The 1,153,433-nt window shown below is 43.8% G+C and overlaps 3 protein-coding genes across 3 annotated transcripts; 2 read left to right on the forward strand and 1 right to left on the reverse strand.

The window, feature by feature from the left end:
• Window positions 1-12,422: 12,422 nt before the first annotated feature.
• On the forward strand, window positions 12,423-119,890 carry LOC143799966 (uncharacterized). The gene is made up of 7 exons (XM_077281168.1): window positions 12,423-12,528; window positions 21,694-21,801; window positions 32,053-32,402; window positions 41,479-41,665; window positions 113,933-114,012; window positions 118,893-118,946; window positions 119,759-119,890. Exons 1-7 carry the CDS (start codon window positions 12,423-12,425, stop codon window positions 119,888-119,890), a joined length of 1,017 nt encoding a protein of 338 aa, XP_077137283.1.
• A 28,769-nt stretch (window positions 119,891-148,659) lies between these two features.
• LOC143793080 (macrophage scavenger receptor types I and II-like) lies at window positions 148,660-209,622 on the forward strand. The gene is made up of 10 exons (XM_077279706.1): window positions 148,660-148,797; window positions 148,936-149,050; window positions 151,828-151,935; window positions 164,076-164,425; window positions 166,641-166,827; window positions 177,268-177,339; window positions 197,421-197,474; window positions 199,038-199,148; window positions 203,358-203,537; window positions 208,806-209,622. The coding sequence occupies exons 1-10, from the start codon at window positions 148,795-148,797 to the stop codon at window positions 208,937-208,939; spliced, it is 1,314 nt and encodes a 437-aa protein (XP_077135821.1). The 5' UTR covers window positions 148,660-148,794; the 3' UTR covers window positions 208,940-209,622.
• A 153,387-nt stretch (window positions 209,623-363,009) lies between these two features.
• On the reverse strand, window positions 363,010-864,801 carry TUSC3 (tumor suppressor candidate 3). The gene is made up of 10 exons (XM_077279707.1): window positions 864,645-864,801; window positions 662,663-662,832; window positions 574,276-574,393; window positions 531,427-531,567; window positions 515,433-515,573; window positions 448,578-448,667; window positions 390,665-390,730; window positions 379,581-379,653; window positions 374,208-374,298; window positions 363,010-364,408 (listed from the first exon to the last, which is right to left on the reverse strand). The coding sequence occupies exons 1-10, from the start codon at window positions 864,774-864,776 to the stop codon at window positions 364,393-364,395; spliced, it is 1,038 nt and encodes a 345-aa protein (XP_077135822.1). The 5' UTR covers window positions 864,777-864,801; the 3' UTR covers window positions 363,010-364,392.
• Window positions 864,802-1,153,433: the final 288,632 nt, after the last annotated feature.

Genomic DNA, 1,153,433 nt, shown 5'->3' on the forward strand with positions numbered 1-1,153,433 from the left:
TGTGGTAATGTGGTGGGGGAACGGGATTGTGTGTGGTAATGTGGTGGGGAGCGGGATTATGTGTGGTGATGGGGTGCGGGCAGCGCTACTGTGCAGGGGGCGGGATTATCTGTGGTAATGTGGGGCGGCGGGATTAAGTGTGGTAATGTGGTGGGGGGTGGGATTATGTGTGGTGATGAGGTGGGGGGCAGAGCTACAGTGCAGGGGGTGGGATTATATGTGGTAATGTTGTGGGGGGGCGGGATTATGTGAGTGATGTGGTGGGGGGCGGGATTATGTGTGGTAATGTGGTTGGGGGCGGGATTGTGTGTGGTAATGTGGTGGGGGCGGGATTATGTGTGGTAATGTGGTGGGGGCGGTATTGTGTGGTAATGTGGTGGGGGGCGGGATTATGTGTGGTAATGTGGTGGGTGGGGGGGATTGTGTGTGATAATGTGGTGGGGGGCGGAATATGTGTGGTAATGTGGGGCGGGATTGTGTGTGGTAATGTGGTGGGGGGAATTGTGTGTGGTATTGTGGTGGGGGCAGGATTACGTGTGGTAATGTGGGGCTGGATTGTGTGTGGTAATGTGGTGGGGGGTCGGGATTGTGTGTGGTAATGTTGTGGTGGGTGGGATTATGTGTGGTGATGGGGGGCGGGATTGTGTGTGGTAATGTGGTGGGGGGCGGGATTGTGTGTGGTAATGTGGTGGGGGGCAGGATTGTGTGTAGTAACGTAGTGGGGGGGTGGGATTGTGTGTGGTAATGTGGTGGGGGGGCCGGATTGTGTGAGGTAATGTGGTGGGGGGCAGGATTATGTGTGGTAATGTGGGGCGGGATTGTGTGTGATAATGTGGTGGGGGCGGGATTGTGTGTGGTAATGTGGTGGGGGGGCGGTATTGTGTGTGGTAATGTTGTGGTGGGTGGGATTGTGTGTGGTAATGTGGTGGGGGGGAATTGTGTGTGGTAATGTGGTGGGGGCAGGATTACGTGTGGTAATGTGGGGCGGGATTGTGTGTGGTAATGTGGTGGGGGAACGGGATTGTGTGTGGTAATGTGGTGGGGAGCGGGATTATGTGTGGTGATGGGGTGCGGGCGGCGCTACTGTGCAGGGGGCGGGATTATCTGTGGTAATGTGGGGCGGCGGGATTAAGTGTGGTAATGTGGTGGGGGGTGGGATTATGTGTGGTGATGAGGTGGGGGGCAGAGCTACAGTGCAGGGGGTGGGATTATCTGTGGTAATGTTGTGGGGGGGCGGGATTATGTGAGTGATGTGGTGGGGGGCGGGATTATGTGTGGTAATGTGGTTGGGGGCGGGATTGTGTGTGGTAATGTGGTGGGGGCGGGATTATGTGTGGTAATGTGGTGGGGGCGGTATTGTGTGGTAATGTGGTGGGGGGCGGGATTATGTGTGGTAATGTGGTGGGTGGTGGGGATTGTGTGTGATAATGTGGTGGGGGGCGGAATATGTGTGGTAATGTGGGGCGGGATTGTGTGTGGTAATGTGGTGGGGGGAATTGTGTGTGGTATTGTGGTGGGGGCAGGATTACGTGTGGTAATGTGGGGCTGGATTGTGTGTGGTAATGTGGTGGGGGGTCGGGATTGTGTGTGGTAATGTTGTGGTGGGTGGGATTATGTGTGGTGATGGGGGGCGGGATTGTGTGTGGTAATGTGGTGGGGGGCGGGATTGTGTGTGGTAATGTGGTGGGGGGCAGGATTGTGTGTAGTAACGTAGTGGGGGGGTGGGATTGTGTGTGGTAATGTGGTGGGGGGGCCGGATTGTGTGGGGTAATGTGGTGGGGGGCAGGATTATGTGTGGTAATGTGGGGCGGGATTGTGTGTGGTAATGTGGTGGGGGGCGGGATTGTGTGTGGTAATGTGGTGGGGGGCGGGATTGTGTTTGGTAATGTGGTGGGGGGCGGGATTGTGTGTGGTAATGTTGTGGGGGGCAGGATTATGTGTGGTAATGTGGGGGGAAGGATTATGTGTGGTAATGTGGTGGGGGCGGGATTATAAGTGGTAATGTAGTGGGGGTAGGATTATGTGTGGTAATGTGGTGGGAGGGCAGGATTATGTGTGCTAATGTGGTGGGGGGCGGGATTATGTGTGCTAATGTGGTGGGGGGCGGGATTATGTGTGCTAATGTGATGGGGGCGGGATTATGTGTGGTAATGTGGGGGACAGGATTATGTGTGGTAATGTGGTGGGGGGGCGGGATTATGTGTGGTAATGTGGTGGGGGGCAGGATTACGTGTGGTAATGTGGTGGGGGGCGGGATTATGTGTGGTAATGTGGTGGGGAGCGGGATTATGTGTGGTAATATGGTGGGGGGCGGGATTATGTGTGGTAATATGGTGGGGGGCGGGATTATGTGTGGTAATGTGGTGGGTGGAGGGATTATGTGTGATAATGTGGAGGGGGAGTGGGATTATGTGTGGTAATGTGATGGGGGGGCAAGATTATGTGTGGTAATGTGGTGGGAGGGCGGGATTATGGTGTGCTAATGTGGTGGGGGGGTGGGATTATGTGTGCTAATGTGATGGGGGGTGGGATTATGTGTGGTAATGTGGGGGGCGGGATTATGTGTGGTAATGTGGTGGGGGGGCGGGATTATAAGTGGTAATGTAGTGGGGGCGGGATTATGTGTGGCAATGTGGTGGGAGGGCGGGATTATGTGTGGTAATGTGGTGGGGGTGGGGATATGTGTGTTAATGTGGTGGGGGGCGGGATCATGTGTGGTAATGTGGTGGGGGCACGATTAAGTGTGGTAATGTATTGGGGGGCGGGATTATGTGTGGTAATGTGGTTGGGGGCGGGATTGTGTGTGGTAATGTGGTGGGGGCGGGATTATGTGTGGTAATGTGGTGGGGGCGGTATTGTGTGGTAATGTGGTGGGGGACGGGATTATGTGTGGTAATGTGGTGAGTGGGGGGTATTGTGTGTGATAATGTGGTGGGGGGCGGGATTATGTGTGGTAATGTGGGGCGGGATTGTGTGTGGTAATGTGGTGGGGGGGCGGGATTGTGTGTGGTAATGTGGTGGGGGGAATTGTGTGTGGTATTGTAGTGGGGGCAGGATTACGTGTGGTAATGTGGGGCGGGATTGTGTGTGGTAATGTGGTGGGGGGCGGGATTGTGTGTGGTAATGTGGTGGGGGGGCGGGATTGTTTGTGGTAATGTGGTGGGGAGCGGGATTATGTGTGGTAATATGGTGGGGGGCGGGATTATGTGTGGTAATATGGTGGGGGGCGGGATTATGTGTGGTAATGTGGTGGGTGGAGGGATTATGTGTGATAATGTGGAGGGGGAGTGGGATTATGTGTGGTAATGTGATGGGGGGGCAAGATTATGTGTGGTAATGTGGTGGGAGGGCGGGATTATGGTGTGCTAATGTGGTGGGGGGGTGGGATTATGTGTGCTAATGTGATGGGGGGTGGGATTATGTGTGGTAATGTGGGGGGCGGGATTATGTGTGGTAATGTGGTGGGGGGGCGGGATTATAAGTGGTAATGTAGTGGGGGCGGGATTATGTGTGGCAATGTGGTGGGAGGGCGGGATTATGTGTGGTAATGTGGTGGGGGTGGGGATATGTGTGTTAATGTGGTGGGGGGCGGGATCATGTGTGGTAATGTGGTGGGGGCACGATTAAGTGTGGTAATGTATTGGGGGGCGGGATTATGTGTGGTAATGTGGTTGGGGGCGGGATTGTGTGTGGTAATGTGGTGGGGGCGGGATTATGTGTGGTAATGTGGTGGGGGCGGTATTGTGTGGTAATGTGGTGGGGGACGGGATTATGTGTGGTAATGTGGTGAGTGGGGGGTATTGTGTGTGATAATGTGGTGGGGGGCGGGATTATGTGTGGTAATGTGGGGCGGGATTGTGTGTGGTAATGTGGTGGGGGGGCGGGATTGTGTGTGGTAATGTGGTGGGGGGAATTGTGTGTGGTATTGTAGTGGGGGCAGGATTACGTGTGGTAATGTGGGGCGGGATTGTGTGTGGTAATGTGGTGGGGGGCGGGATTGTGTGTGGTAATGTGGTGGGGGGGCGGGATTGTTTGTGGTAATGTGGTGGGGGGGCGGGATTGTGTGTGGTAATGTTGTGGTGGGTGGGATTATGTGTGGTGATGGGGGGCGGGATTGTGTGTGGTAATGTGGTGGGGGGTGGGATTGTGTGTAGTAATGTGGTGGGGGGCAGGATTGTGTGTGGTAATGTAGTGGGGGGGTGGGATTGTGTGTGGTAATGTGGTGGGGGGGCCGGATTGTGTGGGGTAATGTGGTGGGGGGCAGGATTACGTGTGGTAATGTGGGGCGGGATTGTGTGTGGTAATGTGGTGAGGGGCGGGATTGTGTGTGGTAATGTGGTGGGGGGCGGGATTGTGTTTGGTAATGTGGTGGGGGGCGGGATTGTGTGTGGTAATGTGGTGGGGGGCAGGATTATGTGTGGTAATGTGGGGGGCAGGATTATGTGTGGTAATGTGGTGGGGGCAGGATTATAAGTGGTAATGTAGTGGGGGCGGGATTATGTGTGGTAATGTGGTGGGAGGGCGGGATTATGTGTGCTAATGTGGTGGGGGGCGGGATTATGTGTGCTAATGTGGTGGGGGGCGGGATTATGTGTGCTAATGTGATGGGGCGGGATTATGTGTGGTAATGTGGGGGGCAGGATTATGTGTGGTAATGTGGTGGGGGGGCGGGATTATGTATGGTAATGTGGTGGGGGGCGGGATTATGTGTGGTAATGTGGTGGGGAGCGGGATTATGTGTGGTAATATGGTGGGGGGCGGGATTATGTGTGGTAATATGGTGGGGGGCGGGATTATGTGTGGTAAAGTGGTGGGTGGAGGGATTATGTGTGATAATGTGGAGGGGGAGTGGGACTATGTGTGGTAATGTGATGGGGGGGCGGGATTATGTGTGGTAATGTGGTGGGAGGGCGGGATTATGGTGTGCTAATGTGGTGGGGGGGTGGGATTATGTGTGCTAATGTGATGGGGGGTGGGATTATGTGTGGTAATGTGGGGGGCGGGATTATGTGTGGTAATGTGGTGGGGGGCGGGATTATAAGTGGTAATGTAGTGGGGGCGGGATTATGTGTGGTAATGTGGTGGGAAGGCGGGATTATGTGTGGTAATGTGGTGGGGGGATGGGATTATGTGTGGTAATGTGGTGGGAGGAGGGATTATGTGTGGTAATGAGGTGAGGGGGTGGGATTATGTGTGGTAATGTGGTGGGGGCAGCATTATGTGTTTTAATGTGGTGGGGGGCGGGATTATGTGTGGTAATGTGGTGGGGGGATTATGTGTGGTAATGTGGTGGGGGGCGGGATTATAAGTGGTAATGTGGTGGGGGCGGGATTATGTGTGGTGATGATGTGGGGGCGGAGCTACTGTGCAGGGGGAGGGATTATCTGTGGTAATGTGTGGGGGCGGGATTAAGTGTAGTGATGTGGTGGGGTGCGGGATTATGTGTGGTAATGTGGTGGGGGTGGGATTATGTGTGTTAATGTGGTGGGGGCGGGATTACGTGTGGTAATGTTGGGCGGGATTGTGTGTGGTAATGTGGTGGGGGGGCGGGATTGTGTGTGGTAATGTGGTGGTGGGTGGGATTGTGTTTGGTAATGTGGTGGGGGGCGGGATTATGTGTGGTGATGGGGGCGGGATTGTGTGTGGTAATGTGGTGAGGGCGGGATTGTGTGTGGCAATGTTGTGGGGGGGGTGGGATTGTGTGTGGTTATGTGGTGGGGGGCGGGATTGTGTGTGGTAATGTGGTGGGGGGCGGGATTGTGTGTGGTAATGTGGTGGGGGGCGGGATTACGTTTGGTAATGTGGGGCGGGATTGTGTGTGGTAAAGTGATGGGGGGCGGGATTGTGTGTGGTAATGTGGTGGGGGGGCGGGATTGTGTTTGGTTATGTGGTGGGGGGCGGGATTGTGTGTGGTCATGTGATGGGGGGCAGGATTGTGTGTGGTAATGTGGTGGGGGCGGGATTGTGTGTGGTAATGTGGTGCGGATAGTGTGTGGTAATGTGGTGGGGGTGGGATTGTGTGTGGTAATGAGGTGGGGGTGGGATTATGTGTGGTAATGTGGTGGGGGCGGGATTGTGTGTGGTAATGTGGTGCGGATAGTGTGTGGTAATGTGGTGGGGGCGGGATTGTGTGTGGTAATGAGGTGGTGGTGGGATTATGTGTGGTAAATTGGTGGGGGCGGGATTGTGTGTGGTAATGTGGTGGGGGCGTGATTGTGTGTGGTAATGTGGTGGTGGGTGGGATTGTGTGTGGTAATGTGGTGGGGGGCGGGATTGTGTGTGGTAATGTGGTGGGGGGCGGGATTGTGTTTGGTAATGTGGTGGGGGGCGGGATTGTGTGTTGTAATGTGGTGGGGGGCGGGATTGTGTGTGGTAATGTGGTGGGGCGGGATTGTGTGTGGTAATGTGGTGCGGATAGTGTGTGGTAATGTGGTGGGGGGCCGGATTATGTGTGGTGATGGAGGGCGGGATTGTGTGTGGTAATGTGGTGGGGGGCGGGATTTTGTGTGGTAATGTGGTGGGGGGCGGGATTGTGTGTGGTAATGTGGTGGGGGGACGGGATTGTGTGTAGTAATGTGGTGGGGGGCGGGATTATGTGTGCTAATGTGGTGGGGGGGCGGTATTGTGTGTGGTAGTGTGGTGGGGGCGAGATTGTTTGTAATAATGGGGTGGGGGGCGGGATTATGTGTGGTGATTTATGTGGGGCGGAGCTACTGTGCAGGGGGCGGGATTAGCGAGTAATCACAATGCCTCTGATATATATAGATATCAAATTGGTACAGTGCCCGTTGCATGTTAACGTACACATGAAGTAAAATAGAAATAAATATTAATTATAACGGTTAAAGAATAAAACTGTAAATTAGAATGTATGTGCTTTGCATTCCAAGGGGACAGGTTTATATCAGGAATAAATATTTTATAATAAATACAGATCATAAATGGCTTACAGGTAATGTCCAACAAGCATTTCGCCAAGCCCTGGAAAAAACGGAAAAGAAATGCACATTGGGTGTTTTCTGTGCGGCATTTATGGTCTGTATTTATTGTTATACATTTAGTCATGATATGAACCAGCCCCCTTGAAGTTATAACTGCTAAGCATATGCATTCTAATGTTAATTTTTAGGGCCCAATTCACCAAGCTTTTTACATGTTTAAAACACCCTGAAATGTAGCAGCATTTTTTACACAATATGCAATATGCAGAATTTTGCAACTTTGGTGCTTTCATGCTAGTCCAAGCCTGATCTGCCAAAGCAGAGGGAACTTGTGTCGGATGGAGTGTGAAATGGCAAGGCAAAGTGATTCTCATAAAATTCTGAAGGGATGTGGACTCCAGTTCCAATAAGAGATGAAGGCAAATTATGATCTGCGTTCCTGTAGAGAGATGCGTATCTTGCATACATGAATCCCGTTTACTTTCCAGCCCAAGCTCTTGTTAATCACCTTTATTTTCTGTAGCTGTAAATGCTGGATTGTTTAGAGAACACTGTAAAATAATAAATAAAAAGCCTGGCAAAAAACATTTGTCCAATTAACCACTTAACGACAACTGCTGAACATGAATGGCGCAAGACGGAAGTGGGTACATGGAGCGGGCTCACGCAGCAAACCGGCGCCACAACTGGCAGGCGTTGGCTATGTATTACAGCCAGGACCTAACACTAATAATCGTGGGTAGAGCAGTGCTTCTTATGCAATTGTTTGCCTCATAAATGTCTATCTCTGACAGCGGCATGTAACACAAGCCGGCATGGGTGCATGTCATTCTCTCTGCCCATCAGGGCGTCTGTTATTATGGAAATGCTTTGAAACCCTACCTGTGACTGGGATTCGAAGGAGACCATAATTTTACCAATATTCAGCGATGCTGTCACATCGCTGTCTATGGCACAGGCGATTGGACAATTGCATCTTTACGTGCGGTAAGGGAGCTAACAATAACAGTGAAAAGTTTAAAAAAAGTAAAAAAATGAACAAAATTCAAACCACCTTCCTTTTCTTCCATTGAAAATAAAGATTTTTTTTTTAAATACACACATATATGGTATCGCCACATTCAGAAAATGGTATAAAATTGGTATAAAAATTTTGTAAAAATCTGTGGTGTCAATATTCTCACTACACCACTTAGATGAATTCAGTGAAGGAAGTATTTTGTAAAATGGGGTCATTTATGGGATGGGTCTGCTGTTCTGGCACCTCTGGGGTTCTGTCAGTGTGGCATGGAACCCATAAACTATTCCAGCAAAATGTGAACTCCAATATGACGCTCCTTCCATTCTGAGCTTTGCACTGTGCCTGAAAAGTAGTTTCTGACTACATATGGCGTATCAGCGTACTCAGCAGAAATTGCATAACAAATGACAAGGTCTATTTTCTTCTATTAGCCCTTTTGAGAATTAAAAATGTGGGGTTGAAATAATATTTTAGTGGAAAAAAACTATTTTTTTATTTTCATAACACAATGAAATACAATTCCATGAATCACATGTGGGTTTAAAATTCTCATTACACTCCTAGATGAATTCCTCAAGAGGTATAGTTACCAAAATATGGTCACATGCAAGGTTTTATGCTGTTTTGGAAATTTAAATGTTATCTTAATGTGACATGGAACACACAATCTATTTGCACTCTGAAAATCACATGGCATTTCTTCCCTTCCGAGTCTAGTTGTGAACCCAAACAATTGTTTCTGACCAAATTTGAGAGATTGCGGTAAAAAGGAAAACTTGCATAACAATTCTCTCCTGCTACCATTGCAAATAGGAAAAAATGTATCTTCATGGTCCAATAATGTAAAATTCTGTGAAGCACCAGTGGGCTCAAGATGCTCATCTCACCCTTAGATAAATTCGACGAGGGGTGCAGTTTCTAAAATGTGGTCACTTTAGGGGTAGAAGGGTTCTGCTGTTTTGGCACTTCAGCATCTCTGGAAATGCAAAATGGTGCCCAGAAGCTATTCCACCCAAATTTGTACTTCAAAAATCAAATAGCGCTCCTTTCCTTACGAGCTCTTACATTTGCGCACATAAATAGATTCTGACCACATGTAGGGTATCAGCATACTAAAGAGAAATTGCACAACAAAATTCATTATCTATTTCACCTGTTACCCTTGTGCAATTATGTGAGAAATCTGAGGATAAAGCAACATTTTAGCAGAAGACGTAATCTTTCAATTTCACGGCCCAATGTTATAAAATTCTGCAAATCACCTGTTGATTTAAAATGCTCACTAAACTCTTAACCCATTACTTGCCAAATTAGCAATTTTGATTTAGTTTTTTTAAATGACATATTTTTAATGATTTGGGTCCTAATGAATCAGAGACATAATTTGCAAAAATGTTTCAAGTACAGATTTTTCAGAAAAGGGAGTCCCAATATTCAATTAAAAATGACAATGACATGATTTCCTATTTTGTAAACATTCATTTTACAAACCCAACACAAAAAATTGGACCTAATTCTAAAAATCACAAAATCTTAGTTGCTAGAAGCTAAAGATTAGGCATCCCAAAAAGGACATTGGTAGATAACGAGTGTTCAGTTTCCAAAATTAGTAAATTTGTGTGCAGTTTCTGCTATTTTGGCAACTTGGGGGCCTTCAAATGCAACGTGGTATCCGTAGGCCATTTAAAAAAAAAATGCCCCAAAAGTCAATGTTCTTTCCCTTCTAAGCTCTGCCATGTGCCCAAAGTGTGGTTTACCATTACATGTGTATCAGTGTATTTAGAAGAAAATTCACCTCTCTTTCATTTGTGTAATTTCTCTTGTTACCCTTATGAAAATGTAAAATTTGAGGCTGAAGCAACAGTTTTTTGTAAAAAAGTAATGTTTAACTTTCATGATACAATATTATAAAATTCTATGAATCACCTGTAAATCAAACATAGTCATCACACCCGTCTATGAATACCTTGAGGACTGTAGCTTCCAAAATGTGGTAACTTGCGTGTGTGGGGGAAGGAAGGGGGGTTCTACTGTTTTGGCAGCTAAGGCTCTGCAAATGCAACATGGCGTTCACAAAATCTTCCAGGTAAAATTACGCTGTAAAAAGGTGAAATAGCGTTCCTTCCCTTCCAAATCCTGACATGTGTTCAAACAGCAGTTTATAACCACATATTGGGTATCAGTGTACTCAGGAGAAATTGCACAACAAATTAAATTTTCTCCTTTTGCCCTTGTAAAAATAAAACATTTGGGCTAAAGCAAATTTTTGTAAAAAAAGAAAAAATGTAATTTTTTTTCTTTAATTTTGTATTAATTCATACAAGCTTTAAGGGTTAAGAAAGTTTCTGAAAATGATTTTCAATATGTTGAGGGATGCAGATCTAAAAATGGGGTCTTGTTTGAGAGTTTTCTGATGTATAGGCCTCTCAAAGTCACTTTAAAAGTTAAGTGGTCCCTAAAAACAGGTTTCGGAAATTTCATTGAAAAAAATGAAAAATTGCTGCTAAACTTGTATGCCTTCTAACATCCAAGCAAAAGAAATAGTTGTTCAAAAGTGATGCTGATATAAAGTGTACATAAGGTAAATGTTCGCTATTAACTATTTTGTGCAATATGACTATTAGTTTTAAGGGCAGAAAAATTCATAGTTAAAAAATTGTGAATTTTCTCAAAAAAATGGAAATCATATTAACTTAATTTTACTATCATGAGAAACAATCTCTATAGACAGCAGTTGGGACATAGAACAGTATAATATACATTGCAGCTGTAGAAGAGAGAGAAGCAACTAAAGTACTAGCATACATAAGTGAGCAGAGATGGACAGCCTTTCTAGTAATTGTTCAATTTGGGTTTATTTGATAGAAGGCTGCATTGGAGCGTAGATTGTTAAAAAAATAGAGTGAAGCGCCATTCCCTTCCTCATCTATCACACATGAGATTTTAGGTGTTGTAACTTGTAAGGACATGACTTCATCCTGCTGCCGGCATCTGGCTGGAGTCTACTGTAAAGAGGAGGAGGAGGTGAGCATCACTGCTTGACGTGGGAGTGGGGAGAGGTAAGTTTTAGCTTATTTTTATTGCCAGTTACAAGAGGACAATGATTGGAAAGAGACATTATTACTATGTGGAGGCAAAGAGAGGCGTAATATTACCATGTGGAAGCTCACTGGAGGCATTATTGCTATGAGGAAGAACAAGGCAGGGCAGAATGTGGACACTATTACTTTTTTCAGGCACAGTGGGTGCGTTATTGCTATGGGGAGAGGTACATAGGGGGCATTATTACTATTCTGAGGCACAGATGGAAGAACTATTACTAATTGGAGGTAGAGATAGAGCATTATTTCTGAGTGGAGGAACGGGGGGGGCACTACTGTCATTGTGCCACTTGAATCATAGAAAGGGCACTGGGCAGGGAGCCAGATATAGTTTCATGCTATACTAATCATCCTTAATATGTTGATATAATTGTGTATGGTAGACACAGGAGCTGCGGGAAGCCAAACCTGGCTCCCTATCTCATCACCTTTTTTAAAAACCTACTTGGGCAACTACCTTATTTAAGACTGAGGTGGATTATAGTATGGCTGTGTTTTCCCTGGAGCTCTGGGCCATGAGCAGTAGCCAAGAGTGAACAAGGTATAAACAGCCTGCGGAACTGAAATTGGGAATAACCTAATCAGGGGTTTTTTTTTGCATCAGTTTTCAAAAGCAGACACCAGTGACAGAATGGGCCACTAATTGTCTCTTGTTTGCAACTCAGCTCACACTGGTTCAATTGAAGAGTTTTGAGCAGTAATGTTATAATATAAGACACAGCCCAGGAAAAAGACTTAAAAAAGGCAAAAAAAAAAAACCAAAAAAAAAACTAAATAGTAAATAGAATACAGAACACATATGATATGTGTGAACAAAGTTGGTAATTTTGAAATACTAGGGGATGTTTCCATACTAAATAAATTAAAACTTATTAAGGAAACGTGATTAATTTCCTTATATTGCATCATAACCGTGACAAGGAACGTTTAGCTTTCTATGGAAATTCTAACAGCTGCATAGTATACTTCAGTCTCTTCACAACATTTCTTGTAACTTCACATAATGGTGAGAGGAGTTATCAATCCAGCTATCTCACTAGCTCATATCTATCTATCTATCTATCTATCTATCTATCTATCTATCTATCTATCTATCTATCTATCTATCTATCTATCTATACCATGTCTATTTATCTATCTAACTATCTGTCATCTATCTATTTTCTATCTATCCATTTTCTATCTATCGTTTTTCTATTATCTATCTATCTATCTATCTATCTATCTATCTATCTATCTATCTATCTATAATCTACCTGTTTATCTTTCTTAAGTTAGTTACTTAAATTTGAAAAACTCAAGCTTTAATTTGTATTTTTTTATATATATGTTTATTTTTCTTTAATTTTGCAGATTCAAATGGCAAAGTGGAGAAAATCATCTAGAAATGATGAGAATGCTACATGTGTTAATGAGCTAGAATATAGTCAATTGAATGATCAGTCAGTCAAATCTTTAATACCAAGTTGTAAGTTTTTCTTATGATTTAATGCTGTTATTAATCATAGCTAATAATAGTAATAATAATAATAATAAAAATATTAATATAATTGTGATTATTATTATTATTATTTTAGCTTCTTGGTTCCTAAATATATCACTCCCAGGGAAAATATTTTAAATGGATGTATAACATGCCCATGGGACTTCTTGTTCCCTCTGTAGTCTAGGCTATGTGTATGGTAGACATGCGTTTTTGGTAGACTTTTATTAAATCGAACTTGTACTAATAGAAACAATTTGGAATTCAGTTCTCTCCTTAGATAATTCTACTCTTCTTACTATTTGATTTAAAAGTGAACAATAGTTATATATAAAATATAAGGTTGGTAACTTTTTTAATACTGATACATGTTAAATGGGTTGTCACATGAATAGAACCCCTGTACATATGCCCTACTAGGAATTTTGTCCCCTTAAACTCAGTTATGAGCCAAAACAGATAGATACTAAGTGGACTTGAATGGTCCATGCATTAATTTATTTTGATGGTGGCCATATAATGCTACACGTCCCCTGCAGTGTTTTGAGCTCTATGGCCCTGGTGTTTTTTCTCCCACCAATATCAACTGATTGTCGGGTGGTAGAAAAGTGGCTCATTTTATAAGACAACCTCTTTATTTGGAACTTTTCACAATGATATAAAGTTAACCTAAACCTTAATAACACATTTAAAATGTAAGAACTTCGTCTAAGATGAACATATACAGTATAAATGTTTAATATTTTTCGTGGTAAATTCAAAATTTTGGTATTATACTATCATGCTTGTATTGTTGCCCAATCACATTATTGCTTCACTATGTTTTTTTCTTGAAAAAGGAAACCTAAGCATGGAAATAACTGAGTTCTATTAGTCCCCATTTATGTGGGTTTGCAGATATTTCCTCATTAGTACAACCTTACAAAATAATGTCAGACAATGCCCCATACTGGCTGATATGAGCTTCAAAAACAGAGCTATGGAATATGTATTCTATATATTTTATATATATGCACACACATTAGTATCTTGGAAGTTATATCAATTGTTTGTATTGTTTAATACTCGTGCATATATACATATATTCAATGGTCATATTATCCATGATTGATAGGTCATCTTCAGAATTTTACAACTTATTACTTTATGTAGAAATGTTTTCATTTTTTGCAATCAGAAGGGATCAGAAATATGATGCTTAGTATGTATCCATTCATACAACAATTTCAAGTTCATAAAAGAGCATATATCCTCAATTTGGATATTGTGGCACGCTGAACATTTTTCACAAAACTCACTCTATCAAAAAAAAATGATTTTGTTATGTACGTAGGGTGCAGATGAAACAACTGATGCGAAAATTATACAATCCTATCTGCTCACTATAATATACATGGCCATACAGCCAAATGCGTGTCTGTGTAGATTCATCCCTCTCTTTTAACATATAAATAGAGTCGCAAGAAGGGGGCATTAAGTCACATGGGAGGGAGGAGTTCCCACAAACCGCTGTACATATACTTCTTCACGATCACGCAGGCTCATACTGAACGCTGTATAGATCAAATGAGGGTGTCAGCTCTATATGAGAGCTGACATTGTGCAGCAATGCCACAGATTGGTGCTAACACTGATCGCTGGCGTTTAGCCACTCTGATGCCACTGGCAATAGTAACAGTGAAATCAATGAGCATCACAGAGGGAGAGAGCTCCCTTTCTGCTCCCATTGGCACAATTCAATTGCGATCACGTTGTGACGACTGTCTTCATGGTGACTCCAGGCCAAAAGATTGCCGCGGGGTCACCCAGTGACAGTGCCCTGCAAGCATCTGCTCAGAGCAGGAGCTAACATGCCTCCATCCTGCCTGTGAGACACTGAGCTAATGCCCTGCAATTTAAAAGCATTGCAGAGTATTACATCAGTGATCATGGTGGGGAAAGTTGATGTCCCATCCTGACAAATATATATATACTGTACCTTCATGAAAATGTAAAATTTGGGGCTAAAAGAATATTTTTGGGAGAAAAATTAGATTTTTTATTTTCAGGGCTCAACGTTATCAACTTCTGTGAAGCATCTGGTGGTTCAAAGTGCTCAATTCATATTTAAATAAGTTTCTTGAGGAGTCTAGTTTCCAAAATGGTGTAACTTGCATGGGGCTTCTACTGTTTAGAAACAACAGGGGTGTCCAAATGCGACATGGCTTCAGTTATTGATTCCAGCAAATTTTGCATTCAAAAAGTCAAATGGCGCTACTTCTCTTTAAAGCCCTGCTGCCCAAACAGTAGTTTTTCCCCATATATTGGGTGTTGCTGTACACTTTCTCCTGTTACCTGGGAGAAAATAAAAAGCTGAAATTGTCACTTTATGAGGTAATAACTCTAGAATGCTTCAGCGTATCCCAGTGATTTTTAGGTTAATATTTCATGACGTGTTGTACATCATGGTAGCATAATATTTTGGTTGATATTTTTTGTGTTTATTTATAAAAACCATTGAAAATATGTCAAAAAAATTGAAACTTTTGTATACCTCACAAAATAGATAAACAACATTTACCACGTCTACTTCACATCAGTATCAATTTTGAAACAATTTTTTTTTACAAGAAGTTAAAAGGATAAAAAATTTATCAGCAATTTCTAACTTTTTTCCAACAAAATTTACAAAACAAAAATGTCCTATAATAAACCAAGAGCATAATGCCCCATAAATATTCATAACACCAACAATTTCATATGAAACATATAAATTTTATTTACATAAATGCGTAAACAGAAGGTAAAACAATCGATAATACCAATGATGAGGAAAAGGTGAATGACTGAAAGACACCAGTTGCATGAAGACACACACATTACATGTGTGAAGGTGCCAACAAAAACAGCATGTAAGATAAATAGTTAATTAAATAGGGCAAAAAAGCAACAGTGCAAACGTTACTAGGGTAGGAGGAAATGCGGTAGTCCTAGGCTCAATAGTATTCCTTTTAACTCCACCCACATTGCTGTCTTTGACAGCCCCCCGAGGAAGCTCAGAACGCGAAACGTGCATCGGGGCTCATCTGTCTGACACCACGAGCAGGAGACTACACACATGGGTGAGCATAACTTGTGGCATGTTATTTAGTTAGCCTTGCACTTTATGGGCATCTTGCAATGTGGGTGGAGTTAAAAGGAATACTATTGAGCCTAGGACTACTGCATTTCCTCCTACCCTAGTAACGTTTGATTTAGCCCCAAATTTGCAAAAGCATAATAGAAGAAAACCCTACAATTTGTTTGACAATTTCTCCTGAGTACATGGCTGCCCTATATGTGGTGGAAAACTACTTTTTGGGCACACGGCAGGGCTTAGAAGGGAACATGCACCATTTGACTTTTGTAGCACAAAATTAGCTGGAATCGATAGCGAAAGCCGAGTCGCATTTGTAGAGCCCCTAATGTGCCTGAACAGTGTTAAAACCCCACAAGTGACCATATTTTGGAAACTACATGCCTCAAGAAACTTATTCAGAGGTGTGGTGAGCTCTTTGAACCCACAGGTGTCTCACTAAATTTTATTTTGTTGAGCCACGAAAATGAGAAGATACATTTTTCACACAAAAATGTTGCGTTAGGCCCAGATTTTTCTTTTTCACTATGGTAACAGAAGAAAATGGACCCTAAAATATGTTGTCCAAATTCTCCTTAGTACAACAATACCCTACATGTGGTGGAAAATTACTGTTTGGCACATGACAGGGCTCAGAAGGAAAGACTGCCATGTCACACTTGCAAAGCCCCTGTTGTACCAAAACAGCAGAAACCCTCACAAATGACCCTATTTTAGAAACTATGTCACTTTAGGAATTCATCTAGTTGTGTAGTGATCATTTGTAACCCCCAGGGTATTCACAGAATTTTATAACATTGGGCTGATTCAATGGAAAATTCTCCTGACAGCACTGTGGAGGTCATCCTGTGGGGCAGGAAATAACGAGAGGTTAAAAGGACCATCCTACATCCACCCCTTAGTGTTTTTTTCTGTCCCTGTGAGGATAGAAATGATGAGAGAAGAGCTCCAGCATATGCCTCCTGACAGAGTCAGTGGGATCGGGGGTCCCAGCCTCTGCCTTCCCACTGTCAAGCGGTCTGTGGCCGACACCCACCGAAGGGGGGTTCCTCAACCTCCCGGGTTGTGAGCTGCTTCCTCCTACGGGGGTGCTCTTGGCTCCGGCATGCTGGAAATACTGAGGGCGCACTTCTGGTGACGTTATCACTGCAACAGGGCAGCATACTTCCGGGTTTGTGGTCAGCATGCATTCCACGGTGGAACGCAGGAAGAGTTACAGGATACAAGCACAGGGAATCCTGGACTACGCCTCATCAGACACTGTATCGCAAAAATGTGGTACTGTTTGTCTGTATAGTTGCCCTACTGTATGCTCAGCATGGAGGATTTAGGCAAGACAGACTACAGCCAAATAGGCCCAGGGGCATGCGAGTAGGTGTCTGGTAGGGAATATGCCCACTGACAGCCCCTTACCCCATATAAAAACACATAGCATGTACTCTGTATTTTAGGGGGGTCATCTACCTCTACGGAACCTAAAATGGACAGCGAGAAAGCAGGGAAATGTAGGAGATGCGCTATCTGCAATGTCAAGTTTCCAAATGCATGGATCAGCTGTGTGAGAGTTGCACTTCCAAAGTCATCAGGGGGAGAAGTCATCCCTGCTAACGGATATGAGATCTATCATCAGGGAAGAGGTTCAGGCCTCTATTTCTGGCTTACTCTATGCACACTCTTCATAGTCAGAGTCCCAGGGTGGTCCCCATACCAAGAAGCCAAGGTAGGAGATAGAGCTAAGCTCCCAGGAAGACGTTCTCTTCTGCAGGTCTGATTAGGAGGAAGATGGAGAAGCAGTTACAGACCCTCCAGGAGAGGAGAAAAATACCTCTTCTCATCTGAGGATGCGGATGAGCACCTCCGAGCAGTTAGGAGTACCATGCAGGTGGAGGAAACCCAGAAATCTCATTCTATACAGAAAGAGATGATCAGCAGTCTGAGATCCCAGAGACACAGAGTCTTCCTTGTTAACAATCACATCCTCATCATGATCATAGAGGAGTGGGAGGATGCCGAAAAAAAGACTTATTATTCCCGGAGACTTTAGACTTCCCTTGCCCTTCGAACTGGAAGACACTAAGCCCTGGGAGGAAGTTCCAAAAATTGACATCACCTTAGCCAAGGTGGCAAAAAAGACTTCGATCCCATTCGAAGATTCATCAAGCCTCTAGGAACCGATGGATAGAAGGGATACACAATCTAAAGACATTTCATTCATCTTCACTGGATGTCTTTTTACAAGTTTGATAGGCACTATTTTTTTTGGGGGGTGTCTCCTCTATACGAATTTGATTTTGGGACACACCTTTATTACTTGATTGGCCACTAGTTATACAATGTTCAACCCACTTCTATAGTGCAGTATTTGCTCTTATGTAAATTAGACGGGCGGGCACTAAGCGTGATATGGCATGTGTTGTAGTCTTGATTAGTGTTGAGCGATACCGTCCGATACTTGAAAGTATCGGTATCGGAAAGTATCGGCCGATACCGGCAAAGTATCGGATCTAATCCGATACCGATACCCGATACCAATACAAGTCAATGGGACTCATGTATCGGACGGTATTCCTGATGGTTCCCAGGGTCTGAAGGAGAGGAAACTCTCCTTCAGGCCCTGGGAACCATATTAATGTGTAAAATAAAGAATTAAAATAAAAAATATTGCTATACTCACCTCTCCGACGCAGCCTGGACCTCACCGAGGGAACCGGCAGCGTTCTTTGCTTAAAATGCGCGCTTTTCCTTCCTTCCGTCACGGCTTCTGATTGGTCGCGTGCCGCCCATGTGGCCGCGACGCGACCAATCACAGCAAGCCGTGATGTAATTTTCAGGTCCTTCTAGGCATTCAGTATTTTAAAATTACGTTCCGGCTTTGTGATTGGTCGCGTCGCGGTCACATGGGCGACGCGACCAATCACAAGCCGTGACGTCATGGGAGGCAGGAGACGCGCGCATTTTTAAAATTACGTCACGGCTTGTGATTGGTTGCGTGCCGCCCATGTGACCGCGACGCGACCAATCACAGCAAGCCGTGACGTAATTTCAGGTCCTGATGCCTATTTCTGCATTCAGGACCTGAAATTATGTCACGGCTTGCTGTGATTGGTCGCGTCGCGGTCACATGGGCGGCACGCAACCAATCACAAGCCGCGATGTAATTTTAAAAATGCGCGTGTCTCCTGCCTCCCGTGACGTCACGGCTTGTGATTGGTCGCGTCGCCCATGTGACCGCGACGCGACCAATCACAAAGCCGGAACGTAATTTTAAAATACTGAATGCCTAGAAGGACCTGAAAATAACGTCACGGCTTGCTGTGATTGGTCGCGTCGCGGCCACATGGGCGGCACACGACCAATCAGAAGCCGTGACGTCACGGAAGGAAGGAAAAGCGCGCATTTTAAGCAAAGAACGCTGCCGGTTCCCTCGGTGAGGTCCAGGCTGCGTCGGAGAGGTGAGTATAGCAATATTTTTTATTTTAATTCTTTATTTTACACATTAATGTTGTATTTTACACATTAATGTTGTTTCGATACCGATACCCGATACCACAAAAGTATCGGATCTCGGTATCGGAATTCCGATACAGCAAATATCGGCCGATACCCGATACTTGCGGTATCGGAATGCTCAACACTAGTCTTGATCAATGATTGGGTGTATACATGTGTTATTCTACACCTCCCTTGCTGGTTTTAGATAGATGCAGTATCAAGTTCCAGTAGCTCCTCAGCCATAGAGAGGGATTGTTAGTTTGTCCCTGATTTGTTATGTCTTATGTGATTGGTCTTTTTAAACTATATAACCTTGCTCTTGTTGGTGTGATGCCACCCCCAGAAGAAGGCAGTTTGCCGAAACGTGCACAGGGGCAGGTGTCACGGGTTCCTTCTCCAGTATCACACAATCAACAGAGCAAGAGAATAGTGAACAATTCCAAGACCTTTATTTAGGCAAAACACGAAAGGTCCATATATACGATCCATCACACAAAGGATAAAATATTCCAGAACACGAATGCATTTCAGTAACAGGATAAAAATCCAACAATCCAGCACAGAGGATAACAGTCCATATACTCTTCTTTCTCTCTGATATGCTCTTCACATCTTGGTTCCACATCAGACTGATCTCTGTGTCTCACCTCCCTGATATTTACAAATCTCCCCCCTCATTCACAGGCCAGGAGGGGGAAGGTCTCAGGGGCTCATTGTTTCAACAAGCTAGGTCAATATGTCATTAGCATATTAGCAAACAACATTATTCACTGACCCTGTGGAGAGATAACAATACAGAACTGTGGGGAGAATATCAGATGGCAAATAACAACTCATCCTACAAGATACAGTAAAGGCCCCGTCTCACATAGCGAGATCGCTAGCGAGATCGCTGCTGAGTCACTAGTTTTGTGACGCAACAGCGACCTCAGTAGCGATCTCGCTATGTGTGACATGTACCAGCGATCAGGCCCCTGCTGCGAGATCGCTGGTCGTGTCGGAATGGCCTGGACCTTTTTTTGGTCGTTGAGGTCCTGCTGACATTGCTGAATCGGTGTGTGTGACACCGATCCAGCGATGTCTTCACTGGTAACCAGGGTAAACATCGGGTTACTAAGCGCAGGGCCGCGCTTAGTAACCCGATGTTTACCCTGGTTACCAAAAAAAAACAAACAGTACATACTCACCATCTGATGTCCGTCAGGTCCCTTGCCGTCTGCTTCCTGCTCTGACTGACTGCCGGCCGGAAAGTGAGAGCAGATCACAGCAGTGACGTCACCGCTGCGCTCTGCTCTCACTGTACGGCGGCTCAGTCAGAGCAGGAAGCAGATGGCAAGGGACACCGAAAGGCGAGTATGTACTGTTTGTTTTTTTTAGTAACCAGGGTAAACATCGGGTTACTAAGCGCGGCCCTGCGCTTAGTAACCCGATGTTTACCCTGGTTACCCGGGTGCTGCAGGGGGACTTCGGCATCGTTGAAGACAGTTTCAACGATGCCGAAGTCGTTCCCCTGATCGTTGGTCGCTGGAGAGAGCTGTCTGTGTGACAGCTCCCCAGCGACCACACAGCGACTTACCAACGATCACGGCCAGGTCGTATCGCTGGTCGTGATCGTTGGTAAATCTCTATGTGAGACGGGGCCTTAACACCATGATAATCAGTAAAATAGAAATATACACAAAAATGATACCCACATAGCATATCACACCATCACAGCAGGCATTAGCACCCACCAGAGGTAATAGTTTTTACACTACTATTGGACACTTTTTGGCAATTACCTTATGTCTGTAGTTATACTAATCTTGTATTATGTACTCATATATTTTGGTGTTTGACGTATAACTATGTTTATTACATCGGTGTGTTTAGTTTTTTGTAGTGCCTTTGTAGAAAGCATGGTGGGTTCCTCTGCCAAATTTTGGTTTCCCACTTTTTAATACCTATGATGTTTGTATGTTTTTCACTTTTATGTTTTTTTTGTCAATAAAATTGCAATTTTTTTATATAATTGGTTCATGTGTACATTTTTTCTTATTGGATTTTTTTTTTACCAACACTGCAATGCGTTATACCTGTCAGTGATGCACTGTCAGAATCCTCTTAGACAATGCTCCTGGCATTGTCTAACAGGCTTGCCATAGCTGGCTGACCCAGAGGTTGTCATAACAACCTTGGGTTCCCATGGCAATGATTGAGTACTCGCAATGACATCATGGTGGCGTGATTCAGAAGGGAATGATATCGATTGCGGCATTTTGTGGGGTTAAAATGCCTGGAGTGGTGCATGCACTGCTTATAGCAGTGACAGCCAGGTCTCGGCTTTAACTTAAGCCAAGATCCCTAAGTCTATCGCGTGGCACAGCTCCCGTGACTTGCACGATCGTCATGACGTACCCATATGTCAAACTTCGGGAACCTCTATTCAACCATGATATATACTGTAGATACGTCAAAGGTCGTGAAGGGTTATTATGTAGATTTGTTTTACAATGTTTTATATTAATGCTTAGAAAATAAAATACCATCCTTATTTTTAGGTAACAAAATGAAAAATATAGAAAAGAAACTGAAGATTGCTGTTGTGACCATCGTAATACTGTATATCATTGTCCTAGGCCTCATTGTCTTCACTATTAAACTACAAGGTATAGTAAAGAATGTAATTGAAGTGTTGCTTATGGAGATCTACCAGTAGATGTTATAAAAGCCACTTAGTTTACTTGAAAATTACTTATACAGACATGGTCAAAAGTGTTTGCACCCTTGAAATTTTTCCAGAATAGAAAGTATTTCTCACATAAAATTATTGAAATTACTGTATTTTTTGGACTATAAGACACAACCCAAATTTTCAGAAGGAAAATATGGGGAAAAAAATGTCAAATGGGGGTCACACTTACAGTTTGAATTCAGCTTACCGGGGGAGATCGGCACAGGTGGATGAGTGGTCACAGGGGAGAGTGGTTACGGGGGTTGTCCGGTGGTCCAGGCAGGCTGGTGTGGTGGCCTCCGGTAAATCCCATCCCAGGCTGGTGCGGTGGTGGTGCTGTGGAGTTCCCGGTGGTTCCGCGGGTGTTTTGTGACAAGTTCGGCGGTGGTGCGGCAGGGCTTCACCGGCATTTTGCAACAAGTGCGGTGGTGATGCTCTGTGGTGTGGCAGAGCTCTACTGGCATTTTGAGAAAGTCCGGAGGCCTCCGCAGATCCATTGCTGTGATGTGCTGGCCTCTGCGAAAATGGCTGCAGGGGACGGCGCATGCTCAGATTGAGATATCAGCAACGAGATCTAGTCTCCGGAGATCTCGCTGCCAAAATCTCAAGCTGCTGTGATGCAGTGGACTCCGCAAAAATGCCTGCTGGGGGTGGCGCATGCTCAGATTCACATCTCGGCAACGTGATCTTGTCCCAAGATCTGATCTCTCGAGATCTCTGTGCCAAGATCTCAATCTGAGCATGCGCCACCAGCAGCGGCCATTTTCCCAGAGGCCACCACATCGCAGCAATGGATCTGCGGGGTCCTCTCTGTTTTCACAAAATGCCGGCAGAGACCCCTCACATCACAGAGCATTACAGCTGCACCACAGAGTACCACCGCTGCACCACAGAGCACCACTGCTGCACCACAGACCATCACCGCCGCACCAGCCGGGGAAGGGAGGCTGCATCGCCCTGCAGCATTGGACCGGGACTGCCACCACAGTATTTTGTAAGTATATTCGAACTATAAGATGCACCCCCATTTTCCCAAAAAATGTATATACACATGTTTATTGCCTTTGTTTGTACTGGAATAACACAAAAAGAGCTGAGAAAAAAAGGCAAAATGGATATAATTTCACATAAAACCCCCAAAATGGGCAAAATTGTTGGTACCCTCAACTAAACATCAAAACCACAAAAAAGAGGACTTGAAAATCCTCCAAAAAATCTATAAAGAAACACCAGGACAAAGGCAGAGATGCATACCTGCCCAGGCCTCAAAACAAATCTACTATCAGGGTGCAGTGGACCCACTTAAAGATGGCTGCTACCCAGGTATTACTGCACCTGTGTAGCCACCATCTTTAATTGGGTCCACTGCACCCTGATCGTGCATTTGATTTAAGGCCGGGCAGTTAGGCATCTCTGCCTTTTTCCTGGTGTTTTTTTCATAGATTTTTGGAGGATTTTCAAATCCTCTTTTTGTGTTTTTGATGTTAGAGTAGGACTCGCAAAACGTGGGGACCCTTGACATAGGTTGCGAGCTTCTGTATTTTGGCCATAATATCAACTAATACCTCACTTATATTGCTATGTGTTTTTTGCACTTTTTCAGGGTGCAGTGGGGCCCAGATGGCTCTGTAAACTGTGGCCTCTGTTCACACAGGATGCATTTTAGTTAGCACTAGGCAGCACACCTGATCTAAGAGTATGGGCATCATTAATAGGCTGTAAGCCAGATGCTCTGCATCTTTTGTGTGTGCGAACATTGCCAAATACAGACTGTATCTTTTTGTGCACTGGTGTACCAAATGGCGACCCCTGATTGTAGGCTGGCTGTCTCATAGGTATTACTGCACCTGTGTAGCCGCCATCTTTAATTGGTTCCACTGCACCCTGATAGTGCATTTGTTTTGAGGCCTGGGCAGGTAATCATCTCTGCCTTTTTCCTGGTGGTTTTTTTTATACATCCTCAACTTAATATTCCAGCTGGAAGACCCACAACATAGGAACCAAATCTAGCTTTCTGACACTGTGCATTACATTGTGTCCAAAATCCTTTGGTACTCTTCAGATTTCCTAACGCCTTGCACACAGTCAAGGCATCCAATGCCAGAGGCAGCAAATCAACCCCAAAACAGCTTTGAATCTCCACCATATTTGTCTGTAGGTCCTGTGTTCTTTTTTTTATAGGCTTCATTCCATTTTTGGTAAACAATAGAATAATGTGCTTTTCCGAAAAGATCTATCTTGGTCTCATCTGTCCACAAGATGCTTTCCCAGAAGGATTTTGGCATACTCACATACATTTTAGAAAACTGCAATCTAGATTGTTTTATATCTCTGCGTCAGTAGAGTGGTCCTCCTGGGTCTCCTGCCATACCATTTCATATTATTCAAATGTCGACAGATAGTTCGCGCTGACACTGATGTACCCAGAGCCTGCAGGACAGCCTGAATTTCTTTGGAACTTGATTGGAGCTGATGTTCTGCCATCCAGACTATCCTGTGTTGCAACTTTTCATCAGTTTTGCTCTGTTGTCCACGTCCAGGGACATTAGCTACAGTACCATGGGTTGTAAACTTCCTGATTATTTTGCACAATGTGGACAAAGGAACATCAAGATCTTTGGGGATGGACTTGTAATTTGGAGATTGTTGATATTTTTCAATAATTTTGGTTCTCAAGTGCTGAACAAGTTATTTTCTCTTCTTTCTGTTCTCCATGCTTAGTGTGGCACACACAGACATACAATGCAACAATTGAGTCAACATCTCCCCTTTTTATCTGATTTCAGGTGTGATTTTTATATTGCCTTTACCTGTTACTTGCCACAGGTAATATTGAACGAGCATCACATGCTTGAGACAAAGTTTGCCAACAATTTTGGAAAAGAGCCAAAAATTTTGTCCAGACCATTTTTGGGGTTTTGTGCGAAATTATATCCATTTTGCCTTTTTTCATTTTTTTTGTGTTGTTCCAATACACAAAAAGGAAATAAATATGTCTATAACAAAACATGTGTAATTTCAATTATTTTCTGGTAGAAATACTTCATTTTCAGGAACTGTTTAAGGGTACATCGCTTTTGGCCACGACTATCTAAAGGTATGATCACTTAGGGCTCATTAAAAAAAAAAAATCGCTCCAATGTTGATCCAGAAAACTAAGATGAGTGTCATGCGAGTGTCACTCTGTCTTGCAAGTGCAATGTGATTGTGCAATTTTTTTCTCACCTAGATTACATCTGTCATCCGTATGACATGCATATTCAATGCGTTTTTAACATCATATTTTAAATACTATAATGCTCTATGTAACTTAAAGCTAGCGTACAGAAGTAATAAAGCAATCATATATAGATATAGATAGATGATGGAAAGATACTGTATATACAGTACAGACCAAAAGTTTGTGTTAATTCATAGTTTTGATGCCTTCAGTGTGAATTTACAATTTTCATAGTCATGAAAATACAGAAAAATCTTTAAATTAGAAGGTATGTCCAAACTTTTGGTCTGTACTGTATAATAGATAGATAAATATTAGCTACTGTATATAATAGATAGGTAATAAATAGATAGATAGATAGATATCCTGTGGCTATATAATTTCACAAGGCCACTACATATAATAAACTTGCACCCTTTTGTACCTTTCATGTGGCACTAAAGGGTGTTCAGCCTGCTTTAACTTAATAAATAAATAAATAAAAACACACTATTTTTGATAAGCAGCAAAGGTTACACAAAAGCTGACAGCAGTGAGCTGATGTTATCTGGTTGGGAAGGTTCATGGTTATGTGGCCCTTACCGGCCAAAAAATACCAGACCGCAACTGCCCCAGAATTGGAGCATCACATTAGATGCGTCAATTCTGGCACTTTACCTGGCTCTTCCTTGATTTCCCTGGTGCAGTGGAATGTCAGCTGTGATTTGTCAAAAATCACAGCTTGCATCAAGCCCCTGGGTTAGTACCGGAGAGGTGTCTATCAGATACCCCCACTACTGACCTAGTAATCAAAAAATAAAAACACACAAACAAAAAAATACTTCATTTGAAAAAACACTCACCCACACGTTCCTTAGTTCACAAATTTATGAACAGAAACAAGTCATACAGGTACACGGTAGTCAAGGGAATCCAACATAGTCCACCAAATCCACAAATGGATACCTGAAGAGCATAAAAAGAGAGAAATAAAGACAAGACACTTTTCCCTGTTCACTCATTTATTAGAGAAAAAAAAGTTCCCACGCTGCTTCGACATAGTCCTTGGCGTTCCCACAAAATTCCCCGAATCCGACGTTCAAATGCTATGGAGCCTTGTTTAGAGAATGAAGCTTCATAGGTTGTAGCAGCATTTAATCTGTGTCCCACTGTGTTCCATGAGACCCAGAGTCTGTAATGACTGGTGACCTCAGTAACTAACAGTACCACTCATCAGTCGGCGAGTCACGCTGCCTTCTGTGAGACCCGGCAACTCTGTTGAGGATTGACTGGATATCAGCTGTATTTCATGCTGGATATCAGCTTTTGGGACAAATCCTGACTGATGGCAATGCATTCTTGCCCAATCAGTGCTTGGAGATTATCAAAATTTCTGTGTTTTTGTTTGTGTACCCGCTTCCTGAGGATTGACCACAAGTTATCAATAGGTTTGAGATCTTTGGAGTTTACTGACCATAGACTCAAAATTTCAAAGTTGTTTTCTTTGAACCAGTTACTTATCATTTTTGTCTTTTGACATAGTGCCCTGTTTGTTTATTTTTAAATTGCTCTTCGATGGTTGGGAGAATATTCTCTTCGAGAACGTTTAGATACCATTCTTTATTCACGGCAATGTTCTTAGACAAATGTATGAGTCATCCCACTCCCTTGGATGAAAAGTAACCCCATCCATAAATGGTTTCACGATGCTTTACTTCAAACATAAAACAAGACCAATGGTAGCTCTCATCTTTTCTTCAGTTGACTATTATACTTCTAGATGTCCCAAAAGGAAACAGAGAATATTAATTTGCAGAAAGTTAAGGGAGTGGACTGTAGAGGACTACACTGATGATCATGGTTAACAAACTTACTAATTTTGAATCCATGGTCAGGAATTCCCTAGATCTCAAACCCATTGAGAACCTGTAGTCAATATTCAAAAATAAGGAGGACAAACAAACACAGAAATGGCACTGATTAGGCAAGAAGATATGTAAGATAAGTAAGCTGATATGAAGCTGTAAGGGCAAAGTGCAGATGTCTTCAAAAATAAGGGTCAACACTCTAAATATTGCAAAAATCATGAAAAAAGTTGAAAAGGAGCGCTTGTGAGGAGGGAGAAAGGGAAGAAATGCCAACAAAACATATACTAGATAGATATCCTGAATGTGGACAACTCTGCTACTGCTACTAGGTCCAGACATCCTGATCAAGTGTTGTATTGTAAGACAGCTGAAAAAACAAGCAAACAAAAAAGGAGGGCCAGCTGAAGTGCACAGTAGGTCCGCATGAGAAGTTGGGGAGTTGAAGGATTGAAGTTCCACTTACTTCCTTGGAGGGAGACGAATTCCAATCCCCACTTCCATCCAGATCAGCCTCTCTTCCTTGAACACTGAACAATGCAGTGGAAGTTTAAACCACATACAAACCACATACAGGAGTGATTGCTAATCCACTAAGATACTCACAGAATTAATTTAATAGATAGAAAGACTTTTACAACCCAATAACAAATAAACAAACAGCCAAATCTACTAGCTTCAGGTTTTCACTTTATCAGGATGGATACCTTTCTGGAAAAGTATAATATTACAGGGTATATATATTAGATTCCTTGATAAGGCGTTGATCCAGGGAACTAGTCTGATTGCCGTATGTGGGGTCGGGAAGGAATTTTTTTCCCCATGGTGGAGCTTACTCTTACCACATGGGTTTTTTTTGCCTTCCCCTGGATCAACATGTTAGGGCATGTTAGGCTATGGGTTGAACTAGATGGACTTAAAGTCTTCCTTCAACCTTAATAACTATGTAACTATGTAACTATGTAAATAACTTTCTAATTGTTTTAGCTACTTGAGCACATTGCTTCCTGAGATGTCCCTCACAGGAAATTACTTATCTTCATTCTGTTTAGACTATACTGTCATCTTTTAAAACATCTATTTGTGTTATTCAAAATAAAAAACAACAATAACATTAATAAAAAATAATAATCAAGAAAAAAACCTAAAACAGTAACAAAATAAAAAAAATTAAACAAATCTAAAAATTTCTAAAAACCTACAAAATTAAAATTAATAAAAAATAAAAATAAAAAGCTAAACAAATAAAAAGGATATATGTAATTTGACCTGTGAATGAATAACATAAACCATCAAACAAATTTTTCTAATAAAATATTTAACGCTTTAGGTGTCAAACAATCCAGGCGGGAAATCCAGAACATCTCCCTCATGCATAAATCCTTGAATCTGCAGTGGGAATGCGAGACCTGTGCTATACATATCACTTTCAGACAACTGAAGTCACTACCATGCATTACCAATAAATGTAAACCGATTAGTTACACTATGATTGATGACACTTATGGCCATAGTAGTTAACTGTTAAGAGCAACAATACTGGGGGATTTTTTCAAATCCAACAGTTTTTTGGTGTGATTTTGTTATTTATGTGGTGGAGTGCCCTTGTGGATTTCAGTATGTGGGAAGAACTACTATGATCCTAAGAGAAAGGATAACATAGACATAACACCAAACAAAAAGTGACAAATCATAGTGTATTTAATAATTTATTGGTAATGCATGGTGGTGATTTCAGGACCCATAGAAGCGCAGTTGCGCAAAACGGCCACCGTCCATTGCACTCCACATGTGACTCCCCTGTCGAAGATGTTTTAGACTGTTTCAATAAATTGGATTTTATGGGATGGTGAGTCCCACCCTTATTCTTTCTTCACACAGACTCAGTTATTGTACAGTAATACATATAGAACAGGTCCCGCATTCTCTCTGCAGATTCAAGGATTTATGCAACAGGAAGATGTTCTGGATTTGCTGCCTGGATTGTTTGACACCAAAAGGGTTCAATATCTTAGTAGAAAAAAAAAGTTAGATGGTTTATGTTATTAAATCATAGATCAAATTACATATATTCTTTTAATTTATTTTATTTATTTATATTTTTTATTTATGTTTTTTGTATTTTAGATTTTTTTATAATTTTTTTTTGTTTTTTAGATTTTTTTCTTTATTATTTATTATTGTTATTACTATTTTTTAGTTTGAATAACCTAGATGTTTTAAAAAACGACACTATAGTCTAAACAGAATGAAGATTTTTCATTTCCTGCGAGGGGCGTCTCAGGAAGCAATGTGTCATGATCTCCATGGCCAGAGAACTAGCATAAGCCTCTATAGGAACAAGCTCTTGGAAGATGTAACTATACTGACCATGAACTAAACCTACCGCATCATCTAGAAGTAGCCAGGTAGCATGTCCTACTTTTTATCCCTATATGCCCAGCGCCGGCCGGAGAACTAAATAATGCTAGCAGAGGGAAATATAAGACCTGACTCACCTCTAGAGAAATGCCCAAAAAAAGGAGACAGAGGCCCCCCACATATATTGGCGGTGATTTTAGAAGAAATAACAAACGCAGCAGGAAAATAGTTTTAGCAAATTTGAGGTCCGCTTTCTAGATAGCAGAAGACAGAAAGCATACTTTCATGGTCAGTAGAAAACCCTAACAAAACACATCCAGAAATTACTTTAGGACTCTGGCATTAACTCATAATACCAGAGTGGCAATTCCTGATCAACAAGAGCTTTCCAGACACAGTAACGAAACTGCAGCTGTGAACTGGAACCAAAATACAAAAACAAAACATGGACGAATGTCCAACTTATCTAGTAGATGTCTGGGAGCAGGAACAAGCACAGAGAGGCTTCTGATAACATTGTTGACCGGCAAGCATCTAACAGAGAAGCCAGGTTAAATAGCGACACCCAGATCTAATCAGAACAGGTGAACAGGGAAGATGATGTCACAAGTTCAATTCCACCAGTAGCCACCGGGGGAGCCCAGAATCCAAATTCACAACAGTACCCCCCCCTCAAGGAGGGGGCACCGAACCCTCACCAGAACCACCAGGGCGATCAGGATGGGCCCTATGAAAGGCACGAACCAGATCAGAGGCATGAACATCAGATGCAGTGACCCAAGAATTATCCTCCTGGCCATATCCCTTCCACTTGACCAGATACTGGAGTCTCCGTCTGGAAACACGGGAGTCTAGGATTTTTTCCACAACGTACTCCAACTCACCCTCAACCAACACCGGAGCAGGAGGCTCAACGGAAGGCACAACCGGTGCCTCATACCTGCGCAATAACGACCGATGAAAAACGTTATGAATAGAAAAGGATGCAGGGAGGTCCAAACGGAAGGAAACAGGGTTAAGAATCTCCAATATTTTATACGGACCGATGAACCGAGGCTTAAACTTAGGAGATGAGACCCTCATAGGGACAAAACGAGAAGACAACCACACCAAATCTCCAACACAAAGCCGAGGACCAACACGACGGTGACGGTTGGCAAAAAGCTGAGTCTTCTCCTTTCTCAGCCAAGGATTTTAACCCTTTAGTGGGCCGGTCAAACTGTCATGATCTCCATGGCCAGAGAACTAGCATAAGCCTCTATAGGAACAAGCTCTTGGAAGATGTAACTATACTGACCATGAACTAAACCTACCGCATCATCTAGAAGTAGCCAGGTAGCATGTCCTACTTTTTATCCCTATATGCCCAGCGCCGGCCGGAGAACTAAATAATGCTAGCAGAGGGAAATATAAGACCTGACTCACCTCTAGAGAAATGCCCAAAAAAAGGAGACAGAGGCCCCCCACATATATTGGCGGTGATTTTAGAAGAAATAACAAACGCAGCAGGAAAATAGTTTTAGCAAATTTGAGGTCCGCTTTCTAGATAGCAGAAGACAGAAAGCATACTTTCATGGTCAGTAGAAAACCCTAACAAAACACATCCAGAAATTACTTTAGGACTCTGGCATTAACTCATAATACCAGAGTGGCAATTCCTGATCAACAAGAGCTTTCCAGACACAGTAACGAAACTGCAGCTGTGAACTGGAACCAAAATACAAAAACAAAACATGGACGAATGTCCAACTTATCTAGTAGATGTCTGGGAGCAGGAACAAGCACAGAGAGGCTTCTGATAACATTGTTGACCGGCAAGCATCTAACAGAGAAGCCAGGTTAAATAGCGACACCCAGATCTAATCAGAACAGGTGAACAGGGAAGATGATGTCACAAGTTCAATTCCACCAGTAGCCACCGGGGGAGCCCAGAATCCAAATTCACAACAGCAATGTGTTCATGCATATGAAAGCAATTAGTTATTTATCTATCCTCATGAAGGGGAAACCTGAAACTGGTAGATTTAGCTTTGCTTGTTTATTTGTTTTTGGGTTGTAAAAGTATTTTTATCTATTAAATTAATTCTGCTAGTCTCTTGCTGGATTGATAATCACTGCGGTACATGGTTAAAACTTCCACTGCATTGTTCAGTGTGCAAAGGGGAAAAGGCTAACCTGGATGGATGGGGGACAGGAATCTTCCTTCCCCTACAAAGTAAGTGAAACTTCAATCCTTCAACTCAGGACCCATCGTGCTCTTCGGCTGGGGCTCTTTTTTTGTTCATTTTTTCATCTGTCTTAGGCCGGGGTCACACTTGCGAGTGCAATGCGAGAAACTCGCAAGAGTCTCTCTCTTCAATACCCGGCACTGCCGCTGGCACATGGGACCAGAGTGTGTGGCTGCATGTATTTCTATGCAGCTGAACGTTCTGCTCCCGAGCGCCACCGGCAGGTATTGATACGAGAGACTCGTGCGAGTTTCTCGCATTGCACTCGCAAGTGTGACCCCGGCCTTACTCTAAATATTGAGTCTTTCTGTAATCTTGATGTCTTTGTCTGTAGATGTTTAAAAAAAATTATGAAATTATTTTAATTGGGCTTCACTAATCATAGAAATATCTTACTAAAAGATCCAAAAACACTGCTGTAGGAAATTTTGTGGAAACCCAAATTTGTGTCAGTCTCAAAACATTTGTCCACGACTGTACAATGTAAAGTATAAAGAGTGCATTATTTGCTTGTTTTGTCTTCTGCTTTGTAGGACATTCTGCTGTTTTTGAAAAAAGTAAACAAAATGTAGAAGAAAAATGTCATTGTGAAAAAAATATGACCGAACAGGGGACAGACAACAGATATGATTACACTCAGACCATAAATGAGTTACAACAAAATATCTCAAACTACAAAACACAAACCTTAATAAACTCAGAAGAACTGAAAAAACTAAATGAAATGATGAATAATGCCGCTCTGCAGGCTAAGAAAAACGAAGATCAAGTCCAAAATGTCCAAAATATGATCAAGCTCCTAACAGCATCATTGGACGACAGCAAAGTAAAAATGCATGACATAAATATAACCATTTCTGAAAAGTTCTATTTCATTGAAGAGGTAAGTTAATTACACACAAAGCACAACAAGTACCATAAAATATAGCAGCCATATGTCATTCTCATGGTAATAGTCACATCAGAAACTACAAATTGACAAACAAATGTGATGCAGATATCTCATATTTCAAGAGTGTGTCCAATGATGTTAGCATTTATTTAATAGAAGAAATGCAGTACATTGAAAAAGTATTCATGCCCGTGAACTTTTCCACTTTTTTGTACGTTACACCCACAAACTTAAATGTATTTTATCTTGATTTCATATGCTATACCAACACAAAGTAGCAAGTATTTGTGAAGAGTTAAGTAAAGGATACATTGTTTTCTAAATATTTTACATCCTTCCATCGCTTCCAAGTTCCTGTTTTGTGTTTCAGCCCCCTCTTCCCAGAGCCATAATTCTTTTTTCGGTCCACATAGTCAAATAGTGTACTGAAAAATAGGAAAAAAATCCAAGTGCAGTGAAATTGTGAAAGAAATGAAAACGCAATTCTGACATTGTTTTTTGCATTGTTTTTGGGGAATTGTTTTTACAGTGTACAGTGCAATCTGTTCAGCACTTTTATGGACATCAGATACTGACTTTTTCTTAATAATGTGATTAACTTTGAAGGAAGTTTTCCATGGTCCTTCACTTCTAGATTTGTCAGCTGTTCCATAACCTTCTTTTTTGATAATATGTGACACTTGACTCTGAGAGCAGTTGAATTCCATAGCTACTAGTGATGAGCGAGTGTGCTCATTACTCGGGTTTTCTGAGCATGCTCGAGTGTTCTCCAAGTATCTTGGGCAAGCTCGTAGATTCTGTCGTGTGTCGCCGCCACTGCATTTGTGGCTGTTAGACAACATGAACACATGCAGGGATTGCCTGTTTGTTAGGGAATCCCCACACGTATTCAGGCTGTCTAGCAGCCACAAATCATGCAGCTGTGGGGACACAAACATAATCTACGAGCATGCCCAAGATACTCAGAGAACACCTGAGCATGCTTAGAAAACCCGAGTAATGAGCACACTCACTCATCACTGATAGCTACCTCTTTTTCACTTTTGCCTGACTTCACTCTCAGAATAATAAGCTTCTTGACATCTATTGATAAATTTGGCTTTGTCTTTGCCATGTTTTAACCCCTTCCCGACCTGTGACACAGCGTATGCGTCATGAAAGTCGGTGCCTTCCCGACCTGTGACGCATATGCTGTGTCACAGAATGATCGCGTCCCTGCAGATCGGGTGAAGGGGTTAACTCCTATTTTACCCGATCTGCAGGGAGAGGGGGAGTGGTACTTCAGCCCAGGGGGGGTGGCTTCACCCCCCCGTGGCTACGATCGCTCTGATTGGCTGTTGAAAGTGAAACTGCCAATCAGAGCGATTTGTAATATTTCACCTATGAAAATGGTGAAATATTACAATCCAGCCATGGCCGATGCTGCAATAGCATCTGCCATGGCTGGAGACCCCGATCTGCCCCCACCCCAGCCCACCGATCGCCCCCCCAGTCGTCCTTTTTGCCCCGATCTCCGTTCCGCTCCCCTCCTCCCTCCTGTCGGCTCCCCCGGTCCTCCTGTCCGCTCCCCAGGTCCTCCGATCCCCCCCCCGTGTTCCGGTCCCACCCCCCCATACTTACCTAGCTCCGATGTCCCTCCCGGTGTCCGGCCGTCTGCTTCATGGGCGCCGCCATCTTGGAAAATGGCGGGCGCATGCGCAGTACGCCCGCCGAATCTGCAAGCCGGCAGATTCGTTCCTGCACATTTTGGTCGCTGTGATAAGTTCTATCACAGCGATCAAAATAAAAAAAATAGTGAATAAATCACCCCCTTTATCACCCCCATAGGTAGGGATAATAATAAAATACAGAAAATATAATTATTTTTGTTTTTCCATTAGGGTTAGGGTTAGGGGTAGGGTTGCACTTAGGGTTGCACTTAGGGTTGCACTTAGGGTTGCACTTAGGGCTAGGGTTGCACTTAGGGTTGCACTTAGGGTTGCACTTAGGGTTGCACTTAGGGCTAGGGTTGCACTTAGGGTTGCACTTAGGGCTAGGGTTGCACTTAGGGTTGCACTTAGGGTTGCACTTAGGGTTGCACTTAGGGTTGCACTTAGGGCTAGGGTTGCACTTAGGGTTACACTTAGGGTTGCACTTAGGGTTGCACTTAGGGCTAGGGTTGCACTTAGGGTTGCACTTAGGGCTAGGGTTGCACTTAGGGTTGCACTTAGGGTTGCACTTAGGGTTGCACTTAGGGCTAGGGTTGCACTTAGGGTTGCACTTAGGGTTGCACTTAGGGTTGCACTTAGGGTTGCACTTAGGGTTGCACTTAGGGCTAGGGTTGCACTTAGGGTTACACTTAGGGTTGCACTTAGGGTTGCACTTAGGGTTGCACTTAGGGCTAGGGTTGCACTTAGGGTTGCACTAAGGGCTAGGGTTGCACTTAGGGTTGCACTTAGGGTTGCACTTAGGGCTAGGGTTGCACTTAGGGCTAGGGTTGCACTTAGGGCTAGAATTAGGGTTAGAATTAGGGTTAGAATTAGGCTATGTGCACACGGTGCGGATTTGGCTGCGGATCCGCAGCGGATTGGTCGCTGCGGATTCGTATCAGTTTTCCATCACGTTTACAGTACCACGTAAACCTATGGAAAACCAAATCCGCTGTGCCCATGGTGCAGAAAATACAGCGCGGAAACGCTGCGTTGTATTTTCCGCAGCATGTCAATTCTTTGTGCAATTCCGCAGCGTTTTACACCTGCTCCATAATAGGAATCCGCAAGTGAAATCCACACAAAAAACACTGGAAATCCGCGGTAAATCCGCAGGTAAAGCGCAGTGCGTTTTACCTGCAGATTTTTCAAAAACTGCGGAAAAATCCACACAAATCCGCAACGTGAGCACATAGCCTTAGGGTTGGAATTAGGGGTAAGACTAGGGTTAGGGGTGTGTTGGGGTTAGGGTTGTGGTTAGGGTTGGGATTAGAGTTAGGGGTGTGTTGGGGTTAGTGTTGGAGTTAGAATTGAGGGGTTTCCACTTTTTAGGCACATCAGGGGGTCTCCAAACGCGACACGGCGCCACCATTGATTCCAGCCAATCTTGCGTTGAAAAAGTAAAATGGTGCTCTCTCCCTTCCGAGCCCCGACGTGTGCCCAAACAGTGCTTTACCCCCACATATGGGGTACCAGCGTACTCAGGAGAAACTGATCAACAACTTTTGGGGTCCAATTTCTCCTGTAACCCTTGGGAAAATAAAAAATTGCGGGCTAAAAAATTATTTTTGAGGAAAGAAAAATGATTTTTTATTTTCACGGCTCTGCGTTATAAACTTCTGTGAAGCACTTGGGGGTTCAAAGTGCTCACCACACATCTAGATAAGTTCCCTTGGGGGTTTAGTTTCCAAAATGGGGTCACTTGTGGGGAGTTTCTACTGTTTAGGCACATCAGGGGCTCTGCAAACGCAACGTGATGCCCGCAGAGCATTCCATCAAAGTCTGCATTTCAAAACGTCACTACTTCACTTCCGGGCTCCGGCAAGTGCCCAAACAGTGGTTTACCCCCACATATGGGGTATCACCGTACTCAGGAGAAACTGGACAACAACTCTTGGGGTCAAATTTCTCCTGTTACCCTTGGGAAAATAAAAAAATCAGGGCTAAAAAAATTTTTTTGAGGAAAGAAAACGTATTTATTATTTTCACGGCTCTGTGTTATAAACTTCTGTGAAGCACTTAGAGGTTCAAAGTGCTCACCACACATCTAGATAAGTTCCCTTGGGGGTTTAGTTTCCAAAATGGGGTCACTTGTGGGGGGTTTCTACTGTTTAGGCACATCAGGGGCTCTGCAAAAGCAACGTGATGCCCGCAGAGCATTCCATCAAAGTCTGCATTTCAAAACATCACTACTTCACTTCCAAGTCCCGGCATGTGCCCAAACAGTGGTTTACCCCCACATATGGGGTATCAGCATACTCAGGAGAAACTGGACAACAAATCTTGGGGTCAAATTTCTCCTGTTACCCTTGGGAAAATAAAAAAATCAGGGCTAAAAAATTTTTTTTTGAGGAAAGAAAACGTATTTATTATTTTCACGGCTCTGCGTTATAAACTTCTGTGAAGCACTTAGGGGTTCAAAGTGCTCACCACACATCTAGATAAGTTCATTTGGGGGTCTAGTTTCCAAAATGGGGTCACTTGTGGGGGGTTTCTACTGTTTAGGCACATCAGGGGCTCTGCAAACGCAACGTGACGCCCGCAGAGCATTCCATCAAAGTCTGCATTTCAAAACGTCACTACTTCCCTTCCGAACCCCGACGTGTGCCCAAGCAGTGGTTTACCCCCACATATGGGGTATCAGCGTACTCAGGAGAAACTGGACAACAACTATTGGGGTCAAATTTCCCCTGTTACCCTTGGGAAAATAAAAAATTCAGGGCTAAAAAAAATTTTTTGAGAAAAGAAAAAATATTTTTTATTTTCATGGCTCTGCGTTATAAACTTCTGTGAAGCACTTGGGGGTTCAAAGTGCTCACCACACATCTAGATTAGTTCCTTGGGAGGTCTAGTTTCCAAAATGGGGTCACTTATGGGGAAGCTCTAATGTTTAGGCACACAGGGGCTCTCCAAACGCGACATGGTGTCCGCTAATGATTGGAGCTAATTTTCCATTCAAAAAGCCAAATGGCGTGCCTTCCCTTCCAAGCCCTGCCATGCACCCAAACAGTGGTTTACCCCCACATATGGGGTATCATCGTACTCAGGACAAACTGGACAACAACATTTTCAGTCCAATTTCTCCTGTTACCCTTGGGAAAATAAAAAATTCTGGGCTAAAAATCATTTTTGAGGAAAGAAAAATTATTTTTTATTTTCACGGCTCTGCGTTATAAACTTCTGTGAAGCACTTGTTGGTTTAAAGTGCTCACTATGCATCTAGATAAGTTCCTTGGGGGGTCTAGTTTCCAAAATGGGGTCACTTGTGGGGGAGCTCCAATGTTTAGGCACACAGGGGCTCTCCAAACGCGACATGGTGTCCGCTAACGATTGGAGCTACTTTTCCATTCAAAAAGTCAAATGGCGCGCCTTCCCTTCCGAGCCTTGCCATGCGCCCAAACAGTGGTTTACCCCCACATATGAGGTATCGGTGTACTCAGGAGAAATTGTCCAACAAATTTTAGGATCCATTTTATCCTGTTGCCCATGTGAAAATTAAAAAATTGAGGCTAAAAGAATTTTTTTGTGAAAAAAAAGTACTTTTTCATTTTTACGGATCAATTTGTGAAGCACCTGAGGGTTTAAAGTGCTCACTATGCATCTAGATAAGTTCCTTGGGGGGTCTCCTTTCCAAAATGGGGTCACTTGTGGGGAAGCTCCAATGTTTAGTCACACAGGGGCTCTCCAAACGCGACATGGTGTCCGCTAACGATGGAGATAATTTTTCATTCAAAAAGTCAAATGGCGCTCCTTCCCTTCCGAGACTTACCATGTGCCCAAACAGTGGTTTACCCCCACATGTGAGGTATCAGTGTACTCAGGAGAAATTGACCAACAAATTTTAGGATCCATTTTATCCTGTTGCCCATGTGAAAATTAAAAAATTGAGGCTAAAATATTTTTTTTGTGAAAAAAAAGTACTTTTTCATTTTTACGGATCAATTTGTGAAGCAACTGGGGGTTTAAAGTGCTCACTATGCATCTAGATAAGTTCCTTGGGGGGTCTAGTTTCCAAAATGGGGTCACTTGTGGTGGAGCTCCAATGTTTAGGCACACGGGGGCTCTCCAAACGCGACATGGTGTCCGCTAAAGATTGGAGCCAATTTTTCATTCAAAAAGTCAAATGGCGCTCCTTCCCTTCCGAGCCCTGCCGTGCGCCCAAACAGTGGTTTACCCCCACATATGAGGTATCAGCGTACTCAGGACAAATTGGACAACAACGTTCGTGGTCCAGTTTCTCCTTTTACCCTTGGGAAAATAAAAAAATTGTTGCTAAAAGATCATTTTTGTGACTAAAAAGTTAAATGTTCATTTTTTCCTTCCATGTTGCTTCTGCTGCTGTGAAACACCTGAAGGGTTAATAAACTTCTTGAATGTGGTTTTGAGCACCTTGAGGGGTGCAGTTTTTAGAATGGTGTCACTTTTGGGTATTTTCAGCCATATAGAACCCTCAAATTGACTTCAAATGTGAGGTGGTCCCTAAAAAAAATGGTTTTGTAAATTTTGTTGTAAAAATGAGAAATCACTGGTCAAATTTTAACCCTTATAACTTCCTAGCAAAAAAAAATGTTGTTTCCAAAATTGTGCTGATGTAAAGTAAACATGTGGTAAATGTTATTTATTAACTATTTTGTGTCACATAACTCTCTGGTTTAACAGAATAAAAATTCAAAATGTGAAAATTGCAAAATTTTCAAAATTTTCGCCAGATTTCCATTTTTTTCACAAATAAACGCAGAAATTATCGACCTAAATTTACCACTAACATGAAGCCCAATATGTCACGAAAAAACAATCTCAGAATCGCTAGGATCCGTTGAAGCGTTCCCGAGTTATTACCTCATAAAGGGACACTGGTCAGAATTGCAAAAAACGGCAAGGTCATTAAGGCCAAAATAGGCTGGGTCATGAAGGGGTTAACCAAAAAACATAGAAACAAAAAAAAAAATTCAACTACCCAAATTCGGTTACCCATGACAAAATATGCAAAACATTTTGCCCAGCAAATGTTGAAAACCAACACAATAAAGGGATAATCCTAAGGCTTTCATTCATCCTAAGTCATATTGCACGACTCGTTAGAGGGTTGATTGTGACTTGTAGGATCGCTACTTCCAACAGGTGGCGCTATAGAGTTAAGTCCTCTTTTTCTCAGAAGAGTCAATTTGCATATTTAATTTCCCAGAGGAGCATTGTACGGCAAATAAGCCTCCTTACCTTGACAAGCCAGAGATGGTATGTCACTCTCCATAAGGAGAAACGATACCCCTTAGACCCCAGTCCAGAGCCTCTCACCTAGCCAAATCAGTTCTCATGCTTCGCACTGACGAGGGCCAACAGCCCGAAACATCGTGTCTGCGAATTGAGATACTGATTTGGCTGTTATCCTAAGTCATATTGCACGACTCGTTAGAGGGTTGATTGTGACTTGTAGGATCGCTACTTCCAACAGGTGGCGCTATAGAGTTAAGTCCTCTTTTTATCAGAAGAGGCAATTTGCATATTTAATTTCCCAGAGGAGCATTGTACGGCAAATAAGCCTCCTTACCTTGACAAGCCAGAGATGGTATGTCACTCTCCATAAGGAGAAACGATACCCCTTAGACCCCAGTCCAGTGCCTCTCACCTAGCCAAATCAGTTCTCATGCTTCGCACTGATGAGGGCCAACAGCCCAAAACACCGTGTCTGCGAATTGAGATACTGATTTGGCTTTTATCCTAAGTCATATTGCACGACTCGTTAGAGGGTTGATTGTGACTTGTAGGATTGCTACTTCCAACAGGTGGCGCTATAGAGTTAAGTCCTCTTTTTCTCAGAAGAGGCAATTTGCATATTTAATTTCCCAGAGGAGCATTGTACGGCAAATAAGCCTCCTTACCTTGACAAGCCAGAGATGGTATGTCACTCTCCATAAGGAGAAACGATACCCCTTAGACCCCAGTCCAGAGCCTCTCACCTAGCCAAATCAGTTCTCATGCTTCGCACTGACGAGGGCCAACAGCCCAAAACACTGTGTCTGCGAATTGAGATACTGATTTGGCTTTTATCCTAAGTCATATTGCACGACTCGTTAGAGGGTTGATTGTGACATGTAGGATCGCTACTTCCAACAGATGGCGCTATAGAGTTAAGTCCTCTTTTTCTCAGAAGATGCAATTTGCATATTTAATTTCCCAGAGGAGCATTGTACAGCAAATAAGCCTCCTTACCTTGACAAGCCAGAGATGGTATGTCACTCTCCATAAGGAGAAACGATACCCCTTAGACCCCAGTCCAGAGCCTCTCACCTAGCCAAATCAGTTCTCATGCTTCGCACTGACGAGGGCCAACAGCCCGAAACATCGTGTCTGCGAATTGAGATACTGATTTGGCTTTTATCCTAAGTCATATTGCACGACTCGTTAGAGGGTTGATTGTGACTTGTAGGATCGCTACTTCCAACAGGTGGCGCTATAGAGTTAAGTCCTCTTTTTATCAGAAGAGGCAATTTGCATATTTAATTTCCCAGAGGAGCATTGTACGGCAAATAAGCCTCCTTACCTTAACAAGCCAGAGATGGTATGTCACTCTCCATAAGGAGAAACGATACCCCTTAGACCCCAGTCCAGAGCCTCTCACCTAGCCAAATCAGTTCTCATGCTTCGCACTGATGAGGGCCAACAGCCCGAAACACCGTGTCTGCGAATTGAGATACTGATTTGGCTTTTATCCTAAGTCATATTGCACGACTCGTTAGAGGATTGATTGTGACTTGTAGGATCGCTACTTCCAACAGGTGGCGCTATAGAGTTAAGTCCTCTTTTTCTTCGAAGAGGCAATTTGCATATTTAATTTCCCAGAGGAGCATTGTACGGCAAATAAGCCTCCTTACTTTGACAAGCCAGAGATGGTATGTCACTCTCCATAAGGAGAAACGATACCCCTTAGACCCCAGTCCAGAGCCTCTCACCTAGCCAAATCAGTTCTCATGCTTCGCACTGATGAGGGCCAACAGCCCGAAACACCGTGTCTGCGAATTGAGATACTGATTTGGCTTTTATCCTAAGTCATATTGCACGACTCGTTAGAGGGTTGATTGTGACTTGTAGGATCGCTACTTCCAACAGGTGGCGCTATAGAGTTAAGTCCTCTTTTTCTCAGAAGAGGCAATTTGCATATCACAACAACCAGACAGAAATAATGGCACTTTTAAAAAGCAAAACTGCAGCTTACAAACAAGTGATTACTAAAGCCAGAAAATCCCTTTAAAGGTAGAGTAACACATGCCATTTTTTGTATAAAAATATCATTAACAAACACAGCAAAAAGTCACGTTATTCAAATGTTTGAAAAAAACTTTACTTTATGAAAATTTTCAGCTGTTTTTTTTTATTTAAAGGAAATTGGGCAACAGTACACATATTTTCTGAATGCTTCCATAAATTTTACTAACGTAAATGAGAAATATATAATCCTGGAACAAGAAATGAAAGAAGAAGTGAAAATACTGAATCAAGTCACTAATGACATCAAATTAAAAGACTGGGAACAGTCAATTACATTAAAAAACTTAACACTAATTCAAGGTAAGATTTTTAACAAGCAAAAAAGAAGAAATAATAACGGTCAAAGCTTTTTAAATTCTTTTTCATTCTTATTATAAAATACAGTTTTTAGTAATAATAAACTATCATACAGTATTGTACATAAGAAGACTTACTAGTCACAGAGCAGCTTCCATTATTAGTACAGTGTACAGGTAAAATAACCTACCATAGATTTACAGCAGATCTGTCATCAGATTTCACAATGCAAACTGCATATATAACTACTTAGATATTTTAGGTCTGATGAGGCTGGTATGCTTAATTTTAACATCCATGTCAGAATTGGCTATATAATTGTGAAATTTCAATATCACGTATTTTTCGGCGTATAAGACGACTGGGCATATAAGACGACCCCCAACTTTTCGGGGGTCATCTTATACACCGGGTTTCATCTTATACGGCGTGTGCAGGGAACGGTCCCGGATGGTTCCCAGGGTCTAGAGGAAAGGAGACTCCTTCAGGCCCCGGGATCCATATTCGTGTAAAAAAAAGAATAAAAATAAAAAATATGGATATACTTACCTTCCGATGACCCCCAGAGTTCTTCCGGCTCTCCACGATGCATGCAGCAGCTTCCGTTCCCAAGGTTGCATTGCGCGCCACTAAGGACATTTGTGATGTCCATATTTTTTATTTTTCTTCTTTTTTTTTACACGAATATGGATCCCAGGGCCTGAAGGAGAGTCTCCTCTCCTCCAGACCCTGGGAACCATCCGGGGCCACTCCCTGCACCATATGCGGCGACATCAGAGCTCTGCACATGCCGTACCCGGCGTATAAGACGACCCCCGACTTTTGAGAAGATTTTCAGGGGTTAAAAAGTAATCTTATACACCGGAAAATACGGTACTAAAAGTTCAGAAATGTAATACGTAGAATAATTAGACTAAAAAAACATAAAAATTTGAGAGTCCTCAGTGGTTGATATCTTTTATTGAAAATATGGTAAATATTCCCAACTCATCAGAATTACAAGATTCCAGGCACTTTCAGAGGCACCACGTCCAATGTAATGTACTTAAGTATGTGAACCAAATGTAATGGAGACAGGACAAAAGCTTTGAAAAATGATGAATTCTCATTGCCACAAATAAATGAAAAACGAATAGATCTACCTGTGGCCAGGGCCATATTAGTTACTAGGTACTGAAGGGCGCGTGCCTAGGGAGGCAGGTTGCGAGGGGCAGCGCCATCGTGAAGGAGAAAAATCTTTTTTCTTTCTTAAGCCCCCTTCCCCTTTGCTGGACCAAGTACAAAAAATTTATTTTTTTTTGAAGGGGGATGAGGAATTCGATATGCAAGCTCACTGCAGCGGCGAGGAGCACTAAGCTCCATGTCTAAATGGAAGAAAATATGGTACAGGACCTGTGATAATGTCATTATCATGTAATGCGGAGGGAGGAGCCTGTTGGAAGCAGAAGTATGTTAAAGCAGAAGATGGAAGCACTTGTGAGAGGTAATGAAGGAAGAGGGGTTCATGGGGAGTGCAGGGTGGGTGTGATAGAGAGATGCAGGCAATGGGGACACAGAGTGACAGAGGTGTGTTGGGGTACAGGCTGTAGGAAATAAGGCAGCCCATACTGTGACAGTGGGGTGCAGAGAGTGTGATAGAGGGGTACAAGGGGGTACAGGGTGTGTAAGAGAAAGGGGAACAGAGTCCGTAAGATAGAGGTGTGCAAGGGGATACAGGGTATGTGAGATAGAGGGGTGGAAGGGGGTACTGGGTGTGTGATATAAAGTGGTACAGGGCGCAGGAGAGAGTGGTGTGAGGGGGTGCATTGTGCTTGAGAGAGGGCTGTGTGGAGTTTGGGGGTGCAGGGTGTATGAGAGTGCTGCATGAGATAGAGGGGTGCAGGGAGTGTGATACATAGGGGTGCAGGGTGCTTGAATTAGTGATAGGGGGGTACAGACTTGTGCCTGGGGGTACAGGCTGTGAGATAGAGGGTTGCAGGCTATGTGGAATATGAGGGTACAGGGTATGAAATAAAGAGGTGGATGAGGTACATGCTATCTGCAATAGAGGGGTGCAAGGCATTGCGGAGTGTATGAATTAGAAGGGTGCATGGAGTGTGAGATAGATAGGTTCAGGGTTAGCAGGATATGGGCGTGCAGGGTACGTGAGATAGAGGGGTGCACAGTACGTGAGATAGAGGGGTACCCGGAGCGTGAGGTAGAGGTCTGCGTGAGCTAGCTAGGTGCAGGGTGTGTGGAATATGGGGGTACTGGGTATGTGAGATAGAGGTGTGCGAAGAGGTGCATGGTCACTTCAGTTAGTGAAATAGAGAGCTGCAGACTGTGAAAGCGGTGTGTGGAGGTACAGACTGTGAGATATGGGGTTGCATGCTATGTGGAATATGGAGGTGCAGGGTGTGTGAGATAGAGGAGTGGATAGGATGGCAGGCAGTTTGTGATAGAGCACCACAAAGGAGGTGAAGATGAGGGAAAAGTTAAGTGCTCCATAGTGGAGCTGAAGACGCAAGGAACTTTTACTGTGGACAGTGGGAGGGGGAATAGGGGTGTTCACTCAGTATACAAATTGAGGGCAAAGTCTGCAAAGCAGAATACAAAAGTAAAAGCAATGTGAGGACACAGTATGAGGGAGAGCAGTACATGAGGGACAGCGTGAGGGCTCATTATGGAGGCTGCACAATGTGATAAGGGGGCACTGTATGGAGAGAGGGCAGCATGGAGAGGGGCACTGAAGATGTGAATATTGTGGAGGCCATAGTTCATATTGTGAGAACATTGTGTAGTTTTGACAGCGCAAAGGCCATTCTTGTTAAGGGGAGATAGTTTGACAGATATTGTTTGTAAGGAAAGCCAGTGTGGTGGCCATAGTTCATCAGCGAGGGATGGTGTTGTGGTTATAGTATATAAGGGGGACGGTGTGGAGGCCACTTATCATACAAAGGTCAGTGTGGGGGGGGGGGCACTTTTTGGGCAGGGAGCACAGTGGGACAAATATTCATTTAGGTGCACAGCATAAGACTTACTTAGTGCACAGGATGTGCAGAAATTCTTATTGTTTAGGCGTAATTATGACACTGTTATTTTTAAGGGCAATGTGTGGGTGAGCTGTAGATGTCCAAAGTCACTATGGTGTCTGGACCAGATGAAGAAGAATAGGATGAGAACATTTCCAATCAAAGGAGATGTCAACCAATTAGGTACTAAGGATCTAAGGGTGCATTTATACTAGACAATGGCTGCTTTTAAACAACAGCTGACAGGTTATATGAAGCAGATCAGCAGTCATTTATTAGCCTATGACTGCAGACTTCTGAATCCCCACAGCATGTGAACTGCACGCTGTTAGAATTCTCCAACACCAGTGGTGAGAGTGGTCGGTCATGTGTCCACAAGTACGCGATATGCTACTTCTGCCCACATTGCAATTAGATTTGCACAGCCTCACTCAGTTAACTTGTATGGCATAGCAATCCTAGACAACTCCTTTAATAGGCTCCTTCTGTGCACATATTATATAATAGGATTGTTTTTGGCAGCACGTGCTTATACAGGACTATCTGCTGCCGAGAACAATGATATTCAAAGAGGTTGTCCGCTACTTTAATATAGATGACCTCTCCTTTGATAGGTCATCAGTGTCTGATCAGTGGGGATGCAATCAGTTGTTCTCGGTGTCGGTGGCCAGAACTGCTTAGCTACGGAGCTGCACAGCGCAGGGAACAGACATGCAGTACAAAGTTGTGGCCACTTTACAGTAGCTGTGCATCTCTATAACTGAGCAGTTACAGCCGCCACTAACATCAAGAACAGTTGATTGATGGGGTGCTGGGTGTTACAACCCCACCAATCAGACATTGATGTCCATCCTAAGGATAAGTCATCAATTTTAAAGTTGTGGACAACCTCTTTAAGCAAGCTTTTAACTTATTTCACTTAATGGATGAACATTGTGCTTGAACATCTGGTGATTGACAGCCTGTTCTGTGTTAATGCATTCAGTAGCTCTGTCGGGGCTTAGATCTGAACTCCCACAAAACAACATTTAGTGATATGTGCTGATGGGGCCATTGACTATAATGATGAAGGCGGAGTGAGCATGTGCTCTGTCATGCATCATTCCCGGCTGTATATAAGTAACATATTTTTCGGCCTATAAGGCGCACCAAACCATAAAACGCACCCCAAATTTTCAGAAGGAAAATAGGGAAAAAAATTAATGTGTCAAATGGGTCCATCTTACAGTCCAAATTCAGCTTAACGGTCTGATAGGCAGCGCTGGTGGAGCGTGGTCATAGGGGGTGTTCGGTGGTCCTGCGATATGACTCCCATCCCAGACTGGTGCGCAGGTTCGGCTGTGCTAAAGGTGCGGGGGCTCTGCTGACATTTTCTTAAAGCCTCAGGCCCCTGCACATCCATTGCTGTGATGCGGTGGCCTCCGGAAAATTCCATCCCGGGCTGGTGCGGCAGGTTCAGCAGTGCACTGTGGTGCGGGTGCTGCGCCAGCATTTTGTGAAAGCCTGGAGGCCCCGCACATCCATTGCTGCTATTCGGTGGATTCCGGGAAAATGGCTCCCGGGGGCTGCACATGCTCAGATTGAAATCTCATTACAACCTTGAAGTTCACCGGTGTCTCCGGTTCGGTCCCATACAGCATAAAGCTACAGATACTGATACGTGTCAGGATTTACCCCTTGATCCACTACCACATACTTCTCTTTCTATGCAGTCTGTAACTGAGGAAGGCCGGTTGTGGCTAAAATGTTTTTTGTCGACTACTTTGACTACATTAAACTGCAAAAAATTTTCATCGCAAGTTTAGTCCCAAGTTTATTTTCTATCCATTGATTAAAGGCAGATAGAAAAGGGAGGGATGAGTCTTTCCCAGAAGGACATGATTGGTATCATACCTAGCTCATTTCCTTATTGAAGTAAGGGTTTTGATAATTTTATCATTGACTAATGTAAATTGGTTATTCTTGGTATATAAGATCTCTCTTTATAGCTTTACATCTATTGATTTACCTATGTGGAACTCCCACTAGAGGGAGCTTTGGAGCTTATTGTATATTATATACAGTATATGTTGCTCTCTGTACTAAACCAGTATGCAATAGACTCCAAGGCTCCCTCTAGTGGCAGAGGAATTATTCAGCACACAATGTTGAACCTTGAAACAACATGATGGTGAACAATGAAGATTTTCTATAAGCTTACCATCAAATCAACATATGTCCATATGGCACTTCATCATAATGAAACAACATATCCCATATTAGGTAGTGTATAGGACAAAGAAGAGATATCAACCATTATAACAAAAAGTCAATCTTTATTAATTACGTCATAAAAGCAGTATAATAAAAACCAATAATAAAAAGCAAAATGCTGTCTAGGGGACGCCAGAGCACATCACAATGAAATCATCAAAATGAAAATAAAGAGGGTCAAACAGAATACAGCAAATTCCTATATATAACGACAGCTAACATAATAGTATTAAATAGTAATATTTGCATATTTTGTGCAGTCAGAATATTAACAAATACTAGACCTTATAGTGTCCATAATTATAAATAATAATATCACCTAATCTGTTCACTAGTGTTGAGTGATACCTTCCGATATCGGAAAGTATCGGTATCGGAAAGTATCGGCCGATACCGGCAAAATATCGGATCTCGCCGATACCGATACCCGATACCAATGGGACGAAAATATCGGAATTAAAATAAACCCTTTCTTTCCTTGTAGGTTCATTCTACATGAAGGAAAACAACTAAGAATAATGTAGGATGTATTGGGGGAGGTGGCGGAGACATTAAAGGCATAGAGGTTTAGCCCAATCAAATAGAATAGCAGGAATTTTTTTTTTTTTTTAAGATGTTCGGAGTTACAAAGATATTGACTATGTTAAGAATTTTTTTATTTTGTCAGATATTGATGTTTCACTACTTCCAAGCCCTTCACCTTTTTTTTAACTTCTCCCACACTTTCTTCTTCATCATCATCAGCATCTTTGACATCAACTTCTTCTTCACCTTATTCATCTTCTTCTTCATCTTCTACCTATTATTGTTTTTTGTTACATTTTTCATATTCTTTTTATTCAACTATTATTCTTCTTCATATTCTACTACTTCATCATATTCTTATTTGTGACAGGCATTCCTGTAGTTGTTATCTATAAAAGTTTGAAGATTACACCTTCCGTTCTGCCTGTCACAAAAGAGTTTCATGTGTCCGTGTTCAGTTTGGCCTGCAGCATCAGGCTTTATCCAGGGGCACCACGAGGAGGAACGGACTCACCCCCATACACTGCTTAGTCTTCTTCTGCTTATAATTTAGATAATATCTTTTGCTCTGATATTTAGTGTTATGCTTAATGTTCTTCTGCTCTTTGCTCTGCAGCCTCATGTTCTTCTGCTTCTCGGTCTTCCATGTCGTCGTCTCCAGGGTCGTTGTCTCCGGGGTCGTCGTCGTCATCGGGGTGGTCTTCAGGGTCATCGTCTCCAGGGTCGTCGTCATCTCAGTGGTTGTCGTCTCTGGTGTCGTCGTCATCTTAGGGGTGGTCATCCTGGTCGTCGTCTTTAGGGTCTTGAACTTGGAAATGTAGCAGAAGGTACAAGAAGGCTGAGAAAATGGCGAGAACCAGCTGATGGAACTGGAAATCGGATGGCTACCCGAAGGTCCAAGAGCCAATGGAACTACTGAGGACCAGCAGACGTTACTGGAACCCAGTTACTAAGCAGGAGGTACCCGTGCCAGAAAGCACTACCAAGGACCACCTGACGTTGGTGGAACTCGGATACCCAGAAGGAGGCACCTAAGCCATAGGCTCTGCCCGGAACCAGCTGACGGTACTGGAACCAGGATGGGGAGCAGAAGGTACAAGAGCAAAAGACACTGCCGAGAACCAGCTGACGGTACTGGAACCCGGATGGGTAGCCGAAGATCCAAGAGCCAATGGAACTACCGAGGACCAGCTGACATTACTGGAACCCGGTTACTAAGCAGGAGGTACCAGTGCCTGAAAGCACTACCAAGGACCACCTGACGTTGGTGGAACTCAGATACCCAGAAGGAGGCACCTAAGCCAAAGGCTCTACCCGGAACCAGCTGACAGTACTGGAACCAGGATGGAAACCTATTCAATTCAAGATTGTCTTCCTAGAGCCCCAACTAGCGGTGTTGGAGCAAAGGGTCAGCAGGGGGAGCAGAGTGTAGGCCGAAGCCTGCACTGGCGGCAGCTTTGTGTCTGCGTGGCGTTTGCAGAACATGATGCTGGCTACACAGCAGGGGAACAGCTGGCGTTGCTGAACCCCTCTGACACATTGGCGGGTGTTTTTCTCTGTGCAGCCAGCAGTTCCGGGCACCAACTGGCGGTGTTAGAGCCCAGGGTCAGCAGGAGGAGCAGAGGAGCAGAGTGTAGGCCGAAGCCTGCACTGGCGGCAGCTTTGTGTCTGTGTGGCGTTTGCAGGACACGTTGCTGGCTACACAGCGGGGGAACAGCTGGCGTTGCTGAACCCCACTGACACATTGGTGGGTGTTTTTCTCTGTGCCGCCAGCACTTCTGGGCACCAACTGGCAGTGTTAGAGCCCAGGGTCTGCAGGAGGAGCAGAGTGTAGGCCGAAGCCTAATTGAACCAATTTTAAAGGTAACCTTTAACCCCCCCTCAGGTGTTACAAACTAGAAGAGCCACCTTGTGCAGCAGTAATGCTGCACAAGTCAAAGGTTGCTCTTTTAATTTTGTTCCTTGCACACGCTGAATGAAACACGTATAAAATTTAGCCCCTTATACAGTCAAAACTGTCTTGGAGGTGTGAGTTCCCTTCTTAATGAGATGCAGCACAGCTGTCAAAAAAACCACCTTGGTGCTTGGCACGGCCTCCTGAGCGTCGCATTTTGCTGTACAGGAGTCTGCGCTGTTGTGTTATCCCTTGGCCCTGCGCTGCCCGTCTTCTGACATCATTTCATGTCGGCCGGTGCGTTTCGCGATGCCCATGAATCCCAGCCCCGCAGTGTCTTTTCATTAATTCACACTGCGGGGCTGGGATTCATGGCCTTGCGCAGTAAATATGTTCGCCTCTCACTCATGTCCTTACACCTGCTTCAGACTGTGCGGCGTCAGCTGATCCCTTATCGCATGCCACGGCCATGAAGCCGCACAGTCTGAAGAAGGCAGAAGGAGATGAGTGACAGGCGAACATATGCACTGCTCATGCCCATCAATCACACCCTCGCAGTCAAAATAAATAAGACACCGAGGGGCGTTGAGTCGGGCAGGGAGGCCGCAGAGGCGCAGCCAGCCAACCAATGATGTCAGAAGATGGGCAGCGCTACCAAAGGGGTTGCTGCGTGTCATTACAAAGGAAAGTCACACCTCAGGGACAGTTTAATGGTCTCAGGGGACACAGGAGGAGAGGGAGCAGAGTGTAGGCCAAAGCCTGCACTGGAGGCAGTTTTAGGTCTGTTGTGTCTGTGTGGCGTTTGCAGGACACGTTGCCGGCTACACAGCGGGGGAACAGCTGGCGTTGCTGAACCCCACTGACACATTGGCGGGTGTTTTTCTCTGTGCAGCCAGCACTTCTGGGCACCAACTGGCGGTGTTAGAGCCCAGGGTCAGCAGGAGGAGCAGAGGAGCAGAGTGTAGGCCGAAGCCTGCACTGGCGGCAGCTTTGTGTCTGCGTGGCGTTTGCAGGACACGTTGCCGGCTACACAGCGGGGGAACAGCTGGCGTTCCTGAACCCCACTGACACAGTGGCGAGTGTTTATCTATGTGCAGGTAGCAGTTCCGGGCACCAACTGGCGATGTTAGAGCCCAGGGACAGCAGGAGGTGCAGAGTGTAGGCCGAAGCCTGCACTGGAGCAAGTTGAAAGGGAACCTTTAACCCCCCCAGGCGTTTGTTGCTGAAAGAGCCATCTTGTACAGCACTAATGCTGCACAAGGAAAAGGTGGCTCTTTTAATTATGCTCCTTGCAAACGCTGAACTAGACACTTATGAAATGTGTCCCCTCACACCGTAAAACTTTCCCGGAGGTGGGACTTTCCTTCGTAATGTGACGCAGCACAGCTGTCATTCCTACACCCTTGGTGCCGTGTGCCGCCTCCTCAGCGTTGTTTGATTCTGTCCCGGAGCCTGCGCTGTTATGTTATCCCTTGGCCAGGCGCACTTAGCGCTGCCCGTCTTCTGACATCATTTGGTGTCAGGCTGGCTGCGCCTGTGCGGCCGCGCTGCCCGAGATCCCGCCTCACTGTGTCATCTAATGTAATCCCACTGCGGGCCTGGGATCCATGGGCATGCGCAGTGCATATCCTCGCCTCTCACTCCCCTCCCTCTGGCTTCTTCAGACTGTGCGGCGCCCCGGCCGTGGCATGCAGTTAGGGATCAGCTGACGGCGCACAGTCTGAAGAAGGCAGAGAGAGATGAGTGAGAGCCTGAGGTGAAGATATGCACTGCGCATGGCCATGGATACCAGGCCCGCAGTGTGATTAAATCAGAAGACACTGCGAGGCGGGATCTCGGCCAGCGCAGCCGCACAGGCGCAGCCCGCCTGACACCAAATGTCATCAGAAGACAGGCAGCGCTAAGTGTGCCTGGCCAAGGGATAACATAACAGCACAGGCTCTGGGGCAGAATCAAACAACGCTGAGGAGGCGGCACACGGCGCCAAGGGGGTAGGAATGACGGCTGTGCTGCGTCACATTACAAAGGAAAGTCCCACCTCCGGGATGGTTTAACGGTGTGAGGAGACACATTTCATAAGTGTTAGTTTCAGCATGTGCTAGGAGCACAACGAAAATAGGCACCTTTTCCTTGTGCAGCATTTCTGCTGCACAATGTGGCTCTTTCAGTAACAAACGCCTGGGGGGGAGCAGGTTCCCTTAAATTTTAGTTGTGCCAGCGTGGCGGGCGCATGACAGGTTGCCGGATACACAGCAGGGGAGCAGCTGACGTTACTGAACCCCAATAACAGAGGAGCGACTGTTGACTGTGCGGACAGCACTTCCAGGCACCAACTGGTGGTGTTAGAGCCCAGGAACAGCAGGAGGAGCAGATTGGAGGTATTGCCGCACACACAGCAGGGGAGCAGCTGATGTTACTGAACCCCAATAACAGAGGAGCGACTGTTGACTGTGCGGACAGCACTTCCAGGCACCAACTGGCGGTGTTAGAGCTTAGGGACAGCAGGAGGAGCAGATTGGAGGTATTGCCGCACACACAGCAGGAGAGCAGCTGACGTTACTGAACCCCTATAACACAGCAGCAAGTGTTAACTGTGCGGACGGCACTTCCAGGCACCAACTGGTGGTGTTAGAGCCCAGGGACAGCAGGAGGAGCAGAGGAACACAGTGTAGGCCGAAGCCTGATTGGAGCAAGTTGAAAGGGAACCTTTAACCCCCCCCAAGGCGTTTGTAGCTGAAAGAGCCATCTTGTGCAGCACTAAGGATGCAAAAGGAAAAGGTGGCTCTTTTAATTATGCTCCTTGCAAACACGGAACTAAACACTTATAAAATGTGTCCCCTGATACCGTAAGACCGTCCCGGAGGTGGGACTTTCCTTTGTAATGGGACGCAGCACAGCCGTCATTCCTACCCCCTTGGTGCCTGTGCGCCGCCTCCTCAGCGTTGTTTGATTCTGTCCCGGAGTCTGCGCAGGTATGTTATCCCTTGGCCAGGCGCAGTTAGCACTGCCCGTCTTCTGTCATCATTTGGTGTCAGGCTGGCTGCGCCTGTGCGGCCGCGCTGCCCGAGATCCCGCCTAGCAGTGTCGTCTAATGTAATCCCACTGCAGGCCTGGGATCCATGGGCATGCGCAGTGCATATCCTCGCTTCTCACTCCCCTCCCTCCGGCTTCTTCAGACTGTGCGGCGTCCCGGCCGTGGCATGCTATTAGGGATCAGCTGACGGCGCACAGTCTGAAAAAGGTAAAGGGAGATGAGGTGAAGATATGCACTGCGCATGGCCATGGATCCCAGGCCCGCAGTGTGATTAAATCAGAAGACACTGCGAGGCGGGATCCCGGCCAGCGCGGCCGCACAGGCGCAGTCAGCCTGACAACAAATGATGTCAGAAGACGGGCAGCGCTAAGTGTGCCTGGCCAAGGGATAACATAACAGTGCAGGCTCCGGGACAGAATCAAACAACGCTGAGGAGGCGGCGCACAGCACCAAGGGGGTAGGAATGACGGCTGTGCTGCGTCACATTACGAAGGAAAGTCCCACCTCCGGGACGGTTTTACGGTATCAGTGGACACATTTTATAAGTGTTAAGTTCTGCGTGTGCAAGGAGCTAAACTAAAATAGCTACCTTTTCCTTGTGCAGCATTACTGCTGCACAAGGTGGCTCTTTCAGTAACAAATGCCTGGGGGGGGGACAGGTTCCCTTCAATTTCAGTTGTTGTGTCAGCGTGGAGGTCGCAGGACACATTGCCGGCTACATAGCTGGGGATCAGCTGACGTTACTGAAACCCAATAACTGTGGGTCGTATGTTTTAACTGTGCAGCCTGCACTTCTGAGCCTCAACTGGTGGTGTTGGAGCCCAGGAATTACAGTTCAGGTGGTAGAAAGATGAACACAACAGGAGACCTGGATACTGTAGACAGTCACCTAATTATTTAATCAGGAAGAGGAGTGGCAAATTCCTGCGAGATCCAGGCCTTGTTCATTTTCAGGAAAGTAAGCCGGTCAACGTTATCGGAGGATAGTCGCATGCGACGGTCTGTTAGTACACCACCTGCTGCACTAAAGACGCGTTCCGATAATACACTAGCCGCAGGGCAAGCCAGCACCTCCAATGCATACTGGCTTAGCTCTGGCCATGTATCCAGCTTAGAGACCCAAAACTTGAAAGGGGAAGAGCCGTCTGGGAGTACAGTAAGAGGGCAAGACATGTAGTCTGTCACCATCTGACGGAACCTTTGCCTCCTGCTGACTGGAGCCGCCTGTGATGGTGTAGACATTTGTGACGGGCACAAAAAACTGTGCCACAGTTGGGCCATACTGGTCTTGCCTTGGGCAGAGGCACTGCTTCTGCTCCCTCTTTGTGCAGAGCCTCCTCCACTGCCTGGACACACTGAGCTGCTTTGTAAAGCACTAGCAGCACTTCTATCAGTTGGACTGGAGAAGATGATGGAATTCACCAGTGTGTCTTGGTACTCCCGCATTTTACGCTCCCGGTTCAACGGTGTGATGAGGCTTTGTACGTTGTCCCGGTAGCGAGGATCGAGGAGGTTGTACACCCAATAATCAGCCATGTTGAGAATGTGGGCAATGCAGCGGTCGTTTCTCAGGCACTGCAGCATGTAATCAACAATGTGCTGCAGACTGCCAACTGTCCAAGAAACACTGTCCCCTGCTTGAGGCGTGATCTCTGCCCGCTCTTCATCACCCCACCCTCGCTGTACACACTGACTACTGGACAATTGTGTAACTCCCTCCTCTGGACGGATGTCTTCCTCCTCCATTGACTCCTCCTCATCCTCCTCACAAACTGTCCCCTGCCTATGCGTTTGTGAGGAACCACGTGGTGCTGACTGTCCAGAAGCTGATGGAAATGGTGACTCCTCATCGTCCACCTCTTCCACAACATCATCCCTTAGCGCTTGCAGTGTTTGTTGAAGCAGGCAGATAAGGGGGACAGTCATGCTGACTAGTGCATCATCTGCACTCACCATCCACGTGGAATAATCGAAGGGATACAAAACCTGGCAGACGTTCTTCATAGTGGCCCACTCTGTGGTTCTGAAGTCTGAACGGCGCGGAGTGCGACTTCTTTGCGCATGATGCAGCTGGTACTCCATTACTGCTTGCTGCTGCTCACACAACCGCTCCAACATATGTAACGTGGAATTCCACCTGGTAGGTAGGTCACATATGATGCGATGTTCCGGAAGGCGGAATCGGCGCTGCAGAGCTGCAATGCGCGATTTTTAATTCCTGGGCTCCAACACCGCCAGTTGAGGCTCAGAAGTGCCGTCTGCACAGTCAAAACATACGACCCAGTGTTATTGGGTTTCAGTAACGTCAGCTGATCCCCAGCTGTGTAGCCGGCAATGTGTCCTGCGACCGCCACGCTGACACAACAGCTGAAATGTAAGGGAATCTGTCCCCCCCCCCAAGGCGTTTGTTACTGAAAGAGCCACCTTGTGCAGCTATTTTTGTTTAGCTCCTTGCACACGCAGAACTTAACACTTATAAAATGTGTCCACTGATACCGTAAAACTGTCCCGGAGGTGGGACTTTCCTTCGTAATATGACGCAGCACAGCCGTCATTCCTACCCCCTTGGCGCCGTGCCCCGGCTCCTCAGCGTTGTTTGATTCCGTCCCGGAGCCTGCGCTGTTATGTTATCCCGTGGCCAGGCACACTTAGCGCTGCCCGTCTTCTGACATCATTTGGTGTCAGGATGGCTGCGCCTGTGCGGCCGCGCTGGCCGAGAGCCCGCCTCGCAGTGTCTTCTGATTTAATCCCACTGGGGGCCTGAGATCCATGGACATGCGCAGTGCATATCTGAACCTCCACCTCTCACTCATCTCCCTACGGCTTCTTCAGACTGTGCGGTGTCAGCTGGTCCCTAATAGCATGCCACGGCCGTGACACCGCACAGTCTTAAGAAGCCGTAGGGAGGGGAGTGAGAGGCGAGGATATGCACTGCGCATGGCCATGGATCCCAGGCCCGCGGCGGGATTACATTAGACGACACTGCGAGGCGGGCTCTCGGCCAGCGCGTCCGCACAGGCGCAGCCAGCCTGACACCAAATGATGTCAGAAGACGGGCAGCGCTAAGTGTGCCTGGCCAAGGGATAACATAACAGCGCAGGCTCCGGGACAGAATCAAACAACGCTGAGGAGCCGTGGCACGGCGCCGGGGGGGGGTTAAAAATGACGGCTGTGCTGCGTCATATTACGAAGGAAAGTCCCACCTCCGGGACGGTCTCACGGTTTCAGGGGACACATTTTATAAGTGTTTAGTTCTGTGTTTGCAAGGAGCATCATGAAAAGAGCCACCTTTTCCTTTTGCATCTTTTGTGCTGCACAAGCTGGCTCTTTCAGCTACAAACGCCTTGGGGGGGGTTAAAGGTTCCCTTTCGACTTTCTCCAATCAGGCTTCGGCCTACGTTGTGTTCCTCTACTTTTCCACCTGTCCCTGGGCTCCAACACCGCTAGTTGCCGTCCAGAAGTGCTGTCCGCACAGTCCCAACAGTCGCTCCTCTGTTATTGGGGTTCAGTAACGTCAGCTGTTCCCCTGCTGTGTGTGTGGCAATCCCTCCTACCTCTTCCACCTCCTCCTCCTCCACCTGTCCCTGGGCTCCAACACCGCTAGTTGCCGTCCAGAAGTGCTGTCCGCACAGTCCCAACAGTCCCTCCACTGTTATTGGGGTTCAGTAACGTCAGCTGTTCCCCTGCTGTGTGTGTGGCAATCCCTCCTACCTCCTCCTACCTCCTCCTACCTCCTCCTCCTCCACCTGTCCCTGGGCTCCAACACCGCTAGTTGCCGTCCAGAAGTGCTGTCCGCACAGTCCCAACAGTCCCTCCTCTGTTATTGGGGTTCAGTAACGTCAGCTGTTCCCCTGCTGTGTGTGTGGCAATCCCTCCTACCTCCTCCACCTCCTCCTCCTCCACCTGTCCCTGGGCTCCAACACCGCTAGTTGCCGTCCAGAAGTGCTGTCCGCACACTCCCAACAGTCCCTCCTCTGTTATTGGGGTTCAGTAACGTCAGCTGTTCCCCTGCTGTGTGTGTGGCAATTCCTCCTATCTCCTCCTACCTCCTCCACCTCCTCCTCCTCCACCTGTCCCTGGGCTCCAGCACCGCTAGTTGCCATCCAGAAGTGCTGTCCGCACAGTCCCAACAGTCCCTCCTCTGTTATTGGGGTTCAGTAACGTCAGCTGTTCCCCTGCTGTGTGTGTGGCAATCCCTCCTACCTCCTCCACCTCCTCCTCCTCCACCTGTCCCTGGGCTCCAACACCGCTAGTTGCCGTCCAGAAGTGCTGTCCGCACAGTCCCAACAGTCCCTCCTCTGTTATTGGGGTTCAGTAACGTCAGCTGTTCCCCTGCTGTGTGTGTGGCAATCCCTCCTACCTCCTCCTACCTCCTCCACCTCCTCCTCCTCCACCTGTCCCTGGGCTCCAACACCGCTAGTTGCCATCCAGAAGTGCTGTCCGCACAGTCCCAACAGTCCCTCCTCTGTTATTGGGGTTCAGTAACGTCAGCTGTTCCCCTGCTGTGTGTGTGGCAATCCCTCCTACCTCCTCCTACCTCCTCTTCCTCCACCTGTCCCTGGGCTCCAACACCGCTAGTTGCTGTCCAGAAGTGCTGTCCGCACAGTCCCAACAGTCCCTCCTCTGTTATTGGGGATCAGTAACGTCAGCTGTTCCCCTGCTGTGTGTGTGGCAATCCCTCCTACCTCCTCCACCTCCTCCTCCTCCACCTGTCCCTGGGCTCCAACACCGCTAGTTGCCGTCCAGAAGTGCTGTCCGCACAGTCCCAACAGTCCCTCCTCTGTTATTGGGGTTCAGTAACGTCAGCTGTTCCCCTGCTGTGTGTGTGGCAATCCCACCTACCTCCTCCTACCTCCTCCTACCTCCTCCTCCTCCACCTGTCCCTGGGCTCCAACACCGCTAGTTGCCGTCCAGAAGTGCTGTCTGCACAGTCCCAACAGTCCCTCCTCTGTTATTGGGGTTCAGTAACGTCAGCTGTTCCCCTGCTGTGTGTGTGGCAATCCCTCCTACCTCCTCCACCTCCTCCTCCTCCACCTGTCCCTGGGCTCCAACACCGCTAGTTGCCGTCCAGAAGTGCTGTCCGCACAGTCCCAACAGTCCCTCCTCTGTTATTGGGGTTCAGTAACGTCAGCTGTTCCCCTGCTGTGTGTGTGGCAATCCCTCCTACCTCCTCCTACCTCCTCCTCCTCCACCTGTCCCTGGGCTCCAACACCGCTAGTTGCCGTCCAGAAGTGCTGTCCGCACAGTCCCAACAGTCCCTCCTCTGTTATTGGGGTTCAGTAACGTCAGCTGTTCCCCTGCTGTGTGTGTGGCAATCCCTCCTACCTCCTCCTACCTCCTCCACCTCCTCCTCCTCCACCTGTCCCTGGGCTCCAACACCGCTAGTTGCCATCCAGAAGTGCTGTCCGCACAGTCCCAACAGTCCCTCCTCTGTTATTGGGGTTCAGTAACGTCAGCTGTTCCCCTGCTGTGTGTGTGGCAATCCCTCCTACCTCCTCCTACCTCCTCCTACCTCCTCCTCCTCCACCTGTCCCTGGGCTCCAACACCGCTAGTTGCCGTCCAGAAGTGCTGTCCGCACAGTCCCAACAGTCCCTCCTCTGTTATTGGGGTTCAGTAACGTCAGCTGTTCCCCTGCTGTGTGTGTGGCAATCCCTCCTACCTCCTCCACCTCCTCCTCCTCCACCTGTCCCTGGGCTCCAACACCGCTAGTTGCCGTCCAGAAGTGCTGTCCGCACAGAGCCAAACACCTCGCCAATGTGTTAGTGGTGTTCAGCACCGCCAGCTGTTCCCCTGCTGTGTATACGGCAACGTGTACTGCGACCGCCACGCAGGCACAACAAGTTAAATTTAAGGGAAACTGTTCCCCCCCCCAGGCGTTTGTTACTGAAGGAGCCACCTTGTGCAGCAGTAATGATGCAAAGGGAAAAAGTGCCTCTTTTCGTGGTGCTCCTTGCACATGCTGAACCTAACACTTATGAAAAGTGTCCCCTCCTACCGTGATACCGTCCGGTTGGTGGAACTGTCCTTTGTGATGTGACGCAGCACAGCCGTCATTCTTACCCCCTTGGCGCCGTGCGCCGCCTCCTCAGCGTTGTTTGAATCAGTCCCGGAGCCTGCGCTGTTAGGTTAGCCCTTGGCCATGCACACATTTTGCGCAGTGCACACATCATTTGGTGTCAGGCTGGCTGCGCCTGTGCGGCCGCGCTTGCCGAGAGCCCGCCTCGTACTGTCTTCTGATTTAATCCCACTGGGGGCCTGAGATCCATGGACATGCGCAGTGCATATCTGAACCTCCACCTCTCACTCATCTCCCTACGGCTTCTTCAGACTGTGCGGTGTCAGCTGGTCCCTAATAGCATGCCACGGCCGTGACACCGCACAGTCTGAAGAAGCCGTAGGGAGGGGAGTGAGAGGCGAGGATATGCACTGCACATGGCCACGGATCCCAGGCCCCCGGTGGGATTAAATCAGAAGACAGTACGAGGCGGGCTCTCGGCCAGCGCGGCCGCACAGGCGCAGCCAGCCTGACACCAAATGATGTCAGAAGACGGGCAGCGCAAAATGTGTGCATGGCCAAGGGCTAACCTAACAGCGCAGGCTCCGGTACTGATTTAAACAACGCTGAGGAGGCGGCGCACGGCGCCAAGGGGGTAAGAATGACGGCTGTGCTGCGTCACATCACAAAGGACAGTTCCACCAACCGGACGGTATCACGGTAGGAGGGGACACTTTTCATAAGTGTTAGGTTCAGCATGTGCAAGGACCATAATTAAAAGAGCTAAGTTTACCTTTTCCAGCATTAGTGCTGTACACGATGGCTCTTTCAGCTACAAACGCTTGGGGGGGGGGTTAAAGTTTCCCTTTCAACTTGCTCCAGTGCAGGCTTCGGCCTACACTGTAATCACTCTCCTCCTCCTGCTGACCCTGGGCTCTAACATCGCCAGTTGGGGCCCAGATGTGCTGGCTAGGGTTGAGCGACTTTCATTTTTTTAAGATCGAGTAGGGTTTTGGGAAACCCGATTTTGTCCAGAGTCGAGTCGAGTGCAGTCGGCCGATTATCGCTAAAAGTCGGGGATCGACCGAAACACGAAACCCAATGCAAGTCAATGGGGAAGCATAGTCGGCAGTGAGTGGAGGCCAGGAAAACACCTACAGTGCCCATTTTAATGCCAAAAACATCCATTCTTGTTTCTGAAGCTTGTCAATCTTAATTAACTTTATAATAATAGTTGGGCATAGGGAATTGGGGGTCATTTGGCAAAAGTTGTGGGGGGAGTAGGGCCGGCTCAAGTTTTTCGTGGGCCCAGGAAATGCGGACTACGTCACGGCGGTGTTGCAGGGAAAGGTAATTATTTAAAAGTTGCAAGTGCTGTGATCCTGAGCAAGCAGGGGGGGGGCCCACTCGTTCGCATTGCCACTGGCACAGGGCCCCTCAAAGTACGGCGGTGTGTTTGCATGGCGGGGGCGCCTCCCACCAGCAGCGACACTTTTGCGTACTCTGAGGGGCCCTGTGCCAGTGACGTCGCCAACGAGTATGCCCCCCCACCTGATGAAGGAACCTGCACTTTCATCTGCACCTTCCTCTTTGTCCCTGTGTAAGGTGGTATAACATGCGGGAAGGGGAACCTTACTTTCAGCAGGGACAGATTCTGGCTGTGTAGAGTACAAGGGGAATGTAGTGGTCTCGGTCAATGTACCAGCAGACTCATTTAGCAGTGGCTGGGCAATGGGCAGGATGAGGAGGAAACAGATATAGGGCCAAAGAATAAAGTAGGCTACATGCAGTTCAAAATTGGTAACAGGACTAAACAGGCGGCATTGCTTTGTTCAGTGGAGTAGCAAACCCAAGAGCAGCAGACACTGTTTCAAGGGCCTAACCACACTAGTAGGCCAAATGCAGTTTAATATCTGATAGTATAGGGCGAAAGCCAGAATGTGGAAGCTCAGCTTTGTTCAGTTGAGGACAACACCAGGGAGGGGCAGACACCTTTAGTAGGCCGGAAAAGCCTATTGCATTTTTTAAAATGGTAATTTGGAGCAGAAGGTTGAAGCTCAGCTTTATTTAGTTGAGGGCAACACCAGGGAGGGGCAGAAGCCGTTAGTAGGCCCTAACCACCTTTTTTTTTTTTAAAACCACATAATGAGAGCCGGAAGGTTGAAGCTCAGCTTTATTTAGTTGAGGACAACACCAGGGAGGGGCAGAAGCCGTTAGTAGGCCCTAACCACCTTTTTTTTTTTTAAAACCACATAATGAGAGCCGGAAGGTTGAAGCTCAGCTTTATTTAGTTGAGGACAACACCAGGGAGGGGCAGAAGCCGTTAGTAGGCCCTAACCACCTTTTTTTTTTTTAAAACCACATAATGAGAGCCGGAAGGTTGAAGCTCAGCTTTATTTAGTTGAGGACAACACCAGGGAGGGGCACACAGACAGACTCCTTTAGTAGGCCTGAAAAGCCTATTGCATTTTTCAAAATGGTAATTTGGAGCAGAAGGTTGAAGCTCAGCTTTATTTAGTTGAGGGCAACACCAGGGAGGGGCAGAAGCCGTTAGTAGGCCCTAACCAAAGTTGAAGGCCAAATGCAGTTTAATTTCTGATACTATAGGCCGAAAGCCAGAAGGTGGAAGTTCCGATTTAGACAGTGGAGCACAATTTGAATTAGGGACTGCAGACAGACTTAGTAGGCTGTCCCCTGTGGACCATGCATCCACCACATTAACCCATTGCGCCGTAATGGACACGTAATCTTCCGTGGCCATGCCTACAGGTCCATGCGTCTGTTGTCAGGTGCACCTTTGTACTCACAGATTGCCAGAGTGCATGGACAATGCGGTCTTCTACATGCTGGTGGAGGGTTGGGATGGCTTTTCTCGCAAAAGAAGTGTCGACTGGTTAGCTTGTAGCGTGGTACAGCGTAGTCCATCATGGCCTTATTAATAGTAAATAAAATATATAACTAGGCTCTATGAACTTTTAAATAGGTTCCAGGGGTACACGGGCAGCATTGGTGTGGTCAGTGGAGGAGTATTGCAAGTAGGGGCTGCAGACAGGCTATCAAAGGCCTAAAATAACAAACAGTAGGCAGTCATGGCAGTTTTACATCGGTTACATGGATACACAGGCAGGCACTCCAGGCAGCATTGTGGTCAGTGGAGGAGTATTGCAAGTAGGGGCCGCAGACAGGCTATCAAAGGCCTAAAATAACAAACAATAGGCTCATTGCAGTTTTACAGCGGTTACATGGATAGACGGGCAGGCAGCTTGGTGGTGGTGAGTGGAGGAGTATTTAAAGTAGGGACCGCAGACAGGCTTCAAAGGCCTAACATAAGAAAATGGGCTGGCTGTAGGCACTTTATAATTGGTTCCAGGGGTACACGGGCAGCAGTGGTCTGGTCAGTGGAGGAGTATTTAAAGTAGGGACCGCAGACAGGCTTCAAAGGCCTAACATAAGAAAATGGGCTGGCTGTAGGCACTTTATAATTGGTTCCAGGGGTACACGGGCAGCAGTGGTCTGGTCAGTGGAGGAGTATTTAAAGTAGGGACCGCAGACAGGCTTCAAAGGCCTAACATAAGAAAATGGGCTGGCTGTAGGCACTTTATAATTGGTTCCAGGGGTACACGGGCAGCAGTGGTCTGGTCAGTGGAGGAGTATTTAAAGTAGGGACCGCAGACAGGCTTCAAAGGCCTAACATAAGAAAATGGGCTGGCTGTAGGCACTTTATAATTGGTTCCAGGGGTACACGGGCAGCAGTGGTCTGGTCAGTGGAGGAGTATTTAAAGTAGGGACCGCAGACAGGCTATCAAAGGCCTAACATAACAAACAATAGGCTCATGGCAGTTTCACAGCGGTTACATGGATACACGGGCAGGCAGCTTGGTGGTGAGTGGAGGAGTATTTAAAGTAGGGACCGCACACAGGCTATCAAAGGCCTAAAATAACAAACAATAGGCTCATGGCAGTTTCACAGCGGTTACATGGATACACGGGCAGGCAGCTTGGTGGTGAGTGGAGGAGTATTTAAAGTAGGGACCGCACACAGGCTATCAAAGGCCTAAAATAACAAACAATAGGCTCATGGCAGTTTCACAGCGGTTACATGGATACACGGGCAGGCAGCTTGGTGGTGGTGAGTGGAGGAGTATTTAAAGTAGGGACCGCAGACAGGCTTCAAAGGCCTAACATAAGAAAATGGGCTGGCTGTAGGCACTTTATAATTGGTTCCAGGGGTACACGGGCAGCAGTGGTCTGGTCAGTGGAGGAGTATTTAAAGTAGGGACCGCAGACAGGCTATCAAAGGCCTAACATAACAAACAATAGGCTCATGATGGCAGTTTCACAGCGGTTACATGGATACACGGGCAGGCAGCTTGGTGGTGAGTGGAGGAGTATTTAAAGTAGGGACCGCAGACAGGCTATCAAAGGCCTAACATAAGAAAATGGGCTGGCTGTAGGCACTTTATAATTGGTTCCAGGGGTACACGGGCAGCAGTGGTCTGGTCAGTGGAGGAGTATTTAAAGTAGGGACCGCAGACAGGCTTCAAAGGCCTAACATAAGAAAATGGGCTGGCTGTAGGCACTTTATAATTGGTTCCAGGGGTACACGGGCAGCAGTGGTCTGGTCAGTGGAGGAGTATTTAAAGTAGGGACCGCAGACAGGCTTCAAAGGCCTAACATAAGAAAATGGGCTGGCTGTAGGCACTTTATAATTGGTTCCAGGGGTACACGGGCAGCAGTGGTCTGGTCAGTGGAGGAGTATTTAAAGTAGGGACCGCAGACAGGCTTCAAAGGCCTAACATAAGAAAATGGGCTGGCTGTAGGCACTTTATAATTGGTTCCAGGGGTACACGGGCAGCAGTGGTCTGGTCAGTGGAGGAGTATTTAAAGTAGGGACCGCAGACAGGCTATCAAAGGCCTAACATAACAAACAATAGGCTCATGGCAGTTTCACAGCGGTTACATGGATACACGGGCAGGCAGCTTGGTGGTCAGTGGAGGAGTATTTAAAGTAGGGACCGCAGACAGGCTATCAAAGGCCTAAAATAACAAACAATAGGCTCATGGCAGTTTTACAGCGGTTACATGGATACACAGGCAGCTTGGTGGTGAGTGGAGGAGTAGTGCAAGGAGTGTCTGTCCCAGTACTCCCAAAATATAAATAGATGTTAATGTCTCGCAAAACAACCAAAACAAAAAAAAAAGGTGGCATACTTAGGTACAGGGGTGGGCTCATCTACTGAGTTTCTGACATTGTAATTTGGCAGTAACTATTTAATGGTGCCAATATAGGACACAGACACAGACTACTTTAAGTTGCATCATAGATGTCTACAAATTTGTATTGTCAGTGCCAGACATTGAATGATGTCAGCGAATAGACTAAAGATTGGTGGAGCTGTGCGACATAATTTTGCACGTGGTAGAGCACATTTTGAGCTGGGGTAGGGGGGAACTCTCTTGAGGCCGGCGGGACCGCCCCAGGGCCCCTCATGTTACAACGGTGTGTCTGACGTTGGGTGCGCACCACCACCGCCAGAGACACTACATTGTACTATGAGGGACCCAGTAGCAATGCCGTCAACCAAAAGCGAGCACACCCACCTCTTCAGACAAACAGCAGTCTCACGGGTGCTTGCGCCAAGTCGCGATACCACGGCCCCGTGTGGGGAGTTTTGCCATTTAGGGAGGTGTAAACATGTCGTATGCTGTACAATCAGCTGCAGCAAATTAGACATTAGAAAAGTAATTCACAGGCAAGAGCTTTTCATAGGAAAGCTAGGTGTCGGCCGGGCAAGGTGGGGCAAAAGATTTCGAAATCCAGTTGTGGTTCATTTTAATGAATGTTAGATCGTCAACATTTTGGGTAGCCAGACGAGTCCTTTTTTCGGTTAATATTGAACCTGCAGCACTGAATACTCTTTCTGATAGGACACTTGCTGCCGGGCAAGCAAGCTCCTGCAATGCATATTCTGCCAATTCTGGCCAGGTGTCTAATTTGGAGGCCCAGTAATCAAATGGGAATGACGGTTGAGGGAGAACATCGATAAGGGATGAAAAATAGTTAGTAACCATACTGGACAAATGTTGTCTCCTGTCACTTTCAATTGATGCAGCAGTACCTGTCCTGTCTGCGGTCATAGCAAAATCACTCCACAACCTGGTGAGAAAACCCCTCTGTCCAACGCCACTTCTGATGTGTGCACCCCTAACACTCCTAGTCTGCTGCCCCCTGGAGCTTGTGTGAGAACGATCACGTGCGCTGTGTGCTGGGAATGCCTGAAGCAAACGGTCAACAAGAGTTGATTGTTTGGTTGCTAATATTAGTTCCAAGTTCTCATGTGGCATAATATTTTGCAATTTGCCTTTATAGCGTGGATCAAGGAGGCAGGCCAACCAGTAATCGTCATCGTTCATCATTTTCGTAATGCGTGTGTCCCTTTTTAGGATACGTAAGGCATAATCCGCCATGTGGGCCAAAGTTCCAGTTGTCAAATCTCCGGTTGTGATTGGTTGAGGGGCAGTTGCAGGCAAATCTACGTCACTTGTGTCCCTCAAAAAACCAGAACCCGGCCGTGACACGCAACCAATTTCCTGTGCCCCCGTGAAAGTTTCCGCATTAAAAATATACTCATCCCCATCATCCTCCTCGTCCTCCACCTCCTCTTCGCCCGCTACCTCGTCCTGTACACTGCCCTGACCAGACAATGGCTGACTGTCATCAAGGCTTCCCTCTTCCTCTGGTGCAGACGCCTGCTCCTTTATGTGCGTCAAACTTTGCATCAGCAGACGCATTAGGGGGATGCTCATGCTTATTACGGCGTTGTCTGCACTAACCAGCCGTGTGCATTCCTCAAAACACTGAAGGACTTGACACATGTCTTGTATCTTCGACCACTGCACACCCGACAACTCCATGTCTGCCATCCTACTGCCTGCCCGTGTATCCTCCCACAAATAAATAACAGCACGCCTCTGTTCGCACAGTCTCTGAAGCATGTGCAGTGTTGAGTTCCACCTTGTTGCAACGTCTATGATTAGGCGATGCTGGGGAAGGTTCAAAGACCGCTGATAGGTCTGCATACGGCTGGCGTGTACAGGCGAACGTCGGATATGTGAGCAAAGTGCACGCACTTTGAGGAGCAGGTCGGAGAACCCAGGATAAGTTTTCAATAAGCACTGCACCACCAGGTTTAAGGTGTGAGCCAGGCAAGGAATGTGTTTCAGTTGGGAAAGGGAGATGGCAGCCATGAAATTCCTTCCGTTATCACTCACTACCTTGCCTGCCTCAAGATCTACTGTGCCCAGCCACGACTGCGTTTCTTGTTGCAAGAACTCGGACAGAACTTCCGCGGTGTGTCTGTTGTCGCCCAAACACTTCATAGCCAATACAGCCTGCTGACGCTTGGCAGTAGCTGGCCCATAATGGGACAACTGGTGTGCAACAGTGTCATCTGCCGATGGAGTGGTTGGCCGACTGCGTTCTGTGGAAGAGCTGTAGCTTCTGCAGGAGGACGAGGAGGAGGAGGAGGGGGTGCGAACGCCTACAGCCAACTGTTTCCTAGACCGTGGGCTAGGCACAACTGTCCCTAAATTGATGTCGCCTGTGGACCCTGCATCCACCACATTCACCCAGTGTGCCGTGATGGACACATAACGTCCCTGGCCATGCCTACTGGTCCATGCATCTGTAGTCAGGTGCACCTTTGTACTCACAGATTGCCTAAGTGCATGGACGATGCGCTGTTTAACATGCTGGTGCAGGGCTGGGATGGCTTTTCTGGAAAAAAAGTGTCGACTAGGTAGCTCGTATCGTGGTTCAGCGTACTCCATCAGGGCTTTAAAAGCTTTGCTTTCAACTAAACGGTAGGGCATCATCTCTAACGAGATTAGTCTAGCTATGTGGGCGTTAAAACCCTGTGTACGCGGATGCGAGGATAAGTACTTCCTTTTTCTAACCAGAGTCTCATGTAGGGTGAGCTGGACTGGAGAGCAGGAGATCGTGGAACTTTCGGGTGTGCCGGTGTACATGGCAGACTGAGAGACGGTTGGAGACGGTATTGTTTCCGCCGGTGCCCTAGATGCAATATTTCCTCCTACTAAACTGGTGATTCCCTGACCCTGACTGCTTTTGGCTGGCAAAGAAACCTGCACAGATACTGCCGGTGGTGCGGAAAATGGTGGCCTTACAGTGACGGAAGGGATGTTGCGTTGCTGACTAGCTTCATTGGCCGAGGGTGCTACAACCTTAAGGGACGTTTGGTAGTTAGTCCAGGCTTGAAAATGCATGGTGGTTAAGTGTCTATGCATGCAACTAGTATTTAGACTTTTCAGATTCTGACCTCTGCTTAAGCTAGTTGAACATTTTTGACAGATGACTTTGCGCTGATCAGTTGGATGTTGTTTAAAAAAATGCCAGACTGCACTCTTCCTAGACTCGGATCCCTTTTCAGGGATTGCAGACTGAGCTTTAACCGGATGGCCACGCTGTCCTCCAACAGGTTTTGGCTTTGACACGCGTTTTGGGCCAGATACGGGCCCGGCAGATGGAACCTGTTGCGATGTTGATGCCTGCTGCGGCCCCTCCTCCACCTCCGCTTCTGAACTACTGCCGCCTGCACCCTGTTCCCCCAATGGCTGCCAATCGGGGTCAATAACTGGGTCATCTATTACCTCCTCTTCGAGCTCGTGTGCAACTTCGTCTGTGTCACTGTGTCGGTCGGTGGTATAGCGTTCGTGGCGGGGCAACATAGTCTCATCAGGGTCTGATTGTGGATCTGTACCCTGAGAGGGCAATGTGGTGGTCTGAGTCAAAGGAGCAGCATAGTACTCTGGCTGTGGCTGTGCATCAGTGCACTCCATGTCAGAATCTACTTGTAATGGGCATGGCCTGTTAAATGTTTCACTTTCTAAGCCAGGGACGGTATGTGTAAAGAGCTCCATGGAGTGACCCGTTGTGTCGCCTGCTGCATCCTTCTCTCTTGTTGTAGTTTTTGCTGAGGAGGACAAGGAAGCGACTTGTCCCTGACCGTGAACATCCACAAGCGACGCGCTGCTTTTACATTTACCAGTTTCGGAAGAGGAGGCAAAAGAGCTAGAGGCTGAGTCTGCAATGTAAGCCAAAACTTGCTGTTGCTGCTCAGCCTTTAAAAGCGGTTTTCCTACTCCCAGAAAAGAGAGCGTTCGAGGCCTTGTGTAGCCTGACGACGAAACTGGCTCCACAGCTCCAGACTTAGGTGGAATATTTTTATCCCCACGACCACCTGATGCTCCACTACCACTACCATCATTACCAGCTGACAATGAACGCCCACGACGACCTCTTGCACCAGACTTCCTCATTGTTTAAAAATCGTAACCAAACTAACTTTATTTGTTGCTGTCAAACAACTTACACGGTGAGCTATAACTTCAGTATGATTTCAATATCCCTTAACAGGTTGGTGAGACCACAAGGAAAATCAGGCACAATGTTACACACTCTGTTTTCTGTGACACCAAATCACAGAGATGACACACACGCAGGACTGTCACTCAAGCACTAATGTCAATATTAATCTCCCACCTAATTTATTTTTTTTTTTTTCTCTGTGAGACTTTAGAAACCAAATAATATTTAAAAAAAAAAAAAAAAAACAAGGCTTTCTATGGCCCACTGAATGAGAGATGGCACGCACAGGAGTGGCACACAAGCCCTGACTGAGGCCAATATTTTTCTCCCACTGATTGATGTAGTGTTTTTGTGTTGAGGTTGATTTTAAAACACAAATGAAGGAAAAAAATAAAAAGGCTTTCTATGGCCCACAATTAGAGAGAGAGGTGGCACACCCAGGAGTCAAGACTGGCACACAAGCTGAAATGGCAATATTACTCTCCCACTGTTTTTTTATGTATTTTTTTTTTATTTTCAGGGAGACTTTAGAAACCAAATAATATTAAAAAAACCAAAAAATAAATAGGCTTTCTATGGCCCACTGAATGAAAGGGAGAGAGGTGGCACACCCAGGAGTCAAGACTGGCACACAAGCTGAAAGGGCAATATTACTCTCCCACTGTTTTTTTATGTATTTTTTTTTTTTATTTTCAGGGAGACTTTAGAAACCAAATAATATTAAAAAAACCAAAAAATAAATAGGCTTTCTATGGCCCACAATTAGAGAGAGAGGTGGCACACCCAGGAGTCAAGACTGGCACACAAGCTGAAATGGCAATATTACTCTCCCACTGTTTTTTTATGTTTTTTTTTTTTATTTTCAGGGAGACTTTAGAAACCAAATAATATTAAAAAAAAAACAAAAAAACAAGGCTTTCTATGGCCCACTGAATGAGAGGGAGAGAGGTGGCACACCCAGGAGTCAAGACTGGCACACAAGCTGAAATGGCAATATTACTCTCCCACTGTTTTTTTATGTATTTTTTTTTTTTATTTTCAGGGAGACTTTAGAAACCAAATAATATTAAAAAAACCAAAAAATAAATAGGCTTTCTATGGCCCACTGAATGAAAGGGAGAGAGGTGGCACACCCAGGAGTCAAGACTGGCACACAAGCTGAAAGGGCAATATTACTCTCCCACTGTTTTTTTATGTATTTTTTTTTTTTATTTTCAGGGAGACTTTAGAAACCAAATAATATTAAAAAAACCAAAAAATAAATAGGCTTTCTATGGCCCACAATTAGAGAGAGAGGTGGCACACCCAGGAGTCAAGACTGGCACACAAGCTGAAATGGCAATATTACTCTCCCACTGTTTTTTTATGTTTTTTTTTTTTATTTTCAGGGAGACTTTAGAAACCAAATAATATTAAAAAAACCAAAAAATAAATAGGCTTTCTATGGCCCACTGAATGAAAGGGAGAGAGGTGGCACACCCAGGAGTCAAGACTGGCACACAAGCTGAAAGGGCAATATTACTCTCCCACTGTTTTTTTATGTATTTTTTTTTTTTATTTTCAGGGAGACTTTAGAAACCAAATAATATTAAAAAAACCAAAAAATAAATAGGCTTTCTATGGCCCACAATTAGAGAGAGAGGTGGCACACCCAGGAGTCAAGACTGGCACACAAGCTGAAATGGCAATATTACTCTCCCACTGTTTTTTTATGTTTTTTTTTTTTATTTTCAGGGAGACTTTAGAAACCAAATAATATTAAAAAAAAAACAAAAAAACAAGGCTTTCTATGGCCCACTGAATGAGAGGGAGAGAGGTGGCACACCCAGGAGTCAAGACTGGCACACAAGCTGAAATGGCAATATTACTCTCCCACTGTTTTTTTATGTATTTTTTTTTTTTATTTTCAGGGAGACTTTAGAAACCAAATAATATTAAAAAAACCAAAAAATAAATAGGCTTTCTATGGCCCACTGAATGAAAGGGAGAGAGGTGGCACACCCAGGAGTCAAGACTGGCACACAAGCTGAAAGGGCAATATTACTCTCCCACTGTTTTTTTATGTATTTTTTTTTTTTATTTTCAGGGAGACTTTAGAAACCAAATAATATTAAAAAAACCAAAAAATAAATAGGCTTTCTATGGCCCACAATTAGAGAGAGAGGTGGCACACCCAGGAGTCAAGACTGGCACACAAGCTGAAATGGCAATATTACTCTCCCACTGTTTTTTTATGTTTTTTTTTTTTATTTTCAGGGAGACTTTAGAAACCAAATAATATTAAAAAAAAAACAAAAAAACAAGGCTTTCTATGGCCCACTGAATGAGAGGGAGAGAGGTGGCACACCCAGGAGTCAAGACTGGCACACAAGCTGAAATGGCAATATTACTCTCCCACTGTTTTTTTATGTATTTTTTTTTTTTATTTTCAGGGAGACTTTAGAAACCAAATAATATTAAAAAAACCAAAAAATAAATAGGCTTTCTATGGCCCACTGAATGAAAGGGAGAGAGGTGGCACACCCAGGAGTCAAGACTGGCACACAAGCTGAAAGGGCAATATTACTCTCCCACTGTTTTTTTATGTTTTTTTTTTTTTTTCAGGGAGACTTTAGAAACCAAATAATATTAAAAAAAAAAAAAAAAAAAAAAATAGGCTTGCTATAGCCCACTGAATGAGAGATAGCACACACAGCAGTGGCACACAAGCCCTGACTGAGGCCAATATTTTTCTCCCACTGATTGATGTAGTGTTTTTGTGTTGAGGTAGATTTTAGAACACAAATCACGGAAAAAATAAATAGGCTTTCTATGGCCCACTGAATGAAAGGGAGAGAGGTGGCACACCCAGGAGTCAAGACTGGCACACAAGCTGAAAGGGCAATATTACTCTCCCACTGTTTTTTTATGTTTTTTTTTTTTTTTCAGGGAGACTTTAGAAACCAAATAATATTAAAAAAAAAATAAAAAAAAAAAATAGGCTTGCTATAGCCCACTGAATGAGAGATAGCACACACAGCAGTGGCACACAAGCCCTGACTGAGGCCAATATTTTTCTCCCACTGATTGATGTAGTGTTTTTGTGTTGAGGTAGATTTTAGAACACAAATCACGGAAAAAATAAATAGGCTTTCTATGGCCCACTGAATGAAAGGGAGAGAGGTGGCACACCCAGGAGTCAAGACTGGCACACAAGCTGAAAGGGCAATATTACTCTCCCACTGTTTTTTTATGTTTTTTTTTTTTTTCAGGGAGACTTTAGAAACCAAATAATATTAAAAAAAAAAAAAAAAAAAAAAATAGGCTTGCTATAGCCCACTGAATGAGAGATAGCACACACAGCAGTGGCACACAAGCCCTGACTGAGGCCAATATTTTTCTCCCACTGATTGATGTAGTGTTTTTGTGTTGAGGTAGATTTTAGAACACAAATCACGGAAAAAATAAATAGGCTTTCTATGGCCCACTGAATGAAAGGGAGAGAGGTGGCACACCCAGGAGTCAAGACTGGCACACAAGCTGAAAGGGCAATATTACTCTCCCACTGTTTTTTTATGTATTTTTTGTTTTTTCAGGGAGACTTTAGAAACCCAATAATATTTAAAAAAAAAAAATAAATAGGCTTTCTATGGCCCACTGAATGAGAGGGAGAGAGGTGGCACACCCAGGAGTCAAGACTGGCACACAAGCTGAAAGGGCAATATTATTCTCCCACTGTTTTTTTAGGTTTTTTTTTTTTTTTTCAGGGAGAATTAGAAACCAAATAATATTAAAAAAAAAAAAAAAAAATAGGCTTGCTATAGCCCACTGAATGAGAGATAGCACACACAGCAGTGGCACACAAGCCCTGACTGAGGCCAATATTTTTCTCCCACTGATTGATGTACTGTTTTTGTGTTGAGGTAGATTTTAGAACACAAATCACGGAAAAAATAAATAGGCTTTCTATGGCCCACTCAGTGAGAGATGGCACACACAGGGATGGCACTGTAGCAGAAATGCCAATCTTAATCTCCCACAAAAAAAAAAAACAAAAAAAAAAAAAAACTGTCCTACAATTACTATCTCCCTGCAGTAATGTAAGCCAGGTATGGCAGGCAGCAATAGGAGTGGACTGATGCACAAATTAAATAAAAAGTGTGGAAAAACAGAAAAGATAGCTGTGCAGAAAGGAAGGAACAAGAGGATATGTGCTTTGAAAAAAGCAGTTGGTTTCCACAGTGGCGTACACACAGCAATACAGCTATCACGGAGCCTTCTAGGGCAGCCCAATGAGCTACAGCGCTGAGGGGAAAAAAAAAAAAAAATAGCTTCCACAGTCCCTGCACACCGAAGGTGGTGTTGGACAGTGGAAATCGCTGCAGCACAAGCGGTTTGGTGGTTAGTGGACCCTGCCTAACGCTCTCCCTGCTTCTGATGAAGCGGCAGCAACCTGTCCCTAAGCTCAGATCAGCAGCAGTAAGATGGCGGTCGGCGGGAACGCCCCTTTATAGCCCCTGTGACGCCGCAGACAGCAAGCCAATCACTGCAATGCCCTTCTCTAAGATGGTGGGGACCAGGATCTATGTCATCACGCTGCCCACACTCTGCGTTCACCTTCATTGGCTGAGAAATGGCGCTTTTCGCGTCATTGAAACGCGACTTTGGCGCGAAAGTCGCGTACCGCATGGCCGACAAGCACAGGGGTCGGATCGGGTTTCATGAGACGCCGACTTAGCCAAAAGTCGGCGACTTTTGAAAATGATCGACCCGTTTCGCTCAACCCTAGTGCTGGCTGAACAGAGCCAAACACCAGCCAATGTGTCAATGGGGTTCAGCACCGCCAGCTGTTCCCCTGCTGTGTAGCCGGCAACGTGTCCTGCAAAAGCCTCGCAGGCACAAGAACTGAAATTGAAGGAAACCTGTCCCCCCTCCACCAGGCGTTTCTACGTTTTACAGCCACCTTGTACGACAGTAATGCTGCATGTGTGCAAGGTAGCTCAGAAACTTATTCTCCTTGCCCAGGTTGAACTGAACGCGTCTAAAATGAGTCCTCTGCGACGATTAAAATGTCCCTCAGGTGTGATTTTCCTTTGTATTGACACGCAACAAGCTCCTTGGTAGCGCTGCCCGTCTTCTGGCATCATTGTTTGGCTGCCTGCGCCTCTGCGGCCGCCTTGCCCCACACAACGCCCCTCGGTGTCTTATTTATTTTGACTGCGAGGGTGTGATTGATGGGCTTGAGCAGTGCATATGTTCGCCTGTCACTCGTCTCCTTCCGCCTTCTTCAGAGTGTGCGGCTTCATGGCCGTGGCATGCGATAAGGGATCAGCTGACGCCCCATAGTCTGAAGCGGGTGTAAGAACCCAAGCGAGAGGCGAACATATGTACTGCGCCAGGCCATGAATCCCAGCCCCGCAGTGTTTTAACAATGTTAAGACACTGCGGGGCTTAGATTCATGGTCATCGCAAACCGCAATGGCCGACATTACATGATGTCAGAGGATGGCCAGCGCTAACAGCGCAAGGCCAAGGGATAACACAAAAGCGCAGACTCCTGTGCAACAAATAACGATGCTCAGGAGGCCGCGCAAAGCACCAAGGTGGCATTTTTGCCAGCTGTACTGCGTCTCTTTACGAAGGGAACTCACGCCTCAAAATCAGTTTGACTGTGTAAGGGCCCAAATGTTATACGTGTTCCTTTCAGCGTGTGCAAGGAGCAAAATTAAAAGAGCAACCTTTGACTTGTGCAGCACTACTGCTGCATAAGCTGTGGCTCTTCTACTTTGTAACACCTGAGGGAGGGTTAAAGGTTACCTTTGAAATTGGTTCAATTAGGCTTCGGCCTACACTCTGCTCCCCCTGCAGAGCCCGGGCTCCAACACCGCCAGTTGGGGCCCGGTACTGCTAGCTGCACAGAGAAAAACACCAGCCAATGTGTCAGTGGGGTTCAGCACCGCCAGCTGTTCCCCTGCTGTGCAGCCGGCAACGTGTCCTGCAACTGCCACGCAGACACAACAGACCCAAAGCTGCCGCCAGTGCAGGCTTCGGCCTACACTCTGCTCCATCTCCTCCTCCTGCTGACCCTGGGCTCTAACACCGCCAGTTGGGGCCCGGTACTGCTAGCTGCACAGAGAAAAACACCAGCCAATGTGTCAGTGGGGTTCAGCACCGCCAGCTGTTCCCCTGCTGTGTAGCCGGCATCGTGTCCTGCAAAAGCCACGCAGACACAAGAACTGAAATTGAAGGGAACCTGTCCCCCCTCCCCCAGGCGTTTGTACGTTTTACAGCCACCTTGTACAGCGGTAATGCTGCATGTGTGCAAGGTGGCTCATAAACGTATTCTCCTCGCACATGTGGAACTGAAAACATGTCTAAAATGTGTCCTCTGTGTGACCATTTAACCGTCCCGGTGGTGTGACTTTCCTTTGTAATGACACGCTGCAACCCCCTTGGTAGCGCTGCCCGTCTTCTGGCATCATTGTTTGGCTGCCTGCGCCTCTGCGGCCGCCCTGACCCACACAACGCCCCTCGGTGTCTTATTTATTGGGACTGCGAGGGTGTGATTGATGGGCATGAGCAGTGCATCAGTTCGCCTGTCCCTCATCTCCTTCCGCCTTCTTCAGACTGTGCGGCTTCATGGCCGTGGCATGCGATAAGGGATCAGCTGACGCCGCACAGTCTGAAGCGGGTGTAAGGACCCGAGTGTGAGAGGCGAACATATGTGCTGCGCCAGGCCATGAATCCCAGCCCCGCAGTGTTTTAACAATGTTAAGACACTGCGGGGCTGGGATTCATGGTCATCGCGAACCGCACCAGCCGACATTAAATGATGTCAGAAGATGGGCAGCGCTAACAGCGCTAGGCCAGGGGATAACACGACAGCGCAGACTCCTGTACAGCAAATAACAACGCTCAGGAGGCTGCACCCAGCACCAAGGTGGGATTCTTGACATCTGTGCTGCATCTCATTACGAAGGGAACTCGCGCCTCCAACACAGTTTGACTGTATAAAGGGCTAAATGTTATACGTGTTTCATTCAGCGTGTGCAAGGAGAAAAATTAAAAGAGCAACCTTTGACTTGTGCAGCACTACTGCTGCATAAGCTGTGGCTCTTCTACTTTGTAACACCTGAGGGGGGGTTAAAGGTTACCTTTGAAATTGGTTCAATTAGGCTTCGGCCTACACTCTGCTCCCCCTGCAGAGCCCGGGCTCCAACACCGCCAGTTGGGGCCCGGTACTGCTAGCTGCACAGAGAAAAACACCAGCCAATGTGTCAGTGGGGTTCAGCACCGCCAGCTGTTCCCCTGCTGTGCAGCCGGCAACGTGTCCTGCAACTGCCACGCAGACACAACAGACCCAAAGCTGCCGCCAGTGCAGGCTTCGGCCTACACTCTGCTCCATCTCCTCCTCCTGCTGACCCTGGGCTCTAACACCGCCAGTTGGGGCCCGGTACTGCTAGCTGCACAGAGAAAAACACCAGCCAATGTGTCAGTGGGGTTCAGCACCGCCAGCTATTCCCTGTTGTGAATTTGCTTTTTGCTCCCTCTAGTGGTTACTAGTTTTTTGACTCTGGTTTTTCTGTCATTCCTTTTATCCGCACCTGGGTCGTTAGTTAGGGGTGTTGCTATATAAGCTCCCTGGTCCTTCAGTTCAATGCCTGGCAACGTAGTTATCAGAGCTAGTCTGCTGTGCTCTTGTCTACTGATCCTGGTTCCAGTTATATCAGCTAAGTCTGCCTTTTGCTTTTTGCTATTTGTTTTGGTTTTGTATTTTTGTCCAGCTTGTTCCAAATCTATATCCTGACCTTCGCTGGAAGCTCTAGGGGGCTGGTGTTCTTCCCCCGGACCGTTAGACGGTTCGGGGGTTCTTGAATTTCCAGTGTGGATTTTGATAGGGTTTTTGTTGACCATATAAGTTACCTTTCTTTATTCTGCTATCAGTAAGCGGGCCTCACTGTGCTAAACCTGGTTCATTTCTGTGTTTGTCATTTCCTCTTACCTCACCGTCATTATTTGTGGGGGGCTTCTATCCAGCTTTGGGGTCCCCTTCTCTAGAGGCAAGAAAGGTCTTTGTTTTCCTCTACTAGGGGTAGCTAGATTCTCCGGCTGGCGCGTGTCATCTAGAATCAACGTAGGAATGATCCCCGGCTACTTCTAGTGTTGGCGTTAGGAGTAGATATATGGTCAACCCAGTTACCACTGCCCTATGAGCTGGATTTTTGTATTCTGCAGACTTCCACGTTCCTCTGAGACCCTCGCCATTGGGGTCATAACAGTTTGCCAGGCCAGTATTAAATGTTTAATGCATTGCAGAAGAGGGATTATAAGAAAGAAGATTCTGAGTTTTTTTTTTTTCCTCCTTCCCCTTTACCTCAGAGTGGCTATGCTTGCTGCAGACATGAATGTCCAGACCTTGATTACAAGTGTGGACCAGCTGGCTACTCGTGTGCAGGGTATACAAGACTATGTTATCAGAAATCCTAGGTCAGAACCTAAAATACCGATTCCTGAACTGTTTTCCGGAGACAGGTTTAAGTTTAGGAATTTCGTGAATAATTGTAAATTGTTTTTGTCCCTGAGACCCTGTTCATCAGGAGATTCTGCTCAGCAAGTAAAAATTGTTATTTCGTTCTTACGGGGCGACCCTCAGGATTGGGCTTTTTCGCTGGCGCCAGGAGATCCGGCATTGGCTGATCTTGATGCGTTTTTTCTGGCGCTCGGTTTACTTTATGAGGAACCCAATCTTGAGATTCAGGCAGAAAAGGCCTTGCTGTCTATGTCTCAGGGGCAGGACGAGGCTGAAGTGTATTGCCAAAAATTTCGGAAATGGTCCGTGCTGACACATTGGAACGAGTGTGCACTGGCCGCTAATTTTAGAAATGGCCTTTCTGAAGCCATTAAGAATGTTATGGTGGGTTTTCCCATTCCCACAGGTCTGAATGATACTATGGCACTGGCTATTCAAATTGACCGGCGGTTGCGGGAGCGCAAAACCGCAAATTCCCTCATGGTGTTGTCTGAACAGACACCTAATTCGGTGCAATGTGATAGAAAAACCGCAAATTCCCTCATGGTGTTGTCTGAACAGACACCTGATTTAATGCAATGTGATAGAATCCTGACTAGAAATGAGCGGAAAATTCATAGACGCCGGAATGGCTTGTGCTACTACTGTGGTGATTCTACACATGTTATCTCAGCATGCTCTAAACGTATAGCTAAGGTTGTTAGTCCTGTCACCGTTGGTAATTTGCAACCTAAATTTATTCTGTCTGTAACTTTGATTTGCTCACTGTCATCTTATCCTGTCATGGCGTTTGTAGATTCAGGTGCTGCCCTGAGTCTCATGGATCTCTCATTTGCTAAGCGCTGTGGATTTACTCTTGAACCATTAGAAAATCCTATTCCTCTTAGGGGTATTGATGCTACACCATTGGCAGCAAATAAACCGCAGTATTGGACTCAGGTTACCATGTGCATGACTCCTGAACACCGCGAGGTGATACGTTTCCTGGTTTTACATAAAATGCATGATTTGGTCGTTTTAGGGCTGCCATGGTTACAGACCCATAATCCAGTCCTGGACTGGAAGGCTATGTCAGTCTCAAGTTGGGGCTGTCGTGGTATTCATGAGGATTCCCTGCCTGTGTCTATTGCTTCTTCTACGCCTTCGGAAGTTCCGGAGTATTTGTCTGATTATCAGGATGTCTTCAGTGAGTCTGAGTCCAGTGCACTGCCTCCTCATAGGGACTGTGACTGTGCTATAGATTTGATCCCAGGCAGTAAATTTCCTAAGGGAAGACTGTTTAATCTGTCGGTACCTGAACATACCGCTATGCGTTCATATATCAAGGAGTCTCTGGAAAAAGGACATATTCGTCCGTCTTCTTCCCCTCTTGGTGCGGGATTCTTTTTTGTGGCTAAAAAGGACGGATCTTTGAGACCTTGTATTGATTATCGGCTTTTAAATAAGATCACTGTCAAATTTCAGTATCCTTTACCGCTGTTGTCTGACTTGTTTGCCCGGATTAAGGGTGCCAAGTGGTTCACCAAGATAGACCTTCGTGGTGCGTACAACCTTGTGCGCATTAAGCAAGGTGATGAATGGAAAACCGCATTCAATACGCCCGAAGGTCATTTTGAGTACTTGGTGATGCCTTTTGGGCTCTCCAATGCGCCTTCAGTTTTTCAGTCCTTTATGCATGACATTTTCCGGAAGTATCTGGATAAATTTTTGATTGTTTATCTGGATGATATTTTGGTTTTTTCTGATAATTGGGATTCGCATGTGGAGCAGGTCAGGTTGGTCTTTAAAATTTTGCGTGAAAATTCTTTGTTTGTCAAGGGCTCAAAGTGTCTCTTTGGTGTACAGAAGGTTCCCTTTTTGGGGTTCATTTTTTCCCCTTCTGCTGTGGAGATGGACCCAGTCAAGGTCCAAGCTATTCTTGATTGGACTCAGCCCTCGTCAGTTAAGAGTCTTCAGAAGTTCTTGGGCTTCGCTAACTTCTACCGTCGTTTTATCGCTAATTTTTCTAGCATTGTGAAACCTTTGACGGATATGACCAAGAAGGGCTCCGATGTAGCTAACTGGGCTCCTGCTGCCGTGGAGGCTTTCCAGGAGTTGAAACGCCGGTTTACTTCGGCGCCTGTTTTGTGCCAGCCTGACGTCTCACTTCCCTTTCAGGTTGAGGTGGATGCTTCGGAGATTGGGGCAGGGGCCGTTTTGTCGCAGAGAGGCCCTGGTTGCTCTGTTATGAAACCTTGTGCCTTTTTCTCTAGGAAGTTTTCGCCTGCCGAGCGAAATTATGATGTGGGCAATCGGGAGTTGTTGGCCATGAAATGGGCATTTGAGGAGTGGCGTCATTGGCTCGAGGGTGCTAAGCATCGTGTGGTGGTCTTGACTGATCACAAAAATCTGATGTATCTCGAGTCTGCTAAACGCCTTAATCCGAGACAGGCCCGTTGGTCATTGTTTTTCTCCCGCTTTGATTTTATTGTCTCGTATTTACCAGGTTCAAAGAATGTGAAGGCCGATGCTCTTTCTAGGAGCTTTGTGCCTGATGCTCCTGGAGTCGCTGATCCTGTTGGTATTCTTAAAGATGGAGTTATCTTGTCAGCTATTTCTCCGGATCTGCGACGTGTGTTGCAGAGATTTCAGGCTGATAGGCCTGAGTCTTGTCCACCTGACAGACTGTTTGTCCCGGATAAGTGGACCAGCAGAGTCATTTCCGAGGTTCATTCCTCGGTGTTGGCAGGTCACCCGGGAATTTTTGGCACCAGAGATCTGGTGGCCAGGTCCTTTTGGTGGCCTTCCTTGTCAAGGGATGTGCGGTCATTTGTGCAGTCCTGTGGGACTTGTGCTCGAGCTAAGCCTTGCTGTTCTCGTGCCAGCGGTTTGCTCTTGCCCTTGCCTGTCCCGAAGAGACCTTGGACACATATCTCCATGGATTTCATTTCTGATCTTCCGCTATCTCAGGGCATGTCCGTTATCTGGGTGATATGTGATCGCTTCTCCAAGATGGTCCATTTGGTTCCTTTGCCTAAGCTGCCTTCCTCTTCCGATCTGGTTCCTGTGTTTTTCCAGAACGTGGTTCGTTTGCACGGCATCCCTGAGAATATTGTGTCAGACAGAGGATCCCAGTTCGTTTCCAGGTTCTGGCGATCCTTTTGTAGTAGGATGGGCATTGATTTGTCGTTTTCGTCTGCTTTCCATCCTCAGACTAATGGACAGACGGAGCGAACCAATCAGACTTTGGAGGCTTATTTGAGGTGTTTTGTCTCTGCTGATCAGGACGATTGGGTGACATTCTTGCCGTTGGCTGAGTTTGCCCTTAATAATCGGGCTAGTTCCGCCACCTTGGTTTCGCCTTTTTTCTGCAACTCTGGTTTCCATCCTCGCTTTTCTTCGGGTCATGTGGAGCCTTCTGACTGTCCTGGGGTGGATTCTGTGGTGGATAGGTTGCAGCAGATCTGGAATCATGTGGTGGACAACTTGAAGTTGTCACAGGAGAAGGCTCAGCGCTTTGCCAACCGCCGCCGCGGTGTGGGTTCCCGACTACGCGTTGGGGATTTGGTATGGCTTTCTTCCCGCTTTGTTCCTATGAAGGTCTCCTCTCCCAAATTTAAACCTCGTTTTATTGGGCCTTACAAGATATTGGAAATCCTTAATCCTGTATCTTTTCGTCTGGATCTTCCTGTGTCGTTTGCTATTCACAATGTATTTCATAGGTCCTTGTTGCGGCGGTACATTGTGCCTGTAGTTCCTTCTGCTGAGCCTCCTGCTCCGGTGTTGGTTGAGGGCGAGTTGGAGTACGTGGTGGAGAAGATCTTGGATTCTCGCCTCTCCAGGCGGAGGCTTCAGTACCTGGTCAAGTGGAAGGGCTATGGTCAGGAGGATAATTCCTGGGTGGTCGCCTCTGATGTTCATGCGGCCGATTTAGTTCGTGCCTTTCATGCCGCTCATCCTGATCGCCCTGGTGGTCGTGGTGAGGGTTCGGTGACCCCTCACTAAGGGGGGGGGTACTGTTGTGAATTTGCTTTTTGCTCCCTCTAGTGGTTACTAGTTTTTTGACTCTGGTTTTTCTGTCATTCCTTTTATCCGCACCTGGGTCGTTAGTTAGGGGTGTTGCTATATAAGCTCCCTGGTCCTTCAGTTCAATGCCTGGCAACGTAGTTATCAGAGCTAGTCTGCTGTGCTCTTGTCTACTGATCCTGGTTCCAGTTATATCAGCTAAGTCTGCCTTTTGCTTTTTGCTATTTGTTTTGGTTTTGTATTTTTGTCCAGCTTGTTCCAAATCTATATCCTGACCTTCGCTGGAAGCTCTAGGGGGCTGGTGTTCTTCCCCCGGACCGTTAGACGGTTCGGGGGTTCTTGAATTTCCAGTGTGGATTTTGATAGGGTTTTTGTTGACCATATAAGTTACCTTTCTTTATTCTGCTATCAGTAAGCGGGCCTCACTGTGCTAAACCTGGTTCATTTCTGTGTTTGTCATTTCCTCTTACCTCACCGTCATTATTTGTGGGGGGCTTCTATCCAGCTTTGGGGTCCCCTTCTCTAGAGGCAAGAAAGGTCTTTGTTTTCCTCTACTAGGGGTAGCTAGATTCTCCGGCTGGCGCGTGTCATCTAGAATCAACGTAGGAATGATCCCCGGCTACTTCTAGTGTTGGCGTTAGGAGTAGATATATGGTCAACCCAGTTACCACTGCCCTATGAGCTGGATTTTTGTATTCTGCAGACTTCCACGTTCCTCTGAGACCCTCGCCATTGGGGTCATAACAATTCCCCTGCTGTGTAGCCGGCATCGTGTCCTGCAAAAGCCACGCAGACACAAGAACTGAAATTGAAGGGAACCTGTCCCCCCTCCCCCAGGCGTTTGTACGTTTTACAGCCACCTTGTACAGCGGTAATGCTGCATGTGTGCAAGGTGGCTCATAAACGTATTCTCCTCGCACATGTGGAACTGAAAACACGTCTAAAATGTGTCCTCTGTGTGACCATTTAACCGTCCCGGTGGTGTGACTTTCCTTTGTAATGACACGCTGCAACCCCCTTGGTAGCGCTGCCCGTCTTCTGGCATCATTGTTTGGCTGCCTGCGCCTCTGCGGCCGCCCTGACCCACACAACGCCCCTCGGTGTCTTATTTATTGGGACTGCGAGGGTGTGATTGATGGGCATGAGCAGTGCATCAGTTCGCCTGTCCCTCATCTCCTTCCGCCTTCTTCAGACTGTGCGGCTTCATGGCCGTGGCATGCGATAAGGGATCAGCTGACGCCGCACAGTCTGAAGCGGGTGTAAGGACCCGAGTGTGAGAGGCGAACATATGTGCTGCGCCAGGCCATGAATCCCAGCCCCGCAGTGTTTTAACAATGTTAAGACACTGCGGGGCTGGGATTCATGGTCATCGCGAACTGCACCGGCCGACATTAAATGATGTCAGAAGATGGGCAGCGCTAACAGCGCTGGGCCAGGGGATAACACGACAGAGCAGACTCCTGTACAGCAAATAACAACGCTCAGGAGGCTGCACCCAGCACCAAGGTGGGATTCTTGACATCTGTGCTGCGTCTCATTACGAAGGGAACTCGCGCCTCCAACACAGTTTGACTGTATAAAGGGCTAAATGTTATACGTGTTTCATTCAGCGTGTGCAAGGAGAAAAATTAAAAGAGCAACCTTTGACTTGTGCAGCACTACTGCTGCATAAGCTGTGGCTCTTCTACTTTGTAACACCTGAGGGGGGGTTAAAGGTTACCTTTGAAATTGGTTCAATTAGGCTTCGGCCTACACTCTGCTCCCCCTGCAGAGCCCGGGCTCCAACACCGCCAGTTGGGGCCCGGTACTGCTAGCTGCACAGAGAAAAACACCAGCCAATGTGTCAGTGGGTCAGTGGGGTTCAGCACCGCCAGCTGTTCCCCTGCTGTGTAGCCGGCATCGTGTCCTGCAAAAGCCACGCAGACACAAGAACTGAAATTGAAGGGAACCTGTCCCCCCTCCCCCAGGCGTTTGTACGTTTTACAGCCACCTTGTACAGCGGTAATGCTGCATGTGTGCAAGGTGGCTCATAAACGTATTCTCCTCGCACATGTGGAACTGAAAACACGTCTAAAATGTGTCCTCTGTGTGACCATTTAACCGTCCCGGTGGTGTGACTTTCCTTTGTAATGACACGCTGCAACCCCCTTGGTAGCGCTGCCCGTCTTCTGGCATCATTGTTTCGCTGCCTGCGCCTCTGCGGCCGCCCTGACCCACACAACGCCCCTCGGTGTCTTATTTATTGGGACTGCGAGGGTGTGATTGATGGGCATGACCAGAGCATCAGTTCGCCTGTCCCTCATCTCCTTCCGCCTTCTTCAGACTGTGCGGCTTCATGGCCGTGGCATGCGATAAGGGATCAGCTGACGCCGCACAGTCTGAAGCGGGTGTAAGGACCCGAGTGTGAGAGGCGAACATATGTGCTGCGCCAGGCCATGAATCCCAGCCCCGCAGTGTTTTAACAATGTTAAGACACTGCGGGGCTGGGATTCATGGTCATCGCGAACCGCACCGGCCGACATTAAATAATGTCAGAAGATGGGCAGCGCTAACAGCGCTAGGCCAGGGAATAACACGACAGCGCAGACTCCTGTACAGCAAATAACAACGCTCAGGAGGCTGCACCCAGCACCAAGGTGGGATTCTTGACATCTGTGCTGCGTCTCATTACGAACGGAACTCGCGCCTCTAACACAGTTTGACTGTATAAAGGGCTAAATGTTATACGTGTTTCATTCAGCGTGTGCAAGGAGAAAAATTAAAAGAGCAACCTTTGACTTGTGCAGCACTACTGCTGCATAAGCTGTGGCTCTTCTACTTTGTAACACCTGAGGGGGGGTTAAAGGTTACCTTTGAAATTGGATCAATTAGGCTTCGGCCTACACTCTGCTCCCCCTGCAGAGCCCGGGCTCCAACACCGCCAGTTGGGGCCCGGTACTGCTAGCTGCACAGAGAAAAACACCAGCCAATGTGTCAGTGGGGTTCAGCACCGCCAGCTGTTCCCCTGCTGTGCAGCCGGCAACGTGTCCTGCAACTGCCACGCAGACACAACAGACCCAAAGCTGCCGCCAGTGCAGGCTTCGGCCTACACTCTGCTCCATCTCCTCCTCCTGCTGACCCTGGGCTCTAACACCGCCAGTTGGGGCCCGGTACTGCTAGCTGCACAGAGAAAAACACCAGCCAATGTGTCAGTGGGGTTCAGCACCGCCAGCTGTTCCCCTGCTGTGTAGCCGGCATCGTGTCCTGCAAAAGCCACGCAGACACAAGAACTGAAATTGAAGGGAACCTGTCCCCCCTCCCCCAGGCGTTTGTACGTTTTACAGCCACCTTGTACAGCGGTAATGCTGCATGTGTGCAAGGTGGCTCATAAACGTATTCTCCTCGCACATCTGGAACTGAAAACACGTCTAAAATGTGTCCTCTGTGTGACCATTTAACCGTCCCGGTGGTGTGACTTTCCTTTGTAATGACACGCTGCAACCCCCTTGGTAGCGCTGCCCGTCTTCTGGCATCATTGTTTGGCTGCCTGCGCCTCTGCGGCCGCCCTGACCCACACAACGCCCCTCGGTGTCTTATTTATTGGGACTGCGAGGGTGTGATTGATGGGCATGAGCAGTGCATCAGTTCGCCTGTCCCTCATCTCCTTCCGCCTTCTTCAGACTGTGCGGCTTCATGGCCGTGGCATGCGATAAGGGATCAGCTGACGCCGCACAGTCTGAAGCGGGTGTAAGGACCCGAGTGTGAGAGGCGAACATAAGTGCTGCGCCAGGCCATGAATCCCAGCCCCGCAGTGTTTTAACAATGTTAAGACACTGCGGGGCTGGGATTCATGGTCATCGCGAACTGCACCGGCCGACATTAAATGATGTCAGAAGATGGGCAGCGCTAACAGCGCTGGGCCAGGGGATAACACGACAGCGCAGACTCCTGTACAGCAAATAACAACGCTCAGGAGGCTGCACCCAGCACCAAGGTGGGATTCTTGACATCTGTGCTGCGTCTCATTACGAAGGGAACTCGCGCCTCCAACACAGTTTGACTGTATAAAGGGCTAAATGTTATACGTGTTTCATTCAGCGTGTGCAAGGAGAAAAATTAAAAGAGTAACCTTTGACTTGTGCAGCGCTACTGCTGCATAAGGTGTGGCTCTTCTACTGTGTAACACCTGAGGGGGGGTTAAAGGTTACCTTTGAAATTGGTTCAATTAGGCTTCGGCCTACACTCTGCTCCCCCTGCAGAGCCCGGGCTCCAACACCGCCAGTTGGGGCCCGGTACTGCTAGCTGCACAGAGAAAAACACCAGCCAATGTGTCAGTGGGGTTCAGCACCGCCAGCTGTTCCCCTGCTGTGCAGCCGGCAACGTGTCCTGCAACTGCCACGCAGACACAACAGACCCAAAGCTGCCGCCAGTGCAGGCTTCGGCCTACACTCTGCTCCATCTCCTCCTCCTGCTGACCCTGGGCTCTAACACCGCCAGTTGGGGCCCGGTACTGCTAGCTGCACAGAGAAAAACACCAGCCAATGTGTCAGTGGGTCAGTGGGGTTCAGCACCGCCAGCTGTTCCCCTGCTGTGTAGCCGGCATCGTGTCCTGCAAAAGCCACGCAGACACAAGAACTGAAATTGAAGGGAACCTGTCCCCCCTCCCCCAGGCGTTTGTACGTTTTACAGCCACCTTGTACAGCGGTAATGCTGCATGTGTGCAAGGTGGCTCATAAACGTATTCTCCTCGCACATGTGGAACTGAAAACACGTCTAAAATGTGTCCTCTGTGTGACCATTTAACCGTCCCGGTGGTGTGACTTTCCTTTGTAATGACACGCTGCAACCCCCTTGGTAGCGCTGCCCGTCTTCTGGCATCATTGTTTGGCTGCCTGCGCCTCTGCGGCCGCCCTGACCCACACAACGCCCCTCGGAGTCTTATTTATTGGGACTGCAAGGGTGTGATTGATGGGCATGAGCAGTGCATCAGTTTGCCTGTCCCTCATCTCCTTCCGCCTTCTTCAGACTGTGCGGCTTCATGGCCGTGGCATGCGATAAGGGATCAGCTGACGCCGCACAGTCTGAAGCGGGTGTAAGGACCCGAGTGTGAGAGGCGAACATATGTGCTGCGCCAGGCCATGAATCCCAGCCCCGCAGTGTTTTAACAATGTTAAGACACTGCGGGCCTGGGATTCATGGTCATCGCGAACCGCACCAGCCGACATTAAATGATGTCAGAAGATGGGCAGCGCTAACAGCGCTAGGCCAGGGTATAACACGACAGCGCAGACTCCTATACAGCAAATAACAACGCTCAGGAGGCTGCACCCAGCACCAAGGTGGGATTCTTGACATCTGTGCTGCGTCTCATTACGAAGGGAACTCGCGCCTCCAACACAGTTTGACTGTATAAAGGGCTAAATTTTATACGTGTTTCATTCAGCGTGTGCAAGGAGAAAAATTAAAAGAGCAACCTTTGACTTGTGCAGCACTACTGCTGCATAAGCTGTGGCTCTTCTACTTTGTAACACCTGAGGGGGGGTTAAAGGTTACCTTTGAAATTGGTTCAATTAGGCTTCGGCCTACACTCTGCTCCCCCTGCAGAGCCCGGGCTCCAACACCGCCAGTTGGGGCCCGGTACTGCTAGCTGCACAGAGAAAAACACCAGCCAATGTGTCAGTGGGGTTCAGCACCGCCAGCTGTTCCCCTGCTGTGTAGCCGGCATCGTGTCCTGCAAAAGCCACGCAGACACAAGAACTGAAATTGAAGGGAACCTGTCCCCCCTCCCCCAGGCGTTTGTACGTTTTACAGCCACCTTGTACAGCGGTAATGCTGCATGTGTGCAAGGTGGCTCATAAACGTATTCTCCTCGCACATGTGGAACTGAAAACACGTCTAAAATGTGTCCTCTGTGTGACCATTTAACCGTCCCGGTGGTGTGACTTTCCTTTGTAATGACATGCTGCAACCCCCTTGGTAGCGCTGCCCGTCTTCTGGCATCATTGTTTGGCTGCCTGCGCCTCTGTGGCCGCACTGACGCACACAAAGCCCCTCGGTGTCTTATTTATTGGGACTGCGAGGGTGTGATTGATGGGCATGAGCAGTGCATCAGTTCGCCTGTCCCTCATCTCCTTCCGCCTTCTTCAGACTGTGCGGCTTCATGGCCGTGGCATGCGATAAGGGATCAGCTGACGCCGCACAGTCTGAAGCGGGTGTAAGGACCCGAGTGTGAGAGGCGAACATATGTGCTGCGCCAGGCCATGAATCCCAGCCCCGCAGTGTTTTAACAATGTTAAGACACTGTGGGGCTGGGATTCATGGTCATCGCGAACCGCACCGGCCGACATTAAATGATGTCAGAAGATGGGCAGCGCTAACAGCGCTAGGCCAGGGAATAACACGACAGCGCAGACTCCTGTACAGCAAATAACAACGCTCAGGAGGCTGCACCCAGCACCAAGGTGGGATTCTTGACATCTGTGCTGCGTCTCATTACGAAGGGAACTCGCGCCTCCAACACAGTTTGACTGTATAAAGGGCTAAATGTTATACGTGTTTCATTCAGCGTGTGCAAGGAGAAAAATTAAAAGAGCAACCTTTGACTTGTGCAGCACTACTGCTGCATAAGGTGTGGCTCTTCTACTTTGTAACACCTGAGGGGGGGTTAAAGGTTACCTTTGAAATTGGTTCAATTAGGCTTCGGCCTACACTCTGCTCCCCCTGCAGAGCCCGGGCTCCAACACCGCCAGTTGGGGCCCGGTACTGCTAGCTGCACAGAGAAAAACACCAGCCAATGTGTCAGTGGGGTTCAGCACCGCCAGCTGTTCCCCTGCTGTGCAGCCGGCAACGTGTCCTGCAACTGCCACGCAGACACAACAGACCCAAAGCTGCCGCCAGTGCAGGCTTCGGCCTACACTCTGCTCCATCTCCTCCTCCTGCTGACCCTGGGCTCTAACACCGCCAGTTGGGGCCCGGTACTGCTAGCTGCACAGAGAAAAACACCAGCCAATGTGTCAGTGGGGTTCAGCACCGCCAGCTGTTCCCCTGCTGTGTAGCCGGCATCGTGTCCTGCAAAAGCCACGCAGACACAAGAACTGAAATTGAAGGGAACCTGTCCCCCCTCCCCCAGGCGTTTGTACGTTTTACAGCCACCTTGTACAGCAGTAATGCTGCATGTGTGCAAGGTGGCTCATAAACGTATTCTCCTCGCACATGTGGAACTGAAAACACGTCTAAAATGTGTCCTCTGTGTGACCATTTAACCGTCCCGGTGGTGTGACTTTCCTTTGTAATGACACGCTGCAACCCCCTTGGTAGCGCTGCCCGTCTTCTGGCATCATTGTTTGGCTGCCTGCGCCTCTGCGGCCGCCCTGACCCACACAACGCCCCTCGGTGTCTTATTTATTGGGACTGCGAGGGTGTGATTGATGGGCATGAGCAGTGCATCAGTTCGCCTGTCCCTCATCTCCTTCCGCCTTCTTCAGACTGTGCGGCTTCATGGCCGTGGCATGCGATAAGGGATCAGCTGACGCCGCACAGTCTGAAGCGGGTGTAAGGACCCGAGTGTGAGAGGCGAACATATGTGCTGCGCCAGGCCATGAATCCCAGCCCCGCAGTGTTTTAACAATGTTAAGACACTGCGGGGCTGGGATTCATGGTCATCGCGAACCGCACCGGCCAACATTAAATGATGTCAGAAGATGGGCAGCGCTAACAGCGCTAGGCCAGGGAATAACACGACAGCGCAGACTCCTGTACAGCAAATAACAACGCTCAGGAGGCTGCACCCAGCACCAAGGTGGGATTCTTGACATCTGTGCTGCGTCTCATTACGAAGGGAACTCGCGCCTCCAACACAGTTTGACTGTATAAAGGGCTAAATGTTATACGTGTTTCATTCAGCGTGTGCAAGGAGAAAAATTAAAAGAGCAACCTTTGACTTGTGCAGCACTACTGCTGCATAAGCTGTGGCTCTTCTACTTTGTAACACCTGAGGGGGGGTTAAAGGTTACCTTTGAAATTGGTTCAATTAGGCTTCGGCCTACACTCTGTTCCCCCTGCAGAGCCCGGGCTCCAACACCGCCAGTTGGGGCCCGGTACTGCTAGCTGCACAGAGAAAAACACCAGCCAATGTGTCAGTGGGGTTCAGCACCGCCAGCTGTTCCCCTGCTGTGCAGCCGGCAACGTGTCCTGCAACTGCCACGCAGACACAACAGACCCAAAGCTGCCGCCAGTGCAGGCTTCGGCCTACACTCTGCTCCATCTCCTCCTCCTGCTGACCCTGGGCTCTAACACCGCCAGTTGGGGCCCGGTACTGCTAGCTGCACAGAGAAAAACACCAGCCAATGTGTCAGTGGGGTTCAGCACCGCCAGCTGTTCCCCTGCTGTGTAGCCGGCATCGTGTCCTGCAAAAGCCACGCAGACACAAGAACTGAAATTGAAGGGAACCTGTCCCCCCTCCCCCAGGCGTTTGTACGTTTTACAGCCACCTTGTACAGCGGTAATGCTGCATGTGTGCAAGGTGGCTCATAAACGTATTCTCCTCGCACATGTGGAACTGAAAACACGTCTAAAATGTGTCCTCTGTGTGACCATTTAACCGTCCCGGTGGTGTGACTTTCCTTTGTAATGACACGCTGCAACCCCCTTGGTAGCGCTGCCCGTCTTCTGGCATCATTGTTTGGCTGCCTGCGCCTCTGCGGCCGCCCTGACCCACACAACGCCCCTCGGTGTCTTATTTATTGGGACTGCGAGGGTGTGATTGATGGGCATGAGCAGTGCATCAGTTCGCCTGTCCCTCATCTCCTTCCGCCTTCTTCAGACTGTGCGGATTCATGGCCGTGGCATGCGATAAGTGATCAGCTGACGCCGCACAGTCTGAAGCGGGTGTAAGGACCCGAGTGTGAGAGGCGAACATATGTGCTGCGCCAGGCCATGAATCCCAGCCCCGCAGTGTTTTAACAATGTTAAGACACTTCGGGGCTGGGATTCATGGTCATCGCGAACCGCACCGGCCAAAACTAAATGATGTCAGAAGATGGGCAGCGCTAACAGCGCTAGGCCAGGGAATAACACGACAGCGCAGACTCCTGTACAGCAAATAACAACGCTCAGGAGGCTGCACCCAGCACCAAGGTGGGATTCTTGACATCTGTGCTGCGTCTCATTACGAAGGGAACTCGCGCCTCCAACACAGTTTGACTGTATAAAGGGCTAAATGTTATACGTGTTTCATTCAGCGTGTGCAAGGAGAAAAATTAAAAGAGCAACCTTTGACTTGTGCAGCACTACTGCTGCATAAGCTGTGGCTCTTCTACTTTGTAACACCTGAGGGGGGGTTAAAGGTTACCTTTGAAATTGGTTCAATTAGGCTTCGGCCTACACTCTGCTCCCCCTGCAGAGCCCGGGCTCCAACACCGCCAGTTGGGGCCCGGTACTGCTAGCTGCACAGAGAAAAACACCAGCCAATGTGTCAGTGGGGTTCAGCACCGCCAGCTGTTCCCCTGCTGTGCAGCCGGCAACGTGTCCTGCAACTGCCACGCAGACACAACAGACCCAAAGCTGCCGCCAGTGCAGGCTTCGGCCTACACTCTGCTCCATCTCCTCCTCCTGCTGACCCTGGGCTCTAACACCGCCAGTTGGGGCCCGGTACTGCTAGCTGCACAGAGAAAAACACCAGCCAATGTGTCAGTGGGGTTCAGCACCGCCAGCTGTTCCCCTGCTGTGTAGCCGGCATCGTGTCCTGCAAAAGCCACGCAGACACAAGAACTGAAATTGAAGGGAACCTGTCCCCCCTCCCCCAGGCGTTTGTACATTTTACAGCCACCTTGTACAGCGGTAATGCTGCATGTGTGCAAGGTGGCTCATAAACGTATTCTCCTCGCACATGTGGAACTGAAAACACGTCTAAAATGTGTCCTCTGTGTGACCATTTAACCGTCCCGGTGGTGTGACTTTCCTTTGTAATGACACGCTGCAACCCCCTTGGTAGCGCTGCCCGTCTTCTGGCATCATTGTTTGGCTGCCTGCGCCTCTGCGGCCGCCCTGACCCACACAACGCCCCTCGGTGTCTTATTTATTGGGACTGCGAGGGTGTGATTGATGGGCATGAGCAGTGCATCAGTTCGCCTGTCCCTCATCTCCTTCCGCCTTCTTCAGACTGTGCGGCTTCATGGCCGTGGCATGCGATAAGGGATCAGCTGACGCCGCACAGTCTGAAGCGGGTGTAAGGACCCGAGTGTGAGAGGCGAACATATGTGCTGCACCAGGCCATGAATCCCAGCCCCGCAGTGTTTTAACAATGTTAAGACACTGCGGGGCTGGGATTCATGGTCATCGCGAACCGCACCGGCCGACATTAAATTATGTCAGAAGAAGGGCAGCGCTAACAGCGCTAGGCCAGGGAATAACACGACAGCGCAGACTCCTGTACAGCAAATAACAACGCTCAGGAGGCTGCACCCAGCACCAAGGTGGGATTCTTGACATCTGTGCTGCGTCTCATTACGAAGGGAACTCGCGCCTCCAACACAGTTTGACTGTATAAAGGGCTAAATGTTATACGTGTTTCATTCAGCGTGTGCAAGGAGAAAAATTAAAAGAGCAACCTTTGACTTGTGCAGCACTACTGCTGCATAAGCTGTGGCTCTTCTACTTTGTAACACCTGAGGGGGGGTTAAAGGTTACCTTTGAAATTGGTTCAATTAGGCTTCGGCCTACACTCTGCTCCCCCTGCAGAGCCCGGGCTCCAACACCACCAGTTGGGGCCCGGTACTGCTAGCTGCACAGAGAAAAACACCAGCCAATGTGTCAGTGGGGTTCAGCACCGCCAGCTGTTCCCCTGCTGTGCAGCCGGCAACGTGTCCTGCAACTGCCACGCAGACACAACAGACCCAAAGCTGCCGCCAGTGCAGGCTTCGGCCTACACTCTGCTCCATCTCCTCCTCCTGCTGACCCTGGGCTCTAACACCGCCAGTTGGGGCCCGGTACTGCTAGCTGCACAGAGAAAAACACCAGCCAATGTGTCAGTGGGGTTCAGCACCGCCAGCTGTTCCCCTGCTGTGTAGCCGGCATCGTGTCCTGCAAAAGCCACGCAGACACAAGAACTGAAATTGAAGGGAACCTGTCCCCCCTCCCCCAGGCGTTTGTACGTTTTACAGCCACCTTGTACAGCGGTAATGCTGCATGTGTGCAAGGTGGCTCATAAACGTATTCTCCTCGCACATGGGGAACTGAAAACACATCTAAAATGTGTCCTCTGTGTGACCATTTAACCGTCCCGGTGGTGTGACTTTCCTTTGTAATGACACGCTGCAACCCCCTTGGTAGCGCTGCCCGTCTTCTGGCATCATTGTTTGGCTGCCTGCGCCTCTGCAGCCGCCCTGACCCACACAACGCCCCTCGGTGTCTTATTTATTGGGACTGCGAGGGTGTGATTGATGGGCATGAGCAGTGCATCAGTTTGCCTGTCCCTCATCTCCTTCCGCCTTCTTCAGACTGTGCGGCTTCATGGCCGTGGCATGCGATAAGGGATCAGCTGACGCCGCACAGTCTGAAGCGGGTGTAAGGACCCGAGTGTGAGAGGCGAACATATGTGCTGCGCCAGGCCATGAATCCCAGCCCCGCAGTGTTTTAACAATGTTAAGACACTGCGGGGCTGGGATTCATGGTCATCGCGAACCGCACCGGCCGACATTAAATGATGTCAGAAGATGGGCAGCGCTAACAGCGCTAGGCCAGGGGATAACACGACAGTGCAGACTCCTGTACAGCAAATAACAACGCTCAGGAGGCTGCACCCAGCACCAAGGTGGGATTCTTGACATCTGTGCTGCGTCTCATTACGAAGGGAACTCGCGCCTCCAACACAGTTTGACTGTATAAAGGGCTAAATGTTATACGTGTTTCATTCAGCGTGTGCAAGGAGAAAAATTAAAAGAGCAACCTTTGACTTGTGCAGCACTACTGCTGCATAAGCTGTGGCTCTTCTACTTTGTAACACCTGAGGGGGGGTTAAAGGTTACCTTTGAAATTGGTTCAATTAGGCTTCGGCCTACACTCTGTTCCCCCTGCAGAGCCCGGGCTCCAACACCGCCAGTTGGGGCCCGGTACTGCTAGCTGCACAGAGAAAAACACCAGCCAATGTGTCAGTGGGGTTCAGCACCGCCAGCTGTTCCCCTGCTGTGCAGCCGGCAACGTGTCCTGCAACTGCCACGCAGACACAACAGACCCAAAGCTGCCGCCAGTGCAGGCTTCGGCCTACACTCTGCTCCATCTTCTCCTCCTGCTGACCCTTTGCTCCAACACTGCTAGTTGGGGCTCTAGGAAGACAAGCTTGAATAGGTCCCCATCCTGGTTCCAGCACCGTCAGCTGGTTCCGGGCAGAGCTTTTGGCTTAGGTGCCTCCCTCTGGGTATCCGAGTTCCACCAACGTCAGGTGGTCCTTGGTAGTGCTTTCAGGCACGGGTACCTCCTGCTTAGTAACCGGGTTCCAGTAACGTCAGCTGGTCCTTGGTCGTTCCATTGGCTCTTGGACCTTCGGCTACCCATCCGGGTTCCAGTACCGTCAGCTGGTTCTCGGCAGTGTCTTTTGCTCTTGTACCTTCTGCTCCCCATCCTGGTTCCAGTACCATCAGCTGGTTCCGGGCAGAGCCTTTGGCTTAGGTGCCTCCCTCTGGGTATCCGAGTTCCACCAACGTCAGGTGGTCCTTGGTAGTGCTTTCAGGCACGGGTATCTCCTGCTTAGTAACCGGGTTCCAGTAACGTCAGCTGGTCCTCGGTAGTTCCATTGGCTCCTGAACCTTCGGCTACCCATCCGGGTTCCAGCACCGTCAGCTGGTTCTCGGCAGTGTCTTTTGCTCTTGTACCTTCTGCTCCCCATCCTGGTTCCAGTACCATCAGCTGGTTCCGGGCAGAGCCTTTGGCTTAGGTGCCTCCCTCTGGGTATCCGAGTTCCACCAACGTCAGGTGGTCCTTGGTAGTGCTTTCAGGCACGGGTACCTCCTGCTTAGTAACCGGGTTCCAGTAACGTCAGCTGGTCCTCAGTAGTTCCATTGGCTCTTGCACCTTCGGGTAGCCATCCGAGTTCCAGTTCCATCAGCTGTTTCTCAGCATTTTCTCAGCCTTCTTGTACCTTCTGCTACATTTCCAAGTTCAAGAGACTAAACACGATGACCCGGAAGACCACCCCTAAGATGACGACGACACCAGAGACGACAACCACCGTGATGACGACGACCCTGGAGACGATGACCCTGAAGACCACCCCGATGACGACGACCCCGGAGACGACGACCCTGGAGACGACGACCCTGGAGACGACGACGACATGGGAGACCGAGAAGCAGAAGAACAAGAGGCTGCAGAACAAAGAGCAGAAGAATATTAAGCATAAGACTAAATATCAGAGCAAAAGATATTATCTAAATTATAAGCAGAAGAAGACTAAGCAGTGTATGGGGGTGAGTCCGTTCCTCCTCGTGGTGCCCCTGGATAAAGCCTGATGCTGCAGGCCAAACTGAACGCGGACAAATGTAACTGTTTTGTGACAGGCAGAACGGAAGGTGTAATCTTCAAACTTTTATAGATAACAACTACGGGAATGCCTGTCACAAATAAGAATATGATGAAGAAGTTGAATATGAAAAAGATAATAGTTAAATAAAAAGAATATGAACAATGTAAAAAAAAAAAAAAAATAGGTAGAAGAAGAAGAAGATGAATAAGGTGAAGATAGTTGATGTCAAAGAACCTGATGATGAGGATAATGAAGAAGAAAGTGTGGGAGAAGTAAAAAAGAAGGTGAAGGTCGTGGAAGTAGTGAAACATCAATATCTGACAAAATAAATAAAAAATTAACATAGTCAAAATCTTTCTAACACCGAACGTCATAAAAAAAATAAAAATCCTGCTATTCTATTTGATTGGGCTAAACCTCTGTGCCTTTAATGTCTCCGCCACGTCCCCCAATACATCCTACATTATTCTTAGTTGTTTTCCTTCATGTAGAATGAACCTACAAGTTTATAAAGGGTTTATTTTAATTCCGATATTTTCGTCCCATTGACTTGCATTGGGATCGGGTATCGGTATCGGATTAGATCCGATACTTTGACGGTATCGGCCGATACTTTCCGATACCGATACTTTCCGATATCGGAAGGTATCGCTCAACACTAATGAGGAGGAGTCAATGCGTACAGAATGGATTCCTGCAATCCTTGGAGTGGGCAGGACACGTCCTGCACCACTCGCACGATCTGTACCCAGCTCAACAACATTAACCCAATGGGCAGTGAGTAGTGTTGAGCATTCCAATACCGCAAGTATCGGGTATCGGCCGATACTTGCGGTATCAGAATTCCGATACCGAGATGCGATACTTTTGTGGTATCGGGAATCGGAAGTTCCCAGTGTATGGTTCCCAGGGTCTGAAGGAGAGGAAACTCTCCTTCAGGCCCTGGGATCCATATCCATGTAAAAAATAAAGAATTAAAATAAAAAATATTGATATACTCACCTCTCCGGAGGCCCCTGGACATCACCGCTGGTAACCGGCAGCCTTCTTTGCTTAAAATGAGCGCGTTTAGGGCCTTCCATGACGTCACGGCTTCTGATTGGTTGCGTGCCGCTCATGTGACCGCCACGCGACCAATCACAAGCCGTGACGTAATTCTCAGGTCCTAAATTCCTAGAATTTGGAATTTAGGACCTGAGAATTACGTCACGGCTTGTGATTGGTCGCGTGGCGGTCACATGAGCGGCACGCAACCAATCAGAAGCCGTGACGTCATGGAAGGCCCTAAACGCGCTCATTTTAAGCAAAGAAGGCTGCCGGTTACCAGCGGTGATGTCCAGGGGCCTCCGGAGAGGTGAGTATATCAATATTTTTTATTTTAATTCTTTATTTTACACAGTAATATGGATCCCAGGGCCTGAAGGAGAGTTTCCTCTCCTTCAGACCCTGGGAACCATCAGGATACCTTCCGATACTTGGTGTCCCATTGACTTGTATTGGTATCGGGTATCGGTATCGGCGATATCCGATACTTTTCGGGTATCGGCCGATACTATCCGATACTGATACTTTCAAGTATCAGACGGTATCGCTCAACACTAGCAGTGAGGGAAAGGTATCGCCCCTGTCCATGGTGACTGGTCCACGCATCGGTGGTGAGGTGGACCTTGCTACTGACGGCGTTCAGTAGCGCGTGTTTTATGTGTCCCTCCACATGCTTGTGCAGGGCAGGGACGGCTTGCCTGCTGAAATAAAAGCGGCTGGGCACATTGTACTGTGGAACTGCCAATGCCATCAAGTCACAGAAGCTGTCAGTCTCCACCAGCCTGAATGACAGCATTTCCAGTGACAGAAGTTTGGCAATGCCTGCAGTCAGAGCCTGTGCCCGTGGGTTGTTTGCCGAGAAAGGTCGCCTTTTCTCCCATGCCTGTACTACCGATGGCTGTAGACTGTGCTGGGAGTATGAGGCTGACTGGGAACGTGGTGCTGCGGGTGGAATTACAGTGGGTCTCTGGACAACAGTGCCAGAGGTTCTTCCATGGCGATCCTGGGAGGAAGCCGAACCAGCTGTGTGTGAGCTGGAGGAAGAGGCAACACAAGCTGAAGAGGTGGTAGCTGCCGCTGTTGGTTGGCCTAGGTCTTCAGTGTGTTTTTGTAACTCCACCGCGTGCCTGGTCCGCACATGTTTCCACATATTTGAGGTATTGAGGTTGCCGACATTTCTCCCTCTTTTGATTTTATGATGACACACCTTGCATTTGACAAAGCAAATGTAATCTGCAACTGTGTCAAAAAAGGACCAGGCACTGCAAGTCTTGGGAGCGCCCTTTTTGGCTTTTGGAAGAGACATGCTCCTAACGGGTGCCGAAGTGGAGGCTACAGGCTCCGCAGTCTTCCCCCTCCCTCTCCCTCTTTGGCCCGTTCGGGGAATCTCTTCCTCAGAGCTGCTCCCACCACCTTCCTGTTCCTCATGCCACGATGGGTCAAGGACCTCACCATCTACACTACCCTTTGCCACCAACTGCTCCTCCTGGGTAGTCTCGGCAGCACAGCACGCACCAGAAAGTGGCACCTGAGTGTCGTCATCAGATGCGTACTGCGGTGTGGTGACCGGAGGCACTGGCCCACCCGCCTCTTCAGAGTCAGAGAGACAAAGCTGTTGCGCATCACTGCACTCTGCCTCTTCTTCCATTTCTCCAATACTGCTTGGCTGGCCCCCAGTTTCCAAGCCAAGAGATTCAGAGAACAGAAGTAGAGACGGCTCCTGTCCTGGACTCTCTGACTGCCTGGGCAATTTGGCAGGTGGTGAAGAGACAGATGGGTGCTCTCCAGGGCTCTGTGCCTGAGAGGATGTGGCACTAATTGAAGTCGATGTGTTAGCTGCCATCCATCCGACAACGGCTTCAATTTGGTCTTCACGCAGCAGTGGTGTACGGCGCTCTCCGACAAAGCTGCGCATGAAGGACTGTTCCCTCCTGAAACTGGGTGATGATGAGTCACCGGTGCCCGCAGCAGGCACAGAATCCCCACATCCTCTCCCTGCAACGCGCCCACGCCCACGTGCCTTACTCCCTGCCTTCTTCATCTTGGTTGACTGATAAAGATAAGCAGAAAAGTACTAAGGACTTAGCGTGCTTATTCCTGAACAGCTCCTAACAGGTATAAGAAACACTAATTTTCTAAAGTGTGCACTAGACTTTAATATGAGCTAATGTGGCCTACACAACTGTAAAGTGGTGTGTTTGGTGAACTTTATTATTTATTTATTTTTTTTTGGCAGAACTGACTACAGGGTGAGCTGCACTCACACAGAGACCGTGCAGACAGCCGTAAACGGCACTGCAAGGCCCAAAAAAACTCTTCTAGGTTATCCTATGTAGTGTTTTTCCGCAATTTAGCTGGATACGGGTGGAAAGCCACTAATAGGAATTATTTGAAAAAATGTGCAGCAGCCTGCACTATTTGCAAAAAAGGACAATGTATTTTACGGTATGAGGCAGTGACGCACCCTGAGCTGGATACAACCGGCTGTGGCTGCACACAGACTACAAGGCGAGCTGCACTCACACGGAGACCGTGCAGACAGCCGTAAACGGCGCTGCAAGGCCCAAAAAACCTCCTCTACGTTATCCTATGTAGTGTTTTTCCACAATTTAGCTGGATACGGGTGGAAAGTCAATAATAGGAATTATTTGAAAAAATGTGCAGCAGCCTGCACTATTTGCAAAAAAGGACAATGTATTTTACGGTATGAGGCAGTGACGCACCCTGAGCTGGATACAACCGGCTGTGGCTGCACACAGACTACAGGGCGAGCTGCACTCACACGGAGACCGTGCAGACAGCCGTAAACGGCACTGCAAGGCCCCAAAAACCTCCTCTACGTTATCCTATGTAGTGTTTTTCCACAATTTAGCTGGATACGGGTGGAAAGCCACTAATAGGAATTATTTGAAAAAATGTGCAGCAGGCTGCACTATTTGCAAAAAAGGACAATGGATAGAACAGTATGAGGCAGTGAACCACCCTGAACTGAATACAACCAGCTATGGATGGCCTATGTGGCTGCACTCAGACTAGAGAGTGGGCTGCACTCACACACACACACACAGAGACCTTGCAGATCGCTGTGAAAACAGCGCTGCAAGGCAAAAGCAAGGTGAACACACAGCGGTTGCTAAATTAGCCTGGGAAAAGCACAATGAAGCAAATCGCTATCTCAACTGGCCCTCAGTCAGAACACAGCGTTCTATGCCTAACTGAATTCACAGCAGAGTGAGCCAGAAAGGGCGGCAGCATTTTTTATAGTGCATCATGACATCATTTCAGCAGCCAATCACAGCCTTGCCAGTAGTTACATGCCCACCATGCTGAACAGGATGTGCCCACACTTGTAATCATTCCTCATTGGCTGAATTCGTGCAGTTTGAATTCTGGGAACTTCCAATTCCGGTATCCGATATGCGGTAAATATCGGAACTCGGTATCGGAATTCCGATACCGCAAATATTGGCCGATACCCGATACTTACGGTATCGGAATGCTCAACACTACTGTTCACCAATAGAATGTCATAAAGATAAACAGTCACACTCAAAAAAATCATATATTTAGTAAAGAAAAAGATTTATTTCAATCTCAAAAAAGTGCTATAAATTCACCGCAGTCAGGTCAAATAAGGAAGGCAAAGGTAACGTTTTGACCCTATCTTGGGTCTTTTTCAAACCTTGCTGGAAAATGAACATATAACAGTGGTGAGTATACTCGGAGTGAACTTGCAATTCTATAAAAACAAGATACATATAAAAATAAAATTAAAAATAAAACCAAATCCCATGTGTGCTGTACAGTTATATAAACATATCAAAACAATATGTCAAAACAATAAAGCATATAACGAGTCCCATGTTGGTGGGGTACAGGTAGTGGGCTTGTTATCTATATAGTCAAGCGATAAACCCTGAATCTGATGCTTACGTATCCAGTGAAACATACCAGGGAGACGGAGAGAATTGGGCTATGGCAGGTCCCAGATGAAAAATAGAAATAAAAGGACAATATACTCCCAATGTCGGGCCCAAATACCAATTATAAGTTATAAGATACATGTGTGACATTCTACTAAAAAACATACAGTTAGGTCCATATATATTTGGACAGAGACAACATTTTTCTCATTTTGGTTATAGACATTACCACAATTTAATTTTAAACAAAACAATTCAGATGCAGTTGAAGTTCAGACTTTTAGCTTTCATTTGAGGGTATCCATATTAAAATTGGATGAAGAGTTTAGGAGTTTCAGCTCCTTAACCTGTGCCACCCTGTTTTTTAAAGGGACCAAAAGTAATTGGACAATTGACTCCAAGGCTATTTCATGGACAGGTGTGGGCAATCCTTTCGTTATGTCATTCTAAATTAAGCAGATAAAAGGCCTGGAGTTGATTTGAGGTGTGGTGCTTGCATTTGGAAGGTTTTCCTATGAAGTAAACATGCGGTCAAAAGTGCTCTCCATGAAGGTGAAACAAGCCATTCTTAAGCTGTGAAAACAGAGAAAAAACCCATCCGAGAAATTGCTACAATATTAGGAGTGGCAAAATGTACAGTTTGGTACATCCTGAGAAGGAAAGAAAGCACTGGTGATCTCATCAATGCAAAAAGACCTGGGCGCCCACGGAAGACAACAGTGGTGGGTGATCGCAGAATAATCTCCATGGTGAAGAGAAACCCCTTCACAACAGCCAACCAAGTGACCAACACTCTCCCGGAGGTCGGCGTATCAATATCCAAATCTATCATAAAGAGAAGACTGCATGAAAGTAAATACAGAGGGTTCACTGCACGGTGCAAGCCACTCATAAGTGTCAAGAATAAAAAGGCTAGACTGGACTTTGCTAAAAAACATCTAAAAAAGCCAGCCCAGCACAGTTCAGGAAGAACATTCTTTGGACAGATGAAACCAAGATCAACCTCTACCAGAATGATGGAAAGAGAAAAGTATGGCGAAGGCGTGGTACAGCTCATGATCCAAAGCATACCACATCATCTGTAAAACACAGCGGAGGCAGTGTGATGGCTTGGGCATGCATGGCTGCCAGTGGCACTGGGTCACTAGTGTTTATTGATGATGTGACACAGGACAGAAGCAGCTGAATGAATTCTGAGGTATTCAGAGCCGCCATACTGTGTGCTCAGATCCAGCCAAATGCAGCAAAACTGATTGGTCGTCGTTTCATACTACAGATGGACAATGACCCAAAACATGAAGCCAAAGCAACCCAGGAGTCTATTAAAGCAAAGAAGTGGAATATTCTTGAATGGCCAAGTCAGTCACCTGATCTCAACCCAATTGAGCATGCATTTCACTTTCACTCATTTCATTAAAGACTAAACTTCAGACAGAAAGGCCCACAAACAAACAGCAACTGAAAACCACCGCCGTGAAGGCCTGGTAGAGCATCAAAAAGGAGGAAACACAGCGTCTGGTGATGTCCATGAGTTCAAGACTTCAGGCAGTCATTGCCAACAAAGGGTTTTCAACCAAGTACTAGAAATGAACATTTTATTTAAAATTATTGAATCTGTCCAATTACTTTTGGTCCCTTTAAAAACAGGGTGGCACATGTTAAGGAGCTGAAACTCCTAAACCCTTCATCCAATTTTAATGTGGATACCCTCAAATGAAAGCTGAAAGTCTGAACTTCAACTGCATCTGAATTGTTTTGTTTAAAATTCATTGTGGTAATGTCTATAACCAAAATGAGAAAAATGTTGTCTCTGTCCAAATATATATGGACCTAACTGTATATATACACAACGTATGTATATACAGAATGGTAGAGGTATACTGTCATATGGTATAAGGGTACCGTTACACTAAATGATTTACCAACGATCACGACCAGCGATACGACCTGGCCGTGATCGTTGGTAAGTCGTTGTGTGGTCGCTGGAGAGCTGTCACACAGACAGCTCTCCAGCGACCAACGATGCCGAAGTCCCCGGGTAACCAGGGTAAACATCGGGTTACTAAGCGCAGGGCCACGCTTAGTAACCCGATATTTACCCTGGTTACCATTGTAAATGTAAAAAAAAAACACTACATACTCACATTCCGGTGTCTGCCACGTCCCTCGCCGTCAGCTTCCTGCACTGACTGTGTCAGTGCCGGCCATAAAGCACAGCACAGCGGTGACGTCACCACTGTGCTCTGCTTTTACTTTACAGCCGGCACTCACAGTCAGTGCAGGAAGCTGACGGCGAGGGACGTGGCAGACACCGGAATGTGAGTATGTAGTGGTTTTTTTTTACATTTACAATGGTAACCAGGATAAATATCGGGTTACTAAGCGCGGCCCTGCGCTTAGTAACCCAATGTTTACCATGGTTACCAGTGAAGACATCGCTGAATCAGCGTCACACATGCCGACTCAGCGATGTCAGCGGGTGAGCCAGCGACGAAATAGGGTGCTGGCCTTCTAGCTCCGACCAACGATGTCACAGCAGGATCCTGATCGCTGCTGTGTGTCAAACACAACGATATCGCTATCCAGGATGCTGCAACGTCACAGATCGCTATCGTTATCGTTGTTAAGTTGTTCAGTGTGAAGGTACCTTAAGATAATTATTTTATGAATACGTAAATACAAAGAAAATCAGGAGATTGTTTCATGTTAAATATATGCATACATACAAAATGGAGGGGGCATATGGCGGTGGTGGGCAGAGTGGCTGTCACTAACCTCATATGGAAGGTCATGAGGAGAAATTGTGCACAAATCGTACAAGAATCCTGTTAGGGGCTGTGAATAGAGAAGAAACCATAAAGTTGCTGGAAGCTTATGTGATAAGTAGGAATAGGCAAACCCATGTAGTAGGTTAGTAAGAAGAGTACTAACCTTGCGATACGCGTTCATTGAGGTAGACAGCTGCGGTGGAGTGGAGGCACTTGCTGCATAATGCCATTATTTATATGTGCACCAGCAGGAAGTAGAAGAGGTTAAAGCCAAAGGGAGGCTTGGAGTAGGTCACGCAGACTGCGCATGTGTGATGACGTCACCCAGAGTAAGAGAGAGGCTTGGATTGCTCGCTGTGTTTACTATAGCTTGTCTATGAGCAGTGGAGTTTACAGTGTGTAGTAATGACACTTGCATAGCATCCTGTCCCATTTATACTATGCAAGAGTCATTACTACACACTGCAAACTCCACATTTTTTTATTTTGGCATGCTTCAGTAGCCTCCATGGGAGGCTAGAAGCATCCACTACTCGATTGCCTCTGCTACATAGAGGCGATGCTCAGATCGCCCCTATGTAGTAGAATTACAGCATTGCTATCAGCGCCAACCACAGGGTGGCATTCATAGCAATCTGCCATCAACAACCATAAAGGTCTCGAGGAGACCTCTGGTTGTGATGGCAACGCACCGATGATCCCTGATCTTGTGATGGGGGTCAGCGGTGCGTGTACTTCTGGCTGCGCGGCCGGCAGCCTTTGTTAAATGCCGCTGTCAGAGTTTGACAGCGGCATTTAACTAGTTAATGGGCCCGGGCAGATCACAATTCCGCTCGCGCCCATTGTGGGCACATGTCAGCTGTTGAAAAGAGCTGATATTCGTGGCTTTGAGGTGGGCTCACCGCCGGAGCCCACCTCAAAGTGGGGGGATACTGCCAGCTGACGTACTTTTCTGTCAGCTGGCAGAAAGGGGTTAAATCTTTATTAGAAAAATATCTTTCATAAAAAAGTTACATATCTTAAAAAAAATCACAACCTCCATATGGGAATGTAATGTGGGCAGACGCATTTCAAACAACAGTTCTTAGTCTTTGCAAAGACTAAGTCTTATAATTTTTACCTTTAACATGTTTGTCTATAATTTTCTTTCTAATCTCCTGAGACAACTCTTTCCTTCGCTTCCTCTGGTCCATGTTAAGTGTGATACACACCATGTCACCAAACAGCACAGTGAGAATCTGTAGCACTATATACAGGCCACTCACTAATTCCAAGATTGTAGACACCTGTGATGCTAATTAGTGGACACACCTTGATTTAACATGTCCCTTTTGTCACATTATTTTCAGGGGTACCATCATTTCTGTCCAGGCCTATTTCATGAGTTTCATTTTTTTTAAATTGAGTGGAAGCATGGTTGAAAAGCAATGTCTGACTTTCATTTGTTCATTTTCATAGATCTTTTATTTATTATTACTTTTGTCAAATTCAAGTTATTTCTGTGACCATTGTGGGGTTTTCTGTCATTAAATGAGGGGAACCAACAATTTTGACCATGTGTATATATTATGATTCTCATCGCGGTTCATATGTCACTTTTTTCTTGATAAACACTAAGTAAGTTCACAATAGGCATTTCATCAACATTTTTTTCTGCAGCAAAACCTGATCTCTTGGCAGGAAAGAAGAGCAAAACAAAAGGATGTTTTCCTTGGTTTTTCTTTGCATTTTTTATGTTTTTTTGTACATTTTTTGCTGCAGTTTTGGCATGCTAGATTTTTCTCTTGTGCATGTTGGTAAAGTATACTGTTGAAAAAAAATGCCACAAAAAAACACAACAAAACATGATACATGTGTTTTTGGTGCTTTTGTTTATTCACCACTCATTCAAGTTAATGGGTGAAAAATGCTGAAAAAACGCTGATAGAAGTCACATGCTCTATGTCCAAGAAAACATGCAAAGAACAAAATACTGATGATAAAAAAACAAGGTGTGTGCATGAGATTCTGAAATCTCATAGGTTATCCTGGTAATGTAAAAGGCAGCAGAAAATTAGGATAAAAAAACGCATTAAAAAACACAGAAAAACACCCTGTGTGAACTTAGAGACAAGTAAAAAAAATTCCAGCTTCTGGCAACAATCCATAAAAATATGAAAATCCTTTACTAAAGACACTTTAAAATTCCAAAAATGCAATGGCACATTGTGGGGGACTGGAAATAACATGGTGACGAGTTTCGAACGCAAACAGCGTTCATCCTCAAGGAAGCTGGAATTTTTTTTCTACTTGTCTGTATATTCCACGTTTTGGTCCGTGCATACTGGACTACATAATGCAGGATGTGGTTAGCTGGTTCCAATTTTTCTTTTCACTAGTGTAAATTTAGTGTCATAATTTCACTCTATGACATTTTCCATCTAATTGCAATGTAGTCAGTTTGCATGCAACAGCTTTTTTTTTACAGCTCACCATCTTATATTTTTCATTTTTATGATTTCTTTATTTGTGTAATGTGATATTCTATATATTTATTCTTTTTTGACCATATATTTATGTCTATTTTTCTATTACTAGTTAGTAGTTTGATTGGATTTATTTATATACATACCACACAAAAAACAGAAAAAGGAAGGGTAGAAAAAAATATCCAAACGTAGACTTTATTAATTAAAACACAAAGACAGAAATATGTAATAATTTAGAGGCTGCTAGGCACATATCAGAGGGTGGTGACTGTAGATATATGTTAATGTAGATAAATATCACATAGTCCCTTATATATAACGGTACAATTGGGTATAACCTTCCCAAATATATATCAAACAGAAAAGGGGCTAGAATAAAATATAACACTTACATGTAAATCATTCCATCTGCTTAAAGTGTTCCCACTGCCCCAACGCATGTTTCATTATATCTTCATCAGGAGGAGCGTTAGTTACATGCAATCATTTTTTATTATTCTTAAGGGTAAAGACTTTGCCCGAATTGACTCACCTTCACTGCAGTCCTGATATCCAGAGCTACAGTATAGAACAGTCATGGCCAAAAATTTTGAAAATGAGACAAATATTATTTTTTCCAAAGTCTACTGCTTCATCTTTTCTAATGGCAATTTGCATATACTCCTGAATGTCAGAGTGATCAGCTTAACAGCAATTACTGTACTTGCAAAGTCAATATTTGCCCAGAAAATGAACTTTAACCCCCAAAACACATTTCAACATCATTGCAGTCCTGCCTTAAAAGGAGCAGCTAACATCGTTTTAGTGATTGATCCATTAACACCGATGTGGGTGTTGATGAGGACAGGGCTGGCGATCAATCAGTCATGATTAAGTAAGAATGACATCACTGGACACTTTAAAAGGAAGGCTGGTGCTTGGTATCATTGTTTCTCTTCAGTTAACCATGGCTATCTCTAAAGAAAAACGTGCAGCCATCATTGCACTGCACAAAAATGGCCTAACAGGGAAGAGTATCGCAGCTATAAAGATTGCACCTCAGTCAACAATCTATCGCATCATCAAGAACTTCAAGGAGAGAGCTTCCATTGCTGTCAAAAAGGCTCCAGGGCACCCAAGAAAGACCAGCAAGCGCCAGGACTGTATCTTAAAACTGTTTCAGCTGCAGGATCAGACTACCAGCAGTGCAGAGCTTGCTCAGGAATGGCAGCAGGCTGGTGTGAGTGCTTCTGCACGCACTGTGAGGCGGAGACTCTTTGAGCAAGGCCTGGTTTCAAGGAGGGCAGCAAAGAAGCCACTTCTCTCCAGAAAAAACATCAGGGACCGACTGATATTCTGCAAAAGGTACAGGGAGTGGACTGCTGAGGACTGGGGCAAAGTCATTTTCTCTGATGAATCCCCTTTTCGATTGTTTGGGACATCTGGAAAAACAGCTTATTCGGAGAAGAAGAGGTGAGCGCTACCACCAGTCTTGTCTCATGCCAACTGTAAAGCTGTTGTGAATTAGACTTTTTGGCTCCCTCTTGTGGTCACTAGTGGTATGACTCTGGGATTGTCTTTTCCTCTTACCTCACCGTTATTATTTGTTGGGGGCTTGTATCCAACTTTTGGGGTCTTTTCTCTGGAGGCAAGAAAGGTCTTTCTTTTCCCTTCTAGGGTTAGTTAGTTCTCCGGCTGGCGCGAGACGTCTAGAACCAACGTAGGCACGTTCCCCGGCCACTTCTATTTGTGGTGCTAGGATTAGATATATGGTCAGCCCAGTTACCACTGCCCTATGAGCTGGTTTTTTGTGTTTGAAGACTTGGTATTGATTCCTGAGACCCTCTGCCATTGGGGTCATAACAGTATGCCAGGCCAACATTGAATGTTTAATGCATTGCAGAAGTGGGATATAAGAAAGGAAATTCTGAATTTTTTTTTTTTCCTCTCTTCCTCCCCTTTACCTCTGAGTGGCTTGAGCTTGCTGCAGACATGAATGTCCAGACCTTGATTACAAGTGTGGACCAGCTTGCTGCTCGTGTGCAAAGCATACAAGATTTTGTTACCAGTAGTCCTATGTCTGAACCTAAAATACCTATTCCTGAACTGTTTTCTGGAGACCGATTTAAGTTTAGGAATTTCAGGGATAATTGTAAATTGTTTCTATCTCTGAGACCCCGTTCATCTGGAGACTCAGTTCAGCAAGTTAAAATTGTTATCTCTTTTTTACGGGGCGACCCTCAGGATTGGGCTTTCTTGCTAGCGCCAGGAGATCCGGCATTGGCAAATATTGATGCGTTTTTTCTGGCGCTCGGATTGCTTTACGAGGAACCCAATCTTGAGGTTCAGGCAGAAAAAGCCTTGCTGGCTATTTCTCAGGGCCAGGATGAAGCTGAAGTGTATTGCCAAAAATTTCGGAAATGGTCCGTGCTTACTCAGTGGAATGAGTGTGCTCTGGCCGCAAACTTCAGAAATGGCCTTTCTGAAGCCATTAAGAATGTGATGGTGGGTTTCTCCATTCCTACAAGTCTGAATGATTCCATGGCGCTGGCTATTCAAATTGACCGGCGTTTGCGGGAGCGCAAAACCGCTAATCCTCTGGTGGTGTTGTCTAAACAAACACCTGATTTGATGCAATGTGATAGAATTCAGACCAGAAATGAGCGGAAAAATCATAGACGTCAGAATGGGTTGTGTTTTTACTGTGGTGATTCTACACATGTTATATCAGCATGCTCTAAACGCCTAACAAGGGTTGTTAGTCCCGTCGCTATTGTTAATTTGCAACCTAAATTTATTTTGTCTGTGACTTTAATTTGCTCATTGTCCTCTTACCCTGTTATGGCGTTTGTGGATTCAGGTGCTGCCCTGAGTCTTATGGATCTGTCATTTGCCAAGCGCTGTGGTTTTGTTCTTGAGCCGTTGGTTAATCCTATCCCTCTGAGGGGTATTGATGCTACGCCATTGGCGGAAAATAAACCGCAGTTTTGGACACAGGTAACCATGTGCATGACTCCTGAACATCGGGAGGTGATTCGTTTTCTTGTTCTGCATAAAATGCATGATTTGGTCGTTTTGGGTTTGCCATGGTTACAGACTCATAATCCAGTCTTGGATTGGAAGGCAATGTCTGTGTCAAGTTGGGGCTGTCAGGGTATTCATGGTGATTCCCTGCCGGTGTCTATTGCTTCCTCTACTCCTTCGGAAGTTCCTGAGTATTTGTCTGATTATCAGGATGTGTTCAGCGAGTCCAGGTCCAGTGTTCTGCCTCCTCATAGGGACTGTGACTGTGCCATAGATTTGATTCCAGGTAGCAAATTTCCTAAGGGAAGACTATTTAATCTGTCTGTACCTGAGCATACCACAATGCGTTCGTATATCAAGGAATCTCTGGAGAAGGGGCATATCCGTCCTTCCTCTTCCCCTCTTGGTGCGGGATTTTTTTTTGTGGCCAAGAAGGACGGATCTTTGAGACCTTGTATTGACTATCGGCTTTTGAGTAAAATCACTGTTAAATTTCAGTATCCTTTGCCTCTGTTGTCAGACTTGTTTGCCCGAATTCAAGGTTCCAAGTGGTTTACCAAGATAGATCTTCGTGGTGCGTACAACCTTGTGCGCATTAAGCGAGGAGATGAATGGAAAACCGCGTTTAATACGCCCGAAGGTCATTTTGAGTACTTGGTGATGCCTTTTGGGCTCTCTAATGCTCCTTCAGTGTTTCAGTCCTTTATGCATGATATTTTCCGGAAGTATCTGGATAAATTTATGATCGTTTATCTGGATGATATTCTGTTTTTTTCTGATGACTGGGACTCGCATGTAGAGCAGGTCAGGATGGTGTTTCAGGTTTTGCGTGAGAATGCTTTATTTGTTAAGGGCTCAAAGTGTCTCTTTGGAGTACAGAAGGTTCCCTTTTTGGGGTTTATTTTTTCCCCTTCTGCGGTGGAGATGGACCCAGTCAAGGTCCGTGCTATTCATGATTGGACTCAACCCACGTCAGTTAAGAGTCTTCAGAAGTTCTTGGGTTTTGCTAACTTCTACCGTCGTTTTATTGCTAATTTTTCTAGCATTGCTAAACCTTTGACGGATATGACCAAGAAAGGTTCTGATGTTGCTAACTGGGCTCCTGCAGCCGTGGAGGCTTTCCAGGAGTTGAAGCGCCGGTTTACTTCAGCGCCTGTTTTATGCCAGCCTGATGTCTCACTTCTCTTTCAGGTTGAAGTGGATGCTTCTGAGATTGGGGCAGAGGCCGTTTTGTCGCAGAGAGGCCCTGGTTGCTCTGTGATGAGACCTTGTGCCTTTTTCTCGAGGAAGTTTTCGCCTGCTGAGCGGAATTATGATGTTGGCAATCGGGAGTTGTTGGCCATGAAGTGGGCATTTGAGGAGTGGCGTCATTGGCTCGAGGGTGCTAAGCATCGTGTGGTGGTCTTGACTGATCACAAAAATCTGATGTATCTCGAGTCTGCTAAACGCCTGAATCCTAGACAGGCCCGCTGGTCATTGTTTTTCTCCCGTTCTGACTTTGTGGTCTCGTATTTACCAGGTTCAAAGAATGTGAAGGCTGATGCTCTTTCAAGGAGCTTTGTGCCTGACTCTCCGGGAGTCGCAGAACCAGTTGGTATTCTTAAAGAGGAGTTATCTTGTCAGCCATTTCTCCGGATTTGCGACGTGTGTTGCAGAGATTTCAGGCTGGTAGACCTGACTCTTGTCCACCTGACAGACTCTTTGTTCCTGATAAGTGGACCAGCAGAGTCATTTCCGAGGTTCATTCCTCGGTGTTGGCAGGGCATCCGGGAATTTTTGGCACCAGAGATCTGGTGGCTAGGTCCTTTTGGTGGCCTTCCTTGTCACGGGATGTGCGGTCGTTTGTGCAGTCCTGTGGGACTTGTGCTCGAGCTAAGCCTTGCTGTTCGCGTGCCAGCGGGTTGCTCTTGCCCTTGCCTGTCCCGAAGAGACCTTGGACACACATTTCCATGGATTTCATTTCAGATCTCCCGGTGTCTCAGGGCATGTCTGTCATCTGGGTGGTATGTGATCGCTTTTCTAAGATGGTCCATTTGGTACCTTTGCCTAAGCTGCCTTCCTCTTCCGATCTGGTTCCTGTGTTCTTTCAGAATGTGGTTCGTTTACACGGCATTCCTGAGAATATTGTGTCTGACAGAGGATCCCAGTTTGTTTCCAGGTTCTGGCGATCCTTTTGTGCTAGGATGGGCATTGAGTTGTCGTTTTCGTCTGCCTTTCATCCTCAGACTAATGGACAAACGGAGCGAACTAATCAGACTCTGGAGGCTTATTTGAGGTGTTTTGTTTCTGCGGATCAGGATGATTGGGTGACCTTCTTGCCGTTGGCTGAGTTTGCCCTTAATAATCGGGCTAGTTCCGCTACATTGGTTTCGCCATTTTTCTGCAACTCTGGTTTCCATCCTCGTTTTTCCTCGGGACATGTGGAGCCTTCTGACTGTCCTGGGGTAGATTCTGTGGTGGATAGGTTGCAGCAGATCTGGAATCATGTGGTGGACAACTTAAAGTTGTCACAAGAGAAGGCTCAGCATTTTGCCAACCGCCGCCGCGGTGTGGGTCCCCGACTTCGTGTTGGGGATTTGGTATGGCTGTCTTCTCGATTTGTTCCTATGAAGGTCTCCTCTCCTAAATTTAAGCCTCGCTTCATCGGTCCTTACAAGATATTGGAAATCCTTAATCCTGTGTCCTTTCGCTTGGATCTTCCTGTGTCGTTTGCCATTCACAACGTGTTCCATAGGTCTTTGTTGCGGCGGTACGGTGTACCTGTGGTTCCTTCTGTTGAGCCTCCTGCTCCGGTGTTGGTTGAGGGCGAGTTGGAGTACGTGGTGGAGAAGATCTTGGATTCTCGTCTCTCCAGGCGGAGGCTTCAGTATCTGGTCAAGTGGAAGGGCTATGGTCAGGAGGATAATTCCTGGGTGGTTGCCTCTGATGTGCATGCGGCCGATTTAGTTCGTGCCTTTCACGCTGCTCATCCTGATCGCTCTGGTGGTCTTGGTGAGGGTTCGGTGACCCCTCCTTATGGGGGGGTGCTGTTGTGAATTAGACTTTTTGGCTCCCTCTTGTGGTCACTAGTGGTATGACTCTGGGATTGTCTTTTCCTCTTACCTCACCGCTATTATTTGTTGGGGGCTTGTATCCAACTTTTGGGGTCTTTTCTCTGGAGGCAAGAAAGGTCTTTCTTTTCCCTTCTAGGGTTAGTTAGTTCTCCGGCTGGCGCGAGACGTCTAGAACCAACGTAGGCACGTTCCCCGGCTACTTCTATTTGTGGTGCTAGGATTAGATATATGGTCAGCCCAGTTACCACTGCCCTATGAGCTGTTTTTTTGTGTTTGCAGACTTGGTATTGATTCCTGAGACCCTCTGCCATTGGGGTCATAACAAAAGCATCCTGAAACCATTCATGTGTGGGGTTGCTTCTCAGCCAAGGGAATCGGCTCACTTACAGTCTTGCCTAAAAACACAGCCATGAATAAAGAATGTTACCAGAATGTCCTCCAAGAGCAACTTCTCCCAACCGTCCAAAAGCAGTTTGGCACCCAACAATGCCTTTTCCAGCATGATGGAGCACCTTGCCATAAAGCAAAGGTGATAACTAAATAGCTCATGGAACAAAACATAGAGATTTTGGGTCCATGGCCTGGAAACTCCCCAGATCTTAATCCCATTGAGAACTTGTGGTCAATCATCAAGAGACGGGTGGACAAACCAAAACCAACAAATTCAGGCAAAATGCAAGCATTGATTATGCAAGAATGGACTGCTATCAGTCAGGATTTGGTCCAGAAGTTTATTTAGAGCATGCCAGGGAGAATTGCAGAGGTCTTAAAGAAGAAGGGTCAACACTGCAAATATTGACTTGCTGCATTAACTCATTCTAACTGTCAATATAACCTATTGGTACTCATAATATGATTGCAATTATATTTCTGTATGTGATATAAACATCAGACAAACACTAATAAAAACCAGAGGGCAGCAGATCATGTGAAAATATAATTTTGGTGTCATTCTCAAAAATTTTGGCCATGACTGTACAATGATTCTCTAACCCATAGTAACATAGCCACTGTTCCCAAGTAGAATTTCTTTAATTACAATTTACCATTTATATTTTTTCATTTTCACAACAATTTTATTTGTCCACAGTGATGACAGTGTATACACAATGCATTCCTTTTATTTTATATTTTTTTATATATACCATATATATATATATATATATATATATATATATATATATATATGTAATTTTATACATTTCCGTGATCAGACTCATTTCTGTGATCAGTTATATATCTATCCACTTGAAACTGCACTAAATAGTTAAAGATTTTGCCCAGGATTAACATACCCTCACTGCAGAAGAAAATTCTTTTAGGGTCTGTATAAGTCTGCCCAAGATTGGACTGCAATGAATGGACTGGCTGTGTGTCTCCTGACCTGAGGATGACAGCTCATAGATATATATATAGCTGTGACGCTTGGGTCGGGAGACCTGTGGCCAGTTGGTGCATTGCAATCCAATCTCAGATCGACTTATACAGCAGTATGGATCCAACCTTTGCTGGTAAAAGCGGAAGTCTGTTCCAGTTACAATTGTATTTTTTAAATTTTTGTACTGTTGATTTTTAATGAATCTAATAAATAGTGATTTTTTTTATTCAACCTTGGAATGAGTGTTGGATACATCTTTCATTTTAGCAGTAGATTCACATCTGATAACATTGATTATGATCCATACATATCATTCTTAACTGGATCATGAAAACTGAATTCTGCAAAAATACTATGGTATATACTTGAAGATTATTTGAAACCAATATGGAAAGGTCTCATTGTTTTCCAGCTTTTAGAGGTCTGATATCGGACTCAGGAAAGAAAATAAGTAGAGAATCGACTGTTTATAGGCAAAATATCATGTGATTAATCATACCCAAAATATAGGCAGCATGAATCAGGGAGAAGCTCTGTCAGTCCAGAGATTCGGGGAATAAGTTTACAAACAAGCCAAGAACCAATGAACGATCCAAACAGATAAAGAAAAGTTGTCAAAAAAGACAATGAAAAAAACCCTGAGGTCTGTCTAAAGATAAGTTCGTATCCATAGATATCAACTCAACTCTTGAATAACTTGTACAACTAGAACCAGTAACTCAAGGTTTGCTAAAGCTAAGCATTATTTAATATGTATATAAAAGAAAGCTTCGTATGTGCATCTTGTCTTGCTACAGACATTGCTTAATTTTAATTCATTTGTAATATTTGGAGCAAACACAAATACACTATGTTCCAAATTATTATGCAAATTACATTTTTCTTGGATTTTCCTAAATGGTCGGTGCAAATGACAGTCAGTCTAATAAAAGTCATCACCCATTAGAGTATACATCGAATTTTATTGAAGAAACCTCCCAATGATAACAGTATAATCTCCAAAATGAATAAAAACTCAAAATGCGCTGTTCCAAATTATTAGGCACAGTAGAATTTCTAAACATTTGATATGTTTTAAAGAACTGAAAATGCTCATTTGTGGAATTTGCAGCATTAGGAGGTGACATTCACTGAACAAAAAAGCTATTTAACTCCAAAACATCCTAACAGGCCAAATTACATGTTAACATAGGAACCCTTCATTGATATCACCTTCACAATTCTTGCATCCATTGAACTTGTGAGTTTATGGAGAGTTTCTGCTTGTATTTCTTTGCATGAAGTCAGATTAGCCTCCCAGAGCTGCTGTTTTGACGTGAACTGCCTCCCACCCTCATAGATCTTTTGTTTGATGATACTCCAAAGGTTCTCTATAGGGTTGAGGTCAGGGGAAGATGGTGGCCACACTATGAGTTTTATGTTTATGAGTTTATCTCCTTTTATGCCCATAGCAGCCAATTACTCAGAGGTATTCTTTGTCATGCATGAAGATGATTTTGTTCCTGAAGGCACGTTTCTGCTTTTTAGACCATGGAAGAAAGTTGTCAGTCAGAAACTCTATTTACTTTGCTGAGGTCATTTACACACCTTCAGGAACCTTAAAGGGCCCTACCAGCTGGTTCCCCATGATTCCAGCCCAAAACATGACTCCTCCACCTCCTTGCTGACGTCGCAGCCTTGTTGGGACATGGTGGCCATCCACCAACCATCCACTACTCCATCCATCTGGACCATCCAGAGTTGCTCGACACGCATCAGTAAACAAGACTGTTTGAAAGTTAGTTTTCATGTATGTCTGGGCCCACTGCAACCATTTGTGCTTGTGAACACTGTTTAGGAGTGGCCGAATAGTAGGTTTATGCACCACAGCAAGCCTTTGAAGGATCCTACACCTTGAGGTTCGAGGGACTCCAGACGCACCAGCAGCTTCAAATAACTGTTTGCTGCTTTGTAATGGTATTTTGGCAGCTGCTCTCTTAATCCAATGAATTTGTCTGCCAGAAAACTTCCTCATTATGCCTTTATTTGCATGAACTCTGTCTGTGCTCTGTTTCAGTCACAAATCTCATCAGAGTATGATGATCACTCTTAAGTTTTCGTGAAATATCTAATTTTTTCATACCTTGTCCAAGGCATTGCACTATTTAACGCTTTTCAGCAGCAGAGAGATCCTTTTTATTTCCCATATTGCTTGAAACCTGTGACCTGCATAATAATGTGGAACATCATTTTTGAGTAGTTTTCCTTTAATTAGAATCACCTGGAAAACTAATTATCACATGTGTTTAAGATTGATTTCAGTGATTCATTGAGCCCTGAGACACAATACCATCCACGAGTTTATTTGAAAAACAAAACAATTAAATCTTTAAGACACTTAAATCAAATTTGCATAATAATTTGGAACACAGTGTAGTGACATTACATGTAGCAGAGAGGTAAACAAATTGCGGAACCTCTTCAGTTTTCATTTCATGTCGTTTATATGCTCCTACAATGTGATTTCTGTGTTTTGTATTACAGGTCCTCCAGGACCAAAAGGAGAAAAGGGCGACCGAGGCATAGCAGGAGTCCTAGGACGCATTGGAGCAAGAGGTACACTAGTAATGATTTTTTCTTAACGAACTTTGGGAATTTCATGAAACTAAACATTTAAAATATTTACACTGAAACAGGTGAATGAGCAGACCAATGTCACATGAAAAAAGAAGCCACCTCTGTGAATTAGAGAAACCATTAATGATGACATTTGAAGAATATTTTTTGTGTTAGCAAGTCAGTACTTGAAAAAGACATGCAAAGGGCTTCCAACTATGTGAAACTGAGAATGTACTACTATCGTTGTTAAATCTAGGATCACTAGTGTGCATTTGAACCAAAACGCTGTCCACATCAGTATATACAGAACATCATAACCATCATGGATGTATACTGTAGTGTACAGTATGTGTTGACATTGTGAATAGTAAGTTGGATCTACATGGAAGGTCTTACTTGTTCCCATACCTATAAATTTGCCAGAAAACCGTGTGAGCTCCTAGGAAAGCAGTGGACTAAGATAATGTACAGGTATTAGCAACTCTCCCCTCAGGGTCTCTGTATCAAGGAAGAACTTGCTACACATTAGATGTAAGCAGTTTACTGAAGTAAAGAACATTTACCATAAGTCAGGGGCATAAGAAGGGACAGGGAGGGGCACAGAAGAGCTTGAAGACATGGGCTTCTGTGACAGAGTAATCATATGAAAACACTTACTCTTCTGATTTCTTCCATCTCTAAATTCATATCATCGTCTATAAGTACAGTAAATATACGGGCAGAACAGTGCAGAGAAATCTGAGAAACAATTAGTAGTGCAGTCTCAGGCTTCTCAACTGTAAAGCAGTAATAATTCAGCATAAATAAGCAATGGAAAAACTATTTCCAAATTTCCTATTAGCATTATATTTCTCACCTCTGATAGGTTCAGGTTCAATCTATGGTGTGTGACCTGTGCAGTAACACAGAGGACATCACCTATCACCACTGAAGGAACCATGATGACCTAAGTAACACTCCTGTTCTCTTGCAGCTATGTTCCTAATTCATTACCAGGATAGCGTTATATAGACAGCTAACTGGGAGTGTCATTTTGGCACAGTAAGATTACAATGTTTGAATAAAAATGGTTTCTCCATAAGTGTGGATATCAAAAGAATATACAGCAAAGATCAACAATTAACCTAATATCAATCCGGGTTACAGATTTGTCCACCCTTAATCTGCATATTTCTATTAGGACTCCAGTTTTATTATACAAATTCAATACATTATTAATGACATGTGAGCAAATCTTATAAAATAATTCAATTCACATCACAACCATTAGGTGCCAAATATATACAGTGAAGAGCAAAACGGTAAGAATGTTTTGAACTTCTGACTTTTAGGTTCCATATCTGACCATCTACTACTTTTTTGATTGTAAGACTACCATCATTTTATAGATAATCATCTTAGCTATCTCATACATAAATTTGACTTGCAATTATTTAGCATTTGATTAGTTATGCAAATTCTTGCATTGTCACTGCATTGTTAGTATTTTACTCCTGGTTGTGGAAAAGTATTTTTCTTCCTGAATACTACAAATTACAACCTGGTCTCACATTCCCTAATAGATCGGTTTATTATTAGGTTAATTCCCAAGTGAAAAGTCATTGGTTGGAATCGAGGAGCAGTCATAAAGATGATTTCTCAAAAAAAGAGAAACAGCATCATCCAGCTCATCGAAAGCGGTTTCTTGGCCAAGAAAATTACCAAATTGCATCATGCGAGAGCCATGACAGTTGGAACAACACAAAATGAAGTCTGTCCATCTATTCAGAAGCAAAAGGTGGACATCGAGGCAAAATATCGGAGTCAACAAGTAGGCTCATCCCAAGGTCTATCAGTTCTGGTGCGACAAACACAGCAATGTAGGTGGCTCGTATGCTTCATAATAGTGAGATAACAGACGTCAATGCAAGCACTGTGCGACTCACATTGCACAAGTCCGAAATGGTGGCCTGAAAAAAGGTGACGAATCCTCAACTTCAATATTGTCATAAGAATCATCAGTTCTAGTTTGCAAACAAGCATGAAAAGTGGAAATTTAAAGATTTCAAATGGGTGATTTGGAGTGAAAACACAAAAGTTTATAGACTTGGCTCTGATAGGTGCAAATGGGTCTGAAAGAAACAAGGCCAAAGGGGGCTAACTGATTGAAAAATTGAATGAAATGTCAAGTTCGGTGGAGGAAGACTGATGACATGGGGTTGTTTCACAGCCAAAAGCACTGGATACTTAACCAGGATCGATGGTGGTCTCAATGCTGAGCTATACGTGAGTATCCTACAAGATGAGCTACTTTGCATACTCAAATACTATGGGTATGAAAAGGACGACATAGGGTTCCAACAGGACAACAGCATGAAGCAAACATCAAGATTGGCAAAGAAATGGTTCAATGACAATGAAGTAAATATGCTGGAATTGCCCCCACAGTCCCCAGACCTCAACCCAATCAAACACATGTGAGTAGAATTGTAGAAAAAACTGTATACATACCTAAGTGAGTTGACCAGTATGCACCAACTTTGGGAACGTGTAGAAGAGACCTGAGTTCAAATTTCGGTTGACACAAGTTTGAATCTGATTGAGAGCATGTCTAGAAGAATTCAGGCAGTGTTAAAAGCCGAAGGCATATTTATAAAATACTAACAAAATAATAAAAACATAAATTTAGATCTTTAGGAGCAAAACAGTAACAATGCAGTGACATGACAAGAATCTGCATAACTAATCATATGCTAAATAGCGGAAACTAAAATTTAATTATGAGATATCCAGGATAATTGTCTATACAGTACAATGATGGCAGTCTCATGTTCAAAGCAGAAGAGGATGATGAGATATGCAGCAAGGAAGTCAAAAGTTCAAAACATTTTTATCCTGTTGTTCTTCACTGTACATAATTTTCTGATACTTTGGCAATGTGTATGCATCATGTCTTTTATATATATATATATATAGTACAGACCTAGAATATAAGACATTAATTTCAGTTGTTTCAAACTTTTTTGTTAAGTATATAATTCCTCATGTGTTAATTCATAGTTTTGATGTCTTCAGTGTGAATGCACAATTTTCATAGTCATGAAAATACAGAAAAATCTTTAAATGAGAAGGTGTCCAAAACTTTTGGTCTGTGCTGTATATATGTTAATAATAGGCTTGCAACTTGCAAGGTTTCCATACCTCAGTCCAGGAAATGCAGCTAGGTTAAATGGGAAGCTGGGCTGCTCATAATGGTCTGAGTGTAGAGGCGGACACATCTCTGAGATCTGGTCTCTGTAGGAGCTGGGGAGACCTCTTACTTCTGATTAGACTGTGTGGTGAAAATCTGTACAATATTGTGAAGGTGTGAGTCCTGTATAATTGTATGGACTATATCTTTTTTCCGAACAAGATTTTTGAACTTTAATAAATCTGACTGCTTGTACAAAGAAACTATGTGAATGCTGCCTACTGCTGAGAGTGAAACCCTATAATATACATACTTTGTCTGGCTATGTTATTATTAATGTTTTACTCATTTATATAGCGCCACTAATACTGCAGCGCTTTACAGACATTGTCGTCTCTGTCCTCAATGGGGCTCACAATCTAGATCCCCTATCGGTATGTCTTTGGAGTGTAGGAGGAAACCGGAGAACTTGGAGGAAACCCAGGCAAACAGGGGGAGAACATAACTCCTTGCAGATGTTGTCCATGGTGGGATTTGTTTATCCTTCATGCGTCTGTGTATATCTTTATCTATATAAACAGACACATGAAGCTTAAACATCACCAGAAAAGGTTTCCGAAAATTAGATTTTTTTTCTTAAAGCTGATATCTTGTGTCTTTTGTCTTGGGATATTTCACATACTGAGGTGGTAACTTTGACATACAGTATTACTAAGATTGTCTGTTTTACTTGGTTATTGTATTTTACAAAGAGAACAATGTAAATTCAGCTAAGCAAATGTTCATTAATGCAGAACACTAAAACTACAAATAAGTGATTTTGCAAAATTTTCAAAATGAAGCCTTGCAGTATTTGTAACAGCCTATAGAAAGAAAGAAAGTTGGCAGTATTGAGTAAGCCATGTTATCAGCTTTCAGCATGGATTTTATTGTGTTTCTAAGTGATAGCATTACATTTTCACCTCATATTGGCAAAAGCACTTAGTGAACTTATCTCTGTCTCCAGCGTGTCTCCATGCCACAGGCGACTCCATCACTCTCATCTCAGGTTTGGATTATGATATTTTCCTGCTAGATAAATTACATTAGCACTTAACAGGCTTGCCCTCTATTCACACACTATAAATTGCTTACGTGTTGGTGGATAATGAGTCATATGAATCCTGAAATGTAAAATGACACATTCGTAACTATTTAAAAACACAGAATATAGAGGACAGTTCCTGATTCTAAGTAACAGAGGTAATGATCACATATGTTGTTATGACCCTTGAACACAAACATACTCTATCATGGTGTTATACAACCTCTGAATTGTACAGAGCTATAATAAGGCATTACATACATTTTTGGGGTTACTGCTGAACCGCTGAATGTCTACAATTACTTGGCATTCTTCATTAGAAGCTGAATTATGGAGCCTCAGGGACTCCATGTACCCCTCCAAGGTGCACAGAGCAATAATAAGGCAAAATATCTACTGATTCCCCCCAGTACCTCAATATGACTTCAATTTCATATGTGGCATCATATATCAGAATCTGAATTATGAAGCCATAGGCACTCTATGTGGCGCTGGAGAGGCTCAACGCATCCATGTTTATGAAAAAAAAAAGTGAAAGGTTAATAAAGATTTAAATTTGTACAGTTAATAAGAAGAAGTGTGGGTTCAATTAAAAACAATATTTAAATACATATGCATATTATGATTTACAGGTTTTCCTGGGTCAAAAGGAGAGTCAGGATTATCAGGATTACAAGGATTACCAGGTGAGCATGATGCAGTTGTATGTAGCAATTCCATGAAGGTACTGTATATACTAAAATGATATCACACAGATTTGTGGTTGAAGTAAGCGAAAACAAAATTTTAAGGTTGTACAAGATTTCAAAAACTATTTTTGTTCCCAGAAATTATACCACTCTGGCCCATAACCTGACACCACTATTGCCCCTTGAATAGCTCTCTTGTCCATGCATTGTGGCATTTGTTGGTAATGGATTGGGACTGAGCTGCAACACAGGGCACAGCTCACGGGGAAGATAGGTGCCTTTCCTGGTAAACAGTTTAGTGGTGACTTTAGTTATACAATTTTTCAGGTATTGTTAGGCTCACCAGGTCAGGTGGATCCTTCAATCTCAAGGTCCGGGTGGGCATACAGACTTCATTGTAGCAGGCATGTGATGTACGCATTAAACAGGTAGCAGAGATCCTGGAGACCACGGGCGGACAGGAGACGGGGAACAGGTAGCAGATGTCCTGGAGACAGCAGGTAGACAGAAGACTCAGAATAGGTAACAGAGGACGTTGAGGCTGCAGGCAGACAGAACACTGATGCAAGTAGAAAGTCTTACTATCAAGACATAGGTGTGTGTCGTGGTAGGCCTTATGTAGGCCAAGGTAGATGATCACATGGGATCATGCCAGGCCATCTGCAAAGCTCGACGTGAAGAACATAACAGTTCAGCGGACCAGGGAGAGAAGAGCAAAGCCTATATCTGGGACAGGTGCTTTACAGGTATAACATGACTTGGGGGACTCCATGGGCCTCTCTGACATATGAATGATATGAATGATGTAGAACATTTTTCTACAAGACTCCTTTCAAGTGAAGGACTGCCAAAGAGATTTTCACGTCAAATCTGGAGCAAGTGAAAATATTGTAACACTAAATCCATATGTGGTGAACAACCTCCAAATGAGGAATTACTAGCAGATTTTTTATGCAGATTCCACCCAATGAATAACAAGCATTTCTAGCCTTGGTAAGCATCATGCACTACGATAAGTTTCATGAAAATTATTTTCTAGTACATGAGAATGGACTTTTGAAATCTCTGCACATTTTATTGTAATGTAAAATATTTCAGATTTGTGGAGTGGAATTTGCACCACAAACTTGCCCAAAGTCGCGATTTATAGACCAACCCTAGGAGTGAAATAGATACATTTACTATGTTAGGGGGCTATATGCAGATGTTTACATTACGCAAGGGAGATCACTTAGCATTTTCCTAATTCAGACACACCCAGTTGAGGCCAAGTTACACTTACCTACTGTAATTAAATTCCTGACAACTTTCTCAAAGTCTTTGAACATTATTTTATTGTCAATCTGACAGGTTCTAAAGGTGAAAACGGTCAGAAAGGGGAGAAGGGGGAAAAGGGTGATCAAGGGGAAATAGACACAACTGTAACTCAAGGAGTTACTACTAGAATCCCAATTTCTGCTACACCAATGGGTAAGTAACATATTTGTTTCTAAATGGGTTGATTTTAGGATTTAGTTACACTGGTGTTATGGTTTCTTTTTCTACAAGATTCATCTCTGATAGTTACATAGTTATTAAGGTTGAAGGAAGACTTTAAGTCCATCTAGTTCAACCCATAGCCTAACCTAACATGCCCTAACATGTTGATCCAGAGGAAGGCAAAAAAAACCCATGTGGCAAAGAGTAAGTTCCACCTTGGGGAAAAAAATTCCTTCCCGACTCCACATACGGCAATCAGACTAGTTCCCTGGATCAACGCCCTATCAAGGAATCTAGTGTATATACCCTGTAACATTATACTTTTCCAGAAAGGTATCCAGTCCCCTCTTCAATTTAAGTAATGAATCACTCATTACAACATCATACGGCAGAGAGTTCCATAGTCTCACTGCTCTTACAGTAAAGAATCCGCGTCTGTTATTATGCTTAAACCTTTTTTCCTCCAGATGTAGAGGATGCCCCCTTGTCCCTGTCACCGGTCTATGATTAAAAAGATCATCAGAAAGGTCTTTGTACTGTCCCCTCATATATTTATACATTAACATAAGATCACCCCTTAGCCTTCGTTTTTCCAAACTAAATAGCCCCAAGTGTAATAACCTATCTTGGTATGTCAGACCCCCCAGTCCTCTAATAACCTTGGTCGCTCTTCTCTGCACCCGCTCCAGTTCAGCTATGTCTTTCTTATACACCGGTGACCAGAACTGTGCACAGTATTCTAAGTGTGGTCGAACTAGTGACTTGTATAGAGGTAAAATTATGTTCTCCTCATGAGCATCTATGCCTCTTTTAATGCATCCCATTATTTTATTTGCCTTTGTAGCAGCTGCCTGACACTGGCCACTGAATACGAGTTTGTCATTCACCCATACACCCAGGTCTTTTTCATTGACGGTTTTGCCTAGAGTTTTAGAATTAAGCACATAGTTATACATCTTATTACTTCTACCCAAGTGCATAACCTTACATTTATCCCCATTAAAGCTCATTTGCCATTCATCAGCCCAAGCTTCTAGTTTACATAAATCAACCTGTAATATAGAATTGTCCTCCCCTGTATTGATTACCCTGCAGAGTTTAGTGTCATCTGCAAATATTGAAATTCTACTCTGAATGCCCCCTACAAGGTCATTAATAAATATGTTAAAAAGAAGAGGGCCCAATACTGACCCCTGTGATACCCCACTGCTAACCACGACCCAGTCCGAGTGTGCTCCATTAATAACCACCCTTTGTTTCCTATCCCTGAGCCAGCTCTTAATCCACTTACACATATTTTCCCCTATCCCCATTATTCTCACTTTATGTATCAACCTTTTGTGTGGCACCATATCAAAAGCTTTTGAAAAGTCCATATACACTACATCTACTGGGTTCCCTTGGTCCAGTCCGGAACTTACCTCTTCATAGAAGCTGATCAAATTAGTCTGACATGAACGGTCCCTAGTAAACCCATGCTGATACTGAGTCATGAGGTTATTCCTCTTCAGATACTCCAGTATAGCATCCCTTAGAAAGCCCTCCAGGATTTTACCCACAGTAGAGGTTAAGCTTACTGGCCTATAATTACCGAGTTCAGTTTTTGTCCCCTTTTTGAATATTGGCACCACATTTGCTATACGCCAGTCCTGTGGTACAGACCCTGTTATTATGGAGTCTTTAAAGATTAAAAATAATGGTCTATCAATGACTGTACTTAATTCCTGCACTACTCGAGGGTGTATCTCATCCGCGCCCGGAGATTTGTCAATTTTAGTGATTTTTAGATGCCGCCGTACTTCCTCCTGGGTTAAGCAGATGACATTTAATTGGGAATTTTTATCACTAGTCATTTTGTCTGCCATGGGATTTTCTTTTGTAAATACTGATGAAAAAAGTCATTTAGCATATTGGCTTTTTCCTCATCCTCATCGACCATTTCACCCAGACTATTTTTAAGGGGGCCAACACTATCATTTTTTAATTTCTTACTATTTATGTAGTTAAATAATATTTTGGGCTTATTTTACTCTCTCTGGCAATGAGTCTCTCTGTTTCAATCTTTGCTGCCTTGATTTGCTTTTTACAGAATTTATTTAATTTTTTGTATTTATTTAATGCCTCCTCACTACCTACTTCCTTTAATTCTCTTAATGCTTTCTTTTTGTCACTTATTGCGCCCCTTACTTGTTATGGTTACCCCAATGACCAGGGGAATAAAAATACAAAACGGACTAGCTCTCGGGTGATGGAAACTAAGGTCGACCGTGACCTGAACCTGACCCAACACTTACAGTAGCCGGGGGATGTACCTACGATGCCCTAGACACCACGCGCCAGCCGGAGATCTAACTACCCCTATAAGAGGAATATACAGGCCTGCCTTACCTCCAGATGAACCCCAAAAGGTGACAGTAGCCCCCCACAGATATTGACGGTGAGTTCAGAGGAAATGACATACGTAGGATGAACAGCAGATTTAGCACAGTGAGGTCCGCTTACTAGATAGCAGAAGGACAGGAAAGTGTTACTTCACGGTCAACCTAAAAACACTATTCAAAAACACCATCCAGAAACTACTTTAAACTCCAGTGACAACTCATGCCACTGGAGTAGTAATTTTCTGTCCACAAGAGCTTCCAGCACTGAAAGGTCACATTGCAGATAGCTGGACAAAAATAGCAAAACAAGAAACAAAATTCAACTTAGCTGAACTGGGACTTGAAGCAGGTGAATGCAACAGAATGCTACTAGCACATTGTTGGCCGGCATATGACTAACAGCCAAACAGCCTTAAATAGGAAACTCCCCTAGAGGGTGGCGACAGGTAATCAGAGATGGAAGAAGGCACATAAGAGACACTACCATAACAAACCACCGGGGGAGCCCACAAACCGAATTCACAACAGTACCCCCCCCTTAAGGAGGGGGCACCGAACCCTCACCAGAACCACCAGGGCGATCTGGATGAGCACTATGAAATGCACGAACCAAATCGGGAGCATGAACATCGGATGCTGTCACCCAAGAATTATCCTCCTGGCCATAACCTTTCCACTTAACCAGATACTGAAGTTTCCGTCTGGAAACACGGGAGTCCAAGATCTTTTCCACCACATACTCCAATTCACCCTCAACCAACACAGGAGCAGGTGGATCAGCAGAAGGAACAACCGGTACCTCATACCTCCGCAATAATGACCGATGGAAAACATTATGGATATTAAAAGATGCTGGGAGGTCCAAACGAAAGGACACAGGATTAAGAACCTCCAGAATCCTATAAGGGCCGATAAACCGAGGCTTAAACTTAGGAGACGAGACCTTCATAGGAACAAATCGAGAAGACAGCCACACCAGGTCCCCAACACAAAGACGAGGACCAATACGCCGATGACGATTAGTGAACTGTTGAGTCTTCTCCTGGGACAACTTCAGATTGTCCACAACCTGTCCCCAAATCCGATGCATCCTATCAACCACAGCATCCACTCCAGGACAATCCGAAGACTCCAATTGACCGGACGAAAACCGAGGGTGAAACCCTGAATTACAAAAAAATGGAGAAACCAAAGTGGCAGAACTGGCCCGATTGTTAAGGGCAAACTCTGCCAACGGCAAAAAGTCAAGCCAATCATCCTGATCAGCGGACACAAAACACCTCAAGTAAGTCTCCAAGGTCTGATTAGTACGCTCAGTCTGGCCATTAGTCTGAGGATGGAATGCAGACGAAAAAGACAAATCGATACCCATCCTGGCACAGAACGTCCGCCAAAATCTAGACACAAACTGAGTACCCCTGTCAGACACTATATTCTCAGGAATACCATGCAAACGAACCACATTCTGAAAAAATAGAGGAACCAACTCAGAGGAGGAGGGCAATTTGGGTAAAGGTACCAAATGAACCATCTTAGAAAAACGGTCACAAATCACCCAGATGACAGACATCCTACGAGAAACCGGAAGGTCAGAAATAAAGTCCAAAGAGATGTGCGTCCAAGGCCTCGTAGGAATAGGCAAGGGCAACAACAACCCACTGGCCCTAGAACAGCAGGGCTTGGCCCGAGCACAAACATCACAAGACTGCACAAACATGCGCACATCTCGAGACAAAGAAGGCCACCAGAAGGACCTAGACACCAAATCCCTGGTGCCAAAAATTCCAGGATGACCTGTCAACGCGGAAGAATGAACCTCCGAGATAACTCTACTGGTCCAATCATCAGGGACAAACAGTCTACCAGGCGGACAGCGATCAGGCCTATCCACCTGAAACTCCTGCAAAGAACGCCGCAGGTCTGGGGAGACAGCTGACAATATCACCCCATCCTTCAGGATGCCGGTAGGTTCGGAATCACCAGGCGAGTCAGGCTCAAAACTCCTAGAGAGGGCATCCGCCTTCACATTCTTGGACCCAGGCAGATATGACACCACAAAGTTAAATCGGGAGAAAAACAACGACCAGCGCGCCTGTCTAGGATTCAGACGCCTGGCCGACTCAAGATAAATTAGATTCTTGTGGTCAGTGAGGACCACCACCTGGTGTCTAGCACCCTCAAGCCAATGACGCCACTCCTCAAACGCCCACTTCATGGCCAGAAGTTCCCGATTTCCCACATCATAATTTCGCTCAGCGGGCGAAAACTTTCGGGAGAAAAACGCACATGGTCTCATTACTGAGCAGTCAGGATCTTTCTGCGACAAAACTGCACCTGCTCCGATCTCCGAAGCATCCACCTCAACCTGGAACGGAAGTAACACATCAGGTTGGCGCAACACAGGAGCGGAAGAAAAGCGGCGCTTAAGCTCTTGAAAGGCCTCCACAGCCGCAGAGGACCAATTAGCAACATCAGCACCCTTTTTGGTCAAATCAGTCAAAGGTTTAGCAATGGCAGAAAAACCCGCTATAAATCGGCGATAGAAATTAGCAAAACCCAAGAACTTTTGCAGACTCTTCAAAGAAGTAGGTTGCATCCAATCACAAATAGCCTGGACCTTGACAGGGTCCATCTCCATAGATGAAGGGGAAAAAATATATCCCAAAAAGGAAATTCTCTGAACTCCAAAACTACACTTTGAGCCCTTTACAAAAAGAGAATTAGCTCGCAAAACCTGAAAAACTCTCCTGACCTGTTGAACGTGAGATTCCCAGTCCTCCGAAAAAACAAGAATATCATCCAAATACACAATCATAAACTTATCCAGATATTCACGGAAAATATCGTGCATAAAGGACTGAAAAACGGAAGGGGCATTTGCGAGACCGAAAGGCATTACCAAATACTCAAAATGGCCTTCAGGCGTATTAAATGCGGTCTTCCACTCATCCCCCTGCTTAATCCGCACCAAATTATACGCACCACGTAGATCGATCTTAGTGAACCACTTAGCCCCCTTTATGCGAGCAAACAGATCAGTCAGTAAAGGTAACGGGTACTGGTATTTAACTGTAATCTTATTCAAAAGTCGATAGTCGATACAAGGTCTCAATGAACCATCCTTTTTACCTACAAAGAAAAATCCTGCCCCTAGTGGAGACAACGAGGGGCGAATATGACCCTTTTCCAAGGATTCTCTGATATACTCCCGCATAGCAGTATGTTCGGGCACAGACAAATTAAACAAGCGACCCTTAGGAAACTTACTACCGGGGATCAATTCAATAGCGCAGTCACACTCTCTGTGGGGAGGGAGAGAATCAACTTTAGGCTCTTGAAAGACATCATAAAAATCTGACAGAAATGCTGGGATCTCAGAGGGAGTAGATGAAGAAATAGGAACCAAAGGTGCATCCCCATGAATACCCCGACATCCCCAGCTCAACACAGACATAGATTTCCAGTCCAAGACGGGATTATGAATCTGTAACCATGGTAATCCAAGCACTAAGACATCATGTAGGTTATATAATACAAGGAAACGAATAATCTCCTGATGGTCTGGGGTAAGACGCATAGTCACTTGTGTCCAATATTGTGGTTTATTGCTAGCCAAAGGTGTAGAATCAATACCCTTCAGGGGAATAGAAACTTCCAACGGCTCCAAATCAAACCCACAACGCTTGGCAAAGGACCAATCCATGAGACTCAGAGCGGCGCCAGAATCCACATAAGCATTCACAGTAACAGATGATAAGGTACAAATCAATGTCACGGACAAAAGAAATTTTGACTGCAAGGTACCTGTAGAAAAAGATTTATCAACCTTTTTATCAACCTTATTTATACGTTTAGAGCATGCTGATATAACATGAGCTGGATCACCACAGTAGAAGCACAATCCATTTTTGCGCCTGTAATTTTGACGTTCGCCTCTAGACAAAACACGATCGCATTGCATATGCTCTAATGCCTTTTCAGAGGTCACCGCCAAATGGTGCACAGGTCTTTGCTCAGAAGACACCGCCATATGGTGCACAGGTTTTTGCTCAGAAGATACCGCCATATGGTGCACAGATTTTTCCTCAGAAGACCCCGCCATATGGTGCACAGATTTGCGCTCCCGCAAACGCCGATCAATCTGGATAGCCAATTTCATGGCATCATTCAGACCTGTAGGCACAGGGAACCCCACCATGACATCCTTCACGGCATCAGAGAGACCTTCTCTGAAATTAGCTGCTAAGGCGCACTCATTCCATCTAGTAAGCACCGACCATTTACGGAATTTCTGGCAGTATATCTCAGCTTCATCTTGCCCTTGGGAAAGAGCTATCAAGGCTTTCTCAGCCAAAATCTCCAAATTAGGCTCTTCATAAAGCAACCCCAAAGCCTGAAAAAACGCATCTACATTTAACAACGCAGGATCCCCTGGCGATAATGCAAATGCCCAACTTTGTGGGTCGCCGCGCAGTAGAGAGATAACAATTTTAACTTGTTGAGTATGATCACCAGCAGAGTGAGATCTCAGAGACAAAAACAATTTGCAATTTTCCCTGAAACTCAAAAACCGGGATCTGTCTCCGGTAAAGTATTCAGGCAGAGGAATCTTAGGTTCAGACATTGGAGCACGTATAACAAAATCTTGTAGGTTCTGTACTTTTGTCGCAAGGTTATTCAAACCTGCAACTAAACTCTGTGAATCCATGATTCAAATGGGTGTAACCCAAACATTCAGAGGTTAAGAGGAGAGGAGAAAAAAAAAGGCTGAAGACTGCAGTTTAAGCAAGGAATACAAATGAGCAAACTAAGGTGCACTTTCAAACACAGAAAAAAAAAAACCTTTTCTCCTCCTTCCTGCTTTAGTGCATATTTTAACACATAGATTTTTTACAGGCCGGCCAAACTGTTATGGTTACCCCAATGACCAGGGGAATAAAAATACAAAACGGACTAGCTCTCGGGTGATGGAAACTAAGGTCGACCGTGACCTGAACCTGACCCAACACTTACAGTAGCCGGGGGATGTACCTACGATGCCCTAGACACCACGCGCCAGCCGGAGATCTAACTACCCCTATAAGAGGAATATACAGGCCTGCCTTACCTCCAGATGAACCCCAAAAGGTGACAGTAGCCCCCCACAGATATTGACGGTGAGTTCAGAGGAAATGACATACGTAGGATGAACAGCAGATTTAGCACAGTGAGGTCCGCTTACTAGATAGCAGAAGGACAGGAAAGTGTTACTTCACGGTCAACCTAAAAACACTATTCAAAAACACCATCCAGAAACTACTTTAAACTCCAGTGACAACTCATGCCACTGGAGTAGTAATTTTCTGTCCACAAGAGCTTCCAGCACTGAAAGGTCACATTGCAGATAGCTGGACAAAAATAGCAAAACAAGAAACAAAATTCAACTTAGCTGAACTGGGACTTGAAGCAGGTGAATGCAACAGAATGCTACTAGCACATTGTTGGCCGGCATATGACTAACAGCCAAACAGCCTTAAATAGGAAACTCCCCTAGAGGGTGGCGACAGGTAATCAGAGATGGAAGAAGGCACATAAGAGACACTACCATAACAAACCACCGGGGGAGCCCACAAACCGAATTCACAACACTTACTGCTCTATTTAGCCATATTGGTTTCCTCCTATTTCTAGTATGTTTATTCCCATACGGTATATACTGTGCACAGGTCCTATCCAGGATGCTAATAAACGTCTCCCATTTTCTTTGTGTATTTTTATGTCTCAGGATATCGTCCCAGTTAATTGCACCAAGATCCTCTCTCATCCATTGGAAATTTGCCCTCCTGAAGTTTAGAGTCCTTGTCACCCCTCTACTACACATCTAATTAAAGGATACACGAAAACTTATTATTTTGTGATCACTATTCCCCAAGTGACCCCCAACTCTTATATTTGATATGCGGTCTGGCCTGTTGGTTAATATTAGGTCTAGCAGTGCCCCCTTCTTGTTGGGTCCTGAACCAGTTGTGAAAGGTAATTGTTTCTCATAGTTGTCAAAAACCGATTACCTTTGCTTAGGGTTGAGCGACTTTTATTTTTATAAACCCGAACGAAACCCGACTTTCTCAAAAGTCGGGTCGAGTGAAATCGGCCGATCCTATAAAAAAGTCGGGGTCGGCCGAAACACGAAACCCAATGCAGTGCAATAGGATACTATAGTTCCCAGGGTCTGAAGGAGAGGAAACTCTCCTTCAGGCCCTGGGATCCATATTAATGTGTAAAATAAAGAATCAAAATAAAAAATATTGATATACTCACCCTCGGACGCGCCCTGGTACTAACCGGCAGCCTTCCTTCCTAAGAATGAGCACGTGAATGACCTGCGGTGACGTCGCGGCTTGTGATTGGTCGCGTGAGCGGTCACATGGGCGGTCACGCGACCAATCACAAGCAAGGTATATAGTCAAACTCGGACGCGCCCTGCTTCTTTCCGGCAGCCTTCCTTCCTAAGAATGAGCGCGTGAAGGACCTTAGATGACGTCGCGGCTTGTGATTGGTCGCGTGACCGCCCATGTGACCACTCACGCGACCAATCACAAGCCGCGACGTCACCGCAGGTCACTCACGTGCTCATTCTTAGGAAGGAAGGCTGCCGGTTAGTACCAGGGCGCATCCGAGGGTGAGTATATCAATATTTTTTATTTTGATTCTTTATTTTACACTTAAATATGGATTCCGATACCGATTCCCGATATCGCAAACATATCGGAACTCGGTATCGGAATTCCGATACCAGATTCAGAAGATCGCCGACCTCATGGCCGACCCCACACAGGGGTCGGGTCGGGTTTCATGAAACCCGACTTTGCCAAAAGTCGTCGACTTCTGAAAATGGCCGACCCGTTTTGCTCAACCCTACTTTTGCTGGAACTGCAGGTTTCTGTTCCCCAATCTATTTCAGGGTAGTTGAAGTCCCCCATAATAATGACTTCTCCTTGAGTCGCAGCTTCATCTATTTGCTTTACGAGGATATTCTCCATTGCTTCCATTATTTTTGGAGATTTATAACAAACCCCTATCAGTAATTTATTATTTTTCCCCCTCCCCTTATCTCCACCCACAGGGACTCTACATTTTCATTAAATTCACCTATATTATCACGCAGGATGGGTTTTAAGGACGATTTTACATATAGACACACCCCACCCCTCGCTTATCTGTATGGTCATTTCTGAACAGGCTATAGCCCTGCAAGTTAACAGCCCAGTCATGGCTCTCATCCAGCCATGTTTCAGATATCCCCACCATGTTATAATTATGCTCCAACAACATTAGTTCTAATTCGTCCATTTTGTTGGCGAGGCTTCTGGCATTAGTATACATGCACTTTATGTATCTCTCTGTACCTCTATTCTTTCTTAAATTATTAATTGTTCTAACCCCACCCCCCATGCCACCACCACCCCCAACTTCCTTATTTGTGCCCAGGTCTCTATCTGCACTATCTTCCCCTCCTATAAATTGAATACTCCCCCCCAATCCCTAGTTTAAACACTCCTCCAACCTTCTAGCCATTTTCTCCCCAGCACAGCTGCACCTTCCCCATTGAGATGCAGCCTGTCCCTAGCGTAGAGCCTGTAGCCAACTGAGAAGTCGGCCCAGTTCTGCAGGAACCCAAACCCCTCCTTCCTACACCAATTCTTGAGCCACTTATTAACCTCCCTAATCTCCTGTTTCTTCTCTGGCGTGGCACGTGGTACAGGCAGTATTTCGGAAAATACCACTTTGGAGGTCCTTGCTTTCAGCTTGCAGCCTAATTCCCTGAAATCATCTTTAAGGACCTTCCACCTACCTCTAACTTTGTCATTTGTGCCAATGTGCACCATGACCGCTGGGTTCTCACCAGCCCCTCCCAGTAATCTGTCCACCCGATCAGTAATGTGTCAGACTTGAGCGCCAGGTAGGCAGCACACCGTCCGACGATCCCTGTCTTTGTGACAGATTGCCCTATCTGTTCCCCTAATAATTGAGTCCCCCACTAGCAGCACCTGTCTGGCCTGCCCTGCTCTCCTATTTCCCTCCTTACTGGAGCAGTCACTCCTCCGGCTTTCAGAGGACATGCCTGGCTGCAGCAGTGCTACCCCTGTAATGGCATCCCCCTCATCTGCCAACTTAGCAAACTTGTTAGGGTGTGCCAGATCAGGACTAGCCTCCCTGGCACTCTTCCCTCTACCCCGCTTCCTAAATGTCACCCAGCTTGCTACTTCACTGTCCTGCAGCTCCATCCTACCATCCCCCCTCATCTATCCCATTGAGCATCTGCTCAGTGAGCAGAAGACTCCTTTCCATGTTGTCAATGGATCTCAGTGTTGCCAGCTGCACATTTAGATCCAGAATCTGGGCTTCCAAATGCTCAACATGCTCACATCTTGCACAGCAGTATGCACCCTCAACCGACTGATCAAGGATTGCATACATGTGGCAAGATGTGCACTGAATGGTATTAACAATAATGGAGCACATTTCCTAATGGGGATTGCACCACACAGAAATGTTAAATAAAAAATAAATAAAAAGTATTAATAAAAAACAGACAGCAATTCCTCCCTTGGAAACTCTCTGATTCCAAAGTCACTGAATCACAAGTCACACTTACCGCCGTTCACACTTACGCTCAGGTCACACTCAGCTCGCTCACACTCGCTATGCTGAAGATTTATAGATTTTTTTTTTCTCTATTTCCCCTCAACAGCAATATAAATATTATCATCTATATTGCTCCACATTGAAATTGCAACACCAAGAAGGAAAAGTAATGAAATGATGTGAATCATAGGACTGATATGTTATTGATATGCAAATGATAAAAAAATGGAAACAACATTTTTTTAAAATCTTGATTTATTGTATGAGTATTGTACAAATTTGAATGCCATGTACAGTACTATACGCAATAATACACCTTCAATGCTATAAATGAGGTTATTAATGGGTGTTTGAGGAATATTCTACCAAGCTAAATATGCTGGACCATGCAAATCATCAAGATGCTTTTGCAATTGCCAGTCAATGACTTGCAAATGTGCTCGATAGGAGACAAGACTGGAGACGATTCAGGCGATGGTAGCCCAATTAGCCTCATTCAGACGTTAGTGGGTTTTCACAAATGCAAAACAACATTACTAGTGCCATCAATTTTTTGGTCCCTATGTCGGTCTTTACCATATGTGTTTCATCAGTGATTTTCAAGAATGATAAAATACTACAAAGCTTCTCCTATATAGTGCTATGTTAATCACAGGCAGCACAAGGATTGTACACTGATATAATCCATGTGCTGTCCCTGATGTTGACGGACCCATAGGCATGTATGTGGTAATAGGATCAGAGATGCCAATAAAAAACGGACATATCTCCATTATTATTTGCAGACAAACATTCATTTTTAATTATGTTGTATATTAATCATTATGGTTACAGACCTCAAAACATTTGTGCCAGTGTACTGCCAGTAGGTTTTTTCCTTTTGCCTAACTTACTGCCCAATGCCTGTTGTCAAGGCAATGATAGCAAGTATAAGAATAAGGATAGTTCCTCTACATATTAAACTGCTGTGCAAATCAAAAACAGTTTTCATTTGTTGTAGGGATATTGGCACTATGAAAATGTTTTTTACATTTTTTTATTACTCACGCAGTAACTGCTATTAAGTAATTGAAGACTAAGGCTTCAAAGTCTGTTGCTAAATATATAGCTGCTGCATGTGACCAGATTTTTTTTTGGGGGATGCAAAAATTGACTATATTGTCATCAGTAGAGTATTACGTGATTTGTCCAACACTCCCAAAAAGCATAGAATTTTTTGTCTGTCTTCAGTTACTCACCCATATAGTATTACATGCTCTGTGTTACATTTCAGTGTTATAAAACACTTCCAAAAAGTATTAACATTTTTTTGTAGTTAAGTTACTCACCCATACATTATTCTGTTGTGTGGGGTACATTTCTGTGATATCTGACACTACAAAACAGTTTAAAACATTTTCTGCGTTAAATTACTCAGCTATACAGTATCCCTTGGTCTGAGGTACATTTATGTGATATCTAACACTAGAAAAAAGCGTTTAAAAAATGTTCAAGGTTAAATTACATAGAGTATTACGTGCTCTGGTGTATATAACTCTTCCAAAAAGCATTAAAACATTTATCTTGATTCAATTATTCATCCATATACTATGACATTCTCTGTGATACATTGCAGTGGTGTATACCCCTCTAAAAAAGCAATGGCTAATTTTTCTGGATTCAATTACTCATTCATATACTATATACTATACGTGCTCTGGGGTACATTTTAGTGGTGTATCTTACCCTGAAAAAAAATTGTTCAACAATTTATTGGTATTACATTGCTCATCCCTAAAGTATTACATACATATTGGCTGTCCCTCACTTATCCTGCAAGCCCTGTGCTGATATATATGGTGCCATGGACCCCTGATCATCTTGCAGCATCTATACCTCTTATGAACACACTGTAGCCTCCACTTAAGAAGAAATGCTTTGAAGCAGAAGCATAGAATCATCTTCTACCTATCTGCATCAGAATGATAAGCAATTTCTATCTTTACTTACCACGTGATACTCAGCATTCCATCTCCACTTTTAGCCTAGTTGTTCATTGTCTGGTCTAGGCTCCCTGCATATATATCAGCACAGGGCTTGCAGAGTAGTGAGGGACAGCCGCCATGGAGCGGGGGCACCAAACATTACATTTTAGGGTGGCAACCTCTGCTGGCAGGTATGGATGATAGTGGACACATAGGGCTTCCTAGGCCATGTGTGGTTGTACCTGGGATTTTTTCCATTAGAGTTTATCTAGCCCGTTTGTCCCTCCTTCTACCCCATAACCCTTTCATCTCCGGTCTGGTGCAAGTAGGAGGAGACATTATAGAGGCTCTCTTTTGGAATATATATTTGACTGTTTTAAAGAAATGGTGCATCAAAACAGTCACATATGAAATGTATTGTCTATATCAGTGAGTCTATCACACTATATGTGCACTAAGGTTTTCTTTTGGTGTTATTTCATATTTAATTCTAATAAACGTACTTTTTAAGGGTTCTTTGTTCACATTTGCAATCCCTTAACATTATATATACTTTTCTAACAAATGAACTACTGCCATATATATTGTAAAACCTGTTTTTTGTGAAATTTCATTGATTTGAAATTAAAAACAAAATTGGACTGCTACAGGTGTACATTTTGTTAATATTTTAATGAGGCTGAACAGTTGTTGCCTTCAAAATTGTATAGCTAACCCTGCTTGTAATTTTTGGAAAGCTTTGCACTCTATATAACTTTTAGAAATGTAGGAGTACCACAACTCTATTTTGCTCACAATATTTAAATGAGGTATTACAGTTGATGCCTTCATGCTTGCATGGATGACTCTGCTTCTAATTTTTGGCAGGCTTTGCACTGTGCAGAACTTTTATGAGTGGAGGAGTACCACTACATGACAATTTAACCCCCTTCACCCCTGGAGCCTTTTTCGGTTTTGCGTTTTTGTTTTTCGCTCCCCTCCTTCCCAGAACCATAACATTTTTTATTTTTCAATATGGCCATGTAAGGGCTTATTTTTTGCAGAATGAGTTGTACTTTTGAATACCATTGGTTTTACTATGTCATGTACTACAAAACAGGAAAAAAAAATTGTGATGTGAAATTGCAAAAAAAGTGCAATCCCACACTTGTTTTTTGTTTGGCTTTTTTGCTAGGTTCAGTAAACTGACATGCCATTGTGATTCTCCAGCTCATACACACCAAACATGTCTAAGTTTGTTTATTTCTAAGTAGTGAAAAAAAATTCCAAACTTTGCTAAAAAAAAAAAAAGTGCAATTTTATGACACCCGTAGCGTCTCTATTTTTCGTGATTTGCGGTTGGGTGAGGGCTTATTTTTTGCGTGCCGATGTGACATTTTTAATTATACCATTTTGGTGCAGATACATTCTTTTGATCACCCGTTATTGCATTTTAATGCAATGTTATGGTGACCAAAAAAAACATAATTTGGGCTTTTTGACTTTTTTTCTGTCTATGCCATTTAGCGATCAGGTTAATCCTTTTTTTATTGATAGATCTGGTGATACCAAATAGGTGTATGTTTGATTTTTTTATTTTTTTATTTTGAATGGGGCAAAAGAGGGATGAGTTGAACTTTTAGATTTTTTTTATTTTTTTATATTTTTAAAAACACTTTTCTTTAACTTTTGGCAAGCTTCAATAGTTTCCATAGGAGACTAGAAGCTGCCATAGCCTGATTGGCTCAGTTACTTAGAGGCGATGATCAGTTCACCTCTAAGTAGCTGAATTGCTGACTTGCTATGAGCCCCGACCACTGGGTGGCACTCATAGCAATCCGGCACTGACAACCTCTGGTTATTATGCCGACAAACCGATGACCCCCGATCACATGATGGGGGTCAACGGTGTGCATATGTCTTGCCCGATGGCCGGAAGTGCGATTTAAATGCCACTGTCAGAGTTTGACAGCGGCATTTAACTAGTTAATAGCTGTGGGTGGATCGCAATTCCACCCACGGCTATTGCAAACACATGTCAGCTTTTCAAAACAGCTGACATGTCCTGGAAAAGATGTGGGCTCACTGCCAGAGCCCCCATCAAAGTGGGGGATACTGACATTGGCAAAAACCGCAAAGAACATGTCTAGGTTATTTTTTTATTTGAGTGGTAAAAAAAGCCACAGTTTGTAAAAAAAAAAATTGTTCCATTTTCTGGTACCCATAGCAACTACATTTTTTTGTGATCTTGGGTTGGGAGAGGGCTTATTCTTTGCATGCTGAACTGACGTTTTTAATGATACCATTTTGATAAAGATATGATCTTTTGATCGCCCGTTATTGCATTTTAATGCAATGTTGCGATGACAAAAAACATAAGTCTGGTGTTTTTACTTTTTTCCCGTTACGCTGTTTAATGATTGGGTTAATTATTTTTTTATACTGGTAGATCGGACGATTCTGAATGCGGTGATACCAAATATGTGTATGCTTGATTTTTTTGTTGTTTTATTTTGAATGGGGTGAAAGGGGGTGATTTTAATTTTGATATATTTTTTATTGTTTTAGTATATTTAAATTTTTTTTTACTTTTTGCATGCTTCAATAGTCTCTATGGGAGACTAGAAGCTGCACTTGCCCGATTGGTTCTGCTACATACAATACAGGCAATGATCAGATCGCCTGTATGTAGCAAAAATGTTCACTTGCTATGAGCGATGATCACCGGGCAGCTCCCATATCAGTCTGGCTATGACAACCATAGAGGTCTGCTGGAGACCTCTGGTTGTCATGTCAACCCATCAGTGACTTGCGATCACGTGACGGGGTCACCGATGGGCGGGATTTCCATTGTGTTTGCGGGAAGCCTGAGTAAAATGCTGTTGGCAGAGATTGACGGCGGCATTTAACAGGTTAACAACCGCGGGTAGATCGCGATTCCACCCGTGGCTGTTAGAGGCACATGTCAGCTGTTCAAAACAGCTGAAATGTGCTGGGAAAGATGTGAGCTCAGCACCGGAGCCCACATCAAAGGGAGGGAGTCCAACAGAGGCATACTATTACGCCCAATGTCGGAAAGGGGTTAATGGAACATTCTTGGAACTCAGTTAACAGTGGGGCACTACATGTGTCAGTATTTGGGCCCTCTTCTTTTTAACATATTTATTAATGACTTTGTAGGGAGCATACAGAGTAGAATTACAATATTTGCATATGATGCTAATCTCATCAGGGTAATCAACTCAGATGAGGATAATTTAATATTACAGAAGGATTTATGTAAGCTGGCGGCTTGGGCAGGGAAATGGCAATTGAGGTTTACTATAGATAAATGCAAGGTTATGCACTTGGTCAAAGGAAATAAAAATGCATATTTATTTACTAAATTGTAAAACATAGGGTACACTAGTGATTAGTAGCAGGCAGCTGCTGCCAAGGCAGAGAAAATAATGAGATGCATTAGAAGAGGCTTCGATGCGCATGATGAGAGCATAGTTTTGCCTTTATATAAGTCAGTAGTGTGGGCACACTTATAATACTGTTTTCAATTTTGGGCTGTGTTGTATAAGAAGGACATAGCTGAACTAGAGTGGGTGCAGAGAAGAGAAACCAAGGTTATTAAGGGAATGGATAAGCTACAATACCAATAAAGCTTACTAAACTTGAGGCTATTCATTTTGGAAAAACAAAGGCTAAGGGGTGTTCTTATTACAATGTAAAATATCTGAGGAGACAGTACAGAGAACGTTCTAATGATCTCTTTACACTAAGGCCTGTGACGAACACAAGGGGGCATCCTCTACATTTAGAGGAATGAAGGTTCAAATCAAAATCACAAACGCAGAGTCATTACAGTGTGACTATGGAATTCTCTGCTACATGATGCTGTGATGGTTGAATCGTTATTAAAATTCGAGAAGGCTCTAGATGCCCTTCTGAAGAAATATAATACTACAGGTTGTGGGTGCTAAATTCTGTGATGGCATTGATCCAGGGAACTAGTCTGATTGCCGTATAAGAGGTCAGGAAGGAATTTTTCCCCTAATATGAAGATATAAATGTCTGCCTCATGGGGTTTTTGCCTTCCTCTGGATCAAAATGTTAGACTGTAGGTTGAACATAATGGACTTAAGTCTACCTTCAACCTTAAAAATGATGAAACTATGGGGCCTGTGACCTCTGCCAGTTGACTATAACTTTTGGATACTTTAGATGTGACTGCACCATAAAATAATTCTTTAAAATAGTTTTGGAGGGGGTTTAGGCACTTTCGTTAAAGGGTTGATTGTGACTTGTAGGGTCGCTACTTCTGACAGGTGGCGCTATAGAGTTAAGTCCTCTTTTTCTCTGAAGAGGCAATTTGCATATTGTATAAAGTAGTGACTTCAAATCGCACCAATGCATTTTTTTAACATTCTTTTAGCTACAATCAGACAGAACTTTCTAATTAAAAGGTTATTGGTATACTTGCATTTTTTGTATTCTTTACATTATGTAAGAAAATAAAACATTGCTGTAAGATTGTTTTATGTCTACTGCTTGAATGCATTAAAATACATTGAAACAGCTCAATATTAGCGTTAATAGCAACAACTTAACTTCATGTCAACTCAGAGTCCAGCCTCTGTCCTGTCTTCTCCTGAATGTGAGCCATGGTGTTATTTAAACTATTACTTGTTCAATATGTCACAAAATGTATGAGTTGGACGTTACATAAATTGAAAGTACGGTAGTGTTCAAAATAATAGCAGTGTGTTCAAAAACATGAGATACTCACAAAATTGTTATAAAAGTTCTTATTTCCATGCATTGGGAACATAAATAAAAATAAATAACATTGGGCTGTTCTAAAAAATAGCAGTGTCTGCATTTGTCTTTGCAAACTCACAATATGTACTTTTTTTTAGGATTTAGCATTCCTGTGAATCACTTACCTAATATTTAGTTGTATACACACAGTTTTTTAGAACTGCTTCACATCTATGTTGCATAGAGTCAACCAACTTCTGGCACCTGTCACCTGTTATTCCAGCCCAGTATACTTGGACTACATCCCACAATTTTTTTGCCATTTGTTGGCTTTTCCTGAGAAATTACATTTTTAATGTCACCCCCACAAGTGTTTAATCAAATTATGGTCCTGGGATTGGGCTGGCTAATACATAACCTCGATTTTATTGGACTGGAACCAAGATTTTGCTCGTTTACTGGTGTGTTTAGAGTCGTTGTCTTATTGAAACACCCATTTCCAGGGCATATCCTCTTCAGCATAAGGCAACATGATCTATTCATGTATTTTAATATATGCAAACTGGTCCATGATCCCTAGTATGTGTTAAATAGGTCTGGCACCATAGTAAGAGAAACATGCCCATGTCGTGATTAGTGTTGAGCGATACCGTCCGATACTTGAAAGTATCGGTATCGGAAAGTATCGGCCGATACCGGCAAAATATCGGATCCAATCCGATACCGATACCCGATACCAATACAAGTCAATGGGACTCATGTATCGGACGGTATTCCTGATGGTTCCCAGGGTCTGAAGGAGAGGAAACTCTCCTTCAGGCCCTGGGAACCATATAAATGTGTAAAAGAAAGAATTAAAATAAAAAATATCGCTATACTCACCTGTCCGACGCAGCCGGGACTTCAGCGAGGGAACCGGCAGCGTTGTTTGTTTAAAATTCGCGCTATTACTTGGTTACGTGAATTCCCGGCTTGTGATTGGTCAGGTCGGCCATGTTGCCGGGACGCGGACCAATCACAGCAAGCCGTGACGAAATTACGTCACGGCTTGCTGTGATTGGTCCGCGTCCCGGCAATATGGCCGCCCTGACCAATCACAAGCCGTGACGTCACGGGAGGCTGGACACGCGCTCATTTTAAAATGGGAGCGTGTCCAGCCTCCCGTGACGTCACGGCTTGTGATTGGTTGCGCCGCGGTCAACCAATCACAAGCCGGGAGGCTGGACGCGCTCATTTTAAAATGGGCGCGTGTCCAGCCTCCCGTGACGTCACGGCTTGTGATTGGTTGCGCCGCGGTCAACCAATCACAAGCCGGGAGGCTGGACGCGCTCATTTTAAAATGGGCGCGTGTCCAGCCTCCCGTGACGTCACGGCTTGTGATTGGTCAGGGCGGCCATATTGCCGGGACGCGGACCAATCACAGCAAGCCGTGACGTAATTTCGTCACGGCTTGCTGTGATTGGTCCGCGTCCCGGCAACATGGCCGACCTGACCAATCACAAGCCGGGAATTCACGTAACCAAGTAATAGCGCGAATTTTAAACAAACAACGCTGCCGGTTCCCTCGCTGAAGTCCCGGCTGCGTCGGAGAGGTGAGGATAGCGATATTTTTTATTTTAATTCTCTCTTTTACACATTTTAACATTAATGTTGTTGCGATACCCGATATCCGATACCACAAGAGTATCGGAATCCCGGTATCGGAATTCCGATACAGCAAGTATCGGCCGATACCCGATACTTGCAGCATCGGAATGCTCAACACTAGTCGTGATGCTTGCACCACAATGCTTCACTGTCTTCAGAGAGTACTGTGACTTAAATGCACAGTTTGGGGGTCTTCTGGTGATCTGTCTGCGGCCCTTGGACCCAAAGAGAACAATTTTACTTTCAACAGTCAACAAAATGTTTTTCCATTTCTCCTTAGGCCAGTTGATGTGTTCTTTGGCAAATTGTATGTTTTTCAGTACATGTCTTTTTTAACAGTGGGACTTTGCAGGAACTTCTTGCTGAGGCTACTTTAACACATCAAGTTTTTGCCGTCAGGCTAAATCCGGCAAATTTTGAAATAACGGATCCGGCAAAAGTTGCCACCGGTTCCGTTTTTTTCTCATAGACTTGTATTAGCAGCGGATTTGGACGGATGGCTGTTGTGAACTCTATTTTTGGGCTCCCTCTAGTGGTCACAAGCGGTACTGTGTAGTGTTGTCTTTCTGCAGGTTGGCAGCATCAGCTGGTTCGTTATCCTTGGTTGGTTTCCTATTTAGCTCACCTGGATACTCAGTTCCTTGCCTGCTATCAATGTAATCAGTGCTCTTCAGATTCCTTGTGACTACCTTGCTCCCAGTCTCTCCAAGACAAGCTAAGTTTTTGTTTGTTTATTTTTTGATCATCAGCATTCATCATGTTTCTTGTCCAGCTTGCTAAAATGTGATCTCCTCGCTTGCTGGTTGCTCTAGGGGACTGAGTTTCTCCCCCCACACCGTTAGTTGGTGCGGGGGTTCTTGAAATCTCAGTGTGGATATTTTGTAAGGGTTTTTTACTGACCGCACAGACCACTTTACTATTTTCTGCTATCTAGTATTAGTGGGCCTCATTTGCTGAATCTGCTTTCACCCCTGTGTATGTGCCTTCCTCTTACCTCACCGTTATTATTTGTTAGGGGCTTCTATATCTTTGGGGATTATTTCTCTGGAGGCAAGAGAGGTCTTTCTTTCTCTCTAGGGGTAGTTAGATCCTCAGGCTGGCTCGAGACGTCTAGGATTTTTAGGCACGTTCACCGGCTACTTCTAGTGTGTTTGGATAGGTTCAGATTTGCGGTCAGTCCAGTTTGCCACCTCCCTAGAGCTTGTCCTATGTTTGTTACTTAGCTGGAGTAATTTGTGATCCTCAACCACTAAGGATCATAACAGTATAGCAGGCCAAAAAGTGTTTAATGCATCGCAGAAGTGGGATTAAAAGAAGACCTGAGTACATTTTTTTTTTCCCCCTCCCGCTTTTCCTTTGCTGCAGTCTGTGTAGCTTCTTTCATCCCCTTGAACTCAGGATTTTGTTATTCATAGCCCTATGTCAGAACCAAAGATACCCATTCCCGAGTTCTTTTCTGGAGATAGATCTAGGTTTCTAAATTTTAAGAATAATTGTAAGTTATTTCTATCTCTGAGACCTCGTTCCTCTGGTGATTCCGCTCAGCAAGTTAAAATTGTTATCTCCTTGTTGCGTGGCGACCCTGGGCTTTCTCTCTGCCGCCAGGAGATCCTGCATTGCTTAATGTAGATGCATTTTTTCTGGCTCTTGGACTGCTTTATGAGGAGCCTAATCTTGAGAATCAGGCAGAAAAAGCGTTGCTGGCTATCTCTGGCTATCTTTGTAGATTGTAAGCTCTCACGAGCAGGGTCGTCTTATTTTGCTTTATTGCTGTATTGTTAACATTGTTACCTATGACTGTTGTGTTTGAAACTGTTAAACTGTAAAGCGCTGCGGAATATGTTGGCGCTATATAAATAAAGATTATTATTATTATTATCTCTCAATGTCAGGATGAAGTAGAGGTGTATTGTCAAAAATATCGGAAATGGTCGGTGCTTACTCAATGGAATGAGTGTGCCCTGGCTGCAAATTTCAGAGAAGGTCTTTCTGAGGCCGTTAAGAATGTTATGGTGGGGTTTCCCACTCCTACAAGTCTGAGTGATTCTATGGCTTTAGCCATTCAGGTTGATCGGCGTTTGTGGGAGCGCAAATCTGCTCATCCTTTGGCGGTATTTTCTGAACAGAGACCTGAGTCTATGCAATGTGACCGAACTCTGACCAGAAGTGAGCGACAAAGTCATAGACGTCAAAATGGGTTGTGCTTTTACTGTGGTGATTCTACTCATGTTATCTCAGCATGCTCTAAACGCTTAAAAAAAATCGCTAAACCTGTCACCATTGGTACTATACAGCCTAAATTTATTTTGTCTGTTACTTTGATTTGTTCTTTGTCGTCCTACCCGGTTATGGCTTTTGTGGATTCGGGTGCTGCCCTGAATCTGATGGATTTGTCGTTTGCCAGGCGCTGTGGTTTTGTCCTGGAGCCTTTGGAATTTCCTATTCCTCTGAGGGGAATTGATGCTACGCCATTGGCTGAGAATAAGCCTCAGTATTGGACGCAAATGACCATGTGCATGACTCCCATACATCAGGAGGTGATTCGCTTCCTTGTTCTGCATAATTTGCATGATGTTGTCGTTTTGGGTCTGCCATGGCTGCAGGCTCATAATCCAGTTTTAGATTGGAAAGCTATGTCTGTGTCAAGTTGGGGTTGTCAGGGAATTCATGGCGATGCTCCGTTGGTGTCTATTGCTTCTTCCACTCCTTCTGAGGTCCCTGAGTTTTTGTCTGACTACCAGGATGTATTTGATGAGCCCGGGTCCAGTGCCCTGCCCCCTCATAGGGATTGTGACTGTGCTATAAATTTAATTCCTGGTAGTAAATTCCCTAAGGGATGACTTTTTAATTTGTCTATACCAGAGCATGCCACGATGCGGAGTTATATAAAGGAGTCTTTGGAGAAGGGACATATTCGCCCATCCTCTTCCCCTCTTGGTGCAGGATTTTTTTTTTGTGGCCAAGAAGGACGGTTCTTTGAGACCTTGTATAGATTATCGTCTTCTGAATAAAATCACAGTCAAATTTCAGTATCCTTTACCACTATTGTCTGATTTGTTTGCTCGGATTAAGGGTGCCAGTTGGTTCACCAAGATAGATCTCCGTGGTGCGTATAACCTTGTGCGCATTAAGCAGGGAGATGAATGGAAAACAGCATTTAATACACCCGAAGGCCATTTTGAGTACTTGGTGATGCCTTTTGGACTCTCTAATGCTCCTTCTGTGTTTCAATCCTTCATGCATGACATCTTCTGAGAATATCTGGATAAATTTATGATTGTTTATCTGGATGACATTTTGGTCTTTTCTGATGATTGGGAGTCCCATGTGAAGCAGGTCAGGATGGTGTTTCAGGTCCTGCGTGCTAATGCTTTATTTGTGAAGGTCTCAAAATGCCTCTTCGGAGTACAGAAGGTCTCCTTTTTGGGTTTTATTTTTTCTCCTTCTACTGTGGAGATGGACCCAGTCAAGGTCCAGGCTATTCATGACTGGACTCAGCCCACGTCTGTTAAGAGTCTTCAGAAGTTCCTGGGTTTTGCTAATTTTTACCGTCGTTTCATCGCTAATTTTTCTAGCGTGGTTAAACCTTTGACGGATTTGACCAAGAAGGGTTCTGATGTGACTAATTGGTCTCCTGCGGCCGTGGAGGCCTTTCGGGAGCTGAAGCACCGATTTTCTTCAGCTCCAGTCTTATGTCAGCCAGATGTCTCTCTCCCCTTCCAGGTCGAGGTTGATGCTTCTGAGATTGGAGCAGGGGCTGTTTTGTCGCAGAGAAGCTCTGATGGCTCTGTGATGAAGCCATGTGCTTTCTTTTCAAGAAAGTTTTCGCCTGCCGAGCAGAATTATGATGTTGGTAATCGGGAGTTGTTGGCTATGAAGTGGGCATTTGAGGAGTGGCGACATTGGCTCGAAGGAGCTAAACATCGTGTGGTGGTCTTGACTGATCACAAAAATCTGATTTACCTTGAATCTGCCAAGCGCCTGAATCCTAGACAGGCTCGCTGGTCGTTGTTTTTCTCCCGTTTCAACTTCGTGGTCTCATACCTGCCTGGTTCGAAGAATGTGAAAGCTGATGCACTTTCTAGGAGTTTTGTGCCTGACTCTCCAGGAGTTTCTGAGTCGGCTGGTATTCTCAGAGAGGGAGTGATTTTGTCTGCCATTTCCCCAGATTTGCGACAGGTGCTGCAGAAATTTCAGGCGGATAGACCTGACCGTTGTCCACCAGAGAGACTGTTTGTCCCGGATAGATGGACCAGCAGAGTTATTTCCGAGGTTCATTCTTCGGTGTTGGCGGGTCATCCTGGGATTTTTGGTACCAGAGATTTGGTGGCTAGGTCCTTCTGGTGGCCTTCCTTGTCGCGGGATGTGCGTTCCTTTGTGCAGTCTTGTGGGATTTGTGCTCGGGCTAAGCCTTGCTGTTCTCGTGCCAGCGGTTTGCTTTTGCCTTTGCCTATTCCGAAAAGGCCTTGGACGCACATTTCCATGGATTTTATTTCGGATCTTCCAGTATCTCAGAAAATGTCTGTCATCTGGGTGGTGTGTGATCATTTTTCCAAGATGGTCCATTTGGTGCCCTTGCCTAAGTTGCCTTCTTCCTCCGATTTGGTTCCTCTATTTTTTCAGAATGTGGTTCGCTTGCATGGCATTCCTGAAAATATTGTGTCTGATAGAGGATCCCAGTTTGTGTCCAGGTTTTGGCGGACTTTTTGTGCTAAGATGGGCATTGATTTGTCTTTTTCGTCGGCCTTCCATCCTCAGACTAATGGCCAAACCGAGCGAACTAATCAGATGTTGGAAACTTATTTGAGATGTTTTGTTTCTGCTGATCAGGACGATTGGGTGACTTTTTTGCCATTGGCCGAGTTTGCCCTTAATAATCGGGCTAGTTCTGCTACTTTGGTTTCGCCTTTTTTCTGCAATTCTGGTTTCCATCCTCGTTTTTCCTCGGTTCAGGTTGAGCCTTCTGACTGTCCTGGGGTGGATTCTGCGGTGGATAGGTTGCAGCAGATTTGGAACCATGTGGTGGACAATTTGAGGTTGTCACAGGAGAAGGCTCAGCGCTTTGCCAACCGCCGCCACGGTGTGGGTCCCCGACTTCAAGTTGGGGATTTGGTGTGGCTGTCTTCTCGGTATGTTCCTATGAAGGTCTCCTCTCCTAAATTCAAGCCTCGCTTCATCGGTCCTTATAAGATCTTGGAAATCCTTAACCCGGTGTCTTTTCATTTGGATCTCCCAGCATCGTTTGCCATTCATAATGTGTTCCATAGGTCTTTGTTGCGGAGGTATGTGGTACCTGTGGTTCCTTCTGTTGAGCCTCCTGCTCCGGTGCTGGTCGAGGGCGAATTAGAGTGCGTGGTGGAGAAGATTTTGGATTCTCGTATCTCTAGACGGAGGCTTCAGTATTTGGTTAAGTGGAAGGGCTATGGTCAGGAGGATAATTCCTGGGTTGTCGCCTCTGATGTTCATGCGGCCGATTTGGTTCGTGCCTTCCACGTGGCTCATCCTGATCGCCCTGGGGGTCTTGATGAGGGTTCAGTGACCCCTCCTCAAGGGGGGGGTACTGTTGTGAACTCTATTTTTGGGCTCCCTCTAGTGGTCACAAGCGGTACTGTGTAGTGTTGTCTTTCTGCAGGTTGGCAGCATCAGCTGGTTCGTTATCCTTGGTTGGTTTCCTATTTAGCTCACCTGGATACTCAGTTCCTTGCCTGCTATCAATGTAATCAGTGCTCTTCAGATTCCTTGCTCCCAGTCTCTCCAAGACAAGCTAAGTTTTTGTTTGTTTATTTTTTGATCATCAGCATTCATCATGTTTCTTGTCCAGCTTGCTAAAATGTGATCTCCTCGCTTGCTGGTTGCTCTAGGGGACTGAGTTTCTCCCCCCACACCGTTAGTTGGTGCGGGGGTTCTTGAAATCTCAGTGTGGATATTTTGTAAGGGTTTTTTTACTAACCGCACAGACCACTTTACTATTTTCTGCTATCTAGTATTAGTGGGCCTCATTTGCTGAATCTGCTTTCACCCCTGTGTATGTGCCTTCCTCTTACCTCACCGTTATTATTTGTTGGGGGCTTCTATATCTTTGGGGATTATTTCTCTGGAGGCAAGAGAGGTCTTTCTTTCTCTCTAGGGGTAGTTAGTTCCTCAGGCTGGCTCGAGACGTCTAGGATTTTTAGGCACGTTCACCGGCTACTTCTAGTGTGTTTGGATAGGTTCAGATTTGCGGTCAGTCCAGTTTGCCACCTCCCTAGAGCTTGTCCTATGTTTGTTACTTAGCTGGAGTAATTTGTGATCCTCAACCACTAAGGATCATAACAGGGGGTCTTCAGGTGATCTGTCTGCGGCCCTTGGACCCAAAGAGAACAATTTTACTTTCAACAGTCAACAAAATGTTTTTCCATTTCTCCTTAGGCCAGTTGATGTGTTCTTTTGCAAATTGTATGTTTTTCAGTACATGTCTTTTTTAACAGTGGGACTTTGCAGGAACTTTTTGCTGAGGCTACTTTAACACATCAAGTTTTTGCCGTCAGGCTAAATCCGGCAAATTTTGAAATAACGGATCCGGCAAAAGTTGCCACCGGTTCCGTTTTTTTCTCATAGACTTGTATTAGCAGCGGATTTGGACGAATGGCCTCATGTTTCATCCATTTTTTTCCGGATTCTTCGAAAATTCATTTTAGGCTACTTTCACACATCAGTTTTTTGTCGTCAGGCAGAATCTGGTGAATTTTGGAAAAAACGGATCCGTTACAAATTGTGAAAAACTGATGCAACGGATCTGTTTCTGAAAACAGCCAGCAGATACACATTCTCGGATTCGGCAAAAAAACGGATCCGTTGCATCAGTTTTTCACAATTTAAAATGGATCCGTTTTTTCCAAATTTGCCGGATTCTGCCTGATGGCAAAAAACTGATGTGTCAAAGTAGCCTAAGAGATTAGCTTCAGACAGGCTTCTTCTAGCTGTCACAGTCCTCACAGGAAACTTGAGAATGTCTTTGATCATCCTGGAGCTGATCATTGGCTGAGCCTTTGCCATTCTTCCTATTCTTCCATCCATTTGAATGGTAGTCTTTTGTTTTCTTCCATGTCTCTCTGGCTTGGCTTTCCATTTTAAAGTATCGGAGATCATTTTAGCTGAACAGTCTACCATTGTCTACACTTCTTTATAAGATTTACCCTCCCCAATCATATTTTTAATCAAAGTACACTGCTGTTCTTCTGAACAGTGGACGACCCATATTTCTCAGGCTTTCAAGGAGAAATGCATGTACAACATGTCCTGGCTTCACCCTTAAATAAGGGCCACCTGATTCACACCTGTTTCTTTAAAGAAGGATTGACCTCACTAATTGAACTCCACACTGCTGTTATTTTGACCCCCCTTTTAATTAATCATTGTAATACACAGATTCAAAAACATGCAGATCACGAGTGCCAAGTCTGTTGGTTTTCTGAGAATCTACTGCACCAACAGGTAATTGTTTGACATTTGGTAATATAATTTATACCAAAAACAGTGATTAATCTGGTTAGTCATATTGTATTCACATGCTTCTAATCATTCCTTTACTACTCACCACTGTAGAAAAACATCACCCCTTAAGGTTTTCGGTAAAGAGAGAGATAAAAAGGTGTATCAGGAGAGGTGATCACAGGAGATGCTTACTGACCAGAGAAGCATTTTGGATTTGCAACCTATGTACTCCCGTCCCAGATGGTCTCAACATGTGTAAGGAAATTTAAGGAAAATATATTCCACTATTAATTTAAGACAGGCTGTTATATGTATGTTTTCATTATTTGTAATCATTTTCTCGTTCATTGTTTTCATGCTGTACATTATTCTGTGTATGTATTTCTCACCCATTATGCAAATTTGCTTCTGGTGAATGCGTTTTGTGTCACATGACTTTTTTTCTGCTCATGTGTTTCCAATTTGGTGAAAGCTTATAGAGACCTTTATTTTTGGATTTATTAGCTTTGACAAAGGACACTGGAGTGCGTCTGAAATGCGTTGCCTCAACATGCCTGTTTACATCTAACCATGTTTTGTCCTACCACCATCATCATGGAGTTGGTATTTTTATCCAAACTTTTTCAGTACAAGATCTTATTTTTATATTGGAGCCGGTCATAGATGACTTTAATTTTTTCTATGACAAAAAAACATGTGATAATAAATACAGCTCTGGCAAAAATTAAGAAGCCACTGCAAAATGTTCAGTTTGTCTGTTTGTTTTTTTTATAGGTATATTTTTGAGTAAATTGTAAATTGTTCTTTTAGTCTATAAACTTCTGACAACATGTCTCTGAATTTCCAAGCAATATATTTTGCATTTTTTTCTGAAAAGGAGAAATGGTCAAGTTTAAAAAAAAAAAAAACCAATGCTTTCGGACCTCTAATAATGCAAAAAAACAAGTTCATAATCATTTAGAAAGAACAATACTAATGTTTTCACTCAGGAAGAGTTCAGAAATCAATACTTTGTGGAATAACCATGATTTTTAATCACCGCTTTCATGCGTCTTGGCATGCTTTCCACCAGTCTTTCACGCTGCTTCTGGCGCAAAAATGTAAGCAGTTCTTCTTTTGTTTGATGGCTTGTGACTATCCATCATCCTCTTGATTACATTCCAGAGGTTTTCAATGGGGTTCAGGTCTGGAGATTGGGCTACCCATGACAGGGTTTTGATGTGGTGGTCTCTTAATTTTTGCCAGAGCTGTATTTGTAGTTTCTTAGATTAACTATGTACGTCATATGTACAAAATACATGCAAGATATGTGTGAAACCAAATTGACAGTACTGAAAAAATAGAGGATGTATTCATAGAAAATAAACAAAAACTTATCATGTGACTCATTTCTCCATATTGCATAACATCAGTGACTTCTGTGCTACGTCTTGTCATCTCCCTTTCTTATAAAAATAAGACACAAGGAACATTTAGCTTTCTATGGAAATTGTAGCAGCTGCATAGCATACTTGAATTTCGTCATAACATTTCTTAATATTTCATGCAATGGTGAGTTGATTTTAATTATCTAGCTCTATTATCTATCTGTTTATCTTTTTAAGGTAAGTGATGATTCATTCAAATATTTTATTATTTCAAGCTTTCAATCTCGCTTTTTTTTTCTTTTGTTTTTCCTTAATTTCACAGAGTCAAACAGCATTGTGGACAAAATCATCTGGAAACGATGAGGATGCTACATGTCTTGACCAGCTAGAATATAAACAATTGGATGATCAGTCAATAAAATCTTTTATACCAAGTGGTAAGTTTTTCTTATGTTTTATCACTGTACTAAATTACAGCTGATAATAATAATAATATAATTATTATTTAAGCTTCTTCTATATGTATTATTCCCAAGGAAATCATTTTAAATGGATGTATAGCATTCTTAAATGATTTGTATTATTGTTCCCTCCCTGTGTTGGTCATCTAGTCCAGGCTATATGTATGTTAGATATGCGTCTTTGGTGGACTTGTACTAAATAGAACTTGTACTAACAGGAAAATTTGAAATTAATTTCTCTCCATAGATCATTCTAATATTTTTACTGTATGATTTACTGTATGATTTAAAAGTAATCGATAGCCTTACTGTATTTAAAATATAACATTGACAACTTTTTAATACTGGTACCTGTTAAATGTGTTGCCTATGAATAGAGCCCATCTACAAAGGCCCTACTAGGAATAGTTAGACTCAAGTATGAGCAAAAACAGAGAACTACTGATGGACCTGACCTGTCCATGGATTTTTTTTTATTTCAATGATTGCTATATAATGCTACAAGTCCCCTCTAGTGATTTTGAGCTCAAAACCCTGTTGCTGCTTCTCCCACCAATACAAGCTGATTAACTAGGGTTAGAAAAGTGGCTCTTTTTGAAAGGCAGTCCCTTTTTTGGAGCTTTTTCACAATGCTTTAACGTTCACCTAGACCCAATTAAATGGAAAACATTTAAAATGTATGAACTTTTTCTGAGATTTTACAGCATGTGTAGTATACATGTTTAATCTTTTTTTGTTGTAGATTGTATGGTAGATTCAGTATTATAGCATTACTGTTGTATTGTTGTCCAATTACATTCTTTCTTCACTACGATGTCCATTGATGACCAAAAAGGAAAAAACTGAGTGTTATACTGTTTGTCCTCAACACATCTAATACACACGCTGACCATTTTTGATACTGCGTTAGGTAAAGTGTTTTAATTGGTTTGATCTGGACTTCAACTACTGTATCTATTTGGGTAGGCAGATATTTCATCACTGGTAGTGATGAGCGAACGTGCTCGGTGATACTCGGATATCTTTTGAGAATCTGGGTGCTCAGATATGCTCGGCACTCACCGAGCATTGGCTTGGGCTCGAATTTAATGCTCGAATAACTACCCCGCACGTTAGGTGCCTGTTACACAAAACATACAAGGATGGCCTGCCAGTCACTGTAATATCGTAACCATCTTGGTAATGACATTACTGTGATTGACTGGCCACATTACCTCATCAGAGGTTATAAAAGGACCAGTGCTGCCACGCTCGGCACACTGACACCATTGCACAGCTCAGGTACAGTTCTAACTGGAGGGAGAGAGAAGTTGCCCAGGCCATTATGCACAGTTTTAGGAATCAGAGTCCTCTAGTGGTGATACTTTGCAGAATCATTATACAGTCCTTCTAAGGGCTAAAATTGTGCTTTGTTGTTTCTATGTGATACATTCTGCATTTAGCCTAGGGCAGCTGCTGGAGAAGAGAGACTGGCTGAATACAGGCTGAACACATGTGGAAATTCCCTAACAAACAGGCAACTCCCACATGTATTCAAGCTGTCTAGCAGTCGCAAATCATGCAGCTGCAGTGAAGAAAACGAAATCTCCAAGCACATCCATATTCTCTGAGACCACCCAAGTAACGAGTGTACTCGCTCATCACTATTGCAGAGCCTTTACGAGTGTGGAAATACCACAACTACACTTTCTTAATATTTGAATGGGCCCTCCAGTTGTTGCATTGAAGGGTCTAGTTTCTAACTTTTAGCAGGATTTGCACTACATGCAGAGCTCTTATGAGTGCAGTATTGCCACAACTACACTTTCTTCACAATATTTGAATGAGGTACTGCAGTTAGTGGCTTCAACAGTGTATGGATGACCCTGCTTGTATTTTGGCAAGCTTTGCACTTAGTGCATAGTCTTTATGAGTCTAGCAGTACCACTACATGGCTATTTGAACAGAATGTATATGACACCCTCCTTTATGTCTGTCTAATACAGGGTGTATCTGAGTCACTCTTCCATTTAATAATTGGTAGTTCTTGCTTCCTTCATAAATTGCACTCAAATTTCCAAGTTTAATAAAAATGTAAATTATGATTTACTTAAATTATTTTTTCAGTCCATTTAAATTGTGCCTTATATACAAGTCATCAGAAAGGATAAGAATGTATAACAATTTTTTCCTGTACACTCCAATTTCTCCTTGATTTTGAATGTTTTATTGTCAGTACTTAAAGTGGAGTAAAAGTGTGACATCACTGCTCTTAGAAACAATCTGGGAGCCAGAGATGCTTCCAGGGGACTTCCCCATGCTGTTCTCCTTCCATTCAGCACTTTTTCCATCCATTTAAACTTTTTAACTGCCCCCCCCCAGACCTTCTTATAAGGTCTGCCAGAAAAATGGTTGAATTTCCTATTGACTCCTATTATACTTGCTATTTGAAATGAGCATCTGAGCATTAGGAATTGCTTGGTTTGAGTAACTAGAATACAAGCATTAGTGCTCGCTCATCACTAATCACTATCCGATCCTTTCTGCTCACTACAGTATACATGGCATATACACGGCATACAAATAAATGCATGCCAGTGTAGTTGCATCTTTGTATTTTAACTTATAAATAGAGCTGTAGGCAGGGGGGCTTAATGCACATGGAAGAGGGGAGGAGTGGTTTCTTTCCTGAAAGAACTCTTTAATATGTAGATTTGTTTTGCAATGTTTTATATTAATGCACAGAAAATGAAATATCATCTTTATATTTTTAGGTAACAAAATGAAAAGCATTGAAAAGAAACTGAAGATTGCCATTGTCGCCATAGTAATACTGTATGTTATTGTCCTAGGCCTCTTTGTCTTCACTATTAAACAAAAAGGTATAGTAAAGAATAATGTAATTGAAGCATTGCTTAAAGAAGCACTCCTCCCATCAAAGATTTCATCCTCTTAATGTATTACAATCATCATAGTATATAACACTGTGTACTTACAATTGCTCATTTTGCCTTTCTACCCAGCTAATTCTTCTTTTTTCTCTGATCTACGTAGAAACAGGAAATCTCTTTTCCCTGCACAAGTCATTTTCCTCTTCAATTCCTGCTGCTCCCTCCTCCTCCTACAAGGGACTTTTGCAGTGACTCATGACTCATACAGGGAAGATAATTCATGTGTCTACATAAAGCTTAAAAGGATTCAGCTAGTCAGTTTTTAATCATGTGATGTCATTGACCTAATGAAAAGAGAAAAATTAACTGGGTAGTATAACTGTATAATATGAATAGTAAGAGGATAAAAATGTTGATGGGAGGAGTACTTCTTTAATTAGACCTACCACTAAATGTTATAAAAGCCTCTTAGTTGACAATTACTAATATGTTCAGGTATAATCACTTAAAGATTTATCCTGAGGCTGCACTTCTGAAATTTCAAAAAAGGAAAAATTCAAGAAAATACACCAAAAACAGGCAGAGATGCTTACCTGTCTAAATAGGCCTCAATACAAATGCACAAGCAGGGTGCAGCGGACCCAAATAAAATAGCAAATGCACAGGTGCAATACCTAATGAAACAGCCAGCCTTCAATAAGGGTTTGGCCGTGTGGTACACCAATGCACTGAGATACATACTCTGTATGTGGCGTGTTCACACAAGGAATGCAAAGCATCCGGCTCCAGCCTATTAATGACGCCCTATGGTGGGCTGCCCAGTGCTAAAATGCATCCTGTGTGAACAGAGGCCACAGTGTACAAAACCATTTGGGCCCAACTGCACCCTGCAAAAAATATACGTGCAAAACTAAACATATAAATATATGTAAGGTATTAGTTGATATTCTGGCCATAATATGCAAGCCGGCAACCCGCGCCAAGGGTCCTTACGTTTTGCCAGTCCTACGCTAACATGAAAAACACCAAAAAAGGAAAAATTCAAGAAAATACACCCCAAAATTTGAAATTTCCCAAACAAACAATATTGCCTTGCGCAAGTGTGTACTCCGGAGGACAGAGAATGAACTTCAATCCAATATTGCGGCCAGCATGCAGCCAGCGGGTAAGGAAAGGGTGAATCAAACACCCGAAAACCCCGCCCATATGACCCAAAACTGGTCCCGCCAAATTCAGGTGACAGGTTCCCTTTAAGTGTTTTGTCTGTGTATTGTATATATTCAGTGTGGGCAAAAAGTTTTTTAGTTTTCACAAAGTTTGCTTCTTCAGTGTTTTTAAATCCTCTACTCAGATTTGCAAATTGCCTCTTCTGAGAAAAAGAGGACTTAACTCTATAGCGCCACCTGTTGGAGTAGCGATCCTACAAGTCACAATCAACCCTCTAACGAGTCGTGCAATATGACTTAGGATAAAAGCCAAATCAGTATCTCAATTTGCAGACACGGTGTTTTGGGCTGTTGGCCCTCGTCAGTGCGAAGCATGAGAACTGATTTGCCTAGGTGAGAGGCTCTGGACTGGGGTCTAAGGGGTATCGTTTCTCCTTATGGAGAGTGACATACCATCTCTGGCTTGTCAAGCTAAGGAGGCTTATTTGCCATACAATGCTACTCTGGGAAAATAAATATGCAAATTGCCTCTTCTGAGAAAAAGAGGACTTAACTCTATAGCACCACCTGTTGGAAGTAGCGATCCTACAAGTCACAATCAACCCTCTAACGAGTCATGCAATATGACTTAGGATAAAAGCCAAATCAGTATCTCAATTCGCAGACACGGTGTTTCGGGCTGTTGGCCCTCGTCAGTGCGAAGCATTGGTATGTCACTCTCCATAAGGAGAAACGATACCCCTTAGACCCCAGTCCAGAGCCTCTCACCTAGCCAAATCAGTTCTCATGCTTTGCACTGACGAGGGCCAACAGCCCGAAACACCGTGTCTGCGAATTGAGATACTGATTTGGCTTTTATCCTAAGTCATATTGCACGACTCGTTAGAGGGTTGATTGTGACTTGTAGGATCGCTACTTCCAACAGGTGGCGCTATAGAGTTAAGTCCTCTTTTTCTCAGAAGAGGCAATTTGCTTATTTATTTTCCCAGAGGAGCATTGTACGGCAAATAAACCTCCTTACCTTGACAAGCCAGAGATGGTATGTCACTCTCCATAAGGAGAAACGATACCCCTTAGACCCCTACTCAGATTTGTCGCTGGTTACTGAAGTACAATGATACTCATTTCACAAGTTTCTAAATTTTTATTGACACACTCATCGAATTTGTGCAAAGATGCAATATTTACAGCATTGACCCTTATTTTTTAACACTTCTGCCCTTCACCTTGGCATGTTGGATATCATCTTCTGAGCCAAATCCTGACTGATGACAACCCATTCTTGCCTAATCAGTGCATGGAGTTTATCACAAACTCTGTATTTTTGTTTGTCCACCCACTTCCTGAGGATTAACCACAAGTTCTCAATGGGATTGAGATCTGGGGAGTTTCCTGACCATAGACCTAAAATTTCAAAGTAGTTTTCTTCAAGCCACTTTTTTCTAGCGACATGGCACTTTGCTTGTTTACCACCAAATTGCTCCTGGATTGTTTGGAGAAGATTCTCATTGAGGACATTTAGATACCACCCCTTTATTCCTGGCAGTGTTTGTAGGCAAATTTGTAAGCCAAGCCAATCCCTTGGATGAAAAGCAGCCCCACACATGAATTGTCTCAGGATGCTTTGCTGTTGGGATGACACAGGATCCATTGTGATGCTTACCTTTTCTTTAACTGAATCTAAAAGAGCGCTTCATCAGAGAGAGTTAATTTGCAGATAGTCAAGGGTTTGCACTAGAGGACTGGCTTAATGTTATGTTGCTTGGTGAATAAACTTTCTCATTTTGAGTCCATGGCCAGGAAACCCATAGATCTCAATCCCATTGTGAACCTGTATTCAATCTTGAAAAAAGGGAAGGTCAAACAAAAACACAGAACTTGTGATAAACTTCAAGCACTGATTAGGCAAGAATGGGTGGCCATCAGTCAGAATTTGGCCCAGAAGCTGATATCCAGCTGCCAATGGAAAGTGCAGATTGTCACGGGGAGACTAGGTGAGCGAGAGCTAATAACCCGGGCCCCTGCAATTTCCCTCAGACTAGGGAAATCCTGACTGACCCTCTACCTGGAGTTTACACTGATGGTGTGCATGTCCAGGCCTCGACCCTCGCCCTGTCTCCTGTTTCAATCCTAGGCTGAAACCAACCGCCCACCACCCAGTGAAGAGGTAATACACCAATACCCACAGTTAGCACAGACAAGGATAAAGGAAAATATACACCACCCCGCAGTCACTCAGGAATACACTGTAATTGTACAGGGCAAAATAAACACAAATATAGGAAGGAGTAAATAAGACTAAGGAAAATACACCACCAGCAACGAATCTCCAACAACCAGCTCTCCACTCCAGACCGAGATAACAACGCACAAGACAGAAGCTATAATCGGCGACGCCCAATGATCAAGAGAACTATTTAAAGGCAATGGGCATGGCCCAGCTTCCAATCCGAGGATAAGGTAAATTAACCCCGGAACAGCTAGATAAAATCTAGCTGACGCCAATGAGCAAATGGTGGTCAAAAGCGGAATTACCGCTGTCTGTCGAACGACCTGGTCTGAACAGCTTCTGACATGACAGTACCCCGCCTTCTACGAGGGACCCCAGGGCCCTCACGGCTTATAGGACCCGGCTTGTCTGGATGGCGACGATGAAAAAACCTGACCAGCCGATCCGCATGAATATCCGAGGCTGGTACCCAGGACCTCTCCTCAGGCCCATAACCACACCAGTGTACCTAGTACTGTAAAGTGCTACGCACTACACGAGAGTCAACCACCTTGGAGACTTCAAACTCCAAATTACCATCCACCAAGACTGGAGGTGGCATAGGCGCCGCATCCACAGAATCCACCACCTTCTTTAGAAGAGACCTGTGGAACACGTTGTGTATCTTATACACCGTAGGGAGCTCCAATCGGTACGCTACTGGGCTAATGACGGCGGTGACCCTAAATGGACCAATAAACCGTGGACCCAATTTAAGGGATGGTATTTTGAGTCTTATGTTCTTTGTGGATAACCACACCCAGTCATCCACACTCAGGTCCGGACCTGGCACACGCCTGTATAACAATAATAGCAAGAAAACGAGCACTCACCATCTGTACAAAAAATCTTCCTTTATTGAGGCTTCATGTTAAAAAAGCAGGATATTACAGGGAGAACTGTGGTTCCTAATGACGTCGATCATTTCGCTCCTCTGAGCTTCTATGGAGCAACATGGGACGAGCTCTGAGGAGATGGTATCTTTACTGACCGCAGTTCCTGAACCTAAAACAACACTAGAAGTAGCCGTGGAATGTTCCTGTCACTCCCTAGACATCTCGTCACAGCCGGAGAACTAACTACCCCTAAAGATGGAAACAGGAAAGCTATCTTGCCTCAGAGAAAATTCCCAAAGGACAGACAGCCCCCCACAAATATGGACTGTGAGTGGAGAGGGAAATGACATACACAGAATGAAACCAGGATTTAGCAAAGGAGGCCACTTCTAACTAGACAGACAGAATAGGAAAGGATACTGTGCAGTCAGTAATAAAAGCTAAAAAAATCCATCACAGAGTTTACAAAAAATCTCCACACCTGACTAACGGTGTGGAGGGCAAATCTGCCTCCCCAGAGCCTCCAGCTTAACTGAATATAGAATACTGACAAGCTGGACTAGAGCAAACATAAAATGAGCTGAACGATTAAGTCCACAGCAAGTGGACAACAAATGAACATGCAAGGACTTATCTTTGCTGAACTGGACCGACTATCAAGAAAATCCAAGGAGAGATCTGAATCCAACCAAGAAACATTGACAGCTGGCACTGGCTGAAGATCAGAGCCAGGCTAAATAGCAGAGCAGTAGAGACGATCAGTGGAAGCAGCTGCTAAGCTAAATCCAAGGAGCAGCAGTTCCACTTAAAACCACCAGAGGGAGCCCAAGGGCAGAATTCACAAAAGTGCCATTTACAACCACCGGAGGGAGCCCAAGAACGGAATTCACAACAGTACCCCCCCCTTGAGGAGGGGTCACCGAACCCTCACCAGGGCCCCCAGGCCGATCAGGACGAGCCAAATGAAAGGCACGAACCAAATCGGCGGCATGGACATCGGAGGCAACAACCCAAGAATTATCCTCCTGACCATAACCCTTCCACTTGACAAGATACTGAAGCCTCCGCCTCGAAAAACGAGAATCCAAAATCTTCTCCACCACATATTCCAACTCCCCCTCAACCAACACCGGGGCAGGAGGATCAACAGAGGGAACAACGGGCACCACATATCTCCGCAACAAAGATCTATGGAAAACATTATGGATGGCAAAAGAGGCAGGAAGGGCCAAACTAAAAGATACCGGATTGATAATCTCAGAAATCTTATAGGGACCAATAAAGCGAGGCTTGAACTTAGGGGAAGAAACCTTCATAGGAACATGACGAGAAGATAACCAAACTAAATCCCCAACACGAAGCCGAGGACCAACACACCGACGGCGGTTAGCAAAACGTTGAGCCTTTTCCTGAGACAATGTCAAATTGTCCACCACATGAGTCCAAATCTGCTGTAACCTGTCCACCACAGAATCCACACCAGGACAATCAGAAGGCTCAACCTGCCCTGAAGAAAAATGAGGATGAAAACCAAAATTACAAAAAAAAGGCGAAACCAAAGTAGCCGAACTAGCCCGATTATTAAGGGCAAACTCGGAAACGGCAAGAAGGCCACCCAATCATCCTGATCAGCAGACACAAAGCATCTCAAATAGGTTTCCAAGGTCTGATTGGTTCGCTCAGTCTGGCCATTTGTCTGAGGATGAAACGCCGAAGAAAAAGACAAATCAATGCCCATCCTAGCACAAAAGGACCGCCAAAACCTAGAAACAAACTGAGAACCTCTGTCAGAAACAATATTCTCCGGAATGCCATGCAAACAAACCACATGCTGAAAAAACAATGGAACCAAATCAGAGGAGGAAGGCAATTTAGGCAAAGGTACAAAATGGACCATTTAGAAAACCGGTCACAAACCACCCAGATAACAGACATCTTCTGGGAAACCGGAAGATCCGAAATAAAATCCATGGAAATATGCGTCCAGGGCCTCTCAGGGACCGGCAAAGGCAAAAGCAACCCACTAGCGCGGGAACAGCAAGGCTTGGCCTGGGCACAAGTCCCACAGGACTGCACAAAAGAATGCACATCCCGCGACAAGGAAGGCCACCAAAAGGACCTAGCAACCAAATCTCTGGTACCAAAAATCCCAGGATGACCAGCCAACACCAAACAATGAACCTCAGAAATTACCTTACTAGTCCATCTATCAAGAACAAACAGTTTCCCCACTGGACAGCGGTCAGGTTTATCAGCCTGAAATTCCTGAAGCACCCGCCGTAAATCAGGAGAGATGGCAGAAAGAATCACCCCCTCCTTGAGAATACCAACCGGCTCAAGGACTCCCGGAGAATCAGGCAAAAAAACTCCTAGAGAGGGCATCAGCCTTAACATTCTTAGATCCCGGAAGATACGAGACCACAAAATCAAAACGGGAGAAAAACAGGGACCATCGAGCCTGTCTAGGATTCAACCGCTTGGCAGACTCGAGGTAAATCAGATTCTTATGATCGGTCAAGACCACAATGCGGTGCTTGGCTCCCTCAAGCCAATGTCACCACTCCTCAAATGCCCACTTCATAGCCAACAACTCCCAATTGCCGACATCATTATTACGCTCCGCAGGCGAAAACTTTCTGGAGAAGAAGGCACACGGTTTCATCAAAGAACCATCAGAACTTCTCTGAGACAAAACGGCCCCTGCCCCAATCTCAGAAGTGTCAACCTCAACCTGAAAAGGAAGAGAAACATCTGGCTGACGCAACACAGGGGCAGAAGTAAATCAATGTATAAGCTCCTGAAAGGCCTCAACAGCCGCAGAGGGCCAATTCATCACATTAGCGCCTTTCTTCGTCAAATCGGTCAGGGGCTTAACCACACTGGAAAAGTTGGCAATGAAACGGCGATAAAAATTAGCAAAGCCCAAAAATTTCTGAAGGCTCTTCACAGAAGTGGGTTGAATCCAATCATGAATGGCTTGGACCTTAACAGGATCCATTTCTATAGCCGAGGGAGAAAAAATGAAACCCAAAAAAGAAACCTTCTGAACTCCAAATAGGCATTTAGACCCCTTCACAAATAAAGTGTTAGCACGAAGGATTTGAAATACCATCCTGACCTGTTTCACATGAGACTCCCAATCGTCAGAAAAAAACAAAATATCATCCAAATATACAATCACGAATTTATCAAGATAATTCAGGAAGATATCATGCATGAAGGACTGAAACACAGATGGGGCATTAGAGAGCCCAAATGGCATCACAAGGTATTCAAAATGGCCTTCGGGCTTATTAAATGCAGTTTTCCATTCGTCACCCTGTTTAATATGAACAAGATTTATACGCCCCTCGAAGGTCAATCTTAGTAAATCAACTAGCCCCCTTAATCCGAGCAAACAAATCAGAAAGCAAAGGTAAAGGGTATTGGAATTTGACCGTGATCTTATTAAGAAGGCGATAATCATTACAGGGTCTCAAGGAGCCATCCTTCTTGGCAACAAAGAAGAATCCCGCTCCCAACGGTGACGAAGAGGGCCGAATATGCCCCTTCTCCAAAGACTCCTTAACATAACTCCACATGGCGGCATGCTCTGGCACAGACAGATTGAAAAGTCGGCCCTTAGGGAACTTACAGACAGGAATCAAGTTAATAGCACAATCACAGTCCCTATAAGGAGGAAGGGAACTGGACTTGGGCTCATCAAATACATCCTGGAAATCCGACAAAAACTCAGGAACTTCAGAAGAGGGGGAAGAGGAAATTGACATCAAAGGAACGTCACTATGTACCCCTTGACAACCCCAACTAGTCACAGACATAGATTTCCAATCCAGCACTGGACTATGTACCTGTAACCATGGAAAACCCAGTACAACCACATCATGCAAATTATGCAACACCAGAAAACGACAATCTTCCTGATGTGCTGGAGCCATGCACATGGTCAGCTGAGTCCAGTACTGAGGTTTATTCTTGGCCAATGGTGTAGCATCAATGCCCGTTAAGGGAATAGGGCTCTGCAAAGGCTGTAAGGAAAAACCACAGCGTCTGGCGAACTCTAAGTCCATTAAGTTCAGGGCAACGCCTGAATCCACAAATGCCATGACAGAAAAGGACGATAATGAGCAAATCAGGGTAACAGACAAGAGAAACTTAGGCTGCACAGTACTAATGGTAACAGACCTAGCGACCCTCTTAGTACGCTTAGGGCAATCAGAAATAGCATGAGCAGAATCACCACAGTAAAAACACAGCCTATTCTGACGTCTGAATTCCTGCCGTTCTGCTCTAGTCCAAATCCTATCACATTGCATAAGCTGAGGACTCTGCTCAGAGGAAACCGCCATATGGTGCACAACCTTGCGCTCGCGCAGGTGCCGATCAATCTGAATGGCTAGAGACATAGATTCGTTCAAACCAACAGGCGTGGGGAACCCCACCATAACATCTTTAAGGGTTTCAGAAAGACCCTTTCTAAAAATTGCAGCCAGAGCATTTTCATTCCATTTAGTGAGCACAGACCACTTTCTAAATTTCTGGCAGTATAATTCTGCCGCTTCCTGACCCTGACACAGGGTCAACAAGGTTTTTTCTGCCTGATCCACAGAATTAGGTTCATCATACAGTAATCCGAGCGCTTGAAAAAAATGTGTCTACATTAAGTAATGCCGGATCCCCTGACTCAAGGGAGAATGCCCAATCCTGAGGGTCTCCACACAGCAGAGAGATGACAATTTTCACCTGCTGAATGGGGTCACCAGAGGAATGGAGTCTCAAAGCAAAAAACAATCTGCAGTTATTTTTAAAGTTCAAGAACTTAGATCTATCCCCAAAAAACAAATCAGGAGTAGGAATTCTAGGCTCCAAAACCGGAGTCTGAACAACATAATCTTGGATACTCTGTACCCTTGCAGCAAGTTGATCCACATGAGAGAACAAACCCTGAACATCCATGTCAGCGCCAAAATCCTGAACCCCCCAGAGATTAAGGGGAAAAAAAGACAAAACAGGTTGCAGAGAAAAAAAAATGGTTCAGAACTTTTTTTTCCCTTTTTTGAGATGCATTCAATACATTGTGGGCCAGCTGTACTGTTATGACCTGGTGGTTAAGGAGCAACATGGGATGAGCTCTGAGGAGATTGTATCTTTACTGACCGCAGTTCCTGAACCTAACACAACACTAGAAGTAGCCGTGGAATGTTCCTGTCACTCCCTAGACATTTCGTCACAGCCGGAGAACTAACTACCCCTAAAGATGGAAACAGGAAAGCTATCTTGCCTCAGAGAAAATTCCCAAAGGACAGACAGCCCCCCACAAATATGGACTGTGAGTGGAGAGGGAAATGACATACACAGAATGAAACCAGGATTTAGCAAAGGAGGCCACTTCTAACTAGACAGACAGAATAGGAAAGGATACTGTGCGGTCAGTATTAAAAGCTAAAAAAATCCATCACAGCGTTTACAAAAAATCTCCACACCTGACTAATGGTGTGGAGGGCAAATCTGCTTCCCCAGAGCTTCCAGCTTAACTGAATATAGAATACTGACAAGCTGGACTAGAGCAAACATAAAATGAGCTGAACGATTAAGTCCACAGCAAGTGGACAACAAATGAACATGCAAAGACTTATCTTTGCTGAACTGGACCAACTATCAAGAAAATCCAAGGAGAGATCTGAATCCAACCAAGAAACATTGACAGCTGGCACTGGCTGAAGATCAGAGCCAGGCTAAATAGCAGAGCAGGAGAGACGATCAGTGGAAGCAGCTGCTAAGCTAAATCCAAGGAGCAGCAGTTCCACTTAAAACCACCAGAGGGAGCCCAAGGGCAGAATTCACAAAAGTGCCATTTACAACCACTGGAGGGAGCCCAAGAATGGAATTCACAACACCTAACACACCTAAAACCCTAATTCCAACCCTAACCCCAACCCTAACCCTAATTCCAACCCTAAACCTAACTTTAGCCCCAACCCTAATCATAACTTTAGCCCCAACCCTAACCCTAACTTTAGCCCCAACCCTAATCCTAATGGGAAAATGGAAATGAATACTTTTTTATTTAATTATTTGTCCCAGCTAAGGGAGTGATAAAGGTGGGTTTGATTTACATATTTATAGCGGGTTTTTATGTTTGGCAGCTGTCACACACTAAAAGATGCTTTTTCATTGCAAAAAACAGATTGAGCACCACCACATTTTGAGAGCTATAATTTTTCCATATTTTGGCCCACAGAGTCATGTGAGGTCATGTTTTTTGCAGGACGAGTTGAAGTTTTTACTAGTACCATTTACGGGCACATGACATTTTTTGATCGCTTTTTATTCCGATTCTTTTGGAGTCAGAATGAACAAAAACCAGCAATTCCTGAATTTCTTTTTTGGGGGAGGGTGCTTACACCGTTCTGCATGTGGTAAAATTGATAAGGCAGCTTTATTCTTCGGGTCAGTAAGATTACAGCAATACCTCACTTATGTCTTTTCTTTCCATGTTTTGGCGCTTTTACACATTAAAACCTATTTTATAGAAAAAATAATTATTTTTGCATCACTTTATTCTGAGAGCTATAACTTTTTTATTTTTCTGCTGATGGAGCTGTATGGTGGCTTATTTTTTGCGAGACAATATGATGTTTTCAGTGGTACCATTTTTATTTATACCCGTCTTTCTGATCGCATTTTATTGCACTTTTTGTTTGGCGGTATGATGATAAAGCATTGTTTTTTGCCTCGCTTTTTATTTTTTTTACAGTGTTCACTGAAGGGGTTAATTAGTGGGACAGTTTTATAGAGCGGGTCATTACGGACATGGTGATACCAAATATATGTACTTTTATTGGCTTTTTTTATTTACACAAATAAATGAATTTATTGGAAAAAATATATATATATATATTTTTCTTTATTTGGGGATTTTATAAAAATATTTTTCGACATTATAATTTTTTTTTAAATTTTATAACATTGTCCCAAGTTGGGACATCCCTGTGTCATGTCAGATTGCTGATCTGACACTTTAAATAGCACTGTGTATGATCAGCAATCTGACAGGCAGTGAAGGAGGCTTGCTGGTGCCTGTTCTCAGCAGGCATTTGCAAGCCATCTCCCTGCAGGACCCGGAAGGACCCTGCGGCCATCTTGGCACCGGGGGGTCTCCATGGAGACCACTAGAACAATGCGATCGCATTGCGTTGTTCCAGTGGGAGAGTGCAGGGAGCCCCCTCCCTGCGTGATGCTTTTCTATGCTGCTGTCACTACTGACAGCGGCATCAGAGGGGTTAAATGCCCACGATCAGTGTTAGCACCGATGGAGAGCATCGCTGCAGGGTGTCAGCTGTCACATACAGCTGACACCCACACACAATCACCGCGGCGCTCACCGTGAGAGCGCGGTGAACGCACCGCCGTACTAGTACTGCTCGTGGCACAAATGCAGTTGCCCCAGAGCAGTACTAGTACGGCGCATGTCACTAAGGGATTAAAAACTTATGAAATGCTTATAATTGGGCTTCAGAAATTATAGAAATCTCTGACTAAGGCCACGTTCACTAGTTCAATATTTGGTGAATATTTATAAGCCAAAATCAGGAGTGGAACAATCAGAGGAAAAGTATAATAGAAACATGTCACCACTTCTGTATTTTTTCCTTATTCCTGATTTTGGCTTCCAAATACTGATGTAAAATACTGACCAAATACTGAACATGCAAATGTGGCCTTAATGATCTAAAAACACTGGGGGGTGAAATTTAGTGGAAACTAAAATTTGTGTCAGTTTCAAAACATTTTTCCACGACTGTAGAATGTAAAGTATAAAGTGTGCGTTATGTGCTTGTTTTGTCTCCTGCTTTGTAGGACATTCTGCTGTTTTTGAACAAAGTCAACAAAATGTACAAGAAAAATTTCATGGTGAAAAAAATAAGACCGAACTTGAGACAGAGAACAGACATCATTACACTCAGATGATAAAAGAGTTACAACAAAACCTCTCAAATTGCAAAGCACAAACCTCACTAAACTCAGAAGAATTGAAAAATCTAAATGAAATGATGAATGATGCCGCTCTGCAGTCTAAGAAAAATGAAGATCAAGTCCAAAATGTCCAAAATACGATCAAGCTCCTAACAGTGTCATTGGATGACAGCAAAGTAAAAATGCATGACATAAATATAACCATTTCTGAAAAGTTCTATTTCATTGAAGAGGTAAGTTAATTACACACAAAGCACTACAAGTAATAATAATTAATAATAATAATAATAATAATTTTTATTTATATAGTGCCAACATATTCCGCAGCACTTTACAATTACGCGGGGACATGTACAGACAATAAATTCAGTACAAGTTAAGACAATTTAAACAGTGACATTAGGAGTGAGGTCCTTGCTTGCCAGCTTACAATTTACAAGGAAATGGGGGGACACAATAGGTGAAAAGTGCTTGTTATTTCAGGTCTGGCAATTATAATAAATAGGGATTTTCATATAAAGCTGCATGATCCGGTCATCAGCCCGTGTGTTTAATTGCAATAGTAAAGTATCTAGTGCAGTAATCATATGCATGGAGGGTGTGGAGACAGATGAATAGTAGGGTGCAGATTCAGAATAATAAGTTGGAAGGAGGGAACAGGGTGAAGTTAGTTTACTGAGTAGTTGATGTGGTAGGCTTGTTTGAAGAGATGGGTTTTTAAAGCACGCTTGAACAGGTCGGGGCTACGTATCAGCCTGATCGTCTGGGGAAGTGCATTCCAGAGAGCTGGCGCAGCACGAGAGAAGTCTTGGAGGTTCGGATTACAGGGGATGTTAGTCTTAGGTCATTTGTAGAAAGGAGGGCACATGTAGGGCGATAGAGGTGAGAGAGGAGATATAAGGCGGTGCAGAACTGTGGAGAGCTTTGTGGGTGAGAGAGATGAGTTTATACTGGACCCTGTAGCGAATGGGTAGCCAGTGTAATGACTGGCACAAGATGGAGGCATCGGTGAAACGGCTGGACAGAAATATGACTCTAGCTGCTGCATTCAAGAAGGATTGGAGAGGAGAAAGTACCATAAAATATAGCAGCCATACGTCTTTCTCACATGAATTATCACATCAGAAACTGCAAATTGGTTAACAATTGTGATCTGATGTCATTAATCTCAAGAGTTTAATAAAAGAACTTTGTATTAAAAAATATGCAATTTTCTTCTCCTGCTACAATGTCTGTCTCCTTATTTACAGACTACACAGATGATGTAGCCTAATCCCATAATATTATTCACTATCATCGGTCCTCTACTTCTTGCTAATGCACAATTGGTCGGCAAGGAAAAAGTAGGGCACATTTGGAAGAGAGTGTTAGACTGAAAAAGGGTTTGATGGCAGTATGCCACCAATGCAACACGTCTATATAGGAGCCTTGACAAAACATTGTTGGATATTATAAATGAAGACCAAATGCAAAGTTACTTTATTTCTTAATTCAGGTGCATTAAAGCGATATAAAATAGATACAACATTGGACATTTAATAACTTAATGCATATGATTATGCAAAGCTGGAAATATTGCATAACTCAGTCACGTTATATGGTTACAAAATAAATGTACAAAGCTATTGATTTCCTACAAATGCGTCCATGCTAGAGAAGTTCCTCAAATGCTTCATCAGAAGCTTAAAGAGTAACTGTCATTTCAATTTTATTTCAGAAATCAATAGATAGATAAGCATCTTTGTAATATGTCTTATTAAACCTGTTTATTTTTCCTTCTATACTGATCTTTCACTCTCAATTCATGGGTAAAATCTGTATCCAGTGAAGACAGACTTTCCCATTATTGAGATGGGAGATGACAGTTGGTGATTTAAAAATTCTATGAAAAAGAGAAGAGTGAGGAGCATTAGCCAGACACAGACATTCTGCAGCAAGCTCTCCTCAAACAACAGTTACAGTTCTCCATAGAAGTTTATGAGCACCAACTGCCATTTCCTATTTCGGTAATTGGAAAATCTGTATTCAATGGAGATAGATTTTTCCTGTGATTTGAGAATTCTGTTAAAGACTGATCAGTCCATAAGGAGAAAGAAGCAGATTTCTTTATTAAGATACTGTATATTACAAAGTTTCTTATTTTCATGTGTACTATAGATTTATGAAGAAATAAAAACAATGGTTACTGTTTAAAGAAGCGGGAACAGCTCAAAGTGAAACTTAAGAACAAAAAATATATTAAAAAAACTGCAACTGGGGACAAGGTTTTTCCATAACCAGAAAATCCCTTTAAGGTTAGAAAAACACGTGCCATTTTTGTGCACAAACTTCATTAAAAAATGCAGCAAAAAGTCACAAAAATCACATGTAGTTATTTAAAAAAAAAGAAAAAAAATAATATTACCTTTTTAATATTTTCTACTTTTTTTATTTTATTATTATTTAAAGGAAATTGGGCAACAGTACATGTATTTTCAGAATGCCTCCATAAATTTTACTAATGTAAATGAGAAATATATCATCCTGGAACAAGAAATGAAAGAAGAAGTGAAAATACTGAATCAAGTCACTAATGACCTCAAATTAAAAGACTGGGAACAGTCAATTACATTAAAAAACTTAACACTAATTCAAGGTAAGATTTTTAACACGCACAATCTGAGCAATAATATTGGTAAAATCATTTTTATTTCTTACTATAGAATATTGTTTTTTTTGTAATAATAAGCTACTATACAATATTGTACAAAAGAAGACTTACTAGTCACAGAAAGACACCACAGAGCAGCGTCCATTATTACTACACTGTATAAGGAAAATAACCATCCAAAAGATCCATAGATTTACAGCAACTCTATCACCAGATTTCACAATACAAACTGTATATATTACTACTTAGATCTTTTAGATGTCATGAGGCTGGTGTATTTATCTTTAAGATCCATGTCGGAATTGTAATCGTAATGGTAATTGTAAAATTAAAATATGCATTTTATGAGTCCAACTAAAACTAATTTCAATATCAGGCACTCAAACTTTCACTGATTTAATAGAAACATATATTGTTGTATTATGTTAATCAGTAGATAGAAATATATTACAAATTAGAGTACTCAGTGTTTTTAATGGTTAACTTAAATGGTTAAGATTCCCAACTCACATCAGGGTTACGAGATTCCAGGTACTTTCATGACTAATGAAATGTATTTACTTATATGAACCAAATGTAGGGGAAACAGGAAAAAAACTTTGATCAATGATGAATTCTGGTTTCCATACAATAAAATAATAAAGAACTTTTATATTTTTTTTATTTTTTTCACTTTTTTTTACTTTTTTTTTTTTACTTTTGCCATGCTTCAATAGCCTCCATGGGAGGCTAGAAGCAGACACAGCACGATCGGCTCTGCTACATAGCAGCGATCTGATGTTCGCTGCTATGTAGCAGAATTGCAGGTGTGCTGTGAGCGCCGACCACAGGGTGGCGCTCACAGCTGCCGGGGATCAGTAACCATAGAGGTCTCAAGGACCTCATGTGACGGGGGTCGGCGATGCGATCATTTCCAGCCGCCCGGGCGGAAGCGGTAGTTAAATGCCGCTGTCTGCGTTTGACAGCGGCATTTAACTAGTTAATAGGATCGCGATTCTGCCCATGCCTATTACGGGCACATGTCAGCTGTTCAAAACAGCTGACATGTCCCGGCTCTGATGCGGGCTCACCGCTGGAGCCCGCATCAAAGAGGGGCTTCTGACCTCGGACGTACTATCCCGTCCGAGGTCAGAAAGGGGCTAAATTTTCCTATGAGGCATCTAGGCCTTACAGCTTCCGGGAGGACCAGTGGCTGCGAACTGAAAGGTTACCTGAGTTCACAGCCATCTGGTCTCACGGTAGCTTGAGTGCTGGACTGAGGAATACCGGAGTGCTGAGTGCTGGACTCATGGTCGTTGAGCAGTTCAGCACTGGATCAGATATACAGTGGGGCAAAAAAGTATTTAGTCAGTCAGCAATAGTGCAAGTTCCACCACTTAAAAAGATGAGAGGCGTCTGTAATTTACATCATAGGGAGACCTCAACTATGGGAGACAAACTGAGACAAAAAAATCCAGAAAATCACATTGTCTGTTTTTTTAACATTTTATTTGCATATTATGGTGGAAAATAAGTATTTGGTCAGAAACAAAATTTCATCTCAATACTTTGTAATATATCCTTTGTTGGCAATGACAGAGGTCAAACGTTTTCTGTAAGTCTTCACAAGATTGCCACACACTGTTGTTGGTATGTTGGCCCATTCCTCCATGCAGATCTCCTCTAGAGCAGTGATGTTTTTGGCTTTTCGCTTGGCAACACGGACTTTCAACTCCCTCCAAAGGTTTTCTATAGGGTTGAGATCTGGAGACTGGCTAGGCCACTCCAGGACCTTGAAATGCTTCTTACGAAGCCACTCCTTCGTTGCCCTGGCGGTGTGCTTTGGATCATTGTCATGTTGAAAGACCCAGCCACGTTTCATCTTCAATGCCCTTGCTGATGGAAGGAGGTTTGCACTCAAAATCTCACGATACATGGCCCCATTCATTCTTTCATGTACCCGGATCAGTCGTCCTGGCCCCTTTGCAGAGAAACAGCCCCAAAGCATGATGTTTCCACCACCATGCTTTACAGTAGGTATGGTGTTTGATGGATGCAATTCAGTATTCTTTTTCCTCCAAACACGACAAGTTGTGTTTCTACCAAACAGTTCCAGTTTGGTTTCATCAGACCATAGGACATTGTCCCAAAACTCCTCTGGATCATCCAAATGCTCTCTAGCAAACTTCAGACGGGCCCGGACATGTACTGGCTTAAGCAGTGGGACACGTCTGGCACTGCAGGATCTGAGTCCATGGTGGCGTAGTGTGTTACTTATGGTAGGCCTTGTTACATTGGTCCCAGCTCTCTGCAGTTCATTCACTAGGTCCCCCCGCGTGGTTCTGGGATTTTTGCTCACCGTTCTTGTGATCATTCTGACCCCACGGGGTGGGATTTTGCGTGGAGCCCCAGATCGGGGGAGATTATCAGTGGTCTTGAATGTCTTCCATTTTTTAATTATTGCTCCCACTGTTGATTTCTTCACTCCAAGCTGGTTGGCTATTGCAGATTCAGTCTTCCCAGCCTGGTGCAGGGCTACAATTTTGTTTCTGGTGTCCTTTGACAGCTCTTTGGTCTTCACCATAGTGGAGTTTGGAGTCAGACTGTTTGAGGGTGTGCACAGGTGTCTTTTTATACTGATAACAATTTTAAACAGGTGCCATTACTATAGGTAATGAGTGGAGGAAAGAGGAGACTCTTAACCCCTTAAGCCCGTATGACGTACTATACCGTCGAGGTGGGGTGGGCCTTAATTCCCGGTGACGGGATAGTACGTCATACGCGATCGGCCGCGCTCACGGGGGGAGCGCGGCCGATCGCGGCCGGGTGTCGGCTGCATATCGCAGCTGACATCCGGCACTATGTGCCAGGAGCGGTCACGGACCGCCCCCGGCACATTAACCCCCGGCACACCGTGATCAAACATGATCGTGGTGTACCGGCGGTACAGGGAAGCATCGCGCAGGGAGGGGGCTCCCTGCGGGCTTCCCTGAGACGATCGGTACAAGGTGATGTACTCACCTCGTACCGAACATCTTCTCCCTGCAGGCCCCGGATCCAAAATGGCCGAGGGGCTGTATCCGGGTCCTGCAGGGAGCACTTCCGAGTCGGAGCAGGCTGCAGATGAAAGCTGCAGCCTGCTCCGATGAAAGTATGATCGCGGATCTGATAGAGTGCTGTGCACACTATCAGATCTGCGATCTGTGATGTCCCCCCCTGGGACAAAGTAAAAAAGTAAAAAAAAAAATTTCCACATGTGTAAAAAAAAAAAAAAAAAATTCCTAAATAAATAATAATAAAAAAAAATATATTATTCCCATAAATACATTTCTTTATCTAAAAAAACAAACAAAAACAATAAAAGTACACATATTTAGTATCGCCGCGTCCGTAACGACCCAACCTATAAAACTGGCCCACTAGTTAACCCCTTCAGTAAACACCGTAAGAAAAAAAAAAAAAAACGAGGCAAAAAACAACGCTTTATTACCATACCGCCGAACAAAAAGTGGAATAACACGCGATCAAAAAGACGGATATAAATAACCATGGTACCGCTGAAAACATCATCTTGTCCCGCAAAAAACGAGCCGCCATACAGCATCATCAGCAAAAAAATAAAAAAGTTATAGTCCTCAGAATAAAGCAATGCCAAAATAATTATTTTTTCTATAAAATAGTTTTTATCGTATAAAAGCGTCAAAACATAAAAAAATGATATAAATGAGGTATCGCTGTAATCGTACTGACCCGACGAATAAAACTGCTTTATCAATTTTACCAAGCGCAGAACGGTATAAACGCCTCTCCCAAAAGAAATTCATGAATAGCTGGTTTTTGGTTATTCTGCCTCACAAAAATCGGAATAAAAAGTGATAAAAAATGGTCACGTGTCCGAAAATGTTACCAATAAAAACGTCAACTCGTCCCGCAAAAAACAAGACCTCACATGACTCTGTGGACCAAAATGTGGAAAAATTATAGGTCTCAAAATGTGGAGACGCAAAAACTTTTTTGCTATAAAAAGCGTCTTTTAGTCTGGTTTCACACTTGCGTTTTTATCTGCATGCGTTTTTTAAAAAAAACGCATGTGTGAAAAAATGCATGTAAACGCGGTAAAACGCATGCGTTTTTATAGAAAAACACAAGAAAACAAGAAAAAAACAAAAAACCCTAACCCTACCCCTAACCCTACCCCTAACCTAAAATACGTGGCACTGAAATACGTGGCACTGAAATATACGTTTATATACGTATATACGTATATAAGTGCCACGATATTTCAGTGGCCACGTATTTAAGTGCCACGTATTTAAGTGCCACGTATTTAAGTGCCACGTATTTCAGTGCCACGTATTTCAGTGCCACATATTTCAGTGCCACGTATTTACGTGCCACGTATTTACGTGCCACGTATTTTTCAGTGCCTGAAATACGTGGCACTGAAATACGTGGCACTGAAATATCGTGGCACTGAAATATCGTGGCACTGAAATATCGTGGCACTGAAGTATTTACGTGCCACGTATTTTTCAGTGCCTGAAATACGTGGCACTGAAATACGTGGCACTGAAATACGTGGCACTGAAATATCGTGGCACTGAAATACGTGGCACTTAAATACGCGGCACTTAAATACGTGGCACTTATATACGTGGCACTTATATACGTGGCACTTATATACGTGGCACTTATGACTGTCAGAAAATGTTCAGTAAACGGTTAGGGGTGAGGTTAGGGGTAGGGTTTCAGGTAGAATTGGGGAGTTTCCACTGTTCAGGCACATCAGGGGCTCTCCAAACGCGACATGGCGTCCAATCTCAATTCCAGCCAATTCTGCGTTGAAAAAGTAAAACAGTGCTCCTTCCCTTCCGAGCTCTCCCGTGCGTCCAAAAAGGGGTTTACCCCAACATATGGGGTATCAGCGTACTAGGGACAAATTGAACAACAACTTCTGGGGTCCAAGTTCTCTTGTTATCCTTGGGAAAATAAAAATTTGGGGGGCTAAAAATCATTTTTGTGGGAAAAAAAAGATTTTTTATTTTCACGGCTCTGCGTTGTAAACTGTAGTGAAACACTTGGGGGTTCAAAGTTCTCACAACACATCTAGATAAGTTCCTTGGGAGGTCTAGTTTCCAATATGGGGTCACTTGTGGGGGGTTTGTACTGTTTGGGTACATCAGGGGCTCTGCAAATGCAACGTGACGCCTGCAGACCAATCCATTTAAGTCTGCATTCCAAATGGCGCTCCTTCCCTTCCGAGCTCTGTCATGCGCCCAAACAGTGGTTCCCCCCCACATAGGGGGTATCAGCGTACTCAGGACAAATTGGACAACAACTTTTAGGGTCCAATTTATCCTGATACCCTTGTGAAAATACAAAACTGGGGGCTAAAAAATCATTTTTGTGAAGAAAAAAAAATAATTTTTATTTTCACGGCTCTGCGTTATAAACTGTAGTGAAACACTTGGGGGTTCAAAGTTCTCACAACACATCTAGATAAGTTCCTTGGGGGGTCTAGTTTCCAATATGGGGTCACTTGTGGGGGGTTTGTACTGTTTGGGTACATCAGGGGCTCTGCAAATGCAACATGACGCCTGCAGACCAATCCATCTAAGTCTGCATTCCAAATGGCGCTCCTTCCCTTCCGAGCTCTGTCATGCGCCCAAACAGTGGTTCTCCCCCACATAGGGGGTATCAGCGAACTCAGGACAAATTGGACAACAACTTTTGGGGTCCAATTTATCCTGATACCCTTGTGAAAATACAAAACTGGGGGCTAAAAAATCATTTTTGTGAAAAAAAATAATAATTTTTATTTTCACGGCTCTGCGTTATAAACTGTAGTGAAACACTTGGGGGTTCAAAGCTCTCAAAACACATCTAGATAAGTTCCTTAGGGGGTCTACTTTCCAAAATGGTGTCACTTGTGGGGGGGTTTAATGTTTAGGCACATCAGGGGCTCTCCAAACGCAACATGGCATCCCATCTTAATTCCAGTCAATTTTGCATTGAAAAGTAAAATAGCGCTTCTTCCCTTCTGAGCTCTGCTATGCGCCCAAACAGTGGTTTACACCCACATATGCGGTATCGTCGTACTCAGGACAAATTGCACAACAACTATTGTGGTCTAATTTCTTCTCTTACCCTTGGGGAAATAAAAAAATGGGGGTGAAAAGATCATTTTTGTGAAAAAATATGATTTTTTATTTTTACGGCTCTGCATTATAAACTTCTGTGAAGCACTTGTTGGGTCAAAGTGCTCAACACACATCTAGATAAGTTCCTTAAGGGGTCTACTTTCCAAAATGGTGTCACTCGTGGGGGGTTTCAATGTTTAGGCACATTAGGGGCTCTCCAAACGCAACATGGCGTCCCATCTCAATTCCAGTCAATTTTGCATTGAAAAGTCAAATGGCGCTCCTTCCCTTCTGAGCTCTGCCCTGCGCCCAAACAATGGTTTACACCCACATATGGGGTATCAGTGTACTCAGGACAAATTGCACAACAATTTTTGTGGTCCAATTTCTTCTCTTACCCTTGGGAAAATAAAAAATTGGGGGTGAAAAGATCATTTTTGTGAAAAAATATGATTTTTTATTTTTACGGCTCTGCATTATAAACTTCTGTAAAGCACTTGTTGGGTCAAAGTGCTCACCACACATCTAGATAAGTTCCTTAGGGGGTCTACTTTCCAAAATGGTGTCACTTGTTAGGGGTTTTAATGTTTAGGTACATCAAGGGCTCTCTAAATGCAACATGGCGTCCCATCTCAATTCCAGTCAATTTTGCATTGAAAAGTCAAATGGCGCTCCTTCCCTTCCGAGCTCTGCCCTGCGCCCAAACAATGGTTTACACCCACATATGGGGTATCAGCGTACTCAGGACAAATTGCACAACAATTTTTGGGGTCCAATTTCTTCTCTCACCCTTGGGAAAATAAAAAATTGGGGGTGAAAATATCATTTTTGTGAAAAAATATGATTTTTTATTTTTACGGCTCTGCATTATAAACTTCTGTAAAGCACTTGTTGGGTCAAAGTGCTCACCACACATCTAGATAAGTTCCTTAGGGGGTCTACTTTCCAAAATGGTGTCACTTGTTAGGGGTTTCAATGTTTAGGCACATCAGGGGCTCTCCAAATGCAACATGGCGTCCCATCTCAATTCCAGTCAATTTTGCATTGAAAAGTCAAATGGCGCTCCTTTGCTTCCAAGCTCTGCCATGCGCCCAAACTGTGGTTTACCCCCACATATGGGGTATCAGCGTACTCAGGACAAATTGTACAACAACTTTTGGGGTCTATTTTCTCCTGTTACCCTTGGTAAAATAAAACAAATTGGAGCTGAAATAAATTTTGTGTGAAAAAAAGTTAAATGTTCATTTTTATTTAAACATTCCAAAAATTCCTGTGAAACACCTGAAGGGTTAATAAACTTCTTGAAAGTGGTTTTGAGTACCTTGAGGGGTGCAATTTTTAGAATGGTGTCACACTTGGGTATTTTCTATCATATAGACCCGTCAAAATGACTTCAAATGAGATGTGGTCCCTAAAAAAAATGGTGTTGTAAAAATGAGAAATTGCTGGTCAACTTTTAACCCTTATAACTCCGTCACAAAAAAAAATTTTGGTTCCAAAATTGTGCTGATGTAAAGTAGACATGTGGGAAATGTTATTTATTAAGTATTTTGTGTGACATATGTCTGTGATTTAAGGGCATAAAAATTCAAAGTTGGAAAATTGCGAAATTTTCAAAATTTTCGCCAAATATTCGTTTTCTTCACAAATAAACGCAAGTTATATCGAAGAAATTTTACCACTAACATGAAGTACAATATGTCACGAGAAAACAATGTCAGAATCGCCAAGATCCGTTGAAGCGTTCCAGAGTTATAACCTCATAAAGGGACAGTGGTCAGAATTGTAAAAATTGGCCTGGTCATTAACGTGCAAACCACCCTCGGGGCTTAAGGGGTTAAAGAAGAAGTTACAGGTCTGTGAGAGCCAGAAATCTTGATTGTTTGTTTCTGACCAAATACTTATTTTCCACCATAATATGCAAATAAAATGTTAAAAAAACAGACAATGTGATTTTCTGGATTTTTATGTCTCAGTTTGTCTCCCATAGTTGAGGTCTACCTATGATGTAAATTACAGACGCCTCTCATCTTTTTAAGTGGTGGAACTTGCACTATTGCTGACTGACTAAATACTTTTTTGCCCCACTGTATATATATATATATATATATATATATATATATATATATATTTATTTTTTCAAAAATTTATAAGGGTTAACTCTTTTCCCTGAACTGACTAACCTTCATTGCAGGCCTGATATCCAGAGCTATAGCAACATGATTCTCTATCCCATTACAATGTAGCCACTGTTCACATGTAGCATTTCTTCGCTTACAATTTACCATTTATATTTATTTTTTTTAATAACTATACTTGTGTGCAGTCATGACAGTATAGATAATACATTTCTTTGAATTTTGATTTTTTTATAAATTTTTTTCTTAGTTTTTTTCCTTATTTTATATATACAGCTATGGCAAAAATTAAGAGACCACTGCAAAATGTTCAATTTATCAGATTTTTCTCTTTATACGTATATTTTTGAGTAAAATGTAAATTTTTCTTTTAGTCTATAAACTTCTGACAACATGTCTCCAAATTTCCAAGCAATACATTTTCTATTTTTTTTCTGACAAAGAAAAATGGTCAAAATTAAATTAAAAAAACCCCCAGGGCTTTTAGACCTCAAATAATGCACAGAAAGCAAGTTCATAATCATTTAGAAACAACAATACTAATGTTTTAACTCAGGAAGAGTTCAGAAATCAATATTTTGTGGAATAACCATGATCTTTAATCACAGCTTTCATGCGTCTTGGCATGCTTTCCACCAGTCTTTCCCACTGTATCTGGCACAAAAATGAAAGCAGTTCTTCTTTGATGGCTTGAGACTATCCATCATCCTCTTGATTACATTCCAGAGGTTTTCAATGGGGTTCAGGTCTGGAGATTGGGCTGCTCATGACAGGGTTTTGATGTGGTGGTCTCTTAATTTTTGCCAGAGCTGTACATTTGAAACTACTCTACAGGGATAACTTTTTTGCCCACGATTGACACACTCAAACTGCAGAGGAAAAACCTTTTTAGCCAGGCAGTTCAGAAAGTTTTTCAGTTACAGTCTACATACATTGATTCACCTTTTTGTACTGCTGACTTTTAATTAATCTAATAAACATATTTTTTTTAATTGAACCTTGGAATGAGTGATGGATACATCTTTACTTTCATCAGAAGATTCACATCTGACAGCATTGATTGTGATCCTTACATATCGTTCTTAATTGGATCATGCAAAATGAATGCTGCAAAGAAAATATATACTTGAAGATTATTCTAGAGTAATCTGGAAAGGTCTAATTGTTCTCCAGCTTTTAGTTGCCTGGTATTTGATTGAGGAAAGATAAATCAGTAGTGATTGTTTACAGATAATGAATCAGGTGATTAATGATACCGAAAACACAGGCAGCATGAATGAGGGAGAAGCTCTGTCAGTGCAGTCACTTGTCCAGAAATTCAGAGAATTAAAGGAGTTTAAGGCGGGAATCATACGGCCGTATATTTTCTCATCTGAGAGAATCAGATCGGTTATGGTAAAGACACTCTGATCAAACTCCGATCCGATTTTGATCCAAGCTTCGTGTGATCTGATTCTCTCAGATGAGAGAATTGTAGCACAGTCATGAAGAAGATGGAGAACAAAATTTCTCCATCTTCTTCATTCTGTGAGTGCGTGGAAATCAGACTACACTCACAAGTCATCCGAGTGCAGTTCGATAATTTCCACACACCCATTGACTTGAATGGATGCGTGACATCCGATTTGCGTTGCGGATATCAGCATGCAGTGATTTTTTGTTCTCATGCCGAATTATTATGAGAAAGATAACACTGATCTGCACTGCCCCATAGAATAACATTGGTCTAAGTGCCATCCGACAAAACTTCGCTTATCACTTGTCTAATGTATACGTTCATGTGAGAGAACCCTAGAAACAAGCCAGGAACCGAGTAACGATCTAAACAGAGATAAAGAGTAGATGTCAAAAAAGCCAATGAGACACAGACTCAAATTTGTCTAAAGATGATATCTATGGATTTGAGCTTAACTCTTGAAGAGCTCGTAAGACTAGAACCAGTAGCTCAAGGTATGTGAAGGCTAAGCGTTAATATGTATAGAAAAGAGCTTCATAGGGGCCCATTTTGTCTTGCTACAGACATTACTTAATTTTGATTCATATGTAATTAACAACATTTGTAATACTTGGAGAGTAGACAGAGGTGACCAGATTGTGGAACCTCTTCACTTTTCATTTGACATAGTTTTTATGCTCCTACAATGTGATTTCTGTGTTTTGTATTACAGGTCCTCCAGGACCAAAAGGAGACAAGGGCGACCGAGGCACAACAGGAGCCACAGGAATGTATGGACTCAGAGGTACATTAGTAATCATTGTTTCTTACCATACTTTAGAAATGTGATGGAATTAATCATTTAAAATAATCACACCTACAATAGCATTATGGCTAAAGGTAAAGAACTAATATGCACAATAATTTTAAGAAAACATACACAAAATGTGCAAAGCTCAACAAATGAAAAAGTGTATATAGTTTATTTTTATTATTTCACAATATTTAAAAGGTAATAAAGTAAACATGCAAAAGTCAGACATTAAAAATACTGTGGATAGGTGAGCAACAACACCAACCACCCAAGTAAGATGTGGCACAAGTCAAGTAAAGAGATATATTACATAGTATATATATGGTCACAACATTGAGAACGGATAATCAAGTAAACACATGGGCTCAATACAGTCAACACAGGGCAAATGAAAAAGAAAAGAAATAAAGGAAAAAACAATGGTGTCACATTGGTATAAAGATGCACAGTGGTGTTAAAAGGAATCTGTCAGTGGGTTTTTGCTATGTAATCTGAAGACAGCAGTAGATAGAGGCTAATACACAGAATTCAGGGATGTGTCTCTTGTCAAAGTGAGTGCTGTTGTGTGAAGGATTTATAACTAAGAGGTTAACAATGCTGGACTTCAATAGTCCAACACGCCTCCTCCTTTGATAAGCAGCTCACTGTCTATGGACTTTGTACACTGAGAGCCTGGTATGGGCGGGGTTAGCTTTCTCAGCTCTGCTTCATTCTAAATCTAAAAGCTATGATTGTGTCAGAACTGCTGTACCCAGTAATCTAAGTAGTACATCACTGGATTCAGCTTCTCTTTGCCTATATTATGCTGCTCTCAGAAGATGTGTAAAAGACTGGTGACAGATTCCCTTTAAGGAAGCCTCACCTATCAAGGAAAATGCTCCCAACATCAAAGCTTGATGTAAAATGCTGTGCGTTTTCCTTGATATGTGAGACTTCTATAAAGTCACAGTGCATCTTTATAACCATGTGACACCACCGCTTATTCTTTACTTTTTTCTTTATCGTTAGTCTCGTATTACCCATCTTGAGCTCATATGTTTACTTGAGTATCCTCAATACTGTAACTATGTATATATGAGATGTAATATAAATCTTTATTTGATCTGTGACACATCTTACTTGTGTGACTGGCATCATTGCCCACCTATCCACAGTATTTTTAATGTCTAACTTTGTATGTTTACTTTATTTATATATACTATGTAACATATATTGAACAATAAAAATAATATATGCAGTATACTGTATATACATTTCCATATGTTGAGACTAGCACATTTTTTTGTATTGGTGTCCATTTTTAAAATATTCAAAACGAAACAGATATATGATGAATGAGCTGGCCAATATCACATGAAAAAAGTAGAAGCGACCCCTGTGTGAATCACAGAAACCAATGATGCTGACAACGAAAGAATTTGTTTGTGTCAAGTCAGAAGTTCAAAAAGACATGCAAGTGACTTCCAGCCACATGAAACTGAGAATGTACTACTATAGTTGCTAAATCCAGGATCCATAGTGTGAATTTAATCATTACACCGTCCACATCAATATATTCATCTTAATCATCATGGACTTATAGTGTACAGTATGTGTAGACATTGTGAATGGTAAATTGGATCTACATGGAAGGTCATACTTTATCCCATACCTATGAATTTGTCAGAAAACTGTGTGCGCTCCGTGGAAAGCCGTGGAGGACACAAGTAGGAAAATGTGCCTGCATTAGTTATTGTCCTTCAGAGTCTCTGTATCAATGAAGAATTTATACACCTATAAAGCAGTAATAACTCAGCATAAAGTAAGCAATAGAAAAACTGGTTACAAATGTCTATGTTGCATTATACACATTTTACTTCTCATTCTTAGTAGGTCCAGGTTCAACCTAAGGTGTGTGATCTGTGCAGTAACACAGAGAGCATCACCTATCAAAACTGAAGGAGCCATGATGACTTGAGTACACCACTGTTATAGTTGTGCTCAAAAGTTTACGTACCCTGGCGGAACTTTTGCTTTCTTGGTATTTTTTCAGAGAATATGAATGATAACACAAAAATTGTTCTCCACTCATGGTTGGTGGTTGGGTGAAGCCATTTATTGTCAAACTACTGTGTTTTCTCTTTCTAAATCAAAATGACAACCCAAATCATCCAAATGACCCTGATCATAAGTTCGCATACCCAGGGGCTGGCTGGCACTTTTCAGCCTGGGGGGCAATCACAAGGTAGTGGCCCTCGAGTCGCGGTGTCCCTCCTTTTCCCTGCTTACATCTGGCCATTGCATTGAAGAAGTAGAGATAACAGGCTTTAAAAACAGGCTGGTATGTAGATACGGGAACAGAACAGAGTTTACTCTGGAGATATTGGAGCAGAACCGAGCTTCCTACAGAGATATGGGTGCAGAACCGAGCTTAAGGTACCTTCACACTAAACGATATCGCTAGCGATCCGTGATGTTGCAGCGTCCTGGCTAGCGATATCGTTGAGTTTGACAGGCAGCAGCGATCAGGATCCTGCTGTGATATCGCTGGTCGTTGCTGAAAGTTCAGAACTTTATTTGGTCGTCAGACCGGCGTGTATCGTCGTGTTTGACACCAAAAGCAACGATGCCAGCGATGTTTTACACTGGTAACCAGGGTAAACATCGGGTTGCTAAGCGCAGGGCCGCGCTTAGTAACCCGATGTTTACCCTGGTTACCAGTGTAAAATGTAAAAAAACCAAACACTACATACTCACCTTCGCGTCCCCCGGCGTCCGCTTCCTGCACTGCCACTGACTGAGTGAGCGCCGGCCGTAAAGTGAAAGTACAGCACAGCGGTGACGTCACAGCTCTGCTGTTAGGGCCGGCACTCACACAGTGCAGGGAAGCAGACGCCGGGGGACGCGAAGGTGAGTATGTACTGTTTGTTTTTTTTACATTTTACACTGGTAACCAGGGTAAACATCAAGTTACTAAGCGCAGCCCTGCGCTTAGCAACCCGATGTTTACCCTGGTTACCCGGGGACCTCGGCATCGTTGGTCGCTGGAGAGCGGTCTGTGTGACAGCTCTCCAGCGACCAAACAGCGACGCTGCAGCGATCGGCATCGTTGTTGCTATCACTGCAGCGTTGCTTAATGTGAAGGTACCTTTACTACAGAGCAGTGGCATAACTACAAAGTTATGGGCCCCGATGCAAACTTCAAATGGGGTCCCCCCCATGCCAAAATATATAGGTGAATTAGAAATGGTGACACACGCAAACGACATCTGCGTTAGTAATACCTGCACCATTATGGAATTAGTTGTAGGCTGGATTCACAAGAGTGAAGTACACGGTCTATATACAGACCACAACCTCCAGCCTTGTGGAGGGTATCCCAATCCGAACTCACACCCTCATGTGTCTATGGTAATACGCTCCTGTAAACCCAGCCTGACAGGGATGACCCCTTATAAATGGAAGTGTGCCCCTCTAAACCCTGGTGGGGAAAGTCACATCCTGACAAGTAATATTGCCAATTCTCCAACCATAAATTGTGCATTTCCAGGGCTGGCAAATGGGAGTTCAATACTAGAACACGTCAACTATGATTCCCATCCCGCCTCAAGGAAGTATGGCAGACAGGTGTGATAAGCCTATTAAAAGAACTACTGCCACACACATGGATGTGTAGTGCCCGTGTATGGACATGTCAGAGGTTAGAAAGAAGAAAGCTTGGTCCCTCTTAGCTTCTGGCAATGTTTTACCTCAGCTCACATTTGGGCCATAACATTGTAAAACAGGTAGACACATTTACCCACTGACCCTACTATTAATAAGGAACTGCTGTCTACACCTTAGTTGCCCACTGTATATAGTCAGTGTGGGGATGTGGGCTACAGAACAACACAGGGTGATGACACTGCTACCTGAACCCTTCAGCTGCCCCACAATATGCAGGGAGTAAAACCAGTACAAAGTATGGCAGCCTCCCTGCAGAGCTGTCCAGGGCCGGACTGGGACTAAAAAGCAGCCCTGAAACACAAACCCCACAAACTATAAAACTCCCCCCACACCCGATCAGTGGATTTTGCTTTATTGTGTTGTGCCCTTCAACAGTCCTCTTAAAGGCGTTAGTTGAAGAGCCACGTGTAAATGCCGCAGCAGTGCGCATGATCGACCACCTCTATAGAGCGCCTGTTCTCGAGATCATGGGGGTCCCAGCGGTCAGACTCCAGCGACTACAAAGCTCTCGGGAATGGGGATTACTTGGCATAATCCATTTAAATGGGTTTTCCAATATAAACCAATATTAACCCTCCCAAAGACCAATGTCGCCTCTCCAAGAACAGGACAGGAGCAGTGGTACTGTACAGTGTATATACACAGGACAGGAGAAGTGGTACTGTACAGTGTATATATACAGGACAGGAGAAGTGGTACTGTACAGTGTATATTTACAGGACAGGAGGAGTGGTACTGTACAGTGTATATTTACAGGACAGGAGGAGTGGTACTGTACAGTGTATATATACAGGACAGGAGAAGTGGTACTGTACAGTGTATATATACAGGACAGGAGGAGTGGTACTGTACAGTGTATATATACAGGACAGGAGCAGTGGTACTTTGCAGTGTATATATACAGGACAGGAGAAGTGGTACTGTGCTATATATATATATATATATATATATATATATATATATATATATATATATATATATATATATATATATATATACACACACCGTATATACACTCGAGTATAAGCCGAGATTTTCAGCCCAAATTTTTGGGCTGAAAGTGCCCCTCTCGGCTTATACTCGAGTCATGATCGGTGGTGGGGTCGGCGGGTGAGGACTGTCATATACTTACCTGCTTCCGGGGCTCCTGGCGCTCTCCCTGCCCGTCCCATGGTCTCCGGGTGCCGCAGCCTCTTCCCCTGAGCGGTCACGTGGGACCGCTCATTAGAGAAATGAATAGGCTGCTCCACCTCCCATAGGGGCGGAGCCGCCTATTCATTTCTCTAATGAAGCGGTGCCGGTGACCGCTGATAGAGGAAGAGGCTGCGGCACCGAAGACAGGCAGGGGGAAGGAGCGGGACGCCGGGAGCAGGTAAGTATCGCATATTCACCTGTCCTCGTTCCACACGCCGGGCGTCGCGCCATCTTTCCGGCATCTCTCTGCACTGACTGTGCAGGTCAGAGGGCGCGATGACGCATATAGTGTGCGCGCCGCCCTCTGCCTGATCAGTCAGTGCGGAGAGACGCCAGGAAGATGGCGCCGAGGAGCTGCAAGCAAGACAGGTGAGTATGTTTTTTTTTTTTTTATTGCAGCAGCAGCAGCACAGATTTATGTGGAGCATCTATGGGGCAATGGTGCAGAGCATTATATATGGCACATCTATGGGGCAACGGTGCAGAGTACTATATGGCAGAGCTATGGGGCAACGGTGCAGAGTACTATATGGCACAGCTATGGGGCAATGGTGCAGAGCACTATATGGCAGAGCTATGGGGCAACGGTGCAGAGTACTATATGGCACAGCTATGGGGCAATGGTGCAGAGCATTATATATGGCACAGCTATGGGGCAACGGTGCAGAGCATTATATATGGCACAGCTTTATGTGGAGCATCTATGGGGCCATAATGAATGGTATGGAGTATCTATTTCTAATTTTGAAATTCACCGGTACCTGCTGCATTTTCCACCCTAGGCTTATACTCGAGTCAATAAGTTTTCCCAGTTTTTCGTGGCAAAATTAGGGGGGTCGGCTTATACTCGGGTCGGCTTATACTCGAGTATATACGGTAATTGTCTAAGGGTTTTTCCGTCTGTCTGTCTTTCTGTCTGTCTGTCCTGGAAATCCCGCGTCTGATTGGTCGAGGCCGCCAGGCCTCGACCAATCAGCGACGGGTACAGCATGGCGACGATGATGTCATAATGGAAATCCCGTGTCTCTGATTGGTCGAGGCCTCCACCAATCAGCGACGGGCACAGTATCGACGATGATGTCATAATGGTTGCCATGGCGACGATGATGTTATAAAGGTTGCCTCGACCAATCAGCGACGGACACAGTCTGCCGCTAATTCTGGAATCATCATTGTCCATATACTATGGGGATATGCATATTCTATTCTAGAATACCCGATGCATTAGAATCGGGCCACAGTCTAATATATATATATATATATATATATATATATATATATATATATATATATATATATTGCACTTTAATAAAGCATTTTTACTTAAAGACATTAGGTTATCTTTTTTGGATTTATTTCTATATATATATATATATATATATATATATATATATATATATATATACATATACATATATATACACACACATACACAGGACAGGAGGAGTGGTACTGTGCAGTGTATATATACACAGGACAGGAGGAGTGGTACTGTGCAGTGTATATATACACAGGACAGGAGTGTATATATACAGTGTATATATACAGATACTTAGATTTACAGATTTACACCACGCAGGCAATATATATATATCATAACTGAGCAGCACCAAATCTTTAAGGGGTTGTCCGCTACTAGGACAACCCCTAAATGTTTGGCCCTGATAAAATTATAAAGCCTACACTTGCCTCCCGTGCCAGCGTCCAGGATCAAGCAGCTCATCCTGGACGTCCTCTTCATGTTCAGTTTGTCTGAAGGCAGAGACAGTGACACCAGCGCTGATTGGCGCCGGGCATCACGTGTCACAACACATCACAGCCACTGTGGGAACGGCGCTGGCAAAGGAGGTGAGTATAGGCTTTAGTTTAAGAAGAGGTTGTCCTAGTGGGAGACAATCCCTTAAAGCAGTGGACGCTTTATTGGCCCATGTGGCGACATTTCAGTTCCATATCAGAGAAATGCTCTGTTATTGATCCGAAACATTGCCATATGGGCCAATAAAGAGTCCGCACTTTTTTCACGATTAATCAGAGTGGTGTGTGTCTGTGTATGTATGGGTATAATATACACACACACACATAGACACACACTCATACACTCACACACACATTACATAGGTGAAACTGCGACTATGGTATGTACATTATATAGGTTATACCACTGTAATATACTGCGTCCGCTGTGTATAGCCCATATAGGGCAGCTACAGAGAGTGTGTGTGTGTATATATATGCATACACACACACACACTGCGGCTGGCCTATATGGGCTATACACAGCGGTCGCAGTATATTACAGTGGTATAACCTATATAACGTACATACCGTAGTCGCAGTTTCACCTATGTAATGTATATAGACTGCTGTACATACATTATATAGGTGATACTGCTACTGCGGTATATAATGGCAGTATCACTTATACTGTATATACAACAGTCAATATACATTAGACAGGTCAAACTGCAAATGCTGCATATACAATATATAGGTGATACTATGATTGCAGTGTATAGTTCCAGTATATATATATACAGCAGTATCACTTATATAACGTATATACACATCAGCTGCAGTATCACCTATATAATGGATCGGATGCCGGCCGGGGATTGGTGAGGAGAGCGCTGTTCTCTTACACTGGTCCTGGCCAGCGTCAGACACAGTGAGGCTCGGGCGTCTGTGCACGCAGTGGCGGCCTTTTCAATCTTCTGCACAGGTCCAGGTGCGTGTGCTTTCCTGTTTTCCCTCACTGACAAAGGCCGCAGCTACATACGCAAGCACGAATGAGGGCTGCCATGGCCTTGGTCAGCGTGGGCACCGAGAGAGTGCGCACAAAGGCCTGTGCAGAGGATTTGAGGATTTGAGGGGCGGGCGACCCATTTTGTAGCTCAGAGTGCTCCAGGCCCCAGGCCCTTGATAGTTGTATACTATGGGCACAGATACACAACATTATATACACTGGATGGATCAATCCTGCACCTGGCCCTGGACATACATGCACTGTATATATACAGGGCCATGTATACAGCATGTGATGTCCAGTCACCAGGTTCAGGCGTGATCACTCCAGTGCTGGATTCTGCAGACAGTCTCTGCTCACTATCAGTATAGGGAGATTTATTGCAGGAGACTGAACTTTCCTGGAGCCGATGACCTGGCACTGACAGGGTGACCCTGAAAGTTCAGACTCCTGCAATAAATCTGTGAGCATCAGCAGAGCGGCCGCTAATACTATACTATACTATACTATAGAGGGACCGGCCCTGGACTTATCACCGGGAGGTGAGCAGCAGCGTCCATCTCCTCACCGCACACAGAGCTGAAGCTCCCCCTGATGTCAGTCTGAGTCATCCACCAGATCCTCTCCTGCAGGTAGATGCAGCCATGTTCCCTCTTCAGGAGGCCGCACACAGGGAGCAGGAGGGGGCGTGTCAGCTCCACTGGGAGTGTGATGATGCAGCTGGCCGGACATAGAGAACAGCGCCGGCCACCAGCAGCCCGAATCGCTGCTAAGTGACCGGCCCGGGGGGCACACGCCCCTTTGCCACCCGGCCCAGCCCGCGCCTGCGCATACCCCATTTCTTAATACCATGCATTGCCCCCTCTAACATCAATGACAGCTTGAAGTCTTGTATTGTAGTTGTGGATGAGGTTCTTTATTTTCTCAGATGGTAAAACTGCCCACTCTTCTGGGCAAAAAGCCTCCAGTTCCTGTAAATTCCTGGGCTTTAGGAATCAAATACTTATTTCTCACTGCAAAATACAAACATAATTTATGCAATGTGATTTTGTGGATTTATTTTTTATATTCTATCTCTCAATGATAAAAATTAACCTACCCTTAAAATTATAGACTGTTCATGTCTTTGTCAGTGGGCAAACTGACAAAACCAGCAAGGGATCAAATACTTCCCTTCACTGTGTGTATATACTGTGTATATAGATATATAGATATATAGATATATATATATTTATATATATAGCGGGTAAAATAAGTGAACATGTCATTTCTTAAGGTGCTATTGACATTAAATTCTCATCAAATGTCGGTTATAGTCCATCTAATCCACACTAACAAAGAAATACAGCCATAAATGTCCATAAAATAAATTGTGTAATAATAAGAGATGACACAGGGAAAAAGTATTGAACATACTTATTGAAATTTATTTAATACTTTTCACACAAGCCAGTATTGTTGATGTCAGCTTCAAAACACCTCCTGTATGGAGAAACTAGTCGCATGCATTTCTCAGCTGTAGTTTTGGCACATTCTTCCACACAAACACCCTACAAATCCTGAATGTCCTGTGTGCTCCTTGTATGAACTTTGAGCATTAGTTCCATACATTTTCTATTGGATTCAGGTCAAGTGATTGGCTGAGCCATTCTAACAGCTTTATTTTTTTCTCTCTGAAACCAATTGAGTTTGCTTGGTTGTGGTTTGGGATCATTGTCATGCTGTAATGTTCACCCTCATTTCATCTTCATAATCCTGGTAGATAGCAACAACAATGCTTTGGTACATTTGTTCATTCATCCTTCCTTCAATTATATGAAAATTGCCAGTGCCGTATAATGAAAAACAGCCCAACACCATGATGTTCCCAACTACAAAATTCACTGTTGGCAAGGTTGTTTTTAGGGTGATATGGCCTCCAAACCTGGTGTGTTTTATGGCGTCCAAAGAGTTCAATTTTGGTCTCATCTGAAAAGACTGTATTCTCCCAGTATTTCAGAGGCTTGTCTAAATGTTGTTAAGCAAACTTTTAACATGCTTGAACACACTTTTTGTTCAGCAATGGAGTCATGAGTGGTGGAGCATGCATGCAAGCCATGGAGGTTGAGTGCATTACTTATTGTTTTATTTGAAACAATTGTACCTGCTGATTCTAGGTCTTTCGATAACTCTCCACAGGTGGTCACTGGCTCTTGAACAACATTTCTGATAATTACTTTCACTCCACTGTCTAAATACTTGCAGGGAACAACTGGTTGTGGCCGGTTTATGGTGAAATGTTCCTTCCACTTCTAAAATAATAATTAATTACTGATAGATTTCAGCTGGTGTCATGACTTTCCATGGATTTTTGCACCTTTCTTTCTTCATGTGTTCAAGATTATTTTTACACATAATATATGGACATCTATTGTTGGTTTTCTTTGTCTGTGTGGATAGTATGGGTTGATATCAACATCTGGTGAGAATTTTATGTCAATAGCACTGTTAGAAATATATTTACATAGAAAATTGATAACGTGTTCAATAATTATTTCACTTGCTGTATGTGGATATCTAAATATATAAATAAAATTTTCTAATACTTTGTCAGATGATACTTATGCATTGTATCTAGAAACTGTAGATAGATAGATAGATAGATAGATAGATAGATAGATAGACATAGATACACATGAGGCATAAACATCGCCAGACTTATCGCATCAGAAAATTAGATTTTTTTTTCTTTAAGTTGATTTCTTGTGTCTCTTGTTCTAGGCTATTTCATACACACAGCTGGCAATTTTGACATACAGATTCACTGTTACCAAGATTAGCTGTTTTACTTATGAAGAGAAAATTGTCAATTCACCTAAACAATAGTTCATTAATGAAGAGCGCTAAAAATACAAATACCATATATACTCTAGTATAAGCCGAGAATTTCAGCCCATTTTTTTAGGCTGAAATTACCCCTCTCAGCTTATACTCAAGTCATACCCAGGGGTCGGTAGTGGGGAGCGGCAGCTGTGTAATAATACTCACCTGTTCCTGGCGCGGTGTCCCTGGTTCTCCGGCGCCAGCAGCTTCTTCCTGTAGTGCGTCGTCACATGGTACCGCTCATTACAGTAATGAATATGTACCCGACTCCACTCCCATAGGGGTGGAGTCGCATATTGATTACTGTAATGAGCGGTACCATGCGACCGCTCAATACAGGAAGAAGCTGCCGGCGCCGGAGAACGAGGGACACCGCACCAGGAGTAGATGAGTATAACGCAGTGCGCGATATTCACCTGCTCCTCGTTCCACCGCTGGCCACCGCTGCGTCTTCCCCATCCTCTGCAGTGACGCTCAGGTCAGAGGGCGCTGATGACGCGATAAGTGTGCGTGCTGCCCTCTGCCTGAACAGTCAGTGCAGAGGATGTGGAAGACACAGTGGCGCCTGTCGGTGGAACGTGGAGCAGGTGAATATAGAAAGTGCCGGGGGCCCGAGCGACGAGAGGTGAGTATGCGATTTTTTTTTTTTTAATCGCAGCAACAGCATATGGAGCAAATGTCTGTATGGAGCATCTTATGGGGCCATGTGCAGCATTATATGGGGCACATATCTGTATGGAGCATCTTATGGGGCCATGTGCAGCATTATATGGGGCAAATTAGGGTTGTGCGAAACAGATTGGACAAATTCAAAAATCGCTGACTTACGGCAAAGTCGGGTTTCATGAAACCCAACCCGATCCTAGTGTGGGATCGGCCACGAGGTCGTCGATCTGCGCGCAAAAGTCACGTTTCGTATGACGCTTTCAGCTCCATTTTTCAGCCAATGAAGGAGGACGCAGAGTGTGGGCAGCGTGATGACATAGGTCTCGGTCCCCACCATCTTAGAGAAGGGCATGACAGTGATTGGCTATAAAGGGGCGTGCACGCCGACCGCCATCTTACTTCTGCCGATCTTAGCATAGGGAGAGGTTGCTGCAGCTTCATCAGAAGAAGGGATTTAGTTAGGGAGGGAAGATTAACCCCCAAACTGCTTGCGCTGTAGCGATTTCCACTGTCCAACACCACCTTTTTTTTGCAGGAACAGTGGAGGCTATATTTTTGTGCATCAGCTCTGTAGCTTATTAGGCTGCCTTATAAGGCTCCCTGATAGCTGCATTGCTGTTTGCACCACTGCTGTGCAAACCATCTGCTTTTTTAAAAGCAAAAATCCTGTTGCTCCTTTCTGCAGTTATCTTGTTTATTTGTCCACACTTTTGTGTGCAGCAGTCCTTTTTATTGCTGCCATACTTGTCCTGAGATCATTTTAGGGAGACTGAAATTGTACAACAGTCCTTGTATTTTTCATATATCTTCCTGTCACTTTCTGCCACTTACATTGTGTTGTTTTATACACTGGGCCTGAGTTTTGGTTCAGTCTCCAAAAAAAAAATGAGATTCAAATTCTCACAAAGTGAATATACTTCAGTCCTGTTAGTTTGTCGTATATCAGCCAGCCACTTTCTGCCACGTACATTGTGTTGTTTTATACACTGGGCCTGAGTTTCGGTTCAGTCTCCAAAAAAAAAGGGAGATTCAAATTCTCGCAAAGTGGATATACTTCAGTCCTGTTAGTTTGTTGTATATCAGCCAGTCACTTTCTGCCACGTACATTGTGTTGTTTCATACACTGGGCCTGAGTTTTGGTTCAGTCTCCAAAAAAAAGGGAGATTCTAATTCTCACAAAATGGATATACTTCAGTCCTGTTAGTTTGTCGTATATCAGCCAGCCACTTTCTGCCATGTACATTGTGTTGTTTTATACACTGGGCCTGAGTTTTGATTCAGTCTCCAAAAAAAAAAGGAGATTCAAATTCTCACAAAGTGGATATACTTCAGTCCTGTTAGTATGTCGTATATCAGCCAGCCACTTTCTGCCATGTACATTGTGTTGTTTTATACACTGGGCCTGAGTTTTGGTTCAGTCTCCAAAAAAAAGGGAGATTCAAATTCTCACAAAGTGGATATACTTCAGTCCTGTTAGTTTGTCGTATATCAGCCAGCCACTTTCTGCCATGTACATTGCGTTGTTTTATGCACAGGGCCTGAGTTTTGGTTCAGTCTCCCCCCAAAAAAGGGAGATTTAAATTCTCAACAAGTTTATATACACTTTCTACCTTGTTTTACAGTACCATATAACGGTTGTTATTTTGGTTAGAATTTCCAAAAAATTAGGAAGTCTGGTGGAAGAGCCTGTGGGCGGTGGTTGCCAGCTGGTACTGATGGTGGTGGTGGTGGTGCATCTGGTGAGAGTGGCAAAAGCACAATAGCACGTAAGGCTGGAGGTGTTGAGCCAGCGTCATTGTCTGGCTACACAAGGCCTCGAAGGCTCCCTTATCTGGGAGTAGGAAAACAGCTTTTAAAGCCGGAGCAGCAGGAAAAAGTTTTGGCTTTCCTTGCTGATTCAGCCTCTAGCTCTTTCGCCTCCTCTTCAGAAAGTTCCAAATATAAAAGCAGCTAGTCGTCAGTGGATGCTCCCGGTCAGGAACAGGATGTTTCCTTGTGTCCTTCACCCAAACCAAAAGTGAAGGATGCGTCAGGCGACACTATAGGTTACTTCATGGAGCTCTTTACACATACCTTGCCTGGGTTAGAAAGGTGAATCGGACATGGAGTACATGATGCACAGCCACAGCTAGATTATTATGCTGTTCCATTGACTCAGATCACTACATTGCCCTCACAGTGTACTGAGCCAGAATCTGACCCTGATGAGACTATGGTGCCCCGTCCCGAACGCTATAGCATCTTACATGGTGACACAGAGGAAAGTGCACATGACATTGAAGAGGAGGTGATAGATGACCCAGTTGTTGACCCAGATTGGCAGCCATTGGGGGAAGAGGGTGCCGCTGCCAGTAGCTCAGAAGCGGAGGAGGATGATCCGCAGCAGCCATCTACATCGCAACAGCTGTCATCTGGCAGGCCCGTATCAGGCCAAAAACATTTGTCAAAAACAAAAACAGTTTTAGGACAGCGTGGCCATCCGGTGAAAGTAGCACAGCGTGCAATGCCTGAAAAGGTATTCCATAGTAGGAAGAGTGCAGTGTGGCAATTTTTTAACCAAGATCCGAATGATCAGTCAAAAGTTATCTGTAAGAAATGCTCAAAGACCTTTAGCAGAGGGAAGAATCTTCAAAATTTAAATACAACGTGCATACTTAGACATTTAACCAGCATGCATAAAAGAAAATAGTAGGGCCGCACCCTATAATCACATCGTCTCTATGGACATAAGGGCACACGTCCTCACCAGGGGGTCCATCACGGATAAAAAGTCCAAATCCAAGCTGAAGAAAGGGACAGCGCCACACCGGATAGTGAAAAAGCAGCTCACATTTTATTCTTCCTCCTGTGGCAATGTTTCGGTCAGAAGACCTTTGTCAGCGATCGCTGAATCTTCCCCAGCACCGCCTAATAATTTAACGTTGCAACAAGGTGGAACTCCACACTGCACATGGTTCAGAGGCTGTGCGAACAGAGGCGTGCTGAAATTAATTTGTGGGAGGATACACATACACGGGCAGGCACTTGGATGGCAGACATGGAGTTGTCTGGTGTGCAGTGGTCGAAGCTACAAGACCTCTGTCAAGTCCTTCAGTGTTTTGAGGAATGCACACGACAGCCCCCCAGCTCGAACAGTGCTCTACCACTTGCAATACTTACCTCTCCCTGCTCCACCACTGTGTAGTCTGTGCTGTTAAATCCTTTAGTGGCACTGCCAATACAAATTTGTTGAAATGATAGATGATAGTTAAAATATACAGGGGCCCTGGCCTCCATTTAGACCAGTTAATACTTTGCGCCTACTATCACTGTCTGCTACTCAGCAGAGGAGTCCACCCCTGTACCTAGCTATGCCACCTGTTTATTTATGAACATTTTTTTGGCAGACATTTTGTCCACTTTATTATTTGGGCCTACTAACTGTGCATTCCACTCATTACAGTTTTCCTCCACTGAACAAAGCAATGCTGCCTGTTTAGTCCTGCTACCACATTTGAACTGTATTTAGCCTACTTTATTATTTGGGCCTACTAACTGTGTCTGCCACTCATTACAGTTTTCCTCCACTGAACAAAGCAATGCCGCGTGTTTAGTCCTGTTAACACATTTGAACTGCATTTAGCCTACTTTATTATTTGGGCCTACTAACTGTGTCTGCCACTCATTACAGTTTTCCTCCACTGAACAAAGCAATGCCGCCTGTTTAGTCCTGGTACCACATTTGAACTGCATTTAGCCTACTTTATTATTTGGTCCTACTAACTATGTGTGCCACTCATTACAGTTTTCCTTCACTGAACAAAGCATGAAAACAAAGCCGCCTGTTTAGTCCTGTTACCACATTTGAACTGCATTTAGCCTACTTTATTTATTTGGGTCTACTAACTGTGTGTGCCACTCGTTACAGTTTTCCTCCACTGAACAAAGCAATGCCGCCTGTTTAGTCCTGTTACATTTGAACTGCATTTAGCCTACTTTATTATTTGGGCCTATATCTGTGTTTGCTCCTCATCCTGCCCATTGCCCAGCCTTTGATGAGTCTGCTGGTACATTGACCCAGACCACTACATTCCCCTTGCACTCTACACAGCCAGAATCTGAGCCTGCTGAAAGTCAGGTTCCCCTTCCCGCATACTATACCACCTTACACAGGGACAAAGAGGAAGTTGCAGATGAAAGTGCAGGTCCCTTCATCAGGTGGGGGGGCATACTCACTGGCGACGTCACTGGCACAGGGCCCCTCATAGTACACAAAAGTTTCTCTGCCAGTGGGAGGCACCACCCGCCGTCCTGCTCAGGATCACAGCACTTGCAAAGTTGAAATGCTTACCTCTCCCTGCTCTTCCGCCGTGATGTATTCTGCACTTCCTGGGCCCACGAAAATCTTGAGCCAGCCCTAGCCCCCCACAAGTTTAGCCAAATGACCCCCAGTTTTCAATGCCTAACTATTATTATAAAGTAAATTAAGATTGACAAGCTTTAGTAATAAGAATTGATGTTTTTGGCATTAAAATGGGCACTGTAGGTGTTTTCCTGTCCTCCTCTCACTGCCAACTTTGATTCCCCATTGACTTGCATTGGGTTTCGTGTTGCAGTCGGCCCCCGACTTTTCGCAATTTTCGGCCGATTTCACCCAACCCGACTTTTGACAAAGTCGGGTTTCGCGAAACCCGACTCGATCCGAAAAAAGTAAAAGTCACTCAACTCTAGGGCAAATATCTGTATTGGGCCATGTGCAGCATTATATGGGGCACAGATCTGTATGGAGCATCTTATGGGGCCATGTGCAGCATTATATGGGGCAAATATCTGTATGGAGCATCTTATGGGGCCATGTGCAGCATTATATGGGGCAAATATCTGTATAGGGCCATGTGCAGCATTATATGGGGGCAAATATCTGTATGGAGCATCTTATGGGGCCATAATCAGCATTTGTGGAGCATTATACGGGGCAAATGTGTCTATGGAGCATCTTATGGGGCCATAATCAGCATTTGTGGAGCATTATATGGGGCAAATGTCTGTATGGAGCATCTTATGGGGCCATAATCAACATTTGTGCAGCATTATATGGGGCATATTTTAATATGGAGCATCTTATGGGGCCCATCATAAACTGTATGGAGCATTATATGGGGCGTATTTTAATATGGAGCATCTTATGGGGCCCATCATAAACTTTATGGAGCATTTATGGGGCTCCTGATTCAATATGGATATTCAAAAACACTTAACCTACTGATGTTTCAATTAATTTTACTTTTATTGGTATCTATTTTTATTTTTGAAATTTTCCAGTAGCTGCTGCATTTTTCACCCTAGGCTTATACTCGAGTCATTAAGTTTTCCCAGTTTTTTGTGGCAAAATTAGGGGTCTCGGCTTATACTCGGGTCGGCTTGTACTCGAGTATATACGGTAAGTGATTTTTGCTACATTTTCAAAATGAAGTCTTGAAGCATTTGTAACAGCCTGTAGAAATTAAGAAAGTTGGATGTATGGAACAAGCCTTGTTATCAGCCTTCAACATGGATTTTTATTGTGTTTCTAAGAGATAGCGTTACATTTTCACCTCATATTGGCAAAAGCACTTAGTGAACTTATCTCTGTCTCCAGCGTGTCTCTATGCCACAGGCTATTCCATCACTCTCATCTCAGGTCTGGATTATGATAGTTTCCTGCTAGATAAATGACATTAGCACTCAACAGGCTTGCCCTCTATTCACACATTATAAATTGTTTAAGTGATGGTGGATAATGAGTGATATGAATCCTGAAATGTAAAATGACACATTTTTAACTATTTTAAACACACACAGAATACAGAGGACAGCTCACATTAGTTGACTCTCCTCACTCTATTTAACAGAGGTAATGATCACATATGTTTTTATGACCCTTGAACACAAACATACTGTATAATGGTGTTATACAAACTGAGTTGTACAGCGCTATGATAAGGCATTGAAGACATTTTTGGGGTTACTGCTGAATCCCTCCTCCCTCTCACAGATATTAGTTCCTTACACAATGCGGATGACGCTGCTGCTCTATATAACACCACAATAGCTGTAGCTTTGGAATCTGCTGCCCCACTTACACATACCAAAGCTTGCAAAATCAACAGACAGCCTTGGCACACCAGTCTGACCAAAGAACTGAGGCGAGCTTCCAGGGCTGCTGAGCGCAGATGGAAAAGATCCCACTCCAACGAGCACTTCATCGCATTCAAACAGTCCCTCACTACTTTCAAGACCACACTCGCCACAGCTAAACAAACCTACTTCTCATCTCTCATATCCTCCCTGTCTCACAACCCTAAACAGTTATTCAACACCTTCAATTCTCTCCTCCGTCCCCCAGCACCTCCTCCCTCCCCACTTATCTCAGCTGAAGACTTTGCCTCATTTTTCAAGCAGAAGATTGAGAACATCAGAGACAGTTTTGGTCAACAACCCCCAGAGCCCTTCCTCCCGACTTCCCAGCCCTCCACCTCCAAAACCAACTTCTCCACCATTACAGAAGATTAACTCTCCACTCTACTCTCAAGATCGCATCTCACAACCTGTGCACTTGACCTGCTCCCATCCCACTTCATCCCAAACCTCACCACAGTCTTCATCCCAACCCTAACCCATCTCTTCAACCTATCACTAACAACTGGTGATTTCCCCTCAAGCTTTAAACATGCCTCCATCACACCTATCCTCAAAAAGCCCTCTCTTGACCCATCCTCTGTATCTAGCTATCGCCCTATATCACTTCTCCCTTATGCCTCCAAACTACTGGAACAACACGTCTACCTTGAACTGTCCTCCCATCTCTCTTCTTGCTCCCTCTTTGACCGCTTACAATCTGGCTTCCGGTCACACCATTCCACTGAAACTGCCCTAACTAAGGTCACCAATGACCTCTTAACCACCAAGAGCAAGCGACACTACTCTGTCCTCCTCGACCTGTCGGCTGCCTTTGACACAGTGGACCATTCCCTATTATTAAAGACCCTCTCATCCCTTCGCATCACAGACTTGGCCCTATCCTGGATCTCATCATACCTAACAGACCAGACCTTCAGCGTCTCCCACTCACACACCACTTCCTCACCTCGCCCCCTATCTGTCGGAGTCCCACAAGGTTCAGTCCTTGGGCCCCTGCTCTTCTCCATTTACACCTTTGGCCTGGGACAGCTCATAGAATCTCATGGCTTTCAGTATCACCTCTATGCTGATGACACACAGATCTACATCTCTGGACCAGATATCACCTCCCTACTAACCAGAATCCCTCAATGTCTGTCCACTATTTCATCCTTCTTCTCCGCTAGATTTCTGAAACTTAACATGGACAAAACAAAATTCATCATCTTTCCCCCATCTCACGCGACCCCCCCCAACAAACCTATCCATTACAGTACATGGCTGCCCACTCTCCCCAGTCCCACAAGCTCGCTGCCTCAGGGTAATCCCCGACGCTGATCTCTCCTTCAAACCACATATCCAAGCCCTTTCCACTTCCTGCCGACTTCAACTCAAAAATATTTCACAAATCCGTACATTCCTCAACCAAGAATCTGCAAAAACCCTAGTCCATGTCCTAATCATCTCTCGCCTTGACTACTGCAACCTCCTGCTCTGTGGCCTCCCCTTTAACACTCTCGCACCCCTCCAATCTATTCTAAACTCTGCTGTCCGACTAATCCACCTGTCCCCCGCTATTCCCCGGCCTCTCCCCTCTGTCAATCCCTTCACTGGCTCCCTATTGCCCAGAGACTCCACTACAAAACCCTAACCATGACGTACAAAGCAATCCACAACCTGTCTCCTCCATACATCTGTGACCTCGTCTCCCGGTACTTACCTACACGCAACCTCCGATCCTCACAAGATCTCCTTCTCTACTCCCCTCTTATCTCCTCCTCCCACAATCATATACAAGACTTCTCTCGCATATCACCCCTACTCTGGAACTCTCCACCACAACATATCAGACTCTCGCCTACCATCGAAACTTTCAAAAAGAGCCTGAAGACCCACCTCTTCCAACAAGCCCACAACCTGCAGTAACCACCTATCGAACAAACCGCTGCATGACCAGCTCTATCCTCACCTACTGTATCCTCACCCATCCCTTGTAGATTGTGAGCCCTCACGGGCAGGGTCCTCTCTCCTCCTGTACCAGTTGTGACTTGTATTGTTTAAGATTATTGTACTTGTTTTTATTATGTATAACCCTCCTCACATGTAAAGCGCCATGGAATAAATGGCGCTATAACAATAATTAATAATAATAATAATAACCTTTGAATGTCTTCAATTACTTACTTGGCATTCTTCATCAGATGCCGAATTATGGAGCCTCAGGGTTTCTGTGTGCTGCTGAACAGCCTCTTTGTACTGCCGATATCACACTTACAACCGCAATGCGAGAAACCTGCACGTGTTTCTCGCCTTAATACCCGGCACTGCCGCCGGCACTTGGGACCGTAGTGTGCAGCTGCATGTATTTCTATGCAGCTGAACTCACTGGTCCCGAGTGCCAACGGCAATGCCGGGTATTGAGCTGAGAAACGTGCTCGAGTTTCTCGCATTGCAGTTGCAAGTGTGACATCGGCCTGCCTCTTCTAGTTGCACAGATTAATACTAAGTCACCATATATATTTCTGAATAAACCAATTACCTCTCTATGATTCCAATTTCATATGTGGCATCATACATCAAATTTTAAATTCCAAAGCCTGAGAGACTATCTGTGGTGCTGGAGAGTCTGAGCCCATCCCTGTTTATAAATCCAAAACAAGTAACCAATGTCTGATAGATTAAACAATGTTTCAATATGTACAATAAATAAGACAATTTAATTAAAGACAATATTTTAAATGCATATGCATATTATGATTTACAGGTCTTCCTGGGTTAAAGGGAGAGCAAGGATTTATAGGATTACCAGGATTACGAGGTGAGCATGATGCAGTTATATATAGCTGTGCCATAGAGGTATGTATAAAATAAAATCATATCATAAAGATTTGTAGTTGACTTATGCAAAGAAAAAAATTAAGGTTGTTTAAGATTTCAAAACTTCATTTTTTTATTAAAGAAATGTTATCAGGATTTTTGCAGATTCTTGGTTGAGGAATGTACGGGTCCGTGAAATATTTTTGAGTTGAAGTCGGCAGGAAGTTGAAAGAGCTTGGATATGTGGTTTGAAAGAGAGATCAGTGTCAAGGATTACCCCAAGGCAGCGAGCTTGTGGGACTGGGGAGAGTGGGCAGCTGTTTACTTTAATGGATACGTCCGTTGGGGAGGTTGTGTGAGATGGGGCAAAGATGATGAATTCTGTTTTGTCCATATTAAGTTATAGAAATCTATCAGAGAAGAAGGATGAAATAGCAGACAGACATTGTGGAATTCTGGTTAGTAGGGTGGTGATATCTGGTCCAGAGACGTAGATCTGTGTGTCACCGACATAGAGATGTTGCTGAAAGCCATGAGATTTTATGGGCTGTCCCAGGCCGAAGGTGTAAGTGGAGAAGAGCAGGGGCCCTAGGACTGAACCTTGCGGGACTCCAACAGAAAGGGGGCGAGGTGAGGAAGTCGTTTGTGAGTGGGAGATGCTGAATGTCCAGTCTGTTAGGTATGACAAGACCCAGGATAGGGCCAAGTCTGTGATGCGAAGGGATGAGAGGGTCTTTAATAATAGGGAATGGTCCACTGTGTCAAAGGCAGAGGACAGGTCCAGGAGGAGGAGGACAGAGTAGTGTCGCTTGCTCTTGGAGGTTAATAGGTCATTGGTGACCTTAGTTAGGGCAGTTTCAGTGGAGTGGTGTGACTGGAAGCCAGATTGTAAGTGGTCGAAGAGGGAGCAAGAAGAGAGATAGGAGGATAGTTCAAGATGGACGTGTTGTTCCAGTAGTTTTGAGGCATAGGAGAGAAGTGATATAGGGCGATAGCTAGGTAAAGAGGCTGGGTCAAGAGAGGGCTTTTTGAGGATAGGTGTGATTGAGGCATGTTTAAAGATTGGAGTTTGAAAACATTTGAAAATATTTAATTTATTATGCTTTGCTTATATAGCGCTATCTTATTCCACAGCACTTTACATAGATTATCATCGCTGTCCCCAATGGGGCTCACACTCTAATTTTCCTATCAGAATTTCTTTGGAATGTGGGAGGAAACCGGAGAACCCGGAGGAAACCCACGCAAACACGGGGAGAACATACAAACTCCTTGCAACACTTAACTCTGTACATTTTAATGTACTTTAAATTGTTTCAGATTTGTGAAGTGCACCACAAATTTGCTCCAAACTGCAATTTGTAGACCAACCCTAAGAATGAAATTGACACATTTACTACATCATACGGGCTATATACACATGCATCCACCACCGAAGGGAAATGATTTTCCTAATCCAGACAAACACAGTTTAGGTCAAGTTCCACTTACCTACTGTAAGTATCGTAAATTCTTGACACTTTTCTTAAACTCTGTGAATATTGTTTCATTGTGAATCTGACAGGTAATAAAGGTGAAAATGGTCAGAAAGGGGAAAAGGGTGATAAAGGGGAAAGAGATGAAACTGTAACACAAGGTGTTCCTACTAGAAACATAACTACTTCTACACCAGTGGGTAAGTAATATATTGTTTCCCTAATGAGTTGATTTTAGAATTTGTTTACACTGATGTTATTGTTTTCTTTTCAACAAGATCCATCGCTAATAGATGAAGTGTTGGCACCCTTGAAATTGTTCCAAAAAATTAAATATTTCTCCAGAAAAAAATCAAAATTACACATGTTTTGATGTACACATGTTTATTTCCTTTGCGTGTTTTGGAACAGCACAACAAAACTGAGAAAAAAGGCATAATTTCACTCAAAACCCCAAAAATGAGCCAGACAAAATTATTGGCACCATTCCAAAATTGTGGGTAAACAATTTTGTTTCAAGCATGTGATGCTCGTTCAAACTCACCTGTGACAAGCAACAGGTGTGGGCAATATGAAAATCTCACCTTAAACCAGATAAAAAGGGGAGAAATTGACATGGATGGATGTGGACGGCACAGATGGTATGGTAGATAAGCAGCCCCAATCAAGTTCTAAAGTAACTCAAGCTGCACTGCAAGCTCTGGGTGCATCAGTGTTAGTGCGAACTAAAATAATTTTAAGGGGGCACCACGAGTCGTGGGATCACAACAAGACCTGTAATAAACCAATAAAGCAAGAGGAAAGAAACAGACCAGGTCTATAATATGAAGGATCACCACACAAAACTATGATAATAGTAATCAAACACAATTTTATTCAAACAACAATATAAATACAGCAAACCACATACAGTTTTAAAAACAATTTAAAAAGGCAAAACTTTGCCATATAACACAACCCACAATATGGTTAGTAGCCCACACTAGATTTAATAAATAAATATAGTGATACTCTCAGTACATCCAAAACTGCATAGACAGCATACCCTAGTACCAAATAAGGCAAATATAGTGCAAATCAATTGCAAACCTTATAGGTAAATGTCCAAAGCTTGAGGCTGGTCATAGGGGGTAAAAAATAGTTAGTATATACACCCCACCAAATACATCAATATGTCCTAGCCGCCAATGAAGGGCAAGTATGTGGTAACATGGCTCAGAAACAGAGTAACAATAAACATAAGAGGCCACAAAGGGCTACTCAAGTCTCTTGTATATCGAGCATTTTAGCATGTACACAAAAAATATATAAAGAGCCAAATGGTAAGCAATAAACATAACCACACAATGGTGAACCGATGTAAAGTTACCAAACCGACCAGCAACCCCTAATACGCAAGTGCATCCTGCAGCTGGACTGGCTCAAAGTGTGGGCTTTCTTTCCTCTTGCTGTTAGTGCGAACTATCCATCAACATTTGAATGAAATGAAACGCTATGGCAGGAGACCCAGGAGGACCCCACTGTTGACACAGAGACATAAAGTCTGCCAAAATGTATGTGAGCAAGCCGAAATCCTTCTGTAAAGTGTTTTCTGTTTAGATGAGACCACGATACAGCTTTTTAGCAAAGCACATCGGTCTACTGTTTACTGAAAACAGAATGAGACCTACAGAGAAAGAGAACAATACATACAGTCAAATATGGTGAAGGTTCAAATATTTTTAGGGTTGTTTTGCTGCTTCTGGCACTGGGTGCCTTGATTGTGTACAAGGCATGATGAAATCTGAAGATTACCAAAGGATTATGGGTGGCAATGTAGTACCCAGTGTCAGAAAGCTGGGTTTGCATCTTAGGTCATAGGTCTTCCAGCAGATCAAAGACCCCAAACATACTTCAAGAAGCATACATAAATGGATGGAAACAAAGCACTGTAGAGTACTAAAGTGGCCAGCAATGAGTCCAGATCTAAATCCCATTGAACGCCTGCAGAGAGATCTTAAAATTGCTGTTGGAAAAAGGCACTTTTAAAATATAAGAGACCTGGAGAGGTTTGCAAAAGATGAGTGGTCGAAAACTTCAGTTGAGAGCTTTAAGAAGCTTTTTGATGGATATAGGAAGCAATTGATTGCAGTTATTTATTCCAAAGGGTGTGCAACCAAATATTAACCCCTTACTGACATCGGGCGTAACAGTACGCCGATGTCGGTGTCCCTCCCTTTCTGGGGACATGTCAGTTGTTTGGAACAGCTGACATGTGCTCGCAGTAGCCGCGGGTGGAATTGCGATCCACCCACGGCTATTAACTAGTTAAATGCCGCTATCAAATGCTAATAGCGGCATTTAAATGGCACTTCCGGCAATCATGCTGGAAATACGCACACCGGTGACCCGTGTCATGTGATCGTGGGTCACCAGTGTGTCGACATGACAACCCGAGGTCTCCTGGAGACCTCTATGTTTGTCACTGCTGGATTGCTGTGAGCACCACCCAGTGGTCGGCACTCATAGCAAGTCAGCAATTCTATTTCATAGAGGCGATCTGACCATCACCATTATATAGCAGAGCCGATCGAGTTGTGCCAGCTTCTAGTTTCCTATGGAGACTATTGAAGCATGGCAAAAAGTAAAAACAAAAAAGTGTTTAAAAATATAAAAATAAAAAAATGAAAAAAATAACATTTCAAATCATCCCCTTTCGTCCCATTTAAAATAAAACAATAAAAATAAAATGAAACATACACATATTTGGTATTGCTGTGTTCAGAATCGCCTGATCTATCAATAAAAATATATTAGCCTGATCGCTTTATGGCCTAGCGAGTAAAAAGTCAAAACATCAGAATTAAGTTTTTTTGGTCGCTGCGACATTGCATTAAACTGCAATAACGGGCGATCAAAAGAACATATCTGCACCAAAATGGTATCATTAAAAACATCAGCTCAGTGCGCAAAAAATAAGCCGCCCTCACCCAACTCCAGATCACGAAAAATGGATACGCTAGAGGTATCATAAAATGGCACAATATTTTTTAGCAAAGTTTGGAATTTTTGTTTACTACTTAGATAAAAGAGAAACTAGACATGTTTGGTGTCTATGAACTTGTAATGACCTGGAGAATCATATCAGCAGGTCAGTTTTAGCATTTAGTGAACCTAGGAAAAAATCCAAACAAAAAAGTGTGGGATTGCACTTTTTTGCAATTTCACTGCACTTTTTTCCTGTTTTCTAGTACACGACATGGTAAAACCAATGGTGTCATTCAAAAGTACAACTTGTCCCGCAAAAAATGAGCCCTCACGTGGACATATTGACGGAAAAATAAAAAGGTTATGGCTCTGAGAAGAAGGGGAGCAGAAAAAAAAATTTCAAAAAAAGCTCGGGTTATGAAGGGGTTAAGCTGAGTGTACCAACAATTTTGTCCAGATAATTTTTTTGTGTGAAATTATGTCCAAGTTGACTTTTTCTCTCTGTTTTTTTGTTCACACAAATGAAATAAACATGTATATAACATAACGTTAAAATTTGAGAGTCCTCAGTGGTTGATACCTTTTAATGGCTAACTGTCCTGTCATTGGACAATACAACTTTCATACTCCTCCTTATCTATGAACTGTTACAATATTTACGGCCACAGCTGTTTCTCCCCTTCTCATACTGATTGTTCTGTTTCACTTCACTCTTCTTAACTTTTATTCCTAGGTCTTGTGCATAAATATGTGATTCTTCAAACTTTGTGTTATTCTATGCCTGATGTGGAGAGCTGAGTAGTCTGGAAAGCTTGCAATGTTTTACCATCTTTTCAGTTAGCCATTGGAAGGTATCAACCACTGATGATTTTCAAATTGTAATATTTTTCTATCTACTGGCTAATACGGTACAAAGATATTTGTTTTTCCTGTATAACATAATGGATAAAATACTTATTTCTCACTGCAAAATGTAAATAAATTTATATAATTTATACAATGTGATTTTCCGGATTTCATTTTTGATATCCTATCTCTCAATGTTATACTACCCTTAAAATTATAGACTGTTCATGTCTTTGTTAGTGGGCAAACTTACAAAATCGGCAAGGGATCAAATACTTCATTCCCCCACTGTATACTTATGTGACTATATACAGCTTTTGGTCCCTTTAAAAACAGGGTGGCACATATTAAGGAGCTGAAACTCCTAAACCCTTCATCCAATTTTAATGTGGATACCCTCAAATGAAAGCTGAAAGTCTGAACTTCAACTGCATCTGAATTGTTTTGTTTAAAATTCATTGTGGTAATGTCTATAACCAAAATTAGAAAAATGTTGTCTCTGTCCAAATATATATGAACCTAACTGTATGCTTATAAGCTAGAAATGTAAATGTATTTGTATGAACATCTAATAAAGCGGATTATCTGGTAAACAGATTCAGCTGTACGACTTGTCGGTGGGACAAAGCCTAATGAAGGAAGAGTTGAAGTTTTTCACGATGGACAGTGGGGTACAATATGTGATGATTATTTTGACTTACTGGATGGTAATGTGGTGTGCAGGATGCTGGGATATGGACGCTCTATTTACATTTTACAAAATAGATTTGGTTCAGGTAATTATTTTATGTTAAGAATTTCTTGTTCATTTGTTACTCTTATAATAATGTTTGTAAGACAAACAATGTTTTTTTTTATCAATGTATGATTTGTGCTATATCTGAACCCATCACTAGAGCAAACAAGATGGATTTATATTCACTCAATTAAATATAATAAAATAATGATAATGATGCTTCTACGTGGTTATAACTTGGTTGGTTGAATGGTTATTCCCATTTATTTATTTTACTCATTTATACAGCCCATTAATTCCACAGCGCTTTACAGACATTATTCCCATCTTCTTATCTTTCAGTTTTGCTTACCTTCTTCTTTTATTCTTTGTTTCCATTGCTCCATGCCAAGGGGGATCAACCTAAGACGTGCATAGAGCTTACAAACTAGTGAGCTTGTAAGCACTGCCACTGGTGACACTGGAGAATGTGGTTTGTTCATAATTCCAGCTACTACTCTCCAGTCTCACTGTCATTTTTATGCTGTGGAAGTAGAGCTGCAGTGTAGCAGCATTGTGAATGCAGCCAGTTTAGGCCAGTTACATGATGATGCTACTGGTTTGAACTGTCACCTAAGCAGGAGTGCCTGACCACCCAGCAACCAGCAAGTCGGGAGGAAGACAAAGACGGGAAGATGGACCTAACCCTTTAAATCAGATAAAAAGATCACTAGTAACTCCATTATATAATGTAATAATCATTAAAATCTGTTTAATGCAAAAGACATTTGGATAATAAATCTGTCAGGCTGCAACTGAAGTTAAGTTCTGTTGCTCTGCAAATAGTTTTTAAAGTGACTCTCCAGTTAAAATGTACAATTTGACTGCACACGGCAAATGTATAGTTACCATACTTGGTGCCCTCTTAATGATCGTTTCTTCTGGTCCCCCTTTTTTTTCTTGATAAAATAGCCAGGACAGTCCTTTGAAGTCACACACTCCCAACCATTGCATCCTGATGAACCAAAGCTGATGACATTGATATGGTGCCATCAAATTAGGATTTTAGGCCACGCTTAAAACTGTTGGTATCGGAAATTAATTGAATGGTCCTGGTAGTCCATTCCAACGAATTGGCGCAACATGTGAGAAGTCTTGGACATGGGAATGGGAGGTTCGGATTGTTGAGGATTTTAGTTTTTAAGTCATTAGCAGGATACGGTTAGGGTGGTAGACTGAGACAATGGAGGAGATAGTATGGCCAGAATATGCGTGCCGTGTAGAGGAGACGGCCATTGTGCGAGGGCTGACTGTGGTATACGAGCAGTGTGTGAGTGCTATGTGCAGTATATGACCAGTGTGTGAGTACTGTCTTTAATTTACAGCCAGTGTGTCATGGCTGTGTATGGTATGCAGCTAGTGTGTCAGGGCTGTGAGCAGCATATGGCCAGTGTGTCAGGGCTGTAAGCAGCATACGGCTAGTGTGTCAGGGCTGTGTGTGGTACACGGCTAATGTCTCTGGGCTGTGTGCGGTATATGAGCAGTGTGTGAGTGCTGTGTGCAGTATATGAGCAGTGTGTCAATGCTGTGTGCAGTTTACGGCCAGTGTGTCAGGGCTGTGTGTGGTATACGGCCAGTGTGTCAGGGTTGTGTGCGATATACACCCAGTGTGTCTGGGCTCTGTGCGGTATACAGCCAGTGTGTCAGGGCTATGTGTGGTATACGGCCAATGTGTCAGGGCTGTGTGCAGTATATGAGCAGTGAGTCAATGCTGTGTGCAGTTTACAGCCAGTGTGTCAGGGCTGTGTGTGGTATACAGCCAGTGTGTCAGGGCTCTGTGTGGTATACAGCCAGTGTGTCAGGGCTCTGTGCGGTATACAGCCAGTGTGTCAGGGCTGTGTGCGGTATATGAGCAGTGAGTCAATGCTGTGTGCAGTTTACAGCCAGTGTGTCAGGGCTGTGTGTGGTATACAGCCAGTGTGTCAGGGCTCTGTGTGGTATACAGCCAGTGTGTCAGGGCTCTGTGCGGTATACAGCCAGTGTGTCAGGGCTGTGTGCGGTATATGAGCAGTGAGTCAATGCTGTGTGCAGTTTACAGCCAGTGTGTCAGGGCTGTGTGTGGTATACAGCCAGTGTGTCAGGGCTCTGTGTGGTATACAGCCAGTGTGTCTGAGCTGTGTGTGGTACATGGCCAGTATGTCAGGGTTGTGTGCGGTATATGTCGCTGTGCTGGTAGCGGACGGATGTTGACAGTTATAAAGCGGCACAGTGCCATCAACTGTGTAGTAACTGCTGACAGGTACTCCATTTTGAATGAATGGAAGTGAATCTGCAATACTTTGCCATGTTCACTGCACAGCTGATGGAGCTGTGCTGCACTGCTCTGCAAAAGCGAACATCCAGCTGCCATTGTCACTGAGAATAGCTGATCAGTGCTGTTGCCAGGTGTCAGAAGCCCATGGATCTGATATCATTAGGATAGATCATAAATGTAAAAATAGCGCAGCAACCCTTTAATGAATTAGGCACATCATACTCCAGTGCTTTCTTCATTAAAGGGGTTTTCCACTAATCGGACAACCCCTTCTCAATTGGTACTATATATTCTATTTCCCTTTGTAAAATAACACCTACACTCACCTCCAGTGTCAACTGTGATGGCACTGGCTCTCCTAGGGCACATGTGACGCTGTTATGCCACGTGAGCCCTGCAGCCAATCAGCAGTCATTTTCCTATCACTCCCTTCAGACATAGCTGTCATCAGAAAAAATTGATAGCTGCTGCTGTCCTCTGACTTCTCCCAAATTTCTATTTCATCTGAATGAGGTGATAGGGAAACTTATTGGCTGCAGGGCTCATGTGTCATAACAACATCACACAAGCCCCGGAAAACCCAGTGCCATCACTGATTGAACACAAATAAGGAGGATTTGTGAATAATATGTACTGCTGGCATACCCTTATAATAGATCCAAGTCCAGACAGGCGGATATTCTTTATTCATTCAATGCTTTTTGAAGTGCTATAGACTTCTTCATCAGGACAAAATAAAGCATAGACTTACAACACAGTGTGGTTACATTTATAGTGGTAGGCGCTCAAATGATGTCACCAAATAGACACATGATGAACACATGTATCAAAGTTCATCAGAAAAAAAAATAAGCTGGACAAAAGCTTAGAACAATGATAAATTATCATCACCACACAAATAAAGATCAAAGAATAGATCTACCCATAGCAAAACATTTTTGTATTCCTGACCACAACATCATGGACATGAAATTGCTGGTACTAAAAGTTAACTTCCAATCTCAGAGACACAGAAGAGTGTGGGAAACAAACTTTGAATGACCTTTGACAGATTCATGACCTTTTGACACATTTGAGCAGGAATGAATGTGTCACATGGAGTTATGTCTTTTTACATCAATTAAGCAATGTGCTCCCCAGTTCTCCTGGGGCATCACAACCCTAGACTAGGCCTCAGAGGACAATAACACTTTCACACTCCTTATCTAGGAACAGCTCCAATATTTACTGCCACAACTGTTTCTCTCCTTTCCATCCTGATAGTTCTGCTTCACATCACTTGTCTCTTTACTGCACTATTCTATACCCTGTTGTGTATAAATATGTGATTCTTTAGTCTTTGCATCATATTATGCCTGATGAAGAGACCTTAGTAGTCTGGACAGCTTGCTATTTGTTACCATCTTTACAGTTAGCTATGAAAATGTATCAACTACTGATGATGACTCTCAAATTTCAATATTTTTCTATCTACTGGCTAACATCATACAAGTATATATTTTTTCTGTACCCTATAAATGTGGAACATAACTTTTAGCTCAATGCACATTACTATCTGGGAGTCATCTTCAATAACTACTTCTGGTTTCATCCTGACTTGATCTCTTCGAGGCTCTTATTTCAATTATTGTTGAAGAGAAAGATATGCGGGTCTGAAAAGACTTGGTGGTCATTGGTCAAAGAGGATGTCACATCATTTGACTGACAAATGCAAAAATGAGAAAGGGGCTAGCAGATCAAATTTTGGGGCAATTCAAATTTATACATGATCACAAGGGGCATTGCTGTGTGTTGTAAATCCACAAAAAATGTTATGTAATGTTAAAAATATTAATGCAAAACAACTGAATAGGAAACTAGTTATTACAGGTCTTGTTACCGAAAAAATAGCACTAAGACTGGTTTTGTTCATGCCTGTCTAAATAAGGGGTGTGTTGTAATCAGAGGCACCTCATTCATTAAGAGGAACACGCCACATAATGTATCAGGCACATCTAAAAAGTGGTGTGCAACTTTATGCATCTTTCCACAAATCTTACTGGCATAAGGTACACCACAGCCCGTCATGAGTAAAAAGTGCTGTGGCTTCATACTCCTATTCCACCGAGTCTTTCTCCAGCTCTGCCCATTTTGGTGTAGCTGGACAAAACTGGTGAGAAAATGCCAAAAGCGGTTTACTCCAGGCATAATCACTTTGACGAATTGGGCCATGTGTATGTTTCCCTTAGCCAAATTGGCACGTGTTAGCTAACTAGTTAGCCCCATTGTAGACTAGAGCTAATAATTTATAATAATAATAATAATTTTTTATTTATATAGAGCCAACATATTCCGCAGCACTTTACAATTAAGCGGGGACATGTACAGACAATAAATTCAATACAAGTTAAGACAATTTAAACAGTGACATTAGGGGTGAGGTCCCTGCTCGCAAGCTTACAATCTACAAGGAAATGGGGGGGACACAATAGGTGAAAAGTGCTTGTTATTTCAGGTCTGGCAATTATAATACATAGGGATTTTCATACAAAGCTGCATGATTCGGTCATCAGCCCTTGTGTTTAAGTGCAATAGTCAAGTATCAAGTGCAGTTATCGTGTGCATGGAGGGTGTGGAGACAGATGAATAGTAGGGTGCAGATTCAGAGTAATATTTGAAAGGAGGGAACAGGGCAAAGTTAGTTTACTGAGTAGTTGGTGTGGTAGGCTTGTTTGAAGAGATGGGTTTTCAAAGCGCGCTTGAATAGGTCGGGGCTAGGTATCAGTCTGATCGTCTGGGGAAGTGCATGCCAGAGAGCTCTTCCCAAGTTCTTGCTACTCAATAGCAAATCACATTGGACTAACAAACGCTGCCCCACATTTTTTTTTAAGTAACCCCCAAACAGCTACAGGGTCAGCCTCCATAGTTTGCATACCATATGATTGTTTGTGGAAATATTTTGATTTGCACTAGCTGATATAATGCCGTGTTGTAATTTCCTTGCCTGAATAACTGAATAACTGTTTCTGTTTTCAGGATATGGCAAAATATGGATGGATGATGTTCAATGTCATGGAGGTGAAAGGTCTATCAAAGACTGTACATTCAGAGGCTGGGGGTTAACAGACTGCTCTCATCGGGAAGATGTTGGAGTCATATGTGCTGTATAAACATATATTTTATTTTTATCAACATTTATTTTTTGTTTTAGCAACTGATATAATTTCCAGTCAGTAATAGATAGATAGACTGCAAATTTACAAATTACAAGTCGATGCTGACCAATTTACTGCATCAATATGCTTTTAAATGGTTACAGAGAAATGGTGCAGCAATGAAGTAATTGTACCTCCACTCATTATAAAATTTACAAAATTGAAGAAATTGCTAATTTTATGCATATATGTTTGTGAGGAGCTCTGATTTTGGCTGAAGAGTCAGAATATGTGGTATTAATTAATTAAACACAGACTTTTCATAACAGTACATTATTTTTTTATCAAAATGCAACTTGAAAATGTTCTGATTTAATACTAATGTTCCATTACAGCTATTTTCAGTTTTGGTCAATGTTGGCTCATCCAAAAAATTTCTGTAAATGCTTCTTAAGTAATATAGAAAAAACTCATTTTTTCCAACTTTAATTGTTAATATCTTGTAGAAAGAAGTGATTAGAAACCGAAGCACTAACTTTTTGTTTACACTTTTTCAGCTATAATCAGAGAAAATTTTCTAATATAGAGGCAATTGGTATACTTGTATTTTTTGGTATTCTGTATGTTATGTAAAAAAATAAAGCAATACTTTTAAATTTGTTTTTTTTTTCTGCAGCTTGCATGCATTAAAATACATTAAAAGCAGCTGAATGCTTAGCGTAATTAATGACAGTCCATCTAAGCTCAATTCAGATCATAATAAATCTAAACTGAGGAGTCAAAAAAACAGCATCCTGTAATGACACTTGAAGGCATTGACTAACTTGGGCTACAGATGCAAAACTAGTACGTTTAATTACAATTTTTTTTTACATATTTCATGCACTGAAAAGAAAAAAGATACAAAAGTGTACATAGCTTTAAAAAGAAGAATCTGTCAGCAAGATTTCATGACTCCACCTATTTACAGTATATGTACATGTAGCTGTTTCAAAGATAAGTTCAGCTATACCATTATATGGCCGTCAGTTCCTTATTTACCAGGAAATCAGAATTTGAATTTATATACAAATGACACAGAAGAGCTGAAGACTCTGTCACTCCAGCTCTATTAGCCAAGTAGTGCGGCCTCATAATACTTGACTGACAACTTCTATGCTGTATGAATTCAGGTAAAGGAGCCATCAGTCAAGTAGGAGAAGGCGTTGCTGGGCGGGGAAAAGAGCTGGAGTGGCAGAGGCTTCAAATCTACAGCCTCATTTTCATATCAATTCAAACGCTGATTTCTCATAATGGAAGAACAGACTGGCCCTGTAAAGATATTGCTGGACTTGTCTGACAAAGAGTTACAAGTGTATATAAATAGTTTTGAGTGTGAAATCCTGCTGCAGATTTCCTTTAAGTCTATGGTTGTGAGAAGTCAAGCAAGAAGTCACCAGTTATAACACAAAAGTTGAGCTTTAACCTTTACCAATCATTCGTTATTTAAATGCCTGTTTACAGGCACTCCAAAAAAAACAAAACACTGAGTGAACTATAACACTGGTCAACAGCATTTTTGGTGCCAAAGATATTTCATCGAATTTAGGGTATTTTTGGGGTGCTGATTCTGAATATGTCATCAGTTTTGCCAGATTGGCTCAAGTTTTTGAGATTTTTGGTATCTTATTTATAGCACTTGTTGGTAAATGCGACGCATCATCTCATTAATTTCTTTGGATTAGTACTTGAACTGAGCAGTTCTCAATATAGTTTTGTGTTAATTAGTGTTCTAAAAGTTTGTTCATAGCTTGATTTTTGCACTAACTTTATGTTGTTGTCTGTTTTCCAGTGAAAAGCATGAACTCATCAAGAAGAAGTTGTCTTAACGATCCAGACTCATTCTGTTACATTTGTGGTGAATACACACTGCCAAAACGTAGAAGAAACATAACAGACTTCGTAAAAAAAGTGTATTTTGCCTATTTTGGGGTTATGCTTGGGGACCAAGACAAGTTTTGGGCACCACACATAGTGTGCAAAGCATGTATCGAATTATTACGAAAATGGAGCAAAGGACAAAGAAAAAGCTTCAAATTTGGTGTTCCAATGGTGTGGAGAGAGCCAAAAAATCATCATGATGACTGTTATTTATGGTAAACACAGGTACAGGCACATCTTCACAATGAGGGACAGGCCTTCTTGCAGATTCCATGTTACTCCCATTTTCGTTTCTTATGCTTATTGAATCCTTGCACTTGCACTGCACAGAAATAACAGTCATCATGATGATTTTTTGGCTCTCTCCACACCATTGGAACACCAAATTTGAAGCTTTTTCTTTGTCCTTTGCTCCATTTTCGTAATAATTCGATACATGCTTTGCACACTATGTGTGGTGCCCAAAACTTGTCTTGGTCCCCAAGCATAACCCCAAAATAGGCAAAATACACTTTTTTTACGAAGTCTGTTATGTTTCTTCTATGTTTTGGCAGTGTGTATTCACCACAAATGTAACAGAATGAGTCTGGATCGTTAAGACAACTTCTTCTTGATGAGTTCATGCTTTTCACTGGAAAACAGACAACAACATAAAGTTAGTGCAAAAATCAAGCTATGAACAAACTTTTAGAACACTAATTAACACAAAACTATATTGAGAACTGCTCAGTTCAAGTACTAATCCAAAGAAATTAATGAGATGATGCGTCGCATTTACCAACAAGTGCTATAAATAGGATACCAAAAATCTCAAAAACTTGAGCCAATCTGGCAAAACTGATAGCATATTCAGAATCAGCACCCCAAAAATACCCCAAATTCATTAAAATATTTTGGACACCAGAAAAACATTTTTTTTTTGTTGACCTGTGTAATACATCGTTCAGTGCACATAGACTGCCATTGTTCTTGGCCATGGGAGTCCAGTTTTTCCAGGATGACGCACTGCCAAAAAAGATTATCTTTTTTGCTGTGTGTTGAGAGTTTTGAGAGTTCATTGGGTGATTAGTAGCCTTAAAAATTCTTGTTTCACAATATTTTGAAGAACACTCATTCACAATTATCTTGTAGTGTAAATTCAGCTTAAAGCCTCTATCAGATAAACATAAAATTATATGTAAAAATGTGAATCCACATTATAGACATATAATGAAACAGAATGCATCAGTATTCCATCCGTGTTTGATCAGTTTTTGCACCAATATTTGCATTTACTGCTATTATTTCCTATTGGGAAAAGTAGATCTGTAGATTATTAGATCCCGATGGAATCCTGATCCTTGTCAGCCCTCTCTCTAGACTTCAATAAACATGTGAGCATATTCTATCTGCAAAATGGGTGGAAGTAGCACATGCTGAGATTTAAAAAAATAAAACAGATGAAAAAATCTGGGCACGTAATTAACTCTATTAGTTTACATTTCACTGTATTTCAAACTGGAAACAAAATGACTAAACACAGATTACAAAAGCAACAGTCTGAAGGAGGCTTAATAAATATATTTTAGTAGAAAAAATGCAATAATTTAAAAATAAAATTAATATTTTCCTTCTAACCTCTACCATTTTGTTTGACCTCTATTTATACAATATAGTTCGAATGTAAAAGGAAAATGCAGAGGCTCTAGCCTAAAAGTAAGATTTAATTTTTTCAAGCTTCACCAACCACTTAGTCATTGTACTGGACTAATAGTTTTATAACAATTTGAAATCATTAAGCTATTTAAAATCATTAGTAAAGCAAAATGCCTTTCAAAGTTACCCAGGATTATAAAACACAGCAGTTAGATTAGAGTGAAATAACTTGAAAGCAGTGATTTGGCAAAACTTGTTACCTAGGATGTGCAATCCGACACAGCGGGGCAGCAGGCAACGCAATGAGTCCTTGAAAAGTCGGTGTTCAACAATTTAATTGCTTTACACATGTTGAAATCAGGAAGCTGTTTGGTTATTATGGACAGATTTTATTTATCTTTTTATTTTTTGATTTAAGAAGCAAACAAAGCCATAGAAATGGAGTATGCTATACAGAACAAAACACCGAGACATTGTTCAAAGTAAAGTGAGGAGTTAGACAAGGCTGAACAAGGAAGGATGAATCCAGCTCAAGAAGTCTTCATGATTATGGATGACTCATGATTAACCCCTTAACGACCTTTGACGCATACGCTGCGTCATGAAAGTCGGTGCCAAAACGACCTATGACGCAGCGTATGCGTCATGGAATGATCGCGTCCCTGCAGATCGGGTGAAGGGGTTAACTCCTATTTTACCCGATCTGCAGGGAGAGGGGGAGTGGTGCTTCAGCCCAGGGGGGGTGGCTTCACCCCCCCGTGGCTACGATCGCTCTGAATGGCTGTTGAAAGTGAAACTGCCAATCAGAGCGATTTGTAATATTTCACCTAAAAAACTGGTGAAATATTACAATCCAGCCATGGCCGATGCTGCAATAACATCGGCCATGGCTGGAAATACTAAAGTGCCCCCCCCCACACCCACCGATCGCCCCCCCCAGTGCTCCGTTAGTCCTCCGGTCCCCTCCGTCCGCCTGCCGGCTCCCCCGTCCTGCTGTCCGCTCCCTCCTTGCTCAGATCCCCCCCCCTGTGCTCCGATCACCCCCCCTGTGCTCCGATCCACCCCCCCACCACCCCTTCATACTTACCGATCCTCCCGGTGTCCGGCCGTCTCCTCCCTGGGCGCCGCCATCTTGGAAAATGGCGGGCGCATGCTCAGTGCGCCCGCCGAATCTGCCAGTCGGCAGATTCCTTACAGGTACATTTTGATCGCTGTGGTAGGTTCTATCACAGCGATCAAAATAAAAAAAATAATAAATAACCCCCCCCCCCTTTATCACCCCCATAGGGACAATAATAAAATAAAGAATTTTTTTTTTTTTTTTTCCACTAGGGTTAGGGTTAGAACTAGGGTTAGAACTAGGGGTAGGGTTAGGGGTAGGGTTAGGGTTAAGGGTAGGGTTAGGGGTAGGGTTATGGCATGTGCACACAGAGCGGATCGGCCGCGGATCCGCAGCGGATCGGCCGCGGATCCGCAGCGGATCGGCAGCGGATCGGCAGCGGATTGGCAGCGGATTGGCCGCGGATCCGCAGCGGATTGGCAGCGGATTGGCCGCGGATCCGCAGCGGATTGGCAGCGGACCCGCAGCGGATCGGCCGCGGATCCGCCGCGGATCCGCAACGGATCGGCAGCGGATCCGCAGCGGATCCGCAGCGGATCGGCAGCGGATCCGCAACGGATCGGCAGCGGATCCGCAGCGGATCCGCAGCGGATCCGCAGCGGATCCGCAGCGGATTGGCCGCGGATCCGCAGCGGATTGGCAGCGGATCCGCAGCGGATTGGCCGCGGATCCGCAGCGGATTGGCAGCGGATTGGCCGCGGATCCGCAGCGGATTGGCCGCTGCGAATTCGAAGCAGTTTTCCATCAGGTTTACAGTACCATGCACACCTAAGGAAAACCAAATCCGCTGTGCCCATGGTGCGGAAAATTCCGTGCAGAAACGCTGCGTTGTATTTTCCGCAGCATGTCAATTCTTTGTGCGGATTCCGCAGCGTTTTACACCTGTTCCTCAATAGGAATCCGCAGGTGAAATCCGCACAAAAAAACACTGGAAATCTGCTGTAAATCCGCAGGTAAAACGCAGTGCCTTTTACCTGCAGATTTTTCAAAAATCGTGCGGAAAAATCTCACACGAATCCGCAACGTGGGCACATAGCCTTAGGGTTAGGGTTGGAATTAGAGTTAGGGTTGGAATTAGGGCTAGGGTTTGAAATAGGGTTAAGATTAGGCTTGTGGTTAGGGTTACGGATAGGGTTAGGGGTGTGTTGGGGTTACAGTTGTGGTTAGGGTTGGGATTAGGGTTACGGTTGGGATTAGGGTTAGGATTAGGGTTGGAATTAGGGTTACGGGTGTGTTGCGGTTAGGGTTGTGGTTAGGGGTGTGTTGGGGTTAGGGTTGTGATTAGGGTTATGGCTACAGTTGGGATTAGGATTAGGGGTGTGTTGGGGTTAGTGTTGAAGTTAGAATTGAGGGGTTTCCACTGTTTAGGCACATCAGGGGTCGCCAAACGCAACATGGCGCCACCATTGATTCCAGCCAATCTTGCGTTCAAAAAGTCAAATGGTGCTCCCGCCCTTCCAAGCCCCGACGTGCGCCCAAACAGTGGTTTACCCCCACATTTGGGGTACCAGCGTACTCAGGACAAACTGGGCAACAACTGTTGGGGTCCAATTTCTCCTGTTACCCTTGCAAAAATAAAAAATTACTTGCTAAAACATAATTTTTGAGGAAAGAACAATTATTTTTTATTTTCACGGCTCTGCGTTATAAACTTCTGTGAAGCACTTGGGGGTTGAAAGTGCTCACCACACATCTAGATAAGTTCCTTTGGGGGTCTAGTTTCCAAAATGGGGTCACTTGTGGGGTGTTTCTACTGTTTAGGCACATCAGGGGCTCTGCAAATGCAATGTGACGCCCGCAGACCATTCCATCAAAGTCTGCATTTCAAATGTCACTACTTCCCTTCCGAGCCCTGACGTGCGCCCAAATAGTGGTTTACCCCCACATATGGGGTATCAGCGTACTCAGGACAAATTGGACAACAACGTCCGTGGTCCAGTTTCTCCTTTTACCGCTGGGAAAATAAAAAAATTGTTGCTAAAAGATCATTTTTGTGACTAAAAAGTTAAATGTTCATTTTTTACTTCCATGTTGCTTCTGCTGCTGTGAAACACCTGAAGGGTTAATAAACTTCTTGAATGTGGTTTTGAGCACCTTGAGGGGTGCAGTTTTTAGAATGGTGTCACTTTTGGGTATTTTCAGCCATATAGAACCCTCAAAATGACTTCAAATGTGAGGTGGTCCCTAAAAAAAATGGTTTTGTAAATTTTGTTGTAAAAATAAGAAATCACTGGTCAAATTTTAACCCTTATAACTTCCTAGCAAAAAAAAAAAATGTTTCCAAAATTGTGCTGATGTAAAGTAGACATGTGGGAAACGTTATTTATTAACTATTTTGTGTCACATAACTCTCTGGTTTAACAGAATAAAAATTCAAAATGTGAAAATTGCGAAATTTTCAAATTTTTTGCCAAATTTCCATTTTTTTCACAAATAAACTCAGAAATTATCGACCTAAATTTACCACTAACATGAAGCCCAATATGTCACGAAAAAACAATCTCAGAATCGCTAGGATCCGTTGAAGCGTTCCTGAGTTATTACCTCATAAAGGGACACTGGTCAGAATTTCAAAAAACGGCAAGGTCATTAAGGCCAAAATAGGCTGGGTCATGAAGGGGTTAAGAGTGCTACAAGCACCTGGAATGCGTAGATAATTTCACCACTCTAAGATGAATGTTTACCATATTTCCTTTGGTTTGTACTTACTTGAATAAAAGAATACTGCTTATCCGCTTATCCATTGGGATGGATTCATCCTTCCTTGTTCATACTAAAGTGTAGTGGTAGAATTGCTTTCCATGCTCCAAACTGCAGAGGATACTTTCCTATTTATTATATCAGATAAAGGCTTTCCCGGCATATGTCAGCTGTTTTGAACAGCTAAGGTGTGCCTCTAAAAGCCGTGGGTGGAATCATGATCAACCAGTGGCTGTTAACCTGTTCAATGCCACTGTCAATCTCTGACAGCGACATTTAACTCACGCTTGCCGAAAGGGCGCCAGAAATCCCGCCCATCTGTGACCCCTATTATTTATTTAATTTACTCATTTATATGGCGCCATTAATTCCACAGCGCTTAACAAACATTACTGACACTGTCCCCATTGGGGCTGACAGTCTAGTTTCCCTATCAGTATGTCTTTGGAATGTGGGAGGAAAGTGGAGTACCTGTAGGAAACCCATGCAAACACAGGGAGAACATACAAACTCTTTTCAGATGTTGTCTGCCCAAGGATCTCAGGACCCTAGTGCTGCAAGGCTGCAGTGCTAACCACTGCGCGACCGTGCTGCCCATGATCGCGAATAACCGATGGGTTGGCATGACAACCAGAGGTCTCCAGCAGACCTCTATGATTATCATAGCCGGATTGCTATGAGCGTCGCCCATTGGACGGCGCTCATAACAAGTGAGAATTTCAGCTACACACAGGCAATCTGATGATCACCAGTGTGTAGCTTAGAAAACTGCATCTTCCAGTCTCCCATGGAGACTATTGAAGCATGCAAAAAGTAAAAAAAGGTTTTAAAAATATATATTTAAAAAATATATATATAAAAGTTCAAATCACCCCCCTTTTGCCACATTCAAAATAAAACAATAAAAAATCAAACAAACACATATTTGGTATCACTGCGTTCAGAATCACCAGATCTATCAATATAAAAAAGAATTAACCCTATCGGTAGATGGCGTAGCAAGAAAAAAATTCAAAATGCCAGAATGACTTTTTTTGTTGCCGCCACATTGCATTTAAAATGCAATAACGGGTGATCAAAAGATCGTATCTACACCAAAATGGTATCAATAAAATCGTCAGCTCGGCGAGGAAACAATAAGCCTTCACCCAAAATCAAAGTTAGGATTTTTTTTTCACCACTTAAATAAAAAAGAACTTAGACACTTTTGGTGTCTATGAACTCTTAATGACCTGTAGAATCATAATGGCAGGTCAGGTTTAGCATTTAGTGAACATGGTAAAAACAAAGCAAAAAACAACTGTGGAATTGGATTTTTTTTGCAATTGGAATTTTTTTCTCGCTTTCCAGTTCACAATATGTTAAAACCAATAGTACCCTCACAACGAGCCCTCACGAGGCGATTTTGACCTAAAAATAAAAGTGAAGGAGTTAATGCGGCACCGCGTTCAAAAAATTTGGGGCTAAAAGATCATTTTTGTGGGAAAAAATGTGATTTTTTTTATTTTCACAGCTCTACGTTATAAACTTCTGCAAAGTACTTGGGGGTTCAAACTGCTCACCAAACATCTAGATAATTTCCTTGAAGGTTCTAGTTTCAAAAATGGCATCACTTTTTTGGGGTTTCAACTGTTAAGGCACATCAGGGGCTCTTCAAACGTGACATGGCGTCCACTTTCAAATCCAGCCAATTTTGTGTTTAAAAAGTGAAACGGTGCTCATTCCATTCTGAGCTCTGCCGTGCATCCAAACAGTGATTTTCCCCCACATATGGGGTATCATCATACTGAGGAGAAATTGCACAACAACTTTTGGGGTCCAATTTCTCCTGTTACTCTTGTGAAAGTAAAAAATTGGGGGCTGAAAGATCATTTTTTGGAAAAAAATGTGATTTTTTATTTTCATAGCTCTACATTATAAACTTCCACCAAGCACTTTTGGCTTAAAATTGCTCACTACACATCTAGATAATTTCCTTGAGGGGTATAGTTTCCAAAATGGGATCACTTATAGGGGTTTTACACTGTTTAGTTACATCAGGAGCTCTCCAAATGCGATATGGCATCAGCTAATTATTGCAGCAAATTTTACATGAAAAAAGTCAAATGGCGCTCCTTCCCTTCTGAGCCCTGACATGCGCATATATGTGGTATCAGCATGTTTAGGAGAAATCGCACTACAAATTTGTTCATTTCTTCCTGTTACACTTGTCAAAATAAAAAAATGGGGTTTAAATTTAAATTTTAGCTAAAAAAGTTAAATGCTAATTTTTCCTTTCACATTCCATTAATTCCTGTGAAACACGTGAAGGATTAATACACTTTTTGAATGTGGTTTTGAACAACTTGAGGGGTGCAGTTTTTAGAATTGTGTCACTTTTAGTATTTCCTCTCTTATAGACCCCTCAAATTCACTTCAAATGTGATGTGGTCCCTAAAAAAATGGTTTAGTAAATTTTGCTGGAAAAAGGAGAAATAAGTGGTCAACTTTGAACCCTTATAATTTCCTGACAAAAAACACGTGTTTAAAAAATTGTGCTATTGCAAAGTAGACATGTGGGAAATAGTATTTATTAACTATTTTGTGTGACATAACTCTCTGATTTAAGAATTCAAAGTTTGAAAATTACAAAATTTTCAAAATTTTTGCCAAATTTCGATTTGGCTAGAAGAATAAATTTGGAACAAATCACTTCAGAACAAATCAAGGTATGGATCACCAAGTTATGAATTGCCTACTTTGGACACATCAAACAAAGACAGCAATCACTTTAGAAGGAAATTATGGTAGAAAGAATAGAAGGCTCCAGGCCAAATGGAAGTCCAGTTACCCTCTGGCTTGATATTATCAAGATAACCAGGAAAAAACCCTGGTGGACCTATGAAGGCTTGCACAAAATCAATCTTTCTATAGAGAATTCATCCATCAAGTCGCGATGGCTTGAGATTGCGCCAAAGGCTGTTAAAAAAATAAAACATGTAGATTTGATATATGTATAATGTGGCAACTGATGTCCTTCTTGGAACCCTGCGTGAAATGTGGTGCTTGATTAACAATTAGAAGCTGACATTGCTGTCAATGGGTACATTTCAGCTGGTATCACATGGTGATCAATGTTACACTATGAATAACAGTAAGCCATGCTGGATTAGTAAAAAAACAAATAAGTGTATCTAATTTAGCAAATCTAACCTTGCATTTAATACAACCGCATTCTTATAAGGCAATTACAGGCAATCCAACTGCATTTTCCAACACTGAATCATTCAAAAATTGAATTTTAAGTTTACTAATTGTATGTAAGTCTCTAGAATAGAATTATTCTATTTATTATTTTGCAAAATGTTTTTTTAATTTTAAGAACTTCTCAAGAATGGCTAAATTTTAGGAACAAACCATCTTCCCGTCAGCAAGGTGTATATGCTTTACAGCAAATGCAATATATGGAATTTAATGGTCAGGAACTGCTCGAGAAACTAGTTGAGTGAAGAAAAGCAAAGAGTATTAAGTTCTAACAGAAAACTGGAGCTTTAACCCTAAGGCTGCCGTCAGACTATCAGTATTTGGTCAGTATTTTACATCAGTATTTGTAAGTAGTGTTGAGCATTCCGATACCGCAAGTATCGGGTATCGGCCGATATTTGCTGTATCGGAATTCCGATACCGAGATCCGATACTTTTGTGGTATCGGGTATCAGTATCGAAACAACATTAATGTGTAAAAGAAAGAATTAAAATAAAAAATATTGCTATACTCACCTCTCCGACGCAGCCTGGACCTCACCGAGGGAACCGGCAGCGTTGTTTGCTTAAAATGCGCGCTTTTCCTTCCTTCCGTGACGTCACGGCTTCTGATTGGTCGCGTGCCGCCCATGTGGCCGCGACGCGACCAATCACAGCAAGCCGTGACGTAATTTCAGGTCCTTCTAGGCATTCAGTATTTTAAAATTACGTCCCGGCTTTGTGATTGGTCGCGTCGCGGTCACATGGGCGACGCGACCAATCACAAGCCGTGACGTCACGGGAGGCAGGAGACGCGCGCATTTTTAAATGCGCGCGTGTCCAGCCTCCCGTGACGTCACGGCTTGTGATTGGTCGCGTTGCCCATGTGACCGCGACGCGACCAATCACAAGCCAGAACGTAATTTTAAAATCCTGAAGGACCTGAAATTACGTCACGGCTTGCTGTGATTGGTCGCGTCGCGGCCACATGGGCGGCACGCGACCAATCAGAAGTCGTGACGTCACAGAAGGAAGGAAAAGCGCGCATTTTAAGCAAACAACGCTGCCGGTTCCCTCGGTGAGGTGAGTATAGCAATATTTTTTATTTTAATTCTTTATTTTACACATTAATATGGTTCCCAGGGCCTGAAGGAGAGTTTCCTCTCCTTCAGACCCTGGGAACCATCAGGGATACCGTCCGATACTTGAGTCCCATTGACTTGTATTGGTATTGGGTATCGGTATCGGATTAGATCCGATACTTTGCCGGTATCGGCCGATACTTTCCGATACCGATACTTTCAAGTATCGGACGGTATTCGCTCAACACTATTTGTAAGCCAAAACAAGGAGTGGAACAAATAGAGGTAAAGTATAATAGAAACATATGCACCACTTCTGCATTTATCACCCACTCCTGGTTTTGGCTTACAAATACTGATGTAAAATACTGACCAAATACTGCTAGTGTGACGGCAGCCTAATGCAAAAGATGAACAAATTCCAGCGGTATCCGTGGAAACAGTTTTCATTAAAAAATAGCATTTATTTTGCCATATAGAAAAAAATTTCAGGAGAAATAATCCACCATCATAAATAAAACATGACAGCAAAATACACATTATGAAGCGGTTGTGACCAACGCGTTTCGACTCGAGGTCTTAATCATGATTAAGAGAATAAGACCTCGAGTCGAAACAAGTTGGTCTTAATGGGTGATCTGCAATAGAATGTTCAGGGCACATAGGCTGCCATGGTTCTTGGCAGTGTGAATGCTGTATACACAAGATGATGCACCACTGAGAACGATGATACTTTGCAAGGCAAATGACAGTCCCTTGTGTGTCTAGGTTTAACCTCATTTAACCTTTTTTTCTTTTGTTTTTATGCTTTTATTTTTCCTTCACCCTTTTTCAGGAAAAGTAACTTTGCCATTTTTCAACTGACATAACTCGCTGGAAAAAAAAGGACAAAACTCAATACATAACATCCCAGAAGAAAAAAGCTGCCATAGTTACAATACAATACCATAGCCTGACGCAAATGCACAATAGAATGCAGCAGGCGCCCGCCCCCCCATGATAAAGGTGCGGGGCAGCATTGGTGCCAAATATTAATGAAACAACCATTTACTAACCCACCAAACATCTGTGGGGTGGCTGCCTAATATTCCAAATGCACACAGGCTTGCATGGGGTGCCATTCACATCACTAAGTGCCTATTACCAATGTCCTAACTAGGGTTGAGCGACTTTCATTTTTTTAAGATCGAGTCTGGTTTTGTGAAACCCGATTTAGTCCAGAGTCGAGTCGAGTGAAGTCGGCCGATTATCGCTAAAAGTCGGGGATCGACCGAAACACGAAACCCAATGCAAGTCAATGGGGAAGCATAGCCGGCAGTGAGTGGAGGCCAGGAAAACACCTACAGTGCACATTTTACTGCCAAAAACATCCATTCTTGTTTTCTGAAGCTTGTCAATCTTAATTAACTTTATAATAATAGTTGGGCACTGGAAATTGGGGGTCATTTGGCAAAAGTTGTGGGGGTAGGGCTGGTTCAAGGTTTTAGTGGGCCCAGGAAACATGGACTACATCATGGCGGTGGAGCAGGGAGAGGTAAGTATTTCAACGTTGCAAGTGCTGTGATCCTGAGCAAGCAGGGGGGGCCCACTCGTTCGCATTGGCACTGGCACAGGGCCCCTCAAAGTACGGCGGTGTGTTTGCATGGCGGGGGCGCCTCCCACCAGCAGCGACACTTTTGCGTACTCTGAGTGGCCCTGTGCCAGTGACGTCGCCAACGAGTATGCCCCCCCACCTGATGAAGGAACCTGCACTTTCATCTGCACCTTCCTCTTTGTCCCTGTGTAAGGTGGTATAATATGCGGGAAGGGGAACCTTACTTTCAGCAGGGTCAGATTCTGGCTGTGTAGAGTACAAGGGGAATGTAGTGGTCTAGGTCAATGTACCAGCAGACTCATCTAGCAGTGGCTTGGCAATGGGCAGGATGATGAGGAAACAGATATAGGGCCAAAGAATAAAGTAGGCTAAATGCAGATCAAAATTGGTAACAGGACTAAACAGGCGGCATTGCTTTGTTCAGTGGAGTAGCAAACCCAAGAGCAGCAGACACTGTTTCAAGGGCCTAACCACACTAGTAGGCCAAATGCAGTTTAATATCTGATAGTATAGGCCGAAAGCCAGAATGTGGAAGCTCAGCTTTGTTCAGTTGAGGACAACACCAGGGAGGGGCAGACACCGTTAGTAGGCCCTAACCACCATTTTGTTTTTTAAAAAACACTTAATGAGAGCCAGAAGGTTGAAGCTCAGCTTTATTCAGTTGAGGGCAACACCAGGGAGGGGCAGACACCGTTAGTAGGCCCTAAACACCATTTTGTTTTTTAAAAAACACTTAATGAGAGCCAGAAGGTTGAAGCTCAGCTTTATTCAGTTGAGGGCAACACCAGGCAGGGGCAGACACCGTTAGTAGGCCGGAACCAGCAATGTGTTTAAAAACAGCAGTTAATCAGAGCCGGAAGGTAGAAGCTCAGCTTTATTCAGTTGAGGGCAACACCAGGGAGGGGCAGACACCGTTAGTAGGCCGGAACCAGCAATGTGTTTAAAAACAGCAGTTAATCAGAGCCGGAAGGTAGAAGCTCAGCTTTATTCAGTTGAGGGCAACACCAGGGAGGGGCAGAAGCCGTTAGTAGGCCCTAACCACCATTTTGTTTTTTAGAAAACACTTAATGAGAGCCAGAAGGTTGAAGCTCAGCTTTATTCAGTTGAGGGCAACACCAGGCAGGGGCAGACACCGTTAGTAGGCCGGAACCAGCAATGTGTTTAAAAACAGCAGTTAATCAGAGCCGGAAGGTAGAAGCTCAGCTTTATTCAGTTGAGGGCAACACCAGGGAGGGGCAGACACCGTTAGTAGGCCGGAACCAGCAATGTGTTTAAAAACAGCAGTTAATCAGAGCCAGAAGGTTGAAGCTCAGCTTTATTCAGTTGAGGGCAACACCAGGCAGGGGCAGACACCGTTAGTAGGCCGGAACCAGCAATGTGTTTAAAAACAGCAGTTAATCAGAGCCGGAAGGTAGAAGCTCAGCTTTATTCAGTTGAGGGCAACACCAGGGAGGGGCAGAAGCCGTTAGTAGGCCCTAACCACCATTTTGTTTTTTAAAAAACACTTAATGAGAGCCAGAAGGTTGAAGCTCAGCTTTATTCAGTTGAGGGCAACACCAGGCAGGGGCAGACACCGTTAGTAGGCCGGAACCAGCAATGTGTTTAAAAACAGCAGTTAATCAGAGCCGGAAGGTAGAAGCTCAGCTTTATTCAGTTGAGGGCAACACCAGGGAGGGGCAGACACCGTTAGTAGGCCGGAACCAGCAATGTGTTTAAAAACAGCAGTTAATCAGAGCCGGAAGGTAGAAGCTCAGCTTTATTCAGTTGAGGGCAACACCAGGGAGGGGCAGAAGCCGTTAGTAGGCCCTAACCACCATTTTGTTTTTTAAAAAACACTTAATGAGAGCCAGAAGGTTGAAGCTCAGCTTTATTCAGTTGAGGGCAACACCAGGCAGGGGCAGACACCGTTAGTAGGCCGGAACCAGCAATGTGTTTAAAAACAGCAGTTAATCAGAGCCGGAAGGTAGAAGCTCAGCTTTATTCAGTTGAGGGCAACACCAGGGAGGGGCAGAAGCCGTTAGTAGGCCCTAACCACCATTTTGTTTTTTAAAAAACACTTAATGAGAGCCAGAAGGTTGAAGCTCAGCTTTATTCAGTTGAGGGCAACACCAGGCAGGGGCAGACACCGTTAGTAGGCCGGAACCAGCAATGTGTTTAAAAACAGCAGTTAATCAGAGCCGGAAGGTAGAAGCTCAGCTTTATTCAGTTGAGGGCAACACCAGGGAGGGGCAGACACCGTTAGTAGGCCGGAACCAGCAATGTGTTTAAAAACAGCAGTTAATCAGAGCCGGAAGGTAGAAGCTCAGCTTTATTCAGTTGAGGGCAACACCAGGGAGGGGCAGACACCGTTAGTAGGCCGGAACCAGCAATGTGTTTAAAAACAGCAGTTAATCAGAGCCGGAAGGTAGAAGCTCAGCTTTATTCAGTTGAGGGCAACACCAGGGAGGGGCAGAAGCCGTTAGTAGGCCCTAACCACCATTTTGTTTTTTAAAAAACACTTAATGAGAGCCAGAAGGTTGAAGCTCAGCTTTATTCAGTTGAGGGCAACACCAGGCAGGGGCAGACATCGTTAGTAGGCCGGAACCAGCAATGTGTTTAAAAACAGCAGTTAATCAGAGCCGGAAGGTAGAAGCTCAGCTTTATTCAGTTGAGGGCAACACCAGGGAGGGGCAGACACCGTTAGTAGGCCGGAACCAGCAATGTGTTTAAAAACAGCAGTTAATCAGAGCCGGACGGTAGAAGCTCAGCTTTATTCAGTTGAGGGCAACACCAGGGAGGGGCAGAAGCCGTTAGTAGGCCCTAACCACCATTTTGTTTTTTAAAAAACACTTAATGAGAGCCAGAAGGTTGAAGCTCAGCTTTATTCAGTTGAGGGCAACACCAGGCAGGGGCAGACACCGTTAGTAGGCCGGAACCAGCAATGTGTTTAAAAACAGCAGTTAATCAGAGCCGGAAGGTAGAAGCTCAGCTTTATTCAGTTGAGGGCAACACCAGGGAGGGGCAGACACCGTTAGTAGGCCGGAACCAGCAATGTGTTTAAAAACAGCAGTTAATCAGAGCCGGAAGGTAGAAGCTCAGCTTTATTCAGTTGAGGGCAACACCAGGGAGGGGCAGACACCGTTAGTAGGCCGGAACCAGCAATGTGTTTAAAAACAGCAGTTAATCAGAGCCGGAAGGTAGAAGCTCAGCTTTATTCAGTTGAGGGCAACACCAGGGAGGGGCAGAAGCCGTTAGTAGGCCCTAACCACCATTTTGTTTTTTAGAAAACACTTAATGAGAGCCAGAAGGTTGAAGCTCAGCTTTATTCAGTTGAGGGCAACACCAGGCAGGGGCAGACACCGTTAGTAGGCCGGAACCAGCAATGTGTTTAAAAACAGCAGTTAATCAGAGCCGGAAGGTAGAAGCTCAGCTTTATTCAGTTGAGGGCAACACCAGGGAGGGGCAGACACCGTTAGTAGGCCGGAACCAGCAATGTGTTTAAAAACAGCAGTTAATCAGAGCCGGAAGGTAGAAGCTCAGCTTTATTCAGTTGAGGGCAACACCAGGGAGGGGCAGAAGCCGTTAGTAGGCCCTAACCACCATTTTGTTTTTTAAAAAACACTTAATGAGAGCCAGAAGGTTGAAGCTCAGCTTTATTCAGTTGAGGGCAACACCAGGCAGGGGCAGACACCGTTAGTAGGCCGGAACCAGCAATGTGTTTAAAAACAGCAGTTAATCAGAGCCGGAAGGTAGAAGCTCAGCTTTATTCAGTTGAGGGCAACACCAGGGAGGGGCAGACACCGTTAGTAGGCCGGAACCAGCAATGTGTTTAAAAACAGCAGTTAATCAGAGCCGGAAGGTAGAAGCTCAGCTTTATTCAGTTGAGGGCAACACCAGGGAGGGGCAGACACCGTTAGTAGGCCGGAACCAGCAATGTGTTTAAAAACAGCAGTTAATCAGAGCCGGAAGGTAGAAGCTCAGCTTTATTCAGTTGAGGGCAACACCAGGGAGGGGCAGAAGCCGTTAGTAGGCCCTAACCACCATTTTGTTTTTTAAAAAACACTTAATGAGAGCCAGAAGGTTGAAGCTCAGCTTTATTCAGTTGAGGGCAACACCAGGCAGGGGCAGACACCGTTAGTAGGCCGGAACCAGCAATGTGTTTAAAAACAGCAGTTAATCAGAGCCGGAAGGTAGAAGCTCAGCTTTATTCAGTTGAGGGCAACACCAGGGAGGGGCAGACACCGTTAGTAGGCCGGAACCAGCAATGTGTTTAAAAACAGCAGTTAATCAGAGCCGGAAGGTAGAAGCTCAGCTTTATTCAGTTGAGGGCAACACCAGGGAGGGGCAGAAGCCGTTAGTAGGCCCTAACCACCATTTTGTTTTTTAAAAAACACTTAATGAGAGCCAGAAGGTAGAAGCTCAGCTTTATTCAGTTGAGGACAACTTGAATTAGGGACGGCATACAGACTTAGCAGGCTGTCCCCTGTGTGGACCATGCATCCAATACATTAACCCATTGAGCCACAAAGGACACGTAACCTTCCGTGGCCATGCCTACAGGTCCATGTGTCTGTTGTCAGGTGTACCTTTGTCAGTGTAGGCCTATTGGAAGGAGGGACCGCAGACAGGCTTCGAAGGCCTAACACAATAAAATTGGCTGGCTGTAGGCACTTTAAAATTGGTTCCAGGGGTACACGGGCAGCAGTGGTCTGGTCAGTGGAGGCCTAGTGGAAGGAGGGACCGCAGACAGGCTTCGAAGGCCTAAAATAACAAACAATAGGCTCATGGCAGTTTTACAGCGGTTACATGGATACACGGGCAGGCAGCTTGGTGGTGAGTGGAGGAGTATTTAAACTAGGGACCGCAGACAGGCTATCAAAGGCCTAAAATAACAAACAATAGGCTCATGGCAGTTTTACAGCGGTTACATGGATACACGGGCAGGCAGCTGGTGATGAGTGGAGGAGTATTTAAAGTAGGGACCGCAGACAGGCTATCAAAGGCCTAAAATAACAAACAATAGGCTCATGGCAGTATTACAGCGGTTACATGGATACACGGGCAGGCAGCTTGGTGGTGAGTGGAGGAGTATTTAAAGTAGGGACCGCAGACAGGCTATCAAAGGCCTAAAATAACAAACAATAGGCTCATGGCAGTTTTACAGCGGTTACATGGATACACGGGCAGGCAGCTGGTGATGAGTGGAGGAGTATTTAAAGTAGGGACCGCAGACAGGCTATCAAAGGCCTAAAATAACAAACAATAGGCTCATGGCAGTTTTACAGCGGTTACATGGATACACGGGCAGGCAGCTGGTGGTGAGTGGAGGAGTATTTAAAGTAGGGACCGCAGACAGGCTATCAAAGGCCTAAAATAACAAACAATAGGCTCATGGCAGTTTTACAGCGGTTACATGGATACACAGGCAGCTTGGTGGTGAGTGGAGGAGTATTTAAAGTAGGGACCGCAGACAGGCTATCAAAGGCCTAAAATAACAAACAATAGGCTCATGGCAGTTTTACAGCGGTTACATGGATACACGGGCAGGCAGCTGGTGATGAGTGGAGGAGTATTTAAAGTAGGGACCGCAGACAGGCTATCAAAGGCCTAAAATAACAAACAATAGGCTCATGGCAGTTTTACAGCGGTTACATGGATACACAGGCAGCTTGGTGGTGAGTGGAGGAGTATTTAAAGTAGGGACCGCAGACAGGCTATCAAAGGCCTAAAATAACAAACAATAGGCTCATGGCAGTTTTACAGCGGTTACATGGATACACAGGCAGCTTGGTGGTGAGTGGAGGAGTATTTAAAGTAGGGACCGCAGACAGGCTATCAAAGGCCTAAAATAACAAACAATAGGCTCATGGCAGTTTTACAGCGGTTACATGGATACACGGGCAGGCAGCTGGTGATGAGTGGAGGAGTATTTAAAGTAGGGACCGCAGACAGGCTATAAAAGGCCTAAAATAACAAACAATAGGCTCATGGCAGTTTTACAGCGGTTACATGGATACACAGGCAGCTTGGTGGTGAGTGGAGGAGTATTTAAAGTAGGGACCGCAGACAGGCTATCAAAGGCCTAAAATAACAAACAATAGGCTCATGGCAGTTTTACAGCGGTTACATGGATACACGGGCAGGCAGCTGGTGGTGAGTGGAGGAGTATTTAAAGTAGGGACCGCAGACAGGCTATCAAAGGCCTAAAATAACAAACAATAGGCTCATGGCAGTTTTACAGCGGTTACATGGATACACAGGCAGGCAGCTTGGTGGTGAGTGGAGGAGTATTTAAAGTAGGGACCGCAGACAGGCTATCAAAGGCCTAAAATAACAAACAATAGGCTCATGGCAGTTTTACAGCGGTTACATGGATACACGGGCAGGCAGCTGGTGATGAGTGGAGGAGTATTTAAAGTAGGGACCGCAGACAGGCTATCAAAGGCCTAAAATAACAAACAATAGGCTCATGGCAGTTTTACAGCGGTTACATGGATACACAGGCAGCTTGGTGGTGAGTGGAGGAGTATTTAAAGTAGGGACCGCAGACAGGCTATCAAAGGCCTAAAATAACAAACAATAGGCTCATGGCAGTTTTACAGCGGTTACATGGATACACAGGCAGGCAGCTGGTGATGAGTGGAGGAGTATTTAAAGTAGGGACCGCAGACAGGCTATCAAAGGCCTAAAATAACAAACAATAGGCTCATGGCAGTTTTAAAGCGGTTACATGGATACACGGGCAGGCAGCTGGTGATGAGTGGAGGAGTATTTAAAGTAGGGACCGCAGACAGGCTATCAAAGGCCTAAAATAACAAACAATAGGCTCATGGCAGCTTTACAGCGGTTACATGGATACACAGGCAGCTTGGTGGTGAGTGGAGGAGTAGTGCAAGGAGTGTCTGTCCCAGTACTCCCAAAATATAAATAGATGTTAATGTCTCGCAAAACAACCAAAACAAAAAAAAAGGTGGCATACTTAGGTACAGGGGTGGGCTCATCTACTGAGTTTCTGACATAGTAATTTGGCAGTAACTATTTAATGGTGCCAATATAGGACACAGACACAGACTACTTTAAGTTGCATCATAGATGTCTACAAATTTGTATTGTCAGTGCCAGACATTGAATGATGTCAGCGAATAGACTAAAGATTGGTGGAGCTGTGCGACATAATTTTGCACGTGGTAGAGCACATTTTGAGCTGGGGTAGGGGGGAACTCTCTTGAGGCCGGCGGGACCGCCCCAGGGCCCCTCATGTTACAACGGTGTGTCTGACGTTGGGTGCGCACCACCACCGCCAGAGACACTACATTGTACTATGAGGGACCCAGTAGCAATGCCGTCAACCAAAAGCGAGCACACCCACCTCTTCAGACAAACAGCAGTCTCACGGGTGCTTGCGCCAAGTCGCGATACCACGGCCCCGTGTGGGGAGTTTTGCCATTTAGGGAGGTGTAAACATGTCGTATGCTGTACAATCAGCTGCAGCAAATTAGACATTAGAAAAGTAATTCACAGGCAAGAGCTTTTCATAGGAAAGCTAGGTGTCGGCCGGGCAAGGTGGGGCAAAAGATTTCGAAATCCAGTTGTGGTTCATTTTAATGAATGTTAGATCGTCAACATTTTGGGTAGCCAGACGAGTCCTTTTTTCGGTTAATATTGAACCTGCAGCACTGAATACTCTTTCTGATAGGACACTTGCTGCCGGGCAAGCAAGCTCCTGCAATGCATATTCTGCCAATTCTGGCCAGGTGTCTAATTTGGAGGCCCAGTAATCAAATGGGAATGACGGTTGAGGGAGAACATCGATAAGGGATGAAAAATAGTTAGTAACCATACTGGACAAATGTTGTCTCCTGTCACTTTCAATTGATGCAGCAGTACCTGTCCTGTCTGCGGTCATAGCAAAATCACTCCACAACCTGGTCAGAAAACCCCTCTGTCCAACGCCACTTCTGATGTGTGCACCCCTAACACTCCTAGTCTGCTGCCCCCTGGAGCTCGTGTGAGAACGATCACGTGCGCTGTGTGCTGGGAATGCCTGAAGCAAACGGTCAACAAGAGTTGATTGTTTGGTTGCTAATATTAGTTCCAAGTTCTCATGTGGCATAATATTTTGCAATTTGCCTTTATAGCGTGGATCAAGGAGGCAGGCCAACCAGTAATCGTCATCGTTCATCATTTTCGTAATGCGTGTGTCCCTTTTTAGGATACGTAAGGCATAATCCGCCATGTGGGCCAAAGTTCCAGTTGTCAAATCTCCGGTTGTGATTGGTTGAGGGGCAGTTGCAGGCAAATCTACGTCACTTGTGTCCCTCAAAAAACCAGAACCCGGCCGTGACACGCAACCAATTTCCTGTGCCCCCGGGAAAGGTTCGGCATTAAAAATATACTCATCCCCATCATCCTCCTCGTCCTCCACCTCCTCTTCGCCCGCTACCTCGTCCTGTACACTGCCCTGACCAGACAATGGCTGACTGTCATCAAGGCTTTCCTCTTCCTCTGGTGCAGACGCCTGCTCCTTTATGTGCGTCAAACTTTGCATCAGCAGACGCATTAGGGGGATGCTCATGCTTATTACGGCGTTGTCTGCACTAACCAGCCGTGTGCATTCCTCAAAACACTGAAGGACTTGACACATGTCTTGTATCTTCGACCACTGCACACCTGACAACTCCATGTCTGCCATCCTACTGCCTGCCCGTGTATCCTCCCACAAATAAATAACAGCACGCCTCTGTTCGCACAGTCTCTGAAGCATGTGCAGTGTTGAGTTCCACCTTGTTGCAATGTCTATGATTAGGCGATGCTGGGGAAGGTTCAAAGACCGCTGATAAGTCTGCATACGGCTGGCGTGTACAGGCGAACGTCGGATATGTGAGCAAAGTGCACGCACTTTGAGGAGCAGGTCGGAGAACCCAGGATAAGTTTTCAATAAGCACTGCACCACCAGGTTTAAGGTGTGAGCCAGGCAAGGAATGTGTTTCAGTTGGGAAAGGGAGATGGCAGCCATGAAATTCCTTCCGTTATCACTCACTACCTTGCCTGCCTCAAGATCTACTGTGCCCAGCCACGACTGCGTTTCTTGTTGCAAGAACTCGGACAGAACTTCCGCGGTGTGTCTGTTGTCGCCCAAACACTTCATAGCCAATACAGCCTGCTGACGCTTGGCAGTAGCTGGCCCATAATGGGACAACTGGTGTGCAACAGTGTCATCTGCCGATGGAGTGGTTGGCAGACTGCGTTCTGTGGAAGAGCTGTAGCTTCTGCAGGAGGACGAGGAGGAGGAGGAGGAGGGGGTGCGAACGCCTACAGCCAACTGTTTCCTAGACCGTGGGCTAGGCACAACTGTCCCTAAATTGATGTCGCCTGTGGACCCTGCATCCACCACATTCACCCAGTGTGCCGTGATGGACACATAACGTCCCTGGCCATGCCTACTGGTCCATGCATCTGTAGTCAGGTGCACCTTTGTACTCACAGATTGCCTGAGTGCATGGACGATGCGCTGTTTAACATGCTGGTGCAGGGCTGGGATGGCTTTTCTGGAAAAAAAGTGTCGACTGGGTAGCTCGTATCGTGGTTCAGCGTACTCCATCAGGGCTTTGAAAGCTTCGCTTTCAACTAACCGGTAGGGCATCATCTCTAACGAGATTAGTCTAGCTATGTGGGCGTTAAAACCCTGTGTACGCGGATGCGAGGATAAGTACTTCCTTTTTCTAACCAGAGTCTCATGTAGGGTGAGCTGGACTGGAGAGCTGGAGATCGTGGAACTTTCGGGTGTGCCGGTGTACATGGCAGACTGAGAGACGGTTGGAGACGGTATTGTTTCCGCCGGTGCCCTAGATGCAATATTTCCTCCTACAAAACTGGTGGTTCCCTGACCCTGACTGCTTTTGGCTGGCAAAGAAACCTGCACAGATACTGCCGGTGGTGCGGAAAATGGTGGCCTTACAGTGACGGAAGGGATGTTGCATTGCTGACTAGCTTCATTGGCCGAGGGTGCTACAACCTTAAGGGACGTTTGGTAGTTAGTCCAGGCTTGAAAATGCATGGTGGTTAAGTGTCTATGCATGCAACTAGTATTTAGACTTTTCAGATTCTGACCTCTGCTTAAGCTAGTTGAACATTTTTGACAGATGACTTTGCGCTGATCAGTTGGATGTTGTTTAAAAAAATGCCAGACTGCACTCTTCCTAGACTCGGATCCCTTTTCAGGGATTGCAGACTGAGCTTTAACCGGATGGCCACGCTGTCCTCCAACAGGTTTTGGCTTTGACACGCGTTTTGGGCCAGATACGGGCCCGGCAGATGGAACCTGTTGCGATGTTGATGCCTGCTGCGGCCCCTCCTCCACCTCCGCTTCTGAACTACTGCCGCCTGCACCCTGTTCCCCCAATGGCTGCCAATCGGGGTCAATAACTGGGTCATCTATTACCTCCTCTTCGAGCTCGTGTGCAACTTCGTCTGTGTCACTGTGTCGGTCGGTGGTATAGCGTTCGTGGCGGGGCAACATAGTCTCATCAGGGTCTGATTGTGGATCTGTACCCTGAGAGGGCAATGTGGTGGTCTGAGTCAAAGGAGCAGCATAGTACTCTGGCTGTGGCTGTGCATCAGTGCACTCCATGTCAGAATCTACTTGTAATGGGCATGGCCTGTTAAATGTTTCACTTTCTAAGCCAGGGACGGTATGTGTAAAGAGCTCCATGGAGTGACCCGTTGTGTCGCCTGCTGCATCCTTCTCTCTTGTTGTAGTTTTTGCTGAGGAGGACAAGGAAGCGACTTGTCCCTGACCGTGAACATCCACAAGTGACGCGCTGCTTTTACATTTACCAGTTTCGGAAGAGGAGGCAAAAGAGCTAGAGGCTGAGTCTGCAATGTAAGCCAAAACTTGCTGTTGCTGCTCCGCCTTTAAAAGCGGTTTTCCTACTCCCAGAAAAGAGAGCGTTCGAGGCCTTGTGTAGCCTGACGACGAAACTGGCTCCACAGCTCCAGACTTAGGTGGAATATTTTTATCCCCACGACCACCTGATGCTCCACTACCACTACCATCATTACCAGCTGACAATGAACGCCCACGACGACCTCTTGCACCAGACTTCCTCATTGTTTTAAAATCTTAACCAAAGTAACTTTATTTGTTGCTGTCAAACAACTTACACGGTGAGCTATAACTTCAGTATGATTTCAATATCCCTTAACAGGTTGGTGAGACCACAAGGAAAATCAGGCACAATGTTACACACTCTGTTTTCTGTGGCACAAAATCACAGAGATGACACACACGCAGGACTGTCACTCAAGCACTAATGTCAATATTAATCTCCCACCTAATTTATTTATTTTTTTTTCTCAGGGAGACTTTAGAAACCAAATAATATTAAAAAAAACAAAAAAATAAAAAGCCTTTCTATGGCCCACTGAATGAGAGAGAGAGGTGGCACACCCAGGAGTCAAGACTGGCACACAAGCTGAAAGGGCAATATTACTCTCCCACTGTTTTTTTATGTATTTTTTGTTTTTTAAGGGAGACTTTAGAAACCAAATAATATTAAAAAAAAAACAAAAAAAAAAAAAGGCTTTCTATGGCCCACAATTAGAGAGAGAGAAGTGGCACACCCAGGAGTCAAGACTGGCGCACAAGCTGAAAGGGCAATATTACTCTCCCACTGTTTTTTTAAGTTTTTTTTTTTTTATTTTCAGGGAGACTTTAGAAACCAAATAATATTAAAAAAACCAAAAAAATAAATAGCCTTTCTATGGCCCACTGAATGAGAGAGAGAGGTGGCACACCCAGGAGTCAAGACTGGCACACAAGCTGAAAGGGCAATATTACTCTCCCACTGTTTTTTTTATGTATTTTTTGTTTTTTAAGGGAGACTTTAGAAACCAAATAATATTTAAAAAAAAACGGCTTTCTATGGCCCACAATTAGAGAGAGAGAGGTGGCACACCCAGGAGTCAAGACTGGCGCACAAGCTGAAAGGGCAATATTACTCTCCCACTGTTTTTTTAAGTTTTTTTTTTTTTATTTTCAGGGAGACTTTAGAAACCAAATAATATTAAAAAAAACAAAAAAATAAATAGCCTTTCTATGGCCCACTGAATGAGAGAGAGAGGTGGCACACCCAGGAGTCAAGACTGGCACACAAGCTGAAAGGGCAATATTACTCTCCCACTGTTTTTTTATGTATTTTTTGTTTTTTAAGGGAGACTTTAGAAACCAAATAATATTAAAAAAAAACAAAAAAAAAAGGCTTTCTATGGCCCACAATTAGAGAGAGAGAGGTGGCACACCCAGGAGTCAAGACTGGCGCACAAGCTGAAAGGGCAATATTACTCTCCCACTGTTTTTTTAAGTTTTTTTTTTTTTATTTTCAGGGAGACTTTAGAAACCAAATAATATTAAAAAAAACAAAAAATAAAAAGCCTTTCTATGGCCCACTGAATGAGAGAGAGAGGTGGCACACCCAGGAGTCAAGACTGGCACACAAGCTGAAAGGGCAATATTACTCTCCCACTGTTTTTTTATGTATTTTTTGTTTTTTAAGGGAGACTTTAGAAACCAAATAATATTAAAAAAAAAACAAAAAAAAAAGGCTTTCTATGGCCCACAATTAGAGAGAGAGAGGTGGCACACCCAGGAGTCAAGACTGGCGAACAAGCTGAAAGGGCAATATTACTCTCCCACTGTTTTTTTAAGTTTTTATTTTTTTATTTTCAGGGAGACTTTAGAAACCAAATAATATTAAAAAAACCAAAAAAATAAAAAGCCTTTCTATGGCCCACTGAATGAGAGAGAGAGGTGGCACACCCAGGAGTCAAGACTGGCACACAAGCTGAAAGGGCAATATTACTCTCCCACTGTTTTTTTATGTATTTTTTGTTTTTTAAGGGAGACTTTAGAAACCAAATAATATTTTTAAAAAAACAAAAAAAAAAGGCTTTCTATGGCCCACAATTAGAGAGAGAGAGGTGGCACACCCAGGAGTCAAGACTGGCGCACAAGCTGAAAGGGCAATATTACTCTCCCACTGTTTTTTTAAGTTTTTTTTTTTTTATTTTCAGGGAGACTTTAGAAACCAAATAATATTAAAAAAACCAAAAAAATAAAAAGCCTTTCTATGGCCCACTGAATGAGAGAGAGAGGTGGCACACCCAGGAGTCAAGACTGGCACACAAGCTGAAAGGGCAATATTACTCTCCCACTGTTTTTTTATGTATTTTTTGTTTTTTAAGGGAGACTTTAGAAACCAAATAATATTAAAAAAAACAAAAAAAAAAAGGCTTTCTATGGCCCACAATTAGAGAGAGAGAGGTGGCACACCCAGGAGTCAAGACTGGCGCACAAGCTGAAAGGGCAATATTACTCTCCCACTGTTTTTTTAAGTTTTTTTTTTATTATTTTCAGGGAGACTTTAGAAACCAAATAATATTAAAAAAACCAAAAAAATAAATAGCCTTTCTATGGCCCACTGAATGAGAGAGAGAGGTGGCACACCCAGGAGTCAAGACTGGCACACAAGCTGAAAGGGCAATATTACTCTCCCACTGTTTTTTTATGTATTTTTTGTTTTTTAAGGGAGACTTTAGAAACCAAATAATATTTAAAAAAAAAAAAAAAAAAAAGGCTTTCTATGGCCCACAATTAGAGAGAGAGAGGTGGCACACCCAGGAGTCAAGACTGGCGCACAAGCTGAAAGGGCAATATTACTCTCCCACTGTTTTTTTAAGTTTTTTTTTTATTATTTTCAGGGAGACTTTAGAAACCAAATAATATTAAAAAAACCAAAAAAATAAAAAGCCTTTCTATGGCCCACTGAATGAGAGAGAGAGGTGGCACACCCAGGAGTCAAGACTGGCACACAAGCTGAAAGGGCAATATTACTCTCCCACTGTTTTTTTATGTATTTTTTGTTTTTTAAGGGAGACTTTAGAAACCAAATAATATAAAAAAAAAAACAAAAAAAAAAAGGCTTTCTATGGCCCACAATTAGAGAGAGAGAGGTGGCACACCCAGGAGTCAAGACTGGCGCACAAGCTGAAAGGGCAATATTACTCTCCCACTGTTTTTTTAAGTTTTTTTTTTATTATTTTCAGGGAGACTTTAGAAACCAAATAATATTAAAAAAACCAAAAAAATAAATAGCCTTTCTATGGCCCACTGAATGAGAGAGAGAGGTGGCACACCCAGGAGTCAAGACTGGCACACAAGCTGAAAGGGCAATATTACTCTCCCACTGTTTTTTTATGTATTTTTTGTTTTTTAAGGGAGACTTTAGAAACCAAATAATATTAAAAAAAAAACAAAAAAAAAAGGCTTTCTATGGCCCACAATTAGAGAGAGAGAGATGGCACACCCAGGAGTCAAGACTGGCACACAAGCTGAAAGGGCAATATTACTCTCCCACTGTTTTTTTATGTATTTTTTGTTTTTTAAGGGAGACTTTAGAAACCCAATAATATTTAAAAAAAAAAAAAAAAAAAGGCTTTCTATGGCCCACAATTAGAGAGAGAGGTGGCACACCCAGGAGTCAAGACTGGCACACAAGCTGAAAGGGCAATATTACTCTCCCACTGTTTTTTTATTTATTTATTTTTTTTTCAGGGAGACTTTAGAAACCAGATAATAAGAAAAAAAATAAATAAATAAATAGGCTTTCTATAGCCCACTGAATAAGAGATAGCACACACAGCAGTGGCACACAAGCCCTGACTGAGGCCAATATTTTTCTACCACTGATTGATGTAGTGTTTTTGTGTTGAGGTAGAATTTAGAACACAAATCACGGAAAAAATAAATAGGCTTTCTATGGCCCACTCAGTGAGAGATGGCACACACAGGGATGGCACTGTAGCAGAAATGCCAATCTTAATCTCCCACAAAAAAAAAACAAAAAAAACAGGGACTGTCCTACAATTACTATCTCCCTGCAGTAATCTAAGCCAGGTATGGCAGGCAGCAATAGGAGTGGACTGATGCACAAATTAAATAAAAAGTGTGGACAAACAAAAAAGATAGCTGTGCAGAAAGGAACAAGAGGATATGTGCTTTGAAAAAAGCAGTTGGTTTCCACAGTGGCGTACACACAGCAATACAGCTATCACGGAGCCTTCTAGGGCAGCCCAATGAGCTACAGCGCTGAGGGGAAAAAAAAAAAATAGCTTCCACTGTTCCTGCACACCGAAGGTGGTGTTGGACAGTGGAAATCGCTACAGCACAAGCGGTTTGGTGGTTAGTGGACCCTGCCTAACGCTATCCCTGCTTCTGACGAAGCGGCAGCAACCTCTCCCTAAGCTCAGATCAGCAGCAGTAAGATGGCGGTCGGTGGGAACGCCCCTTTATAGCCCCTGTGACGCCGCAGACAGCAAGCCAATCACTGCAATGCCCTTCTCTAAGATGGTGGGGACCAGGATCTATGTCATCACGCTGCCCACACTCTGCATTCACCTTCATTGGCTGAGAAATGGCGCTTTTCGCGTCATTGAAACGCGACTTTGGCGCGAAAGTCGCGTACCGCATGGCCGACAAGCACAGGGGTCGGATCGGGTTTCATGAGACGCCGACTTAGCCAAAAGTCGGCGACTTTTGAAAATGATCGACCCGTTTCGCTCAACCCTAGTCCTTACTATTGCATTAGGTGGACTGCAAATACCATATGTGCACCCACAGGACAGACACCCCACATTATCTAGCCACAAATGGAGGGGCATAGCAACACAGATGTACCGTATTTTTTTAACTATAAGACACACCTTACCATAAGACACATTCCAGTTTCAAACAGCAGAAATATGAAAAACATTTTTTCTATTAATTAAAACTTAACTGGTGGTATAAAGTACAGTGGTCATTAGTGTTGAGCGATACCTTCCGATATTTGAAAGTATCGGTAACGGATTGGATCGGCCAATACCGGCAAAATATCGGATCTCGCTGATACCGATACCCGATACCAATACAAGTCAATGGGACACAAATATCGGAAGGTATCCTGGATGGTTCCCAGGGTCTGAAGGAGAGGAAACTCTCCTTCAGGCCCTGGGATCCATATTCATGTAAAAAATAAAGAATACAAATAAAAAATATGGATATACTCACCCTCGGACGGCCCCTGGGCCTTAGCGATGTAACCGGCAGCCTCCGTTCCTAAGAATGCAGAGTGAAGGACCTTCGATGATGTCGCGGCTTGTGATTGGTCGCGTGACCGCTCATGTGACTGCTCACGCGACCAATCACAAGCTGCGACGTCATCGCAGGTCCTATACTCACTGCATTCTTAGGAACGGAGGCTGCCGGTTACATCGCTAAGGTCCAGGGTCCGCCGGAGGGGTGAGTATATCCATATTTTTTATTTTAATTCTTTATTTTTTACATGAATATGGATCCCAGGGCCTGAAGGAGAGTCTCCTCTCCTCCAGACCCTGGGAACCATACACTGGGAACTTCCGATTCCGATTTCTGATATCACAAAAATATCGGAACTCGGTATTAGAATTCCGATACAGCAAATATCGGCCGATACCCGATACTTGCGGTTTCGGAATGCTCAACACTAGTGGTCATTAACCACCATGCTCTAGAAAATGATAAGGATATAATAGGTCTATTGCTAGTTTCTCTGCAGTGTGTATTTTACAATGAGCTGGCTATGGTGTATATTTATGAAACTAGATGTTTCCAGCCAGCTAACGCTCGGCACGCTCATTGCTATCTAATTAACACTGCTGGTGATTAAACTAAAGTAAATAATGACAACATTCAATAGCGCTTACGCAGGTGGTAAATTAACTTAAAATGAAGTTAATAACAATAGTGTGGTGACGTGTTGGGGGGCGGGATTATGTGTGGTAATGTGGTGGGGGCAACATTATGTGTGGTAATGTGGTGGGGGGGGCAGGATTATGTGTGGTAATGTGGTGGGGGTGGGATTATGTCTGGTAATGTGGTGGGGGGCAGGATTATGTGTGGTAATGTGGAGGGGAACAGGATTATGTGTGGTAATGTGGTGGGGGGGCGGGATTATGTGTGGTAATGTGGTGGGGGCGGGATTATGTCTGGTAATGTGGTGGGGGCGGGATTATTTGTGATAATGTGGTTGGGGTGGGATTATGTGTGGTAATGTGGTGGGGGGGATTATGTGTGGTAATGTGGTGGGGGGCAGGATTATGTGTGGTAATGTGGTGGGGGGCAGGATTATGTGTGGTAATATGGTGGGGGGCGGGATTATGTGTCGTAATGTGGTGGGGGGCGGGATTATGCGTGGTAATGTGGTGGGGGGCGGGATTATGTGTGGTAATGTGGTGGAGGGGTGGGATTATGTGTGGTAATGTGGTAAAGGGCCAGGATTATGTGTGGTAATGTGGTGGGGGTGGGATTATCTGTGGTAATGTGGTGGGGGGCGGGATTATGTGTGGTAATGTGGTGGGGGCGGGATTATGTCTGATAATGTGGTGGGGGCGGGATTATGTGTGGTAATGTGGTGGGGGTGGGATTGTGTGTGGTAATGTGGTGGGGGGTGGGATTATCTGTGGAAATGTGGTGGGGGCGGGATTATGTGTGGTAATGTGGTGGGGGGTGGGATTATGTGTGGTAATGTGGTGGAGGGGTGGGATTATGTGTGGTAATGTGGTGGGGGGCGGGATTATGTGTGGTGATGTGGTGGGGGGCAGGATTATGTGTGGTAATGTGGTGGGGGGCAGGATTATCTGGGGTAATGTGGTGGGGTGGGATTATGTGCAGCAATGTGGTGGGGTTGCGGGATTATGTGTGGTGGTGTGGCGGGATTATGTGTGGTAATGGGGTGGGGGGTGTGATTATGTGTGGTGATGTGTTGGGGGGCGTGATTGTGTGGTGATGTGGTGGGGGGCGGGATTATGTGTGGTGATGTGGTGGGGGCGGGATTTGTGGGGGGCGGGATTGTATGTGGTGATGTGGTGCAGATCGTGTGTGGTAATGTGATGGGGGTGGGATTGTGTGTGGTAATGTGGTGGGGAGCAGGATTATGTGTGGTGATGTGATGGGGTAGAGCTACTGTGCACGGGGCGGGATTAGCGAGTAATCACGATGCCTCTTATATACATAGACTAGCTGTTTCCAGCCAGCTAACGCTCAGCACGCTCATTGCTATCTAATTAACGCTGCTGGTGATTAAACTAAAGTAAATAATGACAACATTCAATAGCGCTTACGCAGGTGGTAAATTAACTTAAAATGAAGTTAATAACAATAATTGTGTTAATGTGTTGGGGCGGGATTATCTGTGGTGATGTGGTGGAGGGCGAGATTATCTGTGGTGATGTGGTGGGGGGTGGGATTAAGTGGGGTGATGTGGTGGAGGGCGGGATTATGTGTGGTATTGTGGTGGGGGGATTATCTGTGGTGATGTGGTAGGGGGCGGGATTATCTGTGGTAATGTGGTGGGGGGTGGGATTATGTGTGGTGATGTGGTGAGGGGGCAGGATTAAGGGTGGTGATGTGGTGAGGGGGTGGGATCATCTGTGGTGGAGGGGCGGGATTATCTGTGGTAATGTGGTAGGGGTGGGATCATCTGTGGTAATGTGGTGAGGGTAGGATCATCTGTGGTAGTGTGGTGGGGGCAGGATTATCTGTGGTAATGTGGTGGGGGGTGGGATTATGTGTGATGATGTAGTGGGGGTGGGATGATTTGTGGTGATGTGGTGGGGGGGACGGATGATGTGTGGTGATGTGGTTGGGTGGCGGGATGATGTGTGGTGATGTGGTTGGGGGGTGGGATGATGTGTGGTAATGTGGTGGGGGGTGGGATGATGTGTGGTGATGTGGTGGGGGGGCGGGATTATGTGTGGTAATGGGGTGGGATTATGTGTGGTAATGGGGTGGGGGGCGGGATTATGTGTGGTAATAGGGTGGGGGAGGGATTATGTGTGGTGATGAGGTGGGGGGCGGGATTATGTGTGGTGATGTGGTGGGGGGCGGGATTATGTGTGGTGATGTGGTGGGGGTGAGTTTATGTGTGTTAAAGGGGTGGAGGGGTGGGATTATGTGTGGTGATGTGGTGGGGGGCGGGATTGTATGTGGTGATGTGGTGCGGATTATGTTTGGTAATGAGGTGGGGGGAGGGATTGTGTTTGGTAATGTGGTGGGGGGCGGCATTGTGTGTGGCAATGTGGTGGGGGCGGGATTTTGTGTAGTAATGTGGGGGGGCGGGATTATGTGTGGTAATGCGGTGGGGGGGCGGGATTATGTGTGGTAATGTGATGGGGGGCGGGATTGTATGTGGTGATGTGGTGGGGGGCAGGATGATGTGTGGTGATGTAGTGGGGGGGTGGGATAATGTGTGGTGGGGGGCGGGATTATGTGTGGTAATGCGGTGGGGGTGGGATTATGTGTGGTGATGCAGTGGGGGGCATGGTTATGTGTGGTGATGCGATGGGGGTGCGATTATGTGTGGTGATGTGGTGGGGAGGTGCGATTATGTGTGGTAATGTGGGGGGGCGGGATTATGTGTGGTAATGGGGTGGGGGGCAGGATTATGTGTGGTGATGTGTTGGGGGGGTGGGATTATGTGTGGTAATAAGGTAAGGGGCGAGAGTATGTGTGGTGATGTGGTGGGGGGCGGGATTATGTGTGGTAATATGGTGGGGGGCAGGATTATGTGTGGTAATGTGCTGGGGGCGGGATTATGTGTGGTAATGTGGTGGGGTCAGGATTATGTGTAGTAATGTGGTGGGGGCGGGATTATGTGTGGTGATGTGGTGGGGGGGTGGGATTATGTGTGGTAATGGGGTGGGGGCGGGATTATGTGCGGTGATGTGTTGGTGGGTCGGGATTATGTGTGGTGATGTGGTGGGGAGGCGGGATTATGTGTGGTGATGTGGTGGGGGGCATGATTTTGTGTAGTAATGTGGGGGGGCGGGATTATGTGTGGTAATGTGGTGGGGGGCGGGATTATGTGTGGTAATGTGGTGGGGGGTGGGATTATGTGTGGTAATGTGGTGGGGGGTGGGATTGTGTATGGTAATGCGAAGAGGGGGCGGGATTGTGTGTGGTGATGTGGTGGGGGGCGAGATTGTGTGTGGTAATGTGGTGGGGGTGGGATTGTGTATGGAAATGTGGTGAGGGGGGCGGGATTATATGTGGTGGCGGGGCGGAATTATGTGTGGTGATGTGGTGGGGGGCGGGATTATGTGTGGTAATGTGGTGGTGGGCGGGATTATGTATGGTAATGTGGTGAAAGGGCGGGATTATGTGTGGTGATGTGGTGGGGGGGCGGGATTGTGTGTGGTAATGTGGGGGGGCGGGATTGTGTCTGGTAATGTGGTGGGGGGCAGGATTGTGTGTGGTAATGTGGTGGGGCGGGATTGTGTGTGGTAATGGGGTGGAGGGCGGGATTATGTGTGGTGATGTGGTGGGGGGCGGAGCTACTGTGCAGGGGGCGGGGTTAGCAAGTAATCACGATGCCTCTTATATATATAGCTGCAGCCCTGTCTGATAATGAAGTTCACTGCAGCAACTACTGCCTGGCTTTTCATTATAACTGACAATCAATAATAAGTTCCCCAACCTCTGGCCAATTATATGAAATAAAGGACTTTGGCTAGAGTTTACCTAAGCAATATAATACCCTGCTATCTGCACACTGGGACTTTAGTGGCTCACAGTTGCCTAGCAAAGAGTAAAATAGATCAGCACGCAACAGTGATCCAATGTACAGTCAGTCTAAGTACTGAGTATATGATGTATTAATATTAATTTTAATCATTCTAAGCACAAAAATGTTAAAATGAATAGTTTTAAATATAATAAATGAAAACTATATTTTAATCCCATACCTATTCTCTCTTTACTTCTCCTACATTTTATACACATTTAAACACACAGTTCTGCTATATGCAAATATACATACACACCCACTCCACTACACATTACCACATCTTGCAGTCTCGCCCCCCCCCCACATACACACACAACCACACTTTGCAGTCACACACACACACTATACAATGCCACAGCTTGCAATTATATATACATACAGTGAGGAAAAAAGTATTTAGTCAGCCACCAATTGTGCAAGTTCTCCCACTTACTCCTCTGGCCTCCACTCATTATCTGTAGTTATGGCACCTGCTTGAACTTGTTATCAGTATAAAAGACACTTTTCCACAACCTCAAACAGTCGCACTCCAAACTCCACTATGGTGAAGATGAAAGAGCTGTTGAAGGACACCAGAAACAAAATTGTAGCCCTGCACCAGGCTGGGAAGATTGAATCTGCAATAGGCAAGCAGCTTGGTGTGATGAAATCAACTGTAGGAGCAATAATAAGAAAATGGAAGACATTCAAGACCACTGATAAGCTCCCTCGATCTGGGGCTCCACGCAAGATCTCACCCTGTGGGGTCAAAATAATCACAATAGCGGTGAGCAAAAATCCCAGAACCACACAGGGGGACCTAGTGAATGGTCCCAGCTCAATGCAGGTCACTGTAACAAAGGCTACCATCAGTAACACACTACACCACAAGGGACTGGGCCTGTCTGAAGTTTACTAGAGAGCATTGGGATTATCCAGAAGAGTATTGGCAGAATGTCATATGGTCTGATGAAACCAAAGTAGAACTGTTTGGTAGAAACAAAGCTCGTCGTGTTTGTAGGAGACAGAATACTGATTTGCTTCCAAAGAACACCATACCTACTGTGAAGCATAGGGGTGGCAACATCATGCTTTGGCGCTGTTTCTCTGCAAAGGGACCAGGGTGACTGATCCATGTACATGAAAGAATTAATGAGGCCATGGATCGTGATATTTTGAGTGCAAACCTCCTTCCATCAGCAAGGGCATTGAAGATGAAACGTGGATGGTTCTTTCAGCATGATAATGACCCCAAGCACACCACCAGGGCAATGAAGGAGTGGTTTATGAAGGTCCTGGAGTAGCCTAGCCAGTCTCCAGATCTCAACCCCATAAAAAACCTTTGGTGGGAGTTGAAAGTCTATGTTGCCCAGTGACAGGCCCAAAACATCACTGCTCTAGAGGAGATCTGCATGGAGGAATGGGCCAACATACCACCAACAGTGCCAACCTTGTGAAGACTTATAGAAAACATTTGACCACTGTCATTGCCAACAAAGAATATATAAAAAAATATTGAGACTTTTTGTTAATGACCAAATACTTATTTTCCACCATAATGTGCAAAATAAATCTTGCCAAATCAGACAAGGTGATTTTCTGGATTTGTTTTCTCATTTTAACTCTCATAGTTGTGGTATACCTATGATGTCAATTACAGGCCTCTCTCATCTTTTTAAGTGTGAGAATTTGCAAAATTGGTCGCTGACTAAATACTTTTTTTTCCCACTGTATATGACACACATAAACAAAAGTGGTGCACCCGCTGTTGAGGAAGAAAGAGCTTCCAAAAAAGAACTGTTAGTGAATGGCTCTGTAATAAATAGTCAAAAGTGCTATAAATCAGTATATTGGATCATAAATGGAATAAATATGGAACATGCTCAACCATTTCATGATGCAACTGGAAAGGTCATGTATCAATCCATATTCTAATGGTTCCTACTGCCAGTCTCAAGGAGTCTTGGTACTGACTCTCAGGGTCCCTAGTCAAGTGAACCGACCCTGATTACCCCAGAAACTCCCGCCCTAACAAGGGCAGTCCACATCTTACCCTAAAGTAATGAATTTCCCTAGACTGTCCTTATGTGCGTTTCCTCATCTATGATTCATCAGTGGAAAAAAAACACACTCTTAATCTAAGAAATATGGCTAGCACTCTCTCCTTGGAATGTACATAGTAAATGGCATCAGGATGCACTCACACACAGTATACATTGCCACATCTTCCAGTTGCTGATTGGGGAGATACAAACCCAAGTGGGCTAAAAGACCTCTGCCGTCATCATGCCCATTTGAGATGATGTCACAGGAAGTGGCAGGGCCTTCTCCTCCATTGCAAACCTGATACCAGGAAGCTGCGTTCTGCTGTGGCTGCTGTTAATTTAGCCACAACCTTCCTGATTTGGAACCTGAATGTAGGCTGCAGGAGCTGTGCAGCTGAAAGACTTTCACATAACTAACTCAAGGACCTTTTAAGGTCACTTGATCAGACACATGACCTGAAAGGTCATGGAATTACTTATGTGGAAGGTCTTTCAGCTGCGCAGTTCATGAAGCCTTTATTCAGGGGACCTGAAGAAGACAAAGAGGGACAAATAATGAGGCATGTCACACTCCAATCAATGCCCATTTACCATTTTTTAGCTCCCGGCCGGAGGAGATGTCAGAAAGCCATTCAAAGTGAGAGAAATTCAGCAGATGGCAGAGACTGCGGGGCTTAGACCCAAATCCTGGACTGAAATCCAGGAAGAGACCAGCACTCCCTTCAACTGTAAAAAAGGCTTTATTCCAAAAGAGATAAAATCAACAGCAGTTCACACAGCAGTATTCCATAAGGCATAGAGGGAAACCATAAAAAGATAAGGCAACACATTTCTGACCTTTGTGGTCCTTAATTAATGCTTAAATGTTCAGCCGATATCACACAACTATATGCAATCCCGATATGGCTGATTAATTAGCCTGCACATATGTACGAATATTAAAACCAATGACAAACACACATGAGTAAATATACAAATATAACGCAAAACAAAATATATACAAAAAATTCAAAAAGTACCTGAACACATTAGATGCATTTGATGCTTTGGGGTCAGGAAGGTATCTGACATGTTCTCTGATTCTTCACTAAATCCTTTTGCCAATTATAGGTAAATTTAAGATTATATTGATTGTCATGCAGATACTGCATGAAGTGTGCTGTTATGGTCGCTTGGTCATCAGCCCAAATTAAAATGCTGTCATCAATATAGCGACCATACCACACCACATGTTGAGAAAAAGTTTGTTGCAGAAAAATTATATTTTTCCACCCAAATAGGTACATATACATTTGTGAAAGATGAAGAATGTTTAGCCCCCATGTGCGCACCAATCAACTGTAAATAAGAATTACCCGCAAATATAAAAATAATTGTGAGATAATAGGTAGTCTAATGCCATGATAATAAACTGTTTAAGATCTTGACTATAAAATAAGTACCTATCCAAAAATTCTGAGACAGCTGAAGACCCTGATTGTGTGGTATAAAGAAATAGTGACTCCACGTCACAACTAACCCATGGAAAAGTAGATTGCCTCAAGATTGATTCCACAATATTCAAAACATATTTGGTGTCCCTCAAAAGACCTGGGTACAGAGGCAATAAAGGATGCAAAAGCGAATCCACCCATTGACACAAGTTCTCATTCAAACAATTGATTCCAGCCATGATGGGCCTCGTAGGTGGCAGGAATCAGTTCTTATGTAGCTTGGGTAAAGAATGAAAAATCGGTACTAGTGGATGTGTTACAAAAATTTTGTCATATTGTTTCTTACTAGTAGCTGACAAAGCAAGACCTTCATCCATTAGACATTTTAATTTCTTTTGAAAAACAAAAGTGGGATCACCTGTTAATTTTTTATTATGTGTGGTAGAATCACTTAAAATGGCATTATTTAATAAAACATATAGAGATGTATTAAGAATTACAACTGTTCCAACCTTCACTGCAGAACGAATCATTAAATCAAGGTGATTTTTTCATCCAAAACACAGCCTGTCTTTGTTGAGGGGAAAATTACCTGAGACAGTGCGGTCAATAGTTTTATGTCATTTAATTAGATCATCCTGTACTAGATCCTGAAATTTATCCGTAGCCCCAGATCTAAATTGAACAGGGTAAAATGAAGGATTTTTAATACATGAAATTATCAGACTGGTTAACTACACATGTTGATCTTCCAGTTTCCAAAGCCCATAAGGGTACTGTCACACAGTGCAATTACGATCGCTACGACGGTACGATTCGTGACGTTCTAGCGATATCGTTACGATATCGCAGTGTCTGACACGCAGCAGCGATCAGGGACCCTGCTGAGAATCGTACGTCGTAGCAGATCGTTTGAAACTTTCTTTCGTCGCTGGATCTCCCGCTGTCATCGCTGGATCGTTGTGTGTGTGTGACAGCGATCCAGCGATGCGTTCGCTGGTAACCAGGGTAAACATCGGGTTACTAAGCGCAGGGCCGCGCTTAGTAACCCGATGTTTACCGTGGTTACCAGCGTAAAAGTAAAAAAAAAAAAACCGTACATACTCACCATCTGATGTCTGTCAGGTCCCTTGCAGTCTGCTTCCCGCTCTGACTGTGAGCGCCGGCCGGAAAGTGAGAGCAGATCACAGCGGTGACGTCACCGCTGCGCTCTGCTCTCACTGTACGGCTGCACTCAGTCAGAGCGGGAAGCAGACTGCAAGGGACCTGACAGACATCAGATGGTGAGTATGTACGGTTTGTTTTTTTTTACTTTTACGCTGGTAACCACGGTAAACATCGGGTTACTAAGCGCGGCCCTGCGCTTAGTAACCCGATGTTTACCCTGGTTACCAGCGAACCTCGGCATCGCTCCAGCGCCGTGATTGCAAAGTGTGACCGCAGTCTACGACGCTGGAGCGATACTCATACGACGCTGCGACGTCACGGATCGTGCCGTCGTAGCGACGAAAATTGCTCGGTGTGACAGTACCCTTACTCTCTACAGACAATCTGATATCTCCAAATTCCACTACATTAGCACTAATATCAGCTAATGCCTAAAGGCATTGACACTAAAGGCAAAGGTGTTGGAGAGGGAGAAGAATCACTTCCATTTAAAAAATGTTTATTTATCATAGGAGAGTTAATAAATCTATTAACATCAAGAATGGTATTGTTTAGATAAAAATTATGCATAGGAGCAAATTGAAACCTTTAGCCAGTACAGACAATTGAGTAGGACTTATAACATAGGATGAAAGTTGTACAACATTAAATTAATCAACCCCTAATTCCTTTATGACTGTGCGGGTATCAACTTGTGATGTTTCCTTCCTCCCTGTTTTATGCCTGACGTAAGTACTCAAGACTATAATATGAAAGTTGTCTATTTCGTTTGAGTAAATCCTTAATTTAGTTGTTACCAGATTCATGTGAATGAACACTAGAACTCTCAATCTTATTAAAACTAAAACTAACATGCTTGTTAGTCTGATTGCAATTCTGACTTTTCTTTTTTTATATTGGCCTAGGAGAAAAATACCCCCGGTCCCACCTCCCCCATTCATAAATGCTTTTCATATCAGAGACATCACTCTCACATTTAAAATTTGCTGAACTTCTTTTGAGGGGCGAGGAGCCATTTAGCTTTTCCAGAGCCTTTGTGCTACCAGTAACAAGGAAGCCTCCTATATTTCCGTTAACAGATGACGGACCTGAGAGAGGATTTTTTTTTTTTGTGGATTGAGTTGAAGCTTTTATTGTGAACATTTTACATAACATTTAGAATCACATTTATCTGGTACTCTACGCAGAGCACTTACTTTGGGTTATTGATCTAAATCCCTGAGTAACGTGATTCACATGAAATCCCCGAGGGATCTATTCACTATAATGAGGCAGCAGAGTTACTCTGGACTCTGTCTGCCTCTGTTCAGCGGTGTCCTTCTTTTCAGAGGTGCACAAAACTGTGGTTGACCGCACTTTTATGCAATCCTAAAAAGACGGATACCACCAGATCACAGGTCCTACGGCGTTTACAGTGCCTCCATTTCCCTCATCATAGGGAATCTTCCACCAGAGGTTCCAACTACACTACGTATTTCAGAGATTTACAAGGACACCCTGGTGCAAGTGCACAGCGCAGAGCGCAGGAAAAATGTGGACCAAGCATTACTGCGATCTTTGGGAGGCAGAATGAAAAAAAAAAACAACAGCATGTAAAAAATTGCTTTATTTTTTACTCTGTTCCTTGTATTGTATAAGTGATTAGGCAACTTTATTCTTCATTACAGCGATATCAAATTTATATCGGGTTTTAATATTTGGCTGTTGTCACACACTAAAAGACGCTTTTTATTGCATCATCATATTTTGCGAGCTATAATTTTTCCATATTTCAGATGACAGAGCAATATGAGGTGTTATTTTTTGCGGACCGAGTTGACATTTTTATTGGTACCATTTTCGGTAACATGAAATTTTTTGATCACTTTCTATTCCAATTTTTAGGAGGAAGAATGAACAAAAACCAACAATTCAGGATTTTGTTTTGTTTATACCATTCTACATGTGATAAAATTGATAAGGCAATTTTATTCTTCAGGTCAGTATGATTGCAGCGATACCATTTATGTATTTTTTATGCTTTGGCGCTTTTACACAATAAAAACTATTTTATAGAAATAATAATTATTTTTGCATTGCTTTATTCTGAGAGCTATAACTTTTTTATTTTTCTGCTGATGAAGCTGAATGGCAGCTGATTTCTTGCAGGACAAGAGGATGGATTTTTATTTACATTTGCCTTTTTGAACGCGTTTTACTACACCTCTTGTTCAGCGCTACGATGATAAAGCATTGTTTTTTGCCATTTTTTAATTTGATATACCTTTAACCCAGTGAAGAGAGGATGTGGCCAAAGACGCAGTGTCCACCCTCCAGACTTGCAGTGGACACCGCGTCTTTGGCCACATCCTGTCTTCAGACATGTTGATATGCCAATAACTGGCTCCTGAATACCAGTTCAACTGGCACACTTCATATATTGATTACCAACTTTACTAGTGGGTTAAATTGTGTACCCATTCACTACTTCTAATAGTACACTGATGAAGGTCTTGAAAGACCAAAACGTTTGTTGTGACTACTGTATGTATTTCACATTACATTACATTTTCTCTCATCACATCCACTTGAGTGTGCCCAGTATATATATACTATAGTTCAAGGTTTGGGAACTTACTGTAGGCACCTCCTCCACTGGTTGTGCTAAGCAATTCTCCCTACAGATGATGGGATAGTAGTCCCATCATCCGGCAACTGTGTTCAATTGTAAAACAAAAAAAAATTCATACTCACCAAACACCTAATCCCCGACACCCTTGATCTCCTGCAATACAAATAAAATAATAAATTAACATGTACTCCCTGTCCACCGCAATCCATTTAATAACGAGTGTGCCACAATGATCTCACGTGTAGAACTGACTGCTCTACCGGGCCTCTGGTGATACACTGACAGGAGATAGTTGCTCCTGCAATGCATCACTGCACCGCCATGAGAGTTCACCAGAGTTTGTGCTGTCACTTGCGGCACTGCTGCACGAACTCCGGTGAACTCTCAGTGATGCACTACAGGAGCGATTAGCTGCTGTCAGTGTATCACTGGAGGCCGGGTAGAGCGGTCACATCTTGCGATGTGACTGTTCTACACATGAGATCATAGTGGGACACTCTGTAAATTGACTACGGCAGACAGGGAGTGTTTATGTCGGTTTATAATTTTAGTTTTGTTGCAGGAGATCGAGACAGTTGGGGATTAGTCGTTGCATTAAGTATGGCAAATTAAGAGTCAATAAAGGAGTCTGTGTGATTATTTCAATTAAAGGACTTTATTCTGGCTGTGTCTTTATGTACCATATAACTTTAGGATTAGTAATGGATAGATGTCTTATTGAAGCCTCTCCATTACTAACCTGTGGGCTTACAGGTGACATCAACCCCATAAATATGAACCCCACTTGCCACCGCTACCGGGCAAGTGGGAAGAGTGAGGCAAAGTGCAAGTGAATATATATATTATATTCACTTATATTTGTCTTGTGTGTGTAAACATTATATTTGAACATGGTATGTAATGATATTATGGTCTTCAATGGAGAATGTAAAAGAAGAGGTTGGACAAGGAAATGACATCACAATTTTTTTGTTAAATAATATATCTTTATTTAGCTTGCAAATCCACAGACAAATCCGCAGAGAAAACCACATGAAAATCCGCATCAAAACCACCTCAAAAACCGCACGGATTTTCAATTGCGTTTTATGGCAAGAGAGAAAGAATCTGCACAGAATTTTACAATAGCAAATACGCAATGTGTGCACATACCCTAACTGTCACAGTACTCACTGGTAACGTGAGACTGTCTTTGATCATCCTGGAGATGATCATTGGCTTTGCCTTTGAATGGTAGTCTTCCGTTTTTTCCACATCTCTCTGGTTTGGCTTTCCCTTTTAAAGCATTGGAGATCATTTTAGCTGAACAGCCTATCATTGTCTGCACTTCTTTATGAGTTTTATCCTCTCCAATCAAATGTTTAATCAAAGTACTCTGTTCTTCTGAACAATGTCTCGAACGATCCATATTTCTCATGCTTTCAAGGAGAAGTGCATGAACAACATGTCCTGCTTCACCCTCAAATAAGGGCCACCTGATTCACTCCTGTTTCTTCAAAGAGTAACCTCACTAATTGAACTCAAGACTGCTATTATTTTGAACACCCCCCTTTCAATTAATTATTGTAATACACAGACTCAAAAACATGCAGATCATGAATGTGGAGTCTGTTGGTTTTCTAAGAATCTAGTGCACCAACAGGTAAATTGTTTGACAAGTGATAATATAATTTATACCAAAAACAGTGATTAATCTGCTTACTTATATTGGACTGCTATGGCTTTGAACACTATTGTATAGCAGCCCTTATAGTTTAACAAGGACCCACCAGGATTCCTATTTAAATTAATCATACTTGGTGGGATGGCATTACCCAATGTAGGGGCTCTTTAGCTGAAAAACTGCAACCATTCTGAATTAAAGTCCTAACTTCGTCATCCTGAAGTAACACTGGTTAAAGAAAAGACATTATCCAGATTGGACTTTGAACAATGCCAGGAACAAAATTATCAGCATAAATAGACAGGATCTTTTAAAATATAATAACAAATCTCCTCCTAATAGTAATAAACTGATTTTTGTTATCATTTATACTAAAGAGTTTTCTGAGATAAAATATATTATTAACAAATACCTTTCTTCTGTTTCAGGTTCTCTTTAAAGGCAGGTGTCAGCTATATAACATAGCCAGATGATTGCTGCTGGTAAAGGCAGAAACTTCTGAAACCTTGGTTAACGTTATCTGAGGACACAAATCTCCAAGGGTGACCAAACTTTTGCATCCACCCATTTTCTTTTTTACATTTTTAAAATGTAAAAAATGACAATATAATTTTATTTTGTTTCACTTGACATCTTTGACTTTAGCCCTTTTAGAGATCATTTCATCTTCAACTTGCTTAGCTATTCACAACAGAGGCATATCTAGGGGCTGGCAGCTGGGGCATGTGCCATGTGTGCAGCCAGCAGGGGGGCGCAGTCAGGCCGCCTAATGCTGCGATCTGAAATGTCTACCCTTGGTGGATGCATTCTGCAACACCTGAACTGGGATTTGACAGTTCTTTGACCAGGCTGTAAATGAGAAAAGCCATCATGGCGTCTGGCCAAGATGAAGAAGGAAAGAAAGAGGATGACTCCAGAGATGGTGTCGCCTGTCAGGTACCTGGATGTAAATGATTTTTTGTGATACTGACTAATTCTCATATTTTTATTTATGTTACGAACATTAAAGAAGTTGTCTAAGTTTGTGATGAGTCTGCAGTCATTCTATGCGACTGCAGACTTCTGAATTTTCACAGTGCACCCTGCATGCTGTCAGAATTCCAAAATGTGGCCAGAAATATACAAATCGCATACTTGTGCAAGGAAAATCCTAAAGTGTGCAGTGCACGTGCTGTGAGAATTCACAAGCCTGCAGCCACCTATAGTGACTGTAGACTTTCATCTCAAAACTGGATGAGACCTTTAATGATAAAATGAAGCCCTGTAGACAATCCTAACAATGGGTAATATACTCACTGTCTGGATTCAGCTCTGCTTGCTGGTTCCAACAGTCAACACATGGCTACTTCACTCATATGCGATTTTCAATTTTCATTCTTACGATCACATAACAATGAGTTTTTCTTCCTGCTTCTCTCAGTTTTCACTGAACATTGAATTAGGGTGAACAGGTCGTCAGCACATGACTAAGTGTGCAAATTGCATATCTGCGTGGGGAGGAGGGGAGCGCCAACCTGAATTCTTGCCCCCGGTGCCAGAAAACCTATGGTTCAAAATAACATTAATTTTGACCAGTTGTGCCAAAACGTTTACATGACAATATATTTTGTAAATGTAACAGACATCAAGAGCAAAAAAACAACAGCACAAAATACTAAGGCAAAAATTCCTGCTGTGCAGGCGACAGTCTCACCCATTGCGCCCGGTTACCTCTTCATCTGAGTGTGATGCTGCACTCAGAATTAGCAGTATACTAGATCTGACAATTTCTCAGGCTTGTATTGGCTGACTCTAGAAGGAGCATCAGAGATTATTGAAATAAATTAACATAACATACAATGTGAATAGCATTGTAATTTGTTCATACTCCATTTTTACAATCTGTCCTGTCATTTTTCAGTTCTATGTTGATATTTCGCAACATGATCTTTGTCCTAATTCTGATCTATGGGAATGATATTTTAATCATAGCTGCAAATTCAAGAAGAGGAAGTGCTGAGACCGTCAGAAGAGTTAAGTAATACGTTTTTAGGAAGTAGCTTTTTCCATTATATAACTCATGAACCTTATTTTATACATGAGTTACAAAAGTAGCATATCACCAAATAAGTACAATTATGAAATTATATATTTGATTGGACTAACAATTATGGGTTCTATCATGATCTCCATGGCCAGAGAAATAGCATAAGCCTCTATAGGAACAAGCTCTTGGAAGATGTAACTGTACTGACCATGAACTAAACCTACCGCATCATCTAGAAGTAGCCAGGTAGCATGTCCTACTTTTTATCCCTATATGCCCAGCGCCGGCCGGAGAACTAAATAATGCTAGCAGAGGGAAATATAAGACCTGACTCACCTCTAGAGAAATGCCCAAAAGGAGACAGAAGCCCCCCACATATATTGGCGGTGATATGAGATGAAACAACAAACGCAGCAGGAAAATAGTTTTAGCAAATTTGAGGTCCGCTTTCTAGATAGCAGAAGACAGAAAGCATACTTTCATGGTCAGTAGAAAACCCTAACAAAACACATCCAGAAATTACTTTAGGACTCTGGCATTAACTCATAATACCAGAGTGGCAATTCCTGATCAACAAGAGCTTTCCAGACACAGTAACGAAACTGCAGCTGTGAACTGGAACCAAAATACAAAAACAAAACATGGACGAATGTCCAACTTATCTAGTAGATGTCTGGGAGCAGGAACAAGCACAGAGAGGCTTCTGATAACATTGTTGACCGGCAAGCATCTAACAGAGAAGCCAGGTTATATAGCGACACCCAGATCTAATCAGAACAGGTGAACAGGGAAGATGATGTCACAAGTTCAATTCCACCAGTAGCCACCGGGGGAGCCCAGAATCCAAATTCACAACAGTACCCCCCCCTCAAGGAGGGGGCACCGAACCCTCACCAGAACCACCAGGGCGATCAGGATGGGCCCTATGAAAGGCACGAACCAGATCAGAGGCATGAACATCAGATGCAGTGACCCAAGAATTATCCTCCTGGCCGTATCCCTTCCACTTGACCAGATACTGGAGTCTCCGTCTGGAAACACGGGAGTCTAGGATTTTTTCCACAACGTACTCCAACTCACCCTCAACCAACACCGGAGCAGGAGGCTCAACGGAAGGCACAACCGGTGCCTCATACCTGCGCAATAACGACCGATGAAAAACGTTATGAATAGAAAAGGATGCAGGGAGGTCCAAACGGAAGGAAACAGGGTTAAGAATCTCCAATATTTTATACGGACCGATGAACCGAGGCTTAAACTTAGGAGATGAGACCCTCATAGGGACAAAACGAGAAGACAACCACACCAAATCTCCAACACAAAGCCGAGGACCAACACGACGGTGACGGTTGGCAAAAAGCTGAGTCTTCTCCTGGGACAACTTTAAATTGTCCATCACCTGCCCCCAGATATGATGCAATCTCTCCACCACCGCATCCACTCCAGGACAATCCGAGGATTCCATCTGACCGGAGGAAAATCGAGGATGGAACCCCGAATTACAGAAAAACGGGGAAACCAAGGTGGCAGAGCTGGCCCGATTATTGAGGGCGAACTCCGCCAATGGCAAAAAAGCAACCCAATCATCCTGGTCAGCAGACACAAAACACCTCAGATATGTCTCCAGGGTCTGATTAGTCCGCTCGGTCTGGCCATTAGTCTGAGGGTGAAAAGCAGACGAAAAAGACAAATCTATGCCCATCCTAGCACAAAATGCCCGCCAAAATCTAGACACAAATTGGGTTCCTCTGTCAGAAACGATATTCTCAGGAATACCATGCAAACGAACAACATTTTGAAAAAACAGGGGCACCAACTCGGAAGAAGAAGGCAATTTGGGCAGGGGAACCAAATGAACCATCTTAGAAAAACGGTCACACACCACCCAGATGACAGACATCTTCTGAGAAACAGGCAGATCTGAAATAAAATCCATCGAGATGTGTGTCCAAGGCCTCTTAGGAATAGGCAAGGGCAACAATAATCCACTAGCCCGAGAACAACAAGGCTTGGCCCGAGCACAAACGTCACAAGACTGCACAAAGCCTCGCACATCTCGTGACAGGGAAGGCCACCAGAAGGATCTTGCCACCAAATCCCTGGTACCAAAAATTCCAGGATGACCTGCCAACGCAGAAGAATGCACCTCAGAGATGACTTTACTGGTCCAATCATCAGGAACAAACAGCCTATCAGGCGGACAACGATCCGGTCTATCCGCCTGAAACTCCTGCAAGGCCCGCCGCAGGTCTGGAGAAACAGCTGACAAGATAACTCCCTCCTTAAGAATACCTGTGGGGTCAGAGTTGCCAGGTGAATCAGGCTCAAAACTCCTAGAAAGGGCATCCGCCTTAACATTCTTAGAACCTGGTAGGTACGATACCACAAAATTAAACCGAGAAAAAAATAATGACCAGCGCGCCTGTCTAGGATTCAGGCGCCTGGCGGTCTCAAGATAAATCAAATTTTTGTGGTCAGTCAATACCACCACCTGATGTCTGGCCCCCTCGAGCCAATGGCGCCACTCCTCAAACGCCCACTTCATGGCCAAAAGCTCCCGATTCCCAACATCATAATTCCGCTCAGCGGGCGAAAATTTACGGGAAAAGAAGGCACAAGGCCTCATCACGGCGCAGTCAGAACTTTTCTGCGACAACACTGCCCCAGCTCCGATCTCAGAAGCGTCGACCTCAACCTGAAAAGGAAGAGTCACATCAGGCTGACGCAACACAGGGGCAGAAGAAAAACGGCGCTTAAGCTCCTGAAAGGCCTCCACAGCATCAGGGGACCAATTAGCAACATCAGCACCCTGTCTAGTCAAATCGGTCAATGGCTTAACGACATCCGAAAAACCAGAAATAAATCGACGATAAAAGTTGGCAAAGCCCAAAAATTTCTGAAGACTTTTAAGAGAAGAGGGCTGCGTCCAATCACAAATAGCTTGAACCTTGACAGGATCCATCTCAATGGAAGAGGGAGAAAAAATATATCCCAAAAAGGAAATTCTCTGAACCCCAAAAACGCACTTAGAACCCTTGACACACAGAGAATTAGACCGCAAAACCTGAAAAACCCTCTTAACTTGCCGGACATGAGAGTCCCAGTCATCTGAAAAAATCAGAATATCATCCAGATACACTATCATAAATTTATCCAAAAAATCGCGGAAAATATCATGCATAAAGGACTGGAAGACTGAAGGGGCATTAGAAAGACCAAAAGGCATCACCAAATACTCAAAGTGGCCCTCGGGCGTATTAAATGCGGTTTTCCACTCATCCCCCTGCCTGATCCGCACCAAATTATACGCCCCACGGAGATCAATCTTAGAGAACCACTTGGCCCCCTTTATGCGAGCAAACAAATCAGTCAGCAACGGCAATGGGTATTGATATTTAACCGTGATTTTATTCAAAAGCCGATAATCAATACATGGTCTCAAAGAGCCGTCTTTTTTTGACACAAAGAAAAAACCGGCTCCTAAGGGAGATGACGATGGACGAATATGTCCCTTTTCCAAGGACTCCTTTATATATTCTCGCATAGCAGTATGTTCAGGCACAGACAGATTAAATAAACGACCCTTTGGGTATTTACTACCCGGAATTAAATCTATAGCACAATCGCACTCACGGTGCGGAGGTAGTGAACCCAGCTTGGGTTCTTCAAAGACGTCACGATAATCAGACAGGAACTCAGGGATTTCAGAGGGAATAGATGATGAAATGGACACCAAAGGTACGTCCCCATGAGTCCCCTTACATCCCCAGCTCAACACAGACATAGCTCTCCAGTCAAGGACTGGGTTGTGAGACTGCAGCCATGGCAATCCCAGCACCAAATCCTCATGTAGATTATACAGCACTAGAAAACGAATAGTCTCCTGGTGATCCGGATTAATACACATAGTCACTTGTGTCCAGTATTGTGGTTTATTATTAGCCAATGGGGTGGAGTCAATCCCCTTCAGAGGAATAAGAGTTTCCAAAGGCTCTAAATCATACCCACAACGATTGGCAAAGGACCAATCCATAAGACTCAAAGCGGCGCCAGAGTCGATATAGGCGTCAGTAGTAATAGATGACAAAGAGCAAATCAGGGTCACAGACAAAATAAATTTAGACTGTAAAGTGCCAATGGAAACGGATTTATCAAGCTTTTTAGTACGCTTAGAGCACGCTGATATAACATGAGTAGAATCCCCACAATAGAAACACAACCCATTTTTCCGTCTAAAATTCTGCCGCTCGCTTCTGGACAGAATTCTATCACACTGCATGCTTTCTGGCGTCTTCTCAGTGGACACCGCCAGATGGTGCACAGGTTTGCGCTCCCGCAGACGCCTATCGATCTGAATGGCCATTGTCATGGACTCATTCAGACCCGCAGGCACAGGGAACCCCACCATAACATCCTTAATGGCATCAGAGAGACCCTCTCTGAAAGTAGCCGCCAAGGCACACTCATTCCACTGAGTAAGCACAGACCATTTACGGAATCTTTGGCAGTAAATTTCAGCTTCATCTTGCCCCTGCGATAGGGACATCAAAGTTTTTTCTGCCTGAAGTTCCAAATGAGGTTCCTCATACAGCAAGCCCAAGGCCAAAAAAAACGCATCCACATTGCGCAACGCAGGATCCCCTGGTGCCAATGCAAAAGCCCAGTCTTGAGGGTCGCCGCGGAGCAAGGAAATCACAATCCCAACCTGCTGTGCAGAGTCTCCAGCAGAACGAGATTTCAGGGACAAAAATAGCTTACAATTATTTCTAAAATTCTGAAAGCTAGATCTATTCCCTGAGAAGAATTCCGGCAAAGGAATTCTCGGCTCAGATACCGGAGCATGAATAATAAAATCTTGCAAATTTTGTACTTTCGTGGTGAGATTATTCAAACCTGCAGTTACACTCTGAAGATCCATTATTAACAGGTGAACACAAAGCCATTCAAAGATTATAAGGAGAGAGAAAAAAAAGAAAGACTGCAGCATAGACAGACTGGCAAGTGATCCAATTAAGAGCACAGAGGAAAAAAAAAAAAAAAAAAACTCTCAGCAGACTTCTTATTTCTCTCCTTTCTCAGCCAAGGATTTTAACCCTTTAGTGGGCCGGTCAAACTATCATGATCTCCATGGCCAGAGAAATAGCATAAGCCTCTATAGGAACAAGCTCTTGGAAGATGTAACTGTACTGACCATGAACTAAACCTACCGCATCATCTAGAAGTAGCCAGGTAGCATGTCCTACTTTTTATCCCTATATGCCCAGCGCCGGCCGGAGAACTAAATAATGCTAGCAGAGGGAAATATAAGACCTGACTCACCTCTAGAGAAATGCCCAAAAGGAGACAGAAGCCCCCCACATATATTGGCGGTGATATGAGATGAAACAACAAACGCAGCAGGAAAATAGTTTTAGCAAATTTGAGGTCCGCTTTCTAGATAGCAGAAGACAGAAAGCATACTTTCATGGTCAGTAGAAAACCCTAACAAAACACATCCAGAAATTACTTTAGGACTCTGGCATTAACTCATAATACCAGAGTGGCAATTCCTGATCAACAAGAGCTTTCCAGACACAGTAACGAAACTGCAGCTGTGAACTGGAACCAAAATACAAAAACAAAACATGGACGAATGTCCAACTTATCTAGTAGATGTCTGGGAGCAGGAACAAGCACAGAGAGGCTTCTGATAACATTGTTGACCGGCAAGCATCTAACAGAGAAGCCAGGTTATATAGCGACACCCAGATCTAATCAGAACAGGTGAACAGGGAAGATGATGTCACAAGTTCAATTCCACCAGTAGCCACCGGGGGAGCCCAGAATCCAAATTCACAACAGGGTTCTCACTGGTCATCTGTGTCATTAATGAACATTACTATTCTGAATAAAAAGTGATCTTGAAAGTAATTTACTGAGAGACACCTGTATCTGTCTCTTCTTTCTCTCTTTAACATCAGGGGGATATATCTCATACTTTTATGAAATGTACATACAATAGGCAAGGGTTTCCAAATTTTGGAACCATTTTGAAATTTTGCAGAAAATACATTTATTCTCTGACCTCAATAATAAATTGGAATGCAATAAGCTCTTTTCCAGTTCAGCAAGAATTATATTATTTGGCTACACAAAAAAAATAATATACAAAAGTACCATTTTAATCTTAAAATGAAGTGGCATTAAAAGGTGGACTTTCACTTTAAACGAAAGGATTTTGGACTTAAAATATAAAAGTACATTTTTCATTATGTATGACATACCCATTACTTTTCTTTTCTTGGCTGCCAGACTCCTTAGTTTTATGTGGTTCTATTTGCTTCTTGCTCGGTGATGATACCTGCCACGGATCATGGCTTAGGGAGAATACTGCAAACTAGTAGAGCAACATATTATAGAAACAGTCTTGGACTTGCCCAAAGGGGAACAAGTAAATCCCACAGTGCAAGAGTGGACCCCCACTCTATCTACAGTTGTGTGAAAAAGTGTTTGCCCCTTTCCTGATTTCTATTGTTTTGCATGTTTGTCACATTTAAAAAATTTAAAAATATTAGATAAAGATAACAAAAGTAAACACCAAAAGTAGTTTTTAAATCAAGGTAGGAACAAGAGAAAAAGAACAGCGGGCACAGCCAAAATGAAAACCGAAGGGTGCAACTATTGACTTGAGACATGAATGTATCTTTGACCAATATTCTGACTGCTTGGTACCTCTTGCTTCATTGCGTAATTGCGCTGACAAACCACTGCTGGTCTGAATGTTCTTTGATTGCTGCCCACAGGTGTTTGTGATCATGGGAACATTAGTAAGTGCACTTACTGGTATATATACCTGACATGACAGACTCTTGTTGACTTCCCCTGATGAGTAGCGATACGCGTTGGGATCCTCCAGGCTTTCTTATACTCCATGTGGTGGCAAGTAGAGTTGAGCGACTTTTACTTTTTTAGGATCGAGTCGGGTTTCGTGAAACCCGACTTTCTCAAAAGTCGGATCGTGTGAAATCGGCTGATTATTGCGAAAAGTCGGGGATCCGACTGAAACACGAAACCCAATGCAAGTCACTGGGGATCTCTCTCTCTCTCTCCTCGGACAGTGTAAATCGCTACATCCAAAACGGTAAGATGGCGGTTATACCCCCCACCCCCTGTGACGCCGCAGAAAGCAAGACGAGACCTATGTCATCACACTGCCCACACTCCTTCATTGGCTGAAAAATGGCGGTTAAAGCGTCATATGAAACGCGACTTTGGCGCGAAGATCGCCGACCGCATGGCCGATCCCACACTGGGATCGGCTCGGGTTTCACGAAACCCGACTTTGCCGAAAGTCGGCGACTTATGAAATTGACCGATCTGTTTTGCTCAACCCTAGTGGCAAGTATTGGTGTTGCTTTTTACATATTTCTTGCGGTTTATAACATGGATAAATATGGGATCTTGCTGAATTTTTGCACCATATCCTTGTTTATATGATCTTTGCTTTTATTGTGAATGATTTGATTATTAATATTATGTTTTCATCTGGTGCCTTTTAAATTTAAGTGGCTGCCAACACACTTATTCCATGCTTGTCCACTGCTTGCCATATTGTATGGAATGATCTATTGCTCTGCTTCATTGGAGTTACATCTATTTATTTTTGTGGTTATTTGGACCTACTTAGCCTGTATACGCACATTCTATTAGGGGTGTGTGCATGTCTGTTTTTATGCTATTTTTAAATGTTTTTATGCTATTCTGCACTTTTGTTTCCTAAATAAAGCTTTTTTCACTTGTCATTTGTTGTGTGCGCACTTTCATTTGTGCTTCCTTTTTTCTTCTTTTGATACTTTTAAATCAAGGTCTTTATTATTACGGGAAAAAGAAATACGAATCTAGAGCCCTGTGTGAAAAAGTGATTGCCCCCTAAACCTAATAACTGGCTGGGTCACCCTTAGCAGCAACAACTGCAATCAAGCATAAGCGATAACTGGCAATGAGTCGTTTGCAACGCTCTGGAGGAATTTTGTCCCACTCATCTTTAAAAAATTGTTGTAATTCAGCCTCATTGGAGGATTACCGAGCATGAACCGTCTTTTTAAGGTCATGCCACATCAACTCAATCGGTTTTAGGTCTGGAGTCAGACTTTAACTAGGCCATTTCAAAGTCTTATTTTGGTTTTCTTAAACCATTCAGAGGTTGACTTGCTGGTGTGTTTTGAATCATTGTCCTGCTGCATAACCCAAGTGCAGTTAAACATCACAAATAGATGGCCGGACATTCTCATTCAGGATTTTTTGGTAAACAGCAGAATTAAAGGACCTATTTACTACAGCAAGTCTTCCACATCCTGAAGCAGCAAAACAGCCCCAGACCATCACACTACCACCACATTTTACTGTTGGTATGATGTTTATTTTCTGAATGCTGTGTTACTTTTACGCCATATGTAATGGGACATTCACCTTTCAAAAAGTTAAACTTTTGTCTGGTCAGTCCACACGGTATTCTCTCAAAGGTCTTGGGGATTATCAAGATGTATTCTTGCAAAAATGAAACAAGCCTTTATGTTCTTATTGCTCTGCTGTGGTTTTCGTCTTGGAACTCTGCCAAACAGGCCATTTTTGCCCAGTCTCTTTGTTATGGTGGAATCACGAACACTTACTTTAACTTAGGCAAGTGAAGCCTGCAGTTCTTTGGATGTTGTTGTGGGGTTTTTTGTGACTTTTTATATTGTCACAACTCCCTGTTAATACTGCTGTGGGAAATGCTGCACACAGCAGCAAGGGAGCTGAACAAAACGCCGAGTTACTAACCAGGTTACAAACAGGACCTGAACCATGTGACAGAGTGGGAGGTGGTCAGGGGTGGAGCCAGACGCCGGGGTGTAGAGAAGGGATAAATACAAGAGAGTTGTCAAACAAGCAAAGATCAGAGCCAAGAGATCACGTAGTACCAAAGGGGAGAGACAGGGGATTGACAGAAGTGAAGCCAGAGGTCAGAAATTCAGAAGAACAAACAAACAGAGTAACGCACGGAGAGCAAGGGAAACACTTTGCAAACCAGGCACACACTCCAGGGGTCAGGCACACAGACTAGAAGAATGTATAGCTGACAGCGAAACCTAGTCTGGAGTGGATATAAATACCCCGCCCAGATTGAAAGAGAGGCCAACAAAATTAACCCTGAGAGAACAGGACATTAACCATGTCCTAACCAATATAAGTCGTTGCTGTGCTCTTGGGGTAATTTTGGTCATCTGGCCTCTCCTGGGAAGGTACACCACTGTTACATATTTTTGCCTTTTGTGGATAATCGCTCTCCCTGTGGAGAGTCGCAAAGCTTCATAAATGGCTTTATAACCTTTTCCAGACTGATAGATCTCAATTACTTTGTTTCTCATTTGTTCCAGAATTTCTTTGGATCGCAGCATGATGGCTAGCTTTTCAGGAACTTTTGTTCAACTTCACTTTGCCAGGCAGGTCCTATTTACGTGAGTTCTTCATTGAGAACAGGTGTGGCAGTAATCAGCCTTGGATATGCCTAGGGAATTTGAAGTCAACTTCCCAAATATGTATTAAACCAGTTAATTTATGCTTTAAGGAGGAGGCAATCACTTTTTCACACAAGGTCCTGTAGGTTTGGATTTCTTTTTCCCTTAATAATAAAGACCTTCTTATTTAAAATCTGCATCCTGTGTTTACTTGTGTTATCTTTGTTTAACCCCTTCACCCCCAAGGGTGGTTTGCACGTTAATGACCGGGCCAATTTTTACAATTCTGACCACTGTCCCTTTATGAGGCTATAACTCTGGAATGCTTTGACGGATCTTGGCGATTCTGACACTGTTTTCTCGTGACATATTGTACTTCATGTTAAAGGTAAAATTTATTCGATATAACTTGCGTTTATTTGTGAAAAAAATGGAAATTTGGCGAAAATTTTGAAAATTCTGCAATTTTCCAACTTTGAATTTTTGTGCCCTTAAATCACAGACATATGTCACGCAAAATACTTAATAAGTAACATTTCCCACATGTCTACTTTACATCAGTACAATTTTGGAACCAAAATTTTTTTTTGTGACGGAGTTATAAGGGTTAAAAGTTGACCAGCAATTTCTCATTTTTACAACACCATTTTTTTTTAGGGACCACATCTCATTTGAAGTCATTTTGAGGGGTCTATATGATAGAAAATAACCAAGTGTGACACCATTCTAAAAACTGCACCCCTCAAGGTGCTCAAAACCACATTCAAGAAGTTTATTAACCCTTCAGGTGTTTCACAGGAATTTTTGGAATGTTTAAATAAAAATGAACATTTAACTTTTTTTCACACAAAATTTATTTCAGCTCCAATTTGTTTTATTTTACCAAGGGTAACAGGAGAAAATGGACCCCCAAAGTTGTTGTACAATTTGTCCTGAGTACGATGATACCCCATATGTGGGTGTAAACCATTGTTTAGGCGCATGGCAGAGCTTGGAAGGGAAGGAGCGCCATTTGACTTTTCAATGCAAAATTGACTGGAATTGAGATGGGACGCCATGTTGCGTTTGGAGAGCCCCTGATGTGCCTAAACATTGAAACTCCCTACAAGTGACACCATTTTGGAAAGTAGACCCCCTAAGGAACTTATCTAGATGTGTGGTGAGCACTTTGACCCACCAAGTGCTTCACAGAAGTTTATAATGCAGAGCCGTAAAAATAAAAAATCATATTTTTTCACAAAAATGATCTTTTCGCCCCCAATTTTTTATTTTCCCAAGGGTAAGAGAAGAAATTGGACCCCAAAAAATGTTGTGCAATTTGTCCTGAGTACGCTGATACCCCATATGTGGGTGTAAACCATTGTTTGGGCGCATGGCAGAGCTTGGAAGGGAAGGAGCGCCATTTGACTTTTCAATGCAAAATTGACTGGAATTGAGATGGGACGCCATGTTGCGTTTGGAGAGCCCCTGATGTGCCTAAACATTGAAACTCCCTACAAGTGACACCATTTTGGAAAGTAGACCCCCTAAGGAACTTATCTAGATGTGTGGTGAGCACTTTGACCCACCAAGTGCTTCACAGAAGTTTATAATGCAGAGCCGTAAAAATAAAAAATCATATTTTTTCACAAAAATGATCTTTTTGCCCCCAATTTTTTATTTTCCCAAGGGTAAGAGAAGAAATTGGACCCCAAAAAATGTTGTGCAATTTGTCCTGAGTACGCTGATACCCCATATGTGGGTGTAAACCATTGTTTGGGCGCATGGCAGAGCTTGGAAGGGAAGGAGCGCCATTTGACTTTTCAATGCAAAATTGACTGGAATTGAGATGGGACGCCATGTTGCGTTTGGAGAGCCCCTGATGTGCCTAAACATTGAAACTCCCTACAAGTGACACCATTTTGGAAAGTAGACCCCCTAAGGAACTTATCTAGATGTGTTTTGAGAGCTTTGAACCCCCAAGTGTTTCACTACAGATTATAACGCAGAGCCGTGAAAATAATTTTTTTTTTTTTTCTCAAAAATGATTTTTTAGCCCCCAGCTTTGTATTTTTACAAGGGTAACAGAATAAATTGGACCCCAAAATTTGTTTTCCAATTTGTCCTGAGTACGCTGATACCCCATATGTGGGGGGGAACCACTGTTTGGGCGCATGACAGAGCTCGGAAGGGAAGGAGCGCCATTTGGAATGCAGACTTAAATGGATTGGTCAGCAGCCGTCACGTTGCATTTGCAGAGCCCCTGATGTACCCAAACAGTACAAACCCCCCACAAGTGACCCCATATTGGAAACTAGACCTCCCAAGGAACTTATCTAGATGTGTTTTGAGAACTTTGAACCCCCAAGTGTTTCACTAAAGTTTATAGCGCAAAGCCGTGAAAATAAAAATTCTTTTTTTTTTTTCACAAAAATGATTTTTTAGCCCCCAGTTTTGTATTTTAACAAGGGTAACAGGATAAATTAGACCCCAAAAGTTGTTGTCCAATTTGTCCTGAGTACGCTGATGCCCCATATGTCGGGGGGAACCACTGTTTGGGCGCATGACAGAGCTCGGAAGGGAAGGAGCGCCATTTGGAATGCAGCCTTAAATGGATTGGTCTGCAGGCGTCACGTTGCATTTGCAGAGCCCCTGATGTACCCAAACAGTACAAACCCCCCACAAGTGACCCCATATTGGAAACTAGACCTCCCAAGGAACTTATCTAGATGTGTTGTGAGAACTTTGAACCCCCAAGTGTTTCACTACAGTTTATAATGCAGAGCCGTGAAAATAAAACATCTTTTTTTTCCCACAAAAATGATTTTTAGCCCCCCAAATTTTTATTTTCCTAAGGATAACAAGAGAACTTGGACCCCAGAAGTTGTTGTTCAATTTGTCCCGAGTACGCTGATAACACATATGTTGGGGTAAACCCCTTTTTGGGCGCACGGGAGAGCTCGGAAGGGAAGGAGCACTGTTTTACTTTTTCAACGCAGAATTGGCTGGAATTGAGATTGGACGCCATGTCGCGCTTGGAGAGCCCCTGATGTGCCTGGACAGTGGAAACCCCCCAATTCTACCTGAAACCCTAACCCAAACACACCCCTAACCCTAATCCCAACGGTAACCCTAACCACACCCCTAGCCCTGACACACCCATAATTCTAATCCCAACCCTAATCCAAACGTAAATGTAATCCAAACCCTAACCCTAACTTTAGCCCCAACCCTAACTTTAGCCCCAACCCTTACTTTACCTCCAACCCTAGCCCTAACCCTAACCCTACCCCTAACCCTAAACGTGACTGAAATACGTGGCACTGAAATACGTGGCACTGAAATACGTGGCACTGAAATACGTGGCACTGAAATACGTGGCACTGAAATACGTGGCACTGAAATACGTGATACGTGGCACTTAAATACGTGGCACTGAAACACGTGGCACTGAAATACGTGGCACTGAAATACGTGGCACTGAAATACGTGGCACTGAAATACGTGGCACTGAAATACGTGGCACTTAAATAAGTGGCACTGAAATATGTGATATGTGGCACTTAAATACGTGGCACTGAAATACGTGGCACTGAAATACGTGGCACTGAAATACGTGGCACTGAAATACGTGGCACTGAAATACGTGGCACTGAAATACGTGGCACTGAAATATGTGATACGTGGCACTTAAATACGTGGCACTGAAACACGTGGCACTGAAATACGTGATACGTGGCACTGAAATACGTGGCACTGAAATACGTGGCACTGAAATACGTGCAACTGAAATACGTGGTACTAAAATATGTGGCACTGAAATACGTGATACGTGGCACTGAAATACGTGGCACTGAAACACGTGGCACTGAAACACGTGATACGTGGCACTGAAATACATGGCACTGAAATACGTGGCACTGAAATACGTGGCACTGAAATACGTGGCACTGAAATACGTGGCACTATGACTGTCAGAAAATGTTCATTAAACGGTTAGCGGTGAGGTTAGGGGTAGAGTTAGGGTTAGGGTTTGGATCCCTTTATCACCTTGATGGTGGTGGGTGGCTTTTCAGTGTGTTTTCTGTTTTTTTCGATAAAAATGCATGCGTTTTTAACGCAAACAAACGCATGTGCTTAAAAACGCAAGAAAATACTGCAGGTTGTATTTCTGAAAATGAACGCATGCAGAAAAAAACCGCATGCGTTTGAAAACGCGACCAAACGCGTACAAAAAAACCGCATGCGTTTTCAATGTTAAATATAGGGAAAAAACGCTGCAGACAAAAACGGAAGTGTGAAACCAGCGACGCTTTTTATAGCAAAAAAGTTTTTGCGTCTCCACATTTTGAGACCTATAATTTTTCCACATTTGCTCCACAGAGTCATGTGAGGTCTTGTTTTTTGCGGGACGAGTTGACGTTTTTATTGGTAACATTTTCGGACACGTGACCGTTTTTGATCGCTTTTTATTCCGATTTTTGTGAGGCAGAATGACCAAAAACCTGCTATTCATGAATTTCTTTTGGGAGAGGCGTTTATACCGTTCCGGGTTTGGTAAAATTGATAAAGCAGTTTTATTCGTCGGGTCAGTATGATTACAGCGATATCTCATTTATATCATTTTTTTTATGTTTTGGCGCTTTTATACGATAAAAACTATTTTATAGAAAAAATAATTATTTTGGTATCGCTTTATTCTCAGGACTATAACTTTTTTATTTTTTTGCTGATGATGCTGTATGGCAGCTTGTTTTTTGCGGGACAAGATGACGTTTTCAGCGGTACCATGGATATTTATATCAGTCTTTTTGATCGCGTGTTATTCCACTTTTTGTTCGGCGGTATGGTAATAAAGCGTTGTTTTTTGCCTCGTTTTTTTTTTTTTTTTCTTACGGTGTTTACTGAAGGGGTTAACTAGTGTGGCAGTTTTATAGGTTGGGTCGTTACGGACGTGGCGATACTAAATATGTGTACTTTTATTGTTTTTTTTTTTTAATTTAGATAAAGAAATGTATTTATGGGAATAATATTTTTTTTTTTTTTTCATTATTTTGGAATATTTTTTTTAATTTTTTTTTACACATTTGGGATTTTTTTTTTTAACTTTTTTACTTTGCCCCAGGGGGGGACAATACAGATCGGTGATCTGCCAGTTTGCATAGCACTCTGACAGATCACCGATCTGCGAGAAGTACAGGCTGCTTCACAGTGCCTGCTCTGAGCAGGCGTCTGTGAAGCCACCTCCCTCCCTGCAGGACCCGGATCCGCGGCCATCTTGGATCCGGGTCTGGAGCAGGCAGGGAGGGAGGTAAGACCCTCGCAGCAACGCGATCACATCGCGTTGCTGCGGGGGGGCTCAGGGAAGCCCGCAGGGAGCCCCCTCCCTGCGCGATGCTTCCCTGCACCGCCGGCACATCGCGATCATGTTTGATCGCGGTGTGCCGGGGGTTAATGTGCCGGGGGCGGTCCGTGACCGCTCCTGGCACATAGTGCCGGATGTCAGCTGCGATATGCAGCCGACACCCGGCCGCGATCGGCCGCGCTCCCCCCGTGAGCGCGGCCGATCGGCTATGACGTACTATCCCGTCGGCGGTCATACGGGCCCACCCCACCTCGACGGGATAGTACGTCAAATGTCGGGAAGGGGTTAATATTTAAATTTGTTTGGTGATCTGAAACATTTAAGTGTGACAAACATGCAAAATAATAAGAAATCAGGAAGGTGGCAAACACTTTTTCTTTACACCACTATATATGAGCAGTGGTTGGCACAGTACAATTGGTTCACTGTGTACAGATAGGGCCAGCATCTCATCATTAAATTTACAAACTAGTTTCTTATTATATAAAAGCGTAGGTAAACTTGTAAATGAGGGTAATCCTTTGGTATAGACTGTCCTGAGGAATTGGTGTGATCACCACGAAACGCGTAGAAATAAAGTCTATTCTCTATTACATCTACTTGGACTTCTCTGGTACATTATCCTGACAGGCGAGCAGCGCAGCCTGATGCCCCATTCTCTTCACCTAGCAAAGGATCATCACATCGGGGCTTGCAGCAGCCGCCAATGCTAAGTGCAGTGGTAGTGTCTCACACAACCATAATAGGTGAGTGAATTTATATTCTCTCATGAATATTCCCTTTATCTCGGATAAGACCCTATGTGCGCTCTATATTCCTTCTAGCTACCTAAATGAGAGTAATGTAATTTTTATAAGCTGTTGAACATTGTGGCCCTAGAGTCAATTATAGGCCTTTGGCACCCCAGTCCAACACTGTATAGAGATATTCTTCTCTAAACAGAGGATATCCCACTTTAAAAAATCTAATTATTATTATTCAGTGGCTAGATCTCAACTTGATGAATGAACGCTGTGTAGGAAGATCAATTTTGTTCAAGCCTAGACAGGTCCACAAGGGTCTTCTCTGCTGCTTTATTGATTCTATCAAGCCATCAAGTTGCTGGTCTCCCTCTTTGGTTTATACCTTCTATTCTTCTGACTTTGATGTCCTTCTCCAGTGATTGCGCTCTTCATACAATGAGTCCAAAGTAGGCAAATCGTAGCTTGAAGGTCCATGATTCCAGTGGCATGTCTGGCTTGATTTTTTCCAAACTTTAAAAATAGGGACTAAAGAAGGTATAGTTTGACATCACATAATTCTATTTTTGGCATACAAAGGCCTAGTCCAATTGGAAGCCATTTTGAAGCCATAATACGGCCTGGTGCAATCCACATAAACCAGTATACCTTATTTTCTAGGTTCATCTACAATAAGTACAGTATATGTGCAAACTGAGGCTCCCACACTGAACATATTGAGAGAAAAATTGCAAATGACTCCAGACGCATCTGTATGTCAATGCTGGAGCCTGTTAGAAAATAGAGAAGGTATATTGAAAAATATGAGTTTCTGTCAAAAATCTTACTTTATATTTCATCTTAGAAAATGCCAGATATTTCATCCTGACAACAATGCAGTGATCCAGAAATAAAAACAGATTGAACAACAGCATAAAACCTTAGTTTTTTGAATACATTAAATATATAACACTGCACCTGGGGCCTCTTCTGTCTTACATGCTGTATTGTGTAGAAATCACCAGTAAGAAAACAAGTTTTTACTCCAATCTTTACAGCCAATTTTCAAGCACAAACTTTCCTAGACAACATTAATACCGTTCCTTATGGCAGACGCTTAATCCCCTTATGAATGAACTTGATAACATTGGTCTGACCTTCAAATTATTTTGCTTTTCTCTCTCTCAACAACTAGTGAACATGGAGAAGCAGCGAGACATGGAGAAGGATACATTGTTGCATTTTTCTGTAACTTATCAGAGACAGAATCGAGAAATGCTGGCAGGTTTATTGCATAGGCTAATATGGAATAAAATGTGATTCGGTTTGTTTAAAGTAGACACCAAAGGAAAAGAGGAATGAAGGCAATTTTTGTGCTTTTTCTTTGTTTAGTGTTCCTTTAACCCCTTCTTCTTAAGGCCCCGTCTCACATAGCGATTTACCAACGATCACGACCAGCGATATGACCTGGCCGTGATCGTTGGTAAGTCGTTGTGTGTTCGCTGGGGAGCTGTCACACAGACAGCTCTCTCCAGCGACCAACGATCAGGGGAACGACTTCGGCATCGTTGAAACTGTCTTCAACGATGCCGAAGTCCCCCTGCAGCACCCAGGTAACCAGGGTAAACATCGGGTTACTAAGCGCAGGGCCGCGCTTAGTAACCCGATGTTTACCCTGGTTACCAGCGTAAATGTAAAAAATAACAAACAGTACATACTCGCCTTCTGATGTCCGTCAGGTCCCTTGCCGTCTGCTTCCTGCTCTGACTGAGTGCCGTACAGTGAGAGCAGAGCGCAGCGGTGACGTCACTGCTGCGCTCTGCTCTCACTGTACGGCACTCAGAGCAGGAAGCAGACGGCAAGGGACCTGACGGACATCAGAAGGCGAGTATGTACGGTTTGTTATTTTTTACATTTACGCTGGTAACCAGGGTAAACATCGGGTTACTAAGCGCGGCCCTGCGCTTAGTAACCCGATGTTTACCCTGGTTACCAGTGAAGACATCGCTGGATCGGTGTCACACACACCGATTCAGCGATGTCAGCGGGACCTCAACGACCAAAAAAAGGTCCAGGCCATTCCGACACGACCAGCGATCTCGCAGCAGGGGCCTGATCGCTGGTACGTGTCACACATAGCGAGATCGCTACTGAGGTCGCTGTTGCATCACAAAACTTGTGACTCAGCAGCGATCTCGCTAGCGATCTCGCTATGTGAGACGGGGCCTTTAGAAGCATCCTGGGCCAATGACCAAAATGCAAGTTGCCTTTTTACAATATTATTTTTTTTATGTTACAACTAAGGCAAAACATATTTTTTCAAATTGAAACAATTGTTTTTAAGAAAGTAATCTAAAAACTGTAATTCTTTTTCCACTGGTGTGCAAAGACTATTTTGATAAATAGAATATTCTAGCTAAAGTCACTGTTTCAAACATAGGAGTTTATAAATTGCAGACTTTTTCTGTAAATGATTATTTTTATTATCTTTTACTTTTTGTTTCTATAACTGTAGCAAACGGCCAAATGGTTAAACAGCTCATGAGTATGGTGATAGGACCTGTCACTTGGGGATCACATAGCCAGTGGAAGCAATGGAAACAGCAGGAGCTCTGCCTACACTATACACCCAAAACTACCATGCGCCCGTTCTACTCTGTCTGAAAAACAGGGTTGAGAATGAGAATCAGCCTCATTAACTACAACTACTGACAACCATTAAGCGGTTAAAGTAGTTGTCTTATAAAGAAAGCACCTTTTGTATACTGATGTGATTTTGAGAAGTTCCTACTAGTGCTGAGCGAATATACTCGTTACTCGTGATTTCTCGAGCACGGACGGGTGTCCTCCATGTATTTTTTAGTGCTAGTTTTCATCGCCGCAGCTGAATGATTTACATCTGTTAGCCAGCATAAGTACATGTGGGGGTTGCCTGGCTGCTAGGGAATACCCACATGTAATCAAGCTGGCAAAGAGATGTAAATCATTCAGCTGCGGCGATGAAAACTAAAAACTAAAAAATACTCTGAGGACAGCCGAGCATACTCGGGAAATCTCGAGTAACGAGTATATTCACTCATCACTAGTGTTGAGCATTCCGATACTGCAAGTATCGGGTATCGGCCGATACTTGCTGTATCGGAATTCCGATACCGAGATCCGATATTTTTGTGGTATCGGGTATCGGTATCGAAACAACATTAATGTAAAAATGTGTAAAAGAAAGAATTAAAATAAAAAATATTGCTATACTCACCTCTCCGACGCAGCCTGCACCTTACCGAGGGAAGCGGCAGCGTTCTTTGTTTAAAATTCGCGCTTTTCTTTCCTTTACTGAAGTCCCGGCTTGTGATTGGTCGCGTGCCGACCATGTGGCCGGGACGCAACCAATCACAGCAAGCCGTGACGTAATTTCAGGTCCTTCAGGATTTTAAAATTACGTTCCGGCGTTGTGATTGGTTGCGTCGCAGTCACATGGGCAACGCAACCAATCACAGCAAGCCGTGACGTAATTTCAGGTCCTTAAGGATTTTAAAATTACGTCCCGGCTTTGTGATTGGTTGCGTCGCAGTCACATGGGAGACGCAACCAATCACAAGCCGTGACGTCACGGGAGGCTGGACACGCGCGCATTTTAAAATGGGCGCGTGTCCAGCCTCCCGTGACGTCCCGGCTTGTGATTGGTTGCGTCGCGATCAACCAATCACAAGCCGGGAGGCTGGACACGCGCGCATTTTAAAATGAGCGCGTGTCCAGCCTCCCGTGACGTCCCGGCTTGTGATTGGTTGCCTCGCGGTCAACCAATCACAAGCCGGGAGGCTGGACATGCGCGCATTTTAAAATTTAAAAATGCGCGCATGTCCAGCCTCCCGGCTTGTGATTGGTTGACCGCGACGCAACCAATCACAAGCCGGGATGTCACGGGAGGCCGTGTTTGGGGGCAGACAGCTGGAAGGACAGGACCCGGTATTATCAGCGGGGTAGAGCTGCCCCCACCGGTATACACAGCGACCGCCGCTACAGCAGAGGGGCCGGTAATAATCCGACGGAGAAAGAACAGAGATTGAGAGGGAAATTCGAAACCAGCAATTTAAAATGCGCGCGTGTCCAGCCTCCCGGCTTGTGATTGATTGACCGCGAGGCAACCAATCACAAGCCGGGACGTCACGGGAGGCTGGACACGCGCTCATTTTAAAATGCGCGCGTGTCCAGCCTCCCGGCTTGTGATTGGTTGACCGCGAGGCAACCAATCACAAGCCGGGACGTCACGGGAGGCTGGACACGCGCTCATTTTAAAATGCGCGCGTGTCCAGCCTCCCGGCTTGTGATTGGTTGATCGCGACGCAACCAATCACAAGCCGGGACTATTATGATTTTCCCAATGGCAGGGAAATCAAAAATAACAACGGACTAGCTCTCGGGTGATGGGAACTAAAGTGACCGTGACCTGAACCTGACACGACACTGGAAGTAGCCGGGGAGTGTTTCCTACAATGCCCTAGACACCACGCGCCAGCCGGAGATCTAACTACCCCTATCAGAGGAATATACAGGCCTGCCTTACCTCCAGAGATGAACCCCAAAAGGAGATAGCAGTCCCCCACAGATATTGACGGTGAGTCAAGAGGAAAAGACATACGTAGGATGAACAGCAGATTTAGCACAGTGAGGTCCGCTTACTAGATAGCAGAAGTACAGGAAAGAGTCACTTCACGGTCAACTTCAAAACACTACTCAAAAACACCATCCTGAAATTACTTTAAAACTCCAGTGACAACTCATGCCACTGGAGTGGCAATTTCAGTCCACGAGAGCTTCCAGCTACAGAGAGTCACATTGCAAATAGCTGGACAAAAATAGCATAAACTAGAAACAAAATTCAACTTAGCTGAACAGGATCTTGAGGCAGGAGAATGCAACAGAATGCTACTGATACATTGTTGGCCGGCATCAGACCAGCAGCCAAGCAGCCTTAAATAGGAAACTCCCCTAATGGGTGTCAACAGGTGATCAAGGATAGAAGAAGGCAAATAAGTGGCACTACCATAAAACACCACCGGGGGAGCCCACAAACAGAATTCACAACAGTACCCCCCCCTTAAGGAGGGGGCACCGAACCCTCACCAGAACCACCAGGGCGATCTGGATGAGCACTATGAAATGCACGAACCAAATCAGGAGCATGAACATCAGATGCTGTCACCCAAGAATTATCCTCCTGACCATAGCCTTTCCACTTAACCAGATACTGAAGTTTCCGTCTGGAAACACGGGAGTCCAAGATCTTTTCCACCACATACTCCAACTCACCCTCAACCAGCACAGGAGCAGGAGGATCAGCAGACGGAACAACCGGCACCTCATACCTCCGCAACAATGACCGATGAAAAACATTATGAATAGTAAAAGATGCTGGGAGGTCCAAACGAAAGGACACAGGATTGAGAACCTCCAGAATCCTATAAGGGCCGATAAACCGAGGCTTAAACTTAGGAGACGAGACCTTCATAGGAACAAATCGAGAAGACAACCAAACCAGGTCCCCAACACAAAGACGAGGACCGACACGCCGATGACGATTAGTGAACTGTTGAGTCTTCTCCTGGGACAACTTCAGATTGTCCACAACCTGTCCCCAAATCTGATGCATTCTATCAACCACAGCATCTACTCCAGGACAATCCGAAGACTCCAATTGACCGGACGAAAAGCGAGGGTGAAACCCTGAATTACAAAAAAATGGAGAAACCAAAGTGGCAGAACTGGCCCGATTGTTAAGGGCAAACTCTGCCAATGGCAAAAAATCAAGCCAATCGTCCTGATCAGCGGACACAAAACACCTCAAGTAAGTCTCCAAGGTCTGATTAGTACGCTCAGTCTGGCCATTAGTCTGAGGATGGAATGCAGACGAAAAAGACAAGTCGATGCCCATCCTGGCACAGAACGCCCGCCAAAATCTAGACACAAACTGAGTACCCCTGTCAGACACTATATTCTCAGGAATACCATGCAAACGCACAACATTCTGAAAAAATAGAGGGACCAGCTCAGAGGAGGAGGGCAATTTGGGCAAAGGTACCAAGTGAACCATCTTGGAAAAACGGTCACACACCACCCAGATGACGGACATCCTACGAGAAACAGGAAGGTCAGAAATAAAGTCCATAGAGATGTGCGTCCAAGGCCTCTTAGGAATAGGCAAGGGCAACAACAACCCGCTGGCCCGGGAACAGCAGGGCTTAGCCCGAGCACAAACATCACAAGACTGCACAAAAATACGTACATCTCGAGACAAGGAAGGCCACCAGAAGGACCTAGACACCAGATCCCTGGTGCCAAAAATTCCAGGATGACCTGCCAACGCGGAAGAGTGAACCTCCGAAATAACTCTACTGGTCCAGTCATCAGGGACAAACAGTCTACCAGGCGGACAGCGATCAGGCCTATCCACCTGAAACTCCTGCAAAGAGCGCCGCAGGTCTGGGGAGACAGCTGACAATATCACCCCATCCTTCAGGATGCCAGTAGGTTCGGAATCACCAGGCGAGTCAGGCTCAAAACTCCTAGAGAGGGCATCCGCCCTCACATTCTTAGACCCAGGCAGATATGAAACCACAAAGTTAAATCGAGAGAAAAACAACGACCAGCGCGCCTGTCTAGGATTCAGACGCCTGGCTGACTCAAGATAAATTAGATTTTTGTGGTCAGTCAAGACCACCACCTGGTGTCCAGCACCCTCAAGCCAATGACGCCACTCCTCAAATGCCCACTTCATGGCCAAGAGCTCCCGATTTCCAACATCATAATTTCGCTCAGCGGGCGAAAACTTTCGAGAGAAAAACGCACATGGTCTCATCACTGAGCAGTCAGGACCTTTCTGCGACAAAACTGCACCTGCTCCGATCTCAGAAGCATCTACTTCAACCTGGAACGGGAGCGAAACATCAGGCTGGCGCAACACAGGAGCAGAAGAAAAGCGGCGCTTAAGCTCCCGAAAGGCCTCCACAGCCGCAGAGGACCAATTAGCAACATCAGCACCCTTCTTGGTCAAATCAGTCAAAGGTTTAGCAATGGCAGAAAAATCCGCTATGAATCGGCGATAGAAATTAGCAAATCCCAAGAATTTCTGAAGACTCCTTAGAGAAGTAGGTTGTACCCAACCACAAATAGCCTGAACCCTAACAGGGTCCATCTCCATAGATGAAGGGGAAAAAATATATCCCAAAAAGGAAATTCTCTGAACCCCAAAAATACACTTTGAGCCCTTCACAAATAGAGAATTAGCTCGTAAAACCTGAAAAACTCTCCTGACCTGTTGAACATGAGATTCCCAGTCCTCCGAAAAAATCAAAATATCATCCAAATACACAATCATAAATTTATCCAGATATTCACGGAAAATATCGTGCATAAAGGACTGAAAAACGGAAGGGGCATTCGCGAGACCGAAAGGCATTACCAAATACTCAAAATGGCCTTCAGGCGTATTAAACGCGGTCTTCCACTCATCCCCCTGCTTAATCCGCACCAAATTATACGCACCACGTAGATCGATCTTAGTGAACCACTTCGCCCCCTTTATGCGAGCAAAAAGATCAGTCAGTAAAGGTAACGGGTACTGGTATTTAACTGTAATCTTATTCAGAAGTCGATAGTCGACACAAGGTCTCAATGAACCATCCTTTTTACCCACAAAGAAAAACCCTGCCCCCAGTGGAGACAAAGAGGGGCGAATATGACCCTTTTCCAAAGATTCTCTGATATACTCCCGCATAGCAGTATGTTCAGGTACAGACAAATTAAACAAGCGACCCTTAGGAAATTTACTACCGGGAATCAACTCAATAGCGCAGTCACACTCTCTGTGAGGGGGGAGAGAATCAGTTTTAGGCTCCTGAAAGACATCATAAAAATCTGACAGAAATGCTGGGATCTCAGAGGGAGTAGATGAAGAAATGGGAACCAAAGGTGCATCCCCATGAATCCCCTGACATCCCCAGCTCAGCACAGACATTGATCTCCAGTCCAAGACTGGATTATGAATTTGTAACCATGGTAATCCAAGTACTAATACGTCATGTAGATTATATAACACAAGGAAACGAATAATCTCCTGATGGTCTGGGGAAAGATGCATAGTCACTTGTGTCCAATATTGTGGTTTATTGCTAGCCAAAGGTGTAGAATCAATACCCTTTAAGGGAATAGAAACCTCCAGAGGCTCTAAATCAAACCCACAACGCTTGGCAAAGGACCAATCCATGAGACTCAGAGCGGCGCCAGAATCCACATAAGCATCCACAGTAACAGATGATAAAGTACAAATCAATGTCATGGACAAAAGAAATTTAGACTGCAAGGTACCCATAGAAAAAGATTTATCAACCTTTTTATCAACCTTCTTTATGCGTTTAGAGCATGCTGATATAACATGAGCTGGATCTCCACAATAGAAGCACAACCCATTTTTGCGCCTGTAATTCTGTCGTTCGCCTCTAGACAATACACTATCGCATTGCATATGCTCTGGTGCCTTTTCAGAGGTCACCGCCAAATGATGCACAGGTTTTTGCTCAGAAGATACCGCCATATGGTGCACAGGTTTTTGCTCAGAAGATACCGCCATATGGTGCACAGATTTGCGCTCCCGTAAACGCCGATCAATCTGGATAGCCAATTTCATGGCATCATTCAGACCTGTAGGCACAGGGAACCCCACCATGACATCCTTCACGGCATCAGAGAGACCTTCTCTGAAATTAGCTGCTAGAGCGCACTCATTCCATTTAGTAAGCACCGACCATTTACGAAATTTTTGGCAGTATATCTCAGCTTCATCTTGCCCTTGGGAAAGAGCTATCAAGGCTTTCTCAGCCAAAATCTCTAAATTAGGTTCTTCATAAAGCAACCCCAAAGCCAGAAAAAACGCATCTACATTTAATAACGCAGGATCCCCTGGCGACAATGCAAATGCCCAACTTTGTGGGTCACCCCGCAATAGAGAAATAACAATTTTAACCTGTTGCGCAGGATCACCAGCAGAGTGAGATTTCAGAGACAAAAACAATTTACAATTCTCTCTGAAATTCAAAAAACGGGATCTGTCTCCGGTAAAAAATTCAGGCATAGGGATCTTAGGTTCAGACATTGGAGCACGTATAACAAAATCTTGTAAGTTCTGGACCTTGGTAGCCAGGTTATTCAGACCTGCAACCAAACTCTGTGGATCCATGATTCAAACAGGTGTAACCAAAGCCATTCAGAGATTAAGAGGAGAGGAAAAAAAAAAGGCTGAAGACTGCAGTTTAAGCAAGGAGTACAAATAAGCACTAAGGTGCACTTTCCAAACACAGAAGGAAAAAAAAACCTTTTCATATCCTTTCCTGCTTTAGTGCATAGTTTTAACACATGCTGGCCGGCCAAACTATTATGATTTTCCCAATGGCAGGGAAATCAAAAATAACAACGGACTAGCTCTCGGGTGATGGGAACTAAAGTGACCGTGACCTGAACCTGACACGACACTGGAAGTAGCCGGGGAGTGTTTCCTACGATGCCCTAGACACCACGCGCCAGCCGGAGATCTAACTACCCCTATCAGAGGAATATACAGGCCTGCCTTACCTCCAGAGATGAACCCCAAAAGGAGATAGCAGCCCCCCACAGATATTGACGGTGAGTCAAGAGGAAAAGACATACGTAGGATGAACAGCAGATTTAGCACAGTGAGGTCCGCTTACTAGATAGCAGAAGTACAGGAAAGAGTCACTTCACGGTCAACTTCAAAACACTACTCAAAAACACCATCCTGAAATTACTTTAAAACTCCAGTGACAACTCATGCCACTGGAGTGGCAATTTCAGTCCACGAGAGCTTCCAGCTACAGAGAGTCACATTGCAAATAGCTGGACAAAAATAGCATAAACTAGAAACAAAATTCAACTTAGCTGAACAGGATCTTGAGGCAGGAGAATGCAACAGAATGCTACTGATACATTGTTGGCCGGCATCAGACCAGCAGCCAAGCAGCCTTAAATAGGAAACTCCCCTAATGGGTGTCAACAGGTGATCAAGGATAGAAGAAGGCAAATAAGTGGCACTACCATAAAACACCACCGGGGGAGCCCACAAACAGAATTCACAACACGGGACGTCACGGGAGGCTGGACACGCGCCCATTTTAAAATGCGCGCGTGTCCAGCCTCCCGTGACGTCACGGCTTGTGATTGGTTGCGTCTCCCATGTGACTGCGACGCAACCAATCACAAAGCCGGGACGTAATTTTAAAATCCTTAAGGACCTGAAATTACGTCACGGCTTGCTGTGATTGGTTGCGTTGCCCATGTGACTGCGACGCAACCAATCACAACGCCGGAACGTAATTTTAAAATCCTGAAGGACCTGAAATTACGTCACGGCTTGCTGTGATTGGTTGCGTCCCGGCCACATGGTCGGCACGCGACCAATCACAAGCCGGGACTTCAGTAAAGGAAAGAAAAGCGCGAATTTTAAACAAAGAACGCTGCCGCTTCCCTCGGTAAGGTGCAGGCTGCGTCGGAGAGGTGAGTATAGCAATATTTTTTATTTTAATTCTTTCTTTTACACATTAATATGGTTCCCAGGGCCTGAAGGAGAGTTTCCTCTCCTTCAGACCCTGGGAACCATCAGGAATACCGTCCGATACATGAGTCCCATTGACTTGTATTGGTATCGGGTATCGGTATCAGATTGGATCCGATACTTTGCCGGTATCGGCCGATACTTTCCGATACCGATACTTTCAAGTATCGGACGGTATCGCTCAACACTACTCATCACTAGTTCCTACTCATGCATGAGCTAAATTAGTCTTGCCATGCAACCAAAGATAAGTATTTTGGACAACTAACATCTGACAGTCCTATACCCAGTTAAGAATGGAGGTTATTTTTTATATGTATATTATGTTAGATGTTTGCCATTTAGGGATCTGAGTATATTTTAGATAACATTTTACACCACATTTGAAGAGTTTCGAAGTCTTTGCACTGCAAGAATTTGCAGCTCTGTATCAGAGGATGGATTTATAAATGGTTGCACTCAGCTTTGTGTTGTTTTATTGATATTGTCGTGGTTTTACCCCTCAGCATGTCTGGGATGCAGTTACTGACAGCTCGGCCATCCAATCTGATATAGGGGTGTGCTGAAGCTGTCAGTACTTTGATTGACAGCTTGGCCATCCACTCTGTTACAGGGGCATCCTGAGCTGTCAGTGTGTTGATTGACAGCTCGACTATCCAGTCTGAGACTGTGAGGCGTCGGCTGTCTCATGTGTTTACTATTCCAGTTAATGGCCAAGCTTCTTAACTGAGCTGAGTTTCCCAGAACTCTGCCAGACATAAATTCTTCTTGTGAGGTTTGTGCTTAGTGCTCTTCCATGACTTGAGTTCTGTTTGTTTGATCTGTTGCCTGACCCTAGACTTTGTTCTGACCATCCGCCTGTTTAACACCTTCAGCTCTGATCCATTATCCCCCTGGTACTCTGACCTCAGAACGTTACCTGACTACGCTTTTGTCTCTTCCTTCTGTTTATGACGTGCCCTTCTGACTTCTGACTTTGGACTCCTCGATCACTCTGACTCACGGCTTGGCCATGAAAAGTGATTAATGTCACAGATATATTATCAGTTTATTGTATAGTATGACAACATTATTTATATGAAACACTGATAGTCATCTGCAAGTCTCAAATACCAAAAATTTACTTAATTAGGGATTAATTACTTTTAAACCTTAACCTTTATTACTATGCTAAAAATACTGAGACTAAGTATACTGCACACACATTTAATCCATATCCAACTCTTCTTCCTAAGAGGATATTATTATTCACTATTATTAAAACACCTAGAATCTTATAAAATTCTCCATGAGTGTTCTAGTTAAAAGTCTTCAGACCTTGTGTTACTTGCGAATCTATTTCCTACAACTCGCTGCTAATTACTTTTAATATTAGTTGTGCTCAGTTATTTAAATTGTTCTTTTTTTCTGAGTTTCTTGCAAACAGCAGCAAGTTTCTGAATTTTGATAAGAGATCTAATTTGCAATGTGGGTTGATAAATTTTGGTTGCATGTATACATTATGTATAATGTTGCCCAATCAATGCTGCCAAAATTTAGGGAATATCAAAAGCTTTGCTTTTTTCCTAAACGAAAAATCAGTAGCCTTTTCATAAATCATCCAAATATTACCCCTTTATTCATGGAGCAGAAACAGGTGTTTCGTTTTTAAAGTGAAGCAATGGCTTCACAGTAATGAGAGAAAAAAATTATTATTTAGGATAAGCAACAGGTTTGATATTCTTAAAATGAATAAACAATTACCAAGGATTTTCACAAGGCCATCCCAAAATTATCACTTTATGTAGAGAACAGCAAAGGGTTAGTAGTTTTCAAAGTGAATGTCACGGTGGTAACTCGCATGATTTCTCAGCGCCGCCTTACTCACCGCATTGCATCTCTTCATGTCAGGCCGACTCACTCAGTTTTTATTTTGCAGTACTCCTCAGCACTTCTGAATCTGTACGCTGCTTCCACATGGCTGTAGGAGGACAAAGCCAGACCCTGCAGGAATTTAACCCTGCTGTTTCCAGCCAGTCATCAACCACCAGGTGCACTGCCCTCCATACCTTTGCCCGAACTTAGGTTCCAGTTTGCTGCTAGCATCTAGTTCCCAGTCAAGGTGTTTTGTTGTTTATCCATTCTGATACTGACCCGGCTTGTATTCTAGTCTGCTGTTTGTTCTCACCGCTCCTGACTTTGGCTACATATCCTGACCTTTGCTGCCTGCCCCGACCTGGACAATCTGACTATGCTTCTGTCTTGCACCTGTGTACCTCCCATACTTGCTCTGACCTGTGGGTCAGCTGCTGCAGGTCCAGACACTGCCCTAGAGTTGAAACTGGTGGCTATCCTGCCTCTCAAGCCTATCCTCACCATCAGAGATTCTAGTACAGACCAGGTAGTAAGCTAGTTAGTCTTGCCCATCCAGGGTAAGTCCAGCTAGTGGCAAAGTAGGTTCATATTCATCAGAGTTACAGTGAACAAGCAATGGAGTGTCAACAAGCAATGCAAAAAATGAGTGTTATTTTGAAGCAATTCTATGTTTTTGTACACTCAAGAAAGTACACTGTGCAGCAGTACAGTGCTGCACTATAAAGCACAGAGGATAGCCATGAGATTTGTGGCTGGCATGGCTATGCTGTGGCTTTGTCAGTGGTAGAACTCACATGGTAGAAAAATAGGATGAGGCAGGTGAGATGTCTGGCAGTGTATGGCCAGCAACTGAAGCCATGACATCTGCAGAACTACAGTACAAATGGCCTGAAGGACAGGAAGTAGAAGCCAAGTTGAGCATAGGCAACAGCATTGGTGGCAGCAGAATTGTTTAAAAAAGACAGACAAGCAGATGGTACCACCAATTTATTAAGTGGCATCAGTTTTAGGTGAATAAAAGTTGGAATTGACCCATGCCTAATTCATTTTGACAAATTTAAGGTCTTCCATGCTTGCAGTGAATTGTCTGGTTTGCTTGGGTGTGATTAACCTACTGGCCATGCTCAATACTCTCCCTTACAGTATACTAAATCTGACATTTCTCTCTCCATGGGTGGCACCATAATAACAACCCGGCAGCAGGCGCGCTGTTTGGGTGTTATGTTTGACTCCGATCTCTCCTTCACCTCCCACATACAATCTCTTGCCCGCTCGTGCCGCTTACACCTAAAGAACATCTCTAGAATCCGCCCTTTTCTCACCATGGAGACAACAAAAACTCTCACTGTCGCCCTAATCCACTCCCGTCTGGACTACTGCAACTCTCTATTAATTGGCCTCCCCCTCACGTGACTTTCCCCTCTCCAGTCTATCCTTAATGCAGCAGCCAGGGTTGTCCATCTGGCTAATCGTTACTCGGACGTGTCCGCTCTTCGCCAGTCATTACACTGGCTTCCCATTCATTACAGAATACAATTCAAAGTACTTGTTCTCACCCACAAAGCTCTCCACAGTGCGGCACCCCCTTACATCTCCTCCCTCATTTCTGTCTATCGGCCTAGCCGACCGCTGCGCTCTGCAAACGACTTTCGACTAACCTCTGCACTAATCCGTACCTCACACTCCCGACTCCAAGACTTCTCCCGTGCTGCGCCAATCCTCTGGAATGCTCTACCCCAAGATATTAGGACCAGCCACAATTTGCATAGTTTTAGGCGCTCGCCCAAAACACATTTGTTCAGAGCGGCCTATCACCTTCACTAATCAAACTCATTTTATGTTTGTGTGTGTGTAGCCCATTCACTATCTCCATCTACCCCCCACCCCCTGAAGATGGCTGGACCATCACTGTAAATACATCATTGTAAATACACACCTGTACTTTGTATCTCCCCACCTTATTGTAGATTGTAAGCTCTCATGAGCAGGGTCGTCTTATTTTGTTTTATTCTGCTTTATTACTGTATTGTTAACATTGTTAGCTATGACTGTTGTGTTTGAAACTGTTAAACTGTAAAGCGCTGCGGAATATGTTGGCGCTATATAAATAAAGATTATTATTATTATTATTATTATTATTACTTGAAGCTTGAATTGACAGTATGCCCAAAGCAAACTTGGATATTTATTGCCACTGGTCCAATTGGCTGAACAAGAACTCAATGGATATGGAATTCAGGATATCTGCATGAGAATGGACAGTCTAGGTACCCCTGAATCCAGCTGTTCAGCTGGTACAGTACAGTGAAAAAGTTTGGACACACCTTCTCATGTAAAGATTTTTTCTGTATTTTCATGACTATGAAAATTGTAAATTCACACTGAAGGCATCAAAACTATGAATTAACACATGTGGAATTATATACTTAACAAAAATGTGTGAAACAACTGAAATATGTCTTATATTCTAGGTTCTTCAAAGTAGCTACCTTTTGCTTTGATGGCTGCTTTGCACACTCTTGGCATTCTCTTGATGAGCTAAGAGGTAGTCTTAGTCTCTTAGAGAGAGTCTAGGAAGAGGTTTTCACAGGTACCCTGTTATGGTTACCCCAATGACCATGGGAAAAAAATACAAAACGGACTAGCTCTCGGGTGATGGAAACTAAGGTCGACCGTGACCTGAACCTGACCCAACACTTACAGTAGCCGGGGGATGTACCTACGATGCCCTAGACACCACGCGCCAGCCGGAGATCTAACTACCCCTATAAGAGGAATATACAGGCCTACCTTACCTCCAGTGAGGAACCCCAAAAGATGATAGTAGGCCCCCACAGATATTGACGGTGAGTTCAGAGGAAATGACATACGTAGGATGAACAGCAGATTTAGCACAGTGAGGTCCGCTTACTAGATAGCAGAAGGACAGGAAAGAGTTACTTCACGGTCGACCTAAAAATCACTATTCAAAAACACCATCCAGAAATTACTTTAAACTCCAGTGACAACTCATGCCACTGGAGTAGTAATTTTCTGTCCACAAGAGCTTCCAGCACTGAAGAGTCACATTGCAGATAGCTGGACAAAAATAGCAAAACAAGAAACAAAATTCAACTTAGCTGAACTGGAACTTGAGGCAGGTGAATGCAACAGAATGCTACTAGCACATTGTTGGCCGGCATGTGACTAACAGCCAAGCAGCCTTAAATAGGAAACTCCCCAAGAGGGTGGCGACAGGTAATCAGAGATGGAGGAAGGCACATAAGAGACACTACCATAACAGACCACCGGGGGAGCCCACAAACCGAATTCACAACAGTACCCCCCCCTTAAGGAGGGGGCACCGAACCCTCACCAGAACCACCAGGGCGACCTGGATGAGCACTATGAAATGCACGAACCAAATCGGGAGCATGAACATCGGATGCTGTCACCCAAGAATTATCCTCCTGGCCATAACCTTTCCACTTAACCAGATACTGAAGTTTCCGTCTGGAAACACGGGAGTCCAAGATCTTTTCCACCACATACTCCAATTCACCCTCAACCAACACAGGAGCAGGTGGATCAGCAGAAGGAACAACCGGTACCTCATACCTCCGCAATAATGACCGATGGAAAACATTATGGATATTAAAAGATGCTGGGAGGTCCAAACGAAAGGACACAGGATTAAGAACCTCCAGAATCCTATAAGGGCCGATAAACCGAGGCTTAAACTTAGGAGACGAGACCTTCATAGGAACAAATCGAGAAGACAGCCACACCAGGTCCCCAACACAAAGACGAGGACCAATACGCCGATGACGATTAGTGAACTGTTGAGTCTTCTCCTGGGACAACTTCAGATTGTCCACAACCTGTCCCCAAATCTGATGCATCCTATCAACCACAGCATCCACTCCAGGACAATCCGAAGACTCCAATTGACCGGACGAAAACCGAGGGTGAAACCCTGAATTACAAAAAAATGGAGAAACCAAAGTGGCAGAACTAGCCCGATTGTTAAGGGCAAACTCTGCCAATGGCAAAAAGTCAAGCCAATCATCCTGATCAGCGGACACAAAACACCTCAAGTAAGTCTCCAAGGTCTGATTAGTACGCTCAGTCTGGCCATTAGTCTGAGGATGGAATGCAGACGAAAAAGACAAGTCGATGCCCATCCTGGCACAGAACGTCCGCCAAAATCTAGACACAAACTGAGTACCCCTGTCAGACACTATACTCTCAGGAATACCATGCAAACGCACCACATTCTGAAAAAATAGAGGAACCAACTCAGAGGAGGAGGGCAATTTGGGTAAAGGTACCAAATGAACCATCTTGGAAAAACGGTCACAAATCACCCAGATGACAGACATCCTACGAGAAACCGGAAGGTCAGAAATAAAGTCCATAGAGATGTGCGTCCAAGGCCTCTTAGGAATAGGCAAGGGCAACAACAACCCACTGGCCCTAGAACAGCAGGGCTTGGCCCGAGCACAAACATCACAAGACTGCACAAACATGCGCACATCTCGAGACAAAGAAGGCCACCAGAAGGACCTAGACACCAAATCCCTGGTGCCAAAAATTCCAGGATGACCTGTCAACGCGGAAGAATGAACCTCCGAGATAACTCTACTGGTCCAATCATCAGGGACAAACAGTCTACCAGGCGGACAGCGATCAGGCCTATCCACCTGAAACTCCTGCAAAGAACGCCGCAGGTCTGGGGAGACAGCTGACAATATCACCCCATCCTTCAGGATGCCGGTAGGTTCGGAATCACCAGGCGAGTCAGGCTCAAAACTCCTAGAGAGGGCATCCGCCTTCACATTCTTGGACCCAGGCAGATATGACACCACAAAGTTAAATCGGGAGAAAAACAACGACCAGCGCGCCTGTCTAGGATTCAGACGCCTGGCCGACTGAAGATAAATCAGATTCTTGTGGTCAGTGAGGACCACCACCTGGTGTCTAGCACCCTCAAGCCAATGACGCCACTCCTCAAACGCCCACTTCATGGCCAGAAGTTCCCGATTTCCCACATCATAATTTCGCTCAGCGGGCGAAAACTTTCGGGAGAAAAACGCACATGGTCTCATTACTGAGCAGTCAGGATCTTTCTGCGACAAAACTGCACCTGCTCCGATCTCCGAAGCATCCACCTCAACCTGGAACGGAAGTAACACATCAGGTTGGCGCAACACAGGAGCGGAAGAAAAGCGGCGCTTAAGCTCTTGAAAGGCCTCCACAGCCGCAGAGGACCAATTAGCAACATCAGCACCCTTTTTGGTCAAATCAGTCAAAGGTTTAGCAATGGCAGAAAAACCCGCTATAAATCGGCGATAGAAATTAGCAAAACCCAAGAACTTTTGCAGACTCTTCAAAGAAGTAGGTTGCATCCAATCACAAATAGCCTGGACCTTGACAGGGTCCATCTCCATAGATGAAGGGGAAAAAATATATCCCAAAACACCAAGGTTACTTACCGGTAGCCGGTTTTTCCGGAGCCCATGACAGCACACCTGAGAGAGGGATCCGCCCAGTCAGGACAGGAAACCTACTGAAATAAAAGGGCGGTACCTCTCCCTCGCTTCAGTTGGTTTTCCAGAGCATGAGAGGCCCTTTTGGTTAGTACATGGTAATCCATCACCACATTATAAATATAACAAAATACACCCAGCTAAAAAGTGCGCACCAAAGGGTGAAAAAGAAGGGAGGGAATATACAGGTGCTGTCATGGGCTCCGGAAAAACCGGCTACCGGTAAGTAACCTTGGTGTTTTCCCGTCTCCCATGACAGCACACCTGAGAGATTTTTGGAGAAAGAACACCTTAGGGAGGGACCACCGCTTGCAGCACCCTTCTACCAAAGGTAAGGTCAGACGAGGAGGATAGATCTAGCCGGTAGTGTCTAAAGAAGGTAGACGGAGAGGACCAGGTAGCGGCTTTACAAATTTGATCTATCGATACCTCTGCTTTTTCAGCCCAGGAAGTAGACACGGCCCTGGTGGAGTGAGCCTTGATGCCATCAGGGATCGGGGCGCCACAGGAAGCATAGGATAAGGAAATAGCCTCCCTAATCCACCTGGCAATAGTACACTTGGATACCCCATATCCTTTCCTACTACCCTGGAAGGCTATGAAAAGGGATTGATCTTTTCTCCACTGATTTGTCAAGGATATGTACTGCACAATAGCCCTCCTCACATCCAGTGTATGAAATTTTGCCTCCCCTGGGTTCCTAGGATTATTACAAAAGGAGGGCAACACAATCTCTTGACTTCTATGAAATTTAAGTACGACCTTTGGAAGGTATGCCGGATCTGGTCTGAGTACTACCCTGTCATCAAAAATTTGCGTGTAAGGAGGGGAGACGGACAGGGCCTGTAAATCACTCACCCTACGGGCTGATGTTAACGCAACCAGGAGTACCGTTTTAAGAGTGAGTATCTTTAATGATGATTCCTGCAGGGGTTCAAATGGACTATTGGTTAGAGCATTTAATACCAGATTTAAATCCCACGGGGGAAGTCTCTGAATTTTTATCGGTCTAGACCTACTACAGGATTTAATAAAGCGGGACACCCATCTATTGGAGGCAAGATTGCAATTGTATAAGGCACCTAATGCCGACACCTGGACCTTGAGTGTATTGGTTGCCAACCCCAGTTGTAAACCCGCTTGTAAAAATTCTAGGATGGTACCCACAGGAGCCTTGTCCCCCAAAGGTTGCCCCGAAAAATCCAGAAACTTTTTCCACGTTCTACCGTAAATTCTAGATGTTACTGGTTTTCTACTTTTTAATAAGGTGGAAACTAACCCTGGCGAAAACCCCCGCCTACTCAGTAATGCCCTCTCAAATTCCAGGCTGCAAGATGGAAGCCCTTCACCTGAGAGTGGCATATTGGGCCCTGGGTTAGAAGGTCCGGAATCTCTGGTAGGATCCACGGATCGGTTATAGACATTTGTCTCAGGAGGGAGAACCAAGGTCTTTTCGGCCAAAATGGAGCAATCAATATTACTCTCGCTTGCTCCATCCTGATTTTCCTCACTACTGCTGGTATCATTGCTATTGGTGGAAACACATACGCGAGACTGAAATCCCATTGAATCTGCAGGGCATCTACTGCGAAGGGATTCTCCCTCGGGTCTAGTGAACAGAACCTGTCTACCTTCCTGTTGATTAGGGTGGCAAACAAATCTATCACAGGTAAGCCCCAGGCCTGCACTATCTCTTGAAAGACCCGGGGATTTAAAGACCACTCCCCCTGCCTCAGTGTCTTGCGACTTAGGTAGTCTGCTCTCGAATTCTCGATTCCCCTTATGTGAAGAGCAGAGAGGGATAGCAGGTGGTGCTCTGCTATTTGTAGGAGGACAGACGCTGACTTCATTAGGGAAGGGGATCTCGTCCCCCCTTGGTGGTTGATATATGCCACCACTGCGCGATTGTCCGACATGACCCTGGTATGGTGGCCCTGAATGATGGGAAGGAAGTGTTTCACAGCTCTTTCTACGGCCCCTAATTCCCTTAAATTTGACGCCTGTTGAGACTCTAGATGGGACCAAGATCCCTGAACTGAAAGAGTCCCTAAATGAGCTCCCCATCCTGTACCGCTTGCGTCTGTGGTGATGACCTGTTCTATCGGAGTTACCCACTGGACCCCAGATGTTAAATGATTTCTTATGGTCCACCATTTTAGGGAATCCGTTACCCCCAATGAAAGACACAGTTTGCCCTCTAAACGCCCTTTTAACAGTTTTTGCGCCGACAGGACCTCCCACTGTAATAATCTTAGATGGAATTGAGCCCATCTTACTGCGGGTATACAGGACGTCAGAGAGCCCAGCAAGGACATTGCTTTTCTCAAAGTCATTACAGGGTGTTGAATTGCTGATTCCACCAGATTTTGGATTTTGACCAACTTGTTTTCTGGTAGAAGACAAAGCTGACGCTCGGAGTCCAGAACCAGGCCTAAAAAGGACTGAACCGGCTCCGGCGTCAACCTTGATTTGGCAAGATTTATTTTCCACCCCAGCAATTCTAGTGTCGTCGTAACCTCTTCTATTTGTGACCGGCAGTGCGCCGCTGAGTTCCCTATTATCAGGAAGTCGTCCAGATATGGAACAATTACCACGTCCCGTGAGCGGAGGAAGGACATGACCTCTGACATCAGCTTGGTAAAAATTCTTGGCGCTATTGACAGGCCGAACGGGAGGGCAGCGTACTGATAGTGCCTGAGACAACCTTGGACATAAACCGCTACCCTTAGGAATTTTTGAAAATCTTGATGAATTGGGACGTGATAATAGGCGTCTTTTAAATCGATAGCTGCCATGAAGCACTGTGGGAACAGGAGTTTTATCGCTGTATTTATAGACTCCATTTTGAAGGAACAGTTTTTTACCGATTGATTGAGGTTTTTTAGATTGACGATAGTTCTTAAAGACCCGTCTGGTTTTTTTATCAAAAAAAGAGGGGAATAAAAACCTTTTCCCTGTTCCTCCCACGGGACTTCTACCAGAACACGTTTTGAAACCAGCTCTAGTACCTCTGTTTCCAAGGCTAGCTGCTCTTCCGGGGTTTTTCTTTGGGGTGTTGAAATAAAAGTCCGTCGCGGTGGATAAACAAAATCTATTTTTAGGCCGTCTTTGACCACCATCAGAGCCCAATGAGAGGGGGAGATGTTTACCCATGCTGGGAAAAAAGATGAAAGCCTCCCCCCTACTGGCCTGGCGTCATTGGGAGGGCTTTTTAGTTGAAGTTGAGGGACCTTTAAACATATATCCAGATCCCCTTTTGTCTCTGGAGTCCCAGCCCCTTCTGTCTCCCGGGGGGCGGCCCCTACTAAATTTGCCCCTCCGAAAATAAGGCCTTCTAAAGTCCACTGGAAAGCGAGGAAAACCTTTTTTCCTGTCACCGGCTTTTTCCAGAATGTCCTCCAACTTTTTACCGAAGAGGAAATGGCCATCACATGGTATAGAACAGAGTCTATTTTTTGAGGGCAGGTCTCCCGGGCACCCCTTTAACCAGAGAGCACGCCTAGCTGCATTGGATAAACCTGCAGCTCTGGCCGCCAGCCTTACGGAATCTGCTGATGAATCTGCTATAAAGGCGGCTGCCCCTTTAGCCATAGTCACATTAGATAAAATTTCGTCTCTTGGGGCTTTAGATGTCAACTGCTCCTCTATTTGCTGTAACCAGACAATAAGGGAACGAGACACACAGGTTCCTGCAATTGCCGGTTTCAGTGCGCCTGCGGTTGCTTCCCAGGTGTGTCTTAAGAAACCGTCCGCCTTTTTATCTAAGGGGTCCCTTAATACCCCAGAGTCCTCTAAAGGAAGGGATAGTTTTTTAGAGGATTTTGCTACTGCGCCATCTATCTTAGGTACTTTATCCCAAGTCTCTGAATCTTTTTCCTCAAAGGGGTAACGTCTTTTAGAAGCCGAGGGCAGATTACCCGATTTTTCCGGCTTTTTCCATTCCTTTTCAATAAGGGCTTTTATTTTGGAGTTAACGGGAAACGTACGTTTTCTTTTTTCCTCCAACCCTCCGAACATAATGTCCTCCAGGGATTTGGTTGTTTTCTCGTCTTTTAGGCCCATAGAAGTTCTAACGGCTTTAACCAGTTTGTCCATGTTCTCGGTAAGAAAGCATGGACGCCCCCCAATATCACTGTCTGAGGAAGAGCCAGGGGACTTAGAGGCGGAGGAGCAGGGAGACAACGGATCCTCCTGATATTCCTCTTCAGAATGAGAAACCTCCGACGCGGAAACCGGTTCTGGGTCTCTACTACCCTTTTTCTTAAGGGCCGCTTTAACAGAGCCTTCTACTTCAGCTCTAATAATTGCCCTAAGACTAGAGGCAAAGTCAGGGGTTTCTTCCTGGATGGTTTTTTGAATACAATCTATGCAAAGACTTTTTTGCCACTGGACTGCCAACGGAGCTCTACAGAGGGCACATTCCTTATTCCTGGTCTTGGAGCTAGCCTTCCTCGGCGCCTGCCAAGTAAACAGAAAATGTAGCCTATTACCACCAGGGTGACATTCACGTAGATCACTCACCACCCGCTGACCACAAACGGTACCGGAATCTGAGGCGGACTAGGAGCACGTTGGACGATTCTCCTGGGGGTAGAATCCTGAGACGACCGACCAGGGCGTTTGCCACTCCTTGCACTCGAGCGGCTATCTTTTTTGGTACGCTGGTGAGCAGGCGTATCACTTGAAAGGGGCTCACGCTGCTGCTGCTGCTGTAAAGGCTGCTGCTGCTGCTGGAGTTCCATACGATCCTCCATGTCTGGATAGCTGCATGGAAATGAGCGTTGTTCCAGCGTTATTTCTCCCTTAATAAAGGGTACTCGTGCTCCCACCTCTTCCGGTGACCGTTGCGCTCTTTTTCCTCCCCCTGGATACCGCCGGGTAGCCTGTGGCGTTACCGGCGTTCTTTGCATGGGCGCCGCCATCTTGGATCCGGCGCGCCGGTCTGACGTCACGCGGGCACGCCCACTCCCAGCGTACCTTGCGCGAAACGTCAGCCGCGCACCCGGAAGTGGCCCAGCTGAGGGGGAGAGAGCGGCGTGGCGGACAGAGACCGGCCCCAGGAGTCCGGACTGTGCCGGACCGACGCCCGCACGTGCGCAAGAGCCCTATGGGATCTGCGAACGGCGCTACCGCTTCCTGAAGGCCGACATACAGGCGCCCTGCCTGTGCTTCCAGTGCCGGGACAGGAGCGGGTAAGAAGATCTTCTATTAATAAAATCGAACCGCCGTTCTTCAGCACAAGGGGTTCCCATCAGGACAGGAAACCCAACTGAAGCGAGGGAGAGGTACCGCCCTTTTATTTCAGTAGGTTTCCTGTCCTGACTGGGCGGATCCCTCTCTCAGGTGTGCTGTCATGGGAGACGGGAAAAAGGAAATTCTCTGAACTCCAAAACTACACTTTGAGCCCTTTACAAAAAGAGAATTAGCTCGCAAAACCTGAAAAACTCTCCTGACCTGTTGAACGTGAGATTCCCAGTCCTCCGAAAAAACAAGAATATCATCCAAATACACAACCATAAACCTATCCAGATATTCACGGAAAATATCGTGCATAAAGGACTGAAAAACGGAAGGAGCATTTGCGAGACCGAAAGGCATTACCAAATACTCAAAATGGCCTTCAGGCGTATTAAATGCGGTCTTCCACTCATCCCCCTGCTTAATCCGCACCAAATTATACGCACCACGTAGATCGATCTTAGTGAACCACTTAGCCCCCTTTATACGAGCAAACAGATCAGTCAGTAAAGGTAACGGGTACTGGTATTTAACTGTAATCTTATTCAAAAGTCGATAGTCGATACAAGGTCTCAATGAACCATCCTTTTTACCTACAAAGAAAAATCCTGCCCCTAGTGGAGACAACGAGGGGCGAATATGACCCTTTTCCAAGGATTCTCTGATATACTCCCGCATAGCAGTATGTTCAGGTACAGACAAATTAAACAAGCGACCCTTAGGAAACTTACTACCGGGGATCAATTCAATAGCGCAGTCACACTCTCTGTGGGGAGGGAGAGAATCAACTTTAGGCTCTTGAAAGACATCATAAAAATCTGACAGAAATGCTGGGATCTCAGAGGGAGTAGATGAAGAAATAGGAACCAAAGGTGCATCCCCATGAATACCCCGACATCCCCAGCTCAACACAGACATAGATTTCCAGTCCAAGACGGGATTATGAATCTGTAACCATGGTAATCCAAGCACTAAGACATCATGTAGGTTATATAATACAAGGAAACGAATAATCTCCTGATGGTCTGGGGTAAGACGCATAGTCACTTGTGTCCAATATTGTGGTTTATTGCTAGCCAAAGGTGTAGAATCAATACCCTTCAGGGGAATAGAAACTTCCAACGGCTCCAAATCAAACCCACAACGCTTGGCAAAGGACCAATCCATGAGACTCAGAGCGGCGCCAGAATCCACATAAGCATTCACAGTCACAGATGATAAGGTACAAATCAATGTCACGGACAAAAGAAATTTTGACTGCAAGGTACCTGTAGAAAAAGATTTATCAACCTTTTTATCAACCTTATTTATACGTTTAGAGCATGCTGATATAACATGAGCTGGATCTCCACAGTAGAAGCACAATCCATTTTTGCGCCTGTAATTTTGACGTTCGCCTCTAGACAAAACACGATCGCATTGCATATGCTCCAATGCCTTTTCAGAGGTCACCGCCAAATGGTGCACAGGTCTTTGCTCAGAAGACACCGCCATATGGTGCACAGGTTTTTGCTCAGAAGATACCACCATATGGTGCACAGATTCTTCCTCAGAAGACCCCGCCATATGGTGCACAGATTTGCGCTCCCGCAAACGCCGATCAATCTGGATAGCCAATTTCATGGCATCATTCAGACCTGTAGGCACAGGGAACCCCACCATGACATCCTTCACGGCATCAGAGAGACCTTCTCTGAAATTAGCTGCTAAAGCGCACTCATTCCATTTAGTAAGCACCGACCATTTACGGAATTTCTGGCAGTATATCTCAGCTTCATCTTGCCCTTGGGAAAGAGCTATCAAGGCTTTCTCAGCCAAAATCTCCAAATTAGGTTCTTCATAAAGCAACCCCAAAGCCTGAAAAAACGCATCTACATTTAACAACGCAGGATCCCCTGGCGATAATGCAAATGCCCAACTTTGTGGGTCGCCGCGCAGTAGAGAGATAACAATTTTAACTTGTTGAGTCTGATCACCAGCAGAGTGAGATCTCAGAGACAAAAACAATTTGCAATTTTCTCTGAAACTCAAAAACCGGGATCTGTCTCCGGTAAAGTATTCAGGCAGAGGAATCTTAGGTTCAGACATTGGAGCACGTATAACAAAATCTTGTAGGTTCTGTACTTTTGTCGCAAGGTTATTCAAACCCGCAACTAAACTCTGTGGATCCATGTTTCAAATGGGTGTAACCCAAGCATTCAGAGGTTAAGAGGAGAGGAGAAAAAAAAAAGGCTGAAGACTGCAGTTTAAGCAAGGAATACAAATGATCAAACTAAGGTGCACTTTCAAACACAGAAAAAAAAAAAACCTTTTCTTCTCCTTCCTACTTTAGTGCATATTTTAACACATAGATTTTTTTACAGGCCGGCCAAACTGTTATGGTTACCCCAATGACCATGGGAAAAAAATACAAAACGGACTAGCTCTCGGGTGATGGAAACTAAGGTCGACCGTGACCTGAACCTGACCCAACACTTACAGTAGCCGGGGGATGTACCTACGATGCCCTAGACACCACACGCCAGCCGGAGATCTAACTACCCCTATCAGAGGAATATACAGGCCTACCTTACCTCCAGTGAGGAACCCCAAAAGATGATAGTAGGCCCCCACAGATATTGACGGTGAGTTCAGAGGAAATGACATACGTAGGATGAACAGCAGATTTAGCACAGTGAGGTCCGCTTACTAGATAGCAGAAGGACAGGAAAGAGTTACTTCACGGTCGACCTAAAAATCACTATTCAAAAACACCATCCAGAAATTACTTTAAACTCCAGTGACAACTCATGCCACTGGAGTAGTAATTTTCTGTCCACAAGAGCTTCCAGCACTGAAGAGTCACATTGCAGATAGCTGGACAAAAATAGCAAAACAAGAAACAAAATTCAACTTAGCTGAACTGGAACTTGAGGCAGGTGAATGCAACAGAATGCTACTAGCACATTGTTGGCCGGCATGTGACTAACAGCCAAGCAGCCTTAAATAGGAAACTCCCCAAGAGGGTGGCGACAGGTAATCAGAGATGGAGGAAGGCACATAAGAGACACTACCATAACAGACCACCGGGGGAGCCCACAAACCGAATTCACAACAGTACCCATTCACATGGAGACGTTTATTCTCAGCGAGGTAGGCAAGCGTAGGACCTGATATACGAGAGATGCCGCAAAGGGGCTATCAGGTACACATAAAATTGGCCATTTTTATGCGCTAAACGCTCTCATTTTTCATATTTCTAGTGCAGTATTGCAGTTCAGTTTTCATGTTTCATGTTTGCATGTCTTAGCGCTGCAGTGTGCTGCCTTTTTTACTTGACTATATATGAGTTGGTTACTCTAGGTTCAGCACCTGTTCACACTTAGTCTATGTATGGATGTGACGGTCAGTTTTTTCAAATATATTATTTAGCCTTCTGACTGAGCACTCCGCCTCCTAGCCCAGGTGTTTTAATCGCAGCAGGTCCAGTACCCCTCCACAGAGAGAGAGAATATGAGTCTAGGAAGAGGTTTTCACAGGTACCCATTCACATGGAGACGTTTATTCTCAGCGAGGTAGGCAAGCGTAGGACCTGATATACGAGAGATGCCGTAAAGGGGCTATCAGGTACACATAAAATTGGCCATTTTTATGCGCTAAACGCTCTCATTTTTCATATTTCTAGTGCAGTATTGCAGTTCAGTTTTCATGTTTGCATGTCTTAGCGCTGCAGTGTGCTGCCTTTTTTACTTGACTATATATGAGTTGGTTACTCTAGGTTCAGCACCTGTTCACACTTAGTCTATGTATGGATGTGACGGTCAGTTTTTTCAAATATATTATTTAGCCTTCTGACTGAGCACTCCGCCTCCTAGCCCAGGTGTTTTAATCGCAGCAGGTCCAGTACCCCTCCACAGAGAGAGAGAATATGAGTCTAGGAAGAGGTTTTCACAGGTACCCATCCACATGGAGACGTTTATTCTCAGCGAGGTAGGCAAGCGTAGGACCTGATATACGAGAGATGCCGTAAAGGGGCTATCAGGTACACATAAAATTGGCCATTTTTATGCGCTAAACGCTCTCATTTTTCATATTTCTAGTGCAGTATTGCAGTTCAGTTTTCATGTTTCATGTTTGCATGTCTTAGCGCTGCAGTGTGCTGCCTTTTTTACTTGACTATATATGAGTTGGTTACTCTAGGTTCAGCACCTGTTCACACTTAGTCTATGTATGGATGTGACGGTCAGTTTTTTCAAATATATTATTTAGCCTTCTGACTGAGCACTCCGCCTCCTAGCCCAGGTGTTTTAATCGCAGCAGGTCCAGTACCCCTCCACAGAGAGAGAGAATATGAGTCTAGGAAGAGGTTTTCACAGGTACCCATTCACATGGAGACGTTTATTCTCAGCGAGGTAGGCAAGCGTAGGACCTGATATACGAGAGATGCCGTAAAGGGGCTATCAGGTACACATAAAATTGGCCATTTTTATGCGCTAAACGCTCTCATTTTTCATATTTCTAGTGCAGTATTGCAGTTCAGTTTTCATGTTTGCATGTCTTAGCGCTGCAGTGTGCTGCCTTTTTTACTTGACTATATATGAGTTGGTTACTCTAGGTTCAGCACCTGTTCACACTTAGTCTATGTATGGATGTGACGGTCAGTTTTTTCAAATATATTATTTAGCCTTCTGACTGAGCACTCCGCCTCCTAGCCCAGGTGTTTTAATCGCAGCAGGTCCAGTACCCCTCCACAGAGAGAGAGAATATGAGTCTAGGAAGAGGTTTTCACAGGTACCCATCCACATGGAGACGTTTATTCTCAGCGAGGTAGGCAAGCGTAGGACCTGATATACGAGAGATGCCGTAAAGGGGCTATCAGGTACACATAAAATTGGCCATTTTTATGCGCTAAACGCTCTCATTTTTCATATTTCTAGTGCAGTATTGCAGTTCAGTTTTCATGTTTCATGTTTGCATGTCTTAGCGCTGCAGTGTGCTGCCTTTTTTACTTGACTATATATGAGTTGGTTACTCTAGGTTCAGCACCTGTTCACACTTAGTCTATGTATGGATGTGACGGTCAGTTTTTTCAAATATATTATTTAGCCTTCTGACTGAGCACTCCGCCTCCTAGCCCAGGTGTTTTAATCGCAGCAGGTCCAGTACCCCTCCACAGAGAGAGAGAATATGAGTCTAGGAAGAGGTTTTCACAGGTACCCATTCACATGGAGACGTTTATTCTCAGCGAGGTAGGCAAGCGTAGGACCTGATATACGAGAGATGCCGTAAAGGGGCTATCAGGTACACATAAAATTGGCCATTTTTATGCGCTAAACGCTCTCATTTTTCATATTTCTAGTGCAGTATTGCAGTTCAGTTTTCATGTTTCATGTTTGCATGTCTTAGCGCTGCAGTGTGCTGCCTTTTTTACTTGACTATATATGAGTTGGTTACTCTAGGTTCAGCACCTGTTCACACTTAGTCTATGTATGGATGTGACGGTCAGTTTTTTCAAATATATTATTTAGCCTTCTGACTGAGCACTCCGCCTCCTAGCCCAGGTGTTTTAATCGCAGCAGGTCCAGTACCCCTCCACAGAGAGAGAGAATATGAGTCTAGGAAGAGGTTTTCACAGGTACCCATTCACATGGAGACGTTTATTCTCAGCGAGGTAGGCAAGCGTAGGACCTGATATACGAGAGATGCCGTAAAGGGGCTATCAGGTACACATAAAATTGGCCATTTTTATGCGCTAAACGCTCTCATTTTTCATATTTCTAGTGCAGTATTGCAGTTCAGTTTTCATGTTTCATGTTTGCATGTCTTAGCGCTGCAGTGTGCTGCCTTTTTTACTTGACTATATATGAGTTGGTTACTCTAGGTTCAGCACCTGTTCACACTTAGTCTATGTATGGATGTGACGGTCAGTTTTTTCAAATAAATCAATATGGGAAGCTGGCATGCAGAGCAAGGCCAGCAGTGCTGAGGTGGAGGGATTTGCAGAACCGAAAAAGGCAGTAAAAGATAGTAGGGTGACCAGAGGGAGAAGGCGGGGCATCTTTTCCGCAAAGCACCGACACTCATGAATTTCTCCATCAAAGAGTTGTGTTCTCCAGCTTGGAAATTTTTTAAAGAATTCTGAGGCAAAAAAATGGTCATTTGCAAACTGTGAGATGTCAAAATCAGCAGGAGCCTGACCACTAAGAGTCTAACTACCACAAACATGATCAGGCACATGTCATCTAAGCACCTGAGTTGGTGGGCTGAAAAACCTGGGTCCACATTTGTTGCCTTTTCCTAGGTGTTTACCAGTCACCTGTTCATGACACTGGCATAGATGACTCCCACACTTCACCTGTCCTTGCATATTCTGAGGCAGCATCATCAGGCAGTTCCAGATCCTTGCCCCAGCACAGCATTCAGCTGTCCCTACCTCAGGGCTTGGAATGAAACAGAAAGTTCCCAGCTATATTTGCAGGCTGCTTTCCATGGAATTGTTGCCATTTAGGCTTGCAGACACAGACAATTTTCACCAACTAATGGCAGCAGCTGTCCCCCAGTGCTCGGTCCCCAGCTGTCAATATTTCTCCAGGTGTGGCATCCCCACCTTGTACCAGCATCGTGTCCACAAACATCACCTGTGCTCTTACCAATGCACTTACTGAGCTTGTCGACATAACGACTGACACATAGACAAGCGCTTATGGCAAGGGACTCTACGTTTTACTGATGGCACATTGGATGAACATTGTAGAGGCTGGGTCTGAGTCCTTCCCTGGCATGGCACATATGCTACCAACACCAAAGATTACTGGCTGTACTTCAATCAGGGTTTCCTCCACCTCATACACCAGTTCCTGCACCTCCTACTTCTCCTCCTCATCCTCAATTTCTAAAGAGTTATACGAGAGTACATCGTCCACATACAGCCAGAAGCTGGAAGCTCTGCAGCACTGCCTCAGTGAAGCATCAACAGGCTCTGCTGAAGTTAAATTTGTCTACGAGACAAACCACATACCGCCACAAAGTTATTGAAAGGAATAACAGACCAGATAGATCTGTGGCTCTCGACGCTGAATCTACAACCAGGCAATGGTTGTGTGTGATAATGGTTATAATCAGGTGTGGCTGTGAAGCTTGGCAAGCTCATACGTACCATGCTTGACCCACGTGCTCAACTTGGTAGTTCAGCAGTTTCTGAAAACCTACCCAAAATTCAGGGCAAGTTACGCAGCATCAGTGCCTATTTTGACAAGTCAGCTACAACTGCCGTTGCTCAGACAATGCTTCAGCAGCATATGCCAGTGCCAGCTCATTGACTGGTGTACGACATGACCACACGCTGGAACTCCATACTGCACATGCTAGCAAGGCTTTTTGAGCAGAAGGGGCCAGATATGGAATAACAGCTCCAACATGCCCATCGGTATTCTGGTCAGCCTTTGCATATAACAACTGAAGAGTGGTCATGTATGTCATACATTTGTGCGATTCTCCAAGACTTTGAGGACAGAGATGGTAAGCAGCAATGATGAAATAATTAGGGCAATGATCCCATTTCTGTGCCGACTTAAACAGTCGCTGCTGACAATTAAACATGAAGCTTTGCATACTGACCAGGTGGAGGTGGAGGAAGACATGAGACAGGGAGATACTACCCAGCCCAGTCTCGTCTAATCTATTCAGCGCAGATTGAGTAACAATGAGGAGATGGAGGTTGAGGAGAAGGAATAACAGGAGCAGGTTTCTAGGGCAACAGAGGCTAGTAACCACACAAGCTATATCCCATCTCTCCTATGTGGTTTGGCTGAGGAGGGGAATGAGGAGAAAGAGAGGGAAGAGGAGAGTCATCATCATTGTGGAGACAGGGAAGTGTGTAGTGACCTTGGCACATATGGGCAACTTTATGTACCTCTGCCTTTCCGGTGACCCTCTCGTTATAATTAACTTAACCAAAAAAAAGTACTGGCTGTTCATCCTGCTAAACCCACACTTCAAGGAGAACCTTGCATCTTTCCTTCCTGAGGCTGAGAGGTCTACTAAAATGGGGACAAGCTTCCTTTTTCAATAAATGAGGAGATACAAGGGAGACCCACACCATGTACAGCAGAGGCAAGAGTACACTGTCAAAGGCCTGGGCCAAATTCATGACACTCTCTCAGCATGCAGGCCCTGATGCCTGTCTATTTTTTACAAAAAGGGAAAAGTTTTTAAAGATGGTCAAGCAATAACTAGCTGACAAAACCAGCATACTGCCTAATTGACCTACGACCTTCAACTATTCAGAAAGCTGGACACTTGGTGTGAGCTGTCTCTCTATGCCTTGGAGGTGCTGTGCTTCCCTGCCGCTAGCGTCTAGTCTGAGCTGTTTTTTATTGCCACCGGGGGGATTATAACAGACATGCCCTTTCGCCTGTCAACAGAAAATACTGACCAGCTCATTCCGATTAGAATGAACAAAGCCTGGACTAGCCCTTACTTTTCCACACCACCAGATGATAGCAGCTCATAAAGTGTTTTTAATCTTCAATAAAGACTTTCTTAGTTTATTTATGAGGCCCTCCAGTTGGTGCTTTAAAAGGTCTATGGTGGCCCCTCCTCATAATTTTTAGTAGCTTTGCACTGTGTACTGAGTCTTTATGAGAGTAGAAGTCCCACAACTACATTTTATTAAAATTTTAATGAGGCACTCCAGTTGATATCTTCAAGGGTGTATGGATGACCCTGCTTATAACTTTTGGCAGGCTTTACAGTTAGTGCACAGCCTTTATGAGTCTAGGAGTACCACAACTACACTTTCTTAATTTTTTTATGAGGCCATCCAGTTGGTGCCTTAAAGGGTCTATGGTGACCCTCCTTAATTTTTTTTTTGGCTTTGCACTGTGTGCAGAGCCTATATGAGTTTAGAAGTCCCACAATTACACTTTCTTAATATTTGAATGAGGTTCTACAGTTGATGCCTTCAAGGGTGTATGGGTAGCCCTGCTTGTAATTTTTGGCAGTCTTGGCACTGTGTGTAGAGCTTTTATGAGTATAGGAATGCCATAACTACACTTTACAATATTTGAATGAAGTTCGACACTCGGTGCCTTGAAGGGTGTGTGGATGGTTGTAAATTTTTGCAAGCTTTGCATTGCATGCAGAGCTTTAATGAGTGAGGAGTGCCACAACTGCACTTTGCTCACAATATTTGAATGAGTCACTACAGTTGGTGCTTTTAAACTGTAGTGACTCATTTAGACTGTGCTTGTAATTTTTGGCAAGCTGTCACGGGTTTGTCAGAGACTGCAAACAGTCGCACAGCAATCGGGCTGCAGGAGGTCTCTGCGGTTGGCTTTGAAAATGCTTTCCTAGTCCTTTTGACTCTTGGACCTAGTAGCAACCTCCCCCTGGCTCTAATTGATACACCTGGACTTGGTGATTATAGACTTCCTGTCTGTTTTTGGAAACACTGGTGATATTACCATTTTCACCTGTTGAGGCTTGGAGCTATAGCAGTTGGCTATCTTCTTCTTTGGTGCTGCTGGAGGACATCTATGTTACCTCTCTGAGTTTTCTCAAAATAAGTGTTCCCCTTGTTTGTCTATATCATTGTCTTTAGTTGTAGTGGGGATCAATTAGCACTAGACTGGTCATCCCTAAGCAGGGCTTATTGGCAGGGTCAGGCAGGGATTAGGTTCCTGCTCGGCGATAGGTGCAGAACCCATATAGGGACGTTTAGGGCAGACAGGGTGACTTTAGATATGCCTAGGGGTCCCCACTTACCCCTTCCCAAGTTTTGGGCTCCTTCCCCTCACCCCTTTGTGTTGCACTTAGTCTTTCTCACACTGTGCGTGATACAGGCATTGCACTTAAGGTACCTTCACACTGAACAACTTAACAACGATAACGATAGCGATCCGTGATGTTGCAGCGTCCTGGATAGCGATATCGTTGTTTTACACGCAGCAGCGATCAGGATCCTGCTGTGACATTTTTGTCGGAGCTAGAAGGCCAGCACCTTATTTCGTCGCTGGCTCACCCGCTGACATCGCTGAGTTGGCGTGTGTGATGCTGATTCAGCGATGTCTTCACTGGTAACCAGGGTAAACATCGGGTTACTAAGCGCAGGGCCGCGCTTAGTAACCCAATATTTACCCTGGTTACCATTGTAAATGTAAAAAAAACCAAACACTACATACTTACATTCCGGTGTCTGTCGCGTCCCCCGGCATCCGCTTCCCTGCACTGTGTCAGCGCCGGCCGGCCGTAAAGCAGAGCACAGCGGTGACGTCACCGCTCTGCTTTACGGCCGGCGCTTACACAGTGCAGGGAAGTGGACGCCAGGGGACGCGACAGACACCGGAATGTAAGTATGTAGTGTTTTTTTTTTTTTAAATTTACACTTTTAACCAGGGTAAACATCAGGTTACTAAGCGCGGCCCTGCGCTTAGTAACCCGATGTTTACCCTGGTTACCCGGGGACTTCAGCATCGTTGGTCGCTGGAGAGCTGTCTGTGTGAAGAAAATAGTTAAATTGCATTTTTGTCATTTATTTTCTTTATTTCCTAGTGAAGAAAGTCCAAATACTTTCAGTGAAATGTCTTCTATCTTTTGATCTTAGAGCAGAGATAAATATTCCAAGCTGCGCCTAACACTATAATACCAGCCAGTATTGTCAGCTGTAAGTATCTGAAGTTTTAAGCTCAGTTCAAAGAACAAACGTTGTTTGTGGTGTCTATAATTCTTAGTAGACTCTACTTCAGCTCAAAGGAACTGTTGTGTGTTTTGCCATCAATCAAATCATTATCTATGATGGTCTAAGTATCTCTTCTTCACATGTTTGTTTATAATTTCTCCAAGGAAAAATGTGTCCTCTTGTGTTATCCATCACATTCTCTGTAATGGAATTGGCTTTATCAGATTGTTCTGTATAAAGATCAACATTAGTCATTTTCCTGTCTCATGTGCATCATATCTATCACAAGTGATCAAGCTTTCAGGACTCTACCTTCCCTCAAATATCCATGCTTAAGTGGAAGTTATCTCAGCACCCTTGCAATGCGTACTTTGTGTTACAGCTCGACATACACTGTATGACATTTCTTTTCACTATTACCATGATGCTATTTAATGTTCTTATGTTTTCATGAATACATTCCTTTTGTGACAGTAGTTTTCAGCTAAAACATACTAGATAGCGATTTTAGAATAAATGATCATTGACTTCGACTATGAAGTTAATATGGCACAAGGGTGATACATTAAAATAATTCAATGAACATATTGTCACCATCACTTTTCAGATGTTTCCAAGCTTCATAAAACCTTAGTTAGAGTGTATGCGCTAACAGGCATCACAGGACAGCCCTGGGGTCCAATAAATGATAATATAAAGAAATATAAACCTCTGCTATTGTGATTCCAGAGTTCACAGTAAACCAATAAATAGAACCTCCTCGAATTATTGGCAGTATCAACACTACAGCTAGAACAGATTGCAGATTTTTGTGGCGACACTGACGATTACAGAAGTACAAATTGATTTGTAACTAATCAAATTTGTTAAGAATTTTCCAAAATTTCCAGAATCAAGCAAATGGGAAATTTTGGGGATTCAATTAGCAAGATTCCAGCAAAATAGCAGCTATTTTGTTGTTTCCTTTTCAGGGCCAGACATTAGTTAGAAATTGGCCTCAGCACAAGAAGGAAGCATCAAAATATTCAAAGACCAGCAAGGATTACCGGCGTACAAAGATGGAATAAAGACAAGTAGGGCAACAAACGATAAGTAAGTACATAATGTTTATTACGGTATTATAATAATAATAATTATTATTATTTAGTAACTCCTTCCCTCACCTTCATTGATTAGGCTTTTGGCTTTGCAGTGACTTCAGAATACAAAAAGCATATAGTCAGGGCACTTTGGATTCAGACCGATTTTATTTTGGAATCTTAGATTGCGATTTTTATTTTGAATCAAATCTGCTGTCCCAAGCATGTGAATCTGCTCAACACAATTTAATCTGCTCATCTAAATGAATGCTATATTAAAGAAAACTCAACTTTGAATAGCAATTTACAACAATATAACAGACATAGAAACATTACAAAGGCATAAAAAGTTAATTAAAGCCTATGCACATATGAGCAGGATGCTGTACAGGAAATAGTATGTCCTTGCCACAGGACCACTTGTGCTGCCATTTCTTGCTTTGTGTGGCGCTATAATTTAATGTTTCATGAATAACGCTCCACAGTAGTGTATACAGTGGCTTGCGAAAGTATTCACCCTCCTTGGCATTTTTTGTGTTTTGCTACCTCAAAACCTGGAATTTCACTGTTTTTTTAGGGTTTGCATCAGTTCATGTAAAGAACATGGCTACAACCATGAACATTTGGCTTTCTTATTATTGTGAAGCAAACAATAGGACAAAATAACTGAAAACATTCAGTGTGCATAATTATTCACCCCCCCTAAAGTCTGTACTTTATAGAACCTCCTTTGGTGGCAATTACAGCTGTAAGTCGCTTTCAATAAGTCTCTATGAGCTTTCCACATCTTGCCATTGGGATTTTTTACCCATTCCTTGAGGCAAAACTGCTCCAACTTCTTCAAGTTAGATGGTTTCCTCTTGCGAACAGCAATCTTCAAGTCTGACCTTAGATTCTCAATTAGATTATTGTCTGGGCTTTGACTAGGCCACTCTAAAACATTTACATGTTTCCCCTTAACTACTCAAGTGTTTCTTAAGCAGTATTCTTTAGGTTATTGTCTTGTTGGAAGGTGAACCTCTGTCCTAGTGTCAAAACACAGACAGACTGATACAGGTTTTGTTCAAGAATATACAGTACTTGAATTTTGCATCATCCATCTTCTCATCAACTGAGAGCATTTTACCTGTCCCTGCCATCGAAAAACATTAATACAACATAATGCTGCCTCCACTATGTTTCGCTGTGGGGATGGTGGACATGGGGTGATGAGCTATGTTGGTTTGGCATCAGACATTAACAGTGTTTACCTTGGTTGCAAAAAAGTTTTGGTCTCATCTGACCACAGTACCTTCCTCCATTCATTTGTGGAGTCTCCCACATGTCTTTTGGCAAACTCATACTGAGCCTTACAATTTTTGTGTGTAACTAAAGGCTTTTTTTCTGCATACTCTTCCAAAAAGACCACCTCTATGGAGTGTATGGCTTATTGTGGGCTTCTGGGCAGATTCTCCAGTTTCTGCTTGGGAACTCTGCAGCTACTTCAGGGTTACCTTTGGTCTCCGGGCTGCCTCCCTGATTAATTCCCTCCTTGGCCAGGCTGAGTTTTGGTGAGCGGCCCTCTCTTGGCAGTTTGTTGTGATACAATATTCTTTCCATTTGATGATAATGGATTTGATGGTGCTCCAGGAGATCATCAGAGATTGGGATATTTTTTATAACCCAACTCTGACTTCTACTTGTCAACAACTTTGGCCCTGTCTTGTTTGGAGATCTCCTTGGTCTTCATGGTGTTTGGTTAGTGGTGCCTCTTGCTTAATGGCGTTGCAACCTCTGTTTCCTTTCAGAAAAGGTGTGCATGTACTGACAGACTATGTGACACTTAGATTGCACACATGCGGACTTCCTTTCACTAATCATGTGACTTATGAAGGCAATTTCTTGCACCAGAAGTTTTTTTTGGCTTCATCAAAAGAGGGGTGAATACATATGCACATGACAATTTTTAGCTATTGGATCCCATAAATCTCATTTTTGCCTAATTTTTCTCACTTCACCAACTTAAACTATTTAGTGCCGATGCATCACACACAAATCAGATTACAAAAATACTTATACACAGGTTGTAACGTAACAAAATAGGTAAAAAGCCAAGAGGGTGAATACTTTTGCAAGCCACTGTTGGTGCCCTCTTATGGCTTTGAATAGTATAGGGTTTACATAAAGTTGCAAAACGAATATTTTGCTTTTTACTTTATTTTACATATGCCATTTTTTTCACAATAGTATTTTAATAGAGCTACATATGGTATAACAATAGGTGTTTCAATATAACAAAACAACATGTGAAAATACAAAAAGACTACACATACTAATTATAAATACAATATATTTTTAAATGTATGAATAATATTAAAGGGATATTCCAGTTATGACAAATTATCAGCTTTTTACAGCATAATCCATACATTAGGACCCTCATCAACTGCCGAAACCGCTACCTACTTTAGCCCCCCCACTTATTTGGAGCTGCAGATCTGCATGTACATTCAATCTCTAGGGGACTACATGAGAGTCTGCTCTGTCAATCAGGGTGGTTCTCAGCAGTTGTACCTGCAGTGACTTATTAGTTTTCACCTTTCTACTAGGTGATAATATAGTATCTGGTATTTGTTAAAATTATTAATTTTGATAGATTCTGGGTCAGTAAAAATCAGTGCATCATGGATATGGACATGACACACTTAAAAAATAGGGAAGGGCAGTAAAGGTAAGCCACTGTCTTTTTTCAAGGTAAACATATTTTTGAAAGACACCATGTAGCCAAAAGAAGAAAGAGACAAAAAAGCAAAAAAAAGCTAACAATGCTGAAGAAAAAAAAGCAAAGTGTTTGTGAAGTTGCTCAACTCTAAGATTCTTATTTTTCAAATTGCCATGAAAAATTGGAGCTGGAAAATCAACTATTTCACTTTTCATTTTGTTTTATTTTCAAATTTAAATTTTTATTGAAGGATTATATGATTTTCAATTACAAAGATACAAAGATGATTTGTTTTATGTTAAAACTTTTGCAAGATAAAAATGAAGCGGGAACAGCAAATTAACGTTTTAATTTTTTTTTCAAAAAATTTGGCAAATATATACAAGAAAAAACATATTCAAAATAATAACTTGCTCTGAGCGTAGGTTATAGTTGAAGCAAAGTCTTGGTCTTCAAAATAATAGAACAACCTAGAGAACCTCTATGCATCTACTGTAAATATTGGGCCGTGCAGCTGATCAATATCCCAATCAAAACTGTTGGAAAAGGGTATTGGAGGGTTAAAACTCATTTTTATAGGTTCCATATTGTAACACCACCATGTACCCAATACACTGGTAGGTATTAAAGGGAACCTGTCACCCCGTTTTTTGAAGATGAGCTAAAAATACCGTTAAATAGGGGCAGAGCTGGGCGTTACATTAGTGTCTTTGTGTGCCTTTATAACCTACCTAAGCTGCCGAAATACCTTTGTAAAGTCGCCGTTTTCTGCTGTCATTCACGCTGGTCTGGTCATATGGGTGTGGTGACAGCGCTGTTTCTCCCCCAGAAACCTGCTCATCATTACGTTGGCGGCGTAGTGGTGTGCGCATGTCCAAAGCGAAGATCCACTGGCCAGGAGATTCAAAACAGCGCGGTCTTCGCTATTCGCCGTTTACCAGTGGGCGCGGCCATCTTTCCTGTGGCCGCGCGTGCGCAGATGGAGCGCTCTGCTGCCCGGGCTTCAGGAAAATGGCCGCCGCGATCTCCATCTGCGCATGCGCGGAATCCCGCGGCCATTTTCCTGAAGCCCCGGGCAGCAGAGCGCTCCATCTGCGCACGCGCGGCCACAGGAAAGATGGCCGCGCCCACCGGTAAACGGCGAATAGCGAAGACCGCGCTGTTTTGAAATCTCCTGGCCAGTGGATCTTCGCTTTGGACATGCGCACACCACTACACCACCAGCGTAATGATGAGCAGGTTTCTGGGGGAGAAACAGCGCTGTCACCACACCCATATGACCAGACCAGCGTGAGTGACAGCAGAAAACGGCGACTTTACAAAGGTATTTCGGCAGCTTAGGTAGGTTATAAAGGCACACAAAGACACTAATGTAACGCCCAGCTCTGCCCCTATTTAACGGTATTTTTAGCTCATCTTCAAAAAACGGGGTGACAGGTTCCCTTTAATACCTACCAGTGTATTGGGTACATGGTGGTGTTACAATATGGAACCTATAAAAATGAGTTTTAACCCTCCAATACCCCATATTTTCAACTGTTGCCTTGATTTTTTTTTCATTCTGACTTGTCACTTGTGCTTCAACATATCCCAATGATTCTGAAACTGTCTTTTCAGGAGACATTGCTGATGGTAAAAAATTTTCTACTAAAATATGGCTTTAGCCTCAAAGTTTTTATTTGTAAAAGGGGTATTAAGAGAAAATAGATGTTGCAATTTGTAATGCATTATTTTGGAAAAAAAGGTAATACCTCATATGTGGTCAAAAGCTTCTCGGGATTGATTTTTTAATAGAAATTCGGATGGATTAGATTGTGGAAGAGTCCCTAAAGTGCTAAAAGAGAACACCGAAGGTGACCCCATTATAGAGACTAGACAACTCAAGGAATTTTTTTTAGGGCTGTTGTAATCATTTTGAGCTGGTGCTTAAGAAAACTGTATAACATTGGAACATGAAAACAAAAAAAAATACATTATTTTTCCAGCAAAATGGGTATTTAGCCCCCCAAAAATGTATGTAATGTTGAAAACTAGTAGATCTCATAATTCAACTGTAATTTTTATTATGGTTTTATGTAATTTTAGGACATCAAAAACTTTATCTTGATCTGACTACTAGTGTTGAGCGAACATGCTCGGAAAATGTCTTATCCAAGCATCCAAGTGTTATCAGAGTCTCTCAGGCGTGCTCGTATATTATGTTTGAGCCCCCATGGCTGCATGATTTGTGGCTGTTATACAGCTACAACACATGTGTGGATTCCCTAAAAACAGGCAATCTCCGCATGTGTTCAGGCTGTCTAACAGCCGCAAATTATGCAGCTGCAGGGACTCGAACATAATATATGAGCATGCCCAGATGCTTGGATAACGCCCGAGCATTCTTGGATAGCACATTATCCGGGCAAGTTTGCTCATCACTACTGACTATTTTGTTATTATGGCAGTGTATCTATTATTTGTTATTATGGCAGTGTATATAATATGTTCCTGTGTTTATTGTTTTTTTCAGCTGTTGGGTATCTACTATGTTTCCTTTACCTTCTGAACCGTTTCCATAGGTACTAATACCCTCATATTTTGTATTAGGAAACAGCCCTGATAATAAAGTCACATTTCATCTTTAAAGCAATATGAAGATACATTAAGAAGGTCAGGGTAGGCTAGAGGGGACATTCCAGAGATTTAATATTAGAAAAATAAGCTATGCCAGCAAGAGATATAGCAGATTTAATGTATTTGATAAATCACTGTCAGTATGACAATAAGAATGGCATAGCAGGTGCTGTAATAGGGCCCTCAAAGGAAAAAGAAATAACTGAAGATGAATTATATCAAACAACATTTTTAATGGAAAACAACTTGGATAAAAAATACCCTGAGCACTACTTGTTACTGTCCGAAGCAAGCACAACATACTAAAACAAGCACGATTTGCTTACATTGCAGCTTTACACTGATGGATAAAGATACAGATAGCTCCTGACAGTCTTCAGATCTTGATGCAGAACCTTCATTTAAAAGGAACCTGTCATCTTCGGGCAGCATGAATCAGATCTTGGCTCCACGATTGTGCAGGCTTTTCAGAGAAAATGTAGTTGAAAGATCTGTCTGAAGACAATGGTCAGAAACAAGACTATTCAAAATACAAAGCAGATACTTACCTATCATGCAATAACATCAAATTTATTCTGAAGCTGGACAACAACCCCATACATACCGTCAATTTTATGAACAGGAACCTGACAATTTGCCCAGGTCCCCCACACCGCCATCATATATTTATTGCTATTTTTTTGTATGTTTACTTATATAGCGCCATTAATTCCACTAAGCTTTACAGACATCGTCATCACTATACACATTGGGGCTCATAATCAGTATATTATTTGAATGTGAGAGGAACCCAGAGGAAACCCAGCGAACATGGGGAGAACATACAAACTTCTTGCAGATGTTTTCCTTGGTGGGATTTGAACCGAGGACCCCAGCAAGCATACAGTGTTAACCACTGAGCCACCATGCTACCCATATTACTATGTTAATACCCTAAATAACAAGCCTTTTTTATTGTATAAAGGATTACTGTATATAGTAAAAAAATTTATTTTATAACTTTGGTGGCGTTAAACTAATTAGTGGGTGACTAATCATGAGAGCATTATTTTCTTCACACTAATCATTTTATCATGCTCCTGTGGGCATAAGTAAGATGGTATGCAAGAGCAACGTCACCGCAAATTTTTTTTCCAAATCTCTGCCTTCCTGAAAATATATAGTAAACTATGTTCATGCACTGTGGTTTCATCTGTGCAGTTGCAGGGAGGCAATGCTGGGTGGAGAATAGAGCTGGAGTGACAGAGGCTTCAGATCTACAAATAGCTCTTCAGCCTCATTTCCATAACCAGTTGATTTCTCAGTAACGGAGGAACAGACTGGCCATGTAAAGGTATTGCTGGTTTTGTCTGTGAAAAAGCTACAAGTGCATATAAATAGTTTGGGGTGTGATACCCTGCTGACAGATTCCCTTTTATTTTCAAACCTGATCCACAAAATGAGAATAGAACATGCTCTGAGTCTCATGGACGAGAGACACGGATCTATTCTTAAAACAGATGATTGTATGGATCAATGAAACTGTAAGGGTATGTGCCCACAATCAGGAACTGCTGCGGATTTAATGCTGCATATTCGTGCAGCATCAAACCCGCAGCATCCAGATGTTACAGCATAGCGGATGGGATTTCAAGAAATCCTGTGTCTACTATGCATGCATAGTCGCCTGCGGATCACCCGTGGACAAGGACATGCGGCACCTCTTTCAAGACTGCAACATGCTAATTGCTCTGTGAGAAAAAAAACGAACAGCACACAGAAGTATCACATGGATGTGTGAATGCGACCTTGCACAGACCTTGAACAAGTGATCTTGCAACTGCATCCCTTTTCTCCATGTCTAGGATTTACTGGTACCGCAAAGCAGCCTATTTGAGGACTGAGATTTCCAAAAATTTACAGGCTCCGTGTGCACAAGGAAGGAGGAACTGAATGTTGTTTCGTGTATCAATTTGCAAAAAATAATATATAAAAATAATAGAAATACATTTGAAACAAAAATGATTAAACCTTAACCACGTGACATCTTCTTTTCACAATAAGTTAATCTTATTTTATTTCTAAAAAAATGTAACATTCCAAGATTAACTTTTAGTTCTATTAAAATATGGTATTAAAATATTTTACTATATATCAATATTCTGTACTCTCTAAATGTCTTATATAAAAAGAAAACTTCATTCTATAACCATTTTTTGTCCTTTTACCTGTGCAGTCGGTAGTCCATTTATATAAAGATTGTCTCCGCTTACTCCAGAACACATTTGTAATGAATATGGCGGCATCGTGTTCCCACTCAGCTGTTACCTCTGTGAGGTGTGTAATACACCTGCTTGATATCACATTATCCATAGTGATTACACTCCATTGCATATGCTCATTTTGCTTTAGCATTTATTTTGTTTGCTGTGTTAAAGATGCAGTAAAAAATTATGCCAGAAAGAGTAACTTACTGAGCATAAATCCAATACACAAATGGACTGTTCACTTTATGATCTCAGAAATCGGTGTCCATCTATCCACAATTCATCATGAATTCCTTTTGTCACATCATGTGTCATCTGGTGCATTTAATGAAGTTTAAGACTAGCATCACTCTTTATGCCCTCTTATCTGTTATGTATTGTTACCATATTATATACTTCCCTTACATGATCTCTATGTCTTTACCTAACAGCGGGCTAACATAGTGATGTGCCGCTTGGCTACACACCTTCACTTACTTACGCTGTCATCCAGCCATATTGCATCTCCAGAAAGAATTGCGGGTCGCATTGATGCTTTCCCACATCTACATGCCTCCTGCGCATGACCGAGGGCTGTGATTCTTTGCTTGCCTTCGCGCATACATGGTGACGCTTGATAGTCGGGGGAGCGTGCGGGACGAGGCGGGCGTGACGCACCAAGGGTTCTCTTCCATTTGTTCATCATTGACAAAGTGACTGGTCTCTATGGAGATAAAAAGGTCCTGTTTGTCACCACATCTATTATCCCCTTGAGAAAGCGGTATTCTAAATGCGAAACACGCGTCGGGGTCATGCCATCCCGCATTTCTGGCAAGCTTGAGCTTCCTCCATCTGTAGTAAGATGTGCCTCCCCCAACTTTATATTTTTGCTCACTTGGGTTGATTTAGATATTGATCTATGGGTTGGTGGCGTGCCTCTCTTGCCCCAGTACAACTCGCACACGTCACTAGATGTGGTGTGTTTTTTCTTTTATAGAATCATAGAATGTTAGAGTTGGAAGGGACCTCCTGAGTCATCTGGTCCAACCCCCTGCTCAAAGCAGGATTCACTAAATCATCCCAGGCAGTTGTCTGTCCAGCCTCTGTTTAAAGACTTCCATTGAAGGAGAACTCACCACCTCTCGTGGCAGCCTGTTCCACTCATTGATCCCCCTGTCAAAAAGTTTTTTTTTCTACTATCTAACCTGTGTCTCCTCCCATTCAGTTTCATGTCTTCAGGCTCTTTCACGTCAGTTGTGACTTTTATGATATTTTGTTCTGTAAAAATTTACCATTTTACCTTTATACTCTGTTTTCTCCTGTTCATGTTTTAAACAAGCTGCAGCAAAAATTCACAGCATGAAAAACCCACTAAAAATCATTGTGGCTACTTAACCTACAGGCATGTTCATGTGATGTTTCTTCATGCATTTTTTGAGCCTGACCGCTACAAAGAACACTTGAAAAAAAAAATGACAAAGCACTTGAAAGACTCTGCAACTGAGGCAACGGCCTGTAATGTAATATAGCTGCGGAGCCAACAGGGAAGCAGGAGAGGCCATAATAATTAACAACAGAACATCTTTTATTGAGGTAGATGAACTGGAAAAAACATAACAGATAATGGACATCAGAATGAATGGTATTCACATATGAATTGGACATAGTTTTCACATAGATGATTGTTCTTGGCAGTACTTTACATTTCATCTTCAACTCAATTACACTGCTCCATAGTAGTAAAATCCTTCTGTGCTACTTCCTGAACACCGGCTGCAGCATCTATCTTTCCAAACGCTCTCATAAGGCAAGAAAATGATTCCTTCTCCAAAACTTCCATATTAGGTTGCCAACTTGCAATCCACCACTATATTAGGGCAACCCTGTATAACACACATCAGTCTCAGGACTACTCAGGACTACTAATAACTCAGCTCCACAATTGCACCCAAGCTATGTTCCCTTTTGGGACTCTCTCATCTCCAACTAAGATGTACTTACTGCCAGGATAATGCTTCAGATACTTTTGCAGGATTCCTGTTCTGATAGAATCTGTTGCCTGAATACTGACTTGTCCATGCTCAGGTAGAAGTGCTTGTGTCTACTAATCACTATCCTGATGCTGATGATAATAGGAAGAAACTAGACAATTAAAAATAAAACAATACCCGCTAGAGACAAGCAAATATTTTGAAATTCGAACTTTTCTCCTAAAATTTTATCTATATATATAATTGTCTAAGGTCCATTTCCGTCTGTTTGTCTGTAACGGAAATCCCGCGTCGCTGATTGGGTGCGCCTCCGGCCGGCAGCGACCAATCAGCAACAGGCTTTACTATTGATGCTGCCTATGCAGCATCAATAGTAAAAAGATATGTTAAAAATAATAAAAGAAAATTAAAAATCATGCTATTCTCACCTTCCAGCGGCCCCCGAAGCCTTCCCCATCCTCACGATGCTCTCGGCAGCTCCATTCCCAGTAATGCTTTGCAAAATGACCCCATATGATATAGGATCATGCGAGACAGCTACATCATCACGGGTTATTGCCGCAAAGCATCACTGGGAAAGGACCTGGCGAGAGCATCGCTAACTCCTGGGCTGGATCCAGGGGCCGCCGGAAGGTGAGTATATAACTTTTTTATTTTAATTATTTTTTTAACAGGGATATGGTGCCCACACTGCTATATACTACGTGGGTTGTGCTATATACTATGTGGGCTGTGTTATATACTCTGTGGCGGTGCTATATACTACGTGGCTGCAATATATTACATGGCTGTGCTATATACAATGTGGCTCCTATATACTACGTGGCTGTACTATGCACTATGTGGGGTGTGCCTGTGCTATATACTACGTGGCTGTGCTATATACTATGTGGCTGTGCTATATACTACGTGGCTGTGCTATATACTATGTGGCTGTGTTATATACTAAGTGGCTGTGCTATATGCTATGTGGGCTGTGTTATATGCTACGTGGCTGTGCTATATACTACGTGGTTGTTATATAGTACGTGGACTGTACTATATACTATGTGGGCTGTGTTATATACTACGTGGACTGTACTGTATACAGCGTGGATTGTGCTATATACTACATGGAATGTGCTATATACTACGTTGCTGTGTTATATACTACGTGGACTGTACTATATACTATGTCGACTGTACTATATACTACATGGATTGTGCTATATACCACATGGAATGTACTATATACTAAGTGGGCTGTGTTATATGCTACGTGGGCTGTCTTTGATACTATATAGCTGTGCTATATGCTATGTGGCTGTGCTACATGCTACTTGGGCTGTTATATGCTACGCAGCTGTCCTATATACTATGTGGGCTGTTATATGCTACGTGGCTGTGCTATATGCTACGTGGCTGTGCTATATGCTACGTGGATGCTATATACTACGTGGGCTGTTATATGCTATGTGGGCTGTGTTATATACTACATGGCTGTGCTATATGCCATGTGGTGTGCTATATACTACGTGGCTGTGCTATATACTACGAAGCTGTGTTATATACTACGTGGCTGTGCTATATACTACATGGGCTGTTATATGCTATGTGGCTGTGCTATATGCTATGTGGTTGTGTTATATGCTACGTGGCTATGCTATATACTACGTGGCTGTGTTATATACTATGTGGCTGTGCTGTATACTACGTGGGCTGTTATATGCTATGTGGCTGTGCTATATGGCTGTTATATAATACGTGGCTGTGCTATATGCTGTGTGGGCTGTGTTGTATACTACGTGGCTGTGCTATATACTACATGGACTGTTATATGCTATCTGGCTGTGCTATATGCTATGTGGCTTTGTTATATACTACGTAGCTGTGCTATATGCTATGTGGGCTGTGCTATATACTACGTGGTTGTTATATAGTACGTGGACTGTACTATATACTATGTGGGCTGTGTTATATACTACGTGGACTGTACTGTATACAGCGTGGATTGTGCTATATACTACATGGAATGTGCTATATACTACGTTGCTGTGTTATATACTACGTGGACTGTACTATATACTATGTCGACTGTACTATATACTACATGGATTGTGCTATATACCACATGGAATGTACTATATACTAAGTGGGCTGTGTTATATGCTACGTGGGATGTCTTTGATACTATATAGCTGTGCTATATGCTATGTGGCTGTGCTACATGCTACTTGGGCTGTTATATGCTACGCAGCTGTCCTATATACTATGTGGGCTGTTATATGCTACGTGGCTGTGCTATATGCTACGTGGCTGTGCTATATGCTACGTGGATGCTATATACTACGTGGGCTGTTATATGCTATGTGGGCTGTGTTATATACTACATGGCTGTGCTATATGCCATGTGGCGTGCTATATACTACGTGGCTGTGCTATATACTACGAAGCTGTGTTATATACTACGTGGCTGTGCTATATACTACATGGGCTGTTATATGCTATGTGGCTGTGCTATATGCTATGTGGCTGTGTTATATACTATGTGGCTGTGCTGTATACTACGTGGGCTGTTATATGCTATGTGGCTGTGCTATATGGCTGTTATATACTACGTGGCTGTGCTATATGCTGTGTGGGCTGTGTTGTATACTACGTGGCTGTGCTATATACTACATGGACTGTTATATGCTATCTGGCTGTGCTATATGCTATGTGGCTTTGTTATATACTACGTAGCTGTGCTATATGCTATGTGGGCTGTGTTATATACTACGTGGGCTGTTATATGCTATGTTTACATTTACTGAACAAGTTCTGTCATACATATTCTAGAATACCCGATGCATTAGAATCGGGCCACCATCTAGTATGGGATATTAGCCAAAAAACACATAATTAAAAGGAATCTAATTGCCTAGAAAATGTGTGTAGAACACTGTGAATTCCCCATGGAGTCTACTAAATCCTTTGAAAGTTTTGTAATGCCAACACAGCGTTCTTAATTTCCAAGTTACCTTAACCTATCTGGCTAGAGGAAAGTAGATGGCAACCTGTGGTAACAAGCAGGCTATTTAACTCCACACTGCAGTTTCAGACTTTGTAGGCGACCTATATTTTATAAACGGTCCAAAGACTATCCATTTTTGGAGGTAGATGCATGCCGTGGTGTTTTTCATAAAGAGATGGTATAAACGGGTATTTTTGTACAATCAGTCCAAAAATTGTCCCTTTAGTTAGGGAAACAAAATTGGTGTTCTTTTTTTTAATGTGAGTAAGTTATTGTTTCTCAGCTAGGATTGAAAATGGATTCCTTTGCTTGGAGACCACAACTGGTTTTCTAAGCACAAGATGATGTTTTTTGCAAAACATAAAAAATTATGCCCTTTTTTAGAGACACAAAATAACAGTACTGTTTTGAAAGTGAAGAACTTACGGCATGATGTCACCAATCTGTTTAAAAAAAATGTGCCCTATTTTGGGATCTATTTCATGTTTGTAAATTTCCCAGTATCAGTAGTACTGTCTAGCACTATGAAACACAGTGGACAGCCACAAAATATGTGGCTATCATGACTATGTAGTGGCTGGGGCAGGAGCCGTAAATGTGGAGAGTTTGTTTTGACTAATGTTACGTTTTCCATGCTTGTGGCAGATAACCTGCTCTGCTTGACAAAGTGACAAAGCCACCGATGTCACTGAACATCCTTTCTAGCATTACACTAGAGGCTGCATATGACAATATGCCCATAGCAAACTTGCCCAGTTCTTGTCACTGGTCCAATATATTGACCCAGAAGTCCATGGGACAAGAGCTCAGAGTATCTGCTAGAAAAAGGACAAAATGCAGGTAAGACTGAAACTGGCTATTTAGATGGTGCAACTTTGCTTCTTGATGTGCATCAGTTTGTTGCACTAGCAGATAACGCATCTGTTCCATCATATCATTTACAGCATATTGTAATTGGTGCTGCTGCCATGGTTATTTGTACAATGGTAAATTTTGTGAGAAAAAAGTTTTTCTCACAAAATTATCAAACCAAATAATTTTGGTTTGATAATTATAAACAATTTAGCCCCTTCTGACATGACCTTTGCAGGGACCGCACACACAGATAAGGGTTAACTTTGACTTTAACAAGAAAAAAAATCAGTGTGGTCTCTCATATAGTGCTTTATCATAGAAAAAAATACCTAAATAATCTTTATTAGATATATATTAAAAGGACATATTCATTCTAGACATAAACAACATACATACTGTATAGACAAAGTGATAAAGGAAGAATGAGATATTGCTACCAATACCCTACACTATGTCCTAAATTACCACCTGCCTATCAGCGGAGGTTGGCACCCTAGGGGAAATGACAATAGTGGTGCTCCGCTCCTTGGCAGCTCTTCCTGCTACCCTAGATGGCCCTTCCAAAACTTAGGGAAGGAAAGAAAAGATAAAGAGAGAAAAAGGTATACTTGGTATATCACCCAGGCCACCTGTGTAGCAGGTGGATCTAGGCCTGATACATCTATCACATCCTGTTGGGTTACAACTAGTAGGTTTATGATGAGGGGTGAACTGCTAGTGATAGGTTAATGTTAGTGTATTCCCTTAATGCAATATCTGGCTGATTTAACCCTGCATGCACCCTACGGTGAATACCTGCATACCATACACCTGCCTATACAAACCTGCCAGTTGTCACCCAACAGGACGTGATAGACGAGTCAGGCCTAGATCCACCTGCTACACAGGCGGCCTGGGTGATATACCAAGTATACCTTGTTCTCTCTTTATCTTTTCTTTCCTTCCCTGAGTTTTGGAAGGGCCATAGCAGGGAAAGCTGCCGAGGAGCGGGGCACCACTATTGTTGTTTCCCCTAGGGTGCCAACCTCCGCTGATAGGCAGGTGGTAATTTAGGACATAGTGTAGGGTATTGGTAGCAATATCCCATTTTCTTCCTTTATCACTTCGTCTAAATGTATGTTGTTTGTGTCTAGGATGAATATGTCCTTTTACTATATATCTAATAAATATTATTTTAGGTCTTTTTTCTATGATATTGACTTTGACTTTACAATGAATGCATATTGGTCATCTGGTCATACATACAGGGGCAATCGTCAGCTGCGCAAGAGCCTCAATGATTAGGGAACACAAATTTTACTGGTAACACACCAATTCCCCTATACCAAAAATTTCCAACCATAACCATTTTGGAAAAAATTTAGACACACAGACAAGTGTTGACTCTTCAGGGAGTGGAGTTGGGTTATTTCCTGATACATAGAGTTTACAACCGTTCACTGATTAGGGATCTCAGATTTTCACATGCTTTTTGGACTCACAAAAAGAGAACTGACAATTCAATGAAGGAAGTATATAGAAAGAAGAAGATGAGGATGATGACGGGGCTTATGACAGCAACAAGGCAATAATTGTGGGTTCATACTGGTTTCTAAAATGACAATCACTATTTTGCTTGTTAGTAAGCTTTTCCCACATGAGCAGATGATGATGTTTCATTTGCTGAGTGATATAGTTCTTAGTTGATGTGTTCTATTATGTACCTAGCTTATTTTCCAACTGCACAGCCTGCACAATACAACAGGGAAAATTATTCCCACACATGAGATGCCCACTTATAAGGACTAGCTACCACCAAGGCTACCATAAAAGCTTTCAGACACTTTTGAGGCTCCTACATCAACAACAGTCACATTACAAGAACTGACTGCAGAACAAGCATACTTTGCCCCAGATGCAGCTTTAACACTAAGGCCAATAACCTCTTCCTCTGATGACCCCTGTCCAGTTCCCAGGTCTTGTACATTACAGAATTGTTATCATCATCTCTGATTAGACTGACAGGTGTCTTGGTGTGGGAAATGCCCACAGCTTGAAATTAAAAACACAAAGGCTGATTATTATTATCTTCCAATATTTCAACTGCCAATATTTCATTCTGCCTTTAGTAAGTTTCTTAGCTCCAGGATGCTGTGGGTTAGGGTACTATAGGGCAAAACAGAAACTGGTGTAATTAATGGATTGGAAATTTTGCTCTGTACAACATTAAGTGTTATGGAAGAGGAACAGGTGGACTGAGAAGAACACTGACTCTAGTTGATGGTATTGCTGTCAGAGGATACATTATCCTGCTGTGATTGAGATGCGTGATGGAAAGTATATCCCATTACACCCTCCACTTCCTCTCCACTAATATGCTTTCCAAGGAGGCAAAATGTGACCTGCCTTCGTTACTACCAGTGATGGGATGTGTGCTGGCAGCAGTATGCTAGTGGCTAACACATTCTTTTTTTTTTTTTCCAAACTGTTTATTAGATTTTTCAAGACAGTACAAATCATACCAATCCAATAGTAGTGCAATAATATGACAGAGTTAAATAACAATATAACTGCAACATCTCTCCCCCCCCCCTACAAAATCCAAATTAGAGACCCCCAAACTTTGCTTGCGCATAACCAAGAAGTGTATCACTAAACTGGTGAGTTACCACCTATCCTCTGTAATAAGTACCATTGGGTGTTTTCAAAATGTGCTCTCAGTTTCTCCCTAGTTTCTAGAGGGAGCGAAGGAATAAAAGTAGCCCACGTAGAAAAGAATTTACCCACTTGCTTTTCTCTATTAGTCAGTGCATCCAACCATTCCATTCTGAATATAAACTGAAGTTTAGTGCGAATGAAAGGAAGTGAAGGGACTAAAGGGCTCAGCCACTGGTGTAAAATGCTCTTCCTAGTCGCCGAAGCCCAAATTATAAGTGTTGCCTTAATGTGTTTGGGCAGTTTGTGAGATGACTCGTCTAGGATATTAAATATGGCCCATTGTGGAGTAAGCGTGAAATTTACTTTACAAATATTCTGTAATTCTTTGTGTACCTCTCTCCATAGTTCCAGAATTTGCGGGCAACCCCACAGGTGATGGTAAATGTCAGTGTTACGAGACTTGCATTTCGAACACAAAAAGACAGTGGAGGGGGACATTTTAGATTGCATGCAGGGTGTAATGTAGGCTCTGTGAAGTATTAAAAGTGCCATGTCCGTGTAACTACTGTATGGCAGAATCTTTCTCTGTGACATAGTAGCCTCAAAGAGATCTCCCACCTTCAAACATGGCATGTCCCTCAGCCATTTCGCCACTCCTGTAGTTTTCCCTTCCCCCACCCACCTTCTACGTAATAATGAGTAAATGTTGCTTATAGAAGCCGGGTTGGATTTTGCATTTCGAATAAACCCATCTAGATTAATACTCCCCTCCACCCCCCCCATTCCCCCCGACTGACATTTCTGTACTAAACTGCGTGCCTGGAGAAATAAGAATGGTCTATTACTAAATAGTGGGAATCGTTGTGACGCCAATTCAAAGGATAATATAGAGAAATTAGGATCTAAGAGATCCACTGCCTGACTACAACCTTGGGAAGCCAAAAGCTTATAAAAAGAAGGTGCGGAGCCCCTCAAAAACCCCGGGTTTCCCAAAAAGGACTGAAAGGGGGACAGACCATGCTTTAAATTACAAATTTTCCTACATTGTTTCCAAGTTTGCAGCGTCTGCCATAATGATGGGTGTTCATGTATTCCCGTTGGGAGATCTTCCCCATTTAGGTGTAACAAGGCCGGTAAAGAGATATGTGGGAAGAATTGTTGCTCTAGTTCAACATTTGCAAAGTGGGAGACACCCCTAATCCAATCAATTGCATATCTAAAATTGGCCGCTAAATTATATCTTCCCAAGTCAGGAAAATTTACTCCACCTTCTAATCTCGTTGCCTGCAGTCTTGCAAGACTTATTCGTGATCTACCTCCAACTCCCCAAATGAATTTACGAAAGTTTAAGTTTAAAAAGTCCAGGTCTGATCTAGTCAGGAGAAGGGGCAGCGTCTGAAAGGTGTATAACAATTTAGGAAATACTACCATTTTAATTAAGTGGCATCTACCAGAGAACGACAGTGTGAAGTGTTTCCATGAATGGAGAAGGTCAACTATGGAGGAGATTAATGGTTTGTAATTAGCTCTATATAAAATAGATGGGTCTGCAGGCAGTCGTATCCCCAAGTATTTGATAGAATCCTGGCACCAGTGGAATGGGAATAAGGGGTCATCCAACCTCCCGGATCTAAAAACCGCCAGGGCCTCAGATTTACTATGATTAACCTTAAACCCAGAGCATCTACCAAAATTCTCCAATATTTGCATAATGACCGGGATTGCTTTTCCTGGGTTAGCAATAAATAAAAGAACATCATCAGCAAAGGCCGAGATCTTTATAGATGTAGCTCCCACCTTCACCCCCTCAAAAGCTGCCTCGTTCTGTAGTGTTTTTAAAAGGGGGTCTAATGCTATATCAAATAAGAGTGGGGACAAAGGGCAGCCCTGGCGTGTTCCCCGCTGAATCTCAAAGGGACTAGATAGAACATTGTTCACAGACATCCTGGATAATGGGTGCCTGTAAATTGATTTGACAGCTTCACAAAACCATGGACCAAACTCTCGGAATAATAGCAGATCGTATAGATAATCCCATGCTACCCTATCGAACGCCTTGTCAGCGTCAAGGCTGACCACTATGGTTTTCATCCGTTTGTGTGCTCTGCTATAAGATATGACACTTAAAGCTGTCCTAATGTTGTATGTGATGGATTTTCCATGGATGAATCCAGTCTGTTGTGGCGAGATCAAATTTGGAATTATTTTCTGTAGTCTATCTGCCAGAATTTTTGTAAAAATTTTAAAATCCGAATTTAATAACGAGATAGGTCTATATCCTTCAACCCGAGTGTGGTCTTTACCTGGTTTTGGGAGAACAATAACCACCGCCTCGTTGAACCGGTCTGGTAAGTGGCCCGATTCAACTATATTATTAAATAACTCGCTCAAATGGGTAGCTATATGTGTTCCTAGGATCTTATAATGTTCATTGCAGAACCCGTCTGGGCCTGGTGCTTTAGAAAGTTTAAGTTTAGTCAAAGTCTGTAAAATTTCTGAGGGTGTAATAGGGGAGTTGATGGTTTCTCTCTCTTCTACCGTGAGCGCCGGGGCAAGGTGGCTTTTAAGGAAATCCCCACTCCCTCCTCCTTCTCCCACCTCTGATTTATATAACTCGCCGAAAAAGGAACGGAATTCATCCACTATCTCTTCATTATTAGTTAAGGTACGACCATTGCGTTGTTGTATTTTACATATTTTCGTTGCTTTCCTGTATGGCCTTGTAAGAGACGCTAGCAATTTCCCCGGTTTGTTACCCCATTTAAAATATTTTTGTTTTTGATAGTCCAAGTTGAACATAGCCATCTCATGGGCCAGAGTGTCCGCCTCCTCCTTTGCCTTCAAAAATTTTTCTTTTGTCAGTGGGGAATTATTCAGTTTAAAATCTTTGTAAGCTTGGGTAACTAATTTTTGTGTTTCCATTGCTCTTTTCATAATTTCTTTTCTTTTATGACTGACATAAGAGATAATTTTACCCCTCAGCACGGCCTTAGAGGCCATCCAAAACAAGTGTGCGTCATCACAGTGGATTTGATTATCGTTTTTATATTCTCCCCAAGACATCTGCAAATATTTTTTAAAATCATCTGATTGGTATAGGTAAGAAGGGAAGCGCCACCTCCTCTCCTGATGAACTGGAAATGTTAGTTTAGATTGGAACGTCACCGGGGCATGATCTGAAATATGAATAGTTTGTATATTAGACTGTGTTACTAGGGGCACCAATGACTCATGTAATAACCAGCAATCTATCCTGGCGTGTGAATCATGTACGTGGGAATAGTGAGAATAGTCCCTCTCCAAGGGGTGTTGCAGTCTCCATATGTCAATCAAATCAAAGTGGTCTATTAATGATTGAATACTGCTCCCCTGCACCGGTCGATAGGTATCTTTAGGGTTGGATCTATCCATGGAGATGTCTGCTACCTCGTTAAAGTCGCCTCCCATGATCACCCTTGATGTATCCCACCCTGCCAACCTCTCTCTCAGTTTAACCTGAAACTGAACCTCAGGTGTGTTTGGGGCATAAATATTGACCAAACTAAAACACATTCCCTCAATTATAATTTTAACCAGAAGAAATCTGCCCAGAGGGTCTTCTAAGGTATCAAGTATCTCATAATTGAGGCCATTGTATATCAATATAGCTACTCCTCGTTGTTTTTTTGTATATGAAGCCTCGGCACAAAGTGTGTATTTCCTACTTAATAGAGAGGGGTGGTTACCCCTGATCCAATGTGTTTCTTGGAGAAAAATGATGTGGAATTTTTGTTTTTGTAAAAAATTTAGGACCTTTTTCCTCTTAACTGGGGAGTTCAGACCATTGACATTCCATGAGCACCATTGTAAGGAGCGGATAGTGGTATCTTTAGTGCCTGCTTGGTCTGTCATTAACCTATCCCCTTTCGGGTGACCACCAGACCCACCTGCAAAAGCTTAATTTAACAGAAAAAAAGGGAGTTTTTATACGAACACATATATAGAAAAAAGAAAATTACCAAATGAGTAAATATAAAAATGTAAATTTTATTGTAACAATGATAAAAAACACATAACATGTTTAAATACACAGATGACAGGAAAAACCCTAGTGAACCACATCCAGGTCACAGGCAGAAAAGAAAAAGTAAAAAACACATCAGGGTGTTATCACAGGTCAGCATAAGTATCAGCGCTAAAAAGCATGGTATGACTGTGTTATATAATTTAGAAGTCCATGTGGACATACATCTCCCATGCATAAGGCTAGTTACTGTGCCCACCTAATTCAAGACTGCTTACCCATGATGAAATAGTTAATCTGCCTGGGGCTCCGAATACCCCCTGACGCGCGTTTCGCGTTTCCTTTTTCAAAGAGGGAATGAAAGGGCTTAGCAGAGCGTGGCGCTTTTATAATGAGGTTAATAGACCTGCTCTGAAAGTACACAGCCGCGCTGTGACTCAGATGGCAGGAAGTCGTCAATACACAGCTGTTCCTAACCTTTTAAAAGGTTAGGAACAGCTGTGTATTGACGACTTCCTGCCATCTGAGTCACAGCGCGGCTGTGTACTTTCAGAGCAGGTCTATTAACCTCATTATAAAAGCGCCACGCTCTGCTAAGCCCTTTCATTCCCTCTTTGAAAAAGGAAACGCGAAACGCGTGTCAGGGGGTATTCGGAGCCCCAGGCAGATTAACTATTTCATCATGGGTAAGCAGTCTTGAATTAGGTGGGCACAGTAACTAGCCTTATGCATGGGAGATGTATGTCCACATGGACTTCTAAATTATATAACACAGTCATACCATGCTTTTTAGCGCTGATACTTATGCTGACCTGTGATAACACCCTGATGTGTTTTTTACTTTTTCTTTTCTGCCTGTGACCTGGATGTGGTTCACTAGGGTTTTTCCTGTCATCTGTGTATTTAAACATGTTATGTGTTTTTTATCATTGTTACAATAAAATTTACATTTTTATATTTACTCATTTGGTAATTTTCTTTTTTCTATATATGTGTTCGTATAAAAACTCCCTTTTTTTCTGTTAAATTAAGTTATTTGGAGTATACGTTATTAATTTCCATTTATATACATGGGTAAGGACGATCAACCGCTTATATTTACACACAAATGGTGTGGGGCCCATGTTTTTTCTGTTGGTTTGATCTTACCACCTGCAAAAGCTGTAAGTGAGATCTCCACCCATCCCAGCGAGTGAGCGCGAGACCTCCCAGAACCTGAGAATTAAGTATACGCAAGCAAAGTCCCTCCCCCCCTCCCAACTCCCCCCCCCAAATAAACTTTATAACTATAACAGAGACACTCAACCTAAGAGTGAGCATAACATAGAAAATAAACATGCCGTCTGAGGGCAAAAGAGTAATGGCATAAACACGACATCACTTAATAATGACAAATTAGAGCAGCTCTTCCTATTCAGGGTTTGTCAGAGTTAGAATGAGCCCGGGGTGTATCCTGAAGAAATTCCAGAGCCTTTTCTGGGTCACTAAAGGACCGATTTTTACCCTCCATGACAAAGCGCAGAATCGAGGGATATTGCAGGCTAAAGCGAATGTTTTTATCCACCAAGATTTTACAAGCAGGGTTGAAGGCTTTACGTTTGGTCGCCATTGCGGCCGAGTAATCTTGGAACAAAAGTAGTTTGTGGTTCTCAAACAGCAAGGTGCGTTGTTTCCTAAATGCTGCCAAGATGCGAGTTTTATCTTGGAAATCCAGGATTTTAAAGATGACTGGACGTGGTCTATCACCCTCTCCTCCCCTCGGGGGTCCCAACCTGTGTGCTCTCTCAACAGCCATTACACCCGAAGCTGGTAGCACCCCAAGAGCTTTAGGCAGCCACTCAGATGTAATTTTGACTAGCTCCGAGGGAGGGATAGACTCTGGGAGGCCTATAAGTCTCAGATTATTACGGCGAGACCTATTTTCAAGGTCATCTACTTTGTCCAGAAGATCTGAAATAACCTTTTCTTTGTTATCTAATTTGTCTTTGAGGGTCGTGGTAGAGTCCTCCAGGTCTGAAATTCTTTGTTCCACTTCTGCTATGCGTGCGCCCTGGGAGTTAACTTGTGAAAGTATTGTGTCCAATGAAGTTTGAAAAGCTGCCAAGCGACTGTCTATCTCAGGCATCAGCCGTTCTATGATAGCAGTTGCAATGGACTGTGGGTTTTCTATATTGATATCGTCTTTTTGTGACAAAGGCGATGCGCCTGCTTGGTTACGTGTGGAGCTTCTGCCAGACTTGGCATTTTTACCCACAAATTTGTCCATGATGAGATGGATGCCTAAGGTAGTTAGTAAAGTTGTCAGTGGTGTCGTTATGCGTAGCAATTACATCCGGGGACGAATTTGGATATCTTTTAGATTATTGCCCTGAGTGGGCTTTCACTCATGACTTTGCATGAATTATACCAGAAGAGTTAAAGGTGCCTCACACAAAGATGTGGTATATACACTTCAGACAATATAAAGCTGTGGCTTGAGCCAGTACAGAGCCCCAGCAGTGAAGTTGTGCAAATATCCCAGCAGACTGTAACCAATACCAGGTGTGCTTTCTGTAAGTTCGTAGAAATGTCTCTCCCCACACTTCACACCCCCGCCGGTGTTATGATTATCTAGGATCAAAGATGCTACTCTCCTTCTCCTATACTGGCATTATGTCCTCCAGTGGGTCTCCAAGGAAGTATTGCTCGCAATGTATAGGGCTAAACTATGACTTGCAATCGTCTCCCACTTCCTCAGTGCCTGAGTATTGTGAGTGTCTCCTGTGCCTCACACCCTGTCACAGCGGCGGCAGTAGCTGCCTGATTTCTCTCTCCCCTCCAGCGCTGTGCGGCAGTAGTGATATCCTGCACGCTGTTTGGCAAGATGGCGCCGGCTCACCTCCTTCTTCCCGCGCAGGTCTTCTCGCACGACTGTGACGCCGCTTACCAGCCCGGTGTATATCGGATTCTCACCGGCGTCTCCCGCTCTCCTCCTCTCAGCGGCGATCAACGCTGTCACCTGCAGAGCGCTCCCTCTCCTCCGGTTCCTTTACTGCATCCGGCCACTGATTGCCAGAAAGGAGCGGCGCCGCGTGTTATTAGGTATGTGGTGCTGCCTGCACCTGATGACTCCCGGGGAGTCCGGAGAGCCGGGACCACAAAGGGTATCCCTTGTCCGGTCCCTATCCTGGGCTCAATATGAGAAACGGGCGTTAAAGGAGATGTTCTGCGCCCTCAGTCCAGGAGCTCTGATAAAAAGCGGCCATTCACAAGCTCCGCCTCCCGGAAGTCTCCGGCTAACACATTCTTAATGGTTATATCAGTTTATTTTTTATATCACCTTACCATGTTTGTGTTTAGCATACATTTTGGACACAGGGATAATGTTTAATTGCTTCTAAACTTTGTAGACAAAACTCTGGAAAACTATTACATCAACCACAAATGCTAAGCACTGGCAGGGTTCACGCAATGGACAAAAGGATAATTCAACAACAGTCTATTCTCTCTGGCCAAAGAGGATCACAAAAAACTAATGTCAGGAGATAGAAATACTAACTAAATATGGTGCAACAGACCAAAGTATGATTAATTTGTGTACTGTTCAAAAAATAGAATATTGAAACACGTAGAAAAAAAAGTAAAATATGTGAAACTGTATTTTTTCTTTTTTTGGGGGGGAAGGGGTGATATTTTAGGTTTCAATTTCTGTGATAGAGATGAACGAACACAAACTATAACGTTTGTACTGGACACCTGGTGTCTGCTGCCGAGCTCCGAACCTAGATTTTCTTCCAGAAGTCTGTTTTACGGCTTGGCTTCAGTGCCATATAACATTTGTTGAAAGGCTGCAGTGCAGCCAATCAACAAGCTTTTAGGCTGTGGGCACTTCCAGAGCCATCACAGACATGCCAAATATTGACATGGCTTCGACTGGCCAGCGCAACGAGTGATCCAGCCTGTATAAAAGCTGGATCATGGGTTGTGCTGCCATATTAGTCTAACAGCATGGTGCAGAGTGCCCTAACAGCCTGGTGTAGAGTGCCATAATAGTCTCATGCAGTGTGCCCTAACAGCCTGGTATAGAGTGCCATAATAGCCTGATGCAGCGTGCCCTAACAGCCTGGTGCTGGGTGCCATAACAGCCTGCTGCAGAGTGCTCTAACAGCCTGGTGTAAAGTGCCATAACAGCCTTGTGCACAGTAGTATAACAACCTTCTGTAGAGTGACATAATAGCCTGGTTGTGACACTAGTCACTATTCATGGACTAGCCAGGAGGCAGTGGTCAAAAGGTCAAAAGCATGGAAAGTACATTATAAACAGAAGGAAGAGAAAAAGGAATAGTCAGGTAACGTTCCGAGGTCATGATACCAGGAGGATAGCGGATCAGAGCAGAAGTGGTTAAACAGACAGATGGTCAGAATGAGGTCCAAGATGAGGCAAACACCTACCAAAAGAACAAAAGTCAAAGAGACAAAAAACACAGTAGCTGAATGTATGTTTAGCAGAGGTAATAGAATCATAGAAAGTTAGAGTTGGAAGGGACCTCAGGGGTTATTGTGTCGAACCCCCTGCTCAATTCAGGATTCACTAAACCATCTCAGACAGATGTATGTCCAGCCTGTTTGAAGACTTCCATTGAAAGAGAACACACCACCTCTTGTGGCAGCCTGTTCCACTCATTGATCACCCTTACTGTCAAAGTTCTTTCTAATATCTAATGTGTATCTTCTCTCTTTCAGTTTCATTCCATTGCTTCTTGTGTTTCCATGTGCAAATAAGAATAATGATGATCCTTCTACACTGTGACATCCCTTCAGATATTTGTAGACAGCTATTAAGTTCCCTCTTAGCCTTCTTTTTTGCAAGCTAAACATTCCCAGATCCTTTGACCATTCCTCGTAGGACATACTTTGCAGTCCGCTCACCATCCTGGTAGCTCTTTTCTGAACCTGCTCCAGTTTTTCAATGTTTTTTTTAAATGTGGTACCCAGAACTGGACACAGTATTCCAGATGAGGCCTGTCCAAGGAGGAGTAGAGGGAGACAATTAATTCACCTGATTTAGACTCTATGCTTCTCTTAACAAGTCCTGGAAGTGTTTTTGCCTTTTCTGCTGCTGCATTACACTGTTGACTCATATGCAGTCAGTGATCTATTAGTATACCCAAGTCTTTTTCACACGTGCTGTTGCTTAGTTCTATTCATCCCATTCTATAGATGTAATTGTCATTTTTCTTGCCCAGATGTAGAATCTTGCATTTCTCCCTGTTAAATACCATTCTATTAATCGCTGCCCACTGTTCAAGCTTATCTAGATCCTTCTGAATCCTTACTGGACTACTAAGCTGTCAGAAACTGCATCACAGACAAACAGAAGGGTGGAAACGTGATACTGCTTCTCTAGCAGCCTGATGCACAGTGCCATAAAAACCTGGTGTAGAGTGCCAAAACAGCTTGGCATAAAGCATTATAACAGCATGGTTTAGAGTGCCATAACAGGCTGGTGCAGCGCTCAACAGCCTGGTGCAGTGCACCCTTACAGCCTGGTGCAAAATGCCATAACAGCCTGGTGTACAGTCCCATAATAGCCCAGTGCAGATTGCCTTAATTGCCTGGTGTAGAGTGCCAAAACAGCCTAGCATAGCGTGTCATAACAGCCTGGGGCAGCATGCCTTACCAGCCTGGTGCAGGGTGTACTAATATAATGTTGCAGAGTGCCATAGCAACCTGGTGTAGAGTGCAATTGTAGCATGGTGGCTCAGTGGTTACCATTGTTGCTTTGCAGCTCTGGGGTCCTGGGTTTAAATCCCACCAAAGAGAACATCTGCAAGGAGTTTGAATGTTCTCTCCATGTTTGCGTGGCTTTCCTCTGGACACTTCAGTTTCCTCTTGCTCCTCAAAAGACTGTCATGCTTTTGGATTTGAATCCTTGATTCTGTGGTCGGGGTCACTTTCTGATGAGCCACAACAGATGCACCTTTTCTTTGAGTATTTTAGATGTTTTTGTTTTTATTGGATTTTGGGTAACAAGTATTTTCCACTTACTCTTTCTCTCCTATCACCTTCTGGGTGCAGCTGTAAATATCTTTCCCTACTGTTGTTTCCTGCTGGTGAAAGACTTTGTTGGATTCATTCACTTTGCTGTAGTTTGTTTTAGTTGCAGTATCTTTGTGTGCGATTCCTTTACTCCTTAGGGAACTGCTACTCAAGCGATCCAAGAGGCAGCTAAGGACACTCACGGTAAGCCGTCGTCGAGTGGGGCACCATTACATAATCTTTGGTTGTCAACCTCCACAATCAGGCAGGAATAGACTAGGGTCAGAAAAGGTTTTTTCTTAGTCTTAACAGGGACCTGTCAGGTTCAGGTATTTAACTTCCTGGTTTATATGTTACCCGTGTGAATGTGCTTTGGCAGTCATAACAAAAACATACTTATAGGGAATTTAGATTGTGATTACCCATGGGGACAGTGACAATGATATCTGTAAAGCACTGAGGAATATGATGGCGATAACTGAACCACCTTCAGAACCACCACAAGTGATGTCTGCATATATAAATTCCCTGCCTAATAATTCCTGTATTACATTACATACATAAACAGACTTTATAAATAGTTTTTCTAAAGATCTGTTTCTGATATGTAAATGATGGCTTTGACTAGTGGAGGGGACATTAGTGTCCCCAAACTAGTCACCCTGTGGGCGTGATAACATATCTTACAAGCGCCGACGTCATGGCAAGTGCTATACTTACCTTGCGCATGCGTGACACTTTTTTGTCTCTCATCATTGATCCTCTGAAGCCGGATGCAAGCATTCCAGCTTCATTGAGGCGCACTGCGAATGATCAGAAGTGCACAGGTGCGGGATAACATGACCGACTAGTCTGGGGACGCTATCGTCTCCTCGACTAGTTAAAGGCCTCATTTACATATCATAAACGGACTTTAGAAATACTTTTTTATAAAGATCTGTTTGTGTGTGTAATGCAGTGGGACTGTTAGGCAGGGTATTCATATATGCAGATATAACTGCTGGTGGTTTTGGGGGAACGGGGAACCTGGGACGTTCCTTTTAAAATAAATCGTAAAGTAAATTGTACTTTTGGTGTTTTTGGCTTGAAGGGGATGCCTTAATACAATTTATATACATTCCTAATGGACATATAAACATTTAATATACTTAAACTCAGTTTGGCAAATAATTAAGAGACTAGACAAGTAGGCATAAAATTGCTTTTGTAGCCATTTGGATCTGCAGAGATACGTCCACTAGAGTAGCATCGTTTTCCTATCATGTACATATGGAAAGACTTCTTATTTTGTATAAGAGAATGAAGTCTCTTACACAAAATTGCAGAATGGCCCTGGGCACAATCAGAAGCTCAGAGCTGCTCCAGTGACCGCTACTCCTCATAGTTACAGCAAAGCTCTGTGCTTTCTTGTAAGACTGAAAATGCCTGGCTAAGCTCAGTAAAGAGAAAGACAGCAGTACAAACTGAGTTCCCTCTAGGTATATGGAAAATGCTGTAGTCACGGACATTTGATCCAAGACTATAATTCTGCCTCCAAAATGTAACTGGCTTAAGGAAAACTTGTCACAAATTACATGTTTTATTAAATACTGTAATACTTGCATTTCTAAATAACAATTCTACAGCATCTTTTCTCCTAAGGCTGCACTGTGGCATTCCTAAATTATTCTCTCTGAATAGTAATATAAAGGATGGCGCCACATGGTGATTTTAGCTGCAACACAGGTGAGGAGGCCAAAAAAATACTCCATGCTGCTGCTTCATCACCACATATGCAGGTGACTGGGCTTGCATTGCAAACACTGTGTGGTGAAAAATGTATAGGTTTATATGTGTAACCAGCAGTAGTTTAACATCTGTCCTTACCCATGCAGGTTTTACAAAGGTCACAAAATATGTATCTTGGGAAGGCAATCTACTGTCTCCAATCTCGACAGGGGGTCTGCTGGGAACCAGGAAGAAGAGGAAACATTTCATACCTTCTAGCTCTTTTGAAGAGAGATGTCAATTACAGCCTGACGCTATCTATCTGTGAGAGCCTTTAGGGAAAGAGTGTTCAGAGGAAAATAATATATTTATTGGGGGAACGGCTGTGGCCCAATCAAAAACAAGCAATTGTGATATTAACCTGAGAGGCTGGTCTAGAAATTTGACCTCCAGAGTAACTCTATAAATTAGGCTTGCATACGTACAAAGTTGTTCACATATTGGGGAGCAGCCTTGCTGATGTGTTCCAATTCATATTCATCCCACCCTCAGGGAGCAGAAAGACTACAAAGTCAGACATTTCTGAAAGTTTTCTCCTGTTTATTTTTATAACTGTTTTGCATTATTGTATGTCTCTTTATTACCATATTTTTATACCTTTTTTATTATAAGCACTGTACCTTTTTGTATTAAAGCATAAAACTTTAACAAGTTGAATCTTGTATGTTCTAAAGAATCCATAGCTTTAAACTGTGTGAGCCTTATAAGTGGCAGACAGTAGTAGAAATATTTCCGGGACTCATCGCCCATGTGTTCGGTGAGTGGTGGCAGGGTGTGTGGCCTGGGTCAGTGTGTGATTTATGCTCCCATTACAGCATAGGACAGAGGTTGAATGCTGGACAGAGAGAGGGGAAATAGATTAACCCTTGCAGGCACAACCCTAAGTCGCGTGCTGAGAAGTGGATATGTGACAAATTGGTAGCAGCACGGTGGGATCCGTGACACTAAGGCATTGCAGTTTGTTTGTCAGGGCACCGTAGGAGCCGCATTATGCTGTGACATAGCAGATGAAGTTTTTCAGTTGTGCCTTAGTTTCTTTTACTTAGTACATTTGGGGGAGGGACCGCTACTCTTTGGGCTGTGTATTTTGTACATTTAGCTTTCCACAAGCAGGTGCAAAACAAGTCAGTTCCAGGTCCTGCTCTGCCTGTGTCTTATTTCAGGCCTGCTGGCACATAGTGATGTGACTCACTAGAGTAAGGGAACCATCCTGTTCGGGTACACCTTGTCATGGTGAGATCGATTATATGCTCTTTTGATTAAAACAGTGTGAAACTAAGTACCCATATGCTTTTTTATATGTATCACTATTTATTTACTTGCTGCAGGGTATCTATTTATTGTTTTTATTCTGGGTTCTGTCTGCTAACGGCTGGAGTGTGAATGTGTACCTACACCTTGAACTTATACTTATATAACAGAGCAAATTTGGCTTGCATAACCACACCCACAGTGCAGCTACAGTCTTAAAGAAAATCTGTCACAAGGTTTTTGCTACCTCATCTGAGAGCAGCATTAAAAAAGCACTGATTCCAGTGATGTATCACTTAGTATACTGGTTGCAGCAATCAGTTTTGTTAGATTCTTAGCAGAGCTCAGAATACTAGCCCCAGTCACAACACAGCTTTCCAGTTTACTGTGTACATTGTCTATTGACAGTAAACTGCTCATCATAGAATGGAAGCATGGTCGGACTAGGGCTCACATGCACTGGTGGTGGAAGCAGTGATAATCTCCTGGTGATAAAACCTTCATTGTATGGATACAACAGCACGCAGTCTATTAACCCCTTCACCCCCGGAGCTTTTTCCGTTTTTCCATTTTCGTTTTTCGCTACCCTCCTTCCCAGAGCCATAACTTTTTTATTTTTCCGTCAATTTGGCCATGTGAGGGCTTATTTTTTGCGGGACGAGTTGTACTTTTGAACGACATCATTGGTTTTAGCATGTCGTGTACTAGAAAACGGGAAAAAAATTCCAAGTGCAGTGAAATTGCAAAAAAAGTGCAATCCCACACTTGTTTTTTGCTTGCCTATTTTGCTAGGTTCACTAAATGCTAAAACTGACCTGCCATTATGATTCTCCAGGTCACTACGAGTTTATAGACACCTAACATGACTAGGTTATTTTTCACCTAAGTGGTGAAAAAAAATTCCAAACTTTGCAAAAAACAAAACAAAACAAAATTGCGCCATTTTCCGATACTCGTAGCGTCTCCATTTTTCGTGATCTGGGGTCAGGTGAGGGCTTATTTTTTGCGTGCCGAGCTGGCGTTTTTAATGATAGCATTTTGGTGTAGATACGTTCTTTTGATCGCCCGTTATTGCATTTTAATGCAATGTCGTGGCGACCAAAAAAACGTAAATCTGGCGTTTCGAATTTTTTTCTCATTACGCCATTTAGCGATCAGGTTAATGCTTTTTTTTTATTGATAGATCGGGCGATTCTGAACGCGGCGATACCAAATATGTGTAGGTTGGGTTTTTTTTTTATTGATTTATTTTGATTGGGGCGAAAGGGGGGTGATTTAAACTTTTATATTTTTTTTATTTTTTTCACATTTTTAAAAACTTTTTTTTTTTACTTTTGCCATGCTTCTATAGCCTCCATGGGAGGCTAGAAGCAGGCACAGCCCGATCGGCTCTGCTATGCAGCAGTGATCATAAGATCGCTGCTACACAGCAGATTTGCAGGTGTGCTGTGAGCGCCGACCACAGGGTGGCGCTCACAGCCACCGGCAATCAGTAACCATAGAGGTCTCAAGGACCTCTATGGTTACCTTCCTGACTCATCGCCGACCCCCGATCATGTGACGGGGGTCGGCGATGCGCTCATATCCGGCCGCACGGCCGGATGCGGTAGTTAAATGCCGCTGTCTGCGCTTGACAGCGGCATTTAACTAGTTAATAGCGGCGGGTGATCGCGATTTCACCCGCCGCTATTGCGCGCACATGTCAGCTGTAAAAAACAGCTGACATGTCGCGACTTTGATGTGCGCTCACCGCCGGAGCGCACATCAAAGCGGGGGTCCCGACATGTGACGTACTATACCGTCACATGTCGGGAAGGGGTTAAGTAACCCATCATTCAGAATACAAAGCAAAAACCTGCTGACGAAATTACTTTTAATTGACAATTGGGTAGTACCATTCCTGGTTTGTTTCTGCATATAGATATTATCAGTACTGATTAAACAGTATCAGACTAGGGGCATTCACCCTCCCTTAGTAACACTCAGCAACTAATTTAATTTTATTTTAGAGGAGGACCAAAAACCACTTTAAGGGAAAGACTTTCAAGAAATATTTTTGTCTTGGAGGCAGACATGATGAGATGACAAGTCCTCTTTAAATTTAAAATGTTATGCATGTCATGCTGGTAACTCTCATGCCTTCTTTCACCTCCCTGCTTTTCCTTGTGTCAGGCCGTCTTGCAAAGTTGCCTCTTGCTGCACTCCCAGCACTGCTGCATCCTCCTGCTGTCTCCACCTGGCCATAGTGAGGCACGGCCAGACTCTTCACTAATTTAACCGGGTTGTGTCCTGCAGAGTTCTGCTTCTCTGGCCTATCCCCTGGCAGTGGGGGATATATCAGGCAGCTCCTGTTTAATCATTCTGTCTGATTTCTCTGCCCCTAACCCCGGCTAAATATTTTGAACTTCTGTTTCCTGCCTCGACCTCGGACTTCCTGACCACGGCTCAGTCTTCACCCTCTGTGCCTTTTATTCCTACCTTGACCAGTAGATTAGTTGTTGCTGGTCTGGGGACTGCTCTGTAGTGATACCCGATGTCTATCTTAATGGCCCAAGCCTGTCATCACCAATCCAGAGGCTCTAGTGAAGACTAGGTAGACTTGTAGCTACGCCTCTTCAGGGTAAGCCCGGCCAGTGGCACAGTGGGTCCACACCCACCACCTTAACAATGTACAGCAAACCAGACATTGCATTCTTAATCTCAAATGCAGTGTATACTTATGGAGAAACTGCAATTCAGTATAAGAGAAGTTACACTTTTGGGACTACAAAAAAAATTATGTGACCACTGAATAAACTATGAAGTTTCAACAAAAACATGTAACTATCAACAAACTAATAGACAATAATATGATTCTTCCAACTAAAGACGGTTTTATAAGTAAACTAGATTCTAACGCATCGGGTACTCTAGAATATGTATGTAGTTTATTTATGAAAATTTTAGAATAATACATTGAATACACAGGATTCGGCCGGCCGGGCGCGACCAATTAGCGAAGCGTGGTTCAAATCACGTGCCACTTCGCGGCCATACTGCACCTGTCGCTGATTGTTCACGGCTGGCCACGTAGTATATAGCACAGCCACGTAGTATATTGCACAGCCATGTAGTATATTGCACAGCCACGTAGTATATTGCCAAGCCCACTTAGTATATTGCCCAGCCCACGTAGTATATTGCACAGCCACGTAGTATATTGCACAGCCACGTAGTATATTGCACAGCCCATGTAGTATATTGCACAGCCCGCGTAGTATATTGCACAGCCCGCGTAGTATATTGCACAGCCCACGTAGTATATTGCACAGCCCACGTAGTAAATTGCTCAGCCCATGTAGTATATTGCCCAGCCCAAGTAGTATATTGCCCAGCCCACGTAGTATATTGCCCAGTCCACGTAGTATATTGCACAGCCCATGCAGTATATTGCACAGCCCACGTAGTATATTGCACAGCCCACGTAGTTTGTTGCATAGCCCATGCAGTTTGCTACACAGCCACATAGGATATAGCACAGCCACGTAGTATATAGCACTGCCACGCAGTATATTACACAGCCACGTAGTATATTGCAGCCACGTAGTATATTGCACAGCCACGTAGTTTGTTGCACAGCCCACGTAGTATATTGCACAGCCCACGTAGTATATTGCACAGCCATGTAGTATATTGCACAGCCCACGCAGTACATTGCGCAGCCACGTAGTATATTACACAGCCCACATAGTATATAACATACCCCACATAGTATATAGCACAGCCCACGTAGTATATAACACACCCCACTTAGTATATTCCACAGCCCATGTAGTATATTGCAGTCACATAGTATATTGCACAGCCCACGTAGTATATAGCACAGCCCATGTAGTATATAGCACAGCCCACATAGTATATAGCACAGCCCACATAGTATATTGCACAGCCCATGTAGTATATTGCACAGCCCACATAGTATATAGCAATGTGGGCATCATATCCCTGTTAAAAAAAAGAATAAAAATTAAAAATAGTTCTATACTCACCCTCTGACGTCCCCCCGGATCCAAGCAAGTCCTTTACCGATGCTCCTCGCGATGCTCCGGTCCCAAGAGTACATTGCGGTCTTGCGAGATGATGACGTAGCGGTCTCGTGAGACCGCTACGTCATCATCTCGCGAGATTGCAATGCATGGAGCGGTTACCGGAGCGTCACGAGGAGCGGGAAAGGCCTGTTCCTGATGCGGCGGGCCGACGGACAGTGAGTATATAACTATTTTTTATTTTTTTCATTATTTTTAACAATAGATCTTTTTACTATTGATGCTGCATAGGCAGCATCAATAGTAAAAAGTTGGTCACACAGGGTTAATAGCAGCGTTAACGGACTGCATTACACCGCGGCATAACGCGGTCCATTAACGCTGCCATTAACCTTGTGTGAGCGCTGACTGGAGGGGATTATGGAGCGGGCGCTGACGACTGGGGAGTAGGGAGGGACTAATTCTCGGCCAGACTGTGCCCATCGCCTGGCGGCCGCAACCAATCAGCGACGCGGGATTTCCGGGACAGACAGACAGAAGGTAGTGACCCTTAGACAATTATATAGTAGATTGTTTCTTAACATATTGCACTGCAAATTTATCAGTCATTATGCAACATAGACGTTCATTCACAGCATATTTCAAACACTCTAATGTATCTTATGTCTTATTCAACTCAATGTTAATGTTTCTGCATGCTGACGGTGTTCAAAACCAATCTTATTTTATCTGAAAAGTTTAAAACCTTTTCTATAGCTGAGCATTTTTTTCTTCCAATAGTGCAGTTCCAACTGCAGTTCAGAAAAGAGATGAGAGAAAGAGTATGTGTAGTCAGAAAATTACCTATTCTTTAATTCGTTTTTTTTGTTACGTATATTTTTTTTCCAACATTTTTGGCAATTTTATTTTCATATCACTATCTATATTTAAAGACAAAAATGAACAGTCTTGCAATTTTCACAGTGAATAATGGGGCTATTTTAGACTCATATTTCCTTCTCCTTTCAGGATGTTTTCAGGCTTTATAGAATAAGAAACAGAATTACAGGTAACAATGTTATACATAGCTGATAACACAGAACACATAATTTACAAGAAGTCACTTCACAGCTCCGACTTCTCTTACTTTGTTCACAAAGATCGTTGCACAAGCTCTCTACAGTGACTTGCAAAAGTATTCACACCCTTAATATTTTTTGTGCTTTGCAACCTCGGCTGCAAATCACTTTTGCTAAGTCTTTATGTGCTTTCCACATGTTCACTAGGATTTTTACTCATTCCTCAGTGCAAAACTGCTCCAGCTCCTTCAAGTTAGATGGTTTCTTCTGGTGAACAGCAATTATTAAGTCTGACCACAGATTCACAATTGGATTAAGGTCTGGTCTTTGACTAGCCTACTCCAAAACATTTCCATGCTTCCCCTTAAACCACTTGAGTGCTGCTTTAGCAGTATGCTTTGGGTCATTGTTGTGACGGGAGACCTAGGTAGGAAAGAGCTAATAACCCGGGCCCCTGCGATTTCCCTCAGACTAGGGAAACCCTGACTGACCCTCTCCCAGAGTTTACACTGATGGTGTGCATGTCTGGGCCTCCATCCTCGCCCTATCTCCTGTTTCAACCCTAGGCTGAAACCACCACCCACCACCCAGTGAAGAGACCACACTCCAATACCCACAGTTAGCACAGACAATGATAACAGAAAAATAAGCACCACGCCGCAGTCACTCAGGAATACACTATAAGTGCAAAGGGCAAAACAAATACAAATATGGGAAGGAGAAAATAAGACAAAGGGAAATACACCACCAGCAACGATACTCCAACTACTAGCTCACCACTCCATACCGAGATAACCACGCACAAGACAGAAGCTATAATCGGCGACGCCCAATGTTCAGGAGAACTATTTAAAGGCAGTGGGCATGGCCCAGCTTCCAATCCGAGCACCAGGTAAACTAACTCCGGACCAGCTAGATAAAATCTAGCCGACGCCAATGAGCGCATAGTGGACAAAAGCGGAATTACCGCTGTCTGTCGAACAACCTGGGCTCAACAGCATCTGACATGACAGTACCCTGCCTTCTATGAGGGACCCCAGGGCCCTCACGGCTTATAGGACCCGGCTTGTCCGGATGGCGGCGGTGAAAAAACCTGACCAGCCGATCCGCATGAACGTCCGAGGCTGGTACCCAGGACCTCTCCTCAGGCCCACAACCATGCCAGTGTACCAAGTACTGTGAAGTGCGGCGCACTACAGGAGAGTCAACCACCTTGGAGACTTCAAATTCCAAATTACCATCCACCAAGACTGGAGAAGGCATTGGTGTCGCTGTTATGATCCTTAGTGGTTGAGGATCACAAATTACTCCAGCTAAGTAACATACATAGGACAAGCTCTAGGGAGGTGGCAAACTGGACTGACCGCAAATCTGAACCTATCCAAACACACTAGAAGTAGCCGGTGAATGTGTCTAAAAATCCTAGACGTCTCGAGCCAGCCTGAGGAACTAACTACCCCTAGAGAGAAACAAAGACCTCTCTTGCCTCCAGAGAAATAATCCCCAAAGAAATAGAAGCCCCCAACATATAATAACGGTGAGGTAAGAGGAAGGCACATACACAGGGGTGAAAACAGATTTAGCAAATGAGGCCCACTAATACTAGATAGCAGAAAATAGTAAAGGGGTCTGTGCGGTCAGTAAAAAACCCTTACAAAAAATCCACACTGAGATTTCAAGAACCCCCGCACCAACTAACGGTGTGGGGGGGGAGAAACTCAGTCCCCTAGAGCAACCAGCAAGCGAGGAAATCACATTTTAGCGAACTGGACTAAAAACATAATAAATGCTGATAATCAAAAAATGATCAAAGAAAAACTTAGCTTGTCTTGGAGAGACTGGGAGCAAGGTAGTCACAAGGAATCTGAAGAGCACTGAATACATTGAGAGCAGGCAAGGAACTGAGTATCCAGGTGAACTAAATAGGAAACCAACCAAGGATAACGAACCAGCTGATGCTGCCAACCTGCAGAAAGACAACACTACACAGTACCGCTTGTGACCACTAGAGGGAGCCCAAAAACAGAGTTCACAACAGTACCCCCCCCTTGAGGAGGGGTCACCGAACCCTCATCAAGACCCCCAGGGCGATCAGGACGAGCCGCGTGGAAGGCACGAACCAAATCGGCCGCATGAACATCATAGGCGACAACCCAGGAATTATCCTCCTGACCATAGCCCTTCCACTTCACCAAATACTGAAGCCTCCGTCTAGAGATACGAGAATCCAAAATCTTCTCCACCACGTACTCCAATTCGCCCTCGACCTGCACCGGAGCAGGACTCTCAACAGAAGGAACCACAGGTACCACATACCTCCGCAACAAAGACCTATGGAACACATTATGAATGGCAAACGATGCTGGGAGATCGAAACGAAAAGACACCGGGTTAAGGATTTCCAAGATCTTATAAGGACCGATGAAGCGAGGCTTGAATTTAGGAGAGGAGACCTTCATAGGAACATACCGAGAAGACAGCCACACCAAATCCCCAACACGAAGTCGGGGACCCACACCGCGGCGGCGGTTGGCAAAGCGCTGAGCCTTCTCTTGTGACAACCTCAAATTGTCCACCACATGGTTCCAAATCTGCTGCAACCTATCTGTTGTGAGCTCTGTTTTCAGGCTCCCTCTTGTGGTCACTGGTGGTATGGTGTGACTTTTGCTTTGGGCTCCCCCTGGTGGCTTTGTCTGTTATCCTGCTGGTCTCTGGCTATCAGCTGGTTCGTTATCCTCTGGGAGGTTCCTATATAGCTGTTTTACTTCCACTTGTTGCCGGCTGTCGATGTAGTCAGTGCTACTCAGATTCCTTCTGACTACCTTGCTCCCAGTCCATCCAGGATAAGCTAAGTTTTGTTTGCTCATTTTTTGATCAGCAGTGCTTATCATGTTTTCTTGTCCAGCTTGCTAAAATGTAATTCCCTCGCTTGCTGGTTGCTCTAGTGGGCTGAGTTTCTCCCCACACACCGTTAGTTGGTGTGTGGGTTCTTGAAATCTCAGGATGGATATTTTGTAAGGGTTTTTATTGATCGCATAGACCCCTGCTCTATTTTCTGCTTTCTAGTACTAGTGGGCCTCTTTTGCTGAATCTGATTTCATCCCTATGTATGTGCCTTCTTCTTACTTCACCGTTAATATTTGTTGGGGGCTTCTATATCTTTGGGGATTATTTCTCTGGAGGCAAGAGAGGTCTTTCTTTCTCTTTAGGGGTAGCTAGTTCCTCAGGCTGGCTCGAGACGTCTAGGAATTTTTTAGGCACGTTCACCGGCTACCTCTAGTTGTGTTGGATAGGTTTAGATTTGCGATCAGTCCAGTTACCATCTCCCTAGAGCTCGTCCTTAGTTTATTCACTTGCTGGTCTATTTGTGATACTCAACCATTAAGGATCATAACAGTACAGCCGGCCCACAAAGTGTTAATTGCATGGCAGAAGCAGGAGAAAAGAAGCCTTGAGAATTTTATTCATTTTTTTTTTTCTTGTTGTTGCCATGTGTCTAGCTGCTGTGCTAGCTTCTCTCCTCCTCTTAATCTTGGTGTGGCTCTGAGTTCAGCTGCTAACATGGATGTCCAGAGCTTGGCTTCCAGTCTGGATCATCTTGCTGCTAGGGTTCAAAGTATTCAGGATTTTGTTGTTCACAGTCCTATGTCTGAGCCTAGAATACCTATTCCGGAGTTGTTTTCTGGAGATAGATCTAGGTTCCTGAATTTTAAGAACAATTGTAAGTTGTTTCTTTCTTTGAAACCTCGTTCCTCTGGTGATGCCGTTCAGCAAGTTAAGATTATCATTTCCTTTTTGTGTGGTGACCCACAAGATTGGGCCTTCGCATTGGCGCCAGGGGATCCTGCATTGCTTAGTGTAGATGCGTTTTTTTCTGGCCCTTGGATTGCTCTATGAGGAACCTAATCTTGAGAACCAGGCTGAAAAAGCGTTATTGGCCCTCTCGCAGGGGCAAGATGAAGCAGAGGTGTACTGCCAGAAATTTCGGAAATGGTCGGTGCTTACTCAGTGGAATGAGTGTGCCCTGGCTGCTAATTTCAGAGGTCTTTCTGAAGCCATTAAGAATGTCATGGTGGGGTTCCCTACGCCTGCAGGTCTGAATGAGTCAATGACTCTGGCCATTCAGATTGATCGGCGGTTGCGGGAGCGCAAACCTGTGCACCATTTGGCGGTGTCTTCTGAACAGACACTTGAATCTATGCAATGTGACAGAATTCTGACCAGAAGTGAACGGCAAAATTATAGACGGCAAAATGGGTTGTGCTTTTACTGTGGTGACTCAGCTCATGTTATCTCAGCATGCTCTAAGCGCAAAAAAAAGGTTCATAAATCTGTCACCATTGGTACTTTACAGCCTAAGTTCATTTTGTCTGTTACGCTGATTTGTTCCCTGTCATCTTACCCGGTTAATGCCTTTGTAGATTCAGGTGCTGCCCTGAGTCTTATGGATTGGTCATTTGCCAGGCGCTGTGGTTTTGATTTGGAGCCTTTAAAATTCCCTATTCCACTAAGGGGAATTGACTCTACACCATTGGCTACGAATAGACCTCAGTACTGGACACAAGTGACCATGTGCATGACTCCTGTTCATCAGGAGGTGATTCGCTTTCTTGTATTGCATCATTTGCATGATGTCGTCGTGTTGGGTCTGCCATGGTTGCAGACTCATAATCCAGTCCTGGATTGGAAAGCTATGTCTGTGTCAAGTTGGGGTTGTCAGGGAATTCATGGTGACGCTCCTGTGGTGTCAATTGCTTCGTCCACTCCTTCTGAAGTCCCTACGTTTTTGTCAGACTACCAGGATGTATTTGAGGAGCCCAAACTCAATTCTCTACCTCCTCATAGGGACTGTGATTGTGCTATAAATTTGATTCCTGGTAGTAAGTTTCCTAAGGGACGACTTTTCAATTTATCTGTGCCGGAGCATGCTGCCATGCGGAGTTATATAAAGGAGTCTTTGGAGAAGGAACATATTCGCCCATCCTCTTCCCCTCTTGGTGCAGGATTTTTTTTGTGGCTAAGAAGGATGGTTCCCTGAGACCTTGTATTGATTATCGCCTTTTGAATAAAATCACGGTCAAATTTCAGTATCCTTTGCCATTGTTAACTGATTTGTTTGCTCGCATTAGGGGGTCTAGTTGGTTCACCAAGATAGATCTTCGTGGTGCGTATAACCTTGTGCGTATAAAACAGGGTGATGAATGGAAAACTGCATTTAATACGCCTGAAGGCCATTTTGAGTACCTGGTGATGCCTTTTGGACTTTCTAATGCTCCTTCAGTCTTTCAGTCCTTTATGCATGACATCTTCCGTGAATATCTGGATAAGTTTATGATTGTGTATCTGGATGATATTCTGGTTTTTTCGGATGATTGGGAGTCTCATGTTAAGCAGGTCAGGATGGTCTTTCAGGTCCTGCGTGACAATGCTTTATTTGTGAAGGGCTCAAAATGTCTTTTTGGAGTCCAGAAGATTTCTTTTTTAGGTTTGCTATTCATGACTGGACGCAGCCTACATCTGTTAAGAGTCTTCAGAAGTTCTTGGGTTTTGCTAATTTTTACCGTCGCTTCATAGCTAATTTTTCTGGTGTTGTTAAGCCTTTGACGGATTTGACCAAGAAAGGTTCTGATGTGACTAATTGGTCCTCTGCGGCTGTGGAGGCCTTTCGGGAGCTGAAGCGCCGGTTTTCTTCGGCTCCGGTCTTATGTCAGCCAGATGTCTCACTTCCTTTCCAGGTGGAGGTTGATGCTTCCGAGATTGGAGCGGGGCTGTTTTGTCGCAGAGAAGCTCCGATGACTCTGTGATGAAGCCATGTGCTTTCTTTTCAAGAAAGTTTTCGCCTGCCGAGCGGAATTATGATGTCGGTAATCGGGAGTTGTTGGCTATGAAGTGGGCATTTGAGGAGTAGCGACATTGGCTCGAGGGAGCTAAGCATCGTGTGGTGGTCTTGACTGATCACAAGAATTTGATTTACCTCGAGTCGGCCAAGCGGCTGAATCCCAGACAGGCTCGTTGGTCGTTGTTTTTCTCTCATTTTAATTTCGTGGTTTCGTACTTGCCTGGTTCGAAGAATGTGAAGGCTGATGCTCTTTCTAGGAGTTTTGTGCCTTACTCTCCTGGAGATTCAGAGCCGGCTGGTATCCTTAGAGAAGGGGTGATTTTGTCTGCCATCCCCCCAGATTTGCGACGTGTGCTGCAAGAGTTTCAGGCGGATAGACCTGATCGCTGTCCACCGGAGAGACTGTTTGTCCCGGATAGATGGACCAACAGAGTCATCTCCGAGGTTCATTCTTCGGTGTTGGCGGGCCATCCTGGAATATTTGGTACCAGAGACTTGGTGGCCAGGTCTTTTTGGTGGCCTTCCTTGTCGCGGGATGTGCATTCCTTTGTGCAGTCTTGTGGAATTTGTGCTCGGGCTAAGCCTTGCTGTTCTCGAGCCAGTGGTTTGCTGTTACCTTTGCCTGTCCCGAAGAGGCCTTGGACACACATTTCCATGGATTTTATTTCAGATCTCCCTGTCTCTCAGAGAATGTCTGTCATCTGGGTGGTGTGTGATCGTTTTTCTAAGATGGTCCATTTGGTGCCCTTGCCTAAGTTGCCTTCCTACTCCGAGTTGGTTCCACTGTTTTTTCAAAATGTGGTTCGTTTGCACGGGATTCCTGAGAACATTGTTTCTGACAGAGGATCCCAGTTTTGTGTCTAGATTTTGGCGGACCTTTTGTGCTAAATTGGGCATTGATTTGTCTTTTTCGTCGGCCTTCCATCCTCAGACGAATGGCCAAACCGAGCGAACTAATCAGACCTTGGAGACTTATTTAAGATGTTTTGTTTCTGCTGATCAGGACGACTGGGTTACTTTTTTGCTGTTGGCCGAGTTTGCCCTTAATAATCGGGCTAGTTCTGCTACTTTGGTTTCTCCTTTTTTTTGTAGTTCGGGGTTTCATCCTCGTTTTTCCTCGGGTCAGGTGGAGCCTTCTGACTGTCCTGGAGTGGATGTTGTGGTTGATAGGTTGTATCAGATTTGGAATCATGTGGTGGACAATTTGAAGCTGTCTCAAGAGAAGGCTCAGCTCTTTGCCAACCGCCGTCGCTGTGTGGGTCCCCGACTTCGCGTTGGGGACTTGGTGTGGTTGTCTTCTCGCTTCGTTCCTATGAAGGTCTCCTCTCCTAAGTTCAAGCCTCGGTTTATCGGTCCTTATAGGATTCTGGAAGTCCTTGGCCCTGTGTCATTTCGTCTGGACCTCCCGGCATCATTTGCTATTCATAATGTGTTCCATCGCTCGTTGTTGCGGAGGTATGTGGTGCCTGTGGTTCCTCCGGTTGAGCCTCCTGCCCCGATGCTGGTTGAGGTAGAATTGGAATACGTGGTGGAGAAGATCTTGGATTCTCGTATTTCTAGACGGAGGCTCCAGTATTTGGTTAAATGGAAGGGCTATCGACAGGAGGATAATTCTTGGGTTGTCGCCTCTGATGTTCATGCGGCTGATTTGGTTCGTGCCTTCCATGTGGCTCATCCTGATCGCCCTGGCGGTTCTCATGAGGGTTCGGTGACCCCTCCTTAAGGGGGGGGTACTGTTGTGAGCTCTGTTTTCAGGCTCCCTCTTGTGGTCACTGGTGGTATAGTGTGACTTTTGCTTTGGGCTCCCCCTGGTGGCTTTGTCTGTTATCCTGCTGGTCTCTGGCTATCAGCTGGTTCGTTATCCTCTGGGAGGTTCCTATATAGCTCTGTTTTACTTCCACTTGTTGCCGGCTGTCGATGTAGTCAGTGCTACTCAGATTCCTTCTGACTACCTTGCTCCCAGTCCATCCAGGATAAGCTAAGTTTTGTTTGCTCATTTTTTGATCAGCAGTGTTTATCATGTTTTCTTGTCCAGCTTGCTAAAATGTAATTCCCTCGCTTGCTGGTTGCTCTAGTGGGCTGAGTTTCTCCCCACACACCGTTAGTTGGTGTGTGGGTTCTTGAAATCTCAGGATGGATATTTTGTAAGGGTTTTTATTGATCGCATAGACCCCTGCTCTATTTTCTGCTTTCTAGTACTAGTGGGCCTCTTTTGCTGAATCTGATTTCATCCCTATGTATGTGCCTTCTTCTTACTTCACCGTTAATATTTGTTGGGGGCTTCTATATCTTTGGGGATTATTTCTCTGGAGGCAAGCGAGGTCTTTCTTTCTCTTTAGGGGTAGCTAGTTCCTCAGGCTGGCTCGAGACGTCTAGGAATTTTTTAGGCACGTTCAACGGCTACCTCTAGTTGTGTTGGATAGGTTTAGATTTGCGATCAGTCCAGTTACCATCTCCCTAGAGCTCGTCCTTAGTTTATTCACTTGCTGGTCTATTTGTGATCCTCAGCCATTAAGGATCATAACACCTATCCACCACAGAATCCACCCCAGGACAGTCAGAAGGCTCAACCTGACCCGAGGAAAAACGAGGATGGAAACCAGAATTGCAGAAAAAAGGCGAAACCAAAGTAGCAGAACTAGCCCGATTATTAAGGGCAAACTCGGCCAATGGCAAAAAAGTCACCCCATCCTGATCAGCAGAAACAAAACATCTCAAATAAGTTTCCAAGGTCTGATTAGTTCGCTCGGTTTGGCCATTAGTCTGAGGATGGAAGGCCGACGAAAAAGACAAATCAATGCCCATCTTAGCACAAAAAGTCCGCCAAAACCTGGACACAAACTGGGATCCTCTATCAGACACAATATTTTCAGGAATGCCGTGCAAGCGAACCACATTCTGAAAAAATAGAGGAACCAAATCGGAGGAAGAAGGCAACTTAGGCAAGGGCACCAAATGGACCATCTTGGAAAAACGATCACACACCACCCAGATGACAGACATTTTCTGAGCTACCGGAAGATCCGAAATAAAATCCATGGAAATGTGCGTCCAAGGCCTTTTCGGAATAGGCAAAGGCAAAAGCAAACCGCTGGCACGAGAACAGCAAGGCTTAGCCCGAGCACAAATCCCACAAGACTGCACAAAGGAACGAACATCCCGCGACAAGGAAGGCCACCAGAAGGACCTAGCCACCAAATCTCTGGTACCAAAAATCCCAGGATGACCCGCCAACACCGAAGAATGAACCTCGGAAATAACTCTGCTGGTCCATCTATCCGGGACAAACAGTCTCTCTGGTGGACAACGGTCAGGTCTATCCGCCTGAAATTTCTGCAGCACTCGTCGCAAATCTGGGGAAATGGCAGACAAAATCACTCCCTCTCTGAGAATACCAGCCGGCTCAGAAACTCCCGGAGAGTCAGGCACAAAACTCCTAGAAAGTGCATCAGCTTTCACGTTCTTCGAACCAGGCAGATATGAGACCACGAAGTTGAAACGGGAGAAAAACAACGACCAACGAGCCTGTCTAGGATTCAGGCGCTTGGCAGATTCAAGGTAAATCAGATTTTTGTGATCAGTTAAGACCACCACACGATGTTTAGCTCCTTCGAGCCAATGTCGCCACTCCTCAAATGCCCACTTCATAGCCAACAACTCCCGATTACCAACATCATAATTCCGCTCGGCAGGCAAAAACTTTCTTGAAAAGAAAGCACATGGTTTCATCACAGAGCCATCAGAGCTTCTCAGCGACAAAACAGCCCCTGCTCCAATCTCAGAAGCATCAACCTCGACCTGGAAGGGGAGAGACACATCTGGCTGCCATAAGACTGGAGCTGAAGAAAACCGGTGCTTCAGCTCCCGAAAGGCCTCCACGGCCGCAGGAGACCAATTAGTCACATCAGAACCCTTATTGGTCAAATCCGTCAAAGGTTTAACCACGCTAGAAAAATTAGCGATGAAACGACGGTAAAAATTAGCAAAACCCAAGAACTTCTGAAGACTCTTAACAGACGTGGGCTGAGTCCAGTCATGAATAGCCTGGACCTTGACTGGGTCCATCTCCACAGTAGAAGGAGAAAAAATAAAACCCAAAAAGGAGACCTTCTGTACTCCGAAGAGGCATTTTGAGCCCTTCACAAATAAAGCATTAGCACGCAGGACCTGAAACACCATCCTGACCTGCTTCACATGGGACTCCCAATCATCAGAAAGGACCAAAATGTCATCCAGATAAACAATCATAAATTTATCCAGATATTCTCGGAAGATGTCATGCATGAAAGACTGAAACACAGAAGGAGCATTAGAGAGTCCAAAAGGCATCACCAAGTTCTCAAAATGGCCTTCAGGCATATTAAATGCTGTTTTCCATTCATCTCCCTGCTTAATGCGCACAAGGTTATACGCACCACGGAGATCTATCTTGGTGAACCAACTGGCACCCTTAATCCGAGCAAACAAATCAGACAATAGTGGTAAAGGATACTGAAATTTGACTGTGATTTTATTCAGAAGACGATAATCTATACAAGGTCTCAACGAACCGTCCTTCTTGGCCACAAAAAAAAATCCTGCACCAAGAGGGGAAGAGGATGGGCGAATATGTCCCTTCTCCAAAGACTCCTTTATATAACTCCGCATCGCGGCATGCTCTGGTATAGACAGATTAAAAAGTCATCCCTTAGGGAATTTACTACCACAAATTAAATTTATAGCACAGTCACAATCCCTATGAGGGGGCAGGGCACTGGACCTGGGTTCATCAAATACATCCTGGTAGTCAGACAAAAACTCAGGGACCTCAGAAGGAGTGGAAGAAGCAATAGACACCAACAGAATATCGCCATGAATTTCCTGACAACCCCAACTTGACACAGACATAGCTTTCCAATCTAAAACTGGATTATGAGCCTGCAGCCATGGCAGACCCAAAACGACAACATCATGCAAATTATGCAGAACAAGAAAGCGAATCACCTCCTGATGTACGGGAGTCATGCACATGGTCATTTGCGTCCAATACTGAGGCTTATTCTCAGCCAATGGCGTAGCATCAATTCCCCTCAGAGGAATAGGAAATTCCAAAGGCTCCAGGACAAAACCACAGCGCCTGGCAAACGACAAATCCATCAGATTCAGGGCAGCACCCGAATCCACAAAAGCCATAACCGGGTAGGATGACAAAGAACAAATCAAAGTAACAGACAAAATAAACTTAGGCTGCATAGTACCAATGGTGACAGGTTTAGCGATTTTTTTTAAGCGTTTAGAGCATGCTGAGATAATATGAGTAGAATCACCACAGTAAAAGCACAACCCATTTTGACGTCTATGACTTTGTCGCTCAATTCTGGTCAGAGTTCGGTCACATTGCATAGACTCAGGTCTCTGTTCAGAAAATACCGCCAAAGGATGAGCAGATTTGCGCTCCTGCAAACGCCGATCAACCTGAATGGCTAAAGCCATAGAATCACTCAGACTTGTAGGGGTGGGAAACCCCACCATAACATTCTTAACGGCCTCAGAAAGACCTTCTCTGAAATTTGCAGCCAAGGCACACTCATTCCATTGAGTAAGCACCGACCATTTCCGAAATTTTTGACAATACACCTCTGCTTCATCCTGACCTTGAGAGATAGCCAGCAACGCTTTTTCTGCCTGATTCTCAAGATTAGGCTCCTCATAAAGCAGTCCAAGAGCCAGAAAAAATGCATCTACATTAAGCAATGCGGGATCTCCTGGCGCCAGAGAGAAAGCCCAATCTTGAGGGTCGCCACGCAACAAGGAGATAACAATTTTAACTTGCTGAGCGGAATCACCAGAGGAACGAGGTCTCAGAGATAGAAATAACTTACAATTAATCTTAAAGTTTAGAAACCTAGATCTATCACTAGAAAACAATTCAGGAATGGGTATCTTTGGTTCTGACATAGGGCTAACAAAATAACAAAATCCTGAATACTTTGCACCAGTGCAGTCAGATGATCCACACTAGAAGTCAGAGTCTGAAAATTCATGTCTGCAGCTGAGCTCAAAACCACCCAGAGTTCAAGGGGATGAAAGTAGCTAAACAGACTGCAGCAAAGGAAAAGCGGGAGAAAAAAAAAATGTACTCAGGTCTTCTTTTTATCCCACTTCTGCGATGCATTAAACACTTTTGAGGCCTGCTCTACTGTTATGATCCTTAGTGGTTGAGGATCACAAATTACTCCAGCTAAGTAACATACATAGGACAAGCTCTAGGGAGGTGGCAAACTGGACTGACCGCAAATCTGAACCTATCCAAACACACTAGAAGTAGCCGGTGAACGTGTCTAAAAATCCTAGACGTCTCGAGCCAGCCTGAGGAACTAACTACCCCTAGAGAGAAAGAAAGACCTCTCTTGCCTCCAGAGAAATAATCCCCAAAGAAATAGAAGCCCTCAACATATAATAACGGTGAGGTAAGAGGAAGGCACATACACAGGGGTTAAAACAGATTTAGCAAATGAGGCCCACTAATACTAGATAGCAGAAAATAGTAAAGGGGTCTGTGCGGTCAGTAAAAAACCCTTACAAAAAATCCACACTGAGATTTCAAGAACCCCCGCACCAACTAACGGTGTGGGGGGGAGAAACTCAGTCCCCTAGAGCAACCAGCAAGCGAGGAAATCACATTTTAGCGAACTGGACTAAAAACATAATAAATGCTGATAATCAAAAAATGATCAAAGAAAAACTTAGCTTGTCTTGGAGAGACTGGGAGCAAGGTAGTCACAAGGAATCTGAAGAGCACTGAATACATTGAGAGCAGGCAAGGAACTGAGTATCCAGGTGAACTAAATAGGAAACCAACCAAGGATAACGAACCAGCTGATGCTGCCAACCTGCAGAAAGACAACACTACACAGTACCGCTTGTGACCACTAGAGGGAGCCCAAAAACAGAGTTCACAACATGTCGCGTCCACAAGACCCACCACCTTCTTTAACAACGATCTGTGGAACACGTTGTGTATTTTATACACCGTAGGAAGCTCCAACCAGTACGCTACTGGGTTAATGACCCTAAATGGACCAATAAACACTCAACAGGCGCTGTTTAACTCTCCTCCAGACTGATGATAATTGTGCTCCTAACTAGTCTTCCTCCGGGACGCCGGAAGAGCCCCCCTGACTCAAAGTACAAAATTGAGGATGAAGCCCGTAAACACAAAAAAACGGAGACTCCCCAGACGACTCCTGGCGGTGATTATTGATGGCAAACTCAGCCAAAGGAAGAAACTTTGACCACTCCTCTTGGTTATCCGAAACAAAGCAGCGTAAGTACTGTTCCAAATTTTGGTTCATACGCTCGGTCTGACCATTTGACTGAGGATGAAAAGCCGAAGAATGAGACAACTTGATCCCCAGCCGTGAACAAAATGCTTTCCAAAATTTTGCCACAAACTGAGACCCCATATCAGAAACGATGTCAGACGGAACCCCATGAAGTCTGACCACCTCCTGCACAAATACCTGAGCCAGAGTCTTAGCGTTAGGCAATGAAGGCAAAGACACAAAGTGTGACATTTTTGAGAACCGATCAACAATCACCAAGATGACCGTGTTCCCAGCTGAAGAGGGCAAGTCAGTGATAAAATCCATGGAGATTTCCGTCCATGGCTTACTAGGTACCTCGAGAGGAAGTAATGTGCCAACAGGACGGGAGCGGGGCATCTTAGTCCTAGCGCACGTGGTGCAAGCTGACACGTATGAGACCAAGTCCTGTCGGATCTTGGGCCACCAAAACCGACGTGACACCAACTCCAAGGTACCCCTAACCCCTGGATGGCCAGCCAGGACAGCATCATGATGCTCCGCCAAAACCTTTAAGCGGAGATGAAGCGGTACAAACGTTTTGTTGATGGGAAGCTCAGATGGTACCTCCTCCTGGGCCTCGGCAATCTCAGCCTCAACCTCGGTAGTGAAAGCCGAAACCACAACACCCTTTTGGAGGATGGGTACTGGATCTTCCCGATGCTCTCCCCCCAGGAAAACACCTGGACAAAGCATCCGCCTTAGTGTTTTTAGAACCAGGTCTGTAAGTGACAACAAAGTTGAACCGCGTGAAAAACAATGCCCAGCGAGCCTGCCTGGGAGACAGACGCTTGGCAGACTCCAAATAAAGCAAATTCTTATGGTCAGTAATAACAGTAACCTGATGAACCGACCCCTCCAAGAAGTGTCGCCATTCCTCAAAGACCAATTTGATTGCCATCAACTCTCTGTTGCCGATATCGTAGTTACGTTCGGCGGGCGACAGTTTCTTGGAAAAATAGGCGCATGGATGCAAACCGCTCAAGGATGAGCCTTGTGACAGCACCGCCCCCACACCAACCTCAGACGCATCGACTTCTACAACAAAAGGTTTCGATACATCTGGCTGCACAAGAATGGGAGCCAAAACAAACCTGTTCTTAAGAGATTCAAATGGGCACACAGCAGCCTCAGGCCAAACGGAGAAATTGGTACCCTTTTTAGTCATGTCAGTTAGCGGTTTAGCAATGATAGAAAAATCCTTGATAAACTTCCTATAGTAGTTAGAAAACCCAAGGAACCGCTGAAGTGCTTTTAGGTTATCAGGCAGTTCCCAATGCAACACCGCTTGCACCTTAGCGGCGTCCATTTTAAAACCAGAAGAAGACACAATATAGCCCAAGAAAGGCAACTCCTGTACCGAAAATACACATTTCTCCAGTTTTGCATATAGCTTATTCTCTCTGAGAAGCTGTAACACCTGCCTGACATGATCTAAATGAGTATCACGGTCGCAAGAATATATGAGGATGTCATCTAGGTACACAATAACGAATTTCCCCAAAACATGCGAGAACACATCATTTATGAAATGTTGAAACACTGCAGGTGTGTTTGTCAACCCAAATGGCATCACCAAATTTTCAAAATGACCCTCAGGGGTATTAAAAGCCGTCTTCCACTCATCACCTTGACGGACTCTTATAAGGTTGTACGCCCCCTGAGGTCAAGCTTGGTAAACCACTTAGCACCTGCCACCTGGTTGAACAAATCCGGTATCAATGGCATAGGGTATGGATCACGAACCGTAATCTGGTTTAACTCCCTGAAATCCAGACACGGCCGTAGTCCACCATCTTTCTTCTTAACGAAGAAGAACCCTGCTGCCACTGGTGAGGATGAAGGCCTGATGTGCCCTTTGCTCAAACTTTCAGCAATGTAATCCTTTAGCACTTGTCTCTCCGGACCGTAGATGTTAAACATCCTTGCTTTAGGCAATTTGGCCCCTGGTTTAAACCTGATAGAACAGTCATAGGCGCGATGTGGTGGCAACTTTGAACAACCCTTCTCAGAGAACACATCCACAAAATCCAGAAGTGACTCAGGAATGCTTGAAGTCGCAGCAGAAACACACGTGGCCAAGCAATTCTCCTGACAGAAATCACTCCACTGAATTATGTCCTGAGTTTTCCAGTCAATAACTGGGTTGTGTGTAGACAACCATGGAAAACCCTGAACCAATTGTGCCGGAAGACTCTTGAGCACCTTAAATGTAACCTGCTCGAAATGACGAACCCCAATATGGAGTTTAAACTCAGCCACAAACTCAGTAATCTCCCCCTGTGGGAGAGGAGCAGAATTGATGGTGACCACTCGGATAGGATGAGGCAGTTTTTCGATCCTAAAACCAGCAGTGCGCGCAAACTCTTCATCAATGAGATTTGTGGCAAAACCACTATCCACAAAAACAGTGATTGGCAGCTCTCTGCCAGTGACAACTTTGGCAGGGAGCATGCACTGAGAAACCATCATGGAGGATATACATAAGCTCAGATTGGACTCCTCCACACCCTCTGAGTTTAGAAGTTTTCCACCGTTGCGTTTTTCTTTGACAGCAGAGGACAGATATTCATAAAATGACCAGTTTTACCGCAGTAAAAACAGGCTCCCTGCTTCCTGAGTACAGGGGCTCGATACCCCTGCGATTTGCATAGGTTCCGTGGGCTCACCTGCAGCAACCTCACGTGAACCTAAACCTTCTCCCACTGGCGGCGTCTCATGATCCCCCTGACGCAAACGGCGATCAATGCGGACAACAAGACTCATAGCGGAATCTAGTGAAGCAGGAGTCTCGTACATCAGGAGGGCTTTTTTAACCCTATCAGAAACTCCATGAAGAAAGTGACTCCGCAGCGCGGGATCATTCCACTGTGTGTCGACCGCCCAGCGGCGAAATTCAGAACAGTAATCCTCTGCAACACGCTCCCCCTGGCGAATAGTGCGTATCTTAGATTCTGCTAGAGCCATTCTGTCCAGATCGTCGTAAATGTGTCCTAGAGCAGAAAAAAATCTCTCCACAGAGTTAAATGTAGCAGAATCAGACGGCAAAGAAAACGCCCATGTTTGGGGATCCCCACTTAATAATGACAACACCAGGCCCACACGCTGAGTCTCATTACCTGAGGAGATCGGGCGCATACGGAAATACAGTTTGCAAGCTTCACGAAAAGAAACAAATTTACTGCGTTCCCCAGCAAACTTTTCAGGCAAAGGAAACTTAGGCTCAGCAACTTTACCTGTAACTCCGGCTTGCACATTAGATACTGCTAGTCCCTGTTGCTGCACTGCCCCCCTCAACTCAGTGACCTGTAGGGACAGCGCCTCCAACTGGCGGGTTATGGAAATCATGGGATCCATGGAAATAATGTTGGCCGATTATAATGTCACGGGAGACCTAGGTAGGAAAGAGCTAATAACCCGGGCCCCTGCGATTTCCCTCAGACTAGGGAAACCCTGACTGACCCTCTCCCAGAGTTTACACTGATGGTGTGCATGTCTGGGCCTCCACCCTCGCCCTATCTCCTGTTTCAACCCTAGGCTGAAACCACCACCCACCACCCAGTGAAGAGACCACACTCCAATACCCACAGTTAGCACAGACAAGGATAATGGAAAAATAAGCACCACGCTGCAGTCACTCAGGAATACAGTATAAGTGCAAAGGGTAAAACAAATACAAATATGGGAAGGAGAAAATAAGACAAAGGGAAATACACCACCAGCAATGATACTCCAACTACTAGCTCACCACTCCAGACCGAGATAACCACGCACAAGACAGAAGCTATAATCGGCGACACCCAATGTTCAGGAGAACTATTTAAAGGCAGTGGGCATGGCCCAGCTTCCAATCCGAGCACCAGGTAAATTAACCCCGGACCAGCTAGAAAAAATCTAGCCGACGCCAATGAGCGCATAGTGGACAAAAGCAGAATTACCGCTGTCTGTCGAATGACCAGGTCTGAACAGCATCCGACATGACAATTGTCTTCTTGTAAGGTGAACCACCGTATCAAATCACTGACAGATAGAAACAGGTTTTACTTAAGAATATACCTGTATTTGCACAATTCATCTTAACCTAGACCTTTTTCCTTGTCCCTACTGCCGAAAACATCCCCAAAGCATGATGCTGCTGCCAACACTATGTGTCACTGTGAGGATAATGTTGTTGGGGTGATAAGCTGTGTCGGTTTGGCGCCAGACATAGCGTTTAACTTTGTGGCCAAAAAGTTCAATACTGGTCTCATTTAACCACACACATCCATTAATTTGGGGATGCTCCTTCATGTCTTTTGGCAACCTCAAAGCATGCCTCACAATTTTTGTGTGTAAGTAAAGGCTTTCTTTAGCCCACTCTTCCAAAAAGAACACACCTATGACACTCGTCTCTACTTGGGAACTCTACAGCTACTTCAGGATTACCTTTGGTCTCATGCTGCCTCTCTGATTAATGCCCTCCTTGCTCAAGCTGAGAGTTTTGTTGGGCGGCCTTTTCTTGGCAAGTTTGTTGCGGTACCATATTCTTTCCATTTGATAATAAAGGATATGATGGTGCTCTGGAGGATCATCAGAGATTGGAATTTTTTTTTACAACACAACCCTGACTTCTCAACAACTTTGTCCCTGACTTGCTTGGAGATCTCCTTGGTCTTCATGGTGGTGTTTGGAATGTGGTACCTCTTACTTTATGGTGTTTCAGCCTCTGTGGCATTTCAGAAAAGGTGTGTTATACTGACAGACACTTAGATTGCATACAGGGGGACATCCTGTCACTAAGCATGTGACTTATGAAGGTAATTGCTTGCACCAGAATTTTTTAGGGGCTTCATAGCAAAAGGGATCATTTCATAAATGTATTTTATGCCTATATTTTTCTTATTTCCCTTCAACAACTTAGACTATTTAGTGCTTTAGTGCTGATGCATCACATGCAAATCGGATTACAAAAATATTGAAACACAGGTTGTAACGTAACATATAAGGTAAAATGTCAAGAGGGTGAATGAATACTTTTGCAAGCCACTGCAGATGGCAGTCTATTGCTTCTAAAGCACATGTGGATTTCCAAAATTAATTTTAAGATAGACTTTAGAAAAGCCCCAGTAACTGATGTGAAAATTACAAGACTTCAGATTTTTTATTTTGAAGACAGATTATGTTATGAAAAACCATTTTGCCAAAACTTAAAAAAAAATAATTTAATATCAAAGCCTGGTTTTAACTATGTCAGTTTCTGATGACGCGTTTCCATTAATTATTCTGTACTTTATGTCTAGCAGATATTATTACATCTACAACTAATTATACCATGTACACTATTTTTTACTTTATATGTGCAATTTTACAAATGTGAAATTATCCATTTTTAACAGCATCAATCTGATCAGCTATCATTAAGTTTCCTTATCCGCTGTTAATGATACACAAGAGCAAGATTGGATTTACATCTAACTAGCACAGAACAGCATGACAGTGAGAACCATTATGCTAATTTTTGCATCACAACTAACATGGACATTTGCGAACTAAAATTGCTATACATTAAGTGCTCATACCTGTAAATTATCCCCTACTGGCAATGCAGGATGTAATGAGGATCTATTACTAGACCAGAACTTGCCAGTCTATAAAATGTAAAAGTAAATGTTAACTAAATCTAGTCATTAAAAAAAAGTTTGTTCTTAGCTTATAAAAATAATACTATCTGTATGCTTTTAAGCCAAAACCAAGAGTGGTTACTAAAACAGAAAAAATATAAGAAATATTTCCATATCTTCTCTCTTTTGCATCCACTCCCTGCTATGACTTACGAATAGTGATGGAAAATACTCACCAAAATATCAATATGTGAAAAATGTCTAATACTGCACAGAGTACAATAAAAGTTAAAAAAACAAAAGCTAAAAAAATCTAAAAGAATCACAAATATATTAAAAATCCCCACCAGGCAGGAAGAGACTATGTTAAAGGGATTGTCCGGTCCTAATCAGTAAGTCTGTAGTCACTCTGTGTGACTGCAGGCTTATGAATCCCCCAAGTGCACGGCTTCAGACCCAATACCGGAGGATATGTATGAGTTATACATGCTCCTGACCAGTGGGAGTGGCCTCCCTAAATACACTTGTCCAGTAACGTGGTCGGCCAGCGGGCGTGGTCTATCTCCTTATAAGTGTATGGAGAGAGGCAGCGCCCACGGCCTGGGAGTATGTATAAATCATACATACCCTCCGTTCTCGGGTCAGAAACTGGAGAATCCCAATGCGTGCACTGGGGGGATTCCTAAGTCTGCAGTCACACAGAGTGACTGCAGACTTTTAAATTTGGACATGACAACTCCTTTAATTGTTAAGGAGTAAGGATCATATAATTTTTCATTTTTCATGTTTCCCATTTAAATTTTTACAGTTCGGGTTAATTAATTTTATATTTTAATATTTCAGACTTTTTTGAACATGTTGATACCTAATATGTATATATATTTTTCACATTTTTTTTATTGTTAATTAGGGAAAATTGAGGTGATTTCAAATTTTTATATCTTTTTTAAAAACTTTTATCTTTACCTTATGAAGGGGACATGAACTTTTGATCGTCAGGAACTTCTGATTGCTTCTCCTACATTCAGCCATTCCACATCACTGCTGTATATTGTAAAAATCAGTTTTTTATCACACCCAGCCACATGTTGGAGATCACATGACGGGCATGGGGGCATTGAGCCTGCCCTGGCTGTCATGGAAACACATTGGTACCTTGCTGTCACATCGCAGGAGAGTTTATGGGTGCCCAAATTGTTGGAGCCGGTCTGTGGCCCTTGAATACCATTGTAAGCAATTGACTGAGGCATATAATAGGTTAACAGCAGCAACTGCTGATTGCTGCTGTTAGAGGAAAATGTCAGCTATATAATATAACTGGCATCTGCCCTGTGTTGAGCGGGCTCTGCTACTGAGCCCGCTCCAAAGTCCTTGATACGCTCCATGATGGATATATCAGTCATGGGGCATTAAGAGGTTTATTGCAAGACATTTGATGTGCCAATACTAAATGCTCCAGTACTTCCATGTGGCCAGGGATAGGAAAATGGCAGTGAGGTAGATCAGTTCCAAAATTACGAAGACCCCTGTCTATCCCTTATATGGATTTCCAAGTCTAACAATTAATTAATTATGCGAAAACCATGGCTCTTCGAAGCTCAAAGGGCTCTGCTTCGGCCAAGGTCTGCGTTGTGCTGGCACCTGCAGTTTGACCCCAGCTCTGTGCTTCTATTAATACCGACCTTTCCCTTTGCTCCATTTTTGCCAAACTCATACACTGCTTTTCTGATTTTACAGCACCTCAAACATAGACCTTTTTCCCCGTGAGTAGAATATTTTTAGATAATAAACTTTTTATTACAAAACAGCATAAACATATTGCTGATCTGATGGTTTCATCTGCAAAGACCAAATCTCTCACTCACCTTTTATGTCAATCACACAAATTTTGTGAAGAATTTTATTTTCTGGGCAATTTTATTAACTGTCAGGTTCATCTATTAAACTATAGATTTTGGAAAATGTGTATTAAAAATGGGAAGAAAATAGTGTCGGCTTTTCTGATACTATCAAAGTGAAATAACACATTGTTATGAAGTCTGAATTGAAATGCAGAGGATTCTAAATCTGACACGGAATAAGGAGACATTGGCAAGAAAGAGCAAAAAATTGCTGTTCGGTCATCATTCTGAATAATGTGTAGCTTTATAGAACTGTTACATTTATAATAGTTTAAATGTGCTGCAAATGTCTATAAAAAAACACATTCGGGATCAAGATGATTACTCCATGTTTATGATGCTATATGGATGCAGAAAACCGCAGAGCTCGGACTAAGCCAAGGAGAGAACTAGTAGAATATATTTTTGTAACGTTTTGATTTACAGGACATTGTCTCAGCTTATTACTGGGATATGCTAGGATGGCACAGTCAGCGTGTATCAGAGCACTGTGATCTCACCATCCACCAAACCAAAGTGGTCGGGGCATTTTCTGGAGGCTGCATTGTAAGCCCATTGTAGCCAACTGCTCACGTAGTCATTGAAATCAGCTAATGAAAATACTTTTTTAGCATTCCACCTAGAAAATGGCCAGTAGTCACAGTAATAGGGCCGCAGCCAATAACAAATGACTGACGCAAAGGCAAATATAGGTTTTCCTGCGCCAACGGCAAAAATTCAGCTTGTCGCACTCTCCTATACACAGTTTAAGAGGTTAAGTCATCATGTGACCACTCATTTGCTAAATTAATAATAATAAAACAAATTGAAAAGCTTTTTCCTTTAAATAGTCTAATTAAAAGTTAATTTTTATAGTCTTTAGATGGGGTTTATTTGCCTTTGGCAATTTGTTAATAAACACTCATTTGCAAAATTCTCTTTATAATTCTATCAATGATCTGAAAAAAAAAACCAAAGGCCCCTTCTTCACTGAGAGAAGCAGGAAGAGAAGTTAGTTGGTGTGTGACTGTTAGCATGAAAATCGCATACGAGGAGTCACATAACGGCAGCTGGAATTGGCAAATACAGCCGAATTCTGACAGAGAGTACATTACTCTTAGGATTTGGCATGCTACAGTGCTTAATTTACAATGAATGCTTCTAATAAATCCAGATGATGTAATCCTCAGTGTGACAGACTGCACAGTACTTTATTAACATAGTCGTGTATCAGATAATCTGACAAGTTACGGATTACTACAGGTGTACAGGAGCAGAACCAATACATGGATTCATCACCAGAACCATCAGCAATACATGAATACAGCATCAGAACCAAAATCAGTACATTAATACTACACCTGCAGGGTTTAATGCTGAACAAGCTTGTCAGTCAGTGCAGGAGGTTTGGTTACAGTCACCACTCCCAATACAAAGTGGGGTGAAAGATTACGTGCCGGCACTACCCCCATGACTGAATGGCGAGGGCCTCTGGGGAGAATAAAGTTAAAGTCCTCCTGGGGGTCTAAATGCCAATGCTGGGCAGGTTCAGAAGGCTTTTAACCTGCAGGTTAACCCCATATCTGCAGATTAATAGCGTGTTTTAATGTGACAGGTAGAGAATCAGGGAGTTGTTATTAAAAGCCAGCAAAAGAGTAAAGGACAAAACAGAAACTACAGTACTAAGAAGTCAGTATCACAAACAAACATTTACTACATAGGTGGCATGCTCTCTGGAGTAATTCTCTGCAGACCACCATCTTCTCTGGTCCTCTGCAGCACATCCTTACAGTGCCCGTGAAAATAGAAGTGTCATTGTAATGCACCTGAATAAAAGTTTTATCTGCCCTATGCTGTGCCCCTAAACAAATAATTGCCCCTAGGGATGAGCAAACCCGAACTGGAAAGTTTGGGGTTCATACTGAACTTTTAGTGTTTGGTACTGGACCCTGAACACGGACTTCTTATGACAGTGAGTCTGGCACTCGGCACTCAACAGTCCAGCATTAAAGCTACCATGAGACCCGGTGGCAGTTTTTAAAAAATCCGCAGGTAAAGCGCACTGCGGATTACCAGCGGGTTTCCAGCGTTTTTTGTGCGTTTTTCCTGCATTTTTTCACCTGCGGATTCATATTAAGGAGCAGGTGTAAAACGCTGCGGAATCCGCACAAAGAATTGACATGCTGCGGAAAATAAACAGCAGCGTTTCCACGTGGTATTTTCCGCAGCATGTGCAATGCGGATTTTGTTTTCCATAGGTTTACATGGTACTGTAAACCGGATGGAAAACTGCTGCGAATCCGCATCGTTCAATCCGCTACAGATCCGCAGGCAAATCTGCAACGTGTGCACATACCCTAAAGTTTACCAGAGTTCACAGTCGTCGGGTCTCCCGGCAGCCGTGAGGCCCGGAAACCTTTGAGGGACACTTTAAGGTTACTGTTGGAACACCTGGAGGCTGTGAACTAAAGTTACCTCGAATAACCTCTGCAGTCTCGTTCTCACGATCATGGCTCATGGACGATGATGTTACTGAGGTGATCACCCATTAGAAAAATCAGTGTACGAGGTGGGACCTAGTTGGTTGTTGTAGGATCAGCTTACATTTTTTTCTTAATTAATAAATGGGTAAACCAGGGAATGTCTGGGGGAGTCTTCACATAAAATTTAATTCCTGTGTTTATTTTTAATTCAACTTTCTGGGTTTGTAATGGAGGCATCTGACAGATGACAACATTGGGTCACCATGGCAACAATCGGGCCAGAGGGATGACATCGCCGGGACATGGTTTGGAGTGCACAGAGGGCTCCTTCCTTCTGCATGCCTGCTAAATGCTGTAATCACAAGTGATCACAGTATTTATGGGGTTACAGTGCTGGGAGCAGTGCGGGCACCGCTCCTGCACTGAGTGCTGGGTGTCAGCTGTCAGAATCAGCTGTCCCCCGGCGATGGTCGTGCGCTCAACCCGTGTGCATGCAAAATCGCCATGACATAGCCATACGTCCAAGGTCTTTAGGTACCAGCCGACCTGGACGTCTGAGTACATATCAAAGATCGTGGAGTGGTTAAACAAATATTGTATTATTTAATTCTGGTGATTTGTGGATTTATTGTGGATGGACGAATTGGATCCATTCCAGGTGAAGACTCTTTGTGGAAAGTCAGCCAGTCAACAATAAAAGGAATTGGAAGGTTATTAACCTATATTTTTGTTTTTAAAGGGAATCTATTACCAGGTTTCACCACCAAATGTGAGAGCAGCTTAATCTAGGGACAGAGACGCTATCACTTACTGGGTTGCTTGCTGTAGTTTAGAAAAAACACAGTTTTATCAGCAGGAGATTATCATTAGCTGTCTATAAAACCTGCTGCCATGTAGCCCTCCATATTTATAGGTTCTGTATAAACTCACCCACATCATTGATTGGCAGAATTCTGCCTATGCATAGTGTACACAAAAATCTGCCAATCAGTGGTGTGGGAGGGGTTAGACAGAAATGAGCATTCACAGAACTGCTAGATGTGCAGCAGATAAAAGTGATTTTAATCCAAACTATAGCAAACAGCCCAGTAAGTGATACATCATTGGATTCAGGGTCTCTGCCACTACATCATGGTGCATTCAGATGAAGGACTAAAGACCAGGTGACAGATTCCTTTAAAGATTTCCACAAGACTGTTTGAAAAAGAATGATGCAGAAAATTCTGCAAACTTGAAGAAACTTATATTATGGTTTTATTTCCATCATTCATTTGTAGGTTGTAACTTTAATTCAGTAATGACACAACTAAGTAAATGTATTGCACCCACTTAAAGCCTTTTATATCAATTCATGTTTTTTCAAGTTGACTAAATAGTAGTCCCAAAAAAGTGGCTGATTACAATGACCAATAATCAGGTTTATAAATCCCATCTCCCCCAAGCTAAACAAATACATCTGTAAACACAAAATGCAATTCAGATTTTTTTTAATACATAAACATAATAAGACATAACTCACAATATCTGATATTCCAAATGTAATAAATTATGAAATATGAACAATTTTACCATTCATAAACATGAGACTTTTTGCTCTTAATTTTATCATTTATACATTGAACATTCTTAAAATAGACAAATAATGTCACAGAGAGAAACGACTGGCTGAGAATATTTGGGGAATCCATCTAGCATAGTAAACAGGTAAATGAAAAAAGAAATGTAGATGCCTGTCTGCCTTGTGTTATAGGATGTGTGTGGGAATTTTCGAACAGGATATTGTGGTGAACCATTAACATAAAAGCAATTATATCGGATAGATAAGCTTCTCAATTACATTTCTCCTTCAATGGAAAAGCGCATTTTATGCAGTTCAAGCAAGGCCTCTACACTTCTTGTCATATTTGTCCAACATGCATATTTTATGGCCTACATTTCTTGTCTTATTCAATGGTGAACTTTCTTTTTATTGGGTTTTTAATATCATGGTAAAAAAAAACTTTTTTTCAAGTTAAATGTAGTTGAAAATAAAATCTATATACAGTACAGACCAAAAGTTTGGACACACCTTCTCATTTAAAGATTTTTCTGTATTTTCATGACTATGAAAATTGTACATTCACACTGAAGTCATCAAAACTATGAATTAACACATGTGGAATTATATACTTAACAAAAAAGTGTGAAACAACTGAAATTATGTCTTATATTCTAGGTTCTTCAAAGTAGCCACCTTTTGCTTTGATGACTGCTTTGCACACACATGGTGTTTACTTCAGTCATGACTTTTGACTTTTATATTTAGGTTTTCCATATTTTTCAGAACATGGAGCTATACCCTTCATGTTTGTATACACCATTTCCATTGTATCCACTGATCTTTACTACTATATGTGAATTTATGACAATCGGGTCAGTAAAGATGTTTTTCTATTTATGTTTGTAGTTCCTAGCAGTTGAAAAAAAACTCAGAAACCCAAAAGAAAAAAACATTTTCTTCCTCCTCCCGTTTGAAGTATATATAGGTATATGTCTGTCTATCTTACCCATTTAGCCGGACTGAAGAACATAGAATAAAGCTGTAAACGGAAGACATTTAATTTGGAGATGATGCCACTAGAAATATATAGTAAATTTATAAGTACTGTATTCTATGCTAAAAAATCTAATTATATTTTCATTAACAATAAAAATTCAGGCGCAAATTAATATACCATAATATACCACAACACTAAAACACAAAGTAAACAAACAGCCAGTGAAGTGCGAATAATGAATATATATGCCATGTGTTCCAGCAGGAATGCTTTGTCTTCAGAATAAACTGTGACATCTTGGGAATGCGGGTATATTTCATTTAATTAAAAAACTGAAACAGAAAACAGAATACATTATCCGTGAAAGCCCTGGTATTATTAATGTTATTAATTACATCGCACTAATTAAGCTGCTATATAATAACATTGTCGTCAATAAATTAACCTTTTTTTCTAAAAAAAATAAAAATATTTTTTTTAACAGTGTAACATTAACTGCTCCTGCTTAAAGGGTTTATTCCATCTTCAGAAGCAGAGCGCACCGCTCCGCAACCTCCTGACTCTTTGATTGTAGGGGTCGGACGATACTGCTTGACTGACAATTCAGGCCAGCAGAAGTGGTGTGATACTGGCCTGTGTGTGCGCCATTGCTGCTATGTGGGGCAGCACTTAAGTTGGCCCATCTCAGGAGCTAACCCCTCTCTAGAGTGATCTCAGAAGCTAACCCCCAGTAGCCACCTCTCCTAGACAGATGCGGTGGCTGGTCCCCTTGACAACAAGGAGGAAACATTGAAAAGGAAAACACAATTATCAGGAGAAAGGAGGCATATAGAAACATGAAAAAATGACAAATTAATTGAATTTTGCAATTGCTACCCAACAGAGTTGGAGTGAATTGGTTTTCATCAGTAATCTTTGGTCACTGGATTACAACCTGGAGAGCTGCTTTCAACCTGATGGTATCCGCAGCTCTTCTTTTCATTAACCAGTTTTGCACAAAATCACATGTGCATCACAACGTAAATATACATCAAGCCAGACTGACTAATCAAAAGAAGAGCCACAGATGCTAGGAGATAGGAGAAGGTTCTCAAGAATCCCACCAGCGGGCACAAATTACTGACATGGCTGATTGATCGGGTCCTGTTTATTGATTTGAACCAACTCTACTATCTATATTTACATATTAAAGTCAATGGGAAAAGACCCTCTAAGGCTTCCATACATGACCTGCATTTGAGGCTAATAACCATTTTGAATCTTAATATTACTTATACACCGGCTTTATTCATATTTGTTATAATGCTGGTATGGGTTTACTTTATGTAAAGTTTTGTAATGATCTGAAAAAACAAAACAACCATTTAAAAAGACTTTAATGAGCTACTAAAAACTGGGCTAACCACCATATCTCATTAAAACAAAGTATTAGGCATTAGGATACAAAAAGTGATGGGAATAGACAATTGAATAATACTCCTGTCCAGAACCCAGCTAATCATGATTTAATGTTCCAGCCCCCTGCCAAAGGATCATAGTATTTACATATTATTCATGTAAAAATATTATCTTTTGTCAAGGGGATAGGACATTAAACCATGATTAAGGGAAAAAGTTGGGAGATAGACTGGAATATTAATCAATTGTCTATTCCCATGACTTTCTTGTTCCTAATGTTTAATCCATTGTATTAGCAGACAGGGTTGTTAGCCCAGTTTTAAATTATCAATAAAAAGTGTTTTTAAGCTTTTTTTTTTCAGGCAGTGACAAAGTTTAAAATACGTAAACCGTCTACTTGTTATCAGTTTGCTTATTGAATACTGCACAATGAGGTCACTACAAGAAATTATTTCAGTGCTGGCTCTGACGAAGAAGTGAGAATTAATGTTAGGGTCAAGAACAGCAAATCTCAAGGTCATGAAGGATTGGGCTATTATTCTACGCTGCAGCCGGAGGCTTTTGCTAGTGGTTTAGGGTAAGTTTACGCTTGCCGATTTGCAGCTGTTAAACAGCTGCCAATAAACCACATGTAAGCTGATTAGTGGTCATTTAACAGCTTGCTTAGGTCAGCCAGCCGCACTTCCAACTTCCATGCGCATAGAACAATCGTTACATATGATCTTTCAGTGCATATAGAGTATCATTGTTCTTTGCAGCACATCTCCTGTTTACACAGAATGCAAGCTTAAAAGTCATTTCACCTGAAGAAGGATCGTTTTGCTTATTTATCGGGTTATTATCAGCCTATTTAGACAGGCCAATTATCATGAAATAGGCATTGTTATGAACACTCGTTTCCAATAGTCTAGTATATAGTGTATATAAACCCTTACTGTCTTCTGCCCATTTAGTGTGCATAAAGATACAGCAAAGGTCATCATGCCTCACAATTAGAGTTGAGCGAATTTGTTTGGAATCGGTTGCCGAATCTGAATTTGCCATATTCGTGGCATATTGATATTCTATTCGTACAAAATTTATGTTTAACGATCGATTTCAAACATATTTGGCCATTTCTACTCCCATTGACTCCAATGACATTCGGCGGATATTGCAAATACAATATTCGCAGCCAATCATAATCGGAACCGAATTTTGAAAAATTCACTCACCTCAATTATCTTCATAATTTGTCACAAAAGGTTGCCTCACTTAAGAGTTAATATTAAGATAATTTCAAGTGCAACTGTTATAACATTTTTTACATAGCGTAGACACTGCAAAAAGCTGTCAGTCAATCATGATGTGCATATTGTGACCCTTGCCGATCGCACAGAGCACTGATTTGAAGTGTGCAGCTTAAAGGACAGGGTATGGGCTCAATACTAAGTCAGAAAACCGACTAGAATATTGAAAGGATAAATTAAATTGAAAAACCAGAAAAACGTACTATCCTTAAAACGATATTTTATTATTAAATTGTCTAAAATCCCAATATATAAGACTCAAATGTATGCAATCAACATCAGCCAACTGGTTTTGTTTTTTGGTTTTTGTTGAATATCTTGTTCTGTTTATTTTTGGACAACTTAGGGTGTAATATCTATATCACCCAACAACATACTTACATCCATTGAGTGTACTCATATATCTGCTAACCTTTTCGGAGGGATGCTATCTTGCCTAGGGATCCACTCTGTACATTAGCTTTATTGGTCTGTCTATGATTTTTGGGTCATCAATCACTAACAAAGACAGTGACCTATTGTCACATCTATTAGAGGCTTCACTACTCATGACCTCCGAATATTTAACTGAGCACACTCCAACTGTGCCCTGCTGTACCCCATAGCTCTGCACTATTTATTTTTTCAAAAATTTTTTTTTGAGGTAACTGTGGGGTACATGCTATTTAGTGCATTTATGCAGCTATGTCTGCAGTGTTTTTAGAATTTTTCGTTCACTTTTTTCTTTTTTCACTTTATCACGTTTTTTGGTTAGTGTGACCTATTGGTCAATTTGTGTGTGTATGTCTGTGGGTACCTGGGTGTGGGTAGCAAGTAGGACCCTACTAGGGTAAGAAGGGACAGTCGACGGTGAGCGGGGGCGCCATATCGAAATCTAGGGTGCCAACCTCCGCTGGTAGGTAGGTTTAAGACACTTTAGGGCCACCTACAGGGACTGTGTCAGGCTTATCTGCTATTTTCTCCCTATTTTTCTAGCTTACCCAACCCAGTTGGCTGATGTTGATTGCATACATTTGAGTCAATACTAAGTCTAAGGGTCTTTTTACAGCTGTGTGAAAATCAGTGTACTGACCCACAGACTTACTGTTGAGACTTACTAAAATGACCAGTGACCATATTTTGTGCTGTGATATACTAGTACTGTGTTATCCAAGTCAGAATAACCTTTGCTAGATCTGTATATACAGTGGGTACAGAAAGTATTCAGACTTTTTTACATTTTTCACACTTCGTTTTATTGCAGCCATTTGGTAAATTCAAAAGTTCATTTTTTCTCATTAACCCCTTAAGCCCCAAGGGTGGTTTGCACATTAATGACCGGGCCAATTTTTACAATTCTGTCCCTTTATGAGGTTATAACTCTGGAACGCTTCAATGGATCCTGATGATTCTCACAATGTTTTCTCGTGACATATTGCACTTCATGATGCTGGTAAAATTTCTTTGATATTACCTGCGTTTATTTGTGAAAAAAAAACAAATTTGGCGAAAATTTTGAAAATTTCGCAATTTTCCATCTTTGAATTTTTATGCCCTTAAATCACAGAGATATGTCACACAAAATACTTAATAAGTAACATTTCCCACACGTCTACTTTACATCAGCACAATTTTGGAACGGACATTTTTTTTTGTTAGGGAGTTATAAGGGTTAAAAGTTGACCAGCAATTTCTCATTTTTACACCATTTTTATTTACGGACCACATCACATTTGAAGTCATTTTGAGGGGTCTATATGATAGAAAATAACCAAGTGTGACACCATTCTAAAAACTGAACCCCTCAAGGTGCTCAAAACCGCATTCAAGAAGTTTATTAACCCTTCAGATGTTTCACAGGAATTTGGAATTTGGAATGTTTAAAAAAAATGAACATTTAACTTTTCTTCACAAAAAATTTACTTCAGCTACAATTTATTTTATTTTACCAACGGTAACAGGAGAAAATGGACCCCAAAAGTTATTGTCCTATTTGTCCTGAGTATGCCGATACCCCATATATGGGGGTAAACCACTGTTTGGGCGCATGGCAGAGCTCGGAAGCAAAGGAGCGCCGTTTGACCTTTCAATGCAAAATTGACTGGAATTGAGATGGGACGCCATGTTGCATTTGGAGAGCCCCTGATGTGCCTATACATTGAAACCCCCCACATGTGACACCATTTTGGAAAGTAGACCCTCCAAGGAACTTATCTAGATGTGCTGTGAGAGCTTTGAACCCCCAAGTGTTTCACTAAAGTTTATAACGCAGAGCCGTGAAAATATAAATTCTTTTTTTTTTCACAAGAATTATTTTTTAGCTCCCAGTTTTGTATTTTCCCAAGGGTAACAGGAGAAATTGGACCCCAAAAGTTGTTGTCCAATTTGTCCTGAGTATGCTGATACCCCATATGCAGGGGGAACCACCGTTTGGGCGCATGGCAGAGCTCGGAAGGGAAGGAGCGCCATTTGGAATGCAGACTTAGATGGATTGGTCTGCAGGCGTCACATTGCATTTGCAGAGCCCCTGATGTACCTAAACAGTAGAAACCCCCCACAAGTGTCCCCATATTGGAAATTAGACCCCCCAAGGAACTTATCTAGATGTGTTGTGAGAACTTTGAACCCCCAACTGTTTCACTACAGCTTATAACGCAGAGCCATGAAAATAAAAAATAATTTTTTCCCACAAAATGGTTTTTTAGCCCCCTCAAATTTTTATTTTCCCAAGGGTAACAAGAGAAATTCGACCTCAAAAGTTGTTGTCCAATTTGTCCTGAGTACGCTGATATCCCATATGTTGGGGTAAACCCCTGTTTGGGCGCATGGGAGAGCTCGGAAGGAAAGGAGCACTGTTTTACTTTTTCAACGCAGAATTGGCTGGAATTCACATCGGACGCCATGTCGCGTTTGGAGAGCCCTTGAAGTGCCTAAACAGTGGAAACCCCCAATTCTAACTGAAACCCTAACCCAAACACAACCCTAACTCAAACACACCCCTAACCCTAATCCAAACTCTAACCATAACCTTAACCACACCCCCAACCTGAACATGCCCGTAAAAACTGAAATATCACAAGGTCATAAGTATTCAGACCCTTTGCTCAGACACTCATATTTAAGTCACATGCTGTCCATTTCCTTGTGATCCTCCTTGAGATGGTTCTACTCCTTCATTGGAGGCCAGCTGTGTTTAAGTAAACTGATAGGACTTGATTTGGAAAGGCACACACCTGTCTATGTAAGACCTCATAGCTCACAGCACATGTCAGACCAAATGAGAATCATGAGATCAAAGGAACTGGCCAAGGAGCTCAGAGACAGAATTGTGGCAAGGCACAGATCTGGCCAAGGTTATAAAAGAATTTCTGCAGTACTCAAGGTTCCTAAGAGTACAGTGGCTTCCATAATCATTAAATGGAAGAAGTTTGGGACAACCAGAAGTCTTCCTAGACCTGGCCGTCCAGCCAAACTGAACAATTGTGGGAGAAGAGCCTTGGTGAGAGAGGTAAAGAAGAACCCCAAGATCACTGTGGCTGAACTCCAGAGATGCAGTAGGGAGATGGGAGAAAGTTCCACAAAGTCAACTATCACTGCAGCCCTCCACCAGTGGGGCCTTTATGGCAGAGTGGCCCGACGGAAGCCTCTCCTCAGTGCAAGACAAATGAAAGCCTGCATAGTTTGTTAAAAAACACATGAAGGACTCCCAGACTATGAGAAATAAGATTCTCTGGTCTGATGAGACAAAGATAGACCTTTTTGGCGATAACTCTAAGCGGTATGTGTGGAGAAAACCAGGCACTCATCATCACCTGCCCAATACAATCCCAACAGTGACACATGGTAGTGGAAGTATCATGCTATGGGGTGTTTTTCAGCTGCAGGGACAGGACGACTGGTTGTCATTGAAGGAACCATGAATGCGGCCAAGTACAGAGATATCCTGGATGAAAACCCTTTTCCAGAATGCTCTGGACCTCAGACTGGGCCGAAGGTTCACCTTCCAACAAGACAATGACCCTAAGCACACAGCTAAAATAACAAAAGAGTGTCTTCAGAACAACTCTGTGACCATTCTTGACTGGCCCAGCCAGGGCCCCGACCTAAACCCAATTGAGCATCTCTGGAGAGACCTGAAAATGGCTGTCCACCAATGTTCACCATCCAACCTGATGGAACTGGAGAGGATCTGCAAGGAAGAATGGCAGAGGATCCCCAAATCCAGGTGTGAAAAATGTGTTTCATCATTCCCAAGAAGACTCATGGCTGTACTAGCTCAAAAGGGTGCTTCTACTCAATACTGAGCAAAGGGTCTGAATACTTATGACCAGGTGATATTTCAGATTTTGTTTATTTTTCAGTCAAGATGGGGTGCATGGGAAAAAAAATATATTTTTTTAAATTTACCAAATGGCTGCAATGAAACAAAGAGTGAAAAATTTAAAGGGGTCTGTTAGGAGTCGAGTTCCCGCCGCTGCACAAGGGGAATCTCGAACCATGTCTGCTGCGGTCTCCCATTCTGCATCAGCCGCAGTGGAGCCTGCTCAGCAGAGATGTCGGTCCCAGCGTCTCACTGAATCTGATACTGTGTAAAGGGTTACTGCTGCCTCTCCAGACTCTGCTATTGTACCCTGCAATGGTCTGCGGCGAGCAGGCTTTTCTGGGACTAAGTTCTGCTTTGCACACACTGAGCATGCCCAGGGTAAGATCACTCAATGGAGATCAAGGGTCACATGCTCAGGTACTGCAGCAACTTCCATTGGTCCTCCAGGAAGGTCCTGAACCTGATCAAGTTCTGTGGCAGTCTTCCATTGGTCCTTCTGGGAAGGTCCTGAAGTTGCTGCAGCTATAAAAGGTTCTCAATGACCGCATGGCCATGCGCTAGTATCAAATATGTACGAGCTCAGCACCAGTCTGGTCGTGTGTGTGGTCAGGGACCCGGCTGAAATAAGCCCATAGAATGCTGGCACCTCCGGCGAGGAGTTTTGTGTGTGTGCAGTCAGGGACCCGGCTGAAATAAGCCCCTAGAATGCTCGCACCTCCGGCGAGGAAATTCTTATGAGTGAATTCAGGGCTGGCTAATAGCCATTAGAATTCCGGCTCCACCGGAGAGGAGCTGCGTGTTTGGTTTGGACTGCATGACCACTGTCGGCTCAACTCAGTAGCTGTGTCCCCTGTGAGCTTAACAGGGTACAGCGTTCTCTTTACTACGGGCTCTGTGAAGTAACAGAGTTCGTTTATACTAATTTACTTCACCGCCTTACTTAGCAGCAGGTTATTTCCTGCACGGTGGATCCCGGGTTGCGAACGCACCTATCTCACCTAATAAATATATTCGGTGCGTTACGCCAACCCTAACAGGGTCTGAATACTGTAAGTACCCACTGTACATATTTAAGGGGGAGGCCAGGAGGTTTTATTTAAAGTGTGCAGCCTTTGTAAGTACTAAAATGCCATCTCTGTGCTTCTTGTCGTCCTCACCATAATAAGAAGTTTGGTATAAGCTAAAGCTTTGAATGATGTCATATAAACCAGATGGCAACATGAACTGCTCGACTGAAAGGACTAGGGTTGTCATACAGTATAACCCTAGTATCCAGAACATCAGTTGAACTGATGCTGAAACAGAAAAGATGCTCTATAACTACAAATAGATTCCAAATTCTTCATTCTTGGCATCAACACCGACCTCCTGAACTCACTAATTGTAGCAAAAAGTTCATATATTCCATATATCAACTGATTAAAATATATTAAATTTGTCTCCAAAAATGATTTCTACCATTGGATATCTGAGGTTCTAAAGGTCTAAATCTAAAAGTTATGAGCCATAGCGTTTACTCAGACAACTACAAGTGAGCTACACATCCTGGAAATCTGAACGTATGTAAAGTCAGGGTTGAATAAAGGATTAATGAAACAAATAGAACGGCAATGTGTTTGTAATGTGTGTATATTGTAGAACAAACCTCAAGAAGATAAATTTCAAGAAGATCAGTATGACATTATTGCCTTTGTGAATGAGCCTCAGAGGCGAGAGCAAAACTCAAAGTAATTGAAGATAACATAACATCAAAGAACCAATTTCCACATTTCCAAATTACATGTAAAACCATCAGAATAATTATCCATAGGCCTTTAAAACCTGTAAACCTGGATATGAAGTTTAATTATGCATGGCACTTGTGTACTCCGATACGTGTAAATGCAAATTGCAATCTTTAGTGTTCCAAGGCATTGCTGCACTTACAGATTTCAGATTTTTAGACATTCTCTGTTCTGTTTAATGCTTTTCAACAGCTCATCTGAGATGAATAATAAGTGTTGTTTTCATCCACTATAGAAAACAACCAGAATTCTTTAATTATCCTGCTCGCTGATAGCGACATAATATGAGACTAAGAAAAATCGATATAGTGTGTAAAAATTCTATAAGACTCATGGAATTAATAACTAAATAAAGGGATTAAAAAAATAAATAAAAGAATGTCTTATGTTTTTTACAAATTAGCGACAAAGGAGAGAAATGGTCTTCAATAAATACATAAGAAAAACCTTCATTACATCTGTATACAGTAAGAATTTATGAAACATCCATCATGGTACAACACTCAGCACGTTAAATAAAAAATATAATTCCATTTAGGACCCCATCACAAGCAGCACGTGTTATATAGGGAATCTTTCATCTGATTCATCCAGCTATTGCCGTCGTTGTTGTTTTACTTTGCTTCAGAGAAAACATCCTTTGTAAAGAAATCCGTGGACTGTGTGTCTTAGTCCATTCCACATGAGTGACAGATCTCTGCCCATATGTACACAAAAGGAGAGACCTATTAGTCATGGGCAGCGGAGTGAGGAGAATCTGACAGGGGACATGCCTCTGACTACTCAGATGCGTTGTCCCTGGTTGGCTTCCAAAGTATGTTATCTTAGAAATACCATAGCCTTTAAGAGTATAACATTTTTGGCTGTAGTCACAACCAATGTGTGATTCATGCGGTCTGTGGTACGAGCGGCATGAATCAGATGAGAGGTTCCCTTAAACCACTGTGTGAACGTCATAAAGCCAAGTACAGTCATCTGCCCATAGCTAAGTGCCATGATGTATTAGTAGATATCCTCTATTCAAATGGTCAGTCACATGGTTACATTGCCCGCAATGTCTCATCGCATACAACATGTGAAGATCCCTAGTCTATCTATGTATGGCATTCACTTATTTTATCTAGGTCACTCTACAGGACGTAAAAAGGTTTTCAGAAAAAAAAGTCCTATTTACCTACTTTTAGGACTTGTATGAAAATCTAATGTAATTTTAGGCTAAATTTGTGCGGTAATATACAAAATTCACAAACATTCAAGCACCACCATATCTACCAACAATATATTCACACAAATAAATCAAAGACATTATAATACCCTATGAGAACACTCACAAATGAAAAAATATGCTAGAACATACCTGTATGGATAACCGTGGTATTTTGAGCGGAAAATTGACAGTAGGAAACTGAAGAAAAAGACCACAAGGCCTAGTCCCACTAGACATATAACTAAAAAAAAATCAACAATAAACCTTAATTATAAACAAAAGTCACACACATTGTATATAACTTTGATGTACACAGTACTACATATCGAATATTTGGTATTAGGAATTACATAAATATTATTGGAATGATGCATATAATAATTTACAGATTTAGTATGTCCTACACACAATTTGTATTATAATAAAATAATGTTAAATGATATCTCGACTAATATAATAGATATAATATACTATATGTCTACTAGCATAGTTTTCATCTACTGTACCGTTATTGGATTTATGAATAGGTTAATATTTCACAGTCATTACGTATAAAGGCATTTCGTAGATAAATGTGTTAGAGGTTCAAAAAAATAAAAATAAAAACAATAACACAGATTTTTTGTAAGTAAATTCTTTCATTTGCAGGCTTCCCGGCTTGCTGATTGCTTTCCTGCTGGTATTGGGTGCACACTGTTGATATGATGAAGCACTCTGCCAGCTATAGTCAGGGCTTTGAGCTATAGCAGAGCATTGCTCGGCTTACAATATTCCTATTTATAGAGCATCACAATAAGCATAAGTAATTTAGCATAAAATGAAACATACATCAAACCAAATTTTATATTTTCACATGGCATAAATGCTAGGAGCTCGAAATACAACTCTATGTGACACAGTGTAAAATGGGATTACTTTCATAATTCAAGTCACTGTACATGCCAGATTTATTATGCTTCACAAAATTATGTTTGACTGAAATGCTTAGCTAAAAGTAAGTGCCTCCATCTCCATAATAATGAGGTTAGTGTAGAAGATATTGAAAATGCCATCTCATATTGACATCTAAAGCCAAACCGTTGTGTGGCCTTAGAACTAAGGTTATTCGTAATCCAAATTTGCCAATATTAGGACATAAATCTATGAAAATAAGATATAGGTCATGGTCTCGGGTTCTAGTATCATCCTTATATAATGTACATTAGGTAGATTTTCTTAGTTCTGGTGAATAGATAATTTTCTGATATGACATACACGGAACAGTCTTTACAATATATGGATGTTGTAGTGCTGAGAGAGTACGACTCTTGTAGTACCAGAATTTCTTAGTGAGTTGTCAATAAGCTGGTAGAGACATTTTGTTAAACCCCTTGTAGGGGGCAATTCATTAATTTTGGCATAGCGAATACTAGTCATAATGAAGCGCTTGTGGAGTACGGTCACCTGATTCATTAAGCACTGTGTGCCGCTTAGTGAATTAGGCGCGGGTGTTAACCAGCATGCGCCGCCGCCAGGAATGTACGCTAGCCAAGAACTGGCATACATTTCTTGAGCAAGTTATACCACTTTAGTAATGTAAATTATGATGAATTTCACTGATGGATGTCACCACGGCCTGTTACACCTATGCAATTCCATATTGGCGTAGCTGGCCTGTAAATGCCAAAAGTCACTATATTTTTGTGCAAAATCACTACACATAAAGCTACAGACATCATTGTAATTGCATGACAGGACCCTAATAGGCAATTTTATGAGTTCAGGTTCCCTTTAATTAATATGATCAAAAAGTCACATGGCACCAATAAAAACAACAGCTTGTCATGAAAAAAAAAATCCTTCCTACAGCTCTGCTGATGAAAAATTGTGAAACATACAGCTCTCAAAATATGGCAACCCAAAAACTAAAAATTCTTTTTTTTTTTTTCAAAGAGTCTATTTTATTGTGCAAAAATAATAATAAAAAAGAAAACAATATAAATTTGGTATTGCCATGTTTGTATTAATCTAAAAAGTAAAGTTAACAATTTACTTACAAAGCAAAACAAATAGAGTAAAATTTAAAATGCAAACAAATAATGGCAGAATTTTGTTTTGTTTATATTTTTCCCAAACAGTTAATAAAAGTCTGTGACTTTGTTATGTGTAATCCAAAATGATGCCTCTAAGCAAGACAACTCATCCAGAAAAAAAAGCAAGTCCGCATATTACTTACACTACCGTTCAAAAGTTTAGGGTCACTTAGAAATTTCCTTATTTTTGAAAGAAAAGCACAGTTTTTTCCAATGAAGCTAACATTAAATGATTCAGAAATACACTCTATACATTGTTAATGTGGTAAATGACTATTCTAGTTGCAAATGTCTGGTTTGTAATGCAATATCTTCATAGGTGTATAGAGGCCCATTTCCAACAACCATCACTCCAGTGTCCTTATGGTACTTTGTGTTAGCTAACTGTGTAAGAAGGCTAATGGATGGTTAGAATACCCTTGAAAACCCTTGTGTAAGTATGTTAGCACAGCTGAAAATAGTTTGGCTGATTAAAGTACCCATAAACCTGACCTTCATTTGAGCTAGTTGAGAATGTTGAGCATTACATTTGTTGGTTCCATTAAACTCTTAAAATGGCCAGAAAAAAAGAACTTTCATGTGAAACTCGACAGTCTATTCTTGTTCTTAGAAATGAAGGCTATTCCATTAGAGAAATTGCCAAGAAACAGAAGATGTCCTACAATGGTGTCTACTACTCCCTGTAATAATTATAGGGGACAACTCAGGAGACTATTTGCGTGGAACAAGACAACTACAGGACACAGTTTTATAAGTGGTAAAGTCAATATTATCACACGGTGATTCAAACAGGTGCAGAGAGAAACTCAAGTCCACAACACTTGGTGCAAATATCAAATGCAGCTCAGCAGTCTATAGGAAACTTCAGATGAAAATGCAATCACGCAGAAAGTCTATGAAGCACAATTATTCTTGAGGATACTTGACACGAATAAGTCCTTGCTTAGTCCAAAACACAGATAGATATGCTTATAAGGCAGTTCAAATAATATCTTAGCTCAACCAGGGAGGTCTGGGTAATAGTCTCAGGTTCTTGCAGAGCAGAAACAGCTTACATGTCCAGCAAATGCAGATGGAAGTAAACATGAGCAGCAGATGAAGGAGGATTACTGGAACTGGTGTATGCAGCAGGAACTCAGAGCAGAGTAGCAGGAAAACCCCACAGGTTCACAGGAGCAGGTATATAGCCAGGGAGTCACCAGAGGTCAGGAGCTGGATGCAAGACAGAATACTCTAGCACAGACTGAAGGCTGGGGTGGAGTTTTATAGCACAAAGACACAGTGCACATGAGACCAAAGACGCCATCTTGGAAAAGGGCAGTAATGCACAAAAAGGTAATAAAAATGTTCAGAGTCCTGACATTACTCCCTCCTTAGAAGCGGCCTCAGGATGATCCTGGACCTGGTTTCTCAGGGAATCTCTGATGAAAACAAGAAATCTTCTGTTGGGCATTGATGTTTTCCACAGGTTCCCAAGAGTTTTCCTCAGGGGGATATCCCTGCCATCTTATCAGATATTGGAGCCGATTCCTGCGAATCCTGGAATCAACAATTTCCTCCACCACAAATTGTTCTTGCCCATCAATCACCACAGGCTGCGGAGGTGGCACAACACGTCCCCAGAAGGTATTAGGAGATACAGGCTTTAGTAAAGATACATGAAAAACTGGGTGTACCTTCATAGTCCTAGGCAGCTTCAGCCGGCAGGCCACAGAGCTCACAATACCGTTGATCTTGAAAGGGCCAATGAATTTCTGTCCAAGTTTTTGTGAAGGAACGTTTAACTTCAGATTTTTAGTTGCTAACCACACGGAATCTCCTACCTCCAGGAGCTGGATGCAAGGCTGAATACTCTAGCACAGACTGAAGGCTGGGGTGGAGTTTTATAGCAGGAAGACACAGTGCACATGAGACCAAAGACGCCATCTTGGAAAAGGGCAGTAATGCACAAAAAGGTAATAAAAAATGTTCAGAGTCCTGACACTCCCTTCAGAGGAGAGCACAAACAGGCTCTAACCAGAGTAGAAATAGAGGTGGGAGGCCCCGCTGCACAACTGAGCAACAAAACAAGTACATTAGAGTCTGTAGTTTCAGAAATCAACGCCTCACAGGTCCTCAACAGGCAACTTCATTAAATAGTACACGCAAAATGCCAGTATCAACGTCTGCAGTGATGAGGTGACTCCGGGATGATGGCCTTTAGGGCAGAGTGGCAAAGAAAAAACTATATCTGAGACTGGCTAATAAAAGGAAAAGATTAATATGGGTAAAAGAACACAGACATTGGACAGAGGAAGATTGGAAAAAAGTGTTATGGACACACAAATCCAATTTAGAGGTGTTTGGATCACACAGAAGAACATTTGTGAGATACAGAACAACTGAAGAGACGCTGGAAGAGTGCCTGACGCCATCTGTCAAGCATGGTGGAGGTAATGTGATGGTCTGCGGTTGCTTTGATGCTGGTAAAGTGGGAGATTTGTAGAAGGTAAAAGGGATTTTGAATAAGGAAGGCTATCACTCCATTTTGCAATGCCATGCCATACCCTGTGGACAGCGTTTGATTGGAGCCAATTTCAACTTACAACAGGACAATGACCCAAAGCACACCTCCAAATTATGCAAGAACTATTTAGGGAAGAAGCAGGCAGCTGGTATTCTATCTGTAATGGAGTGGCCAGCGCAGTCACCAGATCTCAACCCCATAGAGCTGTTGTGGGAGCAGCTTGACCGTATGGTACGCAAAAAGTGCCCATCAAGCCAAAGCAACTTGTGGGAGGGGCTTATGGAAGCATGGGGTGAAATTTCTCCAGAATAATTAACAGCAAATTAGCAGCAAATTAACTGCTAGAATGCCAATGGTCTGCAATGCTGTAATTGCTGCAAAGGGAGCATTCTTTGACGAAAGCAATGTTTGAAGGAAAAAAATTATTATTTCAAATAAAAATCTTTTTTCAAACCTTATCAATGTCTGGACTAGATTTTCAATTCATTTGGCAACTAATTTGATTAATAAAAGTAGGAGTTTTCATGGAAAACACAAAATTGTCTGGGGGGTGACCCTAAACTTTTGAATGGTAGTGTATGTTGCAGGAAAAAAATTAAAAAGTTATGACTCCTGGAATGCAACAATAGAAAAATTGAAAAAAAAAATGGTTTGACATAAAGGTCAAACCTGGTTGTTATTTCAAAAGGTTAACTTTCAAAAGACAATCCGAGGGGGCATCAACTCCAGGGTTACTATTTATTGCATCTTGTCTGGACATATGTTAGCGCAACATGATTTCTTATAGTACGCTATAAGCTTTCTAATAACTGTACACCATACCAGTGTAGTAGTAACCCCCCTTCTAGTTATTTAACAGTCGGTGTACTAGGCTACATATACAGTTCATATTCACATAAGTAAAGCATATTGTATTCCTTATAATGGTGCCATAAAATAACTCACTTCTTCTTTTTCCAACATCTCCTTTCGAGGTTGCGGCTTCATTGAGTAGAACCATTCCCATGGTGATTGCTGCATCTATATCTGTGGTTAAGGAGTCCTAAAATGTCATCATGGTTGAAAGAGACACATGAGTCAACAAAATTTGACAGACTGAGCTCCTAGTTACACTTTCACGTTCAGAATATGTTGAAATAGTGAACATAATAGAAGCTGAAAACATTTTATAAATTACAATTCTTTAATGGACATAAATACAAGTCAAAGTGTCTCCGGTCAATGTGTTTTCTACTGCTCAAAAAACACTTCTTAGGTATTTTGTAGGTTACCAAGTTTGTCTTAAGCCACTTTTCAAAGTGACCAAATTGCAGTCTAACTTAAAAATGTATAAAATAATCACATTTCTTAAAGAGGAATTCCCTACCATTCCCCAAATACAAGCGTTCTGATGTGCCAGTGGCAGTGCGTTCCTGAAGGTAGATAGTTCAGACCAGTGACATGTTTGTACCATTGGTCATCAGAAAATTATGGGGTGCTCACAGTATATATACTTGGTGCTCAGGAGACAAATAATATAATGTATAGGTGAACTCCGGCACTCACTAAGAATCCAAACAGTAAAGTTGATTTTTCAAGTCAAAAAAGAATTTATTTTAAAGTTCCAAGGAAAAAAATCAAAGTAGACCGGTAATCACAGACATCAAAAATTTTTGATGTCTGTGATTACCGCTCTACTCTGATTTTTTTCCCTTGGAACTTTAAAATAAATCTAAAATAAATTATTTTTTTACTTGAAAAATCAACTTTACTGTTTGGTTTCTTCGTGAGTGCCGGAGTTCACCTATACATTGTACCATTGGTCAGATCGTCCTCTCTCCCGAAGTGCTAGCAGAGGCAGCTTTACCTCTGTAATATGGGAGATGCGTAAGCAAAAATGAGGACAGAATAATGACAAATATGATAGTTGCGTCACTCTACAGTATTATTATTTATTTTTAGAGCACCATTGATTCCATGGTGCTGTACATAAGACTGTGTTACACTGAAAATACATATATAAACTACAGTGAGCAAAGTAACAATGACAGACTGGAACAGAGGGCCTTATCCATGCATACCAGATAATGAGGAGGAGACAATAGGTTTGGGGGTTTACAGCAGCTCTGGTGGTGGTGAGGTGGGTTTTTGTACACTATGCTTTTTTGAAGAGATGTGATTTCAAGTTTTGTCTGAAAATTACACATGTAGAGGACAGGACAATCACACATGTTAGAGCATTGAATTCAAAATTAATGGGGGATACTTGGGAGAAGTCTTTGAGTCGATTGGGCAAGAAATGTACGTGTGTGGAGGAGTCTTGGGAGGACTACAAATTACATTTGTTAAGCTATCAGCAGAACATCACATGTTTACAATTTGCTGTCGAAAACATTGATTTTTTTTACTGGTATGAATGATCCGATCACTCAACAAGTCAGCATTTTTGTCATTTGTCGAGTGATTGCCGGCATGTTTACACTGGCAGATACTTGGGAACTAGTGTTCTTTTGAAAGCTCATTTGCCGATTATCTACTTGAAAAACTAACAATAACCTGTAAACTTTCTAATCCGCACTCCAACAAATAAAAAGCTACAATGATGCAATGCTGAGAACATCACCATTTCAATTCATACATAAAGGATTTCCCCTGTTATCTATTATTTCATACTTTACCAAAAAATGCTAGGCATTCTATAAAATCCCTAGAGTATGTAAGGTCAGAATGAAATAACCTTATTTCATATATTACCGAGAATGCTAGCCAATCAATAGAATACATTTATTTCACACAATGTCCGTAACCTATACATGGCCGAGTGTTGGAAACAGCCAAGCACTTGTGTTACCCACTGGATGTGAACACTGTATATGCCTAGTAAATGACAGCATGCAGAGTTCTACTGATCAATAGAAATAGTTACGTCGATAGCTGGTGAATAGATTACAATTACGCAGAGAGGATGATGCTATGTAATTAATGCGGATCCCAAATTTGTTGATCTTCAAATGAATGCTCACTGAATTGCTGACAGATGGTTCTTATCCAAAAGATGCATGATTTATTATTTGATTCTAGATGCTTTACTACAATATCGGTTATCATTATGTTATTGGCAGATGACATGATGTGCACATTAATAAGGTGAAAAATCTTCAGGCTTCTATAAATACATTACAGTAACCAGGGCGTTGTGTGGAAGACTTTTGTCATCTCCTTGTGATGCCCTTGTCGGCAAAAAAAAAATTTAGATCACTAAATCGATCTTAGAAATCTGAAAGAAAGCATAACAAGCACGATGTTCTGCAGTATTGTGACCTGAAAGACTATTCCAAGAGCACATCTCTAGGAAACGCAACAATGGCGAAACCAAACAGTTCTCCTACGCCCTTCATTTTAACAACACTTAAGACTGTCGAAAACTTCCGAGGGTGTTACTATTACTAGAAAAGGGCTGCACATGATGAATGCCAACTCCTTGTCAAGTCATTAAATGTGAAATGATAATTCTACTACGAGTGGTAAGTATCCCCTTCAAAGACAAGAATGGTCCCCAGCTAATTGATAATGCTACTAAAGCTTTCATCCTGCAAAATTACAGACACCAAGATGGAAAGTTCAACAGGCACCATTATAGTCGATAGTGTCCGCTGAGCACAGATGGTGACAGCCATGAGGACATATGAACGCAGCTGTGAATCTAGCCTTATGTTAACAAATTGTAAATACCAGTAATTTTTTTAATGTAACTGTATATAGTAAAGTAAAGCAACAACCTAAAACCTGGTCCTTCAGGCCCTTGAATGTAAAAATCTGCAGGCAGAGGCAGTACAAGTGGAAAACTTTATTTCTGCCTCTGAATCCAATTTTTGTTTTTAGTTTTATGCTGTGTGAACTTTTTTTAGAATAGGCTGTCATACGTGGATACATGAGGAACAATGCAATTTCTAGCCATAAAGACTTGTATTTGCCTTTTCCACCAGTTTTCTCATTTGCATATTCTATTTCTAATTTTTAGTTAGTGGGTGCAGACCAGTTGCCATAAAGTCTACCAAAAACTGCACACGCAGAAAAGAAGATCCTGCTTCCCTAACTCTTTGTAGCACACTCTCGGAAGTGGGTGCAACATGGGGGATATTATACGGCAGTACTGAGAAATGTAACTGTGAATCCAGCAGTAAAGTGAGAAACAACATTAACAGAAAGACCTAATGTAACATTTGAAAATAGATCCTTATTTCCTGAAAAAGAATGTCCCAATGTGCAAATTAAGTCTTACCCTGAGGACATTAAAATCTCCCCATCAAATTTGATATTTCCTCTAGGATCTAGAAGGGAATTACAAAGATTGACACTATCAGAATGATTACCAAAAGAAATTTGGACGGTTAGACAGCTATAAAATATCTTAGTGTCTAACAAATTCTAAACATCTCCATCACTTCAAGTTTCCAAATATCTCTTCCCATATAAAACAACAAATTTCCCTTTTCTTAAAGGGATCTCCAATTTCTGTAATGCAGAATATAATCTTCTTCCATTCTCAAAATTTCACATTGAAAAATGGAAAGCAGAATAGAATACTCCCTTCCTTCTCATTGACTGGCTACAGACCATACAATAGCAAAACAGGTTTGGCTAGTATCTCCATTAGCTATTCATACATAAGTTCCTCCCAACCCAAATATTTGCTAAAGACATTGTGGCAAAGTGGCACAATGTTTCATTTATGTATGATGGTTATGCACAAAGATTTGTTCCTTATGGAAAGATTTCTTGTAACTGCCCTTTGCTGGTTATTAATTATAGGGGGACCCTAAGACATTTTTTTGAGGGTCGTTCATTTAATAGCCAATAAAGGCTAAATATACAGATCTGAGCTGATGTTAATAGCCTGGAAAGCTTCATGGGTATTACCCCCTTCCCAGGTTATTAACATCGGCCCCCAGCCATCAGCTTTCCCTCTGCTGGTTAAGAAAATTGCAAGGGAGCCCACGCCATTATTTTCTGAAAAATAATCTTTCAATAATTAAGGACTGTACATGTACAGTAAAATGCACACACTGTACTAATTGTATTTGTCACTGAAATCTGTATATCTACCTATTCTACTGTATGTGTATTTACTGTATGTAATCCATCTATTCTATGCTGTCGGCTCCTACTGCGATTTTACACTACACGTCTGCTTAATTGTGGGCTTTTCTTCTTTCTATTTATCTATGTAAATAGACAGCCATTACATTCCAGTGTCAGTTGAATTCCAACCAGAGTACACCTCACTCTACTTAATGTGCTACTGATTAGGTGATCACTTGAACCAAATCATATTTAGCAAAGAAAAGTATAAAAAACACTGCTGTGGTGTTCACAATCCTCTTGCAATAGGACAAGCTGGCTGGCAAAACAAGTGCTAGTAATATCCCAACAGTAATAGGAATGAAAAAAAAACTTTTAGCCATGCCAAAGGAGTTGAAAAGAAAAGTCTTGAGTGAGGAAAGGAAGGGCTCAATTCTGGCTTTACTAGCAAAGGGACACAGTGAGCATATTGCCTCCATCCTTAAAATTTCTAAGACGGCAGTCCATTACAACAAGGTCAAGCAGCAGATATTGGGGATAACAAAGCTACAGACTGGCAGAGGGCAAAAACGACTCTCCACTGACCGGAATGACAGTCATCTTATTGGAATGTCACTCAGCAACTGCAGGATGACATCAAGTGACCTACAAAAGGAATGGTAAATGGCAGCTGGGGTGAAGTGCACGGCAAGAACAGTTCGTAACAGGCTCCTAGAGGCAGGGCATAAGTCAAAGACCATAAGGATTGGATCATAGAGGACTGGAGTAAGGTAATCTTTTCTGATGAGTCAGATTTTCAGCTTTGCCCAACACCTGGTCGTCTAATGGTTAGACGAAGAACAGGAGAGGCGTACAAGCCAGAGTTTCTTGCATCCACTGTGAAATTTGGTGGAGGATCAGTGATGATCTGGGGATGCTTCAGCAAGGCTGGAATTGGGCAGGTTGTTCTTTGCGAAGGACATATGAATTAAGCCGCATACAAGGTTATCCTGGAAAAACAGTTGATTCCTATTGCTCAAGCAATGTTCCCCAACTCTGAGGACTGTTTTTTCCAGCAGGACAATGTGCTATGCCACACAGCTAGATCAATCAAGGTGTGGATGAAGGACCACCACATCAAATCCCTGTCATGGCCAGCCCAATCTCCAGACCTGAACCCCATTGAAAACCTCTGGAATACAATCAAGAGAAAGATGGTGTTAGGGCTAGCGGAACGCACCAAATAATTAGAGAAAAGGAATAAGGTGCGTTCGCAGCCCGGGGTCCACCGTGCAGAGATGGAACCTGCTGCTAAGCAATGATGGACTATATGGCGGTACAATGAGGATACACACTGGTTAGCTTCACCCTGTGTGAAATAGGCGAACTCTGTTGCATCACAGGGCCGCAGTACCGCACGTAACAAAACTAATAAATAACATGAGAGTGCATGCGATGCCGCACTGGCAGACGCCACTAACCACCCAGACTTGGGTTTGGAAAGCGCGGTGATAGCGCACGGCGCCGCACTGGCGGTCACAGCAATAGACGCTGTTTGTGTACCAGTGTTGGTTACTAGTCGGGCGCTAGATTACAATCATCCTCCTTACGTGAGCGTTTAAACACAAGGGAGGGGAGGATTAAGAGCGACTTTCACTCACAACACACACACATAAACAAGTGTATACTAGCACATGGCCGTGCAGCCATGCAAACCTCTTATAGCTGCAGCATGTACAGGACCTTCCCAGAAGGACCAATGGGAGGCTGCCACAGAAGTTGAGCACCTTCAGAACCTTCCTAGAGGACCAATGGGATCTGCTGCAGTATCTGAGCATGTGACCCTCGATCTCCAACGGGACATCTTGCCCTGGGCATGCTCAGAAGGGGAAAAGCAGGACTTAGTCCCAAAAGTGTCTGCTCGCCGCTGCCCAGCACTGGCTTCCATGGCAGAAGCTGGAAAAGCAGCAGTAACCCTTTGCACAGAGTGAGACTGAGCAAGACGCTGGGACCGACGTCTCCGCTGAGCAGGCTCCACTGCGGCTGATGCAGAATGAGAGACCGCAGCAGACATGGTTCGAGATTCCCCCTGCGCAGCAGCGGGAACTCGACTCCCAACAGATGGCTAGTCACAAGCCATCAAACAAAGAACTGCTTACATTTTTGTATTAGGAGTGGCAAAGGTCACCCAAAAGCAGTGGACTGGTGGAAAGTATGCCAAGACGCATGAGAGCTGTGATTAAAAATCATGGTTATTCCACAAAATATTGATTTTTGAGCTCTTCTTGAGTTAAAACATTAGTATTTTTGTTTCTAAATGATTATGATTTTTTTGCATTATTTGAGGTCTGCAAGTAATGAATTTTTTTGTTATTCTGACCATTTTCTCATTTTCAAAAAATAAATACAAAATTTATTGCCTGGAATTTCGGAGACATAGTGTCAGTAGTTTACAGGATGAAAGAACAAGAGTATAAGCCGACCCGAGTATAAGCCGACCCCCCTAATTTTGCCACAAAAAACTGGGAAAACTTAATTACTCGAGTATAAGCCTATGGGAGGTGGAGCCGCATATTCATTACTGTAATGAGCGGTACCATGTGACCACTCAGTACAGGAAGAAGCTGCGGCGCTGGGAAGCAGGGACGTGCAGGGACCACGCCAGGAGCAGGTGAGCATAATTAGACAGCCCCCGCTCCCCCTCCCCTGCCGACCCCTGGGTATGACTTGAGTATAAGCTGAGAGGGGGACTTTCAGCCCAAAAAAATGGGCTGAAAATCTCGGCTTATACTCCAGTATATACGGTACATTTTACTCAAAAATATACCTATAAAGAGAAAAATCAGACAAACTGAACAGTTTGCAGTGGTCTCTTAATTTTTGCCAGAGCTGTATATACACTGCTCTAAAAAATAAAGGGAACACTTAAACAACAGAATATAACTCCAAGTAAATCAAACTTCTGTGAAATTAAACTGTCCACTTAAGAAGCAACACTGTTTGACAATCAATTTCACATGCTGTTGTGCAAATGGAATAGACAACAAATGAAAATTATTGGCAATTATCAAGACACACTCAATAATGGAGTGGTTCTGCAGGTGGGGACCATAGATGACATCTCAGTACTAATGCTTTCTGGCTGATGTTTTGATCACTTTTAAATGTTGGTTGTGCTTTCACACTTGTGGTAGCATGAAACGGACTATACAACCCACACAAGTGGCTCAGGTAGTGCAGTTCATCCAGGATGGCACATCAATGCGAGCTGTGGCAAGATGGTTTGCTGTGTCTGTCAGCGTAGTGTCCAGAGGCTGGAGACAGGCCAGTACACCAGGAGACATGGAGGGGGCCGTAGGAGGGCAACAACCCAGCAGCAGGACCTCTACCTGAGCCTTTGTGCAAGGAGGAAAAGGAGGAGCACTGCCAGAGCCCTGCAAAATGACCTCCAGCAGGTCACAAATGTGCATGTGTCTGCACAAATAAAAACTGACTCCATGAGGATGGTCTGAGGTCCCCTCACAGATGGGGGTTGTGCTCACAGCCCAACACCGTGCAGGACGCTTGGCATTTGCCACAGAACACTAGGACTGGCAAATTCGCCACAGGCGCCCTGTGCTCTTCACAGATGAAGGAAGGATTACACTGAGCATAGGTGACAGACGTGACAGAGTCTGGAGATGCCATGGAGAGCGATCTGCTGCATGCATCATCCTTCAGCATGACCGGTTTGGCAGTGGGTCAATAATGGTGTGGGGTGGCATTTCTTTGGAAGGTCGCACAGCCATCCATGTGCTCGCCAGAGGTAGCCTGACTGCCATTAGGTACCGAGATGAGATCCTCGGACCCCTTGTGAGACAATATGCTATTGCGGTTGGCCCAGGGTTCCTCCTAATGCAGGACAATGTCAGACTTCATGTGGCTGGAGTGTGTCAGCAGTTCCTGCAAAATGAAGGCATTGAAACTATGAACTGGCCCACCCGTTCCCCAGACCTGAATCCGATTGAACACATCTGGGACATCATGTCTTGCACCATCCACCAACGTCGCACCACAGACTGTCTAGGAGTTGGCGAATGCATTAGTCCAGGTCTGTGAGGAGATCCCTCAGGAGACCATCCGCCACTCATCAGGAGCATGACCAGGCATTTTTGTACAAAGAAGAAATTACATAACAAATTTGGGGTGCATTTCTCCTATTAGCAATTTTGAAAATTAAAAACTTAGGGCTAAAAGAACATTTTAGTGGAAGAAATGTAATTTTTAAATTTCACAGTCCAAAATGATACAATTCTGTGAAATACATGTAGGGTTAAAGTGCTCACTATACCCCTAGAGGAATTCTTAGAGAGTTGTAATTTCCAAAATGAGGTCACTTGAGGGGGTTTCTGCTGTTTTGGAACCTCGGTGGCTCTCCAAATGCAACATGGTGTCCGTAATCTATTCCAGACAAAAGAACAAGACATGTCAAGATACATATAATAATTAGAAAGGAAAAGGATTTTTGCTTTCTAATTATTATATGTATCTTGACATAAGTCTTGTTCTTTTATGCAGAAACAGACATTACTTGAGAAAGGCTTGTTAGCCGAAACGTAGTAAATTGGTGTCTGTATTTACTCTTTTTTTCTTGAATTCACCATATTTTTGGATATAATAAAATCACCTTGTTTTCACAAAAAGTCTTATTTGAGTGCCGGAGATCATCATCTTTATGGCTTTCTTTTGTCTCCTGAGCAACTATTTTTTGGAAGTGAGCACCCCTTAATCTATTGACACATTTAGGATATTTGCAGCCTTTTTTTACTGTTACCCTTATGAAAGTGAAAAATGTGAGACAAAGACATTTTTTATTAAAAAAAACATAATTTTTAATTATTTTCATGATCTCATCTTTTAAAATTCCGTGAAGCACGTGTGGGATCAAGGTTCTCACAAATCCTCTACATAAATTCCTTGAGGGGTGTAGTTTACAATATGGGGTCACTAGGAGACGTTGAAGCGTTAAAGAGTTGTTACCGTCAAAGTGACGCATGTCAAATTTATAAAATGAGGACTTTTTAGGGGTTAAATTACTAGTATTCCCCATTCATCAGTGGAATATCCACTGTTAAGAACTATCAGGTACAGCACACCAGTCCTGCTGGTGCAGCTGTATCAGTGTGCGATATACTACATGCACACAACTTGGCTATTGTTATGATTTTGGTGAATGCTTCCAGCGTCATGACCGGTTAGTTCCCTTCTTCCTGTAAGTTTCTCTGTAGGTGGTATGCATATATTTTAGATTATTCTTATGCAAAAGAATAAACTAAAAAGAAATGAAACAACAAAATGTTCTCACAACTTGGCTCAAAAGGAAACACATAGTTATTGAGTCAGTAATGCTGAATGGTAAGTAATTCCACAGAGAGAAGAATGATATAACAATTCTGCATACATCAGTGCTTTGGTTTCTCATACATTTGCATTGCGGATTGTCCTTTCTTTATATTTCATGCACACCACAAGTTTTATAGGAATAAGCAACACAAATGATGAAAACTACTTGATTTTTAAACATTGCAGATGCAGAAATGTCAGTTTTATCCAGAACAGCATAGTGCATGCATTATGTTAATGTCTCTAAAAAATAAGAAGCAATATACAATGGCCCCGATTCATCAATGTTCAGACTTGTGCCCAAATTTTCAGACTCTTTAAAGCAGTGCTCCTCAACTCCGGTCCTCAAGAGCCACCAACAGCTCATGTATTCATGATTTCCTTAGTATTGTACAGGTGATTGAATTCTTGCCTTTCTAGGTAATGCATTTATCACCTGGGCAAAACTAAGGAAATCCTGAAAACATGACCTGTTGGTGGCTCTTGAGGACCGGAGTTGGGGAACACTGCTTTAATGCAACGTACAACACAAATTCTGGCGAAAATTGCTATGCTGAATCAGGGCCAATATGTTTGGCTTATTACATGGCTAAAGAGTCAAAGTTACAAAGTTAATAAACAGAAGTTTCTCTTGGCTTACAAATACTAAACGTGTGCATGTGACCTAAAAGTGAATAGAGCAGTCGGTGCACAGGCGCTTTATTGCTCCATGCACATGTTCTCAGCATCAAGGACTCCTATTTGTCAGACTCCCACTGAGCATCCATTTATTACCTTCTTCTCCTGCTCAGCTGCAATAAAACACAGCCCATGGACACAAGTGGTTCAGTTTCTACAAGCAAGCATCCATATTTTTCCTCATACCCCCTTAAGGCCTGTTTCACACATCAGTTTTTAGCCATCAGGCACAATCAGGCTAATTTTGAAAAAAATGAAACCGTTGTAAATTGTGAAAAACTGATGCGACGGATCCGTTTTTCTTCTGGATCCGACTTTGTTTTTATTTAACCTGGTGATAGAGCTTAGACTTCCTGTACTGGAGAGATGAAAAATGCAAGATTTCAGTAAAAAAAATGGAATTGGTCGCCGGATTCCATCATTTTACCTCACATTTTATTAGTTTTTCGCCGGATGAAACGTGAGGCCATCCGCCGCAATCCGGCACTAATACAAGTCTATGAGAAAAAAAAAAGGATCCAGCGGCAACTTTTGCCGGATCCGTTTTTTTGCAAAATTCGCCGCATTGTGCCTGACGGCAAAAACCTAATGTGTGAAAGGGGCCTAATACAAGTGTTATTTGTACTCCGAGCCACTGTGCATGCTTTCCCACAAATAATATGCTATATTCGTCTCTATCTATAAAGAGCCTCTGCCATGCACAGTGCTCAGCCCAGCTGAAGAACACAGCTTCAGAGAACATTACATTAGAATGCCACTGAAATGATTATTGCAGATATTATTTGTAACAACCCTGCAGATTACAGTGCCGACTCTATAAATTATAAGCACCTACCTTCCTTCCAGACTGGGTATAAAATGACAGTTACATCATTGCTCAAAACGACAGAGCAATAACAAAAGCTCTTATTTTACAAAATCAGAAGGATATTCAGCAGCAGGATAATATGAGATTCTGCGACAAATTGAGCCTGGCTGCTCCCATGAATGTAGCTCTGGAAACAAAAAAAATGTATTATTAGTAGTAATAAACATGGTTCATGTGTATTTTATTCCTATATTAATATGTTTATTCGTCCTACTAGTCTCCTATTCCCACTTTATTATGCCAATCACATATTGACAGCCTGCCCTCTATTCACCAGGTATATTGTGCAGTAACTGGTTTTAGGAGGAAGTAAATTGAGATTGGCTGACAAAGTGACAATGTATTAAGGCCGGACGTGAGAGAATATGTCCTTTACCTCTTCTTTCCCTCTATAAGCTTACTACTTATTGGTACATACAGTGGATGTGAGAAGAAGCACGTGTGACTCTTGTCACCTTGGTCTCTTGCTGCAATGACTATGAATGACTAATATACGACATACAGTACATAATGTTTGACATTGCAAGATAATAGGCTGAACTGAATGGACTTCTGTCTTTTTTTCAGTCTTAGAAACAATGTTACGGTGTCATACATTACAATGACTTATGGTGCATCAAACGGAACTAGGCAAGTAAAACGTACCATGGTTTATGGAATGCAAAATATTAGGAAGTGGGAATTATTCCCGACCAAATTACTTAAGAAAAAAATGGACATTTTAGAAGAGCATGTAGAGACAAGCCAACACCATTTTGATCCTATGAATTCGCATGAAAATAACAATATGTTGAAATTTTCAAAGCAATAAACTTGGTGATGTTTAATATGTTTGTATCACAAAAGACAAAAGTTGGGTTACTTAAAAGGATCCTAAAAAGAAGTCATGAGTAGATTCCTCCAAGTGCTATGGTACTTTCACATGACGGTCCAAGTGCTGTGCGTGAAAAAAAACTGACACTGCGTGGAAAACACTAGGATCAATGTTATTGAATTGGACTGTTTGGACAATATTCAGTCAATGTAAAAAAAATGCAGTCAATCAGGTAACATTCTCCAAGCATAAACCAAAACCACATTCATCCATGAGATTGCTGGATACAGAAGTGTGATTAGTTACTCTACAAAACACGTTTCCATTGCTCCAGAATCCAGCATCGACATGCTTTATGCCACCTTCATCCGATGCTTGGCATTGTGCTAAGTGATGTAAAGCATGCAGCTGATAAGCCATAAAAAACAGTGCCTGTAACTTTATGTTGTTTCCCACTTCATGGCTGAGATGCAGTGGTTGCTAAATTCTTCCTCTTTTCAATAATATCACTCATAGGTGACTGTAGAAAATTTAGGAAGGAAGAAGCGTCACAAACTGAATTGTTCAACTGATGGTACCTAAATACAGGATCGATCTAACTTGAATTCAGTGAGTTCTTTAGAATGAGCCATTCTTTCACAAATATTACTAAAAGGCAGCCTGCTTAGCTAGGGGCTGGACTGTAGTGTAGTGTAGTGGACTTGTGGCAATAAGACTAAATGAAATATTTGAATCCTATAATTTACAGCTGTGCTCACAATCCAGAAATGTCAGTGGCTGGATGAAAGATGCAAGAGTCTGTCTGTAACCCAGAAACTCACTCAGCTTTTATGCACACACACTGATTACAAGTAAACAGGTCACAGGTGAGGATGTTACCTTTAGTAGCCATTCAAACCCATTTGTGTCAGCTTCTGTGCATGTTATCAGGCCAAAACCACCAGGGTATGTACACTTTTGATCAGGGTCATTTGGATGTTTTGGGTTGTCATTATGATTTAAAAAGAGAAAACACAGTAGTTTGACAATAAATGGCATCTCCCAACCACTAACCATGGGTGGAGAAAAAGTTTAGGTGTTATTCACATTCTCTGAAAAAAGGCCAAGAAAACAAAAAATCTGCCCGGGTATGTAAACTATTGAGCACAACTCTATAACATACTTTAAATTGTCATATTTTGTAACAGATATTTATTTCTTTAAATCTAGCATAAGCACAATCACTGTCCTTCTAAAAATGTATACTTCATCAGGGCTCTGTTTTTCTTACTAGATGAAGTATTTCTATGTGTAAAAATGTAGGAAATTGGGTAGTTGCGAAGCATAGAGAGGGTTGAACCTGAAGAGTAAAGCTCGGCATCTTTAACAAACACCTACTGTTCGGGGATGGACACCGAACACTGACTTCAACAGGAGGTCCGTGTTACTGTTTGAGCTCGGCGCCCCGAACATTGGGTGTTTGTCACGCTGTCATGCGCATGACAGCGTGGCAAAAACTGCTTCTGATTGGCGGTAAAAATGATAGCATGAGCCCGCAGCTGTGATCGGATATAAAAAGTTTACCTCCGGTTACTAGCGTCTGCTGGTGGAACTACTGCTCCTATTAGCTGACTCATGCTGCCGCTAATAACAGTGAGAGCAGGGGGCGGCTGATGAGTGTATTCTTCACCTGCCACCTGCGCTGAAAAAAAAAAATATGTGAGTTCCCCTGTACTTCTGATAACCAGCCAGACCAAACTGACAACTGAAGGCTGCAACTCTCAGCTGTCAGCTTCAGCTAGGCAGGTTATCAAGAATACAGTGGTCCCCACGCAGTTTTTTTTCATTAGTTAAATACATTTTAAAAAATGGTGTGGGGTTTCTCCCATTTTTGACAACCAGTTTTGCTAAAGCAGACAGCTGGGGGCTGGTATTCTCAGGCTGCTAAGGGGCCACTGTTACGCCGAAGGCGACGGGTACAAAGAGTGGACCCACTGGACCGTGGAACCGAACCTCCCCCGAGGGAGCACTCCAGAGTGGGACCAACCCTTATACAGGGACTGTTAGGAGGCAAGCACAGGGTTCTCAAGTACCACGGAGGCCAGGACCAGGGATCAGCTCAAAGAAAAAGCAACAGGGAGAACCGGAAGAACTAAGTGGAAGGGAACGGAAGGAAGCCAGGCAAGGAGAAAAAGGAAAGAAGAGACAGAGGAAAACCTGGGCGAGAAGTAATGGAGCTGAGGACAAGGGGAGCCAGGAAACTGAAGGAAGAGACTGATGAGGAGATGAAAACCGGACTGAGGAAAGGGGAAGACTGGAACCGAGGAACACGGGAGCAGGTACTGAAAGAGAGGAAGAAACACAAAGGGTTAAAACAAACAACTAGACTGGCGAAGCACAAGGTAATAATGCGGCCTAACTATGGCAGGGAAAACAAGATAATCAGGTGCCTCCACTATGGGAGGAGGGCCTGAAATACCTGACGCCAGTCACTGATTGGCCAGGATGTTCTGCCGGGTCAGGTCACGCAGGAAGAGAAGAGCAAAGGGAGCGCGTGTGGTCAGAACCTACTGCGCCTGCGCAACCCACAGGAGTGTGCAACCGAGTGCAGGGAGGACGCGAGCCGGGATGTCAGTATCGAGCCCCGGAGTGAGGAGGACGCAGCTATAGACCTGGACCCGGCGGCAGCAGGCGGAGCACCAGGAACAAGAGCCGAGGTAACAGTACCCCCTCTCTTACACCCTCTCCCTCTATTTTTAGACAAAAACTTCTTAAGAATGCGAGGAGCATTAATGTTCTCCCTAGGTTCCCAAGACCTCTCATCAGGACCAAAGCCCCTCCAATCAACCAAAAAGAATGTCTTGCCTCTGACTCTTTTGGATGCTAAGATATCTCTCACCTCAAAAATGTTATCTGCAGAGACTGGAGGAGAAGAACTAGGAACAGAATGAAAACGATTAAGAATGACGGCTTCAGGAGAGAGACATGGAAAACATTAGGAATACGGAGCGAGACAGGCAACCTGAGCTTGTAGGCTACATTGTTGATGCGCCGGAGGACTTCAAAAGGACCGATATAACGAGGTTCTAGCTTGTAAGAAGGAATCTTCAATCTAATATATTTTGAAGACAGCCAACCCCTTTCGCCTGGAAGAAAAGATGGAGGTCAAAGGTCTTGCCAGGCTGTGGAGTAATCAACCTCATGGGAGCCACAGAGATGACCTTGACCGGATCAATAATGTGAGAGAGATCCTCCTTCAAGTCTTGAGGATGAAGAGACAGAGATAAGACATCTGCTTTGACATTCTTCTGGCCAGGATGAAAATGTAATTCAAAATCGAAGCGAGCGAAAAACAAGGACCACCTGGCCTGTTGGGGATTAAGCCTCCAGGCTGACTGGATATAGGCCAGATTCTTATGGTCAGTGAAAATGATAAATGGATGAACAGCTCCCTCCAGCAAATGGCACCACTCCTCAAGGGCCATATCTTGATGGCTAGCAACTCTCGATCCCCAATAGAATAATTGAACTCCGCAGGAGAGAAGGCCTTAGAAAAGAATCTGCAGGAAACCAATCGACCGGAAGAGGACCTCTGGGATAACACTGTGCCAGCTCCGGTGGAAGAGGCGTCCACTTCCAGGATGAATGGAATATTAGCCTCGGGCCGATGCAATACTGGTGCGGTTGAGAAAGCCTGTTTAAGACTAGAAAAAGCCTCTTCGGCCTCTGGAGACCAAGCAATAGAACTGGATCCCTTCCGAGTGAGATTGGAGATAGGCTTGTTGATGGACGAGAAATGCGGAATAAATTGTTGGTAGTAATTAGCAAAACCAAGGAAGCGTTGGATAGCTTTCACCCCTACCGGACGAGGCCACTGGAGGATAGCAGACAACTTCTCTAGATCCATCTCCAGTCCATTCTCAGAGACAATATACCCTAGAAAGGGCAAAGATGATCGCTAGAAGAGACACTTTTCCATCTTCGCATAAAGGCGATTCTCCCGGAGGCACTGCAGGACAAGACGAACGCTCCTTCTGTGGGAAGAAAGATCTGGTGAGAAAATGAGGATATCGTCAAGGTAGACCACAACGCAGGAGTAAAGCAGATCCCGAAAGATGTCGTTGACAAATTGTTGAAAAACTGCAGGAGCATTACACAAACCAAAGGGCATGACAAGATACTCATAATGTCCTTCCTGTGTGTTAAAGGCAGTCTTCCACTCATCTCCTGGGCGAATACGTACGAGATTATAGGCTCCACGTAGGTCCGACTTAGAGAAAATCCGCGCCCCTCTCAAGTGATGAAAGAGCTCTGGAATTAACGGCAGAGGGTATTTATTCTTTACCGTGATGTGATTCAGACCTCGGTAGTCGATACAGGGACGTAGAGAACCGTCTTAACTTTTTACAAAGAAAAAACCGGCACCAGCAGGCGAGCAGGATTTTCTTACAAAACCCTTTGCGAGGTTTTCTTGGATGTACTCGGACATGGCAGACATCTCTGCAGGGGATAAAGGATAGATCCGGCCTCTGGGCGGCGTGATCCCGGGATGTAATTCGACAGGGCAGTCATAGGGCTGATGAGGCGGAAGAGTCTCAGCTTCTTTCTTGTCGAAAATGTCAGAAAAAGACCAATAGGCAGGAGGCAAGCCCACAGGGCCAGAGGATTGAGAAACCGTAACCGGACGGACTGAAGCTAAGCACCTCTCTTGGCACGGATGTCCCCACCGAAGAATCTCACCAGAACGCCAATCCAGAACAGGTTCGTGAGTCCGAAGCCAAGGGAGACCGAGCAGATGGGGATGAGACAAGTTGGGCAGAACGTAGAGAGCAATCCTCCCTTGGTGCAGAACTCCCACTTGCAGAGTTACCTCCTCAGTAACCATAGAAACAGACTCCTGCAGAGGCTTGCCATCTACGGAAGCAATCATTCAAGGACATCTCAAGACGACCACCGGAATCCGGTATTTCTTCACCTCCTTAAGCCGAATAAAGTTACCTGCCGCACCCAAGTCCAAATATGCTAGTTCTGAGCCACGTCTCTGACCCTGAACTATCAACACAGAGTAAGAGGTGGAGAGGTGTCATGATCTCTGCAGGCAGAGATCATAGCAAGCCTATAGAGGGACAAGCTCTCGGAAGATGGAACTATACTGACCATGAACTAAGCCTGCCGCGCAACTAGAAATAGCCAGGTAGCATTTCCTATTTATCGCTAGATGCCCAGCTCTGGCCTAAGACCTAAATAGCTAGCAGAGGGAAATATAAGACCTGGCTCACCTCTAGAGAAATATTCCCAAGAAGACAGTAGCCCCCCACATATAATGACGGTGAGTTCAGATGAAACAACAAACGCAGCAGGAAAATAGTCTTAGCAAATTTGAGGTCCGCTTACTAGATAGCAGAAGACAGATAGTATACTTTCATGGTCAGCAGAAAAACACTAACAAAACACCATCCAGAGATTACCTTAAACTCTGGCATTAACTCATAACGCCAGAGTAGCAATCCCTGATCCACGAGAGCTTTCCAGACACAGTAACAAAACTTCAGCTGTGAACTGGAACAAATAGGCAAAACAAAACATGGACAAAAGTCCAACTTATCTAGTAGTTGTCAGAAGCAGGAACAAGCACTGAGAGGCATCAGATAACATTGTTGACCGGCAAGAAACCACCAGAGAAATGAGCTTAAATAGCGACACCCACTACTGATGGAATCAGGTGAAACAGGAAAGAGGATGACAAGTCCAATTCCACAAGCGGCCACCGGGGGAGCCCAGAATCCAAATTCACAACAGTACCCCCCCCTCAAGGAGGGGGCACCGAACCCTCACCAGATCCACCAGGGCGACCAGGATGAGCCCTATGGAAGGCACGAACAAGATCAGAAGCATGAACATCAGATGCATTGACCCAAGAATTATCCTCCTGGCCGTAACCCTTCCAGTTGACCAGATACTGGAGTTTCCGTCTGGAAACACGAGAGTCCAAAATTTTCTCCACAACGTACTCCAACTCACCCTCAACCAACACCGGAGCAGGAGGCTCAACTGAAGGTACAACAGGTACCTCATACCTGCGCAATAACGACCGATGAAAAACGTTATGAATGGAAAAGGACGCAGGGAGGTCCAAACGGAAAGAAACAGGATTAAGGATCTCCAATATTCTATAAGGGCCGATGAACCGAGGTTTAAACTTAGGAGAAGAGACCCTCATAGGGACAAAACGAGAAGACAACCACACCAAATCTCCAACACAAAGCCGAGAACCAACACGACGATGACGGTTGGCAAAACGCTGAGTCTTCTCCTGGGACAACTTCAAATTGTCCATAACCTGCCCCCAGATGTGATGCAATCTCTCCACCACCGCATCCACTCCAGGACAATCCGAGGATTCCACCTGACCGGAGGAAAATCGAGGATGAAACCCCGAATTACAGAAAAACGGGGACACCAAGGTGGAAGAACTGGCCCGATTATTGAGGGCGAACTCTGCCAATGGCAAAAAAGCAACCCAATCATCCTGGTCAGCAGAGACAAAACACCTCAGATATGTCTCAAGGGTCTGATTAGTCCGCTCGGTCTGGCCATTAGTCTGAGGGTGAAAAGCAGATGAAAAAGACAAATCTATGCCCATCCTAGCACAGAATGCCCGCCAAAATCTAGACACAAATTGGGTACCTCTGTCAGAAACAATATTCTCAGGAATACCGTGCAATCGGACAACATTCTGAAAAAACAGAGGAACCAACTCAGAAGAAGAAGGCAACTTGGGCAGAGGAACCAAATGGACCATTTTAGAGAAACGGTCACAGACCACCCAGATGACAGACATCTTCTGGGAAACAGGCAGATCTGAAATAAAATCCATCGAGATGTGTGTCCAAGGCCTCTTAGGAATAGGCAAGGGCAACAGCAGTCCGCTAGCCCGAGAACTACAAGACTTGGCCCGAGCACAAACGTCACATGACTGCACAAAGACTCGCACATCTCGTGACAGAGAAGGCCACCAGAAGGATCTTGCCACCAAATCCCTGGTACCAAAAATTCCGGGATGACCTGCCAATGCAGAAGAATGTACCTCAGAGATGACTCTGCTGGTCCAATCATCCGGAACAAACAGTCTATCAGGCGGACAACGATCCGGTCTATCCGCCTGAAACTCTTGCAAGGACCGCCGCAGATCAGGAGAAACGGCCGACAAAATTACTCCCTCCCTAAGGATACCTGTGGGTTCAGAATTACCAGGAGAGTCCGGGTCAAAACTCCTAGAAAGGGCATCTGCCTTAACATTCTTAGAACCCGGTAGGTATGACACCACAAAATTAAAGCGAGAAAAAAATAAAGACCAGCGCGCCTGTCTAGGATTCAGGCGTCTGGCAGTCTCAAGATAAATCAAATTTTTGTGGTCAGTCAATACCACCACCTGATGCCTAGCCCCCTCGAGCCAATGGCGCCACTCCTCAAACGCCCACTTCATGGCCAAAAGCTCCCGATTCCCAACATCATAATTCCGCTCTGCGGGCGAAAATTTGCGAGAAAAGAAAGCACAAGGCCTAATGACGGAGCAGTCGGAACCTTTCTGCGACAACACTGCCCCAGCTCCGATCTCCGAAGCGTCAACCTCAACCTGAAAAGGCAGATTCACATCAGGCTGACGCAACACAGGGGCAGAGGCAAAACGGCGCTTAAGCTCCTGAAAGGCCTCTACAGCATGAGGGGACCAATTAGCAACATCAGCGCCTTGTCTGGTCAAATCAGTCAGTGGTTTAACGACATCCGAAAAACCAGCAATAAATCGGCGGTAAAAGTTGGCAAAGCCCAAAAATCTCTGAAGACCCTTAAGAGAGGAGGGCTGAGTCCAGTCACAAATAGCTTGCACCTTGACGGGATCCATCTCAATGGAAGAGGGAGAAAAAATATACCCCAAAAAGGAAATTTTCTGGACTCCAAAAACGCACTTAGACCCCTTCACACATAAAGAATTAGACCGCAGAACCTGAAAAACTCTCCTGACCTGCTGGACATGAGAGTCCCAGTCATCAGAAAAAATCAGAATATCATCCAGATATATTATCATAAATTTATCCAGAAAATCACGGAAAATATCATGCATAAAAGACTGGAAAACTGAAGGGGCATTAGAAAGACCAAAAGGCATGACCAAATACTCAAAGTGGCCCTCGGGCGTATTAAATGCGGTCTTCCACTCATCCCCCTGCCTGATCCGCACCAAATTATACGCCCCACGAAGATCAATTTTAGAGAACCACTTAGCACCCTCTATACGAGCAAACAAATCAGTAAGCAATGGCAATGGGTATTGATACTTAACAGTGATCTTATTCAGAAGCCGATAATCAATACATGGTCTCAAAGAGCCGTCTTTTTTTGAGACAAAGAAAAACCCAGCTCCCAAGGGAGAAGAAGATGGACGAATATGTCCCTTTTCCAAAGACTCCTTTATATATTCCCGCATAGCAGCATGTTCCGGCACAGACAAATTAAACAAACGACCCTTTGGATATTTACAACCCGGTATCAAATCTATGGCACAATCGCACTCACGGTGCGGAGGTAACGACCCAAGCTTGGGTTCGTCAAAGACGTCTTGATAATCAGAAAGGAACTCAGGGACTTCAGAGGGAATGGACGACGAAATAAAAACCAAAGGTACGTCCCCATGAATACCCTTACATCCCCAGCTCAACACAGACATTGCTCTCCAGTCCAAGACTGGGTTGTGAGACTGCAACCATGGCAATCCCAGTACCACATCGTCATGTAAATTATACAGTACCAGGAAACGAATAATCTCCTGGTGATCCGGATTGATACGCATGGTTACTTGTGTCCAGTATTGTGGTTTATTATTAGCCAATGGGGTGGAGTCAATCCCCTTCAGAGGAATAAGAGTCTCCAAAGGCTCTAAATCAAAACCACAACGATTGGCAAAGGACCAATCCATAAGACTCAGAGCGGCGCCAGAGTCAACATAGGCGTCCGTGGCAATGGATGACAAAGAGCAAATCAGGGTTACAGACAAAATAAACTTAGACTGAATGGTGCCAATGGAAACAGACTTATCAAGCTTCTTTGTACGCCTAGAACATGCCGATATAACATGAGTAGAATCCCCACAATAGAAACACAATCCATTCTTCCGTCTAAAATTCTGTCGCTCGCTCCTGGACAGAATTCTATCACACTGCATACTTTCTGGCGTCTTTTCCATAGACACCGCCAGATGGTGCACCGGTTTGCGCTCCCGCAGACGCCTATCAATCTGAATAGCCATTGTCATGGACTCATTCAGACCTGCAGGCAAAGGGAACCCCACCATAACATCCTTAACGGCATCAGAGAGACCTTCTCTGAAAGTTGCCGCCAAGGCGCACTCATTCCACTGAGTAAGCACAGACCATTTACGGAATTTTTGGCAGAAAACTTCAGCTTCGTCTTGCCCCTGAGATAGTGCCATCAAAGTTTTTTCTGCCTGAAGTTCCAAATGAGGTTCCTCATAAAGCAAGCCCAAGGCCAGAAAAAACGCATCCACATCGCGTAACGCAGGATCCCCTGCTGGCAATGAGAAGGCCCAATCTTGAGGGTCACCCCTGAGCAAGGAAATCACAATCCTAACCTGCTGAGCAGGGTCTCCAGCTAAACGAGACTTCAGGGACAAATAAAGCTTACAATTATTTCGGAAATTCTGGAAGCTAGCTCTATTCCCTGTGAAGAACTCCGGCAAAGGAATTCTCGGCTCAGATACCGGAGCATGTACCACAAAATCTTGTAAATTTTGTACTTTCGTGATGAGATTATTCAAACCCGCAGTTACACTCTGGAGATCCATTATTGTCAGGTGCACACAGAGCATACAGAGATTAGGAGGAGGGAGAGAAAAAAGACTGCAGCAAGGCAGACTGGAGGAAAAAAAAAAAAAAAAAATTCCAGCAGACTTCTTATCACTCTCCTTTCTCAACCTGGGTCTTTAACACTTTATTGGCCGGTCAAACTGTCATGATCTCTGCAGGCAGAGATCATAGCAAGCCTATAGAGGGACAAGCTCTCGGAAGATGGAACTATACTGACCATGAACTAAGCCTGCCGCGCAACTAGAAATAGCCAGGTAGCATTTCCTATTTATCGCTAGATGCCCAGCTCTGGCCTAAGACCTAAATAGCTAGCAGAGGGAAATATAAGACCTGGCTCACCTCTAGAGAAATATTCCCAAGAAGACAGTAGCCCCCCACATATAATGACGGTGAGTTCAGATGAAACAACAAACGCAGCAGGAAAATAGTCTTAGCAAATTTGAGGTCCGCTTACTAGATAGCAGAAGACAGATAGTATACTTTCATGGTCAGCAGAAAAACACTAACAAAACACCATCCAGAGATTACCTTAAACTCTGGCATTAACTCATAACGCCAGAGTAGCAATCCCTGATCCACGAGAGCTTTCCAGACACAGTAACAAAACTTCAGCTGTGAACTGGAACAAATAGGCAAAACAAAACATGGACAAAAGTCCAACTTATCTAGTAGTTGTCAGAAGCAGGAACAAGCACTGAGAGGCATCAGATAACATTGTTGACCGGCAAGAAACCACCAGAGAAATGAGCTTAAATAGCGACACCCACTACTGATGGAATCAGGTGAAACAGGAAAGAGGATGACAAGTCCAATTCCACAAGCGGCCACCGGGGGAGCCCAGAATCCAAATTCACAACAGAGAGGGTTCAAACACACCTAGGGAGGCCTCTCTTACCTGACCTAGGTGGATGCATTTCCTGGCCTCTCTGGACATGAGCACAGTAAATGAGATGCGCCACCACAGTATAAGCAGAGATCTTGCGCCAGCCTCTCTCTTCTGCATTGGTCTGCCATCTTGACCTGATCTACCTGCATAGGTTCAGGTGCTGCACTGCCAGAAGGAACCGAAGGCCAAAGAGTAAAAGGACTATGAACAGAAGAAGAGGAAGGGCGAATAGGCCTCCTCTCCCTGGCAGCCTCTCGAGAGCGCTCTTGGAAGCGCAAATCAATGCGTGTAGCAAATGAGCTCCTCCAAGGTAGTAGGAGTATCCCGTCCAGCGAGCTCATCTTTAATCTTTCCCGACAAACCACACCAAAAAGTACCTACCAACGCCTCGTTGTTCCACCCTAGTTCTGAGGACAGGGTACGAAAGCATATGGCATATTGCCCCACAGAGAGGGTACTCTGATGAAGATTAAAAAGAGCCTCAGTAGTGGAAGCGAGCCTACCAGGCTCATCAAAAACCGTTCTGAAAGTGTCCAAAAAAGTGGTTATACTGGTCACAATAAGGTCGTCTCGTTCCCATAGAGGGTTCACCCAAGAAAGAGCCTCACCCTCCAAATGAGACACAATAAAGGTGACCTTAGCCCGGTCGGTAGGGTACTGCTGGGGCAACAACTCAAAGTGTAAGCGACACTGGTTGAGAAAACCCCGACACAGTTTGGGATCGCCGCTATAACGAGGAGGTTTACCCAAACAAGGCGAAGGCGCTGTGGTAAAATCTGAGCGCCGGGAAGAACCTTGCGAACAAGCCGACTGCAAGGAAAGCAAGCGATCATCCACTGAAGCCATATAAGACAGGATGTGCGCTGAGTATCACGCTGCTGAACCAGCTCTTGCTGGAGACTGGCCAACAGAGTAGCATTCCTGGGATCTGTGGTTTGCAAGGCAGACAACCGGGTATCCATTGTCTTCATAAAATACATGATACGAGTCTGGTTTTCTCGCAAGAAAACCAACTCTTTCTGGGCTGAGGCCCCGGCGGGGTCCATGGCCTGATTATACTGTTACGCCGAAGGCGACGGGTACAAAGAGTGGAACCACTGGACCGTGGAACCGAACCTCGAGCGAGCACTCAAGAGTGGGACCAACCCCTCTACAGGGACTGTTAGGAGGCAAGCACAGGGTTCTCAAGTACCACGGAGGCCAGGACCAGGGATCGGCTCACAGAAAAAGCAACAGGGAGAACTGGAAGAACTAAGAGGAAGGGAATGGAGGGAAGCAAGGCAAGGAGAAACAGGAAGGAAGAGATGGAGGAAAATCTGGGTGAGAAGTAATGGAGCTGAGGACAAGGGGAACCAGGAAAGAAGAGACTGATGAAGAGATGAAAACCTGACTGAGGAAAGGGAAAGACTGGAACCGAGGAACACGGGAGCAGGTACTGAAAGAGAGGAAGGATCACAAGGGGTTAAAACAAACAACTAGACTGGCGAAGCACAAGGTAATAATGCAGCCTAACTATGACAGGGAAAACACAATAATCAGGCGCCTCCACTATGGGAGGAAAGCCTGAAATACCTGACGTCAGTCACCGATTGGCCAGGATGTTCTGCCGGGTCAGGTCACGCAGGAAGAGAAGAGCAAAGGGAGCGTGTGTGGTCAGAACCTACTGCACCTGCGCAACCCACAGGAGCGCACAACCGAGTGCAGGGAGGACGCGCGCCGGGATGTCAGCACCGAGCCTCGGAGTGAGGACGCAGCGGGGACAGCTACAAACCTGGACCTGGCGGCAGCAGGCGGAGCACCAATAACAGGAGCTGAGGTAACAGCCATGAATATTACCACCCCACTGTCTAAAAATAGCAGCCTGCAGCCACCCAAGAAAAGGCACATCTATTAATTTCATTACTTTGCGTGGCTCTTGCCACTACTACATGGCAAGTGGTGGTTCATATTTGGGGGGTTCATGTCACCTTTGTATTGTCCAGTGAAATCAAGCCCACGGATTACTAATGAAGAGGACTCTATAAGATACCTATCAATTAATAATCCTATATTTATAGTGCAAAGAAAAACACAGCAAGAATAAAGTCTTTTATTTGAAATCACAAAACACTTTCCCTTTTTATTGAAAAATAACAAAACACAGTTAGACTCACCTAATGCCCACTCCATTGAATCCCTGGTCACCTGTAATAATAAAAAAAACAATATCCCTCACCTGTCCATCGTTCTGTCCCATGCTGTAATTCATGTCTGGGGATTACTAGTTTTCAACATGGACGGTGCCAAGATGCGACCGTCCAGGCTGAGAACCACGGGTGAATGAGCTGCTGTTGAGGAAAGCTCACTGCAGTCCAAATTCACCGTACTGCAACTCTCCTGATGAACTTACCTCTGCACTGTGAGACTTTTCCTCACAGTGCTAGCAGTGATCTCACTGGAGGGAGAATAAACTTTTGGACGATAATGCAAAATTAGTATTAAACAAAAAACTAAACCGAAAACTAATTCATAATCAACTTTATTTCAAATATAGGAATAACAAACAAACACAACCCCTAAAAAAACCTCTCTATATAAGAATAGGTTTAAAACCGGCCTACTTGTTCATGGGCAAAAAACAGGAGGATACCCAACTATACTCTGATATCTACGTATCCCTAGGGTACTCCCTACCTGTTTGCGGAGGTTGGCACCCTCTTGGACGCAATGTGGCGCCCCCGCTCCTCGGCGACTATCCCTGGATGCCCTGTGGGTCCCTATTAATTGGATTCAAGGACACCCCACAGTTGCCCACACCTAGGGCAAACCTATATGTGAACAAACAAATGCCAAAAGTCTACCACTCTCGTGCCTCTACAGTAAAGACAGACAAAATGCCTCAAAGACCTTAATGAAGCAGTCTGTGGCGCCCCTAACCGTGTGCTCTAAGCCTCCTTCACTGGCTATTAGGCCCTTAGAACTCCCTACCCGGACTGCCCTGCCTGACAGCGGAGGTTGACACCCTCTTGAACGCAAAATGGCGCCCCCGCTCCTCGGCGGCTGCCCCTTAAAGCCCTAGGCCAATCCCTACACCAAGGGAGAATCCTGTAAGGAAGTGCCTATGGAGCTATACTGGTGGACTACCATGGAAATGTAAATATGTAGTCACCTTGACAGGAGTTACACAAATGGGCTAACCACAGTGCCTTTATACATTAGTTCCATTTGTGGCTTAACACACAAGATGACGAAGGAGATATAATAATCTCCGTTTTATAAGGGCGCACACAAAAAATAATAAAAGAATTATTTTTATTCACTAATACAACTTCTTGTCACTGATGTAAATTTTTCAGAGTGCACACATAGTGGAAGACCAAAAATACAAAAATAAAAAACCTGATACACTTATCTGCGTTCAGGTCTCGCCTCTACGCGTTTCCCCCCCATGATGTGGTTCCTCAGGAGGCATATGGGAAAAAGAACCGTGTGATACAATCACATCGGAGATATGCTGTGCCTGGTTGTGGGTGCAGGGTTTACACTGCCAGGAGCCTGCTTAAATAATCTCCACCCAGAGGGCGGCATTACAGGCGTTCGTTCATACCTTAAGATTAATGTACAGTTCGTAGTGCAGGTGTTCAGGCAGCCCCCCGGTCCATATCCTCATATTGTGCATGGCGGCCGCCATTACTCCCCTGTCATTATCGGCGTTCTCGTACTGCGCATGCGCCGTTCTCAGACACTAGAGGTCTGGCACATTCATTCAAACTGCGCTGTCTGTAGCGGACTCCATTTTGTTGTGGATCTTTTCATATCACCGCCGGCGCTCCCATACTGCGCATGCGCCGTTTCCAGATCCCGAATGGTCTAACAGAGCCATTCTGTCTACATAGGTGTTCTTGGGATACTTTTAATTATCGATTTGTTTTCTCCCTCATTTCCATTCTTGCTACTACGCATGTTCCATTACCCAGATGCCCGTAAGTAATGCAAGTAATGTAATATTATATCTGGAATGAGGACAGAATTGAACCCATTGTATCACCGCTTTGGTACAACACATCCTGTGTGCACATATTAAAGAGATCAAAATACAATTGCGCCGCTAATCAATAACTATACATTAATTCTAATTCAACATATGTGTGAATATACACCGGCCTTATAAACCATATGTGAAATCGCTCAGAATGAGGGGGTTGGAGATTCTTTTACACAAATATAAACAAAATTCCCCAAATACCCCCTCTTTTTATGTCAGCCCAACCCCCACCAGTAGTTATCTTTTCCTAAAACCCAAAATTGGCGGATGATTGGAGTAATAATTTTGACTAATCTCCCAAAATATATACTGCAAACCATCTAGTAGATCTGCACAGCCTTTTTTTTTATTTATTAGCAAAGTCCCTGCAAAAGAACTGTCTTCCATTTGATGCACTGACAAAATTCTTGCAGGGTACTAAAAAGTCACAAAACGAGCAGTTTCCGCACCTAAAGGTGCCATTTACCCGTCTGTCAAGCCAGGTCCCTGCTTGTTTTTCTCTTTTATAGTGACTATGTACAAGTCGATCTTTCAGAGAGCGTCCTCTCCGGAAGGTTCTTTTGCAGGGACTTTGCTAATTGTAGGACCATGGGCGTGGTATACATGGCCACGTGTGGATGTCCAAAAAATTACGTAGGTAAGACCAAGAGAGAGCTGAGGAGGAGGATCGGGGAACACTTGGGTGACATAAAGAACTGCAGGGACACCCCCATAGCACGTCACATCTGGGAAGCCCACCAGGGTGACAACAGAGTACTCTCCTTCTGTGTCCTGGAGGTGGTGAAGCTAAATGGGAGAAGGGGTGACTGGGACAGGGTGATCCTACAAAAGGAGACCCAGTGGATATTCAGAATGGAGTCAGTGGTCCCAAGGGGACTAAATGAACGGTTAACTTACAGTTGCTTTGTGTGAACTGAGTTCACTGATTTGGCTTCCCCGTTTCCCTGACATAAATAAAAAAAAGGCTGTGCAGATCTACTAGATGGTTTGCAGTATATATTTTGGGAGATTAGTCAAAATTATTACTCCAATCATCCGCCAATTTTGGGTTTTAGGAAAAGATAACTACTGGTGGGGGTTGGGCTGACATAAAAAGAGGGGGTATTTGGGGAATTTTGTTTATATTTGTGTAAAAGAATCTCCAACCCCCTCATTCTGAGCGATTTCACATATGGTTTATAAGGCCGGTGTATATTCACACATATGTTGAATTAGAATTAATGTATAGTTATTGATTAGCGGCGCAATTGTATTTTGATCTCTTTAATATGTGCACACAGGATGTGTTGTACCAAAGCGGTGATACAATGGGTTCAATTCTGTCCTCATTCCAGATATAATATTACATTACTTGCATTACTTACGGGCATCTGGGTAATGGAACATGCGTAGTAGCAAGAATGGAAATGAGGGAGAAAACAAATCGATAATTAAAAGTATCCCAAGAACACCTATGTAGACAGAATGGCTCTGTTAGACCATTCGGGATCTGGAAACGGCGCATGCGCAGTATGGGAGCGCCGGCGGTGATATGAAAAGATCCACAACAAAATGGAGTCCGCTACAGACAGCGCAGTTTGAATGAATGTGCCAGACCTCTAGTGTCTGAGAACGGCGCATGCGCAGTACGAGAACGCCGATAATGACAGGGGAGTAATGGCGGCCGCCATGCACAATATGAGGATATGGACCGGGGGGCTGCCTGAACACCTGCACTACGAACTGTACATTAATCTTAAGGTATGAACGAACGCCTGTAATGCCGCCCTCTGGGTGGAGATTATTTAAGCAGGCTCCTGGCAGTGTAAACCCTGCACCCACAACCAGGCACAGCATATCTCCGATGTGATTGTATCACACGGTTCTTTTTCCCATATGCCTCCTGAGGAACCACATCATGGGGGGGAAACGCGTAGAGGCGAGACCTGAACGCAGATAAGTGTATCAGGTTTTTTATTTTTGTATTTTTGGTCTTCCACTATGTGTGCACTCTGAAAAATTTACATCAGTGACAAGAAGTTGTATTAGTGAATAAAAATAATTCTTTTATTATTTTTTGTGTGCGCCCTTATAAAACGGAGATTATTATATCTCCTTCGTCATCTTGTGTGTTAAGCCACAAATGGAACTAATGTATAAAGGCACTGTGGTTAGCCCATTTGTGTAACTCCTGTCAAGGTGACTACATATTTACATTTCCATGGTAGTCCACCAGTATAGCTCCATAGGCACTTCCTTACAGGATTCTCCCTTGGTGTAGGGATTGGCCTAGGGCTTTAAGGGGCAGCCGCCGAGGAGCGGGGGCGCCATTTTGCGTTCAAGAGGGTGTCAACCTCCGCTGTCAGGCAGGGCAGTCCGGGTAGGGAGTTCTAAGGGCCTAATAGCCAGTGAAGGAGGCTTAGAGCACACGGTTAGGGGCGCCACAGACTGCTTCATTAAGGTCTTTGAGGCATTTTGTCTGTCTTTACTGTAGAGGCACGAGAGTGGTAGACTTTTGGCATTTGTTTGTTCACATATAGGTTTGCCCTAGGTGTGGGCAACTGTGGGGTGTCCTTGAATCCAATTAATAGGGACCCACAGGGCATCCAGGGATAGTCGCCGAGGAGCGGGGGCGCCACATTGCGTCCAAGAGGGTGCCAACCTCCGCAGACAGGTAGGGAGTACCCTAGGGATACGTAGATATCAGAGTATAGTTGGGTATCCTCCTATTTTTTGCCCATGAACAAGTAGGCCGGTTTTAAACCTATTCTTATATAGAGAGGTTTTTCTCACTGGAGGGAGGTCACCGCAGTTCATTGGCCTGGCTGGGAATGTAGCTTCAGTGATCTGTGGTAATGATGAGGTCACCGCTGTTCACTGATGCTGCGCTCGCAGCAGCTCATTCATCAGTGCTTCTCAGCCTAAACGGTCAAATCTTGCACAATCCAGGTTGAAACCTAGTAATTACCAGACATGGATTGTGGCATGAGATAGCATGTCGGACAGGTGAGGGATATTGTTGTTTTTTATTTCTGTTTTATTATAGGAGACAAGGGACTCAATGGAATGGGCGTTAGGTGAGTATAACTGTGCTTGTTATTTTTAAATAAAAAAAGTGTTTCATTTTTATTTCAAATTAAAGCCTTTACTTTGGCTGTGTGTTTATTTTCCAATATAACTATAGATTTAGTAATAGATAGGTGTGTTATAGACGTCTCATTAATCCATGAGATCGATGTAATCAGTAAATACAATGGTGACATCGACCCAACAAATATGAACCCCACTTTCCACTGCTACAGGGAAAGTGGGAAGAGCCAAGCATAGCAATAGCTATGCCTTTTCTGGGGTGGCTGCAGGCTGCTATTTTTAGCCTGGGGGGGCAATATTTATGGCCCCTTACCAGCCTGAAAATACCAGCCCCAGCTGTCTGCTTTAGCAAGGCTGGTTATCAAAAATGGGGGGCCCCACGCCGTTTTTTTAATTATTTATTTAAATAATTAAAAAACGGCATGGGGACCCCTCTATTGTTAATAGCCAACCTTGATAAAGCTGACAGCTGAGGTTTGCAGCCCCCAGCTGTCAGTTTTGCATTATTTATTTAGAAACCAGGCGCCGGCTGATGAATACTCCAATCAGCTGTTCCGGCTCGCAGTGTTATTAGCGGCAGCAGGCACCTGCTGACGGGAGCAGCCGTTCCATCAGCTGCTGCTAGTGACTGGAGGTAAACTTTTTACCTCTGATCTCAGCTGTGGGCTCATGCTGTCATTTGACAGCGTGGGAACCAAGTCTGTCTGACCAACAATCAGAAGCAGTGTTTGCCACGCTGTCATGCACATGACATTGTGGCAAACACTGGATCTTAGGGCCCCCTATTCAAATGAATGGGGTTCAGTACTGTTCTGGTACCCGACCCTGCCTGACCCAAACAGCCAGGGGTCCGCCCATCTCTACCCGAGAGTCAAGATTTAATTAGTTAGTTTGAACTAAGACATTTGGTCACCCAAGGTAATGGAATGTATTTTTACACTATTATTTAAGATATGTATTTCATACTGTTGGAAGAAAATAACTTTTTTTTCTTAAAACACATGCTAGCTTATGGTGAGCATCTTGCATATGTTAGCTGAGGTCAGTAACTATCGAAAGACTTTGAAAACAAATATCCATGAGTTAGAGTTTATATCATTACATACTTTTAATATTTGGTGATAATAGCCATTTTAATTTGTTCCATCAAATTTCTTATTTAGTAGCCATTTTACATAGCACAAAATTTTACCTATGTATAAGAACAGACTCACTAGCATCTTTTAATTATACAGAAGTATTGCACAACAAAAATAAACAGTCTAGCACGCAAAAATTAAGTGCAGTGTGCTGTGTATTCAGAGTTTTACTTAAAGATCGCAGTAGTCCCAGTCCAGATGTTCTGAATCCCACACGGTTTACTGTCTGTCGGAAAGTAGTTTCAAAGTTTACTTTGCATTCTCAGCTTAACGGCTTCTCATTACGAAACCTTTCAGGTCTAAACATAAACGTAAGGTAAGAGGTTTTCAGAACATCTAAAATTTAAAGCACATTACAGTCTAGTCTGACAAAACGGAGCTTGATATAATGTTTCTTTCCAGCAGATTTTTTCCTTAACCAGACAAGGCCATATGGGTTGCTTCTACAGGTGGCCATCTGGTGCAGCTCTACTCCTCTAGTCCCTTTGGTAAACATACAACAAATGGCTGCAGACGAGCTACTCCAGGCGAAAGAAACTGCGCTTTTCAAACATCTGTATGCTTACTGTAACATTTCCTATGGATTCAAAAAGAATTTGCAGAAAAATAAAAATAAGAAAAGTGAAAAACTGTGAAACAAAAAAACAATCAAAATAAACATTCTGCTCTGTTACATAGTGTACACTCATTTCTGGAGTTGACGGAACCATGGTGCGAGCGATGTTCTTCGATTTCTCGAGTGCATTTAATTCCCTGCAGCCACTTTTACTACACAAAAAGATGACTGATATGAAGGTGGAGGAGGGGATGAGAAATTGGATAACTGACTACCAATCAGATCGGCCACAGTTTGTACAGATGGGAGCAGTTGTGTAAGCAGATTATTGAGCAGTGTAGGTGCCCCCCAGGGAACGGTGCTTGCGCCCTTTCTTTTCACATTGTATACTTCAGACTTTCAGTATAAATCTGATCTTTGCCACCTTCAAAAATTTTCAGATGACTCCGTGGTTGTGGGATGCATTAGGGGAGATCAGGGGGATGAGGAATACAGAAGGGTGGTGTCGAATTTCGTGGATTGGTGCAATGGTAACTATTTACAACTAAATGTTAAGAGAACTAAGGAGTTGGTGGCCAACTATAGCAGGATAAAGATGAAATGCTTACCGATCACTATTGCTGGTCAGGAGGTAGAGCAGGTGGAGAGTTACAAATATTTGGGGGTCCATTTGGATAGCAAACTGGACTGGAGATGCCACTCAGAGTTTGTCTACAAGGGGATGAGCGGATTGTATTTCCTAAGGAAACTGAGGTCTTTTAATGTGTGCAGCAAAATGTTAGAAATGTTCTACCAGTCTGTAGTGGCAAGTGCCATCTTTTTTGCAATCATGTGCTGGGGTAGTAGTGTGCGGGCCTCTGATGCTAATAAGCTGAATAAGATTATCAAGAAGGCAAGTTCTGCTGTGGGCTGCAATCTGGACTCTTTTGAGGAGGTAGTGGAGAGAAGAACTCTGAAAAAGTGTATGGCAATTATGAACAATAATGCACATCCACTATATGAGCTATTCATGGGACAGAAGAGCACCTTCAGTAACAGGCTAATACTTCTGAGATGTAAGAAGGAAAAATATAGGAAATCGTTTGTGCCAACTGCTATGGGGATGTACAACAATAACATTAGGGTTAAATCTTCAAGGTGAATGTCTACTTTATTTCTCTACATTTCAGTTCACTCGTTGTGTATGTCCTATTCTAATGTATAATGTATAATGTTCTTCTGTCAACTCCACTGTCATGTCAATTAAGTAATTCATTTTATGATTTTTATGATTTAAGTTGTGCTGCTGTGATACCATAATTTCCCACGGTATCAATAAAGTGTATCGTATCGTATCGTATCGTATCCAATGATGCTAGTACCCTCAATGTTGCATCTTTAGTATTAGGCATCAGAACAAGTAATTGCTATTAGATTGCACCTCATTCCAAGACAATTCTATATTAACCCAATTATAAACATTTCTCACCTTTGTTTGGTTCTAATATATGGTATGGTTTTATGGTTATGGTCAATAACTTGAGCAGTAGCAAACGCAACATGGCCACATTAAAGATTGCATAATGTATACATTAAAGAATTTGTCTGCTACTTGGACAACCCCTTTTTATATAATGTATTCTTCAGTATAAAATAAATATTACAGATAATTCTCACACTGGCACTGTTCCAGGGGTGCAGGCGTCGAGTCTTCTGGCAGTTGCATGACATTGCTACGCCACATGAGATCTGCTACCTATCAGAGGTTACTATTCTCTCATTTCTCTAGGATGTAATTCAGATGTCCAATGGAAGTATAGAAAGTGCAGAGAACTACCAGTCACCAACTGTCTGACTGGCTCACATGGTATAACAATATCAAACAATTGATAGGAGGCCCGATGCCAACATCGCTGGTGCAGGAGGTGAGTATCTGCTATTATTATTTTGCACTGTGGAAAATTGTACTTAACAAGGGTTTACCCAAGCATAAATTCTACATTTAGGGTATGTGCACACGTCAGGATTTCTTGCAGAAATTTCCTGAAGAAAACCGGAAATTTTCTGCCAGAAATCCGCATTTTTTTTTGTGTTTTTTCCCCGTTTTTTTCGTGTTTTTTTTTAGCATTTTGCAAGCGTAATTAGCTTCCAGAATGCTAAAGTTTTCCAAGCGATCTGTAGCATCGCTTGGAAAACTGACTGACAGGTTGGTCACACTTGTCATAGTGTTTGACAAGTGTGACCAACTTTTTACTATAGATGCGGCCTATGCAGCATCAATAGTAAAAGATAGAATGTTTAAAAATAATAAAAAAAAATTAAAAAAATGGTTATACTCACCTGCAGACAGCCGATCTCCTCAGCGGCTTCCGTTCCTATAGATGGTGTGTGTGTGCAGGACCTTCGATGACGTCGCGGTCACGTGACCGCGACGTCATCGCGGTCATGTGACCGCCATGTCTTCGCAGGTCCTTCACACACACCATCTATAGGAACGGAAGCGGTAGCATGCACCGCTGAGAGGCGGGAAGACTCCGGGGGCCATCGAAGGTGAGTATATGACAATTTTTTATTTTAATTCTTTTTTTTTTACCAATTATATGGTGCCCAGTCCGTGGAGGAGAGTCTCCTCTCCTCCACCATGGGTACCAACCGCACATGATCTGCTTACTTCCCGCATGGTGGGCATAGCCCCGTGCGGGAAGTAAGCAGATCAATGCATTCCTAGGTGTGCAGAATCCCCGCAATTCCGCAAATTTAATGAACATGTTCCTTTTTTTTCCGCGATGCGATTTTTTCACAGAAAAAAATGCAACATTTGCACAAGAAATGCGGAATACACTGAAAATAATGGGAGGCATATGTAAGCGTTTTTTTCGCTTTTTTTCGCGTTTTTATCACGTTTTTATGGCGAAAAAACACGAAAAAAACACAAAAAATACTGAACATATGCACATGGCCTTACACACAGTTTTTGAAGGAACTCTGCACAAAGGTTGTTACAAATATCTTGGAGAACTAACCACCGATCTTATATGGATGTCACTTGCACAAATCCTCCTGTCTTTTCACACAATATCTCACAGATTCAATGTCGAGATCGGGGCTCTGTAGGGGCCATATCAGAACTTCCTGGACTCCTTGTTCTTGTCTTAACTGATAATAGTTCTAAATGAAATTGGCTATATGTTTAAACTTACTGTCCTGTTGCAAAACAAATTTGGAGCCAATCAGATGCCTCCCTGATATAGTACCGCATAATGGCTAAATAGCTGCCTGCATTTTTACAGAATGGAGAACACCATTAATACTGACCAAATCTCCAACTCCATTTGCTGACCCTCCTTACTGTAAAGCTCTATCTTCCTTTAACAAATAAATTGCCTTCTTGCATCCAAATAATTTAAATTTTGACTAATCGCATGCTGTCATTTTTCTGCACCCCATTTACTATGTTTTTGTGCACAGTTGAGTGATTTGGCCTTGTTTCTATGTTGAAGGTATAGCTTCTGGCAGAAATTCTTAAAAAATAACACATATGGCCAGATTTCTCCAAACAGCAAATGGCTGCAGATAGTTCCCATTGCTTGCTGCCAGTTTTGAGCTAATTGCATTGCTGAGCATCTTCTAATTTTAAAGGGAAGCATGCATGATATGTCTTTCATCTGCTGCACTAAGTATCCTTAACTGTGCCTCTGGCCTTCAATGTTGCCCATTTCTTGGAGCTTCTTCAAATTAGCTTGAACCGGATACCTTGAAAGCCCAGTCTGCTTTGAAATCTTTGCCCTGAAAGGGATCTTGCAGATGTAGTATAACTACTATCTTGTGTCTTGCTGCTATGCTCAGTTTTGCCAAGGTATCTGACCTATGACATTAAAGAAAAACAAGGAGTTCTGAAAGAGATGAAATGTTCCCCCACAAAGCCCTGATCACAACATCTAGACAGTCTGGGATTACATGTTGAGACAGAAGGATCTGCACAAGCCTAGATCCACAGAAGATTTGTGTAAAGTTCTCCAAGATGTTTGAAGCAAACTCCCTGCCGAGTTCCTTCAAAAACTGTGTGCAAGCGTATATAGAAGAAGTGATGCAGCTTTGAAGGCACAAAGTGCAAATTGTGGTCACACCAAATATTGCATTGATTTAGATTTCTTTCTTGTTCATTTGCTTTGAAATTTGTTAACTGATAAACAAACTATTCACACTTCTACTTTTGAAATCAGTCTTACTTTGCAACATTTTTTCACACCTGCCCAAAACATTTTGCACAGTACTGTATAGTAAATTGCAATATGGTGAAGGAAAATTGTGGAAATATGGAAACAACAGGATCTATAGGCATGTTAATGATAAACAAATTATGAAAAAATGGAAACAAAATTTTCCGTACATCTCCATTTATTAAATATCGGGTTTGAGCACCAAGCGCCGAAATACACAATTATTCGCTTTGGCACGCTATCAATGAGATAATTAATGGTTGTCTGAATCATTTTCGACCACACTGAATGCACTTGGGCATGAAAATCATCAAGATCCATTGCTGGCAGCTCCCTTTACAACTGCTGACTAATGAGGTCAAAGATGTACTAAATTGGAAAGAAGTTCTCAGGCTCACCAGGTGAGATGGATCCCCGCATGTTGATGCACCAGGCAGGAAGGCATGTGGACAGTGAGGACTTGGTACACTCGGGAATCTTGGGAGCAGCAGGATGGGTGAAGTGGTACCCGGAAGGGATGGATGTAAAAGTATAGTATTAACAGAACATAAAGCACTCCAAATATAGAGGTCTAGAGTCTCAATTCCAAGACACAAGTGTGTATCTTACTGGGTCTTAAATAGACCTAGGGAGATGATGACATTAATCCACACCGAGCAACTTGGAAAACCAGACATGGAGCACAACATACGGTGTGATTGGATCAGCAATAGGAGCATGAACTGTTTTGACTGTTGAAGAGGACCTGTGGAGGTCCAGATAACATTGATGGAGAGTTGGAAAATGAAAAGACAGAAGCAAGGACACACTCAGGTTTAGTCACATCTTCCCTGCGGTTCTCTTTGGCCCCATACCAAGAAAAGACATCAGCAAAGTTCTGATAGGAGGCGGCAAAAAATAGAGGCAGAGGATGCAGAGTATAGTTTCTGAGAAGGTGGTTGAGGCAGAATTTTGAAGCAATTATGAAAACAAAATGATCCCCACTGGGCTACCTGGTCAGATAACCAGTCAATGACCAGAAGCCTCAAAAGCACCGATACATCAGAAAGTGGAGCAACTAAAAAATGAAATGTCCTCAATGTGAAGAGCACCAATCTGAAGAGTTACTTTCACTGTCTGTAATTGGATATGAACAGCAGATATTGTTGAGCTATTCACAGACATTAACTACATGGGCATTTGGAAGAAACTCAAAGCGTTTTCAGCATTTTGGCCACAGAGAAGTGCATACAATTCTCTGCTGTTTTGGAATCAATTAGTAATTTATCTTTAGTGAAGGAGACGGGAGGAAAGATTTATTCCTAAGGCAATACCTCCTTCTTCGTCGAGGGTCTGAAGTTATCCCTGCTTGGCCTTTAGTTTGGAACAATTTGTGCGATACTAATCCCATTCACAACAATACAAACAGAGTTCGCCAGTATGGGGTTGAGATCTTTCAGCTGGAGATAATCTCTTTCAACTGAACTCCATGGGTTTTTTCTCATCCATTCTGGGAGGAGATTTTGATGACGTTCTGGGATATGACACATGGGAATCAAGCATTTTTTCATGTGGCAAGATAAATCAAGTCATCGAGGGTAGAAGACAAATCTCTGCCAGCAAGTTCATCTTTGATCCAACTGGATAAGCCAGCATAGAAGACAGTCAGGGCAGCGTCATTGTTCCAGGTCAATTCAGCAGATAGGGTACAGAACTGGACAGCTTAATGTTCCACAGAGTTAGTCTCTTCTCTCAGCTGCAATATGGAATCAGCAGTAGAATGAACAGTTTTCAAATGCTTTAAAAAAGAAAGGAAAAATGCAGGAAATGCATCATAGGGTCATCCCACTCCCAAAATGGTGCAGCCTATGCCAAAATGTCCCTAGCCAGCAAGCAAAAATGTAGCCAATTTGGACCGCTCAGAAAAAAAATGCTGGATACATAACTCAGGGTTTACAGTGCATTGGTCCACAAAGCCTCAGGAGGCTTTAATCTCTCCAGCAAAATGGTCAGGAGTAGGCAAATGTGGTGACGTTTTCCAAGCATAATGCCCCAGGGGATAATTAGGCTGTGGCAGCTGTTGCAAATCTGGTGGCAAAACTGCAGGTGTCTAAGTCCAAGCTGAGAGATCCTACACAACCTGGAAAAGCTCCTATTGACTAATAGCAAGCTGTATCACCAGTCTAGGCAGATCATCCATATCACATGGTGATGGTTTTGTGGCTGCTACTCATTTGGAACCTATGGCTTTGGAATTCTGTTAGGCTCACAAGTGAGGCGGATCCTCTAAGCCTCAGGTCTGGGTTAGCACACAGAGACCGGGCATTGATGCAGCAAGCAAGAAAGCATGTAGGCAGTGATGACTTGACACACCTAAAAATCTTAGGAGCAACAGGATGGATGAATTTGGACCCAGCAGGTCGCGCTCAAAGGCTATCAGGGTGCAGCACAAGATCGTAATGGAGGCTGGAATGGAGGTCTATCCTTGTTTGCTTTTGTCTTGGATGCAATGATAGACATAGACTGGTCCAGACACTATGTGGGCAACACATGTAGAGGCCTTCATGAGGGAGTATCACACCAGGCCAACTCCGAGGATTATTGTGTGGGGTGGCACACTAACATTAATGTGTTTTTGCTGCAAATGAACTGATCACTGCAAGCCTAGGACTTCCCCATCCTTTTGCAGCTAACAGCTTTCCTTGTATACTATGCAGGGGAAAACAGTTGTTGGACTTGTGGTAAAGTGCTGCTCTAATACAGTGGATTAGTGAGACACATAATTTAGCGGACTACACAGCTCAGTTTGAACATAAAACAAAATCAGAAAAATAGTCATTTATTTTATCAGCAATAATTATAATAAATGGATAGTGCAACAAATCCATGAAAAACACAATTTCTGAAATGACTCCGGGCCATCTAGTGCGTATTATTTTCAATTATAATGTTGTTTGCAATAAAAAGACCTTAATTAATAAAACTTGTAAAACACAATAAATGAAAGTCAGGCGCCAAATGTAATTATGATCACAGAAATTAGTTTAGCGGAAATGCCTGCTTTCAAACTCTGCACAAAGTGGAGGTGAACATCCGTGGATTCCTTTTGATATGTCATACAGTTAACAATTATACAAGACGACAGAATCTTTTTCAAGGCCAGTAAAGAAAACACACAATAATAATACAATATGAAATGACAGAGATATCGTCAACAATAAAATTATGTTGATCAGATCTTTCAAAATCCTTGTTAAACCTTTCCTCTAAAAGACTATTTCATTTCAATGTAGAGCTTTACAGCAAATCCCACGTTAAAACTATTTTTCAAAATTTGAAAACAATGAATCTGCAAAGATCATACTTGGAAAATGTTAAAATTCTGAAAAACATAAAATCTTCAAACGTTATTAAGGCTAAATATTTCAAAATCTTCAAACTTGGAATTTAAAACTTAACCTTATAGGTTTTATATATAATTAGTAGTAATGAGCAGATTGATCTGCGGAAGACGGAGTTTGAGTCAAATTTGCTGAAATTAAAGATTTCACAAGAATTCTAACATTTAGAGATTCAATTTGTTGTTCACAAAAAACCCACCCCAGCACTATTTCCTACACTGCTGAAGGATCAGAGAGTGGGCTAACGTCATTCTGCATTGCCATGAGGGTCTCCCCATAATTCCCTGCACCTATGACATCTTACAGATCATACCTTGAACAGCTGTGGTCAGTACCTTGGTCATCACAGATCAGTGATTTCTAGTTGGTAGGGCAGAGTCTTTTTATATCTCCAGAGTCACTGGTTAATTCTCTCTCTTCTGTAGAGTGCAAGCTCTTATGGGGAGCAAGGTTTTCTCTCTCTCTCCTGTATAGTGCAAGCTTTTATGGTCGACAGGGTCTTCTCACTCTCCTACACTACACTCTACAGGAGAGATAGGACATATCTTATGGTCAATGGGGTCCTCTCTCTCTCTCCTGTAGTGTAAGCTTTTATTGCTAGCAGGGTCATCTCTCGCTCTCTTATGGTCTGCAGGGTGCTCTCTCTCCTGTAGTGTAAGCTCTTATGCTCAGCACGGTCCCCTCACTCCTGTAGAGTGTAAGCTGTTATGCTTAGCGGGATCTTCTCACTCCTATAGAGTGTAGGCTCTTATGCTCAGCAGGGTCCTCACACTCCTATAGTCTAAACTTGTATGGTCAGTTGGGTCCTCTTTCTCTCTACTGTAGTGTAAAGCTCTTATAGTCAGAGGTCTCTTTTCTCCTGTAGGGTGTAAGCTTTTATGGTCAGTTGGGTCCTCTTTCTCTCTACTGTAGTGTAAAACTCTTATAGTCAGTGGTCTCTTTTCTCCTGTAGGGTGTAAGCTTTTATGGTCAGTTGGCTCCTCTTTCTCTCTACTGTAGTGTAAAGCTCTTATAGTCAGTGGTCTCTTTTCTCCTGTAGGGTGTAAGCTTTTATGGTCAGTTGGGTCCTCTTTCTCTCTACTGTAGTGTAAAACTCTTATAGTCAGTGGTCTCTTTTCTCCTGTAGGGTGTAAGCTTTTATGGTCAGTTGGCTCCTCTTTCTCTCTACTGTAGTGTAAAGCTCCTATAGTCAGTGGTCTCTTTTCTCCTGTAGGGTGTAAGCTTGTATGGTCAGTTGGCTCCTCTTTCTCTCTACTGTAGTGTAAAGCTCTTATAGTCAGTGGTCTCTTTTCTCCTGTAGGGTATAAGCTTTTATGGTCAGCAGGGTCCTCTTTCTCTCTCCTGTAATGTAAGCTCTTATGATCAAGTATGTCTTCTCGCTCCTGTAGAGTGTATTATCTTACAGTTAGCGTGATCGTCTCTTCTGCAGTGTCAGCTATTATGATGAGCGGTTTCCTCTCACTACTGTAGAGTATAAGCTGTTATGGTCAAAAGGGGGATCTCGTTCTCTTTCCTCCCCATGTGTAATCTCAGATTAATTACAAGATTTCAAGTATTGAGATTTGGCAAATTTATACGCCATGAATGCACATTTTGGGAAAAATTTGTTAAATTCGAATTTCAAAACAGCCGATCATCTTGAATGATTAGTATATTATATATGTCAATGTAGCATACACTATGTTAGGAGTCAAGATTCCTCTGCTACACAGGGGGAATCTCGATCCGTGTCTGCTGCGGTCTCCCATTCGGCATCGGCTGCAGTGGAGCCTGCTCAGTGGAGACGTCGGTCCCAGCGTCTCACTAAGACTGATACTCTGCAAAGGGTTACTGCTGCCTCTCCAGGCTCTGCTATTGTACCCTGCACTGATCTGCGGCGAGCAGGCTTTTCTGGGACTAAGTCCAGCTTTGCACACACTGAGCATGCCCAGGGTAAGATCTCTCAGTGGAGATCAAGGGTCACATGCTCAGGTACTTCAGCCAAATCTATTGGTCCTTCTAGGAAGGTCCTGTAGGTGCACAGACTCTGTAGCAGCCTCTCATTGGTCCTTCTAGGAAGGTCCTGTACGTGCTGCAGCTATTTAAGGCTCGCATGGCCGCACGGCCATGCGCTAGTATCTTCCTAAGTTATGTGCTTTGCGCCAGTGTGGTCATGTGTTTGTATGTGTTCAGGGACCCGGCTGAAATAAGCCATTAGAATGCTGGCACCTCCGGTGAGGAGATTGTGTTTGTGTGTATTCAGGGACCTGGCTGAAATAAGCCCCTAGAATGCTGGCACCTCCGGCGAGGAGTTTTGTGTGCATGCATGACCACTGACTGCTCTCATTTGGGTAGTTAGCCTGTGCCTCTGTGAGAGTCTAACAGGGCACAGAGCTTTGCTTTCTCGGCCGCTCTGTGAAGCTAACAGAGTTGGTTCATACCGCCATATAGTGCCGCCAATGACTTAGCAGCAGGTTCTTTCCTGCACGGTGGATCCCGGGTTGCGAACGCACCAATCCCATCTAATAAATATATTTGGTGCGTTCCGCCAACCCTAACACACTACAGACAACATACTGGACAATACCGCATTGAACAGTTCAAAAAATAAAAAAAATTATCGAATTTCATGGACATAGTGTAAATGTCACTAGAGGACATGTTATGATATATTGTAGCATGGGGTAACTGAATACAGACATGCAAAGACATATTTCTTGTTGCAAAGTCTGGAATATCATGGGAAATTTGCAATTAATGATGATAAAAAACATATTTTCAGGTCTAATTATATGGTCTGATAACAAAACACAAGCAATGAAATGTGTTTCTCAGTTAATGAAAGCAAGATAAAGAATATCATGAATTTCAAAACCATGCGGCAAAATCAATTACTTAAAATAAAGTGATCTGCTTTGACTTCATTTCTAGATAGTCCCAGTGGAATGTTAAAAACAGAGCAAGTGGTATAGAGTAGAAATTAAAAGACCAAGCAGGACTCTCTTTAACTTATTATTATACATTCAAAAAGAATCAGAACCAATTTAGATGCTTGAAGAGTCACATGTAATCACACAATTTACAATATGTATTATTGGATCACTTACATTTTGCTTTAGTTTGCCTTACTATTCATGTGTCTGAGACTGCAGGTTCACACTGGTAAAACTAGAGATATTATTTTGAAATTGCATGAACCTAATGTGTGAATTGAATGAATATGTAAAACCTTGTATTTTTTGAGCTTCAGTCTATCTGAGCCTTGACCATGAAAACTTTTGCAAAGCTCCAACTTCAAAAAAAAGAAATACATATATATTAAATAAATGTACAGTATTTAAAAAGGCATTTTCATCACTGGTTTGGTTGGGATCCAAATACCAAAATTGCCAGCGAATCTGAAATTGAAGTAGTTGTGGCATGGATTTGGCACCACATTCTATTATAGTTTTAAAAGGATGCCAGAGAGCTAAAACTGCATTGTGGTATTTTCAATTGAAGGATCTGAGCCTCTGATCCTTGCAATCCTCACATCTCCTGCACTGTAAGCTGTGAGGATTCTGTGGTGCTAGTGACGAGAGCAAACAGTCATGTGACCATAAGTATGTGATCTGCATATGTCTATTAACAATCCGACTAGACTTGTTCAGCCTCGCTCAATACAAGGCCGTGCCAATCTAGTCGGCATGTGACCACATGTATGCAAATCAGACAGCTTCCGGCACCGGCAAATCCTCACAGTGTGCCAGTGTCCAATCGCATAGTGAGTGCAGACTTGTAGACTAAGGCCGGCCAACGCCCTTAACCCCTTAGTGACGGAGCTAATTTTAACCTTAAAGGGGGTAGCCGGGACTTAACAAAAAAACAAAAATGTACCTAAGCACTGACAGGCAGGTAACTGCAGCTTACCTGCCTGATGTGCACGTCCCCATTCTTCCCTGGTACATAGCGGTCACATACCGCTGCTGCCGGGATTCAGCTGCCTCTGCTGAGGCGACGGGGAGGGATTTCCGGCATCACTCTGACTGACAGCCGACTCCACCAGATTGACAGCGGTGATCCGGCTGTCAATCAGAATGACGTCAGCATAGGCTTTTGTTTTCCTGGCAGGAGCGGTCTGTGACAGCTCTGTGAGGGGAACAACGGCACAGTGCACAACAGGCAGGTAAGTTGCAATTAGCTGGTTCTCTTTCTATTTCCTCAATGTGTAATCTCAGATTAATTACAAGATTTCAAGTATTGAGATTTGTGCAAATTTATATGCCGTGAATCAACATTATGGGCAAAATTTGTTCAATTTGAATTTTAAAACAGCCGATCTTCTCGAATGACTAGTATATTATATATTTCAATGTAGTATACACTACAGACAAAATTCTGGACATGGCTAAGTTCATACAGCCAGTGTCTGATACATGCTGCCCTCGGAGTGTGTATCATGTATCAGGTGTCAGGTTCTCTTTAATTCTGATAAATGGGTGTTGTAAGAGGTAGATGTCGGCTGTGTTACACAGCCAACATCTACCGGGTATTGTGCATGCTCAGCTCCTGAGTCAGCTCCATATACAGGGACCCAACATTGGGAGTGCTAGTATTCTATAGGAGTCAATTCCCTATTTCTTAAATGCTATTTTGCCTCATATTACAGCAAAAACTAAATAACTATATAAAGAAACATTTTGTTTGTGTCTCAGGAGCTGAACCATGTCCCCATTTGTTCTCCTCCTTGTCCTTTCACTGGACTCGGCAGGAGCCTCTCCTATCTGTAGTTGGCGAAAAGATTGTAAACCTCTATCCTTTGGATTATGAGCTAAAATGGAACTGATCAACAGGAGAGTAACCCCCGTGGTCTCTGTAGGATTCCAACAAGACTGAGCATTGCACTATCATGCAGACATGCTGCCGGCCAACAACAGTCAGGTCAACTGGAAATCTTGTTTAATGTAATCATGTATTTCTAGCTTTAATACTCCTTTAAGGCAGCTGCTTGAAGAGTCAGAAAATACACCCTAGTAAATTCGATGTTTAATGCTCAGTAATGGAATAGGAAAAAGGAGCCACATATATTATGTACATGGGACATGCTTGAAAATGAGAACATTTCTCAGAGCATTTCTCCTCTGTAAAACATGACAGAAATAAATGAAATGTTTGATTTATAAGGGAGTGATGTACTCTGGCAGCCAATGTGATGCTCCACATCAAGGAAGTTTGTAAGATGTGTTTGTGACAGGCCTTATCTTTTTTGGAAACCTTTAAGGACAAGAGAAATTAATTATTGACTTTGGACACTTGGAGGAAGAAAGCAGTTTACTAGCAGGGGATTCTGTGTAGGATAAGCTGACAGCAAAGGAACAAGGGAGCGGAAATCAGAACACATTGGACCTAGGGAACTCTAGTGATAGGGTGTGGATAGACTGCAAAAGAAGGATCTGAACAGTTATCTGGCTAGTGTAATGCAGTCTTCTATGCAGAAATTGCCTGGGGATCGTTAACTTTTTTAAAAACATTTTTACAATTTTAAGACACGTGATCACAATTCGAAACCATCTGAAAAAAGTCAAAAGGCTTTTCATTATACTTTACGTGAATTCCTAACTGTAGTTTAATATCCTGGACGTGTGACCTGAAGGATTCTTCCAATGTGTAGTTAATGCTTGTTAAAGTAATAGGAAGCACTCTACATGTGAAGTAATAGTCCACATTTTTCATTATTACTATGTACAATTTTATTATACAGCACATCACAAATGTGGTTGAGGAAAAAGCTAAGAAAGAACATTACTCTGAGCTTATTATGTAGACCAGTGTTTCTCAACTCCAGTCCTCAAGACCCACCAACAGGTCATGTTTTCAGGATTTCCTTAGTATTGCATAGGTGATGGAATTAATGCTTGAGCAGGTGATGAAATTATCACCTGTGCAATACTAAGGAAATCCTGAAAACATGACCTGTTGGTGGGTCTTGAGGACTGGAGTTGAGAAACAGTGATGTTGACAGACACTTTTCTTAAAGGGAAATCTTTTCTTCAAATCAAGGTTTTGTACATATACAGTGTGTCCTGTCATGGTTCCCAATGGCAAGGGAAAGTCAGAGAACATAAATAACAGAACAGCTCTTGGGTGATGGAATCTCGAGCTGACCGTGAGCTAAACCTATCACACAACTAACAGTGGCCGGGTGACGTACCTACGTTTTATCCCTAGACGCCCAGCGCCAGCCGGAGGACTAACTAACCCTAATAGAGGAAAAGACAGACCTGGCTTACCTCTAGGGAAATTCCCCCAAACAGGAGACAGAAGCCCCCCACATATATTGACGGTGAGTTCAGAGGAAAAGACATACGTAGTATGAAGGTAGGTTCAGCAAAGCGAGGTCCGCTTACTAGATAGCAAGAAGATACAATAGGGAACTTCACGGTCAGCTGAAAACCCTATTAAAATACCATCCCGAAATTACTTTAAGACTCATGTGTCAACTCATGACACCGGAGTGGCAATTTCGGCCCACAAGAGCTTCCAGCTACAGAAAAATAACATAACTGTGAACTGGAACAAAAATGCAAAACAAACTTAGGACTAAGAGTCCAACTTAGCTGATAGTAGTCTAGAAGCAGGAACATGCAACAGAAAGGCTCTGGTTACATTGATGGCCGGCACTAGAATAACTGAGCAGCAAGGCTAAATAGGATACTCCCATATCCTGATGGAAACAGGTGAACAGAGAAAGTGAAGCACACAAGTCCAGTACCACCAGTGACCACCGGGGGAGCCCAAAAACCAAATTCACAACAGTACCCCCCCCTCAAGGAGGGGGCACCGAACCCTCACAAGAACCACCAGGGCGATCAGGATGAGCCCTATGAAAGGCACGGACCAAATCAGAGGCATGAACATCAGAGGCTGTCACCCAAGAATTATCCTCCTGACCGTAGCCCTTCCACTTGACCAGATACTGAAGTTTCCGTCTGGAAACACGGGAGTCCAAGATCTTCTCCACAACGTACTCCAATTCACCCTCAACCAACACCGGAGCGGGAGGCTCAACGGAAGGCACAACCGGTACCTCATACCTGCGCAATAATGACCGATGGAAGACATTATGGATAGAAAAAGATGCCGGGAGGTCCAATCGAAAGGACACGGGGTTAAGAATCTCCAAAATCTTATACGGGCCGATGAACCGAGGCTTAAACTTAGGAGAAGAAACCCTCATAGGGACAAAACGAGAAGACAACCACACCAAGTCCCCAACACGAAGACGAGGACCAACACGACGACGGCGGTTAGCAAAATGCCGAGTCTTTTCCTGGGACAACTCCAAATTGTCCACCACCTGTCCCCAAATCCGATGCAACCTATCCACCACAGTATCCACTCCAGGACAATCCGAAGACTCCACCTGACCGGAAGAAAAACGAGGATGAAACCCCGAATTGCAAAAGAAAGGAGAAACCAAAGTGGCAGAACTAGCCCGATTATTGAGGGCAAACTCCGCCAACGGCAAAAAGGCAACCCAGTCATCCTGATCTGCAGACACAAAACACCTCAAATAAGTCTCCAAGGTCTGATTAGTTCGCTCAGTCTGGCCATTAGTCTGAGGATGGAACGCAGACGAAAAAGACAAATCAATGCCCATCCTAGCACAGAACGCCCGCCAAAATCTAGACACGAACTGGGTCCCCCTGTCAGAAACGATATTCTCCGGAATACCATGCAAGCGAACCACATTTTGAAAAAACAGAGGAACCAACTCGGATGAGGAAGGCAACTTAGGCAAGGGCACCAAATGAACCATCTTTGAAAAACGGTCACACACCACCCAGATGACAGACATTTTCTGAGAAACAGGGAGATCAGAAATAAAATCCATAGAGATGTGAGTCCAAGGCATCTTCGGAATAGGCAAAGATAACAACAATCCGCTAGCCCGAGAACAACAAGGTTTGGCCCGAGCACAAACATCACAAGACTGCACAAAAACTCGTACATCTCGAGACAGGGAAGGCCACCAGAAGGACCTAGCCACCAAATCCCTGGTACCAAAGATCCCGGGATGACCTGCCAACACAGAAGAATGAACCTCCGAGATGACTCTACTGGTCCAATCATCAGGAACAAACAGTCTACCAGGCGGGCAACGATCAGGTCTATCCGCCTGAAACTCCTGCAAAGCCCGTCGCAGGTCTGGGGAAACAGTAGATAATATCACCCCATCCTTAAGGATACCTGTAGGTTCAGAATCACCAGGGGAATCAGGCTCAAAACTCCTAGAAAGGGCATCCGCCTTCACATTTTTAGAACCCGGTAAGTATGAGACCACAAAATTAAACCGAGAGAAAAACAACGACCAGCGCGCCTGTCTAGGATTCAAGCGCCTGGCAGACCCAAGATAAATCAAATTCTTGTGATCGGTCAATACCACCACCTGATGTCTAGCCCCCTCAAGCCAATGACACCACTCCTCAAAAGCCCACTTCATAGCCAAAAGCTCCCGATTACCAATATCATAATTTCGCTCGGCGGGCGAAAATTTTCGAGAAAAGAACGCACAAGGTCTCATCATGGAGCAGTCGGAACTTTTCTGCGACAAGACCGCCCCAGCTCCGATCTCGGAAGCATCAACCTCAACCTGAAAGGGAAGAGAAACATCAGGCTGGCGCAACACAGTGGCAGACAAAAAGCAGCGCTTAAGCTCCCGAAAGGCCTCCACAGCAGCAGGGGACCAATTGGCAACATCAGCACCCTTTTTGGTCAAATCAGTCAAAGGTTTAGCAACATCAGAAAAACCAGTTATAAATCGACAATAAAAATTAGCAAAGCCCAAAAATGTCTGAAGGCTCTTAAGAGAAGAAGGTTGCGTCCAATCACAAATAGCCCGAACCTTGACAGGATCCATCTCAATGGAAGAGGGGGAAAAAATGTACCCCAAAAAAGAAATCTTTTGAACCCCAAAAATACACTTAGAACCCTTCACACACAAGGAATTAGCCCGCAAAACCTGAAAAACCCTCCTGACCTGTTGGACATGAGAATCCCAGTCATCCGAAAAAATCAAAATATCATCCAGATACACGATCATAAATTTATCCAAATATTCACGGAAAATGTCATGCATAAAGGACTGAAAGACTGAAGGGGCATTTGAAAGACCAAAAGGCATTACTAAATACTCAAAATGGCCCTCGGGCGTATTAAATGCGGTTTTCCACTCATCCCCCTGCTTAATTCGCACCAAATTATACGCCCCACGGAGATCAATCTTAGAGAACCACTTAGCCCCTTTTATTCGAGCAAACAAATCAGTAAGCAGTGGCAGAGGATACTGATATTTGACTGTAATTTTATTCAAGAGTCGATAATCAATACACGGCCTCAAAGAGCCATCTTTTTTAGATACAAAGAAAAAAACGGCTCCTAAGGGAGATGAAGAAGGACGAATATGTCCCTTTTCCAGGGACTCCTTAATATATTCTCGCATAGCAGCATGTTCAGGTACAGATAGATTAAATAAACGACCCTTTGGAAATTTACTGCCCGGAATCAGATCTATGGCACAATCGCAATCTCTGTGAGGAGGTAGTGAACCAAGCTTAGGCTCCTCAAAAACATCACGATAATCAGATAAAAATTCCGGAATCTCAGAGGGAATAGATGACGAAATGGAAACCAAAGGTACATCCCCATGAGCCCCCTGACATCCCCAGCTTAACACAGACATTGCTTTCCAGTCAAGGACTGGGTTATGAGATTGTAACCATGGTAATCCGAGCACCAAAACGTCATGTAGATTGTACAACACAAGGAAGCGAATCATCTCCTGATGGTCTGGATTCATACGCATAGTCACTTGTGTCCAGTATTGTGGTTTATTACTAGCCAATGGTGTAGAGTCAATACCCTTCAGAGGTATAGGAACTTCCAGAGGCTCTAGATCAAACCCACAGCGCCTGGCAAAGGACCAATCCATTAGACTCAAAGCGGCGCCAGAGTCGACATAGGCATCCGCGGTAATTGACGATAATGAACAAATCAAGGTCACAGACAGAATAAACTTAGACTGTAAAGTGCCAATTGAAATAGACTTATCAACCTTTTTTGTACGTTTAGAGCATGCTGATATAACATGAGTTGAATCACCACAATAGAAGCACAACCCATTTTTTCGCCTAAAATTCTGCCGTTCGCTTCTGGACAGAATTCTATCACATTGCATATTTTCTGGAGCCTTCTCAGAAGACACCGCCAAATGGTGCATAGGTTTGCGCTCCCGCAAACGCCGATCAATCTGAATAGCCATTGTCATGGACTCATTCAGACCTGTAGGTGCAGGGAACCCCACCATAACATCTTTAATGGCATCAGAGAGACCCTCTCTGAAATTCGCCGCCAGGGCGCACTCATTCCACTGAGTAAGCACAGACCATTTACGAAATTTTTGGCAGTATATTTCAGCTTCATCTTGCCCTTGAGATAGGGCCATCAAGGCTTTTTCAGCCTGAATCTCTAAGTTAGGTTCCTCATAAAGCAACCCCAAAGCCAGAAAAAACGCATCCACATTGAGCAACGCAGGACCCCGGGTGCCAATGCAAATGCCCAGTTTTGAGGGTCACCCCGCAGCAAGGAAATTACTATCTTAACCTGCTGTGCGGGATCTCCAGCGGAGCGAGATCTCAGGGAAAGAAATAATTTACAATTATTTTTGAAATTCAGGAAACGAGATCTATCCCCGGAGAAAAATTCTGGTATAGGAATTCTAGGTTCAGATATAGGAGCATGAATAACAAAATCCTGTAAATTTTGAACCTTCATAGCAAGATTATTCAAACCTGTAGCCAAACTCTGAGGATCCATTTTAATCAGGTGAGATCAGAGCCATTCAAGGATTAGAAGGAGAGAGAGAGAGACAAAGGCTGCAATTAGAGCAGAAATGCAACTGAGTCAACTAAAAAGCAAGCTCAGAAGAAAAAAAAAAAATCTGCAGACTTCTTTTTCTCTCCTTTCTTCTGCCAACGGTTTTAACCCTTGGCCGGCCATACTGTCATGGTTCCCAATGGCAAGGGAAAGTCAGAGAACATAAATAACAGAACAGCTCTTGGGTGATGGAATCTCAAGCTGACCGTGAGCTAAACCTATCACACAACTAACAGTGGCCGGGTGACGTACCTACGTTTTATCCCTAGACGCCCAGCGCCAGCCGGAGGACTAACTAACCCTAATAGAGGAAAAGACAGACCTGGCTTACCTCTAGGGAAATTCCCCCAAACAGGAGACAGAAGCCCCTGTTGTGAATTTGCTTTTTGCTCCCTCTAGTGGTTACTAGTTTTTTGACTCTGGTTTTTCTGTCATTCCTTTTATCCGCACCTGGGTCGTTAGTTAGGGGTGTTGCTATATTAGCTCCCTAGACCTTCAGTTCTATGCCTGGCAACGTAGTTATCAGAGCTAGTCTGCTGTGCTCTTGTCTACTGATCCTGGTTCCAGTTATATCAGCTAAGTCTGCCTTTTGCTTTTTGCTATTTGTTTTGGTTTTGTATTTTTGTCCAGCTTGTTCCAAATCTATATCCTGACCTTTGCTGGAAGCTCTAGGGGGCTGGTGTTCTCCCCCCGGACCGTTAGACGGTTCGGGGGTTCTTGAATTTCCAGTGTGGATTTTGATAGGGTTTTTGTTGACCATATAAGTTACCTTTCTTTATTCTGCTATCAGTAAGCGGGCCTCTCTGTGCTAAACCTGGTTCATTTCTGTGTTTGTCATTTCCTCTTACCTCACCGTTATTATTTGTGGGGGGCTTCTATCCAGCTTTGGGGTCCCCTTCTCTGGAGGCAAGAAAGGTCTTTTGTTTTCCTCTACTAGGGGTAGCTAGATTCTCCGGCTGGAGCGTGTCATCTAGAATCAACGTAGGAATGATCCCCGGCTACTTCTAGTGTTGGCGTTAGGAGTAGATATATGGTCAACCCAGTTACCACTGCCCTATGAGCTGGATTTTTGTATTCGCCAGACTTCCACGTACCTCTGAGACCCTCGCCATTGGGGTCATAACAGTTTGCCAGGCCAGTATTAAATGTTTAATGCGTTGCAGAAGAGGGATTATAAGAAAGAAGATTCTGAGTTTTTTTTTTTTTTCTTTCTTCTTCCCCTTTACCTCAGAGTGGCTATGCTTGCTGCAGACATGAATGTCCAGACCTTGATTACAAGTGTGGACCAGCTGGCTACTCGTGTGCAGGGCATACAAGACTATGTTATCAGAAATCCTAGGTCAGAACCTAAAATACCGATTCCTGAACTGTTTTCCGGAGACAGGTTTAAGTTTAGGAATTTTGTGAATAATTGTAAATTGTTTTTGTCCCTGAGACCCTGTTCATCTGGAGACTCTGCTCAGCAAGTAAAAATAGTTATTTCGTTCTTACGGGGCGACCCTCAGGATTGGGCTTTTTCGCTGGCGCCAGGAGATCCGGCATTGGCTGATATTGATGCGTTTTTTCTGGCGCTCGGTTTACTTTATGAGGAACCCAATCTTGAGATTCAGGCAGAAAAGGCCTTGCTGGCTATGTCTCAGGGGCAGGACGAGGCTGAAGTGTATTGTCAAAAATTTCGGAAATGGTCCGTGCTGACACATTGGAACGAGTGTGCACTGGCCGCTAATTTTAGAAATGGCCTATCTGAAGCCATTAAGAATGTTATGGTGGGTTTTCCCATTCCCACAGGTCTCAATGATACTATGGCACTGGCTATTCAAATTGACCGGCGGTTGCGGGAGCGCAAAACCGCAAATTCCCTCATGGTGTTGTCTGAACAGACACCTAATTCGGTGCAATGTGATAGAAAAACCGCAAATTCCCTCATGGTGTTGTCTGAACAGACACCTGATTTAATGCAATGTGATAGAATCCTGACTAGAAATGAGCGGAAAATTCATAGACGCCGGAATGGCTTGTGCTACTACTGTGGTGATTCTACACATGTTATCTCAGCATGCTCTAAACGTATAGCTAAGGTTGTTAGTCCTGTCACCGTTGGTAATTTGCAACCTAAATTTATTCTGTCTGTAACTTTGATTTGCTCACTGTCGTCTTATCCTGTCATGGCGTTTGTAGATTCAGGTGCTGCCCTGAGTCTTATGGATCTGTCATTTGCTAAGCACTGTGGTTTTACTCTTGAACCATTAGAAAATCCTATTCCTCTTAGGGGTATTGATGCTACGCCATTGGCAGCAAATAAACCGCAGTATTGGACACAGGTTATCATGTGCATGACTCCTGAACACCGCGAGGTGATACGTTTCCTGGTTTTACATAAAATGCATGATTTGGTTGTTTTAGGGCTGCCATGGTTACAGACCCATAATCCAGTCCTGGACTGGAAGGCTATGTCAGTCTCAAGTTGGGGCTGTCGTGGTATTCATGGGGATTCCCTGCCTGTGTCTATTGCTTCTTCTACGCCTTCGGAAGTTCCGGAGTATTTGTCTGATTATCAGGATGTCTTCAGTGAGTCTGAGTCCAGTGCACTGCCTCCTCATAGGGACTGTGACTGTGCTATAGATTTGATCCCAGGCAGTAAGTTTCCTAAGGGAAGACTGTTTAATCTGTCGGTACCTGAACATACCGCTATGCGTTCATATATCAAGGAGTCTCTGGAGAAAGGACATATTCGTCCGTCTTCTTCCCCCCTTGGTGCGGGATTCTTTTTTGTGGCAAAAAAGGACGGATCTTTGAGACCTTGTATTGATTATCGGCTTTTAAATAAGATCACTGTCAAATTTCAGTATCCTTTACCGCTGTTGTCTGACTTGTTTGCCCGGATTAAAGGTGCCAAGTGGTTCACCAAGATAGACCTTCGTGGTGCGTACAACCTTGTGCGCATTAAGCAAGGTGATGAATGGAAAACCGCATTCAATACGCCCGAAGGTCATTTTGAGTACTTGGTGATGCCTTTTGGGCTCTCCAATGCGCCTTCAGTTTTTCAGTCCTTTATGCATGACATTTTCCGGAAGTATCTGGATAAATTTTTGATTGTTTATCTGGATGATATTTTGGTTTTTTCTGATGATTGGGATTCGCATGTGGAGCAGGTCAGGTTGGTCTTTAAAATTTTGCGTGAAAATTCTTTGTTTGTCAAGGGCTCAAAGTGTCTCTTTGGTGTACAGAAGGTTCCCTTTTTGGGGTTCATTTTTTCCCCTTCTGCTGTGGAGATGGACCCAGTCAAGGTCCGAGCTATTCTTGATTGGACTCAGCCCTCGTCGGTTAAGAGTCTTCAGAAGTTCTTGGGTTTCGCTAACTTCTACCGTCGTTTTATCGCTAATTTTTCTAGCATTGTGAAACCGTTGACGGATATGACCAAGAAGGGCTCCGATGTAGCTAACTGGGCTCCTGCTGCCGTGGAGGCTTTCCAGGAGTTGAAGCGCCGGTTTACTTCGGCGCCTGTTTTGTGCCAGCCCGATGTCTCACTTCCCTTTCAGGTTGAGGTGGATGCTTCAGAGATTGGAGCAGGGGCCGTTTTGTCGCAGAGAGGCCCTGGTTGCTCTGTTATGAAACCTTGTGCCTTTTTCTCCAGGAAGTTTTCGCCTGCCGAGCGAAATTATGATGTGGGCAATCGGGAGTTGTTGGCCATGAAATGGGCATTTGAGGAGTGGCGTCATTGGCTCGAGGGTGCTAAGCATCGTGTGGTGGTCTTGACTGATCACAAAAATCTGATGTATCTCGAGTCTGCTAAACGCCTTAATCCGAGACAGGCCCGCTGGTCATTGTTTTTCTCCCGCTTTGATTTTGTTGTCTCGTATTTACCAGGTTCAAAGAATGTGAAGGCCGATGCTCTTTCTAGGAGCTTTGTGCCTGATGCTCCTGGAGTCGCTGATCCTGTTGGTATTCTTAAAGATGGAGTTATCTTGTCAGCTATTTCTCCGGATCTGCGACGTGTGTTGCAGAGATTTCAGGCTGATAGGCCTGAGTCTTGTCCACCTGACAGACTGTTTGTCCCGGATAAATGGACCAGCAGAGTCATTTCCGAGGTTCATTCCTCGGTGTTGGCAGGTCACCCGGGAATTTTTGGCACCAGAGATCTGGTGGCCAGGTCCTTTTGGTGGCCTTCCTTGTCAAGGGATGTGCGGTCATTTGTGCAGTCCTGTGGGACTTGTGCTCGAGCTAAGCCTTGCTGTTCTCGTGCCAGCGGTTTGCTCTTGCCCTTGCCTGTCCCGAAGAGACCTTGGACACATATCTCCATGGATTTCATTTCTGATCTTCCGCTATCTCAGGGCATGTCCGTTATCTGGGTGATATGTGATCGCTTCTCCAAGATGGTCCATTTGGTTCCTTTGCCTAAGCTGCCTTCCTCTTCCGATCTGGTTCCTGTGTTTTTCCAGAACGTGGTTCGTTTGCACGGCATCCCTGAGAATATTGTGTCAGACAGAGGATCCCAGTTCGTTTCTAGGTTCTGGCGATCCTTTTGTAGTAGGATGGGCATTGATTTGTCGTTTTCGTCTGCTTTCCATCCTCAGACTAATGGACAGACGGAGCGAACCAATCAGACTTTGGAGGCTTATTTGAGGTGTTTTGTCTCTGCTGATCAGGACGATTGGGTGACATTCTTGCCGTTGGCTGAGTTTGCCCTTAATAATCGGGCTAGTTCCGCCACCTTGGTTTCGCCTTTTTTCTGCAACTCTGGTTTCCATCCTCGCTTTTCTTCGGGTCATGTGGAGCCTTCTGACTGTCCTGGGGTGGATTCTGTGGTAGATAGGTTGCAGCGGATCTGGAATCATGTGGTGGACAACTTGAAGTTGTCACAGGAGAGGGCTCAGCGCTTTGCCAACCGCCGCCGCGGTGTGGGTCCCCGACTACGCGTTGGGGATTTGGTATGGCTTTCTTCCCGCTTTGTTCCTATGAAGGTCTCCTCTCCCAAATTTAAACCTCGTTTTATTGGGCCTTACAAGATATTGGAAATCCTTAATCCTGTATCTTTTCGTCTGGATCTTCCTGTGTCGTTTGCTATTCACAATGTATTTCATAGGTCCTTGTTGCGGCGGTACATTGTGCCTGTAGTTCCTTCTGCTGAGCCTCCTGCTCCGGTGTTGGTTGAGGGCGAGTTGGAGTACGTGGTGGAGAAGATCTTGGATTCTCGCCTCTCCAGGCGGAGGCTTCAGTACCTGGTCAAGTGGAAGGGCTATGGTCAGGAGGATAATTCCTGGGTGGTCGCCTCTGATGTTCATGCGGCCGATTTAGTTCGTGCCTTTCATGCCGCTCATCCTGATCGCCCTGGTGGTCGTGGTGAGGGTTCGGTGACCCCTCACTAAGGGGGGGGTACTGTTGTGAATTTGCTTTTTGCTCCCTCTAGTGGTTACTAGTTTTTTGACTCTGGTTTTTCTGTCATTCCTTTTATCCGCACCTGGGTCGTTAGTTAGGGGTGTTGCTATATTAGCTCCCTAGACCTTCAGTTCTATGCCTGGCAACGTAGTTATCAGAGCTAGTCTGCTGTGCTCTTGTCTACTGATCCTGGTTCCAGTTATATCAGCTAAGTCTGCCTTTTGCTTTTTGCTATTTGTTTTGGTTTTGTATTTTTGTCCAGCTTGTTCCAAATCTATATCCTGACCTTTGCTGGAAGCTCTAGGGGGCTGGTGTTCTCCCCCCGGACCGTTAGACGGTTCGGGGGTTCTTGAATTTCCAGTGTGGATTTTGATAGGGTTTTTGTTGACCATATAAGTTACCTTTCTTTATTCTGCTATCAGTAAGCGGGCCTCTCTGTGCTAAACCTGGTTCATTTCTGTGTTTGTCATTTCCTCTTACCTCACCGTTATTATTTGTGGGGGGCTTCTATCCAGCTTTGGGGTCCCCTTCTCTGGAGGCAAGAAAGGTCTTTTGTTTTCCTCTACTAGGGGTAGCTAGATTCTCCGGCTGGAGCGTGTCATCTAGAATCAACGTAGGAATGATCCCCGGCTACTTCTAGTGTTGGCGTTAGGAGTAGATATATGGTCAACCCAGTTACCACTGCCCTATGAGCTGGATTTTTGTATTCTGCAGACTTCCACGTACCTCTGAGACCCTCGCCATTGGGGTCATAACAAGCCCCCCACATATATTGACGGTGAGTTCAGAGGAAAAGACATACGTAGTATGAAGGTAGGTTCAGCAAAGCGAGGTCCGCTTACTAGATAGCAAGAAGATACAATAGGGAACTTCACGGTCAGCTGAAAACCCTATTAAAATACCATCCCGAAATTACTTTAAGACTCATGTGTCAACTCATGACACCGGAGTGGCAATTTCGGCCCACAAGAGCTTCCAGCTACAGAAAAATAACATAACTGTGAACTGGAACAAAAATGCAAAACAAACTTAGGACTAAGAGTCCAACTTAGCTGATAGTAGTCTAGAAGCAGGAACATGCAACAGAAAGGCTCTGGTTACATTGATGGCCGGCACTAGAATAACTGAGCAGCAAGGCTAAATAGGATACTCCCATATCCTGATGGAAACAGGTGAACAAAGAAAGTGAAGCACACAAGTCCAGTACCACCAGTGACCACCGGGAAAGCCCAAAAACCAAATTCACAACAGTGTCCGTAAAGTCATGGTGCACTTTTGACCAGTCACAGGATCTATTTATATATAACATTTTCGCGCCCTTTCTCTGGCCCAATCATATCAGACCTGTTCATGAGGGGAGGTAACAAGAACCAATCAAACAACACAAACTAATTTAAGCCCCCAGTCAGATTAACCCCTGATAAACTGAACTATGATTAATACACTGCCAGGTGTGACATCATGCAACCACAAGCTTATGCCAGCTATGTGGTTTTTCCATGCCAGTCGAGATGTGGATGGTACAGAGGAAAGTTCAGTGCGTTCTGTGGGTCGCTAAATTTGAATCCGTGACCAAAGTGCTAAATGAATATTGGCACGTTTAGAACGAAGCGCCACCACATAGGAATAACATTAGTCGGTGGGATAAGCAGTTGAAGGAAACTATCAGTTTGGGGAGAAACCCCGTTCTGGTAGGCCAACACGTATCTTGACATGTTGAAATTGTATGCAGTGCCACAATTTCCAGAAGGTGTCATCTTTTAACAGCACGGCGCTCCTCCACACTACGCCACCATTGTTAGAACATTCCCCCAGTGGTGGATAGACAGAGGTTCTGTCAAGCCATGACCACCATGATCCCAGGATCTGAAGCCCTTAGACTTTTGGGGTTATGTGAAGCAAAATATAAACATTGAACGTATCAACGAGATTAATCACTTAAAACAGAGAATCACAGACGTTATTCACTCTCTTACACCAGACATCATTACCCGTGTGTGGCAAGAACTTCACTATCGTTTGGCTGTGTGTAGGGCAACAAATGGAGCCCACATTGAAACTGCAATGAATAGGTATGAATATGGGAGTTTTTCTTTTATTTGGAGCAGATTTCACATTTCTATCATTTTTTGTTGCTTTCCAGTGACTGGTCAAAAGTGCACCATGACTTTACGGACACACTGTATATATTAATTTCACACTGTGCATTTTTCATTTTGCGACCTGTGTTAAAAGACAAAATTAGTAGTCTTGTAATTTTCACACTGTCTACTTGGATTATTTTAGATTCATCCTTCCTGTTCTTTCAGGAAGCGTTTTCAGCAGGTTATTTATCAGCAGAGGCAGAATTACAATGACCGTTAATACCTCTATACACCACTATTAACGAATTATCCACCAGTCACAACTGACCCTGCTCTTCCCTTCAACATGACCATTACACATGTTTAAATACAGGAGTTTGGCTAAAGTATATGTGGACTTCCTGATCAGTGAGTAGGAGTCTAAAAATCCCCTTTAATTAGTGCTGAAATTGAAAGGAAAGATTTCTAATGTTTATTTTTAATACAGATTGGAAGTTTGATATCCTGTTTGAGTTTCTGCCATAAACAGACATTTTCTTCGCCTGTTTATGATGCTGGTAATTTCCATCCTGTATTAGTTAAAGCAGTGATTTTCAACCTTTTTTGAGCCGCGGCACACTTTTTATACTTAAAAAATCCCGGGGCACACCACCAACCAAAATGGCACAAAATGACACTAAAACAGTACATATTCTACATATAGTTAATAATATAGATTCTAAATGTATTTATACTCACTCAGTGTGAAACCTGGGCCTTTTTCGATAAACACAAAAGGGATATCCTGGCAGGAATGGTGGAAAGACACACACAAAGCTCTTCCTCAACAGTTCTCAGTCTCTCCCTGTTTTTAGTTTTTATCGCAGTCAAGCTTGAGAAGCCCAGCTCACATAGATATGTGGTCGAAAATGGGAGCAATGTCAAAATAGCTTTGTTGGCCAGAATGGGGAACTCCTTGGAGTGGTACTGTGCAGTGTATATATACAGAGGAGAGGTACTGTGCGGTGTATATATACAGGGGAGAGGTACTGTGCTGTGTATATATACAGGGGAGAGGTGCTGTGCAGTGTATATATACAGGAGGAGAGGTACTGTGTGGTATATATACAGGGGAGAGGTACTGTGCAGTGTATATATACAGGAGGAGAGGTACTGTGCAGTGTATATATACAGGGGAGAGGTACTGTGCAGTGTATATATACAGGGGAGAGGTACTGTGCGGTGTATATATACAGGGGAGAGGTACTGTGCGGTGTATATATACAGGGGGAGAGGTATTGTGCGGTGTATATATACAGGGGAGAGGTACTGTGCGGTATATATATACAGGGGAGAGGTACTGTGCAGTGTATATATACAGGGGGAGAGGTACTGTGCGGTGTATATATACAGGGGAGAGGTGCTGTGCAGTGTATATATACAGGAGGAGAGGTACTGTGTGGTATATATACAGGGGAGAGGTACTGTGCGGTGTATATATACAGGGGAGAGGTACTGTGCAGTGTATATATACAGGGGAGAGGTACTGTGCAGTGTATATATACAGAGGAGAGGTACTGTGCAGTGTATATATACAGGGGAGAGGTACTGTGCTGTGTATATATACAGGGGAGAGGTGCTGTGCAGTGTATATATACAGGAGGAGAGGTACTGTGTGGTATATATACAGGGGAGAGGTACTGTGTGGTATATATATACAGAGGAGAGGTACTGTGCAGTGTATATATACAGGGCAGGAGGAGTTGTACTGTGCAGTGTATATATACAGGGGAGAGGTACTGTGCAGTGTATATATACAGGACAGGAGGAGTGGTACTGTGCAGTGTATATATACAGGAGGAGTGGTACTGTGCGGTGTATATATACAGGAGGAGAGGTACTGTGCAGTGTATATATACAGGACAGGAGGAGTGGTACTGTGCAGTGTATATATACAGGGCAGGAGGAGTGGTACTGTGCAGTGTATATATACAGGAGGAGAGGTACTGTGCAGTGTATATATACAGGAGGAGAGGTACTGTGCAGTGTATATATACAGGACAGGAGGAGTGGTACTGTGCAGTGTATATATACAGGAGGAGTGGTACTGTGCAGTGTATATATACAGGGCAGGAGGAGTGGTACTGTGCAGTGTATATATACAGGAGGAGTGGTACTGTGCAGTGTATATATACAGGAGGAGAGGTACTGTGCAGTGTATATATACAGGAGGAGTGGTACTGTGCGGTGTATATATACAGGACAGGAGGAGTGGTACTGTGCAGTGTATATATACAGGAGGAGTGGTGCTGTGCAGTGTATATATACAGGAGGAGTGGTACTGTGCGGTATATATATACAGGACAGGAGGAGTGGTACTGTGCAGTGTATATATACAGGAGGAGTGGTACTGTGCGGTGTATATATACAGGAGGAGAGGTACTGTGCAGTGTATATATACAGGACAGGAGGAGTGGTACTGTGCAGTGTATACAGGGCAGGAGGAGTGGTACTGTGCAGTGTATATATACAGGAGGAGTGGTACTGTGCGGTGTATATATACAGGAGGAGTGGTACTGTGCAGTGTATATATACAGGAGGAGTGGTACTGTGCGGTGTATATATACACAGGAGGAGTGGTACTGTGCAGTGTATATATACAGGAGGAGTGGTACTGTGCGGTGTATATACACAGGAGGAGAGGTACTGTGTGGTATATATACAGGGGAGAGGTGCTGTGCAGTGTATATATACAGGAGGAGTGGTACTGTGCGGTGTATATATACAGGAGGAGTGGTACTGTGCAGTGTATATATACAGGACAGGAGGAGTGGTACTGTGCAGTGTATATATACAGGAGGAGTGGTACTGTGCGGTGTATATATACAGGAGGAGAGGTACTGTGCGGTGTATATATACAGGAGGAGTGGTACTGTGCAGTGTATATATACAGGAGGAGTGGTACTGTGCGGTGTATATACACAGGAGGAGAGGTACTGTGTGGTATATATACAGGGGAGAGGTGCTGTGCAGTGTATATATACAGGAGGAGTGGTACTGTGCAGTGTATATATACAGGACAGGAGGAGTGGTACTGTGCAGTGTATATATACAGGAGGAGTGGTACTGTGCAGTGTATATATACAGGAGGAGTGGTACTGTGCAGTGTATATATACAGGAGGAGTGGTACTGTGCGGTGTATATATACAGGAGGAGAGGTACTGTGCGGTGTATATATACAGGACAGGAGGAGTGGTACTGTGCAGTGTATATATACAGGAGGAGTGGTACTGTGTGGTGTATATATACAGGGGAGATGTGCTGTGCAGTGTGTATATACAGGAGGAGTGGTACTGTGCGGTGTATATATACAGGGGAGAGGTACTGTGCAGTGTATATATACAGGAGGAGTGGTACTGTGCAGTGTATATATACAGGGCAGGAGGAGTGGTACTGTGCGGTGTATATATACAGGAGGAGTGGTACTGTACAGTGTATATATACAGGGCAGGAGGAGTGGTACTGTGCGGTGTATATATACAGGAGGAGTGGTACTGTGCGGTGTATATATACAGGAGGAGTGGTACTGTGCAGTGTATATATACAGGGCAGGAGGAGTGGTACTGTGCGGTGTATATATACAGGAGGAGTGGTACTGTGCAGTGTATATATACAGGAGGAGTGGTACTGTGCAGTGTATATATACAGGGCAGGAGGAGTGGTACTGTGCAGTGTATATATACAGGAGGAGTGGTACTGTGCAGTGTATATATACAGGACAGGAGGAGTGGTACTGTGCAGTGTATATATACAGGAGGAGTGGTACTGTGCAGTGTATATATACAGGAGGAGAGGTACTGTGTGGTGTATATATACAGGGGAGAGGTACTGTGCAGTGTATATACTTCAACAGCCGCCCAGCCCAGGCCCCCAGCACCTGTCCTGTATATATATTATATACACTGTATCTATACAGGCTGTGCTGGGGGCCTGGGCTGGGCGGCTGCTGTAGTATATATATATATGTCAGCTGCAGCCGCCCAGCCCATGGCCGCCCCAGGTCACCCAGAGTAGACTGTCAGAACATACAACGATAATGATAGCATGGCACTCACTCAGGTGCCGGTAGCAGCTCCGGGAATCTGCCTGTGCCTGATAAGTCAGCACTGCTTGCAGCCAGGAGAGTAGAGCAGGAGAACTCTCCGCCCACAATGTCACGCTGGCTGGCTGTGTCCTTAACCCCTATGTGTGCCTGGCCCTGCACTGACTGAGATGCTTGTGCCAGGCAGCGCAAATTGAAAGGGTAGAAAGGGTTAAAGCATAGTTTGGGGAACTTTCCCCACGGCACACCCGACCATGTGTCCCGGCACACTAGTGTGCCGCGGAACACTGGTTGAAAATCACTGAGTTAAAGGCAGTAAGAGAGTATGATGAGACAATGATCATTGAGTGCTTGGTGAGGTGATCCTTGCAATACCTGCTTCACTGAAAGGCCTGAAGAAAGGTCCTAAGTGGGGCTAGTAACATCTATGCCCCTCATAAGAGAAGAATTACTGTGTCACCTATCACAGAGACCGTCCTCTCTGCTTCCATCGCAGGGTTATGTCACACCTTTGTCGAAGGCAATGTGTACTGACTATGCAATTGTTTGGTGTCATTCTAGGACATGTGGTATCATCCTGGCTGGGAGCTCTGGGGTTAAAGTGTTGTCTTTATATTCCAGCAGTGAAGCTGTGTAAGTTGCCAGAGATGCATGGTTTAATCTCCTCTCCAACAACACATGAACATGCGACCCAGCATCATCATCATGCACCAGGACGATCCCGACTTGGAAAACTATAGTAGTAGGAACACTGATTTGCCATTGAATCCTCCAATTAGGAGGAAAAAGTTAGGAATATTCTTGTCACGATTCCTCCGCTCACTGAATGATTGCTTTGCTGTTCTATGGAAACTGTCTTGCTGAGCTGTCTGTGTCTTGATTGACCGCTTGGCCAATCCTGTGGTGGACAGTCAGTGACTTGTTTGACAGCTCAGCTGTCCAATCTGTGACTGGGATGTGCGGGACTTTCTCCAGGTGTTCAGTGTTCTGGTGACTGCATAGCTACTTAACTGAGCTGACTGCCCCGATCCCTGCCAGACGTAGATTGTGCTTCCTGGTGAGTGTTAGCCTGATTTTGTTGCTCTGAGTTCTGATTTTCTGCTGCCTGACCCTTTGGACCGTGTTCTTACTATTCCATTGTCTTGTCCTTTGGCTTTTGATCTGCCATCTCAGACCCTGGACTGTGACTGACTTACATCGTCTTTTCCCTTGGCCATCTACGTACTCTCTTGGTGTTGACCCCGAAACGTCTGACTCTTCTGCCTCACAGTGTGTCCCTGAATAGTGACTAGCATCACATTTCTTACTTCACATGGGACTTTAGACTGCAGATATTGAATGCACTTTGTGTTTATTTTTCAACACATCAGGGTAATATACTGCTGGTTTTTGCTTATCCAGCTCCACAAAAAAAAATGAAATAAAAATGTGATCAAAATGTCACCCAAAAATAGAATGCATTCAAAACTACAGCTGGTCCCACAATAAATAAGCTTCTACAAAATGGTTTATGTAAAACTAAAAAAAAGGTTTCGGAATATGGCAACACCCCTCATCACTTAAAAATTATTTAAAAATATATATATATTTTTTTTTTTATGTAAAAGGAGTAAACCATAGACTATAACTATAAATTGGGTATTATCACGATTGGTAAGCTATAAAATGAGAAGACACTCGCTCTTACTCACACTTCAAAGGGTAATACTTAAAGCACCTGGTGGTGTGAGGAGGTAGAAAACCTAAAACAATAAAAAGTATGTCGCTGCGCTATACTGATATATAACAACAAACAAAAAAAACAAAATAGCAGAAGAATAGCAGAAAACAAAAGAGGATGAGGACACTGAAAAGGATGTCTCCAATTGTTTGCTATTTTCAGTGTCCTCATCCTATTTTGCTTTCTGCCATCCTACTACTATTTAGTTTTTTAGTTTGTTGTTATATATCCATTTACTGCAGTGATAAACTTTTTACTATTATCATACTTGCATCAATATTACGGCTCTGTGATATGGTCACAAAAAAAAAATATTTGCCTCCAACAGTGTACTTTTAGTGCAAAAATAAAAAACATACATAAAACTATATAAATTTGGTATTGCCATGATCGTACAGACCTACAGAATATACCAAGTATACTCAAGTATAAGCCGAGATTTTCAGCCCATTTTTTTAGGCTGAAAGTGCCCCTCTCGGCTTATACTCGAGTCATTGTTCCAGGGGGTCGGCGGGGGAGCGGCAGCTGTCAAATCATACTTACCTGCTCCCGGCGCGGTCCCTGCTTCTCACTGACAAATGGTCTCCGTGCGCCGACAGCTTCTTCCTGTGTTCAGTGGTCACGCTCATTAAAGTAATGAATATGGACGCAACTCCACTCCCATAGGGGTGGAGCCGCATATTCATTACTTTAATGAGCGGTACCATGTGACCGCTGAACACAGGAAGAAGCTGCCGGCGCCTGGAGACCATCTGTCAGTGAGAAGCAGGGACCGCGCTGGGAGCAGGTCAGTATAACGGGGAGGGTGAGCATACCGATATTCATCTGTCCCTGTTTCACCGCCGGGTTCCGTCTTCCGCATCCTCTGGCTGTGACGTTCAGGTCAGAGGGTGCGATGACGTGTTAGTGTGCTCCCTCTGCTGGAACAGTCACTGCGGAGAGATAGGACGCTGAGGAGCAGCGGGCAGCAACGAGAGGTGAGTATGTCATTTTTTTATTGCAAGAGCAGCAGCAGATATACAGTACGGTTAATCATATCAGCATAAACTGCATCTTATGGGGCCATAATCAACTTTTATGCAGCATTATATGGGGCAAATTTTCTATGGAGCATCTTATGGAGCCATAATCAACCTTTATGCAGCATTATATGGGGCATAATCTATGCAGCATCTTATGGGGCCATAATCAACCTTTATGCAGCATTACATGTGGCATATTTTCTATGGAGCATCTTATGGGGCCATAATCAACTTTATGGAGCATTATATGGGCCCATCATGAACTTTATGGAGTATTATATGGGTCATATTTTATTATGGAGCATCTTATGGGGCACATCGTGAACTTTATGGAGCATTATATGGGGCATATTTTGTATGGTGCATCTTATGGGGCCCATCATGAACTTTATGGAGCATTATATGGGGCTCCTGATTCAATATGGATATTCAAAAACACTTATCCTACTGATGTCTCAATTAATTTTACTTTTATTGGTATCTATTTTTATTTTTGAAATTTACCAGTAGCTGCTGCATTTCCCATCCTAGGCTTATACTCAAATCATTAAGTTTTCCCAGGTTTTTGGAGCAAAACTAGGGGTCTCGGCTTATACTCGAGTATATACGGTAGTTCATACTATACAATGAAGGAAATAAGTATTTGATCCTTTGCTGATTTTGTAAGTTTGCCCACTGACAAAGACATGAACAATCCATAATTTGAACCCCTTTCCGACATCAGGTGTAAATAGTACGCCAATGTCTGACTCCCTCCCTTTGATGTGGGCTCTGTCAATGAGCCCACATCTTTCCCGGTACATGTCAGCAGTTTTGAACAGCTGACCTATGCCCATAATAGCTGCGGGAGGAATCACAATACACTCGTGGCTATTAACCCGTTAAATGCCGCTGTCAAACGCTGAGGGTATGTTTCCACTGTCAGGATGGCCGGCGGTATCGCCGCAGCGGCGCTAAGCCCCGCCCCCTTTCTGGGACGCGATCATGCCGGATGTGTTAACTCTTCACTGATCGCTAAACGGCGTAGCGAGAAAAATAGTCAAAACGCCAGAATTACGTTTTTTTGGTCGCTGCGACATTGTATTAAAATGCAATAAAGGGCGATCAAAAGATTGTATCTGCACCAAAATGGTATAATTAAAAAAATAAGCCCTCACCCAATCCGAGATTATGAAAAATGTCGATGCTACGAGTATCAGAAAATGGTGCATTTTTTATATATATATTTTTTAACAGTTTGGAATTTGTTTCACCACTTAGATAAAAAAGAACCTAGACATGTTTGGAGTCTATGAACTCGTAATGACCTGGAGAATCATAATTCATAATGGCAGGTCAGTTTTAGCATTTGGTGAATCTAGTAAAAAGCAAAAAAAACCAAGTGTGAAATTGAACTTTTTTTGCAATTTCACCGCACTTGAAATTTTTTCCCCCGTTTTCTAGTACATGACATGGTAAAATCTATAGAGTTGTTCAAAAGTACAACTCATCCTGCAAAAAAAAAAGCACTCACACGGCCATATTGACGGAAAAATAAAAAGTTATGGCTCTGGGAAGAAGAGGAGCAAAAAACAAAAATGCAAAACCAAAAATACCTCCGGGGGTTAAGGGGTTAAGGCTAGGTTAATTGAGAGATAGAATATCAAAAATAAAATAAAGAAAATCACATTGCATAAATTATATACATTTATTTGCATTTGGCAGTGAGAAGTATTTGATCCCCTATCAACCATTATGAGTTCTGGCTCCTACAGACCAGTTAGACGCTCCTAATCAACTCGTTACCAGCATTAAAGACAGCTGTCTTCCATAGTCACCTTTAAAAAAGACTCCTGTCCACAGACTCAATTAATCAGTCAGACTCTAACCTCTACAACATGGGCAAGACCAAAGAGCTTTGTAAGGATATCAGGGACAAGATCGTAAACCTGCATAATGGTGGAATGGGCTACAAAACCATAAGTAAGACACTGGGTGAGAAGGAGACAACTGTTGGTGCAATCGTAAGAAAATGGAAGAAATCCAAAATGACTGTCAATCGACATCGATCTGGGGTACCATACAAAATCTCACCTCGTGGGGTATCCTTGACCATGAGGAACTTGTTAATGATCGCAAAGCAGCTGGGACCACAGTCACCAAGAAAACTATAGCTAACACATTAGGCTGTAAAGGTTTGAAATCCTGCAATGCACACAAGGTCCCCCTGCTCAAGAAGGCACATGTGCAGGCACGTCTCAAGTTTGCCAATAAACACCTGGATGATTCTGTGAGTGACTGAGAGAAGGTACTATGGTCAGATGAGACAAAAATTGAGGTCTTTGGCATTAACTCAACTCGCCATGTTTGGAGGAATAGAAATGCAGCCTATGACCCAAAGAACACCGTCCCCACTGTCAAGCATAGAGGTGGAAACATTATGTTTTGGAGGTGTTTCTCTGCTAAGGGCACAGGACTACTTCACCACATCAATGGGAGAATGGATGGAGCCATGTACCGTAAAATCCTGAGTGACAACCTCCTTCCCTCCGCCAGGACATTAAAAATATGTCGTGGCTGGGTCTTCCAGCAAGACAATGACCCAAAACATACAGCCAAGGCAACAGAAGTGTGGCTCAAAAAGAAGCACATTAAAGTCATCGAGTGGCCTAGCCAGTCTCCAGACCTTAATCCCATATATAACTTATGGAGGGAGTTGAAGCTCCGAGTTGTCAAGCGACATCCTCAAAATCTTAATGATTTAGAGTTGATCTGCACAGAGGAGTGGACCAAAACTCCTCCTGACATGTGCACAAACCTCATCATCAACTACAAAAAACATTTGACTGCTGTGCTTGCCAACAAGGGTTTTGCCACCAAGGATTGGGTCTTGTTTGCCAAAGTGATCAAATACTTATTTCTCACTGCAAAATGCAAATAAAAAAATTTGTCCATCCAGTTCAGCCTATATTCCATCAAAATAAATCCTCAGTTCTACGTCCTTCTAAAGAACCTAATAACTGTAAGATACAATATTGTTACGCTCCAGGAAAACCCCTTGACTGAACCCCTCGACTGAGTTTGCCATCACCACCTCCTCAGGCAAGGAATTCCAGATTCTCACTGCCCTAACAGTAAAGAATCCTCTTCTATGTTGGTGGAAAAAACTTGTTTCATTCAGATGCAGATAATCCCCCTTGTGACCTTCACCTTCCTTGGTATAAACAGACACTCATAGGGATATTTGTATTGTCCCCTTATATACTTATACATGGTTATTAGATCGCCCCTCAGTTGTGTTTTTTCTAAACTAAATAATCCTAATTTTGCTAACCTCTCTGAGTATGGTAGTTCCCCCATCCCCTTTATTAATTTTGTTGCCCTCTTCTGTACTCGCTCTAGTACCATTATATCCTTATTGAGCACCAGTGCCCAAAACTGTACACAGTACTCCATGTGCGGTCTAACCAGGGATTTGTACAGAGGCAGTATAATGCTCTCATCATGTGTATCCAGACCTCTTTTAATGCACCCCATGATCCTGTTTGCCTTGGCAGCCGATGCCTGGCACTGGCTGCTCCAGGTAAGTTTATCATTAACTAGGATCCCCAAGTCCTTCTCCCTGTCAGATTTTTGATTCCTTCTTCCCATGTGTATAACCTTACATTTATCACTGTTAAACCGCATCTGCCACCTTTCGGACCAAGTTTCCAATTTTTCCAGATCCATCTGTAGCAGAATACTATCTTCTCTTGTAATGACTGCTTTACATAATTTTGCATCATCTGCAAATATCAATATTTTAGTGTGTAAACCTTCTACCAGATCATTAATAAGTATCTTGAAGAGAATAGGTCCCAACACCGACCGCTGCTGTACCCCACTGGTGACAGCGACCCAGTTAGAGAATATACCATTTATAACCAACCACTGCTTTCTATCACTAAGCCAGTTACTTACCCATGTGATTTTCTGGATTTTATTTTCGATATTCTATCTCACAATCTTAAAATTAACCTACGCTTAAAATTATAGACTGTTTATGTCTTTGTCTGTGAGTAAACTTACAAAATCAGAAAGAGATCAAATAATTATTTCTTTCATTGTATAGGTATCTCAAAAATGATGCCACTGACAAATACAACTCATCCCTCATACAGTTAAAGGGAACCTGTCATGTAAAAAAACCCTGTTAATCTGCAGGTTAAAATCGTTCTGAAGCTGCCCAGCACCGCACTAAAGCCCGCTGCCAAAAGGAATTGAACGTTATTCCTCCAGGTAGCCTCGAGCTTTCAGTCATAAAGGCTTCAGTCATCGCTCAGTACACAGTGAGCGACGGCTGTAACTATGTCCCGGCAATGACCACTACACTTCCACTCATACATTATCTATGAGAGAGTCACTGTCAGACACTTCCGCCAGTAGTTTATCTCAGAAAACAAAAGGAATGGTATATTGAAAAGGGACATTCCAGATCTGTATTCCAACTGGCATTTTCCATCATCATAACCTAATTTGTGTGATTCCTTCCCAAATGTGGTCAGCCGAGTCCACCAATATGACTAGGCTCGGAAGACATTAGTCTAACTTAAATAGAGACCGCAAGAATCGGTAACATTTAATGGAGAATTCTTGGAACAGTGGTAAATCGAATAGTGGACATTCTCCAAGGGCAAAGCAATGACTCATCTAAAACTCAGGTTATAGGGAATCTTTTCTCACAACTACACATCAATCTGCTCAGCTCCTCTGCTCTATAACATGGTGCATACAGATTGGACTGCATTTTCATGGTGACAGGTTCCCTTTAAAAAGACCCATTATAACCCAGAGAGACAAAACCATTAAAATCTACAAAATAAAAAGTTTAAACCAATGAGAATATACTCACCACTTGGCCATTTTGTGGATTTTTATGTGCATAAGGGGGTCCACGTATATGGTTCCACATTTGTCCAGATGTCATTGCAAACACGACACACTAAAAAAAAAATCAAAACATGTTAAAGTAATATTTCCATGTATGTTACAGTATAACAAAGCAACAGCATTTAGTATATATGTGGTTTTCCATTACGGGACCTGCCCAGCTTAATCAATTCAGGATCCTAATTAAAAATGAAAGACAAACAAACAAAAAAAAACCACAGGCCATACTCACCTTCTGCAGGGGCGCAGAAAATTTTTGTGGAAATTCAAAAACTGAAAAGTGGGGCGTGCAATATTATTCGGCCCCTTTAACTTAATACTTTGTTGCGCCACCTTTTGCTGCGATTACAGCTGCAAGTCGCTTGGGGTATGTCTCTATCAGTTTTGTACATCAAGAGACTGAAATTCTTGCCCATTCTTCCTTGGCAAACAGCTCGAGCTCGGTGAGGTTTGATGGAGATCGTTTGTGAACAGCAGTTTTCAGCTCTTTCCACAGATTCTCGATTGGATTGAGGTCTGGACTTTGACTTGGCCATTCTAACACCTGGATACGTTTATTTGTGAACCATTCCATTGTAGATTTTGCTGTGTTTGGGATCATTGTCTTGTTGTAAGACAAATCTTCGTCCCAGTCTCAGGTCTTTTGCAGACTCCAACAGGTTTTCTTCAAGAATGGTCCTGTATTTGGCTCCATCCATCTTCCCATCAATTTTAATTGCCCCTGTCACTACCTCTACCAGCCTACAAGACATACACTCACCGGCCACTTTATTAGGTACACCATGCTAGTAACGGGTTGGACCCCCTTTTGCCTTCAGAACTGCCTCAATTCTTCGTGGCATAGATTCAACAAGGTGCTGGAAGCATTCCTCAGAGATTTTGGTCCATATTGACATGATGGCATCACACAGTTGCCGCAGATTTGTTGGCTGCACATCCCAAAGATGCTCCATACAAGGCAGGATGGATCCATGCTTTAATGTTGTTTACGCCAAATTCTGACCCTACCATCCGAATGTCGCAGCAGAAATCGAGACTCATCAGACCAAGCAACGTTTTTCCAATCTTCTACTGTCCAATTTCGATGAGCTTGTACAAATTGTAGCCTCAGTTTCCTGTTCTTAGCTGAAAGGAGTGGTACCCGGTGTGGTCTTCTGCTGCTGTAGCCCATCTGCCTCAAAGTTCGACGCACTGTGCGTTCAGAGATGCTCTTAGGCCTACCTTGGTTGTAACGGGTGGCGATTTGAGTCACTGTTGCCTTTCTATCAGCTCGAACCAGTCTGCCCATTCTCCTCTGACCTCTGGCATCAACAAGGCATTTCCGCCCACAGAACTGCCGCTCACTGGATTTTTTTTCTTTTTCGAACCATTCTCTGTAAACCCTAGAGATGGTTGTGCGTGAAAATCCCAGTAGATCAGCAGTTTCTGAAATACTCAGACCAGCCCTTCTGGCACCAACAACCATGCCACGTTCAAAGGCACTCAAATCACCTTTCTTCCCCATACTGATGCTCGGTTTGAACTGCAGGAGATTGTCTTGACCATGTCTACATGCCTAAATGCACTGAGTTGCCGCCATGTGATTGGCTGATTAGAAATTAAGTGTTAACAAGAAGTTGGACAGGTGTACCTAATAAAGTGGCCAGTGAGTGTATATGACCACTCTGTGCTGGGGCAGAACGGCGCCGTGCACAACTCTCAGGTAAGTTGCAATTACCTGCCTGTTTGTGCTTAGATACATTTTTTTGTGTAATCCCAGATACACCCTTTAAGGACAGTTTAAACCAGGGGTCTCAAACTGCATTCCTCGAGGGCAGCAAACCATACGTGTTTTCAAGATTTTGTTAGCATTGCACAAGGTGCTGTAATCATTATTGATGGTAGTTGTGAGCTACTCGTTGCTTACATTTGATTTGACTTGTGCATGGACTTTTCCTGTGCGGTCCTTGCTTTATTTTTGAATCATTGTTTGTACATTTTTTTTATGTAAGTGCAGGAACTCTTTTTCTTTAGTGCCACCATATGCCAATGTTTGCCCAAATAAAGTTTTTATTCCATTAGCCAAACCAATGTTCTAGAATTTTCTTTGACCATACATTCAGTGTTCTCCTTTTGGTTTCTCTGCCCATACACAGCGTACACAGAGAACTGCCAATCAGTGGCGTGGGCAGGGTTATACACTGCTCATCATTCAGAGCACTGCTAGATCTGTATCAGGAAAAACTGCAACTGAATTAAAACTCCAGTAAGAATCCCAGCAAGTGATACATTGCTGGAATCAGGACCCCCATCTCCTAAATCATAACAGCTCTCATGTGGAGTAGTAATAACCTGCAAAACAGATTCCCTTTAAAGGTCCTGAAAAAGGGAGGTATGTTGCCTTGATGCAAGTCTTTTTTAAGAAAGTGCCTCTGCATTTTGTATACAAATACAGTATATTATTTGGCATAGAGTATGTTGTGAAATGATGCCAATAAACACCACACACACACACAAAAATCAAGTTCTCAACAGACACTGATGGAAGAATAAAATCTAATGACTGTTCTAACAGCAAAAGAAAAAAGAAAGAAGGCTTAAAAGTGAATGGACGATAACGGGTTAATATTTACTGACAAATATTTAACAATACTAAAGACACATTTCTCTGGCTATATTACCCTCCTGCGGTGATGTTCCAGTTTGGTGTGCTGTGCCTAAGCTCTCCAGCTATTCGAAGGATACTAAATGATATGAGGAGCATTGTGAGTGGCGTAATGTGCCGCACCTCACAGCAAGGAGGTCATGGAGCCATCCGGATCCCTAATTCAATCTAGCACAAACAGTGCAACCAGCCAGTGTCACATTCAATCTCGCTATGGCCAGAAACGACTGCAATGCAATTATTTCTGAAAGCAAATTCAGGCATAATTTTACTTGACGATTAGAAAGCATGAAATAATTTGGGAATTGGTTTGATAACATAGTTCATAAATATATTTTATTTCTCTCATTGCCCCAAGCAATATCCTTGTAAGGGGATGCATTATACTATGTGTGTCAGTGCATAAAAGACTGTAGGAAGAACAAGACTGACCAGAAAATGCACCACGGGGAAGTTAGGGAAGAAAAATCATCCGGAATATTGCCAAAAGGCACAAGACCTTCTGTCGTTATTCGGTTCACATGCCAAGTTAATAACATCGTGTCCATCAATTATTATAGTGTTATTTCCATTTCAGTCTTTCATGGCCGGAATGGGAATGAATGTTTCTAGGTCCCGGACAGCAGAGGTGGTTTAACCCCTTTCAGACGTTGGGCACAATAGTATGCCAACATCGGACTCCCCCTATTTGGTGCGGGTTCTGATGCTGAGCCTGCACCTTTCCGGGCACATAAGAGCTGATATGTGCCCGCAACAGCTGCGAGTTAAATCACGATCCACCAGCGGCTGTTAACTAGTTAAATGCCGGTCAATCTCTGACTGCGACATTTAACTTGTGCTTACCGGAAGCAAGATACACTTCTCGCTCATCATAATCACAGGTCACTGATGGATTGGCATGACCACCAGAAGTCTCCAGCAGACCTCTATGGTTGTCACTGCCAGATTGCTATGAGACCCTCCCCGTGGTCGGCGCTCAGAGCAAGTCAGCATTTCTGCTTCCCCCTAGGAATCTGATCATTGCCTGGGTGTAGCAGAAGTGATTAATGTACTGCAGCTTCTAGTGAAACATGCAAAAAGTAAAAAAAGAGTTTTTAAAAAATCTATAAAAACAGAGTTCAAATCCACCGCCTTTCGCTCCATTCAAAATAAAACAATAAATAAAAAATATATACATATATTTGGTGTTGCCGAGTTCAGAATCGCCCGATCTATCAATAAAAAAATGCACGGGCGTGTATTTGGCTCACCTAGCTGACATTTTTATTGATACCATTTTGGTGTAGATACAATCTTTTAATCGCCCATTATTGCATTTTGTTGCAATGTAGCGGAGACCAAAAAAACGTTATTCTGGCCTTTTGATTTTTTTTCTCGTTATGTCGTTTAAAATACTAAAACAACCTGTTTGTTTCTTTCATTAAAATACTTTTAAATCATGTGTGTGTGTGTGTTTTTTAACCCTTTCAAACAATTGGATTAATAATGGATAGGTGTCATAATTGACGCCTCTCCATTATTAATCTGGCTTAATGTCACCTTACAATAGCAAGGTGGCATTAACCCTTCATTACCCCATATCCCACCGCTACACGGGAATGGGAAGAGAGTGGCCAAGTGCCAGAATAGGCGCATCTTCCAGATGTGCCTTTTCTGGGGTGGCTGGGGGCAGATGTTTTTAGTCACGGGGGGGCCAATAACCATGGACCCTCTCCTGGCTATTAATATCTGCCGTCAGTCACTGGCTTTACCACTCTGGCGGAGAAAATTGCGCGGGAGCCCACGCCAATTATTTCCGCCATTTAACCCTTTATTTTAGCAGCTACAGCGCCCAAATTTTGCATACACACACTACTAACATTAGTAGTGTGGAATATGCAAAAAAAAAATGGGGATATGAGATGGTTTACTGTATGTAAACCATGTCTCATATCCTGTCGGGTTTGGGAAGGAGAAATTAAAAGCCGGCAATTGAATTACCGGCTTTTCACAGATATCGCGCTGAAGTAAATATAAATACAGAATATATATATATATGTCTCAATGACATATATATATATATATATACTGTATATATGTTTTCCCGAACATTTGAGCACAAAAATCCATTAGATGTCGGTTTTGCAAGCCTGCGAGAAAATATCGCAGTACGGATGCCATACGGATTACATACGGAGGATGCCATGCGCAAAATACGCTGACACACCCTGCCTACGGATCACTATTTTGGGAACATTTGTCCATATTACGGCCGTATTACGGCCATAAAATACGGACCGTATTGTCTTACGCCAAGTGTGATGCCGGCCTAACTCTCTGCCATGCCTCAGGATTCAACCCTGGGGTCCTGGGCTCTGGGGTCTGTGTCTGTTGAGCCACAGCAGGTTCTGTCCGGGTGCTGATCACCTTTTCCCTTTGTCCATTTCTTTCAGACAGCAGGTACTTTTTATTTTTTATCTAGTCTGTCCTATCTCACTGCAGGTGCTTCTACTTAAACCTCCCCCCTGCTGGTCTCCTCTGTTGATGATAGTCTTCAGTGGATTCTGCTTGGAGTTCTGTTCCTACTTCTCGTTATCTAGGACAGTCAGATAAGTGTACTAGTGGGGTTTCTTTCTTATGCTGCACTCTCCCTTGGGTCTTTAGGAGGTACAAGATACGCTCGACGGCCTTTCAGGCAGTCAGGTCCGAGTGGTCACCTATAGTTTTAGGCTACTTTCACACTAGCGTTGTTTTGCCTACGTCACAATGCTTCGTTTAGGAGAAAGAAAGCATATTGCAAAGTTGTCTGCAGGATGCACTTTTTCCCCATTGACTTACATTAGCTATGCACTGCGATGTATGGCCACACGTCGCATCCGTCGTGCGACGGGTGCGCTGTGTTTTGGCAGACCGTCGGCACAAAAAAGTTCCATGTCACTTTTTTTGTGCGTCGAGTCCACCATTTTCGACCGCGCATGCGCGGCCGAAACTCCGCCCCCACCTCCCCGGAACTCACAATGGGCAGCGGATGCGTTGTAAAACTGCATCCGCTGCCCTACAATAACACACTGTCCGTCGGGCCGACGGTTTGCGACGACCTGTACCGACGGACTAGTGTAAAAGTAGCTTTACCTGCAGGGGTTATCCAGTTCGAGCTGAAGCTGCTGGGGTCTGAGTTACCAAATACTTTAGTCTGTTCAGGAACTGGGTGGGGTTTGTGCTGTTTATTCATAGATCCTTTTACCCCGTGTTTACTACCACTTGTGCATGACACTCTCATTAAATTCTAAGGGAGTTTCAGAAACAGGGTAGCACAGCAAAACTTGGGTATTTTTGTAACCCCGTATCTGGTGGCTGGAACCTAGAATTAGTTATTCGCATCTGTGTCATGAAAAGCAGAGATAAATAACCTTTAAATCTAAGAAGTATGACTGGGAAACTGTTACACTGCACTGAACATACAGTCCTATCCAAGGGCAATAGCAGGCAAAGAGCAGAATATATATATGTATATATATATATATATATATATATATATATATATATATATATATATATATATATATACAAATTTCACTATTAAGACCACCCACTAGAATCCTAAACCCAGTATGAGAAGGGAGTTAACGGAGTGTATTATAGCATGCTGGACTGCACATTCAATATGACAGGATCCGTGTAATCTATACTTGTAGACCTCAGTATTTGATTCTTTTCATGTAAAACCAGATATAAAAATTGCAATCGCAAGCTACTAAGGTTTCTTTATAAAATCCTTTCAAAGCTGAATTGGTGGGGGCATGGCTATGTAGCAGAGGAGTGAGGACGCGTCTTGAGAGAGCTCCTGGGATCCTGTAATCATCCTGTATCTAAGACGCCTATCCAGGACATCATACTCACCGGCGCTGGGACCCCTGGGCTCCGTGAGGCTGTTAGCACCGGTGGAGGGACGCTACAAAGATCCGGAGGCACCGGGAGCAGAGGAGGCCTGGACGAGTGAGGAGTTCCACGTGGGGAGGCGGTCATCTTCCGGGAGAGCGCTCTGTCTGGAGGAGGCCGGGGCTGGGATTCTCCATAGACTTCGGGGGACTCTGGATACCTGCGGGTAGGAGTCGCGGTACCCTGCTGTGCTGGGAGTTAGAGGGATTCATGCCGGCGGCGGCAAATGTGTGGGAACAGGAAGAGACACGTCGCTGTTTATCATTGCTGCAGTGCTGTTCAGGGGGTGAACATATATCCTGAACATACTGAGGGGACGTGCGGTGTGTGCCCTGGAAAATTGGGCCCTGCGCTTCCCTATTATTTAGACACTTGACCTGTCAGCACCATTACTTGGAGGGCTCTTGAAAACCCCCTCCTTGCTGCTGCCACTGCGGACGCCGCAGGTCCCTCCTGATATATGACACTCTGGTGAAAATCCAGGGTTGTCGCATTTATAACTCTTGGCTACAGAACTGTTTAATGACATAAACAGCCCTGCTGTATCTGTGTGGAACCCTCACAAATATAATAGTTTATTTGCTGTGCCTCATAGCTGTCCACCATGCATCACTCTAAAGGATCAGGAGCTGCTGACAAATTAAAAGAATTCGCCAGGGTTGACCCCTCTGATGGTACACGGTCCCTCAGAAATAATCCCTCACAAGCTCAACGCAAAAATCGCCTCTCAGATGGTAGTGAGAATGAACAGGAAGAACTGACTCTTAAACAGGCGTCTGAACAATTAATGCAGGCTATATTCCTAACCAGAACATCCCTCACCGAAAAAATAGAGGATGCACATACTGAGGTGGGGCGTCTTCGGCAAGATATGCAGGCCATGAAGTGGCGTATTACAGAGGTGGAGACAAGAGTGTCTCAAATAGAAGACACCATTAAACCTATGGAGGCAAAATTGGCAAAAGTCGCTGGCTCTATAAACGCTTGGAAACAAAAAGCGGACGATTTAGAGAATAGAGTACGTTGAATAATGTTCGAATCATTGGACTGCCAGAACGCTCAGAAGGTCAGCAACCTGAGAAATTTCTGGAGGGCTGGCTTAGTTCTTCTATGGGAGACAAATTTTCTCCAATGTTCTGTGTGGAAAGAGCTCATAGAGTTCCTACTAGGCCCCTCCCTCCTGGGGCTCCGCCTACACCTTTCCTGGCACGTATCCTTAATTGCAAGGACAGAGATGTTATTCTACGTCTGGCACAGCAAAAAAGCCCTATCAACAATGCTACAATCTCGATTTTTCCAGATTTCTCTATGGAACTTCAGAAACAACGGGCACAGTTCATGGAGATTAAGAAGCAACTCAGAGACAAGAATGTCATATATTCAATGATTTATCCAGCTCGACTCCGAGTTTTCTACGAAGGTTCTTCTATGTTTTTCACGGATCCAGCAGAGGCGGCAGAATGGCTGCGGTCCCATGGGATGTCCAGTGCAAAGGAATCCTAATATGTTCCTGATTAAGCAGTATTCTTCTAATGATGCTATATAGAGCTCTCTCTCTGCGCGTCCAGTTTACCAACAATACCGGATGCTGAATTCAGCGGGGGTATCCCCTTACTTGTTTGACAATAGGAGCATAGGACTCTGCCCCTACACTGTTTGGTTCTTGTTCCATTTTTTATCTTACATTGGTTTTGTTATTTAGATAGTAACTGCCGACAACTGTGTTCTCACTCTCTGTGTGCTGTCTTTGAACTTTATTTGAGTAATAATGCATATCATACTTTGATGAGTAAGTATGGGATCTGAAATAATATGTATGACCTGGAACGTACGGGGTATTAAATCTCCCTGGAAGAAAATTAAGGTATTTTCACAGATCAGACGCTATCATCCCCACATTGTGGCCTTGGTGGAGACACATCTGACCAGGGACACAGCCCGGTGCGTACAGAAACCATGGGTACAATAGTATATCTACGCATTCCACACTAGCTATTCGAGAGGTGTCTCGCTGTTAATACACAGAGATGTTAGATGGGAGGCTTGAGAGGCCCGGCGGGACCCCAAGGGTCGTTTTGTTTTTGTATATGCGCTAATCAACTCTTGTGAATATGTTATATTATGTGTCTATAACCCTCCCCCGGCTAATACATCAGTCCTTCGGATAGCAACGAGTTTTGCCTTAAATTACCAGATGCACACATCATTTGTATGGGAGACTTTAATTTAGTCATGGATAATTGTCTTGATAGGTTAAGACTGGGAGATGAGATATCTGGGGAGCCCCCTTCTTCGTCTCTGACTTCGTCTCAATTAGCATTATTTATGGAGAGTAGCGGGTGGTTGGATCTGTGGAGGATGCGTCACCCTGGGACAAAAGGTTATACTTACCACTCGTCCAGTAAACGTTTTCTGTCCGGCATAGATTACATATTTGGATCCAGTGGATTAGCAATGTGGGTTGACAGCATAGAACATGGTAATAGAGGAATCTCAGATCATAGCCCGATTGTACTTAAACTTAAATTTGGGCAATCAAATAATGGTATTGTTTGGAAACTGAATCCCTTTTGGCTGAAATTAATAGATTTTAATAACAGAACGGCAGATCAGCTGAATTGCTTCATTTTGTCCCACCCAGAACCTCAGAACATTAATTTATTTTGGGATACCCTTAAGGCATATTTAAGGGGATGTTTGTCTTCTACAATCTCCTATTTAAAAAGGGTGACATCAAAAGAGGATGACGAGATGGAGCGACGATTGAAAGATACTGAGGCCGCATATATATCTATCCAAACTAATGGTAATAGAATTGAGTGGCTGACCTCACAAAGGTTATACACTCAGCATATAGACACTAAGTCTAAACGTAAATTGTTCTTCACACGTCAATCCTATTTTGAATTGAGAAGCCAAGCAAGTCAATTTTTGGCTTTTCTGGTACGTCAATATAGTACGTCTAATACGGTACTACAGATTCGTACATCTGACGGCTCATTGGCATCCACAACTGAAGAAATACTTCAGTGCTTTCATGACTATTACGAATTGTTATATCAGTCTAAAGGCCCCGTCACACACAGTGACGCTGCAGCGATACAGACAACGATGCTGATCGCTGCAGCGTCGCTGTTTAGTCGCTGTGTGGTCGCTGGAGAGCTGTCACACAGACCGCTCTCCAGCGACCAACGATGCCGAGGTCCCCGGGTAACCAGGGTAAACATCGGGTTACTAAGCGCAGGGCCGCGCTTAGTAACCCGATGTTTACCCTGGTTACCAGTGTAAAATGTAAAATAACAAACAGTACATACTCACATTTGCGTCCCCCGGCGTCTGCTTCCCGCACTGACTGAGCGCCGGCCCTAACAGCAGAGCGGTGACGTCACCGCTGTGCTGTGCTTTCACTTTCACTTTACGGCGCTCAGTCAGTGTGGGAAGCGGATGCCGGGGGATGCGAAGGTGAGTATGTAGTGTTTTTTTACATTTTACACTGGTAACCAGGGTAAACATCGGGTTACTAAGCGCGGCCCTGCGCTTAGTAACCCGATGTTTACCCTGGTTACCAGTGAAGACATCGCTGAATCCGTGTCACACACACCGATTCAGCGATGTCAGCGGGACCTCAACGACCAAAAAAAGGTCCAGGCTATTCCGACACGACCAGCGATCTCACAGCAGGGGCCTGGTCGCTGGTACGTGTTTAACATAGCGAGATCGCTACTGAGATCGCTGTTGCGTCACAAAACTTGTGACTCAGCAGCGATCTCGCTAGCGATCTCGCTATGTGAGACGGGGCCTTAAGAGTGGCCTCGATACTTTAGAATGTCTAGATTACCTATCAGATGTAACATTTCCCACATTAAGTCCTACCCAGCGGGCCTTTATGGATGCTGAGTTCACTTTGGAGGAGATAGAATATGCTATAGCGGACATGGCCTCTGGGAGAGCTCCTGGGCCGGATGGATTTCCCATTGAGTTATATAAAAAATATCAAGATACAGTATATTAGCACCACTCTTACTGAAGGCATTTCGGGGTGTATGGGGTGTATGGGGGGGTGGATGTATGCCCGACACCTTTTATGAGGCAAATATTATTATACTCAGAAAGGACGGAAAAGAACCTTTAGAATGCGTATCTTATCGCCCCATATCGTTGGTAAACGTAGATTACAAAATTTTTACTAAAATCTTGGCCATCAAACTGAATTCAATTATATTGGATCTTATTCATCCGGATCAAACTGGTTTCATGCCCGGTAAGAGCACGTCTATTAACATCAGAAGAGACCAGTCGATAATTCAATATAGTTCTTTAATTTCGGATAATAAGTGGGCATTAGCATCGCTAGAAGCAGTGTTTGACTCTCTTGAGTGGCCATTTCTGGTGGCATGTTTGCAAAGATATGGTTTTGGGGTAAATTCTTAAAATGGGTCAATATACTATACATGAAACCTAAGGCCCGTATAATTGTAAATAATTCCATTTCTGAGCCCTTTTCATTATATAGAGCAGGGGTGTCCAACTGCATTCCTCGAGGGCCTCAAACCATACGTGTTTTCAAGATTTCCTTCTCATTGCACAATGTGCTGGAATCATTCTGTGCAGGTGATTAAATGATCACTTGTGCAATACAAGGAAATCCTGAAAACATGACCTGTTTGCAGCCCTTGAGGAATGCAGTTTGACACCCCTGATATAGAGGGACCCGTCAGGGATGCCCCCTCTCCAGCTCACTTTGCAATTGCGATAGAGGCACTGGCAATACGTATAAGATCTTCCCCTGACATTAAAGGTATAGATATAGCGGATAGTGTGGATACCATTGGTTTATATGCTGATGACATGGTAATATTCATGGATAGGGGTGGAAGAAACACTGCCACAGGTGATTGCCACTATAGATAAATTTAGTACATTTTCGGGCCTATACATAAATTGGGACAAATCTGATAGGAATCCTTAATTCGCAAGGTCCTCAGGGCCTTATTTCCTCTTTGTATACCTATATGCTATCAGTTGAAACTGGATCCGCTTTAAGATCTGTTAGGGAAAAATGGGAGGGACTTATCCCTGATGTGCAAGAAGAGGAATGGGAAGAAATTCTAGAATTCCCTCTCAGGGTGTCCCCATCGATTAATAATAGGATGACCCAGTTATACATAATCTATCAATCATATTTGACTCCGATACGACTTTTCAGGATGGGCCGATTTCAATCATCAGAGTGTTTACGATGCCACTCACCAGACGCAGATTTTACTCACGATATGGAGGTGCCCCATTATCCTTCAATATGGGAAAGAGGTGACGTCATTATTAACATCCTTGCTGTCTGCCCCTGTTCCTCTTGAGCCGCTGGTTTGTTTGTTTGGGGTGTGGGATGAGGAGGCTTGGGATCATTATGTTGGGATTTATTTTACGGGAGACGCTCTTTCTGGCATGGAAGGCACTGGCATTACGATGGATGGGGGGCACACGTTCCTCCCTTAGAACCTGGATTGAGTTGGTGAACTCGGTTATCCCTTATGAACGCACATTATATCAAAATAGAGGATGTCCGGGTAAATTTGGTAAAATCTGGGATAGGTGGAATTCCTCTTACCTTACGCTATAAAATTCATAATGATCCGGTATTAGTGCAAGGGGTTTGGTTTCCTGTTTCTGAGGGCATCACATAGGAGAGGAAAATACAAAATATGAAACATAGTGTTAAATGGTGGAATAGTAGTAGTTACTATAGATATAGTTTTAGTTGTAGTTTAGGGACTTTATATATTTATAGTTCCATGTTTCCATTTATATGGTTCACGTGATGAAAATGATCTGATATACACAGTCGTTAACCCTTTTCTTTTTCTTTCTTTTTGAAAATTTCATAGACTATAAATGTCATTCTGGATATGAATAGGGGCCTCTCATTACTAAGCCGGCTTAATGTCACCTTACAATAGCAAGGTGACATTAACCCCTCATTACCCTGCTTGCTACCGCTGCAGGGCAAGTGGGGAGAGCCGGCGCAAAGCGCCAGCATTGGTGCGTCTAATAGATGCCCCTTTTCTGGGCAGCTGCGGGCTGCTATTTTTAGCCTGGGGGAGGCCATATCCATGGCCCCTTACCAGCCTGAGAATACCAGCCCCCAGCTGGTAATATATATATATTGCAATTATCAATAAAATCCTACTGTATAAGGTGAGCATGCTTTTGGGGCAGATTTCGTTATTGTTTTGGCACTTTGCTCACTTCGCTCTCCCGAACAACATTATATTTCCTGAAAGTTATTACTGTGCAGGATTCAGTAACTTACTTTGTTTTATGAACTTTAAAATTGACTTTTTTTAAAAAAAGCTATAAAATAAAAGCCTAAATCACGTTTGGGTAGATCCTATTGCAATTGAATAAATAGCTTTCTTGCTTTTATACAGTACGTTAATTCCAATTTCCTACCTTTCAAGAGCATTGCTCTGAGAGTTTATCACACCTTTCTAATGAAGTGCAATTTCATGCAGGGATTGAAGATCGTGTTAATTTTGTTGACATTTGTATAGATTACATTTGTAGTAAATAAACAAACAGGAATATGCTTTACCATACGCTCTGTAACTCATAGCAAATGGCAGACTCCGGCACAAATCCAGATGCTTTTTAAACAGAAATGAATACAATAAACCGATGATTTCCACGCTGCTTAGCAAGCAAATGACTGCAACCGGAGCAGTGGAAACAATAAGGTCCGGATCATAAGGGATAACATATTTTGTGCTCATCATTTGGCATCATAATCTAAAAAGCACTTCTAGTTATTTTTCTTCTATTGCCGTAGCCCGACCTGATGTATGGTAAACTCTGCACTTCACTAATACATGGAGTAATTGCTTTTATGAAGTTCAAATGCTTCTTTTCTTCCCTTCAGTTCCACCTCCAGGAATTTGAGGGTCTGTGCTCCCATCCACTTTGCACCATGGACATGAGATTGAGCAGTTGTTAAAAACGTGATACATTTTTCTCTAAATTTATCCTTACTTGCTACTTTTTTTTTTTAAACTAAAGACATCCCGAGTGTCCCTAATGTCCCCCTTAAAGAATTTTTAGCCAAAGTTGGGTCCAAACTTCAGGATTGTGGGATTCTGGAAGCAGAGTGAGCCCTTGTCACAGTGAAAGATTGAGACCTTGTGATATCTCAGTTTTTGCAGTAAACAAGTGCTGCCACATACGTTACTAAGCTGGTACCAAAGGGTAACTCCCTAATCAGGTTACCCTGTCTGTTTGTGCAATCCCCATTAGTAAAATGTCCTAAATTTTTTACAATCCCATCTGGTGCACATTTTGTTTGGTGTAAAAAAAATGGTGAAAAGCCTGGAAAAATATTTACACAACTATACGCCGCACAAAAATGTTGATCATTTTCAAAGCAATTTATGCCAGAATTCTGTAGTAATCAATTAGATGAATCGGAGCAATAGTCTGTTCAGATATGTCCGTACAAATAAGTGAGGGAACGTATTTTTTTTTTGCTTGTAAAATGTTCACCAAAACCCATTCAGAGTGATGGCATATGTGACACACATAAGAATGTAGTCCTTTGGGTGTAGATAAGGTGAGGATGAAAGAATAATAAACTGATAGGGGCTTGTTATACGTCTCCAAGCATAATGGAAGCGGGAGATAATATCTTCATAAAGCAAATAGATGAGGTAGAGAATCAGGGAGAAGTAATTATTTTGGGAGAATTCATCTACTCATAAATAGAATTCATCTACTCATAAATTGGAGAGCAGACATCTGCAGGTCCAGCAAATGAAACAGATGTTTGACAAAAATAAAATACAATTACCTTTAAAAGCTGGTGCCAGACCACAAAATAGGGGTGCCATTTCTAGACCTAATTTTAACCAATAGGCCTTAGAGAACATCAAATGTATGTGTTTGGGGGCACTTAGGTAAGGCCTGCGTCACACCTAACGTATCAAAATACGGTCCGTTTTTTTACGGCCGAGATACGCAGAAACTTTCCTGTCAGTGATACATATATATATATACAGTACATATATATTTCATACAGCGCTAGATACTCCAATGAACTCTAGTGTGGGAGTTTTTCTCAATATTTTCTCACGCTAGAGCTCATATGACTTTATGCCACCAGGGGGCGCAGCACCACAAGTCAACGAAGCTGCATTCCATTCATTCCCCAGTTTTTACAGCTAGGGGCAGCTACATTAGCAGCGCTTTTCTGGGGTGGCTAGTGTTAGGGGTCGAGTTCCTGCCTCTGCACAGGGGGAATCTCGGGCCATCTCCGCTGCGGTCTCCCATTCCTCTCCTGCCGCAGTGGAGCCTGCTCAGCAGAGGCGTCAGTCCCGGCGTCTTGCTCGGTCTGACTCTGTACAAAGGGTTACTGCTGTTTTTCCAGCTTCTGCCATTAAAGCCAGTGCTGGGCAGTGGCAAGCAGACGCTTCTGGGACTAAGTCCTGCTTTTCTCATTCTGAGCATGCCCAGAGTAAGATCTCTCAATGGAGATCGAGGGTCACATGTTCAGATACTGCAGCTAAATCCATTGGTCCTCCAGGAAGGTCCTGATGGTGCTCAGGCTCTGTAGCAGCCTCTCATTGGTCCTTCTAGGAAGGTCCTGTACTTGCTGCAGCTATTTAAAGCTCTCATGACCGCACGGCCATGCACTAGTATTGAATCAGTTATGTGCATGCGCCAGTGTGGTCACATTTATGTGTGTTCAGGGACTCGGCTGAAATAAGCCCCTAGAATGCGGGCACCTCCGGCGAGGAGATTGTGTGCGTGGATTTAGGGCCCCAGCTGAAATAAGCCCCTAGAATACCGGCTCCTCCGGTGAGGAGATTGTATGTTTGTGTTGCCACACACTGCCATCAGCTCGGCAGTTGCTGGATACTCCTGTGAAGTCAACAGGGTTCCGCGTTCCTTAGTTGCCAAGGTCTCAGCTGCTGACTCGGGGCGTCCTCAGGCACGGGCACTATAGCCACCGAGGGTCAGAGTGAGATATGGCACAGCGTCTCTGTGAAGTAACAGAGTTCGCTTCTACCGCCATAAAGGGCCGCCATTTGTCAGCAGCAGGTCCTCTTCTGCAAGGTGGACCACGGGCTGCAAACGCACCAAATAATATCTCTCAATTTACTCGGTGCGTTCCGCGAGCCCTAACAGAATACTAGCGCCAGGGTCTGGCTAGTAAATGGCGGACATACAGCAGTCCTTGGGGTACATCCAGCAGCTGGAGGGTAGGTTGGCGGCTCTCGAGAGCACAACCTCAGCTATGGATGTTACTGCAGTTGCTGTACAGGCTGCTAGCGTGGCTGCAGCAACCTTGTCCACTTCCTCCCCTGTTCCGACATTATCTCGCCTCCCGCTGCCATAAAATTTTTCTGGAGATAGTAAATCTTGTAGGGGTTTCGTGAGTCAGTGCTCTATATACCTCGAGCTCCTGGCTGCATGTTTTCACACAGAGCGGGTAAAGGTGGAATTTATTGTGTCTCTCTTGTCAGACAGGGCATTGGAATGTGGGAGCGTGGCGATCATGTGGTGCAGAGTGCTCCGCTGTTCCTGAGCACTCTGAAATAGGTCTTTTTAGGACCTCGAGTCACCCATGACACAGCGCTCCAACTGCTGGCATTGACTCAGGGTTCGTCCTTGGTCAGCCATTTTGCCGTCCACTTCCGTACCCTAGCATCTGAGCTGGAGTGGTCGGATAAAGCCCTTATCCTCATATTTTGGAGGGGGCTGGCTGACCACATGAAGGACGCTCTGGCCACTAGGGAGATTCCCGCCACACTGGAGGAGTTAATAGCTGTCTCCACTCGGATTGACCTCCGTTTTAACGAGGGGAGGTTAGAGCGAGCCCAGTGTAGGCAGAGGTTTCGGCTGGCTCCTACCTTCGCCAAACCTCTGGAATCTCCAGTCCTGGTCCCTGAGTCACATGAGGCCATGGAAGTGTCACGAGCAGGATCTAAGTCCCAGACCGCTTGTGCACTCAAGGTCTGTCATGTTTGCCAGCAGTCAGGACATCTTGCCACCAGATGTTCCCAGCGGTCGAGGAAACGTCAGCATCTAGTGGTAGTAGGTGGAGGTACACTAGACACGGCGACGTTTGCCTCCAAATTGTCCTTTAAGGGGACAATTACTATAGGCTCATCCACCCACTCGGTAGAGCTCTGCGTGGATTCTGGGGCGGAAGGCAATTTTATGTCTTCTGCCTTCGCCCAACATCACGCAATACCCCTGGTAATGCTAACTCAACCAGTAACGGTACGAGTGGTGAATGGGTCGACACTGTCCTCACAGATAACACACCAGACCATCCCTTTTACTCTGTCCATGTCGCCATCCCATCAGGAGATTATATCTCTGCTCGTCATTCCTGAGGGAATTGATGAGGTCCTGTTGGGGATACCTTGTCTACGGTACCACTCTCATATCGGGTGGTCCTCAGGCATAATTCTGGGATGGGGTGAATCTTGTGGGGGTAGGTGTCAGAGGGAATGCGTTCAGGTTGCTACTACTGAGGTACACACAGATCTATCCTCTCTCCACAAGCATTATTGGCCCTATGCAGATGTGTTCTCCAAAAATGCGGCGGAGACCCTTCCGCCCCATCGCCCCTATGACTGTCCTATTGATCTCTTGCCTGGTGCTGAGCCTCCCCGGGGTCGAGTCTATCCGTTATCTCTCCCGGAGACGGAGGCAATGTCTCAATACATTCAAGAGAATCTGGCAAGAGGGTTCATCAGGAAGTCAGTGTCACCTGCAGGGGCTGGGTTCTTCTTCGTACAGAAGAAGAGCGGGGAACTACGTCCATGCATAGATTACAGGGGTCTTAACGCCATCACCGTTAAGAATAAGTATCCTCTGCCCCTGATTTCGGAGCTCTTTGATAGGCTTCGGGGAGCAAGGGTATTCACAAAATTAGATATGCGGGGTGCTTACAACCTGATTCGCATCCGTGAGGGGGACGAATGGAAGACGGCTTTTAAAACCAGGGATGGGCACTATGAATATCTGGTGATGCCCTTCAGGCTCTGTAATGCCCCAGCCATTTTCCAAGACTTTGATAACGATATCTTCCGGGATATGCTCTCCACCTCGGTCGTAGTCTAACTGGATGATATTCTCATCTACTCTCCAGATATTGACTCCCACCGGAGAGATGTTGGCAGAGTCTTCGACCTCTTACGGGCACATTCCCTCTATGCAAAGTTGGAGAAGTGTATGTTTGAGCAGGAGTCTTTACCTTTCCTGGGCTATATCATCTCCACCCAGGGACTGGCTATGGATCCTGCCAAACTACAGGCTGTGATGGACTGGCAGGAACCCCATTCTCTTAAAGCGGTGCAGCGCTTTATGGGGTTCATTAATTACTATCGCCAGTTCATTCCCCACTTCTCCACTTTGGTTGCTCCCTTGGTAGCCCTCACCAAAAAGGGAGCAAATCCCAAATTGTGGTCTGAAGAGGTCTCCAAGGCCTTCTCTTCTATTAACTCACATTTTGCTAGCGCTCCCATCCTACATCGCCCCGATGTAGAAAAGCCATTTATCATGGAGGTGGATGCCTCTTCCGTTGGTGCTGGAGCAGTCCTTTTCCAAAAGGATGCTCAAGGTCGGAAGCATCCTTGCTTCTTCTTCTCCAAGACCTTCACACCGGCGGAGAGGAATTATTCCATTGGGGACAGGGAGTTGCTAGCCATAAAGTTGGCTTTCTATGAGTGGAGACATCTCTTGGAGGTGGCTCGCTTTCCCTTTCAAGTATTCACAGACCACAATAATTTGGTTTATTTACAAACCACCCAGCGGCTAAATTCTCGACAGGCCAGATGGTCCTTGTTCTTCTCTCGGTTTCATTTCACCCTCCATTTTCTTTCCAGGGAGAAGAACATTCGTGCCGACGCTCTCTCTCGTTCCGTGGTATCATCTGAGGAGGAGGAAGAGGAGCCTCAGCTTATTGTCCCTTCCGAGAGCCTGAGAACTGTGGCCCCGGTTTCGCTAGAGTCTGTACCTCCGGGCAAGACTTTTGTACCATCCAGTTTGCGTCCAGAGGTTCTCTCTTGGGCTCACTCGTCTAGGGTGGGTGAACATTTCGGGACCAAAAGGACATCTGAGTTACTGTCGAGGACATATTGGTGGCCTCATATGGTCCATGACGTCACAGACTATGTTCGGGTATGTGTCTCCTGCGCCAAGAACAAGTCTACTCATTAACAGCCAGCTGGGTTGCTTCACCCTCTGCCGCTGGCAGATAGGCTCTGGGAGATGGTCAGGATGGATTTTGTGGTGGGAGTACCCAAGTCTCGTAGCTGCACCATTATTTGGGTGATCACCGACCATTTTTCAAAAATGGTGCACTTGGTGCCTCTTCCACGGCTACCTTCTGCAGGGCTCTGGCGGCGTTTTTTATCAAACACATATTTCGCCTACGGTATGCCGGACAAAATTGTCAGTGACCGGGGTCCCCAGTTTGCGTCTCGATTCTGGAGAGAGCTTTGTCGGCTACTCAGCATTGAGTTGAATCTCTCTTCAGCATATCATCCAGAGACAAATGGGTTGGTAGAGAGGGCCAACCAGACCCTGGTCACATATCTGCAACATTTTGTCTCTGCCAGGCAGGATGACTGGGCATCCTTGCTACCATGGGCAGAGTTTGCGCTTAACAACGCTGTACCGGTCAAACTCCTTTCCTCCTTAATTACGGCCAGCATCTGCGGGTTCCTGTGCCTATGCCCGTGTCTTCTGCTGACTCCAGGGTGGCAGACTGGGCAGTGGAGGCACGGGACATTTGGGACCGCACTCAGGATGCCACATCCGGGCCTCCAAGGAGAGAATGAGGTCCTCCGCCGATGCACATCGGTGCCCTGCTCCGACCTTTGCTCATGGCGACTTGCCGGGCTCTCCGCCCGTAACATCAGGCTGTGTGTTGAGTCCACTAAGTTTGCACCTCGCTACTTGGGTCCCTTCAAGGTCCTCGAACAGGTTAACCCTGTGGTCTACTGTCTGGCCCTTCCTCCACGCCTAGGTATCACCGACACCTTTCATGTGTCCCTCCTTAAGCCCGTATACATGTCTCGGTTTTCTGAGTCATCTGCCGGGACATCGGGTTCGTCTACAGACGATTACGAGGTGAACTCTATTTTGGGGTGCAAGGTGGTACGTGGCAAAACATTTTATTTGGTGGACTGGAAGGGTTATGGTCCTGAGGACAGGTCCTGGGAGCCTGCTGAGCACATTCAGGCTCCACAGCTCATTGCTGCCTTCGAGCGTAGCGAGACCCAGGGAAGGGGGGGCCCTAGGAGGGGGGGTAATGTTAGGGGTTGAGTTCCTTCCTTTGCATAGGGGGAATCTCGGGCCATCTCCGCTGCGGTCTCCCATTCTTCTCCTGCCGCAGTGGAGCCTGCTCAGCAGAGGCGTCGGTCCCGGCGTCTCGCTCGGTCTGACTCTGTACAAAGGGTTACTGCTGCTTTTCCAGCTTCTGCCATTAAAGCCAATGCTGGGCAGCGGTGAGCAGACGATTCTGGGACTTAGGCTACTTTCACACTAGCGTCGTGCACTGCACGTCACTATGCGATGCTGCGGCGCACCGACGCTAGCTGTGAAAGCGCCGCACAATGGGGGCCGCAGATGCAGTTTTCCAACGCATCCGCTGCCCCATTGTGAGGTGCGGGGAGGCGGAGTTCCGGCCACGCATGCTCGGTCGGAAATGCTGTAGACGACGCACCAAAAAACATTACAAGCAACGTTTTTTGGTGGCGACGGTCCGACGCAACCGTCGCATGATCTGGCACAGCGTCTCTGTGAAGTAACAGAGTTCGCTTCTACCGCCATAAAGGGCCGCCATTTGCCAGCAGCAGGTCCTCTCCTGCACGGTGGACCCCGGGCTGCGAACGCACCAAATAATATCTCTCAATTTACTCGGTGCGTTCCGCCAGCCCTAACAGCTGGGGGCAGATGTTTTTAGCCAGGGGGGGCAATAACCATAGTCCCTCTCCAGGCTATTAATATCTGCCGTCAGTCACTGGCTTTCCCAATCTGGTGGAGAAACTGGCGGAGAACTAGAATGTATAGTTGGGCTACAAGGACATTGTACAGGGAAGTGTACAAATGTATATTTTCCTCTTATTCCCCCATATTATGTCCTCATGTCCCCCCAGACATAAAAATACTGTGTTTTTTTATTTTAAATCATAATGACACCCAAAAACATCCAAATGACCATGATCAGAAGTTCACATACCCCATTTCTTAATACTGTGTATTGCCCCCTCTAACATCAATGACAGCTTGAAGTCTTTTGTGGTAGTTGTGGATGAGGATCTTTATTTTCACAGATGGTAAAGCTGCCCACTCTTCTTGGCAAAAAGCCTCCAGTTCCTGTAAATTCCAGGGCTGTATAGCATGAACAGCACGCTTTGGATCTCCCCAGAGTGGCTCCATGATATAGAGGTCATGAGACTGAGATGGCCACTCCAGAACCTTCACCTTGTTCTTCTGTAGCCAATGACAGATCGACTTGGCCTTGTGTTTTGGATTGTTGTCATGTTAGAAAGTCCAAGTACATCCCATGCGCAGCTTCCAGGCTGATGAGTGCAAATTTGCCTCCAGTATTTGCTGATAACATGCTGCTTTCATCTTTCCTTCAACTTTGACCAAGTTTCCTGTGCCTTTGTAGCTCACACATCCCCAAAACATCAGCGATCCATCTCCGTGCTTTACAGTAGGAATAGTGTTCCTTTCATCATAGGCCTTGTTGACCTCTCTACAAATGTAACGCTTATAGTTGTGGCCAGAAAGTTACATTTTGGTCTCATCACTCCAAATTACCTTGTTCCAGAAGTTGAGGCTTGTCTCTGTGCTGTTTTGTGCATTGTAGGTGAGATACTTTGTGCCATTTGCGCAGTAATGGCTTTCTTCGGGTGACTCGACCATACAGCCCATTTTTCTTCAAGTGCCTCCTTATTGTGTATCTTGAAACAGCCACACCGCTAGTTTTCAGAAAGTCCTGTATTTCAGCTGATGTTATTTGTGGGTTTTTCTTTGCAACAATTTTCCTGGCAGTTGTGGACGACATTTTTGTTGGTCTACCTGACCGTGGTTATGTTTTTACAGAGCCATGATTTTCCATTTGTTAATCAGTTTGAATGCTGCTGACTGGCATTATCAATTCCTTGGATATCGTTTTGTATCCCTTTCCTGTTTTATACAGTTCAACTACCTTTTCCCATAGATCCGTTGACAATTCTTTTGATTTCCCCATGACTCACAATCCATAAACATCAATGGCTGGATGAAAGATGCAAGAGTCTGTCTGGATCCCAGTAACTCAGTCAGCTTTTATGTATACACACTAATTACAAATGGTAACATCCTCACCTGTGACCTGTTTGCTTTTAGTAGTCATTTAAACCCATTTGTAACAATTTCTGTGCATGTTATCAGGCCCAAATCACCAGGGTATGTGAACTTTTGATCAGGGTCATTTGGATGTTTTGGGTTGTCATTATGATTTAAAAAATGAAACCACAGTAGTTTGTCAATAAATGACTTCACCCAACCACTAACCATGAGTGGAGAAAAAGTTTTGGTGGTATCATTCACATTCTCTGAAAAAAAGGATAGAAAGCAAAAATTCTGCCAGGGTATGTGAACTTTTGAGCACAACTGTATGCGTGTGGGTATATATATATTGGCATACTCTTGAAGAGCTTCAAGAGGTATTCACCGGGAATGGTTTTCACTTTACAGGTGTGCCCTGTCAGGTTTAATAAGTGGGATTTCTTGCCTTATAAATGGGGTTGGGACCATCAGTTGTGTTGTGCAGAAGTCTGGTGGATACACAGCTGATAGTCCTACTGAATAGACTGTTAGAATTTGTATTATGGTAAGAAAAAAACAGCTAAGTAAAGAAAAACGAGTGGCCATCATTACTTTAAGAAATTAAGGTCAGTCAGTCCTAAAAATTGGGAAAACTTTGAAAGTAGCCCCAAGGTCAGTGGCAAAAACCATCAAGCGCTACAAAGAAACTGGCTCACATGAGGACAGCCTTAGGAAAGGAAGACCAAGAGTCACCTCTGCTTCTGAGGATAAGTTTATCCGAGTCACCAGCCTCAGAAAACGCAGGTTAACAGCAGCTCAGATTAGAGACCTCATCAATGCCACACAGAGTTATAGCAGCAGACACATCTCTACAACAACTGTTAAGAGCAGGCCTTCATGGTAAAATAGTTGCTAGGAAACCACTGCTAAGGACAGGCAACAAGCAGAAGAGACTTGTTTGGGCTAAAGAACACAAGGAATGGACATTAGAATAGTGGAAATCTGTCCTTTGGTCTAATGAGTCAAAATTTGAGATCTTTGGTTCCAACCACCTTGTCTTTGTGCGACGCAGAAAAGGTGATCGGATGGACTCTACATGCCTGGTTCCCACCGTGAAGCATGGAGAAGGAGGTGTGATGGTGTGGGGGTGCTTTGCTGGTGACACTGTTGGGGATTTATTCAAAATTGAAGGCATACTGAATCAGCATGGCTACCACAGCATATTGCAGCAGCATGCTAATCCATCCGATTTGCGTTTAGTTGGACCATCATTTATTTTTCAACAGGAAAATGACCCCAAACACACCTCCAGGCTGTGTAAGGGCTATTTGACCAAGAAGGAGAGTGATGGGGTGCTACGCCAGAAGACCTGGCCTCCACAGTCACGTGACCCAAACGCAATCGAGATGGTTTGGGGTGAGTGAAGGCAAAAGGGCCAACAAGTGCTAAGCATCTCTGGGAACTCCTTCAATATTGTTGGAAGACCATTCCTGGAGACTACCTCTTGAAGCTCATCAAGAGAATGCCAAAAGTGTGCAAAGCAGTCATCAAAGCAAAAGGTGGCTACTTTGAAGAACCTAGACTATAAGACATAATTTCAGTTGTTTCACACTTTTTTGTTAAATATATAATTCCACATGTGTTAATGCATAGTTTTGATGCCTTCAGTGTGAATGTACAATTTTCATAGTCATGAAAATACAGAAAAATCTTTAAATGAGGTGTGTCCAAACTTTTGGTCTGTACTGTATATATATATATATATATATATATATATATATATATATATATATATATATATATACATGAATAGAAAAAAGAAGGCAGCACTCCAAGTCCTCTTCAGGGTGAAATAATGTGAAGTTTATTCAGCCCACATCTCTGTGCGACGTTTCGGCTCACACTGAGCCTTTTTCACGCAGTGGGTGTTACCAACAATAGTGTTTTTATAGGCATAATCTACCATAATTTACATAATTAACCATCAATCATTAATAAATACAACATTTTTATAACATATATACATGGAAAAAATCCTCTGTGCAATCCCAGTCTCATAAAGTGACCTGTGCTAAAGTGCTAATATAGTTGTATATCTTCACATTAATTTCTCTTGTTTTTACATATTCTTTCTTTTACAATAAGCCTTTATCACGTGCTTACATATATTCATAATTGTTTTCGTTCCTTACCCTGCCGCATATAGGTCAGACCACATGGAGGACGCTGTATCTGCCATTATTGGCGTCCTACTTTCTCTACTGCGCATGTCCTGACATCATTCTCTTCTGTCATACCCTGCCAGCCAATCACAGTGTATTTTTCTTCGCGCATGCGCACTGTCACTTCTATCAGTGCCACAGTGCCATCTTGGATGTGGCTAAATGTCTTCTTATATATTTTACTTCAGACCTTGCTTATATATTTATACTGCGGCACCAGTGCAGCGATATTCCATATTTCAGGTATGTTTTCTGATTATAGATATTTTATGGCTTCATTACTTAAGTTTTACACTCTGGCACAACGGACAATACCTTCTTCAGGCTATCTCCGCTTGCCAATGCACCTCCAACTTGATGTTTAGCCCTTCAATGCCATACCATCGCTATTAGAGGATGCTTTTAAGTGATAATGTATTGCCAAATATCTCTTCAATGCCATATCATCGCTATCAGAGGATGCATTTAAGTGATAATGTATTGCCAAATGTCTCTTCATATAGCAGGCTCTCACACTCCAGTGTTTTTTAACATGCTCATCTTTTATTGTAACATTGCTATTGGCCGACAGTTATGATACATATAAGAAAAAAGGAAAAAAAGGAAAAAATCAAATAGAAAAAATAAAAATAAAAAAATAAAGAACTATATATGTTCCATCATCCATGTGGTTATATTCCATCAGCCAGCAGGATAAAGATTATATACAGGTTGGTAAGTGTGAAGATATCACTGAAAAAAATAAAACAATTTTATATTAAAATCAGAGTACTGTAACCCAACAATATAGATTACCTACTCCAAAAATCAAACTAGAAGCCAATATACATCTAATTCCTAGGTATACCTTTGCGGGGCTAATACAGATTGGGATAAATTTTAAATTCTACATTGAGTCCTTTTGGCTTTAAAGTATTAAGCTCATATATCCATTTCAGTTCTAGCTTTTTTAAAAGGCATAATCTATCCCCCCCTCTCCTTTGTGTGGGGATCTTATCTATTATTCTAAATTTGAGATCCTTCAGTATGTCCCAATTCTGTAAAATGTTTCTGGCACTTCTTCTTTAAAGGGCCAATATCTGATTTTACCACATAATCTCTAATATTTCTACCCCTTCGATATGAAAACAGCGGGGGCTCCTTAAATTCTTCTATTTTTGGTAAACCATTACCTAACATGCCCCAATGTTTCCTAATGATCTCTGCTATTTTATCACTTTCCTCAGTGTATGTCATCACACATGGTATTCTACTTAGGGATTTCTTCTTGTTTCGTCCACCCTTACCCAGTAGTTCTTTCCTGTCTTTATTTAAGACTACATGTCTAGCAGCCTTTATCACTTCTGCTGGTTACCCCCTATTCACAAATTTTTTTGTCAGCTATCTATAACCCCATCTATCTCATCATCTTTGTTCACAATCCAACGCACTCTTAGTAATTGGCTGAGCGGTATTGATCTTACCATATTTCGGGGGTGTTGACTGTCATAGGTTAAGAGGTTGTTTCTATCAGTTTCTTTTACAAATAAGGTGGTTGTTAATTCTCCATCATTTTGTCTAACACAGACATCTAAAAATTGTATATTAGTCCTAGAAGAGACCAGCGTAAATTTAATAGTCTCATTTATCATGTTCAAATACTGGTGAAACTCTTCCAGTTCTTTCTCATTGCCATTCCATAGGAGGAAGACATCGTCTATGTATCTCCACCACACCAGCACATGCCGGAAGTGGTGGGACACATAGACGAGGTCCTCCTCCAAGGTACTCATAACAAGGTTTGCGTATGCAAGGGCCATATTGGCCCCCATAGATGTACCGCATTTTTGTGAATAGAATGTATCACCAAATAAAAAATAGCTCCGCCCCAAAATTATTTTCAACAACTTTATTAAGAATATTTTCCCTGTCACCGATATCTCAGTGGTGTTTAACTTTTTTTCAATTGCTCTCACTCCAAAATCATGATCTATTGAAGTGTAGAGCGAAATGACGTCAAATGATGCCATTAACACTTCGCCCTCCAATTTTATAGACTCCAATTTAGTCAAGAAATCGGTGGTATCTCTGATGTACGATTTTGATTCTTTGGCAATGGGGTTGAGAATCTTGTCTAAAAATGTGCCTATCCTGCTAAAGACTGAATCCACCCCTGACACAGGGGGGTCAACCAATGATTTGTGGATCTTCGGGGTTATATATAACACCAGGGTTCTAGGAAATTCTAGAGACAGGTAATTCATTAGTTCTTGATCAATTATTTCATTTTCAAATGCTTCCTTTAAACAATTGTTAATTTCCCCCATTATCCCAAATTTGGGGTCACTGTCCAATTTTTGATATACCATCTCATCTCTTAGTTGTCGATTTATTTCTGCTATAGTGATAAAGGCTGCTAGACATGTAGTCTTAAACAAAGACAGGAAAGAACTACTGGGTAAGGGTGGACGAAACAAGAAGAAATCCCTAAGTAGAATACCATGTGTGATGACATACACTGAGGAAAGTGATAAAATAGCAGAGATCATTAGGAAACATTGGGGCATGTTAGGTAATTGTTTACCAAAAATAGAAGAATTTAGGGAGCCCCCGCTGTTTTCATATCGAAGGGGTAGAAATATTAGAGATTATGTGGTAAAATCAGATATTGGCCCTTTAAAGAAGAAGTGCCAGACCACAATCACTGGGGTAAGCCAGAAAGGCTGCTTCCCATGCCTGTCGTGTGTGAATTGTACGTACATGTTGAAGGGTTCTATGTTTGAACACCCAAGTACAAACAAGATGTATACAATCAAACAATTTTTAACATGTAACTCTGATCATGTGATATACTTGTTAGAATGTCCTTGCAAATTGTGGTACGTAGGGGAGACGACATGCGAATTGAAAGTACGTATTAATAATCAACGACACTCAATTAGAAAAAAACGGCTGGATCTTCCGGTGTCGAAACATTTTACAGAATTGGGACATACTGAGAAGGATCTCAAATTTAGAATAATAGATAAGGTCCCCACACAAAGGAGAGGGGGGGATAGATTATGCCTTTTAAAAAAGCTAGAACTGAAATGGATATATGAGCTTAATACTTTAAAGCCAAAAGGACTCAATGTAGAATTTAAAATTTATCCCAATCTGTATTAGCCCCGCAAAGGTATACCTAGGAATCAGATGTATATTGGCTTCTAGTTTGATTTTTGGAGTAGGTAATCTATATTGTTGGGTTACAGTACTCTGATTTTAATATAAAATTGTTTTATTTTTTCAGTGATATCTTCACACTTACCAACCTGTATATACGGTAATCTTTATCCTGCTGGCTGATGGAATATAACCACATGGATGATGGAACATATATAGTTCTTTATTTTTTTATTTTTATTTTTTCTATTTGATTTTTTCCTTTTTTTCCTTTTTTCTTATATGTATCATAACTGTCGGCCAATAGCAATGTTACAATAAAAGATGAACATGTTAAAAAACACTGGAGTGTGAGAGCCTGCTATATGAAGAAACATTTGGCAATACATTATCACTTAAATGCATCCTCTGATAGCGATGATATGGCATTGAAGAGATATTTGGCAATACATTATCACTTAAAAGCATCCTCTAATAGCGATGGTATGGCACTGAAGGGCTAAACATCAAGTTGGAGGTGCATTGGCAAGCGGAGGTAGCCTGAAGAAGGTATTGTCCGTTGTGCCAGAGTGTAAAACTTAAGTAATGAAGCCATAAAATATCTATAATCAGAAAAGATACCTGAAATATGGAATATCGCTGCACTGGTGCCGCAGTATAAATATATAAGCAAGGTCTGAAGTAAAATATATAAGAAGACATTTAGCCACATCCAAGATGGCGCTGCGGCACTGATAGAAGTGACAGTGCGCATGCGCGAAGAAAAATACACTGATTGGCTGGCAGGGTATGACAGAAGAGAATGATGTCAGGACATGCGCAGTAGAGAAAGTAGGACGCCAATAATGGCAGCTACAGCGTCCTCCATGTGGTCTGACCTATATGCGGCAGGGTAAGGAACGAAAACAATTATGAATATATGTAAGCACGTGATAAAGGCTTATTGTAAAAGAAAGAATATGTAAAAACAAGAGAAATTAATGTGAAGATATACAACTATATTAGCACTTTAGCACAGGTCACTTTATGAGACTGGGATTGCACAGAGGATTTTTTCTATGTATATATGTTATAAAAATGTTGTATTTATTAATCATTGATGGTTAATTATGTAAATTATGGTAGATTATGCCTATAAAAACACTATTGTTGGTAACACCCACTGCGTGAAAAAGGCTCAGTGTGAGCCGAAACGTCGCACAGAGATGTGGGCTGAATAAACTTCACATTATTTCACCCTGAAGAGGACTTGGAGTGCTGCCTTCTTTTTTCTATTCATGTGTGTGTATATATATATATATATATATATATATATATATATATATATTTAGGTGCAGTAAAAGGTGTAGTGCTGGACGGAAGATATATTTCTCCCGGCAGGATAAGTTTTGGCCTGTTATTTTCCTAAGGTTGAGGACCTGCAGTGATGTCACGATCATGTGATCAGCCCATGTGATGGGTACCTCACCTGTGGGTGTGGCTATAGACTATGTAATGGAGTTTCTTTTGTTTGGCACATGTTATTCTGGGGGTGGAGCTAGGCTGGAATGAGCCTGAACTGTTTTTCTCTGCCACATATGCCACAAAGGACAGTGACATGACTGTTAGCAACCCTGGGAATGGCACCTGGCGGAAGCCGCTGACTTGGCAGCCGCTTAGTTAAGCCCGTCCCGTGTAAGGGTGAGTCTGAGACCAGTGGTTCTCCAAGCTGGAGTATGTTTGTTTTTTTTCTCTTACTTTCTGTCACGGACTGTTTAAAGTGCCAATAAACCACTGAAGTTTTGACTGTAAGCCTGTGTGTTGCCTCATTACTGCGGCCCTACCTCTGCTCACCCGAGCCAATCCCTACATTTTGGTGTTCGAATGTGGGCAATCGCAGTGAGGCCAGGCTATTTTTGCTTATTTTTACTCTAAACTCCGGCTTATGTCCTGGGTGAAAGGAGTGGCGCAGACCCAGTCTGGGAACTCTGCAGAAATGGAGTCCACAATAAAAGTGCTTGTGGATGCTATGCGACAACAGCAGCAGGCTACGCAGCAGCAGCAGGAAACCAACCAGCTGTTGATACAGAATATCACGGCATCACAGACAAGAGGAGCTTCACGGGGAATCCATGATGTCCGGAAAGCGGTTCGTACAGCGATCTCCAAAATGGAGAAATCTGATGACGTCGAGACATACCTGGAGATGTTTGAGGGAGTGGCTGAGCGGGAGAGACTACCCCGGGACCAGTGGACAGAAGTCATTGCTCCGTTTCTGGCTCTAGGACCTATGAAAGCCTATCAAGACCTACCCCCCGAGCAGAGGGAGGACTACGCAGTCGTCAAGGGTGAGATACTGGCACGTCTTGGGGTAAATGTGTTGGTCCGGGCCCAGCGGGTACATCAGTGGGAGTTTAACCGCTCCAAGCCAGCTCGCTCTCAGTATTATTAAAAGAAAGAACCTGGCACTCAACTTGTGAGATTTTAATCGTAGTAGCCAAAACGTTTCGGTCCTATATCTGGACCTTCATCAGTTACGTACTATGATGAGCGGGGATTCCGTGTCTGGACACAAGCACAGCACCTATCAGCGTGAATAAGTCCATTCTGTGTGCCTAAACCTACCTGCGCAAATACCAGACGCAGACCATGCTGTGCCTTATATGACACTACAGTCATTTACTTTTTTCATCATAGTACGTAACTGATGAAGGTCCAGATATAGGACCGAAACGTTTTGGCTACTACGATTAAAATCTCACAAGCATTAAGTTGAGTGCCAGGTTCTTTCTTTTAGTATCACATGGTGTGGGAACCTACCTGGGCACCACCAGTAGTAGTGCACACGGCTTTATCTTTGAAATCGCTCTCAGTATTATGACCTGTTGCACTTATTTCAGAAATGGTTGCAGCCTGAGGTACTGTCTCCCGTGACCATGCTGGACCGCATAGTGACTGATAAATTTTGGAGGGGTTTGCCCCACTCCCTCCAATCATGGGTCGGGCAAGCATCCCCTACTAATGCGCTCCAGATGATGGACCTGATAGAATGATATGGGGCAACCAAAGAGCTCCAGGGAGGGACTCCCCGGAAGGTGTCCGGAAGGTTCCCTAAATCTCCACCCCTGGCTCGGCAGGCAGAGCCTAGGAAGGCCACTCAAGACTTGTCTGGAGAATGAAGCCCCATAGTCTGCTGGCGGTACCAGGAGCCTGGTCATATGAGAGCTGATTGCCCCCTCCTGGCTGAGCCCATGGAGACAAACTTTGGGTATCGCCAATCCCATTATGCTGAACTGATTTGCGCTACAGGCATGCAGGAGGGATCCATTATGGGACATTTGTGTAAGGTGGATGTAGAGGGTACCCCAGCCGTGGCCCTACTGGACTCAGGGAGTCTCGTGACTCTGGTACGAGCCAGTCTAGTTCAGTCCAGTAAGTACACTGGTCGAAAAATTGGGGTGTTATGTATACATGGGGACTTAAAAGACTATCCTACCGCACTAGTGGTGATAAACACGCCAGCGGGGAGGCGGTGCCACGAGGTGGGGGTTGTGGTTAACCTACATTATGAATTGATACTTGGTAGAGATTTTCCTTTATTTTCTGTACTTTGGCCAACAGTGGTCTCACCCAGTGGACAACTGCCGACACCGGTGACAACCAGGTTACATTCTCCAGAAGTGGGGCATGAACCTGGTAGCCCAGAGGAAGAAGTGTTGGTGGTAGGGGTGGCCTCCCCTTCGGTGGAGGAGGGGGAAAATTCTCCCATAGAAGTGTTGACCGGGGAGGTGGAAGACATGCTGCCAGGACCTGAATTGTTAGACTTAAATGTATCATGCGATAATTTTGGTACAGCGCAACTCCGAGACCCTACTTTGACTCGAGCCAGGGAAAATGTACTGTTTGTTAACTGGGAACCCCAACAACCTGGGGCAGCCACCGAGTTGCCACACTTTGAGCTAAACCGAGACCTGTTGTATCGAGTTGAGAAAGTACGTGGGGAATTGGTAGAGCAGTTATTGGTACCTCAGGCCTATCGCAGGCTGGTAATGGACCTAGCACATGCGCATGTACTCGGTGGGCATTTGGGCCAAAAGAAAACCCTAGACCGAATTTTGCAGCGGTTTTACTGGCTAGGGGTCTATGAAGAAGTTAAACGGTATTGTAATTCCTGTCCTGTGTGCCAGGTAACCAGTCCCCAGCCACACTTTCAGAGTCCTTTAGTGCCTTTACCTATTATAGAGGTGCCTTTCGAAAGAGTGGCAATGGATCTGGTTGGTCCTGTCAATAAGTCAGCAAGGGGGCACCAACACATCCTAGTAGTTCTAGATTATGCCACCCGGTATCCTGAGGCTGTTCCACTGCGCCACACGTCAGCTAAGCTCATAGCAAAGGAACTCATGGGTATGTTTTCTACGGTGGGGATTCCGCAAGAGATTTTAACAGACCAAGGAACCCCCTTTATGTCAAAAATTATGAAATAGCTCTGCCGCTTGTTAAATGTCAAACAGTTGCGCATCTCAGTTTATCATCCCCAGACAGATGGGCTGGTAGAAAGATTCAATAAGACGCTAAAGAGCATGCTAAAAAAAAACGTTTCTAAAGACGGGAAGGATTGGGATCTTTTACTCCCATATTTGTTGTTTGCAGTACGGGAGGTGCCGCGGGCATCTACGGGGTTCTTGCCCTTTGAATTATTATATGGCCGACATCCCCGGGGCTTACTTGATATAGCCAAAGAGGCTTGGGAGAACCAACCAACCCCCCACAAGAGTGTAATAGAGCATGTTGCAAAAATGCAGGAAAGGATGGAGACAGTCCTACCATTGGTTCGGGAACATATGGTCTCAGAGTCGGGTCTATAACCGGGAGGCTCGGGCAAGAACCTTTAGTCCTGGGGATCGGGTATTGGTACTTGTGCCCACAGTGGACAACAAATTTCTGGCAAGGTGGCAGGGGCCCTATGAGATTATGGAGAAGGTGGGACCGGTAGACTATAAGGTACATCAACCAGGTTGGAGGAAGCCAGAGCAGGTTTATCATATTAATTTGCTTAAACTGTGGAAAGACAGAGACCACCTTGGCGGGGATAGTCCGCTGTCTGCATTTCCTGTAGAGAAGGCTCCATTACCGCTGAGTGAGTCAGGAGATGCCTTGTCTGTAGTCAAAATACCAGATACTTTGTCTCCTAAACAGGTTCAGGAGGTCCGGGAGTTTGTTAGCCGAAATATGGACGTTTTCTCTTAGCTCCCTGGATGTACCTCCATAGTCCAACATGACATTGTCACGGAGCCACAGGTCAAATAAATTTAATTCCGATTTATTATGATGGAATATAGGCTGAACTGGATGGACAAATGTCTTTTTTCGGCCTTACTAACTATGTTACTATGTAAAGCCATATCGGGTGCCTGAATCCCGGCGACAAGCCATATCACGGGAGGTGTAAAATATGTTACAATTAGGGGTCATAGAAGAGTCGCAGTGTGACTGGGGCAGTCCAATAGTCCTAATACCTAAGCCTGATGGGACGCTAAGATTCTGTAATGACTTCAGAAAACTTAATGAAGTTTCAAAATTTGATGCTTACCCCTTCCCCCGGGGTGGATGAGTTGACAGAGCGGTTTGGGCAGGCACAGTATTTTTCAACCCTTGACCTTACAAAAGTGTATTGGCAGGTGCCCCTAACAAAGGCAGCTAAGGAAAAAACGGCCTTTGTAACGCCCGAAGGGCTGTTTCAGTATAAAGTATTACCCTTTGGTTTGCACGGCGCGCCAGCGACGTTCCAACGGCTAATGGATATTGCTCTCCATCCCCATCACCGTTATGCCTCAGCCTATCTGGATGATATTATTGTGTACAGTGCAGACTGGGAAAGTCACTTACCCAAGGTACAGGCGGTGATTGATTCCCTCCGACAAGCAGGGCTAACAGCCAATCCAAAGAAGTGTTCCATAGGGTTGGAGGAAGCGCGGTACTTGGGTTATGTCATCGGGAGAGGGATCCTTAAGCCCCAAATAAACAAAGTGGAGGCAATTCAGAACTGGCCCCGTCCCCTCACAACCAAGCAGGTAAAAGCCTTTTTAGGCTTAGTGGGATATTACAGGCGATTTGTTCCCAACTTTGCAACATTGTCCGCGCCTCTAACAGACTGCTTGAAAGGGAGGAAGTCTGTGATGGTCCAATGGAATGATCAGATAGAAGAGGCCTTTGTAAAGTTAAAATCTGTACTGTGTGGTACACCCATTCTGATTACACCCGATTTCAAAAGAGAGTTCATCGTGCAAACCGATGCCTCTGAGATAGGCCTTGGTGCCGTGTTGTCTCAATAAATTAATGGAGAAGAGCATCCCGTTAGTTTCCTGAGCCGCAAGCTTACCCCAGCTGAAAGCAGGTACAGTATTGTGGAGAGAGAGTGTTTGGCCATTAAATGGGCACTTGAGTCTCTTCGCTATTTGCTGGGGAGAAAATTTCGCTTGGTGACAGACCACTCCCCTCTTACATGGATGAGTCAAGCTAAGGAAAGAAATGCACGAGTCACCAGATGGTTTTTGTCCCTGCAGAATTTTAAATTTTCAGTTGAACATAGGGCAGGCAGACTACAGGGGAATGCAGATGCCGTGTCCAGAGTCCACTGTATGTCATGTGTCCACCCCCATAGGGTTGCAAAAAGGGGGAGGTATGTGGTGCATTAAAAGGTGTAGTGCTGGACAGAAGATATATTTGTCCCAGCAGGATAAGTTTTGGCCTGTTATTTTCCTAAGGTTGAGGACCTGCAGTGATGTCACGATCACGTGATCAGCCCATGTGATGGGTACCTCACCTGTGGGTGTGGCTATAGACTATGTAATGCAGTTTCTTTTGTTTGGCACATGTTATTCTGGGGGTAGAGCTAGGCTGGAATGAACCTGAACTGTTTTTCTCTGCCACATATGCCGCAAAGGACGGTGACATGACTGTTAGAAACCCTGGGAATGGCACCTGGCGGAAGACACTGACTTGGCAGCCGCTTAGTTAAGCCCGTCCCGTGTAAGGGTGAGTCTGAGACCAGTGGTTCTCCAAGCTGGAGTATGTTTGTTTTTTTTCTCTTATTTTCTGTCATGGACTGTTTAAAGTGCCAATAAACCACTGAAGTTTTGACTGTAAGCCTGTGTGTTGCCTCATTACTGCGGCCCTACCTCTGCTCACCCGAGCCAATCCCTACATTATGTATATATATATACAGTGTGTGTATGTATATATATATATATATATATATATATATATATATATATATATATATAAACTTTTTATTTCTCCAGCGATAAGTCCAATAGTAGAGTAAAATATACCTTTTATTTATCCATTAAAAAGTTCCAGATTTCTTCAGTAACAATATTGCATACATTCAGTCCCTTATGGACGACATGTTTCGACACCACATGTGTCTTCCTCCAGGTCCCTGCATCCTGCACGGTGTTGGGCTGTGAGCACAAGCCCCATGTGTGGATGTCGGGCACTCAGACCATCCTCATGGAGTCAGTTTCTGACCGTTTGTGCAGACACATGCACATTTGTGGCCTGCTGGAGGTCATTTTGCAGGGCTTTGGCAGAGCTCCTCCTGTTCCTTCTTGCACAAATGCTGAGGTATCGGTCCTGCTGCTGGGATGTTGCCCTCCTACGGCTCCCTCCACGTATCCTGGTGTACTGTCCTGTCTCCTGGAAGCGCCTCCAGCCTCTGTACACTACGCTGACAGACACAGAAAACCTCCTTGCCACAGCTCGCAATGACGTGCCATCCTGGATGAGCTGCACTACCAGAGCCACTTGTGTGGGTTGTAGAGTCCGTCTCATGCTACCACGAGTGTAAAAGAACAACCAACATTCAAAAGTGACCAAAACATCAGCCAGAAAGCATTGGTACTGACATGTGGTCTGTGGTCCCTACCTGCAGAACCACTCCTTTAGTGTCTTGATAATTGCCAATAATTTCGATCTGTTGTCTATTCCATTTGCACAACAGCATGTGAAATTGATTGTCAAACAGTGTTGTTTCCTAAGTGGACGGTTTGATTTCACAGAAGTTTGATTTACTTGGAGCTATACTCTGTTGTGTAAGTGTTCCCTTTATTTTTTTGAGCAGTATATATACTGTATGTGCCCACCACAAATCCTGTCAGGGTATATCAAAAGAAGATGGAAAATTGTCCATCTGTTGTCTATGGCTATATGCTAACATGGCTATTTACCATCTCAGGATATAGCCACAAACTGCTAGGACAAACTATTAAAGTGACTCTTGGTCCTGGCAGCAGCAGCTGCCTGAAGGGGTCCGGGTGCCGACAATGATATAACCATGTCTTGCTGGGATGGGCTACAGGACAATATGCAAGCAGCTTTGTGAGCAGGCGAGAACTGTTGGCACAATTATTAGACAATGGAAGAAACACAAGATGATCATCACTCTTCCTCGATGTGGGCCCCCATGCAAGATCTTGCCTCGTGGAGTAAGGATAATTCTGAGAAAGGTCAGGAATCCACCCAGAACTACATGGGAGGACCTGGTCAATGCCGTGAAGAGAGCTGGGACCACAGTCTCAAACACTACCGTTAGTAACACACAACGCGGTCATGGATTAAAATCCGGCAGGACACGCAAGGTCCCCTAGCAATTCTCCAGACTTGAACACAATAGAAAATCTGTGGAGAGAGCTGAAACTCAATGTTGCCCAGTGACAGCCCTGAAATTCGAAAAAGATCTGGTGAAGATCTGTATGGAGGAGTGTGCCAAAATCCCTGCTGCAGTGTGTGCAAACTTGGTCAAGAACTACTGAAATGTCTGACCTCTGTAATTGCAAAGAAAGGTTTCTGTACCAGATATTATGTTCTGCTTTTCGATGTATCACATACTTATTTCATGCAATACAATGCAGATTAACTATGTAAAAATCATACAATGTGATTTTCAAGTTTTTATTTTTAGATTTTGTCTCTCACAGTTGAAGTGTACCTTCAATAATAAAATTTTAGACCTCTCCATTCTTTGTAAGTGGGAAAAATTGCAAAATTAGCAGTGTATCAAATACCGTATATACTTGAGTATAAGCTGAGATTTTCAGCCCATTTTTTTAAGCTGGAAGTGCCCCTCTCGGCTTATACTCGAGTCATTGTCTCAGGGGGTCAACAGGGGAGGGGGAGCGGCAGCTATCCATCATACTCGCCTGCTCCCGGTGCGTCTCTGCATGTCCCTGTTTCTCCGGCGCCCGCAGCTCTTCCTGTGTTCAGCTGTCACGTGGTACCGCTCACTAAAGTAATGAATATGGATGCGACTCCACTCCCATAGGGGTGGAGCTGCATATTCTTACTTTAATGAGCGGTACTAGTGATCGCTGAACACAGGAATAAGCTGTCGACGCTATCGCATCGGAGAAGCAGGGACCGCTCAGGGAGGGTGAGTATAACGGGGGAGGTGTTATGGTTTCCAATGGCAAGGAAACATCAGAAGCATAGAATAAACGGCCAAGCTCTCGGGTGATGGAAACTAGAGCTGACCGCGATGCTAAACCTACACACCACACTAGAAGTAGCCAGGGGGCATTCCTGCGTTGTCTCTAGATGCCGCGCGCCAGCCGGAGAACTAACTACCCCTGGTAGAAGAAAACACAGTCCTGGCTTGCCTCCAGAGAATGTCCCCACAGGAGATAGCAGCCCCCCACATATAATAACGGTGAGAGCAGATGAAAAGAGACACGTAGTATGAAAGCAGATTTAGCACAGAGAGGCCCGCTAACTAAATAGCAGAAAGATACAACAGAGGACTTCGCGGTCAGCTGCAAAACCCTTCAAAACACCATCCTGAAATTACCTTAACTCATGTGACAACTCATGCCACTGGAGTGGTAATTTCAGCCCAACAAGAGCTTCCAGCTGCAGAGATTCACATAAGTGCAAACTGGACAAAACATACAAAAATAGACTTAAGGACTAAAGTGTCCAACTTAGCTGAGCAGAAAACTGGGAGCAGGAACATGCAACAGAATCACTCTGGATACATTGATGGCCAGCATTAGAATGACTAAGGAGCAAGGTTAAATAGGATACTCCCACATCCTGATAGGAACAGGTGAACTGAGAAGGCAAAGCTTGCAGGACACCAGTACCACAAGAGACCACCGGGGGAGCCCACGAACCGAATCACAACAGTACCCCCACCTTAAGGAGGGGGCACCGAACCCTCACAAGAACCACCAGGGCGATCTGGATGAGCCCTATGAAAGGCACGGACCAAATCAGAAGCATGAACATCAGAAGCTGTAACCCAAGAATTATCCTCTTGACCGTAGCCCTTCCATTTCACCAGATATTGAAGTCTCCGTCTGGAAACACGAGAGTCCAAGATTTTCTCCACCACGTACTCCAATTCACCCTCAACCAGCACAGGAGCAGGAGGCTCAACAGAAGGCACAAGTGGTACCTCATACCTCCGCAATAATGACCGATGGAAGACATTATGGATAGCAAAGGATGCTGGGAGGTCCAAACGAAAAGACACAGGGTTAAGAATTTCCAAAATCTTATAAGGACCGATGAACCGAGGCTTAAACTTAGGAGAAGAGACCCTCATAGGGACAAAACGGGAGGACAACCACACCAAGTCCCCAACACGAAGACGAGGACCAACACGACGATGGCGATTAGCAAAACGTTGAGTCTTCTCCTGGGACAACTCCAAATTGTCCACCACCTGCCCCCAAATACGATGCAACCTATCCACCATGGTATCCACTCCAGGACAATCCGAAGACTCCACCTGACCAGATGAAAAACGAGGATGGAACCCTGAATTGCAAAAGAAAGGGGAGACCAAAGTGGCAGAACTGGCCCGATTATTAAGGGCAAACTCAGCCAACGGCAAAAAGGAGACCCAGTCATCCTGATCAGCAGACACGAAACACCTCAAATAAGTCTCCAAGGTCTGATTAGTACGTTCCGTCTGGCCATTTGTCTGGGGATGAAATGCAGACGAAAAAGACAAATCAATGCCCATCCTGGCACAAAACGCCCGCCAAAATCTGGACACAAACTGGGATTCCCTGTCGGAAACGATATTCTCCGGAATACCATGCAGCCGAACCACATTCTGAAAAAACAGGGGCACCAACTCAGATGAGGAAGGCAGCTTGGGCAAGGGCACCAAATGAACCATCTTAGAAAAGCGGTCACACACCACCCAAATGACGGACATCTTCTGAGAAACAGGGAGATCAGAAATAAAATCCATAGAGATGTGTGTCCAAGGCCTCTTAGGAACAGGCAAGGGCAACAACAACCCACTAGCCCGAGAACAACAAGGCTTGGCCCGAGCACAAACATCGCAAGACTGCACAAAAGTACGCACGTCCCGAGACAGGGAAGGCCACCAGAAGGACCTAGCCACCAAATCTCTGGTACCAAAAATTCCCGGATGACCTGCCAACGCAGAAGAATGAACCTCCGAGATGACTCTATTGGTCCACTCATCCGGCACAAACAATCTACCAGGCGGACAACGATCAGGCCGATCCGCCTGAAACTCTTGTAAAGCACGTTGCAGGTCTGGGAAGACAGCAGACAATATCACCCCATCCTTAAGTATACCCGTAGGTTTAGAATCACCAGGGGAATCAGGTTCAAAACTCCTAGAAAGGGCATCCGCCTTCACATTCTTAGTACCTGGCAGATACGAAACCACAAAATTAAACCGGGAGAAAAACAACGACCAGCGCGCCTGTCTAGGATTCAGACGTCTGGCCGACTCAAGATAAATCAAATTTTTGTGATCAGTCAAGACCACCACCTGATGTTTAGCACCCTCAAGCCAATGACGCCACTCCTCGAATGCCCACTTCATCGCCAAAAGCTCCCGATTACCGACGTCATAATTTCGCTCGGCGGGCGAAAATTTTCGAGAAAAGAACGCACAAGGTCTCATCACTGAACAATCTGAACTTTTCTGTGACAAAACCGCCCCCGCTCCGATCTCGGAAGCATCAACTTCCACCTGAAAAGGAAGAGAAACATCAGGCTGGCACAACACCGGAGCCGAAGAAAAACGGCGCTTAAGCTCCCGAAAGGCCTCCACAGCAGCAGGAGACCAATCTGCAACATCAGCACCCTTTTTAGTCAAATCAGTCAAAGGCCTGACAACGCTAGAAAAACCAGTTATGAATCAACGATAAAAGTTAGCAAAGCCCAAAAATTTCTGAAGGCCCTTAAGAGAAGTCGGTTGCGTCCAGTCACAAATAGCCCGAACCTTCACAGGATCCATCTCAATAGAAGAGGGGGAAAAAATGTACCCCAAAAAAGAAATCTTCTGAACCCCAAAAACACACTTTGAACCTTTAACAAACAGAGAATTGGTCCGCAAAACCTGAAAAACCCTCCTAACTTGTTGAACATGAGATTCCCAGTCATCCGAAAAAATCAAGATATCGTCCAAATACACAATCATAAATTTATCCAGATATTCACGGAAAATATTGTGCATAAAAGACTGAAAGACCGAAGGGGCATTTGACAGACCAAAAGGCATCACCAAATACTCAAAATGGCCCTCGGGCGTATTAAATGCGGTTTTCCACTCATCCCCCTGCTTAATTCGCACCAAATTATACACACCGCGAAGATCAATCTTAGAGAACCACTTCGCCCCCTCAATGCGAGCAAATAAATCTGTCAGCAATGGCAAAGGATACTGATACTTGACTGTGATCTTATTCAAGAGTCTATAATCAATACAAGGTCTCAAAGAACCATCGCTTTTAGCTACGAAAAAGAACCCCACTCCAAGAGGAGACGAAGAAGGACGAATATGTCCCTTTTCCAAGGACTCCCTAATATACTCTCGCATGGCAGCATGTTCAGGTACAGACAGATTGAATAGACGACCCTTAGGAAATTTACTGCCAGGGATCAAATCTATGGCGCAATCGCAATCTCTGTGAGGAGGAAGAGAAGTAAGAGTAGATTCCTCAAAAACCTCACGATAATCAGACAAAAACTCAGGAATTTCAGAGGGAATAGATGAAGCAATGGAGACCAAAGATGTGTCCCCATGATTTCCCTGACATCCCCAGCTTAGTACAGACATTGTTTTCCAGTCAAGGACTGGGTTATGAGTTTGCAACCATGGCAATCCCAGCACCAACACATCATGTAGATTATACAGTACCAGGAAGCGAATCACCTCTTGATGGTCTGGAGTCATACGCATAGTCACTTGTGTCCAGTATTGTGGTTTATTACTAGCCAATGGTGTAGAATCAATACCCTTTAAAGGTATAGGAACTTCCAGAGGCTCTAGATCAAACCCACAGCGCCTGGCAAAGGACCAATCCATAAGACTCAAAGCGGCGCCAGAATCCACATACGCATCCGCAACAATAGAAGATAACGAACAAATTAGAGTTACAGACAAAATAAACTTGGACTGCAAAGTGCCAATAGCAGAGGATTTATCAACTTTCTTTGTTCGTTTAGAGCATGCTGATATAACATGAGTAGAATTTCCACAATAGAAGCACAAATGATTTTTGCGCCTATAAATCTGTCGTTCGCTTCTGGACAGAAAGCTATCACATTGCATACTCTGTGGTGCCTCTTCAGAAGACACCGCCAACTGGTGCACAGGTTTGCGTTCCCGTAAACGCCGATCAATCTGAATTGCCATTGTCATGGACTCATTCAGACCAGTAGGCGCAGGAAACCCCACCATGACGTCTTTTACAGCATCAGAGAGACCTTCTCTGAAAATTGCCGCCAGAGCGCACTCATTCCACTGAGTAAGCACAGACCATTTTCGAAATTTTTGGCAATATATTTCGGCTTCATCTTGCCCCTGAGAGAGGGCTATTAGGGCTTTCTCAGCCTGAATCTCCAAATTTGGTTCCTCATAAAGCAACCCCAAAGCCAGAAAAAACGCATCCACATTGAGCAACGCAGGATCCCCTGGTGCCAATGAAAATGCCCAATTTTGGGGGTCACCCCGCAGTAAAGAAATAACAATTTTTACTTGCTGGGCAGGATCTCCAGCAGAATGAGATCTCAGCGAAAGAAACAATTTACAATTGTATTTAAAATTTAGAAAACAAGATCGATCTCCAGAAAAAAATTCCGGTATAGGAATTTTAGGTTCAGACCGAGGAGCATGTAACAAAAAATCTTGTATATTCTGAACTTTAGAGGCAAGATTATTCAAATTGGTAGCCAGACTCTGGGGATCCATATTTCAACAGATAAAGTCTGAGCCATTCAGGGGTTAAGAGGAGAGGAAAACAGGAGACTGCAATTAGAGCTGGAGTGCAACTTCAGAGGAAGGAAAAAAAAAAAAAAAAAAAAAAAGGTTTCACACAGTTCCTTTTCTCTCCTGCTTCAGCCTATAGATTAAACATTTGGGCTGGCCATACTGTTATGGTTTCCAATGGCAAGGAAACATCAGAAGCATAGAATAAACGGACAAGCTCTCGGGTGATAGAAACTAGAGCTGACTGCGATGCTAAACCTACACACCACACTAGAAGTAGCCAGGGGGCATTCCTGCGTTTTCTCTAGATGCAGCGCGCCAGCCGGAGAACTAACTACCCCTGGTAGAAGAAAACACAGTCCTGGCTTGCCTCCAGAGAATGTCCCCACAGGAGATAGCAGCCCCCCACATATAATAACGGTGAGAGCAGATGAAAAGAGACACGTAGTATGAAAGCAGATTTAGCACAGAGAGGCCCGCTAACTAAATAGCAGAAAGATACAACAGAGGACTTCGCGGTCAGCTGCAAAACCCTTCAAAACACCATCCTGAAATTACCTTAACTCATGTGACAACTCATGCCACTGGAGTGGTAATTTCAGCCCAACAAGAGCTTCCAGCTGCAGAGATTCACATAAGTGCAAACTGGACAAAACATACAAAAATAGACTTAAGGACTAAAGTGTCCAACTTAGCTGAGCAGAAAACTGGGAGCAGGAACATGCAACAGAATCACTCTGGATACATTGATGGCCAGCATTAGAATGACTAAGGAGCAAGGTTAAATAGGATACTCCCACATCCTGATAGGAACAGGTGAACTGAGAAGGCAAAGCTTGCAGGACACCAGTACCACAAGAGACCACCGGGGGAGCCCACGAACCGAATCACAACAGGGAGGTCAGCATTGCGATATTCACCTGTCCCCATTCCGCCGCCGTGCTGCTCCGTCTTCCGTGTACTCTGGCTGTGACGTTCATGTCAGAGGGCGCGATGACATGTTTAGTGTGCGTGCCGCCCTTTGCCTGAACAGTCACTGAAGAGAGATGGAAGACATAGCGAGCAGCGGTGGAACGGGGACAGGTGAATATTGCAATTGCCGGTGCCCCGCCTGCTCAGGACAAGAGGTGAGTATGTCATTTTTTTTTTAATCTCAGCAGCATATGGGGCAAATGTTTCTATGGAGCATCTTATGGGGCCATAATCAACCTTAATGCAGCATTATATGAGGCAAATGTTTCTATGGAGCATCTCATGGGGCCATAATCATCCTTTGTGCAGCATTAATGTCATGGAGAGACTTGGTGAGCGAGAGCTAATAACCCGGGCTCCTGCAATTTCCCTCAGACTAGGGAAATCCTGACTGACCCTCTACCTGAAGTTTACACTGATGGTGTGCATGTTCAGGCCTCGAACCTCACCCTAACTCCTGAGCTCAGCCCTAGGCTGAAACCTCCGCCCACCACCCAGTGAAGAGGTAATACTAATACCCACAGTTAGCACAGACTAGGATAAATGAAAATATACACCACGCCGCAGACACTCCGGAATACACTATAAATGTGCAGGGCAAAATAAACACAAATATAGGAAGGAGTAAATAAGACGAAAGAATATACACCACCAGCAACGAATCTCCAACCACCAGCTCTCCACTCCAGACCGAGATAACAACGCAAGACAGAAGCTATAATCGGCAACGCCCAATGATCAGGAGAACTATTTAAAGGCAATGGAAATGGCCCAGCTTCCAATCCGAGGATCAGGTAAATTAACCCCGGAACAGCTAGACAAAATCTAGCAGACGCCAATGAGTAAATAGTGGTCAAAAGCGGAATTACCGCTGTCTGTCGGACGACCTGGTCTGAACAGCGTCCGACATGACAATTATATGGGGCAAATGTTTCTATGGAGCATCTTATGGGGCCATAATCAACCTTTATGCAGCATCATATGGGGCACATTTTCTATGAAGCATCTTATGGGCCATAATCAACCTTTATGCAACATTGTATGGGGCAAATGTTTCTATGGAGCATCTTATGGGTCCATAATCAACCTTTGTGCAGCATTATATGGGGCATATTTTGTATGAAGCATCTTATGGGGCCCATCATAAACTTTATGGAGCATTTTATGGGGCATATTTCATTATGGAGCATCTTATGGGGCCCATCATGAACTTTATGGAGCATTATATGGGGTGTATTTTGTATGGAGCATCTTATGGGGCACATCATGAACTTTATGGAGCATTATATGGGGCTCCTGATTCAATATGGATATTCAAAAACACTTAACCTACTGATGTCTCAATTAATTTTACATTTATTGGTATCTATTTTTATTTCTGAAATTTACCAGTAGCTGCTGCATTTCCCACCCTAGGCTTATACTCGAGTCATTAAGTTTTCCCAGTTTTTTGTGGCAAAATTAGGGGTCTTGGCTTATACTCGGGTTGGCTTTTACTCGAGTATATACGATATTTTATTTTCTCCACTGTATATATGGCTACCCTCAAAATCTCTATACAGAAAGAATCTTAGAACAAGATTTAATTATTTTTGTAGACATGCTGTTAAAAGTAAGGCCCCTGGCACAGTAGAGTAAAATCATCAATTTATATTGGCAGGACAGGCCTACTATCATGGCTTCCTGACTCTCCTGGGGGAAAGAAGAGAAGGAAAACAAAAACAACACCACCACCAAAAGTTTCTGACAATGGCTCACTCCACTCTCCCCATTGATCTACATACACGACTCACTTGATGCGACAGGTGGAAGACAGGAGGCTTGTGTAACGCTCGCGCCCAGACTGGTTGGTGCGGGGGTGTGACCCCACTGGACCACTGACCAGCCTACCCTGGAAGGGACGTGACTAAGTAGCTACCTTGGTGTTCACTGGATTCTCTGATGGCGAGGTCAGGCTTATGCGGTGGGCAGCCACCAGGTACCATTCCAGGGTGGTGTCTGGCTGTGGCTGCTGATCCTAATGGGGAACGGAACAATCGGACGGGTGCGGGCGAGTGTCGACAGGCAGGACTGACAGGCGGGCACGGGTGACCCTCAGGCAGGGCAGGCGGGCATGGCTGGCACACTGGCAGAACAGGCAGGCATGACTGGCACACTGGCTGGACAGGACTGGAACTCTGGCAGGACAGGCATGTACTGGAATACAGGCATCTATATGGAAACAGGTAGGAACACGTTCAGACAGAAGAGTATATGGGAACAGGTAGGAACCTGTATGGCAAGTAGCAGAACGGAGGTAGAGCTAAGAGCAAAACCGCAAGAAGCGGAGCAAGGCAGAACCACAAGGAGCGCAGCAAGGTAGAATGGCAAGGAGCACCGAGTGTGAGCAGAGCGGAGCCACAGAGCGGAGACAAAAGCAGAGCACGGACACAGAGAGCAAAGCCACAGAGTGCAGAGCCGAGAGTAGAGCAAAGTCACAGAGTGCAGAGCCGAGAGCAGAGCAAAGCCACAGAGAGCAAAGCCACAGAGTGCGGAGCCGAGAGCAGAGCAAAGCCACAGAGTGCGGAGCCGAGAGCAGAGCAAAGTTGCAGAGTGTGGAGCCGAGAGCATAGAGGTGCAGAACCACTGGTTGTGGCGAGCAGAGCAGAGAGGTGCAGAGCCACTGGTTGTGGCGAGTAGTGTTGAGCCACCACCCTAGTGTTCGAGTTCGGTTCGTCGAACTGGGACGTGTTCGACGAATGTTCATCGAACGTTCGACGAACACCGTCGAACCCCATTGAAACCAATGGCAGGCAAACACAAACACATACAAACACATAGAAAACACATAGAAAACCCTTAAAAGGTGTCCAAAAGCTGACAAACTGCTCAGAAGACACAACAAACGCATGGAAAAGTCACAACCCACGTATAGTCATGCGAAAAGAAAAGAGGTGGAGGAGTAAAAGGAGGAGGAGACACAGATATAGGCATGTCATGCCCTTCTAAAATCAAGAAAGTCTGAAGTAAAAATCTAAAATCACCCTACCAACACCCAGACGTCGTTAAAAAAAAAATAAAAAAGAAATATCTTTAGGTAGAATGGCGGCGGGTCCATTCAGAACACTTTCCTTAGAAGACGTAGTGGTACCCCCATTGGGAGTTGTGCCAAAAAAGGAACCCAATACATTCAGACTAATCCACCATTTGTCATATCCAAGGGGCAGGTCAGTAAACGACAACATCGACGCGGAACCAAGTACAGTACTATGTACTGTACCTCCTTTGACGAGGCAATCGGGCGGGTCAAGAAGTTGGGAAGGGGCACCCTAATGGCCAAAACAGACATTGAGGGGGCGTTCCGGTTTCTACCTGTGCCTCCGAATAGTGTCCTCCCATTGGGCTGCTTCTGTGAAGGAGCATATTACATAGATCGCCGTTTGCCCATGGGGTGCTCCATATCCTGCTCACTATTTGAGGTGTTTAGTTGCTTCCTTGAATGTGTCGTCATGGACGTTTTTAAGGTGGCACATATTATCCATTACCTCGACGACTTATTATGCCTGGGCTCAAAAGATTCGCCACAGTGTGAATACACGCGGTAGTCCACCTGAGAGAAGGAGAGAGCTGGAGGGAGAGTGGACACCCCAGAGCTGAGGGGTTAGATTGAGAAAGGAAGAAGGCGATGTAGCTTGCTTCATGGGTGGGGTACTCTGCTGAGTAGGACAAATTGCTACTAGGCCCAAAAGGATTTCCTGGGCCAGATGCCATATAAAAATAGTACTTAGGTAAACAGGTGGTGTAGCTTGCTTCATGGGTGGGGTACGCTGCTGAGTAGCACCACATTCTACTAGGCCCAAAAGGATTTCCTGGGCTAGATGCCGGTAAAAAATAGTAGTTAGGTAAACAGGCGGTGTAGCTTGCTTCATGGGTGGGGTACGCTGCTGAGTAGCACAAAATGCTATTAGGTAGAAAACGATTTCCTGGGCTAGATGCAGTTAAAAATTAGTAATTAGATCAACAGGCGGTGTTTGTTGCTTCATGGGTGCGGTTCTCTGCTGAGTAGCAAAAATTGCTACTAGGTCCAAAAGGATTTCCTGGCCCAGATGCCGTATAAAAATAGTAGTTAGGTAAACAGGCGGTGTAGCTTGCTTAATGGGTGGGGTACGCTGCTGAGTAGCAGAAATTGCTACTAGGCCCATAAGGATTTCCTGAGCCAGATGCCGTTAAAAAATAGTAGTTAGGTAAACAGGCGGTAGGTGGGTGGGCTACTCTGCTGACTAGCAGACACTGAAGCTTTGGAGCACACCTCTGAATCCCAGGCCATAGTATGAGTAAACAATTCTGCAGACAAGCCCACCCACCTGGAATTGACGATGGCAACGTCATGTAAAACACAGCAAGAGGACTCAATAAAGAGTCTCCATTTTTTCCAAAGATTCGGCCACAGACAGCACTTAAGTGGCATCAATTTCGCCAGAGTTTTGTTTTTTAAAACGGTTGGTGAGATGATTTTCAAAAATCATCAAGCTTTTAGTCTCCCCAGGATGACACAGGGGTAGAAAAGTCCTTGCGGATCCAGGATTTGTTCATCTTGATGAACGTTAGTCTGTCTACATTGTCACTGGACAGCTGCATGCGCTTATCTGTCAGCACACCACCAGCAGCGCTGAACACACGTTCAGAGAGAACACTGGCTGTGGGGCACGACAAGATCTCCAAGGCGTGAGTGGCGAGCTCAGGCCATTTTTCAAGATTTGAAGCCCAAAATGAGCAAGGGTCCAGTTCCACAGTCATGGCATCAATGTTAACTTGGAAATACTCTTGTACCATCCTCTCTAGGCGTTGGCTGTGCGTCAGACTTCTTGTCTCCTGTGGCCTTGCAAAGGATGGTCTAAAAAAATCGTGAAACGATTGCTGTTACCACCAGATACGATGCTACTGTAATAGTTTGAGTGATGATTCGATAGTCCCACAGTTGGCAAGTTAGAACTCAGAGATTCACTATGTGACCACTGGTGTTTTGTGGAAAAGCAGATGTTAGATCTCCGGTACAAAAGTAAATTTGGTGAAATAATTCCTGCCACAGAATAGGATTCACGCATGCAGGAGTATCAGCAGAGACTGTTACAGAATGTAACAGTCTCTGCTGATACTCCTGCATGCGTGAATCCCTTTCTTTGGTAGTAATTATTTTGCCAAATTTACTTTTGTACCAGGGATCTAAGAGTGTGGCAACCCAGTAGTTGGCATTACTTCAGATTCTGACAATCCGAGGGTCATGTTGCAGGTAGTGCAGCAAGAAGGCACTCATGTGTCTTGCGCATCCAGGAGGACCAAGTCCTTGTTGTCTTGGTGGTGGTGAGGTGAGAATCATGCTTCCTTCATCTGCCCTCTCCCCCCAACTTCGCACAACAGAAATTTGATCAAGGTCTCCCTCATCTGATGAGTCAACTACCTTCCTGCAGTCTGTTTCACAAATAAAATCCCATACCGGGTTTTCCTGAACAATTCCTTGGTCAAATAACTTGACCAGGTTCAAGCTTGCTTTTATTCTGCCTTGTGACTCACAGGCAACCTGCTGTGACCACCAGGCACTCCAGCAGATCTAATACCCTTCTGAGCGCATCCTGGGTGACACAAAGCAACCCTCGCAAATCACACCAGTCACTGCCTCACAATAGTTTTATTAAATATATGTCATAAAAAACAGAAAGAGGGGAGCTACACAGAAGATTGAGAGAACTACATCAGATAAGGAGCCACATCTAAAGGCAGGTCAACAGCATATTATATTGTGATGAACATGGCATAAAAATACTTAGCATACAATGAAATATAATCATGGTGTTTACATAGTGTTAACGGTGTATACTAATACATCCTAAACATAATTAACGAGACCGGTACATACACGTAAAAAAAAATTATACTATTAGTGCCAAGATATCACAAACATAGTTGGAACTACTAAGAGAAGTTCCCGTTCCGACCGACGTACGTTTCGCCTGAGCTTTCTCAAGGAGTGATCGCTCACAGAGAAAGCTGAGGTGAAACGTACACTGTTGTGGGGACTTCTCTTTACAGTTCCAACTGTGTTTGTGATATCTTCTCATTAATATTATCATTTATTTTTGCTGTATGTACTGGTATCTTGCTATGTTTAAGATGTATTATTATACACCGTTTACACTGAGTAAACACTATGGTTACACTCCACTGTATGCTAAGTGCTCTTTATGCCATATTAATCACAATATCATATGCTGATGACTAGTGTTGAGCCACCCCCCTAGTGTTCGAGTTCGGTTCGTCGAATTGGGGCATGTTCGACGAATGTTCGACGAACACAGTCGAACCCCATTGAAACCAATTGCAGGCAAACACAAACACTTACAAACACATACAAAACACCTTAAAAGTGTCCTAAAGCTGACAAACGACTCAGAAGACACAACAAACACATGGAAAAGTCACAACTACATATAGTCATGCGAAAAGAAAAGAGGTGGAGGCGTAAAAGGAGGAGGAGACACAGATATAGGCATGTCATGCCCTTCTAAAATCAAGAAAGGCTGGAGTAAAAATCTAAAATCACCCTGCCAACACCCAGACGTCGTGACAAAATTTTTTTAAAAATAAATATCTTTAGATAGAATGGCGACGGGTCCATTCAGAACACTTTCCTTAGAAGCCGTAGTGGTATCTGTTGTGAACTGTGTTTCTGGGCTCCCTCTGGTGGTCACTAACGGTATTGTGTTAGGTATGTCTTGTTGCAGGCCTGAGCTCCAGCTGTGTCGTTAAGCTGCGGGTGTTTCCTATTTGAGTCTCCTCTGGACTCAGTCTCTTGCCTGGCATCGTTGTATCCAGACCTATTTGGTCTCCTCCGGATTCCTTTCAGTCTGCCTCATGCAAGAAAAGCTAAGTCTGTTTTGTACAATTTGGATCGTTTGCATTATTCAGTGTTTTTGTCCAGCTTGCTTTACATTTGATTTTTATAATATTAAATAAATGTATACATAAGAATGTATACATCAGTACCTGCGCTGGTATAACTGCCTGTCAGTACAACTTCCCCACAGTGATTGAAGCAAAGGAAAAAAGGAATAATATAAACTAAAGGCTGTGTTAGTATACTTAAAATCCGATTTACAATAGGTGGACCGGCATACACGCCTGGTCAAAGAAAATGTTGCGTTCTTACCCTTAATGTGAATCCATAAGGGAAGTGACAGTCATCCTGAATGAAGATATGCTGCTAAAAGAAATCCTCCAGATGCCGCTTTACTGCCTGGGCCGGTGACAGAACGTTCAACCCCTGTGTACAGCGCGGCAATCACGAGGAGACAACTCGAATCCCCCTCCGGTGCGGGTGGTGCAATCGGCGCCTGCGCAGGACCTGTGAGCCGTAGTATGCAGCGTGACCGCGCACGTGACGAGGGGTGTGAGTACGGATGGCGATATGGACCAAAAGAATAAACAACGCGTTTCGGAGACGTCTGTCTCCTTCCTCAGGTATGGTCCATACCTCCACATAACGGTCCTTATATAGACGCCAGCCGTACTGAAGGTTATTGAAACCCAAAAAGTTCTATCCCACAATTCAAACCCTTAGGGATAATAGTGTCCAAGGTAAAAATCCATTTGGTTTCTGATCTTGACATGGATTTAATGAAACTTCCTCCTCTCCAGTGTGGATATATTCTTTCAATTCCCGTAATCTTCATGCTTTGTACTTTTCCCGCATGTTGCTCAATAAAATGCTTTGAGAGTGGATGACCCAGGAATTTATTATTAATATTCCGAATATGTTCGTTAATTCGGACCCGCAAGGATCTTTTAGTACGTCCAACGTATGTTTTATTGCAGGGGCATGTGATGGTATAAATAACCCCTGTGGATGAGCAAGTTATAAATTCTTTGATCCTCAATTCGGTATTACCAATCTTCTGTTGTTTCTGTGTTTGAGTATTTTTACACATATTGCATTTTTTACAGGGGAAAAAACCTTTTAGAACATTCCGTGAGAGAGTAGTTTGGATGGGTACTGGTTTATTTTGCACTGTCGGAGCAATATATGTACCTAAATTACGGCTTTTCCTAAAAATAAAGCGAGGTACTTCCGTAATACTGTCTCCCAGTATCTTGTCTTTTTTCAATAAATGCCAGTGTTTTCTCACTATACCTCGCAGTATGTTTGAATTTGCATTGAACTGGGTGATTATTGGAATACAGTCCAGATTGTCATTTTTTAATTTGGTAGTAGGATTTATCAATTCCTGACGTGGTTTCAAAAGTGCTGCATCCCTGGATTCCTTCAGCACATCCAAACTATACCCCTTTTCCACGAATTTAGTGGTCAGGGCTTCCGCTTCATCCTCAAAATCCTGTGGCTTGGAACAATTCCTACTTAGTCGCATATATTGACTTTTTGGAATGTTCAGAAGCCATTGTGGGAGGTGACAACTGTTTAACGGGATAAAACTGTTGGTGTCTGTTGGTTTATTAAAAGTTTGAGTTTGAATGGTATCCTCCTCAATAAAAATGGTCAAATCTAAAAAATTAATTTGATGTGCACTGGTATTACTTGTAAAATTTAAAAAGAATTCATTTTTATTTAAATTAATTAAAAACCGATTTAAGGGCCTCCTGACCCCCCTCCCACAATGGCTTCTGAACATTCCAAAAAGTCAATATATGCGACTAAATAGGAATTGTTCCAAGCCACAGGATTTTGAGGATGAAGCGGAAGCCCTGACCACTAAATTCGTGGAAAAGGGGTATAGTTTGGATGTGCTGAAGGAATCCAGGGATGCAGCACTTTTGAAACCACGTCAGGAATTGATAAATCCTACTACCAAATTAAAAAATGACAATCTGGACTGTATTCCAATAATCACCCAGTTCAATGCAAATTCAAACATACTGCGAGGTATAGTGAGAAAACACTGGCATTTATTGAAAAAAGACAAGATACTGGGAGACAGTATTACGGAAGTACCTCGCTTTATTTTTAGGAAAAGCCGTAATTTAGGTACATATATTGCTCCGACAGTGCAAAATAAACCAGTACCCATCCAAACTACTCTCTCACGGAATGTTCTAAAAGGTTTTTTCCCCTGTAAAAAATGCAATATGTGTAAAAATACTCAAACACAGAAACAACAGAAGATTGGTAATACCGAATTGAGGATCAAAGAATTTATAACTTGCTCATCCACAGGGGTTATTTATACCATCACATGCCCCTGCAATAAAACATACGTTGGACGTACTAAAAGATCCTTGCGGGTCCGAATTAACGAACATATTCGGAATATTAATAATAAATTCCTGGGTCATCCACTCTCAAAGCATTTTATTGAGCAACATGCGGGAAAAGTACAAAGCATGAAGATTACGGGAATTGAAAGAATATATCCACACTGGAGAGGAGGAAGTTTCATTAAATCCATGTCAAGATCAGAAACCAAATGGATTTTTACCTTGGACACTATTATCCCTAAGGGTTTGAATTGTGGGATAGAACTTTTTGGGTTTCAATAACCTTCAGTACGGCTGGCGTCTATATAAGGACCGTTATGTGGAGGTATGGACCATACCTGAGGAAGGAGACAGACGTCTCCGAAACGCGTTGTTTATTCTTTTGGTCCATATCGCCATCCGTACTCACACCCCTCGTCACGTGCGCGGTCACGCTGCATACTACGGCTCACAGGTCCTGCGCAGGCGCCGATTGCACCACCCGCACCGGAGGGGGATTCGAGTTGTCTCCTCGTGATTGCCGCGCTGTACACAGGGGTTGAACGTTCTGTCACCGGCCCAGGCAGTAAAGCGGCATCTGGAGGATTTCTTTTAGCAGCATATCTTCATTCAGGATGACTGTCACTTCCCTTATGGATTCACATTAAGGGTAAGAACGCAACATTTTCTTTGACCAGGCGTGTATGCCGGTCCACCTATTGTAAATCGGATTTTAAGTATACTAACACAGCCTTTAGTTTATATTATTCCTTTTTTCCTTTGCTTCAATCACTGTGGGGAAGTTGTACTGACAGGCAGTTATACCAGCGCAGGTACTGATGTATACATTCTTATGTATACATTTATTTAATATTATTTATATCATTTACAATCTTCGGTGGTGATTGTTGTACTCGCTGCAGGCAAACTGCCTTGTGACTTATAGCGCCACTCATAGTTATTTACCAGTGTCTTTTAATTCACCACTATCTTGAGCAGGCTGCTTTGAGCACCATCCCCTTTTGTATACTATGAGTGATTTATGGACAGATAGAAAAGATCGTATCAATAATATTCAGAGATTCTTTCATCAAGCATATCAACCAACAACTCCCAAATCAACTAGGGAGAATATTACCCCTATAAAAGAAGCATTAAAAACTCTTGAACAATTACTACTCAAAGAAATGCGTGACATGTGGGAGGTGGCCACTCTAGAGAGATACATTGCTTTTGACTGCATCCCAAAAGGTTTGGAAGTCCACAAGACCCTTTCGGGGGATATTGGGGACCCCGAGACATTAATCCAATGGAATAAGATGTTTAAAGCTTTTTCCAAACAAGCGGTGGAATTTATTATAGAAAAAAGAAGACAACAATTGGTTGCGAGTAAACAGAAGATCTCAAAATTATTTGACACGATTAGACCGTATAAAGAACCCCCTGAGATTATTAAATTATCCACCAGCATTCGAATTAGAATTAAAAATAAAGAACAAGAGATCATCAATAGGAAAAAGAAGAAGTTTGGCAGGGATGCAGTACCAGAGTGTGCCTTTGGAGAGAGCTCTCAGATTGAATCTACTTTTGAAACCATTGATCAAGTTGAAATTAGCAATTTGGACTGTTCGTCTGTTTCTGAGATTTTTTCTATACACCTAACGTCCCCTCCCCTGTCACAATTGGATGCACAAACAAATGACCCTAATGCAGAGGTGGATAGTAATCCACCTTTACCAGTGGCATCACCCATCTCATGTGCTAATACTCAGAACCGGTACGAAATTTTGACTAATCACTTACAATCACCTATGGAGGGAACAAGTCAATCCATTAGGGGTCATGTGAGAAAATCCCCTCCAAAGAAGTCTATGCCCTCCAGAGAAAATAAATCAGTTGAACATAGGACAGGGGCAAAAGGTCCTAAAAGATTACCCACTAAACCAGCTAGACATCCTTTTTTTCATCTGGCCCCAAAAAAATCCGTAAGAGGGGGTGCAGAGGTGGGAAACTCACCAAAAAAACGAAAAGGTCAATAAATGGTTCAAAAAATATTGATGTATCTATGATTTATAATTTGAGCAAACACCAGTTAAATAATGACCAGCTATCTCTACTATCTAAGGGCCTAAAATATGCCCCTGCCAGTAAATTCAATAAATTTGAATCATATATTGGCATAAAACTCTTTATGAGAAAATTGGCCATTCGCAGACACTTTATAAAAAATCCAATAAATAGGGACCAGGAGGGTACATCTGATAAAATTTATGTGCATACTAATTTGAGGAATAAATCCCACTTCCATCCATTTAACGAATATTCGGAACAGATGGAGACCTTTCAAACCAATGTAATAGAAGATTTACGTAAAGTGAATGAAAAGCGATGTCATAAATTTAAATATAATCTGACACGTCGAGAAAGGAACGCTCTAATACTCTTACAAAAGAAGAAAGACCTAGTTATCCGTCCAGCAGATAAGGGGGGATGGGATTGTGATATTAGATCACGATACTTATCATAGGGAAGCAATACGTCTGTTAAGCGACTCACGGACATATAAAAAACTGAAAAATGACCCTACTAAAAACTATATTAGAGAAATGAAATCATTGACTACTAGAGGGTTAGATATGGGATATATAAACCAACAGGAGTTTGAGTTCATTAACAATGGGCAACCCAGGTTGGCGGTATTTTACCATCTACCTAAGATACATAAAAATAGAAACGACCCACCTGGGAGGCCCATAGTATCAGGTATTCAATGCTTAACAGCTAATTTATCCAAAATTAGTGGATTGCCACCTTCAAAAAGTGGTACCATACTTACCGGCTTATTTAAAGGATAGTGCCCATATTTTAAAATGCCTGGAGACAATAAAATGGGAGGATCACTACATTTTTGGCACGTTAGATATTGCTTCCCTTTATACAGTGATTGACCACAACAAAGGCTGTGACGCCGCTAAATATTTTTTAAATAAATATTCAGTTATTCCTGGTGAACAAATAAATTTTTTAGGTGAATGTATGTATTATATTTTAACCCACAATTATTTCATGTACCAGGACAATTATTACTCCCAGCAGTGGGGTACTGCTATGGGGACCAGGTTCGCGCCCAGTTACGCTAACCTGTACGTCGGTAGGTGGGAGGAAACCTTCGTGTACACACAGGGGGGCGTGCTGCGCGCGGACCTGGTCCTCTGGCAACGGTTTATTGATGATGTGATTTTTATCTGGTCAGGGGGGCAGGAGGCCCTAAATCGGTTTTTAATTAATTTAAATAAAAATGAATTCTTTTTAAATTTTACAAGTAATACCAGTGCACATCAAATTAATTTTTTAGATTTGACCATTTTTATTGAGGAGGGTACCATTCAAACTCGAACTTTTAATAAACCAACAGACACCAACAGTTTTATCCCGTTAAACAGTTGTCACCTCCCACAATGGCTTCTGAACATTCCAAAAAGTCAATATATGCGACTAAATAGGAATTGTTCCAAGCCACAGGATTTTGAGGATGAAGCGGAAGCCCTAACCACTAAATTCGTGGAAAAGGGGTATAGTTTGGATGTGCTGAAGGAATCCAGGGATGCAGCACTTTTAGAACATTCCGTGAGAGAGTAGTTTGGATGGGTACTGGTTTATTTTGCACTGTCGGAGCAATATATGTACCTAAATTACGGCTTTTCCTAAAAATAAAGCGAGGTACTTCCGTAATACTGTCTCCCAGTATCTTGTCTTTTTTCAATAAATGCCAGTGTTTTCTCACTATACCTCGCAGTATGTTTGAATTTGCATTGAACTGGGTGATTATTGGAATACAGTCCAGATTGTCATTTTTTAATTTGGTAGTAGGATTTATCAATTCCTGACGTGGTTTCAAAAGTGCTGCATCCCTGGATTCCTTCAGCACATCCAAACTATACCCCTTTTCCACGAATTTAGTGGTTAGGGCTTCCGCTTCATCCTCAAAATCCTGTGGCTTGGAACAATTCCTATTTAGTCGCATATATTGACTTTTTGGAATGTTCAGAAGCCATTGTGGGAGGTGACAACTGTTTAACGGGATAAAACTGTTGGTGTCTGTTGGTTTATTAAAAGTTTGAGTTTGAATGGTACCCTCCTCAATAAAAATGGTAAAATCTAAAAAATTAATTTGATGTGCACTGGTATTACTTGTAAAATTTAAAAAGAATTCATTTTTATTTAAATTAATTAAAAACCGATTTAAGGGCCTCCTGACCCCCCTCCCACAATGGCTTCTGAACATTCCAAAAAGTCAATATATGCGACTAAATAGGAATTGTTCCAAGCCACAGGATTTTGAGGATGAAGCGGAAGCCCTGACCACTAAATTCGTGGAAAAGGGGTATAGTTTGGATGTGCTGAAGGAATCCAGGGATGCAGCACTTTTGAAACCACGTCAGGAATTGATAAATCCTACTACCAAATTAAAAAATGACAATCTGGACTGTATTCCAATAATCACCCAGTTCAATGCAAATTCAAACATACTGCGAGGTATAGTGAGAAAACACTGGCATTTATTGAAAAAAGACAAGATACTGGGAGACAGTATTACGGAAGTACCTCGCTTTATTTTTAGGAAAAGCCGTAATTTAGGTACATATATTGCTCCGACAGTGCAAAATAAACCAGTACCCATCCAAACTACTCTCTCACGGAATGTTCTAAAAGGTTTTTTCCCCTGTAAAAAATGCAATATGTGTAAAAATACTCAAACACAGAAACAACAGAAGATTGGTAATACCGAATTGAGGATCAAAGAATTTATAACTTGCTCATCCACAGGGGTTATTTATACCATCACATGCCCCTGCAATAAAACATACGTTGGACGTACTAAAAGATCCTTGCGGGTCCGAATTAACGAACATATTCGGAATATTAATAATAAATTCCTGGGTCATCCACTCTCAAAGCATTTTATTGAGCAACATGCGGGAAAAGTACAAAGCATGAAGATTACGGGAATTGAAAGAATATATCCACACTGGAGAGGAGGAAGTTTCATTAAATCCATGTCAAGATCAGAAACCAAATGGATTTTTACCTTGGACACTATTATCCCTAAGGGTTTGAATTGTGGGATAGAACTTTTTGGGTTTCAATAACCTTCAGTACGGCTGGCGTCTATATAAGGACCGTTATGTGGAGGTATGGACCATACCTGAGGAAGGAGACAGACGTCTCCGAAACGCGTTGTTTATTCTTTTGGTCCATATCGCCATCCGTACTCACACCCCTCGTCACGTGCGCGGTCACGCTGCATACTACGGCTCACAGGTCCTGCGCAGGCGCCGATTGCACCACCCGCACCGGAGGGGGATTCGAGTTGTCTCCTCGTGATTGCCGCGCTGTACACAGGGGTTGAACGTTCTGTCACCGGCCCAGGCAGTAAAGCGGCATCTGGAGGATTTCTTTTAGCAGCATATCTTCATTCAGGATGACTGTCACTTCCCTTATGGATTCACATTAAGGGTAAGAACGCAACATTTTCTTTGACCAGGCGTGTATGCCGGTCCACCTATTGTAAATCGGATTTTAAGTATACTAACACAGCCTTTAGTTTATATTATTCCTTTTTTCCTTTGCTTCAATCACTGTGGGGAAGTTGTACTGACAGGCAGTTATACCAGCGCAGGTACTGATGTATACATTCTTATGTATACATTTATTTAATATTATTTATATCATTTACAATCTTCGGTGGTGATTGTTGTACTCGCTGCAGGCAAACTGCCTTGTGACTTATAGCGCCACTCATAGTTATTTACCAGTACATTTGATTTTTGACTCGCTGGAAGCTCTAGGGGGCTGATATTCTCCCTCCACACCGTCAGTCGGTGTGGGGGTTCTTGAATGTTCAGCGTGGATGTTTTGTAGGGTTTTCTGCTAACCGCATAGTCCACTATCTATTTTCTGCTATCTAGACTATTGGGCCTCACTTTGCTGAATCTAGTTCATCTCTACGTTTGTGTTTTCCTCTTGCCTCACCGTTATTATTTGTTGGGGGCTTTCTATATCTTTGGGGTTCAATTTCTCTGGAGGCAAGCGAGGTCTTATTTTTTCCCTCTAGGGGTAGTCAGTTCTCCGGCTGGCTCGAGATGTCTAGAACCAACGTAGGCACGTTCACCGGCTACTTTTAGTTGTTTGTGTCAGGATCAGGTATGCGGTTAGCCCAGTTTCCACCTCCCTAGAGCAGTATTTATATTTTGGCTATCTTGCCGGAATATCAGAGATCTTCTGCCATTGGGATCATAACAGAATGCCAGGCCAAAAGAAAATGTTTAATGCATCGCAGAAGCGGGATGAAAAAGAAGTTCTGAGTTTTTTTTTTTTTTTTTTTTTCTTTGCTGCAGTTTGCCTAGCTTCTTCCATCCCCTTTTTCTCTGAGTGGCTGAAACTCTGCTGCAGATATGAATGTCCAGACTTTGACTTCTAGTGTGGATCAGCTTGCTGCTAGGGTGCAAAGCATTCAGGATTTTGTTATCCATAGCCCTATGTCTGAACCAAAAATACCTATTCCTGAGCCGTTTTTTGGAGATAGATCTAGGTTCCTGAATTTTAGGAATAATTGTAAATTGTTTCTGTCTCTGAAACCTAGTTCCTCTGGTGATTCCGCTCAGCAAGTTAAGATTGTTATTTCCTTCTTGCGCGGCGACCCTCAGGATTGGGCCTTCTCTCTGGCACCAGGAGATCCTGCATTGGTGAATGTTGATGCGTTTTTTCTGGCACTTGGTTTGCTTTATGAGGAGCCTAATCTTGAAAATCAGGCTGAAAAAATGTTGCTGGTTATCTCTCAGGGTCAGGACGAAGCTGAGGTATATTGCCAAAAATTTCGGAAATGGTCCGTGCTTACTCAATGGAATGAGTGTGCACTGGCCGCAAATTTCAGAAATGGTCTTTCTGAAGCCATTAAAGATGTGATGGTGGGGTTTCCTATCCCTACAGGTCTAAATGATTCAATGGCTCTAGCCATTCAAATTGATCGACGTTTGCGGGAGCGCAAATCTGATAATCCTTTGGCGGTGCTGTCTGAACGGTCACCTGATTCTATACAATGTGACAGAATTCTGACCAGAGCCGAGCGACAAAATCATAGATGTCAAAATGGGTTGTGTTTCTACTGTGGTGATTCAACACATGTTATCTCAGCATGCGCTAAACATTTAAAGAAAAAATTTAATCCTGTCGCCATTGGTACTTTTCAGCCTAAGTTTATTTTGTCTGTGACTTTAATTTGTTCATTATCTTCTTACTCAGTTATGGCTTTTGTGGATTCTGGTGCTGCTTTAAGTCTGATGGATTTGTCGTTTGCCAAGCGCTGCGGTTTTGTCCTGGAGCCTTTGGAAAATCCTATTCCTCTTAGAGGAATTGATTCTACGCCATTGGCAGAGAATAAACCTCAGTATTGGACGCAGGTGACCATGTGCATGACTCCTGTACATCAGGAGGTGATTCGTTTTTTGGTACTGCATAAAATGCATGATGTTGTCGTTTTGGGTCTGCCATGGTTACAGGCCCATAATCCAGTTTTAGATTGGAAAGCTATGACTGTGTCTAGTTGGGGGTGTCAGGGGATTCATGGCGATTCTCCATTGGTGTCTATTGCTTCTTCTACTCCTTCTGAGATCCCTGAGTTTTTGTCAGACTTTCAGGATGTATTTAATGAGGCCAGGTCCAGTGCCCTTCCTCCTCATAGGGACTGTGATTGTGCTATAGATTTGATTCCTGGTAGTAAGTTTCCTAAGGGACGACTCTTTAATTTATCTGTGCCAGAGCATGCTGCGATGCGGAGTTATATAAAGGAGTCTTTGGAGAAGGGACATATTCGCCCATCCTCGTCCCCTCTTGGTGCAGGATTCTTTTTTGTGGGCAAGAAAGACGGGTCTCTGAGACCTTGTATTGATTATCGTCTGAATAAGATCACTGTTAAATTTCAGTATCCTTTGCCATTGTTGTCTGATTTGTTTGCTCGGATTAAGGGATCCAGTTGGTTCACCAAGATAGATCTTCGTGGTGCGTATAACCTTGTGCGCATAAAGCAGGGAGATGAATGGAAAACGGCATTTAATACGCCCGAGGGTCATTTTGAGTACCTGGTGATGCCTTTCGGATTATCTAATGCTCCTTCTGTGTTTCAGTCCTTCATGCATGACATCTTCCGGAAATATCTGGATAAATTTATAATTATTTATCTGGATGATATTTTGGTTTTTTCTGATGATTGGGAGTCCCATGTGAACCAGGTCAGGATGGTGTTTCAGGTTTTGCGGGAGAATGCTCTATTTGTGAAGGGCTCAAAATGTATCTTTGGGGTACAGAAGGTTTCTTTTTTGGGTTTTATTTTTTCCCCTTCTACTGTGGAGATGGACCCAGTTAAGGTCCGTGCCATTCATGACTGGACTCAGCCCACGTCTGTTAAGAGCCTGCAGAAGTTCTTGGGCTTTGCTAATTTTTACCGTCGTTTTATCGCTAATTTCTCCAGTGTGGTTAAACCTTTGACGGATATGACCAAGAAGGGTTCTGATGTTGCGAATTGGTCTCCTGCGGCCGTGGAGGCCTTTCGGGAGCTGAAGCGTCGGTTTACTTCAGCGCCAGTCTTGTGCCAGCCGGATGTCTCTCTTCCCTTCCAGGTTGAAGTTGATGCTTCTGAAATTGGTGCAGGGGCTGTTTTGTCGCAAAAAAGTTCTGATGGCTCCGTGATGAAGCCATGCGCCTTCTTTTCAAGGAAATTTTCGCCTGCTGAGCGGAACTACGATGTTGGTAATCGGGAGTTGTTGGCCATGAAGTGGGCATTTGAGGATTGGCGACATTGGCTCGAGGGAGCTAGACATCGTGTGGTGGTCTTGACTGATCATAAAAATCTGATTTACCTCGAGTCTGCCAAGCGCCTGAATCCTAGACAGGCCCGTTGGTTGTTGTTTTTCTCCCGTTTTGACTTTGTGGTCTCGTACCTGCCTGGTTCGAAGAACGTGAAGGCTGATGCACTTTCTAGGAGTTTTGTGCCTGATTCTCCGGGAGTCTCTGAGCCGGCTGGTATTCTCAGAGAGGGAGTAATTTTGTCTGCCATTTCCCCAGATTTGCGACGAGGGCTGCAAAAATTTCAGGCTGATAGGCCTGATCGTTGTCCACCAGAGAGATTGTTTGTCCCTGATGGATGGACCAACAGAGTTATTTCTGAGGTTCATTCTTCGGTGTTGGCGGGACATCCTGGGATTTTCGGTACCAGAGATTTGGTGGCCAGGTCCTTTTGGTGGCCTTCCTTGTCGCGGGATGTGCGTTCTTTTGTGCAGTCCTGTGGGATTTGTGCTCGGGCTAAGCCTTGCTGTTCTCATGCCAGCGGGTTGCTTTTGCCCTTGCCTATCCCAAAGAGGCCTTGGACGCACATTTCCATGGATTTCATTTCGGATCTTCCGGTGTCTCGGAAGATGTCTGTCATCTGGGTGGTGTGCGATCGTTTTTCTAAAATGGTCCATTTGGTGCCCTTGCCTAAGTTGCCTTCCTCCTCTGATTTGGTTCCTTTGTTCTTTCAGAATGTGGTTCGTTTGCATGGCATCCCTGAGAATATTGTATCTGACAGAGGATCCCAGTTTGTGCCCAGATTCTGGCGATCCTTTTGTGCTAAGATGGGTATTGATTTGTCTTTTTCGTCGGCTTTTCATCCTCAGACTAATGGCCAGACCGAGCGAACTAATCAGACGTTAGAGACTTATTTGAGATGTTTTGTTTCTGCTGATCAGGACGACTGGGTTACCTTTTTGCCACTGGCCGAGTTTGCCCTTAATAATCGGGCTAGTTCTGCCACCTTGGTTTCACCCTTTTTCTGCAACTCTGGTTTTCATCCTCATTTCTCCTCGGGTCAGGTTGAACCTTCTGACTGTCCTGGGGTTGATTCTGTGGTGGATAGGTTGCAGCGGATTTGGAACCATGTGGTGGACAATTTGAAATTGTCACAATACAAGGCCCAGCGGTTTGCCAACCGCCGCCGTGGTGTGGGTCCCCGACTTCGTGTTGGGGATTTGGTTTGGTTGTCTTCTCGGCATGTTCCTTTGAAAGTCTCCTCTCCTAAGTTCAAGCCTCGCTTTATCGGTCCTTATAAGATTTTGGAAATCCTTAACCCGGTGTCTTTTCGCTTGGACCTTCCAGCGTCTTTTGCTATTCATAATGTGTTCCATAGGTCCTTGTTGCGGCGGTACGTGGTGCCTATGGTTCCTGCTGTTGAGCCTCCTGCCCCGGTTTTGGTTGAGGGCGAGTTGGAGTACGTGGTGGAGAAGATTCTGGATTCTCGTATCTCTAGACGGAAACTCCAGTATTTAGTTAAGTGGAAAGGCTATGGTCAGGAGGATAATTCCTGGGTTGTCGTCTCTGATGTTCATGCGGCTGATTTGTTTCATGCCTTTCACGCTGCTCATCTTGATCGCCCTGGGGGTCTTGGTGAGGGTTCGTTGACCCCTCCTCAAGGGGAAAGTACTGTTGTAAACTGTGTTTCTGGGCTCCCTCTGGTGGTCACTAACGGTATTGTGTTAGGTATGTCTTGTTGCAGGCCTGAGCTCCAGCTGTGTCGTTAAGCTGCGGGTGTTTCCTATTTGAGTCTCCTCTGGACTCAGTCTCTTGCCTGGCATCGTTGTATCCAGACCTATTTGGTCTCCTCCGGATTCCTTTCAGTCTGCCTCATGCAAGAAAAGCTAAGTCTGTTTTGTACAATTTGGATCGTTTGCATTATTCAGTGTTTTTGTCCAGCTTGCTTTACATTTGATTTTTGACTCGCTGGAAGCTCTAGGGAGCTGATATTCTCCCTCCACACCGTCAGTCGGTGTGGGGGTTCTTGAATGTTCAGCGTGGATGTTTTGTAGGGTTTTCTGCTAACCGCATAGTCCACTATCTATTTTCTGCTATCTAGACTATTGGGCCTCACTTTGCTGAATCTAGTTCATCTCTACGTTTGTGTTTTCCTCTTGCCTCACCGTTATTATTTGTAGGGGGCTTTCTATATCTTTGGGGTTCAATTTCTCTGGAGGCAAGCGAGGTCTTATTTTTTCCCTCTAGGGGTAGTCAGTTCTCCGGCTGGCTCGAGACGTCTAGAACCAACATAGGCACGTTCACCGGCTACTTTTATTTGTTTGTGTCAGGATCAGGTATGCGGTTAGCCCAGTTTCCACCTCCCTAGAGCAGTATTTATATTTTGGCTATCTTGCCGGAATATCAGAGATCCTCTGCCATTGGGATCATAACAGGTATCCCTGTTGGGAGTCGTGCCAAAAAAGGAACACAATACATTCAGACTAATCCACCATTTGTCATATCCAAGGGACAGGTCAGTAAACGACAACATCGACGTGGAACCAAGTACAGTACTATGTACTGTACCTCCTTTTACGAGGCAATCGGGCGGGTCAAGAAGTTGGGAAGGGGCACCCTAATGGCCAAAACAGACATTGAGGGGGCGTCCCGGTTACTACCTGTGCCTTCGAATAGTGTCCTCCCATTGGGCTGCTTCTGTGAAGGAGCATACTACATAGATCGCTGTTTGCCTATGGGGTGCTCCATATCTTGCTCACTATTTGAGGCATTTAGTTGCTTCCTCGAATGGGTCGTCAGGACATGACAGGACAGGACAGGACATGACTTGGCAGCTCAGTAGCTAGATACTAACTGAGGAACATAGTTTTCTCAGGTATGCTTCAATGGGTGAGGATGCCTTAAAGGCCCCGTCTCACATAGCGATTTACCAACGATCACGACCAGCGATATGACCTGGCCGTGATCGTTGGTAAGTCGCTGTGTGGTCGCTGGGGAGCTGTCACACAGACAGCTCTCTCCAGCGACCAACGATCAGGGGAACGACTTCGGCATCGTTGAAACTGTCTTCAACGATGCCGAAGTCCCCCTGCAGCACCCGGGTAACCAGGGTAAACATCGGGTTACTAAGCGCAGGGCCGCGCTTAGTAACCCGATGTTTACCCTGGTTACCAGCGTAAATGTAAAAAATAACAAACAGTACATACTCGCCTTCTGATGTCCGTCAGGTCCCTTGCTGTCTGCTTCCTGCTCTGAGTGCCGTACAGTGAGAGCAGAGCGCAGCACAGCAGTGACGTCACCGCTGCGCTCTGCTCTCACTGTACGGCACTCAGAGCAGGAAGCAGACGGCAAGGGACCTGACGGACATCAGAAGGCGAGTATGTACTGTTTGTTATTTTTTACATTTACGCTGGTAACCAGGGTAAACATCGGGTTACTAAGCGCGGCCCTGCGCTTAGTAACCCGATGTTTACCCTGGTTACCAGTGAAGACATCGCTGGATCGGTGTCACACACACCGATTCAGCACTGTCAGCGGGACCTCAACGACCAAAAAAAGGTCCAGGCCATTCCGACACGACCAGCGATCTCACAGCAGGGGCCTGATCGCTGGTACGTGTCACACATAGCGAGATCGCTACTGAGGTCGCTGTTGCGTCACAAAACTTGTGACTCAGCAGCGATCTCGCTAGCGATCTCGCTATGTGAGATGGGGCCTTAAGTATCAGAGGCCTCTAGGCAATTATACGGGGACACCTTAGGGAGGTGCACGCAGTCTCAATAAGAATATGGATTTGCTAGCGCCACCCCCCTATGCACACAGCCAGGAAGCGTTCACCGAGCAGGCAGCCATAAGGCACACAGCATGAAGCCGGCAGCAGACAGAACTCACAGCATGGCCCGGAGTGAGTAAGTTGATGGGTAAGGCAGGTGGGGGATGGGAGGCCATGCAGTGATGCCAGCAGGGTTGTAACAGCTTGTTTCTTTAAAAGTTCATGTGGATTTATTACTTCATAAACCCAGAAGCCAAACAGAAAACAAACAGCTTTCAGATCAGGCAAACCGAATACAAATATCCATAGCAGGGCTCTGATCCGTCAGGCCTGTGGGCACACAGGCTGAGGTAGCGGTCCAGTATTCAGTCTCAGTCTGGAACCAAACACACAGGAGGCCTTCTCCCTCCCAATATACAGACAATGTGCCAAACAGCCTCCATTATATAGGCTGTTAAGCACACCCAGTGCTGAGGTATGTGGGTAGCTAAACCCGCCCATCTCTCACAGCTACCGGTAACCCAGGTGCATCAAATGAACCTCTTAGTGCTTTCATGCGCTAGAGAAAATTCTCCAAGTTACATCACAGAGACAAGCCATCTCTGGAACACATACCTACCATCGACTACGTGACCATTAGCCACACTACATACCTTCCCCTCTGCCTAAAGCAGTGGGGCTTGGCACTTTCTACTACCAGACAAGGGATTCTCAAGAGGGCATCAGTATTACCATGTAGCTTCTCTGCTCTATGCTCTACATGGAAGTTGAAATCTTGTAGGGTTAAGAACCAGCGGGTGACCATAGCATATTTACCCTTTGTTTCTCTTATCTATCTGAGTGGGGCATGGTTGGATACCAATCTAAATTTACGTCCTACCAGATTGTACCATAATTTGTCCACCACCCACTCCTTCTCTACGACCAAATAATTCCTCTCACATGAGGATAGCTTCCTACTCAGGTAGAGAACAGGGTGCTCCTCCTCATGTATCTCCTGCGAAAGCACTGCTCCCATCGACTACGTGACCATTAGCCACACTACAGGAAGGAGGGCTGGAGAAAAAGCTTTTTAGTGAGTCAGTTCTTATCCTTGAAGGTTAGCTATCTGGCTAGCTTTGGATTTATTTTTTTCTTTTGAATAAAGAAATAGTGGCTTTCATGGTACAAAAAATATTATTTTCATCATTAGTTTGTATTAGAAATATAACGGTTACGATTAGAAGAATTGCATATTTATCACATGTCAAATTGGAAATCTTTGCAAAAGGGTTAAATAAATTTAACAAAATGTAAAATCTTCATATACAAAAAAAAAAAAAAAATAGTTTTGTGGTGCATCATGCTGAATCATGCTGCCTGTTCTATAAAATACATTGGAGGAGGTGGAATAGATGAAGCTTTTCTCCATGAGGCAATGACTGATGGTGTCAATTTTTCGGTAATCCTAACACAAATGTGCACAGTTTTTGCTAATATGTGCTCAATGTCTTCTCCCTTTCATCTGATAGTGAGTATGCATTGTCAGACCTCCAGAACTGACAGTGTTATAAACAATATGTCAGAGAACTTGACAGTGGACACTTCACTGTGCAGAGATAATGTAGATGTTACCTTGGAGCTTTTCGGTACTAGACTTTTTTGGCTGAGAACGATGTTTGCATCTCAGTAAATCCATCAGAGCTGAGTGAAATGAGATGAAACACATGACCCTGAACTAATGTCCAATGTGCAGACTGCATGTATACAAGGGACTGAAAGCCTAGAAACTGGTCAAAAACGGAAACACTGTACTTAGTATGGTTCTAGAATTCAAGCATGTGTTGACTTATGCTATATGCTACCATGTGCTGGACCCATAGTAGACCATGAGGTGGGGGTGCAGATAATATCTAATGCTTTTTAGTTTTTTTTAAATAAAGAGGCTAAAGTTTAAGATCCATTACTTGAATACCTTTCTGATAAAATACCAGACATTACAGATTGCTACAAAATAACAAACGGATCCATGATGTAGCGAGCACCGGCATCCAGGGAGCATGCCCAGCATTTTTAGGCTCAGTTTCAGATCCCTTGTGAAATTCATCTGCTTCCAATGGATACAGATATAGCCGTTTAGGTCTTCAACCTAAAAGATGACAGTCATAGGCAATCCCGGGAGAGGAGGTGTAGTTCAGGTATGTCAACATGAATTTACAGACATAGCATTACATTACTCCATAATATACTTTAAGCAGTGTAGCTACTAAGATGCTTTGGTTATTGTATCCAAAATGTATCCACTAACATAAATATTGGAAAATGTAGCAATTCTTTCTGAAATTATTCTAAGTTTTGTTTTCTAGGACCATAGACAAAGCAAGCTCACCAGAATTGTCAATTTATGTAAATGTACATATTTGGGTCAAGAATTCATGTTCTGTGATAAAGGATGTATAAGGTTCATTTAAAATAAACACTAAAGTCACAACCAATATTAGTGGGAAACATGCACGACCGGACAGATAACCTGCGATACTTACAAGTGCTGCCATTGCCCAGCCTGTTTTGTTGTAGATGAATTCCAAATTATTTCTTCTCAGGTAAAGCAAACCACCAACCAGAGACACAAGCAAAGCCAGAGCGATTGTCCCAGAATAATTCGGTGGCCTAAACACTCGAATCTAAAACAGGAAAAAAAGCACAAATATTGGATCTCACACATTGTATGCTTACAATAATTCGTTTATATTAATGTGTCTGTATATGGAGGAGGCCAGGAACATAGTGGAAAGTACATACAAGGTATTTAACAGGGTTGTACACTACTGGAAAACAACTTATCTATGTCCCTAATGTAGAAAAGAAGCTTTTGACGAAGGAACACCAAAACGCGCGTCTGGGAGGGCGCATATCGCTGTACGCTGCACACTTCACGAGTCACGGTACTTATTTTGTCTCCATTGATCACAGTTGACCATGTAACATGTCTCTAATGACATGGCTGTGTCGCTCCTGATCATGCAATCACACTGCAAATATACATTAGTCACTTAACATCTTTGTCCATGAATAATAGAGGTGTCACCTTTAGGATTTACCTTTGGTTGCTATCTACCTATCACTATGGATTCATTTGCACATGCACTTTACTTTATCTGTTTTCGTTTTTTGCTCCCCTTCTTCTCACAGCCATAATGTTTTTATTTTTCCATCAATATGGCCATGCGAGGGCTTATTTTTTGCTGGACAAGTTGTACTTTTGAACGACAACATAGATTTTACAATGTCGTGCACTAGAATACGGGAAAAAAATTCCAAGTGCGGTGAAATTTATTTTTTTTAAAAAAAGTGCAATCCCACACGTTTTTTGTTTGGCTTTTTTACTAGCTTCACTAAATGCTAAAACTGAATCATTATGATTCTCCAGGTCATTACGAGTTAACAGACACCAAACATGTCTAGGTTCTTTTTTATCTAAGTGGTGAAACAAAATTCCAAACTTTGATAAAAAAAAAAGTCGCCATTTTCCGATACCCATAGTGTCTCCATTTTTCGGGATCTCGGGTCGGGTGAGGGCTTATTTTTTGAGTGCTGGGTGGATGTTTTTAATGATACCATGTTGGTGCAGATACGATCTTTTGATCGCCCGTTATTGCATTTTAATGCAATGTCGTGACAACCAAAATAACTTAATTTTGGCGTTTTGACTTTTTTTCTCGCTTCGCCATTTACCGATCAGATTAATCCTCTTTTATTGATGTAGCGGGTGATTCTGAATGCGGCTATACCAAATCTGTGTATGTTTGGTTTTTTATTGTTTTATTTTGAATGGGACGAAAAAGGGGTGATATATATATACATATATATACACTCACCGGCCACTTTACACCATGCTAGTAACGGGTTGGACCCCCTTTTGCCTTCAGAACTGCCTCAATTCTTCGTGGCATAGATTCAACAAGGTGCTGGAAGCATTCCTCAGAGATTTTGGTCCATATTGACATGATGGCATCACACAGTTGCCGCAGATTTGTCGGCTGCACATCCCAAAGATGCTCCATACAAGGCAGGATGGATCCATGCTTTCATGTTGTTTACGCCAAATTCTGACCCTACCATCCGAATGTCGCAGCAGAAATCGAGACTCATCAGACCAAGCAACGTTTTTCCAATCTTCTACTGTCCAATTTCGATGAGCTTGTACAAATTGTAGCCTCAGTTTCCTGTTCTTAGCTGAAAGGAGTGGTACCCGGTGTGGTCTTCTGCTGCTGTAGCCCATCTGCCTCAAAGTTCGACGCACTGTGCATTCAGAGATGCTCTTAGGCCTACCTTGGTTGTAACGGGTGGCGATTTGAGTCACTGTTGCCTTTCTATCAGCTCGAACCAGTCTGCCCATTCTCCTCTGACCTCTGGCATCAACAAGGCATTTCCGCCCACAGAACTGCCGCTCACTGAATTTTTTTTCTTTTTCGGACCATTCTCTGTAAACCCTAGAGATGGTTGTGCGTGAAAATCCCAGTAGATCAGCAGTTTCTGAAATACTCAGACCAGCCCTTCTGGCACCAACAACCATGCCACGTTCAAAGGCACTCAAATCACCTTTCTTCCCCATACTGATGCTCGGTTTGAACTGCAGGAGATTGTCTTGACCATGTCTACATGCCTAAATGCACTGAGTTGCCGCCATGTGATTGGCTGATTAGAAATTAAGTGTTAACAAGAAGTTGGACAGGTGTACCTAATAAAGTGGCCGGTGAGTGTATGTATATATATATATATATATATATATATATATATATATATATATATATATATATATATATATACACATACATACATACATATATATATATATATATATATATATATATATATATATATATATATATATACATACATACATACATATATATATATATATATATATATATATATATATATATATATATATATATATACACATATATATATATATATATATATACAGTGCAGACCAAACGTTTGGACACAATTTCTCATTTAAAGATTTTTCTGTATTTTCATGACTATGAAAATTGTACATTCACACTGAAGGCATCAAAACTATGAATTAACACATGTGGAATTATATACTTAACAAAAAAGTGTGAAACAACTGAAATTATGTCTTATATTCTAGGTTCTTCAAAGTAGCCACCTTTTGCTTTGATGACTGCTTTGCACACTCTTGACATTCTCTTGATGAGCTTCAAGAGGTAGTCACTGGAAATGGCTTTCACTTCACAGGTGTGCCCTGTCAGGTTTAATAAGAGGGATTTCTTGCCTTATAAATGGGGTTGGGACCATCAGTTGTGTTGTGCAGAAGTCTGGTGGATACACAGCTGATAGTCCTACTGAATAGACTGTTAGAATTTGTATTCTGGCAAGAAAAAAGCAGCTAAGTAAAGAAAAACGAGTGGCCATCATTACTTTAAGAAATGAAGATCAGTCAGTCCGAAAAATTGGGCAAACTTTGAAAGTGTCCCCAAGTGCAGTGGCAAAAACCATCAAGCACTACAAAGAAACTGGCTCACATGAGGACCGCCCCAGGAAAGGAAGACCAAGAGTCACCTCTGCTTCTGAGGATAAGTTTATCCAAGTCGCCAGCCTCAGAAATCGCAGGTTAACAGCAGCTCAGATTAGAGACCAGGTCAATGAGTTATAGCAGCAGACACATCTCTACAACAACTGTTAAGAGGAGACTTTGTGCAGCAGGCCTTCATGGTAAAATAGCTGCCAGAAAACCACTGCTAAGGACAGGCAACAAGCAGAAGAGACTTGTTTGGGCTAAAGAACACGAGGAATGGACATTAGACCAGTGGAAATCTGTGCTTTGGTCTGATGAGTCCAAATTTGAGATCTTTGGTTCCAACCACCTTGTCTTTGTGCAATGTAGAAAAGGTGAACGGATGGACTCTACATGCCTGGTTCCCACCATGAAGCATGGAGGAGGAGGTGTGATGGTGTGGGGGTGATTTGCTGGTGACACTGTTGGGGATTTATTCAAAATTGAAGGCATACTGAATCAGCATGGCTACCACAGCATCTTGCAGCGGCATGCTATTCCATCCGATTTGCGTTTAGTTGGACCATCATTTAATTTTTAACAGGACAATGACCCCAAACACACCTCCAGGCTGTGTAAGGGCTATTTGACCAAGAAGGAGAGTGATGGGGTGCTACGCCAGATGACCTGGCCTCCACAGTCACGTGACCTGAACCCAATCAAGATGGTTTGGGGTGAGCTGGACCGCAGAGTGAAGGTAAAAGGGCCAACAAGTGCTAAGCATCTCTGGGAACTGCTTCAAGATTGTTGGAAGACCATTCCCGGTGACTACCGCTTGAAGGGTGGATACTTTGAAGAACCTAGAATATAAGACATTATTTCAGTTGTTTCACACTTTTTTGTTAAGTATATAATTCCAAAAGTGTAAATTCATAGTTTTGATGCCTTCAGTGTGAATGTACAATTTTCATAGTCATGAAAATACAGAAAATTCTTTAAATGAGAAGTTGTGTCCAAACCTTTGATCTGTACTGTGTGTATATATATATATATATATATATATATATATATATATATATATATATATATATATACACACACATATATATGTTAAAATCACCCCTTTTTTGTCCCATTCAAAATAAAATAACAAAACATATTTGTATATATTTTTTAACATTTTTTTTTTACTTTTGCCATGCTTCAATAGTCTCCACGGGAGACTAAAAGCTGCCATAACCTGATCGGCACTGCTACATAGAGGCGATGATCAGATCGACTCTGTATAGCAGAATTGCTTACTTGCTATGAGTGCCGACCACTGGGTGGCACTCATAGCAAATAGGCATTGACAACATAGAGGTCTTCTGGAGACATCCTGTTGTCATGCCAACACACCCATGGCCCACAATTATGCGACGCGGGTCACCGGTGGGCGTATTTCCAGCGCGATTGCCAGAACCTCATGTTAAATGCCACTGTCAGCATTTGACAGCAGCATTTAACTGGATAATAGCGGTGGGCAGATCGCGATTCCATCCGCGGCTATTGCAGGCACATATCAGCTTTTCAAAACAGCTGACATGTCCTGGGAAAGAGGTGGGCTCACCGTCGCCAACTTCAAAGGGAGGGAGTCCGACTTCGGCGCACTATTATGCCCGATGTTGGAAAGGGGTTAAAAGGGACAATATGGTTCATCCTGGCAATATGAGCATATGATCAAGACTTTAAAAAGCTTGGTGACACAAAGAGGTGTTCACATGTGAGGCCAGCTTGGAAGGCTGATGTGCTCCATAATTCACTTTTCCTTCCCTCAGGACAACAGATGATAACTGTAGACGAAAACATTTAGGTATTTGTTATTTCTCCCTTTTTATTTTTATAGCTGTTGTGCATATTTGTGTGTCATTTTATTTTTATTACATATTTATTGTAAGCATTGTATATTTTTATATTAAAGCTTAAAATCTTTAACTTTGACCTTGTGAGCTCTAAAAGAAACCAATTGTCCTTCGGAGAGTGTGTGACTTTATTGTCTGACAGTAAAATATTTTGGGGACTCATCACCTCGTGTTTGATGAATCGTGGCAGCAAGTTAGGAAATTGGGGTGTGCTGAATGTGTCGGGGTGTGATTTACGCTTACTTAATAGCCTAAAACAGAGGTTGAGGACTGGATTGAGTGAGGGGAGATATATTAAACTGTGCAGGCGCACTCCACGTCATGTGCAAAGAAGTGTGTACATGACAGTGAGGGCGATCAATTAATATTACAGGCTGCCATGAAAGGTGGTGAGTTCTCCTTCAATGGGAGTCTTCAAACAGAGTCTTCTTAGGCATCTGTTTGAGATGGTTTAGTGAATCCTGCATTGAGCAGGAGGTTGGACACCAAGACCCTGAAGGTCCCTTCCAACTTTAACATTCTATGATTAAGTTTAGATTTTGTAAAATCAGAACACTCAGTATATAATAATGAAGGATCTGGCAGGATGTCAAGTGTTAAAGACCTAAACAATATGTTTTGTCTTATAGCAATCTTTATTTTAATTACTTGACCTGAGCTTTCTCCTTCCTTTGACTGATGGCAATTGGTAGACAAGTCCTTGGATTTAAAAGGGCAATTGATAATCAGAAATGCAAGTCAAAGATATCAAAAACTAACAAAGCTAAAATCTGTTGGTGAGGCTCGAGTATAAACTTGGGATGTTGACCTACTGTGGATGTGTTTGTTATTGGCCTAGTGTCACACATTTTGAAGAGTTATCATGATTGAGGAGTCTAGGTACTGCCAGACTCTTCATGCAGAATATTGATGGACCTGGCAGAGAATCAAGTGTTACTTAAAGAAATTATGTTTCTTTCAACAATCCTTCAATTTTAACTTTTAATAACTTTATTGGATATTTCTCCTTGTCAACTAGAAAGTAATGCTGATATTCTAAGACATCTCATTTATTTTTATATGACAGTTGACAGTACTTCTTAATTTGCACATGTGAAAAATATCTCACATTATATCTTAGGCTGTAACAAATGGAAAATATGAAAAATAGTGTTCAGAAGTAGAACATACTGTCTAGGGTAAATTCATGTAATAGAATCAATAAGGAGGTGATCCAAAAAGTAAAATTGTGCTATCAATGCATATAAACCCGCCCGGAACACCCAGACACTCTACGTAAGGAGAATTATAGGGTGGGCAGAAAAACACAACAAGAACAAAATGATAGAAAGTTAATAGACAATCTTTATTATGACCATAAAAACATACAAATGTTTTTACTAATAAAAGGATGCCTCAAATGCGAGGGACGTTTTATGGCTAAGGACCATGTTAAACATCAATTGGCAGGACAATAATAATATAAGATAAATTGTTGTAGTTCACCATTAGATCTGTAGGGAGCTCACATTAAAAAAAAAACACCAAAAATTGTCAATTATAATGTGCATGTGCAAAATACAAATGTGTTGACTGAATGTAGAGTGGCACAGAAAAAAAGAGGACTTAAAGGCTTAATGTATAGTAACTCTTAAAAAAATATATCTGCAGGGCTTCAATTAGCTTCAGGGGTATATGCACTTAAATCCTTACACTTATTTGCAGCATAAGATAAACTTATGGTGACATTGAAAATAATTATCGTCCCTTCAGGCTATAGTGACAGAGTAAGCATAGGCAGAAAGCCAGAAGAAAAACAACTTACACAGTATGATGCAGGGTCTGTGCCGCGTCCCTACATCCGGACGCGCGTTTCATTCACACTTCTTCAGGGAGTTCTTCCTCGACACTCCCCCTGAAGAAGTGCGGACGAAATGCGTGTCGGGGTGGAGTTGCTTTTTTTAGGGCTTTCTGCCCATGCTTACTCTGCCACTATAGCCAGAAGGGACAATAATTATTTTCAATGTCACCATAAGTTTATCTTATGCTGGAAAATTTTCCCACGGCTCTCGTGCTGACGTCAGAAAGGTGAAGTGAGTTCATTGGCTATGAACTCCCAGGACCTATCTGATGGCAACATGAGCAGGAACTCTTTCTCATGCTCATGGTGCCCTCAGACAGGTAATAGGAGCTCACAGGCAGACACTGAGCACACTCTGCTCAGTGTCTCTGCTGGATGACAGGCTGTATGGTCGCATCATCTAACCATGCAGCCTGCCAACTAGATGTAGCAGAGATAGACCCATCATGGGACAAATGGATTATCACCAACTCTGTGGAAAGGTGAGGAATATTGTGGTTTGTTTTTAACTCTTTTGCAGACGACAATGGCATCTCCGGAATGGGCAATGTCGTAAGTATGGATTAATTAAGATTAATTTAAGGAGTCTGTGTCATTCTTTCAATTAAAGGACTTATTTCTGTGTGTGTTTTTATACAATATGAATATTGGGTTAGAAATGGGGAGTGTCTTATTGACGCCTCTCCATTACTAACCTTTTTGGCTTGATGTCACCTGTCAATGCAAAGGTGACATCAACCCCCCCAACCATCATGAAATTTGTTCAAGCCATTTAGCTCATATGCACCGTCACCAATCTTGACCAGTAAAAAGCATGGCATTTTTCTTTTGGAACAGCGGGTTCTAGTCCCATTCCATTGAGCCCCCCTTTTTTTTTTTCTTTTTGATTACATCCAATATACATTTTTTCTATGAAAAAAAGAGAAATAAAAATGTTAATGCCATATAAATAATTATTTTGAAAAAAATCTGTAAATATATACTGTGAATATATCATGTGCTCATCTCTGAACTTTGACACTGGTATGTTAGGTGATCTTATTTGGTGCCTGAATTTGAAAGTTACATCTATTTAAATTCCTGTAACGTCTGTGTTGTGAATTCTGCTCTTGGGCTCCCTCCGGTGGTTGTAAGTGGTAGCGCTGCTGTCTCTGAATCACAGCATTTATCAGGTGTTTTCACTTTTTGCAATTTGGACAGGGCTATTTAGTCTTGCTTCACCCTTTAGTCAGTGCCAGTTGTCCATTGTTCCTGGAGGATTCACATCCCTGCCTGGTCTCTTCTGCTTTGCAGTTCTTTTCAACAAAGATAAGTTCTGGCCTTGATTTTGCTGTCCACATGCTGTGGTCTTATTGTTCAGTTATTTTCCATGTTTTGTCTTGTCCAGCTTGGTCTGTATAAGGATTTGTTTAGCCAAGCTGGTATCTCTGGAGATGCAGATATACCCTCCATGTCTTTAGTTAGCTGTGGAGTTTTTGTATTTTCTGTGGTGGATATTTTCTAGTGTTTTAATACTGACCGCATAGTACTCTGTCCTGTCCTTTCTATTTAGCTAGAAGTGGCCTCCTTTGCTAAATTCTCATTTCAGTCTGTGTATGTTTTTTCCCTCTCCTCTCACAGTCAATACTTGTGGGGGGCTGCCTGTTCTTTGGGGATTTTCTCTGAGGCAAGATAGTTTTCCCTTTTCCATCTCTAGGGGTAATTAGTCCTCCGGCTGTGTCGAGATGTCTAGGGAGCGCTAGGTACATTCCACGGCTACTTCTAGTTGCGGTGTTAGGTTCAGGGTCTGCGGTCAGTACAGGTACCACCTTCTCCAGAGTACGTCCCATGCTGCTCTTAGGCCACCAGATCATAACACGTCTGTATATGTATCCTGTGGTGTCCTGATGAAGAAGTTTTGTACTTTGAAACGGGTTGAATGAATCCACAATTTAATGGCTACATATTTGGACCTTGAATCGTTCAGCAGCGCAGATTAATTCCACATGCATCCACATGCAATATTGCCTTGCGCAGGCATGTACTCCGGAGGACAAAGAATGAACTTCAATCCAATATTGCGGCCAGCATGCAGCCAGCAGGTAAGGAAAGGGTGAATCAAACACCCGAAAACCCCGCCCATATGACCCAAAACTGGTCCCGCCAAATTCAGGTGACAGGTTCCCTTTAAGTTTCTACCTTAGCAGTAACAAAGTACGTTAAATGAAATTGATCAGCAGCTTTTTGATATGGAACAGGAAAAGCAGCAAGAGATAAAGATTCCAGTGATGTATCACTTACTGTACTGCTTGTTACAGGAAAGATGTATACAGTACAGACCAAAAGTTTGGACACACCTTCTCATTTAAAGATTTTTCTGTATCAAAAAGGCATCAAAACTATGAATTAACACACATGGAATTATAAACTTAACAAAAAAGTGTGAAACCACTGCAATTATGTCTTATATTCTAGGTTCTTCAAAGTAGCCACCTTTTGCTTTGATGACTGCTTTGCACACTCTTGGCATTCTCTTGATGAGCTTCAAGAGGTAGTCACCGGAAATGGTTTTCACTTCACAGGTGTGCCCTGTCAGGTTTAATAAGTGGGATTTCTTGCCTTATAAATGGTGTTGGGACCATCAGTTGCAGAAGTCTGGTGGATACACAGCTGATGGTCCTACTGAATAGACTGTTAGAATTTGTATTATGGCAAGAAAAAAGCAGCTAAGTAAAGGAAAACGAGTGGCCGTCATTACTTTAAGAAATGAAGGTCAGTCAGCCCGAAAAATTGGGAAACCTTTGAAAGTGTCCCCAAGCGCAGTGGCAAAAACCATTAAGCACTACAAAGAAACTGGCTCACATGAGGACCGCTCCAGGAAAGGAAGACCAAGAGTTACCTCTGCTTCTGAGGATACGTTTATCCAAGTCACCAGCCTCAGAAATCGCAGATTAACAGCAGCTCAGATTAGAGACCAGGTTAATGCAACACAGAGTTATAGCAGCAGACACATCTCTACAACAACTGGACAAGTGGAAATCTGTGCTTTGGTCTGATGAATTCAAATTTGAGATCTTTGGTTCCAACCACCTTGTCTTTGTGCGACATAGAATAGGTGAACGGATGGACTCTACATGCCAGGTTCCCACCGTGAAGCATGAGCATGGAGGAGGAGGTGTGATGGTGCTTTGCTGGTGACACTGTTGGGGATTTATTCAAAATTAAAGGCATACTGAACCAGCATGGCTACCACAGCATCTTGCACCAGCATGCTATTCCATCCGGTTTGCATTTAGTTGGACCATTATTTATTTTTTAACAGGACAATGACCACAAACACACCTCCAGGCTGTGTAAGGGTTACTTGACCAAGAAGGAGAGTGATGGGCTGCTACGCCAGATGACCTGGCCTCCACAGTCACCAGACCTGAACCCAACCGAGATGGTTTGGAGTGAGCTGGACCGCAGAGTGAAGGCAAAAGGGCCAACAAGTGATAAGCATCTCTGGGAACTCCTTCAAAATTGTTGGAAGACCATTTCCGATGACTACCTCTTGAAGCTCATCAAGAGAATACCAAGAGTGTGCAAAGCAGTCATCAAAGCAAAAGGTGGCTACTTTGAAGAACCTAGAATATAAGACGTAGTTTCAGTTGTTTCACACTTTTTTGTTAAGTACAGTATATAATTCCACATGTGTTAATTCATAGTTTTGATGCCTTCACTGTGAATTCACAATTTTCATAGTCATGAAAATACAGAAAAATCTTTAAATGAGAAGGTGTGTCCAAACTTTTGGTCTGTACTGTATCTTGGTACCATGTTAGCCAGTGGATAGAAAAATATTTAGAATTGAGAGTCCTCAGTGTTTCATACCTTTTAATGGCTAACTGAAAAGATGGTAACAAATTGCCAGCTTTCGAGACTACTCAGATCTCTTCATCAGGCATAGACTAATAGAAATTCTGAAGAATCACATATTTATGCACAACACAGCACAGAAAAATGCCATAGATAAGACAGGTGACGTTAAGCAGAATTACCATTATTTGAGTGATAAACAGTTATGTCCATAAATATTGGAATAGTTCATAGATAAGGAGTGTGAATGTTTTATTGTCCTCTGAATGAGGTCTGGTTCTATGTTGTGTGACCCCACGTGGTCTGAGGAGCAAATTCCTTAGTTGAAGTAAAAAGACATAAATCCATGCGACACATTCATTCCTGCACTGAGTGTCAAAGGTCATCATCAGCTTATATTCCCAGGCTCTTCTGTCTCTCTGAGAATTGAAGTTATCATTTAATTTAAGTAATTTCATGTTCATAATGCTATGATCAAGCAGACAAAAATGTATTGCCACAGGTAGATCCATTCTTTTTTCTCTTATTGTATGGCGATGAGAGTTAATCCTTATTCTCAGTTTCTACCCTGTCTCCCCCACATACAGACCCCCAGTTAAACATTTAGTACAAATAATTAAGTACACCACATTAGAAGTGACACAGCTGAAAGTTCCTGGTATCTTGTAGTCCTGATGTGAATTGGGGATCTTTATCTTGTCTGTGGTCATTATAAAGAGTCTGAGAATATAAGCTGATGATGACCTTTGACACTCTCAGTGCAAGAATGAATGTGTCGCATGGATTTATGTCTTTTTACATAACTAAGGAATTTGCTCCTCAGACCATGTGGGGTCACATAACAAAGAACCAGACCCCAATCAGAGGACAATAAAATATTCACACTCTTTATCTATGAACTGTTCCAATATTTATTGACATAACTGTTTATCACTCAAATAATGGTAATTCTGCTTAACATCACCTGTCTTATCTATGGCATTTTTCTGTGCTGTGTTGTGCATAAATATGTGATTCTTCAGAATTTCTATTAGTCTATGCCTGATGAAGAGACCTGAGTAGTCTCGAAAGCTGGCAATTTGTTACCATCTTTTCAGTTAGCCATTAAGGTATCAACCACTATGGACTGCTTGTTGCAGTTTTGAAAGAATTCCTGCTTTCCCTGTTGTAGATGTAGTAGAATGATGAGCTGTGTGTAACCCCACCTACACGCTTAATTGGTAGCTTCCTGTGTACAGTTTAATCAAGCTGCCAATCAGTGGTAGGGGCAGGGTAATAAAGATTAGCTGGACTTCCTGGCACAAGACACCTAGTCATGCAGTGATAATCTGTTGCTGGTAAGACACGGATCGTCTTGAAAATAAAGCAAGCTACTGAGCAAGTTATACATCCTGGAATTAGGCTCATTGCTCCTACATAATGCTTTTCTTCGGAAAAACCATAAACTTAGCATAGGTTCCTCTTAGAAGTAGTAAAATTGTAAATTAATATTATTAAAGTTGAACTTTAACCCAAAGGTTCTTGCTTGCTATGCATAAAACATTGGTTGTAGACCTAAAAGCCCAAGCAAAACATGCAGTAAATGGTCGGCTAACATTTTTGCCCATGTTCAGCTTCATATAGTATGTGATGTCAATAATGGCACGCAACAGATGGAAAAATTTGGGACATACTGACTATAAGAATATAATGTAGAAATCTTCTGTAACGACTGTAGAGGATTGTACTCACTCAGTTGTGGTTTTGAGGTAGGCATAGCAAGCAGTTTCATAAGAACATGTCTGGCCAGGTTTATTAGCTTTATAAACTTGTTTAAGTACAACAAACAAAAATAGCCTTCTCAGGCACAAAGTGAAAACAAACTGAAAATAAATAGTCCATATAGTACTACGGGTCCGCCCGCTCAAGTCAGGTCAGTGTTCAGTGTCTTTAGCAACACACACCAGAGGTTTCCACACCTTCAACCACAGACACTGAATGACACACTTGGCCTCCATTTTGTCTGCCAAACCACGCCCCTGGGGTTTGGGTATGTGAGAAGTCATTCCCACCCATCTCTTATGACAGCTCATTAAACCCAGGCCTCTAATGGCCCAAATAACTCTCTCAGCACTATATGTGCTGGAACATGCTTCTAAGCTCACATCACTGCAGCTAATAGCCGCGATGACACATATCTCCCCTCAAGGACTTGTCCAGCGACTATTTTACATACCCTCCCCCTCTGCCCAAAGCTGGAGGGCTTGGCACCTTCTGCCAATAAATAGTGGATCATTTACAGTGTCAGCATTACCATGCAGTTTACCTGGCCTATGCACCACATGGAAGTTAAAATCCTGAAGTGCTCGGAACTACCTGGTCACTCGGGCATTGTTCCCTTTCTTCTCCCTCATTCACTTCAGTGGGGCATGGTCTGACACTAGTCTGAACTTCCTGCCTAAGAGATAGTACCTTAGAGAGTCCAATACCCACTTGATGGCTAAACATTCCTTCTCCACTATGGAATTATTTTTCTCGTAGGATGACAACTTCCAGTTAAAAAACATTATGAGGTGCTCTTCCCCGTTCACCTCTTGAGATAATACCGCACCCAGCCTGACATTCAACATGTCCATCTGGACCACAAATTCCATGGAGAAATCGAGTGCTACCAGCACCAGCTGCTTACACAGGGCCAGCTTAACTTCCTAGAAGGCCATCTCAGCTTCTGGAGACCACTTAGCCTGCAGCTCCTCGCCTGGTTGGGGGACAGCTCTGATGGCAGAATATGCAAAATATCAGCAGTGTCGTCCTATGCTGCAGTCCACTGTCTCGGTGATCATGGGTCAACGGGAGGCTATGTGACCTGGGGTGTGACACCTCCAACAAATTATACTATAGGATGGGGCCTTTGACTCAGACACCTCCTGGGCTCATAGACATCCCACCCCATTTTTGGTGTCTGCCCCCTTTGGGAACCCCAGTATGGGGATGCTCCTCCCACTTGCTTCCCCAAGGAACTCACGGCAGCCTGGTACCTCTCCACCAGGTTCACTAGGTCATCAGCATTACGGGGATCTCCCTGGGCAACTCAGGATTACACCGGCTTTGGTAGGGAGTGTATTAGCCTGCCCATGAAAACCTTCTCCACCATCTGTGCTGGGGAGGAGGATTCAGGTTGCAACCATTTTTGGACCAGGTGTAGAAGGTCAAACATTTGGGACTGGGGAGGTTTGTCACTTCGATAAGCCCAAAGGTGCACCCATTGTGCCTTGAAAGTCAGAGTCACTCCTAAGTGTGCCAAGATCTCTGCCTTTAACTTGGATATTCTTTTGCGTCCTGCAACACCAAGTCATAATACGCCTTTTGCGGTTCACCTGTTAAATATAGCAACAGAACCTACGCCCACAGATCCAGAGGCAATTTCTCCCGCTCCGCCACACTTTCAGACATGGTCAGGAACACCTAGACGTCATCACCCGGTGTCATCTTTTGCAATGCTCTTCTTACAGTCTTCCTCATGTGAGAGTCATCACCTGGATTTGGGGTTGTGGTGGTTGCCCTGCCACGGATCGCCTTGGCTAGGAGTTCCATCTGCTGACGGTGTTGCTCCTGTTGCCGCTGCAGCTGCTGATGTTACTGCTGTCATATTTGTTGCTGCTGGAGATAAGTCTGCATAAGTTGCTTTATTAATTCCTACATGTTGTCAGATTTTGCTCCTGCAGCCGCTTTCACACAGTACATGCAATATCTGTGCGGCAAACACTGTCCTGTGGGATTCGTTCCCGTGCTTCTAGCACCAATTGTAAGAGGATTGTACTCACTCAGCTGCGGGATTGAGGTAGGCACAGGAAGCGGTTTCATAAGAACATGTCCGGTCAGGTTTATTAGCTTCATAAACCTGTTTAAGCACAACAAAGATAGCCTTCTCCGGCACAAAATAAAAACAAACAGAAAAAAAATAATCCTTATAGTACTGCGGGTCCACCCACTCAGGTCAGGCCAGTATTTTTAGCAACACACACAGGAGGTCTACACACCTCCAGCCACAAACACTAAATGAGACACTCGGCCTCCATATTATCTGCCGAACCGTGCCCCTCGTGTTGGAACTTATGAGCAGTCATTCCCACCCATCTCTTATGACTGCTCATAAAACCTAGCCCTGGAATGGCCCAAATATCTCTCTCAGTACTATGTGTGCTGGAGCATGCTTCCGAGCTCACATCATTGCAGCTAATAGCCACAATGACACATATCTCCCCTCAAGGACTCATCCGGCAGCCATCTTACACCACTTATACAGAATGCTCAGCTTCCTAGTGCCCAGAAGAGCAAGAATAATTGGATGAGACAGCAGTAAGAATCTGCTCTATGAATATAGGATTGAAGGCACATGAACCAAGCTACGACGTGGTGCCATCAGCATAAACTGAAAAGGACGGGGATAGAGTTGGTGTAAGTTTATGTGCATGTCCCACTCTATCGGCCACAACACTGGTCGCTGGAATGGGAGATGGAGTACCGCCTCTTCCACGATGCATCTGTGGCTTCTCATTTAATTACCTAGCCTGGTGCAATCATATCATTGCAGTGTGATGCACATGTGACATCGGGCCAGACCAAATAATCAAAAGAAGAGCTGTGTATGCCATTAGGTATGAGGCCATACTGATGCCACCATTCTGCCACAAACCACTGCTGTGGCTGATGGAATGGGACGTACAAGTCGTTTCGCACCAACTCTACATGGAGATACTGAAAAACCTCTTCACTGTAAACTTATTTTAGTTGAATAAAGAGGATGTAGAGAATATTCAGGAAGCTGAGGGCAATTCAATACCAGTGAGCTGTACGGATGAAACCAAGGGACCCCAAGCTCTGGTTTAGCCAACTGAGCTGACACTTTCAGGGCACAATGACACTAACCACTTGTACAATAATCATGCTATAAATGGTGCCAATCCCATTCCAAAATCAAGGACCAGGCCTAGTGACAACCTTTTGGCATTTCTCTTTATCAGGCACATTTATATACAAGCAAATAATTAGTGTAGACCTTGGTATACTATTAGTTGACTTTGGAATAACATATATAATGTCTTGTTATGTCATAATAAAGTATAATACTATTACTCACCACTATACAACACACAAACTGTACAGTAAATAAAACTTATTACTACAGTGAAAACCTCTGGAACTTCATTGTACATATAATGATAGCATACACACATACTGCCGAGGGAGACATGTTTATCCACAAAGCAGAATGTCAGGAGCCGAGAGCTATGAGTCACCGGTAGATTTGGGGGAATTATCCTACTAAATACAGTAGATGAGGTCTTTTTAAGTAATACAAAGAATACATGATACCAGAAAAAAATAGAAAATATGAAGAAATAACAGCGAAGATGTATGATGATACTGAGGAGCAAAGTGTATTCACGTACATGAACATCTGTTCTGTCTGCGATCCATTTTGCAAGTTGTTCTGCAGCAAACCCGATACGCTGAAGATCAAATGTATCCGCTCTCTTGGGTTTGCCTTTCGCTGGAAAATGCATGAATGTGGGGGCAGAATTCATATTGAGCTGCAGAAAGGAGGAAAATAATAGTTATTAAACTTGTCGTGTACTAAACACTGTGGTCCTGTAAGACATTTTAGTTCTAGATACATTTACAAGAAAAAGTACATTAACCTTTTGGAATTACCTCTATTTCTGCGGGGATTGCTAATAAAATGTGATATTATTTGTTAAAGGGGGGATCTATTGGTTATTAAATTTAAGGGCTCACTTAGTTTTTTTCTTGCATTGTGCATGCTTACTTTAAGGATGAATACACCTATGCACATGTGTTTTTTTTAATGTATTTGCTTCTTTCTAAATAGTCTTCAATCAAAAATGCACCGGCATTTTTCATCTCCTTTATCTTGCCCAGTGCTTTGGCAAAAATGTTACAAATCAGTCAAAGCTCCTGCATCCGATAACGCTCTCTGCTCTCCTCATTCCAAGAGAGAGGGGGGATGTTGTTCGCAGATTTGCAGTGGACAGGGGAGGAAGCAAGGGCAGAAAATACGGCACCCTGGATATACATAAATCCCACGTCCAGACAGGTACGGACTGGGGCTGAAATAAAGTCCTGGCATTTGAAATCACACAGGTCCACGCTGTCCCCATCCTCTAGCACCAGATGGGATATATTACTAATATTTCCCTGGATGGAGGAAAGCAAGATTTACTACAAGACCAATATTTCTAACGATACCCGTGGCCTATTGGGTAAGTGACGGAGTCAGCGACTTTGTGCTCTGTCACAACTCTTAACAGTATGGGTGTCGTAAGAATACAGATTCTGCTAACAAAATATCAGACAAGGCGGCCCACGACCAGAAGGCCCTTCTGGCATTTGCCAGACTTGCCCGTCCAGCCCTTCGTCCAGCCTATACTACTAGGAAAGACACTCCCAGAGATCACGCTAAAAACTACATATCAAGGAGTCTTAACATCAAATCAGGAATAAAGGTTGAAAACTTTAGTGCAATTTAAATTTTGAAAGGTAATCACTAACATGTAAAAAAATCATGTCAAAAAGGTCTTTATAGTCTTTAATGAGTTCAATAAATAAAGAAATATAAGTAGTTCCAAAGGGTTCACTTACTTTGTCTTGTATGAGCACATGTTCAAGAAATGTGGTGAATTATATTTGTAGCCTGGTAACCATATGCCAATCTGTCACCGACACCTTTTCATCAGTAAACTCATTTCACTCACAGGTATACAGGGAATAATTATAAGTTCAGCATTTCCTGACCCCATAGCAATGTGTGAATCTGACTGACTGATTATTCTTGGTGAGAGAATGACCTGGAGTTTCTCTTAATACAGTTGGAACCATCTACAAATATGAAAACTGAATGTCATGCCTGATTCCTAGATATTTTTACACTTGTCACTCTCCATGAGGACCTTGGACATTCAATAATAAAATTCTGCCGACTGGCTCTCAAGATACTAAGGATATAAAACTTTCCATAGAAGCTCTGCAGCTAAGATCTTACATAGTGCTCATGATCAGTTCTGAGTCTACTTTTTGCTACAGGAAATGGTCTCCACCAAGATGGCGCCTGGGCAGTAGTATCTATCGGATGCTACTGTGCATGTGCCGCCCACACCATTTTGAGAGATTTTTTTCCCTGAATGCATGCATATCACCAAATAAAATAATTACATAGACATTATACATGCGATCATGCTACAACATCGGCTGAATGTAATTTAAAAAAAACCCAACATATATTCAGTATGTAAAAAAGGGGGCAGGTCACTGAGGGATCAGTGACCTGTCATAAGCCATACAGATGAATATGTCAGCAGAGCACCTCATGAAGACCCCCACAGGCCGCCCCAGCCACGAGAATCTCAATAACTGAGAACTGAAAATAAAGATTAAACAACCACAAGATGGATTTCATCAACCAAGGGATCAGTGTAATCAGTATAACGGCGCCGACCTGACACTGTCTGTAGGTTACTGCTGACAGGTTCACTTTAAAGATGTTCTCCAATAAGGAGATGAAATGGCATTCCTGATATAATTCAAACTGCAGCCCGTTCTAGTCATGTGTTGGGCTGCAGACTGAAGATATATAGCTCCTGAGATCTGCGTATCACACACACCCAGTCAGCTGGGAGCAGGGCTGTGATATGTGAAGAAATATATCTTTTCCTCGATGAACACAGAGTTATCTCCAGCTTCATTCTCCTCAATGTTTGTTTTCCAGCTGGGCGCATTCAGTCTCTGCACACTGCTATAAAGCTGTCAGGAGTACAGAGGAGGAAGTTGAAGGTGGAGATCTCCTTGATGAGCACAACATAGGTTGAAACATATTTCTTCACATACCACAGCCGTACTCTCAGATACTGATGGAGCATGTAGTATGTATGATACAGCTTTTGTCAGTTGAAACGCAGTTATTTGGAGTTATATGCCTTCTACCTGCAGTCCGTACTGACACGTCAGTAGGTCTGACACGTGACTACAATGGGCTAAAGTTTGAATTATATCAGGGACTCCATTTTATCTCATACTTGGAGAACCCCCTGTAGAAGTCCTCTCTAAGGCCGGTTTCACATTTGCGTTTGTAGGAGCTGCGGAGGGCTGCGGACTTCCTCCGTGAAGCCCCGCCCTCGGCCGCACCTCCGCCACTAGCTCCGCCTACTTCTGCATGCGGCCGGCATGCGGCCTGCGTACCTACCTTTAACATTAGGTATGCAGGTCGTGCTGCTGTATGCAGATGCTTCCACATGCGTCGTTTTGACGATGCGGCGACCAGCGTAGAACGCAGCTTGTAGCAATTTTTTTTTCCGCATCGTCAAAACGACGCATGCGAAAACATCCGCATACAGCCGCACGACCTGTGTACCTAATGTTAAAGATAGGTACGCAGGCCACATGCAGAAGTAGGGGGAGGTGCTGCCGAGGGTGGGGCTTCACGGAGGAAGTCCGCAGCCCTCCGCAGCTCCTACAAACGCAAATGTGAAACTAGCCTAAAATGTAAAGTGCTATGAAATATGTTGGCGCTATAGAAATAAAATTATTACTATTAATTATTATTAACCCCTTTGATAAAATTGGTGGATAGCTAAAAAAATTCTGTCACCCCAAAATGACTGTACAAACCAAGCACAGATGCACCTTTGGCATGGCTGAGCAGTCCGGCATTTTCCCATCGACTTGTTTTTGAACCTCCTCTCCCTTGATTGAAAACTCAGATTTTTCAGCAGCCCAAAGATGAGGCTGTAGTAGATGCAAAATAATAAGATGGGAAGGTTCATTGAGCCACTCTACCACATCTCTGCTTACTTTGAACGTTCATTCTATGCTGACTTTCATCAAGGGTAGATACATCTGTATATATTTGGTTTAAAAACTAGAACCTACAAGGAGCAGCCATGTTTTGTGCGTGTACTGGATTGTGTGACTCAATGAAATTTTATGAATAGACTATTGGTATTGAATGACAGACTGTTTCCAGCAGCCAATCGTATGAAATCTCAGCAACGTACATTTATATTTATAGAGTAACCATCAATTTAATTTTTGCTTGCTAATTAATTAGTACACAAGGAAGTAAACAACTTTATAATATACCTTATCTGTGAAATCTATTTTTTTTCCTTCTCCTGGATTGATCTTTCCTTCTCAATTCATGGAATGAAACTGGGAAATCTATATTCGATACATTTTCACATTGGTGAGATAGGAGGTGGCAGATTGTGCTTCTAACATTCTATGGAGTGGAGGGGGATGGGCTAGAGAAAGACACAGACATTCTGCAAGTTCTCTTTAAACGACAGTTACAGTCCATAGAAATTTATGAGAACCAACTGTCGCCTCCTATCTCAGTAATGGTAAAATCTGTCTTCAGTCAAGACCGATTTAACCCCTGAATTTAGAACATTGAGGATCAATGAAGGAGAAGAGAGAAAGGGAAATTTCTGATAAGATATTACAAAGTTACTTTTTTTCACATGCATCTCTTGAGCTTTAAAAAAATAAATAAATGACAGCTACTCTTTAAACATGTGCCTTTACCAAAATTTAACAAAAAATATTCTGTTCCTGTGAATAATATCCAGCTTTCTCACTTCCTGCAGTCATTCCCCATAGGAACAGGCACAGTGGTGCAGAAGAGGGCTACTGACATTCTACATTGGGTTTGTGACCTGGGCATACCTCACTGCACTCTCTTCAGTTGTACGGCTGCAGAAAACCCCAGTATACCATGTCCTTCAGCAGAACACGGGATTAGTTACCGTAATCACACTGCGCGCACTTAACTTCTTTGAAACAGAAATGCTCATTTAATGAATTCCCGTGAATTCGCAGAAGAGCCGCTGCACTGGTAGGCAGCTACGACATATACGGACAATAGTACCATACATTTTCACAATAATGATAGAAACCTTGAAAGGCAAGAAATTGAGTTGATATTCAGTCTGAACAAGTGGAGATAGGAATCTATATTGTTAGAAGAAAAGCCGGCGATGAATAAAGTCTGTTCAGCTTGACACTTCTATTATGAAAGCAGTTATACAATAAGACAAGGCTCTCAACAAGCTGCAACAGACAAAATGGAAAAAAAAACCTAATTAATGAAATATTGAATGACAACGTCAAGAGAAGATAAAAAAAAGACTGCGTCAGATCAGACAATACATATTGTGTGTTATTGTTCCCTTTACATATAACATTTTATTAGAAGAGAACTCTGAAAACAGGTTGATCACAGCACATCCCCACACTCGCATTGCCACTGATCAGTTGTAATTTGTAGGGAAACTTTGCAGAAATTGTTCTCTTTCTCTGCAGAGGGAAAATGAGACTTTACACCGTACCCACTGAAAATGAAGGGCTGTCAGCATAATGTATAGATATGCATTCCAAAGACATACTGATAGGGAATTTAGATTGTGAGCCTCAATGGGGACAGCGATGATAATGTGTGCAACCTGTAAAGCGCTGCGGAATATGTTAGCGCTATATGAAAATAAAGATTATTATTTATTATTATTATGCCCGGTCCTGTGGGGGAAGGGACACTATGTTGTTGCTCTCTGCCCTGGATAATAGATGATGCTTACAAATAAGGGACCTCCTCACTACAAACTTCATTTTTAGTTCTTAAATCAATAGTACACGTGAAAATAAGAAACTTTGTAATATATCTTAAGAGAGAAAGTTGCTTCTTTTTTCTCCTGGGACAAACATTCATTCTCAAAAAGTAAAATCTGTATTCAGTGAAGACAAATTTTCCAATTACAGAGATAGGAGAGAACAGTTACTGTGGATAAAACTCTACGTAGAAAGGAGGATCGAGAGGAGGAGCTCACAGAATACAGATTTTACTCAAGAATTGAGAATTTTAACGAATGATTGGTCCAGGAGGAGAAAGAAGCAGATTTATCTGATAAGATACATTACAAAGTTGCTTATATTCATCTGTACTATTGCTACATTAACCCCTTCATGACCCAGCCTATTTTGACCTTAATGACCTTGCCGTTTTTTGCAATTCTGACCAGTGTCCCTTTATGAGGTAATAACTCAGGAACGCTTCAACGGATCCTAGCGGTTCTGAGACTGTTTTTTCGTGACATATTGGGCTTCATGTTAGTGGTAAATTTAGGTCAATAATTTTTGCGTTTATTTGTGAAAAAATTGAAATTTGGCTAAAATTTTGAAACTTTCAAAATTTTAAAATTTTGAATTTTTATTCTGTTAAAAGAGAGAGTTATGTGATACAAAATAGTTAATAAATAACATTTCCCACATGTCTGCTTTACATCAGCACAATTTTGGAAACAATTTTTTTTTTCTGTTAGGAAGTTATAAGGGTTAAAATTTGAACAGCGATTTCTCATTTTTACAACGAAATTTACAAAACTATTTTTTAGGGACCACCTCACATTTGAAGTCAGTTTGAGGGGTCTGTATGGCTGAAAATACCCAAAAGTGACACCATTCTAAAAACTGCACCCCTCAAGGTGCTCAAAACCACATTCCCAAGGGTAAAAGGAGAAACTGGGCCCCAAAAGTTATTGTACAATTTGTCCTGAGTACGCCGAAACCCCATATGTGGGGGAACCACTATTTGGGGGTACGACAGGGCTCGGAATGGAAGGAGCGCCATTTGACTTTTTCAATGAACAATTGGCTCCAATCTTTAGTGGACACCATGTTGCGTTTGGAGAGCCCCCGTGTGCCTAAACATTAGAGCTCCCCCGCAAATGACCCCATTTTGGAAACTAGACCCCCCAAGGAGTTTATCTAGATGCATAGTGAGTACTTTGACCCCCCAGATGCTTCACAAATTGATCCATAAAAATGAAAAAGTACTTTTTTTCACAAAAAATTATTTTAGCCTCAATTTTTTCGTTTTTACATGGGTAACAGGATAAAATGGATCATAAAATATGTTGTACAATTTCTCCTGAGTACACCAATACCTCATATGTGGGGGTAAACCACTGTTTGTGCACACGGCAGGGCACGGAAGGGAAGGAGCACCATTTGACATTTGAATGAAAAATTAGGTCCAATCGTTAGCGGACACAATGTCGCATTTGGAGAGCCCCTGTGTACCTAAAGATTGGAGCTCCCCCACAAGTGACGACAGTTTAGAAACTAGACCCCCCAAAGAACTTATCAAGATGCATACATTGATCCGTAAAAATGAAAAAGTACTTTTCTTCACAAAAAATTTATTTTAGCCTCAATTTGTTTTTCTTTTCCACATGGGCAACAGGATAAAATGGATCCTAAAATTTATTGGGCAATTTCTCCTGAGTACACTGATACCTCACATGTGGGGGTAAACCACTGTTTGGGTGCACGGCAGGCTCGGAAGGGAAGGAGCGCCATTTGACTTTTTGAATGAAAAATTAGCTCCAATCGTTAGCGGACACCATGTTGCGTTTGGAGAGCCCCTGTGTGCCTAAACATTGGAGCTCCCCCACATTTTGGAAACTAGACCTCGGGGCGCAGAAGGGAAGTAGTGACGTTTTGGAATGCAGACTTTGATGGAATGGTCTGCGGGCATCATGTTCCTTTTGCAGAGCCCCTGATGTGCCTAAACAGTAGAAATCCCCCACAAGTGACCCCATTTTGGAAACTAGACCCCCCAAGGAACTTATCTAGATGTGTCGCGAGCACTTTGAACCCCCAAGTGCTTCACAGAAGTTTATAACGCAGAGCCGTGAAAATAAAAATTCATTTTTCTTTCCTCAAAAATTATATTTTAGCCCGCAATGTTTGTATTTTCCCAATGGTAACAGGAGAAATTGGACCCCAATAGTTGTTGCCCAGTTTGTCCTGAGTATGCTGGTACTCCATATGTAGGGGAAAACCACTGTTCGGGTGCACATCAGGGCTCGGAAAGGAGGGAGCACGATTTGACTTTTTGAACACAAGATTGGCTAGAATCAATGGTGGCGCCATGTTGCGTTTGGAGACCATTGATTTGCCTAAACAGTGGAAGCCCCTCAATTCTAACTCCAACACTAACCCCAACACACCCCTATGTTATTCTCTCATTTCTCAAGTCAGTAAAAAGAGGTATGGGCGGTCACTAAAACTGCTTTTGGTGACTAGTATGTCACAGAAGTTGAGTAGTTCACAGTCCAGTCTTTTTGAGTGGCTGGATCCTATTCATCAGAATTCTGTCAGCATTATATATAATAGTGATCAAAATGATCCATCCCCCATAGTAAATTAGGTAAATTCACAAAATTTACAGTTTGCAATAAAAATAACCGAGAAAACTATAAAAAAAACGTAACATAAGTAATATAACAAGTGGTTTGTCCAAATTCAACACAAAATAACTTTTATTGACTACTGCATCTGAGAATTATTCACCTCTTCATGACAAGTGTCTTTATTACTTAGTAAAGCTCTTTTGTCTGCCATAACCATCTGCAGATGTGGTGCATAGTCAGACACCAGTTTCTTGAAACTTTATTGGAAAATGTTAGCCCATTTCTTATTACCAATGATCTCCAGTTTACTAATATTCTTGGATTTGAGTACTGCAAAGTTTCTGAAACCAAGCCTTGATGAACTTTGAGCACGCTTGGAATCATTGTCCCGTTGGAAGGTCCAATGGCAACCAAGGTTCAACTTTCTCACTGAGGGCATGACACACTCTTCAAAGGTTTTCTGATACTTGATTGAATCGTAAAATCCACAAGTTGCAAGTTTCCAGTGCCAGATGAAGCAAAGCAGTCACAGAGTATTACAGAGACACTGCCAGGCTTCACTGCAAGAATTACCACAATACGTCACTGTAGGCAGGGCATTCTTTTTAGTGTATGCTTCATTCTTTATTCACCGGAAATACTGCTGATCCACAGGCTCTAGTTTTATTTCACTGCTCCAAAGAACAGAATCCCAAATCTTCTGGGACTTATTCGTATTTGAGCATGTAGGAGCCAACTTTTCTTATTTTATGGAGCCAGTACATGTGTATATCTTGTAATTTGGGCAGGGTGACCTTCAGTGTTTATTTTGTGCTTTACTGTGCAAAGCGGATCCTTATTGATCATACAATACCATCAGGGGGGCATCTGACGGACTCTAAATTTATTCTGCAGTAAGACAATGAGCCAAAACATATAGCCAATGTCTTTAAGAGCTATTTTCAGTATCAAGAAGTACGAGGAATAATGAAAATGGTGATATGGGACACACAGAGCCCTGAACTCAACATTATCAAGTATTATTATTATTATTTATTATTATGTCCGGAATTACATGAAGAGACAGAAGTATTTGCACAATAGTACATCCACAGAAGATCTGTAGTTAGTTCTCTAAGATGTTTGGAATAACCTCCATGCAGAGTTTCTTCAAAAACTGTGCAACAGACAAAGTGTACCTACAAGAAATGATGTTTCATGCTCTTTTGAAGGCAAAGGGGGTCACACCATTAATGATTTGATTTAGATTTCTATTTTGTTCATTCACTTTGTTAATTAATAAAAATAACCTATTAACTAGAGTTGATTTTCGGAAATCATTGCCGAATCCGCATTTGCCTATTCGTGCCGAATTTATGTCTGACGATCGTTTCCGAATATATTTGATCATTTCTACCCCCAATGACTCCAATGACATTGGGCAAATATTGCAAAAACTACAAACGGAATACAAACCAAATATTGAAAAATTTGCTCAACTCTATTTACACTTCAGTTTTGTAGAAGCATTCTTACTTTGAAGTATATTTTCCACATCTGCATAATAATTTTGCACAGTACTGTATGCATTAGGCGAGTGATATCACTGATATACCACTGCAGCATAAGATAAATAATTTGTCAATTGGAGAATCCACACAAAAAGGATGAATACAGTTCTGTAAAGTTCACTTCTCAGTACTGACTGCTCTCCCTTTCATGAGGATCATCATAGAAAACTCAGTAAAATGTGTTCTGTCAAGAAACAACTGACATTTCATATTCTTCCTATTCCAATTTCTGAGAATTCATTGTATGGATCACCAAGAAATCAATTGTTTAGAACAAGGAAAGTAAAAAAAATAATAATAAAAAAAAAAATATATATATATATATATATATATAGATAGATATAGATATAGATATATATATATATATATATATATATATATATATATATATATATATATACAGTGTATCTATCTATCTATCTATCTATCTATCTATCTATCTATCTATCTATATATAAATCCTTGTGCAATAAGAAACAGGGATAACAGAACTGGAAATTAGCAGATAATATACAGGCTGTACTAGTGCTATGCTACAGTTTTCTGAGAGAAACTGATTGTATAACTGAAGCATTTTTCCATTTATTATCCCTTGTCATTTTATGTAAAGCATAGAGGAACAAAAGAGACACATTTTTATTTTACAGGAAATAAACAATAGGATAACATAAAACATGGTGATCATTTGAGCCTTCTGCTTTAATTCCACTTGGTTTCATAAGATAGAAAATCCACTTTAAATACGAGGGAAATTAATGCACCTGCCACTTCCGTAGATACTTCAAAGAAGACATCCAAAGCTCTTCCCAGATTGTAAGACTTATAGCAGCTGTCCAGTTATTAAAAAGAGCCAGTGCTTGTAGGTCCATGGACTGTGTCTGGTGTCACACCTCAGCCCCATTTTTTTTAAATTTATATTGGATTTTGGACCTTCATTAATGCTTGAAAAAGCTTCAAGATATATGTAACTATCAATCAGATATATCTTGAGGTTATTTATGGCATATCGGCTACACAAATGGGTGATGGTTGCGAAGGATGAAAATCAAGTGAAAAACTATTGTTAAATATGACTCTGTATATCGCTTTACATAGTGGTATATCACCCACTATAACTCATCTGCCCCAGCTCTCATGGTCCAGCTGTCTCTTTCTGTTCAATGATGTGTTAGGTTACCTCTGAGGCCATGCTTACCAGTCTAATAGGACAGCTCAGGCAACTGCATGTCACCTAAGTAGTCAGGTAGTCGGCATGTTAGCCACAACATCACATAACTATTTCTGTTCTTCCAGTTTGATGAACTTCACTTCAGTGAGTCATTTAACATACCCAGCTCTGCATGGCCTCAGGACTCTGCTACAACACCCAACTGTACTATATTCCTGGACTTTTCTGATTTCACACTGCCAATACTTTTGTTCTTAGAGAGATAAGCCACAAGGAGTGTGTCAGCGGCTCTGTCGTACCGAACACGAGTGCTCAGCAGGGTGAGCATGACATCATGACCATGCATGAAAATCGGAAGAAAAAGCAGTTGGCTGAATGATAGGCTGAACCATCGTTTGGCCAATAGCTATCTATTGTGTATGGGGCCATTTTGTTTTCCCGTTTATGTCACTTATTTGGGGATTAATCTGTAAGCCAGTCTTAATGAAAGAACTGCTGAACTAAGATTTGCTTCATTCATTAAGAGGCAGAACTTCTTAAAGAATCTGGAACATCTTACAACAGCTGTGTGCCTCCTCCAGAAATGTTACTCCAGTCAGGGACTGGAATACATTTCTGAAGTAATTTATGCAGCTTTTGATGATTTTGCCAACTGGGTTTTGGCGCTCCCTGTCTCACCAAAAATCCACCCATTTTGGCCTTGTTGGCTAGGACTGCCGCATGAACACCAAAAGTTGAAGTTTTGTTAGGCAACATTGAGATGCTTAAATGTTTTGTGGCATCTTCAGGTGTTTTATGTGCTAAAACTGTTGAAAATATCCAGATTAATTGTATTTTGACCATTCTTGTTTTAAGGTTTTAGACTGCTGCAAGACCCCTCTGGTTGAGGCTTATCAGCAGTGAAAAAAAATATTGAAATCTAACTGACCTGATCCTTCTTTCTCCTGTTACTCCTGACATCTGTTTCTAAAATCAGCACATCGTCAAGCTAATAATTTGCTCCTGATGGAAATAGGCTGATAGACTAAGGATCGCAAGCGCCAAAGTTGGTGATCAAATAACAACCACAATGCAAAAAAGGTTTAACATCAATCATCAGAGCTTTTTTTTCCAGTCTCAGTTGTTAGTATTGGAGAGCTGACGTCAATCACATCTTCTTAACTGGATGATCATGAAGACACACCTTACGTCTTGCGAGGTCATGATCATACCACAAAAACATGCAAAGTAGAATATGGCAATGCGAGTTTTCTTTTATAATTAATAAGCTTTGTTTATCAAACATTTCACAACCCTTTATAGTCTAATCTAAAGAGAGACGCTATCGTCAATGATCCTATAGTTGTAGCGAGAGTAATGTAATAGCATGGCTTCCAACCACAATTAGTGACTTCAAACATCTGTTCATTGCTTTATAAAAAAAATAAAGCAGCACAATCCAAGTATATCGTTTGATTTATATGGATTAGTGTGCAGAATAAATAGATCTAGGAAGTTTTATTTTGCTGAATAACGAGGACACAGATTCATTCTACATGCATGGTAAACATTTTGAGGTTAGTTTGGAAAGCTGAAAAATGAAGGATACCAAATATATAAAAAAGTATGGATCAATTTAGATGTCTGAATGGTTCAGTGTTGCATTACATGAGTGGAGCAAGTGATGAAAATAAAGTCAAAAAGGTGAATGCCAGCAGGCTAACATCAGACAGCAAGCTACAGATTAAACACAAATGCAATTTCTAGGGGAAAAAATGTTTCAAACCATTCGGGCTCATTCTCCTCATTCCAGATTGTTGAAGTTAGCTGATTAAATATGACATGATAAGGAGCAGCCTATTAATGTTCCTGTGAGAAAAACGGATACATGAAGGACTCTGTAACATGTTACGTTAACCACAAAAAAAAATAGAATATAGCGGAGATAAGGCTGGGTTCACATTGCGTTAATGGTAATGCGCTGACGGCATCCGTTACATAGCGGCACTAACGCTATGTAACGGATGTGTTTGCGCACTCATTAACTGCCATTATGTAGCGCATCACTAACGCATGTTATAATCGGCATGTGTTAGCGATGTGCCGTCATTCTGTGACGGACCCTCGGACGCGGTCTGCAGCGTTTTCGGGTCTGTCACCACTAGCACAGATGGAGCATCTGCGCTAGCGCGATCGCATAACGCGATCTTTAAAAGGCACTTGTGTTGCGCAGTCCGTTCAACACATGTGTTGAACGGACTGCACTTAAGGCAATGTGCACCTAGCCTAAGAGAGAGAGGCAGAGAGAGAGAAGCAAAGAGAGGAAAAGAGGAGGAGACAGGAGGAGAAAAGGGAGGGATGGGTAGGGTGAGGGAGAGAGATGAAAAGAGAGAAGGCAGGAAGGACAATGAAAAGAGTGTAGGGTTGGAGAGAGACTTTGTACACATGTAAGGTGTCCAGAGCCATAGCCATGGGCGAGCTGCTGCTGTTTCTCCAAATTGTAAGCAATCAAGCAAGGAGTAGGAGGAGAGGCGAGAGGACAGTTCAAGATAGATGTGTTCCAGTAGTTTTGAGGAAAAGGGCAGAACTGGTATGTGGCGATGGATAGACATAGAGGATGGCTCAAGGGAGGGATTTTTGAGGATGAGTGTGATTGAGGCATGCTTAAAGCATGAGGGGAAGACATGAGTTGTTAGTGATAGGTTCAAGAGATGGGTTAGGGTTGGGATGAAGACTGTGGTGAGGTGTCAGGTAGAGTGGGATGGGATTGGTTCAACTGCACAGGTGGTGAGAAGTGATCTGGAGAGTAGAGAATAAAGTTGATCTTCCGTAATGGCAGAGAAACTGGTTTTTGAGGAGGAGGGCTGAGAAGTTATGAGGAGGTGCTGTGGGGACTGTAGGCCAAAGCTTTTTCTGATGTATGTATGAGATTGGCAAGGTTACTGTTAGGTGGATTCATAACTGGCTCAGTGATAGTTCTCAAAGAGTGGAAATAAATGATTGCACATTCAACTGGAAAAATGTTTCAAGTGAGGAACCACAAGGCAGTGTCCTGGACTCAGTGTTGTTCTACATTTTTTTAAATGATCTAGGTAAGGGAACTGAAGGTAAAGTAATCAAATTTGCTGATGATGCAAAGCTAGCAGGGATAGCTAACACTAGAGGAGAGAGAAAGGATACAGAAGGATATTAATAAGCTTGAACAATGGGCAGAGACTAATAAAATGGTATTTAACAGGGAGAAATGCAAGATTCTACATAGAACTAGGCAACGGCACGTGTGAAAGACTTGGGTATACTAATAGATCATGGACTGCACAAGTCAAAAGTGCAATGCAGCAGCAAAAAAGGCAAACCGTTCTAGGGTGCATTAAGAGAAACAGAGTATAGATCACATGAATTAATTATCTCCTTCTACTTCTGCTTGGTCAGGCCTCATCTGGAATAATGGGTCCAGTTCTGGGCACCACGTTTGAAAAAAAATATAAAAACTGGAGCAAGTTCAGAGAAGAGCTACCGGGATGGTAAGCAGACTGCAAAGTATAGGGATCTGGGAATGTTTAGCTTGCAAAAAAGAAGGCTAAGAGGAGACTTAAAATCAAACAAGTCTCAAATACAATTAAGTCCATATATATTTGGACAGAGACAACATTTTTCTAATTTTGGTTATAGACAGTACCACAGTGAATTTTAAACAAAACAATTCAGATGCAGTTGAATTTCAGACTTTCAGCTTTCATTTGAGGGTATCCATATTAAAATTGTATGAAGGGTTTAGGAGTTTCAGCTCCTTAACATGTGCCACCCTGTTTTTAAAGGGACCAAAAGTAATTGGACAGATTTAATAATTGTAAATAAAATGTTCATTTTTAGTACTTGGTTGAAAACCCTTTGTTGGCAATGGCTGCCTTAAGTCTTGAACTCATGGACATCACCAGACGCTGTGTTTCCTCCTTGTTGATGCTCTGCCAGGCCTTCACTGCGGTGGTTTTCAATTGCTGTTTGTTTGTGGGCCTTTCTGTCTGAAGTTTAGTCTTTAACAAGTGAAATGCATGCTCAATTGGGTTAAGATCAGGTGACTGACTTGGCCATTCAAGAATATTCCACTTCTTTGCTTTAATAAACTCCTGGGTTGCTTTAGCTTTATGTTTTGGGTCATTGTCCATCTGTAGTATGAAACCAATCAGTTTGGCTGCATTTGGCTGGATCTGAGCACACAGTATGTCTCTGAATACCTCAGAATTCATTCGGCTGCTTCTGTCCTGTGTCACATCATCAATAAACACTAGTGACCCAGTGCCACTGGCAGCCATGCATGCCCAAGCCATCACACTGCCTCCGCCGTGTTTTACAGATGATGTGGTATGCTTTGGATCATGAGCTGTACCACGCCTTCGCCATACATTTCTCTTTCCATCATTCTGGTAGAGGTTGATCTTGGTTTCATCTGTCCAAAGAATGTTCTTCCAGAACTGTGCTGGCTTTTTTAGATGTTTTTAGCAAAGTCCAGTCTAGCCTTTGTATTCTTGATGCTTATGAGTGGCTTGCACCGTGCAGTGAACCCTCTGTATTTACTTTCATGCAGTCTTCTCTTTATGGTTGACTTGGATATTGATACGCCGACCTTCTTGAGAGTGTTGTTCACTTGGTTGGCTGTTGTGAAGGGGTTCCTCTTCACCATGGAGATTATTCTGTGATCATCCACCACTGTTGTCTTCTGTGGGCGCCCAGGTCTTTTTGCATTGATGAGTTCACCAGTGCTGTCTTTCTTTCTCAGGATGTACCAAACTGTAGATTTTGCCACTCCTAATATTGTAGCAATTTCTCGGATGGGTTTTCTCTGTTTTAGCAGCTTAAGGATGGCTTGTTTCACCTGCATGGAGAGCTCCTTTGACCTCATGTTTACTTCATAGCAAAACCTTCCAAATGCAAGCACCACACCTCAAATCAACTCCAGGCCTTTTATCTGCTTAATTGAGAATGACATAACGAAGGGATTGCCCACACCTGTCCATGAAACAGCCTTGGAGTCAATTGTCCAATTACTTTTGGTCCCTTTAAAAACAGAATGGCACGTGTTAACAAGCTGAAACTCCTAAACCCTTCATCCAATTTTAATGTGGTTTCCCTCAAATGAAAGCTGAAAGTCTGAACTTCAACTGCATCTGAATTGTTTTGTTTAAAATTCATTGTGGTAATGTCTATAACCAAAATTAGAAAAATGATGTCTCTGACCAAATATATATGGACTTAACTGTATCTTCAAATATCTTCAATGTCTTCAACTATCTGAAGTAATTTTACAGTGTTGAGGGATCACCATTATTCTCATTTGCACATGGAAATACGAGACACACTTAAATGAAACTGAAAGGGAGAAGATGCAGATTAGATATTAGAAAAAACTTTTTGACAGTGAGGGTAATCAATGATTGGAACAGGCTGCCACAAGAGGTGGTGAGTTCTCCTTCAATGAAAGTCTTCAAACAGAGGCTGGGCAGACATCTGTCTGAAATGGTTTGATGAATCCTGCATTGAGCAGTTGGACACGATGACCCTTGAGGTCCCTTTGAACTCTAACAATCCATGCTTCTATGATAGTGGGGATGTCAGCAGAAAGGAAATGAAGAAGGCAGGTGGTGAAGTGGTCACAAAAGTGGTGGTTGCTCCTGGTAGGTGGTAAATGACAGCCAGTTGGAGGTTGGAGGGGGAGTTGATGCACAAAGAGTGCACCTCAAAAGAAGGGAGAGTAACTGAAGGTGGCAGTAGAATGTGGTGAAGGAGCTGTTATCTGACAAGAGAAAACCAACAATATCACCGTGCTTGCTGGTGGGGCGTGGGGTGTGAGAAAGACGGAATCAACCATAAGAAAGTGCAGCTGGAGAGGCTATATTAGAAGGGGTGAATCAGGTTTCAATGATGCCGAGGAAGGAGAGTTTGTTAATAATGAAAAGATCATGGATGTATGAAAGTACAGACAGAGAGAGCGTTCCATAGAGCTCCTGCTAGAGGGACTGGGGAAGTGGGGGCCGGGTGAATGGGTAAAAGGCTAGAGAGGTTGAGAAAATGTATGATAGATCATGGAAAGGAGGTGCAAGTTGCTGTGGGGATGTGTTGTGAATTCTGCTCTTGGGCTCCCTACGGTGGTTGTAAGTGGTAGCGCTGCTGTCTCTGAATCACAGCATTTATCAGGTCAGTTCACTTTTTGCAATTTTGACTGGGCTATTTAGTCTTGCTTCACCCTTTAGTCAGTGCCAGTTGTCCATTGTTCCTGGAGGATTCACATCCCTGCCTGGTCTCTTCTGCTTTGCAGTTCATTTCAACAAGATAAGTTCTGGCCTTGATTTTGCTGTCCACATGCTGTGGCCTTATTGTCCAGTTCTTTTCTATGTTTTGTCTTGTCCAGCTTGGTCTGTATAAGGATTTGTTTAGCCAAGCTGGTATCTCTGGAGATGCAGATATACCCTCCATATCTTTAGTTAGCTGTGGAGATTTTTGTATTTTCTGTGGTGGATATTTTCTAGTGTTTTAATACTGACCGCATAGTACTCTGTCCCATCCTTTCTATTTAGCTAGAAGTGGCCTCCTTTGCTAAATTCTCATTTCAGTCTGTGTATGTTTTTTCCCTCTCCTCTCACAGTCAATATTTGTGGGAGGCTGTCTATCCTTTGGGAAATTTTCTCTGAGGCAAGATTGTTTTCCCTTTTCTATCTCTAGGGGTAATTAGTCCTCCGGCTGTGTCGAGATGTCCAGGGAGCGCTAGGTACATTCCACGGCTGCTTCTAGTTGCGGTGTTAAGTTCAAGGTCTGCGGTCAGTACAGGTACCACCTTCTCCAGAGTACGTCTCATGCTGCTCTTAGGCCACCAGATCATAACAGGGATGTGCTGAGGAGGGCCAGGATTTCGAGAGATATCACCGGCAGCGAGTAGGAGCAGAGAAAGTGTTAGTAATTGGAAGTGGGTATGAGGGGACTGTCTGTGTTTAGAGGATTGTATATTGAGGAACAGATCCTAGGAGAAGGTGAGATGGATGAGGAGGATGGAGGGAGAGATGAGCAGTTCCTTACTAGCTATAGGGATTAAAGGGGGAAGTAAAGAAATATGGAGATAAAAGATGAAACAAACAGAAACATTGTTTACGGTGACTATATATCAAGCTCCCTTCTGTTCCCTTCTGGTTCAATTCTGGTCTAATTCATTCCAATACACTTAGCATTCCATTATGATATATGAGGTCCATGTGGCAGGAGGAGCCTTCTAACTCTGCCTGTCACCTAGAAATCCCCTGATGAACCTGTTAGCTAATACAGAAGAGGGGAAACGCGTCGTGATGGGGTACTCTGCATAAGGTAAGCGACTAATTGGTTTATTTCACTTACTAAATCTATTATGGGCATCTCCGTTGTGAATCTATTATGATTCTGCTGTTCATATCATGCTTCTGTGCCTGATACGTGTTATGGCCCAGTGGGTTGCCTACTGAATATTGAGATCATCTGAAAACTTCTACTTATCAATAATTGTATTATGAATTAGCCGTGTATATTTGGTTGTTGATCTGTTATCTTGTGTGCAGCTGACAAATCTCGGGACTACAGTTATAAGTTTTCATCCATGATATCAAACCTTCCAAGAGATAGGATTTTACTCTCATATGCTGAATGCATTTGTAATTGTTCAATCAGCAGTATCTACAGGGTGGGGCATGCATATGGATACACCTAAATAAAATGGGAATGGTTGGTGACATCAACTTCCTGTTTGAAGCACATTAGTATATGGGAGGGGGAAAAGTTTTCAAGATGGGTGGTGACCATGGCGGCCATTTTGAAGTCGGCCATTTTGGATACTTTATTTTTTCCAGTGGGAAGATGGTCATGTGACACATCAAACTTATTGAGAATTTCACAAGAAAAACAATGGCGCACTTGGTTTTAACGTAACATTATTTTTTCATTAGTTATTTACAAGTGTCTCTTTGTTTACAGCCATTGACAAGTCGCAGAGGTTAACACGTGAGGAGCGGATATAAATTGTGTTGATGTCTGATGAACGCAGTACCCGGGTAATTGCAGATTTCAATGCAATACACCTTACGTAAGAAAACTGTCACCATTCCCATGTCATTTAGGCATATCCATATAAATGGGCCACCCAAAAAATTTGCCCCATCACTGAACATAAAGTTCTGTGTAAACTGAGGGTCCTGTTATGGACTGGTAATTTAGGAGCGACATGCGACTAGCTCTGAGCAGGTGGTAACTATACAGACTGCAGTTCCTGATCTTAACACAACACTAGCAGTAGCCGTGGGATGTTCCTGTCACTCTCTGGACACCTCGTCACAGCCGGAGAACTAGCTACCCCTAAAGGTAGAAATAGGAAAGCTATCTTGCCTCAGAGAAAATCCCCAAAGGATAGGACAGCCCCCCACAAATAATGACTGTGAGAGGAGAAGGAAATGACATACGTAGTATGAAACAAGATTTAGCAAAGACGGCCACTTCTAGCTAGATAGATAGTACAGGAAAGAACACTGTGCGGTCAGTAATAAAAACTAGAAAAAGTCCACCGCAGAGACATGCAAAAATCTCCACACCTGACTAAAGGTGTGGAGGGCAAAATCTGCAGCCCAGAGCTTCAGCTTAGCTGAATAGATCCATACTGATAAGCTGGACAAATGAGCAAAACATAGAATGTGCTGAACAATAAAGTCCACAACAAGTGGACTGCAAAAGGACAAGCAAGGACTTATCTTTGCTGAACTGGACAGAGTGTCAGGGAAATCCAAAAGAGCAGTGACTCCAAGCAGGAATAATTGGCAACTGGCATTGATTGAGGGATAAGGCCAGACTAAAATAGCTGAGCCAGAAAGACGATCAGTGGAAGCAGCTGCTGATGCTAAATCCAAGAAGCAGCTATACCACTCAAAACCACAGGAGGGAGCCCAAGAGCAGAATTCACAACAGGGTCCTGTTCCATTTTTTCGTTTTGCCAATTCTGCAAATTCATCCATGGAGTCGGTTTCTAAAAATGTGCATACACATGCACATTTGTGGCCTGCTGGAGGTCATTTTACAGGGCTCTGGCAGTGCTTCTCCTGTTCCTACTTGCACACAGGCTGAGGTAGTGGTCCTGCTGCTGGGTTGTTGCCCTTCTACGCCCCCCTCCACGTCTCCTGGTAGCGCCTCCAGCCTCTGGACACTACGCAGACACAGAGCAAACCTTCGTGCCACAGCTCGCATTGATGTGCCATCCTGGATGAGCTGCACTACTTGAGCCACTTGTGTGGGCTGTAAAGTCTGTCTCATGCTACCACGGGTGTGAAAGCACAACCAACAATCAAAGGTGACCAAAACATCAGCCAGAAAGCATTGTTGCTGAGATGTGATCTGTTGTCCCCACCTGCAGAACCACTCCTTTATTGAGTGCGTCTTGATAATTGCCAATAGTTTCCATCTGTTGTCTCTTCCATTTGCACAACAGCATGTGAAATTGATTGTCAAACAGTGTTGCTTCCTAAGTGGACAGTCTGATTTCACAGAAGTTTGATTTACTTGGAGTTATATTCTGTTGTTTAACTGTTCCCTTTATTTTTTTGAGAAGTGTATATACAGCGCTGGGAAAAATTAAGAGACCACTGCAACAAACAACAACAATACTAATGTTTTAACTCAGGAAGAGTTTAGAAATCAATAATCTGTGGAATAACCATGATTTTTTCATGCATCTTGGCATGCTTTCCGCCAGTCTTTCACACTGCTTCTGGCGCAAAAATGTAAGTAGGTCTTCTTTGATGGCTTGTGACTATCCATCATCCCATTGATTACATTCCAGAGGTTTTCAATGGGGTTCAGGTCAGGAGATTGGGCTGCCCATGACAGGGTTTTGATGTGGTGGTATATATATATATATATATATATATATATATATATATATATATTAGATGGTGGCCCGATTCTAAAGCATCGGGTATTCTAGAATATGTCTGTAGTTTATTTATGAAGTATTCAGAATAATGCAATTTATACACAGGATTCAGCCGGCCGGCCAGCCTAGACCAATTAGCGAAGCGTGGTTCAAAATCCGCGCCAATTTGCGGGCGGACTGCGCCTGCCGCTGATTGTTCGCGGCCAGGCGTGAACAATCAGAGAAGCCAGGTCCGGCTCCAGATTTTTGAGGGCCCCGGGCGAAAGAAGTCTCAGTGGGCCCCCCTCTTTAACACATACCACGATTCATGATGCACAGATACAGCAGAGAAATATAGCACAGCCAAGTAGCGTATAACACAGCCCACCTAGTATATAGCACAACCCACGTAGCATATAGCACAGCCCACATAGTATATTGCCCATCCATGTAGTATATAACACAGCCACGTAGTATGTAGCACAGCCACGTAGTATAACACAGCCACATAGTATATAACACAGCCACGTAGTATATAGCACAGCCCACGCAGTATATTGGCCGGTCAAGTAGTATATTGCCCAGCCACGTAGCATATTGCACACATGTAGTATATTGCCTAGCCACGTACTATATTGCCAAGCCACGTAGTATATTGCACAGACATAGTATATAGCACAGACACGTACTATATAGCACAGACACAGTATATTGCCCAGCTACGTAGTGTATTGCACAGCCACGTAGTATATAGCACAGCCACGTAGTATATAGCACAGACACATAGTATATAGCACAGACACATAGTACATAGCACAGACACATAGTATATAGCACAGACACGTAGTATATTGCCCAGCCACGTAGTATATTGCCCAGCCACGTAGTACATAGCACATACACATAGAATATAGCAGACACGTAGTATATAGCACAGACACATAGTGTATTGCCCAGCCACGTAATATATACCACAGCCATGTGGTATATAGCACAGACGTAGTATATAACACTGCCCATGCAGTAAATAACACAGGTCACGTAGTATAGAGCACAGCGATGTAGTGTATTGCCCAGCCACGTAATATATAGCACAGCCCATATAGTATATGGCACAGAGATGTAGTATATAACACAGCCCACGCAGTATCTAACACAGCCCATGTAGTATATAGCAATATGGGCACCATATCCCTGTTAAAAAAGAATTAAAATAAAAAATAGTTATATACTCACCCTCCGCCGGCCCCCCGGATCCAGCCGAGGCGTTTACCGATGCTGCTCGCGACGCTCCGGTCCCAGGAGTGCATTGCGGTCTCGCGAGATGATGACGTAGCGGTCTCGCGAGACCGCTACATCATCTCGCGAGACTGCAATGCATGGACCGGTCAACGGAGCGTCGCGAGGAGCGGGAAAGGCCCCGGCTGGATCCAGGGGCCCACGGAAGGTGAGTATATAATGATTTTTTATTTTTTTTATTATTTTTAACATTAGATCTTTTTACTATTGATGCCGCATAGGCAGCATCAATAGTAAAAAGTTGGTCACACAGGGTTAATAGCAGTGTTAACGGAGTGCGTTACACCGTGGCATAATGCGGTCCGTTAATGCTGGCATTAACCCTGTGTGAGCGCTGACTGGAGGGAAGTATGGGAGTGGGCACTGACGGCTGGGGAGTAGGGAGGGACTAATTCTCGGCCAGACTGGAATCACCGGCCTTTGAGGATGTTCATTCAGTTGTTTAATTTTGTAGAAAAAAGCAGATCACAGGCATAGCACAAAACTAAAGTTATTTCAAATGGCAACTTTCTGGCTTTAAGATACACTAAATGAAATCAAGAACAAAAAATGTGGTAGTCAGTAATGGTTACTTTTTTAACCAAGCATAGGGAAAAAATATAGAATCACTCAATTCTGAGGAAAAAAAAATTATGGAATCATGAAAAACAAACAAACAAAAAAATACTCCAACACATCACTAGTATTTTGTTACACCACCTCTGGCTTTTATAACAGCTTGCAGTCTCTGAGGCATGGACTTAATGAGTGTCAAACAGTACTCTTCATCAATCTGGCTCCAACTTTCTGTGATTGCTGTTGCCAGATCGGCTTTGCAGGTTGGAGCCTTGTCATGGACCATTTTCTTCAACTTCCACCAAAGATTTTCAATTGGATTGAGATCCGGACTATTTGCAGGCCATGACATTGACCTTATGTGTCTTTTTTCATGGAATGTTTTCACAGTTTTTGCTCTATGGCAGGATGCATTATCATCTTGAAAATGATTTCATCATCCCCAAACATCCTTTCAATTGATGGGATAAGAAAAGTGCCAAAATATCAACATAAACTTGTGCATTTATTGAAGATGTAATGACAGCCATCTCCCCAGTGCCTTTACCTGACATGCAGTCCCATATCATCAATGACTGCGGAAATTTGTATGTTCTCTTCAGGCAGTCATCATTATAAATCTCATTGGAACCGCACCAAAGAAAAGTTCCAGCATCATCACCTTGCCCAATGCAGATTCGTGATTCATCACTGAATAAGACTTTCATCCAGTCATCCACAGTCCACGATGGCTTTCGTTTAGCTTTTCTGTATGTAAATCCCATTTCCTTTAGGCGGTTTCTTACAGTTTGGTCACATACATTAATTCCAGTTTCCACCCATTCGTTCCTCATTTGTTTTGTTGTGCATTTCCTGTTTTGGAGACATATTGCTTGAAGTTTCCGGTCTTGACGATGTGATGTCTTCCTTGGTCTACCAGTATGTTTGCCTTTACCAACCTTCCCATGTTATTTTTATTTGGTCCCGATTTTAGACACAGCTGACTGTCAACAACCAACATCTTTTGCAACATTGCGTGATGATTTACCCTCTTAAGAGTTTGATAATCATCTCCTTTGTTTCAATTGACATATCTCGTGTTGGAGCCATGATTCATGTCAGTCCACTTGGTGCAATAGCTCTCCACGGTGTGATCACTCCTTTTTAGATGCAGACTAACGAGCAGATCTAATTTGATGCAGGTTTTATTTTTGGGTATGAAAATTTACAGGGTGATTCCATAATTTTTTCCTCAGAATTGAGTGATTCCATAATTATTTTCATATGCTTGGTTAAAAAAGTAACCATTACTGACTATCACATTTTTTGTTTTTGATTTATTTTAGTGTTTCTTAAAGCCAGAAAGTTGCCATTTGAAATGACTTTAGTTTTGTGCCATGTCTGTGATCTGCTTTTTTTCTACAAAATTAAACAACTGAATGAACATCCTTCAAGGTCGGTGATTCCATAATATTTAACTTTATGTGGGTGGTGATGTTGGCTTTGGTGAGGGAGTTCCTGTTGAAGGGTCAGGTAGGGCTAGCCTACGTGGATCGGAGGTGCCACAACATATCCCCTAGGGTGTCAACCTCCTCTGTCAGGAAGGAAAATAGAGGAAAAGGTTCTGTCTCCCTTAGATCATTTTTGTATGATTTTGTCAATCAATTGTTAATTTTTGTGACATTAGATAATTCATGACTTTTATATTCTTTACTCACCTAATTATGGTAATGCGTTGGTTATTTTTAATGAACACAAAAGAACACAAATAAAAGTTATTTTTAATAGATTTTTTTTCTTTTTGGTTGTACGCAAATATAGACCCTGGTCCATTCTATTTAGTTTTTACGCTGAGCCCACTTATGTGCTGCACTTGGATGATGAACTGGGCAGAGTGACGTCTATGCAGACGTAGTGCGCACAATATACAGGTGCATTTCCCAAAATTAGAATATCATCAAAAGATTAGTTTATTTCAGTTCTTCAATACAAAAAGTAAAGCTCATATATTAGCATTATTACAAACAGAGTGATCTATTTCAAGTGTTTATTTCTGTTAATGTTGATGATTATGGCTTCCAGCCAATGAAAACCCAAAAGTCATTATCTCATAGTAACATAGTAACATAGTTATTAAGGTTGAAGGAAGACTTTAAGTCCATCTAGTTCAACCCATGGCCTAACCTAACATGCCCTAACATGTTGATCCAGAGGAATGCAAAAAAAAAACCCATGTGGCAAACAGTAAGCTCCACATTGAGGGAAAAAATTCCTTCCCGATAGCACATACGGTAATCAGACTAGTTCCCTGGAGCAACGCCCTATCAAGGAAACTAGTGTATATAAACTGTAACATTATGCTTTTCAAGGTAGGCATCCATTCCCCTCTTAAATTTAAGTAATGAATCACTCATTACAACGTCATACAGCAGAGAGTTCAATAGTCTCACTGCTCTTACAGTAAAGAATCCGTGTCTGTGATTGTGCTTAAACCTTTTCTCCAGACATGTACAGGATGCCCCCTTGTCCTCGTCTCAGGTCTACAAGTAAAAAGGTCATTAGAAAGGTCTCTGTACTGTCCCCTCATATATTTATACATCTCAGTAAATTAGAATACTTTATAACACCAGGTTATATGTTTTTATATGTCATATGCTTAAATATATGTTCAGTAAATGCACTCAATACTTGGTCGGGTCTCCTTTTGCATAAATTACTGCATCAATGCGGCGTGGCATGGAGGTGATCACCCTGTGGCACTGAGGTGTTATGGAAGCCTAGGTTGCTTTGATAGCAGCCTTCAGTTCATCTGCATTTCTGGGTCTGGTGTCTCTCATCTTCCTCTTGACAATGCCCCATAGATTATCTATGGGGTTAAGGTCAGGCAAGTTTGCTAGCCAATCAAATACAGCAATACTGTTGTTTTTAAACCAGGTCTAGCTACTTTTGGTATTGTGGACAGGTGCCAAGTCCTGCTGGAAAATTAAATTTCCATCTCCAAAAAGCTTGTCGGCAGAGGGAAGAATGTAGTGCTCTAAAATTTCCTGGTAGACGTCTGTGTTGACTTTGGTCTTGATAAAACACAGTGAACCTACACCAGCAGATGACATGGCTCCCCAAACCATCACTGATTGTGGAAACTTCACACTAGACCTCAAGCAGCTTGGATTGTGTGCCTATCCACTCTTCCTCCAGACGCTGGGACCGTGATTTCCAAGGTCTAGTGTGTAGTATCCACAGTGTCCACACTGCCAAAAGTACCAATTTCTTGTTTAAAAACAACAATTTCACTGTACATGATTGGCCAGCAAACTTGTCTGACCTCAAGAGGAAAATGAGAGACACCAGACCCAAAAATGCAGACGAGCTGAAGGCTGCTATCAAAGCAACCTTGGCTTCCATAACACCTCAGCAGTGCGACAGGCTGATCGCCTCCATACCACGCCACATTGATGCAGCAGTTGATGCCAAAGGAGCCCCAAATATTGAGTGCATTTACTTAACATACATTTCAGTAAGCCAACATTTCGGATGTTAAAATCATTTTTTTCAAGCTGGTGTTATAACGTACTCTAATTTACTGAGATAATGACTTTGGGGTTTTCATTGGCTGTAAGCCATAATCATCAACTTAACAGAAATAAACACCTGAAATACCGTATTTTTCGGACTATAAGACGCACCGGACTATAAGGCGCACCCAGGTTTTAGAGGTGGAAAATAGGGAAAAAAATATTTGAAGCAAAAAAATGTGGTAAAATATTTAATAACATAAATAACATACTATTATATGTGGTGTTATTATATATAATAGTATGTTATTATGTTGGAAGCTGCAAGACCAGTGTGGTGTCTGTACAGTACTATATGAAGACGCTGGAGGGTGAGTATAAGAATGGGGGCACAGGGCTTATATTGAAAGCACCACTCCAGCACTGCAAAATAACACTGGAGTGCTGCTTTAAAATCCTATGGGAGAACTATAACTCCCAGCATGTCCTGCAGATCCTATGACATGCTGGGAGTTATAGTTCACTAAAGGAGGGGCAGAGTGCTTTATTTTGTTTTGGAAAGACTAACCTCATAATTGTGGCAGCCTGCCAGCCTGTGGTGAGGTAAAAGCATCCCATGACTGCACACAGAGCCCTCCCTCTTGTTGCCTTTCCACAGCACAGGTTATGAGGAAGCCTGCAGATTCTAGTGGGGAGCCTGAAGGATCTGTGATGATGTCAAGAAGAGGGAGGGCTCTGAGCTACCAGGTGATGCTCCAGCCCGCCCACTCCTGACATCACACAGGCCCTGTTTATGCACAGCACTCGGCATCCAGGCATGGCAGGCAGGTACGCAGCGATCTCCTCTCCGCTCTGGCCCCTGCTGCTGCCTCCTCCCCAGGACACACAAGTCTCCCTAGCTGCTGCAGAAATCAGCGCTGAGGAAGCCATGTGTGTCTCGGCTTAAGTGCAGTATTCATTTGCTGCTCCGGCTCACCGCTCAGCTGATAGGTGGGCTGGGAGTAGCTAATGAATATTCACTGCACTTAATCATCGGGACCACAAGGTTTCCCCAGCAGCTGATTCCCGGCAGTGGGGACATTTTTCTGCCTCCTGAAGTGGGATATCATTGTGATCCCACTCACTCCTGCCCCCCTCCCCACATGCTACATCCCTACCATAAGACGCACCCACACTTTCCTCCCAAATTTGGAGGAAAAAAAGTGCGTCTTATGGTCAGAAAAATACGGTACATCACTTTATTTGTAATGACTAATGTATGAATTTCACTTTTTGCATTGAAGAACTGAAATAAATTAACTTTTTGATGATATTCTAATTTTGTGAGATGCACCTATATTTGCTTACAAATGCATTCAGGTATGAAGAGGGGTGAGACCTGTGTCACTCTGAATCACGAGGCCAGACCAGTTCTTACAAACAATGTCCTTTTTATGAATGGCCAAACTGTTGAACAGGGGATAATATGTTATGCATTCTCCTTCAAAATCTTTGATACAATACTTCTTTACCAGAGTTACAGCTTGCATTTTGTTCCCCTCAACATGTACCACATGTGCTTGGGGAAAAGTTGGAATTGCCTGCACTTTCCTAAGGGTAGGGTCATATGGGTCTTTGTGTGACACTATGCTCTGATGCTCTGAGTCTCTGCCCCAAGTCAGTTCCAGTGGCTGCTCATTGAGAAAATGTTCCCTGTTTCAGTACCCACAGAAAAGCGCTACTTTTCCTAAAGTTCCCTTTTTGCTGGACAGTACATTTCCCGGACTTATAAGCTTTTCTCTTGCAGAGGTCCCCACTTGCTTTAGATGTCCTGTCACCTCTGTAACTAGTTCCTTTCCATACTGAGCCCTTGTAGTTCCACCACCATTAAACACGTCTTCTTCCTTTCACCTCTCCAACACACTCACCACTCACACTTGCTACAGTTGTGCACAAAAGTTTACATACCCCAACAGAATTTTTGCTTTTTTGGCTTTTTTTCAAAGAATATGAATGATAACACCAAAACATTTTCTAACTCATGGTTAGTGGTAGGGTGAAGCTATTTATTGTCAAACTACTGTGTTTTCTCTTTTTAAATTATAATGATATCCCAAAACATTCAAATAATCCTGATCAAAAGTTCACATACCTCATTTCTTAATACCGTGTATTGCCCCCTCTAACATAAATGACAACTTCAAGAATTTTCTTGAAGTTGTGGATGAGGTTCTTTATTTTCTCAGATGGTAAAGCTGCCCACTCTTCTTGGTAAAGAGCCTCCAGTTCCTGTAAATTCCTGGGCTGTCTAGAATGTACTCCGCTCTTGAGATCTTCCCACAGTGGCTCAATTATATTGAGGTCAGGAGACTGAGATGGCCACTCCAGAACCTTCACTTTGTTCTGCTGTAGCCAATGACAGGTCAACATGGACGTTCCAACATGGCAACGATCCAAAACACAAGGCCAAGTACATCCCATGCACAGCTTCCAGGCTGATGGGTGCACATTTTCCTCCAGTATTTGTTGATAACGTGCTGCATTCATTTTTCCTTCAACTTTGACCAAATTTCCTGTGCTTTTGCAGCTCACACATCCCCAAAATATCAGCGATCAACCTCCTTGCTTTACAGTAGGAATGGTGTTTCTTTCATCATAGGCCTTGTTCACCTCTCTGCAAATGTAACGTTTATGGTTGTGGCCAAAAAGTTTTATTTTGGTCTAATCACTCCAAATTACCTTGTTACAAAAGTTTTGAGGCTTGTCTCTGCTGTTTTACATATTGCAGGCGAGATACTTTGTGGCATTTGCGCAGTAATGGCTTTCTTCTGGCGACTCGACCATGCTGCCCATTTTTCTTAAAGTGTCTCATTATTGTGCATCTTGAAACAGCCACACCGCTAGTTTTCAGAGAGTCCTGTATTTTCAGCTGATGTTATTTGTGGGTTGTCCTTTGCATCTTGAACAATTTTCCTGGCAGTTATGGATGACATTTTTGTTGGTCTACTTAACAGTGGTTTTATTTTTACAGAGCCACTGATTTTACATTTGTTAATCACAGTTTGACCGCTGCTGACTGGTATTATTAATTCCTTGGATATATTTTTGCATCGCTTTCCTGTTTTATACAGTTCAACTACCTTTCCTGTAAATCTGTTGATAATTCTTTTGCTTTTCCCTTGACTCTCAATCTAGAAACGTCAGTGGCTGGATGAAAGATGCAAGAATCTGTCTGGATCCCAGAAACTCACTCAGCTTTTATGCACGTGCACTGATTGCAAGCAAACAGGTCACAGGTGAGGATGTTACCTTTAGTAGATATTCAAACCAATTTGTGTCAACTTCTGTGTATGCTATCAGGCCAAAATCAAGAGAGTATGTGTACTCTTGATCAGGGTCATTTGGATGCCTTGGGTTGTCATTATGATTTAAAAAGGGAAACCATAGTAGTTTGACAATAAATGGCTTCATCAACCACTAACCCTGAGTGGAGAAAAAGTTTTGGTGTTATCATTCATATTCTCTGAAAAAAGGACAAGAAAGCAAAAATTCTGCTGGGGTATGTAAACTTTTGAGCCAAACTGTAAATCCCTAAAACCTTCTCACTGGTCGCCTTTCTCCCCTCATCTCCAGGAACCTGACACATAAAACGGCCTTAGGGATAAATACATTTTTATATAATATAAGCAGAAATTTAACCATACTCAAAAATAACCATCAGCACACGTGCCTCAACATCTTCTCATTGTCCATCTTCTTACACACAGTAAAGAAAAAATGGGCAGGAGAACAACAGTAGATTAGATTATTCACAGGTGACATTATTTGTAAAGTTGAGTATTTTATGGGCATTATGTAGTGTTCGTACTACACTGTACATTGTTATCAATAAAACTTAATAGTGTTTGGGTTCCCCTTGTGCCACCAAAATAATTCTCAGGGCACAGATGCCACGATCTCTAGAAGTATTCAGTAGTTTCTCTGGCTTTGAGATGGAGACTCAATGGATTGGTCTTGCTTCTCTAACAAATCACACAAATGTTCAATCAGATTGAGATATGGGGAATTTGGAGGTAAAATGAACACTTTGAACAATTTGTTATGTACCACAAACCTGGCAGAGCACCAACAACGTGTGGTGGGGTGTATTATCTGGAAAGAATCAGTTACAAATAGGGATTACCATTGCCTGAACAGTTTACTTGGTCTACAACAATGTGTAGATAAGTGGTACTCTATGTCATAGTTAGGGTACTGTCACACAGTGCAATTTTGATCGCTACGACGGCACGATTCGTGACGTTGCAGCGTCGTATATTTATCGCTCCAGCGTCGTATACTGCGGTCACACGTTGCAATACACTGCGCTGGAGCGATAATTTCATGACGTATTTGCGATGTAGAAGCCGTTGGTTACTGTGTGCACATCGTATACAACCTGTGTCACACGATGCAATCATGCCGCCACAGCGGGACACTAGACGACGAAAGAAAGTTTCAAACGATCTGCTACGACGTACGATTCTCAGCGGGGATCCGGATCGCAGGAGCGTGTCAGACACAGCAATATCGTAACGATATCGCTAGAACGTCACGAATCGTGCCATTGTAGCGATCAAAATTGCACTGTGTGACAGTACCCTTACTTCCACATGAATGTTAGGACCCATGGTTTCCCAGCAGAATGTTACTTCTGCCAACAAACCTCCTTCCCTCAGTACATCCTGAAGTCATCTCTTTCCCAGGTAAGCAATGCTCTCAGTCAGGATTGTCCGCAGGATGTAAATGAAAACATAATACATCTGACCAGGTCACCTTTCTATATTTCTCCATAGCCTATTTTAGCTGATCATATGTCCACAATAGGTGCTTTCAGTGGAAAGCAGAGTTGGCATAGACGCAGACTATTCTGCCGCCCCATATGTAGGAAGCAATGATGTAATGTCACCTTTTTAGCAAAGTCAGAATTACTTTTTTTCAGAAAACTTTCCTGCAGCAAATGTTTTTTGTAGGATTAGACCACTCAGGCTGGCCTTCACTCACCGCTCATGAAAGGAGTGTTAGGCTTCCATGACCCTCTTGCCTGTTCACCAGCTGTATTTTCTTGTACCAGTTTTTGGTAGGCACTAACCACTACATAGAAGGAACAACCCACAAGTTCTGCTATTTTGGAGATGCTCTGCCATAGTTTCTAACCATGCAATGTATCTGTGGCTATAAACAGCACTGCAAATTCAGTATTACACCTACTGAGTAAACTCTATAGACTGAGTAGCGTCACATATATGGCTATACATTGTGAAAAAATAATATTTCTTCAAGGACAGCAGAGTAGAGAACATCCAGAAATACCAAATGGTTCTCATCTTTTTTCATGATATTTTTGTTTCGCAATACTGATCTCAAGACAGTGGTTTGTTGGAAGGAGGAAAAATAAGATTCCGTTTTTGTGTGAAATGTCCAAACTTCTATTTCTGCCAAGGATAAATGGTCTACAACAATATCTAGTACGTTGGGCACACATCATAAAGACTGCTCATCCAATTACGGACATTTTACCAATCAGTCTTAATTATTAATCAGATTATTTATTGCACTATTATAAAACTATTATGTATTACCTTTTGCATAAGTTTATGCAACCAAGAGTCCTATAAAATGATGGTTCACTGTCATATTAAACAAGAATCTCAATAAGACAACCTAGTGTGTACGTCAGTCTCCTGATCGAAATTAAGGGTAAACCTACAGCCGATCTATCTGATGCACTTGGAATTGTCTCCCACAACAATGTAGCAATTGCATTGGATGACACTCTCTGCTCTTGGACACATTACAAGGTTTCGTACTAGTTCTACAGAAGAGTTGCAGAATCCAAGGGAGTATTTGGATACTATGATTGTCAACCATTTCTCTATTACAGTGTTGTCTCTTTAAGACTGATCGGCTTAATCATTATCAAGGACATGAAATTCTTGACAAATAAAATTGGACTTGAGCAAAATCTGATTCTGCAGCAAAAGTCATTTGGTTTAATCTATCTTGTAAAATGTTCATGCATTGTTTAAATGCTGGTAATCCCATGGTGACAAGTTCTTCTCCCAAATTAGCAACTTATTTTCAATGTATTCTGTGTTCAAATCACTAATCTTAATGAAAATCTAATACTTTTTAATTAAAGTTTGTAACAAAGTTGAAAATGAACAGAGAATGAAAGCAGCACTAAAGAGGCAGCAATCACACTCTTATACGGAAATGTAACCTCTTGTTGCTGTATCCAAAAATTTACAAGTCATTAAAGGGAATCTGTCAGCAGGTTTTTGCTATGCAATCTGAGGACAGTATGAGGTAGGTGTGATCATTGCTGTGACTAGAAGTCAAGTGCCTCCTAGTCCAACTCCGCCCCCTCCTGTGATGAGCAGTAGTCAATTGACAAAGCAAATAGAAAGCTGCGATGTGGGCGGGATTATCTTTTTGAGCTCTGCTGCTTTCTAAGAACTCAGACTGAATCAGAACTGCTGAACCCAACAACCCAAGTGATACATAATTGAAATCAGGGTCTCTTTTCCTACATTATGCTGCTTTCAGATAAAGTAGCAAATCACCTGGTGATAGATATCCTTTAAGAATATACTTCTGGATATTTATGTGTTTTTGTTTTTTTTTTTTAAGGGGATGGGTAATGAATTTCAATGGTCCTGTCTCATGAAGTTAAATCTAGTCCATATGCCCTTTTGAATCGTATAGATGTGACAGAAGTGAACCTTGCAACAAAAATTGAATGCTATTCCTTTTCCCTGGGCAAAATAAAACTTTGCTAATGGGACTGGATATGTAAAGAATAATGTGATTGGTTATAGCGGTCAGGTGACTTGAGTAGCGTGTCATGTGATTATTTGGAGAGAGTTTTCTAGAGCCTCGTTCTTGGGCTCGTTGGACGTTTCAGTGGTAGGATTCCCAACAATCATCAAATTATCCCCACTCCTATGAAAACTTATTTTTTGGGGAATAACCCTTTACATTCTACAATATTTTTAGCTCTGTATTGGAGAATGTCTTCATGGGTCATTGAATAACAAAATTTCCCTGTATAGCAATAAAACGAGCTGCCATGCCTGTTTATGCAGATAATATCTATTGAGATTACATGGTTTCAGCTGCACCATTAAATTGCAGAATATTTTATGAAGATTAGGGCTGCTGATGAAGTATTCACTTAATTAACCAACTAAAGCACCACTTCTAATGTTCTGTGTAATATATCTAGCATTCATTTAGGAAGTTATTTCATTTTACTAGTGCTAAACTAATATTTATGGAGAAGCAAAGGAATTTATCTTATAACAGATGGCGGTCTTTACAGAAAGGTGTGAATTATGTTAATGCACAATAGTAACATAAAAACTGCATCTGCTCTTTTCTTCCTAAATTGTCTTTCTCCAGAAAATGTATTTTGTATCTTAACAGAGGTAACTGAAGTAAGCATATGGCCGGTATATATAAAGTCAGATCAATAAAGGACTTACTGCAAACAAAACATTTCTATCTAATGTATCCTGAAAAGTGCATGACATTTGATTTTGTTCAGGGTGAGAAATCTGGCGTTTTTATTCTCTTTTTGTGTCCAAAAATGATTTATGAGGATATATAAAAAAAAGAGAGAACATTTTCGATGAAATGTCAGCATGTATATGAATACATTTAGCTACCTGTGGTTTTACATGTTCCTAATAAAGTCTATTTACAGGGGTCAGAGTAACAGCACAGTGATGCATGTGTGAGAAATGACTTGCTTGAATACAAATATTCACAAATATTCAAACAAAGGCTTGGACTGGCCCACTAGGGAACAGGTGAATCCCCGGAGGGCCTCTTTGCGGGAGTAGGCCACTAGCCGTAAAACATGAGCCATAGTAGGAAAATACATTTTCTTCACTGTGTACATATAAGAGAGGCGTCTCATCATTCATGTGACCAACTATTCAGTATACTTTTATACAGAAGCATTGGTACATTTGTGAAAGAGTAATGTAGTATTTGCATGCAGCTGAACAGTGGACCCTCAAAGTCAATGTTACTGGTGGGCCCTTTCCACCCTAGTTTGACACTGTACAAGCTTGTAAATTCCTCTGTGTCTGGGCCATTTTCCATTTCCTCCTTTTTTTTTTTTTTTTGCAATGTTCAGTAGATGATAAAACGGACATGGCAATAAGATTCTCCAGGTCAGTGTCACAAATATTGAAACCAAGGCTTGGACTGGCCCACTGTGGAACAGGAGAATCCCCCAGGGGGCCTCTTTGCAGGAGTAAGCCAGTAACCCCCTCAACATGAGCCGTAGTTGGCACAACACATTTTATTCACTGTGTACATATAAGAGAGGCATCTCATCATTCATGTGACCAACTACTCAGTATACTTTTATACAGAAGCATTGGTACATTTGCGAAAGAGTAATGTAGTATTTGCATGTAGCTGAACAGTGGGCCCTCATAGTCAATGTTACTGGTGGGTCCTTTCCACCCTAGTTCGATACTGTACAGGGTTGTAAATTCCGTCATCTCTGGGTCATTTTCCGTTTCTTCAATTTTTTATTTGCCATGTTTACTAGATGATAAAATGTGAAGGAGAGACTGGCTAATGAAATCAATTATTAAACCTTATATAAGTCAGTTCAGATATGGTGTAGCAAGATGGAGTTTATTTCCTGATCAGCAGCACACTGGAACGAACTTTTGGAATGTGAAGAAGTCACTGGGCATTGGACATTGGACGCTGGACATTGGACTGAATACCATATATGGAAGTGAAGTTGGAAATGAAGTTGAAATGAACCAATCAGAGACACTAACTATTCAGAAGCTGTGCGACTCCCCCATTTCTTGCTTCTAGTATCTTCCTTTGTTCAGAGAATAAAACAGTTGTGTGTAAGCCTTTGCTGAGAGGAGTGTGTATCTGTCTCTGTGTATCTGACACATTCTTAGCCTCTAAGCTAGCACTCAGCTTATATTTGGTCAGGTACAAGCAATCATTTAGATTTCACTTTAAGGGATCACCCTCACATTTTTGGTGCCCAACGTGGGGCCACTGAAGACGTACGCTCCCCAGACATTTGATACCCGGAATGGATCGAGGAAAAATGTCCAGGGTGGTTCGACTAGGAGACTGATCACCTCCATAAAAACACGGTAAGTCTGCTGATTTCTATATGAATCTGTAGTACTTGCCTGTGTTTCTCGAACCATCCTGGGTAGTTCGGTACTCGTGTTTGCCGAGTGTCTGTGCTGCCCTGACACGGTGGGTGTGGGATATGTACACCTGGTGGCCCTAAAAGAACCCACGGCTACTAGCTGTGAGGAACGTAAACCATGATTGATTGCTTGCAACCTGATGCATGTTGTCTTAAGAGTACCAGAACTGTGCTGGGTTATTGAGTCCTCTGCCTGTGTGTAGCAAGCAGGGGGAGAGGAGGTTGTCTAAGGTACGGTGAGCGCAAAGTTGCTCCTAGAGTCTCTGTGCAGGGCATGGCGTGATAGAATCATGGGTGGTTGAACCATGTAGTGCAAAAAACAGTAGAAACCTCTTTGAACCCTAGCATTGTGCGCAAGGTCTGAGATAGAAATCCCAGTTACAGAGGACGGTCAGTTTTTGTGTTTGTCCGTCCATCTGGTGTGTCTGAGAGTGTTGTCCCTCTTCCAGGATTAGCCACCATGTCTGTGACAGCAGTGAGGAACGGAGAGATTAGTGTTGGTGCTGGTGAGTGCAAATTCTGTGTGATCCCAGACAACTCGAAGCAGTTCTGAGGGGACACACAGTGGTTTAACCACGCAAGAAGACAGCAGACACATCTCATCCTCTGCGCTGTTCATAGATTTGGGCTGGGACTTCTAGTGACTGGATAACACTCAGTCTTTTTGTTTGTCTAAAGCCAGCAGATATTGGAAAAGTTTTTTCAGTTCTGTAAGAGAGGGGGAAATGTGATGATGGCAGATAAGACTGCTGAATGATAGTGTTTACCAGAGAGGAAAAGAAGCATATACAGAATATGAGGCGATTAATGAAAGTATGTGGATCCCCCAAGAAAGGCAGATAACAGTCGTTAGAATGGCAGGGAGTTATTAAAGAAAAGAAAAGAAGTTGGAAGATGAGGAATTGCTGCAAGTAACTTTAGCATGGTGCAGAACAACAGAAAATCTGTCTAAGGAAAGTTGGGTGACTGACCTAATGAGGGTTTTCTGGAAATGTATTGAAGTAAAAAAGAGGATCTTTAAATGATGCTGGCTTGTTAGATCAGGCTGAGATATTATGGAAAAACCTGTGTAATTAGAGGTGATGTGCAGGAAGAGAAACATGGTGATAAGTTTTAGTATATGAAAGTATGAAACCTTTGTGCATTTTTTACACGCATTTTTATATATGTTTGACTGTGAATTTTGTTGGGGTTTCAGATTTAAAACAAAACAGCTTTGTTTTTGATACTTCTGTGTATTTGTGTTTAGCAAAACTTTATCGATTATAGTAACGTGCGGCTTATGTGTGTTTTTGATGCGTTTCCACTGCGGAAATGGACTAAAGGCACCTGTGCGGTTTTTACCTGTGGATTTTTGCTGGAACCATAGGAGGAAGCACTCTTAGTGCTTCCTAAACTGCACACATGGTGTGTGTTCAGTGCTGTGCATACAGCGTTTAAGAAGACAGAGATGGCAATAAACCATCTCTGTATTATCTATAAAGAGTTGGGCTGTGTTTGACAGCTGACTTCCCTATCGTGCAGCTGTGCAATCTCTGTGTAGCTGCTTACTCTGCAATGATGTATGAAAATAACACTGCAGAGCAGTTTGCGTACCGCCCTAACATTTAAAGCCATTGGGTGATCCAGAAGTAAAGTGGGTCTCTAAGAGTCTGGTGTACTTGTTTTAAAAATCAAATGCCAGAAAGGCTGTATAATCCTTTCTGAAAGGTTAAACTCATTTTTTGCCTACTTCGCCTAAATGGCTAAGTGTCTCTCCTGCTGCTAAGCTCTCATAAGGCTCAATATAAGCTGTATCTGTCAGATAGGCTTTGTCATGGAAATTGAATACACTTGGACTAATGAGCTCATTCACCCTTTAAATCAGACCCGTCATCACATCAACGGTGGCCAGGTTTGTGTTTGAACATAGGGAGCGATTTGTCAGTCAACTGAAGCGGAGTAGGGTGACGCACCACACAAGACAGGTCTATTCCTATGCTACATATCCAGCTTTTCAAACTATGCTTTGTCTGGCAGAAATTCTGCATTATGAATCTAAAGACAATCTTTGATATGTTTGGATGATGGTAAATAATTTCAACATCCCTAGATCATTGTAAACAGGATCTGATAAAAAGAGATCAGGCCAAGAATACAAAGTACATTTTTGTATGGTGCAGCTGAGCGGCGGCAACAGCCAAATGCTATAAAATAATCAAATGCATTTTCCATCCACTGTGAGGACTCTATAGATGATGGTGACAGGAATGGAAGGCCCATGCCCACAAGTACTTGCATTGCATACATGCGATCACGTGCTAACTAGTTGGGCGCGGCCTTGCTCAATGCCAGTTTAGTCGGAATGTGGCCAGAACTACTCAAGTCACATACTTATGATCCCATGACCACATGCTCCCGGCGCTAGAGGAGCCTTACAGTGCCTGCGATGTGATGATTCACAAGTCTGTAGTCACATAGAGTGACTGCAGCCTTGTAGCTTAAGGATAGACAATCACTTTATGTGGCAGCCATAGTCATCTCACAAGTGATTCAGTCTCTGTTTAATCTTCTGCTTCTTATCCTTTGAGAAATCAATTTATTTTTAATTGACTCTCCTAAGCCAAGACTGTACTAAAGAATAACTATGGATTATAGGGATTTTCCAGTGTAAGAAGCAAAGTCTGTAGTCACACTATGTGAGGTAAGACAACTAAATTCTGAGTGTGTGTGATGCATACACTGTCATGACATGGCTGCATGTATGCTATTTGTATGCTTGCATTCACATACTGGCTTTGTCTCAATGCTCTTCTATTCAGAGAAGTATGAGACAGCAAATAAACAAATCGGAAAATCCAATTAAAGGAGTTATCCGAGACTTTGGTTATTTTTCCTATGTGGCTAAGTACTTACAGGCAGGTAGTTGCCAACTACCTGCCTCTTCTGCCCGGTGACTATCTCTGCTGGCTCAAAGCAGTCTGTGACCGCTTCTCCTGGCAATTCTCTTACTTCCAGTGATGTGGCCTTTTCTCTTTGGCTCTGCTTCAACTGCGGGGAGCCGGCTGTCAGTCACCATGACGTTGGCCGTGACGCCATGTCGACAGAGCAGACCAGAAGAGAAGAAGCTGCTAAGATGACGTAACGTGAAAAGAAGTAGAAGAGTCACCGCCTGAGCGTGGCAGAAGAGGCAGATAACCACCAAATACCTGCCAGTAAGTTCTTAGCCCCATAGAAAGAAATAAGTGATGTCCCGGATAACCCCTCTAAGACTGTAGAATTTTTAGCTTGACTTATAATATATGTTAGAACAAGTAGGTGCAAATCAGAAGAAATGGCCTATTAAAAAGTCAAATAAATAAATAATGTTATATAAGCCACGCTGAGTTGAGATTTCACAGCCTGCTAGCTCCAGCTGCTCGCAATCCGCATTCAGCATGCAGGTCCTAATAACAGACATGTTGTAGGCTTTAATTGGTGCGGTACAGCAAGGATCTTTATACAGGATATAGATTCCGTACAGCAGCAGGGGCAGGCGTGCCGCTATGATATCTCTACTCGTGCTGCAGGGGGCAGGAAGATCTGGGCTTAGAACTTACAAATAAGGAAGAAGTAATTAATCAAGAACATGACAGTCTTAAGTATTGCCTGACTTTACCGCGAACGAGCAGGAAACTTTGAATTTATTTGGAGCAAAATTTCAAACAATCTTATCATAGTGGAACTCAAAATAAGGTCATTTTTATAAAATAATAAGTAATTTTTTTTACATATTTTTAGGAGTTTTCTAACAATTAACATTGATCTGTCCCTAACGTGTACCTGTCATGTCATCAATATGAAGTAAATACAGAGTCTTGTACCCGTGTTATATTTTTTGTTTTCTTTTTATATGCCTACTGGTTTTTCAAGCACATATAGTGGATATAAAAACTCTACACACCCCTGTTAAAATGCCAGAATTTTGTCATGTAAAAAATACCATATCAAGAAGAATTATTTCAGAACTTTTTCCACCTTTATTGTCACCCATAATCTGTACAAGTCAATTATATACTGCTAATTCAACTCGTCATATCATTGGCAGCTCTGCTATATCAGAGTCTACTCTGCTGTTACGCTGTAAGCTACGCATTAGACTCCGTGACAAACTCAACTATATCACTGAATTAGTGATATGTCACTAACTTATCTCTGCTACACTGTTTGTCCAGTGTGGTCTACACCTCTATAATGCTTGTTACTCTTCATACAAATCTGCTGCATCATCTTATCTGATCCAGTGATTACAGTTGGCTCATGTTGCTGTTCTGCCACCACAACTTCCATGGTTCCATTTGGACCTCCCTGATGTAGCAAAGTTATCTATCCATTTAGCATCACAACTCCTCATTGAGGTCTAGGACTACAAGGATCCACAATGCCAGGTGAGACCTAACACACTGGAATGGATGCAATTAAGTTGTAAGAAATATAAGAATTTTTTTTATTGTTATACAGAATTTTAACACATTCTAATCGCACAGGAATTCATATATCTTATGAACAAACTTGAGTTTGCAAAATAATTGGGAACATTTTTCAGAATCTTTTGGGAAAGATCACCCTTCACTCCAGTATAGTTTATTTCCCCCTATATTCTAGATCGGCCTAAAATGCTACTTACAGCAATATCATAAGTCATACCTTACATTTTTACAAATCCCATTCAGACACAGAATAACAATATCTAAGTAATTCCTCCTTTAATCTCCTATTGTCCTTTGACACTATTTTGTCTTATGTTACAGACAAAACTGAAAACTACAGTTGTGGTCAAAAGTTTACATACCCCGGCAGAATTTTTGCTTTCTTGTCTTTTTTTTCAGAGAATATGAATGATAGCAACAAAACTTTTTCTCTACTCATGGTTAGTGGTTGGGTGAAGCCATTTATTGTCAAACTACTGTGTTGTTTTTTTTTTTTTTAAATCATGACAACCCAAAATATCCAAATGACCCTGATCAAAAGTCCACATACCCTTGTGATTTTGGCCTGATAACATGCATAGAAGTTGACACAAATTGGTTTGAATGGTTACTAAAGGTAATATCCTCCTCACCTGTGACCTGTTTGCTTATAATCAGTGTGTGTGCATAAAAGCTGAGTGAGTTTCTGGGATTCAGACAGACTCTTGCATCTTTCATCCAGCCACTGACATTTCTGGATTGAGTCATGGGGAAAGCAAAAGAATTGTCAACAGATCTCCAGGAAAAGTTAGTTGAACTTTATAAAACAGGAAATGGATTAAAAAGTATATCCAAGGAATGCAAGTCAGCAGCGTTCAAACTGTGATTAACAAATGGAAAATCAGGGGCTCTGTAAAAACAAAACTACAGTAAGGTAGACCAACAAAAATGTTATCCACAACTTCCAGGAAAATTGTTCAAGATGCAAAGAAAAACCCACAAATAACATAAGAGGAAATACAGGACTCTATGAAAACTAGCGGGGTGGCTGTTTCAAGATGCTCAATAAGGAGGCACTTGCAGCAAAATGGGCTGCATGGTCGAGTCATCAGAAGAAAGTCATCACTGCGCAAATGCCACAAAGTATCTCACCTACAATATGCAAAACAGCTCAGAGACAAGCCTCAAAACTTCTATAACAAGGTAATTTGGAGTGATGAGACCAAAATTGAACTTTTTGACCACAACCATGAACATTATATTTGGAGAGAGGTCAACAAGGCCTATGATGAAAGGAACACTATTCCTACTCTAAATCACGGAGGTGGAGCGCTGATGTTTCTGGGATGTGTGAGCTATAAAGGCACAGGAAGCTTGGTCAAAGTTGAAGGAAAGATGAATGCAGCACATTATCAGCAAATACTGGAGGCAAATTTGCACTCATCAGCCCGGAAGCTGCACATGGGACGTACTTGGACGTTCCACCATGACGCATCCAAAACACAAGGCCAAGTCGACCTGTCATTGGCTACAGCAGAACAAAGTGAAGGTTTCGAAGTGGCCATCTCAGTCTCCTGGCCTCAATATCATTGTGCCACTCTGGGGAGATCTCAGGCGCGCAGTTCATGCTAGACAGCCCAGGAATTTACAGGAACTGGAGGCTTTTTGCCAAGAAGAGTGGGCAGCTTTATCATCTGAGAAAATAAAGAACCTCATCCACAAATACCACAAAAGACTAGAAGCTGTCATTGATGTTAGAGGGGGAAATACACGGTATTAAGAAATGGGGTATGTGAACTTTTGATCACGGTACTTGGATATTTTGGGTTGTCATTATGATTTTAAAAGAGAAAACGCAGTAGTTTGATAATAAATGGCTTCACCCAACCACTAACTATGAGTGTATAAAAATGTTTGGTGTTATCATTCATATTCTGTAAAGTTTTGAGCACAACTGTATATAAATTTTCTCTACCTGACTCAGAAGCTCCATCATGTCTCCTTCTCATCCTCATTTTCTTGTGTCTGGCTATAAGATACTAGCTGCAGCAGAAGCCTCCTCTATCTTTACCCTATCTACAGTAACATACAAAGGTTGATAATCCCAATAACTTTTAACAAAGCCCTCCTCTTCCTGGATGTTCCCCATGTGAGTATGGAATAGATACGCAAAATATTAACCACTGTGTTATTTGTGGGATTTTTTGTAAAGAATGTTTGTATCAAGAACAAATAGAAAATTATTCTTACAGAGTGAGAAATTTACATTTCAGGCCTAGAAAAATAAACTATTACAGATATTGACAGGAATAATAAGGAAAATGATTCTGGTAAATCTAACATTTTTTAGCCTTTGATTTGCACTGCACATTTGTACTGGCAATAAACCAGTGTAGTAACACATTTTACCAACATAAAGGTATATTTTGTAAAATGAAAAACCGTGTTTAAAGAGTAAGGTACAAAAGTAATAGAAGAATAGAAAAAAATCCAGCAAAGCAGCAATGTAATAGTGTAATTAAAACTTCACACTTAATGAAAATCCATTAAAAACATATGGAAGGGGGATAGGAAAAAGGGACATAAGAAATTAGAGAAAGGATGATGCGTTTTGAACCAGCATGGCTCTTACTCATATCTTTCTATCTAGATTATATATATACCGGTATATATATATATGTTTTTTCCTGTCCCCCTGCAACATCTTTTTAATGGATTACTCATAAAGATAGATATGAGTAAGAACCATGCTGGTTTGAAATGCATCATCCTTTCTGTAATTTTTTAAAGAACTGATAAATATTTTTACTATTTTGTGTTTTAAGTAGTAACCATCATTTTAAGATTTTTTTAATAAATCAACAATACATGTGATTAGTAAAATTAGTATATGGCAACATCTCCCTTTTTCATCTGTATTTTTGATTTCTGAAATAAAAATTAAATAATGATAACTCTTTAAATAGATAAGTATAGTGAAAAAAAGTGAATCTTACATTAAAATATTTCTGTGATCTTTGTGAAGGGGAAGAGCTTCCTTGATTGCATCATATTCCAGATTGATTACATTGTATAGCATTACATTTGTCAGTCCGTCTATTTCATAATGGACAGTATTAATAAAAAAGTTTATATATAACATACATTTTTCAACTTTTCTATCAATGTGATACATAAGTAACCCTGTAGCTATAATTGGGGTACATGATTGCAAGGAAGTTGGCTCCTTCATCATGGTTCCCTACTCAGGTTTCAACCATCAAATGTCTTGGGCTGCTCCAGACTCTACAGAAAATAACTCTCCATCCTTGCAGCATAGGTGGGCATGTTTCCTTTGGAAAAAGTCTGGGTTCTCGGTCTTGTTTTTTTTTTTTTTTAAGTAGGTCACTTTATATGTGATTTATACATACAGGAACATAAAAAGGAACCTACCTGTTGGAAAACATCTGCTCCTTCATCATAATCCACAATGGTGAAGAAAAGTTTGTTGGAAAATGCAGAAGAATAACGCCAAGAATTTGCAAGTACTTGATACTCTTCATTTGCTTGTCTGTCAAAGAAAATGATACATTTAGTACTAAGTACAATATATTTTAAAGAAGTATATATAAGATTATTTGAAATATAACGTTTTGGTTTAAAAAACAAACAAAAAGAACACGTTTTTATGTATATACATATTTTTTAAAATAAAAACACATCAATTTCCCTACAAAATCTTACTTTCCAGTTAGCGCTAACAATTTATTACTATGTGTACAGCATTTTTTTTTCCTTCTCACTTATATAGCGCCATTAATTCCACAGCACTTTACAGACATTATAATCACTGTCCCCATTAGGGCTCATAATCCAGATTACCTATCAGTATGTTGTTGGAGACAGAAGTCTCCAAAGCCACATAGTAACACACAGATGCCAATTTATTTATGCATTTTCATGTGAAATCACAAAAGAATAACGCAACACAAAGTTCTAAGAAAAAATTATTGAAAAATGTTATGCAACTAATCTCTTACAACGACCCCAGAAGTTAATGTTATGGTGGCACCATGGTGGCTCAGTGTTTAGCACTGTAGCGTTACAGCTCTTGAGTCCTGGACAACATCTTTAAGGAGTTTGTATGTTCTCCCCGAGTTTGCGCGGGTTTCCTCCGGGTTCTCCAGTTTCCTCCCACACTCCAAAGACATACTGATAGGGGAATGATAGCGCTATTATCAGCGAGAAGAAAAAAAAAAATCTAAAATCATAAATTCTTAGTAATTTCAATAAAAATTTAAAACCAAAAGTCAAGTCACAAACAAGACAAGTAGATGCCTAGGGGTGTAGGCACAGTGCTCTCCCTGGGAGTCCCTACATGTGAGCCATACCTAGCTGTGGAGGTTGGCACCCTAGAAATCAATGCAGGAAAGAAGCCATCATCCATTTGGTGGATTACCCTAGAAAAATCTACAAACATCCTGAGGTGTAACTACTGGTACAATACAAAATGAGAGAAAGTTGTGGAGGGTGGTAGATCAAGAAAGAATCATGATAGAAAGATAGAAAATAATACAGAGGTCCCATATACAATCCAGATGACGTGCACAATATGAGACAGATATTATTAAGGACACACAATAAAGCATTACTAATATTGAATGCTAATCATATACTAAGACAGCCCGTAACCATAATATCCATAACAACTTGGTTAAATGTATATTTCTCATAAATACCAATGCGTTTCCCCTCCAGATAGAAGTTTGTAAGGAGGCCAGAGGAGAAAGGAGTCACAATCCTAGTGACGCACAGATTATCACATTATATGACTTAGAGAACCCTTGCTACAAAAGAAAAAGACCATCATATATAATCTTTTTTTTTGGGGGGGAGGGGGGAGCCATGATCGCAACTTTCTTCACCCAAGTGCAAAAAATAGTGCACGAGGATGCAGTGTGTTGCATGCTGTCTGAGACAGGAGAAACCTTTCCTCATCCCTCTGGACCAGGAGGCTGCAAGAAGGGTCATTTATAGGCCTCCACTCAGCAGAGCTTAGGGACAGCCTGACTTGCTCCTCAAATACACCTGCTGTAGCCTCAGTCAATGTATGTCTGCATCTCAGACAGAAACAAAAAGTTGCAAGGACAGTGAGGAACCCTCTTCTAGATCCCCAAAATTCACAACATCCTGAAAATTCCTTATAATGATCAAATGTGGACATTAAAAACACATTAAAATTAAAGGAGTTATCCAGGACTTTTATTATTTTTGTGTATGAGTCTAAGAACTACCAGGCAGCTTATTTAACTACCTGCTTGTTCTGCATAAGAATGATCTCTGGCGGCTTGGCCAGCGATTTCTTTTGCTTCATTTCACCTCTCTTGAGCAGGGGAGCACCCTCTGTTCTGCTCTGCTGATGGTGCTTCACTGCAGACATCACGCTTATTGACTGCCCGATTTCCCCTGCCAACAGAGTAGAGTGGAAGAGAAGGTGAAAGCAGAGGAATTGCTCTCAGGAGTGGTCCAAGACCGCTTTGAGCAGGTGGAAATCCTCACCAGTCACAACAGGCTGGTAGCTGGCAAGAACCTGCCTATTAGATCTTAGCCCTATGCACAAAAATAACAAAAGTCTTGGATAACCTCTTTATAGTAAATAAATATATGCTCCATGAAGACAGTCCACAGATCTTGCCAAATTTATAAAAAAAAAATCATGTTGAACAATCAAGGCAGCCAGACAAATCAGAGAGCTGACAATATGACAAAGTGATGTGTATGCAATGTGCCAAATTCAGATAGGCTTCCCACATCCAGTGAGTTACAGCGCTCCATGGTCACCACTTCTGGGGCACTTCTAAACATCAGCATTTCAAAACACCTGGCTCATGTGCTGGATTAACTAAAAGGAAGCTATAGAAGCCAACCTACATACACCTAGAAGTTTCCACTCGATTGGGATCAGCAGTTTTAGGGTACTTGACCATGTTCTATGCAGAGGAAGGGCAGTTGTAGGTTTTTTAGAGGCCTTTGTAGGTAATTATAAGGGGGCATGTTTTTTCTTGGGTAGACTGACAAGCTGAAGAAGGAAAAGAATGGAAAACTACAGCTCCGTACACTGTTTAGTGTCCACTTCTGGGTATGGCAATGGCCACTCAACAGTGTAAGTAGATGCGGCGTTCCACTTTGTACTTTTTTTTGCCTTTTAATGGATCAACATGTTAGGGCATGTTAGGTTAGAACAATTATAGAAACTCGATTCCAGCTCACCCAGTGGCTCTATGCTCATCCACCTGGGGCTCAGACACAGACCAGCCTAGCCCTGGCCTCACATCAAGGAAAATAGAAAAAAATGGAGTCCAGCTCAACATAGACTCATGAGTAAGACTGCCTAGTGCAGGCGAAACGCGTCGACTGGGTCTTGTCGACCATGTAAATTTTTCTTTTGTATGCACTATATTTTCTTTTGAAAAAGAAAAAGAAAAAGAAAATCCAGTCCTGTTGAGCCAGACTCCAATTTTTTCTATTTTCCTTCAAGTTAGGTTAGGATATGGGTTGAACTAGATGGACTTAAGTCTTCCTTCAACCTTAAATACTATGTTACTTCGTACTTGGTTGGCATCAAGCTATGACTGGGGACAAAGCAGCTGATCAGTGGGGGTGCCGTGTATTAGACACTCAAAGCTCTTTTATCGATAACCTGTCTAAAGTATAGCTCATCAAAACAAAACATACTGTTAACCCCTTAGTGACAGAGCCAATTTGGTACTTAATGACCGAGCCAATTTTTACAATTCTGACCACTGTCAATTTAAGAGGTTATAACTCTGGAACGCTTTATCGGATCCCGCTGATTCTGAGATTGTTTTTTCGTGACATGTTGTACTTCAAGTTAGTGGTAACATTTCTTCGATATTACTTGCGATTATTTATGAAAAAAATGGAAATATGGCGAAAATTTTTAAAATTTTGCAATTTTCAAGCTTTGTATTTTTATGCCCTTAAATCAGAGAGATATGTCACAAAAAATAGTTAATAAATAACATTTCTCACATGTCTACTTTACATCAGCACAATTTTGGAAACAATTTTTTTTTTGTTAGGGAGTTATAAGGGTTAAAAGTTGACCAGCAATTTCTCATTTTTACAACACCATGTTTTTTTTAGGGACCACATCACCTTTGAAGTGATTTTGAGGGGTCTATATGATAGAAAATAACCAAGTGTGACACCATTCTAAAAACTGCACCCCTCAAGCTGCTCAAAACCACATTCAAGAAGTTTATTAACCCTTTACGTACTTCACAGGAACTAAAACAATGTGGAAGAAAAAAATGAACATTTAACTTTTTTTTGCAAACATTTTACTTCAGAACCATTTTTTTAAATTTTCACAAGTGTAAAAACAGAAATTTAACCACAAATTTTGTTGTGCAATTTTTCCTGAGTACGCCGATACCCCATATGTGGAGGTAAACCACTGTTTGGGCGCACCGCAGAGCTTGGAAGTGAAGGAGCACCGTTTGACTGTTTCAATGCTGAATTGGCTGGAATTGAGATGGGACGCCATGTCGCGTTTGGAGAGCCCCTAATGTGCCTAAACAGTGGAAATCCCCCACAAGTGACACCATTTTGGAAACTAGACCCCTTAAGGAACTTATCTAGATGTGTGGTGAGCACTTTGAACCCCCAAGTGCTTCACAGAAGTTTATAACGTAGAGCCGTGAAAATAAAAAATCGCATTTGTTTTCACAAAAATGATTTTTTCGCCCACAAATTCTTATTTTCACAAGGGTAACAGGAGAAATTAGACCACAAAAGTTGTTGTGCAATTTCTCCTGAGTACGTTGATACCCCATATGTGGAGGTAAACCACTGTTTGGGAGCACCGCAGAGCTTGGAAGTGAAGGAGCACGGTTTGACTTTTTCAATGCAGAATTGGCTGGAATTGAGATCGGACGCCATGTCACGTTTGGAGAGCCGCTGATGTTCCTAAACAGTGGAGACCCCCCACAAATGACACCATTTTGGAAACTAGACCCCTTAAGGAACTTATCTAGATGTGTGGTGAGCACTTTAAACCCCCAGGTGATTCACAGAAGTTTATAACGTAGAGCCGTGAAAATAAAAAAATCGCATTTTTTCTACAAAAATGATCTTTTTGCCTCCAAATTTTTATTTTACCAAGGGTAACAGGAGAAAATTGACCCCAGAAATTGTTGTACAATTTGTCCTGAGTACGCCGACACCCCATATGTGGGGGTAAACCACTGTTTGGGCGCATGGCTGAGCTCGGAAGCAAAGGAGCGCCATTTGACTTTTCAATGCAAAATTGACTGGAATTGAGATCGGACGCCATGCCGCGTTTGGAGAGCCCCTGATGTGCCTAAACAGTAGAAACCCCCAAAAAGTGACCCCATTTTGGAAACTAGACCCCCCATGGAACTTATGTGTTACTTAACTAGATGTGTAGTGAGAACTTTGAATGCCCAAGTGCATCACAGAAGTTTATAATGCAGAGTCGTGAAAATAAAAAATATATATTTTTTAACAATAAAGATTTTTTAGCCCCCAAGTTTTTATTTTCACAAGGGTAACAAGAGAAATTGGACCCCAAAAGTTGTTGTCCAATTTGTCCTGAGTATGCTGGTACCCCATATGTGTGGGTAAACCACTGTTTGGGCGCACGGCAGAGCTCGGAAGGGAAGGAGCGCCATTTTGGAATGCAGACTTTGATAGAATTGTCTGCGGGCGTTATGTTGCGTTTGCAGACCCCTAATGTACCTAAACAGTAGAAACCCCCAACAAGTGACCCCATTTTGGAAAATAGACCCCCCAAGGAACTTATCTAGATATGTGGTGAGAACTTTGAATGCCCAAGTGCTTCACAGAAGTTTATAATGTAGAGTAGTGAAAATAAAAAATATTTTTTTTCCCACAAAAAAGATTTTTTTAGCCCCCAAATTTTTATTTTCACAAAGGTAACAAGAGAAATTGGACCCCAAAAGTTGTTGTCCAATTTGTCCTGAGTATGCTGGTACCCCATATGTGGGGGTAAACCACTGTTTGGGCGCACGGCAGAGCTCGGAAGGGAAGGAGCGCCATTTTGAAATGCAGGCTTTGATAGAATGGTCTGCGGGCGTTATGTTGCGTTTGCAGAGCCCCTGATGTATCTAAACAGTAGAAACCCCCCACAAGTGACCCATTTTGAAAACTAGACCCCCCACGGAACTTATCTAGATATGTGGTGAGAACTTTGAATGCTCAAGTGCTTCACAGAAGTTTATAATGCAGAGTAGTGAAAATAAAAATATATTTTTTTTTTTCCCACAAAAAAGATTTTTAGCCCCCAAGTTTTTATTTTCACAAGGGTAACAGGAGAAATTGGACCCCAAAAGTTGTTGTCCCATTTATCCTGAGTACGCTGAAGCCCCATATGTGGGGGTAAACCACTGTTTGGGCGCACGGCAGAGCTCAGAAGGGAGGGAGCACCATTTGACAATTTTAGCGCAAAATTGGCTGTCGTGTTTGGAGACCCCCTGATGTACCTAAACAGTGGAAACCCCCAAATTATAACTCCAACCCTAACTCCAACACACCCCTAACCCTAATCTCAACCCGATCCATAATCCTAATCACAACTCTAACGATAATCACAACCCTAACCCCAAAACAGCCCTAATCTCAACCCAACCATAACCCTAATCAAAACCCTAAATCCAACACATCCCTAACCCTAATCCCTAACCCTAGTCCAAACCCTAATCCCAAATGTAACCCTAATCCCAACCCTAATCCAAACCCTAACCCTAATCCCAACTCTAACCCTAACTTTAGCCCTAACCCTAACTTTAGCCCCAAACCTAACCATAACTTTAGCCCCCGTCGTCACAAAAAAGTTCAATGTAACCTTTTTTTTGTACGTCGCGTCCGCCATTTCCGCGCATGAGTGGCCGTAACTCTGGCCCCTCCTCCCCAGGACATAGACTGGGCAGCGGATGCGTTGAAAAACTGCATCCGCTGCCCACGTTGTGCACAATTTTCACAACGTGCGTCGGTACGTCGGGCCGACGCATTACGACCGCCCCGTACCGACGCAAGTGTGAAAGAAGCCTAAGGCTACTTTCACACTAGCGTCGTACTCGGCCCATCGCAGTGTGTCGGGCCGACGTACCGATGCTAGCGTTGTAAGCGCCGCACAACGGGTGCAGCGGATGCTGTTTTTTCAACGCATCCGCTGCCCTATTGTGAGGTGCGGGGAGGCGGGGGCGGAGTTCCGGCCGCGCATGCGCGGTCGGAAATGGCGGACACGTCGCACAAAAAAGTTACATGTAGCTTTTTTTGTGCCGACGGTCCGCCAAAGCACGACGCATCCGTCGCACGACGGATGCGACGTGTGGCAATCCGTCGCAATGCGTCGCTAATGCAAGCCAATGGAGAAAAAACGCATCCTGCAAGCACTTTTGCAGTATGCGTTTTTTCTCCAACGACGCATAGCGACGGAAGCCAAAAAACGCTAGTGTGAAAGTAGCCTAACCCTAACCCTAGCCCTAACCCTAAATTTAGCCCCAACCCTAACCCTAACCCTAAATTTAGCCCCAACCCTAAATTTAGCCCTAACCCTAACCCTAGCCCTAACCCTAACCCTAATTTTAGCCCCAACTCGTCTTCTCCTGCCGGCCGGCAGATGGCAGCAGATGGCGGGCGCACTGCGCATGCGCCCGCCATAAGGAAAAAGCCGGCTGGCAGGAGAAGACAGAAGAGGACCCAGGGACACCGGGTGAGTATGTTAGGGTCCCCGAATCCCCCTATTTCTCTGTCCTCTGATGTGCGATCACATCAGAGGACAGATAATTACAGATCGCTTTTTTTTTTTTGCAGTCGCCGGTAAACTGTTAATTATCGGCGATCGCAAAACAGGGGTCGGTGCAAACCGACCCCGATCATGTTCTTTGGGGTCTCGGCTACCCCCGGCAGCCGAGACCCCAAAGATCTTCCGGGTGCCGGGCGGCGGGCGCACTGTGCGTGCGCCCGCCATTTTTTCCCGGAAAAAAGATGGCGGCGCCCATCGGGAGCCACGAGGAGCACCGGGGGAGATAGGTGAGTATTGGGGGGCTGTCGGGGGCCATCGGGGACCCTATTTCTCTGTCCTCTGATGTGCGATCACATCGGAGGACAGAGAAATTAAAAGGCAAATCGCGTTTTTTCTTTTTTTGTTGCGACCGCCGGTAAACGGTTAATTACCGGCGATCGCAACTCGGGGGTCGGTAAAAACCCCCCGAATCATGTTCTCTGGTGTCTCGGCTACCCTCGGCAACCGAGACCCCAGAGAAAATCCGACTCTGGGGGGCGCTATTCACTTTTTCCACAGCGCCGTTAATTAACGGCGCTGTGGTTTAAGTACCCTTAGCGGCCGCCGTTAAAAGGCGTATCGGCGGTCGTTAAGGGGTTAAACCCCTTTACAGGGTTTATGCTGACCTACAGGGGTGGCTAACCCTAATAGGCGGCACTACGGAGTACACTTTATTATTCCTGGACAAACTATATCCCGTACATGCATACGCATCCAGCTGATCTATTTGGCTATAGAGAAGACTATGCAATAGAAATGCATGTACAACTTATTAAAACTCCTTTTCCTTTTATATATTGAGAAAATCTTGTCTTTCTGATACTTTCTATAAGAAAACAACACAATTTTGTGACTCTTTAGAGACAAATATGCAGTAATGATGTCTTTAATTAATGAATAAAATGAAAAAAAAAACAATTTTAATAATGATATTGCATTTTATTCATGAAACAAAATGTAACAGTAACTGGCAAAGCAGTTAAGCCCCTGAGGGCCAAATCCAAATTTTGAACACTCTGAAGCTAGGTTATATACGGCAATCGACAGCAATGGGTCTATTGGGAGAGATAATGGGCCCATTTTTCAAGGTAGAAAGAGATTATGAAATAAAAAAGTAAAGAGCTCTAAAAGTGAAGTGAAATTAAGCTGTTTGTTCAAGGCACTACCTAATAGGATTTTCTGTGCTGAATATCTATAAGCCGGAGCTTGGCAAGGTCAATAAAAGTATGTCATAAGAACTAAATGTTCCTATAAAAATAGAAAGCTAAATAGATGTATACACTGTATAATATATGGTTTATTACGAACTTAAAATTCTATATTACCATTTAAAACAAAAGTTCTTGCCTCTTTGTCTTAAAGGGGTGGGCTGATTTTCAGCCTTTTGGAGTCGAGCACTCAACATCCTGTCTTCTTTTTGCCAGATGCGGACACTCTTAAAGTTAAACAGTTCAGACCAGTGGCATGGTCTGAACTATGTGCTGTTTCCGGGCTGCTAGCAGTGACAGCTTTGCCTCTACAGTATGGTAGTAGCTGCTACACATCGGCTTTGGCTCAGAATGGCTTATCCACCTTCCCCGTGGCCATTGCTCTCTGCTCCACATCTGGTTTTATAAGAAGCCTGGTGTGCTCGTGTGGCTTAATCTGCCTAGGTCTATTTAAGGGCTACTAAGACACACGCCTGTATCTTGGTATTAAGATTTTTTAGACCTGTTTGTTTTGCTGTGCACCTCCATCTGCTCCTGGCTTGCTCTTCCTGCGTTGTTTTGCACTTTCCTGATTGTAACCACCAGTAATTTAAGTCTTCATTCCAAACATGCCTCCCTTCTGATGCATCGAATCCCAGGATACATGTGACCACCTGGACCTCTTGATCCATATCACAAGGTCAACCGTACAGTGGCCCTGGGAGACTAGAGCTTGATGGATCCATGAATTTGGCCAGCTTGAGAGCAAGGCTTTTAAGAGTAGGCTTCTTCTTTACGATGCCAGCTACTCTGAAGAGACCCATAGCCTACCGAAACGTTGTCGTGTGAACATGCCCTAAGGTCACGTACACAAACTGAGCTTTTTACCTCAGTATTTGTAAGCCAAAACCAGGAGAGGAGCAATCAGAGGAAAAGTATAATAGAAACACGTCACCACTTCTGCATTTTTCACCCCCTCCTGGTTTTGGCTTACAAATACTGATGTAACTCATCAAATACTCAAAATGTGCACATGACCCAACTATTTTTCTAATATCACACTTCTCTATCCAGCTGTTTCTACAAAAATTGTAAAATTCCCTTTGGCTAGCTCTCTAGTGCTGGTAATCAATGAATTCTTATCATCAGCCTCATATTAGCAAATAACTACAACAATGAGAGCCTGTTATATCATCAGGGAAGGGGAAATACCATTACCTGTCCATGGATTCCATGATAACCTACCTCCCTAGGCTGGCAATCAAGCCTAATTCAATATAACCTAAGACATAACTTAACTAAAGAGAGCAAAGACTCTAGAAGTAAATCCAAGAGTGATAATTAACCCCTTCACCCCCAAGGGTGGTTTGCACGTTATGGACCGGGCCAATTTTTACAATTCTGACCACTGTCCCTTTATGAGGTTATAACTCTGGACGCTTCAACGGATCCTGGTGATTCTGACATTGTTTTCTCGTGACATATTGTACTTCATGATAGTGGTAAAATTTCTTTGATATTACCTGCGTTTATTTGTGAAAAAAATGGAAATTTGGCGAACATTTTGAAAATTTCGCAATTTTCCAAATTTGAATTTTTATGCAATTAAATCACAGTGATATGTCACACAAAATACTTAATAAGTAACATTTCCCACATGTCTACTTTACATCAGCACCATTTTGGAACCAAAATTTTTTTTTGTTAGGGAGTTATAAGGGTTAAAAGTTGACCAGCAATTTCTCATTTTTACAACACCATTTTTTTTTAGGGACCACATCTCATTTGAAGTCATTTTGAGGGGTCTATATGATAGAAAATACCCAAGTGTGACACCATTCTAAAAACTGCACCCCTCAAGGTGCTCAAAACCACATTCAAAAAGTTTATTAACCCTTCAGGTGTTTCACAGGAATTTTTGGAATGTTTAAATAAAAATGAACATTTAACTTTTTTTCACACAAAATTTACTTCAGCTCCAATTTGTTTTATTTTACCAAGGGTAACAGGAAAAAATGGACCCCAAAAGATGTTATACAATTTGTCCTGAGTACGCCGATACTCCATATGTAGGGGTAAACCACTGTTTGGGCGCATGACAGAGCTCGGAAGCGAAGGAGCGCCATTTGACTTTTCAATGCAAAATTAACTGGAATTGAGATGGGACGCCATGTTGCGTTTGGAGAGCCACTGATGTGCCTAAACATTGAAACCCCCCACAAGTGACACCATTTTGGAAAGTAGACCCCCTAAGGAACTTATCTAGATGTGTGGTGAGCACTTTGACCCACCAAGTGCTTCACAGAAGTTTATAATGCAGAACCGTAAAAATAAAAAATCATATTTTTTCACAAAAATGATCTTTTCGCCCCCAATTTTTTATTTTCCCAAGGGTAAGAGAAGAAATTGGACCCCAAAAGCTGTTGTACAATTTGTCCTGAGTACGCTGATACCCCATATGTGGGGGTAAACCACTGTTTGGGCGCATGGGAGAGCTCGGAAGGGAAGGAGCGCCGTTTGACTTTTCACTGCAAAATTGACAGGAATTGAGATGGGACGCCATGTTGCGTTTGGAGAGCCACTGATGTGCCTAAACATTGAAACCCCCCACAAGTGACACCATTTTGGAAAGTAGACCCCCTAAGGAACTTATCTAGATGTGTGGTGAGCACTTTGACCCACCAAGTGCTTCACAGAAGTTTATAATGCAGAACCGTAAAAATAAAAAATCATATTTTTTCACAAAAATGATCTTTTCGCCCCCCATTTTTTATTTTCCCAAGGGTAAGAGAAGAAATTGGACCCCAAAAGTTGTTGTACAATTTGTCCTGAGTACGCTGATACCCCATATGTGGGGGTAAACCACTGTTTGGGCGCATGGGAGAGCTCGGAAGGGAAGAAGCGCCGTTTGACTTTTCACTGCAAAATTGACAGGAATTGAGATGGGACGCCATGTTGCGTTTGGAGAGCCACTGATGTGCCTAAACATTGAAGCCCCCCCACAAGTGACACCATTTTGGAAAGTAGACCCCCTAAGAAACTTATCTAGAGCTGTGGTGAGCACTTTGACCCACCAAGTGCTTCACAGAAGTTTATAATGCAGAGCCGTAAAAATAAAACAAAATTTGTTTCCCACAAAAATTATTTTTTAGCCCCCAGTTTTGTATTTTCCCAAGGGTAACAGGAGAAATTGGACCCCAATAGTTGTTGTCCAATTTGTCCTGAGTACGCTGATACCCCATATGTGGGGGGGAACCACCGTTTGGGCGCATGGGAGGGCTCGGAAGGGATGGAGCGCCATTTGGAATGCAGACTTAGATGGAATGGTCTGCAGGCATCACATTGCGTTTGCAGAGCCCCTAATGTACCTAAACAGTAAACCCCCCCCACAAGTGACACCATTTTGGAAAGTAGACCCCCTAAGGAACTCATCTAGATGTGTTGTGAGAGCTTTGAACCCCCAAGTGTTTCACTACAGTTTATAACGCAGAGCCGTGCAAATAAAAAATATTTTTTTTCCACAAAAATTATTTTTTAGCCCCCAGTTTTGTATTTTTCCAAGGGTAACAGGAGAAATTGGACCCTATATATTGTTGTCCAATTTGTCCTGAGTACGCTGATACCTGATATCTGGGGGTGAACCACCGTTTGAGCGCATGGCAGAGCTTGGAAGGGAAGGATCATCATTTGCAATGCAGACTTAGATGGATTGGTCTACAGGCGTCACATTGCGTTTGCAGAGCCCCTAATGTACCTAAACAGTATAAACTCCCCACAAGTGACCCAATATTGGAAACTAGACCCCCCAAGGAACTTATCTAGTTGTGTTGTGAGAACTTTGAACCCCCAAGCGTTTCACTACAGTTTAGAACGCAGATCCATGCAAATAATTTTTTTTTTTTCTTTTCCACAAAAATTATTTTTTAGCCCCTAGTTTTGTATTTTCCCAAGGGTAACAGGAGAAATTGGACCCCAAAAGATGTTGTCCAATTTGTCTTGAGTACGCTGATACCCCATATGTGGGGGGAACCACCGTTTGGGCGCATGGGAGGGCTCGGAAAGGAAGGAGCGCCATTTGGAATGCAGACTTAGATGGAATGGTCTGCAGGCGTCACATTGCGTTTGCAGAGCCCCTAATGTACCTAAACAGTAAAACTTCCCCACAAGTGACACCATTTTGGAAAGTAGAACCCCTAAGGAACTCATCTAGATGTGTTGTGAGAGCTTTGAACCCCCAAGTGTTTCACTACAGTTTATAACGCAGATCCATGCAAATAAAAAATTTTTTTCTTTTCCACAAAAATTATTTTTTAGCCCCTAGTTTTGTATTTTCCCAAGGGTAACAGGAGAAATTGGACCCCAAAAGTTGTTCTCCAATGTGTTCCGAGTACGCTGATACCCCATATGTTGGGGTAAACCCCTGTTTGGGCGCACGGGAGAGCTTGGAAGGGAAGAAGCACTGTTTTACTTTTTCAACGCAGAATTGGCTGGAATTGAAATCGGACGCCATGTCACGTTTGGAGAGCCCCTGATGTGCCTAAACATTGGAAACCCCCCAATTATAACTGAAACCCTAATCCAAACACACCCCTAACCCTAATCCCAACGGTAACCCTAACCACACCTCTAACCCAGACACACCCCTAACCCTAATCCCAACCCTAATCCCAACCGTAAATGTAATCCAAACCCTAACTTTAGCCCCAACTCTAGCCCTAACCCTAACCCTAGCCCTAACCCTAATGGGAAAATGGAAATAAATACATTTTTTACATTTTTTTTAATTTTTCCCTAACTAAGCGGGTGATGAAGGGGGGTTTGATTTACTTTTATAGCGGGTTATTTAGCGGATTTTTATGATTGGCAGCCATCACACATGAAAGACGCTTTTTATTGCAAAAAATATTTTTTGCGTTACCACATTTTGAGAGCTATAATTTTTCCATATTTGAGACCACAGAGTCATGTGAGGTCTTGTTTTTTGTGGGACGAGTTGACGTTTTTATTGGTAACATGTTCGGGCACGGGATATTTTTTTGATTGCTTTTTATTCCGATTTTTGTGAGGCAGAATGACCAAAAACCAGCTATTCATGAATTTCTTTTGGGGGAGGCGTTTATACCGTTCCGCGTTTGGTAAAATTGATAAAGCAGTTTTATTCCTCGGGTCAGTACGATTACAGCGATATGTCATTTATATATTTGTTTTTTGTTTTGGCGCTTTTATACGATAAAAGCTATTTTATAGAAAAAAAAATTATTTTGGCATCGCTTTATTCTGAGGACTATAACTTTTTTATTTTTTCGCACATGATGGTGTATGGTGGCTCGTTTTTTGCGGGACAAGATGACGTTTTCAGCGGTACCATGGTTATTTATATCCGTCTTTTTGATCGCGTGTTATTCCACTTTTTGTTTGGCGGTATGAGAATAAAGCGTTGTTTTTTGCCTCGGGTTTTTTTTTTTTTTTTTACGGTGTTCACTGAAGGGGTTAACTAGTGATATAGTTTTATAGGTGGGGTCGTTACGGACGTGGCGATACTAAATATGTGTACTTTTATTGTTTGATTTTTTTTATTTAGATAAAGAAATGTATTTATGGGAATAATATTTTTTTTTAATTTATTTATTTAGGAATTTTTTTTTTATTTTTTTTTTACACATGTGGACATTTTTTTTTAACTTTTTTACTTTGTCCCGGGGAGGGACATTACAGATCATTGATCTGGCAGTGTGCACAGCACTCTGCCAGATCTGCGATCTGCTGTGCAGGGCTGCAGGCTTACCAAGTGTCTGCTCTGAGCAGACACTCGGTAAGCCACCTCCCTCCCTGCAGGACCCGGATGCCGCGGCCATCTTGGATCCGGGACCTGCGGCGAGGAGGGAGGTAGGAGACCCTCAGAGCAACGCGATCACATCGCGTTGCTCCGGGGGTCTCAGGGAAGCCCGCAGGGAGCCCCCTCCCTGCGCGATGCTTCCCTATACCGCCGGCACACCGCGATCATGTTTGATCGCGGTGTGCCGGGGGTTAATGTGCCGGGGGCGGTCTGTGACCGCTCCTGGCACACAGTGCCGGATGTCAGCTGACACCCGGCCGCGATCGGCCGCGCTCCCCCCGTGAGCGCGGCCGATCGCGTATGACGTACTATTCCGTCCTTGGGAAGTAGGGCCCACCCCACATGGACGGAATAGTACGTCTAATGACAGAAAGGGGTTAATAGAGGCATTCCCTCAAGTCAGGGCTCATTCAGACATCAGTTTTTTCTACCAGACACCGTATTTTTCAGATTATAAGACACACTTTTGTTTCCCTAAATTTTGGGGGAAAGTGCAGGGTGCGTCTCATAATCAGAATCTGTGTGCTATGCTGTAGAGGAGGGGGGCGGCTCTAAAGTCGTGTCAGGTGGGCTGGCTGCAGAGACAGCGGCAGGTCATGTGCTTCCGCTCACTAGCCTCATGTAATATTCACTGCACCCGCTGTCCATCACCTCGGTGCTGAAGCCGCGCCGAGTTGGTTGACAAAGGAGCGGCGCATATTGCATATGTCTGTACTCCCCCCTCCTATTATGAAAATGACCCCACTGGGCACTCTATATGTCCCCTGCTGGCATGAACATGGCCCCCTGGTCACTATATGCCACCCTGCTGGCACGCACATGGCCCCCCGGTCACTCTATATGCCCCGTGCTGGCACACACATGGCCCCCCGGTCACTATATGCCCCCCTGCTGGCACACACATGGCTCCCCCAGTCACCATATGCCACCCTACTGGCATGCACAAGGACCCCCGGTCACTATATGCCCCCCTGCTGGCACACACATGGCCCCCCCAGTCACCATATGCCACCATACTGGCATGCACATGGCCCCCCAGTCACTATATGCCCCCTGCTGGCACGCACATGGCCCCCCCAGTCACCATATGCCACCCTACTGGCACACACATGGCCCCCCGGTCACTATATGCCCCCCTGCTGGCACACACATGGCCCCCCCAGTCACCATATGCCACCCTACTGGCATGCACAAGGACCCCCGGTCACTATATGCCCCCCTGCTGGCACACACATGGCCCCCCCAGTCACCATATGCCACCCTACTGGCATGCACATGGCCCCCCAGTCACTATATGCCCCCTGCTGGCACGCACATGATAAAATAACAAACACTTAACTCACTTTCCGTTGATGGCTCTGTGCTCCCAGCTGCCCCGTGTCTGTGCCGACATCAGATCGGCACAGCACAGTGATGTCATCACTGTGTGCCCAGGTCACATGATCCGATGCCCAGGAAACAGGAAGCGCAACCAAGGAGCTGGGAGCACAGAGCCATCATCAGAAGGTGAGTTAAGTGTTTGCTATTTTATCATGTGCGTTCCAGCAGGGGGGCATATAGAGTGACCGAGAGGGCCATGTGCATGCCAGCAGGGGGCATATAGAAAGAGGGGGGCCATGAGTGTGCCAGCAGGGGGTCATATAGTAACCGGGGGGCATATCCAGGATGGGATGGGGACAATGTGCCAGCACAAGGGGCAATGTGCCAATGTACCAGCAGCACAGAGGGCAATGTACCAGCACAGGGAGGCAATTTGCCAGCACAGGGGGGCCATGTGCCAGGATGGGGGTTATATAGATACCAGGATGAGGGACATATATATGATTTGTAAGACGGGTGCTGGCATTATAAAACAGACCCCCAGTTTTTTTTCTATTTTTCACCAAATTTGGGGGTGTGTCTTATAATCAGGTGCGTCTTATAAAGCGAACAATACGCTATCTGTATTTTTCTCAGATAGAACTTGTACTTACTATAGTCTATAAAGCAATTGTCACAGAGTTAACACAACAGAGCAGTGCCAGAAGACCGCAGCATCTGATGGCTCCTGCTTCGCGGCTGAGAAGAAGCACTTCTCCGGTGTATTAAATGTGTTTGTTTTCTTTCAGCAGGACAGGGGTTAATCGGCCATGTGGAAATCCCTGCATTCAGCTGTGCTTGGTTAGCCACTCCTCTCTCTATAAAAGCTAGGCCTTCTGGCCAGATCCTTGTCTGAGTTAGCACTTGCTAGATAGATCTGGAGAGTGAGGAGTTGGTGTCTGGAGCACTGGAGGAGTTTATTGTCAGGTTGGTGTACTGCCGTACACAGTAGCGCCTCACTTTCTCAGGTGGGGGAAGAGAACAGACACAGGGCTGCAGCTAGGAGACAGGGCAAAGGCGAAGGCCTCGGCATCCTCACCATCTGAGGTATCCCGAGGAACCGGGTGAGCTAGGGCGCTCCCTAGCGCTAGGGCCAGGAAAGGTACCCCGGGTCCCAGTTTATTCACTAGTCCTATCCTGATAGCTATTAACCTGCTGATATGGAGTTAATTTGCAGTTTAATAGTTTTCAGACATTGTGTGGCAATTAGACCCATGATGCCAGGAAGAAATTAACTATATTCCTGCCTGCAGCGTTGGACTTACAGTCATAGGGGTGGACATAGATTGGCAGCTATGTCAGTGCTGGGGCATGTATACAGCCACCGCTCTCAGTACACAGAGTGGTGACTGAAGCCGCGCCGATGCTACCCAGTGAATGGAAATAAAAGGCTGCTGGTGGAATAAAATTAATTTCTTCCTGGCAGCGGAGTTCTCAGTGCAATGGCCGGCAGGTTCAGAATGCTGTTAACCTGATATTAACCCCATATCTGCATGTTAATAGTTTTCATTTTACATGACAGGTTCCCTGTCTCACTCATCAAACTTGCTAATGCAATTCTATGTGCCATTGAAAAAAAATGGACAGCACTCGGATGCCATCTGTGTGCTGTCCATTTTTCACTGACTGATAGGAGATGAGTAAGAAAACTCCATCTTTTTTCTATACATGATAAACTGATTAATCTGATGGTAAAAACGGACAATGACCAAACATTGCTGAAAAACTAATCAAAAACACTGACGAAACAGATGAGAAAAATCACTGATGTCTGAATGAGGCTTTAAGTGAATTTATCTTTAAAAATGAAGACAATGGAAAACCTTTGCAGTAAACTTGGGTCCACATGTGAAAACCCAATATGCACGGACAAAATTAAGATGGTGAGACCAACCACAAATTAAAATGAGCTACGTTCTTCTGTAATCTTTTGCTGTCCTGTAGAATAGGTTTTTAGAACTGTGCGGTCAAAAAGGGAAAGGTGCAACTGTAGTCACAGGAACATCAAGCTGCTTGGAGCTGGTCTTATAACTTTTACCTTTCGCATGTTTGTCTATAATTTTCTTTCTAATCTCCTGAGACAACTCTTTCCTTCGCTTCCTCTGGTCCATGTTGAGTGTGATACACACCATGTCACCAAACAGCACAATGAGTATCTGTAGCCCTATATACAGGCCACTCACTGATTCCAAGATTGTAGATACCTGTGATACTAGTTAGTGGACACACCTTGATTTAACAGGTCCCTTTTGTCACATTATTTTCAGGGGTACCATCATTTCTGTCCAGGCCTATTTCATGAGTTTTATTTTATTTTTAAATTCTGTGGAAGCATGGTTGAAAAGCAATGTCTGACTTTCATTTGTTCATTTTCATAGATCTTTTATTTATTATTACTTTTGTCAGATTCAAGTTATTTCTGTGACCATTGTGGGCTTTTCTCTCATTAAACGAGGGGTACCAACAATTGTAACCACGTTGCATGTTATATTCTCTTTTGGGATAACATATTTATTTATAGTCTTTACAGCTTTCTGATTCACTTGACAATAAGAAACCTCTTTCTCCACAACCTTTTGCCACATGAAATTGTCAATGTTTTGTGTTTATATAAGACTTTATACAGTACATTTGCTACATAATTTGATAATTGTTTTGCTTTGTTTAGATAAATCTCGATAGAGGCCAAATAACGACCAAAACTTTGGGTGCTGTTATCCACTATATATTTGTTTAAAATAAATAAATACCTGGTTTTGCAAGACATCCAATTTGTGCCACAGGTTTTTGTATTAGTTACATTGTAGATTGTCCTGCAAATGATTAATAACTACTGAGTAAAAGAATGGATTGCACAATGACCACACAATGACATATGAGAAAAAAACTGTCCCACTTTTCGGGATGAAATCAGGATGGATTTTTTTTATGTGTTCATGTGATCCTAGCTTTAGTCATATAACTTGATCACCAAAGGTATTTCTACACTTCTAATATTGGAAACTGCACTGATAATGCAGAATGCAGAACTGTCATTATCAATGCAGTTCCTGGCTTGTAAAGGATGTGGGCTCATTAAGGAATATGGGCCCTGGGCAATTCCCCCAACAATGGCCTTGACTGTCAACGGTCACCATAAATCATTCACTACCTGCCAACTGATGCACCTGCATTAACAATTAATTAAATGAAAAAAATATATAACAAAACTCTCCTCTCAAAAGGTTTTCTTCTTTCTGAATCCACAAATACCAATGTTAGACAACCTGATCAACTGTAACACGCTACCCAGTCATTAAAGGGGTTGTCTTAACTTCCTAAATGGGTAAAAATTGTAAAGTGCTTGTGCAAACAAGAAACGTTATTTATTTCCAATTAAGATCTCTTCTTCATTCTAAAACATAGAGGGGGTTTTTCATTTTACTGTTTACTGCCTGTTACCGGACACAGAGTTGGCTAGTTTTCTAGGCAAGAGGTTTGGCACTCATGAGCTCATTGCTGAAGAAAACCAAATTGATGGCCTAGATTGATGGCACTTCCATCAAATGACTACAACCTATAAACAAAGGGAAGTCTTATGCCAAGTATAAAAATTATATTGAAATCTTTATTAAGACATATACACACATGAGGTTAAAAAAGTGAACTTTTGGAGGGTGGATACAAATACAAAATGTACTGCATTCACGGGGTGCACTAGAAGTCTATAAATGATAAAAAAAGATTCTATATGTTTACATGTTATGCAAAAGAAGGAGAACAGGGAGCATACAGTAAAGATGTATCCAAACAGAATCTTTATTAATACAAACATTTAAAAATGGACATCAGTAATTCAATAAATATACGTATTCCAGAAAATCACAGAGAAGGGGAACACCACCCCTCTACCACCCAAAATACTAAAACGTAACTGACACAGAGGGAAAAGGCAAAGGTTCCATGTGCGAAATGGTAATGATGCGGTGAGCCCAAAAACAATCACTGCTGTGCCCGGTAATCCAAATAAATGCCCGGCAAGTGCGCAGTCCTAAAGTAGCAATGGTAGATAGTCCATACCGCGACAGTAGCTAAAGAAAATAGGCTTACCGATACAGGAGGGAGGTAGAGGAAGGGAGTCCTGCCGGTGAGATGGCCCCGACGTGCGTTTCGAGGCGCTACCACACCGCTTCCTCAAGGGGATATGGAATAAAGTGAGCAGGACCTTCTGATAACCCCCCTGATCCTGACCACATGTCTGGTCACAGCGGCAGGAAGGTCCGGCATGGGGGCCAGGCGTCAGACCAGGCGCGCACGCCCAAGAAAATTCCAGGACAGGCGCACAGGGCACGCAGACGCCTGCCCCACACGCCGGGACTGCCCGCACACAGGGCAATGCGCACGGCCACATGAGGGCGTGCCACAAGTGGAAACAACAACAAGGGCCAAAGATAGTGGAGATCGTAAGTCAAATGTCAATCTAGTAAATAAACAAGAGCTGCATCATAGCAAAATAATCAGATAGACCGGCACAAAAAGCCCACATAAAAGGACACTATTCAAGGGTACATAGATATATTGCAGACAACTGCAAAGAATAGCAGTATCCTGAACAGAGATTACATAGTAGATACATAATAATAATGTCTTACTATATGCACATAATATTGTCACATAATCACTACTGAGCAGAGAATTTATAGTGCATTATATTCCTGCAAAACATCAAACAAATATAATCTCATAAGACAATGCACAGAGGAATTATGTGGAAAAATCTGTCCATATTAGGCAGCCATTCAGTTGCCAGTTCTTGTCCGTAAAGAACAACCACATATTCAATTGGCCAAAGTAATAGCATATGGGTTCCACCGACAGATGACGGGAAGACCAAAGAAGGGCCCATTGATGGACAATATTACTGATAATAATAAAAAAGAAGAAAAAAGTACAAGTTAAAAACAGAATAAGAACAAAAACACAAATTTCCACCGGAGGGACAGTGATGGAAGATAACATACACAGGTCAGAGAACCAAGAAGGCAACACACTAGAGATAAGGAGCAAAACTCAGAGATTAATTTAGACCTTTAGGGGTCATGGTGTCAAGCAAAACAATCCACTTAGTTTCTATCTGTGCTAGCCGTTTTTTACTATCGCCGCCTCTCACGCCCAGATGAAGTACATCAATCCCCCTGATCATGAGCAACTTCTCGTTACAATGATGATGTAACCGAAAATGTCGAGGGATTGTTTTTAGATCCATCACCGCGGACACTGTCCTGGCCGCGCCAATGTCCCGCACATGCTCATGGGCACATGGGCCCTTCTTTCGTCTTCCCTCTTCCCACCATCTGTCGTTGGAACCCATATACTATTACTTTGGTCAATTGAATATGTGGACGTTCTTTACGGATAAGAACTGGCAACTGAATGGCTGCCTAATATGGACGGATTTTTCCACATAATTCCTCTGTGCATTGTCTTATGAGATTATATTTGTTTGATGTTTTGCAGGAATATAATGCACTATAAATTCTCTGCTCAGTAGTGATTATGTGACAATATTATGTGCATATAGTAAGACATTATTATTATGTATTTACTATGTAATCTCTGCTCAGGATACTGCTATTCTTTGCAGTTGTCTGCAATATATCTATGTACCCTTGAATAGTGTCCTTTTATGTGGGCTTTTTGTGCCGGTCTATCTGATTATTTTGCTATGATGCAGCTCTTGTTTATTTACTAGATTGACATTTGACTTACGATCTCCACTATCTTTGGCCCTTGTTGTTGTTTCCACTTGTGGCACGCCCTCATGTGGCCGTGCGCATTGCCCTGTGTGCGGGCGGTCCCGGCATGTGGGCGGGCGTCTGCGTGCCCTGTGCGCTTGTCCTGGAATTTTCCTTGGCGTGCGCGCCTGGTCTGACGCCTGGCCCCCATGCCGGACCTTCCTGCCGCAGTGCGCATGCGCCGCCGGCGCCATTATGATTGGCTGTGACCACACATGTGGTCAGGGGTCAGGGGTTCATCAGAAGGTCCTGCTCACTTTATTCCATATCCCCTTGAGTAAGCGGCGTGGTAGCGCCTCGAAACGCACGTCGGGGCCATCTCACCCGCAGGACTCCCTTCCTCTACCTCCCTCCTGTATCGGTAAGCCTATTTTCTTTAGCTACTGTCGCGGTTTGGACTATCTACCATTGCTACTTTAGGATTGCGCACTTGCCGGGCATTTATTTGGATTACCGGGCACAGCAGTGATTGTTTTTGGGCTCACCGCATCATTACCATTTCGCACATGGAACCTTTGCCTTTTCCCTCTGTGTCAGTTACGTTTTAGTATTTTGGGTGGTAGAGGTGTGGTATTCCCCTTCTCTGTGATTTTCTGGAATACGTATATTTATTGAATTACTGATGTCCGTTTTTAAATGTTTGTATTAATAAAGATTCTGTTTGGACACATCTTTACTATATGCTCCCTGTTCTCCTTCTTTTGCATATATTATATGGAGCGGCTATAAATTGTCTGGGTATATACTATTTATACTGATACCCCTACCTAGATTTTTTGGATATGACTTCGGGATTCCTGTTATTATTAAATGTTTACATGTTAATAACAGTAATGGTAAGCAATAATGGAGATAACAGCCCAAAACAATTCCAAAAAGAAAAAGAGGTGTCACAAGGTGCTAATCCCTGCGGACCATTGCTGCATTCTCAGGTTGTGTCCACTAGTCCTAATTACCTAATTTACTACCCTCACTATGTGTGTTTACCTTTAGTAACATCTTGCTGCTAAAACTAATGTGATATGGTGCTGCTAACTATTCTCACTATGAGACCTCTTTTATAAGGCACCTGACCAATATTTGATTTAATTACAGCCGATACATATTGTTTTTTGCATTTTATGCACCGTTAGCACCTTGTGACACCTTTTCCTCTTTGGAATTGTTTTGGGCTGCTTTCTTCATTATTGCTTACCATTAGTGTTATCATGCTGCTAATATGTTTTTACCTATATTTAATTTACTTGCAGAGGACATATCTATTTCCACTATATGCACTGAAAGCACTTTGTGAAATCTACTTTTTCTCAAATATTTTTTTACATTTGTCATATACAATCCTGTAAATTATTCCATAAGATCAATTGGTTAATCATGTAAACATATAGAATGCAGTAAATTTTGTATTTGTATTCACCCTCCAAAAATTCTCTAATTTAACCATATGTGTGTATATGTTTAAATAAAGATTTCAATAAAACTTTTACTCATTGCTGAAGAGCTTGCAAAGGCTTCTTTGAAACTACAGTGGCATGGAACGCATCCAATATTTTCTCTGTATGCAGCATTGTGGAGCACACAGTTGAGGCCACATGTACAGCCATGGCACTGGTCGGAGCTGTCAAGCATCAGCAGCACCCCCCCTTTCTGGAAAGCAGGAAGCCAGGAGGGTGGAGAACAGTGCACTCCTGAAGATAGTGGCTACAAACAAATTTTACTTGAGTTGTTTAAAAGATTACCGTATATACTTGAGTATAAGCCGACCCGAGTATAAGCCAAGACCACTAATTTTGCCACAAAAAAACTGGGAAAACTTATTGACTCGAATATAAGCCTAGGGTGGGAAATGCAGCAGCTACTGATAAGTTTCAAAAATAAAAATAGATACCAATAAAAGTAAAATTAATTGAGGCATCAGTAGGTTAAATGTTTTTGAATATCCATATTGAATCAGGAGCCCCATATAATGCTCAATACAGTTCATGATGTGCCCCATAAGATGCTCAATACAAAGTACGCCCCATATAATGCTCCATAAAGTTGATGATGGGCCCCATAAGATGTTCTGTACAAAAAATACACCCCATATAATGCTGCACAAAGGTTAATAATGGCCCCATAAGATGCTCCATAGAATATTATGCCCCATATGGTGCTCCATAAAGGTTGATGGCCCCATAATATGCTCCATAGAATATGCCCCGCATATGCTGCTGCTGCTGCTGTGATAAAAAAAGACATACTCACCTCTCATCGCTGGGGGCCAGGTGCTGGTGTCCTCAGCAGGCGGGGACACCGGCATGCTATGGGGGCCAGGTGCCGGTGTCGCCGCTGACTCAGGTCCCCGACACTTGTGATATTCACCTGTCCCCATTCCACTGCCGCATGCCGCTGTCTTGCGGGTCCTCTGGCTGTGACTGTTCAGGCAAAGGGCGCACACTAACCACGTCATCACACCCTCTGACCTGAACATCACAGCCAGAGGACGCGGAAGACAGAGCCCGGCGGTGGAACGGTGACAGGTGAATATTGCATGGCTCACCCTCCCCGTCAAACTCACACCCTCCTGGCGTGGTCTCTGCACGTCCCTGCTTCTCTGATGGTCTCCAGCTCCGGCAGCTTGTTCTTGTGTTCAGCAATCACATGGTAATGAATATGCGCTCCACACCTATGGGAGCAAATTCATTACTTTAATGAGCGGTACCATGTGACCGCTGAACACAGGAAGAGCTGTTGACACCAGAGACCATCTGAGAAGCAGCGACGTGCAGAGACCGCGCCAGGAGGGGGTGAGAATGACATGATAGCCGTCACCCCCCCCCCTCCTCCGCCGACCCCCTGGGACAATGACTCGAGTATAAGCTGAAAGGGGCACTTTCAGCCTAAAAAATTGAAAGTCACAGCTTATACTTGAGTACATACGGTAAATTGGGGCTCCCTCACCCAATTCCTATTAACTAATTAGTACTAGTAGCCCTTGCCTCTAGAAGACTGTATAGGTCCATTGTACTGATAATCATGAATACCACCATATAATTAGCTGCACTCCAAGGGCCAGGCATGATGATTTGTAACAAAAATCTGCCTAAATGATTTTGTTCTTAATGTATTGTGATAGATTTGTGGATTATTGGATAAATTTAACATCTTAACTTTGGTGAAAACAGATGCTACTCACATAAGAGTAAAGAGCATAACTCTTACACACTCCTTGTTATTTACAGCATTGAGATGCTCCAGCCTCCAATCAGCTTAGAAATCATGAAATCTTAGAATAACAGAAAATTCCTTAGAGCACAAAGATCAATATGTGAAAGCAGTAACATCATTGGCACATTTTATATCAGAATAGAAGTTTGCCTGCCGCTGCTGCATGGGTTATTACTCTACAACCAGTGGAAACCATGTCATTAGGACTTATAACATTGCACAATACCAACCACAGACCAGTATCACAGACTTCAATTTCCAGATACTCCGCTTACATCATGAACAAAACAGAATAAACAAGACATTTACAAAAAATACCTAATATAAAGAATTTTTGCCGTTAATCATATTTCTCTGGATAACCGCCATATCTACTATATAATTGTCTAAGGGTCACTTCCATCTTTCTGTCTGTCCTTCTGTCTTTCTTTCTTTCTGTCTGTCACGGATATTCATTGGTCGCGGCCTCTGTCTGTCATGGAAATCCAAGTCGCTGATTGGTCACGGCAAAACGGCCACGACCAATCAGAGACGGGCACAGTCCGGCGGCGAAATGGCCGCTCCTTACTCCCCACAATCAGCGCCCGCTCCATAATACCCTCCAGGGTTAATGGCAGCGGTAACGGACCGCGTTATGCCGCGGTGTAACGCACTCCGTTACTGCTGCTATTAACCCTGTGTGACTAACTTTTTACTATTGATGCTGCCTATGCGGCGTCATGGAATGATCGCATCCCTGCAGATCGGGTGAAAGGGTTAATTCCTATTTTACCCGATCTGCAGGGAGAGGGGGAGTTGTACTTCAGCCTAGGGGGGGTGGCTTTGCCCCCACGTGGCTACGATCGCTCTGATTGGCTGTTGAAAGTGCAACAGCCAATCAGAGCAATTTGCAATATTTCACCTATGAAAATGGTGAAATATTGCAATCCAGCCATGGCCGATGCTGCAATAGCATCTGCCATGGCTGGAAATCATGTACTGGCCCCCCCCACCGCCCCCGATCTCCTCCCCAGTCCTCCGTTCTGTCAGGTACCCCCCTCCGTCCCCCTGTTCGCTCCCCCGTGCTCCTATCCGCTCCCCCCGTCCTCCGATCCCCCCCCCTGTGCTCCGATCCACCCCCCCACCACCCCCTCATACCTACCTATCCTCCCGAAGTCGGTCCGTCTTCTCCCTGGGCGCCGCCATCTTCCAAGATGGCGGGCGCATGCTCAGTACGCCCGCCGAATCTGCAGGCTGGCAGATTCGTTACAGGTACATTTTGATCGCTGTGGTAGGTTCTACCACAGCGATCAAAATAAAAAAATAATAAATAAACCCCCCCCTTTATCACCCCCCATAGGTAGGGACAATAATAAAATAAAGAAAATATTTTTTTTTCTTTTTCCACTAGGGTTAGGGTTAGAACTAGTGGTAGGGTTAGGGGTAGGGTTAGGGTTACGGGTAGGGTTAGGGTTAGGGGTAGGGTTATGGCATGTGCACACAGAGCGGATCGGCCGCAGATCCGCAGCGGATCGGCAGCGGATCGGCCGCGGATCGGCCGCGGATCCGCAGCGGATCGGCCGCGGATCGGCAGCGGATCGGCCGCGGATCCGCAGCGGATCGGCCGCGGATCCGCAGCGGATCCGCAGCGGATTGGCCGCGGATCTGCCGCGGATCCGCAGCGGATCGGCAGCGGATCCGCAGCGGATTGGCCGCGGATCTGCAGCGGATTGGCAGCGGATTGGCCGCGGATCCGCAGCGGATCGGCAGCGGTTCCGCAGCGGATTGGCCGCGGATTGGCAGCGGATTGGCCGCGGATCCGCAGCGGATTGGCAGCGGACTGGCAGCGGATTGGCCGCGGATCCGCAGCGGATTGGCAGCGGATTTGCCGCGGATCCGCAGCGGATTGGCCGCTGCGAATTCGAAGCAGTTTTCCATCAGGTTTACAGTACCATGTACACCTAAGGAAAACCAAATCTGCTGTGCCCATGGTGCGGAAAATTCCGTGCAGAAACGCTGCATTGTATTTTCCGCAGCATGTCAATTCTTTGTGCGGATTCCGCAGCGTTTTACACCTGTTCCTCAATAGGAATCCGCAGGTGAAATCCGCACAAAAAAACACTGGAAATCTGCTGTAAATCCGCAGGCAAAACACAGTGCCTTTTACCTGCAGATTTTTCAAAAATCGTGCGGAAAAATCTCACACGAATCCGCAACGTGGGCACATACCCTTAGGGTTAGGGTTGGAATTAGGGCTAGGGTTGGAAATAGGGTTAAGAATAGGCTTGTGGTTAGGGTTACGGATAGGGTTAGGGGTGTGTTGGGGTTACAGTTGTGGTTAGGGTTGGGATTAGGGTTACGGTTGGGATTAGGGTTAGGATTAGGGTTGGAATTAGGGTTACGGTTGTGTTGCGGTTAGGGTTGTGGTTAGGGGTGTGTTGGGGTTAGGGTTGTGATTAGGGTTATGGCTACAGTTGGGATTAGGATTAGGGGTGTGTTGGGGTTAGTGTTGAAGTTAGAATTGAGGGGTTTCCACTGTTTAGGCACATCAGGGGTCTCCAAACGCAACATGGCGCCACCATTGATTCCAGCCAATCTTGCGTTCAAAAAGTCAAATGGTGCTCCCGCCCTTCCAAGCCCCGACGTGCGCCCAAACAGTGGTTTACCCCCACATTTGGGGTACCAGCGTACTCAGGACAAACTGGGCAACAACTGTTGGGGTCCAATTTCTCCTGTTACCCTTGCAAAAATAAAAAATTACTTGCTAAAACATAATTTTTGAGGAAAGAACAATTATTTTTTATTTTCACGGCTCTGCGTTATAAACTTCTGTGAAGCACTTGGGGGTTGAAAGTGCTCACCACACATCTAGATAAGTTCCTTCGGGGGTCTAGTTTCCAAAATGGGGTCACTTGTGGGGTGTTTCTACTGTTTAGGCACATCAGGGGCTCTGCAAATGCAATGTGACGCCCGCAGACCATTCCATCAAAGTCTGCATTTCAAATGTCACTACTTCCCTTCCGAGCCCTGACGTGTGCCCAAACAGTGGTTTACCCCCACATATGGGGTATCAGCGTACTCACAACAAACTGGGCAACAAATATTGGGGTCCAAATTCTCCTGTTACCCTTGTGAAAATAAAAAATTGCTTGCTAAAACATCTTTTTTGAGGAAAGAAAAATGATTTTTTATTTTCACGGCTCTGCGTTGTAAACTTCTGTGAAGCACTTGGGGGTTGAACGTGCTCACCACACATCTAGATAAGTTCCTTGGGGGGTCTAGTTTCCAAAATGGGGTCACTTGTGGGGGGTTTCTACTGTTTAGGCATATCAGGGGCTCTGCAAACGTAACATGATGCCCGCAGACCATTCCATCAAAGTCTGCATTCCAAAACGTCACTACTTCCCTTCCGAGCCCCGGCATGTACCCAAACAGTGGTTTACCCCCACATATGGGGTATCAGCGTACTCAGGAGAAACTGGACAACAACTTTTGGGGTCCAATTTCTCCTGTTACTATTGCAAAAATAAAAAATTCTGGGCTAAAAAAATATTTTTGAGGAAAGGAAACACATTTATTATTTTCACGGCTCTGCGTTATAAACTTCTGTGAAGCACTTGGGGGTTCAAAGTGCTCACCACACATCTAGATAAGTTCCCTTGGGGGTCTAGTTTCCAAAATGGAGTCACTTGTGGGGAGTTCCTACTGTTTAGGCACATCAGGGGCTCTGCAAACGCAACCTGATGCCCGCAGAGCATTCCATCAAAGTCTGCATTTCAAAACGTCACTACTTCCCTTCCGAACCCCGACGTGTGCCAAAACAGTGGTTTACCCCCACATATGGGGTATCAGCATACTCAGGAGAAACTGGACAACAACTTTTGGGGTCCAATTTCTCCTGTTACTCTTGCAAAAATAAAAAAATTCTGGGCTAAAAAAATATTTTTGAGGAAAGGAAACACATTTTTTATTTTCACGGCTCTGCGTTATAAACTTCTGTGAAGCACTTGGGGGTTCAAAGTGCTCACTACACATCTAGATAAGTTCCCATGGGGGTCTAGTTTCCAAAATGGAGTCAATTGTGGGGAGTTCCTACTGTTTAACCACATCATGGGCTCTGCAAACGCAACCTGACGCCCGCAGAGCATTCCATCAAAGTCTGCATTTCAAAACGTCACTACTTCCCTTCCGAACCCCGACGTGTGCCAAAACAGTGGTTTACCCCCACATATGGGGTATCATCGTACTCAGGAGAAACTGGAAAACAACTTTTGGTGTCCAATTTCTCCTATTACCCTTGGGAAAATAAAAAAATGTGGGCTAAAAAATCATTTTTGAGAAAAGAAAAATTATTTTTTTATTTTCATGGCTCTGCGTTATAAACTTCTGTGAAGCACTTGGGGGTTCAAAGTGCTCACCACACATCTAGATTAGTTCCTTGGGAGGTCTAGTTTCCAAAATGGGGTCACTTGTGCGGGAGCTCCAATGTTTAGGCACACAGGGGCTCTCCAAACGCGACATGGTGTCCGCTAATGATTGGAGCTAATTTTCCTTTCAAAAAGCCAAATGGCGTGCCTTCCCTTCCGAGCCCTGCCGTGCGCCCAAACAGTGGTTTACCCCCACATATGGGGTATCATCGTACTCAGGACAAACTGGACAACAACATTTGGGGTCCAATTTCTCCTATTACCCTTGGGAAAATAAAAAATTCTGGGCTAAAAATCATTTTTGAGGAAAGAAAAATTATTTTTTTATTTTCACGGCTCTGCGTTATAAACTTCTGTGAAGCACCTGGGGGATATATAAGTGCTCACTATGCATCTAGATAAGTTCCTTGGGGGGTCTAGTTTCCAAAATGGGGTCACTTGTAGGGGAGCTCCAATGTTTAGGCACACAGGGGCTCTCCAAACGCGACATGGTGTCCGCTAACGATTGGAGCTAATTTTCCATTCAAAAAGTCAAATGGCACGCCTCCCCTTCCGAGCCTTGCCGTGCACCCAAACAGTGGTTTACCCCCACATATGAGGTATCGGCATACTCAGGAGAAATTGCCCAACAAATTTTAGGATCCATTTTATCCTGTTGCCCATGTGAAAATGAAAGAATTGAGGCTAAAAGAAATTTTGTGTGAAAAAAAAGTACTTTTTCATTTTTGCGGATCAATTTGTGAAGCACCTGGGGGTTTAAAGTGCTCACTATGCCTCTAAATGAGTTCCTTGGGGGGTCTAGTTTCCAAAATGGGGTCACTTGTGGAGGAGCTCCAATGTTTAGGCACACAGGGGCTTTCCAAACGCGACATGGTGTCCGCTAACGATGGAGATAATTTTTCATTCAAAAAGTCAAATGGCGCTCCTTCCCTTCCGAGCCTTACCATGTGCCCAAACAGTGGTTTACCCCCACATGTGAGGTATTGGTGTACTCAGGAGAAATTGCCCAACAAAATTTAGGATCCATTTTATCCTGTTGCCCATGTGAAAATGAAAAAATTGAGGCAAAAATAATTTTTTTGTGAAAAAAAAGTACTTTTTCATTTTTACGGATCAATTTGTGAAGCACCTGGGGGTTTAAAGTGCTCACTATGCTTCTAGATAAGTTCCTTGGGGGTTCTAGTTTCCAAAATGGGGTCACTTGTGGGGGAGCTCCAATGTTTAGGCACACGGCGGCTCTCCAAACGCGACATGGTGTCCGCTAAAGATTGGAGCCAATTTTTCATTGAAAAAGTCAAATGGCGCTCCTTCCCTTCCGAGCCCTGCCGTGCGCCCAAACAGTGGTTTACCCCCACATATGAGGTATCAGCGTACTCGGGACAAATTGGACAACAACGTCCGTGGTCCAGTTTCTCCTTTTACCCTTGGGAAAATAAAAAATTTTTCGCTAAAATATCATTTTTGTGACTAAAAAGTTAAATGTTCATTTTTTACTTCCATGTTGCTTCTGCTGCTGTGAAACACCTGAAGGGTTAATAAACTTCTTGAATGTGGTTTTGAGCACCTTGAGGGGTGCAGTTTTTAGAATGGTGTCACTTTTGGGTATTTTCAGCCATATAGAACCCTCAAACTGACTTCAAATGTGAGGTGGTCCCTAAAAAAAATGGTTTTGTAAATTTTGTTGTAAAAATGAGAAATCACTGGTCAAATTTTAACCCTTATAACTTCCTAGCAAAAAAAAAATTTGTTTCCAAAATTGTGCTGATGTAAAGTAGACATGTGGGAAATGTTATTTATTAACTATTTTGTGTCACATAACTCTCTGGTTTAACAGAATAAAAATTCAAAATGTGAAAATTGCGAAATTTTCAAAATTTTTGCCAAATTTCCGTTTTTTTCACAAATAAACTCAGAAATTATCGACCTAAATTTACCACTAACATGAAGCCCAATATGTCACGAAAAAACAGTCTCAGAATCGCTAGGATCCGTTGAAGCGTTCCTGAGTTATTACCTCATAAAGGGACACTGGTCAGAATTGCAAAAAACGGCAAGGTCATGAAGGGGTTAAAAGATCGAATGTTAAAAAAAATAAAAAATCGCTATATACTCACCGTCCGTCAGCCCCTCGGATCCAGAACTAGCCTTTCCCGCTCCTCGCGACGCTCCGGTGACCGCTCCATGCATTGTGGTCTCGCGAGATGATGACGTAGCAGTCTCGCGAGACCGCTATGTCATCATCTCGCAAAACCGCAATGCACTCCTGGGACCGGAGCGCGCGAGGAGCGTTGGTAACCACTTAGCCTGGATCCGGGGAAAACGAAAGGTGAGTATATAACTATTTTTTATTTTAATTCTTTTTTATACTATATATATATATATATATATATATATATATATATATATATATATATATATATATATATATATATATATATATATATATATATATATATATATATATACTGCGTGGACTGTGCAATATACTATTTGGGCTGTGCAATATAATAAGTGGGTTGTGCGATGTACTACGTGGGCTGTGCAATGTACTACGTGGGCTGTGCAATATACTACGTGGGCTGTGCAATATACTATGTGGGCTGTGCAATATACTGCGTGGGCTGTGCAATATACTACTTGGGCTGTGCAATATACTACGTGGGCTGTGCAATGTACTGCATGGGCTGTGCAATATACTATGTGGGCTGTGCAATATACTATGTTGGCTGTGCAATATAATATGTGGGCTGTGCAATATAATACGTGGGCTGTGCAATATAATACGTGGGCTGTGCAATGTACTACGTGGGCTGTGCAATGTACTACGTGGGCTGTGCAATATGATACGTGGGCTGTGCAATATAATACGTGGGCTGTGCAATATAATACGTGGGTTGTACAATATACTACGTGGGCTGTGCAATATAATACATGGGCTGTGCAATATACTACGTGGGCTGTGCAATATACTACGTGGGCTGTGTAATATAATACGTGGGCTGTGCAATATACTATGTGTGCTGTGCAATGTACTACGTGGGCTGTGCAATGTACTACGTGGGCTGTGCAATATAATACGAGGGCTGTGCAATATACTACGTGGGCTGTGCAATATACTACGTGGGCCGTGCAATATACTACGTGGGCTGTGCCATGTACTACATGGGCTGTGCAATATACTGCATGGGCTGTCCTATATACTACGTGGGCTGTGCAATATACTATGTGGGCTGTATTATACACTACGTGGCCTGTGTTATACACTATGTGGCCTGTGTTATACACTATGTGGGCTGTGTCATACACTACATGGGCTGTGTTATACATTACGTGGCCTGTGTTATACACTACGTGGGCTGTGTTATACACTACATGGTCTGTGTTATACACTACGTGGGCTGTGTTATATACTGCGTGTGTGGGCTGTTATATACTACGTGAGCTGTGTTATATGCTACATGGGCTGTTATAAACTATGTGGTTGTGTTATACGCTATGTGGGCTGTTATACACTCTGTGGGCTGTGTTATATACTACGTGGCTGTGCTATATACTCTGTGGGCTGTGTTATATACTACGTGGCTGTGCTATATACTCCGTGGGCTGTGCTATATACTCCGTGGCCTGTGCTATATACTACGTGGCTGTGCAATATACTACGTGGCTGTGCAATATACTACGTGGCTGTGCAATATACTACGTGGCTGTGCTATTTACTATGTGGGCTGTTATATACTACATGGCCGGCCGTGAACAATCAGCAACAGGCGCAGTCCACGATTGGCGCGGGATTTGAACCACGCTTCGCTAATTGGTCACGGCCGGCCGAATCCTGCGTATTCGATGTATTATTCTAAAATCTTCATAACAAAACTACATACATATTCTAGAATACCCGATGCGTTAGAATCGGGCTGCCATCCAGTATGTATATAATCATACACGTCATATATCATTCTGACATTTAAACAAAATATGGTAACAAGTAATATTGAGTTAATGTAGAGAAGTACTAGATGGGGATAATAATAATAATCTTTATTTTTATATAGCGCTAACAAATTCCGCAACACTTAACAGTTTGCACACATTATCATCACTGTCCCCTATGGGCTCACAATCTAAATTCCCTATCAGCATGTCTTTGGAATGTGGGAGGAAACCGGAGTACCTGGAGGAAACCCACGCAAACACGGGGAAAACATACAAACTCCTTGCAGATGTTGTCCTTGGTGGGATTTGAACCCAGGACTCCAGCACTGCAATGATAATCACTGAGCCACAGTGTGGATGCATTTATTTAATGAGGACATACCATCAAAAAAAGGTTTTTGTTAAATAAGAAAAAAAACAAAACAAGAAAGCCCAGAATAGGTATTGTCCTAATTATCACTGATGAAAAAAGAATAATATGGCCACCTACCAGCATGTTAAGGAACTCAACCTTACTAACCTTATTAATATTATCTGCACTCCTACATCTCCATCTTTTAATTGTACCCTTTGTATGTAATGTATGTATGTATGTAACAAGCTTCCTTTCCTACACAATTACTTTCTGAACTCTCTTAATATGTTGGCCCTCACGGAAACCTGGATTCAGGATTCTGACACTGTCTCTCCTGCTGCCACTTCCCATGGTGGCTTACAATTCTCACATTCCCAGAGACCCACAAACAGACATGGTGGTGGAGTCGGCATACTCCTGTCCCCACAATGCACTTTCCATGTCATCCCCCCAGGTCCATCACTCTCATTCCCTTCTTTTGAGGTCCACACCATCAGGATCTTCTGTCCCCTCTCCCTCAGAATAGCGGTCATATACCGGCCCCCAGGCTCACCCACCCAATTCCTGGACCATTTCTCTGCCTGGCTGCCACACTTCATGTCCTCTCAAAACTACCAACCCTTATCCTGGGAGACTTCAACATCCCCATTAATATCCCCACTTCTACATCTGCATCCCAGCTTCTATCACTAACCACTTCCCTAGGCCTCTCACAGCTCTCAACCTCTGAAACACACAAAGACGGTAACACCCTGGACCTGGTCTTTGTCCGGCTCTGTTCAATCTCTTACCTAGATAACTCACCACTTCCCCTCTCTGACCACAACATTCTCTCCTTCACACTCACAATTCCTCGCCCACCCCAGCACTCTCCTACCTACCACATATTCAGAAATCTATGTGCCATTAACCCTCATACATTTTCAGACTCCCAACACTCATCATTGTCCCCAATCTCCTATTTTTCCTGTCCTGATCTGGCTGTACATCACTACAACGACACTCTTAGAAGCACCCTTGACCAAGTAGCTCCCCTCACCCTCAGAACCTCCAAAACACAGAGTAAAACAGCCCTAGCTCACATCGCAAACCCGATTACTCCAGCGATGTTCTAGGTGTGCTGAACGCTTATAGAGGAAAACTCCCACCCCAGGAGACTTCATCCACTTCAAATTTATATTAAGAACCTATAATTCTGCCCTTCACCTCATCAAACAGACCTGCTTCATCACCCTGATCTCCTCACTATCCAACAACCCCAAGAAACTTTTTGACACCTTTCACTCCCTCCTGAGGCCAAAAGCACAAGCCCCTATCACAGACATTTGTGCTGATGACCTGGCCTCCCACTTTATAGAGAAAATAGATAATATCTGTCAGGAAATCCGCTCCCAGCCACCAAGTGCAGTGACTCCCATAGCTCCGTGTATTTCCCCTGGCACACTCTCCACATTCGATCCCATCACAGAAGAAGTCTCCAAGCTCCTCTCTTTTTTTCATCCAACTAAATGCACTACTGACCCCATTCCCTCACATCTCCTATAGTCTCTCTCTCCAGTTGTCACAACTAACCTAACTACAATCTTTAATCTCTCATTCTCCTCTGGCATTTTACCCTCCTCCTTCAAACACTCTATCATTACTGCATTATCAAAGAAACCCTCCCTCGACCCATCCTGCACAAACAACTACAGACCACGGGGACATCACGTCTGCATATTTTCGGACTATCAAGTAAGTTGGCTTATATAAACCATCAAGGGGGGGCCAGATCCCGAGCTCTAATGGGCACTTCTGCCAAAATCCTCAGCTTCGCAGAGGAATACCTTCTATCCCTTTCTGCACTACACATTCAGGGGGTAGAAAATAAAAAAGCAGATTTTCAGAGCCGCACTCAGCTAAGGCAGGGCAAGTGGGTTTTAAATCAGTACATTTTCGAGCAGATTACGAAGATGTGAGGAACCCCAGAGATAGATTTATTTGCAGATTTCAACAACAAAAAAGTAGAGGCATTTTGCTCCCTGAACCCCAGGGGGAATCCTCGGGCCCTACATGCCTTCATGCTCCCATGGACTCACAGCTTGACATATGCCTTTCCCCTGATCATCCAGCAGTTATACGGAAAGTCAGGGAAGACAAGACAAGGATGTTACTTATAGCCCCTTTTTGGCCAAGAAAACTTGGTTCTCCTGGCTGAGGATGCTATCGATCTCTGACCCCTGGATCCCACTGGATCTTCCAGACCTTCTATCTCAGGGACCGGTGTTACATCCGCAGGCAGCGAACTTTCATTTAACAGCATGGAATTTGAAGGGGCACTGCTGAGAGATAGGGGGTTTTCGGAGAACTTATTTTCTACACTGTTAAAAAGTAGGAAACCAGTTACTACAATGGCTTACGGTAAAATCTGAAAAAAAGTTCCAATCAACCTCCATGGTAAAAGTTCAGAATCAGGGCCCAATTACTGAAATCCTTGAAATCCTACAAAAGGACTAGAGCGGGGCCTGGCAGTCAGTACTTTGAAGGTACAAGTGGCAGCTTTAGGGGCATTATATAACAAAGACATTGCAGGTAATCCATGGGTAACACAGTTCATTAAAGCCGCAGCAAGATCCAGACCGATGGTTAGTCAAAAACTACCCTCCTGGGATCTAAATCTGGTACTATTGGCACAAACAGGTTCCCCATTCGAGCCCATAGATGCAGCCCCTCTCAAGATCTTATCCTTTAAAACTGTCCTCCTGGTAGCTCTTACATCGGCCTGCAGAGTAGGCAATATTCAGACCCTATCTGTGGGTTCTCCTTTTACAAAACTTTTAGATGAAAGAGTTATCCTAAAGCCTGAGCTGGCCTATCTACAAAGGTGGCATCTCGATTCCATAGGTCCCAAGAGGTAGTCCTTCCTTCCTTTTGCTCAAATCCTAGGAATAGGGAAGAAGAAAGATTTCACATCCTAGATGTTAAGAGATGTCTGGTTCAGTACCCTAGAGTCCACCCAGAGATGTAGGAACGAAGGCTCTTTTTATGTGTTTCCAGGGCCTAGAAAGGGACTCAAGGCGTCCAAGAGTACCTTAGCAAGGTGGATAAGAGGTGCGATAGCCTTGGCATAGTCATCCAGTGAGAACGTTGTTCCAAAGGGCTTGAAAGCTCATTCCACAAGGGCCATGGCGACCTAATGGGCAGAGAGTTCTGAGGTATCGATAGAACAAACCTGTTCACTTTCAACCTTTTTTAAACACTATCGCCTAGACTTAGCCTTCGCATCTGACTTAACCTTCGGAAGAAGGGCTCTTCAGGCTGTGGTCCCTCCCTAAACTACAAATCTCTGTAAATCTCTCCGTGGTGCCGTCATGGGAGACAGAGAAAAGCATAGTTACTTACTGATAATGGTATTTCTCAGAGCCCATGACAGCACCCGCTTATTCCCTCCCATCACGCGTGCGGTGAGCACGTTTTTACTGTTCGTAGAGTGTTTTTGTATAGGCACGGTGTTTCTTTCTGATAAGCCTTATTATAATGTGTATATATATTTCTATTGTTGTCACTAACCTGGAGGTCCTCCGATGCTCTGTAAACAAACTGATTCGAGGGAGAGGTACCGCCGTTTTATCTGTAGGTTCCCTGTCCCTGAAGGGTGAATCCCATCTCTCCGTGGCGCTGTCATGGGCTCTGAGAAATACCGTTATCATTAAGTAACTATGCTTTTCCTAAAAGCGTGCAATATCATCTGTACCCTAAATCATTGCTCACATGTACCTTGTCCATAGTAATAGAAACTGTCCATCCAAGTACTTAACCTGGATCTTATTCATACAATGGACTTAGAGAAGTAATAGGATGCTGTGGTTATTTTTACAGAATGCTGTGAATGATCAAGATTTAGACTTTGGCCTCATATAACCTAGGCCAAATTCACTACATTCCGCATCTCATGTAGACTCATATGTGGGAATACATAAGAATAGTGAAACTTTAAATATTGGTTTAACATTTCTATTGTATCTACATTTTATACCAATATATACATACATAGTGCCTTATTTATTCTTGTTATCTAGATAATTGCTTTCTAAAATAGTCAATTTACCTGAACTAAATCTCTGTTTTAATCACTTGCTAATAAAGGACATCGTTAACTACATCAATGTCTAAATTGGATTACCTCTTAATGAATACCATATGAGGCGTGTACTCACTACAGATTATGTAGACACCTTTAGTTACAATATAGGAGAATTCTAATGGCTAAAGACACAGAACTTTTTGTCACATTATGCGTTCTATGTACTATCAGTTTTACCATACAAGTGCATGACAATTGTAATATGTCCAAACTAAAGAAAATGTCATGATTATAAGGCCAAATAAGCTGTTCAGTGAATTAGGGCTTGTGGACTTTACAGACCCTTAGCTGCTCTAACTCATGGTGGTTTACATTTTCCAGGTCACTCCTCTAGCGTTAGGATCATTGACTTCACTGGTACTCTAAGATTACCACCTTCAAGGTCCATCTTCCACTCATTCTCAATAGTCTTTTCACAACTAATTCTAAACTTGAACATGGACTTGGTCTGATCATGTCTCAAAACTGCTCAATTTCTGACTTCTATGCATCATTTTAGAAAATCATGGGCCTTCTCAGGATTCTCCTACCTATCACTCACTCAAAAATGTGATCATCTTTTTTATTCTACAGATTGTAGACATAAAAATAAATTAAACTGTATTCATCCACCACAGGTCCAGCAATACTTCTTTCTCCAACACTAACCCAGGGCTTTGTTGACAGGCTACAAAGGTTATTAATTACAACTACAGCACACATGACTACAGCAGCCTCCAGACAAAGACAAGGCGGTGAAACGCGCGTCGAGGCTACAGTTAGTAGTGAAGTATATCGTGGCACATCTGTGTCGGTGCTCAAGATAGGTTGCCCACACCAGTAAACATATAGAAGGTAAATAACTTGGCATTCAACTTGTGTATAGTGATGATTTTAAGAAATGGATATTTATTACTTGGATAGCAGTCCAGTAAAACATTTTGGTCAAACAATTAGACCTTCCTCAGTAAACTGTGTTACAAATGCATAGCAAAACAATAATGAGTATATAAAGACAACAACAAAAGGTAATTAACAAAAGGTCAAAAAAAGGTCAAAAAAGAGAAATAATAACATAATAATAGTAACATCTTTTTACATACCCGACTGCTTATATGATGTAGGATATCACTGGATGTAGACTAGGTCCTATGATATGGTTGCAAATGGACCTCTAAAGCGAAAAGGTTTCCCTATGATAACGATATGATATGATTCCCTATGATAACGAAAAAGAGCTATATGATAAAGTCTGTAGTGTACAGGCAGGGGATAGTGGCAGTGTACTAAAAAATGTAATCCTCACCATGGAAGAGACTAAATCTCATATACACTGGCAAAAAATTGCTCGTGTGATGGTGTGAAATCTAAGGGAAAAAACGCATACAACAGTGATATAATCATATGTGTAGTACTAAATGAATAAACGGGCCCCAAAGAAAAAATGTGTGGCTCACCTATTGTTTAGGGCTCTTTGGGAGTCCTCACAGAGTAGGTATACTTGTAACTTCCACTCCTGTAGTATAGCGGAATGTTAACCATAGTCCATGTAAGACTAAACCAAGGGGAAGAAAGGTAAAACTTACCAGTGTAAGAGATTTAGTCTCTTCCATGGTGAGGATTACATTTTTTTATGGTGAGAAACTATCTTCATCTATATATAGAGCTATTTACTTCCAGGTTGATAGTGACAGCATTTATATACCTTTTATTACAGTCAACACATTGGAAATCATCCTATCTTTTGATACTACGTTGCATATACCTATTTTCACATTCAAGTTCGGCTATATTAGGTGAGAATCTCCACAGTTCCCATGTAGGCAAGCTTTCCTTTTTGTTACCAGCTTCTCCAACATGTCTATATGTTATATTTCAGCCATCATCCTTACCATAAACCTGGAATGCTAGGCGTACACGTTATGTTTACCCGGTTAGTACACTGCCACTATCCCCTACCTGTACACTACAGACTTTATCATATAGCTCTTTTTCGTTATCATCGGGAAACCTTTTCGCTTTAGAGGTCCATTTGCAACCATATCATAGGACCTAGTCTACATCCAGTGATATCCTACATCATATAAGCAGTCGGGTATGTAAAAAGATGTTACTCCATCCCTACCCTATCTTTCCTGCCTTCCAATCCGTCACATATCACATAATGATTGTGAGATTTACCTTATTATTTCTCTTTTTTTACCTTTTTTTGACCTTTTGTTAATTACCTTTGTTGTTGTCTTTATATACTCATTATTGTTTTGCTATGCATTTGTAACGCAGTTTACTGAGGAAGGTCTAATTGTTTGACCGAAATGTTTTACTGGACTGCTATCCAATAAATATCCATTTCTTAAAATCATCACTATACACAAGTCGAGTGCCAAGTTATTTACCTTCTATGAGGCTAGTTATATCCCCCATGCGCTCCTGCACTATTCAAACACCATGTCTCAAGGTAAATCTATCCATCTATATGACCAGACTTCCACGATGTTATGATTTTTACCCTGAGATAAATCTGTCATACCTACAGTGATTACAGGGATAGTGATGATGACCATTCATGTTAATACTTCCCCTTAGTTGTGTTCTATCATACTAATCCTGTGTGTGGGTTTTCCTTACTATTACTCAATTGCAATGCCCTTGGATAAACACTCTATAAGATTGGTTTATATTATTACTACTACTATTAGTTTTTATACCATCTTTGCAGAGATCCGTGGCATTACATGTGTTAGGAGCACAAGACGAATGGGACATTGTCTCCCCTCTGATGCGGCGTATATTTCCAACTGTTCACCACATTGGCTTTAGCTGCTTCTTTCTTCCTATCCCATGTTATTCTTATAGTGTAATATTTTGTTTAGATAAAAATTGAATATTTTTGCTAACTTATCTATTACGTTCAATTATCTCTATTCTTATTTATGGTGTATACTATTCAGATTACATTATCCATAGTACCTTATTTGGATTTTACCGAGATGGAGATTTTTCTTCCTTGGTTATATTATCACTAGGTTCTGCAGTTTTGTTCTGACAACTTTGGTATTACAGCTGAGTCCAGTGAATGCCTGCAGCGGTCACTGTGCTGTACTCATGACATCTGTCAACAAAAGCCCGAAGCATCGGTAGAGAGTCAAGGCTAGACCTACAGTGAACCCTTTGGGTCTACTGCTAAACATCCTGGATCACGCTCCAAAAAGCCCACATTGGGGCAAGTTTGCATAAGCCCTTGTACCTTTTTTAACTCAAATCAACGTAATTTCTGGGCAAAATCAGAACTGTTCGTGGATTTGCAAATGGTTGAAATCTATAGATACATAAAATGACACATTGTGCAAGATTTTATGCTTCTTCACTTTAATATTTTATTTATGTATGTGATAGTAGAGGATTTCAATGCAATGACAATAAAAGGATCCATGGACCTTGTAATGTAAAATGGTATATTATGGATTTCACGCATTTCTAACACTTATATTAGAAATGTGCACAGTGCACGGTTATGTAAATTGCATCATGTTTTACAATTGATGCCTGTCTTTAGAAATGATACCACATGAGAATGTCATAGTTTACAAAATAATATGTTTTGTTCATTCTCACAATAAGATAAATGCACAAGTTGTTTCATCAGGCAGGAAACAGGGCAATTTAAGAGCAGCGCTACACAAGGAAAATCAGAATTTTCGAACAATTCAAATACGATGAATAGAGATGAGCAAATCAGTTCTAAACTTATCATATTCATCACAAATATCACAGAAAATGTGGGTTCAAATGAATATAGCAAAATAGAGGCCATACGGCATGTCTTGCTAATTGCCTGCCATTTCTACCTGCTGTCTGTTCCATTTGAAATTAGTTAACAATAGTGTTGCTTCATTACTGAACAAGTTGATTTCACAAACGTGTGACTGACTTGGAGTTGGATTGTGTTGTTTAATTGTTCCCTTTATTTTTTTGAGCAGTGTATATATTTTTTTACATGCCTGTGGGCTTTTGTTCTTTGTTTATGACTTTCTACTGTATTATACTCCACTGTGTGCGCGCTCAGGCAGGAACTGTGTGCTCCTGCCCCCCGAGCTACACACGTCTGTGTGCCCCCGTTCCCCGAGCTACACACGTCTGTGTGCCCCTGTTCCCCGAGCTACACACGTCTGTGTGCTCCTGCAGAAAAGTTTAGCTACTCATTATGCCAGCAAAACTACAACAAAAAAATGTTTTGATAAGCTGTGTGAAAATCCATCCGCAGAGTTCATATATTCTATTACTGGCTATGCAATTAAATGAACACCAAACCATGCAATGGCTATCAACATAGATCTTACCCCTTTAATAGTTTATCATGTACTTTAACATGCAGGTATCTGAGTGTCTAATTCAGAACATTTCATAAACTTCACGCAAATTAGCAACTTCCAGAAAGGCCAAAGTCTTCCATATTCAAAGCTGTTCAGCAGGTACATACTGATGCAGTTAAAGAAAGTTATGGATAATACTTCAAGAAAGGCATTGCCTTTATGTGGAGAGATAATTATGAGAAAGGAAGAAAAGAAAAGAAAATCCTCAGTAATTGGCACTAATTACCTTCAACTTTTGAGAATTTTCAAAGTTAATTGCAAAGTTAATTAATAAAAGAGAACCATTAAATAAATTACCTATATTAAATACATTTATAAAAGCCTGAAAAGTACAAAAAGGTATCAGTGTGTTGAACATTCTTATCAAAAATGTCTTCTTCAGCCCCCAAGGCCAGGAGCAAAATGTTATAACTTGTATGATCTTCTACATTCTTAAATAATCTATTTATATAATTGCCTTGTAATGTTTTAATTTCCTGTTCTGTCCAGATGTCAAGGTATCCCAGGATTCCAAGCGGAAGAAGTTCACTGACCGCCATATTGGGACACCCAAGTGATGGGTGTCTCAATATGGAAACTGCTGCTGGTACCAACCTATTGCGCAGTACCACCAGCGGAGCACCATCACACCACACACTCTATACCCCGTACGCACCACACACACTCAAGCAGCCTCTTGCGTGGTACCACCAGCAGAACATGGCCGCATCACACACACACACTCACTCTCACACACACACACACTCACGCAGCCTCTTGCACGGTACCACCAGCGGAACAACATCGCGAACATGCCGCCGCTGAGATCAGCCGAATGATTTACTGACTGATGCCATCTTTGCACAGGAGGAGCGCGTGCAGTTTTAATGTGACTGCCACTATCTGTCTGCACAATGATGGCGGTGGTCTGAATTACTGTGCCTGCGTGAATTACGCACAGGTGCAGTGAATCATTTGGCTGCTCCCAGCAGCAGATGCGCGACATGTCTACAGGCAGAGAAAGCCGGTCACATTAAAGAGGTTTTGCCACGAACGAAAGTTCATTTTAAAAATTTACTGTGTCTGACCGTGTACGGAGCATATCACATCTCCTGGGCAGGGGAGGAAGCAAACGACAATGCTGAATTTCCAGCAGGGGATCACAGTGGATTCATTTTGGGAGGTAACATTTTTCATTGACTGTTTTTAAAAAATATTTTACCTCACAAAATGTATCCTCTGCGATCTCCTGCTATAATGTCAGTATTGTCATTTGCTTCCTCCCCTGACCAGGAGCTGTGGTATGTTCGGTACACAGTCAGACAGACAATTTTTAAACTTTTGTTCGTGGGAAAACCCCTTTAAAAAGCAAATATCAACGTCAACATGGCTCCTCATAAAAAGTACCCCAAAGGAAAGCAGCAAAGGCACAACGTCGAAGACAACAAACGGCAAATGAGACTCTTGAAGAGCAACAGCATCACTGGGACAAAAACAAAGCATATAATTGTAGGCGTCAAGCACATGAGTCCCCTGATGCAAAAGTCATTAGATTATCACAGGATGCCATTAGGCAACAACAGCGCCGCATGCCTGCCCCTATAGTAACATTAACGCCCTCCCGATGCGATAGATCGGGCCTCCATCTAGTATTAATATAAGGGTGTTAGGATATCTATGGATTAATATAATAAAATTTCCTTTGTGGCAGGCTTCCATGAAAATGTGATATGGGGAGTCGTGTTTCACGGCTTTCCTTAGAACGACCACAATTTTTTTTTTTTTTTTTAGGCAGGGAAAGACATCAGATAGTAACCACCTTCCTAGAAGGAGATACATGAAAATGTTAAAGAGTCTCAAATTATAACCAATAAAGAAAAATAAAGTGGCAACAATGTAAAGTGACTTTTTAAATAAAACTAACATACTAAACTACAAAATAGAGCTACTTTAAAATGTTCAAAAATGATGTGTTACCTCTAATTAATTTTATTTTAGTAACTGGTACACTAATTCCCATCTGTCTAAGCACTATTAATGGGTATGGTCACCTTTGACTAGAAAAAAAGCGCAGGAGCGCGAAACAGCTGTCATCCCTCCACTGCATCTCCCTGCCATGCTCTGTTTTTTATCGTAAAGCCACTTTAATAAAGACCGGACTTGAACACACGGATGGTGAGTGCTCTCTCTTTTCTTCTATGGATTCATGTGGATTAGCTTTTTTTCTGTATGAGCACCCTTGGTCCGTAGTGGTAGTGAAACGTTCCTAAGCCAAAGGGAGATGAAACAGGAAGGTCAGGCTGAACAGTGCGCACGTCTTTTGTTTTACTGAGTTTATTTTGATATTTATCTTCACGGTGCAGCACTCAGCAGCAGAACAGTTTCACCCATGCTTTATTAATCAGAATCAGGTGGAAACCAACCCAAAATGGAATCAGGAACGTTACCACTGTCCCATGGCTTATTAGCAGGCAGGGAGAATGTGGACTCCTACTTTTTGGAGGTAGAGCAACAAGACGAGATTTTTTCCTTAAGTACAAAGACCCTGGAACATAAACTTTTCAGTTTGGCTGAAAGAGAGGTAAACCTCTTCTGGACCAATAAATCATTGAAGTCTTACATGGATAATGGTCGAGTTCCACGAGGTCTGAGAGTGTACAAGGACATGTCCCAATTTAAAGACAATGTTAATTTCATAAAGGAATGGGAAAAGATTTTATTAAAGTGCTCTCAAGACCTTCTCCAGTTAGTTATACAACAGAACATCACCAATTATGATATAGTCAAAGCAGACCTTATCAAAACCAAAGATGAAATTAAAACACGGTTAACAGACACCCAGTGGACCTCTATCGACAAGAAACTAGACAATAAATTAGTGGTTCTTCAATCAGAAATAAAACAAAGAAAACGGGACAAATTCATTAGGGACAAAGCAGACTGATAACGGACAAATATTTTCTTGGAATAAGAACAAAACAACACAAGGTCCCCGTAGGTTCTCTAGGTCTCGGGGCAACAGAAATAGGAACTTCTATAGATCGAAAAAGGACTACTTGACTACTGACTCTGACTCTAGTTTGAATGAAGATCCATTACCTTCAACCAGTTCAGCGGCGAAGGAAGCGTCACCGATGGAAACAGTCCCTTTAGAAGAAGGACGCGGCGGGGTGGCAAGAGAAATAGAACAAGAAAATCGGCGGAAAAGGAAACAAGTGTCTTGGAAACAGACTTTACCACAGACACACCGCCGACTGCAGTATTGAATTTGTCTACACGTAATCTGCATGAAGCCCACTTAGAGGTGTTATCAAAGGGTTTAAATTTTTGTTTACCAGAACCTTTCGACTTAGTCGAATTTAAAATAGATTTGTTCAAAGCAGTCAGAAAGATGCATTTGTTTAAACATTATTCCACAGCAGGTAACGAAAAAACGCAACATCCAGGAGAGGTGCGCTGCACGGTGGGTCCCTTAGGTTTTATGGTAGATCCGGTGGAAGACATAGAGGCGCATAATGATGCTCTCTTGTTACTTAGTCTCACAGATTTGGATATGTCTAAAATGAACACAGCCCATATAGCCGATATTCCTTTCACAGGAGGCGTATCATCCACCTTCATGCCACCTATTACACCGGGTAATGCCATAGACATCTTTGAAAGACAAGTAACGAAAGAGGTGGAAGCTCTGATATACCGGCAATCCCCTCCGAATCTCACACAAACAGAAAAACGTGCACTGAAAGAAATCAGTAGTTGGGATGATGTCGTAATTCGTGCAGCAGATAAGGGGGGCAATTTAGTACTTCTATCTAAAGATTATTACATGTTGGAAGCGCACCGACAGTTAAGTAAAATAGAAACGTACTCCCCGTTGAGATCGGATCCCACAGTCAAATTTAAGAATGAGTTGCGATCATTCCTAAGACCGGTCATTGAAAAAGGGATACTGTCGGTGAGACAGGCAGAAAAACTTTTTCCTGCCTTCCCACAAAAACCACATTGGTACCACGTACCTAAGGTACATAAATCACCATCAGCCCCACCGGGCCGCCCAATAGTGTTGGGGGTGGGAGCAGTAACGGAACCCCTGTCGCGTTACCTGGACTGGCTTTTACATCCTCTCCTTCCTGACATTCCCGCTTATATACGAGACACCAAACATTTCTTAAAAACACTGAGAGATTTTAATTGGCAGGAGGGGTTTTGCCTTACATCTATAGATGTAGAAAGCCTCTACACGCGCATCCCTCAACAACAGGGTGTAGAGGCAGTAAGAAACGTCCTTTCTTCTACCCCCACGGATGAAAAAACGGTAGCGTTCATATGTGATGGCCTGCGGTTTGTCCTCACGCACAACGCTTTCAAATTGGATTCCTCATGGTTTCTTCAAACCGAAGGTACAGCAATGGGTACGCCCGTAGCTTGTACCTTCGCCAATCTGTACCTAGCGGTCTTTGAAAAGCGTTATGTATATACAGAGGACAACCCTTTCTTAAAACACATAAAACTTTATATAAGATTTGTGGATGACGTCCTCATTGTATGGGATGGAGACCAATCGGCCTTTCAATCATTTGTAATGCACCTAGAGTCGACGAACGATATGAACATGAAATTTACATCAGTATTTGGGGGTTCTAGTTTAGAATTTTTAGACGTTAAAGTTTGGATTAGCGAAGGCACCATCCAAACAGAGATATTTCGAAAACCTTCAGCAACAAACTCTCTCTTACATTTTAAAAGTGTGCATCCCCATTACACCAAGACATCACTCCCTTATAGCCAGTTTCTCAGGGTGAAAAGAGTCAATAGCAGTCAGGAAGGTTTTACACGTCAGTCACGCGAATTATATAACAGATTTAGAGCCAGAGGTTATCCTCCCCGTTTTAGACCAGGCTTTGGCGAGAACAGAAGGAGCTAATACTGGGGCAAACAGGGAAAGGAAACAGGACACTGCACCAGAAGCCAAATCTAGAAAATTTGTGTTCAGCTTTAAATATGGTCCTATGGACAAATGTATCAGAACGGCTATACGCAAGCACTGGCATATCCTAGAAAGTGATCCGGTATTAAATGATCCGGTACATGCAGGTCCTCTGTTTGCCTGTCGTCGGGGCAAAAACTTAAAAGATATTCTGGTGCACAATAGGGTTAAAACTAATCGCGAAAATTGGCTATCCCGGGGGATTCCACAGGGCAATATAAAGTGTGGCCATTGTAATTTCTGCAAATATCATCTTACAGGTAAAATTCTACAAATTGGCCCCATACGCAAAGTAGTGAAAGATTTCATTTCTTGCAGGACCACATATGTGGTATACGTATTGTTTTGCCCTTGTGGTCTCTATTACATAGGGAAAACCATTCGCCCCTTATTTGTCCGTTTCAGGGAACACTTTAGATCTATTAGTACCGGTAAAGGAGTCCCAAGACTCATTAACCATATACGTTCTGTTCATGACGGTGACGCGACTTGCATGCGATTTGCGGGAATAGAAAAAATCGAGTTACCGGAACAGGGAGGAGACCACAATCGACTATTGCTAAGAAGTGAAGGAAGGTGGATATTAAGGGTTAATGCTACAGGTCCCTTGGGGCTCAATGAGAGAACCGATATGTCTGTCTTTTTAAAATCATTTATGGTGTGTTCTGTATTCACTAAGGATTCAATCTCAGTGTTGCTCTATTTAAGTTGTTTTTAATTGTTTTTATCCATTAGTAGGAGTATGGTTAGTGGTGATGACTCCAGCTGGGTTTGCACTCCCAGAGCGGAAGTGTATAAGAAAAGGTATCACCCACCTGCAGTCACCATCGGACCTGTTGAAGCGCAGGAGCGCGAAACAGCTGTCGTCCCTCCACTGCATCTCCCTGCCATGCTCTGTTTTTTATCGTAAAGCCACTTTAATAAAGACCGGACTTGAACACACGGATGGTGAGTGCTCTCTCTTTTCTTCTATGGATTCATGTGGATTAGCTTTTTTTCTGTATGAACACCCTTGGTCCGTAGTGGTAGTGAAACGTTCCTAAGCCGAAGGGAGATGAAACAGGAAGCTCAGGCTGAACAGTGCGCACGTCTTTTGTTTTACTGAGTTTATTTTGACTAGAAAAAAATTTGTTACGTCTTAATTATTTCGTTTCAAAGTTTCAAATGTTTCTGTTCCCGGAGTGTCTCTCCCAGTAATATAAGCAGGATGTGAGGTCTGCGTGTATATTTAGGGTGTTGCCATCTTCACTTGCGTTCATGTATCAGCACGGCTCTAAGGGTATGTGCACATGGGGTCTTTTTCAGGCAGGTTCCAGAGCTCAACAGACTTTTAAAATACTGTAATTAACATATATACTGCAATATCAAAATGATTGGCAGTAAGAGGTCTGTCAAAGCTATGTGATGTGTCTCCTTGCCTGTGTTGGTGTCATGTATGTTTTCTAATGCTGCTACTGTATAGTGTAATGTGTAAATATGTATGTAGTAGTGAAAGTGCAGTACTTAAGTTAGCCCACTAGATGGGGACACACAGGGCCGGTTTTAGGTAAAGTGGGGCCCTAGGCAAAAGTTTAAAATGGGGCCCCAAATGCTAACATATTGCACCAACAGAAACATTTTGGTTGTAGCTACATGCGCTGATTTCAGGCCACTAAACGAGCGTGATCAACAATATTGAAGTCATTCGCCACTTGTTTCCAGCCTCTTTACACTGGCTGGGGACAGAATGATCACTAGTAAATCAATCTGTCCCCATACAGTATCATCTTAGCAGAATATCTGCAGTTTTAACTGGGCGATGTGCTGATGAGAACAATGATTTTTGTTCCGGCATATACTGTACATACATACACCGTACATACACACAGATACACATACCGTACATACACAGACATACACCTTACATGCATACACACATACAGTTATATACACAGATAGTATACACATACCGTACATACATATACCATACATACACACAAATACACATACATACACCGTACGTACACACAGATACACATACAAATACAGTATATGCAAACACATACATATACCATACATACACACAGATACACATACATATACCATCATACATACACATACCGTACATACACACATGCATATACTGTACATTCACACAAATGCCGTACACACATATACCGTACATACACACAGATACACACATATACCGTACATACATATACCATACATACACACAGATACACATACAAATACAGTATATGCAAACACATACATATACCATACATACACACAGATACACATACATATACCATCATACATACACCTACCGTACATACACACATGCATATACTGTACATTCACACAAATGCCGTACACACATATACCGTACATACACACAGATACACACACATATACCGTACATACACAGATACAGTTATATACATATAGTACACACATACCGTACATACATATAAAATACACCCAAATGCACATACCGTACATACATACATATACCGTACATGCATACACACACATATACCGAACATACAGATACACATACACGTACCGTACATACACACATACAGTATATACACATACCGTACACACATATACATACACATATACTGTATGTACATGCACATAAACATACATATATACCATATATCCATACAAATTTATTTCACATACACAGATACACACATACTGTACATGCATACACACACAGCCATACAACTATACCATACATACACACATATACTGTACATACACAGATACACACACACAGATAGAAACATACACATAGATACACACAGATGCACACATACATATACAAGCATATACATACATACATACTAATCTTGTATAGGTGATCAGATGAGCCCTGCAGGTCAGTTCAGCTGGAGAAGGCTGCAGACCCCACTGTGGGGGATGGGGCACAGAGCAGACAGCACCTGATGATAAATTCCCAGTAAGGGAGGAAAAGACTCAAATTCAAAAAGTTCCATGACTAAAATTATAAAGAGATAAGTTATAAAGAGCACTATAACTGCACATTACTTTTCAGGTCACTTCACAGCATACATTTTGCTGCCGTGCTGTCCCTGCAGTGAGCTCCTCCCCCATCTCTTCTCTGTGAGGAGACGCTGCAGCCTGCTCTGAACAGAACAGTGGAGGGAGCAGAAGACCCCCTGTAAGTCCTGCTCTTCTTCCACTGATGTCTCTATTTGCTGTGCCCTGGGGCCCCTGACTGTAGGCGAGTACTCACCATTGGGACGCTCCATGCAGGGGGACAGCAGCCAGTGAGCGCTCTCCTCAGTCTGGTCACTGTGAGGTAAGGAAAGCGTTCATTGGCCAGCGTCTCTCCCTGCATGACACGCCCCCTTTTTGATCTCCTGCACTTCGCGCCCCGCTCTCTCCCCGACACTCGGTGTTCCATGATTACAGGAGGGAGTGAGAGGGGCCCGACCCTGCATGATACTGGGCCTGCCTGCAGGGGCCCCCCTCCACCTCTGGGCCCTGGAGCAGTGCCATCAACAGTATGTCTGCCCCTGGCTGGGGGCCCCTAGGGCAGCGGGGGCCCCAGGCAGCTGCCTAGTCTGCCTGCCCCTAACGCCGGCCCTGGGGACACATAAGCACACATAGATTAGGGAAGGGAATAGTTAACATAGGAGTGGCTAACTGGGGTAAGCCAGAAGGATTTCCTTATTTGAGTCAGTAGGGCCAGGGAGCCCAGACACTCCAGTAGGGCCTCAGAGCCGGGGACAACACAGTAACCCCGCAACATTCACAAATTTGGAGCCAGTTTGTCCAGGGCCTGATATTGGCCAAAGGTAGCAGCAAGAAAATGATGCAGGGCAGCATCAGGATATGGCAGCTAACTACAATATTGCTAGACCTAATATTAACCAACAGGCCAGACCGCATTGCAAATATAAGGGTTGAGGGTCACTTGGGGAATAGTGATCATAAAATAATAAGTTTTCATGTATCCTTTAACCCCTTCATGACCCAGCCTATTTTGACCTTAATGACCTGGCCGTTTTTTGCAATTCTGACCAGTGTCCCTTTATGAGGTAATAACTCAGTAACGCTTCAACGAATCCTAGCGGTTCTGAGATTGTTTTTTCGTGACATATTGGGCTTCATGTTAGTGGTAAATTTAGGTCGATAATTTCTGCGTTTATTTGTGAAAAAAAATGGAAATTTGGCGAAAATTTAGAAAATTTCGCAATTTTCACATTTTGAATTTTTATTCTGTTAAACCAGAGAGTTATGTGACACAAAATAGTTAATAAATAACATTTCCCACATGTCTACTTTACATCAGCACAATTTTGGAAACAACATTTTTTTTTGCTAGGATGTTATAAGGGTTAAAATTTGACCAGTGATTTCTCATTTTTACAACAAAATTTACAAAACCATTTTTTTTAGGGACCACCTCCCATTTGAAGTCAGTTTCAGGGTTCTATATGGCTGAAAATACCCAAAAGTGGCACCATTCTAAAAACTGCACCCCTCAAGGTGCTCAAAACCACATTCAAGAAGTTTATTAACCCTTCAGGTGCTTCACAGCAGCAGAAGCAACACGGAATTAAAAAATGAACATTTAACTTTTTAGTCACAAAAATGATCTTTTAGCAACAATTTTGTTATTTTCCCAAGGGTAAAAGGTGAAACTGGACCACGAAAGTTGTTGTCCAATTTGTCCTGAGTACGCTGATACCTCATATGTGGGGGTACACCACTGATTGGGCGCACGGCAGGGCTCGGAAGGGAAGGGGCGCCATTTGACTTTTTGAATGAAAAATTGGCTCCAATCTTTAGCGGACACCATGTCGCGTTTGGAGAGCCCCCGTGTGCCTAAACATTGGAGCACCCCCACAAAACAAGTGACCCCATTTTGGAAACTATACGCCCCAAGGAACTTATCTAGATGCATAGTGAGCACTTTAAACCCCCAGGTGCTTCACAAATTGATCCGTAAAAATGAAAAAGTACTTTTTTTTCACAAAAAATTTTTTTTAGCCTCAATTTTTTGATTTTCACATGGGCAACAGGATAAAATGGATCCTAAAATTTGTTGGGCAATTTCTCCTGAGTACACTGATACCTCACATGTGGGGGTAAACCACTGTTTGAGCACATGGTAAGGCTCGGAGGGGAAGGGGCGCCATTTGACTTTTTGAATGAAAAATTGGCTCCAATCTTTAGCGGACACCATGTCGCGTTTGGAGAGCCCCTGTGTGCCTAATCATTGGAGCTCCCCCATAAGTGACCCCATTTTGGAAACTAGACGCCCCAAGGAACTTATCTAGATGCATAGTGAGCACTTTAAACCCTCAGGTGCTTCACAATTTGATCCGTAAAAATAAAAAAGTACTTTTTTTTCACAAAAAAATTCTTTTAGCCTCAATTTTTTCATTTTCACATAGGCAACAGGATAAAATGGATTCTAAAATTTGTTAAAGAAAAAAAAGGGGAGAAGCCAGCACTGCTTATGGTCCGAATGCAATACAAATGATGCACATGCACCTACTGAATTCTAACTGCAGTTCAAATATGAGACATTTAGCAAATAACTGATCAATTTTTGGAGCTACCCCGCCACTTCACGGCAATCTCATAATGGGGCAGTCCTACGCTACGTATTTTATTAACATTGTGCCATTACGGCCTCCTAGATGTATAAAAAAAGCATAAAAAAGAAAGACACCATTACTTTACTATGACATGCAAGCTGTACCTGGAGCATTTTCAGAATCACTCCCTTGGTGCCAGGAAGGAAAAGCGTAGGTGAAGGCCGATCAGGTCCTGTACGGACATATCAGATCTGGCTTCCACACCTCCAAACCAGCACCAAGGTTAAAGGGTGAGACAGGCTCAGACACAGCTGCAAAAATTAACTAGAGCCTGAGGCAGGGCAGGGCTGCTGTGTGTGTGAACAGCAGCCTATCAATCACAGAGAACACAGAAAGAATGGCGTACGTAACCCAGCGTGCGCGGCAACAGTGGTGGTCAGCCACTTACCAATGTAAAAGAAAAAAAAGGGGAGAAGCCAGCACTGCTTATGGTCCGAACGCAATACAAATGATGCACATGCACCTACTGAATTCTAACTGTAGTTCAAATATGAGACATTTAGCAAATAATTGATCAATTTTTTGAGCTACCCCGCCACTTCACCTCACTTCAAATTTGTTGGGCAATTTCTCCTGAGTACGCCGATACCTCATATGTGGGGGTAAACCACTGTTTGGGCGCACGGCAAGGCTCGGAAGGGAAGGCGCGCCATTTGACTTTTTGAATGGAAAATTAGCTCCAATCGTTAGCGGACACCATGTCGCATTTGGAGAGCCCCTGTGTGCCTAAACATTGGAGCTCCCCCACAAGGGACCTTATTTTGGAAACTAGACACCCCAAGGAACTTATCTAGATGCATAGTGAGCACTTTAAACCCCCAGGTGCTTCACAGAAGTTTATAACGCAGAGCCGTGAAAATAAAAAATAATTCTTCTTTCCTCAAAAATGATTTTTAGCCCTGAATTTTTTTTTTCCAAGGGTAACAGGACAAATTGGACCCCAAATGTTGGTGTCCAGTTTGTCCTGAGTATGCTGATACCCCATATGTGGGGGTAAACCACTGTTTGGGTGCACGGCAGGGCTCGGAAGGGAAGGCACGCCATTTGGCTTTTTGAATGGAAAATTAGCTCCAATCATTAGCGGACACCATGTCGCGTTTGGAGAGCCCCTGTGTGCCTAAACATTGGAGCTCCCCCACAAGTGACCCCATTTTGGAAACTAGACCTCCCAAGGAACTAATCTAGATGTGTGGTGAGCACTATGAACCCCCAAGTGCTTCACAGAAATTTATAACGCAGAGCCATGAAAATAAAAAATAATTTTTCTTTTCTCAAAAATGATTTTTTAGCCCGCAATTTTTTATTTTCCCAAGGGTAACAGGAGACATTTGACCCCAAAAGTTGTTGTCCAGTTTCTCCTGAGTATGCTGATACCCCATATGTGGGGGTAAACCACTGTTTGGGCACATTCCGGGGCTCGGAAGTGAAGTAGTGACGTTTTGAAATGCAGATGTTGATGGAATGCTCTGCAGGCATCACGTTGCGTTTGCAGAGCACCTGATGCGCCTAAACAGTAGAAACCCCCCACAAGTGACCCCATTTTGGAAACTAGACCCCCGAAGGAACTTATCTAGATGTGTGTTGAGCACTTTGAACCCCCAAGTGCTTCACAGAAGTTTATAACGCAGAGCCATGAAAATAAAAAATCATTTTTCTTTCCTCAAAAATAATATTTTAGCCCGCAATTTTTTATTTTCCCAAGAGTTACAGGAGAAATTGAACCTCAAAAGTTGTTGTCCAGTTTCTCCTGAGTACGCTGGTACCCCATATGTGGGGGTAAAACACTGTTTGGGCACACGTCTGGGCTCAGAAGGGAGATAGCACCATTTGACTTTTTCAATGCAAGATTGGCTGGAATCAATGGTGGCGCCATGTCGCGTTTGGAGACCCCCTGATGTGCCTAAACAGTGGAAACCCCTCAATTCTAACTCAAACACTAACCCCAACACACCCCTAACCCTAATCCCAACCCTAACCACAGCCCTAACTGCAACACACCCCTAACCCTAGTCTTAACCCTAATTCCAACCCTAACTCTAATTCCAACCCTAACCCAAAGGCTATCCACATTGCGGATTTGTGTGCGGATTTTTCGGCACCGTTTTTGAAAAATCTGCAGGTAAAACGCACTGCGCTTTACCTATGGATTTACCGCAGATTTCCAGTGTTTTTTGTGTGGATTTCACCTGCGGATTCTTATTATGGAGCAGGTGTAAGACGCTGCGGAATCTGCACAAAGAATTGACATGCTGCAGAAAATACAACGCAGCGTTTCCGCGCTGTATTTTCCGCACCATGGGCACAGCGGATTTGGTTTTCCATAGGTTTACGTGGTACTGTAAACGTGATGGAAAACTGCTACGAATCCGCAGCGACCAATCCGCTGCGGATCCGCAGCCAAATCCGCACCGTGTGCACATAGTCTAATTCTAACCCTAATTCCAACCCTAGCCCTAATTCTAACCCTAATTCTAACCCTAATTCTAACCCTAGCCCTAAGTGCAACCCTAGCCCTAAGTGCAACCCTAGCCCTAAGTGCAACACTAGCCCTAAGTGCAACCCTAACCCTAAGTGCAACCCTAGCCCTAAGTGCAACCCTATCCCTAAGTGCAACCCTAAGTGCAACCCTATCCCTAAGTGCAACCATAAGTGCAACCCTATCCCTAAGTGCAACCCTATCCCTAAGTGCAACCCTATCAAGTGCAACCCTAACCCTACCCCTAACCCTACCCCTAACCCTAACCCTAACCCTACCCCTAACCCTAATGGAAAAACAAAAATAAATATATTTATTGTATTTTATTATTGGCCCTATCTATGGGGGTGATAAAGGGGGGGGGGGGTTTATTTACTATTTTTTTTTTTTTTTGATCGCTGTGATAGAACTTATCACAGCGATCAAAATGTACAGGGAACGAATCTGCCGGCCGGCAGATTCGGCGGGCGCACTGCGCATGCGCCCACCATTTTCCAAGATGGCGGCGCCCATGCGAGAAGACGGAGCACACCGGGAGGGACACCGGGACTAGGTAAGTATGGGGGGTGCGATCGGACAGCGGGGGGGCAGAGGGGAGGATGGGGGAGGGGCGGAGGGGAGAGGAAGGCACTTAGGACAGGACGGAGGGGTAGGGAACACTGACACGGCTGCAGGTCACCGCCGCCAGTCGGTGGGGGGGCCAGATCGGGGTCTCCAGCCATGGCCGATGCTATTGCAGCATCGGCCATGGCTGGATTGAAATATTTCACCAATTTTCATAGGTGAATTATTACAGATTGCTCTGATTGGCTGTTTCACTTTCAACAGCCAATCAGAGCGATCGTAGCCACGGGGGGGGCGAAGCCACCCCCCTGGGCTGCAGTACCACTCCCCCTGTCCCTACATGTCGGGTGAAATTGGAGTTAACCCTTTCACCCGGCCTGCAGGGACGCGATCCGGCCATGAAGCATATGCTGCGTCACAGGTCGGATTGGCACAGGTTTTCATGACGCATACGCTGTGTCAAAGGTCGGGAAGGGGTTAATGAGATGTGTAGTAGAGGGGTTACAAGGACACCAAACTTCAGGAGGGCAAATTTCCAACGGATGAGAGAGGATCTTGGTGCAATTAACTGGGACGATATCCTGAGACATTAAAATACACAAAGAAAATGGGAGACGTTTATTAGCATCCTGGATAGGACCTGTGCACAGTATATACCGTATGGGAATAAACATACTAGAAATAGGAGGAAACCAATATGGCTAAATAGAGCTGTAAGGGGTGCAATAAGGGACAAAAAGAAAGCATTTAGTGATGAGGCATTAAAAAAATACAGAACATTAAATAAATTCTGTAAAAAGCAAATAAAGGCATCAAAGATTGAGACAGAGAGACTCATTGCCAGAGAGAGAAAAATAATCCCAAAATATTCTTTAACTACGTAAATAATAAGAAACTAAAAAATGATAGTGTTGGCCCCCTTAAAAATAGTCTGGGTGAAATGGTGGATGAGGATGAGGAAAAAGCCAATATGCTAAATGACTTTTTTTCATCAGTATTTACACAAGAAAATCCCATGGCAGACAATATGATCAGTGATAACAAAAATTCCCCATTAAGTGTCACCTGCTTAACCCAGCAGGAAGTACGGCGGCGTCTAAAAATCACTAAAATTGACAAATCTCCAGGCCCGGATGGGATATACCCCTGAGTACTGCAGGAACTAAGTACAGTCATTGATAGACCATTATTTTTAATCTTTAAAAACTCCATAATAACAGGGTCTGTACCACAGGACTGGCGTATAGCAAATGTGGTGCCAATATTCAAAAAGGGGACAAAAACTGAACTCGGTATTATAGGCCAGTAAGCTTAACCTCTACTGTGGGTAAAATCCTGGAGGGCATTCTAAGGGATGCTATACTGGAGTATCTGAAGAGGAATAATCTCATGACCCAGTATCAGCACGGGTTTACTAGGGACCGTTCATGTCAGACTAATTTGATCAGCTTCTATGAAGAGGTAAGTTCCGGACTGGACCAAGGGAACCCAGTGGACGTAGTGTATATGGACTTTTCCAAAGCTTTTGATACGGTGCCACACAAAAGGTTGATACATAAAATGAGAATAATGGGGATAGGGAAAAATATGTGTAAGTGGTTTAAGAGCTGGCTCAAGGATAGGAAACAAAGGGTGGTTATTAATGGAGCACACTCGGACTGGGTCACGGTTAACAGTGGGGTACCACAGGGGTCAGTATTGGGCCCTTCTTTTTAACATATTTATTAATGACCTTGTAGGGGGCATTCAGGGCAGAATTTCAATATTTGCAGATGACACTAAACTCTGCAGGGTAATCAATACAGAGGAGTACAATTTTATATTACCGGATGATTTATGTAAACTAGAAGCTTGGGCTGATAAATGGCAAATGAGCTTTAATGGGGATAAATGTAAGGTCATGCACTTGGGTAGAAGCAATAAGATGAATAACTATGGGCTCAATTCTAAAACTCTGGGCAAAACCGTCAATGAAAAAGACCTGGGTGTATGGGTGGATGACAAACTCATATTCAGTGGCCAGTGTCAGGCAGCTGCTACAAAGGCAAATAAAATAATGGTTATTTAAAAACAAACAAATCGGAGTTCCATACACATAAATTAGGTAAAAAAATATGTAAATTTTATTATAAATACCATTACATGATATGTCACAAATTAACATAATCAAAAAACAACAAAAAGAAAGAGACCCTAGTAGCAAACAAGTGACACCCGGGCATAAAGAACAATTATGTGTATCACCATGGTGCTAGTAATGTATCACTATTAATCATGCGGACCATAGAGGCATTCAGCTTAAAATGTAAACATGGTTCACGTAACCAGAATGTTACTCCTAAAGCTAGATGTCCTAAGTATAAAGAAACACACCTCAGGCTATTCCATATGCCAGTGTTATCACTGAGGAGAAAGAAAATAACAATGCATCTAATAGCAGCAAAGCTTACCCATGGTGAGTGTAACACAATGTCCAGGGACCGGATCCACCCCTGACGCGCGTTTCGCGTAAGCTTTATCAAAAGGGAGTGTAACAAGCTCACCCCATGCCGGAGTTTTATAGTGCCATTCATTGTACGGGATGTCCATAGTGCGCGTGCGCACCGCTACTAAATAAAACTATGGGATGCATTAAAAGAGGCATAGATGCTCATGAGGAGAACATAATTTTACCTCTATACAAGTCACTAGTTCGACCACACTTAGAATACTGTGCACAGTTCTGGTCTCCGGTGTATAAGAAAGACATAGCTGAACTAGAGCGGGTGCAGAGAAGAGTGACCAAGGTTATTAGAGGACTGGGGGGTCTGCAATACCAAGATAGGTTATTACACTTGGGGCTATTTAGTTTGGAAAAACGAAGGCTAAGGGGTGATCTTATGTTAATGTATAAATATATGAGGGGACAGTACAAAGACCTTTCTGATGATCTTTTTGATCATAGATCTGAGACAGAGACAAGGGGGCATCCTCTACGTCTGGAGGAAAGAAGGTTTAAGCATAATAACAGGCGCGGATTATTTACTGTAAGAGCAGTGAGACTATGGAACTCTCTGCCGTATGATGTGGTAATGAGTGATTCATTACTTAAATTTAAGAGGGGACTGGATACCTTTCTGGAAAAGTATAATGTTACAGGGTATATACACTAGATTCCTTGATAGGGCGTTGATCCAGGGAACTAGTCTGATTGCCGTATGTGGGGTCGGGAAGGAATTTTTTTACCTAAAGTGGAGCTTACTATTTGCCACATGGGTTTTTTTTTCCTTCCTCTGGATCAACATGTTAGGGCATGTTAGGTTAGGCTATGGGTTGAACTAGATGGACTTAAAGTCTTCCTTCAACCTTAATAACTATGTTACTATGTACATGGGCAGATGCCCTTATATCTGTGCGAAATGGACAGGGGAACTCCAAAGGTTAGTGAAGCTGCACAACAGAGATGCTGCAGTAACGGACGAGTTGGTACGTCCCGGGGACATCCTGGGAGGAAAGAGGGAAGACACAGGGAAAGCAAAGGTAGCATACTGTGTGTAACCTTATGATGTGGCTGTAACTGAAATGGACCTACTGTGTACGGATGCAAGTAAATTCTTTATCGCTGAGTTGGAACTGGACTCTCTCTCTTTATATGTAACACCAGCACCAGAACGTCAGCAGACCAGATGGGACCCTGACGTAGAAGGTGTAGCAGAAGGTATGCTGCAAAGGGGACATTGTATGTATGTGGTGGGAGACCAGGGCGTGATTAAGCAAACTTTGTCAGCCACGACTACGGCCCTGGCCTTTCTCACATAGGTGTGCATGAGTACAGTCTGTTATAACTTATTTAAACCGATTTACACTCTGAAACTCATGAAGTGGAAAAAAGAAGTGACATGACCATTCTTCAGGTGGCTTCCGCTTGGAAGCCATCACAATTTCATATTTTCTAAAATAACAAATAAAGTCCCTACTGGTGAAGCTGGCGCAAAATACATCAAAGATAACACTTCAGCAAAAACAAACACAGCCAGGGTTTAACTGGTGTCTTCTAATAGCACAGGCTTTGATAACATGCCGACATTTATAAGGCGTTGTGTGCACGTACCCTAATACTGTACTTTCCTCCCAGTCTACAGCTTTTTTTTTGTCCTTTGAGATACCTTTTCCACTAGCAATCTGTGTACAACCTCATCACTCCTGCTATGACTAACACTGAGATAAGGGTCAGGGAAAGCGAGAGCCATCAGGAGCAGCTCTGACAGATTTGTAATATTTTGAAAAATACTGAGCTAAATTAAAGGATTTATAGACACTCTGCAGCAAAATGATTGACTCTGCAGCCTTGCAGCGCTGGGGTCCTGTGCTCAAATCCCACCAAGGACAACATCTGCAAGGAGTTTGTATGTTCTCACCGTGTTTGTGTGGGTTTCCTCTGGGATCTCCAGTTTCCTTCCACACTCCAAAGACATACTGATAGGGAATCTATATTGTGAGCCCCAATGGGATAAGTGCTGATAATGTATGTAAAGCGCTGTGGAATTAATAGAGTTATATAACTGAGTAAAATAAAAAATAAAGTTGCTTAATTTAGCCTTTTGGAAGAAAATAAACAATAAAAAGAATCCAAGCAAATATACATATCCTTTATTTTAAGTTTATCAATACATTTTTAAGTTGTTTATTTCAAGGACATTACATTTTTGAAGTATGGATCTCTTATTTTATGTCTCGTAGGATCCAGATTACCACAAATCAACATCTGAAAGATACAAGAAATGGGGAAGCTGACCATCTCTACACTTTTACATGGATTTTTTTGCGGTAAGTACTGTTTCAACAGTTCACATCTCAGAAACCATACAACTGACCCTTTTCATAACCTTCTCTTATTATATGAAGTTTACGTGATTTAAAGTGCAATACTAGTTTTACAGTTTTCGGCTTTCCCACTTTATAGAATAGGCTTCTGGTATCATGAAATTCACTTACTCTTTCACTTTTATGACAGAACTTTTAAAATATGGTTAGGAGAACCCAAAATCATGTCCAACGTTAGACTTATTGTGACAGATTTACAATCATTTATCACTTAAAGAGTAACCTTCATGTTATATTTTTTTTCATAAAACATTAACATACATCAGCCATATACTTTTTTCTCCACCTGGACTCATCATTTATTCCTAAAATTCTCAATTCACGAGTAAAATATTATCTTCAGTGAACACAAATGTTCCCATTATGGAGATAAAAGATGGCAGCTGGTGCTCACAGAGTCCTATGGAGAATTAAAACTGCTGTTTCAAGAGAACCTGCCAGACAAAATCTGTGTCTGCCTCCACTTCCTCTTGCCTCCATAGAACATTCTAACCAACAAGTGCCATCTTCAGTATCGGTAATATGAAAATCTGTCTTCATTGAATACAGATTTTACTCTGAATTGAGAGTGAAAGATTAATCCAGGAGGAGAAAGAAGCAGATTTTTCTGATAAAATACATTACAAAGTTGCTTATATTCATGTGTACTATTGATATATGAATTACAACAATAAAACAACTGTTACTTTTAAAATGTTAACTATGAACAATTATGACAGTGACCAAACATTCTAGGTAAAACTTTTTTTTTTTTTTTTTTTTAAATAGGGTAATTGATGGTAAATAATATCAGTTCGAGAGGGGGAAGGTTAGGCAGAGTGAAGAAAGAATGTGTTCCAATAAAAAAAAGGGGTTGCTGTAAATTAAATGAAGGAAATAATTAACACACTTTCTGATTTTGAGAAGTATCTTGGAAAGTAAAATATTTTGTAACAAAGTACATTAGTGAATGGGAACAAGCTGTAGAGGGCAGTAATGTATCATCAATATCATTAGCTGCTGTCTAAAAATAATGTCACCACCTTAGTGTGCAAGCTGCACTGCTAAATGACTGTAAACCTGCATTCATTAACATGTGAACAATACATGATTATTCTCTTCTTCCATGTCAATTTACTGAGTTGCTCTTTAGCCTTTGTAGAATTATAGTGAAAAAAAATATTTAGAATTGAGAGTCCTCAGTGGTTGATACCTTTTAATGGCTAACTGAAAAGATGGTAACAAATGGTGTGTAAAAAATGGTAGTGCAAAAAAATTGCATTGTATGCTTAGTAATGTAAAATATTCAGTATTTCAGATTGCTGTCAACACACAGATAAGAAATCAATATTATTGATAACCACTTGTAAGTTAAATAATTTAATGTCACAGGAGAACCTCTTTCATTTACATGGAAATCTGGTTAGTGGGAAGAATGCAGATTCCTACTACCAGGGCTGATGCAAAGCTCTAGGCATAAGACTGGTCAACAGTATTGGGGTTTTCTCTTGAAGACAACTCCTTGATAATCAAAAACCCTGCCAAATTTCTCTAATTCAAGCCAATCTTCTGATATTTCCAAGGAAAGCCATATCTGGATAGACATTGGTCCAGCAGTGGCCAAAGTAGTACTGCATGATATGGTAAATGGCTAACCATTTGAGGTATGGATGGGATGAGTATCCTCATCCTCTCCTATTTGGTTTCTCCTACCTATTCCTCCCGTGTTCCACTCTGTTCTTTTGTGAGTATATTTGTAAGATTACAGTTTTCTTTCATTCCTGTATGTGTTCCCTTGTCTGCTTAGTTAATCCTTTATACTTCAGCCTCACACCTCCCCCAAAATAAGGTTTAAGATAGGTGCATAGCAAGGTATATGACCTCGGCGTTTCCGCCTTCCGGAGTAATACAGTGGACAGGGATAGACTAGGGTGCCCCCTAGTTTGAGGGATCAAGTAGGCGCTCACTGTCACTAGTCATTACTTGACAACTACCTTGAAAAAGCTACTCTATATGTCAATGTTAAAGCCTTTAATGAGCTTTATATGGCTAGAAATAAATGCAAGGATAACACCTCATCCACAGGCAGCCTGTTTCAGACCATTTGCCCTCATCAATGTATAGCAGAGTCTGGCTGGCTGAGTGAGCGCTTCTGGAGGCAACATGAAAGACTCATTAAAGAGTCGGAAACTGACTTATTGGCTAACCACATCTCCTAGCTGGTACTTGCGAGATAGTTTGTATCTCTATGCAAGAGAGTAATAACTGTTAAGAATCCACACTCAGCTGGTCTGCTTAAGGAGAACTAGTAATTCCCCCATGTAGCCTCAAGAGCGTCACACTCAGCCTGCCAGATTTTGCTTTACACTGATGAGGGGTAAACATCCCCAAACAGAAACATCTGTTTTGTACCTTGACATTTATCCCTGGTCATGTTGCAAGACTCATTAAAGAGATAGACTTTCACTTATATAGCAGCCATCTATTCTAGCTTGAACTTACAGAATAGTTTATTTTGCTCTACGAGACAGATAATCTGCATACTTTTCTTCCATCGACCATTGCGTGCAAGGCTTCATATTCAGGTAGTCTCTTTGAGAACAAGTACTACTTCCATGTTACACTAAAAATTACCACTTTTATCAGTATCTCCAGAAACAAGCCACCCTCAACAGGCAGAATATATATGAAGTACATAATAAATAAATATATACAGTATATGTACCAAATCTAAAGGGTCATTATTTCAAGCTTTTTTATATTCTGGCATCATTGTGATATCACAATGTCTAGTCAGAAATTTCCAATAAGATTACAAGGACAATAACTCCACTGAGTATTTCTTTCAGGGGTATTCTCAAGTTTGAAGTTTATCCCCTGTCCTGAGTAAAGGGGAAAGCTTTCCGATTGTTGTGAGGATGACAATCGTGGCACTCATTGATCCCTGAGAACTGTGGCTTTTTTAACCTCCTGGCTGAATGGAGCACTGGTCAATCATACGCACTACCACCTCATTTAGTCATAAAGGTAGCACCGGAGCTGGACAGCGCAGCACGTGGCTGGCCTTCAGCACTTCCATTAGGCTGCTTTCACACTAGAGTCGGTACGGGGTCGTCGCGCTGCATCAGCCCGACGTACCGACGCATACTGTGAAGAAAATGCCAGACGTTGGCAGCGGAAGCAGTCTTAAGACGCTTCCGCTGCTTCATTGTAAGGTACGGGGAGGAGGGGGCGGAGTTTCGGCCGCGCATGCGCGGTCAAAAATGGCGGTCCCGACGCACAAAAAAAGTTACATGTAACTTTTTTTGTGGCGGCGGTGCGCCAAAACACGACGCAACCGTCGCACGATGGTTGCAACATGTGGCACTGCGTCGCAATGCATCGGTAATGTTAGTCTATGGGGAAAAAACGCATCCTGCAGACAACTTTGCAGGATGTGTTTTTTCTCCACAACGACGCATTGCGACGTACAGCCAACAACGCTAGTGTGAAAGTAGCCTTAGAATGAGTGAGCATGTTTCATCTCATCGGCAATCAGTGTGGGCTCTTCAGAGTTCCAAGTTCTTGGGGATCGCTGGAGACCATGGTGGACAGATGCCCAATGATTGGAACGTTAACCTCCATTTTGTGGGTAGCGGATAATGTTCAAATGCGATAATGCCACTTTACATTATAGCAACTTATACAAGAGCACAAAAAACCTTAAAGGGCCACTGTCACCCCCTCCAGCCGTTATAAACTAAAAGAGCCACCTTGTGCAGCAGTAATGCTGCATTCTAACAAGGTGGCTCTTTTAGTTTTAGGTTCAAGTATTCCCCAAATAAAGCGTTTTTATACTTAGCCACAATTCCTGTCTCTGGCCACGTAGGTGGGTCCTCACTCCCCAGCTTGGCCAGCAACTCTGCCGTCACTCACATCTTCCTGCGCTTTCGGCGCCGCCCCCTCAGCGCTGTTATCTTTTCAAAACCGGCGCCTGCGCTGTGTACTGGTGTCCTGCGCAGACGCAGTAAGCTCTGGCCATCTGACGTCCCTGCCAGGCTTGCACACTGCGCCTGCGCGGGCATTGCGGCCAGCCACCTTTGGAATCCCCGCCCCTAATCACATGGCAGTGACGTCACCGCAGGTCCTACAGCTATTTGCTGTGCAGCAGATCCATCCTGGTGTAATGTGGATGTCTTTTGTTCTCTGGTATCAGCCATTACACGGAATATTCTGTATAGGTGGAACCTTTGCAATCCCCGCCCCGCATTGTGCATAATGCATAACACAGTGCGGGGCGGGGATTCCAAAGGTGGCTGGCCGCAATGCCCGCGCAGGCGCAGTGTGCAAGCCTGGCAGGGACGTCAGACGGCCAGAGCTTACTGCGTCTGCGCAGGACACCAGTACACAGCGCAGGTGCCGGTTTTGAAAAGATAACAGCGCTGAGGGGGCAGCGCCGAAAGCGCAGGAAGATGTGAGTGACGGCAGAGGAGCTGGTCAAGCTGGGGAGTGAGGACCCACGTACGTGGCTAGAGACAGGAATTGTGGCTAAGTATAAAAATGCTTTATTTGGGGTATACTTGAACCTAAAACTAAAAGAGCCACCTTGTTAGAATGCAGCATTACTGCTGCACAAGGTGGCTCTTTTAGTTTATAACGGCTGGAGGGGGGTGACAGTGGTCCTTTAAGTAAGTTATTTCAGAATGTTCAAAACCAAATCTGAAAGGTAATATATTGGAGTCACAGATATGAGTGCAGACATGGATTCTTTCTATCCATAAAACATAGCAAATTGAAGAAAAGGGATTCCAAACAACATTAATATGTTATAAAAAAAATGTTTACTGCATATAATTTCTTTTAGTACAATTTCAATAACAATTTCATATTTCGTACATTACCAAATGCCAAATTGTTTGGCAATTGAAACATTTCCTTTTGGCACAAATGCCTCCATCATAAGATTCAGACCCCGAGGCATGTAGCAAACACAGAAGCAGTCAGTTGCAAATGCACTGACTTAGGCTACATTTGAGGGGACATCTTCATTCTGAAGAATGTTAGTTGGAACATTGCACAGGTTTAAATACTTAAAGGGAATCTGTCATCCCAAAATAATATATGAGCTGCGGCCACCGGCATCAGGGGCTTATCTACAGCATTCTGTAATGCTGCAGATAAACCCCTGATGTATCCTGAAAGATGAGAAATAAAGGTTATATTATACTCACCCAGGGGCGGTCCCGCTGTGGTCCAGTCTGCTGCCCATTCTAAAGTCCCGGGGAGGAGGGGGCAGAGTTCCGGCCGCGCATGCGTGGTAGGAAATGGCGGATGCGACGTTTGAAAAAATGTTCCTTTGAACATTTTTTTGTGACGACGGTCCGCCAAAACACGCATCCAGTGCACGAAAGACGCGACGTATGGCCATACGGCGCGATCCGTCGGCAATACAAGTCTATGGGAAAAAACGCATCTTGCGGGCACATTTGCAGGAAGCGTTTTTTTTCCAAAAATTATGCATTGCGATGGATGTCACACGACGCAAGTGTGAAAGTAGCCTAAGTCAGTGCATTTGGACCTGACTACTTCTGTGTCTGCTACATGTGTTGGAGTCTGGAGTCTTATTGGAGACATTTATGACAAAACAAAATGGATTAAAGGGAACTTGTCACATGTTTTCAAGCATCTAAACTATCCCCAGTGCATTGTTATTGATGCAATGTGCATCATTAACACATTTTAAATTAAAAACGGAGCTGTAATGATGTTGCGCTGACGTCACTGGAATCCTGTGCTTGCGCGGTGTGGTGTTTGGAGCAGCACTTGCGCAGTGTTGAGCAGGCAGTTGCGCTTGGGCAATGTGTAGCCGGCCACGCATCACGGCGAATGCACGGCTACCTGATCGACACTGTGCAAGCGCGGCTCCCCATTCGACACTGCGTAAGCACGGCCGGCTACACGCTACACACTGCACAAGCATGGTGACCCGCTTGACACCGCACAAGCACAGGATTCCAGTGACATCGGTGCAACCAGGGAAATCAATAAAATTGAGTGGGTAGCGACGCCCGTGACTGAACAGAAAATGAAGCACACCCCTATGACTAAATGAGCAGGTAAGATCTAACTATTTAAAGTTATTTTTGGACATCATTACAGCGCCGTTTTTAATGAAAAAAAAAATGTTAGTGATGGACAATGCGTAACTAACAAGGCGCTGGTGACAGTTTTGATGCTTGAAATGACGTGACAGGTTCCCTTTAATGACATTTCATCTCTATATGGTAATATATGAAATATTTATTGAAATTGTACTAAAATAAGTTGCATACAGTATACAGTTTTTAATGCTGTTTGGAGTGCATATTTTTCAATTTGCTAAATGAGTTCAGCCATGCTACATCTGTTTAGAAAACTAGAGTGTGCATGAAATGAATTATTCAAAGGGTTAAAGGAAAAAATATCTTTGTAGTGTGTTAACTAGTACTGAAGACAGAAAACTATTAAAATTTGAGAGTGCTCAGTGGTTGATAACATTTAACGGCTAACTGAAAAGATAATAACAAAAAGCAAGCTAAAGTCTCTTCATCAGGAAGAGAATAACACAAAACCTGAAGAGTCACATATTTATACATCAGAGGACACAGGACTAATGCAACAGATAAGACAAGTGACGTGAAGCAGAACTATAAATGTGGGATGGGGAGAAAACAGCTGTGGCCATAAATATAGTTAAAGTTCATATCAACTAAGGAATGTACCCCTCAGACCAATTGAAGGCATCACAATCATGGACCAGATGTCAATCACAGGACAATAAAACTTTCACACTCTTTACCTATGAACTTTAACTATATTTATGGCCACAGCTGTTTTCTCCCCATCTCACATTTATAGTTCTGCTTCACCTCATTTGTCTTATCACTTGCATTATTCCTGTGTCCTCTTTGTTGGCAGATATGCAACAGATACAGACTTATTTGTGTGCAAGAGGAGTTTACACTTTTCCGACAGTAGATGGCAATGTCGTTACTGTTATATGCTTAGTTGAATGTAATGCATATACTTATTGCACTTTGGTTTCAGTTTCTCTCTGGTAAAAGGTCCTTTAGACTTCCTGTTAAGCTGTATTAAGAAGCTGATGTATAACAACCCAGAGTCCTGGTCATCACAGTGGCATTGCTTTCCTCACAAGAAGAGAGATGTCACGCTTGGAAGCGATGAAGGATAACTCTCACCAGGTAACACCAGCATGCAACATATTCACACTCCAGGCCACAAGGGGGAGCTTTTGATCCTATTTCTAGGTGACTCCCCTGCATATAGAGATATATTGTGGTTTGGAGAGAAAGTTAGTCAGATAGTGCCGGAGACTCGGAGAGTAGACTGGAGCAGTCTGAGTCAGGAAGAAAGTATGAGGCACTGTGCAGCCACGAGAAAGTGCAGCAGCTCCTGGACAGAGATAATACCGACAGACAAACCAATTTGCAGTGAGCTTGTGGGAGAGCCAAGCACAGGAGAAGGAACACCAGTGGAGCAGAACATTGAATTAGCTACCTGCCTGGTTGGTGCAGATTACCGGTAGCCAGAACACCGAGGTTGTGAGGGACTCTAAGACTGACAGCAGAAACCGGCAGGACAGCTGGATTACATATCACCTGTCTGCCCTAATACCCAGGAAGCACAGTGACACATAGAGCCCGGGTCGTGATACAGACCCTGTAAAAAGGCTAGTGTCACCTGCCATATGGGTTTATGTCCCACCTTTATGGAGGACAGAGAGAAATGTGAGGACCTTATCAGAAGCCATAGGCAGTAAGGGAGTATAATACCAACGCGCTATTAAGAAGGCTTTTAACTCCATCTGGTAAAGGGGACTCTGAATTCGCTTCAAAGCCGGCCGGACCCTGCCTGTCCTGTGATCAGGTGCCCTGGACTGTGGTTGCCTGAAGTCTTCAGTAAACTAGGTAAAGAGACTGCAAACCTATGTCCTTGTTCTTTACTGCACTATTCACCGTCTTCCATCTACAAACTGGGAGCCCTGGGGATATACTTCACCTGTGGGAAGTTGTACCATCTAGCTGCCATAACATCACCCCAGAGGACCCCTTTAAGCAGCGTCAGTCCTCACTGACCGAATATCACAGGTGGCGTCATGAACAAACTCTATTCCTATAACGACTTTAAAAACTTCCCCTTTTACATGGGCGACCAGGGCCACGGTCCGGGTCGCCACCATGACATCCCCTTGTGAATACCGGACCCGGTACCGGGTACCGCATGGCCCTGGCGGGCGACTTAGATGCATGTAACTCATGTTCTGTGAAGATAAAAGTTGAATTACCCCATAAAATCTACTCTCACAAGTTTCTTCTGCGACCAAACTATGCAAAAGGTTATGGACCCAGCATAGAAGACAAAAGGACTTGTTGAATGCAAAATAATACTTCACAGCAATTCTCTCCAAACAAGTAAGACAAATAAGTTAAAGATGAGCAGAAGTTCAGAGCTGACACTCACAGTAGTTACAGTTAAGTCCATATATATTTGGACAGAGACAACATTTTTCTAATTTTGATTATAGACATTACCACAATGAAGTTTAATCAAAACAATTCAGATGCAGTTGAAGTTCAGACTTTCAGCTTTCATTTGAGGGTATCCACATTAAAATAGGATGAAGGGTTTAGGAGTTTCAGCTCCTTAACATGTGCCACCCTGTTTTTAAAGGGACCAAAAGTAATTGGACAATTGACTCCAAGGTTATTTCATGGACAGGTGTGGGCAATCCCTTCATTATGTCATTCTCAACTAAGAAGATAAAAGGCCTGGAGTTGATTTAAAGTGCGGTGCTTGCATTTGCAAGGTTTTGCTGTGAAGTAAACATGCGGTCAAAGGAGCTCTCCATGCAGGTGAAACAAGCCATCCTTAAGCTGCGAAAACAGAAAAAACCCATCTGAGAAATTGCTACAATATTAGGAGTGGCAAAATCTACAGTTTGGTGCATCCTGAGAAAGAAAGAAAGCACTGGTGAACTCATCAATGCAAAAAGACCTGGGCGCCCACGGAAGACAACAGTGGTGGATGATCGCAGAATAATCTCCATGGTGAAGAGAAACCCCTTCACAACAGCCAACCAAGTGACCAACACTCTCCAGGAGGTCGGCGTATCAATATCCAAATCTACCATTAAATGAGGACTGCATGAAAGTAAATACAGAGGGTTCACTGCACGGTGCAAGCCACTCATAAGCAACAAGAATAAAAAGGCTAGACTGGACTTTGCTAAAAAAAAAAAAAACATCTAAAAAAGCCAGCACAGTTCTGGAAGAACATTCTTTGGACAGATGAAACCAAGATCAACCTCTATCAGAATGATGGAAAGAGAAAAGTATGGAGAAGGTGTGGTACAGCTCATGATTCAAAGCATACCACATCATATCACATCATCACACGGCGGAGGCAGTGTGATGGCTTGGGCATGCATGGCTGCCAGTGGCACTGGGTCACTAGTGTTTATTGATGATGTGACACAGGACAGAAGCAGCCGAATGAATTCTGAGGTATTCAGAGCCATACTGTGTGCTCAGATCCAGCCAAATGCAGAAAAACTGATTGGTCGTCGTTTCATACTACAGATGGACAATGACCCAAAACAGAAAGCCAAAGCAACCCAGGAGTTTATTAAAGCAAAGAAGTGGAATATTCTTGAATGGCCAAGTCAGTCACCTGATTTCAACCCAATTGAGCAGCATTTCACTTGTTAAAGACTAAACTTCAGACAGAAAGGCCCACAAACAAACAGCAACTGAAAACTACTGCAGTGAAGGCCTGGCAGAGCATCAAAAAGGAGGAAACACAGCGTCTGGTGATGTCCATGAGTTCAAGACTTCAGGCAGTCATTGCCAACAAATGGTTTTCAACCAAGTACTAAAAATGAACATTTTATTTAAAATTATTGAATCTGTCCAATTACTTTTGGTCCCTTTAAAAACAGGGTGGTAAACGTTAAGGAGCTGAAACTCCTAAACCCTTCATCCAATTTTAATGTGGATACCCTCCAATGAAAGCTGAAAGTCTGAACTTCAACTGCAGCTGAATTGTTTTGTTTAAAATTCATTGTGGCAATGTCTATAACCAAAATTAGAAAAATTTTGTTTCTGTCCAAATATATATGGACCTAACTGTAAGCTGAAAAAGAGAACAATCAGTTATGGAGGTTCAAAGTGGAGATGTTATTGTCTAAAGATGTATACGGGAGGTAATCACTACAGACAGACCCAATGATAATAATCAGACATGGGAAAAGAAAAATAGACAAGCAAGTAGTAGTATCAGCTTCAGCTTATTAGTGGAGGGTGATCAGTTAATCCACATAAGGAATGAGAATACAGCAAAGGAAATGTGGGAAGCATTGAGAAAGCTATATGAAAGATCCAGCTTAAATCACAAACTATTCCTGTTAATAAAACTTTGCAAGATGAGATTAAGTGCAAGGAAAGACATGCAGGAGCATATAAACTCCATGATATAGGTGGTAACACAGCTGAGATCAGTCGGTGAAGACATTAAGGAAAGCCATATAACAGCAATATTATTGTGCAGTTTATCAGATTCAAACACTGCTTTGATAAATGCACTAGACACAAGATCTGAAGCAGACATTACACTAGAGTTTGTAAAGACCAGACTTATAGATGAATATCATAGAAGGAAAGAACAAACAAACAATTCCACTGAAAGAGATAGTGAAAATGCTCCTAAAGCAACAGACAAGAAGCCCCATAATACAGAGAAAAGAGAATGTTTCAGGTGTAAGAAAAAGGGACATTTAAAGAAAGACTGCACTATATGGAAACAAAACAAAACAACAGAAATGACACCAAAAGGAGAATAAACAAAAAGTAAAAAGCACAATTTCTAACCCACATGTAGATCACTGTAATGGTACAATTAAAGTAACTGATAAAGAGTCATGGCAAGGCTGGTTTATTGACTCAGGAGCAACAAATCACATGACTAGTGATAAAAGCGTCTTTACTGAACTTGATGAAAATAAGAAGGAAGCAATTTATCTTGCAGATGGGAGTAAAATAACCACAGAAGGTATTGGACAAGGAATGCTAATCTGTCTTGATATATTTGGGCATAGTTCAAAATTACTAGTAAAGGATGTGTTATATGTTCCAGGACTAGAAGGAGGATTGCTATCTGTAAAGCCTCTGACAGCCAAAGGATTTACTGTAAAATTCAAAGATGATAATTGTAAAATCCAAGCGGGAGATAACGTAATAATTAATGTCAAAGCAGGTGAACAATTGTATCATCTAGACACATTAAAGGAACAGATGAAGTTATGTACACATGATAACAAGAATTGTATTCACATGTGGCATATACATCTAGGACGCAGACATTCTGAGAGTATAATGGCATTACAAAAGAATAATTTGACAAAAGACCTATTGATATCTGATTGCTCAATTACCGTAAAATGTGAATGCTGTATAAAATCTAAAGCTAGTAGAGTATTTATTCCTAAAGAGAGTGAGACAAAAAGCACAAGACCACTTGACTTGGTACACACTGATGAATGTAGACCCAAGAAAGTGACCACATCAGGAGGTAATAGATATATGGTGACCTTCATAGATGACTACTCAAGATACATAGTCACATACTTGATAAAGAACAAAAGTGAAGTTTTTGAAAAGTTAGAAGACAATGCGACAAAGTCAAAAAACAGGTTTCAGGGGATGCCAATCATCATCAGAAATGATAATGGAGGTGAATATACAGGACACCAAATAGAAAACTACTTAAGACAGAATGGAATAGAGCATCAAAAGACTGTTCCATACACACCTGAACAGAACGGGGTAGCAGAAAGAAAAAACAGAACTCGGACTGAAATGATAAGATGCATGCTAACAGACTCCAAACTACCAGAGAAACAGAGTGAAGCAGCAATGACAGCTACTTATCTGCAAAACAGACTTTTTTTTTTCAAGAAAACTGAAAAATATATATATATGAACTGTGGCAAGGTAAGAAACCAAGTGTGAATCATTTAAGAGTTTTTGGTTGCAAGGTTTTTGTGTTTATTCCAGAAGAGAAACGCTTCAAACTTCAAAACAGAGCCATTGAAGGAAAATTTGTTGGAACTAGTGACAATTGCAATGGATACAGAATCCACAGAAACAGTGTAACATTCATTGAAGATCTAAATTCTGACATAATGACATCACTGGAAACGAAAAATGAGAGAAAAGAGAATGATATATCTGCAGGAACATCTGATGAAAAATAAGTGGAAATCAATGAAAATCAAAAAACTGAAAGTCAAGAGATACAGCTCCATACAGACACAGAACCAAGACGCTCAATAAGAGAAAACAAGGGAAGACCAACTCAACGTCTTTCATGCAAGGTAAGCACAAATAAAATTTATGAACCTACGTCTTGGGAGAACATATCTCAACTTTCGGAAGAAGAGGTCAACAAATGGATAAAGGCTGCAGAAACAGAAATAAAATCCATGCATGATTCAAAGACATGGACACTGACAGAACTACAAAAAGAAAAAAAGGTTACAGGAGGTAAATGAGTTTTTAAAGTAAAATACCTAGCACATGGCACAGCTGATCGATACCGAGCAAGACTCTTAGCTAAAGGATATTCTCAGAAATATGGAGAAGGCTATGATGAGACATCTGTTCCAGTTGTCAAACACACCACAATCAGAACCTTGTTTGCAGTTGCAACAACGAAACAAATGCAATTGAAACATCTGGATGTAAAGGCAGCATTTCTGAATGGAGACTTAACAGAAGACACTTACACGGAACAACCCCCAGGATTCAAGGATAAATGGAAACCATATATATGGTTTAAAACAAGTTGCTAAAGCGTGGAATGATAAAATCACAGAAGTACTCATAAATTAACATTTTCAAAGAAGGAGACTGACAGACAGATGGATCTATGTGCTGATATATGTGGACAATATTTTAGTTTGTTTTGAAAAAGGGATGAAGTGGAGATAGTGAAAACTTTGGATCAACACTTCGAGATCAAAGATCTGAGAAATGTGAAACACTATCTAGGAATACAGATAGAAAGAGATGAAGACGGGAGTTTCCTTCTTAATCAAAATCACATGATTCAAGACATAATCAAAACATTTGTATTGAAAGATGCAAAACCAGTAAAGTCTCCAATGGAAACCAACTATCTGAAGAAAATAAATAGTGAATAGAATCTGTTACCGAATAAAGAACAATGCAGAAAGGCAATGGGAAAATTATTATATCTTGCGACTGTTACACGGCCAGACATTGCAGCAGTAGTGGGAATTTTGAGCAGGAAGGTGTCAAAGCCAAACATAATGGATTGGAATGCAGTGAAGAGAGTAATCCGTTATTTGAAAGGGACTAGCAGTGGTAAACTGAAACTACCTGCAAGTGAGAAATGCATTTTAATTGGATACATTGATGCAGACTGGGCTGGAGATCCAATTGACATGAAATCTACCAGTGGCTATCTTTTCTTGTTCTCAGGCGGAGCAATTAGTTGGACTAGTAAGAAACAATCTATAGTAACACTGTAGTCGACAGAAGCAGAATATGTCACAACAGCACATGCCAGTCAACAAGTTCTATGGTTAAGACAACTGCTAACAGACAACAACAATTGGGACCAACAAAGGTGTATAATATAAAGACAATCAAGGATGTCTAGTTCTTGCTCAGATGAAAAGAGTTAATCCAAGAACTAAACACATTGATGTGAAGGAAACTTCTTGAGAGATCACCAGGAACAAGGAATCCTAAATTTAGAGTACTGCCCAACTGAAGATAACTGCCCAACTGAAGATATGACAGCAGATATTTTTCACAAAGGCATTGAATGCTGAAATAAATCAGAGACTGATGAAGAAATTAGGCTAAACTGAATAAGTCCTTACTGTTGAGAAAGGGTCTTGGCAGATATGCAACATATACTTATTTGTTTGCAGGAGGAGTTTACACTTTTCTGACAGTAGATGACGATGTTGTTACTGTTATATGCTTAGTTGAATATAATGCATATACTTGTTGTACTTTGGTTTCACTTTCTCTCTGGTAAAAGGTCCTTCAGACTTCCTGTTATGCTGTATTAAGAAGCTGATGCATGTACCTCATGCTCTGTGAAGATAAAAGTTGAATTACCCCATATAATCTACTCTCACAAGTTTCTTCTGCGACCAAACTATACAGTACTCTTGTGTATAAATATGTGACTCTTCTCATTTTGTGTTACTCTATGCCTGATTAAAAGACCTGAGTAGTCACGTAAGCTTGTATTTTGTTACCATCCTAAACCAGTGAGGATTCTCAAATTTTAGTATTTTTCAAAGGGTTAAATGAATCCCACACACATTTTTTAAGCAGATTTATCAACATCCGATTTAATATTGGTCACTGGATGTAACACATTTTATTCTCCTGTCCTGACCCAGGGTTCAAATCAGCAACCTAACTAGATCAATTCATTCCTTCTAAAGCCAATTCTTTGGAATGATTGAAGGTTTTTGTCTTATTGCCTCTCCAGCCCATAGGCACAAAAGCTTCAATGATTTTTATGGCACTGTTCTCTGCATGTGTTATCATCGAAGATTAAACCTGTCAACAGACTGGGAAGCATCCGGAGAGATAAACGGAAGAGATTCTTATAACTATAGACTAATGTGACTGTCTGTGCTCTATACAAGCCGTACAGTTACAGCAGGTGAAAGCTTTATAAATGACACCTGCTACCTCTGCCGGATACATATTGGCATCTCGTCATCACATGATGCCAAGCTAAGATTCAGAGCCAGCTGCTGGAGATGCTGAAAGGCAATGTATTCACAAACCTGTTGCCTTTCACTAACTATATCACTTTGCTGCGGATTGTAACAGATGCTGCTGGAAGTTTTTTTAAGGATACGGTTTCAATAAAGGCTTTGTTTCCTGCATGCAAAATATGGCTTTGTCTAAACACCTACTGTAATTCTGCTTCCGTTAATTTAGTCTTCTAGGATACAAAAGGTTTACAGAATCATTAAATTACCATTACTAGACTAGAACATAACAATTAAAGAGCTACTTCCATCTAAACTCCCCTAAAAGAGGTCACTTTTCTGTTGGGGTGCGTTGGTTACACGCAGTAAACTTTAAGCAGATACAATAATTACTTAGAGGAGTTGGTGACATATAAAATAATAAACTCCTTTTATAGTGAATAGGGTCCTGGATCACAGCCCAGCGACAGAGACGTGAGCTATAAAACCACTCACAATCCGTGAAAAGCTGTGGAGCCGTTGTAGAAGGAAGCAGCCATATTTCCCATCTGCATACGTTTGTCTTAAAGGGATTCGGTCACCAGATTTTTGCTCCCCCTTCTGAGAGAGCATGATATAGAGACAGACGCTCTGATTCCAGAGATGTATTACTCACTGGACTGCTTGCTTCAGTTTTCATGAAATCCTTGTTTTATATGCTGCAAATCTACTAGTTCTCTGAATGCTGAGCTCTGCATAACCCCGCCCACACCACTGACTTGGCAGCTTTCTGTGCACGCTGTGCGTAGGCAGAAAACTGGAAATCGGTGGTGAGGGCGGGATTATAAAGAGCTTGTGAATATGGAGGACTACAACATGGATGCAAGTTTACTAGTCCTCTACACTAGGTGCAAAATGATTAGGTAGTATTTTGATCATATTTTTTTTTCCGGTTTTCCAAATTCGAGCTGTGTAAGCTTGAATGTTTATTGGATGAACCAGGTCAGGTGATGTGTATTTGTGTAATGAGGGGGAGAGGCCTAAGGATACAACAGCCTATGGCTGTATCAATAACAGGCAGAGTCCTCCACAGCAACTCAGACACTAGCAAGGTGAAGGTGGGGTTCTACTGTAAGCTCGAATTATTAAGAATGAGCTCTTTGGACCTTTTCAGGTAGAAGATAGACTCCAAATCAACTCCTAAACATAATGCCAGTATTTAGAAGACACTTTCATCAAGTACTGGTAAAGGTAAAAGACTGCATTTTTCAAGAAAACCACAATTTTTATGCAGGACAATGCTTCATTACATGCATCAAAGTCTCCACTGCTCGGGTGCCAGTAAAGGCCTTAAAAATGAACGAATAATGAAATGGACCCTTCCTCACCTGATTAAAATCCTACTGGTAACATGTGGGCCCTTCTTAAACAGGAGAATTATGGTGAAAGCATACAGTCAGGTCTCTGATTAGTGTCTAGGAGACTGTGGTTGTCGCTGCCCAAAAAGTTGATTGTCAACAGATTTAGATTTCGAAACTAACGAAATCCATGGATCGAAGGTTTATGGCTGCTATTGAAGAGACGGATGGTTATATTTATACATTTTGAGTTAGTTATTATTTTCACTTTAACAGATGAAAATAAACATCTATTAGATGCTCCATTTCTGGCACTTTGCCTGGCTCTTGCCACTTGCCCTGTGGAGGTGATAAGTGGGGTAACTTTTTGTGGGGTTAATGCCAGCTGTTTCAGGGCCGCTGACATCAAGCCCACAAGTTAGTAATGGAGAGGCGACCCTCCATGAGAAATTTATTTCAGTGAACTGCGGTGAAATCACTACGCTCAGCACTGCACAGTGAGACTTTTTCTCACAGTGCTAGCAGAGATCTTACAGAGGTCACTGCAGTTCATCGGCCCGACTCTTGGCACCGTCAAGGTAGAAAACCACTTATCACAAACATGAATTATGGTGTGGGACAGTATGTTGGACAGGAGAGGGATATGGTTGTTTTTTATTTTAGTTTTGTTATTTTTTTTGTTTTTTTACAGGAGACCAGGGCTTCAATGGAATAGGTGTTAGGTGAGTATTATTGTGGTTTATTATTTTTTGTTTTTTTACAGGGGACGAGGGAGTAAATGAAATCGGCATAAAGGGAGTATATACGGTGTGTATATTTCAAATAAAGGATTTTATTCTAGTTGTGTGTTTATGTACAATATAACTGTGCGGTTAGTAATGGATAGGAATCTTATAAACAGCTCTCCATTACTAACTCGTGGGCTTGATGTCAGTGGCCATAAAACAGCTGGTATCAGCCCCACAAATGGTAACCTCACTTACCACCACCACAGGGCAAGTAGGAAGAGCCGGGCAAAGCACAAGAATTGATGCTTCTAACAGATGCGCTTTTTCTGTGGCGGCTGCGGTCTGTCTGCTATTTTTAGGTTGGTGGGGGCCAATAGCCATGGCCCATTACCAGCCTGAGAATAGCAGCCTCCTGCTGCCTGCTTTAGCTTAGCTGGTTGTCAAAAATGAGAGGACCCTATGCCATTTTTTAACATTATTTATTTAAATAATAAAAAAATGGCATGGGGACCCTTCTAATATTGATAACCAGCTATGATAAAGCTGATAGCTGAGTGTTGCAGCCCACAGCTGTCAGTGTTGCCGTGCTTCCTATCAAAAATAGAAGAGATCTCACATGTTTTTTAAAATTATTTATTTACAGTGCATGCCCTGGCTGATGAATACTCCCATCAGCAGCCGCCTGCTCTTGCTATTATTAGAGACAGAAGGTGTAGGATGATGGGAGTAGTACTCCCATCAGCCAACGCCTGTAACCGAAGGTAAACTTTTACCGCTGACAGCATGGGAGCCACAGAGCTCTGACCAGTGGTGATAAACTTACCGCTGATCAGAGCCACTGGTGTTTCTCATGCTGTCATGCAGATGACAGCGTGGTAAACACCCTATGGTCGAGGAGAAGTTAGTGTTTGGGATTCGTGCCGAACCGTAGGTATTCGGCACGGACCCTGAAGTTTACTATTCGGGTTCACCCATCTCTTCATAATCTCTTGCTAATAAAATAGTGATTTTATAAAAACTCAAGCAAGCAGCTCAGTAAGTGACATCACTTGAATCAAGGTATCTGTCTCTATATTATTCTACTCAGAAAAAATGGCAAAAAACCTTGTGATGGATTCCTTTTAAAATGGGTTGTACCAAGTATACATGTTATCTCATTTCCACCAGATACTAGATAATCTAATCAAAGAAAGACTGAGCATCAGAATCACAAATTTTAAAGATGGGGCCTGCTATGCCCCATGTGAATAGAACAGAGGTCAATTATGCTTGACTACATTCATTCTCTATGAAACTGGCAAAGATAGCCAAATACAGAGCTCAAATTTCCCTGGCATTACTAAAGAATGAATACAGCGGAGGAGCGCACTTTTAACATCCACTTCAACCAGAGGAGACTCTGCAGAGCCCTGTTCTCAAAATTCAAAAGGTTATGCCCTCATCCTATTAATAGGGGATAACTTATAACATTGGTCCAACGCCTATAATAGGGAATATGGATATTTAGCTCAGGATCCTTCTATATAAGCCAGAGCAAAGATCGGAAGAACATCACAAGCGACTTCTCTTGGAGAAATATCCATGCCATGTTAAAGGTAGAAATGTATGGCAGGCTTGCCGCCACATGTAGGATGTTCACCAAGCTTGTTTTCTTCCAGGCAAAAACACAGATTATGATACAAAACAAACAAACCTTGTACAAATGAGAGCATTTTTTTTTTTACTTACACCATGTTCCAAATTATTATGCAAATGATATTTTTCTCGGATTTTCCTAAATGGTCGGTGCAATTGACAGTCAGTCTAATAAAAGTAATCACCCGTTATAGAGTATGCATCAAATTTTGTTGAAGAAACCTCCCAATGATAACAGTATAATTTCCAAAATGAATAAAAACTTAAAATGCACTGTTCCAAATTATTAGGCACAGTAGAATTTCTAAACATTTGAAATGTTTTAAAGAACTGAAAATGCTCATTTGTGGAATTTGCAGCATTAGGAGGTCACATTCACTGAACAAAAAAGCTATTTAACTCCAAAACATCCTAACAGGCCAAGTTACATGTTAACATAGGAACCCTTCTTTGATATCATCTTCACAGTTCTTGCATCCATTGAATTTGTGAGTTTTTGGAGAGTTTCTGCTTGTATTTCTTTGCATGAAGTCAGAATAGCCTCCCAGAGCTGCTGTTTTGATGTGAACTGCCTCTCACCCTCGTAGATCTTTTGTTTGATGATACTCCAAAGGTTCTCTATAGGGTTGTGGTCAGGGGAAGATGGTGGCCACACCAGGACTTTATCTCCTTTTATGCCCATAGCAGCCAATGACTCAGAGGTTTTCTTTGCAGCATGAGATGGTGCATTGTCAGCATGAAGATGATTTTGCTCCTGAAGGCACGTTTCTGCTTTTTATACCATGGAAGAAAGTTACTTAATAATGTCCTATATCTGCCGATGAAACTTCCTAACCACACCTAAATCACACAAGAGACGGCCTAATAACCGTCACCTCAAAGAAGCAATCACATCTGTATTAAATCCAATGATCTTTTATTGAAAAATGTAACAAAAAACATGTAAAAATAGCCACATATTCAAAATCTCACCATATTATAACCCCAAGGAGGGTAAGCAGCCGGCATATATTAAATAAACAATCAACGGGGGTTGATAAAGTAAAATAAAAATAGCTCTATATTTAAATATTCCTATGTTACATTAAAATAGATACCAATCCATGATTCAGGTGCTAAATACCATCCTTATTGCACATTTCCATATTACCATCCAATGCTATACTAAAGGAATTATTACGGTGCAAAAAAGCATCGCACTGACTCATTATTAAGCTGCACATAAAGCCATTATTAAGCGTCCTGACTAGTTCCCACCAGTGGTATTAGAAACTTCATCACCTTACCTCCGTGATAGCTGTCATACAAAAGTTTGTGCCTGTGACCGACCCTCCGCGCCCCAACGCACGTTTCGCCCTCTAGCTTCTTCCGGGGGCATTTTTTTGCTACATTTTTCATGGAAGAAAGTTGTCAGTCAGAAACTTTATATACTTTGCAGAGGTCATTTTCACACCTTCAGGAACCTTAAAGCGCCCTACCAGGCTGTTTCCCCATAATTCCGGCCCAAAACATGACTCCTCCACCTCCTTGCTGACGTTGCAGCCTTGTTGGGACATGTGTTGTGAATTCCGTTCTCGGGCTCCCTCCTGTGGTCGTGAATGGTACTTTGGTGAGTTCTGTCCTTGGACACCCTCTGGTGGCTTTGAGTGGAACTGCTGATCTTTGAGGTTGGCTTTCTCAGCTGCCCTCGCTTATTGCTTCTGCTGGCTTCCCTATTTAACTCTGCCCAGGTCGTTAGTTCATGCCAGCTGTCAATGTCTCAGTATTGGTTCAGATCTCTCTTGGATTTCTCAGATGACCTGTCTACTCCAGCAGAAGCTAAGTCCCTGCTAGTTCATTTGCTGTTCATTGGTTTTTGAATATATTTCTCAGTACATGCTATGTTTCTAGTCCAGCTTGCTATTATCATATTTCCTTGCTAGCTGGAAGCTCTGGGGGTGCAGAGCTGCACCTCCACACCGTGAGTCGGTGTGGAGGTCTTTTTGCACACTCTGCGTGGTTTTTGTAGTTTTTAATACTGACCGCACAGTTCCCTTTCCTATCCTCTGTCTATCTAGAGAAGATTCGGCCTCCTTTGCTAAAATCTGTTTCATTCCTGTGTTTGTTACTTCCCTCTTAACTCACAGTCAATATTTGTGGGGGGCTACCTTTACTTTGGGGAATTTCTCTGAGGCAAGGTAGGCTGCTATTTCTATCTTTAGGGGTAGTTAGCTCTTAGGCTGTGAAGAGGCGTCTAGGGAGAGTTAGGCACGCTCCACGGCTATTTCTAGTGTGTGTGATAGGATTAGGGATTGCGGTCAGTAGAGTTACCACCTCCTCAGAGCTTGTCCCAGGTTTTCTGTTTTAACCATCAGGTCATTTCGGGTGCTCCTAACCACCAGGTCCATAACAGTACAGCTGGCCTACAAAGTGTTAATGCATCTCAAAAGAGGGATAAGAGAAGTTCTGAGTCAATTTTTTTTTTCTTTGCAGCTTGTTTTGTTTTTCTTTTCCCCTTAACCTCTGGGTGGTTCAGGACTCAGGTGTAGATATGGATATTCAAGGTTTGTCCTCTTGTGTGGATCAACTCACTGCAAGGGTACAAAGTATTCAAGATTATGTAGTTTAGAATCCGATGTTAGAGCCTAGAATTCCAATTCCTGATTTGTTTTCTGGGGATAGATCTAAATTTTTGAATTTCAAAAATAATTGCAGACTGTTTCTTGCTCTGAAACCCCGCTCCTCTGGTGACCCCACTCAGCAAGTAAAGATTATTATTTCTTTATTGCGTGGCGACCCGCAAGACTGGGCATTCTCCCTTGAGCCAGGAAATCCTGCATTGCTTAATGTAGATGCATTTTTTCTAGCGCTTGGATTGCTTTATGACGAACCAAATTCTGTGGATCAGGCAGAAAAGATCTTGCTGACTCTATGTCAGGGTCAGGATGAAGCAGAAGTATATTGCCAGAAGTTTAGAAAGTGGTCTGTGCTTACACAATGGAATGAGTGTGCCCTGGCAGCAATTTTCAGAAAGGGTCTTTCTGAAGCCCTTAAAGATGTTATGGTGGGGTTCCCCACGCCTGCTGGTCTGAATGAATCAATGTCTTTGGCCATTCAGATTGATCGGCGTTTGCGCGAGCGCAAAGTTGTGCACCATTTGGTGGTGTCCTCTGAGCGGAGGCCTGAGCCTATGCAATGTGATAGGACTTTGACCAGAGCTGAACGGCAAGAACACAGACGTCAGAATGGGCTGTGTTTTTACTGTGGTGACTCCTCTCATGCTATCTCTGATTGTCCTAAGCGCACTAAGAGGTTCGCTAGGTCTGTCACCATTAGTACTGTGCAGCCTAAATTTCTCTTATCTGTTACTCTGATTTGCTCATTGTCGTCCTACTCTGTTATGGCATTTGTGGATTCGGGCGCTGCCCTGAACTTGATGGACTTGGAGTTTGCCAGGCGCTGTGGTTTTTCCTTGGAGCCTTTGCAGAGTCCTATTCCCTTAAGGGGGATTGATGCTACGCCATTGGCCAAGAATAAACCTCAGTATTGGACTCAGCTGACCATGTACATGGCTCCCGCACATCAGGAAAATATTCGCTTTTTGGTGTTGCATAATTTGCATGATGTTGTCGTGTTGGGTTTGCCATGGTTACAGGTTCATAATCCAGTACTGGATTGGAAATCAATGTCTGTGTCTAGTTGGGGTTGTCAAGGGATACATAGTGATGTTCCTTTGATGTCAATTTCTTCTTCCACTCCTTCTGAAATCCCTGAGTTTTTGTCAGATTACCAGGATGTATTTGATGAGCCCAAGTCCAGTGCCCTACCTCCTCATAGGGACTGTGATTGCGCTATTAATTTGATTCCTGGTAGTAAGTTCCCTAAGGGCCAACTGTTCAATTTATCTGTGCCAGAACATGCCGCTACGTGGAGTTATGTAAAGGAGTCCTTGGAGAAAGGGCATATTCGCCCATCTTCGTCACCGTTGGGAGCAGGGTTCTTTTTGGTGGCCAAGAAGGAAGGCTCTCTGAGACCCTGTATAGATTACCGCCTTCTCAATAAAATCACGGTCAAATTTCAGTACCCTTTGCCTCTGTTGTCTGATTTGTTTGCTCGGATTAAGGGGGCTAGTTGGTTTACCAAGATTGACCTTCGAGGGGCGTATAATCTTGTGCGTATTAAACAGGGCGATGAATGGAAAACAGCATTTAATATGCCTGAGGGCCATTTTGAGTACCTGGTGATGCCATTCGGGCATTCTAATGCTCCATCTGTGTTTCAGTCCTTTATGCACGACATCTTCCGGAAGTATCTGGATAGGTTCATGATTGTATATTTGGATGATATTTTGGTCTTTTCGGATGATTGGGAGTCTCATGTGAGGCAGGTCAGGATGGTGTTCCAGGTCCTTCGTGCTAATGCGTTGTTTGTGAAGGGGTCTAAATGCTTCTTTGGAGTTCAGAAGGTTTCCTTTTTGGGCTTCATTTTTCCCCTTCTACTATCGAGATGGACCCTGTTAAAGTTCAGGCCATTTATGATTGGACTCAACCTACATCTGTGAAGAGTCTTCAGAAGTTCCTGGGCTTTGCTAATTTTTACCGTCGCTTCATCGCTAATTTTTCTAGTGTGGTTAAGCCTTTGACTGATTTGACGAAGAAAGGCGCTGATGTGGTGAATTGGTCCCCTGCGGCCGTTGAGGCTTTTCAGGAGCTTAAACGTCATTTTACTTCGGCCCCTGTGTTGCGTCAGCCAGATGTTTTGCTCCCTTTTTAGGTCAAGGTTGATGCTTCTGAGATTGGGGCAGGGGCTGTTTTGTCTCAGAGAAGTTCTGATGGCTCTTTGATGAAGCCATGTGCTTTCTTTTCTAGAAAGTTTTCGCCTGCTGAGCGTAATTATGATGTCGGCAATCGGGAGTTGTTGGCTATGAAGTGGGCATTCGAGGAGTGGCGACATTGGCTTGAGGGAGCCAAACATCGCGTGGTGGTCCTGACTGATCACAAGAATTTGACTTACCTCGAGTCCGCCAAGCGGTTGAATCCTAGACAGGCTCGATGGTCACTGTTTTTCTCCCATTTCGATTTTGTGGTCTCATACCTTCCGGGATCTAAGAATGTGAAGGCTGATGCCCTTTCTAGGAGTTTTTTGGCTGATTCTCCGGGAGTCCCTGAGCCGGCTGGTATTCTCAAAGAGGGGGTGATTCTGTCTGCCATCTCCCCTGATTTGCGGCGGGTGCTGCAGGAGTTTCAGGCTGATAGACCTGACCGCTGTCCAGTGGAGAAACTGTTTGTCCCTGATAGATGGACTAGTAGGGTTATTTCTGAGGTTCATTGTTCAGTATTGGCTGGTCATCCTGGGATTTTTGGTACCAGAGATTTGGTTGCTAGGTCCTTTTGGTGGCCTTCCTTGTCACGGGATGTGCGTTCTTTTGTGCAGTCCTGTGGGACTTGTGCTCGGGCCAAACCTTGCTGTTCTCGTGCCAGTGGGTTGCTTTTGCCTTTACCTGTCCCGAAGAGGCCCTGGACGCATATTTCCATGGATTTTATTTCTGATCTTCCTGTCTCTCAAAGGATGTCTGTCATCTGGGTGGTTTGTGATCGGTTTTCTAAGATGGTCCATTTGGTACCCTTGCCTAAATTGCCTTCCTCCTCTGATTTGGTTCCATTATTTTTTCAGCATGTGGTTCGTTTGCATGGCATTCCGGAGAACATTGTGTCGGAGAGAGGTTCCCAGTTTGTTTCTAGGTTTTGGCGGTCCTTTTGTGCTAAGATGGGCATTGATTTGTCTTTTTCTTCAGCGTTCCATCCTCAGACAAATGGCCAAACCGAACGAACCAATCAGACCTTGGAAACCTATCTGAGATGCTTTGTTTCTGCTGATCAGGATGATTGGGTGACCTTTTTGCCATTGGCCGAGTTCGCCCTTAATAATCGGGCTAGTTCTGCTACTTTGGTTTCGCCTTTTTTTTGTAATTCTGGTTTTCATCCTCGTTTTTCTTCAGGGCAGGTTGAGCCTTCTGACTGTCCTGGTGTGGAATCTGTGGTGGACAGGTTGCAGCAAATTTGGACTCACGTGGTGGACAATTTGACGTTGTCTCAGGAGAAGGCGCAACGTTTTGCTAACCGCCATCGCTGTGTTGGTCCCCGACTTCGTGTTGGGGATTTGGTTTGGTTGTCTTCTCGTTATGTTCCTATGAAGGTTTCTTCTCCTAAGTTCAAGCCTCGTTGCATTGGTCCTTATAAGATTTCTGAAATTATCAATCCTGTGTCGTTTCGTTTGGCCCTTCCAGCTTTTTTTGCCATCCATAATGTGTTCCATAGGTCGTTGTTGCGGAGATATGTGGCGCCTATGGTTCCTTCTGGATCCTCCTGCTCCGGTGTTGGTTGAGGGGGAGTTGGAGTATGTGGTGGAGAAGATTTTGGATTCTCGTATTTCGAGACGGAAGCTTCAGTACCTGGTTAAATGGAAGGGCTATGGTCAGGAGGATAATTCCTGGGTTGTTGCCTCCGATGTCCATGCTGCCGATTTGGTTCGTGCCTTTCATTTGGCTCGTCCTGATCGGCCTGGGGGCTCTGGTGAGGGTTCGGTGACCCCTCCTCAAGGGGGGGATACTGTTGTGAATTCCGTTCTCGGGCTCCCTCCTGTGGTCGTGAATGGTACTTTGGTGAGTTCTGTCCTTGGACACCCTCTGGTGGCTTTGAGTGGAACTGCTGATCTTTGAGGTTGGCTTTCTCAGCTGCCCTCGCTTATTGCTTCTGCTGGCTTCCCTATTTAACTCTGCCCAGGTCGTTAGTTCATGCCAGCTGTCAATGTCTCAGTACTGGTTCAGATCTCTCTTGGATTTCTCAGATGACCTGTCTACTCCAGCAGAAGCTAAGTCCCTGCTAGTTCATTTGCTGTTCATTGGTTTTTGAATATATTTCTCAGTACATGCTATGTTTCTAGTCCAGCTTGCTATTATCATATTTCCTTGCTAGCTGGAAGCTCTGGGGGTGCAGAGCTGCACCTCCACACCGTGAGTCGGTGTGGAGGTCTTTTTGCACACTCTGCGTGGTTTTTGTAGTTTTTAATACTGACCGCACAGTTCCCTTTCCTATCCTCTGTCTATCTAGAGAAGATTTGGCCTCCTTTGCTAAAATCTGTTTCATTCCTGTGTTTGTTACTTCCCTCTTAACTCACAGTCAATATTTGTGGGGGGCTACCTTTACTTTGGGGAATTTCTCTGAGGCAAGGTAGGCTGCTATTTCTATCTTTAGGGGTAGTTAGCTCTTAGGCTGTGAAGAGGCGTCTAGGGAGAGTTAGGCACGCTCCACGGCTATTTCTAGTGTGTGTGATAGGATTAGGGATTGCGGTCAGTAGAGTTACCACCTCCTCAGAGCTTGTCCCAGGTTTTCTGTTTTAACCATCAGGTCATTTCGGGTGCTCCTAACCACCAGGTCCATAACAGACATGGTGGCCATCCACCAACCATCCACTACTCCATCCATCTGGACCATCCGGGGTTGCTCGACACTCATCAGTAAACAAGACAGTTTGAAAATTAGTCTGCATGTATGTCTGGGCCCACTGCAACCGTTTCTGCTTGTGAGCACTGTGATATCCATCACACACTATGGATATCACACACTGTATCCCCGCTCTGTATTGATTGAACGGCTTCTCCCCTGATGACTAAGCCGAAAGAAACACGTCGGGAGATATAATGTTTGGGGATGAATGGGTTACGGTTCCTGAATTGATCCAAATAAGGGGTAATGTATGGACGACATGAGGCCTCCCCCTGTGAATATGGATATATTTGGATCCTGTTAACCCTTACAGTGAAGGAAGGAACAAAGACCGGTGAGATCGTTCCTTTACTCTTTTGTTAACACACCTAGGCAATAAGTGCAAAAATGTTTTGACTGCCTTGTTGGCAACAAGTGCAGAGGTGACTATACTTTCCCCTATGCCGTTTTTTACATTGAAATAAAAAAGTGATAGGGGACTGTGCCTAGTGGTGATATTGGCAGGGTGCAAACTATTGACCTGCCTCGTCTTGTTATTTGCAGAAAACTGCAGTGACATATACTAGCACGTGAACTGTGTGGTGTTTACGGTTTACACATTTTTATGATATTGGCAGGGTGCCAATTTCTGAATTATTATTTTTTTGTTACGTCTAGTTATTTGTAGCACACTGCAGTGGTGCCTGCTAGCACGTGAATTGTGTGGTGTTTCCTTTTATATATGTTTGGTGTTTTGAATCCCAGAATTTTACTATGAAATTAAAGGTTACATTTTAATAATCCTTTGAACATTTTTACATTGCTGTTTAAATATTCCCGATTGATTGGTAAATTTTCCAATTCTGTCTTGCTCTATATCCCATTTCATTCTGCTGATTTTTTACATTTCTTACAGTTATGTCATGACAATTTCCTCCTGTTTACACCCTTTTCTTTTATTGTGCATTTTCAATTCAATCTCAGTTTTCTTTTCTCATGCTCTAATGTCTTCCTTAGTTTACCTGTCTTGGCACTGTTGCAGGATATCCCAGGGCCATGGGCTGCTTCATTATCGCTACAGTTAGGGGCACCCTAACTATCCCTGCTCCACGGATTACTTCTGAAGGTGAAGACACCGGGGCCTCGTGCCTTGCTGAGCTCATAAATCAGTACTCATGTGTCCTCTGGGGAGTTGTAGTTTATAGGAATACACAAACCAGACTAACAAGGGAAGATGTACAGGGATAAATGAAAATGCCAATCATACAAATATGCACTTAAAAACAACTGAGTGGAACAGTGGGAAGTAAAGGCAGGAAGAACCAAATATGATTGGATGAGGCTATGCCTCATCAAACAGCCAACACCTCAATACTTTCTGGTAGCTTCCCTTTTGATTTGTCTCAAATCTTTGGCAGTTAATGAGTGTCTTTTTTTCTCAACAACCCTGTTGACTATTTCTTCTATGACCACATCCCAATATCTTATCAATTTCAAGAGTGCTGAATTCCTATGTAAGACTTGTAACAATTTTTTACTTTTCAGAGTTAGCTAAATCTGTCTTTTGGATTACTTCCTGAGGAAAACAAACTGTCTAATAATTCTGCACACCTTAATAAAGAGTGATGTATCCTTATGTCGCACCCTCTTCATTACCCAAATATATATCACATGATCCGCTCCATCCAATAAGCATTCAAGTGTATACAATTTGGAGTTGGAAAATTAGCATATAAATGATCAAATGGTCAAAATACTCAGTTGTAATAATTCTGCAGACAGTGTTTGTGCAGATCCTTAATCATGAGAATGTAAAAAAAAAGCAATAATGGAAATACAGAAGCAAGATTTTAGATGGCTCACAGCACAGAAGTAAGACGTTAGATAACTCATGATAGTCAATGAGGACTTCTAGGACTTTACATCAGTTACATTACGTGTAATAACGACACATAAACCCTGAGCGATAGATAACCAGTCATCATATAGGACATTTCATACAAGAATAATCTACTCACCTACATACAGAACATTGTCTCTGAGGTTGAAGGGCGGTGAACATCACGATAACAGAATAATTTCGTGGTGGTGCCTTAACAAATCTTCTGAACTTGTCACCATTCATACGAATGACAGATCGCCGGGAGCTCCATTCCATCATCTGTTCCACTTTTTCACTTAAGAGATTCTAAAAAAAAAATAGCAAAATGGAGAACTGAAAAGTTACATTACGATGAAAACTATACAAAATAATAAGAAAATAATAAGTCCTAATATTTACTAACATTAATACTGTCACTGATTTGAAGCTCTATATTTTTTAGAAAATAAACTAAGAAATTGAAAAAAAAAAAAAAAACAGTAAAGAAAGTGGAACTGTTTGTGCTTCTACTAATCATTTCACCCCCTAGACAATTTCAGACATATAAAACCAGTCTCTGTCTATATAGATCAATTAGTTAAATAGCAAATCAATATCAGCAGCATCAAGTAGGGAGGATAAATCCATTTCTCATTGTAATAAACTGTTCTTTAACAGATTCAACATAAAAGGGAATCATCTGACAATCCCCTGAGATGCATATAACCTATTAATATGGGCATACAGGTGATAGAATGGTTAAACTAGTCTTACCTGTATGCCTCATATTAGTGGTCTTCGTGTTAAGAAATCATATTTTATTTCTGTATGCTAATGATTTCTTCCAGGCTCTGTGGCATGCGGTGCCTGGAAGAAATCTCTGCCTCTTGTCTTCGTTATCATACAACCCACCTCCCATCAGCGTCACAGTGCCACGTGAAGTGTAATGGTGGCGCCAGAATCACGCGCCTGCACCCTGCAATAGCATAATCATACATTGGCAACATCCGTTGTTTCAGATGCTGCACATCTCGTATCTTCACAGCATAGACAAATGCCTTCAGATGACCCCAGCATCTGAAACAGCGGATAATGAAAGCCTGTGCTAGCATTTCTTCTGCGGTGTTGCTTTCAGTGTGTCAAGAGTGGGAAAAGAGGGTTGCATTACCAATCCAACACAATGGGCAGCACTTTGAACACATTTTATACGTGGTCATAAACTTGTAAATAACTCATGAAAGAATAAAATTATGTTAAAACCAAGCACACCATGTTAGGTGTCGAGTTCCCACCGCTCCACAGGGGAAATCTCGAACCAAATCCGCTGCGGTGTGCCATTCTTTTCCAGCCGCAGTGGAGCCTGCTCAGCAGAGACATCGGTCCCAGCATCTGGCTCAGGCAGATACTGTGTGCTTGGTTACTGCTGCCCTTCCAGGCTCAGCCATTGTAACCAGCACTGTTCAGCAGCGAGCAGACGCTCCTGGGACTAAGTCCTGCTTTTTCTCTACTGAGCATGCCCAAGGGAAGACCTCTCATTGGAGGTCAGGGGTCACATGCTCAGGTCCTGTAGCAGCTCCTATTAGACCACTAGGAAGGTCCCAGAGAGCTTCCTCTATAAAAGATTTCATGGCTGCACAGCCATGCGCTAGTATAAACTTGATAACGTGTGTGTGCAGATGAATGACTGTCGATGGATGAAAGCTCCTTAACCCCTTAAGCCCCGAGGGTGGTTTGCACGTTAATGACCGGGTCAATTTTTACAATTCTGACCACTGTCTCTTTATGAGGTTATAACTCTGGAACGCTTCAACGGATCTTGGCGATTCTGACATTGTTTTCTTGTGAGATATTCTACTTCATGTTATTGGTAAAATTTATTCGATATAACTTGCGTTTATTTGTGAAAAAAATGGAAATTTGGCGAAAATTTTGAAAATTTCACAATTTTCCAACTTTTAATTTTTATGCCCTTAAATCACAGAGATATGTCACGCAAAATACTTAATAAATAACATTTCCCACATGTCTACTTTACATCAGCACAATTTTGGAACCAAATTTTTTTTTTGTTAGGGAGTTATAAGGGTTAAAAGTTGACCAGAAATTTCTCATTTTTACAACACCATTTTTTTTAGGGACCACATCTCATTTGAAGTCATTTTGAGGGGTCTATATGATAGAAAATACCCAAGTGTGACACCATTCTAAAAACTGCACCCCTCAAGGTGCTCAAAACCACTTTCAAGAAGTTTATTAACCCTTCAGGTGTTTCACAAGAATTTTTGGAATGTTTAAATAAAAATGAACATTTAACTTTTTTTCACACAAAATTTACTTCAGCTCCAATTTGTTTTATTTTACCAAGGGTAACAGGAGAAAATCGACCACAAAAGTTGTTGTACAATTTGTCCTGAGTACGCTGATACCCCATATGTGGGGGTAAACCATTGTTTGGGTGCATGGCAGAGCTCGGAAGGGAAGGAGCGCCATTTGACTTTTCAATGCAAAATTGACTGGAATTTATATGGGACGCCATGTTGCGTTTGAAGAGCCCCTGATGTGCCTAAACAATGAAACCCCCCACAAGTGAGACCATTTTGGAAAGTGGACCCCCTAAGGAACTTATCTAGATGTGTGGTGAGCACTTTGACCCACCAAGTGCTTCACAGAAGTTTATAATGCAGAGCCGTAAAAAAAAAAATCATATTTTTTCACAAAAATGATCTTTTCGCCCCCAATTTTTTATTTTCCCAAGGGTAAGAGAAGAAATTGGACCCCAAAAATTGTTGTGCAATTTGTCCTGAGTACGCTGATACCCCATATGTGGGTGTAAACCATTGTTTGGGTGCATGGCAGAGCTCGGAAGGGAAGGAGCGCCATTTGACTTTTCAATGCAAAATTGACTGGAATTTATATGGGACGCCATGTTGCGTTTGGAGAGCCCCTGATGTGCCTAAACAATGAAACCCCCCACATGTGAGACCATTTTGGAAAGTGGACCCCCTAAGGAACTTATCTAGATGTGTGGTGAGCACTTTGACCCACCAAGTGCTTCACAGAAGTTTATAATGCAGAGCCGTAAAATAAAAAATCATATTTTTTCACAAAAATGATCTTTTCGCCCCAATTTTTTATTTTCCCAAGGGTAAGAGAAGAAATTAGACCACAAAAGTTGTTGTGCAATTTGTCCTGAGTAGAACGATACCCCATATGTGGGGGTAAACCACTGTTTGGGCGCATAGCAGAGCTCAGAAGGGAAGGAGCGCCATTTGACTTTTCAATGCAAAATTGACTGGAATTGAGATGGGACACCATGTCGCGTTTGGAGAGCCCCTGATGTGCCTAAACATTAAAACCCCCCACAAGTGACACCATTTTGGAAAGTAGACCCCCTAAGGAACTTATCTAGATGTGTGGTGAGCACTTTGACCCACCAAGTGCTTCACAGAAGTTTATAATGCAGAGCCGTAAAAATACAAAATCATATTTTTTCACAAAAATGATTTTTCGCCCCCAATTTTTTATTTTCCCAAGGGTAAGAGAAGAAATTGGACCCCAAAAATTGTTGTGCAATTTTTCCTGAGTACGCTGATACCCCATATGTGGGTGTAAACCATTGTTTGGGTGCATGGCAGAGCTCGGAAGGGAAGGAGCGCCATTTGACTTTTCAATGCAAAATTGACTGGAATTTATATGGGACGCCATGTTGCGTTTGGAGAGCCCCTGATGTGCCTAAACAATGAAACCCCCCACAAGTGAGACCATTTTGGAAAGTGGACCCCCTAAGGAACTTATCTAGATGTGTGGTGAGCACTTTGACCCACCAAGTGCTTCACAGAAGTTTATAATGCAGAGCCATAAAATAAAAAATCATATTTTTTCACAAAAAAATGGGTTTTGAGAGCTTTGAACTCCCAAGTGTTTCACTACAGTTTATAACGCAGAGCCGTGAAAATAAAAATTCTTTTTTTCAGAAAAATTATTTTTTAGCCTCCAGTTTTGTATTTTCACAAGGGTAACAGGATAAATTGGACCCCGAAAGTTGTTGTCCAATTTGTGCTGAGTACGCTGATACCCCATATGTGGGGGGGAACCACTGTTTAGGCGCATGGCAGAGCTCGGAAGGGAAGGAGCGCCATTTGGAATGCAGACTTGGATTGATTGGTCTGCAGGCGTCACGTTGCATTTCCAGAGCCCCTGATGTACCCAAACAGTACAAACCCCCTACAAGTGACCCCATATTGGAAACTAGACCTCCCAAGGAACTTATCTAGATGTGTTGTGAGAACTTTGAACCCCAAAGTGTTTCACTACAGTTTATAACGCAGAGCCGTGAAAATAAAAATTATTTTTTTTTCACAAAAATTATTTTTAGCCCCCCAAATTTTTATTTTCCCAAGGATAACAAGGGAACTTGGACCGCAAATTTTGTTGTCCAATTTGTCCCAAGTACGCTGATGCCCCATATGTTGGGGTAAACCCCTGTTTGGGCTCACGGGAAAGCTCGGAAGGGAAGGAGCACTATTTTACTTTTTCAACGCAGAATTGTCTGGAATTGAGATCGGACGCTATGTCGCGTTTGGAGAGCCTCTGATGTGCCTGAACAGTGGAAACTCCCCAATTCTACCTGAAACTCTAATCCAAACACACCCCTAACCCTAATCCCATCTGTAACCCTAACCACACCCCTAACCCTGACTGTTGTGAATTTGGTTTCTGGGCTCCCCCGGTGGTTACTGGTGGTACTGAACTTGTGTGCTTCATCTCCTCTGTTCACCTGTTTCCATCAGGATGTGGGAGTTTCTATTTAGCCTTGCTCCTCAGTCATTTCTATGCCGGCCAACAATGTTACCAGAAGCCTTTCTGTTGCATGTTCCTGCTCCTAGACTACTATCAGCTAAGTTGGACTTGTAGTCCTAAGATTGTTTTGCATTTTTGTTCCAGTTCTCTGTTTTTGAATATTTCTGAGGCTGGAAGCTCTTGTGAGCTGAAATTGCCACTCTGGTGTCATGAGTTGATATTAGAGTCTTAAAGTAATTTCAGGATGGTGTTTTGAAAGGGTTTTCTGCTGACTGTGAAGTTCCCTTTTCTGTCTTCCTACTATCTAGTAAGCGGACCTCAATTTGCTAAACCTATCTTCATACTTCGTTTGTCATTTTCCTCTAAAATCACCGACAATATATGTGGGGGCTACTGTCTGCCTTTTGGGGAAAATTTCTCTAGAGGTAAGCCAGGTCTGTATTTTCCTCTGCTAGGGTCAGTCAGTCCTCTGGCTGGCGCTGGGCGTCTAGGGATAAAACGTAGGCACGCTACCCGGCCACTGTTAGTTGTGCGGTAGGTTTAGCTCACAGTCAGCTCGAGTTCCCATCTTCCAAGAGCTAGTCCTTTTGTATGCTTTACTACGGTCTCTTGCCATTGAGAACCATGACAGTTTGGCCGGCCAAGAGTTAAAATAACTGGCAGAAGAAAGGAGAGAAAAGAAGTCTGCAGAGAATTTTTTTTTTTTTCTGAGTTTGCTTATTAGTTGATTCACTTGCATCTCTGCTTACTGCAGCCTTCGTCTCTCTCTCCTTCTAATCCTTGAATGGTTCTGATTTCACCTGATTAAAATGGATCCTCAGAGTTTAGCTATTGGTTTGGATAATCTCGCTATGAAGGTTCAAAGTTTACAGGATTTTGTAATTCATGCTCCTATATCTGAACCTAGAATTCCTTTACCTGAATTTTTCTCCGGGGATAGATCTCGCTTCCAGAATTTCAAACATAATTGTAAATTATTTTTGTCTCTGAGATCTCGCTCCGCTGGAGATCCTGCACAGCAGGTCAGGATTGTAATTTCCTTGCTCCGGGGCGACCCTCAGGATTGGGCATTTGCTTTGGCACCAGGGGATCCTGCGTTGCTCAATGTGGATGCATTTTTCCTGGCTTTGGGGTTGCTTTATGAGGAACCTCATTTAGAGATTCAGGCTGAAAAAGCCTTGATGGCCCTGTCTCAAGGGCAAGATGAGGTTGAAACATACTGCCAAAAATTTCGTAAGTGGTCTGTGCTTACTCAGTGGAATGAGTGCGCCCTGGCGGCGAATTTCAGAGAGGGTCTCTCTGATGCCATTAAAGATGTTATGGTGGGGTTCCCTGTGCCTACAGGTCTGAATGAGTCCATGACAATGGCTATTCAGATTGATCGGCGTTTGCGGGAGCGCAAACCTGTGCACCATTTGGCGGTGTCTACTGAGAAGGCGCCAGAGATTATGCAATGTGATAGAATTCTGTCCAGAAATGAACGACATAATTTTAGGCGAAAAAATGGGTTATGCTTCTATTGTGGTGATTCAACTCATGTTATATCAGCATGCTCTAAACGTACTAAGAAGGTTGATAAGTCTGTTTCAATTGGCACTTTACAGTCTAAGTTTATTCTATCTGTGACCCTGATTTGCTCTTTATCGTCTATTACCGCGGACGCCTATGTCGACTCTGGCGCCGCTTTGAGTCTTATGGATTGGTCCTTTGCCAAATGCTGTGGGTTTAATTTAGAGCCTCTGGAAGTTCCTATACCTCTGAAGGGTATTGACTCCACGCCATTGGCTAGTAATAAACCACAATACTGGACACAAGTAACTATGCGTATTAATCCGGATCACCAGGAGATTATTCGCTTCCTTGTGTTGTATAATCTACATGATGTGTTGGTGCTTGGATTGCCATGGCTGCAATCTCATAACCCAGTCCTCGACTGGAAAGCAATGTCTGTGTTAAGCTGGGGATGTCAGGGGACTCATGGGGACGTACCTTTGGTTTCTAGTGATGAGCGAACACTAAAATGTTCGGGTGCTCGTTGTTCGAGTCGAACATCTCCCGATGTTCGAGTGTTCGTTTCGAATAACGAACCCCATTGTAGTCAATGGGAGACTCGAACATTTTTCAGCGGGACCAAAGCTCTGCACAGGGAAGGTCGCCTAAAAACCTGGGAAGCTCAGAAAATGATGGAAACAACACTGGAATGGACAGGAAACAGCAGGGGCAGCATGCATAGTTGCCTCTGAGGCTGCCCAAATGCACCATTACGCCAAATTATGGCCAACAGCTTTGTGGTGACAGAGTGACCCACTTTGATGAGGTAGCAGGTGAAACACACCGAAATTGAGCCTGACACAGCATGGCAGCTATGGGCACGGCATGCGGAGGCAGCATCAGGCCGGAGAGCGGCACAGTGACGGACCCTTGAGGAGGCGGCAGCAGCATCATTCCTTACACATTGAGGCCACAGAGTGGCACAATTACATAGTTTGGAGGTAGCGAAGACCCAGCATGTGGAGGCGTCAGCACGGAGAGTGGCACGGTGACGGACCCTTGAGGAGGCGGCAGCAGCATCATTCCTTAATCCTTACACATTGAGGCCACAGAGTGGCACAATTACATAGTTTGGAGGTAGCGAAGACCCAGCATGTGGAGGCGTCAGCACGGAGAGTGGCACGGTGACGGACCCTTGAGGAGGCGGCAGCAGCATCATTCCTTTCACATTGAGGCCACAGAGTGGCACATTTACATAGTTTGGAGGTAGCGAAGACCCAGCATGTGGAGGCGTCAGCACGGAGAGTGGCACGGTGACGGACCCTTGAGGAGGCGGCAGCAGCATCATTCCTTACACATTGAGGCCACAGAGTGGCACAATTACATAGTTTGGAGGTAGCGAAGACCCAGCATGTGGAGGCGTCAGCAGCGTCAGCACGGAGAGTAGCACGGTGACATGACAGACTTCAGTTTGAGCTGCTTTAACACGGTGGCGAGTGGAAATCTGTAGAAATCCATGCTTTATTCATCTTGATAAGCGTCAGCCTGTCAGCGCTGTCAGTTGACAGGCGTGTACGCTTATCGGTGATGATGCCACCAGCTGCACTGAAGACCCGCTCTGACAACACGCTAGCGGCAGGGCAAGCCAGCACCTCCAAGGCGTACAGTGCCAGTTCTGGCCACGTGTCCAGCTTTGAAACCCAGTAGTTGTATGGAGCAGAGTGATCATGCAGGACGTTGGTATGGTCACCTAGGTAGTCCTTCACCATCTTTCTGTAAATCTCGCCTCTACTCTGTCTAGACTGTGGATTGGTGGCATACTCTTGCATGGGTGACATAAAACTGGCAAAGGCCTTGGAGATTGATCCTCTGCCAGCGCTTGACAAGCTGCCTGCTCCCCTCCTCTCCCTCGCTTGTTGGCCCTCAGAACCACGTCCTCTGCCGCTAGCGGTGTCAGATGGGAAGGCTATTTTCAGCTTGTGCACCAGGGCCAGTTGGTATTGATGCAGTCTCATACTCCTTTCCTCTATAGGAATTAGAGTGGAAAAGTTGTGCTTGTACCGGGGGTCCAAGAGGGTGAACACCCAGTAATCGCTGGTGGAAAATATTTTTCTCACGCGAGGGTCACGGGAAAGGCAGCCTAACATGAAGTCAGCCATGTGCGCCAGAGTCCCAACACGTAAGAATTCCCCCTCCGCAACAGGCCGACTCTCCATTTCCTCCTCCTCCTCCTCCTCCAACTCCTCCTCCTCAGCCCAAACACGCTGAACTGAGAAGAGGGAATGGGTACCGTCTTCAGTCTCGCCCACAGTCTCCTCCTCTTCATCCTCATCTTCCTCCTCCCCCTCCTCAGTTACACTCTGAGAAACAGACTGGCTGGTGTTCTGGCTCTCAGTCAACTCTTCTTCCCCCATCTCCTGTGACAATCGATGCGCCTCAGACTTCATGCTGAGCAATGATTTTTTCAGCAGACAAAGCAGCGGGATGGTGACGCTGATTATGGCGTTATCCCCGCTGACCATCAGTGTTGACTCGTCAAAGTGGCTTAACACCTTACATATATCAGACATCCACGTCCACTCCTCATTGTAGATTTGAGGAAGCTGACTAACTTGACTACCGGTTCTGGTGGAAGTGGTCATCTGACAGTCTACAATGGCTCTGCGCTGCTGGTAAACCCTGTTTAACATGTGTAGGGTGGAATTCCATCTCGTTGGCACGTCGCACAACAGTCGGTGAGCTGGCAGTTGTAAGCGCCGTTGCACTGCCCTCAGGGTGGCAGCATCAGTGGTGGATTTGCGGAAATGGGCACAGATGCGTCTCACCTTGGTGAGCAAATCTGACAGATTGGGGTAGGTCTTGAGGAACCGCTGAACCACCAGATTGAACACATGGGCAAGGCATGGAACATGTGTGAGTCTGCCCAGTTGCAGAGCCGCCACCAGATTACGCCCGTTGTCACACACGACCATGCCTGCTTTCAGGTTCAGCGGCGCCAGCCAAAGATCCGTCTGAGCCGTCATGCCCTGTAACAGCTCCTGGGCAGTGTGCCTCTTGTCACCTAAGCTCAGCAGTTTTAGCACCGCCTGCTGGCGCTTGCCCACTGCGGTCCTGCTGCGACTGCAGCTGCCGACTGAAGGTGGCGTGTCCACGGATGGAAATTTACAAGTGGTGTTTGTGGAGGAGGAGGAGGAGGAGGAGGGGGGAGAAGTATAGTAATCCTGGGAAACAGTCACCGAGGTAGGCCCCGCAATCCTGGGTGTGGGCAACACATGAGCTGACCCCGGTTCAGACTCTGTCCCAGCCTCAACCAAATTAATCCAATGTGCCGTCAGGGAGATATAGTGTCCCTGCCCCCCAGCACTGGTCCACGTGTCCGTGGTTAAGTGGACCTTTTCTGTAACCGCGTTGGTCAGGGCACGGTTGATGTTCTGAGACACGTGCTGGTGTAGTGCTGGGACGGCACATCGAGAAAAATAGTGGCGGCTTGGGACGGAGTAGCGAGGGGCAGCCACCGCCATCAGGTTGCGGAATGCCTCCGTCTCCACCAGCCTGTAGGGCAGCATCTCCAAACTCAGGAGTTTGGAGACGTGGACATTTAAGGCCTGTGCATGTGGGTGGGTGGAGGCATATTTGCGCTTGCGCTCAAATGTTTCATGCAAAGACAGCTGAACACTGCGCTGGGACACATTGGTGGATTGTGGGGGGGATGGTGAAGGTGCAGGGGTGGTTGCATGGCGGGAGTCGCTGGTGCCGGGCTCCTGGGCTGGGGAGTTACTGGCAGAGCCAGCATGTGACACAGGGGAAGTAGCAGCGGTGCGACCAGAAGGAGGTGAACGGCCTTGATTCCAATGAGTTGGGTGTTTAGCACTCATATGCCTGCGCATGCTGGTAGTGCTTAGGTTGCTAGTGGTGGCTCCCCTACTGAGCTTGGTGTGGCACAGGTTGCACAACACAGTCCGTCGGTCCTCCTCACTTTCTTTAAAGAAGCTCCAGACTTTAGAACACCGAGGCCTCGACCAAACTGGTTCACTTGTTGAACCTCTGTCTGATGAAATTACTCTGGCCCTGCCTCTCCCTCTGGTCGCACGTCTACCTCTTGCAACGTTTTCTGATGTTACACTTGCCTCCCCCTCCGAAGCACTCTCTTGACTAGGCCTAACAACCCAGCTGGGGTCAGTCACCTCATCATCCACCGGCTCCTCCTCCTCCCATTCATCAGCCTGCTCCCCCCTGGGAATTACTGCACTGACAAGCACCTCACTGTCTGACACCCGTGTCTCATCCTCAGACACCTCTCCACAGACTATTTGTAAATCCCCACTTTCATCACCCACAGACTGGGAAAGCTCTCTATTTTGGGCATCGGGACAGACCCACTGGTCAGGTTGCTGCTCAGCAGTGCTTTGTGAATCTAGGAAGGGTTGGGAAAACAGTTCCTGGGAGTATGCAGGATTTGAATCACTAATTTCCAAGGAGGGGCCAGGCTGGGCGGGAGGAGGTTGAGCTGAAAGATCCTGAGGTCCACTCCCTTGGCTAGCGTTGGTGGACTGCGTGGAAGACTGGGCGGTGGATAAACTACTGGATGCATTATCCGCTATCCAGTTGATCACCTGTTCGCACTGCTGGGGATCCAATAGGGGTGTGCCACGTGACACTGTAAATTGGGACAGGAAGCTAGAAAAGGGTACTCTGCGGCGTTCCAGTGCTCCATCAGAAGCAGGTACTGTGTCACCCTGCCCAGGACTACGGCCTCTGCCTGCAACCTCACTTTGACGCCCACGACCACGTCCTCGTCCTCGTCCCTTACCCCTGGGGTTCACCATTGTAAAGGTTATGCTAGAAAAGCTAGTTATGAAGGTGAAATACACTCTATTTGTCCAAACAGAGGATATATTGCGTGTTGCAAAAAGGACTATTCGGTAAAGAGCGTATTTTATGCAACCAAACCTTGGTTTACAGCAAACTGATGTGTATCAGTAACAGATATAAAACTGTGTTTTATATTTGTGGTATTTCTTCAGATCAAATACCCCTTCTTTATGTAACTATTAGATATGGCGTGCACAAAACTGGCCACAGGCCTAGTCACTAAATACAGAGCTTATTTTTGGACCACAAAACTTGGGTACCAGTAACAGATATAAAACTGTGTTTATATTTGTGGTATTTCTTCACATCAAATACCCTTTATTTCTTCAACTATTAGATATGGCGTGCACAAATCTGGCAACAGGCCTAGTCACTAAATACAGAGCGTATTTTTGAACCACAAAACTTGGGTACCAGTAACAGATATAAAACTGTGTTTATATTTGTGGTATTTCTTCACATCAAATACCCTTTATTTCTTTAACTATTAGATATGGCGTGCACAAATCTGGCAACAGGCCTAGTCACTAAATACAGAGCGTATTTTTGAACCACAAAACTTGGGTACCAGTAACAGATATAAAACTGTGTTTATATTTGTGGTATTTCTTCACATCAAATACCCTTTATTTCTTTAACTATTAGATATGGCGTGCACAAATCTGGCAACAGGCCTAGTCACTAAATACAGAGCGTATTTTTGAACCACAAAACTTGGGTACCAGTAACAGATATAAAACTGTGTTTATATTTGTGGTATTTCTTCACATCAAATACCCTTTATTTCTTTAACTATTAGATATGGCGTGCTATAAAAATGCAATTTTTATCTAATGCGGTTTTTTGGACACACAAAACCTTGGATTAGAATGTAGGGTATTCTATACTATATATATATACTATATATGTGGCAGAATTGCGTATTCTGTACACTGCGCTTATGTGTACGCTAAACAAATATTTTTGGGCCAGGTGTGGTATATCTGTATCACTCAAAAATGCATTTTTATATCTTATGCGGTTTTATTTTTAGGCCGCAAATATTTCCTTTTTTAATTTATTAATTATTGTTATTAATTAATATTATTATTATTAAATGAGGTGACAGCGTGTGCTGTACCACTCTACGGAGTCTGAGGCACTACAAGTCCCAGACAGCAGCACAAATGAGGTTACAGCGTGTGCTGGAGTCTGAGGCACTACAAGTCCCAGACAGCAGCACAAATGAGGTTACAGCGTGTGCTGGAGTCTGAGGCACTACAAGTCCCAGACAGCAGCACAAATGAGGTTACAGACAGCGTGTGCTGGAGGCTAAATGGAGTCTGAGGAACATCCAGCAGCCGATATTCTAATAGTGCGGCGTTTGCCCAAAATGGCGGACGCCGCACTATAAAGCCCAGCCTAATGCACACACGATCCCTGCCTAATGCCTAATGCCTATAAAGATTGACTTGGAGACTGAGATTGAGACTTGGCACTGAGACAGTGAGTGCGCAGCTAAGATGGCGGCCGCTGCACTCCTGGTCCCAGCTGCCACACAGCTAGCCAGCAAATACAAGAGAGGACTAGTAGTAGTAAACGTAGATTAGCCCTGACAAGGGCTGTTGATTTCTGCACCCTGCCTGCCTGATTAATTCTGGTCTTTGTCCCTGCTCTAGTCCCTATCAATTCCCAGTCCCCCCAGCACGTCTGTCCCTATGCTCTTTCACACTGCAAATGGCTGAAAGCGCCGAACATAATGAAAGCAGTCTATTGGCTGGTCAGGTCACCTGATCTGGCCAGCCACTCACTGCTCTCGTCTTGTACATGTCCCTACGTCATGCTAGTAGCTTAGAAGGCTCACCTAACATGATTGGCTCCTTGAAAAACCGCCAAAAATGAGAAAAACAAAAACGAGATTTCACTCGAGTACCGCGAGATGTTCGGCCGAATACCGAACACCTTCGAACGCCCTAATGTCCGATCGAACACCAGGTTCGAGTGAACACGTTCGCTCATCACTATTGGTTTCCATTTCGTCATCTATTCCCTCTGAGATTCCGGAATTTTTATCTGATTATCGTGACGTTTTTGAGGAGCCTAAACTTGGTTCACTACCTCCGCACAGAGATTGCGATTGTACTATAGATCTGATTCCGGGCAGTAAGTTTCCAAAGGGTCCTTTATTTAATCTATCTGTGCCTGAACATGCTGCTATGCGGGAATATATTAAGGAGTCCTTGGAAAAGGGACATATTCGTCCTTCGTCATCTCCCTTAGGAGCCGGTTTTTTCTTTGTATCTAAAAAAGATGGCTCTTTGAGGCCGTGTATTGATTATCGGCTTTTGAATAAAATCACGGTTAAATATCAGTATCCTTTGCCACTGCTTACTGATTTGTTTGCTCGAATAAAGGGGGCCAAGTGGTTCTCTAAGATTGATCTTCGTGGGGCGTATAATTTAGTGCGAATTAAGCAGGGGGATGAGTGGAAAACCGCATTTAATACGCCTGAGGGCCATTTTGAGTATTTAGTAATGCCTTTTGGTCTTTCAAATGACCCTTCAGTCTTTCAGTCTTTTATGCATGACATTTTCCGTGAATATTTGGATAAATTTATGATTGTGTATCTGGATGATATTTTGATATTTTCGGATGACTGGGACTCTCATGTCCAACAGGTCAGGAGGGTTTTTCAGGTTTTGCGCTCTAATTCCTTGTGTGTAAAGGGTTCTAAGTGTGTTTTTGGGGTTCAAAAGATTTCGTTTTTGGGGTACATTTTTTCCCCCTCTTCCATTGAGATGGACCCTGTCAAGGTTCAGGCTATTTGTGATTGGACGCAACCCTCTTCTCTTAAGAGCCTTCAGAAGTTTTTGGGCTTTGCTAATTTTTATCGTCGATTTATAACTGGTTTTTCTGATGTTGCTAAGCCGTTGACTGATTTGACTAAGAAGGGTGCTGATGTTGCTGATTGGTCCCCTGCTGCTGTGGAGGCCTTTCGGGAGCTTAAGCGCCGCTTTTCTTCCGCCCCTGTATTGCGTCAGCCTGATGTTACTCTTCCTTTTCAGGTTGAGGTCGACGCTTCAGAAATCGGAGCTGGGGCGGTTTTGTCGCAGAAAAGTTCCGACTGCTCCGTGATGAGACCTTGCGCGTTCTTTTCTCGTAAATTTTCGCCCGCTGAGCGAAATTATGATATTGGTAATCGGGAGCTCTTGGCTATGAAGTGGGCTTTTGAGGAGTGGCGTCATTGGCTTGAGGGGGCTAGACATCAGGTGGTGGTATTGACCGACCACAAGAATTTGATTTATCTTGAGTCTGCCAGGCGCCTGAATCCTAGACAGGCGCGCTGGTCGTTATTTTTCTCTCGGTTTAATTTTGTGGTTTCTTACCTACCGGGTTCTAAAAATGTGAAGGCGGATGCCCTTTCTAGGAGTTTTGAGCCTGATTCCCCTGGTAATTCTGAACCTACAGGTATCCTTAAGGATGGAGTGATATTATCTGCTGTTTCCCCAGACTTGCGACGGGTCTTGCAGGAGTTTCAGGCGGATAGACCTGATCGTTGCCCGCCTGGTAGACTGTTTGTTCCGGATGATTGGACCAGTAGAGTCATCTCGGAGGTCCATTCTTCTGCGTTAGCTGGTCATCCTGGAATCTTTGGTACCAGGGATTTGGTGGCTAGGTCCTTCTGGTGGCCTTCCCTGTCGCGAGATGTGCGAGGTTTTGTGCAGTCTTGTGATGTTTGTGCTCGGGCCAAGCCTTGTTGTTCTCGGGCTAGTGGATTGTTGTTATCTTTGCCTATTCCGAAGAGGCCTTGGACTCACATCTCTATGGATTTTATTTCTGACTAGCTGTACTACCCGGCTTCGCCCGGGTTAATGACTGCTGTTAGCAAAATAGAATGTGTTAACAAAAATTTATTCTGCACACAAAAACCACAAAACAAATAGATAGAAATGTAATTATTAAAAGGCAAAAACTAAGCAAATAGAAGCATTTCACAACATATATTAGCTTTGTTATACTGAGAATGTCTTTGTTGCCTATATTAACCAATCAGAGCTCAGGTTAATTAACTGTAGCAAAATAGAAGCTGAGCTGTGATTGGTTGCTATTGGCAGCCTGATAAATCCCCAGCCAACAGGAAGCCCTCCCCCCTGGCAGTATATATTAGCTCACACATACACATAATAGACAGGTCATGTGACTGACAGCTGCCGTATTTCCTATATGGTACATTTGTTGCTCTTGTAGTTTGCTTATTAATCAGATTTTTATTTTTGAAGGACAATACCAGACTTGTGTGTGTTTTAGGGCGAGTTTTATGTGTCAAGTTGTGTGTGTTGAGTTGCGTGTGGCGACATGCATGTAGCGACTTTTGTGAGATGAGTTTTGTGTGGCGACATGCGTGTAGCAACATTTTGTGTGTTGAGTTGCATGTGACAGGTTAGTGTAGCAAGTTGTGTGCAGCAAGATTTGTGCATGGCGAGTTTTGCGCGTGGCGAGTTTTATGTGTGGTGCATTTTGAGTATGTGCAAGTTTTGTGTGAGGCAACTTTTGCATGTGGTGCAACTTTTGTACATGTGGCAATTTTTCTGTGTGTGCAAGTTTTGCATGAGGTGAGTTTTCCATGAGGTGAGTTTTGCACGTGTGGCGAGTTTTGCGTGAGCCTAGTTTTGCATATGGCGAGTTTTGCATGTAGCGAGTTTTGAGTGGTGACTTTTGTGTTTCGACTTTTATGTGGCGAGGTTGGTGTGTGTGTGTGGTGAAATGTGTGCTGAGGGTGGTATATGTGTTCAAGCACGTGGTAGTGTGTGGCGCATTTTGTGTTTGTGTTCATATCCCCGTGTGTGGTGAGTATCCCATGTCGGGGCCCCACCTTAGCAACTGTACGGTATATACTCTTTGTCGCCATCGCTCTCATTCTTTAAGTCCTCATTGTTCACATCTGGCAGCTGTCAATTTTCCTCCAACACTTTTCCCTTCACTTTTTCCCCATTATGTAGATAGGAGCAAAATTGTTTGGTGAATTGGAACGCGCGGGGTTAAAATTTCACCTCACAACATAGCCTATGACGCTCTCGGGGTCCAGACGTGTGACTGTGCAAAATTTTGTGGCTGTAGCTGCGACGGTACAGATGCCAATCCCGGACATACACACATACATACATACACACATTCAGCTTTATATATTAGATATACCTGTATGTAATCTCCTGTATATAGTATATACCTGTGTGTCATCTCACCTATATATAGTATATATCTGTGTGTCATCTCCTGTATATAGTATATACCTGTATGTCATCTCCTCCTATACATAGCATATACCTGTGTCATCTCCTCCTGTATATACTATATACCTGTAGGTAATCTGCTCCTGTATATAGTATATACCTGTGTGTCATCTCCTCCTGTATATAGTATATACCTGTATGTCATCTCCTCCTGTATGTAGTATGTACCTGTATGTCATCTCCTCCTCTATATAGTATATACCTGTGTGTCATCTCTCCTGTATATAGTATATATCTGTGTGTCATCTCCTCCTGTATATAGTATATACCTGTGTGTCATCTCCCCTGTAAATAGTATATACCTGTGTGTCATCTCCTGTATATAGTATATAGCTGTATGCCATCTCCTCCTGTATTAGCCCTCGTTCACACGTTATTTGGTCAGTATTTTTACCTCAGTATTTGTAAGCTAAAATGGCAGCCTGATAAATCCCCAGCCAACAGTAAGCCCACCCCCTGGCAGTATATATTAGCTCACACATACACATAATAGACTGGTCATGTGACTGACAGCTGCCGGATTCCTATATGGTACATTTGTTGCTCTTGTAGTTTGTCTGCTTATTAATCAGATTTTTATTTTTGAAGGATACCAGACTTGTGTGTGTTTTAGGGCGAGTTTCGTGTGTCAAGTTGTGTGTGTTGAGTTGCGTGTGGCGACATGCATGTAGGGACTTTTGTGAGATGAGTTTTGTGTGGCGACATGCGTGTAGCAACTTTTTGTGTGTCGAGTTGCATGTGACAGGTTAGTGTAGCAAGTTGTGTGCAGCAAGTTTTGCGCATGGCGAGTTTTGCGCGTGGCGAGTTTTACGTGTGGTGCCTTTTGAGTATGTGCAAGTTTTGTGTGAGGCAACTTTTGCATGTGTTGCAACTTTTGTGCATGTGGCAATTTTTCTGCGTGTGGCAATTTTTCTGCGTGTGCAAGTTTTGCGTGTGGCGAGTTTTGCACGTGTGGCGAGTTTTGCATGTGGAGAGTTTTGCGCGTGGCGAGTTTTGAGCGGCGACTTTTGTGTTTCTACTTTTATGTGGCGAGGTTGGTGTATGTGTGGTGAAATGTGCACTGAGGGTGGTATATGTGTTCGAGCACGTGGTAGTGTGTGGCGCATTTTGTGTGTGTGTTCATATCCCCGTGGTGGTGTGATTATCCCATGTTGGGGCCCCACCTTAGCAACTGTACAGTATATACTCTTTGGTGCCATCGCTGTCATTCTTTAAGTCCCCCTTGTTCACATCTGGCAGCTGTTAATTTGCCTCCAACACTTTTCCTTTCATTTTTTCCCCATTATGTAGATAGGGGCAAAATTGTTTGGTGAATTGGAAAGCGCGGGGTTAAAATTTCACCTCACAATATAGCTTTGACGCTCTCAGGGTCCAGACGTGTGACTGTGCAAAATTTTGTGCCTGTAGCTGCGACGCCTCCAACACTTTTCCTTTCACTTTTTCCCCATTATGTAGATAGGGGCAAAATTGTTTGGTGAATTGGAAAGCGCGGGGTTAAAATTTCACCTCACAACATAGCCTATGACGCTCTCGGGGTCCAGACGTGTGACTGTGCAAAATTTTGTGGCTGTAGCTGCTACGGTTCAGATGCCAATCCCGGACATACATACATACATACATACATACACACACACACACATTCAGCTTTATATATTAGATCTCCCTGTTTCTCAGAAGATGTCTGTCATCTGGGTGGTGTGTGACCGTTTCTCTAAGATGGTCCATTTGGTCCCCTTGCCTAAATTGCCTTCCTCATCCGAGCTGGTTCCTCTGTTTTTTCAAAATGTGGTTCGCTTGCATGGTATTCCGGAGAATATCGTTTCTGACAGGGGAACCCAATTCGTGTCTAGATTTTGGCGAGCGTTCTGTGCTAGGATGGGCATTGATTTGTCTTTTTCGTCTGCTTTCCATCCTCAGACTAATGGCCAGACCGAGCAAACTAATCAGACCTTGGAGACTTATTTGAGGTGTTTTGTGTCTGCGGATCAGGATGATTGGGTTGCCTTTTTGCCCTTGGCGGAGTTTGCCCTCAATAACCGGGCTAGTCCTGCCACCTTGGTTTCTCCTTTCTTCTGTAATTCGGGGTTTCATCCTCGTTTCTCTTCCGGTCAGGTGGAGTCTTCGGATTGTCCTGGAGTGGATGCTGTGGTGGAGAGGTTGCATCAGATTTGGGGGCATGTGGTGGACAATTTGAAGTTGTCCCAGGAGAAGACTCAGCAGTTTGCCAACCTCCGTCGTCGTGCTGGTCCTCGTCTTTGTGTTGGGGACTTGGTGTGGTTGTCTTCTCGTTTTGTCCCTATGAAGGTTTCTTCTCCTAAGTTTAAGCCTCGGTTCATCGGCCCGTACAAGATATTGGAGATTCTTAACCCTGTGTCCTTTCGTTTGGACCTCCCTGCATCTTTTTCTATTCATAATGTCTTCCATCGGTCATTGTTGCGCAGGTATGAGGTACCGGTTGTGCCTTCCGTTGAGCCTCCTGCTCCGGTGTTGGTTGAGGGTGAGTTGGAGTACATTGTCGAGAAGATCTTGGACTCCCGTGTTTCCAGACGGAGACTTCAGTATTTGGTCAAGTGGAAGGGCTACGGTCAGGAGGATAATTCTTGGGTGACAGCCTCTGATGTTCATGCCTCCGATTTGGTCCGTGCCTTTCATAGGGCTCATCCTGATCGCCCTGGTGGTTCTGATGAGGGTTCGGTGCCCCCTCCTTGAGGGGGGGTACTGTTGTGAATTTGGTTTCTGGGCTCCCCCGGTGGTTACTGGTGGTACTGAACTTGTGTGCTTCATCTCCTCTGTTCACCTGTTTCCATCAGGATGTGGGAGTTTCTATTTAGCCTTGCTCCTCAGTCATTTCTATGCCGGCCAACAATGTTACCAGAAGCCTTTCTGTTGCATGTTCCTGCTCCTAGACTAATATCAGCTAAGTTGGACTTGTAGTCCTAAGATTGTTTTGCATTTTTGTTCCAGTTCTCTGTTTTTGAATATTTCTGAGGCTGGAAGCTCTTGTGAGCTGAAATTGCCACTCTGGTGTCATGAGTTGATATTAGAGTCTTAAAGTAATTTCAGGATGGTGTTTTGAAAGGGTTTTCTGCTGACTGTGAAGTTCCCTTTTCTGTCTTCCTACTATCTAGTAAGCGGACCTCAATTTGCTAAACCTATCTTCATACTTCGTTTGTCATTTTCCTCTAAAATCACCGACAATATATGTGGGGGCTACTGTCTGCCTTTTGGGGAAAATTTCTCTAGAGGTAAGCCAGGTCTGTATTTTCCTCTGCTAGGGTCAGTCAGTCCTCCGGCTGGCGCTGGGCGTCTAGGGATAAAACGTAGGCACGCTACCCGGCCACTGTTAGTTGTGCGGTAGGTTTAGCTCACAGTCAGCTCGAGTTCCCATCTTCCAAGAGCTAGTCCTCTTGTATGCTTTACTACGGTCTCTTGCCATTGAGAACCATGACACCTGACATACCCCTAATTCTAATCCCAACCCTACTCCCAACCGTAAATGTAATCCAAACCCTAACCCTAACTTTAGCCCCAACCCTAACCCTAACTTTAGCCCCAACACTAACCCTAACTTTAGCCCCAACCCTATCCCTAACTTTAGCCCCAACCCTAACTTTAGCTCCAACCCTAGCTCCAACCCTAACCCTAGCCATAACCCTAGCCCTAACCCTAACCCTAGCCCTAACCCTAGCCCTAACCCTAGCCCTAACCCTAACCCTAGCCCTAATGGGAAAATGGAAATAAATACATTTTTTTTAATTATATTATTTTTCCCTAACTAAGGGGGTGATGAAGGGGGTTTGATTTACTTTTATAGCATTTTTTATATCGGATTTTTATGATTGGCAGCTGTCACACACTAAAAGACGCTTTTTATAGCAAAAAAGTTTTTGCGTCTCCACATTTTGAGACCTATAATTTTTCCGTATTTTGGTCCACAGAGTCATGTGAGGTCTTGTTTTTTGCGTTGACGTTTTTATTGGTAACATTTTCGGACATGTGACAGTTTTTGATCGCTTTTTATTCCGATTTTTGTGAGGCAGAATGACCAAAAACCAGCTATTCATGAATTTCTTTTGGGGGAGGCGTTTATACCGTTCCACGTTTGGTAAAATTGATAAAGCAGTTTTATTCATCGGGTCAGTACGATTACAGCGATATCTCATTTATATCATTTTTTTTATGTTTTAGCGCTTTTATACGATAAAAGCTATTTTATAGAAAAAATAATTATTTTGGCATCGCTTTATTCTGAGGACTATAACTTTTTTATCTTTTTGGTTTTGATGCTTTATGGTGGATCGTTTTTTGCGGGACAAGATGACGTTTTCAGCGGTACCATGGTTATTTATATCCGTCTTTTTGATCGCGTATTATTCCACTTTTTGTTCGGCGGTATGATAATAAAGCGTTGTTTTTTTGGCTCGTTTTTTTTTTTTTTCTTACGGTGTTCACTGAAGGGGTTAACTAGTGGGACAGTTTTATAGGTTGGGTCGTTACGGACGCGGCGATACTAAATATGTGTACTTTTATTGTTTTGTTGGGGTTTTTTAGATAAAGAAATGTATTTATGGGAATATTATTTATTTTTTTTCTTCTTTATTTAGGAATTTTTTTTTTATTTTTTTTTACACATGTGAATTTTTTTTTTTTACTTTTTTACTTTGTCCCAGGGGGGGACATCACAGATCGCCGATCTGATAGTTTGCATAGCACTCTATCAGAGCGGTGATCATACTTTCATCGGAGCAGGCTGCTCTGCAGCCTGCTCCGACCCGGAAGTACTCCCTGCAGGACCCGGATGCAGCCCCGCAGCCATTTTGGATCCGGAGCCTGCATGGAGAAGACGCTCGGTACAAGGTGAGTACATCGCCTTGTACCGATCATCTCAGGGAAGCACGCAGGGAGCCCCCTCCCTGCGCGATGCTTCCCTGTACCGCCGGTACACCGCGATCATGTTTGATCGCGGTGTGCCGGGGGTTAATGTGCCGGGGGCGGTCCGTGACCACACCTGGCACATAGTGCCGGATGTCAGCTGCGATAGGCAGCTGACACCCGGCCGCGATCGGCCGCGCTCCCCCCGTGAGCGCGGCCGATCGGCTATGACGTACTATCCCGTCGGTGGGAATTAAGGCCCACCCCACCTCGACGGGATAGTACGTCATATGGGATTAAGGGGTTAATCATTCCCATTCCTAGTGTTGTTGACTGCTCTGGAATGGTGGAAGCTATCTAGCGCCTGACAGTGCTACCTGCACACCTAGCACACATTAGTGCCTTTAGCAGTGCCCACTTATACGGCACCGTGCGCAATCAGTGTGCTTTCCTGACAGCCTGTCAGTGTAGGGTGGGAATTCCCACTTGGACTCAGCATCTGACTCAGGGCATCTTCAGGCGTGGGCTCAAAAGCCACCAAGGGTCAGAGCGAGTCCAATCACCAGATTAGTGGGGGTGATTCATAGAGATCCCACTAGTGTCTTGCAGCTGCACCCTGTGTCTGTTAACAGGGTGCAGCATATTTTGGCGGTTCTGTGAAGCATCAGAGTTCGCTACTATTCACACGGGGTGAAGTCTAACCCACGAGTGAACAAGTGTCCATCCGCCATTACTCAGCAGCAGGTACCATCTCTGCACGGTGGACCCTGGGATGCGAACAAACCTTATATTTACCTCTTTATTATTTGGTGTCTTCCTCTAGCCCTAACACACCATTGTTTTTGTAGTGAAATTCTCAATAACATTGATGTGTCACATGACCCTCTTCCCATTGGAAAAAAATTAAGTTGGATTCAAAATGGCTGACTTCAAAATGGCCGCCATGGTCACCACTCATCTTGAAAAGTTTTCCCCCTCCCATATACTAGTGTGCCACAAACAGGAAGTTGATATCAGCCATTCCCATTTTATTTAGGTGCATTCATATAAATGGCCCACAATGTACTTTATGGAAAAGTGAATGGTGTCATTCGAAACCAAAACTTGTCTGGCAAAAATCAATCCCTCATATGGCTATGTTAATGGAAAAAAGCTATGGCTCTTGGAAGAAAGGAAGATAAAAACTAAAGTACAAATATGAGAACTAGCTGAGGAGGCAAAGGATTAATATAGGCTGACTATGAAACACAAACAACTGAGAAGACTAACTAAGCTACATGTATCTTCTAAACATGTTATAAAGTAACAATGGAGCAGGAAAGGCAAGTGCAAGATTGGCTGCACAAACTATATATTCACATTATTTAAACTTAAGAACTAATAAACAGACAAAATTTTTTTTAACATTTTGGCCTGTTTCATAGGCCAAAAATTGTCACTGGGATCCCACCCCCAAATAACCGTCATGATAATCAATAGAGCCGTGTAAATGTGGTGGAAATCCAAGATAAATATGAATGGACAATAACCCTAAAGTTTTGTCAAGTGGTATTCAGTAAAGAAGAAAAGGTGTAATGTACATGTACTGACAGAAAATAACGCAGTATGAAAAAAAATATAAAAGAAAATAAGCAATAACTGTGTGCAATAAAGGGCCATGTGCATAGTCTCCAGGTAAATAGACACATAGGAAAAGCAGAATATGGGAAAGGGGGCCCCATATGTATCGCCACAGGAGGTGGCTTCCTCAGGCGAGGCATTGGAGGTGGGCACCTAGACATAGTAAACTTTGTCTTCGTTCCAGCTTCAATTAGGTGTAGAAGGCTGAAAATGATGTATGATAGTGCACACCGACTCCGTCTGCATCATTACTATCAATACACCAGTCAGCGCATAGGCCAGAATCTAATTTTGTGGTAATTGGACATAAGTCCCAACGGAGCCACGGAACATAGGGTGCACCAGCGGTATGAAGCTAGCCTTATACAAACTAATGCAGATCATCAGACATGTTCTCACCCTACATAAATGGTAACAGAATGGAGATAAATAAAATGCTGGACATCATTTTCTTTCATCCAGATTTTTTATTAAAACTGATTATAAAATCACAGAACAGAAAGGGATTTGATTTTTTATAGAGGTCCTTTCACCACATTTTATGATAAAGTGGCTGAAAATCTGAATAAAATGTGTTTTTATTGATTTCTCTTCCCGCTGTGGAGATTTTGACTTGTAAACTTTATATGCTAGTTTGTACTCAAACCGAGGGGTTCTTAGCAGAGATTGTTCACTGGTTGTGGTTACTTTTTCCCTTTCATTGGCCGCCCGTAGGTGTTCAGTGTGAATTTTATGTGAAATAAGTGCTCATCTGCGATGAATACCTATTTATGAGGGATCCGTTTGGGATCCAAGAGTCTTCTCTTTTTGGCGAGCAGAACAAATGATCCACCCACCAAAAAGAGCCAAACTGCCCATCACCAGCTCCCATGGGGAACTGTAGCTCCTGCTGCTGTACTCCTCCTGTCTCTATACTGTATGTACCAGGAATAGTCAGCAGTGAGGATTGCTCACGCGGGGAATCTGTGGTCTGACCTTCTATATGGGAGAATTCTGTATATTCCTCCATTATAAAGCCACCTGCTTTACGAGAAAGGCTATACTGCCGAAACGCGCGTCGGGGAGGACGCTCGTGGACATACTCCTGGCTGATTATCGGTAAGGACATGAGCTGATGTGGCTGTTTTATTGCTTCATATTACAGGAGTTAGGATATTGATTCACTAGGCTATTAGGGTAATGTGCAATATATATGTGATCACACTTTATAAGAATCTATATGTCCCTGCAGCCTGTGCTGTCAATGCCAATAATGTCCCCTGAGTATCCTATTCTCAGCAAGTGTTGGTGGGTTTACCCCTTCCCGTTCTTCCTTTTTCCCACCTGCTTTACGATTGGCCAGCAACATAGAGGTGAAAAAAGTACACACCCACTCAGAAGAATCTGTATGCTTCCATGTGGCTCAACGGGAAACTTAAATAAAAACTTTTTAAACTCATATTTTGGGAACAAGGTCAGTTACAAAAATGTATCAATCAGCTCTTTAGACCTTACAGGATGTAACCAGTCATAAAACAATTCTTCTTTAGGTGGAGAATTTATTCTACTATTTGAATTTGTTATTTTATTTGTTAAAAAATGCAATCCAAGATTGTAGTCTCGAATAAAGGTCATTTAAAATAAATTTAAATGACATGTCAGAACATTTATTTGGAATTTCGTGAAATAGCACTTAAGATTTTTTTTTTTTATCATTTTCAATAGAAATGCAGTGTTCCTTAATTTTATACATTAGTGCTAGAAGTATTCTTAAGAGCTTCATATGATTCTTAGCAATGGAAACAATTCCTAGTGAACTGTATTTGTATTTTCTCCCACCACATTGCTCAAGTAGCCTTGATTAGAGACGTGCCGAGCAGCCGGATTACACTCCACATTAATTTCTAATTTCCACTTTTTGCCAGGCTTACTAAACTTTTGAGTTGCATGAGCAGATAGAATGAATATTCCAAAGAGTCCTAGTGAATTTCCTGTAATTTCATCTCAACACAATTCTTAAAAATTATTCAAGTCAATCACTCCAGCTTGTTTACAAGACAAAACGCAACAGGGTAACACGTTAAATGTGCAACATCACATAGAGCGGAGCAGCGGGAAGCAAACGGAATTTCGGCTCCTGAACGCTAATTAGTCAGAGCTCTACAATTCAGAATCTTTTTTTAAACATTTGTATTAGTTCATTTTTGGAAGGCTACAATTTTGCTGAAAAATAAACAATTAGATTGTGAGATTACATTGACATAAAAATATGATCTACAATAAATATAAACTAAAAATAATGTGATGTATTCAGCTTCTAGACGACAAGTAAAAATTATGAGTTCGTAATAGAGTGGCCCCTTTAGTAGTGCTGAGATTTAGATGATCCCCCAGGTTTCTTAAGTCAGTTGTTGAAATTCCAGCTGGTTAGCAGAACCGGTGAGAAGCAGGAATGCCAACTTTCAATTAAAGAAAATTTGTCACCAGGTTATTGTCATCTAATCTCAGAACAGCACAACAGAGACCCTGATTTCAGCGATGAATCACTTATTGGACTACTTTCTGTTGTTTTGATCACTGTTATATCAGTGGGAGATCATCATTAGAGTACTAGTAAACCTGCTGCCATGTAGCTCTCTATATTCATAAGTTCTGTTTAACACCACTCCCACCAATAATTGGCAGATGGCAGTTTTCTGTGCAGACTGTGCATAGGCAGAAAACTGGCAATTAGTGGTGTTGGCGCAGTTACACAGAGCTCAGCCTTCAGAAATCTGGCAGATGTGCTGCAAATAAAACAGTGATATACAGGTGACCCCATTATAATCTGGAGGCACACTAAGTGGCATTTTGTAATCAGGAGACACAGTATACAGTGGGGAAAAAAGTAGTCAGCCACCAATTGTGCAAGTTCTCCCACTTAAAAAGATGAGAGAGGCCTGTATTTGACATCATAGGTAGACCACAACTATGAGAGTCAAAATGAGAAAACAAATCCAGAAAATCACCTTGTCTGATTTGGTAAGATTTATTTTGCAAATTACGGTGGAAACCTAGACATGTTTGGTGTCTATGAACTTATAATCACCTGGAGAATCATAATGGCAGGTCAGTTTTACCATTTAGTGAACTTAGTAAAAAAGCAAAATGAAAAAAAAAAATATGGAATTTAACTTTTTTTGCTGCTTTCCAGTACACAATATATTAAAACCAATGTTGTTGTTTAAAAGTACAACTTGTCCCGCAAAAAACAAGCCCTCACATGGCCATTTTGACCCCCAAAAATAAAAACGTTATGAAAATGCAAAACCAAAAATACCTCTGGTCATTAAGGGGATAATTACGGGCCTCTATTTGCCTATATAAGGCAATTTTTGTGTATACTATTATATTTCGTACACAATTCAAGCTGTGCTGTTCAAAAAAGTCAGCATATAGTTAATACAATTGTTATCAAATCCAATCTCCATCTTTTATATAATTTATAGTTTCACCAGACAACTGGTGTCATCAGGGGATAATGATATCTATAACTGTAGCTTCAGTCCCCTGATGATGCAAGTTGTCTGGTGAAGCATGTTGGGGAGGCATAGGGCTCATAATCACTTGCGTGAAATACGGCCGAGACTCGCATGGTAAGACCCGGTTCTGCCGCCGGCACTCCAGAGCGGAGCGTGCGGCTGCACAGCAATACATGGAGCTGCACGCTCAGCTGCCAAGTGCCGGCGGCAGAGCCGGGTGTTACCATGCGAGACTCGGCCGTATTTCACGCAAGTGAGTGTGAGCCCTTAGGGTTGCTTTTTAATAGCATTAGTCAAGAATGTGGATACTGAATGAATATAGTAGCACTGGATAGTGTTGGTCCGCGGCGACAGTGAGCTACATTTAAAACTCAAGAGTGATTTCGATTAGGGGATACCTCATAGAGTGGCGACTATAAATGATAAAAGAGATGAAGATTGGTATTATCCCCGAGTTTGTCTGAACCACATACTGACCTCTGCAATTTGTAATTTGTTAGTCCTCTTAAATAGTGTGAATAAAAGTTAAATTTTAATAGTTTTAAGTTAGGAATTTTTTGCCTTAGGGTATGTGTCCACGTTCAGGAAACGCTGCGTGTTTGAAGCTGCGTAGAGCCGCAGCGTCAAACACGCAGCGTCCAGATGTTACAGCATAGTGGAGGGGATTTTATGAAATCCCGTCTCCACTATGCGTGGTAACACGCACCCGGCGGACCTGCGATTCCGGACATGTGGTGCGTCTTTTAAGATTGCAGCATGTCTGTTTACCTTGCGGCGACGCTGCGCCGCCGCAAGGTAAAACACAGGGCCCTAAGTGTGGGGTGCGATGATGGTGGATGTGTGCAATGAACACATCCGGCATCATCGCATCTACAGAAGGGGGCGGAGCGGGTTTGCCGCTCCGTCCAAACCGCCAGCCATCCTGAAGGTGGAAACATACCCTTAGGCAATTTGATTCTATGCAGACAGAAGGGCTCCCATCATAATGCACAATTCCACCTGTTTTGGAGGCAGAAATGGGCCCTTTCACATTTTGGGCCCCTGCAATGCTGCACAGGTTGCAACAATGAGATGTAGGGATGTAGGAGCACAGCATGTGTTGCCCCATGATATTCAGTAGGCATAATATATGGGGAGGGGGCATTCCATGACACCATTATATTTAGTGGGCATAATTCCACTTAATTTGTAATTAGCGGCATAGTGTATATACCATTAATTAATTTGTGAGGCACTAAAGATTTTATCTTCATACAGAGGACTCTAAAGAAATACTAATATGGACTATAGATTGCAAGACAGTGGGGACAGTGAGGATAATTAGCGAATATAATAAATATAGAGGATGAGGATCAGCAGGAAAACTAAGGAGTCATTGGCTGCAAGTTCTCAAAACACTGACCACGGCCATAGAGGTTTGAGATTAATGGAGAAAAGAATGAATGGCTCTGAAGAAACGTCACCGGCGAGTCACTCATTGTCAGTGCGTATTGTCCCTCTTGACTTTATTGTATCATCACTGGATTCATTGTATGATCTGAACGGACAGTTGACTGACTACCCTCATACCTGCAGTAGTTGTAGTTTCACAAGGTAGAACAGGCAGAAAAAAACAGGAGTTAACTTGAATTTGTAATTGAAGATGAGCAAAATGATTTGCAGGAATCGGGTCCAGCGCCAACATCAGTAAACAGTGACCAGCCACACGGGAGTCCTGAAAATCACCTCCCACCTGTCAGAATTCCCGATGCATTTTGGGATTATTAGGCCTGGCCTGATGCAATAATATATCTGAGTCACACGGCAACAATGACATTGCACGGAGCCTAAAAAACAGGTTCTGGCAGGTAGGAAGCCGTCTACAATGCTCCCATCTGGTGGCCACGGATTACTAACAAAGGCCACGTGACTGGGGTTCTGCGAATCGTTGTAGCGAGCTTATTTATAATACTGCATAGACAATATTTAGTACTGAGCACAGTTCTTGTACTGGAGTGATGTACTGACTTTGGAAAAGAAAAAGTTAAGGATTTCTCTGATGGGAAGACTCTTCTCAGGGTGTAGGGTTATTGAGAAGCTGTGGAATCACAATGCTGTTGGATCACCAAGTGGAAAGATTTCAGCAGGTCTGGGCCTGTGGGGCAGAATAAAGCAATCATGTTCATCTTCCAAAGTCCAATCATCTGTCAGATAACAGATCGATCTAATAGATGCTGCCATTGGTTCTCGAGAAGTTCTCTGCCCTTATCTGTTTTTCTCCATCTTGAAATCTATGTATGAACTATACCCCTTTGAGGGTATATACCCTCTAGAGCAGAGGTGTCAAACTGCATTCTTCGAGGGCCGCCAACAGGTCATGTTTTCAGGATTTACTTGTATTGCACAGGTGATAATTTAATCACCTGCACAGAATGAATCCAGCACCTTGTGGAATGCTAAGGAAATCCTGAAAACATGACCTGTTGGTGGCCCTCGAGGAATGGAGTTTGACACCTCTGCTCTAGAGAACTATACCCTAGGGAAATATAACTTGAGGGAACGATACCCTTTTACGGGTCAAGATTGACGACATTCACATCATACGTTCTTTTTTCCTAATCACAATACTATTGCTCTTTCCCAGGTTAACAATGTTTGTACATTATTTTTTTGGCCGCCTCTCAGTTGACCCCACTTCTACTGACATATGATGTCAGTCATATTGTCATGACACATATTGCGACCCAACGGGTGGTCAGTCAGCGGACGGCACAACGCACACACAACGGGATGCTATTCGGGAGAGGAAGGAACAATAGATAGGGAAATGGTCACCACCTGAGCTCAAGCCTGAGCCTGTCCCTGCACTCCCCTAACGCTCTAAGCAGGTCCTTCCCCCCGCCACCGTCACAAACCTAAGTCCCTAGCTGTCACCTAATACTGCCCTGGCTAGTGCACTGACTGGCAAGGAGCACTAGCCTCACCACTGCAGATAATACCACACAAGGGACAGTGACAAACACCAAAGGGACAAGGTGAAAATACAGCACTTAACTTCCAGACTCAGCTGCCAAGCTTCACAACGCAGATGACACTGAAGCCAGACTCCAAGCTCCACTCAGCGTAGGATATGACACCAGGACCTCAAACAGCTGATACATGCTGGCACCAGAGAGCTTCTCACACATCGGCTGATCTCCAGAGAAACTATCACCAACAGCCAGCTGAAGCATCAGGTGACCATTTCAAGGATGGTGCTAGTGGTCACCACCACATCAGCTGACCCAGCAACACTGCAGTTACACCAGATTGCCAGCGGGGGTGAAAAACTGACATTAACCCCGATGGGCTGAAAGAAAAAAGCTACATTTAAACAAAGTGGAACCAGAGCTGCCACAAATCCAAAAATGGATTGTGACACATATAGGGCTATTTATGTATACTTTTTTGAAATAAAATTAAAAAATTACAATAAAAAAACCTGAAAAAATAAACCTAGATATTTCATAGCTCCTGTTCTATTTGTAAACCGATCCAGAAATTTGACATTTGAAGACTGGGCAGTAACTTCCATTTTTTTCACTGGTTCCATGGTGATTTTTGGAGACAGCATGTGCCAATTGGATCAATCTGTAGCCCATCTAGAAATGTGATGGGGTTTTTTTTTGTAGTAAAGCAATCAGATAAATCATAATGAAAACTCTGAAATAGGATTAGTTCCATTAATAACAAAACATGTACAGTACAGACAAATACAGCAGCTTATATTAGAGAAACGTCCAGGTTAATAAGTCATTATTGTGGTCTTTAGACCCTTTGAGGAGATTCTGTTTGATGTATACTATGATACGGAAGCAGGAAAATCTGGGGGAAAAAAGCACATATGACAGATGGAAGGTCACTGCTGAGCTGTGTAATATGGCTCCAGAGAAAAAGAAAAGAAGCAGGAAATATATTGTCTAAGAATGAAATCAGGCCCTCATCTCTCAGGGAGCCGAACAGCCAACCTGTTAATTATGTTCTGCAGCCTTGCAGGATAATAGAGAGCTTGTATTCCGAGCCACTAGCTGGCCATTCTGTAATCACTTGGGCTTCGGATACGCACTTGCTTTAAATTTCAATTTCTCTGCATTTAGAAGATTCTGAAGTGATTTCACCAGTGCTCCTTTAATGAAAAATTAAGCTTTTCACACCGGGAGAAAAACATTACTTTTAATGATGCTTGTTGAGTAACGTCCGTGAAATGTTCATTTAACATTAGGGATCACAGGCTGGTAGGGGTTTTTGTAAAGGCTGTTCTGACATTTTAGGCCGACGCAGTGACTGCTAAAGGCTGGCTCACACAAGCGTATAACATGGCCGAGTGCTATGTGATGTTTTATAGGATAGCACTCGGCCCAGTGTTATTCTGTGGGGCAATGCAGATCTGCAATTATTTTCTCATGCTGATCCTGTACAAGAAAAAAAATTGCAGCTATCTGCGAGTGGCTCCAATATTCGGTTCAGTCGCACCCATACAAGTCTTTGGGTGTGTGCGTAACATTGGACTGCACTTGGATGTCATCCGAGTGCTGTCCGATTTACACAGACACAGAGAATGGAGAAATTAAGTTTTCCGTCTTCTCCGCACCTGTGATATGATTCTCTCATGCGAGCAAATCTGATTACACACAGATGACATTGGATCAAATTCTGACAGAGTTTGGGCCGAGTGACATTAGCATAATTGGCCAGATGAATAGGCTCACATGAGAGAACTTCCGCCAGTGTAGGCGTGCACTAACTACACGAGAAGACAATCGAAAAGTCCATGAATTCTATGCTCTTGATCCAGCATGGTGGTCAAAAAATCACGAAAAATCATAGATGTGTGAGCAGCCTCATTCTGTATTATAGGCATGTGTGCAATCAGTGAAAACAGTAAGTAAGGATTTGCTGCGGATCCGCAGTTTTTTCTGCATGGAACTGCACCAAATCCGCAAAGGATTTCTCAAGCAAGGTTAATCAATGGGAATCCAGAATCGGTGTGCACATGCTGCAGAAAATTCCGTCCTGATTTGCAGCATTTTATTTTCCGCAGCATATCAATTCTTTTTGCGGATCTGCAGATTTTCTGCACCCATTGACTTACACTGAGTCAGTCAAATCCGCAGCCAAACCGCTGGTGTAAAAAAGGTTTGCGGATTTGCGTGCCAAAAACGCTGCAGGAAGTAAATGATGTCAGGAGCAGGAAGAGTGTGTGGGCCGGGGAATATGTGTGAGTGTCTGTGTGTGGGCGGAGAATATGTGTTAGCGGAGAATATGTGCCTGTCTGTCTGTGTCTGCTTTCGGGTGTCTGTGTGTGTGTCTGTGTGTGTGTGTCTGTGTGTGTACCCAGGCATCATCTGATGGGACTTCTACTCCCATCCAGATATGTCTGCTGTAACATATAACAGTGATGATGGGAGAGCAGTCCCATCATCCGGCACCTGTGTTCAATAGTAAAAAAATATAAAAACATTTACAGAATTACATACAATATACATACTCACCAAACGCCTAATCCCTGACGCCAGCGTCTCCTGCAAGCAATCAAAAATTAATAAACCAACTTCCTGTTGTTGAGTCCTTATCAGTCCCCCGGCTTCCCAAATGTAGGAATCCAAGTAAAATAACACGCAATACAAAAGGTTCGTGTGTTATAGACAGGGATAGCCTTCTGGAGCGCTTCTGACTCACAGGGACTCTCCCCCTCCTTTTTATATGGCAAAGAGATAAGGATTACAGACATGCGTACAAGCGCTCATATTCTCTAACAAAAGAATATCTATTCTGCTGGTCACGTCCAACTTCTGGAATGTAGGTCAAAGGTCACAATAACAAGAAGGTATGCGTCCATAAAAGGAAAATGTCTATTCTGCTCGTTTGCTCATATGAACCAGACATCTCTGTAAAGAAAAACAAAATGGATTCTTCAATCTGATCTCTACAATTCCCCCCTTTGACATATTCCTTTTATAATCTATCACAAATCCCCCTTTAACATATCCATATTTTTAGATTACCACAGGGCCAAAGACAAAGCCTTTATTTTTGGTATTACACATGTACACACTTATATTATTAATAAGAAAATCAAATCTAGTATTAATTCTTCTATTGCAAATTATTTTCTTCTTTAGCAGTATACTAAAATATAAAAAACAAAAATTAGTACGGTAATATTAATTAGAATCACTAGAGGATAACATAAGAATAAAGAAGAAAATTTATACTCTTGCATCTATTACACAAAATTTATCTGTGCATACTGAGATACTCTTGAGCACAATCTGGAATAGTACGTATATGACTACAATAATCATAACTATATGTATTATGCTCTGCATGATCCCAGCAACCCACCCACCAATCCCTCTGAACCAGTTGGCTGGGTTGAGAAAAGAGAAAGTATCAGACCACCAGCTATCCTTATTCTGGTCATTGTCTTTATCATACTGATCTCTGAGTCGTTGTACATCCTTTAATTTAAATGTCATGTACTAATTTTCTATGATGTTGCACGAATCTATTATTCAAAGGGGTTAAAGAATTCAGTCTATCCCATGCCTCCGTTGAGGTTAATACTATTAACATCAATGTTATGAGTTTTATACTGCTCTTTTGCAATGGCTTGCATGTATCCATGATGCCTTTCCTTCAAGCTTGACTGATGTAGGTGTTGTCAACAGGACTTGGAAGGGTCCGTCAAACCTTGGTTCTAACTTGTGACTTCCTTCAGTGTTGTCAGGATCTGGAAGGGAAGCAAAAACTTGTGCATGCACCTTAGTTAATTGTTTCTGAAGATTTTGCACATAAGAAGTCAATGACTCAATATTTAACACAAGTTGCTGTGGAAAATAACATCCTAAATTGGCAGTCCTGCCAAACAAAATTTCATATGGAGACAGTTTAGTCTTACCCCTTGGGGTATTGCGTATTGAGTAAAGGGCCAGTGGAAGGCATTCTGTCCAAGGCTTTCCTGTTTCAGCCATGGCTTTCTGTATTTTTAATTTTAAAGTTCCATTCATGCGTTCCACCTTTCCAGAACTTTGAGGATGGTATGGAGTGTGTAACTGACTTTCAACACCCAACATTTTCAATACATTTTGAAATATTTCTCCAGTGAAATGAGTACCCCTATCTGACTCGATCACTTCAGGGAGACCGTAACGGGGTATCAGTTCGGCAACTAGCTTTACAGCAGTGTTTTTAGCTGAAGCCTTCCGAACTGGATAGGCCTCTGGCCACCCTGAGAACATGTCCACACACACCAACACATATTCATACCCTTTACTTTTTGGCAGCTGGATAAAGTCTATTTGTAATCGCTGAAACGGATAGAGAGGTCGGACGTGGTGCTTCATAGGGGTCTTTGTTGTCTGTCCGGGATTATGTGTTAGGCATATAACGCATGCAGCACAATAGTCTCTTGCATAGTTGCCAAAACCTGGAGCCAACCAGACTTGCTTTGCCAGTAGTGTCATTGCATTTGCAGACACATGAGTAGGGTGGTGAAGTCCACCAACTACAATCGGGTACCAGGCTCTAGGTAGACATATTAGTCCATCTTTCTTCCAAATTCCTGCTTGTTCTTCTGCCCCTTCCTTTTTCCACCTGTCCCTCTCCTCTTCTCCTGCATCTTCCTGTGCTTGTCTCAGTCTATCTTCAGTATTTTCTGTGGGGTTTACAGTATGAACCTGCTGTAAGGGTTTAACTGCTGCTGCTTTGGCTGCTTTATCAGCCCTATCATTTCCCCTAGATTCCCTAGTGTCGAGTCTCACATGTGCAGCTACCTTAATTACTGCTACTTCTTTTGTTTCTTGTGCAGCCTCTAAGATCTGTTTGATCAAAGAAGCATGTTTTACAGGTTGTCCTGACGCTGTCATGTAACCTCTAGCTCTCCAGATTACTCCAAAATCAAACACAATACCATGTGCATACCTAGAATCAGTGTATATATTAGCTGTCTGATTCTCAGCTATTTTTAGCGCTTCAATCAATGCTGTTAGTTCTGCTTCTTGTGCAGACTGTTTCGGTGGAAGAGGTTCTGCTTTGAGAGTTTCAGATTCTGACACAACTGCATACCCTGTATGGAAGTTACCTGTGTCATCTGCAAACCTACTACCATCTATAAACAGCTCTAAATCTGGATTTTGAAGTGGTGTTTCGGATACATTGGGTAAGCCTGCTGTTTCTTGTAAAATGAGCTCTGTACAATCATGTGTGTCTGTAGGGAAAAAATTTGCGTGTGGATCAGTGTCCTTATTCCCCCCTTCAGACTCGAGAGGTAGCAGTGTTGCTAAATTAAGAGTCTGAAGCCTAGCAAATGTGATAGTCTGGTAGCCCTAACGCTGGAGCTGAAACAAGGGCATCTTTTAATTGTTGGAATGAAATCTGACCTTCTTTTGTCAACAAATAAGGTTCATTTTTTACACAGTCATACAGTGGTTGCATTAGTTGACTGGCATGTATAATCCATTGTCTACAATGAGACACTATTCCTAAAAATGCTCGTAGCTGTTTATGATTTCTAGGCTCATTCATCTGTCTTATTGCTTCAGTTCTTTGAGGTGTAAGATGCTTTTTACCTTGAGAAATGCAATGACCTAGAAAGACCACTTTGGTCTGACAAACTTGTAGCTTTTGTCTATTCACTTTACACCCTTCTTTTTCTAGAAAACATAGTAAACTCACAGTGGACCTTTCTGCAGTTTCTAGATCTGGGCAGCAAAGTAGTAGGTCATCCACATACTGCAAAATTACTACCTGTGGTTCGGGTTCAAACCTCTGAAGGACTGTTTGTAGGGCATTTGAATAAAGAGTAGGGGAGTGTATCATTCCCTGTGGAAGGCGTGTCCACGCCAACTGTTTGCCCTTAAATGTAAATGCAAACAAATGCCAACTATCTTGGTGTAAAGGAACCGAGAAAAATGCATTTGAAAGATCTATTACAGTAAATATTTGAGAACTGGCTGGTATCTGTGATAGTAAGGTATGAGGATTGGGTACAACTGGGGTGATTGGATCTAGAACTTTGTTTATTTCTCTTAGATCATGTACCATACGATATTTGGGCATAGAACCCTTATCAAGAGTTCTCTTTTTGACTGGATACAGAGGAGTGTTAGCAGGTGATTGAATTTCCACTAAAACTCCTTTCTCTCTATATCCCTCTATCTGTTTTGTAATTGCTAGTTCCTGCTGGGCACTCACAGGGTATTGTCTGAGCTGTGGGAGAACAGTTCCTGGTTGCACAGATAATTTTACAGGAGAGATATGCAATAATCCCACATCAGTGTCACCCTGTGCCCACAGTGTTTCTGGGACCATTGAGAGGTCTAGATCTATGGTGTACTCTTTTTCTTCAGCATAATCCTCAGAAGCCTGAATTCTGACATATTGTTCTAATGATTCTGCATTATCAGGGATAGTCAACATAACTGTGCCATCTTCCCTAAAATTGATGTTAGCTTCTAATTTCTTTAGGACATCAGTTCCTAACAAACATGTTTAGGCACCTCTGGCATACAAAAATCTGGATGCAAAACATTTAGGTCCTAATGAGACCTCTAGGGGCACAGTATATGGCAGTGTTCGAATTACCCCATCATAACCCTCAGCAAAAGTTGTTTGTTCTGAAATATCTTCCGGATTCGGAAGAAAATCTTGATTCAAAATTGAGGAAGTTGCACCTGTAGCTATCAAAAATGGAATCTCTCTCCCCCCCACATTCACCTGTATCATAGGTCTCCTAGCTGGTAGGGAAGTTTGTAACACATCGAGTCAATCTGAATCTGATATGGGACCATCTATGATGGTAGATTTCTGCTGATTGGCCGTTTGGAGAGGGTTATTTCTGGGAACAAATTTGCCTGACTTTATATCTGCCAACTTCTTCCTGCACTCTCTTTGGAAATGACCTGGCTTTTTACAGTAGTGGCAAGGAAAATTGTGTCTCACTCTTCCTCCTGTATTAGCTTGTGCTATTCTAACAGGCTTGCGATTCTCTCTCATATCCATGGCTATTCCTAAACATCGTTGTTTCACAATATTTGGTTGTTCAATTGTTCTCCAATCTGGAGTAGAGGATTTAAATTTTTCTCTGATTTTTGGATCTAGCCCCTCTATTAATTGTTTTGTAAAAAGTCTCCTTACTGAAGCATCAGTCATATCCAATCCTTCATCCCAAAAGCTATTTTCTAGTTCCTGACTATATTCTTCAATACTTTGCCCAAATTTCTGCATAATCACACCCGTAGATCCCCTTTCCCTCTGTTTTCCTCCTTCTGTTCTTCCAGATGGTATAAATGATTGGGCTTTTGGATCTAGGTAAGGTGGTGGGATTATGTCACAACTTTTTCCCTTCCCCATGATCCATTTGGAAGTATCTGGATCATACTTCCAATTCTCCTCTTTAGCTGTTTTTGAGACCTCTATCATACAATGTATGATTTCTTCCCACCGATTATCTTTGATAATTCCACCTCGTTCTTTACTCAGTCTTTCCCATTCTGTACTGAACATAAGTGCTTCTGAAATTCCCAATCTTTCTCTCACTCTTCTAATCTGACTTCTGACTATCTTTCCACACCTTTCCTGTATGATATCTGCTGCTTCCACTTGTCCTAAGACAGTTTTGGTCTGTTTATTTCTCATTTTAGCTATTTCTACCCCAGGTGACGTTTGGACAATCACTGTGGTGATGTCTCGTTGCCTTCTCTCCTAGGGAGCTAAAATATCCTTTCAATATTTGCTATTTCTACCCCAGGTGACATTTGGACAACCACTTCCTCTGTTGGTGGCGTCTCGTTGCCTTCTCTCCTAGGGAGCTAAAATATTGAAAGGCTCGTCTGCTCCGTTTCTTCTAATATGCAGGACGTACTTAAGTGCTATTATGCACGCAAACAGACCCATCAGCACCATACAGATCACAAAACTTTCTGTGTCAGTTAGCATACTTGTCCCAGGCTCATGAAAACCGCGTCCTGGGCTCATTCTATCACACCTTATCCAGGGAATGTAGAAACAAGTTCTATAGGAGAGTCAAGCATGGGCAAAGGTCTCCCAGAAGGACGCAACTACATGACCCAGTTAGGCTGACTTCACCAATAACCTTGTTCTAACAATCATGGCTTATTGTTCTACGTACTTCTATTCTTCTTTCACAACATGTCACAACCTTCACACTGCTCACACACTGTTCACTCACTGCCCACACACTGCCAGGGACTAGACTCATAAATCTATACAATATGGTAACCCGAGTTTTATAGGTATCTACTCACTACTAGACTAACCCAGCGTGACACGGCTCATAGAGATCTTTCGGATAATACAGGGCAGATAAAAGAGAACTAATAATGTCTCTTACCTGGCCAGGTATTTTTTCATTTGCCGTCCATTATCCCAGATCTCCGTTGTCCGTATCCGCAGGTGAATCTTGAGTAAATACTCTCGTCTCGGGTCCCTGTTCGAGCGCCAGGTAATGTTGAGTCCTTATCAGTCCCCCGGCTTCCCAAATGTAGGAATCCAAGTAAAATAACACGCAATACAAAAGGTTCGTGTGTTATAGACAGGGATAGCCTTCTGGAGCGCTTCTGACTCACAGGGACTCTCCCCCTCCTTTTTATATGGCAAAGAGATAAGGATTACAGACATGCGTACAAGCGCTCATATTCTCTAACAAAAGAATATCTATTCTGCTGGTCACGTCCAACTTCTGGAATGTAGGTCAAAGGTCACAATAACAAGAAGGTATGCGTCCATAAAAGGAAAATGTCTATTCTGCTCGTTTGCTCATATGAACCAGACATCTCTGTAAAGAAAAACAAAATGGATTCTTCAATCTGATCTCTACACTGTCCACCATAGTCCATTTAATAACAAGTGTCCCAGAACGGTCTCACGTGTAGCACAGTCACATCGGGAGATGTGACCGCTCTACCGGGCCTCCGGTGATACACTGACAGGAGGTAATTGCTCCCACAGTGCATTACTGAGCTGCCGCGAGAATTCACCGGAGTTCATCAGCTGATGAGCTCCGGTCCTCTCACTTGCGGCACCTCTGCATGAGAAAATTCAAACGCTCGGTACCGTGAGAGCAAGGGAACTGATGAACTCTGGTGAACTCTCAGTGATAAACTGTGGGAGCGATTATCTCCTGTCAGTGTATCGCCGGAGGCTGGGTAGAGCAATCACATCTCCTGATGTGCCAGTTCTACACGTGAGATCGCCATGGGACACTCGGTAATGGACTACGGCGAACAGGGAGTATTATATGTTTGTTTATTATTTTATTTTTGTTGCAGGAGATGAGGGTGTCGGGGATTAGGCATTCAGTAAGTATGGGAAATTAAGATTCAATAAAGGAGTCTGTGTGATTATTTCAAATAAAGGACTTTATTCTGGCTGTGTCTTTATTTACCATGTAACTATGGGGTCAGTAATGGAGAGGTGTCTTAGGCTAGTTTCACACTAGCGTTAACTGCAATACGTCGCAAATGCGTCGTTTTTGCGAAACGCCGCATCCAGCAAAAGTTTTTGCTGGATACGTTGTTTCGTCAGAGTAACATTAGCGACGCATTTGCGACGCATTTGCGACGCATTTCCAAACGGTGAATGCGTTTGGCGGCGTTTGGGCGTATGGTAGCGGTCCGTCGGGAGAAAAAAACGTTACATGTAACGTTTTTTGCTCCCGACGGTCCGCTTTTTCCGACCGCGCATGCGCAGTCGGAACTCCGCCCCCACCTCCCCGCACTTCCCCGCACATCACAATGGGGCAGCGGATGCGTGGGAAATATGCATCCGCTGCCCCCGTTGTGCGGCGGAGACCACACTAGCGTCGGGAACGTCGGCCCGACGCGCAGCGACGGGTTGTTCCCGACGCTAGTGTGAAAGTAGCCTTATAGACGCCTCTCCATTGCTAAGCTGTGGGCTTGATGTCATCTTACAATTCAAAGGTGACATCAACCCCACAAAGGTGACAATATGAACCCCACTTGCCTCCGCTACAGGGCAAGTGGGAAGAGCGAGGCAAAGTGCAAGGGAATATATATATTATATTCACTTATATTTGTAAGATACGCCATTTCTGGGATGGCTGAGAGCTAATCTTTTTAGCCTGGGAGTTGCCAATATCCATGGCCCCTTCTCAGGCTAATAATATCATCCTGCAGCTGTCTGCTTAGCCTTTGCCGGTTTGATTTTATAGGGGGACACCATGTCAAATTTTTTATGGGATTCCCCTGTAAACTAGCCAGTAAAGGCTAAGCAAAAGCTGATACAATAGCCTGGGAACCTTTATGGCTATAAGCTCTTTTCCAGAATATGAACATCAGCCCTTAGCCGTCAGCTTTCCCTCTGCTGGTTTTTAAAATTATACAGAAGCCCACACAATTTTTTTTTTTTATTTTTTTCAATTTTGAAAAATAAACAGACATTGCTTTTCACACATATTTCTCACATTTGCTTTTTTGTTACAGCATATGTAGGTTAATTACGTTAATGCTCCTACATAGGCTGGTGGTGTGTGTGTCTTTATTTAATATTAATGAAAGTATCTGGCTAAAGAGGATGAACAAGAAAATGACATCACAATTCTTTTTTTAAAATAATATATCTTTATTTAGCTCCATGGATTTACAAAAACCTAAGAAAATCCGCATGATAATCTGCATCAAATCTGCATTAAAAACGCATCAAATCCACATAAAAACCGTGTGGATTTTCAACTGATTTTTACACAAGCAAATCTGCAACGTGCGCACATAGCCTTATAGCAATTGTACATGAAACCCATGTGTCTGAATAAGCCCCGAGATGGAATTCCCAGCAACCAATTGTGACCTGGAAGATCATCTCACAGTAAATGTTTAATTTCCTGGAGAGTCCTTGAGGGTGGCAAAAGTTGATAATTCAAGCAAACACAAAGGGATGAAGAATATTATCGATAAATGTTGTCATGTTGGCTTGAGAAAGTGAAATAAACTGAATGAGAGAGAAAGAAAAAGAATGATAATTTGATTGTGAGACAAATGGAATAAGAGATGGGGAGGTAAAGAGAGAAGGGCGAAGTGTAAGTGAGGAAAGAGATAAAGAGAAACAGAGAGATACACATCTTATATCATGTACCCATTTACAGAAAATCCTTGGTCATATTCAGCATCCATAGAGTCCTCTCTATTTGTAGATTGTGAGCCCTCGCGGGCAGGGTCCTCTCTCCTCCTGTACCAGCTGTGACTTGTATTGTTCAAGATTATTGTACTTGTTTTTATTATGTATACCCCTCCTCACATGTAAAGCACCATGGAATAAATGGCGTTATAATAATAAATAATAATAATAATAATAACAATTATGTGAGCACGGTACTGATCACTGATATTTATGAGTTGTGTCTCCAGCTGTGATGACAGCTATTGTATCTCCCAATGCAGAGTACAGAGAGAAAGCTGTCAATCAATAGACTCATGCCAGTGCCATATGCACATGCCAATTTTTAGTAATGTGATCCCATAAATTTGCTTTATACCTATATTAATATCATTTCACTTCACCAACTTACACTATTTAGTGCTGATGCATAACACACAAATCAAATAAGAAAAATATTTAAACACATTTTGTAATGTAAAAAAAAAAATAGGGAAAAGCCAAGGGGGTGAATACTTTTGGAAGCCACTGTATCTGTGGGAATAGGGGCAGCACAGCTAAGTTTAGCGGTGTCACATTACAGTCCATTTTATCAGCTCTCTTCTTCCCCTAGCACGGTCACCTCTACATTACAGGCCCTTTCCTCAAACGGACTGTTCAAAGATGTGACTGCAACCACACATACAGTGGAAAATAGCTATTTGACACACTGCTGAGTTTGCAAGTCTCCCCACCTAAAAAAAATGGAGAGATCTGTAATTTTTATCGCAAATACACTTTAACTGTGACAGATAGAGTCTAAAAATAAAAACCAAAAAATCACATTGTATGATTTTTAAATAATTAATTTGCACGTTATTGCATGAAATAAGTATTTGATCACCTACCAAACAGCAAGAATTCTGGTTCTCACAGACCTGTCAGCTTTTCTTTAAGAAGCCTCCTACTCTGAACTCATTACCTGTATTGGCAGAATATACATGACTTGGTGGGTACAATTTAGTAACCTTACTTGGGGACTGCCCTTGTAAGGGCAGGAGCACTGCAGGGGAACGACAGGGATTATTAGACACTCTCCCATTCTCCCCTCTGGGTTATATAGCCACCTGGGCTCCTGCATACCAGCAGAAAAGAACTATAATTCTGGGGAGATCAAACCATTTATTACTGAGCACCGATAACTTTTAGCACTTTGCACTGTATCACTTTTGGTCTGTTTGTCTTGATTTATCCATTGTTTTTTTTTTGCTTTTTGTTTTTTTAAACACACATTAAAATGTATGTTTTAGCTTACTTTGTCTCTCCCGGCTAGTTTGAATAGTTTTTCTTTAAGAAGCCACCCTACTGTACACTCATTACCTGTATTAATTGCACCTGTGTGAATGAACTCGTTACCTGTATAAAAGACACCTATCCACACAATCCAACCTCTCCACCATTGCCAAGACCAAAGAGATGTCGAAAGACACCAGAGACATAATTGTAGACCTGTACAAGGCTGAGATGGGCTACAGGACAATAAACAAGCAGACTGGTGAGAAGGCAACAACTGTTGGCGCAATTATTAGAAAATGGAAGAAACACAAGATGACTGTCAATCTTCCTCAGTATGGAGCTCCATGCAAGATCTCGCTCGTGGGGTAAGGATGATTATGAGACAGGTGAGGAATCCGCCCAGAACTACATAGGAGGACCTTGTAAATGACCTGAAGAGAGCTGGAACCACAGTCTCAAACATTACTGTTAATAAGAAACTACTCCATCACCCCAGCACATGTCTAGGCCTGTTTCAATAACCATCAGGATGATCCAGAGGAGGCATGGGAGAAGATCATGTAGTCAGATGAAATAAAAAAACAGAACTTTTTGATATCAACTCCACTCGCTGTCTTTGGAGGAAGAAGAAAGATTAGTACAATCCAAAGAACACCGTCACAACCGTGAAACATGAAAGGGGAAACATTATACTTTGGGGATGCTTTTCTGTAAAGGGGACAGGACAACTGCACTGTATTGAAGGGACGATGGATGTGGTCATGAATTACGAAATTTTGGCCAACAAGCTTCTTCCCTCAGTAAGAGCATTGAAGATGGGTTATGGCTGGATCTTCCAGCATGATAATGACCAGAAACACACAGCCAGGGCAACTAAGGAGTGGCTCCATAAGGAGCATTTCACGGTCCTGGAGTGGTCTAGCCAGTCTCCAGAACTGAACCAGATCGAAAATTTATGGAGGGAGCCGAAACTCAATGTTTTCCAGCAACAGCCCCGAAACCTGAAAGATCTGGAGATCTATATAGAGGAGTGGGCCAAAATCCCTGCTGCAGTGTGTGCAAACTTGGTCAAGAACTACAGGAAATGTCTGATCTCTGTACTTGCAAACAAAGGTTTTTGTTCTTCTCTTGCATCAAATACTTATTGCAATGCAAATTAATTATGTAAAAATCATACAGTGTGATTATTTTAGATTCTGTCTCTCACAGGTGAAGTGTACCTATGATTAAAAGTACAGACTTCTCCATTCTTTGTAGGTGGGAAAACGTGGAAAATGGGAAGTGTATCAAATACTTATTTTCCCCACTGTAGGTCTGTTGTGATCAACTTCTAATTCCTCAGCAGTCAGATCAGAGCAGCGTGTCATTCCTTGGCTTCCCTTGTGTGAGCTGTAGCGACTGCTCCTGTGTGAGACATAACGACAGCCCTGATCTCACTACAGAGTGATTGCAAGATGCACGAGGACAGTAATCATACAGTAAGTGTGATTACATCTCATACACTGAGAAACCTGCTCTAAGTTATGGTGGTGGTGGGATCTTTTTCTGTTGTGCTGGTCAACATCACACCAGGAGTAGTAGTAAACTTCCCCAGTGAAAACTATCTGACAACACCCACTTGGACTTAAAAGTTAACTCATTAGGTATCAAATACTTTAATGGCTAATATCTCCATAACAGAGAGGCAAAATAAAAACATATTTTAATGCACTGCAGCCATTATTACATCATGTATCTAGCTCAACATGAAAAATTTGGAGAACAGTCCTCTTTAACTAACCAGCCTTACTTGATAATAAAATATTGCCCCAGTAGCTGGAATGGACACAGCATAGCTTTCTGATCTACATGAAATGCAGGGATAGCTAGGCTTCCATTCATGGGAAAGTAGTCTCCGGGTGAGATACAAGAAAGACCCCTGACTTTTCACTCATCAAAGCATCTGTGAGGTCTACAGAGAAGGATAGTGGTATCATATGAATAAATCTGACAAATCCTGGCCAAGTGCACTCGTTTATATTATTGTAAGATCCAGTTCAATTTTCTGACAATGGACTTCCCTAGTTTAATTTAGAAGCGTAGTATTTACTATTTGATTTGACAGATTTTCTGATCATACGCATGAGACAAAATTGTAGTACAATATTTTTTTTCATTGACACTAACACAACTTTTGTTGTTCCCACCTTGTTCCAAAATGGCAGCTAAGATGTAGTTCTCACTTTATACCGCTAATTTCTGAAACCAACTTCCATGATTCCAATGTGACGAAAATATAAAGGGTTATTAAAAGAGGCGGTGTGCTCTAAATTAACACTTTATTCCAACAGCACGGTTTAGCCATAAGCCCGAACTCTGCGCTTTCCTATGCTGCAAGCAGAGGCAGCTTTGGCTGTGCAACAGCGGAGGAGCGAAGGGGCACTGCGGGTGGTTGGATCCAGTGAGGAGGCAAGTTTTAGCGCAGCGCTTGCAAGCTCCATAGATTTTAAGTACTCCCCCTTCCTTATCTAGTCGACTGGACAACTCTGACAGACTGCTGGGGTGTCTGATATCCGGGGCTACCAGCAGTAAAGTATAGAATTATAAATCTTGTGTTCTTGAGAAAAGATTTTCAATAAGAGTTGACCTACAGATCTGCTGACTTTTACAAGCACTTTGGATTAAAGGTGTCACCTCATCATCATCAATTGGTAAACTCGCAGATTACGGACTCTGATGCACATTTGCGTTCATACTTTTCCATTCAGCCAGATAACACAATTACAATAAACCCTGCGTCTGAGTCCGTCCGGTGTATGAACTGCTGCATTTTTACATCACGGAGAAATGTCCGCATCACCAAGCCGCAGCAGGTTGTCTGACGGAAACGGTGTGTTACAAATATTCAAAATATATTCTTCCACTCCTGAAAACACACTCAAGGGAAATCCTACAATTGGTAATTTTAAGTTCAGTAATAAAAACAATTCTCAATTTACTGTAAATCTCTGGGAGGCAAAATGTCACTATAGAATAGTGAGTGCTATGCTGTCATTTGCTGATGGCGGTAAAAGCAGTCAACATTGATTAGGCAACATATTGCGGAAGAGCTCGGCACTCCAGCGAGTATGTTAAACGCTAGATAGTTAGTGTTACAAATGTATTTCCAGTGTGTGTACGTTTCATGACAAATTGTCGGCAGATGCTGAACACCCGCTACAGTCAGCACTTTCAAGTTCTGCTACTTGTTTCGCGTTATCAACATTTTTACCACCAAACATTGTCTATTAGTTTCTACCATCTTAATATAATTACAGTACCGACTTCCTTGTGGCCAACACTTACTGTATGAACTAAGGAACTGTGTGAGACCGGCATGACATGTCCACCTTTCGTGATCCGTGTACAATCCTTGATTTCAGGGCTGACTTGGGCTCTACGGACCGGAGCTAACAGCTTTACAAGTATATAATTGAGAGTTAACCTATGGCCAGTCAAGAAATCGCAGTCCATACACAGAAAGTGAAATGTGGAAATGTGAAGCCACCTAATCTGAGACCATAAATATAGTATAGTGCATGGGGTTGGGTCAGTGTGACAGACAGGGACCAGAGGAACAGTTCACAGCAAAACGTGTTTAATTTGTCCACACTCACGCAGTGTGCAGCACACGGTATCCTCTGGATCGCAGCCGGGAAACAAGACAGTTCATAAATGTCTGGTTGCCAAGGGCAACTACACCGCTATATCATGCTGCGGGGTGCCAGGAGTTCGTTCTCTGCTGGTCCTGTGTTTCCTCACACAGACGGAGTTTCTGCAGAACAGACTGCTCCACAGGTTGCCAACTCCAAACCAGGGCCGGCGTCAGCACCCGGCGTACCCGGGCAAATGTCGGGGCCCTGGCGAGACAGGGGGGCCCATTCAGGGCCGGCATTAGGGGCAGGCAACAGCCTAGGGCCCCCGCTCCCCCAGGGGCCCTCAGCTAGCGGCACATCACGCAGCCGCTATGGGGCCTCTGTGAGGAAGGGGGGCCCGCCTGTCGCCAGCGACAGCTCCCCCGCCGCCGCATTGAACTATACCGGCGTCTGCCGATAAAGTTCAAAGCAAATGATGGAGGAGAGAGCGTCACCTGATGCTCCCTCTCCCATCATTCCCCACTCTGCCTCTGACACTGCCGCTGCGGGTGCACGATGATGTCACTGTGTGAGACCGGAGCAGGGAGCAGCGCGCAGCGCGGGCACATTGAGAGGTGAGGAGTGTGGGTTTTTTAACTATAACAGTGAGTACTGGACTACGGGCTATTCTTGGGGGGAGGGGGGCTGTGCTGTATACTACATGTCTGTTCTATACTACATGGGCCATGTTATATACTACATGGTTGTTCTATATACTATATGTGCTGTTATATGCTGCATGGGCTGCGCTATATACTACGTGGCTGTTCTATATACTACGTGGGCCATGTTATATACTATGTGGCTGTGCTATATACTATATGGGCTGTTATATGCTGCGTGGGCAGTGCTATATACTACATGTCTCTGCTATATACTACATGGCTGTGTTATATACTACGTGGGCTGTGCTATATACTATATGGGCTGTTATATGCTACGTGGGCTGTGCTATATACTACGTGGCTATGTTATATGCGATCATGAATCATGGTATGTGTTAAAGGGGGGGGCCACTGAGACTCTTTCGCCCGGGGCCCTCAAAAACCTGGAGCCGGCCCTGCTCCAAACTGACACATGCAAACCCTTCCTGCATGGTTCTTTTTCTCTAAACTGGACTCTGTGGCCATGGGCCACTTTTAAGATCGGGCCTGGAGGAAACGGACCAGTCCCACTACCTTCCTGCAGTCCGTTTCACAAATAAAATCCCATATCGGGCTTTCCAGAACAATTCCTTGGTCAAATAACTTCACCAGGTTCAAGCTTGCTTTTATTCTGCCTTGTGACTCACAGGCAACCTGCTGTGACCACCAGGCACTCCAGCAGATCTAATACCCTTCTGAACGCATCCTGGGTGACACATAGCGACCCTCGCAAATCACACCAGTCACTGCCTCACAATAGTTTTATTAAATATGTCATAAAAATACAGAAAGAGGGGCGCTACACAGAAGATTGTGCAAACTGCATCAGATATGGAGCCACATCTAAAGGCAGGTCAACAGCATATTATATTGTGATGAACATGGCATAAAAAAATACTTAGCATACAATGGAATATAATCATGGTATTTACATAGTGTTAGCGGTGTATACTAATACATCCTAAACATAATTAACGGGACCGGTACATACACATTAAAAAAATTATAATATTAGTGACAAGATATCACAAACATAGTTGGAACTACTAAGAGAAGTTCCCGTTCTGAAAAAAATGTATGTTTCGCCTGAGCTTTCGGAAGGGGTGATCACTCACAGAGAAAGCTGAGGCGAAACGTACACTGTTGTGGGGACTTCTCTTTATAGTTCCAACTATGTTTGTGATATCTTCTCATTAATATTATCATTTATTTTTGCTGTATGTACTGGTATCATCTTATGTTTGAGATGTATTATTATACACCGTTTACACTGAGTAAACACTATGGTTACACTCCACTGTATGCTAAGTGCTCTTTATGCCATATTAATCACAATATCATATGCTGATGACCTACTTTTAGATGTGCCCATATATCTGATGCAATTATCATAATTTTCTGTGTACCTCCCTATTTGCTTTTATGACTTTTTTTCTGTATTGTATTTTTATGACATTTATAATCATTAAAACTATATTTATTTCCAGCTTGTTTTCAGTGCAATGTTTCTTATATATATATAGCATCAATATTCTGATCTAAGCTACTCCGTAATTATTAAAACTCTAGTGTTGCTTCTCCTCTGTCTCAGCTTTTATTTTTCTAGCACACTGATCATCCATAAGATTAAAACCACTGACAGGTGTAGCGCATAACAGTGATTATCTCACGACAATGGCACCTGTCACAGGGTGGAATATATTAGGCAGCAAGTGATAGGTCAGTTAATGAAGTTGTGTTGGAAGCAGGAGAACGAGGCTGCGTAAGGATTTCAGAGACTTTGACAACCGGCAAATTATGATGACTAGGCAAATGGGTCAGAGAATGTTCAAAATGGGGGGATTTCTAGGGTGTTCCTGGAATACAGTGGTAAGTACCCATTAGATGTTGTCTAGGGATGGAAACTACTGGCCTAGTAACAGATCATGGTTCCACAAGACTTATTCATGCACGTGGAGAGAACTTTACCAGCCAGGTCCAATCCCACCAAAAGAGATACACAACAGGCTGAAAAAGGACACTTACTAAGGAAGAAAGCTATCAGAACACAGTTCATTGTGTATTCACAATGTGGCGTTAATAACAAGAGCTACAATTAGGGTATGTCCCCACGATCAGGAACCGGCAGCGCTTTGGATGCAGCACATGTCCGCTCCGTCCAAAGCGCTGCCGGCTTTTGTACACGCGGTGATTCCTCATGTGTTAATTGAACCGTGAAGAATCACCGCATCCTATACATTGGACGGTAATATTTATCTTGGGGAGACTGAGCAGATAAATTGACATGCTGCAGTCTAGAAAGACGTGCCATATGTACGTCTCCGCAGGGAAGCCGTGGGTGCCGAGGCATGCATAGTGGAGAAGGAATTTCTTGAAATCCCATCTACTGTGCTGTAACATCTTGACACAGCATCCAATCCGCAGTGTTTACTGACTGTGGTAACATACCCTCAGATTGTTTTATAATATTTATTGCTACAGATGTGATACCAAATATGTGCCAGCTTTTTCAGGGTTTGAGTTTTTTTCTAAATGAAAACACTTTTTATTAAGGAAACTGGGATGTTGGTCTATGGGGTGCACATGTCTTATTTTGTCCCTTGGACAGAGTCTATCCGAGCAAAAAAAAATTGCAGCATGCCCAAGTTTGAGCCAATATTCGAATCCCCTTAACCATGCAAGTCAGTGAGAAAAACATCGGACTGAACTCTGATGACATCTGAGCACGGGCAGATTTGTGTAGACGGACAGAAGGGAGAAGATGGAGACTTTTTTTCCCCCATCTTCTCATCTAAGAGAATTGGATCACACTATGGTGACACTCTGATCAAACTCTAATCATTGCATAATTCACCCAAGTCTCTGGAATGAGAGGATCTACAGTCATCTGCATTTGCCCTAACAGGTGGCCTATTAGACCCCATCTTGCGCTAATTATAGAGCTGGAGAGCAAAGTTTAAGGAGAAGGATGACTATTATCACTCAAAACATAAAATGAGCCATAGTCATATATTGCTATATCAGAAGTTAGCACTGCAGCCAAACTTTGGAATTCTTTCTTTTAATTTACCAACAAAAATTTTGTAATTTTGCAAAAATGACAACATTATATGCAGCCAATCGTTCTCAGTAATTGAAGACGATACCCAATATGGATGCATTTTACTTTTGTAAAAATGGTCAAATCAACAAAAAACATTATCAATAACTAGATGGTGGCCCGATTCTAACGCATCGGGTATTCTAGAATATGCATGTCCACATAGTATATTGCCCAGTCATGTAGTATATTGCACAGTCAGGCCTCTTTCACACGTCAGTGTCTCCGGTACGTGTAGTGACAGTTTTCTCACGTACCGGAGACACTGACACACGTAGACCCATTTAAATGAATGGGTCTATGCACATGTGCGTGTTTTCACACAGACCGTATGTCCGTGCTGAAAACACGTAGACATGTCCGTTTTTGACCGGCAGCACGGACCACAATACGGACAGCACACGTGCACACGGAGAACAGTGTGCACTCTCCTCCGTGTGCACGTACCGCCCGCAGGAGAGACAGCGCTACACTAAGCGCTGTCTCTCCCGCTGTGGTGCTGAAGGCGGAATTCATCTCTTCTCCCCCGCCGGAGAGAAGAGATGAAAGATCAAGTTTTTGGGGTTTTTTTGTGAAAAATAAATTTTGCATGTGCCCCCTGCCTCCCCCCTCAGTGCGAATATTCCCTGACTGTAATGAGCGGTCCCACGTGACCGCTCACACAGGAGAAGCTGCCAGCGCGGAGAGGACAGAGGAGACATCGCGGGAGCTAGGTGAGAATTTCTGCGGCAAGGGGCCAGGCGGCGCACTGAGGGGGGGAGGCGGGGGGCACATGCAAAATTTATTTTTCACAAAAAAAAAAAAAAAATCGATCTTTCATCTCTTCTCTCCAACGAACGCTGGGGGAGAAGAGATGAATTCTGCCTTCAGCACCACATGCGGGGGGGACAGCGCTTAGTGTAGTGCTGTCTCTCCTGCACGGTCCGTGTTGTCCTCAGGCGGCACACGGGCGGCACACGGATGCCGCACGTGTGCCACACTGATGTGCCACTTGAGCACACGGACATACGGACACGGATATCTCCGGTACCGGTTTTTCCGGTACCGGAAATATCAGGACGTGTGAAAGAGGCCTCACATAGTATATTGCCCAGCCACGTAGTATATTGCCCAGCCACGTAGTATATTGCCCAGCCATGTAGTATATTGCCCAGCCACGTAGTATATTGCCCAGCCACGCAGTATATTGCCCAGCCACGTAGTATATTGCCCAGTGACGTAGTATATTGCCCAGCCATGTAGTATATTGCCCAGCCACGTAGTATATTGCCCAGCCACGCAGTATATTGCCCAGCCACGTAGTATATTGCCCAGTGACGTAGTATATTGCCCAGCTACGTAGTATATTGCCCAGCCACGTAGTATACAGCACCCAGTCACATAGTATATTGGCCAGTCACGTTGTATATTGCCCAGCCACGTTTGTCACAGGTTAAAAAATAAAAAATAAACATATACTCACCTTTCCGAGGGCCCCTTGTAGTCCACGGCAGCTTCCGGTCCCAGGGTTGGCTCTGAGCGCAGGACCTGTGATGACGTTGCGGTCACATGACCGTGTAGTGGTCACATGACCATGACATCACATCAGATCCTTTCCGCGCAGGCGCGCAGGACTTGTCATGACGGCGCGGTCACATGACCGTGACGTCATGGCAGGTCCTTCTGCCATACGATCTTTGCCACCGCAACCTGTAACAGAAGATGGCGGGCTGCGCGAGCAGTTCAGCGAACTACAGAGGGTGAGTTTAGCAGGTTTTTTTTTTATTTATTATTTTTAACATTACATTTTGTACTATTGATGCCGCATAGGCAGCGTCAATAGTACAAAGTTGGGGACTCACAGGGTTAATAGCGGTGGTAACGGAGTGCGTTACCCGCGGCATAACGCGGTCCGTTACCGCCGGCACTAACCCTGTGTGAGCGCTGACCGGAGGGGTGTATGTGGGCGCCGGGCAGTGAGTGCGGGGACTAAGGAGCGGCCATTTTTTTCCGGACTGTGCGCGTCGCTGATTGGTCGCGGCAGCAGCTGCCGTGACCAATCAGCGAACAAATGACCGTGACAGAAAGACGGAAGTACCCTTAGACAATTATTATCAATAATTACCCACCATTATCCCCATTACCCATTTTTAGCTTTTGGGTAGGAATCATTTGTTAAACCAACAGATTTCTAACAGTACAGTGAACACTGATTGTCTTCAATGCATATAACAAATTGACAATCACTAAGAATTATGTTGGGGAACATATCCACTTCACAGATATGGTACGCTAATGTCACTATATAAGAGTTAACTATTGCGCACCAACACACTTTAATTAGAGCATAACGATTTTACTATAATTTAGCCCATCATTTTTCAGCACATAACACAACTTTAATTTTTACCGCTTCCAGACATACGACGTTCATATACATCACACATGGGGTTTATGTATCACATGTGGAAAGGGTTTACCAAAGAGAACCTGTCTGTATTAACAGTGGAATTTACGGAACACTTTCACATGATGCGACCATTTCAGTATCCATTATTTCATCCCACATGACACCATCGCGGGGAGCTGATGTCCAGGTCTGTGGAGTCGGTAAGCCAAACCTCCGACTCCTCAATTTCCTTGACACCGACTCCACCAAAATGGACTCCAATTCCACGACTCCGACTCCACAGCCTTGCCAGGCTGATGTCCAGGGCTGTGGAGTCGGTAAGCCAAACCTCCGACTCCACGACTCCGACCCTACAGCAATGCTGATGACTTGCCACTTTGCCATCATTTTTGTACTTTTATGAAGCTCCAATGGATGTGTAGTTACTTACATCCAAGGTCATGTCCCTCAGCGCCCGTATCTTTCCCTGCACATAACAGCTGATCAGATCATTTAGTTACATCTAAAAATATATAAAATAAGTTAACTCCTATGTTAAAAGGATAAAAAAATCACTAAAACAGCTGTTTATCAGTCACCAGTCCTCATCTGCAGATGCAACAAAAAGATCAAAAAGTTGTTTACACTCCAAAATATTATCAATAAAAAAACACTGATACCTCATGCAAAAAAAAAAAAATCCTTCACGCATGAAAAAATTAAAAAGTTATTGGTCATTGTATCAATGTTCTGAAGGGATTTTTTACCACTAAAAAATAATAATAATAATAATAATAATAATAATAATAATAATAATAAACTATAAAAATGTGATATCCCCGTCATTGTACTGGCCTGAAGAATTATGCTGAGAGGTCATTTTTACCACACAAGAAATGCCAAATAAAAAAAAATGAAACCCGAAAATCATTTCACAACACATTATGTGATCAAGTGAATCATGTTTTTCAATGCTAGAACTCATCCTGCAAATAGCAGGCAGTCACACGGATAAATCAATGGAAAATTATCAAAATATCCGTTATTACAAAAAGAACAAAAAAAAAAAAACTGACCCGGTCATGAAAGAAGCCTTTTATTTTATGGGGTCCTTTGTGAAAAAAATCCCTAAGCAACATAATGCTATTAATACGAACATTAATCAACAGAAAGGACACAAAAAAAAAACAACAGCACTAAAGAGGATTGACGCTAACACGAAGCATGACCTTATTCCTAATATCTGCTAATACAAGTGACTCAAGATAAGCTCATTACAGGATAATTATAATTAATTTTCTGTTTATTTTACTTTCACCCAGACACTAATTTATAGACAGACCTTGAAAATATATTTAGCATTTATCAATGTAAACCTTTTTAATTAATCTCTTAACATTATGTTTTTTTTCCTTCCAATAAACTAATGTGTAATGTAATACCATTGAACCCTGCGGAGCATAAAATCGAGATGACAATTCCATATTCGCAGCTTTTTTTTCCATTTACTTCCAGAATACAGACGTTACAGGTCTTGAAGTTAGATCAGAAGAAGTTTCGGAAACTGCCATCAACCTGCTGTGGCAGGGTCACTGCCAATTTAAGGGGGGGGGATATGGATCATGAACATCTTCCATGATGTAAAAACCCAGAAGTTTCTGGGTTTTCATGTTATGCGCAGTGAGGGGTTATTCGGCGATAAAAGGGTTGTTTTTTTTTGTGAGTAGTTGTTAGAGATGGGCGGTAGGAGAGGGGATATTCGGCCATAACAGGGTTGGGGATTTTTGTGAGTAGTTGTTAGAGATGGGCGGTAGGAAAGGGGTTATTCGGCCATAAAAGGGTTGGGGTTTTTTGTGAGTAGTTGTTAGAGATGGGCAGTAGGAGAGGGGTTATTCGGCCATAACAGGGTTGGGATTTTTTGTGAGTAGTTGTTAGAGATGGGCGGTACAGCTACTCACTATATCTCCACCCCAAGGGTTTGGTTCGGCAAGTTAAATGTCTATCCACTGAGGTTTTTTCTGTGTCTTGGAGGCAGGAGAGCTCCAGAGTACAGTTTATGTGCAACTGTGCTGGACTCTGTCAATTGTCCCCTGAGCGGGTGGATTCCTGCAGGCCTAAGGACTGTGCTATACATTATCTTTCTGTTTCCAGGTTTTGCCAGAAAGGCAGTTTTTATTTTAGTTGAACCCCACTTAGTTTAGTTGAACCTCACATGCACTGGTCTATGCCATGATTTACATAAACCAGGAGAAGAAAAGTTCCTGTACCTACCACTGTGAGCAACTGAATGAGGCGCATTACCACGGTGTACCAAATGATCCTCCAATAGGCCCAGGACTAAATGAACTCCAAAGGTCAGCAGATGACGATGTGCTTTACAGCTACTAGTGATACTTTTCACAGGGGTTTATTTCCTATCTGTAAAAATCACAAATATGATAAAGATATGTGCACACGGCATTTTTTTTGGCAAATTCTGCATGCAACCCCCTTGAAAAAGCGCAGGAAAAAATGACCATCATGCACAGTGTCAAAACAACAAGTGCACATGTTCCGTCTTATGTTATTCATTCTAAACGGCTTCAGGGTTTATAAACCTTGATGAGGTTACAAGAAGTAACTTGTTCATTCTTCAGGTAGCTACTTTTGGAAGCCACCCAAGCGAAAAGTTGTCTAGTGGACTCTGCTTTAAGAAATGTTCATTCTTTGGGGAGCTTTTGGAGGCTTTTTAAGTTTTTTTATTTCCCAAAGCGTTTTTTGAAGCAATGTTAAAGATTATTTTTTTCTCAAGCAATTGCGCAGACTTCTGATTAGACACAGCCTAGTTTAGGGAGGTTTCTTTCAAGATGGGGCACAACACCCTTCACTCCAGCCGATCAGCTGTCCTCGGTGTCGGCCAGGACTGACTAGTTACGCTTCTGCACAGAATAGCTCTTCAATTCAAATCAATTGTGATTTATTTTTTATTTTTAAATGTTCCTGTGCTGAGATAATCTTATAAATGTGCCCCTGCTGTGTACTGCGTAATGGCCGTGTCTGACCATGCAGTGTTGGCACATACCTCAGCTCCTGGGCAGAGGAGGTCGCAAAAATACACATATAGGATAAACAGAATTTCCCTCATACAGTATTATTATTTTATTTCCCATCCAGAGGGATGGATGATCCAATAGCCAACATATAATGACACAGTTTATACTTATACAATGTTTACTTTCTTTGGGAAAGTTATTTTTTTTGCCCGTGCAAGTGAAAATTAATGAAAACTTGCACAATGCGAATGTTGGTATAGAAATGTGTTGCAGCTCTATTCCCCATCCAGCGCTCCTCCTTCTTGACTGACAACTCCTTTGCCACAGCATAGAGGCCATTAGTCATGCAGGAGGCGGTAGCAGCTGGGCGGGGAATAGAGCTGCAGTGACAGAGGCTTCAGATCTACAAGCAGTCCTTCAACCTCATTTGCATAACCAGTCAAACGCTTATTTCTCAGTAACGGAAGAACGGACTGGCCATGTAAAGGTATTGCTGGACTTCTCTATGAAAGGGCTACAAGTGCAAATAAATAATTTGGGATGTGAAATCCTGCTGACAGATTCCCTTTAAAAACTTATTTTAGCATATGTTTTTACGACAACTGCAATTTTTGGATGCCGAGAAATCAATTCCGCGGCCAGTGTTGTACACAGTCCATCTTCACTCTTTTAGTTCAGTAGAAACATATGTTCCATGACTAAAAACCTATTCAGAATCTATTGTGTTCCCTGCCAATACTTTGCTGTATCACTTCCCTTGTGACTAAGGCACTAATAATACTCTATGCACAGAAGCTATAACCGTGTCTACAAAGATCATACGAATGAAAAGAAGAAGTATTGATTACAGCGTTATCTGGCAGCATCTGAAAAACATTGCAAAATTAGAACAACCAGCGAGATATTCGTGTTCATGAGCAGAAGAGAAGTCTAATTTTACCAATTAGCTTAACAATGGCGGGGCCTGTGCACCATGGTATCAGCAGACTCATGCCTCCATACGACATTCCACCACAATGATCACAATCACAAGACATGAATAGAAGAAAATACAACACGACAACTAAGATGTCAGCAATCCACTTATTTATATCAAGTCTGAAAAGAATGCATGGCACAATGTCAAGCACAGCTATGATGAGAACATGGAGCTATTGAGTATTATCCATCTGCAGACCGCAAATTATGGCTTTGCAATTGATGTCCATGCTGGTGGCTTACATCGGAAAAAAGAAAAACAAGTTCACTTAGTGTCTTAAAGTGCGGAGTGACAGCTGGGAATTGAGGCCAGGCTTCTTTGTAATGGCTGTGCTCGGGTCTTTCTTCTCGCATGACATGATGCAGCCTGTAAGCCTCTTTGTCAAAACTAATAATTACAATTTAGGAACCGCTATTGAAAAAGTGTTTGTCAATTAAATATTATTAACATTGGCATATTTTCTAAAGAACGCAGTTACTTCAAAATTAAAGAGCTACTGCTGGATTTTATTTTCCTCACCGTTATATGATGTTTTTCTTTCAAGTTAAAGGTGAGTGACCATGATCAAAATACATTTTAATCAATAGATCCTGGAATAAAAATAATTTCAACAATTCGATGTGTTAAGAAAAATGTTCCTGTGCTGATATAATCTTATATATGTGCCCCTGCTGAGTATTGTTGCAAGGCAATAAATAAAAAATGCGGTGGGCGCTGTCACAATGAAGACAAGGATGAGAAGGTGTAGAAAAGCAATGAACATTTATTAAAAGACAGCAACGAGTTTCAAAATCAACCAAAAAACCAAAATAGGAAGCCAAAGTCATAAGTACAAATTTACACAAAAAACCTTTATTTAATATTTTTTAAAAAACACTCCTTTAAATATATTAAAAATGGAGACAACACATATCAGAAAAACTACACAATGTAAGCCACGGATGACATATCACCGTTATCACTATCTAGTTAGTTACTCCAAAGAGCTGCTGACCACCCCTATTGCTTAAAGTATGTGGACTCTAATTTTACCCACTGACTTAGTCCTATGGTGGACATAACACAATGTCTATGCTGTGACACATTCCCCCGGACGAAGCTAACGCGAAAGGTGCGTTGGGGCTCAGGACTACACGTGCAGGTCATGTATGACATCTAACTTCCAATGTATTTGTTTAATATGGGATTTGGTTACTTAAACCAGCTTTATACTGTGATACCCTTTGGCTCACAATAGGATTTGGCCTATATCTATGTTAACAACATGTGGACTTATTACTATTAATGTCTAGTGAAGCACTATGCACTTTATATCTGTATACAGCATAGACATTGTGTTATGTCCACCATAGGACTAAGTCAGTGGGTAAAATTAGAGTCCACATACTTTAAGCAATAGGGGTGGTCAGCAGCTCTTTGGAGTAACTAACTAGATAGTGATAACGGTGATATGTCATCCGTGGCTTACATTGTGTAGTTTTTCTGACATGTGTTGTCTCCATTTTTAATATATTTAAAGGAGTGTTTTTTAAAAAATATTAAATAAAGGTTTTTTGTGTAAATTTGTACTTATGACTTTGGCTTCCTATTTTGGTTTTTTGGTTTATTCTGTAATTATGGAAGTGTCATATACATAGGCCGTTTCTTTTCTTATATGAAAATTTGAGTTTCAAAATCAGTTTGATTTCTCTCTCTGGCTATATCAGAGAAAAAGATCAGATTTCCAAGAGCCATCATTTCCCTCTAACATCCACCCATGGAGTGGAGCTCAACCCACGGTTGTTTTCTCCAAGAGGAATCGAGGCCAGAAGGAGACGTGTCCATGAGCGTCCGTCAAATTCATCAGGAGTGTTGGAATTTTGAACACCAGAAATATTAATCCATGTGCTGACTGAAGAAGTGTTTTTGGCTTGGCGCATGAAGGCGCATGCCACTCAGAAAAGGTTCCAAATGCATTAAGCGGTGTGTGCCTCTTAAATAGTTTGGAGTCCTCTACACCAGAAAGACTGGAGTAGTCAGAGTGAGAGCCTCACCAGTCTTCATTAATCGTCCCACTTACGTTTATTTTTACCTTGTAGTGAAGCTCAAAGCCACAGCCAAACGCAAACGAAAGGCTCAAAAAGTTGACTAATTGACTTCCCCCTCAGCTGAATTTAAGAAGCCAGTATCGAAAGGCAACACTAGCCACTTTTAATGCTTGTAATGCTTGTGTTTTTCTCCAAAGATCAATAAGGTAGCATCTCCACAAAATAGGGAAAACACAGACAACCATTTAATTTTTTTAAAAGACTGTGTAGGAGGTACAGTAAGACGATATTCACTATGGGTCCAAATCATGTAGGTGGTTTTTGAAAAATTTATTTTGAAAAAAATTTCAGGAGTGATGTAAGAAATGTGGACAGTTTTTTTTTTTTTTTGTACAGCAGTTTCGGGACGGAACGGGGCAGAGCAAAGTCTGCCTGGCTAATTCATCAAATTATATCGGCAGCATAAGTTTCACAGGACATGTAATCTGGCTTGAGTGAAATTTCCGTGGGAGGCAGATGACACTTGTAAGGTGCATCTCATTGATGAAGCCTGTCCTATATAGACTGCAGTGCACAACAGCAGTCTTAATAAATCGGGCCTGACGTGCACAGTATTAAAGCTCTGTACAACTAGAAAGTCACAATCTAGCATGAGCTCTTTAGAGGGGGAAAAATAAATATACCGTAATAACAATTTTTTGATAATCATTATAAAATTGTCATCCATGGAAATTAAATAGAAAAATGGGCGCTTTAATAAGTGTGTCCACCAGGAACAAACGCATTGGGGCAGATTTGTTATATTCCTCTTACAGGAACTCAAATCAACCACAGGCGCTCGGTGAATTATGGATTGACATTGAAGTGCATATTCCCACCTACTTGTTTTCCCTCTATCTCTGCTCCCCACTCTTCTTTAAAGGGAATCTGTCACCCCATTTTTCGCCTATAAGCAAAGCCCACCGCCATCAGGGGCTTATCTACAGCATTCTGTAATGCTGTAGATAAGCCCCAGATGTAACCTGAAAAATGAGAAAACAAGTTGGATTATACTCACCCAGGGGCGGTCCCGATGTGGACAGGTCCGATGGGGGTCACGGTCCGAGTCCAGCACCTTCCATCTTCATGCAATGTTGTCCTCTTCTTTGAAAAGGGAAAGGTCAGAGAGGCCCGGCGCCTGCGCACTACAGTACTATGCTCTGCCCTCAACAGGGCAAATCAGTACTCCTGCGCAGGTGCCACGACAGGAAGTAAAGAAGAGGGCGTCATCGTATGAAGAGGAGAGATGCTGGACCTGGACCGCGATGCCCATCAGACTGGACCGCCGCTGGGTGAGAATAATCTAACTTGTTTTTCTTATCTTTCAGGTTACATCGGGGGCTTTTCTACAGCATTATAGAATGTTGTAGATAAGCCCCTAATGGCGGTGGCCTTAGCTTATAGGTGAAAAATGGGGTGACAGATTCCCTTTAATTAACAGCTCTGGCTTGATAGAGTCAGAGTAGGGTGGAGATAGATGGAAAACAATCAGGTGGGAAGATGCACTTAAATGTCACTCCATGATGCACCAAGTGCCTGTGCTTGGTCTTAACAGAGTCCCTTTATTCTTAGCTTAAAACTAGACAGAATACACACCAATTTAACACAGTAGATCATGCTATGTACTAGATTTGGCATTTTGCCTGACATGTTGGCAACATCTCTCTTCCTAATGTCATCTCTTCATTAGATGAATTTAAACCAATATTTTATCATTTTAGGGCACATTACACTATACCCCATGTAAATCACATTTTAATATACCCTTCTGAGGCCTAAAAACAATCTAGTGTCCATTTACACGAGCAGATAAACAATGAACAGTGCCATCACAACTAACAAGCAACGTCACACAAGTGGTTATACAGGACGAGAATAGTGAATGAAATGGCTGAATAGTTATCGTTACATCGCGCCATCGAACATCATGCTCTGTGTTCACCATTCAAACCCCATAAGTGATGCTAATAGCGTTGAATGCATGAATTCAGAGAGTGTTGGCCAAACCTTTTCATTGATATTGTAAAAGAATAATTGAATTAGGGAAGCAAAATTTTTCCTATTAATCACGAATATGTGCTCGTTCCAAAGCTCCACAGGCTACTAAACTGAGGCCTTGGATCATGGTAAGCCTTAATTAGGACTTGAATTTAATGCTTCTTATTGCTGATCAAGTCACTGAATGACTGAACAATCTCTCTATCTACATTACACAGTTTTTGAACTTTAACAATAATTTTTTCCCCACCTAAATGATTTCATGTACAATGAAAGAACATTCTTTAGACACATCGCTCAGATGTTCAACCTATTCACATTTCAAAATTATCGAGAACGATGGGTCGCTACAGTTGGAATCTGACAGATTATCGGCCATTAAACATGGGCCAAAATAAATCTGGTGTAAAGCACGTATCCAAGTCTTTTGGAGCAAATTGAAAGAGAATTCTGGCACATCCAGCTAAATAAATCTCATCTCGCATCTGAATCAATTTGTCATATTTCATAATGCACAAGAAAATACTGGGAAAAAAAAAAACAGAAAAACAGAAGTTCAGAGATGAAGTGGAACACAGAAGTTCCCTGTGATTCTTGACATTTGTGACATGACAGAACAATGATAAATTAGTTTTCTGGAAGGGAAATATGTACAAATCTTTGACAAGGTCACATCTGTTCTCCGCATAAAGCAATTAAGTTACAGAAGGCAGGTCACCAGCACTTCCAATGGAGTAAGAAATCTCTATAAAATTAATAATCAAAGTGCCGCCATTCACTTTAAATTTATACAGTAGCCATTTTTGCAGCACAATGTTTAACATCTTCATTTAGAATATTGTCGGCTCTTAAAAAAAAAAAAAGTGATAATCATATACATGCACCAAATTTTCCCATATATACAAACCTCTGTAAAATAAGGGGTGCTCTACGAAACCACTAAACAACAAGTTCCCAGCCAACAACTAAATACACAAGATAATATATGGCACAACGGTGTGAATGCAGGAACATATTACCATCTTCATACACATTGCTGGTGAGTCGGAAAGTCAGAGCTGGATTTGGGTGGGTTATTTACTATTGGTTAATACATTTATTGGATATTTATAAGAACTTAGAAAAGTTTAAAGGGAATATGTCACCAGGTTTTTGCCACCTAACCTGACAGCACCTAATGTAGAGGCAGGAACACTGATTCAAGCGATGTGCCACTTAGCTGATTTGAGTAGTTTTGATAAAATCAACAGTTTATCAGCAGGAGATTATCATTAGAGGACTTTTGATCTAGGACTAGTGATCTTGGTTCTTCAAGTTTGTGATCTCTGTACAACCCTGCTCCACCACTGATTTGACAGCTTTCTGTGTATATTGTGCATAGGAAAGCAGCCAATCAGGGTTATACAGAGCTCAGCATTCAGATAACTGCTAGTCTGCAGTAGAGAAACCTGTGATTTTATCAAAATGATAACAAGCAGCCCAGGAAGTGATAGAACACTGGAATCAAGGTCTGTACCCCTATATTATGCTGCTCTCAGATATGGTAGCAAAAAACTAGTGACTGTGATGCGGAGTCACTTCTTGCAGACAAACTGAGAGTCAGGGTTGTCAATGAGTTTGAGGTTCAAAGCCAGGAGAGTATGTCATAAACAGAGGGAAGAGACAAAGGAGTAGTCAGGCAATGGTCCAATTTCACAGTACCAGGAGGAAAGTGGATCATAGCAAAGGGAGCAGGCAAAAAGGAAGATCAAAACAAGGTCCAAGGTCAAGCAGCAAAAAGATCCACAAGCAGAACACAAGGCACAGGGAACAAACCACACAGCTGAATTTATGTCTGGCAGAGATCTGGGACTGATAGTCCAGCTAAGTAGCTTGGCAATCCCCTAGGACAGGGAACACCTGAAGGCAGGCCAGAACCTCCCAGCCTCAGATTGGAAGTCCGAGCTCTCAAAGTACTGGCAGCTTCAGCACGCCCCTGCACCAGAATTGATGACTGAGCTGTCCATAACTTCATCCCAGACACACAGAGAGGTGGAATCATGACAGTGACAGAGTCATTTTAAACATTTTAACATCCTAACAAACTCACATCCTTATGCTTTAAAAAACCTGTGAAACCATGATGTCATCATTTCACTGCTGTACGTTTGTTAGTACTAGCAATTGGCCATTTATGAAGGCGTTGGATCTAGAGTCAGAATATGGAAAAAAGAGAGGAATTGGAAACTTGGCTTATGTACTCCACAGCCTTAATCATACAACACAAATTTGCTCTCAGTAGTTTCTTCAATTTACAATAATGAGTGGAACCTAAACAAAGAGAATGTAATGACAAAAACAATGATACATCTACATGTTATGTAAACATTTTTGCTTAAAGTGAGCCTGTCAGCATGATTTTGTAATGTAAAGTAAATCCATGGCTGTAATGGTGCAATAATACTTATTACATTGATATCTTTGGTGAAGAAATCCGCTTTGTGGTTCTTCTGTGATCTACACTTGAAGTTTTCATCTAATTAGGTCTCCTCCTCCCTGTCTGAGATTCCCCGACCCTTCTTCCTGCCTCCGGTGTGTGAATGACAGGTCCCTGCTGGAATGTCAAACAGAGGAGGCAGCTCATTCCCAGACCGGAGGCGGGCGGTGGGGCTCGGGAATCACAGACAGGGAGGAGAGGACCCAGTGCACAGTCCGGCCCCTGTACACCGAAATCTAATTAGTAGAAAACTTCAAATGGTGATGAAAGACGAACAAAAAAGCAGATTCCTTCACCAAAGATATCAGTATTATGGAACCATTACAGCCATGGCTTTACTCTACATTACAAAATTGTGCTGACAGGTTCTCTTTAAAAACACTTATGTAAAATAATAGTCAAATCCATATTGTGTGAATGTGGAGATAAAGGTTATCCTCATTTTAAGCACTATAGGACATGCCATCAATGCATATTAGGTGGCCACAACCTGTCCATTCATACTGGACACAAGTCAATTTTAAGACCCCCGTCATTCTCAAGTTAGATGTGGGTCCTACTGTACCTTTGGTACACACCCTATCAGATTTTCGTAACATACCAGCATAAATGTGAAGCCTAAATGAAGCCTTAAGAATTAAACACTTCACTATTTGTGAAGTTCAATGATAGCGGCTTTGAATGCTTACTCTTTTTTCTCTATTTCTGATTGCCTAATTTAGATCCGTTTTAAAGCTTTAGGAGGAATTTATCTTTAATTATAGAACTGAACTCAATGAGATGTTACACACAGAAAGAACAGCCTTCGGCAAGATGAGTTTGTGATAGAACCGTGTGTGAGATGTTTCACAGACGTCTTCACCTAAAGTTTAAACATAAACTTGTAAGTTGAAAACCTTCTTTTCAATACATGGACTATTAGAGAAGATTTCTCAGAATATCAGGTGGGTAGAATACGTCCAAATTAAAAACTAATTCCACACAAACTGGAAAAATTCACGAAAAGTTCACTAATATAATGGAAAGTACAGAGAGAACAAAGTAGAAGGCGAAGTTGCTTCAGGAAAAGAAGGACGGCACTTTCCTGAAGCGGTTTCACCTAGAATAACTCGGCACCATAAAACAGGGCTCGGGGTACACATTCACTGAGGAAGGCAACATTTTTTTCATGCAGATTTCATCTGGAACTCGCCTGAGAAAAGAGCTAAAAGAGTGTAAAAAAATGTAAAATATGTACAACATTGTCAAAACAACTTGCTGTGCATATGTTCCATCTTCTATAAGTTTATCTATTTTAGGGTAGGTCTCCACGGGCCGTATTGTCGGCGCTTTGGACAGAGTGGAAACCCCACTCTGCCCAAAGCGTTGCCCCCTTCTGTACGCACTGTGATTCCGGATGTGTTCACTGAACACATCCAGAATCTCCGCACCCGATACATAGGACTGTGTTATTTACCTTGCAGTGACGGAGCATCGCCACAAGGTAAACAGACATGCTGCGGTCTACAAAGACGCGCCGCATGTCCGGAAATGCAAGGCTGCCGGATGCATGTTCGCACGCATAGTGGAGACGGTATTTCATAAAATCCCCTCCACTATGCTGTAACATCTGAAGGCTGCGGGTTGAACTCTGTGGCTGTACACAGCATCCAATCCGCAGCTAATCCGCATGTAATCCGGCCCATGGAAACATACCCTGAGGATTTAAAAACCATGAAGCAGCTAAAAAGAAGTGAACTGACCATACTACCACTTGGAAGCCGTCAATATGTTATATGTAAAATTTAAAAAAACAAGAGACGCTGGCAGCGTTGTCCTGAAGCAAAAAATAGAGAAGATGTATACTGGCTCACCAACTGTTGAAAAATGTCTTGAATCGAGGTGCGTTGCACGGAGGCTCCAGTGTTATGTTTGGCTGGTGGTTAGGAGCACTAGAAATGACCAGATGAGCAAACTAGCAATACAGGACGAGCTCTGGGAAGTGGGAGCTCTGCTGACCGCAACCTCTAATCCTATCACAACAACTAAAAATAGCCGTGGAGCGTTCCTGACTCTGCCTAGACGCCTCTTCACAGCCTAAGAGCTATCTACCCCTAAAGATAGAAAATACAGCCTACCTTGCCTCAGAGAAATTCCCCAAAGAAATAGGCAGCCCCCACATATATTGACTGTGAGTTAAGATGGAAGTCACAAACACAGGAATGAAATAGGTTTCAGCATAGGAGGCCAGACTAACTAAACAGACAGAGGATAGAAAAGGTATCTTTGCGGTCAGCATAAAAAACTAACAAAAAACCACGCAGAGTGTGCAAAAGAAACGCACGGTGGTGCCACTCTGCATCCCAGAGCTTCCAGCTAACAAGATTAAATCATAATAGCAAGCTGGACAAAAACACAGTGGTAACAAATAAGCTAGCAGGGACTTAGCTTTTGCTGAAATAGACAGGTCATCTGAAAGATCCAAGAGAACTAAACCAGTACTAGGACATTGACAGTTGGCATCAAGTAAAGATCTGAGTGGAGTTAAATAGAGCAGCCAGCCAAGGACTGAACGAGATCAGCTGGAGAAGGAATCTCAGAACCAGCAGCTCCACTCACAGCCACCAGAGGGAGTCCATGAACAGAACTCACCGAAGTACCATTCATAACCACAGGAGGGAGCTCGAGAACAGAATTCACAACACTCCAGACCAACTTCTGGGTGTAGATTTAGCAGCAAAATGGCAAAAATTCAGCATCCGCAGGAAATGAGGCAAGTATATTAAAACATTATTTTATTAGCAAGATAGTTTAAAAAGGCAAAAATAAAAATCAAAACATATAAAGAGAATAAAAGGAAACTGGTCTGCACGTTTCGAGACAGGACTAAGAGCGGTTTTGCTCGAAATGCAAAAACCAGAGTCCTTTTATTCTCTTTATAGGTTTTTCATTTTTCCCTTAATTTTATTAGATAGTTAAACAATGTTTTACTATACTTACCTCATTTCCTGGAGATGCTGGATTTTTCCGTTTTGCTGCTTACCTGAAGCGCCTTCTGCTTTAAAAACTATGTGGGTACATCGGTTTCGAAACTGCACACTTAAACTTTAAAAAACCTCTACAGCAAACCCTCCAGGTAAAGAAAAACTCTCCAAAAAAGGATACATTTCTGGTCTTTTCTTGAAAAACTTATGTTTTCTAATGGAAACCACTACAGGAAACATTCCTTTTTGGGGAGATATTTGCACACAGCATCTTTTAGAACCAGACAAATCTTCCAAAGGGACGATGCTTAGGGAAAATGTTAGCTGTCTTTTACTTGCAGCTTCTTCATTGGCATTTTTTTTCTTTGTTTTTGCTGAGGCTCAGCCTCCGACATATTTTTTTGTAAGTTAAGCTTTAAACAGCGAGTGACTTCCAAGAGGATGCCGCTTAAAGACTGAACATGCTACTTTTTTAACTACTTCCTGGCTTTCGAAGCCTGAGGCAAAATAAGGAATATGTGCACAGCAAGTCATGTTAACATTGCCATGCATTATACTCATTCTTTGTGGTGCTTCCTCTAGTGCTTTTTCAAATGTGTTCCAGGTAAAATCCGACAGAACAAGACACCGCATGTGCATACCCTTTGGAGACTTATGTGGGATTGAAGAGTTTTTGAAGGGTGGAAGAATTTTTTAAATTAAGCCTTTTTTTTGTAGCCTTCTTTGTGGACAGTGTCTAGGTTGGAATTGATGTCATCAAGAGACACTTCTAAGAAGTGCTATGCATACCTCCTCCAAAACTCACAAAAAACGATGAAACTTCCTGTTACCTAGCTTTGATAAAACTTTATTGCTAAAGTCATGAGCAGACTGCATGTGTTTTTCCTGCATTTCCGCGGTGAAAATGCACTACAAACGCATATATGGTTTTTCTACATCTCATTCAAATCTATGGGAAACATCAGCATATAAAATACATATTTAACGCAAAAGAAATTAATAAGCTGTGGAATTCACAAATGTAGGTAAAAAACAAACAAAAACAAAACAACACAGTGGGCAAGACATTTACATAAATCTTACACACTTTGCTGTAACTATAATTCAGTGATTGTTAGGCAAACCCGGGATGTGTTCGTGAGACATGCAGGAGCGGGGAATCGTACGTATTATTCAAGTACGCCAAAGTCACTCGGTTAGCACACAAGCAAGCTCGGATAACATCCCATCTGAGCACGTTCGCTCATCACTAGTTATCGGATCTCTGCTATTGTATGAACACACTGGCAAGGGCAGGATGAGCAAAAAAAGAAAAGAAGAACGGCCACATAAGCTACCACTATTTTATAATTGAGCTAAAAAAATAAATTTGATTGATTATTGTTAATGGGTTGCTACACTGCTATACAAGTTTATCGTATAGGGCTCAGGGCCGTGGAAGAAAAAGGAAAAAGAAAGACAACAATCACCTTCTGGACCAGTATTCAGATGGAATATAAAAGCAGTAGTTGATCGGCTGCAGAAGTCACAAGATCCTCCACCCTCTGCCCGTCACACACATCGGATATTTCAGATGCCTCATATCCATCTGTTTATTCCCTGATCAGAGTAAACTGTATATAATTTCTGCTATTTATTTGAACATATTTTGGAATCAATTGTAGAGATTTGAATATGCTTCTTCATAAATCAGTAGAGTTGGATGAGTGTCGTGCACCTCCATGTGCGCCTCACCACAAATCCTATTCTAGTCCCTGCTGGAGTAAAATTAGTGATATAGTAGACACAGACACTAATTGTGAATTTGATGAGTGGCAGTTGTCATGCACCGTCCCAGCTCTACCCACTTTGCTGGAGTTAGGCGAAAATGGGGAATCGTGAAATGGAGATGATCCAGCTCAATGAACTGTGAATGTGATGTCGCATTTTGTCTGGCCATCTGCCATCCACTTTCTGTGAATAAAAGCCTATTCACAGTTCATTGGGCTGGATCATCGTCACAGACAGAGGATAGAAAAGGTATCTTTGCGGTCAGCATAAAAAACTAACAAAAAACCACGCAGAGTGTGCAAAAGAAACGCACGGTGGTGCCACTCTGCATCCCAGAGCTTCCAGCTAACAAGATTAAATCATAATAGCAAGCTGGACAAAAACACAGTGGTAACAAATAAGCTAGCAGGGACTTAGCTTTTGCTGAAATAGACAGGTCATCTGAAAGATCCAAGAGAACTAAACCAGTACTAGGACATTGACAGTTGGCATCAAGTAAAGATCTGAGTGGAGTTAAATAGAGCAGCCAGCCAAGGACTGAACGAGATCAGCTGGAGAAGGAATCTCAGAACCAGCAGCTCCACTCACAGCCACCAGAGGGAGTCCATGAACAGAACTCACCGAAGTACCATTCATAACCACAGGAGGGAGCTCGAGAACAGAATTCACAACACTCCAGACCAACTTCTGGGTGTAGATTTAGCAGCAAAATGGCAAAAATTCAGCATCCGCAGGAAATGAGGCAAGTATATTAAAACATTATTTTATTAGCAAGATAGTTTAAAAAGGCAAAAATAAAAATCAAAACATATAAAGAGAATAAAAGGAAACTGGTCTGCACGTTTCGAGACAGGACTAAGAGCGGTTTTGCTCGAAATGCAAAAACCAGAGTCCTTTTATTCTCTTTATAGGTTTTTCATTTTTCCCTTAATTTTATTAGATAGTTAAACAATGTTTTACTATACTTACCTCATTTCCTGGAGATGCTGGATTTTTCCGTTTTGCTGCTTACCTGAAGCGCCTTCTGCTTTAAAAACTATGTGGGTACATCGGTTTCGAAACTGCACACTTAAACTTTAAAAAACCTCTACAGCAAACCCTCCAGGTAAAGAAAAACTCTCCAAAAAAGGATACATTTCTGGTCTTTTCTTGAAAAACTTATGTTTTCTAATGGAAACCACTACAGGAAACATTCCTTTTTGGGGAGATATTTGCACACAGCATCTTTTAGAACCAGACAAATCTTCCAAAGGGACGATGCTTAGGGAAAATGTTAGCTGTCTTTTACTTGCAGCTTCTTCATTGGCATTTTTTTTCTTTGTTTTTGCTGAGGCTCAGCCTCCGACATATTTTTTTGTAAGTTAAGCTTTAAACAGCGAGTGACTTCCAAGAGGATGCCGCTTAAAGACTGAACATGCTACTTTTTTAACTACTTCCTGGCTTTCGAAGCCTGAGGCAAAATAAGGAATATGTGCACAGCAAGTCATGTTAACATTGCCATGCATTATACTCATTCTTTGTGGTGCTTCCTCTAGTGCTTTTTCAAATGTGTTCCAGGTAAAATCCGACAGAACAAGACACCGCATGTGCATACCCTTTGGAGACTTATGTGGGATTGAAGAGTTTTTGAAGGGTGGAAGAATTTTTTAAATTAAGCCTTTTTTTTGTAGCCTTCTTTGTGGACAGTGTCTAGGTTGGAATTGATGTCATCAAGAGACACTTCTAAGAAGTGCTATGCATACCTCCTCCAAAACTCACAAAAAACGATGAAACTTCCTGTTACCTAGCTTTGATAAAACTTTATTGCTAAAGTCATGAGCAGACTGCATGTGTTTTTCCTGCATTTCCGCGGTGAAAATGCACTACAAACGCATATATGGTTTTTCTACATCTCATTCAAATCTATGGGAAACATCAGCATATAAAATACATATTTAACGCAAAAGAAATTAATAAGCTGTGGAATTCACAAATGTAGGTAAAAAACAAACAAAAACAAAACAACACAGTGGGCAAGACATTTACATAAATCTTACACACTTTGCTGTAACTATAATTCAGTGATTGTTAGGCAAACCCGGGATGTGTTCGTGAGACATGCAGGAGCGGGGAATCGTACGTATTATTCAAGTACGCCAAAGTCACTCGGTTAGCACACAAGCAAGCTCGGATAACATCCCATCTGAGCACGTTCGCTCATCACTAGTTATCGGATCTCTGCTATTGTATGAACACACTGGCAAGGGCAGGATGAGCAAAAAAAGAAAAGAAGAACGGCCACATAAGCTACCACTATTTTATAATTGAGCTAAAAAAATAAATTTGATTGATTATTGTTAATGGGTTGCTACACTGCTATACAAGTTTATCGTATAGGGCTCAGGGCCGTGGAAGAAAAAGGAAAAAGAAAGACAACAATCACCTTCTGGACCAGTATTCAGATGGAATATAAAAGCAGTAGTTGATCGGCTGCAGAAGTCACAAGATCCTCCACCCTCTGCCCGTCACACACATCGGATATTTCAGATGCCTCATATCCATCTGTTTATTCCCTGATCAGAGTAAACTGTATATAATTTCTGCTATTTATTTGAACATATTTTGGAATCAATTGTAGAGATTTGAATATGCTTCTTCATAAATCAGTAGAGTTGGATGAGTGTCGTGCACCTCCATGTGCGCCTCACCACAAATCCTATTCTAGTCCCTGCTGGAGTAAAATTAGTGATATAGTAGACACAGACACTAATTGTGAATTTGATGAGTGGCAGTTGTCATGCACCGTCCCAGCTCTACCCACTTTGCTGGAGTTAGGCGAAAATGGGGAATCGTGAAATGGAGATGATCCAGCTCAATGAACTGTGAATGTGATGTCGCATTTTGTCTGGCCATCTGCCATCCACTTTCTGTGAATAAAAGCCTATTCACAGTTCATTGGGCTGGATCATCGTCATTTCACGATGATTCCACGCCTTGGCGCTGCGCTTCTGAGCTCTGAACACTTCCAAGATGTCTGTTAGGGTAAGCTGAATCTAACTTTGATTCTGAAAATGGGGAATGCCAAAAGTAGCAACATTTTAGAGCAGCCTCGAATTGCGAAAAAATTATGCAACTTTTCAAAGTTTAGCCATAGCATGAAAAATGGATGTAGAAAATCACATTTTTTGATAGCTTTATGTCTGGGGATTTTATCAACAAATGTACGCAACTATGCATGCTGGACTTAACCACCTAAGGACCAGGGGTATTTCCATTTTTGTGTTTCCATTTTTTGCTCCCCTTCTTCCCAGAGCCATAGCTTTGTTATTTTTCCATCAATATGGCCATAAGGCTTTTTTTTTGCAGGATGAGTTGTACTTTTAAACAGTAGCATTGCTTTTACCATATTGTGTACAGGAAAACATGAACAAAAAATTCTAAGTGCAGTGAAATTGCAAAAAAAGTGCAATTCCACAATTTGGTTGTTTTTTTACCATGTTCACTAAATGCTAAAACTGACCCGACAGTATGAGTCCCCAAGGCATTACGAGTTCGTAGACACCAAACATGTATAGTACATTTTTTTTATTAAAGTGTTGAAAACAAAATCCAACATTTTTCAAAAAACAAAAATGCCACCATATTCCATACCCGTAGCATCTCCATTTTTTAGGATCTGGGGCTGGGTGAGGGTTTATTTTTTGCGCGCAGAGCTGATGATTTTATTGATATCATTTTGGGGTAGATACAATGTTTTCATTGCTCGTTATTGCATTTTATTGCAATGTTGCAGCAACAAAAAAAAACATAATTCTGCTGTTTTGATATTTTTCATGTTACGCTGTATACCGATCAGATTAATTCTTTATATATTGATAGATTGGGCGATTCTGAAAGTGGCAATACCAAATATGTGTATTTGATTTTTTTTTTTGGTCTTATTTTGAATGGGGCAAAAGGGGGGGTGATTTGAACTTTTATATTTTTAAAATGTTATTAATAATTTTAAAAACTTATCTTTTCAACTTTTTCCTGACTTCAATAGTTTCTTTAGAAGACTAGAAGCTGCAATCAACTGATCGCTTGTATTACACACAGCATTGCTGCATCCCTGCTATGTGTAACAAAAATGCTGGGTGGCGCTCATAGCAGATAGGCAATGACAACCACAGGGGTCTCCTGCAGAGATCAGTGCTGACATGCCAACCCATCAGCGACCCGTGGCCATGTGACACGGATGCTGATGGGCAGACCTAAGACGCACTTTCGGCACAGCCATATTAAAGGCATATTGAAAGCAGCATTTAACATGTTAACATCAGCGGGTGGATCACGATTCCACCCACGGCTGTTAGGGGCACATAACAGCTGATCAGATCAGCCGTCATGTGCCAGAAAAGGTGCAGGCTCAGCGCCGGAGCCCACAACAAAGAGGTGGAGGCGCCCTATAATGGATATATCCGTCATTCAGCGTTAAGGGATTAAGGCTATGTGCACACGTAGGTTCGGGTCCCTGCGGGTTCTCCCGCAGCGGATTTGATAAATCTGCAGGGCAAAACCGCTGCGGTTATCCCTGCAGATTTATCACGTTTTGTCTTGCGGTTTCCGCTGCGGGCTTTGGTTTTACTATTGATGCTGCATATGCAGCAATATGCAGCATCAATAGTAATGTTAAAAATAAAAAAAAAAATGTTTATACTCACCCCCTCTGACGTCCCGATCTCCTCGGCGCTGCACGCGGCGGTCCGTTTCCAAAGATGCTGTGTGAGAAGGACCTTCGTGACGTCACGGTCATGTGACCGCGACGTCATCGCATGTCCTGCTCGCACAGCAACTGAGACCGGACGGCTGCGTGCAGCGCTGAGAGGTGAGTATAGCATTATTTTTTATTTTAATTCTTTTTTTTTACCACAAATATGGTTCCCAGGGCCTGGAGGAGAGTCTCCTTTCCTCCACCCCGGGTACCACCCGCACATTATCCGCTTACTTCCCGCAAAGTGGGCACAGCCCCATGTGGGAAGTAAGCGGATCAATGCATTTCTATGTGTGCAGAATCGCTGCGATTCTGCACAAAGAAGTGACATGCTGCGGGTTGTAAACTGCTGCGTTTCAACGCGGTTTTTCCCACAGCATGTGCACAGCGGTTTGCGGTTTCCATAGGGTTTACATGTAAATGTAAACGCTATGGAAACTGCTGCGGACCCGCAGCATCAAAATCGCTTCGGATCTGAGGTAAAACCCGCAAAGTGTGAACATGGCCTAATGGTTTTCTGCTGAAAACTCTTATTTACTAACAGGTAGAAATTTTTTTTAATCATCCACATTTTGGTTCTATAACTGGTCTACAGAAAAAGCTGAGAATATGGTATATTTTATTTCTTCATTAAAAGGCAGAGAAGCATTCTTTAGAATGTGATTATCACGAACCTCCATTGATTTATCTCATGCTAAGCTAAAAGCACCTGGGAAAAAATGTAGAAAAGTTCTCGCCTACCTAAAAATTCTCAGTGCTGGCAGGCGATGCCTCAGCTGTTCACAATCCCTTACATGAGTTCACCTCTCCAACGAGGACTTCTTCACTGTATTAGAAGTTTTACCAACTTATATTTGCCTATTTTTTTTTATAAGAATAAGAAGTTCTCCTACACATCACTTATCTTCCTGTTCTATACTGTAAATACATCCTTTATTCTACTAATATATGAGGAAATTATAGGGGTATTACCACCTCGAAGATGCTTTTTGCACATAATAATATGTAATAAGTGTAGTATTATTAGCAACTACCTCCAATTAGAAATGTAGTATAGTTCTTATGATTTGCAATGTCTCTTTCCTCATGTGTAGGGCATTGCAGTAGCTTAGGTGCTTGTGACACTTAGCTAGTTGCTTGCGGTCGTAACTATGGATACCTAAGAGAGCTGTGATTAGGAGAACTGATCTGGAAACTGTCAATGGTGGGGGCAAGATCTTGTGATAACAGTTTAGGAGCTGAGTAGGAGGGGTAGGAAGGTAAACAGCTAAATGATGTATAGAGAGAGCTGGAGGGAGCTTACTAGGATGTTAGGCGTTAACTCCTATCCTAGACTGTAAATAAGGGCACATTCACATGTTCAGTATTTTACCTCAGTATTTGGTCAGTATTTTACATCAGTATTTTTAAGCCAAAACCAGGAGTAGTACAGATAGAGGAAAAGTCTAATAGAAACCAGTGCACCAATTATGCATTTTTCATCCACTCCTGGGTTTGGCTTACAAAGCCTGAGGTAAAATACTAACCAAAAACTGAATGTGTGAATGTGGCTTAATGCTAATACTGGGCCAGACTCTGGTGGCCGATAGTGTTGTTGAGCGATACCGTCCGATACTTGAAAGTATCGGTATCGGATAGTATCGGCCGATACCCGAAAAGTATCGGATATCGCCGATACCGATACCCAATACCAATACAAGTCAATGGGACACCAAGTATCGGAAGGTATCCTGATGGTTCCCAGCTGAAGGAAAGGAAACTCCCCTTCAGACCCTGGGATCCATATTACTGTGTAAAATAAAGAACAAAAATAAAAAATATTGATATACTCACCTCTCCGGAGGCCCCTGGACATCACCGCTGGTAACCGGCAGCCTTCCTAGAATGAGGAGTTTAGGGCCCGAGAATGACGTCACGGCTTGTGATTGGTCGCGTGGCGGTCACATGAGCGGCACGCGACCAATCAGAAGCCGTGACGTCATGGAAGGCCCTAAACGCGCTCATTTTAAGCAAAGAAGGCTGCCGGTTACCAGCGGTGATGTCCAGGGGCCTCCGGAGAGGTGAGTATATCAATATTTTTTATTTTAATTCTTTATTTTACACAGTAATATGGATCCGATACCGATTCCCGATACCACAAAAGTATCGGGTCTCGGTATCGGAATTCCGATACCGCAAGTATCGGCCGATACCCGATACTTGTGGTATCGGAATGCTCAACACTAGTGGCCGAGCTTCTTGGAAACAAGCTGTATAATATGTAAGATAAAAACTATCACAACAAGGAATGAAAGCAGGTAGAAAAAGCAAGTCAATTACAAACTTGACTTTGTTCATTAGGTCTAACTTCCTATACCAATTTCATAACATGAAAAATACCCCTTTAAAGGGAATCTGTCACCCCAAAAATTGTGTATGAGCTAAGGCCACCGGCATCAGGGGCTTATCTACAGCATTCTATAATGCTGTAGATAAGCCTTCGATATAACCTGAAAGGTAAGAAAAACAGGTTATATTATACTCACCCAGGGTCGGTCCCGGGTCTTTTCGGGTCCGATGGGCGTCGCGGTCTGATCCGGGTCCTCCTATCTTCATATGATGACGTCCTCTTCTGTCTTCCTGCCGCGGCTCCGTCGCAGGCGTACTTTGTCTGCCCTGTTGAGGGCAGAGCAAAGTACTGCAGTGCGCAGGCACTGGGCCTCTCTGACCTTTCCCGGCACCTGCGCACTGCAGTACTTTGCTCTGCCCTCAACAGAGCAAAGTACGCTTGCGCCAGAGCCATGGCAGGAAGACAAGAAGAAGACGTCATCGTATGAAGATAGGAGGCGCCGGACCCGGAACGCGACGCCCATTGGACCCGAAACGAACCAGGACCTCCCCTGGGTGAGTACAATATAACCTGTTTTTCTTACCTTTCAGGTTACATCGGGGGCTTATATACAGCATTACAGAATGCTGTAGATAAGCCCCTGATGCCGGTGGCCTTAGCTCATATACGATTTTTGGGGTGACAGGTTCCCTTTAAACCTTGTATGTACATTTAATAAAAATCCGCCAAAAGGTGTAAAACTTCAGCTGGCTTTCTAATGTGTGATGTACTAATATTTGGGCAGTTGTAGGTACTGAGTAGAATTCTTTTTCATGGGAACCTGAAAGCTCACAGTTCAGATTTTCTGATCTACAACAGACTAAATCTTACAAATGTTTCTCATTTGTTCTTGTAACATTGCTTAGAATTAGATGGGTAGCCGCAGGTCAAGATTGTGGTCCAATTCACTGAGGGTCAGCTCCAGCTTTCTTATAACAGAGAGGAGCTCAGCAACAGTGGGTGTGGAATTCTGCAGTTGAAAAATTCATTATCATTTACTCAACAAAAGTAGCGTAAATTTTCTCAGAAACATACTTCAGTCCATGACTGGAGTACATTCCTGACACTAGCACATGAACGCTATACACCAAATTCATTAATAATTACATGCAAGTATAAAATCTGTGGCTTGGATTCATAGGAGAAAGAAAATTACGGTAGTATTGCAATTTATAGTATAGGCCAAAGTCCATAAGTAAAAAAATAAGGATTTTAAAAAAATAAATAAATAAATAAATAAAGTAAAGTTTAAATCAACCTGTTCCTTTTCCCCAAAGAGAAATAACAAAAATGTTAAAAAATATGAATACATTTGGTATTGCTAGTTGCACAATTGCACATTGTCCAAACTAACAAATTATATAAATATTTATCCAATATCATGAACTCTGAAACTTTAAAAATATTGAGGGACCATAATTTTTTGTTTGCAGCACTCCCCCCAAAAAAAACAAACAAAAAAAAAACAAAACAAATAACAAATAACGATAAAAATAATTTAAACTTCAAAATTGTATCTATAAAAACATGACAACAAAAACAAGTCACTTGATCCATCAACAGAAAAGTTAAAAAAGTTATGGATCTTAGAAAATGGCAAACCAAACACAAAACAAAAGGCAGAATTATTGTTTTGTTTTGTTTTTTTTTACTATTTCACCACCATCACGTCCGGAATTTTTTTTCAAGTGTTTCAGTAAATTATGTGGCAAAATTAATGGAGTCATTCAAAACTATACTTGGTAAAAGAAAAGTAATTATGAGGCTTTGCAAAATAAAAAAAAAACTTATGGCTGTTGGAAAAAGAAGAGACCAAACATTTAAGTGCAAAAATAATTTGTATGTTCCTTAAAAAGATCCTTTACCAAATGTTTCATATTGAACTGGACACAATGTAATAGTGGTTGCATAGTGGAATAAAACATTTTTTTTTAATTTGCCTTTCCCTTTCAGTAATAATAGCTATCAAAGTATTTGGCACCTAATGAGTCAACTTTTTTAATGCCAAGTATGTGTGATCACAGTTTTCACTGGGGACATGCACTACTCTCCCTGTGTTTCACTGACCAATCATAAGCAGGCAGCAACACACAGGAGAAAAAGAACAAGCCCACCAAAGCTTAGAGCAGATTTCTCAGTGTGTGAGATATAATCACACTTATTTCTGCTGTACTCAAACAAGTTTTAATCACCCTTTAGTGGGATCAGGGCTAGGATTACATTTCACACAGGAGCAGAGGGACTGTTCTGGGCTGCTTCTGTGTGAGATGTAATAACACCCTCCCTTGATCTCACTGCAGTGTGATTACAAATTGCCCCGAGCACAACAATGATAAGTGTGATTACTGGCAACCCAGACATGCAGTGTGGGCAAGGGTGAGTTCAGCAGAGGTGACAGTGCTAGGAGAGGAGGAGAGCTGATATAAGGGTTTGTAATGTGACATAGCTAAATTCAGCTGTACTGTCCTTCCCTCACAGGGACTTTATGTGACAAGTATTAGTTATCTGTACTTTCAAATCATGTGGTAGGTTAGAGCCGGAGATCAAGGCTGCCTGACTTTATACAATGACACAACATGAATCCTCATCTCAGCTACAGTAAGGGCATGTGTCATGATCCAGACCAGGTTGTGTATTCGGTCTTTCTTTCCCATGCTGATTGTGTCAAGGGTTAACTTTTCTCTTGCCTCGTTTTGGCTTCAGGCTGGCTTTTTCTCTTCACTGCATCCTGCAGGCAGTGTCAGTTATAGTTCTGCCTTCGGCGTGAGTAGCTTACTCTGTTACATCCTGACTTGTCCTGCTGTTATTCCTGACTCGACCCGTGTCTGTGTTATACACTGATCCCTGTCCTGTCTGTGTGTCCCCTTTGTGTCTGGCCTTCTTGATACTTGAACTCGGCTTGGACCCTGACCTGTTTTTGTCTCTTGTCTTTGGCATATCTGCTCCTGACCATTACTGATCCTCTGGCTTGTCTCTGACCCTGAGTTTGCTTATTCCTTTGGTACTGCACTACAGTCTTGGATTTTACCCGGCTTTTTTTACTTGTCTGCTGCCACCTGGTTGTAGCTTCACTGCTGCACGGCAGGTCTGCTCCATCTGTGTGGATGACCTCTCTCCACTCTATCCCCACCTAGCGAAGCTAGCTTCTACCTGCATTGCAGCAGCGTGATAGCATGTTTTTCTTTTCCCCTATGTGTTGCTGCTTGCTTATGATTGGTCAACATTATACAACGAGAAGACATACAAGCCCCAGTAAAAACATTTTGATAACACCTATGTGGACAAAACAAAAATGAACTCATTAAGTGCCAAATGCTTTGATTTGCCAATATCACCACTACGGAAAGGCAAAATTAAAAAAAAAAAACCTGTTTCATTGCATTCTGCGATCACTATTTCATACCAAGTCCAATTCATCATGGAAAACTTGGTGAAGGGCCCCCTTTAACCCCTTAATCCCATTGACGTGGGACTTAGTTCCCAGTGATGGGATAGTGCATCCAGCGCGATCAGCCGCACTCACGGGGGGAGCGCGGCTGATCACAGCCGGGTGTCAGCTGATTATTACAGCTGACATCTGGCACTATGTGCCAGGAGCGGTCACGGACTGCTCCCAGCACATTAATCCCCGGAACACTGCGATCAAACATGATCGCAGTGTTCCGGCGGCATAGGGAAGCATCGCGCAGGGAGGGGTCTCCTACCTCCTCCTCCCTGCAGCCCTGGATCCAAAATGGCCACGGGGGGCCTTACGGGTCCTGCAGGAAGCCTCTCTGCAGTGCCTGTCAGATCGCTGATCTGACACACTGCTTTGCAAAGTGTCAGATCAGCGATCTGACACTATAGTATGATGTCCCCCCCTGGGACAAAGTAAAAAAGTAAAAAAAATAAATGTTTTCTTAAAAAAAAATTCCTAGATGAAGAAAAAAAAATACACATATTTAGTATCGCCGCGTCTGTAACGAACCGACCTATAAAACTTTTCCACTAGTTAACCCCTTCAGTGAACACCGTGAAAAAAGAGGCAAAAAACAACGCTTTTTATCATACCGCCGAACAAAAGGTGGAATAACACGCAATCAAAAAGACGGATATAAATAACCATGGTACCGCTGGAAACGTCATGTTGTCCCGCAAAAAACGGGCTGCCATACAGCATCATCAGCGAAAAAATAAAAAAGTTATAGTCCTCAGAATAAAGCGATGCAAAAATAATTATTTTTATATAAAAAAGTTTTTATTGTATAAAAAGCGCCAAAACATAAAAAAGATATAAATGAGATATCGCTGTAATTGTACCGATCCAAACAATAAAACTGCTTTATCAATTTTACCAAACGTGGAACAGTATAAACACCTTCCCCAAAAGAAATTCATGCATAGCTGGTTTTTGGTGATTCTGCCTCACAAAAATCGGAATAAAAAGCGATCAAAAAATGCCATGTGCCCGAAAATGTTACCAATAAAAACGTTAACTCGTCCCGCAAAAAACAAGACCTTACATAACTCTGTGGACCAAAATATGGAAAAATTATAGCTCTCAAAATGTGGAGATGCAAAAATTATTTTTTTGCAATAAAAAGCGTCTTTTAGTGCGTGACGGCTGCCACTCATAAAAATCCGATAAAAAACCCACCATGAAAGTAAATGAAACCCCCCTTCATCACCCCCTTAGTTAGGGAAAAATAATAAAATGTTAAAAAATGTATTTATTTCCATTTTCCCATTAGGGTTAGGGTTGGGGCTAAAGTTAGGGTTAGGGTTGGGGCTAAAGTTAGGGTTGGGGCTAAAGTTAGGGGTAGGGCTGGGGCTAAAGTTAGAGTTGGGGCTAAAGTTAGGGTTAGGGCTACAGTTAGGGATGGGGCTAAAGATAGGGTTAGGGTTGGGGCTAAAGTTAGGGGCTAAAGTTAGGGTTGGGGCTAAAGTCAGGGTTTGGATTACATTTACGGTTGGAATTAGGGTTGGGATCAGGGATAGGGGTGTGGTTAGGGTTATGGTTGGGATTAGGGTTTGGGTCTGTTGGAGTTAGGGGTGTGGTTAGGGTTGGGATTAGGGTAAGGGGTGTGTTGGGGTTAGGGGTGTGTAGGGGTTAGGGGTGTGGCTGGGATTAGGGCTAGGGGCATGTTCAGATTAGGGGTGTGGTTATGGTTAAGGTTGGGATTAGGGTTAAGGGTGTGTTTGAGTTAGGGTTTCAGCTAGAATTTGAGGGTTTCCACTGTTTAGGCACATCAGGGGCTCTCCAAACAAGACATGACATCCGATCTCAATTCCAGCCAATTCTGCGTTGAAAAAGTAAAACAGTGCTCCTTCCCTTCCGAGCTCTCCTGTATGCCCAAACAGGGGTTTACCCCAACATATGGGGTATCAGCGTACTCAGAACAAATTGCAAAACAACGTTCGGGGTCCAATTTCTCCTGTTACCCATCGGAAAATACAAAACTTGGGGCTAAAAAATAATTTTTGTGGAAAAAAAAGGATTTTTTATTTTCACGGCTCTGCATTATAAACTGTAGTGAAACACTTGGGGGTTCACAGTTCTCACAACACATCTAGAGAAGTTCCTTATGGGGTCTACTTTCTAAAATGGTGTCACTTGTGGTGGGTTTCAATGTTTAGGCACATCAGTGGCTCTCCAAACGTGACATGGCGTCCCAGCTCAATTCCAGTCAATTTTGCATTGAAAAGTCAAATGGCGCTCCTTCCCTTCCGAGCTCTGCCATGTGTCCAAACAGTGGTTTACCCCCACATATGGGGTATCAGCGTACTCAGGACGAATTGCACAACTTTTGGCATCCAATTTCTTCTGGTACCCTTGGGAAAAAAAATTGGGGGTGAAAATTTCATTTTTGTGAAAAAATATGATTTTTTTTATGGCTCTACATTATAAACTTCTGTGAAGCACTTGGTCGGTCAAAGTGCTCACGACACCTCTAGATAAGTTCCTTAGAGGGTCTTCTTTCCAAAATGGTGTCAATTGTGGGGGGTTTCAATGTTTAGGCACATCAGGGGCTCTCCAAACGCAACATGGTGTCCCATCTCAATTCCAGTCAATTTTGCATTGAAACGTCAAACAGTGCTCCTTCCCTTCTGAGCTCTGCCATGCACCCAAACAGTGGTTTACCCCTACATATGGAGTATCGGCGTACTCAGGACAAATAGTACAACTTTTGGGGTCCAATTTCTCCTGTTACCCTAAGTAAAATAAAATAAATTGGAGCTGAAGTAAATTATTTGTGAAAAAAAGTTAAATGTTCTTTTTTTTTTAAAACATTCCAAAAATTCCTGTGAAACACCTGAAGGGTTAATAAACTTCTTGAATGTGGTTTTGAGCACCTTGAGGGGTGCAGTTTTTAGAATGGTGTCACACTTGGTTATTTTCTATCATATAGACCCCTCAAAGTGACTTCAAATGTGATGTGGTCCCTAAAAAAATAATGATGTTGTAAAAATGAGAAATTGCTGGTCAAATTTTAACCCTTATAACTCCCTAACAAAAAAAAATTGTTCCAAAATTGTGCTGATGTAAAGAAGACATGTGAAAATGTTATTTATTAAGTATTTTGTGTGACATATCTCTGTGATTTAAGGGCATAAAAATTCAAAGATGGAAAATTGCTAAAATTTCAACATTTTCGCCAAATTTCGTTTTTTTTCACAAATAAACTCAAGTAATATCAAAGAAATGTTACCACTATCATGAAGTACAATATGTCATAAGAAAATAATGTCAGAATCATCAGGATTCGTTGAAGCGTTCCAGAGTTATAACCTCATAAAGGGACAGTGGTCAGAATTGTAAAAATTGGCCAGGTCATTAACGTGCAAACCACCCTTCGGGGTTAAGGGGTTAAAGGTTTTAAGTAGTGCAGGAAAATATGGAGATTAGTTTATTGAATCCATATGTGCTATATGCAGTTAATCGCATTTCATTATCTAAGATTGAGCCTTGCTATAGGCAGGTTTGCTAGCGAAACACGCCAATAGGAACTGCTGCATCTACATTTCTATGTATATTTATCTTTTTTAGTCTTATTCATTTTCCTATCCATATTGCATTTCAGTGAAGAACCTTACATTTATTTCAGCTGTGTTGGATCTTATTTTGCTGAGGCAGTCAAGGATGGGAAAACAAGTGATTTTATGGTTTCCGGTTACATATTGTGTTTATAGCATGAACGGATTTATTCTACAATTGTGCATTATTCAAAATTGCTCTGACATAACATTCAGGCTTCTGGTATTACATCCTCCTGTGCATAACGCACCAATTTCATGTTTGACTTTCCAGCCTGAAGCATGGCGATTACCTCAAACTTCCTGGTCACATTGTGCAGCTCTGTATTTACCATTTTATTTGAAAAACTCAACTACATGTTACTACATGACCACATTTTTTTTTGTTTTAAACCTTATATGGAGTCATATGCTAGTTCAAATGCCCTATTATCTCTATGTGTATATTAGTTAATATTATTATGGACACAGACAGACCATTAAAAGATTTTACACTACTAGGACAGCCCCTTCCAAAACTAAATGTTCGCCCCCCAAAAAAAAATAAAGCCTATACTCACCTCCTGTGCTGGCTCCATTCCAGCAGTGTAGGCATTTAACACCCGGGGCTCTGATGCTGTGAAATGACATTTGATGCCCAGCACCCAATAAGAGATGATGTCACTCTCTCTGCCTTCGGACAAACTGAACATGAAGAGGAAGTCCGGGATGAGCTGCAGCCCTGGTTTCCTCTTCATGTTCGGCTTGTACTAAAGGGGAGACAGTGACGACAGCACTGATTGGGCATCAGCGTCACAACACCGCATCACAGCCCCGAGGAGTGCCGACACCGCAGGAACTGCGAAGGCATGGGAGGTGAGTATAGGCTTTATAATTTTATCGGGGCCAAACATTTAGTTTCAGAAGTGGTTGTCCTAGTAGTGGACAACCCCTTTATTGTGTAGTAGCAGGTGAAAAGATGAGAACTGTCATCAAGGAGGAGTGCTTGCCACCCGCAAGTAACCAGGAAACAAAATGCAAAGCACTAAGATGCTTAAGAGATAAATCAACTACCGCCAAGAAAAAATTCTGGCAAAAAGGCACAAATTCCAACAGTTTATGGTGGTGTGGCTCTCTACTACACCAGAGCTGTTACGTGGAAATTCTAGAATTACTTTAATCTGGAATGAGACTAATATAGTCATATATATATTTGGAACGTGGTAGATCGACTTCATTTTTATTCTGCGGGTTGTTTTGAACTTTGTTTTAAAGTTTAAGCAATATAACCTTGGCTTAGTATTACACACTGAAACAGCTTTGAAATTTAAAGCTGCAGGTTCAATACCAGGAATCTGCTGATGGAGCACCACTATAGATAGATGTAGCTATAAAACTCATTCATGTATTCACTCAAAACTGTAAAGCTTCATTGCACGCATAAGAGAATGCCAAAACTCACCATATGATTAACCAAAGCGATGTTTCGTCTTAGTGGTTGCCAAACAACCAAGGTTGGGGTCACAATATAACACTCCGTGTATAGGTACTATCTAATGTGCGTGTGCAGAGAAGACAGTCTAAATGTCGCAGAGGCTTTTCACTGCATCATTTAAAATTAATTGATTTAATTCCAATAAAGCGACATAAAGCTGCTGCGACAGAAAAAGCAGATGCACTTGGGACGTTCACTACCCTTAAAGATATGCGTCACCCTAGCCTTGGGCAAAGTTCACACAGCCCCCGTAGAACTTGCAGATGTGAATAGCTTTGTGTTCCTGTCCATGAAGTGGACAAGAGAAAGAGATTCCTGCTATGTAGGTGCACCAGTCAGGTACATAAATCGAACAAGACTCGTGCATGCTGAAATTTGATGTGAAAAATAACCCAGGTGCGCTAGCACTTAGGTCAGTGTGTTGTCTGCTTATCATATGGACATCACACAGACTGAAAATATAAACCTACTCTATGGTGCAAAGTGAATCTGACACCTGATACATGCTGCCAAATTCGTGGCCAACATGCATTAGGCATGGCAGTATGAACACAGACACACATGTTCGACTCAAACTCTGCAGAGTTTCAGAGAAAAACATACTTAAACAGCCTCGTCCGCTACCCTAAATTAACTGGTCTCTGCCTTTAAATGCACATAGGCAGAGACCTGTGAGTCCAGGTTAGAGGATGTTTTTCTCGGAAAAACCACGATTTACCTGGATGTGTTCATATAGTCAGTGCTCGACTCAGATTAGGCATCATGTATCAGGTGTCTGGTTCACGGTAATATGGCCAGTAACTATCACAATCTAAAGATACCGCCGCATATAACCTGTAATCGATTCCTGTGTTCCCCAACTCCGGTCCTCAAGAGCCACAACAGGTCATGTCTTCAGGATTTCCTTAGTATTGCACAGGTGATAATTGCATCACCTGGATAACCAAGCATTCAATCACCTGTGCAATACTAAGGAAATCCTGAAAACATGACCTGTTGTGGCTCTTGAGTACCGGAGTTGGGGAACTGTTGTGAACTCTGTTTCCGGGCTCCCTCCTGTGGTCGTGAGTGGTACTGTGTGAGTTTTCTCTTTGGGCTCCCCCTGGTGGCTCTTTTTGTTATTTTGCAGGTTTCTGGCTGGGATCAGCTGTCTCGTCATCTGATAGTTAGGTTTCCTATTTAATCCACCTGGTCCTTCATTCCTTGCCTGTTGTCGTTGTATTCAGTGCTATTCTGATTGCTCCTGTCTACATCCGTTATCAGTCTCTCCAAGAGAAGCTAAGTTTTGTTTGCTTATTTTTGCTCATCTGTGTTCAAGATGTTTCCTAGTATATGATGAGTTTTGTCCAGCTTGCTAATATGTGATTTCCCTGCTTGCTGGTGCTCTGGGGTGCTGAGTTGCTCCCCCCACATCGTTAGTTGGTGTGGGGGTTCTCGCATTCTCTGCGTGGATATTTTTGCATAAGGTTTTTTACTGACCGCACAGATCCCTTGCTATTTTCTGCTATCTAGCGTTAGCGGGCCTCATTTGCTTAACCTGTTTCATCTCTGCGTTTGTCTTTTCCTCTTAACTCACCGTTATTATTTGTGGGGGGCTTCTATATCTCTGGGGTTATTTCTCTGAGGCAAGTGAGGTCTTTACTTTCTCTTTAGGGGTAGTCAGTTTCTCAGGCCGTGAAGAGACATCTAGGATTTCAGGAAACGTTCCACGGCTACCTATAGTGTGTGCGGTTAGGATCAGGTTTGCGGTCAGTCCAGTTACCACATCCCCAGAGCTCGTCCTATTTTCTTCTACTTAGCTGGTTATATTTGTGATCCTAAGCCACTAGGATCATAACAGTTCAATTTCAGAAGCATCAACCTCGACCTGGAAGGGAAGAGAGACATCTGGCTGACATAAAACTGGAGCCAAAGAAAACCGGCGCTTCACTCCACTGGGAGCTCTGTTCTTCTACCTGTGCTTCAGTCTCCAACAAGCCACCTCGTAGACCTATCCAAAAAGGCACAAGCTCTTTCCTCTCTTGGCTACGGAAGCCCTTAGCTGCCAAATGTACACACACCAGAAAGTCTCCATAAAACCTATGTACAGTAAACTATGAAATAAAAAATCATGAAGAGGGGGGAGAATTTCCTAAATTAGAAGCCACTCAGTAAGTATTTTTTGTGTTATGTGTTTCTACTTGCAAAAGAGGTCATCAAGGAGAAGCTGCCCTTCTGAGGAGACTTTGATTAGGACATTTGGCAGCTAAGGGCTTCCGTAGCCAGCAATGCTGAGGGAACATTTGCCTTTTCAGGCAGGAAACCATGGTGGGTGGTTGGAGATAGAACCATATGTGGCAAAGCAGAAAGCTAGAGGCGGTGGGGTGCTTGTCTTACATATGAGGGGGCATGGAAGCTTTTGAAGTTTTTGGAATTTATTACATTTTGCTGAACTATATGGTATGCATTTATATGTTATCTGCTTGGTAATGCTAAAGCTACATGCAGACAGAGTTTTTTGAGACATTTAAAATCCAAAGTTTTTCAAGCAGAAACTGCTTTTGGAAACTCTCCTTTTATTGGGGAGGTTTTGGGAAAGTGTTTCTTTTCCAGAGTCATTTCTTGAAGAGGATTTAAAGAGATTTCGAAAAATGTTCTTCCTGAAATATTGTTTGCAGCCTTTCGATTGGACAGTGCATAGTTTGGTGAGGCTTTGCTCAAGATCTGCTTCAAATAATTTATTTTCTTTCCACCAGGAAATTTTCATAGGGTATTGCTGGAATTAAGCTCCCCATTTGAACAGCAAAGTAGATTTTCTATAGAAATGAATATTAATAAAGTTTTCCAAGAATTTTTGAAGCACTCTTTTAACCCCTTTACCACCTTATGATTTTCCATTTTTGCGTTTTCATTGCTCCCCTTACACCCAAAAATACACAAAAATAGTGCAATTCCACAATTGTTTTTTGTCTTTTCACCCTATTCACTAAATGCTATAACTGACCTGCCATTTTGATTCTCCAGGTCATTACGAGTTCACAGATTCAAAACAAGTATAGTTTAGTTTTTATTTAAGTGATAAAAAACCTCAAAGTTTGTAAAAAAAAAAATGGCGTCATTTTCCAAGACCCGTAGCGTCTCCATTTTTGGGGATTTTGGTCCAGGTGAGAGATTATATTTTGCTCGCTGAGCTGACATTTCTATTGATACCATTTGAGTTAGATATGATGTTTTGATTGCTTGTTATTACAATGTTGTGACTAAAAAACTTAATACTTGCGTTTTTTTTTTATCATTACGCCGTTTACTGATAGGATTATTTACTTTTATATTTTGATAGACCGGACGTTTCTGAAAGCAGCCATACCAAATAAGTGTATTTTTTTTTTCAATTGTTTTACTTTGAATAGGGCAAATGGGGTGATTTAAACTTTTCTTTTTTTTATTTTTTAAATATTTTAATTTTTTATTTACTTTTTAGCTGCTTTAATGCTATGTGCACACGTTCAGGATTTCTTGCAGAACATTCCTGAGAAAAACCTGAAATTTTCTGCAAGAAATCTGCATGCGTTTTTTGCCATGTTTTTGCCGCGTTTTTGGTGCATTTTTTTCCGGACATTTCCCAATGCATTTTATAGTGGGAAATCCGCAAAAAAACCCCGCAAAATTAATGAACATGCTGCGTTTTTTACCGCGATGCGTTTCTTTTTTGCGGAAAAAAACGCATCATGTGAACAAAAATTGCGGAATTCATTCTAAATGATGGGATGCATATTGTATGCTTTTTTTGCGGTTTTATAGCGTTTTTATCGCGAAAAAAACGCAAAAAATTAGCAACGTGTGCACACAGCCTAATAGTCTCCTTAGTAGACTTGAAACTGCGATCATCTAATCGCTTGTGCTACACATAGCAGGGCTGCTATGTGTAGCAAAAATACTCATCTGCTTACTGCTCACAGAAGTTCGGCAATGACAACCACAGGGGATCTCCTCCAGACCTCGGGTTGTCAGTCCAACCCAACGGAGCCCCGCAGTTATGTGATGGGGGGCCGATGGGCAGAGCTAATGACGCACAGAGATTGACAGTGTAATTTATCGCAATTCCATCAGCTGCAGTTTGGGGCACAAGACAGCTGATCACATCAGTTATCACTTGCTGGTAAAGGTGTGGCCTTAATGCCAGAACCTGCATGAAAGGGGGGAGAAGGGGGAGGCAAAGTATTACATATGACATAGGTCATAAAGGGGTTAAAAAAGGATTTAAGAGGATCAGTCCTAAAATCTCCTAAAAAAAACTATTTCTGAACATATCCTAAGAAGTCAATCAAGTTAACCATATGTCTGCCACTATGGTGTGTTCTTCCTCCAAATGCATAAAATGGCATGTAAAAGTTTGGGCATTCCTGGGCAAAATTACTGTTATTGTAAACAGTTAAGCAAGTTGAAGATGAAATGATCTCTAAAAGGTCTGAAGTTAAAGATGACACATTTCTTTTATATTTTAAGCAATATATATTTAATTTTTTTTAATTAAAAATTACAAAAAGGAAAATGGGCCAATGGACACCTTTGTTAATTTGTATGCTTAGATAACTTTGACCAAGGTTTCAGACCTTAATTACCCTGTCTGGGTTATAGCTTGATCACTATCATCCTTAGAAAAGGCCAGGTGTTACAAATTTCCTAGCTTTATAAAAACCCGCCTCCTCTAACCCTGTGACAAAAAACAGCAGTTGAGTTCTTCTAAGCAGCTACCTAGCGTTCTGAAAATGAAAATGGTGGAGGCCCACAAAGCAGAAGGCTACAAGAGCATAACAAAGCGTTTTCAAGTTACCCTTCCCTCAATTCGAAATGTAATTAAAAAAATGCCAGTAACAGGCCCAGTGGAGGTCAAGATAAAGTATGCAACACCAAGCAAAATTTCAGTGAGAGCTGCTTGTAGGATTGCTAGAGAGGCAAATCAGAACTTCCGCTTGACTGAAAAAGACTTTCAGGAAGATTTAGCAGACTCTGAAGTTGTGTTAAATTGCCCTTCTGCTTAGAGACACCTGCACAAATATCGCCTTCATGGAGGAGTCATCAGAAGAAAACCTCTCCTGCGTCCTCACCTTAAAATTCAGCATCAGTAGTATGCAAAAGAACTTCAAAACAAGCCGATACATTTTGGAGACAAGTCCCGTGGACCATAGAGGTGAAAATAGTACTCTTTAGCCACAATGATCAAATGTATGCGTGGAGAAAAAAGGGCACAGAATTTCAGGAAAAAAACATCTCGCCAACCATTAAGCATGGGGGTGGATCAATCATGTTTTGGGGTTTTGTTGCAGCCAATGGCATGGGGAACATTTCACAGGAAGAGGGAAGAATGGATTCAATGAAATTTTTTAAAAAGTCTTGACATAAACATAACACTGTAAAAAAAAAAAAAAGCTGAATATGAAAAGAGTATTGCTGCTACAAATGGATAACGGTACTAAACACACATCAAAATCCACAATAGACTACCTCAAAAGGCACAAGCTGAAGGTTTTACAATGGCACTCACAGTCCCCTCATGTGAAAATTTGTGGCTAGACCTCAAAAAAGCAGAGCATGCAAGACAACTCAGGAGTCTCTAAGTAACTTGAAGAATTTTCCAACGAAGAATGGATGGAAATCCATCAATTGAACGACTCTTGGCTGTCTATAAAAAGCGTTTACAAGCGGTTATACTTTCAAAAGAGAGTGCTACTAGGTACTAACCATGCAGGGTGCCCAAACGTTTGCCTCGGCCCATTTTCCATTTTGCAATTTTTAAAATTTAAAAGCTGAAAAGCTATAATTTTTTGCCTACAACACAAAGAAAATGTGTCATCTTTAACTTTAGGCCTTTTAGTGAATATTTCATCTACAACTTGCTTACCTGTTCATAATAACATTAATTTTGACCAAGGGTGCACAAACTTTTACATTCCACTGTACAGTAAAGTTTTCTGCAGGTGTGAAAAAAATGTTTTGAAAAACGGTTAACAGTTTATTTAAATTAAAAAATGCTAATTGAGTAAATAAAAAACTAAATTAAATCAATATTATTCATGACTGCCCGTTGCCTTCTAAACGGCATCAAAACATCAATTATTTTAGGCACACTTGCTCACAAATTTTAAAGAACTTAGCAGGGTAGTTGTTCTGTGAAAGTATTCACTATTCTGTGAAAGTATTCACAATTTTTAAAATCTCTTCAAGTAATCCCTCACAGACGTGATGATGCTGAGATTAGAGCTCTATGGTGGCCATATCATCACCACCAGGACTCTTCTTTATGCTGAAGATGGCTCTTAATGAAATTTGTTGTATGTTTGGGTTTATAAAAATGCATGAAAACATAGGAACTGGAGTGCACATAAAATGGCAAAAGGTGCTCTGGATTGATAAGTCAATTTGAAATATTCAAGTGCAAGAGAAGGCAGATTGTTCGCCCAAGCGCTAAAATAGTGTCATCAATTCTGAGATACTTATCCCACACGCAGTACCATAGAACGCTCTCTTTAGCGTAAAGAAAAAAACAGTAATATGATTATATGGCCCTCACAAAGCCCTCATCTCACCATTATCAAGTCTCTTTGGGAATACATGAAGAGACGGAAAGATTTACACAAGCCCATATCCACAGAAGATCGGTGCTTAATTCTCCAAGATATTTGGAAAACCTTCCTGACAAGTTACTTCAAACACTAAGCATACGTGTACCCAAAAGAATTGATGCTATTCTAAAGGCAAATGGTGATCACACCAAATATTGATTTGACCTTGATTATACTTTTGTTCGAGTACTTCACATTTTGTTAATTCATAAAAATAAACTATTATTTTTATTTTTGAAAGCATTCTAAGGGTTCGTTCAGAGGTCAGTTTTTCAAATACATGTTCTACCTGAGTTTTTCATGAATAGAACTTGTACCTATGACAATCTATTGAGTAGTTCACATGCCAGGAGACATGTCCAATATGTCCAATATTGGTGGGGATCAAATTCGCCAATGAAAGTCAATAGGCCAGTGAAAAAAAAAATTGGGCAGCACTCAAGATAATACTCTTGTATGGTACATTTTTCACAGACTGTTTGATAGGAGAAACAGAAGAATTTTCTTTTCCAATTTGAGAATAAATGATGAAACACTGACCAACACCCGATGGTAAAAACTGACAAACTGAAAAAAGTCAGATGATGCTCTGATCAAAAACACTGGTGAAACCGTTTTTTGCATAGGAAAAAAAATCACTGACATCTGAATAAGTAGTAACCAGGGTTATTCCAGCATAGAAGGAAGGGTTACATAAGTTTTATTTTATTATAAGCTGTGGAAACAATTTTATTTTGCATAAAATATTTAGTTACATCCAAAACCCCCTAAACTCCAGTGATTAGTAAATAGTTTATCATTTAGACATTTGAATCCATATTTATCTGTCTAGTCACCTGCTACCCCATCAACCCTCCTGCAGTATTCCCCAAAATTCAGTGCTGTGGAGTCAGTCATGGAGTCGGTGTCCATTTTGGTGGAGTCAGTATGAAATGAATAGACCAAATCCTAAAATATACAATACATTGGGTACAGGAGCATGTGCTGGACATTTCATAACAAATTGGGAAAGTTATGAGATAAATGTCTGTTCTATTCCTGATCTAAGGATCTCTGCTTTTGGTTGGGATGAATCTGTGCTGCACTATATGCACATGCTCAGTAGTGAAGCTCCTCCTCCAGTGCTTTGGAGTCGGAGTCACAAAGTCAGAGTCACTATCAGGGAAATTAAGGTATCGGAGTCAGAGTCTGAGTCGGATGTATAGCTTAACGACTCCATATCCCTGCCTATACATTATAAGCTGTTATTTCTGCGGCTTTCAATGCTCTTCCACCTGTTACTGATATACGAGAAGCCACAGAACAGCCGCTGGTCCTCCGGGGTTATAGGTGGTTCCTGAGCTTCAATGCCAGACCTTAATTTCCCTGATAGTGACTCTGACTTTGTGACTCCGACTCCACAGCACTGGAGGAGGAGCTTCACTACTGAGCACTACTGAACTAAGTCGTTGTGTGGTCGCTGGGGAGCTGTCACACAGACAGCTCTCTCCATCGACCAACAATCAGGGGAACGACTTCGGCATCATTGAAACTGTCTTCAACGATGCCGAAGTCCCCCTGCAACACCCGGGTAACCAGGGTAAACATCGGGTTACTAAGTGCAGGGCCGCGCTTAGTAACCCGATATTTACCCTGGTTACCATTGTAAAAGTAAAAAAAAAAAACACTGCATACTCACTTCTGATGTCTGTCAAGGTCCCCCGCCGGCGTCCACAGGGTTAAAACTGCTTTCGGCAGGAGCGATGCTTATATGCACGCGCTGCTGCCGAGAGCTTCCCTGCCCTGAATGTGTCAGCGCCGGCAGTAACAGCGGTGACGTCACCGCTGTGTTCTGCTTTACGGCCGGCGCTGACACAGTCAGTGCAGGAAGCTCTCGGCAGCAGCGCAGCATTAGCAGCGCTCCTGCCGAAAGCAGTTTTAACCCTGTAGACGCCGGCGGGGGACGTGACAGACATCAGAATGTGAGTATGTAGTGTTTTTTTTTTTTTACTTTTACAATGGTAACCAGGGTAGATATCGGGTTACTAAGCGCGGCCCTGCGCTTAGTAACCCGATATTTACCCTGGTTACAAGTGAACACATCGCTGGGTCCAGGGATGGACAGCGGGTGATCAGCGACTAAATAAAGTTCTGGACTTCTAGCTCCGACCAGCGATATCACAGCGGGATCCAGATCGCTGCTGCGTGTCAAACACAATGAGATCGCTAACCAGGACGCTGCAACGTCACGGATCGCTGTCGTTCTCGTTGCAAAGTTGCTGAGTGTGAAGGTACCTTTAGAGTTCCCACCAGATGGAGTGGACTCCTAGTACTCATTCATCAACATGCAAAAAGGAAAAAAATCTCAAACAATGTGAAACATAATGGGTAAGTTTAGGGATATGATTTCATACAGAGAGCAGGGACAGAGTATCAAGGTTCATTTAAGTGTATTACATATGTCCCTTACTACCATTGTAACACAATTTACCAAAAAAAGAATTCTAATGTTTTCCTTAAGAAAAAAAAAAAAAACTAGCCTTTAACAAATCAGTTTTGCATAAGAGCATTCCAATTAAAAAAATAAAATAAAATAAGAAAAGCAATAACATGGCACTATAATTAGCTAACTGTTTTTTTTAATATTGACACATTTTCAGTGCTAGAAGCATTTCCATTATGGACAGCAGATTACTTTGAATTTTCTAGTAAAAACTAGATTATAGAGAAAATAAAAAAAAACTAATTATTCTCAGAAGTATCAGCATTTAAAAGATGTAATTTGTGTCAACTTTCTCTTTTTTCTAATGAATTGAAAAGTCTTACAAGCAGCATAATATTATGTAATACTTGCCAAGGGGCTTAAAATCTCTTTCTAAATCCTTAAGATCTATTCTTATACTTTGTTGCGTTAAGAAACTAGACATGCAAAATATAGAAAATGTTCTATTATTAAGGAATCTTGATAGTTACTTGCCACAATATCTCCTTGTTTGCTCGTGGGTTAAGGCCGAGGTCACCGACGCTAGCGTTGTCTCCGCCGCACAACGGGTGCAGCGGATGCATTTTTCCAGCGCATCCGCTGCCCCATTGTGAGGTGCGGGGAGGTGGGGGCAGAGTTCCGGCCGCGCATGCGCGGTCGGAAAAAGCGGACCGTCGGGAACAAAAAATGTTACATGTAACGTTTTTTGGTCCCGACGGTCCGCCACAGCACGGCGCAACTGTTGCACGACGGTTGCGACGTGTGGCAATGCGTCGCAAATGCGTCGCTAATGTTAGTCAATGCTGAAAAAACGCATCCTGCAAGCACTTTTGCAGGATGCGTTTTTTCGGCAAAACGACGCATTTGCGACGTATTGCAGTTAACGCTAGTGTGAAAGTAGCCTTAGCGCAGTGAATTTCTTTTAATGTGTCTTGAATCCAATTACAGGCATTTCATAAAACACGACAGCGAGCTGTGAGCTGTGAGGGTGTGGGGAGGATGAGCTGGACGACGGCCGTTTCGCGCAATCAGCGCTTCCAAGGGTGCATGGGGCATGATTTATTTAAGTGATCCATTATAGCATTTAGCGTCCTGGTGCCATTCATCTCCAAAGTTTGTGATAACTATATATATAATGTCAGTGACAAAAACAGAGGTCAGGAGACCCCATGAATGCAATACACATACTCCCGGTCACAATCCAACTAGCCTGTTTGCGGCCTTGTGTGTTTTTTTACTTTTGGCATGCTTCATTAGTCTCCATGGGAGACTAGAAGCTGCCATAACCCGATCGGCTCAGCTACATACAAGTGATGATCAGATCGCATCCATTTTACAGAATTAATCACTTTCTATGAGCGCCGTTCATAGCTATCGGAACTGACAACCATAGAGGTCTCCAGGAGACCTCTGGTTGTCATGCCAACCCACCTGTGACCCACGATCACGTGAAGGAGGTCACCTGTTAGTCAATTTCCATCCCGATGGCCAGAAGCGCGTGTTAAATGCCGCTGTCAAAGTCTGACAGCGGCACTTAATGAGTTAATAGCCGCGGGTGGATCGCGACTGTTCCAGGCACATGTCAGCTGTTCAAAACAGCTGATATGTGCCGGGAAAGATGTGGGCTCACTGACATGCGCAGTACTAGTACGGTGGAGGTCAAGAAGGGGTTAAAAATGGGTTGCTGCTACTTACACCCATTACTTCAAGACCTGCAAATGATTCTTGAGCACAATAAGCTGGGATAGCCCTGTTAGATTGACGGATGCATGAAACTGACCTATTCTGATTTCAAAATTGGATTTATGGACTGGTCATCTGATTCTAATTCCTCAGCTTCATATATGACTATAAAGCTGTTAAGTCTCGATCAGAAGACCCTTAGGCAGTCCTTACATTGTGGGCCATACTCACATTGTGAATGTCAGATCTGTAAAGTTGTCATCGGTGTGTGAAAAGCAAGAAGTGGTAAAGTTGTGGGCAGGGATTCTACTATTTTTTGCCTCACTATATAATATCTCAGTTAAACGTAAGACATAGAAAAGATAGACATAGGAGAATTCATAGGACTCCGGTCCATCAATCAGGTTAGTAATATGCGATCTAGCATTCCAAGCTCACTTGATTAACCAGTCTGGTGTGCTATCTTCTGTGCATCGCACCGCAATGATGACACCAAGGCCAGGCGGTTGATGAAAAGAAAAGTTGAGAAAATGGGAAGGTGAGGAGATCGAGATTTGTGGGCCTCCTGTTGTGAATTTGGATTCTGGGCTCCCCCGGTGGCTACTGGTGGAATTGAACTGGTGTCTTCATCTTCTCTGTTCACCTGTTCCCATCAAGATGTGGGAGTCGCTATATAGCCTTGCTGCTCTGTTAGTTGCTTGCCGGTCAACAATGTTATCAGAAGCCTCTCTGTGCTTGTTCCTGCTCCTAGACAACTACTAGATAAGTTGGACTCTTGTCCATGTTTGTTTTTGCATTTTTGTTCCAGTTCACAGCTGTAGTTTCGTTACTGTGTCTGGAAAGCTCTTGTGAACAGGAATTGCCACTCTGGTGTTATGAGTTAATGCCAGAGTTTTAAAGTAATTTCTGGATGGTGTTTTGATAGGGTTTTCAGCTGACCATGAAAGTGTCCTTTCTGTCTTCTGCTATGTAGTAAGTGGACCTCAAATTTGCTAAACCTATTTTCATACTACGTTTGTTATTTCATCTTGATTCACCGCCAATACATGTGGGGGGCCTCTGTCTCCTTTCGGGGTATTTCTCTAGAGGTGAGCTAGGACTAATATTTTCCTCTGCTAGCTTTATTTAGTCCTCCGGCTGGTGCTGGGCATCTAGAATCAACGTAGGCATGCTACCCGGCCACTGCTAGTTGTGCGTTAGGTTTAGTTCATGGTCAGCTCAGTTTCCATCTTCCAAGAGCTAGTTCCTATATATGCTGATGCTATGATCTCTTGCCATTGAGATCATGACAGTTTGACCGGCCAACTAAAGGGTTAAAATCCTTGGCTGAGAAAGGAGAGAAATAAGTAGTCTGCTGAAATTTTTTTTTTTTTTTTTTCTCTCTCTTTGAATGGCTCTGTGTTCACCTGTTTGCAATGGATCTTCAGAGTGTAACTGCAGGTTTGAATAATCTCGCCACGAAGGTACAAAATTTGCAAGATTTTGTTTGTCATGCACCTGTATCTGAGCCGAGAATTCCTTTGCCGGAATTTTTCTCGGGGAATAGATCTGGGTTTCAGAATTTTCGAAATAATTGCAAATTATTTTTGTCCCTGAAATCTCGCTCTGCCGGAGATCCTGCACAGCAGGTCAGGATTGTGATTTCCTTGCTCCGGGGCGACCCTCAAGACTGGGCTTTTTCATTGACACCAGGGGATCCTGCGTTGCTCAATGTGGATGCGTTTTTTCTGGCCTTGGGGTTGCTTTATGACGAACCTCATTTGGAGCTTCAGGCAGAAAAAACTTTGATGTCCCTATCTCAGGGGCAAGATGAAGCGGAAATTTACTGCCAAAGATTCCGTAAATGGTCTGTGCTTACTCAGTGGAATGAGTGCGCCCTGGCGGCGACTTTCAGAGAGGGTCTCTCTGATGCCATTAAGGATGTTATGGTGGGGTTCCCTGTGCCTGCGGGTCTGAATGAGTCCATGACAATGGCTATTCAGATCGATAGGCGTTTGCGGGAGCGCAAACCAGTGCACCATCTGGCGGTGTCCACTGAGAAATCGCCAGAGAGTATGCAGTGTGATAGAATTCTGTCCCGAAGCGAGCGGCAGAATTTTAGACGGAAAAATGGGTTGTGTTTCTATTGTGGTGATTCTACTCATGTTATATCAGCATGCTCTAAGCGCACTAAAAAGCTTGGTAAATCTGTTTCCATTTGCACCTTACCGTCTAAGTTTATTCTATCTGTGACCCTGATTTGCTCTTTGTCATCTATTACCACGGACGCCTATGTCGACTCTGGCGCCGCTTTGAGTCTTATGGATTGGTCCTTTGCCAAACGCTGTGGGTATGATTTAGAGCCTTTGGAGACTCCTATTCCTCTGAAGGGGATTGACTCCACCCCATTGGCTAATAATAAACCACAATACTGGACACAAGTAACTATGCGTATTAATCCGGATCACCAGGAGATTATTCGCTTTCTGGTGCTGTATAATCTACATGATGATTTGGTGCTAGGATTGCCTTGGCTGCAATCTCACAACCCAGTCCTCGACTGGAAAGCTATGTCTGTGTTGAGCTGGGGATGTAAGGGGGCTCATGGGGATGTACCTGTGGTTTCCATTTCATCATCTATTCCCTCTGAAATTCCTGAGTTCCTGTCTGACTATCGTGACGTCTTTGAAGAATCCAAGCTTGGTTCGTTACCTCCGCACCGAGAGTGCGATTGTGCCATAGATTTAATCCCGGGTAGTAAATACCCAAAGGGTCGTTTATTTAATCTGTCTGTGCCTGAACATGCTGCTATGCGTGAATATATAAAGGAGTCCTTGGAAAAGGGACATATTCGTCCATCGTCATCTCCCTTAGGAGCCGGTTTTTTCTTTGTGTCAAAAAAAGACGGCTCTTTGAGACCATGTATTGATTATCGGCTTTTGAATAAAATCACTGTTAAATATCAATACCCATTGCCGTTGCTGACTGATTTGTTTGCTCGCATAAAGGGGGCCAAGTGGTTCTCTAAGATTGACCTTCGTGGGGCGTATAATTTGGTGCGAATCAGGCAGGGGGATGAGTGGAAAACCGCATTTAATACGCCCGAGGGCCACTTTGAGTATTTAGTGATGCCTTTTGGTCTTTCAAATGCTCCGTCAGTTTTCCAGTCCTTTATGCATGATATTTTTCGCGATTATTTGGATAAATTTATGATTGTGTATCTGGATGATATTCTGATTTTTTCTGATGACTGGGACTCTCATGTCCAGCAAGTCAGGAGGGTTTTTCAGGTTTTGCGGTCTAATTCTTTGTGTGTGAAGGGTTCTAAGTGTGTTTTTGGGGTACAGAGGATTTCCTTTTTGGGATATATTTTTTCCCCCTCTTCCATTGAAATGGATCCTGTCAAGGTTCAAGCTATTTGTGATTGGACGCAGCCCTCTTCTCTTAAGAGTCTTCAGAAATTTTTGGGTTTTGCTAACTTTTATCGTCGATTTATTGCTGGTTTTTCGGATATTGCTAAGCCATTGACCGATTTGACTAAGAAGGGTGCTGATGTTGCTGATTGGTCCCCTGATGCTGTGGAGGCCTTTCGGGAGCTTAAGCGCCGTTTTTCCTCTGCCCCTGTGTTGCGTCAGCCTGATGTTGCTCTACCTTTTCAGGTTGAGGTCGACGCTTCTGAGATCGGAGCTGGGGCAGTGTTGTCGCAGAAAAGTTCTGACTGCTCCGTGATTAGGCCTTGTGCCTTCTTTTCCCGTAAATTTTCGCCCGCTGAGCGGAATTATGATGTTGGGAATCGGGAGCTTTTGGCCATGAAGTGGGCTTTTGAGGAGTGGCGCCATTGGCTTGAGGGGGCCAGACATCAGGTGGTGGTATTGACTGACCACAAAAATTTGATTTATCTTGAGACCGCCAGGCGCCTGAATCCTAGACAGGCGCGCTGGTCATTATTTTTCTCTTGGTTTAATTTTGTGGTGTCATACCTACCGGGTTCTAAGAATGTTAAGGCGGATGCCCTTTCTAGGAGTTTTGAGCCTGACTCGCCTGGTAACTCTGAGCCCACAGGTATCCTTAAGGATGGAGTGGTATTGTCAGCCGTTTCTCCAGACCTGCGGCGGGCCTTGCAGGAGTTTCAGGCGGATAGACCTGATCGTTGCCCACCTGATAAACTGTTTGTTCCTGATGATTGGACCAGTAGAGTCATCTCTGAGGTTCATTCTTCTGCGTTGGCAGGTCATCCTGGCATTTTTGGTACCAGGGATTTGGTGGCAAGGTCCTTCTGGTGGCCTTCCCTGTCACGAGATGTGCGAGGCTTTGTGCAGTCTTGTGACGTTTGTGCTCGGGCCAAGCCTTGTTGTTCTCGGGCTAGTGGATTGTTGTTGCCCTTGCCTATTCCTAAGAGGCCTTGGACGCACATCTCGATGGATTTTATTTCAGATCTGCCTGTTTCTCAGAAGATGTCTGTCATCTGGGTGGTGTGTGACCGTTTCTCTAAGATGGTCCATTTGGTTCCTCTGCCCAAGTTGCCTTCTTCTTCCGAGTTGGTTCCTCTGTTTTTTCAAAATGTTGTTCGTTTGCATGGTATTCCTGAGAATATCGTTTCTGACAGAGGGACCCAATTCGTGTCTAGATTTTGGCGGGCATTCTGTGCTAGGATGGGCATAGATTTATCTTTTTCGTCCGCTTTCCATCCTCAGACGAATGGCCAGACCGAGCGGATTAATCAGACCCTGGAGACATATCTGAGGTGTTTTGTGTCTGCTGACCAGGATGATTGGGTTGCTTTTTTGCCATTGGCGGAGTTTGCTCTCAATAATCGGGCCAGCTCTGCCACTTTGGTGTCCCCGTTTTTCTGTAATTCGGGGTTTCATCCTCGATTTTCCTCTGGTCAGGTGGAATCTTCGGATTGTCCTGGAGTGGATGCTGTGGTGGAGAGATTGCATCAGATCTGGGGGCAGGTGGTGGACAATTTGAGGTTGTCCCAGGAGAAGACTCAGCTTTTTGCCAACCGCCACCGTCGTTGTTGGTCCTCGGCTTTGTGTTGGGGATTTGGTGTGGTTGTCTTCTCGTTTTGTCCCTATGAGGGTCTCTTCTCCTAAGTTTAAGCCTCGGTTCATCGGCCCATATAAGATATTGGAGATTCTTAACCCTGTTTCCTTCCGTTTGGACCTCCCTGCATCCTTTTCTATTCATAACGTTTTTCATCGGTCATTATTGCGCAGGTATGAGGTACCGGTTGTGCCTTCCGTTGAGCCTCCTGCTCCGGTGTTGGTTGAGGGTGAGTTGGAGTACGTTGTGGAGAAAATCTTAGACTCTCGTGTTTCCAGACGGAGACTCCAGTATCTGGTCAAGTGGAAGGGATACGGCCAGGAGGATAATTCTTGGGTGAATGCATCTGATGTTCATGCCTCTGATTTGGTTCGTGCCTTTCATAGGGCCCATCCTGATCGCCCTGGTGGTTCTGGTGAGGGTTCGGTGCCCCCTCCTTGAGGGGGGGGTACTGTTGTGAATTTGGATTCTGGGCTCCCCCGGTGGCTACTGGTGGAATTGAACTGGTGTCTTCATCTTCTCTGTTCACCTGTTCCCATCAAGATGTGGGAGTCGCTATATAGCCTTGCTGCTCTGTTAGTTGCTTGCCGGTCAACAATGTTATCAGAAGCCTCTCTGTGCTTGTTCCTGCTCCTAGACAACTACTAGATAAGTTGGACTCTTGTCCATGTTTGTTTTTGCATTTTTGTTCCAGTTCACAGCTGTAGTTTCGTTACTGTGTCTGGAAAGCTCTTGTGAACAGGAATTGCCACTCTGGTGTTATGAGTTAATGCCAGAGTTTTAAAGTAATTTCTGGATGGTGTTTTGATAGGGTTTTCAGCTGACCATGAAAGTGTCCTTTCTGTCTTCTGCTATGTAGTAAGTGGACCTCAAATTTGCTAAACCTATTTTCATACTACGTTTGTTATTTCATCTTGATTCACCGCCAATACATGTGGGGGGCCTCTGTCTCCTTTCGGGGTATTTCTCTAGAGGTGAGCTAGGACTAATATTTTCCTCTGCTAGCTTTATTTAGTCCTCCGGCTGGTGCTGGGCATCTAGAATCAACGTAGGCATGCTACCCGGCCACTGCTAGTTGTGCGTTAGGTTTAGTTCATGGTCAGCTCAGTTTCCATCTTCCAAGAGCTAGTTCCTATATATGCTGATGCTATGATCTCTTGCCATTGAGATCATGACAGCCTCCTGTCTAGCACTTGTAGGTTACTGACTCGGCAGATGGACAAGAGTCCTGTGGATCAATTCTCACATCTGTAACCAGAACCAAGCTAAGTCCAAAGATACATCAATGTAAATAGGGTCAATAAAAAGAAAAACAGTACTGAAAACAAGCTAAGCATATACAATGATGGAACTATATAAGGCCAGATGAATAAGGATGTCATGGGGGAAGGTGTAACAAGCTTGGCCCTTAATTATGATCTGCCAATGTGATCATCACCATGTAATACCACATTTCTACTGTGAGGAAATCCATACTTGTGGCAAGCAACTAATTGATGTTTTGCCTTTCATTTAAAAACCGGTCATCATAAGGCAGCTCTTTTATCCTACAAATACTGGTGCATTTTGCTGAAAGTAATGAGCAACATAAACATTAAAATTGATGTGAATATTACTTTGCAAATTTTTTCAAACTCAATCAAAGCAGATGGAATTATTACATTGGTTTTAAAAAAAATCCATTTAAATACAGCCCATCTAATGCTACAGCTGCAATTTTTATATTACATAGAAAACCCAGAGGTGATAAGTGATGCAGCTTTACTTATACTTCAAGAATGATGGCTAGATTGATAGACTTGGTAAGCGGCAAATTATAATTATATTAGGGTTAATTAGGTTAATTACATTGCTTTATTCATTAAAATCCCTTGCAAATTATAAAATGGGGAATACAAATTGACTTCAAAATTGATTTAAGATCATGCCGTATGTCTCTGCCATCTGATATTTGACTGTAGGCTCTCTAGGGCATGAGCAAGCTCACCTTTCTTAGTAACTTCATATGGTTCCATTTATAGCAAATGTTCTCACTAATGCGTTGTAGTAAGAATCCATAAATTACTGGTTTTCTGCTTTATAAAATCTAACTTTGTAGGTTTCTTCTGCATTACAATAATCAGATTGAATTTTTTTAAGCACCATGTTTTTGCCTAAACCATAATGATAAAAGATTTCCTTGAAATATATTCTTCAGGAAGACGCATGTACGCAATTTTTGATGACTTTATGACAATTTTGCAAATTCAATTTTCTTGTAGGCGTTCTATCTGTATTTTTCCATTATAGTCTATGACGTTGTTTACAAGTCCGTTCTGTTGAGGAACGAGTACCCACCCAAAAGAGAAGTTAAGACATTCATTTATCATCAGCTCAAAATTATCCATACAAGTCTATTGCATAATGAGAAATTTGGACAGCATATTAATGGCATCCAAGATGCACCCTAGTGCTGACTGCTTTTCCGATTGGATAGGAGAAACTTGAAAAACCTTCATTTGTTTTTGTTTTTATACTTCTGAGAAAAAGTGATGAAACAATGATGGTCATAAGTGACCAAACAATGATGAAAATCTGATCCAAAACTGATGAAAATTTGCCACATTCAAGTAGCCCTTTGTCTTGCAAATGGATGATAAAAAATTTCATGGTGCTTCATTTTTTTTTGTTCTAAAAGACAGAAGTATGTGTGACATCCACATGGAGTTTTCTCAATCCGCCTTCCATTTGTTCTATTTTGTTCAACAAGAGAACAGTAAGAACATCTGCTCAAATAGGCTCCCAAGTGCACCGTCAGTCTGTCTCTCCGAAGAGATTAACGCTCTACACGGAAGCAGCGGGCTCTTTTCTACAGTTTAATGCTGGAGTTCGGCAAGATGTCCTCACTGTAGGAATGTCCAGAAACGGAAGACCTGACACATCCTAATGTGGTTTGCATTGATTTTCTACAATTAAGTTAATTATTAAGTTAAGATTTTAGATTTCTTCATATATAAAATTATGCACCGTCTACAAAGATATGTCCACATGGGACTGATGTATACTGAAGTTCTGCAGCTGCAAAAACTGCAACATACCATAGTTTGCTATAAATTTCATTGCAGAAAATTCACCACAGATTTTATCATTTGCATTGTAAAGGGTGAAAATCTGCAGTTTCATGTGATACACCGTAAAATCTGCATCGCAAATCAATTAATATTTTATTAACAGTATACAAGAATTATTAAAATCAAATCCACTTTGCTGATACTGTAATACATTGTGGATTCCCCACGTACAAGTATTTGCTTAAAGGGGTTCTCCAAAATAAACATTTGTTCTAAGTACCTTTGTTTAGCAAAAATAAGCTTTATCCAGTGTACTCTTATCAGAATTTTAATGATAACTGCCATAAATTAAGTGTGCACCCCTCCGAGATTTCAGAGGACATGCAGTGGGATAGGCCTCATGGAGAACATCTGCTCAAGGAAGAGGTCACGTGATAGCAGTGACCGGTTTAGGCATCGTGAACGCACATTCCTCTTTTCCATCAACCTGACAGGACACTGAGTAGAGAGGACTAAAGGAGAAGATAAACAACTTTCTTTAGCTAAGATTGAACATCCATCTCAGTCAGCCTGACAGTTTTACTGCAGTGCAGGGAGTGTGTCTGACTAGCAGATGCTTTTTACTCTGTCCTAAGCCCGGCTAAACACTCCGAGATGGAAGTTGCCATTGTATTGTTTACAACATGTACTGAACTCAGTGGTAGATATATATCCAATTACGCAAGGTGAAATATTGGGTCTCCTATAAAGTGAGTGATATACATCTGCTGGGTAAATGAATGGTAGATCAGTCGGAAAAGTTGTGAAAACCAAAGAAGAAAAGCTGAACATGTGATTAACTAGGAAAATTGGGGCAATGGATGTAAAGATCAAATATCTTTATCAAAAAGGGAAAGGGGTAGCACCACATACAAGAAGTGTATTATACAGCACTGAGTATTTGCAATTGTTCATTTTGCCTTTCTACCCAGCTAATTCTTCTCTTTTCAATTAGGTTTATGACATCACATGAATAAAAACTGACTAGCTGAATCCTTCTAAGCTCCATGTAGAAACAGGAGGTCAATTTTCCCTGCATGAGTCATAAGTCACTGCAAAAATCCCGGGCAGGGCGAAGAGCAGAATAGCTGGGTCAGGGGTAGAAGAGGGGAATGATAAATGAAGGTGAAGGTACAAGAGACTTCATCTTCTACACAGAGCAAACAGAAGAGCTAACTGTGTAGAAAGGCAAAATAAGCAAATGTAAGTACACAGTGCTATATGATTACAAAACTTTGATGGGGGGAGAGTAGTGATGAGCGAGAATACTCGTTACTCAAGATTTCCTGAGCATGCTCGGGTGTCCTCCGAGTATTTTTTAGTGCTAGGAGATTTAGTTTTCATCGCTGCAGCTGAATGATTTACATCTGTTAGCTAGCTTGATTACATGTGGGGATTCCCTAGCAACCAGGCAACCCCCACATGTACTTATGCTGGCTAACAGATGTAAATCATGCAGCTACGTTAACAAAAACTAAATCTTCGAGCACTTACAAATACTCGGAGACCCCCCAGAGCATGCTCGGGAAATCTCGAGCAACGATTATACTCGCTCATCACTAGAGGATAGTGCTTCTTTAACCAGACAAATCGCTCCACCAACTAAGAACGGCCATGCATCACCACTCACAGAATCAAGAGCATTCAATCTGTCAATCCTCTGCGTGTCTGGGCCGGGTGAGGTTTCCCATGTTGAGTCAAATTAAGCCGCAGGCTCCACTCCTGGTGGTGTCCTTCCGTCAATTCCTTTAAGTTTCAGCTTTGCAACCATACTCCCCCCGGAACCCAAAGACTTTGTTTTCCCAGACGCTGCTCGGCGGGACATGGGAATAACGCCGCCGGATCGCCAGTTGGCATCATTTATGGTCGGAACTACGACTGTATCTGATAGTCTTCAAACGTTCGACTTTCGGTCTTGATTAATGAAAACATTCTTGGCAAATGCTTATGCTTTGGTTCGTCTTGCGCCAGTCCAAGAATTTCATTTCTAGCGGCGCAATACGGCTGCCCCAGCCGTCCCTGTTAATCATGGCCCCAGTTCCGACAACCAACAAAATAGAACTGGAGTCCTATTCCATTATACCTAGCTAGAGCATTCAGGCATGGCTGCCTGCTTTGAGCATTCTAATTTTTTCAAAGTAAATGCTTCGTGCCCCCGGGACACTCAGTCAAGAGCATCGAGGAGGCGCCCCAAGGCAAAGCGGCTGGGACTGGCGGTAGCATGGCTTGTGGCAGACTGCCAGCTCGATCCCAAGATCCAACTACGAGCTTTTTAACTGCAGCAGCTTTAGTGTACGCTACTGGTGCTCGCAGTACCGCGGCTGCTTCCACCAGACTTGCCCTCCAATAGATCCTTGTTAAAGGATCAAGGCCACGTGCGCACGCTGCGGAAAGTGGTGCAGATTTTTATGGACTGATTTTGATAAATCCGCAGGTAAACCGCATTGCGGTTTTACACCTGCGGATTCCTATTATGGAGAAGGTGTAATCCGCTGCGGAATCAGCACAAAGAATTGACATGCTGTGGAATAAACAACACTACGTTTCTGCACAGTTTTTTCCGCATGGTACTGTAAACTCAGGGAAAACTGCTCCGAATCTGCAGCAAAATCTGCAACATGTGCACATACCCTTAAAGTGTACTCATTCCAATTACAGAGACTCAAAAGAGTCATGTATTGTTATTTTTCGTCACTACCTCACCGGGTCGGGAGTGGGTAATTTGCGTGCCTGCTGCCTTCCTTGGATATGGTAGCCATTTCTCAGGCTCTCTCTCCGGAATCGGACCCTGATTCTCCATTACCCATGGTCACCATGGTAGGCACAGAAAGTACCTTCGAAAGTTGATAGGGCAGACACCCGAATGGATCGTTGCTGTCACAGGAACGTGCGATCGGCCAAGGTTATCCAGAGTCACAACGCATATGGGGAGAGCACGGCAGGGGGGAGGCCACGGAGCACCATCCCGAAGCCACGCTCGGGACCACGGATTGCTTTTGGTCTGGTAAATGCACGCATCCCTAAATGCACGCATCCCTGGCGGTCAGCGCTCATTTGCATGTATTAGCTCTAGAATTACCACAGTTGTCCGAGGCAACGGTTTGAAGTGATCAAAGGAACCATAACTGATTTAAGGTTTAGGTTCAGCAAGCTGTATTCCATGTATGGAATGTATATACATAAATTTCATGCAGAGTGAGCTTTTTTATGCTTTTGAAATTGCGGTCAAATTTAAAGAAAGTCAATATGTAGATGTCCCTCATGGTAGTCATGTATTTGCATATTTTTCCCCTAGACTTGAAAGTGATGTGGAAAATCTAAGGTTAACAAAGCCCATATTGCATTTTCACAATGGAAGTGCAGTAAAATTGCAGGTAATCTGCATTTGACCATCAATAATTCAAATTCAAGTTGCATCAACAGTTTTATTTAAAAGACGACATTCTAAATTTTTTTAATCTAAAAAGTACAAAATCCACAGCAGAAAAGAGACATGAAAAAAATGCTGAAAAAATACAGTGATAAAAAGTAAGCAACATTAATTAGCTAATTGGTGCAGAAATGCTGCAACATAGAAAGTGGGCCAAATGCCCATTGTGAGAACTTTAATGACTACACTTCCCTGTCACAAGATATAAAATGAAATGTGACTTCTCTCTGGTAATGTGCAAGTTATGATATGTGTTCTAAGGAGAAGAGGTTAAGCCTTGTGGCTTGTTTTTTTCCCTAGTGACTGTACCAAAATTTGTCACCGGTTGTACAAAAGTCAGCACACTGCAAAATGGCCATACAGGCAGGTCTGTACTATGCACATTGTTTTACTGAAATCGACAAAATGTTCTAGAGATCGCCGAAAGCCAGAAACTGGCTGATAGCATTTATACAATTTAGTTCCATTCTTACAACCTTTTTAAACTTTTCACCTTATTTCAATTTTGAATAAGCATACATTTGTAGAAACATGTTTTTTTGTTTTAATCAATTACTTTGAAACTTATGTTATTATTTGTGCTGTTAGGACTGGCAGAAAGCACCAAATAATAATTGGAGATGATATAAGGTGCTTTCGCAGTCCAGGGTCCACGTGCAGCTAAGACTCCTGCTGCTGAGTAATGATGGACTATGTGGCGGTATAATGTGAGTACACACACGGGTTAGGTTCACCTGGTATGAAGGAAGCGAACCCTGTTGCGTCACAGGGCCGTGATACCGCACAGAGCGCAAGCAAGGCGACACAGAACTCTGCCCCAAGACTCAGGGTAAGAGTCCCTCTAGATCTCTTGCGCTCGACACTGCTACTGCGGTGCCAGGGAAACTAACATAAATATTTACCGCACAGGAGTGCGTGCAGCGCCGCTCTGGCTGACAGCACTAACCACCCTAAACAGGGCCAGGAAAGTGCACTATCTGCGCACGGCGCCACTCTGGCGGTCGCTGCTAACTGAATTCAGCAACTTGTGCAATTGTGCAGGATAGCACTGTCGGGCGCTAGGTAGCTCTACCATTCACAAGCAGGCAACAACACTAGGGATGGGAATGATTCGGAGCTTTCATCCATCGACAGGCATTTATCCACAAACACACAAGTAGATAAGTTTACACTAGCGCATGGCCGAGCGGCCATGTGAACCTTTTATAGAAGTAGCGCTCCAGGACCTTCCTGATGGTCCAATAGGAGCCGCAACAGGACCTGAGCATGTGACCCCCGACCTCCAATGGGAGGTCGTTCCGTAGGCATGCTCAGTGTGGGAAAGCAGGACTTAGTCCCTGAAACGCCTGCTCGCTGCTGAACAGTGCTGGCTACAAAGGCAGAGCCTGGAAAGGCAACAGTAACCAAGCACACTGTATCAGCTTGAGCCAGACGCTGGGATCGATGTCTCTGCTGAGCAGGTTCCACTGCGGCTGGAGGAGAATGGGAGACCGCAGTGAACATAGTTCGAGATTCCCCCTGTGCAGCGGCGGGAACTTGACACCTAATATGTGCTTTAGATTATGGTAACAAGTATGTCCAACATAGAATAAACACAAGTCAAGCCATCCGTCGGGGACTATACAGGTTGTGCACCAACTATGCCCACAAGTCATGACGCTGCATAGGACCTAATATTTCATTGCACACGCCTCAGTGCTCAGTAGTGAACGCTGCATGCACGTGCTTACAGAGCATGAAAAATTAAAATGCTGGTGGCCATCAAAAAATGACTTTCAGCTAAAGAACTGTGGTGCCCATGGTCTGGAGAAAAGGTTATTGCAGGGCATAAATGGCCCTCATGCCTGAGGTTTTCCCACCCCTGATCTAAGACATATGACACCAAATTGTGAAGAAGCTCCAAATATATTATGCAGGAGGATACAAAATTGGGTCTGAGGTGGGAAATGGTCTAAAAATTAAAAATGGACATTTAGCTAACATCCACTACTTCAACGTTTCTGCAACAAGCAGAAGTGATGGCATCCTGTATCAGAAGTTAAGGCACCCTATCCATCAGTCACTTTAATGCTCCATCAAGTCACTGGCCTGAATGGTGATGTTGGTATATATGACATGTGGCATCTGAGGCCATTCTCTAGCTGCAGGAGTTGGGACAACATCACAGCAAGACCAGTGGAGTAACATTGTAGGGGATTCAGTCAGTAAAAAATTCTTAAATTAATTGTTTGGTAATGAAATGGTATAAAGTACCATAGGGCCAATTTTATTGTTTATAGTCCCAGAAACCATCTTTAAAAGGCTTGTCCCAAGTTCTGTGTTATGAAACACACCACTCCCTTACTGCTCATCTTCTGTCTTGCCAGAGGGTTGAGCGCTCCCGATGATTGTAGTTGGGCTGCCTAAGCAAACTATGCACTTACTTATGCTATTAGCACTGGCATCTTTGCCTCTGATGCACCTGATGGCCATCTTGAAAGCAGCTCTTAGAAGCTCTGTAGCTAAGAGCTTATAAGTGAACCATGAATACAATGTATAATTGGCTGTTAACCTTGGCAACAAACGTTAAATGATAAAATTAAAAAGTGCTCCACTATTGAGAATAAAAGGCAAATAGCAAACCTGCTAGTTTTTACAAGCAGCTTGAGATTTTACCCATTTATGAGGATTACACAACACCTTTAGCCAATTATAAATATAATTAATAATGCAATCCCCCACAGGCCCACCCCGAAGCACGAGAATCTCAATAACTGAAAACTGAATATAAAGATTAAACAACAACCACAAGACGGATGTCATCAACTGAGGTATCATTGTAATCAGTATAACTGCGCCGACCTGACACTGTCTGTAGGTTACTGTGCACAATCCTGCTGACAGGTTCTCTTTAAAAAGAAACAACTGTTCGGGTGACACAATGGAGAGGCAAAAAATATTATGTTATTACATCATGTGTCCAGTTTAACATGAAAATATTGGTGAAAGGTTGTCTTTAAGAAAGATTAAACTTGACTTTCAACTCATAAAACTGTGCGTCCATACAATAAGCCATTTGTCGCTTATGCCCAATGATGATAACAGAGTTTCTCTCTGTACTGTCAAAGAAAGTCAGCGACATGCGTATTTGAGCCAATTTATTTGGCTTCAAAGCATTATAGATCTCAGCTTCAGCACAAAAGCTATGGCACACAAAGAAATGTGTCAGCTTTCATTTTAAATGTGTTTATAGGGAAAATAACTACCTACATCAGAAAGAATAATGGGAAAAACAAACCGCGCACGGAAAATTACCAGCATCTATGACCATTAAACATAATCAGGCGCAGCTGTCATAAGCCGCAAGCCTGGAAACATTACTAATAGGAGCGCTAATATCACAGTGATTGCATCTGAACACTAATATCAGTGACATGATCATACTGTAAATTCTCAATCACTGTATTACAATAGCTGGCTAGAACTAGGTTTTGTTATGGAAGTACTAAGCAAATATAAAGTGACAAGCAATGCGGTCTATAATCCTGCCGCAATGAAAAAAATAATTGGAAAAAGATACTGAAGTAATTTGCAAAAGCATTTAATCCTCCGAGTTCTCTTGTCAGTACTCAAGCTTATACAGAGAAAACAGATTTATTTAACAAGGGATGTCTTTAGAAGCTACTATCCACTTTCAGCTTAGGTTCTTATTCTGAAAAATCTGTTATTTAAAGTGGAAATACCTAGTAAGATAAACTTCTTCAAATACTGATTATTTATAGGTTTTCTAGCACTTACAGCAGAACACACAAATCAAAATCTAAAGATGTCAGACATGAAAGTAACTCCAGAGTATGAAAGTGAAAAACTGTGAAAAAGAAATAGGATTATAGATCTTATAGCACAGAACAAGTTAAATCTGAACATTCAGGTCTTAATGCAGTCAATCCCCAATGCTGCACACATCATACTCACAGCTACTGGGGCCGCAGGTATCACGCATTGGTTCAGTACGGCACCCTTCTTTTTACAGCTTGTCTTAGAAAAGGGACTTATTGATATTTTTATTTTAAAGGCATTTTTCGCCAAGAGAAAAATGGACGACATACACAGTACCGTGTAAACGTTTCAGGTAGGTGTGGAAAAAATGTTGAAAAGAAAGTTGTCAAAATTAGAAGATTTAATTACCGTACTTGATAAAAATAAAGTAAATGAACAAAAGAGAAATATTAATATTTGGTGTCACTGCCTTTTCCCTTCAAAACAGCTTCAAAGTATTACCTTTTTTTTCTGACTACAAAGACGCACCAGACCATAAGATGCACCTAGGTTTTAGAGGAGGAAAATAGAAAAAATTGAAGCAAAACATGTGGTCATGACGCACTGTTATGGGGGGGAGGAATCTGCTGCTGACATTGCTACAAGGGTAATGTCCCCCAATTCCGTACTAATATCCCCCATCCTAGTATATATAGGTCCCCAATCCAGGTACAAATGGCCTCCTCAAACCCATCCTGATATATATGGTCCCCTAATTCCCATCCTGGTATACATGGTCCCCTCTAGTGATGAGCGAGTATACTCATTGCTCGGGTTTTCCCCGAGCACACTCGGGTGGTCTCCGAGTATTTGTGAGTTTTTAGTTTTAGTTTTTGTGAACGCAGCTGCATGGTTTACAGCTGCTAGCCAGCCTGACCACACGTGGGGGTTGCCTGGTTGCTAGGGAATCCCCACATGTATTCAAGCTGTCTAGCAGCCGCAAATCATGCAGCTGCGTCAACAAAAACTAAATCTCCGAGCACCACTCACAAATACTCGGACACCACCCGAGCAACGAGTACACTCGCTCATCACTAGTCCCCTCATCCCTATCCTGGTACACATTGTCCCCTATTCCCCATCCTTGTATACATGGTCCCCTCATCTCCATCCTGGTATACATGGTCCCCTCATCCCCATCATGATATACATGGCCCCTTCATCCCCATCCTTTTATACATGGTCCCCTCATCCCCATCCTGGTATGCATGGTCTCCTCATCTCCATCCTGGTATATATGGTCACCTCCACCCCATCCTGGTATACATGGTCTCCTCATCCCCATCCTGGTATATATGGTCACCTCCACCCCATCCTGGTATACATGGTCACCTCACTCCATCCTGGTGTACATGGTCCCCTCATCCCCATTCTGGTATACATGGAAACTATCATGATTTACATGGTCTCCTCATCTCTATCCTGGTATGCATGGGCCCCTCATCCCTTTTCTGGTAAGCATGGCCCCCTCATCTTCATCTTGCGCTCCCCCAAAGCGTCCTGTTCTGATGCCATCAGCTGATTTATGCTTGTAAGCAGCACATGGCAATGACGTCATTCACTGCTTACAAGCTGAGGACAGCTGCTAGAATACTCACTGCTCTCCACACCCAGGATGATGGGCGTCTGGAGCAGCTAATATTTATTCCCTTTAGCAGCAGGCACACATGATCGACCAGCTGCTGCAGGGAGTCGACGGCTGTGTCTAACAGTGTGGCCACTATTAAAAAAGACGAATAGTGACTGCTCCACATGGCCATCGTCCCAAGTGTGGGAGCAGTGAGTATTTCGGCAGCTGTCCTCAGCTTGTAAGCAGTGTATGACATCATTGCAGTCATCGCTTGGCGCCGGCTTTAGTGCACAGAGGTGGGAAGGATGAGTGTGGGGAGCAGTGAATATTAATTCCTCTTTAACAGCGGGCGCCTGCCTTCTGTGACCCACTCGTAAGCCGCTGCTACTCTTCCATCCCCCCATCCATAGCCACAGCAGGTACATCCAGACTATAAAAGGCACCCTCCATTTTCACATTTTTGGAGTAAAAGTGTGTCTTATTATCCGAAAAATACGGTAATTCTTCAACTTACACTTGCACACAGGTTTTGAAGGAACTCAGAAAGGAGGTTATGCCAAACATGTTGGAGAACCACAGATCTGTGAATGTAGGTTTGTGCTAATCCTTCTGTCTCTTCATGAAATCCCAGACAGACTCGATGATGTTTAGATCAGGGATCTGTGAGAGCCATATCATCACTTCCAGAACTCCTTGTTTTCCTCTATGCCGAAGATGGTTCTTAATGAAATTGGCTTTATGTTTGGGGTAATTGTCCTGCTTCAGAATAAATTTGGAGCCAAATTGAATGCCTCCCTGATGGTATTGCATTATGGATAAGTATCTGCCAGCATTTCTTAGAAGTATTTGCACATGCCTGAATCCACAGGATATCTGGGGTTAGTTCTCCAAGATACAGTATATGGCAGTGAGGTATATGGCCAGATGACCCGATTGTCTCAACTTATATTCTTTAAGACATCTCTGTGGTTTCAGTGATGGTCAGTGAAGCAGGCCTGTGTTCTTCCAGCTGGGGCTGTAGTCCCCTATGCTAATAACCTGTAGAGTCACCCAGATCATTAGAAAAAGTGTCTTTATATAGTTCATAACTGGTTTTTAACCAGCATCCAGAAGTCAGAGAGAGATGTGAAGAAGGCCAACATGCATTGTTCCATAACAAAGAAAGGGAGCCGCACAGCAATTGCAATATTCCGAATCAGCTGCGGTACATCTCAGGCATGAATAGCAGGAAACCTGACGTCCAGGAGAGGTGCTCGCATAAAACAGATTAAACACTAAGGAGATATGCAGGAAAAAAGCGGCAACACTCACCGATCCAGGTGCGGTCCAAATGCTTTATTGAGGTGTACAAAAACCAATTGGTGATCGGCTCCCGGTTTCCTCCCTCCCTCCCCTTCCCTCTGGACCCGGTAAGAATGTCTATTTGAAAAATAGGTGTTCGTAGAATAACCGAAGGGTGCTGGGTGGGAGCGATAGTTGCGTCTGGTTGAATATCCTCCGTAGTTGTGATAACCCTGGGAAACTTTGAGGACTCTTATCGTAGGAAGCTTGTAAATAGGTCTGGTCTTTGTTTTTAATTGTTTTTATGATACACATGTTGCACCTTGTCCTGGGATGGTAGAGGGAAGGGGGCGTGGAATCGGAGGGGAAGGAGGGGTTTTGTGTCCTACTAACCTATTTACGTCCACGTCACTCCTCTGCACCCCAGACCCATAGAAGCGCCGGCACAGGCGCGAAACGGCCGTCATCACATCCTGCTCACCTCCTCTCCTTTGTATTTCCCCGTGCCGTGACGAGGATGGTATGATGAATATTTTTTGTACACCTCAATAAAGCATTTGGACTGCACCTGGATCGGTGAGTGTTGCCGCTTTTTTCCTGCATATCTCCAACATGCATTGTTCGATTATGTAATCTATTTGCACATTTTTTTTTCCTCCTCTGTTTGGAATGCCAACAAACTGGCTGGCATGGACAATGCATGTAATCAACATATCAACAAACATTATTGTTCAGTGGCCATGCATTACTGTTTTGCAAAGATAACCGAAAATAAACTGTAGGAGATGTTAGAGGTAAATATTTGTCCTACAAGAAGAGTCAATACTTCAGATAACAGTTTATGATTCTGGGCCTACTCAATTTATGCCTGGCATAATTAAGAAGAAATGTTGTGTCGTCACACTCCTCAATCAGATTGCCAGATAGAGAAGAATGATTTGTGACTCAACAGTACACATTTCTACTGCTCAAGAGTCCAATGGAGGTTTGGCATTGTGCTTGGTGAGGTAAGGCTTTCTTGCAGCTGCTCGGCAATGGAAACCTGATGTTAATGACAACAAAAGTTTGGAAATCTGATGTTAGCGAGTCAGCAGAGCACTGGTGAATTTTATAAACTATGGCCCAGATTCATCAAAACCGGTGATTTTCTTTCTATCTCAATGAGGGGGTGGGGTGGAGTCAGATGTTCCAAATTCATGAAGAGGCTCACCACGCCAGATATCTTTGATGTAAGATTTTTGACATAATTAACGCCACAGCTCTTCATGAATTAGACGAGCTGTGTCATCATGACCTCGCAGCACACCTGTCAAACCCCCAGCTCCATCCATCTTTAGTCATTTTGACATAACTTTAAGAAACGGATGTGAAAATGCTAAAAGTCGCAAAATTTTGTAACTTTTCAAAGCAATTTATGTCATAACTCTGGCAAAAGTACTTTGATAAATCAAGGCTTATGTTTTTTAGCACTCAGTGACCCAGCTGAGTTTTATGTGGTCTGCTACCTTTTAGCTGAGTTACTCTGTTTCTAAAACTCTTCCAATTTTCAATAATACCATGCGCAGTTGAAGGTGGAATATTTAGAGGGGAAGAAATTTCTCCAACTGATCTTATTAAAGTACTACATCCAAAATCAGTGAGCTCTTTAGAATGAGCCATTCTTTCACCAATGTCAATAAAGGCCAGCCTGCTCTGTTAGGGGCTGGATTTTATACACCGGTGACAATGCAACTGAATGAAAATCATTAATTTAATGATTAAAGGCACTCTGTCAGCACAGAGTGACTGTACAAACCAAGTACTGATGCTCAGTACTTCACGGCGTAGCTTACCATTCATCTTCCAACCTGCTTCTTTTCCAACAATCTCCACCTCGTTTTCTTTGATAGCTCTAGAGTCATAGAGCCAAAGAAGGGCATTCTCTACTAACAGAGATCCTTTAAGAGGTGAGTCCTGATATTTTTGTCCATATAGTGTATATATTACCTATGTCAATGTTGAAAGTCCAGCCAAATTGTTGTAATGGACGACTGTAGTTGTCATATAGTAGTCGGTGATACATTGTTGACGGCAATAGACTATGGATTAACAAAATTTTCCAAAAACACGTCAACCCTTTCCCTTTCAGCTGCATGAAGGAGTTTAAGCATCATCGCATAAAAGCTTTCCTTACACTGATGCCAATAATATAAGAGCTGTGTGGAGAATAAAAAGGACATGAAGGAGAAATGAATTTAACCAATATTTCCCACTGAGCCTGGGTCAGGTTTCTTACTAGGAGACATTGCATCCCCTCAAATTAACCATACATTTCCAGTCATGGAAGCTTTCTTTATGACACAGCTTTGTCTCAAAGTCCCCTTAAATCTCAAAAACTATAAGCAGAGTTGGAAGTGCCAAGGGTGAAGTAAAAAAATATTCATATACTAAGTCAAGAACTAGGCAGAAAGCAGCCTTTCATGAACAAGCACTTCAGACTTTGAAAACTGGCATTGTCAGTACCGAAAGGCATTCTGGTTCTAAGAATGTCCGCAGATAAACTTCAGCTTCCATTTTAAGCTACTGAAGAGTAAAATATAGATATAAAGCAGCTTAAAAAGAATACAGCAGAAGAATACATAAATGTGCCATATATCGCTTTTCCTATCATTTCAAATCGTAATCTTTCAAATCTTTTTAGTTTTTTTCTTAAAAACAAAATTGTGCTCAAGATAATCTTTAGTCCTTAGTCCCAAGCTGAGTTCTGTCTTAGTCTCTCCAAATTGCTTGGAAAAAGGATATTTTATTCATTTTTATTTCAGGCTACAGCATTTTTGCCCTTTCCTAACACCATTGACATGTTTAGTATAAAGGCTAAAAAATGTTAACCCGTAAACTGCTCTAGACCACTGAAAAAGCAGTCATGAAAATATCAGGTGTATACCAGGGCTGTGGAGTCGGTAAGCCAAACCTCCGACTCCTAATTTTCCCTCACTGTGACTCCACAGCCCGGCCTCGCTACTGAGCATGTACATAAAGTGCAGCAGATTCATCTCAAAGAAAAGCTGAGATCCTTAGACCAGGAATAGAACAGACATTTATAGGATCGGTCATAACTTTCCCAAATTGTTATGAAAAAATTACAGCACATACTGCCTTGAACTACTATTCACAATTTATTCCTATATACTGTGGGAGTCGGTCCATTTTACACTGACTCCACGACCGACTTCACAGCCCTGCTGTATACATGATTACATTGATCTTTTAGACCTGAAAAGACTGTTCCACTTACTTTGAAAATCTATGTAGGAATGGCTGTATAATCCACTTATTAAAATGAGCTAGAGTTGGATTCAGAAAATGCTCATTTTAAATGTATGAGGGAAGTCTTTATACAATCCATGTTAGAATTGCTGTATCATTTATTTTAAAGTAAGTTCACCAGCATCCTAAGCTCTAAATGTATGTGCACACTTCTTTTTCTGGGGAATACAGCTTTGGAAATCGACTGAAAAGGCAATAAGTAAAAGTTGAAAAGAATGAACATATGCATTTCTGTGTAAAAACAACTTGTATTTCAAACGTTCAGTCTTTCAAGCGTCTTAACGACTTCATGTTTCCAAGCACAGCAATCGGTTAAAAGAAGCGAGCTTTCCCTTCTTTAGGCGTCTTCTGCTTTAAGATGCTCTACAATTTATAACAGAAGTCACTAGGAAGGCTCAAATGACACCATGAAGATCTATGGGTATCTGCTTGAGCATTTTGCCAGCAATTTTGTTTGAAGGCACTGCACTCGGTTGTCTATCTGTGGTGGTCCCATTAATGGTGAATGGAGTGCCATGGCGCATGATTAACCACCTCTCCAAATCAGCCTCAGTATTGGTGGGGCCCCCTAGATGTCCAAACCCCAGTGATCTGAAACTTATCCTCTATGGGACAGGGGACCACTTCCAAACACGAGAATATCTAATTAATTAAAGGGAATCTGTCAGCACATTGTTGCTACCCCATCTGAAAGAAGCATGATGAAGGCAAAGAAATCTTGAATATAACAATGTTTACTGGGTGCAGCCCTTCTGACAAAATCAGAGCCTTTATATATGGCAAAGCAGCTGAGCTCAGAAAGCTGCCCTGCCCACTCCAGGCTCTTCATGCACAATGTCTATAGACAGTGAGGTGCTTATCACAGAAGGAGGCGGAGGCGGACGACTGCCAGCAGGCTAGTCACAGCAATGATAATCTCCAGGCTGTAAAACCTCAGTGTAAATAAGTAATTTTGTTTGTTTTAATAAGTGTTTTAAAGGGAAGGTGCCATCAAAAAGAATTTTTTTCCAGCGATTGAAAAAATGTAAAGAATTAATGTTTACATTTTCTTAAAAAAATATTATCATTTGTTTTTAATTTACTATAATATGAAAAATAATTCTAAAAGGTTTGGCATTTCCACTTTTAAACACTAGGGGGAGCAGCTAATGAAATTTGACAAAAACCTAGCGTACAACTAGCTCACATTACTGCACTGCAGTAATTATGGGCGGAGTCGGCTGACGTGTGTGATGTCTCCTCTCCTCCCCTTCCGGGTGTTTGCTTAGGGATAAGAGAGGATGATATTCAGGAACACAGTGTGCAGCCATTTTATTGGTGACTGCAGAGTTATACTGACAAGTAGACAGTCACCGAGGATGGCAGGTAGCAAGGATTCTGGGAGATATATGGTGGAGGGAGCAGGGTGACACAGCACAGAGTATTTCAGGAGAGCAGTGTGCTGGTCTATGGGGGGCACCCTGTTCGGTGCACGGAGCAGCCAGGGATTGTACATAGAGTGCTGTCTTTTATACACATGGATAGACCGTCTCCTCAGAAATGCAGGAAACATTTCTGTGGATTGATGGCCTGTTCTGATCCAGACTTTGCATGCAAAGACCCCATTCCTCTCCTCAGATCTTATCTTCTCCATCCTGTCCTGGCGATGTGTAAAAGCGAGGTGACAGGCGCAGTCCGGGGTGATGCTGGGAAGGAAATGTAGCCATATAGTAACGATAAACATGAGACCCCTCTCTTCAGCTGCCTTACCAGCCCTCCCCTGAAGGCATCTAACTGGAGGTCATGCTGCCCCCTCTATTACCCCAGACCCGCGTGCAGCTGCTCAACCGGAACCACCCTAGATTGGGTCCCCTTTCTGCAGATAATACTTCCATAGTGTTCTCACATAATACCGCCATATAGATCACACATAATATCGCCATATAGATCACTCATAATACCGCCATATAGAGCACACAATACCGCCGTATAGAGCACACATAATACTGTCCTATAGTTCTCACATAATACCATCATATAGATCGCAAATAACGACGCCATAGTGTTCTCACATAATACCGCCATATAGAGCACACATAATACCGCCATATAGAGCACACATAATACAGAGCACACAATACCGCAATATACTTCACACATAATACCGCCATATACTTCACACATAATACCGTCATATAGATCTCACATAATACCAACAGTGTTCTCACATATCGCCATATAGATCACACATAATACCGCCATATACATCACACATAGTACCGCCATATACTTCTCACATAACGACGCCATATAGATCTCACATAATACCGCCATATAGATCATACATAATACCGCCATATAGATCACACATAAACGGGGAGAGGAGTGCATACGAGAGGATTAGATACACAGCTCAGCAGTCAGTATCACACAGGACAGTATTAGATACACAGCTCAGTCAGTATCATACAGGATAGGATTGGATACAAGGCTCAGCACAGTATCACATAGGATAGGATTAGATACATGACTCAGCAGACAGTATCACACAGGATAAGATTAGATACACGGCTCAGCAGACAGTATCACACAGGAGAGGATTAGATACACAGCTCAGTCAGTATCACACAGGATAGGATTAGATACACGGTTCAGCACACATTATCCCACAGTAGAGGATTAGATACACGGCTCAGCACAGTATCACACAGGATAGGATTAGATGCATGGCTCAGCAGACAGTTTCACACAGGATAGGATTAGATACATGGCTCAGCACACAGTATCCCACAGTAGAGGATTAGATACACGGCTCAGCACAGTATCACACAGGATAGGATTAGATACAAGGCTCAGCACAGTATCACACAGGATAGGATTAGATGCATGGCTCAGCAGACAGTATCACACAGGAGAGGATTAGAAACATGGCTCAGTCAGAATCACACAGGATAGGACTAGATACACGGCTCAGCACACAGTATCACACAGGATAGGATTAGATACACAGCTCAGCACAGTATCACACAGGATAGGATTAGATACATGGCTCAGCAGACTGTATCACACAGGAGAGGATTAGATACACAGCTCAGCAGTCAGTATCACACAGGAGAGAATTAGGTATACAGCTCAGCAGACAGTATCACACAGGATAGGATTAGATACACAGGTCAGCAGACAGTATCACACAGGATAGGATTAGATGCATGGCTCAGCTGACAGTATCACACAGGAGAGGATTAGATACACAGCTCAGCACAGTATCACACAGGATAGGATTAGATACACAGCTCAGCACAGTATCACACAGGATAGGATTAGATACACAGCTCAGTCAGTATCACACAGGAGAGGATTAGATACACAGCTCAGCACAGTATCACACAGGAGAGGATTAGATACACAGCTCAGCAGACAGTAACACACATGGGAGGAGATACACTGCTCAGAGTCAGCACCACAAGGGATAGGATTAGATTCCCTCTCCCCCTCCCCACTGATACTTACGGCTCCCTGCTGAGTCCTTTCTCTCTCCCGTCCTTGGTCTCCTCCTCCTTCTATAACTGCAGGGCTCCTGCGATTATCCTGGGAAGCTGGAGCTCACAGCACACTGTGAGCTCCAGGAAGATGGCGCTGATCTCCTGCCTCTACTGTGGACGGCTCAGGGGGCGTGGCCAGACCAGAGCAGAGAGCAGCTTATAATGCTAGGTATAGTGTCGGGAGCCGACCGCAGATCTCTATGCCCAGGGCTGCCGTAAATGCAGAGTGTAAGTGACGTGCAGCTTCACTTACACTCCTGCAAAGCAAAATGGCGGCGCCCAGTGGCTGAAAAAAAAATTAATAATAAAAAAAATGTTAAAGTTATAAAAAGGAAATTTGTATGAAAAATAATTGTTTATATAAACAATTATTTTTAATACAAAAAATAAAATGCGGCACCTTTCCTTTAACCCCTACCTCATGCTGTTCTCAGATTACTTAGCAAAAACCTGCTGACAGATTACCTCCTTGTAAGGAAGCTAGTGCTAATCCCCCTACTTTCCTAAATCACCAGGGAAGACCAATGTTAGTGAAAGCATTTTTCAAATTCTCTAAAGGCTTTTGTAGACATGCCCCCAATCCCCCAACAATAGAGCAAATTGCTTGCTCATTGGATGATTGTGTCATTCATTCCAGCATTAAAATCATCGGTATGGGTAGCACATTTACCCATATGTGCTGCCGATATGATAATCTATGCACACGTATTAGTAATAATCGGTCTGGGCGCAAAAATATCTGGTTGGTCCGTGTAAGCATTACATTATACAACAGCTGTCAGTCACTCACAATACGGACACAAACCCCTGGAAGGACTGCATGTGCCATAATGGGGGTCAAGTTGTAACTGGCAATTTACTAGGGCCAATGTCTTAAATTATTTGTCTGGAATTGATGGGGATCCGAGCCTCCAAAGCATATGTGAACTTATCCTATGACCAAAAACAAAAGAATGCTTTAACCTCTTAACGACCCAGACTACAAGCTGCAGTTATCTCATCGCGTGTGCCACAAACAGGTGATGATTGGATTCCCTGTGTGCAGAGAAATGCTGACTTGCTATGAGCGCTGATTACCGGTAGGCCCTCATAGCAATCTGGCTATGACAACCATAGAGGTCTGCTGGAGACCTCTGGTTGCTATGCCAACACATCGGTGACCCCCGATCATGTGACAGGGTCACCAATGGGCGGGATTTCCAGAACGCTTCTGGTAAGCGATAGTTAAATGCCACTGTCAGAGATTGACAGCAGCATTTAACAGGCTAACAGGCAGATCGCGATTCCACCAGCGGCTGTTAGAGGCACATGTCAGCTGTTCAAAACAGCTGACATGTGCCAGGAAAGATGTGGGCTCAGCGCATTAATAAAACGCCCAACGTCGGAAAGGAGTTAACTACCATTTTTACCAATTTCAAGTTAATTTGCTGCTGTTTATCCAGCCACCCTCATAGTGACATGAGACATGCCCAAAATAGTCAATTTAATTTCAAAGAATAAAGGATCATTTTAACTAATCTGCAAGAGATGAAAAAAAAAAAACTTGAAAAGCCTAATTACTTTGAAAAACAAAGCTGCTACATCAGCTAATGAACTTATAATTTATCCCCTCACAGCCAAATAAGCATGAGTTCTGCATGAGAGCACAGAGCATTCATTGCTTAAAAAAATCTGATTTGTAACTGTAGGCAGCTAATGTTCTAGTAAAGGGCAGAGTAAAGTAATCCTGACACCTCTGACAGGAGGGAACCTGCAATCTGTGATAAAACACACTTCACAAAATACAAGCCTGGTGTACAGGGCAAAATAATCCCCTTAAGAAATGCCGCGCTCTACGCGATGCCCGCACAAAAGAACAACAGAGGCCTTATGGGTTAAGTATCCATCGTTAATTCCGTACAGACATGGATAGTTTACTAACATTACTAACGATTCTACAGGGATAATTGGTAGCATAAACCTTTTGTACATACATGAAAGTAATATACGGTAATCTTTTCAAAAGATTATTAGTGATGAGTGAACATGCTTGGATAAGACGTTATCTGAGCACCAATATGTGATAACCGAGTGACTTCGGTGTGCTTGAAAAATATGTTTGAGTCCCCGCGCCTGTATGTCTGTTCGACAGTAGCAGCATATGCAGGGATTGCCGAACACACAGGAAATCTAACAGCCGTGAGACATGCAGCCGCGGGGACTCGAACATATTTTTTGAGCATGCCGAAGACATGAGTGCTCAGATCACACCTTATCCAAGCATGTTCACTCATCACTAATTATTATCATTATTATATTACAAAATCAAGAAGACATGACTTTTTTTATTCACCATACAATACTATAACCAATATATTAAAAGGAGTTTATCACCCCAAAATGACAATTAAACTGCCGAAACATTTATGTAGGGGACCTATTCCCTATTTAAATCATACTAGACAAGTAAAGCTTGACTTTGTTTTATGAAAAATCAACTTTTATTTCATATGCAAATGAGCGTGCTTCAGTGCGCCAATAAGGCTAGGTTCACATTGCGTTAGTGCAGTCCGTTCAGCGCTTACGCTAACGGACTGCGCTAACGCAAGTGCCGACTTTGGCACAGCGCTAGCGCAGATGGAGCATATGCTAGCTCCATCTGTGCTAGCAGTGACGGACCCGGAAACGCTGCAGCCCGCGTCTCGGGTCCGTCACTCAATGACGGCACATCGCCTAGCGCATGCCCATTGTGGGCGTGCGCTAGCGATGCGTCCGACATTGATTTCAATGGTGGCGTTAACGGACTACGTTACACCGCGTTATGCCGTGGTGTAACGTAGTCCGTTTAACGTACCGCCATAACGCAATGTGAACCCAGCTTAATACTGGGGCAGGACTGCCGATTCATTGATCCATCACGTTTATGAACTTTAGTCATCGATTTAAGTAAAAATCTATTATTAGCAATAAGAGTCCAGAACTTAATGGGGTCATACATTACAATCATATGCTTATAGTATATCCTGTGTCGTAGATTAGGGTCCCATCATGAATGTTCGGGAATTTCAAACTCATCTGAACTGACACTGTCACACACCAAGATCTCATTGTCAAGACAAATGTGGGTCTTATTGGTGGGATCCGCGTCTATCATAGTCCTATAACGTTTTGGAAATAACACAAATTTGTGAGATGGGAATACCACAATACCTACAATATGCACATAGCTTCTCCAAAGAGAACTCTAATGTCACCGATTGAGGTAGCAATCTGAAAAGTCAATATCGAACCTACAAGTCTTTCCACATGATCAGAAACGTACGTTTCAGTCACGTGTTTTGGGGCGATTTCCCTTCCTTAGTGCAAAGCAGGAGACCTGATTTGGCTAGGCAAGAGGCCTCTTACAGGTGGTCTAAGAACGAACGTTTTTCCTTGAGAAGCATGCCAAGCCAGCAGATTTGTAGGCCATGCAATGCTCCTGTGGAAGTTTAAAAATGTTAATGTAAAAAGCCTCTTAAGAAACAAACAGGACATCATACCACCTGTTATCAACAGGTTTGCTTTGGGGCATGCACTGTATACAATACATAAGATGCACCAACAATGGAGCATTGTCTTTAGTGCGGTCTGCTCTTTTACCAAATTTTGGCATTTAAAGGGAATAAGTCACCATGTATAGCTGAGACCACCATAATATAAAAGTAGAGATCATGGTTACAGCTTGTGTCACTTGCTACGCTGTATTTTGCTGTTTCAATACTGCAGGTGTTTTATCGGCAGTAGATTATCACTACTGGCCTCGTGCCTCCTAGTCCAACCACACCCCCACCATTGATTAGCAGTTCTCTCTCACTATACAATGTGCACAGGAAGCTATATTAAGCATGGCTTCAGCAATAGTCAATAGCAAACTTATTACCAGATGGAAAATGTACTGCCTGTCAGTAAAATTTGCAGGATGGAGAGATTGCGGTTTTGTCATGAAAGGAATCACAATATGGTGACAGTATCAACTCCAAGAATAAATGAAGACAGATGAAAAAGTCGAAACAAGAGTTCAATACACAATGCTCTTAGATATGGCAGAGTTTTACTCTTAGGTGTGAATGTAGCCCATGAGGAGAAGACTAATGCAAAACCATCTACTGTTTATGGAACCCTAATGGAGCCCAGTGGTAAGAAAGGCTGATGATGATGAGTGAGATGATGCTGCGCTACATTAGATGCTAATTTTCTGTCTAGTCCATAAAAATGTATGCAAGTGTTAAAACCCTTCAAGACCTGTAGTTGTTTTTATTCGTCCACTTTTGTTTTTGCTACCCTTCTTTGAAAACCTATCACTCTTCTAATTTGCTATTGACATAGGAGTATGAGAACAGTTTTATGCTGAATCCTTCTTATTTTTGAATGACACCATTAACTTTACTATACCATGTACTGAAAAATGTAAAAAAAAATCCGAAGTGGAGCGAAATAGTAAAAAAAAGTTATCCAACCATGGTTTTGTTTTGTTTTTGGTTCATTTTATGGTGTTGATTTTGTAGTAAAAAATGTCCTGGCAATAGGATTCCCAGCTCAGTTACAGCGATGCTAAACACATATAGTGCCTGGTTCATTATTGTATTTGCACCTTTTTTGTCCAGTATTTTTGTGGTTTTCTCCTTTATTTGTATTTGTTGTTTATTCTTTTGATATGTGCCTTTTTTAAAGTCTATTTTATATGTGTTTGCTTTTCAACATTAGCCATTGGACAGGGTTTTTGTGCGTGAAGATAATTTCGAGTGATTCATAAATTGTGACTATTAAAAAAGTTTAATCAAACCCACTCCAGTCCCTTCCTGGAGTAATATTATTTATACCTAAATCTTAGCTGCAATGTTTGTGACTTTTGGTGATTGAAGTAAAAAAACCAGGTCAAGACAAAAATAAAGAGCAAACAAAAACCAGGTGCGGCATTTTGATGAATCTGGCATAAAGAATGTCATTGAATACACAAGTAATTAGGAAAACACGGCACTTCTGGAACACTGGTGGTGCACAAGTAGCATAACCAAATCCTTCAACTGTGATGTAGAAATGAGTGAATACTACAAGACAAAAAAAGGGACTTCAAAGAATCTGAAATGATTCATCAGGCCAATAGTTTTCATTATAGTTGAGTGGATAAAAAAAAAAAATCAGGAAAAATATTATTTATGCCACAATTTTCTAAGGTCGGGGTCACACTAGAGAGAAATATGGACGAGGAAGAGGCGCAAAAACAACGCATTGCACACGGACCAATGTTTCTCTATGGGGCAGCTTCCATCAGCCGTATATATTTCTCGGCCATATTTAACAGGTTGAGAAAATCGCAGCATGCTGCTATTGTCAGCGTATTCCTACAAAAATACGCCAATGAAAGTCTAATAAATACGGATTACACACAGACCACACATCTGCCTTGCTAGAAAACACCCACCGGTGTCCTATAGAAAAGCAGGTAATTCAGTGTGCTGTACAGTAAAATCACAGGTTAGAATACAGTAGAATAGATAAAATTAATGTTTACACATAGTATAGGTAAATATATATATATATATATATATATATATATATATATATATATATATATATATATGTGTGTCATTGACACACACATATATATATATATATATATTTATATTTAATACAGAGCTAGATAGCTTAAAAGGCGGTAATTCAATTGCCGGCTTTTGCCAAGTCCTTACCAAACCCAACAGGATATGAGACATGGTTTACATACAGTAAACCATGTCATATCCGTTATATTTTTACATATTCCTCACTAATAATGTTAGTAGTGTGTGTGTGCAAAATTTGGGAGCTCTAGGTGTTAAAATAAAGAGTTAAATCACGGAAAAAACTGGCATGGGCTCCCGCGTGGCGTGGGAATTTTTCTGAATATTTTCTCAAGCTAAAGTTCATATGAGTTTATGCCATCAGGGGGCGCAGCTTCTATGACGGCACCACAAGTCAACTAAGCTGCATTCCATTCATTCCCCAGTTTTTACAGCCAGGGGCGGCTGCAGATGGATTTACATCGTGGGAACTGACTGTACGGCGGACAGGTATGGGATATTGTTGCTTTTTTATTTTCCTTTTTTTTTCAGAAGACGAGGGTCATCAGTTGGATTGAGCGTACAATGAAGATATTAAAAACCCCGTGTTTATTTATTTCATTAAAATACTTTATTCATAATGTGTGTGTATTTTTAACCCTTTATTACTATTGGATTAATAATGGATAGGTGTCTTATTGACAGCTCTCCATTATTAACCAGGCTTAATGTCACCTTACATTAGCAAGGTGACATTAACCACTTATTACCCCATATCCCACCACTACTCGGGAGTGGGAAGAGAGTGGCTAAATGCCAGAATAGGCACATCTTACAGATGTGCCATTTCTGGGGTGGCTGGGGGCAGATGTTTTTAGCCAGGGGAGGCCAATAACCATGGTCCCTCTCTACGCTATTATTATCTGCCCTCAGTCACTGGCTTTCCCACTCTGGCGAAGAAAATTGCACGGGAGCCCACACCAGTTTTTTTCCGTGATTTAACCCTTTAACACCTGCGCCCCCTGATGGCATAAACTCATATGAACTTTAGCGTGAGAAAATATTCAGAAAAATTCTCACGCCACGCGGGAGCCCATGCCAGTTTATTCCGTGATTTAACTCTTTATTTTAACACCTAGAGCTCCCAAATTTTGCACACACACACACAACTAACATTATTAGTAAGAAATATGTAAAAATATAACGGATATGAAATGGTTTACTGTATGTAAACCATGTCTCATATCCTGTCGGGTTTGAGAAGGAGATAGCAAAAGCCGGCAATTGAATTACCGGCTTTTATGGTATCTAGCGCTGTATTAAATATAAATATATATATATATATATATGTATGTGTGTGTCTCACTGACATATATATAGACTGTATATATGTTTTCACGAATATTTGAGCCCATGGATCCATTATATGTCCATTTTGCAAGCCAGCGAGAAAATCTCGTCGTACGGAAGCCATACGGATGACACACGGATACTTTTTGGAGAAAAATCGTATCCACACATTGAATACGGATTACTGTTCAGGAACCTTTCTGCGTATCTCGGCAGTAAAACACGAACCATATTTTGATACGTTAGGTCTGTGTCATGTTCCCAATGGCAGGGAATTTAACAAATAACATGGGCAAAAACAGGACGAGCTCTAGGGTGATGGAACCTGAGCTGACCGCGATCCTGAACCTCAACACTCAACTAACAGTAGCCGGGGAGCGTTCCTGGGGGGACTCTAGACGCCTCGCGCCAGCCGGAGATCTAGCTTCCCCTATCAGAAGAATCACAGACCTATCTTGCCTCCAGAGAAATATTCCCACAGAAATAGCAGCCCCCCACATATAATGACGGTGAAATGAGAGGAAGGCACAAACGTAGTTATGAAAATAGATTCAGCAAAATGAGGCCTGCTTTAAGCTAGATAGCAGAGGATACAAAAGGTGCACTGCGCGGTCAGCTTAAAAACCCTTCAAAATACCATCCTGAAATTACTTGAACTCATGTGCCAACTCATGGTACATGAGTGGTAATTTCAGCCCACCAGAGCAACCAGTAGCAGAGAATTACATATCTGCAAGCTGGACTAAAAACATGAAAGCAAACATGAAACAGGGAAATCAGAACTTAGCTTGTCTTGAAGGCTTTAGGAGCAGGTAACAGAGACACACTGATACATTGATAGCCGGCAAGGGAATGACAGGAAAGCCAGGTTAAATAGGAAACACCCAGCCTCTGATGGACAGGTGGAAACCAGAGACCGCCACCCACCAAAGTCACCCAGTACCAGTTGTAACCACCAGAGGGAGCCCAAAAACAGAATCCACAACAGTACCCCCCTTGAGGAGGGGTCACCGAACCCTCACGAGAACCCCCAGGGCGATCAGGATGAGCTCTATGGAAGGCGCGGACCAAATCAGTCGCATGAACATCAGAGGCGACCACCCAGGAATTATCCTCCTGACCATAACCCTTCCACTTAACCAAATACTGGAGTTTACGTCTGGAAACACGAGAATCCAAGATCTTCTCAACAACATACTCCAATTCTCCCTCCACCAGCACCGGAGCAGGAGGCTCAACCGAAGGAACAACGGGCACCTCATACCTCCGCAATAACGACCGATGGAACACATTATGAATAGCAAACGATGCTGGGAGATCCAAACGAAAAGATACAGGGTTAAGAATCTCCAAGATCTTATAAGGACCGATGAACCGAGGCTTGAACTTAGGAGAAGAGACCTTCATAGGGACAAAACGAGAAGACAACCACACCAAGTCCCCAACACGAAGTCGGGGACCCACGCGGCGACGGCGATTAGCAAACTGCTGAGCCTTCTCCTGAGACAACTTCAAATTGTCCACCACCTGATTCCAAATCTGATGTAGCCTGTCCACCACCACGTCCACTCCAGGACAATCTGAAGGCTCCACCTGACCAGATGAAAAACGAGGATGAAACTCCGAATTACAAAAGAAAGGAGAAACCAAAGTAGCAGAACTAGCCCGATTATTAAGTGCAAATTCGGCCAGTGGCAAAAAGGCAACCCAGTCATCTTGATCAGCAGAAACAAAACACCTTAAATAAGTTTCCAAGGTCTGATTAGTTCGCTCCGTCTGGCCATTCGTCTGAGGATGGAATGCAGACGAGAAAGACAAATTAATGCCCATCTTAGCACAAAACGTCCGCCAAAATCTAGACACAAACTGGGATCCCCTGTCAGAAACGATATTCTCCGGAATCCCATGCAAACGAACCACGTTCTGAAAAAACAAAGGAACCAACTCAGAGGAGGAAGGCAACTTAGGCAAGGGTACCAAATGAACCATCTTAGAAAAGCGGTCACACACAACCCAGATAACGGACATTTTCTGTGAACAGGGAGATCTGAAATAAAATCCATGGAAATGTGCGTCCAAGGCCTCTTCGGGATAGGCAAGGGTAACAACAACCCACTGGCCCGAGAACAGCAAGGCTTAGCCCGAGCACACACTTCACAAGACTGCACAAAGGTGCGCACATCCCTTGACAAGGAAGGCCACCAAAAAGACCTGGCCACCAAATCTCTAGTACCAAATATTCCAGGATGACCAGCCAACACAGAAGAATGGACCTCGGAGATGACTCTACTGGTCCAATCATCCGGAACAAACAGTCTTTCTGGTGGACAACGATCAGGTTTATCCGCCTGAAACTCCTGCAATGCACGTCGCAAGTCTGGGGAGACGGCGGACAATATTACCCCATCCCTAAGGATACCAGTAGGCCCAGAGTCTCCAGGAGAGTCAGGCACAAAACTCCTGGAAAGAGCATCCGCCTTCAAATTCTTTGAACCTGGCAGGTATGAAACCACAAAATTGAAACGAGAAAAGAATAACGACCAACGAGCCTGTCTAGGATTCAGACGCCTGGCAGACTCAAGGTAAATCAGATTTTTGTGGTCAGTCAAGACCACCACACGATGTCTAGCACCCTCAAGCCAATGACGCCACTCCTCAAATGCCCACTTCATGGCCAAAAGCTCCCGATTACCCACATCATAATTGCGCTCGGCGGGCGAGAATTTTCTAGAAAAGAACGCACATGGCTTCATCACCGAGCCATCGGAACTTCTCTGTGACAAAACCGCCCCCGCTCCAATCTCGGAAGCATCAACCTCAACCTGAAAGGGAAGTGAAACATCTGGTTGACATAACACAGGAGCAGAAGAAAACCGGTGCTTAAGTTCCTGAAAGGCCTCCACAGCCGTAGGAGACCAATTAGCAACATCAGCACCCTTTTTAGTCAAATCAGTCAAAGGTTTAACAACACTGGAAAAATTAGTAATGAACCGACGATAAAAATTAGCAAAACCCAAAAACTTCTGAAGACTCTTAACAGATGTAGGTTGTGTCCAGTCACAAATCGCCTGAACCTTGACGGGATCCATCTCAATAGTAGAAGGAGAAAAAATGTACCCCAAAAAAGAAATCTTCTGGACTCCGAAGAGACATTTTGAGCCCTTCACAAACAGAGAATTGGCCCGCAGGACTTGAAACACCTTCCTGACCTGTAGAACATGAGACTCCCAGTCATCAGAAAACACCAAAATATCATCCAAATACACAATCATAAACTTAACCAGATATTCACGGAAAATATTGTGCATAAAGGACTGAAAGACTGAAGGAGCATTAGAAAGTCCAAAAGGCATTACCAAATACTCAAAATGGCCCTCAGGCGTATTAAATGCGGTTTTCCACTCATCACCCTGCTTTATCCGCACAAGATTATACGCACCGCGAAGATCTATCTTAGTGAACCACCTAGCCACCTTAATGCGAGCAAACAAATCAGTCAATAATGGCAATGGATACTGATATTTGACTGTAATCTTAAGGCCCCGTCTCACATAGCGATTTACCAACGATCACGACCAGCGATACGACCTGGCCGTGATCGTTGGTAAGTCGCTGTGTGGTCGCTGGGGAGCTGTCACACAGACCGCTCTCCAGCGACCAACGATCAGGGGAACGACTTCGGCATCGTTGAAACTGTCTTCAACGATGCCGAAGTCCCCCTGCAGCACCTGGGTAACCAGGCTAAACATCGGGTTACTAAGCGCAGGGCCGCGCTTAGTAACCCGATGTTTACCCTGGTTACCAGCGTAAATGTAAAAAAAACCAAACAGTACATACTCGCCATCTGATGTCCGTCAGGTCCCTCGCCGTCTGCTTCCTGCTCTGACTGAGCCGCCGTACAGCGAGAGCGCAGCGGTGACGTCACTGCTGTGCTGCGCTCTCGCTGTACGGCCGGATCTTAGTCAGAGCAGGAAGCAGACGGCAAGGGACCTGACGGACATCAGATGGCAAGTATGTACTGTTTGTTTATTTTTACATTTACGCTGGTAACCAGGGTAAACATCGGGTTACTAAGCGCGGCCCTGCGCTTAGTAACCCGATGTTTACCCTGGTTACCAGTGAAGACATCGCTGGATCGGTGTCACAAGGTCCAGGCCATTCCGACACGACCAGCGATCTCACAGCAGGGGCCTGATCGCTGGTACGTGTCACACATAGCGAGATCGCTACTGAGGTCGCTGTTGCGTCACAAAACTTGTGACTCAGCAGCGATCTCGCTAGCGATCTCGCTATGTGAGACGGGGGCTTTATTCAGAAGGCGATAATCTATACAAGGCCTCAGGGAACCATCTTTTTTAGCCACGAAAAAAAAACCTGCTCCCAGAGGGGACGAAGATGGACGAATATGTCCCTTTTCCAAGGACTCCTTAATATAATTCCGCATAGCAGTATGCTCTGGCACTGACAGATTAAATAAACGACCCTTAGGGAACTTACTGCCAGGAATTAATTCTATAGCACAGTCACAATCCCTATGAGGAGGGAGCGAATTGAGCTTAGGCTCCTCAAAAACATCCCGATAGTCAGACAAAAACGCAGGGACCTCAGAAGGAGTAGATGAAGCGATTGAAATCAGAGGTGCATCATCATGAACCCCCTGACATCCCCAGCTTAACACAGACATTGTTTTCCAATCCAGGACTGGATTATGAGTTTGTAACCATGGCAGACCAAGCACTAGTACATCATGTAAATTATACAGTACAAGGAAGCGAATCACCTCCTGATGAACGGGAGTCATGCGCATGGTCACTTGTGTCCAGTACTGCGGTTTATTCATAGCCAATGGTGTAGAGTCAATTCCCTTCAAAGGAATAGGAACTTCCAGAGGCTCCAGACTAAAACCGCAGCGTTTGGCAAATTACCAATCCATAAGACTCAGGGCAGCGCCCGAATCCACATAGGCATCGACGGAAATGGATGACAGTGAACAAATCAGAGTTACAGACAAAATGAACTTAGACTGCAGAGTACTAATGGCAAAAGATTTATCAACCTTTTTTGTGCGTTTAGAGCATGCTGATATAACATGAGCTGAATCACCACAATAAAAACACAATCCATTTTTCCGCCTATAATTTTGCCGTTCACTTCTGGACTGAATTCTATCACATTGCATAGTCTCAGGTGCCCGTTCAGAAGACACCGCCAACTGGTGCACAGGTTTGCGCTCCCGTAAACGCCGATCAATCTGAATGGCCATAGCCATAGACTCATTCAGACCTGTAGGCGCAGGGAACCCCACCATAATATCCTTAATGGCCTCAGAAAGACCATCTCTGAAGTTTGCAGCCAGGGCGCACTCATTCCACTGAGTAAGCACCGACCATTTCCGAAATGTTTGACAATATACTTCCGCTTCATCTTGCCCCTGAGAGAGGGCTAATAAAGCCTTTTCAGCCTGAATCTCCAGATTAGGTTCCTCATAGAGCAATCCCAGTGCCAGAAAAAACGCATCCACACTGAGCAATGCAGGATCCCCTGGTGCCAATGCAAATGCCCAATTCTGAGGGTCGCCCCGCAGGAAAGATATTACAATCTTGACCTGCTGAGCAGGGTCTCCAGAGGAGCGAGATTTCAAAGAAAGAAACAATTTGCAATTGTTCCTGAAATTCAGGAAGGTAGATCTATCTCCAGAAAAAAACTCTGGAATAGGAATTCTAGGTTCAGACATAGGAGTGTGAACAACAAAATCCTGTATGTTTTGAACTTTTGCAGCAAGATTATTCAGGCTGGAAGCCAAACTCTGGACATCCATGTTAAACAGCTAAGGTCAGAGCCATTCAAGGGTTAAGAGGAGGTAAGAAGCAGCTAGACAGCAATTAAGGGCTAGGCAGCAAAACTCTGAGGGAAAAAAAAAAAAAAAAAATTACCCTTCAACACTTCTTTTCCTCCTGCTTCAGCCCAAACAATTAACACTCTGTGGGCCGGCTATACTGTCATGTTCCCAATGGCAGGGAATTTAACAAATAACATGGGCAAAAACAGGACGAGCTCTAGGGTGATGGAACCTGAGCTGACCGCGATCCTGAACCTCAACACTCAACTAACAGTAGCCGGGGAGCGTTCCTGGGGGGACTCTAGATGCCTCGCGCCAGCCGGAGATCTAGCTTCCCCTATCAGAAGAATCACAGACCTATCTTGCCTCCAGAGAAATATTCCCACAGAAATAGCAGCCCCCCACATATAATGACGGTGAAATGAGAGGAAGGCACAAACGTAGTTATGAAAATAGATTCAGCAAAATGAGGCCCGCTTTAAGCTAGATAGCAGAGGATACAAAAGGTGCACTGCGCGGTCAGCTTAAAAACCCTTCAAAATACCATCCTGAAATTACTTGAACTCATGTGCCAACTCATGGTACATGAGTGGTAATTTCAACCCACCAGAGCAACCAGTAGCAGAGAATTACATATCTGCAAGCTGGACTAAAAACATGAAAGCAAACATGAAACAGGGAAATCAGAACTTAGCTTGTCTTGAAGGCTTTAGGAGCAGGTAACAGAGACACACTGATACATTGATAGCCGGCAAGGGAATGACAGGAAAGCCAGGTTAAATAGGAAACACCCAGCCTCTGATGGACAGGTGGAAACCAGAGACCGCCACCCACCAAAGTCACCCAGTACCAGTTGTAACCACCAGAGGGAGCCCAAAAACAGAATCCACAACAGGTCTGACCCCGGCCTAAGACATATAAAACTTATTTTTCCATCTATAGGGCTGCATAAGGGCTTGTTTTATTTAAATTCTGAGCTGCAGTATTGACTGATTGATACCATTATCAGTTATATATACTGTTGTGGTTGAATTTGATTGCATTTTTTGTGGCAACCAAAAAAATGGCAATTCTAGCATTTCAGTTTCTGTTTTCCTTTAAGGCATTTTACATACAATTTAAATAATTTGATATAATTGTAAGTATATTACTTTTTTTATTTTACAGAATTGATTTATAGTAATATCTTCGATAGATCAGGTTTGATAAACATATTTAATTTTTTATTTATTTTTTAACTGAAAAAAGGAGGGTGATTTAAACTTCATGTTTTTCTTCCATTAATTTTTTTTTATTTTTACTTTATTTTTTAGTTCCAATAAGGAACTTGAACCAGCAATTGTTTAATTTCCTATACTATCGTATTTTTTGGACTATAAGATGCACTATTTTTCTCCAAAATTTTGAAGGGGAAAGTGCGTCTTATAGTCTGGATGTACCTTAGATATTTATCCCCTGTGACTATGGATGGGAGGGGAGTGGCAGGGGCGGAAGAGGGGTTACAGGAGGCAGGAGCCAGCTGTTGCAGCTAACAAGTGTGCCCATGATCATAGTCCATCCCACGTCTATGCACTGAAGCCAGCACCAAGAGGTGGGAGGGACTATGGGCGTGTGGAGCAGTGAATATTCATTCTGTTTAACCCCTTCATGACCGTGGGATTTTCCGTTTTTCCGTATTCGTTTTTCACTCCCCTCCTTCCCAGAGCCATAACTTTTTTATTTTTCCGACAATTTGGCCATGTGAGGGCTTATTTTTTGCGGGACGAGTTGTAGTTTTGAACGACATCATTGGTTTTACCATGTTGTGTACTAGAAAACGGGGAAAAAATTCCAAGTGCGGTGAAATTGCAAAAAAGTGCAATCACACACTTGTTTTTTGCTTGGCTTTTTTGCTAGGTTCACTAAATGCTAAAACTGACATGCCATTATGATTCTCCAGGTCAGTATGAGTTCATAGACACATAACATGACTAGGTTATTTTTTTACCTAAGTGGTGAAAAAAAATTCCAAATTTTGCTAAAAAAAAAAAAAAAAATTGCGCCATTTTCCGATACTCGTAGCGTCTCCATTTTTCATGATCTGGGGTTGGTTGAGGGCTTATTTTTTGCGTTCTGAGCTGGCATTTTTAATGATAGCATTTTGGTGCAGATACGTTCTTTTGATCGCCCGTTATTGCATTTTAATGCAATGTCACGGTGACCAAAAAAACGTAATTCTGGCGTTTCGGATTTTTTTCTCATTACGCCGTTTAGCGGTCAGGTTAATGCTTCTTTTTTATTGATAGATCGGGCGATTCTGAACGCGGCGATACCAAATATGTGTATGTTTAATTTTTTTTTATTGATTTATTTTGATTGGGGCGAAAGGGGGGTGATTTAAACTTTTATGTTTTTTTCATTTTTTTCACATTTTTTTTAACTTTTTTTTTTTACTTTTGCCATGCTTCAATAGCCTCCATGGGAGGCTAGAAGCAGGCACAACTCGATTGCCTCTGCTACATAACAGCGATCATCAGATCGCTGCTATGCAGCAGAAAATCAGGTGTGCTGTGAGCGCCGACCACAGGGTGGCGCTCACAGCTACCGGCGATCAGTAACCATAGAGGTCTCAAGGACCTCTATGGTTTCAATACTGAAGCATCGCCGACCCCCGATCATGTGATGGGGGTCGGCGATGATGTCATTTCCGGCCGCCCGGCCGGATGCGGTAGTTAAATGCCGCTGTCTGCGTTTGACAGCGGCATTTAACTAGTTAATAGCGGCGGGTGAATCGCGATTTCACCCGCCGCTATTGCGGGCACATGTCAGCTGTTCAAAACAGCTGACATGTCCCGGCTTTGATGCGGGCTTAACGCGGAGCCCTGCATCAAAGCAGGGGACCTGACGTCGGACGTACTATCCCGTCCGACGTCAGGAAGGGGTTGAGGGCAGGAACACTGTTAACAGCAGCTGCCGGTTTCTTGCAGCTGCTGGGCGATCACATGTGCCCGCTATTAAAAAGTGGGCATATGTGATCGCCCAGCAGATGTGGGTAACAGTGTTCCCGCTGTTGAAGAAAATGAATATTCATTGCTCTCCACGCCCATAATCCCGGGTGTGGAGAGCTGTAAGGTTCTCAGTCTCTTTGCCATATCCATTGTTATTTTTTGTTATTGAAACCTAGTTTTTTCCCGTAAGCCATTTTGATTTCTGTCCTGCTGCAGCTACCTTGACCTCATTCAGTATGGAGTTTTCAGTTTCTAGGTTTCTGTCCTGTTCTCTGCCACTTGCCTTTTTAAGCAGCCTCAGTTGTTCAATCAGTGCTTCTGAATCATGTCTGCAGTTACCCCGTGACCTGGCTCCTGGAAGTCTTGGACATAGTATTCCAGCCATCTCCTACTGTGGATCTTTGGAACACGTGTGGACACAGGAATCCCTCTGCTTGCCATCAAAATTTGCAAAGGTTTGTAAGAGAGAAACTTTGAACCTATTTCTGTGATTCATGTTGGACTTAAGGTTTATTCTGGCCTCCCATGTCTCCTGCCTCTGTATCTGCAATTGTGTAAAACCTTTCCTCTGTGATATGCTTACTTGTATGAAGTAATACAAGCACTTCTTAACCCCTTAGTGACAGAGCCAATTTGGTACTTAATGACCAAGCCAATATTTACAATTCTGACCATTGTCACTTTATGAGGTCATAACTCTGGAACGCTTTAACGGATCCAGCTGAGTCAGAGATTATTTTTTCGTGACATATTGTACTTCATGATAGTGGTAAAATTTCTTCGATATTACTTGAATTTATTTATCAAAAAAACAGAAATATGGTGAAAATTTTTAAAATTTTGCAATTTTCAAACTTTGAATTTTTATGCCCTTAAATAACAGAGATATGTCACACAAAATAGTTAATAAATAACATTTCCCACATGTCTACTTTACATCAACACAATTTTGGAAACAAATTTTTTTGTGAGGAAGTTATAAGGGTTAAAAGTTGACCAGCAATTTCTCATTTTTACAATAAAATTTACAAAACCATTTTTTTTAGTGACCATGTCACATTTAAAGTCACTTTGAGGGGTGTTCATGACTGAAAATACCCAAAAGTGACACCATTCTAAAAACTACACTCCTCAAGGTGCTCAAAACCACATTCAAGAATTTTATTAACCCTTTACGTGCTTCACAGGAAGTGAAGCAATGTGGAAGGAAAAAATTAACATTTAACTTTGTTTTACAAACATTTTACTGCAGAACCAATTTTTTTTTATTTTCAAAAGTGTAAAAAGAGAAAATGAACCATAAAATTTGTTGTGCAATTTCTCCTGAATACACCATATGTGGGGGTAAACCACTGTTTGGGTGCACAGCAGAGCTTGGAAGAGAAGGAGTGCCGTTTGACTTTTTCAACGCAGAAATGGCTGGATTTGAGGTCGGACATCATGGTGCATTTGGGGAGCCCCTGATGTGCCTAAACAGTGGAAACCCCCCACAAGTGACACCATTCTGGAAACTAGACCCCTTAAGGAACTAATCTAGATGAGTGGTGTGCACTTTTAACCCCCAAGTGCTTCACAGAAGTTTATAACGTTGAGCCGTGAAAATAAAAAATATTTTTTCCCCAAAAAATTATTTTTTTAGCCCACAATATTTTACTTTCACAAGGGTAACAGGAGAAATTGTACCCCAAAAGTTGTTGTGCAGTTTGTCCCCATATGTGGGGGACCAATGTTTGGCACACAGCGGGGCTCGGAAGGGATGTAGTGATTTTAAAATGCAGACTTTGATCTAATGGTCTGCGGGCGTTATGTTGCGTTTGCAGAGCCCCTGATGTACCTAAACAGTAGAACCCCCCCAAAGTGACCCCATATTTTAAACTAGACATGTTCACACGCAGTGAGCGAGTGGAGACCGATAAGCTTGCTGCAATCTCCGATGTGTGGAGATCGTTTGTCACCAACTGCATCGCGTCCTACAACCCTGGTCGACACATCGCTATTGATGAACACCTTTTCCCGTCAAAGACTCGCTGCTGTTTTCTGCAATACATTGCAACAAAACCAGACAAGTTTGGCATCAAGCTTTGGGTGGCTTGCGACTTGAAATCAAAGTACATCTTTAATGTCCTCCCATATCTTGGCAAGGACCCCAGTCGTCCCAGCGGGGAGAGACTGTCCGAAACTGTAGTGATGAGGCTGATGGAACCATTCATGGACAAGGGCAGAACTGTAACCACAGACAATTTATTTACATCATTGTCACTTGCACAACGACTGCTTAGCCGGAAAACCACTATCCGTGGCACAGTCAACAAGAGTGGCCGGGAAATTCCTCAATCCTCTAGACAGATGGACCGCACTGAATTCACCACTCAGGTGTTTTCAACCACTGGTGCCACACTGACAGTGTATGCACCCAAACAAAAGAAGGCCGTCTACATTCTCAGCAGCATGCACAGCGTGATTGAGACTGAGGATACCAACAAAAGGAAGCCAAACACAGTCACACAATACAACCACACAAAGTGTGGTGTGGATGTAATGGACCAAATGGTGCGGGAGTACAGTGTGCGTGCTAGAACATGGAGATGGCCAGTCGCCGTGTTCTACAACATGATTGACATGGCAGCACTGAATGCTCATGTTCTTTATCAGGCATGCACTGCGGTGCAGGAGAGACGGGTGGATTTCCTGGTTGAGCTTGCAAGAGTTAGGTGGCTCTCATGTTACTGAAAAGAAGGCACGCAAGGAGAAACTCCTTCGGCAATAACCTTCCACACCCAGCCCTGGCAAAAGGGCGAAGTGTCAGGTCAACCATCGATGCATGAACAATTGTGCAACTGAGAGATGTGTTGACTGCTGCAAATACACGTGTGGCAAATGTACCAGGGACATACCCAGGCAGTGCCAGGTATGTTCCGACAGTGCAGACAGACTGCTGAGTGAGTACTGAAATGCTAGTCACACAAGAAGGACATGCCACTCACACACTAGGGTTGGCGGAACGCACCGAATATATTTATTAGATGGGATTGGTGCGTTAGCAACCCGGGATCCGCCGTGCAGGAAAGAACCTGCTGCTAAGTAATTGGCGGCACAATATGGCGGTATGAACCAGCTCTGTTAGCTTCACAGAGCGGCCGAGAAAGCAAAGCTCTGTGCCCTGTTAGACTTTCACAGAGGCACAGGCTAACTACCCAAATGAGAGCAGTCAGTGGTCATGCATGCACACAAAACTCCTCGCCGGAGGTGCCAGCGTTCTAGGGGCTTATCTCAGCCAGGTCCCTGAATACACACAAACACAATCTCCTCGCCGGAGGTGCCAGCATTCTAGGGGCTTATTTCAGCCGGGTCCCTGAACACATACAAACACATGACCACACTGGCGCAAAGCATATAACTTAGGAAGATACTAGCGCATGGCCACACGGCCATGCGAGCCTTCCATGCAGCACGTACAGGACCTTCCTAGAAGGACCAATGAGAGGCTGCTACAGAGCCTGCGCACCTACAGGACCTTCCTAGAAGGACCAATAGATTTGGCTGCAGTACCTGAGCATGTGACCCTTGATCTCCACTGAGAGATCTTACCCATGCTCAGTGTGTGCAAAGCAGGACTTAGTCCCAGAAAAGCCTGCTCGCCGCAGATCAGTGCAGGGTGCAATAGCAGAGCCTGGAGAGGCAGCAGTAACCCTTTGCACAGTATCAGTCTTAGGGTACATTTCCACTGGCGAGGAAAACGGACGAGTGCAATCCGATAAAAAATCGGATTGCACTCGGACCAATGTTATTCAATAGGTGTCTTTTCATTTGCGATTTTTTTCTCGGCCGAAATCGGACTGAGAAAAAAATCGCAGCCTGCTGCGATTTGCTGCGAGTCTCGGACGAGACTCGCCAATGCAAGTCAATGGGTGCGAGAAAAAAAACGGACGGAAAACGGATGGTCCGTATTCTGTCCGTATTTTACGGAACACAAGACCTGAAATGTCTCAGAAAGTAGAAAAAAAAAAAACAGGAAGTGACACACAGGGAAGTGTGCAGAGGGATTGCATAAAAACCAGTGAGAGAGAGAGACTTTTGCATGAGACCCACCTCCACGGAGTTACGTTCTCAGCTTCTTTCGCCATGTCCAGACCAATCAATGTGGAGCTGATGTTGGTGCTTATCCAAGAGAGGCCTGAATTGTGGGATCCCAGAGATCCGAACTATCAAAACCGTACGTTACGGGATGCATCATGGACATATATCTGCCGCCAAATGTTTTCAAATTATTCAGAAAGTTCCCCGGGTGTTCAGCTTGGAATGAGTAAGTTTAATAATGCCTTTTCATCTCTTTGCAATTTTGGGGGCCAACACCCTTGTTTATTTGGTAAATATGTTTAAATTAGTGGGGCTGCATTTAATCCAGGGTCGTACAGTCGCTGATGTAGGAGGCAAGAGTAGAGCATTTGCGCAGGCTGGGATGAGGGTGTGTTCTAAAGTGTGTAACACTGCTGCAGGTGTCCTGGTGCCAATGCTGGCCTTTTTTCACAAGTTGCGCTGCTGCGCTCTGGCCACTGTCCATGGTGTCGTTGTTTTGCTGTGCTAGGTCTATGTTATTGCGGGGTGCTCTGCGACATTTTTGGTGAAAGGGCAGAGCAACCTGCAGCAACATGAACAGAGCGCATCAACGCCCCGCCACCATGGACACAGCACACCACTGCCACTCCAGAAAACAGCGCGGCCTTGGCACCACGACATCCTCAGCGGCCCGCTGAGAAGGTAATTCTGCATTATAAGACGCACCCACATTTTTGTGCCAAAAATGTGACTGGTATATTTCTTTTCATTCCCCACAGCTGCATGATTAACGGCTGCTAGCCAGATATATTACATGTGGGTATTTGGTACCAACAGGGCAACCACCACATGTCCTCAGGCTGTGTTGCCTCCGAAAATCATGCAGCTGCACCACCCCCAAAAATATATCACACCAGTCCCAATTATTACTCAGACACCACCCATCCAATGAGTATCAGCCAGCTCATCATCAGTTAAAACTTAAATAGAAAAATTAAAGAACACTCGTGTTTAATACTAGCTATTTGGACCATAGGATAACCCTCACCTTTTCTTACATGTCAGATTTCGGGCTTAATTATTTGATCTTGCTGCCATAACACTGTTTTTATTCGTTAAAATGGATGCTTCAAACACCAACAATTTTTCTTTAATTTTGCATTGTCTTATGCGGAATACTTTGCACAACAATGATTTGAATGTTTCGACATTTTTATGTCTTAACATTTTCTTTGGCTTTACAATTACAGTGGCTGATGTTCAGCGAAGATGGCGCAGCTGCCGGGATCAATATAGAAGGGAGCGGCAGAGTCGGCAGAAAAGTGGTTCCGCAGCCCCCAAAAAAAGGCCATATATATATATATGAGCCGTCTAAATTTCTTGGCTCCTGTAATGGATTTAAGAACGTAAGTTTTTTGATACGATACGCAATGTAAATGTGTGACCTAATTTTATAAAAAAAATAAATAAATAAATATGTGTCTGCATTATAGAACCGAATCTAACTTAGTGGAAACCGAGCCAGCGTCTGAGGTGGAACCTGCAAACACGGAAAATGAAGAAGCAGGAACCGCAGAGGAGGATGCTCCTGGACCATCCAGGGCGGAAAGGGCCATTCCTGGTTCACTAGGCCAACTCCCAACAGAGCAAGAGGAGCCGCCAAGAAGCAGCAGCCCAACCCTGCCCCTTGATACCTCACCCCAAGCTACTACTGTTGCACGCAATATACGAAGAAGGAGAGAGCACCAAAGTCAAGTTATACGACGACAGGTTGAGTCGTGTGATGGACTACATACAATGCACAATCTCGGATGATGGTGAGGAAGCATTTGGACGAAGTTTGGCCCAGCACCTGCGCCAAATTCCAACACAATTATGCCTGCCCACAAAAACAGCCATATTACAGCTTCTAACTTCGGCAATTCCACCAAATAACCCCCAAGCCATATTTGAATGTATTCAAAGAAGGTACCAAACACAAATTATCAGCCAAATCTCAGACAGTTCTGTTGCTACAGCAGGAACAATATCCACAGCATCAGGACATACACAAACAACCACTGATCAACACACTCAGACAATAAACACTGGAAACATTAGTGAACATATTGACAGACGTAATACTACTACCATAGATCAAACACATTACCAACAACATCATCAGCTCTATGGCCAACACACATCAAGGCCTACGCATAGCTACACAGAAATGCCTCCATCATCTGCTGCGTCACAGTTTTTGAGTGAGTGGTACCACCATGGACCACAAACTAGTTTTTCCCATGCTTATGGGCATGGTCAATTTGGGCAGCAAGTACCACAACACCAAGGGCCTTTAGACCAACGCAGACCAAGAGTATCCTGGCCTTTGGAAAATGCTCCGGGTTGGACACATGGTCCACATGATGCATATAGCCAGAGTCAGGAAGCCAGAACCCAACATCATATACCCACCCAGGCACACAATGTTCCTTTGCCTACAAACACTCAACAGCACTCTGAAATCCAAACAACACAAACACCAACCTCACCAGCAACATCCCATCATTCTTTATTGGACTTGTAATGTTTTTTTTTGGTTAAATGACACAAGCATTGCAAAGTTGGGTACCTTGTAATTTACCTCAAAATGTAGGTTGAGTTCTGTTTCTATGTTGTTAGAATAAACAAAATACTTTGTTGTTTACTCAAAACATGTTTTATATATTTCTTGCAAAATCAAACCATTGTGGTGATAAGTACATAAACAAAATGGTCTGTTAATTTTAAATTGCGACATTTTGAAATTAAGACAGAAGCAAATGAAATAATCATATGACATCTTGTTGCCAGGGTACTGCTCCCTCTGGTGATAAAAAATAATTAGCGAAAAAATTACGAACTCGGAGGCCTGACAGCTGGGTGGCCTGGGGCAATGCCTGTGCAATGTGTCCACGATTGGTCGTATACTGCGGTCACACGTTGCAATACACAGCGCTGGAGTGATAATTTCATGACGTATTTGCGATGTAGAAGCCGTTGGTTACTGTGCGCACATCGTATACAACCTGTGTCACACGATGCAATCATGCCGCCACAGCGGGAAACTAGACGACGAAAGAAAGTTTCAAACGATCTGCTACGACGTACGATTCTCAGCGGGGATCCGGATCGCAGTAGCGTGTCAGACACAGCGATATCGTAACGATATCGCTAGAACGTCACGAATCGTGCCGTCGTAGCGATCAAAATTGCACTGTGTGACGGTACCCTAAGACCCTCCATTTAGCTGCCAAAATTCCAAAAGAACATTCCACAAGCCGCCGAGCTCTAGTTAGTCTGTAATTAAAAATTTGTCCCCGTCTGTTCAGACCCCGTCGCGGAAAAGGCCTCATAACATTCCGTGTAAGTTGAAAGGCTTCATCAGCTACAACTACATAGGGCATAGGTTCACCACCAGAGGAAGGAAGACTCCTTGGGGGTGGCACACCCAATTCATTGGCCTTCAGCCGCCGACCCATAATGGAAGAATTGAAGATTCTTGAATCTCCAGTTCTTCCATAGGCCCCTATATCTACAATTATAAAATTGTACTTGCTGTCTACTAATGCCAACAAGACAATGGAAAAATAACCCTTATAATTGTAGAATAGGGACCCTGAGTTCGGCGGCTTCTTGACCCGGATGTGCTTGCCATCAAGAGCCCCCAGACAATTTGGAAATTGACACGTGTCATAGATCCCATTAGCTATCCGTTCCCAATCTTGAGTTGTGGGCTCCGGCATAACTTTGTCCTTTAGGCAAATCCATATTTGCGAGCATGTGTGCTTCACTATATTGGATATCGTAGTAATGCCCAGAAGATACTCGAGATGTAGTGAAGCATACGATTGGCCCGTAGTCAAAAATCTAAAAATGGAAACACAGAGACAAAATAAGAGAAAGTTAATATTCATGTATATCAGACGATGGGTAAAGCAAAATCATTTACATGCCCCACAAACAAGACTGCCCGCTTGCTCTCTACATCTGCACTGACTGCGTAGGTTGAGGAGGGGTCTCTGGCCACTTCAGGCACAAATCAGCATGTGAAGCAGTTGGCACAATGATGTTTTATCAGCGCATCAGCTGTGTTCTGCGTAGAGTGAGCACACCAGAGACACCAAGACAGGAGCATAAACAATGAGGAACCTGACCGAGGGGACTTGTGCTGTGATTTACTAAAATATGTATTGGATGTTAGGTTGTGCATGGGGATGATAGGTGTTGGACATGCAGCACATGTGTACACTCTGGGCTCATACAGTCTATTTAGTGATGGGCTGGACACTGTTTCAAAATATATAGCGGGATGTGAGCAGAATTCATTATGACTAATCTTAAACGTTGAAAATGAGAGTAGTCCGTTTAAACACATCCTAAGATCATGATATTAAATAATGATGTTAAATTTAGTGGGGCTTAGTGTTTTGTCTTTACACAACAGTAATGTTGTATCACGTCGCACAAGATTAAATGTATTTGGGCACACCTGATGTCCAGAAATGGCAAACAATAGATTTACATTTGTTTAGTCTCATTAACACATACCACATGTTAGTCCCAGATCACATACATTTTTACATGTGTCAAATTAGAACAAGGTTATTTTTCTGTGTTCAATATCCACATGCATATAGCGTATTTTCTGGCATATAAGACGACTGGGCGTATAAGACGACCCCCCAAGTTTTCCAGTTAAAATATCAAATCTGCTTAAAAGTCGGGGGTCTTCTTAGACGCCGTATGTCGTCTTATAGGGCCGGTGTCTATTGTGCCTTTTGGGGGAGAGTGGTCCTGATGACGAAGAGGGGGCATCTCACAGGAAACTGTGAGTGGAGTATCCCCCATTACCTCATTGTAGCTGCAGTGTGGGGTGCTGGGAAGCGGCGGCGGCCACCGCCCCACAGCACAGCACCCATGCGGCCCAAAGAGGAGCAGCAGCTGCCGCCTCTCCCCAGCACAGAGACCCTATGCTGCAGCTACAATGAGGTAATAGGGGATACTCCACTCACACTTTCCAGGGAGACAAATATACACATTGGTGTCTGCACTCGGCATACAAGACGGCACCCGGCGTATAAGACGACCCCCGACTTCTAATAAGATTTTCAGGGGTTAAAAAGTAGTCTTATACGCCAGAAAATACAGTAATTTGAAAATATGCATAACTAAAATGTTACCATACCTCAAGGTTAGCAGAAGCCGTTGTTCAGCTGAAATGCAGGGCCGCCAATTGGTAGTTTTGAACGTGATGGCTGGACGAAGTTCAGCAAGCAGAGAGTCAAAGGCCTCGATTGACATCCTTGTGTAGGCATAAAATTTATCACGCTGTCTACGCAAATGTACATACAGCCGGTAAAAATGTCCTTTTCTCGGACGCTGTCTGAGTAGCGGATGAATCCAAAATCGACGCCGCATCCTGGGAGTGCCAACATATCCCACACCATATTCCCGGGATAAAACCCAGTTAAACAGGAGCTCCTCAGTCGGGTCAAGACTCAGATTACTTCTTGATGCCATGCTTGGTGGAAAGCCCAAAAGACACACACCACAAGTCACACCAAGCAATCACACATGTTGCTAAATGCCTTTATATAGGTGTTGCCCAAATGTTGTCTGATTGCCTTGGGATTTCAGCAAAAAAAAAACGGATTGCATACGGATTGCATATGGATTGCATATGGATTGCATACGGATGTAAAACGGATGGTGCGATTAAAAATCGCATTGCACTCGCATTACACTCGCATGACAATCGCATACGCTACATCCGTTTTTTCGGTCCTGATTACGGACCGATTTGTCTCTCGGCAGTGGAAATTTACCCATAGTGAGATGCTGGGACTGACGTATCCGCTGAGCAGGCTCCACTGCGGCCGATGCAGAATGGGAGACCGCAGCAGACACGGATCGAGATTCCCCCTGTGCAGCAGAGGAAACTCGACTCCTAACACACACACACGCAGCCCCCCACTGCAGCCTATTGTAAATATGTGTGGAATTGTTTTATTCCTTGTATTTTTTTCTTATTTTTATAACAAAAATAAAAAGCATGGAAACAAATAACAGTTGTTCTTTTGTATATTTTTCACACTGAAATTTCAGTCCTCTTGTGCGATTTTCGCGCAATTTTTTTTTTGCTAGTGTGCTTGAGGCCTTAGACACAAATGCTTCTGGTCATTACTCACAGCTGTACCTTGCTCTAAAATTTCTAATTCTCTTTTAAAATATATAAAAATTGATTCATTGTTTCAGTGCTTTTTTGCTCAAATAAAACTAAACTAAATACAATATTTCCACAGAAGAGAAAGAGTACAAATATCACCAACACGTCTACTTAAAGAAATAATTTGTATTAAACATTTATTGTAATAACATACAGAAAACAAATATCTAGAGGAACAACAGTTGAGCACTCAAAGGAAGGAACACTGCTAGCATATGTAAGACTTGGTATGGCATTTGTCAGTATATAGTATAAGGGGGGATTCCATTATTGCTGGTGCTTAAATACAGACAGAATCCAGCTCTTATCTCAACAGTACAAAAAGAGACACCACCCAGATCTTAATAATATGTAATATATATCGCTGACATCAATGCTTACCCATTGTAGGTCTCAGAGAGTGCAGTGGTCCGCCCTGTAGCCCCCTTTTTTTGACGCGCGTTTCGCGTTTGATGGCTTTCTCAAAGGGGATATGTGAACTTAGTCCTGCAACTACCCGACCTTTTATATCCATATAGCCTGCTGATTAGTAAACGGCGCATGCGCCCGCGTTCTCACACAGGTGTGACCGGCCACCTCCCATCGGCGTCATCTCACAGTGCGCATGCGGGTGAAAGTACACCCGATGACGTCAGAGGCATGCGCACTGTGTATACTGTCGCCTAGTAGATGCCGTGCTAGGTGAGACGCGGTGCGCAGGCGCACTATCAGCAGCTATTGCGTGAGAGAGAAAAGATATAGGGGGAAGGTGAAGTCCCGGAATATATACATATTGGTAAGTGCGCAACATAAAAACATCGGTCCCCATTCTAAATATACAGGTGTAATCACACCATGAATGACTTATATAAGTAAAAGATGAACTACAATACGCGTACACTTTGTCACCTAATAAAGGTATATTATATAAGATAAGACACTGTGCATATGCACAATGTTTGGCTAAAAAGCAGAAAAAGGAGTCCCAGAACATATAAATATTACTAGATACACCTAATAAAGGTATACTATATATAATGGAACATGGTGCATATGCACAATATTTAGATAAAGGAAAGAGAAGAGAATCCCAGAATATATAAATATTAGTAGATACACAATAAGGGATCACTATTCCCCTTCCTAAATCCAAAAAAATCGTCATGACGTAATGTCTGTAAAAATACATTTTAGTATAGTTAGAATATAATGCACTCATGTATTACCAGTAAATATTAATTAGGTAACCGAGAGTCTCAAAGTGTGAACGTGATATTAAATATGTAGTGAATGATACAGTTATCCACATTCTCTATCTCAAGTAAATCAGTGAATAACCGACACTTACATCTGTGACAAAAATTACCATTGAAAATAGTGAAAAATTCTAAAATGAAGAAAACATAAATATTGTGAATTGAAAAATATGATGTGAAACAATTAGTGTTTAATACAACGATCATATATATTATAAAAAGGTCCACAGAGGGACAATTTAAAGTGCAATGATACGAATAAAAAATATATAAGTGTACCCAAGCCTAAAAATTGAGTACAACCTATTAAGGTGACTGGTGCATAAAAGCACTGAAGAACTCTCTATTGCTACCCATAATAATTAATGTATCGACACCCCACAAAGACATTTCTCTCCATAAGCTGGCGATGTGTTCTTTTTCTCCTCCCAAACAGAATTCTTCAAAAGAGACGGGCAGCTTTCTATGTCCCATATATGCTCAAGACAAAAGAATACACTAAAAAGGACAAACAAGACAAAAGTTAAAATCTCAAGCAACAGGTAAGTAGCAACTATTTTCTCTATCTAAATATCATAGATACATATCTTGAACCTTCATAGACTGTGTGAGGAACAGGACATACAAAGGTCCCGGCCAAAATAATCACAGAAAAGGTGCAAACGTCAATTTTTCATTTAGCCCTCTTGGTGATAGGGTATCCAGGATTGTAATCCACCTGCACTCACGCTGGGCAAGGATCTGCTTAAGGTTCCCACCTCTCACCCCACCGTGAATGCAGTCAATACCCCTCACCTTTAGGCCCCTAGGATCGGATCCATGGAATTCCCTAAAATGTTTAGGTAATGTTTTTAAATTGGATATATCCACTTCCTCCTTGGCAGCCGTAATATCACGTACATGCTCACGGACCCTAATCCTGAACTCCCTAGATGTCAATCCCACATATATCAGGGAGCAGGGACATGTGGCATAATAGATCACGTATGATGTCCCACATGAAATACGATCACGAATTTTGAATTCCCTACTCCCATCAGATGTCGTAAAAGTATCACATCTTAAAATATTAGGACAGGATACGCATGAACCACAGGGGGAACACCCATTCCTTGGGCCACTAGAATTAAATAACCTTTTCTCCTTTGCCACATAATGGCTTCTTACTAGATGATCACGTAAGTTCTTGCTCCTCCTCTGTGTCATGCGTGGTGTCCTAGGTATATGGGCTGCCAGGATTGAGTCCGTGAGCAGCACTGGCCAATGTTTTTTTAGAATTTCATGGATCCGACTCCACTGACAGTTGGACGTAGAGATATAACTAATCTCATAATCACTTTTTTTATATCCCCCTTCCTGGATGGCTTCAAAAGCTCGCTTCTATCCAAATTACGGGCACGTTTGTATCCAGCTTTTATACTACGAGCACTATATCCCCTGGACTTAAATCTCTCTGCCAAGATCGTGGATTGTTTCTCAAACCGTGTCATGGTCGAGCAAATCCGCTTGTTCCTAAGATACTGGCCAACTGGGATGGCTTTAATCATAGAATAGCTGTGTGCCGAGGAGGCATGTAGGAGTGCGTTTACGGAAGTATCTTTTCTATATAGATCCGTTTCTATCCTCCCATCCTCCCCGACAAACAAGCTAATATCCAAAAAATCAATTTGTTTTTTGTGAAAATTATAAGTAAATTTCAAATTAAAAGAGTTAGTATTAAGGTACCGCATGAAATTAGATAGGCTGGTCTCGTCACCCTCCCAAATCATCAATACATCATCAATGTAACGAAACCAGCCCATCACTGGGTCGGCGGCCTGTGCCCCATCGCCCTGGAAAACCTGCCTCTCCCAAAGGCCGAGAAACAGGTTTGCATACGCTGGGGCACAGGCCGCGCCCATTGCGGTACCCTGTATCTGCAGAAAAGAACGATCTTTGAAAACAAAAAGGGGGGCTACAGGGCGGACCACTGCACTCTCTGAGACCTACAATGGGAAAGCATTGATGTCAGCGATATATATTATATATTATTAAGATCTGGGTGGTGTCTCTTTTTGTACTGTTGAGATAAGAGCTGGATTCTGTCTGTATTTAAGCACCAGCAATAATGGAATCCCCCCTTATACTATATACTGACAAATGCCATACCAAGTCTTACATATGCTAGCAGTGTTCCTTCCTTTGAGTGCTCAACTGTTGTTCCTCTAGATATTTGTTTTCTGTATGTTATTACAATAAATGTTTAATAAAAATTATTTCTTTAAGTAGACGTGTTGGTGACATTTGTACTCTTTCTCTTCTGTGGAAAAATTGTAGTTTGGAGTATTTCACCTGGCAATATGCCGCTTTGATGTATGGGGAAGGTTTGGAATTATATGTCCTTGGCCCCAGTGAATATGAAGTGCTGGATTATTTGTATATGCATGCTAAATACAATATGTATAGTCTTTATATTATCAAATACAATAAACTGAATATAACTAACTAGAAACTAAAGGCCCCGTCTCACATAGCGAGATCGCTAGCGAGATCGCTGCTGAGTCACTAGTTTTGTGACGCAACAGCGACCTCAGTAGCGATCTCGCTATGTGTGACACGTACCAGCGATCAGGCCCCTGCTGTGAGATCGCTGGTCGTGTCGGAATGGCCTGGACCTTTTTTTGGTCGTTGAGGCCCCGCTGACATCGCTGAATCGGTGTGTGTGACACCGATCCAGCGATGTCTTCACTGGTAACCAGGGTAAACATCGGGTTACTAAGCGCAGGGCCGCGCTTAGTAACCCGATGTTTACCCTGGTTACCAAAAAAAACAAACAGTACATACTCACCCTGTGATGTCCGTCAGGTCCCTTGCCGTCCGCTTCCTGCTCTGACTGAGATCCGGCCGTACAGTGAGAGCAGATCACAGCAGTGACGTCACCGCTGCGCTCTGCTCTCACTGTACGGCGGCTCAGTCAGAGCAGGAAGCAGACGGCAAGGGACCTGACGGACATCACAGGGTGAGTATGTACTGTTTGTTTTTTTTGGTAACCAGGGTAAACATCGGGTTACTAAGCACGGCCCTGCGCTTAGTAACCCGATGTTTACCCTGGTTACCCGGGTGCTGCAGGGGGACTTCGGCATCGTTGAAGACAGTTTCAACGATGCCAAAGTCGTTCCCCTGATCGTTGGTCGCTGGAGAGAGCGGTCTGTGTGACAGCTCCCCAGCGACCACACAACGACTTACCAACGATCACGGCCAGGTCGTATCGCTGGTCGTGATCGTTGGTAAATCGCTTAGTGAGACGGGGCCTTAAATGGCTAAACTCAATGGAAAACAACCACCTCCTGTGGTGCGACAGTAATGACCTTAGTTACAGAACAAAAGACGGTGATTAGAGGATGTTAGCTAAAATCCTTCAGGTCATTCGACCTGTCTCTGGGTTCCAAAGGTAGAAATGTTAAATGACCCCTCTCTGGGACTTCTAGTGCTAAGTAGGTTATCTAGATGTGTGGTGAGCACTATGAACCCCCAAGTGCTTCACAAAAGTTTATAATGCAGAGCCGTGAAAATAAAAAATCTTTTTTCCACAAAAATGATTTTTTAGCCCCCATTTTTTTTTCCCAAGGGTAGAAGGAGAAACTGGACTCCAAAAATTGTTGTCCAATTTGTCCTGAGTACGCTGAAGCCCCTTATGTGGGGGTAAACCACTGTTTAGGTGCAAGGCAGAGCTCAGAAGGGAGGGAGCACCATTTGACTTTCTCAACGCAAAATTGGCTGGAATCAATGGTGGAGCCATGTCGTGTTTGGAGACCCCCTGATGTATCTAAACAGTGGAAACCCCCCAATTCTAACTCCAACCCTAACCCCAACACACTCCTAACCCTAATACCAACCCTAACCATAACTCTAATCACAACCCTAACCACAACACACACCTAATCCCAACCCTAACCACAAACCTAACCCTAATCCCAACACACCCATAACCCTAATCCCAAGCCTAACCATAACCCTAATCCCAAACCATAACCCTAATCCCAAACCTAACCCTAATCCCAACCCTAACCCTAATCTCATCCCTAACCATAACCCTAATCCCGTTATTGAGGGCCTTTTTTGCAGGCTGTATTGCCGCAATTTTCACGGTCTGCCGCAATAATGGAAAGCAAAAACTTGAGGATCGCCGTTTTTCGGGTTTGCAATACTATGGCAAAATTATTGGGAAAAAAAACCGGCGGTCTGCAAAACCGGAAGTCCCGATGCACAGCAAAAACAACCTTCCATCGTTCTTGCGGCCCCATTGAATTACAATGGGGGCCGTGTCCGTAAGCCATGAAAAATATCGAGCAGGCTGGATTTTTTTCACAGCCGTAAATATGGCCCTAACGGCCATATGGAGTACGGGGGTCCGTGGAATTATTGTGGCCCGTTTTTGTGGCCCCATAGAAATCTATTGGGACCGCAAAAACAGGACGCAAAACCACGGTAAGTGTAAAAGAAGCCTAAGGCTACTTTCACACATCAGGTTTTTTGCATCAGGCACAATCCGGCAAATGTTGGAAAAAACGGATCCGGCGCAGATTGTGAAAAACTGATGCGACGGATCTGTTTTTTCAACGGATCCGACTAGCATATCCAGATAATTGGAAAAAAAAAATTGGAGCATGCTCAGTTTAAAAAAAAATGGAATCTGGCGCCGAAATCCGTCATTTTCCGGATGCGGCAACTTCCTGCTCCCATAGCCTTCCATTCTAGCAAACAGCTGGAAGCGCTTCTGGCTTTTTCGCCGGAGACAAAAAACGTTGCTATGGATGTTTCTTCCAGAAACCGGAAACGGCAACCCGGCACTAATACAAGTCTATGGGAAAAAAACGGATCCGGCGGCAACATTCGCCGGATCCGGTTTTTTGAAAATTAGCCGGATTGAGCCTGACGGTGAAAACCTGATGTGTGAAAGTAGCCTTACCCTAATCCTAACCCTAATTTTAGCCCCAACCCTAACCCTAATTTTAGCCCCAAACCTAACCCTAATGGGAAAATGGAAATAAATACATTTTCTTTATTTTTCCCTAAGGGGGTGATAAAGGGGCGGGTTATTTCCTTTTTTTTTATTTTGATCACTGTGATAGGGTTTATCACAGTGACCAAAATGAACCAATAGGAAAAATCTTCCTATTGTTGCCGGGTGTCGGCCGACAGATCTCAGCGGGCATACTGTGCATGCGCCTGCCATTTTTTCCCTGATCAAGATGACGGCAACCACCGGAGGAAGCAGGAAGGCCGAGAAGCACCGGGAGACACTGGTAAGTATAGGGGGATCGGGGACCCTATTTCTCCCTCTTCTGATGTGTGATCACATCAGAGGAGAGAGAAATCAAATGGCACATCAGACTTTTTTTTGCGGTCACCGGTAAACGGTTAATACCGGTGATCGCAAAACCGGCACTGTGGAAAAAGTGTATAGCGCCCCCCAGAGTCAGATTTTCTCTGGGGTCTCGGCTGCCGGGGGTAGCCGAGACCCCAGAGAACATGATTCGGGTCGGTTTTTACCGACCCCGGTTTTGCGATCGCCGGTATTAACCGATTACCGGCGACCGCAAAAGTACCCTTAACTACTGTGGTTTAAGTACCCTTAACTACCGCCGTTAAAAGGCATATCGGCGGTCGTTAAGGGGTTAAGCAAGCTGGTTTCCTCTATATAGACTGTATATATATATATATATATATATATATATATATATATATATATATATATATATATATATATATATATATATATATATATATATGTATATATATTCCAGCAGCTGACCTCAGCATGTTAGGCCCCATGACAGTGACGTCATGTGCTGCTTACATGCCATAGAACAGGACACTGCTGTGAAGGAGCGGAGGTAAGGTCAGTAGAATTGTTTATTTTTTTAATGCGTGCACAGTGTTGGGGACCATATATACCAGGATGGGGATAGGAGCTATGTATACCAGGATAATGGCCATGTATACCAGGATAGGGGTCATGTATACCAGGATTGGGATGCGGTACCATGTATACCAGGACTGGGATGGGGGGCCACGTATACCAGGAGTGGGAAAGGGGGCCATACCAGGATTGGGAAGGGAAGCCATGTATACCATACCAGTAATGGGATGGGGCTATGTATACCAGGATGAGGGCCATGTGTACCAGGATAGGGATGGAGGGACCATGTATACCACGATTGGAATGGGGCCATGTATACCAGGATTGGGAAGGTGAGCATACCAGGATTGTGTAGGGGGCTATGTATACTAAGGATTGGGATGGGGGAAATTTGTAACAGGAAGGGGGATCCATGTGTACCAGGATGGGGATGGGATCTACACTGTGTTCCAAATTATTATGCAAATAATATTTCCTCATATTTTCTCTAAATTACCTATCTGAATTGCAGTCATTGTTATTTTCCAGTCATCTACTATTCTAGTATAATTGCAATGTTTTGGAACAAACTGCCTATGAAAACAGTATCTTTTTAAAAAAATTAAACACTCAAAATGCATGTTCCAAATTATTATGCACAGCAGAGTTTTCAACCTTTTTTTAATTTTGAACAAAAAAGTGGTAAATTGTGAAGTTATAAGCATCAGCTTATTACAAAATGAAATCAGACAGTTTTCAAGTGAAAACTTTATTCTAGGTGATGTTACATTTGCACATAGGACCCCTTGTTCGAAAGAAGCTTCTGAACTCTCTCGTCCATTGAATTTGTCCGTTTTTGGATGGTTTCTGCTTCAATTGTTTTGCATGTGGACAGAATACCCTCCCAGAGCTGTTGCTTAGATGTGAACTGCCTCCTGCCATCATAGATACTCCTTTTGATGATGCTCCAGAGGTTCTCAATGGGGTTGAGGTCAGGGGAAGATGGTGGCCACACCACAAGTTTGTCCTCTTTTATGCCCATAGCAGCCAGAGATGCAGATGTGTTTTTTGCAGCATGAGACGGTGCATTATCATGCATGAAAATGATCTTGCTGCGGAAAGCACGGTTCTTCCTCTTGAACCATGGCAGGAAGTGTTGTTTTAGAAACTCCACATAGATTATGGAGTTCATCTTTACCCCTTCATGGATCATAAAGGGGCTGACAATCTCTCTCCCCATGATTCCAGGCCAAAACATTACTCCACCTCCTCCTTGTTGGCGCCTTAGCCGTGTTTTCATGGGGTGTCCATCAACTAGCCATCCTCCACTCCATCCATCTGGACCATCGAGCGTTGCACGGCACTCATCGGTGAACAAAACAGTTTGGAAGTCAGTCTTCATGTATCGTTTGGCCCACTGGAGCCATTTCTGCTTGTGTGCAGTGGATAGAGGTGGTCGACAGGATGGCTTACGCACAGCTGCAAACCTCTGAAGGACCCTGCATCTTGTTGTTCTGGGGATGTTGGAGGCACCAGCAGCTTCAAAAACTTGTCTGCTGCTATGACAAGGCATTTTTGCAGCTGCTCTTTTAACCTTACGCAATTGCCTGCTGGAAAGAGTCCTCAATTTTTCCTTATCAGCACGCACACGTGTGTGCTGGGAATCAGCTACATACTTCTTGATTGTGCGATGATCACGATGAAGTGTCTTGGCAATGTTGATTGTAGTCATGCCTTGACCTAAATACTCCACAAGTTGTTGCTTCTCAGCAGCCGACACATCCTTTTTCTTTCCCATTTTGGCAAAAAATGTAGGCTGCTTAATAATGTGGAACAGCCTTCTTAAGTAGTCTTGCCTTTACTTGGACACACCTGCCAAACTAATTTGCACAGGTATCTGCAATTGCTTTCAGTGATATAAAGAGCCCTGACACACATCACCATCAATGAGTTTAAATGACAAACAAAAAAATTCTAACCTTATCACTCCTAAACTCTTTGTGCATAATAATTTGGAACACAGTGTATGTATACCAGGATTGGGGGGCCATGTATATCAGGATTGGGATGGGGGGCCATGTGTGCCAGGAAGGAGATGGGGGGCCTTGCATACCTGCAAAGGGGGCCATGTATACCTGGAAAGGGGGGCCATGTATACCTGGATGGGGAGCTATATATACCAAGATGGGGGATATTACCTCTATAGCAGTGTCAGCAGCGCTCCCCCACCCTATAACAGTGTGTCATGACCACATTTTTTACTTCAATTTTTTCTCTATTTTCTGCCTCTAAAACGTAGGTGCTTCTTAAAGTCCTATGGTCTTACAGTCCGAAAAATACGGTATATACTGCAATGTTGAAGAATTGAAGTATAGAGTGTAGTTGATGTTCTTCTAGTGGTTGGACTTCATATGAGGACTAGGATAGTATTTCAGCAGTTCCCCAGCTGCTATGGTACCACATGTGCTCCCTAAGATCAAATCAAGGGTAGGCGGCGAACAGAGAAAGTATACGAGTGATTCAACAATTGTAATATTTAAAAAAAACTGTCATTAATTGACAGCCACATTTAACTGGTTCAACCGCAGCTTAAAACAGCTGCCACCAGCAGGGCACCATGTGTTCTCCCATGCGTTCTGAGTTCCTGTGCCATCTCCAAAACCCCAGCATCATGTGACCTGTGACAAAAATGTATGTAACAGGTCATTATAAGATAAAAGATATTTACCGGAGGTTTATTTTAAAGAGCAATGACGCTCACTCTATCCAAACAAACTATGGCAGCAAATTAGGACTGATTGTTCAACTAAATGATTATAATTATGGAGGTAAATTAGGATCTGCTGGAATATAAACCATCAGTATCACATAATGTGCAATAATCTCAAGATACACCTGCAAGAAATGTGAGGCTATACTACAGTGCTAGAAATAACAATAATACACATTATTCAATGATTAATTGCAAATAAGAACAAGAAAAAAGGTAGGATTGCCAAACTACCATACACCATGTGAATGACGGTTTCATCACTAGGGTACCAGTACTGAATAAAGTATTATGAATAGAAATTGGGAGAGAGCTGCCCAATCATATGCCATAAAGCATAGATGACCACTGAGTAACTGGGCAGTAACCCTACTAGTAGGTTCCAACAACCCAAACGCTAATCACTTTGCTGAAAGAGAATGTTGGGACTGGTGCCATACTGGTGGCCGAAACGATCAATGGGAGAATCAAGCATTATTTGTATATTGTACCTTCATCATTGTTTACAACCTGAAAAATTCCAACTAGGGTATTCGTCCAAACTATTTTATATTGTATAATGATGACATTTGGGTAGTTGAGCAGCTTTCCCTTCCTATTAATGTACATCAATGATGGCACTATGATGAAACTTTCTATTGCATGCTACATTGTGGTAGTTTCCTCAAACTTCCTTTATGTCTCTAGCCCTACACTTCGATTATGTCACAATTTATAAAGTAGATGCATTTTTCTCTTTTTTTTAAATCGAATGCCTAATGATCATTTTTATTATAATTTATAGCGCTATACCTGTTTCCAATACATGTATATTCCAAATGTAAGTCCTAATACGAGTTGAGTTAAACTGTATGAAATAAATATTGGCACACACCTCTTAAAAAAACCCTTCTGTGAATTTGTCTTCTGTAAATGTGTGTATGTAATCTAGTGTCAGTGTGCTCATATACTCACCTATTGCTGTCTTCTCCACCATCCAGAGCCATTCAGGTCCTCTTCTCAGTTCTTCAGACTCTCCGGATCACTCTACACTCTGTGTGAAGGAAGTGGCTTTTACAATGAAAGCCTGTAGCGTCAGAACAAGCCTCCATAGGCTTAAATTGTCAAAGAGACTTTCAACTCACATATAGAAAGCATAGAGTGACCCTGAGAGTCTGCAGAGTAGTGATGTTACCTAGAAAAGGATCGGAACAGCACTGGATAATGGTAAATATATTAAAACACTGAGACTACATTACATTGAAATATGCACACGTTAAGGGGATAAAATGATTTATGGGAGGGCATCTTTAATAACTAAATTCAGGTTTTCAATCATTTCTGTTACCACAAGTGGATACAATTCAGAGCCTAGCCATGCATTCTGCCTTTATAAACATTAGTGAATAACTTATTTTTTTAAAAAACAAAGAATTAGAGTGTGGTCCTGAAATAGGATACCATCGTAATAAGTCAGCTCGTGAAATTTCTTCCCTCCTAAATATTCCATCATTAACTGTGTTATTATCTAAAAGAGGAAGCATTTATGGATCATAGCCACTCAGACACGAAGTGGCAGACCACATAAAATTACAGAATGAGTTGCAAAGTGCTGAGGATAAAAGTGAACAACCTCGATAATGTTTTCCTTAATAAATAAGTGCACAGTTCAAACCTCATCTTGCATTAACGTCAGTGCAAAAATGTGCATCAGGATCCTCATGGCATGGGTTTCTAGGGCCCATCAGCTTCTGGCAAGCCTTATATCACCAAGTACAATAGAAAAAGTTGGATAGAATTGTATAAAGCACATTCCCACTGCAGTCTGGAGCAATAGAAATGTTTTCTGTGGGATGATAAATCACACTTCTCTATCTGGCGGTGTGATGCAGGAGGATTTGGTTAATTCTAGAACTGCATTGTGCCAACGGTAAAGTTTAGTTAAACTTCTCCATTACCTTCATTGGGGTTGTTCCAGTCATAGGAAAGGCTTAACATTTCAGCATACCAAGACATTTTAGACAAGTGTGTGATTCTGTCTCTGAGGGAACAGTTTGGGAAAGGCCCCTTTTTGTATCCCAGGACTGTGCTCCAGTGCATAAAACAAGGTCCATAAAGGCAAGATTGGATGAGTTTGGTGTGGAAGAACGTGACTGGCCTGTACAAAGCCCTGATCTCAACGCCATCAAACAATTTTAGGATGAACTACAATGGATATTGACCAACATCAATCTCTGTCCTCACAAATACTATTCTTGAATTGTTAAATCTTGAACAAAGCCTTCCCAGAACAGCAGAAACAATTATAGCTGCATATTTGGACTAACACCATATTAATGCCAAAGGATTAAGAATGAGATGTCAAAAAATCTTCTGTGGTTGTGAGGTGTAGTTGTCCCAATACTTTTGTTTATCTAGTGCATTGTATGTGAAAAATGCCATGCTATTAGAGATGAGTGGCTCGCTTTACGCAACAATGGTCCACGTCAGTGCACTCTGACCATGGGCAGGAGCTGCACGAATTTCCTGACCTTCTGGGATCTTGGGTTTATCTTATGATTTGCTGTGCTGGTGCTTCATCACCTGTATGCCGCACATGACGACACCAGCTAATCAAGTAACGTACTGAAGTTCAGAAAATGTACACAGCTCCTGTTCATGGTTAGAGTGCACTGACTTGGACTGGGACCGGCGATGTGGAGTCATCCACTCATCTCTACATGCCATAGGTGTCCTTTTAGTGCTGGGGTCCAGTCTCAGAGACGCTTCTAAGTAAAATATGGAGGCCTCAGAAACAACGTTTATACAGAAGGTGTTTTACGTCGCTCAATGGCGAGATCTTTAAAGGGAAATAAAATGTGATAATTGGCATTAGATCTGAATAAGCACCAGGTAAGTAAGAACATACTTTGATTAAATAGATCATTAATTCTCCTAGTCAGGTTGTTTGTAAAGTCCAGGCTAACATTTACTTAAGTACCATAAAATCCCTTTGAAATCTGCGATAAAGACATGACAAACAATTGATATTACCTAGATGGCGAATGCTATATACGGTCTAGAAGCCCCGCGTACATCCTTTTCATTACTCTATGCACCAGTAATACAAAATATTACATTCTTTGTATGTCACGTTGTCTTCTTTTGTGACAGAGTCTTCTCTTGAAGCGCAGATCTTAATGTGCAACCTTAAGGTATTCATCCTTATTTCTGACACTGAGGGATCAAGGGTCTTCTTTCAGACATTCAGACACAGTTTAGAACGTTGACAGAATTTCATTATTCTCATTATCACCATTGTACGGCACAGCAGTCATTGACCCGTGATATAATACAGGCGAAGCACAGCGACACAATGACAATCAAAGTGCAGCAACAGGACAAGAAGTCAGTGCCGAAATAATAATAATAATCGTATAGGAGATCAATGCCCTGTGACTGTGTACATGACGGGAGAAGTAATGCATGGCAACGATGCAAGCGATTTTCTATCCATTGTACAAGTGAACCCCCATCTGTCGATAAATAACTATTTGATTATGAAAAGTGATCTCTATTAATATTACAAAACTAGTAGAAAAAAAAATCCAACAGGCATGATACTGCACAGGAGAGAGTACTCAAACCACAGGGATGTTCCCCAGGCAGATACATAATGGTTCAGAATAATGGAAGGAGTGACTGGTAATCTACGAGTTTATTTTCCAATGTATAGAAAATATACGGTATGCCTATTTTAATAACGCATCACTCGCTCGTTTCACGTGTTCTGCATTTCCCGTTTTTCATTTCTGCTCTGTTATAGGAGCTAAACTACAAAAATGAAGACATTGCTGGAATCATTACATGATGGACACCAACGGCGCCTGTCAAACCCCCTTGACATTTTGTGCAGAGTCTGCCAACGAATGTCTCGAACGGATCCTTTAATGCAGATGCAAGCGCAGCTCAAAAGCTGAGAAGTGATTCAATTATGTCATGAGCTGAAAAAATGAGAGGCACAATTGGCGAAGCCCATGATAAAGTATATAAAGGTAGGAGGGAAAATGGTGACAAAAAGGCTGCAGTTAACTATCTGTTTAGAAGCTTTTATCAGCAAAGTGTGTCATGGCACAACCTCTATGAAAAGGCTGGCGAAAACATTACACTAAAGAAGACAGCAAAAGATAAATCTGTGTTTAAAAAAATGCATCAGCCGACCCGAGTATAAGCCGAGACCTTTAATTTTGCCACAAAAAACTGGGAAAACTTAATGACTCGTGTATGAGCGTAGTGTGGAAAATGCAGCAGCTACCGGTAAATGTCAAAAATAAAAAAAGGTACCAATAAAAGTAAAATTAATTGACACATCAGTAGGTTAAGTGTTTTTGAATATCCATATTGAATCAGGAGCCCCATATAATGCTCCGTACAGTTCATGATGGACCCCATACAATGCTCCATACAAAATACGCCCCATATAATGCTCCATACAGTTTATGTTGGGCCCCATAAGATACTCTATATTAAAATATGCCCCATATAATGCTGCACAAATGCTGATTATGGCCCCATAAGATGCTCCATAGAGATATTTGCCCCATATGCTGTTGCTGCGATAAAAAAAATCACATACTCACCTCTCGTCGCTCAGGCCCCCGGCACTTGCTATATTCACCTGTCCGTGTTCCACTGCCGGCACCGCTGTGTCTTCCATGTCCTCTGCAGTGACTGTTCAGGCAGAGGGTGGCGCACACACTAATCGCGTCATCGCGCCCTCTGACCTGAGCGGAAGACACAGTGGCGCCGACTGTGAATTTGTGGGACAGGTGAATATAGCGCACTGCCCCCGTTATACTCACCTGCTCCTGGCGCGGTCCCTGCAGGTCTCTGGTTCTCTGGGCGCTGACAGCTTCTTCCTGTATTGAGCGGTCACATGGTACTGCTCATTACAGTAATGAATATGCGGCTCCACCCCTATGGGAGTGGAGTCGGGTCCATATTCATTACTGTAATGAGCAGTACCATGTGACCGCTCAATACAGGAAGAAGCTGTCAGCGCCCGGAGAACCAGGGACCTGCAGGGACCGCGCCAGGAGCAGGTGAGTATTATTAGACAGCTGCCGCTCCCCCTTCCCTGCCGACCCCTGGGAATGACTCGAGCATAAGCCGAGAGGGGGCAATTTCAGCCTAAAAAAAATGGGCTGAAATTCTCGGCTTATACTCGGGTATATACGGTAAGTGGCATAAAAAAAACTGGTAAAAAAAACTAAAAATTGCGCCATTTTCCAACATGTCACGTCTTTTTGTGATTAGGGGCTGGGTGAGAGCTTATTTTTTTGCCCGCCGTGCTGATGTTTTTATTGATACAATTTGGTGTAGATACGATCTTTTGATCGCCCATTATTGCATTTTATTGCAATCTAGTGGTGACCAAAAAAACTTAATTCTGGCATTTTGAATTTTTTTCTCATTACACCATTTACCGATTGGGTTAATTCTTTTATTTATATTAATAGATCGGGCGATTCTGAATGCAGCAATACCAAACATGTGTATGTTTGATTTTTTTTTACTGTTTTATTTTGAATGGGGTGAAAGGGGGGTGATTTGAACTTTTATATATTTTTAAAATTTTTTTTTTACTTTTTGCATGCTTCAATAGTCTCCATGGGGGACTAGAAGATGCAATTGTCCATTCGCCTCTGCGACACACAAGCAATGATTAGATCGCCTGGATGTAGCAGAAATGCTCACTTGCTACCAATCTGGCTATGAAAACCATAGCGGTATGCTGGAGACCTCTGGTTGTCATGCCAACGAATCGGCGAACCGCGATCATGTGACAGGTCACGAATGGGCGGAATTTCCAGCGCGCTTCCGGTAAGCGCGAGTTAAATGCTGCAGTCAGATTGACAGCACCATTTAACATGTTAACAGCAGCGCTTGGATTGCAATTCCACCCGTGGCTGTTAGAGGCACATGTCAGCTGTTCAAAACAGCTGACATGTTTAGGGAAAGATGTGGGCTCAGCGCCGGAGAACAAATCAAAGGGAGAGATTCTGACATGGGCGTATTATTATGCCAAACGTCAGAAAGGAGTTAAAAAAAAATTCTCCCTTTTTTTTTTAAAGGGAAGGTACCGCGTTTGTAGATCATTAATAAATCACTTTAATGTAGCATAACATGCTGCTATAACCAAGTTTTAAATGCATGTGAAACAGATTTTGTGTGTTATATGAGTTTAAAGAAGGCACTGGGGGCTGACATCTTGGTTTCACAGCAGTTCACGACACTAACAGTGTCATTTTACGGCACTCCATGGACATAGGAGATAATAGACCGGCGCTGACCCTATCTCTTAACATTGCAGCAGCATTAGCAGTGAGCTGGGCACGCCTCTGTGGGCTGCACAACTCACTGCTGTAGGTGTGACTGGCCGCCATTTTAGCCCAGTGCTCTCTGCCGAGCTCCACTTACTCTATATCGCAGGAGAAGCACTCACTGGAACCGGAGGATGGAGAGTGGGGAGTGCGGGTGATTTACCTCCTTGCTCCTCTGTACTCCAGGCACTGGGCAGACATCCTCTGCTCTCACACGCTGCCCTCCCTGGGTGCTTCTCCTGCTCTGTCTCCGCCTCCTCACACACAGTCCCGGAGATCTCTGGTAAATTCACAGCCTGCAGAGAGGGAGCTCTCTCCCATCAGTCTTTCTCAGCCATACCAATGTATCTCTCCCCCCTCCACATTGCCTGGCCATTCACTGCAGACCTGGATCTCCTTATCTTACTGAGGGAAGAGTCGTAGACAGCTCCGCTCAGATAATGCAGCTCCATACACACCACATGTCTTCACTCTTCCTCCAGTCCACCATCCACCATGCTGCTGAGCCCACTGTGTTCTGCTCTTTTGTAAACTCTGTAGCTGTGTTTCTGATGCAGTAACTGCTGGTGATAGCAGATCACAGGGCAGTCACACACAAAATGGCGCTGCCCTGTGATGCTGCTCTTCATTCTGCCCTAGGGATATTAGACCACCCAAAGGGGGGGGGGAAAGGTGATGTCAGCAGTTACTGCCCCAATTTTCCAGCTAACAGTAAAGATGGTAAGTCTTACTATAGCTGCTTGAGGTCTAAAACGGAAAATGCTCCCCCTAGTGGTCAATATATATATTTGTAAGAAAATATATAATATTTTTCATATAGAAATGTTTGCAAACAGTGCAAACATTGCATTAATACATTTTATTTACTATTTTAAGCTTAATTTCACAAAAAAACAAACTACAAAAAAACTGGTGGCACCTTCCCTTTAAAGGAAAAAATGTATGGACTTGAGAAACAATACTATCGAATGATAAATTGTTGTTTTCTCAACAATTTGTGCTAGTATCAGGGCTGTGGAGTTGGTAAACCAAACCTCTGACTCCTCAATTTCCCTGACTCCAAGACTCCGACTCCCACAGCACTGTCTCACTCCTGAGCATGAACATAAAGTGCAGCACAGATTTATCTCAAGTAAAAGCCAAAAATACCATTTATCTGACATTTCATAAGTTTCCCAAATTCTTATGAAAATATTTACATACTGTATTGTAATACTGAAACCAAATTTATTATGTATTTTAGTAGTCGTGGTTGGTCCATTTTATACCGAATAGGACTCCACCAAAATGGACACTGACTCCGACTCCACTGCCTCGCTTAGTGTACTTGTGGCAGTTACCTGAAGTTTTTCTCACTGCTGGTTTAGTAATCAGTACTTTAGAATACTTTACATTAAAGTGAGCACAGAATTACCGTATATACTCGAGTATAAGCCAACCCAAGTATAAGCCGACCCCCCTAATTTTGCCACAAAAAACTGGGAAAACTTACTGTCTCAAGTATAAGCCTAGGGTGGAAAATGCAGCAGCTACCGGTAAATGTCAAAAATAAAAATAAATAGATACCAATAAAAGTAAAATTAATTGAGACATCAGTAGGTTAAGTGTTTTTGAATATCCATATTGAATCAGGAGCCCCATATAATGCTCCATACAGTTCATGATGGGCCCCATAAGATGCTCCATATTAAAATACGCCCCATATAATGCTTCATATACAAATGTGCCACATATAATGCTCCATGCAGTTCATTATGGCCCCATAAGATGCTCCATACACAAATATGCTCAATATAATGCTCCATACAGTTCATTATGGCCCCATAGATGCTCCATATAACAATGTGCCACATATAATACTCCATACAGTTCATTATGGCCCCATAGATGCTCCATATAACAATGTGCCACATATAATGCTGCTGCTGCAATAAAAAAAAATGACATACTCATCTCTCGTCACTGCTCCTCAGCATCCCGTCCAGTCACTGTTCAGGCAGAGGGCGGATTGCACACTAATACGTCACCGCGCCCTCTGACCTGAACAGTCACTGCAGAGGACGCGGAAGTCGGAGCGGCGCCGACGCTGGAATGAGGGACAGGTGACTATGAAATAGTCACCTGCTCCCGGCGCGGTCCCTGCCAGCTTCTTCCGGACAGATGGTCTCCGGAGCCGGAAGCTTCTTCCTCTGTTCAGCGGTCACTGGTACCGCTCATTACAGTAATGAATATGCGGCTCCACCCCTAACCGCTGAACAGAGGAAGAAGGTGCCGGCGCCGGAGACCATGGGACATGCAGGGACCGTGTCAGGAGCGCCAGGAGCAGGTGAGTATGTGACCGTCGTCGCTCCCCCTCACCCGCCGACCCCCCGCCTTCAATGACTCGAGTATATACGGTATCTATCTTTCTGGTGAGCGGATGCACATCAGACAATCTGAACACATCAGACAATCTGAGGAGGCAATGCTAGAGGGGGAGGGGAGGGAGAAAACAACAGCCATAAACAATGAGACAGGAGGTGTGTCTCAGACTGCCACAGACTCACTGTAGACACTGTAACTAAGCTGTAGTCACAGATCTCAGCTCTGTAATAATGTAGCTGGCCTAAAAAGAAGAGAATAAAAGCAAATACTGAGGAAAATAGAAGATACGCTTCATCTATGGTTACTGGCCTACACCATTTTTATCCTCAAAGCTGCTTTGAATTTGTAATCAGAATTAGAGTTACAAATAAAGTCTCACAGATAGAGGATTTCTATGAGAAGTCCCTGTTCCAAATGTATATACTGTAGCTGTATTGTTAAGATGTTCTCTTACAGCGTCTATTGAGGTCTGAATAAATGAATGACATTGCTCTTTAATGTCAACCTTTTATTTGGCTCAGTTGCTCCATTTCTCCTTTTTTCTTTATTATTGAATGCATAGAGTACATTCTAGAAAACAAAAAGAACAACACTCTCATGGAAAGGAGTTTGCTTAGGAAAAGAGCAATTTGTCTCCTGAGACATAGTCTGTTGTACTGTGCGTTTCTCTACTTGGTAATTCAGAGGACATTGCATTCTTCTATCATCGGAAAAATATATATTTAGCTGTTGAAAGCATGTCTATGTATAAGCATTTTCCATTTAGCAATATTAGAAATGTAGGTTCTCGATGTGTGTGCAATAAAAGTTCAGTTTGACAGAATACACCACAGAACATTTTGCCCAATATGAAGACCTTATATTAGAAAATCAGACAGATAATATATAAAAGAAAATGGCAGTGTAAAGAGGCCGTACTGCACCTTAGGAGAAGAATAGCCTCCATGCACCGGAAGAAGTCATATGTATGGCAATATTCTTCTGTACATATAGCATCCTATGGAGCATGCCACAGTCTGGAGGCATTCAGAGGCAGACCAAGGTAACCCTTAGTCAATGGTCAGGCTGAAGGCATTCTGTAAATTTAAGGACAAGCTGTCAGAAAAAAAATGTCTGCCGCATGTAGTGTCTAAAAGAAATATCGTATATACTCAAGTATAAGCCGAGATTTTCAGCCTATTTTTTTTAGGCTGACAGTGCCCCTCTCGGCTTATACTCGAGTCATTGTCCCAGGGAGTCGGCGGGGGAGGGGGAGCAACGGCTGTCAGATCATACTCACCCCCTCCTGGCGCGGTCTCTGCACGTCCCTGCTTCTCAGATGGTCTCTGGCGCCGGCAGCTCTTCCTGTGTTCAGCGATCACGAGGTACCGCTCATTAAAGTAATGAATATGCACACGACTCCACTCCCATAGGCGTGAAGTGCATATTCATAACTTTAAAGAGCAGTACCATGTGACCGCTGAACACAGGAACAAGCTGCCGACACGGGACCATCGGAGAAGCAGGGACGTGCAGCAACCACGCCAGGAGGGGATGAGTATGATGGGGAGGGTGAGCCATGCGATATTCACTTGTCCCTGTTCAACCACCAGGCTCTGTCTTCTGCGTCATCTGGCTGTGATGTTCAGGTCAGAGAGAACGATGACGTGTTTAGTGTGCGCCCTCTGCCTGAACAGTCACAGCCAGAGGACCCGGAAGACACAGCGGCGAGCGGCGGTGAAACGGGGACAGGTGAATATCGCAAGTGCTGGGGCCTGAGCCAGCAGAGACACCGGCACCTGGCCCCCAGCGACGAGAGGTGAGTATGTCTTTTTTTTAATCACAGCAGCATATGGGGCATATTATTTAATGGAGCATCTTATAGGGCCATCAACCTTTATGGAGCAGCATATGGGGCATATTATTTTATGGAGCACCTTATGGGGCCATCAACTTTTATGGAGCATTACATGGGGCACATTATTCTATGGAGCATCTTGTGGGGCCATTATTAACCTTTTTGCAGCATTATATGGGGCATATTTTTTGTATGGGGCCCATCATGAACTTTATGGAGCATTATATGGGGCTCCTGATTCAATAAGGATATTCAAAAGCATTTGACCTACTGATCTCTCAATTAATTTTACTTTTCTTGGCATCTATTTTTATTTTTGAAACTTACCAGAAGCTGCTGCATTTCCCACCCTAGGCTTATACTCGAGTCAGTAAGTTTTCCTGGTTTTTTGTGGCAAAATTAGGGGTCTCGGCTTATACTCGGGTCGTTGCTTATACTTGAGTATATACGGTAAGTGTCGCTAGTGTTTTTAATGTTTAATTTGTTTTTTATTGAAAAGATTTTGAGAACAAGCAAGTAACAAAGGATTCAGCAACATAACGATTCCTGAGTACAAAAGGAAATCTCATTTACAACTGTATATCAAGACCTGTATCCAACAAAGTGCTGAAATAATAGAACTTACAGGTCAAAAGTCATTTTCATTCAAGTCCAACAAAATCTGAAAAGAAAAATATATCAATGACGGATGTAGGAATCCCCTATCCAGGGAGACTGTATGACCTTTGGCGACACATATGAAGTGTCCGCTGAAAGAGAGTGACCCAAACAAGTAAATCTAGGTCACTCCAACTAATAATGGTATAAACACGAAAGGAAAGAATGAGACGAAGAAGAGGAATAGGGGGGGGGAAGAGAGAAAGAAAAAAGGGGGGAAGGAGGTTAAGGAACCATGAAGTCTGATATAAAAGGGGGCAACTTGCACCCCTATAATGACGTCCGTATTGTTCAATCTATCTTCCTTATGTCTTGGGAAAGAGGGATTGAAAATCCTGAGAGTCCATATACATAATCCAAAGACTCCAAACCTGCAGATATTTCTCCATTGAACCATTAACGTCAGCAGACAATTCCTCCGTACCTTGGAGGCTGGTCATCTCCTTAACCCATTCAGACATATTCGGAGATTGGGAGGATTTCCAATGTCTTGAGATCACAGTGCATGCAGCAGTTAAGCAGAATCTTAGGAGTCCCTTTTTCTGGAACCGAAACAAGCCCAGGAGGATCGATAATAAAGACACCTGGGGGGAGTTAGTCACCGAATGACCGCTAATGGCATGATAAGCGGAAAAGACAGAATCCCAAAAAGGCTTAATATGTTTACATCCCCACCAATATGTTTACATCCCCACCAAATGTGTAGCATGGTACCTCTCTCTACTCCACAACGCCAGCACCCATCGGAGACAGAGGGAAAACCAGCATGTAAGACATCAGGACAGCAATACCACCTGGTAACAATTTTGTAATTCTTTCCTGTGCGGCACAGGCAATGGAGAATTCATGTGAGCATACGAAAGCCTTCCTCCACTCCGCTTCAGATATATCAACTCCCAACTCACCCCTCTACCCCTCCACGTACTTGGGGAACTTGTCTCTGGTATTTTGGTTCAAAAGAGTATATATATTAAGGAGACAGCTTGTGCAGGCGGCAACCCCAACAAGAAAAGCTTTTCAAATGGCGTAGGAAGGGAGGAGTATGCGCCTACACTTTCTGAAGACGAGAGGAAGAATTTTAGTTGGAGGTACCAACCAATCAGAAGGGCCCCCACCCTCTAATGGATGCACTGATTAGAAAGCGGGAATGGCCAAACCCTTGAAGACATGAAAGCATCTAGTACTGTCCCTTCTCTCCCACCCAAGAAAATGATCCCTCTCCACGCCCGGAGGAAACTCCGGATTAGAGAAGAGAGGTGTAAGTGGTCCACTGCCTAAGAAGAGCCTCTGCGGGTCACCAGATCCTCTAAGTGTGTCTTTAAGGAGGCCAGCTTCAGAACTGAATTCACCTCTACTTTTAGGGCTGATCCAGGGGAGGTTATGGAGTGGAATTTTAGAGCTATCTTGTTCTATTCCCACCCACTATCCGAACTGTGGCACTGCCAGTCTAGCATGCGTGTCTACAGCGCTGCTTTATGATACAATTTGAAATTTGAAAGACCCGCCCCCCTGAGCCTTTGTGCCTATATAAAGTACCCATACCAATCCGGGGGTCTACCACCCCCCCACACACAAATATCGAGATGACTGACTGAATTCTGGAAAAGAAAGAAGGAGGGGGAATTAGAGGAACTGTCTGGAAAATATACAGGAAACGAAGCAGTATGTCCATTTTTAGTGCATTAATACGGCCGAACCATGACAGCTTCCGCTTCTGCTTATCATTCGCTAGTGTTTTTTTTTTTTTTTAAATGTCAATGCTTGTATTGCACTACAAAGGCTGAAATGAACCATACAACAAAAAAAAAGGATGCAGAAAGGAGTACTAGCATGAGAAGCCTAAATTTACTTAACCGCTTTGAGACTGCCCACTGTACATAAACGTCGGTACTTGCTGGGCTTTGTGCAGCGCCGACGTCGGTGGTCTCACAGGGCTCAGGACCTCCAGAATCAGGCAAGTGCTGCAATTCCTGCGCAGAGCGGTAGCTCTGATAGGTGACATAATCGGGACCTGACTGGATCAGGTCCCAATGATGTTATCGCTTTGCTATCTTCTAGATGCCACGATCCCGGCATTTAGAAGATAGCAGAGGGAGACCACTGCAATACTCACCTCTCCTACGCTCTCCGTGATGAGATCTGATCACATCATGGAGGATCCCGTGTTGTCGCGGCAGCTGGAGGTCACGGTGGCTTGTTAGACTGAGCCAGCAGCTGAGTCTACAGGTAATATGAAAGTTTTGCCACAGATGATTCATTTGTGGATTCATCTGGGACCAAACAGTTCAAAATAATGAAAACAATTACGTGTACTTCGAAGAATGTCATTTACTATGCCTCCTGCCCCTGTTTATTAATACATGTGGGTTTAGCCACTAGACAATTGAAGGTCAGAGTCAGGGAGCATGTTCTAGGCATCCAGGCAGCTGCTAAGGAGGACGATATATCCGTCCTTAAAACATTACCAGACACTTTAAGGTATACCACAACAGTGATAGTGGTGGCCTACGAGTGAAAGGGAATCCGTGGCGGCAAATCTCATAACGGTTGGCACAACTAGAAACACGCTGGATATGGACCTTGAACACAGACCAACCTCATGGATTAAATGAGAGCATCAGTTATGCGCCATTCCTGTGATCCACGGCTTGCTATGGAGGGGATGCATTTACTTGCAGTTGTGTGATGGTGCTTTGTTTTTAATTTGTTTTTATTTATATATTTTAGATTGTTTCTTATGCACATTTGGATTATGGCCGCTTTTTTGGACTCCGTCTCACCTGCATGCATTAATAAGTACATGGAAAGAAGAGTCAGCCACTATAAGAACATGTACTTGAAGATATGCTCTAATATATGTAACGCCCGGTATCGCCGATTTCGATCATCTGTGTGTTTTGTATACCCGTATGCCATGTCTCCTACTTGGGCTTTATATGGGATGCATAGTGATTTTTTATGAGAATACACATCACAAATTATGTGATGTCATGGTACCTATAGGGTCTATATAAGTGATGTTTATCCCATATACAGAGATGTTTATATCCATAGATGCTTAAAGTGGAATATATGGGTGCGCTAATAACATAGATGTATAGAGTGGGGTATTATATTGATTTTATAATGGGTTGTTGTCATTTAAGATGTTGGAATATTGCATAGTGACTGTATATGTACCAATTACTAACATTTGGGCCACTCATATACTTGCAGCTATAATTGCTGGCAGTCTCAGGTGAGGAGAGAAGGTGATGGCGCAGCCGTGTGCACTTGCGGGCCCTGCCTCGGTACATCTGATGGCTTTCGGCATCTATGTGAGGGCGGGGACTGGCCAGGCCGCCTCCTACCGCTTGATGCCGAAGCCTTTCAGCGTCCCAGGTTGTCATGGCTGCACACGCGTCACTTCCGGTACGCGTCATCCCCACTTCCAGTCTGGTGGTTTTATAACTCAGCGTCTTTGCTCACTTATCTATCCCCTGACGAAGGATTTAGACTCCGAAACGCACATCGGGTAACGCGCTGACCTGGACGCCCACACATGGTGTTGCTGCCTCTGAGGTAAACATCGTTATGGTTTGTTGTTCCGGATAGGATAGAAGCTGATATGTGTACAGCATCACTGGTCATAATTGTAATGCCGGGGGTACTGACCTAAACTATGCTTGATACAGGCTTCCCCTTAAAAACTTGCTCAATTGAAAGCTAGGGCACGACTGTGGTATCATTGTTATACCTACTTACATTAAGGTGTGTCGCCCAGGTGTAGGCACCAGTGATATGTTATAATCTCTGCTTTATCATCTATTGTAACCTCGTAGACTGCAACAGCATTTTTAAGCAGAACATGCTGCTATATATACACTCCCTGACAGAAGTTATGTCGCTTATACATGTTATGTAAATAAAAGCTTATAACCTGAGGTTAAATTCATCCATTGGTTGTATAAATTATTCTTTTGAAATCTGAAACCCTCCGAAATGTGGTTTAGGTTAAAAAAATAAATTGGCATCAATGCAGAAATATTGATCAGTTAATGGACACAGAATGGTCAGATTTTGGAAAGACAACAATTTTGTCGCCTGGTCATATAATGCACCCAATCCTAGTTTACATCCTCACCTGTGCTCAGTAAATGATCGGTTAATTAGTGTATGTATAAAAAGAAACCCAGCACCCCAGACCTTCACTTGAACTGCAACTTGAGCTCTGACAACATGCCAAAAATCCACCCTGCGACCAAAGCCTGGATTATCAAGAGGCTGAAGACCAGATCCACTGCAGAGGTGGCTGGCACCTTTAATGTGTCTCAGCGTCAAGCACAAAGAATTAAAAAAAGATTTGAAGAGACTGGAGATGTGTTTGACAAGCCCAGCAAGACAACTGCTCAGGAGGAACATTTGTTGGTTAGAAAATCCAAAGCAAGCCCCTCTTCCACTGCAGCAGAGCTCCAACAGGCCTGGTCACCTCAAGTCCCTGTGTCAACTAGAACAGTTTGTAGGATTCTGTCTCAAAATGGCCTCCATGGTCGAATCAGTTCCCAGAAGTAAGCTCTAAACAAAAGGCAAATAAAAAACCGTGTGACATATGCAAGTCCCACGGCCTGCTAAACAGATGGACGCTGAAAAAGTGGCAGAAGGTGGATTTCTCTGATGAATCTTCAGTAGAATTACACCACAGCCACAGCAAATACTACAGGAGACCTACTGGAGCCCGTATGGATCCAAAATACACAAAAAAAACAGTTACATTTGGTGGTGGAAAGATCATGGTCTGGGGTTACATTCAGTATGGGGTTGTGCGAAACATTTGCAAGGTGGAAGGCAATATCAATAGCCTAAAATATCAAGAAGTATTAGCTACCTCTTATATTCCAAATCATAAAAGGGGTCAAATTCTGCAGCAGGATGGTGCTCCATCTCATACATCCATCTCTACAACAAAAGTTCCTCCAGGCAAAAAAGATCAATGTGCTCAAAGACTGGCCAGCCCAGTTACCAGACATGAACATCATTGAGCATGTTTGGGGTAGGATGAAAGAGGAAGCTTGGAAGACAAAACCAAAGAATCTACATGAACTCTGGGAGGCATGCAAGACTGCATTATTTGCTATTCCTGATGACTACATTAATAAATTGTATGAATCATTGTTGAACCACATGGATACAGTCCTTCAAGCTCATGGAAGTGACACAAAATATTAAATATGACTCTAATAGCACCACAACTTCATTCACCAATGATATGCAACATATATTTGTATTTTAAGTTAATTATTTGTTTGAATATCACATTACTGTATATACTCGAGTATAAGCTGACCTGAGTATAAGCCGACCCCCCTAATTTTGCCACAAAAACTGGGAAAATTTAATGACTCGAGTATAAGCCTAGGGTGGGAAATGCAGCAACTACCGGTAAATGTCAAAAGTCATGGCGGTTTTTCTTGCATGATTGCACTTTTTGCTTGAAATTGCACACATTCCCCATGTAGTCTCATTTCTGTTCTAATAAAGCTTTTTTCAATAAGTTTCGGATCATATGATCATATTTTGTGGTTTCCACACCTTCCCACGCAATTTGAAAGTGTAAAACTGTCAGGTCTCATATAATGCAATATATGTGTATTGCATTGGAATCATATATATAGAAAATCACCAACAAAACCAAAGTAATAAAAAAATTACAAAAATTTATTAATAACCATATAAAAACAGTAGACAAAGAAACAACAAGGAATGTGACAGAGGTAAGCCAGATTAAGGTGGCACTGCAACCAGAGACAGGTACCTTCAGGTACATCAGAATAAACTGTATATGCTCAAAGTAGTGCCTATGTACAATATGCCAAGCAGCATTCTAACAAGATAACCCCAGGAGGGCTGTATGCCACACCAAGAACCCAAGCAAAAAGAGTTTTGTAATCAACCAAACAAACAAGTGTATATTACCCGAATGTAAACTGGAGCTCTGAGGTGCCACCGTCCCCAACGCGCGTTTCAGCGCTTTTGCCTTCCCCCGGAAGAAGTGCCACCTTAATCTGGCTTACCTCTGTCACATCCCTCTTTGTCTACTGTTTTTATATGGTTATTAATAAATGTTTGTAATTTTTAATTATTTTGGTTTTGTTGGTGCTTTTCTATATATATGATTCCTATGCATTATTGGCACTTACCTATTTCACCTTTGTTGCACCTTTCCTTACTGGATAGTGGGTGCAGGCCTTGTTTATTGGTTTTATGTGTATTGCATTGCATGAGACCAGTGATCAAAGAAAAAAATAAAAAGTTTGTCCCATATAGAGACTAAGGAAAAGTAAAAAATAAAAAAAGTTAAAAAATGTTTTAAAAATCACAAATAAAAAGAAAAAATATTAAATATTAAACATACAAATACGTATATTTATGTAAAAACAAAAAAAGTACACATATTTGGTATCATCCGGAACAACCCGACCTATAAAAGAGTTACACTAGTTAACTCCTTCAGTGCACAACGTAAAAAAAAGGAGCAAAACCCTTTGCTTTATAATCATGCGACCAAACAAAAAGTTAAATAAAACGTGATAAAAAAGTTAAATCGAAATAAAAATGGTAGCGATGAAAACGTCATCATCCTGCTAAAAATAAGCTGCCATACAGCTCCAACAGCAGAAAGATAAAAAAAAGTTATAGCTCTCAGAACAAAGCGATGCAAAAACAATTATTATTTCTATAAAACAGTTTTTATTGTGAAAAAACGGCAAAACATAAAAAAAGATATAAAAGTGGCATTTATGTAATCGTACTGACTTGAAGAAGTTGCCTTATCAATTTTTCCACACGCGAATCGGCAATAATAAAAAAAAAAAAACAATTCCTGAATTGCCGTTTGTTCATTTTGCCTCCCAAAAATAGGAATAGAAAGCGATCAAAAAATGTAATGTTCCGAAAAATGGTACCAATAAAAATGTCAACTTGTCCCGCTAAAAATAAGCCATCACGTTACTCTGTCAGCTGAAATACGGAAAAATTATAGCTCTCAAAATATGGTGATGCAAAAAGCATTTTTTAGTGTGTAACAGCAGCCAAACATAAAAACCCGATATAAATCTGGTATTGCTGTAACCGAACAACTAACATAGAAAAAACTCAGAAAAAATACATACCAAGAGATACAGCCTTCCTAATACCCTGTCTGATGACAAATGCACACTTAGCAGGATGCAGCAGGCCTCCACTGATAATGGCTAGGGGCGGCACGAGTGCAAACTACTTGATAAAAACAACCACCCCCATCCTCCAAGCATTGCAGGGGTTGGCTGCCTAGTAGAAAAAAAAAATGCACATTGATATGACTCACATAGGACGCCAGTCACACTGATAGGTGTGGTGCACAGTGTCTGGTATGCAACCTATTAATGACGCCCCTTGTATTAACAGGCGGGCTGCCCAGCACTATAATATGCAGCACACGGTGACAGACGCCCCCAAAAAATACCTAACCAACATAAAGAGGCCTGGCCACATCCTGCAAAAAGGATATGATATAGTGCAAAAAAAATGTATGCATATGATAAACACATACACTATATGAGGTATTGGTTTATTATTTTGTAAGTAAGCCCGCAAACCCAACGTCAAGGGTCCTCATAGCATTGCGGGTCCTACCACTAATATCATAAAACAACTAACATAGAAAAAACTCAGAAAAAATACATACCAAGAGATACAGCCTTCCTAATACCCTGTCTGATGACAAATGCACACTTAGCAGGATGCAGCAGGCCTCCACTGATAATGGCTAGGGGCGGCACGAGTGCAAACTACTTGATAAAAACAACCACCCCCATCCTCCAAGCATTGCAGGGGTTGGCTGCCTAGTAGAAAAAAAAAAAAAAAAAAAAAAAAAATGCACATTGATATGACTCACATAGGACGCCAGTCACACTGATAGGTGTGGTGCACAGTGTCTGGTATGCAACCTATTAATGACGCCCCTTGTATTAACAGGCGGGCTGCCCAGCACTATAATATGCAGCACACGGTGACAGACGCCCCCAAAAAATACCTAACCAACATAAAGAGGCCTGGCCACATCCTGCAAAAAGGATATGATATAGTGCAAAAAAAATGTATACTTTTCTGCCCAATGATGACAAAAGTATTCTAGGAGTGATAACTTTGTTGGCTAACCAGAAAACAATGTTTGCAAGCTTTCAGAGCACAGTGGCTCCTTCTTCAGGCAAGATTACAAACAGATTAATAAGAAAAAAGCACAACATTTAAGGAATACTACAGCAGGACATTTGTTCAGTGGGTGGGAGGTGTGATGCCTCATAAAGATAAGCCAAGGAAATCAAATTACCCGTATATACCCAAGTATAAGCCGAGACCCCTAATTTTGTCACAAAAAACTGGGAAAACTTACTGACTCAAGTATAAGCCTAGGGTGGAAAATGCAGCAGCTACCGGTAAATGTAAAAAATAAAAATAGATGCCAATAAAAGTAAAATTAATAGAGACATCAGTAGGTTAAGTGTTTTTGAATATCCATATTGAATCAGGAGCCCCATATAATGCTCCATACAGTTCATGATGGGCCCCATAAGATGCTCCATATTAAAATATGCCCCATATAATGCTGCACAAATGTTGATTATGGCCCCATAAGATGCTCTATACAGACATTTGCCCCATATAATGCTGCACAAATGCTGATTATGGCCCCATAAGATGCTCCATAGACACATTTGCCTCGTATAATGCTCCACAAATGCTGATTATGGCCCCATAAGATGCTCCATAGAGACATTTGCCCCAAATAATGTTGCACAAATGCTGATTATGGCCCCATAAGATGCTCCATAGACTATCATGCCCCATATGCTGTTGCTGCGATTAAAAAAAAAAATGACATACTCACCTCTCGTTGCTCAGGCCCCCGCCACTTGCTATAGTCACCTATCATTGTTCCACCATCGGGTGCCGCTGTCTTCCGCGTCCTCTGCACTGACTGTTCAGGCAGAGGGCGGCGCGCACACTAATCGCGTCATCGTGCCCTCTGACCTGAGCATTACTGCAGAGGACGCAGAAGACGGAGCGGCGCCGACGGTGGAACGGGGGACAGGTGAACATCGCGCACTGCCCCGTCATACTCACCTGCTCCTGGCGCGGTCCCTGCACATCCCTGGTTCTCCGGGCACTGACAGCTTCTTCCTGTATTCAGCGGTCACATGGTACCGCTCATTACAGTAATGAATATGCTGCTCCACCCCTATGGGAGTGGAGTCGGGTCCATATTAATTACTGTAATGAGCGGTACCATGTGACCGCTTAATACAGGAAGAAGCTGTCAGGACCAGGAGAACCGGCGACATGCAGGGACCGCGTCAGGAGCAGGTGAGTATAATTAGACAGCTGCCGCTCCCCCTTCCCTGCCGACCCCTGGGAATGACTCGAGTATAAGCTGAGAGGGGCAATTTCAGCCTAAAAAAATGGGCTGAAATTCTCAGCTTATACTCGAGTATATACGGTAGGCATTTTCTTACAAATGGAGAGGCAGTGGGAATGATGTTTTTAGTTATCTGGAGTCAGTGTGGTGGAGGTATGAATTGTATTCATGCAGTGACTCATAAATCCAGGTGTTAAATTGAGTCCTAGTGTCCAAGAATTAAACATCTTCATTAGTTTGAATTCTAAAATATCCAGCATTGAGAATAAAAAGTTATATCTGACATTATGGACAGACACCATAAAGTGCTACAAAATATCACTATGGAGGGAAGAAAAGCCATACAATCCTTGTTACAGTTGTATTATAGTGGTCCTTTTTGGACTCAAAATGAATCACGTAATCACGTATTTACTTTTTTTCTCCATTTTACATTTTCCACTGCTTTAAAATTATTATATATTACAGAAAAGTTAGGCCCCACATATCACACTATCTCTGATCATGGGCACGCGCCTTAGTAGCTACAGTACTAAAAGTGCCAGCCACAGTGACATCCATAATGCCAGCCATAGTGCCAAGAGCAGCATGTTTAGCTTTTCCTTCTTCTCACAACATGAACCAGGAAAAACAAAAATCTCCATGATTGCAGGGTGGATTAACGCAATATATTGTCCTCATCTAAAACTATCGGTTAGTCCAGACCTATGTAACGGAGAGGATTCCCCGTTTGTGCAACTTTATGGCTTAAAAAGGCAAAAATTTATATTTTAAAATTCAACATTCTAATAGTACAGTGTGATTTCTACACAAACATTTTGAAGAAATTAATGTAAAATGGTTTAGTGCAGCCACCGGTTTGGAAAACCAAGTTTATCTATTTATTTACCCAGCTATAAAATGAATTCATCACTTCTTTATGGTTGTAATGTAATTATCTTTCAGATGATACATACTTAAGCAAATGAGCAGGACATTTAATTAAGCATAAATATTAATTTCCTTAACTCATATTGAGATTAATTATTCTATATTCTGTAGATGGCGCCAGTTGGGCAGAAATTTATGGTCTGTGCCGATGCAACCACCATAGACTATTTTTTTTAATTAACAGACATGTCATTTAGTATGTATGGAAGACTATAGCTCATGTTAAGCTGCTTCCAGGTTAGGTAATCATGGCTGATTGTTGGTTGGGCTCAAGTAGTAGTATAGACTTACAAGTCCAAAAATGATGACTCTTCCTTATTTGCATGACAAACATATTTATATGTATGGTGGAGATTTTCAGAATAAGCTAATCAACCCACTGGGAGTCTCCCAGATCAAAGGCATTAAAGCAGGTGTAGTTATCTTGGTTTTTGAGTCTTTATGCTGAAACTACAACCTCACACGATAACAACTGGACATGTTCATAAGTGACCCTTATTGTAAGAAAACCGGTCGTTTTGGGTAACTTTTCAGAATAGGTTGTCCTTTGTGCCTTAGCGTGTACATGGGGAATTTTCACCATTTCTGGCTATTCCGTGACTTGTAGCCTGCATTTTTCACCAATTTTCCACTCGGCAAGCTCTCTCTCTAGATTATATAATGTCTCCTAAATACAGTACACCGAGAGATGGATCCCGATCCTTCTCTGTAGCACACAGTCATAGCAAACATTCTATAGATGTACTGAATTGTCTGGCTGTGAATCCAGCATTGAAGTGAGGTAAAACAGTTGCTTGAAGTTGCAGTTCAATCTGTCTTTGTGTGCCTGGTCTCTCGTTAGGTCAGATGGAAGAAAAAGCCCAATACATATACTGTAAGACGTGAACACCTAGTGCTTCAATTAAAAATAGACTTTTATTAACACTGCAAAACAAACAAGAGCTGGCCTAGCTATAAGTGGCACTTCCACATTGAAGATTAAACCTACAAATACACAGGAAGCATATGCCAAATAATTGAAGAAAATACAAAAACTCTTTACTAAATACTGAAAAACATACATAACATACATAAATTAAAATAATTAATCAGTGGGTAAACAAAAATGGATCTGCAAGCACAGGATAATTAGTATCACAAGACCCCCAAAATGGAAGAAGCTATAGCGAAACGCGCGTCGGGGCGCCACCTGCAGTCAGGTTATGTATATTCTATTTATGCAAAACTTATCTCCTCACCACCATTACCTAGTCACTGAATAACCCTATGCATTTGAGTTTATGCACTACGCTGCTTAAATCTTGATAATGACATTATTCATGTGCCTTCAGCATTAATTAGCATTGCCAACAGCACCATTACTACCATTAATATGAAGGGTGTATATTGTTTTTTAGGTGAGGAGTGTTTCCCTGTGGTATTCTTTTTGGTCTTCTCTTGACTTTGATTTTCTACCTAGCACTGGAATCTAGTTAATTGACTATTTACTAGGTATACTACTAGACCTTAATAATACAGTATTTAATGAGTACATTACCTTTTTAAATGTGGAACTTTCCAATACTATTTTTTACTTATACTGTTGAAGGGTCTACTAGTATAAGGATACATCACCAATTAGAAAATATTTTGCTTATATGTCGAATTTTATAAGCACTAACTGAATATAACATTTTTTCTCATAAATGAATGAATGTTGATTCCTTTTTGCTTTTACTAACCATGAGAGACTAATTTATCTAAAAGAAAAATAATCACTCGTATACATACTTAGATACTAATTATCCTGTGCTTGCAGATCCATTTGGAGTTTACCCACTGATTCATTATTTTAATTTACGTATGTTTTTCAGTATTTAATAAAGAATTTTTGTATTTTCTTAAATTATTTGGCATATGCTTCCTGTTTTATTAACACTGATAGACAAAGAGTAGGATAGAAAATCACACGAGGTGCACTGTAACCGCAACCCTAGAAATTACAATAAACCAGCCAACCACAGTAATAACAATTAACCATACAGCAATAACGATCAATATCATATGATAATGTCAAGAGAGTATATGATAGAAAAGGTAATCCCTATATACAGCGGGCACTGAAAGTATTCAGACCCCTTTAAATTTTTCACTCTTTGTTTCATTGCAGCCATTTGGTAAATTCAAAAAAGTTCATTTTTTTCTCATTAATGTACACTCTGCACCCCATCTTGAGTGAAAAAAACAAATGTAGAAATGTTTGCAAATTTATTAAAGAAGAAAAACTGAAATATCACATGGTCATAAGTATTCAGACCCTTTGGTCAGACACTCATATTTAAGTCACATGCTGTCCTTTTCCTTGTGATTCTCCTTGAGATGGTTCTACTCCTTCATTGGAGGCCAGCTGTGTTTAACCCCTTCATGACCCAGCCTATTTTGACCTTAATGACCTGGCCGTTTTTTGCAATTCTGACCAGTGTCCCTTTATGAGGTAATAACTCAGGAACGCTTCAACGGATCCTAGCGGTTCTGAGATTGTTTTTTCGGGACACATTGGGCTTCATGTTAGTGGTATATTTAGGTCGATAATTTTTGCTTTTATTTGTGAAAAAAATGCAAATTTGGCTAAAATTTTGAAAATTTTGCAATTTTCAAATTTTGAATTTTTATTCTGTTAAACAAGAGAGTTCTGTGACACAAAATAGTTAATAAATAACATTACCCACATGTCTACTTTACATCAGCACAATTTTGGAAACAAAATTTTTTTTTTGCTAGGAAGTTATAAGGGTTAAAATTTGACCAGCAATTTCTCATTTTTGCAACAAAATTTACAAAACCATTTTTTTAGGGACCACTTCATATTTGAAGTCAGTTTGAGGGGTCTATATGGCTGAAAATACCCAAAAGTGACACCATTCTAAAAACTGCACCCCTCAAGGTACTCAAAACCACTTTCAAGAAGTTTATTAACCCTTCAGGTGCTTCACAGCAGCAGAAGCAACATGGAAGGAAAAAATGAACATTTAACTTTTTAGTCACAAAAATGATCTTTTAGCAACAAATTTTTTTATTTTCCCAAGGGTAAAAAGAGAAACTGGACCCCAAAAGTTATTGTACAATTTGTCCTGAGTAAGCCGATACCCCATATGTGGGGGGGAACCAATGTTTGGGCGCACGACAGGGCTCGGAAGGGAAGGAGCGCCATTTGACTTTTTCAATGAAAAATTGGCTCCAATCTTTAGCGGACACCATGTCGCGTTTGGAGAGCCCCTGTGTGCCTAAACATTGGAGCTCCCCCACAAGTGACCCCATTTTGGAAACTAGACCCCCCAAGGAGCTTATCTAGATGCATAGTGAGCACTTTGAACCCCCAGGTGCTTCACAAATTGATCCGTAAAAATGAAAAAGTACTTTTTTTTCACAAAAAATTTCTTTTAGCCTCAATTTGTTCATTTCCACACGGGCAACAGGATAAAATGTATCCTAAAATTTATTGGGCAATTTCTCCTGAGTACACTGATACCTCATATGTGGGGGTAAACCACTGTTTGGGCACACGGCAGGGCTCGGAAGGGAAGGAGCGCCATTTGATTTTTTGAATGAAAAATTAGCTCCAATCGTTAGCGGACATCATGTCACGTTTGGAGAGCCTCTTTGTGCCTAAACATTGGAGCTCCCCCACAAATGACCCCATTTTGGAAACTAGACCTCCCATGGAACTAATCTAGATGTGCAGTGACCACTTTAAACCCCCAAGTGCTTCACAGAAGTTTATAACGCAGAGCTGTGAAAATAAAAAATCATTTTTCTTTCCTCAAAAACTATTTTTTAGCCCGCAATTTTTTATTTTCACAAGAGTAACAGGAGAAATTGGACCCCAAAAGTTGTTGTCCAGGTTGTCCTGAGTACACTGATACCCCATATGTGGGGGTAAACCACTGTTTGGGCACAAGTTGGGGCTCAGAAGGGAAGTAGTGACTTTTGAAATGCAGACTTTGATGGAATGGTCTGCGGGCATCACGATGCATTTGCAGAGCCCCTGATGTGCCTAAACAGTAGAAACACCCCACAAGTGACCCCATTTTGGAAACCAGACCCCCCAAGGAACTTATCTAAATGGGTGGTGAGCACTTTGAACCCCCAAGTGTTTCACAGAAGTTTATAACGCAGAGCCGTGAAAATAAAAAATAATTTTTCATTCCTCTAAAATTATGTTTTAGCAAGCAATTTTTTATTTTCGCAAGGGTAACAGGAGAAATTGGACCCCAATAATTGTTGCCCAGTTTGTCCTGAGTATGCTGTTACCCCATATGTGGGGGTAAACCACTGTTTGGGTGCACGTCGGGGCTCGGAAGGGCGGGAGCACCATTTGACTTTTTGAACGCAAGATTGGCTGGAATCAATGGTGGCACCATCTTGCGTTTGGAGACCCCTGATGTGTCTAAAAAGTGGAAACCCATCAATTCTAACTCCAACACTCACCCCAACACACCCCAAACCCTAATCCCAACACACCCCTAACCCTAATCCCAACTCTAGCCATAACCCTAATCACAACCCTAACCCCAAAACACCCCTAATGACAACCCTAACCCCGACACACCCATAACCCTAATCCCAACCCTAACCCCAACACACCCCTAACCCTAACCATAACCCTAATCACAGGCCTAATCTTAACCCTATTTCCAACCCTAGCCCTAATTCCAACCCTAACTCTAATTCCAACCCTAACCCTAACGCTATGTGCCCACCTTCCGGATTCGTGTGAGATTTTTCCGTACCATTTTTGAAAAATCCGCAGGTAAAACGCAGTGCCTTTTACCTGTGGATTTACCGCGGATTTCCAGTGTTTTTTGTGCGGATTTCAGCTGCGGATTCCTATTGAAGAACAGGTGTAAAACGCTGTGGAATCCGAACAAAGAATTGACATGCTGCGGAAAATACAACACAGCGTTTCCGCACGGTATTTTCCGCACCATGGGCACAGCGGATTTGGTTTTCCATAGGTTTACATGGTACTGTAAACCTGATGGAAAACTGCTACGAATCCGCAGCGGCCAATCCGCTGCGGATCCGCAGCCAAATCCGCCTTGTGTGCACATAGCCTAATTCTAACCCTAACCCTAGTTCTAACCCTAATTCTAACCCTAATTCTAACCCTAGCCCTAACCCTAGCCCTAACCCTAACCCTAGTTCTAACCCTAATGCTAACCCTAGCCCTAACCCTAACCCTAGAGCAGAAAAAAAAAATTATTTATTTTATTATTGTCCCTACCTATGGGGGTGATAAAGGGGGGTTCATTTACTATTTTTTTTATTTTGATCACTGTGATAAGTTTTATCACAGTGATCACAAAGTACCTGGAACGAATCTGCCTGCAGGCAGATTCGGCGAGCGCACTGCGCATGCGCCTGCCATTTTGGAAGATGGCAGCGGCCATGGAGAAGACGGACGGACACCGGGAGGCTCGGTAAGTATGAGGGGGGGATCGGAGCACGGGGGGTGGATCGGAGCACGGGGGAGTGGACAGGAGGACGGGGGAGTGGACAGGAGGACGGGGGAGTGGACAGGCGGACGGAGGGGAGTACGGGACAGAAGGGAGGACTGGGGAGATCGGTGGGGGTGGCGGGCGGCACATCAGGGTTTCCAGCCATGGCCGATGATATTGCAGCATCGGCCATGGCTGGATTGTAATATTTCACCACTTTTCATAGGTGAAATATTACAAATTGCTCTGATTGGCTGTTTCACTTTCAACAGCCAATCAGAGCGATCATAGCTACCCCCCTGGGCTGAAGTACCACTCCCACTGTCCCTGTAGGTCAGGTGAAATTGGAGTTAACCCTTTCACCCGATCTGCAGGGACGCGGATTGGCACCGACTTTCATGACGCATACACTGTGTCACAGGTCGGGAAGGGGTTAATTAAGCTGATAGGACTTGATTTGGAAAGGCACACACCTATGTATATAAGACCTAACAGCTCACAGTGGATGTCAGACCAAATGAGAATCATGAAGTCAAAGGAACTGGCCAATGAGCTCAGAGACAGAATTGTGACAAGGCACAGATCTGGCCAAGGTCACAACAAAATTTCTGCAGTACTCAAAGTTCCTAAGAGAACAATGGCCTCCATAATCCTTAAATGGAAGAAGCTTGGGACCACCAGAAGTCTTCCTAGACCTGGCCGTCCAGCCAAATGAGCAATCGTGGGAGAAGACCTTTGGTAAGAGAGGTAACGAAGAATCCCAAGATCATTGTTGTTGAGCTCCAGAGATGCAGTAGGGAGATGGGAGAAAGTTCCACAAACTCAACTATCACTGCAGCCCTCCACCAGTTGGGTCTTTATGGTAGAGTGGCCCAACGGAAGCCTCTCCTCAGTGCAAGACATATGAAAGCCCGCATAGAGTTTGTTAAAAAAACAAATGAAGGACTCCCAGACTATGAGAGATAAGTTTCTCTGGTGTGATGAGACAAAGCTAGATCTTTTTGGTGACAATTCTAAGCGGTATGTGTGGAGAAAACCAGGAACTGCTCATCACCTGCCTGATACAATCTCAACAGTGAAACATGGTAGTGGCAGCGTCATGCTATGGGGTGTTTTTCAGCTGCAGGGACAGGACGCCTGGGACAGGACTTTCCGTACCCACTGTATATTAATGACATAGATGAAAAAACTCAAGAACTGGGTGAACCATCCCTAAGAACTGAGAAATTACCATACAGGAAAATAAATTTTCCTATAAGTGTTTAGGCCTACAGAATGCCCCTAACCATCATGGAGTTGGTGATCACCTGGATCAACAGTATATCTCATAAAGAGACAGCGGTGTGCATAAATGGGCATCCCCATTAAAATGCAGAATTAATGATCCCACATAAAAATCAATATATAATGTGTGTAATACACAATCTATCTTATCTAATGTGTTATAAATAGCCCATCTGACCCCACAAATAGTGATAACTGAATGAGGAAAGAAGAGATGTTATGTCTATAAAGGTCTTGATAAGTTCCCCAGATGATGTCGATTCACAAAGGTCATGGCCCAGGTGGGCACGCGGACAGCCAAGGAACAAGAGATTGCAATCAGGTTGGCAGGATGTAGGAAGCTGTAGGGAGGCGGAGGATGTCAAGAATCCACAGGCAAGCAAGCGGATGTCAGGAAACTGCAGGCAGTCGTTAAGGAAAAGGTGTGTAGCAAAAGCAGGAGCATTAGGAACTACAGTAGATGTTGAGTAGAGTTTCACAGGTAGAGGTTGAGGTACAGTTTTGAGACAGCTGAAAAACAAGATGGAGTCCACTGGGCAATCCACTTGGTTGACCAGTCTAAGGGTACTGTCACACAGTGCAATTTTGATCGCTACGACGGCACGATCCGTGACGTCGCAGCGTCGTATGATTATCGCTCCAGCGTCGTAGACTGCGGTCACACTTTGCAATCACGGCGCTGGAGCGATGCCGAAGTCCCCGGGTAACCAGGGTAAACATCGGGTTACTAAGCGCAGGGCCGCGCTTAGTAACCCGATGTTTACCCTGGTTACCAGCGTAAACGTAAAAAAAACAAACAGTACATACTTACATTCCGGTGTCTGTCCCCCGGCGTTCTGCTTCTCTCCACTGTGTAAGCACCATAGCCGGAAAGCAGAGCGGTGACGTCACCGCGTCACCGCTGTGCTCGCTTTCCGGCCGGCAGGCGCTCACAGTGCAGAGAAGCTGAGACGCTGGAGGACAGACACCGGAATGTGAGTATGTACTGTTTGTTTTTTTTATGTTTACGCTGGTAACCAGGGTAAACATCGGGTTACTAAGCGCGGCCCTGCGCTTAGTTACCCGATGTTTACCCTGGTTACAAGCAAACACATCGCTGGATCGGTGTCACACACAACGATCCAGCGATGTCAGCGGGTGATCAAGCGACGAAAGAAAGTTCCAAACGATCTGCTACGACGTACGATTCTCAGCAGGATCCCTGATCGCTGCTGCGTGTCAGACACTGCGATATCGTAACGATATCGCTAGAACGTCACGAATCGTACCGTCGTAGCGATCAAAATTGCACTGTGTGACAGTACCCTAAGACAGAAGAATGAAGCCAAAGCCACGGAAGTCCAAAAGCACTTGTGCATCAGACAGTGACAAAACTTAAAAGATAAATATCCTCCTCTTGTAGTGCACCAATTTGGAGAGTTACCTTCACTGTCTGGAATTGGATACAATCATCTGGAAAAGTAAGAGCCATTCACAGAGGTTAGCTTCTGAGGTGACTGCAAAGAAATCAAAGTGACTTTCAGCCTTTTGGCCAGAGAGAAGTTCAGAACATTCTCAGATTTCAGAAACAGAAACAGTCATAGGCAAAAATAATTTATTTTTAGTGCAGGGAAATTTTAACCCTAGACTGATATCCTCCTCTTCTCCTCGGGCAGAGGGTTCTCCCTGTTTGCACCAGTTGGAGCGATAACCATCTCACTCACCACAACAGTCTCTGTCAATGTCAACAGGATCATTCAGAGTTAATCTGCTCCAACCGATTTCCATAGGATAAAGTGTGGCTGGTTTGTAAGGGGATGTTAAAGGTTCTTTGGGAGGAGAGATATAAGAATACAGAGTTTTCTCCTTAGACCACTCTTGAAAATGTATGTCCAGACGAGTAACGAGGGAAAATTACTCCTCCAGTGAAAATGTCAAGTTCCTACCCACAAATTCATCCTTGACAAGACTGGATAGGCCAGCATAGAAGACTGTTAGGAAAGCATCATTGTTCCATGTCAACTCAACAGAACTGGATGGCATAATGTCCCACAGAGCGAGACCCTTCTCTGTGCCGCTAAATTGAATCAGTGGTGGAGTGAATACAACCTGGTACATCAAAAAACAAAATTTCCAGATTTCCAGAATGCACACAGGAAAGATGATAGAGAATGCTTCATGGGGTCATCACATTACCACAATGCCCACATTGCCTATGACAAAGCATCACCAGACAAAGAAAAATCGCAAGCCACTCTAGACTGGTCTGAAAAAAATTGCTGAGGACACAGCTCTAAACGAACAGTACACTGTCCCACAAAGCCCCCAGTAAGCCTTAATGTTGCCATCAAAACGGGGAGAAAAGGCCAAATATGGAGATGACTCCCAGGCAGACTGCAGCAGGTGAGAACGTCCACATGGGCTGTGAGTTCCCGCACATCCTGGACAAGCTCCCGTTCACTTGCAACATGTTGCAGCACAACTGCAGGTAAGTCATGCGTATCCCACAGCAACAGTGTTGTTGTTGCTGCACCTATGGAATTCATGGTCTTGGTATTCTGTTAGGCTCAGTAGGTGAGGTAGATCCACCAAGCCCAAGGTCCGTGTAGTCACACAGTCATCAGTGCGGCAGCTACAAGTGCCTCTTACTAAGTAAGAATATCATCAAAAAGTTAATTTATTTAATTTCTTCAATACAAATAGTGAAACTCATATACAGTTATATGAAAAAGTTTGGGCACCCCTATTTAAGCTTAATGTTTTATAAAAATTGGTTTTTTTGCAACAGCTATTTCAGTTTCATATATCTAATAACTGTTGGACACAGTAATGTTTCTGCCTTGAAATGAGGTTTATTGTACTAACAGAAAATGTGCAATCTGCATTCAAACAAAATTTGACAGGTGCACAAGTATGGGCACCCTTATCATATTTTTGTTTTAAATACTCCTACCTACTTTTTACTGACTTACTAAAGCACTTTTTTGGGTTTTGTAACCTCATTGAGCTTTGAACTTCATAGCCAGGTGTATGCAATCATGAGAAAAGCTACTTAAAGTGGCCACTTGCAAGTTGTTCTCCTGTTTGAATCTCCTCTGAAGAGTGGCATCATGGGCTCCTCAAAACAACTGTCAAATGATCTGAAAACAAAGATTATTCAACATAGTTGTTCAGGGGAAGGATACAAAAAGCTGTCTCAGAGGTTTAACCTGTCAATTTCCACTGTGAGGAACATAGTAAGGAAATGGAAGAACACAGGCACAGTTCTTGTTTTCTTGTTAAGGCCAGAAGTGGCAGGCCAAGAAAAACATCAGAAAGGCAGAGAAGAAGAATGGTGAGCTCAGTCAAGGACAATCCTCAGACCACCTCCAGAGAGCTGCAGCATCAACTTGCTGCAGATGGTGTCACTGTGCATCGGTCAACTATACAACGCACTTTGCACAAGGAGAAGCTGTATGGGAGAGTGATGCGAAAGAAGCCGTTTCTGCAAGCACGCCACAAACAGAGTCGGCTTGAGGTATGCAAAAGCACATTTGGAGAAGCCAATTTCTTTTTGGAAGAAGATCCTGTGGACTAATGAAACCAAAATTGAGTTGTTTGGTCATACAAAAAGGCGTTATGCATGGCAGCAAAAAAACACAGCATTCCAAGAAAAACACTTGCTACCCACAGTAAAATTTGGTGGAGGTTCCATCATGCTTTGGGGCTGTGTGGCCAATGCCGACACCGAGAATCTTGTTAAAGTTGAGGAACGCATGGATTCCTCTCAGTATCAGCAGATTCTTGACAATATTGTTCATGAATCAGTGACAAAGTTGAAGTTACGCAGGGGATGGATCTTTCAGCAAGACAATGATCCAAAACACCGCTCCAAATCAACTCAGGCATTCATGCAGAGGAACAATTACACTGTTCTGGAATGGCCATCCCAGTTCCCAGACCTGAATATCATTGAACATCTGTGGGATCATTTGAAGAGGGCTGTCCATGCTCGGCGACCATAAAACTTAACTGAACTGGAATTGTTTTGTAAAGAGGAATGGTCAAAAATACCTTCATCCAGGATCCAGGAACTCATTAAAAGCTACAGGAAGCGACTAGAGGCTGTTATTTTTGCAAAAGGAGGATCTACTAAATATTAATGTCACTTTTATGGTGAGGTGCCCATACTTATGCACCTGTCAAATTTTGTTTGAATGCAGATTGCACATTTTCTGTTAGTACAATAAACCTCATTTCAAGGCAGAAACATTACTGTGTCCAACAGTTATTAGATATATGAAACTGAAATAGCTGTTGCAAAAAAAAACAATTTTTATAAAACATTAAGCTTAAGATTAATAGGGGTGCCCAAACTTTTTCATATAACTGTATTATATAGAGTCATTACAAACAGAGTGATCTATTTCAAGTGCTAATTTCTGTTAATGTTGATGATTATGGCTTACAGCCAATAAAAACCCAAAAGTCATTATGTCAGTAAATAAGAATTCTTTATATCACAAGCTTGAAAAATGATTTCAGTAGGCCAACATTTCAGATTTTAAAATCATTTTTCAAGCTGGTGATATCAAGTATTCTTATTAACTGAGATAATGACTTTTGGGTTTTAATTGGCTGTAAGCCATAATCATCAACATGAAAAGAAATAAACACTGAAATAGATCACTCTTTTTGTAATGACTCTATATAACATGAGTTTCACTTTTTGTATTGAAGAAATGAAAAATTATGGTAACTTTTCAATGAAATTCTAATTTAGTGAGAAGCACTTGCAGGTGTGTCACACAGCACACGGACAGCCAAGGGATAGGAAACCGCAGGATGTAGGAAACTGCAGGCAGGCTGAGGACGTCAATAAATCAAAGGCAGGCAGATGTCAGGAAAGCATAGGCAGAAAGGCGAAGAACATAGGGAAACCGCAAGAGGGCAGGCAGATGTGCTGGAGAAGGTATGTAGCAAACCAAGGTCCAGCAACATAAGCCTTAATGCAATACCAAGACCCTGGGATGTGTCTCAGTGAGCCTTATATAGCCTGGACTGATGCTCAAATGGGACAACGTTGTATCAAAGTTACGGCAGCCTGTCTTGTTTTGACCAAGATGGAATTGGGTTGATTTTTCCGAGTGGAAAGGAGGTTCAGACAACATGGGGGATGAAGACTTGGCTTCTAAGTAGAGAGGAAGCAGATCTCTCTGATAAAATGTATTACAAAGTTTCTTATATGCACCTAAATTATTGATTTATGCATTTTTTAATGACAATTACCAGTTAACTCATCTCTGCATGTGCATCCTTGTGGTGGCTACCTATCAGTAGCCTTTTGTATGCCCTAATACCTAAACATCATCAATTTTACATAATGGATTTAATACTCCGGGCTCTTATACCATCATCACTCAGACATTAGCAGCTATAGTAACAGGACAGCAACAAGTGAAATATGAAGGCGTTTATTAAAGTAACTTAACTGAATGTACCATTCCTTTGACTTGAGCTATAACACACAATACATGTTGGGTATGTAAGTGGGCTGTAAGCACGGTCTTCTTTGTGGCACCAAATCTGCAGGATATCATCAGATATGAGATAACTTGGTAATCACCGGGGACCCGACTGCTGGTTACCAGTTCAAATTGAGTGATATCTTCCCACATGCCACCCCTCTCCATTATGTATAGGACTCACGAAGATAGGCAAGTACAGACAATACCTGTCATTGAATTTTCATATTAGGAAAACATCATCTTTCTCTTTGTCTTCTTAAACTACTGCTTACTACTCACTCCTAATTCCCCTTCCTCTCCAACACATGAACCTTACACTTTGTAATCGGTAAACAGAGGAGCGTGGGCATAACCCAAGTCTTAGCTTCCATAATTTAAGATCGGTTACACTGCTGCCAAGTGCCATTACATGTCTATAAAAGGCAGACAAGAGGAGGTGAGGTGACAAGACAGACCACAGAAGTACAAGGGGACATATTAGAAGTGGGAAAATATAGGAGGGGTACACAGAGAAGTAGCAGTAAACCGGGAAGTTCACACAGCAGCCGTCACTGAATAACTTTACCCCCAAAAATGAAAGTTATCCTCAGCTTACTGCTCGGTCTTCTCATCTACTGGGTAACTTCTTTTTGGTTGTTTGTTGGGAATACGATGGTTGCACCTCCATTTTGACAGTCAATAAATACCAGAGTGCATAACTTGTTCTTATAGGGTCTTCCCCATCCGCTTCAGCTAATGTTGATCTTGACTCAGGATTAGGAAAATGTGCAGGGATAGATCATACTATATATCTGAGCTACACGTAAGCCTGTTTTTAGGCTGGACCTCACAAACTGGCAACTGAGATCTATTTATTTCACCACTTTGTATTCAGCTTTTCCAGTAAGGCTTCTTTCACACTTGCGTCGCGTGACGTACGTCGCAATCCATCGTTTTGGGAAAAAAACGGATCCTGCAAAAGTGCCTGCAGGATGCGTTTTTTTCCCATAGACTTGTATTGCCGACGGATTGCGACGTATGGCCACACGTCGCATCTGTCGTGCACTGGATGTGTCGGTATATGGTGGACTATCGGCATGAAAAAACGTTCAAGGGAACGGTTTTCCGTATGTCACGTCCGCCATTTTCTACCACGCATGCGTGGTTGGAACTCCGCCCCCTCCTCCCCGGACTTTAGAATGGGCAGCGGATGCGTTGAAAAACTGCATCCGCTGCCCACGCTGTGCATTATTTTCACAACGTGCGGCGGTACGTCGGCCCGACGCTTAGTGACGGACCCGTACCAACGCTATTGTGAAAGTAGCCTAAGGCGCTAATCCCTACATAAACTGCTCCTTTGTTACACAATACTGTATGAGGAAGCAATGTACAGTAGATGGAAAAAGATTACATACCCGGTCTATTTTCATCTAATCTTTACCACTTTTTAAACCCGATTTTAGGCCTTCTTCAACTAACAGATGGGATTTATGCTGTTCGATCAATCTCTCTGGTTGTTTTATCGATATAGAAAAAGAAATATGCCCCAGACAACCAAACAGAAGCTGGTATGAGGTACAGTTGGTGGCCCTATGTCCTTGTTTTTATAGATTCATGCCACTTCCATCATGTACTCATATCATAAAAAGTCTGGATGTGAGGCTGGTTTCACACTTGCGTTTTTATCTGCATGCGTTTTTAAAAAAACGCATGTGTGAAAAAACGCATGTAAACGCGGTAAAACGCATGCGTTTTTTAGATGCATGCGTTTTTATAGAAAAACACAAGAAAACACAAGAAAACCCTAACCCTACCCCTACCCCTAACCCTAAACGTGACTGAAATACGTGGCAGTGGAATACGTTATACGTGGCACTTAAATACGTGGCACTGAAACACGTGGCACTTAAATACGTGATACGTGGCACTTAAATACGTGGCACTGAAATACGTGGCACTGAAACACGTGGCACTGAAATACGTGGCACTAAAATACGTGGCACTGAAACACGTGGCACTTGAATACGTGATACGTGGCACTTAAATACGTGGCACTAGAATACGTGGCACTGAAATACGTGATACGTGGCACTGAAATACGTGGCACTGAAACACGTGGCACTTGAATACGTGATACGTGGCACTGAAATACGTGGCACTTAAATACATGGCACTGAAATACGTGATACGTGGCACTGAAATACGTGGCACTGAAATACGTGGCACTTAAATACGTGGCACTATGACTGTCAGAAAATGTTCATTAAACGGTTAGGGGTGAGGTTAGGGGTAGAGTTAGGGTTAGGGTTTGGATCCCTTTATCACCTTGATGGTGGTGGGTGGCTTTTCAGTGTGTTTTCTGTTTTTTTTCCTATAAAAACGCATGCGTTTTTAACGCAAACAAACGCATGTGCTTAAAAACGCATGCGTTTACATAGGCAGCAATGCATTTTTTGGCCGCGAAAAAACGCATGCGTTTTTTCGCGGCAAAAAAACGCGCAAGAAAATACTGCAGGTAGCATTTCTGAAAATGAACGCATGCAGAAAAAAACACATGCGTTTGAAAACGCGACCAAACGCGTACAAAAAAACGCATGCGTTTTCAATGTTAAATATAGGGGAAAAAACGCATGCGTTTGAAAACGCGACCAAACGCGTACAAAAAAACGCATGCGTTTTCAATGTTAAATATAGGGAAAAAAACGCATGCGTTTTTTTGTGCAAAAAAACGCTGCAGACAAAAACGCAAGTGTGAAACCACCCTTATTAAGTAGAAGATAAATTTATGCCACACAAGAAAGATTTTGGAGTGGAAGCTGAATGGCACTCTTCTGCCACAGCTCATGGCAAAGGTGTATGTGATGGTTTAGGAGGCACCGTGAAACGTCTTGCAGCTCGGGCTAGCCTCCAGAGGCCATATTCAGGCCAAATCTTAACACCCATGCAAGTTTTCAACTGGAGTGAGAAAAAAAAAATCCTAACATCCAGTTCATGGACTGCACAAACCAGGACTATGAAGAAGAGGAGAGTTTTGCTAAAACATCAGTTGCAGGCAGCATAACCCATCATATAAACTCAGAAATACTTTAATTCCATGTAGTGAAACAGAAATAAAAACAAGGATTTTTTTCATTCAGCAATGGCATTGAAGTCCATGAAGTGGTAGAAGGGGGCACCAGATTTACAATGGACGACATAACTGGTTATGTGACCTGTGAATATGATCGCATCGGTGGCTAATGCAATCTCCAAAGATTATGACAGTGAAGATGTAGAAGGGACTTTTGTTTGTGATATTGGTCCATCTATTGGTCTATTGTGTATCCAAAAAAACAGACATTTTAAAAGTAAGAAAAAAAAATCAGATATTAACTCAGGTGGAGCCAAACTACTAACAGGCCGTACATATCTGACACAAAAGGAAATGGCCATTGTTAATAAGAGATTGTGCACAAGATTGCATTTCACCCAAAAGAAAGGACAAACTGAAGTTAAACTGTCAGTATATAGACTTGCTATTAGTTAAGACTAGTTCATATTTTATAGCTTGATGATTTAACTACTGGGCTATTCTTTTTAAAAACTTGAAAAAGTGAATATCTAGTGACGCAATAATAAATATATATATTGTTGAAAATATTGATTCTTTTAATTTAGTATTAAATATATATGATTAGGATGAGCGAGTATACTCATTACTCGGGTTTCCCCGAGCATGCTCGGGTGGTCTCCAAGTATTTTGGCGTGCTCGGAGACAGGTGCTAGACAGCCTGAACACATGTGGGGGTTACCTGTTTGTTAGGGAATTCCCACATGTATTCAGCCTGTCTAGCAGCCGCAAATCATACAGCTGCGGCGATGAAAACTAAATCTCCGAGCATGCCAAAATACTCGGAGACCACCCGAGCATGCTCGGGGAAATCCGAGTAACGAGTATTCTCGCTCATCACTACTCACAAACAAAATATCAACATAGTCTTGTGACATATCAAATTAAAGCCTGACCCCTGACCCCAACCCTGAATGTAATAAAATGGGAAAAGAGTTGAAAAGAGGAATACGCAAACACACCACAAGAAAAGCAATAGAAAAAACTTTACTAAGAAAATCCTTCACTGGGGAGCAGGGACTTCAAACATCCAACTGACTTGGAAAATAGCTAGCAAAGACTGCATGTGCCAGGAGAGTGTATATATCCCCTCCAAAGATGTGATAGGACAAACCAAACAAGGAAGTGAAAACGCCTGCACAGAAGCACCACAGCAAAGCGCATTATCAGCAGTTGGATAGAGACAACACAGGCTGTGGTCAAACAGAGAGGGAAATCGACCCACACCCCGAGATCACCGAATCAAGTCCCATAGTCTAGCCATGACAACATTGTTACTCTTGGATCACAGGAGGGTGACCTCAACTTACCATTCTTTGTTGATAAACAGTTCTGTGCCATCACCAGGTGATATTAGATGACAACGTGTCGGCTGAAGAAAAATTCATAATTTCAAGGTTTTGTAATTCAGGATTTGTTACTCATTTTGGCAGCACACAAGGGTTACGTGACTTTTTCCTGGTTTTGTAGTACATGATGTAATCAAACCACACGTCACACTGTTCCATGACTGCACCCAGCTTGGCAATAATAACTGCCTGTGATAAATTGGGAAACTCTCAGTCACCTCTCATACAAACAGCAACAGATCAAACCAAAGAGAGATGTAATTAGCTAAATTGCATTTTCCGGGCAGCAGTGATCTGCTTTCAAAAGCAATAACTGAATTCCTCCTCTCAACGTAGTGAAAGACAGCTTAGGCGCCCAATCTGAGGTTTGGGCGTGGTGAACTGTCAGCGTGGGAACTGAGAGCGCAGTCACCCAATCAGGGCCAAGGTGTGCTGAGTTACCTACAGGTGTCTCCTGTTCAGAATGATTCCCAGACTATTTAGCTGGCTGTCGGCCTCTTATCTCTGCCAGATGTATTTCTGCTCAGTGTAGTGTGTGTTTGATCTGTGCTTTGAGTTCTAGTATTTTGATCTTTGCTGACCGACCTTGGATTTGTCATTGACCATCAGTCTGCCTAGCTCTTTTGTCTGACTGTGACCTGACTACGCATTTGCCTCACCTATCTGTTTATGACGTACCCTCCAGGCTTTTTGACCTCAGACTACTTGACTTCCCCACCTCACAGAGTACTTGTTTCACACAAGTCTAATACCTGTGAGAAAATTACTCTAAGGCATCTACGCTAGAACCATTAGTCCACCCAATATGCGTGCACTGGTCACACAAGCTTTTCATTCTTTACATCCTCTCTGTTGGTTCCCTACCTACTGTCTGCTTATAGATGGTCTGGCATTGCTACTGTATAGTATTCTGGTCTGTTTACATCTTAGGCTTTTTTCACACTTCCGTCGGCTGGCAGCCATCAGAATGGGTCACTGCGATGTATCAACAGATGCCGAAAAAATAGTGGAAAAGGGATGTAACGCATCCAGTTTTTTGACGGATGCGTTGAATTAGGCGCTGCCTGAGAGAGATTCCCCTGACTAGAAAATCTTTCCAGGCATGCTCAGAATAGAAAAACGGGATACGTCACTGGATTCCTGTTTTTGATGGTCAGCGACGGATCCTGCGTCCATTATAGCCATCGACGGGCAGCGCAGGACCCGTTGCTGAGCGATTTTCCGACGTGCAGAAAAAACGTTGCTCTGAACGTTTTCTCCGCCCGACGGACAGAAATTTTCTGATCCAGTGCACGACGGATGAAACGGATGGCCATCTGTCACAATCCATCACTAATACAAGTCTATGGGAAAATACAGGATCCTGCAGAAAGATTTGCAGGATCCTGTTTTTTCAAAAATCGACGGATTTCGACGGGAGCTAAAAGACGGAAGTGTGAAAGAGGTCTTATCAACTACCAGAATAAAAAACTACATTGCTGTAAGAAGTGGTGGGTAGCATAGATGTTGTAAATGTATGGCCTACCACAAACAACAGCTTCAGTTGCCAGAAAATGTGCAAAACATATGAATTTATTCACTTAAGGGTAGCTACAAAGTTTTTTAAAAAATTTAACGTCATAGCCATGATGCTGAGCTTAACATAGTGACATACACGATCTAGACGCTCATGCACTGTTCTGCTTGCATTCAATGATCAGCTCTGTGCTTCTACCCCTTTTGTTTCAGCTATCTGTAGGGGTCTCACGACCTATACCTCACCAATCAAAATGTGAAGCCTGAAGTTATAATATGTCAGAAAAGTTTGGCAAAAGTTTATTTACCCTCTAAACTGTAAATTGAGAGGATAATCTGGTTTTCTATGTCTACTATTTACAACATGTAGAAAAACCATTATCTCTGTAATAGGGGGGTCACCCCTCTATCTTTGTATATCAGGCAATGTCATAATAGAGGGGCAGACACCATGAAAATTCAAGGCATAGAATTGATTTGACACCATCACTTAGAGGATGACCTTGATAATAGAGTCTTGCAAAATGAGGCCCAGAGGATCTTTAGGATGCATGTATTTAAACAGTTGGTACCATAAAAGGTACCTAGCATTTATTTTTATAACACATATTTTTTTCCATATATAAATGTGCCTCTGATGGGTGTTGGGGAGTATTCCAGCTGGTGATATATCCACGGGGTTTCTCTATGGATAATTTAAGTTACATGTGATAACCCTCCAACTACAGTGAGGAAAATAAGTATTTACCGTAGTCAGCCACAAGTTGTGCAAGTTCTCCCACTTAAAAAGATGAGAGAGGCCTGTAATTGACATCATAGGTAAACCACAACTATGAGAGTCAAAATGAGAAAAGAAATCCAGAAAATCACCTTGTCTGATTTGACAAGATTTATTTTGCAAATTATGGTGGAAAATAAGTATTTGGTCACCTAAAAACATGCAAGATTTCTGGCTCTCACAGACCTGTAACTTCTTAAGAGACTCCTCTGTCCTCCTGTACAATCACATCCCAGTGAATTCCACCAACTGCACTCCAGCCTACCTGATGAGAGGAAGATCTGGCAAATTACCTATTCATCTTGAAATGGGAGTCCTCACACCAGAAATAACCTCACCAGATGCACATTGGGACACTGAGTGACAACAGAAATACCGCCAAGTACAAGAGTGTGTGGAAAGAAGCTATCAGAATCCTGTCAGCACCGGCGAACTGCAGGGTGACTCACCCACACTGCAATAATAAGAAAATGGAAGACATACAAGACCACTGATAATCTCCCTCGATCTGAGACTCCATGCAAGATCTCACCCTGTGGGGTCAAAATGATCACAAAAACAGTGCGTAAAAATCCCAGAACCACATGGTGGGACCTAGTGAATGACCTGCATAGAGCTGGGACCACCGTAACAATGGCTACCATTAGTAAAACACTACGCCGCCAGGGACTCAGATCCGGCAGTGCCAGGCCTGTCCTCCTGCTTAAGTCAGTACATGTCCAGGCCTGTCTGAAGTTTGCTAGAGAGCATTTGGATTATCCAGAAGAGTATTGGGAGAATGTCATATCGTCTGATGAAATCAAAGTAGAACTGTTTGGTAAAAACAAAACTCGTCAAGTTTGGAGGAGACAGAATGCTGAGTTGCATCCAAAGAACATCATACCTACTGTGAATCATGGGGGTGGCAACATCATGCTTTGGGGCTGTTTCTCTGCAAAGGGATCAGGACGACTGATCCGTGTACATGAAAGAATGAATGAGGCTATGTATCGTGATATTTTGAGTGCAAACCTCCTTCGATCAGCAAGGGCATTGAAGATGAAACGTGGATGGGTCTTTTAGCATGATAATGATCCCAAGCACACCACCAGGGCAACGAGGAAGTGGCTTCGTAAGAAGGATATGAAATTCCTGGAGTGGCCTAGCCAGTCTCCAGATCTCGACCCCATAAAAAACCTTTGGAGGGAGTTGAAAGTCTGTGTTGCCCAGCGACAGGCCCAAAACATCACTGCTCTAGAGGAGATCTGCATGGAGAAATGGGCCAACATACCACCAACAGAGTGTGCCAACCTTGTGAAGACTTACAGAAAACGTTTGATCTCTGTCATTGCCAACAAAGAATATATAACAAAATATTGAGATGAGCTTTTGTTAATGACCAAATACTTATTTTCCACCATAATTTGCAAAATAAATCTTGCCAAATCAGACAAGGTGATTTTCTGGATTTGATTTCTCATTTTGACTCTCATAGTTGTGGTCTATTACAGGCCTCTCTCATCTTTTTAAGTAGGAGAACTTGGACAATTGGTGGCTAAATATTTTTTTCCCCACTGTAGGTGAAAAGCATAGGATTGGTGAGTGTTCCTCCACTTTTGTGCCCTTGAGAGCAGATGATTCAGTCCTGTGTGACTGAAGAAGCAGTGCACATGAGTGGACACGGCTCTATTCACATTCTAAGTGAGTACTAGTCATGAACCACCCATGGACATGAATACAAGGGTGGCTACACATGATCACTACCATTCAGCTCACAAAGGGAAACTTGGGATCCCCAATCTCATGGCTGGTGGATATCCGAGAGGCCGAACAGCCTATGGAGATAGGGAAAGGTGACAGATGCAGTTTAAGCATAAGAATGAATGGAGAAGCAATTTGCATGATCGGACGCTGCTCCAATCACAGAGGCTTCTTCATAGCCACAGTTCTTGGGATCAGTGGCTGTCTCAGTAGTCAGTGGTGTGCTGGCAGGTAAGCAGCACTCCTTTACACGTGGAGGTAGTGATGTGCTGGGCAGGTAAGCAGCACTCCTTTACATGTGGAGGTAGTGATGTACTGGGCAGGTAAGCAGCACTCCTTTACACCTGGAAGTAGTGGTGTGCTGGAAGTAAGCAGTACTCCCTTACACATGGAGGTAGTGGTGTGCTGGGCAGGTAAGCAGTACTCCCTTACACGTGGAGATAGTGGTGTGCTGGGCAGGTAAGCAGCACTCCTTTACACATGGAGGTAGTGGTGTGCTGGGCAGGTAAGCAGCACTCCTTTACACATGGAGGTAGTGGTGTGCTGGGCAGGTAAGCAGCATTCCTTTACATCCGGAGGTAGTGGTGTGCTGGGCAGGTAAGCAGCACTCCTTTACACATGGAGGTAGTGGTGTGCTGGGCAGGTAAGTAGCACTCCTTTACACCCGGAGGAAGTGGTGTGCTGGCAGTTAAGTAGCACTCCTTTACACCCGGAGGTAGTGGTGTGCTGGGCAGGTAAGCAGCACTCCTTTACACATGGAGGTAGTGGTGTGCTGGGCAGGTAAGCAGCACTCCTTTACATCCGGAGGTAGTGGTGTGCTGGGCAGGTAAGCAGCACTCCTTTACATCCGGAGGTAGTGGTGTGCTGGCAGGTAAGCAGCACTCCTTTACACGTGGAGGTAGTGATGTGCTGGGCAGGTAAGCAGCACTCCTTTACACCCGGAGGTAGTGGTGTACTGGGCAGGTAAGCAGCACTCCTTTACACCCAGAGGTAGTGATGTGCTGGGCAGGTAAGCAGCACTCCTTTACACCCGGAGGTAGTAGTGTGCTGGGCAGGTAAGTAGCACTCCTTTACACATGGAGGTAGTGGTGTGCTGGGCAGGTAAGCAGCATTCCTTTACACCCGGAGGTAGTGGTGTGCTGGCAGGTAAGCAGCACTCCTTTACATCCGGAGGTAGTGGTGTGCTGGGCAGGTAAGCAGCACTCCTTTACACATGGAGGTAGTGGTGTGCTGGGCAGGTAAGCAGCATTCCTTTTCACCCGGAGGTAGTGGAGTGCTGGCAGGTAAGTAGCACTCCTTTACACCCGGAGGTAGTGGTGTGCTGGGCAGGTAAGCAGCACTCCTTTACACCCAGAGGTAGTGGTGTGCTGGGCAGGTAAGCAGCACTCCTTTACACATGGAGGTAGTGGTGTGCTGGGCAGGTAAGTAGCACTCCTTTACACCCGGAGGAAGTGGTGTGCTGGCAGTTAAGTAGCACTCCTTTACACCCGGAGGTAGTGGTGTGCTGGCAGTTAAGTAGCACTCCTTTACACCCGGAGGTAGTGGTGTGCTGGGCAGGTAAGCAGCACTCCTTTACACATGGAGGTAGTGGTGTGCTGGGCAGGTAAGCAGCACTCCTTTACACATGGAGGTAGTGGTGTGCTGGGCAGGTAAGCAGCACTCCTTTACACATGGAGGTAGTGGTGTGCTGGGCAGGTAAGCAGCACTGCTTTACACATGGAGGTAGTGGTGTGCTGGGCAGGTAAGCAGCACTCCTTTACACATGGAGGTAGTGGTGTGCTGGGCAGGTAAGCAGCACTCCTTTACACATGGAGGTAGTGGTGTGCTGGGCAGGTAAGCAGCACTCCTTTACACATGGAGGTAGTGGTGTGCTGGGCAGGTAAGCAGCACTCCTTTACACATGGAGGTAGTGGTGTGCTGGGCAGGTAAGCAGCACTCCTTTACATCCGGAGGTAGTGGTGTGCTGGGCAGGTAAGCAGCACTCCTTTACATCCGGAGGTAGTGGTGTGCTGGCAGGTAAGCAGCACTCCTTTACACGTGGAGGTAGTGATGTGCTGGGCAGGTAAGCAGCACTCCTTTACACCCGGAGGTAGTGGTGTACTGGGCAGGTAAGCAGCACTCCTTTACACCCAGAGGTAGTGATGTGCTGGGCAGGTAAGCAGCACTCCTTTACACCCGGAGGTAGTAGTGTGCTGGGCAGGTAAGTAGCACTCCTTTACACATGGAGGTAGTGGTGTGCTGGGCAGGTAAGCAGCATTCCTTTACACCCGGAGGTAGTGGTGTGCTGGCAGGTAAGCAGCACTCCTTTACATCCGGAGGTAGTGGTGTGCTGGGCAGGTAAGCAGCACTCCTTTACACATGGAGGTAGTGGTGTGCTGGGCAGGTAAGCAGCATTCCTTTTCACCCGGAGGTAGTGGTGTGCTGGCAGGTAAGTAGCACTCCTTTACACCCGGAGGTAGTGGTGTGCTGGGCAGGTAAGCAGCACTCCTTTACACCCGGAGGAAGTGGTGTGCTGGCAGTTAAGTAGCACTCCTTTACACCCGGAGGTAGTGGTGTGCTGGGCAGGTAAGCAGCACTCCTTTACACCCGGAGGTAGTGGTGTGCTGGGCAGGTAAGCAGCATTCCTTTACACATGGAGGTAGTGGTGTGCTGGGCAGGTAAGTAGCACTCCTTTACACCCGGAGGTAGTGGTGTGCTGGCAGTTAAGTAGCACTCCTTTACACCCGGAGGTAGTGGTGTGCTGGGCAGGTAAGCAGCACTCCTTTACACATGGAGGTAGTGGTGCGCTGGGCAAGTAAGCAGCACTCCTTTACACATGGAGGTAGTGGTGTGCTGGGCAGGTAAGCAGCACTCCTTTACACATGGAGGTAGTGGTGTGCTGGGCAGGTAAGCAGCACTCCTTTACACATGGAGGTAGTGGTGTGCTGGGCAGGTAAGCAGCACTCCTTTACACATGGAGGTAGTGGTGTGCTGGGCAGGTAAGCAGCACTCCTTTACACATGGAGGTAGTGGTGTGCTGGGCAGGTAAGCAGCACTCCTTTACATCCGGAGGTAGTGGTGTGCTGGGCAGGTAAGCAGCACTCCTTTACATCCGGAGGTAGTGGTGTGCTGGCAGGTAAGCAGCACTCCTTTACACGTGGAGGTAGTGATGTGCTGGGCAGGTAAGCAGCACTCCTTTACACCCGGAGGTAGTGGTGTACTGGGCAGGTAAGCAGCACTCCTTTACACCCAGAGGTAGTGATGTGCTGGGCAGGTAAGCAGCACTCCTTTACACCCGGAGGTAGTAGTGTGCTGGGCAGGTAAGTAGCACTCCTTTACACATGGAGGTAGTGGTGTGCTGGGCAGGTAAGCAGCATTCCTTTACACCCGGAGGTAGTGGTGTGCTGGCAGGTAAGCAGCACTCCTTTACATCCGGAGGTAGTGGTGTGCTGGGCAGGTAAGCAGCACTCCTTTACACATGGAGGTAGTGGTGTGCTGGGCAGGTAAGCAGCATTCCTTTTCACCCGGAGGTAGTGGTGTGCTGGCAGGTAAGTAGCACTCCTTTACACCCGGAGGTAGTGGTGTGCTGGGCAGGTAAGCAGCACTCCTTTACACCCAGAGGTAGTGGTGTGCTGGGCAGGTAAGCAGCACTCCTTTACACATGGAGGTAGTGGTGTGCTGGGCAGGTAAGTAGCACTCCTTTACACCCGGAGGTAGTGGTGTGCTGGCAGTTAAGTAGCACTCCTTTACACCCGGAGGTAGTGGTGTGCTGGGCAGGTAAGCAGCACTCCTTTACACCCGGAGGTAGTGGTGTGCTGGGCAGGTAAGCAGCACTCTTTACACATAGAGGTAGTGGTGTGCTGGGCAGGTAAGTAGCACTCCTTTACACCCGGAGGTAGTGGTGTGCTGGCAGTTAAGTAGCACTCCTTTACACCCGGAGGTAGTGGTGTGCTGGGCAGGTAAGCAGCACTCCTTTACACATGGAGGTAGTGGTGTGCTGGGCAGGTAAGCAGCACTCCTTTACACATGGAGGTAGTGGTGTGCTGGGCAGGTAAGCAGCACTCCTTTACACATGGAGGTAGTGGTGTGCTGGGCAGGTAAGCAGCACTCCTTTACACATGGAGGTAGTGGTGTGCTGGGCAGGTAAGCAGCACTCCTTTACACATGGAGGTAGTGGTGTGCTGGGCAGGTAAGCAGCACTCCTTTACACCCAGAGGTAGTGGTGTGCTGGTAGGTAAACAGCACTCCTTTACACCCGGAGGTAGTGGTGTGCTGGGCAGGTAAGCAGCACTCCTTTACACATGGAGGTAGTAGTGTGCTGGGCAGGTAAGTAGCACTCCTTTACACATGGAGGTAGTGGTGTGCTGGGCAGGTAAGCAGCATTCCTTTACACCCGGAGGTAGTGGTGTGCTGGGCAGGTAAGCAGCATTCCTTTACACCCGGAGGTAGTGGTGTGCTGGGCAGGTAAGCAGCATTCCTTTACACCCGGAGGTAGTGGTGTGCTGGGCAGGTAAGCAGCACTCCTTTACACATGGAGGTAGTGGTGTTGTGGGAAGGTAAGCAGCACTCCTTTACACATGGAGGTAGTGGTGTGCTGGGCAGGTAAGCAGCACTCCTTTACACATGGAGGTAGTGGTGTTGTGGGCAGGTAAGCAGCACTCCTTTACACATGGAGGTAGTGGTGTGCTGGGCAGGTAAGCAGCACTCCTTTACACATGGAGGTAGTGGTGTTGTGGGCAGGTAAGCAGCACTCCTTTACACATGGAGGTAGTGGTGTGCTGGGCAGGTAAGCAGCACTCCTTTACACATGGAGGTAGTGGTGTTGTGGGCAGGTAAGTAGCACTCCTTTACACATGGAGGTAGTGCTGTGCTGGGCAGGTAAGCAGCACTCCTTTACACATGGAGGTAGTGGTGTTGTGGGCAGGTAAGCAGCACTCCTTTACACATGGAGGTAGTGGTGTGCTGGGCAGGTAAGCAGCACTCCTTTACACATGGAGGTAGTGGTGTTGTGGGCAGGTAAGCAGCACTCCTTTACACATGGAGGTAGTGGTGTGCTGGGCAGGCAAGCCGCATTCCTTTACACCCGGAGGTAGTGGTGTGCTGAGCAGGTAAGCAGCACTCCTTTACACCCCAAGGTAGTGTTGTGGCAGTGTAGGAGTTTGTCCCTAGTAAAAATCAGATCTTTTTTGTAGAGATGCGATTTGACAGTTATGAGAAATCTACTGAAGAGCCATATGTAAATCAGGCTGGAGGTGCACTGGGGGTGTGTCACTGCCAGGTGAAGAATCAGACCCGCCCCCAGTGCACCTCCAGCCTGATCTGCATATGGCTCCTCACTAGATTTCTTCTCACTTGCACATCAGAGGTCTATAGAGAAGGGGTCATTCACATTGGGGGCCATCTCCTCCACATCCATCCCACTCCTGTCTATGTAGGTGCGCTGATCACCTGCCTGCCCACCACAACCCTGAGGATCTGCAGGAACACAAAGTAACAACAGGGAAGAGGAACAGTCAGGTATGATTACTGAGGAGAGCCGCAGCCTCAGGCAGTGAGAGCCGCCATTGTGGGTGGCAGGTGACACCTTCCTGTCTCCCTGCTCTCTCTGCTGGTACTCCGAATCTCTCCAGGCACAAAGCTGCCAGTACCACAAGCAGCACCGTCAGCACCTGTCCACGCTCAGCACATGCGGCAGCGACAATACCTCCTTCTTCTTCTGTCCTCCCCCGATCTGCAGGCACAGGACCAGGATCAGCAGATGCCGGAGAGCTGCTCCCATGCTGGACGCCATGACTGTGGAGCTCAGCCTCCCCATCAGCACCTGCTCTGCCGTCATCTGCCGCTCTCACTGGCTGCTCTGTCGGCCAATCAGCGCCTGCGGAGGACGCAGAGCATCACTGGTAGTGTAGTCTGTTATGGCCGCTCCGGACTACAGCAGCTGCAGCCTGAGCCGTGTGTGAGGGGCTGCACGGTGGGCTGTCAGTCACGTGTCTATCCTCCAGTCCGTGTGCTGTACAATGTGGTGGAGTGGAAGGGGGGATAGACCAGGGGGCATAGCACCGGTGTGTGTGACTACCTGTATGTCCGGCAGTGTAGTAGTGACTGAGCCCACACTGCACACCCACACACTGAGCCTCATATTTACCGTATGTTACATGTATATTATTGGGATTTTATGTGCTATACCAAGACAAAGTCACATTGTCGGATTTATAGCTTTTTGGATCCCTCACATAAAGACTTGCTACTTTGTACTGATGTAGTACATAAAATCCAAATAAACGTTTAGACTTGTGGGTGGGTGTAATGTGGAAAAATTAATGGGGTATCAATAATTTCTCAAGGCACTGTAAGCCATAACCATTACGCAGTCTGTTTTTTGAGACCATCCGCACTTATGAACCACGGCCTATACCATGGCTGCCCCCTCTCCACACTTTTCCTTTACAGTCTCTATATCTCCACACTGTCCCCCGCCATGGTACCCCTTCCTTTATCATGCCCCCATTTCATGCTGACCTTTTCCATATCTATACTATAGTCCCTCTTCCCACTATGCCCTCATACTGCCCACCCACTCCTCACACTGGTCCCTCTCAGTATGATGGCCTCCATAGCCGCCAATTACACATTATGATATCCAACACAGCCCGTATATACAGGATAATGTTCACCACAGCCCTCCATACAGTCCCTCATAAAGTATAATGTCCCCACAGCTCCTATACAGTATAGTCACCACAGCTGCAGTATAATGGCCCCCATATAATATACTATCCCTTACAGCCCCCTATACAATATAATCACCTCAGAGACCCACTATACAGTATAATATCCACCATTGTCCCCCATACAGTATGGTCACCACAGCCTCCCACATAGTCCCCATAAAGTATAATGTCCCATACAGCCACTGTATAGTATAAAGTCCCACACAGCCCCTATATAGAATGGTCATCCGAGGCCCCTATACAGGATGGTCCTCGCAGCCCCAAGTATAATACCCCCCACAGTCCCCATACAGTATAATATTCCTCACAGCCCCCATACAATATGGTTACCACAGTCCTCTATACAGCATAATGTCTCCCACAGCACCTTATACAGTATGGTCACCAGAGCCCCCAGTATAATACACCCCAGAGCCCACCATTAAGTGTCCAAATCATGTAGACAAACATAAAAACGCTTTTACTCAACTAATCCAGGCTACCCATCTACTGCAGCCTCCATTTCTTCTATCTGGTCCCACAGTGGGTGCTGTGTCCCCTGCGGGGTGCCGGTCTCCAACGAGCCACAGGCTGGAAGTAGTCTGCATCCTGCTGGAGCAACAGGCTGAGAAGGGAGCTGAGTAGAGCTCTTCTGCTCCTGTCCTGCGTTGGCCTCGCATAGCTTCAATTTTATTCACGTCTTAAAGACACTAATACAATTACGTGCAGAGAGGAAATGCCGACCGAGACACAACAGATGGAGCACTGACCAGTGTTAGTGATTTACTGACACTGTGAGCCTGCGACATGTTGGTCACTGTGCTGAATGCCAGCGGCTGAAGGAAGGTACCAGGTGACCGCAGGCTTTCAGACAAGTTAGTGATTTTTTTTTCATAGTGTGCATTCTCCCATAGAGGCAAGAGGCGCATACCCTTGTCTTCCTGTCATCCCAGCCCTGCTCAAGCCTATGGAAGACATACATTTTACATTGTCTACTAGAAGACATGCATTTTACAGAAGTTTTACATCTGTTTTTCACTTCTTTTCAGTTGATTCATTGCTATAAGTCAATGGTAAAAAGTTCAGACAGTTTATCTAGTTCAGTTTTTAAAAAACAGATGATAAAAATTAGATGAATGGGAAAAAGAAATCTATTTTTCATGGATGTAGTAGGGATATATGAGGCTGTTGAGTTTGGATCAGAAGAAGACCCATAGCTGGCCCGGGCATCATGGTCTGTACTTGGACCACAAAACACAGCTGCGTGAATCCAGCCTTGCAATATTGTCACTTGACATGAAAACTGCAGCCCCCCGCTGTGCGTCCTTTATGTTACTCTTCAATGGTCGTTATTACATACTAAATGGAAAAACACTGGGAATCACCAGTACAGGAAAGGACGTAAAGGAGTATTATCCATGTGACAGGTGGCAACTTGGAGATTGGTGAGGGTCTGTCTCAGGGCCGGCATAAGCACCCGGCGCGCTCGAAGCAAGTGTTAGGACCCTTAGCAGGCGGGGAGCCCACTCGCCATCAGGGACACCAGCGCTACAGGGGCCTGGTGACAGCGCACGTGAGTGGGCCTCCCCACTTGCTCAAGGGCCCTGGCACTTGCAATACTTATGGAGCGCCCGCAGACACAGGGCCCCGAGGTACTCGATACCGGGCCTCTCAGTCTCAGTCCTGGGGTTGTCACGGTGGCTAGACCCGGTCCGTGACCCTGCTAAGGTGTGATGATGGTGCGTGGTGCAAGGTGCGATGAATAACGAGGACACAGGGTTGCAGTCTCTTTACCTCTTTACTGAAGGCTTCAGGATCCGCAATCCAGAGCACTGCTAACGGCTGGCTGAGACCGGCCGGTCCGAAGGCACATCCAGAGTTCCCTTTGCAGGTGGAAATCAGTGCCTACCTTCTAGCGCCTGTGTGTTGTAGTACCTCCCTGCTGAGCACCACGGGATAGTCCTCACAACTGTTGTGTCTGTTTCTGATGTTCTTCCTCACAACTTGTATCTGTTCTGATGTTCTTCTCCGTCCCCCAGATGATATGGCTAGGACGCACCCGTATGACGGGTAGGCCTGGAGTTCTTCCGGGACCCTAGCGTCGCCCCTCTCCCACAATTGCCCCCTATGTCTGCTTAGGTGATTTAGGTGAGACAGCCAACCTATAATTAACTGTCCTGCCGCTGTTTGAAGTACTGCTTGGAGCCCAATACTTCCTCGGCGTTCCGGCCACCGGCTACGCGCCTCAGTAGGATGTTGCCACGATCTTAAGGCACGACTCCTACTGGTTTATCTCCTTTTTGCTGCGATCTCGTTTCTCGCTTCTCCACAATAAACCTCGCTTCGTTTCCTTTCTTAGGATGCCACCGCAACGGGTGCAGGCGCGGCTCCGTAACGTTCTGTTCTTTTCGCTAGGCCACTGTCAGGATCCCACCCCTGACAGAGACCCCCCTGAATCTTCCCCTGCAACACCCTCTGCCAGAGGATGTTGCCTGGATCCAACCCAGTCAGCTTCTGGCTAACTTCCTATCCAGCCCCCAGTTTTACCAGATTGTGAGGAGTGGCCTAATACATAGAACCCTTTGCTCCCCCTGGTGGCCAGAGTGTGAAGTGTAATGTGTGACTGTGATACCTGGTCAGGTGAACTCCTTTAGTGCCATCAGACGTACCATCACTCCCCTTAGTGGCGGAGCGTCAGTACTGCAATGACCAGGTCTCTGGGGTGCTGCACTCCCCCCCGGTTAAATCCATTACTCCCGGACTGGGAAGAAAACAACAATACATGTCAGCAAAAGACATACAAAATTTTGAAATGCAATGAACAAGTAAATATAACAGTGCTTCCCTTTATGGGAGGTGAGGACTCTTGAACGTTACAAACAAAACATGTTTAAATATTTTAAATAACATACTATAAATAACTTCTATTACCCAGCCGTGTATTCTACTAAGTGCAAATTCTGAACAATAATTTAACTTTTCCTTTAAGGGCGTATAGGCTGAACCCACTAAAGGCTTACTATAAAACTCTGAAATATAAATTAACTTCTTCTTTACTTCTCTTTTCTAAGTGCAACATTTTTCTTTTTACTCTCTGATTTTTCATATGCAGGACCGCCTGTCTATCTGCCCAGGCCTACTGCCTCTTTTCTTAGTACAGGATCAATTAACCATCTCTCTATGGCTCTCAGGAGGACTCATTAACTAACCCCTATGGGTTTACTTTATTGAAATTCGGCTTTCAACTCTTTCCTGTCCTCAATCTCTAGTAACATTATTAAACATTCTCTATAACTATCTAACTAACTACATATTACTTCTATGTAAAACATTATTACCATTTACTTTCTTTAAAGCAACATTATACTTTAAGTGCAACTAGTGAACGTTCCCTTTAAGAGGGAACCAAGTCTCTTTGAGGTAATGCAGACTCTCTCTGTCTGCAAGTCCGTTTAAGGCAAGAGCTTCCATGCTGTACTCAGGAACAGTCTCTTCAAAAAGCTCTCTCTTTTGTAAAACCAGTAAAGGGCACCTTTAAGAAGGTGCGAACTATTTACAATACAGTTTGTGAACCATTCACCGTCCATGATTCGGCAGTCTTTGTAACATTGATGAACAAAAACAAAAATAAAAACAAGAGCAAAAATAAAAAGCAATAGGGATCCTGGGTAAACAAAGGGATCCCTTTAAGAATAACCCTGGTCGGGTATTTAGCAGCAAAAAGCAGGGAAACAAACAGTTAACTATGTACAGTTTCAGAGCATTAGGATCTTACTCTGGTTCGGGCGGCCTCCACCGGGGCTTTACCTGACAGGTGGCCCTCTGTGGCCCAGGTAGGCTTGACTCCAGGTCTACTCCCGGTGCCAGGTTCACTCTATGGGTTTGGGTTTTCTGCACGACCTGGTCGTGCGCCGCAATGAGTGTCTGCGTGGGCCGGTGGATGATGCTGGCAGCGGCAGAGGCTGCTACAGCCGCTTCGGCTGCAAGCTCCTCCCCCTCGGTTCTGGATACTGCCAGGACGGCTGTACAGCGCTGCATGTTCCGGGCCCACCAACTTCTGCCCTTGAGATGCCGGCGGTACGTCACCACATCTCCCGGCTTCAGGAGGGACTTAGCACCGTCTCCACACAGGCAGGGCTCCACCTCGTCCCGGGTGATGCGAACTCTCAGGGCCGCTCCGATTTCTTGGACGAAGCCATTCCCTTCCTGAGGCTGGTAGACAATCACAACGCCCCATTTCGGCAAGGAGCCATCCAGCAGCTCACCTCGCGCTTCCCGCTCCACTTCTCGCTGGAACTCCGCGATTAGGTGGTTCCGATATTCTCCCCAAGGGAAGGGCCTGAGATCGTGCCCCCCCGGAAATTTGGGGACAGGCGGCGAGGCCACCGGGGTGCCAGTGGTCGCGGTGGTGACTGGGTCAGGTGCGGAGATGAGTGTTATGGACCTGGTGGTTAGGTGCACCTGGAATGACCTGATGGTTAAACTAGAAGACAGGACGAGCTCTGGGAAGTGGGAACTCTGCTGACCGCAAATCCTAATCCTATAACACACACACTAGAAATAGCTGTGAAGCGTACCTAACTCTCCCTAGACGCCTCTTCACAGCCTAAGAGCTAACTACCCCTAAAGATAGGAAAATAAGCCTTACCTTGCTTCAGAGAAAATTCCCCAAAGGTAAAGGCAGCCCCCCACATATATTAACTGTGAGTTAAAAGGAAAGTCACAAACACAGGGATGAAACAGGTTTCAGCAAAGGAGGCCAGACTCACTAGATAGACTGAGGATAGGAAAGGGATCTAAGTGGTCAGCACAAAAAACTACAAAAAGCCACGCAGAGTGTGCAAAAAGACCCCCGCACCGACTCACGGTGCGGAGGTGCCACTCTGCAACCCAGAGCTTCCAGCTAGCAAGGCAATATCATGTTAGCAAGCTGGACTAGAACTTAGCAAGTACTAAGAAATATATTCAGTACACAATGAACAACAAATGAACTAGCAGGGACTTAGCTTCTGCTGGAGTAGACAGGTCATTAGAAAGATCCGAGAGAGATCTGAACCAGTGCTAATTGACAGCTGGCATGGAGTAACGATCTGAGTGGAGTTAAATAGACAAGCCAACCCAGCCGCAAACGAGGGCAGCTGAGGAAGCAACCTCAGAACCAGCAATTCCACTCACAGCCACCAGAGGGAGTCCACGGACAGAACTCGCCGAAGTATCATTCATGACCACAGGAGGGAGTTCAAGAACAGAATTCACAACAGTACCCCCCCCTTGTGGAGGGGTCACCGAACCCTCACCAGAGCCCCCAGGCCGATCAGGACGAGCCAAATGAAAGGCACGAACCAACTCGGCCGCATGGACATCGGAGGCAAAAACCCAGGAATTATCCTCCTGACCATAGGATTGAGAATTTCAGAAAACTTATAAGGACCAATGAAACGAGGCTTAAACTTAGGAGAAGAAACCTTCATAGGGACATGACGAGACGACAACCAAACCAAATCCCCAACACGAAGTCGGGGACCAACACAGCGACGGCGGTTGGCGAAACGTTGAGCCTTCTCCTGGGACAATGTCAAATTGTCCACTACATGAGTCCAAATTTGCTGCAACCTGTCCACCACAGAATCCACACCAGGACAGTCCGAAGGCTCAACCTGCCCTGAAGAAAAACGAGGATGAAAACCAGAATTACAAAAAAAAAGGCGAAACCAAGGTAGCCGAACTTGCCCGATTATTAAGGGCGAACTCAGCCAATGGCAAGAAGGTCACCCAATCATCCTGATCAGCAGAAACAAAGCATCTCAGATAGGTCTCCAAAGTCTGATTAGTTCGTTCGGTTTGGCCATTTGTCTGAGGATGGAAAGCCGAAGAGAAAGACAAATCAATGCCCATCTTAGCACAAAAGGACCGCCAAAACCTTGAAACAAACTGGGAACCTCTGTCCGACACGATGTTCTCCAGAATGCCATGCAAACGAACCACATGCTGGAAAAATAGTGGAACCAAATCAGAGGAGGAAGGTAATTTAGGCAAGGGTACCAAATGGACCATCTTAGAGAAGCGATCACAAACCACCCAGATGACCGACATCCTTTCAGAGACAGGGAGATCTGAAATAAAATCCATGGAAACATGCGTCCAAGGCCTTTTCGGGACTGGCAAGGGCAAAAGTAACCCACTGGCACGAGAACAGCAGGGCTTGGCCTGAGCACAAGTCCCACAAGACTGCACAAAAGAACGCACATCCCGTGACAAGGAAGGCCACCAAAAGGACCTAGCCACCAAATCTCTGGTACCAAAAATCCCAGGATGACCAGCCAACACCGAACAATGAACCTCAGAGATAACTCTACTAGTCCATGTATCAGGGACAAACAGTTTTTCTGCTGGACAACGGTCAGGTCTTTCAGCCTGAAACTCTTGCAGCGCCCGCCGCAAATCAGGTGAGATGGCAGACAGAATTACCCCCTCTTGGAGAATACCAGCCGGCTCAGGAACTCCCGGGGAATCAGGCACAAAACTCCTTGAAAGGGCATCGGCCTTCACATTCTTAGAACCCGGAAGGTATGAAACCACAAAATTGAAACGGGAGAAAAACAGCGACCATCGAGCCTGTCTAGGATTCAACCGCTTAGCAGACTCGAGATAAGTCAGATTTTTGTGATCCGTTAAGACCACTACGCGATGCTTGGCTCCCTCAAGCCAATGTCGCCACTCCTCGAACGCCCACTTCATAGCCAACAACTCCCGATTGCCAACATCATAATTAGGCTCAGCAGGCGAAAACTTTCTAGAAAAGAAAGTACATGGCTTCATCACAGAGCCATCAGAAGATCTTTGAGACAAAACAGCCCCTGCTCCAATCTCAGAAGCATCAACCTCGACCTGAAAAGGGAGCAAAACATCTGGCTGACACAACACAGGGGCCGAAGAGAAACAATGTTTCAACTCCCGAAAAGCCTCAACGGCCGCAGAGGACCAATTCACCACATCAGCACCTTTCTTGGTCAAATCAGTCAACGGTTTAACAACACTAGAAAAATTAGCGATGAAGCGACGGTAAAAATTAGCAAAGCCCAAGAATTTCTGAAGGCTCTTCACAGATGTAGGCTGAGTCCAATCATAAATGGCCTGAACTTTAACAGGATCCATCTCGATAGTAGAAGGGGAAAAAATGAAACCCAAAAAGGAAACCTTCTGAACTCTGAAGAGACATTTAGACCCCTTCACAAACAAAGAATTAGCACGAAGAACCTGGAACACCATTCTGACCTGCTTCACATGAGACTCCCAATCATCCGAAAATACCAAAATATCATCCAAATATACAATAATGAATCTATCCAAATACTTTCGGAAGATGTCATGCATAAAGGACTGAAACACAGATGGAGCATTAGAAAGCCCGAATGGCATCACCAGGTACTCAAAATGGCCCTCGGGCGTATTAAATGCTGTTTTCCATTCATCGCCCTGTTTAATACGCACCAGATTATACACCCCTCGAAGATCTATCTTGGTGAACCAACTAGCCCCCTTAATCCGAGCAAACAAATCAGACAGTAGAGGCAAAGGGTACTGAAATTTGACTGTGATTTTATTGAGAAGGCGGTAATCTATACAAAGTCTCAGAGAACCATCCTTCTTGGCCACAAAAAAGAACCCTGCTCCTAACGGTGACGACGACGGGCGAATATGCCCTTTCTCCAAGGACTCCTTTATATAACTCCGCATAGCGGCGTGTTCCGGCACAGATAAATTGAAAAGTCGTCCCTTAGGAAATTTACTACCAGGAATCAAATTAATAGCACAATCACAATCCCTATGAGGAGGTAGGGCACTGGATTTGGACTCATCGAATACATCTCGGTAATCCGACAAAAACTCAGGGACTTCAGAAGGAGTAGAAGGAGAAATTGACAACAACGGAACGTCACCATGTACCCCTTGACAACCCCAACTGGACCCAGAAATTGATTTCCAATCCAATACTGGATTATGGACCTGTAACCATGGCAAACCCAACACGACCACATCATGCAAATTATGCAACACCAAAAAGCGAACATCTTCCTGATGTGCAGGAGCCATGCACATGGTCAATTGAGTCCAGTACTGAGGCTTATTCTTGGCCAAAGGTGTAGCATCAATTCCCCTTAATGGAATAGGATACTGCAAGGGCTCCAAGAAAAAACCACAGCGCCTGGCAAACTCTAAGTCCATCAAATTCAGGGCAGCGCCTGAGTCCACAAATGCCATAACAGAGTAGGACGACAAAGAGCAAATCAGAGTAACGGACAAAGAAATTTAGGCTGTACAGTACCAATGGTGACGGACATAGCGAACCGCTTAATGCGCTTAGGACAATCAGAGATAGCATGAGTGGGGTCACCACAGTAAAAACACAGCCCATTCTGATGTCTGTGTTCTTGCCGTTCAGCTCTGGTCAAAGTCCTATCACATTGCATAGGCTCAGGCCTCTGCTCAGAAGACACTGCCAAATGGCGCACAACCTTGCGTTCACGCAAGCGCCGATCGATCTGAATGGCCAAGGACATTGATTCATTCAGACCAGCAGGCGTGGGAAACCCCACCATAACATCCTTAAGGGCTTCAGAAAGACCTTTTCTGAAAATTGCTGCAAGGGCACACTCATTACATTGAGTAAGCACAGACCACTTTCTAAACTTCTGGCAATATACCTCCGCTTCATCCTGACCTTGACACAAAGCTAGCAAGATTTTCTCTGCCTGATCCACAGAGTTAGGTTCGTCATAAAGCAATCCAAGCGCCAGAAAAAATGCATCTACATTAAGCAATGCAGGATCTCCTGGCGCAAGGGAGAATGCCCAGTCTTGTGGATCGGCCAGCTGTACTGTTATGGACCTGGTGGTTAGGTGCACCTGGAATGACCTGATGGTTAAACTAGAAGACAGGACGAGCTCTGGGAAGTGGGAACTCTGCTGACCGCAAATCCTAATCCTATAACACACACACTAGAAATAGCTGTGGAGCGTACCTAACTCTCCCTAGACGCCTCTTCACAGCCTAAGAGCTAACTACCCCTAAAGATAGGAAAATAAGCCTTACCTTGCCTCAGAGAAAATTCCCCAAAGGTAAAGGCAGCCCCCCACATATATTAACTGTGAGTTAAGAGGAAAGTCACAAACACAGGGATGAAACAGGTTTCAGCAAAGGAGGCCAGACTTACTAGATAGACTGAGGATAGGAAAGGGATCTAAGTGGTCAGCACAAAAAACTACAAAAAGCCACGCAGAGTGTGCAAAAAGACCCCCGCACCGACTCACGGTGCGGAGGTGCCACTCTGCAACCCAGAGCTTCCAGCTAGCAAGGCAATATCATGTTAGCAAGCTGGACTAGAACTTAGCAAGTACTAAGAAATATATTCAGTACACAATGAACAACAAATGAACTAGCAGGGACTTAGCTTCTGCTGGAGTAGACAGGTCATCAGAAAGATCCGAGAGAGATCTGAACCAGTGCTAATACATTGACAGCTGGCATGGAGTAACGATCTGAGTGGAGTTAAATAGAGAAGCCAACCCAGCCGCAAACGAGGGCAGCTGAGGAAGCAACCTCAGAACCAGCAGTTCCACTCACAGCCACCAGAGGGAGTCCACGGACAGAACTCGCCGAAGTATCATTCATGACCACAGGAGGGAGTTCAAGAACGGAATTCACAACAGGTGAGACGCCCTTCCCGGGAGTCGCGGCACTGTGCACCCTCGCTTGAGGTAACTCCTTCGTTGCCACTCCACTCTCCTGAGGGAGGCGTACGGGCTGGGGACCATTCAGGCATGGGATGCCCCATCGACAGCTCCCCCGGGTCAAAATCCTCCAACGAGGGCATGTCAGAGTAATCCTCCGGTGACGGGGGTCAGTGCGGGGCCATTCTTTTCCACAGGCCTTCTCGGGTCTCCAGTCCCACCTCATCTGAGTCATAGTTTCGTTTCTTCGGTCTCCGCCCCCCATAGAAGATCAGGAGGCGGGTCTCAGCTGCTCACGGACACGTCCTCAGGATATAGAAATATTCGGACTGGGTGGCCATTGTCTTTCGCGCTCTCCAGCTCATGTACGCCCACTTCACGCCCCTCTTCTTCTCCTGCACTCCTCGCAGCGCTGTAATGGCGGCGTTTTTGGTGGGAATCGGCAATGCACAGTCTTTGCAATAAGTCACAGTTCAAGCACAATTCAGACACTGTTCCAAGGCACACATGACCTGATTCTTCAGGCTTAAGTAGATCCTGTTCGTGACGCCAAGTTGGAGCGCCCCCAGACACAGTCACAGTCTCAGTCTCAGTCCTGGGGTTGTCACGGTGGCTAGACCCGGTCCGTGACCCTGCTAAGGGGCGTCCAATGAAAGGTGTGATGATGGTGTGTGGTGCAAGGTGCGATGAATAACGAGGACACAGGGTTGCAGTCTCTACCTCTTTACTGAAGGCTTCAGGATCCGCAATCCAGAGCACTGCTAACAGGGCTGGCTGAGACCGGCCGGTCCGAAGGCACATCCAGAGTTCCCTTTGCAGGTGGAAATTAGTGCCTACCTTCTAGCGCCTGTGTGTTGTAGTACCTCCCTGCTGAGCACCACGGGATAGTCCTCACAACTGTTGTGTCTGTTTCTGATGTTCTTCCTCACAACTTGTATCTGTTCTGATGTTCTTCTCCGTCCCCCAGATGATATGGCTAGGACAGGTAGGCCTGGAGTTCTTCCGGGACCCTAGCGTTGCCCCTTTCCCACAATTGCCCCCTATGTCTGCTTAGGTGATTTAGGTGAGACAGCCAACCTATAATTAACTGTCCTGCCGCTGTTTGAAGTACTGCTTGGAGCCCAATACTTCCTCGGCGTTCCGGCCTCCGGCTACGCGCCTCAGTAGGATGTTGCCACGATCTTAAGGCACAACTCCTACTGGTTTATCTCCTTTTTGCTGCGATCTCGTTTCTCTCTTCTCCACAATAAACCTCGCTTCGTTTCCTTTCTTAGGATGCCACCGCAACGGGTGCAGGCGCGGCTCCGTAACGTTCTGTTCCTTTCGCTAGGCCACTGTCAGGCTCCCACCCCTGACAGAGACCCCCCTGAATCTTCCCCTGCAACACCCTCTGCCAGAGGATGTTGCCTGGATCCAACCCAGTCAACTTCTGGCTAACTTCCTATCCAGCCCCCAGTTTTACCAGATTGTGAGGAGTGGCCTAATACATAGAACCCTTTGCTCCCCCTGGTGGCCAGAGTGTGAAGTGTAATGTGTGACTGTGATACCTGGTCAGGTGAACTCCTTTAGTGCCATCAGACGTACCATCACTCCCCTTAGTGGTGGAGCGTCAGTACTGCAACGACCAGGTCTCTGGGGCGCTGCACTTACCTCTCCCCGTTCCTCCACTGCGGCGTCTTCTGCGTCTTCTAACTGCGATGATTCTGATAAGAGAACAAAGAAACGCTACAGGAGAGAAAAGCGCTAATAGAGTCTTATCCGATGATTAATCAAGGTTTTTTATTCAATTTGCACTCAGCTGCTATTACACGATATCAAGCATATAGACTCATCCGCATTAACGGCTGCAGCGGATCCACAGGTCAAACAAATGACCGAATTATAGCATTACAGTAGAGGAAATTTCGTGGGTATCATCCGCGCTGCTGTACAAAGGGCAATCCAGGCGTGTAGAAAGTAAAAGATGGTTTTATTTCCTCAACGCGTTTCGAAGTCCACAGGAGATGATATAAATCGCAGTAGGTAGAAATGTCACTGGTAGTTGGGGCGTTGGGGCTGCACTACTCAGGTGACCGCAGTGGAGATTATGGGTAAGGGCATTATTTGACACCCTCAGAAATGTGAATGGATCTTAAAGTGATACATACTTAATTTTTCGCTGGGTTTCATTGTGACTGGTCAGGTTGTTGTTGTGCCTCCCAATTTTCTTATATTAGCAGCATTCTACATTTTGATACCGTGTTTATGGATATACTGTTTTAGAAGCTGCATTGATCTATTTTTTTTTTGAGCAGTATAATTTCTCCTACCAGTGATATTTCTACCTAATGCGACATTACTTCATACTTCATGTACTAGCACTTGCTGATGTAATGGTGTTTCTGTCCTCCCATCCATTTTGATATATGCGGCTTCTGGGTGTTACACCTGCAATGTCAGCTATTCCACTTTGTCTATTTGATTTTTTTCTGTGGTTACTTTGTGTTGTCTACTTGTAAATTTAAATAAATTATGGTTTTGATTTTATTTGGGACTTTTGGTGCTCTTTTTCTCTTGTGTTGTAAGATTATCTGAGAGAGTCCTGGGCTAATGTAGCATCCCTACCATGCAGTGGCGGATTATAATGAGGTAAATCTGGGCGGTAGCCCAGGGCCCAGTGGTGTGGGGGGGCCCTGGGCTACCGCTGAGATTGACCTCGGCCACCATCAGGGCATTACTGCCCTGACTGGCGTATGGGGCCCGGTGGGCAGAGGGGGCCCGAATCGAGCCCCGTCTCATCTGCTCACCAGGCCCCTACCGGCGCTGCGGCAGTTTAACGCTATTGACGTGCGGGCCCGTGCCAATTGGAGACTGGCAACTGACGTCAGCCGCAGCACGCACGTTGCCGGCATCTGACGTCATTGTCAGTCGCCGGCGAGTGCGCACTTCAGCTGCGTGGAGGGATCTTCGCTGCAGGAGCGGGCCAGGTGAGAAGAACTTTTTTTTTTTTTAATTGAGAGCAGCCATCCGGGGGGCCCAGGGCAGAATGCTGGAGACACTGGGGATAGAGATGCTGGACACAGATGGGGCAGAGATGCTGTACACACATGGGGCAAAGATGCTGGACACAGATGAGGACAGAGATGCTGGACACAGATGGGGCAGAGATGCTGGACACAGATGAGGGCAGAGATGCTGAACACAGATGGGGCAGAGATGCTGGACACAGATGAGGGCAGAGATGCTGGACACAGATGGGGCAGAGATTCTGGACACAGGTGAGGGCAGAGATGCTGGACACAGATGGGGCAGAGATGCTGGACACAGATGGGGCAGAGATGCTGGACACACATGGGGCAAAGATGCTGGACACAGATGAGGACAGAGATGCTGGACACAGATGGGGCAGAGATGCTGGACAGATGAGGGCAGAGATGCTGAACACAGATGGGGCAGAGATGCTGGACACAGATGAGAGCAGAGATGCTGGACACAGATGGGGCAGAGATTCTGGACACAGGTGAGGGCAGAGATGCTGGACACAGATGGGGCAGAGATGCTGGACACAGATGAGGGCAGAGATGTTGGACACAGATGGGGCAGAGATGCTGGACACAGATGAGGGCAGAGATGCTGGACACAGATGGGGCAGAGATGCTGGACACAGATGGGGCAGAGATGCTGGACACAGATGGAGCAGAGATTCAGGACACAGTTGAGGGCAGAGATGCTGGACACAGATGGGGGCAGAGATGCTGGATACAGATGGGGCAGAGATGCTGGACACAGATGAGGGCAGAGATGCTGGACACAGATGGAGCAGAGATGCTGGACACAGATGAGGGCACAGATGCTGGACACATATGGGGCAGAGATTCTGGACACAGATGAGGGCAGAGATGCTCAACACAGATGGGGCAGAGATTGTGGACACAGATGGGGCAGAGATTCTGGACACAGATGAGGGCAGAGATGCTGGACACAGATGGAGCAGAGATGCTTGACACAGATGAGGGCAAAGATGCTGGACACAGATGAGGGCAAAGATGCTGGACACAGATGAGGCAGAGATTCTGGACACAGATGAGGGCAGAGATGCTGGACACAGATGGGGACAGAGATGCTGAACACAGTTGAGGGTAGAGATGCTGGACACAGATGGGGACAGAGATGCTGGACACAGATGAGGGCAGAGATGCTGGACACAGATGGGGCAGAGATGCTGAACACAGATTGGGGCAGAGATGCTAGACACAGATGGGGCAGAGATTGTGGACACAGATGAGGGCAGAGATGCTGAACACAGTTGATGGCAGATATGCTGGACACAGATGAGGCAGAGATTCTGGTCACTGATAAGGGCAGAGATGCTGGACACAGATGGGGACAGAGATGCTGGACACAGATGAGAGCAGAGATGCTGGACACAGATGGGGACAGATATGCTGGACACACATGAGGGCAGAGATGCTGGACACAGATGGGGCAGAGATGCTGGACACAGATTGGGGCAGAGATGCTAGACACAGATGGGGCAGAGATTCTGGACACATGAGGGCAGATATGCTGGACACAGATGGGGTAGAGATGCTGGACACAGATGAGGCAGAGATTCTGGACACAGATGAGGGCAGAGATGCTGGACACAGATGGGGTAGAGATGCTGGACACAAATGGGGCAGAGATGCTGGACACAGATGGGGCAGAGATTCTGGACACAGATGAGGGCAGAGATGCTGGACACAGATGGGGGCAGAGATACTGGATACAGATGGGGCAGAGATGCTGGACACAGATGGGGCAGAGATGCTGGACACAGATGAGGGCAGAGATGCTAGACACAGATGGGGTAGAGATGCTGGACACAGATGGGGCAGAGATGCTGGACACAGATGGGGCAGCGATGCTGGACACAAATGGGGCAGAGATGCTGGACAAAGATGGGGCAGAGATTCTGGACACAGATGGGGCAGAGATGCTGGACACAGATGGGGCAGAGATGCTGGACACAGATGGGGTAGAGATTCTGGGCACAGATGGGGCAGAGATGCTGGACACAGATGGGGCAGACATTCTGGACACAGATGAGAGCAGAGATGCTGGACACAGATGGGGTAGAGATGCTGGACACAAATGGGGCAGAGATGCTGGACAAAGATGGGGCAGAGATTCTGGACACAGATGGGGCAGAGATGCTGGACACAGATGGGGCAGAGATGCTGGACACAGATGGGGTAGAGATTCTGGGCACAGATGGGGCAGAGATGCTGGACACAGATGGGGCAGAGATTCTGGACACAGATGAGGGAACAGATGCTGGACACAGATGAAGCAGAGATGCTGGACACAGATGGGGCAGAGATGCTGGACACAGATGGGGCCGAGATGCTGGACACAGATGGGGCAGAGATGCTGGACACAGATGGGGCAGAGATGCTGGACACAGATGGGGCAGAGATTCTGGACACAGATGAGGGAAAAGATGCTGGACACAGATGGGGTAGAGATGCTGGACACAGATGAGGCAGAGATTCTGGGCACATATGAGGGCAGAGATGCTGGACACAGATGGGGTAGAGATGCTGGACACAAATGGGGCAGAGATGCTGGACACAGATGGGGCAGAGATTCTGGACACAGATGAGGGCAGAGATGCTGGACACAGATGGGGGCAGAGATACTGGATACAGATGGGGCAGAGATGCTGGACACAGATGGGGCAGAGATGCTGGACACAGATGAAGCAGAGATGCTGGACACAGATGGGGCCGAGATGCTGGACACAGATGGGGGCAGAGATACTGGATACAGATGGGGCAGAGATGCTGGACACAGATGGGGCAGAGATAATAGAAACAGATGGGGCAGAGATGCTGGACACAGATGGGGCAGTGATGCTGGACACAGATGGGGCAGAGATGCTGGACTCAGATGTGACAGAGATTCTGGACACAGATGAGGGCAGAGATACTGGACACATGGGGCAGAGATGCTGGACACAGATGGGGCAGAGATGCTGGACACAGATGGGGCAGAGATGCTGGACACAGATGGGGCAGAGATTCTGGACACAGATGGGGCAGAGATTCTGGACACAGATGAGGGTAGAGATGCTGGACACAGATGAAGCAGAGATGCTGGACACAGATGGGGCAGAGATGCTGGACACAGATGGGGCCGAGATGCTGGACACAGATGGGGCAGAGATGCTAGACACAGATGGGGCAGAGATGCTGGACACAGATGGGGCAGAGATTCTGGACACAGATGAGGGAAAAGATGCTGGACACAGATGGGGCAGAGATTCTGGACACAGATGAGGCAGAGATTCTGGACACCGATGAGGGCAGAGATGCTGGACACAGATGGGGGCAGAGATGCTGGACACAGATGGGGCATAGATGCTGGACACAGATGGGGCAGAGATTCTGGACACAGATGAGGGAAAAGATGCTGGACACAGATGGGGCAGAGATTCTGGACACCGATGAGGGCAGAGATGCTGGACACAAATGGGGGCAGAGATGCTGGACACAGATGGGGCAGAGATGCTGGACACAGATGGGGCAGAGATGCTGAACACAGATGGGATAGAGATGCTGGATACAGATGGGGCAGAGATGCTGGACACATTGGAGGCAGAATGCTGGACACACTGGGGACTGAATGCTGGAGACACTGGGGGCTGAATGCTGGAGACACTGGGGGCAGAAATGCTGGGGACACTGGGGGCAGAAATGCTGGAGACACAGGGCAAAATGCTGGAGATATAGGGGGTAGAATGGAGATACGGGGCAGGATTGGAGACACTGGGTGGCAGGATTGGAGACAGATCATGCTGGATCATGGGGCAGGATTGGATAATGGGGCAGGATGGATACGATGGAGACAGATGGTGCAGGATGGGGAGATCATATGGGGCAGAATGGATACTCATGAGGGCAGGATTGGAGAACATATGGCTGAAGGGATATTATTACTGCAGTGATGTATTTATTTTATTTTTTGAGTATACTGTTTTAAATGAGGGGACAGGCCTGTTACTGTGTAGAGTGATACTATGTTGCCTCTTTTTCTTCATGTGGTGTAATATAGAAGTTGGGGAAAATTAATGTGTTCTGCAAGCGGAGCTCGAGATAACTGTTTTTTCCTGCAGAGATGAGCCCTGGAAGTGATGGCGATCTGTGCTGGATGAAAGATGAAGGACTTCACCTAGAGACGTCACTGGTGAGTCAGTGTGTTACCTATACACTGACACTATACACTGTATACTATATACAGAGCTCCTGTAGTGATCACTGTATAACCTCTACACAGACACTGCATACTAAGTACAGATCTCCTGTGTATAATGGCACTTATGGTGATAGTATTGTGTTTTTTTTTATTACTGATCAGTATTGCACTATTAGGTCATTACGTGGTGGTAATATGTGGTCTGGACATGGTGTTGCGGTATTTGTTCCTTGTATGTGCTATTTGGTCACTTTGTGGTGGTAATATGTGGTGTGGTCATGGTGCGGTGGTATTTGTTCTTTGTATGTGATATTATTCGGTCACTGGTGGTAATATGTGGTTTGGTCATGGTGTTGCATTTGTTCCTTGTATGTGATATTATTGGTCATTTTAAAAATTGAAAAAAAAAAAATATATACCTAATTTGTATTGCATATTTTAACAAATATTTAACCCCTTTACCCCCAAGGGTGGTTTGCACGTTAATGACCAGGCCAATTTTTACAATTCTGACCACTGTCCCTTTATGAGGTTATAACTCTGGAAAGCTTCAACGGATCCCGGTGATTCTGACAATGTTTTCTCGTGACATATTGTACTTCATGATAGTGGTAAAATTTCTTTGATATTACCTCTGTTTATTTGTGAAAAAAATGGAAATTTGGCAAAAATTGTGAAAATTTAGCACTTTTCCAACTTTGAATTTTTATGCCCTTAAATCACAGAGATATGTCACGCAAAATACTTAATAAGTAACATTTCCCACATGTCTACTTTACATCAGCACAATTTTGGAACCAACATTTTTTTTGTTAGGGAGTTATAAGGGTTAAAAGTTGACCAGAAATTTCTCATTTTTACAACACCATTTTTTTTTTAGGGACCACATCTCATTTGAAGTCATTTTGAGGAGTCTATATGATAGAAAATACCCAAGTGTGACACCATTCTAAAAACTGCACCCCTCAAGGTGCTGAAAACCACATTCAAGAAGTTTATTAACCCTTCGGGTGTTTCACAGGAATTTTTGGAATGTTTAAATAAAAAGGAACATTTAACTTTTTTTTCACACAAAATTTATTTCAGCTCCAATTTGTTTTATTTTACCAAGGGTAACAGGAGAAAATGGACGCCAAAAGTTGTTGTACAATTTGTCCTGAGTACCCCCATATGTGGGGGTAAACCACTGTTTGGGCGCATAGCAGAGCTCGGAAGGAAAGGAGCGCCATTTTACTTTTCAATGCAAAATTGACTGGAATTAAGATGGGACACCATGTTGCGTTTGGTGAGCCCCTGATGTGCCTAAACATTGAAAGCCCCCACAAGTGACACCATTTTGGAAAGTAGACCCCTTAAGGAACTTATCTAGATGTGTGGTGAGCACTTTAACCCAACATGTGCTTCACAGAAGTTTATAAAGCAGAGCCGTAAAAATAAAAAATCATATTTTTTCACAAAAATCATTTTTCACCCCCAATTTTTTATTTTCCCAAGGGTAAGAGAAGAAATTAGACCCCAAAAGTTGTTGTGCAATTTGTCCTGAGTACGCTGATACCCCATATGTGGAGGTAAACGACTGTTTGGGCGCATGGCAGAACTCGGAAGGGAAGGAGCGCCAATTGACTTTTCAATGCAAAATTGACTGGAATTGAGATGGGACACCATGTCGCGTTTGGAGAGCCCCTGATGTGCCTAAACATTAAAACCCCCACAAGTGAGGCAAATTTTGGAAAGAAGACCCCCTAAGGAACTTATCTAGATGTGTTTTGAGAGCTTTGAACCCCCAAGTGTTTCACTACAGTTTATAAGGCAGAGCCATGAAAATAAAAAAAAAATTTTTTCACAAAAATGATTTTTTAGCCCCCAGGTTTGTATTTTCACAAGGGTAACAGGATAAATTGGACCCCAATAGTTGTTGTCCAATTTGTCCTGAGTACGCTGATACCCTATATTTGGGGGGGAACCACTGTTTGGGCGCATGGCAGAGCTCGGAAGGGAAGGAACGCCATTTTGAATGCAGACTTAGATGGATTGGTCTGCAGGCGTCACGTTGCATTTGCAGAGCCCCTGATGTACCCAAACAGTACAAACCCCCACAAGTGACCCCATATTGGAAACTAGACCTCCCAAGGAACTTATCTAGATGTGTTGTGAGAACTTTGAACCCCCAAGTGTTTCACTACAGTATATAACGCAGAGCCGTGAAAATAAAAATTATTTTTTTTTCACAAAAATGATTTTTAGTCCCCAGTTTTGTATTTTCCCAAGGGTAACAGGAGAAATTGGACCCCAAAAGTTGTTGTCCAATTTGTCCTGAGTACGCTGATATCCCGTATGTGGGGGGAACCACTGTTTGGGCGCATGGCAGAGCTCGGAAGGGAAGGAGCGCCATTTGGAATGCAGACTTAGATGGATTGATCTGCAGGCGTCACGTTGCATTTGCAGAGCCCCTGATGTACTCAAACAGTAGAAACCCTCCACAAGTGACCCCATATTGGAAACTAGACCTCCCAAGGAACTTATCTAGATGTGTTGTGAGAACTTTGAACCCCCAAGTGTTTCACTACAGTTTACAGTGCAGAGCCGTGAAAATAAAAAATCTTTTTTTTCCCCACAAAAATGATTTTTAGCCCCCCAAAGGATAACAAGAGAAATTGGACCCCAAAAGTTGTTGTGCAATTTGTCCCAAGTACGCTGATACCCCATATGTTGGGGTAAACCCCTGTTTGGTCGCACGGGAGAGCTCGGAAGGGAAGGAGCACTGTTTTACTTTTTCAACGCAGAATTGGCTGGAATTGAGATCGGACGCCATGTCGCGTTTGGAGAGCCCCTGATGTGCCTGAACAGTTTAAACTCCCCAATTCTACCTGAAACCCTAATCCAAACACACCCCTAGCCCTAATCCCAATGGTAACCCTAACCACACCCCTAACCCTGATACACCACTAACTCTAATCCCAACCCTATTCCCAACCGTAAATGTAATCCAAACCCTAACCCAAACTTTAGCCCCAACCCTAACCCTAACTTTAGCCCCAACCCTAACCCTAACTTTAGCCCCAACCCTAACCCTAACTTTAGCTCCAACCCTAGCCCCAACCCTAGCCCTAACCCTAGCCCTAACCCTAGCCCTAACCTTATCCCTAACCCTAGCCCTAACCCTAGCCTTAACCCTAACCCTAGCCCTAACCCTAGCCCTAACCCTAATGGGAAAATGGAAATAAATACATTTTTTTTAATTTTATTATTTTTCCCTAACTAAGGTGGTGATGAAGAGGGGTTTGATTTACTTTTATAGCGTTTTTTATAGCGGATTTGTATGATTGGCAGCTGTCACACACTAAAAGACGCTTTTTATAGCAAAAAAAATTTTTGCGTCTCCACATTTTGAGACCTATAATTTTTCCATATTTTGGTCCACAGAGTCATGTCAGGTCTTGTTTTTTGCAAGACGAGTTGACGTTTTTATTGGTAACATTTTCGGACACGTGACAGTTTTTGATCGCTTTTATTCCGATTTTTGTGAGGCAGAATGACCAAAAACCAGCTATTCATGAATTTCTTGGGGGAGGCGTTTATACCGTTCCACGTTTGGTAAAATTGATAAAGCAGTTTTATTCTTCGGGTCAGTACGATTACAGTGATACCTCATTTATATATTTTTTTATGTTTTGGCACTTTTATACGATGAAAGCTATTTTATAGAAAAAATAATTATTTTGGCATCGCTTTATTCTGAGGACTATAACTTTTTAATTTTTTTGCTTATGATGCTGTATGGTGGCTCGTTTTCTGCGGGACAAGATGGCGTTTTCAGCGGTACCATGGTTATTTATATCCATCTTTTTGATCGCGTGTTATTCCACTTTTTGTTCGGCGGTATGATAATAAAGCGTTGTTTTTTGCCTCGTTTTTTTTTTTTTCTTACGGTGTTCACTGAAGGCGTTAACTAGTGGGACAGTTTTATAGGTTGGGTCGTTACGGACGCGGGCGGCGATACTAAATATGTGTACTTTTATTGTTTGTTTGTTTTATTTAGATAAAGAAATGTATTTATGGGAATAATATTTTTTTTTCTTTATTTAGGATTTTTTTTTTCTTTTTTTTTTTTTTTAAACTTTTCTACTTTGTCCCAGGGGGAGACATCACAGATCGCTGATCTGACAGTTTGCACAGCGCTGCAGGCTTACCAGCGCCTGCACTGAACCCGGAAGTAATCCCTGCAGGACCCGGATGCAGCCCCGCGGCCATTTTGGATCCGGGGCCTGCAGGGATAGGAGGTAAGAGACGCTCGGAGCAACGCGTTCACATCGCGTTGCTCCGGGGGTCTCAGGGAAGCCCGCAGGGAGCCATCTCCCTGCGCGATGCTTCCCTATACCGCCGGAACACTGCGATCATGTTTGACCGCAGTGTGCCGGGGGTTAATGTGCCGGGGGCGGTCCATGACCGCTCCTGTCACATAGTGCCGGATGTCGCGCTGGACGTACTATCCCGTCGGTGGTCATACGGGCCCACCTCGACGGGATAGTACGTCCAATGTCAGAAAGGGGTTAATAGGTTACAATAGAGTAGGGCCCGGCCAAAAGTGTCTACCGTGTTATGGTGGCGGCTTGAAAAATCTTTTGGCCAAAACAAAAGCTGCCGGTTATATGTGTGATCTGGTGATGGGAATTGTTAATGTGTGATAGGTGAGAAGTGGAGTTTCACTCAGCAACTATTTTTCTGGAATAATCTGGTTCAGGTATATGATGACCCCGTCGCATGACCCCGTTACATGACCGGGGGGCCCACAGAGTCTGAACAGCCTGGGGCCCTGGCTACCCTTAATCCACCCCTGCTACATTGTGAATTAAGGGGAATCAGTGATTAAGGAAATGTTTTCTGGTCTGAAGCTTGTGTATCTGCAAGGAGTTTGTATGTTCTCCCTGTGTTTGTGTGGGTTTCCTCTGGGTACTCTGGTTTCCTCCCACATTCCAAAAACATACTGAAAGGGATTCTAGATTGTGAGCCCCATCGGGGACAGCGATGATAATGTGTACAAACTGTAAAGCTCTGTGGAATATGTTAGCGCTATATAAAAATAAAGATTATTATTATTTCATGTTTTTTTATTTTTTTGGAGTAATATATGGGGACCATTATGTATGGAGCATAATATAGGGCCCAGCATATACTGGGGCATTATGTGGGGCCCATTATATAAGAAGCAATATATGGTACCCATCATACATTGAAGCATTACATGGGACCTATCATATACTGGAGCATCATATGGGGCAAACTATATATGGAGCATCTAATTGGGCCCATACTATGTGAACCATCTTATAGGGCCAATTATATGTGGCATTATATAGGACCCTTTCTGTTTGGAGCAATATATGGGGCCCATCATATACTGTATGGAGCATTATATGGGGCCTATTCTGTATAGAGCATTATACAGGGCCTATTCTGTATAGAGCATTATATGGGGCCTATTCTGTATGGATCAATATAAGTGGCTCATTTTACTGTACGGAGCATTATATGGGGCTCATTATAATGTATGCAGCAATTTATGGGGCTCATAATACTGTATGGGGCCCATCATATACTGTATGGAGCATTATATGGGGCCCATTTTATATGTAACAATATATGGGTCCCATCATATACTGGAGCATTATATGGGGCCTATTCTGTATAGAGCAATATACTGTATGTGGCTCATGAAACTGTATGGAGCATTATATGGGGCCCATTATTTTGTATGGAGCATTATATGGGACTCATTATACTGTATGGAGCACTATGTGGTGCCCATAATACTCTATGAGGATTATATTGTCAGGTTGGTGAGCTTTTATAAAATTTACATTAGATATCACTCATGTAATGTAAGAAGTAAGTGAAATCTTTGGCATTATACTATAACTATATTTCTCTGCCATATCTCTGCATTATGAATTGTGGTATGTGTTAAAGGCCCACTGAGACTCTTTCGCACGGCGCTCACAAAAATCTGGGGCCGGCCCTGGTCTGATCACTGTGGCCTCATGAATAGCTGTTTGTATGCACAGAAATCCAAGCTCTGTATGTATATTAGGATTGGTTGACTTGTATGGTCTTAACAGAACAGAGCAATATGGCTTTAACCCCTTCACGGCAGACGACGTATTTCCCTGCCTTTCTTGCGGGCTCACATCTTTCCTCACACTTGATGGCCGATTTAATCAGCCATGAAGTGCTTGTAACAGCAGCAGATACATTCGAGATCCACCCATGACTGTTAACTGGTTAAATGCCAATGTCAATCACTGACAGCAGAATTTAGCACACACCAGCCGAAAGCGCGTCATTGATGCCAATCATCCTATCACATGATTGCGGGGCGTCAATGGGTTACGTTGACAGCGGGGGTCTGCAGAAGACGTATGTGCCTGTCATTTGTGAAAGCTGTCTCGTGGCCGGCGTTCATAGGAGATTTTTGCTATACATAGTGGTGCTGAAGCACTGCTGTCTATATCACAACGTCAGCTTCAAGTCTCCTAAGGGGACTATTAAAACAGAAAAATAAAAAAAAAATAATTTATTAAAAATAAAACACAAGAATGTGGTCCACAGAATACACTATTAGGACATAGTAGCACAATACATTATGGTGCAGCATTGAAACCAACGCATTTCGACTTGCATCTTAATCATGTTGCCTTGTACATTTTACCATATTAGTCCGGTTCACTATGTAATTTCGCCGGAATTTTCTGGAGAGTTTCAAATATGTACATTTTTGGAAAGGCTATGGTATAAGCAATAAGAAAAACAATGTTTCCATTTGCCCCGAGTCCTAAGTGGCCGCCATCTTGGATTTTACAAAATGGCTGATTTACATCGATTTTCGTTAATATCTCAGCTTGTAAGTAACGTAAAACTTAAATTTTGACAGCTAAACATACATTTTGAGTACTAAGAAATGCAGTGGTATCCAAATAAATACTTTATATACGACTACAAATTGTATCGGTTTATATTTGAACAAATTTTCGAACTCGAAAAGCAGAGAGTTAATGTTTTTAACTTTTGAACAACCAGAGTGTCTTTACATATCGCCACCATCACTGTCATCATCAGTTTCATATTTGGTCTGAGTGTCCTCGTCATTCATACACTCGCTGTCACACTGACAAAGATCGGTACAGGATAAGTTATTTTTTCGGCACGAACACCTTGAAGAAGAACAGTCATGTTTGCATTGACAACTAATCATCTCGATTATTGCTTTTGGAGCTGGAAGAACATCTGTCATGGTTGGTTTCAACTGTCCATCCAACCCTTTGTGATAGCCATTCTTCTCGGGATCCAGCTGAGAATCCTGCAAAGCAATGTTAGCTTGTCCCCACACTCTGGCTTGGATATGGACTCTGAGGACATGTTGTTTTAGAGCTCCGAGTGTAGGAGGTAACCTGTCACTTTCTGCCATATGCTTGCAAAATAGATGCCATCGCAGTTCGGGAATATTCTTAATAAAAATGCCTTTTGGAGAGTAAGCAAAACATACGAAGGTAGCAAGAGTTGACAACATAGTTTCGCTCACTTCTTTTTCAGTCGAAAGCATCTGCAGAGAACTGATTACATCTGGTGTTGCGTTCATGTAAGCTTGCAGCCAGATTGCTTTGCCAATTCGAGAGAACCTTCCAGTTGTGTCAGCACCAGTGAATGCATGGAAGGCTGTCAAAGCCTTTGCTCTGTCTGCCCCTATGACTCGCCTTATTGGCTCTATCTCGATCATCCCAGAGACCATTGAAATCGATGTATTCTTCAGCATGAGGTCATAGTTAGCTATGACCAACACCAGTACATCGGTATCAGGGGAGAAGAAAACCATCCTTGCATCCGGTGGGTTTCGTTGTGTTGCCAAGACAGCTTGGTAGATCAACAGTGTGTCTGCTTCTTCGTGATTGTTGTCGTCGAAAACTAAGTTTTTGTTGCTCCTGGTACACCCTGAAGAACAAGTGATGACCAGTTTTTGTGATGAACTGTTGAACTCTAGAGTCTTTGCAGCAAGATAGTTGGTCAGGTCAGCCTTTGTCTTGTCATGTGAAAGGAACCTGTTCATTGGAATATGATTAATGTTTGTTTCATCTCTGACCTGGTACTGAATTGGTGCCTTTCCTTTTCTTCTTTTATCCCTGGTAGCATCCTTGAGAGAATTTTCCCTATACGTATCAAACACAAGGATTATTTCATCGTAATTTTCTGTGAGAGACATAAGCCTGTCATTGAAGCAGTAACTGAGATCTTTGACTGTCACTAGTGTTGCCGGTTTCTTGGCCATCTTTTGCAGAAGAACCATTCCATCTACCAGGGCTATCTTGCGACTTGGAGCATCTGATCTTGTGTCCATCCTATCTTCTGGCTGCAGATCTTTCTGTGGAGTTTCTACTATAACCAACTTGTTAAGGAGACTGATCAGTTTTGATTTGTCATGGCATGGTAACATTGTACCATCTGGAGCAAAAAAGGCTCTTGGGGTCAGAGTGAATTCGTAGTTCCCAATGGCCACTTTCTGGTTTATGTCTCTGTTGGACCTTGCCAAAACCATCATTCTTCCATACAAGTCCTTGGTCTCCTTAAGATCAACAGTCTTGTCTCGGAGTTTTACTGTGGTTTTCTTGTTTGCCGACATGAACATCCTGTTGTTCTCCTTCTTTACTGGTGCCCATAGGCTAACATCCCCATTGATTCGCGCCAACACATAGTCTTCATACAGCTTTTGACCTGTCTCATCTGCATTCAGGATCATTTTTACGTACTCATCAGGGATGTAGGCATGGGTGATTACATTGTGCAACTTGTCACCTACAACAGCAAATGGGTTGCCATGTTTCAAAATTGCTTCCTTAATCTTGTCAATAACATGATGACACTTCTTGACTGCACTTGGCCCAAGATCGTGATGCTCTCTGGTTTTGTCACGTTCTAAATCAAACTGTCTGGTATATTCTTTGACAACTCGGGAGAGTTCAGGTGTGGCCATGAAGAATCTCTGACGAGCATTGGCATTGTTCGAGATGCCGACTATGCCAGCATGGATTTTCATCAGCTTGTTCAGATGCTCGCATGCATGGTCCGCCCCAATGGATACAAATGGGATAGCACTTTTCGTGACTGAAATGTTACCCGCTTTCATTTCTTCCCATGTTTGAGGGTGATTTATTTTAAGGTCATGCATGTCCGTGATATACCTTGGCCACAATCGCTTGTATTTCATCCGGTCAAATGCAAAGAAGAGCTTGCTGAGCTGCTCTCCGGCTTGAAGATGAAGCTCAAGGTCTGCATTCCTGGTTGCAGCAACATATAAAAGGATTGTTTCCACTCGCTGTAGGTAGTTCATCATTGACTTGAACATTGCATTTTTGGATCTCTGTTTCACCCATGTTTGAAAGACTGTGATTATGTCAGCAGTGGTCAAGGCCTCTAGTAGGGAAGTGCTTGCTTGTTTCACTGACTTACTTTTTGTGTTCTTGTTTTCCTCAGAACAGGCAGCTTCAATTCCCTCTGTTGCCATCAAACACACCTGTTTTAGTTCTGGATTATCAATGAAGAACTCGTCCAGCAACAGTTCATACAGAGCAACATATGTATATGTGTGAGCACGAAGAGCACGCTTGTAATGGGTACATTTCAGTATTTGCCTTGTTGTTGCAGACCCATACACATCACCTTCTATCCATGCATCATCAATACCCGAGTTCTCCGTAGAGGTACCCAGAGCGCGCAGGGCAGCCATTACAACATGTAGCTCTCCCAGTCGTGGAACAACGGTGCGTTTCAGATCAGGTCTTGCATCTAGAAGTTGGACAACCTTCTCATACAGAGCCATATCAAATGAAATAACAGTGGGATGATCTTCACCAACAGTCAACTTCCTCAGTTCACTTGCTTGCATGATCACAGTCAGCAAGGTTGACCACTCGTGTGCTAGCTCTGGTAGCAGTGGTAAGGCTCCAACGTTGGTAAATCGCTTGCTTTCGGACAACAGTGAGTTGTATCCTGACCATCCAGGAATTTTGCTCGATGCTTTCTCTAGTTGCTGCATTCTGGATACAGCAGTAGCAACAATCCATCCAAATTGTGAAAGTTGGGAAGAACCTGATATTTCCTTGTTTGTGACAAAGTGTTCTGATCTTTGGGTATGTTGTACTTTTGGCTTGTCACAGTGCAACATATGTACATGGTATGGAGTGACAGATAAAGTGTGGGCATCTGTTATCTTCAAGGGTGGTGCAACTGGTTCTCCAACAGCATCTACTTGCTGATATACAGCAGTAATAGTTCCATGTGTGGTTCCTTTCCCATCAGGGGTATCCTCTGCAAAGTCTGTGTTATCAACTGCAAAGAACACAAAGGTACCCTTCTTCAAGAATGGTGGCACGTAAAGACCTTTTAACTCTCGGGTGTTTTCTACAACAGCATTAGCCAAAGCAGTTTCCATTCGTAGGGTACGGCCATAGGGAACACAAAACCCATGTGAACTAAGAAGATTCATTAATTTCTTATCGCGAGTGGTGTGATGAACAGTCAGAGCTAGCCCCAGGACCTGTGGGTTTTCTCGTGCGTTGGGTTGTCTGAATACTGATGATTCGGTTTTTGGCTTGTAGTTGACCTGGCGTTTTGATTTGAATTCATACATGATGTTCTGACTCATAGTGAGTGCTGCTCGGTCAACAATTTTGGTCCTTCTTTGAGTTTCAAGGCTGTTAATCGGCCCTGTTATGATCCAACGGATAGCGGAATATAATTCTGCTGGAACGTCGTGTATGTCACTAGTGACCGTTATGGTGTTTTTATCATTGACTTCCGTTGTAAAATTAGCAATGCTTTTCCTAATTAACTGTGCTGCTTTGTAGATTGTCTGCATGTTGTCTGCATCATCACTACGACATTCCATTGCAGAATTAACCATGATTTCCTCACAGGCTTCTGGTGAATAAAGAACTGCTGATTCCCTTCTGTTTTTTGAAAGACAGGATTTCAGATGTGGCAAGGCATTCATTATAATTTCTTTTCTTTGAGCCACTTTCTAGTGAATGTAGGTTTGTGATTTTCCACGCCTTCTATACCAAGCATATTCAAATAAGTGGTTTCGATATCTTGTATAGATAGATATGATTGGTTCTGTGTTTGAATATCCACTAGGTTTAGCAACTCTAGCAGACTTGCACGTTGTAATAAGGGTTCTTTGTGGTCTGTTCTGTTGGTACTACGTTCTCGTTGTCCATGAAAAACATGCTTTGTCCAACAGCTTTTGTGGTACCGGACGTCAATAGAATGTGCATCCCCTGGTGCAATGCATGTGTTCAGTCTTGTTTTCAGTGTTAAATTATCTGATGTTTCAATAGCTTGTTTCAACGATTTCTGTTGTGAAATTGGATTCTGGGCTCCCCCGGTGGCCACTTGTGGAATTGTACTTGTGTGCATCATCCCCTCTGTTCACCTGCTCCTATCAGGATGTGGGAGTCGCTATATAACCTTGCTCCTCTGTCAGTTTCATGCCGGTCAACAATGTAATCAGAAGCCTTTCTGTGCATGTTCCTGCTACTAGACAACTCCCAGCTAAGTTGGACTTTTGTCCTTGTGTGTTTTTGCATTTTGTTCCTGTTCACAGCTGCTGTTTCGTTACTGTGTCTGGAAAGCTCTTGTGAGCGGAAATTGCCACTCTGGTGTTATGAGTTAATGCTAGAGTCTTAAAGTAATTTCTGGATGGTGTTTTGATAGAGTTTTCTGCTGACCATGAAAGTGCCCTTTCTGTCTTCTTGCTATCTAGAAAGCGGACCTCGATTTTTGCTAAACCTATTTTCATACTACGTTTGTCATTTCATCTAAAATCACCGCCAATATATGTGGGGGCCTCTGTCTGCCTTTTGGGAAAATTTCTCTAGAGGTGAGCCAGGACTGTCTTTTCCTCTGCTAGGATTAGGTAGTTCTCCGGCTGGCGCTGGGCATCTAGGGATAAAAAAACGTAGGCATGCTACCCGGCCACTTCTAGTTGTGCGGCAGGTTTAGTTCATGGTCAGTATAGTTTCCATCTTCCAAGAGCTAGTTCTCATATATGCTGGGCTATGTTCTCTCGCCATTGAGAATCATGACAGTTTGACCGGCCCCAAAAAAAGGGTTAAATTACTGGCTGAGAAAGGAGAGAAAAAAGAAGTCTGCTACAATTTTTATTTTTTTTTTTTCCTCTAGTTCTGAGTGTGCTCTTAATTGAATCACTTGCTAGTCTGCCTATACTGCAGCCTTCCTCTCTTTCTCTCCTTCTAATCCTTGAATGGCTCTGTGTTCACCTGTTTCAAATGGATCTTCAGAGTGTAGCTACAGGTTTGAATAATCTCGCCACAAAGGTACAAAATTTGCAAGATTTTGTTGTTCATGCACCTATGTCTGAGCCTAGAATTCCTTTGCCTGAATTCTTCTCGGGGAATAGATCTCACTTTCAAAATTTTAAAAATAATTGCAAATTGTTTTTGTCCCTGAAGTCTCGCTCTGCCGGAGACCCTGCACAGCAGGTCAGGATTGTAATTTCCTTGCTCCGGGGCGACCCTCAAGACTGGGCTTTTGCATTGGCACCAGGGGATCCTGCGTTGCTCAATGTGGATGCATTTTTTCTGGCCTTGGGGTTGCTTTATGAGGAACCTCATTTAGAGCTTCAGGCGGAAAAGGCCTTGATGTCCTTGTCTCAGGGGCAAGATGAAGCTGAAATATACTGCCAAAAATTCCGCAAATGGTCTGTGCTTACTCAGTGGAATGAGTGCGCCCTGGCGGCGATTTTCAGAGAAGGTCTCTCTGATGCCATTAAGGATGTTATGGTGGGGTTCCCTGTGCCTGCGAGTCTGAATGAGTCCATGACGATGGCTATTCAGATCGATAGGCGTCTGCGGGAGCGCAAACCTGTGCACCATTTGGCGGTGTCTACTGAGAAAACGCCAGAAAATATGCAATGTGATAGAATTCTGTCCAGAAGCGAGCGGCAGAATTTTAGACGAAAAAATGGGTTGTGCTTCTATTGTGGTGATTCAACTCATGTTATATCAGCATGCTCTAAGCGTACTAAGAAGCCTGACAAGTCTGTTTCAATTAGCACTTTACAGTCTAAGTTTATTCTATCTGTGACCCTGATTTGTTCTTTGTCATCTATTACCGCGGACGCCTATGTCGACTCTGGCGCTGCTTTGAGTCTTATGGATTGGTCCTTTGCCAAACGCTGTGGGTATGATTTGGAGCCATTGGAGGCTCCGATACCTCTGAAAGGGATTGACTCCACCCCATTGGCTAGTAATAAACCACAATACTGGACACAAGTGACTATGCGTGTTAATCCGGATCACCAGGAGGTTATTCGCTTTCTGGTGCTGTATAATCTACATGATGTTTTGGTGCTGGGATTGCCATGGCTGCAATCTCATAACCCAGTCCTCGACTGGAGAGCTATGTCTGTGTTAAGCTGGGGATGTAAAGGAACTCATGGGGACGTACCTTTGGTTTCCATTTCATCATCTATTCCCTCTGAGATTCCTGAATTCTTGTCTGACTTTCGTGACGTTTTTGAAGAACCCAAGGTTGGTTCACTACCTCCGCACCGGGAGTGCGATTGTGCCATAGACTTGATTCCGGGTAGTAAATACCCTAAGGGTCGTTTATTTAATCTGTCTGTGCCTGAACACGCGGCTATGCGAGAATATATAAAGGAGTCCTTGGAAAAGGGACATATTCGTCCTTCGTCATCTCCCTTAGGAGCCGGTTTTTTCTTTGTGTCTAAAAAAGACGGCTCTTTGAGGCCGTGTATTGATTATCGACTTTTGAATAAAATCACGGTTAAATATCAATATCCGTTACCACTGCTTACTGATTTGTTTGCTCGTATAAAGGGGGCCAAGTGGTTCTCTAAGATTGATCTCCGTGGGGCGTATAATTTGGTGCGAATCAAGCAGGGGGATGAGTGGAAAACCGCATTTAATACGCCCGAGGGCCATTTTGAGTATTTGGTGATGCCTTTTGGTCTTTCAAATGCCCCTTCAGTCTTCCAGTCCTTTATGCATGACATTTTCCGCGATTATTTGGATAAATTTATGATTGTGTATCTGGATGATATTCTGATTTTTTCGGATGACTGGGACTCTCATGTCCAGCAGGTCAGGAGGGTTTTTCAGGTTTTGCGGTCTAATTCCTTGTGTGTGAAGGGTTCTAAGTGTGTTTTTGGGGTTCAAAAGATTTCCTTCTTGGGATACATTTTTTCCCCCTCTTCCATCGAGATGGATCCTGTCAAGGTTCAGGCTATTGGTGATTGGACGCAGCCCTCTTCTCTTAAGAGTCTTCAGAAATTTTTGGGCTTTGCTAACTTTTATCGTCGATTTATTGCTGGTTTTTCTGATGTTGTAAAACCATTGACTGATTTGACTAAGAAGGGTGCTGATGTTGCTGATTGGTCCCCTGATGCTGTGGAGGCCTTTCGGGAGCTCAAGCGCCGCTTTTCTTCCGCCCCAGGGTTGCGTCAGCCTGATGTTGCTCTTCCTTTTCAGGTTGAGGTCGACGCTTCTGAAATCGGAGCTGGGGCGGTGTTGTCGCAGAGAAGTTCCGACTGCTCCGTGATGAGACCTTGTGCTTTTTTTTCCCGTAAATTTTCGCCCACCAAGCGGAATTATGATATTGGGAATCGGGAGCTTTTGGCCATGAAGTGGGCTTTTGAGGAGTGGCGTCACTGGCTTGAGGGGGCCAGACATCAGGTGGTGGTATTGACTGACCACAAAAATTTAATTTACCTTGAGTCTGCCAGGCGCCTGAATCCTAGACAGGCGCGCTGGTCGTTGTTTTTCTCTCGGTTTAATTTTGTGGTGTCTTACCTACCGGGTTCTAAGAATGTTAAGGCGGATGCCCTTTCTAGGAGTTTTGAGCCTGACTCCCCTGGTAATTCTGAGCCCACAGGTATCCTTAAAGATGGAGTGATATTGTCTGCCGTTTCTCCAGACCTGCGGCGGGCCTTGCAGGAGTTTCAGGCGGATAGACCTGATCGTTGCCCACCTGGTAGACTGTTTGTTCCTGATGATTGGACCAGTAGAGTCATCTCTGAGGTTCATTCTTCTGCGTTGGCAGGTCATCCTGGAATCTTTGGTACCAGGGATTTGGTGGCAAGGTCCTTCTGGTGGCCTTCCCTGTCACGAGATGTGCGAGGCTTTGTGCAGTCTTGTGACGTTTGTGCTCGGGCCAAGCCTTGTTGTTCTCGGGCTAGTGGATTGTTGTTACCCTTGCCTATCCCGAAGAGGCCTTGGACGCACATCTCGATGGATTTTATTTCGGATCTGCCTGTTTCTCATAAGATGTCTGTCATCTGGGTGGTGTGTGACCGTTTCTCTAAGATGGTCCATCTGGTTCCCTTGCCTAAGTTGCCTTCTTCTTCCGAGTTGGTTCCTCTGTTTTTTCAAAATGTTGTTCGTTTGCATGGTATTCCGGAGAATATCGTTTCTGACAGAGGGACCCAATTCGTGTCTAGATTTTGGCGGGCATTCTGTGCTAGGATGGGCATAGATTTGTCTTTTTCGTCTGCTTTCCATCCTCAGACTAATGGCCAGACCGAGCGGACTAATCAGACCTTGGAGACATATTTGAGGTGTTTTGTGTCTGCGGATCAGGATGATTGGGTTGCTTTTTTGCCTTTGGCGGAGTTCGCCCTCAATAATCGGGCCAGCTCTGCCACCTTGGTGTCCCCGTTTTTCTGTAATTCGGGGTTTCATCCTCGATTTTCCTCCGGTCAAGTGGAATCTTCGGATTGTCCTGGAGTGGATGCTGTGGTGGAGAGGTTGCATCAGATTTGGGGGCAGGTGGTGGACAATTTGAAGTTGTCCCAGGAGAAGACTCAGCTTTTTGCCAACCGCCGTCGTCGTGTTGGTCCTCGGCTTTGTGTTGGGGACTTGGTGTGGTTGTCTTCTCGTTTTGTCCCTATGAGGGTTTCTTCTCCTAAGTTTAAGCCTCGGTTCATCGGCCCGTACAAGATATTGGAGATTCTTAACCCTGTGTCCTTCCGTTTGGACCTCCCTGCATCCTTTTCGATTCATAATGTTTTTCATCGGTCATTGTTGCGCAGGTATGAGGTACCGGCTGTGCCTTCCGTTGAGCCTCCTGCTCCGGTGTTGGTTGAGGGTGAGTTGGAGTACGTTGTGGAAAAGATCTTGGACTCTCGTGTTTCCAGACGGAAACTCCAGTATCTGGTCAAATGGAAGGGATACGGTCAGGAGGATAATTCTTGGGTCACTGCCTCTGATGTTCATGCCTCCGATCTTGTCCGTGCCTTTCATAGGGCTCATCCTGATCGCCCTGGTGGTTCTGGTGAGGGTTCGGTGCCCCCTCCTTGAGGGGGGGGTACTGTTGTGAAATTGGATTCTGGGCTCCCCCGGTGGCCACTTGTGGAATTGTACTTGTGTGCATCATCCCCTCTGTTCACCTGCTCCTATCAGGATGTGGGAGTCGCTATATAACCTTGCTCCTCTGTCAGTTTCATGCCGGTCAACAATGTAATCAGAAGCCTTTCTGTGCATGTTCCTGCTACTAGACAACTCCCAGCTAAGTTGGACTTTTGTCCTTGTGTGTTTTTGCATTTTGTTCCTGTTCACAGCTGCTGTTTCGTTACTGTGTCTGGAAAGCTCTTGTGAGCGGAAATTGCCACTCTGGTGTTATGAGTTAATGCTAGAGTCTTAAAGTAATTTCTGGATGGTGTTTTGATAGAGTTTTCTGCTGACCATGAAAGTGCCCTTTCTGTCTTCTTGCTATCTAGAAAGCGGACCTCGATTTTTGCTAAACCTATTTTCATACTACGTTTGTCATTTCATCTTAAATCACCGCCAATATATGTGGGGGCCTCTGTCTGCCTTTTGGGAAAATTTCTCTAGAGGTGAGCCAGGACTGTCTTTTCCTCTGCTAGGATTAGGTAGTTCTCCGGCTGGCGCTGGGCATCTAGGGATAAAAAAACGTAGGCATGCTACCCGGCCACTTCTAGTTGTGCGGCAGGTTTAGTTCATGGTCAGTATAGTTTCCATCTTCCAAGAGCTAGTTCTCATATATGCTGGGCTATGTTCTCTCGCCATTGAGAATCATGACAGATTTCCCTGTGTTGACTGTCCTCACATTATAAAGCTTCTCATTCTCATCGTTCTGACAAAAGAAACATTTTTCCTTATCCAGTGGCCATGTATGTGACCTCGTGAATGGTGATGAAGAGTCAGATGTTAATGAACCTGATTCGTCCATTTCAGCACGTCCTCTTTTTAATCCTCGTTTCTTGGTAATGTGGCTACCAGTAGCTAATGCATGTGCATAACGGTCCCGGGCTCGTTGTATTTGGTCATTGTTAATTGCATTTGTGTAACAACTTCGATGGTAGACTGCCTGATGTGTAGCGATTGTGTCTTTCCTGTTGCTAATCCGTCGATGGATATCAACATAGTTGCCATCTTGTAAACTTGCCCTCTCTGCTACTATGTCCAAAACGCGCTGGTAAGACTGTATCCGAGGATTTTGCACCAACTTCTCATTGCCATTGGAAGACTGACAGAGCATACATAGCTTCCAGTTGATAGGTGCCTCACCTTCACAAGTGACTTCAGTAGCTTGTGGTTTGTCTGTCATGTTCAACTCCTGTAATAAAAGAAAAAAAAAAACATGTGATTCCTGTCATTATGTATTATTATGTCAATACTAATTAATTATAAAAAACTGCTGTAGTAAATATCTAAAACACATCTGCAACTAGTAATATTGCATTTCTTAGCCCTAAAATGTATGTTTAGCTGTCAAATTTTATTTTTATGTTATTTATAAGCTGAGATATTAACGAAAATTGGTTTTACGTCAGCCATTTTGTAAAATCCAATATGGCGGTCACGTGGGACTCGGGGCAAATGGAAACATTGTTTTTCGTATTGCTTATACTATAACCTTTCCAAAAATGTATAGTTTTCAGACTCTCCAAAAAATTCCGGCGAAGGCCTAAATCAATACATAGTGAACCGGGCTATATAGTGAACCTGGTAAATAAAAAAATAAAAAAAATTGTGGAATTGCACTTTTTTGCAATTTGACCGCATTTGGAATAGCTCTCCTTATGGCTATATTGATGGAAAAATAAAAAGTTATGGCTCTGGAAAGAAGGGGAAGGAAAATGGAAAATCTGGGGATGAAGGGGTTAAAAATATATATTTTACTTTGTTTTTTAAGATTATAGATAACTCTTGATTTGTGTCTGATTTGTGTCTCAAACAGGGGTGGATTAAGGGTAGCCAGGGCCCCAGGCTGCTCAGACACTGTGGGCCCCCGGTCATGTGACGGGGTCATGTGATGGGGTCGTGTGACTGGATCATGCGACGGGGTCATCATATACCTGAACCAGATTATTCCAGAAAAATAGTTGCTGTGTGAAACTATGACCTGTCAAACATCCATTGATCTAGTAAATTAACCCTTCAGTTAGGAGGAAAAAAAAACAAAAAAACACAATACTATCACCATAAGTGCCAGTATTCACAGGAGTTCTGTACTTGGTATACAGTGTCTGTGTAGAGGTAATACAGTGATCACCGGTGACATTATACACAGGAGCTCTGTATATAGTATACGGTGTATAGTGTCAGTGTATAGGTAACACTGACTCACCAGTGATGTCTCTAGGTGAAGTCCTTCATCTTTCATCCAGCACAGACCGCCATCACTTCATTGTCATGTCGGACGCTGTTCACACTAGGGCGTCCAACAGACAGCGGTAATTCCTCATTCGTCCACTATATGCTCAGTGGCGCTGGCTAGATTGATCCAGATTGTCCAGGGTTAATTTGGCTGGTACTCGGGTTGGAGGCTTAGTCACGCCCATTGCCTTTAAATAGTTTTGTTGGGCTTTGGGCGTCGCCGATTATAGCTTGTGTCTTGTGCCTGGTGATCTCGGTCTGGAGTGGTGGTCTAGGAGAGGAAATATCGTATCTGGTGGTGTATTATCCTTCGTTATATTTCTCTTTCCTATATTTGTATTGTTTTGCCCTGTGCACATTATAGTGTTTTCCTGTGTGTCTGCGGGGTGGTGCGTTTTTTAGTTTTCCCTGTCTGTGCTTTCTGTAGGGGTTGGTGAGAGGTCTTATCACTGGGTGGCGGGTGGAGGTTTCAGTTTAGTACTGAAACAGGACTCAGGGTCAGGCTTGGCGGCCCAGACATGCACACCTTCAGTGTAAACTCTGGGAGAGGGACAGACAGGGTTTCCCTAGTTTGAGGGATATTGCAGGGGCCCAGGTAATCAGCTGTAGTCTACCCAGTACCCCCGTGACATTATAATCGGCCATATTTTTTGTATTCCATGGATCCCATGACTTCCATAACCCGCCAGTTGGAGGCGCTGTCCCTGCAGGTCACTGAGCTGAAATGGACAGTTCAGCAACAGGGTCTAGTAGTATCTAATGTGCAAGCTGAATCTGCAGGCAGAGTTGCTGAGCCAAAGTTTCCTTTACCTGAAAGGTTTGCTGGGGAACGCAGTAAATTTGTTACTTTTCGTGAATCTTGTAAACTATATTTTCGGATGTGCCCGATCTCCTCAGGTAATGAGGCTCAGCGTGTGGGTCTGGTGTTGTCATTACTGAACGGGGATCCTCAAGCATGGGCGTTTTCTTTACCATCTGATTCTGCTGCATATAACTCAGTGGAGAGTTTTTTCTGCTCTTGGACTCATTTATGAGGATCCTGACAGAATGGGTCTAGCAGAATCTAAAATTCGCGCTATCCGCCAGGGGGAGCATATGGTGGAGGATTACTGTTCTGAATTTCGCCACTGGGCGGTAGATACACAGTGGAATGATCCCACGCTGTGGAGTCAGTTTGTTCATGGGGTTTCAGGAAAGGTTAAAAAAGCCCTTCTGATGTACGAGACTCCTGCTTCTCTAGAATCCGCTATGAGTCTTGTTATCCGCATTGATCGCCGTCTGCGTCAGGGGGTGCAAGAGACACTGCCTATGGGAGAGAGCGTAGGTACACGTGAGGTTGCTGCAGGTGAGCCCACGGAGCCTATGCAAATCGCAGGGGTGTCACATGTGAAGCATCGTGCCCCTTTGCTCAGGAAGCAGAGAGCCTGTTTTTGCTGTGGTAAAACTGGTCATTATGTTAATACTTGTCCTCTGCTATCTAAGAAAAGCGCAACGGCGGAAAAACTACTTAGCTCAGAGGGTGTGGAGGAGACTAATCTGAACTTATGCATATCCTCCATTGTGGTTTCTCAATGCATGCTCCCTGCCAAAGTTATGGTCGCTGGCAGAGAGCTGCCAATCACTGTGTTTGTGGATAGTGGTTCTGCCACTAATCTTATTGATTAGGAGTTTGCGCGCACAGCCGGTTTCAGGATCGAAAAAACTGCCTCATCCTATCCGGGTGGTCACCATCAATGCCACTCCTCTCCCACAGGGGGAGATTACTGAGTTTGTGGCTGAGCTTAAACTCCACATTGGGGTCCTACATTCGGAGCAAGTTACATGTAGGGTGCTCAGTTAGGCTACGTTCACATTTGCGGTCAGCGCCGCAGCGTCGGGCGCCGCAGCCACGCCGCATGCGTCATGCGCCCCTATATTTAACATGGGGGCGCATGGACATGCGTTGTGCTGCGTTTTGCGCCGCATGGCCGCAAGCGTTGGACGCAAGAAACGCTTCAAGTTGCATTTTTTTTGCGTCCAACTTTCGGCCAAAAAGGACGCATGCGGCGCAAAACGCAGCGTTTTAGCGTGCGTTTTGCCGCGTTTTCGTTTGCGTTGTGCGCTGCGGCGCCGATGCTGCGGCGCACAACGCAAATGTGAACGTAGCCTAATCTGCCTGCACAAATGGTTCTGGGTTTTCCATGGTTGGCTATGCACAACCCGGTGTTTGACTGGAAAACCCAGGACATCATCCAGTGGAGCGGATTCTGCCAGGAGAATTGCCTGGCCACGTGTGTGTCCACTGTGACTCCTAGTATTCCTGAGTCTCTGCTGGATTTCACAGATGTGTTTTCTGAGAAGGGTTGTTCAGAATTGCTACCACATCATCCCTATGACTGCACTATTAGGTTAAAACCAGGGGCCAAATTGCCAAAAGCTAGGATGTTTAACATCTCTGGTCCTGAGAGGCAAGCCTTAAAAGACTACATCGCTGAGAGTCTGAGCAAAGGGCACATCAGGCCTTCGTCCTCGCCTGTGGCAGCAGGGTTCTTCTTCGTTAAGAAGAAAGATGGCGGTTTACGCCCGTGTCTGGATTTCAGGGAGTTAAACCAGATTACGGTTCGTGACCCATACCCTATGCCGCTGATACCCGATCTGTTCAATCAGGTGGCTGGTGCTAGGTGGTTCTCTAAGCTTGACCTCAGGGGGGCGTACAACCTCATAAGAGTCCGTCAAGGGGATAAGTGGAAAACGGCTTTTAATACTCCTGAGGGTCATTTTGAAAATCTGGTGATGCCATTTGGTTTGACAAACGCGCCTGCTGTATTTCAACATTTCATAAACGATGTGTTCTCTCATGTCCTGGGAAAATTCGTTATTGTGTACCTTGATGACATTCTCATCTATTCATGTGACCGTGATACTCATTTAGAGCATGTTAGACTGGTGTTACAGCTACTCAGAGAGAATAAGCTATATGCTAAATTGGAGAAATGTGTATTTTCGGTTCAGGAGTTGCCTTTCTTGGGTTATATTGTGTCCGCTTCTGGGTTTAAAATGGACGCCGCTAAGGTGCAAGCGGTGCTGCATTGGGAATGGCCTGATAACCTAAAAGCGCTCCAGAGGTTCCTTGGGTTTTCTAACTATTATAGAAAGTTTATCAAATACTTTTCTACCATTGCTAAACCGCTCACTGACATGACAAAAAAAGGTACCGATTTCTCCGCCTGGTCTGAGCCTGCTGTGCGCGCATTCGAGTTTCTGAAGAACAGTTTTGCTTCAGCTCCCATTCTGGTGCAACCGGATGTATTGAAACCATTTACCATGGAAATCGATGCGTCTGAGGTTGGAGTGGGGGTGGTGCTGTCTCAAGGCTCATCCTTGACTGAGTTATGTCCATGCGCCTATTTCTCCAAGATACTGTCGCCCGCCAAACATAACTACGATATCGGCAACAGGGAGTTGTTGGCTATCAAGTTGGCTTTTGAGGAATGGCGACACTTTTTGGAGGGGTCGGTTCACCAGGTTACTGTTATTACCGACCATAAGAATTTGCTTTATTTGGAGTCAGCCAAGCGTCTGTCCCCCAGGCAGGCTCGCTGGGCATTGTTTTTCATGCGGTTCAACTTTTTTGTTACTTACCGACCTGGGTCTCAGAACACTAAGGCGGATGCTTTGTCCAGGTGTTTTCTGGGGGGAGAACCTCGGGAAGAACCGGTACCCATCCTCCAAAAAGGTGTTGTGGTCTCGACTCTCACGACCGAGGTTGAGGCTGAGATTGCCGAGGCTCAGGAGGAAGTACCACCAGAACTTCCCGTTAACAAATCGTTTGTACCGCTCCATCTTTGCCTAAAGATATTGGCAGAGCATCATGATGCTGTCCTGGCTGGTCACCCAGGGGTTAGGGGTACTTTGGAGTTGGTGTCGCGTCGGTTTTGGTTGCCCAAAATCCGACAGGATGTGGTCTCATACGTGTCAGCATGCACCACATGCGCTAGGGCTAAGACGCCCCGCTCCCGTCCTGCTGGCACACTACTTCCTCTCAAGGTACCCAGTAGGCCATGGACGGAGATCTCCATGGATTTTATCATGGACTTGCCCTCCTCAGCTGGGAACACGGTCATCTTGGTGATTGTTGATCGGATCTCAAAAATGTTGCACTTTGTGTCTTTGCCTTCATTGCCTAACGCTAAGACGCTGGCTCAGGTATTTGTGCAGGAGGTGGTCAGACTTCACGGGGTCCCATCTGACATCGTGTCTGATAGGGGCACTCAGTTTGTGGCAAAATTTTGGAAAGCATTTTCCTCACAGCTGGGGATCAAGTTGTCGCATTCTTCGGCATTTCATCCTCAGTCAAATGGTCAGACCGAGCATCTGAACCAAAATTTGGAGCAGTACTTACGCTGTTTTGTTTCTGACAACCAGGAGGAGTGGTCGACGTTCCTTCCTTTGGCTGAGTTTGCCATAAATAATCACCGCCAGGAATCTTCTGGTGAGTCTCCGTTCTTTTGTGTTTACGGGCACCATCCTCAATTTTGTACTTTGAGTCAGGGGGCTCTTCCGGCGTCCCGGAGGAGGACCTGTTAGGAGCACAACTGTCTTCCGTCTGGAGGAAAGTGAAACAGCGCCTGTTGAGCGTGGGTGCAAGGTACAAACATGTGGCTGACAGTAGACGTGTACCAGGTCCGGACCTGAGTGTGGGTGACTGGGTGTGGTTGTCCACAAAACACATAAGACTCAAAATACCATTCCTTAAATTGGGTCCTAGGTTTATTGGTCCGTTTAGGGTCGCCGCCATCATTAACCCGGTTGCCTACCGATTGGAGCTCCCTACGGTATATAAGATTCACAACTAGTGTTGAGCGATACCGTCTGATTCTTGAAAGTATCGGTATCGGAAAGTATCGGCCGATACCGGCAAAGTATCGGATCTCATCCGATACCGATACCCGATACCAATACAAGTCAATGGGACTCAAGTATCGGACGGTATCCCTGATGGTTCCCAGGGTCTGAAGGAGAGGAAACTCTCCTTCAGGCCCTGGGAACCATATTAATGTGTAAAATAAAGAATTAAAATAAAAAATATTGATATACTCACCTCTCCGACGCAGCCTGGACTTTACCGCCGTAACCGGGAGCCTTCTTTGCTTAAAATGCGCGTGTTTAATGGTTTCCGTGACGTCATGGCTTCTGATTGGTCGCGTGCCGCCCATGTGACCGCGACGCGACCAATCACAACAAGCCGTGACATAATTTTCAGGTCCTGAATGCCTAGAATTAGGCATCAGGACCTGAAAATTACGTCACGGCTTGTGATTGGTCGCGTCGCGGTCACATGGGCGACGCGACCAATCACAAGCCGTGACGTCACGGGAGGCAGTAAACGCGCGCATTTTAAAATTACGTCACGGCTTCTGATTGGTCGCGTGCCGCCCATGTGACCGCGACGCGACCAATCACAAGCCGTGACATAATTTTCAAATCCTTAATGCCTAGAATTAGGCATCAGGACCTGAAAATTACGTCACGGCTTGTTGTGATTGGTCGCGTCGCGGTCACATGGGCGGCACGCGACCAGTCAGAAGCCGTGACGTCACGGAAACCATTAAACGCGCGCATTTTAAGCAAAGAAGGCTCCCGGTTACGGCGGTAAAGTCCAGGGGCCTCCGGACAGGTGAGTATATCAATATTTTTTATTTTAATTCTTTATTTTACACATTTATATGGATCCCAGGGCCTGAAGGAGAGTTTCCTCTCCTTCAGACCCTGGGAACCATACACTGGAAACTTCCGATTCCGATTCCCGATACCACGAAAGTATCGGATCTCGGTATCGGAATTCCGATACCCGCAAGTATCGGCCGATACCCGATACTTGCGGTATCGGAATGCTCAACACTATTCACAACGTGTTCCAGAGATTGTTATTAAAAAAAGGTGGTGGGTTCCGTGGACTCTGCGCCGATGCCTCCTCCAGTCTTGGTGGATGGCAGTTTAGAGTTTGAAGTCTCCAAGGTGGTTGACTCTCGAGTGGTGCGCCGCACGTTACAGTACCTGGTACACTGGCGTGGTTATGGGCCGGAGGAGAGGTCTTGGGTACCAGCCTCGGATATACATGCGGACCGGCTGGTCAGTATGTTTCACCGCCGCCATCCAGGCAAGCCGGGTCCTATAAGTCGTGAGGGCCCTGGGGTCCCTCGTAGAAGGCGGGGTACTGTCATGTCGGATGTTGTTCACACTAGGGCATCCGACAGACAGCGGTAATTCCTCATTCGTCCACTATATGCTCAGTGGCACCTGCTAGATTGATCCAGATTGTCCGGGTTTAATCTGGCTGGTACTCGGGTTGGAGGCTTAGTCACGCCCATTGCCTTTAAATAGTTTTGCTGGTCTTTGGGCATCGCCGATTATAGCTTGTGTCTTGTGCCTGGTGATCTCGGTCTGGAGTGGTGGTCTAGGAGAGGAAATATCGTATCTGGTGGTGTATTATCCTTTGTTATATTTCTCCCTCCTATATTTGTATTGTTTTGCCCTGTGCACATTATAGTGTTTTCCTGTGTGCCTGCGGCGTGGTGCTTTTTTTAGTTTTCCCTGTCTGTGCTTTCTGTAGGGGTTGGTGAGAGGTCTTATCACTGGGTGGCGGGTGGAGGTTTCAGCTTAGTACTGAAAAAGGACTCAGGCGGCCCAGACATGCACACCTTCAGTGTAAACTCTGGGAGAGAGACAGCCAGGGCTCATCTCTGCAGGAAATAACAGTTATCTCGAACTCCGCTTGCAGAACACATTGCTTAATTTTTCCTAACTTCTACATTACACCACATGAAGAAAAAGAGGCAACATAGTGTCACTCTACACAGTAACAGGACCACCCCCCATTTATAACAGTGTCCTCAAAAAATAAAATAAATACATCACTGCAGTAATAATATCCCTTAATTAGCCCCCATGGTAATAATAATATCCCCCATCCAGGCTCCATGTATCTCATTCCTGGCTCCAGCCATATGATCTCCCCATCCTGCCCCATCAGTCTCCATCGTATCCATCCTGCCCCATGATCCTGCACGATCTATCTCCAATCCTGCCCCATGTCTTTCATTCTGCCCCGTGTCTCCAATCATGCCCCGTATCTACATTCTGACCATGTCTCCAATCCTGCCCCATCTGTCTCCAGTCCTGTCCCCAGTAGTGTCCAGGAACTCTGCCCACAAATGTCCAGCATCTCTGCCCCCAATGTGCAGCATCTCTGCCCCCAATGTGTCCAGCATCCTGCCCCCAGTGTGTCCAGCATCCTGCCCCCAGTGTTTCCAGCATATTGCCCCCAATGTGTCCAGCATCCTGCCCCCAGTGTGTCCAGCATCCTGCCCCAGTGTGTCCAGCATATTGCCCCCAGTGTGTCCAGCAATCTGCCCCAGTGTCTCCAGCATATTGCCCCCAGTGTGTCCAGCATTCTGCCCCAGTGTGTCCAGCATCCTGCCCCCAGTGTGTCCAGCACCTTGCCCCCAGTGTGTCGAGCTTCCTGCCCACAGTGTGTCCAGCATATTGCCCCCTGTCTGTCCAGCATCCTTCCCCCTGTGTGTCCAGCATATTGCCCCCAGTTTGTGCAGCATATTGCCCCCAGTGTGTCCAGCATATTGCCCCCAATGTGTCCAGCATATTGCCCCCAGTGTGTCCAGCAATCTGCCCCAGTGTCTCCAGCATATTGCCCCCAGTGTGTCCAGCAATCTGCCCCAGTGTCTCCAGCATCCTGCCCCCAGTGTGTCCAGCATCCTGCCCCCAGTTTGTCCAGCATCCTGCCTCCAGTGTGTCCAGCATCCTGCCCCCAGTGTGTCCAGCATTCAGCCCCCAGTGTGTCCAGCATCTCTGCCCCCAGTGTGTCCAGCATATTGCCCCCAGTTTGTCCAGCATCCTGCCCCCAGTGTGTCCAGCAATCAGCCCCCAGAGTGTCCAGCATATTGCCCCCAGTGTATCCAGCATATTGCCCCCAGTGTGTCCGTCATATTGCCCCCAGTTTGTCCAACATATTGCCCCCAGTGTGTCCAGCAATCTGCCAAAGTGTCTCCAGCATATTGCCCCCAGTATGTCCAGCAATCTGCCCCAGTGTCTCCAGCATATTGCCCCCAGTGTCTCCAGCATATTGCCCCAAATGTCTCCAGCATCTCTGCCCCCAGTGTGTCCAGCATCTCTGCCCCCAGTGTCCAGCATCTCTGCCCCCAGTGTCCAGCATCTCTGCCCCCAGCGTGTCCAGCATCTCTGCCCCAGTGTCCAGCATCCTGCCCCCAGTGTGTCCAGCATATGGCCCCCAATGTGTCCTGCTTCCTGCCCCCAGTGTGTCCAGCATCCTGCTCCAGTGTGTCCAGCATATTGCCCCCAGTGTGTCCAGCAATCTGCCCCAGTGTCTCCAGCATATTGCCCCCAGTATTTCCAGCATTCTGCCCCAGTGTGTTCAGCATCCTGCCCCCAGTGTGTCCAGCATCCTGCCCCCAGTGTGTCCAGCATCCTGCCCCAAGTGTGTCCAGCATCCTGCCCCCAGTGTGTCCAGCATCCTGCCCCAAGTGTGTCCAGCATCCTGCCCCCAGTGTGTCCAGCATCCTGCCCCCAGTGTGTCCGGCATATTGCCCCCAGTTTGTCCAGCATATTGCCCCCAGTGTGTCCAGCAATCTGACGAAGAGTCTCCAGCATATTGCCCCCAGTGTGTCCAGCAATCTGCCCCAGTGTCTCCAGCATATTGCCCCCAATGTCTACAGCATATTGCCTCAAATGTCTCCAGCATCTCTGCCACCAGCGTGTCCAGCATCCTGCCCCCAGTGTGTCCAGCATATGGCCCCCAATGTGTCCAGCTTCCTGCCCCCAGTGTGTCCAGCATCCTGCCCCAGTGTGTCCAGCATATTGCCCCCAGTGTGTCCAGCAATCTGCCCCAGTGTCTCCAGCATATTGCCCCCAGTGTTTCCAGCATTCTGCCCCAGTGTGTTCAGCATCCTGCCCCCAGTGTGTCCAGCATCCTGCCCCCAGTGTGTCCAGCATCCTGCCCCAAGTGTGTCCCGCATCCTGCCCCCAGTGTGTCCAGCATCCTGCCCCCAGTGTGTCCGGCATATTGCCCCCAGTTTGTCCAGCATATTGCCCCCAGTGTGTCCAGCAACCTGACGAAGAGTCTCCAGCATATTGCCCCCAGTGTGTCCAGCAATCTGCCCCAGTGTCTCCAGCATATTGCCCCCAATGTCTACAGCATATTGCCTCAAATGTCTCCAGCATCTCTATCACCAGTGTGTCCAGCATCTCTGCCCCCAGTGTGTCCAGCATATTGCCCCCAGTGTGTCCAGCATCTCTGCCCCAGTGTCCAGTATCCTGCCCCCAGTGTGTCCAGCATCTCTGCCCCCAGTGTCCAGCATCTCTGAACCCAGTGTGTCCAGCATCTCTGCCCCCAGTGTCCAGCATCCTGCCCCCAGTGTGTCCAGCTTCTCTGCCCCCAGTGTCCAGCATCTCTGCCCCCAGCATGTCCAGCATCTCTGCCCCAGTGTTTAGCATCCTGCCCCCAGTGTGTCCAGCATATGGTCCCCAATGTGTCCAGCATCCTGCCACCAGTGTGTCCAGCACCCTGCCCCAGTGTGTCCAGCATATTGCCCCCAGTGTGTCCAGCAATCTGCCCCAGTGTCTCCAGCATATTGCCCCCAGTGTGTCCAGCATTCTGCCCCAGTGTGTCCAGCATCCTGCCCCCAGTGTGTCCAGCATCCTGCCCCCAGTGTGTCCAGCATCCTGCCCCAAGTGTGTCCAGCATCCTGCCCCCAGTGTGTCCAGCATCCTGCCCCCAGTGTGTCCAGCATCCTGCCCCCAGTGTGTCCAGCATATTACCCCCAGTGTTTCCAGCATATTGCCCCCAGTGTGTTCAGCATATTGCCCCCAGTGTGCCCAGCATCCTGCCCCCAGTGTGTCCAGCATATTGCCCCCAGTTTGTCCAGCATATTGCCCCCAGTGTGTCCAGCATATTGCCCCTAATGTGTCCAGCATATTGCCCCCAGTGTGTCCAGCAATCTGCTCCAGTGTCTCCAGCATATTGCCCTAGAGTGTCCAGCATCTCTGCCCCCAGTGTGTCCAGCATCCTGCCCCCAGTGTGTCCAGCATCCTGCCTCCAGTGTGTCCAGCATCCTGCCCCCAGTGTGTCCAGCATTCAGCCCCCAGTGTGTCCAGCATCCTGCCTCCAGTGTGTCCAACATCCTGCCCCCAGTGTGTCCAGCATTCAGCCCCCAGTTTGTCCAGCATCCTGCCCTAGTGTGTCCAGCATCCTGCCCCCAGTGTGTCCAGCAATCTGCAGAAGTGTCTCCAGCATATTGCCCCCAGTGTGTCCAGCAATCTGCCCCAGTGTCTCCAGCATATTGCCCCCAGTGTCTCCAGCATATTGCCCCAAATGTCTCCAGCATCTCTGCCCCCAGTGTGTCCAGCATCTCTGCCCTCAGTGTGTCCAGCATATTGCCCCCAGTGTGTCCAGCAACTCTGCCCCCAGTGTCCAGCATATCTGCCCCAGTGTGTCCAGCATATTTCCCCCAATGTCTCCAGCATCTCTGCTCCCAGTGAGTCCAGCATCTCTGCCCCAGTTTCCGGCATCCTTCCCCCAGTGTGTCCAGCATCTCTGCCCCCAGTGTCCAGCATCTCTGAACCCAGTGTGTCCAGCATCTCTGCCCCCAGTGTCCAGCATCCTGCCCCCAGTGTGTCCAGCATCTCTGCCCCCAGTGTCCAGCATCTCTGCCCCCAGCATGTCCAGCATCTCTGCCCCAGTGTCCAGCATCCTGCCCCCAGTGTGTCCAGTATATGGCCCCCAATGTGTCCAGCATCCTGCCCCCAGTGTGTCCAGCATCCTGCCCCACTGTGTCCAGCATATTGCCCCCAGTGTGTCCAGCAATCTGCCCCAGGGTCTCCAGCATATTGCCCCGAGTGTGTCCAGCATTCTGCCCCAGTGTGTCCAGCATTCTGCCCCAGTGTGTCCAGCATCCTGCCCCCAGTGTGTCCAGCATCCTGCCCCAAGTGTGTCCAGCATCCTGCCCCCAGTGTGTCCAGCATCCTGCCCCCAGTGTGTCCAGTATCCTGCCCCCAGTGTGTCCAGCATATTGCCCCCAGTGTTTCCAGCATATTGCCCCCAATGTGTCCAGCATCCTGCCCCCAGTGTGTCCAGCATCCTGCCCCAGTGTGTCCAGCATATTGCCCCCAGTGTGTCCAGCAATCTGCCCCAGGGTCTCCAGCATATTGCCCCGAGTGTGTCCAGCATTCTGCCCCAGTGTGTCCAGCATTCTGCCCCAGTGTGTCCAGCATCCTGCCCCCAGTGTGTCCAGCATCCTGCCCCAAGTGTGTCCAGCATCCTGCCCCCAGTGTGTCCAGCATCCTGCCCCCAGTGTGTCCAGCATCCTGCCCTCAGTGTGTCCAGCATATTGCCCCCAGTTTGTCCAGCATATTGCCCCCAGTGTGTCCAGCATATTGCCCCCAATGTGTCCAGCATATTGCCCCCAGTGTGTCCAGCAACCTGACGAAGAGTCTCCAGCATATTGCCCCCAGTGTGTCCAGCAATCTGCCCCAGTGTCTCCAGCATATTGCCCCCAATGTCTACAGCATATTGCCTCAAATGTCTCCAGCATCTCTATCACCAGTGTGTCCAGCATCTCTGCCCCCAGTGTGTCCAGCATATTGCCCCCAGTGTGTCCAGCATCTCTGCCCCAGTGTCCAGTATCCTGCCCCCAGTGTGTCCAGCATCTCTGCCCCCAGTGTCCAGCATCTCTGAACCCAGTGTGTCCAGCATCTCTGCCCCCAGTGTCCAGCATCCTGCCCCCAGTGTGTCCAGCTTCTCTGCCCCCAGTGTCCAGCATCTCTGCCCCCAGCATGTCCAGCATCTCTGCCCCAGTGTTTAGCATCCTGCCCCCAGTGTGTCCAGCATATGGTCCCCAATGTGTCCAGCATCCTGCCACCAGTGTGTCCAGCACCCTGCCCCAGTGTGTCCAGCATATTGCCCCCAGTGTGTCCAGCAATCTGCCCCAGTGTCTCCAGCATATTGCCCCCAGTGTGTCCAGCATTCTGCCCCAGTGTGTCCAGCATCCTGCCCCCAGTGTGTCCAGCATCCTGCCCCCAGTGTGTCCAGCATCCTGCCCCAAGTGTGTCCAGCATCCTGCCCCCAGTGTGTCCAGCATCCTGCCCCCAGTGTGTCCAGCATCCTGCCCCCAGTGTGTCCAGCATATTACCCCCAGTGTTTCCAGCATATTGCCCCCAGTGTGTTCAGCATATTGCCCCCAGTGTGCCCAGCATCCTGCCCCCAGTGTGTCCAGCATATTGCCCCCAGTTTGTCCAGCATATTGCCCCCAGTGTGTCCAGCATATTGCCCCTAATGTGTCCAGCATATTGCCCCCAGTGTGTCCAGCAATCTGCTCCAGTGTCTCCAGCATATTGCCCTAGAGTGTCCAGCATCTCTGCCCCCAGTGTGTCCAGCATCCTGCCCCCAGTGTGTCCAGCATCCTGCCTCCAGTGTGTCCAGCATCCTGCCCCCAGTGTGTCCAGCATTCAGCCCCCAGTGTGTCCAGCATCCTGCCTCCAGTGTGTCCAACATCCTGCCCCCAGTGTGTCCAGCATTCAGCCCCCAGTTTGTCCAGCATCCTGCCCTAGTGTGTCCAGCATCCTGCCCCCAGTGTGTCCAGCAATCTGCAGAAGTGTCTCCAGCATATTGCCCCCAGTGTGTCCAGCAATCTGCCCCAGTGTCTCCAGCATATTGCCCCCAGTGTCTCCTGCATATTGCCCCAAATGTCTCCAGCATCTCTGCCCCCAGTGTGTCCAGCATCTCTGCCCTCAGTGTGTCCAGCATATTGCCCCCAGTGTGTCCAGCAACTCTGCCCCCAGTGTCCAGCATATCTGCCCCAGTGTGTCCAGCATATTTCCCCCAATGTCTCCAGCATCTCTGCTCCCAGTGAGTCCAGCATCTCTGCCCCAGTTTCCGGCATCCTTCCCCCAGTGTGTCCAGCATCTCTGCCCCCAGTGTCCAGCATCTCTGAACCCAGTGTGTCCAGCATCTCTGCCCCCAGTGTCCAGCATCCTGCCCCCAGTGTGTCCAGCATCTCTGCCCCCAGTGTCCAGCATCTCTGCCCCCAGCATGTCCAGCATCTCTGCCCCAGTGTCCAGCATCCTGCCCCCAGTGTGTCCAGTATATGGCCCCCAATGTGTCCAGCATCCTGCCCCCAGTGTGTCCAGCATCCTGCCCCACTGTGTCCAGCATATTGCCCCCAGTGTGTCCAGCAATCTGCCCCAGGGTCTCCAGCATATTGCCCCGAGTGTGTCCAGCATTCTGCCCCAGTGTGTCCAGCATTCTGCCCCAGTGTGTCCAGCATCCTGCCCCCAGTGTGTCCAGCATCCTGCCCCAAGTGTGTCCAGCATCCTGCCCCCAGTGTGTCCAGCATCCTGCCCCCAGTGTGTCCAGTATCCTGCCCCCAGTGTGTCCAGCATATTGCCCCCAGTGTTTCCAGCATATTGCCCCCAATGTGTCCAGCATCCTGCCCCCAGTGTGTCCAGCATCCTGCCCCAGTGTGTCCAGCATATTGCCCCCAGTGTGTCCAGCAATCTGCCCCAGGGTCTCCAGCATATTGCCCCGAGTGTGTCCAGCATTCTGCCCCAGTGTGTCCAGCATTCTGCCCCAGTGTGTCCAGCATCCTGCCCCCAGTGTGTCCAGCATCCTGCCCCAAGTGTGTCCAGCATCCTGCCCCCAGTGTGTCCAGCATCCTGCCCCCAGTGTGTCCAGCATCCTGCCCTCAGTGTGTCCAGCATATTGCCCCCAGTTTGTCCAGCATATTGCCCCCAGTGTGTCCAGCATATTGCCCCCAATGTGTCCAGCATATTGCCCACAGTGTGTCCAGCAATCTGCTCCAGTGTCTCCAGCATATTGCCCCAGAGTGTCCAGCATCTCTGCCCCCAGTGTGTCCAGCATCCTGCCTCCAGTGTGTCCAGCATCCTGCCCCCAGTGTGTCCAGCATTCAGCCCCCAGTGTGTCCAGCATTCAGTGTTATGATCTGGTAACCTTGGAGCCGCATGAAAGACTTTCTCAGGAGTAGGTGGTACCTGTACTGACCGCAAACCCTAAACTAACACCGCAGCTAGAAGTAGCCGTGGGATGTACCTAACACGTCCTAGACACCTTGACACAGCCGGAGAACTAAATACCCCTATAGATAGAAATGGGAATTCCCTCTTGCCTCAGAGCAGAACCCCAAAGGATAGGCAGCCCCCCACAAATATTGACTGTGAGTATAAGAGGAAAGACACGCAGGCAGAAAAACAGGATTTAGCAAAAGAGGCACTTCTAGCTAAAATAGAAAAGGATAGGACAGAATTCTAAGCGGTCAGTATTAAAATCCTAAAAATATCCACAGCAGATAATACAAATATTCCACATCTAACTAAAGACATAGAAAGTATATCTGCATCTCCTGAGAATCCAGCATGACTGAAAAATCCAAACAAAGTCTAAGCTGGACAAAAAACACAATAAATTGCACTGAATTGCAAAGCACACTGCATGTGTGCACAGAGACAAAAAACAGACACTTATCTTATCTGAATTGGCAGCATGGCATGAGGAGCCAGAGAGAGATGCAATCCCTCCAAGTGCAATGGACAACTGGCACTGACTCATGGAGCCTGCACACCTAAATACCTAATAGAGCTGCAATCAGCAGAAACACCTGCCCGGATTACAACCCCAAGACAACTGCACTACCACAAACAACCACCGGCTCAATGCCGACCGGCTCAAGTACCTCAGGAGAATCAGGCAAAAAACTCCTAGAGAGGGCATCAGCCTTAATATTCTTAGAACCCGGAAGATACGAAACCACGAAATCAAAACGGGAGAGCCTGTCTAGGATTCAACCATTTGGCAGATTCGAGGTAAATCAGATTTTTATGATCGGTCAAGACCACAATACGGTGCTTAGCTCCCTCAAGCCAATGTCACCATTCCTCAAACGCCCACTTCATAGCCAACAACTCCCGATTGCCGACATCATAATTGCGTTCAGCAGGTGAAAATTTACGGGAAAAGAAGGCACACGGTTTCATCAAGGAACCATCAGAATTCCTCTGAGACAAAACGGCCCCTGCCCCAATCTCAGAAGCGTCAACCTCAACCTGAAACGGAAGAGAAACATCAGGCTGACGCAAAACCGGGGCAGAAGTAAATCGGCGTTTAAGCTCCTGAAAGGCAGAGACAGCCACAGAGGACCAATTCGTCACATCAGCGCCCTTCTTCGTCAAATCGGTCAGGGGCTTAACCACACTGGAGAAGTTAGCAATGAAACGGCGATAAAAATTAGCAAAGCCCCAAAATTTCTGAAGGCTCTTCACAGATGTGGGCTGAATCCAATCATGAATGGCCTGAACCTTATCCGGATCCATCTCTATAGATGAGGGAGAAAAAATGAAGCCCAAAAAAGAAACCTTCTGCACTCCAAAGAGACACTTAGACCCCTTCACAAGCAAAGCATTATCACGAAGGATCTGAAATACCATCCTGACCTGTTTCACATGAGACTCCCAATCATCGGAAAAAATTAAGATGTCATCCAAATATACAATCATGAATTTATCAAGATAATTCCAGAAGATATCATGCATGAAGGACTGAAAAACAGATGGAGCATTAGAGAGCCCGAATGGCATCACAAGATATTCAAAATGGCCTTCGGGCGTATTAAACGCAGTTTTCCATTCATCACCCTGCTTAATACGAACAAGATTATATGCCCCCCGAAGGTCAGTTTTACTAAACCAACTAGCCCCCTTAATCCTGGCAAACAAATCGGAAAGCAAAGGTAAAGGGTATTGAAACTTGACAGTGATCTTATTCAAGAGGCGATAATCAATACAGGGTCTCAAGGAGCCATCCTTCTTAGCAACAAAAAAAAATCCCGCTCCCAACGGTGAAGAAGATGGCCGAACATGCCCTTTCTCCAAAGACTCCTTAACATAACTCCGCATGGCGGTATGTTCCGGCACAGACAGGTTGAAAAGTCGGCCCTTAGGAAACTTACAGCCTGGAATCAAGTCAATAGCACAATCACAGTCCCTATGCGGTGGAAGGGAACTGGACTTGGGCTCATCGAATACATCCTGAAAATCAGACAAAAACTCTGGAACTTCAGAAGAGGAGGAAGAGGAGATTGACATCACAGGAACGTCAATATGAACCCCCTGACAACCCCAACTAGTCACAGACATAGACTTCCAATCCAACACAGGATTATGTATCTGCAACCATGGAAAACCCAGCACAATAGCATCATGCAAAATATGCAACACCAGAAAACGACAATCTTCCTGATGGGCTGGCGCCATGCACATGGTCACCTGTGTCCAAAACTGGGGTTTATTTTTATCCAAAGGTGTAGCATCAATGCCCCTTAAAGGAATAGGGTTCTGCAAAGACTGCAAGGGGAAACCACAACGCCTGGCAAATTCAAAGTCCATTAAGTTCAAAGCGGCACCTGAATCCACAAACGCCATGACAGAAAATGACGACAATGAGCAGATCAAGGTCACAGATAACAGAAATTTAGGTTGTACAGTTCCGATGGTAACTGAACTAGCGATTCTCTTTGTACGCTTTGGGCAGACTGAAATGACATGAGAAGCATCGCCACAATAAAAACACAACCTATTCTGACGTCTGAATCCTTGTTGTTCCGTTCTAGACAGAATCCTATCACACTGCATAGGCTCAGGCATCTGCTCTGAGGACAACGCCACAGCGCGCACAGTTCTGCGCTCCTGCAAGCGCCGATCGATCTGAATGGCCAGAGACATAGAATCACTCAGACCAACAGGCGTGGGAAACCCCACCATAACATCTTTGACAGATTCAGAAAGACCCTTTCTGAAAATTGCCGCCAAAGCATCCTCATTCCATTTAGTCAGCACAGACCATTTTCTAAATTTCTGACAATACAATTCTGCCACTTCTTGACCCTGAGACAGGGCCAACAAGGTCTTCTCCACTTGATCCACAGAATTTGGTTCATCATATAATAATCCTAGAGCCTGGAAAAAGGCATCTACATTAAGCAAGGCTGGATTCCCAGATTCCAGGGAAAATGCCCAATCCTGAGGGTCGCCACGCAGCAGGGATATGACAATTTTAACCTGCTGAATGGGATCACCAGAGGAACGAGGCTACAGAGCAAAAAACAGTTTACAGTTGTTTTTAAAACTCAAAAATTTGGATCTGTCCCCAAAAAACAAATCAGGAGTAGGAATTCTAGGCTCTAAAAGCAGTCTGAGTAATATAATCAGAAATACCCTGTACCCTAGCAGCAAGCTGGTCTACATGAGAAACTAATAAACTAATCCCTGAACATCCATGCTAGCACAAGACTCCTCAGTCACCCAGAGGAAAAGAGGGAAGAAAAGCCAATGCAGACTACAGAAAAAATAATGTCTCTTTCTTCCCTTCTGAGATGCATTTAACTCATTGTTGGCCAGTTGTACTGTTATGATCTGGTAACCTTGGAGCCGCATGAAAGACTTTCTCAGGAGTAGGTGGTACCTGTATTGACCGCAAACCCTAAACTAACACCGCAACTAGAAGTAGCCGTGGGATGTACCTAACACGTCCTAGACACCTCGACACAGCCGGAGAACTAAATACCCCTATAGATAGAAATGGGAATTCTATCTTGCCTTAGAGCAGAACCCCAAAGGATAGGCAGCCCCCCACAAATATTGACTGTGAGTATAAGAGGAAAGACACACACAGGCAGAAAAACAAGATTTAGCAAAAGAGGCACTTCTAGCTAAAATAGAAAAGTATAGGACAGAATTCTAAGCGGTCAGTATTAAAATCCTAAAAATATCCACAGCAGATAATACAAATATTCCACATCTAACTAAAGACATAGAAAGTATATCTGCATCTCCTGATAATCCAGGATGACTGAAAAATACAAACAAAGTCTAAGCTGGACAAAAAACACAATAAATTGCACTGAATTGCAAAGCACACTGCAGACTGGAGACAAAAAACAGACACTTATCTTATCTGAATTGGCAGCATGGCATGAGGAGCCAGAGAGAGATGCAATCCCTCCAATACAATGGACAACTGGCACTGACTCATGGAGCCTGCACACCTAAATACCTAATAGAGCTGCAATCAGCAGAAACACCAGCCCGGATTACAACCCCAAGACAACTGCACTACCACCAACAACCACCAGAGGGAGCCCAAGAGCAGAATTCACAACAATTCAGCCGCCAGTGTGTCCAGCATATTGCCCCCAGTTTGTCCAGCATCCTGCCCCCAGTGTGTCCAGCATTCAGCCCCCAGTGTGTCCAGCATATTGCCCCCAGTGTATCCAGCATATTGCCCCCAGTGTGTCCGGCATATTGCCCCCAGTGTGTCCAGCATATTGCCCCCTGTGTGTCCAGCAATCTGCCCCAGTGTCTCCAGCATATTGCCCCAGTGTGTCCAGCAATTTGCCCCAGTGCCTCCTGCATATTGTCCCCAGTGTCTCCAGCATATTACCCCTAATGTCTCCAGCATCTCTGCCCCCAGTGTGTCCAGCATCTCTGCCTCTAGTGTGTCCAGCATATTGCCCCCAGTGTGTCTAGCATCTCTGCCCCCAGTGTCCAGCATCTCTGCCCCCAGTGTGTCCAGCATATTGCCCCCAATGTCTCCAGCATCTCTGCCCCCAGTGTGTCCAGCATCTCTGCCCCAGTGTCCAGCATCCTGCCCCCAATGTGTCTAGCATCTCTGCCCCCAGTGTCCAGCATCTCTGCCCCAGTGTGTCCAGCATATTGCCCCCAGTGTATCCAGCAATCTGCCCCAGTGTCTCCAGCATATTGCCCCCAGTGTGTCCAGCATTCTGCCCCAGTGTGTCCAGCATCCTGCCCCCAGTGTGTCCAGCATCCTACCCCAGTGTGTCCAGCATCCTGCCCCCAGTGTGTCCAGCATATTGCCCCCAGTGTGTCCAGCATATTGCCCCCAGTGTGTCCAGTATATTGCCCCCATTGTGTCCAGCATCCTGCCCCCAGTGTGTCCAGCATATTGCCCCCAGTTTGTCCAGCATATTGCCCCCAGTGTGTTCAGCATATTGCCCCCAATGTGTCCAGCATATTGCCTCTAGTGCGTCCAGCAATCTGCCCTCAGTGTTTCCAGCAATCTGCCCCAGTGTCTCCAGCATATTTCCTCCAGTGTGTCCAGCAATCTGCCCCAGTGTCTCCAGCATCCTGCCCCCAGTGTGTCCAGCATCCTGCCTCCAGTGTGTCCAGCATCTCTGCCCCAGTGTCCAGCATCCTTCCCCCAGTGTGTCCAGCATCTCTGCCCCCAGTGTCCAGCATCTCTGCCCCCAGTGTGTCCAGCATCTCTGCCCCCAGTATCCAGCATCCTGCCCCCAGAGTGTCCAGCATCTCTGCCCCCAGTGTCCAGCATCTCTGCCCCCAGTGTGTCCAGCACATTGCCCCGAATGTGTCCAGCATCCTGCCCCCAGTGTATCCAGCATCCTGCCCCAGTGTGTCCAGCATATTGCCCCCAGTTTGTCCAGCAATCTGCCCCAGTGTCTCCAGCATATTGCTCCCAGTGTGTCCAGCATTCGGCCCCAGTGTGTCCAGCATCCTGCCCCCAGTATGTCCAGCATCCATCCCCCAGTGTGTCCAGCATCCTGCCCCCAGTGTGTCCAGCATCCTGCCCCCAGTGTGTCCAGCATCCTGCCAACAGTGTGTCCAGCATATTGCCCCTAGTGTTTCCAGCATATTACCCTCAGTGTGTCCAGCATATTGCCCCCAGTGTGTCCAGCATCCTGACCCCAGTGTGTCAAGCATATTGCCCACAGTTTGTCCAGCATATTGCCCCCAGTGTGTCCAGCATATTGCCCCCAATGTCTCCAGCATGTTGCCCCCAGTGTGTCCAGCAATCTGCTCCAGTGTCTCCAGCATATTGCCCCAGAGTGTCCTGCATCTCTGCCCCCAGTGTGTCCAGCATCCTGCCCCCAGTGTGTCCAGCATCCTACCCCCAGTGTGTCCAGCATCCTGCCTCCAGTGTGTCCAGCATCCTGCCCCCAGTGTGTCCAGCATTCAGCCCCCAGTGTGTCCAGCATTCAGCCGCCAGTGTGTCCAGCATATTGCCCCCAGTTTGTCCAGCACCCTGCCCCCAGTGTGTCCAGCATTCAGCCCCCAGTGTGTCCGGCATATTGCCCCCAGTGTGTCCAGCATATTGCCCCAATGTGTCCAGCAATCTGCCCCAGTGTCTCCAGCATATTACCCCCAGTGTGTCCAGCAATCTGCCCCAGTGTCTCCAGCATATTGCCCCCAGTGTCTCCAGCATATTGCCCCCAATGTCTCCAGCATCTCTGCCCCCAGTGTGTCCAGCATCTCTGCCCCCAGTGTGTCCAGCATATTGCCCCCAGTGTGTCCAGCATCTCTGCCCCCAGTGTCCAGCATCTCTGCCCCCAGTGTCCAGCATCTCTGCCCCCAGTGTGTCCAGCATATTGCCCCCAATGTCTCTAGCATCTCTGCCCCCAGTGTGTCCAGCATCTCTGCCCCAGTGTCCAGCATCCTGCCCCCAGTGTGTCCAGCATTTCTGCCCCCAGTGTCCAGCATCTCTGCCCCCAGTGTGTCCAGCATCTCTGCCCCCAGTGTCCAGCATCCTGCCCCCAGTGTGCCCAGCATCTCTGCCACCAGTGTCCAGCATCTCTGCCCCCAGTGTGTCCAGCATATTGCCCCCAATGTCTCCAGCATCTCTGCCCCCAGTGTCCAGCATCTCTGCCCCAAGTGTGTCCAGCATCTCTGCCCCCAGTGTGTCCAGCATCCTGCCCCCAGTGTGTCCAGCATCTCTGCCCCCAGTGTCCAGCATCTCTGCCTCCAGTGTCCAGCATCTCTGCCCCCAGTGTCCAGCATACTGGCCCGGGCCCCCCGGGTTGCCGTTCGCAATAAAAAAAAAGTTCTCAGCTGTCCACGCTCCTTCGGCGAAGCTCTCTCCTCGCAGCTGAAGCGCACACTCGCCGGTGACTGACAATGACATCACAAAGCAAATAGATAATGGCTGCACTCAAGTTTATTGTGCTAAAGCAAGGAAATGTGCAATACATGAAATGTGAACAGCATAATGGCTTGTGAAATTTATGAAAAAACACATGAGATTTTTGGCACAAAATTTGGCCAAATATTGTGAGCCCATTCACCAAACGTCAAGGTAATCTCAGATCGAATGGGTAACTAACCTGTCTGCCTAGTGTGAACACTTACCTATGGCTAATAAAATGGTAAAGCCTGTATTTATAGAGGAGGTTAGAACAAACTGTGTTTGGATGTAGTTAAAATCACAGCATGGTGAAGGGCGGGACGTTCAAGTCAGAAAAAGCAATACATAGTAAATATAGAAAAACTGACTGAACAGCCATCTAGTCTGAACTGGTGCATAACCAAAAAGTCTTACATAGCAAATAGATAATGGCTGCACTCAAGTTTATTGTGCTAAAGCAAGGAAATGTGCAATACATGAAATGTGAACAGCATAATGGCTTGTGAAATTTATGAAAAAACACATGAGATTTTTGGCACAAAATTTGGCCAAATATTGTGAGCCCATTCACCAAACGTCAAGGTAATCTCAGATCGAATGGGTAACTAACCTGTCTGCCTAGTGTGAACACTTACCTATGGCTAATAAAATGGTAAAGCCTGTATTTATAGAGGAGGTTAGAACCAACTGTGTTTCGATGTAGTTAAAATCACAGCATGGTGAAGGGCGGGGCGTTCAAGTCAGAAAAAGCAATACATAGTAAATATAGAAAAACTGACTGAACAGCCATCTAGTCTGAACTGGTGCATAACCAAAAAGTCTTATGCTGTTCACATTTCATGTATTGCACATTTCCTTGCTTTAGCACAATAAACTTGAGTGCAGCCATTATCTATTTGCTATGTAAGACTTTTTGGTTATGCACCAGTTCAGACTAGATGGCTGTTCAGTCAGTTTTTCTATATTTAATATGTATTGCTTTTTCTGACTTGAACGCCCCGCCCTTCACCATGCTGTGATTTTAACTACATCGAAACACAGTTGGTTCTAACCTCCTCTATAAATACAGGCTTTACCATTTTATTAGCCATAGGTAAGTGTTCACACTAGGCAGACAGGTTAGTTACCCATTCGATCTGAGATTACCTTGACGTTTGGTGAATGGGCTCACAATATTTGGCCAAATTTTGTGCCAAAAATCTCATGTGTTTTTTCATAAATTTCACAAGCCATTATGCTGTTCACATTTCATGTATTGCACATTTCCTTGCTTTAGCACAATAAACTTGAGTGGAGCCATTATCTATTTGCTATGTAAGACTTTTTGGTTATGCACCAGTTCAGACTAGATGGCTGTTCAGTCAGTTTTTCTATATTGACAATGACATCATACACCGGCGACGTGCGCGCTGCGGCTCATGTCAGCTGCCAGCCTCCGATTGGCTGGTGGCTGTTAACTATTGCCCGCACATCAATAGCATTTAACTGCCGCAGCACCGGTAGGGGCCTGGTGAGCAGATGAGACAGGGCCCGATAGGGGCCCCCTCTGCCCACCGGGCCCATACGCCAGTCAGGGCAGTAATGCCCTGATGGCAGCGGGCAATCTGAGCAGTAGCCCAGGGCCCCCCCACACCACTGGGCCCTGGGCTACCGCCCAGATTGACCCTATTATAATCCGCCCCTGGTTGGGACTCTAAAAAGCAAATTAAAACCAGAAGTATAAAGTATGATTTGTAAAGTAAATTCATCATGTTGTCCTACACTCTAAATGCTTGTACCTTGCTGGCTAAAATAATTTTCATAAACCTAACAATGCACAAAATTATTTAATATTAATAGGAAAACAATTTGGCCACTTTAATGATTCTGAAAGTTTTCATATTAAAATTTCAACTGCATAATAGATTGTCTTTTCTTTCTCAAGTGTCTTAACTTTTTATGTGAAGATAAAAGAACATGTGATAAAAGTCTTTATGTGACATCTCAGACAGCGGTTTCATTTCATTTGGATATCAATTGTTTACTGTATCTTTAAATTGATCAGAATTAATCTCCGTTCATCAACACATCAATACGACTGCCTGTTTCATGCAATTACTTAATGACCTATTAAAGTGGATCTTTACAACATGATGTGATACAGAACAAGAGGTTTGTATTTTTTATTTCTTTTTTTATTTGTTAATATTAAATTATTCACAATTTCACTTCACTTTATTGACATGATATGTCTTTCCGTGAATACTAATGTGTGTCAAAAATGAAATTGCTACAGGAATTATCTACAAATTGTCCTCATGTAATAATCCTGGAATGGGATAAAATCTGCATCAATTCATACTGACCCAGGATAAACAGGTGGCTTCTAACAAAATAGCTGATTCTATGAACTACTCTTGGAGATGAAAGTGGATGATTTTTGTTTGTCCAGATGGTTACCTCAAAATGCGTTAACAAGTTTGCTGACTGTTTGGTGCAGCTTGCAAGCTAACAAATAAGTTGAGATTTTCATAACTCCCCCAGGTGAGAAAATCCCATTTTACTCTTTCTTTTGTAATCATGATAAGACCCTATTGCACTGATTGTCATTCCAGTTTTTATCTACACATATTGACCACTCTTACGAGTATTAGAGGACACAATGCAATACGATCATTGGGAGAATAAAAAATACAGTGGGTAAAATAAGTATTTGATACACTGCTGATTTTGCAACATGTCCCACCTACAAAGAATGGAGAGGTCTGTAATTTTAATTGTAGGTACACTTCAGCAGTGGGAGGCAAAATCTAAGAATCAAAGCCAGAAAATCACATTGCATGATTTTTAAATAATTTAATTGCATATTATTGCATGAAATAAGAATTTGATCACCTACCAACAAGCAAGAATTCTGGCTCTCACAGACCTGTTAGTTTTTCTTTAAGAATCCCTCATGCTCTGCACTCATTACCTGTATGAATTGCGCCTGTTTGAACTCGTTAAAAGACACCTGTCCACACACTTCATCAATCACACTCCAACCTCTTGACCAAGATGAAAGAGCTGTCTAAGGACACCTGCCACACGTTTGTAGACCTGCACAAGGTTGGGATGGATTGCAGGGTAAAAGGTAAGCAGCTTAGTGAGAATGGCAGCAAGAGAGAAAGTTATTAGAAACACAAGATGACTGTCAATCTTTCTCAATCTGGGTCTCCATGCAAGCTCTTGCCTTGTAGGGTAAGGATGATTCTGAGAAAGGTCAGGAATCAGCCCAGAACTATATGGGAAGACCTGGTCAATAACCTGAAGAGAGCTGGAACTGCAGTCTGAAGCATTACCATTAGTAACACACTATGCCGTCATGGATTAAAATCTTGGTGGGCACGCAAGGTCCCCCTGCTTACGTCAGCACATGTCCATGCCCTTTTGAAGTTCACCAATGACCATCTGGATTATCCAGAGGAGGCATCGGAAAAGGTCATATGGTCAGATGAGACCAAAATAAAATAGAACTTTTTGGTATCAACTCCACTTGCCGTGTTTGGAGGAAGAAGAAGGATGAGTACAACCCCAAGAACACAGCCCCAACCAGGAAGCATGGTGGGGAAACATCGTACTTTGGAGGTGCTTTTCTGAAAAGGGAGCAGGACGACTTCACTGCATTAAAAGCAGAATAGATGGGGTCATATATAGCAAGATTTTGGCCAACAACCAGTAAGAGCATTGAAGATGGGTCGTGGCTGGGTCTTCCAACATTACAATAACCCAAAACATACAGCAAGGGCAACTAAGGAAGGGCTCCGTAAAAAGAATTTTAAGGTCCTGGAGTGGCCTAGCCAGTCTCCAGGCTTGAACCAAATAGAAATTCTTTGGAGGGAGCTGAAACTCAATGTTGACCAGCGACAGCCCCAAAAACTGAAACATCTGGAGAATATCTGTATGGAGGAGTGGACCAAAATCAATGTTGCAGTGTGTGCAAACTTGGACATAAAGTACAAGAAATGTCTGACCTAAGTAGGAAGGAAAACAGAGTCATGACACAGTTATTGAATTGATGAATCTACAAGTTTACTATTCCTATAAACTACAATGAAAATTGCAACTGTCTCGTAGTGACAAGGGACTGTGGGCACCTGCCCAATCCCTCGAACTAGGGGCATCCTAGTCTCTCCCTGTCCTCCAGATTACCCTGGATAATGGAGATGCTGGGGTCTCGTACCTTGCTATGCTCCTAACTTAACCCTTCTCTGATCCCTTCTCCACCCAGGGAGGTGAGAGGCCAACTGTATTAAAAACATTAAGCAGTCAGACAGGGGTAAACAGGCAGAGATTGAAGAAAACTTTGAGCATACAAATACACTCACAAAACAACATGATGGGAAACAGAGGAGGTATAGTAAGGGGGAACCAAATGTGAGATGATAAGATATATACACAAACCAACTCCACTAAGCAATCTCCAGAAAAACTCTCCAACCGCCAACTCCAAACACTGAAATATCTCATTCAACACCAAACCAAGAAGTATAGCTATCACTGGCAACTCCCACTTCTTTCTAATGTAAAGTGTAGATAATGACTTGTAGGATTGTCACTTCCAATAGGGGGCACTAGACTTCAAGTCCTCTTTGTCTCTGAAGAGACAATTTGCATATTTAATTTCTCAGTGGAGTTTGCAATTCATTTAAGTCTCATACTGGCATGCCAGACCTGGCATGTCACTCTCCACAAGGAGCAACTTTACCTCTTAGATCCCAGTCTTAGCCTCTCACCCAGCCAAATCAAATATCATACTTTGTCCTGCTGAGAGGCAATAGCCTGAAACACTGTGTCTACCAATTGAGATTCTATTTTGGCTTTTATCCTAAGTCATATTTCAAGACTCGTTAAAAGGTCAATAATGACTTTTAGGATTGCTACTTTCAATAGGTGGCACTAGAGTTCAACTCCTCTTCCTCTTTGAAGTGACAATTTGCATATTCTTTCTAAGTGTCACACGGTGGACAGGAGACACTCGTTCTACTAATATAAGAACGTCCTTCAGATTTATACATGAGGTACCATTGGTACTCACCCATTCCTGCTTAACTGCTATATGCCACTTCTTTTTTCTCTGGCATGAAAAATACACATGACCAGCCACAAGATACAGCTAAACATCTGTCACCAGATGGTTGAGAGTTCCACAGTCATCACAGGTATCATATTTTTCATCTCTACTATTGGGAGTCATAAATCTGTGCCATATTTCATAATGCATGTATACCAGCCTATGTAAAGGAATAGCAATGCTTTAAGAAAATGAAGGCCAATATGCACAACAACCATCTTACCTTTTCATATAATTAGAGCATACTTACTGAATTCTCATGTACCCATCTCACTATATAGGCAGTTGCTTTGTCCAACATTTATAATAACATATATATATATATACTTCTTTATCAAATTACCATCTAAGTAATCATGTAACAAAATCTGATATAAATAGCTGTGGAAACTTGTAGGAAAGATTGCCTTTTGCTTGAATAAAAGTTTCTGATCTGTGGGATTTACAAGTAAAATATCCCTTACAAAAGAATTTTGTTTTCCACAATTGTAAATCATACCATAAATGGAAAATATTAAAGTGCATTATACTTCAACATGGTGCAGCCTTAGCTCTAAGCTTGATGAATAAAACATTCCCTTGTAAGTTTTGAGTTATATTTTGATCAAAAGGTGACATGCAAAAGTAAGAAGAAATGGTTCTGTTTCATTGAAGCATATATTGTTCAGGACTGGAAATAAAAATTGTAAATGAGCAACATTTTAACCATATTTTGATGTTTTACTTTTCCAATTTATTTTGGAAAGTAACTTGTGAAGACACGGGGGGGAGGGGGAACGCCCACTCTCCCTTTACCATGGGCATAATGCTATACAGACAATACAGGGTGAGGGTAAAACAGTGTGGCAATTCTTTATTGAACCAGAAAACAGGCAGATAACACATAGAACAGTCCCAGCAAAATTCCCCAAGATGGTGCACATTACAGAGTCTCACCCTTCCGCTGACCCGCTGGGATAATTGCAGATGTTATGTCAGAGCTCCCAGGGTCGGTTACCCCACCTGTGGTACACACACAGAGAGGAGGTAATGACAAGCGTAGGAAGATGACAGTCCATTCAGTCCATACGAGGTACAAGACCAGTTGACACGAGAGTCACAACCTGGCTTATCTGAACATCTCCATTGGAGCCAGGCGGCCAGCGTGTCCCAATCCTGGCTTTCTCCAATGAAGCAGATCTGTATTCTTCCAACTGGAGCCAAAAACCCCTAGGTTGTTTCCTGTTGAATGATAGATCCGTGTCCCTCGTGATGGTGCCATGATATTGGCTGCTGTACTGTCTCTGGTCCTTTGGATGTATATTGTTATGATCCTTAGTGGTTGAGGATCACAAATTACTCCAGCTAAGTAACATACATAGGACAAGCTCTAGGGAGGTGGCAAACTAGACTGACCGCAAATCTGAACCTATCCAAACACACTAGAAGTAGCCGGTGAACGTGCCTAAAAATCCTAGACGTCTCGAGCCAGCCTGAGGAACTAACTACCCCTAGAGAGAAAGAAAGACCTCTCTTGCCTCCAGAGAAATAATCCCCAAAGATATAGAAGCCCCCAACATATAATAACGGTGAGGTAAGAGGAAGGCACATACACTCACCGGCCACTTTATTAGGTACACCATGCTAGTAACGGGTTGGACCCCCTTTTGCCTTCAGAACTGCCTCAATTCTTCGTGGTATAGATTCAACAAGGTGCTGGAAGCATTCCTCAGAGATTTTGGTCCATATTGACATGATGGCATCACACAGTTGCCGCAGATTTGTCGGCTGCACATCCCAAAGATGCTCCATACAAGGCAGGATGGATCCATTCTTTCATGTTGTTTACGCCAAATTCTGACCCTACCATCCGAATGTCGCAGCAGAAATCGAGACTCATCAGACCAAGCAACGTTTTTCCAATCTTCTACTGTCCAATTTCGATGAGCTTGTACAAATTGTAGCCTCAGTTTCCTGTTCTTAGCTGAAAGGAGTGGTACCCGGTGTGGTCTTCTGCTGCTGTAGCCCATCTGCCTCAAAGTTCGACGCACTGTGCGTTCAGAGATGCTCTTAGGCCTACCTTGGTTGTAACGGGTGGCGATTTGAGTCACTGTTGCCTTTCTATCAGCTCGAACCAGTCTGCCCATTCTCCTCTGACCTCTGGCATCAACAAGGCATTTCCGCCCACAGAACTGCCGCTCACTGGATTTTTTTCTTTTTCGGACCATTCTCTGTAAACCCTAGAGATGGTTGTGCGTGAAAATCCCAGTAGATCAGCAGTTTCTGAAATACTCAGACCAGCCCTTCTGGCACCAACAACCATGCCACGTTCAAAGGCACTCAAATCACCTTTCTTCCCCATACAGATGCTTGGTTTGAACTGCAGGAGATTGTCTTGACCATGTCTACATGCCTAAATGCACTGAGTTGCCGCCATGTGATTGGCTGATTAGAAATTAAGTGTTAACAAGAAGTTGGACAGGTGTACCTTATAAAGTGGCCGGTGAGTGTACACAGGGGTGAAAACAGATTTAGCAAATGAGGCCCACTAATACTAGATAGCAGAAAATAGTAAAGGGGTTTGTGCGGTCAGTAAAAAACCCTTACAAAATATCCACACTGAGATTTCAAGAACCCCCGCACCAACTAACGGTGTGGGGGGAGAAACTCAGTCCCCTAGAGCAACCAGCAAGCGAGGAAATCACATTTTAGCGAGCTGGACTAAAAACATAATAAATGCTGATAATCAAAAAATGATCAAACAAAAACTTAGCTTGTCTTGGAGAGACTGGGAGCAAGGTAGTCACAAGGAATCTGAAGAGCACTGAATACATTGAGAGCAGGCAAGGAACTGAGTATCCAGGTGAGCTAAATAGGAAACCAACCAAGGATAACGAACCAGCTGATGCTGCCAACCTGCAGAAAGACAACACTACACAGTACCGCTTGTGACCACTAGAGGGAGCCCAAAAACAGAGTTCACAACAGTATATGTCTTGTCAGAATCTCTGGCTGTCTCTCTTCCCATCTCTCTGTCTCTGAGTCTCTTTATACAGAGGCATATAACCTATTTTTAGACTTACCAAGTGTTCTTCAGTCCAGCATCAAGATATTATGGGAACAATGGTGATGAGATCAAGTAGCATTACTTGATTATTTAATCTATTTGCATAGTTTTTCCCTTTCTGCTTTGAAAGTCAACAAAGTGCTCCATAATACAATGCATAATTAGCATATTAGCAAACATCACTAGCCATCAAAGATAAGCGCATGTATGAAATATCAGCTTACAAGTCACTATTACAGGCTTACACAAGCAAAAGTACAGATGACAGCATATTCTTCTTGGTTTGCTAAAATAGTCGTATAGATGACTGAGATATAATCTGTTTCCTCACATTACTCAAATGCTTTTTTTTCAATGACTAGATATTAATACTATTGAGCATCATTTTCCTATTATTATATGTCACCTGCATTTAAAGTTACTTATCTGGTTCTTAAAGGAAAATTATCACAAGGTTTTTGCCACACGAGTGCAACATGATGTAGTGTCAAAGACCGTGATTCCAGCAAAGTGACACCTACTAGGCTGCTTTCTGTCATTTTGATAAAATCACAACTTTTTCTGCTGCAGACCTACCAGGTTGTGGAATGTTGAGCTCTGTATAACCCCACCCACACCAATGATTGGCAGCTTTCTATGTACATTGTGCAGAAGCAGAAAGCTGCTAAAACAGTGATTTCATAAAAAAAACTACATTAATTAAACCAGTAGGTCTCTTCCCCTACATTATATTGCTCTCAGATGAAGTACCAAAGGTCTGCTGACAGTTTTCCCCCTTTAATTACAACCTGAAATGTAGGTCATTGTACTTCATTATCATTATTGTTCTTGAGGGCATGTGCTGGTTCTCATGCCATTTACAGGGTCACTGGCTTAATCATTGGTAGGGATTTAGAATGACAATGATTCCTCATTCTACAAAAGCTGAAACTCACTGCACATGTGTGTGAGGATCTGAGGTTTTGGGTTATAAAACCACCTAGGCAGGTTAATGATGAAACTATTTTTTATTCCATACATCCATGGTTGTACAGCAAATTCAGGTAGATGGCCAACATACAATGTCCTCAGTCCACAAGTTCCCAATCTGAGATCAGTAGTTCCACTGGCCCCATACCAGGTGATACCCACTGTCTCCAAATTTTTGGTTGGCCCACAGCTTTTGGTATCTCCAGCCAGTATAGTGTGCAGTCACAGCCTTTGTTCCTCCAGACGATAGATATCACGACCATAGCTCACGGATACCTCTCCAGTCAACAATCAATCTCCAAAACTCCATAGATCATTCAACCATCCCAGCTTGGATCATCTCCCTTTGAAGTTCCTCAAACAACTGCCTGATTCAACCCATATGTCTTTTTCTCCATCCCCCTTAAGCATTTTCCTTTAGCTCACAGAATGAAGCATATTCCATCACCTGGGACAGCAGGTGAGACCACTGTGGTGACAGCTCCTCTGGCTCTACAATCCCCATCCACACAATGGGCCTAGGGTTGGGAGTACAATGGAGTGAGACCTTGAGACAAAGAGGGGATTGATAGAATCATTGCTTTACCTTTACCTTGAGCAATCTCCAGTTTGCCCTTAGGTATACATAAGATCCATCCAGCCCATGCTCCTCTGCTTGCTGTTACTGAATGTAAACATTAATTCCTGAGGATGAACTGACGAGCAAGCAAATCTCTAATAAATTACAATAATATTGTTGTAACCAGAGCTTCTTGCTGGAAAAAGTCTCTGTCTCTTAGATCTCCTCACAATGTGCTACAGTAGTTCTCTGCTAGAGTTTCCTATGTATGACTTTGGTGGCATCATTGATGTAAATCAAGGTTAAAGGGTCTGACTTAGCAACAATTTTGCCAGGCACTTGATGCCTCTATACGAACATGACTTACCAAGGAAATCACTTTTCAGAGATACCATGTTCATAGGTATTTCAGGTTTTTTTGTGCCACTCCTCACTACTTGCAAAGATCTGGTTTACTATGTGAAGTGCTAAATTATTTGCATTTTGTGCAAAGGAGTGGCCTTGCCTTTTCTTTGAGCTGGATATTTTATTCATGTAGTTCTGCATGCCTGGGGGTCCATTAGCTGGATTTCAGTCCTTCTCAACTCCACAAGTGGTGACCAGTTTGGATGATAACGCAATGTAATAAAGAATCCTTGCAACCAAGTTGAGTTAAATGGTTTTCATTTGCTCAACGCATTTCAACTTTTTTTTTTTTCAGTTTTTTTCAAGTGCAAAAAAACAATTGCATTGTAAGTATTCAAGGGCTGAAGGTATGACTGAAACTGAAGAACACGCACACAAGAAAATTTGATGATTTACTGTTAGGGCTGGCGGAACGCACTGAGTATATTTAGATATAACTATTGGTGCGTTCGCAGCCCGGGGTCCACCGTGCAGGAGACGAACCTGCTGCTAGCAAATGGCGGCACAATATGGCGGTATAAGCGAACTCTGTTACTTTACAGAGTCAAACAGAAGGGAAAATGCTGTGCCCTGTTTGCGTTGCAGGGGAACACAGCTGCCTAACAGAGCAAAAGTGATCAGTGGTCAGGGAGTAGCAAGCACACAAACACCTCCTCTCTGGTGGAGCCGGAATTCTAATGGCTTTATGCCAGCCCTGAATTCACCATACAAAACTCCTCACCGGAGGTGCCGGTATTCTAGTGGCTTATTTCAGCTGGACCCTGACCATGAGCAGACAAGACCACTGAATAGCAAAAGCTCATGACATAAGCTGATCCTAGCGCATGGCCGTGCAGCCATGCAAACCTTTTATAGCTGCAACAACTTCAGGACCTTCCTAGAGGACCAATGGGAGCTGCCACAGTACCTGAGCAACTTTAGGACCTTCCTAGAGGACCAATGGGAGCTACCTGAGCATGTGACCCCTGACCTCCAATGAGAGTTCTTACCTTGGGCATGCTCAGAAGGGGGAAAGCAGGACTTAGTCCCAGAGACAAGTAAATAAGGCAGCACACTGCAGCGCTGAAACATGCAAACAGGAAACATGAAAACTGAACTGCATTACTGCACTAGAAATATGTAAAATGAGAGCGTTTAGTGCATAAAAATGGCCAATTTTATGTGTACCTGGTAGCCACTTTAGGGCATCTCTCGTATACCAGGTCCTACGCTTTCCTTCCCTCGCTGAGAATAAACGTCTCCATCTGAATGGGTACCTGCGAAACCTCTTCTTAGACTAACATTCTCTCTTTCTGTGGAGGGGTAATGGACCTGTTGTGATTAAAACACCTGTGGCTAAGAGGCGGAGTGCTCGGTCAGAAGGCTAAAGAATACATTTCAAAAAACTGACCGTCACATCCAAACATAGACTAAGTGTGAACAGGTGCTGAACCTAGAGTCACCAACTCGTATACAGTCAAGTAAATAAGGCAGCAAACTGCAGCTCTGAAACATGCAAACATGAAACATGAAAACTGAACTGCATTACTGCACTAGAAATATGAAAAATGAGAGCATTTAGCGCATAAAAATGGCCAATTTTATGTGTACCTGGTAGCCACTTTAGGGCATCTCTCGTATACCATTTTTTGAAATGTTAGTCCCAGAGACATCTGCTCACCGCTGACCAGTACTGGCTACAATGGCTGAGCCTGGAAAGGCAGCAGTAACCATCTGCACAGTATCAGGCTGAGCCAGAAGCTGAGACTGATGTCTCCGCTGAGCAGGCTCCACTGCGGCTGAAGAAGAATGGGAGACTGCAGCGGAGATGGTTCCAGACTCCCCCTGTGCAGAGGTGGGAACTTGACCCCTAACATTTACTTCTTGTGATACATAGTTGGGACTCCAAAAAGCAAAGTAAAACCATTGCCGTTTGCAATAAAAAAAAAGTTCTCACCTGTCCACGCTCCTTCGTTGAAGCTCTCTCCTCGCAACTGAAGCGCGCACTCGCTGGCAAATGACAATGACGTGTGTACTGCGGCTCATGTCAGCTGCCAGCCTCTGATTGGCTGGTGGCTGTTAACTATTGACGTGCAAAGAAAAGTGCAAACATAACATTGTCAAGGCTATGTGCACAAGTAAGAAAAGAGGTGCAGAATTTTCTGCACAAAATCCGAAGCTCCTGGCAGAATCCGCAGCCGTGGATTTGCCGCGGATTTTGTGCGGTTTTTATGCGGAATTGCTGCAGATATTGTGTGGATTTTCTGCGGATTTTGCCACTGCGGATTTTTAACATGGAGGGGTGCAGAAACGCTGCAGATCCGCACAAAAGAAGTGACATGCACTGCTTTGAAATCCGCAGCAATTCCGCACTGATTTTTCTGCACCGTCTGCACATCTTTTTTTTTCCCCATTAACTAACATTGTACTGTACATCACAGTGCAGATCTGCAGCATTTCTGCGTGGTAAAATCCGCTGCGGATCCACAGCAAATCCGCACCGTGTGCACATACCCTAAGTGTGCATCCTTAGTAAGTGCATTACTTAGGAAGTATGTTCCGTCCGGGCCCCTAAATCAGGCTTGGCATGTGTTAGGTGTTATGCCTGTGCTGGCTCCGGCCATATTGCCAGGTACTGCAGATGGCCAGGTGCAATGAGAGAGAGGAAATATAATTCTGTGAAATGTTTTGAATGTGGTCACTTTGGACATATTGCAATGAACTGTTATTGCATAAGTAATTGTGAGGAGCCTAGCAATATTGTCAAGGAGCACAGGCATTTACACAGACATAATGGCATGTGCCCCACCATGTGCAGACTCCTCAAAAAGGCCGATTACAACCAGGGAGGCTAATGAGGCCTTGATGTAAACTCAGTTTATCAATCTGGCCTCTAGTCTTTCTGTTTGTTTTGTTTCAGTTTCTTTTACTCTTCTTCTTTTTGGTAAGTTTGCTCTTTTGTCATTGAAATGTATTGTTAGACTAGTGAGGTTTAGACAGGAGGCAGAAAGGCTTTATCTGAGGTTCATTGTGATTGCAATGATAACAGGATTTGTTAGTATGTTGGTTGTTTGCTGTTTTCCATCAGACCCCCTGTGAAGAAAATGAGGTTTATTTACAGGTACTTGTATTTTTAGCTCCAGTTTTCCATAGAATTCATCATGATAAGAGTAACACAGATCACAGGATAAGAGCCACATCCATGTACTGTATGTGGTGGTTTTGTTGAACTAAGACAGGCAGAAAAGCATGGACAGATAACGGACATACACAATGGAGTGTCATGTTTATACTGTGTGCTTAGACCTTGAAGTTTGGATGGATAACATGGCTTTGTTTAAAAGTTGATGCAGGATACAACTAATGTCAGCGTACCTTAGTTTTATATTTAATTTTCCTAGGGTGTTAAGTAGCTGCTAGGGTTGTATGTTACTGTTTTGAACTGTGGAAAACTTCAAGGGGTGTCTGTATAGAAAACAGAATCAATTGACTAGGATATTACTAAAGGAAAATTGCATTCATTTTGTGGGGTTCAGGAGAGTTGAGGCATTAGCTAATTACTGGGCAGCTCAAGAAAGGTTAACAGGGGGAGGTCACTCTGAAGTAAAAGCATAAAGAATGAGTGAGTTTGGTGGGACAGGGAAGCATCAAATAAGGAAGGTTATCCTGTGTCAGGATGTTTATTAGCTGCACTGGGAGATCTCCCAGAGCGTATTGTTCCCTTTGTCCCATTTTAGGTATCTATGTAGAAGTACACCTATCACTCCAGAGAAGAAGACTTGACCTTTGCCCAGATGCCCCAGAGAGACTCCAGAACACCCCTTTTACGTTTGGTGCCGAGCTGAAACATCTCTTCTCAGATTTCAGCTATGAGGAGGAAACTGTAATAAAACCCAATGCCACTTCTTCCTGTCATTTTCCTCCTGGTCATTATTTTATATATATATTGGACTGTTTATGATCTGCAGGAGGACTAAAAGACTGGTCACCCAAATGCAAGGAAGTCAGGCTGAGCACCATTAACTCAGTCGGAGAAGGGGGTTAAGGACAATGTAAAAATGCAGTCCTTTACCCTGAATCCAATATATATATTGTATATAAATAATGATGTTATTATTCTTTGTCGTGTTACTGTCTAGTAAATTCCATATGTGTGCATATAGACACTTTAGGTGTAAGTGCAGGACTATCTGTACATGGACACTCAGTAAGTGTGTTCATGCGAAGGTGTCCATGCATTTACAGTGAGTAGATAACTCCAACTGCACATGGATCAATGATCTGCCTGTGCATTATGGATCATTAGCAGCCATGCTATTTTAGCTTAAGTCTCTATATGCATTATGGAATTGCAATGTGTGTTTTGTGTGAATGGGGAAAAAGAGTAAGGTTCCCTAGGGACAGGTCCCCTCAGATTCTAAGTTATTTGCCACTTTAACCCTAGCAATAGTGAAGTTCGTTCGGGATGGTTTGAATGTCGGTTAGAATTAGATGGTGGTCTTTTCCGCAGTCAACTTAGGTATTGTGACAACACTCCCTACTCCAGAAATTCTGACCTGCCTAGTAAAGATCTGCGAATCTATCTATGGAGGAACCTCATCAACAATCCTCAATCATGATTACAGGAGAAGTGCCTGATGGAAGTCGTGTCTGATGCATGTCTGATGAAAGTAAAGTCATGCCTGATGGAAGTCGTGTCCGATGCATGTCTGCTGAAAGTCGTTTCCAGTACCTGAGTCCAGTCGTTTAAAGTGCCTGAGTCCGCAAGGCCCCCCCAAGAAATACAACCTGTGACATCCAGCAGTCTCATCTTCCAGATATACTCAAAATCCTGCTGAATTAAGCTATAGGAGAGCAATGTGAAGTCTGGCAGGGTGACAGGTGCACAAAGGATGATGTTGACTGACCTATGGACTGTGAGGGTGAAGCCTCTCCAGAGTCTGACCAGTCACAACTGGAGAAAGATGGCTTTGGGAAAGGTGGATACCTGAAGATTGACAATGACATGAACACAGAAAAGACTGGAACAAAGAGACTGAAGACAGCAATAAGACTCCAAGAAAGAAGAAGAAAGTGTACTCTGTGGATAGAGATGTGGGTTACGGTGAACGGCAGGGAAGAGCCGATGGCAGTGTGGATGATGTCTAGGTACCTAAGTGCAGAATTATGCTTCATTCCATCCTGAACTGTCACAAGTTATAATGGGGTTGATTAGGCAAATAAATCCCAGCACAACTCTTCCCTCAAATTTCATTGTCGTGTTCTCGACAACAGGGGGATTGTAGAAGGGAGGTGCCCCAAAATGTGCATCTTTATATAGAGATGTGTATAGTTGTGTATATATCCCAGAAGCCCCCTCCTTCGGCTTGCTGTAAAGCAAAATTGCCATGTGCTGGAAAAACAAGTTTCATTTAGGACTGAGGGAATGTATCTTAGTGGACAATATACTGTGACATCATCCCCACATACTTGGGGCTGGACACACCTCTTTTTAGCTGGTCACATAAAAGGGACAACACCATGTGGCTCGGGTCTCTTTTGCCTTGCCTGCTTCCTGGAACAATGATGGACCCACATGGCTGAGTATACTCTACATACTAGGCCTTAGGGATAGTAAGCTATAGATGGGAGGGTTGATATTGTATGTGTGATTTGGGTAATTTGGGCAGTTAATTGTGGGTTTTTACTGTGTGATATTCTTGTGATATTACTGTATACTGTGGTGATATTACTGTATTAGTGTTGTAGTATCAGCATATATGTATATACGTATATATATATATATATATATATATATATATATATATATATATATATAGTCGCCAGCTTGGGTATAAATATATATGTATGTAATAGACTGTAGACTTGTGTGTGTAATAAATATCCTTTATTGATGCACTGTTTTGTCTCAGTTAGTATATAGTATAAGGAAAAGTTAACGTTGAGGCATTATTAAGTGGATATTAATTATTAGTAGTCAAGTTTGTCATTAATAGTTAATATCGGACCTCAATAGAGGTGCAAGGAGATTTCCTCCTTTCATAACTATAAGTTTAGTATTTTTAGGGGATACTCGTCTCTTTTACAACCTGTTTGAACTCATTACCTGAATAAAAGACACCTGTCCACACAATCACAATTTAACCTCTCCACCATGGCAAAGACCAAAGAGCTGTCTATGGACTACAGGGTAGTGTTGAGCATTCCGATACCGCAAGTATCGGGTATCGGCCGATAATAGCGGGTATCGGAATTCCGATACCGAGATCCGATACTTTTGTGATATCGGGAATCGGTATCGGGATTAATATCAATGTGTAAAAGAAAGAATTAAAATAAAAAATAGGGATATACTCACCTCTCCGACGCAGCCTGCACCTTACCGAGGGAACCAGCAGCCTTCTTTGCTTAAAATGCGCGCGTTTACTACCTTCCGTGACGTCACGGCTTCTGATTGGTCACGTGCCGCCCATGTGACCGCGACGTGACCAATCACAACAAGCCATGACGTAATTTTCAGGTCCTGAATGCCTAATTCTAGGCATTCAGGACCTGAAAATTACGTCACGGCTTCTGATTGGTCGCGTGCCGCCCATGTGACCGCGACGCGACCAATCAGAAGCCGTGACGTAATTTTCAGGTCCTGAATGCCTAATTCTAGAATTAGGCATTCAGGACCTGAAAATTACGTCACGGCTTGTTGTGATTGGTCGCGTCGCGGTCACATGGGCGGCACGCGACCAATCAGAAGCCGTGACGTCACGGAAGGCAGTAAACGTGCGCATTTTAAGCAAAGAAGGCTGCCGGTTCCCTCGATAAGGTGCACGCTGCGTCGGAGAGGTGAGTATATCAATATTTTTTATTTTAATTCTTTATTTTACACATTAATATGGATCCCAGGGCCTGAAGGAGAGTTTCCTCTCCTTCAGACCCTGGGAACCATCAGGGATACCGTCCGATACTTGAGTCCCATTGACTTGTATTGGTATCGGGTATCGGTATCGGATTAGATCCGATACTTTGCCAGTATCGGCCGATACTTTCCGATACCGATACTTTCAAGTATTGGACGGTATCGCTCAACACTACTCCAGGGACAAAATTGTAGACCTGCAAAAGGCTGGGATGGGCTATAGGACAATAGGCAAGCAGCTTGGTGAGAAGGCAACAACTGTTGGCACAATTATTAGAGAATGGAAGAAGCAAAAGAAGACTGTCAGTCTTCCTTGGTCTGGGGCTCCATGCAAGATTTCGCCTCAAATTTAGTGTTGAGCGATACCTTCCGATATCGGAAAGTATCGGTATCGGAAAGTATCGGCCGATACCGTCAAAGTATCGGATCTAATCCGATACCGATACCCGATCCCAATGCAAGTCAATGGGACGAAAATATCGGAATTAAAATAAACCCTTTCTTTCCTTGTAGGTTAATTCTACATGAAGGAAAACAACTAAGAATAATGTAGGATGTATTGGGGGAGGTGGCGGAGACATTAAAGGCACAGAGGTTTAGCCCAATCAAATAGAATAGCAGGATTTTTATTTTTTTTTCTTCATTATCCTCATCATCAGCTTCTTTGACATCAACTAACCTTATTCATCTTCTTCTTCATCTTCTACCTATTATTTTTTTTGTTACATTGTTCATATTCTTTTTATTTAACTATTATCTTCTTCATATTCAACTTCTTCATCATATTCTTATTTGTGACAGGCATTCCCGTAGTTGTTATCTATAAAAGTTTGAAGATTACACCTTCCGTTCTGCCTGTCACAAAAGAGTTACATTTGTCCCCGTTCAGTTTGGCCTGCAGCATCAGGCTTTATCCAGGGGCACCACGAGGAGGAATGGACTCACCCCCATACACTGCTTAGTCTTCTTCTGCTTATAATTTAGATAATATCTTTTGCTCTGATATTTAGTCTTATGCTTAATGTTCTTCTGCTCTTTGTTCTGCAGCCTCTTGTTCTTCTGCTTCTCGGTCTTCCAGGTCGTCGTCTCCAGGGTCATCGTCTCCGGGGTGGTCTTCAGGGTCATCGTCTCCAGGGTCGTCGTCATCTCAGTGGTTGTCGTCTCTGGTGTCGTCGTCATCTTAGGGGTGGTCTTCCATGTCATCATCTTTAGTCTCTTGAACTTGGAAATGTAGCAGAAGGTACAAGAAGGCTGAGAAAATGCCGAGAAACAGCTGATGGAACTGGAACTCGGATGGCGACCCGAAGGTCCAAGAGCCAATGGAACTACCGAGGACCAGCTGACGTTACTGGAACCCGGTTACTAAGCAGGAGGTTCCCGTGCCTGAAAGCACTACCAAGGACCACCTGACGTTGGTGGAACTCGGATACCCAGAGGGAGGCACCTAAGCCAAAGGCTCTGCCCGGAACCAGCTGACGGTACTGGAACCAGGATGGGGAGCAGAAGGTACAAGAGCAAAAGACACTGCCGAGAACCAGCTGACGGTACTGGAACCGGGATGGGTAGCCGAAGGTCCAAGAGCCAATGGAACTACCAAGGACCAGCTGACGTTACTGGAACCCGGTTACTAAGCAGGAGGTACCCGTGCCTGAAAGCACTACCAAGGACCACCTGACGTTGGTGGAACTCGGATACCCAGAAGGAGGCACCTAAGCCAAAGGCTCTGCCCGGAACCAGTTGACGGTGCTGGAACCAGGATGGGGACCTATTCAAGCTTGTCTTCCTAGAGCCCCAACTAGCAGTGTTGGAGCAAAGGGTCAGCAGGGGGAGCAGAGTGTAGGCCGAAGCCTGCACTGGCGGCAGCTTTGGGTCTGTTGTGTCTGCGTGGCTGTTGCAGGACACGTTGCCGGCTACACAGCAGGGGAACAGCTGGCGGTGCTGAACCCCACTGACACATTGGCTGGTGTTTTTCTCTGTGCAGCTAGCACATCTGGGCCCCAACTGGCGGTGTTAGAGCCCAGGGTCAGCAGGAGGAGGAGAGGGAGCAGAGTGTAGGCCGAAGCCTAATTGAACCAATTTCAAAGGTAACCTTTAACCCCCCTCAGGTGTTACAAACTAGAAGAGCCACAGCTTATGCAGCAGTAGTGCTGCACAAGTCAAAGGTTGCTCTTTTAATTTTTCTCCTTGCACACGCTGAATGAAACACGTATAACATTTAGCCCTTTATACAGTCAAACTGTGTTGGAGGCGAGAGTTCCCTTCGTAATGAGACGCAGCACAGATGTCAAGAATCCCACCTTGGTGCTGGGCGCAGCCTCCTGAGCGTTGTTATTTGCTGTACAGGAGTCTGCGCTGTCGTTTTATCCCTTGGCCTTGCGCTGTTAGCGCTGCCCGTCTCCTGACATCATTTAATGTCGGCCGTTGCGGTTCGCGATGACCATGAATCCCAGCCCCGCAGTGTCTTTACATAGTTAAAACACTGCGGGGCTGGGATTCATGGCCTGGCGCAGTACATATGTTCGCCTCTCACACTCGGGTCCTTACACCCGCTTCAGACTGTGCGGCGTCAGCTGATCCCTTATCGCATGCCACGGCCATGAAGCCGCACAGTCTGAAGAAGGCGGAAGGAGATGAGGGACAGGCGAACATATGCACTGCTCATGCCCATCAATCACACCCTCGCAGTCCAAATAAATAAGACACCGAGGGGCGTTGTGTGGTTCAGGGCGGCCGCAGAGGCGCAGGCAGCCAAACAATGATGCCAGAAGACGGGCAGCGCTACCAAGGGGGTTGCAGCGTGTCATTACAAAGGAAAGTCACACCTCCGGGACGGTTAAATGGTCACAGAGGACACATTTTAGACGTGTTCAGTTCCACATGTGCGAGGAGAATAAGTTTATGAGCCACCTTGCACACATGCAGCATTACTGCTGTACAAGGTGGCTGGAAAACATACAAACGCCTGGGGGAGGGGGGACAGGTTCCCTTCAATTTCAGTTCTTGTGTCTGCGTGGCTGTTGCAGGACACGTTGCCGGCTACACAGCAGGGGAACAGCTGGCGGTGCTGAACCCCACTGACACATTGGCTGGTGTTTTTCTCTGTGCAGCTAGCACATCTGGGCCCCAACTGGCGGTGTTAGAGCCCAGGGTCAGCAGGAGGAGGAGAGGGAGCAGAGTGTAGGCCGAAGCCTGCACTGGCGGCAGCTTTGGGTCTGTTGTGTCTGCGTGGCTGTTGCAGGACACGTTGCCGGCTACACAGCAGGGGAACAGCTGGCGGTGCTGAACCCCACTGACACTTTGGCTGGTGTTTTTCTCTGTGCAGCTAGCACATCTGGGCCCCAACTGGCGGTGTTAGAGCCCAGGGTCAGCAGGAGGAGGAGAGGGAGCAGAGTGTAGGCCGAAGCCTGCACTGGCGGCAGCTTTGGGTCTGTTGTGTCTGCGTGGCTGTTGCAGGACACGTTGCTGGCTACACAGCAGGGGAACAGCTGGCGGTGCTGAACCTGTTGTGAATTCTGTTTTTGGGCTCCCTCTGGTGGTTACTGGTGGTACTGGCTGACTTTTGTCTTGCACCTGTTCCCACCAGGAAACTGGGAGTTTCCTATTTAGTCTGGCTTCTCAGTCATTCTAGTGCAGGCAATCAATATTACCAGAGCACCTCTGTTGCTTGCTACCTGCTCCAAGTCTGCAATTCAGCTAAGTTGGATCTTTGGCATTTTTTGTGTTTGTTTGTCCAGCATGCATTTATATTTCTCTTGCTGCTGGAAGCTCTAGTGATCTGAAATTACTACTCCGGTGTCATGAGTTGATAACGGAGTTAAAGTAATTTCAGGATGGCTGTTTAGGGTTTTGAGGTGACCGCGAAGTCCTCTTTTGTATTTTCTGCTATCTAGTCAGAGGGCCTCTCTTTGCTGAATCTATATTCATACTGCGTACGTGTTTTCCTCTTACCTAACCGTTATTATATGTGGGGGGCTACTATCACTTTTGGGGTTTCCCTGGAGGCAAGCCAGGTCTGTGTATTCCTCTACTAGGGGTAACTAGATCTCCGGCTGGTGCGAGGTGTCTAGGGATAATCGTAGGCACACCCCCTGGCTACTATTAGTTGTGTGTTAGGTTCAGCGTCGCGGTCATCTGAGATTCCATCATTCCTAGAGCTAGTCCGTTTTTGCCTGAGTCCCTGCCATTGGGAACCATGACAGTATTGCCGGCCCCAAATGTATTAAAGGTATTGGCTGAAGAAAGAGAGAAAAGAAGAAGTTTCTGACACTTTTTTTTTTTTTTTTTACTCAGAAGTTCTGTCTAGCCATAATTGCAATCTGCTGCTTTTTTCTCTCCTCTTAACCCCTGAATGGCTCAGATCTCAGCTGTTGAGAAATGGATATCCAGAGTTTAGCTACAGGCCTGAGTGCTCTTGCTTCTAAGGTTCAAAATATCCAAGACTATGTTATACATGCTCCTATGTCAGAACCCAAGATTCCTATACCTGAGTTCTTTTCTGGAGATAGATCTCGTTTTTTGAATTTTAAGCACAATTGTAAATTGTATCTTTCTCTGAGATCTCGCTCCGCTGGAGACTCCGCTCAGCAGGTTAAAATTGTGATTTCCTTGTTGCGGGGTGACCCCCAGAATTGGGCATTTGCATTGGCACCAGGGGATCCTGCGCTGCTCAATGTGGATGCGTTTTTTCTGGCACTGGGGTTACTCTATGAGGAACCTAATTTGGAGATTCAGGCTGAAAAGGCCTTGATAGCCCTCTCTCAAGGGCATGATGAAGCTGAAATATATTGTCAAAAATTTCGAAAATGGTCTGTGCTTACTCAGTGGAATGAGTGCGCCCTGGCGGCGAATTTCAGAGAAGGTCTCTCTGACGCCGTTAAAGATGTCATGGCGGGGTGTTGTGAATTTGGATTCTGGGCTCCCCCGGTGGCCGCTTGTGGAATTGGACTTGTCATCCTCTTTCCTGTTTCACCTGGTTCCATCAGTAGTGGGTGTCGCTATTTAAGCTCATTTCTCTGGTGGTTTCTTGCCGGTCAACAATGTTATCTGATGCCTCTCAGTGCTTGTTCCTGCTTCTGACAACTACTAGATAAGTTGGACTTTTGTCCATGTTTCGTTTTGCCTATTTGTTCCAGTTCACAGCTGAAGTTTTGTTACTGTGTCTGGAAAGCTCTCGTTGATCAGGGATTGCTACTCTGGCGTTATGAGTTAATGCCAGAGTTTAAGGTAATCTCTGGATGGTGTTTTGTTAGTGTTTTTCTGCTGACCATGAAAGTATACTATCTGTCTTCTGCTATCTAGTAAGCGGACCTCAAATTTGCTAAGACTATTTTCCTGCTGCGTTTGTTATTTCATCTGAACTCACCGTCATTATATGTGGGGGGCTACTGTCTTCTTTGGAATATTTCTCTAGAGGTGAGCCAGGTCTTATATTTCCCTCTGCTAGCTATTTAGGTCTTAGGCCAGAGCTGGGCATCTAGCGATAAATAGGAAATGCTACCTGGCTATTTCTAGTTGCGCGGCAGGCTTAGTTCATGGTCAGTATAGTTCCATCTTCCGAGAGCTTGTCCCTCTATAGTCTTGCTATGATCTCTGCCTGCAGAGATCATGACAGTTTGACCGGCCCCTAAAGTGTTAAAGACCCAGGTTGAGAAAGGAGAGTTATAAGAAGTCTGCTGGAATTTTTTTTTTTTTTTTTTTTTTTCCAGTTTGTCTTGCTGCAGTCTTTTTTCTCTCTCTCCTCCTAATCTCTGTATGGCTCTGTGTGCACCTGACAATAATGGATCTTCAGAGTGTAACTGCGGGTTTGAATAATCTCATCACGAAAGTACAAAATTTACAAGATTTTGTGGTACATGCTCCAGTATCTGAGCCGAGAATTCCTTTGCCGGAGTTCTTCACAGGGAATAGAGCTAGCTTCCAGAATTTCCGAAATAATTGTAAGCTTTATTTGTCCCTGAAGTCTCGTTCAGCTGGAGACCCTGCTCAGCAGGTTAGGATTGTGATTTCCTTGCTCAGGGGTGACCCTCAAGATTGGGCCTTCTCATTGCCAGCAGGGGATCCTGCGTTGCGCGATGTGGATGCGTTTTTTCTGGCCTTGGGCTTGCTTTATGAGGAACCTCATTTGGAACTTCAGGCAGAAAAAACTTTGATGGCACTATCTCAGGGGCAAGACGAAGCTGAGGTTTACTGCCAAAAATTCCGTAAATGGTCTGTGCTTACTCAGTGGAATGAGTGCGCCTTGGCGGCAACTTTCAGAGAAGGTCTCTCTGATGCCGTTAAGGATGTTATGGTGGGGTTCCCTGTGCCTGCAGGTCTGAATGAGTCCATGACAATGGCTATTCAGATTGATAGGCGTCTGCGGGAGCGCAAACCGGTGCACCATCTGGCGGTGTCTATGGAAAAGACGCCAGAAAGTATGCAGTGTGATAGAATTCTGTCCAGGAGCGAGCGACAGAATTTTAGACGGAAGAATGGATTGTGCTTCTATTGTGGGGATTCTACTCATGTTATATCAGCATGCTCTAGGCGTACAAAGAAGCTTGATAAGTCTGTTTCCATTGGCACCATTCAGTCTAAGTTTATTTTGTCTGTAACCCTGATTTGCTCTTTGTCATCCATTGCCACGGACGCCTATGTTGACTCTGGCGCCGCTCTGAGTCTTATGGATTGGTCCTTTGCCAATCGTTGTGGTTTTGATTTAGAGCCTTTGGAGACTCTTATTCCTCTGAAGGGGATTGACTCCACCCCATTGGCTAATAATAAACCACAATACTGGACACAAGTAACCATGCGTATCAATCCGGATCACCAGGAGATTATTCGTTTCCTGGTGCTGTATAATTTACATGACGATTTGGTACTGGGATTGCCATGGTTGCAGTCTCACAATCCAGTCTTGGACTGGAGAGCAATGTCTGTGTTGAGCTGGGGATGTAAGGGTATTCATGGGGACTTACCTTTGGTTTCTATTTCGTCGTCCATTCCCTCTGAAGTCCCTGAGTTCCTCTCTGATTATCAAGACGTCTTTGACGAACCCAAGCTTGGGTCGTTACCTCCGCACCGTGAGTGCGATTGTGCCATAGATTTGATACCGGGTTGCAAATATCCAAAGGGTCGTTTGTTTAATCTGTCTGTGCCGGAACATGCTGCTATGCGGGAATATATAAAGGAGTCTTTGGAAAAGGGACATATTCGTCCATCTTCTTCTCCCTTGGGAGCTGGGTTTTTCTTTGTCTCAAAAAAGGACGGCTCTTTGAGACCATGTATTGATTATCGGCTTCTGAATAAGATCACTGTTAAGTACCAATACCCATTGCCATTGCTTACTGATTTGTTTGCTCGTATAGAGGGTGCTAAGTGGTTCTCTAAAATTGATCTTCGTGGGGCGTATAATTTGGTGCGGATCAGGCAGGGGGATGAGTGGAAGACCGCATTTAATACGCCCGAGGGCCACTTTGAGTATTTGGTCATGCCTTTTGGTCTTTCTAATGCCCCTTCAGTTTTCCAGTCTTTTATGCATGATATTTTCCGCGATTTTTTGGATAAATTTATGATAATATATCTGGATGATATTCTGATTTTTTCTGATGACTGGGACTCTCATGTCCAGCAGGTCAGGAGAGTTTTTCAGGTTCTGCGGTCTAATTCTTTATGTGTGAAGGGGTCTAAGTGCGTTTTTGGGGTCCAGAAAATTTCCTTTTTGGGGTATATTTTTTCTCCCTCTTCCATTGAGATGGATCCCGTCAAGGTGCAAGCTATTTGTGACTGGACTCAGCCCTCCTCTCTTAAGGGTCTTCAGAGATTTTTGGGCTTTGCCAACTTTTACCGCCGATTTATTGCTGGTTTTTCGGATGTCGTTAAACCACTGACTGATTTGACCAGACATGGCGCTGATGTTGCTAATTGGTCCCCTCATGCTGTAGAGGCCTTTCAGGAGCTTAAGCACCGTTTTGCCTCTGCCCCTGTGTTACGTCAGCCTGATGTGAATCTGCCTTTTCAGGTTGAGGTTGACGCTTCGGAGATCGGAGCTGGGGCAGTGTTGTCGCAGAAAGGTTCCGACTGCTCCGTCATTAGGCCTTGTGCCTTCTTTTCTCGCAAATTTTCGCCCGCAGAGCGGAATTATGATGTTGGGAATAGGGAGCTTTTGGCCATGAAGTGGGCGTTTGAGGAGTGGCGCCATTGGCTAGAGGGGGCTAAGCATCAGGTGGTGGTATTGACTGACCACAAAAATTTGATTTATCTTGAGACTGCCAGGCGCCTGAATCCTAGACAGGCGCGCTGGTCTTTATTTTTTTCTCGCTTTAATTTTGTGGTGTCATACCTACCGGGTTCTAAGAATGTTAAGGCAGATGCCCTTTCTAGGAGTTTTGACCCGGACTCTCCTGGTAATGCTGAACCCACAGGTATCCTTAGGGAGGGAGTAATTTTGTCGGCCGTTTCTCCTGATCTGCGGCGGTCTTTGCAAGAGTTTCAGGCGGATAGACCGGATCGTTGTCCGCCTGATAGACTGTTTGTTCCGGATGATTGGACCAGTAGAGTCATCTCTGAGGTACATTCTTCTGCATTGGCAGGTCATCCCGGAATTTTTGGTACCAGGGATTTGGTGGCAAGATCCTTCTGGTGGCCTTCCCTGTCACGAGATGTGCGAGTCTTTGTGCAGTCATGTGACATTTGTGCTCGGGCCAAGTCTTGTAGTTCTCGGGCTAGCGGACTGCTGTTGCCCTTGCCTATTCCTAAGAGGCCTTGGACACACATCTCGATGGATTTTATTTCAGATCTGCCTGTTTCCCAGAAGATGTCTGTCATCTGGGTGGTCTGTGACCGTTTCTCTAAAATGGTCCATTTGGTTCCTCTGCCCAAGTTGCCTTCTTCTTCTGAGTTGGTTCCTCTGTTTTTTCAGAATGTTGTCCGATTGCACGGTATTCCTGAGAATATTGTTTCTGACAGAGGTACCCAATTTGTGTCTAGATTTTGGCGGGCATTCTGTGCTAGGATGGGCATAGATTTGTCTTTTTCATCTGCTTTTCACCCTCAGACTAATGGCCAGACCGAGCGGACTAATCAGACCCTGGAGACATATCTGAGGTGTTTTGTCTCTGCTGACCGGGATGATTGGGTTGCTTTTTTGCCATTGGCAGAGTTCGCCCTCAATAATCGGGCCAGCTCTTCCACCTTGGTGTCCCCGTTTTTCTGTAATTCGGGGTTTCACCCTCGATTTTCCTCCGGTCAGGTGGAATCCTCGGATTGTCCTGGAGTGGATGCGGTGGTGGAGAGATTGCATCACATCTGGGGGCAGGTTATGGACAATTTGAAGTTGTCCCAGGAGAAGACTCAGCGTTTTGCCAACCGTCATCGTCGTGTTGGTTCTCGGCTTTGTGTTGGAGATTTGGTGTGGTTGTCTTCTCGTTTTGTCCCCATGAGGGTCTCTTCTCCTAAGTTTAAACCTCGGTTCATCGGCCCTTATAGAATATTGGAGATTCTTAATCCTGTTTCTTTCCGTTTGGACCTCCCTGCGTCCTTTTCCATTCATAACGTTTTTCATCGGTCGTTATTGCGCAGGTATGAGGTACCTGTTGTACCTTCAGTTGAGCCTCCTGCTCCGGTGTTGGTTGAGGGTGAGTTGGAGTACGTTGTGGAGAAAATTTTGGACTCTCGTGTTTCCAGACGGAGACTCCAGTATCTGGTCAACTGGAAGGGTTACGGCCAGGAGGATAATTCTTGGGTCAATGCATCTGATGTTCATGCTTCTGATCTTGTTCGTGCCTTCCATAGGGCTCATCCTGGTCGCCCTGGTGGATCTGGTGAGGGTTCGGTGCCCCCTCCTTGAGGGGGGGGTACTGTTGTGAATTTGGATTCTGGGCTCCCCCGGTGGCCGCTTGTGGAATTGGACTTGTCATCCTCTTTCCTGTTTCACCTGGTTCCATCAGTAGTGGGTGTCGCTATTTAAGCTCATTTCTCTGGTGGTTTCTTGCCGGTCAACAATGTTATCTGATGCCTCTCAGTGCTTGTTCCTGCTTCTGACAACTACTAGATAAGTTGGACTTTTGTCCATGTTTCGTTTTGCCTATTTGTTCCAGTTCACAGCTGAAGTTTTGTTACTGTGTCTGGAAAGCTCTCGTTGATCAGGGATTGCTACTCTGGCGTTATGAGTTAATGCCAGAGTTTAAGGTAATCTCTGGATGGTGTTTTGTTAGTGTTTTTCTGCTGACCATGAAAGTATACTATCTGTCTTCTGCTATCTAGTAAGCGGACCTCAAATTTGCTAAGACTATTTTCCTGCTGCGTTTGTTATTTCATCTGAACTCACCGTCATTATATGTGGGGGGCTACTGTCTTCTTTGGAATATTTCTCTAGAGGTGAGCCAGGTCTTATATTTCCCTCTGCTAGCTATTTAGGTCTTAGGCCAGAGCTGGGCATCTAGCGATAAATAGGAAATGCTACCTGGCTATTTCTAGTTGCGCGGCAGGCTTAGTTCATGGTCAGTATAGTTCCATCTTCCGAGAGCTTGTCCCTCTATAGTCTTGCTATGATCTCTGCCTGCAGAGATCATGACAGCGGGGTTTCCTACGCCCACAGGTCTGAATGAATCCATGACTATGGCTATTCAGATTGATCGGCGTTTACAGGAGCGCAAACCTGTGCACCATTTGGCGGTGTCTTCTGAGCAGACACCGGAGATTATGCAATGTGATAGAATTCTGTCCAGAAGTGAACGGCAGAATTATAGGCGTAAAAATGGGTTGTGCTTCTACTGTGGTGATTCTGCTCATGTTATGTCAGCATGCTCTAAACGCACAAAAAAGGTTGATAAGTCTTTTGCAATTGGCACTTTACAGTCTAAGTTTATTTTGTCTGTAACTTTGATCTGTTCATTATCATCTATTACTGTGGATGCCTATGTGGATTCTGGCGCTTCCTTGAGTCTTATGGATTTGTCCTTTGCCAGACGCTGTGGGTTTAGCCTAGAGCCTTTGGAAGTTCCTATCCCTCTGAAGGGTATCGACTCCACACCATTGGCTAGGAATAAACCACAATACTGGACACAAGTGACTATGTGTATGACTCCTGACCATCGGGAGGTGATTCGCTTCCTTGTGTTGCATAACTTGCATGATGTCTTAGTGCTTGGATTGCCATGGTTGCAAACTCATAATCCAGTCCTTGACTGGAAAACAATGTCTGTGTTAAGCTGGGGATGTCAGGGGGCTCATGGGGAAGTACCTTTGGTTTCCATTGCTTCATCTACTCCCTCTGAAATTCCGGCATTTTTGTCTGACTATTGTGATGTTTTTGAGGAGCCCAAACTTAGTTCTCTCCCCCCTCACAGGGATTGTGATTGTGCTATAGACTTGATTCCCGGCAGCAAGTTTCCCAAGGGTCGTTTGTTTAATCTGTCTGTGCCTGAGCATGCTGCTATGCGAGAGTATATTAAGGAGTCCTTGGAAAAGGGACATATCCGTCCATCCTCATCCCCTTTAGGAGCAGGTTTTTTTTTCGTGGGTAAAAAAGATGGCTCCCTGAGGCCCTGTATTGATTATCGCCTGTTAAATAAGATTACAGTCAAATACCAGTATCCTTTGCCACTATTGACTGATTTATTTGCTCGTATTAAAGGGGCAAAGTGGTTCTCTAAGATTGATCTTCGGGGTGCGTATAATTTGGTGCGGATTAAGCAGGGAGATGAGTGGAAAACTGCATTTAATACGCCCGAGGGCCATTTTGAGTATTTGGTAATGCCTTTTGGTCTTTCTAATGCTCCTTCAGTCTTTCAGTCCTTTATGCACGATATTTTCCGTTAATACCTGGATAAATTTATGATTGTGTATTTGGATGATATTTTGATTTTTTCGGATGATTGGGAGTCGCATGTTCAACAGGTTAGGAAGGTTTTTCAGGTTTTGCGGGCCAATTCTTTGTTTGTAAAGGGTTCAAAGTGTATTTTTGGGGTTCAGAAGATCTCCTTTTTGGGGTATATTTTTTCCCCTTCTTCTGTTGAGATGGATCCTGTCAAGGTTCGGGCTATTTGTGATTGGACGCAGCCTACTTCCCTGAAGAGTCTTCAGAAGTTCTTGGGCTTTGCTAATTTCTATCGTCGATTTATAACTGGGTTTTCAAGTGTTGCTAAACCTCTGACTGATTTGACTAAGAAGGGTGCTGATGTTGCCAATTGGTCCTCTGCGGCTGTGGAGGCCTTTCGGGAGCTTAAGCGCCGCTTTTCTTCCGCCCCTGTGTTGCGCCAGCCTGAAGTTTCGCTCCCTTTTCAGGTCGAGGTTGATGCTTCCGAGATTGGAGCGGGGGCGGTTTTGTCGCAGAGAAGTCCCGATTGCTCAGTGATGAGACCATGTGCATTCTTCTCTCGAAAGTTTTCGCCCGCCGAGCGAAATTATGATGTCGGTAATCGGGAGCTCTTGGCTATGAAGTGGGCATTTGAGGAGTGGCGTCATTGGCTTGAGGGTGCTAGACATCAGGTGGTGGTCTTGACTGATCACAAGAATCTGATTTACCTTGAGTCTGCCAGGCGTCTGAATCCTAGACAGGCGCGCTGGTCGTTGTTTTTCTCCCGGTTTAATTTTGTGGTTTCATACTTGCCGGGTTCAAAAAATGTGAAGGCAGATGCCCTTTCTAGGATTTTTGAGCCTGACTCCTCTGGTGATTCTGAGCCTACGGGTATCCTTAAGGATGGGGTGATTTTGTCTGCTGTCTCCCCAGACTTGCGACGTGCCTTGCAGGAGTTTCAGACTGATAGGCCTGATCGTTGTCCGCCTGGGAGACTGTTTGTTCCAGATGAATGGACCAATAGAGTCATCTCGGAGGTTCATTCTTCTGTGTTGGCAGGTCACCCTGGAATTTTTGGTACCAGAGATTTGGTGGCCAGGTCCTTCTGGTGGCCTTCCCTGTCTCGGGATGTGCGTGCCTTTGTACAGTCTTGTGATGTTTGTGCTCGGGCCAAGCCTTGCTGTTCTGGGGCTAGTGGATTGTTGTTGTCCTTGCCTATTCCGAAGAGGCCGTGGACGCACATCTCTATGGACTTTATCTCGGACCTCCCAGTTTCTCAGAAAATGTCCGTCATTTGGGTGGTGTGTGACCATTTTTCTAAGATGGTTCATTTGGTACCCTTGCCCAAATTGCCTTCTTCATCTGAGTTGGTTCCTTTATTTTTTCAGAATGTGGTTCGTTTACATGGTATCCCGGAAAACATTGTTTCTGACAGGGGGTCTCAATTTGTGTCTAGGTTCTGGCGAGCGTTCTGTGCCAGGATGGGCATTGATTTGTCTTTTTCGTCTGCATTCCATCCTCAGACTAATGGCCAGACGGAGCGAACTAATCAGACCTTGGAGACTTATTTGAGGTGTTTTGTGTCTGCTGATCAGGATGATTGGGTCGCCTTTTTGCCGTTGGCAGAGTTTGCCCTCAATAATCGGGCCAGTTCTGCCACTCTGGTTTCTCCTTTCTTTTGCAATTCAGGGTTTCACCCTCGTTTTTCATCTGGCCAGGTGGAATCTTCGGATTGCCCTGGAGTGGACACGGTGGTGGATAGACTGCACCGGATTTGGAGTCATGTGGTGGACAATTTGAAGTTGTCTCAGGAGAAGAATCAGCAGTTTGCTAATCGTCATCGTCGTGTGGGTCATCATCTCCGCGTTGGGGACTTGGTGTGGTTATCTTCTCGTTTTGTCCCTATGAAGGTCTCTTCTCCTAAGTTTAAACCTCGGTTCATAGGTCCTTATAAGATTTTGGAGATTCTTAATCCTGTATCTTTTCGTTTGGACCTACCAGCATCTTTCACCATTCATAATGTCTTCCATCGGTCGTTGTTGCGGAGGTATGAGGTACCGGTTGTTCCTTCTGTTGAGCCTCCTGCTCCTGTGCTGGTGGAGGGTGAATTGGAGTATGTTGTGGAGAAGATTTTGGACTCTCGCGTTTCCAGACGGAGACTTCAATATTTGGTTAAATGGAAGGGATACGGTCAGGAGGATAATTCTTGGGTGACTGCCTCCGATGTTCATGCCTCTGATTTGGTTCGCGCCTTTCATAGGGCGCATCCAGATCGCCCTGGTGGTTCTCATGAGGGTTCGGTGCCCCCTCCTTAAGGGGGGGTACTGTTGTGAATTCTGTTTTTGGGCTCCCTCTGGTGGTTACTGGTGGTACTGGCTGACTTTTGTCTTGCACCTGTTCCCATCAGGAAACTGGGAGTTTCCTATTTAGTCTGGCTTCTCAGTCATTCTAGTGCCGGCAATCAATGTTACCAGAGCACCTCTGTTGCTTGCTACCTGCTCCAAGTCTGCAATTCAGCTAAGTTGGATCTTTGGCATTTTTTGTGTTTGTTTGTCCAGCATGCATTTATATTTCTCTTGCTGCTGGAAGCTCTAGTGATCTGAAATTACTACTCCGGTGTCATGAGTTGATAACGGAGTTAAAGTAATTTCAGGATGGCTGTTTAGGGTTTTGAGGTGACCGCGAAGTCCTCTTTTGTATTTTCTGCTATCTAGTCAGAGGGCCTCTCTTTGCTGAATCTATATTCATACTGCGTACGTGTTTTCCTCTTACCTAACCGTTATTATATGTGGGGGGCTACTATCACTTTTGGGGTTTCCCTGGAGGCAAGCCAGGTCTGTGTATTCCTCTACTAGGGGTAACTAGATCTCCGGCTGGTGCGAGGTGTCTAGGGATAATCGTAGGCACACCCCCTGGCTACTATTAGTTGCGTGTTAGGTTCAGCGTCGCGGTCATCTGAGATTCCATCATTCCTAGAGCTAGTACGTTTTTGCCTGAGTCCCTGCCATTGGGAACCATGACATGAACCCCACTGACACATTGGCTGGTGTTTTTCTCTGTGCAGCTAGCACATCTGGGCCCCAACTGGCGGTGTTAGAGCCCAGGGTCAGCAGGAGGAGGAGAGGGAGCAGAGTGTAGGCCGAAGCCTAATTGAACCAATTTCAAAGGTAACCTTTAACCCCCCCTCAGGTGTTACAAACTAGAAGAGCCACAGCTTATGCAGCAGTAGTGCTGCACAAGTCAAAGGTTGCTCTTTTAATTTTTCTCCTTGCACACGCTGAATGAAACACGTATAACATTTAGCCCTTTATACAGTCAAACTGTGTTGGAGGCGAGAGTTCCCTTCGTAATGAGACGCAGCACAGATGTCAAGAATCCCACCTTGGTGCTGGGCGCAGCCTCCTGAGCGTTGTTATTTGCTGTACAGGAGTCTGCGCTGACGTTTTATCCCTTGGCCTTGCGCTGTTAGCGCTGCCCGTCTCCTGACATCATTTAATGTCGGCCGTTGCGGTTCGCGATGACCATGAATCCCAGCCCCGCAGTGTCTTTACATAGTTAAAACACTGCGGGGCTGGGATTCATGGCCTGGCGCAGTACGTATGTTCGCCTCTCACACTCGGGTCCTTACACCCGCTTCAGACTGTGCGGCGTCAGCTGATCCCTTATCGCATGCCACGGACATGAAGCCGCACAGTCTGAAGAAAGCGGAAGGAGATGAGGGACAGGCGAACATATGCACTGCTCATGCCCATCAATCACACCCTCGCAGTCCAAATAAATAAGACACCGAGGGGCGTTGTGTGGTTCAGGGCGGCCGCAGAGGTGCAGGCAGCCAAACAATGATGCCAGAAGATGGGCAGCGCTACCAAGGGGGTTGCAGCATGTCATTACAAAGGAAAGTCACACCTCCGGGACGGTTAAATGGTCACAGAGGACACATTTTAGACATGTTCAGTTCCACATGTGCGAGGAGAATAAGTTTATGAGCCACCTTGCACACATGCAGCATTACTGCTGTACAAGGTGGCTGGAAAACATACAAACGCCTGGGGGAGGGGGGACAGGTTCCCTTCAATTTCAGTTCTTGTGTCTGCGTGGCTGTTGCAGGACACGTTGCCGGCTACACAGCAGGGGAACAGCTGGCGGTGCTGAACCCCACTGACACATTGGCTGGTGTTTTTCTCTGTGCAGCTAGCACATCTGGGCCCCAACTGGCGGTGTTAGAGCCCAGGGTCAGCAGGAGGAGGAGAGGGAGCAGAGTGTAGGCCGAAGCCTGCACTGGCGGCAGCTTTGGGTCTGTTGTGTCTGCGTGGCTGTTGCAGGACACGTTGCCGGCTACACAGCAGGGGAACAGCTGGCGATGCTGAACCCCACTGACACTTTGGCTGGTGTTTTTCTCTGAGCAGCTAGCACATCTGGGCCCCAACTGGCGGTGTTAGAGCCCAGGGTCAGCAGGAGGAGGAGAGGGAGCAGAGTGTAGGCCGAAGCCTAATTGAACCAATTTCAAAGGTAACCTTTAACCCCCCCTCAGGTGTTACAAACTAGAAGAGCCACAGATTATGCAGCAGTAGTGCTGCACAAGTCAAAGGTTGCTCTTTTAATTTTTCTCCTTGCACACGCTGAATGAAACACGTATAACATTTAGCCCTTTATACAGTCAAACTGTGTTGGAGGCGAGAGTTCCCTTCGTAATGAGACGCAGCACAGATGTCACGAATCCCACCTTGGTGCTGGGCGCAGCCTCCTGAGCGTTGTTATTTGCTGTACAGGAGTCTGCGCTGTCGTTTTATCCCTTGGCCTTGCACTGTTAGCGCTGCCCGTCTCCTGACATCATTTAATGTCGGCCGTTGCGGTTCGCGATGACCATGAATCCCAGCCCCGCAGTGTCTTTACATAGTTAAAACACTGTGGGGCTGGGATTCATGGCCTGGCGCAGTACGTATGTTCGCCTCTCACACTCGGGTCCTTACACCCGCTTCAGACTGTGCGGCATCAGCTGATCCCTTATCGCATGCCTCGGCCATGAAGCCGCACAGTCTGAAGAAGGCGGAAGGAGATGAGGGACAGGCGAACATATGCACTGCTCATGCCCATCAATCACACCCTCGCAGTCCAAATAAATAAGACACCGAGGGGCGTTGTGTGGTTCAGGGCGGCCGCAGAGGCGCAGGCAGCCAAACAATGATGCCAGAAGACGGGCAGCGCTACCAAGGGGGTTGCAGCGTGTCATTACAAAGGAAAGTCACACCTCCGGGACGGTTAAATGGTCACAGAGGACACATTTTAGACGTGTTCAGTTCCACATGTGCGAGGAGAATAAGTTTATGAGCCACCTTGCACACATGCAGCATTACTGCTGTACAAGGTGGCTGGAAAACATACAAACACCTGGGGGAGGGGGGACAGGTTCCCTTCAATTTCAGTTCTTGTGTCTGCGTGGCTGTTGCAGGACACGTTGCCGGCTACACAGCAGGGGAACAGCTGGCGGTGCTGAACCCCACTGACACATTGGCTGGTGTTTTTCTCTGTGCAGCTAGCACATCTGTGCCCCAACTGGCGGTGTTAGAGCCCAGGGTCAGCAGGAGGAGGAGAGGGAGCAGAGTGTAGGCCGAAGCCTGCACTGGCGGCAGCTTTGGGTCTGTTGTGTCTGCGTGGCTGTTGCAGGACACGTTGCCGGCTACACAGCAGGGGAACAGCTGGCGGTGCTGAACCCCACTGACACATTGGCTGGTGTTTTTCTCTGTGCAGCTAGCACATCTGGGCCCCAACTGGCGGTGTTAGAGCCCAGGGTCAGCAGGAGGAGGAGAGGGAGCAGAGTGTAGGCCGAAGCCTAATTGAACCAATTTCAAAGGTAACCTTTAACCCCCCCTCAGGTGTTACAAACTAGAAGAGCCACAGCTTATGCAGCAGTAGTGCTGCACAAGTCAAAGGTTGCTCTTTTAATTTTTCTCATTGCACACGCTGAATGAAACACGTATAACATTTAGCCCTTTATACAGTCAAACTGTGTTGGAGGCGAGAGTTCCCTTCGTAATGAGACGCAGCACAGATGTCAAGAATCCCACCTTGGTGCTGGGCGCAGCCTCCTGAGCGTTGTTATTTGCTGTACAGGAGTCTGCGCTGTCGTTTTATCCCTTGGCCTTGCGCTGTTAGCGCTGCCCGTCTCCTGACATCATTTAATGTCGGCCGTTGTGGTTCGCGATGACCATGAATCCCAGCCCCGCAGTGTCTTTACATAGTTAAAACACTGCGGGGCTGGGATTCATGGCCTGGCGCAGTACGTATGTTCGCCTCTCACACTCGGGTCCTTACACCCGCTTCAGACTGTGCGGCGTCAGCTGATCCCTTATCGCATGCCACGGCCATGAAGCCGCACAGTCTGAAGAAGGCGGAAGGAGATGAGGGACAGGCGAAGATATGCACTGCTCATGCCCATCAATCACACCCTCGCAGTCCAAATAAGTAAGACACCGAGGGGCGTTGTGTGGTTCAGGGCGGCCGCAGAGGCGCAGGCAGCCAAACAATGATGCCAGAAGACGGGCAGCGCTACCAAGGGGGTTGCAGCGTGTCATTACAAAGGAAAGTCACACCTCCGGGACGGTTAAATGGTCACAGAGGACACATTTTAGACGTGTTCAGTTCCACATGTGCGAGGAGAATAAGTTTATGAGCCACCTTGCACACATGCAGCATTACTGCTGTACAAGGTGGCTGGAAAACATACAAACGCCTGGGGGAGGGGGGACAGGTTCCCTTCAATTTCAGTTCTTGTGTCTGCGTGGCTGTTGCAGGACACGTTGCCGGCTACACAGCAGGGGAACAGCTGGCGGTGCTGAACCCCACTGACACATTGGCTGGTGTTTTTCTCTGTGCAGCTAGCACATCTGGGCCCCAACTGGCGGTGTTAGAGCCCAGGGTCAGCAGGAGGAGGAGAGGGAGCAGAGTGTAGGCCGAAGCCTGCACTGGCGGCAGCTTTGGGTCTGTTGTGTCTGCGTGGCTGTTGCAATACACGTTGCCGGCTACACAGCAGGGGAACAGCTGGTGGTGCTGAACCCCACTGACACATTGGCGAGGTGTTTTTCTCTGTGCAGCCAGCACTTCTGGACAGCAACTAGCGGTGTTGGAGCCCGGGCTCTGCAGGTGGAGCAGAGTGTAGGCCGCAGCCTGCACTGGAGCATGTTGAAAGGGAACCTTTAACCCCCCCCCAGGCGTTTGTAGCTGAAAGAGCCATCTTGTACAGCACTAATGCTGGAAAAGGTAAACTTAGCTCTTTTAATTATGGTCCTTGCACATGCTGAACCTAACACTTTTGAAATGTGTCCCCTCACATGGTTAAACCGTCCGGTCGGTGGAACTTTCCTTCCAGGATGGCTGCGCCTGTGCGGCCGCGCTGGACGAGATACCGCCTCGCTGTGTCATCTAATGTAATCACTCTGCGGACCTGTGATCCATGGGCATGAGCAGTGCATATCCTCGCCTCTCACTCCCCTCCCTACGGCTTCTTCAGACTGTGCGGCATCACGGCCATGGCATGCTATTAGGGATCAGCTGACAGCGCACAGTCTGAAGAAGGCGTAGGGAGATGAGTGAGAGGCGGAGGTTCAGATATGCACTGCTAATGTCTATGGATCACAGGTCCGCAGTGGGATTAAATCAGAAGAAACTACGAGGCGGGATCTCGTCCAGCGCGGCCGCACAGGTGCAGCCATCCTGACACCAAATGATGTCAGAAGACGGGCAGCGCTAAGTGTGCCTGGCCAAGGGATAACATAACAGCGCAGACTCCGGGACAGATTCAAACAACGCTGAGGAGGAGGCGCACGGCGCCAAGGGGGTAAGAATGACAGCTGTGCTGCGTCACATGACAAAGGAAAGTTCCACCGACCGGACGGTTTAACCGTGTGAGGGGACACATTTCAAAAGTGTTAGGTTCAGCATGTGCAAGGAGCACCACGAAAAGAGGCACTTTTTCCCTTTGCATCATTACTGCTGCACAAGGTGTCTCCTTCAGTAACAAACGCCTGGGGGGGGGACAGGTTCCCTTAAATTTAACTTGTTGTGCCTGCGTGGCGGTCGCAGGACATGTTGCCGTATACACAGCAGGGGAGCAGCAGGCAATACTGAACCCCACTAACACATTGGCGAGGTGTTTGGCTCTGTGCGGACAGCACTTCTGGATGGCAACTAGCGGTGTTGGAGCCCAGGGACAGGAGGAGGAGGAGGAGGTGGAGGAGATAGGAGGGATTGCCACACACACAGCTGGGGAACAGCTGACGTTACTGAACCCCAATAACAGAGGAGGGACTGTTGGGACTGTGTGGGCAGCACTTCTGGACGGCAACTAGCGGTGTTGGAGCCCAGGGACAGGAGGAGGAGGAGCTGGAGGAGATAGGAGGGATTGCTACACACACAGCTGGGGAACAGCTGACGTTACTGAACCCCAATAACAGAGGAGGGACTGTTGGGACTGTGCGGGCAACACTTCTGGACGGCAACTAGCGGTGTTGGAGCCCAGGGACAGGAGGAGGAGGAGCTGGAGGAGATAGGAGGGATTGCCACACACACAGCTGGGGAACAGCTGACGTTACTGAACCCCAATAACAGAGGAGGGACTGTTGGGACTGTGCGTGCAGCACTTCTGGATGGCAACTAGCGGTGTTGGAGCCCAGGGACAGGAGGAGGAGGAGCTGGAGGAGATAGGAGGGATTGCTACACACACAGCTGGGGAACAGCTGACGTTACTGAACCCCAATAACAGAGGAGGGACTGTTGGGACTGTGCGGGCAACACTTCTGGACGGCAACTAGCGGTGTTGGAGCCCAGGGACAGGAGGAGGAGGAGCTGGAGGAGATAGGAGGGATTGCCACACACACAGCTGGGGAACAGCTGACGTTACTGAACCCCAATAACAGAGGAGGGACTGTTGGGACTGTGCGTGCAGCACTTCTGGATGGCAACTAGCGGTGTTGGAGCCCAGGGACAGGAGGAGGAGGAGCTGGAGGAGATAGGAGGGATTGCCACACACACAGCTGGGGAACAGCTGACGTTACTGAACCCCAATAACAGAGGAGGGACTGTTGGGACTGTGCGGACAGCACTTCTGGACGGCAACTAGCGGTGTTGGAGCCCAGGGACAGGAGGAGGAGGAGGAGGTGGAGGAGATAGGAGGGATTGCCACACACACAGCTGGGGAACAGCTGACGTTTCTGAACCCCAATAACAGAGGAGGGACTGTTGGGACTGTGCGGACAGCACTTCTGGACGGCAACTAGCGGTGTTGGAGCCCAGGGACAGTTGGAGGAGGAGGAGGTGGAGGAGATAGGAGGGATTGCCACACACACAGCTGGGGAACAGCTGACGTTACTGAACCCCAATAACAGAGGAGGGACTGTTGGGACTGTGCGGACAGCACTTCTGGACAGCAACTAGCGGTGTTGGAGCCCAGGGACAGGAGGAGGAGGAGGTGGAGGAGATAGGAGGGATTGCCACACACACAGCTGGGGAACAGCTGACGTTACTGAACCCCAATAACAGAGGAGGGACTGTTGGGACTGTGCGGACAGCACTTCTGGACGGCAACTAGCGGTGTTGGAGCCCAGGGACAGGAGGAGGAGGAGGAGGTGGAGGAGATAGGAGGGATTGCCACACACACACAGCTGGGGAACAGCTGACGTTACTGAACCCCAATAACAGAGGAGCGACTGTTGACTGTGCGTACAGCACTACCAGGCAACAACTAGCGGTGTTGGAGCCCAGGGACAGCAGAAGAAGCAGAGGAACACAATGTAGGCCAAAGCCTGATTGGAGAAATTCGAAAGGGAACCTTTAACCCCCCCAAGGCGTTTGTAGCTGAAAGAGCCAGCTTGTGCAGCACAAAAGATGCAAAAGGAAAAGGTGGCTCTTTTCATTATGCTCCTTGCAAACACAGAACTAAACACTTATAAAATGTGTCCCCTGAAACCGTGAGACCATCCCGGAGGTCGGACTTTCCTTCGTAATATGACGCAGCACAGCCGTCATTCTTACCCCCCCGGCGCCGTGCCCCGGCTCCTCAGCGTTGTTTGATTCCGTCCCGGAGCCTGCGCTGTTATGTTATCCCTTGGCCAGGCACACTTAGCGCTGCCCATCTTCTGACATCATTTGGTGTCAGGCTGGCTGCGCCTGTGCGGCCGCGCTGGCCGAGAGCCCGCCTAGCAGTGTCGTCTAATGTAATCCCACCGCGGGAATGGGATCCGTGGCCATGCGCAGTGCATATCCTCGCCTCTCACTCCCCTCCCTACGGCTTCTTCAGATTGTGCGGCATCACGGCCGTGGCATGCTATTAGGGATCAGCTGACGCCGCACAGTCTGAAGAATGCGTAGGGAGATGAGTGAGAGGAGGAGGTTCAGATATGCACTGCGCATGTCCATGGATCTCAGGCCCCCAGTGGGATTAAATCAGAAGACAATGCGAGGCGGGCTCTCGGCCAGCGTGGGCGCACAGGCGCAGCCAGCCTGACACCAAATGATGTCAGAAGATGGGCAGCGCTAAGTGTGCCTGGCCAAGGGATAACATAACAGCGCAGGCTCCGGGACGGAATCAAACAACGCTGAGGAGCCGGGGCATGGTGCCAAGGGGGTAGGAATGACAGCTGTGCTGCGTCATATTACGAAGGAAAGTCCCACCTCCGGGACGGTTTTACGGTATCAGTGGACACATTTTATAAGTGTTAAGTTCTGCGTGTGCAAGGAGCTAAACAAAAATAGCTACCTTTTCCTTGTGCTGCATTACTGCTGCACAAGTGGCTCTTTCAGTAACAAACGCCTTGGGGGGGGGACAGGTTCCCTTACATTTCAGTTGTTGTGTCAGCGTGGCGGTCACAGGACACATTGCCGGCTACACAGCTGGGGATCAGCTGACGTTACTGAAACCCAATAACACTGGGTCGTATGTTTTGACTGTGCAGACGGCACTTCAGAGCCTCAACTGACGGTGTTGGAGCCCAGGAATTTAAGTTCAGGTGGTAGAAAGATGAACACAACAGGAGACCTGGATAACGTAGACAGTCACCTAATTATTTAATCAGGAAGAGGAGTGGCAAATTCCTGCGAGATCCAGGCCTTGTTCATTTTCAGGAAAGTAAGCCGGTCAACGTTATCGGAGGATAGTCGCATGCGACGGTCAGTTAGTACACCACCTGCAGCACTAAAGACGCGTTCTGATAATACACTAGCCGCAGGGCAAGCCAGCACCTCCAATGCATACTGGCTTAGCTCTGGCCATGTATCCAGCTTTGAGACCCAAAACTTGAAAGGGGAAGAGCCGTCTGGGAGTACAGCAAGAGGGCAAGACATGTAGTCTGTCACCATCTGACGGAACCGTTGCCTCCTGCTGACTGGAGCCGTCTGTGATGGTGTAGACTTTTGTGGCGGGCACAGAAAACTGTGCCACAGTTGGGCCATGCTGGTCTTGCCTTGGGCAGAGGCACTGCTTCTGCTCCCTCTTTGTGCAGAGCCTCCACCACTGCCTGGACGCACTGAGCTGCTTTGGAATGCACTAGCAGCACTTCTCTCAGTTGGAATGGAGAAGATGATGGAATTGACCAGTGTGTCTTGGTACTCCCGCATTTTTCGCTCCCGGTTCAACGGTGTGATGAGGCTTTCTACGTTGTCCCGGTAGCGAGGATCGAGGAGGGTGAACACCCAATAATCAAACATGTTGAGAATGTGGGCGATGCGGCGGTCGTCTCTCAGGCACTGCAGCATGTAATCCACCATGTGCTGCAGACTGCCAACTGCCAAAGAAATGCTGTCCCCTGCTGGAGGCATGATCTCTGCCCGCTCGTCATCACCCCACCCTCGCTGTACACACTGACTACTGGACAATTGTGTAACTCCCTCCTCTGGACGGATGTCTCCTCCTCCATTGACTCCTCCTCATCCTCCTCACAAACTGTCCCCTGCCTACGCGTTTGTGAGGAACCACGTGGCGCTGACTGTCCAGAAGATGATGGAAATGGTGAATCCTCATCCTCCACCTCTTCCACAACATCATCCCTTAGCGCTTGCAGTGATTTTTCAAGCAGGCAGATAAGGGGGACAGTCATGCTGACTAGTGCATCATCTGCACTCGCCATCCGCGTGGAATAATCGAAGGGACGCAAAACCTGGCAGACGTCATTCATAGTGGCCCACTCTGTGGTTGTGAAGTCTGAACGGCGCTGAGTGCGACTTCTTTGCGCCTGAAGCAGCTGGTACTCCATTACAGCTTGCTGCTGCTCACACAACCGCTCCAACATATGTAACGTGGAATTCCACCTGGTAGGTAGGTCACATATGATGCGATGTTCCGGCAGGCGGTGTCGGCGCTGCAGAGCCGCAATGCGTGATTTTGCCGTGCTGGAACGCCGCAAATGAGCACACTCTAGGCGGACCTTGTGCAGCAGTGCATCAAGATCCGGATAGTCCCTCAAAAAACTCTGCACGACCAAATTGAGCACATGTGCCAGACATGGGATGTGAGTGAGGTTGCCGAGGCCCAGAGCTGCCACCAGATTTCGGCCATTATCACACACTACCATGCCTGGCTGGAGATTCGCTGACACAAACCACACATCGCTCTCCTGCTTGATGGCATTCCAGAGCTCCTACGCTGTGTGGCTTCGATTCCCCAAAGAAATTAATTTCAAGATGGCCTGTTGACGTTTGGCCACGGCTGTGCTTATGTCGGTCATAACAGGTAAACGTTCATCACGGGTCCATGTGGAGGTGGACTGTGACGGCTCCTGCAGCGATGATTCTGAGGAACTGGTGTAAGAGGAGGAGTCAATGCGTACAGAATGGATTCCTGCAATCCTTGGAGTGGGCAGGACACGTCCTGCGCCACTCGCACAATCTGTACCGGGCTCAACGACATTAACCCAATGGGCAGTGAGGGAAAGGTATCGCCCCTGTCCATGTTGACTGGTCCACGCATCGGTGGTGAGGTGGACCTTGCTACTGACGGCATTCAGTAGCGCGTGTTTTATGTGTCCCTCCACATGCTTGTGCAGGGCAGGGACGGCTTGCCTGCTGAAGTAAAAGCGGCTGGGCACATTGTACTGTGGGACTGCCAATGACATCAAGTCACGGAAGCTGTCAGTCTCCACCAGCCTGAATGACAGCATTTCCTGTGACAGAAGTTTGGCAATGCCTGCAGTCAGAGCCTGTGCTCGTGGGTGGTTTGACGAGAAAGGCCGCCTTTTCTCCCATGCCTGTACTACCGATGGCTGTAGACTGGGCTGGGAGTGTGTGGATGACTGGGAAAGTGGTGCTGCGGGTGGAATTACAGCGGGTCTCTGGACAACAGGGCCAGAGGTTCTTCCACGGCGATCCTGGGAGGAAGCCGAACCAGCTGCGTGTGAGCTGGAGGAAGAGGCAACATGAGCTGAAGAGGTGGTAGCTGCCGCTGTTGGTTGGCCTAGCTCTTCAGTGTGTCTTTCTAACTCCGCCGCGTGCCTGGTGCGCACATGTTTCCACATGTTGGAGGTATTGAGGTTGCTGACATTTTGACCTCTTTTGACTTTGTGATGACACACCTTGCATTTGACATAGCAAATGTCATCTGCAACTGTGTCAAATAAGGCCCAGGCACTGCAAGTCTTGGGAGCGCCCTTTTTGGCTTTTGGAAGAGACATACTCCTAACGGGTGCCAAAGCGGAGGCTGCAGGATCCGCAGTCTTCCCCCTCCCTCTCCCTCTTTGGGCCGTACGGGGAATCTCTTCCTCAGAGCTGCTCCCACCACCTTCCTGTCCCTCACGCCAAGATGGGTCAAGGACCTCATCATCTACACTACCCTCTGCCCCCAACTGCTCCTCCTGGGTATTCTCAGCAGCAGAGCACGCACCAGAAAGTGGCACCTGAGTGTCATCAGCGGATGCGTCCTGCGATGTGGTGACCGGAGCCACTGGCCCACCCGCCTCTTCAGAGGAAGAGAGAAAAAGCTGTTGGGCATCACTGCACCCTGCCTCTTCTTCCATTTCTCCAATGCTGCTTGGCTGGCCCCCTGTTTCCAAGCCAAGAGATTCAGAGAACAGAAGTAGAGACGGCTCCTGTCCTGGGATCTCTGTCTGCCTGGGCAATTTGGCAGGTGGTGAAGAGACAGATGGCTTCTCTCCAGTGCTCTGTGTCTGAGAGGATGTGGCACTAATTGAAGTTGATGCATTAGCTGCCATCCATCCGACAACGGCTTCAATTTGTTCTTCACGCAGCAGCGGTGTACGGCGCTCTGCGACAAAGCTGCGCATGAAGGACTGTTCCCTGGTGAAAGTGGGTGCTGATGAGTCACCGGTGCCCGCAGCAGGCACAGAATCCCCACGTCCTCTCCCTGCTCCGCGCCCACGCCCACGTGCCTTACTCACTGCCTTCTTCATCTTGGTTGACTGATAAAGATAAGCAGAAAAGTACTAACGGCTTTGTGTGCTTATTCCTGAACAACTCCTAACAGGTATAAGAAACACTAATTTTCTAAAGTGTGGACTAGACTTTAATATGAGCTAATGTGGCCTACACAAATATAAAGTGGTGTAACTGGTGTGTTTGGTGAACTTTATTATTTATTTATTTTTTGGGGGCTGAACTGACAACAGAGAGAGCTGCAGTCACACGGAGACCGTGCAGACAGCCATAAACGGCGCTGCAAGGCCCAAAAACCCTCCTCTACGTTATCCTATGTAGTGTTTTTCCACAAGTTAGCTGGAGACGGGTGGAAAGACACTAATAGGAATTTTTTGAAAAAATGTGCAGCAGCCTGCACTACTTAAAACAAAAGGAAAATTGATTTTACGGTATGACGCAGTGAAGAACCCTGAGCTGGAGACAACCAGGCTATGGTGCTCACAGACTACAGGGCGAGCTGCAGTCACACGGAGACCGTGCAGACAGCCGTAAACGGCGCTGCAAGGCCCAAAAACCCTCCTCTACGTTATCCTATGTAGTTTTTTTCCACAAGTTAGCTGGAGACGGGTGGAAAGACACTAATAGGAATTTTTTGAAAAAATGTGCAGCAGCCTGCACTACTTAAAACAAAAGGAAAATTGATTTTACGGTATGACGCAGTGAAGAACCCTGAGCTGGAGACAACCAGGCTATGGCTGCTCACAGACTACAGGGCGAGCTGCAGTCACACGGAGACCGTGCAGACAGCCGTAAACGGCGCTGCAAGGCCCAAAAACCCTCCTCTACGTTATCCTATGTAGTGTTTTTCCACAAGTTAGCTGGAGACGGGTGGAAAGACACTAATAGGAATTTTTTGAAAAAATGTGCAGCAGCCTGCACTACTTAAAACAAAAGGAAAATTGATTTTACGGTATGACGCAGTGAAGAACCCTGAGCTGGAGACAACCAGGCTATGGCTGCTCACAGACTACAGGGCGAGCTGCAGTCACACGGAGACCGTGCAGACAGCCGTAAACGGCGTTGCAAGGCCCAAAAACCCTCCTATACGTTATCCTATGTAGTGTTTTTCCACAAGTTAGCTGGAGACGGGTGGAAAGACACTAATAGGAATTTTTTGAAAAAATGTGCAGCAGCCTGCACTACTTAAAACAAAAGGAAAATTGATTTTACGGTATGACGCAGTGAAGAACCCTGAGCTGGAGACAACCAGGCTATGGCTGCTCACAGACTACAGGGCGAGCTGCAGTCACACGGAGACCGTGCAGACAGCCGTAAACGGCGCTGCAAGGCCCAAAAACCCTCCTCTACGTTATCCTATGTAGTGTTTTTCCACAAGTTAGCTGGAGACGGGTGGAAAGACACTAATAGGAATTTTTTGAAAAAATGTGCAGCAGCCTGCACTACTTGAAAAAAAAAAAAAAAAAAGAACAGTGTGAGGCAATGAACCACCCTCCCTGAACTGAATACAACCAGCTATGGATGGCCTATGGCTGCACTCAGACTAGAGAGTGGGCTGCACTCACACACACACACACACACACACAGACCTTGCAGATCGCTGTGAAAACAGCGCTACAAGGCAAAAGCAAGGTGATTAGTAGGTGAACACAGCGGTTGCTAAATTAGCCTTTGAAAAGCACAAAGAAGCAAATCGCTATCTCTAAACTGGCCCTCAGTCAGCAAACAGCGTCCTGTCACTAACTGAATTCACAGCAGAGTGACCGCAAAATGGCGCCAGCGACTTTTAAACTGCATCATGACATCATTTCAGCAGCCAATCACAGCCTTGCCAGTAGTTTCATGCCCTCCATGCTGAACAAGATGTGCCCACACTTGGAATCATTCTCATTGGCTGATTTTGTACAAATTTGTGCAGTTTGAATCCTGGGAACTTCCGATTCCGGTATCCGATACGCGGCAAGTATCGGATCTCGGTATCGGAATTCCGATACCGCTAAGTATCGGCCGATACCCGATACTTGCAGTATCGGAATGCTCAACACTACTCATATTGTAAGGCTGATTCTGAGAGAAGTCAGAAATCAGCCCAGAACTACACAGGAGGACCTGGTCAATGACTTGTAGAGAGCTGGGACCATAGTCTAAAAACATTACCATTAGTAACAAACTATGCTGTTATGGATTGAAATTCTGCAAGGCATGAAAGGTCAACCTGCTCACGCCAGCACATGTCCAAGCCCCTTTGAAGTTTGCCAATGACCATCTGGGTGATATAGAGCAGAGGTCTCAAACTGCATTCCTCCAGGGCTGCAAACAGGTAATGTTTTCAGGATTTCCTTGTATTGCACAGGTGATAATTTAATCACTGGCAGAGAATGATTCCAGCACCTTGTGCAATGCTATGGAAATCTTGAAAACACGTATGGTTTGAGGCCCTCGAGGAAGGCAGTTTGAGACCCCTGATATATGGTGGAAGCAGGGGAGAAGGTGATATGGTCAAATGAGACCAAAATAGAATTTTTTCGTACCAACTCTATTCACCGTGTTTGGAATAAGAAGAAGCATGAGTACAACCCAAAGAACACACACGTACAATCCGTGAAGCATGGTGGGGGAAACATCATACTTTTAGGGGTGCTTTTCTGCAAAGGGGACATGACAACTGCAACATATTAAAGGGAGAATGGATGGGGCCATGTGTCGCAAGATTTTGGCCAACTACCTCCTTCCATCAGTAAGAGCATTGGAGATGGGTCATGGTTGGATGTTCCGGCATGACAATGACCTGAAACAAACAGCCAGGGCAACTAAGGAGTGGCTCCATAAGAAGCATTTCAAGGTCCTGGAATGGTCTTGCCAGTCTCCAAATCTGAACTCATTAGAAAATCTTTGATGGGAGCTGGAACTCAATGTTGCCCAACAACAGCCCCAAAACCTGAAAGATATGGAGAAGTTCTGTATGGAGGAGTGGGTCAAAATCCCTGCTGCAGTGTGTGCAAACTTGGTCAAGAACTACAGGAAACATCAGACCTCTATAATAATTGCATTAAAAGCTTTCTGTGCCAGATATTAAGTTCCATTTTTCTATAGTATCAAATACTTATTTTATGCAATAAGATGCAAATTAATTATGTAAAAATCATACAATGTGATTTTCTGGTTTTTACTTTTATATTCCATCTCTCACAGTTGAAGTGTACCTACAATAAATATTACAGACCTCTCCATTCTTTGTAGGTGGGAAAACTTGCAAAATACTTGCAGTGATTTTGTGGAATCATATCTCAGTGATGTTGCCTTACTTTTTTTATTATAAAGAAGTGGATATTATAGAAAAGTATGAGATGAAATCTATTGAAGTTTGTGTCTACATTTTAGAACCACGTAGATTTTAGATAAAAAAAAAGTGTGCTAAGGCTGGTTTCACACTTGCGTTTTTATCTGCATGCATTTTTTTAAAAACCGCATGTGTGAAAAAACGCATGTAAACGCGGTAAAACACATGCGTTTTTTAGACGCATGCGTTTTTATAGAAAAAAAAGAAAACACAAGAAAACACATGAAAACACAAGAAAAAACAAGAAAACCCTAGCCCTAGCCCTAACCCTAACCCTACCCCTACCCCTAACCCTAAACGTGACTGAAATACGTGGCACTGAAATACGTGGCACTTAAATACGTGATACGTGGCACTGAAATACGTGACACGTGGTACTTAAATACGTGGCACTGAAACACGTGGCACTGAAATACGTGATACGTGGCACTTAAATACGTGGCACTGAAATACGTGGCACTGAAACACGTGGCACTGAAATACATGATACGTGGCACTGAAACACGTGGCACTGAAATACGTGATAGGTGGCACTGAAATACGTGGCACTGAAATATGTGATACGTGGCACTTAAATACGTGGCACTGAAATACGTGGCACTGAAACACGTGGCACTGAAATACGTGATACGTGGCACTGAAACACGTGGCACTGAAATACGTGATACGTGGCACTGAAATACGTGGCACTGAAATACGTGATACGTGGCACTGAAATACGTGATACGTGGCACTGAAATACGTGATACGTGGCACTTAAATACGTGGCACTGAAATACATGGCACTTAAATACGTGATACGTGGCACTTAAATACGTGGCACTATGACTGTCAGAAAATGTTCATTAAATGGTTAGGGGTGAGGTTAGGGGTAGAGTTAGGGTTAGGGTTTGGATCCCTTTATCACCTTGATGGTGGTGGGTGGCTTTTCAGTGTGTTTTCTGTTTTTTTTTCTATAAAAACGCATGCGTTTTTAACGCAAACAAAACGCATGTGCTTAAAAACGCATGCGTTTACATAGACAGCAATGCATTTTTGTGCTGCGAAAATACGCATGCGTTTTTTCGCGGCAAAAAAACGCCGCAAGAAAATACTACAGGTTGCATTTTTTAAAATGAACGCATGCAGAAAAAAACGCGTGCGTTTCAAAACGCGACCAAACGCGTACAAAAAAAACGCATGCATTTTCAATGTTAAATATAGGGAAAAAACGCATGTGTTTTTTTGTGCAAAAAACGCTGCAGACAAAAACGCAAGTGTGAAACCACCCTAATTGCACAATATATCTTTAGAGCATGTAGAGCTGGAAATAAATGATATGGAACAAACAGTTCTATTATATAGATTGAAAAAGATTAGTTTTCCTGCAGCTACTAACTGATTAGGAGATTACACCATCAGCATACTGGTTTTAGTTAAAGAGAACCTGTCAGCAGAATTGTGCACAGTAACCTACAGACAGTGTCAGGTTGGTGCCGTTATACTGATTACAATGATACCTGGGTTGATGAAATCCGTCTTGTGGTTCGTGTTTAATCTTCATTTTCAGTTTTTAGTTAATGATATGCTCGTGCTCCAGGGCAGCCTGTGGGGGGGTCTACATATGGTGCTCTGATTAGGTATTCATAATGCAGCCTACTGACAGGTCACCGATCCCTCAGTGACCTCCCCCCTAGTTAACATAATGAATATTATATATGCATATTAAAATGGACAGAAATAGTTAAATACAAAAAATATTATTAGCTACCTTTTTATTTTACTTTATTAGATATATATATATATTAATTTTTGCATAAAAATGTTATAGCATTTCTTTCTTTTATAAAACAATACCCTGGATTGTAATCATGTACATATGGCAACTTCCCCCTATAAAAAACAAGATGTTTGTTTACTGTAGTGCAAAATTGGCACTTAATATCAGAAAAAATCATGGACGTGTGGATTTTTGGCTTGATCTTTGAACTATTTCAGCAAACTGGCCTGAGGCAACAAAATTATGTGTTGGATTCACTAGAGATTGCTCAAGAGGTAAAATAATTAATTGTCTCACTAAGCCTTAAAATCCAGCCAAAAAATATAGAAACAATAATCAGTGGAGAGAAGAATAAAGTAAGTGCATAATTACTGCAATAACATAGCGTTTGTCAATTTTCTGTAATACTTTTTAATTAATGTACATTACCGCAAGACGAAAAGTTCCTGAACTTACAATCTACATTGAATTGAGTGGTATAGGTTAAAAATCACAGAGTGCAGATACTAACAGAAAGTTTCCGCACTATTTTACAACATCCTTTATATAAACCATATTGAATACCAATAGTGAAGGAAGTTAGAAGGTCGCTATATTAAAACCATTGTTTATTATGAGCAGAGAGTTTTAAGCTTTACATGAAATCTGAATGATTCCCATTTTGTACATTTAATACAGAATACAATTGTATAAACATTTTCCTTACTCTATATAAAGATATGTCCTGCTATAACGTTCTAATATATTCTTTTACAGAGAAAGAAAGGAAGTTACTCCCCAGCATGAAACTTGGATAAAAGTTTAATTTATTTAGACAAATCCATTAAAATCCTTATTTCATAGTGGTACAGCAAATGGTGGAGTTCATAAGGCGACCAACGTGTTTCGACCTGTTAAAGTCTTAATCATGGTAATACCAACCCAACCACTAACCATGAGTGGAGAAAAAGTTTTGGTGATATCATTCATTTCTTAATACCATGTATTGTCCCCTCTAACATCAATGACAGCTTGAAGTCTTTTGTGGTAGTTGTGGATGAGGATCTTTATTTTCTCAGATTGTAAAGCTGTCCACTCTTCTTGGCAAAAAGCCTCCAGTTCCTGTAAATTCCTGGGCTGTCTAGCATGAACTGCATGCTTGAGATCTCCCCAGAGTGGCTCAATGATAATGAGGTCAGGAGACTGAGATGGCCACTCCAGAACCTTCACTTTGTTCTGCTGTAGCCAATGACAGGTCGACTTGGCCTTGTGTTTTGTATTGTTGTTATGTTGGGACATCCAAGTATGTATCATGTACAGCTTCTGGGCTGATTAGTGCAAATTTGCCTCCAGTGTGTGCTGATAACGTGCTGCATTCATCTTTCCTTCAACTTTGACCAAGTTTCCTGTGCCATTGTAGCCAAACATTCCCAAAACATCAGCGATCCACCTCTGTGCTTTACAGTAGGAATGGTGTTCCTTTCATCATAGGCCTTGTTGACCTCTCTCCAAATGCAATGTATATGGTTGTGGCCAAAAAGCTCAATTTTGGCCTCATCACTCCAAATTGCCTTATTCCAGAAGTTGTGATGTTTGTCTCTGTGCTGTTTTGCGTATTATAGATACTTTGTGGCATTTGCGCAGTAATGGCTTTCTTCTGGCGACTCGACCATGCAGCCTATTTTTCTTCAAGTGCCTCCTTATTGTGCATCTTGAAACAGCCTCACCACTAGTTTTCAGAGAGTCCAGTATTTCAGCTGATGTTATTTCTGGGTTTTTCTTTGCATCCTGAATAATTTTCCTGGCAGTTGTAGATGACATTTTTGTTGGTCTACCTGACCGTGGTTATGTTTTTACAGAGCCCTGATTTTCCATTTGTTAATCACAGCTTGAACACTGCTGACTGGCATTATCAATTCCTTGGATATCTTTTTGTATCACGTTCCTGTTTTATAGTTCAACTACCTTTTCCCGTAGATCCATTGACAATTCTTTTGCTTTCCCCATAACTCACAATCCAGAAACATCAGTGGCTAGATGAAGGATGCAAGAGTCTGTCTGGAACCCATAAACTTACTCAGCTTTTATGCACACACACTGATTACAAGCAACAGGTCAGAGGTGAGGATGTTACCTTTTGTAGCCGTTTAAACCCATTTGTGTCAACTTCTGTGCATGTTATCAGGTCAAAATCACCAGGGCATGTGAACTTTTGATCAGGGTCATTTGGATGTTTTGGGTTGTCATTATGATTTAAAAACAGAAAAAGAGAAAACACAGTAGTTTGACAATAAATGGCTTCACGAAACGACTAACCATGAGTGGAGAAAATGTTTTGGTGATATAATTCATATGCTCTTACAAAAGGCCAAGAAAGCAAAAATTCTGCAGGGGTATGTAAACTTTTGAACACAACTGTATATATATATATATATATATATATATATATATATATATGTATATATACATATATATTAACACGAGAGTCTATAAGTTGAGGATGACTGATAGATGATATCCTTAAGAGGTAGCAATATAGTACAGTAGCATAAACATATTTGGAAATGGTACCTTTAGTTTAAAAATGTGCAGTCTCCAATGATTCATTTTTAGACTCCCTGATATGTAGATTTCAAGTTTAATTTTTGTTTTTCTTCGAAAAGTCTGTGTTCAGAAAACTTCTGTCTTTGCTAACTGCCTTTTGCCTGTTTTCTTTGTCCTCCATGAGACTGTAGCAGCTTCCCTCCCTCTCCACACTGTTGAAATCTGCATACAACTTAATTTGCCTTTCTTTTGCTATCACCACCATGGAGAGAATGGAGAGCAGAGAACTGTCAGAAAGAGAATCTTTGGCACATTTTTTCCAGTTTTGCAAAACACTAAGCAAGATGAAGGATTTACAGACACCATGCAGAATCAAAATGGTAGATTTTTTTGTAATAAATATTATTTAGAAAATTGCTTAATTTTGAATTTAAGAAATCAATTAACAGTAAAAAAAAATGTCTAAAAAGCCTTTAATAATGCAACATCTCCTGTACCTTAGACTGGCTCTAAATTATATCATTCTGAACTTAATCTGAGTGAACAGTAGTACGATTTTAAGCTCTACAGTGAAAAAGAATGGATTCTTGACATATTTTTAAGATACAGGTGACATGAACTGATTCAACATAAGTAGTAAAGGAAAGAACAGAATCAAACATGACCCCATTTCCATCAACTCCTATTACTTAGAGTTGTGTATTCATGGGATAACAGATGAGTTCAGGGGACATAAGTCTGTTATTCTGGCGGGTTAACATTTTAGAGACTCGCATACTTCTATAAGTTGGTTAGCAAATATAGGCTATATTCTGCTACAGTTGCAGATTAGAGGCCAGATAGATTTACCTTTCACTCATTCTCATTATGTTTTGTAATGCTTTCTTTACTTATTAACTCCTTCGTGACATGCGCCGTACTAGTACTGCGGGAACTGCATTTATGCCAGCCACAGTACTAGTCCGCCGCGCGATCACTGCGGTCTTACGGTGAGCACCATGGTGATGGTGTGCAGGTGTCAGCTGTATGTGACAGCTGACAGCCTGCAGCAATGCACACGATCGGTGCTAGCACCGATCACGGGCATTTAACCCCTCTGATGCACATGTAGTGACTTTCTCACAACACATCTAGATAAGTTCCTTGGGCGGTCTAGTTTCCAAAATGGGGTCACTTATGGGGGAGGTTTCTACTGTTTAGGCACATCAGTGGCTCTGCAAATGCAACATGACGCCCGCAGACCATTCCATCAAAGCCTGAATTCCAAAACGCCACAACTTCCCTTCCGAACCCCGACATGAGCCCAAACAGTAGTGTTTTCCCACATATTGGGTATCAGCGTACTCAGGACAAATAGCACAACAACTTTTGTGGTCGAAGTTCTCCTGTTACCCTTGGGAAAATACAAAACTGGGGGCTAAAATATCATTTTTGTGGAAAAAATTTATTTATTGTATTTATTTTCACGGCTTTACGTTATAAACTTTAGTGAAACACTTGGGGGTTCAAAGTTCTCACAAAACATCTAAATAAGTTCATTGGGGGGTCTAGTTTCCAATATGGGGTCACTTCTGGGGGGTTTCTACTGTTTTGGTACATCAGAGGCTCTGCAAATGCAACGTAATGCCCGCAGACCATTCCATCAAAGTCTGCATTCCAAAATGGTGCTCCTTCCCTTCCGAGCTCTGCCATGCGCCCAAACTGTGGTTCTCCACACATATGGGGTATCAGCGTACTCAGGACAAATTGAACAACAAATTTTGGGGTCCAATTTCTCCTGTTACCCTTGGTAAAATAAAAAAAGAGGGGGCAAAAAGATCATTTTTTGAAAAAAATATGATTTTTTATTTTTACGGCTCTACATTATAAACTTCTGTGAAGCAATTGGGGGTTCAAAGTGCTCACCACACATCTGGATAAGTTCCTTAGGGGGTCTATGTTCCAAAATGGTGTTACTTGTGGGGGTTTTCCACTGTTTAGGCCTATCAGGGGCTCTCCAAATGCGACATGGTGTCCGATCTCAATTCCAGCCAATTTTGCATTGAATAGTCAAACTGTGCTCCTTCCCTTCAGAGCTCTGCCATGCGCCCAAACAATGGTTTACCCACACTTATGGGGTATCGGCATACTCAGGACAAATTGCACAACAACGTTTGGGGTCAAATTTCTCCTGTGACCCTTGGTAAAATAAAAAATTGGGGGCAAAAATATAATTTTTTGAAAAAAATATGATTTTTTAATTTTTACGGCTCTACATTATAAACTTATGTGAAACACTTGGGGGTTCAAAGTGCTCACCACACATCTAGATAAGTTCCATAGGGGGTATGCTTTCCAAAATGGTGTCATTTTTGGGGATTTTCACTGTTTAGGCACATCAGGGGCTCTCTAAAAGCAACCTGGCATCCGATCTCAATTCCAGCCAATTTTGTATTGAAAAGTCAAATGGCGCTCCTTCCCTTCTGAGCTCTGCCTTGCGCCCAAACAGTGGTTTACCTGTATATGTGGTATCAGCGTACTCAAGACAAATTGTACAACAACTTTTGGGTTCCAATTTTTTCTGTTACCCTTAGTAAAATAAAACAAATAGGATCTGAAATAATTTTTTTGGGAAAAAAAGTTAAATGTTCTTTTTTTTTTTAAACATTCCAAAAATTCCTGTGAAGCACCTGAACGATTAATAAACTTCTTGAATGTGTTTTTGAGCACCTTGAGGGGTGCAGTTTTTAGAATGTTGTCACTTTTGAGCATTTTTTGTCATATAGGCCCCTCAAAGTCACTTCAAGTGTGAGGTGGTCCTTAAAAGAATGGTTTTGCAAATTTTGTTGTAAAAATGAGAAGTCGCTGGTCAACTTTTAACCCTTATAACGTCGTAACAAAAAAAAAATATGTTTCCAAAATTGTGCTGATATAAAGTAGACATGTGGGAAATGTTATTTATTAAAGGGAATCTGTCACCTGAATTTGGCGGGCCCTGTTTATGGGCAAAGCCGAAAAGCATTAGTGCGCATGCGCCGGTGCACTATGTCCCAGAAGTATTTTGCTGTGTTCCGGGACATAGTGCGGCGGCGCATGCGCACTAATGCTTTTTGGCTTTGCACCCAGTTGGGCGAAGCAAACTGCGCTTGCGTGTACTACGGAGGAAACCTAATCAAATTCAAGACAATATTGCGGCCAGCGGGAAAGGAAGGGGTGCATGAAAGAACAGAAAACACCACCCATCGGACCGTAAACAGAGCCCGCCAAATTCAGGTGACAGAGTCCCTTTAACTATTTTGTGTGATCTGCCTCTCTAAGGGCATAAAAACTAAAAGTTTGAAAATTGCTAAATTTTCAAATTTTTCACCAAATTTCAGTTTTTTTCACAAATATACGCAAGTCATATCAAATAAATTTTACCACTATCATAAAGCACAATTTGTCATGAGAAAACATTGTCAGAATCACCAGGATCCGTTGAAGCGTTCCAGCGTTATAACCTCTTAAATTGACAGTGGTCAGAATTTTAAAAATTAGCCCTGTCATTTAGGTGAAAACAGGCTTCGTCTCAAAGGGGTTAAAGGGAATCTGTCAGCATGATTTTGCTATGTAACCTATGGGGTTAAAACACTGAACTCATCAATGTGTCATATGTAGTGTTGAGCATTCCGATACCGCAAGTATCGTTTATCGGCCGATATTTGCGGTATCGGAATTCCGATACCGAGTTCCGATATTTTTGTAATATCGGAAATCGGAATCGGAAGTTCCCAGTGTATGGTTCCCAGGGTCTGGAGGAGAGGAAACTCTCCTTCAGGCCCTGGGATCCATATTCATGTGTAAAATAAAGAACAAAAATAAAAAATAGGGATATACTCACCCTCTGACGCGCCCTGGTTGTAACCGCTGCAACCGGCAGCCTCCGTTCCTAAGAATGAGCGAGTGAAGGACCTGCGATGATGTCGCAGCTTGTGATTGGTCGCGTGATCGAAGGTCCTTAACTCGGCATTCTTAGGAACGGAGGCACCGCTAAGAGCAGGGGCCGCCAGAGGGGTGAGTATATCAATATTTTTTATTTTTATTCTTTATTTTATACATGAATATGGATCCCAGGGCCTGAAGGAGAGTTTCCTCTCCTTCAGACCCTGGGAACCATTCCGATATTATGTGTCCCATAGATATACATTGGTATCGGGTATCGGTATCGGCGAGATCCGATATTTTGCCGGTATCGGCCGATCCAATCCGATACCGATACCTTTGCATATCGGAAGGTCAAGCTGTGTGCAGATGTTTACTTACACTGAAGGTTTTATCACCTGGTGATTATGATTGCTGTGATTAGCAGGCCTGCAGGCACTCGTCCGGCACCGCCCCTTTTTTGATTAGCAGCTCGCTGTCTATATACATTGTTCATACAGAACCTGATGTGGGTACGATTAACCTTCTCAGCTGCATTGTTAAATCTAAAAACTCTGATTGTGTCAGAACCATTGCACACAGTAAACTAAGTGATACATCATTGGATTCAGAGTCTCTTTTCCTACATCATGCTGGTCTCAGATGAGTTAGCAAAAACTTGCTGACAGATTCCCTTTAAGGCAATATTATCGGGTGATATGTAAGGAACTTATTTTAAAGAGCTTTGGAAATATAAGAAATGACAAATTCTATTTGCACAATTATTATTTAAATGTTAAAATTGTGTTATATAATGTAAAGGTTACATTTTCAGCTGGATTTTACTGCTTCATCTTAAATCCAAAGTAGTTACTTTTAATCTTTCTACCCAAATTTTAGCACGCTTTAATGCAGGTGTTTGAGTTGATGTGCCAATTCACAATAGTGCTCTGCTCCTCGTACAGCAAGCTGGCAGGGCTAGACTTTTAATTAAGAGATTGTCCCTGAGAAGTCAGCTGTTACTTTGCCACTAATTAATGAGTTGGCAGGACACCTAGCATTCCTGGGGCAAAGAAAGTGAACTCATCAAATATTTTGTTGTTAATGTTCTTTTCATTGTGATTAACATAAATGATGATCCACAAATGACTGTACATAAGGAGTCATTTATTGAGAGCCATGGGTCAAACTAATACAGAAATTCTCCAGACAGAGCTACTTCATATTCTTATAACACGACATATGACTTGGTTTGAAAATAGTATCCATAATTTTGTCTTACTATAATTTACGAGCCCACACATTATTCTAAGTTATTACTGGAAATAAGAGACATATTTTTCTTCTATATCATTTATCTTATCTCAGTTGTTCTTTTGTTTATTACATAGGTATAGCTAAAGTGAAATATGCCAAATTAGTTATAAAGTGAATATAGAAGCAAAGTAAATTATAAAATACTAGTAATAAAATTCACTTAAGGTATATATGAAATAGGGAGAAATTATCTAATGCATGGTCTAATACCTGATCTGAGGACAATCCAAGTCATCATGTTAGGGCTCATAGAACTGAATATATTATACATCTAAGCTGTGCAGATCCTTCAAAGCTATGAATACTTTTGACGTGAAAAGAAGAAAAATAAATATTTTTTTAAATATGTTTGTGGTTAAATTTACAAAAATAAAATCAATCTACAATCTTCATTCTTTAAATAATTTTCAGACCTTTTAAGAATCAGTTTTCTGCCTGCTCTGTTTTCAGATTTTTAGCTTGTTGGAGTGTCTCTCTCAGTAACATAGGCTGCATGTGTCATTAAAATCTATTTTGTATACTTTCAGCTATTATATCTTTTATTACTTTATAGAGTTTTCTTTCTTTAACCCCTTTCTGACTTAGGGCGTAATAGAACACACACGTCGTACTCCCTCCATTTGACGTGGGCTCCGGCGCTGAGCCCACATCTTTCCCAGCACTTGTCAGCTGTTCAAAACAGCTGACAAGTGCCTCTATAAGCCAAGGGTGGAATCGCGATCCACCACCTACTGTTACCCATTAAATGCCGCTGTCAATCTCTGACAGAAGCATTTAACTCACGCTTCCGGCAAGCGAACCGGAAATCCCGCCCATCGGTTACCCCGTCACGTGATCACGGGTCACGGATGGGTTGGCATGACAACCAAAGTTCTCCAGCGGACCTCTATGGTTGTCATAGCTAGATTGCTATGAGTGCCGCTCGGTGGTTGGAGCTCATAGCAAGTGAGCATTTCTGCTACATACAGGTGATCTGATCATCGCCTGTCTGTAGCAGAGGCAATCGAACAAGTGCAGCTTTTAGTCTCCCAAGGAGACTATTGAAGCATACAAAAATTGAAAACAAAATGTATATATATAAAAAAAAAAAAAAATTCAACTCACCTTTTGCCCCATTTAAAATAAAACAATAAAAAAAATCAAACATACACATATTTGGCATCGCCGAGCTCAGACTCACCCGAACTATTAATATAAAAAAGAATTAAGCTGTTCGCTAAACGGTGTAACGAGAAAAAAAAAGTCAAAACGGCAGAATTACATTTTTTTGAACGCTGATATGGAATGCCTGCCAGGGCTGTGGGGTACTCGGTTAAAAGACCCAGACAGTCATATTTTGATAAATCATGTTCACTTTCAGGCATTGGTACATCTTCTATCCTGCACATATTTCTTGTTAATGTGCTTTCTACATTATGTACACCTCTGGCAAAAATTAAGAGACCACCACATCAAAACCCTGTCATGGGCAGCCCAATCTCTAGACCTGAAACCCATTGAAAACCTCTGGATGATGAATAGACACAATCCATCAAACAAAGAAGAACTGCTTACATTTTTTGCCCCAGAGTCCTGGTCGTTGCAGTACTGATGCTCCGCCGCTAAGGGGGGCTATGGTACGTCTGATGGCACTGAAGGAGTTCACCTGACCTGGTATCACAGACACCAATACACTTCACAGTCTGGCCTCCAGGGGGAGCTAAGGGTGCTAAGTATTAGGCCACTCCTCACAATCTGGTAAAACTGGGGGTTGGATAGGAAGTTAGGGAGAAGCTGACTGGGTTGGAACCAGGCAACATCCTGTGGCAGAAGGTGTTGCAGGGGAAGATTCAGGGGGGTCCCTGTCAGGGGTGGGATCCTGACAGAGGCCTAGCGAACAGAGAGAATGTTACGGGACCATGCCTGCACTTCATTGCGGCGGTACCCCAAGAAAGGACGAGAAGCGAGGTTTATTGTGCTGAGTGAGAAACGAGATCAACGCAACAAGGAGAAACACCAGTAGGAGTCGTGCTGTAAGACGAGGCAACATCCTACTGAGGCGCGTAGCCGGTGGCTGGAACGCCGAGGAAGTATTGAGCTCCAGGCCTTACTTCAAACCTACGGCAGGACAGTCAGTTATAGGTGGGCTGTCTCACTCAAATCACCTAAGAAGACATAGGGGGCAACATTTGGAGAGGGGCGACTCTAGGGTCCCGGAAGACCTCCGAGCCTACCCGTCATACGGGTGCGTCCTAGCCATATCATCTGGGGGACGAAGCAGATCATCATAATCGAGTTGTGAGGGAACTTCAGAAACAGACACAACAGTTGTGGGGACTATCCCGTAAGCACAGCAGGGGAGTGTCATGATCTCAATGGCAAGAGAACATAGCATAAGCATATATAGGAACTAGCTCTTGGAAGATGGGAACTGAGCTGACCATGAACTAAACCTAACGCACAACTAGCAGTGGCCGGGTAGCATGCCTACGTTGATTCTAGATGCCCAGCACCAGCCGGAGGACTAAATAAAACTAGCAGAGGAAAATATTAGTCCTAGCTCACCTCTAGAGAAATACCCCGAAAGGAGACAGAGGCCCCCCACATGTATTGGCGGTGAGTTGAGATGAAATAACAAACGTAGTATGAAAATAGGTTTAGCAAATTTGAGGTCCACTTACTACATAGCAGAAGACAGAAAGGACACTTTCATGGTCAGCTGAAAACCCTATCAAAAACACCATCCAGAAATTACTTTAAAACTCTGGCATTAACTCATAACACCAGAGTGGCAATTCCTGTTCACAAGAGCTTTCCAGACACAGTAACGAAACTACAGCTGTGAACTGGAACAAAAATGCAAAAACAAACATGGACAAGAGTCCAACTTATCTAGTAGTTGTCTAGGAGCAGGAACAAGCACAGAGAGGCTTCTGATAACATTGTTGACCGGCAAGCAACTAACAGAGCAGCAAGGTTATATAGCGACTCCCACATCTTGATGGGAACAGGTGAACAGAGAAGATGAAGACACCAGTTCAATTCCACCAGTAGCCACCGGGGGAGCCCAGAATCCAAATTCACAACAGTACCCCCCCCTCAAGGAGGGGGCACCGAACCCTCACCAGAACCACCAGGGCGATCAGGATGGGCCCTATGAAAGGCACGAACCAGATCGGAGGCATGAACATCAGATGCATTCACCCAAGAATTATCCTCCTGGCCGTATCCCTTCCACTTGACCAGATACTGGAGTCTCCGTCTGGAAACACGAGAGTCTAAGATTTTCTCCACAACGTACTCCAACTCACCCTCAACCAACACCGGAGCAGGAGGCTCAACGGAAGGCACAACCGGTACCTCATACCTGCGCAATAATGACCGATGAAAAACGTTATGAATAGAAAAGGATGCAGGGAGGTCCAAACGGAAGGAAACAGGGTTAAGAATCTCCAATATCTTATACGGGCCGATAAACCGAGGCTTAAACTTAGGAGAAGAGACCCTCATAGGGACAAAACGAGAAGACAACCACACCAAATCCCCAACAGAAAGCCGAGGACCAACACGACGGTGGCGGTTGGCAAAAAGCTGAGTCTTCTCCTGGGACAACCTCAAATTGTCCACCACCTGCCCCCAGATCTGATGCAATCTCTCCACCACAGCATCCACTCCAGGACAATCCGAAGATTCCACCTGACCAGAGGAAAATCGAGGATGAAACCCCGAATTACAGAAAAACGGGGACACCAAAGTGGCAGAGCTGGCCCGATTATTGAGAGCGAACTCCGCCAATGGCAAAAAAGCAACCCAATCATCCTGGTCAGCAGACACAAAACACCTCAGATATGTCTCCAGGGTCTGATTAATCCGCTCGGTCTGGCCATTCGTCTGAGGATGGAAAGCGGACGAAAAAGATAAATCTATGCCCATCCTAGCACAGAATGCCCGCCAAAATCTAGACACGAATTGGGTCCCTCTGTCAGAAACGATATTCTCAGGAATACCATGCAAACGAACAACATTTTGAAAAAACAGAGGAACCAACTCGGAAGAAGAAGGTAACTTGGGCAGAGGAACCAAATGGACCATCTTAGAAAAACGGTCACACACCACCCAGATGACAGACATCTTCTGAGAAACAGGCAGATCTGAAATAAAATCCATCGAGATGTGCGTCCAAGGCCTCTTAGGAATAGGCAAGGGCAACAATAATCCACTAGCCCGAGAACAACAAGGCTTGGCCCGAGCACAAACGTCACAAGACTGCACAAAGCCTCGCACATCTCGTGACAGGGAAGGCCACCAGAAGGACCTTGCCACCAAATCCCTGGTACCAAAAATGCCAGGATGACCTGCCAACGCAGAAGAATGAACCTCAGAGATGACTCTACTGGTCCAATCATCAGGAACAAACAGTTTATCAGGTGGGCAACGATCAGGTCTATCCGCCTGAAACTCCTGCAAGGCCCGCCGCAGGTCTGGAGAAACGGCTGACAATACCACTCCATCCTTAAGGATACCTGTGGGCTCAGAGTTACCAGGCGAGTCAGGCTCAAAACTCCTAGAAAGGGCATCCGCCTTAACATTCTTAGAACCCGGTAGGTATGACACCACAAAATTAAACCGAGAGAAAAATAATGACCAGCGCGCCTGTCTAGGATTCAGGCGCCTGGCGGTCTCAAGATAAATCAAATTTTTGTGGTCAGTCAATACCACCACCTGATGTCTGGCCCCCTCAAGCCAATGGCGCCACTCCTCAAAAGCCCACTTCATGGCCAAAAGCTCCCGATTCCCAACATCATAATTCCGCTCAGCGGGCGAAAATTTACGGGAAAAGAAGGCACAAGGCCTCATCACGGAGCAGTCAGAACTTTTCTGCGACAACACTGCCCCAGCTCCGATCTCAGAAGCGTCGACCTCAACCTGAAAAGGTAGAGCAACATCAGGCTGACGCAACACAGGGGCAGAAGAAAAACGGCGCTTAAGCTCCCGAAAGGCCTCCACAGCATCAGGGGACCAATCAGCAACATCAGCACCCTTCTTAGTCAAATCGGTCAATGGTTTAGCAATATCCGAAAAACCAGCAATAAATCGACGATAAAAGTTAGCAAAGCCCAAAAATTTCTGAAGACTCTTAAGAGAAGAGGGCTGCGTCCAATCACAAATAGCTTGAACCTTGACAGGATCCATTTCAATGGAAGAGGGGGAAAAAATATATCCCAAAAAGGAAATCCTCTGTACCCCAAAAACACACTTAGAACCCTTCACACACAAAGAATTAGACCGCAAAACCTGAAAAACCCTCCTGACTTGCTGGACATGAGAATCCCAGTCATCTGAAAAAATCAGAATATCATCCAGATACACAATCATAAATTTATCCAAATAATCGCGAAAAATATCATGCATAAAGGACTGGAAAACTGACGGAGCATTAGAAAGACCAAAAGGCATCACCAAATACTCAAAGTGGCCCTCGGGCGTATTAAATGCGGTTTTCCACTCATCCCCCTGCCTGATTCGCACCAAATTATACGCCCCACGAAGGTCAATCTTAGAGAACCACTTGGCCCCCTTTATGCGAGCAAACAAATCAGTCAGCAACGGCAATGGGTATTGATATTTAACAGTGATTTTATTCAAAAGCCGATAATCAATACATGGTCTCAAAGAGCCGTCTTTTTTTGACACAAAGAAAAAACCGGCTCCTAAGGGAGATGACGATGGACGAATATGTCCCTTTTCCAAGGACTCCTTTATATATTCTCGCATAGCAGCATGTTCAGGCACAGACAGATTAAATAAACGACCCTTTGGGTATTTACTACCCGGGATTAAATCTATGGCACAATCGCACTCTCGGTGCGGAGGTAACGAACCAAGCTTGGATTCTTCAAAGACGTCACGATAGTCAGACAGGAACTCAGGAATTTCAGAGGGAATGGATGATGAAATGGAAACCACAGGTACATCCCCATGAGCCCCCTTACATCCCCAGCTCAACACAGACATAGCTCTCCAGTCGAGGACTGGGTTGTGAGATTGCAGCCAAGGCAATCCTAGCACCAAATCATCATGTAGATTATACAGCACCAGAAAGCGAATAATCTCCTGGTGATCCGGATTAATACGCATAGTTACTTGTGTCCAGTATTGTGGTTTATTATTAGCCAATGGGGTGGAGTCAATCCCCTTCAGAGGAATAGGAGTCTCCAAAGGCTCTAAATCATACCCACAGCGTTTGGCAAAGGACCAATCCATAAGACTCAAAGCGGCGCCAGAGTCGACATAGGCGTCCGTGGTAATAGATGACAAAGAGCAAATCAGGGTCACAGATAGAATAAATTTAGACGGTAAGGTGCAAATGGAAACAGATTTACCAAGCTTTTTAGTGCGCTTAGAGCATGCTGATATAACATGAGTAGAATCACCACAATAGAAACACAACCCATTTTTCCGTCTAAAATTCTGCCGCTCGCTTCGGGACAGAATTCTATCACACTGCATACTCTCTGGCGACTTCTCAGTGGACACCGCCAGATGGTGCACTGGTTTGCGCTCCCGCAAACGCCTATCGATCTGAATAGCCATTGTCATGGACTCATTCAGACCTGCAGGCACAGGGAACCCCACCATAACATCCTTAATGGCATCAGAGAGACCCTCTCTGAAAGTCGCCGCCAGGGCGCACTCATTCCACTGAGTAAGCACAGACCATTTACGGAATCTTTGGCAGTAAATTTCCGCTTCATCTTGCCCCTGAGATAGGGACATCAAAGTTTTTTCTGCCTGAAGCTCCAAATGAGGTTCGTCATAAAGCAACCCCAAGGCCAGAAAAAACGCATCCACATTGAGCAACGCAGGATCCCCTGGTGTCAATGAAAAAGCCCAGTCTTGAGGGTCGCCCCGGAGCAAGGAAATCACAATCCTGACCTGCTGTGCAGGGTCTCCGGCAGAGCGAGATTTCAGGGACAAAAATAATTTGCAATTATTTCGAAAATTCTGAAACCCGGATCTATTCCCCGAGAAAAATTCCGGCAAAGGAATTCTCGGCTCAGATACAGGTGCATGACAAACAAAATCCTGCAAATTTTGTACCTTCGTGGCGAGATTATTCAAACCTGCAGTTACACTCTGAAGATCCATTACAAACAGGTGGACACAGAGCCATTCAAGGGTTAAGAGGAGGTAAGAAGCAGCTAGACAGCAATTAAGGGCTAGGCAGCAAAACTCTGAGGGGAAAAAAAAAAAAATTTCCCTTCAACACTTCTTTTTCTCCTGCTTCAGCCCAAACAATTAACACTTTGCTGGCCGGTCAAACTGTCATGATCTCAATGGCAAGAGAACATAGCATAAGCATATATAGGAACTAGCTCTTGGAAGATGGGAACTGAGCTGACCATGAACTAAACCTAACGCACAACTAGCAGTGGCCGGGTAGCATGCCTACGTTGATTCTAGATGCCCAGCACCAGCCGGAGGACTAAATAAAACTAGCAGAGGAAAATATTAGTCCTAGCTCACCTCTAGAGAAATACCCCGAAAGGAGACAGAGGCCCCCCACATGTATTGGCGGTGAGTTGAGATGAAATAACAAACGTAGTATGAAAATAGGTTTAGCAAATTTGAGGTCCACTTACTACATAGCAGAAGACAGAAAGGACACTTTCATGGTCAGCTGAAAACCCTATCAAAAACACCATCCAGAAATTACTTTAAAACTCTGGCATTAACTCATAACACCAGAGTGGCAATTCCTGTTCACAAGAGCTTTCCAGACACAGTAACGAAACTACAGCTGTGAACTGGAACAAAAATGCAAAAACAAACATGGACAAGAGTCCAACTTATCTAGTAGTTGTCTAGGAGCAGGAACAAGCACAGAGAGGCTTCTGATAACATTGTTGACCGGCAAGCAACTAACAGAGCAGCAAGGTTATATAGCGACTCCCACATCTTGATGGGAACAGGTGAACAGAGAAGATGAAGACACCAGTTCAATTCCACCAGTAGCCACCGGGGGAGCCCAGAATCCAAATTCACAACAGGGGAGGACCAGAACACACGAGCGTTATGTACCATACTAAAATGTTTAGAAACCATGGAAACATTTCTGGTTGTAAAATTATAATTACTGGCATCTCTAATGTGTTCCGTAATTCGCGTTTTTAGTTTGCGTGTTGTGCAGCCTATATATGACAATTGGCAGGCTGTACATTCTACTGTATACTACATTCTTTGTATGACAATTAAGAAAATTATTTATATTATAATTTTTATTCTTTTCTGAGTTTGTAAACGTATTCCCCACATGAGAGTGTGCACACGTACTGCACGCTGTGGTGCCACATTTGAAGAAGCCTTTATATTGTAACCACGTATTTGTTTTGGGTTTAGTCCTGATTGTATTTGGTGCAATAATGTCCCCAATAGTTTGTGCTCTCCTGGCTACCACATTAACCCCATCTTTCAGTATCCATGAGAATATGATCTTCACAGAAAATGGGTAATCTTTTTTTAATAATATTTTTAATTTGACCAAATTGGGAGCTAAATTGAAGACACACATGAGGCTTAATATTATAATTATTTCTTGCAACATAATTCTTGCTATTTGATACTAGTAGATCATCTCTGCATTTTCTATCTGCTATTTCTGTGGCTCTATTTAAGGACCAATTTGGATATCTCCGGGCACTAAATTCCCTAATTTTATCTTCATCCTTGCTGCAGCTGCGTTTGGATCTAATGAATTCGCCAACCGGTATTGATTTTATTGTGTGGGCTGGATGATTACTGGTTGCATGTAAGATGGTATTCCCACTGACCGGTTTAATATGCCTTTTGCTGGCGATAAATTCATTAGCTACACCAAATAGATCAAGATCCAGAAAATAAATACTATATGGATCCCAAACGTATGTAAACTTTATACCGAAATCACTGGTATTAATGTAATCCACAGGGGGCATGAGTAAGATCCTTTGTGATTGAAACGCGTTGCCAACATCTATGTAACCACCTGTGTTATTCCACTAATGTAAGGATTGTCCGTTTTGTGAAGTTGGACTAATAAAGATTTCACCATTTTATTGGAGCTGGAGTGTCCACGTTTTCGTATATTGCATGATTACAAACTCATTGTAAATAGTTTGCACCTTCTTAAAGGTGCCCTCTACTGGTTTTACAAAGAAAAGGACTCTTTGCGAAGAAACTGTTCCTGGAAGCAGTACCGGAGTCCTTGCTGCATGCGGACTTGCAGCTTGAGAAGTTGCACTACCTCATAGAGACTTGGTCCCTTCTTAAAGGGAACGTTCATCCATAGCACTTACAGAATGATGATGCTTTGAAAGGAAGTACTAATAATGCTTACATATGAGAGTTATATGTAGTGAGCTAGTTAATTGTGAGAAATGTTTAATGATGTTGCTAGAAGAATGAGGACAGGAAGTGAACCCGGATGGGGTTAGTCGGTGAGTCCTCCTAGGAGCCATACAGAGATGGCTCGGTGATCCTGAACTGAGACACGGAAGATAAGGTTCTATACTGTGTATAGTAGCAGAAAGGCAGTAGGCCCGGGTGGAAAGGGGCGGTCCTGCAACAGAACGAGAGGCAGTAGGCCTGGGGCAGATAGACAGGTGGTCCTGCAGATGTAAGGGTGGAAAGTGAAGAAAAAGTTGATTAGCCTTATAGTGTTTTATAAGAAGGTCTTTAGTGGAGTCAGCGTGTACGTCCTTAAAGACAACGTTAAATTATTGTTCAAAAATTTGCACTTAGTAGAATACCCGGTTGGGTCAGAAAAGTTATTTATAGTATGTTATTTAAAGTATTTAACCATGTTTGTAACATTCAAGTGTCCTCACCTCCCATAAAGGGAAGCTCTGTTCAAATCTGCTTATTGTTATTGCATTTCAAAATTGTATGTCTTTTTGCTGACATGTATTGTTGTTTTCTTCCCAGTCCAGGAGTACTGGATTTAACTGGGGGGAGTGCAGCGCCCCAGAGTCCTGGTCGTTGCAGTACTGATGATCCGCCGCTAAGGGGGGCTATAGTACGTCTGATGGCACTGAAGGAGTTCACCTGACCAGGTATCACAGACACCAATACACTTCACAGTCTGGCCTCCAGGGGGAGCTAAGGGTGCTATGTATTAGGCCACTCCTCACAATCTGGTAAAACTGGGGGTTGGATAGGAAGTTAGGGGGAAGCTGACTAGGTTGGAACCAGGCAACATCCTGTGGCAGAGGGTGTTGCAGGGGAAGATTCAGGGGGGTCCCTGTCAGGGGTGGGATCCTGACAGAGGCCTAGCAAACAGAGAGAACGTTACGGGACCGCGCCTGCACTTCATTGTGGCGGTACCCCAAGAAAGGATGAGAAGCGAGGTTTATTGTGCTGAGTGAGAAACGAGATCAACGCAACAAGGAGAAACACCAGTAGGAGTCGTGCTGTAAGACGAGGCAACATCCTACTGAGGCGCGTAGCCGGTGGCCGGAACACCGAGGAAGTATTGAGCTCCAGGCCTTACTTCAAACCTACGGCAGGACAGTCAGTTATAGGCGGGCTGTCTCACTCAAATCACCTAAGAAGACATAGGGGGCAACATTTGGAGAGGGGCGACTCTAGGGTCCCGGAAGACCTCCGAGCCTACCCGTCATACGGGTGCGTCCTAGCCATATTATCTGTGGGACGAAGCAGAACATCATAATCGAGTTGTGAGGGAACTTCAGAAACAGACACAACAGTTGTGGGGACTATCCCATAATTACAGCAGGGGAGGACCACAACACACAAGCGCTAGAAGGTAGGCACAGATTTCCACCTGCAAAGGGAACTCTGGAGGTGCCATCGGACTGGCCGGACTTGCGCAGCCTGGTTAACCGTATTCCGGACTGAGGTTCCTGAAGCCTTCAGTAAAGAGGTAAAGAGACTGCAACCTGGTGTCCTCGTTATTTACTGCGACCTGCACCACATCATAACATCATCACCATACCTCCACCTTCATTGTACGCCCCTCAGCAGGGTCACGGGCCGGGTCTAGCCACCGTGACAACCCCAGAACAGAGACTCAGAGGACCGGTACCGGGTACCCCTCGGCCCTGCGGCAGTAGGGCGCTACATATGCACAACATAGCACAAGAAAAAAAAAAAAAAAAAAACATGAATAAGATAGGTGACATGAAGCAGAATTACCATGAGTGGTAAACAGTTATGTCCATAAATATTGGGCCAGTTCTTAGATAAGGAATGTTTTATTGTCCTCTGATTGGGGTTGGGTCTGTTGTGATGACCCTACATGGTCTGAGGGGCAAGTTCCTAAGTTGATGTAAAAAGACATAAATCCATGCGACACATTCATTCCTGCAGTGAGACTGTCAAAGGTCGTCATCAGTTTATATTCCCAGACTCTTCTGTCTCTCTTAGATTTGAAGCTACCTTTTAACACAAGTGATTTCATGTCCATAATGTTATGATTTGGGAGACAAAAATGTATTGCCACAGGTAGATCCATTCTTTTTTCTCTCATTGTATGGCGGTGAGAATTCATTCGTTCTAAGCTTTTGCCCTTTCTCCCCCACATACAGACCCCCAGTTGAACATTTAGTAATTTGTGGTTTACATAGTCTTTTATACTGCAATAAAGCCTCCACTGTAATGTGTTCCCATACTGTACCTTAGTTTGCCCATTGTACCTTGCTATATTAAGAGGTATTTTTCATGGATGCATTATATTGGGGCATGCAACTTACCCACCATTTGGTATTATTAGGCTGGAGTCACACTGCCATATTTCTCATGCGAGAATCGCATCATAAAACTTGTACTGGCTGTCGGCTCTCCTGACCTGAGCTTGACAGCTGCTAGTAATCCATCATGCTGTCATGCTCAGGTCAGGAGAGGTGCCGGCCAGTCCATGCAGTGAGATGCAATTATCTAACGAGAAATACGGCAGTGTGAATCCAGCCTTATGCTTATGTTTATTGTATATGCATGAGCGTTGCAAGCCAAGTCATCCTCTAAATTGCAGGCGCTAATTGTTTTCAGACATTCCGTGAAGCAAGATTTGGGTTGAAAGAGGATTCTCATGTCCCTACCTTGGTTGGAAGTTATAACAAATTGTGGTCAGATAACGTTAGTTAGAAAACATAAAATCCTATTTTCCTAAAATTACCTATTTTTATTGCAAATTTGCCTATTTTTTCTAATGATTTTCACTTCCCTTGCAATATATAGAGCGAAATTAATGATAACTTTGCAGCCAAACACATTCTGATTTTGTTGCAGTTTCCCTGAACATTTGTTGTAAATTGGTATGAACTTAGCCTAAGGATAGCTTCTAATTCTAAGATTATGGCTACACGGGAGATTGTTTCCGATCAGAACCCATTAACTCCAGAACTCCTGACAACAGTATAAAATGCACAAAACATGTCCGTTAATAGGATAGCATAGACCTACTTGGGAAAAACCATTAATATCAGTTCAGCTCAATAGCTGTACAACTCTCAATACCCTAGCTAATCAGCTGATTTAGGGGTCACAGTGCTTTAGTAGCACTACACCTTTTTCAGGTACAGCTGCTTTTAGTGAACAGGACTGAACTGTATCAGCAGTTAAAGCTATTACTAAAATGATAGTAAATAATTTTATTTAATAAAATTACTTAATAAAAAATTACTTAATAAACTGCCTAGATCATCAACTCCTTTCCATTATCAGGTTAACAATGATGCCTATTAGTGATAAGCAAACATGCTCTGTGATACTCGGATATCACTCGAGTATCTGGGTGCTTGGATATGCTCGGCACTCAAGCATTGGCTGGTGCTCAGTCTGAATGCTCAAATCCCCACCCTGCCTGTTTTGCACCTGTTACACAGCCAATAAACATTCAGAGATTGCCTGCCAGTCACTGTAATGCTGTAGCCATATTGGTAGTGGCATTACTGTGATTGGCTGGATACATTACCTCATCAGAGGTTATAAAATGACTGGACCTGTCATGCTTGGCACACTGATGATATTACACAGCTCAGGGACAGTTCTACTGGAGGAGGAAAGTAGTTATCCAGGCCTGTGTGCACAGTTTCAGGAATCTGAGTCCTGTCGTGGTAATACTTTACTGAACCATCATACTAAAAATACTTCTTAGGGGTAATCTTTTGCTTAGCTGTTTCTATGTGATACATTCTGCATTAAGCATACGGACAGCTGGAGCAGGGAAAGTGGTGAATATAGCCTCTAGGTAGGGCTTAGGGCTTTGCAGTTTGTTGCTAAAAATAGAGCTGCTGCAGGTGACCAAAGTTTAACATGCTTTGTGCGAAATTATGGTGGCTCAAATTTTTAAAAACTGCTTGTCCTGCTACAGTTCACAGATATTTTTTGTTCCAAAAATTTACTATTGTCATCCATACAGATTAACAAGCTTTGTGTTAAATTATGGTGGTATAACATTTTGAAAAACTGCTTAGCCTACTACTGTTCACAAACTTTTTGGTTCCAAAATGGAATATTGTCACCCATACAGTTTAACATGCTTAGTGTAAAATTAAGATGGTTTGAAATATTTAAAAACTGCTTGGCCTGCTATAGGTGACCACATTTTTTTTAACTAAAACATTTAGTTTTAATTAAACAAGGAAACTTGGTTTCCAGAGACCTAGTAATTAGAAAATTGCATCTTGTAAGAAATGGGGAAATTGAAGTTCTGATGATGGTGCTTTCAGATGGTAAAGACATGAAGCAGGTGAGAATGCGACTGTTGATGTAGCACAAGCAACAAGCCCATTATTGACACATAGGTTCCTGTTCCACTTTGCAGTGAGGCACAGGACACCAATTCTGAAGCCACACCAGTGCGAACAGGTGGTCGGTTGGATAGCAGATAGTGCTTCCAGCATGCTTGCCAGCGCACCCAGTCAAGGTTCACATCACTTAATCCTCACCCTGATCCTCCTTCCTCCCACTATGTTGAGTCCCAGGATACCAGTGATCCCACATTAGGACACTCAAAGTAGTTCTTTTTATCATCATTTCTTGATTGTGGCCTCTCACCCTGCATGTTACAAGAAAGAAAGGGGGACATGGTGTTTCGTGATGCACAAAAATTAGATCAGCCATGGTCACAAGAAGATGACGGTGGGGGAAGGCAAATTTTGTCTAAGGAGGTAGATGATGATGAGACAGTTGCCGTTTAGTCAGATTGTTATTAAGTCACTAAGTCAGGAGGACCAGGATGCGGAGGTGAAGACGAGGTGGAGGATGATGGAGTCACTGACCCAACCTGGGAAGCTGGCATGCAGAGTGAGGTCAGCAGCACTGAGATAGAGTGTTATTGACTGTACTAACCTTGGCACATATGGCCGACTTTATGTACTGCTGCCTTTCAACCTGCTACACCAATGCTACAAGGAGAGCCTTGTATCTCTCCTTCCTGAGGCGGAGAGGTCTACTAAAATGGTGCTATATCAGAAGGCCATTGTAGAAAATATGTTGAAAAAATTATCCTCATACAACGCTAGCAGCAGGGAACAAGCTTTGTGTCCAACCAAGGAGGAGAGGCGAGTGAGACACACATCAATTACTGCAAAGGCAGGGGTACACTGTCAAAGGCCTGGGCCAATTTCATGACACTCTCCCAGCATCCAACCCCAATGATTGCGCTTTTTTGAAAAGTAGGGAAACATTTTTAAAGATGGTCAAGCAATACCTGGCCGACAAAACCAACATACTCCCTAATTCTTTTGTGACCTACAACTATTTGGTCTTAAAGCTGGACACCTTACATGAAATGTCCCTCTATGCATTGGAGGTGTTGTGCTCTTATTCAAGAGGCGATAATCAATACAGGGTCTCAAGGAGCCATCCTTCTTAGCAACAAAAAAAAATCCCGCTCCCAACGGTGAAGAAGATGGCCGAATATGCCCCTTCTCCAAAGACTCCTTAACATAGCTCCGCATAGAGGTATGCTCAGGCACAGACAGGTTGAAAAGTCGGCCCTTAGGAAACTTACAGCCTGGAATCAAGTCAATAGCACAATCACAGTCCCTATGCGGTGGAAGGGAACTGGACTTGGACTCATCGAATACATCCTGAAAATCAGACAAAAACTCTGGAATTTCAGAAGAGGAAGAAGAGGAGATTGACATTAAAGGAACGTCATTATGAGCCCCCTGACAACCCCAACTAGTCACAGACATAGACTTCCAATCCAACACAGGATTATGTACCTGCAACCACGGAAAACCCAGCACGATAGCTTCATGCAAATTATGCAACACCAGAAATCGACACTCTTCCTGATGGGCTGGCGCCATGCACATGGTCACCTGTGTCCAAAATTGAGGCTTATTTTTAGCCAAAGGTGTAGCATCAATTCCCCTTAAAGGAATAGGGTTCTGCAAAGACTGCAAGACAAAACCACAACTCCTGGCAAACTCAAAGTCCATTAAGTTCAAGGCGGCGCCTGAATCCACAAACGCCATGACGGAAAATGATGACAATGAGCAAATCAAGGACACAGATGACAGAAATTTAGGTTGTACAGTACTGATGGTAAATGAACTAGCGATCCTCTTTGTACGCTTAGGGCAGACTGAAATGACATGAGAAGCATCGCCACAATAAAAACACAACCTATTCTGACGTCTGAATCCTTGTTGTTCCGTTCTAGACAGAATCCTATCACACTGCATTGGTTCAGGACTTTGCTCTAAGGACGACGCCACAGCGTGCATAGTTCTGTGCTCCCGCAAACGCCGATCAATCTGAATAGCCAGAGACATAGAATCATTCAGACCGAAAGGCGTGGGAAACCCCACTATAACATCTTTAACGGATTCAGAAAGACCCTTTCTGAAAATTGCCGCCAAAGCATCATCATTCCATTTAGTCAACACAGACCATTTTCTAAATTTCTGACAATACAATTCTGCCGCGTCTTGACCCTGAGATAGGGCCAACAAGGTCTTCTCCGCTTGATCCACAGAGTTTGGTTCATCATATAATAATCCTAAAGCCTGAAAAAAGGAGTCTACATCAAGCAAGGCCGGATTCCTAGATTCCAGGGAAAATGCCCAATCCTGAGGATCACCACGCAGCAGGGAGATGACAATTTTAACCTGCTGAATGGAATCACCAGAGGATCGAGGTTTCAGAGCAAAAAACAGTTTACAGTTGTTTTTAAAACTCAAAAATTTGGACCTGTCACCAAAAAACAAATCAGGAATAGGAATCCTAGGCTCCAAAACCGGAGTCTGGACAATATAATCAGAAATACCTTGTACCCTAGCAGCAAGCTGGTCTACACGAGAAGCTAATCCCTGAATATCCATGCTAGCACCAGACTCCTCAGCCACCCAGAGAAAAAGAGGGAAGAAAATACAAAACGGGCTACAGAAAAAAAATGGCTCAACACCTTTCTTCCCTTCTTCTGAGATGCATTTAACTCATTGTGGGCCAGTTGTACTGTTATGATTCGGTGACTGTGGAGCCGCATGAGACTTTCTCAGGAGTAGGTGGAACCTGTACTGACAACAAACCCTAAACTGACACCGCAACTAGAAGTAGCCGTGGGGTGTACCTATCACATCCTAGACACATCGACACAGCCGGAGGACTAAATACCCCTATAGATGGAAATGGGAAACCTATCTTGCCTCAGAGCAGAACCCCAAAGGATAGGCAGCCCCCCACAAATATTGACTGTGAGTATTAGAGGAAAGACACACGCAGGCAGAAAACAGGATTTAGCAAAAGAGGCCACTCTAGCTAAATAGGAAAGGATAGGACAGAATGCTAAGCGGTCAGTATTAAAACCCTGAAAATATCCACAGCAGAAAATACAAAAATTCCACCATCTAACTAAAGACATGGAACGTATCTCTGCATCTCCTGAGAATCCAACTTGACTGAAAAATTCCTAACACAGTCTGAGCTGGACAAGACAAAACAATGAATAGCACTGATTGTGAAGCACACAGCATGTGTGTTGAAGAAACAAAAACCAGAGACTTATCTTTTGCTGATTTGGCAGCCGGGCAGGGAGAACCAGACTGAGATCCAAAAGCTCCAAGAACAATGGACAACTGGCAAGGACTAATGAATCCAGCAACCTTAAATACTGCAGTCCAAACTGCAATCAGCAGGGACACCTGCCCAGGATTGCCATCCAGAGACAACTGCATTACCACCAACAACCACCGGAGGGAACCCAAGGGCAGAATTCACAACAGACTAGCGTCTTGTCTGATTGGGTTTTTAGTGCCATCGGGGGTCATAACAAACAGGTGCTTTTGCCTTTCAACAGATAATGTCGACAGACTCACACTGATAAAAATGAACAAAGCCTGGATTGGTGCCAACCTTTCCACACCACCAGATTACAGCAGCACATAATGTGTGTTTAATCTTCAGTATTTGAATGATGCTAGTTACTACTCACAGACAGGCCATGAGGCAGAGAAGTCAGACGTAATGGGGTCAGTACCCTGAGAGCACATAGTAAACTAAGGAAAAAAGACGAAGGCATAAGTCAAGTCACAGTTCACGGTCAGAATACCAGAGAAATAGCAGATAAACAAAGGGGCAATAACAAACAGGTAGTCAGGACAAGTTCTAAAGGTCAGGCAGCAGTAGATCAGATCTCACAGCACAGGAATCAGGCAAACACACACCAGAAAGCATAAGATTTTGACTGGCAGTGATCTGAGTCAGACAACTCATCTAAATAGCAGGTTAATTACTAAGAACAGTGAGCACCTGGAGAAATCCCTGCACCTCCCAGTCCCAGAGATGTCAACTGAGCCTTTACGAGTGTAGAAATACCATAACTATACTTTCTTAATTTTTTTATGAGGCACTCCAGTTGGTGCCTTCAAGAATGTATGGATGGCCCTCCTTAGAATTTTTTCTAGCTTTGCACTTGGTGCAGAGCCTTTTTGAGTGTATATGTATCACAACTACATTTTCTTAATTTTTTTTGAGCCACACCAGCTGGTGCCTTCAAGGGTGTATGAATAGCCCTCCTTTGGGTAGGTTTTTACCGACCCCAGTTTTGCGATCACCGGTATTAACCGTTTACTGGTGACCGCTAAAAAAAAAAGTCAGATGTGCCATTTAATTTCTCTCTCCTCTGATGTGATCGCACATCAGAGGAGAGAGAAATAGGGCCCCCGATCCCCCCGGTACCTCCTGGTGCCTTTCGGCCCTCCTGCTCCCCTCAATGGGTGACACCATCTTTTCCCGGAAAAAAAATGGTGGGCGCATGCATAGTGTTCCCTCCGAGATCTGCCAGCCGGTATCCTGCAGATCTCAGGGTCTCGGCTGCTGGGGGTAACCGAGACCCCAGAGAACATAATTTCGGTCGTTTTTTGCCATCCCCAGTTTTGCGATCGCCGCTACTAACCATGTAGTTAGAGAATATAGTACACCGCACACTCTGTGTATATATTGCAAGGGTGGAAATTTATTAACAAATTAACTATGTGATATGAATGCGACCAAAGGTAATTATGACGTTTCGGCCCTACCAGAGCCTTAATCATACAATGTGCGCATTTAAGCCACAGCACCGCCGGTCACGCTACAGTCTGGCAGCAGGGCGCAGGAGCGCCGCTTATTAATCTGGTATCCAAGACCCCACAGCAGGGCAATCTCTGCGACTCTATACCCACAGCATTTTGGCACTTAAGTGCATGCCTTTATCTTCAAGGATCTCAATCCTCCTCTCTCTTTTGCATAATTAAGCGATTGTATGATTAAGGCTCTGGTAGGACCGAAACGTCATAATTACCTTTGGTCGCTTTCATATCACATAGTTAATTTGTTAATAAATTTCCACCCTTGCAATATATACACAGAGAGTGCGGTGTACTATATTCTCTATGTACGTGGGGCTTACATAGCCCACTACGCCTGCACCTCGCTCCCTTATTTACCCTGAGTGCGCGCCAATTTTCTACACTTAACTAACCATGTAGTGGCAGCCGCAAAAAAAAATGTCCGATATGTCAGTTAATTTCTCTCTCGTCTGATGTGATCGCACATCAGAGAGAGAAATAGGGCCCCCGATCCCCCTGGTTCCCCCTGGTGCTCCTCGGCCCTCCTGCCCCTCCATGGGTGCCACCATCTTTTCCCAGAAAAAAAATGGCGGGCGCATGCGCAGTGTACCCGCCGAGATCTGCCGGCCGTTCCCCGGCAGATCTCAGGGTCTCGGCTGCTGGGGGTTGCCGAGACCCCAGAGAACATAATTCGGGTCGGTTTTTACCAACCCCAGTTTTGCGATCGCCGCTACTAACATGTAGTGGCGGCTGCAAAAAAAGTCCGATATGCCAGTTAATTTCTCTCTCCTCTGATGTGATCGCACATTAGAGGAGAGGGAAATAGGGTCCCTGATCCCCCCATACTTACTAGTGTCTCCTGGTGCTCCTCGGCCCTCCTGCTTCCTCCAGTGGGCACCGCCATCTTGATCAGGAAAAAAAATGGCGGGCGTATGCGCAAATCTGCCAGCCGGCACCCGGCAACAATAGGAAGATTTTTCCTATTTGTTCATTTTGGTCACTGTGATAAACCCCATCACAGTGATCAAAATAAAAAAATTGTAAATAAGCCCCTTCTTTATCACCCCCTTAGTTAGGGATAAATAATAAAATAAAGAAAATGTATTTATTTCCATTTTCTCATTAGGGTTAGAGTTGGGCTAAAGTTAGGGTTAGGGCTAAAATTAAGGTTAGGGATGGGGTTGGGGCTAAAATTAGTGTTAGGGTTGGGGCCAAAATTAGGGTTAAGGTTTGGATTAGGGTAAGGCTTCTTTTACACTTACCGTGGTTTTGCGTCCAGTTTTTGCTGTCCCAATAGATTTCTATGGGGCCACAAAAACGGGCCGCAATAATTCCACGGATCGCCGTGTGGTCGTGAGGGCCGTATTTACGGCTGTGAAAAAATATCGAGCCTGCTCGATATTTTTCATGGCTTATGGAGACGGCCCCCATTGTAATTCAATAGGGCTGCAAAACCAACGGAAGGTTGTATGTTATGGTTCTCAATGGCAAGAGAACATAGCCCAGCAAACATACGAACTAGCTCTTGGAAGGATGGAAACTAAACTGACCATGAACTAAACCTGCCGCACAACTAACAGTAGCCGGGTAGCGTAGCCTGCGTTTTATCCCTAGACGCCCAGCGCCGGCCGGAGGACTAACTAATCCTGGCAGAGGAAAATATAGTCCTGGCTCACCTCTAGAGAAATTTCCCCGAAAGGCAGACAGAGGCCCCCACAAATATTGGCGGTGATTTTAGATGAAATGACAAACGTAGTATGAAAATAGGTTTAGCAAAATTGAGGTCCGCTTACTAGATAACAGGAAGACAGAAAGGGCACTTTCATGGTCAGCTGAAAACCCTATCAAAATACCATCCTGAAATTACTTTAAGACTCTAGTATTAACTCATAACATCAGAGTGGCAATTTCAGATCACAAGAGCTTTCCAGACACAGAAACGAAACTACAGCTGTGAACTGGAACAAAATGCAAAAACAAACAAGGACTAAGTCCAACTTAGCTGGGAGTTGTCTAGCAGCAGGAACATGCACAGAAAGGCTTCTGATTACAATGTTGACCGGCATGGAAGTGACAGAGGAGCAAGGCTAACTAGCGACTCCCACATCCTGATGGAAACAGGTGAACAGAGAGGATGATGCACACCAGTTCAATTCCACCAGTGGCCACCGGGGGAGCCCAAAATCCAATTTCACAACAGTACCCCCCCCTCAAGGAGGGGGCACCGAACCCTCACCAGAACCACCAGGGCGATCAGGATGAGCCCTATGAAAGGCACGGACCAAATCGGAGGCATGAACATCAGAGGCAGTCACCCAAGAATTATCCTCCTGACCGTATCCCTTCCATTTGACCAGATACTGGAGTTTCCGTCTGGAAACATGGGAGTCCAAGATTTTTTCCACAATGTACTCCAACTCGCCCTCAACCAACACCGGAGCAGGAGGCTCAACGGAAGGCACAACCGGTACCTCATACCTGCGCAATAATGACCGATGAAAAACATTATGAATAGAAAAAGATGCAGGGAGGTCCAAACGGAAGGACACAGGGTTAAGAATCTCCAATATCTTGTACGGGCCGATGAACCGAGGCTTAAACTTGGGAGAAGAAACCCTCATAGGGACAAAACGAGAAGACAACCACACAAAGTCCCCAACACAAAGCCGAGGACCAACCCGACGCCGGCGGTTGGCAAAAAGCTGAGTCTTCTCCTGGGACAACTTCAAATTGTCCACTACCTGCCCCCAAATCTGATGCAACCTCTCCACCACAGCATCCACTCCAGGACAATCCGAAGATTCCACCTGACCAGAAGAAAATCGAGGATGAAACCCCGAATTACAGAAAAAGGGAGACACCAAGGTGGCAGAACTGGCCCGATTATTGAGGGCAAACTCCGCTAAAGGCAAAAAAGCAACCCAATCATCCTGATCTGCAGACACAAAACACCTCAAATATGTCTCCAAGGTCTGATTCGTCCGCTCGGTCTGGCCATTAGTCTGAGGATGGAAAGCAGACGAGAAAGACAAATCTATGCCCATCCTAGCACAGAATGCTCGCCAAAATCTAGACACGAATTGGGTACCTCTGTCAGAAACGATATTCTCCGGAATACCATGCAAACGGACCACATTTTGAAAAAACAGAGGAACCAACTCGGAAGAAGAAGGCAACTTAGGCAGGGGAACCAAATGGACCATCTTAGAGAAACGATCACACACCACCCAGATGACAGACATCTTCTGAGAAACAGGAAGATCCGAAATAAAATCCATCGAGATGTGCGTCCAGGGCCTCTTCGGGATAGGCAAGGGCAACAACAATCCACTAGCCCGAGAACAACAAGGCTTGGCCCGAGCACAAACGTCACAAGACTGCACGAAGCCTCGCACATCTCGAGACAGGGAAGGCCACCAGAAGGACCTTGCCACCAAATCCCTGGTACCAAAGATTCCAGGATGACCTGCCAACGCAGAAGAATGAACCTCAGAAATGACTTTACTGGTCCAATCATCAGGAACAAACAGTCTACCAGGTGGGCAACGATCAGGTCTATCCGCCTGAAACTCCTGCAAGGCCCGCCGCAGGTCTGGAGAAATGGCAGACAATATCACTCCATCCTTAAGGATACCTGTAGGTTCAGAATTACCAGGGGAGTCAGGCTCAAAACTCCTAGAAAGGGCATCCGCCTTAACATTCTTAGAACCCGGCAGGTAGGACACCACAAAATTAAACCGAGAGAAAAACAACGACCAGCGCGCCTGTCTAGGATTCAGGCGTCTGGCGGACTCAAGATAAATTAGATTTTTGTGGTCAGTCAATACCACCACCTGATGTCTAGCCCCCTCAAGCCAATGACGCCACTCCTCAAAAGCCCACTTCATGGCCAAAAGCTCCCGATTCCCAACATCATAATTCCGCTCGGCGGGCGAAAATTTACACGAGAAAAAAGCACAAGGTCTCATCACGGAGCAATCGGAACTTCTCTGCGACAAAATTGCCCCAGCTCCGATTTCAGAAGCGTCGACCTCAACCTGAAAAGGAAGAGCAACATCAGGCTGACGCAACACAGGGGCGGAAGAAAAGCGGCGCTTAAGCTCCCGAAAGGCCTCCACAGCAGCAGGGGACCAATCAGCAACATCAGCACCCTTCTTAGTCAAATCAGTCAATGGTTTAACAACATCAGAAAAACCAGCAATAAATCGACGATAAAAGTTAGCAAAGCCCAAAAATTTCTGAAGACTCTTAAGAGAAGAGGGTTGCGTCCAATCACAAATAGCCTGAACCTTGACAGGATCCATCTCGATGGAAGAGGGGGAAAAAATATATCCCAAAAAGGAAATCTTTTGAACCCCAAAAACGCACTTAGAACCCTTCACACACAAGGAATTAGACCGCAAAACCTGAAAAACCCTCCTGACCTGCTGGACATGAGAGTCCCAGTCATCCGAAAAAATCAAAATATCATCCAGATACACAATCATAAATTTATCCAAATAATCACGGAAAATGTCATGCATAAAGGACTGAAAGACTGAAGGGGCATTTGAAAGACCAAAAGGCATCACCAAATACTCGAAGTGGCCCTCGGGCGTATTAAATGCGGTTTTCCACTCATCCCCCTGCTTAATTCGCACCAAATTATACGCCCCACGAAGATCTATCTTAGAGAACCACTTGGCCCCCTTTATGCGAGCAAACAAATCAGTCAGCAGTGGCAACGGATATTGATATTTAACCGTGATTTTATTCAAAAGCCGATAATCAATGCACGGCCTCAAAGAGCCATCTTTCTTAGCCACAAAGAAAAAACCGGCTCCTAAGGGAGATGACGAAGGACGAATATGTCCCTTTTCCAAGGACTCCTTTATATATTCTCGCATAGCAGCATGTTCAGGCACAGACAGATTAAATAAACGACCCTTAGGGTATTTACTACCCGGAATCAAATCTATGGCACAATCGCACTCCCGGTGCGGAGGTAATGAACCAAGCTTAGGTTCTTCAAAAACGTCACGATATTCAGTCAAGAATTCAGGAATCTCAGAGGGAATAGATGATAAAATGGAAACCACAGGTACGTCCCCATGCGTCCCCTTACATCCCCAGCTTAACACAGACATAGCTTTCCAGTCAAGGACTGGGTTATGAGATTGCAGCCATGGCAATCCAAGCACCAACACATCATGTAGGTTATACAGCACAAGAAAGCGAATAATCTCCTGGTGATCCGGATTAATCCGCATAGTTACTTGTGTCCAGTATTGTGGTTTATTGCTAGCCAATGGGGTGGAGTCAATCCCCTTCAGGGGTATAGGAGTTTCAAGAGGCTCCAAATCATACCCACAGCGTTTGGCAAAGGACCAATCCATAAGACTCAAAGCGGCGCCAGAGTCGACATAGGCATCCGCGGTAATAGATGATAAAGAACAAATCAGGGTCACAGATAGAATAAACTTAGACTGTAAAGTGCCAATTGAAACAGACTTATCAAGCTTCTTAGTACGCTTAGAGCATGCTGATATAACATGAGTTGAATCACCGCAATAGAAGCACAACCCATTTTTTCGTCTAAAATTCTGCCGTTCACTTCTGGACAGAATTCTATCACATTGCATATTCTCTGGCGTCTTCTCAGTAGACACCGCCAAATGGTGCACAGGTTTGCGCTCCCGCAGGCGCCTATCGATCTGGATAGCCATTGTCATGGACTCATTCAGACCCGCAGGCACAGGGAACCCCACCATAACATCCTTAATGGCATCAGAGAGACCCTCTCTGAAATTCGCCGCCAGGGCGCACTCATTCCACTGAGTAAGCACAGCCCATTTACGGAATTTCTGGCAGTATATTTCAGCTTCGTCTTGCCCCTGAGATAGGGACATCAAGGCCTTTTCCGCCTGAAGTTCTAACTGAGGTTCCTCATAAAGCAACCCCAAGGCCAGAAAAAACGCATCCACATTGAGCAATGCAGGATCCCCTGGAGCCAATGCAAAAGCCCAATCCTGAGGGTCGCCCCGGAGCAAGGAAATCACAATCCTGACCTGCTGAGCAGGATCTCCAGCAGAGCGAGATTTCAGGGACAAAAACAACTTGCAATTATTTTTGAAATTTTGAAAGCAAGATCTATTCCCCGAGAAAAATTCAGGCAAAGGAATTCTAGGTTCAGATATAGGAACATGAACAACAAAATCTTGTAAGTTTTGAACTTTCGTGGTGAGATTATTCAAACCTGCAGCTAAACTCTGAATATCCATTTTAAACAGGTGAACACAGAGCCATTCCAGGATTAGAAGGAGAGAGAGAGAGAAAGGCTGCAATATAGGCAGACTTGCAAGAGATTCAATTACAAGCACACTCAGAACTGAGAAAAAAAAAAAAAAAAATCTTCAGCAGACTTCTCTTTTCTCTCCTTTCTCTGTCAATTAATTTAACCCTTTGAGTCCGGTCAAACTGTTATGGTTCTCAATGGCAAGAGAACATAGCCCAGCAAACATACGAACTAGCTCTTGGAAGGATGGAAACTAAACTGACCATGAACTAAACCTGCCGCACAACTAACAGTAGCCGGGTAGCGTAGCCTGCGTTTTATCCCTAGACGCCCAGCGCCGGCCGGAGGACTAACTAATCCTGGCAGAGGAAAATATAGTCCTGGCTCACCTCTAGAGAAATTTCCCCGAAAGGCAGACAGAGGCCCCCACAAATATTGGCGGTGATTTTAGATGAAATGACAAACGTAGTATGAAAATAGGTTTAGCAAAATTGAGGTCCGCTTACTAGATAACAGGAAGACAGAAAGGGCACTTTCATGGTCAGCTGAAAACCCTATCAAAATACCATCCTGAAATTACTTTAAGACTCTAGTATTAACTCATAACATCAGAGTGGCAATTTCAGATCACAAGAGCTTTCCAGACACAGAAACGAAACTACAGCTGTGAACTGGAACAAAATGCAAAAACAAACAAGGACTAAGTCCAACTTAGCTGGGAGTTGTCTAGCAGCAGGAACATGCACAGAAAGGCTTCTGATTACAATGTTGACCGGCATGGAAGTGACAGAGGAGCAAGGCTAAATAGCGACTCCCACATCCTGATGGAAACAGGTGAACAGAGAGGATGATGCACACCAGTTCAATTCCACCAGTGGCCACCGGGGGAGCCCAAAATCCAATTTCACAACAGTTGTATTTGCGGTGCACCGTGATTTCCAGTTTTGCGCACCACCTGTTTTTTTTTCCCAATACTTTTGCCATAGTACTGCAAACCTGAAAAACGTCAATCCGCAAGTTTTTTGCGGTCCATTATTGCGGCAGACCGTGAAAATTGCGGTAATACAGCCCGCAAAAAGGCCCTCAATAATGGGCCGCAAAAACCTGGTAAGTGTAAAAGAAGCCTTAGGTTTGGGATTGGGGTTAGTTTTGGGACTAGGATTATGGTTAGGGATGGGATTAGGGTTAGGGTTGGGGTTAGGATTAGGGTTGGGATTAGGGTTAGGTTTAGGATTAGGGTAAGGTTTTGGATTAGGGTTATGGTTAGGGTTGGGATTAGGGTTATGGGTGTATTGGGATTAGAGTTAGGTTTGTGGTCAGCGTTATGGTTAGGGTTGGGATTAGGGTTAAGGGTGTTTTGGGGTTAGGGTTGTGATTAGATTTATGGTTAGGGTTGGGATTAGGGTTAGGAGTGTGTTGGGTTAGGGTTGGAGTTAGAATTGGGGGTTTCCATTGTTTAGGTACATCAGGGGATCTCCAAACATGACATTTCTCCACCATTGATTCCAGCCAATTTTGCATTGAAAAATTCAAATGGTGCTCCCTTCCTTTCTGAGCTCTGCCGTGCACCCAAACAGTGGCTTACCCCCACATATGGGTCTTCAGCGTACTCAGGACAAATTGGACAAAAACATTTTGGGTCCAGTTTCTCCTGCTACTCTTGGGAAAATAAAAAAAAATTGGGGCTAAAAAATCATTTTTGTGGGAAAAAAATATTTTTTTATTTTCACGGCTCTGTGTTATAATCTTCTGTGAAGCACTTGGGCGTACAAAGTGCTCACCACACATCTAGATAAGCTTCCTGGGGGGGTCTAGCTTCCAAAATGGGGTCACTTGTGGGGGGTTTCTACTGTTTAGGTACATCAAGGGCTCTGCAAACACAACATGATGCCCACAGACCATTCCATCAAAGTCTGCATTCCAAAACATCACTACTTCCCTTCCAAGCTCTGTCATGCACCCAAACAGTGGTCCCCTCCTCATATGGCATATCAACATACTCAGGACAAATTGCTCAACATCTTTCATGGTCCAATTTCTCCTGTTACCCTTGTGAAAATAAAAATTTGGGGGCGAAAAGATCATTTTTGTGGAAAAAATGTGATTTTTTTATTTTAACGGCTCTACGTTATAAACTTCTCTGAAGAACTTGGGGGATCAAAGTGCACACCACACTTCTAGATAAGTTCCTTAAGGGGTCTAGTTTTCAAAATAGTGTCACTTGTGGGGGGTTTCCACTGTTTAGGCACATCAATGGCTCTCCAAATGCAACATGGCATCCGATCTCAATTTCAGCCAATTCTGCATTGAAAAAGTCAAACGGCGCTCGTTCTCTTCCGAGCTCTGCTGTGCGCCCAAACAGTGGTTTAATCCGACATGTGGGGTATTGGTGTACTCAGAATAAATTGCACAACAACTTTTAGGTCTAATTTCTCCTGTTACCCTTTTGAAAATAAAAATTTTGGGGCGAAAAGATCATTTTTGTGGAAAATATTAGATTTTTTATTTTAATGGGTCTACGTTATAAACTTCTCTGAAGCATGTGGAGGATCAAAGTGCACACCACACATCTAGATAAGTTCCTTAAATGGTCTAGTTTCCAAAATGGTGTCACTTATGGGGGGTTTCCACTGATTCGGCACATCAGGGGCTCTCCAAACGCAACATGGCATCCGATCTCAATTCCATCCAATTCTACGTTGAAAAAGTCAAATGGCACTCCTTCTCTTCCAAGCTCTGCCGCACAAACAGTGATTTACACCCACATGTGGGATATCAATGTACTCAGAACAAATTGCACAACATCTTTCGTGGTCTAATTTCTCCTGTTACCATTGTGAAAATAAAAATTTGGGGCGAAAAGGTCATTTTTGTGGAAAATATACGTTTTTTTATTTTCACGGCTCTACGTTATAAACTTCTGTAAAGCACTTGGGGGTTCAAAGTGCTCACCACACATCTAGATACGTTCCTTAAGGTATCTAGTTTCCAAAATGGTGTCACTTTTGTGGGGTTTCCACTGGTTAGGCACTTCAGGGGCTCTCTAAACACAACATGGGGTCCGATCTCAATTCCAGCCAATTCTGCATTATAAAAAATCAAACGGCACTCCTTCTCTTCCAAGCTCTGCCATGTACCCAAACAGTGGTTTATGCCCACATATGGGGTACCGGTGTATTCAGAAGAAATTGCACAACAAATTTTGTGGCTCATTTTCTCTTTTTACACTTGAGAAAATAAAAAAATTGGTTGTGAAGTAAAAAGTTTGTAAAAAAAAAGTTAAATGTTAATTTTTTCCTTCCACATTGCTTCACTTCCTGTGAAGCATGTAAAGGGTTAATAAAATTCTTGAATGTGGTTTTGAGCACCTTGAGGGGTGTAGTTTTTAGAATGGTGTCACTTTTTCACTTTTGGTTGTTTTCTGTCATGATCAGCCCTCAAAGTCACTTTAAATGTGAGATTTGTAAATTGTGTTGTAAAAATGAGAAATCGCTGGTCAAATTTTAACCGTTATAACTTCCTAACAAAAAAACAATTGTTTCCAAAATTATGCTGATTTAAAGTAGACATGTGGGAAATGTTATTTATTAACTATTTTGTGTGACATATCTCTCTGATTTAAGGGCATAAGAATTCAAAGTTTGAAAAATGCAAAATTTAAAAAATTTTCACCATGTTTCCGTTTTTTTCATAAATAAACACAAGTAATATCAAATAAATTTTACCACTAACATGAAGTACAATATGTCACGAAAAAACGTTCTCAGAATCAGCAGGATCTGTTAAAGCGTTCCAGAGTTATAACCTCATAAAGTGACAGTGGTCAGAATTGTAAAAATTGGCTTGGTCATTAAGTAACAAATTGGCTCTGTCACTAAGGTGTTAAAATATTATTGCTATTATATTGCTCACCCATAGACTATTCGGTGATTTGGAGTATATTTTGTTGCTATATCACCCTTAAACAAACTTGCTTAAAAATGTATCAGTATTATATTGCTCATCCATAGGGTATTACATCTTCTTGGGTGCAGTTTGTTGCTATATAGACTCAAAAAACTTGCTCAGAATATTGGGCAGATTTGGTGTGTTTTTGTCTCATTTTTTCAGTGTGGATTTGTGACAACACCTGAAGCAAAACCTGATGCAGCAAAGTAAATGAAAAATCAAATCTAAGGCGTCATGCACACATGAAGTATATTTTACTTGCATATTTGGTGCAGAAAATAACCCGCAGGCAAAAATGCACTGAAACATGCGTTTTTGCAGCTGCAGTTTTCCTGCCTTCCCTGTAGAAATGGTACAAAAATTTTAGTCAAGACATACCATTATCAATATTATATTTCTCACCCACAGACTATTCCGTGGTCTGGAATACATTTCTTGGTATATGAGGGCCTCCCTTATGTCTAATACAGTATCTGAGTCCCTAATTTTTGGCAGTTCTTGCTTCAATCATAAAATGAACTGAAATTTTCTATTTTTTAATAAAAAATCAATTTTGATTTACCTAAATTATACATTTTTCTAAATCCTTTATTACAATTTGCCTTATATACAAGTCATTATACAGGAAACAATGTTTCTTAACATTTTTTTTCCTGTAAAATGCAATTACTTGTCGGTTTGAAATGTTTTATTGTCACTCAGACATGTTTCCAGGGGTCTTCCCCATGCTGTTCTCCTTTCATTCAACACTTTTCCCATCCGTTTGAACATTTTCACTGCCCCCAGGCTTTTTTTTGTAGGGTCTGCTGGAAAAATGCTCAGCTTTCCCATTGACTCCCATTATTCTCTTTAATCAAGATGAGAATTCGAGTATTAAGAATGCTTGGTTAAAGCAACGAGTACCCAAGCAATTTAGTGCTCGCTTACCTCTAGTGGACACTAATCAGAACGCAGGAGAGTTCCCTGTTATTTGTTACCTATTGGCAAGTGAACTGTTTATTTTATGATATACCTTTGTGCCTACAAGATGCTGTTTTGATTTAAAACCACTGGAGGTTTTGTGAGGTGAACAAAACCTCACATATTTGGACTAAAACGCATTGTCAGTGTGTACACTACCAGTGACCTAAGTAAGTGAAACCCAACAGAGTTTAATAAGTATATTGTGGAGGTTCATGGGACTGGGGATGCTGAAAGTTTCCCTTTAAAGCTAATCTGTCACCAGACTTCACGACAAACTCCATGTCATAACGAACACTTTAATCATTTCTGAAAGATCTCTGAAAACGAGCATTTTATGTAGTCAAACAAACACATAATAAAAAGCAGACTCACCAAAACCTTGTCAAATGACAAATGCACTAGCAGGGTGCAGCAGGCCCCCACTGATAAAAGCTGAAGCAGCACAGGTGCAAGCTACTGATGAGAACAACCACCCACTCACCTAAATAATAGAGGGGTTGGCTGCCTAGTAGCAAAAATGCACACAGATAGGGCTTGCATAAGATGCTATTCACACAGATAAGTGTACCTATGCTGCTCCAGCCTTTATCAGTGGGGGCCTGCTGTACCCTGCTAGTGCATTTGCCATTTGACAAGGTTTTGGTGAGTCTGCTTTTTAAGATGTTTTTTTGAGTTTCTCTATGTTAGCTGTTTTGATATTAGCGTAGGACTCACAAGTTAATGAGGACCCTTGACGTTGGGTTGCGAGCTTATCTGTTTTGGCCAAAATAGTAACCAATACCTCATTTGATGTATTTATTACATGCATTAATTTTTTCAGCTTTTTATTGCACTTTTTATCATTTTTTGCAGGGTGCGGCAGGACCCCTTTATGTTGGCTTGGTTTTTGTGTGGTGCATATATATAGTGCTGGACGGCTCGCCTGCTAATACTATGAGCGTGATCAATAGGCTCTTATCCAGACACTGTGCATCACATTTAACTGTGTGAATAGCATCTTATGCAAGCCCTACCTGTGTGCATTTTTGTTACTAGGCAGCCAAGCCCTCCATTATTTAGGTGAGTGGGTGGTTGTTCTCATCAGTAGCTTGCATCTGTGCTGCTCCAGCCTTTATTAGTGGGGGCCTGCTGCACCCTGCTAGTGCATTTGTCATTTGACAAGGTTTTGGTGAGTCTGCTTTTTATGATGTGTTTTTTTTAGTTTCTCTATGTTAGTCATTTTATGTATTCAGCATGCATTTCTCAACTGATCTTAAATTCTCAACTTAAGATCATTTGAGAAAAATATACAAAATGATTATACAACCATTCGTACAAAGAGTTTTCGGGAAAAAAATATTACAAAGCTTATCAGGTCTAAGACATCTGTTTAATCTGTTCTTTTTATTGTGAAATCTGGAGACAGATTTGCTTTAAAATACAAATATGCAATTTATCACAGTTTCAACACTATAGCATAACTGATTCTTATGGCACTTCAAAGACGGATATGTAACATCAAGCAACTGCTACTCTGTTAGCTTCTGTTAGAATTTTCAAGCTGATAAAACATATTCATTAAATAACTCAAAGCAAATAATATTAAGAAAAAGACCATCACTCTAGTGATCCCTTTCTAGCACTTTTTCAGTTCTCACTGGTCCATTCCCTGCTCCTGTACTTGACAGTGGAAATGTCTGGAAATGCCCACACAGCTAATAACTAGCAAAATATGAAACACATTAGAACTAATGTGTTTGTGGTAGTTTTTTTATACTGTTGTATGTTTTTAGCAAAATAATAACATTGTAGTAACTAACAAAAATATATCCAAAACCTTTGTATGAAGTAAGCTTAACCTCTTCACTTACCCAGCCTATTTTCATCTTCCTGACCAGGTCAGTTTTTTCCAATTCTGACCATTGTCACTTTGTTAGGTAATAACTCTGGAATGCTTCAACATATACCAGTGATTCTGAGATTGTTTTTTTCGTGACATATTATTCTTCATGATACAGGTAAATTTTGGTCACTATTTTTCTGTTTGCTTATGAAAACACTGAAAATTTCACCAAAAATTAGAAAATTTAGTAATTTTCAAATTTTAATTTTTTATTCCCTTAACCCCTTAACGCCCGCCAATACGCCTTTTAAAGGCGGCAGTTAAGGGTGCTTAAACCACAGCTGTGGAAAAAGTGTATAGCGCCCCCCAGAGTCGGATTTTCTCTGGGATCTCAGTTGCCAGGGGTAGCTGAGACCCCAGAGAACATGATTCAGATCGGTTTTTACCCACCCATGGATTGCGATCACCGGTAATTAGCCGTTTACTGGCAGCCACAAAAACAAAAAAAGCAATTTCCCATTTAATTTCTCTGTCCTCCGATGTGTTCGCACATCAGAGGACAGAGAAATGGGGTCCCCGATCACCCCCTGATACTTATCGGTGCCTCCCAGTGCTCCTCATGGCTCCCGATGGGCGCCGCCATCTTCTTCTGGGAAAAAAATGGCGGGCACATGCGCAGTGCGCCTGCTGGCCAGCACCCAGCAGATCTTTGGGGTCTCGGCTGCTGGGGGTAGCCGAGACACCAAAGATCATGATCGGGGTTGGTTTTTACCAACCCCTGTTTTGCGATTGCCGGAAATTAACCGTTTAACGGCAGATGCAAAAAAAAGCGATGTCTGTCATTCTCTGTCCTCTGATGTGATTTGCACATCAGAGGACAGAGAAATAGGGGGATCGGGGATCCTGTTATACTTACTGGTGTCCCTGCATCCTTCTGCGTTCCATCCTGGTCACCAGATTCATCCTCAGGTAAGAAAATGCGCCCGCTGTGATCTTCCGGCCTGCAGAGGAAGATTCTTCCTCTTGTTTTATTTTGGTCACTGTGAGATCAAAATGGAAAAAATAATAAATACCCCCCCCTTTATCACCCCCTTAGTTAGGAAAAAACAATAAAAAAAGTATGTATTTCCATTTTCCAATTAGGGTTAGGGTTGGGGCTTTAGTTAGGGTTAGGGTTAGTGTTGAGCATTCCGATACTGCAAGTATCGGGTATCGGCCGATACTTGCTGTATCGGAATTTCCGATACCGAGATCCGATACTTTTGTGGTATCGGGTATCGGGTATCGCAACAACATTAATGTAATAATGTGTAAAAAAGAGAATTAAAATAAAAAATATCGCTATACTCACCTGTCCGACGCAGCCGGGACCTCAGCGAGGGAACCGGCAGCGTTGTTTGTTTAAATTTCGCGCTTTTACTTGGTTACGTGAAGTCCCGGCTTGTGATTGGTCAGGGCGGCCATGTTGCCGGGACGCGGACCAATCACAGCAAGCCGTGACGAAATTACGTCACGGCTTGCTGTGATTGGTCCGCGTCCCGGCAACATGGCCGCCATTAACCAATCACAAGCCGTGACGTCACGGGAGGCTGGACATGCGCGTATTTTGAAAAGCGCGCGTGTCCAGCCTCCAGTGACGTCCCGGCAACATGGCCGCCATTAACCAATCACAAGCCGGGACGTCACGGGAGGCTGGACATGCGCGTATTTTGAAAAGCGCGCGTGTCCAGCCTCCAGTGACGTCCCGGCAACATGGCCGCCATTAACCAATCACAAGCCGGGACGTCACGGGAGGCTGGACATGCGCGTATTTTGAAAAGCGCGCGTGTCCAGCCTCCAGTGACGTCCCGGCAACATGGCCGCCATTAACCAATCACAAGCCGGGACGTCACGGGAGGCTGGACATGCGCGTATTTTGAAAAGCGCGCGTGTCCAGCCTCCAGTGACGTCCCGGCAACATGGCCGCCATTAACCAATCACAAGCCGGGACGTCACTGGAGGCTGGACACGCGCGCTTTTCAAAATACGCGCATGTCCAGCCTCCCGTGACGTCACGGCTTGTGATTGGTTAATGGCGGCCATGTTGCCGGGACGCGGACCAATCACAGCAAGCCGTGACGTAATTTCGTCACGGCTTGCTGTGATTGGTCCGCGTCCCGGCAACATGGCCGCCCTGACCAATCACAAGCCGGGACTTCACGTAACCAAGTAAAAGCGCGAATTTTAAACAAACAACGCTGCCGGTTCCCTCGCTGAGGTCCCGGCTGCGTCGGACAGGTGAGTATAGCGATATTTTTTATTTTAATTCTTTATTTTACACATTAATATGGTTCCCAGGGCCTGAAGGAGAGTTTCCTCTCCTTCAGACCCTGGGAACCATCAGGAATACCGTCCGATACTTGAGTCCCATTGACTTGTATTGGTATCGGGTATCGGTATCGGATTGGATCCGATACTTTGCCGGTATCGGCCGATACTTTCCGATACCGATACTTTCAAGTATCGGACGGTATCGCTCAACACTAGTTAGGGTTGGTGCTAAAGTTAGTGCTAGGGTTAGGGCTAGGGTTAGGGTTGGGACTAAAGTTAGGGTTAGGGTTGGGGCTAAAGTTAGGGTTAGGGTTGGGGCTAAAGTTAGAGTTAGGGTTCGGGCTAAAGTTAGGGTTAGAGTTGGAATTAGGGTTAGGGTTGGGATTAGGGTTTGGATTAGGGTTAGGATTGGTATTAGGGTTAGGGTGGGCATTAGGGTTAGAGTTGGCATTAGGGTTATGTTTGGGATTAGGGTTAGGTTTGGGATTGAGGTTAAGGTTAGGGTTGGGATTAGGGTTAGGTTTGAGGTTAGGGTTGAGATTATGATTAGGGGTGAGTTGGCTTAAGGTTTTGATTAGGGTTATGGTTAGGGTTGGGATTAGGGTTAGTGGTGTTTTGGGGTTACGGTTGTGATTAGGGTTATAGTAAGGGTTGTGATTAGGATTATGGATCAGGTTGGGATTAGGGTTAGGGGTTTGTTGGGGTTAGGTTTGGTGTTAGAATTGGGTTTTTTTCACTGTTTAGGTACATCAGGGGGTCTCCAAACACACGACAGCCAATTTTGTGCTCAAAAAGTGAAACGGTGCTCCCTCCCTTCTGAGCTCTGCCATGCACCCAAACAGTGGTTTACCCTTACAAATGGGGCATCAATGTACTCTGGACTAATTGGACAACTTTTGGGGTCCAGTTTCTCCTGTTAACCTTGCGAAAAAAAAATTGGGGCAACAAAGTCATTTTTGTGGGAAAAAAAAGATTTTTTTTTCATGGCTCTGTGTTAAACTTCTGTGAAGCACTTGGGCATTAAAAGTGCTCACCACACATCCAGATACAATCCTTGGGGGGTCTAGTTTCCAAAATGGGGTCACTTGTGGGGGTTTCTACTGCTTAGGCACATCAGGGGCTCTGCAAACGCAACATAACGCCCGCAGACCATTCTATCAAAGTCTGCATTCCAAAACGGACCTCCTTCCCTTCCAAGCTCTGCCATGCACCCAAACAGTGGTCCTTCCCACATATGGGGTATCAGCATACTCAGGATAAATTGCCAAATAAATGTTGGGGTCCAATTTCTCCTGTTTCCCTTGTGAAAGTAAAAATTTGGGGGTGATAAGATTATTTTTGTGGAAAAAATATGATTTTTTATTTTCATGGCTCTACATTATAAACTTCTGCGAAGCAGTTGGACGTTGATAGTGCTCACTACACATCTAGATAAGCTCTTTGGGCTCTAGTTTCCAAAATGGGGTCACTTGTGGGGGTTTCTACTGTTTAGGTACATCAGGAGCTCTGCAAATGCAACATGACGCCCGCAGACCATTACATTAAAGTCTGCATTTTAAAACGTCACTACTTCCCTTCCGTGCCCCGATGTGTGCCCAAACAGTGGTCCCCCCACATATTGGGTATCAGCATGCTTAGGACAAAATGGTCAACAAATTTTATGGTCCAATTTCTCCTGTTACCCTTGAGAAAATAAAAAATTGAGGCCTAAACTTCATTTTTGAGGGAAAGAAAGGATTTTTTATTTTCACAGCTCTACGTTATAAACTTCTGTGAAGCACCTGGGGGTTTAAAGTGCTCACCACACATCTAGATAAGTTCATTAATGGGTCTAGTTTCCAAAATGGTGTCATTGTGGGGGTTTTTACTGTTTAGGCACATCAGGGGCTCTCCAAACGCGACATGGCGTTCGATCTCAATTCCAGCCAATTCTGCATAGAAAAAGTCAAACGGTGCTCCTTCTCTTCCAAGCCCTGCTGTGTGCCCAAACAGCAGTTTATCCCAACATATGGGGTATCAAAGTACTCAGGAGAAATTGCACAACAACTTCTGTGGTCTAATTTCTCCTGTTACCCTTGTGAAAATAAGAATTTGTGGGTGAAAATATCACTTTTGTGTAAAAAAATGTGATTTTTTATTCTCACGGCTCTACGTTATAAACTTCTGTGAAGCACATGGGGGTTCAAAGTTCTCACCACACATCTAGATAAGTTCCTTAAGGGGTCTAGTTTCCAAAATGGTGTCATTTGTGGGGGTTTCAACTGTTTAGGCACATCAGGGGCTCTCCAAACGCGACATGTCATTTGATATCAATTCCAGCCAATTCTGCATTGAAAAAGTCAAACGGTGCTCCTTCTCTTCCAAGCCCTGCCGTACGCCCAAACAGTGGTTTACCCCCACATATGGGGTATTGGCGCATTAAGAAGAAATGGCGCAACAAATTGTATGGTTCACTTTCTCTTTTTACTCTTGTGAAAATAAAAAAATTGGTTCTGAATTAAAATGTTTGCAAAAAAAGTTAAATGTTCATTTTTTCCTTCCACATTGTTTAAGTTCCTGTGAAGCACGTAAAGGGTTAATAAACGTCTTGAATGTGGTTTTAAGCACCTTGAGGGGTGTAGTTTTTAAAATGGTGTCAAGTTTGAATATTTTCTGTCATGTACACCCTTCAAAGTGACTTTAAATGTGAGATGTTCCCTAAAAAAATGGTTTTGTAAATTTTGTTGTAAAAATGAGAAATCGCTGGTCAACTTTTAACCCTTATAACTTCCTAACAAAAAAATTGTTTCCATAATTGTGCTGATGTAAAGGAGGCATGTGGGAAATGTTATTTATTAACCATTTTGTGTGACATATCTCTCTGATTTAAAGGCATAAAAATTCAAAGTTTGAAAATTGCAAAATGTTAAATATTTTCACCATATTTCCGTTTTTCATAAATAATCACAAGTCATATCGAAGAAATGTTACCACTATTATGATGTACAATATGTTATGAAAAAATAGTTTCCAGCCTGTTTCCACCTAAGTGACAGGGCCAATTTTTACAATTCTGACCACTGTCACTTTATGAGGTCATAACTCTGAAACGCTATGACTTGCATTTATTTGTAAAAAAAACAGAAATTTGTCGAAAATTATGAAAATTTAGCAATTTTCAAATTTTTCATTTTTATGCCCTTAAATTAGAGAGCTATATCACATAATATAGTTAATAAACAACATTTCCCACATGTCTGCTTTACATCAGCACAATTTTGGAAACATAATTTTTTTTTGTTAGGGAGTTATAAGGGTTAAAAGTTGACCAGCGATTTCTCATTTTTGCAACAAAATTTGTAAAACCATTTTTTTTACGGACCACCTCACACTTGAAGTGACTTTGAGGGGTCTATGTGACAGAAAATACCCAAAAGTGACACCATTCTAAAAACTGCACCCCTCAAGGTAGAAGCAAAAAAAAGGAGAAGCCAGCACTGCTGAAGGTCAAAACGCAATATCCAAAGTGCACATGCACATAATAAATTCTGACTGTATTTCAAATATGAGATATTTAGCAAATAATTGATCAATTCTTTGAGCTACCCCGCCACTTCACGGCAATCTCATAATGGGGCAGTCCTAACTCTACGTTTTTTTATTACATTGTGCCATTACGGCCTCCTAAATGTATTGAGAGTGAGAAAAAAAAAAAAAGGGACAGACCACATTAAATAACATTACATGACAAACTGTACCTGGAGCATTGACAGAATCACTCCCTTAGTGCCAGGAAGGCGAGCGCGGATAGAGGCCGATCAGGTCCTGTGCAGACATATCAGATCTGGCCCCCACACTGCCAAACCAACACCAAAGTTAAAGAATGAAACTGGCTGAGGCACAGCTGCCTAATTAACTAGAGCCTGAGGCAGGGCAGGGCTGCTGTGTGTGTGTGTGTGCACAGCAGCCGATCAATCATAGTGAACTCAGACAGAATGGCGCATATGACCCAGCGTGCGCGGCAACAGTGGTGGTCAGCCACATACCAATACAGAAGCAAAAAAAAGAGAAGCCAGCACTGCTGAAGGTCAAAACGCAATATCCAAAGTGCACATGCACATAATAAATTCTGACTGTATTTCAAATATGAGATATTTAGCAAATAATTGATCAATTCTTTGAGCTACCCCGCCACTTCACGGCAATCTCATAATGGGGCAGTCCTAACTCTACGTTTTTTTATTACATTGTGCCATTACGGCCTCCTAAATGTATTGAGAGTGAGAAAAAAAAAAAAAAGGGACAGACCACATTAAATAACATTACATGACAAACTGTACCTGGAGCATTGACAGAATCACTCCCTTAGTGCCAGGAAGGCGAGCGCGGATAGAGGCCGATCAGGTCCTGTGCAGACATATCAGATCTGGCCCCCACACTGCCAAACCAACACCAAAGTTAAAGGATGAAACTGGCTGAGGCACAGCTGCCTAATTAACTAGAGCCTGAGGCAGGGCAGGGCTGCTGTGTGTGTGTGTGTGCACAGCAGCCTATCAATCATAGTGAACTCAGACAGAATGGCGCATATGACCCAGCGTGCGCGGCAACAGTGGTGGTCAGCCACATACCAATACAGAAGCAAAAAAAAGAGAAGCCAGCACTGCTGAAGGTCAAAACGCAATATCCAAAGTGCACATGCACATAATAAATTCTGACTGTATTTCAAATATGAGATATTTAGCAAATAATTGATCAATTCTTTGAGCTACCCCGCCACTTCACGGCAATCTCATAATGGGGCAGTCCTAACTCTACGTTTTTTTATTACATTGTGCCATTACGGCCTCCTAAATGTATTGAGAGTGAGAAAAAAAAAAAAGGGGACAGACCACATTAAATAACATTACATGACAAACTGTACCTGGAGCATTGACAGAATCACTCCCTTAGTGCCAGGAAGGCGAGCGCGGATAGAGGCCGATCAGGTCCTGTGCAGACATATCAGATCTGGCCCCCACACTGCCAAACCAACACCAAAGTTAAAGGATGAAACTGGCTGAGGCACAGCTGCCTATTTAACTAGAGCCTGAGGCAGGGCAGGGCTGCTGTGTGTGTGTGTGCACAGCAGCCTATCAATCATGGTGAACTCAGACAGAATGGCGCATATGACCCAGCGTGCGCGGCAACAGTGGTGGTCAGCCACATACCAATACAGAAGCAAAAAAAAGAGAAGCCAGCACTGCTGAAGGTCAAAATGCAATATCCAAAGTGCACATGCACATAATAAATTCTGACTGTATTTCAAATATGAGATATTTAGCAAATAATTGATCAATTCTTTGAGCTACCCCGCCACTTCACGGCAATCTCATAATGGGGCAGTCCTAACTCTACGTTTTTTTATTACATTGTGCCATTACGGCCTCCTAAATGTATTGAGAGTGAGAAAAAAAAAAAAAAGGGACAGACCACATTAAATAACATTACATGACAAACTGTACCTGGAGCATTGACAGAATCACTCCCTTAGTGCCAGGAAGGCGAGCGCGGATTTGACCTTCAGCAGTGCTGGCTTCTCTTTTTTTTGCTTCTGTATTGGTATGTGGCTGACCACCACTGTTGCCGCGCACGCTGGGTCATATGCGCCATTCTGTCTGGGTTCACTATGATTGATAGGCTGCTGTGCACACACACACACAGCAGCCCTGCCCTGCCTCAGGCTCTAGTTAATTAGGCAGCTGTGCCTCAGCCAGTTTCATCCTTTAACTTTGGTGTTGGTTTGGCAGTGTGGGGGCCAGATCTGATATGTCTACACAGGACCTGATTGGCCTCTATCCGCGCTCGCCTTCCTGGCACTAAGGGAGTGATTCTGTCAATGCTCCAGGTACAGTTTGTCATGTAATGTTATTTAATGTGGTCTGTCCCTTTTTTTTTTTTTCTCACTCTCAATACATTTAGGAGGCCGTAATGGCACAATGTAATAAAAAAACGTAGAGTTAGGACTGCCCCATTATGAGATTGCCGTGAAGTGGCGGGGTAGCTCAAAGAATTGATCAATTATTTGCTAAATATCTCATATTTGAAATACAGTCAGAATTTATTATGTGCATGTGCACTTTGGATATTGCGTTTTGACCTTCAGCAGTGCTGGCTTCTCTTTTTTTCTGCTTCTGTATTGGTATGTGGCTGACCACCACTGTTGCCGCGCACGCTGGGTCATATGCGCCATTCTGTCTGGGTTCACTATGATTGATAGGCTGCTGTGCACACACACACACAGCAGCCCTGCCCTGCGTCAGGCTCTAGTTCATTAGGCAGCTGTGCCTCAGCCAGTTTCATCCTTTAACTTTGGTGTTGGTTTGGCAGTGTGGGGGCCAGATCTGATATGTCTACACAGGACCTGATCGGCCTCTATCCGCGCTCGCCTTCCTGGCACTAAGGGAGTGATTCTGTCAATGCTCCAGGTACAGTTTGTCATGTAATGTTATTTAATGTGGTCTGTCCCTTTTTTTTTTTTTCTCACTCTCAATACATTTAGGAGGCCGTAATGGCACAATGTAATAAAAAAACGTAGAGTTAGGACTGCCCCATTATGAGATTGCCGTGAAGTGGCGGGGTAGCTCAAAGAATTGATCAATTATTTGCTAAATATCTCATATTTGAAATACAGTCAGAATTTATTATGTGCAAGTGCACTTTGGATATTGCGTTTTGACCTTCAGCAGTGCTGGCTTCTCTTTTTTTTGCTTCTGTATTGGTATGTGGCTGACCACCACTGTTGCCGCGCACGCTGGGTCATATGCGCCATTCTGTCTGGGTTCACTATGATTGATAGGCTGCTGTGCACACACACACACACAGCAGCCCTGCCCTGCCTCAGGCTCTAGTTAATTAGGCAGCTGTGCCTCAGCCAGTTTCATCCTTTAACTTTGGTGTTGGTTTGGCAGTGTGGGGGCCAGATCTGATATGTCTACACAGGACCTGATCGGCCTCTATCCGCGCTCGCCTTCCTGGCACTAAGGGAGTGATTCTGTCAATGCTCCAGGTACAGTTTGTCATGTAATGTTATTTAATGTGGTCTGTCCCTTTTTTTTTCTCACTCTCAATACATTTAGGAGGCCGTAATGGCACAATGTAATAAAAAAACGTAGAGTTAGGACTGCCCCATTATGAGATTGCCGTGAAGTGGCGGGGTAGCTCAAAGAATTGATCAATTATTTGCTAAATATCTCATATTTGAAATACAGTCAGAATTTATTATGTGCATGTGCACTTTGGATATTGCGTTTTGACCTTCAGCAGTGCTGGCTTCTCTTTTTTTTGCTTCTGTATTGGTATGTGGCTGACCACCACTGTTGCCACGCACGCTGGGTCATATGCGCCATTCTGTCTGGGTTCACTATGATTGATAGGCTGCTGTGCACACACACACACAGCAGCCCTGCCCTGCCTCAGGCTCTAGTTAATTAGGCAGCTGTGCCTCAGCCAGTTTCATCCTTTAACTTTGGTGTTGGTTTGGCAGTGTGGGGGCCAGATCTGATATGTCTACACAGGACCTGATCGGCCTCTATCCGCGCTCGCCTTCCTGGCACTAAGGGAGTGATTCTGTCAATGCTCCAGGTACAGTTTGTCATGTAATGTTATTTAATGTGGTCTGTCCCTTTTTTTTTTTTTTTCTCACTCTCAATACATTTAGGAGGCCGTAATGGCACAATGTAATAAAAAAACGTAGAGTTAGGACTGCCCCATTATGAGATTGCCGTGAAGTGGCGGGGTAGCTCAAAGAATTGATCAATTATTTGCTAAATATCTCATATTTGAAATACAGTCAGAATTTATTATGTGCATGTGCACTTTGGATATTGCGTTTTGACCTTCAGCAGTGCTGGCTTCTCTTTTTTTTGCTTCTGTATTGGTATGTGGCTGACCACCACTGTTGCCGCGCACGCTGGGTCATTTGCGCCATTCTGTCTGGGTTCACTATGATTGATAGGCTGCTGTGCACACACACACACAGCAGCCCTGCCCTGCCTCAGGCTCTAGTTAATTAGGCAGCTGTGCCTCAGCCAGTTTCATCCTTTAACTTTGGTGTTGGTTTGGCAGTGTGGGGGCCAGATCTGATATGTCTACACAGGACCTGATCGGCCTCTATCCGCGCTCGCCTTCCTGGCACTAAGGGAGTGATTCTGTCAATGCTCCAGGTACAGTTTGTCATGTAATGTTATTTAATGTGGTCTGTCCCTTTTTTTTTTTTCTCACTCTCAATACATTTAGGAGGCCGTAATGGCACAATGTAATAAAAAAACGTAGAGTTAGGACTGCCCCATTATGAGATTGCCATGAAGTGGCGGGGTAGCTCAAAGAATTGATCAATTATTTGCTAAATATCTCATATTTGAAATACAGTCAGAATTTATTATGTGCATGTGCACTTTGGATATTGCGTTTTGACCTTCAGCAGTGCTGGCTTCTCTTTTTTTTACCCCTCAAGGTACTCAAAACCACATTCAAAAATTTTATTAACCCTTCAGGTGCTTCACAGGAATTTTTGGAATGTTTAAATAAAATTGAACATTTAACTTTTTTTTCACAAAATTTTTACTTCAGATCCAATTTGTTTTATCTTACCAAGGGTAACAGGAGAAATTGGACCACAAAAGTCGTTGTACAATTTGTCCTGAGTATGCCGATACCCCACATGTTGGGGTAAACCAATGTTTGGGCACATGGCAGAGCTCGGAAGGGAAGGAGTGCCATTTGACTTTTCAATGCAAGATTTGCTGGAATTGAGATCGGAACCCATGTCGCGATTGGACAGCCCCTGACGTGCCTAAACAGTGGAAACCCCCACAAGTGACACCATTTTGGAAAGTAGACCCCCTAAGGAACTTATCTAGATGTGTGGTGAGCACTTTGAACCTCCAAGTGCTTCACAGAAGTTTATAATGTAGAGCTGTAAAAAAAAAAATCATATTAATTTTCACAAAAAATGATCTTTTCACCCCAAATTTTTTATTTTCCCAAGGGTAACAGGATAAATTGGACCCCAAAAGTGGTTGTGCAATTTGTCCTGAGTACGCTGATACTTCATATATGGGGATAAATCACTGTTTGAGCGCATGGCACAGCTCGGAAGGGAAGGAGCGCCGTTTGACTTTTCAATGCAAAATTGGCTGGAATTGAGATCGGAACCCATGTCGCGTTTGGAGAGCCCCTGACGTGCCTAAACAGTAGAAAGCCCCCACAAGTGACCCCATTTTGGAAAGAAGACCCCCTAAGGAACTTATCTAGATGTGTGGTGAGCACTTTTAACCCCCAATTGTTTCACTAAAGTTTAGAATGTAGCGCCGTGAAAATGAAAAAATCATTTTTTCTTTCCACAAAATGATGTTTTAGCCCGCAATTTTTTTTCCCAAGGGTAACAGGAGAAATTGGACCACAAAAGTTATTGTCCAATTTGTCCTGAGTACGCTGATATCCCATACATGGGGGGAAACCACTGTTTGGGCGCACGGCAGAGCTTGGAAGGGAAGGAGCGCCGTTTGAAATGCAGACTTAGATGGATTGGTCTGCAGGCGTCATGTTGCATTTGCAGAGTCCCTGATGTACCTAAATAGTAGAAACCCCCCACAAGTGACCCCATATTGGAAACTAGACCCCCCAAGGAACTTATCTAGTTGTGTTGTGAGAACTTTGAACCAACAAGTGTTTCACTACAGTTTATAACACAGAGCCGTGAAAATAAAAAATATTTTTTTTTCTACGAAAATTATATTTTAGCCCCCACATTTTTATTTTCCCAAGGGTAACAGGAGAAATTGGAACACAAAAGTTGTTGTCCAATTTGTGCTGAGTGCGCTGATACCCCGTATTTGCGGGGAACCACTGTTTGGGCGCACGGCAGAGCTCGGAAGGAAGCAGAATTGGCTGGAATTGAGATCAGACGCCATGTCGCGTTTGGAGAGCCACTGATGTGCCTAAACAGTGGAAACCCCCCAATTCTAACTGAAACCCTAGCCCCAACCCTAACCCCAGCCCTAACCCTAGCCCTAACCCCAACCCTAACCCTAGCCCTAACCCCAACCCTAACCCCAACCCTAACCCTAGCCCTAACCCTAGCCCTAACCCTAACCCTAACCCTAATAGGAAAATGGAAATCAATACATTTTTTTAAATGTTATTATTTCTCCCTAACTAAGGGGGTGATGAAGGGGGGTTTGATTTACTTTTATAGCGTTTTTTTGGCGGATTTTTATGATTGGCAGCCGTCACACACTAAAAGATGCTTTTTATTGGAAAAAATAGTTTTTGCATCACCACATTTTGAGAGCTATAATTTATCCATATTTTTGCCCACAGAGTCATGTGAGATCTTGATTTTTGCGGGACGATTTGACGTTTTTATTGGTACCATTTTCGGGCACATGACATTTTTTGATCGCTTTTTATTCCGATTTTTGGGAGGCGGAATGAACAAAAACCAGCAATTCCTGAAATTCTTTTAGGGGGGGCGTTTATAGCGTTCCACGTGTGGTAAAATTGATAAAGCAGCTTTATTCTTCAGGTCAGTACGATTACAGTGATACCTCATTTATATAATTTTTTTATGTTTTGGCGCTTTTACACAATAAAAACTATTTTATAGAATAAATAATTATTTTGGCATTGCTTTATTCTGAGAGCTATAACTTCTTTATTTTTCTGCTGATGATGCTGTTTGGTGGCTTTTTTTTGTGGGACAAGATGTCGTTTTCAGCGGTACCATGGTAATTTATATCCGTCTTTTTGATCGCGTGTTATTCCACTTTTTGTTCGCCTGTATGATAATAAAGCGTTGTTTTTTGCCTTTTTTTTTTGCGGTTTTCACTGAAGGGGTTAACTAGTGGGATAGTTTTATAGAGCGGGTCGTTACGGACACGGCGATACCAAATATGTGTACTTTTATTTTTTTTTTAATTTACATAAATAAATGGATTTACTGGGAAATGTTTTTTTTTCCTTTATTTGGGGATTTTTTTTTTTTTTATACATTCTATTTTTTTTTTTTACTTTCTACTATTGTCCCAGGGTGGGACATCACTGTATTAGATCAGATCGTTGATCTGACAGTGTGCATATCACTCTGTCAGATCAACGATCTGACAGGGACGTTCAGGAGGCTTTCCGATGCCTGCTCTCAGCAACTCTCAGCAGGCGCCGGCTAGCCAGGTTATTTCATGACCCGGAAGGAGTCCTGCGGCCATCTTGGATCCGGGGACTCCTTCCGGATCACTGGAGCAACGCGATCTCATTGCGTTGCTCTGGTGGGAGAGCGCAGGGAGCCCCCGTCCTTGCGCGATCCCCCTCTATGCCGCTGTCACTACTGACAGCGGCATCAGAGGGGTTAAATGCCCGCGATCGGCGCTAGCGCCGATCATGGGCATTGCTGCGGGGTGTCAGCTGTCATATACAGCTGACACCTGCACCCGATCACCGTGGCGCTCAGCGTGAGACCGCGGTGATCGGTGCGCCGTACTAGTACTGCTGCTGGCACAAATGCAGTGCCGGCAGCGCAGTACTAGTACGGCGCATGTCGCGAAGGGGTTAAAGTGTTCCAGAGTTATAACCTCATAGAGTGACAGTGGTCAGAATTGTAAAAATTGGCTCGGTCATTAAGTATCAAATTGGCTCTGTCACTAAGGGGTTAAACGAGATATTTATACCTCTCAAAATAGACAATAAATAACATTTACCACATGTATACTTCACATCAGCATGATATTTTTGTTAGGAAGTTACAAAGGTTAACTGGTAGGGATTGGTGAACCCGTGGATGTTTGGGTCCATTGGGTTTGGCCAAACTTTATAAAAAAGTTTGGGTGCCAGAATGGTACCTGAACTTGATGCTGAACCCAAATCCCATTCAAGTGAATGGGGGTCCCACGCAGCCAGTAGTTCCCACGCTGTCCTCCATGTGACAACATAGGAAACAGCAGCTCTGACCAGAAGTAACCTTACTGAAGTTACTGCCGGTGACAGCTGCTGGGTATCAATGTTCCCAAGCTGTGACACAAAGGACAAAGTGTAAGCCAGGAGCTGTGACCAACTTTAACAAGATTACCACCAGTCATGCTCCGGCTGATGATTACTACTGTCATCAGCTTCGCATACTCTCACTGATAGCAGGTGATGCCGATGAGAGTATTCATAAGCCAGCGCTTCGGCATACTGCTATCCACAGGTGTTGGAAACAAACAAAAAAGATGAAAGTTGATTAGTTTGCGGGATGTTTTTATTAGTAAATAGATGAATGAGGGATAATTTGGAGGAGTCTTTATACAAATGAAAAAACATTTCTGTGTGTGTGTTTATTTATTTTTATTACTGGGTTAGTAATTGGGATATCTGACTGACACTTTTCCATTACTAACCCTAAAAACAATTACCCTGATTGCCACCAGACCAGGGCAATCGGAAGAGGTGAGGCTAAGAGCCAGAATTGTCGCATCAAATATGATGGGCCAATTCTGGGGCGGCTGCAAGCTGATATTTACAGGTTGGAAATGGTCCAATAACCATGCCATATTTTTAATTTATTTATTTTTTACTAATAAAAGTGAAAAATAATGATAAATAAATGAAAAAAATAACCTGCCCACCCCTATTCTTAATTACTAGCAAATGGAAAGCAGACAGCTGTGAGCTGGTCTTATTATTCTGGAATGGACCAAAATCCATGGACCTTCCCAACCCATTAACATCAGCCTCCAGCTGTCTGCTTTGCCTTTGCTGGTTATTAAAAATGGGGAAACCCTAAAAAAATTGATGTCAGCTGTTTAATGTCCGCTGATGTTAAACCCATAGGTAATGGATAGGTGTCTATCAGACACGCCCATAACTAACTCACTAAGTTAAAAAAGTAAGAAAACACTCAAAAAAATCTTTATTTGAAAAAACTCACCAACCATTTCCCTCTTTCCTCCATTTTATAATAAAATAATAATAATAATTCACAGAGTCCACCGTAATCCATAACATGGAGGACCCACAACAATCCCAGTCTTCTTTGTCCAGTCTATGAAGCTCCGTTGAGATAACCTTACTGACATCACCTCAGTCCACAGCACCCTTTTTTTGTGGAGTGTAGTGTCAGCCCCCGAAGTGACTGCTGCTTCAGTCTATGGAGCTGTATTCTCTGAAAGCTGGGGGCTGATATTAGTGGGCTGGGAAGGTCCATGGATAATGGCCCCTGCACAACATAATAAGACCAGCTCACAGATGTCTGCTTTCCATTGACTGGTAATTTAAAATAGGGGGACACCATGTCATTTTTTCATTTATTTATTAGTGTTTTTCATTTGTTTATTAGTAATAAATAACTAAATAAAAGAAAAAAGGCATGGTGCCACCCACTATTTTTTTTAGAACCAGCCAAGGTAAAGCAGATAGCCAGGGGATGGTATTCTCAGGCAGCTTAAAATAGCAGCCCACAGCTGCCGCAGTAAAGGCACATCCATGAAATTTGAAAATTCTAGTGCTTTGCCCTGCTCTTTTCATTTTCTCTGGTGTGTTGGCAAGCAGGGTAATATTTTGGGTTTGATATCAGTTGTATAATGCTCCATTACTAACCCAGTAAGTGAATAGTTAAAAAAAAACACAGACGCACTGGAAAAAATATTTTATTTAAATAAATACTCCTCAACACTTCCTTGTTTACCCATTTGTTAATTAAAAATATGTCCAATAAGTTCTGATGGTAATCCAGTAGTGAAATGTCCCACGACGTCCATTGATTCCAATGGAGTCTCATTCTGAGAAAGTTCTCAGAACGAGACTCCATAGTTCAGAGGCAGGTATGGAATTTTCATACTCCTGCCTGAAGCTGACTGAATGGAATTGTATTTTCATGCTGTTAATTACTTGTTACTTTGTGTTGCTTAGTATCCTTTGTATGTATAGTATTCGTGTACAGACAATGGGATAGCACAATATCCTAGCAGGGGTGAAAGAAAATGCAGAAATATGTTTTTCCATCACTTATGACAAGTTTTCTTTCCATAAAGGAATAATCTGTTAGAAATCATCTCTGTACATGACACAGAGTTTGCATAGAAAACTCTTCAATAGAAGTCAGTGAGTCAGAACCTACTATGGTGCATATTTCTAAGTGCTGGTAACAGCAGCTCAAGAATAATTGATGCCTCCTTAATTATGTACAGAAAAAAAGAAAATAAAAAAATAAGAAATACAATAAGGGCTCTTTCACACGTCCTGATATTTCCGGTACCGGAAAAACCGGTACCGGAGATATCCGTGTCTGTATGTCCGTGTGTCCGTGTGTGTGCTCCGTGTGTCATCCGTGTGTCCGTGTTGAAGTTACGTATGTCATCCGTATGTCATCCGTGTGTCATCCGTGTGTCATCCGTGTGGACACGTACCTGTTGTGAATTTACTTTTTGGCTCCCTCTAGTGGCTACTAGTGATTTGACTCTGGGGTTGTCAGTCATTCCTTTTATGCTCACCTGGGTCGTTAGGTCAGGGGTGTTGCTATATAAGCTCCCTGGACCTTCAGTTCAATGCCTGGCAACGTTGATATCAGAGCTAATCTGTAGTGCTCTTGTCTACTGATCCTGGTTCCTGCTTGATTAAGCTAAGTCTGCTTTTTTGCTTTTTGCAATTCGTTTTTGTTTGCATTTTTTGTCCAGCTTGTATATTATCTGTATCCTGACCTTGCTGGAAGCTCTAGGGCGGCTGGTGTTCTCCCCCCGGGCCGTTAGACGGTTCGGGGGTTCTTGAATCTCCAGCGTGGATTTTTGATAGGGTTTTTGTTGACCATATAAGTTATCTTACTATATTCTGCTATTAGTAAGTGGGCCTCTCTGTGCTAAACCTAGTTCATCTCTGTGTTTGTCATTTCCTCTTACCTCACCGTTATTATTTGTGGCGGGCTTGTATCCTACTTTTGGGGTCCTTTCTCTGGAGGCAAGAGAGGTCTTTGTTTTCCTCTTCTAGGGGTAGTTAGCTCTCTGGCTGGCGCGAGACATCTAGCGACCAACGTAGGCATGTTCCCCGGCTACTTCTAGGGTTGGCGTTAGGAGTAGATATATGGTCAACCCAGTTACCACTGCCCTATGAGCTGGATTTTTGTACTTTGCAGACTTGCTGATATCTCTGAGACCCTCGCCATTGGGGTCATAACAGTTTGCCAGGCCAGTACTAAATGTTAAATGCATTGCAGAAGTGGGATTATAAGAAAGAAAGTTCTGAGTTTTTTTTCTCTCTCTCATTTTTTTTTCTTTTCCCCTTTACCTTTGAGTGGCTTGTGATTGCTGCAGACATGAATGTCCAGACCTTGATTACAAGTGTGGACCAGCTTGCTGCTCATGTGCAGGGCATACAAGATTATGTTACCAGAAATCCTATGTCAGAACCTAAGATACCGATTCCTGAACTGTTTTCCGGAGACCGATTTAAGTTTAGAAATTTCAGGAATAATTGTAAATTGTTTTTGTCCCTGAGACCCTGTTCCTCTGGAGACTCCGCTCAGCAAGTGAAAATTGTTATTTCTTTTTTACGGGGCGACCCTCAGGATTGGGCTTTCTCGCTGGCGCCAGGAGATCCGGCATTGGCTGATATTGATGCGTTTTTTCTGGCGCTCGGTTTGCTTTATGAGGAACCCAATCTTGAGATTCAGGCAGAAAAAGCCTTGCTGGCTATGTCTCAGGGCCAGGACGAGGCTGAGGTGTATTGCCAAAAATTTTGGAAATGGTCCGTGCTGACCCAGTGGAACGAGTGTGCATTGGCTGCAAATTTTAGAAATGGCCTTTCTGAAGCCATTAAGAATGTGATGGTGGGTTTTCCCATTCCCACAGGTCTGAATGATTCCATGGCCCTGGTGATTCAAATTGACCGGCGGTTGCGGGAGCGCAAAACCGCAAATTCCCTCATGGTGTTATCTGAACAGGCACCTGATTTAATGCAATGTGATAGAATCCTGACTAGAAATGAGCGGAAAATTCATAGACGCCAGAATGACTTGTGTTACTACTGTGGTGATTCTGCACATGTTATCTCAGCATGCTCTAAGCGTCTTACTAAGGTTGTTAGTCCTGTCGCCATTGGTAATTTGCAACCTAAGTTCATTCTATCTGTAACTTTGATTTGCTCACTGTCATCGTATCCTGTCGTGGCGTTTGTAGATTCAGGTGCTGCCCTGAGTCTTATGGATCTGTCATTTGCCAAGCGTTGCGGTTTTGTTCTTGAGCCATTAGAAAATCCTATCCCTCTTAGGGGTATTGACGCTACGCCATTGGCAGAAAATAAGCCGCAGTTTTGGACACAGGTTACCATGTGCATGACTCCTGAACATCGGGAGGTGATACGTTTTCTTGTTCTGCATAAGATGCATGATTTGGTTGTTTTGGGGTTGCCATGGTTACAGACCCATAATCCAGTCTTGGACTGGAAGGCAATGTCAGTGTCAAGTTGGGGCTGTCATGGAATTCATGGAGATTCCCTGCCCGTGTCTATTGCTACTTCTACGCCTTCGGAAGTTCCGACGTATTTTTCTGATTATCAGGATGTCTTTATCGAGATCGAGTCTAGGTCAAGTGCATTGCCTCCTCATAGGGAATGTGACTGTGCAATAGATTTGATTCCAGGCAGTAAGTTTCCTAAGGGAAGACTGTTTAATCTGTCGGTACCTGAACATACCGCGATGCGTTCATATATCAAGGAGTCTCTGGAGAAGGGGCATATCCGTCCTTCTTCTTCCCCTCTTGGTGCGGGATTCTTTTTTGTGGCTAAAAAGGACGGATCTTTGAGGCCTTGTATTGACTATCGGCTTTTGAATAAGATCACTGTCAAATTTCAGTATCCTTTGCCGTTGTTGTCAGACTTGTTTGCCCGGATTAAAGGTGCCAAGTGGTTCACCAAGATAGACCTTCGCGGTGCGTACAACCTTGTGCGCATTAAGCAAGGAGATGAATGGAAAACCGCATTCAATACGCCCGAAGGTCATTTTGAGTACTTGGTGATGCCATTTGGGCTCTCTAATGCACCTTCAGTTTTTCAGTCCTTTATGCATGACATTTTCCGGAAGTATCTGGATAAATTTTTGATCGTTTATCTGGATGATATTCTGGTTTTTTCTGATGATTGGGACTCGCATGTGGAACAGGTCAGGATGGTTTTCAAGATTTTGCGTGAAAATTCTTTGTTTGTTAAAGGCTCAAAGTGTCTCTTTGGTGTACAGAAGGTTCCCTTTTTAGGGTTCATTTTTTCCCCTTCTGCTGTGGAGATGGACCCAGTCAAGGTTCGAGCTATTCATGATTGGACTAAACCCTCGTCAGTTAAGAGTCTTCAGAAGTTCTTGGGTTTTGCTAACTTCTACCGTCGTTTTATCGCTAATTTTTCTAGCGTTGTTAAACCGTTGACGGATATGACCAAGAAGGGCTCTGATGTGGCTAACTGGGCTCCTGCTGCCGTGGAGGCTTTCCAGGAGTTGAAGCGCCGGTTTACTTCAGCGCCTGTTTTGTGCCAGCCTGATGTCTCACTTCCCTTTCAGGTTGAAGTGGATGCTTCAGAGATTGGGGCAGGGGCCGTTTTGTCGCAGAGAGGCCCTGGTTGCTCTACTATGAGACCTTGTGCCTTTTTCTCTAGGAAGTTTTCGCCGGCAGAGCGAAATTATGATGTGGGCAATCGGGAGTTGTTGGCCATGAAGTGGGCATTTGAGGAGTGGCGTCATTGGCTCGAGGGTGCTAAGCATCGTGTGGTGGTCTTGACTGATCACAAAAATCTGATGTACCTCGAGTCTGCTAAACGCCTGAATCCTAGACAGGCCCGCTGGTCATTGTTTTTCTCCCGTTTTGACTTTGTGGTTTCGTATTTACCAGGTTCTAAGAATGTGAAGGCCGATGCTCTGTCTAGGAGCTTTGTGCCTGATGCTCCTGGAGTCGCTGAACCTGTGGGTATTCTTAAGGAAGGAGTTATCCTGTCAGCTATTTCTCCAGATCTGCGACGTGTGTTGCAGAGATTTCAGGCTGGTAGGCCTGACTCTTGTCCACCTGACAGATTGTTTGTGCCTGCTAAATGGACCAGCAGAGTCATTTCCAAGGTTCATTCCTCAGTGTTGGCAGGGCACCCGGGAATTTTTGGCACCAGAGATCTGGTGGCCAGGTCCTTTTGGTGGCCTTCCTTGTCAAGAGATGTGCGGTCATTTGTGCAGTCCTGTGGTACTTGTGCTCGAGCTAAGCCTTGCTGTTCTCGTGCCAGCGGGTTGCTCTTGCCCTTGCCTGTCCCGAAGAGACCTTGGACACACATCTCTATGGATTTCATTTCGGATCTTCCGGTGTCTCAGGGCATGTCTGTCATCTGGGTGATATGTGATCGTTTCTCCAAGATGGTCCATCTGGTTCCTTTGCCCAAACTGCCTTCCTCTTCTGATCTGGTTCCTGTGTTCTTCCAGAACGTGGTTCGTTTGCACGGCATTCCTGAGAATATTGTGTCGGACAGAGGATCCCAGTTTGTTTCCAGGTTCTGGCGATCCTTTTGTGGTAGGATGGGCATAGATTTGTCGTTTTCGTCCGCTTTTCATCCACAGACTAACGGACAAACGGAACGAACTAATCAGACTCTGGAGGCGTATTTGAGGTGTTTTGTCTCTTCTGATCAGGATGATTGGGTGACCTTCTTGCCGTTGGCTGAATTTGCCCTTAATAATCGGGCTAGTTCTGCCACCTTGGTTTCGCCATTTTTCTGCAACTCTGGTTTCCACCCTCGTTTTTCCTCGGGACATGTGGAGCCTTCTGGCTGTCCTGGGGTGGATTCTGTGGTGGATAGGTTGCAGCGGATCTGGAATCATGTGGTGGACAACTTGAAGTTGTCACAGGAGAAGGCTCAGCGTTTTGCCAACCGCCGCCGCGGTGTGGGTCCCCGACTTTGTGTTGGGGATTTGGTATGGCTGTCTTCTCGATTTGTTCCTATGAAGGTCTCCTCTCCCAAATTTAAGCCTCGATTCATTGGTCCTTACAAGATATTGGAGATCCTTAATCCTGTATCCTTTCGCCTGGATCTTCCGGTGTCGTTTGCCATTCACAACGTATTTCATAGGTCCTTGTTGCGGCGGTACGTTGTGCCTGTGGTTCCTTCTGCTGAGCCTCCTGCTCCGGTGTTGGTTGAGGGCGAGTTGGAGTACGTGGTGGAGAAGATCTTAGATTCTCGTCTCTCCAGGCGGAGTACCTGGTCAAGTGGAAGGGCTATGGTCAGGAGGATAATTCCTGGGTGGTCGCCTCTGATGTGCATGCGGCCGATTTAGTTCGTTCCTTTCACGCCGCTCATCCTGATCGCCCTGGTGGTCTTGGTGAGGGTTCGGTGACCCCTCACTAAGGGGGGGTACTGTTGTGAATTTACTTTTTGGCTCCCTCTAGTGGCTACTAGTGATTTGACTCTGGGGTTGTCAGTCATTCCTTTTATGCTCACCTGGGTCGTTAGGTCAGGGGTGTTGCTATATAAGCTCCCTGGACCTTCAGTTCAATGCCTGGCAACGTTGATATCAGAGCTAATCTGTAGTGCTCTTGTCTACTGATCCTGGTTCCTGCTTGATTAAGCTAAGTCTGCTTTTTTGCTTTTTGCAATTCGTTTTTGTTTGCATTTTTTGTCCAGCTTGTATATTATCTGTATCCTGACCTTGCTGGAAGCTCTAGGGCGGCTGGTGTTCTCCCCCCGGGCCGTTAGACGGTTCGGGGGTTCTTGAATCTCCAGCGTGGATTTTTGATAGGGTTTTTGTTGACCATATAAGTTATCTTACTATATTCTGCTATTAGTAAGTGGGCCTCTCTGTGCTAAACCTAGTTCATCTCTGTGTTTGTCATTTCCTCTTACCTCACCGTTATTATTTGTGGGGGGGCTTGTATCCTACTTTTGGGGTCCTTTCTCTGGAGGCAAGAGAGGTCTTTGTTTTCCTCTTCTAGGGGTAGTTAGCTCTCCGGCTGGCGCGAGACATCTAGCGACCAACGTAGGCATGTTCCCCGGCTACTTCTAGGGTTGGCGTTAGGAGTAGATATATGGTCAACCCAGTTACCACTGCCCTATGAGCTGGATTTTTGTACTTTGCAGACTTGCTGATATCTCTGAGACCCTCGCCATTGGGGTCATAACAGTTTGCCAGGCCAGTACTAAATGTTAAATGCATTGCAGAAGTGGGATTATAAGAAAGAAAGTTCTGAGTTTTTTTTCTCTCTCTCATTTTTTTTTCTTTTCCCCTTTACCTTTGAGTGGCTTGTGATTGCTGCAGACATGAATGTCCAGACCTTGATTACAAGTGTGGACCAGCTTGCTGCTCATGTGCAGGGCATACAAGATTATGTTACCAGAAATCCTATGTCAGAACCTAAGATACCGATTCCTGAACTGTTTTCCGGAGACCGATTTAAGTTTAGAAATTTCAGGAATAATTGTAAATTGTTTTTGTCCCTGAGACCCTGTTCCTCTGGAGACTCCGCTCAGCAAGTGAAAATTGTTATTTCTTTTTTACGGGGCGACCCTCAGGATTGGGCTTTCTCGCTGGCGCCAGGAGATCCGGCATTGGCTGATATTGATGCGTTTTTTCTGGCGCTCGGTTTGCTTTATGAGGAACCCAATCTTGAGATTCAGGCAGAAAAAGCCTTGCTGGCTATGTCTCAGGGCCAGGACGAGGCTGAGGTGTATTGCCAAAAATTTCGGAAATGGTCCGTGCTGACCCAGTGGAACGAGTGTGCATTGGCTGCAAATTTTAGAAATGGCCTTTCTGAAGCCATTAAGAATGTGATGGTGGGTTTTCCCATTCCCACAGGTCTGAATGATTCCATGGCCCTGGCGATTCAAATTGACCGGCGGTTGCGGGAGCGCAAAACCGCAAATTCCCTCATGGTGTTATCTGAACAGGCACCTGATTTAATGCAATGTGATAGAATCCTGACTAGAAATGAGCGGAAAATTCATAGACGCCAGAATGACTTGTGTTACTACTGTGGTGATTCTGCACATGTTATCTCAGCATGCTCTAAGCGTCTTACTAAGGTTGTTAGTCCTGTCGCCATTGGTAATTTGCAACCTAAGTTCATTCTATCTGTAACTTTGATTTGCTCACTGTCATCGTATCCTGTCGTGGCGTTTGTAGATTCAGGTGCTTCCCTGAGTCTTATGGATCTGTCATTTGCCAAGCGTTGCGGTTTTGTTCTTGAGCCATTAGAAAATCCTATCCCTCTTAGGGGTATTGACGCTACGCCATTGGCAGAAAATAAGCCGCAGTTTTGGACACAGGTTACCATGTGCATGACTCCTGAACATCGGGAGGTGATACGTTTTCTTGTTCTGCATAAGATGCATGATTTGGTTGTTTTGGGGTTGCCATGGTTACAGACCCATAATCCAGTCTTGGACTGGAAGGCAATGTCAGTGTCAAGTTGGGGCTGTCATGGAATTCATGGAGATTCCCTGCCCGTGTCTATTGCTACTTCTACGCCTTCGGAAGTTCCGGAGTATTTGTCTGATTATCAGGATGTCTTCATCGAGTCTAGGTCAAGTGCATTGCCTCCTCATAGGGAATGTGACTGTGCAATAGATTTGATTCCAGGCAGTAAGTTTCCTAAGGGAAGACTGTTTAATCTGTCGGTACCTGAACATACCGCGATGCGTTCATATATCAAGGAGTCTCTGGAGAAGGGGCATATCCGTCCTTCTTCTTCCCCTCTTGGTGCGGGATTCTTTTTTGTGGCTAAAAAGGACGGATCTTTGAGGCCTTGTATTGACTATCGGCTTTTGAATAAGATCACTGTCAAATTTCAGTATCCTTTGCCGTTGTTGTCAGACTTGTTTGCCCGGATTAAAGGTGCCAAGTGGTTCACCAAGATAGACCTTCGCGGTGCGTACAACCTTGTGCGCATTAAGCAAGGAGATGAATGGAAAACCGCATTCAATACGCCCGAAGGTCATTTTGAGTACTTGGTGATGCCATTTGGGCTCTCTAATGCACCTTCAGTTTTTCAGTCCTTTATGCATGACATTTTCCGGAAGTATCTGGATAAATTTTTGATCGTTTATCTGGATGATATTCTGGTTTTTTCTGATGATTGGGACTCGCATGTGGAACAGGTCAGGATGGTTTTCAAGATTTTGCGTGAAAATTCTTTGTTTGTTAAAGGCTCAAAGTGTCTCTTTGGTGTACAGAAGGTTCCCTTTTTAGGGTTCATTTTTTCCCCTTCTGCTGTGGAGATGGACCCAGTCAAGGTTCGAGCTATTCATGATTGGACTAAACCCTCGTCAGTTAAGAGTCTTCAGAAGTTCTTGGGTTTTGCTAACTTCTACCGTCGTTTTATCGCTAATTTTTCTAGCGTTGTTAAACCGTTGACGGATATGACCAAGAAGGGCTCTGATGTGGCTAACTGGGCTCCTGCTGCCGTGGAGGCTTTCCAGGAGTTGAAGCGCCGGTTTACTTCAGCGCCTGTTTTGTGCCAGCCTGATGTCTCACTTCCCTTTCAGGTTGAAGTGGATGCTTCAGAGATTGGGGCAGGGGCCGTTTTGTCGCAGAGAGGCCCTGGTTGCTCTACTATGAGACCTTGTGCCTTTTTCTCTAGGAAGTTTTCGCCGGCAGAGCGAAATTATGATGTGGGCAATCGGGAGTTGTTGGCCATGAAGTGGGCATTTGAGGAGTGGCGTCATTGGCTCGAGGGTGCTAAGCATCGTGTGGTGGTCTTGACTGATCACAAAAATCTGATGTACCTCGAGTCTGCTAAACGCCTGAATCCTAGACAGGCCCGCTGGTCATTGTTTTTCTCCCGTTTTGACTTTGTGGTTTCGTATTTACCAGGTTCTAAGAATGTGAAGGCCGATGCTCTGTCTAGGAGCTTTGTGCCTGATGCTCCTGGAGTCGCTGAACCTGTGGGTATTCTTAAGGAAGGAGTTATCCTGTCAGCTATTTCTCCAGATCTGCGACGTGTGTTGCAGAGATTTCAGGCTGGTAGGCCTGACTCTTGTCCACCTGACAGATTGTTTGTGCCTGCTAAATGGACCAGCAGAGTCATTTCCGAGGTTCATTCCTCAGTGTTGGCAGGGCACCCGGGAATTTTTGGCACCAGAGATCTGGTGGCCAGGTCCTTTTGGTGGCCTTCCTTGTCAAGAGATGTGCGGTCATTTGTGCAGTCCTGTGGTACTTGTGCTCGAGCTAAGCCTTGCTGTTCTCGTGCCAGCGGGTTGCTCTTGCCCTTGCCTGTCCCGAAGAGACCTTGGACACACATCTCTATGGATTTCATTTCGGATCTTCCGGTGTCTCAGGGCATGTCTGTCATCTGGGTGATATGTGATCGTTTCTCCAAGATGGTCCATCTGGTTCCTTTGCCCAAACTGCCTTCCTCTTCTGATCTGGTTCCTGTGTTCTTCCAGAACGTGGTTCGTTTGCACGGCATTCCTGAGAATATTGTGTCGGACAGAGGATCCCAGTTTGTTTCCAGGTTCTGGCGATCCTTTTGTGGTAGGATGGGCATAGATTTGTCGTTTTCGTCCGCTTTTCATCCACAGACTAACGGACAAACGGAACGAACTAATCAGACTCTGGAGGCGTATTTGAGGTGTTTTGTCTCTTCTGATCAGGATGATTGGGTGACCTTCTTGCCGTTGGCTGAATTTGCCCTTAATAATCGGGCTAGTTCTGCCACCTTGGTTTCGCCATTTTTCTGCAACTCTGGTTTCCACCCTCGTTTTTCCTCGGGACATGTGGAGCCTTCTGGCTGTCCTGGGGTGGATTCTGTGGTGGATAGGTTGCAGCGGATCTGGAATCATGTGGTGGACAACTTGAAGTTGTCACAGGAGAAGGCTCAGCGTTTTGCCAACCGCCGCCGCGGTGTGGGTCCCCGACTTTGTGTTGGGGATTTGGTATGGCTGTCTTCTCGATTTGTTCCTATGAAGGTCTCCTCTCCCAAATTTAAGCCTCGATTCATTGGTCCTTACAAGATATTGGAGATCCTTAATCCTGTATCCTTTCGCCTGGATCTTCCGGTGTCGTTTGCCATTCACAACGTATTTCATAGGTCCTTGTTGCGGCGGTACGTTGTGCCTGTGGTTCCTTCTGCTGAGCCTCCTGCTCCGGTGTTGGTTGAGGGCGAGTTGGAGTACGTGGTGGAGAAGATCTTAGATTCTCGTCTCTCCAGGCGGAGGCTTCAGTACCTGGTCAAGTGGAAGGGCTATGGTCAGGAGGATAATTCCTGGGTGGTCGCCTCTGATGTGCATGCGGCCGATTTAGTTCGTTCCTTTCACGCCGCTCATCCTGATCGCCCTGGTGGTCTTGGTGAGGGTTCGGTGACCCCTCACTAAGGGGGGGTACTGTTGTGAATTTACTTTTTGGCTCCCTCTAGTGGCTACTAGTGATTTGACTCTGGGGTTGTCAGTCATTCCTTTTATGCTCACCTGGGTCGTTAGGTCAGGGGTGTTGCTATATAAGCTCCCTGGACCTTCAGTTCAATGCCTGGCAACGTTGATATCAGAGCTAATCTGTAGTGCTCTTGTCTACTGATCCTGGTTCCTGCTTGATTAAGCTAAGTCTGCTTTTTTGCTTTTTGCAATTCGTTTTTGTTTGCATTTTTTGTCCAGCTTGTATATTATCTGTATCCTGACCTTGCTGGAAGCTCTAGGGCGGCTGGTGTTCTCCCCCCGGGCCGTTAGACGGTTCGGGGGTTCTTGAATCTCCAGCGTGGATTTTTGATAGGGTTTTTGTTGACCATATAAGTTATCTTACTATATTCTGCTATTAGTAAGTGGGCCTCTCTGTGCTAAACCTAGTTCATCTCTGTGTTTGTCATTTCCTCTTACCTCACCGTTATTATTTGTGGGGGGCTTGTATCCTACTTTTGGGGTCCTTTCTCTGGAGGCAAGAGAGGTCTTTGTTTTCCTCTTCTAGGGGTAGTTAGCTCTCCGGCTGGCGCGAGACATCTAGCGACCAACGTAGGCATGTTCCCCGGCTACTTCTAGGGTTGGCGTTAGGAGTAGATATATGGTCAACCCAGTTACCACTGCCCTATGAGCTGGATTTTTGTACTTTGCAGACTTGCTGATATCTCTGAGACCCTCGCCATTGGGGTCATAACAGTTTGCCAGGCCAGTACTAAATGTTAAATGCATTGCAGAAGTGGGATTATAAGAAAGAAAGTTCTGAGTTTTTTTTCTCTCTCTCATTTTTTTTTCTTTTCCCCTTTACCTTTGAGTGGCTTGTGATTGCTGCAGACATGAATGTCCAGACCTTGATTACAAGTGTGGACCAGCTTGCTGCTCATGTGCAGGGCATACAAGATTATGTTACCAGAAATCCTATGTCAGAACCTAAGATACCGATTCCTGAACTGTTTTCCGGAGACCGATTTAAGTTTAGAAATTTCAGGAATAATTGTAAATTGTTTTTGTCCCTGAGACCCTGTTCCTCTGGAGACTCCGCTCAGCAAGTGAAAATTGTTATTTCTTTTTTACGGGGCGACCCTCAGGATTGGGCTTTCTCGCTGGCGCCAGGAGATCCGGCATTGGCTGATATTGATGCGTTTTTTCTGGCGCTCGGTTTGCTTTATGAGGAACCCAATCTTGAGATTCAGGCAGAAAAAGCCTTGCTGGCTATGTCTCAGGGCCAGGACGAGGCTGAGGTGTATTGCCAAAAATTTCGGAAATGGTCCGTGCTGACCCAGTGGAACGAGTGTGCATTGGCTGCAAATTTTAGAAATGGCCTTTCTGAAGCCATTAAGAATGTGATGGTGGGTTTTCCCATTCCCACAGGTCTGAATGATTCCATGGCCCTGGCGATTCAAATTGACCGGCGGTTGCGGGAGCGCAAAACCGCAAATTCCCTCATGGTGTTATCTGAACAGGCACCTGATTTAATGCAATGTGATAGAATCCTGACTAGAAATGAGCGGAAAATTCATAGACGCCAGAATGACTTGTGTTACTACTGTGGTGATTCTGCACATGTTATCTCAGCATGCTCTAAGCGTCTTACTAAGGTTGTTAGTCCTGTCGCCATTGGTAATTTGCAACCTAAGTTCATTCTATCTGTAACTTTGATTTGCTCACTGTCATCGTATCCTGTCGTGGCGTTTGTAGATTCAGGTGCTTCCCTGAGTCTTATGGATCTGTCATTTGCCAAGCGTTGCGGTTTTGTTCTTGAGCCATTAGAAAATCCTATCCCTCTTAGGGGTATTGACGCTACGCCATTGGGAGAAAATAAGCCGCAGTTTTGGACACAGGTTACCATGTGCATGACTCCTGAACATCGGGAGGTGATACGTTTTCTTGTTCTGCATAAGATGCATGATTTGGTTGTTTTGGGGTTGCCATGGTTACAGACCCATAATCCAGTCTTGGACTGGAAGGCAATGTCAGTGTCAAGTTGGGGCTGTCATGGAATTCATGGAGATTCCCTGCCCGTGTCTATTGCTACTTCTACGCCTTCGGAAGTTCCGGAGTATTTGTCTGATTATCAGGATGTCTTCATCGAGTCTAGGTCAAGTGCATTGCCTCCTCATAGGGAATGTGACTGTGCAATAGATTTGATTCCAGGCAGTAAGTTTCCTAAGGGAAGACTGTTTAATCTGTCGGTACCTGAACATACCGCGATGCGTTCATATATCAAGGAGTCTCTGGAGAAGGGGCATATCCGTCCTTCTTCTTCCCCTCTTGGTGCGGGATTCTTTTTTGTGGCTAAAAAGGACGGATCTTTGAGGCCTTGTATTGACTATCGGCTTTTGAATAAGATCACTGTCAAATTTCAGTATCCTTTGCCGTTGTTGTCAGACTTGTTTGCCCGGATTAAAGGTGCCAAGTGGTTCACCAAGATAGACCTTCGCGGTGCGTACAAACTTGTGCGCATTAAGCAAGGAGATGAATGGAAAACCGCATTCAATACGCCCGAAGGTCATTTTGAGTACTTGGTGATGCCATTTGGGCTCTCTAATGCACCTTCAGTTTTTCAGTCCTTTATGCATGACATTTTCCGGAAGTATCTGGATAAATTTTTGATCGTTTATCTGGATGATATTCTGTTTTTTTCTGATGATTGGGACTCGCATGTGGAACAGGTCAGGATGGTTTTCAAGATTTTGCGTGAAAATTCTTTGTTTGTTAAAGGCTCAAAGTGTCTCTTTGGTGTACAGAAGGTTCCCTTTTTAGGGTTCATTTTTTCCCCTTCTGCTGTGGAGATGGACCCAGTCAAGGTTCGAGCTATTCATGATTGGACTAAACCCTCGTCAGTTAAGAGTCTTCAGAAGTTCTTGGGTTTTGCTAACTTCTACCGTCGTTTTATCGCTAATTTTTCTAGCGTTGTTAAACCGTTGACGGATATGACCAAGAAGGGCTCTGATGTGGCTAACTGGGCTCCTGCTGCCGTGGAGGCTTTCCAGGAGTTGAAGCGCCGGTTTACTTCAGCGCCTGTTTTGTGCCAGCCTGATGTCTCACTTCCCTTTCAGGTTGAAGTGGATGCTTCGGAGATTGGGGCAGGGGCCGTTTTGTCGCAGAGAGGCCCTGGTTGCTCTACTATGAGACCTTGTGCCTTTTTCTCTAGGAAGTTTTCGCCGGCAGAGCGAAATTATGATGTGGGCAATCGGGAGTTGTTGGCCATGAAGTGGGCATTTGAGGAGTGGCGTCATTGGCTCGAGGGTGCTAAGCATCGTGTGGTGGTCTTGACTGATCACAAAAATCTGATGTACCTCGAGTCTGCTAAACGCCTGAATCCTAGACAGGCCCGCTGGTCATTGTTTTTCTCCCGTTTTGACTTTGTGGTTTCGTATTTACCAGGTTCTAAGAATGTGAAGGCCGATGCTCTGTCTAGGAGCTTTGTGCCTGATGCTCCTGGAGTCGCTGAACCTGTGGGTATTCTTAAGGAAGGAGTTATCCTGTCAGCTATTTCTCCAGATCTGCGACGTGTGTTGCAGAGATTTCAGGCTGGTAGGCCTGACTCTTGTCCACCTGACAGATTGTTTGTGCCTGCTAAATGGACCAGCAGAGTCATTTCCGAGGTTCATTCCTCAGTGTTGGCAGGGCACCCGGGAATTTTTGGCACCAGAGATCTGGTGGCCAGGTCCTTTTGGTGGCCTTCCTTGTCAAGAGATGTGCGGTCATTTGTGCAGTCCTGTGGTACTTGTGCTCGAGCTAAGCCTTGCTGTTCTCGTGCCAGCGGGTTGCTCTTGCCCTTGCCTGTCCCGAAGAGACCTTGGACACACATCTCTATGGATTTCATTTCGGATCTTCCGGTGTCTCAGGGCATGTCTGTCATCTGGGTGATATGTGATCGTTTCTCCAAGATGGTCCATCTGGTTCCTTTGCCCAAACTGCCTTCCTCTTCTGATCTGGTTCCTGTGTTCTTCCAGAACGTGGTTCGTTTGCACGGCATTCCTGAGAATATTGTGTCGGACAGAGGATCCCAGTTTGTTTCCAGGTTCTGGCGATCCTTTTGTGGTAGGATGGGCATAGATTTGTCGTTTTCGTCCGCTTTTCATCCACAGACTAACGGACAAACGGAACGAACTAATCAGACTCTGGAGGCGTATTTGAGGTGTTTTGTCTCTTCTGATCAGGATGATTGGGTGACCTTCTTGCCGTTGGCTGAATTTGCCCTTAATAATCGGGCTAGTTCTGCCACCTTGGTTTCGCCATTTTTCTGCAACTCTGGTTTCCACCCTCGTTTTTCCTCGGGACATGTGGAGCCTTCTGGCTGTCCTGGGGTGGATTCTGTGGTGGATAGGTTGCAGCGGATCTGGAATCATGTGGTGGACAACTTGAAGTTGTCACAGGAGAAGGCTCAGCGTTTTGCCAACCGCCGCCGCGGTGTGGGTCCCCGACTTTGTGTTGGGGATTTGGTATGGCTGTCTTCTCGATTTGTTCCTATGAAGGTCTCCTCTCCCAAATTTAAGCCTCGATTCATTGGTCCTTACAAGATATTGGAGATCCTTAATCCTGTATCCTTTCGCCTGGATCTTCCGGTGTCGTTTGCCATTCACAACGTATTTCATAGGTCCTTGTTGCGGCGGTACGTTGTGCCTGTGGTTCCTTCTGCTGAGCCTCCTGCTCCGGTGTTGGTTGAGGGCGAGTTGGAGTACGTGGTGGAGAAGATCTTAGATTCTCGTCTCTCCAGGCGGAGGCTTCAGTACCTGGTCAAGTGGAAGGGCTATGGTCAGGAGGATAATTCCTGGGTGGTCGCCTCTGATGTGCATGCGGCCGATTTAGTTCGTTCCTTTCACGCCGCTCATCCTGATCGCCCTGGTGGTCTTGGTGAGGGTTCGGTGACCCCTCACTAAGGGGGGGTACTGTTGTGAATTTACTTTTTGGCTCCCTCTAGTGGCTACTAGTGATTTGACTCTGGGGTTGTCAGTCATTCCTTTTATGCTCACCTGGGTCGTTAGGTCAGGGGTGTTGCTATATAAGCTCCCTGGACCTTCAGTTCAATGCCTGGCAACGTTGATATCAGAGCTAATCTGTAGTGCTCTTGTCTACTGATCCTGGTTCCTGCTTGATTAAGCTAAGTCTGCTTTTTTGCTTTTTGCAATTCGTTTTTGTTTGCATTTTTTGTCCAGCTTGTATATTATCTGTATCCTGACCTTGCTGGAAGCTCTAGGGCGGCTGGTGTTCTCCCCCCGGGCCGTTAGACGGTTCGGGGGTTCTTGAATCTCCAGCGTGGATTTTTGATAGGGTTTTTGTTGACCATATAAGTTATCTTACTATATTCTGCTATTAGTAAGTGGGCCTCTCTGTGCTAAACCTAGTTCATCTCTGTGTTTGTCATTTCCTCTTACCTCACCGTTATTATTTGTGGGGGGCTTGTATCCTACTTTTGGGGTCCTTTCTCTGGAGGCAAGAGAGGTCTTTGTTTTCCTCTTCTAGGGGTAGTTAGCTCTCCGGCTGGCGCGAGACATCTAGCGACCAACGTAGGCATGTTCCCCGGCTACTTCTAGGGTTGGCGTTAGGAGTAGATATATGGTCAACCCAGTTGCCACTGCCCTATGAGCTGGATTTTTGTACTTTGCAGACTTGCTGATATCTCTGAGACCCTCGCCATTGGGGTCATAACAGTACCTCAGAGAGTTTTTTCAGTCTGCAATTAAAGGCTTGGGCCTGTAATTAAAGGGATAGATGAGGGAAAGGTGCACTAATTATCAATTTTCTATTCTAAACACACGTTTACACCTTCAGTACTTGTTCATTATTTTGATTTAGCACAATATATTGTGCTTTTGATCCCTTGGTGCAACATAGCCTACAACTAGTTAGAGAAGTTGTTCCAAATAAACACAACATGTACATAAATTTGTTTTAAACAAAATTTTTTTATAATATGAGCCAAAAAGAAACTTTTTTTCATTTTACAACAACATATGGCCAATAATGTGCATTAACAACATTGTTATATGCCACATATTTGCAAAACTATTATGTAAACCTTGAGAACATTTAAAGATTTTGGAAATCATCCTGAGTAGACACTGATTCTTCTGTAGTGTTTTCTGGTCCTACACCTTCCGTGATGGCGGATTGTGGGGGCATTTCAGATTGGGTCATTTGTGTCTGCAGTGGTGGATTATCGGCGGATGTTCCAACATACATTTGTTGGTATCCAGAGGTAGTAGTGTTGTAGCTTTGGGTTTCTAAGGAGGGGCCATAAAAGTGTTGTTGTTGGGGGAGTGGTTGTTGCTGGTAGTTTGTACAGACTGAGTATTGGCCAACCTGAGCAACAGGTTGCATATGGCTTTGTGGACGTGAAATGTAACCTTGATATGTTTGGCCAGTTGTTTGTTGTGTTGTTGGCTGAGGGTTCGGTGGGCCAAATCTAGTTAGGCCAGGCATGATTTGCCTTGGTGGCCTGGTGTACTGCTGTTGCACTTGAAATCTCTGAGCAACTTCACCCAGTGGCCTATGTTGGATCTGTTGGCTTGATGCAGGGGGTGGTTCATGCACATAATATGGTACTGGCATTTGTGGGAATTGTTGGCTGGTTGATGGTTGCCCATAAGAGGTTGCAGGCACCTGTTGCTCCTGGTGTGTTGACGCTCTAGTGGCCAACTGGGTCTGATTTTTGTCAGTACGCCACTGTTCTATTTGTGCAAGCACCTGGTTGGGCTCATTCTCTCCCTGGCTGGCAGCAAGGAGGGTAATCATAGCTGCCCGGACACGTTCTTGACATTGTGTGGGGACTTTTGCCAGACAGGGAGACAGTGAGCGGCAAAAACGATCAACATCTGATTCTGGTGTCATTGAATTCAGTATATGCAGGACTCTTGCATCAATTGCTTCTGGCAACATCATGATCTCCTCATGTCGCCTGCTCCGTCTTCCTCTCAGGCTAGGTGGTATGTACCGCGGTGGAATGTTTGATGCTGCTTGTGATGTCTGGGGTGCTGGTGCTCTTGATGCCTGTGATTGTTGTTCTGTTGTATTTTGGCTGCTTCCAATCATACCCTCAGTGCTTGTTTCACCAGCAGCAGATGGCTTTTGTGGCTGTGTGGTTTGTGTGCCCTCAGCTGTGTGATCTGTCTCTGATGCTGACATACAAGGTGCTGAGGCAGCCGCTGTTGGTGACTCATCAGAATCGTCCAAGTTGTCCACAGTTCTAGGATTAAAGAAATGGACATTGTTTTTCAAGTTGTAACGTAAACATGTATTCATTTGAATAATAGCCTTGAAAACATTTTCCAACCTACCAATAGGGGATTTCATGTCACACCCTTATATTTCAAATGTCAATTTTGACAACCTTGGTATCTGTATGCAACCATTTTATAATCTTTTTTTTTTTTTAAAGGACTATTCATCTGGAACCTTTTTGTTTAAATTGTAAAAAATAGGCGTGTGGCAAGCCAGCCATTTTACATGTGCATGGACAAAGTGGCTTACTTGAGTATTTACAGTGCCACATACATAGTTTGCCTCAAACAATATTGGTGTTTGAGATTCCAAATTTAAAAATGAGATAGTTGAAGCAGTACACTTACTGGTTGAGTTCCATGACTGGGCGCAGTAATTCTAATTGCAGGAAATAAACATATTGGCGCTTTCTAGATGCCCCAGATGTGGAGGGAAGGGGATTATATTCCCGCCGGCACTGGTCCCTTGCTGAGCGCCAGCATCGTTTCATCAAAGCCACTGTTGGTGACAAAGTAAACATTTTAAAAAAATTACGCCTAGGTAATATACATAAACATAATTTGCTTAGAATACATATGCCTTTAATGGTCACTTGCTCAGTATGTTCACAAAAGTAACCAGCAGCTATGGCCTTACTATACATCTAATTCTTGCCACTTCTTACCTCATGGCATGCCTACATTTAACAACTGTAGCCTGCACCATAATGTACACATTGCTAGGGTTCTTATCTACAAAAACTATGTTCAAGATTTATGTGTGTAGAGTAGTAAGTATACACATCCATTACAATGCATGCCAGACACCTGTAAGGGCATTATTTGTGTCAGATATTTGCATGGGTTTTTGAAAATAAACAACTAATACTGAAAGAAACAAGTGAAGAAGAAAAAAGTGGCGGGAACAAAAAAAAAAACCTCATAGCAACACTGAACATGGGCCAGTCTACTTTGGGCCTTGCAGAAGCATGGTTGTTCAGGAGAGGCACAACAGTAATGTGTGCTAACATTGTGAAACATCAATTTGACCATGTTTTTGGTGGCTTAGAATAAACAGTATTCCAAGGTACATCATGAAGTTTATGTTTGCCATTAAAAAAGCACATTCAGAAGTCTAGTGACTATAATAGTGCTAAGGATTAACACATTACATGCCATTTTGATGGCCTAAAAAAAGATTCACTAAACACGTCATCACTGTAAGCACTATTTGAAATATGAATTAAGTAAGTACAGTTTGTTAGTACATAGGAACATCCATGGGTCCACTCACCATACTTCGCTTGCTTCGATGGGGAATATGTTGACCAACCACTACGTGCAAACAATGCTTCTGCTACTGCACGCCATCCACGGTCTACATTCAGCCGGTCGTGGTATCCCTCCACACGAGTGTCCCAAAGTTCTGGGTGTTGTTCCACAAGAGCTATTAGGCGCTCAGTATCAACACGAGGTGCCATTATCTCATAAAAATACAGGATAAGTAATCCACAAATGTGCCTGAACACACAACTACTTCACCTCAGCAAAGAAAAGGCCAGACTGAGTTTATTTCTTAATTTCACCTGACATTCAGGACACCTGTCTCTCATAATGATACAATGTTTGCAAAAACGCACACGGACAGCACATCGTATGCACGTATGCTGTCCGTATTGTGGTCCGTGCTGCCGGTAAAAAACGGACATGTCGACGTGTTTTCCACACGGACACACGGTCCATGTGAAAACACGAACATGTGCAGAAACACATAGGTTCTAATGGGTCTACGTGTGTCAGTGTCTCCGGTACGTGAGAAAACTGTCACTACACGTACCGGAGACACTGACGTGTGAAAGAGGCCTAAAGGTGGATTTCAAAACAAACCATGTTTTACAATTTTTTTTATAATTATATCTTTCCCTTTAAATATAAATTTAAAAATGAAAGCCTGGCACTTGATCAACACTTATAATACTGTGTACTATAACAATGGCTTCAAAGTATATTCTTACTATTGTGCCTTAATTTAAATCATGTAGATTGTAAGATAAAAGTGTGATACATTCATTAGTAAAAGCATTATACTAGTCATGAATAATGCAATATATTTTGAAAAAACATGTTCTCTTCCGTTCAGCCTCTGTCAGCTTATGCTGTATCATTAGGAGAGTATGTTGACAGCAAATGTATTTTGCATTTGTGACATAAACATTTTGAAAATTCCATTCTCTATCAAAGCAGTTTTTGCCATCTTAATGGCTGAAATGAATAATATTATGAGATCAAATTGAATGTCATATTTGATATCAATGTTCTATTTCTTATTTAGAAACAAAATTCAAGATCATGTTTATTAAATTCTTAGAGTTTGAATTAATCCGTAGTTTGCATCACAATGCTGGCTGGTGTCTCATGTCTTTTCCATTAAATTGCTTTTCTGGATTGTATTCTACTGTAGTTATAATTGTGTTATCAATCATCTCAGTACTGAAAAATGTGAATTAATTATTTTGGAAATGCATTGTTCTTTTTAAAGTGTGCTATTAAAGGGCAGTGGAGGGTATTGCTCAATGCACAACATGAAAAGTAGCTAAAATACAAAATGGAAAACAAAACTTTTCTTTTATTTAAATATTCTCCAGGCATTGCAAAGATGGGATTTTTTTTGCAATACACTTCATTACCTTATTTTGCTTTTCTTTCTCCTAAACACTCCATAGCAATGCTTTTTCAATACCCAGTTCATAGTGCTTTAGAGGCTATCTTCAACTGCTGCTAAGCAAAGATCCATGCATTACTAATATTAAAACGTTAGTTTTGTTATATGGATTCCAGTCTGGTTATGGGAATTCCCTTGAGTGCAATGGCTTGGGATCAGAGAAGAAGTAAAAGACCCATTTGATTATAGTCTGTCAATCTTTTTTAAGCAGCAGTTAAAAGCACATGCTAAACAAGCATGAACTGAACTTTGAAACTGTACAGTGTTTGGTAACGATGAAAGCAAAATAAGGTAATGAAACACATTGCAAACTTTTATGCCTAGTGCAAGCTGACAATTAGACTAGTTGGGACTAATAGCTAATACATAGTTAAAAATATTCTTCCTTTGTAATAGGTTATTACTTAAAATGATTCTCCAGTTTTATGAAATTGATAGTTTAGGGATGGTATAGAATATGCACTAGTGATGAACGAGCACTAAAATAAATGCCCAGATAATCGTTACTCAAACCAAGCAATTCCTAATGCTCAGATGCTCGTTTTGAGTATAATGGGAGTTAATTGGGAAATCAGAGCATTTTTCCATTAGACGCTACAAGGAGGTTTGGGGGGCAGTGAAAATGTTGAAATGGATGGAAAAAAATGCTAAATGGAATGAGAACAGCATGGGGAAGACCCCTGTAAGCATCTCCTACTACAAGATCGCTGCTGAGAACTATGGTGCCACACGTTAACTCCACTTTAAGTACTGACAAAAAACCCCATTAAAAATGAAAGAGAACTTGGAGTTTACAGGACAAAAATGTTAAGAAACATTGTTTCCTGTATAATGGCTTGTATATAATACAAAATGTAAAACATTTTTAAGAAAATAATAATTTAAGCAAACCAAAATTGATTTTTTTATAAAAGAAAAATTGCAAACTCCAGTGAAATTTATGAAGCAAGCAAGACCTGCTAAAAATTTGAAAGAAGAGGGACTCAGATACACCATGTATTAGACATAAAAGAGGGCCTTGTGTATTTTCTGTTCAAATTGTCATGATGTGATACTCCTAGACTCATAAAGGCTATGCACTAAATGCAAAGCCTCCCAAAAATTACAGCAGGGTCATCCATACACCCTTGAAGGCAACAACTGGAGTGCCTCATTCAAATATTGTGAACAAAGTGTAATTGTGGTACACCTAAATTCATAAAAGCTGTCACTGTGTGACTCAACCCAATGGATGGTCGGTCAGCTAACGACAAAATACACATACAAAGGGGATGGTATAGGTGAGAGGAAGGCCCTACCCATAGGGAATGGGGAATGGTCACCACCTGAGCTCAAACCTGAGCCTGACCCTGCACTCACCTAATGCCCTTTGCTTGTCCTTCCCCCCCCACTGCCATCACTATACCTCATCCCTAGCAGTCACCTATTACTGCCCTGGCTAGTACACTGGCCAGCAAGGAGCACTAGCCTCTCCTCTGCAGATAATACACACAGGGGGAAGAGACAAACACCAAAGGGACAAAGTAACACAAACACCGCACTTAGCATATGTACACCGCTGCTAAGCTACACACCACAGATAACAACAGCAACTTGACTTCAAACACCAGACATGGCTGAAACTAGAGCGCTGCTTGGCTCGTTTCCAGAAAGGAACGGTATCACCAACAGTCAGCTGATGCATCAGGTGATCTTTTAAAGGATGGTGGGAGTGGTCACCTCCTCCATCAGCTGACCCAGCAGCACTGCAGTAACACCAGATTGCAAGTGGGGGAAAAACTGACATTAATCTCCAATGGTTCAAAAGGAAAAAGTTTTAAACTGAGTGGAACCAGAGCTGCCACAAATCCAAAAATGGATCATGACAAAAGCTCTACACACAGTGCAAAGCCTGCAAAAAATTACAAGCAGGGGATCCATACAACCTTAAAGGCACAAAGTGGAGTTTCTCATTTTAATATTAAGAAAGTGGAGTTGTAGTACTTCTACACTCATAAAGACTCCGCACACAGTGCAAAAACAGAAAAAAATGTAAGAAGATTCAATCATAGACCCTTGAAGGCACCAACTGGAGAGACTCATTAAAATATGAAGAAAGTGTATTTGTGGTACTGATACTTCTACACTCATAAAGGCTCTGCACACAGAGCAAAGCAACCATGATGACATAACCGTCACCATTGCAACCTATTATGACAGCAGCATCGCCATGGCAACCATTATGACATAGTTACATAGTTAGTAAGGCCGAAAAAAGACATTTGTCCATCCAGTTCAGCCTATTTTCCATCATAATAAATCCCCAGATCTACGTCCTTCTACAGAACCTAATAATTGTATGATACAATATTGTTCTGCTCCAGGAAGACATCCAGGCCTCTCTTGAACCCCTCGACTGAGTTCGCCATCACCACCTCCTCAGGCAAGCAATTCCAGATTCTCACTGCCCTAACAGTAAAGAATCCTCTTCTATTTTGGTGGAAAAACCTTCTCTCCTCCAGACGCAAAGAATGCCCCCTTGTGCCCGTCACCTTCCTTGTTATAAACAGATCCTCAGCGAGATATTTGTATTGTCCCCTTATATACTTATACATGGTTATTAGATCGCCCCTCAGTCGTCTTTTTTCTAGACTAAATAATCCTAATTTCGCTAATCTATCTGGGTATTGTAGTTCTCCCATCCCCTTTATTAATTTTGTTGCCCTCCTTTGTACTCTCTCTAGTTCCATTATATCCTTCCTGAGCACCGGTGCCCAAATCTGGACACAGTACTCCATGTGCGGTCTAACTAGGGATTTGTACAGAGGCAGTATAATGCTCTCATCATGTGTATCCAGACCTCTTTTAATGCACCCCATGATCCTGTTTGCCTTGGCAGCTGCTGCCTGGCACTGGCTGCTCCAGGTAAGTTTATCATTAACTAGGATCCCCAAGTCCTTCTCCATGTCAGATTTACCCAGTGGTTTCCCATTCAGTGTGTAATGGTGATATTGATTCCTTCTTCCCATGTGTATAACCTTACATTTATCATTGTTAAACCTCATCTGCCACCTTTCAGCCCAAGTTTCCAACTTATCCAGATCCATCTGTAGCAGAATACTATCTTCTCTTGTATTAACTGCTTTACATAGTTTTGTATCATCTGCAAATATCAATATTTTACTGTGTAAACCTTCTACCAGATCATTAATGAATATGTTGAAGAGAACAGGTCCCAATACCGACCCCTGCGGTACCCCACTGGTCACAGCGACCCAGTTAGAGACTATACCATTTATAACCACCCTCTGCTTTCTATCACTAAGCCAGTTACTAACCCATTTACACACATTTTCCCCCAGACCAAGCATTCTCATTTTGTGTACCAACCTCTTGTGCGGCACGGTATCAAATGCTTTGGAAAAATCGAGATATACCACGTCCAATGACTCACCGTGGTCCAGCCTATAGCTTACCTCTTCATAAAAACTGATTAGATTGGTTTGACAGGAGCGATTTCTCATAAACCCATGCTGATATGGAGTTAAACAGTTATTCTCATTGAGATAATCCAGAATAACATCCTTCAGAAACCCTTCAAATATTTTACCAACAGTAGAGGTTAGACTTACTGGCCTATAATTTCCAGGTTCACTTTTAGAGCCCTTTTTGAATATTGGCACCACATTTGCTATGCGCCAGTCCTGCGGAACAGACCCCGTCGCTATAGAGTCCCTAAAAATAAGAAATAATGGTTTATCTATTACATTACTTAGTTCTCTTAGTACTCGTGGGTGTATGCCATCCGGACCCGGAGATTTATCTATTTTAATCTTATTTAGCCGGTTTCGCACCTCTTCTTGGGTTAGATTGGTGACCCTTAATATAGGGTTTTCATTGTTTCTTGGGATTTCACCTAGCATTTCATTTTCCACCGTGAATACCGTGGAGAAGAAGGTGTTTAATATGTTAGCTTTTTCCTCGTCATCTACAACCATTCTTTCCTCACTATTTTTTAAGGGGCCTACATTTTCAGTTTTTATTCTTTTACTATTGATATAGTTGAAGAACAGTTTGGGATTAGTTTTACTCTCCTTAGCAATGTGCTTCTCTGTTTCCTTTTTGGCAGCTTTAGTTAGTTTTTTAGATAAAGTATTTTTCTCCCTATAGTTTTTTAGAGCTTCAATGGTGCCATCCTGCTTTAATAGTGCAAATGCTTTCTTTTTACTGTTAATTGCCTGTCTTACTTCTTTGTTTAGCCACATTGGGTTTTTCCTATTTCTAGTCCTTTTATTCCCACAAGGTATAAACCGCTTACAGTGCCTATTTAGGACATCATCTTCACCATGGCAAACTTTATGACGTAATCATCACCATGGCAATCATTACGACATAACCGTCATTATTGCAACCTGTTATGACATCATCATCGCCATGGCAACCATTATGACATCATCTTCGCCATGGCAACCATTATGACATCATCATCACCATGGCAACCATTATGACATCATTGTCACCATGGCAACTATTATGACATAACAGTCACCACTGCAACCTATTATGACATCACCGTCGCCAAGGCAACCATTATCACATACGCGTCACCATTGAAACCTATTATGACATCATCATCGCCATGGCAACCATTATGACATCATAATCATGGCAACCTTTATGACATAACCGTTATAATTGTAACCTATTATGACATCATCATCGCCATGGCAACCATTATGACATCATCACCATGGCAAACATTATGACATAACCGTCACCATTGCAACCTATCGTGACATCTTCATCACCATGGCAACCTTTATGACATAACTGTGACCATTGCAACCTCTTATGACATCATCATCGCCATGGCAACCATTATGACATAACCGTCACCATGGCAACCATTATGACATAACCATCACCATTGCAATCTATTATGACATCATCATCGCCATGGCAACCATTATGACATAACCATCACCATGGCAACCATTATGACATAACCGTCACCATTGCAACCTATTATGACATTATCATTGCCATGGCAACCATTATGACACAACTGTCACCAATGCAACCATGATGACATTACCGTCACCATTAAAACCTATTATGACAGCATCATTGCCATGTTACCTTGATTTGCGGTGAGGCGCCCTCTGCTGGATGTCCTCATATGAACTCGAGCATGGGAACTTTTACCAGGCTCCAGTTCATGAGGACATCCAGCAGGGAGCGCATCACCGCAACTCAAGGTAACTACAGGTCATTCCCCTGCAATCCATTCATTCCCGGGGGTTTTACAGCCACGAGCACTGCTTTAGCACAGCTCCTGGCTGTAAAATGATTTAACCCCTTCAGATGGATTTACTTTGTGGGACTTGACCTGAGCGTCGGAAGGTATGAGATATTGTTGAGTTTTTATTTTTCCTTTGTTACAGGACGAGGGTCATCAGGTGGATTACCAGTATAATAAAATATTACAACAACCTGTGTCTTTATTTCATTAAAATACTTGTAAAAAATGTGTGTGTGTTTTATTAACCATTTCGTACTAATGGATTAATAATGGATAGGTGTCATAATTGAAGCCTCTCCATTATTAATCAGGCTTAATGTCACCTTCCAATAGCAAGGTGACATTAACCCTTCATTACCCCATATCCCACCGCTACACGGGAGTGGGAAGAGAGAGGCCAAGTGCCAGAATAGGTGCATCTTCCAGATGTGCCTTTTCTGGGGTGGCTGGGGGCAGATGTTTGTAGCCAGGGGGGCCAATAACCATGGACCCTCTCTAGGTTATTAATATCTGCCCTCAGTCACTGGCTTTGCCACTCTGGTGGAGAAAATTGCGCGGGAGCCCACACCAATTTTTTCAGCGATTTAACCCTTTATTTTACAAGCTACAGCGCCCAAATTTTGCACATACACACTACTAACATTAGTAGTGTGGAATATGCAAAAAAAAAGGGATATGAGATGGTTTACTGTATGTAAACCATGTCTCATATCATGTCGGGTTTGGGAAGGAGAAATGAAAAGCCGTCAATTGAATTACCGGCTTTTCACATATCTCGCGCTGAATTAAATATAAATGCAGAATATATATATATATATGTGTCTCAATGACATATATATATATATATATATCCAAAATCAAAAGAAAAAAGGAGAAGAGCGGCACTGCCTGTGTCTTAACGACTTCTCATAGGCTCTAGTCAAGGTGCATTTGTGCAGACTTCGGATGGACAAACCATACAGTGGTGACTTGGTGGTGCACCTCAATGAAAATGTGTCCATAAATATGTAGCAATGAAAAAGAAGAAAATGAGGGCACTCACCAATCTTTCACGTTCTTAGTCCTTTATTGCAACACGATCCAGTCAGCCCTGACCTGTAGAAGCGCAAAGCACAGCGCGAAACAGCTGTCGTCTCTCGCCTGCTCACACGGGCTTCGGCTCTCTCTCTTCCCCGGCCATGTGTTTTAACTGGATCGTGTTGCAATAAAGGACTAAGAACGTGAAAGATTGGTGAGTGCCCTCATTTTCTTCTTTTTCATTGCTACATATATATATATATATATATATATATATATATATATACATACTGTATATATGTTTTAACAAACATTTGAGCACATAAATCCATTAGATGTCGGTTTTGCAAGCCTGTGAGAAAATTACATACGGAGGATGTCATGCGCAAAATATGCTGACACACCCTGCCTACGGATGACATACGGGTCACTATTTTTGGAACATTTCTGCGTATTACGGCCGTAAAAAACGGACCGTATTGTCTTATGCCTAGTGTGACGCCGGCCTTATACTTAGAATTATCTCTTATCTCACACACTGAAAATTCTAGTTGGAGAAATGTCAAGCGATTGTTGTCAAACTGCACTAATTATTGAAAAAAATATAATTTAGATAATGATCATATATTTTAATTTGGAATCCAAAATTCATATTTACAACAGAACACTATATTTGGAATATGCACACTAAGGCAAAGACAAGTAGGTTTGTAACATGAGAATAAATTAGAATCCGTTTATATTTCTTTTGAGTTGGAGAAAACCTCCATCTTGAGACCAGAATTATAAAATGTAATGCCTTGGCAAGAACAACACTGTAAGAATACCTTTGTAGAATTTGTTGCAAATAATTTGGACAACTAACTAGAACAGATGGTGTCTAACATCAATAATTTAGATGATTGGTGTGAGCTAAACTGGAGGAAAATTTAGAAGGCTAAAAAGAGACTGAATTTGGAAAAACTAGAAAAAATTGATGCAGCATATAAAAACAAATATATATGCTTAGGAAGTTCATGGTATTTTATCGTACATTCGCTTTTAACAACTCTGTTATTTTTTCTTTTTTTCAGATATTCAAATAATTTTTGTATCTTTTTTGTGACATATGAGGTTTAATGTTTGTCATTTTTATATTTGTTTTTTTTCACTGATACCAGGGCAAAATGTAAAGAAAAGTAGCAGATGACGATTTTCACATCTTTTTTGCAATCACAAGGACCACTAAAACATTTTAAATTACGGACCACTTTCCATAGAAATTATTTTTATATATTGGACATATTTTGTCGATGGGGCTGGGATAGAAACAACAATTTACTGGCAGTGAAAATGTCTCTTCTTTTATTTATGCATTTTTTAAATTCTATTTTTTTTATTTTAATTCATTTATTTTTTAATTTATTTTACACACTGTTCCTCCAATAAGGTTTTAAAAGACATACCTTTGGAAGTGTTGGGTGATGGGGCATTTTAACATAGCAATAGATTATCTTTTTTGCTGATTTCAACATTCTGGCTGCATAGCAGAGCTGTTTGGGTTTCCTGGAACCCAGCAGCTCCTTTTCACTTCCTACACCCAGTGATCACATGTTCAATGGGTTTAGCGGAAGAAGCAAGCTAAGTGTTTCTTCATCTGTAGAAACAACACTAGTTCAGTACTGTGCATACAGAGATTGAGAAGATAACCATTTTAGTAAACCATGTTTTTCTTCTCTCAGGGATATCTGGCTATGTGTGATAACCACCTTTTCTCCCCCATAGCTGCAAAATCTAGAGCTAGCTGCTTAGACTGCATTGACATTTTAGAATGTCAGTGTAGGGATATGTGTGGACTGCCCGGACGTTTAAAGTCTATGCGCAGTTCAGAAGTAGTAAAAAAAATGTGAGTTTTCATGTTTTGCCACTCACAATTTTTCACAGTCAAAGAATGAATACTTGGGGAAATTGAACTATTCTCACAGAAAAAACCCAAGAGCTAATATACAAATATTAAAATTTAACCTTTATTTCAAATATTAAAAATGTGCACTTGACAAAACCATCACCAATAAATACAAGCGTACTACAGAAAAGGCCGGAACAGTGCCAAGCCCTACACTCTCTACGTGCCCCCTACCTGCCTGCGGAGGTTGGCACCCTATTGTCCTACGCCGTGGCGCCCCCGCTCCTCGTTGGCTCTCCCTACTATCCCTGTCAGACCCTAACGGGATAGGGGACGAAATGCTCACATATACAATGTATGAAAATAGATAACTTGAAGGGACAAAAACTATATCAGTAAAAATATCTAGCTAGGACTAGAATTCTCAACTAGCTTGGTAAGCTGTATCCCTTTACTTTACTCTGTAGTTAATCTTGTCCTAACGCAACAACTCATGGCAGATAGGAATGCCTAATTAGAGATAAGGTTGAACACACATATGATATTGGTCCGTTTGCTCCTATATATATAATAGGGTCTCAAAATGCCATTAACCTTAATAGGGAGGTGTATCTGCTGTGATGTCAGGCATATCCCATAACACAATTCAGCCTTTAAATACCACACTGCAATATTTTAATTTATGATAAGGGCCTAAAGACAGCCATATCTTAAATCATTAATCAATGACATGTTTGTATATTTTTGTTGTTATGACCCTAAATGCAGACCAAAACACTACACCACATTATATCTTATGTTTTTCATACAAAGAATCATATCCCTTTTGACTCAACGCGTTTCTCCCCTTCTAATTCAAAGGGGTTCATCAGGAGTACATTCAAATAATAAAAAGGGTTACTTAGCTTAGCTTAGCTGTAGCGCTACATGGATAGGGGACCGGCCCGGTGGTGCAGTTATCTGAATTGCTAACATGCTAAATTTATACACAAGCTAAGTAACCCTTTTTATTATTTGAATGTACTCCTGATGAACCCCTTTGAATTAGAAGGGGAGAAACGCGTTGAGTCAAAAGGGATATGATTCTTTGTATGAAAAACATAAGATATAATGTGGTGTAGTGTTTTGGTCTGCATTTAGGGTCATAACAACAAAAATATACAAACATGTCATTGATCAATGATTTAAGATATGGCTGTCTTTAGGCCCTTATCATAAATTAAAATATTGCAGTGTGGTATTTAAAGGCTGAATTGTGTTATGGGATATGCCTGACATCACAGCAGATACACCTCCCTATTAAGGTTAATGGCATTTTGAGACCCTATTATATATATAGGAGCAAACGGACCAATATCATATGTGTGTTCAACCTTATCTCTAATTAGGCATTCCTATCTGCCATGAGTTGTTGCGTTAGGACAAGATTAACTACAGAGTAAAGTAAAGGGATACAGCTTACCAAGCTAGTTGAGAATTCTAGTCCTAGCTAGATATTTTTACTGATATAGTTTTTGTCCCTTCAAGTTATCTATTTTCATACATTGTATATGTGAGCATTTCGTCCCCTATCCCGTTAGGGTCTGACAGGGATAGTAGGGAGAGCCGACGAGGAGCGGGGGCGCCACGGCGTAGGACAATAGGGTGCCAACCTCCGCAGGCAGGTAGGGGGCACGTAGAGAGTGTAGGGCTTGGCACTGTTCCGGCCTTTTCTGTAGTACGCTTGTATTTATTGGTGATGGTTTTGTCAAGTGCACATTTTTAATATTTGAAATAAAGGTTAAATTTTAATATTTGTATATTAGTTCTTGGGTTTTTTCTGTGAGAATATTTGCCACTCACAACCTGGATTTTTTTAGAGTTGCATCAGTTCATGCAAAGAACATGCCTACAACTGTTAATGTTTGGTTTTCTTTTTATTATGAAGCAACAACAAATAGGACAAAATTACGGAAAACTTCAGTGTGCATAACTATTCATCTCCTAATGTCAGTACTTTGTAGAGCCTGTTCTTGCTGCAATTACAGCTTCAAGTTGCTTTGGATAAGTCTCTATGAGCATTCTACATCTTGCCACTGGGATTTTTGCCCATTCCTCAAGGCAAAACTGCTGCAGCACCTTCAAGTTAGATTGTTTCCTTTGGTGAACAGCAATCTTCAAGTCTGGACATAGATTCTGAGCTTTGACTAGGCCACTCCAAAACATTCAAACGTTTTCTCTTAAACTTCTTGAGTGTTGCTTTTACAGTATATTTTGGGTCATTGTCTTGTTGGAAGGTCAACCTCTATCACAGTCTCGAAATTCTAACATACTGAAACAGGTTTTGCTCATGAATATCAATGTATTTCACATAATCCACCTTCCCCTCAACTCAGACCATTCTCCCTGTCCCTGCTGCCGAAAAATATCCCCACAGCATGATGATGCGACCTCCATGTTTAACTGTGGGGATGGTGTTCTTGGGGTGATGAGCTGTGTTGGTTTGGCTTCAGATATAGGGTTTACGTTTGTGGCCAAAAAGTTCAATTTTGGTCTTATCTAACTACAACACCTTCCTCAATACATTTGAGTAGTCTACCACATGGCTTTCGGCAAACTCAAAACGACCCTTACATTTTTTGTGTGGTGTGTATATACTGCAGACCATGTGACACTTAGATTGCACACAAGGGGACTTCCTTTCACTGAGCATGTGACTTATGAAGGTAATTGCTTGCACAAGAAATTTTTAAGGACAAACAAAAGGGTGAATACATCTTTATATGTTAATTTTTAGTTATTTGATCCCATGAATTTAATTTATGCCTATATTTTTCTTACTACACTTCGACAACTTAGACTATTTAGTGCTAATTACATCACACACAAATCGGATTACAAAAATATTTAAACACATGTTGTAATGTACACACCAACTAGTTATCCTACGTAAAATGGCCGTAAAGTGAAAACCATGAATAGAAGCACCAAAAAAACACTTTACAACTAGCCAAGGTATAGATAATGTAAAAATATAATGTTTATTGAATATCTTAAAAACAATATATAAGATAAGAAAGGGAGACACTGCAGGTAGCAGGAAAATGGTGGATATCCCCAGATAGTGTATCAATGTAGGTAATCACTCCAAAAATATCCTAGATATGCTATGTTCACATGAACTCTCATATTTATATCATAGTTCCAAGAAAGGAACAACGGTAGTCAATGCAGTAGTTGTTGCCATAATTTGCACATGTGGCAGAAGTAACATATCTAATATGAACAGTAAAAGGCAACAGAATACCATATTTTCATGTAGAACTAATAGCTCTGCATTAAAGTTATTGATATAGTTATTGTGGCAAATTGTCCAAGTATAAGAGTTTATTCAAAAGAATGGATGCAGGACCATGAGCTCTATATGTATTGAAATAACATGCATAGAGGCTATATAAACATGTCAAGTATCAAATATAATGAAAGGGTATACACAAGGGACATGCAAAGGATGGTACATACATGCATGCTTATATATATTTTAAAAAATTACATAGTAAAAAGTGTATAGTAAAGTTACACTACCGTTCAAAAGTTTTGGGTCACCCAGACAATTTTGTGTTTTCCATGAAAACTCATACTTTTATTAATCAAATGAGGCCAAATGAATTGAAAATCTAGTCCAGACATTGACAAGGTTCGAAAAAAAGATTTTTATTTGAAATAATAATTTTCTCCTTCAAACTTTGCTTTCATCAACGAATGCTCCCTTTGCAGCAATTACAGCATTGCAGACCTTTGGCATTCTAGCAGTTAATTTGCTGAGGTAATCTGGAGAAATTTCACCCCATGCTTCCAGAAGCCCCTCCCACAAGTTGGTTTGGCTTGATGGGCACTTTTTGAGTACATACGGTCAAGCTGCTCCCACAACAGCTCAATGGGGTTGAGATCTGGTGACTGCGCGGGCCACCCCATTACAGATAGAATACAAGATGCCTACTTCTTCCCTAAATAGTTCTTGCATAATTTAAAGGTGTGCTTTGGGTCATTGTTCTGTTGTAGGATGAAATTGGCTCCAATCAAGCGCTGTCCACAGGGTATGGCATGACGTTGCAAAATGCAGTGATAGCCTTCCTTATTCAAAATCCCTTTTACTTTGTACAAATCTCCCACTTTAACAGCACCAAACCAACCCCAGACCATCACATTACCTCCACCATGCTTGACAGATGGCGTCAGGCACTCTTCCAGCATCTTTTCAGTTTTTCTGCGTCTCATAAATGTTCTTCTGTGCGATCCAAACACCTCAAACTTAGATTTGTCTGTCCATAACACTTTTTTCAATCTTCCTCTGTTCAATGTCTGTGTTCTTTTGCCCATATTAGTCTTTTCCATTTATTAGCCAGTCTCAGATATGGCTTTTTTTTTTGCCACTCTGCCCTGAAGTACAGTATCCCGGAGTCGCTTCTTCACTGTAGATGTTGACACTGGCATTTTGCATGTACTATTTAATGAAGCTCACAGTTGAGGACCTGTGAGGCGTTGATTTCTCAAACTGCAGAAATTAATGTACTTGTCTTGTTGCTCAGTTGTGCAGTGGGGCCACAACTTCTCTTTCTACTCTTGTTAGAGCCTGTTTGTGCTCTCCTCTGAAGGGAGTAGTACACACTGTTGTAGGAAATCTTCAGTTTCTTGGCAATTTCTTGTATGGAATAGACTTCATTTCTAAGAACAAGAATAGACTGTCGAGTTTCACATGAAAGTTCTTTTTTTTTCTGGCCATTTTGAGAGTTTAATGGAACCAGCAATGTAATGCTCCAGATTCTCAACTAGCTCAAAGGTAGGTCAGCTTTATAGGTTCTCTAATCAGCCAAACTGTTTTCAGCTGTGCTAACATACTTGCACAAGGGTTTTAAAGGGTATTCTAACTATCTTTTAGCCTTCTCACACAGTTAGCAAACACAAAGTACCATAAGAACACTGGAATGATGGTTGTTGGAAATAGGCCTCTATACACCTATGAAGATATTGCATTTCAAACCAGACATTTGCAGCTAGAATACTCATTTACCACATTAACAATGTATAGAGAGTATTTCTGAATCATTTAATGTTAGCTTCATTGGACAAAACTGTGCTTTTCTTTCAAAAATAAGGAAATTTCTAGGTGACCCTAAACTTTTGAACGGTAGTGTACGTAGTAGAAAATGCATGATAAAGGTACTATACCTCAGTAGTACTGTACCTCAGGAGTAAAGACTAGGTACCCACAACACCCATTTCACAATGAAATGCTTCATGCAGGTGTGGTTGGGTGCTGGCCAGATGGATAATTTAAAGAAGTTGACAACCAATATGAGAAAAGAAGCTTCATGTGTGTCTGAATACCAAATTACTAATGCTGCATTGCTGGCGCCGTTTATTATTATTTCCGGTATCGTAATGTGGCCACCGGAAAATGTGAGATAGTGATGTTTCGCGTTTACCAATGCTGTAGCAACGCCAGTAATCACTGGTGTTGTTTTCATACCTAAGAGGTGCTGTAATCTAGATGTGCTGCCATGCAAGTGCACCGCTGAGACAAGCGTCACATTACTTCCTGGAGATGGAATATCACATCACTTCCTGGAGAATGAAGGGCGCCCATGGATATCTGACATCAATCCCTGGCAACAGAGGATGCCGGCAAACAACCCGTGGTCACTGCCTGTGAAGCAATTCAGCACAAAGAAAATGGTAAGTACAAGTAAAGACACAGTGTAGAAGGAATGACCCCACCTGTGTAGTAAACCCAAGAGATTCTTTTGAAAGATAATATATACAAGTTGTAATGTAACAAAATGGGTAAAAAACAAAGGTGTGAACACTTTCACAAGAAACTGTATCAATCTATAAAATTTATTGACCCAGTTGACAGCTTTGCAATGAGTAAATGACAGAGTTCAGGTACTGCAATTCCACAAAAAAAGCAATAAGAAGCAATCAAAATGCCAGATCTTACGCAAGAGCTCACCATGCAAAAATAAGAGTTTAAAAAAAAATAAAAAGCAAGCATTTTTTGCCCATTCAAAACTACAATTCATCCCGCAAAAAGCAAGCCAACATATGACAGTATTGGCAAAAAAAAAATAATAATAATTACAGCTCTCGGAAGAAGGAGTGGAAAAAAACAAAAGAACAGAAATGGAAAATCGCCATGTTTGAAGGATTTAAAGGTAGGGCACTAGCTTAAATGATATGATTTCAGTGTACAGTAATGTCTAGTGGGACGGACATTTTTCTCTTAAATCTTTCATATTATCTGTCATAATTTTAAAGAAAACAATATTAAATTACAGTATATTGTCAAGGGAGGATTCAATATATTTGATATTTTATTTATTTTGTGATGTATTTGGCTGCTTTAACTTTTTTATTTAGGTAGCACACCTTTTACTATTCCATTTCTGAATTAGTACAAGAGGTATATCTATCTATAAGAGTTTCAGAGGAATATGTATGTCTGAAAGAGTCCAATAGGCGTGTCTATACTAAAGACTGAACCTTTAAAAAGGTTTGATATGTAGACCAATCATATAGAACAAATAGAGGAAGTGTTTGAATTTGTAAAAAAGGCAGAGTCTTCAATAAATATAAAAAACAGAAAATTTGATTGAGACTCATAAATGAAAAACCTAATTTTTCCATGGAGCTGATTATGTTTATTGCATCATTACATAATTATTTATAATCATAGTAAAAGAGAATTTTCTTGACTTATACTTTTCATTTCAAGTATCAAATATTACAGTGATAACACAACACGCCAGACTAAAAAAATATGGGATCACTTTAATTAGTAGCAGACTTTAGTGTTCCATGCATATAGTTTATTAGGAGCTTGGGTAAAATTAAGAAGAATAACTGCACACTGCTTATTCCCCTGTACATCTATGAAGTGACCAAAATCTACCAGTTAATGCTATATATTGTTATAAATATCTCAATCCATAAATAAAGGGGATGTATACATAAAAATGTAATCATCAAATGTAGCTTTTATAGCGCCAGTCATATAAAAGAAGTAAATACATTTATAGAAAGTTAAAGTTTGGTTCTAGCCCAAAATCAAAATGATGACATGTAAAAAGGCAATGCTTGTATAATAAATAAAAGCATTATCTGAAGAGGTTCTTGAATCAGATGCGCAGGATTACCATAATCATGGGCCACAGGGGAATAACCGTAATGACATTCCTTGTAATTTAAGCCACATTATTTATTGTCCATTCTGCAATTTTCTTAGTACTGCAATGCACAATCATTAATGATAATGGCCTCATATGTATTAGCTGAAAAGTTTATGCGTTATAAATGTGAGCAGAAGTGTTTCTATTCTTGACAGAAACCCTGACTCATGCATCATTACTGTGTTCTACCCAATTCTGTAACATATATATGCACTGAGCATTCATTATAGAGTTTCCCATTTACATATGTGCCAAACACAATAATATGTCAAAGGTCTAAGGGTGGCACACGCTGTGTTAAAACTCATACTGTTTATTTCCTTATTTGTTAATGGTAGAAAGATTTGTTCTAAACCCTAAGTTCTCGATCTGTGGTACGTGTAGCCCAAGATGTAGACATGATGGAGGTGGTTCTCTCCTGATTTATTAGGTGGCCCATTCGTAGTGGCATGCGCTGCTAAGTGTGCCTCATCATGTATCTTACTCCAATCTCTACTGGAGTAAGATTTGTAGAATAGCGAATGCTGCCACTCATCATGAATTTGACTAGCGGGGGTCGTTACACCTCATCCAACCCTGCGCCATCCTAGTTCCACCCACTTGTTGGAGCTGGGGTGAGAATGGCATGCAAATGCCAGACGGGTCATTTTTTTGCACAAACTCCCGTTGCGCAAAAACACTGCTACTCCACAGCTTTTTCTACAGAAATCTGTCAAAAATCTTTGATGAATGCATATTGTGAATATATATGAATACACATGAATGGATACAGAGGATGTTATTATTATTATTTATTGTTATAGCACCATTTATTCCATGGCGCTTTACATGTGAGGAGGGGTATGCATAATAAAAACAAGTACAATATTCTTAAACAATACAAGTCATAACTGGTACAGGAGGAGAGAGGACCCTGCCCGCGAGGGCTCACAATCTACAAGGGATGGGTGAGAATACAGTAGGTGAGGATAGAGCTGGTCATGTAGCGGTTTGGTTGATCGGTGGTTACTGCAGGTTGTAGGCTTGTCGGAAGAGGTGGGTCTTCAGGCTCTTTTTGAAGGTTTCGATGGTAGGCGAGAGTCTGATGTGTTGTGGTAGAGGGTTCCAGAGTAGGGGTGATACACGAGAGAAATCTTGTATACGATTGTGGGAACATGAGATAAGAGGGGAGTAGAGAAGGAGATCTTGTGAGGATCGGAGGTTGCGTGTAGGTAAGTACTGGGAGATGAGGTCATAGATGTATGGAGGAGACAGGTTGTGGATGGCTTTGTATGTTATGGTTAGGGTTTTGTACTGGAGTCTCTGGGCAGTGGGGAGCCAGTGAAGGGATTGACAGAGTGGGGAGGCCGGGGAATAGCGGGGGGACAGGTGGATTAGTCAGGCAGCAGAGTTTAGAATAGATTGGAGGGGTTCGAGAGTGTGAGAGAGGAGGCTACAGAGCAGGAGGTTGCAGTAGTCAAGGCGAGAGATGATGAGGGCATGGACCAGGGTTTTTGCAGATTCTTGGTTGAGGAATGTACGGATTCATGAAATATTTTTGAGTTGAAGTCAGCAGGAAGTGGAAAGGGCTTGGATATGTGATTTGAAGAAGAGATCAGCGTCAAGGATTACCCCGAGGCAGCGAGCTTGTGGGACTGGGGAGAGTGGGCAGCCATGCACTGTAATGGATAGGTTTGTTGGGGGGGGTCGCGTGTTAAGGATTTCTACGAAAATAAGGTGAATTAAATATTATTCTTCATGACCGTTTTGAGACTTTCAGGCACATTTTAGCCTCAGTTTCCATACATCCTCCATATGCTTACAAGACTCTGAGCTCATTTCAAATATTCCCTATTGGTGTGTTAGGATTTTAAAGACCCTGTCCATCTTACTGAGGATCTTTTCCCTCAATATATGTACTTGATGATCTTTTCTCACTGGTGGTTGAGTAATCTGTTCTACGTAATTATAATGGAAGCTGTCCTGGGTTTCTAAGTTAATTTACTATTTTTTTTTATTGGACAACTTAAAAAAAAAAAAATTGCGGCAGCAACAACATTGGTTACACTGGAAAACTATAATTGATTCAGATCAGAAATGATACACTTATATAGCTTAAAATCCTGATTGGAACATATTAACAGCATTTATTATCACTTCTAAAATGATAATTACAATGCTAATAATTTATACAAGTTCTTTCAGCTCCAAAACATTCCAGAATGAATCACATTTTTTCTTAGACTTCAAGAATTGAATAGATCTCTTGGTGAGCCTATACTAGACAGACATGTGTTTACACACAGGGGTAGAGGCAAAACTTCAGGGAGGGGGAAAAAAAACTAAACCAATGATGAGACAGGAGGTGTGTCTTAGACTACCACAGACCCCCTGTGGAAAACTTTAGCTAAGAAGTAGCTACAGATCACAGCTCTCTCTATAAAATAGTCAAGAAGAAAGCAGTAAAGAAAATTAATAACAAATATCAGTTAAAGGGGCTAAAATGAGTTTTAGGCTGATAATTAGATGGTTATTTTTATACTATCTATAATAATACAATAAATAGATTTAGTATTTTTGTGCAGTTGTAGCATTGTGTTGTGCATGTCTTTTCAATGTAATAAGATTTTAGCAAAATGTATGAAAAAAAAGGATTCAGTTCTGTAATTCAGTAGAAGACCATCTTGATAATTTGCCATCTCAATTTCACTTACAACACAATCTTTTGTGGTCAAATACAGGTCAAAATAATAATTGGAATTCTTAGCAAGAGGTAAATCTGCATTCTGTAACCTTTATTGATTTGTTAATAGCCATTTATTGGTAACAAACACTTAAAGTAGTGTTAGAAAGGAAGAGGCAAAGAATTCCAAGTACCGTACATTTATTAGATATTATGTGCTAGGGACTATCCATATGTATTCATATTTCAACATATTCTATCATTAAATACTTAATTCTATTCTGCAATGCATTAAAAATGCAATATATAATAAAAGTGGATAAGAGAAAAAAGGTAAAAATCTGGATTACTATATTCTAGAGCTTAGGGAAGAGAAAGTTCTAGGCAGGTACTTACAAGGACTTGCCAGTTAGGTGTGTAATTAGGGTAGCCAACCAACTGATTTTTTTGGAACTGACTGGCATTTCTGTAAGCAAATATTGGGAAATAAAATGGGCTAAAAAGCAGAAGCAGTGAGCAGCGTAACTCTTCTCTCACCTGGGTATCATTGTAGCATTTGATGCATGCCCAATGACATTCTATCCTTTTTAAGCAAACTCCAAGTTATGGCTTTTGTCTGGCATGTCTACAGTACATTGTTTTTTGCAGGTTTCTTTCTGTAATATTTCTTTTTTTTTCATCCATTTCTGGTTTTTTTTCAGCAAATTAAATAAAATAGAAACAAACCATTAAGCCAAGCAACCATCATTGTTCACTGCTTTGTGACACCAGAGTCTTTATGATTTCATATTATGTACGCGTATGTACTCTATGCGCTGCCATATGGTGTTATCATATTTCAGATTTTATCCATTAGGAGCAATACTCATAGGTAGCATTATAAATGTTATAATGCATCCAATTAAACATATCAAATTTGTTTGTTGGTTTCCATATGTTTATGTCTCCATATACAGTTGCAATCAAAATTATTCACCCGTTAATGCAAATTAGTTGTATTAGCAAAATATACACACTTTCTATTGTCTGCAATAAACCAAACAAAAACAATCTATTTCTATTGTCTGCAAGCTATTTCTATTGTCTGCAATAAATCCAAACAAAACAAGAATCTTAGCCCATGCCTCACGGACAATGGCCTCCAGTTCACTTGTATTTTTTGCCTTTGTCTCCAAATATTCGCTATTCTTGGTGTTTGTATTCTGCAACTGCCTTCTTCAAACCTCACCAAATTTTTGGGGTCATTTCAAGGAGACTGAGACAGCTACTCCAAAATCTTGCATTACTTTTCTTTTAAACCAAGCTTTGGAGGACTTTGGATAATGCTTTAGATCAATGTTCTATTGCAAGGTCTAATGACGCCCAATCTTCAGCTTCAGTACTAAATGCATGATGATTTCTTCTATAATTTACTGTTACATGATTGAATCCATCTTGACCTCTACAAGCTGCAGGTTTCCAGTGCCAGAGTAATTAAAGCAGCTCCAGAGCATCACCATGCTACCAACATGCTTCACTATGGGCAGGTTTTTTTTGAGTGTATGCTTCATTATTTTTCCATCAGTTATACCACTGATCTATAGGTCCAAAAAGTTCCAGTTTTTTTCCTTGCTTCACATAACAGAATCCCTGAACATCTGTAACTTCTTTATAAGATTTTAAGCATATTAAAGCTGCTAACTTTTCTTGTGCTCTTTAGTCAGTAGATGTGTACATCCTGAGGTTTGTTCATGGAAATCTGTAGTCCTTAGTATGTGCCTTATTATGCAACCTGAAACCTCCATGCCTACTGCGACGAAATCTTGCTGCAGGTCTTTTGTCCAATAGCCTCAAGAAACTAGTGGAAGTAGATGATAGCTTCTTATTTCTGCTACATACAGGAAGTGTAACTAGTATGTATTTAAATAAATTATTTTAATTGTGAAATTGCGAATGATGCTTCTAACTGTATTTCTAGAAAAATTGAATTCCTTTGTTATCTTACTGCATCTTTTTTCTTGTTTATGCAAGTCAGTGATCTCTTCTTTTAACTTTTTGGGTCACTCTCTTAAATTACTATGCAATATCCAATCAAACGTCACAGCCAACAAACTCGTAGCTATTCCAGGTATTTGACACTTAAGTCTATGTCAAGCATGTCCAGTCTTAGCTATGTGTGACTTGTGTGATAGCACAGAAAGCTGGCCTGCAGACTGCAGTGACAGCAACTCCCCTGTTCCTCTGTGCTCCTGAACAGTCTGCTGTCAGATCAGAGTTACAACCAGAGAACAAGGGAAGGACAACTTTGTGAAACTGAGAAGTCTCTTGGTCCTCTCAGCTGGTCTCATTGCACATATGCAGAGACAGGAGACATAAATAAAGCTACCACTCAAGGGGCGCAATAAGTGACAAAAAGAAAGCATTTAGAGAATTAAAGGAAGTAGGTAGTGAGGAGGCATTAAATAAATACAAAAATTTAAATAAATTATGTAAAAAGCAAATCAATGCAGCAAAGATTGAGACAGAGAGACTCATTGCCAGAGAGAGCAAAAATAACCCCAAAATATTCTTTAACTACATAAATAGTAAGAAACTAAAAAATGATAGTGTTGGCCCCCTTAAAAATAGTCTGGGTGAAATGGTGGATGAGGATGAGGAAAAAGCCAATATGCTAAATGACTTTTTTTCATCAGTATTTACAAAAGAAAATCCCATGGCAGCCAATATGATCAGTGATAATAATTCCCAATTTAATGTTACCTGCTTAACCCAGCAGGTAGTACGGCTGCGTCTAAAAATCACAAAAATTGACAAATCTCCGGGCCCGGATGGGATACACCCCCGAGTACTGCAGGAATTAAGTACAGTCATTGATAGACCATTATTTTTAATCTTTAAAGAGTCCATAATAACAGGGTCTGTACCACAGGACTGGCGTATAGCAAATGTGGTGCCAATATTCAAAAAGGGGACAAAAACTGAACTCGGAAATTATAGGCCAGTAAGTTTAACCTCTACTGTGGGTAAAATCCTGGAGGGCATTCTAAGGGATGCTATACTGGAGTATCTGAAGAGGAATAACCTCATGACCCAGTATCAGCACGGGTTTACTAGGGACCGTTCATGTCAGACTAATTTGATCAGCTTCTATGAAGAGGTAAGTGCCGGACTGGACCAAGGGAGCCCAGTGGATGTATTGTATATGGACTTTTCAAAAGCTTTTGATACGGTGCCAAACAAAAGGTTGATACATAAAATGAGAATAATGGGGATAGGGGAAAATATGTGCAAGTGGGTTGAGAGTTGGCTCAGGGATAGGAAACAAAGGGTGGTTATTAATGGAGCACACTCGGACTGGGTCACGGTTAGTAGTGGGGTACCACAGGGGTCAGTATTGGGCCCTCTTCTTTTTAACATATTTATTAATGACCTTGTAGGGGGCATTCAGAGTAGAATTTCAATATTTGCAGATGACACTAAACTCTGCAGGGTAATCAATACAGGGGAGGACAATTTTATATTACAGGCTGATTTATGTAAACTAGAAGCTTGGGCTGATAAATGGCAAATGAGCTTTAATGGGGATAAATGTAAGGTCATGCACTTGGGTAGAAGTAATAAGATGTATAACTATGTGCTTAATTCTAAAACTCTGGGCAAAACCGTCAATGAAAAAGACCTGGGTGTATGGGTGGATGACAAACTAATATTCAGTGGCCAGTGTCAGGCAGCTGCTACAAAGGCAAATAAAATAATGGGATGCATTAAAAGAGGCATAGATGCTCATGAGCAGAACATAATTTTACCTCTATACAAGTCACTAGTGTGACCACACTTAGAATACTGTGCACAGTTCTGGTCTCCGGTGTATAAGAAAGACATAGCTGAACTGGAGCGGGTGCAGAGAAGAGCAACCAAGGTTATTAGAGGACTGGGGGGTCTGCCATACCAAGATAGGTTATTACACTTGGGGCTATTTAGTTTGGAAAAAAGAAGACTAAGGGGTGATCTTATGTTAATGTATAAATATATGAGGGGACAGTACAAAGACCTTTCTGCTGATCTTTTTAATCATAGACCGGTGACAGGGACAAGGGGGCATCCTCTACGTCTGGAGGAAAAAAGGTTTAAGCATAATAACAGACACGGATTCTTTACTGTAAGAGCAGTGAGACTATGGAACTCTCTGCCATATGATGTTGTAATGAGTGACTCATTGCTTCAATTTAAGAGGGGACTGGATGCCTTTCTGGAAAAGTATAATATTACAGGGTATATATATTAGATTCCTTTATAAGGCGTTGATCCAGGGAACTAGTCTGATTGCCGTATGTGGGGTCGGGAAGGAATTTTTTTCCCCATGATGGAGCTTACTCTTACCACATGGGTTTTTTTTGCCTTCCCCTGGATCAACATGTTAGGGCATGTTAGGTTAGGCTATGGGTTGAACTAGATGGACTTAAAGTCTTCCTTCAACCTTAATAACTATGTAACTATGTAACTATGTAACTCATTGGCCAAACATTGGTCAATCAGTGCTCGTCTTGCTTTCTGCTGTAGCCCTTGAGCTCTGTTAGTTTAGGCTGCCAGCAGCCTCCTAACATTAGGAGGAGTCTTACTCATGTGTTTCACCTAAAGCTACCCTCTCAAAGACCCTCAAATGGAGAAGATGGGTGGAGCATAATGAAAAGGGGAGTGGCTCTGCTGAATCCTGCGGATTCTCAGCAGAGATGCTTATGGCTTGCAGAACTACTGCCATCAGCCAAGAAACAGAAGTCTATGAATGAAAGCAGATAAGCATAATTGTGGGATATGCTGTGTGTCATTGATGTCTGCAGTGTGTGTTCAGTGTAGTCCTTTGCATAAGTAAAACATGCACTTATATCCGAGTAATGTGTGTATCATATATCTGATGTATTAGTGGCATCAGTGTGCAGTGTATGTATGCGGTGTCCGGTATACATTTCATTGAAAAAAGTTAAAACATGGTTTAAAAGGAAGAAACCTCATGGCCCGATGCGTTTCTGGTGTACTAGGGCACCCTTAGTCATAGGGTATTACATTAAGATAATCACAGGGTATATAAAGATGCATTAAACCAATCACTACTGTGAGTATTAGTAATTATAATAACCACCTGGTGTGTTTGCTTCAAATGAAACTGTGGTTTCCAATGCAGTTAACCTCGTTAATGCTGTATGTGTGTGTGTATGTATGTGTATGTGTGTGTGTGTGTGTGTGTGTGTGTGTGTGTGTGTATACAGGTGATAGCAACATTTCCAATATGTTGAAAGAAATAAAATAAATAAAACATGATGCAAAATTTTTCTAATTCAAACAAATTTAGTTAAAGGCAGCAAATGGTTCTATACATTTTTAGAAAAAGGAAAATTAAAAATAATAAATGTATAATAATTAGTTTATAATTCATCCCGTTTGGATATTTAGTATCCAGTGTCAAGATGCAGCATGCTTCACTTAATGCCAGTTGTCTCTGCCGCTTGCCACCCGCAGCTGCTGCACTGTCACTTACTTCCTTTGGACAAAACTGACAGCTGACAGATGTGTGAGCTGCTGCTGCTCTCTGGCTTCCTCTGAATGGCATTTTCGTATATGCTGTTTTATAGAATATAGGCTGTTTGTATTTTATAAGGGGTTGCAAGTGAGAAGGTGTTGTCTAAAGTAGTGGACACCCTCTTGGAAAACTGGAAAACAAAATGTACAAAATGCTAGTCTTAAAGGGAATCTGGTGCCTCCTGGGATGTTTTTATCCAATTATTATAGGTATTCACGTGATACAAATAGTCATACCTGTATGCCTCATATCAGCAGTATTCTTGTTGAAAAATCCTCTTTTATTCTTGTATCATAATTAGTGTTGAGCGATACCTTCCGATATCGGAAAGTATCGGTATCGGAAAGTATCGGCCGATACCGTCAAAATATCGGATCTAATCCGATACCGATACCCGATCCCAATGCAAGTCAATGGGACGAAAATATCGGAATTAAAATAAACCCTTTATAAACTTGTAGGTTCATTCTACATGAAGGAAAACAACTAAGAATAATGTAGGATGTATTGGGGGACGTGGCGGAGACATTAAAGGCACAGAGGTTTAGCCCAATGTAATAGAATAGCAGGATTTTGTGTTTTTTTTTATGACGTTCGGCGTTAGAAAGATTTTGACTATGTTAATTTTTTTTTTATTTTGTCAGATATTGATGTTTCACTACTTCCACGCCCTTCACCTTCTTTTTTACTTCTCCCACACTTTCTTCTTCATTATCCTCATCATCAGCTTCTTTGACATCAACTTCTTCACCTTATTCATCTTCTTCTTCATCTTCTACCTATTATTTTTTTGGTTACATTGCTCATATTCTTTTTATTTTACTATTATCTTCATCATATTCTACTTCTTCATCATATTCTTATTTGTGACAGGCATTCCCGTAGTTGTTATCTATAAAAGTTTGAAGATTACACCTTCCGTTCTGCCTGTCACAAAACAGTTACATTTGTCCGCGTTCAGTTTGGCCTGCAGCATCAGGCTTTATCCAGGGGCACCACGAGGAGGAACGGACTCACCCCCATACACTGCTTAGTCTTCTTCTGCTTATAATTTAGATATTTTTTGCTCTGATATTTAGTGTTATGCTTAATGTTCTTCTGCTCTTTGTTCTGCAGCCTCTTGTTCTTCTGCTTCTCGGTCTTCCAGGTCGTCGTCGTCTCCAGGGTCGTCGTCTCCGGGGTCGTCGTCATTGGGGTGGTCTTCAGGGTCATCGTCTCCGGGGTCGTCGTCATCGGGGTGGTCTTCAGGGTCATCGTCTCCAGGGTCGTCGTCATCACGGTGGTTGTCGTCTCTGGTGTCGTCGTCATCTTAGGGGTGGTCTTCCGGGTCATCGTGTTTAAGGTACCATCACATTAAGCGACGCTGCAGCGATAGCGACAACGATGCCGATCGCTGCAGCGTCGCTGTTTGATCGCTGGAGAGCTGTCACACAGACCGCTCTCCAGCGACCAACGATGCCGAGGTCCCCGGGTAACCAGGGTAAACATCGGGTTGCTAAGCGCAGGGCCGCGCTTAGTAACCCGATGTTTACCCTGGTTACCAGCGTAAAAGTAAAAAAAACAAACAGTACATGCTCACCTGCGCGTCCCCCAGCGTCTGCTTCCTGACACTGACTGAGCTCCGGCCCTAACAGCAGAGCGGTGACGTCACCGCTGTGCTTTCACTTTCGGGCCGGATCTCAGTCAGAGCAGGAAGCAGACGCTGGGGGACGTGCAGGTGAGCATGTACTGTTTGTTTTTTTTACTTTTACGCTGGTAACCAGGGTAAACATCGGGTTACTAAGCGCGGCCCTGCGCTTAGTAACCCGATGTTTACCCTGGTTACCAGTGTAAAACATCGCTGGTATCGTTGCTTTTGGTGTCAAACACAACGATACACGGCGATCGGACGACCAAATAAAGTTCTGGACTTTATTCAGCGACCAGCGACATCACAGCAGGATCCTGATCGCTGCTGCGTGTCAAACTAAACGATATCGCTAGCCAGGACGCTGCAACGTCACGGATCGCTAGCGATATAGTTTAGTGTGACGGTACCTTTAGTCTCTTGAACTTGGAAATGTAGCAGAAGGTACAAGAAGGCTGAGAAAATGCCGAGAACCAGCTGATGGAACTGGAACTCGGATGGCTACCCGAAGGTCCAAGAGCCAATGGAACTACCGAGGACCAGCTGACGTTACTGGAACCCGGTTACTAAGCAGGAGGTACCCGTGCCTGAAAGTACTACCAAGGACCACCTGACGTTGGTGGAACTCGGATACCCAGAGGGAGGCACCTAAGCCAAAGGCTCTGCCCGGAACCAGCTGACGGTACTGGAACCAGGATGGGGAGCAGAAGGTATAAGAGCAAAAGACACTGCCGAGAACCAGCTGACGGTGCTGGAACCCGGATGGGTAGCCGAAGGTCCAAGAGCCAATGGAACTACTGAGGACCAGCTGACGTTACTGGACCCGGTTACTAAGCAGGAGGTACCCGTGCCTGAAAGCACTACCAAGGACCACCTGACGTTGGTGGAACTCGGATACCCAGAGGGAGGCACCTAAGCCAAAGGCTCTGCCCGGAACCAGCTGACGGTACTGGAACCAGGATGGGGAGCAGAAGGTACAAGAGCAAGTGTCTGCGTGGCTTTTGCAGGACACGATGCCGGCTGCACAGCAGGGGAACAGCTGGCGGTGCTGAACCCCACTGACGCATTGGCTGGTGTTTTTCTCTGTGCAGCTAGCAGTACCGGGCCCCAACTGGCAGTGTTAGAGCCCGGGGTCAGCAGGAGGAGGAGAGGGAGCAGAGTGTAGGCCGAAGCCAGCACTGGCGGCAGCTTTGGGTCTGTTGTGCCTGCGTGGCAGTTGCAGGACACGTTGCCGGCTGCACAGCAGGGGAACAGCTGGCGGTGCTGAACCCCACTGACACATTGGCTGGTGTTTTTCTCTGTGCAGCTAGCAGTACCGGGCCCCAACTGGCGGTGTTGGAGCCCGGGCTCTGCAGGGGGAGCAGAGTGTAGGCCGAAGCCTAATTGAACCAATTTCAAAGGTAACCTTTAACCCCCCCTCAGGGGTTACAAAGTAGAAGAGCCACAGCTTATGCAGCAGTAGTGCTGCACAAGTCAAAGGTTGCTCTTTTAATTTTGCTCCTTGCACACGATGAATGAAACACGTATAACATTTAGCCCTTTATACAGTCAAACTGTGTTGGAGGCGCGAGTTCCCTTTGTAATGAGACGCAGCACAGATGTCAAGAATCCCACCTTGGTGCTGGGTGCAGCCTCCTGAGCGTTGTTATTTGCTGTACAGGAGTCTGCGCTGTCATGTTATCCCCTGGCCTAGCGCTGTTAGCGCTGCCCATCTTCTGACATCATTTAATGTCGGCCGGTGCGGTTCGCGATGACCATGAATCCCAGCCCCGCAGTGTCTTAACATTGTTAAAACACTGCGGGGCTGGGATTCATGGCCTGGCGCAGCACATATGTTCGCCTCTCACACTCGGGTCCTTACACCCGCTTCAGACTGTGCGGCGTCAGCTGATCCCTTATCGCATGCCACGGCCATGAAGCCGCACAGTCTGAAGAAGGCGGAAGGAGATGAGGGACAGGCGAACTGATGCCCTGATCATGCCCATCAATCACACCCTCGCAGTCCCAATAAATAAGACACCGAGGGGCGTTGTGTGGGTCAGGGCGGCCGCAGAGGCGCAGGCAGCCAAACAATGATGCCAGAAGACGGGCAGCGCTACCAAGGGGGTTGCAGCGTGTCATTACAAAGGAAAGTCACACCACCGGGACGGTTAAATGGTCACACAGAGGACACATTTTAGACGTGTTTTCAGTTCCACATGTGCGAGGAGAATACGTTTATGAGCCACCTTGCACACATGCAGCATTACCGCTGTACAAGGTGGCTGTAAAACGTACATACGCCTGGGGGAGGGGGGACAGGTTCCCTTCAATTTCAGTTCTGGTGTCTGCGTGGCTTTTGCAGGACACGATGCCGGCTGCACAGCAGGGGAACAGCTGGCGGTGCTGAACCCCACTGACACATTGGCTGGTGTTTTTCTCTGTGCAGCTAGCAGTACCGGGCCCCAACTGGCGGTGTTAGAGCCCGGGGTCAGCAGGAGGAGGAGAGGGAGCAGAGTGTAGGCCGAAGCCTGCACTGGCGGCAGCTTTGGGTCTGTTGTGCCTGCGTGGCAGTTGCAGGACACGTTGCCGGCTGCACAGCAGGGGAACAGCTGGCGGTGCTGAACCCCACTGACACATTGGCTGGTGTTTTTCTCTGTGCAGCTAGCAGTACCGGGCCCCAACTGGTGGTGTTGGAGCCCGGGCTCTGCAGGGGGAGCAGAGTGTAGGCCGAAGCCTAATTGAACCAATTTCAAAGGTAACCTTTAACCCCCCCTCAGGGGTTACAAAGTAGAAGAGCCACAGCTTATGCAGCAGTAGTGCTGCACAAGTCAAAGGTTGCTCTTTTAATTTTGCTCCTTGCACACGCTGAATGAAACACGTATAACATTTAGCCCTTTATACAGTCAAACTGTGTTGGAGGCGCGAGTTCCCTTTGTAATGAGACGCAGCACAGATGTCAAGAATCCCACCTTGGTGCTGGGTGCAGCCTCCTGAGCATTGTTATTTGCTGTACAGGAGTCTGCGCTGTCGTGTTATCCCCTGGCCTAGCGCTGTTAGCGCTGCCCATCTTCTGACATAATTTAATGTCGGCCGGTGCGGTTCGCGATGACCATGAATCCCAGCCCCGCAGTGTCTTAACATTGTTAAAACACTGCGGGGCTGGGATTCATGGCCTGGCGCAGCACATATGTTCGCCTCTCTCACTCGGGTCCTTACACCCGCTTCAGACTGTGCGGCGTCAGCTGATCCCTTATCGCATGCCACGGCCATGAAGCCGCACAGTCTGAAGAAGGCGGAAGGAGATGAGGGACAGGCGAACTGATGCACTGATCATGCCCATCAATCACACCCTCGCAGTCCCAATAAATAAGACACCGAGGGGCGTTGTGTGGGTCAGGGCGGCCGCAGAGGCGCAGGCAGCCAAACAATGATGCCAGAAGACGGGCAGCGCTACCAAGGGGGTTGCAGCGTGTCATTACAAAGGAAAGTCACACCACCGGGACGGTTAAATGGTCACACAGAGGACACATTTTAGACGTGTTTTCAGTTCCACATGTGCGAGGAGAATACGTTTATGAGCCACCTTGCACACATGCAGCATTACCGCTGTACAAGGTGGCTGTAAAACGTACATACGCCTGGGGGAGGGGGGACAGGTTCCCTTCAATTTCAGTTCTGGTGTCTGCGTGGCTTTTGCAGGACACGATGCCGGCTGCACAGCAGGGGAACAGCTGGCGGTGCTGAACCCCATTGACACATTGGCTGGTGTTTTTCTCTGTGCAGCTAGCAGTACCGGGCCCCAACTGGCGGTGTTAGAGCCCGGGGTCAGCAGGAGGAGGAGAGGGAGCAGAGTGTAGGCCGAAGCCTGCACTGGCGGCAGCTTTGGGTCTGTTGTGTCTGCGTGGCAGTTGCAGGACACGTTGCCGGCTACACAGCAGGGGAACAGCTGGCGGTGCTGAACCCCACTGACACATTGGCGAGGTGTTTGGCTCTGTGCAGCCAGCACTTCCGGACAGCAACTAACGGTGTTGGAGCCCGGGCTCTGCAGGCGGAGCAGAGTGTAGGCCGAAGCCTAATTGAACCGATTTTAAAAGTAACCTTTAACCCCCCCTCAGGGGTGAAAAACTACAAGAGCCACAGCTAGGGCAGCAGTAATGCTGCACAAGTGAAAGGTTGCTCTTTTAATTTTGCTCCTTGCACACGCTGAAAGGAACACGTACAACATTTAGGCCCTTACACAGTCAAACTGTTTTGGAGGCGTGAGTTCCCCTCGTAAGGAGACGCACCACAGCTTGCAAAAATGCCACCTTGGTGCTTTGCGCGGCCTCCTGAGCATCGTTATTTGTTGCACAGGAGTCTGCGCTGTCGTGTTATCCCTTGGCCTTGCGCTGTTAGTGCTGCCCGTCCTCTGACATCATTTGATGTCGGCTGGTGCGGTTCACAATGCCCATGAATCCCAGCCCCGCAGTGTCTTGACATAGTTAAAACACTGCGGGGCTGGGATTAATGGCCTGGCACAGCACATATGTTCGCCTCTCACACTCGGGTCCTTACACCTGCTTCAGACTATGCGGCGTCAGCTGATCTCTTATCGCATGCCACGGCCATGAAGCCGCACAGTCCGAAGAAGGCGGAAGGAGATGAGAGACAGGCGAAGAAATGCACCGTTCATGCCCGTCAATCACACCCTCACAGTCAAAATAAATAAGACACCGAGGGGCGTTGTGTGGGGCAAGGCGGCCGCAGAGGCGCACCCAGCCAAACAATGATGCCATAAGACGGGCAGCGTTACCAAGGAGCTTGTTGCGTGTCAATACAAAGGAAAATCACACCTGAGGGACGTTTTAATGGTCACAGAGGACACATTTTAGACGTGTTCAGTTCCACGAGTGCAAGGAGAATAAGTTTCTGAGCCACCTTGCACACATGCAGCATTACTGCTGTACAAGGTGGCTGTAAAACATAGAAACACCTGGGGGAGGGGGGACAGGTTCCCTTCAATTTCAGTTCTTGTGTCTGCGTGGCGGTCGCAGGACACATTGCCGGCTACACAGCAGGGGAACAGCTGGCGGTGCTGAACCCCACTGACACATTGGCTGGTGTTTTTCTCTGTGCAGCTAGCACATCTGGGCCAAAACTGGCGGTGTTAGAGCCCAGGGTCAGCAGGAGGAGCAGGGGGAGCGGAGTGTAGGCCGAAGCCTGCACTCGAGCAAGTTGAAAGGAAACCTTTAACCCCCCCCCCCCAGGCGTTTGTAGCTGGAAGAGCCATTGTGTACAGCACTAATGCTGGAAAAGGTAAACTTAGCTCTTTTAATTATGGTCCTTGCACATGCTGAACCTAACACTTATGAAATGTGTCCCCTCACAGCGTTAAACCGTCCGGTAGGTGGAACTTTCCTTTGTCGTGTGACGCAGCACAGCCATCATTTTTACCCCCTTGGTGCCGTGCGCCGCCTCCTCAGCGTTGTTTGAATCTGTCCCGGAGCCTGCGCTGTTAGGTTAGCCCTTGGCCATGCACACATGTTGCGCTGCCCGTCTTCTGACATCATTTGGTGTCAGGCTGGCTGCGCCTGTGCGGGTGCGCTGGCCGAGATCCCGCCTCGCAGTGTCGTCTAATGTAATCCCACCGCGGGCCTGGGATCCGTGGCCATGCGCAGTGCATATCCTCGCCTCTCACTCCCCTCCCTACGGCTTCTTCAGACTGTGCGGTGTCATGGCCGTGGCATGCTATTAGGGATCAGCTGACACCGCACAGTCTGAAGAAGCCGTAGGGAGGGGAGTGAGAGGCGAGGATATGCACTGCGCATGGCCACGGATCCCAGGCCCGCGGTGGGATTACATTAGACGACACTGCGAGGCGGGATCTCGGCCAGCGCACCCGCACAGGCGCAGCCAGCCTGACACCAAATGATGTCAGAAGACGGGCAGCGCAACATGTGTGCATGGCCAAGGGCTAACCTAACAGCGCAGGCTCCGGGACAGATTCAAACAATGCTGAGGAGTCGGCGCACGGTGCCAAGGGGGTAAAAATGATGGCTGTGCTGCGTCACACGACAAAGGAAAGTTCCACCTACCGGACGGTTTAACGGTGTGTGGGGACACATTTCATAAGTGTTAGGTTCAGCATGTGCAAGGAGCACCACGAAAAGAGGCACTTTTTCCCTTTGCATCATTACTGCTGCACAAGGTGGCTCCTTCAGTAACAAACGCCTGGGGGGGGGGGACAGGTTCCCTTAAATTTAACTTGTTGTGCCTGCGTGGCGGTCGCACTACACGTTGCCGTATACACAGCAGGGGAACAGCTGGCGGTGCTGAACCCCACTAACACATTGGCGAGGTGTTTGGCTCTGTGCGTACAGCACTTCTGGACGGCAACTAGCGGTGTTGTAGCCCAGGGACAGGTGGAGGAGGAGGAGGTAGGAGGAGGTAGGAGGGATTGCCACACACACAGCAGGGGAACAGCTGACGTTACTGAACCCCAATAACAGAGGAGGGACTGTTTGGCTTTGTGCGTACAGCACATCTGGACGGCAACTAGCGGTGTTGGAGCCCAGGGACAGGTGGAGGAGGAGGAGGTAGGAGGAGGTAGGAGGGATTGCCACACACACAGCTGGGGAACAGCTGACGTTACTGAACCCCAATAACAGAGGAGGGACTGTTGGGACTGTGCGTACAGCACTTCTGGACGGCAACTAGCGGTGTTGGAGCCCAGGGACAGGTGGAAAAGCAGAGGAACACAATGTAGGCCGAAGCCTGAGAAAGTCGAAAGGGAACCTTTAACCCCCCCCAAGGCGTTTGTAGCTGAAAGAGCCAGCTTGTGCAGCACAAAAGATGCAAAAGGAAAAGGTGGCTCTTTTCATCATGCTCCTTGCCAACACAGAACTAAACACTTATAAAATGTGTCCCCTGAAACCGTGAAACCGTCCCGGAGGTGGGACTTTCCTTCGTAATATGACGCAGCACAGCCGTCATTCCTACCCCCCCGGCGCCGCGCCCCGGCTCCTCAGCGTTGTTTGATTCCATCCCGGAGCCTGCGCTGTTATGTTATCCCGTGGCCAGGCACACTTAGCGCTGCCCATCTTCTGACATCATTTGGTGTCAGGCTGGCTGCGCCTGTGCGGCCGCGCTGGCCGAGAGCCCGCCTCGCAGTGTCTTCTGATTTAATCCCACTGGGGGCCTGGGATCCATGGCCATGCGCAGTGCATATCCTCGCCTCTCACTCCCCTCCCTACGGCTTCTTAAGACTGTGCGGTGTCACGGTCGTGGCATGCTATTAGGGACCAGCTGACACCGAACAGTCTGAAGAAGCCATAGGGAGATGAGTGAGAGGTGGAGGTTCAGATATGTAGCATGTCCATGGATCCCAGGCCCCCAGTGGGATTAAATCAGAAGACACTGCGAGGCAGGCTCTCGGCCAGCGCGGCCGCACAGGCGCAGCCATCCTGACACCAAATGATGCCAGAAGAAGGGCAGCGCTAAGTGTGCCTGGCCACGGGATAACATAACAGCGCAGGCTCTGGGACGGAATCAAACAACGCTGAGGAGCCGGGGCACGGCGCCGGGGGGGTAGGAATGACGGCTGTGCTGCGTCATATTATGAAGGAAAGTCCCACCTCCGGGACGGTTTTACGGTATCAGTGGACACATTTTATAAGTGTTAAGTTCTGCGTGTGCAAGGAGCTAAACAAAAATAGCTACCTTTTCCTTGTGCAGCATTACTGCTGCACAAGGTGGCTCTTTCAGTAACAAACGCCTTGGGGGGGGGACAGATTCCCTTACATTTCAGTTGTTGTGTCAGCGTGGCGGTCGCAGGACACATTGCCGGCTACACAGCTGGGGATCAGCTGATGTTACTGAAACCCAATAACACTGGGTCGTATGTTTTGACTGTGCAGACGGCACTTCTGAGCCTCAACTGGCGGTGTTGGAGCCCAGGAATTTAAGTTCAGGTGGTAGAAAGATGAACACAACAGGAGACCTGGATAACGTATACAGTGACCTAATTATTTAATCAGGAAGAGGAGTGGCAAATTCCTGCGAGATCCAGGCCTTGTTCATTTTCAGGAAAGTAAGCCGGTCAACGTTATCGGAGGATAGTCGCATGCGACGGTCAGTTAGTACACCACCTGCAGCACTAAAGACACGTTCCGATAATACACTGGCCGCAGGGCAAGACAGCACCTCCAATGCATACTGGCTTAGCTCTGGCCATGTATCCAGCTTTAAGACCCAAAACTTGAAAGGGGAAGAGCCGTCTGGGAGTACAGCAAGAGGGCAAGACATGTAGTCTGTCACCATCTGACGGAACCGTTGCCTCCTGCTGCCTGGAGCCGTCTGTGATGGTGTAGACTTTTGTGGGGGGCACAGAAAACTGTGCCACAGTTGGGCCATACTGGTCTTGCCTTGGGCAGAGGCACTGCTTCTGCTCCCTCTTTTTGCAGAGCCTCCACCACTGCCTGGACGCACTGAGCTGCTTTGGAATGTACTAGCAGCACTTCTCTCAGTTGGAATGGAGAAGATGATGGAATTCACCAGTGTGTCTTGGTACTCCCGCATTTTTCGCTCCCGGTTCAACGGTGTGATGAGGCTTTCTACGTTGTCCCGGTAGCGAGGATCGAGGAGGGTGAACACCCAATAATCAGACATGTTGAGAATGTGGGCGATGCGGTGGTTGTTTCTCAGGCACTGCAGCATGTAATCCACCATGTGCTGCTGTTATGGAAATATTAGGTTTGGATAAATATATCCCTGTGTGTGCTGTGGCCGCTCCCAATTAGACTGAGTATTTTGAGCGCTCATCAAGAATGGACTGTACACAACTGTGACAGAACAACATTCCATCAATACTGATACTTTATTGTACATACATAGTTTTATATTTTCACATAGAAAGGAGTGGTTAGGGGTTGTCAGGGGTGGTTAGTTAATTACCATATTGTCTAGCTCCTCTGTCATTGGTTATCTAAACATATATGGAATATTGTGATTAATGCTCATATGACTGCTGATCAAGCAACTAAACTCGAGTTCTCTGTCTAGGACAAAGTGGAGACACCTGACCAGCAGTCACCAAACATCTGACTCTGTTCTGCTTTTAGGGGTGGAAAACCCCATATGATCTGTCTGGGTTATATCAGGCTTATATCAGTTCAGTTCGTGTCAGCCATTTTAAACCATTGATTATAATATATATATTAGCTGTGAGCATATAAGTATATATTTGATTATAGAGGAGTATACATGCAAGTGAGATCTACATGATATATATATTTCTATCACAAGCCCCCCTTAGATATCACTTGCCCTAATCCTTGCCTCCTGTCCCAAAGCGCTGCAACTCTTTTGTGCTGTTGGCGAACTGACACAAGCCTAACGCCTGTGCCCCACTCCATACAGACTTTTCGCAAATGGGCGGTCAGGAGATCTGTCCCTAACGGGGGTTCGTTGCAATCAGTCTCTTAGTCAATAGCATGTGTAGTGAGCGATGTGTAGTCTTTATCAGGTAGGTCATCTTTTCGGTCAGGCCGCAACATCATTCTGGCTTGGGTGTCATCTTCTGGTAGGGGAGCTTTCTTGCCATGCGATGAGTGGATCCAAGTGGGTCTTCCCTCCAGTTTCACAGAGTTTGGTGTCATCAGCAGCACTTGAGCAGGACCATCAAATCTGGGATCGAGTGGTGTTCTCCTTACAAACTTTTTCACCAACACCCAGTCTCCTGGCTTCTAGGAGTGCATACCGGACACTGAATCTGGATCTGGCAATGAAGAAAAAAACTCGAGAATGGATGTTAGCAAGTTTCTTGGTGATTTCAATTACAAAAGCAGACAAAGTATCATATTACATAATCAGCTGCTGAGGGAAAGGATACCCCTAACCTGGGACTAGACACAAACAAAATTTCATATGGTGACAGCTTTGCTGGGCCTCTGGGAGTATGCCTAACACTGAGTAGTGTGATTGGGAGTGTGTAGGCCTAAGTCTGACCCTACTGCTGACTAGATCTCTCGTGTGAGGTTTGCTGTGAATGCGGGTCCCTGGTCACTCTCTATCACTTCTGGGACCCCATAGCTGCATATCTCGTCTCTGAGAGTAGCTTCTTTGCAGTAGTCTCTGCTGACTGGTTCCTCACTCACTGGAAAGCTTCTGGCCATCCTGAAAACATGTCCACGACCACAAGGGCATATTCGAATTCTCCACTTGGCGGCATCTGGATGTGGTCTATCTGGATCCTCTGGAAGGGGTACAGTGGTCTGGCAAGTTGATGAGTGGGAACTTTCTTGATTCTTCCAGGGTTGCATTTGCCACAGGTCAGACAGCTGTTTATGAACTTGGCTGTTAGGGTGGAGATTTCTGGAGCGAACCAGTAAGCACCAATCGGATCATTCATCTGTGTCTTTAATCTGTGTGTGGGCCCATGTGCCCACTGGACCACCATAGGGTACATGCTTCGGGGTAAACAGGGTTTGTAGTCCATTTAGTATACCCTTCCTTCTTCATGTGTTGCTCACTTCTGCATCCAGCATTCCTTCTTGTCCTTTGGGGCTTGCTCTTGCAACTTTTTTGAGCAGATCCCAGGATGTCATCTTGTCAGGTTTCCTGTCTTCAGCCGTCCTGTAGTAGCCGTCCGGCTCTACGACCTCTTCCACTTGTCCATATTGTCTTCCCTTGACTGTTTCTTTGGCTGCCATATCCGCCATGTTGTTGCCTCGTGCCCCTACTGTGTTCAGTTTTCCATGCGCTTTGACTTTTAGCATTGTCACCACTTTTGGAAGTTGAAGTGTGTTCAGCAGGTCCTTAATGGCTCCATTATGCTTCACGGTTGTTCCGCTTGCTGTGAGGAAGTCCCTTGCAGCCCAGATGGGTCCGAAGTCGTGTGCTATGCCATGCAAGTACCTTGAATCGGTATACATTTTCTCAGTCTTGTCTTCTGCCATCTGGTAGGCCTTCATCAGCGCTATCAGTTCTGCTTCCTGGGCTGACAGACTGGGCGGCAGACTTCTGGACCACAGGATCTCTTGATTGCTGGTCGCTGCACCTCCCGTGTGGAATCTTCCTTCATCATCTGCAAATCTGGAGCCATCCACATAGAGGATCAACTCTGGGTTGGTCAGTGGCTCTTCTGCCACCTTGGGTAGTACTGCTGTTTCCTGTTGCATGATGCTGAAGCAATCATGGTCATCCGTCCGGAGCAAATTCAGATCCCATGCAGACTTTTTATCTGAGGGTCCATATCTGTATCCCCCCTTGGGAGTGGGAGTAGAGTGGACGGGTTGAGGACTGTGCATCTGGAGATGGTGACATTGTTGGGCAGAAGTAGAGAGCACTGGAGGCGAAGATGCCTGGCGGTGGAGAGATGTTTTGGCTGGGTTTGGTTGAGGATTGCTGAGATGTCATGCAGAGCCAGGATTTCCAATGGTTTGTCCACTGATGTCAGTAGTCCTGTCCAGGAGGGCGTGTGCTGCAACTGCTGCTCTCATGCGGGAGGAAGAGGCTCCCCTTGCAACTGGATCCAGGCAAGCTGAAAAGTAGTCCAAAAGTCTCTGCTTTCCCCCCTGAAGCTGTGTCAGGACTCCAGTAGCAAGGCCTTCTTTTCTCATCAAGTAGAGATGGAATGGCTTCTCGTAGTCAGATGGGCCTAGTGCTGGCGCTGAGACTACTGCGCCTTTTAACTTCTTGAACGAGCTGAAGGCTGCATCAGTCAGGAGGAACGGGGCCAAGGAAGGCCTGTAGAACCATCTTCTCCACTGTGGTCTTCCGGTCATCTGTCAGGCGTTTCGCCTGGTGAGCAATACAGTGTCTCTGGAACGTAACTTGCTTCAGACACCACTGGACCTTGTTCTTTGAGATCTTGCAGTGCTGCTCCGCCAGGTAGAGTAGGAGTAGGAATGGGCTTTACACGTGTCAAAGTCAACTGCACAAAGGAGTAGATCATCCACGTATTGTAGCAGGGTTACTTCTGCTTGTTCTGTGACTCAGTTGGTGAGAACTGTGGACATTGCTTTGGTGAACTGTGAAGGGCTGTTCTGGGCCCACTGTGGCATCACTGTCCATGTGTGGTGTCCCCCCTGGTGCATTAAGGCAAACAGGAACTGGTCATCCGGGTGAAGGGGAACACTGGAGAAAACATTAGCCAGGTCGGTCACTGTGAACACTTTTGCTGTGGCAGGCACATTTGAGAGCAGAGTGTGCGGATTCGGCATAATTGCAGTTTCAAACACTGTGGCGTCATTCACAGCTCTCAAGTCATATACCATTCTGAACTTGGCTGGCTCTCCTTTTACAGTCTTTTTCTTGACGGGGAAAAGCGGGGTATTGCAAGGCGATGTGCGAGGAACAATGATTCCTATTTCCAGGTAGACCTTCAGTTGGTCAGAGGCAGCTTGACTCTAGGCCTGGCCTGGGCCTTACGAGGGTACGGGGTACATGGCTTGAGTGACACCCGTACTGGGGCAACTTGAGGTTTTCTCACGTGCTGGGGTCCCTTAGACCATAGACTTTCTGGTACTACATCCAGTACCTCCTTGGGTAGGCCTCATCGGTTGCTTAATGTTCTTGTAGGGCCGCCAGCATGACTCTTCTCGGGTCAGGGATGAAGAAAGTGTCACTGTCCCATCTTCGTGGAACACTGTGGTTGCCTTCAGCTTCTGCAGTAGGTTCGCTCCCAGCAGGTTGAGTGGCAGGTCCTTTACACCACAAACTGGGACAGGATAGAGTGTCCTGGCTGAGTGCACACGCTCAGTGGCTTTGTAAGCTGAGAATGTCTGACTTGACCATCAATGCCCATGCGAGACACAGAGGATTCTGATAGGCAGGTGGGATCAGCGAGTTCCACAGGTGTCATCACACTTCTGGCTGCACCACTTTGGATCTGACAACGCCATCCACTTTTAAAGGTAATTTGAGGTATTGGTCTTGCAGATGAAGTTTTACATGTCAGGAGCATAGTGTCTTGCGGGCCTGGCTTGCTTGCCTCTGTCCTATGGACGGGGTACTTCACTGCTTTCTGCACTTCCTCCTTGACCTGTTTCTCTGGACCAACTCTTGGATTGCATGGGTCCAGTCTCTTCGGGGGCGTGGGTGCTTTGCACTGGTTCTGGAAATGGCCAAACTTGCCACAGATGTAACACTTGGCACTTCTTCTGTCTTTGTAGGGTGGTTGGGCTTCCAGGTCAGTGGTCACCATGAGAGGGGCTGTCTTCTGCACCCCTGGTTGGGACTCAATCCCTTTGGCTACTGTGGACAACATGATGGGTACTGCAGCGGCAGCGGGGTCCGGCCTGCTGATTGAAGCTGCGGTGGTAAGACGGGGCCTGCAGGTGCATTTGTGGCGAGGCCCGGGGGTGCCATGAGACCGGCGGCTGCATCCAACCCAAGGTCTTGGGGCATTACAGGGGCTGCGGCTGCATCTGCCGTCACTTCTTACCCCTGGTCTGACATAGCTTCTCCCCTTTGCTAACCTTATTGAGGTCGGTGTCTCCTCTCTGGAGTCTGCAGCGGCTCTTCCTGTGTGTTGATCGGCACTTTGCAGCGTCTTCACCTCTGGCTCCCCTTCTGGTGTTCTCAGCAGCACGGCACCCGTTTCCTTCTTCGTGCTCTTTGTGGTGCTATAATGGTGGCAGTTTTGGCAACAATTAGCAATAAACAGTCTCCTAGGCGCACATAAAACATTTTTTCTGGGTCAGTCCACTGCTATTGACCTGTTCCTAGGCCTAGCCACTATCAGTGGTTTCCTGATTGGCTGTCTCAGTCCATGCCCAAAGGCCTGTGTATCTGGTCATGAATGGTAAAGCCCAAGTCTTGGGATACTTGCATTACTCTGCCATGAAACTTCTTTACAGACTGTCTTTTCTTGGCTCATGTCATGGCTCACTCTCTGAGCTGTTCAATTAGCTGTGGCCCTGACTCCCAAGCGTGTATGTCTGATTCTGCTGGAAGTTTGAATTGTTCCTTCATGATTGGCCAGAGTGCATCACCTGCTTCTATTTTCATTCATGGCCCAGAGATCATTCCAGGTGGCTGCATATGTTTACTGCTTCTGCTACTCTCTTCGGTAAAATGGCATGGGATGCATCCCTGGGTCTGGAAAATTGTCACCTGACTTGAAGTGCAGTGCACATAGTGTAATGGTGGTGCCTCTATCTGCCCTTGCATTCTTGGTGCCTGTGGGTTTCTTTTCTAGTACTAGACAGCATGTATGATGTTCCCTCTTCATCTTCATCAGAGGAATAGTTGTGATAGCTTGTACTGGGGTCATACACTGACTGATTTTGGACTTAGAAGTTGCTTTTTTATGTGAGGATGTCTCCCCCCTTGCTGAAGCTGTGATGGATTAGGCTTATAATTTCATGTTGGTGTGAATGTAGGCAGCTCTGACCGGTGCAGAAGCTGTACATTATCAATACATGGTGATATCAAAGTTCATGTAAAACCTTAAGGGTTACAATATTGTTGACTGTGAAATGAGGTAACGGAGGATCTGTCAGTGAGCTCGTTCTGATATCATTCCTCCCCCCTCTGCACCCAGGGCTGAGCTGTCTGCTGCCTGATGTGTCTGGGGGCTGCCCACTGCATTGTGTGTAGGGGGATTTTCACTTTATTTCCCCGATATCACAACTGGCAATGGCTGGTTTGTGCCAGGGGCATATAGGGAAAACTTGTGCTGTAAGCACCATATTGTTCGAATTGGGCATTGGCCCAGCCGGCAACAAGGAGGAAAAAAGAGGAAGAAGAAGAGGGAGGGGTTGAGGAGTGAGACAAAGGAATAGTAGGAGGGGAGAGAGAATGTGGAGAGAAAAGACTGACAGAGAAAAAAAGAGGATAGATGAGAACAACAAGAATAATAGAGAGGAGCAATTATGCCTTCTCCCTGTAGGGAGAGACGGGGCGCACCACATACTGTGCAAAAATAACTACCTATACCATGGATTCTGCTAAAAGCAGACTGCGCAGATTCTCCCGTCTCATACCCACAAAAATCACTTCCTGGTTTGCTCACATAACTTTCTGTTCCACCTAAACGATGTAAGCTCTGCTGCTACTTCATACCATGTATTAGTATTCAGCAATCTAACATCAGCTAACTTCCCTTATTTTTCCTTTCTACGTCATGCCATTCTGCAGCTTGAAGTCTGCCATTCTAATGAATTTCACGTACTTTGTACCTTCCAAAATCTTCACATACTTAACACCTTCGTGTCCTGCCACTATTTAGGGGCTGTTTTCTCATCAGGAAGTAAAAAAGACTTTCCTGTTGCTTGGCCACTTTATTCCCCATGGCAAAAGCAAAAAATGAAAAACACACAAAAATGAAAAAAACAGTACTAAGAAAAAGAAAAAACTTCTAAAAATGAGTATATAAAACTCTAAGAAAAACCCAAAACGATAAGAAAAACCGTCAAAAACTCAGTTCACAACCAAAAACTCAAAATTTTGATACAAATGGAAAGAAAAAAAAACTTTTTCCAAAAATAAATAAATAAAAAATAAAAAGGTAAAGAGATTGAAGATTGAGGAAAACTTAATTAAAAAAACTTTAAAATGCCGCAAAAAGAAAAAGACCCTTTAAGAGAGTAAAAATCTCTGCGCTCAAATGCAGTCAGAGACATACTTCCTCTTTTTATATACCGTATGCTATTGCAATAATATCAAATGTCACTAAAATCACGTTTCTGAAAACACTTATGTCACATCAAAAATGATAGATACAATTTAAATTCTTCACAAAAAGCTACACATAGCCAGCATTGCAAAAGAAAAAGAAAAAAACAGATATGACAGTGTGATTTACAATGCATATCTCCGCTTCAGCTGAAAAAAGAGGAAGTTTAAGAGAACTATTTCTGCTTCTTAAAGCGGCAATAGTACATGACACAAACAGACACAGATAGACAATCCGAGAGATGCCCTTTTTTATTCTGTGACACATGCAGGTTGCGCTGGGAACAGACTACTGCCAATCGCACTGGCACGCATATGCCGGGTTCTACCACCCTCCGCTCCGGTCGTCCTGACTGGCCGCCGGCTACGGGAATCTGCAGTAGCCCCTCTAAGTTATCACTACCCGTGCCTGGAACATGGGACTACCTGTCCCGAGACCTCCTGTCTCTCCTATGCACGGGAATCCTGCAATAACTTATCGAGCGATTTGACCTCCTGCGGTCTGTTTCCCAGCAACCACAAACAAAAGTCACTTTTTCCTTCCTCTCTCGGATTTTACACAAACACATACACGGTCCACAGCAGACACCTCCCAGGGTGGATTCGTGGCTACGGATTTTTTACACTACCTGGGAATTCGTGACCACACCTGACCGGCAAGAGGCATAGACAAGGACCGGGCACAGGGGACTTTCAGGTAAGATGATAACATTTTCTTACCTTACTTATGGAGCTGCGCAGTCTCCTGTCCCTGTGCCCAGGCCACGCCCACAACCTCCGTATCTCCGGTGAGAAGGATCCCGTGCGTTCATCCGTGCCTCGCTGTTGGGGGCCATTAATGTTATGGAAATATTAGGGTTGGATAAATATATCCCTGTGTGTGCTGTGGCCGCTCCCAATTAGACTGAGTATTTTGAGCGCTCATCAAGAATGGACTGTACACAACTGTGACAGAACAACATTCCATCAATACTGATACTTTATTGTACATACATAGTTTTATATTTTCACATAGAAAGGAGTGGTTAGGGGTTGTCAGGGGTGGTTAGTTAATTACCATATTGTCTAGCTCCTCTGTCATTGGTTATCTAAACATATATGGAATATTGTGATTAATGCTCATATGACTGCTGATCAAGCAACTAAACTCGAGTTCTCTGTCTAGGACAAAGTGGAGACACCTGACCAGCAGTCACCAAACATCTGACTCTGTTCTGCTTTTAGGGGTGGAAAACCCCATATGATCTGTCTGGGTTATATCAGGCTTATATCAGTTCAGTTTGTGTCAGCCATTTTAAACCATTGATTATAATATATATATTAGCTGTGAGCATATAAGTATATATTTGATTATAGAGGAGTATACATGCAAGTGAGATCTACATGATATATATATTTCTATCACACTGCAGACTGCCAACTGCCCAAGAAACGCTGTCCCCTGCTGGAGGCGTGATCTCTGCCCGCTCGTCATCACCCCACCCTCGCTGTACACACTGAGTACTGGACAATTGTGTAACTCCCTCCTCTGGACGGATGTCTTCCTCCTCCATTGACTCCTCCTCATCCTCCTCACAAACTGTCCCCTGCCTACGCGTTTGTGAGGAACCACGTGGCGCTGACTGTCCAGAAGATGATGGAAATGGTGAATCCTCATCCTCCACCTCTTCCACAACATCATCCCTTAGCGCTTGCAGTGATTTTTCAAGCAGGCAGATAAGGGGGACAGTCATGCTGACTAGTGCATCATCTGCACTCGCCATCCGCGTGGAATAATCAAAGGGACGCAAAACCTGGCAGACGTCATTCATAGTGGCCCACTCTGTGGTTGTGAAGTCTGTACGGCGCTGAGTGCGACTTCTTTGCGCCTGAAGCAGCTGGTACTCCATTACAGCTTGCTGCTGCTCACACAACCGCTCCAACATATGTAACGTGGAATTCCACCTGGTAGGTAGGTCACATATGATGCGATGTTCCGGCAGGCGGTGTCGGCGCTGCAGAGCCGCAATGCGCGCTTTTGCCGTGCTGGAACGCCGCAAGTGAGCACACTCTAGGCGGACCTTGTGCAGCAGTGCATCAAGATCCGGATAGTCCCTCAAAAAGCTCTGCACGACCAAATTGAGCACATGTGCCAGACATGGGATGTGAGTGAGGTTGCCGAGGCCCAGAGCTGCCACCAGATTTCGGCCATTATCACACACTACCATGCCTGGCTGGAGATTCGCTGGCACAAACCACACATCGCTCTCCTGCTTTATGGCATTCCAGAGCTCCTGCGCTGTGTGGCTACGATTCCCCCAAAAAATTAATTTCAAGACGGCCTGTTGACGTTTGGCCACGGCTGTGCTCATGTCGGTCGTAACAGGTACACGTTCATCACGGGTCCATGTGGAGGTGGACTGTGACGGCTCCTGCAGCGATGATTCTGAGGAACTGGTGTAAGAGGAGGAGTCAATGCGTACAGAATGGATTCCTGCAATCCTTGGAGTGGGCAGGACACGTCCTGCGCCACTCGCACGGTCTGTACCCGGCTCAACGACATTAACCCAATGGGCAGTGAGGGAAAGGTATCGCCCCTGTCCATGTTGACTGGTCCACGCATCGGTGGTGAGGTGGACCTTGCTACTGACGGCGTTCAGTAGCGCGTGTTTTATGTGTCCCTCCACATGCTTGTGCAGGGCAGGGACGGCTTGCCTGCTGAAGTAAAAGCGGCTGGGCACATTGTACTGTGGGACTGCCAATGACATCAAGTCACGGAAGCTGTCAGTCTCCACCAGCCTGAATGACAGCATTTCCAGTGACAGAAGTTTGGCAATGCCTGCAGTCAGAGCCTGTGCTCGTGGGTGGTTTGACGAGAAAGGCCGCCTTTTCTCCCATGCCTGTACTACCGATGGCTGTAGACTGGGCTGGGAGTGTGTGGATGACTGGGAAAGTGGTGCTGCGGGTGGAATTACAGCGGGTCTCTGGACAACAGGGCCAGAGGTTCTTCCACGGCGATCCTGGGAGGAAGCCGAACCAGCTGCGTGTGAGCTGGAGGAAGAGGCAACACGAGCTGAAGAGGTGGTAGCTGCCGCTGTTGGTTGGCCTAGCTCTTCAGTGTGTTTTTCTAACTCCGCCGGGTGCCTGGTGCGCACATGTTTCCACATGTTGGAGGTATTGAGGTTGCTGACATTTTTCCCTCTTTTGACTTTTTGATGACACACCTTGCATCTGACATAGCAAATGTCATCTGCAACTGTGTCAAAAAAGGACCAGGCACTGCAAGTCTTGGGAGCGCCCTTTTTGGCTTTTGGTAGAGACATGCTCCTAACGGCTGCCAAAGCGGAGGCTGCAGGATCCGCAGTCTTCCCCCTCCCTCTCCCTCTTTGGGCCGTACGGGGAATCTCTTCCTCAGAGCTGCTCCCACCACCTTCCTGTCCCTCACGCCAAGATGGGTCAAGGACCTCATCATCTACACTACCCTCTGCCCCCAACTGCTCCTCCTGGGTAGTCTCAGCAGCAGAGCACGCACCAGTAAGTGGCACCTGAGTGTCATCATCAGCTGATGCGGCCTGCGATGTGGGGACCGGAGCCACTGGCCCACCCGCCTCTTCAGAGGAAGAGAGAAAAAGCTGTTGGGCATCACTGCACCCTGCCTCTTCTTCCATTTCTCCAATGCTGCTTGGCTGGCCCCCTGTTTCCAAGCCAAGAGATTCAGAGAACAGAAGTAGAGACGGCTCCTGTCCTGGGCTCTCTGTCTGCCTGGGCAATTTGGCAGGTGGTGAAGAGACAGATGGCTGCTCTCCAGTGCTCTGTGTCTGAGAGGATGTGGCACTAATTGAAGTTGATGCATTAGCTGCCATCCATCCGACAACGGCTTCAATTTGTTCTTCACGCAGCAGCGGTGTACGGCGCTCTGACACAAAGCTGCGCATGAATGACTGTTGCCTGGTGAAAGTGGGTGCTGATGAGTCACCGGTGCCCGCAGCAGGCACAGAATCCCCACGTCCCCTCCCTGCTCCGCGCCCACGCCCACGCCCACGTGCCTTACTCACTGCCTTCTTCATCTTGGTTGACTGATAAAGATAAGCAGAAAAGTACTAACGGCTTTGTGTGCTTATTCCTGAACAACTCCTCCTAACAGGTATAAGAAACACTAATTTTCTAAAGTGTGGACTAGACTTTAATATGAGCTAATGTGGCCTACACAAATGTAAAGTGGTGTAACTGGTGTGTTTGGTGAACTTTATTATTTATTTATTTTTTGGGGGCTGAACTGACAACAGATAGAGCTGCAGTCACACGGAGACCGTGCAGACAGCCGTAAACGGCGCTGCAAGGCCCAAAAACCCTCCTCTACGTTATCCTATGTAGTGTTTTTCCACAAATTAGCTGGAGACGGGTGGAAAGACACTAATAGGAATTTTTTGAAAAAATGTGCAGCAGCCTGCACTACTTAAAACAACATGAAAATTGATTTGGCGGTATGACGCAGTGAAGAACCCTGAGCTGGAGACAACCAGGCTATGGCTGCTCACAGACTACAGGGCGAGCTGCAGTCACACGGAGACCGTGCAGACAGCCGTAAACGGCACTGCAAGGCCCAAAAACCCTCCTCTACGTTATCCTATGTAGTGTTTTTCCACAAATTAGCTGGAGACGGGTGGAAAGACACTAATAGGATTTTTTTGAATAAATTAGCAGCAGACTACACTACTTGGAAAAAAAAAAAAAAAAGAACAGTATGAGGCAATGAACCACCCTCCCTGAACTGAATACAACCAGCTATGGATGGCCTATGTGGCTGCACTCAGACTAGAGAGTGGGCTGCACTCACACACACACACACACAGACCTTGCAGATCGCTGTGAAAACAGCGCTACAAGGCAAAAGCAAGGTGAATAGTAGGTGAACACAGCGGTTGCTAAATTAGCCTTTGGAAAGCACAAAGAAGCAAATCGCTATCTCTAAACTGGCCCTCAGTCAGCAAACAGCGTCCTGTCACTAACTGAATTCACAGCAGAGTGATCGCAAAATGGCGCCAGCGACTTTTAAACTGCATCATGACATCATTTCAGCAGCCAATCACAGCCTTGCCAGTAGTTTCATGCCCTCCATGCTAAACAGGATGTGCCCACACTTGGAATCATTCTCATTGGCTGAATTTGTGCATTTTGAATCTGGGAACTTCCGATTCCGGTATCCGATACGCGGAAAGTATCGGAATACCGGTATCGGAATTCCGATACCGCAAGTATCGGCCGATACCCGATACTTGCGGTATCGGAATGCTCAACACTGATCATAATGAGTTCTTCCAGGCTTTGGGGCTTGCAGTGCCAGGAAGAAAACTTCGCCTCCCGTCTTCATTATTGTACCAGCCCCTTCACATCAGCATCACAGTGCTCTGTGACAAGTAGTGGTGGCCTCGGAATCCTGCTCCTGCCCTCTGCAAGAGCGCAATTTCATTTCATGTTTCCACCTTTCTATGGGCATTGGCTTCTTCCACGCAGGCTCCAATGTCACCAGGTGAGGGGACAGCACCTTATTACCATGCATGCCGACGGTCACTGGAGCAGAAGTAGCAATGACTTGCCGGCGCTTGCGTAGAAGAACAAAGAAGCCAATGCCTATAGAAGAGAGCATGAACATGTGTGTGAAAAGCTTTAATCAATTTTCTTAGCGCATAAGAGACACACAGGAAAACAATGGAGTGGGGGGCACCAAAGGCAATTTTGCACAGGGTACCATTTAGCCTAAGGCCAGTCCTGATTTCAAGCAAACTTAATGCAACTAATGAAATCCTTGAGTAGGTTCCTCACATGTGCTTAAGACAATACCTGATTTGCAAATGTGTATTTTAGAAGGAATTCTATTCAGGGGGTTATACAATTTTGAAACTGTAATAGTAATTTTAAGTGTAAGTTTGTGTGGAATGTAGAGAAACCACTTATTATAATTGTTCTAGTTAATTGTTGACTTATTTAAACTGTTTTTGTTCAATTGGTATATTGCCAACAGCATTCAGTCAAAATAAAATGTATTTATAATTTCCAAATTTTGTAGCTTCCAAAATGTATTTCACTTTTTTAACATACATTACGCTTTAAGTAAACGGCAAGTATTTTGAGCTTTTCAAGTAGAGTATGTTATTCTGTGTTTTATTTGTGCTGTTTAAAGGCTTGAAGATTTGAAGATTTATTGCTCAGAGAAGGAACATAAGAAGAGAGTAAAAAGCAAGTTGTCATCACTGATTCTTTAGTTTAGGCTCACACATGGATAAACTGTTCTCAGAAGGAAGCTCAAAGAACTTGGAATGTGTTACTCGAGCACAAAGTATTAATACAATAAAACATTAAAGCAGGTAAACATTGCATTCTGTTGTCTCACAGTCTGATGAATACGCTTTGTAGAATAAGATTTAGTACTAAGGGTCCATACTCAAAAAAGCACAGGTGTAGTAGTAACGCATTCTTATGTTATAGTCTGTATACATTGCTTCTATAAAATATATAGTCTAGGGGTTAAGTTAAAGAGAGTTCAGTTTTCAGAAAATTGTATTCCCAGGCGCAGTTTGTTGTAAAAATTACTAACTTGACTTTACGCCCCCTCCCCAAGTCCAGTGCTACTACTCCGCTGCTAATCCAAGGTTCTGGAAAATGGAATGGCTAGTACCCAACCTGTGTGTGGTAGTGTTTTTGGACCTGCCAAGTGACCACGGACAGTGCCCTTGTGACTGACACCATTAATTCCAAGTGCAGTGAAATACCAAAATAATGCGATTCGGCTATATTTTGGTGGCTTTGTCTTTATAGTGTTCAAGGGACATTACAATATCAAAAAGGCAATTTTATATTACGCCTAATTTATTTATTTTAAATGGAGTAAAGGAGGGGTGGTAGTTACAATTGTAATATTTTTTACTTTTTATATTTTTATAACTTTTTTTATTTTTACTTTACTTTTGTAATCCCTTTAGGATAATTGGACTTGTGATCATGGGAAATAATGGTTCTTCTATGGAGCTCAGCCTGTAGCTAAACTTCATTGGAGGCCCAAGTTGACAGCTACAGCGGTGTTCTGCAAGCCACAGCTGCCATGATAACCCACTGGTTCCCCACAATTGCATTGGCATTTAAGCCATTAAACTACAGTGATTGGTTACAGGCAGATGTCGGCTAAGTAACGCAGACTGTGTATACCTGGTTTCAGGTATGGACTGGGGCAGAAATTCAGCCCTGGCATTTGAAATCACACAGGCCCATGCTGCCCCCGTCCCCAAGCACCAGATGGGATATTATTACTAATATTGCCCAGGATGGAAGAAAGTAAGATTTCCTACAAGACCAATGTTTCGAATGATATCCATGGCCTGATGGGATAAGTGACTGAGTCAGCGACTTTGTGCTCCGTCAAAACTCTTAACAGTATGGGTATCTTGAGAACACAGATTCTGCTAACAACGTAGCAGACAAGGTGGCCCACAACCACACAGGCCCTTTTGGCATTTGCCAGAATTACCAGATGGCCAGTCTGGCCCTGCCTGTTTACAGCATCAAGCGGTCTCAGCTCCTGAGACTGTTTCATGCATTTTTTATTTGACCTATGATGTAAATGTTTAATACCATATTTACACAATTCTTACTTTATCTGCGTAAGAAGCTAATTATATAATTAGCATTCCATATGAAATTTATCTACTACCATTGACTGAGATTTCCTTTAAAGGGTTGGGCTCATCTTCTTTTTTAAGTTGCAAACAGCACATTAGGCTCCCAACTTTCTAGTTACTGGGGGTAGTTACTGGGGGATGAAGTAGAGGAGGTTTATCTGTGATTGGCAGTTCAGGTCAATAGCATTATTACTCTTCTGACCTGAATTGCATGTGATCTAATGCTGCTATATGAGGTGGACTTAAAGGGGTTTTCCCACAAACAAAAGTTGATTTTGATCAATAGATCTTGAAATAATAATAAGTTCCACAATTGGATGTGTTTAAAATGTTCCTGTGCTGAGATAATCTTATAAATGTGCCCCTGCTGTATACTGTGTAATGGCTGTGACTGACCGTGTAGGAACATGGTCTGATCATACCACAGCTCCTGGGCAGGGGAGAACACAAAAGAAAGTATACAGACTTTACAGCATGGAATCACAAATTGTCATTTTTTTAGGTAAAACATTTCCCTGACTGTTTTTAAACAATGTTTTACTTCAAAGAAATAATTATTTGCGATCCTGTGCTGTAATATATGTATACTTTTTTGCTACCTCCCCTGCCCAGGAGTTGTGGTATGATCAGATAATGTTCCTGCATGGTCAGACACGGCCATTACACAATACACAGCTGGGGCACATTTATAAGATTATCTCAGCACAGGAACATTTTATTTAAACACATTCAATTCTGGAAGTTATTATTATTCCAAGATCTATTTATTAAAATCAACTTTTGTTTGTGGGAAAGCCTCTTCAACTCTGTAATACAGTAAAGGTAGTGGGGATGCAGCTGACCAGGATCAGGAGCAAAGAGAGCTCCTTTTTTACAATCATTATGCAAATATACTCAGCATAGAAATTGGTAATAAAATACGTAGTCAAGGAATGAGAAGTATGCATTGCATGTAAGACATACAGAAAAGCCGCTGCATCAGATTAAGGCCGGCGTCACACTAAACATATGGAAAATTGGTCTGAGTCTCCCTGCCGAGAGTCACAAGAGTGTTCTCCATATGGTCATCTGTGTGTAATGCCTTTGCAATGCGATGATATGATTTTCTCGCACCTGTGTATCAGTATGCCATCTGTATGGCTTTACATTTCTCAATAATTTTCCCCATTGAACTTAATGGCTCAATGAGCTGAAAAGAGGAAAATGTCTGCAAATTTATCACAAGCTAGACGAATGGTCCGTGTGGTGTCCGAGTTTTTCTCGCACCCATAGACTTGCTTTGGTGAGTCTCAGATGATATACGCGTACAATCACATGTCTAATATGCCTGAGAAAAAATATGGTGATGTGAGCTGCCCCATAGATTAACACTGGTCTGAGTGCTGTGTGATGTTTTCTCGCATAACATTCGTCTGTATTCTATGCTACGCTGAGCGCTGAGATCTCATCTCCCGAGATCTTGGTGCTGAGATCTCCATCTGCGCATGTGCCGCCCCGGCAGCCATTTTCCCGCAGTCCACCGCATAGAAAACCATATAACTGCGGGCTTTCACAAAATGTCGGCAGAGCCCCCACAACACCGAACACCCGCAGCAGCGCGCCGCACATCCGAACACCCCCACATCCCAGCCTGTGGCCTGCAACAATGCTCCACTCTTGCCTCCTTTAGCAGCGACCCTGTGCACCCTGCTCCACCGCGACCGGTAAGGTATATCTGCTTTATAAGATGCACCCCCATTTCCCAAAAAAGTTTTGGGGAAAAAATACGGTAATTTGTTCTGATCAGTGTTCTATGTTCTGTTGAAGATCTCTTTAAGAGATTTTCAAATCATTGTATTATTATTTTTTTTTTACATTTTACACAGCTCCCCAATATTTTGGGAATTTCAGTTCGACTAATATACTATAATTCACACTAGAAAGAAAAAAATGCAACAAATTTATTAAAAGGTCTATATACTGTATAAATTTGCTGCATTTTAATTCAGCTTACTTTGTACATAACACTGGTCTTAGTAAATGGAACCCAACCTGTCTACAGTTCCTTAGCAGTTATAGAAACGTTATGTGCCTTCAAACAGAGCCTCCATCAGCCAAAAATAGGAGTTTTTACAACATGAGTTTTATATTCTTTACACTTTTTTTTCTCAGTTTTGGTTTGAAATCCCCCCAAAAAAGTTTAACAAAAATCGGTCTATGTAAATCGTCCATAAAGGAGGTGCAAATTTGCAACAGGTAAAAAAAGTAACAATGCTGAACAATATATCATCCATAGTGATTAGGTCATAAACCACTTACACACTTAATGTTCCATGGTGGAAAATCAGATCTGATTACTAACTTAGTACTTACTATGCTTAGATATAAAAAAAAACCCTCAAAATCGTCATTAATGATATTATCTCTCTTGGTACTTACTGCATTGAAATACTAGTTTTACTGTTTTTAAAATGTAGGACCATCAAACGAAAATTAAAGAAGCTTGATACACTTAAGAAAACAAAAAGTTAATGAATTTAGTAAGTTAATAGACCAAATGATGGCATGTTATAAATGTAAGAATACACAGCAGGACACCCACATGTGGCCTGTACTCAAGTAAACTGAATCAAATAGCTGTAATTAAAATTATGAGCAATAAAAAATAAGCACTTATGTCATGGGCATAATTATACTCTGCATGGGAACCACAAAATCTATGCCCTGGCAAAGATACCAAATATGCATTAAAATTAAAAAATTGCATAAAATCCTCATTGCTAAACGAAAATGAGAATGAGTATATTTAGTCATTTTACAAATATAGCAGTTGGAAGTATCATCATTAGACTAATGCATTCAAATATTACACTTAAGAGGCAGCACACAGTGACAAAATAAGTGAATGCAAAAAAAGAACATTGTAATAACATTTTATATTAGTTTGAATAACATTTAAAAAAAAATAATTTTGTAAAACACAAACTAAAATCACGTAATTTTATACTAATCTTTGCTGAGTATAAAGGAACTGTGGTTTAGGTTTTATATTATGTTGACATTTTGATGTTAAATATACAGTATATATATTTTTACATTATATTTTCAATTTTACTTTTTATATTACTGTATTAAAATTTAGAAATCCTGAAATTTTACAGTGGTCACTAGGCTTTATACTAACATAGTAACATAGTTAGCAAGGTCGAAAAAAGACATTTGTCCATCCAGTTCAGCCTATATTCTGTCAGAATAAATCCCCAGATCTACATCCTTCTAAAGAACCTAATAACTGTAAGATACAATATTGTTACGCTCCAGGAAGACATCCAGGCCTCTCTTGAACACCTTAACCGAGTTCGCCATCACCACCTCCTCAGGCAAGGAATTCAAGATTCTCACTGCCCTAACAATAAAGAATCCTCTTCTATGTTGGTGGAAAAACCTTCTCTCCTCCAGACGCAGAGAATGCCCCCTTGTGATCGTCACCTTCCTTGGTATAAACTGATCCTCTGAGAGATATTAATATTGTCCTCTTATATATACATGATTATTAGATCGCCCCTCAGTCGTCTTTTTACTAGACTAAATAATCCTAATTTTGCTAATCTCTCTGGGTATTGTAGTTCCCATTATTAACCCCTTCATGACCCAGCCTATTTTGGCCTTAATGACCTGGCCATTTTTTGCAATTCTGACCAGTGTCCCTTTATGAGGTAATAACTCAGGAACGCTTCAACGGATCCTAGCAATTCTGAGACTGTTTTTTCGTGACATATTGGGCTTCATGTTAGTGGTAAATTTAGGTCGATAATTTCTGAGTTTATTTGTGAAAAAAATGGAAATTTGGCGAAAATTTAGAAAATTTCACAATTTTCACATTTTGAATTTTTATTCTGTTAAACCAGAGATTTATGTGACACAAACTAGTTAATAAATAACATTTCCCACATGTCTACTTTACATCAGCACAATTTTGGAAACAATTTTTTTTTTTGCTAGGAAGTTATAAGGGTTAAAATTTCTCATTTTTACAACAAAATTTACAAAACCATTTGTTTTAGGGACCACCTCACATTTGAAGTCAGTTTGAGGGTTCTATATGGCTGAAAATACCCAAAAGTGACACCATTCTAAAAACTGCACCCCTCAAGGTGCTCAAAACCACATTCAAAAAGTTTATTAACCCTTCAGGTGTTTCACAGCAGCAGAAGCAACATGGAAGTAAAAAATGAACATTTAACTTTTTAGTCACAAAAATGATCTTTTAGCAACAATTTTTTTATTTTCCCAAGGGTAAAAGGAGAAACTGGACCACGAACTTTGTTGTCCAATTTGTCCTGAGAACGCTGATACCTCACATGTGGGGGTAAACCACTGTTTGGGCGCACGGCAGGGCTCGGAAGGGAAGGAGCGCCATTTGACTTTTTGAATGAAAAATTGGCTCCAATCTTTAGCGGACCCCATGTCGCGTTTGGAGAGCCCCTGTGTGCCTAAACATTGGAGCTCCCCTACAAGTGACCCCATTTTGGAAACTAGACCCCCTAAGGAACTTATCTAGATGCATAGTGAGCACTTTAAACCCCCAGGTGCTTCACAGAAGTTTATAACGCAGAGCCGTGAAAATAAAAAATAATTTTTCTTTCCTCAAAAATGATTTTTGGCCCGGAATTTTTTATTTTCCCAAGAGTAAAAGGAGAAATTGGATGCCAAATGTTGTTGTCCAGTTTGTTCTGAGTACGATGATACCCTATATGTGGGGGTAAACCACTGTTTGGGCGCACGGCAGGGCTCGGAAGGGAAGGCACGCCATTCGGCTTTTTGAATGGAAAATTAGCTCCAATCATTGGCGGACACCATGTCGCGTTTGGAGAGCCCCTGTGTGCCTAAACATTGGAGCTCCCCCACAAGTGACCCCATTTTGGAAACTAGACCTCCCAAGGAACTAATCTAGATGTGTGGTGAGCACAAAAGTTGTTGTCCAGTTTCTCCTGAGTACACTGATACCCCATATGTGGGGGTAAATCACTGTTTTGGCACACGTCGGAGTTCGGAAGGAAAGTAGTGACGCTTTGAAATGCAGACTTTGATGGAATGCTCTGCGGGCGTCACGTTACATTTGCAGAGCCCCTGATGTGCCTAAACAGTAGGAACTCCCCACAAGTGACCACATTTTGGAAACTAGATCCCCAAGGGAACTTATCTAGATGTGTGGTGAGCACTTTGACCCCCAAGTGCTTCACAGAAGTTTATAACGCAGAGCCGTGAAAATAATAAATGTGTTTTCTTTCCTCAAAAATATTATTTTAGCCCAGAATTTTTTAATTTTCCCAAGGGTAACAGGAGAAATTTGACCACAAAAGTTGTTGTCCAGTTTCTCCTGAGTACGCTGATACCCCATATGTGGGGGTAAACCACTGTTTGGGCGCACGTCATGGCTCGGAAGGGAAGTAGTGACATTTGAAATGCAGACTTTGATGGAATGGTCTGCGGGCGTCACGTTGCATTTGCAGAGCCCCTGATGTGCCTAATCAGTAGAAACACCCCACAAGTGACCCCATTTTGGAAACTAGACCCCCCAAGGAACTTATCTAGATGTCTGGTGAGCACTTTCAACCCCCACGTGCTTCACAGAAGTTTATAACGTAGAGCCGTGAAAATAAAAAATAATTGTTCTTTCCTCAAAAATTATGTTTTAGCAAGTAATTTTTTATTTTTGCAAGGGTAACCGGAGAAATTGGACCCCAATCGTTGTTGCCCAGTTTGTCCTGAGTACGCTGGTACCCCATATGTGGGGGTAAACCACTGTTTGGGCGCATGTCAGGGCTTGGAAGGGAGGGAGCACCATTTGACTTTTTGAACGCAAGATTGGCTGGAATCAATGGTGGCGCCATGTTGCGTTTGGAGACCCCTGATGTGCCTAAACAGTGGAAACCCCTCAATTCTAACTTCAACACTAACCCCAACACACCCCTAACCCTAATCCCAACTGTAGCCATAACCCTAATCACAACCCTAACCCCAACACACCCCTAACCACAACCCTAACCCCAACACACCCGTAACCCTAATCTCAACCCTAACCCTAATCCTAACCCTAATCCCAACCCTAACCCTAATCCCAACCCTAACCACAACTGTAACCCCAACACACCCCTAACCCTATCCGTAACCCTAACCACAAGCCTAATCTTAACCCTATTTCCAACCCTAGCCCTAATTCCAACCCTAACTCTAATTCCAACCCTAACCCTAAGGCTATGTGCCCACGTTTCGGATTCGTGTGAGATTTTTCCGCACAATTTTTGAAAAATCCGCAGGTAAAAGGCACTGCGTTTTACCTGCGGATTTACAGCGGATTTCCAGTGTTTTTTTGTGCGGATTTCACCTGCGGATTCCTATTGAGGAACAGGTGTAAAACGCTGCAGAATCCGCACAGAATTGACATGCTGCGGAAAATACAACACAGCGTTTCAGCACGGTATTTTCCGCACCATGGGCACAGCGGATTTGGTTTTCCATAGGTGTACATGGTACTGTATACCTGATGGAAAACTGCTACGAATTCGCAGCGGCCAATCCGCTGCGGATCCGCGGCCAATCCGCTGCGGATCTGCAGCCAAATCCGCACTGTGTGCACATGCCCTAACCCTACCCCTAACCCTAACCCTACCCCTAACCCTAGTTCTAACCCTAGTTCTAACCCTAACCCTAGTGGAAAAAGAAAAAAAAATATTTTCTTTTTTTTATTATTGTCCCTACCTATGGGGGTGATAAAGGGGGTGTCATTTACTATTTTTTTTATTTTGATCACTGTGATAGGTTACATCTCAGTGATCAAAATATACCTGGAACGAATCTGCCGGCCGGCAGATTCGGCGGGCGCACTGCGCATGCGCCCGCCATTTTGGAAGATGGCGGCACCCATGGAGAAGACGGACGGGCACCGGGAGGCCCGGTAAGTATGAGGGGGGGGATCTGAGCATGGGGGGTGGATCGGAGGATGGGGGGTGGCATCGGAGCATGGGGGGAGCGGGCAGGAGGACGGGGGAGCGGGCAGGAGGACGGGGGAGCGGGCAGGAGGACGGGGGAGCAGACAGGACGACGGAGGGGAGCGGAGCACCGGACGGTGGACCGGAGAGGAGATCGGTGGTGGTGGGGGGTACATAAGTGTTTCCAGCCATGGTCGATGATATTGCAGCATTGGCCATGGCTGGATTGTAATATTTCACCAGTTTTTTAGGTGAAATATTACAAATCGCTCTGATTGGCAGTTTCACTTTCAACAGCCAATCAGAGCGATCGTAGCCACGGGGGAGTGAAGCCACCCCCCCTGGGCTGAAGTACCACTCCCCCTGTCCCTGCAGATCGGGTGTAATTGGAGTTATCCCTTTCACTCGATCTGCAGGGACGCGATCATTCCATGACGCCACATAGGCGTCATGGGTCGGATTGGCACTGACTTTCATGACGAAGGGGTTAATTTTGTTGACCTCCTTTGTACTTGCTCTAGTTCCATTATATCCTTCCTGAACACCCGTGCCCAAAACTGTACACAGTGCTCCGTGTGCGGTCTAACCAGGGATTTGTACAGAGGCAGTATAATGCTCTCATCATGTGTATCCAGACCTCTTTTAGTGTACCCCATGATCTTGTCTGCCTTGGCAACTGAAGCCTGGCACTGGTTGCTCCAGGTAAGTTTATCATTAGCTAGGATCCCCAAGTCCTTCTCCATGTCAGATTTGCCCAGTGGTTTCCCATTCAGTGTGTAATGGTGATATTGATTCCTTCTTCCCATGTGTATAAATTTGCATTTATCATTGTTAAACCACATCTCCCACCTATCGGCCCAAGTTTCCAACTTATCCAGATCCATCTATAGCAGAATTCTATCTTCTCTTGTATTGACTGCTTTACAAAGTTTTGTATCATCTGAAAATATCAATATTTTACTTTGTAAACCCTCTACCAGATCGTAAATAAATATGTTGAAGGGAATAGGTCCCAACACCGAACCCTGTGGTACCCCACTGGTCACAGTGACCTAGTTAGAGAATATTTTATAACCACCCTCTACTTTCTATCACTAAGCCAGTTACTTACCCATTTACACACATTTCCCCCCAGATCCAGTCTATAGCTTACCTCTTCATAAAAACTGATTAGATTGGTTTGACAGGAGCGATTCCTCATAAACCGATGCTGATGTGGAGTTAAACAGTTATTCTCATTGAGATAGTCCAGAATAAGATCCCTCAAAAACCCTTCAAATATTTTACCAACAATAGAGGTCAGTTTTTGACCTATAATTTCCAGGTTTACTTTTAGAGCCCTTTTTAAATATTGGTACCACATTGGCTATGCGCAAGTCCTGTGGAACAAACCCCGTCGCTGTAGAGTCCCTAAATATATGAAATAATGGTTTGTCTAATACATTACTTAGTTATCTTATTACTTGTGGGTGTATGCCATCCGGACACGGAGATTTATCTATTTTAACCCCTTCACCCCGAAGCCTGTTTTCACCTAACTGACACGGCCAATTTTTACAATTCTGACCAATGTCACTTTATGAGGTCATAACTCTGAAACGCTGCAACGGATCTTGGTGATTCTGAGACTGTTTTCTCGTGACATATTGTACTTTATGATAGTGGTAAAACTTCTTCAATATGACTTGCATTTATTTGTGAAAAAAACAGAAATTTGTCAAAAATTATGAAAATTTCGCAATTTTCAAATTTTTCGTTTTTATGCCCTTAAATTAGAGAGTTATATCACATAATATAGTTAAAAAACAACATTTCCCACATGTCTGCTTTACATCAGCACAATTTTGGAAACATAATTTTTTTTTGTTAGGGAGTTATAAGGATTAAAAGTTGAAAAGCGATTTCTCATTTTTGCAACAAAATTTGCAAAACCATTTTTTTTATGGACCACCTCACACTTGAAGTGACTTTGAGGGGTCTATATGACAGAAAATGCCCAAATGTGACACCATTCTAAAAACTGCACCCCTCAAGGTACTCAAAACCACATTAAAAAAGTTTTTTAACCCTTCAGGTGCTTCACAGGAATTTTTGGAATGTTTAAAAAAAATTGAACATTTAACTTTTTTTTCACAAAATTTTTACTTCAGATCCAATTTGTTTTATTTTACCAAGGGTAACAGGAGAAATTGGACCAAAAAAGTCATTGTACAATTTGTCCTGAGTACGCCGATACCCCACATGTTGGGGTAAACCACTGTTTGGGCGCATGGCAGAGCTCGGAAGGGAAGGAGCGCCATTTGACTTTTCAATGCAAAATTGGCTGGAATTGAGATCGGAACCCATGTCGTGTTTGGAGAGGCCCTGACGTGCCTAAACAGTGGAGACCCCCACAAGTGACACCATTTTGGAAATAAGACCCCCTAAGGAACTTATCTAGATGTGTGGTGAGCACTTTGAACCACCAAGTGCTTCACAGAAGTTTATAATGTAGAGCCGTAAAAAAAAATTAATATTAATTTTCACAAAAATGATCTTTTTGCCCCAAATTTTTTATTTTCCCAAGGGTAGCAGGATAAATTGGACCCCAAAAGTTGTTGTGCAATTTGTCCTGAGTACGCTGATACTTCATATATGGGGATAAACCACTGTTTGGGCGCATGGCAGAGCTCGGAAGGGAAGGAGCGCCATTTGACTTTTCAATGCAAAATTGTCTGGAATTGAGATCGGAACCCATGTCGTGTTTGGAGAGCCCCTGACGTGCCTAAACAGTGGAAACCCCCACAAGTGACACCATTTTGGAAAGTAGACCCTCTAAGGAACTAATCTAGATGTGTGGTGAGCACTTTGAACCTCCAAGTGCTTCACAGAAGTTTATAATGTAGAGCCGTAAAAAAAAATTAATATTAATTTTCACAAAAAATGATCTTTTTGCCCCAAATTTTTTATTTTCCCAAGGGTAGCAGGATAAATTGGACCCCAAAAGTTGTTGTGCAATTTGTCCTGAGTACACTAATACTTCATATATGGGGATAAACCACTGTTTGGGTGCATGGCAGAGCTCGGAAGGGAAGGAGCGCCATTTGACTTTTCAATGCAAAATTGGCTGGAATTGAGATCGGAACCCATGTCGTGTTTGGAGAGCCCCTGACGTGCCTAAACAGTGGAAACCCCCACAAGTGACACCATTTTGGAAAGAAGACCCCCTAAGGAACTTATCTAGATGTGTGGTGAGCACTTTTAACACCCAATTGTTTCACTAAAGTTTAGAATGTAGCGCTATGAAAATTAAAAAATCATTTTTTCTTTCCACTAAATGATGTTTTAGCCCGCAATTTTTTTTCCCCAAGGGTAACAGGAGAAATTGGACCACAAAAGTTATTGTCCAATTTGTCCTGAGTACGCTGATACCCCATACATTGGGGGGAACCACTGTTTGGGCGCACGGCAGAGCTCGGAAGGGAAGGAGCGCCGTTTGAAATGCAGACTTAGATGGATTGGTCTGCAGGTGTCATGTTGCATTTGCAGAGCCCCTGATGTACCTAAGCAGTAGAAACCCCCCACAAGTGACCCCATATTGGAAACTAGAACCCCCACGGAACTTATCTAGATGTGTTGTGAGAACTTTGAACCAACAAGTGTTTCACTACAGTTTATCACGCAGAGCCGTGAAAATAAAAAATATTTTTTTTTCCACGAAAATTATATTTTAGACCCCACGTTTTTATTTTCCCAAGGGTAACAGGAGAAATTGGACAACAAAAGTTGTTGTCCAATTTGTCCTGAGTACGCTGATACCCCATATATGGGGGGAACCACTGTTCGTGCGCACGGCAGAGCTCGGAAGGGAAGGAGCGCCGTTTGAAATGCAGACTTTGATGGATTGGTCTGCAGGTGTCTTGTTGCATTTGCAGAGCCCCTGATGTACCTAAACAGTAGAAACCCCCCACAAGTGACCCCATATTGGAAACTAGACCCCCCACGGAACTTATCTAGATGTGTTGTGAGAACTTTGAACCCCCAAGTGTTTCACTACAGTTTATAACGCAGAGCCGCGAAAATAAAAAAAATATATATTTTTCCACGAAAATTATATTTTAGCCCCCACGTTTTTATTTTCCCAAGGGTATGGCTGGTTTCACACTTGCGTTTTTATCTAAATGCGTTTTTTAAAAAAACGCATGTGTGAAAAAACGCATGTAAACGCGGTAAAACGCATGCGTTTTTTAGATGCATGCGTTTTTATAGAAAAACACAAGAAAACGAGAAAAAACCAAAAAACCCTAACCCTACCCCTAACCCTAACCTGAAATACGTGGCACTGAAATACGTGGCACTGAAATACGTTTATATACGTATATACGTATATAAGTGCCACGATATTTCAGTGGCCACGTATTTAAGTGCCATGTATATAAGTGCCACGTATATAAGTGCCACGTATATAAGTGCCACGTATATAAGTGCCACGTATTTCACGTAAATGCCACGATATTTCAGTGCCACGTATTTCACTGAAATATCGTGGCACTTAAATATGTGGCACTGAAATATCGTGGCACTGAAAGACGTGGCACTGAAATACGTGGCACTGAAATATCGTGGCACTGAAATACGTGGCACTGAAATATCGTGGCACTGAAAGACGTGGCACTGAAATATCGTGGCACTGAAATATCGTGACACTGAAATACGTGGCACTGAAATACGAGGCACTGAAATACGTGGCACTGAAATACGTGGCACTATGACTGTCAGAAAATGTTCATTAAATGGTTAGGGGTGAGTTTAGGGGTAGGGTTAGGGTTAGGGTTTGGATCCCTTTATCACCTTGATGGTGGTGGGTGACTTTTCAGTGTGTGTTCTGTTTTTTTTTCTATAAAAACGCATGCGTTTTTAACGCAAACAAACGCGTTGAGATCGGACGCCATGTCGCGTTTGGAGAGCCCCTGATGTGCCTAAACAGTGAAAACTCCCCAATTCTAACTGAAACCCCAACCCAAACCCCAGCCCTAACCCTAGCCCTAACCCCAACCCTAACCCTAGCCCTAACCCTAGTCCTAACCCTAGCGCTACTTTCACACTAGCGTTTTTTTGCATACGTCGCAATGCGTCGTTTTGGCGAAAAAACGCATCCTGCAAAGTCATCTGCAGGATACGTTTTTTCCCCATAGACTAACATTAGCGACATATTGACATACGTCGCAAGCATCGTGCGATGGTTGCGTCGTGTTGTGGCGGACCGCCGGCAGCAACAAACGTTACATGTAACTTTTTTTGTGCCGACGGTCCATCATTTCCGACCGCGCATGCGCGGCTGGAACTCCGCCCCCACCTCCCCGCACCTCACAATGGAAAAACAGCATCCGCTGCCCCCGTTGTGCGGCGCTTGCACAGTATGCGTCGGTATGTCGGGCCGACGCAGCGCGATGGCCCCGTACCGACGCTAGTGTGAAAGTAGCCTAACGGGAAAATGGAAATAAATATATATTTTTTAAAATGTATTATTTTTCCCTAACTAAGGGGGTGTTGAAGGGGGATTTGATTTACTTTTATAGCGGGTTTATTAGCGGATTTTTATGATTGGCAGCCGTCACACACTAAAAGACGCTTTTTATTGCAAAAAATAGTTTTTGCATCACCACATTTTGAGAGCTATAATTTTTCCAGATTTTGGTCCACAGAGTAATGTGAGATCTTGTTTTTTGCGGGACGAGTTGACGTTTTTATTGGTACCATTTTCGGGTACATGACATTTTTTGATCACTTTTTATTCCGATTTTTGGGAGGCGGAATGAACAAAAATCAGCAATTCCTGAAATTCTTTTAGTGGGGGCGTTTATACCGTTCCGCGTTTGGTAAAAAGGATAAAGCAGTTTTATTCTTCGTCTCAGTACGATTACAGTGATACCTCATTTATGTAATTTTTTTATGTTTTGGCGCTTTTACACAATAAAAACTATTTTATATAAAAAAATAATTGTTTTTGCATCGCTTTATTCTGAGAGCTATAACTTTTTTATTTTTCTGCTGATGATGCTGTATGGTGGCTTTTTTTTTGCGGGACAAGATGATGTTTTCAGTGGTACCATGCTTATTTATATCCGTCTTTTTATCGCGTGTTATTCCACGTTTTGTTTGGCGGTATGAGAATAAAGCGTTGTTTTTTGCCTCGTTTTTTTTTTTACGGTGTTCACTGAAGGGGTTAACTAGTGATATAGTTTTATAGGTGGAGTCGTTTCGGACGCGGCGATGCTAAATATGTGTACTTTTATTGTGTGATTTTTTTTTTATTTAGATAAAGAAATGTATTTATGGGAATTTTTTTTTTTTTTCTTTATTTAGGAATTTTTTTTTATTTTTTTTTTACACATGTGGAAAAATTTTTTTTTTACTTTTTTACTTTGTCCCAGGAGGGGACATCACAGATCGGTGATCTGACAGTGTGCACAGCACTCTGTCAGATCACCGATGTGACAGGCATATTGCAGCGGCTTGCCGGCGCCTGCTATGAGGATTCTCAGCAGACGCCGGCAAGCAGGGTCATCTCATGACCCGGAAGGAGTCCCGCGGCCATCTTGGATCCGGGGACTCCTTCCAGGTCACCGGAGCAGCGCGATCTCATCGCGTTGCTCCGGTTGGAGAGCGCAGGGAGCCCCCGTCCCTACGCGATCCCCCTCTATGCCGCTGTCACTATTGACAGCGGCATCAGAGGGGTTAAATGCCCGCGATCGGCGATAGCGCCGATCGTGGGCATTGCTGCGGGGTGTCAGCTGTCATATACAGCTGACACCCGCACCCGATCACCGCGGCGCTCAGCGCGAGACCGCGGTGATCGGGGCGCCGTACTAGTACTGCGGCTGTCAGTAATGCAGTACCGGCAGCGCAGTACTAGTACGGCGCATGTCGGGAAGGTGTTAATCTTATTTAGCCAGTTTCACACCTCTTCTTGGGTTAGATTGATGACCCTTAATATAGGGTTTCCTTTGTCTCTTGGAATTTCACCTAGCATTTAGTTTTCCACCATGAATACCGTGGAGAAGAAGGGTTTATTATATTAGCTTTTTCCTCATCATTTACAACCATTCTTTTAAGGGGCCTACACTTTCACTTTTGATTCTTTTACTATTGATATAGTTGAAGTACAATTTGGGATTATTTTTATCCTTAGCAATGTGCTTCTCTGTTTCCTTCTTGGCAGATTTGATTAGTTTTTTAGATAAAGTATTTTTCTCCCTATAGCTTTTTAGAGCTTCAAAGTTGCCAACCTGCTTTAGTAGTTTAAATGCTTTCTTTTACTGTTAATTGCGCCTCTTACTTCTTTGTTTAGCCACGTTGGTTTTTTCCTATTTCTTGTCCTTTTATTCCCACAAGGTATAAACCGCTAACAGTGCCTATTTAGGATGTTCTTAAACATTTCCCATTTATTATCTCTATTCTTATTTATGAGGACATTGTCCCAGTCAACCCGATTAAGGGCATCTCTAAGCTGGTCAAACTTTGCTTTCCTAAAATTTCAGTGTTTTTGTGACTCTTTGGCAAGTCCCCCTAGCGAAAGACAAGTGAAACTGTACAATATTGTGGTTGCTATTTCCTAGATGCCCGACGAACTGCAGATTTGTTATTCTGTCAGGTGTATTATATAGTATTAGGTCTAAAAGTGTTGCTCCTCTGGTTGGATTCTGCACCAATTGTGAAAGATAATTTTACTTGGTTATTAGCAGAAACCTGTTGCCTTTATAGGTTTTGCAGGTCTCTGTTTCCCAGTTAATATCCAGATAGTTAAAGTTCCCCATAACAAGGACCTTATTATGGATTGCAGCTTCATCTATCTGCCTTAGTAGTAGACTTTCCATGATTTCTGTTATACTTGGGAGTTTGTAACAGAGCCCAATGAGTTTTGTTACTATTTTTCCCTCCATGTATTTCGACCCATATGGACTCAACCTCCTCATTCCCTTCGCTAATATCCTCCCTTGAAGTGGACTTTAGACAAGACTTTACATAAAGACAAACCCCTCCTCTCTGATTTTTACGATCCTTTATAAACAGACTTTAACCCTGTAAATTAACTGCCCAGTCATAGCTTTCATCTAACCATGTATCGGTTATTCCCACTATGTCATAGTTACCTGTAGATATTTCTGCTTCAAGTTCTTCCATCTTGTTTGCCAGGCTTCTGGCATTTGCGAGCATGCAGTTTAGAAGATTTTGTTTTGTTCCAATCTCCTCCCTGTGGATTGTTTTAGAAATTTTCTTACCTCCCTTCCAATTATGTTAACTTGGGTCTTCTTTGCCGCACCTTATATCCTTTATCAGTATGTTTTCTGGCTTCATGTTCATGTCTAACATTTTTCTTCCCATCACCTCTTCTTCTAGGTTAATGCCCTCCTGATGAGTGTAGTGAGTCTTCGGGCGAATGTGTGTTTCCCAGGTTTGTTGAGGTGTAGTCCATCTCTGGCGAGGAGTCCGTCGTACAGGTAATTCACACCATGGTCCAGGAATCCGAATCCTTGTTGTCTGCCTCATTGTCTTAGCCAGTTGTTAACATCAAGGATCCTGTTCCATCTCCTGGTGCCATGCCCGTCTACTGGAGGGTTAGAAGAAAAAACTACTTGTGCATCCAATTCCTTTACTTTCCTCCCTAACTTTTCAAAGTCATTGCTGATTGTTGGTATGTTCTTCCTTGCCATGTCATTGGTGCCAACATGTATCAGAAGAAATGGGTGAACGTCCTTGGAACTGATGAGCTTTGGTATCCTATCGGTCACGTCCTTGATCTTCGCACCTAGGAGGCAGCATACTTCGCTTGCGGTTATGTCTGGTCTGCAGATGGCTGCTTCTGTGCTTCTTAGTAGTGAGTCTCCCACCACTACCACTCTACTTCGCTTCTTGGCTGTACTTTTTGTTGTCACTTCTGGGTGTTGCTGTGTGCCCTTTTCTTCTTTGCTTGCTGGTTGTGCCTCATCCTTAGGTGTTCCATCTTCCTCCTCCACAAGGCCATGTTATTGGTTTCTCAGTTGTAAGGTTGGTGATGTCTCCATGGTCTTCTTGCTTCTTTTGGTCACATGCTTCCACTTGTCTTCTTTTGGAGGTTCTCTGACACTTTCTTCACCTTCTGTGACCAGTAGAGATGCTTCTGTTCTGTCGAGAAAGTCTTCATTTTCTTTGATGAGTTTCAAAGTTGCAGTTCTTTCTTCCAGACCCCACACCTTTTCTTCTAAAAGGGCCAGTAGTCTACACTTCTGGCAGGTGAAGTTGGATTATTCTGGTCAATCTGTGAACATGTAGCACATGTTGCAGCTCAACATGTAGGTTGTCACACCTGCCATGTTGCTCCTAGATCCTGCTGACTTGCTGTGTGATTCCTTATTGTGTAATCTACTGTGTGTAACCTTCTTGTATAACCTGCTGTGTTTTTTTCTTATTGTGTAATCTACTCAATCAGCCAAGCTTTCTTGCAATGATGTCCTAGAGGCAAAAATTGGCTATGCTTTCCAAGCAGCTGGTCCTGGCGGTACCCAACGATCTTCTTGCTAAGGGAGACTCTTTGCTTTTCCCAGAAGGCACCTGGAATATGCAAATTGTCATCCTCAAGCTTCAATCCCTGGTTTGGAGATGCTTTCCAAGCAGCTGGTCCCAGATGTACCCAACGATGTTCTTGCTGAGGGAGACTCATCACTTTTCCCAAAAGGTACCTGTAATGTGCAAATCGTCCTCCTCAAGCTTCAATCCCTGGTTTGGTGATGCTTTCCAAGCAGCTGGTCCCAGATGTACCCAACAATCTTCTTGCTGAGGAGACTCTTCGCTATTCCCAGAAGGCACCTGGAATATGCAAATTGTCCTCAAGATTCAATCCCTGGTTTGGCGATGCTTTCCAAGCAGCTGGTCCTGGCTGTACCCAACAATCTTCTTGCTGAGGGAGACTCTTAGCTTTTCCCAGAAGGCACCTGGAATATGCAAATTGTCCTCCTCAAGCTTCAATCCTGTTGTGATCCGCTTTTTGGGCTCCCCTAGTGGTGGCTGGTGGTACTGGAGACTTGTGTGTTCTTTTCTGCCTCAGCTCACCTGCTTCCATCAGTTTTGGGAGTTCCCTATTTAGCCTTGCTCTCCAGTCACTTCCTTGCCGGTCATCATTGTAACCTGAGTCTTTCAGTTGCATGTTCCTGCTACCAGTCTGCTGATCAGCTAAGTGGACTCTTGTCCTTTTTGTTTTGTATTTTTTGTCCAGTTTACAGTTTGTCATTTCCTGTTACTGGAAGCTCTTGTGGACTGAAATTGCCACTCCTGTGTCATGAGTTGACACAGGAGTCTTAAAGTAATTTCAGGATGGGTTTTTGAAAGGGTTTTTCAGCTGACCGTGAAGTCCTCTTTTGTATCCTTCCTCTATCTAGTAAGTGGACCTCGCTTTGCTAAATCTACCTTCATACTGTGTATGTCTTTTCCTCTGAACTCACCGTTAATATATGTGGGGGCTACTATCATCTTTGGGGAATTTCACTAGAGGTAAGCCAGGTCTGTTCCTTCCTCTTCCAGGCGTAGTTAGTTCTCCGGCTGGCGCATGGCATCTAGGCAGCCGTAGGAATGCTTCCTGGCTACTGTTAGTTGTGTGGTAGATTTAGGTCACGGTCAGCTTGAGTTTCCATCACCCGAGGGCTAGTCTGTTATTTTGTGTTTCTAATGTTCCCATGCCATTGGGGAATCATGACACAATCCCTGGTTTGGCGATGCTTTTCAAGCAGCTGGTCCAGCTAGTAGACTCTTGCTTTTCTGTACAGTTGACTTACAAAAAAATAATACCCTTAAAACTCAGTGGATAATACAAAAGGTAAAATCATTGCCTTTGCCTAAATCAGAGCATGCTCAGATAACTCTTTTATCCATTCTTCTATTGATGCTAATGTCCACATGGAGAACGAGAAGTGCAAGTATAAAATTTAACTTAGTAGTTTTAAAAAAATATATAAACAGCGATATAAAAAATTTATAAAAAATCTAATTAAAAAAAAACCAAAGTACATTAACACATAAACATGATTCAAATAATAGGTCTTTTATGAACATTCCTTTTCATGGAATTGTCAGTTAGGTCAAACACTTTTTATATTCAGAAAAACATGAGACAAGGCCAGCACTCCTACAATAATTAAAGGGGATGTCCCACAAATAAACTACATTTTAATTTATAGATCTTGAAAAAATTAACAGTTCCACAATTGGACGTGTTAAAAAAGTTCCTTTGCTGAGATAACCTTATAAATGTACCCTTGCTATGTACTATGTAATGGCTGTGTCCGACCATACAGAGCTGTTCTAGTTCATGATCAGCACATACCATAGTTCATGAGCATACAGATGACACAGCAGGGGCTCACAGCCTTTGTGTTACGGCTACAACCGCAGACGCGGCCGAGCCAACGCCTCCACCTCACCTGACCAGGACGGCGTGGGCGAGCGTCACAAAACGGAACGCAATGTGGACCCACTGGACCATAGAGTAACCTGGACCTACCCAGACTAGGGAAGGGCAGTGAGCAGGGTCTGTGGCAGCTGAACATGTGAACAAGATGTCAATATGCAGAATTAGATTACATCGCACAACTTCAGGTATGAAGAAACAATGTTTCACAGGACACAGGCAGGACATCAGGACACAGTCAGGACACCTTGGACAGACGTAAAATGAAGGCAGGAGTCTTCATGGGTTGATGCAGTCCAGGGTCATCTGGCACAGGCTTACTAGGATGGCCTCTCTCTCAGGCCTCAGGCATAGCACAGGCTCAGCAAGAGAACATCAGACACCGATCCTGGAAGGATGTCATCACAGGGTGGACCTCAGGCCATCAGGACACAGGCAGGACATCAGGACACAGGCAGGACACCTTGGACAGACGTCAGACGATGGCAGGAGTAATCACGGGTTGATGCAGTCCAGGATCATCTGGCATGGGCTTACTAGGATGGCCTCTCTCTCAGGCCTCAGGCTTAGCACAGGCTCAGCAGGAGAACATCAGACACTGATCCCGGAAGGATGTCATCACAGGGTGTACCTCAGGCCATCATGACACAGGCAGGACAACAGGACACAGGCAGGACATCAGGACACAGGACACTGGATAGACAACTTGGACACTGGCGTGGCAGCCCAGGTCATCAGCTGGGACACTGGCGTGGCAGTCCAGGGCAATAGGACATCGGACACAAGCTGGGACTCAGATGGCTCAGGACCAGGTAGTGGTGGTCAACAGGCTCCTAGCTACAGCCATCATGCTCCGGGCAACGGACCTAGGAAGGAACTCAAGCGTGATGGTGCAAGCACAGCTGGACTGGAACTGGGCCAGATGGGGTTAGCACCGCATGGAAGGCTGAGCACAGCATAGTAAGAGCTCAGCAAGAACACTGGACTCCATCTTTAAAAGGTGAGCCCTGAAAGTTCAGTCACTGGGTGCGGGGTGTCAGACACAAAAGGACTTCAGGAATATAACAGAGGACACAGTTCAGACAGGGTCAGGTACTGGATATGCAGCCTCCAGGATAGGCGGGTCTGGGTACTCTGCCCCCAGATTAGGCGGAAGAACAAAACACAAACGTATCTGGATATACAGCGTCCAGGATAGGCGGATCTGGGTACTCTGCCCCCAGAACAGGCGGAAAAATCAAGATACAAACGGATCTGGGTATTCTGCTACCAGAGTAGGTGGGATCTGGCTGCTCTGCCCCCAGAACAGGCGGTAAACAGGTATCAGCTCTCCCAGAAAAGGCTACAGACAGAACGGGAGCCTGATACCTAACTCACAAAGCAAGACACAGAAACACAATGCAATGCTCTGGCCACGCCCAGCAGAAAAGAGGAAGTTTATATAGGAGCTGCCCCTCAGCAATAGGCTGAGGAAGCAACACAGGTGCACACTCAAACCCTAATAAAAGCAGGGTAGGTGTGGCCGCGCGCACCCTAAGCACAAACAGAAACCATTACAGCACAGATAGCACAGGAACTGTGGCTTAGGGCAACCGGCAGTGACTGCTAGCCTGAACACACGTGAAAGTCGTGCGCCAGCTGCAGAGGACCTTGCAAGCTGCGGATAGCATCGACAGCGGCAGCCAGGGACCGCACATGCGGGTGGTCATGCAGCAGATCAAAGACATCACAGCACATGTACAGTTACGCAGCAGTACAAGGAACTGAGCCGCATCCATACAGGTAACAGACTACACTATCCCTGCAAGTTAGGGGGAGAGGAGCAAGGGTTAAAGCAGAGACATGCAAAAGTAACACCGAAGAAACAAGGTATAAACCCAGCGGCGTTACACTTTGTTTGTGTGAGGGAACACATTTCCCTGCCTGTTTTTTTTTTTATCAAAGGAATGAGTGTTTCTGCCTTGTCACCAGTCCTTTGAGCTTATCATAAATCATTTCAGTGATATATAAGCTCAGGGGCCACTGGAGCGCCTTCAACATTGACTTGATTTATGATGAGCTCAGAGGTCTGGAGATGCAGTGGAAACACAAACTCCTGTGATAAAACAGATAGGCTGGGAAAAGCATTACCTGATACAGTAACGGTTGTGAGTCCTTGCTGTTTCATTTATATACTGACTTATCATAACTGACTAATGCAAACTCCCCAGGTCAAGAGCTGTGGTATGTGCCCACTATGGACTGGAGCAAATACCAAAATATAGCAGGTGCACATTTATACATTTATTTCAGCACAGGAACATTTTTTAACACATCCCATTCTGGAATTTATTATTCCAAAACCTTGATTAAAATGGACTTGTTTCATGAGACAATCCCTTTAAATTATATTACAGATTCACAAATACTGTGGACAAAATAAAAACATATATACTAACAAAATTTATTGGCTCACTGCAACTAATGAATACATGAATTTCAACATTAATACACACATAAAAAACCTGAAGCGCATACTTACCACTTTGATCAAAAAGTGTATAAGCCATCCCAGTGACAAGATGACCTTATTGGATATGCCCTAAGTCTATTCACTCACCTCGCTATTTACTTAAACATGCCTCAAAAGAACTGGGAAAACGATAGGATCCAGTTATACTCAAATTAATACCTTTCTACTATTTGCAGTTACTCTTTTCTGTGGCTAATAAATAACTACACCGTTTACTTTTCTATCAACTCAAATGTATTAATATGAAAAGTCACACTATTTCTCCAAGTTTTATCTATGCACTATAAATGTTCTAAGTAATTTCCATTGATCGATGTAGGCGCTATAGTCCAGTTCTGTCCAGATCTGTGCCAGCATATCCTTGGATATAGACTCCACTGTTTCATTGATGCTTTGTCTCAGGTTGATCAGATCCTGTGGCTGGAGGAACATAATCACTGAGTCCTTGATGTAGCCCCACAAAGTCACATTCTGTTAGGTCTGACAATCGTGAAGGCTAGAAAAATATTGTTGAATCAACCTGCGACAATGCATCACTGAGACAGTGGAGTTTATAGCCAATAATGAGCTGCCATGTATCTGTTCAGAACTGGACTACGCCGATACATCTATCATGTCACCATTGGAAATCACTTTGAACAATTGTAGTGTATAGATACAACTTGGATAGTGTGTCTTTTCATGTTAAAAAAAATTATGTTCTCTTGGCTATGAATTTCGAGGCTATTTTCTTGCACCATCGTTGTTGAATCACCCTGTTTTTTACTCTGTATGGTCACACAAAATGGGATCATTTAAAAAAATGCTCCTGTGAGTAGATATTGCTGTAAGATATATTTGTATCTTTTTTCATAATGTCTACCTAATGCAATTGTTTTTTTTTTTGGTGTCCTAAACTTTACTAGATCAGCATGTCACTTGTCCTGATGATCGATGGGGAACCTACATTGATTGAACAGTTCCATCCAATGGATGCATAAAAACTAATATAGGGTGAACCATAGTAAAACATTGAAATATATGCTGCACATGAATGATATTGCTCTATAAAGTTGTCTAATTAATTTTCTTACTTTTTTCTCATAATCAAATTCTAATAACCCTAGAAACCCTGAAAATGTTAATCTGTAAACAAAATAAAAGAAAATGAATAATAGAAAAGAAACACTACACTCACTCCATTTATGCCCTGTGATTTCATGCTAGATGTAGGTTAGGTTTTTGCAAATTACAAAAAAAATTATCTAATGTGCCCAAAATTCATCATCTTCTTGATTCACTGTACTGTTGTTTTATTGAACCATGAAATGATTTCCAAATGTAACCTCCACTTCTTGCTACTTTTCTAAAACATCCAAATATGTCAGTGTAGTCTATTTCCATGGCAACAACAGTACAGTGCCAATATTGAATATGCACTTTTATCTACAGACTAGAAATGATGAAGCTGGAGTTGCGTTCATATAAAATTTGGAATATTATGTATCCCTTTGTAGAGTGATAGACTAGACTGGGAAATTGTGACTTTTTCTTTTTTTGTCAGTGGAATTGCTGTCTGTAGACTTGTAATATACAGAACTAGTGGAGACAGGGCCGGTTTTAGGCAAAGTGGGGCCTAAGGCAAAGTGTAAAATGGGGCCACAAATGCTAACATATTGCACATCACACAGAAGCATTTCGGTTGTATTTACATGCGCTGAGTTCAGGCTGCTATATGAGTGTGATCGACAATATTAAAATCGTTCAACGCTTGTTTCCCGACCTCTTTCCACCGTCTGAGAAAGAATGATAGGGACAGAATGATCACTAATAGATCAATCTGTCCCCATACAGTATCATGTTATAAGCAGTACATCTACAATTTGCACCGGCGATGTGCTGCTGAGAACAATGATTTTTATTCCGGCATAAACAATCCAATCACTCGATGAATATGCAACATTTTGCTTGTTTAGTATAATAGACCGCATAGTCCTCCATATATTATAATGTGCACCACAGTCCTCCATATTGTAAAATGCACACCCCATAGTCCTCCATATAATATAATATGCCCCATAGTCCTCCATATAGTATAATACACTCCTCAGTCCTCCATATAGTATTATACACTTCCAAAAGTCCTCCATATAGTATAATACACTCTTCATAGTCCTCCATATATTAAAATACACTGCTCAGTCCTCCACATAGTATAATACACTCATCATAGTGCTCCATATAGTTTAATCCACCGCCATAGTCATCCATGTAGTACAATTCACTTCCCATAGTATAATGCACCCCATAGTTCTTCATATAGTATAATGTATTCCCCATAGTCCTCATACAGTATAATGCAGCCCACATATAGTATAATGCAGCCACTCCATAGAGTATAATGCAGCCACCCCTTAGAGCATAATGCAGCCACACCAGAGTATAATGTAGCCCCCCTCATATAGTATAATGTAACATCTTCATATAGTATGATTCAATCACCCCTCATAGAATATAAATATAATACAGCTCCCCATAGAATATAATGTAGCCCCGAATAGAATATAATACAGCCCACCTCCCCATAGAATATAATGTAACCCCATCAAAGAGAATGATGCAATCCTCCCTCATAAAATCTAATACAGCCCCCCATAGAATACAGTGTAACCCCCCATAGAATATAATACAGCCTACCTCCCCATAGTATATAATGTAGCACCCCATAGAATATAATGCAGTCCCCCATAGTATATACAGTTATATGAAAATGTTTGGGCACCCCTATTAATCTTAAGCTTAATGTTTTCTAAAAATTGTTTTTTTACAACAGCTATTTCAGTTTCATATATCTAATAACTGTTGGACACAGTAATGTTTCTGCCTTGAAATGAGGTTTATTGTACTAACAGAAAATGTACAATCGGCATTCAAACAAAATGGAATATTGTGGAAACTGGAATATTTCTCAATGTTTCATCTTCTAGTGGTACCTTACTTCAGTGATAAATATGATTCTCATTTCTCTTCTTACAGCAGTTTCTAATGAGCATCTGTGGAGACACAATGGTCAGTCAGTGCTCTTGTCTCGTTTGCTGGCCTGGCTGTCTTTACAAAGACTGCATGGATCAGGGCTAGGATAGACAAAACAAAGCTTGTGTGGGATCTAGCCTCTGTTGCGCTAGCAACCAGCTCCTGTTCCTCCTCCTCCTCATCAGCCATCACCTCTTCATTTTTATAAAAATCCGTGCTTGGCAGATAAGAATAGGCTGGGCCTCTAACCTCTCCGCACCCCCTCCCCTCATCAAATACATCCCGCCAAATTTGTAATTGTCTTTTTCCAAACAAGTTTGATCATCTCTGGTATTCAGCAACTGGCCCCTGCTGCTAAAAAAGTATTTTCACCACATGCAGTGTGGAATTCCAGTGCATGGTCACATCACACACCTGTTGGTGAGCTGGCACTTGCATGGGGTGATGCAGCACTTCCAGAGAGGTGAAAGCTGTACCTGACTCACCAATAAGGGCACTGCTGTGGTGTACCCTGACAAGAAGCTATGGCAAATCTGGGCAGATTTTCTGAGACCACTGAACTACCAAGTTGAGCATGTGGGTCGAGCATGGTACGTGTGTGAGCTTGCCAAGCTTCCCAGCTGCCACCAGGCTACGGCCATTATCACACACGACCATGCCTGATTGTCAGTTCAGGGGGCGAGAGCCACAGATCTGTCTGGTCTGTTATTCCTTTCAATAACTCTGCTGTGGTGTACAGTTTGACTCCTAGACAAATTAGCTTCGGCAGAGATTGTTGCCACTTCAAAGAAGCCAGTGCTTCCAGCTTTTGACTGTTGTGAATGACAAGCTCTGAGATAACAAACCAGAGATGGAGGATGAGCAGAGCAGGAGGGGATGCAGGAACTGGTGTAGGAGATGTAGGAAACACTGGTAGATGAAGGGCCAGCAATCCTCGGGATTGGTACCAGAGTGGGACTCAGCCCTGGCCTGCTTAACGTTCACCCATAGTGCCATCAGGGAAATGTAGCATTTCTGACACATGAGCTTTTCCATGTGTGGGTCGTTAAGTGTACAACCCATTATGTGATGTTCATGGACACATCGCGGTACAAGGCAGGGACGCCACATCAGTAGAAATAGTGGCAGCTGGGTACCGAGTACCGAGAGATAGCTGCCGCCGTGAGTCGGCGGAAATACTCAGTTTCATGCCTAAATTGCAAAATTTTCAGGGCAAGCAGCCTGGAAATGTGACATGTTAGTGTTTGGTCCTGTGGCTGGGTGACTGGAAACTTTCTTTTTCGTTCCAAGGCCTGTGGAGGGGAAAGCTCAATGCTATGCTGGGATATGGATTTGGAAGTGCCTGATGATGGTACCTCAGAATGTGCAAGGACAGGTGAAGGGCCGGAGGCATCTGTGCCACTGTCATGGACAGGGGATTTGCAAGCACCCAGCACAGGGGAAAAGGCAGTGGTGTCGCCTGTTGGTACCAATTGTGGTTCCAGGTGTTCGGCCCACCAAGTTAGGTGATTAGATGACATGTGCCTAATCATGCTGGTGGTTTGGTTCTTAGTGATCATGCTCCTGTTGATCTTGGCATGGCATAGGTTGCAAATCACCATTTTTTGTCTCAGAACTCTATTTATAAAAGTTTCTTTGACAGAGAAATTCACGAGTGTCAGTGCTCAACAGATCAGTTGCCCACCTTTTACCTCTGGTCATCCCACTGCTTCTTCCTGCCTGTTTAGGTGCTGCCATTCCCCATCAGCACTGCTGGCCTCACTCTGCATGCCCACTTTCCAGTTTGGGTCAGTGATTTCTTTATCCATCACCTCCTCTTCCACCCTTGTCCTTCTGACTTGTTGACTAAATGAAAACCTCACTTATCTGCAACTGTGTCTTTTCATCATCTACCTTCTTAGACAAAATTTATAATAACCTAGTTAGTAAGGCCGAAAAAAGACATTTGTCTATCCAGTTCAGCCTATATTCTGTCAGAATAAATCCCCAGATCTTCTTCCTTCAACAGAACCTAATAACTGTAAGATACAATATTGTTATGCTCCAGGAAGACATCCAGGCCTCTCTTGAACCCCTCAACTGAGTTCGCCATAGCCACCTCCTCAGGCAAGGAATTCCAGATTCTAACTGCCCTAACAGTAAAGAATCCTCTTCTATGTTGGTGGAAAAACCTTCTCTCCTCCAGAAGCAGAGAATGCCCCCTTGTGAGCGTCACCTTCCTTGGTATAAACAGATCCTCAGAGAGATATTTGTATTGTCTCCTTATATACTTATACGGTTATTAGATCACCCCTCAGTTGTCTTTTTTCTAGACTAAATAATCATAATTTTGCTAATCAATCTGGGTATTGTAGCTCCCCCATCCCCTTTATGAATTTTGTTGCCCTCCTTTGTACTCGCTCTAATTTCATTATATCCTTCCTGAGCATAAAACTGTACACAGTACTCCATGTGTGGTCTAACCAGGGATTTGTACAGAGGCAGTATAATGCTCTCATCATGTGTATCCAGACCTCTTCTAACGCACCCCATGATCCTGAACCATTTTCCACTGTCATCTTCTTGCGACCATGGCTGTTCTAATTTTTAGCATCACTAAACAGCATATCCTTCAGTCCCTCTTGGAATCTGCACGGTGAGCGGTCACAATCAATTAATTAATGTAATGAGCTCCTCGGAGTGTCCTAGTGTGGGATCACTGGTCTCTAGGGACTCAACATAGAGGGAGGAAAGAGGATCAGGGTGAGGATTAAATGATACAAACTCTTGGCTGGTGAGATTGGACTGTGTCAAAGACTTAGTATAATGAGGATAATAAGGTACAAAACAGACAAAGGTGTTGTTGACAGAATTGAAAGTCTATACTGTGAAAGACTAACTGTTATTTCGGACGAGGAGAACTGCACACAACACTGACTTAAACTGACAGAGATGTGCCATATATTCCATAACATCATTCAATTTCTCCCTAATATTTTGCTTATCGGAAGTATCAGAAACTAATTGTGATGGCTGGAGCCAGTAGTCGTGTTGGTACTACTTGCACATCATTATCATAAGATGCCATAGTATAAACTTATACTAGTACTTAGTATAAACTTAGTACAAACTTGTCTTTCTTTTAGATTACCCTGTCTATTACCATTGACACTTTTAATTTTATCATACATTTTTACTACACAATAATAACTTTTGCCATTGTTGTCAAGCACAATTCACCCATTCTCAAAAAGGGCTGAACAAGAAATACTATGCACAAGTCCAAGACATCAGCACGAGCAAGAGGCCCCAGTATTAATGGGGCGTGTGTATGGTTGTAAAATTTAAAATAGGTATACAAAATTTAAAATAGGTATACAAAAAAACAGTAGTTTCTGATATGCACATTTTGGGAAGTAGACAATTACAGTTAAATTACTGAATATTTTAGACTTTTTTTAACACAATTATTCTCTCCTCAGAAAGGAATTAACAAATTTTCTAGGCGCATGTCGCCAAAGCTAGTAGTAGAAAATGGCCGCTATATTAGTGTGGCATATGCAGATGTCCAAGTTGATTAATATAACAGTCGTGCAAAATAAAATAATTTGTGACAAGCATTAAAATGTTTGGAATGTTTAAAACACTCTTTTGGTCTTTTTTAAAACAATTATCCCTCCACGTTCCCAAACTGGAGTGAACAACGAATGCAAAAACTCAGTAGACATACACTTTACAATGAAAAAAATTGTGTATGCAGCACATGCCAGCTACACTGTATCATTGTACAATCAATCACTAGGGCGGCTGTTGCCAAATCTCCTCTCTATCTTCCTGTATTAATTGAATCTCTGTATCATTCTCAGACTACTATACTGAACTGCACTACTGCAGTTATATAATACACAATAGCTATTGTTTTTTTTCGACAGTTTTATTATTCTTTCCCTATCTCCATTGGTTAGCTGAGACCCTGTGACAAAGTGACTGCTATGTTCTCTGTTCCTACATTCCCTGCTCCATTCCAAATATAGACTGTGATCTACAAGTTTACCCAGATTTTCCTCTATAAAAAAGCTCTCCTAGTTTTACTCCAGCTAGAAAATATGATACCTGCATATTATCAGTGCTCAGATGCATACCTTTACATTTATCCATGTTGAAACTCACTTTTCAAGTAGATGCATAAACATATGCATTATGAACATTTTCCATAGACCGTGTTATACTGTACTGTGTTAGGAAGCACTGTCAGCAGAAGGCAGGCTCCTCTTAATAGGGTCTCCACAGAAACTCTTTGTGCTAGTTAGGGTTGAGCGAAACGGGTCGATCATTTTCAAAAGTCGCCGACTTTTGGCTAAGTCGGCGTCTCATGAAACCCGATCCGACCCCTGTGCTTGTCGGCCATGCGGTACGCGACTTTCGCGCCAAAGTCGCGTTTCAATGACGCGAAAAGCGCCATTTCTCAGCCAATGAAGGTGAACGCAGAGTGTGGGCAGCGTGATGACATAGATCCTGGTCCCCACCATCTTAGAGAAGGGCATTGCAGTGATTGGCTTGCTGTCTGCGGCGTCACAGGGGCTATAAAGGGGCGTTCCCGCCGACCGCCATCTTACTGCTGCTGATCTGAGCTTAGGGACAGGTTGCTGCCGCTTCGTCAGAAGCAGGGAGAGCGTTAGGCAGGGTCCACTAACCACCAAACCGCTTGTGCTGCAGCGATTTCCACTGTCCAACACCACCTTCGGTGTGCAGGGACTGTGGAAGCTATTTTTTTTTTTTTTCCCCTCAGCGCTGTAGCTCATTGGGCTGCCCTAGAAGGCTCCGTGATAGCTGTATTGCTGTGTGTACGCCACTGTGGAAACCAACTGCTTTTTTCAAAGCACATATCCTCTTGTTCCTTCCTTTCTGCACAGCTATCTTTTTTGTTTGTCCACACTTTTTATTTAATTTGTGCATCAGTCCACTCCTATTGCTGCCTGCCATACCTGGCTTAGATTACTGCAGGGAGATAGTAATTATAGGACAGTCCCTGTTTTTTTTTTGTTTTTTTTGTGGGAGATTAAGATTGGCATTTCTGCTACAGTGCCATCCCTGTGTGTGCCATCTCTCACTGAGTGGGCCATAGAAAGCCTATTTATTTTTTCCGTGATTTGTGTTCTAAATTCTACCTCAACACAAAAACACTACATCAATCAGTGGGAGAAAAATATTGGCCTCAGTCAGGGCTTGTGTGCCACTGCTGTGTGTGCTATCTCTCATTCAGTGGGCTATAGAAAGCCTATTTTTTTTTTTTTTTTTTTTAATATTATTTGGTTTCTAAAGTCTCCCTGAAAAAAAAAAAAATACCTAAAAAAACAGTGGGAGAGTAATATTGCCCTTTCAGCTTGTGTGCCAGTCTTGACTCCTGGGTGTGCCACCTCTCTCTCTCATTCAGTGGGCCATAGAAAGGCTATTTTTTTTTTTGGTTTTTTTAATATTATTTGGTTTCTAAAGTCTCCCTGAAAAAAAAAAAAAAACATAAAAAAACAGTGGGAGAGTAATATTGCCCTTTCAGCTTGTGTGCCAGTCTTGACTCCTGGGTGTGCCACCTCTCTCCCTCTCATTCAGTGGGCCATAGAAAGCCTATTTTTTTTTTTTTCAAATATTATTGGGTTTCTAAAGTCTCCCTTAAAAAACAAAAAATACATAAAAAAACTGTGGGAGAGTAATATTGCCCTTTCAGCTTGTGTGCCAGGCTTGACTCCTGGGTGTGCCACCTCTCTCCCTCTCATTCAGTGGGCCATAGAAAGCCTATTTATTTTTTTTTTTAAATATTATTGGGTTTCTAAAGTCTCCCTTAAAAAACAAAAAATACATAAAAAAACAGTGGGAGAGTAATATTGCCCTTTCAGCTTGTGTGCCAGTCTTGACTCCTGGGTGTGCCACCTCTCTCTCTCATTCAGTGGGCCATAGAAAGGCTATTTTTTGGGGGTTTTTTTTAATATTATTTGGTTTCTAAAGTCTCCCTGAAAAAAAAAAAAAAACATAAAAAAACAGTGGGAGAGTAATATTGCCCTTTCAGCTTGTGTGTCAGTCTTGACTCCTGGGTGTGCCACCTCTCTCCCTCTCATTCAGTGGGCCATAGAAAGCCTATTTATTTATTTTTTTAAATATTATTGGGTTTCTAAAGTCTCCCTTAAAAAACAAAAAATACATAAAAAAACAGTGGGAGAGTAATGTTGCCCTTTCAGCTTGTGTGCCAGGCTTGACTCCTGGGTGTGCACCTCTCTCCCTCTCATTCAGTGGGCCATAGAAAGCCTATTTATTTATTTTTTTAAATATTATTGGGTTTCTAAAGTCTCCCTTAAAAAACAAAAAATACATAAAAAAACAGTGGGAGAGTAATATTGCCCTTTCAGCTTGTGTGCCAGTCTTGACTCCTGGGTGTGCCACCTCTCTCTCATTCAGTGGGCCATAGAAAGCATTTTTTTTTTCCTTGATTTGTGTTCTAAAATCTACCTCAACACAAAAACACTACATCAATCAGTGGGAGAAAAATATTGGCCTCAGTCAGGGCTTGTGTGCCACTGCTGTGTGTGCTATCTCTCATTCAGTGGGCTATAGAAAGCCTATTTATTTATTTATTTTTTTTCTTATTATTTGGTTTCTAAAGTCTCCCTGAAAAAAAAAAAAAAAACATAAAAAAACAGTGGGAGAGTAATATTGCCCTTTCAGCTTGTGTGCCAGTCTTGACTCCTGGGTGTGCCACCTCTCTCCCTTTCATTCAGTGGGCCATAGAAAGCCTATTTATTTATTTTTTTAAATATTATTGGGTTTCTAAAGTCTCCCTTAAAAAACAAAAAATACATAAAAAAACAGTGGGAGAGTAATATTGCCCTTTCAGCTTGTGTGCCAGTCTTGACTCCTGGGTGTGCCACCTCTCTCTCTCATTCAGTGGGCCATAGAAAGGCTATTTTTTTTTTTGGTTTTTTTAATATTATTTGGTTTCTAAAGTCTCCCTGAAAAAAAAAAAAAAAACATAAAAAAACAGTGGGAGAGTAATATTGCCCTTTCAGCTTGTGTGCCAGTCTTGACTCCTGGGTGTGCCACCTCTCTCCCTCTCATTCAGTGGGCCATAGAAAGCCTATTTATTTTTATTTTTAAATATTATTGGGTTTCTAAAGTCTCCCTTAAAAAACAAAAAATACATAAAAAAACAGTGGGAGAGTAATATTGCCCTTTCAGCTTGTGTGCCAGTCTTGACTCCTGGGTGTGCCACCTCTCTCTCTCATTCAGTGGGCCATAGAAAGGCTATTTTTTTTTTTGGTTTTTTTAATATTATTTGGTTTCTAAAGTCTCCCTGAAAAAAAAAAAAAAACATAAAAAAACAGTGGGAGAGTAATATTGCCCTTTCAGCTTGTGTGCCAGTCTTGACTCCTGGGTGTGCCACCTCTCTCCCTCTCATTCAGTGGGCCATAGAAAGCCTATTTATTTATTTTTTTAAATATTATTGGGTTTCTAAAGTCTCCCTTAAAAAACAAAAAATACATAAAAAAACAGTGGGAGAGTAATATTGCCCTTTCAGCTTGTGTGCCAGTCTTGACTCCTGGGTGTGCCACCTCTCTCTCATTCAGTGGGCCATAGAAAGCATTTTTTTTTTTTCCTTGATTTGTGTTCTAAAATCTACCTCAACACAAAAACACTACATCAATCAGTGGGAGAAAAATATTGGCCTCAGTCAGGGCTTGTGTGCCACTGCTGTGTGTGCTATCTCTCATTCAGTGGGCTATAGAAAGCCTATTTATTTATTTATTTTTTTTCTTATTATTTGGTTTCTAAAGTTTTCCTTAAAAAAAAAAAAAAAACATAAAAAAACAGTGGGAGAGTAATATTGCCCTTTCAGCTTGTGTGCCAGTCTTGACTCCTGGGTGTGCCACCTCTCTCCCTCTCATTCAGTGGGCCATAGAAAGCCTATTTATTTTTTTTTTTAAATATTATTGGGTTTCTAAAGTCTCCCTTAAAAAACAAAAAATACATAAAAAAACAGTGGGAGAGTAATATTGCCCTTTCAGCTTGTGCGCCAGTCTTGACTCCTGGGTGTGCCACCTCTCTCTCTCTAATTGTGGGCCATAGAAAGCCTTTTTTTTTTTTTTTTTTTTTAATATTATTTGGTTTCTAAAGTCTCCCTGAGAAAAAAAAATAAATAAATTAGGTGGGAGATTAATATTGACATTAGTGCTTGAGTGACAGTCCTGCGTGTGTGTCATCTCTGTGATTTTGTGCCACAGAAAACAGAGTGTGTAACATTGTGCCTGATTTTCCTTGTGGTCTCACCAACCTGTTAAGGGATATTGAAATCATACTGAAGTTATAGCTCACCGTGTAAGTTGTTTGACAGCAACAAATAAAGTTACTTTGGTTAAGATTTTAAAACAATGAGGAAGTCTGGTGCAAGAGGTCGTCGTGGGCGTTCATTGTCAGCTGGTAATGATGGTAGTGGTAGTGGAGCATCAGGTGGTCGTGGGGATAAAAATATTCCACCTAAGTCTGGAGCTGTGGAGCCAGTTTCGTCGTCAGGCTACACAAGGCCTCGAACGCTCTCTTTTCTGGGAGTAGGAAAACCGCTTTTAAAGGCGGAGCAGCAACAGCAAGTTTTGGCTTACATTGCAGACTCAGCCTCTAGCTCTTTTGCCTCCTCTTCCGAAACTGGTAAATGTAAAAGCAGCGCGTCGCTTGTGGATGTTCACGGTCAGGGACAAGTCGCTTCCTTGTCCTCCTCAGCAAAAACTACAACAAGAGAGAAGGATGCAGCAGGCGACACAACGGGTCACTCCATGGAGCTCTTTACACATACCGTCCCTGGCTTAGAAAGTGAAACATTTAACAGGCCATGCCCATTACAAGTATATTCTGACATGGAGTGCACTGATGCACAGCCACAGCCAGAGTACTATGCTGCTCCTTTGACTCAGACCACCACATTGCCCTCTCAGGGTACAGATCCACAATCAGACCCTGATGAGACTATGTTGCCCCGCCACGAACGCTATACCACCGACCGACACAGTGACACAGACGAAGTTGCACACGAGCTCGAAGAGGAGGTAATAGATGACCCAGTTATTGACCCCGATTGGCAGCCATTGGGGGAACAGGGTGCAGGCGGCAGTAGTTCAGAAGCGGAGGTGGAGGAGGGGCCGCAGCAGGCATCAACATCGCAACAGGTTCCATCTGCCGGGCCCGTATCTGGCCCAAAACGCGTGTCAAAGCCAAAACCTGTTGGAGCACAGCGTTGCCATCCGGTTAAAGCTCAGTCTGCAATCCCTGAAAAGGGATCCGAGTCTAGGAAGAGTGCAGTCTGGCATTTTTTTAAACAACATCCAACTGATCAGCGCAAAGTCATCTGTCAAAAATGTTCAACTAGCTTAAGCAGAGGTCAGAATCTGAAAAGTCTAAATACTAGTTGCATGCATAGACACTTAACCACCATGCATTTTCAAGCCTGGACTAACTACCAAACGTCCCTCAAGGTTGTAGCACCCTCGGCCAATGAAGCTAGTCAGCAACGCAACATCCCTTCCGTCACTGTAAGGCCACCATTTTCCGCACCACCGGCAGTATCTGTGCAGGTTTCTTTGCCAGCCAAAAGCAGTCAGGGTCAGGGAACCACCAGTTTTGTAGGAGGAAATATTGCATCTAGGGCACCGGCGGAAACAATACCGTCTCCAACCGTCTCTCAGTCTGCCATGTACACCGGCACACCCAAAAGTTCCACGATCTCCAGCTCTCCAGTCCAGCTCACCCTACATGAGACTCTGGTTAGAAAAAGGAAGTACTTATCCTCGCATCCGCGTACACAGTGTTTTAACGCCCACATAGCTAGACTAATCTCGTTAGAGATGATGCCCTACCGGTTAGTTGAAAGCGAAGCTTTCAAAGCCCTGATGGAGTACGCTGAACCACGATACGAGCTACCCAGTCGACACTTTTTTTCCAGAAAAGCCATCCCAGCCCTGCACCAGCATGTTAAACAGCGCATCGTCCATGCACTCAGGCAATCTGTGAGTACAAAGGTGCACCTGACTACAGATGCATGGACCAGTAGGCATGGCCAGGGACGTTATGTGTCCATCACGGCACACTGGGTGAATGTGGTGGATGCAGGGTCCACAGGCGACATCAATTTAGGGACAGTTGTGCCTAGCCCACGGTCTAGGAAACAGTTGGCTGTAGGCGTTCGCACCCCCTCCTCCTCCTCCTCCTCGTCCTCCTGCAGAAGCTACAGCTCTTCCACAGAACGCAGTCTGCCAACCACTCCATCGGCAGATGACACTGTTGCACACCAGTTGTCCCATTATGGGCCAGCTACTGCCAAGCGTCAGCAGGCTGTATTGGCTATGAAGTGCTTGGGCGACAACAGACACACCGCGGAAGTTCTGTCCGAGTTCTTGCAACAAGAAACGCAGTCGTGGCTGGGCACAGTAGATCTTGAGGCAGGCAAGGTAGTGAGTGATAACGGAAGGAATTTCATGGCTGCCATCTCCCTTTCCCAACTGAAACACATTCCTTGCCTGGCTCACACCTTAAACCTGGTGGTGCAGTGCTTATTGAAAACTTATCCTGGGTTCTCCGACCTGCTCCTCAAAGTGCGTGCACTTTGCTCACATATCCGACGTTCGCCTGTACACGCCAGCCGTATGCAGACCTATCAGCGGTCTTTGAACCTTCCCCAGCATCGCCTAATCATAGACGTTGCAACAAGGTGGAACTCAACACTGCACATGCTTCAGAGACTGTGCGAACAGAGGCGTGCTGTTATTTATTTGTGGGAGGATACACGGGCAGGCAGTAGGATGGCAGACATGGAGTTGTCAGGTGTGCAGTGGTCTAAGATACAAGACATGTGTCAAGTCCTTCAGTGTTTTGAGGAATGCACACGGCTGGTTAGTGCAGACAACGCCGTAATAAGCATGAGCATCCCCCTAATGCGTCTGCTGATGCAAAGTTTGACGCACATAAAGGAGCAGGCGTCTGCACCAGAGGAAGAGGAAAGCCTTGATGACAGTCAGCCATTGTCTGGTCAGGGCAGTGTACAGGACGAGGTAGCGGGCGAAGAGGAGGTGGAGGACGAGGAGGATGATGGGGATGAGTATATTTTTAATGCCGAACCTTTCCCGGGGGCACAGGAAATTGGTTGCGTGTCACGGCCGGGTTCTGGTTTTTTGAGGGACACAAGTGACGTAGATTTGCCTGCAACTGCCCCTCAACCAATCACAACCGGAGATTTGACAACTGGAACTTTGGCCCACATGGCGGATTATGCCTTACGTATCCTAAAAAGGGACACACGCATTACGAAAATGATGAACGATGACGATTACTGGTTGGCCTGCCTCCTTGATCCACGCTATAAAGGCAAATTGCAAAATATTATGCCACATGAGAACTTGGAACTAATATTAGCAACCAAACAATCAACTCTTGTTGACCGTTTGCTTCAGGCATTCCCAGCACACAGCGCACGTGATCGTTCTCACACGAGCTCCAGGGGGCAGCAGACTAGGAGTGTTAGGGGTGCACACATCAGAAGTGGCGTTGGACAGAGGGGTTTTCTGACCAGGTTGTGGAGTGATTTTGCTATGACCGCAGACAGGACAGGTACTGCTGCATCAATTGAAAGTGACAGGAGACAACATTTGTCCAGTATGGTTACTAACTATTTTTCATCCCTTATCGATGTTCTCCCTCAACCGTCATTCCCATTTGATTACTGGGCCTCCAAATTAGACACCTGGCCAGAATTGGCAGAATATGCATTGCAGGAGCTTGCTTGCCCGGCAGCAAGTGTCCTATCAGAAAGAGTATTCAGTGCTGCAGGTTCAATATTAACCGAAAAAAGGACTCGTCTGGCTACCCAAAATGTTGACGATCTAACATTCATTAAAATGAACCACAACTGGATTTCGAAATCTTTTGCCCCACCTTGCCCGGCCGACACCTAGCTTTCCTATGAAAGGCTCTTGCCTGTGAATTACTTTTCTAATTTCTAATTTGCTGCAGCTGATTGTACAGCATACGACATGTTTACACCTCCCTAAATGGCCAAACTCCCCACACGGGGCCGTGGTATCGCGACTTGGCGCAAGCACCCGTGAGACTGCTGTTTGTCTGAAGAGGTGGGTGTGCTCGCTTTTGGTTGACGGCATTGCTACTGGGTCCCTCATAGTACAATGTAGTGTCTCTGGCGGTGGTGGTGCGCACCCAACGTCAGACACACCGTTGTAACATGAGGGGCCCTGGGGCGGTCCCGCCGGCCTCTAGAGAGTTCCCCCCTACCCCAGCTCAAAATGTGCTCTACCACATGCAAAATTATGTCGCACAGCTCCACCAATCTTTAGTCTATTCGCTGACATCATTCAATGTCTGGCACTGACAATACAAATTTGTAGACATCTATGATGCAACTTAAAGTAGTCTGTGTCTGTGTCCTATATTGGCACCATTAAATAGTTACTGCCAAATTACTATGTCAGAAACTCAGCAGATGAGCCCACCCCTGTACCTAAGTATGCCACCTTTTTTTTTGTTTTGGTTGTTTTGCGAGACATTAACATCTATTTATATTTTGGGAGTACTGGGACAGACACTCCTTGCACTACTCCTCCACTCACCACCAAGCTGCCCGTGTATCCATGTAACCGCTGTAAAACTGCCATGAGCCTATTGTTTGTTATTTTAGGCCTTTGAAGCCTGTCTGCGGTCCCTCCTTCCACTAGTCCTCCACTGACCAGACCACTGCTGCCCGTGTACCCCTGGAACCAATTATAAAGTGCCTACAGCCAGCCCATTTTTTTATGTTAGGCCTTTGAAGCCTGTCTGCGGTCCCTCCTTCCACTAGTCCTCCACTGGCCAGACCACTGCTGCCCGTGTACCCCTGGAACCAATTATAAAGTGCCTACAGCCAGCCCATTTTTTTATGTTAGGCCTTTGAAGCCTGTCTGCGGTCCCTCCTTCCACTAGTCCTCCACTGGCCAGACCACTGCTGCCCGTGTACCCCTGGAACCAATTATAAAGTGCCTACAGCCAGCCCATTTTTTTATGTTAGGCCTTTGAAGCCTGTCTGCGGTCCCTCCTTCCACTAGTCCTCCACTGGCCAGACCACTGCTGCCCGTGTACCCCTGGAACCAATTATAAAGTGCCTACAGCCAGCCCATTTTCTTATGTTAGGCCTTTGAAGCCTGTCTGCGGTCCCTACTTTAAATACTCCTCCACTGACCACCAAGCTGCCTGCCCGTGTATCCATGTAACCGCTGTAAAACTGCCATGAGCCTATTGTTTGTTATGTTAGGCCTTTGATAGCCTGTCTGCGGTCCCTACTTTAAATACTCCTCCACTCACCACCAAGCTGCCTGCCCGTCTATCCATGTAACCGCTGTAAAACTGCAATGAGCCTATTGTTTGTTATTTTAGGCCTTTGATAGCCTGTCTGCGGCCCCTACTTGCAATACTCCTCCACTGACCACAATGCTGCCTGGAGTGCCTGCCTGTGTATCCATGTAACCGATGTAAAACTGCCATGACTGCCTACTGTTTGTTATTTTAGGCCTTTGATAGCCTGTCTGCAGCCCCTACTTGCAATACTCCTCCACTGACCACACCAATGCTGCCCGTGTACCCCTGGAACCTATTTAAAAGTTCATAGAGCCTAGTTATATATTTTATTTACTATTAATAAGGCCATGATGGACTACGCTGTACCACGCTACAAGCTAACCAGTCGACACTTCTTTTGCGAGAAAAGCCATCCCAACCCTCCACCAGCATGTAGAAGACCGCATTGTCCATGCACTCTGGCAATCTGTGAGTACAAAGGTGCACCTGACAACAGACGCATGGACCTGTAGGCATGGCCACGGAAGATTACGTGTCCATTACGGCGCAATGGGTTAATGTGGTGGATGCATGGTCCACAGGGGACAGCCTACTAAGTCTGTCTGCAGTCCCTAATTCAAATTGTCCTCCACTGTCTAAATCGGAGCTTCCACCTTCTGGCTTTCGGCCTATAGTATCAGAAATTAAACTGCATTTGGCCTTCAACTTTGGTTAGGGCCTACTAACGGCTTCTGCCCCTCCCTGGTGTTGCCCTCAACTAAATAAAGCTGAGCTTCAACCTTCTGCTCCAAATTACCATTTTAAAAAATGCAATAGGCTTTTCCGGCCTACTAAAGGTGTCTGTCTGTGTGCCCCTGCCTGGTGTTGCCCTCAACTAAATAAAGCTGAGCTTCAACCTTCTGCTCCAAATTACCATTTTAAAAAATGCAATAGGCTTTTCCGGCCTACTAAAGGTGTCTGTCTGTGTGCCCCTGCCTGGTGTTGTCCTCAACTAAATAAAGCTGAGCTTCAACCTTCCGGCTCTCATTAAGTGGTTTTAAAAAAAAAAAATGGTGGTTAGGGCCTACTAACGGCTTCTGCCCCTCCCTGGTGTTGCCCTCAACTAAATAAAGCTGAGCTTCAACCTTCTGCTCCAAATTACCATTTTAAAAAATGCAATAGGCTTTTCCGGCCTACTAAAGGTGTCTGTCTGTGTGCCCCTGCCTGGTGTTGTCCTCAACTAAATAAAGCTGAGCTTCAACCTTCCGGCTCTCATTAAGTGGTTTTAAAAAAAAAAAATGGTGGTTAGGGCCTACTAACGGCTTCTGCCCCTCCCTGGTGTTGCCCTCAACTAAATAAAGCTGAGCTTCAACCTTCTGCTCCAAATTACCATTTTAAAAAATGCAATAGGCTTTTCCGGCCTACTAAAGGTGTCTGTCTGTGTGCCCCTGCCTGGTGTTGTCCTCAACTAAATAAAGCTGAGCTTCAACCTTCCGGCTCTCATTAAGTGGTTTTAAAAAAAAAAAATGGTGGTTAGGGCCTACTAACGGCTTCTGCCCCTCCCTGGTGTTGCCCTCAACTAAATAAAGCTGAGCTTCAACCTTCTGCTCCAAATTACCATTTTAAAAAATGCAATAGGCTTTTCCGGCCTACTAAAGGTGTCTGTCTGTGTGCCCCTGCCTGGTGTTGTCCTCAACTAAATAAAGCTGAGCTTCAACCTTCCGGCTCTCATTAAGTGGTTTTAAAAAAAAAAAATGGTGGTTAGGGCCTACTAACGGCTTCTGCCCCTCCCTGGTGTTGTCCTCAACTAAATAAAGCTGAGCTTCAACCTTCTGCTCCAAATTACCATTTTAAAAAATGCAATAGGCTTTTCCGGCCTACTAAAGGTGTCTGTCTGTGTGCCCCTGCCTGGTGTTGTCCTCAACTAAATAAAGCTGAGCTTCAACCTTCCGGCTCTCATTAAGTGGTTTTAAAAAAAAAAAATGGTGGTTAGGGCCTACTAACGGCTTCTGCCCCTCCCTGGTGTTGCCCTCAACTAAATAAAGCTGAGCTTCAACCTTCTGCTCCAAATTACCATTTTAAAAAATGCAATAGGCTTTTCCGGCCTACTAAAGGTGTCTGTCTGTGTGCCCCTGCCTGGTGTTGTCCTCAACTAAATAAAGCTGAGCTTCAACCTTCCGGCTCTCATTAAGTGGTTTTAAAAAAAAAAAATGGTGGTTAGGGCCTACTAACGGCTTCTGCCCCTCCCTGGTGTTGCCCTCAACTAAATAAAGCTGAGCTTCAACCTTCTGCTCCAAATTACCATTTTAAAAAATGCAATAGGCTTTTCCGGCCTACTAAAGGTGTCTGTCTGTGTGCCCCTGCCTGGTGTTGTCCTCAACTAAATAAAGCTGAGCTTCAACCTTCTGCTCCAAATTACCATTTTAAAAAATGCAATAGGCTTTTCCGGCCTACTAAAGGTGTCTGTCTGTGTGCCCCTGCCTGGTGTTGTCCTCAACTAAATAAAGCTGAGCTTCAACCTTCCGGCTCTCATTAAGTGGTTTTAAAAAAAAAAAATGGTGGTTAGGGCCTACTAACGGCTTCTGCCCCTCCCTGGTGTTGCCCTCAACTAAATAAAGCTGAGCTTCAACCTTCTGCTCCAAATTACCATTTTAAAAAATGCAATAGGCTTTTCCGGCCTACTAAAGGTGTCTGTCTGTGTGCCCCTGCCTGGTGTTGTCCTCAACTAAATAAAGCTGAGCTTCAACCTTCTGCTCCAAATTACCATTTTAAAAAATGCAATAGGCTTTTCCGGCCTACTAAAGGTGTCTGTCTGTGTGCCCCTGCCTGGTGTTGTCCTCAACTAAATAAAGCTGAGCTTCAACCTTCCGGCTCTCATTAAGTGGTTTTAAAAAAAAAAATGGTGGTTAGGGCCTACTAACGGCTTCTGCCCCTCCCTGGTGTTGCCCTCAACTAAATAAAGCTGAGCTTCAACCTTCTGCTCCAAATTACCATTTTAAAAAATGCAATAGGCTTTTCCGGCCTACTAAAGGTGTCTGTCTGTGTGCCCCTGCCTGGTGTTGTCCTCAACTAAATAAAGCTGAGCTTCAACCTTCTGCTCCAAATTACCATTTTAAAAAATGCAATAGGCTTTTCCGGCCTACTAAAGGTGTCTGTCTGTGTGCCCCTGCCTGGTGTTGTCCTCAACTAAATAAAGCTGAGCTTCAACCTTCTGCTCCAAATTACCATTTTAAAAAATGCAATAGGCTTTTCCGGCCTACTAAAGGTGTCTGTCTGTGTGCCCCTGCCTGGTGTTGTCCTCAACTAAATAAAGCTGAGCTTCAACCTTCCGGCTCTCATTAAGTGGTTTTAAAAAAAAAAAATGGTGGTTAGGGCCTACTAACGGCTTCTGCCCCTCCCTGGTGTTGCCCTCAACTAAATAAAGCTGAGCTTCAACCTTCTGCTCCAAATTACCATTTTAAAAAATGCAATAGGCTTTTCCGGCCTACTAAAGGTGTCTGTCTGTGTGCCCCTGCCTGGTGTTGTCCTCAACTAAATAAAGCTGAGCTTCAACCTTCTGCTCCAAATTACCATTTTAAAAAATGCAATAGGCTTTTCCGGCCTACTAAAGGTGTCTGCCCCTCCCTGGTGTTGTCCTCAACTGAACAAAGCTGAGCTTCCACATTCTGGCTTTCGCCCTATACTATCAGATATTAAACTGCATTTGGCCTACTAGTGTGGTTAGGCCCTTGAAACAGTGTCTGCTGCTCTTGGGTTTGCTACTCCACTGAACAAAGCAATGCCGCCTGTTTAGTCCTGTTACCAATTTTGAACTGCATGTAGCCTACTTTATTCTTTGGCCCTATATCTGTTTCCTCCTCATCCTGCCCATTGCCCAGCCACTGCTAAATGAGTCTGCTGGTACATTGACCTAGACCACTACATTCCCCTTGTACTCTACACAGCCAGAATCTGACCCTGCTGAAAGTAAGGTTCCCCTTCCCGCATGTTATACCACCTTACACAGGGACAAAGAGGAAGGTGCAGATGAAAGTGCAGGTTCCTTCATCAGGTGGGGGGGCATACTCGTTGGCGACGTCACTGGCACAGGGCCCCTCAGAGTACGCAAAAGTGTCGCTGCTGGTGGGAGGCGCCCCCGCCATGCAAACACACCGCCGTACTTTGAGGGGCCCTGTGCCAGTGGCAATGCGAACGAGTGGGCCCCCCCCTGCTTGCTCAGGATCACAGCACTTGCAACGTTTAAATACTTACCTTTCCCTGCAACACCGCCGTGACGTAGTCCGCATTTCCTGGGCCCACGAAAAACTTGAGCCAGCCCTACTCCCCCCACAACTTTCCCCCAATTCCCTATGCCCAACTATTATTATACAGTTAATTAAGATTGGCAAGCTTCAGAAACAAGAATGGATGTTTTTGGCATTAAAATGGGCACTGTAGGTGTTTTCCTGGCCTCCACTCACTGCCGACTATGCTTCCCCATTGACTTGCATTGGGTTTCGTGTTTCGGTCGATCCCCGACTTTTAGCGATAATCGGCCGACTGCACTCGACTCGACTCTGGACAAAATCGGGTTTCCCAAAACCCTACTCGATCTTAAAAAAATGAAAGTCGCTCAACCCTAGTGCTAGTCACTCCATCTAGCAGATGCCAGAAAGTGCACTGGCTTTTGCTTGTTAACCCTTTTTCAGTAATCTGGACTTTTACAGGTGCCCCTGTAAAAATACAGTTATTCCTGTCTCTATATCATTAATAAATTAATTGGATAATAGCAGATCCAGTTTTAAACCTTTGGCTACACCACTTTTAACAGGAGACCATTCACATTAGAAGTCAACTCTCTAATTTACCCATTAGGCATCTACCGTATGTGTGACAGTGCACAAAGCCTTTGCAAAGTTCAAAGACACTATACCACAGCTACCCTTCTTTCAAGGCTTCTGTTCATTCCTTCGTAAGATATTAATTAGGTTAGTGCAGCGCCCCAGAGTCCTGGTCGTTGCAGTACTGTGGCTCCGCCACTATGGGGAGCTATGGTACGTCTGATTACACTAAAGGAGTTTCTCTGACCAGGTAACACCTCACTACACTTCACACTCCGGCCACCAGGGGGGTGGTCCTATCTAGTAGGCCACTCCTCACACTCTGGTAAAACTGGGGGTTGGACAGGAAGACAGAGAGAAGTAGCTGGGAAGAGCTAGTGAGAGGACCTGTCAGGGATGGGATCCTGACAGACTCCTCAGAGCAGAACTAACCAGTGCACAACGGGAATACAGTAAAGAGGAATTAGGACCAGAAGGAGTCGTGCTGTAGACCGAGGCAACATCCTTCTGAGGCGCAACAGTCGGTGGCCGGAACGCCGAGCAAGTAAGAGACTTTAAGTACTACTGCAAACCACGGCAGGACAGCCAATTAAAGGTTGGCTGTCTCACTTAACACCTAAGCAGACAACGGAGGCAGCTGTGGGAGAGGGGCGACTCTAGGGTCCCGGAAGAACTCCAGGCCTACCCCGTCATACGGGTGCGTCCTACCATATCATCTGGGGGACGGAGAGAACGAACATCAGAGACAGACAGAAACAGTTGTGAGGACTATCCCCGGGAGCTCAGCAGGGAAGAACTACAACACACAGCGCTAGAAGGTAGACACTGATTCCCACCTGTAAAGAGAACTCCTGGTGTGCCTTTGGACCGGCCGGTCTCAGACAGCCCTGTTGACAGCGCTCTGGACTGAGGACTCTAAAACCTTCAGTAAAGAGGTAAAGAGACTACAACCTGGTGTCCTCATTATTTACTGCACTGCACCACTATCATCATCTATCCACATCATTTACTGTGCGCCCCTCGGCAGGGTCACGGACCGGGGCCTAGCCACCGTGACAACCCCAGAGCAGAGACTCAGAGGCCCGGTACCGGGTACCCCTCGGCCCTGCGGCAGTGGGGGCGCTACAACTTGGCGTCACGAACAGGATCTACTTAAGCCTGAAGAATCAGGTCATGTGTGCTTTGGAACTGTGATTTATTGTGCTTGGACTGTGTATTGCCGTTTACCGCCAAAATTCGCCATTGCCGCGCACGGAGGGAGGAGCCTCAGCTTCGTGGGCGGAACCGGCCAAAAGAAGCGCGGAACGGAAAGCGCGGTAAGGCGCCAATCCCGGAAGAGGAACTCCGACCTCCAGCAGGTTAGTGGGAGGAAGGGACAGCCATGTCCGAGTCGGGAGGAGAGGAGGTGGCGGCCGCAGCCGCAGACGCAGGGGCAGCTCCGGTCCCCGCAGCGGGCGAAGCCGCGGCCCTAATACCACCACCGGTTGCCGCAGAATCCGCTGTTCCCCTCAGCCAGTCGGACGCTGCCGCTAACACAAAAGCCATAATGCCCTTCTCTATGCCATACCTGCCCGGAGCGGCCTGGCTCCCACGATACTCTGGGGAGTCGCATACATTCACTGACTTTAAGGAAGGGCTCTGCAGCCTGCTCGAGTTCTATCCCCTGACAGAGCCGCAGAAGGTTCATATGATAACTGGCCAACTCTTTGGGGCGGCTCTGAGAGAATTGAAGTCCTGGCCTGCCGAGGATAAGGGAACTGCACAGCAGATTTTTGCAAAGCTTAAAGCCACCTTCGATACTCGCACTGCTACAGAAATTAAACTGACTTTCTATGGATGCAAACAGAGACCGCAGGATAGCTTACGGGACTATGCCCTTAATCTCCAGGAGGCGATGCGGGCCATTAAGCAGAGTGACCCCGGCAGCATGCAGGATGAGGATAAACTCCTGAAGGAGCGATTCATTGAGGGGCTCCTGTGCAGTCACCAGCGGGGCCAATTGCACTTCCTGGCCATGCAAAATCCAGACTTGACTTTTGCGCAATTCAAAGATAAAGCTATCCAGGCATTGCAGGAGCGACAGCCCAGCCGCGCAGTACCACCCAGGCGCCCCGCTCTCACATACCACCAGGAGGTGGCATCGGATACCCCAGTTGCCGCGGAGGCCGACGCCCAGAGCTTCGAGGATGACTCCCCTGCAGGACTCCGTCTTCAGATGCAGGAGCTGACCAAGAGCGTTGCTGCCCTAGCCCGGATGGTGCAGTCCCTACAGGAGGCCCCCAAGGAAAAGATCCAGCTAGCCTCCAGACCAGAAGATATCCCCTGGACGCGACAGAAGAGGACCCCACCGACCAGAGGCCGGGACAGCGATCGCTTCCATCAGGACGGACGACCCATCTGCCGCCGCTGTCACCAGGTGGGCCACCTTGCAAGGTACTGTCCTTTAAATGAGCAACCCCTGGGGCAAAGGGCCAACCCCCAGGAGTAGGACGGTCAGGCCCGCAGCATTGGAGAACCAAGTATATTGGAGGACGACCAGTTCTCCCTGTAGTGGTTGATGGAATCCCCTTGAACGCTTTGCTGGACACCGGTTCGCAGGTGACGACTATACCTTACGTGCTTTATAAACGGTATTGGGAGGACACTGATATTACTCGTGGCCCTGACGATGATTTCACCATAATAGCCAGTAATGGTCAGCCGTTGCCACAGGTGGGGTATAAGGAGGTCACCATCAAGGTGGGGCGGGTGGAATTGAAAGCCCAAGGGATTGTGATTGTTGATATTGATCGTCGAGAATGTAACCCCATGATGACTCTTGGTACTAATGTTATAGAAAATTGTCTTGCAGAAGTTATTGTTTTGTTGCAACAGGTGGCGGAAACCGCTGGCCACAGTGAGCAACGTGCCCTGCAGAAGGAAATCAGAGCTCTGATGCAGAGACAGCAGGTAGAGCTGACTGGGGGTGAGATTGGTCATGTCACTGTGAGTGATTCAAACCCCATCGCGATACCCCCCAGGAGTGAAATGTTAATATGGTGTCGGGCAGCCATAGGCCTCAGGGGTAAGGACTACCAGGCCTTGGTAGAACCCATATATTCAGACAATAGGCCTACTGTCCTGACAGCCCGGGGGGTGGTCGACGTCCACCAGGGGAGAGTGCCCGTACGTGTCCTCAATTGTGGGGAGGAAGAGGTTCACCTCACCAAGTATACCACGCTCGCCAAACTGTTCACTGTCAATAATAGTGTGATACAGACACCTGAACCCTTGGTCCCGTCAAACGTGGCGGAGAACAAAGGTTCTGCAGAGCACTCGAAAGACTGGTGTCGGGAATTGCATGTGGGCACTGACTCTACCCCATCCCATCAAAAACAGGGGGCCTACAGGGTGGTACACGAGTATGAGCAGGTATTCAGCAAACTCCCCTTAGATTTTGGGCAGGTGAAAGGGATCCAACATCATATCCCCACGGGAGATCACCGACCCATAAAAGAGAGATATCGCCCTGTACCCCCAGCTCATTATCAGTGTGCCAAGGACATGTTGCGGGAAATGAAGGAGGCTGGGGTGGTGAGAGACATCTGTAGCCCCTGGGCAGCTCCGTTAGTCCTTGTTAAAAAGAAAGATGGTACAATGAGGATGTGTGTTGATTATAGGCAGTTGAATCGCATTACACATAAAGACGCATACCCACTGCCCAGGATTGAGGAGTCTCTGGCTGCCTTAAAATCTGCTAACTACTTCTCTACCTTAGATCTCACCAGTGGGTACTGGCAGGTTCCTGTGGCAGAGGCGGACAAAGAGAAGACAGCCTTCACGACCCCGATGGGTCTCTGCGAATTCAACTACATACCCTTCGGATTGTGCAATGCTCCCGGGACGTTCTAGAGGATGATGGAGTGCTGCCTGGGACACCTGAACTTTGAAACCGTGCTACTGTATTTGGATGATGTCATTATCTTCTCTAAGACCTACGAAGACCATTTGAAGCACCTGGCCGAGGTGTTTGAAGCCCTGTCCAACTTCGGCTTAAAGGTGAAACCGTCCAAGTGTCATCTGCTGAAACCTAAAGTGCAGTACCTGGGCCATGTGGTGAGCGCTGAAGGAGTGGCCCCAGACCCCGACAAGGTCACAGTGATCAAGGACTGGCCAAAGCCTAGTGACCTCCACGAAGTCCGGCAGTTCCTCGGGTTGGTAGGCTACTACCGGAGGTTCATTAAGGACTTCACCAAGAAGGCTGCACCCTTGCAAAACCTGTTGGTGGGCCAACCAAAGAAGACCAAGGGGAGGAACACCCCCTTTGATTGGAACGAGGAGCTGGAGGAATCCTTCACCTGTTTGAAGTCGGCACTGACGGGAGAAGAGGTACTGGCTTACCCCGAATACGATCAACCGTTTGTGCTGTACACAGATGCCAGCAATGTGGGATTAGGAGCCGTGCTGTCCCAGGTCCAGAAAGGCAAGGAAAGGGTGATCGCTTACGCCAGCAGGAAACTCCGTCCCACGGAAAGGAACCCTGACAACTACAGTTCCTTTAAGCTGGAATTCCTTGCCATCGTCTGGGCAGTGACAGAGAGGTTCAAACACTACCTGGCCTCCGCGAAATTCACCATTTTTACGGATAACAATCCACTAACGCATCTGGATACTGCCAAACTCGGGGCCTTGGAACAGCGATGGATGGCCCGGCTGTCCAACTACGATTTCACCATCAAGTACCGGGCAGGACACAAGAATGCCAATGCCGATGCCTTGTCCCGAATGCCCAATTTGCCAGAAACGGGAGAAGACCCGGAGGCACTTGAAGAGGTGGAGCTGCCTGCATTCCATCGCCCCAAAGCCACTCAGAACTCTCATCATGTGAAGAACAGGCACAGGAACCAACCAGATGCCACGCTGAATCCCCTGCCTCATCACGGGTGGGCAGAAACCCAGGATGGTGACCCCGCGGTCCGTCGGGTGAAAGAGCTCTTGACGCAGGTAGGGTTGCATCCCGGCCCCGATGATCCACAAGAAACCCAACAGCTGTGGAAGGGGAGAAGCAAACTGTTTATCCATGATGGCAAGCTGTGCAGGAGGAGCATCGACCCACGTACTCATGAATTGGTGTGGCAGATAGTGGTGCCAAGGCGAGATGCGCCCATGGTTCTGGGAGCCTACCATGATGGAGCCGGACACTTCGGATGGAGGAAGCTAGAAAGGCTACTCCGAGGGATGTTCTATTGGATTGGCATGAAGAGAACCATTGAGAAGTCGTGTCGGGAGTGTGGTCCATGTAGTCTGCGCAGGAAGGACCGTGACAGTCAACGGGCTCCCCTGCGGCCTATCATCACCAAACAGCCGCTCGAACTGGTCGCGCTGGATCATGTGAAGCTGACACCTAGCCGGTCGGGCTATATCTACGCCCTTACCATCGTGGACCACTACTCCAGGTTTTTGGTGGTTGTACCTGTCAAGGATCTAACGGCCAGGACTGCCGCCAGGGCCTTCCAGCAGCACTTTTGTAGGCCCCATGGTTACCCAGAGAAGGTACTGACCGATCAGGGACCTGCATTCGAAGCAGAAGTGTTCCAAGAATTCTGCCAACTGTACGGGTGTAAGAAGATCAGAACCACACCATACCATCCTCAAACCAACGGGATGTGCGAGAAGATGAACCAAGTGGTAATCGATTTATTGAAGACCTTGCCTGTGGAGGAACGGAACCTGTGGCCGATAAAGTTGCCTGACTTGGTGGATATGTACAATCACATCCCAGTAAATTCCACCAACTGTACTCCAGCGTACCTGATGCGAGGAAGATCTAGTCGGTTACCCGTTGATCTGGACATGGGGGTCCTAGTACCCGAAGATACCTCGCCGGATGCAGATTGGGATGCAGAAAGGCAGCGAAGGTACCGCGAAGTACAGGAGTGTGTAGAAAGAAGTCTCGCCCAGGCTAGGCAGAAACAAGAAAGGGACTACAACCAACACGCTCCTGCGATTCCCCTGTCACCTGGTGAGCAAGTACTTAAACGAAAGAGGAGATTACACAAGCTCGATGACCAATGGGAAGCGGAACCGTATACCATCCTGCCATCCGACTTCGACAACACAAAGGTCTGTCTCATCAGCAAGGACAGAGGGGAGACCTCGACAGCGGTATCCAGGGATCACCTTAAGGTCTGCCCCGATAAGTTGAGAAAGAGGGACACGGCCCCAGAAATCTCCCCGCTGGTGGAAAAGGAGAAGATGATCCATACCGTCCTTGGTGACTTTCCCCAGTCCTGGACTCAGATAAATCAAGCCATCGTGGTGCCTGTTCTAATGTTTCAACAGCCGGACTGTTGTGAATTTGCTTTTTGCTCCCTCTAGTGGTTACTAGTTTTTTGACTCTGGTTTTTTCTGTCATTCCTTTTATCCGCACCTGGGTCGTTAGTTAGGGGTGTTGCTATATAAGCTCCCTGGACCTTCAGTTCAATGCCTGGCAACGTAGTTATCAGAGCTAGTCTGCTGTGCTCTTGTCTACTGATCCTGGTTCCAGTTATATCAGCTAAGTCTGCCTTTTGCTTTTTGCTATTTGTTTTGGTTTTGTATTTTTGTCCAGCTTGTTCCAAATCTGTATCCTGACCTTTGCTGGAAGCTCTAGGGGGCTGGTGTTCTCCCCCCGGACCGTTAGACGGTTCGGGGGTTCTTGAATTTCCAGTGTGGATTTTGATAGGGTTTTTGTTGACCATATAAGTTACCTTTCTTTATTCTGCTATCAGTAAGCGGGCCTCTCTGTGCTAAACCTGGTTCATTTCTGTGTTTGTCATTTCCTCTTACCTCACCGTTATTATTTGTGGGGGGCTTCTATCCAGCTTTGGGGTCCCCTTCTCTGGAGGCAAGAAAGGTCTTTTGTTTTCCTCTACTAGGGGTAGCTAGATTCTCCGGCTGGAGCGTGTCATCTAGAATCAACGTAGGAATGATCCCCGGCTACTTCTAGTGTTGGCGTTAGGAGTAGATATATGGTCAACCCAGTTACCACTGCCCTATGAGCTGGATTTTTGTATTCTGCAGACTTCCACGTACCTCTGAGACCCTCGCCATTGGGGTCATAACAGTTTGCCAGGCCAGTATTAAAGGTTTAATGCATTGCAGAAGAGGGATTATAAGAAAGAAGATTCTGAGTTTTTTTTTTTTTTTTTTTTTTTCTTCTTCCCCTTTACCTCAGAGTGGCTATGCTTGCTGCAGACATGAATGTCCAGACCTTGATTACAAGTGTGGACCAGCTGGCTACTCGTGTGCAGGGCATACAAGACTATGTTATCAGAAATCCTAGGTCAGAACCTAAAATACCGATTCCTGAACTGTTTTCCGGAGACAGGTTTAAGTTTAGGAATTTCATGAATAATTGTAAATTGTTTTTGTCCCTGAGACCCTGTTCATCTGGAGACTCTGCTCAGCAAGTAAAAATTGTTATTTCGTTCTTACGGGGCGACCCTCAGGATTGGGCTTTTTCGCTGGCGCCAGGAGATCCGGCATTGGCTGATATTGATGCGTTTTTTCTGGCGCTCGGTTTACTTTATGAGGAACCCAATCTTGAGATTCAGGCAGAAAAGGCCTTGCTGGCTATGTCTCAGGGGCAGGACGAGGCTGAAGTGTATTGCCAAAAATTTCGGAAATGGTCCGTGCTGACACATTGGAACGAGTGTGCACTGGCCGCTAATTTTAGAAATGGCCTTTCTGAAGCCATTAAGAATGTTATGGTGGGTTTTCCCATTCCCACAGGTCTGAATGATACTATGGCACTGGCTATTCAAATTGACCGGCGGTTGCGGGAGCGCAAAACCGCAAATTCCCTCATGGTGTTGTCTGAACAGACACCTAATTCGGTGCAATGTGATAGAAAAACCGCAAATTCCCTCATGGTGTTGTCTGAACAGACACCTGATTTAATGCAATGTGATAGAATCCTGACTAGAAATGAGCGGAAAATTCATAGACGCCGGAATGGCTTGTGCTACTACTGTGGTGATTCTACACATGTTATCTCAGCATGCTCTAAACGTATAGCTAAGGTTGTTAGTCCTGTCACCGTTGGTAATTTGCAACCTAAATTTATTCTGTCTGTAACTTTGATTTGCTCACTGTCGTCTTATCCTGTCATGGCGTTTGTAGATTCAGGTGCTGCCCTGAGTCTTATGGATCTGTCATTTGCTAAGCACTGTGGTTTTACTCTTGAACCATTAGAAAATCCTATTCCTCTTAGGGGTATTGATGCTACGCCATTGGCAGCAAATAAACCGCAGTATTGGACACAGGTTACCATGTGCATGACTCCTGAACACCGCGAGGTGATACGTTTCCTGGTTTTACATAAAATGCATGATTTGGTTGTTTTAGGGCTGCCATGGTTACAGACCCATAATCCAGTCCTGGACTGGAAGGCTATGTCAGTCTCAAGTTGGGGCTGTCGGGGTATTCATGGGGATTCCCTGCCTGTGTCTATTGCTTCTTCTACGCCTTCGGAAGTTCCGGAGTATTTGTCTGATTATCAGGATGTCTTCAGTGAGTCTGAGTCCAGTGCACTGCCTCCTCATAGGGACTGTGACTGTGCTATAGATTTGATCCCAGGCAGTAAATTTCCTAAGGGAAGACTGTTTAATCTGTCGGTACCTGAACATACCGCTATGCGTTCATATATCAAGGAGTCTCTGGAGAAAGGACATATTCGTCCGTCTTCTTCCCCTCTTGGTGCGGGATTCTTTTTTGTGGCAAAAAAGGACGGATCTTTGAGACCTTGTATTGATTATCGGCTTTTAAATAAGATCACTGTCAAATTTCAGTATCCTTTACCGCTGTTGTCTGACTTGTTTGCCCGGATTAAAGGTGCCAAGTGGTTCACCAAGATAGACCTTCGTGGTGCGTACAACCTTGTGCGCATTAAGCAAGGTGATGAATGGAAAACCGCATTCAATACGCCCGAAGGTCATTTTGAGTACTTGGTGATGCCTTTTGGGCTCTCCAATGCGCCTTCAGTTTTTCAGTCCTTTATGCATTACATTTTCCGGAAGTATCTGGATAAGTTTTTGATTGTTTATCTGGATGATATTTTGTTTTTTTCTGATAATTGGGATTCGCATGTGGAGCAGGTCAGGTTGGTCTTTAAAATTTTGCGTGAAAATTCTTTGTTTGTCAAGGGCTCAAAGTGTCTCTTTGGTGTACAGAAGGTTCCCTTTTTGGGGTTCATTTTTTCCCCTTCTGCTGTGGAGATGGACCCAGTCAAGGTCCGAGCTATTCTTGATTGGACTCAGCCCTCGTCAGTTAAGAGTCTTCAGAAGTTCTTGGGTTTCGCTAACTTCTACCGTCGTTTTATCGCTAATTTTTCTAGCGTTGTGAAACCTTTGACGGATATGACCAAGAAGGGCTCCGATGTAGCTAACTGGGCACCTGCTGCCGTGGAGGCTTTCCAGGAGTTGAAACGCCGGTTTACTTCGGCGCCTGTTTTGTGCCAGCCCGATGTCTCACTTCCCTTTCAGGTTGAGGTGGATGCTTCAGAGATTGGAGCAGGGGCCGTTTTGTCGCAGAGAGGCCCTGGTTGCTCTGTTATGAAACCTTGTGCCTTTTTCTCTAGGAAGTTTTCGCCTGCCGAGCGAAATTATGATGTGGGCAATCGGGAGTTGTTGGCCATGAAATGGGCATTTGAGGAGTGGCGTCATTGGCTCGAGGGTGCTAAGCATCGTGTGGTGGTCTTGACTGATCACAAAAATCTGATGTATCTCGAGTCTGCTAAACGCCTTAATCCGAGACAGGCCCGCTGGTCATTGTTTTTCTCCCGCTTTGATTTTGTTGTCTCGTATTTACCAGGTTCAAAGAATGTGAAGGCCGATGCTCTTTCTAGGAGCTTTGTGCCTGATGCACCTGGAGTCGCTGATCCTGTTGGTATTCTTAAAGATGGAGTTATCTTGTCAGCTATTTCTCCGGATCTGCGACGTGTGTTGCAGAGATTTCAGGCTGATAGGCCTGAGTCTTGTCCACCTGACAGACTGTTTGTCCCGGATAAGTGGACCAGCAGAGTCATTTCCGAGGTTCATTCCTCGGTGTTGGCAGGTCACCCGGGAATTTTTGGCACCAGAGATCTGGTGGCCAGGTCCTTTTGGTGGCCTTCCTTGTCAAGGGATGTGCGGTCATTTGTGCAGTCCTGTGGGACTTGTGCTCGAGCTAAGCCTTGCTGTTCTCGTGCCAGCGGTTTGCTCTTGCCCTTGCCTGTCCCGAAGAGACCTTGGACACATATCTCCATGGATTTCATTTCTGATCTTCCGCTATCTCAGGGCATGTCCGTTATCTGGGTGATATGTGATCGCTTCTCAAAGATGGTCCATTTGGTTCCTTTGCCTAAGCTGCCTTCCTCTTCCGATCTGGTTCCTGTGTTTTTCCAGAACGTGGTTCGTTTGCACGGCATCCCTGAGAATATTGTGTCAGACAGAGGATCCCAGTTCGTTTCCAGGTTCTGGCGATCCTTTTGTAGTAGGATGGGCATTGATTTGTCGTTTTCATCTGCTTTCCATCCTCAGACTAATGGACAGACGGAGCGAACCAATCAGACTTTGGAGGCTTATTTGAGGTGTTTTGTCTCTGCTGATCAGGACGATTGGGTGACATTCTTGCCGTTGGCTGAGTTTGCCCTTAATAATCGGGCTAGTTCCGCCACCTTGGTTTCGCCTTTTTTCTGCAACTCTGGTTTCCATCCTCGCTTTTCTTCGGGTCATGTGGAGCCTTCTGACTGTCCTGGGGTGGATTCTGTGGTGGATAGGTTGCAGCGGATCTGGAATCATGTGGTGGACAACTTGAAGTTGTCACAGGAGAGGGCTCAGCGCTTTGCCAACCGCCGCCGCGGTGTGGGTTCCCGACTACGCGTTGGGGATTTGGTCTGGCTTTCTTCCCGCTTTGTTCCTATGAAGGTCTCCTCTCCCAAATTTAAACCTCGTTTTATTGGGCCTTACAAGATATTGGAAATCCTTAATCCTGTATCTTTTCGTCTGGATCTTCCTGTGTCGTTTGCTATTCACAATGTATTTCATAGGTCCTTGTTGCGGCGGTACATTGTGCCTGTAGTTCCTTCTGCTGAGCCTCCTGCTCCGGTGTTGGTTGAGGGCGAGTTGGAGTACGTGGTGGAGAAGATCTTGGATTCTCGCCTCTCCAGGCGGAGGCTTCAGTACCTGGTCAAGTGGAAGGGCTATGGTCAGGAGGATAATTCCTGGGTGGTCGCCTCTGATGTTCATGCGGCCGATTTAGTTCGTGCCTTTCATGCCGCTCATCCTGATCGCCCTGGTGGTCGTGGTGAGGGTTCGGTGACCCCTCACTAAGGGGGGGGTACTGTTGTGAATTTGCTTTTTGCTCCCTCTAGTGGTTACTAGTTTTTTGACTCTGGTTTTTTCTGTCATTCCTTTTATCCGCACCTGGGTCGTTAGTTAGGGGTGTTGCTATATAAGCTCCCTGGACCTTCAGTTCAATGCCTGGCAACGTAGTTATCAGAGCTAGTCTGCTGTGCTCTTGTCTACTGATCCTGGTTCCAGTTATATCAGCTAAGTCTGCCTTTTGCTTTTTGCTATTTGTTTTGGTTTTGTATTTTTGTCCAGCTTGTTCCAAATCTGTATCCTGACCTTTGCTGGAAGCTCTAGGGGGCTGGTGTTCTCCCCCCGGACCGTTAGACGGTTCGGGGGTTCTTGAATTTCCAGTGTGGATTTTGATAGGGTTTTTGTTGACCATATAAGTTACCTTTCTTTATTCTGCTATCAGTAAGCGGGCCTCTCTGTGCTAAACCTGGTTCATTTCTGTGTTTGTCATTTCCTCTTACCTCACCGTTATTATTTGTGGGGGGCTTCTATCCAGCTTTGGGGTCCCCTTCTCTGGAGGCAAGAAAGGTCTTTTGTTTTCCTCTACTAGGGGTAGCTAGATTCTCCGGCTGGAGCGTGTCATCTAGAATCAACGTAGGAATGATCCCCGGCTACTTCTAGTGTTGGCGTTAGGAGTAGATATATGGTCAACCCAGTTACCACTGCCCTATGAGCTGGATTTTTGTATTCTGCAGACTTCCACGTACCTCTGAGACCCTCGCCATTGGGGTCATAACACCGGACCCACCAGAAACAATGGTGGTACCAGATCGTCCGGTCCCGCAACCTCAACAAGCCTTACCTGAAGATGCCATGCCAACCGTTGAACTGGCGAATCCTCCCTCTGCTATTGGTGAATCTGCTGTACCCACTGTTGATAGCAGCAGCTCTGAGAGCCCCAACCTGCCAGTGCTACCCAGACTCACTAGAAGTGTAGCTAGAAGACAGTGCACTACACCAGCGGTAGCAAGCATAGCGGGCCCTGTTCGGCCAATAGCAACCCCTGCGCTGCGAAGATCCACACGCAGCACTCAAAATCAAACTCCCCTCCGCTACAAAACTTGGAGGTATTAATAAGGGCTGCTATTTAATTAAAAATGTTTGTGTGCATATCTTTTGTTACAGGTTTTAAAATGGACAATAGAGTAATGGACGGTGAATTGCTCAAAAACTTTCAAAAGGGGGACCCCTTTGTTTACCCGGGGTCCCCGCTGTTTCAACCACTGAACTGAGAGTCATAAACTGTGCATGACCTAACTTTCGCAACGTTCAAGAGTTCTCACCTCCCATAAAGGGAAGCACTGTTATGTTTAATTGTTATGCTATTTCAAAAATTTTGTGTGTTTCCTGTTAACATGTATTGTTGTTCTTGTTTTCCCAGTCCGGGAGTACTGGATTTAACCGGGGGGGAGTGCAGTGCCCCAGAGTCCTGGTCGTTGCAGTACTGTGGCTCCGCCACTATGGGGAGCTATGGTACGTCTGATTACACTAAAGGAGTTTCTCTGACCAGGTCACACCTCACTACACTTCACACTCCGGCCACCAGGGGGGGTGGTCCTATCTAGTAGGCCACTCCTCACACTCTGGTAAAACTGGGGGTTGGACAGGAAGACAGAGAGAAGTAGCTGGGAAGAGCTAGTGAGAGGACCTGTCAGGGATGGGATCCTGACAGACTCCTCAGAGCAGAACTAACCAGTGCACAACGGGAATACAGTAAAGAGGAATTAGGACCAGAAGGAGTCGTGCTGTAGACCGAGGCAACATCCTTCTGAGGCGCAACAGTCGGTGGCCGGAACGCCGAGCAAGTAAGAGACTTTAAGTACTACTGCAAACCACGGCAGGACAGCCAATTAAAGGTTGGCTGTCTCACTTAACAGCTAAGCAGACAACGGAGGCAGCTGTGGGAGAGGGGCGACTCTAGGGTCCCGGAAGAACTCCAGGCCTACCCCGTCATACGGGTGCGTCCTACCATATCATCTGGGGGACGGAGAGAACGAACATCAGAGACAGACAGAAACAGTTGTGAGGACTATCCCCGGGAGCTCAGCAGGGAAGAACTACAACACACAGCGCTAGAAGGTAGACACTGATTCCCACCAGTAAAGAGAACTCCTGATGTGCCTTTGGACCGGCCGGTCTCAGACAGCCCTGTTGACAGCGCTCTGGACTGAGGACTCTAAAACCTTCAGTAAAGAGGTAAAGAGACTACAACCTGGTGTCCTCATTATTTACTGCACTGCACCACTATCATCATCTATCCACATCATTTACTGTGCGCCCCTCAGCAGGGTCACGGACCGGGGCCTAGCCACCGTGACAACCCCAGAGCAGAGACTCAGAGGCCCGGTACCGGGTACCCCTTGGCCCTGCGGCAGTGGGGGCGCTACATTAGTATGACAACTTCTGTAATTAGTAAAACCATTCTAGTGATCAAGTGCATTATTTTTTATCACATAATCCTGTATAAAGTCGCTTTGAATCCTCTCAATCGTTTTTACCGGAATTGATGTTAAAAGTAGTGGTCTATAATTTCCTGAAAAAGACTTCAGCCCTTTTTGAAAATAGCTTTGTGTTAATTACTTGGCATTGTACCAGTCACTAGAGAGTCTGTAAATATCATGTATGAGGACACATCTGAGATTCTTAAGAACTGTGTTGGGCTGCCTAAGAAAATTTTTAAGAAACTCATGTGGGCCAGGGCACTTGATCTTCTCTTATAAATCTCTTCTAGCTATTCTAATGCAACACCAAATCATCTTCAGGATCAGATGTTGTGAGGACACCACATATATTTTTAACTATGCCAGACTTATTATTTCATTTGGGAAATAAGCTATTGAGCAGTTTTTCACATGAGTCTGAAGGTTGACTCTTGTGGTAGATTGAATTGGTGTTTGTTGAATGGCTGCTGATTACCTATTGTATCAGCCCCCACAGCTTTTAGTTCTGCTATCCTTGGAGAACATAGGCACAGATTAATTGAAAAATTGATGATTATTAATTTGGGGAATACCTGCTGACTACCTATTGAATCAGTCCATGCAGCTTGTTGTTCTGCAACTATTAAAAGACATGCTATGCAAGTTAATTGAACACTCGAACAATGAGAGGTGACCTCCTCCCACCTTCCCCCAAACCTGTGGATCATGACCTGTATGATATCTGTGGGTGTAAAAGAGAGATCTTCCTCTGGTTCCAGAGATTCTAGAGGACAACAGCCAGGGCACCATGACTCCAACTGGAGGATAATAGATTTGATCACCTGACCATAACAGAACCCATGGAGATGTTTGGAGAACCCAAGTTGCGACAATCAGGTCACCTGGCCACATACCTCAATGGACTCTGTCAGCTTTCTGATTTGCCATTATCCCCAATCTGTGGATGTCTGCCAAATGTGGAGTGCTCCTGGGTGGGGTAGTTAGCCATGCAAGCCTTGAAGTTGCAAATGTTCTAATTCTTGGCGAACCAGCAGATGGGTGAGACTCTGACACTTGCACCAACTTATGTACTTGCTAGGACTATACTATATGTTATTGCCTGTTGGTGGTTCAATAAAGTACTGTCACACTATGAGGCTAGTGATGAGCAAATGTGCTCTGGGATATTCAAATGTCACTCGAGTATCTATGTGCTAGGATGTGCTCGACACTTGCAGAGCATTGGCTGGTGATCGGATTGAATGCTCTAATCTTTTAATCTTTCATCCACCTCTTCTTTCACCTCCTCCACATCTTCCTCAGTGATCGTGATTAGACATGGGCGAACCCAAAGAGAAAAGTTTGGCGTTCGTACCGAACACCTACTGTTCGGGTACGAACACCGAACACGGACTTCACCAGGAAGTCCATGTTACTGTTCGTGTTTGGCTGCCCGAACAACGGGTGTTTGTCATGCTGTCATGTGCATGACATTGTTTCTGATCAGCAGTGAAATCATCCCCGCTGGTCAGAGAGTCACGGTTCCCAGGCTTTCAAAAGACAGTGCAAGTACTCAGCTGTGATCGGAGGTATAAAGTTTACCTCCGGTCACTGGTATCAGCTGATGGAACAATAGCTCTCATCATCTGAAACCTGCTGCCGCTAATAACATCGAGAGCAGGAGTGGTAGATGGGAGTATTCATCAGCCACTCCCATGCTGTAAGCAAATAATAAAAAAATCCCATTGTGGGTTCCCCTGTATTATTGTTAAACAGCCAGGTACAAAACTCACAGCTGGGGGCTACAACCCTCAGCTGTCAGCTTCAGCAAGGCTAATTATCAAGAAAAGAGGGGTTCCCATGCCGTATTTTTTAATTATTTAAATAAATAATTTTAAAAAATGGCATGGGGTTCCCTCCATTTCTGAAAACCAACCTTGCTAAGGCAGAGAGCTGGGGGCTGGTATTTTCAGGCTAGTAAAGGGCCATGGATTTTGGCCCCTCAGCCTAAAAATAGCAGCCCACCGCTGCCCAGAAAAGGCATATCTGTTAGATGTGCCAATTCTGGTGCTTTGCCCGGCTCTTCCCACTTGCCCTGTGGCGATGGCAAGTGAGGTGATAGTTGGGGGGTTGATGTCACCTTTGCATTGCCCGTGACATCAAGCCCCAAGTTTAGTAATGGAGAAACGTCTATAAGACGCCACCATTACTAACCCCATAGTCACATTGTATGAAAACACAGAAACCAAGAATGAAGTCCTTTAATTGAAAAAATGACACAGACACCTTTAATAATCTCAATGAAACTATACTTACGACCTCGCCTAATTCCACCGAAGCCCTCATTATCCTGTAATAAAGCAAAAATAATAAAACAACGTGAAGACCCCTCTATTCTTGATAACTAGCCTTGCTGAAGCTGATAGCTGAGTTTTGCCTGGCTGGTTAACAAAATTACAGGGGAACCCATGTTTTTTTTTAATTATTTATTTACAGCGCAGGAGTGGCTGATGAATACTCTTATCCGCCACTCCTACTATTGCTGTTATTAGCGGCAGCTGGTATCGGATGATGGGAGCAGTGTTCCCATCAGCTGACACCAGCGACCGGAGGTAAACTTTATACCTCTGATCACAGCTGAGGGCTTACGCTGTCTTCTGACCG

The sequence above is a fragment of the Ranitomeya variabilis genome, chromosome 1, assembly GCF_051348905.1.
Source record: "Ranitomeya variabilis isolate aRanVar5 chromosome 1, aRanVar5.hap1, whole genome shotgun sequence".
In the NCBI taxonomy this organism is placed as follows: domain Eukaryota; kingdom Metazoa; phylum Chordata; class Amphibia; order Anura; family Dendrobatidae; genus Ranitomeya; species Ranitomeya variabilis.

What these genes read in the sequence shown, in the direction of transcription:
- LOC143799966 (XM_077281168.1), top strand. Translation starts at nt 12,423, where the DNA reads ATGGCAAAGTGGAGAAAATCATCTAGAAATGATGAGAATGCTACATGT. An exon ending in AGTTCTATTTCATTGAAGAG is followed by an intron (nt 32,403 to 41,478) that starts GTAAGTTAATTA and finishes TTTTATTTAAAG; the next exon opens with GAAATTGGGCAACAGTACAC. An exon ending in AGGATTACAAGGATTACCAG is followed by an intron (nt 118,947 to 119,758) that starts GTGAGCATGATG and finishes TGAATGATGTAG; the next exon opens with AACATTTTTCTACAAGACTC.
- LOC143793080 (XM_077279706.1), top strand. An exon ending in AGGAATGTATGGACTCAGAG is followed by an intron (nt 177,340 to 197,420) that starts GTACATTAGTAA and finishes TATGATTTACAG; the next exon opens with GTCTTCCTGGGTTAAAGGGA. An exon ending in AGGATTACCAGGATTACGAG is followed by an intron (nt 197,475 to 199,037) that starts GTGAGCATGATG and finishes TGAATCTGACAG; the next exon opens with GTAATAAAGGTGAAAATGGT.
- TUSC3 (XM_077279707.1), bottom strand. Translation starts at nt 864,776, where the DNA reads ATGACGGCAGAGCAGGTGCTGATGGGGAGGCTGAGCTCCACAGTCATG. An exon ending in AGACAATGTTCTGTATGTAG is followed by an intron (nt 574,394 to 662,662) that starts GTGAGTAGATTA and finishes TTTCTTTGACAG; the next exon opens with ACAAGCAAATGAAGAGTATC. An exon ending in GCTGGGCAATGGCAGCACTT is followed by an intron (nt 448,668 to 515,432) that starts GTAAGTATCGCA and finishes TTTTTTTTTTAG; the next exon opens with TGTGTCGTGTTTGCAATGAC.